General features: G+C 43.1%; 2 protein-coding genes, 1 long non-coding RNA gene and 1 other non-coding gene across 5 annotated transcripts; 2 read left to right on the top strand and 2 right to left on the bottom strand.

Annotated features, from left to right (window-relative positions):
- Positions 1 to 140,705: 140,705 nt before the first annotated feature.
- LOC126161183 (uncharacterized) lies at positions 140,706 to 176,823 on the bottom strand. Of its 2 annotated transcripts, XR_007534884.1 has the most exons (5): positions 176,737 to 176,823; positions 168,474 to 168,641; positions 149,608 to 149,836; positions 141,142 to 141,211; positions 140,706 to 140,898 (listed from the first exon to the last, which is right to left on the bottom strand). It is a non-coding gene; the product is annotated as an uncharacterized LOC126161183 (long non-coding RNA). The 2 variants fall into 2 exon arrangements; XR_007534883.1 differs by lacking the exons at positions 140,706 to 140,898; positions 141,142 to 141,211; positions 149,608 to 149,836 and having other exon boundaries at positions 168,266 to 168,641.
- A 2,707-nt stretch (positions 176,824 to 179,530) lies between these two features.
- LOC126172711 (KAT8 regulatory NSL complex subunit 3) lies at positions 179,531 to 342,091 on the top strand. Its single transcript, XM_049920902.1, has 15 exons — positions 179,531 to 179,907; positions 180,126 to 180,248; positions 193,422 to 193,549; positions 193,664 to 193,825; positions 213,829 to 214,090; positions 227,951 to 228,088; positions 243,596 to 243,734; positions 253,158 to 253,306; positions 270,975 to 271,123; positions 280,692 to 280,839; positions 292,617 to 292,803; positions 303,541 to 303,666; positions 306,328 to 306,419; positions 318,995 to 319,445; positions 340,595 to 342,091. Exons 1-15 carry the CDS (start codon positions 179,842 to 179,844, stop codon positions 341,581 to 341,583), a joined length of 3,309 nt encoding a protein of 1,102 aa, XP_049776859.1. The 5' UTR covers positions 179,531 to 179,841; the 3' UTR covers positions 341,584 to 342,091.
- A 36,081-nt stretch (positions 342,092 to 378,172) lies between these two features.
- Positions 378,173 to 916,468, bottom strand: LOC126173147 (serine proteinase stubble). Its single transcript, XM_049920937.1, has 10 exons — positions 916,271 to 916,468; positions 627,651 to 627,746; positions 499,300 to 499,552; positions 488,009 to 488,095; positions 487,650 to 487,930; positions 426,192 to 426,277; positions 419,013 to 419,119; positions 402,397 to 402,694; positions 388,008 to 388,133; positions 378,173 to 378,798 (listed from the first exon to the last, which is right to left on the bottom strand). Exons 2-10 carry the CDS (start codon positions 627,742 to 627,744, stop codon positions 378,640 to 378,642), a joined length of 1,491 nt encoding a protein of 496 aa, XP_049776894.1. The 5' UTR covers positions 627,745 to 627,746; positions 916,271 to 916,468; the 3' UTR covers positions 378,173 to 378,639.
- Positions 564,401 to 564,474, top strand: Trnat-ugu (transfer RNA threonine (anticodon UGU)). Its single transcript has one exon. It is a non-coding gene; the product is annotated as a tRNA-Thr (tRNA).
- Positions 916,469 to 1,153,433: the final 236,965 nt, after the last annotated feature.

Below are 1,153,433 nucleotides of genomic sequence, written 5' to 3'. Positions count from 1 at the left end.
ACATATTTCGAGGACATCGATCATGGTGCAGAAATTACGATTATGGCTTGCCATCTTTCCCTGTCTGGTTGGGCGTCACAGAGTATTCTAGCATTCGTAGGAAAATTTAGGGATTGACAGACTGCCCACACCCACATTGTCCTTGACCAATCCTCCCTGCAACACAGTCACCAATTTAATCTCCAACTGACCAGAATTTTAAGGCTCCCATACCCACACATTCCACGCCTTGTGAAGGAACAGAGTGAGCTGTGTCCATAACTGTTTTTCAGTGAAGGCTATTCTGCACCAGTCTTACCCATGGCCCCCATCCAAGTGCAAAAGATCTCTCCAGATGCATGCATGCCGACGAATGTAGCCCTCATTATCGGTGTATACTTGACATGAGAGTGTTGCAGAGATATAACAGATGGTTAAGAAAAAAAAATCCGTGGTTTATACATGATGGAGCTGCAGATGGATGGAGTTTGAAACATTTCATGTAAATTAACTGTGCTATCAACTCTGAAGCATTATTTCAGTGTCTAGCGTCAGTACCAGGAATGTACCAGCACGAGAGAAATGATTGTAGAGCATAAACACACACTCCTATGGCTACACGGTTCTGCATCTGAAAATGCTAATTTGTTAGAGCCGTATGGTTTCTGAAGTATCAGTCGTTTGAAAAGCAATGCCCTTAATAGTCTAAAGCATGATATGTTTTGTCCAACATCAGACATACAACTACCGTGCAAGCTTCCTACCCCAACCACTATGGTGACAAACTTTGAAATGATAAAACTACTTCCTTACACTATTCTCTAACCCAGGAAGGCATCACCAGTGTATAACTGCTGCTCGAGCTGCATATAAAGTAACTAGAACGAATTTAGGAGACTGCTGTTCTGTCTCTTAGGAAAGGATTTTATGTGTCTCTTCGAGTTCGAAACTTACATAGCCTTAGTCACACTTCCCACGTCAGTCGAGCTTATTATTTGTAGTAGCTGTTGTGATGGATGCGACTATGTCTCACTAGTAAAAAGAGTGAGGCAAAAAAAGACATGAATATTTTCGATAGCTGATACACTGAGTTACTACCCACGCCCTGCTGCGCAAAAATGTACACGAAGAAGCAGCGACTCCTTACGAGGGAGTAAGTACCACGATCAGTAGCCAAAAGAGGTGTATTGGTCTTATCGTTGTTTACAGTAGCATCACGACGGCACTGGTAGGATTCCTCTTGCACACAGGAGCCCTGGTCTGATGCTAACTAGTTTTTGCTCATGTGTAGGATAATAAAGCAATTTCGTCCTAACACCACGTCTCTAGAGTACATCCTAGTCACACTATTAAATCTGATATACGTGGCATCAGTACACTGTCCTAAAGAACACTCTAGGGAACTGCTTATATCTGTTAAAGGCGTTGATTCTTCTCCTTAAAACTTAAGGATTAACATTGCTTGTGAGAACAAACTGTAATTCGGTAATATCTATACTCGACTGCACGTGTGACCACACAGTTCTGAATTGGGATGCATATATTTCGCCTGCTTTAATATAACGCTTCTGTGCAATATTTATGTCTCCTCTGTTGAACTACGTGTTACGAACACCCAAGTGGTTTACAGGAGGACGGGGAGGGTTAAAGCTTTTCTCGGTCTTGAGTGCCCTTCTACTCCCAACAAACCTCAATTCGCCGCATTTCATGGCACTTCTTCTTTAATTTTATGTAGTCTCAGTAAATTTACGTAATTTTGCAAATTCTTCGCGATTTTACATATTTCTTAGTTTCCATAAATTTTACGTATATCCCATCAATTTGTCGCAATTATACATATTTTTCCTCGATTTTTACCTATTTTATGTCATTTTTCACATGTTTTCGATAGGTTTCTGTATGTGTATGGTCATATTGCTGGCATACCCACGAGTTGTCTGATTTTATATGAGGATATTTGCATGTCCTACACACCAGCCTACTAAAATATCCTCTGAATTCCCTCTTCTCAATGATCTCCATGGACGCATTTTGGACAGGAAGATCATGAAAAGTATAGTAAAACTGGCCTCATACCTAGATGAGGCTTAACGAGTGGCGCAGGTTGGAAACTCGAAAACTGGAAACAAATCCGTGTTAGCTACGACACATCAAAGACTTGTCTGCTACTCATGTAGAGATGCTCTTGATGGAAACTCCGTCTGGTACAGTTCTACATGTACATTTGACCTCCAATTTACTGTCTATGGATATGCAACAGGGAGTTGTCATGTGTACAGAGTTGATTTTTGTTGCTAGTCTGATATTTGTTTCCTCATGTGCATTTTCGTGCAGCAGGGTGCGGGTGGTAAATCAGTGTATCAGCTATCGAAAATATTCATGTCTTTTTCTTTCCTCGCCATATTTACTAGTGATACATACTTGCATCCATCATAATTGCCACAATTAATAAGTGTGACTGACGTGGGAAATGTGATTGAGGGTACATACAGCTCCAGCTTATGGAGACATATAAAATCCATTAATTTCCTAAGAGACAGAACAGCAGTCTCCTGACTTTGTTCTAATTACTTTATAAACATCTCGAGCAGCGGATATACACTGGTGATACCTTCCTAGGATAGAGAATAGTGTAAGGAAGTAGTTTTATCATTTCAAAGCTTGCACGGTAGTTGTATGTCTGATGTTGGACAAAAATATCATGCATTAGACTATTAAGGGCATTGCATTTCACACGACTGATACTTCAGAAACCATACGGCTCTAACAAATTAGCATTTTCAGGTGCAGAACCGTGTAGCCATAGGAGTGTGTGTTTATGCTCTACAATCATTTCTCTCGTGCTGGTACATTCCTGGTACTGACGCTAGACACTGAAATAATGCTTCAGAATTGATAGCACAGTTAATTTACATGAAGTGTTTCAAACTCCATCCATCTGCAGCTCCATCATGTATAAACCACAGATTGTTTTTCTTAACCATCTGTTATATCTCTGCAACACTCTCATGTCAAGTATACACCGATAATGAGGGCTACATTCGTCGGCATGCATGCATCTGGAGAGATCTTTTGCACTTGGATGGGGGCCATGGGTAAGACTGGTGCAGAATAGCCTTCACTGATAAACAGTTATGGACACTGCTCACTCTGTTCCTTCACAAGGCGTGGAATGTGTGGGTATGGGAGCCTTAAAATTCTGGTCAGTTGGAGATTAAATTGGTGACTGTGTTGCAGGGAGGATTGGTCAAGGACAATGTGGGTGTGGGCAGTCTGTCAATCCCTAAATTTTCCTACGAATGCTAGAATACTCTGTGACGCCCAACCAGACAGGAAAAGATGGCAAGCCATAATCGTAATTTGTGCACTATGATCGATGTCCTCGAAGTATGTAGATAAACCAAATGCATCAGTGTAGGACACTGTATACTATACTTTGGTGACCGAACAGACATACTGCTCAGTCATCTGTCTGCATTCGGAATCTAATATATGGTACATGCAAAGTAGTGGAGTGGTGATTAATCGATGATACAGAAATTGGGAAGCATTCTGCTGTCATTGGCTGGTGTTCTAATTATGGAGCAACTGTTGAAATTGTTGAAATTGATGACACTATGAACTATGGTGCATTTTACGGTACATTGTTCCATATCGATGGTGTCATTCTCATCCCATCCATCCACTGGTACGCCATTGATTACCACATAACGACTGACTGACACCACTTCGTTGAGATGGACATAGACTTGGTGGAACACAGAATATCTACTACTTGCCACTGTGGAGCATGGGATTAAATGTGGTGACAATCACTTTCAGACAGTTGTTTGAAAGTGTTCCTCAATGCTGGAGACTTGTCCTCCTTCCATATGCCATGATGCTCTCCACATTTTTTTTCACCAACAAGATAAGAGTATCTCTCTTCATTTCTACTACCTCACACATATTGTGAACAGCACTTGCTGGTGATGGTCAACACCGGAACAGTAATCATGGACATGACTGAAAAATGAGGAAACAACGCCTTTCAAAATGGAAGACCGAGACATCTGCCAACTCCATCAGCTTGGAAGATGAGATTAACATATAGTTTATCGCCTTTGAATAGCTGTTTCGAAATGCTCTACAATACCACAAACTCTTTCAGTTTCTATATGTTGTGATGTCTTCCACATTTTTTTCAATGGGAAACATAGCCTCTGTGTTTTATTTCATGTGTTTACACCATGCTATGTTCAGCTTTCTGTGAGAGCCAATGGATTGAAACCTGTTTTTGACGGTTTAGCAACTGATGCAGACCTCGAAGTCATGGCAGAAAAACAAAGCGTGCTGCCTTGTACAAAGCCATATCCATACACTACTTGGATGTGTTACAGCTGAAAAAGCAGTGTATCAAACTGCTTATGAAGTAACAACATAGGAACCCTCTCTTGTGATTGATAGTCTTTTGGATATGGTCTTCCTCCAGTACAGACGACAAGACTTTACACAGGTCTGTGCAATCGATTTTGACCAATGGCCATCTGCTCCAGTGGAGAACTACAGCTATATGTAATATGCTCGATGTCAACACACAGACACTATTTGTTTTTTCAATAAAATCTTATAGGTTTTGTTACAAGGAGTGGTATAACTAGTTAAAGTTTAGATGTAGATACCTTGTAGTTTTTTACCTACTCTGGATGTTACAAAATAAAGATGACGAGTGCTCTCAGACATAGTAAATGACTGTATAGACCCTGATCTGTCTCGGTATTTCATACATTTCTGATGAAAGTAATGCTCTTGTGCATGGCAATTAGTATCTATTCTCATGGAATCATGACTGTTTTTATTATTACAGTCATGATTGTGCATTTAAAAATAGATGTTACCACAAGTCCTGTGTTATTCCAAGCTTCATTATCTCTAATTATAAAGTGGACACCATTTGAACTAATGGCTTTGTGGGACCTAGAAATGTTAGTGTTTATCCCAGTCTGTGAGTAGATTGCGCGAAACTTGCTGTTGTGTGATGATCAAATTGCTTACAAAACTAGAACACAAGAATCTACTGCTACTGTGAATGACTGTTTGCTGGCTGACAGAATCCTTACATACAGATCACTAGAGGTGAAAGTCAGATGTTGCAAATCAACAGGAGGCAACAGGAAAGAGAGAGGTGAATTCCTTCCTGCAGCCGACCATAAATACTATATTGATTTTGCTTGCAATACTAATAGAAAATGAATTGCGCCTATTTTCGTGGAAAGAGGACATTTATTACGGTCGCAGTTGCGTTTTCTTTTTTTATATACATATTCGCTTATAGGAGGTTCGTTGACATTAAATAAATTTTTACAGTGAAGTATTTTCACACTCATAATGGCTGGCACTTTCAGGGGCACTGTTGGGTATACTCCAGTGGGTGTGTGCATGTGTGCATATGTGTGTGTGTGTGTGTGTGTGTGTGTGTGTTTGTGTAGTTGACTGACGCAGCTGTGCTGTTACAGTTTAGACAAACAAGCATCATTTATCTTATCATGTTTAGAGGGGTGTTATAGATTTTTGGGTTATCGGAAAGCCACTGCCTGACTATGCAACCACCGTCATCCCAAGACAGGCTGGGTGCGGATGGCGAGTGCCCACTTGCTCGCTAGTGGGAGGACCAATTGCCCACAGAAGATTGCAGTGCACAGTAGCAGTTGGCCATTTGAAAGAATCTGTATTGCTGCCATAGCTGGAGGGAGGGAGGGAGAGGGAGAGATGAGGGGAGGTAAGAGTGCCTCTAGTTTCGCTACTTCCTGATCAGACACTGAGGTGAATGCACATTCAACTGCTGCCCCTCTCTCCTGTTGCAGTCTTTTGGGATGACGATTTTCCCTAGTCCCCCATACATGTGGTGCACTATGACCCATTGATTTTGACTGCTGATTTTTTCAAGGCAATTTCAAAGTGTAATTAGAAGAGTGAAGCATTTTCCATCATTTATGGTAGCATGAATTCACTTCGATTATCTGGGCTGCAGAGTGATTGTTGAGCAATGCAAGTGAAAGCATCTTTTGTGAACTCAGATGTCAAACAGCGATAGACACAGTCTTCAGTTGTATGCTTACAGGTAATACTCTTATTAAACTCTTCTCTGTCCAACACCAGCATCTTGTCAGTTGTACATATTTCCTGCCAAACAATAAAGATAGTACCTTCCACACCAGCCTTTTTCCTGTCAGCTTGCAGGTGAAGGGTAGAGTTTGAGTACTTCTGCCACTAGTTTCGAGTGGCATTGTGAAACTTTTTCCCAGCAGAATAACGCCAGTTATATGGCATCGTCAATTTTTGAGCTGTTTTGCGATTTTAGGCACTCCTTGTGCATACATATAGTTGTGTAACTGGGACCGATTTTTATGATTAATTACGTAATTAAGACCAATATTTAAATCAGTTTCCCAACCAAAATTAATAAAGTATGCTAACCTAACCTTCCCCTCCTGTAGCTGGGCAGTTTCTATGTGTTAGGGAGTGTACTTAGGCTTTGCATCCAGAAGAATGGGCTTCATGTCCCATAAAGGGAAGTACCGTTGTTTATTTCCCAATAGTTCCTCGGTGGGGGTGGGGTGGGACATCATCACAACTCTGGGAAAAATAAATTCCCACAGAAATTCGAAGTTCCTGCTAAAATTCTGAATTCCCGTCAAAATTCGAAATTCCCACCAATAGGGAAGGTGGGCGTATGATGAAGAGGAGTATGGGAAGGGTTCCACATGCCTTCTAAGGAAAACACATGACGTCATCCGGGGATGGAGGTGGTGATGGTGGAGGTAATTAATTGATCAATGTAATTAATTCGCATATCAATTTGATATCAAAATTGGTCTCATGGAACCCTTACCCTGCTATTCATGTTCGTTTTGCATCCAGGGTTAATCCTAGTACTTAACTACTCCTTCAACTGTAGAATTTCATCGAATAGCTCAAGATTCCAGTACATGTCCTGCTTCCTCATGAATGGTAGTACTAGGATTTTCCTGAGTTTAGTCCGTAGATCCTACTTCGTATATCAGTTTTGCACAATGTTCAGAATGCATTGTGCCAGTGTTCTAACAGTATTTGCATATTCGCCAAGTATTACTATAAGTAAACTGACCACATATGCGTGGAAAAAACAGCTCTTAGCATTTTGCTCCTCTAAGAGTTCATTCATCACTATGTTCCATAGTAACGGGCACAAGACCACAGTGGTATTGATGACCATTTTCACATCGATTATGATGTTTTCTACCTTTCGTCTATTTATCACGGTTTAATCCATATATACTATGGTATTAATGTCATGCTTTTCTGTAGCTGTAAGCATGGATTCAAAGGTCGTATTGCTAAAGAGCTCACCAATACATAGAAAGATGCACAGCGCCATTTCCTGAAAGTGTGGAGCTATTTCCACCTTCCCAACCAACTGGTGAAATTCTGTTTCGCTTGATTGTCCTGGTTGATATGTGTGCTAGTTTTCATGGAGAGTAACCTCAGTTAACTTCCTTTCCCTACTCCACACATCAACCAGCTTTTATGATATCTTTAAAAGAAAGAAGGACGGACTGACTGATGTCATATCCTTAGTGTTGATATGATAACTTCTCATTTCATAACGAAAACAATGTTCACTGTGATCCATGCATCTGTTGCTAGACTTACTCTAACCAGTCTGGACAGGGGTCTGATTAATACCTGCATTGCTTGTTGCAGTAGAATTGGAAAGATCCGATCTGCGTCTTGTGATAAGGACAGTTGAAAAGTTCTGAGCGCCCACTGGATTTTCTTCAAGTCCACTCCTTCCCGGTTATGACGTTATTTACCTGTAAACTAGTACCTCACAGGGACTGAATATTGGTCTGTTTTATCTGCCAGAACGCACTGAGGGAAGTGTGTCTTGAGGAGCGGATCCAGCGCTTCACGTGCAGTCCTTTTATACCCACCGTCTTCCCTTCTTAAGTGTGCCTCCTGGATTAGTTGATACTCTTGTGAGGATTTTGTGAAATGTGGATCTGACACTTGCACCTCCCACCTCCTCAAAGAATACTTCCATCATGATTGTTTTGCTAGCTTAATTGGTAGACTGTATTAGGCAAGCAGTTCCCGATCTAGGAGTAACCGACTGGAGCAACTTACAATGGAATGAACACGTAAAACACAGGATAGGAAAAGCACAGGCCAGGCTAAGATTCATTGGAAGAAACTTAAGGAAATGTAATTCATGCTCGAAGGGATTCACTTGCAAAACACTTGTTCGAGAGATTCTTGAGTCCTGCTCATGAGTGTGGCATTCTCACGAAGTTAGATCAATAGAAGAGATGGAGATGGGCGGCGTGTTTCTTTATGGACTCGTTAGTAATTTCCAAGAAGCCTTGGCTATCGAAGTCGCACCCACATTGCGAGCGGTATACATCGAAAGCCTGAGTGACGAGGCGGTGATAACAACATAACGACAAAAGATGAACGTATTTTAAACTGAATGTAATTGGAAATTAGAGCAATTAGAGCAATGTAAGTAAGAAAGTACTAGTTTCACTTACTTTACTCGTCAGCGACATCCTCAGCATGGACAGTACCAAGTGTAACACAGGCAACTCAGAGCATTCTTCTTCTTGAGTACCCTGGATAAATTCATAATACGTCGCTCATAGTGTCACACGGAAGAGATTTCCTAACAAGAGTAAATCATGGAAATACAAGTATTGGAAAACATATAATTCATCTGTCTGTCCCGGTTGACCTCCACTCTTAAATGATGATTTCAAAGATTTTCACAACCGCTCAGTGTTTTGGGTGTGCAGCGAAGGATCGTCGAAAGATACAAATTCTACGGAGTGGTTGACAAATTCGAGATCGATCTTCTCAGAATGAAATGCATTACTAGGGCACTAAATTTGTCTTACCCTAGAGTAAACTCGAAGCATGAAACACTTGTTGGATTCCCTTTCGATGCCACCAAAAACCGAAACATGCTATACTTCGTTTTTAAGACAACATCGTCTGCCGTACTTACAAGTGGCGTTTTGCGAGTCGTCAACTTCTAAAATCTTGTTGTCGCCTCCGATAGGAACACTTCCGTTAGTGCTAGTAACTTCGCAGACGTCACGGCAAAACCCGTAGCAGACGCATAGCGTATTCTTTGAGATTTTATCTTCTGACGCAGTAGCCTGTAATGTGCAATCCTTTACCTAGCATTAAAGATAATTATACTCTATTGTGTGTTAAGTTTCACGCTACTAGATCAATTGTTTCTTTTTTATCGAAGTCCTCTTATTGCATTGGAGCTCGACGGTGATATATACATTAGCGGTCTTCTTGTACAGTTTTACACACGTCCCCCTGTGACAGTCTACCTAGTTCCCCTTATCACGATTTGGCAACAACTCAAAGCCTCAAAACAGCTAAAAGCATTCCTCTATACTACATAACGGAGAAATTAACTTTCGCCACGTAAGAGCATTTGAACTGGACATTAGAACAAATTCACTCATGAACGTTAAGAACGTTATACCACGTTCTTTTGTCAACGAACAAAAGAATATGCAAACTTTCCGCCTCGACAGTTGGGCTTTCGATATACACCACTGGCAGTGAGTGGACGACTTCGATAGCCAAGGCTTCTTGGAAATTACTGACTCGTTTACTCGGCTGCAAAGTGTTACAGAGATGCTGAAACTCCTGTGGCAGACATTTCCTGTAAGTGCATCACATAGCGGTTTCCTGTTGAAATGCCGAGAATGTATGTTATGGTAAGAGTTGAGCAACGTACACTCTAAGCAAAAAAAAAAGGCGCACCTCGAAGGAATTATCCCAATGAGACGGAAATCAGTAAATGCGATACACGTGTAAAGATAAACAAATGATTACAATTTCAGAAAAATTGGGTGAGCTACTTAAGAGAATTGTTGTTGTGGTCTTCGATCCAGAGACTGGTTTAATGCAGCTCTCCATGCTACTCTATCCTGTGCAAGCTTCTTCATCTCATCTACTGCAAGCTTCATCCTTCAGAATCTGTTTAGTGTATGCATCTCTTGGCCTCCCTCTACCATTTTTACCCTCCACGCTGCCCTACAGTACTAAATTGGTGATCCCTTGATGCCTCGGAAAATGTCCTACCAACCGATCCCTTCTTCTGGTCAAGTTGTGCCACAAACTTCTCTTCTCCCCAATCCTATTCAATACCTCCTCATTAGTTACGTGATCTACCCATCTTATCTTCAGCATTCTTCTGTAGCACCACATTTCGAAAGCTTCTATTCTCTTCTTGTCCAAACTATTTATCGTCCATGTTTCAATTCCGTACATGGCCACACTCGACACAAATACTTTCAGAAACGACTTCCTGCCACTTAAATCTATACTCGATGTTAACAAATTTCTCTTCTTCAGAAACGCTTTCCTTGCCATTGCCAGTCTACATTTTATATCCTCTCTACTTCGACCATCATCAGTTATTTTGCTCCCCAAATAGCAAAACTCATTTACTATTTTACGGGTCTCATTTCCTAATCTTCTTCCCCCAGCATCACACGATTTAATTCGACTACATTCCATTATCCTCGTTTTGCTTTTGTTGATGTTCATCTTATATCCTCCTTTCAAGTCACTGTCCATTTCGTTCAGCTGCTCTTCCAGGTCGTTTGCTCTCTCTGACAGAATTACAATGTCATTGGCGAACCTCAAAGTTTTTATTTCTTCTCCATGGATTTTAATACCTACTCCGAATTTTTCTTTTGTTTCCTTTACTTCTTGCTCAATATACAGATTGAATAACATCGGGGATAGGCTTCAACCCTGTCTCACTCCCTTCCCAACCACTGCTTCCCTTTCATGCCCCCCGACTCTTATAACTGTCATCTGGTTTCTGTACAAATTGTAAATAGCCTTTGGCTCCCTGTATTTCCCCCTGCCACTTTCAGAATTTGAAAGAGAGTATTCCAGTCAACATTTTCAAAAGCTTTCTCTAAGTCTACAAATGCTAGAAACGTAGGTTTGCCTTTCCTTAATCTATTTTCTAAGATGAGTCGTAGGGTCAGTATTGCCTCCCGTGTTCCAACATTTCTATGGAATCCAAACTGATCTTCCCCGAGGTCGGCTTCTACCAATTTTTCTATTCGTCTGTGAAGAATTCGTGTTAGTATTTTGCAGCCGTGGCTTATTCAACTGATAGTTCGGTAATTTTGACATCTGTCAACACCTGCTTTCTTTGGGATTGGAATTATTACATTCTTCTTGAAGTCTGAGGGTATTCAAGAATTGAGTAAGTCAGTAACGCGTTGGTCCACCTCTGGCCCTTACACAAGCAGTTACTCGGCTTGGCATTTATTGACAGAATTGTTGGCTGCCGTATTGAGGGACGTCGTACCAAATTCTGTCTAATTGGCGCTTTAGATCGTCAGAATCCAGAGATGGTTGTAGCGGCTTGCCCATAATGCCCCAAGCTTTCTCAGTTGGTGAGGGATTCGGTGACGTTGCTGGCCAAGGTAGGGTTTGACAAGAACGAAGACAGGCAGTAGAAACTCTCTCAACGTGCGAGGGCCATTATGTTGCTGAAATGTAAGCCCAGGAAAGCTTCCCATGAAGGGCAACAAAACGGGGCGTATAATATACTCGATGAACCGTTCTGTTGTGAGGGTACTGCGGATGACAACCAAAGGGGTCCTGGTATGAAAAGAAATGGTTCCCCAGACCATCTCGCCTGGTTGGCAGGCCATATGGTGGACGGCAGTCACGATGGTATCCAACCGCTGTCTTTGGCGTCTCCAGACATGTCTTCGCTGGTGATCGGTGCTCACTTCGAACCAGAACTCATCACTGAAGACAACTGGTCCCCTGTCGATGAAATTGCTGGCCGAATGTGCCTGATACAACATCAAACGGACTTGTTGGTGTACAGAAGACAGAAGTCAATATTAGTCGGCGAAGGATTGCCGTGAGCCCTCGGCTAGTGTATGAATCCTTGGTGGAGCGTCGCTTTTTTAATTTTAATTTTAATTTTAATTTTTATCGTTTTTCTTAGTGCATTAATTCTTCCCACATTTGTGGAGAGACGACCAAGACGAGCCAATCAGAGAAATTAGACCAAATGCAGGGGTTAACCAACATCGTTGTCCCCGCGTGCCATTCGTGAATGAAAAATGGGTAACTTCCAAGAATGATTGCCTATCGAAGTCGCGGGGTCCAAAGGATACATATCATACGTGCGATCGTAAATCGATCATGCGACTCCGGTGGCGGGTGTTGTATGTTCACAGTTGTAATTGCATCAACGACAAAAGAAGAGCGTTACAAAAATACTAGTAATTGCAAAGGAGACAACTTACCTCACTCGTCGTCGGCGTTGTCGTCATGTGAAAGTCCATTACGGTGGTCTGGATGGATAATTTGGAAGAGTCGAACCATGTATTCTTTCTGATACTCGTTCGTTTTCCGCACAGTCCGCAATGAAATTGTAGCGGTATTTCAGCATCGAAATTGTTCTTACGAAGTTTTACACACTTCGCACCACCACAGTCTACACAGTCCCTTCTTTCTTCGTCCGGTAGTACTTCACATTTGCGACAAAAAGTCCAACATTTTGTACGCTGTATGAACATGGAATTAGGCCGGTTGCACACACGGCGGATTTTTCCGCAGCGGTCAATTGACCGTCGCCGCCGTTCCCACAGTGGTGCACAGGAGTAAGTCAGAGCTTGCACATTAAGCGGAAGAAAAAACGAGCGGTAAATCTGACGCCGGCGGTAGCTATGTGACCGCCGGCTGCCACTGGCGCCGACGGCAATTCTACCGGCACGGCCAAAGTAGTGGCGCACTTGACCAAATGCAGGCTTACACACGTAGCGGTTTTTCTACAGTCGACAGCTGTTTTGTTCAGTTGAATAGAGTCGAGTCGTGGTGTTGACACTTTTTAACTGGTTTCTTCTTTCAGACATGAGTAATGTAGACATAGATAATGAATTCGTCCACTATAATGGACATCAATTTCTAATACTATATTGTGTACTAATGTGTGTTTGTTTATTTAGTTTTGGTAATGTAGATATTTTGTATCTTTCTTCGGAATTTTGTCATTAAATTCCGTTACCTTAAAACTAGTTTGAAAATGATTATCTCAAACTTACCTCAGTGTTATTGCCAGCATTTCTACAGGCTGAATACAGTTCCTCATTTTGGTATTTTTCCGCGAATAGTATCTTTCAACCGCCCCTGGAGCCTGTCAAAGGTAGACACCGACATTCTGAAATAATTGAAGAATTTCGTGTCATCCTGCCTCAACTCTTCGAACAACGTGTAGAAAGCTCCAGCCTCCCTTCTTCTTTCATTAATTGGATGCACCCAAATTAATCGATTATTTCTTCTCCATTTCATTCGTCGATGTAATAACAATAAACTTATAATTCGCACTCTGTTCATTTCAGACGACACCGTGTGCTTAAAAGCAACAAATATTTCAAATAAAGTAGTAAACTTGTGTGAACTGGTTTGATCATGAACGAGCACTGCCAGTAAAAAACTGCCTGACTCGTTTAGATGCCCAAGCGCACCGCAAAGCGAATAGCTTGCAACACGTAAGCTGCTGACGACGGAGATTTTACCGCCATGTGTGTAAACGCTAGAGTTTTGCGAGTGGCAACGGTCAACTGACCGCGGCGGAAAAAAATCCACCGTGTGTGCAACCGGCCTTAGAGTTTTCCATGTGAGAGAATCCGCCGAAGAAACGCCAAGAACACCAGACATCCCACTCACTAACGACATAAATCGTCTGGGTTTCCCTCGCAACACACAAACAATTCGCGCAGGTGTGTAACTAAGAGAACGACGGAAAGCAGATAAAAATGACGATCACAAATAATTAATCACAACAGCCGCCACCGGAGTCGCACGATCGATTTACGATCGCACGTTCGATATGTATCGTTTGGACCCAGCGACTTCGATGGACAATCATTCTTGGAAATTACCGAAAAATGGAAGAGGAGGAAAAGCTAGCGGTGTGAGGAGTACCCTTCGCCGTGGCTCTGGGAGTATAGCGATACCGGCGGCGCTGCTGACCTGGTGGTGAGGTCGTCGGTGAAGGTGAAGGCCTGCCCCCACACGCTGCGGAAGTAGGGCGGCACGGCGCGCAGCCGCAGCGCCAGGCGGTTCTGGTCGGCGACGCGCAGGCGGCGGCGGATGCGCGACAGCGCCACGGCCAGGCACGCCGACTGGTCCACCCAGCGACGGCCGGACTCGCCCAGCTCCTCGGCGCTCAGGCGGCCGCGCCGCGCCATCACCACGTGGTACAGCTCCAGCGCCGCCGGCGACGTCTTGTCCTGCGGCACATCCCCTCACACACTCTGGAGCTACAGTCAGTCGCTGCAAGCTGCTCCCTGACAGCCGCAGTGCGCTGGCCGAGTTTACCTCAACCAATCACGTAACGCGAATCTGTAAACACCACTACGGCAACGCCTCAGTGTTGTCACAGCTCTGTAGATGGCTGTTGTTTTCAGTTAGTGGTTGAAAGTTGCCAACAGCGCTGCTAGCTGTCAGCGATCATCTTAAGCAGACTCAACTACACTACTGGCCATTAAAATTTCTACATCAAGAAGAAATGCAGATGATAAACGGGTATTCATTGGACAAATATATTGTACTAAAACTGACATGTGATTACATTTTCACGCAATTTGGGTGCATAGATCCTGAGGAATCAGTAGCCAGAACAACCGCCTCTGGCCGTAATAACTGCCTTGATACGCCTGGGCATTGAGTCAAACACAGCTTGGATGGCGTGTACAGGTACAGCTGCCCATGCACCTTCAACACGATACCACAGTTCATCAAGAGTAGTGACTGGCGTATTGTGACGAGCCAGTTGCTCGGCCACCATTGACCAGACATTTTCAATTGGTGAGAGATCTGCAGAATGTGCTGGCCAGGGCAGCAGTCGAACATTTTCTTTATCCAGAAAGGCCCGTCCAGTACCTGCAACATGCGGTCGTGCATTATCCTGAGAAATGTAGGATTTCGCAGGGACTGAATGAAGGGTAGAGCCACGGGTCGTAGCACATCTGAAATGTAAGGTCCACTGTTCAAAGTGCCGTCAATGCGAACAAGAGGTGATCGAGACGTGTAACCAATGGCCGGCCGAAGTGGCCGTGCGGTTAAAGGCGCTGCAGTCTGGAACCGCAAGACCGCTACGGTCGCAGGTTCGAATCCTGCCTCGGGCATGGATGTTTGTGACGACCTTAGGTTAGTTAGGTTTAACTAGTTCTAAGTTCTAGGGGACTAATGACCTCAGCAGTTGAGTCCCATAGTGCTCAGAGCCATTTTGTAACCAATGGCACCCTATACCATCACGCCGGGTGATACGCCAGTATTGGCGATAACGAATACACGCTTCCAATGTGCATTCACCGCGATGTCGCCAAACACGGATGCAACCATCATGATGCTGTAAACACAACCTGGATTCATCCGAAAAAATGACGTTTTGCCTTTTGTGCACCCAGGTTCGTCGTTGAATACACCATCGCAGGCGCTCCTGTCTGTGATGCAGCGTCAAGGGTAACCGCAACCGTGGTCTCCGAGCTGATAGTCTATGCTGCTGCAAACGTCGTCGAACTGTTCGTGCAGATGGTATTTGTCTTGCAAACGTCCCCATCTGTTGACTCAGGTATCGAGATGTGGCTGCACGATCCGTTACAGCCATGCTGATAAGATGCCTGTCATCTCGACTGCTAGTGATACGAGACCGTTGGGATCGAACACGGAGTCCGTATTACCCTCCTGAACCCACCGATTCCATATTCTGCTAACAGTCATTGGATCTCGACCAACGCCAGGAGCTATGTCGCGATACGATAAACCGCAATCGCGATAGGCTACAATCCGACCTTTATCAAAGTCGGAAACGTGATGGTACGCATTTCTCCTCCTTACATGAGGCATCACAACAACGTTTCACCAGGCAACGCCGGTCAACTGCTGTTTGTGTATGGGAAATCGGTTGGAAACTCTCCTCATGTCAGCTCGTTGTAGGTGTCGCCACCGGCGCGAACCTTGTGTGAATGCTCTGAAAAACTAATCATTTGCATATCACAGCATCTTCAACCTGTCGGTTACACTTCACGTCTGTAGCACGTCATCTTCGTGGTGTAGCAATTTTAATGGCCAGTAGTGTATATGATGCAAGCTGGGTGTCCCACGACGAAAGCATCTACACTGAGGTGACAAGTCATAGGATAGCGATATACACATACACAGATGGCTTTAGTATCACGTGCACGGGTTATAAAAGAGCAGGGCATTGGTGGAGCAGCATTTGCATTCAGGTGATCCATTTGAAAAGGTTTCCGACGTGATTATGGCCGCACTACTGTAATTAACAGACTTTGAACGCGGAGTAGTAGTTGGACCCAGACGCATCGCACATTCCATTTCGGAAATCGTTAGGAAATTCAATATTCCAAAATCCACAGTGACGAGAGTGTGCCGAGGTTACTAAATTTCAGGCTTTACCTCTCATCACAGAGAACGCAATGCCCGATGGCTTTCATTTACGAACGAAATGAAACTTTCGAGGCTGAGACAGTACATGATGGTATTTCAGTGATTATAAATCAAGGATCAACTGACTTATCAGAATGACGTTGCACCCCCTCTGGCCTGGACGTGTGTACCAATTCGGCTGGCCATTATATGAGTATCCTCTCTTAAAGCAAGCTAGCTCACAGTTGTTGTAAATGGTTCTTGAGATACTGAATAATCGTAATGGGCCAGAGCTTCAGTTCGAGCTCGTTCCACACACGTTCAATTCGGGCCGATATGGAGATCTAGTGGGGCACAGGAATGCACCAGCATCACGCAGACAGATTACACAGACACGTGTCATTTCTGGACCAGCAGTGTCCTGTTGAGAAATGGCACCATAATATTGCACCACGAGAGGTTCGCACACATCAATCAAGTAGCGCACAGATATGTCTCACCATTGATTTTCATTCATTTCATCAAAATCAAATGGTGGGCTGACACACCTCATATATCGTTGCTTTTGATTCTATTCATCAAAATCCGTATCACATTCTTATCTGTCAATGAATATCTGATGCTGATAATATGGGTAATATCAGTGACTGCAAAGATTGAGCTGCTAACACATGCCATAATTTCCCTCTACTCCTGTAGTTAACTGCACATTTTCTACTGATTCTGCTATATTAATGTGCGCAGTCTTGGATAGGTCCTGAGAGGAGGAGGAAGCAGGGGCTACTGGCGGCGAGCCCCTGGAGATCCGTAGGCTCAATAGGCAGCTTGTAGGGACTAGACCACTTGGGGCAAGGGCAGTGAACCGAACACCGGCCATCAGGTAGGCGTTTGTTGTCCGGCCCAATGCTGGCGGGGCGTGAGTAATCTGTTCTGGAGTCTGTTTAAAAAGGCCCAGTATAACGAACCGTGTCCCACATCCAGCCAGTGCACAAGAAATTATTTTTGCAAATCGGTCTCTCTGCTCAAAGAACACCTGGTTGAATGCTGTTTTCTCCGGTAAACTTTCCTTAGAAAAACGGAGGGTACAAGGCTGGTTGGGAAGTACTCACTCATACTTTCTCATGGGAAGCTCGGCAGCTTGTTAAAAATCTTTTCTTCTCCCCTCGTGGCGTAGTAAGTGCGACAGCCAAACACTACTGAAAGCGGAGTAATGACTTGCTTCGTTTGCAGGGAGGGAAGCAAGCCCTCTAAGTGGCAGCTCAGGAAGCTGCCTTTTAGAAATTTTGGATATGGGAAGACAGCCCATTACGCAACAAAAAACATAACTGAGAAGTGAGACTCTGGTGTTCGGTTTTCTCAGGATTACATGCGCCTAAAGCAGCTCGTTGGTTAACTTATAACATATTTCCTAGGTGGGGTGTTGGACAGCTGTCTGAAAAAAATCTCACTGGCCAATGTTTAATGAAGGCGTCTGATTCGTGGAATATTCTTTCATGCACGTTTCTGTAGAACATAGAGCAAATATAGACTTATTTGGACACTCTCGATGAAGATGCTGGAGTAGATGCTCGTGGCTTGGAGAAAAGGGAAAGGCAGACGTTCTGACTTCGGAGGCGCGGCAGAGGTGACACTTGTATTTCTGTAGGGCAGCTGATCACACATTGGCGTTCACTAGCGGCTGGCAGGAGAATCCACTACATGCAGCATTTAGCGCTCCGACTCATCAGCTATGGTGTGATTATCTTGCAGCACATGGCAACTGAAAGGAAAGCACTTGGGCGTTTTTCGATATGTAGCTTCTAAAGTTGATTAGGTTTCTTGACTGAACATCTGGCCAGGGATTTTGGAGTTCATCCAATACCGAATAGGCTTTGTCATTTGCGTGCACAATCTTGCTAATCTTTCTAGGCTTAGTTTGCATCTTACATTGAAACACTCGCGGACAGCCGATTTCTGTGAATTAACATTGTTCTGTCAGTGACCTCTCAATCAATACCAGCTTTGACCTCTCATGACTCAATGGTTCTCCACATCATGACAGTAGCAGTAACCGCGTAGTCTCACCCGAAAATATTGAAAAATGGGACTTCTCACCAGGTTCCTCCATACTCGCTGACAGTGATCAACCGGGATAGTGTAGAACTACCATGTTCCACTCAACACAATGTGACTCCATTTGTCAGCAATCCATGCTTCCCAGTCTTGGCACCGCTCCAGACACAACTAATTAAGTTGGGATGTCAATGGCAGCCTATGGATGGGACGGTAATTCCATAGTCAGTACGCTGCTAACATCTGATAAAAGGTGTGAGATGAGACAGAACGTTGTCAGGAGTCCAGTATTTATTCTCGGATGGCAGGTGAACATGTGAAGGATTTATGGTACGCCTGGTGCATAATACAGCAATCCTCCCTTGCAGTGGTCAGAGACAGACAACTGGGATCTTGATGACAAGTACTTCTCCTCTCACATTACCATGCAGTCCAGCATTGGGCCATTCTCATATCTGAGTGCCACACAAATATGGATATTGCACCGTTTGACCAGCTGACAATTAGAGACTCAGAAAGAGTCCTCTTACAAACTCTGTCAGGTACCGATAACGTTGTCTCACACAAGTATGCACTATCTGCATGTTCTTCAGAGTGACCACTCATTTGACACTGTTCGCATCCCTTATATTATAGCCCTCCGGCGTAAACATGAAGAACGCTAATGCAATCTAGCGGCCGTTCTACTTGTCACAGGACACTGCGGCTGTAATCATTTACATACCGACTCATGGTGTGCACGTGTACAAAATGATTTTTAACATCTTTCTCTGTCTTTTGCGTGATTCGCCTTCTTTGTCACGTAGTGTATATCTGTCGAATACGTTCCACAGTTGGCTAGCCTGGTACTATAGGCAATTGTTTCTGCATCAGACTGCGGATCTCAAGAATAATGCCATATATTCGTTGATACTTTGTGAATTAGTACAGTGCCGGTATGACACTATTCACAATACTTGGATCAGAAGGACAAATTCATTGACAGAAAGGTAAAGTGGTCATGTTATTGGTTGACCGTTACCGGCATATCCAGTAAGACTATGGCAGAAATAGCTGCGCAAATCAATCTTATTCCAGTTCGAAATGATAGTATTATCTTTATATCTGCTGCAGCTTTCTTCTGAAATGACTAAAATTACTCCGGAAGAGTGATGTTTTTCTAAATGTGTAAAACTGCTCCAAGATACAACATTGTCATGTACCTAGGAACAAATATTCTATTCAAATTTAAAAATGTTCCAGTCGAGAAAAAGGTTGTCAATACCGTATTTAATGGTCTATCTGTTACATTATTACTCTACTGCATACCAATAACCAGTAAGTGAAACCAAGTTAAACAATATTATCAAAAGCCAATTCACAAGCAAAAAACATTTTGAAATAGAAGCACTGGTAACTAACATAAATTTTCATTTTTGAGACAGGAAAAATTGCTTTGAATCATTAAATAAACTCAGTTCATTTTCAAATATGGCAAAGAGACATTTTATTTCAAGGTACAAGATGGTGCACAACTATGGAAGCAAGGCTTAACTGTCCACATATTATCGTACTAGTTTTAAAAAGATACTGAACTTTACTCACAATAAAACTCTGTAGCCGAAGAATTAACAATATCCTCTAAACAGTTTTAGTATGCAAGGTGTCCGTAAATGTTTACCCCGATTTCAAATCACAAACATTAATTATATTCATAATGGTAACGTTTGTTTTTTGGGACAGGTCTACTAGGAAAATCATGAAATTTCTGTACAGCTGTCTCTCATTCAACACTTTCGCCACAAGGCGCGCTGTGTGAGCTACACTCCTGGAAATGGAAAAAAGAACACATTGACACCGGTGTGTCAGACACACCATACTTGCTCCGGACACTGCGAGAGGGCTGTACAAGCAATGATCACACGCACGGCACAGCGGACACACCAGGAACCGCGGTGTTGGCCGTCGAATGGCGCTAGCTGCGCAGCATTTGTGCACCGCCGCCGTCAGTGTCAGCCAGTTTGCCGTGGCATACGGAGCTCCATCGCAGTCTTTAACACTGGTAGCATGCCGCGACAGCGTGGACGTGAACCGTAAGTGCAGTTGACGGACTTTGAGCGAGGGCGTATAGTGGGCATGCGGGAGGCCGGGTGGACGTACCGTCGAATTGCTCAACACGTGGGGCGTGAGGTCTCCACAGTACATCGATGTTGTCGCCAGTGGTCGGCGGAAGGTGCACGTGCCCGTCGACCTGGGACCGGACCGCTGCGACGCACGGATGCACGCCAAGACCGTAGGATCCTACGCAGTGCCGTAGGGGACCGCACCGCCACTTCCCAGCAAATTAGGGACACTGTTGCTCCTAGGGTATCGGCGAGGACCATTCGCAACCGTCTCCATGAAGCTGGGCTACGGTCCCGCACACCGTTAGGCCGTCTTCCGCTCACGCCCCAACATCGTGCAGCCCGCCTCCAGTGGTGTCGCGACAGGCGTGAATGGAGGGACGAATGGAGACGTGTCGTCTTCAGCGATGAGAGTCGCTTCTGCCTTGGTGCCAATGATTGTCGTATGCGTGTTTGGCGCCGTGCAGGTGAGCGCCACAATCAGGACTGCATACGACCGAGGCACACAGGGCCAACACCCGGCATCATGGTGTGGGGAGCGATCTCCTACACTGGCCGTACACCACTGGTGATCGTCGAGGGGACACTGAATAGTGCACGGTACATCCAAACCGTCATCGAACCCATCGTTCTACCATTCCTAGACCGGCAAGGGAACTTGCTGTTCCAACAGGACAATGCACGTCCGCATGTATCCCGTGCCACCCAACGTGCTCTAGAAGGTGTACGTCAACTACCCTGGCCAGCAAGATCTCCGGATCTGTCCCCCATTGAGCATGTTTGGGACTGGATGAAGCGTCGTCTCACGCGGTCTGCACGTCCAGCACGAACGCTGGTCCAACTGAGGCGCCAGGTGGAAATGGCATGGCAAGCCGTTCCACAGGACTACATCCAGCATCTCTACGATCGTCTCCATGGGAGAATAGCAGCCTGCATTGCTGCGAAATGTGGATATACACTGTACTAGTGCCGACATTGTGCATGCTCTGTTGCCTGTGTCTATGTGCCTGTGGTTCTGTCAGTGTGATCATGTGATGTATCTGACCCCAGGAATGTGTCATTAAAGTTTCCCCTTCCTGGGACAATGAATTCAGGGTGTTCTTATTTCAATTTCCAGGAGTGTATATCGTACAAACGGCCTCCCCTCAGGAGAATCATCAATGTGTTGTGTGGCTAGCGGAAACCAAATCACCGATTAATGTGCAAAGAAAGTTTGTGTCCCATTATGGAAAGAAAGCATCTGACGTCAAGTTAATTACAACATGGATGGAAACTTTTTTGGAAACGTCGTCGGTCCTCAAACGGCTATATAGATATTTTTTACATCGCTTTTCGCGTGTTTGCGGCCTCTGGCCTGCTATGTCGGTTCTTCTGGTTCTGCGCATGCGCCATTGTGCGTTCTTATTCTGTGTATGTTCCACTAGTGGACTGGCCGCAGTTCCTGAGAAAATGTACCGCATTTGACCGGCAAGCTCTTTTAGGTTAGGGGATTCTTTTCCACGTTTATGATGTCACTTCTTATTCACAGGAAGATAGGGGACTTCTAATATATTCAATTACGGAATTTTCGAGGAACACGTATTGAAAGATCCGTACTCCGCACTTGCTAAACAGTATTGTATCATTGGGGTACATCTTGGTTAAAATAGTTCTAATTACGGTTTTTTTGTCTACTACAGGTCAATAGTTTGTCACCTGAAGATGTGACTGAAATGTTTTGAAACTAGTCGTGAGAAATAAATCATTTTGTCATAGCACCTGCGGATTTCATCAGTTGAAATGTATTATCACAGCTGTGGTTGTCCCTCACACCAAGTGATTTTATCCATATCTTTTCCTGTCCACCCCTATGAACAATTTGATGAATGAGTCACTCTCTTCTAAGTTGCTTGGGGGAACAGAGAGTTAACTACTGTAAGTATGACAACATAACAGCACTCATATAGTCGATTATAGCAGGGAACTCGGGTCAGGTCATGGGCGTATGATTTCCGCCAAAGCACCTCTAAGCTTGGGTTGTCACTAGGTAATGAGTTCGTTCTGCCCTACACGTTACATTAGGACGCGACCGGTAAAAATCGCCAATCGGCAAGCATTCGTGTTCCGAGCGAGTAAGTATAAGTGCGTGCTCTGTAGAGTTTACTTTTACATTTTGGTGTCACGTAACGGGTCGAGTTATTTCAACACATAGCGAGGCTTAATCTCGTTCTTTCAGTAGTGTGAGTCGACAGTGTGTTTTGCGATTACATTTTAGATTTATGTTATCTAATTTTACTCGACAGAGTGTTTTGCGACTACATTTTAGATTTCTGTTATTTAATTTTACTGTAGAGAGAGCAGTTTAGTAGCGAGGGCTTTGAACAGTACAAAATGCAGCCACGAGTAACTCGATTCCCGGGATAGATGGACTCTCTATACATTTAAGTTTTTACGAATCACTCAATGCGTGAGTCCTACACCCTCTCGGCCAACTTTTTACGCATTAACCAGTCCCCGCTCTCTATTGAATCGCTTTGTTACAAATTTATACGCGCATTTGTTCACGAAGTTTTCGGAGATCTCCAATTTTCGTCATTTTTAGGGTTACGTACCTCAGTTCGTAAAAAGGAACCCTTATACATTCACTTTGTTTTCCATCCGTATGTGTGACTCTTGAGAACCCTTTTTCTCAGGACCGGGATGACGTGTCAAATTTAAATTTGTCAAACACTAAGGTCCACGGCGCTGTAAGAAGTTTAAGCTTCTAAGTCAGTGCAGCTAAGAAATACGGCATTTTGATACTTGCAAACACACTAATCAATACCTATACCGTACTTCCCGTTGATCTAGAATCATGACACTTGGCAAAAAGCAAGATTTCGAAGAGCAAATACAGGAAAAAAATGAAAATTGTTAATACAATATGTGATCAAAAGTATCCCGACGCCTGGTTGAAAATTATTTACAAGTACGTGGCGCCCTCCACCGGTAATGCTGGAATTCAATATGGTGTAGGCCTTGATGACAGCTTCCACTCTCGCAGGCGTACGTTCAATCAAGTTCTGGAAGTTTTCTTGGGGAATGGCAGCCCATTTTTCACGGAGTGCTGCACTGATGAGCGAGCGGTATTGATGTCGTTCGGTGAGGCCTGGCACGAAGTCGGCTTTCCAAAACATCCCAAAGGTCTTCCACAGGATTCAGGCATACGTTCAATCAGATGCTGGAGGGTTTCTTGGGGAGTGACAGTCCATTATTCATGGAGTGCTGCATTGAGGAGAGGTATCGATGTCGGTCGGTAAGGCCTGGTGTTCCAAAACGTCCCTAAGGTGTTCTGTAGGATTCAGGTCAGGACTCTGTGCAGGCCAGTCCATTACAGGGATATTATCGTCGTCTAACCACTCCGCCACAGGCCATGCGTTACGAACAGTTGCTCGATCGTGTTGAAAGATGCAATCGCCATCCCCGAATTGCTCTTCAACAATTAGAAACAAGAAGGTGCTCAAAACATCAATGTACGCCTGTGTTGTGATAGTGCCACGCGAAACAACAAGGGGTGCACGCCCCTTTCATGAAAAACACAACCACACTATAACACCACCGCCTTCGAATTTTACCGTTGGCACTACACACGCTGGCAGATGACGTTCACCGGGCATTCGCCATACTCACAAGCTGCCATCGGATCGCCATATTGTGTACCGTGGTTCGTCACTCCACACAACGGTTTTCCACTGTTGAATCGTCCAATGCTTACGCTCCTTACACCAAGCGAGGCGTCGTTCGGCATTTACAGTGTGATGTGTGGTTTATGGGCAGCCGCTCGACCATGAAATCCAAGTTTTCTCACCTCCCGCCTAACTGTCATAGTACTTGCAGTGAATCCTGATGCAGTTTGGAATTCCTGTGTGATGATCTGGATAGATGTCTTCCCTTTTACACATTACGACCCTCTTAAACTGTCGGCTGTCTCTGTCTGTCAACAGACAAGGGCGGCCTGTACGCTTCTGTGCTGTACGTGTCCCTTCACGTTTCCACCTCACTGTGACATCGGCAACAGTGGACCTAGGAATGTTTAGGAGTGTGGAAATCTATCGTACAGACGTATGACACAAGCGACACCCAATCACCTAACCACGTTCGAAGTCAGCGTAGAGCACCATTCTGCTCTCTCACTATGTCTAATGACTACTGAGGTCGCTGATATGGGGTATCTGGCAGCAGGTGGCAGCACAATGTACCTAATATGAAAAACGTATGTTTTTGGGGGTGTCCGGATAATTTTGATCACCTAGTGTATGTAATTATATATCACGAGAAAATTATTTTTGTCATTTTTTATTCGCATGTCTGTCCTTTAAGACCGCTTATCTCAGTTACGGCTAGTCGTATGAAATTCAAATTTATGTCACGAACTAACTTATACGTCCCCCTTGCGGAATGAAACAGTTTATCTTTTAAGTCAATGCAATCAAAAGATATGGCCATTTACGTCACACATTTTGATACTCCAAAACTTACTCATCGATTCATATAAGTTAGCTCCCGTTGATCTACAGTTATGAAATTTGGGAAGAAAAGAAGATTCAGTACAAGTAAAAAGAAAAACCCGAAAATTGTTCAATTGTAATTATATCACATAAAAGATCGTTTTGCTGTTAAAACTTGCATTGCATTCAACTTCCGTCAAAAGTATAATAGAAAAATATTATTGCAAGCAAACATGACATTTAAGTTTTTGTCGTGTTTTAGTAAGTTAATGAAGCATCTTTTATTAAATCTTTTCTTTCTACTATATTAACCAAAGTCCCTGTTCGCTTCTTTTTGAGCCTCCATGCTAGTCTCAGGAATTACTGTTGAGAGTTTGATACGGTCTTGGAATTCCTGTGACCGATGTCTTGCCAATATCGATATCGATAGCCGGAAAAAAATCATTGAGATTCTCGATTCCCGGGATGGATGAACTCTCTGTGTACATAATTAATTTTTTACACCTCCCTGAGTTCGCGAGGCCTACTCGCACTTGGCCAATATTTTTCACATTAAGCAGTATTTTAGACTTCGGTTCTTTGTTTGTGTATCTACGACGTGGCATCATGGTCCGACTGAATTTATCCTGACAATGAGTTGATTAGTGTAAAGGCTACAGCCTTCAGTGAACTAATTTTGTCATTTGAAGACCCTTCTCTTTTGCTCGTTTCACGTGTGTTTTCCTGTGTTGGACATACTCTTGGTGGGCATTCCACGCCAAGTGTTCCTTACCAAATATATCCATCACATAGCGGTGTATCCCTTCACGTAATCTGTGAAATTATGTGCAGAACGACTAGCAATAGGCATTAACAATATTTTTCATTTGTTATTTATAGACTTGAATGCACTTTTTGTACCAAGACACCGGGTCTGTTACCTGCCAGTGTTCTCCCTGCTTCTCTTCCCGTGGTCTTAATTGTACTTATTTGTGACATTTTTATGACTGTGCAAGCATATCCATATTGTCTTGGTCCTATTTCATCCATTTCACATGTCTCAAACCATGTTTTCCATAGTTCTCAGAGTCCATTCGCTTTGTTCTGTTGTCTGTGTTAAGGGATCTTCTAGCTACACGAACGCAATGAGAGGCTGTTAAGAGAAAATTACCGTCTTTTGTGAATTGTATGTTAGAAGCTATACGCCTCCTTCCTTGTGAATACCCATGGCAGTCGTACGTTTTTAATCGTAAATAAACTGTCGTTATCCAACTTTTCTTGATACCCGACACAATGCCAAACTTCATACAGCTTCATAGACTCAAGGCGTTCCAACGACATGATTTGAACATTGTTTTAGCTAGGGAATGAAAATGAACGGTAATAATGAACCCCACGTCAGTCCTTGTGTTGCCACTTTGCTGGTGTCATAATATATCCGAATTATCCCTTGTACTTATTATCAGTAGTAATGCTTTTATTGGGTCTACGTAAACTCATAAAGTCAGCCTATGCACACAAGTCCAGCAGGTAATGAACGTAACGCTAGGACAGGAGTTTAACCGTTTTCTGGCCGAGGCACACTTGCCTAAGATGTATTGTTTTTATTTCCATAGTATATCTTCATTAAATACCCCCCTTCCCCAGCCCTTTTATCTCGCTTCTCTCCCTAGACTTTGTTTTGATTTACTTGAACAGTTTTTTTTATTAAAGCCCCCCATTCTATTCTTGTTTACGGTTACTCTCCAAGGCACGTCAGCCAGAAGAAGTGTTAGCAGTTGCACCGGATGTGACGTTTCATTGCTTTCCACTCCGCGGCGGTGTGCGCATGCGCGTGACCGCTCTGAGGGCGCCCTCCCCGTACTTACCTGCCAGCGGGGCCGTATGTGCGCTCGAGATTTGACGTTCTGCCGCGTCGCGGACTTCTGCAGCTGGCGCACCAGCTCGTCGCTGCTGCAGTACGGCAACTGCGGACACATCGTGCCATTTGTTCAGCGTCTGCATCCGCGCTACCATCAGAAACTTAAGCAAAATGAAGAAATAAAGACACATTCCCGAAACAGGGTGCCATATTGCGAAAAAATGTAATACAAAATATAAATATCGGCATTTGATACTTATGTTTTTATATCGATACATCTACATGTCGGTGAAGATAATATCTCCTCCTATACACCGATATTTATTGGAAAATATATCGATGTATCCTTTCGTGATAAAGAGCCGTAGTCAGAAGAGATATGGCGTACAACTCCGACAAAACATGTGAATACACTATTGGCCATTAAAATAGCTACACCAAGAAGAAATGCAGATGATAAACGGGTATTCAATGGACAAATATATTATACTTGAACTGACATGTGATTACATTTTCACGCAGTTTGGGTGCATAGATCCTGAGAAATCAGTACCCAAAACAACCACCTCTAACCGTAATAACGGTCTTGATACTCCTGGGCATTGACTCAAACACAGCTTGGATGGCGTGTACAGGTACAGCTACCCATGCAACTTCAACACGATACCACACTTCATCAAGAGTAGTGACTGGCGTATTGTGACGAGCCAGTTCCTCGGTCACCATTGACCAGACGTTGTCAATTGGTGAGAGATCTGGAGAATGTGATGGCCAGGGCAGCAGTCGAACATTTTCTGTAGCCAGAAAGGCCCGTGCAGAACCTGCAACATGTGGTCGTGCATTATCCTGCTGAAATGCAGGGTTTCGCAGGGATCGAATGAAAGGTAGAGCCACGAGTCGTAACACATCTCAAATGTAACGTCCACTGTTCAAAGTGACTTCAATGCGAACAAGAGGTGACCGAGACGTGTATCCAATGGCACCCCATACCATCACGCCGGGTGATACGCCAGTATGGCGATGACGAATACACGCTTCCAATGTGCGTTCACCGCGATGTCGGCAAACACGGATGCGACCATCATGATGCTGTAAACAGAACCTAGATTCATCCGAAAATATGACGTTTTGCCATTCGTGCACCCAGGTTCGTCGTTGAGTACACCATCGCAGGCGCTCCTGTCAGTGATGCAGCGTCAAGGGTAACCGCAGCCATGGTCTCCTAGCTGATAGTCCATGCTGCTGGAAACGTTGTCGAACTGTTCGTGCAGATGGTATCAAACGTCCCAATCTGTTGACTCAGGGATTGTGACGTGGCTACACGATCCGACACCGCCATGCGGATAAGATGCCTGTCATCTCGACTGTTACGGATAAGAGGCCGTTGGGATCCAGCACGGCTTTCCGTATTACCCTCCTGAACCCACCGATTCCATATTCTGTTAACAGTAATTGGATCTCGACCAACGCGAGCAGCAATGTTGCGATACGATAAACAGCAATCGCGATAAGCTACAATCCGACCTTTATCGAAGTTGGAAACGTGATGGTACTCATTTTTTCTCCTTACACAAAACATCACAAAAACGTTTCACCAGGCAACGCCGGTCAACTGCTGTTTGTGTATGAGAAATCGGTTGAATACTTTCCTCGTGTCAGCACGTTGTAGGTGTCGCCACCGGCGCCAACCTTGTGGGAATGCTCTGAAAAGCTAATAATTTGCATATCACAGCATCTTCTTCCTGTCGGTTAAATTCGCGACTGTAGCACGTCATCTTCGTGGTGTAGCAGTTTTAATGGCCAGTAGTGTAGAAAATTTCTTAAGTTGAAACAAACGTTTCAAAAAAGTAAACAAAAATAAATTTTCTTCAAAAACAGCAGTAATGTTAGTAAGTTACGTGGCTACCTCGACCTGTCCTTTGCCTTTCCAGCAAAGTGAATTATGGGTGGTGGTGTAAAGTTTCTGAGCATGGTGATCCGTCCGTCGGATGGGGACGTTAAGCTCGGTCGGCCCCTTGGTGCTATTCGCGAGTAGTATGCCTCACCACCACCATGATCATCATCATCATCCGACACAAACGTTACACCACGCTACACACGCACAAACGCGCGCGGGCGCAAACACACACACACACACACACACACACACACACACACACACACACACACACACGTACATTACTTTCATCTACACGTATGCAGAATGAGATTTTAGCTTTGCAGCGGAGTGTGCGCAGATATAAAACTCCCTGGCAGAGTAAAACTGTGTGCCAGACCGAGACTCGAAGTCTCAAGTTCGAGTCTCGGTCCGATACATAGCTTTAATCTGCCAGAACTTCCACCTACACGAATCACTTAATTTAACACGTAACTCTTAGCCTAGGAGAAGGAAAAGTACGTGTGGTTGCGAAGGACAGGTTCAAATGGCTCTGAGCACTATGGGACTTAACATCTGAGGTCATGAGTCCCCTAGAACTTAGACCCACTTAAGCCTAACTAACCTAAGGACATCACACACATCCATGTCCGAGGGAGGATTCGAACCTGCGACCGTAGGGGTCGCGCGGTTTCAGACTGTAGCGCCTAGAACCGCTCGGCCACACCGGCCGGCGAAGGACACGAAAACCTTTCCAATCAGGCAGCTGGACCTGCCCTTCGGAATCTCCCAATCATAGCATACGGCTTCATTTTTTACTCCGAGCTGTCACGGAGAGAATGATAGAAGACAGTAGATTAAGTAATTTTAGTTGTAAACTTTAGTATGACCAATCAAAAGCTGCCTTACTATTGTTAACTTCTACATACATTCTTCTAGTTTATTCAGATTAATCTTCGCTGGCTACTATACATGCTGGAAAAGATATGATTTTAAAAAATGAAGTGTTTACAACTACCGCTATTTTCCAAACATATATGGTAACAGCAACGCATGGGTTTCCCATGAATTTCGAATAGTACAATTAGATATCAATTTTTTATTTAATATAGACTCAAAATTACTGAGACATGTAATGTACTAAGAAATCTATTTTCACAAACGAAAGTAGTTTGGAGTGTGTCTGGCAGATATTGTGCTCAGCTCTTTTACCTCTGTGCCTATCTGGGACAGATAGGCATACTGCTAGCTTCTTGATGTACAGAATATCTAATAATAAGTCAAAACTTAAACATGCAGCTCTAAAATCGCAAGAACATTTACAATATGCAGCCGATATATTTATAGGCCGGTACGTCGATATTTTTTCCGTCGATTTAACGAAATGTTGAGACTTTCTCGTACATCGAAAGCCGTTAATTATATATTTTAAATATCGATATAACGGATTTTTAAAAAAATCAACAGTCCTACTTGTGATCTAAGGTAAGTGAAAGTGCACATGATATCAAAATAACATGAACCAATTTCAATGAATGGTGGCTCATTTGGATGATCTTTCTTAGTTACTGTTACGTAGTTTTACCTTCTTTTTTCTGTATGTTTATCTTTATAGCATATCTTTCAAGACATTTAAAGGCTTTTTTCATTGCTTTTGGCGTTCTTGCCATTATTTGTTTTTTTCGGAAATTTGTGGTACGGTCGTATGGGACCAAACTGCTGAGGTCATAGGTCCCTCAGCCTACACACTACTTAATTTAACCCAAACTTACTTACGCTATGGACAACACACACACTCATGCCCGAGGGAGGACGCGAACCTCCGACGGGGGGAGCCGCGCGCACTGTGACAAGGCGCCTAAGACCACGCGGCTACCCCGCGAGGCCTCATTATATCGATATCATCTGTATGTGCCAGCACCTGCACTAATTTCTGCAGGATAGTTCCTCCTGTATTGATACTCACGTCTCTTATAACGTTTTCTGAAGCTACTTTAAACAGATGTCAGGCTAATGCATCTTCCTATCGTACTCTATTGCTAGTGGTCACAGCAGTTGATAACATATCCAGTAATTTAACTAGACTCCGGCTCCTTTCCATGGTAGGTTTACTAAGGCAATCAAATCTCTTACTATTCCAATGCTAGGTATTGCTCCCTTCTGTTCTCCAACAAGTGCACATCTGAAGTCTACGTCATTTTTCAGGAAAATTAAAGTTATGAAGTGTAAAGTCTCAGTAAGGCTGGGGCTAATGCATGGTGCTGAAACTAGGACATTAACAAAATTTTATGAAATTAAACTGAGCATATTTGAAAGAAAGATCTTTAGACAAGTTCTTGGACCAGTGGAACGAAATGGTGTCTGGAGGAGACTCAACTATGAATTATATAATCTTTATAATTAACCAGACATTGTCAGCTACATTAAGATTACAAGGCTCGAATGGACAGGACATGTAGTGAAAGCAAACGACAAAATGATTAAGAACATATTTAGCGCAATACCTGAAGGAATCAGGAGAGTTGGAAGACCAAAACTAAGATGGGAGGAAGGTGTCAGAGAGGACATAACGAACACTGGATTCAGAATTGGAAGAGTTCGTCACTAAACAAAGATTGAAATAATCTTCTGCAAAAGGCCAAGGTTCCCGAAGGGCTGTCACGCCATTGATGATGATGATGGTGATGATGATGATAATTACTATACTACACTCTAGCTCAGTAAGAATGCTCACAGTAAACGATGACTGTATCAAAAAGGCAGCAAATACAGATATTTATAGTGGCGTAAGAATCACTATAAACTGAGCATAAGAGCACAAAACAAACTGGAAGATATAACATAGTAAAATTAATTCTATAATTAGTTCCACTCACTCTGTTAGTTCAGCTAATTAATGAAAAGAAGAGTCAACCGATAAAAGCGAAAGGAAAACAACTGCCTACCGGAGCTACCCTCCCCCCCCCCCTCCACAATTATCCCTTATTACGGACAGCAGCCTGCCATGCTCTTCACAAAGCCGTTCAAGAGCACTACTGGTAGACAATCCCATATCTGAAAAACGAGTTGTATGGAGGTACAAAACGCTCCTTGAATGAAGGATTATGAGTGATCTCCCTACAGCAACCCTGGTATTATCTCTAGGATTGAGATATGGGCACATCAGTACGGGGACAAAGACAGCATCAGCTCACTTTCCAGGTTGTGTATATCAGAGGCAAGTATACATTCATGGGCAAACCTGTTTATCTCTGTCGATTGACGGGTCCTTAACCTATTGTTGTGCCAAGAGGAGTATGATCCACTGCGGATAATCCATCTTTTCGATTGACGGGTCTTTAATCTATTCTTAAGTCGTTTCCCAATAAACACACGTCCATCCCCCCCCCCTCTTCCTCCCCCTTCCCCTTCTCCATAAGCCTAGGAAATCCCCTCGCTGATACAAGCACACTTTTGATATCAATTTGATTGACTAATTAAATCGATCAATTAATTAACCCCCTCTACGTCTATGACTACGTGATACCCCGCAATTCACAATAAAGTGCCTAGCAGAGGGTTCAATGAACCACCTTCAAGCTGTCTCTCTACCGTTCCACTCTCGAACGGCGAGCGGGAAAAACGAGCACATAATTTTTTCTGTACGAGCCCTGATTCTCTTATTTTATCGTGATGATCATTTCTCCCTATGTAGGTGGGTACCAACGGAATGTTTTCGCAATCGGAGAAGGAAACTGGTGATTGAAATTTCATGAGAAGATCCCATCGTAACGAAAAACGCCTTTGTTTTAATGGCTGCCACTACAACTCACCTATCATGTCTGTGGCGCTATCTCCCCTATTTCGCGATAGTACAAAAAGAGCTGTCCTTCTTTGTACTTTTTCGATGTCATTCATCGGTCCCACCTGATGCAGATCCCACACAGCACAGCAATGCTCCAGAATAGGGCGGACAAGCGTGGTGTAAGCATTCTCTTTAGTAGACCTGTTGCATCTTCTTAGTGTTCTGCCAATGAAGCGCAGTCTTTGGTTTGCTCTACCCACAACATTATCTATGTGATCATCCCAATTTAAGTTATTTTTAATTGTAATCCCTCAGTATTTAGTCGAATTTACAGTCTTCAGATTTGTGTGACTCGTAGCGTAATCGAAATTTAGCTGATTTCTTTTAGTACTCATGTGAATAACTTCGCACTTTTCGTTATTCAGGGTCAACTGCCACATTTCGCACCATACAGATATCTTATCCAAATCATTTTGCAATTCGTTTTGGTCATCCGATGACTTTATAAGATGATAAATGACAGCATCATCTGCAAACAATCTAAGGCGGCTCCTAAGATTGTTTCCTATATCGTTAATATAGACCAGGAACAACAGAGGGCCTATAACACTTCCTTGGAGAACGCCGGATACTACATCTGTTTTACTCGATGACTTTCCGTCTATTGCTACGAACGGTGACCTTTCTGACAGAAAATCACGAATCCAGTCGCACAACTGAGGCGGTATTCCTTAGGCATGCAGTTCGGTTAGAAGACGCTTGTGAGAAACGGTGTCGAAAGTCTTCTGGAAATCTAAAAATATGGAATCAACTTGACATCCGCTGTCGATAACACTCATTACTCCATGAGTATAAAAAGCTAGTTGTGTTTCGCAAGAACGATATTTTCTGAATCCGTGCTGACTATGTGTCAATAAATCGTTTTCTTCGAAGTATTTCATAATGTTCGAACATAGTATATATTACAAAATCCTACTGCAAATCGACGTTAGAGTAATGGTCCTGTAATTCAGTTGATTACTACTATTTCCCTTTTTGGGTACTGGTGTGACCTGAGCAATTTTCCAGTCTTTAGGTCCGGATTTTTCTAAATAGGAACTATTGTATCAGCATACTCTGAAAGAAACCTGACTGGTATACAATCTTAACCGGAGGCCTTGCTTTTATTAAGTGATTTAAGCTGCTTTGCTACGCCGAGGATATCTACTTCTATGTTTCTCATCTCGGCAGTTGTTCTTGATTAGAAATCAGAAATATTTACTTCGTCTTTTTTGCTGAAAGAGTTTCGGAAAATCGTGTTTAATAACTCTTCTTTAGTGGCACTGTCATCAGTGACTTCACCGTTGTTACCTCGCAGTGAAAGTATTGATTGCGTCTTGCCACTGGTGTGCTTTACGGATGACCAGAATCTCTTTAGGTTTTTCTGCCAGATTCCGAGACAGAGTTTCGTTATGGAAATTATTAAAAGCATCTCGCGTTGAAGTACGCGCTTTATTTCGAACTTCTGCAAAACTTTGCCAATCTAGGGGATTTTGAGTTTTTTTTTTTCAATTTGGCGAGCTTTATTCGTTGCTTCTGCAACAGCTATATGACCCGTTTTTTTGTACCGTGGGGGATCAGTACCATCACTTATTAATTTTGTGGTATACATCTCTCAATTGCCGTCTATACTATCCCTGTGAAATCGTTCCACATCTTTTCTACGCTTACATGATCAGATCGGAAGGAGTGGAGACAGTCTCTTAAAAAGGCCTTAAGAGCATTTTTATCAGCTTGTTTAAATAGATATACTTTGAATTTCTTTTTGATGGTTGTAGGTGTTACAGTATTCAGCCTGGCAGCAACTGCCTTGTGGTCGCTAATCCCTGTATTCGTCACGATACTCCCTATTTATCCAGGATTATTTGTTGCTAACCTGTCAATTATGCTTTAGCAACTATTTACTCCTCGAGTGGGTTCATGAACTAATTGTTCAAAATAATTTCCTGAGAAAGCATTCAGTACGATATCGGATGACGTTTTATGCCTGCCACCGAATTTATACGCATAATTTTTCCAGCATATCGAGGGCAGATTGAAGTCTCCAATTTACAGGAGACAAATATTTCGCTTAAAACACTCACCTGCACCTTACCGTGATTCGTCTTCGTAATAAAACATATCTTCATCGTTTGAGTATCACAAGCAAACATTATGTAAATCAAGTAATAAAATTCCCACCACAAATAGATCGTCGCACTAAGTATATTGAGATCTTGTATGCATCGACGTATGAGAGAACACACACTCTTCCCCCCCCCCCCCCCCCCCCCAACGTTTCCCCTAAACATATCTGCTGAAAAGAAGAATCCTACCGACCACACAAACTAGCGATCGCGAGGCGTGCGCTGTCCCTCCGCCGGCCGCGGTGGTCTCGCGGTTCTAGGCGCTCAGTCCGGAACCGCGCGACTGCTACGGTTGCAGGTTCGAATCCTGTCTCGGGCATGGATGTGTGTGATGTCCTTAGGTTAGTTAGGTTTAAGTAGTTCTAAGTTCTAGGGGACTGATGACCACAGATGTTACGTCCCATAGTGCTCAGAGCCATTTGAGCCATTTGAACCAGCCTCTGATGTAGGCAACCTCCAATGTGTGTGATGCTGTCTTTGTCTTTGTCTTTGACCCATCGCTTTCCATTCAGTCGTGCAGCACGCTTTAGGTACACAACGACCATTGGTTTGACTTCTGTGGCGCATTATAGGTACATATCTTAGTTACACATGAACAGTATAGGTACCTGTGACCTGGCTTGAATTTCCCATCATGTCATGTGAAATTTCATTTGTTTGGATACTCTGAAATGTATCATGTGCTGTAAGATCCGCTTTCTAAGAGCTTCAGTCATTAAAGTCCTTTGTTTGGGTTCTTCACTTGTCTTTTGCTCAGTTTTAGCTAGTGGAGACTTTCCATTATAGGTGATGCATCAAAAGCTGATGCTGGTTTGGGGGTTGATTTTTGGATAGGAGAATGTTGGTGCTCTGTTCGAAGTCGACTCCAGCTCATTCCCATTTTCCACGCTGCGTATTCTCAGTGATTCAATAAAGTGAAGCTCATTTTAATCTCTCCTATGTGAAGTGCAGTGGCACAACTAGCGTTATAAGAGCTTTGATCTGCACAGTGAATGATATGTAGAGGTGATTCATCCTGACAGCTAATCAAATCTGACACTCCCACAGGTAGTATAGCTTCCTCACAAACATCTATATTTTTATCGATTTCAGAACCTGCTACACTATCTGATCAAAAATATCGTGACACCAATTAGTCGGCATCTTGAACTGTGATGGGACACTTTCAATGAGGTATTTGAATGTCTGTGGAAGAATGGAAACCCATTCTTTGTCTAGGGCTGAAATCAGAGAAGGTAGTGATTGTGGACGCTGGGACCTGGAGCGAAGTGGACGTTCTAACTCATCCCAAAGCTGTTCCTTTGGGTACAGGTCGGCACTCTGGACAGACCAGTCCGTTTCAGCGATGTTATTGCCCACAAACCACTGCCTCACAGGTGCTGCTTTATGACAGAGTATACTGTCATGGTAATACGATAGTCATTGTCTCCTAACTGTTCTTCTACTGTCCATAGTACATAATAATATAAAACGTGTTCATATCCTTCCGTACTTAGCTTTTTCTTCATCACAATAAGGGCGTGGCTTAGCACTGATTCCACGTGGCTTACGAGGAGCTGTTCGGCCATCGTACCCCACCCTTTTTAAACCCTTATGAACAGTCGTTGTACTAGCTTAACTCCTGGTAGTCCTTTAGAACTCACGACGTATTCCTTCCGATGATCTCAAAGGATGTTTTACAGCCAGTCTCCGTAATGCTCGCCATTTCCTGTCCGTCAGTTCTTGAGGTGTGCCTGGTCTCGGTTTCGATGTGGCTACTGAAAATATAATAGTACCCGTCTCCTTTCATGTTGGGGAATCCGCCTCTTATGACATCGACTGGCCAGATCCATTTTACATATAGGTGACCGGATACTTTTCATCAGATAATTTATAGTCACTTTTTATCACGATGAAAGAAAAAATTCTGTTCTGTCGTGTAAGAAAAAATCTCAACATATATGTAAACTGCACAAATATCTGTTACGCATATAAAGTTAATTTTTACTACATGCAAAGTGGACTAGAGTCCTTCAGAGAATTCAGTTTTGGAAAATCCGACAAGCATTGTAAGAAAAAAAAAAAACACACCCACATTGCTGTGCAGAACTTAAGGACGAGATAGACAAAGTAAGATGACGCATTAACAACGCGGTGCAAACGAAGGAAAGTGCGGTAACATCTCACCAGAGGTCTCCCAGTCGAGCACAGAAACCTGGACGCCACACGGCGTGAGATCAGCTTGACTAAGGCGCCGGACAACGCTACTCTCGTAACACGAGGCAGTTGAGGAAACGGGAAAAGACTGTACATCCAACAGCGAGCAGTTACGGTGCAGTGTTTGGTGTTCTTCATTACAACATGACCCAGAGACAACAACTGTATGACTTCACACTGGGAAGAACCATCGAGAAACTGGAAGAATGACAAAGTGTGACGAGTGTAGCCCAGGAGTTTGATATTGCTCGCAGCATCATTTCAGGTGCCTGGGGAGCGTTCCGAACCGCAAGCACTGCCGTACGATGTACAGGGTGTACATGAAGTCCGGGAATACTTTCAATTGCTTATTGCACAATTGCTTATTGCACATTGTACAGATGTCATTCATATTGTATTTTGAAGAGAAACTCTAAAAGATTTTTTTACAAACATTCGATATGCGAACCATGAGTGACCCAGCAGACGTCAATACGGTAATCGAATTCTTGCCGCCGGCCGCGGTGGTCTCGCGGTTCTAGGCGCGCAGTCCGGAACCGTGCGACTGCTACGGTCGCAGGTTCGAATCCTGCCTTGGGCATGGATGTGTGTGATGTCCTTAGGTTAGTTAGGTTTAAGTAGTTCTAAGTTCTAGGGGACTGATGACCACAGCTGTTAAGTCCCATAGTGCTCAGAGCCATTTTGAATTCTTGCCATACCCATCCCAGCACGGCATCGTCGACTGTGGCAGTCGCTTCTCGTATTCTCTCCCGGAGCTCTCCTATATCACGTGGTTGAGGCTGTACCTCCACCAGATCTTTAACGTGCCCCACAGAAAAAAGTCCCCATCTGTAGCACAGCCGATCCATAGATACGGCAGCTCCGTGTTCAGGTATCCACGAACTTCACGGTGAAAATGGGGCGTAGTCCCATCCTGCTGAAAGATGAATAGAGAGTCCGATTGAATTTGAGGCATGACCCATTGCTGCAACATGTCCAAGTAGGAATATCCAATGAAAGTGCTCTCGACGAAGAAGAATGGCCCGTACAGTTTTCGACGTGACAAGGCACAAAAAACATTGACGTCTGGGGAATCATGCTCAAATTCAATGCATTCGTGGGGCTACTTTGTACCCCAAATTCGACAGTTATCCTTGTTCATTTTCCCATGAGTGTGAAAAGTGGCGCCGGCCGGGGTGTCCGAGCGGTTCTAGGCGCTACAGTCTGGAACCACGCAACCGATACGGTCGCAGGTTCGAATCCTGTCTCGGGCATGGATGTGTGTGATGTCCTTAGGTTAGTTAGGTTTAAGTATTTCTAAGTTCTAGGGGACTGATGACCTCAGAAGTTAAGTCCCATAGTGCTCAGAGCCATTTTTTTGAAAAGTAGCTTCATCGCTAAAAGTTAAGCGATCAACAATGCCATCCCCGTCCTCATTCAACTGTTGCAACTGCGAACAAAACTCAAAACGCTTGTCTTTATCGTCGTCACTGAGCTTCTGCATTAACTCCAATTTGAAAGGTTTCATAGACAGCTTCTGTCGTAGGACTTTCCACACTGTCATTGGAGCCATTTCGAGCACGGTATGCACGACGCACCGATCTCTTTCGAAATTCAAATGGCTCGAAGCACTACGGGCCTTAACATCTGAGGTCATCAGTCCCCTAGACTTAGAACTACTTAAATCTATCCAATCTAAGGACATTACACACATCCATGCCCGAGGGAGGATTCGAACCTACGACAGTAGCAGCAGCGCGGTTCCGGACTGAAGCACCTAACCACTCGGCCACAGCGACCGACGATCTCTTTCGACTCCTTATGAATGTCTCTCGTACGCGCTCCGCATTCACTTCACTCACACTGGGACGTCCGCTTCTCTTTGCCGGGCACAAGCAACCCATCGTAACGAATATGTTGTGCCAGTGGTACATGGCCTTCCTTGTTGGTGGCTTCTTACCGTACTTGGTTCCAAACATCCGTTGAACAGCTGTAGCACACTTGTTTTTGTCGAACTCCAACGCACAGAAAGCTAGCTCCGCACTTGAACTCGCCATGTTTGCGACCAGCGCTGACTATCGGCAAATTACCAAACTACGCTGTGGCGGTATACATGAAAAAAAAAAAAACTTTCGGGGTTTCTCTTCAAAATGACATATGTATGACATCTGGCAATGTTTGGTTCTTCTGCAATATAAAATTGAAAGTGTTTCCGGACTTTGTGTACACCGTGTACAGGAGGCGGCCGACCGCGGTCGACTGCGGCAGCAGAAGACCGCTACCTTGTGCGACAGGCAAGAAGTCGCCCACGTCAAACGGTGGGTGCAACTGCGAATACATTTAACAGGGAACGCAGTCTCATGCTCCACAGAGAGAGACACGGCGACTGCACAGTGTGCCGTCTTTGTCTGGCGGCCAGTACGTTGTGTTCCGTTGACACTCGCACGTATGCGGCACCATTTACGACGGTGCCAGCACCACAGGAACTGGGCCAACAAGGCGTGAGGTCGCGTGCTTTTCTCCGATGAGAGCAGATACAGCCTAAGTAGTGATTCTGAACATACTCTCATAGGACACCCTCACTTGTCATCTTCAACAGAAGTCATTACTGTATGGTTGCTGCAGTGCTGACTAGCTGCTTGAACTGCGGGCTGGAGAAAGTTTTGTAAATAGTAGAAGAAGTAGACCTCATCTTTGGCAACTACATTTTCCTAGTTCCTTAATGAAATTGTATAAGCGATAGTTGGTTTTTAACTACTCATGCCAAGTCTCTTTCATACTCACTCTCATGTTCCATGTCGAATGCTATATCGTTTCCAACACAGGCAGCAAAGAAGCAAGCATCTGTGCATTTATGCTGATACACTTGAAGATTTTGTCAGCTGTTTCTGGAATCTGTAAGCCCAGATTTGCTGGGTAGACAGATACACTCCTGGAAATTGAAATAAGAACACCGTGAATTCATTGTCCCAGGAAGGGGAAACTTTATTGACACATTCCTGGGGTCAGATACATCACATGATCACACTGACAGAACCACAGGCACATAGACACAGGCAACAGAGCATGCACAATGTCGGCACTAGTACAGTGTATATCCACCTTTCGCAGCAATGCAGGCTGCTATTCTCCCATGGAGACGATCGTAGAGATGTTGGATGTAGTCCTGTGGAACGGCTTGCCATGCCATTTCCACCTGGCGCCTCAGTTGGACCAGCGTTCGTGCTGGACGTGCAGACCGCGTGAGACGACGCTTCATCCAGTCCCAAACATGCTCAATGGGGGACAGATCCGGAGATCTTGCTGGCCAGGGTAGTTGACTTACACCTTCTAGAGCACGTTGGGTGGCACGGGATACATGCGGACGTGCATTGTCCTGTTGGAACAGCAAGTTCCCTTGCCGGTCTAGGAATGGTAGAACGATGGGTTCGATGACGGTTTGGATGTACCGTGCACTATTCAGTGTCCCCTCGACGATCACCAGTGGTGTACGGCCAGTGTAGAGATCGCTCCCCACACCATGATGCCGGGTGTTGGCCCTGTGTGCCTCGGTCGTATGCAGTCCTGATTGTGGCGCTCACCTGCACGGCGCCAAACACGCATACGACCATCATTGCCACCAAGGCAGAAGCGACTCTCATCGCTGCAGACGACACGTCTCCATTCGTCCCTCCATTCACGCCTGTCGCGACACCACTGGAGGCGGGCTGCACGATGTTGGGGCGTGAGCGGAAGACGGCCTAACGGTGTGCGGGACCGTAGCCCAGCTTCATGGAGACGGTTGCGAATGGTCCTCGCCGATACCCCAGGAGCAACAGTGTCCCTAATTTGCTGGGAAGTGGCAGTGCGGTCCCCTACGGCACTGCGTAGGATCCTACGGTCTTGGCGTGCATCCGTGCGTCGCTGCGGTCCGGTCCCAGGTCGACGGGCACGTGCACCTTCCGCCGACCACTGGCGACAACATCGATGTACTGTGGAGACCTCACGCCCCACGTGTTGAGCAATTCGGCGGTACGCTGTGCCGTGCGTGTGATCATTGCTTGTACAGCCCTCTCGCAGTGTCCGGAGCAAGTATGGTGGGTCTGACACACCGGTGTCAATGTGTTCTTTTTTCCATTTCCAGGAGTGTATTTAAAGCGATGCTACTGTTGTCCTCCTGTGTGAGTCACCCAGAGATTTTGGACGCATACATACAAAATACTCTTCCGCTTTAAGAGGTAAGTATTAAGATTGATATTTTTTTAAAAATTTGAAACTCTCCAAGTTCATGGTTCCAGTTGCGTTAACGTTCATATAAATAAACGATTTTATGTGGAAATGCTCAGAAGACTGCCAAAAGTGATTGAAAACAAACAAGCTATGATAAATGTTCAGTCAAAGAACGATGATTATTTCTCCCTGTGGTCAACCATAGCCTATTTGTATCCAGAAAATGAGCACTTAAGCCATGGGTCTAATTATATTCCATATTCACATGCAGTAAACTTTGAAAATCTATCATTTCATACTGATCTACAAATATTTGAGGAAAACAATGAAACTGTATCTGTTAATGCGTACAATACACAATACTCATACCACGGGAGGATCGTGAAAGAAGGAAGAGAAGAACACAAAAGAAAAGAATTTACAGTGCTTGCGTTGTATGTTATGAATCATCATAAATGTGAGAAACATGTGAATCTGTTAACGATACTTGACGAAAACATAAAACAATTACAATTTATCACATAAAAAACCTTTAGCATTATTGCTCGTCACCATTCAACTGACTAATGTGAGCGATGTTTGTGTTATTTTCAGTCTAAACAGAAGTTAGCGCGCATTCACTTATTTTTTCACAATTCTAACCAGTCAACAGCGCTGTGTCATGCCGAGAAAACAGAAACAATATTAAACAGTCAACTCATATAACAAGCAATTGAAGCTCATTTATGCAGATTTCGTATGTTTGCTGCATGGAAAGGTTTACAAAAGGAACGCTCCAAATAGATCGATGTGAATCACAGAGATATCTGCCACTTTATACGCAGATTTCTGTGAGCTGTACATAATATCGTTATCAAGAGAAAGAAAACTGGCATTCTACGGATCGGAGCGTGGAATGTCAGATCCCTTAATCGGGCAGGTAGGTTAGAAAATTTATAAAGGGAAATGGATAGGTTAAAGTTAAGTTATAGTGGGAATTAGTAAAGTTCGGTGGCAGGAGGAACAAGACTTCTGGTCAAGTGAATACAGGGTTATAAATACAAAATAAAATAGGGGTAATGCAGGAGTAGGTTTAATAATGAATAAAAAATAGGAGTGCGGGTAAGCTACTACCAACAGCATAGTGAACGCATTATTGTGGCCAAGATAGACACGAAGCCCATGCCTACCACAGTAGTACAAGTTTACATGCCAACTAGCTCTGCAGATGATGAAGAAATTGATGAAATGCACAATGAGATAAAAGAAATTATTCAGGTAGTTAAGGGAGAGGAAAATTTAATAGTCATGAGTAACTGGAATTCGAGAGTAGGAAAAGGGAGAGAAGGAAATATAGTAGGTGAATATGGATTGGGGGAGAAAAATGAAAGAGGAGGCCGTCTGGTAGAATTTTGCACAGAGCATAACTTAATCATAGCTAACACTTGGTTCAAGAATCATAAAAGAAGGTTGTATACATGGAAGAATCCTGGAGATACTAGAAGGTATCAGGTAGATTATACAACGGTAAGACAGAGATTTAGGAAACAGGTTTTAAATTGTAAGACATTTCCAGGGGCAGATGTGGACTCTGACCACACTCTATTGGTTATGAACTGTAGATTAAAACTGAAGAAACTGCAAAAAGGTGGTAATTTAAGGAGATGGGACCTGGATAAACTGACTAAACCAGAGGTTGTACAGAGTTACAGGGAGAGCATAAGGGAACAATTGACAGGAATGGGGGAAAGAAATACAGTACAAGAAGAATGGGTAGCTCTGAGGGATGAAGTAGTGAAGGCAGCAGAGGATCAAGTAGGTAAAAAGACGAAGGCTAGTAGAAGTCCGTGGGTAACAGAAGAAATATTGAATTTAATTGATGAAAGCAGAAAATATAAAAACGCAGTAAGTGAAGTAGGCAAAAGGGAATACAAACGTCCAAAAATGAGATCGACAGGAAGTGCAAAATGGCTAAGCAGGGGTGGCTAGAGGACAAATGTAAGGATGTAGAGGCTTATCTCACTAGGGGTAAGATAGACGCTGCCTACAGGAAAATTAAAGAGACCTTAGGAGAAAAGAGACCCACTTGTATGAATATAAAGAGCTCAGGTGGAAACCCAGTTCTAAGCAAAGAAGGGAAAGCAGGAAGGTGGAAGGAGTATATAGAGGGTCTATACAAGGGCGATGTACTTGAGGACAATATTATGGAAATGGAAGAGGATGTAGATGAGGAAGAAATGGGAGATACGATACTGCGTGAAGAGTTTGACAGAGCACTGAAAGATCTGAATCGAAACAAGGCCCCAGGAGTAGACAACATTCCATTGGAACTACTGACGGCCTTGGGAGAGCCAGTCCTGACAAAACTCTACCATCTGGTGAGCAAGATGTATGAGACAGGCGAAATACTTTCAGACTTCAAGAAGAATATAATAATTCCAATCCCAAAGAAAGCAGATGCTGACAGATGTGAAAATTACCGAACTATCAGTTTAATAAGTCATAGCTGCAAAATACTAACGCGAATTCTTTACAGACGAATGGAAAAACTGGTAGAAGCCGACCGCGGCGAAGATCAGTTTGGATTCCGCAGAAATGTTGGAACACGTGAGGCAATACTGACCCTACGACTTATCTTAGAAAATAGATTAAGGAAAGGCAAACCTACATTTCTAGCATTTGTAGACTTAGAGAAAGCTTTTGACAATGTTGACTGGAATACTCTCTTTCAAATTCTAAAGGCGGCAGGGGTAAAATCCAGGGAGCGAAAGGCTATTTACAATTTGTACAGAAACCAGATGGCAGTTAGAAGAGTCGAGGGGCATGAAAGGGAAGCAGCGGTTGGGAAGGGAGTGAGACAGGGTTGTAGCCTCTCCCTGATGTTATTCAGTCTGTATACTGAGCAAGCAGTAAAGGAAACGAAAGAAAAATTTGGAGTAGGTATTAAAGTCCATGGAGAAGAAATAAAAACGTTGAGGTTCGCCGATGACATGGTAATTCTGTCAGAGATAGCAATGGACTTGGAAGAGTAGTTGAACGGAAAGGACAGTGTCTTGAAAGGAGGATATAAGATGAACATCAACTAAAGCAAAACGAGGACAATGGAATGTAGTCGAATTAAGTCGGGTGATGCTGAGGGAATTAGATTAGGAAAAGAGACACTTAAAGTAATAAAGGAGTTTTGCTATTTGGGGAGAAAAATAACTGATGATGGTCGAAGTAGAAAGGATATAAAATGTAGACTGGCAATGGCAAGGAAAGCGTTTCTGAAGAAGAGAAATTTGTTAACATCGATTATAGATTTAAGTGTCAGGAAGTCGTTTCTGAAAGTATTTGTATGGAGTGTAGCCATGTATGGAAGTGAAACAAGGACGATAAATAGTTTGGACACGAATAGAATAGAAGCTTTCGAAATGTGGTGCTACAGAAGAATGCTGAAGATTAGATGAGTAGATCACGTAATTAATGAGGAGGTATTGAATAGAATTGGGGAGAAGAAATATTTGTGGCACAACTTGACAAGAAGAAGGGAGCGGTTGGTAGGACATGTTCTGAGGCACCAAGGGATCACAAATTTAGCATTGGAGGGCAGCATGGAGGGTAACAATCGTAGAGGGAGACCAAGAGATTAATACACTAAGCAGATTCAGAAGGATGTAGGTTGCAGTAAGTACTGGGAGATGAAGAAGCTTGCACAGGATAGAGTAGCATGGAGAGCTGCATCAAACCAGTCTCAGGACTGAAGACCACAACAACAACGTACATAATATGGCAGCTGTTGTGTTTCACAGTCTAATGAATTGTGAGGCACATTTTATATTGTGGCCTTGTGCAAATGAGTGGAAGAAATTACCAAAATATATCAAAGTGATGTTTCTGTGATCGTGACGCATGTGCAAAATTACAAAAAAATTACTAAATCTATCGCAGTGGGCTACTGTAGGAACATAAAATTTAAGTGTATCCATTCCTTCAACTTTCTGGCTTCCTGTCTAGAATAATTATAATAATTTGTCTAGTATTTAAAGCCTGAAAAATTGAAAATAACAAGAGAGTAATTCCTCGATTGCGAGTAGTACAATTTGATCAATAGGAAAGCATGTAACTGACGAATCAGTTTTGTTGGAAGAACAATTGCCAGAAAATGAGCAACCCGAAAGCTTGCTGACTGGTGAAACAACAATCAAAGAACGAGAATACTGAAGAGTGTGAAAAGACAGGCGTTTATCTGAATGCAAGACATTGGGAGATTACTCCCACTTGCAAGTTATTTGAAACGGGATGTCATGCTTTTGGCTGATGTTTTAGAAAAGTTCTGAGCACTTTCGTAAAACATACAAATTAGATCCAGCCTATTACGTTACTTCACCTGGCTTGGCACTGGACGTATTGCTGGAAACTACTCACGTAAAACTGCAGCTAATTGTGGACAGAGAATAATTACAATACGTTGAGCGCGGCATCAGAGGTGGTATTGTTTACTGTTCACATTGTCATGTAGTTGTAAACTATAGATTCACGGCTGATTATGGTAAAAATAAATATGATCTTGTATGAGTATTACAAGAGGCAGTCAAATGGAAAAGAGACAGATTGAGAAAAAGTAGGTAAACTGTTTATTATGTCAATAGTCACGCCAATAAGTCTAAATGCATTTATCCCACTGTGAGAGAAGATAGTCAGTGACTTCATGGAAAAATGGTTGCAGTTTCCTATCGAACCATGGCAGCACACAGGCGTGGACCACTTTGTCCAAAGCAAATTGGCGGTTACAAACGTCTTCGTTCAGGACTCTAAAAACAGGTATATCGCATGGCGTGAGATCAGGTCTGTATGTAGGATGATGTATAAGGGCTTCCCAAACGGAACTTCCGAGCCATACTAGAAACAACCTTGGCAACATGTGGACGGGCATTATCCTGCAATAGTCGGCCGATGTGGCCAAGCGGTTCTAGGCGCTTCTGTCTGGAACCGCACGACCGCTACGGTCGCACGTTCGAATCCTGCCCCGGGCGTGGCTTTGTGTGATGTCCTTACGTTAGTTAGGTTTAAGTAGTTCTAAGAACTAGGGGACTGATGACCTCAGATGTTAAGTCCCATAGTGCTCAGAGCCATTTGAACAATTTTTTATCCTGCAATAGAATGATGCCGTTCCGATTACCAGAAGTTTAGCTGAGAAACCGTTATACATCCTCCATATAGTCTAAATCCCTCCCCATGCGATTTCCATATTTTTGGTGCTCTGAAGAACAATATTTGTGGCCATCGGTTCGCTTTGGAAGAAGAGGGGCATCCCTGGGTCCAATCATTGTTCCGTAGGTGACCGCAAACATTTTTCTAGGATGGCACTGACCATCTTACCTCAGAGTGGGATAAGCAGTTGACTTACGTTTCTTCCATATGTCTCGTTTTTATTTGTCTGCCCCTTATGAATTCCTCCATATTAACAGTCTCTACAGCTGGGCCATGTTACAACATCTACCAGTCTCAGTCTGTCTATGGACAGTTTTGATGTAATGAGCATTTTGATATGCACGTCAATTTGATCCTCCACTGTGTTCAAAGAATGAAGGATCAACGTGCCAGGGGCTCGGAATAAACTGATTTCTACATTACAAGACAAGAAATATTACGTTGTTGATCACAGAAATTTAAATCAGTGCCACATATTTCAGTGTTTTGCTTGTGTTCTACATCTTATCACGGCTGTTACAACTTCCGTACCGGACAGAACATTCCGTCTCCTTCTTGCATTGTATAGATTGTCACGCAAAAGTTTTCAACGAAAGTACTTGCCTGAGTACAGACAAGCAAAACATACGCGGGTAGGGGGCACAGGACGGGGAGAGGAGAGGCGAAGGGAGAAGCTATGGACATGATGAAAGATCATTAGAGGATTTTATTCTATGAATCTGTTAATATACAGTGTGTCAAGAGCACGCTGTGGCCACAGAACATTGGTAAGAAATACCCTCTGCCACTGATGATGTTATTCCATCACTGCAGATCTGCCTTTGCAAGTAGGCGATCCAGCTCATTCGGGGATTTTTTTGTGCAAAGTTGGCAAAACACACATTTGGCACCAACTGCCCACCGCGATTGCTACTCCCTCAGTCCCGCCCTGGAAAACTATAAATAAAAGATAACAGAGAAAGAATATGGTACAAGAGATAGCTCATTCTTAATGGCCCGAGGGGCCCTGCCTCGCCAAAAATTTTGTGATATAATGGTATTCTGTCCACTTTTTCAGTATTGTATCAAACTGCATAACAGTGACATGATTTTTGTGTAATAAGAGTGATAGAGAGCAGAGGTGATCAGGCCCATTTTCCACCGTTTCTTTGCAGAGACACAATGTTACTCTAAACTGCCTGTAGCCGGGCCAGACCTTGCTGCTCCCCAAAGTGTATCCAGGTTTACAGCAGGGGTTTTCAAACTGTCTTTTGCGGAATATTGGCGTTCCACGAAAAGTGAATAAGAGGTGCACGAAAAACGGATAATATCATGGCGTTTATTTTCAACCTATTTAGTTATTTTTTTTTAAAAAAAAGGTATCACGATTTATATGGTATGAATCGAAAATTGAAGTAATCATTGAATGAAACAAGTATTTCTCATTTTCTGAAATTTTATTAATATTTTAAATAAACAGGGTGTTCCATCAGAGTACCAGGATTCTTAGTTTTCCGGCAGAGGAAGAGTTTGTGAATCTCTGTCCTACAGTGCCGAAACTATTTTCCTTTCCCCTCCCCATATATTTAACACCGAGGGCCAGTTTCCGATAGCCTTTACTCCCTACAAACCCCCAGCTCCTCAAACTGCAGTCACAGCGAGGTGAACAAGCTGTTTCCCTTTTTCCATCTCGGGCGGAGGGGGGGGGGGGGGGGGAGGAGGAGGGACTGATGAGCTCACGCAATCCTCCCTTTCGCCCCATTCCAGCGAACCTTGCTGCCTCTCTCCTACCCCTCACCCTCCACCCCCCTCCTTGACTACCTCTCTGCAAGCCTACACGAAGTTTGGGGCAGTTGGCGGCCCGTAGGCAGAACTGTACGGAGGTGAAGCTGCGTCCCCAACAGAACTCCCAAACCTGTGATCCCCTCCCCCCCCCCCAACCTCCACCCCACAAAAATCTACCTTTCTGTAATGTTTTGTACATAGATATACGAAGTTCTGGAATGTGGAAGATGGGTTAAATGAAAATGAAGCATTACTGATAAATATTACTTAAATGAGCTATACAGACGAAAAGAAAGGGGCTATAATTAAATCGTCAAAACACATTCCTTTCCAAGAATTGTGTTCCCGTCATAATTTTAAATTTAATTTCCCTCTTTCGGCAGCAGAAAACTCATTGATAAAGTTATTGAAGTGAAATTCAGCAGCTGTGTCATATTCTGCCGACAAGATAACTGAAACCGACAATCTCATTCATTTTTGCTCGACCTCAAGTAGCTTTCTATCTTCTTAAATTGGTTGAAACTGCGTTGAAATTGTCGTAATCATCCTCAGAGCTATTTCGATGTTTCGATAAGCATGTTGTAAACCATACTTCGAAGAAAAATATAATTCAAAATATCGAATTGGTAATCTGTCGCAGTGCTCTTCGGCATCTCTTTCTACTGGAATTGGAAACAAGTTCCTGTATTTCGTTACGTAGCTCTACCTTATCGATATTTTTATCCTATTTGGCATCAAAATCTGCTTCACAGATACAGAACTCTCATTTAACGCTTTCCTGACAGGAAATTAAAATGAGGTGAAACGGTGCGTTGTACGAGAAATCTCTTTCCGATTTCACTCATTGTTCTATGAAATATTTTGAAGCAGTCTAGGTTAAACAGTTTCACTCTACTCCTCAGTTGGCAGAAACGGGCAAAAATAAGAAACTTTCTGTAAATTAACGTATTAATTGCTTCAAGAGACGGTGGTCAACCTTTGAGATCTAACAATTCTGTAGCGAAGTAGCAGCAAAAATTCCACTGTTGAACTTCAGCTAGCTATGTAGGCAGCAGCTGTATGAACCAAGCGCTCTGTTGACACACAAACCAAGTGACGGAAGTTCGATAGTAGTCATTTGGTTTACGTGGCGGCTGGCTACCTCACCAAGGCCTCGGTACAGCCCTGCCCGAAGTCCGAATTTTCACTCACAACACTTTATGCACCCGGCTGTTGTCCTGTCAAATACCTTACTGCATCCCTCTGCGCCTTCTCGTCACCCCAAGCTGCCATTCGCCAAGGGGAAAATGTCGCAGTCCGAAAATGTGGCCATCTTCCACTAGTGTTCCGTATTCTGGAGCTGCGTGGTTGAAATTCGAGTATTCTTACCGTGGTTTTAAAACGATTAAAAGAAAATGTTTGCTAAAGCGCTCTTCAGTTCATTAGGTATGGAAGAGAAGCTAGAAAACAAACAGTTAGGCGCACATCAACCAATTACAATATTACACATACAACACAAAAAGCTATTGAATTCACTTCTCTATATACTTTAATTATTAGCTACAGTATTCCACTGATTAAAGATATATTTATAACTGTGTAATTACGATATTTACCATTTTTCTGCCTTTTTATGAAGTATGACATAAGGTTATATAACAAACAATTCAGAACCATTACGTTATAAAGTGTATTGTCTTTATATCTGGGCCCCATCAACGAAAATGAGCACCAGACCCCACTGCGAGATACTACGAGGAACGTTCAGTAAGTATTGCAACACATTTTTTTCTGAAAGCCAGTTGGTTTTATTCAGGATTTCAATATACCATATTAATCCCCATGCTTTTTAATACGAAACCCTATTTTTCAGCATAATCTCCGTTCAATGCGACGCCCTTTCGCCACCCTACTGGCAGGGGCTGCATGTTCACATAGCACCACTCTCCTCGCCCATTCGGAGCCAAAATCTTGCTGCATCAATAACCTCCCCATCACCCACATACTGCTTCCAGCAGAGTGCATCCTTCAATGGGCCAAACAGATGGAAGTCGGTAAGTGCGAGATCCGGGCTGTAAGGTGAATGAGGAGCAACAGTCCAATGAAGGTGTCTGAACTCCTCTCGGATGAACAGACTTGGGTGAGACCTTGCATTGTCGTAGAGAACGAGAAGTTCTTTTCCATTTTTGTGGCAACGAACACGCAGACGTCGTTTCTTGAATTTCCTGAGCGTAGCACTATACGCTCCAGAGTTTATTGTTGCATCGTGAGGGAGGACATCAAAACGAATAACCCCTTGAGAGTCCCAGAAGTCCTTCGCCATTACTTCATCGGCTGACGGTGCGGCTTTGAGCTTTCTCTTCGGAGGAGAGGTGGTGTGGCGCCAACCCATTGATTGCCCTTTTGTTTCCGGTTCGAAGCAATGGATCCACGTTTCATCGCCCACAAAGAAGTTCGACAAACAATTGTCACAATAATCCTCGTAACATGCAATCAATTCCGTAAAGGTGGTCCTTCGTTGCTCTTCTGTTAGGTGGAGAGCTGCCCAGCGAGCACACATCTTTGAGCACCCCAAGTGGTGGACGAGTGGACCGGCACTACCAACAGAAATATCCAGTTGAACAGTAAGCCGCTTGATTGTGATCCCTCGATCACCTCGAATAAGAATGAAATTAGATTTAATTTTTAATACCTTCAGCTGCTGACGGGCGTAGACATGTATCAACAAGAGAAAATGTGTACCCCGACCGGGACTCGAACCCGGGATCTCCTGCTTTCATGACAAACGCTCTATCCATCAGAGCCACCGAGAGCACAGAGAACAGAGCGTCAGCAGCGACTATCTCGCGCACGCCTCCCGCATGTCCGAAAGAACAGACACCACATCAATATAAGTATATTGTTCTGGCAATACCGGCCATGACCTTATTCTTCGGTGCAGATGCACACATATTCCCCGAACTCTTACGGGACTTGGTAAGAATGTGTTCCACGAGTAATGAGTGTGTTGGGGTGGGACACTACGAATGTAGTGTGTGGACATACAAGATGAGAATGTGGGTCTCGCGGGAAGCGTGCGCGAGATACTCCCTGCAGTCGCAATATCCTCTGTGCCCTCGGTGGCTCAGATGGATACAGCATCTGTCATGGAAGCAGGAAAAACCCGGGTTCGAGTCCCGGTCATAGCACACATTTTCACCTGTCCCCATTGATATACACTACTGGCCATTAAAATTGCTCCAGCAAGAAGAAATGCAGATGATAAACGGGTATTCATTGGACAAATATATTATACTAGAACTGACATGTGATTACATTTTCACGCAGTTTGGGTGCATAGAGCCAGAGAAATCAGTAACCAGAACAACCACCTCTGGCCGCAATAACGGCCTTGATACGTCTGGGCATTGAGTCAAACAGAGCTTGGATGGCGTGTACAGGTACAGCTGCCCATGCAGCTTCAACACGATACCACAGTCCGTCAAGAGTAGTGACTGGCGTATTGTGACGAGGCAGTTGCTCGACCACCATTGACCAGGCGTTTTCAATTGGTGAGAGATCTGGAGAATGTGCTGGTCAGGGCAGCAGTCGAACATTTTCTGTATCCAGAAAGTCCCGTAAAGGACCTGCAACATGCGGTCGTGGATTATCCTGCTGAAATGTAGGGTAACGCAGGGATCGAATGAAGGGTAGAACCACGGGTCGTAACACATCTGAAATGTAACGTCTAATATTCAGAGTGCCGTCAATGCGAACAAGAGGTGACCGAGACGTGTAACCAATGGCAACCCATACAATCACGCCGGGTGATATGCCAGTATGGCGATGACGAATACACACTTCCAATGTGCGTTCACCTCGATGTCGCCAAACACGGATGCGACCATCATGATGCTGTAAACATAACCTGGATTCATCCGAAAAATGACGTTTTGCCATTCGTGCACCCAGGTTCGTCGTTGAGTACACCATCGCAGGCGCTCCTGTCCGTGATGCAGCGTCAAGGGTAACCGCAGCCATCGTCTCCGAGCTGATAGTCCATGCTGCTACAAACGTCGTTGAACTGTTGGTGCAGATGGTTGTTGTCTTGCAAACGTCCCCATCTGTTGACTCAGGGATCGAGACGTGGCTGCACGATCCGTTAAAGCCATGCGGATAAGATGCCTGTCACCTCGACTGCTAGTGATACGAGGCCGTTGGGATCCAGCACGGCTTCCGTATTACCCTCCTGAACCCACCGATTCCATATTCTGCTAACAGTCATTGGACCTCGACAAACGCGAGCAGCAATGTCGCGATACGATAAACCGCTATCGCGATGTGCTACAATCCGACCTTTATCAAAGTCCGGAAACGTGATGGTACGCATTTCTCCTCCTTACACGAGGCATCACAACAACGTTTCACCAGGCAACGCCGGTCAACTGCTGTTTGTGTATGAGAAATCGGTTGGAAACTTTCCTCATGTCAGCACATTGTAGGTGCATATCACTGCATCTTCTTCCCGTCGGTTAAATTTCGCTTCTGAAGCACGTCATCTTCGTGATGTAGCAATTTTAATGGCCAGTAGTGTATATCAACACCCGTCAGCAGCTGAAGGTCTTAAAAATTAATTATAATTTCGTTATAGACGGGTGCAGGTCATCAATGGTGTCTGTTCTTTCGGACATGTACGAAAGAACAGACACCGCATCCCCATAAGTATATTGAATGAGAATGTCCGCACATTCCAATATTCCAGCAGTCACAGCTGTGTGCGGCCGACAGGCAAGCGGGAAATCGGATAGGTTTGCACCACCTTTTTGCGATGTTGACAGACGCCTTGTTCAACTACTGACCGTGCTTTTACTCACTGCCAGATCTCCGTAGACCACCTGCAAGCGCCTATTATTATCTGCGATGCTGGCAAAAGGAACTCCTCAGGGAAAGCTCTCTGCTTCGAACGCAACTCCGTTACAGGCGCTATTTTGACCGCTATGATTAGAGCCGCCACCAGTCGAAATTTCATGATACTATAGGGGCTGAAGCGGGAATATTCCACATGGTCGCACAATAAGTTCCGAATTTTTTCAACCGAAATTGGCCGAGGAAAAACAAGTGTGTTGCATTACTTATTGAACGCCTCTCGTACGATGCCGGTAGAGAAAGAAATGTGGCATTTTAGTGTTCGGAAAGATAAGGCTGTCTTATTTTATCGAGAGCTGCCGTGGCTGGCTGTACCGGAAGCACAGTAAGCACGTGCGACTTACGAGGTTGTCAGAGACGCAGGAGACTTCTTCGATGAGATCCGCGCCATGCTGCAGGTACTGCCGCAGAGCGGCAGCCACGGCGGAGGCGACGCGGGCGCCCTCCGGCGCCGCCTCGCTCAGCAGCCGCACCTGCATCACGTCCGGGTTCGACGCCAGCTCGCGCTCCTCCTCCTTCTCCTCCTGCAAACGCCGGAGCCCGCGTCACTCCCAAGCCTGTGCTGTTACTGCTGTCGTCAGTCCAGAGACTGCTCCGATGCAGCTGTCCACGATACTGTAGCACAACAACTACTGCACCATACATGCATTTTAACCTCGTTACCTTAATCGAGCCTTGATCTCGCTCTAAAATTTGTACCCCCTACAGTTCCCCTCACTACTCAACTGAGAATTCTTTAATACTGGTTGCAGGCTACTCAAAGAGGTCCAGTGTGGGCTGCAAGTACATAGCACCTAAACTTGGTAGACATTCTAACATGTTAATGCAAACTGCAGAAAAGAAACTGCAAAAAGGTGGGAATTTAAGGAAATGGGACCTGGATAAACTAAAAGAACCAGAGGTTGTACAGAGTTTCAGGGACAGCGTAAGGGAACAATTGACAGTAATGGGAGGAAGAAATACAGTAGAAGAAGAATGGGTAGCTTTGAGGGATGAAATAGTGAAGGCAGCAGAAGATCAAGTAGGTAAAAAGACGAGGGTTAGTAGAAATCCTTGGGTAACAGAAGAAATATTGAATTTAATTGATGGAAGCAGAAAATATAAAAATGCAGTAAATGAAGCATTCAAAAAGGAATACAAATGTCTCAAAAATAAGATCTACAGGAAGTGCAAAATGGCTAAGCGCGGATGGCTAGAGGAATAATGTAAGGATGTAGAGGCTTATCTCAACAGAGGTAAGATAGATACTGCCTACAGGAAAATTAAAGAGACCTTTGGAGAAAAGAGAACCACTTGTATGAATATCAAGAGCTCAGATGGAAACCCAGTTCTAAGCAAAGAAGGGAAAGCAGAAAGGTGCAAGAAGTATATAGAGGGTCTATACAAGGGCGATGTACTTGAGGACAATATTATGGAAATGGAAGAGGATGTAGATGAAGATGAAATGGGAGATATGATGCTGTGTGAAGAGTTTGACAGAGCACTGAAAGACCTAAGTCGAAACAAGGCCCCGGGAGTAGACAACATTCCATTAGAATTACTGACAGCCTTGGGAGAGCCAGTCCTGAGAAAACTCTACCATCTGGTGCGAAAGATGTATGAGACGAGCGAAATACCCTCAGACTTCAAGAAGAATATAACAATTCCAATCTCACAGAAAGCAATTTGTACAGAAACCAGATGGCAGTTATAAGAGTCGAGGGGCATGAAAGGGAAGCAGTGGTTGGGAAGGGAGTGAGACAGTGTTGTAGCCTCTCCCCGATGTTATTCAATCTGTATATTGAGCAAGCAGTAAAGGAAACAAAAGAAAAATTTGGAATAGGTATTAAAATCCACGGAGAAGAAATAAAAACTTTGAGGTTCGCCGATGACATTGTAATTCTGTCAGAGACAGCAAAGGACTTGGAAGAGCAGTTGAACGGAATTGATAGTGTCTTGAAAGGAGGATATAAGATGAACGTCAACAAAAGCAAAACGAGGATAATGGAATGTAGTCCCATTAAATCGGGTGGTGCTGAGGGAATTAGATTAGGGAATGAGACACTTAAAGTAGTAAAGGAGTTTTGCTATTTGGGGAGCAAAATAACTAATTATGGTCGAAGTAGCGAGGATATAAAATGTAGACCAGAATTGGCAAGGAATGCGTTTCTGAAGAAAAGGAATTTGTTAACATCGAGTATAGATTTAAGTGTAAGGCAGTCGTTTCTGGAAGTATTTGTAAGGAGTGTAGCCATGTATGGAAGTGAAACATGGACGACAAATAGTTTGGACAAGAAGAGAATAGGAGCTTTAGAAATGTGGTGTTACAGAAGAATGCTGTAAATTAGATGGGTAGATCACATAACTAATGAGGAGGTATTGAATAGAATTGGGGAGAAGAGGAGTTTGTGGCACAACTTGACTAGAAGAAGGGGTCGGTTGGTAGGACATGTTCGGAGGCATCACGGGATCATCAATTTTTTCCTGGAGGGCAGCGTGGAGAGGAAAAAATCGTAGAGGGAGAGCAAGAGATGAATACACTAAGCAGATTCAGAAGGATGTAGGTTGCAGTAGGTACTGGGTGATGAAGAAGCTTGCACAGGATAGAGTAGCATGGAGAGCTGCAACAAAGCAGTCTCAGGACTGAAGACCACAACAAAAACATGTATGAGAATTGGTATTTGTCTTCTCAGTTAGAAATGAAAAAAATATTCCGTTATATTAAAGAATTTAAAGACAAATCGATGAAACCTGGTGTTTCGCTTCTCGGTTAGACGTAAAGAAATATGTGTTGGAGGATGACGTTTCTATGGAATTACCACCACAAGAACGGAAAAGGCGTGATTAACAAAAACCTTGGACTCCAGCGGCGAAGATCGCTTTTTGATCAGAAGCATATCCGGCGAAGACCGTGCTTCTGTGATCTTATTTAGTGTGAAATATTTAGAAGGTGTTGCAATTAGTGAACAACATAAAAATTTGGTTAAATAAAAAAAAAGCTGTGCAGACTGTACAGTGCACGCGACCGAAGCAGTGGGCGCTAAGGTACTTTGTTTATACATGCTTGACGGAATTCTGGCGTTGCTTACTTGTCGCTTGGGAAACGGGTGGAACCAAGATGGCGGGCAGCCGTACGTGGAGGGTATCCTGTTGACGCCGCGTCTCTCTTCCTGCGAGATGGCCGCCTGCTGCGGCTGCTCGAGCCAGCGCTGCGACTCGTTCTCGCCGAGAGGGCCCATCGTCAGGTGGTAGCTGAGGTGCGGCGCGAACGCCAGCCGGTGCTTGACGACGGCCTCCTCGGGTCTGCTCAGCGCGCCGGTCAGCCACTCGGCCGCCTCCTCCTCGTGGATCAGCTCCCGGCCGGAGAGGTCGCGGTTCACGATCAGGCAGCGGTAGTCTTTGTAAGGCTGCGGCACCTCCAGGTTCGGATCGGCCTCGCACGCCGTTTCTCCCGCGTAGTTCACGTCGAACCTCTTCCCGGTGTAGTCGACGGTGCGGCACAGCGTTTTCGACCAGTTCCTGGTATCGTCGGTGAAGTTGTACCCGTCAAAGTCCAGCTCGGACTCGCACCTGTCAGAGTGCGCGAAGACTGCAGAGCTGCATCTGACATCCAGCGTAACCCCGTCGGGTGCCGCCACGTGGAATCTCCCGTCCGGGTACGCCAGGACGCTAGTCTGCTGCGGCATGACCAACTTCAGCGGTAGATCTCGCCCGCTGGCCACCACTGTGGCGTAGTTCGGATGCTCCATGCAGAATCTGAGTCTCACGTACACGTAGCCCTCGTCGAGCAACGCGATGGCGCCCGTAGGTAACAGTTTCCTTCTAAGGAAACGGCTGTCCTTTCGGAGAGCGTACCACTCGTAATACTGGTCGAGTTCCTCTGACGACCATTCGCAGAAGACCTCGCTTTCGTTCTCCCGGATGGAAGTGGTGATGAGAGTGCCTCCCGGGAAGCTGACGACGCGGGTGCCGTCGGCCTTGGTGAGGATGTTGGTGTTGTCCCCGCGCCTCTGGAATGTCTCGTGGATCTCCCAGTCCGTGTAGGTGCGCAGCAGGTGCCGGGGCAGCACCTCCCTCTCCTCTCCGTCCTCCATGCGCCACTGCCGGCCGTCGGCGGTCACAGCCGTGTAAGAGGCGATGCGACCTGCAAACGGCTTCAGATCACTATTTCAAAAGAAAATAGTCTTGGTTGCAAAATCCATTCATATTATAAAATTGTATGTATGTACACAGGGTGGTCCAGTGATCTCGACTGGGCCAAATATCTCACGAAATAAGCATCAAACGAAAAAACTACAAAGAACGAAACTTGTCTAGTTTGAAGGGGGAAACCATATGGCGCTATGGCTGGCCCGCTAGATGGCACTGCCATAGGTCAAACGGATATCAACTGCGTTTTTTAAAATAGGAACCCCCATTTTTATTACATATTCGTGCAGTACGTAAAGAAATATGAATGTTTTAGTTGGACCACTGTTTTTAGTTGGACGGGGCATAATTCGTGCTTGGGTAGCTCAGCTGGAAGAGAACTTGCCCACGAAAGGCAAAAGTCCCGAGTTCGAGTCTCGGTCCGTTACACAGTTTTAATCTGCCAGGAAGTTACATATCAGCGCACACTCCGCTGCAGAGTGAAACTCTCATTCTGCAAACACCCCAAATCCAAATCCAAAATTCACATTGATTGCTTGAGTAACGTAGCCACACATTTCTATTAAATCTCATTATTTACATTTGACAAAAAAGTAATGAGAAAATTGCTTAACACAGTGATAATTAGACTGAGATTTCTTAAATTTCAAATATTCATTACTATACGAGGGCTATCCACAAAGCACATTACGTTTTGGAATTAAAAATAAATAAAGTTTGGAAATTTTTTTTATTATATACAGATGAAAGCCACACTTAAATACTACTTTTCTACATAGTTGCCATTTAAATTAAGGCACTTATCGTAGCGATGGACGAGCTTGGAAATTCCTTCGTCGTAAAATCCGGCCGCCTGCGCCTTCAACCACGTGGTTACCTCTTCTTGAAGCTGTGCGTCGTCATCAAAACGCTGCATAGCCAACCACTTCTTCATTGCTGGGAATAAGTGGAAGTCGCTCGGTGCCAGGTCGGGACTGTACGGCGGATGAAGAAACAACTCCCACTTAAAAGATTCGAGAACTTCACGAGTGGCATTTGCCGTGTGGGCCCGGGCGTTGTCGTGAATCAGCAAGATCTTTGAGCCCTACTTTCCCCTGCGCTTGTTTTGTATTGCTCTTCTGAGGATGTGCAGAGTTTGGCAATACCTTTGAGAGTTTATTGTAGTGCCTCTTTCCAGGAGATCCACAAAAATCACATCTTTTCTGTCCCAAAAGAAGAGGTAACCACGTGGTTGAAGTCGCAGGCGGCCGAATTTTACGACGAAGGAATTTCCAAGCCCTTCCACCGCTACGATAAGTGCCTTAATTTAAATGGCAACTATGTAGAAAAGTAGTATTTAAGTGTGGCTTTCATCTGTATATAATAAAAAAAATTCCAATACTTTATTTACTTTTAATTCCAAAACGTAATGTACTTTGTGGATAGCCCTCGTACATATCATCTTATTGTAAATAAGTTATACCAAATTGCAACCAGTCACTTTTTTCAATAATAATGCTTTATTACATTAACCGGTTTTCGAACGCTTACAAGTTCATCTTCAGATGCTTTCGGGAGGATCCGGGAAGTTACATCATTACTGGTAGTAGCATAATGCTGGGTGTTGGTTCTATGGCAGAAAGATGGGTCACACTTTACTGTATCGCAATGACTATAGCTTATCTGTCGATATGGATGTAAATTTAGTTTTTACTTACTGCGACAGTATAGGCGGCTTTTTTCGTATCTGTCTGCCTCCATTTTGATGTCCAGAACACTTTCACACGAACTGTATTAGTTCACACTTTAACAGTGACACTTTACCAGCATCCAGCATGCGCTTTACAACTGTTGCTTATAACAAAGATCTTGACAGAGAGATAAGGCATGAGCCTACTTTGTACAGAGATGTAATTTGTTGTTCTTTACATGTGTTAAAGTCGATATAAGGGCAAGTTTTTTTATCAGAATGGCGATAACATGAGAGCACTAGATAAAATAATAATGAATTAATAAAAGAACAAATTTCCGGTGATCTGAAATGTTATTTCTACTCGTATGTTACAGGCAGTTTTTTTTTAGCAATTATCATGTTTGGCATTAACATGAATCCCAATGAATCAATAATACAGAGTTATTGTATCTGCAGTGAGGTGCAGCTGTCTGTATGACTAGGACCTGTATATTTAAATTAATAACAAATCTTCAGATGAACTGTTGGCTTATTTCTGTTGTTACATTAACATTTTAGCTAAAGGTATATGTATAAGAGTTAAAGTGATTGTAATGGATTAAAGCTGTTTGAATGGCTGTACATTTAATATTTTAAAAATCATGAACAAAAATTCTTTAACTGTTGAATTATTTTTATTCTAACATTAGAGTGATCTGGGATATTGGTAAAGGCAGCTTCTGTTTGTTCCAGCTAGAATTAATATGTATAAAGTACTGATTTATGTTAGCAATGGAGGGCTTTAACATTTAGAGATATGGTACATGTCTTATTCTGTGGTAGTATATTACATTGACACCGGTGTGGTTGGGTTGTAAGGAGATGGGAGAGGGGGTCATTGGGAGGGGGGCGGGGGAGTTGGGGAGCCAGTGTAGGGTTCGTTGGGTGGTTACTTGTTTTGAACTAGTAGATCTTCAATGTTCTGAAGGAAAAATTTGTTTCTCAGTTCAGTTTGATCATTGAGTAGGTAGTCAGGTGCTGTATTTGTGCAGATAAATATTTCAATTTCTTCAAGAAGGTCAAGTATTGTGCCTTTGTTGGAAAAATGTAGTATTCGGAGATTCTGTTCTATGTTGTTTGCAGAATGATTGTGTTGGGCAAGATGTGAGGCAAAGCTGGACTTGTTCAGGTTGTTAAGACAGAGTGCATCCATGTGTTCTTTAAATCTTGTTGTGAAGCTTCTACCAGTTTGTCCAATGTAGAAGCTTGGACATGAGCTGCAAGTGAGCTTGTACACACCTGACTTTTGATATTTTTGTATAGTGGTTTTGGTGCTGTGTATGATTTTATTTGTACTTTGTTGTTGGTGAAGAAACTTATTTTTATGTTGTATGTCTTGAAGAGGTTGGCAGTTTGGTGAGAAATCTTCCCTAGGAAAGGCAGGCTAACAAATGTGGTTTTCTTGTTTGTGGGTGGTTGTTCAGCAGTTGGTTGATTTAGTTTTGCTGTATGGATTAGTTTATCTATTATTGCAGGGTTGTACCCATTGGTGGAGGCAATTGATTTAATAATTTCTGTTTCTTTTTGTCTTTCATTTGTGTCCATTGGGATTTTAAGCATGCGATTAACCATTGTTCTGAAGAATGCTTTTTTATGTTGGTCTGGATGGCAAGAGGATTTGTGTATGGTAACATTGGTGGTTGTTGGGTTTCTGAAAATTTGAAATTTATGCTTCTGATTTTTATTTGAGATTGTTAGATCAAGATAGTTAATGCCTTCTGGTGTTTCATGTTCTACTGTGAATTGGATTTTATTGTGTATTTTATTAAGTTCTTTGGCTAAATTATCTATTTCTTCTGTTGCTCCATTGAACAGAATGAGTGTGTCGTTAACACAGCGTTTGTAATAAAACAGCTTATCTTTTAGTTGGGTTTGGGACCTGAAAAAGTTAATTTCAAGGTTATTGATATATATGTCTGCTAGCAAGCCTGCAAGACTACTACCCATTGCCAGTCCATCTTCCTGAATGTAAAACTTGTTGTTGAACAGCAAGTAGTTGTGTGACAATACGACATATTGAAGTTGTGTGACAACTAAAAGATAAGCTGCTTTATTACAAACGCTGTGTTGATGACACAAGTAACCACCCAACAAACCCTACACCGGCTCCCCAACCCCCCGCCCCCCTCCCAATGACCCACTCTCCCATCTCCTTACAACCCAACCACACCGGTGTCAATGTAATATACTACCACAGAATAAGACATGTACCATAGCTCTAAATGTTAAAGCCCTCCATTGCTAACATAAATCAGTACTTTATACATATTAATTCTAGCTGGAACAAACAGAAGCTGCCTTTACCAATATCCCAGATCACTCTAATGTTAGAATAAAAATAATTCAACAGTTAAAGAATTTTTGTTCATGATTTTTAAAATATTAAATGTACCGCCATTCAAACAGCTTTAATCCATTACAATCACTTTAACTCTTATACATATACCTTTAGCTAAAATGTTAATGTAACAACAGAAATAAGCCAACAGTTCATCTGAAGATTTGTTATTAATTTAAATATACAGGTCCTAGTCATACAGACAGCTGCACCTCACTGCAGATACAATAACTCTGTATTATTAATTCATTGGGATTCATGTTAATGCCAAACATGTTAATTGCTAAAAAAAAAAACTGCCTGTAACATACGAGTAGAAATAACATTTCAGATCACCTGAAATTTGTTCTTTTATTAATTCATTATTATTTTATCTAGTGCTCTCATGTTATCGCCATTCTGATAAAAAAACTTGCCCTTATATCGACTTTAACACATGTAAAGAACAACAAATTACATCTCTGTACAAAGTAGGCTCATGCCTTATCTCTCTGTCAAGATCTTTGCTATAAGCAACAGTTGTAAAGCGCATGCTGGATGCTGGTAAAGTGTCACTGTTAAAGTGTGAACTAATACAGTTCGTGTGAAAGTGTTCTGGACATCAAAATGGAGGCAGACAGATACGAAAAAAGCCGCCTATACTGTCGCAGTAAGTAAAAACTAAATTTACATTCATATCGACAGATAAGCTATAGTCATGGCGATACATTAAAGTGTGACCCATCTTTCTGCCATAGAACCAGCACCCAGCATTATGCTACTACCAGTAATGATGTAACTTCCCGGATCCTCCTGAAATCATCTGAAGATGAACCTGAAAGGGTTCGAAAACCGGTTAATGTAATAAAGCATTATTACTGAAAAAAGTGACTGGTTGCAGTAGTGTATAACTTATTTGCATTAACATACAGTCACGGTTCTAAAATATCCGTAATGGATAAGCATAATATCATCTTATTTTTGTTTTTGTGTTGACCAACTAGGATCATAGTTTTCTTAGTCTCTCCTGTTCTCAGTACTTCTCCTCACGACCAGCTTCCTCTTCTTTCTTTCTTTGTTTTTTCCTTTTTTTTCCAGTACTCCCTGATTTCCTCTCCACTCTTTTGCCGTATTATTCCCGATTTCTTATTTCTTCTGCATTTAAGTCGTTCTAAATTTTCAAAGGTTATTTTGATTTTCTAGCTTATTTTTCATGTTTCTTCTTCTCCTCCATCTTCTTCTTATTATTATTTTTACCAAACACTCACATGCATTTTACAGATTCTAATCATATCTTTTCAAGGGTGTCTCGTTAGATGTAAGAATGGGTCTAATCTTGTCAGGTGAATTAAATATATGAATAAACACGAAAATAAATGATTGCAAAAACCGACACGGATTCTTTGTAGAATAATGCAAAAACTGATACTAGCTAACTTTAGGGAAGATCAGTTTGGGTTCTGGAGTACTATATTAACATGCAAGGCGACAATGATTCTTCGGTGTGTCTTATAAGACAAACTAAAGAAATACAAACCTACGTTATTTTATAGCATATATACGTAATAGATTCAGAGAAAGCTTTTGACAGTACTGACTACAGTATACCGTTTGAAGTTCTGTAGGCAGTAGGGTCAAAATATAGGAAGCGAATGATTATCTATAACTTGAACAGACCCCATACTAGAGTTATAAGAGTGGGAGTACTCGAAAGGGAGGCAGTAGTTGAGAAGGGGATATGACAGGGTTGTAGCCTGTCCCTCAGGTTATTCAGTCTGTACACTGAGAAAGCAGGGAAGAAAATCAAGGGGATATTCTGAAACTTAATTACAGTTCAGGGAGATGAAATTTAAAATTTTACGTTTTGCCACTGACACTGCAATTCTGTCAGAAACGACAAAGTACGAAGAAGAGCAATTGAATGGAATGAATAGTTACTTGAAAAGCGATTATAAGATGAACATCAACAAAAGTTAAAGAACAGATAGTCGGAACAAGGACGTCACGGGTTGCTGAGGGAATCAGATTAGGAAAAGAGACACTAAATAAGTAACCGAGAGTTGCTATTTTGGCAACAGAATAATTCAAGACAGCGGAAGTAGAAAGGACATAAAATGCAAACTGATAACAAAAAAAGTGTTTCTGAAAAAGATAGATTTACGAACGTCGCTGAACGAGTAAACAGATAGTGAATCGAATTGTAGAGAAAAGAATTTTCGTAGCACAATTTCACTGGAAAAGAAAATCAGTTGGTAGGACACATCCTGAAACATCAATTCGGTAATTTGGCAGTGGACGGAAGTGTCGTTTGTAGGGCGCGGGGCGGGATGGGGAGGAGGAGTGGAGACTGTATAAGAGCGAAACAGAGTCTTGACAATACTAAACACGTTGAGGTAATATAGACTGAACAGGTACGGAGAGATGAAGAGGCTTGTGCAAGATACAGTGGAGAGCTGCACCAAACCAGTGTTCGCAATGAAGATCTCAAAAGAAACAATAATAACAACAATTGTTTTTGGTCAGAATTCAACACATGGAGCCCTCATATTACACACACCTTCCACATCGCTAATTCTTCGTGAAAAATATACCTTGCTACACCTACTGACATGCGTGCAGAGTCTGCTACTTCGTGCACTCTTAACCGCCGGTCGTCCAGACCATCTTGCGGACTTCGTCGATGTTGTACACGATTCCAGCTTCTAGTTCTGTGACGGGCTTAATGTGGATGATTTTCAAGGGAATTAAATCATGTTTGAATTCAGGTATCTATTCTAAAGTTTTAAAAGTTGAGTAATATACTCCTTATACGACCTGGTTGAATGAATTTCGTTAGTGATAACTGACGAAAATAAAGAACTTTTTTGCGGCACAATGTTCAAGTTTACCCATTTGAAGGAATACATATGACTACTTTAAAGACCTCTGAGCACACACTAATGGCCATTAAAATTGCTACACCAAGAAGAAACGTAGATGATAAACGGGTATTCATTGGACAAATATATTATACTAGAACTGACATGTGATTACATTTTCACGCAATTTGGGTGCATAGATCCTGAGAAATCAATACCCAGAACACTCACCTCTGGCCGTAATAACGGCCTTGATACGCCTGGGCATTAAGTCAAACATAGCTTGGATGACGTGTACAGGTACAGCTGCCCATGCAGCTTCAACACCATACCACACTTCATCAAGAGTAGTGATGGCGTATTGTGACGAGCCAGTTGCTCGGCCAACATTGACCAGACGTTTTCAATTGGTGAGAGATCTGGAGAATGTGTTGGCCAGGGCAGCAGTCGACCATTTTCTGTATCCAGAAAGGCCTGTACAGGAACTGCAACATGCGGTCGTGCATTATCCTGTAACACATCTGAAATGTAACGTCCACTGTTCCAAGTGCTGTCAATGCGAACAAGAGGTGACCGAGACGTGTAACCGATGGCACCCCATATCATCACGACGGATGATACGCGAGTATGGCGATGACGAATACACGCTTCCAAGGTGCGTTCACCGCGATGTCGCCAAACACGGATGCGACCATCATGATGCTGTAAACAGAACCTAGATTCATCCGAAAAAATGGCGTTTTGCCATTCGTGCATCCAGGTTCGTCGTTGAGTACACCATCGTAGGCGCTCCTGTCAGTGATGCAGCGTCAAGGGTAACCGCAGCCATGGTCTCCGAGCTGATAGTCCATGCTGCTGCAAAAGTCGTCGAACTGTTCGTGCAGACGGTTGTTGCCCTGCAAACGTCCCCATCTGTAGACTCAGGGATCGAGACGTGGCTGCACGATCCGTTACAGCCATGCGGATAAGATGCCTGTCATCTCCACTGCTAATGATACGAGGCCTTTGGGATCCAGCACGGCTTTCCGTATTACCCTCCTGAAGCCATCGATTCCATATTCTGCTAACAGTCATTGGATCTCGACCAATGCGAGCAGCAATGTCGCGATACGATAAACCGCAATCGCGATAGGCTAGAATCCGACCTTTATCAAAGTCGGAAACGTGATGGTACGCATTTCTCCTCCTTACACTAGGCATCACAACAACGTTTCACCAGACAACGCCGGTCACCTGCTGTTTGTGTATGAGAAATCGGTTGGAAACTTTCCTCATGTCAGCACGTTGTAGGTGTCTCTAACGGCGCCAACCTTGTGTGAATTCTCTGAAAAGCTAATCATTTGCATATCACAGCATCTTCTTCCTGTCGGTTAAATTTCACGTCTGTAGCACGTCATCTTCGTGGTGTAGCAATTTTAATGGCCAGTTGTGTAAAAATATCGCCTAATACATACACACTCCAAGATAAATGCGACGCACAACGAAGGAAAGAAACAGAAATCTTTATATGTGAAGTACATGTACAGACAAACAAGGATGAGTTATCCGCGTGGACGAGCTTCACAAACTGAGTAAGTCAATAATCCTTTTGTCCACCCCTGGCCCTTATGCAAGAAGTTATTCGGCTTAGCATTGATTGACAGAGTTGTTGAATGTCCTCGTAACGAATAGCATGCCAGATTCCTCCAACTGGCCCGTTAGACTGTCAAAATACAGAGCTGGTTGGAAGGCCCTGCCCATACGTTCTCAATTGGGGTGAGATCTGGTAACCTTTCTGGCCAAGCCAGTGTTTTGCAAGCATGAAGAAAAGCATTAGAAACTCTTGCCGTGTGCGAGCGGTCATTGTCTTGTAGAAATGTAAGCCCAGGATGGCTTGTCACGAAGGACAACAAAATGGAGCATAGAGTATGGACGACGTACCGCTGTACTGTAAGAGTGCCGTGGATGACAATTAGGGGAGTCCCGCTGTGAAACGAAATGATACTCCAGACCTAGTTGTAAGGCAGTATGGTGGGTGACAACCTGGTTGGTGTCCCATCAAAGTCAAGGGCCTCTCCAGACATCTCTTTGCTGGTCACCTTGATCTGGAATCTTATTTACTGGAGTAAAATTGTCTTCAGTGATATGTCCTGCTACGAGCTGACCCCGGTGAGCACCGAACACGTGTCTGGAGACAGTGGTGAGACACCATCATGATTTTCACCCGCCATACGATCGGACAACCAGGAGTGATCGTCTGAGGTGCCACTTCATTTCACAGTAGGACCCCTTAGTAGTCATCCACAGCATCCTTATAGGACAGTGGTTGTTGTTGTTGTGGTCTTCAGTCCTGAGACTGGTTTGATGCAGCTCTCCGTGCTACTCTATCCTGTGCAAGCTTCTTCATCTCCCAGTGCCTGCTGCAACCTACATCCTTCTGAATCTGTTTAGTGTATTCATCTCTTGGTCTCCCTCTACGATTTTTACCCTCCACGCTGCCCTCCAATACCAAATTGGTGATCCCTTGATGCCTCAGAACATGTCCTACCAACCGATCCCTTCTTCTAGTCAAGTTGTGCCACAAACTTCTCATCTCCCCAATCCTATTCAATACCTCCTCATTAGTTACGTGATCTACCCATCTAATCTTCAACATTCTTCTGTAGCACCACATTTCGAAAGGTTCTATTCTCTTCTTGTCCAACCTATTTATCGTCCATGTTTCACTTCCATACATGGCTACACTCGATACAAATACTTTCAGAAACGACTTCCTGACACTTAAATCTATACTCGATGTTAACAAATTCCTCTTCTTCAGAAACGCTTTCCTTGCCAGTGCCAGTCTACATTTCATATCCTCTCTGCTTCGACCATCATCAGTTATTTTCCTCCCCAAATAACAAAACTCATTTACTACTTTAAGTGTCTCATTTCCTAATCTAATACCCTCAGCATCACCCGTCTTAATTCGACTACATTCGATTATCCTCGTTTTGCTTTTGTTGATGTTCATCTTATACCCTCCTTTCATGACACTGTCCATTCCGTTCAACTGCTCTTCCAAGTCCTTTGCTGTCTCTGACAGAATTACAATGTCATCGGCGAACCTCAAAGTTTTTATTTCTTCTCCGTGGATTTTAAGACCTACTCCGAACTTTTCTTTCGTTTCTTTTACTGCTTGCTCAATATACAGATTGAATAACATCGGAGAGAGGCTACAACCCTGTCTCACTCCCTTCCCAACCACTGCTTCCCTTTCACGCCCCTCGACTCTTATAACTGCCATCTGGTTTCTGTACAAATTGTAAATAGCCTTTCGCTCCCTGTATTTTACCCCTGCCACCTTCAGAATCTGAAAGAGAGTATTCCAGTCAACATTGCCAAAAGCTTTCTCTAAGTCTACAAATGCAAGAAACGTAGGTTTGTCTTTCCTTAATCTAGCTTCTAAAGCACAGTGGTATGTCGAGTATATTCTAAGCCCCGTTTTGTTGCCCTTCATGGCAAGCCATAGTGGGATTACATTTCAGCAACATAACGTCCTTCTCCACATGGTGAGAGTTTCTACTACTTGTCTTCGTGCTTGCCAAACCCTCCTTGGCCAGCAAGGTCCCCAGATCTCTCCGTAACTGAGAACGTTTACTCCATTCTGGGTATGGCCCTCCAACCAGTTCGGAATTTTGACAATAAAACGCGCCAATTGGAGAGAAATTGTCACGATATCGCTGAGAAGAATATCCAACAACTCTGTCAATGAATGGCAAGCCGAATAACTGCTTGCATAAGAGACAGAGGTGGACCGATGCTTCATTGATCTGCTCAGTCTGCGAAGCTCTTTCTCTTGAATAAATCGTCCATTTTTCTGAAATTGTAATTATTTGTCTGTCTGTACATGTAAAGGGTGATCAAAAAGTCAGTATAAATTTGAAAACTGAATAAATCACGGAATAGTGTAGATAGAGAGGTACAAATTGACACACATGCTTGGAATGACATGGGGTTTTATTAGAACCAAAAAAATACGGAAGTTCAAAAAATGTCCGACAGATGGCGCTTCATCTGATCAGAATAGCAATAATCAGCATAACAGAGTAAGACAACGCAAAGATGATGTTCTGTACAGGAAATGCTCAATATGTCCACCATCATTCCTCAACAATAGCTGTAGTCGAGGAATAATGTTGTGAACAGCACTGTAAAGCATGTCTGGAGTTATGGTGAAGCATTGGCGTCGGATGTTGTCTTTCAGCATCCCTAGAGATGTCGGTGGATCACGATACACTTGCGACTTCAGGTAACCCCAAAGCCAATAATCGCACGGACTGAGGTCTGGGGACCTGGGAGGCCAAGCATGACGAAAGTGGAGGCTGAGCACACGATCGTCACCAAACGACGCGCGCAAGAGATCTTTCACGCGTCTAACAATATGGGGTGGAGCGCCATCCTGCATAAACATCGTACGTTCCAGCAGGTGTTTATCACCCAGGCTGGGGATGATGCTATTCTGTAACATATCGGCGTACCTCTCACCCGTCACGGTAGCAGTTACAAAACCAGAATCACGCATTTCCTCGAAGAAAAAAGGCCCTATTACAGTAGATGTGGTAAATCCAACCCATACCGTGACTTTGTCGTCGTGAAATGGAGTTTCCACGACAGTTATAGGATTTTCGGTAGCCCAAATTCTGCAGTTGTGGGCGTTGACAGACCCTCGGAGCGTGAAATGAGCTTCGTCGGTCCACAACACGTTACTCAACCAATCGTCATGTTTTGAAACGCCCACACCACAAATTCCCTCCGTTTCAGTAAATCGCCAGGTAACAGTTCATGATGCCGATGGATTTTGTACGGATAGCATCGGAGGGTAGGCCTCAGTGCCAACCAAACAGTAGTGTATGAAAAGCCGGTGCGACGTGCGACTGCACGAGCGCTGACTTCCCCGTGCATAGATGAACTCGCTACAGTCTCCATTTCTTCCTGAACTGTCTCAGCAGCATTACGCCTTGTGCTCGGTCGGCCACTACGGGGTCTATCGTCTAAAGAACCCGTGGCTTCGAACTTCGAAATCATTCTCGCCACAGCTGCATTTGTCAACGGACCTTCACCCGTTCGAATCCCCTTCCTATGGCGATACGATCGTAACGCTGAACTAGCACATCCCCCATTCTGATAATACAGCTTCACTAAAAGCGCCTTTTCAGGTAACGTAAACATGCTGCAACTGCTGGCGCACCTGATTCTTTCTCTCATTACAGCTCCTTTCATACACGATTGTCATGCGCAGTCACTGTCGTTTTGCTGTCCAGCGCCATCTGTCGGACATTTTGTGAACTTTTTTTTGTTCTAATAAAACCCCATGTCATTCCAAGCATGTGTGTCAATTTTTACCTCTCTATCTACATTATTCCGTGGTTTATTAGGTTTTCAAATTTATACTGACTTTTTGATCACCCTGTACATCACATCTACACATTTCCGCCATATTCGGATAATTCCTTCGTGGTGCATTGTTTTTTTCGTCTTTGCAGTGTTACAGCAGCTCCAACTCTGTGTAAAGGGAGAAAATTCCACCTTGTCTTCGTCAAACCTGCTGTCCTTGTAGAAATCAGAAGTAAGAACATTAAAGTTACAGACCTGTCACGTCCGCTTGTTCCACTGGGCTCTCTATCGGCAACTCGTTTTCCGACTTCATAATGCGCGACATCCTGGAGCTCGTCCTTTTCTTGAACTTTGAGTTGTTGCGGCCCTTTCGGGCAGACGTCCTGGCGTCAGAGACCTTGGTGTCGGAGCTATCCGGGCTGGGACTCTGGTTAACATCCAGCTCTACCTGACACTTGAAGATGGAGCTGTTGGGGCATAGTACGTGCACCTTGTCGTCGTCTGTGAATTTCAGCACTTGGCCGTTGGCGAGGAAGCAGCGCTTCTTCTCGGTGGCGATGGAGGGCCGCACGTCGTTGTGGTGCACCAGGTACCTCTGCCGGACGTAGAACGGAGCGTCGCCTGCGGCCGGGACCAGCTGCAGGTGGAGACCGCACGGCCACGAGACCTCCATCGTGAAGGGCACCTCTGCGCAGCGGCACGCGAACGGCGCCGGCGACACCACCTTCCTGCGACACGGAGCGCGTCTCTTGTGGTTACAAATGCTTCTCTCTCTCTCTCTCTCTCTCTCTCTCTTCTTGAGCACACGATAGTGCGCACAAAGTAACTCGGCCCCTAGTTGTACAGACGGCGCGGAAGGGGAAGAGACAACGGGAGTGCTCGGGGCTCCGTTATGAATGGTAACAATGTGCAAGGTGAGATGAGGTTCGACAGCCGAAGCCTACGCACGAACAAGTGTCTCGCATAGCTTGCAAGCTATAGCTATGGATTTTCCAGCCAGTGTATTACCAGATTCTGCCAGTACGACCAATAAAGCGGCAGTTCTACGTATTAAAAGTCAGTACTTTCTTATTCCGTCCGAACAGGCGTTGGAAGGCCCACCGGTAGAGGAAAGATGCCTAATATGAGACACACTTTTGTAAACCCATTTGAAAGACCTAAAAGTAAATGCAATTGTATTTTTATGATGGTAATGAGATCTTGCATTATTTAATTTTATCATACAATTATCGTATTTGCAATAATAAACAATCTTTCAGAGTAGTTATTAAATCTTCACAAACAAGGCATTTCGTAGAAATGAGATCAAGGTTTCCTAATATGAGACAGTAATAATATTTTGCTGTAATTATTTTATTACATAATAATGACATATGAAAATAAAATTTTTACATGTTCATTCATTTCTGTGATCCTTCACTCATTTCACACTACTTAGGTTTATATTTATGACATCCAGGGCAAACAAAATTGTCTTCTGTGACACCGCAATCTTCGTGAGCCCAGCGATAACATTTCGTGCACTGTGCCCATTTCTCCCTGTGTTTGCCTTCAGAAAAGTGCCCAGTACAGAACAGACACTCTGCATCATCGTCATCACTGCTGTCTGAATCTCCACTGTCATCAAGATGGACATCGGATGTCGAGTCACTAGTCGATTCTTCTGCTTTAGGTCTACAATCGGAAGATTTTCCACTCTTCTCCCCAAATAACTTTCTCGCTGCTTTCTTAGCTTCAGCCTCTGATTTCTTCTGTTTAGATTCTTGCAATTGCTTCACATAAGGAGTTGAAGTTAGTAACGCAGCAGAGCACGAACGCGATATTTGACCTATTTGACTAATTCCAGGTGGTTTTGCGATGTGTGGGAGAGGTCTGATGTCTGCCGGGCTGACAGCTTGACCATCACCATCAGTAGTATCATTTTTGTTTTTGGCATATCTTTCTTGAAGAGCGTTAGCATGGAGATGAATTAAAAATTCATGTTCCCCAAAGATGTTTCTATTGCATGGGATGAGACCTGTTTTTCTGAAGGCACTCACAGATGCTTCCATTGTTGCTGCTCGGTTGTAAGCTGCCCCAAATAACTTGGCTATTAATAATGGGGTGATAACACGACCTGGGTTACTTGCCAACCACGTTTTTATCTCTTGGGCATAGTAGGTTTTCAAAGGCCCCATAAATCCGACGTCAAGTGGCAGCATTTTATGCGTTGAGTGAGGTGGAAAACATACAACATGAACATTGTTTTCACGTGCTTTATCTAACACATCGAGATTCTTTGTGTGGAAATAATGCCCATCAAGAATCAAAATGACAGGGTCATTTGAAGATGGCTTTACATGACTTACAAAATGATCAAACCACTGTATAAAAATGTGAGTTTGTATCCAGCCACTTGCATGACAAGCTGATATTGATCCTGCAGGTGCACCATCCACCAAGTTCTAGAAAACATTCCAGTTTCTGATCATAAGACTAGTCAAAGTAATCCCTGTTTATCATAATTTAATCGAATTAAAATAAACGCAGTTGCCAAAATTTTACTACATTAAATGATGAAATACTGTTATCTCATGATAGTATTGCGTAAATTACATATAAAAAATCGTGAGAGAACGAGTTCCCCCAATATGCGATAGGTATCGTAATATGCGACACTGTCCCGTATTTGGATCCCCGTACTATCGCATATTAGGAATTTCGCAATCTTACACAAAGAATCACGTACTTGCTAACAACGTTCGTTGAAAAATGAACCTAATTGACAATAATTAAAGGTAATACCGTTACAAATAACAACAATAAAAGAGTGCAGTAATAGCCACTCACCTCTAAGCTGAAATATTGTCTCAACACCGATGTCGCAAAAACTCCAAACACAAGAAATTTTGTATCAACCTCTACGTACTGTGTCCGGATCAACTATGGCTTCCTACTCGCTGTGTCGTCGTCTGGCACACAATAGACGTGTTTAAGAAACTCTCCACAGGAGTGCAACCCGTAACATGAGCACAGCTGGGGTGTCTCATATTAGGGAACTATCGCACAATAGGCACCTTTCCTCTACCGACCGGCCGCCGTGTCATCCTCAGCCCACAGCCGTCACTGGATGCGGAGATGGAGGGGCATGTGGTCAGCACACCGCTCTCCCGGCTGTATGTCAGTTTACGAGGCCGGAGCCGCTACTTGTCAATCAGGTAGCGCCTCAATTTGCCTCACCAGGGCTGAGTGCAACCTGCTTGCCAGCAGCGCTCGGCAAACCGGATGGTCACCCATCCAAGTGCTAGCCCAGCCTCTCAGAGCTTAACTTCGGTGATATGACGGGAACCGGTGTTACCACTGTGCCAAGGCCGTTGGCTACTTTCTTATTAGAGTACTGAAAAATAAGTATACACGTAAATATAGGGTTTGCCAATATGTTGCCAGAAGGAAAAGTCGTGAAACAATACGGGGAAAATATGTAGCACAGGGGTAAAGTCAGTTACTCTGACACTGCCAGTGTATACCAAAGAACATGTGTCACATGGAAATTGTATCAGTCCCCTGACAGCCCTTCCATCCGTATTAAGTAAATACAAAATTTTCGTGAAAGAGAAATTTTCCAAACCCAGCTGCATATGGACTTTGCGTTAGATGCAACGACGACATCTGAAAATTTGTGCCAAACCAGGAATCGAAACCAGGTACACCTCGTATCTAGACTGTCTGCCATAACCACCTTTTTCAACCTCTTTATTTCCTTCTCTTTTTTTTTTTTTTTTTTTTTTTTTGCAGGAGCTGAAGGGATTTGTGAAAAAAGATCAACATTCTGTAACAACTTATAAAGAATACTTCCATTCAGCATATTATTTCAATGGAGTTAATCAACACTATATATATCAAAATAAGTTTTGCATGACCTCGGTTCCGATAGTTCCGGGACCTGAACACAAGACTGGAATACAGATCAACATAAACATCATTTCCGCCCTTTTTATTGCTCAAGAAAACGAGACATTGCATGTTGTACCACCACACAGCGAAACCTTCGAGGTGGTGGTCCAGATTACTGTTCACACCGATACCTCTAGTACCCAGTAGCACGTCCTCTTGCATTGATGCATGCCAGTATTCGTCGTGGCATACTATCCACAAGTTCATCAAGGCACTGTTGGTTCACATCGTCCCACTCCTCAACGGTGACTCTACGTACATCCCTCAGAGTGGTTGGTGGGTCACGTCGTCCATAAAGAGCCCTTTTCAACCTATCCCAGGCATGTTCGATAGGGTTCATGTCTGGAGAACATGCTGGCCCCTCTTGTCGAGCGATGTCGTTATCCTGAAAGAAGTCATTCACAAGATGTGCATGATGGGGGCGCGAATTGTTGTCCATGAAGACGATTGCCTCGCCAATATGCTCCCGATATGGTTGCACTATCGATCGGAGGATGGCATTCACGTATCGTACAGCCGTTACGGCGCCTATCATGACCACCAGCGGCATACGTAGGCCCCTCATTATGCCACCCCAAAAAGCAGGGAACGTCCACCTTGCCGCGCTCGCTGGACAGTGTGTCTAAGGCTTTCAGCCTGACCGGGTTGCCTCCAAACACGCCTCCGACGGTCGTAACACGATGTCCTGTGGCTGTACTAAAAGCATTATTCAACCTGGTGGCGTTGCTGTCAGGGTTCCTCCGAGCCATAATCCGTAGGTAGCGGACTCCACTGCAGTACTAGCCCTTTCTGGTACAGAGTATCAATGCGGACGCGATCGAACCGTGATATCCACCGTCTAGGCATGGTTGAACTACAGACAACACGAGCCGTGTGCCTCCTTCCTTGTGGGATGACTGGAACTGATCGGCTGTCTGACCCCCTCCGTCTAAGAAGCGCTGCTCATGCATGGTTGTTTACAGCTTTGGGCGGGTTTAGTGACATCTCTGAACAGTCAAAGGGACTGTGTCTGTGGTACAATATCCACAGTTAACGTCTGTCTTCAGGAGTTCTGGGAACCGGAGTGATGCAGAACTTATACATCAACTACTAAACATCATCATGGTACAACGAGAAAAATCTCAGTATACCGGGCCCCAGTCAATAGACTGTGATCGTCGTGAGCATCGGATTCCGGGGGCTCGCGGACATCATGAGAAGAATCGGAGCTTCTCAAACTCCCTCATGACCAAACGCAAACACTATATCGGCACACTCAACGTGAACACACTGATGAAGACAGGAAAGATGAAGCAACTCACAGGCACTCTGGAAAAATTTCAAATCAAAATACGTGCACTGCAAGAAACACGATTCACAGACGAAGACCATTTCAACACGGAGAACTTTAGAATATACAAAGGAAAACCATCGAGACAACTGAAAAACCTACGGATTTTTGGCACAGGATTTGCAGTACACAGGTCCACCACGGACAGCATGACCGACTTTTCGTCACCAAACGAAAGAATCAGCACGATCACGGTGAAATCAGCCAACAAATCCTACACAATAATCAACGCACATGCACCGACTAATGACTACAACAGGAAAAACCCGGACCAAATTGTTGACTTCTGCACGACAATGGAAGAAACTATCAGGAACATTCCTGCACATAGAGTCAAAATAATACTGGGAGACTTCAACGCTAAACAAGGAAAAAGAAAATATATACAGACATACCACAGGGAAACATACTCCACACAAGAACACACACAAAATGGAAAACACCTGATAGACTTTTGCAAAAGCCACGACCTCGCCATTATGTCAACAACATCCAAGAAACCAACACGGAAACTTACCACATGGAAATTACCCAGCGGAAAGCAAAAACTACAAATCGACCACGTAATAGTCCAGAAAGACTCACAAAAAGAAATTTTGAACATAGACACATGTAAAGGCTACTTCGACTCAGACCACCACCTACTACAGATCAGGATTCGTCTTCTGCCCAAGAAAAAGCTCAAGAAGAACAAAATTGTTAGACCAGATCCAGAATACCTTACTTTAAACCAGACACAAATATTAAACAAAATTAGAATGGAGAAAACGACAGACTGAAGACAACTTTCAGGAAGAATCCGAGAGGCCATGAAACTAGAACAAGCAGCACGCACAAGGAAACACCGTTGGTGGAACCACACATGTGACCAAGCTATTGACCAACGAATCAGTGCATGAAAAAAAGTTAGTAGCCATAAATCCCAAGAGAATTGGATGAACTTCCTGCAAACACAGAAACAATCAAGCAAAACCATTCGCAGTGAAAAACGACAGTATGATAAACGGCGACTGACGGAGATCGAATCGGACTTCACGAAGAACAATACAAAAACATCTACAGAAAGTTCAGAGAAAATAGGATATCAACCACCCAACATGTGCTTCAGAAGACCGGATGGAACCCTGAAAACCAATACCAAAAACAACTGTGACAATCTGGCACAGTACTTTGAAAAACTCCTCAACACGGACCCCCTCCCCCTCTATGGAAAAAAGTGATGACAGAAACGAGCACGTACAATCCAGATAGTGAACCTCCAACTCTAGAAGAAGTTAAAGAAATAATTACGTCACTCAAGAATCGTAGATCAGGAGGAGAAGACGGCATCATCGCGGAAATCTGGAAGTTACAAGACCCAAAACTTATCAAAGACATCCACAGGATCTTGGAAGATATCTGACTGGGACACTCAGATGTTTAGGACGGGTGGTAGGGACAGAGCATCGAGTGACATTATACTGAGTGCACTATCCGAAAATTACCTCGAGCAATTAAACAGAGAACCGACTCGTGGAGATAACATCTTGGACCTACTGATAACAAACAGACCCGAACTTTTCGACTCTGTAAGCGCAGAACAGGGAATCAGTGATCATAAGGCCGTTGCAGCATCCCTGAATATGGAAGTAAATAGGAATATAAAAAAGGGAGGAAGGTTTATCTGTTTAGCAAGAGTAATAGAAGGCAGATTTCAGACTACCTAACAGATCAAAACGAAAATTTCTGTTCCGACACTGACAATGTTGAGTGTTTATGGAAAAAGTTCAAGGCAATCGTAAAATGCGTTTTAGACAGGTACGTGCCGAGTAAAACTGTGAGGGACGGGAAAAACCCACCGCGGTACAACAACAAAGTTAGGAAACTACTGGGAAAGCAAAGAGAGCTTCACTCAAAGTTTAAACGCAGCCAAAACCTCTCAGGCAAACAGAAGCTAAACGATGTCAAAGTTAGCGTTAGGAGGGCTATGCGTGAAGCGTTCAGTGAATTCGAAAGTAAAATTCTATGTACCGACTTGACAGAAAATTCTAGGAAGTTCTGGTCTTACGTTAAATCAGTAAGTGGATCGAAACAGCATATCCAGACACTCCGGGATGATGAAGGCATTGAAACAGAGGATGACACGCGTAAAGCTGAAATACTAAACACCTTTTTCCAAAGCTGTTTCACAGAGGAAGACCGCACTGCAGTTCCTTCTCTAAATCCTCGCACAAACGAAAAAATGGCTGACATCGAAATAAGTGTCCAAGGAATAGAAAAGCAACTGGAATCACTCAACAGAGGAAAGTCCACTGGACCTGACGGGATAACAATTCGATTCTACACAGAGTACGCGAAAGAACTTGCCCCCCTTCTAACAGCCGTGTACCGCAAGTCTCTAGAGGAACGGAAGGTTCCAAATGATTGGAAAAGAGCACAGGTAGTCCCAGTCTTCAAGAAGGGTCGTCGAACAGATGCGCAAAACTATAGACCTATATCTCTGACGTCGATCTGTTGCAGAATTTTAGAACATGTTTTTTGCTCGAATATCATGTCGTTTTTGGAAACCCAGAATTTACTATGTAGGAATCAACATGGATTCCGGAAACAGCGATCGGGTGAGACCCAACTCGCTTTATTTGTTCATGAGACCCAGAAAATATTAGATACAGGCTCCCAGGTAGATGCTATTTTCCTTGACTTCCGGAAGGCGTTCGATACAGTTCCGCACTGTCGCCTGATAAAAAAAGTAAGAGCCTACGGAATATCAGACCAGCTGTGTGGCTGGATTGAAGAGTTTTTAGCAAACAGAACACAGCATGTTGTTATCAATGGAGAGACGTCTACAGACATTAAAGTAACCTCTGGCCTGCCACAGGGGAGTGTTATGGGACCATTGCTTTTCACAATATATATAAATGACCTAGTAGATAGTGTCGGAAGTTCCATGCGGCTTTTCGCGGATGATGCTGTAATATACAGAGAAGTTGCAGCATTAGAAAATTGTAGCGAAATGCAGGAAGATCTGCAGAGGATAGGCACTTGGTGCAGGGAGTGGCAATTGACCCTTAACATAGACAAATGTAATGTATTGCGAATACATAGAAAGAAGGATCCTTTATTGTATGATTATATGATAGCGGAACAAACACTGGTAGCAGTTAATTCTGTAAAATATCTGGGAGTATGCGTGCGGAACGATTTGCGCATTAGTGTGGGATCCGTACCAGATCGGGTTGACGGAGGAGATAGAGAAGATCCAAAGAAGAGCGGCGCGTTTCGTCACAGGGTTATTTGGTAACCGTGATAGCGTTACGGAGATGTTTAACAAACTCAAGTGGCCGACTCCACAAGAGAGGCGCTCTGCATCGCGGTGTAGCTTGCTCTCCAGGTTTCGAGAGGGTGCGTTACTGGATGAGATATCGAATATATTGCTTCCCCCTACTTATACCTCCCGAGGAGATCACGAATGTAAAATTAGAGAGATTAGAGCACGCACGGAGGCTTTCAGACAGCCGTTCTTCCCGCGAGCCATACGCGACTGGAACAGGAAAGGGAGGTAATGACAGTGGCACGTAAAGTGCCCTTCGCCACACACCGTTGGGTGGCTTGCGGAGTATAAATGTAGATGTAGATGTAGATGTAGAAGGCCATGAAAATTCCTGACGACTGGAAAACTGCCCTGATACACCCACTACACAAAAAAGGTGACAAGACTGACCTGAAAACCTACAGAGGAATATCCCTACTACCGGTCACAAACAAGATCCTCTCCAAAGCTTTACTAAAGACTAGAATGCCAGACCGACTATTTGATTGGGGAATACAAAGCAGGCTTCCATAAAGGGCGGTCTTGTGCGGAACAAATTTGGAACCTGAAAATGATTTTACAACACAAACAGAATCTGATCATTACCTTTGTCGACTTCAAAAGGGCTTACGACTCTATCGGCCGGAAAACTCTCCTCAAAATTCTAGCAGAATACAAAGTAGACAACAAAACACGGACTATCATAGAGCAAACCTTGACCACCGCGACCTCCAAAGTAAAGTTCTGTGTGGAACTATCAGAGCCCTTTGAAATTCGCACAGGTGTCCGTCAAAGCGATGGCCTCTCACCTCTCCTTTTCAATCTAGTGTTAGATAAGGTAATAAAAGAATGGGAAACATCACAATACGGGATAACCTTAGCAAACATACAGATTAAATGCCTGGCTTTTGCAGATGATTTGGCGATTGTCACGAAAGGTATAAACGAAACAAAAGACGCTATTGAAAAACTACACGAAATCGTTTCCAAAACTGAACTACAGATCTCTTACGAAAAGACACAGTTTATGAGCACAAAGAAACTCTCATCTCTGAACACAAAGTACGGCACGATTTAAAACGTCAAACTTCAAATAGCTCGGTGAAACACTACAAATGAGTGGACATAACAGAGACTCAAACGAAGACAGAAAAACTAAACTGGACAAGGCATACAAAGTAGTGTGGAATCATTACAACAAGAAGTCTATCTCATAAAAAGCCAAATTACGTCACTACGACACGGTGGTGCTCCCCGAGGCACTAAATGCAGCAGAGACCACAGTAATCCTAGGGCATACACGTATCAGACAACTAGAAAAAGTAGAACTGAAAATACTTAGGAAAATATATGGCGCAACTAACAATGGAATATAGATCAAGAAACCTACAGAGGTACTGTACAAAAATACGGAGACAATCACAGAAAAGATTAGAAAACGCATAGACTACAATTCTATGGACACCTATACAGTATGCTATCACACAGACCGACCAAACAGATCTTTGACTGGGTAACCACTAGAAACAACAAATGGGTGGCAGAGGTAAAAAACGACCTGAGCCAACTCAACATAACAGCACACACAATAAACGACAGACTAAAATTCAGAAACATCATTAAGAAAAGTAAACCACATAAGATACACTGTGACAAACGAACAGGCGTAAATTGGACCGAAGAACGCAAGCAAGATCACAGCCGGAAGATGAAAGAAACATGGGCAACCACAAAGGCAATCAAGATGAAGCAGAAGACATGCAGCCGACAAGAAGCATGGACAGAAACACAGCGAGCGAATGAGGGAAGTTTGGACAGCAAGGAAGGCAGCAAAAGGAATTGGCCATGTAGTTTAGTCCAAGTGCGATCTTTAAATCACCTCGGGGTATGACCATGCGGTGCATTTGACCTGCGGTCGTCGCACGGTGGCGCTGGCAGTAGTCCACATTCGCAGAGGTGTGTTGGTGCATGTCAGAGTACGGTTCAGTGAGTAAGTGTGCAGACGTGCTAATGGTGACTGTGTGTTGAAAATGGCTCAAAGAACACATATTTATGACGTTATGAGGGGTAGAATACTAGGGCGACCGGAGGCAGGTCATTACAGCAGGTCGTAGCACGGGCCCTCCATGTGCTACAAAGTGTGATCTCAAGATTATGACAACGATTCGAGCAGACAGGAAACGTGTCCATGCGCTACAGTACGGGACGTCTACAGTGAACAACACCACAAGAAGTGCCCACAGACGGCCACGGAGTACAGCAGGTAGCCTTGCTCGGGACCTTACCGCAGCCTCTGGAACAGTTTTCTCCCGACACACAGTCTGCAGACAACTGAACAGGCATAGTTTATTCGCCTGGAGACCTGCAAAGTGCATTCCACTGACCCCTGGTCAGAGGAGAGCCTGTAAAGCCTGGTGTCAAGAACACAGTACATGGTAATTGGAACAGTGGTCCCAGGTTATGTTCACGGACGAATCCAGGTGTAGTCTGAACAGTGATTCTCGCCGGGTTTTTATCTGGCGTGGACCAGGTACCAGATACCAACCCCTTAATGTCCTTGAATGGGGCCTGTATGGAGGTCGTGGTTTAATGGTGTGGGGTGGGATTATAATTGGTGCACTTACACCCCTGCATGTCTTTGACAGAGGAACTGTAACAGGTCAGTTGTATCGGAACGTCATTTTGCACCAGCATGTCTGCCTTTTCAGTGGGTCCCACCTTCCTCCTGACGGATGATAACGCACGGCCCCACCGAGCTGCCATCGTGGAGGAGTGCCTTGCAACAGAAGACATCAGGCGAATGGAGTGGCCTGCCTGTTCTCCAGACCTAAACCCCATCGAGCACGTCTGGGATGTTCTCGGTCGACATATCGCTGGACGTCTTCAAACCCCTACGACACTTCAGGACCTCCGACAGGCACTGATGCAAGAATGGGAGGCTATATCGCAGCAGCTGCTCGACCACCTGATCCAGAGAATGCCAACTCGTTGTGTGGCCTGTGTACGTGTGCCTGGTGATCATATCCCATATTGATGTCGGGGTACATGCGCAGGAAACAGTGGCGTTGTGTAGCACATGTGTTTCGGGGCTGTTTTCTCAACTTATCACCAATACCGTGGACTTAACAAATCTGTGTAGTATGTGTTCCCTATGTGCCTATGCTATTAGCGCCCGTTTTGTATAGTGCCACGTTGTGTGGCACCACATTCTGCAATTAGCCTTACTTTATGAGCATGAGTGTATATATTAGTCTGTGTTGTTGCCCCGGATGATGATTACACGAATATTTTGTGAGGATTTGTAAGTGGTGGGTTCTTGAGGTACGGCAATACGCGAACATGAGAAGTAAGTTTAAACAGTTTTATTAACAAAGGCGGATTATAAAACACGCACGCTACGCGCACCCATCATCACTGTGTCTGACATCCTAACACCGGCTAATTACGGTCGTATCGAAAGGCTCCATGGTGAGCTAAGAAAAGAGACATATTCGCGCCCGAGGCCGCGCTAGTTAATACTGCCCACTGCGGACGGCGGCCAGTCGCGTACTTTCCTTTGCTGTGCGGCCGGACGCGCGTCTACCGACCAAGCAAATTGTCAGCATTCCAGACAGGTCGGCTGGTGAGCGCGTGTTAACGCACAGTACGGCTGCGCCAATCCGTAGACCCTTACATCAGCCTCCCCAAAAGAACAACCATAGGTGGCTCAAAACGACCTCCTAAGCGTTACGAATCTACACTCCTGGAAATTGAAATAAGAACACCGTGAATTCATTGTCCCAGGAAGGGGAAACTTTATTGACACATTCCTGGGGTCAGATACATCACATGATCACACTGACAGAACCACAGGCACATAGACACAGGCAACAGAGCATGCACAATGTCGGCACTAGTACAGTGTATATCCACCTTTCGCAGCAATGCAGGCTGCTATTCTCCCATGGAGACGATCGTAGAGATGCTGGATGTAGTCCTGTGGAACGGCTTGCCATGCCATTTCCACCTGGCGCCTCAGTTGGACCAGCGTTCGTGCTGGACGTGCAGACCGCGTGAGACGACGCTTCATCCAGTCCCATACATGCTCAATGGGGGACAGATCCGGAGATCTTGCTGGCCAGGGTAGTTGACTTACACCTTCTAGAGCACGTTGGGTGGCACGGGATACATGCGGACGTGCATTGTCCTGTTGGAACAGCAAGTTCCCTTGCCGGTCTAGGAATGGTAGAACGATGGGTTCGATGACGGTTTGGATGTACCGTGCACTATTCAGTGTCCCCTCGACGATCACCAGTGGTGTACGGCCAGTGTAGGAGATCGCTCCCCACACCATGATGCCGGGTGTTGGCCCTGTGTGCCTCGGTCGTATGCAGTCCTGATTGTGGCGCTCACCTGCACGGCGCCAAACACGCATACGACCATCATTGGCACCAAGGCAGAAGCGACTCTCATCGCTGAAGACGACACGTCTCCATTCGTCCCTCCATTCACGCCTGTCGCGACACCACTGGAGGCGGGCTGCACGATGTTGGGGCGTGAGCGGAAGACGGCCTAACGGTGTGCGGGACCGTAGCCCAGCTTCATGGAGACGGTTGCGAATGGTCCTCGCCGATACCCCAGGAGCAACAGTGTCCCTAATTTGCTGGGAAGTGGCGGTGCGGTCCCCTACGGCACTGCGTAGGATCCTACGGTCTTGGCGTGCATCCGTGCGTCGCTGCGGTCCGGTCCCAGGTCGACGGGCACGTGCACCTTCCGCCGACCACTGGCGACAAAATCGATGTACTGTGGAGACCTCTCGCCCCACGTGTTGAGCAATTCGGCGGTACGTCCACCCGGCCTCCCGCATGCCCACTATACGCCCTCGCTCAAAGTCCGTCAACTGCACATACGGTTCACGTCCACGCTGTCGCGGCATGCTACCAGTGTTAAAGACTGCGATGGAGCTCCGTATGCCACGGCAAACTGGCTGACACTGACGGCGGCGGTGCACAAATGCTGCGCAGCTAGCGCCATTCGACGGCCAACACCGCGGTTCCTGGTGTGTCCGCTGTGCCGTGCGTGTGATCATTGCTTGTACAGCCCTCTCGCAGTGTCCGGAGCAAGTATGGTGGGTCTGACACAACGGTGTCAATGTGTTCTTTTTTCCATTTCCAGGAGTGTATTTTGCCATTTGTGGCATCAGAAGGCATCGCACCATGTATTTCATTTGCAGACACAGTAACGTTCAGAACAGAGAGGCGTGCCTTCAAGATGACAATTTCATACATGACAAATGTATGTTGACAAAAGACAAACTGCTGACAAAAGACAAAAGACAAATTAATAAAAGCAATAAAAACACAATACTGACAATCAAGTAAGCATTAACATTACTGGAGGAATCGAAGGACTTAATTCTATTTGCTGCTTCAATGAAATTTAACTCATTATTTGAAGATATTACATTTTCATGGATGTCGTTAATCAAATTATTGTCTTCAGAAAAACTCGATAAGGAATGCTTTCCATATGTTAATATGTATGAATCATTGTAATAAACAGATAACATTCTAGTTAATGGTAAATGTCCGGTTGCATGAAATGTAGTTGGCTACACAGTAGGCATATCAAATAGTTCACATGATGAATCACAATGTGTGGCATTCAAGATTAATCCACTATTGTTCAATTTTAGTGTAAAGAGTAGCTCAGGTGTATCGTAGTTTTTACATGTAAACGTGACATCAAGGCTGGAGCTAAATGAGAAAATTATACCTTCAGAACATTGTTTAAGAAATGGATGATAAAGATGCGTTAAAATTCTAGGACAATCATCTCTTGGGGGATGATACACAAACAATTCTTTCTCACAGCTGTACACTCTACTGTCTAAAAGAAAAAAAAATACATATTTTGGTCCTATTGCCTCGTCTGCAGTTCTGTGGACAGTACATTGTATACTACAGAGATAGCAGTAGTTATTGGGACCCTTTCCGCCACCTTTTTATATCCAAAGGGTTAATGAGAGCAGTTTCCCATTCGTGATTCTTTACTTCATGTTCCCATTTATTTTCTTGCTTTAAACCAGTCCTTGAGATTTCACCCCCACTTTTCAACATCTCTGCTGTAACTGAGTCTTCCATTCAATTTTCTTATTCTTCAGTTCCGAAACTGTTTTACGCTTCTTATTTCATTTGTACTAATGCAGTGGGAACTGACATGTATGTATAAGATAAGAGACGCAAAAACGTTCTCGTTAACATGGCCCGTGAACGAGCCATTTGGGAGATATTTTCTAATGTGTGGTTATGAGCCAACACTGACACCAGTATGAAATAATTTCCTAGCTAATACCAATTTGTTTGAAATGTAAACTTTTCCTTTAACTCCCCATCTAACTAGGCCGAAATTATACTCATGTTCCATAGTTGGGGAACATGATACATGCGTGATGAAGCACCAGCACATTTTGCTGTGCATGTAATATGACGTATAACCGAAGATGGGACAGGTCGAGAACTACCCGCACCTAGGCCTTCAAGATCATCTGACATCAGTCCTCTCGATTTTTATGTCTGCCGTCATAAATGTGAAATGTAGAGCACTCCCACTAACACGGTTGATGAACTGGAGCAGCGAATTGTGCAGTCTTATCAAGATTCACCAGAGGGTTGTTGAAAGAATTCGTAACCTACTACAGAAACGAGTGCAATATTGCGTCCAAATGCGAGGACATGTGGGACACATCCTTTAATAGGCACTACTTTACAGTCAATTTCAACAATTAACATAGTGCACAAGTATTGTATTTTTTGTTAAGGTTGGACATGGTTCAAATTGGGGCCTAAATACATGGGCACTTCCGTGCTCAGGCAAAGATTAAAGGTGGAGGGAGATTGTCACGGGTCATAACGCCCCCCCCCCCCCCCAAAAAAAAAAAAAAAATTAAAATTTTGTAGAGAATTTGCTAGGAGGGATGGTCAATTTTCTGAGGTGTGACAGGAACGATCATTCGAGACAAAAGAGTCTTGTAAACATATGCTCTGAAATGCATACCTTAAGAGATATTGAGCATTTCTTGATCCTTGATACTGTGAAACAAATCTCTTCTACTATCTCTTTGCTTTCCAGATTTTGGGAGGAAGTAGTACGGACAAAAATAAAAAAAGCGTTGTAAACATTGGCTTTAAAATGCACACATTAAGAGCTAGGAGTATTTTTTTCAGTAGAAAAGATGTGTTTCACAGTAGGGAAGATGAAAAAGTATTCACAGCTCTTAAGGTATTCACTTTAGAGCCCATGTTTACTGCATATTTTTTCTTGTTTTGGTCCATTTTACGACCTTTCAAAATATGGAAATCAAAGAGCTTGCAGTAGAAGAGATTTATCTCACAGTAACGACGACGAAGTGCTCACAGCCCTTAAGATATGCATTTTAGATCGCATGTTTCCAGACTTTTTTCTTCGAAGATCATTCCTGTCATATTCCTGAACATCGATTATTCCTCCTAGGAAACAGTGTAAAATATCACCTAGTTTTTGGTGACGAAAGTGCGTAATTAACATCACGAACATGACAAGTAATTCTAGAAACAAGCTATGTTTAACAGAGGATTCATTTCAGCTGCTTGTGTGAGGATTTGGCCACATCTATGGGCTTCCAGCTGACTGCCTGCGGAGAACGTTCCAGCCAGGAAAAACCACCCATTCACAGGATCATCAGACCTACTGCCAACATCAAATACGACATCAGTCGAGAATCATAGGAAGAATCATTGAACCACAGGAAATAAAGCAGACAGCAACAGGCATATCTCCCACAAAGGAAAAAAAACAAATAGCAGAACAACTGGTTTTGCCAAATAAAGACGGAAAGAAACAACACTGCCCCATTGCCATATAGACCTGTACACACAGTCGTAGTGTTAAAGGAAATCATGGAGAGTACAGATTTTAGATCGTGTAAATTACCAGTTTTTCAAAGGTGTGAGAGCTTGTTACTATTATGCTTCTTAAATAAATTGCCTGTCACATGTACTTCTAGAACCATCTATTCCTCTGAATTGTAATTTACTGGTAGTTATCCTAAAGCTTTCTACTAAATACTGAGGTAAAATAGTAATAACAATAATAACATTCAAGCCAGGAAAAGACTCCCATTCACAGGACGACTAAACCTACTGCTAACATCAACTTTATTGTTATTGCTATTAAACACTAAACTCAGTCCGAAGAGGCCTTGGAAGGCCCAACGGTGCCGACCGGCCGCCGTGTCATCCTCAGCCCACAGCCGTCACTGGATGCGGATATGGAGGGGCATGTGGTCAGCACACCGCTCTCCCGGCCGTATGTCAGTTTACGAGGCCGGAGCCGCTACCTCTCAGTCAAGTAGCTCCTCAGTTTGCCTCACAAGGGCTGAGCGCACTCCGCTTGCCAACAGCGCTCAGCAGACCGGATGGTCACCCATCCATGTACTAGGTCAGCCCGACAGCGCTTAACTTCGGTGATCTGGCGGGAGCCGGAGTTACCATGCGGAAATGCCGTTGCCATTATTATTATTACAATTACTATTATTATTATTATTGTTTTGTAATTATATGCTTACTGCCCGATAAAAAAGTGAAGCACCCAGACGATGATTAGAGATGCAATTCTCTGTGACAGGCAGTATGGCTGCCAGAGAGTAATTGCGTTGTTCATGTATAGCGTTATTACGAGACCTGGTAGGACTGATACGAGGTGTCAAAAGCGTCATATGTGGAGTAATCACTTTGGACATGGAGGTGCCGAGTACTCTTGTCTGGCAGTGCCATCAGCATCTGACAGCGTTTGAAAGGAGCAGCATTGTTGGTCTCCATTTGACCGGTTGGTCGAATCTCGCATATTCAGATTTGAAGAGCATTCTGATGTGACAGAGGCTCAATGCATGACTGCATGAGAAAGTGAGAGTTGGCACACTCGTCATCAAGGTTCCCACTGACCACATGTGACCACCACGAGGCAAAGTCGCCGTACATTGCACCTAACGCATCATAGCCCTTCACATCTGTGTCTGTCATCCAAGAGCTAGTAATGGACTCCCTGGAACATTCTGTGTCATCCAGTATTATCGATCGGAGACTAGCGGCGGCCATACTAGATAATTACAGTCCCACGCGAGGCTGCCATTAACACCACAACACAAACGGCTGTGTATGGAGTATTGCCATGACAGAGAAGGATGGACTGCTAATGAATGGCATCGTATTATATTCAGGGATGAATCACGGTTCTGGATTACCCTGGTTGACCACCCCAGCGAGTACGGCGGTGACCTGGCAAGAGGCCCCATTGTACCAACGTTTAGGAGTGGCACAGCCGTATGTCTCCTGGGGTCCTGGTGTGGGGAGCCGTGGGGTATGACTAGGGAACTCTGGCGCCACAAAGGTACATCACGGACATGCTGCGTACTCACGTGTCAGCTCTCGTGTGACAGTATCGTAGCGCCATTTTTCGACAGGATAATGTTGGACCACACATGGCACGTGTCTGTGTGATGCTGAGGTACTCCCCTAGCTAGGAAGATCGCCGCATTTGTCCCCGATAGATCATGTGCGGCATCAGCTCGGACGCCAACTCCGTCCCAGTGCCAGTAGAAGTTATCAAGGACCAGCTACAGCAATTGTGGTCCTGCTTGCTCAAGAGATGATTCAACGGCTTTACGACACCCTTCCCAACTGAAGTAGTGCATGCATCCAGGCCAAAGGGGGCCCAGCCCGTTACTGATAAGCAGGCTCATATCGGCAAGTTCTTGACTCGATATTGCAATCAAAATAACATCCCTTTCGAGCCATGAAGTTACATTTCGTTTCCTTCTTCCCTTTTTGAGGACTTCATATTTTTTGTCAGGCATTGAGTGTGCAGGCAGTTAAACGGTACAGTGGAAATGGAAAACAAATCTCAATCACTATCTAGAAACTGAATTTCGTAGACTCAAGCATAATTTTGCAACTTCAGTTTAAAACCAAAGATGGCAGTCCATAGAAAATGGAGTACCAACACGTCAAATCAAAATTTATGTCTGTAATCAGGTGTATCTCTGTGATCAATAAAAATTGTATTCATGTTATATGTAAAGTTTTATTGCAATTAGTTTGTGTAGAACCCCTAAAATATTTACTATTCCTGCTGAAACGCCCCGTATACAGGACGACTTAGGCGTCCCTGCCGCAGTCGTTTTACGCAACCCGCAATGTTGTAGCTGGCCTTCAAAAATCACGCATGAGATTTTCATCTTCAGTCGCTCTTTACACGCAAACTGTTGCTCCTACAGAAAAAATTAGTAGGACCTTTTTGTAGGAAATTTAATGTATTTAAATTTTGTACTGGGATATCTTTTCGATAGAGACCATGGTTTTAGTGCTATTCAAGGAAAACGTACAAAAGTTAGTCCCAGCCTCCAGCCCCACCAGTGGATTATGTTGTTTATGACGCTCCCTCCTACCGCTGTACAAATATTTGCGACTGCACGAATTATTTCCCACCTTCGACGTTTTGCCTCGCCAAATGGCCGCGCGGTTTGAGGCGCCATGTCACGGATTACGGGTCTCCTCCAGCCGGAGGTTCGAATCCTCCCTCGGGCACTGGTGTCTGTGATGTACTTAGCATAAGTTAGTTTAAGTAGTGTGTAATTCTAGGGACCGATGACCTCAGCAGTTTGGTCCGTTAGGAATCCACAAACATACACATACACACACACACACACACACACACACGCGCGCGCGCGCGCGCGCGCGCGCGTCGACGTTTTATATTCTTCAATGACTGGCCTCATTGTGTCACCAACTTAGTCGAGCATTTACAAATTGTGAAACTGATGTTTGCGTAAATTGTAGCAAATAGTTTTGTGAATTTTAACAGTGTAAACTAATTACATTGTTGTATTCGTCAGGCCTTCTTATTACGAAACTACTATGCTTCTAAGGGTTAAGTTCGGCTGGAATCGTCAACGTAATTAGTTTTAGGATCACGTTTACAAAAGTCGTTTTTCATTCATTACCCTCACGGGCACGTTTAGTTTAATAATGTTAACGAAGTAATCGCTTATGCTAGTGGCGTAATAGCCCAGTAAATACACTACTGGCCATTAAAATTGCTACACCAAGAAGAAATGCAGATGATAAACGGGTATTCATTGGACAAATATATTAGACTAGAACTGACATGTGATTACATTTTCACGCAATTTGGGTGCATAGATCCTGAGAAATCAGTACCCAGAACAACCACCTCTGGCCGTAATAACGGCCTTGATACGCCTGGGCATTGAGTCAGACAGAGCTTGGATGGTATGTACAGGTACAGATGCCCATGCAGCTTCAAAACGATACCACACTTCATCAAGAGTAGTGACTGGCGTATTGTGACGAGCCAGTTGCTCGGCCACCATTGACCAGACGTTTTCAATTGGTGAGAGATCTGGAGAATGTGCTGGTCAGGGCAGCAGTCGAACATTTTCTGTATCCAGAAAGGCCCGTTCAGGTCCTGCAACATGTGGTCGTGCATTATCCTGATGAAATGTAGGGTTTCGCAGGGATCGAATGAAGGGTAGAGTCATGGGTCGTAACACATCTGAAATGTAACGTCCACTGTTCAAAGTGCCGTCAATGCGAACAAGAGGTGACCGAGACGTGTAACCAATGGCACCCCACACCATCACGCCGGGTGATACGCCAGTATGTCGATGACGAATACACGCTTCCAATGTGCGTTCACCGCGATGTCGCCAAACACGGATGCGACCATCATGATGCTGTAAACAGAACCTAGATTCATCCGAAAAAATGACATTTTTCCATTCGTGCACCCAGGTTCGTCGTTGAGTACACCATCGCAGACGCTCCTGTCTGTGATGCAGCGTCAAGGGTAAACGCAGCCATGGTTTCCGAGCTGATAGTCCATGCTGATGGAAACGTCGTCCAACTGTTCGTGCAGATGGCTGTTGTCTTGGCAACGTCCCCATCTGTCGACTCTGGGATCGAGACGTGGCTGCACGATCCGTTACAGCCATGCGGATAAGATGCCTGTCATCTCGACTGCTAGTGATACGAGGCCGTTAGGATCTAGCACGGCGTTCCGTATTACCCTCCTGTGCCCACAGATTCCATATTGTGCTAACAGTAATTGGATCTCGACCAACGCGAGCAGCAATGTCGCGATACGATAAACCGCAATCGCGATAGGCTACAATCCGACCTTTATCAAAGTCGGAAACGTGATGGTACTCATTTCTCCTCCTTACACGAGGCATCACAACAACGTTTCACCAGGCAACGCCGGTCAACTGCTGTCTGTGTATGAGAAATGGGTTGAAAATTTCCCGCATGTCAGCACGTTGTAGGTTGCGCCACCGGCGCCAACCTTGTGTGAATGCTCTGAAAAGCTAATCATTTGCATATGACAGCATCTTCTTCCTGTCGGTTAAATTTCGCGTCTGCAGCACATCTTCGTGGTGCAGCAATTTCAGTGGACAGTAGTGTAGATACCAAAAAAGGTCGAATATGGGGAATAGTTCATCTAGTACAAGTGGTAAGAGGAAGCGTCACGAACAACAAACTAGAAATCCTGCCTCGTGAGGGAAGAGTGTGGGGTGAGGATGCGTTTGAAGGCTTGAAGGCAATTTACTTACTTTTTCTTGAATAGCGCCAAAAGCGTGGCTTCCAGCGAGAAACGTATGCCGCAACAAAATCTAACTACATTGCATTTCCTGCAAAAATGTCCTGTTCATTATTTCTGTAAGACTAATAGTTCGCGCATAACGAGGGAGAGAAAACGAAAATCGCCCAGTTTGTTTACGAAGGCCAGGTGTAACTTTGTGGGTTGCATAAAACGGAAGGGGCATCTCAACCACCCTGTATGTGTGTTTTCGTATGCACCGATGTGAACCGCCAGCAGTTACCTGAAGGAGAAGATGATGCCGGAGCGCAGGCGCAGGAAGAAGCCGAGCGGGCGGTCGCGCTCGGCCTGCTCGCCGGCCACGGGCGGCCAGGTGGGCGCGTGCAGCCACAGCTCGTGGCCCGCCTTGCGCAGCCGCAGGCTCATCCACTGCTGGCTGTACAGCCGCTCCAGCAGACGAACCTCCACCTCGCAGCAGTCCTGCGCAACGCCGTAGCGATGGCTGTTATAGCCGAAACAACCCGATTCCGATTATAACGTGTCTTTTTTTCTTTTTTTCTCCCTGTATGTCCATCCTTTTGGCAGGAGGTCTCTGGGACGAAGGCCATTTACTATTGCGAGTAAATAAAACACCTACAGCCGTCCTTATGATTTTATTTTATTTTGTTGCAACCAGTTTCAACGCTTCAATGCGTCGTCTTCAGGCTGTTGATGCGATACGGGCTGATATGATCCCTATATGCAGAGTGGTCCATTAATCCTGACCGGGCCAAATATCTCACGAAATAAGAATCAAACGAAAAAACTACAAAGAACGAAACTCGTCTAGCTTGAAGGGGGAAACCAGAAGGCGCTATGGTTGGCCCGCTAGATGGCACTGCCATAGGTCAAACGGTTATCAACTGCGTTTTTTTCAATAGGAACCCTCATTTTTTATTACATATTCGTGTAGTATGTAAAGAAATATGAATGTTTTAGTTGGACCACTTTTTTCGCTTTGTGATAGATGGCGCTGTAATAGTCACAAACGTAGTATCACGTAACATTCCGCCAGTGCGGACGGTATTTGCTTCGTGATACATTACCCGTGTTAAAATAGATCGTTTACCCATTGCGGAAAAGTTTCATATCGTGTTGATGTATGGCTTTTGTGCTCAGAATCCCCAATGGAAGTGTGCTATGTATGCTGCTCGGTATCCTGGACGACATCATGCAAGTGTCCGGACCGTTCGCCGGATAGTCACGTTATTTAAGGAAACAGGAAGTGTTCAGCCACATGTGAGACGTCGACCACGACCTGCAACAAATGATGATGCCCTAGTAGGTGTTTTAGCTGCTGTCGCGGCTAATCCGCACATCAGTAACAGACAAATTGTGCGAGAATCGGGAATCTCAAAAACGTCGGTGTTGAGAATGCTACATCAACATCGATTGCACCCTTAGCATATTTCTATGCACCAGGAATTGCATGGCGATGACTTTGAACGTCGTGTACAGTTCTGTCACTGGGCACAAGAGAAATTACGGGACGATGACAGATGTTTTGCACGCGTTCTATTTAGCGACGAAACGTCATTCACCAACAGCGGTAACGTAAACCGGCATAATATGCACTATTGGGCAACGGAAAATCCACCATGGCTGCGACAAGTGCAACATCAGCGACCTTGGCGGGTTAATGTATGGTGCGTCATTATGGGAGGAAGGATAATTGGCCCCCATTTTATCGATGGCAATCTAAATAGTGCAATGTATGCCGATTTCCTACGTAATGTTCTACCGATGTTACTACAAGGTGTTTCACTGCATGACAGAATGGCGATGTACTTACAACATGATGGATGTCCGGCACATAGCTCGCGTGCTGTTGATGCGATATTGAATAGCATATTTCATGACATGTGGATTGGTCGTCGAAGCACCATACCATGGTTCGCACGTTCACCGGATCTGACGTCCCCGGATTTCTTTCTGTGGGGAAGTTGAAGGATATTTGCTATCGTGATCCACCAACAACGCCTGACAACATGCGTCAGTGCATTGTCAATGCATGTGCGAACATTACGGAAGGCGAACTACTCGCTGTTGAGAGGAATGTCGTTACACGTATTGCCAAATACATTGAGGTTGACAGACATCATTTTGAGCATTTATTGCATTAATGTGGTATTTACAGGTAATCACGCTGTAACAGCATGCGTTCTCAGAAACGATAAGTTCACAAAGGTACATGTATCACATTGGAACAACCGAAATATAAAGTGTTCAAACGTACCTACGTTCTTTATTTTAATTTAAAAAACCTACCTGTTACCAACTGTTCGTCCAGAATTGTGAGCCATATGTTTGTGACTATTACAGCCCATGTATCACAAAGCGAAAAAAGTGGTCCAACCAAAACATTCATATTTCTTAAGTACTACACGAATATATAATAAAAAATGGGGGTTCCTATTTTTAAAAAACGCAGTTAATATCCGTTTGGCCTATGGCAGCGCCATCTAGCGGGCCAACCATAGCACCATCTGGTTTCCCCCTTCAAGCTAGACAAGTTTCGTTCTTTGTACTTTTTTCGTTTGACGCTTATTTCGTGAGATATTTGGTCCGGTCACGATCTATGGACCACCCTGTATTTATCATATCAGTTGCCAGCATTACTGGATACGCAGATAATGTGTCAGCACTCCAACCATCAACTGCCAACTGACTACAGTTTAACCCGACTGTTAAAAGCGCTCAGAATAACAGGTTTCTGAAAGAAAAGATTTTAGGTTTCTTTATTGCAGTTATTCCTAGCAATAAACATAGGCCTTGAATAAATATTGAAAAATACTAATGAAAGGGAAGGAGTACGAGATTTCGATCTATATGAGGCTGTGGTAGAAACCGGTCTTAGTGACTCCAGTAAAGATGGCGAGGATGAAGGAGACGGGCGTGGCGAGGGCGAGAGAGATAGTTAACAAGTTGATGACTTTCCAAGACCATCACTTTTGGATGGAATCTGTTTTTCTCCCTTAAGCAACAACAAAATTAAAACTGTGCCGGACAGAGAATCGAATTCGGGACCTTTGCCTTTCGCAGGCAAGGGCTCTACCATCTGACCTACCAAGTACGACTCACCAGCCGTCCTCACAGCTTCATTTCTGCCAATACCTCGCCTCCTACCTTCCAAACTTCACAGAAGCTCTTCTGCGAACCTCGCAGAACTATATAATATATTTTATATTAGCGCACACTCCGCTACAGAGTGAAAATCTCATTCTGGAAACATCCCCCAGGCTGTGGCTAAGCCATGTCTCCGTAATATCCTTTCTTCCGGGAGTGCTAGTTCTGCGAGGTTCGCAGAAGAGCTTCTGGGAAGTTTGGAAGGTAGGAGACGAGGTACTGGCAGAATTGAAGCTGTGAGGACGGGTCGTGAGTCGTGGTTGGGTAGCTCAGATGGGGCCGGCACGGCAGCCCAGCGTGTTCGGTCAGAGGGCTGCTTGCCCTCTATAAAAAAAAAAAAAAAAAAAAAAAAACTATGGTAGACCGCTTGGTCGCGAAAGGCAAAGGTCCCGAGGTCGAGTCTCGGTCCGGCACACAGTTTTAATCTGCCAAAAAGTTTCATATCAGCGCTCACTCCGATATAGAGTGAAAATCTAATTTCTGAAAACAAAATTAAAGTTTTCTTTTTGTGGGGGTCCACAGCTTCAACGTGTTTTGAGGTTGGAAACGTGATCCATGTAGGTTGTATTCTTTTTATTACTTATGCGACTGGCCAGTTTCAACCCTTGGTCCTTCTCAAGCGCCTATCTTAAACTTCCAGCTTTATATTTTCATATTATAACATGTCGCTGGCACATTTGGACAGGAATACATGTTATTTCTGTGCGTGTACGTGGCATAAAACCAATACACTACTGTATTTGGTTGTACATGTACAGTAATGTATTGTTTTTGTGTCACATACCGACAGAAGTAAGATGTATTCCTGCCCACGTGTGTCTGTAATATATTATAATGTAAAGGGAAGCTGGAGGCTTAACATACGTGCATGAAAATCACCAAAGATTGAAACTGGCCAATTGCACAAATAATAAAAAGAACAGCCTACCTGGACCATGTTTTCATTCTCAAAACAAAATTAAGGATTCAGTTATTGTCCCAGGTTTATAGAACATCAATAAAATTATAGATACGTCAATCAAATATACCTTATGATCCAAGGGACGTTGTGAATGTTTTCTCCTTGTATGATCTCGCAAGTTTGTTGTGTCTCCTCCTGTTTTTAATCTTTTAAACCAAGTGGAGCATTGTACTTCATTGCTACTGTGCGTAAAACACTTCCAAACTAGGGTGGGTGCCATTCTCTAAGACAACCAATGTCCGAGGACGACAGCGGGCAACAACTGTATACACCAGCTGGGGCAAGTCTTGCGCACTGTACATAGTGAGTACCGTCAGATAGGCCACACCACAGGCCATGAGCTACGTTATTGTTTCACCAATGCTGTACCGATTCCTTGTAATGTGTTTGTTGCTTGTTCCTAGCTGCTGCTGTGTTATTGAAATAGCACTGACTGATTTTCCCGTTTTCTATAATAGGGTAGTATAGCATAGACAACCATTCAGTGGAGATGGCCAACGGCTGTAGTTCTTCAACTAGTCGCTTTACAGCGCTGCCGGTGTATTGACAGTTAGTCTTTTACGTCACACAGTGAAGCTACCCTTGACTCTTTATTTCAACAAGAAACAAGTAGTGATTCTCTGAAATAACTGCCCCCTACACCCATAGTCCAACAACATCATGCCCTCTCTCACCCTCTTTTTGTTTTCAAATTGTGATTCCTCAATTTCTATAATAACCCCCGGCCCACGAATTTCGCCCCTTTCCATAATAAAATCCGATCAAACTTCCCTGCAAAACGAATACCAGCCTATAACAGATTTGCGGTCCGTTTCTGTCTCATGAGCAGCAACCCAAATAGGAGATATTAAACAAAAAATGTAAGTAAGTAACAAAATACTTTTCATAGGAAGCCTTGATTTCTAAAACCTTGTCCCTTTAACGAAAAGACCGCCATACACGATCAGTGCCACATTAACAAATCGCTTGTGCGTTTCTTCGAAACCTTGGAAAATGTTATGTCGCTGCCGCACAAACTACATTTATAATATGAAGCTATTAAATTGTACTGTCTGGCAAAACTGATGACACTCATTGGTTCCATCAATTCATCAGCCTATTTCACAATAGTGAAATAAACGTGAGGAATATGTTATTCCCCATTCCCACTACTTTCCACATCTTCAAAATCGGGAGCAGAACTTGGCCCCGCACTTGACTCAAATTTCGCGATGCTACGAATACTTTAAAAGCAATTTCAAATTCCGCTCCAAAATTAACAAATTACCTTCTGTCTAAACCAACGAGATTACGATCGATAAAATGTAAAGCCGTCGGCACACGGGACGAGGCAGCTAACGTTCAAGTGGACGCAGCAAATATTCCACGTCACGAGACGCAGCGCCGTCGGCACACGGCACGAGCTGGTTGACATAATTTTGCGCTCTCAGCATTCTCCATCGGCGGTTGTCGGATTTATTCGGCTCGCAAACCATACAGTTCGTTCACAAAAACGAATGCGCGTAAAATTCCTACTTTGGCTCTATCAACACGAAGATTTCGTTTCCTGGCCGTACGCTAGTCATGCTGCTCTCTGTGGTACACATAAATAAAAATTCTAATATCCGTGATCGTGTAATAAGATAAAAATGGAAGGCACATATCCACTCAGAAAAGACAGCACTAAATCACACAGACACGCGCTCTTCTGACAGACAGCGTACTCATATTTACATAGCATCAAATATTACAGAAATTATTTTTACACTACTGGCCATTAAAACTGCTACACCACGAAAATGACATGCTACAGACGAGAAATTTAACCGACAGGAAGAAGATGCTGTGATATGCAAATGATTAGCTTTTCAGAGCATTCACACAAGGTTGGCGCCAGTGGGACACCTACAACGTGCTGATATGAGGAAAGTTTTCAACCGATTTCTCATACACACAACAGCAGTTGACCGGCGTTGTCTGGTTAAACGTTGTTGTGATGCCTCATTAAGAAGGAGAAATGCGTACCATCACGATTACGACTTTGATAAAGGGCGGATTGTAGCCCATCGCGATTGCGGTTTATCGTATCGCGACATTGCTGCTCGCGTTGGTCGAGATCCAATTACTGTTAGCACAATATGGAATCGGTGGGTTCAGGAGGGTAATACGGAACGCCGTGCTCGATCCCAACGGCCTCGTATCACTAGCAGTCGAGATGACAGGCATCTTATCCCCATGGCTGTAACGGATCGTGCAGCCACGTCTCGATCCCTGAGTCAACAGATGGGGACGTTTGCAAGACAACAACCATCTGCACGAACAGTTTGACGACGTATGCAGCAGCATGGACTATCAGCTCGGAGACCATGGCTGGGGTTACCCTTGACGCTGCATCACAGACAGGAGCGCCTGCGATGGTGTACTCGACGACGAACCTGGGTGCAAGAATGGCAAAATGTCATTTTTTCGGATGAATCTAGGTTCTGTTTACAGCATCATGATGGTCGCATCTGTATTTGGCGACATCGTGGTGAACGCACATTGGAAGCGTGTATTCGTCATCGCCATACTGGCGTATCACCCGGCGTGGTGGTATGGGGTGCCATTGGTTACATGTCTCGGTCACCTCTTGTTCGCACTGACGGCACTTTGAACAGTGGACGTTACATTTCAGATGTGTTACGACCCATGGCTCTACCCTTCATTCGATCCCTGCGAAACCCTACATTTCAGCAGGATAATGCACGACCGCATGTGGCAGGACCTGTACGGGCCTTTCTGGATACAGAAAATGTTCGACTGCTACCCTGGCCAGCACATTCTCCAGATCTATCACCATTTGAAAACGTCTAGTCAATGGTGGCCGAGCAACTGGCTCGTCACAATACGCCAGTCACTACTTTTGATAAACTGTGGTATCGTGTTGAAGGTGCATGGGCATCTGTACCTGTACACGCCATTCAAGCTCTGTTTGACTCAATGCCCAGGCGTATCAAGGCCGTTATTACGGCCAGAGGTGGTTGTTCTGGGTACTGATTTCTCAGGATCTATGCACCCAAACTGCGTGAAAATATAATCACGTGTCAGTTCTAGTATAATATATTTGTCCAATGAATACCCGTTTATCATCTGCATTTCTTCTTGGTGTAGCAATTTTAATGGCCTGTAGTGTATTAATTTCATATGAAACTCCCACAACCTTTTGGAGCACGCAAAGGTGGAGAGAAAATTTGGATACAGCGAGACGCGGACCCGTATCTGCTCTACTGCTCGTTCTCTCAAGCAGTGCCTCAGCCAACTATGCTAAGCTGAAACACAACTATGGCGTCGTCTTTTTTTATTTTATTCTCCAAAATGTAATTACTCTTAATTATGTAACAAATCAAATTATGAACGACATATTTTCATGAATCTTAAATAGGTCATTGCTTTAAAAGGCTTCCTCTCACTACACACGAGCTATAATGCGAAAATAACTAAAAACAAAAATTATTTAACCACCAACATTGTTACGGCGTAACTTCAAACTCCGGCACGCCAGTCGGGAACGACAGGGAAAAGAAGGCTGTGAGAAGTCAGCCTGCCCGCATCTCGTGGTCGTGCGGTAGCGTTCTCGCTTCCCACGCCCGGGTTCCCGGGTTCGATTCCCGGCGGGGTCAGGGATTTTCTGTGCCTCGTGATGGCTGGGTGTTGTGTGCTGTCCTTAGGTTAGTTAGGTTTAAGTAGTTCTAAGTTCTAGGGGACTGATGACCATAGATGTTAAGTCCCATAGTGCTCAGAGCCATTTTTGAGAAGTCAGCCAGTCGCTCGCTGACCGGGCCTCCTTCCAGGACGACAACGCGAAAGCAGCCGTCCCTATGTGAAGAGACCATAAGCGCCGCGGCCGATTGATGACGGCCCAGTGCAATAGCAGCTTCAAGATAGTAGTTCAGGAAAGACTTTGTCAGTTTGAGATCAGCAGTCACTGCAAAGCTGTTTATTTCGTAAGTAAAAGCTGTTTATTTCGTAAGTCGCCCTTTGCTTGCGACACAGCTGTGTAATTGCCAAAGTTACATATTGGATTTGATCAATTGTAATAAAACTTCTTAATACGACTTCTTTGATTGTTTGTCTAGCAATCCGAGTATGCAGCATTCCTAGACACTACAAGAAATGACTTTTTCAGTCATTTTGTTACATATGGTACCAATAACGATCCATCTCGAGACATCCAACCTGCTGGTGCTTAAAAACAGCATGTGTTCGTAGGGTGTAGCGTGTAACATGAAGCCCATCGAATGTGGGCTTCTGCTGAATACGACGAGTACAGTACAGCGTCTTGTTTTCTGATTGTAGGGAGCTTTCTTGCGTTCTATTGTTTCTACTTTACGTGGCACGTTGCCGATATATCGCAAAACTTATTTTGTGTTTCACGTGACGAAATGGCTTCTCAACGAGGAATAGCAGGAAATGACGTCACAAAAGACGTTGAGCACCACGTCAACGTTAGCTACCTCGTACCGTGAGCTGGCGACGTAAAACTACACAGAAATTCAATCCAAAACAAGCACCGAAACGAGATGTCACAGCAGTCATTACGTCACAAGTCAAAGCTAACGGCTAGTATCGAACATTCCTCTAGACCCATGCTTCTCCATAATAACGACCGCCCGAATTCTGCTAGGAATTGGGTTGTGAAGTCATTCAGCACCCACCTTATTCACCTAATCTTGCACCATCAGATTTTCATCTTTTCCGTTCTCTGTCGAACAACCTTCCACGAACTTCTTTTCGGGATGGAAATGCGCTCCGAACATGGTTCTTCGCCTCAAAACGAGGTGATTTCTACAGCCTCGCAATACAAAAGTTACCCCAGCGTTGGCAGACTGTTGTAAAATAGCGAACGAGAATTATTGATGACTAAAGCCTTTGTTGTATGTATCTATTGTTCTTATTAAACTTACGGAAAAACGCTACGAACTTATGCGCCAATCCAAATTTGTCAGAGACGGAAAAACCATTACTGCTCCACTTTCAAGGCCACGGGTCGATTCAAATGCAGTGCCATACCCTTTTTCAATATGTTTAGCCTACATATCTTCAGCTGTAGGACCGTCCAGAGAGAGAACAGATGAAGGAAAGGAGCACGCCGGAGGAAGCTGTATTGCAGGAAAGCGTCAAGATTGGTCTAGCAAGCCGTAATGAGTATTTGAAAAGAATTTTACATAAAAACGTTCAGAAACTGAAAGATAAAGTAGATGTAATACATTTACAGAAGATCGGTCTGAAAACAGTGAAATAAGAGTGTATTATTTTTATATGTAGAGATTTATTTGTGTAGTCCCATTATTTATTGTTTAGTGTGACTGATAATCATTTAAAAGCGGAGGTCTGTTCAAAAGGAGCTTCGTTCAACAAAACTCTGATCATTGAATTTTTTCTTGAAGTTATACCAGTAGCAGAAAATTGTGTTAATCAAACCGACAGTATCGTGTGTGCCTCGCTGTTTTGTCTGAAAATGTTATTGGGAAATGTGTTTTACTAAACAAGTACCGTACATTTAAAAATGCTTCAGATGTTCCTCCCAGTTCATACCCACGTATATGACACATTTTTTTTTTTCAAACACGTGAGCAACTGTCTGTACAAATGTGCTAGTCGTGTAGTACATGCTATGCACCAAATTAATCGCAGTTATGTGTTGTTAACCGTTTTTCTCTCATTTACACTTTAACTACATGTGTTACATCTGTTAACTAACCTCATTCAAGTAACAACTCAAAAGTCACTAATATAACGAGCCACGCAATTCTTGTGGTTTGGCTGCTTTACACTGTACTTTATTACGATCGCAACTTCGGGATGACGCTACAGTACGATTGTTTGGCTTATCTTTAGGTGGTGTTGATTTACCCCCTCCTGTAAACTTTTTATTAGTTTCAAAATTCTCACGCATTTCTCGCAACAAATCCAGTGATTCTGTTAAACCACATTTTTACGTCACCGAACACGACAGGAGATACCGGCATCGCTTCATAAATAGTATGTCAAACTGGGGAGACGAGAACTGCCTTGGTACAGTCCTATAATCGAGACGACAAAGAGGAGCCCGGTGATTCGCAGCACTGTTGCCAGCTTTCAACTGCGAAGCGCTAAAAAGGGCTGCAAGTGAAAACAGTGGCCGTCTACAGAGCTGTGACAACCAGGGTGGTAAAAAAAAAGGGAGGTGTAATGACGTTACAAACTTGAAGCCGATGTCTGCCACTTAACTAACGCAAAAGATTAGGTTCACCGCATTCATCCTCCATGGTTGACCGCGGTGATACTTCGCCGTGACGTCACACTGACGTACCCGTGCCCAGTTTCCACACTGCTGGGTGCTTTGATTGAGTGGGGACTAGTTGTTTCATAAAAAATGCCAGCTTGTGTTTTTTGCCGGTACATTAATCGATCCGATCGTAATCTAAAGTTTAAAGGAACCACATTTCATACATAAGTCGAGAAATTAAAGCAATGTTTTATTTTGTACACATGAATTATTGTTGCACTGTTTACTTTTACTGAAATGGTTTTAGTTTTGTCATTTGATCATTTGACATTATATTTGTCTTACATTACTCGGTGTCCGTTCCTTCTCTTCTTTCCAATGTTTTTCATTGTCTCCCAAGTCGCAAACGCTCCGACATCCGAGCCATATTGCATCAACTGTTTCATCAGTGCACAACACACGTAAGCGCACTGATTGTTGGCGCAGCATCTGATGCCCTAAATTCCTCTCGCTGATAATTATTGTTCATTGTTCACATTTCCTCCTCCTTTAAAAAATATTCTGGTATAACAGAACGGAGACAGTAGTCATGTGTATGTGTGTTTTGTGTGTATGATTGCATGAATGTGTGTGTGTGCTGTGCTTCCTTTCTGAAGAAGACTTTGCCTGAAAATTTATGTGAACACATTTTTCGTCGTGCCTGCCTTGTGCTCGTCGTGTGAGTAGCAAACTATCCATTTCACAGTATAGTTATTATCTCATGAAATTTGTTGTAACTAACCAACTGCACTTCAACAGTAAAATGATATTCATAATTACAATACCAGAAGGAAAAAATGACATTCATTAGGCCACATTAACGTTGTCTGTAGTACAAACAGGAGTTCATGATGCTGCAACCAAAAGTTTTGATCACTTAATCCGTGACACACAGCAAAGTAAAATTTGAAACTAAATCGAAACCGTTTCTCTTTGATAACTCCTCCTATACAGCTAAAGATTATCTATTACTGTAATGTGTAAATGGTGATGAGTAGGAATTAATAACATGTCTTTAATTTAAAAACATAAAAGCTAATAAATGATCAGCATGGAGGAATATTTACAAAGAAATGATGTCAATACATATTGATTCGTTCTATATCATTACGATTTATCGTGCAAATGATACATGGAACATGAAACTAAGCAACTAACTATTGGTATGTCACAAACCATGATTAGACTTCTATACTTTGAAAACCTCAAAATGAAATTCAAACGTAAAAACAAGCGGATGATCAAAGTAAAAGCACATTCCAATTGTACTATGTTTAGTTATTCCTGAAACTAGTGATATATTCCGGGAAAAGAAGCAAACAGGCTACTGTTGGAAAGGTAGGCCCACATCTTACACAGGTTAGATTTATCTTTACTCAAAAGTTACTCACATACATGTTAAAGTAAACACCCACTTTAAGAAGTCTTAAATGTTTGAGACCATTCCCTTAATCACATTTAAAGCATTCCACAATGCTGGAAGATGTATAAAAAATTATATCGTTTTCTTACCTGTAAGTTGCTATTATTGGCCACACACTGAATGACGCATCGTAAATAATATTTCAAAGTAAGATGTGTAAAATACAGTGAGACTAAGGCATTGACAGTCTAATAAAACAAAAACTCTATTCTGCATGGAGGTACACCTCTATGCAGTTCTGTCTCTGACGTTTCGATAGTCATTAACTTAGTTGACATGCACAAGATACGATATATAGCATGCCTTGCTCCTTTGCTCATTGCACACATTTATAGGCTAGCAAAGAACACGTAGAGAAGTTTCTTGCAAACGTGAACACAAAAAAATGTTGTGCGTACGAGTTGAAAGCTGAAAATGTAACGAACAAGAATCACTACTGATAGCAAACAATCATTGGTTTCGGATTGCAGTTTCATTTGCTATTGATACAAATACAGTAAAAGTGAAATTACATGGATTGCGAAAGCATGTTTTTCACATCACTTCCTTCTGTTTCCGGTTATCCGAAATATAGCAGCAAAAATAAAGTTTCGTTAACGAGGTCAAATGTATTACTAAAGCAAATATGCATTCAGAAACAGAAAAACGTTCGAAATTGCATTCCTGACACTATGTTATTCACGTAAGCTTTATAATTTTTAATATCTAAAAAAAGTTATTGCGCGTGCACGACAGAAATAATGAACAAGAAGCAATCGTAAACAGTAGTCTGCTAATGTTTTGGGCTACTTAAAATGGCGGCAGGCCCCGCCCACTCTGGCTTCAAAACAACGTACAGTGTAAGTCTGCATTGACACCTCCCTTCTCTTTTCACCTCCATGGTAGTGCCAGCTTCCTTTCCTTTCCTACCTCCATCGTGGCAACTCCGAGTCGTTGCCGTGAAGACGTTTACAAACTTGGCGTTGCGTTGTTGGCTGAGAAGCCCGCGCGAAGCTGCCGCGCCCAGCCCACTGCAGCTGTCAGGGAACGATTATTGGCTGTTTGTTAGAAGTCGATTCTACTGGTCAATTTGAGGATGGTTTCAAGACGTTTTCCCACATTAATTTTGTGGAATGCTCTTCTCGGGTTACACTTTAACACAAAAACGTAACAAAATGTACCTTTCAAAATACATTTTGCTCAATTTTAATTATGCCAGTCGACAGGATAATTTCCAAGAATGATTGCCTATCGAAGTCGCGGGGTCCAAACGATGCATATCGAACGTGCGAACGTAAATCGATCACGTAACCCTGGTGGTGGGCGTTACGAGTATGTTTATGGTGGTCACTGTGGCAGCAATGACAGGCTATTAAATAAAATAAAGTGTGAAAGTAACGCAATAAATCCATTAACATGTTAACTGAACTAAATGTTGCAGATGGCATCAAAGCTGAATAAGAGTTTTCCCCCACAAGTTTGCCGGCCGCGGTGGCCGTGCGGTTCTAGGCGCTCCAGTCCGGAGCCGCGCTGCTGCTACGGTCGCAGGTTCGCATCCTGCCTCGGGCATGAGTGTGTATGATGTCCTTAGGTTAGTTAGGTTTAAGTAGTTCTAAGTTGTAGGGGACTGATGACCACAGCAGTTGAGTCCCATAGTGCTCAGAGCCATTTGAACCATTTGAACCCACAAGTTTATTATTTCCTTTTCCTCCACTAGGAGTACTGACACGACAACTTTTAATTTTCCATGTCAACCAAACATTCGTGTTATACCACTATGAATTTTTTATTTATTTATTTATTTATTTATTTATTTTTAGCATGACTCGTTGGATACCGTCTTGCAGAAGAAGGATGTAATTTCAAATCGACGAATCAAATACGTAGCACTTATATTTTATTAATAATATAAAAATGTGTCCTTTACATTACTATTGAAATACGTTGACCATTTGGGTTCAAAGTAATCCACCTAAAAACATAGTGTGGATACACTCGTTTGACATAAAATAAGTTTTGTGCGCTTCCTGCAAATACAGTCCCTCAACTCACCGTATCAGTCGTGTCAAAAATGGCAGTTTTAAAATCGCAATGTAATTATTTACTGATGTAGCGTAACTATTATTATTACATTAGAATATTTTACCTACTTATGGCAATGAAACAATCTGTTTTGAGAATGAAAACATGGTCCAGGTAGGCTGTAATCTTTTTATTATATGTGCAGTTAGTCAAGTTCAACTGTGTATCATTTTCAAGCACCTCTAATGCATTCATAAAATGGTGATATTGGCTTATACATTGATCGTGTACAACCTGTAGCCTACACATAAACTATGTAACCGTAGTTACTTACATATTTTAAGCTTTTTAAGCTTCTCGCTTCATTTCACATTTTACTACTGGTAAATGTGGACAGGTATACATTGTATTTCTCTGCGTATGCGGCAAAAAAGTGCTGTCTACATGTACCAGTGATGTTGTACAAAAACATGCACACAGAAAAAGGATGTACGGTTATGAAGTATATGTATATGCAAGAATGTGCGGACAGTTAATGTGTAAACCAATGTCAACATTATATGAATGAATTACACTACACTAAACTAAACTCCATCCGAACAGGCCTTCGAAAGCCTAACCGTACCGACTGGCCGCCGTGTCATCCTCTCAGCCCAGGGGCATCACTGGATGCGGATACGGAGGGGTATGTGGTCAGCACACTGCTCTCCCGGCCGTTGTGATTTCGTGACCGGAGCCGCTACATCTCAGTCAATTTGCTCCTTATTTGCCTACAAGGGCTGAGTGCACCCCGCTTGGCTACAGCGCTCGCCAGAACGGATGGTCACCCATCCAAGTGCTAGCCCAGCCCGACAGCGCTTAACTTCGGTGATCTGACAGGAACCGGTGTTACCGCTGCAGCAAGGTCGTTGGCATGAATGTATTACAGGTGCTGGCAAATGACCCACAGCAGAAACTGGCTAATTTCACAGATAATGAACAGATTACAGCCTACTTGAAGCATGTTTTCATTCTCAAAACGCAATTTTTAAAAAATTATTATTGTTATTGTAAAAGATTACTATGTTTTACTGTTAGCACTGAAATCGTACCCATCTGTGGCACGTTAAATATGGAGGGTGAAAGTGCAAGCTATATTTGGGGGTGGGGACACAGAGATAGTGACAAAAACAAACTTGATTCACCGCCCCCCCCCCCTACACACACACACACACACACACACACACACACACCAGAACTGTACCCTGGATCGAAGCCTGTGACTGGCTTACCATGAGACGGCATTCCTTGGCGACAGACGAAAACTGGACTCTATGCGGTCCCAGAGGGTAGCCCGGCATTCCTGCGCCGCTGCCTTCCCCATTTAGCTGCGACGGGGTTAGGACATCAGAACTGTCCTCCTGCGCGCCAGTTTCGATCTCTTGCTGCCTTATCACCGACGATCGCGCTCGCACCATTTCGGAACGGGAGGATGTCTGCAAACTCTTTGCGTTCAGCAGGGCCTCTGCTTCAGCTGCGGCTGCAAGCTCTTGCTGCCACAGTTGCCATTTGATAGAGCCCTGCTTAAGGAACACTGTGTCTGGGAAGAGAATTGGCGTACCAGGGAGCGAAGAGATCTTGCTTTTCTGTATCCAAGAGCTGCTTGTGTATGACGGGTGCTCCCCAGCCAGCGGTGGTTCCCATTCTCCGTTCATAACGAACGCGCAAAAATCTCTGAACCCCACCGGTGTCGCCAAAGGACTGACGAATCGGGTTTCCTTAATTCCATTTTCATCGCGCAGACACGAAAATGCCAAAACAATAGCGTCAGATAACCCACAGTAAAAGTGAGCTGGTCTACCGAACTGATAGAAAGCGGTTTGTAAGGCTTGTAACAAAATATTGGCGCCCATTTGTTCCACGAATCGATATTTATCGAAAAACGAAATACCTGTTTGGTTTTCTGCTTCTTCGTCGTGTCCATCGTTGTGATCCCATAGATCGAGAACGTCTGGATGTGCAAAAGGGTATTCCCTGCACATACAACGATAGTGTGATTGAGGCGATTCTTTGCTTCTCAGAGGGACACCCGTTCTTAATTTTGACGAAGACTCAATGCTAGCTCGTTTACGGGGGCAACACAGCCTGTGGAACAAGTAGATATACAGATTGTCAAACATAACTGTATACGATGATATGTCTTGCATGCACGACATTAAAACATTTGTGTGGCATCGGGTATTGAGTTTATCTTCGTTGTTACTCTTTATGTAATGGTCCCACAGCGTTATTGGCGGCAAAAGCCTCATGAAGTCTAAGTGAACATTCTCGATGTCGACGAATTCGAACTTGTAGTGGTAATTTTTGCGTAATATTTCATCTCTGTGAATAACAACCAACGGTTCGGGGAATTCGGCAAGCGACACTGTGTCGGCAAAGGAACCTGAATCATCAAGAGACTGTAAAACATCTTCAAGAAATTCCTTGACGGGGTCGGGTATTCCTTCGTACTTCGCTGTCAGGCTTGCACCGACAAGCGTCACGAAATCGTGAACGGTGACGTAGTCAGCTTCCTCAGAATATTGAATCTCCTCGAGCATACAGTGCAGAACAGTAGCCGCATCGGTACACTCTTGGGGGATAGACTGAGCTAGGCGTTCGTAGACTAGCATTTCCTGCAAAGAATCGTCTGGTTTGTATTTTAAATCGCAGACCTGCATGTCTTTCAAGTACATTATATAATTCTCTATCGTCTTTTGTAAACTGTACAGGAAATAAGATATTTCATCGTACAGAACAATTTCTGCGGACAAATGATCTCCAGCAGCGTTTAAAGATTGTGGCTTCTCCGAAATCACGAAATCAACAAATCCGATATCCTTGTAATGCAACATTGTAGGTAGATCTGATAAATCGTCATTTAAATAATCCCAGAATTTCAGGACCTTCTTCGTCCTGTTTATAAGCTTTTTCTTGACCTCGTATAAGTCTGGATCTTCGGCCCTGGTTGCAAAATTTTTCGTTTCAGTACGTCTCAGTTCAGCAATATTCCTCTTGATAATCTTTTTCATTTCATTTCCACTTCGTCTATGTTTTAGGATGCTGGTATCAATCACAGGGGGGTTTGCGTTAATGCGTATCACGTACCTCAGATTTATTCCTGTTTGAAGTAGCACTAACGGAAGATCAGCGTCCAGAAATTCCATCAACATTATGTACGCATCAGGCCCGTCATCAGGTGCGTCATCAATATATTCAATGTCCATCCACTCTTCACCTCTTCTTCTCAACTTGGTATCTCTTTTCACTGTTATTGCCGGACGACCAGCATTTTTGTCTGCCTTTGGAGACTTCTCAGGCTTTCCGGGATTTTTCGTATCTTTCTTGACTGCTGACTGCCCATATTCAGGGTCAAATCTTCTTTTCACCTCATCTTCCTTTTCTTCGGCTATTGTCTGTCTCATTTCTCTTCGTCTCAGATCTTCTTCTTTCATTTTTAGTATTTCGCATTTTATCAACTGAGCTATCAGACTGGTCGGAATTTTCTTCTCTTCGTCACTCTCCAAAAACTCCAAAGCTTCTGCACACAGTTTGTCGTGAGTAGCTTCATAGATCGACGTCCTTCCGGAATAGTTTCCCTGTTTAAATGGACTTTGCTCCACAGTTTTCAAAATATCCGTATATGATATGCACTTCACTACCCACCGCATTCCGTTTTGAACAACATTGATTATAGATTTAGCGTAAGGCACCGAGTCCATATCTACCTCCATCAAAAAGCATATTAAACACTCCCAACTTTCATCATCGATTTCAACTTCTCTTACATCAAATATTTCAAGGGCAGGTTCCTTGGTCTTCTGTTTTCCACTTGGTCGAGCCATTTTTGACAACGTAGCTGCTCGTACCACAAAAGCGCGCTGCCATCGGCCAAAGATAAAACCAGTATCGAGAGTCCACGATGTTATATACTTTGCGTTAGATGGTCACTTTTTTCTGGGGATGTTTTTGTTTTGGGATCAATATTATTCAACTTAACAGCAAGAAATCTGATTTATTTTTGGTATATCTTTATATGTTACATCGGAAAGTAAGAACGAGCAGAAATTTTATGGTAAAAGGAGCATGTAATGGCAGGAAGAAATACACTCAATAATTTATATAAAATCATCGATTTACAGCATTAAGATTACGAAGGAAAATCAGAGTTACTTTTACAAGTCAGCGATATGTATGAAATAGAGCTTGATCGAGTTTTGAAGGGGAAAATGAGCACTGAACCTTAGTTGTCTCTCACACACACATATATCCAGAGAATTACATGTGATAAATACAACAGCGTGCAAAAATTAAACATATTCGGTGAAAGTGGGAAATCGAAAGAAAGATGGTGAGCAGTTCAGTATAAATCACCACCAAGATTTCCTCAAAAATCTGAATTATGATATCCGTCTTGGCTAGGAGTACGCTCTAACTATAACAGGCACTTGATTCAAAGTTGGAAAATAGCAATTTATTCTGTCGGTGCTGTACTTGAGTGTTTGAACTTTTGCAGTGAATGGAAAATAGTTTCTAGGTGACGTTTAAAATGCAATGTTGCAAAGAATCTATTTGTGCTCTGATTTGCAAAGTAAAATTCTCGGGCGCCTTCAATCACGCTAGGTACAATCTAATGTCTCAGCAGTATGTCAAATGCCACAAACTGCCAGAACAATGTTTAAGCAACAGGTACTATGTATATTTGCTCCTTATTCGATTTACCGTTAGTCGAGTTCTCAGCACCGCTTCTAGTTGGTCACGCCGGTCGCGGTGATCTAGCGGTTCTGGCGCTGCAGTCCGGAACCGCGGGACTGCTCCGGTCGCAGGTTCGAATCCTGCCTCGGGCATGGGTGTGTGTGATGTCCTTAGGTTAGTTCGGTTTAAGTAGTTCTAAGTTCTAGGGGACTTATGACCTAAGATGTTGAGTCCCATAGTGCTCAGAGCCATTTCTAGTTGGTCACGAAACACCCGCTTCCTTGAAACGCATGTGAGTGGCGATTGGTTTTTTAGGTTGCTACTTGCTTTTTAAATGTTGCTTAACGTGAATGAAGTTATTTTATGCGTATTGATGGAAAAGGAGTATTGGACTGACCTGTAAGTAATCCATTCCCTTCACTTAACTGATGAAAAGCACATTTTGTGATTATTAGATAGAAAGAGATGCATATATGCTGACTTATTTTCTGAAGCAGCAGCAAAACCTACATTGAGCGCAGCTGGCTAATTTACACAACTGGCCATTAAAATTGCTACACCACGAAGATGACGTGCTACAGACGCGAAATTTAACCGACAGGAAGATGATGCTGTGATATGCAAATGATTAGCTTTTCAGAGCATTCACACAAGGTTGGCGCCGGTGGCGACACCTACAACGTGCTCACATGAGGAAAGTTTCCAACCGATTTCTCATACCGGCGTTGCCCGGTGAAACGTTGTTGTGATGCCTCGTGTAAGGAGAAAAAATGCGTACCATCAAGATGCCGACTTTGATAAAGGTCGGATTGTAGCCTATCGCGATTGCAGTTTATCGTATCGCGACATTGCTGTTCGCGTTGGTCGAGATCCAATTACTGTTAGCAGAATATGGAATCGGTGGATTCAGGATGGTAATACGGAACGCCGTGCTCGATCCCAACGACCTCGTATCACTAGCAGTCGAGATGACAGGCATCTTATCCCCATGGCTGTAACGGATCGTGCAGCCACGTCTCGATCCCTGAGTCAACAGATGGGGACGTTTACAAGACAACAACCATCTGCACGAACAGTTGGACGACGTTTGCAGCAGCATGGACTATCAGCTCGGAGACCATGGCTGGGGTTACCCTTCACGCTGCATCACAGACAGGAGCGCCTACGATGGTGTACTCAACGACGAACCTAGGTGCACGAATGGCAAATGGCCATTTTTTCGGATGAATCCAGGTTCTGTTTACAGCATCATGATGGTGACATCCGTGTTTGGTGACATTGCGGTGAACGCGCATTGGAAGTGTGTATTCGTCATCGCCATACTGGCATATCACCCGGCGTGATGGTGCCATTGGTTACACGTCTCGGTCACCTGTTGTTCGCACTGACGGCACTTTGAACAGTGGACGTTACATTTCAGATATGTTACGACCCGTGGCTCTACACTTCATTCGATCCCTGCGAAACCCTACATTTCAGCAGGATAATGCACGACCGCATGTTGCAGGTCCTGTACGGGCCTTTCTGGATACAGAAAATGTTCGACTGCTGCCCTGGCCAGCACATTCTCCAGATCTCTCACCAACTGAAAACGTCTGGTCAATGGTGACCGAGCAACTGGCTCGTCACAATACGCCAGTCACTACTCTTGATGAACTGTGGTATCGTGTTGGAGCTGCATGGGCAGCTGTACCTGTACACACCATCCAAGCTCTGTTTGACTCAATGCCCAGGCGTATCAAGGCCGTTATTACGGCCAGAGGTGGTTGTTCTGGGAACTGATTTCTCAGGATCTATGCACCCAAATTGCGTGAAAATGTAATCACATGTCAGTTCTAGTATAATATATTTGTCCAATGAATACCCGTTTATCATCTGCATTTCTTCTTGGTGTGGCAATTTTAATGGCCAGTAGTGTATAAACTGCTAAATCCATTCCCATTTAATGACGAAGGCTCTCGTCTACAATTGGTGTATTGTGATAAAACATCCGCTAATTCTGTGCACGGGAGTAGAACTGTGTCATTACTTATACCGAAATTTTGTAAACCAAAATTTTCGAAGTCTCCAAGACGCTGGAGTGCAATAATGTCTCAGGAGCCATCTCCACGTAACTTTCTTCACAGTGCGGGCGGTGCAGTTGAGTGTAATAAAATTAATTGATGTGAGTAAGATTTTTAAAAACCTATTCTTAAGCAACCCTTAACGAGTTCAGCAGCATCCATAGGGAATTCTCGCCTTATTAGAAAAATTGAGAATTTACCAAACCATCAGTTTAACAAGTAATGGCTAAAAATATTGTCGTGAATTATCTACAGACGAATGAAAAACATGGTGAAATCCGACATCGTGGAATATCGGTTTTGGTTCTGGAGAAACGTGCAAGACATGAGGTAATACTGATCCTACGGCTTCTCCTAGAAGACAGACTGAAGAAAGGCAAACGTACGTTTATAGCGTTTGCAGATTTGGAAAAAGTTGTTCACAGTGTTCACTGGATTACACACTTTGTAAGTTTGAAGGAAGCAGGAATAAAATACAGGGAACTAAATGTTATTTACAACTTGTACAGAAACCAGACTGTAGTTATAAGGGTCCAGAGATCACGAAAGAGAAGTAGTGGGTGAGAAGGGAGGGAGACAGGGTTGTAGCCTATACCCAAAGTTATTCAGTCTGTACACTGAGCAAGCAGAAAGGGAGACCAAGGAGAAATTTGAAAAGGAAATTAGCCGATTGCATTGTAGTTCTGTCAGAGACGCCAATGGACGTGGAAGAGCGTTTGAACGGAAAGGATTGTGAAACTTGAACATCTCCCGGCGCGTAAAATTACTCGGGATGGGAGGGGGCAGTCTGGAGGGCAGGCAACCAGTGGGAGTGAATTTTTAAGTGAGAAGGCCAGAAATGTTGGATGAGTAATATGTTTTTATTCAATGATTAAGAATATATATGGTACACCCTTGGAAGACGCCAATTGTTCGAATAAAGCTATAATGGCTAAAATATGTTGAGTATCAAGTAGATGCAGGAGGATGCGTAAGCTAGGACGAGAGCCACTTGCAGAGAGAGAGAGAGAGTGTGTGTTCTAGAACCAGCACTCCGATCTCGCCTACAATTGTTTCACATGTTCATCCTCCCACGCTTCCGTAGGTCGAGGGCTGCAGGCGACGTTCGTTTAGGCGTCCATTTGTCAGCAATCCTTAAGCTAGCCCAGCAACATGAGCACGTAGCGAGCAACAAACCGTAGTAGCGGACTCCCAGCAAACAACAAGCCTTCACCAGAGAAAAGAAAATCTCCCAAACCGAAGATTTTGTAATAACCTATTCCCGATTCCCTTCAAACAGTGGCCATTTGCCCAAAACGTTCAACCAACTTCTGGGAATGCAGCGGGGTGACGTCTTCGACAACGGCCGATATTTCGACAGGTGCACCCTCTGTCATTTTCAGGGCAAAACTGCAGCAAGAAAACTCTGTGCAAGTAAATTTAAAACTTCGATGTGCATAGCATATGTCGTAAGGCAACATGCACACATTATAACGCTAACGTCGCAACACAACCAAAGGTGACCACGTCAGTAGTTATCGATGGCGAATATTAATTACCAAAGGGTGAGTCAGCATTAACTCATGTCCCTCTGATCAGGGTGAGAGCAGTATTCCAAGCAGAATTTAAGCAAAAACTTTCATCTCTGTTTATAAGGTCATTTGCTGATTTAATTTCAACTACTTCCATAATAATACTATCCCAGTAGCTGGATGTGCATGGCAGAATCTCCGTGTTGTTATGTTTCACAGGATGAACAGTGTGAAGGCAGTGTTCTACAATAGACGATTAGCTTGGCTGTTGTAAGCGTGTGTGACACATGCTCAGTAGCTAAGCTGGTTCTTCTCGGTTCTAATGGTCCATCGCATCCCTTGCAATTTACATTGGTCATGAAATGTATTCGCCGTTACGAATACAAACAGCCATCAACTGTATAAGGGAATGATGACAATGCAAATATGTGTCGGTCTAGGACTCGTATCTAGGACTCGTACCCGGATTTCCTGCTTTACATGAGCGGTTGCCTAAATTGCTTTGGTTATCCGTGTACGATTCACGGCCCAAACGTCCATATGTCGTCCTCAACTTGCGTCACAACTTGTACACACATTATGTAACTACTGTACAAGGGAGGATATTTTGACTGAAATTCGCTGCCTGGTATTGGTGGATAAATACGATATTGCAGTGCCTGTGTTGTTAAGAAGAACGCTGCGATGTTCCTTCGGACATGCATGCATGTCTTACCAACACAGGTACTGCAATATCGTATACATTGGTCAAGCCATCAGGATCTTGGAGGACGCACGTACGATAAGCATCACACACACTTACACCAGCCGAGCAAATCTATTATTGCAGTATACTGCTTTCGCACCGGTCATCCTATGGAAATAAGTCATAGATTCTGTCGTGCAATTCCATATATTGCGATAGTTCTATAAACGAATCAGTTGAGATTAAAACACAGAGACACTCGCCAGCCTGTATGTGGTTTTTAGGTGGTTTACCACATACCACTAGGTAAATACCCAGCTGGTAGCCATGTCCGGCTTCAGATACATGATACACAAACATTTAGAGAAACGTCCTCACACTTGCACGTAGGATTAACTTTAGACGCGGAAAGATAGGTTTTATAAATTTCGTTCTGGAGGGGGGGGGGGGGGATTAAGAGACTGGTAACCTTAGATGTTTAGTCTCTTCTGGAGCTGACCCCAGAGGTAACGTGGTAGATGCAGTCTATGATGACAGATGGCGAAGGTTGTTGTGGGACTGCAGGACGCTGATGGCCCAGAGAGATTCGGCTGTCAAAATCAACACTGTTTTTCACTCATACATCTGTAATTTGTGATCGCTGGGAAGTGACCACGGCTCCCCATACCCTACGGCACGTGGGAAACGCCTTATGAGCCACGAGGTGCCTGACAGTGCTCAGCTATCTGGCTGGAAGACACGCTCCCACCTTTGCTGGTGCCAGTACTCAGTGTGCAGCATGCAACCCCGTTGCATCAACCGTGCCACAAGCAAGGTATGTCGTGGTACCTGAGGATGGCAGGGAGTCTTGCTCCAGTAGCCAGCTCTGCAATGAAAGACTGTGTCCCAGCGGCCATTGCTGGTTAGTGCAGCAGTGCCCACATCACGATGGTGGAAGACAGCTTAGTGCACGGGACACAACCCACTGCCCCTTGTTGATTGAATGGCCTGCAATAGTCCGCTGTTCCGTTACACCGAGTCTGGGGGTGGACCTAGAGCAGAAGTAGGTACCACGACAGAGACCTCACCGCTTGACTGCTGTGGTCTGCTGATTGTGGTCTTCTCGTGTAACGTGCCCACGCCCTGGTAGAACTGCTGGTCTGCAAATAATTTATACAGGATAATAGCACATATGTTATGCTATTGTGCTGCCTCTATTCGTAAATCCACAACACTACCGAAACTCGTCGATGGAGAACTCGTCTTGTCTGTACTCCAAGAACCATGCCTTACCACTGTGCTGGCAAGCTTATCTGAACTGAGCTGGCCTCGTTCTGGCGTCCCTTTTCTCATATATATAAAATTTGGTACGACAGTAATCAATATGCCCAAAGAGATAGTAGAGCAGCAAAGTACATTTAACTAAACCATGACAAATGATCTTTGTTCTTGATCTACGAGGATTAAATGAAAAGTAATGCCTCCACCTCTGTTAATTGGGTTTGGATGGGAATATTTTAATGAATCAAATGCAGAAATAATCCTTAAATGTGATCTTTAATTACCAATATTCACTTTTCCACATAGTCACCAGCCAGTTGGATACATTTCTGCCAACAATGAACAAGTTTTCTAATGCCATCATAGAAGAAGTCGACACTCTGTTTCCACAACCACAGTTTCACAGTTCTCTCAACATCTTCATCAGAAGCATAATGATGTCCCTGCAGATCGTCTTTCATTATCGGGAACAGATGGGAGGTAGACGGTGCTAAATCTGGACTGCATAGAGGATGCCATAAAGTTGTGAGATTCAGTCTCTGAAGTTCTGCTGTGGTGGCATGTGAAGTGTGTGGTTTGGCATTGTCATGCTGCAGGGAAACATTTTTCCCTTTCCTTTCGAACCCTTGTTTGCCGTCGTTTCAGAGTTTGCAGCGTTGTGATGTAATGCTCTGGATTTATTGTTGTTCCACAATCAAGGAAAAGCATGTACAAGCCATTACACATCAGGTTGTAACAAATGCAAAGAGGAACATTATTTTTTATCAGTTGTGTGCTAACCACCTCAACGCTAATTTCAATTAAGAACACTGTGGCCATGATTTTTTCAGCTGAGGGCTGCGTCTTGAATTGCTTTTTCTGGTGTGAGTCTTTGTGTCGATATTCCATAGACTGACGTTTCGTCTCCGGATCGTAATGGTGTACCCACGTTTCGCCTCCTGTTACAGTTGAATGGAGAAAACTGTTACCTTCATTCTCGTAATGCAAGAGGAGTTCCTGGCAAATTTTAAGTCTGTGCACTTTCAATTCAGGAGTCAGCATCTGGAATACCTATCGCACACGGATCTTCTGATAGCAAAGCAAATCAACAATGTGACCCACACGTTCTTGTGAAATGCCAATTGTGCTTGCAATTTCTCTCTGAGTGATAGGACGATCGTCCTGAATCAATCTTTCAACATTTTGCTAGTGGACCTCGGTGGTTGCCGTCACAGGCCGTCCAACTCTTTGTTCGTGACGAAGGTCAGATTTTCCCACCTCAACATCTTTGAACTTACTCGCCCAACGACGCACAGTACTCACATCAACACAATCACCATATACTGCTTTCATTATCTGATGAATCTCCTTTGGCGTGACACCTTCTGCTGTCAAGAATTCAGTGACGGCTCGTTGCTTAAATCGCATTGACGACCGTCTGCGCAGGGTTCCATACTTTACTGTAACAACACAACCGTTCAATGCTAAGGCTTCCCGCCAACTGGAGCTGTAGAGAAGAGGCTACGGAATAAGCCAGTGCCTGCCGCATACCAATGCTGCCAACTGTTGAAAAGTTACGAGGGTGGAGGCATTACTTTTTAGTCAATCCTCTTATAAAAACGATAATATTATCAGTGTTGATCTCTCTCTGACTCTGACTGTGAAGCTAATTAGACTCTTGTACTGTCGGGCCGGCCAAGTGGCCGTGCGGTTCTAGGCGCTACAGTCTGGAACCGAGCGACCGCTACGTCGCAGGTTCGAATCCTGCCTCGGGCATGGATGTGTGTGATGTCCTTAGGTTAGTTAGGATTAATTAGTTTTAAGTTCTAGGCGACTAATGACCTAAGAAGTTAAGTCGCATAGTGCTCAGAGCCATTTGCATAAGTGATTAATATTATTGAAATAATAATCGAGTTTGTTTAAATATGTGTCATGTTATTGATTTAAAGTTACCCTCTCCGTCAGTATAATGATTTTCTCAACAAATGTTAATGTGGCCGCCGTACATAAGCGGTATGGATTCGTACTTTTAGTGAAGTCATTGTTGAGGGCCATTTTGCTCCATTTTCAGTATTTCCAATGTAGAACTTGCTATGTTGTGTAAAAGAAGTCCGATTGCCTTTCAGATTACATTTATTTCCACACATTATCATTTTGTAATCGCGTGTGTACACAGTCGCAAAACGAATCGATACCAAACAGATGATGAGCCTACCTATGAATATTCACTAAAAGTGAATCTCAAGCAAACAAAGACCCTATCAAAATAATTAAAAGCATGTACAAGGCATTACACATCAGGTTGCAACAAATGCAAAGAGGAACATTAATTTTTATCTGTTGTGGGCTGACCACCTCAACGCTAATTTCAATTAAGAAAGGGTTGGAACTACAGATCTTGTAGCATACGAGCCAAGCAATGCTGCGTCTCGCAATAATTCAACATCTCTTTTACTCTAATCAAAATGCTAACATCTCATTTCACACTCGACAGCTTCCAGTGACTGCTGCGATTCTTCACCACATATTGTCACATGTTTGCCCATAAAATAGTAGTGGTACCACACACTTACTCAGCAGTAGCAGCAGGAGCGACAACACAAATAAAGATAGAGCTTTATGTTTGAATTCTGCTTTGAATCCTGCTTTTTCCTCGATCATACAAAAGGACAGAGTTAATGGTACTTTACTCTTTGTTAATTAATATTCACTGTCAATGACTTCAATGGTGTGTGTGTGTGTGTGTGTGTGTAGTCTTTCAACATAAGCACTGCATACCGAGGTTTTAAATTTACGTGAACAGCGTTTTCTCGTCGCACTCTGCCTCGAAAGTGGTAGGTTGTGCAACTGCCGAACACATCACCCGACTGTATAAATGTGAGTTTTGGAATGGATAGTGTCTCAAAATGGGAGTATAGGGTAAACATTAACAAAAGTAAAACAATGGTAATGGAATGTAATTGGATTAGATCAGACAGTGCTGAAGGAATTAGAATAGGAAATGATACATTAAAAGTTGTAGATGAGTTTTGCTGTCTGAAGTGGAAAAAATATGAAATTCAGACACGCATGACAAGACAAGCATTTTTGAAAAAGAGGAATTTGTTAACATCTAATATAAATTTCTGTTAGAAATTCCTTTCTGAAATCACTTGTTTGGAGCGTAGCCTTCTATGGAAGCGAAACCCGGACGAAAACAGTTCAGACAGGAAGAGAACAGAAGCTTTTCAAAAGTGGTGCTGCAGAAGAATGCTGAAGATTAGATGGGTAGGTCGAATAACGAGGCACTGAATCGAACTGAGGAAAAAAGAAAATTTTATGACAACTCTTCACTAAAAGAAATGAGAAGTTGATAGGACACATCATGAGGCGTTAAGAAATAGTCAGTTTAGTGACGGAGGGAAGTTTTGTAAACCCTCATCGCCAGTTTTCTAAAGGCCTCGTCGCTACTACTATTGTTGTTACGGAGGGGCGAGTTTGTGAGTTCGTGAAAAGGCTTCTGGTGCAGTACACCGCTAAGACAATTTCCCCCTGCTACTATTACACAACTAGCCCCAGGGTCAGGTAACAGGGTAGGAGAACGAAGGTTCTACAACACTCCAACAAATTAGTAACAAAGTCACACAAATGAGTTAAGAAGGTTTACTAATCTTTGTGACTTGTCGAATAATGAAGTCTGCAACACTGCATGTAATATAACACAAAAAAGCCCTCAATTGCTAAGCGCAAATAATAGTAGGTAAACTTCACGGTACATAACAAATACAATTACTAACAACTGCCTGTTCACTTCTAAGAGTTCACTAAACGATGTTCCTTGTCAAGTCAGCCCTGGGCGATGATCTCTAACCAAGTGGGCGAGAGCTGCTCTTCTATCTTCCGAGTAGGCTTCTGTCCGTTGTCGTACGGTCATTGGCGGACTGCATTCGGCCGGCAACTGTCCGAGGCGAAGTCGATATCTTCATCCACAGCTAGCGTTGCTGCCTCTGGATCACGGGATCCCGGGTTCGATTCCTGGCCGGGTTGGGGATTTTCTCTTCCCGAGTGCTGGGTGTTTGTGTTGTCCTCATCATCATCATCATTCGTGACAGTGGCTAGATTGGACCGTGTAAAAAAATTGGACTGTGTAAAAATTGTGACTTCGTACGGGCGCTGATGACCGCGCATTTGAGCACCCCACAAACCAAACATCATCAGCAACTTCATCCTCAGCGCCGCCAGTGGCGCTGGTGGAACTTGCACAAGTGGCGAGTCTCCATGGGGCTGGCACCAGCTCGCATCTTTGCGCCTGTGGTACTTTTGCCCTGGCTGTGTCTTGTTAGGGGGTAAAATTGTAGAGGGAGATTCAGGCACGAAGACAGTAAGCGGATTCAAGTCGTTGTAGGCTGTAGTAATTAAGCAGAGATGAAAATACCTGAGCAGGATAGCCTAACGCGGAGAGCTGGATCAACCAGTCTTTGGACTGGATACGACAACAACGACGACGACAATGATTAATAACTTCACTTCATCACCCTGACGAAAGCGGACCAGTTGCTTTACAGACAGCACTTGTGGAAAACAACTGATGTTCGGACAACCAACATTTGATCGAACTAACAAAATCGATTTGGGCCCAACATTTAAACATAATGGTGAAAATAGATTTCCAGAACTGGATTTTTGTGTTCTGATAGTTCTGTCGTTCGTAAATGTAGTAAGTACGCAGACACGATAAACATTCATACATCGCAGGAGAGGATATGGCCGACTAAGGGAAATTCATGATGACCAAGACAGATAGATGACGACTGATTTCTGATGCCACAAAACGAAGATAGTAAATCAACGCAGGAAGGGTGTTCTGCACCTCATCATTCCTAAGAAACCACTTGGCAAAACTGCACTGTCTGCAGTGCTCTGTGTGGCGGTGACCGCTTCGTCATTCCATTGAAATTCTAAGAACTGAAAAACGCTGTAAACACATCAATAATCAAACACATTCACGAAGATTACAAAGGTGACGTGCGTAGGCCACAACCAATACTCATTGATAATGGTTCTTAGTTTCTCGATAAGAAACAGAGTTTCTGGTCGAAAATTGGGACAAACAAATTTTAGTACCTATCACCCAGAAGCTAATCCGAAGGAACGTGTGTTTCTTGCATTAAACGGATACATGCGCCTATACTGTTCGAAAAGACAAAGCAAGTGGCTGTATCTGTAACAACCAAATGGAAAATGAAAAGTCGTATTCGTCTACTGATTACACGCCGCACGAATTACTGTTTGGAGAGGATAGGAGAGATTGCGCAAGCCGATTTGTAAACGAGAGAGGCATGGCACGTCTCAAAAGCAGAAACTGCTAAATTCCATAGTTACCTTACCGGAGAAGGCAGCACACAGAGACGACGGTTTGGCATTAGTGCACTTGTATTAATATGCAGTCGACCTGAGTCATCGTTGCTGAAAAAGAATTTCTAGAAGTGGAAGTCACTATTATTCGTTCACTCCGATCTTAGAACGGAACAGCCGCCTGAGAGACGGAATTGATTTACGTTTGTTCCGCTAGAGGCGCTGATAATCACCGTAGTGAAATACCGGCTACGAGAATCTCAGTGGATATTTAGTTGTTGTGCAGCGGTCACGGGCCTCATCAAGCCATATTACCCAGTGTACCTTGCATCCATTCCAGACCCACGCCGCCTTACAGGTGGATGTTCCAGGTAAGAGCAAATATTTGCCCGCCGCACTATTTTGTCCATTATGTCTCACTGGCAGATATTCAGTGTTATTATTTAGGTTCTTAGGCGTTTCATTTTCCGTCCCTGGAGTACACTAAATGTTTAAGGGAGGTTTGTCGACTATATGGGGTTAAACACTATTGCCAAATTAATCAGTTTCAAATGCAGTTTTAAATTATTCCATTGTGTTGCTTTTATTTATGTAGAATCATAATTGTTACTAATTGTTATCTTTCAAAATATTTTCTGCACTATTTAGCCACTTTTCAGCCAGTTTATCATGATATTATTCGGTTTAGTGTTTATTCTCAATTGTTATTTTATTTTATGAAGACAGGTAGACCTATATGTTTACAGCTTTTCCTGTCATTACATTCAGTAAGAAAGCTACAGCATGAATTTTTTCTTACTCCATCCGTTTGCTTTAGAGACTGCAGTGGCTGGAAAAATACCAACTAATATTGTCAAACAGAAGCAGAAGGATTATGGAGATGACGAAGGCGATGTTTTCTGAAGACTGTGATTCTGAAGTTGACTCCAGAGACTGCTATGACCCTGATAAAAGTGATCTATCGTCATCAGAACATGATACTGCCTCATAAATATCTGGAAACGAAATGGATATTTTTCAAGAAGAGAATGTGTACAATCCAAGTGAAGTTGATCAGCAGCATTCGACAGTGACTGTGAGCAATCTCAGCTCTCACGATAATGTGCCATCTACAAAATGCACAGAACATGGCTCTCCAGATTCACCTTTGGCTCACAACTCTTCTACTGGTTCACATCAGGACTACCAAAGTGACTCTGTTCGTTATTTCCAAGGCAAAAGAAACCGTTTTACTTGGAGCCCTATAGATCAGTCTGCTTCTAACCCTAGATCAGCCCACAACATAATAAAAATTCGACTGTCAAAACCCACTGGTCCAGCTCACACTTTAGGGGAAAACCCAACCGCCAATGAAATATGGTACTGGTTTTTCACCGATGGCATCATACGAGAGATTGATCTCAGAACTAATGAGAAACTGAAATTAATACCATTGCATCTGAAAGATCCAGAGGATGTTTCATATAAAAATACAAACTTTACAGAGATGAACGCGCTCCTGGAAGTTCTGATGTTTTGCTGCATCTTCAAATCATCTCGAGAATCACTCAAATCACTCTTTTCTACAGTATCCACTGGACGACCCATATTTAGATGCATAATGTCCAAGAAGCATTGTCACATTTTACTTAGAGGGCTGAGATTTTATGACAGCTCTGCACGTTCAGCTCGTCAAGAAACTGACTCAACAGCTGTAATAAGTGACATTTATCAAACACTGATGAAGAATTTTCAAAATAATTATGCTATTGGGACATTTGCATACGTTGATGAAACGTTTTACCATTTCGAGGCAGAGTACATCTCAAAATGTACATACCTCTAAAACCTGCTAAGTATGGCATTAAAATTGATGCCCTTACTGAGGCTAGAAATAGCTACCTGGCTGATTCCTAAATTTACACTGGACAGGGCACTGATGAATTTACGCTAACTGCAGAACAGAAGAAATACCAAAAACCCACTCAGGCCCTCATCAGACTTACCCAAAGTCTGAAAGATAGTCACAGGAACATAACCTGTGATAGTTGGTTCACTTCTGTAGAAGCTGCAAAATGGCTATGGAACAAAGGCACGACAATCTTTGGAATGTTGAAAAAGAATAAAGCCGAGATTCCTCCGGAATTTCTCCCAAGGACAACTAGAGAAATCAGTTCTACACTATATGGGTTTATGAAGGAGCTCACGCTCCTGTCATATGTCCCCAAGAAACTTAAGGCTGTTATTCTCTTGTCGTCCATGCACCACAAAGAATACACTGATTCAGTGAGTGAAAAGCCAGAAATCATCTCAACATACAATGCCACAAAGTGTCATCTTGATGTATTACATATGAAATGCAGCAATTACTGTGCCAATTTAAGAACTCATCACTGGCCATTGGCTATTTTTTACCGTATGTGGGTCCAATGGACACATACTTTATTCATAGTTCAAAAAAGAGTACACATCAAGGTTTGATTTCTTGCATCAGCTTGGACTATCTCTTATAAAGACTCACCTTCAAGAATGTCTGAAAACTCCCAACATTACCGATGAACTGAAAAATCTGATCAGTACAGTTGTCACAGAAAAAAGTTCTTTGAAATCAGAGTGCTCTACTGATGCAAGTACAACCTGTCACTAACTGCAACAACAATGAAGAGTGGTAAGCTTCAAGGACGAAAAAGTTTCAATTATTGTCCTTACCACAAAAACAGGATGACAACTTACAAGTGCGTCAACTGCATCACCCCTTGCAGTGTTCCAAGGAACTGTGTTATGTTTGATTTATGAAACTGTGCTCAACAATACAATGAATTAGATTTATTATTTTTCGTTCTTGAGAATGTGACTGAACAACTATATCTGTGATACCAAGTTTTGATACCTTGTTTCCTTACCAACAATACATTTGTAATATGGTTGTACAGATAGATCTGTTTTCATTTATTGTAATTTCTTAAGATTTTCAGGTTGCAAGAAAGTTATTTCACAATATTTTATTCTTTATAGTACTGATCCACGCGATTTTAAGTCAACAAAGTTCCTAAACAACATTGTAAACCTCAAAAGTGTATAAGACTGATACAAGTATGTCTTATATTAATGTATTTTCTTCTTTAAATGTCCTTAAATGTCTGAATTTCTGCGCTTTATTCACTGTGAACCATCAGATCAAGGAAAACAAAACAAAGAGGTACAGTAGAATAAAATCCATGAAATATTGATCTATGCCTCACAGGTGGATGTTCCAACTACTGATCACCTTGACGGGCAGATGTTCTCCAGAACGCCCTGCTAAACCATGTCACTAGCTAAGTGTTAAATGGCGGACTCCTTTACGGTCGTTCCCATCATCTACCAATCTGAGTATCAGCTTAGAGGACGAGAAAATGATAAACTAGACCTCATGTGATTGTTAGAGTAGCACATCCTGATCTCTATTTGCCACATTATGCACAATGGAGTCGAATTAAATACTTATACGCCTTCCAAGACTTGAAATGATTTCCTTGATGATCCCACCGATAGCAAAAAGTTACTACATGTTTGCAGTAGTAACACCGGCTAGCTACTAGTTGGTATTTTGGTGCATATGCATTAAGATTTTATGGGTGTCATAATAAATTTCTTAGTCATATTTTACATGTTAAGCTGGGGCATTTCATGTCTGATTTATTGGTTGGATTTGCGGTTTGTTTCATCTGGAGTTTTCGTGGGGATGAAGGCATGTATAGTTTTGATTAATGTAGCGATTTCGTAATTTCTGTGAATTGCGCATACTTTCGTCATGAATGATCTGCTTTCTTTTCTGTTCCAGATTGTGCCTATTTCGCTTGGTAGAATCGTAGATCAGGTTTTATACTCACTAAGACGAGCTGGGCATGCAGCAATAAACCACTATTCATGGTTTTCCTGACATGCAACAACACGTTGGTTAGGTATGTTGTGGGTCTCCTTTTGTATATATAGAGGTGAGCAGACGGAAATATGTCTAGATTGATTCAGAATAATGTAATTCTTAGAGAATTATGGTTTCAGTTTTAAATTAAGTGTGTGTGTGTGTGTGTGTGTGTGTGTGTAGTCTTTTTCATGAATGGAATGATAGGCGATCAGCCTACCAAAACGTTGATGAGTCAATGATAGCGTCCAGTGACGTTTATCTGTTACTCAACAGTGAGGAAACACAATCATACATACATCAAAAAAAGTTTTGCATCACCTCGGTTCCGAGAGTTCCGGAACCTGTACAGAAAATTGAAATGCATATCAACACAAACATAATTTCTGCCTTTTTTATTGCTCATGAAAACTACATATTGCGTGTTATACCACCACACAGTGTGACCTTCAGAGGTGGTGGTAGAGATTGCTGTACACACCGGTTCCTCTAATATCCAATAGGACGTCCTCTTACATTGATGCATGCCTGTATTCGTCGTGACATACTATCCACAAGTTCATCAAGGCAGTATTGGTCCAGATTGTCCCACTCCTCAACGGTGATTCGACGTAGATGCCTCAGAGTGGTTGGTGGGTCATGTCGTCCATAAGCAGCCCTTTTCACTATATCCCAGGCATGTTCGATAGGGTTCATGTTTGGAGAACATGCTGGCCACTATAGTCGAGTGATGTCGTTATCCTGAAGGAAGTCATTCACAAGATGTGCACGATGGGGGCGGGAACTGTCGTCCATGAAGACGAATGCCTCGCCAATATGCTACCGCTATGGTTGCACTATCGGTTGGAGGATGACATTCACATATCATACAGCTGTGACGGCACCTTTATGACCATCAGCGGCTTACGTCGGCACCACATAATGCCACCCTAAAGCAGCAGGGAACCTCCATCTTACTGCACTCGCTGCACAGTGTGTCTATGGCCTTCAGCCTGACCAGGTTGCTTCCAAACATGCCTCTGACAATCATCTGGTTGAAGGCATATGCGACACTCATCGGTGAAGAGAACGTGATGCCAATCCTGAGCGGTCCATTTGGCATGTTGTTGGGCTCATCTCTACCACGCTGCATGGTGTCGTGGCTGCAAAGATGGACCTTGTCAAGAACGTCGGGAGTGAAGGTATGCAGCCTATTGCTACAGTTTGAGTCGTAACACGACATCCTGTGGCTGCACTAACAGCATTATTCAACATGGTGGTGTTGCTGTCAGGGTTTCTCCTGGCCATAATCCGTAGGTAGCGGTCATCCACTGCAGTAGTAGCCCTTGGGCAGCCTGAGAGAGGCCTGTCATTGACAGTTCCTGTCTCTCTGCATCTCCTCCAAGTCCGAACAACATAGCTTTGGTTCACTCCGAGACACCTGGACACTTCCCTTGTTTAGAGCGCATCCTGGCGCAAAGTAACACTGTGGACGCAATCGAACCGCGGTATTGACCGTCTAGGCATGGTTGAACTACAGACAACATGAGCCGTGTACCTCCCCTCCATCTATTAGGTGCTGCTCATGCATGGTTGTTTACATCTTTGGGTGGGTTTAGTGACTTCTCTGAGCAGTTAAAGGGACTGTGTCTGTGATACAATATCCACAGTGAACGTCTATCTTCCGGAGTTCTGGGAAGGGGGGGTGATGCAAAACTTTTTTGATGTGTGTATTTTTCGATGCACTTATGTACGACACTCACATGTAATGGACCTGTCTTGAATGATGTGGTGAACAGAGCACTACAATGGTATCCAAACGCAAACAGGGTCATATGGTGCGCAACACTCACGATGCATACACTACAGTGTAGTACATACACGGGTGAATTTTAATCAGTAAAACCGAGCGAGGTGGCGTAGTGGTTAGACACTGGACTCGCATTCGGAAGGACGACGGTTCAATCCCGCGTCCGGCCATCCTGATTTAGGTTTTCCGTGATTTCCCTAAATCACTCCAGGCAAATGCCGGGATGGTTCCTCTGAAAGGGCACGGCCGACTTCCTTCCCCATCCTTCCCTAATCCGATGAGACCGATGACCACGCTGTCTGGTCTCCTTCCCCAAACCAACCAACAACAACTTAATCAGTAACAATGACGACGCCCTGCAAACAGCGATTGTTGACGCAGAAGATTATGTGAGCAGTGGCCTCTGGCGACAGGTCTGTTGAGGTGAACTGTTACAATCAACTACGTTAAAACACAGTACAAAAGAAGTGAATAGATTATGGACCCTTGTTAAACAGATGAATTACTCAGGAGAATTGTCCAAGAGGTTTTCGAAAGATAGCATATCAGAGTTGCGTTTCACGCTGTGATATTTCTGGTGCGAAGTTTCACGTTTATAGGGAGTGTGAAAACGGTGGGTATGGGCTAAGTGACCTGCTATCACCTCTGAGAAAGCTATACGGTCTGGACATGATTATACAGGGTGATTATAATTTAACTTTCAAACCGCTATAGAAATAACACCACTGGTCAGAATGACGTCAAATGGCAATGGAATGTTATCGGAGAAGCGGGAAAACGTATTGCAGAAGAAAAATAAATAGTTACAAAACGTAACAATAGATGGCGCTGTAAGCATCATAATTTAATAGTGGTCGACTACAAATGACAAATGAATCATACAACAATGCCTAAGGTGTACGTTTGACGTTAAACAAACTGTACTACTCAGTGTGCATGGGTGTACAAGTGTGATACTGTTAGTTACGTAAGCCCACCCACCATGGAAAGGTCATATCGCATCAGATGGAAAAAATCTGCTTTTAATTGTCCTGGGGCCAAAAACCGCATAAAAAGCATCACTCACATCGGTTTTTTATTGTCCTGAGGCCAAAAACCGCATAAAAAGCATGAATCAAAAGCAAATCGGATTATTAATTTCCGTGTGACTGGCGCAAAACATGTTCAATAAGCTGTCCACCGTTTTCTGCAACAAGTTTAAATCGAGAAATAGCATGTTCCACAACTGATGGAAGTGTTTCCGGGATCACGTTCAGAATGTGTTGTGCAATGCATGCTTCAGTGCAACTCTTAAGTTTGCAGTCAGAACACTGAACACAACATCTTTCGGATAGCCCAACAACCAGAAGTCACACAGATTAAGATCAGGTGATCGGGACGGCCAGGCTGTAGAGAAATAGCGGCTGATAATTCTAGCATTTCCGAAATGGCGCTTCAGTAGCTGCTTAACTGGATTTGCAATTTGCAGAGGTGCGCCATCTTGCATAAAAATGATCCCATCCACTCATCCACGCTGTTTGAGAGCTGGAATGACGTGGTTGCGCAAAAGACACTTTTAGCGCTTACCAGCGACTGTACAGGTAACAGGACCGGAAACTCCTGTCTAAAAATATGGTCCTATGATAAACGATGCTGTAAACCCGCACCACACATGATGAAGTGGTACTGGTTGATTTGTGTGTGGATCTTCCATTGCCACTATTCTACAATTCTGTGTATTGACGTATCCTGTAAGATGGAAGTCGGCTTCATCTGTCCACAAAATATTCCACAGCTAATCATTCTCCACTTCCATGCGAGCAAGAAATTCTAAACCAAAGGTCTCTCTTTCTGGCAGGTCAACAGGAAGCAACTCATGCATGTGGGTAATTTTGAATGGATAGAAAAAAGTATGTTTTGTAGGAGTTTACACACCGTGCTCATGGGTGTGTCCAATGTTTAGGCAATTCTCCTTGCACTACACATGTGCACACCGCCACTCAACTCCTCCTGCATTGCTGTGGCCACTGCTTCCACTGACGTCGAATCAATTCGTGTTCTCCTTCTACCAGGTTGCACATCAAAAGAACCCGTCTTTCGGAATTTTCGAATCATTTTCTCCAGACAAATGGCAGTCATCCGACCAACGCCTTTTCTTCAACCCCTTCAGTGTCTGGAACTTCTGCAGACTGATGTGTGCACAGTCATCATTCTCGTAATACAGCTTTACAAGCAGAGAGCAATCCTTCGTTGAGACAGTCATGGAGAACATCACAGACGTGAAACGACGAAAAGCCTTGTACCCAGCTGTTTATACCAGCTTCCATGGGTCGTGTGCATGACAGGTGTTTTCGTTTACATGTTCTGACACATACAGCGCCATTTATTGATCAACTTTCACATTATTTTTCTTCTTCTGCCATGCGTTTTCCCCTTACCCCGATAATATTCCGTTGCAATTTTACGTAATTCTGACCAGTGGTGTTATTTATGCAGTGTTTTGAAAGTTCAACTTTAATTATAATCACCCTGTATTTTATTTTACTATTTATTTTGCCTTACCTCTGTCCTAAATTCCTACGTAATGTCATGATAAGAGTGATTATTTACCCCATCAATCCAAAAAGTTTCGAGACTGGGTTAATAAAAGATAGAGAAACTTAAAGATGGTGTTCAAACAACTTACGGGAATTCAGCCAGGTAATATTTACAGCGACCGCCGGTATTTCAGTGGGAGCACACCTCGCCAATTTCAAGGCACAGATTGCAACAGACAGGCAGTGTACAGGTAAATTTAAAACCTCGGTTCTTGGAGTAATTCAGGAAAGATAACGCACACACACTGAACACTAGTGCCATCAAAGATGAACTAAGTCAGAGATATTGATAGTGAAAGACTACGAACTAGCAGCTGAGGTAACTTTGACTCTGTCCCTCTCACTTTTGACAAGGGAGAGAGCAGATTCCAAGCAGAGTTTAAATAAAAACCTCCATCCCTGTTTACAAGGTTGCTCGCTAATTTAATCTCAACTGCCTCCTTAATAACACTGTCCCAATAGCTGGACATGCATGCCAATATCTCGGTATTCTTATGTAACATAGAGTGCCCGGTATCGAAGCAATGTCTGGCAACAGCAGATCTACTTGGCTGCTGTAATAGTGTGTGCCATTTATGCTCAGTACATCGGTCCTCCATGGTCCTGATAGTCTGACCAATATATGTCATGCCATAACTACAAGAAATTTGATATACACTCATCTTATACAAACCAAGATCAACCTGAACAGAACCCAAAAGCACTCTAATTTTAGATAGAGGTCGGAAAACACATTTCACATTGTATTTCCGTAAAATACAACCGATCTTGTTGGAAGTACTTCCTATGTAAGCAAAAAGGCAGTAGACTTAGGTATCAACTCAGTATTATCATCAGTAACCCAATGCACAGTTCATCGATAGTGCAATGCACATGCAATCCGTCTTTCACTATAACCATCTTGACAAAATGCAGCTTCAAGATGGGACAGCTCAGCTGGCAAAGTCTCAGCGTCGGAAATGACGTGCCCTGTGTACCAAGGTATGAAGCACCCCATCAAGCTGTGCCAGATGGTGATAACTATTAGCCTGTAAATACAAGTTAGTGTGATTACGTTTCCTGTAAACTGCATGTCCAAATGATCCATCAACCTTCCTCCTATTCAAAATGTCAAGAAAGGGAAGGCAACCATCCTCTTCAACCTCCATCGTAAAATGAATGTTTGGGTGGACCGAGTTCAGATGTTCTAAAAAGGCATTCAAACTCTCCCTGAGGCCAAACAACAAAACTATCATCAACATATCTGAAGAAACAGGCGGCTTTCAAAGGCACCAACTCCAATCCATGTTCTTCGAAGTCTTCCGTAAACAAATTTGCAATCAGAGGGGACAACGGACTACCCATCGCAACTCCATCGGTCTGCTCGTAATATTGGTCATTGAATAAAAAGTAAGTGAATGCCCACACATGCCAAAAGCGATTAGTTAGTTAGCACCAAATCTAACCTCAATTAACTGCAACGAATCAGACAGAAGAACACAAGTGAAAAGAGAGACCACATCAAAACTTACTAAAATATCAGTCATTCAACTGCAGTCCCTCCAAACGACGTAAGAAATCAGCTGAGTTCCTCACAGGATGTTCAGACTGACCAACTTGTGCACTCAACAGAGAAGCAAGATGCTTGGCTACACGATATGTCAGAGTGCTGATATTACTCACTATAGGATGGAAAGGAACCCCTTCCTTGTGTACCTTCGGAAGGCCATATAACCTAGGGGGAACAGCACTATACTTGTTAAGAGTCTTGATAGCATACTGCTACAAACCACTTTTCTTCAGGAGGCTGTTCATCTTTCTCTCAACACTTTTTGTGGGTGTCAGAATGATTTTTATTAAATCTGCGAACGGTTTCGCACCACTTACCAGTGCATCCTCAGACAATATACGCTGTTTATAACATAGTAATGTGGGGTTTCGGCCAGTCAGTCAGGCCGTATCCGGTGCCGCGCGGCTCCTCTCAACCTGCACGGTCATTGCCGCTCCCATCATTTAAAAAATTTTTAAAAATGATTTTTAAATTTTAACTACCGCTTTCACCAGATGACAGTATATTGGACGTGAATGGTGGAGAGGGGCTAAAGGGCAACGTTCAACGCTACTATGTCCTAAATAACATACTTATATTGCCTGAGGATCCACCAATAAGTGGTGCAAAACCGGTCGCAGATTTAATAAAAATCATTCATATAGCCAGACTGAATTTTCTTTGAAAAAATGTCGAGGTTTGGCTGTTGTTGCCTGCCCTACAAAACAACATGTTACTTTTTGTGGGGTTAGCCTCGTTTCTGCGATACGCTGAGTCAGATAATAAACGTTGCATCTTTTATACATAACTCTGTTAGTTTAAAATAACGGTGGCATTGCCCTTGTCCACACCACCATTGTTTTAAACACCGTTGTTGCAGACCTTGAAATTGCACTTGTGGTTGACACTAGGACAGTTGATAAAATATTTTTTTCCTATAAATTGTTTTGCCTCTAAATATTGATATATATCGGCGATATTCTTTTCACCGATATATCGATAACGAAGTGGCACTATCGAGTGCCGATATTTTTATTTTACAACATTTTTTTTGCAATTTTCGGTAAATATTTGAAATTGTAGTAGGACATAATTTTACTTTTACTGTTGAAGGGCTCTTACTAATTTTTGAGTTTTCATCATGTCCAGCCTTTCTCTTTCACTGTGTGAAGCAAGTGTAGATAGCACAAGAAGTATTTTGACTGCGTTGGTGAGGTGGTGGGGGGAGGGGGGGGGGAGGCTGGCAGTTTCAATGGAATTACAAGATTTTCGATTTGAAGAAATAACACACCAGTTGCATTCTTTCACATCAGCGTTTTTCAAAAATAGTAGCTGAAAATTATGAACAAAAATTAAGTGGCAAGATTTGTCTTGGTGGTGGGCGGAGACGTGTGAGAGGAAACGCTGACGTAATCGGCACTTGGCGCTACCAACAGATACTGCAACGTTTAACTTCACCATGCAATTTTGACACTACATCTGCTAGGTCACTGGAAAGAAAAAAAAAAAAAGGATGTCAACATAAAGTGTTCCAGCCAAATCTGATACGTGGCGCAATGGAATGCTGGACCCATCGGACACCTTTTATTGTGCCACATGCATGCAGTGCAGTACTCAGAGAGTAAAAACTCAGTAAAAGTGTGCTTGAGGGGTGGCAGCACCCACTGGCATATCTATGGCCCAATAAAGAGAATAAGGAAAGAGGGGGAATATCCAGCTATAGGTAGTTCCCAAGGCTGCCTTATTCCATGAAAAATTCAGAAGAGGGAGAACAAAATGTTACATTTAGATAATTTTGATGAACAGTTATCAGGAGACTAATAAGTATTTTCCAGGCAACACAAACAGAACTGCCATTACAGCCATAGTTATGTTAATCAGAGAAAATATGTCATTTAAAGGAGGCATTTCATCACTACTCTCCTTACCACACAGGTTAGGTTTTAGGTGCACCAGTTTATTACATTTTTGTTCTATCTTATTTATATTTTGTAACATTTGCTAGGTGGGGGAGGTCATCAGATGATGGAAAGTGTTAGCTGAATTTTTAAAATTACAAAGTAAATATACTGACTTTTGAATAACCTGAAAAATTACCACAAGGCAGGCAAATCCATCATATATGTTGGTGAAACACATTTTATTAATTCTCACAGCAGACTCAATGAGTGATCAGAGGGATCAAGGGACGAAATAAAAGTGCCTGTTTCAAAAAGTCAATGTTTTGTGGTAGTACATGCAGATAAAAAAACATACATCATGGGAATGCACAGTTGTGCAGTACACAACAAACTTTTTCATCTCTTTGGAACAAGTAAATAGCACCCCCTACAGGAGGAGACTCTGCCAGATTCGCTTCTAATATTCAGGTTAGGGAATAAAACGAGAGATTACCAAGAAGAGATGAATGTTGTGTATTTTTAAACCATTACTATTCACATATAATGCCTGGATAAAGAAGTATTGTCTTTTTTGTGTTAGGTATCTGGAATAGAAATTAATACCCAAATTATCGAGTAACTCTAATATTGTGTTTGACGGTATGATTTTGATTTTCTGTATTTGTTGAATAACTGGTCATACTGATGCATCTTATCAAAACAGTTGTTTGCAGACTCACAAGCTGTTGCTTATAAGTTCTTTGAGATAAAAGTTTGTGTTTAGCTTCAGATGACGAACTGCATCTCCCACCATGTGGTCATCGTTCACAAGTGAACACCCACAACTACTATTTTCCCTTCTCTTACTGCACCATCTGTGCAGGTTGGTGCCCCAGTTATTTTTTGTGCATGCTGATTCGCTACCTAATCCTCTGTTTTATTTAAATGTAATGAGCACCTTTCTGCAATTTTTTTATATGATGTATATACTAACCTTTTGCTCTACTTTTTCCTTATTGCTAATTGTGTGCACACAAGTGTATATGAACATACATTTCTTGCCATATGTCTAAATATAAATACACAATAACTTTACACTTACAAACATGACAAGTATGAGTTTAAATGATTTGAATACTATTTAGATTTGCTCAAAAAATATGTTGGCGTATTCTCACACTTTGAGGTATGATAACATTGGTGACAAACAAATCCAACAAATTTATTTACACTGATGATGAATAAATCTTTCAATTTAGTGCCATGGTTTAGATCTTAAAACTTCTACTCATACACATTTCAAAGCTACCAGTTGCATAAGCTTCAATATCTTTACTGATTACTAAAATCAATTACTCACTGTTTTGAACAGAAGCATTGGATATCATTTGTAGGATAAAAAAGTTTTGTGTTGTTACAGAGATAAAGTTCACTCTCGTAACAGGTTACAAGTTCATCATTATACTTTATGTTTTGTTAGCATGTTCATTTGATAAAAGAGAAATATGTTGCTTAAGATAAGTGTTCTACCTCAGTATTGTCTTCATTATCACCTGTTTGGTTTCTAATTGACTCATACAATGATTCTGATCGATGATAAATATTGTATTTTTAATTAGACCAAAGATCATAATATACTTTGGACTGATTTCCATTCATGATCACCACAGTCCCTGTACTTAGTCAGGTCCTCATCCATGCACGACAGGTGTGGTCAGATTGGATTCCTGGACACACCCCAACATTGTTTTACATGTTCCACAATGCCCTACACGGGATCCTGCTGCAGCAGTTTGATAATTCTGGAGCTCTGTGACTATTGGTTCTCTAGTTGCTTCATCAAGTAGATTGGATTATGGTGCGGAAGGAAACTTTATCTTAGTGACTGCTTACTGACCAGATATAAACTGTGGCACAGAGAAGGTTCCCATGTGCACACTGCCTGTGCACAAAACTAGTTTGGTGAACATGGGCACCAATGTAGATGCAGCCTTCATCCCCATATTGCCTATCACACCTATTCTCAGCACTCACTATCATTTCTCAAAATTTTGTAAAACTGTTCGTTAAAACAACTCTAAAAAGCTGACAGTATAGTGCTTAACCATCTAGCAGACATACCTATGTATGCAGTGTGTCAACCACAAATAAAATTGTTTTTCACCATTTCATTGTTGTTTCACAACTGTAAGCCCATATATATTCCTCCATGTTTTGGTTTAGCTACTGAAGGGATAAATTGCATTGACATATGTTGAAGCGAACAGCAGTAATATAAAATAAACAGTGAGCAAGATGAGGAAAAATTTACAATTTGTGGAAGAAAATGACCCAGATTCCGAGCTAGCAACATGGTCCAACAGTGAGGTAGTTTTCTATGAGATAATTAGCAACTGAATATGCCCTTGGCTAGGATCTAATGCAACTGCATTGTTTAATGCTTCCAGTGGTTCGTTACTGTGTGATAACATTTGTCGGAAATACGGAAGCGTCCGATCCCGCCCATCTGCTTTGACCCATGACGTCACAAATATGGCGGAAACGACCATAAACCACGATTCCAATATGGCGCATATAAAGTCGTTATGTACACATTATGAGGACAAAAATACATCAAAAAACAAACACACACACATTCCACAAAAAGCCTAATGACACTAACGGCACAAGCACGGGAAATAGGGGTTTTTTGGATGGGGACAAACTATATATAAACAAACAAAAGCGCTGGCAGGTCGATAGACACACAAATAAACACAAACATACACACAAAACTCTAGCTTTCGCAACCAACGGTTGCCTCGTCAGGAAAGAGGGAAGGAGAAGGAAAGACAAAAGGATATGGGTTTTAAGGGAGAGGGTAAGGAGTCATTCCAATCCCGGGAGCGGAAAGACTTACCTTAGGGGGAAAAAAGGACAGGTATACACTCGCACACACACACATATCCATCCATACATACAAGACACAAGCAGACATTTGTAAAGGCAAAGATGATGTTGAAAGACAGGTGAGGTATGAGCGGCGGCAGATTGAAATTAGGAATTAGCGGAGATTGAGGCCTGGCGGATAGCGAGAAGAGAGGATATGCTGAAGGGCAAGTTCCCATCTCCGGAGTTCTGACAGGTTGGTGTTAGTGGGAAGTATCCAGATAACCCGGACGGTGTAACACTGTGCCAAGATGTGCTGGCCGTGCACCAAGGCATGTTTAGCCACAGGGTGATCCTCATTACCAACAAACACTGTCTGCCTGTGTCCATTCATGCGAATGGACAGTTTGTTGCTGGTCATTCCCACATAGAACGCTTCACAGTGTAGGCAGGTCAGTTGGTAAATCACGTGGGTGCTTTCACACGTGGCTCTGCCTTTGATCGTGTACACCTTCCGGGTTACAGGACTGGAATAGGTGGTGGTGGGAGGGTGCATGGGACAGGTTTTACACCGGGGGCGGTTACAGGGGTAGGAGCCAGAGGGTAGGGAAGGTGGTTTGGGGATTTCATAGGGATGAACTAAGAGGTTACGGAGGTTAGGTGGACGGCGGAAAGACACTCTTGGTGGAGTGGGGAGGATTTCATGAAGGATGGATCTCATTTCAGGGCAGGATTTGAGGAAGTCGTATCCCTGCTGGAGAGCCACATTCAGAATCTGATCCAGTCCCGGAAAGTATCCTGTCACAAGTGGGGCACTTTTGGGGTTCTTCTGTGGAAGGTTCCGGGTTTGAGGAGATGAGGAAGTGGCTCTGGTTATTTGCTTCTGTACCAGGTCGGGAGGGTAGTTACGGGATGCAAAAGCTGTTTTCAGGTTGTTGGTGTAATGGTTCAAGGATTCCGGACTGGAGCAGATTCGTTTGCCACGAAGACCTAGGCTGTAGGGAAGGGACCGTTTGATGTGGAATGGGTGGCAGCTGTCATAATGGAGGTACTGTTGCTTGTTGGTGGGTTTGATGTGGACGGACGTGTGAAGCTGGCCATTGGACAGGTGGAGGTCAACGTCAAGGAAAGTGGCATGGGATTTAGAGTAGGACCAGGTGAATCTGATGGAACCAAAGGAGTTGAGGTTGGAGAGGAAATTCTGTAGTTCTTCTTCACTGTGAGTCCAGATCATGAAAATGTCATCAATAAATCTGTACCAAACTTTGGGTTGGCAGGCCTGGGTAACCAAGAAGGCTTCCTCTAAGCGACCCATGAATAGGTTGGCGTACGAGGGGGCCATCCTGGTACCCATGGCTGTTCCCTTTAATTGTTGGTATGTCTGGCCTTCAAAAGTGAAGAAGTTGTGGGTCAGGATGAAGCTGGCTAAGGTAATGAGGAAAGAAGTTTTAGGTAGGGCGGCAGGTGATCGGCGTGAAAGGAAGTGCTCCATCGCAGCGAGGCCCTGGACATGCGGAATATTTGTGTATAAGGAAGTGGCATCAATGGTTACAAGGATGGTTTCCGGGGGTAACAGACTGGGTAGGGATTCCAGGCGTTCGAGAAAGTGGTTGGTGTCTTTGATGAAGGATGGGAGACTGCAAGTAATGGGTTGAAGGTGTTGATCTACGTAGGCAGAGATGCGTTCTGTGGGGGCTTGGTAACCAGCTACAATGGGACGGCCGGGATGATTGGGTTTGTGAATTTTGGGAAGAAGGTAGAAGGTGGGGGTGCGGGGTGTTGGTGGGGTCAGGAGGTTGATGGAGTCAGGTGAAAGGTTTTGTAGGGGGCCTAAGGTTCTGAGGATTCCTTGAAGCTCCGCCTGGACATCAGGAATGGGATTACCATGGCAAACTTTGTAAGTAGTGTTGTCTGAAGGAGGGAGTGAAGCTGGAAGTGGGAGATTGAGTAGATGGGAGAGACTGGGTTTGTGTGCAATGAGAGGAGGTTGAGGTTTGCTGGAAAGGTTGTGAAGGGTGAGTGAGTTGCCTTTCCGGAGGTGGGAAACCAGGAGATTGGATAGTTTTTTAAGGTGGAGGGTGGCATGTTGTTCTAATTTGCGGTTGGCCTGTAGGAGGATGCTCTGAACAACTGGTGTGGATGTGGGAGAGGAAAGATTGAGGACTTTTATTAGGGACAGGAGTTGATGGGTGTGTTGATTGGCTGAGTGGATGTGTAGGTGAAGGATTAGGTGGGTGAGGGCAATGGATTGTTCGGTTTGGAACTGGTATAGGGACTGATGGAAGGAAGGGTTGCAGCCAGAGATGGGGACTTTAAGTGTGAGGCCTTTGGGGGTGATGCCAAATGTCAGACAAGCCTGAGAAAATAAAATATGGGAGTGTAATCTGGCTAGGGCAAAGGCATGTTTGCGGAGGGAATGTAAATAAAACTTAATGGGGTCGTTGTGGAGGTGTTGTGAGGGACTGCGTCAGCTTTCAGACAACACTACTTACAAAGTTTGCCATGGTAATCCCATTCCTGATGTCCAGGCGGAGCTTCAAGGAATCCTCAGAACCTTAGGCCCCCTACAAAACCTTTCACCTGACTCCATCAACCTCCTGACCCCACCAACACCCCGCACCCCCACCTTCTACCTTCTTCCCAAAATTCACAAACCCAATCATCCCGGCCGTCCCATTGTAGCTGGTTACCAAGCCCCCACAGAACGCATCTCTGCCTACGTAGATCAACACCTTCAACCCATTACTTGCAGTCTCCCATCCTTCATCAAAGACACCAACCACTTTCTCGAACGCCTGGAATCCCTACCCAGTCTGTTACCCCCGGAAACCATCCTTGTAACCATTGATGCCACTTCCTTATACACAAATATTCCGCATGTCCAGGGCCTCGCTGCGATGGAGCACTTCCTTTCACGCCGATCACCTGCCGCCCTACCTAAAACTTCTTTCCTCATTACCTTAGCCAGCTTCATCCTGACCCACAACTTCTTCACTTTTGAAGGCCAGACATACCAACAATTAAAGGGAACAGCCATGGGTACCAGGATGGCCCCCTCGTACGCCAACCTATTCATGGGTCGCTTAGAGGAAGCCTTCTTGGTTACCCAGGCCTGCCAACCCAAAGTTTGGTACAGATTTATTGATGACATTTTCATGATCTGGACTCACAGTGAAGAAGAACTACAGAATTTCCTCTCCAACCTCAACTCCTTTGGTTCCATCAGATTCACCTGGTCCTACTCTAAATCCCATGCCACTTTCCTTGACGTTGACCTCCACCTGTCCAATGGCCAGCTTCACACGTCCGTCCACATCAAACCCACCAACAAGCAACAGTACCTCCATTATGACAGCTGCCACCCATTCCACATCAAACGGTCCCTTCCCTACAGCCTAGGTCTTCGTGGCAAACGTATCTGCTCCAGTCCGGAATCCTTGAACCATTACACCAACAACCTGAAAACAGCTTTTGCATCCCGTAACTACCCTCCCGACCTGGTACAGAAGCAAATAACCAGAGCCACTTCCTCATCTCCTCAAACCCGGAACCTTCCACAGAAGAACCCCAAAAGTGCCCCACTTGTGACAGGATACTTTCCGGGACTGGATCAGATTCTGAATGTGGCTCTCCAGCAGGGATACGACTTCCTCAAATCCTGCCCTGAAATGAGATCCATCCTTCATGAAATCCTCCCCACTCCACCAAGAGTGTCTTTCCGCCGTCCACCTAACCTCCGTAACCTCTTAGTTCATCCCTATGAAATCCCCAAACCACCTTCCCTACCCTCTGGCTCCTACCCCTGTAACCGCCCCCGGTGTAAAACCTGTCCCATGCACCCTCCCACCACCACCTATTCCAGTCCTGTAACCCGGAAGGTGTACACGATCAAAGGCAGAGCCACGTGTGAAAGCACCCACGTGATTTACCAACTGACCTGCCTACACTGTGAAGCGTTCTATGTGGGAATGACCAGCAACAAACTGTCCATTCGCATGAATGGACACAGGCAGACAGTGTTTGTTGGTAATGAGGATCACCCTGTGGCTAAACATGCCTTGGTGCACGGCCAGCACATCTTGGCACAGTGTTACACCGTCCGGGTTATCTGGATACTTCCCACTAACACCAACCTGTCAGAACTCCGGAGATGGGAACTTGCCCTTCAGCATATCCTCTCTTCTCGCTATCCGCCAGGCCTCAATCTCCGCTAATTCCTAATTTCAATCTGCCGCCGCTCATACCTCACCTGTCTTTCAACATCATCTTTGCCTCTATACTTCCGTCCCGACTGACATCTCTGCTCATACTCTTTGCCTTTACAAATGTCTGCTTGTGTCTTGTATGTATGGATGGATATGTGTGTGTGTGCGAGTGTATACCTGTCCTTTTTTCCCCCTAAGGTAAGTCTTTCCGCTCCCGGGATTGGAATGACTCCTTACCCTCTCCCTTAAAACCCATATCCTTTTGTCTTTCCTTCTCCTTCCCTCTTTCCTGACGAGGCAACCGTTGGTTGCGAAAGCTAGAGTTTTGTGTGTATGTTTGTGTTTATTTGTGTGTCTATCGACCTGCCAGCGCTTTTGTTGGGTAAGTCTCATCATCTTTCTTTTTAAATATATTTTTCCCACGTGGAATGTTTCCCTCTATTATATATATAAACAAATTTAGATACCCACCCCCATACAAAACCACGCAAATCGACGACAAAAACCGACATCACAATACTCCCCAAATACCACTAAACACAATATCATCTGGAATCGGACACTTCCCTTGACCTATATAGCTCAACAGCAGCTCCCAATCCCATAAATTAACACCTAACACTTCCCTTGACCTATATAGCTCAAAAACATCTCCCGATACCAATATCAACATTCACAGGCACACATTGGGATCGAACACTTGCCTTGAACTGTTATCCTTACGACATCTCTACATACTGCCGTCCATGGTCCGAGATGCCGGAACTTTAAGTAAGCCTCATTTCTTCACGACATACTGAACGCTTCACGACTTCATCCAAAAATCTGAATAGTTGAAGAAATTTTATTAGAGACAATGCACTGTCCCCCATCATAGCCAACACAGAAAACTGTCGACCCTGTCAGTCATATCCATACCTACCAAAGACATAAAAAAAAAAGCAATTTACCAAAATTCACACACGACGCCACACTGGCAAACTAAACCAAAAACATCACCTAACACACCAACAGAGAGCACCACCGATTGCATGAAAACGACACCTACAAACACGCCACTCTCACAAACTAAATTCCGCGCCATCGTGACGTCACACACCACAACAGCCTTAAATCACGGGTCAAAGCCGACGGGCAGGATCGGACGCTTCGGTCGACCCCATTTGTGGATGGCAACAAGGTAATATGGTAATTTCACTATTGTTTAATTAAACAGTGCCTTAGATTGTATTATGTAAGTTTATTTTATCATTGTCTAATTAAACCCAGATTAACTGAGATTTTGTTCATACATATTTACCTTGGGAAAATAAAGACAGCCATCCTGTACATGTGTACAAAGTGTGCTGCATGCACAATCACGGTATGAAAAATAGCATGCCAAATGGGTTGAATATCATCTGGTAAATATCATCTGGTAACTAGCATAAATGAGCATTCAGATGTAGATTTTTGTGCAAATTGCTCAATTGTTCTAAAGAATTCTACACAGATGCTCAACTTTGTTAATATTTAACATAACATCATAATGTTCATGAAAATACTGAGATTTTTAATACCAGTTTTGAGACATCTGTTAGAGATTGCCTACCTCAATAGGTATTGAAAATAATATACATATCAATAAGACATGGAACATAAAGTGTTACTAATATGAGTTGTACAAATTTTAACGATAGAAACTTATACTTAAGTATCAAGATATACAGTGATAGGAGTACTTTTGATGATATCTGGCTATTATTGAGAAATCAATTCAGAACCTTTAAAGCAAACAAAACAATATTTTTTATTATAAGTGCACTTCATATCTTCAACAAATATTATATTTCTAAAGAATCGTGTCTTCTGCATAAACATCCACTAGGTGGAAACAAAAAATACATTTATTACTATACCTTTACATATTGTTATTTATTTCACTTGATGGATACCAAGTTCTTTTAACATGATAAACAGCTTTATAAAATGAATTAACAAGAATGTCATAAAAATAAATATGAAGCCACTTATTATATACAGTCATTCACAGAATACATTACACTTTCAGAGAAGCTTGTGTATTTCTCTTTCTTTTCTGTGCATTTGTATAAATAGTTGAAAAACATGTGAAGTAACTTATGGAAGATGGACAAAGATTCACCTTGTATATGCAGTACTTCAGCACTTAAAGCTGTTAGCATTTTATTTCATACAAAAGAATCTCCATAATCAGAGTAACAAAATGATATAATAAACATTAATATGGACATAATATTCTCTAATTATACCTTATTTAAAACCATACTGACAGTTAAGAGTCTTCCTCTTTCCTCACCGAGCGAGACGGCGCAGTAGTTAGACACTGGACTCGCATTCGGAAGGACGATGGTTCAATCCCGCGTCCGGCCATCCTGATTTAGGTTTTCCGTGATTTCCCTAAATCGTTCCAGGCAAATGCCGGGATGGTTCCTCTGAAAGGGCACGGCCGACTTCCTTCCCCATCCTTCCCTAATCCGATGAGACCGATGACCACGCTGTCTGGTCTCCTTCCCCAAACCAACCCAACCTCTTTCCTCTCTTCAGCAAATAATGACAAATTCATATGCTGGAAGCATGTAACATTAGTATCATCTGATCTGTGGAAAAGATATACCATATGTAAATATCAGTTACATTCTAAGAAAAGAAGTACTATTTATTAAATAATAAAAGAAGATCATTTGCTCTCTTTTAACACATCAGTGACTCAAAAAGGGGAGAAAATTGGTAATGTGGAGTAATGAGAAACTATTGTGCTGTACTTTTAGCATATGTATGTGTTTGGCATTAACTTTTCAATGAAAATTGTTTCAGAATTGTTATTCATTCTGCATCCTCAAGAAACATTTCATTCAGAATATGTATAAGGTACTTTAGCACAACTCTTTTTTTTTTTTTTTTTTTTTTTTTTGTAAATATATATTGTGTAATTTTGTTTTATTTTATGTTCCTCATCATTGAGGATGCCCTCAATTGGCATGTATGGAAAGAAAAATATATCTATCTGACTGCAGATGATATTTTATGCTGCTTGCAATAAAAATAAATAAAAAACAATCTATCTATCTATCCATCCATCCGTCCATCCATCCATCCATCCATCCATCCATCCATCCATCCATCCATCCATCTGTCTCGGCAGTTTCTGATAATTGTACCATTTTTGGTAATGAATGCAACTAGTCACATTACATTAGTCATATTCTATAGTTCCCAGAGACAAGGGTCTTCATGATGCGAAGGGAAATCAAAGATGTGGAGCAATATAATGAAATGACTTTGTATTAGAACTATCATGGTCTAATATGTACAATTATGACACTCCCTAGTGTGGAAGTTGTTACTGTTTAGCAGCTGCAGCAACACTAGTGCTTCAAGCAGTGAGAAAGCAGACAGTGGCATGTGACGGAAGGATAATGCATGTTTTATTTATTTATTTATTTCCATAATTAATGAAATAACTGTTATGGTTTTGCATTCCATGCATTACTAAATTACTAATGAACATGAATTATTGTGAAATAAATGTAAAAACTGATGAATTTAACTGATTCAGTTACATACACTACAATTTATTTATGAAGAAATTATTTTGAATATGTACAGAACTGCAACTTACTTGACAACAAAATAATGTAGGTACATATTTCATGCATGAGAAACATATATTTCTGTTTTTGTCCATACTTATTATAACAGGCGCTTTCACTGACACCCAAAAAACGTCTATGGAGTCTAATGATTCACCCATTCTTACACTTCACTTGTCATTCTGATACACAAATATTTTTGTAAGTGTAATTACTTTTACTTCAAAAGGGCATATGTTGCAGATTCTTAGGGTTTGTGGCACAGATGTAGCAATAGTTGTGAAATTGGTTTCTTCCCTGTTGTGAAACTGTTTTACTGCTTTTTGAGATTTTATTACGATGTCTGTGTGGCTTTCCCATCAGTTACAGTTGTGGTTGTTTATTTCATACATTATATAATGGAAATGTCGTGTGGCTAGGGCCAAATAATGTAGATATTACATTCCATACAGGTTTCTTACAGTATGTTCCACATTCACAGATTATGCTGGAAGTGTAGCGAAAAAATTTTCATGCTATTGAGTATATACAGGGTGTTTCAAAAATGACCGGTATATTTGAAACGGCAATAAAAACTAAACGAGCAGCAATAGAAATACACCGTTTGTTGCAATATGCTTGGGACAACAGTACATTTTCAGGCAGACAAACTTTCGAAATTACAGTAGTTACAATTTTCAACAACAGATGGCGCTGCGGCTGGGAAACTCTATAGTACGATATTTTACACATATCCACCATGCGCAGCAATAATATGGCATAGTCTCTGAATGAAATTACCCGAAACCTTTGACAACGTGTCTGGCGGAATGGCTTCACATGCAGATGAGATGTACTGCTTCAGCTGTTCAATTGTTTCTGGATTCTGGCGGTACACCTGTTCTTTCAAGTGTCCCCACAGAAAGAAGTCACAGGGGTTCATGTCTGGCGAATAGGGAGGCCAATCCACGCCGCCTCCTGTATGTTTCGGATAGCCCAAAGCAATCACACGATCATCGAAATATTCATTCAGGAAATTAAAGACGTCGGCCGTGCGATGTGGCCAGGCACCATCTTGCATAAATCACGAGGTGTTCGCAGTGTCGTCTAAGGCAGTTTGTACCACCACAAATTCATGAAGAATGTCCAGATAGCGTGATGCAGTAATTGTTTCGGATCTGAAAAATGGGCCAACGATTCCTTTGGAAGAAATGGCGGCCCAGACCAGTACTTTTTGAGGATGCAGGGACGATGGGACTGCAACATGGGGCTTTTCGGTTCCCCATATGCGCCAGTTCTGTTTATTGACGAAGCCGTCCAGGTAAAAATAAGCTTCGTCAGTAAACCAAATGCTGCCCACATGCATATCGCCGTCATCAATCCTGTGCACTATATCGTTAGCGAATGTCTCTCGTGCAGCAATGGTAGCGGCGCTGAGGGGTTGCTGCATTTGAATTTTGTATGGATAGAGGTGTAAACTCTGGCGCATGAGACGATACGTGGACGTTGGCGACATTTGGACCGCAGCTGCAACACGGCGAACGGAAACCTGAGGCCGCTGTTGGATCACCTGCTGCACTAGCTGCGCGTTGCCCTCTGTGGTTGCCGTACGCGGTCGCCCTACCTTTCCAGCACGTTCATCCGTCACGTTCCCAGTCCGTTGAAATTTTTCAAACAGGTCCTTTATTGTATCGCTTTTCAGTCCTTTGGTTACATTAAACCACCGTTGAAAACTTCGTCTTGTTGCAACAACACTGTGTTCTAGGTGGTGGAATTCCAACACCAGAAAAATCCTCTGTTCTAAGGAATAAACCATATTGTCTCCAGCACACTTGCACGTTGTGAACAGCACACGCTTACAGCAGAAAGACGACGTACAGAATGGCGCACCCACAGACTGCGTTGTCTTCTATATCTTTCACATCACTTGCAGTGCCATCTGTTGTTGAAAATTGTAACTACTGTAATTTCGAAAGTCTGTCCGCCTGAAAATGTGCTGTTGTCCCAAGCATATTGCAACAAACGGTGTATTTCTATCGCTGCTCGTTTAGTTTTTATTGCCGTTTCAAATATACCGGTCATTTTTGAAACACCCTGTATATGATGTCCTTCTGCAGACAGTAGATATTCTGGCGTTTTGTTAATGAAGGAAAATGTCATTCTTAAATAAGCATCCATATATTACAACAAAATCGTAAATAAAGTCTTCCATAATCTACCATTTCATACCTCCCAGGGATCTTAGGAAACTAAAGAATGACAAATATGGTGTCATTTTTTAGTTATTGGCAAATTTTTTGGCACTAAATATGCAACCTATTCTAAAAACTAATCAGTATAAACAATAGTATTCTCACTCACCTGATATTGTTCTCAGAAGAGTGACTTGCTGGCTGCTTGGAACACTGATAACACAGTGGATACAAAAATACAGACAGTGTGTCCTGACTGTTGTGTTAGACTACGATAGTGCTACTTCTAAAATCAGGTACATGATTTACTTTGAAAGGTTCTGGGAAAATATTCTTTATTGGAACAGAAGTACTTGTGCAGCTAAAAATCTTTTTAATTCAGTTTTAAATTCCACCACCTTATAATATACACTCCTGGAAATTGAAATAAGAACACCGTGAATTCATTGTCCCAGGAAGGGGAAACTTTATTGACACATTCCTGGGGTCAGATACATCACATGATCACACTGACAGAACCACAGGCACATAGACACAGGCAACAGAGCATGCACAATGTCGGCACTAGTACAGTGTATATCCACCTTTCGCAGCAATGCAGGCTGCTATTCTCCCATGGAGACGATCGTAGAGATGCTGGATGTAGTCCTGTGGAACGGCTTGCCATGCCATTTCCACCTGGCGCCTCAGTTGGACCAGCGTTCGTGCTGGACGTGCAGACCGCGTGAGACGACGCTTCATCCAGTCCCAAACATGCTCAATGGGGGACAGATCCAGAGATATCGCTGGCCAGGGTAGTTGACTTACACCTTCTAGAGCACGTTGGGTGGCACATGCGGACGTGCATTGTCCTGTTGGAACAGCAAGTTCCCTTGCCGGTCTAGGAATGGTAGAACGATGGGTTCGATGACGGTTTGGATGTACCGTGCACTATTCAGTGTCCCGTCGACGATCACCAGTGGTGTACGGCCAGTGTAGGAGATTGCTCCCCACACCATGATGCCGGGTGTTGGCCCTGTGTGCCTCGGTCGTATGCAGTCCTGATTGTGGCGCTCACCTGCACGGCGCCAAACACGCATACGACCATCATTGGCACCAAGGCAGAAGCGACTCTCATCGCTGAAGACGACACGTCTCCATTCGTCCCTCCATTCACGCCTGTCGCGACACCACTGGAGGCGGGCTGCACGATGTTGGGGCGTGAGCGGAAGACGGCCTAACGGTGTGCGGGACCGTAGCCCAGATTCATGGAGACGGTTGCGAATGGTCCTCGCCGATACCCCAGGAGCAACAGTGTCCCTAATTTGCTGGGAAGTGGCGGTGCGGTCCCCTACGGCACTGCGTAGGATCCTACGGTCTTGGCATGCATCTGTGCGTCGCTGCAGTCCGGTCCCAGGTCGACGGGCACGTGCACCTTCCGCCGACCACTGGCGACAACATCGATGTACTGTGGAGACCTCACGCCCCACGTGTTGAGCAATTCGGCGGTACGTCCACCCGGCCTGCCGCATGCCCACTATACGCCCTCGCTCAAAGTCCGTCAACTGCACATACGGTTCATGTCCACGCTGTCGCGGCATGCTACCAGTGTTAAAGACTGCGATGGAGCTCCGTATGCCATGGCAAACTGGCTGACACTGACGGCGGCGGTGCACAAATGCTGCGCAGCTAGCGCCATTCGACGGCCAACACCGCGGTTCCTGGTGTGTCCGCTGTGCCGTGCGTATGATCATTGCTTGTACAGCCCTCTCGCAGTGTCCGGAGCAAGTACGGTGGGTCTGACACACCGGTGTCAATGTGTTCTTTTTTCCATTCCCAGGAGTGTATTTAATATACTCTGACAGGCTGTTGTGTGTTCACAAATCTCAGACTTCTTTTATTGTACACCAGTAGTGCACATTCAATGGATATATGGTATGCGTTGCTTACCAATATAACCCTTTCATGGTCTGAGCACTGATTTGATTGTCAGGACATATGTTACCCACCTGTGGATAGTGCTGCCATCTTTATTGTGGTGACTGTACAGGCAGAAGAGAAAACTGAGACTACTCATGTTGTCCGGTGCACACACATGGCCACCATAACCTCACTGTTTTGTATTTTACACTGATTTTCACCATTTCGCTCTTTTGAAAGATGTCTGAGGCACATAATTTTTCTTATTATTAACTTAATAATCATTTATAGTGCAAGTATGCTTTCAAATGTACTTCTCAGTGACTATATTACTTTGTATATGGAATGATATTAGGGGGAAATTTGTGGCCCAGGTCACTTTATCTGTAAAATTATTTGAAGTATAGTGGGATTTTGTTTCATTCATTTTCATTAACTTGGACTGAAAATAATACAATTATAGTTTGCTAGTAATGGACTGTCATTATCATTTTTCAGATACAACAAGACAATAAGGTCCTGGATTATCTTTTCTCATTACCAGATTATCCTACATACTCAAAAGTTCTACTGAAAATATAGAAGAGGACATTACTTTTGCTTCAGAGTCATCTGAAAATTGCATGCCTTATGTCTGGTCAGAAAACACAACAGCATGTAACAGTTCAGACATTTTACAATAACAAATTACGTTGGCAGTATGCTTGCAAGTATATTTCCTCAAACATTCATCAATGCAAACTCTGATGAAAAGATTGAACATAGTTCATCAATTACAAACACTGAAGAGACAGAAGGTCAAGATGTAAGTGATCCTGATAGTTGTTGGGGTGATGACACAACATGATTTCAAAACACTGTGATTCTGTATAAGGAGCCAAATTCTAAAGCAGATTTCTCTTCATCGGATGATGATTGTGTTTATTTGGATAAATGTTTTTGCAAAACCATTATGGAGCATATGTTTTCAAACAAATTTATGTACTGCTTGAAAGAACTGCATCAAACTGAAAAAAAAAATAATAATAATAACTGAAGGCATTCATAAGCATGATCATAATAAATAGTATCCATCAAATACTGGCAGCTGATAATTACTGGATTTCAGAACCAATGCTGTAAGTGAGTTCACTTTCAGCCATCGTAGCACTGTCAAGAGACAAGAAAATTGTACAAATCCTACACTGCAACGATAATAGTGTTTTTCTTCCTCCAAAAACTAATCCCAGTTATGACAAACATTATAAAATTTGACCCCTTACTGTAGCACTGACAAAAAGCATTCAGCAGTGAGTCACCTTCTACACTAGCAACTGACGAATTGACAGTGGTACTCAAGGGGCGCAAATCTCTCAAACAGTATACACCCATGAAGTCCATAAGGGGCTACGAAATCTAGCGTCTTACAGATTGTAAAAGTGTTTTTATTTCAGAATTTAAAGTTCGCGCCAGCAATAAATCCAGCACCCCAATATATGACTTCAAGATTTACCAGATGTGTGAGCGAGTAGAGCTCCAGCTGTGTCAGCCACTTCTTTTTACCCAGGCAAAATCTTTTTTTTTTTTAATAATTTTTTTTTACAACTTACAAGTTGATGGAAGGACTGAAAAACTGTGACCTTAAAAGTTGTGGAACTGTAAGAGGAACCAGGAGACCATTGCCAGAAATATTAGCAAACAAAAATTGATCTCAGATGTGAAGAGTTTCAATTTGTAATAATCTGTGGTGTAGCTGCTGTGAAATGGCAGGACAGCAAATCAGTTTGTCTGCTTTCTACTTACATCAACTCAGAAGATGTCAAATTTATTGGAAGAAAAATGGAAGGTGGTTATAAGATAACTGTGTCCTGTCCAGACACAGTATGACATTACAACAACCCAATGGGCAGATTAAATGGGTTCAATCAGCTGTAAGGAAGATGCATGTTAGGCATACAATTTGTTAAATGGCGCCATCGATTACTGTATTGTTTTGTCGATATGGATATTATCAACACATATGTATTTCATCAGACAGAATGGCAAAAACAGATTGGTTGACAATGAATCTGAGATAGGTAAGACACCTGACTAATCCATTCAACCAGAAAAAAAGAGCGTTTCAACCCCCACTTTCTTTTCAACAAAGAGAAAGTTTCTAGTGTGCTAGATCATGTGCAAATAATGGATGTAGGCAAATATTCCCTGAAAGACAGTGACACTAGGAAGTGGCACATATACTGCACTACAAAATCTAAAGAGAATAGAACAAAGCTGTTTCCTCTGCTTGTGATGCTTTGTGCCACAGCATGCTTTTCTAAGTTTCATGGCATTTAAGGTTCTGGAAGTTTTGAACTTACAATATTTCATGAAAATTGAAATATAATGAATATTTTTATACACTGACAGTAATCAGATAAAGTATTATATGCAGACATGATTTGTGAGTTGTGTTATTTCCTACCAAACCCTGCTTATGTCTAAAAAAAAAATTTAGCAAATCTCTCAGCCAGCAGAAAATGGCATTCCATAGTGGTTTGTGGACCAGTGCATCCCACTTCATATTATATACAAAAATGGGAAACTTAAAAAATATTTTCATATTTAAAATACAAAAATGGTACTGGAAGGAAACCATTAGCATCCTAACATTTCAGAAATTTGTACAATTTTAGTTTCAACCATAAAAGGGATAAACTGGAGGCAAAGGCAAAATTAATGGAAACATTCTTTACATGACTTGAGAAGTGCAACGTTATACAATATTTTTGCATTAGTGCTGCTAATTCTTCCTGATTCTCAGCAAAATTCATAAGTTTACACTCACTTTAAGTTATAATTCAGGCAAAAAGGAATGTCTTCCGAATGGACTATACAGATGGCAGCAGGAGTGTTGGGAACCACAGCTGCATGCTACTGCTGGACACCAGGTACAGAAGGGAAGCGACTGTGGGTCTTGGCGTGAAGTGAGAAGAACTAAAAGTTTATATTCATTTTAGGGCTGCAGAAAACATACTTATGGTTAAGAGAAATGAGTAATTATACACGTGGCGTATAGTTCTATGTTATTTCAATGCTGTAAATAGCCTTAACAGTTCATGATAATGATTGCACATGTGTACAGCTGTTGGCAGGAGGGTAAACAACTGAGCTCTGTGTATATCATACCTTTGAGTGGCGAAATTATGGATATCCAAGATGGACACCTACAACTACAAAAAATAAAATCAAAACCACAACATCTCAAAAACCCAAGTATCAAACATCCTTACATGAATTAAAACACAATCAATACACTATAAATACACAAAACAACACAACTGGAGAACAGACCCAAAAAAAACGATTACTTACCACCAACAAATTCTGGTGCTGCACAATAGATTGATCACACTACCACACACGTACCGGTCCCTCGTCCAAGACACAGAAACTCTGGTCGCCTCATGTTCTGGGACAAATATTACTCTGCCCAATCTCAGCGATTAGTCCAAATAGCTGGAGGTATTTAATAATTACAACATGTCCTCCTCCATCTCTGACTGTTACATAGCACTGTTATGTTTCATCATCATATCCATACCTAACAACAGAAGCCAAACAATAAATGTGTTATTATACCAAACAGCAAAACAATAATACCAAACAAAAGCGTAAACTTAAAAACTTATGTCCTGAAATGCAAACACTGCCAACGACTTCACACATCCAACACCAAAGCTCAAATGAACCCAATACAACACATTACACTCATCACATACACACACAACACCAGAGGGCACCATCACACATAACAAGATGACATCTACAAACACAACCAACTCATAAACTCCACACTGTAATGAACTCAGATGCCACATCATCCTTACACCATAGGTCAAAGAAGATGGATGGAATAAGACGCTTCCATTGACCCATAATTTCATTGTTAGAATGGACAACTTTAGATCTTAGCTGTGCTGATTAAAAAGTATGCTATCAGTCAGAAAGATGTTTAAATGCAAAGCAGGCAATACTGACCTTTTTGGGTCATACCAAAAAGACACAAATGTTACAACAGTAATTAAGCGTCATTCTAGATAATTATATTCTGCTTTCTTGCGAATTGGCAATCATTGGCTCATCACTATTTACTACCTGAGGCTAACGTAAGGTTATTTGCACAGAATCAGGTGCTACTGCAACAACACTGTGTTTTGACCTGTGATGTAACACTGATGCAGTGTGTGATGTTACGGTGAGGCTTGATGTTTTTGAGTCTGATTGTGTTTAAAGATGGTGTGTTGTAGTATTTGATGGTGCTCACTTGAGCTGGATGTTTATTGGGGAGCTGTTTGACATGAATTGAATGCTTCAGGTTGTATTGGAAGAATACCTAAAGATGCAATTACACAGGACAGTTTACAACACACTACTTACTATCCGATTAAAGGAGGATTCAAATTCTTACACTAAGATAATCGGTGGGAGTCACTAATGAGGTATATTTAAAGGTTCTTTTTAATTGGCTGAGATACCCAATTACTTGCTGTATGTTAGGTGGGAGCTTCTCAAATACCTTCACACCACAGTACTTAACTTTGTTAAATCCCAGGTAAGGATGCAGAGTTTACACAAAAGTTATATTTCTGTCTTGTATTGATAGTGCAGGTCACAGTTCAACTTGAATTGATTTTTCACAACCATACTACACCTGGACTAAAATAACTCTGTGATTGTGCCAGTGGCCAGGAGTCAGCAAACAGTAGTTCTTTCTTAACACCTATGTGCCCGCTATAATGACTGATTTTTTTAGGCAGCACACAACTTCCTCGGGTGCTGTAGAATGCACGGGAAGGGGAGAGCCAACTGTTGCCCTAACCACCACCCCCCACTTATGTACTTCCCACTGCTGCTGACAACGACAACAATAAAAATACTCTGATGTACATTTTGCTCCATTTGCATTGCATGTGCAGCTGTTGTTCATTCTAAGCACACGGAATGCTGTATAGTTGTATACAAGCAACAACCCTGCACAACCACAGTTGTCTGTCAGCAACTAAGTTATTTTAATCAAAATTTAGAGGGTTGGATTGTTTGGGGGAAGAGACCAAACAGTGAGGTCATCAGCCTCATTGGATTAGGGAAGGACGGGGAAGGAAGTCGGCTGTGACCTTTCAAAGGAACCATCCTGGCATTTGCCACGAGTGATTTAGAGAAATCACAGAAAATCTAAATCAGGATGGCCGGACGTGGAACTGAATCGTCGTCCTCCCGAATGCAAGTCCAGTGTGCTAACCACTGCGCCACCTCGCTCGGTCAAAATTTGTGACTGTGATGAATAAAAGTTTCTATAAATTACTGTAATCAGCCACCTTTTATATTATTTTTTGATCAGTAGTTATTGTGAATAGTTTTGAATCACTATCATCAGAGGGTACATATTTAATGCATGTTTGCAGCATTGTTAGAGTTGTGCAGCTGTGGCAGACTTGAACTGTACATACTTCTCACCACATTCAGTGCATTTATGTTTCATTCTCACATCTTGTCATTGCTACATGACTGCCACAATGCTACAAATATTAATAAATATGTACCATCTGATGATAAATTGCTTGTCCATTCAAAACCAGTCATGGTAAATAAAAACTGAGGAATAAAACCGAAGGTGACTGGCTTACTGTATCGTAAAAATGATGATGGCATCCTATTGGGTAAAATATTGAAGAGGTAAAATAGTCCCCCTTTCAGATCTCTGGGTGGGGACTACTCAGGAGGACATTATTATCAAGAGAACGAAAACTGGCGTTTTATGGATTGGAGCACGGACTGTCAGATCCCTTAATCGGGCAGATAGGTTAGAAAATTTAAAAAGGGAAATGGATAGGTTAAAGTTAGATATAGTGGGAATTAATGAAGTTCAGTGGCAGAAGGAACAAGACTTCTGGTCAGGTGAATACAGGGTTATAAATACAAAATCGAATAATGCTAATGCAGGAGTAGGTTTAAAATGAATAAAAGAATAGGACTTGGATAAGCTACTACGAACAGCATAGTGAAGGCATTATTGTAGCCAAGATAGACACAAAAACCACGCCTACCACAATAGTACAAGTTTATATGTCAACTAGCTACACAGATGACTAAGAGATTGAAGAAATGTATGATGCAATAAAAGAAATTATTCAGATAGTTAAGGAAGACGAAAATTTAGTAGTCATTGGGGACTGGAATTTGACTGTAGGAAAAGGAAGAGAAGGAAAAGTAGTAGGTGAAGTTGGTCTGGCGATAAGGAATGAAAGGGGAAGCTGCCTGGCAGAATTTTGCACAGAGCATGACTTAATCATAGCTAACACTTGGTTTAAGAATCAGGCAAGGTTGTATACATGGAAGAAACGTGGAGATACCGGAAGGTTTTAGATATTTTATATTATGCTAAGACAGAGATTTATGAACCTATCTTAAATTGTAAGACATTTACAGGGGTAGATGTAGACAGTAGTGTCACCGCCAGACACCACACTTGCTAGGTGGTAGCCTTTAAATCGGCCGCAGTCTGTTAGTATATGTCGGACCCATGTGTCGCCACTATCAGTGATTGCAGACAAGCGCCGCCACACGACAGGTCTAGTCTCGAGAGACTCCCTAGCACTCGCCCCAGTTGTACAGCTGACTTTGCTAGCGATGGTTCACTGTCTACATATGCCCTCATTTGCAGAGATGACAGTTTAGCATAGCCTTCAGCTATGTCATTTGCTACAACCTAGAAAGGTGTGCCATATTCAGTTACTAAAATTACTTCAAGAATGTATTCTGAACAGCTAATATTGTGACTCATGTACCGTCAAGAGCGATGTTCATCATCAATGGATTATGGATTAAAGTTAAGTATCAAACTAAATACGTCCGCTTTCTGAATTCTCATTCCTTGTCATGTTCCAGACCTCACGTAAGTATAGTTCTTCCCTCCTCTCGCCAGCCTGCGTGAGCTAAAACGCCTACATTTCGGCCTCCACTCGTAACACAGTGTTGGCTCTTCTGCCAACACAAAATAGACTCTTGACCATAATTTATTGGTTATGAACTGTAGATTAAAACTGAAGAACCTGCAAAAAGGTAGGAATTTAAGGAGCTGGGAACAGGATAAATTGAAAGAACCAGAGGTTGTAGAGAGTTTCAGAGAGAGAGTTAGGGAATGATATACAAGAATGGGGGAAAGAAATACAGAAGAAGAAGAATGGGTAGCTTTGAGAGATGAAATAGTGAAGGCAATATCAAACATGAATTGGGAGAAGAAATACAGAACATTCACCTGTCCTAGAAACCTCATCAACAATTTAATGTGTATATGTTTAGAATATGGTATAATGAGCCAGTTGTAACACATTCAGCCAGTGATACACAGCTTCTTATTTGTCATGTGCTCAGTACTTTTTCCTTGGTTCTTTCCATATGTCACCTCTCCTCTGCTTGTAACTTCAGACTGATCAAGCTCTGAGAGTATATAATGGACTATGAAAACTAACATTCCGCAACTGGGTGATCCAGCTGTCTCTTGGCCAGTTCGGTGGTGGCCATTCATGCAGACACACAACTTATTAGTGTTCATGGCCATGTAGAGTGCCACAAAGTGGTTGCAGACAACTTGGTACATCACATAACTGCTTTCACATTTGTCCCTGCCTTTGATGGGATGGTAGATGCCTGGGGCAGGACTGGGGCATGTTGTAGTGTAAGTCAGGTTTTGCATCTATTGCAGGATAAGCCCCATGTGGCAACTGGTTCCGAGCGGGGTGGAATAGGGGCAGACAAGGATATTGTGTAAGATGGATAGGCAGCAGAATACCTCTGAGGGAGGGGAATGGGGAATATCTTCATTTCATGACACGATGAGATGTAGTCGAAACCTTGCTGTTCTCTGAAGTATCATTAATGAACACTGATGATGACAAGAAAATTGTTATGAACTATCATTAATGCAATACAAGTCATCCGATTTTAGCATTTTAAGAAAACTAAGTTGTGTGGCTGCCTTAGTTTTAAATCAGTATTTATGTCTCCAAGAATATATATCATGTCCTTAGCCCATTTTGCAAAAAATAAGTCGAATTTCTCCAAGGACTGTGCAAATGCTTCAGTATTAGTATCTGGCATACAGTAAAAAAAAATATAAGTATGATTTTTCGTGTGGGCTGTAACAGTGCAGCTCTTTGTGGTGCATTTTCTTTGCTTTTATCATCCACACTAAGGACATTGTATTACACTAGTACTGTAAACCTGCCAACCTCATTTATGTAGTCTCTTCTATGATGCCTCTTCAGTAGCACATCAGTCTGAAGTCATTAAGCTGAAAATCTTAATCCATACAGGACGGCATTTGCTCAAAAATTTACACATCACCACAATTTTGGTTTCACTTTTTCACATATTGTCTTCATGGTCCTATTGTTGAATGATCAGCAATTTCTTAACTTCATAGGAAAAAAAATTGCTACTCATGAGAGACTATAATTATTAATAATAATTTGGTTTGTAAACAGTTTAGTGATCTAGGACTTTGGAAAAGTATATGAAATCATCTTATGCACCTGCATTGGCACTAACCCATTTATGGATACAAGTGAAATTTTGAAAATCATCGTAGATTGTGCAAAATTCATAACTAATGGCTCAATCAGTTAATGAAATAAGTCACTTTGTGCATAAAAATTAGAGTAACAGAAGTGTAGTAGTCAAATATTAAATCTAATAAGCACAGAGTCAAAATCTGCAATGTAAAATGTGGCTACTTCTGAACTTTAATGATAATTATCTTGTAAGTTAATTATTTTCACAAAATGTTAACCGTGTTAATGAAAAGTTGGAATGCTAGTCTTTATAATGAGTGGTATCATCCTTATCAAATCTGTCTATTAGCTCAAAATATGTTCACTGCTATTTACTACAGTAAAATTTTTAATCAGACACAACTTCTAATTAACAAGGTTTTAACAAAACTAACTGTGTTTTTGCTGTCAGGTACTGATACTAGAAGTGTAGCAACGAAATCTGACCTGAATAAAAAATGGGCAGATTTATACCTGCATCACATAAGAATATTACTGAAAATCAGAAAAAAAATGGTAGTAGTTGGAGTGTGATTAGAGCAGATGGAGGATGCCAGGTCTGATGTATATCAGAGACTCCATCCCCCAATTTTGCAATGTCTGCCAAATATTGTAGCTGAAATCCAGGTAATACATACAGTTGTAGCTTGTCTTCACTGAGCTAGTGCTTATTAATGTATAATATAGTCTTCTTGTTTACACCTAACAGAGTACTAAGCTTACCAATTTTATTTTTTAATGACCTGACATTTATATATAAGAATAATCATGAGTCATGAACACAAAGGGTTAATGGTGGATTCTTAGGCAGCAGCACATCACTGTCCTCACTGTGTATAGTCTTCTGTTATAAGGAGATTGTGTATATATAGTAGCAGCTAGCTCCTTGATTGCATTAGATCCAAATGCTTCCAGCAAGGTGCTTTACTCAGAACCAACCATAAAAAATCACTGTTTTAATTCTTCACCTTAGTCTGCAGTCATCTGCTTCATCCACTATCTGCAGTTGTGTTAGTTGTTCATGCAGTGATTTTCTTATTAGGCACTCCAGTCAATTATATTATTAGTCGCACTGGGATGAACTTCCCGTATGATCTTCTGCAGATTCACTTATGGTAGCTTAGAAGTTCTGCTTTTGAGTAGGCTTCATCTATTGAACTGGATCCTCCCTACCAAGTAGTGCTCACATCCAATGAAATCTCCACCACTTCCACTGTACCCACCCACACAATACTATCTGCACGGGTATGGGAAAATTTATTTTACTCTTAACACTGCTTCCACATTCAGCTTGGCAACATGCAATCGAACTGTCACCTTCCATCTTAACCCAGATCTCGGGCTCCACTACACATCAGTCATCCCAACAAAATGCCTATTCAATCTTGTTATGTCAGTGTTCATTTAGGGAGATAAAGTAGGTGTTTACACAACCTGAAAATTCGTTTGTGTAAGAAAATAGCTTCTGAAATGTAGTGTTACAGAAGAATGCTGAAGCTTATATGGGTATACTGGATAACTAAAGAGGTGGTACTGAATCAAATTGGTAAGAAGAGAAATTAATGGCACAACTTGACTAAGAGATGAGACTAACTGATAGGACACATCTCAAGGCACCAAGGAATCATCAAGTTAACTTTTGGTATGGGAGGGAAGTGGGGGGGATTACAGAGCTACACCAATGTTTGACTACTGTAAGTAGGTTCAAATGGATGGAAGTTGCGCCTTACGACAAAATATAATGGAAGCTGTGCCTTATAATGAAATGTATCTGAGTTTCCTAAATAAATTAATTACAGTTACAGCCAATGCTTGTAATATTGTGGTGGATATGTGCATCAGTATAAATTGTCAGGGTTGCTTCTAAAGGATATCAAATATAGTCTGTATCTTTATTATTTTCAATTATCTATTCTCAGTTCCAAAATTTACTATCAATAAACATTTGATATAATAGTCAGTGGACGTAGAACCACTTACAACATGCCTCTACCCATAAAAAAAAAGGGCCAGCATCATCCAAACAGACCTTGAAGGCCCAACAGTAACGACCAGCTGCCATGTCATCCTCAGCCCTTAGGCGTCACTGGGTGTAGATCCGGAGGGACATGTGGTCAGCAAACTACTCTCCTAGCCATTGTCAGCTTTCGTGACCACCTACTTCGCAGTCAAGCAGCTCCTCAGTTGGTCTCACAAGGACTGAGTGCACCCTGTTCACCAACAGCACTCTGCAGACCTGGACAGTGACCCATCCAAGTACTAGCGATGCCCAGCAGCTCTTAACTTTAGTGATCTGACGGTAACTGGTGTTACCATGCGGCAAAGCTGTTGGCTAAGAAAATGTTGGTTTCATTTTAATTGTGTTCTGACCAAAGGAAAGTAGGATTCAACTGTCTTGTACATGTTCCTCAGTGTATTACTTAATTCACAGAATTCAGCATGTTTACACAAAAATCATTAAATACAAAATAATTTTTAATCACTATGGGCTCCTAGTATTTATGTTTTCTATGTAATATTATCACTCCTTTGTATGTTTGCGATATTTTTTATTTTAACACTACAAAATCACTGATTAAAAAATTGGCTATTTAGAAATTTCGTTCCCACGAATAAAGAGTATTAGATACATACTTCAACACAGGAAGCACACTGTATAGAATAATCCCTCAGGGCAAAATTCACACCCTTTGGCAGTACTTTGTCAATGGTGTTACTATGGCAATATACGTTATGACCTTGGTCCCTGCAAACCAAGTTGAACCTGAAATATTAGACAATGAATGCCAGTGTAATAAAATCTCAATCAATACTGTTATGTTTAATGCAACTACAATTCCACATTTTGCTCTTCTTTACTCTTGGTGCATTTCCTTTCCCACAACTAAGTAACACGTCTGTAAAAATGGAACTGTAAAAATCACAGTACAGTATGTAGATATACTGTCAATATTGTACTACAGTGTTTAAAATGCACTTTTTTGCAGGACTTCAGTGGATACCGATACCTTACTCATGGAAAGTAGCAAAACCATTGAAATTGACAAAATCATCAGAGGCCAATTAATATTGAAATAATCAGCCTAGTATTTCAGTTAACGTTTGTTAACAATATGTAATAGGATAAGGGTAAGATTGCGAGGAGCATATGATCTACTGAGTTGTAAGCAGCCTGTCCCTGCTGCAGGCCTACCACCTACTGAGCAGCCTACCACCAGTGACCACAAGCAGAGTCATCATTGATTCAGGTCAGCACACAAATGGGTATCACAACAGCTTCCAAAATTAAAGATCACTCTCAACAGCACGAGAGACACAGGCACTCCAGGTGAACAACCACAAAGTTCGTCCTGAGATCAAAAGCAAAAAGGTGATGTTGGCCAACTCCACAACACAAATGACAGAGGCTATCTGAGAGGACAGAGTCAGATTAACTCGAACAGTGAAGATTGGCCAAATAGTGATAACAATGGGTGGCTTACACAGCAGGAACAAATGAGTGATCTCTGAGACACCATAGCAGACAATTTTGGCTACCATACTGGAAAGGAAACAATTAGTCCTACCTAAGCCTGGAACTTGAGAAAATACCCCAAGGCATAACATTATGTACTTGCCATTTACATATCATTTTTTTAGCTATACTTGTGCCATGTATAAATTCAATTTTCTTGTCTTTTCCTCAGCTATATGTATTATGATGTGTAAAATTTGTAACTACAATCTAAAGAAGTAACTTACAGTAAAACCATAAGATTGAACTAAACAAATTACACACTTTTTACAAGAAAATGGAAATAAATGCAATAAAAATAAAATTTGTTAAAACCTGTGGCTCTAAAGGGTAGTTAGCATGCCCTCAAACAGCTTGATCCTCCTCCTCACGAAGGAGACTGGTGGAAAAAAAGGCTGATAATGTCCTTACCTCGAATTTGTGGGGAGCTTGAACAGCAATGGAATGATTTGTGAGTGCTAATAGTAGTACAAAAAAAAAGATACAGTTTTAAGCCACATCGTTAATGACATGCCATATCCCTGGTTCTAGATATGTGTTATGCAGGGAATGTACTTAATAGTTAGCTATCTGTGTTATTTCTCTGAGATAACATCGTTTTTTAAAACAGTTAAGAATATCAGTTAATCGATTGACAACCTGTAGCTTGCCGCCTTTATTAGACCGTAGGCAAATTTTTAAAAAAATGGGGGAAATAACTTATACAGAAGTACTCTTGTGTGAACGGAGTTACATATAGTGACAGTAGAAGGTATATATATATATATATATATATATATATATATATATATATATATATATATATATATATATATATATATATATATATATATATATATATATATATATATATATATATATATATATATATATAGACACACACACACACACACACACTCCTGGAAATTGAAATAAGAACACCGTGAATTCATTGTCCCAGGAAGGGGAAACTTTATTGACACATTCCTGGGGTCAGATACATCACATGATCACACTGACAGAACCACAGGCACATAGACACAGGCAACAGAGCATGCACAATGTCGGCACTAGTACAGTGTATATCCACCTTTCGCAGCAATGCAGGCTGCTATTCTCCCATGGAGACGATCGTAGAGATGCTGGATGTAGTCCTGTGGAACGGCTTGCCATGCCATTTCCACCTGGTGCCTCAGTTGGACCAGCGTTCGTGCTGGACGTGCAGACCGCGTGAGACGACGCTTCATCCAGTCCCAAACATGCTCAATGGGGGACAGATCCGGAGATCTTGCTGGCCAGGGTAGTTGACTTACACCTTCTAGAGCACGTTGGGTGGCACGGGATACATGCGGACGTGCATTGTCCTGTTGGAACAGCAAGTTCCCTTGCCGGTCTACGAATGGTAGAACGATGGGTTCGATGACGGTTTGGATGTACCGTGCACTATTCAGTGTCCCCTCGACGATCACCAGTGGTGTACGGCTCACCTGCACGGCGCCAAACACGCATACGACCATCATTAGCACCAAGGCAGAAGCGACTCTCATCGCTGAAGACGACACGTCTCCATTCGTCCCTCCATTCACGCCTGTTGCGACACCACTGGAGGCGGGCTGCACGATGTTGGGGCGTGAGCGGAAGACGGCCTAACGGTGTGCGGGACCGTAGCCCAGCTTCATGGAGACGGTTGCGAATGGTCCTCGCCGATACCCCAGGAGCAACAGTGTCCCTAATTTGCTGGGAAGTGGCGGTGCGGTCCCCTACGCCACTGCGTAGGATCCAACGGTCTTGGCGTGCATCCGTGCGTCGCTGCGGTCCGGTCCCAGGTCGACGGGCACGTGCACCTTCCGCCGACCACTGGCGACAACATCGATGTACTGTGGAGACCTCACACCCCACGTGTTGAGCAATTCGGCGGTACGTCCACCCGGCCTCCCGCATGCCCACTATACGCCCTCGCTCAAAGTCCGTCAACTGCACGTACGGTTCACGTGCACGCTGTCGCGGCATGCTACCAGTGTTAAAGACTGCGATGGAGCTCCGTATGCCACGGCAAACTGGCTGGCACTGACGGCGGCGGTGCACAAATGCTGCGCAGCTAGCGCCATTCGACAGCCAACACCGCGGTTCCTGGTGTGTCCGCTGTGCCGTGCGTGTGATCATTGCTTGTACAGCCCTCTCGCAGTGTCCGGAGCAAGTATGGTGGGTCTGACACACCGGTGTCAATGTGTTCTTTTTTCCATTTCCAGGAGTGTGTGTGTATATATATATATATATATATATATATATATATATATATATATGGTTTATATAGAAGGAAACATTCCACGAAGGAAAAATTTACCTAAAAACAAAGATGATGTGACTTACCAAATGAAAGTGCTGGCAGGTCGACAGACACACAAACGAACACAAACATACACACAAAATTCAAGCTTTCGCAACAAACTGTTGCCTCATCAGGAAAGAGGGAAGGAGAGGGAAAGACGAAAGGATGTGGGTTTTAAGGGAGAGGGTAAGGAGTCATTCCAGTCCCGGGAGCGGAAAGACTTACCTTAGGGGGAAAAAAGGACGGGTATACACTCGCACATCCACACATATACAGAAATATGACTGCTTGTGTCTGTATATGTGTGGATGTGCGAGTGTATACCCGTCCTTTTTTCCCCCTAAGGTAAGTCTTTCCGCTCCCGGGACTGGAATGACTCCTTACCCTCTCCCTTAAAACCCACATCCTTTCGTCTTTCCCTCTCCTTCCCTCTTTCCTGATGAGGCAACAGTTTGTTGCGAAAGCTTGAATTTTGTGTGTATGTTTGTGTTCGTTTGTGTGTCTGTCGACCTGCCAGCACTTTCATTATATATATATATATATATATATATATATATATATACCTAAAAACAAAGATGATGTGACTTACCAAATGAAAGTGCTGGCAGGTCGACAGACACACAAACGAACACAAACATACACACAAAATTCAAGCTTTCGCAACAAACTGTTGCCTCATCAGGAAAGAGGGAAGGAGAGGGAAAGACGAAAGGATGTGGGTTTTAAGGGAGAGGGTAAGGAGTCATTCCAGTCCCGGGAGCGGAAAGACTTACCTTAGGGGGAAAAAAGGACGGGTATACACTCGCACACACACACATATCCATCCACACATATACAGACATATACAGACATATACATATACATATACAGACATATTCATATACATATACATATACATATTCATATACATATACGGACACAAATATGTCTGCTTGTGTCTGTATATGTGTGGATGGATATGTGTGTGTGTGCGAGTGTATACCCGTCCTTTTTTCCCCCTAAGGTAAGTCTTTCCGCTCCCGGGACTGGAATGACTCCTTACCCTCTCCCTTAAAACCCACATCCTTTCGTCTTTCCCTCTCCTTCCCTCTTTCCTGATGAGGCAACAGTTTGTTGCGAAAGCTTGAATTTTGTGTGTATGTTTGTGTTCGTTTGTGTGTCTGTCGACCTGCCAGCACTTTCATTTGGTAAGTCACATCATCTTTGTTTTTAGGTATATTTTTCCTTCGTGGAATGTTTCCTTCTATTATATATATATATATATATAGTGACAGTAGAACAGCTACATGGTGCCAGTTAGACTGACAGTGTCAGTGCCATTTTGATTTTGCGGCAGGTGGACTGATTGGGTGGGGTAGTGTCAAGTGGGATGGGTGGAGGGGGAGGGAGGTGGGAGGCAGGGAGATGGAATGGGTAGCTAGCAGCTTGGATGGAGATGGACAGTTTGCGGCTAGGAATGTGGGAGGGAGGGGTGGCAGATATATGGACTGGCATGATCGTAGCAGCCAGTGGGAAGGGGTAATTGCTGAAGGCAACTTAACTTGGGAGGGTGGCAGGATGGAGGGGACAGAAATTGTTCAGTGGAGTGTGTGAGGACAACAAGTTACTGTAGGTTGAAGCCGGGATAATTTCAAAACCAGAGAATATTTTGTAAGGATAGCTCCCATCTGTGTGGTTCAGAAAATGATGGTGGTGGAGGGGAGGATCCATATGACCTGGGTTGTGAAGCAGCGATTGAAATCCAGCATTTTACGTTCAGCTGCCTGTTGTGCCACAAGGGTGGTCAACTTTGCTTTTGGCCACAGTTTTGGGATGGCCATTCATCCTGGTGTACAGCTGGTTGATAGTCATACAATACAGAAAGCTGAGCAGTGATTGCACCAGAGCTGGTATATGACAGCTGCTTTCACAGGTGGCCCGGCTTCTGATGGGGTAGGATAAGCCAGTGACAGGACTAGAGTAGTACGTGCTGGGTGGGTGGATTGGGTAGGTCTTGTACCTTGGTCTGCCACATGGATATGACCCCTGTGGCAAGCTGTTGGGAGTGGCTAGGGTGTAGGTTAGGTGGGCAATAATACACCACTTTAGGAGGGGTGTGAAGGATCTTGTATGGGATGTCCCTCTTTAATGTTAGGAAGGGAGATAAAGCCCTGATGAATGATATGGTTCACTTGTTCCAGTCTGGAGTGATACTCCTTTTAGCTGATTCTTGGTGGTAGTGGGAAGGTTGGGGGTGTGTGAGGCTATGGCATCCGAAATTTGTGGACTAGATTGTGGGGATGTTGCGCCTGTGAAGGCCTTTGTGAGTCCTTCAGCATACAGAGCAAGCGAGTTCTCCTCAGTGCAAATAAGCCATTCACATGTGGCTAGGCTGTACATGGGAGGATTTTTTGTATGTAAGGGAAGGCAGCAGCCGAAATGCAGTTTGACGTAGACAGAGGTGTGGATGGGGCTGTCAGAGAGGTGGAGGTTAATGTCCAGTATGATGGCACACTGTGTAGAGGAGGACCAGATGAAGCAGATAGGAGAAAGGGTGTTGAGTTTCTGAAGTAATGTGGATAGGATGCCTTGGCTCTGAGTCTAGATTGTGAGGATATATCATTAATGAACCTTAACCACACTAGGGGTTGGGAGTTGGATCACTGAACATGTATGGAATGACATCAGTGTAGTGTTCAGTCAATTTGTATTCTAAGAGATTTTATGCTCATTGTTCACTGTCTGGGGTTCAGTCATTGATTTTCTGCAATAAATCATGCAGTGAAAATTGGCATTTCTCTGAAGAATCTAGAAAATTGCATACTTCTTGCAAAGCAGCATCAAAGTTGGTACCAAGAGGGTGGCACCCTTTTCAAAAAGAGGATGGGTTTGACACTAATTTAGCATAACAATTTGGATGATAATAATCATCTGCAGCTGCTAAACATAAAACATTGGTGATGTGTTCAGCAACTTTTCTACAAAAATCATTATCACATTGTTCTGCTTTCTCAGGCAGTGTGTGTTTCAGAGTTAATTGTATAGTTGCCAGTGCTATCTAAGTGAAACTCTTGTGAGTAGGGTTCAGTGATCAAGAAAAGTGCCTAACACCAGCCAGATGTGTGTCAGAAGCAGTTGCTGAGGTTTCCCATCACAGCACTGAATTGCAGGAGACATCAGACAGACATCGAAATCCTGTGGCAGCATCATGGTTACTGCACCAAGTAAATTACAATGGTGCTATCTTTTTGTTTGGTCATCAGCCTACTCAGTTATAGACATGAGATGACAGTGTAAACTTTTACATCCCCCCCCCTCCCCAAAAGTTTAGACATGGCACTCACCAGTCATACACTGTGAAGTAAACTGCCCATAACCTTCTCTCAACCACATCATCTACTTTTTCAATAGCTATGGTTTAAGCTACAGAATCAAAGTCAGTGTCCCAACTAGACATTTCTGTTACAATCACAGAGATTTTGCTATTAGTATTAGCTTCTTAAACACACAGAAGCAAGGTCTCCATTACAACATTATTTTTCCCTGACATTTTTGCGAAAATAAGTTAATTATTGCCCAGATCATTCTAAAATGATGGATTTACTGCATCAGAAGACCTGTTATTCTCACAACCTTTACTCCTGAAGCATAAACCATATAACACAGCTGTATGGTTTGTTATATTATTTTGAACTGTATTCATCCAAGTCAAAACAATTACTTCATCTTTTAGGTATATGACCAAACCATTTGATGACCTATGATAAATTTTACATCATCGTATTATGCACCTGATAAACGAATCCAACGTCCATTTCATCTTCTGTATCTCTCTCATGGTAACGTTACTGGAAACGTATTACCTATAGACATGTCACTGAAGAAACAAATACATCATAACTGACTCTGCTTCTGTATAACTGCAAAAATGCACACAAGCACAGGTCATTGTGTGACAAGCACAGGTCATTGTGTGGAGAGTAGTCCTTGTACCAAGACTTCAGATGATAGAAGTTGGAAGTGCTCCTGAGATGATCTCTTCACTGAAAAACTGTCGCTCATTTGAAAGTGGTGCATCAACATGGATATATATCATGACTGATTCACAGTGCCAGCCACAGCACCAATTGTTGATCCTCTGCAAGCCTTCCTGCACTCCGCTGCAGTCTTAAAGCTTCTCAGACTCCAAACAGACAACAGCCTCACACAGTTACCGAAGCTCCAGTTATGCATTATTTCATTATTTTGCAGTTACATCAAATTTCCATATTTTTTTGCCTTGTTTGACTAATACAGTATTTTCTCCACCTTCATTTGCATACTAAGGAATTGAAAATCTACCATTCCAGGAGAAAAAGCTATGTCATGTATGCCAGCTGAAGAAAAATCAGGAAAGGAAAGCAGATAAATGGAAATAAATAATAGCCATAAAATCAAACTTACTATATTTCAATTGCCATTAAAATCATTATTCTTTGTATATGAATTTTTAGTTTAGGAATAATTATAAAACGCACTGATGAACAGAAACAGTCAAAAATTTCAATTGAGAAGGAAACTTGTGCTGTGAGAACACTTTATGGTGTTCAAGTCAGTATTTGGTCAAAGAACCTGTCAATTTAATATCAGTTTCAGGTTTATGTCCTGAACAAATTTCCTCTCTGTTCATTTTCTTTTCTAGTCACTCATTTGGTTTGAGGGTACATTCAGCTGGCTGCTATTCAGCTGATAAACAATAGGGTAATTTTTTAAGATATTAAATTAAAAAAGAAAACACTACAGCACTGCCTCCACTTTTTAAAAATCAAACACTGGTTATAACTGTTCCTCTTATTTTCTCAATGTCAAATTGCATAAAAAGGTCAAACCAAACTGAACACATTCACAAGAAACTGTTTTAAATAAATGTTACTTTACATAGCCCATTATACAGGGTGGTCCATTGATAGTGACCAGGCCAAATATCTCACAAAATAAGCATGAAAAGAAAAAACTACAAAGAACGAAATGCATCTAGCTTGGAGGGGGAAACCAGATGGCGCTATGGTTGGCCCGCTAGATGGCGCTGCCATAGGTCAAACGCATATAAACTGCATTTTTTTAAACAGGAACCTCCATTTTTATTACATATTCATGTAGTACGAAAGAAATATGAATGTTTTAGTTGGACCACATTTCTTGCTTTGTGATAGATGGCGCTGTAATAGTCACAAACGTATAAGTACGTGGTATCATGTAACATTCCACCAGTGTGAACGGTATTTGCTTCATGATACACTACCCGTGTTAAAATGGACCGTTTACCAATTGCGGAAAAGGTCAATATTGTGTTGATATATGGCTATTGTGATCAAAATGCCCAACGGGCATGTGCTATGTATGCTGCTCGGTATCCTGGACGACATCATCCAAGTGTCCGGACCGTTCGCCGGATAGTTACGTTATTTAAGGAAACAGGAAGTTTTCAGCCACATGTGAAACGTCAGCCACGACCTGCAACAAATAATGATGCCCAAGTAGGTATTCTAGCTGCTGTCGCAGCTAATCCACACATCAGTAGCAGACAAACTGCACGAGAATCGGGAATCTCAAAAACGGTGTTGAGAATGCTACATCAACATCGATTGCACCCGCACCATATTTCTATGCACCAGGAATTTCATGCCGATGACTTTGAACGTTGTGTACAGTTCTGCCACCGGGCACAAGAGAAATTACGAGATGATAGATTTTTTGCACATGTTCTATTTAGTGACTAAGCGTCATTTACCAACAGTGGTAATGTAAACCGGCATAATATGAATATTGCGCAACGGCAAATCCACATTGGCTGCGACAAGTGGAACATCAGCGACCTTGGCGCGTTAATGTATGGTGCAGCATTATGGGAGGAAGGATAATTGGCCCCCATTTTATCGATGGCAATCCAGATGGTGCAATGTATGCTGATTTACTACGTAATGTTCTACCGATGTTACAACACGATGTTTCACTGCACGACAGAATGGCGATGCACTTCCAACATGATGGATGTCTGGCACATAGCTTGTGTGCGGTTGACGTGGTATTGAATAGCATACTTCATGACAAGTGAATTGGTCATCGAAGCACCATACCATGGCCTGCACGTTCACCGGATCCGACATTCCCGGATTTATTTCTGTGGCGAAAGCTGAAGGATATTTGCTATTGTGATCTGCCGACAATGCCTGACAACATGCGTCAGCGCATTGTCAATGCCTGTGTGAACATTACGGAAGGTGAACTACTCGCTGTTGAGAGGAATGTCGTTACACGTATTGCCAAATGCAGTGAGGTTATGAACATCATTTTGAGATTTTATTGCATTAATGTGGTATTTACAGGTAATCACGCTGTAACAGCATGCGTTCTCAGAAATGGTAAGTTCACAAAGGTACATGTATCACATTGGAACTACCAAAATAAAATGTTCAAACGCACCAATGTTGTGTATTTTAATTTAAAAAACCTACCTGTTACCAACTGTTCATCTAAAATTGTCAGAAATATGTTTGACTATTACAGCGCCATCTATCACAAAACGAAAAAAGTGGTCCAACTAAAACATATATATTATTTTACGTACTACACAAATATGTCATAAAAACTGGGGGTTCCTATTTAAAAAACGCAGTTGAGATCCGTTTGACCTATGACAGCACCATCTAGCGGGCCAACTATAGCACCATCTGGTTTCCCCCTTCAAGCTAGACAAGTTTCGTTCTTTGTAGTTTTTTTATTTGACACTTTTTTCATGAGATATTTGGACCAGTCATGATCAATGGACCACCCTGTATACTCTCAGAGATTGATCAATCTGAAATTACAAGCAGAGGAGAGGTGACATATGGAGAGAACCAAGGAAAAACTACTGAGCACATGAAAAATAAGAAGCTGTGTATCATTGGCTGAATGTGTTACAATTGGCTCATTATACCCTATTCTAAACATATACACATTAAATCATTGATAAGGTTTCTAGGACAGATGAATATTCTGTATTTCTTCGTCCCATTCATGTTTGGTATTGCTGGAAGTTATGCACTGAAAAGACTGGTTCAGCAGTATCTGACTGCAAAGCCAGAAATTCACAGAATATTTCCTTGCAATAATAGAAATGTGTGTTCAAGTCACGGTCCAGCAGAAATTTACATTTGTCATCAATAGGTATTACATCTATACCTAATACTGCTAATGTTTAACAGTTCACAGCGAGTGAAGAAATTTTGAATAATTGAATATATTATAAAAAATTTAACATTCCATGCAGAGTTAATCACAAAATATTCTAATTTCGTGCTTTTCACAGCTTTACTTTTGAAGAAATTTAAGCAACTCAGTCAAAAAATATTATCCTTGGACTTATAATCATTAGCGCAGGATGGGCCAATATACTCTCTTCTCAAACATGCATCTGCCCCCCCTTTCCAACACACACACACACACACACACACACACACACACACACACACACACACACACACACGTAACATTATGCAATGGTTCTGTAATTACTTTCTCTGGGGTGGAGATGGGAGTGGGGAGTGAAAAACACACATTTATAAAACAGGACAATATAACATATGTAAGAAACATGACTCCTTTTGCAATAAAGAAATTTATTTTACTGCAGCTGTTTTGAACACATTCATTACAACAGTAGCACCAACACACGAGAGACAAGTGTCATCCACTTCAATAAACATTTTATGATAGCAGGTTTTCACAGTGCAATGTGAACCATTTCAGTTTTTGAAAGCGTATCTTTGATACTACTATTGACAGTGTCATAACATTAATATATTACCAGACACATTAATTTGGCCACAGATGGTAAAATATCAAATAATGATCTTGGGTGTTGGCCATGGCCTCTCATTCGTAACCATCCCATAAAATATAGGGTGATGGTAGAGAACATTTGGTTTGCAATCCTGTAGTCATTCTGGCACGGTACTGGATTTGTGATATGTTTCTGGAAATAAGTCACAGGTACATTTAATGTATTATTCAATATTTATTGATTGAATCTGACAATAACAGAAAGAGCAAAAATAAGTAGAATAAGGTATCTACGTGTCAATTTAGAAAGCATGTACTAATTAGTAACATGAATTTTATATATAGCACGTAGCACTGTCACCAATGTGGTGCATATAAATCTCAAATGAAGTGCCTAGGAGTAAAAACTCCTGCATTTGAGCAAATATTAAGTTGTCAAATGGTGAAGCATATAATCAACTAATCTGATCAGGTCTTGCATTCACATTGTAAGTGGGCAGCTGGAGACAGTGATGCTATAGTTGAATTCTTTTATCTTGGCGGCTCGCGCATGCCCGCCCAGACGCGGGAGACTGCTGCGTTGCCAGTTGCACACGACGCACGCGCCAATAGAAGCAGTGCCATAGTATAGCATAGTCCACAAGCTTACGTTTAGGGGGGAGCACCACGGCCGCATTAACCCTTTCGCTGCTTCAAAGACGTGCTCCCTGCATTCTGCGCTGTGCGCGATTTTGTCACTGCACTGCTCGCCTGTGCAGACACATCGTGTTCCGACTGCTTTGAGACTCTTATCATTCGATTCCACAAAAACTATTTGGCCCAAAAATTAGATTTTTACACATCTTCTTGACTGATACCTTCCCACCATAACTGACTTAATTTTGCTTCTATGTTCAACACAGTTATTATGCCCCATTAAATATAGTAAACCATTGCACGAAATTTTGAAGAGTTTGCAGAGGTAAAAGTCCATAGAGTATACTTTCCGTATGGTCGATTTTAGTTGCCACAATGTTGAGAATGAAATGTGGACAAGATACCTAAATTTCATATAAAATTTACGGTATAACAATATCTCATTTAAGTACCACATGGGTGTCATATGTAATATTGAGAAATATTCCGTCTTTCGCGACTGTAACAAAAGTTTAATTTACACTGAGCACGTTTGGCTTTATTTTAAAGCACTTCAATCAATCAAAAGGAAGTAGACAAAATACATTAAACAAAACTGTGGACTTACAAAAACATTAGGACTTGAATATACCGTCTATCAGTGAAGTGCTCTGAGCTATCTCAAATATAATTTTTGTGTGTGGCACACACAAACATCATTTATTTGCTAAAACACTGATCAGCCAACACAAACATTGAATATTGTGTTACCGCAGCACAAAACTACGGAAGGTGACTTGGCAATGGAGGAGACAAAATACTGTCCACTGAAGATGCTTCAAAAGAGAGAAACGCATCTGGTCTAAATAAGTCGCTTATTACAGTTGCAGAAGTATTTCAGTACCATTGGTAAAACTGCGAGTGTGGAACAAAAACAAGAAAGAGAACATGAGTGCCATTGTGTATGTGCCATACCTTTCATTGACTGAAGTGCTTTAAAATAAAGCCAAACGCGTCCAGTGTAAATAAAACTTTTATTACTGTCGCGAAAGACAGAATATTTCTCAATATTACATACGACACCTATGTGGTACTTAAATTAAATGATATATTGTTATACAGTAAATTTTATATGAAATTTAGGTATCTTGTTCACATTTCATTCTCAACATTGTGGCAACTAAAATCGACCATACGGAAAGTATACGCTACGGACTTCTGCCTCTGCAAACTCTTCAAAATTTCGTGCAATGGTTTACTACATTTAATGCTGCATAATAACTGCGTTGAACATAGAAACAAAATTAAGTCATTTATGGGTGGAAGGTACCAGTCAAGAAGACGTGTAAAAATCAAATTTTTGGGCCAAATAGTTTTTGTGAAATCGAATGATAAGTGTGTCAAAGCAGTGGGAACACCATGTGTCTGCACAGGCGAGCAGTGCAGGATGACAAAATCGCGCACAGCGCACAATGCGGGGAGCACGTGTCTGCAGCAGCGAAAGGGTTAATGAAGAGAAAGCACTAGAAATTTCAAAATTTGCATTCAAACGAATATAATTCGTGAAGTAAGGCATTTCGATATTGTTTTTAAATAATGAAAATATTAAGCTTCGCACAAGGTTTGAACTCACAAGCTTTCGTGTAGAAGCTCAACACTTTAACCGTAGTGCTATCGCAGCTCGTCCCACTACACTATGCCATGAGGACTCTTAACATTTCACGCAAAATACTGACAAACACTGTTGGTATGACAATGAATTACTCACGCTTCGTCGAAGTACAATAGGAAATAAACAATTGCCGCTGTTCTTTATTGCGAAAAAGCGGTTAGTGAGATTGATACAAACACCTTTCCTTGCTATCGCCTGAATTAGGAGTCTTATTGCTTGTTTGGTTTAATTAATTAATAGAATATGAAGCAATTGGTATAAAGAATGCTTTTTCCAAACTTTCTATAAAAGAAAGTCTGCTATAAAGACATTGCTTTTGTTCTATTACTTTATTTATGACTGAACGTTTCTAAAACTAAAGACACTCGTCCATGCTCTGCACTGCAGTCGAGATCTGGCAACGTCGTTCTCTGTTCATTGGCTGACTGTGTTTTGTGACGTCAGATGCGCAGAACGAACCTAAACTCGGCCGCCAACATAAATGACGCGCACTTTAGTGTTTACAGACAGTTGTTTTGTAGATACTTCTTCAAGGCATTAAGTATTCTAACAGCACCTTCACACTATATATATATATATATATTTTTAAAAAGAAAGATGATGAGACTTACCAAACAAAAGCGCTGGCAGGTCGATAGACACACAAACAAACACAAACACACACACAAAAATCTAGCTTTCGCAACCAACGGTTGCCTCGTCAGGAAAGAGGGAAGGAGAAGGAAAGACAAAAGGATATGGGTTTTAAGGGAGAGGGTAAGGAGGGTAAGGAGTCATTCCAATCCCGGGAGCGGAAAGACTTACCTTAGGGGGAAAAAAGGACAGGTATACACTCGCACACACCCACACACACATATCCATCCGCATATACACAGACACAAGCAGACATTTGTAAAGGCAAAGAGTTTGGGCAGAGATGTCAGTCGGGACGGAAGTACAGAGGCAAAGATGATGTTGAAAGACAGGTGAGGTATGAGCGGCGGCAGATTGAAATTAGAAATTAGCGGAGATTGAGGCCTGGCGGATAGCGAGAAGAGAGGATATGCTGAAGGGCAAGTTCCCATCTCCGGAGTTCAGACAGGTTGGTGTTAGTGGGAAGTATCCAGATAACCCGGACGGTGTAACACTGTGCCAAGATGTGCTGGCCGTGCACCAAGGCATGTTTAGCCACAGGGTGATCCTCATTACCAACAAACACTGTCTGCCTGTGTCCACAAACAAACTGTCCATTCGCATGAATGGACACAGGCAGACAGAAATCTTTCCTGTCGTCTTATTTCTCTTTTCTCTTTATTTTCTCTTTCTGTTTTTCACCAGTAGTCTCACTTTGTATTCACCTTCCCTCTTTACCGTAATCTACTATACAATTTTATCCCGCCTATATATGCTCAACAATACGTAACCCACTTCCAAACCATAACCAAAAAAATTTTATTTTCCGCTTTCAACACTACCGGTGCTACAAAATCCACCGTTTCTAGTTCAATAACAGCTGCTTTCACGTATTAAACAACCATTTCGGCTAGTTCTAATAACTTTAACTTTATTTCCACTTCCGTTTTTCGCACATCACTGATCATTTTAGCCGCTCCCCACAGGTTTTAACGTCATTATCTCTACAATTGTCAGCCCCATTTTCGTAATCTCACCACAACACCACTCCTTTAATACGTTTTTTCGAAATTTTCTCTAAATTTTCCCGAATTTCTCCGTCCTTTGATCTTTAAATATGTCTGCTTGTGTCTGTATATGTGTGGATGGATATGTGTGTGTGTGCGCGCGAGTGTATACCCGTCCTTTTTCCCCCCTAAGGTAAGTCTTTCCGCTCCCGGGACTGGAATGACTCCTTACCCTCTCCCTTAAAACCCACATCCTTTCGTCTTTCCCTCTCCTTCCCTCTTTCCTGATGAGGCAACAGTTTGTTGCGAAAGCTTGAATTTTGTGTGTATGTTTGTGTTCGTATGTGTGTCTGTCGACCTGCCAGCACTTTCATTTGGTAAGTCACATCATCTTTGTTTTCATGTATATTTTTCCCTCGTGGAATGTTTCCTTCTATTATAACTATATATATAAACACACACACACACACACACACACACACACACACACACACACACACACACACACACACACACACACACAAGTGCGGCTTGACATAAATAAACCATCACTGTTTTGAAAGTGCAGTGATTTCTTCCACTCAGTTATTATATACTCAGCATCCCACCAGTAAGGTGAACAAGTAAACATACATATCAACAAAAGACAAACAAGATGTACACTATATTAACAGTAAACTATCACAATACTGCTAAATACGGGTTCTGTTTATGCCAGTTAAATGTGCTATAGTGAATTAAAAAGAAAACTGCTGCTACTTCAGTTGTATTAGGTAGCTGCAGGCTGTCTTATAGAAAACTTAATATGTACTTCATTAATCAAGTATATTTCAAAGAAAACGGTAACCTAAATATGTAATAATACAGGACAGTCACAACACACTATTTGCCATCTAGTTAAAGGAGACTTCAAATCCTTATACTAAGATAATCAGTGGGAGTCACTAACGAGGTATGTTTAAAGGTTCTTTTTAATTGGCCGAGATAATCAATTACTTGCTGTATGTTAGGTGGGAGCTTCTCAAATACAGGGTTATTACAAATGATTGAAGCAATTTCACAGCTCTACAATAACTTTATTATTTGAGATATTTTCACAATGCTTTGCACACACTTACAAAAACTCAAAAAGTTTTTTTAGGCATTCACGAATGTTTGATATGTGCCCCTTTAGTGATTCGGCAGACATCAGGCCAATAATCAAGTTCCTCCCACACTCAGCGCAGCATGTCCCCATCAATGAGTTCGAAAGCATCGTTGATGCGAGCTTGCAGTTCTGGCACATTTCTTGGTAGAGGAGGTTTAAACACTGAATGTTTCACATAACCCCACAGAAAGAAATCACATGGGGTTAAGTCGGGAGAGCGTGGAGGCCATGACATGAATTGCTGATCATGATCTCTACCACGACCGATCCATCGGTTTTCCAATCTCCTGTTTAAGAAATGCCGAACATCATGGTGGAAGTGCGGTGGAGCACCATCCTGTTGAAAGATGAAGTCGGCGCTGTCGGTCTCCAGTTGTGGCACAAGCCAATTTTCCAGCATGTCCAGATACACGTGTCCTGTAACGTTTTTTTCGCAGAAGAAAAAGGGGCCGTAAACTTTAAACCGTGAAATTGCATAAAACACGTTAACTTTTGGTGAATTGCGAATTTGCTGCATGAATGCGTGAGGATTCTCTACCGCCCAGATTCGCACATTGTGTCTGTTCACTTCACCATTAAGAAAAAATGTTGCTTCATCACAGAAAACAAGTTTCGCACTGAACGCATCCTCTTCCATGAGCTGTTGCAACCGCGCCAAAAATTCAAAGCGTTTGACTTTGTCATCGGGTGTCAGGGCTTGTAGCAATTGTAAACAGTAAGGCTTCTGCTTTAGCCTTTTCCGTAAGATTTTCCAAACCGTCGGCTGTGGTACGTTTAGCTCCCTGCTTGCTTTATTCGTCGACTTCCGCAGGCTACGCGTGAAACTTGCCCGCAAGCGTTCAACCGTTTCTTTGCTCACTGCAGGCCGACCCGTTTATTTCCCCTTACAGAGGCATCCAGAAGCTTTAAACTGTGCATACCATCGCCGAATGGAGTTAGCAGTTGGTGGATCTTTGATGAACTTCGTCCTGAAGTGTCGTTGCACTGTTATGACTGACTGATGTGAGTGCATTTCAAGTACGACATACGCATTCTCGGCTCCTGTCGCCATTTTATCTCACTGCGCTCTCTAGCACTCTGGTGGCAGAAACCTGAAGTGCGGCTTCAGCCGAACAAAACTTTATGAGTTTTTCTACGTATCTGTAGTGTGTCCTGACCATATGTCAATGAATGGAGCTACAGTGAATTTATGAAATCGCTTCAATCATTTGTAATAGCCCTGTACCTTCACACCATAGTACTCAACTTTGTTAAATCCCAGGTAATGATGCAGAGTTTACACAAAAGTTATATTTCTGTCTTGTATCAATAGTGCAGATCACAGTTCAGCTTGAATTGATTTTTCACAACCAAACTGCACCTTGACTAAAATAACTGATTGTGCCAGTGGCTAGGAGTCCGCCAACAGCAGTTTTCTTCACACCTATGTGTCCGCTATAATGACATTTTTTTTTAGGCACCACACAACTTTCTCAGGTGCTGTAGGATGCACGGGAAGGGGAGATCCAACTGTTGCCCCCCCCCCCTTATGTACTTCCCACTGCTGCTGACAACGACGACAATAAAAATAATCTGATGTACGTTTTGCTCCATTTGCATTGCATGTGCACCTGTTGCTCATTCTAAGCACATGGAATGCTCCATAATTGTATACAACCAACAACCCTGCACCACCATAGTTATCTGTCAGCAACTAAATTATTCTAATCAAAATTTAGAAGAAAACATAATTGTTTATCAAAAAATCTGGAAGAAGATCACGAAAGCATTCAAGAATAGCCAATAATAGAGTTTTCTATTATTTTCCCATTAATATTATCTGACAGGCATATACACAATTTTAAAACTTTAAGGTCTATCCCTTATAGATGTGGGACACTGACTGTGATGAATAAAGTTTTCCATAAATTTCTGTAATCAACCACCTTTTCCAGAATGTGATTTTCACTCTGCAGCAGAGTGTGCACTGATATGAAACTTCCTGGCAGATTAAAAGTGTGTGCCGGACCGAGACTCGAACTCGGGACCTTTGCCTCTTGTGGGAAAGTGCTCTACTAACTTCTTCCTTTTTTTAAAATGTCATTTTGTTCGCTTTTGTTTGTTGTATCTGCTCAGGGCGGACATTGTAAGACACCCGTTTTAGTTTGTTGTTGATCGGTGAACTCAGTTTTTTTATTACAGAGGGCAGGTAACCCTCTGACCAAACATGCTGAGCTACCATGCCAGCAAACTGTGTGCCGGACCGAGGCTAGAACTCGGGACCTTTGCCTTTTGCGGGCAAGTGCTCTACCAACAGAGCTACCCAAGCAAGACTCACACCCCTGAACTCGGGACCTTTGCCTTTTGCGGGTAAGTGCTCTACCAACTGAGCTACCTAAGCACACAACTCACGCCCCATCCTCATAGCTTTACTTCTGCCAGTACCTCGTCTCCTACCTTCCAAACTTTACAGAAGCTCTCCTGCGAACCTTGCAGAACTAGCACTCCTGAAAGAAAGGACATTGAAAAGACATGGCTTAGTCACAGCCTGGGGGATGTTTCCAGAATGAGATTTTCACTCTGCAGTGGAGTGAGTGCTGATATGAAACTTCCTGGAAGATTAAAACTGTTTGCCGGACCGAGACTCAAACATACAGTGCATGTATGTTTCGTTCTCATATCTTTCCATTGCTATATGACCACCACAATGCTGCAAATATGCAATAAATATGTACCATCTGATGATAAATCTTTTGTCAATTCAAAACCAGTCATGGTAAATAAAAACCGAGGAATAAAACCTAAGGCGACTGGCTGTTGGAAACCTTTACACATTTTTAAATCAGAGCTAAAATTGCTTCTGCTGGCAACTCCTACTCTGAAGGTAAATATTTAACAAAAATCTTGCAGCATAAAAGACTAAAATGATTGTGCAACTAAGAAATAGATGTAAACATTCCTTAACAGTAACATGAGCAGTGAAAGATCAATATGTTCATTATTACTTTTCAACCAGCGAGCTAGCTGGTAATCTGTAAATGGCTAGTATGTAGCCATAAACATAAAGAAGACCCAGAGTGTAGAACCAATGTAATCTATGCCATTCTGATAGAAATAGACCAATGATCCTTGGAACACAGCATTATTTTTAACAAATCAAATCACATACATGCTACACCAGGAGAACATAAAGCAATCTACTGCTAACTATTATGAAATGTAGACTGGCATAGCTGAAAGTCATAACTCCACCTACCTATTTTCACCAGTAATGTCTTCAATGTGGTGTACACTTCTATTTCAAGCACATTCAATATGGTGACCAGAATGTCACTCATCACACCTGCAAACAGACAAATAACATGTGAAGTACTTAACTCCATCACCAATTTCAATATACACAAATAACTTTGTTGTTTACGAGTGATAACATACTCATAAGTATCTGTATCTTAGTCAGAACTGAAGAAAAAAGAAAAATAATATGAAATCTCTGACCATAAGAAACATGTGGCACTAATATTTCCAAACATGATAATGAATCCACCAGCCACAATATGCAAGTTCAAAGTAACTTACCACCAAACCAACACAAATTCTTCCATTACAATCTGAAACATTCAATTCATGTCAAACAACTCACCAACAAACATCCAGCTCAAGATAGCACCACCAAATGCTACAACACACCATCTACAAACAATTAGCCTCACCATGACATCACAGGTGAAAGCAGATTGGTGTTGCATCCGCACCTGATTCTGTACAAATAGCCTTACATTACCCTCAAGTAGTAAATAGTGATGAGACAATGATTGCCAAATGGCAAGAAATCAGGACTAAATTATCTAGAATGATGCTTAATTTCTGTTGGAACATTTGTCTTTTTGGTACAATCCAAACAGGTCGGTGTTGCCTGCTTTGCGCTTAGACATCTTTCTCACTGTACTGGCCCACAAACAGGACTGAGAGCATACTTTTATTCAATCTGTCCAAAAGCATTTTCTTTTTAAGCAGTGCAGCTAAGACCTAAAATTGTCCAGTCTAACTCAAATTATTCTATTTACATACTGAAGCATTTACTCCCCAATGGTACTTATCATTAATAATAATGAATGAAATTAGTACACACTGATTTTATTTACGAATCCTATTAGTGCCAGCCGAGTCATTCAAGTATCTCCAGTTTTGCTACATGTCTCCTCCTGCTTTCAGCAAGTTTCATCGTTTAATACTTTAGTGACTGATAATAAAGTTCAAGAAGACTATTCAAATGAGAATTAACTCTGAAGAAGCCTTTCAACAATCATTACAACAGTACTAAGTTGCGTACAGTACAGCTGTTTACCTTTCGCATGCACACAGCTATGAAACCAAATGTGCAGTTTGTGACGTTCATCAGTACAACACTGTATTTGTGGCTTTAATACATATGTCACAGTATTAAATTAATTATATACGTTTATATTCTACGAAAAAATATAATACTCTAACTGCGATCATTTTACTCGTTCTTCAGCCGGTGCATCATCTTCACCTGTGAGGATCAGATACGAAAATACACACAAAAGAATTAGAAGTTATTTGTATATTCAGCTTATGTCGGTAGCGTTTACAAAATTATTGAAAATGTAGTAAAACAATGAAATGATACAGTTATTGCTGTATGTACCTTCGTTATCTTCTAACTCCAAGTTATCTTCCACAGCGAGATTGTGTAGCACACAGCACGCTCGGATGAAGTGCGCCATCTCTCTAGCACTCCTCAATTTCAAATGATACAACTGTCTGAAACGCTGCTTCAACAGGCCAAAGCAATGTTCCACAACACACCTGTTTTTTGGGAGTGCCATATTGAATTCACATTGCACTCTGGACAAATGCCCTGCATTTCTAAATGGTGTTAAATTTCTGGTGCAGGGATCGGCACTGTCACCCAAAATATGAAAATCTCCACACTTTTCTTCGAGTGTCTGGTAGAGTGTGGACGTCCTGAACACCCTCCTGTCGTGCACAAAATGGTTCTGAGCGCTATGGGACAGCTATGGTCATCAGTCCCCTAGAACTTAGAACTACTTAAACCTAACTAACCTAAGGACACCACACAACACCCAGTCATCACGAGGCAGAGAAAATCCCTGACCCCGCCAGGAATCGAACCTGGGAACCCGGGCGCGGGAAGCGAGAACGCTACCGCACGACCACGAGCTGCGGACCCGTCGTGCACAGAGCCCGGATAGACGACGAATAAGTCCCTAATCCGTCGATTATGATCAGAAACTACTTTTAGCTGAATAGAAAAATAATTCTTCCTATTGATATAGGACTGGCGATCTTTCTGAGGTCTATCAATTCTAATGTGTGAACCGTCGATTGCCCCAATCGCACCAGGCAATCCATTTCCACGGAAATGGGCCTCAATCTCTGCTCTTTCTTCGGCGGACGGCCACTTTATAACTTCTCTTCCCAAATCACATATGAAGTTTGTAACTCTCTGTATAACATCGCAGAGAAGAAATACAGATGTTAAATCTATCTGCGACATCCCTGAAACCTGCAGCTTCGTGGCCAGCGAACCACAAAAATATCAATATATGCTGCAGTGGGAGCAGTTTCCCCATTTCCCCCTGCCTGATAATTGTAGAATCTGGAATTCCTAAAGGTTTCGTTAGGATCATCTCCCACGTGACGCCGCACCCGAAAATGTTCTACAAATTCCCTGTCATTATAGTGTGGCACCACATTCTCTACATAATTTTCGATCCTCTGTCTTTTTTGAGGTTGGAATATTTCCAGCTCCTCATCGCTCCCCAGAAAATCTGACTCAGATTCGCTGGACATCTGGAATAAACAGTATCAATAAATTTCACGTTTCAACAAAGTCCTTCACACTCCTAATAAAGGGAAATGCAATCCGCCAGGCGCCAGGAAATGGACAGTGAACACGCACGCACGTGGAGTCTGTCCCCACTCCAACTCACACAGCTCTGCGCATGCGCGAATCTGGCAGCTTGGCTGCGCCAGGTTCCAAAGAATTTCGAAGCTACAGACTGCAAAGAAAAATGTGATTTGTGTGATGGTTATGAACTTTGAATGTTCAATGTTTGTATGTAGCGTCAAAGGCAAAGGATGTTTTGTGTTTTGGTTGTTGTGTTGTGGAGTGCGACGATGTGTACGACGATGTAATTGTGTTTCAGATCATATGTTTTAGCCTCCACTTTTCCAATATTCTTAAAAAAAATATTTGGGTAGAGCTGTTAGTAAAAGCATTGTCAGTTGAAATAAAATAAAAAGATAAGTCGTGAGAAAGGGTGACACTTCAGGATGATGTGTTAGTAGATGTCCTATAGTCGGCGGCATAATGAAGGGAAGAGACAGTCTAATGAAGAAGCTGTTGTCGGCACCAAATATTCATGGGGCAGTGTCTGTAAGTACCTTCTACAAGTTAAATAGCGAGTAATCAGAATTTATGAAAATTCGTATTTACACGCAACTTTGTTACGAGTGTTGAAACCATACAGTACTGGAGAAATATGCACAGTAGTTATTGAATATACTAGTAAACATAAACATCAATGTTTGTTGACCTATAATTTCTTTCATGCAACGTATTAAAGCTCAAGTTGGTTGCGGGATATTTTGCAGAGCTCGGGCTCCACAGCTGCATTTGTGGAAGGTTTATACAACGCACAGAGCCCAGCAGTTGATGCTGCTGAAGAAAATTGTACCAAATTAAGCAGATTTTTATCGCAGCTTGCGAAAGAATGTGTGAGTAACTTTACTGCTAGTTATCAGTTAGTCTTGCACCACACAATTGTACTACAAAAAAAGAATGACAACTTGAGTGTAAAAATTCATATACGCAATCGTCATTGAATTTGGGACTTAAGAGGTCCCGAATTTCTGTCAAATTTGTGAGTTATTGTGCACACAGTTGTTTTAATATGCATTCCTGGATAAAGCTTATATTACACAGTAGTTTCTAAGATTTATGTGAACATCAGGACACATTTACCTGTTTGTTTCTTAGTCATGTCTGTTTTACAAGTGTTGTTTGTTTGTTGGTGTAGATCATGTTTTGCAGATAGTAGGTTGACCTGTACGATAATAAATACCAACTTATTCTTAATTTGTACAGAGAACAGTTAATATTGCACAATAGTGTGTGATGGATCTGTGTTGGAATTTCTCTGTAGAAAATATATCACTTTGTGATTATTATTAATATTTTACAGCCCAGTTTACGCATTGCAACTCTTTATGTAATCTGTGACTTGAAATTAGCTACACAGCTTCTTTCATGGGAAGCTCTCAAAAGCTAATAAACTCTGTACTCAATTACTTAGGATTTATTCAGTAACATCCTCTGAATTTGCCCATACATTTGCGTAGATACTTTGCAAGCCAATGTACAGTGCATGGCACAGGGTACCCTGTACCACTACTAGTCATTTCCTTTCCTGATCCACATGCAAGTACAATGAGGGAAAAATGACTGTCTGTATGCCTTCTTATCACTCCTACTTTCTCATATCTTATTTTCACGGTCTTTACACGCAGTGTAAGTTAGCAGCAGTAGAAGTGTTCAGCACTCAGTTTCAAATGTCGGTTCTCTTAATTTTCTCAATAGTGTTTCTCGAAAAGAACATTGCTTTCCTTCCAGTGGTTCCTCTAAGTGTCTCCGTAACACTTACGTGTTGCTTGAACCTACTGGTAACGAACCTAGCAGCCCACATCTGAACTGCTTCAGTATCTTCCTTCAGTCCAACCTATTATAGATCCCAAACACTTGAGCAGTACTCAAGGATAGGTTGCTCGAGCATCCTCTGTGCGGTCTCCTTTATAGGTGAACCATTCTTTCCTACAATTCTCCCAATAAACTGAAGTTGACCATTTGTCTTCTCAACCACAGTTCTCACAGGCCCATTCTATTTCATAATGCTTTGTAATTTTATGCCCAGGTATTTAAACAACTTGACTGTGTCAAGCTTGACTGTATCCAAACATTACAGGTTTGTTCTTCCTACTCATCACACCAACTAGAAATTTTGTATAAATTGTCTTATGTCTTGGTGCAGTCACTCAATTTTGACACCTTACTGTTGTAACGGGACATCTCCCTCTAGCATTACTTTTCCCCAACAGTAGTTGTCAATATGAGTATTGTTGGACAGGTCAGTATTATCTGTTGCTTTTTTGAAATCTTTCATATAATTTTGTGCACAGTATGTTATATTTCAAGCTAAAACTTATGAAAAGGAATTACTTTATAAACTATTTTAATTTCGATGTTTTAATCAATAAGTGCTAGTTCTGACTGTACAGTTAAAATTATTTTTTCAGAAACATTTGAAATTATAAATTATTGGTATGCTTAAAATTTCTGTTATTAAATACACAATTCCCAACTGTTTACTATATTTATTTTTGGATTCAATTATGAATTAATAATTGAAATTAATAATGTAACTAAATCTAGTAGGAATTCGTGTATTAAGAAAAATTGTAAACCGTTTGGAATATGGTTAATTCAGTACAATGTGGGGGAATCGTAAGCATGCCTCTGGTGAGATCAGACGTATTTTTGTGCAAACAGTGTAATTTTGGCTTTGTTGATGTGAAAAATCAAGTATGATATTGTAAAATGTGAGAAAATATATTTACGTAAGAAAATAGTGATGCACCAACAATCTTCAGATTTATTTAGTTCAAACAAACCATGAGAACCAGAATTTGAGATTTAAATCTTCAAGAATCAGATCCCTAGACAAGAGACTTTTCGTAATGTGTACAATAGACGGAAGTAGGGGGTAGGTTACACCATACGCCACACATCATCAGCAAACAACTGCAAATAGCTGCCCACCCTGTCAGCCAAATCATTTATGTCTATAGAGAACAACAGCGGTTCTATCACGCTTCCCTGGGACACTCTTGACAATACCCTTGTCTCTGATGAACACTCACCATCGAGGGCAACATAGTGGGTTCTATTACTTAAGAATTCTTTGAGGCACTCACATAGCTGTGAACTTATTCCATACGCATGTACCTTCATCAACAGGGTGTAATGCGGCACCATGTCAAATGCCTTCCAGAAATCTGGAAATATGGCCTCTGCCTGTTGCCCCACATGCATTGTTCGCAGTATATCATGTTAGAAAAGGGCAAGCTGAGTTTCACACATGCAGTGCTTCTAAAACCATGGTGATTCATAGATGTAAGCTCCTCAGTCTCAAGCAAGTTTACTATATTTGAACTGAGAATATGTTCAAAGATTCTGCAGCAGACTGAATTTAAGGATATTGGGCTGTAATTTTGTGGGTCCCTTCATTTTTATCCTTGTTATATGACGGTGTCACCTGCATTTTTTTCCCAGTCCCTTGGGAGTTTGCGATGAGCGAGGAATTCACGATAAATGCAAACTAGGTAAGGGGCCAGTGCCGTAGAGTACTGTTTGTAAAACTGAATTTGGATTTCATCCTGACTGGTGATTTATTTGCTCTCAAGTTTTTCAGTTGTTTCTGTTGCCAGGGATGCTAACTACTGTGTCATCCAAATGGGAGTCTGTCCAGTGGTCAAATGATGGTTTATTTGTATGATTCTCCTTTGTGAACGGTTTCATGAACATGAAATTTAAAACTTTGCCTTTTGCTTTGCCATCTTCAACTGTCACACCCGACTGCTCAACAAGGGACTGAACGTAAGCCATAGGCCCTCTTAATGATCTTACATAGAATCAGAATTTTCTCATGTTCTCTATCAGATCTTTTGGTAAGGTGTGACGGTGGCAGTTGTTGTTTGCTTCATGCATAGATCTTTTCACAGACACACAACTCTCTTCTAACCTTCGCTTCTTGTCATTTGTGCATTCTCTTTTGAACCGAGAGTGCAACAGCCTCTGCTTACTCAGCATCTTCCGAAGTTTGTTATTGAACCATGGTGGTCTTTTCCACCCTTTATCCATGTACTAGGCACATAACTCTCCAGACCACAATTCACAATCTGCTTCCACTTTTTCCTCTATGTCCATTTTACTGGAACTAAGTGAGATGCCAACAATTGCTTAGCTATTGATGGAAAACAAAGGGATGTAATAATTCCGATGTTCTGTATTGTTTCTGTATTAAAGTCCCATATGCCTAGCTGTAATTGATTCTCATTACAATGTGACCTCTGCAATTTTGCACTTATAGTGTGAGCTCTTGGAAGACAAAAAGAAAAACCAATATCAGAAAATTTGTTAATACCTATCCCATGGGCAGAAAAACACATGGATGAATGTTGCAGAAATAGTAAGTTGAATAAATTAGCCAATCTAGAACTGTTAAACCACATTTCACACCTTGTAGACCTCCGCTTGTTGTCCTTATGACATCGCCGGTTGAAAGTATCACTAGTGAATGACAGAGCAACCATCACGATTTTCATTCCCTTCCCATGACAGTGACAACATAATCTGCCAAACACCATATTTATTAGAAAACTCTACATACTTGGCATATCAACCATCACCTTGTTGAACATGCATTTACTATATTTTGAAGCGTGATCCATGTCATCTTACCCCACAGTACAGCCTATTAACAAATTATGCAACCAACAGCTCTCCTGGCATCAAAATCCATCACTAGAGACCATCAGCCCAAGCAACATATCTGCGACAAAATGCTCTGTTCTTTCACACTACATTTTAAATACTTTTCCTACATGTTGTGTTACTTGCCAGTACATAATGATGTCACAAGTTGAGGCCGACACCTGGTTCTGACCATTTAATGTTGGAAGTAACCAACGGGAGAACTGTAGGAGGAGCTACACATGATAAACTCAAGGCCGAATGACACTTGTGTGCCAGATGATATAAATTGTTTGCACAAGTTCTTAACAAGATCATAGCTGTATACCAGAAAATACTAAGCACTCCCTCTTTCTGGATAGTGGTTTGTTTCAGTTTCTGTATTTTCTTCATATTAACATTTTCACTAATTACTTTTTAACTTATATTGAAACAGGTATTGGTTCACCTGAATGGGTTGGTCTATATCAAATCAACCAAAAGTTGGACCTCATAATGTCAGCAATATATTTATTTTTGTTTATTGCCTGTACTCATAGAGTAAATGAAAAATACAGATTTTCATGCTCTTCCTGTGCATAGATGATTTGACGTTTTGGCTTTTATCTCAGCCTCTTTGGCTGACATTGTTTTAATAACTTTTGTCTCGTTTCACCACCACGAATGGTTGCACTTGTAGTTACTCACTAGCAATTATGGCTGAAAATTTGGCAGTGCCAGCTGCTTCACTGGTGAAATTTCAGAAAAGTTATTAAATGGACATTGATTGGAGATCCTAAGATGAAAGCCTACGTCAACAAGTGGGCCCGGAAGCCTCAACATTTTTCTACATATAGAATTCCTTTTTCAAATTTCAAGAAATTAAAGTCACCAAAATGTTTGTAACTTGAAAGCTGTTCATGCTAGGAAGGTGAAACCGGTGTCATTGAAAAGTTCTTGATTTAAGCTTTAATTTGATGTACTGATGTACAGCACAATAACACTGTATAATGTTAAAACACCTCTTTTTTGTTTGTTTGGTTGTTTTTTTTTTTCATAAAAATTTGGTTTTCATTGATGTGTTTACAAATAGTGGTCTAAATTGCAAGATGAAGAAATTGTGGGTTCTGTAGAAACCAGCTACCTCCAGAATGCATTAGTAACCATGCCCATTGATGCAGTTACCAAGAAATATGGTTAATAAATCCAGCAGATAAAATTATTTGGGGCATTCATGACACATCCTTGTAAATGAATAATTGGAGTAAGTAGGTTCTATTTTGCCAAGAGCAAGGAAATATGAAGTAATTAAAATGATGCAAACACAGGGGGAGCTAATAAATAACACACACCTTCTTCAAGAGTCCACCACAAACCTCTTTTTCTAAAGAATATAGTCACTAAGCAGTGATAGACAGTAGCGCAATGTGAGGAACGAGAAGATGCAATCTTAGAGACCAAGTACTTGTCTCTGCAAACCAGCTGCAGTTAATGGCATGTAAAGTGTTTGATCAAATCATTTGTTTAAGGAAGAGGTAACTACTACATCAAACTATTAACAAAAGGATACATTGGGATAGTGTACAGATTTCTTCACACACTGCCATCAGAATTCCTTCAAAAGCTGCTAAGAACAAGAGAAAACTATATGATACACCAACATTCTTTAAAATAATAAAATAACATAAATGTAAGACATCAATTTACTTGTTCTGTATTTCCATATTGTGAATTAATTCATGGTAGGACTCAACCTTCTGTGTATGAGGGGCGAGAGGGAGAGATTATGATATGGGGAGAGATTAATGTGACTTTCCAGTATGAGATTTCAATCTGTGTGCTGTCTTCATAAAATTTTCATAAACTTTCATAAATTTGTCTCTTCAAGCACCAGAGCATTGAATTGCATACAAGTGTACTGTACGAGCCTCTTTATATAATGGAAATATTTTTTGTAATTAAAAGTTTCTCCTTATTATGCACCACTTTCGTCTGGGGTGGTGAAGGATACAATTTATTTCATTCAGCTTCAAGCACAGTCTTTGGAGTTTGCAAAGGGGCATTTGCTGTCCTCCCCCTTCCTTGGAGTCTGGAGTACAGAGTTTTAATCCATTCCAGAGTTATGCACATCTAGAAATGAGTTCTGTGGGATGTGATAAGTTCTTAGGATAAAAACTAGTTTACTTATTTTTATGAGGTTCCACCATACTGATGGAGGGTAGGACCAGAAACTTGAGTATTAAATATTTTTATTTTCATCCAGTATCTGTCACAGTTGCGGTAATAGTAATTTCTTTGCAGTGATTAGTGTCAGATCATCACACTCATTTTGAAACCATAGCCTTAGACATAAGTATAATCATACAGTCCAGCAATGTACATATGCATAATCAAATGTTCATTATTCATTGCTACAAAACAGTACATGAATACAAAATGTTGAACTTTGACGATATTATGAAAAGGATAGGTCACTACTTACTACCTAGTGGAAATGTTGACTCGCAGACAGGCACAACAAATAGACTGCTAAAAAAGCAAGCTTCTAAAGTACACCACATCAACATTCATGCAAATACAACTCACACATGACCACCATCTCTGGCCACCAAGCCCAGACATGCAAGCAACTATGCATCTACATCTACATTTCTACATCTACATTTATACTCCGCAAGCCACCCAACGGTGTGTGGCGGAGGGCACTTTACGTGCCACTGTCATTATCTCCCTTTCCTGTTCCAGTCGCGTATGGTTCGCGGGAAGAACGGCTGTCTGAAAGCCTCTGTGCGCGCTCTAATCTCTCTAATTTTACATTCGTGATCTCCTCGGGAGGTATAAGTAGGGGGAAGCAATATATTCGATACCTCATCCAGAAACGCACCCTCTCGAAACCTGGCGAGCAAGCTACACCGCGATGCAGAGCGCCTCTCTTGCAGAGTCTGCCACTTGAGTTTGTTAAACATCTCCGTAACGCTATCACGGTTACCAAATAACCCTGTGACGAAACGCGCCGCTCTTCTTTGGATCTTCTCTATCTCCTCCGTCAACCCGATCTGGTACGGATCCCACACTGATGAGCAATACTCAAGTATAGGTCGAACGAGTGTTTTGTAAGCCACCTCCTTTGTTGATGGACTACATTTTCTAAGGACTCTCCCAATGAATCTCAACCTGGTACCCGCCTTACCAACAATTAATTTTATATGATCATTCCACTTCAAATCGTTCCGCACGCATACTCCCAGATATTTTACAGAAGTAACTGCTACCAGTGTTTGTTCCGCTATCATATAATCATACAATAAAGGATCCTTCTTTCTATGTATTCGCAATACATTACATTTGTCTATGTTAAGGGTCAGTTGCCACTCCCTGCACCAAGTGCCTATCCGCTGCAGATCTTCCTGCATTTCGCTACAATTTTCTAATGCTGCAACTTCTCTGTATACTACAGCATCATCCGCGAAAAGCCGCATGGAACTTCCGACACTATCTACTAGGTCATTTATATATATTGTGAAAAGCAATGGTCCCATAACACTCCCCTGTGGCACGCCAGAGGTTACTTTAACGTCTGTAGATGTCTCTCCATTGAGAACAACATGCTGTGTTCTGTTTGCTAAAAACTCTTCAATCCAGCCACACAGCTGGTCTGATATTCCGTAGGCTCTTACTTTGTTTATCAGGCGACAGTGCGGAACTGTATCGAACGCCTTCCGGAAGTCAAGGAAAATGGCATCTACCTGGGAGCCTGTATCTAATATTTTCTGGGTTTCATGAACAAATAATGCGAGTTGGGTTTCACACGATCGCTGTTTCCGGAATCCATGTTGATTCCTACATAGTAGATTCTGAGTTTCCAAAAACGACATGATACTCGAGCAAAAGACATGTTCTAAAATTCTACAACAGATCGACGTCAGAGAGATAGGTCTATAGTTTTGCGCATCTGCTCGACGACCCTTCTTGAAGACTGGGACTACCTGTGCTCTTTTCCAATCATTTGGAACCTTCTGTTCCTCTAGAGACTTGCGGTACACGGCTGTTAGAAGGGGGGCAAGTGGGCAGTGGTGATAAGGAGGAGGCTGGGTTGGGGAGGGAGAGGGATGACAGGTTAGACATCAGGGGCAGAGACAATAAAGTGCTGCCTGTGGGAGTGTACAGGAACATGATAGAGAGACAATAGGGCAAGTGGTGCAGTCGGGAGATTAGATGGAGGGCAGGGTGTTAGAGATGGGAGGTTGTAAGTGAGTGGAAAAGGAGAGAAGTAAAAAGACTGTGGGTGTATTGGTGGAAATTGAAGGCTATGTAGTATCAGGATGGGAACAGGAAAGGGGATAGGTGGGTGAAGGACAGTGACTAATGAAGGTTGAGGCCAGGGGCATTATGGGACCATAGAAAATATTGCAGAGAGAGTTCCCCTCTGCACAATTCAGAAAAGTTGATGTTGGTAGGAAGGATCCTGATTGCACAAGCTGTGAAACAGTCATTGAAATGAAGAATGTTTTGTTGGGAAGTGTACTTAGCAGCCAAGTAGTCCAGCTGTTTCTTAGCCACAGTTTGCAAGTGGCTATTCATGTGGACAGACAGCTGGTTGGTTATAATGCCCATGTAGAATGTAGTATAGTGGTTCCAGCATAGCTTGTAGATCACTTGATGACTTTTAATGGCAGCTCTGCCTTTGATTGGATAGGTGATGCGTCTGACCGGACTGGAGTTGGCGACGGTGATGGTGGTGGTCGAGGTTGTGGGAAGAGGATGTATGGGACAGATCCTGCATCTAGGTCTGTAAGAGCCCGGAGTAAAGGATTGGGGTCAGGGGCGAAGTAGGGATGGACGGAGATATTGTGCAAGATCTGTGGCTTGCAGAATACCACTGTGGGAAGGGTGGGAAGGATAGTGGGTAGGACATACCTCACACAAGGGCACAACAAGAGGTAGTCAAAAACCAGGTGATGAATGTGAATCAGTTGCTCCAGTCCTGGGTGGTACTGAGCCACGAGGGGAATGCCCCTTTGTGACTGGACGGTGGGATTTTGGGTGGTGGGGAGTGACTGGAGAGGTAAAGCATGTGATATTTGTTTCTGTACAAGTTGGGTTGGACCTGTGAAAGGTGCAATGACACCCTTGGTATATTTTGAGAGAGACTGACTGCTGCAGAGTCCTTCTACCAGGTAATCCATGTGGTTTGAAACCATAGTCACGGAGTCTTTGTCAACAGGTAGGATTTGTGGTTTTGAACAGTAAGGATTACCTGGCAGAAGGGCTCATTGAGCTGTCAGTTTCATCCATCTACAAACCTACCCACAGGCAGTGATCCCATTCCAGAAATCCAACAGGATCTCTAGTCTCTCCTCAAATCCTTAGGCCCATCCCAGAACCTCTCCCATATGTCTGTCTCTCTCCTCACTCCCACCATTCACTGCACTCCTACTTCCTACATGCTTCCCAAAGTCCATGAACCCAGCCACCCATGGTGCCCCATTATGGCCAGTTCCTGTGCCTTCAGTAAGAGAAATTTTGCTCCCGTACACCATCACCTTCAGCCTGTTACCCACAACCTACCCTCCTGTATAAAAGATACCAACAATTTTCTCCACATTCACGTTACCTTACCACACGGTGCCCTACTCGTCACAATTAATACCTCCTCCCCCTATACTAACAGCCCTAACGCCCATGGCCTTTCTGCTATTGAATGCTATCTTTCCCAACAGCCGACATATTCCAAACCTACAACCTTCTTTCTGATCACCATGACCAACTTCACTTAAAGGCATCGCCTACAAACAAATCCTTGGTCCAGCAATGGACACCCATGTGGCACTATCCTATGCCAATCTATTCATGGGCCATCTAGAGGAATCCTTTCTAACCACCCAGAATCGCAAACCTCTCACCTGGATCAGATTCATTGATGAAATCTCCCTGATCTGGATCTAGGGTGAGGATACCCTACCCACATTCCTCCAGAACTTCATCATCATCTCTGCCAGTCACTTCATCTGGTCCTCCTTAACCCAACAAGCCACCATCCTCAATGTTAATCTCCACCTCAAAGATGGCTACATCAGTATCTCCGTCCATATCAAACCTACCAGCCACCAGCAATACCTTTACCTTGATAGCTGCCACCCATTCCATACCAAGAAATCCCTTTCATACCCCATAGCCACCCACAGCCATCACATCTAAAGTGACAAGCAATCATCAAGGGTCTCACTGAGGTCTTCACTGACTAAAATTACCCTCCCAGCCTTGTAGAAAAACAGATCTCCCATGCCTTGCCACTCCAGTCAGCCACCATGTCCCAAAGTCCACCGTTCGGCCACATAGAAGCATTCAGTACCACCCAGGATTGGAGCAACTGAATCACATTCTCCACCAGGGTTTTGACTATCTTTCATCATGCCCTAAAATGAGGAACGTCTATGGACTGGAAAGTGTAGTATCTATTTTTGGCAAAATTCACATCTATTTTGTCGAAATTCACATCTATTTTCTTTGTCTGTAAATGATTAGACAAACAAATTTAAAAGCTTGTCACACTATATGAGTGAAGACAAGGAAATTATTAGTTCTTTGCCTGTTAAAAAAAAAAAAAGTGCTGATTCAGAACTTTTTTACTGGAATATTTGCTTTTGCAAAAGCTGCAACACATTTTCTTTGTGTAATGGCCTTCCGTTTCTTCATTTGGCTGCAGTTATGCTATAAAAAATGATTGCTCTGTTGAAAAGCAGCAGCATTTTCTCGCCAGGTAAGTGAATGCGTCTCCATAGAAGGTGTTTCTGGACATTATTTGTCTTTTCCTGCCCAATTTGAAGATTAAAAAATAGGCAGACTACTAGCTTCGACCTTTCATGGGCATTAATAGCCCTATGACCCTTAGTTGACATTGCTACATATAGAACTGACAAGGCACTTGGCGTAGAAGTAGAACTGAATGTACGATAACTTGATTTTAACATTAGGGGAAGAATTTCTGCATAGTTGAAAAATGTGACAGATTTTGTGTTCCAGTCACTGAGCTCAGAGAGCTGACACTATAAGCTATAGTCACAGATGGCTGCGAGTGTAAACAGACTAGAATTGTGACTGCCACAGGGAAAGGAGCAGTACGCCTCCATTTCTCTGGGCAGCAGCCTACAGCAGAACTGACACATTGTCACAGGGATCACCGATCACTTCTGGTGCTGTAAAGGTTGTAATTGAAATTTGTGAGGGACCAGGATCAGTCACTTCATTTATTTCAAAAGAAGAAAAGAAAACAATGAGCAATGCACAACACAAAGCATTCGGGGATGGCTACTGCACAATTGCGTGTTGAAGTTCTTGGAGTACTGTTAACGACGTAGTTCAGGCCTGACCTTTAGCGGTATTCGATGCAATTACAGTTCAAAACATCTGCCACCTAATTTGTGTGTGATGTTAAAACTGTCCACATTATACTATCTTTTGAGTTTTAACTAACAAACGAACATACGTTTTTCCTTCTTATAAAATTTTAGGTCCCATGGCATAGTACTTTGTTGCATTATGCGATGTGTAACTTAAATTGACCATTCAACCATCCATATTGGCATGGCACCAGATCATTGAGTGTATTGATCCAACATTGCGTTCATACACCGTATTTTGCAAGCAGGTTCTTGCGCACATTATCTTTCCAAATTGGGCTTCGCAAGATGATGTACAATCCCAGTAGCTGCTAGTAGCTGCTTACATTTTTGATATTGTATTCAGAAAATATAGCTATTTCAAACTGTCTCTGATAAATAGCTCATCTGGATACAATTCTGTGTGAAACAGCATCTGTTAAGTAATTTTATGTTTTTGCATTTTGAGGCAGAATTCGTACCTATTTCACATTTATTGCAAAATATGAATTTTTCCGGTATGTGGTGAATGTCCTATTTACTACCCTTCCCACCCCTCCCACACTGGTATTCCAGCACCCACCGAACCTGCAGAATATTATTGTTCATCCTTACTCTACCCCAGCTCCCAACCCTTTAGTTCAGGGTTCATGTAGACCTAGATGTAAGAACTGTGCCATACATCCTTACAGTTCCTTGGTAACTAGTGTTTTCTGCTGACAGCAGCAAAGTTTTCTCTTGACAGTAGCATCACTTGTGAAAAGTCTCAGAATCTCGTGGTGCTGGAAGCTTGCTCAGATAGCCAAAGTGGTTAAGGCAACCTCTCACAATAAGAGGGTCATCCAGGTTTGAGTCCTGTTCTGGCAGAAATTTTCATGGGTCCCTAAAATGTAATACCTTTGTACCTCATACAGCTAAAGTCAAAAAGATTACTCAATTGCAAATAAATTTCATAAATTTAGTACTGCTGGAATATAGTCACCAATGTCTTTATTTCTTCAGACATTGTTAAAGATAAGTAATACAAGCCTCGAAGGGTAAAATGGCGATAGAAATACTAAGGTTGAATATGTTTGTCTCCTTGAAATCCTGTGGCAGAAACTGAAGTATAGTTGCGAGCTGAAGGGGCATAGAAATTATGACATGTGTAAGTTTGGATTGGTCTGTAAGTATGCTCAAATAGATGAAGTGGTTAAGGTGACCACTCGTGTCAAGCAGGAAACTCCATCTGGCACAAATTTTTGTGTGACCAATAAGTAAAATGGGTAATACCTACATACCTAACACAGCTAACATTGGAAAGATTCCATAATTGTCAATAAATTTCATAAATTGTTGTAGGATGTCATAATAGTCAAATGTAGGCGTAGCTAGCCCCTGAGTGGTTTTCGCTTTGAAGTCTTTGAAAAAAATAATTTTTTTTCCTAATAAATAAAGTGACACTTATCTCAAAGATATGAGGTGGCATGATGATTGCTTGCTATTTAATAGAGTTTTATTAATGTCCTATTTTGTTAAAAACAGCTTGGAGAGCTTCATCAATGCAAGTCACAGCTGCCATTAGCTTTTATGGTATATGTACTTTGTTCTCCTGATATTACTTAAAAAATTAGATATATGTTACAGAAGTGATTATGCCTAAATCCATACTGATATTTCAGTGAATTATTTGTATATGATATTAGGATATGTTCCAGAAACAGTAAGATTTGCTTACATTGTGTATCATAATAAGGGGAAGCTTTGGGTATTGCAGGAGATGTATGTGTCCATGCACATCACAATTTGCCATGTTTTGTGTGTTCTTCAATCCTTTGAGAAATGCTGCAAATTGTTCTTGACTATTTCTTGTGTAATATGAAGTTGTTCCATCCAATAGGCTGCAAGGTTGAAAGTGTGTTCACTCACTACTGTTCATAGTAAAGGGAACATTATTACCCAGTATTAACATTAGTTGCATGATTATTATTTCTTTTTCAAGCCAGTCATTTATTGTGTTCACAGGGAAGAGAAATCAACATGGTGATGTTGGACCATGCATATTCAAAACCAGGAGACTGGTCTCCAGAAAACACGTACCTAAAACCTACCAAAAAATTATTTATGTTTAATTTTTCACCAACTGAGAATTTGTGAGTACCAGTACATTTTGTATTACTTTGTTTCTTCTTTCTTGAAAAACAACAGATTTCACTTTTTGTTTTTATGTTGCCTGATTTTAAGATTCAGTGTCTACTTATTTGCAGCTGGAAATCAAAAGATGGTATTGACATTGAAGAAGAACCAACTACTCTTACTCCTCCTTACAACAAAGAAATTACATCCCGTCTAATGAGAGAATGTGAAGCATTTGTTAAATCTATTAGACGTGAAGATAAAGGTGATGACTGGGAGGATAAAATTGACAAGTGAGTGTATTTATGAGATATAACATTTTAGCTGCTTCAGTATTTTTAAAATGCTGTGCCAAACCTGATGACCCTATGTGCTGAGAAAGGCTCCACCACTGTTGTTCTGAACTGCAAGGATTATCTATGCCCATCCCAGAATCTTTTCCCAAAGTTCATATCTCTCCTCACCCCTACCACTCTCCACACCCCTAAGTTCTTCACGTTCGTAAAGTCCATAAACTCAACCACCCAGGGTTCCCCATTGTGGCCAGCTACTGTGCCTCCACTGAGAGAATCTCTGCTCATGTAGACCAATACCTTCAGCCTATTTCCCACAATGTACCCACATATTAAAAGACCCAACCATTTCCTCCACCGACCGTCCACAGCTCTTGTTCCTTTACCACATGCTGACTGCTCGTCTCTTTTCATGACACCTACATTGACACTAACATCCCTATTGTCCATGGTCCTGCCACTCTTGGGCACTACCTTTCACAGTGCCCAACAGATTGCAAATCTACAACCTCCTTGCTAGTCACCATGACCAACTACATTCTCACCTACAATTACTTTTCCTTTGAAGCCATTACCTACAAACAGATTCGGTGTATTGCAGTGGGCACCCCCATGGCACCCTACAATGCCAATCTATTCATGACCCATATCCAGGAATTCTGTCTAATCAGAATCCCAATATTGGTTTTTGAGAAAACTGTTTCAACTGGTCATGAATGGCAACGAACTTGATTTGCAACTATAAAAATCTAAATTCTGAATTCTGAGCATTTATTGATTTTTGAAGGAAAAAGAAATGCTCCTCAGTTATGTAACTGATATAAATTTCAGAATAACTGTTCAGTTCAGATGTTGCCAGAGCTTTACTATGATGATACTGTCACTGCAAGCGATGATTAAAATTGATGGGCTGCGTCACACTGCACTAGGATATAAATAACTTTCCAGCTGTGGCAGCATAAGGAAACATTTTACTTGGGATGTCATCTTGAGGTACCAACTTTTGCATGAGATGTCATTCTGTGGTCGGCACGACAATGACCATCAGCTGTCATATTTCTTCAGCCTTTTTGATCTTGGTTTTCACAATTAATGTTGTAGAATACACACTCTTATTTTTTAAAAAGTTATTTAATGAAAGTTGCATAAGTTCCAAAACTGCACAGCCAATTGGTATTAATGATACTGGTTTGTAGTTACTTGCATTAGTTCTCAGACTTATCTTAAAAGTTAGACCAACCAGTGAGTTTTTCCAATGATATACAACATTCACTTTCTCCAGAGATCACTGTTACATTGTCGTTATAAGGACCAGTTCTTTCTGTACTCAGTGCAGAAACTATCAGATGTCTACTCAAGTCCCGTGGCATTTCCTCTCCTGAGCAACTACATTTACTTTTGGTTCAACGCTACTGTTATGAAAGCCCTACACAATTGGAAAAATTGCTAAACTGTTATTCAAAATTTGTCATGTAAAATATTAATTTCTTATCCCACTCAATATTATAAGGCGATGCCTAGTGAAACACTGCAATTTCTTCATCTTCCTCTTCTGTTATGGTTTATGTAGGGCCATGTGTAGCTCCTTTATGATTGAACTGCAATTTCTCCTCCTCCTCCTCCTCCTCCTTCTTCTTCTTCTTCTTCTTCTTCTACTACTACTACTACTACTATTACTACTACTTCTGCTCGCAGAACCTCTTCATCCTTTCTCTTCTGTTCTCCCGTTCAGGCAGCTTACAACTCATTGAGTATGTGCATGGTGAGTACAGGGCCCTAAGCTATTGCAGCACTTACTTCATTTCTTGTGCTGCACTCTCCCCACACTGGACTCGCATTTGGGAGGACGACGGTTCAATCCCGCGTCCGGCCATCATGATTTAGGTTTTCCGTGATTTTCCTAAATCGCTCCAGGCAAATGCCGGGATGGTTCCTTTCAAAGGGCACGGCCGACTTCCTTCCCCGACCTTCCCTAATTCGATGAGACCGATGACCTCGCTGTCTGGTCTCCTTCCCCGAAACAACCAACCAACCTGCACTCTCCCATCTCTAACTATTCTTACTTTATTTCTCATGAGGCAGGCTTGTTGATGCGGCTATTTCTCTAAGTAGTGCTGTCTTCCATCTACATGCATATCGTTTTATTTTACATCACTTTGTGGCAGAAGTAACTTTTGGTCCTCATTCTAGTTAACTTCTACTTTCATTTTTTTGTGGTGTGGGCCAACTAGGAAAGAATGCCTTAAACAGTGCCTGCTACCTACAGTGTTACAGATCCTTTGATATATGTGTTTAAAAACTTAACGCGGTAGCCAGTTTTAAAGTGATGAAGTCGTTACTTAACATTTTGGTACAGGCTCCTTACAACACAGGGTTCACACTTCTGCAAAGAAGTGTATGCTTGTCCTCTTGGGGCAACAAGGCTCCCAGCAGTTGCCGTCATGCCAGATGCCCTTTGCTGCGGTTGGTGTCAGCAGTGTGAAGAGCCATTAATAGGAGTAGATGGCATCAGGGCAGATATTTGACACATGAAATGCTTTAGACGATAATCAGAATAATGGCCATCTGATCCAGCTGTCTCAACAGACAAGTATTGATGATTCAGTGGGACCAGTTAAGATTCTACTGCTTTCCCTATTATGGTGTGGTATAACATATGCTGCATAATGTCTATAGTACCAACAAATAATGATAGACACCCACCATGTGCCATGTAGTAAAGAGTACCATGACAATTGATATTTCATCAGGGGAGCAATTGATGAAGCTGAATTGTCGTTCTAAAGAGAAGTACTTCGTATTAATTTAGTAGAAAGTCAAAGATGTAACTTAGCACCTCACGATTTTCACTATGGATATCGTTACAGCAGAGTAGTAGTCATCTATCAGAACAACAACATAGTTTATTAGAATGGTAATTCAAGAGATATTTGGTCAGAATTTAAGAACTCATGTCCATTTCCACAAATAATGAAACATTTTGCACGGGAAAAGTGACCAACCAGCAGATAGGGAATGAAATAATTTATTCAATACCTGGTGTTTACTATAACAGAATGAGATCCTTTTACAGTGATGAAAACTGTATTTTTCCCAAAACAAAGGAAGACAAATTTGGAGAAGTGCACTCTTTGCAAAATGAGTTACTTTTGATTAAAACCTCCTCTGGTGCACAATCTTGTAGATTTAAGACTTGTGAAAGGCTGGGTGACATAACATTGATTATTAGTCCACATAAAACTTTGAATATGGTACAAGGAGTTACCTTTCACTGAGACGTCACACTCTAGATAGGTGAGGGGCTATGAGCTACCGCATATACTCGAGTCTAAGCCACAATTTCTTTTCCCATTTTCAGGATTTGAAAAGTGTCTGCCACTTATAATCAAGTGCAAAGCAAATGGAAGTTCTTAAAAATGGCACTAGGAGCCGCCAAAACTAACTTTTGCTGTTGAATACATGCAGTGCTACACAGGCATGCTTTGCAGGTACAAGTCTAAATACTGGCACCAAAACTTCTGCATTAAAAAAGATTAGAAGATGAGTCTACTTTTTTATCAGGGTCGATCATTGAATTTTAATACATTATCCAATGAAGGAAATAGAAATTCAGTACTGCTCATCTTGAAATGTAGCAGCCTTTCAAGTATTCTTCTTTACACAAGTACCAATAATGCACAAGGCTTTAGGATTGTTGCGTGAGTTGACAAGCTGTGGCTCATTCTGATTTCATGTATTGTTTCATAGAATTTTTTGAAGTTCTTGTGTTAGTGAAACATAGTGAAGCACTTTTATTGTAGTGCCAAATTCAAGAAGGGTGTTATTTCTTTTTGTGCAAAAATGCTCTAATCATGTGATTGATGGGAGCAACGTCAGACATGGTGACTGCAAAGAGACAAATATTTTTAATGTTCCGGTAGCAGGAAAACCTTTGTTGTTGTTGTGGTCTTCAGTCCTGAGACTGGTTTGATGCAGCTCTCCATGCTACTCTATCCTGTGCAAGCTTCTTCATCTCCCAGTATCTACTGCAACCTACATCCTTCTGAATCTGCTTAGTGTATTCATCTCTTGGTCTCCCTCTACGATTTTTACCCTCCACACTGCCCTCCAATGCTAAATTTGTGATACCTTGATGCCTCAAAACATGTCCTACCAACCGATCCCTTCTTCTAGTTAAGTTGTGCCACAAACTTCTCTTCTCCCCAATCCTATTCAATACCTCCTCATTAGTTGCTTGATCTACCCACCTTATCTTCAGCATTCTTCTGTAGCACCACATTTCGAAAGCTTCTATTCTCTTCTTGTCCAAACTAGTTATCGTCCATGTTTCACTTCCATACATGGCTACACTCCATACAAATACTTTCAGGAACAACTTCCTGACACTTAAATCTATACTCGATATTAACAAATTCCTCTTCTTGAGAAACGCTTTCCTTGCCATTGCCAGTCTACATTTTATATCCTCTCTACTTCGACCATCATCGGTTATTTTACTCCCTAAATAGCAAAACTCCTTTACTACTTTAAGTGTCTCATTTCCTATTCTAATTCCCTCAGCATCACCCGACTTAATTTGACTACATTCCATTATCCTCGTTTTGCTTTTGTTGATGTTCATCTTATATCCTCCTTTCAAGACACTGTCCATTCCGTTCAACTGCTCTTCCAAGTCCTTTGCTGTCTCTGACAGAATTACAATGTCATCGGCGAACCTCAAAGTTTTTACCTCTTCTCCATGAATTTTAATACCTACTCTGAATTTTTCTTTTGTTTCCTTTACTGCTTGCTCAATATACAGATTGAATAACATCGGGGAGAGGCTACAACCCTGTCTTACTCCTTTCCCAACCACTGCTTCCCTTTCATGCCCCTCGACTCTTATAACTGCCATCTGGTTTCTGTACAAACTGTAAATAGCCTTTCGCTCCCTGTATTTTACCCCTGCCACCTTCAGAATTTGAAAGAGAGTATTCCAGTCAACATTGTCAAAAGCTTTCTCTAAGTCTACAAATGCTAGAAACGTAGGTTTGCCTTTTCTTAATCTTTCTTCTAAGATAAGTCGTAAGGTCAGTATTGCCTCACGTGTTCCAACATTTCTACGGAATCCAAACTGATCTTCCCCGAGGTCGGCTTCTACCAGTTTTTCCATTCGTCTGTAAAGAATTTGCGTTAGTATTTTGCAGCTGTGACTTATTAAACTGATAGTTCGGTAATTTTCACATCTGTCACACCTGCTTTCTTTGGGATTGTAATTATTATATTCTTCTTGAAGTCTGAGGGTATTTCGCCTGTCTCATACATCGTGCTCACCAGATGGTAGAGTTTTGTCATGACTGGCTCTCCCGAGGCCATCAGTAGTTCAAATGGAATGTTGTCTACTCCCAGGGCCTTGTTTCGACTCAGGTCTTTCAGTGCTCTGTCAAACTCTTCACGCAGTATCTTATCTCCCATTTCGTCTTCATCTACATCCTCTTCCATTACCATAATATTGTCCTCAAGTACATCGCCCTTGTATAAACCCTCTATATACTCCTTCCACCTTTCTGCCTTCCCTTCTTTGCTTAGAACTGGGTTGCCATCTGAGCTCTTGATATTCATACAAGTGGTTCTCTTCTCTCCAAAGGTCTCTTTAATTTTTCTGTAGGCAGCATCTATCTTACCCCTAGTGAGACAAGCCTCTACATCCTTACATTTGTCCTCTAGCCATCCCTGCTTAGCCATTTTGCACTTCTTGTCGATCGCATTTTTGAGACGTTTGTATTCCTTTTTGCCTGCTTCATTTACTGCATTTTTATATTTTCTCCTTTCATCAATTAAATTCAATATTTCTTCTGTTACCCAAGGATTTCTATTAGCCCTCATCTTTTTACCTACTTGATCCTCTGCTGCCTTCACTACTTCATCCCTCAGAGCTACCCATTCTTCTTCTACTGTATTTCTTTCCCCCATTCCTGTCAATTGTTCCCTTATGCTCTCCCTGAAACTCTCTACAACCTCTGGTTCTTTCAGTTTATCCAGGTCCCATCTCCTTAAATTCCCACCTTTTTGCAGTTTCTTTAGTTTCAATCTGCAGTTCATAACCAATAGATTGTGGTCAGAATCCACATCTGCCCCAGGAAATGTCTTACAATTTAAAACCTGGTTCCTAAATCTCTGTCTTACCATTATATAATCTATCTGATACCTTTTAGTATCTCCAGGATTCTTCCAGGTATACAACCTTCTTTTATGATTCTTGAACCAAGTGTTGGCTATAATTAAGTTATGCTCTGTGCAAAATTCTACAAGGCGGCTTCCTCTTTCATTCCTTCCCCCCAATCCATATTCACCTACTATGTTTCCTTCTCTCCCTTTTCCTACGGACGAATTCCAGTCACCCATGACTATTAAATTTTCGTTTCCCTTCACTACCTGAATAATTTCTTTTATCTCGTCATACATTTCATCTATTTCTTCATCATCTGCAGAGGTAGTTGGCATATAAACTTGTACTACTGTAGTAGGCATGGGCTTTGTGTCTATCTTGGCCACAATAATGCGTTCACTATGCTGTTTGTAGTAGCTAACCCGCAGTCCTATTTTTTTATTCATTATTAAACCTACTCCTGCATTACCCCTATTTGATTTTGTATTTATAACCCTGTAATCACCTGACCAAAAGTCTTGTTCCTCCTGCCACCGAACTTCACTAATTCCCACTATATCTAACTTTAACCTATCCATTTCCCTTTTTAAATTTTCTAACCTACCTGCCCGATTAAGGGATCTGACATTCCACGCTCCGATCCGTAGAACGCCAGTTTTCTTTCTCCTGATAACGATGTCCTCCTGAGTAGTCCCCGCCCGGAGATCCGAATGGGGGACTATTTTACCTCCGGAATATTTTACCCAAGAGGACGCCATCATCATTTAATCATACAGTAGAGCTTCATGTCCTCGGGAAAAATTACGGCTGTAGTTTCCCCTTGCTTTCAGCTGTTCGCAGTACCAGCACAGCAAGGCCGTTTTGGTTAATGTTACAAGGTCAGATCAGTCAATCATCCAGACTGTTGCCCCTGCAACTACTGAAAAGGCTGCTGCCCCTCTTCAGGAACCACATGTTTGTCTGGCCTCTCAACAGATACCCCTCCGTTGTGGTTGCACCTACGGTACGGCCATCTGTATCGCTGAGGCACGCAAGCCTCGCCACCAACGGCAAGGTCCATGGTTCATGGGGGTCCACCTTTAGTGGACCAAAATGTGGGCAGTATAATGGTCTTGAAGTAATTTTAAATGAGTTTGTTAAGGAACAGCATCAGAAATGCATGCCTGTGAATACTGAATTTTTAAAAATTAAGGCACACGAAATTGCTCCAGTGCACGAAGTTGAAAATTTCAAGGCTACCTGCAACTGAATTGGTTTTTTTTATGAAGTGCTGGAGGTTTTCACTTTAGAGGTGAACTTAAGTTGTGCAGAAGATTGCCATAAAATTACAAATAAAAGGTCCTTTATAACTAAGTGACGCACTGAAAACTATTACCTTCTTGGTCAGATAGGGAATGCTGACCAAACTCCCATACATTTTGACGTGCTGTAGAATTATATGCTTGATGCCAGAGGAAAGAAAAATATAAGTATTCTTGTGTCATGAAGTGAAAGACAGCAGATGTTCGTCATGCTTGCCTGCACAGCAGATAAAAATAAATTATTCCTATTCGTAGTTTTCAAGTGAAAGAATTTACTGAAATTGGAAGCGTTTCCAAAAACTATAACTGTAGGAGTAAATGAAAGTGAGCGGTTTTTGGAGGATATGGTGGTGGAATGGATTAGGCTTATGTTGAATCATAACCCTGTCGCATTGCTTGGTTTATACAGTCTGCTGGTGTTAGATGCGCATGCAGGCCATACGACACCTGCAGTAGAACAAAAATTATTAGAAAGCGAAACAGACTTTGCAGTAATTCTTGGTGGGATGGTGTCAGTTCTGCAATCACTTGATCCCTGTGTGAATAAACCATTTAAAGGCAAGCTTAAACACATGTACATTGGCTGGTTTTCGAAAAATGACAGACAGATGACACCAACAGGACAATTTATACGTGCAGGTTTGTTGCAAGTGTGCCAGTGGATTGATGATGCATGGAAGTGTGTTCCAAATTGGATTGTGCAACATACATTTGAAAAAAGGCCCGATATCAAATGCGCTAGATAATACAGAGGATGATTCTCTGTATGAATAACTGAACAACAAGGAATTGAGTGATAATGATTCAGAATTATTCAACTGATATTTTAAACCTTTCATCAAATTTGTATTATAAATGTAATAAAACTTTGTTTTACATTTCTGCCTTTAATTTCTAAGTTACTTCCATTCTTATTTTGTAAGTGTTGCTAGTCATACATTTGAAGTCTACTATTGAAAAGCCAATTTGCAAGCCTTTGTGCACATCAGTACGGTCAAAACTGGATTTTGGATGTTTTCCTACCCGTGGCAAGAGATGGTTCCTACGAATCATGAATCACATACACTCTTCACCATAAGAATATAAACATTACACCGTACATTCTTCTGTGTTAGCTGTTACCTCATTTAAATCATGTAAGCCTAACAACCTCAAGTGAGACAATGGCAAACACTGAAGAATATACATATAATATAATGTTTACATTCATTTTATTCTTGTGCTGAATAGTGATACATCAGGAATGAAGCATGACAACTAACTCCTGGTATTGATTTTTAAATATTCTACAACTACAAATTCTGCGCAGGCAAGTTATGTGATTTTAAATGTTTGAAAGAGTAAATTAATGTATAAAATAACCTTACTTAAGCTCGACTGCTAAGCTTACGTCTCTAACTCAACTATTGTAGCTGTAGCTTCATCTGTTGTATCTAATTTGTATCTCATGTTAGAATGAACCAACTTTGTTTCGATATTGGAATGTGGTGTACAACACCCCCCCCCCCCTCCTCCCTTGAAGTTTGACTCACATTTTTTTGGATGATTATGGTAATCTAGAAGATGAATTGTATATTTTGTCTGGTGTGTACAAAAAGGTGCGAAAGATAACCGAATAGATACAAGCACCCTCATCTTAGTTAATGAAGGAAATGACCCCCCAAAAAAACGTGTAGGTGCAACTGGAAATCTTAAGTCCTATTGTCCATGAGATGTTTCCAATGTTTATTACTTTGGTTGCATTTCATCCCATTGCCCAGCAGACCCAAAATGAAAGATCATTTCGCGAAACTTATACTTGCGAACAACTGCCTTTGTATATGAATTGTGTGAAACATCACTTGATTGCCTGTAATATATTCTTGCAAGGAAAAAATATGAATTTACGCATCCAATCAGTAAGATGACAAATTATGTAAAAGTTGCAGCCATCACTCCACCTACCTCAGCTTATTTTTTAATGTATCACTGCCATCCCGTCTTATGAATCACCATTTTACATAAACCGCTTTCCATACCCAGCCAGAAAGCAGGTTCCTCCTCTGTTGTCTGCCCATGATAGGGCTCCCTCTTGGGCCCCGTCTCCCTGGAAATCCACAGATCATAGGCTCAACACTAGCCAGTAGCTGTAGATAGCACAGATTCTGGATCCCAAGACTGCCTGTTCTTCCTCCATTCCTACACCCACAATAGATAGGCCCTCACAAGAATCCCAACAGCCAAAAATTGCAAAACAGAAGTAGAAGGAGTAATCGTAGGAGAAGGCTCCTCTGATGACTCTGAAGATATCAGATACCTGCATGCCATCGGGTTTTGAACCAGTCGTCATTGATGTTGTTCCATCGGGTTTTGAACCAGTCGTCATTGATGTTGTTCCACCCCCAACAGTGGCAGACGTGGCCCTGGGACGTGACCTGCTTTCCTGGCCCCTCCATCCCTAACTATAACACCCTCAATGTGATGATCCAAAGGAATTGTAATGGATATTACAGTCACTTGCCAGAAATGCAACAGCTACTTTCCTCTATTCTGCGATCTCAGTTGCTTTTCAAGAAACACGCTTTACTGGTGACCATACCCCAACAATTTGAGATTACCACGCATTCTGCAGGAACTATACTGGCCCTGACAGGATACCTGGAGGAATCTGTGTGTTGGTGCCCACAGATGTCATCAGTGAGTGGAATGCCCTCCGTCCATGTTGGAAGCAATAACAGTGCAAGTGCAAATGAAACTGGTGATCACCATTGTATAGTGTTTATTTACCTCCAGGCAGGCCGCTTACCTTAAGTTGACCACCTTAACCTCACAATTCCCCACCCCTATTTTTCTCCTGCTTGTGTATATTAATATGCACCACCCTACGTCAGGCAGTAACCACCTCATCTGGTAGGGACATTCTGATTGTCCAGTTTTTTCTGATCTTGATCAGTGTCTCCCCAATGATGCTATTCCTATCCATTTTAGAGCTGCCCATGACACCTTTTTAGCTATTGACTTTACAATCTCTTCTGTGAGAATTGTGTCTTCGCTCCAGTGGTTGCTAGGCACATCTTTGTGAGAATGATCGCTTTCTGGTAATCCTGCCATTTCTTTGTCAGCTACCACATTGGGCACCTCAAAGATCTGACTGACAGTTGTTTGCCTTTACTCTCATCTTTGTCCTCATCTCTGTCAGATTACATTGAGTAGGTTGTGGGGACATGTGTACGTTTTTTTGACACAATCGGCTGCACTACTGAAACTGTTGTTCCCCTTTCTACAAATCCCTCTACTGCCATCTGCTGCCATGGTGGACCAACGACATAGCAACAGATGTTCAGTATTGCTGAATAACCCTGCAACATTTCAAGCAACATCCCTTAAAAGTTAGTTCATGCTAAAGCTTGCCATTTAATAAGACACAGTAATGGGGAATGCTAAGAGTGCTACATCTCCTTCGTGGGACAATATGCCTCATCATCCTAGGTGTTGGCTAAGCTCCATAGTCTTCTGGTTTGATGTTTTTCTTCTGGGCTGCCAAAGATCAACTACTGTTCTGGGTCACTTCCTGCAGGGTGACATCTTTGTATTAATGCATTGTTCCTTGCTGTACACCTTTCAGACCAGTTTGTGACAACATCCATGTCATCGTCTTCCCAGCTTCATTTGTATGCGTAAGCAGAAAGTTGAAGACATTTCCATATTATCATTCCTGCCATGCCAAATTATATAATGAACTGTTCACTGACTGGGAACTGCTTCAGGCTCTTTCCTTGTCACATGTTACGGCCCCAGGCTCTGACTTGATGCATAATCAGATGATTCAACCTCTGAATGTTATCCAAAGCTTCATCTGCTCAGACGGTTCAATTGTATTTGGCTCGTAGGTGTCTTTCCTTTGCAATGGCGATATAGTATTGTCATACCAGTCCTTAAGCCAGGCAAAAACCCATCATCCATTGACAGCTAGTGTCCAATTAGCCTCACCAATGTTATTTGGAAACTGCTTGAAAGGGTGGTTGTCCACCAGTTATGCCGAGTTCTTGAATCTTGGGGCCTTTCATCTCCCTATCAGTGTGATTTCCGGGAGGGCTAATCCACAGCTGACCATGTGGTCAAGTTGAAAAAAGGCAGACTGGCAGATGTTTTCTAAACACCAACATCTCATTGTACTCTTCATCATTGGGGCAGTTGAAGCTTACTACCAATTTTTATTAATCACTTATTACCTGCCAGTTGTTTTGGGTTAGAGCTGGTACATCACTCAGCTCCCCCATGGATCCAAGAAAACAGCATACAACTGGGCTCCTTGCTGAGTTGTACAGTAATTATCATCTCCCATCAATTGACTGGGTATCTCCATTAGGCCACTGGTCACCCCCGTGTTTTATTCTGATGACTTTTTGCTTTTGGTATAGCACCCATTTTGTTGCCTTGGCTGAAAACCAGCATCAGGGAATGTTTTCCAAAGGACCTCTGCTTGGACCCTTTCCCATGGTTTTCAGTTCTCTCCTGCGAAAATGGAGTAATGCATTTCGGTTAGTGCGTTGTGTTCCACCCTGACTCAGAACTCTTAACTTGGCTGCCCCCATGTTCATCAGCTACAGACTTAATTGTATGTGGAAGCTTAACACACTGCTTCCTTACCAACAACACTTTGGGTGTAGATTGCACTACTCTCCTCCATATTTACTGTGACCTGCTTTTGTCGCAGTTGGACTATGGTTGCCAGACTTGTGGCTCAGTGTCATCTTCAGCTTTGAAATTGTTGGATCCAGCCTGTCATCGTGGAGTGAGACTGACTGCCTTTCGGGACTAGACCTAAGACAGTGTCTGAAGCTGAAGCTGGAATCTTCCCCCTTTGGTTCCAGTGGTGCCAACTCTTGCTCATTTATCATTACCGTCCTGACAGTTTCCTAATATTCCAATTTATCACATTGTATTTGCGTACCAGTGGCTTCGACCCCATGACACCTACCCCAGTTGTGGTATTCCCAGTTGGAATGCATCTTGAGGCTCTCTACCAGTACTTGTGTCACCTCTCCTGTTACTATCCAGACCATGAACTAGGTTTGATATATTTCAAGTTCCAAAGTTTCAGTGACGTCCATGACTTTTTGGCACCTTTTTGTCTTGGTTCGTCAGGAGTATCAGTATGCTGCTGTGATTTACACTATTGGGTCTAAAACCATGGGTAAGATGGAATATGCATTTACATCTTCCACCAGTCAAGTGGAACTAATTGCCATTAACAGAGCTGTGTGTTTTATCATATAGATCTCCCTTGAGTGTGTTTTAATTTGCAGTGACTTAATGAGCAGTCTGTAGGGCATTTATCAATGTTACTCACCTTATGAAATCTGCTATTCATGACTTTCTCTCTAATCTTAGTCATGTTGCCAGCTGAGTTGTCTTTGTCTAGGTCCCAAGTCATATGGGTAACCCAGGGAATAAAATGACTGACAATTTGGCAAGAGAAGCAGTTAAGCCACCTAACATTCACTTTGATGATCCCATGTGCAGATGTGCGGGTGCAAGTAACACCTCTCCTCACATGGGGATGGACAACTTCTGGTTGGCTAGTGCCCCCTCTAATAAACTCTGCATTATTAAGGAGATTACTGCTGCATGGTGCTGCATCCTCCATTCTTCCTGGAAGAAATCCTTTGTCCTAGTTCTCTCCGCATTCAACATACCAGGCTAGCTAGCTTGTAATTTTACTTCATATAATGAGCATCATGGTTGCAGAGCCTTACATATAGAGATCGTACCATGGCAGAATGTCCCCTCCTCCTCGCTCTCGAAGTTAAGCATGGTCTTCTCAGTTTCACGAGTGGTTGTACTTTTTTTTTCTCCTTTAAGGTTGTTTTTATTCTCAGGTATAACATTTTAAACTCCCTTTGGGGTGGGAATGTTGAGATTACGGTGTCTCCTGTCACATGCTGGCTGTGGGGGACCTCCCAACTCTTACTCCTCTGGCAGCTGCCTCTGTCATCCCTCTCTTACTCTGTTTTAATTGCATTTACAAGGTGCATACACCCTGGGACAACTGGGAAAAACTGGGGATTTTTAGGATTATGGGAATTTTTCATTATTTTCGTTTTCAATTTAATTTTTGGCTGGTAAGAACAGATACTCAAACAGAAAATTTGACTTCAGTCTGCTAATGCAGAATAATACTGCAGCAATAAAACATAATGTGAGAATAACACCCAAAATAAAACTTAAGTTTCAAAGAAAGTGCAGTATTTACACCAACAAAACACAGTGCACATACAAGCGTCTGCCGATAACAAAATGTGTCAAAGGCTTTAGGATGAAGATTTAAGTAATTCTTTATAACAACAAACTGCTTTTGATGAGCATGATGTTACAGCTGTTTTCATTTGTAACAGGTCCCACGAAAATATTTTGAATGGTGGTTTCAGAAGCGCTACTTTCATAACAAATTTCCTTTTATGCAAGACAAATTATGTTATGTTTGAGAATGTGTGATGAGTTTCTCAAATCAGGGAGAATTCGACTCTTTCAAAACTTAACAATTTCAGGCCCAGAAGACCAGCCATTTATGCCATCATTTAAAATTGTACTGGCACATTTGTGTTTGATACAACTTAAAGGGTAACATAGGCTTAGAAAAGACCAGTCTTCAAGGTTAGTATTTCATATTTATTTTAGTTTTTCTTTCTTTTACTGTTCTGAATCTCTTGACTGAGAGGCATTGTTAACTCTGTAACTGTCTTTGCCCTTAATCAGATTGGTTGTGACTAGATGCAGGAGGGCTTTCTCTTGCCACAGATGAGCCTTGGGGAATGTCTCATCTGCTCTGTCTTATATACCAACCTAATCTAGGAGATGCTACTCAAAATATCCAAGAATTTCATTTTAAAAATCAGAAAACTATACGTATGTCCTAATGTCTTCTGTCACCTACAAAGTAGTAACCTCTGGCATATATACAATAATCCTAGTGTTGTTCCAATTTTTGGAAGCACTCCTGGAAGTCTGCAGGGTGAAAAGACTCATTGTGATTCCACTTGGATGTATTCATTGGAGTCAAAATCTCATCCTTTCAGTGTGATTTTCATCTTCAGGAACAGGTAGAAATCACATGGGGCTAGCTCTGCTGGGTAGGGAGATTGGAAACCATTGCAATGTTGTTTTTGACCAGGAATCCCTTCACAAGTGAAGAAGTGTGCGCTGGTTCATTGTCATGGTGCACCAACCAGTTTTTCTTTTTCCACAACTCTGTCCTTTTGTGCTGAATGTTTTCCCTTAGTCACCTCAAACTGCCTGTTGACAGTCGGACTAAGTGGAACAAACTCCTTATGCTCTATTCCCCAAATGTCGAAAAAAATTACTGCATTAACTTCAAGCTGCTGTGATCTTCTTGAGCTTTCCTCGATCTTAGAAAAGTTGGTGTTTTCCATTGTGATGATTGCTGCTTTGTTTGAGGTTCATAACCATAGAGCCAAGATTCATCACCTTTTATGACTCTGGATAAGAATTTTGGACACACTCGAACTCTTTGTTGCAACTCAGTGCACATCTGAATCCTGAGATTTTGTTGATCAATGCTGAGAAGGCGAGGGACAAACTTTGCTGCTGTTCATCTCATGTTCAGTTCATTGTCTAGAATTTGTTGATGAATGCTGTATGACAGCACAAGTCAGTTACAAACATTGTGAATTGTCAAACTTTGGTCTCCATGAATCACGTCATGCAGTTTCAGGATCATTTTCATTGTGGTTCATGTTGCCGGTCAACCGGAATTTTTGTCATCTTCCACAGTTTCTTCGGCCTTCCTCGAAGTGTTTGAACCACTCAGATGTTCTTGCTTATCTCACTGCAATCTCACCAAATGCCTCTGTCAGCATGTGGTGGGTTTGAGTTGGAGTTTTCCTCAACTTGAAACAGAATTTGGTGCAAATCCTTTGCTCCTTAGCGTTGTCCGTTTAACAGTCACAGAAGTGCTGAAACATGTCATGACATGCATGACCAAAACTCTCACTGTGTGTGCCTAAGATGATACAACTTTGTGCTGCAGCAACTAAGACCTGTACATTGAGACATCTAGTGGCAGAATGTTGTATTCCAGGTAGTTTGACCAGTACAGTGAAATCCTCAGATAATTTTTGTAGCACCTCATACATATGTTTTATTTCCCCATAAATCATTTCGTAGCTGTGATGTCAATACTACCTTTAATGCTTCAATTTTACCACTCCTACATACTTTCAGTATCTGAGCCCATCCAGATGCTCTCACTCTTGACCGAGGAACTAATCACCTCACAGTTCAATCCCTTAATCCCAAACAACACTCTTCTGTTCTCTTGCACTTTTCCCAAGATCATCAGTATCCTCTTGTCTGCTCCACTGATGACTCGCTCTATCCTTTTCCTGTATTCTTCTCTGTCATTGCTGTTTTGCTTTTTGGCGTATTGGCTGGTGTGTTTTTGCTTCTCCAATTTTCTTTGCCTTCCACTTCAATCACCAGTTCAGACTAATCCTTCCTGCTTTCAACAACACACTTTGTTCCTGCCTTTCCTCTTGTCATCCTAATTGTTTCCCCTACTCTTTTCATCATTGTATCCATATTCACCCTGCTCACATGTCCTACAAACTGAGACCTTCATAGTTTGATTTCTCCTGCTAATAGTCCTCATTCTGTGGTACAGTTCTTCCTTAAGTTTTTGCATCCATTTCTCACCACCTCTTTTAGGACCCACTATTTTCCCCAATATTTTTTTCTCTTCTTTTTCTAGTTGTGCTATACCATATTTTCCCAGTGTTCTTGTCTCCTCAACATTGCCTTTTTTATCTGGATTTTGTCTCTGTAGCTACATTATTTTGCTTATATATATCGTTGTTCATAAAGAAAGCATTCCTTGTCTTTTACCCTGTGTGTTTTTCTGCCAGTGACCCTGTTACTTCTTGTTATAGGAGGGTCATTTCAAAAGTTCTGCACACTGAAGGCAGAAATGAAAAAAATAATTTATTTTACAAAATACCTTTTCAGGTCTTTAATACAATCTCCATTCTTGCTTATGACAACTTTGCAATGTCTTCGCAATGTCTGTATCCCAGATAGGACACCTTCAGTGTTGAGCTGTCTGATTACTCGGGTCATCTCACTGGAAGCTTTATCAGTTGTATCAAAACCTTTTCCATGGAGTTGTCCCTTCAGTTGGGGAAATAACTCAGTCTTGTGGGCTCATATTAGGACCTTATAGTTGGTGGGGAAGTGTTTCCAATCCAGAGTTTTTGATCGTCTCTCTCTCAATGGTTGGGCAATATGTGGTATTGCATTACTGTGCAAAATGAGGACACCATGTGCAAGCATGTCAGGCCTTCTTTGATGAATTTTCAGGTGCAAAATGTTTTACCGAAATAAGTTGTGGTACACACCTGTTACAAATGTCCTCTGTTTGTAGCTCTGACTCCGTGTCAAGAATTGGAACTTTTCCATTGTGGCAACAGAGACTTCAGTTCTGGCTGAAAATCTTATAGCCCAGTTTCATCAAGTGCAACAATCCTTTTCAGAAACTGTTCTTCTGTTTGATAACACTGAAGCAGTTCTGTGAATCTTTTGTGAGCTGCTTTCTGCTCTTCACACATATCATGCAGAACCCATCTGGAAGCAAATTTTGTCATCTTAACTTTTCAATTATGATTATTTAAACTGAAATGACAAACATTCCCATTTCATGTGCAGTTTCCTCACTTTTTATATTTTATTTTATTTTATTTTTTTTTTCGATCTCTGTGTCATTAACAATAACAGTTGATGAGCTTACACTTCTTGGGTTGTCCCAGTGCTTATTCGACCTTCACAGAAACGAGGAGACCACCGTGATACTGTACTGCGATCCGCTACCCTATTCACTCACATCTCTTTAAAAGCATTGTAAATTTTCATTGACTTCTTTCCACATAGGGATTCAATTTTGATGTAGAAATGCTGGTCACTACGTGTAATCTGATCTGACTCAGTTTCAGCTTATATTTTAAAACTGAATTACTCATGACACAGCCACGTGAGCCAGCAAACAAATATACAACCTTAAAGCCTGAAGTCTTGCTGACAGCTGACTTGAGTTGAGTTTCAACTTGATCACACACCTTAGCAGTTGTGGATATGCAGTGTCCAGGACTTTTGAAATGTCCCTCATATATGCCCCAGATATTTAAATGTATCCACATTTTGTATGATGTATTCTGGTGTTTTCCAATCCTCAGTGGTAATCATTGTTTGTGTCTCGTAGGTGATCATCAGTTCCACCATTTCTTCTTCTTCTTCTTCTTCTTCTTCTTCTTCTTCTTCTGTCTCCTAATCACTTTATTTTTCACAAGTCTTGGCAGTCTGCTTGGACCCTATTATCCTTCTGCCCCCCCCCCCCCCCCCTTTCCCTATCGGTCCTTATGTTCCCATTTTCTCATTTATTGCTCTCCACTGTCTGATCACTTTGTACACCACTATGTCGAATAAAATTTGTGACAATCCGTCTCCCTATCTGACACAGGTCTTGATCTAAAAATCTTCCAGTAGTGTTCCTCTGAATCTTACTCTTGTCTTTGTGTTTATCAGAATTTCTGTTATTGGTTCTTTAGTAGTGCTGTTTAGTCCCCTGTTCTTCAAAATCCTTCCAAGAGAATGCCTTTTGATGAAGTCATAGGCCTTTGTGGAATCTACTAAAGTTACTGCTATCTTTCTTGTTCTGTGAGAATCCTGTTGAATCCTCTCCCCTTCCTAAATCCTATTTTGAGAGTCTCCAGTTGTACTTACAGTCTGTTATTCACTCTCTTCAGGTATAATTTCGGCAGCATCTTATTGCTGACATGTAGCAGCGATGTTTGTCTTCAGTTGTTTGCATTCATCTTGTCTCCCTTCTTATGTATTGGCACTATGATAGCATTCTTTCGTTCTTCTGGTAGCTTCTACATCCACCAAATCTGGCAGATAACATTGATCATGTCTAGACTGCCTTTCAGTCTCCCTGTTTCATCATCTTGGCTTTTATCCTATATTCTTCAGTTACCTTATTATTCTTTAATTAGCTTATGGCTTGTGCAGCATTAATTCTGGTTGAAGTTGTGACTCTTCATCCCCCCTCTGTGTATGATTCCAATTCCAGCTAGTCTTCAGGTGGTTCGCAATTCAGCCAGTCATGAAAGTTTTCTGCAAGTATCTTAAAATTCTCTTTTACACTACTGGCCATTCCCTCTTTATTATCTCTTACAAACAATTCTCTACTCATGCACTTGCTACTTTACTATAACTTCCTAGCATTATTATTAAACCACAGTAGGTGGTCATTTGCCTCATTCTTTTGCACCACAGCCCATACTTATTGGTATATTTCCTTCAACATTCTCAAGTGTTGTGTATGTCCTTGACATAATCTCCCACCTCATTTGTTGCTAGGAATCAAAGTTTACCATCAGAAGCAGGTTGTCATACTCATTCCTCACAACAGTTCTCTAAAAATACATTTATTGCTATATTTTAGTCGTTGCACCAGTACTAAATGTCTTTTGCATTTCTCCAAGTCTTATTTTTGTATTTCATATATAATGTGAAAACTGATAACTGAAAATAACCCCAACAATGCATCGAATTGGATGGATGTATGAAATGAAGAAAAGAGAGAGATAAAAGATGATAACTTACTTTTCTGTCCTGATGCTACTGAGTTTAAATTGGATCTGATGGATGAATCTATTCTCTATACTCCAAATATGGATGTTGGAGAGTATATCCACTAGTGATTGGCAGGCTGTATCGCTTTGTGTCATTTCCACTCCAATTCTAATGTGTACCTATTTTGGCCAGCAAGTAAGCCACTCCTAAAAAAGAACTGGAAATGGGGAAGCACTTACTTTGAGGATGGCAAGGAGATGGAAGTAAGCCTACAAAGAGCTTGCCCGGTTGGCCGTGTGGTCTAACGCACGGCTTTCTGGGCGGGGAGGAACACCTGGTCCCCAGCACGAATCTGCCCGGTGGATTTGTGTCGAGGTGCGGTGAACCGGGCAGTCTGTGGATGGTTTTTAGGCGGTTTTCCATCTGCCCCGGTGAATGCAGGCTGGTTCCCCTTATTCCGCCTCAGTTACTCCATGTCGGCGATTGCTGCGCAAACAAGTTCTCCACGTACACGTACGCCACCATTACTCTACCACGCAAACATAGGGGTTACACTCGTCTGGTGTGAGATGTTCTCTGGGGGGTCCACCGGGGGCCGGACCACACAATAACCCTGGGTTCGGTGTGGGGAGGCGGAGGGGTGAAGTGGACTGCGGTAGTCATTGTGGACCACTGTGGCTGCGGCGGGGACGGAGCCTCTCTATCGTTTCTAGGTCGCCGGTTAACATACAATACAATACAATACAAGCCTACACGGTAATTGGATGGGAAAACAATAGTGTGAAGGAAACATTGTCTGTTGGTGAAATAAATAATAAGCAACATTAATGTTTTCTAGTTATTATGTTTCATGCTTTTCTATTGCATTGCAGTATTCTAAATGCCTGCAAAAAGAAGTTTCAGTAAGTATTATTTGTTTATATTTGTAGAAGTAATTGGACAGCACAGCAGATACGATTGTTCAGCAAGGCTGTTCGTGCTCTAAATCAAGATCGGCTGTCACGGCTTCTGTGTGAGGGATCACCGTCAGAAGCTGCAAAGCGGCGTATAGTTGCAGACACAACAGCTCGACGACTGCGACAGTTGCTGGCCAGTGTAAACTGGGAAATGCGTCTTGTGCAGTGGCTTCACACAACACTTGTAGACACACTTAGCAATGCATACCTAGCAGCTTACTTAGATGCATTACAGGTAATACTTTAAATTTTCAGATTTGCTTATGTGCTGTGTTAATAACTGCAGTTGACAGCACACATAATGGCCAGAGCTGAGATTTGAGCTGTTTGTCAAGTTAAGCAGGTGCTAATCATATGATGGCATTGTTCATAGAAATTTATATGTATATTTGTAAATAAGATAGTGAAAGCATGCACCCTATAAAAACATACAAGAAAATGTTCAGCTCCTGCCAAGACTTCAACAGCTGATTTCTGCGCTGTTAAGTGTACTAATTGCTTAATATGATTAATTCAGACAATTATAATGAACTTAATACCAATGTTCCAGTTTTTCAAACCTATAGAATTCTTTTGAGGTCTTAAGAGGAAATAAAAAATAAATTGAAAGAGATGAATGTGCATGTTGCCTGTGTGGCAGCCTTACAGTTCATTCATTGATTTTCTTACACAGCTCCTGATTAAAAAGTTTTTGTTTCTTGTCTTGTAAACACTGCATTTTATCTTACTAACTTCTTATTGTACCAAAAGGAAAGCTAATGCCATAGGTTAATGTGTGTAGAGGGAGAAAATGTCAGTTAGTGTGGGAACTGGGCACTGAGTCATCAAAATAAAGTTAAAATTTACTATGCAAATGATTACAATTTAGGCTCAAAATTCAAAGAATTAACCCAAGAGAGGAGCATATTTAATTGCACAATGCACTATCTGACATTGCTGTCTTCACTCTCCTATGCAACTAACTTGAGTGTGACCAGTTTCCTCATATAAGATTATGTAAATCTTTACTTTTTTTTTTTTTACAACCCTCCAAAATTAATGATTGGTATGAGCCAATGAACGGATATTCTGAACAGATAACTGCTGTATGGACCAGAATAATTATTGAATTTATTCAGTTCAGCAAAGACCAATTTATTAGATTGTTATTAAAAGTTTTCCAAAAGTGGTAAGAAGAGAACAGTTAAAATCTATACAGTAAACTTTGAAATAACTTTTATGACAGCTGACATCCTCCCTGCCAAGTGGACTTCACAAAATTCTGTGTGTATCATATCACAAGTCTATTGGGGGCGGGGGGGAATGAGTAAAGTGGCGATCACGAATGGTGTGAACTGGTAATCAAATGTTGCGACACCTACCACTCTAACAAGATGGAGCAAGGCTGATATATTTACTAGTGATAACTGCAGCTATACCCGGTGTTGGTGTCTAATGCCTGCATTGCTTGATGGGTTGCTATGTAGATGACCGACGGAACTGTAACTGCGATGATATGCAATTGTGGTAAACAATGTGTTCCTAGGTAAAACTTCTATCTCCGTATTCCGTAGCAGATAATGCAGAGTACTACAACTGCTCACTAAAGCAGTCAGAATGTGAATCCTCATTTGTCAGATACAGGGAAGCATCAGTTTCTCCTACTCTGCACTAGTGGCTGCCCAATCATTATCTTGCAACAAAATTTCTGCCAATCCTCTGTCTTCCCTTCAAATATTGCGTGCGCAGAAATCATCACCCCACGTCATACAATTTCAGCCAGTGGCTGGCTTTTAGGAGGCATTTTAAGTTGAAATGTTCCCAAGGCTTCTGCGTTGCTAATGGAACCAATGGAATGTTTCTGCAGAATCCCATGCCAAGAGCAGGGGTGTGACGGGCTTATAAGAGGTGCACCTCACCAACAACAGCCGTAGCAGCGCCAGACCCATCTTTTGTGTAAATACGGTACCTTGGCCGCAAAAAACTGAATCTGGGCAGCTTTCCAGATAGTGGAGAAATTGCAGCTTCCAGTTTTACAGTGCAGGATTAGGGCACCACCCCACCCCCCATCCTGTACAAAGCCTGCCGTCGGCTGAGGGTGGAATGTCCACTGGCTTTCTCTTGGGCCGACCGTGGGGGCCACTATGAACTGACCCGACCCGGCTGTTCCCTCATTTCATCACGCAGGGTGCATTGTGGCTTGCTCACAGAAACTGAAGCTAACTGAATTATTTTCATCTGCTACAAAATTTGCTATTTGCATGAAATGTGACATTTAATCATCACTTGTCCCACTTGGTTACTCCAGTGTGAAGGTAAATAGAAATATTCAGAATGATTCTGCAAAACCATATGCAAAGAGCATAGTTTTGTATTAAAAATTTAAGGTGGGTGAGTAACATGGGTCTTGCAGTTATTGTGGAGGGAACACATCGGTTGCCAGCTTGCAAGTGATTGGGAAGAAAACAGAATAATGATACAGTGGTTATACTTGCATCTCTTATCGGAGGCTGCACCTGGTAGCTCCAGGTGTGTTGTATTTGATGACTGTACAACTGTAATTAGGTTGCAAACACTGCGTCTTGACAGTCAGCTGGACTGTAAACAAACGAGAACTTAAACTTCCTAAGGGGAGAGGAGTGTTTAGCACTATTGGCTGCTATTATGTTAATACTATGTCGTTAATGCCATTCCTGTGAAAGGATTCTTGTGACTGTGACTGTGACTGTGGGCAGTGGAAAGGTATCAGACTAATTTTGTTTTCCTAAAAGTTTCTTTTGAAAGAAATCAGTAGCAAGGCAAATGGGAATTGAACAAAGGTTCAATTAGTAACTTATGTGAAAAGGGATGTTTGCCAGCCTAATTAGGCAAAGTTGTACCCTGTACTATGATTGGTTCATAAAGAAAGTTAACAATGTGGATTAGCTTTACTTGATACTAAACTTCTGTTTTGCTGATATGATAAAAGTGAGTGGCACAGTTTAGCAAGTAGTGTACCAGTGAATTGACTTGAACTACACAGGAGGAGTATTAGACAACAACTGGCTCTCAGTAACACTTACTGTCTGTACTTTAAAGTAGGAATCTATTTATAGGTAAATGATTACTAATGGTGGAGCACTACTGATATGGACAACAGGTTCTTTTGTTAGTTTAATTATTGGAAATTACTACTATTGAAATACTTATGAAGTAATTGCATCTTTTGTACTGATTATTATCTGTATTCTCAAGGAATATTCCTTACCTTGTATTAATTAGCTCAAATGGAATATGTGACACCTGAATCTAGTATAGTTTGAATAATTATAGCCAGTTGCTTATTCTTGGTTGGTGTTATTGTAACATGACATCTAAATTTGGCTCAACAATTTGCATAGGGACTCAGAAAATAATTTATTGGTAGATTTAGAATGAGGTTGAACACTAGAGTCATAACACAATATGGGAAACACTGTTAACTACACAACACATGAAACTGTAAGCACTATTATTTCAAGAAAAAGAATCTTTGAACTGAATACTTCAGTTGTGCATTTTGGAAAACTAAGTGGGGTATTCCAAAACTTACGCTCACTAAGTAATTTGTTGAGGAAAATAATTGCTTTTCAGTTCAGTAAAACATGCTATTCAGCACTTGGGATAGGACCCTGTCTAGGTAAATGACTAAGGATAAAATATGGTGGCTCAACACAAAGTTTACAAAACAGAAAATCATTATTGTAAATGAAACCACATAAGTGGTCCATGCAGTGATGCAGCACTCAACTGATATTTTCAGCTGAATGTGGTGGCAATGTCAATATCCTGTGCTAATCAAAAAAGGTGACAAAAGTATCCATGGCTCTTCCTGTGCAACACGTTCTGAAAATTCTCTTCTTGGTATTGGATTTTCATAGTAAAGAGCTAACCAAAGTATTCTGTAAATAATAAGCTGTCTTACTTGAGCAACCGAGGCTGTATTATATAATTTTGGAGTTCTTCTCATCTCCTTCAGTTCACAAGATGCACACTCTTTGCCTGCTTGCCACCAACTGACTCATGCAACAAAGGAGATTTGCAGTTTGATCGCTAGATCCACCTTTTCTATTCCTGCCTATACAGGGGCCGGTGAAACATGTCACTTGACAGTCGCGTGTAGTTGGCTATACTGCAATTGCGAGGTTGCAATAGATGCCACCGCACACACCCACAGCCTCAAAGTACATTTTGTAAATGTAAGCTACAGTCAAGGTATGTACATAAGTACAACAAAGTACATTTTTCTAACAACGGAGAGAACAACGATGGAGACTAAGCATTTGATAGTATACGAAACCGGGAAATAAAAACACTCGAAGTTAATGGTAATAATAGTTGCATGTAAAATGCCGTTTAATAATGTAAACCTAAGCATACCAAAGAACACTGCTATCCACTCTCATAGAAAGAAATAAAGCGAAACATGCATAGCCTACTCGATTGAAGAGGGAAAGAATTAATTCTGTACACATTTACATTCACCAATTTATGATGTCAGTGGCACAGTTACATCCAGTTCTCCTTCACTATCATTGGAATCTGCACGAAAGCCATTGTCTTCACCATCTTTATCACATCATCATCATCATCATCATCATCAAGAGAAATCATTAATTGTTAGTTTTCATTTATAATCCCGTCTGTAGTCTGTGCTTCTCTTATGAGTTTAGTTACATGGTCTACTTTCTTCCTCCAAGAGGTAGCATCTACAGTGGCAAGACCTTCACGTAGCTATATTTCCACTTGTTATAGCAAAAGTCTTGTTGTTACTTCTAATGTATGCCTTGACTTCACTCCAAACCAGTTCAGTTTGATTAAAATGGCAGTGATAATGCAATAGCCTAATTACCAAGTGACCCTGTTTGCTTGCAATTTCATCTACACATATTCAGGTGTCACAGGCTTATTTTGTTTTATGACCGAGTATAACAACAGCTTTGTTGTGCTGATGTCTGCAGCAATGTCTCTCGCTTGCAACGACTGCACCGTAGTTTCTTTACAGTCACTAATGGTTGGAGTTTTTTTCTGAAATCAGGGTATGGTATGGTGCATTGTCCATCACAAACACTGTCGGAACACTGAACTGGAGCAACAAATTTTTAAACCATTGTAGAAACTATGAGTAGTCCATATCCTCTAGATAGTCACCGGTTTTTCTCAACCTCTGCCAAGGACCAAGGTTAGTCTCTCCACTCACTTCAAAATAGAAAAGAAAGTAATGAGCAATACACAGCACATAGTAATGAGGACTCAGTAGCATTGCCGGATTCAGATATCGATATTGAGATGCACGTACCCATGTTGGCCATCCAAAGGTGTATGATTTCATGGCCACACTGTTGGTGGCTTGGACACGGTGTCCATTGGTGAGACCTTTTGGCAGTTTAGGCAACTAGGGAAGTGTGCTCATGTTCCTTGAGCAGCTGTATTGATGTATTTGGTTCCCGACATTACTACTCACATGCAGTATTTTTGTTATTTCTCTTGGCTTGCTATTCAGGTTTTGTTCGTACACTGTTGACGATTCTTGGTACTCAGTTTGTCCTTTTTGATTTGTGTACAGTTTACCTTTATTCACTCAGTTCTTTTTGGGTGCTCATTATTTTCCTCTGAAACCACCAAGGGGCACTTCTCCACCTTGGTAGTGTGTTATAAAATGGAGTACAAAAAGCATTTGCTAATGAGTGCAGCATAATTTTTTGCTGAGTTTGATAGTGTCATAAAATTCTGTAGTTCAGGTCCGACATCTACTAGTATCTTAAGCAGCTCTAGATCAAAACACCCCCTCCCCCCAAACCACCTAAAACTGCCATGATAAAAAATTTACAATTACTAGGAATTGGGGCCATAAACTGAATGATAAAGCAGATAATAAATTTGAGGGAATCAGCTGCTAGTTCACTTCACATAGGCTGACTCTCAGTTGCATTAACAAAATACATCCAGTTTCTCACATATAATTTTACTACAGGGACCATTCTATTCCCTCCAATATATGGCAAGGTAAGTTAAGGGGAGGTTTACTATCTTTGGCGCGAAAAAAGCATGTTATTTGAGATTTTTTTTCTCAGTGTGTTATAGATATCAATGTCAAATTTGGTCAAAATGTTTATTGATATTTTCTCTACAAACCGGAATTTTTTTCGACCGGAAATGTCGAAGAGGAAAGGTGGAAGTGTCATCTGAACGAAACAAAATTTCGATGTAGACCTCCAGGTCACAGGTCAGCTGGCTCGTCTGACATCAAAATTGAGTTGACGTTAGCGAAGTATATAAGATCTTTAGTAGTTGTACCTCGATTAAGTTATTTGGACCATAGGAAACAAAATGGTCGCCATTTGAAAAAATAGGGTATTTTTTTCATCGATTTTTCGACTTTGTTGGCCAAGTAAAAACATTTATAGTTGATGGGTCGGAATAAAAGTGGTATAACTCCTAGACAATTTAGTTAGCCTCATCGGAAACAAAGAATCATGCCAATCAGTTCAGTAGAATTGAAGTTACTACAACTCGCGACAAAAAAAATCTCTTCGAGAAAAACATATTTGAAGCTTTGATTACATATGAATGCGATATTATGCAACATACGTTAAATCTGCTATTTTGGGTCCATAGACGAGTCCTTCCTCTTCCTCATAGAGGGTGTTCTGCTCGATCTGGGCTATCCTGCGCTGCTCCAGAGCTGCTTGTACGGCCAGTGACAAGCGGTTTTCGGCTGCTTGTATCTGGTGGTCGTCCGAATGCTTGGTGAACTGCGTTGAATAGAGTCCTAGGGTGACGTCCATCATTGTCATGGTCTTCATAATTGCTGACTACCCTTTGTTGAAGCTGCTCATTGCCAGGAAAGTCGCAATCTCCACAGTTTTCGCACCAGAATGCAAATTCTTGGGGGCTCACTTCCAAACAAACCGCATTCAAACTTTCATTTGAATTTTGTGTGTTTCCTTCCAAGCATCGGTACAATAATTCGTCCTCCGAAAGAAAAAAACTGGTGCATGAAAAAGGCTGATTTCAGGCAGGTGCATTTTTTTGTTCAACTGCGAATAACAAATATTTCCGTTCTGTATTCGGAAAAACCGTTTTGGGGGTGGATTCTAAACACTTTTATGGATCCAAAAATGCAGTTTTTAAATAATCAAATTTTTGAACCAAAAGATAGTAAACCTCCCCTTAAAGGGAGGCATTATATTTTTTGGTTTAATGATAGAAGAGAAGCCTTCATAGAAGGCACATTTCATGACCTGCAGAATCATAAGATAGCTGACTTTACACTTAGGCTGGTTTATTTTGCACTGTTTTGTTCCGTGATGTCATGTATTATTGACAGCTGATTTTGATCTAGAGTATCTTTTTAGTTTAGAAGCATTCCAGGTAGCCCATAACCTCATGTACGTCGCCCTTAAAAAACTGAGGAATCTTGTCCTGACATTGAAGCATGGATGCTCCTACATGGAATATGTTTTTGCCAACATGTGTTTATTTAAAGGCACTGTTGCTTCCTTTCCTTGGCCACAAGAAAGAGAAACAACCTATTTGAAGGGAATGGTCTTTGTCTGTTATTGGAAAAGTATACATATATTTTCAAAAGGCCTGTGGAAAATTCAAAGTTGGTCAATGGCAGAAGTGTCTTTCTTGCTCAAACTAAATGCTTCACTCTCAGAAAACTTGTGCATTCTACAGAAATATTTAAAATCCAGTTAATTTTGATTTTTGGTGTTTTCTCTTACTACAGTGAAGGAAAATTAGGAATTATTTTTACTGTAGTGGAGACTCATGATTGTTATCTGATTTAGGGCAGATTGTGTAAAGCAGATGATATTAGATTAGCACAGAAAATGAAGTTGGATCAAACTGAACTCTGAAATCTGTATTGTGTGAACGTTAATCTCACAAGGGAGCTGTGGTCACTTGTTCGTCATCACCAATTTTGTCGAGATTGGCCAAAAATGAAAATGACTGGAGTGGGAGCTCCAGAAATCCATGCATTCAGAAAAAATAGCATTCTTTTGGCATGGGTCGGGTGAGGCATGAGCAGTGTATGTTCGCATAGTGACAGCAAAACAGTACAGAACGGTAATCTGATGGTCATGGGGTTGAGCTCCTTTCTTTTTTTTATTTCTTCTTCTTCCCTTTTTTTCTTTTTCTTCTCCATTTTTAAAACAATGCTCAGTATGTTGTATTAATATTTTCATGTGAGGCATGAACAGGAAAGGCAAAGGAAAATTTGGGATTGCAAATAAATTTACAGGAAGACACTGTAACATGTTAAAAAAGTATTATACATAAAATTAGATACTTATTTGCACATGCTGGTGTGATATTTGTCATTAAAAAACAGGGGAAGCAGTAATTTTCTCACCATCTTGCATGTATTATAAATGTTGCATTTCTACAATTACATGGTTGTTTTAAAGTTCCTATAGAAGAACAAACTTTACCATCTTGCCAGGCATTGGCAAGGATATTTTGCTGATGTACAGTGGAATTTATTTTGGTGCAGTCACCTAAGATGTCATTTCTTTCTCAGTCTCAATGAGATAAGAGAAGTATTGAAGCTTTTTGGTCAGATTCATTCCTCATGATAAAAATAGCTATTGGAGGGTTGCACCAGCGGTGTGCATTTGAGGAAATCACTTTAATACTGCGTGGTGGCAAACTTGCATCATCTTGAGAAATTTTCATGTTTAATAGTAGAGTTATTTACCTTTCTCCAAAAGTCAATCAACAGAAGAAGGCTGTTATAAATTTCCAGATTTTGATGAAATAATGGCAACATTCCTATATTTTGCTGTGTTCTCATCCACTGTTTTTTCAGTCTTTGGTCCAAAAGAACTGGTATTCTCTTGTAGGCATTTGAAGTTGTTTATGCTTTGATTACAGTTCCTTCTCAAAAAGTAATTTGCAGAATCCTCATGGACACAGTAATTACAATCCTTTCTCAGAAATTTATTTGTGATCTCAAGTTTTCCTTTTCATGCCTTTTATGAAAATATTAATAAATACAAAACATCAAGCATTATTTGGTTTATTTGCAGTGTCAGTGACATAAAAAAAAAATATTGAAAATTCGAAAGGTTTCCACATTGGAACTCGATCCTGTGCCGCTAGGATTACCATTCTGTATTCTTTCTGGTGTGCCAACCAGTGCCTGCAAAGTAGATTAACATGAATAGCTCACGCCTTGCCCAACCTGTGCCAAAAGAACACTATTTTTTTTTCTAAACTCTTGTCCCTTTCATGTTTGCCCAAACCCAACATACAGGGCAAGTCAAAAGTCCTTGGACACCTTCATAAGTTGGAAGATTAAAGGGAAAATTGAAATGTGGTGATCGGAGCATAGGTTTGTTGTGGGGCCGCAACTTTTGGAGTGAATGTCATTCATGGCCGCTATCTTGAAATCCACCTTTTTGATTCAAGTCATTTTTTTTAATGGGAAGGGTAGTGTATGACACATCAAATAACACTCGCCTGAGCTCTGGAATTGAGTGGTGTAATTTGTTTTTGTCTATCTTGTACAGTTTAGAGGTTATTAATGTTCAAAGTTGGGAAATTACCTTCATACTGACTGCTACATCACATGTTCTATGTGTTGTCCATCCCATGCAATGCACAACTGTAGTCGCCACAACCACTCTGATTGCACACGGAGAAGAGTGTCTCCTGCAATTTGGTCACAGGCATGTTGTATGCATTCCTCCAGGTTTCTCAAATCACGGATGCTCTCAGCATACACTATCTGCTTAAGATGTCCCCATAGATAAAAATCAAGGGTCGTTAAGTCAGGAGATCTGGGTGGCCACTCAACGGGACCACAGCGACCAATCCACTTCCCTGGCAATTGTTCCTCTATCCATTCCATAGTGTGGAGGGGCTCCATCGTACTGAAAATAAGATGGAAAATGCTGTCAACATTCAGTGTGGAAGGGAACACAAGGTCCTGCAGCAAAGTCAGATACTGTGGTGCAGTCAAGGTGTTGTAAATGAAAAATGGCCCAAGATGCAGATGTCCCATATGCCACACCACACCATCACCTTCGCTGGACTATGTTCTCGAATTGGGGCAACCCAGTTCGGATTTGCGTTACTCCAGTATCAACAATTATGTCGATTAACCTCCCCGTTCAAAGTGAAATACACCTCGTTGCTGAACAGTATGCCCTTGGCAAATGAAGGATCCAGTTTGTGTTGTTCAGTAGCCCACTGGCAGAACTTCAACCAGCGATCAGGGTCATCCTCATCAAGTCGATGTTGCATCTGCAGCTTGTAAGGATGCCACTTATTGGTGTGCAATATCCAGACAACGGAGGTTTGGCTTATTCCACATTCTAGGGCCACATGACAGGTACTTCGTTTAGGACTTTTCACAAACAACGCAACAACCGCAGTTGAAGTTTTCTCATTGGTGGCAGTCCTTGATCGCCCACTACGTGTCCTATCGTGAACAGAGCCCGTCTCGCGGAATTTGGTGATCATGTGAGCCAACGTGCTGTGCGATACCAGTTTTCTGTCTGCATGCTGTCTGTTGTAGTCAGCTGCTATTGTTTGGTAGCTGCTTTCCCCTGATATAAGGATGATTTCGATCTTCTGTTCACGTGTCAGACCCATTTTAGATCACCTGGAACAAAGAGAGACATGAGTCGGTACCAAGGCAACTTCAAACATTAATAACTTCTAAATTGTACAAGATAGACAAAAACAAATTACACCACTCAATTCCAGAGCTCAAGCGAGTGTTATTTGCTGTGTCATACACCCCCATTTACATTTTAAAAAAATGACTTGAATCCAAAATAGCAGATTTCAAGATGGCGGCCATGGATGACATTCACTCCAAAAGTTGCGGTCCCCAAGTCAAACCTATGTTCCCCTCATCACATTTCAATTTTCCCTTTAATCTTCCAATTTACGAAGGTGTCCAAGGACCTTTGACTCACCCTGTATATCATAAATTTGAACAAAACTGATAATGACGAGTAGGCACTATCCCCTTGGTAGATTATATCACTATGAACTAGGATCATGTTTTGACTGGTGAAAATTTGTGGATCAATTCAAATTCAGGTGGAGTTGTCAGCTTTCAACCTATTGACATTAGAAAACAACACTCTTGTTTTGTGCAAACACAAGTTGTAAAGAAGTAAATAATAAAGAAGTTGTTATTAACACAAAAATGTGAAGTGTCTTGAGGATCTCAGGTTCAAAACCCAGCCAGTTTGTAGAATCTTTTTCACTTGCCAGTGCTTTCACCTTTGGCATTGTTTATTGCCAAGCTGTTTAAGTTTAGCACTCATAATACACTAAGCAGATTCAGAAGGATGTAGGCTGCAGTAGGTACTGGGAGAAGAAGCTTGCACAGGATAGAGTAGCATGGAGAGCTGCATCAAACCAGTCTCAGGACTGAAGACCACAACAACAACAACTCATAATAAAACTAAATCACACAGCAGTTATTATCATTACAGCATTTGTCTTGCACAAGTGAGATATTGGTGCATTAGATGAGGAGCCTTAAACACGTGACACTATGTTAGAAGAGGAGCCTACAAAGAAATTTTGGTACAAATAGAAAATCACACTAATAGGAGTCAAAATGCAATGAGCGTGGCATTTATCTATTTTGATAAAAGCAGTTTAAAAATTTGAATAAATTTACCAAATGCCAATTTGGAAACCTGATTCTTCTTTTTCTTTTCCATATCTATTAGATTTAGTTCTTTAATTCATCTATCTTCTTTCAGTGGTACCATTCTTTTTCTTGTTCCACAAGTATGCGCTGTGCTTTTATTTTATGTTCTTACTGGACATACTCTATTTATTTTATTTTATTTATTTATTTTTATTTATTTATTTGTAAAATCAATATTTCGTGTTGACAACTCACACACCCCCTGTGGGACCCAAGTAAGATACTGTAAGTTCTGTAACAGAATCCTGGACTGCTTCTTCCACATCTGCTTGTATTTGGAGGATATTTTTTTTATTCAAAACACATTGTGTATTGCTATTACACTTAACTTGCACTATCATTCTTACCAGCTCAGTGTAAATATTTGGTATTTTATCTCATTTTCATTGTCGTCAACAAGGATAAAAACATTTTCCTTTAAAGTTAAAGTAATTTCCTCATTTACTGATGTTGAAAATGATCTACAGCCTTTTGTGTTATTTAAATCTGTCTTACAACAAAATATGAACAAGTACATAAATAATAACTACTCTGTATGCAGCAAATTTGTCTCAAAAAATAATTTGTGCATGTTAAAATGTGTAGAAACCATCACATTTAACTGCAGAATGAAGATCCGCTTCGTCACTACAGGGCCTGGCATAGGAATAAATTGTAGCTTCAGCTTTGGTTAGCTTCTGTCCACTTTTCTGTAACAGTAGGCCTGATGAAATTACTGTCACCAGTTCTGTGCATTTCAACTTTGAAAAGTTTTTATACTGTTTTTACTTGAGTTTAAATGGAAAATGGAAATGAAGTCCTATGCTTCTTGATAGAGTGTAGGGGAATGATGTGGGTGTAGGGGAATGATGTGGGAGACCTGCACCACCGTATGAGGCAAGGTCCTAATGGAGGTGGTTTGCCGTTGCCTTCCTCTGATTGTAATGTGGATGAATGACGATGATGATGATGACACAACAACACCCAGTCATCTCGGGGCAGGCAAAAATCCCTGAGCCCGCCGGGAATCGAACCCGGGACCCCTTGCTCTGGAAGCGAGAACACTACCGTGTGACCACGAGTGGCAGACTGAGTTTAAATGGCATATGAAATTAAATGAAGGTGAAATATAATAATTGTAAAGTGCACCATAAAATTATTCCTTGCTATCTGTGAATCCTTTCTTGACCCTTTTGTTTATAATGTCCTAGCACATTTTCGAACTTTATCAGTCACAATTTGTTCCTATGTTCTTTGAATTAAAGTTAGCAGCAACTACTTTCCACACATTTTCGTTTTTGGCTGTCGTAATTTCATCTTTCTTTTTGCCTTCTATTGTGTCATTATGGTAACCCAATATGATTTCCAGCAATAAATCATTAAGTAATTTTTGCCTGTGAAGAAGTTTCTTCTTATTTTCCTCCATCTTTACAACATGGCACCAACAATAATAAACACTGTGTATCTACTGTTTACAATTAATGTATATGGTATAGACACAAAACTTGTGTCGAAAACTGATTTTCACAATGTTGCCAAGCGTGTTTCATGCTATTTTATATCAACATGGAACCATGTCTAATTCAGCCAAGTATAGTATTGTACAACAGAATGAATTCCTGAACTGAATTCAGCTTCTGAACTAAGGTTAAAATTGATCTCCAGTCAGCGGCAGTTGTACAGTCAGCGGCAGTTGTACAATCAGCCTTAAATCATTCTGATTTAACATGATTTTTCCCATTAATTCCAGGTGTATTCCAGGATGATTTCTAACTAGAGCCCATGGCCACCACCTTTTTGTTTCTTACTCGTTACAAGTAATTTTAAATGGACATCTTATACAATAACATTAATATTATTATTTCTTCTTCTTCTTCTTCTTCTCCTTCTGCAACTGTTGTTATTGCACCTGTCTAATGGCGTGATTAATCTCTTGTAGAATAAAGTTATGTAAAAGAAGTTGACATTTCTCATGGGTATTGATAAAACAAATTTACAGCAAAATTCTGTGCACAGATTGAGAAGAAATGAAGCACTATAGTGCTATCACCTGCTATAATGGTGCAAAGTTCTGTAACTTTCTCTTGCATGTTAAGAGAAATGTCTTAAGTATCACTCAATTTTCGTTGGTGTCTTAAGCAGAAGATCGAAGAAAATAACTGAAGACTTTTCAAAACTCTTCACAGTATTACTTTACTGGTGGTAATAAGCTAGGAGTACAGATCTGTTTCTCCTTTTGGAACTTTTGTAATGTTGGTCGGGCTACAAAGAGCTGTAGACATCTCTCTCTTTCTCTTCCCCGCCTCCCTCCCTCCGTCTCCTACCCCCCTCCCCCCTTCTCCTCCCCCCCTCCCCCTTCTCTCTCTCATATTCACAGGATACTTTCTTTTATTATTTGTGAAGTAAATGCCAGATATTTATTGTTCACAGGCCCTCAAAGCAAAGGTACCAACTCTGACTGAGAGACTTATTGGAGGAACGTCACGTTCTGGAGTTTCAGATGCAGTTAATATAGTGATGAAGCACCCTTGGGATCCTGTTTTTGAATGTATAAACGAGAACAAACCTGTAAGTATCAATTGACCTAAATCTTAACATTTGAATTTGTGGTTTTAATTGATTGGCATAATAACTAGTGTGTGAAAGTATTCACCATAATCTTGCCCTTCCAATTTTTATCTCATCATATTAACAGAATCTTCCGTCGGTTCTTGGTAGAACAACATTATAATAATAAATGAAAAGCACCAGTTTGCTTTTATTCTACAATATTGTAGAACAAAAGCAAACTGGTGCTTTTCATTTATTATTTTTATCTCATGTTTTCTAAAGATGACTATCATCTGGAAATCTTTTAATAAAGTAGAAATGTGATGTGAACTGTAACATTTCATAGGCAAATGAGTTGAATATCTTTCTTTCGATGCACTGACTGTGGTGCAAAAATAGAAAACGGAGTACACAGTAAGAAACAAATTCTAGCAGATATAGTGTAGCTCAGAGAACATAATAGCTACAAATTTTATTGGTGAAACTATGATGTGAAATACATTATTCTTTACGAATATGATGAACACAAATTAGGCAGAAGAGTTGTGGCTAATCTCCTATAAAGCTCATGAGCACTCTTCATTACAGTACAAGATACTGTTGCTTCATGAATAAAGGTGTTAATCGACACATTTAGTATACGTGTTTCATTAGCTCTGAAAATCACTTTGGTGGCCTAGACAACCAGTTTTTTTCTGCTTATGGGAATTGCTGGGGTGCTCCTCAAACAAATTTATCGAATTGAAACAAATATGGGTACCAGATCTGATTATGAGAAAAGACATAAACTAAATTTACAGATGAAACCATATGGTTCCATATATCTTTTTAAGTCTCAAACATCATGGTGTATATATGCAGACTGAAGTGATGAAGGAAAATTTTTACCAAGGCTAGGATTCAAACCTAAGTCTCCTGCTCACTAGGCAGATGCACTAACCACTAAACCACTCTGCCACAGTGGCTTTGCACAGCTGCATGGACTGCTATGTTCTACTATGTTAAGTTTTGTGTCAGAGGCTTTGCCACAGTTTTTTTAAATTATGACTTGAAGCAAATGAGGTCTTCATGAAGCAAGTTGTTGTGAGGCTCTGGTAGCAACTCAAAGGCAAGAAAGATTTGGAGAGGCTCTGTCAATAAGTCACCTTCTGGGACTGGCCATGGTATAATAGAAACAATTTGAATGTAATTTGACTCATTGCCAATGTGTTCTTCTGGTTTTTCTTTCTCTTTGCTGCATATATTCCAATCTCTGTCTTCCTCTACAGTTTTTACCCCCTACAGCTCCCTCTAGTACCATAGAAATTATTCCATGAAGTCTTAACAGATGCCCAACCATAATATCCCTTCTTCTTGTAAGTGTTTTCCATATTTTCCTTTCCTCTTTGATTCTGTGCAGAACCTCCTCATTCCTTACTGTATCAGTCCACCTAATTTTCAACATTCTTCTCTAGGACCACTTCTCAGATGTTTCGATTTTCTTCTATTCCGGTTTTATCACAGCCCATGTTTCACTATCATACAATGCCCTGCTCCAAACATAAATTCTCAGAAATTTCTTCCTGAAATTAAGGTATATGTTTGATACTAGTAGACTTCTCTTGGGCAGGAATGCCCTTTTTACCAGTGCTAGACTGGTTTTCTAGTCGTCCTTGCTTCGTTTATCTTGGGTTATTTTGCTACCTAGGTAGCAGAATTCCTTAACTTCATCTACTTTGTGATAACCAAGTTTCATGTTAGGTTTCTCGCTGTTCTCATTTCTGCTACTTCTCGTACTTTTGTCTTTCTTTGATTTACTCGCAGTCCATATCCTGTACACATTACACTATTCATTCCATTCAGCAGATCTGTAATTCTTCCTCACTACCACAGAGGGTAGCAATGTCATCAGCAAATCTTATCATTGATATCCTTTCACCTTTAATTTGAATTACTCACTTGAACCTTTCTTTTATTACCATCATTGCTTCTTCAGTGTATAGATTGAATAGTATGGGTGAAAGACTACATCCCTGTCTGACATCTTTTCTAATCTGAGCACTTTGTTCTTGATCTTCCACTTTTATTGCTCCCTCTTGGCTCTTGTACATATTGTGTATTACCCGTCTCTCCCTATAGCTTGCCTCTACTTATCTTAGAATTTTGAACATCTTTCACCCCTTTGCATTTTTGATTGTTTTACCAGGTCGACAAATCCTGGGAACATGTCTTGACTTTTCCTAGTCTTGCTTCCATTATCAACTGCAGCATCAGAACTGCCTCTCTGGTTGGTGCATTTACCTGTCCTAAAGCCACACTGATCGTCATCTAACACATCCTTGATTCTCTTTTTCATTCTTTTGTATATTATTCTTGTTACCAACGTAGATGCATGAGCTGTTATGCTGATTGTGTGATAATTCTCACACTTGTTGGCTCATGCAATCATCGGAATATTGTGGGTGATGTTTATTGAAAGCCTGATGGTATATCGCCAGTCTCATACATTCTACATACCAGTGTGAATAGTCATTTTGTTGCCAATTCCCCCATTGATTTTAGAAATTCTGATGGAATTTTATCCATCCCTTCTGTCTTATTCGATCTTAATTCTTCCAACCCACTGTAGCGGGGCTTTAAATTTCGCCGCGCTACACTCGTTCCCTCAGATAAAAATATCCCGTCGCAGCGGTATGAGCGCTCGACGGCAGAGAAAATACCAAAATTGTAACCTTTTTTTGTTTTCTATCCGTTTTCAATTGTCTCTTGTTAGCGGTAGCTTAAGGCAGACGTGATCGGATGCTGATGTAAAAACTTAATGGCTAATCTTGATCTGATTGTAATGTGTAGACATTGTGGAAGTTATTAAGAAAGTCGGTGGATGGAAGTAGCAAAGTGAATTAAATTGCATACAGTATCAAGATGATTTTCATTGGTATAGATTAGTGATCCCTGGGCTATTGCAAGATTTCGGAGCATATTTTCTCACGCTGAAATGAAGGAGATATTTGAAGACGTGGACGCCGCCCGAAAGAAGATAAGTTAATCTGGTAAAGGATGATCTCTCGTCAACGCCATTTCCCCCTGTCAGTTACATTCTGTTATTCTCTGTTTCTTTTCAATACTTTTTGTAGTGGAAATTGGTTTAACTTTTGCTCAAAAACGCCACAAGGACCACCCCAACAATAGCTTTTCCGAATAACGAAGTCCGATACCTTTTCTGTAATACAAAGTCCGATTTGCATTTCTTTCATTCTTTCCCTTTTTCACGGTCTCTCTTCTCCCATTTTTTTTTTTTTTATTAACCACTACAACTGGCGACCGTGACAGGACAGATTGTCTTGTAGAATGTATGAGACTGGCGATATACCATCAGGCTTTCAATAAACATCACCCACAATATTCCGATGATTGCATGAGCCAACAAGTGTGAGAATTATCACACAATCAGCATAACAGCTCATGCATCTACGTTGGTAACAAGAATAATATACAGAATTTCTAAAATCAATGGGGGAATTGGCAACAAAATGACTATTCACACTGGTATGTAGAATGTATGAGACTGGCGATATACCATCAGGCTTTCAATAAACATCACCCACAATATTCCGATGATTGCATGAGCCAACAAGTGTGAGAATTATCACACAATCAGCATAACAGCTCATGCATCTACGTTGGTAACAAGAATAATATACAAAAGAACACTGATCGTCATCTAACACATCCTTGATTCTCTTTTTCATTCTTTTGTATATTATTCTTGTTACCAACGTAGATGCATGAGCTGTTATGCTGATTGTGTGATAATTCTCACACTTGTTGGCTCATGCAATCATCGGAATATTGTGGGTGATGTTTATTGAAAGCCTGATGGTATATCGCCAGTCTCATACATTCTACATACCAGTGTGAATAGTCATTTTGTTGCCAATTCCCCCATTGATTTTAGAAATTCTGATGGAATTTTATCCATCCCTTCTGTCTTATTCGATCTTAATTCTTCCAACCCACTTTTAAACTCTGGTCCTAATACTGGATCTCTTATCTGTTCTATATCAAGTCCTGTTTCTTCTTTTATCACATTATTAGCCTTGCACTTCATAGAGGCTTTCAGTGTACTCTTTCCATCTAAATGCTCTCTCCCCTGCATTTAACTGTGGAATTCCCATTGCACTGTTAATGTTACCACCTTTGCTTTTAATTTCGCCAAGGCTATTTTGGCCTTCCTGTATGCTGAGTCAGTCCTTCTGTCGGTCATTTCTTTTTCAGTTTCTTCACATTTTTCATGCAGCTATTTTGCTTTAGTTTCCCCTTCACTTCCTGTTTATTTCATTCCTAAGTGACTTGTATTTTTGTATTCCTGAATTTCCCTGAACATTTTTGTACTATCGTCTTCCATTGATCAACTGAAGTATTTCTTCTGTTACCCATGGTTTCTTTGCAGTTACCTTCTTTGTGTCTATGCTTTTCTTTCCAACTTCTGTTTTTGCCCTTTTCAGAGATGTCCATTCCTCTTCAACTGAACTGCCTTCCGAGTTATTCCTTATCACAATAACTAAAGCTCAGAGAACGTCAAGCATGCCTCTTCATTACTTCTATCCCACTTCTTTGCACATTGATTCTTGCTGACTAGTCACTTGAACTTTTAGTCTACTCTTCTGTGATGTGACTCAAGTGATATGCTATGGCATATCTGTGTTTTCATATCTAATCTGCATAGTAGTGAGTCAGTTGTACTAATATTCATCAGTTTCTGTACTATTATACTTGTGTATGCATTGAAGTTGCTTACGAGAATAATATGTGGAAGAATGAAAAAGAAAATTAAGGATCTAGGTAACAATCAGTAAGGCTTTAAGAAAAGTAAAGCCACCAGAGAGACAATTCTGAGGTTGTACGTAATAATGAAAGCAAGACTTTTAAAAAATCAGAACACATTCATCAAATTTGTCAACCTAGAAAAGGTGTCAAAAGTCTCAGGAAAGAAGCTGTAGGCTATAGGGAAATGTGGATAATATTGTCACATTGTAATCTTAGTCAAGCCCAAATTCAAAAGCAGGATCGTCAATGAATACAACACTTAGCACTGAAAGTGTGTTTATTACGAAAACCAATGTCCAACCAGAGCAGAACTGGTCTCCTGGACAAAGTGTGTAGCTATTTATATAAACACTGAATATTCCACAGTGCTGGTATTTATCAATGAATGCAACACTTAGCACTGAAAGTGTGTTTATTACAAAAACCAATGTCCAACCAGAGCAGAACTGGTCTCCTGGACAAAGTGTGTAGCTATTTATATAAACACTGAATATTCCACAGTGCTGGTATTTATACGAATACTGAATATTCCAGAATGTACAAACATTACAAATGTAAGATATTTCAAAAGTTTTCCAAGAATGATAAATGCTAAATAACAAATAATTGCTGATGTTTGGGTTTGAACTAGTGACCCGCAGCACATCGCCCAGCAGCACTAACCACTACACCACATGTCATCCACCACAGCTTCCAGCAATGTATAATTAATATGTACAAGCACCAAGAGAGGAAAATAAGGCTGTAAGAGTTGGAACACGAAGTACTTGAATTGGAAAGGGTGTAAGACAGGGATGTAGTTAGTCTACTGCCCTACTATTCAATCTATACGTTGAAGTATCAGTGACAGTAATAAAAGAAAGGTTCAGGAACATTACTAAAATTTAGGGTGAAATTTAATCAATGATAAATTTGTTGATGACATTGCTGTCCTCAGCGCAATTCAGGAACAATTGCAAGACTCGTTGAATGGAGTGAACTGTCTAATAATTACACACAATAGATTGAGAGTAAACGAAAAAAAAGAGAAAATAGTAAGAAGCAGTAGAAATGAGATTATGTATAAACTTGCCATCAAATTGGGGACCATGAAGTAGACAAAATGAAGGAATTCTGCTACCTTGGAATAAAATAATGAATGATGGACAAAGCTAGTAGGATGCAAAAAGCAGATTAACGCAGGCAAAGAGATCATTCCTGGCCAATTCTGCTACCTTGGAGTAAAATAATGAATGATGGACAGAGCTAGGAGGATGTAAAAAGCAGATTAACGCAGGAAAAGAGATCATTCCTGGCCAAAAAAAACTGTTAGTATCAGACATCAGCCTTAATTTGGAGAAGAAATTTCTTTGAATGCATGGAAATGAGTCAAGGACTGTGGGGAAATTGGAAAGAAGTATAATGAAAAGTAGGTGACTGATAAGAAATGAGGTGATTCTTTGCAAAATTGGCAAGAAGAGAAACATGTGGAAAATATTTACTATCAAAAAGAGTCTTCATCACAATTTATTTATTACGGTGACTGGTTTCGACCACTACTGTGGTCATCTTCAGACCAATGAGTAAGAACCTCCTTCTGGTGGTAGTGATTTACCACCAGAAGGAGGTTCTTACTCATTGGTCTGAAGATGACCACAGCAGTGGTCGAAACCAGTCACCATAATAAATAAATTGTGATCAAGACTAATTTTGATAGTAAATATTTGTAACACATTGATCACTGTTCAGTCCCACAATGTATTCAAAAGTAACGTGTGGAAAAGCTTGACAAGAAAAAGGGACAGGGTGATAGGACAATTGTTAAGACATCTACTAGAGAGAACTGTAGAAAGGAACAACTGTAGCAGAAGACAGAGATTGTAATGTATGCAACAAATAATTGAGGACATTGAATGCAAGTACTACTCTGAGATGAAGAGGTTGGCACAGGAGAGAAATTTGTAGCATCTGCATCAAACCAGTCAGAAGACTGCTGAAAAAATAAAAAAATAAAAATTAGGCGTAGAGAAAATTGACTAGTCTACATCTACATCTACATCCATACTCCGCAAACCACCTGAAGGTGTGTGGCGGAGGGTACCTTGAGTACCTCTATCGGTTCTCCCCTCTATTCCAGTCTTGTATTGTTCGTGGAAAGAAGGAGTGTCAGTATGCTTCTGTGTGGTCTCTAATCTCTCTGATTTTATCCTCATGGTCTCTTCGCGAGTTATACGTAGGAGGGAGCAATATACTGCTTCACTCTTCGGTGAAGGTGTGTTCTCGAAACTTCAACAAAAGCCCGTACCGAGCTACTGAGCGTCTCTCCTGCAGAGTCTTCCACTGGAGTTTATCTATCATCTATGAGAGCATCGAAAAACTATTTGTAGGATTAATCTGTAATTGGCAGTGACAATATAAACACTCAATTTGATTGATGTGACATACTCATATCTTTAAACATTTATTTGTATGTACTGATCATAGACACTTTTTGTTATCTTAATAACTCTGCATTATCCAGACCACTGAAAGACAAAACTGAAGTTACCATGGAACTGCATTTCTTTATCCTGTTTTAATCTCCTCTCTACACATTATTGTAGCATGTCTTGGAAGTCTGTATTTATTATCATGCTCTGCAAGTCACTTTATGGCGTATGACAGAGGTATTCTTGCAGTGCTCCCACACAGATAAAATAAACTCAGCAAATGACAGGTACCAATTTTTAGAATTTTTTAACATGATTCTGTCTGATCTCAAGGAGAAAATGGTATTAAATGCTTGACCCATGCAGTCACACTGTAAACCAGTCTCATTAAGGGGTATCGCTTTCTCATTTACAGCTTTGGAAATGAGTGCACGTAGGTTAATTTTATGATAAAATGGGGTAGTCAGAAAATGATGTGCAAAGCAGTTAAAGTGGAAATGATGCACTGGCTTCTAGACATAGCTATGGACTAATTTAATAGCCATTTACAACAAGTGGAGCCACTTGTCGTGTTGTGCTCACAGTGAAGAGATCTTATTTTTCTGGGAAGCAGTATGATGCCTGTGACTAGAATACATCCCAGTATCACTTTACATTATGTCCATACATAATTAATATCAGTGAGTGTAATGTGACAGAGTTTACAGGAACTTGGTATAATAATTTTAAATACGTGGAGGAAAAAGTCACTTTACAGCCATCTCACTATATATGCCGAAGGCATAGACTTGGAAGCTGATGTATCTAAATTAAGGGATTCACTACATTTGTTAAGTGAGAGCAGAGAGAAAGACTGAAGAGAATCAAATGATAAGTGAAAATTTTTGCAAATCATCATTGTGTGTACATTTTGCTAAAGAATAGAAAAACGTCTAAGAACTTTCAGTATTTCTTTTCCCTGAATATATTTGTATTGTTGATAAATGAGCAACATGTAAATTTACTAACCTGGTTGGTGACAATCACTACAGTTTCTTGGTAGTACTGAAATATAAATATATCACTCCCTGGATTCGTAACACCATTGAGTTCAACTTAACATATTTTATGTCTGTTACTTCTGGAACAGATCACAATGATCAGCTTTTTACAGAAACTTTGTTTATAGTTCACACAAACCACAGTTATTAGACTTTAAAACAGTAGCAACCTCTATAGTATACATTTACATATGGTGAATTTTGGCACTAATGTGTCTACAAACAATAGACATTCACCAAGCACACTGTAAAGAAAAATATAAGTCTCAGAGTGAGTCCCAAATAGATGACATGTCAATGCTAACAACATCAATATCCATTGCAGACTGAGTGACACAGTTTATATGTGTATGCATCTTCAGGAGTATTAACAAAGCCTTTTCATTATGCCTACATGCAACTCATCATGTCATCTGTATGGTGAGTAGCACTCTATCCTTCTCTTTATATTGTTGATATTCCAGCCTGGAGTTTCCATTGTTTAAATGTACGTTTTGACTTGTAAGGACCATAAGATGTCCACATATGCACATAGTTGTTCACATAAATATAGCTAGGTGAGAAATCTCGCACAGAGATGTTCACATGTTAACTATTAGAAGCTGACTTTTGTATGGTGATGTTACCATAATAATTAATAGATGATTAAAATATTTTCTTATGGTTCTATATATAGAAGAGCATATGGGTGTTAGTGCAGTAAGTAAATACATGTTAATCTATAACAATATAAATACCAAATGTAGTTCTAATTGTATTCTGGTGAACCAAGCAGTAATTTAATTTAAATGTATATTATATAACATAAAATTAAGGAAGTTACATGAACTATTTTGTTAACACCATGTATACTTCAGCAGGAATTTACCAAGCTTCATGTAAATTTCACAGGTTTACAATTTTCCTAGTTTGCTTCATTTCTTAAAATTATTCAGACAACTAAATGGTCAGAAAAATTAGGGCAACATAATCATGACACCATTTCTTGGAATTAAATATGCTCAAAGGTCAAAATAACAAAAGTATTTTCTGGATGTGGGAGACTTTAAATACAAACAACTTTTTTGTTAAGGACTTTTCTGAAAAGGTAATATGTTTACTGGAAAGAGTGGAAACTGGGCTTTCAAATGATCTTTGTCCTGTTGGAAATTGGAAATAAATGTGACGACATTATCATGAGCACATGGTTTCTGAACATCATAAATTACAGGTAACTCGTAAAACATAATTTTTCATGATGAACTCAATATACCATTGGATGGAATTAGCAGAGCCCAAATAATCTTGTAGATAATAAATTTCAACAAAATTTCACCTACGTAACAATTTTGGTATTTTAAGAAAGTGAGCTGTAGTTGCAGCATTACACTTGAAAAGAGGAAAAGGAATTAGTTATCCAAGGAGTAAAATTATAGCAGATGGGGATATTCCATTTTGCTATGTTTCAAACTAACTTCAGAGGAATCTTTGATACTCCTTTTCATCTTGCTATAGCATAGGTAGTTTTTAGGAGTCTTTATGGAATATATTAATATCTGCATGTTAATGAGCACTTTTGGCTTGACGGACTTCATGAATTTTGGTTGTGTGCTCTGCCCACTGCAATTGTACATCATATATTTCCAAGTACAGCTGCCAACATTTCAAAGAAAATAAGTTTGGCTCACCACTATGGTGTGAGTACAAGCAAAACCAATTAATTTCATAGACAGCACACTTGTAAGCTGCTACTTTTGTACAGGTGTTTATACCATTGTGCAGTAACTCTAAGTGTTGGCATTCAGCAAATCACCTGAATGTCACAGCACGTCTCATCCTTCATATTTCTGCAAACAATTCCATCAGTCCTTGAAAGCCTTTTTTATTATTTTCATTCATTCATCATGTTTTATAGATTCCATCAAGATAGAGCTAAAAATTAACAAAAGACAAGCAAATCATGGAAACTGAATTTGTGTACTGTGTTAATAATAAACTCTGTCTGCACTGTTGAATACTGTTTGTCCTTACACTAACTAAATATAAACTAATAAATTAAAAGGAAAGCCATTCGTTTGAAAATAGGTGCTGATCCCTCAGTTACAGTGAAGAACCATTGTTTATCTTCATAAAATAAGGGAAAGGCAACCTCTCACCTATAGTGGATTGAAGCATGAAACATTACAGAAAACAGTGTTCACACAAGCTTTCGAACACTAGCAGTCTTGCCTTGGCCCTGGAGTGTACGTTTGGGTGTCTGTGTAGCTGTATGTGTGAATGTGTGTACTTTTGCTAGAAAAAGAGCTAGTGCTTGAAAACTAATGTGAATGGTGTTTTCTGTCACATATTTACCGGTATGTGCTTCAAGCATTGATCTGCCATAGGTGTGTGCTTTCCTTTCCCTTGTTATATGCATTGTTCTATCTTGGATTCTCATTATTGTTGTTTATCTTCTTTTCTTGTCATAATTATTACTTGATTTCATTTGATTTTTCAAAGAAAATGATTACCTGTGTGTGTAACAACAGAATCATGTTTACAGTAGACAACTACTTATCGTGCCACTTTACAATGAACACTGCTTTTTACTACGTAGCTGACACGAATTTTCAATCCATGAATCTAGGTAATCAGTTAATTTATAGAAGGAATAGTTTATGAGGCACTGATTTTCTTGTTTATTGGTATGAATTTCCAATTTCTTGTCTTATATTAGATGGGAGCTCATAGACTACCAGGCTGTGGCAATTTATACAACAATACTCAACGATAGAAAGAGGTACTGAATCGGAGAAAAGAATGTAAACAAGGTGCAGATTACTGTAGTTTAGTAACAATTGGCCAGAGGATGGAAGGAGTACGTATGCCTTCCAGAACGTCCTGGACACAAAATACAAATTGACAAGGCAAGAAACCTTGATTAGCCACTTTCAAAAGAGTGCAAAGAAATATATCCAGCCATTCAATCAGCTAATTCTGCTGTGACATTTTTGTACATTACAAATAGCAACAGTTGCAACACTACCTTGTAGCACAGTATTTTAAGAGATACTAACTTTATAATTGATTTGGGTAATCATGTAGATGGTAAAAATGATAGCAGATGGACAACAATGTAGGAAATGATGGATTGCTACTTACCACTAAATGACAATGTTAAGTTGCAGACAGGCATAGTTAAGACACAGTAAGCAACACGATATTACAGTGCCTCTGTTATTCTGATTACGATGCGAAGTTCCTTTGGACATGCATGCATGAATTTGTGATTGTAAATAAGGACAACCATCAGATGTAGAATGAAATGACAACAATGAAAATTTGTGCCAGACCGGAACTCAAAACCGAATTTCCTGCTTTCACGAGTGGTTGCCTTACCGTTTGACTATCAGTGGACAACACATGGCCAGACCCAAACTTCCTTATGTCGTCAACCCTGCATGTACGACCTATGCTTGTACATCCATTATGCATATTCCCATACAGGTGAGATGCTATACTTGAAAGTCACTTGCCCGGTATCGGCAGGTAAATATGATATTGCAGTGTCTGTGTTATTCTGATTACGATGCAAAGTTCCTTTGGACCAGCATGCATGCTTACAGTAAGACATGCTTGCAAGCTTACAGTAACCTTCCAGCCACAGCCTTCATCACAAAAAGAGAAACGCACACCCATGACTGCCAACTCTGGCAGCTCGAGCAAGTTTGGGCCAAGGGGGATTGATAGATTGGAAAAGGAAAGAACAGAGGAAGGGAGAAAGCTAGTGAGTGCATTGACAGAGAGCAGCGCATGATGAAAGAGAGGGGATGTAAAATGAGAAGAGGGTATAGGACACAGAGGACAGAAACCGTTGGGTGGAGGGTGTTAGAGAGTAGGTTACCTTAAGTAGTGGCCAGTTTAGTTTCAGGAGTGGAGAATGTGTTGTAAGACAACTCTCCTCTTTGCGTGCTATTATTTGCCAAAATCTCATTTCAGTATCACAAACAGCTTGTGAGATATGCGGGGTGTTATCATCAAGAATGAGAGCGGCTACATAACATCAACTTTCTCGAGATTGGTGATAGGTGGAGACTACTTCCCAAGTCTAAAGAAAATTCAGTATGTTAGCTAAGTTTCGTACACAGCAGTATTTGGTGTAATATGCACCAAATGCAAATTCACAGTGACCCGTGTTTTTCATTGCAAAATTTTTGAATTGCAGCCAGTGCAATACTTACATGCAAAATATCCCAATAACTATGATTATTAGTGAAGTGATAGGCACTTCATCATGAAACTGATATATAAAGTTATAATTTACACAAAAACTACTTATTTATCAAATGGTTTCTTTAAAATAGCGTGAGAGAGGTTGCAGAGTTGCCAATGAGGGCACACCATTCTGCCAGAGTAGCACATCAGCCATCAGCTTGCCGAAAATTAATGGACTTGGCTGAACAAGGTCCGTTGCAGAAATCCAGCTGTGAGTGTGCCTTCTGAGAGGCTGGATTGGCAGTTACCAGAACAGTGGGCAACAGTCTAAAGGTTGTGCCTCTGCTAACACGCAGGAAGAGACTGCAGGTCTTCAAGAAACCACCAAAGCTGTCCGTCGCCATTGCTAAAATCCGCTCACGTGTGTCCAGCTAATGTTTCTGCTCTTCAGAGAGTGGCTTCTTTTATTCCTAAATTATGTTCATTATCTTGAGTAGAGGTACCTCCTGTACATACAGTAGGAATTTTATGAAGGTGTTGTGGGTAAGAACTACTCATTACAATGGACAAAATGTATCATGATGCTAACCAACTGGTAATAACTAGTTTGCTGTTGTTATAAGGGGCGTTCAAAAAGAAACAAGCTGGAGGCATAATTACAGAAGCCAGTACCTGTATGTTAGAAATATTGACCTTGGTTATTGAGACACTTGTCCCACTGTGCCACAAGGCGGTGAATGGCTGTCTCATAAAATTCCTAGGGCTGCAATGTTAACCAGTTCCGCACGTACAGCTGGACGTCATCATCCGAGGTGAATCGTTTGCCCCTTAGAGCCTTTTTAAGGGGACCAAAAATGGTGTAATCACAGCGAGAGAGGTCCGGACTGTATGGAGAGTGGCCGAGAACCCCCCATTTGAATTTCTTCAGGAATGCCGCAACTGTATTGGCCATATGAGGCTTTGCATTGTCATGGAGCAGAATGACCCCACAGGTGAGATTGCCTGGTCGTTTTTATTTGATCGCTTGGCGAAGGGTGGTCAAGGTTTGCGAGTAATGCTGGGCATTCATTGTTGTCCCGTGCTGCAGGAAGTGAATCAGAAGGGGGCCATCTGGGTCAAAGAAGAACGCCAGCATAATCTTCACCTCAGGCTGCGACATCCAGCTGTACATGCAGAACTGGTTAACATTGCATCCCCGGGAATTTTATGAGCCAGCCATTCACTGTCTTGTGTCGCAGTGGGACAAGTATCTCAACAGCCATTGTCAATACTTCTAACATACAGGTACTGGTGTCTGTAGTTATGCCTCTGGCTCATTTCTTTTTGAATGCCCCTTATCTCTTATGCCATAAAATTCAGTATTAATTTCTTACTCAAGGCATGTGAATGTGCCAAGGGCCTTGCTGCAGAGGTAACACCAGTTCCCATCAGATCACCGTAGTTAAGTGCTGTCAGGCTTGGCTAGCACCTGGGTGGGTGACCATCCAGTCTGACAAGCTCTGTTGGCAAGCAAGGTGCACTAACCCCTCATAAGGCAAATTGAGGAGCTGCTTGACTGAGAAGCAGCAGCTCCAGTCACGAAAACTGACAACGACTCGGAGAGCAGTGTGCTGTCCACATTTCCCTCCGTATCCACTGACACCTATAGGCTGGGTGATGGCATGGGGGTCAGTCAGTACTGTGAGGTCTTGCAAGGCCTGTTCAGATGGAGTTTAGGAGGCATGTGAATGTTATGTAGTTGAAATTATCATTGTGAACAAATATTTAATACACACTCATTTTAATTACATCCAAAGAGTTATTTCTACAGCATTCACTTAATATTTTTATCTTTGTTAAAAAAAAATACACAGTTTTGCTTAGGCTCACCAAAATCAGTAATTCATGATTGCTCTTGTAAACTTTTTTTCCATTGAAAATAGAAATACATGAAATGTAAATGAATGAAATTACTCTCTTATGTATGATTTTAAGGTGCTTATAATGCATTTTAATGTGTCAAACAGTGGAAAATCCAGGATGGAATGTAACGATATTATGAGATGGAAAGTTGCTACTCACCACATAGCGGAGATGCTAGAGTCGCAGGTAGACACAACAAAAAGACTCTCACAATTAAAGCTTTCGACCATTAAGATCTTCGTCAACAATAGACAGTGTATGTGTGTCTATTGTTGATGAAGGCCTTAAAGGCTGAAAGCTTTAATTGTGAGAGTGTGAGAGTCTTTCTGTTATGCCTATCTGTGACTGAGCATCTCTGCTATATGGCGAGTAGCAACTTTCCTTCTCACAGCGTTTTAATATGTGAATTTTACAATCTTCCCAGTGAACTGAATGTTTGAACAAATTTTGGGCTTTCAGCCAGTCATTGTTCAATACATTCCATGATATTTCAGCTGGACACATGGCTTACCTAAGTAAGAGAAGATCTTCCTATAATGAGAAACTCATGACTTTATTTTCTTCTTGTGGTAAATACAAAAACAAAATTGTAGGTAACATTAATAATGACATTATAGGAAACTGCTGCTAACCACAAGGTGCTGCTGTTTTTGTATTTAAGACTCCACTGAAATTGCACAGACAGTTTGTAGCCATTGCCAAAAACCATCAATTAAGAAACATGCAATGAACTAAATTCTATTTCTTTGACTGCTTGTAAGAAGAATTTAAATCTTTCTGCAGCCATTCTTACCGGGTAGTAGCGCATGATCAACTTCTGACTATCAGTAGTGGATTTCTATGATTCAGTTGTGTAGATCCTGCCAGTGTACTAGAATAATGACGTTTTTCAAACAGAAAATATTTTAAAAATATGTCTCCCAAATGTCTGAGAACACACTGCCTTTCCATTATTTATGAGAGTTACAGTACATTTTACAATATTAGAAAAGTGGAGACATAATTTGAGATATACAGATAATCATATTTCATATAAGCAACTAATGAACAGAATGAAAATATAGATAGATGGCAATAATGCCAAATACTTCTTGAATTTCAGTGGTTCTTGTGGATGTAATTTACTTCCTTTCTTATATTTCATTGTAATAATATTTACATATGGTTTGATAGTTATACTTGTGTATGTTTTGTAGAGGAGGCTGCCTGGCAATCCTATAATGCTGGTAGTGCCATCACATCCTGTTCTTGGTGGTTCCCACAGCCCAAGAATGAGACAATGGGAATCATACCTTTCGGCACTGGGAACAGTTGTTACTGTTGTTCTCAAGGCAGGTTAGTGCTTTTTGGAGTTGTCCTACCAGTTTAGCTAATTATTATGTTTATTATACCTGTCAAACTTCCTGTCCTAAAGTCTCCACCTGTACTTAGTATCCCTATCAGTGCATGTCACAATAGAGGCAGATAAGCTGGCATTAGTAGCACAGTGGGACAGTGCAGAAACGTGCCATAGAGGGTGCATATAATATGTGGTGTGGGCAGAGTTGTTTACCTGCGGGTGGCGCCGCGCGGAGTGGCTGCGCGGATTGAGGCGCTGTGTCACGCATTGCACAGCCCCTCCCATTGGAGGTTTCAGTCCTCCCTTGGGCATGTGTGTGTGTGTGTGTGTGTGTGTGTGTGTGTGTGTGTGTGTGTGTGTGTGTGTGTTGTTCCTAGCATAAGTTAGTTTAAGTAGTGTGTAAGTCTAGGGACTGATGACCTCAGCAATTGGTCCCTTAGGTATCCACACACATTTACCTGCAGGTGGCAGTAGGTGGTGTGGGCCAGTGCTTGCTCGAAGTTTGACCAATGTGGACGTCATCTAGCGTATTATGCCATGTGTTTTGCAGAGTGCTTAGCCGTTAGCTGTCCATTACAGCTGCACACGGAGTTCTTCCTGTGCTAGTCTCTAAGTGGGTTCAGACCCTTGCTGCCCATAGATCAACTTGCACATTGACTTTCTCCTTATCCTTGTATTTACTTCAGCCACCATGGCCCTGGCATTTCAGGAATGCTGGCAGGAATGGTCGCACCTACAGGAGGAGCAGCAACAGCTCCTGCAGCAGCTTACACAGATGCTGGATAACCCAGAATATCGACTTTCTTCACGCCCTTGCCTCACTGGCGGAGGGGGAGGGGAGGGCAGGTGCCCACTGTTCTGTTTTCTGCCCCCCTCCTGACACCATTTGTGGGCTTCAATCGTTCAGCAAAAAGAAAGGTGAATTACCTCTGCCAATTCTTGCTGCACTGGTAGGTAAGGCATATTGTCATTCCAGTCAATAAGGTTCTCTTGTTTCTGTCCAGCAGCACAAGTTTGTATAAAGTTGTCCAAAATTTGAAGCTCTCCACTGGCCTGAGAAGCTTCCCTTTGATGAGCTTTATTGGTTGTGTGTATGGTATTTTGGACATGAAACCCACACAGTGGCAGTGTGGTTGCATATTAACCAGCAACACAAGTGGTCTGGGCAGTTGTATATGGCCTGAATCGTCAGTTTGCAGCACGTCACACGCAAGTGTAATTTTGAGTGTCCCAGATGAGCTACCTCGTATGCAGGCTTGTTAATTCAGGGTGTGATTGTCAGGTTAGCTCCTGAGCGTGAGGTTCAGGCTAGGTTGTTGACTTTGTCTTATCCTTCTTTAGATGGCGTTGCTCAAATTGCGGAACTGTATGAGCTTATGGCAGTGGCAAGAAACATTCTTCCTGACGATTGGTAAGTGGCTCAATTGAGTGTGCTTGGTAAAAAGCCCATGGTGCCCCACAGGATACACCACGCAAGCTTGCCTCCTGCTGAGTCACCATGTGTTGCTGCCATTGACAAGACCGGTGCAGTGGCATTGTGACCTGGCCCATCCTCACTCGTGCTGAGCTCGATAGGTTCATGCCACTTTCAGTGTCCTAGCATTTTTTGGCTTCTTAGCATCTTTCTCCTTCTGCTCATTAGGCAAGCCAGTAGTCTGGCCCCCAATTGTTATTTGTTGCATGTTCACCATGACTGCCCAGACTTGGAGGTCGATGTCTGGCATATGCCGATGGATAGGTCACTTGGAAACTGTTCGTGACAGTCGACAGAGCATTAGTCAATCATCGGACACCCTTGTGTTTCCACTGGACTCTGGGGCTGTCTCTGACGCCTTGTATGTGTCATCCCAGTATATATTGCTGACTTCAATAGTAGATGTGTGGCCAGTCAAATTTCAGTTAGACAAGGGAGTGATGGTCAGTCTCATTAATTTATGAATGAATGTACAGGTTCTTGGGGTGCCCAGAGTTGCAACGGCCGCTCTGCCGAATTGTTATAGTAAACCGTGCCTCTCTTTGTAATGGCAATTGTCCATCTCCGCACATTATAAAAGTGTGGAACAGCAACTTACCTTGTTAGCGGTCAATTAATATCTTTGGGCCTGATGCGTTTTCTGTTTTTGACTTCCAGATTCTTGATAAAGTGCATTTAGTGTCTGTCTGTTCCTTTTCATGCTTTGGATCCCTTACTGTATTCCTACAGCCTGCTGTTTGAGAATACCTTGGGCCAAGCAGAAAATTTCGAGGCACATATTTCTCTTAAGGTGTTAGCAGTACCCAAATTTTGTCGTTCCTTCGCCATCCCCTTCACCATGTACAACAATGTAAAGACTGAGTTACAGCATCACCAGGATTGGGTCATTGTTTCTCCTGTTTCGTTGAGTCAGTGGGCCACCCCTTTGGTGGTGATTCAGGAGCCCCACAGTGTTGTACGCCTTTGCAGTGTTTTTAAACAGGTGGTTAACAAGCAGTGTGTTGCAGATTCATATCCCATTCCACAGTGGGCAGAATTGTTGGCAAAGTTGCCAGTGTGCCAGTATCTTTCCTGCATCAACTTGCACGATGGTTACCTGTAGTTGCTTGGAAGTTGTTTCTTGAACTTTCCTGATCCTCAAAACCTCCTTTAGGTCTTAACAGTTTAATCGTTTAATCACTTGTGTTTTGGAATCTCATCTGCACTGGAAATTTACCAGCAGAATTTGGAGCAGTTGACTTAAGACATTCCCTGTTGCGTCAGTTACCTTGATCAGGGTGGCAATCCTTCTGGAAAACATGGAATACCTGGGGAATTATGTTTTAAATGGGAAAATTAGGGAAATCTCATAGAATATCAGGAATTTCGTAAAATCAGGGAATTCTGCATTTTTTAATTTTATATATATATATTAAATAATATCTCAGAGCGTGTTAATTACATGAGTATTATTCCATACAAATTATTGATGTTTAAAAACTGTGGATAAATTATTGCTTATGGCTGGTATACAGCTCAACTAAGAAGCAGGGAAAGTCATAATGTGGTATGCTGTGCCCTTCCGTCCCTCTCCCCAAAAATTTTTTTCCTCCTCCTCCTTTTTTTTTTTTCTCCACCCCCCGTATTTGAGTAGCCATGAGTAGCCACCCTCTTGATGACGTCTGGGTCATGGGTCCTACTTGGGAGGAGCATTTGTGAAACCTTCAGCTGGTTTACCAACAACTCCTGGAGAATGGCCTCCACTGCAAGCTGGAGGAGTGCATTTTTTGAGTCAAGTGCTTTGTAAAAATGGTCTTGTCCTCACAAACGATCCCATCAAGGCAACTACCAACCAAGAATATGAATGAGCTCCAGTCTTTTTTTCATTAGTACTTCATTTTATGCTCAGTTCATTCCCCAGGTCGTGACACCTACCAGCCTCTTAATTGGTTTAAGAGGGCATTAAGTTTGTGTGGTCTGCAGATTATCAGGGGCATTTCAGTCTCTCAAACTTTGTTTGTGTTTTGCTTCCTATCTGGTCTCCTTTACACCGGGTAAACCTTTAACCCTGGCCTGTGACACATCTCAGTATGCCGCAAGTGCCATCCTGTCCCATTGGAACCTGGATGGCACTGAACAGCTCATGACTTACACACAAAGACATTTTCTGCTGTACATTGTAATTATTCACAAGTGGAAAAGGAGGCATTCACTATTATTTTTGGGGGTTAAAAAGTTCTATATCTTCTCATATGTGGGTGAGGTTCCTCCTCATCACCAACTATAAGCCATTGACATTTATTACCAGTCTAGTGCCCAGCATAGCAATTCTGATGTGCTGTCATGGAAACTAGAGGGGCCTGATCCAGAGTTCAGTCAGCAGTAGACTCTTGTGTTCATGGTGGATGATGCTGTGCAGCAAATCTCACTGATCTTTCCATTGACAGCATGCAAAGTCAAGACCACCATGGCCACTGACTTGCTTTTTCAGAATATCATTTCAGCAGTTCAGGTGGGTTGACTGGTGCACATCTCTTCTGGTACGTGGCATACATTTTTTCCTACAATGTGATTGGCTCAATGTTGTCATGGGGTGCTCATGCTTTCCGTGGAGGAAAGTCCTTTGGCTGGCAGCAGTGGTGGTTGCTGGGTGTCGTGGTGGGCCACAAATTTCAACAGCCGTTTGTGGTGGATGTCAAAGGGGTCAGCTGACTTGGCATGCAAATCAGCTATGCTCACACGCTTCGGAACATCACTGCTGTGATCTGCTGGTCTGCCAAGCAGCAGATTGGGTCATGGCATTGTTCAGACTGTGTGCTGCCACGTGTAGCAACTTACTTTCCTTTTGCCGCCCCCTCCCTACATTCTGCTGCCCTCTGGTCACCTACAGCAACAGCCCCTGTGAAGCCTGCACCTGTGCACATCTCTTCTGGTACGTGGCATACATTTTTTCCTACAATGTGATTGGCTCATTGTTGTCATGGGGTGCTCATGCTTTCCGTGGAGGAAAGTCCTTTGGCTGGCAGCAGTGGTGGTTGCTTGGTGTCGTGGTGGGCCATAAATTTCAACAGCCGTTTGTGGTGAATGTCAAAGGGGTCAGCTGACTTGTCATGCAAATCAGCTATGCTCACACGCTTCGGAACATCACTGCTGTGATCTGCTGGTCTGCCAAGCAGCAGATTGGGTCATGGCATTGTTCAGACTGTGTGCTGCCACTTGTAGCAACTTACTTTCCTTTTGCCGCCCCCTCCCTACATTCTGCTGCCCTCTGGTCACCTACAGCAACAGCCCCTGTGAAGCCTGCACCTGTGCCTACCGATGTGGAGCCCATAATTTTAATCCACCCTCCTCCTCCTCCTCCTCCTCCTCTTCCTCCTCCTCCTCCTCCTCCTCCTCCTCCTCCTCCGCTGCCTCAATCCCCCAGCCTCCGCCCCCCCCCCTTCCACCTTCTTCTATTTCCAATGGAGGTGGCGTTGCCTCCACTGCGGCTAGTCAACCACCTACTGCTGCAGCATCTGTGCCCATCCACCCTTCCAGCAGAGCCATCAGTGTTGCGTCTGCTGTAAAGTTCTCCAGATGCCTCTCTAGTTCTGTGCTGAATTTCACAGCCGAAGCCTGGTCACTTTCAGCCCTATGTGGCCTTTTCAGGGAGGAGGGATTTAGTATCTCCACGAGCGGACATAATGATGGAGGCAGACAAGCTGGCATGGGTAGCGTAGCTGGATAGTGCAGAAACCTTCCGTGGAGGGCACACACGACATTTGGTATAAGTGGACCTGCTGTTGAGGTGTTTATCTGCAGGCAGCAATAGGCTGGGTGGGCCAGTGCTTACTCTGAGTTAGACCAATGTGGACCTCAGCTAGTGTATCATGCCACGTGTTGCGCTAGGTGGTTAGACATTAGCCATACATGCCAGCAACGTGCCGAGTTCTTTCTGTGCTTATGGTATCAGACTCCCTGCTTCCCCTAGGTCAGTTCGCATAGCAAATTCATTTCCATCTCACAGGATTCTGTTTCTCAGCTATTCTCAAGCCACCTTTGGCCCCTGAAGTATCGCACCGACCGGATAGTGAAGTGTCGTCGTCACACCTGTGCAGATAGTAAGTGTACTGTAAGTGATTTTTTTTGTTTCTTGTATCAAACAATTTCACTTGAATCAGTTGAATCTCCTCTGGCTGATCCATCTGGCATAGAAAACCTTTTTGCCTTTTTCAGGCTGCACACTACACCAAAGGCTGTTTTGATTCTTTTTGGGAAAATGTGTCACATCTAGTAGTGTGATCTATTATTTCTAGCTTTCATTTCCACAGACACCCAAATCATTTGGCCAATTGTAATGGCAGAATCCCTGACTTCTCACTATAATTTTGCTATTTATACAGTAGCGGAATTTGTAGCAGAATGTGAGTAACTTAAGAATATAGGAGACTAATCCACAAATAGCAGAACTATTGAGCCATTGACAGACATACTCATACATAGAAAGAAACTTGTCAGCTTTCAGAATAAATCCTTTGTCGAGCAAGCATGCAATGCAATGTGCACCACCGTGCGCGCCCACACACACACACACACACACACACACACACACACACACACACACACCAATGTGTGTTTTGTGGGTGTGTATTTGTACTCTAGCTTGACAATGAATTTATTCTAAAAGCTGGCAAGTTTTCTTTCTTCTATGTGTGTGCCGCTAATGACGACTCAGCATTTATGATATTCATTGAGCAGTTTTCTTTACTCATAAATTATTTAATTTTGCTATTTCATATTTTTTCTTGCTGCTTATATCCTAGCAATTTGTATTAATATTTAGAGGACAGGCTACAGTTCACCTTTTGATGTTCGAAATTTCTTCATATGGCTTATTATCTGCGACTATTTTTGAACTTCATTCACTTTGAATGCTATTGTTTTGAATTTTTATACTTAGATGTTCACCCTGAAATTGATGCATCTTATATTCTCATTATAGGTTTTTTCTGAGTCTTGTGGGATTATTTGGACATTAGCAATTAACACATTATTTAAAATAGAGAAGGCAACCAATCATCTATGGCCGACTGATGTGTGGATCATAGGAGCAAGTAACAGAGGAGACATTGTTTACAGTATCTTTCGAGGTCTTGCTCATTTCCAAATACAAGTACACACACGATAACACATATACTGCAAAGTACGTTCCTGCAGGTACAGCGAGACTTATCAGTCTCGTCTTGGCTGTAGGAGGGTACGTTGATGTGAGTGCGTGTGTGCGTGTGGTTGTCTTTCCCTTATTTTATGTATTGTCTCGTCTAGAAATTTCCATTATTGTTGTAACTCATCATTTAGTTAAACAATTTGCAATCTGTTAAACTTTTCTTGTGCTTTGATTGTATTTTTCTGTTCATGAACAGTTCTGCGTTTGGTGAGAGGGGGAGAGAGAGAGAGAGAGAGAGAGAGAGAGAGACTCCTCTTGTCCTATGTCTCCGTTAATTTCAATAATTTTTTATTCTCTTGCTTGACAACTTGGATCAGATGCTTGCAGATTCTTCTTTTTGTTATTGCTCTCCACAACAAATTTTTCTCAATTGTCTCAAAAGCTTTTATTTTGTGGTCAGTCAATGAATTGTGTTTATAAATTAAATTTAGCTCTTTTTCTCAGTTACCTACTTCAAAATGAAAACATCATCTGTGGTGAATATGTCCTTCCTGCCTGGTCCCCTAAAAGATTTTCATGAGAGATTATATGGAGTTTATTTCTTATGGTTTTGCTAAATATTGTAATAACAGTATTAAGATGACTAGTTTTGATTCTTGTTTTTTTCCCCTTAAAAAGTTTAAAATTTGTTTTTTGGGTCTTACAGCAATCACAAGAACTATGTATTTAAAAGTTGTATCATTCTCATTGTTCATCAATTATTTTCTGGTGGTATGTGGTAGATTTACCATGAAGTTTGCAAATGAGATAGGTTGCCCAATGGTTAAAGGCGGTGGACTCACTTTTGGGAGGGCTGGCATTTTGAATTTAGGAAATAGTTGACACTGCTGTCTGAACATTGCACAGTCTCCTGTGTAGAGATCTTAGCAATAGGCATCCCTGACATAGAGAAGCAACTGAAAGAACTGAAAACAAATAGGTCACCAGGTCTGGACTGAATCCTAATTTGGTTTCACGGAGAGTACTCTACAGCATTGACCCCTTACCTAGCTTACTTTATCATGAATCTCTCATCCAGCACAAAGTCCAAAGTGACTGCAAAAAAGTGCAAGTGACTCTGTTGTATGAGAATGGTAAAAGGATGGATCCATAAAATTGCAGACCAATATCCGTAATGTTGGTTTGCTGCAGAATTCTTGAATATATTATAAGTTTGAATATAATAAATTTCCTTGAGACAGAAAATTTTCAATCCACAAATCAGCACAAATTTAGAAAGTACTGCTGGTGTGAAACTCGGCTTGCCCTCTTCTCATGTGATATCCTCTGAACTGTGGATGAGGGGCAACATGTACATTCCATATTCCTAGATTTCCAGAAAGTGTTTCACACAGTGCTCCACAGCAGACTGCTAACGCAGGTCTGCACATATGGAATAAGTTTCCATGTGTGTGAAGTGGTTGAAGACCTCTCAGGTAATAAAACCCAATACATTGTCCTTGAGAGCAAATGTTTATCAGAGACAAAGGTATCATCAAAAGTGCCTCAGGGAAGTGTGATGGGACTGATTTTGTTCTCTATATACATTGAGAAATTGACTGATAGGGTGAGCACCAAACAGTGAATGTTTTCTGATGAAGCTGTAATGTATGGGAAAGTGTCCTTGTTGAGTGACTGTTGGAGGATACAGAATGATTTCAGTAGAATACCTGTACAGTATGATGACTGGCAGTTCACTTTAAATGTACAAAAATGTAAGTTAATGCAATGAATAGGAAAATCAATCCAGTGATATTTGAATACAGCATTAGTGGTGTGCTGTTTGACACAGTAAATCAATCATCAATGGATAACATTGCAGATCAGTATGAAATGCAACGAGTACCTAAGGTCGGTAGTAGGGGAGGCAGCAAAAGGTCATCTTTGGTTTATTGGGAGACTTTTAGAGCAATGTAGCTCATCAGTAAAGGAGACTGCACATAGAACACTAGAGTGACCCATTCTTGTGTTCTGCTCAAATGTTTGAGATTTGCACCAAGTCAGATTACAGGAAATCAACGAAGCAGTCATAGAAGTGGTGTTAGATATTTTACTGGTAGGTGTGATGAACATGCGAGTATTATGGGAGGTGCTTTCTGAACTCAGATGGGAGTCCCTGGAGGGAAGACAACATCCTTTTCATGAAATTTAGATAACAGGTGTTTGCAGCTGACTGTATAACAATTCTACTGCCACTACATTTTGTGTAAGGACCCATAAGACAAGACAATAGAAAAGACATTAAGGTTCGTACAGAGGCATACAGATAGTCATTTTTCCCTTGCTCCATTTACCATGCAATGTATGGTGGCTTGTGGAATATGTAAATTTGTGAGATAGATGTAATCTCTGTCAGGCCACCCAGATTTGGGTTTTATAAGGTTTCCTGATACTGCCTAACCCGAATGCCAAGATATTTCACTTTTAAAGATCATATCAGATTTCCTTCCCTGTTTTTGTCTCTCTGATCAAATTTTGAAACTATAATGACTTCATTGTCAGTTTATTTTTATTTATTTACTGTTGATTGTTTTGCACCAGTCATTTATGTGCTTGGTTCTTGTAATTAACATCGTGAAATATGTAACTTGATGCTCAGGTACTAAATTCAATGAATTGAAGTACAATGTTAATAATGATACTTAATGTCACTTATTCTGAGAATATATGTTGTGAGTAGGTAATTTTGTTGATGTAACTTATTGTTTTTTGAAGGTACTTGACAGAGTAAAGTATATAAAAATTAAATTCTTTTCTTTGAGTGTTCCTTTCCTTTTGCAGGCAATGAAACAGCGAAAGCAAGTCTCTCAACGTGTTTAGACCAAATGCTCTGTGCAGCTCGCATGAAGACAGCACAAGTGCGAGCTGAATATCCTGGAAAACCTGTCATCCTTGTTGGTTGGAATGCTGGAGCTGCAATTGCATGCCAGGTAGGCTTTCTATCCTCTCATTCTGAAATAGAAGGCATGCAGAGTACAAGCTCAGTTTGTTAAAGAAATCGAGTTTGTCATTTTCAAAGGAACCATCTCATTATTTGTCCTAAAAGACTTAGGAAAATAACAGAAAACAAATCTAGTTGCCAGATAGGGATTTAAAATATTGCCTTCCAGTCACAAGTACAGTTTCTTAATTAATGTGCCACCTCACTCAGTAAACAAAAGGTGAGATCTTCATCATTAACATGCAGTGTGTGCAGATAAATTATTTCCATTATGTCGATTCATCCATAGGTTTCTTCATGATTTATAGGTGCCACAAAGTGCTCCTGAAACGTGTATCAGCTGTAAAAGCTATTTGCAGTAATGAGATTCTTCCCATTTAAATCTTTTGCATATCAAGTAGTGTTGCCAGGAAAAAAATATTTCACCAGACTTGGCATATTTATCTGCAGCACTTAATATCTGAGTAGAATTTGCAGAGTGAAGCTTAGTTGGTACAAAGGTTTTAGATATTGCTGTGTTATACCAACAGTACAAGGTTTTAGAAACATCTGAGTGAGTGTGATAAGCTTTCAGTCTAATTATTACTATCTCATCATCAAGTCAGTGTCCTCGTAACTGCTGTCTGCTTCACGTCTGCTGTGCAGCGAGCTACGTTAATTTAAGTATTAATTGTATTTTTCTTACTTGTCACTTCTTCTTCCATGTGTTTTTGCTTTTAGGAAGCTTTAATTGTCGAGTGCTAGTAATAGTGTTCCATAGATTTCGTGTTTGTTTTGAATACACTCAGAGAGAGTCCCTTTAGTCAACCATAGTGCCAGTAGTGTTGTTTTCAATACAGTCCAGAGACAGGTAGTGCTATTTTCATTGTTTTCTACAAGAAGTGTCTACCAACCACAGTTTAGTCAACAATCAGCCGCCTTTAGTGAATTAGCAGTCTAGTCAAAAGTTGATCAACTCTCTACACTAAATTGATTTCTTAGGATGGATAGGATGTGTGACTGCTGTGTATGGACGCAGGAGGAGCTGGCCACTGTTCGCGAACAGCTGAGCGTGTTGATGGCCGCGGTCAGCTGTCTTCAGGCTGCTGCCTCGGAGTGTAGCGGCAGTGGGGAGTCTGGTGCATCGCATGGTGCACCCCAGGTGTTACATGTTTCACCCACTGTCCCTGCTGTCGAGACATCTTTGTGGGTACTGGGCGTGGTTGGGCTACCCTCTCCCCAAGGGGAGTGGCGGGTTCAGCGGCGTTCGCGGCGCACGAGGCGGAGTGTCAATGTGGAGGCTGGCCGTGTGGCATTGCCCGCTCTGCCTGTGAGTGAACATGTGGTTGCTCCTTCAGCAAGGTCCGAGCAGGCACACGGGGGGAGGGGTTTATTAGTTATTGGAAGCTCCAACGTTAGGAGGGTGATGGAGCCCCTTAGGAAAATAGTGGAAAGGTCGGGGAAGAAGGACAGTGTTCACTCTGTCTGCTCGCCGGGGGGTCTCATCCAAGATGTGGAGGAGGCCCTGCTGGCAGCGATAGAGAGCACTGAGTGCACCTGACTGCAAATTGTTGCTCATGTCGGCACCAATGACTCCTGCCGTCTGGGTTCAGAGGTCATCCTCAGTTCGTACTGGCGGTTGGCGGAATTGGTGAAGGCGGAAAGCCTCGCTCGCGGGGTGGAATCTGAGCTAACTATTTGTAGTATCGTTCCCAGAACCGATGTCGGTCCTCTGGTTTGGAGCCGAGTAGAAGGCTTAAACCAGAGGCTCAGACAATTCTGCGGGGATCTGGGGTGCAAATTTCTCAACCTCCGCTATCGGGTGGAGAAATGTAGGGTCAGGCGTGCACTACACGCCGGAAACGGCTACAAGGGTAGCAGAGTACATGTGGAGTGCACATGTGGGTTTTTTAGGTTAGAGAATTCCCTCTCTAGGCCCGACAAGACGCCTTCTGAGACATGGCAAGGTAGGAGTAGGCAAAATGCAACTGGGAATAAAAATATTAATGTGCTAATAGTAAACTGCAAGAGCGTCTGTAGAAAGGTCCCAGAACTGCTCTCATTAATAAACGGTCACAACGCCCGTATAGTACTAGGGACAGAAAGTTGGCTGTAACCAGACGTAAACAGTAAAGAAATCCTAAACTCAGATTGGAATGTATACCACAGAGACAGCCTGGACAGTGAAGGGGGAGGCATGTTTATAGCGATAAGAAGTGCAATAGTATCAAAGGAAATTGACGGAGATCCGAAATGTGAAATAATTTGGGTGAAGGTCACGGTTAAAGCAGGCTCAGACATGGTAATTGGATGTCTCTATAGACCCCCTGGCTCAGCAGCTGTTGTGGCTGAGCACCTGAAGGATAATTTGGAAAATATTTCGAGTAGATTTCCCCACCATGTTATAGTTCTGGGTGGAGATTTTAATTTGCCGGATATAGGCTGGGAGACTCTGAGGTTCATAACGGGTGGCAGGGACAAAGAATCCAATGAAAAATTTTTAAGTGCTTTATCTGAAAACTACCTTGAGCAGTTAAACAGAGAACTGACTCATGGCGATAACATATTAGACCTTCTGGTGACAAACAGACACCAACTATTTGAAACGGTTAACGCAGAACAGGGAATCAGCGATCATAAAGTGGTTACTGCATCGATGATTTCAGCCGTAAATAGAAATATTGGAAAAGGTAGGAAGATTTTTCTGTTTAGCAAAAGTGACAAGAAGCAGATTACAGAGTACCTGATGGCTCAACACAAAAGTTTTGTCTCAAGTACTGATAGTGTTGAGGATCAGTGGACGAAGCTCAAAACCATCGTACAATATGCGTTAGATGAGTATGTGCCAAGCAAGATCGTAAGAGATGGAAAAGAGCCACCGTGGTACAACAAACGAGTTAGAAAACTGCTGTGGAAGCAAAGGGAACTTCACAGCAAACATAAACATAGCCAAAGCCTTGCAGACAAACAAAAATTATGCGAAGCAAAATGTAGTGTGAGGAGGGCTATGCGAGAGGCGTTCAATGAATTTGAAAGTAAAGTTCTGTGTACTGACTTGGCAGAAAATCCTAATAAATTTTGGTCTTATGTCAAAGCGGTAGGTGGATCAAAACAAGATGTCCAGACACTCTGCGACCAAAATGGTACTGAAACAGAGGATGACAGACTAAAGGCCGAAATACTAAATGTCTTTTTCCAAAGCTGTTTCACAGAGGAAGACTGCACTGTAGTTCCTTCTCTAGATTGTCGCACAGATGACAAAATGGTAGATATCGAAATAGATGACAGAGGGATAAAGAAACAATTAAAATCGCTCAAAAGAGGAAAGGCCGCTGGACCTGATGGGATACCAGTTCAATTTTACCCAGAGTACGCGAAGGAACTTGCCCCCCTTCTTGCAGCGGTGTACCGTAGGTCTCTAGAAGAGCGTAGTGTTCCAAAGGATTGGAAAAGGGCACAGGTCATCCTCGTTTTCAAGAAGGGACGTCGAACAGATGTGCAGAACTATAGACCTTTATCTCTAACGTCTTTCATTGTAGAATTTTGGAACACGTATTATGTTTGAGTATAATGACTTTTCTGGAGACTGGAAATCTACTCTGTAGGAATCAGCATGGGTTTCGAAAAAGACGGTCGTGTGAAACCCAGCTAGCGCTATTCATCCACGAGACTCAGAGGGCCATAGACACGGGTTCACAGGTAGATGCTGTGTTTCTTGACTTCCGCAGGGTGTTCGATACAGTTCCCCACGGTCGTTTAATGAACAAAGTATGAGCTTATGGACTATCAGACCAATTGTGTGATTGGATTGAAGAGTTCCTAGATAACAGAACGCAGCATGTCATTCTCAATGGAGAGAAGTCTTCCGAAGTAAGAGTGATTTCAGGTGTGCTGCAGGGGAGTGTCATAGGACCGTTGTCATCCACAAGGTCATTTATGTACATTGTGAATAGCATCGGAAGTTCACTGCGGCTTTTTGCAGATGATGCTGTGGTGTATCGAGAGGTTGTAACAATGGAAAATTGTACTGAAATGCAGGAGGATCTGCAGCGAATTGACGCATGGTGCAGGGAATGGCAATTGAATCTCAATGTAGACAAGTGTAATGTGCTGTGAATACATAGAAAGATAAATCCCTTATCATTTAGCTACAAAATAGCAGGTCAGCAACAGGAAGCAGTTAATTCCATAAATTATCTGGGAGTATGCATTAGGAGTGATTTAAAATGTTGATCGTTGGTAAAGCAGATGCCAGACTGAGATTCATTGGAAGAATCCTAAGGAAATGCAATCCGAAAACAAAGGAAGTAGGTTACAGTACGCTTGTTCGCCCACTGCTTGAATACTGCTCAGCAGTGTGGGATCCGTACCAGATAGGGTTGATAGAAGAGATAGAGAAGATCCAATGGCGAGCAGCGCGCTTCGTTACAGGATCATTTAGTAATCACGAAAGCGTTACGGAGATGATAGATAAACTCCAGTGGAAGACTCTGCAGGAGAGACGCTCAGGAAGACTCTGCAGGAGAGACGTTCAGTAGCTCGGTACGGGCTTTTGTTAAAGTTTCGAGAACATACCTTCACCGAAGAGTCAAGCAGTATATTGCTCCCTCCTACGTATATCTCGCGAAGAGACCATGAGGATAAAATCAGAGAGATTAGAGCCCACACAGAAGCATACCGACAATCCTTCTTTCCACAAACAATACAAGACTGGAATAGAAGGCAGAACCGATTGAGGTACTCAAGGTACCCTCCGCCACACACCGTCAGGTGGCTTGCGGAGTATGGATGTAGATGTAGATGTAGAAGTACAACACATCTGCATTTGCACCTGCATCTATCCACAAGCTAATTCATGGTGAATGGTGGAAACCTGTCATGGTACTGCTGTAATTTCCCCCTTTTCCATTCCAATTACAAGTAATGTGTGTGAAGAGTGGCTGTTGTTGAACCTCAAAATAAGCTCTAACTTCTCTGATTTTCTTGTCATGGTCATTTTGTGGAACGTGTGGGAGAATCTAATATGTTGCCCGACTCTTCTAGGAATGTACGTTCTCAGAATTTCAAAAGTTAGCCTCACTGTGGCACAGACCATCTGTCTTGTATTGTCTGCCAGTGGAGTTCGTTGAGCATCATCATAATACTTTGACACATACCAAACAATCCAGTGGCAAAAGCTGCTAAATGATCTAGTGTCTAAAGCGCCATTCTTCATTGCATCTTCACTCTCTCTCATATTAATCCTGGATTGCAGATGTGAAAAACTCTTAAGAATCCATCAGACGAGTGGTTTTGTCTTACTTTCATAAATGAATTACTTTTTTCTAAGATTCTCCCCGTGAATCTCAGTCTGGCGTCTGCTTTTCCTACAACTATTTTTGTGTAATATTCCACTTTAGGTTGCTGTGGATGGTTACTCATTCCAGTTACTGTTTTTAGTTATTTGTTATAACTAGTGTAATCAAGCAGTAATGAATCTCTTCCCTTTTTATATGCTATAATTTACATTCAGGGTCAGTCACCAGTGCGTGCACCAGTTGTGACTCCCCTGCTAGTTTTTAGGGCTCTATACCTCAACTGGTAAAAAGAAAACCGTTATATAAGGGGCATTCAAAAAGAAACAAGCCTGAGGCATAATTACAGAAACTAGTACTTGTATGTTAGAAATATTGACCCTGGCTGTTGAGACACTAGTCCCACTGTGACACAAGGTGGTGGATGGCTGTCTCGTAAAATTCCTGGGGCTGCAATGTTAACCAGTTCTGCACATACAGCTGGACATCGTCGTCCGAGGTGAATTTTTTGCCTGTGCTGACCAAGATGGCCACCTTCTGATTCACTTCCTGCAGCACTGGACAACAGTGAATAACCAGCGTTACTTGCAAACCTTGACCACCCTTCACCAAGTGATCAAATCAAAACGACCAGTCAGTCTCACCCATGGGGTCATTATGCTCCACAACAATACAAAGCTTCATGTGGCCAACACAGTCACGGCACTCCTGCAGAAATATAAATGGGTGGTTCTCAGCCGCACTCTATACAGTCTGAACCTCTCTCCCTGTGATTACGACATTATTAGTTCCCTTAAAAAGGCTCTGAGGGGAAAACGTTTCACCTCGGACGACAATGTCCAGCTGCAGGTGGTTAACATCGCAGCCCTGAGAATTTTATGAGACAGCCATTCACCGCCTTGTGTCATAGTGTCTCAACAGCCAGGGTCAATACTTCTAACATGCAGGTATTGGTTTCTGTAATTATGCCTCCGGCTTGTTTCTTTTTGAATGCCCCTTATAGGATCACTTTGTAGTCCGCCTGTCTGTCTGACTGTTAAAATCTTTTTTCTCAGGAACAGCTAGACATATCAAATTGAAAATTATGTCACAGACTAAGGTATAGACTCTTGACGATGTAATAAATGTAAGCCTCCAAGTCAAAGCCTCCAAGTCAGCGCAACCAAAGCTGCAACCATTGTGGTAACATATTTTGAGACTCACAAACTCATTCATCAAAACCTAGGGTGCTTCCCGTTGGCCTAGAATTATAAAATTTAGCAAAATGGAATGTTTCATAGTACAACCAAAGTAAAGAATTTGAAAATTGTAAATTTTTAACTATATCTCACACAAAAATGTTTTTGTCATGTGTTTTCTGATTCTCTGCATTTTCACCTGTCTGTTGAGACACCTTTTTCTCAGGAATGGGTAGTTGTATGAAGTTGAAATTCATGTCACATACACCACTGACCATTAAAATTGCTACACCACGAAGATGACGTGCTACAGACGCGAAATTTAACTGACAGGAAGAAGATGCTGTGATATGCAAATGATTAGCTTTTAAGAGCATTCCCACAAGGTTGGCGCTGGTGGCGACACCTACAATGTGCTGACATGAGGAAAGTTTCCAACCGATTTCTCATACACAAACAGCAGTTGACCGGCGTTGCCTGGTGAAATGTTGTTGTGATGCCTCGTATAAGGAGGAGAAATGTGTACCATCATGTTTCCAACTTTGATAAAGTCGGGGCAGACCAAAACTAGCAAACTAATAACTGCTGCGTTGCAGTTGGGAGTTGGGTCTCCAAAGGTTAAGGGAAGAAAACCCTGATTAAAAATCACCTGTCTCCTGGTAGGTGTTGGACGCAGAGTTGACAGCCTGCTTTGTAAAAGATAACTGTTGCGAAACTTCTACAAAGCAAAGTCGGACGAATGAAGGAAGATGGACCTGGCATGAAAAAGGACAAAGAGGGTGGAATACAAGTAAATGATGGAGGGAAAATTAGGAAGAAGAGAAATCTAAGGCATAGATCAGATCTATATATTGGTACTTGGAATGTGAGATCCCTATATCGACCAGGAGCACTGAAAGTAATGCTGGATCAAATAATGAATCTGAAGCAAAGTATAATAGCACTACAAGAAATTAGATGGACAGGGAGTGGAGTTTTAGAAAAGATAGAGGCGAATATATTCTATAGCTGCAGTGAAAGAAATCACAAGCTGGGGACAGGACTTCTTGTACACCATCAGTTAAAGCAGTTGGTAATAGGGTTTACACCCATTAGTCCAAGATTATCAACATCAGGATAAAGGGGATATTCTTTAACTACTCCATAATTAATGCCAATGCACCAACAGAAGAATCCGAAGAAGAAGAGAAAGAAGTATTCTATGAATCTTTGGGAAGAGTATATGATGAGTACCCAGGGCATGATATTAAAATAATAGCCGGAGACCTAAACGCTCAGGTGGGGAAAGAACAGATTTATAGACCAATAATTGGCCCCCACAGCAAACACGCAACAAGTAATGAGAACGGAACAAGGCTTATACTGTCCGCAGCATCTAGAAATATGTTAATAGGATCAACACTGTTCCCACATAAAGAAATACATAAGGGAACATGGAACTCACCAGATGGAAACACAGTAAACCAGATTGACCATGTGTTGATAGATCTGAGACACAAATCAGACCTATTGGACATGAGGAGTCTTAGAGGCCCAAACATAGATACAGATCATTTTCTGGTATGGGCATGGGTGAAGGCAAGGATATCTAACGCAGCGAAAGGAGACCGACCCAGGGCACAGAAATATAATATAACAACTTTAGAATCAGTGGAAGCTAGAGAACAGTATCAGGAGAATATAACCTGGATTCTGGAAAACGCTGGAGAATATAACAATATTTAATATCAGTGGGAAGCGATAAAAACAGCGGTGGAGACATCGGCAAGAGAGATAGTTGGAATTGGGACAAGACAAGTAAGACCATCATGGTTTTATACTGAATGCGAAATAGTAAATGAAGAAAAGAACAAAGCATATAGAAGGACACTGCGATCACACTGCATGAGGAGGATAGTAGAAGAATACAAAGAAAAACGGAGGATTGAAAAGAGGACTCATCAAAGAAAAAAGAGAGAGTGGATGAAAGCAAGTGTCAAAGCAATGGGGCTCATGAGAAGCAAAAATGAAATAAGAAAATTCTATAGAAAGGTGAATGCGGCACGGAAACTTTTTGGTAGCAAAAAAGCTTAATAAAAGATGAGACAGGGAATATAATAAGTGAAGGGAAGGGAATATGCGAAAGATGGCGCAGGTATTTTGATAGTCTCCTCAACCCTAGAATAACTATACCAGAGAACCCAACAGACACGAATGGGGAAGAGGACCCAGACAACAACACTACCCCACGAAATATAGAAGAAGTGAAAACTGCCTTGAAGAAATTGAAAAACAACAAGGCGGCAGGGACAGATGGTGTTCCAGCAGAACTGTTTAAGCAAGGAGGCAGAGAGCAGGAACAAAGCCTTCTGAAAATGGTCACCAGAATATGGGAAGAGGAGAAAATGCCCCAACAATGGAAAGAGAGTATCATATGTCCCATATATAAGAAAGGAGATAAGATGGAGTGTGGCAGTTACAGAGGGATCACACTACTTAATTTGGGATATAAAATACTATCTAATATACTATTCGACAGAATACTCCCGATCATACATAGGGAGACGGGGCCGTACCAGTGCGGATTCCTTCCTGGGAAGTCAACTATAGATCAAATATTCACTTTAAGACAAATCCTGGAAAAAACAAATGAATACGGAGTTGGAACGCATCACCTCTTTATAAATTTCAAAGCAGCTTATGGTAGCATAAATAGAGAGCAGTTATATCAAGCTCTAGATGAACTGGGAATCTCTAGAAAGTTCTCTAGAAAGTTGGTAAGGCTGGTGAGAATGACAATGAGTGAAACACAAGGTAGTGTAAGAATAGGAGGAATGATGTCCAATACATTGAGTATTATAAATGGAGTGCGACAAGGGGATGCATTGGCATGCCTTCTCTTTAATGCCGCCCTGGAGAAGGTGATGAGAAACGCAAACCTTCTCAATAGGGGGACGATCTTCTATAAATCAGTGCAGATACTGGCCTACACAGATGACATAGATATAATAGCAAGAACCCAAAAAGCAATGGAAGAGACATTTACAACTCTCGAACAGACCAGTAGGAACATGGGGTTAATTATCAGCTCTCGAACAGGCCTGTAGGAACATGGGGTTAATTATTAATGAACAAAAAACAAAATATATGGCAGCTGGAAAAGCACATACAGAAAATATGCCAAATGCAATAACAATGGGCAATTATACATTTGAGAGAGTTGTAACATTTCAAGTACCTGGGCTTGACAGTTACACATCTAAATGATACCTCCTATGAAATTAAGCAGAGATTAATACTAGCCAACAGAGCCTATTTTGTCCTAACAAGACTTCTATCCTCAAGGCTCCTGACTCTTACCACGAAATTAACTATGTATAAATCACTTATACGACCAGTGTTTACATATGCCTCTGAAGCCTGGACATTAACAACTAAAGATATTGAAACACTGGATGCATTTGAAAGAAAGGTACTTAGACGAATTATCGGCCCAATCTGTGAAAGAGGAAGATGGAGGAGGAGATACAACCATGAGTTGTATATAATATACAAAGACCAACCCATCAAAAGGATAGTGAAATCGTCCAGACTGAGGTGGGCGGGACATGTGGCTCGCATGAATGATACAGAAGTACCAAACAGAATATTACAAGGAAAACCAGGAGGGCAGAGGGGATGTGGTCGACCAAGAGCCAGACGGAAAGATGGAGTAATCGAAGATCTTAGGAAGATGGGCTATAGAAACTGGAGATTGTTGGCAAAGGACTGAGAGACATGGAAGGAAATTGTAGAAGAGGCCAAGGCTCATCATGAGCAGTAGAGCCAAGAAAGAGGAAGTCATGTCTTTTCTGCTTCTCTGCATTTTCACCTGTCTGTTGAGGCACCTTTTTCTCAGGAATGGGTAGTTGTATGAAGTTGAAATTCATGTCACGTACACTACTGGCCATTAAAATTGCTACACCATGAAGATGACATGCTACAGACGCGAAATTTAACTGACAGGAAGAAGATGCTGCGATACGCAAATGATTAGTTTTTCAGAGCATTCACACAAGGTTGGCACCAGTGGCGACACCTACAACATGCTGATATGAGGAAAGTTTCCAACCAATTTCTCACACACAAACAGCAGTTGACCGGCATTGCCTGGTGAAACATTATTGTGATGCCTTGTGTAAGGAGGAGAAATGCTTACCATCACATTTGCGACTTTGATAAAGGTCAGATTGTAGCCTGTCGCGATTGCAGTTTATCGTATCGTGACATTGCTGCTCGCATTGGTCGAGATCCAATGACTGTTTGCAGAATATGGAATCGGTGGGTTCAGGAGGGTAATACGGAACACCGTGCAGGATCCCAACGGCCTCATATCACTAGCACTCGAGATGACAGGCATCCTATCCACATGGCTGTAACGGATCGTGCAGCCACATCTCGATCCCTGAGTCACCAGATGGGGACGTTTATATCTCTTAGGAGTTAGGAAAAATTTATTCACAGCAGTAAGAAATCCATGGCAGCCTTACTTTAGTTGTGCTCTCAAGACAGGATGACAGTGGAATCTTATCAGAACTTCCATGACCTACTACTCTTATTACTCTTTATTAATTTGTCTTGCTCTGAGAAATTTGTGCAGTGTAACTTCAAACCACAAGAGCTTAAAGAGCCCTCTGATACCACGACCCATTTATGGGTGCTGCACCAGCTATGCCTGTGCTGTCCAGTAATCACATAGTTCTACTTAATTTTTCCCAGTCCACAGGCACTATACCAGCTCCACCTGTGCTGTATTCAAATCTCTTTAATCTCTGTACTTCCATATATCATATCTTCCTAACATCTGATACTCTTTCCTGTTATGTCTCATCCTTCTGTTGGCCAGATATTGTTGGTGGATTTACAGCTTTCATCAGCATTGCATCTCGACGGACATGAAGCGGTTCAGTTGATAATGCCGTGGCCAGTGACTCACCTCACATCCTGCAGTATCTTACTGCTTTGCTGTTTTGAGGCAATGACAAATTATATTGAAGACAGTATGACCTAACAAATCAATATCATTGCTACTTGTTCTTGTTCTAATTCTTTGGCACTGTACCATGGTTTGAACTTGTCTTATCAAACTGAATAGTACCAGTTAACTATTTCTTGTGTTCCTGTGTTAATCTCAGTAGCTATGACCTTAAATCCTATGTGATTTTTATCCTTCATCGCTGAGATATATGGTACTCACATTGCGAGTAATTATTCCTAAACATTCACTCTATTCTGTAAAATTCCTGATTTTTTAAAATCTTATGGCTATTCTATCACATCCTAAAAATTACTGAAATTGGCTGGTACAGTGTCCTTTTTGGTATCATAAGGAACACACTGCAGCATACAACTTGGTGCATAGTAGAGGTGTTAACTGTTCATCCCTCACCACATACTACAGCTGTATCTTGTCCCGACATTAAGATGAAATTGGGGAAAGATCAAACCCAAAGATTAGAGAGCCCCACAAGTGGTTTTAAAGAGCAATCCAAGCTGCCACCCAAAGATGTTAGTGTCATCCATGATGAGTATTTAGCACTCCGTCTTCATTCGTCTCTTCCTTCTGCCTTCTCCTATTATGGTAGTTCTTTTCATGAATCAATCTTCTTTTCCATTCACGTCATTTCTGGCACCAAAAGTTATGGGGTGTCAGAATGGCTTGAAGTGGGCGAGATATTCTTCACCAGAGATTAATGTGGGTGCAGCAGAAGAAGGCAGCCTGGGGATACAAACACCCTTTTCTTTTTAATTATTCACAATAATTCAGTGTTTTCTGGCCATGGGTGTTGATCTCTGGGTCCTCAATGAGTGCGACAAACATGCATCCACAGCATCTCCCAGTGCACTTGTCTCTATAGTGCCATCCTTGTCAGGAGCAATGCATGCCAAGTGCCTCATGATGCTGCTTTGGGCCCTGTGGACATCCCACATAACCTGGCCACTGCTTCTACTGTATCCTGATGAAGGTGGCCAAGTGTATGGTAGGGCAACCCAATGTCCCAAACTCTGCAACAGAGGATGGACAGCTCTGGCTGGCTGTGTAAGACCTATGTTGTGCAGGGATGCAAGGCCTTAGTTAAAACCTGGAAACATGGGAAGGCAGCTGGATTCCAGCAAGTAGACCATTGGTGGCAGGGCTGGCAAGAGCCTGGATGGTCAGGCAGCTCTAGAAGGTTTGAGGCCCAGTGACAGTGCTGGCAGCTGCATCGTGGATACGTCATTGTCTTTATGGCAGCATCCAACACAGGGTGGACTTCATGACTTGGCCCAGCTGTCTGATGATGACTGGCTGGTCACAGGAAGGAAGTATAAATGTTGCTGTCAGATGACTGATTGTGTGGAAGATGTAGCACTGCCAAATTCTTCTGTCGTTCAGAAGCTTCTCAAAGGGTTGTCAGTGTCTGAGGTTTTGATCATTTCCTTGTGAAAGTAGATCACATTGTAGGAATGGCATGCAGCTTGAGAGTATTGTGTCGGCAGGCATCATTGACTGCTGTGGTCATTGCCCGGAACATGGTGCCGCAGATATGCACTGTATTTGATTCAGTACAGTTCATTATGTGAACATCACTACATGCAGTGATTCGGCACTACGACCAAAAATTCCGACATAAAATGTTCTCAAGTTTCTTTCTGCAAGAACCTCGATCAGTGTACAGCCTCACCAGGCTATACCCAAGTAGAACCTTGTAGGGGTACCCAAGTAGGGCAAATTGTTTCTGTAGTAGAGAATGCCATTGGCTCACCGACAGATGTTCCATGAAGACACCCGATACCGTCTTTGTAATATCTCAAAAAAATACAATCTGCATTAACAGTACCTTGAAAGATACAAGACTGGGTATAATGTACAAGGTACTTGTTCCTCTTTACAACTGTGTTTCTCTCCAAGACATATCATCAATGCTGACTCACATACTGCCTGTTATTTCTAATGGATCTTCTTTAAGTAAGTTAATTTGTTTTGCAGTCTTGCAACGTCATTGTGGCCTGTTGTGACATGTCACGAATACGTTGTGAATTTTAAAATTTTCCCTGCGAATTGACTGTTCAAACAAATTTCGGGCTTGCAGCCAGTCATCGTTCAATACCTCGCATGATATTTCAACTGGGCACCTGCCAGTCATCTTCAGGTGAGCCGTTGCAGACTGGCGAAAACGTCCGCCGTTCTGCAATATATAGCGCGCTGTAACTATTCTGCGCATGCGTCGAAAACTTGATAGCTGGTCCACATTGCCCGCCGGCAGTGCCCTCTCTGGTGGAATAGTGGAGCTCAGTCACCCTCTGCGTTGCTGTTTGCTTGGCCATCGGCACACACTGTCATCTTTGATTTGAGCAAATCATGGAGATGATGGGATTCCATGCACTGTCCAGCTGGTAGCTGCTGTCATGGTTCAGCAGATTTTCCGCCAGGCGTATTTCTACGAATTCTTTAATAATGGAGTTCCAGAAAGATGTTGCTGTGGACAAAATCATTGTTTCCTCATACTCCATTGAATGTCCAGTGGAAATACAATTTTCAGCAATAGCTTACTGAGAAGGCTAGTCATGCTATTGTCAAAGAGAGGATTTGCTATACAAGACGAAGGTTAGATGCTATTTCAGCAAAATTTTACCAGTTGCATCTAAAGGTTGAAAGGTATCTTTCTCCTGTATCATGGGATGGTTTGATGGAGTGACTTCAGCTAAGTTCGAGTGGATCCACAAGGATGCTAATTGTTGACAGATATCAAAATTTGATTGCCTGTTGCCACAGAAGCCGTAGCCAGAAGGAATAATTTTACGACGTTCCATTGCCAATCTCATGGAGAAAAATTTGGACGACGCTATGCTGTCTGTATCGAACAAAGGACTCAATTTTGCACCTACACCTACAGCACCGACAATAATAAGTTTTTTGAGTGGTGTTGAAGAAGCTGTACGACATCTTCCTTTGGATGCTGCAGAAGAAATAAGAAGGGATACTTTCTGTGCTCTGTTGGAGGCTCGTACTCAACGCCGTAACTTAATCCCTGTAGAAAGGGTTGCATTACGAAATCTGAGAGAGGACCCTGACATAGTGGTATTGAAAGCTGACAAAGGTAATGCAACTGTTTTCTTACCTCGTGGAGTGTATAAAGATAAGATGTGTGGTCTGCTAAGTGACTCTACCTATAGGAGGATTGATTACGATCCTACAGGACGTGTGCAATGGAAAACTTCAGCACTATTAAATTCCTTCTCCTTACCGCAAGAGACCATCAAGAGGTTAAGACCACATGGTTGTGTACCTCCAAGACTGTATGGCCTTCCAAAGGTTCATAAAGAGGGTCTTCCTCTGCGTCCAATTGTAAGCAACTTTGGAGCTCCTACATATGATTTAGCAAAACATCTCGCTTCGTTGCTGAGACCTTTTATGGGCAAGTGCTCACATCACATACGAAACTCAGCTGATTTTACCAATTGACTGGGGGCTCTTCGTCTTAGCAGTGTAGACCTTCTAGTAAGTTTTGATGTGGTCTCACTTTTTACTAAAGTTCCTCTTGCAGATTCTTTGACACTGATTGGTAACATGTTTCCTGTTGATATCACTGCTTTGTTTAGGCACACTCTATTTGATGTTTAATCAAGAATATTTTGAACAGACTGACGTTGTCGTCATGGGCAGCCGCCTGTCTCCCTTAGTGGCCAACCTTTTTATGAAGGATTTTGATGAGAGAGCACTTGAATCAGCTGCCCTGAAACCAACAGTTGTTTGGAGGTATGTGGATGATACCTTCATAGTGTGGCCTCATGGAGAAGACAAATTAATGGTGTTTCTACAGCACCTCAACTCCATTCATAACAACATCCAGTTCACCATGGAAATAGAGAAAGGTGGTTCTTTGCCTTTCTTGGATGTCCTGGTTCGAAGGAAGAGTGATGGTTCTCTAGGGCAATCAGTGTATCGGAAGCCCACTCATACTGATTTGTACATGCAAGCATCGAGTTGCCATCACCCGTCGCAAACCATGAGTGTGCTTAAAATACTTGTTCATAGAGCTCATACTGACTCAGATCTAGATAGCTTACCTAAAGAACTCGCCCATCTAAAGACAGTATTCAGTGAAAATGGGTATTCTACCTGGCAGATTAACAGGGCACTAACAGTTGAAACTAAGAAGCAGGAAGTGGTTAAAGAGGAGAACGTGCTGGAACAACCTTAACTTTTCTTCCTTTCGTTGGCAACACTTCATTTAAAATAGCAAGAATCCTACAAAAATTTCAGCTAAAAGTGGTTTTCCACCCACCATTGAAGATTGCGGACCTTGTGGGATCAGTAAAGGACAATCTGTTACTACGGAAGGCGGGAATTTACAAGATAATGTGCCAGTGTGGCATATCTTATATAGATCAAACCACACGCACCGTGAAAGAACGCTGCACTTAACATCAGTGTTACACCCGTCTTTTGCAGCCAAGCAAGTCCGCTATTGCTGAACATTGTATTTCCACTGGACATTCAATGGAGTATGAGAAAACAATGATTTTGTCCACAGCAACATTTTTCTGGGACTCCATTATTAAAGAATTCGTAGAAATACGCCTGGTGGAAAATCTGTTGAACCATGACAGCAGCTACCAGCTGTACAGTGCATGGAATCCCATCATTTCCACGATTTGCTCAAATCAAAGATGACAGAGTGCGCCGATGGCCGTGGCACACAGCAACACGGAGGGTGACTGAGTTCCGCTATTCCACCAGGAAGGATGCTCCCAACGGGCAGTGTGGTCCATCTATCAAGTTTTCAACACATGCGCAGAATAGTTACAGCCCACTATATATTGAGGAATGGCGGACGTTTTCGCCAGTCTGCAACGGCTCACCTGTAGATGACTGGCAGGTGCCCAGTTAAAATATTGTGCGAGGTATTGAACGACGACCGGCTGCAAGCCTGAAATTTGTTTGAACATGTCACAAATATCTCCAAACCTTCAACAACACTTTCACAGCATATGGATAAAAATATCTAATTTGTGATATTCAGAATCTTTGTGGGTAGGGCTTGTAAATTTTATGTTTTGAAAATAACCCTCTGCAGTCATCACACTGTTTTGTGTTTCAAAAGCACTTTGCTGACTAGTTTTGGTAAATGTTTTGTATCTGTCTACAATATTCATTGGTATACCTCAGTAGGATTAAAATAAATTGCAATTAGTTTAACTTTTCACAGCATCTGTAATAGAACAGGAAATATATTTAAACTGAAGTCAGTCTTTGATCTGCCAATACAAGCTCTTACTACCCTCACTATCAGCAGATGTACTGCAAATTTGACTGATCTCAGTACGTCCAAAACAGTTGACATAAAATGCTGTTCAGTCAATCCTGTACAGTCTAGAGTATCACTTGTTAGGTACAGAATGTTAAGATAGTTGTCAAACCTCTAGCTGTTTACTGCATGCCCTCATACTCCTTTCATGTCATATCATTTCCACTCTCCACACCTTCTCACACTTCTTAATAATTTATGATATTCCATAATTGTAATGATCATTGTTGGTTGTGAATTTGTTAAATCTGACTACCTGTGGTAGATTTATCAAAGGCTGCATCCTTGTATTTCAATGACAGAGAGATTGTTTACAAGCTGTCAGAAAAAAAACTATAACAAAATTCTTCACTGATTTTTGTTCTTCCATTCTCACATATTTTGTCTAATTAGTGCACAAAACCTTGACTTTGATTATGTCTGTAATTCTGTGTGCTTGAATTTCAACTTTTAGGGAAGGGCAGATGTTGAGTTTTAGTTGAGTACTGCTACTTTGACGGAGTTGTAATTGCTATTGATTAGTTTACAGAAACATCACACTGTGATCTTTCTAGCTTTTTGCAGATGTGATGCATTGAAATATTAGTAGGGCGTTATAAAGTCAGCCACATGTATGTGTACAATTGTAGATTGATCCAATGAAGGATTTCCAATTTTGCTGCTGTAGTTTTAATTGTAAAAACTGTTTCAGTTCATTGCATAATAAATGTATTTTTAAATTTATCCATGTTATATAGATATTGTTTGAGGGCTGTGACTGTATTGTAAGATTTTTATGAAATAAATGCTGTTGCAATATATATTATTTCATAAAAAAATGTACTTTTGATATATGTGTTCCAATAATATTATGTTTCTTTTCTTTTTTTAAAAAAAAAGCTACTTCTGTTCCACAGGTGGCACTGTTGGAGCAAGTTCAGGCTGTTGTATGTATGGGTTTCTCAGTGCATACTGTTGAAGGAAAACGTGGGGAGGCAAATGACACTCTCTTAGATATTCGATGTCCAGTTTTCTTTGTTATAGGAGAGAATGCTGCTACATCACGGTGAGTAATGATAAAACTGCCACCCACATATTATTAAGATTCTCTTTGTCTGTTTTCTTTTTCTTTGTGTATTTCCTTCTTTATTTTACTTCTGTTAAACAATAATCTGCATCATACACACTCCCCCCCCAAGTGCCCTCCACACCCACACACTTTAAAAAGCACACTTCTTGGCATTACATATGCCATGTTAACAGTTCTTGTGAATGATTCCTTATTAGAGTTAGTTCCGATTTAAAATGAAACTGTCTTATCTGTAGATTTCTGGATCTGCAAGTTATGGGGTAGCTTACACATAGGAAGCAGCTGCTTGGGTAGCAGTATACTTGTGGATTGTACATGGTTTTCTTAGGTTAGGCCAGCGAGGGGTTCCGAACCTGTGGGGAGGGAGGGGCCTACAGATAGTTTATAAAAAATCAGAAACAGCATTGTTGAAACAAATAATGAAAAATAGATAAAACAGTAAATTGAGTCATTTAGAAAACCTCTTGCAAGAAAAGTGCTATAATACATTGTGTTCTTCCCTTATTCTGAAGACTTCCTCTCGAATAGTATGTACAAACTGCATGATATGCCTGGCTACATCAGTTGTAGGATCACTGAATGTCGTCACCTGTATGAGTTGCGGTACTGATACAATGTAATTGCCTGGGACAAAGCAGTTGTGACAAAAACAACAGGTCACTTCACAAATACCGTTAATGTGTAACACGGAGGAATATTTGAAGCAGCTACCACAAAATATGGTGAAAGTGGGAGATAGTCTGTTGACAGCTGATTTTAAGTGCCCAATTATCAAATTGCAGGAGATGACAAGTTTTGTAGCATGTCCTAACGTAACTACAACTTCTTTTAATATACAATGTATCCAAAGAACAGCAATCAACAATCTGTGGCAGAACTAACATCATGATTGCGTTGTTCGCGGCATTAAGGCTACTCCCTATGAGAAAACTCAAGGCAGAAGAATTTCAGTTTAAGTGGTAATACCAAACCATATTTCTCACTCTCATTTGTTAACTGAAACTATCCTCACAGTGACTACACCAACCACGAGCAGTCGTGATTGGCATTTGGTTGTAGATTACAGATGATGCTAGCAGATTGCAAGCGAAAAAATAGTGATAGGAAAAAGAAATAAGAGCAAATAAAATAGTCAATATGGCAATGAAAATTATGAGGTTAAGTATTAGAAATAAAAACTAAAAACAATCAATAGAATAAAAATAACAGTCAAAGTCTTTTGATTGGGTTGAGCAAAACAGTAAATTCCACAAAATCGCCCATGATTCCATCATACGACCTCCACGTGTGAAACTTATATATCCATTGCACTATGCCATTAAACTATGGAACACTGTTGTATTTATGATTATGGTGATCCAGGTGTAATGATTAATTGCGGACTTCAAAAATTTAGCTTCTCACAATAATGTCACATAGAAGAAGGTGTAATTAGATGAATGACAAACACTAAATTCACTTAATGATGGTTTATTCAGTACTTGCACATATAAGAGTACGTAGCAAACTGCCTCCAGCCAGAACACGTACAGTAAATACACAGCTACAGAACATTCCAATACAGTGGTTCTTGACATTTGTGGATACTTCTAGAATGTACTCGGTGTTACGCCATCGATTCTGCATACTCCAACTCCTGATGACTGATTCTTGCCCTGGCGGTGATCTTCTTAGAGCTTAATTTGCTGCTATGCTCTTCTTCACCTTTCCGCTTGTTGTCTGTTGCTGGAGCTTTGAATTTACCCTGGGTTGCAGGATCCTTATAGGGCTTCATTCGAAGGACGCGGACCGTATCTCTGATCTTTCGTCGTCTTGTGTCAGGGTCGAAATCTTCAACTTCGTAAGTAACACCAGACAACTGTCTTACAACCTTATAAGTCCCAAAGTAGCGCCTGAGGAGCTTCTTAGAGAGATCAACCTTCCGAACAGGAGTGAAGATCCAGACAAGGTCACCAGGCTGGTAGACAACAGGACGGTGGCTTGCGTCATACGTTCGGCTATCATTTTTTTGAGCCTGCAGCATGCGGAGTCGAGCTAACTGCCAAGCTTCCTAAGCTCTGGTTAACACCTGGCCTATATAGTCATTGTCCATGTCATCAGGATGTAACGGAAACACAGTGTCCATCATCGTAGTCGCCATGCACCAGGAAAAATAGTGTAAATCCTGTGGTGTCTTGTTTGGCAGTGTTGTAGGCAAATGTCATGAAAGGTAGCACCTCATCCCAGTTGCTCTGCTCAGCATTGACGAACATTGATAGCATGTCGGCCAAGGTCTTTTAAGGTGTTCAGTAAGCCCGTTAGTTTGTGGATGGTAGGCAGTCATCATGTGATGAGTAATGTTGCACCAACAGTTTATCTCTGTCACAAGATTCGACTGAAAAACTTTCCCTCGATCTGTAACTAATGACCTTGGGAGCACCATGTATCAATACAATGTCTTCCACAATGAATTTGCCTACCTCAGATGCATTGACTGTTTTCACGGCTTTTGTAATGGCATAGCGTATCGGATAATCAGTGCAAACAATAATCCATCTATTGCCACTAGCAGACATTGGAAATCATCCGAGGAAGTCAATCCCAACATACTGGAAAGGCGTTTCGGCTGGTGGGATTGGTATGAGTTGGCCAGGTGCTTTCTGAGTAACTGCCGTTCTCCTCTGGCACTCTCAACAGTGCGACACATAGTGACGGGCACTCCTAAATAAACCTGGACAGAAAAATCTCTTGTGGATGCTGTCGTATGTCTTAATAAATCCTAGATGTCCGGCCTTAGGTGTGTCCTGGAATGTCTGTAGAACATCTAAGTGCGGGTATGTTTAGGAATCACTGATAGCTTTCCAAACAGATCAAAGTTTCTCTTGCAAAGTAATCCATTAACTACCTTAAATTGTCCTTTCACATCCTCTGGCCGATTTAAGGCAAGCATAATTTGAGATATCTTGGTGTCCTTCCTCTGCTCAGCAGAGAGATCCTGGAGTGCAGTGAGACAGTCACTATCTTCATCAAAGTCTTGATGCTCTTGCACAGGGTTTCTTGAGACAGTCGGCATCTTGGTGTTTTCTTCCACTTTTGTACACTATGGTAATGTCATACTCTTGAAGACGTAGTGCCCACCTGGCGAGTAATCCTGTTGGATCCTTAAGATCTGACAACCAACAAAGTGACTGATGGTCCGTAACAACTGTGAATGGCCTTCCATAGAGATACTGTCAAAATATGTACATGGCCCAGATCACAGCAAGACATTCTCTTTCTATAGTTGAGTAGTTTATCTTGGCTTTTGTAAGTGTCCTAGAAGCATAGGCTATAACCTTCTCTTTTCCATCCAAAATGTGTACCAGAACAGCACCGATCCTATACCCGTTGGCATCTGTGTATAGTTCTATAGGTACTGTCTCATCATACAGACCAAGTACAGGATCAGTCATCAGAGCTTTTTGCAGCACAACGAAAGAATCTGGTTTAGGACCACCCCAGATAAATTTAGCATCAGCTTTTAACAACTCTTGGAGTGGCCTGGCTTTGATACAAAAGTCTTTGATAAAACAACAGTAATAAGAACATAATCCGAGGAAGCTTCTCATGTCTCTAATACTTATAGGAATAGGAAATTCCGTTATAGATCTCACCTTTTCTAGGTCTGGCTGCACACCTTCATTTGACACAAGGTTTCCAAGTATTTTGACTTCGTTTGCTTCAAAAAGACACTTTCTTGGATTAAGTTTCAGTCCGCCTTGTTGGAGATACTTAAGAGCAGGCCTCTGTATTTTTATATGTTCATCAAATGTCTCTGGAACACTATAATGTTATCTAAATAACAAAGACACATTGTCCACTTCAGTTGCCTTAGAAGATTATCCACGTTCTAAAGTAGCTGGTGCATTACACAAACCAAACGGAATTACCTTAAACTCATACAGGCCCTCAGGGGTGATGAACACAGTTTTCTCACGATCAGCTTCATCTACTTCGATTTGCCAGTATCCCGAGTACATGTCCATGGTTGAGAAAAACTTACCACCTTTGAGACCATCCAGTGTATCATCAATTCGTGGAAGAGGGTAAACGTTCTTTTTAGTTACCTTATTAAGCTTCCTGTAATCAACACAAAAGTGCCAACTGCCGTCCTTCTTCCTGATGATGACCACTGGTAACAACCATGGGCTCTGCAAAGGCTGAATGATGACATTCTACATAATTTCCTCTACCTCTTTGCGAATTATTTGATGTTCCATTGCTGACACATGGTACATTCTCTGGCTTATTGGTTGATGGTCTCCATTGCTAATCCGGTACTTCACCGTTGATTTGTGTAATTTGCTCTTCACCTGTGGATTGAAACATTCAGAGAATTCTTGAAGAATGGCAGGTAGCTTCTTCTGTTGTTCCTTAGTGAGATCTGGTGATAGTTGAGCTAGAAGATCTTGTCTCGTGGTGGTAACACTAATTTCGCCCACAGACTTGGCATGGGATGACCAAGTTATTCCTCAGTGGTATGCTTCTCTTACATTCCACTACAAGATCCATGGGTTGATGCATGGCATGACATGTGAGAGTTACCTTTCTAGCGCTGACTGCAGCAATGGCCACTTCATCTGCACAAATAGTCTTCACACATTCGGATGCACGTCTTCCCATCCATGGTATCTCATCTCGTCTAGCATGATCTTTAAGTGACCACAATCTATAATTGCCTGAGAAGCTTTCAAAAAGTCTCATCTGAGAGTTATGTCATGACTACACTCTTGTAAGACTATGAATTCTAAGGACTGTGTGTGGCCACTTACACTCACACGAATGGTACATCTTCCTGTGGGTTTTACATATTTCCCATTAGCCACCTTCAGCAGAGATGTTTTGTTGTCGACGAATATGGTTTTCTGCAACTGGCAATGGTACTTCTCCGAAATGACTGAATATGATGCTCCAGAGTCCACAATAGCTTGGGCTGGTCAGCCATCCATGAGGATATCAACGTAGTTTCCTACCTTTTGTAGTAATTGAAGGTGGAGGTTTTTTCTCTTTGGCGGCCTCACCTCCAAGGAAGGTCACATCCTTTAGTTTTCCAGGTTGCGGCCGATAGGTGATCGTCTGAAGCTTCTAAATGGCAATGGAGACCTTGATCGGCATGTTGGGCAGCATCCTCTCCAACGGCTAGCTAGTGGCAATGGTAACCTACATCGTCCTGCACACACATCTTTTTGTTCATCTTCGCCGTCCTGGAGTTGGCATCGGCTAAGATCGCTCTGCTGTCTTCTGGCGCGGGCGTCATCAAATATCCACCACATTTCTTGACAATAGTGCACCACATATCCCGGTCGTCTGCAGTGGAAACACACTGGTTGGTTATTCTGGGTCCTCCAGATGTCAGTCTTCCTTGGTGCCCAAAGATGTTCTTCATGCGGCATTATAGGAACGTAACTTCGCCTGAGTTTCGACTTTTTCACGGTTTTAAAGGGAAATGAAGGATGAGAGATTGGGTTCAATGTCTGTTCCACTTCCTCTCATATGACCTCTTGAAATGTCTCGGTTTTTTGCTTGCCGTGCAACCAAAGTGCCTTCTGAACTTCCTCTCTCACTATCTGATGAACACTTGTGAAATCAGTTCCTTCATCCATCACAGACATCGATATGACATTTTGAAGCTGTTCAAACTTCTTGCGTGTAATTCTTTTTTGGTGCATTGTCTCGATATACTGGCACCATTTTATGAAGTTGTCTGCTGTTGAAACCTCCTTCAGGAGTAGTACTTGATACATGTCCTCAGCAACACCCTTCATGAGATGTGCAACCTTATCTTCATCCTTCATTTTAGGCTTCACTTTTTTATCTTCAGCCTTGCACTTCTGTCGTTGTGTGTTGCCGAAATTCTTGCGCAGTTCCACCTGGAATACTTCCCAGTTTGTGAACTTCTCCTCGTTGTTCTCATACCATTGCTTGGCAGTGCCCTCCAAGTAGAAAAATATGTTAGCCAAACATACGGTGTCATCCCATTTGTTAAATTTGGCTTCAGCCGCTTGTTTGGATCTCGGCTATCATCACCAGAGAACTCGGAAGGATGTCTCATGTGATGGCACACAGTTGCTGTCATCGTAACGTCCAGTACTTCTTCTGTCTCTGATAGGTTGCGATCTGTTGAATGTGGCTCGAACTCCGGTTTCTCACCACGTAAACGGCGGCTCTGTTGTGGCCTGATAGGAGCCACTGTGTCGTCGATAATGCACACTATCACAAGTTCCAGTACCCATTGTCTCCACCAGAATAATGTCACAGAGAAGAAGGTGTAATTAGATGAATGACTAACACTAACTTCACTTAACGAAGGTTTATTCAGCACAAGAGTGCGGAGTGAACTGCCTCCGGCAGGAACACATACAGTACATACACAGCTACAGAACATTCCAGTACAATGATCCTTGACATTTGTGGATACTTCTAGAATGTACTCGAACCAAATATAGAAATTAAAATTGTACAGTCCAGGTGAGTTTTGAACCTGCATGCAATAGGTTAGTATCATAACCACTACACCACGGAGCTACTCAGCTTCTTCTGTGACGATATTATGTAGAGCTTATTTAATATAAGCTGATTTCTGTAAGTATAATAGCTGTATATGTGAACCTGAGTTGCATCTTCTGCAGAAAGATCCAGTAGTGTCTGGTTAGTGCTGCATACAAAACAAGTGTGTGTGTGTGTGTGTGTGTGTGTGTGTGTGTGTGTGTGTTGAAACATGAAATAAAAGGGCCAGACCCAGGATTCAGGACCCAAACATATCAAGGAAGAAAGCCACACAAGGAATTGGAAGTAAACTGACTGTTGTGGCAGTTCGGCAACAGCGAACACTTTGGTTGTGACGTTGAGTGCTCTCATTGTAGGAGACCAGCTACAATGTGTGAAGTGTCAACTATCAAATATATTTAATCGGGCTATAGTGATTGCATGTTGCCGATTAACACCTGTAATGGAAAATCGTGTTTATTGAATGTTGGCCCTCTGTAGAATTTTCTCTCCAAGGTGATTTTATAAATATGTCTTCATTAATACCAGAAATACTTGATCCCAAAACATTTTCTCATGCATCAAATTTATTGTTAAATGAGAATTTGTTGTATTTTAAAATTATTTCCAGCAGCTTGATAAATTCCATGGTTTCACTTATGGATAGTGGTTTATGTTTGAGGATGTTAGTTGGAAGTACTTCATCCACTGGCACTTTTTTGTTTAGATTCTTGTATAGATTCTTGATACTTTGGAATTTGAACTGTGATTTGCCAGTTAGGGATGACTCCTTAATTGGAATAATTACAACCATGCTGCTACAAACTAAATAGTTATCTCCGAAGGTACCGTTTTCTGTCAATATTGGATTGATCAGTCTGGATAATTTATAGGCTAAACTATTCCTCAAGTTATCTGTGGACCTGTTTGGATTTCACCTCCCTGAATTTTCAGTTGGGCTTGCATCATGGTGACAATGTACTTTAATGAATTTGTCAGCACCACATGCAGGTTAATCTTTTAGCATTTTCCTATTATATTTTTATTACAGTTTGATTGTTGGTGTTTTATTGTACGTTTAATGCTGTTTATTTGGCTATTACTGGATAATATTAATGTGTAGATGTTAATGATCCTGATTGTCACTTTGTGGGTACAGAGAAACAGATTATAGATTATCTCCTGTCTCAGTTAGGTAGGTCTCTCTCTCTCTCTCTCTCTCTCTCTCTCTCTCTCTCTCTCTCTCTCTCTCCTCATGAGTTGGCCTTATCTTTAATTTCCTTGTCACACATCAAATAATGTTTCAATCTGACTGAGGTATTCTCTACTTTGTTTTGTTTTACTTATTTGGACATCAGCCATTATCCAAAAATTGCTAATTCACTGTTAGTTAACCAGGTTATCCTCATTAGTCTCAAATATTGACAGGAAGTAGTATTTTGAAAGGTAAAAAATGCTATCTAAAATGCCTTATTATAAAATCAATAGAATTGGGACGAACACTGAGTAGACATTAGTATTGTCATTAGCATGATTTTCAAGCGGTGCTGCCTGGCTACTGTTTGCATTCTCAGAATTTTCAGTCATTAATTCCTCCATCCATGTTCACTTCTGGCATTTCAAGTCTATACACGTACCAGCTGTTAATGACTAAAAGCAGAATGTTAACATTTTTGAATAGTGTATGCACTCTACATGTAATCTTAGCTCTTTGTGTTATATCAGTGTTTGTAGTTTGCATGACACTAGAAAAGAAACTAACCCACGTTTTATCTAAATTGACATAAAAATACCCCAAAAACTGAATAGCAACAAGGATGTGTCACAAATAAGTTAGTATTGTCTTTGTTTCTTTTGCAAAAGTTTCAGAGTACCCTTAAGCTTCAGTTATTGTACCCTTTTACTCTTCTCCTGTTTGGGCTGTGTCTGCAAAATGTAATGGAGACGCTGTGGTTCTACCTTGATGCAAGACACTTTGTGTTTTGTAAACTAGTATTAGAGAGGTTCTGTCATTACATGAGAGTTTTAGTTGTTTTTTATTATTATTATTATTATTATTTTATTATTTTTTAAATACTAGGAAAATTGTGACCGTGATTAAAGTTCTCTGAAGGTAATTTAGGTAACACATACAATGTTTTGCAACACAATCGACCCACAGATCCTTGACATTTTGTGTATTGTGCACTACCTAGTGATGATCAGTTATGTTTATTTTGCCTTTGACCATGCAGCAGCATCCTATAGTTGTTGTTCTCTCCTCCTCACCCCCTACTGTTGAGCAAAGTAACACCACACAGCCATTCAAATTTATGTTGTTTGTGATCCTCATAATTGCTTAAGGCAAATGCAGGGTCAGTTCCTTTGAAAAGGCATTGCTAATTTCCACCCCTATCCTTCCCCAATCCGAGCTTGGGCTCCATCACTAATCCTTTCTCCTCCCCTTGTCCCTGCTCCCCCCCCCCCCCCCCCCCCCCCCCACTCACACACGCAACTGAATGGATAATGGTGTGCTGATGAGTAGAGAGATGAGATGGGATATTTGCTGTCAGTGTAGGTGCTTTAATGACAGTGTGTGAAGAACATTTAACACATTATGTTTCATTATAAAACCATCCTCAGGCTGAATTGCACTGTATCTTATAAACAGAAAATTTGTTAAATTATTACTACACTGAAAGCAAACGTGGAATAAATACTAGAATAAATAACCTTTCTTTTGCAACCACTCAGGGAGCAGTAAGTCATGAATGTAATTTGGGGAATGGGGCTGGAAATTAAAGGATAAAGATAAATCACAGTTTTCCCCCAAACTTTCTGAATTTATAATTAAGACATTATGCTTTTGTTTTGATTGAAGGTTGACCAAGAAATACGCAGTTCATATAATTTTCCACTCAATGCAAGTTAAAAACTAAAGATACTAAAATCTCTTTAAGATTACTCAGTTGGTTTGTGGCTTAAAAAGGCTCAGTGCTTGTATTAATCTACTTGACATGTATGAGTTGTATGGCTTTGTTTGATGTATGCTTTGTTTCAGATGTGAAGACATAGAAGAAATAAGAGAGAAAATGAGAGTGGAAACAGGATTAGTGGTGGTTGGAGCTGCTGATGACCAGCTCAGGATGTCAAAGTTAACCAAATTTAGAGCAGGTGTAACACAGACAATGGTGGACTATTGCATAATGGTTGGTTGTTACTAAAAATATTTGAGTAGTTAGAAAAATAATGTTAAATTAATGCAGTTAGTGATTTTGTGCAACATTATAAGAACAAACATTGATATGAAGCAGAATGATGTATCTACACTGTAAACATGTATTTGGTTACTTTTTGAAAAGCCTGTACATTTTCTTACCCTGTATCAAAATTCCAGAGACCCATCTGCTATAGCAGGTTTGAAATCATTGAATCAGTGACAGCTTCATGAATCAGAACCTTAAAATTAGAGATATACTCACTCTTGCAGTTTTATAAATTTACCTGTTTGCCCTCTTGTTCAGATCTTCTATAGCAATAATCAATCATCCAGACTGTTAAATATGCTCATTTCACCCTCTGCATTTAAAACTGATGCAATGGTTCTTAAAAGACACAGTGTTCATTGCACCTGCATTACCTACTTATTTATCTTTCAGGTAAAAAGAAGGAAAGTTTCCTGGCCCTCAGAAAGCATGACACACTAAACCCTACACTCGGAAAGATTTTTTATTTGTTTACATATTTTTAAGTCTTACACAGAAGGACCGGAAAATGTAGCATCTATTTTTGGCAAAATGCGAGTTTTTTTTTTTTAAACTGATTGTTAAAAAAAGTGCTGATAGTTATATTTTTGACTGGACTGCTTGCTTTTGTTCTGAAATGGCCTTTGTTTTCTCCATTTGGCAGTACTTATGCTTTCAAGCATGATTGTTATGTAGAAAAGCAGCAGCATTTTCCCTGCCAGTGAACTGAATGTGTCGCCGAATGAAGGTGTTTCTGGATATTACCTGTCTTCTTTTGCTCAGTTAGATAATTACAAAATCTGCAGACTATTAATTTCAATCTTTTGTGGGCATTTATAGCTGTGCAACATATGCTTGACAACACTGAAGATTGAGCTGACAAGTTATTTAGAGTGGAAGTAGAACCAAATGTATGGTAACTACATTTTTACTTTAGGGGAAGGATTTCAGCACACTTGAAGAAAGCCACAGATTTTGTTTTCCACTCGTTATAGCACAGAGTGCTGGCACTATAGGCTACAGTGGCAGATACCTGTGAGTGTAAACAACCCAGAATTTTGATCGCCAGATGGGAGAGGAGCAGTCCAGGGAAACAAGTCCCACATTCCTTCAGCAGGGCACCGGCCTAAAGCAACTGATACATTGTTACAGACATCGCCAATCTCTTCTGGTGTTGTAAGGGTGGTAATCAAAAATTGTGATGGACCAGGATTAGTTGCTTCACTTATTTCGAAATAAGAAAAGAAAAGAACAAGCAACATACAACACAGAGAATTCAGGGACGCTTTCTGTGCAATTGCTTGTTGAGGGTAGCAGAGTATTGTTAACTGAAAAATCAACTCACCACGCGGCAACAGAACACACATGTAAAAGGAGGTTATAATTAGGCAAGCTTTCCTAGCCAGTGGTTTCTTCTTCTGGCAGAAGGGTCAAAGGGGAAGGAAGAAGGGTGAAGGAAAAGAACTGAAGAGGTCTAGGAAAACGGGTAGATTTTGGGAAAGTCAGCCAGTACAATGGTTCAGGCGAGACTTATTGCATGGGATGAGAAGGAAAGACCTTTCCTCCCCTGAGCTGCAGTTTGGCTGACAACATCTGACACCAAATTTGCCACATTAAAAGTGTCCGCATTATTCTATCGTTTGGGCTTTAGCTAATAAACAAACATATGCATTTATTTGTTGTAAAATGCTGTGCCACACAGCTGAGTACTACTATGTTGCATTACGTGGTGTGTATCTTAAACAGACCATTCAATCATCCACAATAGGCATGGCCCCAGATTATTGTGCACATTGATATATATATTGTTGCATTCATACACTTTTGATTTCACAGACAGATTCTTAACACACATTATCTTGCCAAACTGGGCTTTGTCAGATAATGTACAATACCAATAACTGAAAATTGGTTGCCTTTTCGATATTTATGTGCAGAAAATAAGGCTTTTTCAAACTTCCTCTGATAAAATAGTTCATCTGGAAACAATTCACCCTGAAATGGCGTCTATCAAGTAGTCTCGCTTTTTTGCATTTTGAGACAGAATTTGAATCTATTTTGCATTTGTTGCAAATTTTATCAGTTCCTACTTCTTAGTAAGAAGTTGTTTTTTCAGATGGCTTGCTTAGTTTATTCTCGGCTATATTTGTGGCAGTAAAAATAACATGTCAGCCATATTGGGTCTGTGTTATTTCAGTAAGTTCAAATATTCTTTCCTTCATGGATGGCCATAGTACTTAATTGTGAAATGGGATTTAGAAGTAAAATGATATTTATTGTGCTTCACTTCATTTTATATTTGTGAGCCAGAAAGCAAAAAGGGGCCTCTTGTCAAAAATTTTGGCTTTTCAGCTATTGTTATTTTTATGTTCAGCATTAATTATGAGTAATTTGTAATAAATAAATAAATAGATTTCTGTCTTTAAATTTGCGTGACTTATGACAGGTTTGAATGTTGGTGATGGAAAATGGGTGTTTTAAGATAATGTGTATTAAAGTTTCACTTTGTTGCCATTGTTTAATTTCACATATTTAAGAAACAAATTGTGTGTTTATATTACCCTGAAAAAGTCCTTTTTCAAATGGTACAGATTTCTCTAAGTTAACATTACACATTAAGTGGCTAACACATTTTTTGTATATAGCACATCATAGTGTACAAACATTTAAAATCAAATAAATTGGCTCCAGATTAAGAGAAATTAGCAGACACTGCACGGTTTTTCTATTTTTCCCAAAAATTGATATTTTTACTACATGTTGTGACCTATTTGAGACCAAACTTTGGTTTTGAACCCATTAGGAGGCCCAAAACAACCTAAAGTTTTGAATTCACTAAACCCCCAAAAGTACATTACTCAGATCCTGTGTTTTATAATGGTTAGAGGATCTGATTTTCTAGTTCTAAAATATTTGAGCCTGAAAGGGATCACAATTGTACACAAACAGCATTTTTGCCCTATGTTCTGGAATTACTGTACCAGGAAACTGAGTGGCTCCATTGTCTTCTGGAAAAATGTGGTGTGCAGATTCATTTCCATCAACGTCCATTTTGCAATGTACATTATCTTTTCAGCGACAGACGAGCTCAAAGTGGATATATTTAGTTTTGCGAGGTACTATGTTAGCATTACTATTCTTTGGGACATATAGCCAGTCATGTGTACCCAATGCTACTTCATGTTCTTTGTTTCTGGCAGCAACAACGGAGTTTACATGTACTGTAGGTATAGATTTTTGTTGCTACCATGTCTGTAGGCATTTATGACTCTCGTATAAAAAGGGACCACTTGTCTTGTTTGGCATTTTTGTATTCACAAAACTGAGCTCCTTAAAATGCCTATAAAATTTTGGAGATACTATTTTGAGAAGCATCAAACTTGCATCTGTGAGATTTGGAAAAGGGCCCTCTTTCGGACCAATATTATTTCTCCATAGTGATTAAGAGGTCCTTTTTCAGAAGACTGACATTGATTGCTTTTAATGATAATGTTGACTGCTGTTGGATTAAAACACCTTTTAAATTGATATGAGCGTGTGCAGAATGATGTAAATTACTACATTAAACAAAAAACAAATAAAAACAGATATTATCAAACGTTTTTGCTTGTACTGAAAATTTTACTTCTCCAACAGGAGGTCCATTTTCGCTCTCTGTGTCGCTTTATTGAAATGTGCCTAATAACTAGAAAATAACTAGGAAAAAAATTACACTGGGTCCATTAATGGAAAGCTTCATCCTTCAGGCTCTAAGTCTGTTTCAGCACTTGTCTTGAAATAGTGTAATATTGCATAGACAAAATTTATCTTAACATTTGAGAGAGAGAGAGAGAGAGAGAGAGAGAGAGAGAGAGAGAGAGAGAGAGGAGAGAGAGAGAGAGAGAGAGAACATATTTGTTTCTACACTTCCCCCCACCTACGCCCTCCCCTGCCTCCCCACTCTCTCTCTCTCTCTCTCTCTCTCTCTCTCTCTCTCTCTCACACACACACACACACACACACACACACACACACACACACATGACATGGCATGAAGACTTCTTGCTTGCATCTTATTTCTGCTGCTGAACATATCTTTCTTTCCCTGAGCTGAGAACGAGGCTTGCCTTTTTTCTGAGGTGTAAATTACTACTGGAAAACATGTACTGTTGATGTACGGGTGTCAGTGAGTATTGAGGAAAATTCCTTTCTCAAGGTACTGTTGTCATTTCATTGGTACCAGATGGTCACTTCTAGCTTAGGAACCACTGCACGCAACGAAATGTGAATTAATTTACTATCAGTTGTGAGGTGTGTCTACTGTACATTTTGAATGAACTTTATACAGTGCTCTCATACTTTGAGCATTCAAGTTATGACATTGGTTTCTTTTCTCACAGTCACTTGTTGTTGTCTTTGGTCCGAAGACTGGTTTGATGCAGCTCTCCATGCTACTCTATCTTGTGCAGGCCTCTACATCTACAGATAACTAATGCAACCTATATCTTTCTGAATCTGCTTACCGTAAACATCTCTTCGTGTCACTACGATTTTCACCACCCACACTTCCCTCCAGTACTAAATTGGCGATCCCTTAATGTCTCAGAATGTGTCTACCACCTGATCTCTCCTTTTGGTCAAGTTGTGCCACAAATTTCTTGTCTCCCCAAATTCTTTTCAGTATCTCCTAATTAGTTATGTGTCCTAATTACCTAATTAGTTATGTGTTCAACCCATCTCATCTGCAGCATTGTTCTGTAGCACAACATTTTGAAAGCTTCAATTTTCTTTTTATCTCACAATCTAATCACACAAAAACTGTGAAACTTGCATCAGTTCTCAACATAATCTCCCTGCAGCCATACACATTTTTCACAACTTTGACACAATTATTTCATGGCTGCTGTGAATGTTTCTTTAGGAGTTTGATTTGATGTCTGGAAAATTGCTGATGCAATAGTGATGCAACTAGTGTCTGAGTGGCCAAGGAGAGTTTCTTTCATCATTGGAAACAACTGAAAGTCACTAGGAGCCAGGTCAGGAAAGTAGGAAGCATGAAAAATCACTTTAAAGTTGTTATCACAAAGAAACTGAAGTGTCACATTCATCCTATGCGATGGTACATTGTCTTGATGGAAGAGCACACATGTAGCCTTTTGTGATTGTTTTTCATGTAATTCTGGAAGGAGCTTCTTATTCAAAAGATCTTGGTAGCATGTATGTTTGACCATAGTGCCCTTTGGTATGCAGTGAGTAAGGAATACATTACCGCTTTTCCAGACCACATCCACCATAATTTCATCAGCACTGAAACTTACCCGAATTTTTTTCGTGTTGGTGGATGTGTGTGCTTCCACTGAGCTGACTGACTGGCTCTTGATTTCAAGATTGAAAAATGACGTTCATGTCTCATCCATTGTCACAGTCAGTGAAAAGAAAGTCCCATTCATTTTATCATCTTGTGTTGTCATTGCCTGGCTGCGTGCAACATGCACAGTCTTGCAGTTGTCTGTCAGCATTTGTGCAACCCACCTGGAAGACATTTTATGTATTTTCATGTCTTCTTGCACGATTCTGTGCACAGATCCCAGTGAAGTGTTTACTTGTAGTCAATGTGTTCCATACTACTATTGCTATCCTCCAAATCAACTTTCTCCTCTTGCTTAATCATGTTGTTATACCAGCTCGTGTTGTTGCATGACATTCTACCTTCTTCAAACTGTCACACTCACAAACATCATCAGACACATCCATGATACCATCACCACATGTGTCACTGAACTGATGATGAATTTCAGTTGGTGAAATTGGGAAAACATATGATTACACACAGTTTTTGTAATCTACATCTACATATATGCTCTGCTAGCCATCAAGCAGTGTGTGACGGAGGGCACAATTCACACCAAAGCCATATTTTCCCCCCGTCTGTTCCACTCGCGGATCACGACTGTCGGAACGCCGCAGTATGAGCTCTTATTTCCCGTATCTTTGAATGATGATCATTACGCGATTTGAAAGTTGGTGATAATAACATATGCTCTACATCCTTGGCGAAGATTGTATTTTGGAATTTAGTGAGCAGCCCCTTCTGTTTAGCACGTAGTCTATCTGCAAGTGTGTCCCACTTCAAACTTTCTATGATATTTGTAACACTTTCGCAATGGCTAAATGTACCAGTCACGAATCTTGCCGCTCTTCGTTGGACCTTCTCAATCTCTTGAATCAGACCCAACTGGTAAGGGTCTCACACAGACGAACAGTACTCTAAGACTGGATGAACTAACGTATTGTAAGCTATTTCCTTTGTTGAAGAACTGCATCGCTTCAGGATTCTACCAATAAACCGCAATCTAGAGTTCACCTTACCCGTTACTTGTGTAATCTGATCATTCCATTTGCGATCATTTCGAATAGTCACACCCAGATACTTGACTGATGTTACCGCTTCCAAAGACTGCTCATTTATTTTGTACTCATACATTAATGGGGATTTTCACTTTGTTATACGCAGTAGGTTGCACTTACTAATATTGAGAGATAACTGCCAGTCATTACACCACGCATATATTTTCTGCAAATCCTTATTGATTTGCACAACTTTCATGTGATACTACTTTCCTGTAGACTACAGCGTCATCGGCAAACAGTCTAAGGCTGCTGTCAGTACCATCAACCAGATCGTTTATGTAAATTGTAAAAAGCAGAAGACCTATTACGCTGCCCTGGGGCACACCTGAAGTTACTCTTGTTTCTGTTGAAGTTACCCCGTTCAGGATGACATACTGCTCCCTTTCTGTTAGAAAACTTTCTATCCAGCCGCATATGTCATTGGATAGACCATAATCGTGCACTTTTTGTAGCAAGCAACAGTGCAGAACTGAGTCGAACGCCTTTCGAAAGTCGAGAAATATGTCATCATCCTGGGAGCCGGTATCTAGAGCCTGTTGTATATCATGCACAAAGAGGGCCAGCTGTGTCTCGTATGACTGCCGTTTCCTAAAACTGTGCTGGTTTCTGCATATGAGCTTCTCAGATTCTAGAAATGTCATTATTTCTGAACACAAAATATGTTGCATGATTCTGCAACAAATCGATGTCAGTGAAATTGGCCGGTAATTATGTGCATCTGATTTTCTACCCTTTTTATAGATTACTATGACCTGGGCCTTCTTCCAGTCCTGTGGAACTTTCCGCCATTCCAATGGTCCCTGATAGATGACAGATAAGAATGGTGCTATATTTGTAGCATAGTCAACATAAAATCTTATGGGGATATCGTCTGGGCCAGCTACCTTTCTGGTTTCTAAAGATCTTACCTGTTTTACAATCCCAGATACACTAAGCACTATGTTAGCCATCCTTTCATTTGTTCAATAATTGAAAGGGGGAATGGTGCTGCAGTCCTCTATCGTAAACGAGTTTTTGAAAGCTAGGTTTAGAATTTTGGCCTTCTGTTTGTCATCATCAGTTACATTACCTGTACTATCAGCAAGAGAAGGTATTGAATTATTTGTAGCGTTCATAGATTTTACGTATTACCAAAATTTTTGGGGGTAGTTTTTAGAATAATGAGAAACGCTGCATTTTTAAGGCAAAAACAGTCCTCACTCTCATCACTGCCTCTAGATTTTGTGTGCCATACAGTGCTGCCCTCTCTCTCTTTCACTCACAGTGAGCATGCGTGTATTTCAAAACAAACCAGCTGTTTCTATCTGTTTCCAGTCAGAGAAGTTATAACTTGAATGCAGCTTGTAAAGTTACACACGTGAAAATTAATGTGTCTGTAAATCGGAGTGGCTGTGGATTGTGCAAACACTACAGGATAGCAGCACTGGTATTACTGACAACAAACAGAGATCCCAGTGCAATGAGTCCAGGTTACAGGATGTCTGTAGTATTGCACAGTTCTGTGCTGGTCTAGCCAGCCTGGGCAGTTACATAGTCAGGAGGCTGAGTGACTGTGCGGTGAGGCTATGTGGGAGGCCCAGAAAGGAGCACCTGTTGAAATTAACACTTTATCGTCAATTATTACATTTACTTTGTGGTTTGGTGGGCCGGTAGATGGTCAGCCTGCAGCTAGAGTCCACCCAGATGGCTGCTCAACAAATGCCGGCGCCTTGCTTTGCTGACATCAGCACCTGGTGCCAGGCCCGTGGCTGTCTTGCGTGGGCCACAGCACTGACATCAATGGCGGTTACTGGGATTTTCGGTAATGACCACATGCAGGCAGCCAAGGTGAGTGGCAAGAGGTGCACCAACCTTGTTGTCAGAAGGTGGCTGCTGAGCCCAAGGCACTACCTGTTGCCTTCCGTCATGAGTCTGGTGGCTGCTGGACTGGATCAGCCGGCCCACTGCACTGTGGCAGCAAATCCGGTGGGAGGACTTGGTGCAAGAATCAGGTACCCAGGTGGCAACTCGAACCTATGGCTGTGGCTGACGACTCTATGTTGTCTCCTCGTCTGGCATAGCCACTGTGACCTGGTGGTACTGCTGGACTTTGAATAACTCTGCTAAAGAATCATTGGTTATTTGTAACAAATTGCATTGCACTTTTGTCAGTGCATCACTCCTGGCTATGTACTGCAACACCACTGAAATCTCGATGATGAAGACATTGCATTGCCTGCATCACGGGTTACTGCTGCACTGACAAGTTACACAATAATTTCACATGCTTGTTGTCTTAACTCAAATGTTGACATGCTACATGCACCTTTCCCAGGCAGTTAATGCAGTGTTCCTTCACACCTGGTCACAAATTGTACTCTTACCCTGTTAGTGGCACTACACTGGATGAACATGTGACTCGGCCAAGAACAGTGAGGTTTCGTTATTGAACAGCATCTTGCCAGTTGTTTTGTTTGCACATGTTGAAGTTGCATCAGAATTCATTTACTGACAATAACATCCGAAGGGATTGACAATATGGAGAATGTATGTCCCACAATCATAGATCATTTCCTTGTCTTGTAGGCAGTGGTAGGTCAGTCGCAACAGACCTAAGGCCTAATTCATGTGTAGTGTTTTATTTATTTTTAATAAATCTAAGAATATGGCTTTTTATCTGTACTCGTCACATATTTGAACTATAATTTTCCTGGTTGATTTGAGGCGTGCTGCCTTGGGACGGTAGGCCTGCAATCATTATAGTATTGAGGAAATCCAATAATTTTTTAAAATTATTTTGTCCATCTCAGTTGCATGAATATACAATCTTTGCTGCAGTGGTTACCAGTTTTGACTGACATGCCCATTCTCGAACCACAAACCAGTTATTAACTGTAACTGGTCATGCATTATAGTGTCAAAAGGCACGAATAGCTACTGTGCAGAAAGTCAAATTGTAGGTGACAAGTGCTTTCACTGATAAGCTAGCCCACATGTCTATTGTGACACTAGAATGACAACCAAACTGTTCTGGTAAAACAGTAGACACATAGGCTGACTTATCAATGAGAGTACTTGTTGTTCAAAGTTTGACTTTCTGTACAGAAGCTGTTTGTACCTTTTGTCACCATATTGTATGACTAGTTACAGTTAATAACAAGGTGTGTTGATTGAGAATGGACGTGTGAGCCAAAACCGGTACACCTGCAGCAAAGATTGTACATTCATGCAACGGAAATGGAGAGGGGGAACAATTTTCCTCTATATTTTAACTTTTAGTCACTTGTGCATTATTTCATCAGTTGATTATATGAATGATTTACATTGTCATTTATGGAAACTAATGAATCAGTTTTTTATGCTTGGTGAACTATTAATCTACTACTTGTGATAGATACGATGTAACTAACACCAGTTTATCTTTCAGTAACACAGCAAGCTTTGTTTGGTATCAGCAAAGCACAAATTTACTGTATAAAAGGGATTCTTCTTGTGACCATACAGATAATGCTGCAGAAAGAGACTTCATGTGTGTCAATGTACCCCATGATAAGAGGTGTGTTTATAAAGTAAGGTCTCAAAGACACTAGAGCTGTGAGGAACACATTTACGCGAGATCTGGCAACACTGGCATATAGCTTGGCTCTTGTCCTTCAGATCACCACCAACCCAAGCGCAATGTGACACTCAGTCTTGACTCCCCCTCACTTCTCGTCAGATGTGAATTGTGTATAGTAATCCATTTTTTGAGTGCCAAGGGTACTACCCCCATTGACATTCATGGTCAGTCATGCGAAGTCTATGGGCCACAGCTATGGATGTCAAAAATGTATGAAAGTGGGTCAGAGAGCTCAATTATGGACATACAGATGTCCATGACAAAGAGCACTCTGGTTGGCCTTCAGTTTTGGCCGAAACAATTGCAAAAGTGGAGAAATAAATGATTGAAGATTGGTGTGTCACAGTTCATGAGCTGTGTGAACAGATTCCTGAAGTCAGTAAGAGTTCAGTTTGAAAGATTTTGACCAAACATTTGCATTATTGCAAGGTTTGTGCGAGGTAGGTCCCCAAAATGCTCACTGAAGACTGTAAACAGCAGCATGTTGAAGCAGCTCACAGAGTCCTGGAGCACTATGCAGAACAGGGCAAGCAGATTTTGGGTTCTGTTGTCACTGACGATGAAATCTGTGTATGCTATACGAGACTTGAAACTAAGGAACAGTCTTGTCAGTGACAGCATTCAAGTTCAGTGAGATTGTGAAAATTCAAACCAACATTCTCTGTCAGCTAAGTGATGTCCAGTGTGTTCTGGGACAGAAAAGGTGTATTGCTGTAAGAGTTTATGCCTACCAGCACAATAATAAACACTGCTCACTACTGTGACACTTTGAAACGACTGCATCGTACCATTCAAAATCGAAGGAGGGGAATGCTGATGACGGGAGTGTGTTTTCATCATGATAACACACCTCCATACTGCCTATGCAACAGCCTATCTCCAGTCCAGTTCAGATGGGACATCCTCACCCATCCTCCCTACAGTACAGACTTGGCACCTAGTGATTTCACGTTTCTTGAGTCGAAGTCACACCTGAGTGAAATGCATTTCCAGACTGACGACAAGTTGAAAAAGGAGGTTGTGCGCTACCTGTGCAATGTAGTGGGAGATTTCCATCACAAGGGTGTACAAAAAATGCCACAGTGCATGCAGATGGACGTTGATCACAAAGGTGATAACATTGGAAAATATCCGAAAGCCAGACTTTCAATGTGATATTCATTGCCAGTAAACGCTTTTTCTATTTGGAAAGAAAAATGAAAATGGAGACCTTATTTTACAGACATGCCTCATATATTACATTTCCTGTGATTGTACAATGGCATCCGTACCATTTGTACTCCTGAATATGTGCACTTCCTACACATTCCATATGTATTTTGAGTGTTTAGAATTGCAATATTTAATTGTCAAAGGAATGATTGTTACTTTATTCAAATTGTTAACTTCATCCAAGCTTTGCGTACACAACCATTATTGTTCTGCAATTTCGCATGGAAAAGTATTGTACTCAGAGGAGTAGATAAAGCTTGTGGACTCGTTATTGCATTATATTTATCCCTTCCTGAAATAGCAGATGTTATTGTCTGTTTTAAATGTTGATCCCCAGATCTTAGCAAGTGATGTCAGGAGTATAAGGGCACATAGTCACCAACTGCAGGACCATCAAAATAATTATCACATTGTTAGTTGTCGACAAATAATGAGCAGCAATTATCGTTTGGAGGAGTGATTCATGTTGTGTGTTTACATATGAATTATAGCATTATTTAAAAAATTTCTGAAGGTGTTGCATTCCAATTCTTTTTCACAGGATGAAGTAGCTGAATTTCTAGGAACTTTGTTAATAACACCAAGGCCACAGTTAAGACCAATTACAAATCATACAGTAACAGCAGCAAGTAGTGTGACAGAAAATAGTGTAACTAATAAGCTAGAAGGAAAACGGAAACTACCTTTCACTGAGATGACTTCTTCATCAGTCAAGCGTCCCCGTTCTGGTAAGACCTTTAGTTTGTTACATTAATGTTGTAATTGTATTTTAAAACTTTATTCATAAGCATTCTAGAAGGAAAAATGCTATCATAGCAGAGTTAACAATGTAAAAGAAGGGAACTAGCTTTTTGACTTATATGGCAGCTTCAAAGACATTTAAATCAAAACATCTTGACTTATTCACACTTTCGTTACTTGTTAGCATTAGTACCCCGTCATGTTATATAATGCATTGTGTCAAGTAGCATATTATGTGATGTCTTGTGTACAGCATGACACATGCCGTAATGTCATCCAATATGGCATTTGTCATGTCGTGCAAGATGACACAACATGTAATTAAAGTTCAGGATACATACATTTCCACTCTGGGATATGTCATTTTATAGATGCACCCCTTCTCTCGGATACTTCCTATTGTAGATGCATACCATTCAATAGAAGTGCACAAGTTTGTGTCTGTTGATTCTTACACCTCTCACCATACATGTAATGGGAGTGTGGATTTGGGGGAGAAATGGTTCCTTCAGGGAAAATAATCAACCCCCCCCCACCCAGAAATTAAAAAAAAATTGTAATATTGTCTCCCCCCCCCCCTGCCTAGGAACCAACCCATGCCAAGAAATTTTATTCCACCCGAAAAACTTTTTCAGCTAGTACACGTATCCTTTTCAGCAATATAATATTATACATTGTTTATGATAGCTGGCAAATCTGGGTTTTGGGCATGGTATCAGCATCTTTAGCCTATAAATTGCAAGATGCAGGTGTCTCAACATCTTGCAACTGAGAGAGCTCATTGTGCTGGGGAAGTAGGTTAACTCATAAAAAGGTGCAAATATGTCGAGATGTTTCAATTTAAATGCTTTGAAGCTGCCAGATAAGTCAAAAAACTATCGTGATTCCTTTACATCACTAAGTCTGCCCAGGACATGTTCGCCTTTTTTATGCTGTGATAGGAGCAGTTTTCATTCTGTTTCCCAACTTTTACTCCACCATAATTTTGATGTTAGACCACCAAAGTTTGACAACAGACATAGATTTTTGTCAACTCAAGTGCCAGCTGATCTGATGTAGATTTTATATTGTCTTTCAAAATAATGTTGCTTGAGTTGGGCATCATTAATGTGGTTCATCTATGGTTACTTGCTTGCCTGGTACAGCTGAACTTGTCCACTATAGCCTACTGTGTTCTCAGAGCAAGCAACTCTCATCACATCGTCAAGGTCTCAAGATCACATACCCATGGGAGTTGTATTGTTTGTTTTCTTTTATTTTTTGTTGTATTTTTTAATTTTGTAAAATATTTTTAATTTTTGTTGCTTTTCTTCATTTTTTTATTTTTTTATTTTTTTTATTAGCTACTCACATTTTATTCATGTACATATGAGACTATAAGCAAACATATGAAAAGTACGATGATTACTTAATACAGTGCACAAAATAACAGCAAAGATAAATACAGTATCAAATGAAATATTAAATACAGTGTGAAATTTTTGATAATAATGTACCAGGTGATCAAAAAGTCAGTATAAATTTGAAAACTTAATAAACTACTGAATAATGTAGACAGAGAGGTAAAAATTGACACACATGCTTGAAATGACTTGAGGTTTTATTAGGGGGGGGGGGAACCACCCCATATTGCTAGACGCGTGAAAGACCTCTTGCATGCGTCGTTTGGTGATGATTGTGTGCTCAGCCACCACTTTTGTCATGCTTGGCCTCCCAGGTCCCCAGACCCTCAGTCCGTGCGATTATTGGCTTTGGCATTACCTGAAGTCGCAAGTGTATCGTGATCGACCGACATCTCTAGGGATGCTGAAAGACAACATCTGACACCAATGCCGCACCATAACTCCGGACATGCTTTACAGTACTGTTCACAACATTATTCCTCGACTACAGCTATTGTTGAGGAATGATGGTGGACATATTGAGCATTTTCTGTAAAGAACATCATCTTTGCTTTGTCTTACTTTGTTATGCTAATTATTACTATTCTGATCAGATGAAGTGCCATCTGTCGGACATTTTTTGAACATTTGTATTTTTTTGTTTATAATAAAACCCCATCTCATTCCAAGCAGGTGTGTCAATTTGTACCTCTCTATCTACATAATTCCATTATTTATTCAGTTTTCAAATTTATACTGACTTTTTGATCACCCGGTATGTCAATTGTTGGGTTGATTTGGGGGAGGGTACCAAATAGTGAGGTCATTGGTCGCATCGGATTAGTGAAGAATGGGGAAGGAAGTCGGTTGTATCCTTTTGAAGGAAGCATTCCAGCATTTGCTTGAAGTGATTTAGGAAAATCACAGAAACCTAAATCAGGACGGCCAGATGCGGGTTTGAACTGTCCTCTTCCCGAATGTGAGTCCAGCATGCTAACAATTGCGCCACCTTATTACATAGACTTACAGTACGACCATCATCATCATCATCATCATCATCATCAGTTATCTGCTATATTAGCAGGTCCTTTGCCTCTCCATTTTCTGCAATCCATTGCTTCCTTCTTAAGGCTGCTGTATGTTGTACTGTCCATCATGTCATCCAGTATCTGGAATCTCTTCCTTCCTCGCTTCCTTTTCCCTTCTACATAACCTTCTAAAACTGTTTTTATCAGTCCGTCATTCTTTCTTAATATATGCCCAATCCAATTTCTTTTTCTTCTCTTTATTACATCTAGTAACTGTCTTTTCTCTCCCACTGTTCTCAGTACCTCTTCATTTTTACTCTGTCCATCCAACTTATTCTTTCCATCTTCCGCCATGTCCAGATCTCAAAAGCCTCCAGCCTTTCTCTGTCTTTTTTCCTCATAGTCCATGTTTCAGCGCCATATAGAAGAACACTCCATATAAGACATTCTATGAGTCTCTTCCTGAGTTCTCTGTCCATATTATGTAGTTAAACCTACTTAAAAGCTTATTATATTGCAAGCTCAGTGATTCACGCAACATTTAATAAACTGTTGAAAATTGTACACTTTGTTATTGTCATTTAACCTAAAATTCTTTTCATTGTTTATTCAAAGTAAAAAAACTGAAAATTGTGAAACCACTGCTTGAAAATCTCAGCTTGAATAATTTTGGCATGAAATGTTGCAACATACAGCCCTAATTGAGCATGTATATGATTGGCTGAAATAAACAGAACAATTGTTAAACAGTGTATGCATGACAAAATTCTATCAAATTTTCAATTCTTTATGAAAATTGATGAACTTCAACTTATTTTGTCCAAAAATAAACTTTATCCAAGATAGTGTAGTAGTTTTTGAAGAAAGCGAAGCAAAGCATTTTCTAGCGGTTAAAAGAAGGTGACCTTTTTTCTGACAGTTACTTTTATGGCAGTTTTCATGTTAGTTTAATTTTTCATGTGGTTATTGACAAAGCTTTAAATCCTTGATCAAACAGTATATCATTTTGTACAGGGCTGGGGATAATTCTGGTTTGGTACATTTGTTGTTTAGCATGTCCAAAGAGTTTTCAATTATTTTAAGCCCTGGTGAATAAAATCATTAATTTATAAACAAAAAAATAATAATCAATTGTAATAACTAGTTTTTTCAATTATATCCAAATGGAATGCTCAAAATGCAACGAATATCTATGAAATACAGTATCAGGTGTGAATGCGTGATTTTTCGCACATAAAACTCAAGTGGTGAAAGATTTCTGCAAATATTTCCTATTATTCCCATAAGAATATATTTTTTACTATCATCTGTATCATTTTAAACTGTTTCAGCATGTGTGAATTGCATAAAACCAGATTGTATGTGCAACTTAAGACCACTGTATCAGGGTAATGGATAAAACTTTCACAGAACAACAGGATGACCATTAATTACATGTATTTGTGTACCTTCGTATAAACTTTGAATTGATTCGCACAAGTTTTAAACAAGGAAGTGGTGTGTATAAAAACACAAAAAATGTAGATTTTGCATGTAAAATCTGAATGAAGCTAGAATTTTGGAAGCAAGTTCTCAATTTTATCGTAAGAATGAATTTTTCATTTATTTGTTTCTCTTTAAACTGTTCCTGTGTATTCAATTAATTTAATTATGATCTGCCCTTATTTCTGTGTACTGTTTTTATCCATTCATAAAACTCTTCTCACTGATCTAAATCATCTTCATATGAATGCTGGTGCAATTTCAGAATGTGTGGATGTCAACTGCTAAGATGGCATGATTGTGTAGCAGCTGTTTTCTAGCACATCCGTGTCATATGATACATAAAGGCTGCTAATGAAAGTTCTGGTAGAATATAAATAATTTAGAAGTAAAGGTGCCAACTCACCGAATAGTAGAAATTTTGGACAAATTCAATTTTGAGCTAGTGCAGTTGTGTTGGGTAGTGTGAGTGACAAAAGAAAAGAGGCAGGGAGCAAGTGGAAAGGTTGGAGAAGGATGGCTCAGAGGGTGGCAGTGGGTGTGTGAGATAGTAGTAATATGGGAGGGAGAGGCAGCAGCAAGCGAAGCAAGGGATACTGGAACCGTAAAGTTAGTGCAGCATTTGATTTAGGGGTGTGTATCGGGGGGGGGGGGGGGGGCAGGAAAGAGGAATGTTATGGAGGAGGGTGTGGCTGCAGGAAGATAATGGAGATTGAGGCTAGGATAACGGAATAAAGGATGTACTGTAGGAATGACTCCAATCTTTGTAGTTAGAAAAGATAGTACTCCTGGGAAGGATACAGGCAGCCACAGAAACTGAGCATGCTGTACTCAGCAGTGTGTTCCACCACTGAGGAGTCAACTCTGCTCTTGACCACAGTTTGGCAGTGTTAGTTCATTCAAGTGGATAGTCTGTTGATGGTAATACCTAATAAAATACTGTGTAGAAATTGCAGTAGAGCTGGCATGTGAGGGTGAATCGACAAGTCTTGCACCTGAGTCTTCCACTGTGATATGACCCATGTGGTAAAAGGTTGGCAGTGGGAGCAGCATAGAGACAGACCAAGATATTGTGTAGGTTGAGCAAGCAACCAAATAATGCACTTTAGGAGAAGTTTGAAGGATTGTAGGTTGAATGTCCTTCATTTCCAGGGATGATGATGGATGTAGCAAAGAACATGATTCAGTTACTGCAACCTTGGAATGATGTTGGTTCTTGGAGATGTTGCAGTATTGCGGGTGTGTGAGGATATGGAATGATGTTGGTTCTTGGAGATGTTGCAGTATTAGGGGTGTGTGAGGATACGGTGCAGGAAATCTGTTTATGGACTAGGTTTGATGGTTAGTGTGCTTGTCTGTGACGGCCTTTGTCAGACCTTCAGTATACAGTGCAAAGGAATTCTGTGAATACACAATCTGCAAATGGCCGAACTATATAAGAGCAATTTTTTGATGTGGAAGGGATGACAACTGTCATAATGCAGGTAATGTTGACTTTTAATGGGCTTGATTTGAACAGAAGTTTGGATGGAGTTGTCTGAGAGGTAGATGCCATTGTCTAGGAAGGTGGCAGGTTGAACTGAGGAGAACCAGATGAAGCTAAGGGGAGAGGTTGTGGAGGAATGAGAGTAGCAACTTGTCCCAGGGTACAGAACATGAAGATATCAGTAGTCTACCACTAGAAGGTTTCAGATAGATTACCATATTTACTCGAATCTAAGCCGCACTTTTTTTCCGGTTTTTGTAATCCAAAAAACTGCCTGCGGCTTAGAATCAAGTGCAAAGTAAGCAGAAGTTCTGAAAAATGTTGGTAGGTGCCGCCACAACTAACTTCAGCCGTCGAATATATGTAGCGCACAATGATAAATACTGGCGCCAAAACCTCTGCGTCAGTAAATAAATTTAAAAAAAGGTGGAAGACGAGCTTTTTTCTCCGCCCCGAGATTCGACCACTGCATTTTCATACATTATCCAACGAAGTAAATACAAATTCTGCATTGTTCAGCTTCCAATGTAACAGCATTCCAATGTACTATGAAAATCCGAATGGCAAGACTGTTCGGGATGTTTGTCAATATGGCCAACTCTACGTTCTGAAATTTTCCTACCTGTGAGAAGAGATGGTTGCTAATAGGAACTTTTTGAATTGTGAATCACATGCAGTATTCTCTTCACCATAAGAATAAAACGAATATAAACATTTTGCCATGTATTCTTTCGTGTTTGCTGCTATCTCACTTAAATCCTGTCTGTCTAATAAACTACAAAACTAGAGTGAGACAACAGCAAACGCGGAAAAATATACATATCATGTCATGTTTATATCCGTATTATTCTTATGCCTAATAGTGATACAGTCAGAAATGAAGCACGGCAATTGACTAGATTTTTAAATCTAAGATGACCCTAATTTCTGTGCAGAATGTAATGTACTAAAGAGGCGTCTGCAAAGATTTTCAAACGGAGAAAAATTTTCGCTAAACTCTCGTTCAGAACATCTTCTATCATACGCAGTCTATTATTTAGTTCTTGTTGATCATTACCAAAGAAAGCAGCAGTGTAAGTAACAACAAATAGCAGTCTCTTGCCATTGTTTCGCTAATGAGACGATTTCTCTCTCTCTTTCTCTCTCTCTCTCTCTCTCTCTCTCTCTCTCTCTCTCTCTTTTTTTAATTGTAAGTGGTGGTGGCGTGCACAAAAGCAAGCCATGCCGCGAGCGGCGACAGGCCGTAGACACTCATTATCAGAATGTGACAAACAATGCATGACACAATACAATAATGCATTTTCAGCTTAGAGTGACGTAAACACCTATAACAAAAAGAACGGCACTTATCAGATCAAAGAAAAATAAGCAATCAATTCAAACCAGATGAAGCACATGAAAAAGGAATGGTACCCGTATAAATATGGACGGAGTGCCTGGTACCTGGTAAAGCTTAACTGCTAAGCTTACGACTTGAACCAAACTACTGTAGCTGTATCGCCATTCATTCGATCTAAATTGTGTCTCATATTACAATGGACCAACTTTGTTTCGATTTGGAGGTGCGGCCTAAAACTTCCCTCTTCCCTTGAATGTCAAGTCTCTAATTTCAGGTGCGGCTTAGATTCGGGAATTTTTTTTTTTCCTCGATTTCGAGTCTCATTTTTCATGTGCGGCTTAGATTCGAGTGCGGCTTAGATTCGAGTAAATACGGTATATAATGGTAAGACAGAGATTTAGGAACCAGGTTTTAAATTGTAAGACATTTCCAGGGGCAGATGTGGACTCTGACCACAATCTATTGGTTATGAACGGTAGATTAAAACTGAAGAAACTGCAAAAAAGTGGCAGTTTAAGGAGATGGGACCTGGATAAACTGATTAAACCAGAGGTTGTACAGAGTTTAGGGAGATCATAAGGGAACAGTTGACAGGAATGGGGGAAAGAAATACAGTAGAAGAATGGGTAGCTTTGAGGGATGAAATAGTGAAGGCAGCAGAGGATCAAGTAGGTAAAAAGAAGAGGGCTAGTAGAAATCCTTGGGTAACAGAAGAGATACTGAATTTCATTGATGAAAGGAGAAAATACAAAAATGCAGAAAATGAAGCAGGTAAAAAGGAATACAAATGTCTCAAAAACGAGATTGACAGGAAGGTCAAAATGGCTAAGCAGGGATGGCTAGAGGACAAATGTAAGGATGTAGAGGCTTATCTCATGAGGGGTAAGATAGATACTGCCTACAGGAAAATTAAAGAGATCTTTGAAGAAAAGAGAACCACTTGCATGAATATCAAGAGCTCAGATGGAAACCCAGTCCTAAGCAAAGAAGGGAAAGCAGAAAGGTGGAAGGAGTATATAGAGGCTCTATACAGGGGCGATGTTCTTGAGGACAATATTATGGAAATGGAAGAGAATGTAGATGAAGATGAAATGGGAGATATGATACTGCATGATGAGTTTGACAGAGCACTGAAAGACCTAAGTCGAAACAAGGCCCCAGGAGTAGACAACATTCCATTAGAACTATTGACGGCCTTGGGAGAGTCAGTTCTGACAAAACTCTACCATCTGGTGAGTAAGATGTATGAGACAGGAGAAATTCCCCCAGATATTCAAGAAGAATATAATAATTCCAATCCCAAAGAAAGCAGGTGTTGACAGATGTGAAAATTACCGAACTATCAGTTTAATAAGTCACAGGTGCAAAATACTAACGCGAATTCTTTACAGACGAATGGAAAAACTGGTAGAAGCCGACCTCGGGGAAGATCAGTTTGGATTCCATAGAAATGTTGGAACACGTGAGGCAGTACTAACCCTACGACTTATCTTAGAAGAAAGGTTAAGGAAAGGCAATGCTGTGTTTCTAGCATTTGTAGACTTAGAGAAAGCTTTTGACAAATTCTGAAGGTGGCAGGGGTAAAATACAAGGAGCGAGAGGCTATTTACAATTTGGACAGAAACCAGATGGCAGTTATAAGAGTCGAGGGACATGAAAGGGATGCAGTGGTTGGGAAGGGAGTGAGACAGGGTTGTAGCCTCTCCCCGATGCTATTCAAACTGTATATTGAGGAAGCAGTAAAGAAAACAAAAGAAAAGTTCGGAGTAGGCATTAAAATCCATGGAGAAGAAATAAAAAGTTTGAGGTTCGCCGATGACATTGTAATTCTGTCAGAGACAGCAAATGACTTGGAAGAGCCGTTGAACGGAATGGACAGTGTCTTGAAAGGAGGGTATAAGATGAACATCAACAAAAGCAAAACGAGGATAATGGAATGTAGTCGAATTAAGTCAGGTGATGCTGAGGGAATTAGATTAGGAAATGAGACACTTAAAGTAGTAAAGGAGTTTTGCTATTTGGGGAGCAAAATAACTGATGATGGTCGAAGTAGAGAGGATATAAAATGTAGACTGGCAATGGCAAGGAAAGTGTTTCTGAAGAAGAGAAATTTGTTAACATCGAGTATAGATGTAAGTGTCAGGAAGTCGTTTCTGAAAGTATTTGTTTGGAGTGTAGCCATGTATGGAAGTGAAATATGGACGATAAATAGTTTAGACAAGAAGAGAATAGAAGCTTTCGAAATGTGGTGCTACAGAAGAATGCTGAAGATTAGATGGGTAGATCACATAACTAATGAGGAGGTATTGAATAGAATTGGGGAGAAGAGCAGTTTGTGGCACAACTTGGACTAGAAGAAGGGATCGGTTGATAGGACATGTTCTGAGGCATCAAGGGATCACCAATTTAGTATTAGAGAGCAGCGTGGAGGGTAAAAATCACAGACCAAGAGATGAATAACTAAGCAGATTCAGAAGGTTGTAGGCTGCAGTAGGTACTGGGAGATGAGGAAGCTTGCACAGGATAGAGTAGCATGGAGACCTGCATCAAACCAGTCTCAGGACAGAAGACCACAACAACAACAACAACAACAACAACAACCTGAACCAGACAACAGATTTGGCATTTTCGAGTTCAGTAAAATTTCCTTTCTACAATTCACTAAAATTTCCTTTCTACAATTCACAGACAGACTGGTACAAGAGGTGGCACGTGTGTGCCAATGGTCATATTGTGGATTTGAGTACGTATCTTTGCCTCAAACAAGAAGTAGCTATATGTGAAAATATTATTACGTACATGTATAAGGAATTAGGTAGGGGACTTGGAATTGGGATGACATAGGAGAGCTAGAGTTCAATAGCAATGAGACCTGGGGCATGGGGGAAGTTAGCGTATAGGGATCATGTAACATCCCAGATCGGAGCAACTGAACCATACTCTTGCCATGATGTCAGTCATGTGTCATAGTGCTCAGAAATTGGGGACATTCTACCTACAGTCCTTTCCACCCCTCCTAAAGTTGTATTTTGTTGCCCACCCAACTGACACAATATCCAGATGCCACTCTCACTCCCACCCCTGTGCCTGAGGTGTAGCACCTATTCACTTCACTCACCCAGCACATCCTCATCAACTCCCGCCATAGGCTTATTGTCTCGCAGCAGATTAAGGGCCATCTGTGAAAGGAGCTATGTCATATACCAACAGTTTCTGCACAGCATATTATGTGGGCATGACTACCATCCAATTGTGTGCTGGAATGAATGACCAACACCAAAGTGCCCAAGAGCAGAGTTGAGTGCCCAGGGACAGAACACACTGCTAAGCACAGCTTGCTCAATTTGAATAGGTTTTTCACTACACTTGCCATCTGGATGCATGCCCCCAGAACCTTCTTTTCAAAACTACATTGACGAGAGTTATCCTTACTACACATCCTTCATTCCTGTAATCCTTCTGGCCTCAAACCCCATTAGTCCTCTGCCTAGGATCCTAACTTCATTCATACAGTGTTTCTGCCCTCATCCCCACACTCTCTCCCTCCTCTCTCTCCTCTGTTTTTTCTCCCCCTCCCAATCCACTCCTCCAAGCTATCATCATTGTGTGTTGCACAATCTCAGGCTTACTGGTACCAGCGACCGTGTTCCATTCCTATCCAGTGCACTCGCTTCATCTCCCTCCCAGCCATCAGCTGCCCTTCACCTACCCTCCCTCCCACTCCATGCCTCTTTCCTCCCATCACCTGTTCCAACTGACACAACTCCTTTTGATTTGATCTTTTAATCACTTTGAAGTAATTATTAGTACCCACCGCAAAGGAACTTGGATGTTTTTTAAACTGGGAAAAGGGTACTTTGAAAATTCCTGCACTTTCAGGCTTACAGGACTTTTTTTACGTGTGGTGTTGAAGTGCAGGTGAGAAACATATTGGTTTTACTGTACAGTTAGCATCTGTTTGGGTAGTATATTGTGTTTATCTTCTAGATATGTCCTTTGTTTTTCAGATATCTCACAACAAGCAGCAACCAGCACCCCAAATCAGTCTGCACCTGGGCTAGAATCACCACCCAAGTCATCACTTTCAACACTGCCTACATATGTCTCTGTGAGCAATACAGGCAGTATGAGAGGTTAGTTGAGAATTGCTTATTGTAGCGCTTGCTTTTTAATTCCTTATCTAACAACTAGTTTTGGGTACTTACTTTTAAGTAACAAAAGCTTTATGTATCCTTTAAATAAAATAGAAATTAGAAAAGTAAATCAAAGGATAATGAATATATATCTACATTTACATCAGTGATAAAGTGAAAAATGGGAAGTAGGAAAGCATTGTACTTTTATTCCTGCAGTCATTAATGTCTGTTGAAGATAGATATTCATTCCTGTAGTCACTGGCAAGAACCCTTTTTCTCCCCCTTTTTTAATATCATCCTTTGTGTGATTAGTCTGGTCATTGATGTATCACAACATCAGTACCACAAGTGTTATGAGTGCTGCACATTTAAATATTGGAACAGTGTGATTAGTTAGAATAACACCTTTCTTTCACTATTTAGTTTGGGAGCATTAGCAATCACCAATTTTGCCCCATGTAATCATTAAACTAGCCTCCTGTTACTTTCCCACCCAGTGTTTCCAGAAAACTATGTATTGTGAAAATTTGGTTATTGATTGCCTGGTGCAGATTTTTTGTATGCCTATTGAATATTTACAAATTCTGTGATAATGGAAGTGGAAGTGAAGGCTGCAGCCAGTTAGTTTCTTATATGGTAAATCCAGTTTTACATTTAGGCAAAGTATTAAAAGACAACTGTTTTGTATTTTAATAGTGACTAGTAACAATTACTTCAACCTTCATATTTCACAATATTAGGTAATAGATAGTCATTCTTTTAAAAATTTCCAGGCACCAAACTAGGGATAAAGTGACAGTGTGTGCTATGAAGAATTGGAATATATGTGGTCATAATCAAGAAGAATAGTTGGTAATGTTGTTTATATTTGTTCTATAAACTGCATCTTGAAAGAGAGATCTCATGGATGTACAATCAGCTAAGTTATAAATTAACTGTTGGAAGCAGCCACTGCAGACTACCTCTGCAAAGAATACTGACAACAAATTACAACTAGTGCTTAAAATATGAAAAGCAACTACTTTTGGTGGTCCTTACGTTCCTTCGCTATGCACTTAGTTGGAGACTGCAACACAGTTGGAGGTTGACTAGAGATACTTTGAAGTTTTCAGTTTCTATTTTAAAACATTTAATATCATTGCAAATCCATTGATGTTTATGCACGGTACCAGTGCAAGGAGAGAAATCTACATATGCTAGTGAAGAAAGGTATCGCAAGAAAGGTGTGGCTGTAATTAGCTATAAACTCAATGTTGCAGAGGTAATTACAATAGAATCAGACTACATGATATTATCATTGTAGTACAATTTGAAGTAAATTCTAGACTCTGGTGTTTGCAACTCCTATAAGCATTAGTGCTACAGACCAATAAGTGGATGAGCAATTTTAGAAAAAAAGATATAATTTGATTGAGTATTAATAATATTTAATTTTTGCAGAAATTAATTGATTGAGTATTAATAGTAATCAGTAATCAATCAATTAATTTTTGAAAAAAATATCCTTCTTTCTAGGATTGCTCATCCACTTATTGGTATGCATCACTATAAGTATTGAAATTGTTTTAAGTACTTACTTACAGAACACCCCATAATTTTATTTTTGTTAATTGGGCTGTAGTCATTTGACCATTAAGCTGCAGACAACATATAAAAAGTGTTTCCTGTGACATCCTTAATATCAGCCACAAATTTCGTATGCATTGAATAACATTTTGAAAGTACACAGGGAAAAGAGGAAGAGTTTTCCAATTGGATGTTGGGTTTTTGTGCTTCTCACACTGGGTAGATATTGTTCAGAATGGCTGCCAGAATTCATAAGTTGCACCCCCCACCCCCGTAAAAATATGACATGGTACGGTGCTGTTAATAACATGTATGGAATGTGTCAGATAGCAGTGGTGTTTGATAATTGCCGCATTGGGAATGTGCATGAGGCCCAGTGCTATAATTCCACTGTTGCTGAACGTGTTGGGCGCTTTCATGTGACGTGAATGTTTTAGTGAATCAAATTTGTACATGTCAGTGGTGGATCACTGTATTGTGTGTTAAACAGTTCACAACTCTCGCCACTTCTTCTTCTGTTACGTAGACATAAGTATTTGACTCTGTAACATCCTGAATCATTCAGCACCACTGTTTGGCCAATTGGCACATCACAACTAGTTTCACATGTAAATTGTTATCAACATCACAGCACAGATGGATTTATTTGGATTTATATTCTAAAAGGCAAGAATGTATCATTAACTAAGTACCATGCTGCATCATTTTTAGCAGTGTATCTCAGTTTGGTGTTGGCATCATGTTCATTGTGGCAGCACTGAGGAAAGAGAATACAGTCTGTCAGTGCTGTGGTGTGAAACATGCCTGTGTTAACATGCTACACAGAATTGTTGGGTATGACTTTATGTTCCCTTTAGTAATGATTTGTAGGTATTCTGATAGTGCAGCAAATTCAACAGACATGCTTTTTGCAGCGATTGCTGTAGTATAACCAAGAAAAATTTTAAAACACTCATTATAGACAGCATACTTTCATCACACTGAATAAATCTGAATGTTTCCCAGATGAATAATAAAAAAAAGTTATTTCATATCTCTTTGGTTTAAATTGAATTGCACCTGATTCTATAAATATTTTTGTGTTGTTGTTAGGAGGTCGTCAGAAATCACGGGTAATGGGATTACAGAAGTTGCAGGGATCTCAAGAGACAAAATGGACAAATCAGAAGGTGGGATCTGAGCAGGTTAGTAATTTAATTATATAATGTGTAAAACTTCTTCAGTATTTTAAATATTTTAATACATGCAGGGTGAACTACTTCTTCATCGTCTTCTTTTTCTTCTTCTTCTTCTTCTTCTTCTTCTTCTCATTCATCACCACAGCCCTTGATAGGCCTCGGCCTAATCATCAAACTTCCTCCATACAACTCTGTTCTTTGCATTTTTCTTCCATCCTCAGATCTCCATCTGGGTAAGGTCAGCCGTCTCATTGTCCAGCCATCTAGCTCTGGATCAGTCCTTGCTTCTGGTGGAATACAGTCGCCCTTTCATTATTTGTTTGGGCGTCCTGTCAGACTCTCTGTATGTCCTAACCAGTGCTTTTTTTTTTATAAGCTCTTGTATTTCATGGTTGTAGCTTACTCACTAGCCATCTGCCTCTCTCACAGGCCCACAAATTTTTCACAGGATTTTTCTTTCGAATGCCCTTACATTCTTCATATCTGCTTCGGGCATTGTCCAGATATATAACCTATATGTAGCAATTGATTGTACCAGGAAGTACTATGCTCTAAACTTGTTTTTTTTTTTTTAAATAGGGAATTCTTAAATACCAGTAAGTTTGCAGAACAGGGCCTGTTTCGTGCTCATATCCATTCTCTAATACATAATCTCATATTATTTTCACTGGTTAAGAGTAAATCAGTAGCTCCAGTCAGGTGTACTGGTGGGTGATTATTAGAGCGCTTTTGCCGGACTGTCAGTCACATGCACTTCATAGTCACGTCCACCTCTATAACTCATTGTAATTGTGTTTTTGCGGTGAAATATTGATTCAGGCTGTGTCAGTCATGTCTTAATGTAAGCAATATAACTATACATTGCTTTAATTTTAAAAAATCTTAAAAACCATGTCATTGAATTCCTTAGTTCCCATCTGATGTGGGAAAAATTATTATAGACAACATTAGGTGTTATATGTCTATATGAATTGGAAATGTGTGTAAATTGGTCACAAAAATACATATTGGGATAAAAATATATTTAAAAACAAAGATGATGTGACTTACCAAATGAAAGTGCTGGCAGGTCGACAGACACACAAACAAACACAAACATACACACAAAATCCAAGCTTTCGCAACCAACGGTTGCCTCGTCAGGAAAGAGGGAAGGAGAAGGAAAGACAAAAGGATATGGGTTTTAAGGGAGAGGGTAAGGAGTCATTCCAATCCCGGGAGCGGAAAGACTTACCTTAGGGGGAAAAAAGGACAGGTATACACTCGCACACACACACATATCCATCCACACATACACAGACGTGTGGATGGATATGTGTGTGTGTGCGAGTGTATACCTGTCCTTTTTTCCCCCTAAGGTAAGTCTTTCCGCTCCCGGGATTGGAATGACTCCTTACCCTCTCCCTTAAAACCCATATCCTTTTGTCTTTCCTTCTCCTTCCCTCTTTCCTGACGAGGCAACCGTTGGTTGCGAAAGCTTGGATTTTGTGTGTATGTTTGTGTTTGTTTGTGTGTCTGTCGACCTGCCAGCACTTTCATTTGGTAAGTCACATCATCTTTGTTTTTAAATATATTTTTCCTTTGTGGAATGTTTCCTTCTATTATAAACATATTGGGATAAAAATATACACTATGTGATCAAGTGTATTCGGCCACCCCCAAAAACATACGTTTTTCATATTAGGTGCATTATGCTGCCACCTACTGCCAGGTACTCCATATCAGCGACCTCAGTAGTCATTAGACATTGTGAGAGAGCAGAATGGGGTGCTCCGCAGAACTTGCGGACTTCAAACGTGGTGAGGACACGAGATTTCCACACTCCTAAACATCCATGGGTCCACTGTTTTCGATGTGATAGTGAAGTGGAGATGTGAAGGGACACGTACAGCCCAGACATGTACAGGCTGACCTCGTCTGTTGACTGACAGAGACCACAGACAGCTGAAGAGCGTTGTAATATGCAATAGGCAGACATCTATCCTGACTGCCACACAGGAATTCCAAACTGCATCAAGATCCACTGCAAGTACTGTGACAGTTAGGTGGGAGGTGAGAAAACTCGGATTTCATGGTCGAGCGGCTGCTCATAAGCCACACATCACGCCGGTAAATGCCAAACGATGCCTCGCTTGGTGTAAGGAGCGTGTAAATTGGACAATTGAACAGTGGAAAAATGTTGTGGGGAGTGACGAATCATGGTACACAATGTGGCGATCCAATGGCAGGTGTGGGTATGGTGAATGTCATCTGCCAGTGTGTGTGTCAACAGTAAAATTCGGAGGCGGTGGTGATGTGGTGTAGTCGTGTTTTCCGTGGAGGGGGCTTGCACGCCTTGTTGTTTTGCGTGTCACTATCACAGCACAGGCCTACATTGATGTTTTAAGCACCTTCTTGCTTCCCACTGTTGAAGATCAATTCGGAGATGGCGATTGCATCTTTCAACACAATCAAGTACATGTTCATAATGCACGGCATGTGGCGGAGTGGTTACAGAACAATAACATCCCTGTAATGGACTGGCCTGCGCAGAGTCCTGACCTGAATCCTATAGAACACCTTTGGAATGTTTTGGAACACTGACTTTGTGTCAGGCCCCAATGAACAACATCGATACCTCTCCTCAGTGCAGTACTTCATGAAGATTGGGCTGCCATTACCCAAGATACCTTCCACCACCTGCACAAGTAGAAGCTGTCATCAAGGCTAAGGGTGGGCCAACACCATATTGAATTCCAGCATTACCGATGGAGGGCGCCATGAACTTACGAATCATTTTCAGCCAGGTGTCCGGATACTTTTGATCATATAGTGTATCTTATAGTATATCAAGAAAATTAGCACACTAATGAAAAGCTTAATTGATCATTATGACATACTCCAAATGCACTGCTGTTATCTGTAAGATAGCTGAAATCTAGATCTACGATAAAACCAGTTTGCTATGTTTCTTATTGCTGTAAGTGCCTACCTTGTATTCAAAATCCTATGTACTCACAGAGCACACCAGTTCCCTATGGAATCCAGTGTGGTGTATATGGGTTTTGGGCGTGAATGAATTCAAAATACTGACAATATGATTTGGTTACAATACAGTATTCTATTACACTGTTATGTACAAAATGTTGATATTATAATAGCACAGTATATTGGGCGATAAGTATAAAATGTTTCAAATGACCCATCTCAGTTGTCTTCAGTTGGCTCACTCTCCTCATCCCATTTTTCTTATGTCTTCTTCTTCACTGCTCTCATTGTCTGTTGTTGAGTCCTCATTACGTTTGATGAGTATGGGTTCTATTACAGTGTCTCAGATGACTTCTTTATCAAAACCTCGTTTCCATCAACAACATGCCGAACACATTTCTGTCATTGTTCTGTTGTGATGTTTTCCAAGGCCCCGTGAAGTAAGTGTTCAACGTCTGCAATTTTAAACCAGTTATTTTTCATGGCTACTTTTCTCTTGACGTGGGCTCAGATGAGCTCAATCAGCTTGAACTGGTGGTGATAAGGTGGTAAGCATTCTACTTGGTGTCCACTCTCATTTGCTATGACAGGTAGCTCGTAAATAGATTGTTCTTCATTTAAATGAACCTTATCCAACATCTCAGCTCTTGTTTCTGTAGATGAGAAGGCAGTGTTTTGTGTAGTTAGCCAGTATGCTATGTCAGCCTTCTGTGTTTTCATTGTCGGTGCTCGGTTCATGATTACGGAAAGATACTTGGTATTGTCCATGATGATAATTGAACCTTCCTCCAATAAATTCAAAACATTCTTCTCAAACCAGTTGTTAACTTAGCTGTGTCCATTTCATAATGATAATCTTCTGATTTGTTTGTAAACTAATGTATTTATTTATTTATTTATATTTTTTTATTTTTATTTAAGAAATCCAGTCATTGCTGACCCCACATGCACAATGATCAATCTGGCCCCTTTACCAACAGGTGCCTTAAGGCCTCCACTTGGGCTTGAATACTACCAGATGGTTTTGAGTGAAGTTTTGTTCTCATAGAGTATAGGTTGCATATCACCTGAAGACTACAGCAAGTTCATCGTCTGCATAAATTTAATTCTGGAGGCTGCTATGTCATTTATTGAAGTAAAAATTTTGTAATCATTCTGAAGCTTGCATTTAAATCCTATATTGCTTAATATGCATCTGTAGTAGATCCCCGTTACCTTTTTTCTCGATTTTTCTGATGTTGAATACTCACCATTGACGTAAAATTCTTAGACTGTCCACCTGACAGTGCCTTTATCAAAGTTGTTTAATTTGGTTAAAGACCTGTGTTGCTTTATATTTTTCCTAGGAGAAGTGAACATGGGGATTTTCCCCTCACAACACACACACTAGATGGTTCTTAAACCAATGCCATAAGTTCCAGCACAAATAGCCTGTACATCAGCAAGGCTTTATCTTACAATGGTTGTTTTTTTGGTTACATGGTATGGCATTTCTTGATATCATCACTACCATTTTTTGATATCATTGCTACTGATAACGTATACCTTATGCTAATCTTTCCAGAGGGTGCGTGTAGATGCCAGCATTATCTACAAGATGTTTTAAGTATTGATAAACATTATGGATTTGCTTTGCTGCAGGAACTCAGTTGCCTTTTTCAGTCACATTCTTCATGCTGTCAAAGTGTGTCTTACTGGAGTTGTTTGCTAATCCGACCCACATGGCAAAGGGGAAATCTCTCATTCTTCTTGCCCTTCCATTTTCAACTTACAAAAATACTTTCACTCAGTAAATAAATTACACAAGTAACATAAAATATGGTTTTTACTTCAAGTAAAATTGCCAAAACTAATAAATCAGTAAGGAATGGAAAACGAAAACTGCGAAATCAACACACCATCTTGTTACTGGCACTCAGCTGGCACTCAAACTGGGCATCTGCTGATGCTCAGAATTGGCATTTTCAAATGTTAGAGAGAGAGCACTATGCAAGACTAAGCATAAGTGTGGCATCACCACACTTGCAGCCACTGCTGGTATGCCTGGCCAGAGCTATAGGTAATGGAAGCAGCTACAAGCTTTAAAACACTTATTAGAGGTCTTCGGGTCATGCCGTGTCAGAATTGGACATTACCATGTATTTTGTCTTTTCTCATTTATAATTAAGTCCAATTTGTACTCCTCCTGCTTTCATTATTTCAAACATTTCATTATGGGTGTTTACATTTCTTGCCATAACTGTAATGTCATCTGCGTATGTACAGATCTAAATGGATTTCATGATTATTATCCCTCTCTTCTCTGTTTTTTGTATCAGACTGTGCAGTGCTAAGTTAAATACTGCTCCAGAGAAACCATCACCCTGTTTCACTCCATCTATGGTTCAAGCTCTTGGTAATTTTTTTTTTTTTTTTGTGATGACCTTGAAAGTACACGTAGTAAAGTAAAACCTATTGCCAGTTTTAGGAGGCTTTAATGCACAGGTTGGGCAAAATGAATGCAGAGGAGTGTCAGGAAGATATACTTTACTTGAAGAAAGTAATGAGAATGGAGCTGTGTTATATCAGTTAAAGCATCTACTGATCAGGTAATAATTTTAAGAATAATAATTATGATGGAAGTTTGCTGGCACCGCACAGGAGGTGAAAAAATAGTGAGTTTGCTCGGGAGCATGTGTCTCAGCTAGTCTAGTGCAGCTACGACACTCCAGTCAGTCAGGCTTATGATTTTACAACGTATAATATTGTATTATTAGTTGATAGTTGTTTGAGCCCTGAAGTTATTTACCTCCTCCTCTTCTTCTTTGAAGACAATGTTATGACATTCAGCTTGCTCTGCTTAAATTTCTTGCTTCTATGAAGTATTACATGTAACAATGATGCAGATAGATAGAGCAAGTGAAATAAGGAACTAGTAAGACTCATTGACTTCATAACATAAGAGTTAATATATTTCACATTATTAGTGAACTAAACAGAAATTCACGTCCTCTCTCTGTCATAGGCAGGAAAAGACAGTCAGTACAAGATTGATGAAACATCCAATAAGAGTGTTTACAAACTGAAGAAAATTAATGTTTTTCATCTTTTCTAGCTAGTTTCACAGGCTTGATTGCTGTGGGCATACTGTGTGTTAATCTTTACCATAAACTACTGAGGCGAATGAAGTAAAAAATAAAACATATACCCATATAGGTAAACTAGTATACGTTCCAATACAGGCACAATACACCTCATTGGTCTCACATGTATGGAGACTACTGCATGATAGGTGTGCAGAGACTACTGCATAATAAGTGTAAAACAAAGCATAGGATTATAGATAGAGAGGTGCTCAAAGCATTTCACTGTCAAGAGAACAGTGTGTAAAGCCTTCAAAGACAACTGTAGCAGGATATTGTCAAAGGATCTTTCATAAAACCCATTGAAATTCTGGTCTTATGTAAAAGCTTTTAATGGCACAAAAGTTAGTGTTTAGTCAATGCGAATGAGACAGAAACTGAATTTGAGGGTAGCAAAGCAACAGCTGAAATGGGTAACCCCATTTTCAAATATTCCTTTACAGAGTGAACTGCAGAAGAATTGTCCCAATTTAATCCCCGTACTACTAAAAAGATGAATGAAATAAGTGTCAGTGGTGTTGAGAGACAGTTGGAAGTGTTAAAATAGAACGAAGCTCCAATAAAATCCGTATCAGATATTATACTGAATTTGCGGTTGACTTAGCCCCCTTTGTGGCATTCGCCTGCTTTATTTCTTTGTTGATAGTCCTCAGTATCGGCGTACTGCATTGTTACATTGGCTGAGAATTGGGGGAAAGGTGTGTGTGTGTGTGTGTGTGTGTGTGTGTGTGTGTGTGTGGAAGTTCAACACTGACTACTGTAAATGATGTAGCCGGCAGTTGAACAGTTGAATTTCACAATTCTTTACTTTCGCTGTTCACAACACCCCCCCCCCCCCCCCCCCCCCCCCCCAGTATTACACAGTTAATATGGCCAGTTCGCTATTGATTAACTTTTGATAAGCCTCATTAATAGTTTGCAGGCAAACGTCAGCATACTGCTACAATATTTTACCGTTGAACATCTGTGGCACAGTAAAAACCTAATCACACAGTTCCTGCAGAATAATACGGTATGTGTGGCACTATTGAACAGACACTGTCATTATTTTAACACACGACCTGTTTGTGTTTATTTTGCAGTTAAGTTGATGCATTGTTGTTGATCTAACCAATACAGGTTTCTCATCTGAAAATCGATCTGTCTCAGGACCAAAAATCAGGCCTTTATATACCCTCACAATAATGGGCACTGAAACTATACATTGTTCGATGTTTTAAGTTACAGAAATTACAATTAAAACATAACTCATTCAATTAACTGAATGTATAGAAAAATTCCTACTTTTTAACAGTTTCTTCTACTGCAAGGGTTAAGCTGAATTATTTGTTTAAATGATAAAATTAACAGATATAGTTATACAAACAATACTTTTGACAAAACTGATAATTGCTTTGGAATTAATTGAGGTCTGGTTTTGCAAATATATTTTCGAATATAGCCAAATAAATACTTTAATAATGCTAGTAGTTCTTCTTCCAAATGTTTATAACTAGTACAGAATTTATATTTCTAAAAACAAAGATGATGTGACTTACCAAACGAAAGCGCTGGCACGTCGATAGACACACAAACAAACACAGACATACACACAAAATGTGTGGATGGATATGTGTGTGTGTGTGTGTGCGAGTGTATACCCGTCCTTTTTTCCCCCTAAGGTAAGTCTTTCCGCTCCCGGGATTGGAATGACTCCTTACCCTCTCCCTTAAAACCCAAATCCTTTCGTATTTCCCTCTCCTTCCCTCTTTCCTGACGAAGCAACCGTTGGTTGCGAAAGCAGAATTTTGTGTGTATGTTTGTGTATCTATCGACGTGCCAGCACTTTCGTTTGGTAAGTCACATCATCTTTGTTTTTAGATATATTTTTCGCACGTGGAATGTTTCCCTCTATTATATACAGAATTTATATTTGTTTATAAGTCAACAATAGAATTTAAGTCACGAAACAATTACTGATTTCACCCTATAACAAAAGATATTAACTAGGAGTAGTCAAAGTAAATTAGGAAATAGATGAAATTCACAAAACTAAGCACAAAATTAGATATGGTGCTGTATTGAGGGCCAGCCTTTCTCTTTTATGGAAATGCAGATTATACTCATGTATGTTCATGGTAATTAGTCATAAATGAAAATAAAATGAATTTAAGGAGGCAGATGGCAAAACAAGAGAGGAATAAAAAGATTCCAGCTTGCTTTGTCACTTTTTCTAACTATAATCTATCGCAGATCCCTTGAACAAAAAATATGTTCAGTAGTTGGAAGAAGCACACCCATTTACAGGAAGGATAATAGAAGAGATCCACAAAACTACCATCCAGTATCCTTGATATCGATTTGTTGTAGAACCTTAGAACATATTCCGAGTTCAAACATAATGACATATCTCGAACAGAGCAACCTCCTCCACGCCAATCAGCATTTATTCCAAAAACATTTATCATGTGAAATTCAACTCACAGTTTTCTCACCTGACATACTGAAGGCTTTGGATCAAGGCAATCAGGTAGATGCAGTATTTCTTGATTTTCGAAAAAATTTTACTCAGTACCACATATATGCTTATTATCAAAAGTATGATCAAAGTGGTATCAAGCAAAATTTTTGACTGGATTGAGGACTTTTTTGATAGGGAGGACGCATTATATTCCTTGGATGTGCTCCAGGGAAGTGTTGGGACTCTTGCTGTTCATGTTGTATATTAATGACCTTGCTGACAAAATTAAACCTCAGACTTTCTGCAAATGATGGAGTTGTCTGTAGTGAAGTGCTGTCTGAAAGAAGCTGCATAAATATTCAGTCAGAACTCAATGAGATTTCAAAGTGGTGCAGTGACTGTAAACTTTTTTTAAATGTTCAAAAATGTAAAATTGTGCTCTTCACAAAATGGTTTCTATGACTAATAGCAATGAGTCACAGTTGTTGACCAAGTCATACAAATACCTGCATGTAACACTTTGTAGGGATATAAAATGGAATGACCATACAGGCACAGTCATGAGTAAAACAAGTGATGCTCTTTGGTTTATTGGTAGAATACCAGGGAAGTGCAATCAGTATTATACAGAGGAGATTGCGTACAAATCACTTGTGCAGCCCGTTCTGGACTACTGTTCAGCTGCATGAGGCCCATACCAAATAGGACTAAAAGGGGATATTAAAGACTTATAGAAAAGGGCAGCATGAATGGCCACAGGTTTGTTTGACATATGAGAGAGTGTCTCAAAGATTCTGAAGAAGCTGAACTGGCACTGTTTTGGAGGTAGACATAAACTAACGTGAGAAAGCCTACTTACAAAGTTTCAAGAATAGACTTTAAATGACAACTCTATGGATTTACTACAACCCCCTACATATCACTCACATAAGGATCATGTGGACATGATTAAATTAATTACAGCACACTTTGAGGCATTTAGACAACCATTCTTCTGTCACTCCATATGTTAATAGAACAGGAAAAGACCCTAATAACTGGTACCGTAGGACACACACTTCTGCCATGCACTTCAAAGTGGTTTGTAGATGTAGATGTATATGTATGGAGCTGTAGGGGTCCAAACTGTGATCCACACCCCTATACTGTAAAAGCCGTACTGAGGGAGTAGTTAGCTGTAACATGTGAAACTGAAACAGAAAAAAGCAAATTGGAATATAGAAAAACTGAATGATTCCAGAATTGTAAAAACATGCTAGATGAAAACTAAAAGTGTCCTGGCATTCTAGTCCGTGCACATTCCACCAGACAGCATTCTTCTCTCTCCCCACCCGTACACAGCTGTCCCTTCCCCATCCCCTTCCCCCTCCCCCTCCCCCTTCCCCTCCCCGTTCCCCTTCCCATTCCCATTCCCCTTTCCCACCCTCTCTAGATTGCTGCTTGCATTTCATGTGATAATTGCATTCTGGCATGAGATGCTGGAGTTGGCGGTTGTGTGTTCATGAGGTGTGCTTGCTTGTGTGTACGAATGGTGTGTTTCTCTCTTTTACTGATGAAGGCTGCAGCCAAAAGCTTTATGTAAGTCTCTTTTAACTGTGCCTGTCTATAACTTAACGTGTCTTCTTTACGATAAGTAGCAATCGGTCTTTTCCTACGTATTTGTTTGTTTTGATAGTCATTGTATATTTTTTCCTGCATTTCCAGAATAATTGGGTTGCAGTTCCTAGATTGCCAGTTATGTTCATACAAACTTGAGGAATTAACTAAGACATAATTATTTTGTTATTTTTAGTATGACAGAAAGACGTTTTAACAATATTATGAGAAGGAAAGTTGCTACTCACCATATTTGAGATGCTGAGTCACAGATAGACACAACAAAAAGACTCTCTCACTTTTCTTTTACTTGTGCCTATCTGTGACTTAGTATCTCTGCTATATGGTGGGTAGCAACTTTCCTTCTCATAATGTTGTTACATTCCATCCTGGATTTTCCACTGTTCGAGAAAGACATTTTATTTATTTTTGAAAATTTAAGAGATTTTCGTAAAGAAATTTTTCTAAATAGGAAGAGTTAGTCATAAAAAAATCTTACAACACTAATATCAGGATGTATTCTAGTAGAATTGAGACTAGATAGAAAGAGGATTTCATTTGATGCACCTTGTCAGACAGGGTGGACTCAGCTGTGCAGAACTAACTCTTTTCTGTTGATTTGAGTTTTTCACCATATGCTGTGAACTTCATTAGTAGGCAAGTGCACTTCATTTTATGTTTGGTAAGTGTTGAAATTAGCTAGTCATCACATGAAAATTAAATGTAACACAAATTAGTAGACAGTTGCAGTGTAACTGCTGCTTCTGATGTGGAGTGGTTTTGTTTGTTGCACTTACCAGAAGTTTGATAGTGTGTTGCCCACATTGATCTTCTCTACTTCATTACTGTTGTTGTATTTATTCTTATAAACTCAAAAAGTCTTACCTCTTGTACACCACGGAAATAAACATTTGGTACCAGTTGTAATCTAACATTGGACATATCTGTCCAGGCATCAAATAAATTACTAACTTGCACAAATGGGAGATGTTTGTGCTTCAAACTATGACAGCTCTCTCCCACACAGATGTTGCTCTAGCTTTCTTTTCAAGACACTTGTATTGTTGTGATGCATTTTCTGGGGAAGTCAGCACATATCCAGAGTGGAACAATGGTCCATGGAAAACTTACTGTCATGTACGAGCAGGTATTTCATCTTGCCAAATTGCCATGACCACCATCACATGCTGAAGACATATGTGATCATTCAATATAGCTTGCCACGTGTACAATAAAATAAAACAATCGACAATGTCTGAATATTTAATGAGATATTAATGTATAATGTTGTTTTATTGCTGAATAAATTAGTTTTGTTGCAAATGTCATTTGTAGGTAAAAAGGTGTAGTGATATCTCAATCCCATAGAGTGCTGTGTATCAGTACAAAGTTTAGCATTTCTTTATTAACTAGCTCTTTTGGGTGTTAATAGTGTCACTATATTGCGACCAATCACTTACTTTCCACTGATTTTCTTTTTTCAGTTCTGCTGTTTTAGTATGTGCAGATCTCTGGCTTCATTTGTGATACCAATTCACTAATATTTTATTAATATAAGGTTAAGGGAATGAGCTTACAATAAGATTCGGTGAAGACTATGCCAGTGGCAGTAAAGTATTAGAAAGATCAGGTATTCCTAAACAATAATAAGATAAAGGACAATCAATCACCTTACAGAAGAAACACCAAGTAGCAAATGACACATTGTAAATAGCCTACATCACCACATGGATGGTTTCAAAAAGTCGATCGCTCCACTGGAGACCTCTCTTTGTCATTTCAAGATCTTTTATTTACTGTAGCTCAATTACTGATTCTTCAATTTTTGTTGGAAAACACACACGTGCACATACAAGCAAGTGCCCCCAACCCCACACACACACACACACACACACACACACACACACACACACACACACACACACAGAGAGAGAGAGAGAGAGAGAGAGAGAGAGAGAGAGAGAAAAGGGGGGGGGGGATTTTTCTATGGTCTGGGAATGTGGTTTATTTGTAGTCTCAGGCCATCCAATCAGGCTGTATTATTAAAAAAAATAAATTGGGGCTGTTGGAGGGGGTGTTGCACATGTGAACTATTAATTTGATAGATAGCTAAGCTACAATCTCTACATTTATCTCAATGCTCGCTGTAGAATGCTATTTCTTTGTGATAGGAAGTTGTCTGCCCTCATTCAGTTATTTACAACTCATCCAAAATTTTCCATTATGCTATATGTGATTGATTGTATGTACTGGCCAAAAGATAAACAAAAGAATTAATAATTTTGATGACAAATAATTGACACTTTCATATTCTTCATTCTTGTTCTGAGTGTGAATTAGTCTCGAGTTGAGTAAATAAACTGTTATCCTCATGGAATGTAGTTTTTTGTTTACTTAGAAATGTACTACATAAAAATTGTTTGGAAAGCTATTTTCATGTTGTTTTCCTCTTACAGGGAAGTGCGACAAATGGGATTACAGTGAATTTGGGATCACTAGGCAGTTTGGCACCACTAGGTCCTCTAAGGCTAGGACATGTGGCTGGCAGTGATTCGCAGCAGCTGACTGAAACAGAACGGCAGCCTGTGGCACATGGCCGTGGTACTGGTGGCACTTCACTCACAATTCAAGGAGGTGTCGTGTCATCAGGAGGAATAGGAGTTGCGGAGACTCGTGTAGGTGGAAGGGGATCTGGAAAGACCAGTGTTAGCCTACAAGGAAAGCATGCACGCACAGTGGGAGCAGCAACTGGAAAAACTCTACCTGACAATCAGCTAACATCATTGTCGTCTCTACTGCAAGGTGGTGCTGCACGTCTTGTTGTCTCTTCTGCCTCTAGCTTGCTTTTGGGGCAGGCGTCTTCTGCAGTTAGTCCTGTTACAACCACTGCCGGACAACAAGCTAAAGGTACTGTTATATTTTGTACATGTTGCGTAACTGATGTATCTTTCCTCAAATCTGATTAATCTAATGTAGACAATTGCTGTTTCTCATTATTTAAAAAAATAATAATAAAGGTGATCTACTGAAGAAAACATGTTTGTATATTTGTTGGAATAAATGCAAAATATTTTAAACGGATAGAAAATGTTTTGAGGGGAGTGAAAAACTCGCTTTGTATTCCCCTCTCCCCACAAGTAGATTGTGCATCTTAATTTCAGTACTACACAGTTATAGAAGTCATTTCATCAGAATCAGATACAATCATGTAGAAACATAACTAACACCTTTACAATGAAATGCTTGTCTTTTTGGGACCTATGCATGCGTTAAAAAGACTGTCTTCCATAATTTTACTGGCACACTTCCTTGACATTATCTTTCATTTTTATATATACAGCGTACTGTAATAACTAAATAGTAAAATCATTTAGCAATGATGAGCATGTGGAAGTTAGTGCATTTATGCTAACTTGTCTGTTTTTCTAAAGAGTGCAAATACAGGTGAAATTACTTCAAAGTTATGTACTTAACCCAAACATTTGAACCTATGCAAACTTCAGTCATAACCGAGCCAGGTTATGTTGTGGAAGTTTATGGTAAAGGATATTGGCTAAAGTTTGGCTGTTAAATCACCTAGACTTGAATACAATACAACAAGCACAGTATACCACCACAATGAGAGCTTAGTGCGACAAATTAATTCTGTCATATTCGCCCAACTTGGCCTCCTTAGCAGGCAAACTTCTCCATGCTCATTGCTAACTGATTGTCGTTGTACACCCATAGCTCACAATGGTGCATCTGCTAACTTTATTTTGAAATATTTTCTTGACTCAACATCCTTTACACTGCTTCACCCCTAATATGGAAGACCCTCCCTCTCGTTTCTCCTTTTCATACAGCCATTGTTTTTATGGTTCCTGCATCGCTTCACCCCACTAAGTGAGGTTGCACAATGGTTAGCACACTGGATTCACTGTCGGCAGGGACAGTGGTTCAAACCTCAGTCCAGCCATCCATATTTAAGTTTTTCTTGATTTTCCTAAACCACTCAAGGCAAATACTGGGATGGCCCCTTTGAAAGGCCACTACTGAGTTCCTTTCCCATCCATGCAAAAGTCAGAGCTTGAGCTGTATCTCTAAAGACTTTGATGTCAGTAGAACATTACACCCTAGTCTCTTCTTTCCTTCCTCTTTCTCTCAACCTCTCATTAAAAATAGTAATTCATAGAGGAGTCCCTAAATGGTGCTCTCATGCAGCAAGGGCATGATTGTTTCCCTGCTGTGTTCAGGTATGTCAGTATGATTGTGCGTAGTTTCATTAATGCTGCAGTTGTTTACAGCTCATCCAACAGTATGAAAAGCAGTGGTGAATCTGTCCCCTCCTACTCTTAGCCATTTTCCCCTCTCAGACAGTGCAGTGTAGATGAAGACTTGTGGTGTAATACATTTGATAAGATTTTTGCAGATTTTAAGCAGAAAATGATGAAATCACAGTACTAACCATTTGTGTGAAATTGCAATTATAAGAGATTTTATGTGTAATTCTGAAGTGATTCTGTATATACATATGACCTCCTTTGAATTAGATACATGACAGGATGTATACGACCGGGGAGATCCGGGATAAACCTGGGAATTTTTTCATCCAGGAGGAAATTGGGAAAAACCTTGGAATTTTATAGAATTCTGGGAATTTTTCATTGTTTTAGTTTTCAGTTAAATTTTTGTAATTTTGACTGGTAAGAACCAATCCTCTAACAAAGGATATTACTGTATCTTGCTGCTGCAGAATAATAGTGCAGCAATAAAACATGAATGAGAGAAAAAACAAAAATAAAACTTAAGTTCCAAAGGAAAGGCGCCATATACAATAACAAAACACAGTGCTCATACAAGCGTCTGCCAACAGCAAAATGTGTCAAAGCTTTAGGAAGACAATGCAATGCTTTATAATAACAAATTGCCTCCAATGAGCGTGACGTCACAACTGTTTACCTGAGTTTCGTTTGAGCAGTTGCGAATGGACTCTTGCGAATGCGCTGTGGAGTTGCGTATGAGTAGTACCTTCTCCTGCTTCTGGATACAGAAGTGTGACTGTTAGCTGTAGAAGCAGCAGCAAACAGCCAGATGCTACCTGGAAAAATTTTACTAGCGCACCCTAGCTGCCAGTTTCACCCATGCGCAGCAGGCCTGGATCTAGGGGTCGGGCGGGGGGGCATTTGATATTGATACGTCATGAATTATATTCTGTCGTATTATAAAAATGACCATTTGTGCCAAAAAAGTCTTGTTATTTTGATGTGTGTTACAATGGCTGCAATATTAGAAAGGCCTATTTCATTTTATCTAACAGACAGTGACAAAATAGACATAATCAGATCGAGAAACCACACAAATCTTGGGTACTATTTGTATTAACAGCTCTTTAACTGGATTTTTCATGTAGCAAAACATTTGACGAACTTTGATGAGATAATAGATTCTTTCCCAGAAAGGAAAGCATGCTGTGTAAAGCTATAGCAAGATTAGAGAGAAAAAAATGCTAGGACCTAAGGATTGAACAAATGTATATTGTCTTGTGTGTTTCTTGTCTTTACTGGTTTTATGTATCCTATATTTAATTTTATGTCACACAAAACAGCAAGTTATTAGCTAATAGGTAATAAAGAGTGCACATTTTCTGAAGAGTTATTGTTCTCCTGCTTACAAATAATCCCATCCAGTATTAATTGTGAGGTTTTTTTTAAAGAGGAGTAGGCTGTCAAACCTGTCCTGAATATAGTTTGATGGCATCCATTACAAAATATACATGTTTAATTCCACAGAACGAAATACAGTGACACGCAATAGAATAATACCATGTCAAGACGCATGATGCTGCACTTTGGCACACCTAAGACCAAATAATAAGTCTTAGATGTCCGCGAACATATATGTTTTATGTATCAGTCTCTTCAGAAAGATGTGTACTACAAAATGAACATATTTTTGAAAAGTCCTAGCTCAAGCACTCGTGGGAGGGTGTGGGGGCACTATCTAGTATTGCCCCAGTTCGGAAATATTGTAAATCCGAGGGTGATGCACAGAGCAATCTGAGTTATAGTGGGGAGGTGGGTAGCCTCCAACTGACCTGTGTTTACGTTTAGTAATTTTGCTGTTTCCTCTTCGTTTACTGGTCTTGTGTCAAATAAAAACAGAATAGATTTCTGTGGCCGGTAGCTATCAAGTGAATCAAAATACATTCACATAATTACGGAAGGCTAAAATGTGTTGTTAGTATTAATCACCTTGCAGAACAATGAGGTTTTTTTGTTGGTTTGCTGCAGAAATTTGGCTTTTATTAATCTTTTCCACAGAGGCTGTCAATTTATTTGAAATGAAGTGTTTAATTTGACACTATTGGCTAGTTTCAACTGTTTGCAGCATTTCAAGTGCACATTGTCATCTTCTAGTACATATGGTGTTACACCATAATACAGAACCAAACATGAGGTAATACAATACAGGTACTCCAAGAAAATTTACATCCTGAAAAGCACACTGAAAAGCCTGCTTCATTGTTGAGGCCTACTTCATTGGGGATCTGGACATAGAAATGTGCACTTTAAGCCAGATCATGCATTTTAGTTTGATTCATGGAATTCCGGTGCTCTTGGAGTATGCTCTGATGTCATGTTTCTTTTATGACATAATGTAAGATCTTTTAATGTTTTACACATATGAATATATGGGCTTCCTACGTCATCTTAGCTGCGCAAGTGCAGTGACACCTATCTGGCACTCTCCGGCAACTGGAACAAACCTGTTTCTAACAGGTCGCGGGAAAATATTGTGAATGGTGGTTTGAAAAGCATTACTTTCAAAGTAAATTTCCTTTTACGCAAGATGCACTATGTGCGAGAATGTATGATGAATTTCTTATATCACAGAGCATTTGACTCTCATTCAAAAATCAACTCTTTGATGACGAGCCAGTTAGAAGAATTTTGAGCTCAGAAGATCAGACATTTATGTTGTTATTAAAAATTTGACTGGCACATTTGTGTGATGTATCTTAAAGTATAACACTTGCAAAGAAGATCAACATTATATGTGAAAGCTTAGCTTCTCTTGCAGCTTATTAATCTTTGAGACCAATATTATATGTGAAAGCTTTGTTGTTCTTGTAGCAACACAATGTATATTAATTTAAACCATTAACTTTTCCTATTTGTGTGTTCGCACTGCTTAACAGTGATGTTGCTGTTGGCTGACTACATCACGTGTCCTATGCTCTGAATATTCGCTGCCATTGGCTGGCGAGATCACGTGACATGAGATATGACTGACTTATAAAGGCACATTGCAATCTCTAGTTTGATGCTTCAGAAAGTAACATGCAGTGTTTAGTGGAATTAAAATTTAAATAATACGAAAATATGCTGTGTACTTGTTATAGCACGTCAAAGATCTTTCCAAAACGTGTTTTTTTCCGAGTTTCATTTTCTAAAATGCTGGGAAATTCTACACTGGTGTATAAAACCATAACCATTCAAAGGATAGATAAGTTCTACAGTTCCGATGGAAAGTATACTGTCACTTAACATGGAAAAAGTGTATTTAAATGGGAAATCTGGAAAAAATCCAGGATTTTTTTTTCCTTGTCTGCGTATGCTCCCTGAGTAAGGAAAGCTCTGATTGAATGTAAATATCTTACAAATAACGAAGACCACTCACAGAATAGCTACCCCCCCGCCCCCAAACACAGACACACACATACACACACACACACACACACACACACACACACACACACACACCTGTGGAAGCTAGACACATAATATCTGTATAGCAGTTCAACAGGTGAACAAGTGTGGGGTGGCAGTTGTTTCAGATGGGGAGGGGTAGAGGGAGAAACAGGAAGAGTGTTTGGGGATAGGTACGTAGTGGCTTAGAATGCCCAGTAGACGTGCTGGCTTGGAATGCGGAAGGGAAGGTTATGTCGGCAGATGCACTGGCTGGGCATGTGATAGACAGGTACCGAAGTTGGTGAGTGTGATGCATAAGGGTGGTGATGACAACATGAATGTGTGGATTGAGAAGGGGTGACAGGACAAATGAAAGGGTAATTGTTGGATAGAGGGTGTGGGGAGAGTGGGTTAGGGGAGACTGAGGCCAGGAGGATTATGGGAGGGAAGGGCATATTGAAAGGATAACTGTCATCTGCATGGTTCAGAGAAGCTGATGCTGGAGGGAGAGATCAAGGTGGCATGGGTTGTGAAGCAGCCATTGAACTCGAATATGTTATGCTCAGCAGCGTTTTGTGCCATAAGTGGTCAGTTTTGTCACAGCAACTATTCATTGTGGTGGACAGCTGGTTGGCTGCCACACCAACATAAAAAAACTGTGTAGCAATTGCAGCAGAGTTGGTACATGACATGGCTGCCTTTACAAGTGGCCCTGCCTCTGATGGGATAGGATAAGCTTGTGACAAGACTGGAGTAGGAGGGAGATGAACTCAGAGGAGAGATTCTGGGAGGGATCTAAGGATTCGCTGGTGGTTTGAAGTACTGTTGGACTTCTGGGGTGGGATCACTAATGGTGGAACTTCAGGGGGAACAATCAGTTGGCAGAAGCCGCCTGTCAGTAACTGTGATATCATGATGGTGGTGGGACCTTTGTCTGCAGGGATGATTATTAAGTCAGGATTGGTTTTGAGGTTGTGAATGGCTGTCCTTTCTTCTGAAAAGAGGTTTGTGTTCTTTGGCAGGGACCTGGAGAAGGCTGATGAGGCCAAGTCAGAGGTCAGGAATTCCTGGAAGGTGGGTAGGGGGTGGTTAGGTGGGAGAGGAGGGTAGGGGCAGAGTGTTACTTTTGGATGGTGGTATGAACTGGAAGAGGCCAGCTTCAGTGGTGGGATTAGGTTGGCTTTGGTTGAAAGGTTTGGTAGCAAAGAAGCATTTCCACCCTATGGATCAGGAGAAGGAGAGGCGTGGCTTTGGGTAATTGGTTGGAGGAGTTGGTTGATAAGGATGGATATATTCTTTCAGTGGGAACACAGTAACCAACAGCAATGGGTTTTCCAGTATTGTTGGGTTTGTGCATTTTGGGAGGCATGTAGAATGTGGGTGTGTGGGTAATTGTTGAGTGAGGAGGGAGATGGACTCAGTGGAGAGGTTATGGTCTGGGCTTATAGAATGTGGGTGTGTGGGTAATTGTTGAGTGAGGAGGGAGATGGCCTCAGTGGAGAGGTTATGGTCTGGGCTTAAAGATTTCAGGATTTGATGAGTTTATCTTGGTTGACATGGATGTGGGACTGAAGATGAGGCCTTTGGATAGGAGTGGAACATCTCTAGGATTGAGCTTTTAGGTAGAAAGGTTAATAACAGTGTTTTGGATTCTGAATTACATGGAGTGTTAGGAGAGAGTTTTGGAGGATGTGACAAACAGAAAACTTCTGCCAGGCAGGGTCTGGGTGCTGTGAGGTATTGGTGAGGGAGTTAACTGTATGTAGGATAGGTGTTAAAGGATCAAGGTGGGAGTAGGATGTCACCACATTGGATAATTTATAGGGATGCTGTCTGGTGTGCTGTTTGTGGTGTCTGAGGGCTGGAAGGGCTTCGATTTTGGATATGTGGTGTATGTAGTTGAGATTGCACAGTAACAGTATCTCCCATCTTTGAAGTCCAACATAATCATCATTCCGTACTGAAATCCTGAACAATCTCTCCATTGAGTCCATCTCCCTCCTCACCCCCAACAATTCCCAACACACCCACATTCTACAGGCCGCCAAAATCCACAAACCCAACAATCCTGGACAACTCATTGTAGCTGCTTATTGGGTCCCAGTGAAACAATATCCACCCTTGTCGACCAACTCCTCCAACCATTTACCCAAAGCAAAGCCTCTCAAATCAAAGATATTAATCACTTCCTTCACCAACTCTCTGTCATCCCTGCCCCTTTACTACCTGGATCCCAGTTGTCAGTGTTAATGCCACTTCCATATACACCAACATCCCTCATCCATGACCTTAACACTATTGGATACTCTCTTTTAAAGTGCTCTCATTCCTCACTCATTAACAAATATATCTTCAAATACAACTGTTTCCATGGACCATCTGAAGGAAAGCTTCCTGACCTCTTAAAATCCCAAACCCCTTCTCTGTATCAGGTGCATTGATGATATCTTCATCATGTGGACTCGATGCCAAAACACCAGCATGTTGTGTAGGTTGAATAGTCGAACAGAATACCAGTCCCTCATTTCTAGGCATGGTGACAGATAATCTGAGCCCCGGCAAATGATGTGATTCAGCTGCTCCAGTCCAGGGTGTATTGGGTGACGAGGAGTGTGCTCCTTTGTAGATGATTCTTGGAAAGTGCGAAGATTACGGATATGTGAGGATATGGCATGGGAAATCTTTATGCAGACTATGACTGAGTGGTTGAGGATATGGCCTAAAGATTTCAGGATTTAATGAGTCCAAACTCGTTGAAATTGGTTGTAGTGATGAAGATGAGGCCTTTGGATAGGAGTGGAACATCTGTAGGAGTGAGCTTTTAGGTGGAAAGGTTAATACCAGCGTTTTGGATTCTGGATTTCATATAGTGTTGGAAGAGAGTTTTGGAGGAAGTGACAAATAGAAATTTTCTACCAGGCTGAACTTTCTCCCCCATCTGCTTCACCTGCCCTCCTCAATGCAACCTGCCATCTTCCTGGACATTGACCTCCTCTCCAATGGCTTCAGCCCTGCCATATTAAACCCACTAACCACCAACAGCACCTGTTGAGAGCATAGGTTGACTTAAGAATAGATTCTGAGTACTGTCTAGGTCAAGGGTATTAGCACAGTTCTATAAATGGTTAGGAGGTTATGTTAAGGCTAGACATCATGCCGTTCATACTAGTGGCTATTAATAAATTAAATTATTTAAATATTTAACTTAGGTGTGTGGTGAAGTAATACTGGCTCCAGCCATGTACCAATGCATTAGGCTCAATGTTTTTTGTTATAATTAGAATTATCCCAACAATTTTGAAACAACATTTAAGTAATTACAATTTTTAGTTATTATTTTCAAGGGTAAAGACTGGGGAAGTTCATTTCAAGAATACCAATATACAAGAACAATGACAGTGGGTAGTGGAAGAAAGGTGAGATAAGCAGGAAGAGGGTTTAGGGATGGGTACATAGCAATTTGGAGGGGGCAGCAAGTGTGCTAGGTAGGGATGTGGGAAGGGAGGGTGCTAGGTGCATGGGCTAGGCATGTGATATACAGATATCTGAGTTTGTAAGGCACAGTGTACTATGAAGATGATGTGGAGGTGTGAATTGGGAGAGGCTGACAGGATGAAGGAAGAGAAACTGTTGGGTAGAGGGTGTGGGGACAGGGGTTAGTGGAAACTGAGGCCATGTTAAAAGGGTAACTCTCATTTGCATAATTCATGAAAGCTGGTGCTGGAGGAAGGAATAAACATGGCACACGTTGTGAAGCAGCATGTTGCGCGTGGAAGCATATTGTGCCACTGAGTGGTCAACTTCATTCTTAGCCATGGTTTGGCACTAGCCATTCATTCTGGTAGACAGCTGATTGGTTGTCACACCGACATAAAATTGTAAGCAGTAATTGCAGCAGAGTTGGTATATGACACGGCTGCTTTCACAGATGACAGAACCTGTGATGGGATAGGACAAGCCTGTGACAGGAGTGAATTAGGAAGTACTGGGTGGGTGAATCAGCAGGTTTTGCTCCTGTTTCCACCATGGGGATATGACCCCTGTAGCGAAGTAGTGGGAGGGGCATAGGGATGGACCAGCATGTTGTGTGGGTTGGGTAGTCAACAGAATACCACTTGGGTAAGAAGTCCCTCATTTCCAGGCATGGTGATAGATAATCTGAGCCCGGGCAGATTATGTGCTTCATTTGCTCCCATCCAGGATGCATTGGTTGATGAGGAGGATGCTCCTTTGTAGATGATTCTTGGAGAGTGGGAAGATTACAGGCATGTGAAGATACGGCATGGGAAATCTATCTGCACACTACGCTCAAGGGTGTGAGGATATGGCATGACAAATCTGTTTGTGGACTAGATTTGAGGATTTAGTGCCTGTCTATGAAGACCCTCAAGAGACCTTCAACATATTGGGCAAGGAAATTCTCATCACTGCTGATACACTGCCCATGAGTGGCCACGCTGTATGGGAGCAGTTTTTTTTGTGTGAAAGGGTGACAGTTGTTCAAATGCAGGTGCTGTTGGTGGTTAGTGGGTTTAAACGTAATAAACAGTTTTATTAGCTTGCCACATAACCAACACCACCTATTATTAGGAGAAGTCTGATTGAGTGCGAACACAGCACAAAAATCACTAAAAGCATATAACTTAATAATAATGTTTAAATCAAACAATGGAAACTCCGGGTTGGAATTTTAACAGTGTAGGAAAAGATAGATTGCAACTTACCGTACAGATGACAAACTAAGTTGCTGACAGCCACAAGTAAAAGACACTTACACATAAGCTTTCGGACACAGCCTTTGTTGGAAAAAGAGAAACAAAGTCCTTTCATTCACACTAGCAAGCACATCTCAAGCACACGACTGCCAACTCCGGCAGCTCGGGAGAATGCAACTATCACGTGGGATGGATACAAAAATCAGGAGGGAGTGGGGAAGGGACAATTGTGTACGAAGGAGGGAAGAGAGGAGCAATGTCTGGTGGAATGAGCAGGACTAGACCAGATGCCAACAGGTGCAGCGTCAGGAGATTGTGGGACAGGGAGGTAGGGAAAACTGAGCAAAAAAGGAGAGGTGCAGGGAAAGATGGGTGAGTGCATTGGCAAAGGGTGGCAGATAAAGAGGGTGGAAGATGATAATGGGGAGCAGGTGATAGGGTAGAGGGGGTGGAAACTGTTGAGTGAAGGGAATGGGGATAGTATGTTACTGTAGGTTGAAGCTGGGATAATTATGGGATCATAAAATATGTTGTAAGGATAATTCCCACCTGCACAGTTCAGAAAAGCTGGTGACGGTGGAGGGGAGGGGATCCAGGTGGTTCAGGTAGTGAAGCGGCCATTGAAATCAAGCGTGTTATTTTCAGTTGCATTTTGTGCCACAAGGTGGTCTACTTTGCTCTTGGCCACAGTTTGGCTGGTTGGTAATCATACCAATATGAAAAGCTGTGCAATGATTGTAGTAGAGCTGGTAAATGACATGGCTGCTTTTACAGGTGGCCCGGCCCCTGATGGGATAGGATAAACCTGTGACGGGACTGAAATAGAAAGTGCTGGCTGGGTGGATTGGGCAGATCTTGCACATGGGTCTTTCAGAGTGATATGATCCTTGTGGCGAGAGGTTGGGACTGGGAGTGGCATAGGGATGAACTAAGATGTTATGGAAGTCGTACGGGTGATGGAATACCACTTTTGGAGGGGTGGAAGAATCTCAGGCAGGATGTCCCTCATTTCAGAGCATGATGATAGGTTAATCAATGCCTTGACAAAGGGTGTGGTTCAGATGTTCCAGTGACGAAGGACGCACTCTGAAATCAGGTATTGTTTGTGCTTGGTGGGTTTACTGTAGACAGAGGTGCGCCAATGGAGCCATCAAAGAGGAGGAGGTCAAAGTCTAGGAAGTCAGCACACTGGGTTGAGGAGAACTAGGTGAATTGGATGAGAGAGAAGGTATTAATATTTTGAGGGAATCAAGATCTGGTGTCTTGGCCCTGAGTCCACACTAGGTGTTTGCCATATTGAGACGCAAGGAAAATATCCTCTAGATGGCACATAAACAGGTTGGCATAGGAGGGTGCCATGTGGATGCCCGTGGCTGTGTCACAGATTTTTTTGTGTACCTTTCTTCAAAGAAGAAATAGTTGTGGGTTAGGATAAAGTTAGTAAGGTGTATGAGAAATGAGGTAGTGGGTTTGGAGTCTGAAGCACATTGAGAAAGGTAGTGTTCAGGAGCAGTAAGGCCATGGGCATGAGGGATGTTGGTGTATAGGGATCTGATGTCAACAGTTACAAGTAGGGATCCATGAGGTAAAGGGGTGGGGATGGTTGAGAGTTGGTGAAGGAAGTGGTTGGTTTCTTTGACATGGGAGGCTAGATTACAGGCAATTGGTTGGAGGTGTTGGTCAGTGAGGGCTGAAATTCTTTCATTGCGGGCACATCAACCAGCCACAACGGGCCTCCAGAATTGTTGGGTTTATGGATTTTGGGGAGCATGTAGAAGGTGGGTGTGCAGGATATCGTAGGGGTGAAAGGAAAGGGATTTAGGGAAGAGGTTCTGTGAAGAGTCTAAGGCTATAAGCAGTGATTGGAGGTTGTGTTGACTTCATTGTTGATAACAAAGCCTCATAAAGCAGTTATTTCCATGATATACCACTGTTTTATCTTGCCCACATGTTTGACTGCAGGACATAATCAGTAAATTACAGCAGCTTGTGTAGCAGTTTGTAAAATGAGTGTACTTAGTGTTAAATCAGATCTATCATGAATAATAAACAGACAAACACTCTTTTGAAAGTAAACTGTGAGACATGAAAAGTTGATGATGGTACATTTGTGCATCATTTTAGAGAGTTAAGTTCATTCACATTTGCTTGTTATTTCAGTGAGGTTGGAAAGATTGTATTTCAAAAACAGCAGCAGCACCTGTTCTTTCCAGCACCTTTTCTTCCAGTTATTATTTATCTTCCTTTCTTTTGTATTATGTCATCTCCCTGTACTAGTTTGTAAATTTATGCCAAACAACTTCTGTATTACCATCAAAGATTCAGCATAGTTATAGTTCCCTTGATGCACTAAAAAGGTTCTATATTAGTGACAAGAATATAACTTGGCTCCTTTTACACAAATAAGATTTACTGTAGTTCTTCATAGAAAATTCTTGAGAGAGTGGATCTGTAATGACTGATTAAATAAGTAGTTTATGTCACTGTTTACCACAGTTGCACAAGAGGCATTTCCAGGACTTACAATGAAGATTCACAAGTACTAAATTCACATCTGTTTCCATTAAGTTTTCATGATTACTTAACTAAGCACTTGTAATAATAATCTTGAAGTGTGGTCAGAGTGTTTTCATTTTGCTACTTATTCTTCAGCCAAACCACATTTATATAGCTCAGATCTGAAGTCTTTAATGCCAAACTGGGTCTTCACTGTCATCTCACATCTTAAAGACATATTATCATATCTTTGCACCAATACAGATTGTCTGACTTCCTCAGACATTTTAATACATATTTGGACTCTAAGAAAGTCTCTTCCCATTAATAAACCACACCTTCCAAGGTACTTAATATTTGTCGAGCTGCCAGTGTAATAAGTGATTTCCTTATTACTTTATATCAACTAAATTATTTCTAAAGTTTTCTCTCTCTCACACACAATACATGTGCCTGCACATGTTTTCTTGTCAGTAATGATACGTAAAACATATAAACATTACCCAATTTATTAATTTAACACACAAAGTAGTTTACATATTTTCACATGTCAGGTTGCTCTTAAAGATCTTACAGAATTAGATCAATAAGATCTGTAGCTAGTAGCATCACCTGGTGATAGTCAGTGACTCGAGAGTTTAGCTGCACTACATTAATCACACATGTATACTTTTTGTTATTTACACACCTGACACACATTCGTGTGCATATGCATACGTAATTCGCCCCTTGGCTGCAGAGTGTGTGGGCATCCATACTTTTTTTCAAAAGCGATGTGATTCATTGATACATTACGCACTATGCATCCCTTATCACACATGCCACACAGTTTGTTTACCAAGTTAATTTTTTTAATAGAGATATAATGTAGCTGATATGTATATAGAGATAGATATCCCAGATTCTAATACTGTCCTAAAATTTATGTCTAAATGTTGTGAACTGTAATTTGATTCTGTTCAAGGCCACTTTGAATAGTTTTATTTGTCATAGTTAGTCTCTGAATACCCTGCAACAAAGTAACTGGAAAACTTGTTTATGGCATTATCTGTAGAGGTCTGACAGAATTCAAATAGTGCACAATAAGAATTAGCATAGCAGTGTCATTGAGGCTGACATGGAGAAAATATTTTTTGGAAAAAATTAGGAAGACCTACGATAGAAGCCAAACAAAAAACAGTATGTTGTGTTTCCAGAATGAGATTTTCACTCTGCAGCGGAGTGTGCGCTGATATGAAACTTCCTGGCAGATTAAAACTGTGTGCCCGACCGAGACTCGAACTCGGGACCTTTGCCTTTCGCGGGCAAGTGCTCTACCATCTGAGCTACCGAAGCACGACTCACGCCCGGTACTCACAGCTTTACTTCTGCCAGTATCTCGTCTCCTACCTTCCTAACTTTACAGAAGCTCTCCTGCGAACCTTGCAGAACTAGCACTCCTGAAAGAAAGGATATAGCGGAGACATGGCTTAGCCACAGCCTGGGGGATGTTTCCAGAATGAGATTTTCACTCTGCAGCGGAGTGTGCGCTGATATGAAACTTCCTGGCAGATTAAAACTGTGTGCCCGACCGAGACTCGAACTCAGGACCTTTGCCTTTCGCGGGCAAGTGCTCTACCATCTGAGCTACCGAAGCACGACTCACGCCCGGTACTCACAGTTCGAGTCTCGGTCGGGCACACAGTTTTAATCTGCCAGGAAGTTTCAGTATGTTGTGTGTTTATGCAGAGGCTAAAAATGAAAGCACAGACTGAATCTTAGGATTTGTTGATTGCCACTTCAATACACTGTATTCATATACAGTTTTTCTATTTTCTTTTTTAAATTTTTTTTAAAATCAGTGTTGTGAAAACTCAAAATATGTGTAGAGCAGATAACACACTGCTTTGAGGAGGAAAGTTTATTTTTTAATTCCTGTATAGTAACACGGTTCACGTTTTCCGTCGCACTTCACGTAGCATAGACCAGGAACTGTCTCCTACGCATGCCCAATGTGAACTGACTGGGCACGGCCTGTGCTGCCTGAGTTGTTGTTGTTGTTGTTCCGCCGGCAGAGGTCGCGGCCGAATTCTCGCATGCCCACTGGTGGACGGGACTACTTGCGGCAACTACCGTCCATGACACGCTGTGCCGATGTGCGCCTCCCGCGATCTTTCTGGTGGCTACTGCACTCCTCCTCCTTTGGGGGGTGAAGCCATTGTGATCCACTGCATCGGAAGGTGGAGCATCGTGCAGGAGCGATGACCTCCACGTCCATTGGGAGGCTGGAGTCGAGGGGATCTGCCAACCCTTGAGCCGGAACCTTCGAATATGGCTGGAAGTGACCCACACGAAGAGGCCCCCGTCGTCCCACCACCAGAGCCCGGGACAGAACGGGAGACAAGCCGTCGAACTCCGGATCCTGGTCCACCTCAGGAGGGGCAAGACCCAGTGGCGGGGACGATGGGGAAGGGACGACCACAGGTGAACCAGCCTCCTGAGAAACCGGGCTGGCGAGGGGGGATGGCTCTCGCTGGGGCATCTCTAACGATGGCGATGCCTGTGCTGGAGCTACTGGAGGCTTCCAAGACTGAGAACCATCGCAGTGCGGCAGAGTCCCAGGGGGGAGGGGCGGTAGCGTCCCCTGAGAAACCAACACGGGTGCCAGCAATGGGGAAGCTGGTGCCCGAGGGGTCGGAAGGTGGGTGCCCAAACGTGGACGTACCTGATTTTGGTGACGACTTACCTCCCGGTCTCCCGCCTGCAAGGTATAGAGCCGGTGGCCAATTTGGCGCAGGACCACCGCCGGTACCCAACATGGATTGCGACCAAACCCACGTGCCCAGACCGACTTACCCGGTGGAAAGCCGGGTACTCCGTTTTGCGAAGACTGGCGAGGACCAGGCTGGAGGAGGTGCAGCAGAGTCCTAGGTTGGTGCCAGTGGAGGAGCTCTGCGGGGCTGCATTCTCCCATTGGTGTGGTCCGGTATGCTGTCAGGAAAAACGTCAACGCCTCCTAGCAGGAAATTCGTGCACATACTTTTTCATCTGCATCTTAAATGTGCGCACCATGCACTCGGCTTCCCCATTCGATTGTGGATGAGAGGGGGGAGAGCAAACGTGCTGAATACCGAAGCACCTACAAAAGTCCTGGAAGGTCTGCGAAATAAACTGAGGTCCATTGTCCGATACCAGGGTGGCTGGCAGACCTTCCACAGAAAAGATTTTTGCTAGTGCCTGGATTGCAACTTCTGAAGTGGTTGAGGAGCAGCGAACCACATATGGGAATCAGGAATAAGCATCAATGACAATGAGCCAAAAGCCATTGAGAAACGGGCCCGCAAAATCAATGCAAACACATTTCCATGCCTGGATTGCAGGTGGCCATGAAGAGAACGCTGACCTGGGAGATGCCTGTTGGCTCGCACAGGCGGCCACCAAGTGCTCAATTTCTCTGTCAATACAACGCCAGTACACATGTCTGCGAGCCAAGGTTTTAGTACGGGAAACAGCCCAGTGCCCCTCATGTAACATGAGGACTTCCCTTCGCAAACTTGCAGGAACAACTATGCGAGGAGCTGTATCATCGGTAGCCAGAAGGAGAACTCCTTCCAAGATGGAGAAGCGGTCTCGTAGAACAAAATTATTACAAAGAAGGTCCGAGGCCCGGCCTGGAGGTTGGGATGACCACCCCTGCTGAATGAGGTGAACTACTTGCCGGAGAACCGGGTTAGCTGCCGTTTCCTTTGCGACTCTAGAGCTAGTGATCGGGACGCCATCAACCGCTTGGCGGGATGCCACATCCAAATGAAAACACACAATCTCCTCTCGATCGAACTTAGGATCAGGGCCCACCGGAAGACGGGAAAGAGCGTTTGCGTTGGCATGCTGTCCGGTAGGGTGAAAATGAATGTCATAATGGTACTTAGAGAGGAACAAGGCCCAGCGCTGTAGTCTGTGGACTGCCCTATCCGGAATCTGAGAGGCGGGGCCAAATAACGATATTAACGGCTTATGGTCAGTGATTAACTGAAACTTCGTGCCATACAAGAAAGGGTGAAACTTGGTAACAGCGTAGACAATGGCCAAAGCCCCTTTTTCCACCTGGGAGTAATGGGCCTGCACGGGACTAAGAGTTTTGCTGCTCGGAACCATCCACGTTGCGATGGGCCAGGACCGCCCCCACCCCATACTGCGAAGCATCTGTAGCCAGGACCAATGGCTTATGGGGGTCAAAAGTAGCTAAACAAGGCGCTGACATGAGGAGGCCCTTCAACAAGGTGAACGCTCACTCGCATGCAGACGACCAATCAAAAGGAACACCCTTACACAGAAGGCAGTACAGGGGGCGGGCTATGGTGGAAGCCATGAGAATGAACCGGTGGTAACAGGCAATCTTGCCTAAAACAGCTTGTAACTCCTTCACCGAAAAGGGCCGCGGAAGGTCGACGATACCTTGGACCAAACTTCCTAGCGGCTGTACGCCGTGCCGAGAGATGGTGTAGCCCACATACTCAATGGACGGTTGTAAGAAGTTTGACTTACGCAGGTTGCAACCTAAGCCCACAGACCTGAATTTGAGAAAGAGGGTGCGAAGGTTGTGCAAATGTTCCTTCGTGCTGCGGCCTATGACAATTTTGTCGTCCAGGTAATTAATACAATGAGGGATTGTCGACGTGACGTGCTCAAGATAACGCTGGAATATTGCCGGGGCACTGGATATTCCAAAGGCCAACAATTGGTATTGGTAAAGGCCAAATGGGGTGTTGACGACCGCCGGCCATTTGGAGTCCTCATCAAGTGGTATCTGATGATAAGCCTCCGAAAGCCATGGCGGAAATCAATTCATCAGCACGAGGCAAAGGATAGGTGTCCACCACCAATTGGGAATTAATAGTGGCCTTGAAATCGCCACAAAGATGTAATTTTCCCGAGGGTTTCCTGACAATAATGAGGGGTGAAGCCCACTCACTAGAAGAAATGGGAAGAATGACCCCTAGGGCTGTCAGCCGGTCTAGCTCTTCTTTTACCTGAGGGCGGAGAGCCAAGGGGATCTGCCTCGCGCGTAGAAAACGTGGGCGAGCTGACGTCTTCAACATTAAATGAGCTTCAGAGTCTGAAACACGCCCCAGGCCCTCCTCAAAGATATCCGGAAAGTCAGAGATCAAAGATTCCAGTGATTGATAGGGAACGTCTTCGAAGACCAACTGTATGGTGTCAGCAATAGAAAAACAGAGAGCGTGAAAGGCATCCAAGCCAAAACGGTTAGCGGAGCTCGCATCACTGACAACAATAAAAGTAATAGGCCGAGTGACTAATTTGTAAGTCAAGTCGGTAGTGAATTGACCCAGTAGGGGAATGAACTGTTTACAATAACCGCGTAGACACCGGTAAATTGGCGCCAACGGGGGCGACCCAATGTCGGAGTAAGTTTGTGCATTCAACAAAGAAACTGCTGCGCCCGTATCTACTTGCAGTTGTAATCGGCTTACCGAACCGACACCTCGATAAAGAGTTTGTGTGCCGATACATCGGGAGCCTGGCCCGATGAAACTTCCTGAATGTCAACGTCCATGTCCTTTGTACCTGCTTCCTTTGATTCTTTTGAGGCTTAGCCACAAACTTTAGCAATGTGTCCTATTTTATTACATATGCGACAAACGGCCCAACGCTGGGGGCACTATGACCGATCATTTACGCACCGTGCGGGAGTGGCCGTAATGGCCGGATTGTACCTCTCACACGTCGTCCACCCCGGACGCAGCCGCGCCGCCCTGAAGCGCCGCGATGTCACACCACGATTACAGCTGTTGACCTGCGGCGTGAGAGACTTCATACGATTGAGCAATGGGCAGGACTTCCTCAAGGGAAGGGTCTTCTAACTGCAGGGCCCGTTGCCAGACCTCCCTATCAGGGGCCAAACAAACAATGACGTCGCGCACCATAACGTGGGCATACGACTCTCGTGACTGCTCCGTAACAAAATGACACTTGCGACTAAGACAGTGCAGGGTAGTGACCCACGCCCGGTAAGACTGATGGGACTGCATCTTGCATTGATAGAACTCGACCCTAGCTGCCACAACATGCGTGCGGTGGCGATAATATGAAGACAGCAATGAACACAATGCGTCAAAAGACAAGGACGAGGGTTCCTGCAACGATGCTAGCTGCCCCAAAACTTGATAAAGCAAGGGAGATATCCAAGACAAGAAAAGAGCACGACATACCTCCGCACCGGCAACATGAAATGCCTGGAAATGCTGCCGAAGGCGATGTTCATATGCGTCCCAATCCTCCGCCGTCTTGTCATACGGGGGAAAGGGAGGAGGGAACAGTGCTGGAGCAGACTGCGTGGAGAGTAACGCCGGAAGCACTTGTTTCGCGGTGGTCATGAGCTCCATCTGCTGCTCAACCAAAACCCGCACTAAATCCACCATGCCGTGAATAAGCTGCGAAACCGGAACAACGACGCAACATGCGAAAGAACGACCCTACTCGTCACCAATTGTGTAGTAACACGGTTCACGTTTTCTGTCACACTTTACATAGCGTAGACCGGGAACTGTCTCTTAGGCATGCCCGATGTGAACTGACTGGACACGGCCCGTGCTGCCTGAGTTGTTGTTGTTGTTGTTCCACCGGCAGAGGTCGCGGTCGAATTCTCGCGTGCCCTCTGGTGGACGGGACTACTTGCGGCAACTACCGTCCGTGACGTGCCATACCGATGTGCGCCTCCCGCGATCTTTCTGGTGTCTACTGCATCCTGTATGACCTAGTATTATACGAGCCACCTCAGAAGAGTTGCACTAGTTTAAAATATAGTAAGAACTCGATTTTTCAGTTTATGTCTGTGTATCGGTGCCCAATGTTGAGTTGAAGCCTGTTTTTAAACAAATATGCATGTAGAGGTAGAAGCAATATAGCAAAGAATGAAAAGAATGAGAGAAGAAATAAGATAAATGGTAATAGAAGAAGAAAAATAATATAATTAATGTATGATGAGGCATAAGTACAGTGGCAAAGGTGAGAAATATGACAATGAAAATAATCAATTTTTGACAATATAATGTAAATAGATAGATAAAAAGTTGGCTCAGAAAGTGGCATTAGGAGAATACGTCTATAAAAAAAGGTTCTACTTATGCAAGCTGTAGGAGCCAGTGGCTCCTTCTTCCAGCAGAACACTCGAAGGGGAAGGAAGAGGGATGAAGAGAAGGTAACTGGAGAGGTTTAGGAAAAGGGGTAGAGCTCAGAACCTCTGGTTTGGGGTTCTGGGTGACTTTTCCAAACTTTACCCCTTTTCCTAAACCTCTCCAATTCTCTTCTCTTCACCCCTCTTGCTTCTCCCTCATCTCTTCTGCCAGGAGAAGGAGCCACTGGCTCCGAAAGCTTGCGTAAGTAAAACCTTTTTTGCATGTGTGTTCTGCTGCTGTCACCTGGTGAGTAGATTTTTTTTCTATCCAATTACATTGTACTGTCAAAGATGAGAAATAGTTACAGAATATGTGACAATGCATTGCTAAAAACAATATCACTGTGTAAACAGCCACATGTAAAAATTGTCTTGTATCAGTCAGCTGAAAAATGAGTGTTGCATAAAAATTCTTTTGTCTTTCTCTTGAAAGCCTCTTCCTTTAACTAGTTTGAGAAAAGATTTCTGTTGTCGCCATACAGTACCCAATAGCCATTTTTATTTCTTAGCAGAAACAACTGTAATTTAATATTTATTTCATGCCTCTAGTAAATTTGACTGCTCTCCCAAAGTAATTATAGGTCAGAATTATTTCCCCTAGAGGTAACTGATTGCTTCCTGTTATCTGCTAAGGTACAACTGTTTCTTATTTATTGTATTATCATTTTTCCTACCCTTCTCCACCTTTTTGTTGTACCTTCATCCCCTTTAAAATCTATATCATTTTCTCTTTCTTACCTTTTCCAACTCTTTCCTAAATGTGAAGACAACCTCACTTTCTTAATGTTTTTCTATCACTCACTTTCATTTTAGAATTTTATCTTACTTCCTCCCCCCCCCCCCCCCCTCCCCGCCCTCAGACCACATCTTGGCTCTACCTTCTTCTTTCAGTTGTAGTCACTAATTGCTCCCACTTGACAACCTTGTCTTTGCTGTATTGTGTGTTTTGCATATATTTGAATATTTTCTGTTATTTGCACTCTATTCAGCCAGAATTTTTCACATTATACATGTAGGGTTGTAACAGTCACACACTTCAACTGCAATCTCACAGCATCCCAACCCCCACTCACCTCCTGGCCTTCCCCCTTGCTTTGATACACCAGTATTGACTACCAAAACATACCTAAGTATGTTTCAGTTTATTACATCACCTTTATTTTTCCTTTAACATCATGTTAGCTCTGGTGTTGTGTGATTTTGTTTTTAGAACCATAACCTTGAACTTTAGAGTCCAATGATTTAGAAAGATGCTACTGTAGGATTGTCAGCCTCCAGAGCTGAAAGGTCACTGTGGCTGACTTCCATGTGGAGGACCTGGTTTTGACTTCTGGTAGCGCTGGGGCTTTCACCTGGTGGGAGTACTCGAATGGAGTGTACTCGACCTCATGATGCCAGTTGAGGAGCTAGTTGACCGAGCAGCAGCAACTCCTGGTCACAAAAACTGACAATGCAAGGGAGAAGTATGTGCTGATCCCACACCTCTCCATGCTGCATCCAGTGACGCCATGGGCAGAGGATGACGCTACAGTCAGTCGGTACCCATAGACTCGCCAGGGCCTGTGAATGGAATTGGATTATTTTAATGCTTGTTTCCTGAATTCAAAGTTGGATTAAATATTTTTGATTAGTCAGAATGATCACTTGTACATGCCTTAATTACTTAAAGCAATAATTAATGACATGAAGACTTGACAGTGTTGTGGGCAGTGTTTGAAAGAAAAGTTAAAATAGCAGGCTAGAAGCTGAATTTTTTTGTATTTCACTTCCTCATTTTTATGTGTTGACATTGTATTAATAATGTTTACACATTGGAAAGATGGTAAATTATTGTATAGTTTTTATCACTTTACACATTTAATGTCAAATGCACTTTACATATCTACTTTCAGTATCAACTGTACCAAAATGTATTTCTGTAAAGAACTGCCATTGAGGCCAGTAACACAGATATGTTTACTAGTGTAAATCATATTTTTCTTTTCTTTCTTTTTCTAGCTCAAGGTAGTGGAACACGTGTTCGCACATCCAGTGGTCGTGTAGTGGACCTGTCAAAACTGACTGTGCTGACTTCTGGGGCAAGCGGTATAACATCAACTACAGCCAAGAATGTACTAGGCACAACATCGTCAGGCAATGTTGTCATGCTAGCTAGCACAAGCAATGCAAACACTGGTGTAAGAGTTGGAGGACAACAAGTGCTAGTTCCTGTATCTGGTAATCAGTCTTTTACTGTGCTGCCCCGACAAAGATCATATGCTGTTGTACCTAAAATATCTGTGCCTTCTTTAAAGTTGAGCAATGAACAACAGTTAAGCCACACTGGAACAAAGTTACCTGGGTACACTGTGGCACCTACACAATTGAGAAACACCCATCAGCGAGAAGAATCTTCAGTGCCGCCAACAGTTACTTCAAAAGCTCGAGATGATGATGATACTCTAACACCTGATAAAATCCTGGAATTACCTATAATTTTTGCCAAGGATGGAGATAATCTGTTTTTGGATCCAAAATCAGAATCAGCCATTGCTGACACAGCAGCAGTTTCAATGAATTCTTGCACTACTTCTGATGTATCATTGCAACAAAAAGTTACTGTTGGTGACACTATTTCTTTCCCATTGGAAGACAGCGAGAGGGAGGGTGCACTTGAGACTAAAACATGTAGTTCCGTTGGGAACATGCCTAATGTTTACATAATTAGGAGTAACAGAGGTAGAGGTCGGGGTAGTCGCAGGTATGTACCAAAAGCTCAGAGAGTACTTCAGACAGCAAATAGAACCAGTCATATAACTGGAAACCAGAATCAAGGTGTCAAGTACACAAAAATAATTTTAACCAATAAAAATTCTCCTCTTAAGATAGGGGAAAGGGATGCCCAGGGAAAGGACATCCATTCCTTGCAACAAGGAATTAGCCGTATAGATAGTGATCAGTCAAGTGATGAAATATGTGACAGCCCTTCTAATCCTATACATAGCTGAGAATATTGGTAGTCATAGATTGCAGTTAATGCAACATTTTTTTCCGTTTTGAGTCTCATCACTGTTTGAAATAGTTCAGACAAAAAAAAAAGATGTTATATAGTAATGGAAGAATCTAGTCTATTACAATTAAGTTAATGCACTGTGTTGCTTGTCAAGTACTTCTCAGGTTATAGGCAGATATTTTCATACATAATTCAAACAGTACCATTAAACTGCCCCTTGTTCCTTTCTTCATTGCTTTATTTCCTATAGTCTTTGAAATCTTGTAGTTTGTTTTACCAGACAGTCGCTCAAAATGCCACACTGAAGGAGATATGAAAAAGAGAGAAAAAAGTGAGCAAATGGGAAAGAATTCTAATATTGAGACAAGTTGAAATGAAAACTGATTATATTACTCCATGAAGTATTTCATTGTCACTTGTTGCAGTGTTTTGTTATGATTTTGAACTTAAGTTTATTCTCTTTTCCTCTGTCCACATGTCATGGTGCTATCTTTGATAAGATGTCATCCTTTTTTTTTAAAAAAAATAAAGAATTCAGTTACTGTTGAAATTGCAGAATTTGTTTATCTCCCCCTCCTCCTCTCCCCTGACCACCTCCTAACCCCCTCGCCCAAAGATATCTATAAAAATGACAAAAGGGTAGTGCTTTGGCATTTCATTAACTGCAGTAGATTATTAAATTATGCGAGCAATGCAGGATAGCTTGTTCCAGAGGTGGCAAAGGTGGGCAGCAGCAACGTAGAGAAAGTTGATACATTTAGGGTACTGGGTAAGTGAGACATGGTTTTGTGATTATGATGAGCTGTGTACTTGATCAAGGACTGCACACATCAAAAAGATGATGTACTTGTCATAGTGTATGATACTCGTGTAACTAGTGTGTTTAGAACAGCAGTCATGCTTGATACTACCTGTTTGTGTTCACTTTTCCATAATATTACACACAAATTGACTTGAAGAGAAGCTTTTGTCTAACATGTTCACTGGTTAATGATGGAGGATGTAATAGACTGCAATAACAGCTTTGTGCTTTCCGTAAATATTATACCTCACATTTTGACCAACTGCCATGACCATAGAATATTTTAATTATCAATCATACAAGCAAGGGAAAATATTCAGTCATAGTCCCCAGCAGGGGAGGCAAACACATCTGTGTGTTCTTCTCGCAACACACAGGTGTGCAGAACATTTAGAGAAATTGTTATGACTGAGAATAGCAGCAGTTCTGTGGTAAACATTGTAAGGCCATGGGAGTTAGGTATTTATAAGCTTATACACTCATCTTAGGAACATTTTGACCAGGAAGTCAATGTACCAGAAAGAAACGAACCAAGGACATGAAGAGATGGAGTATTCTGAAAGCCATGAAAAACAAGATGGTACTGGATGGAAACCAGGGACAAGGCACTGTACACATTGAGAAGGGCCTTCAAAAGGCATGTAAAAGAGTAACACTGGCAGGAGCAAGTTGGACATCATCGAGCAGTCAAGGTTGAGACAGTGGAAAGTGACACTCGGAGGGAAGAAGTTATTGTTGTAACTGCAGTAGCAACTGACAGAGAAGCTCCATTAAAAGATGGTAATAATTCAGCAAAGACCTACAACTGTAGATAAACAGCAAATGCACTACCGTGTGATATACTTTCATGTTTAGTGTCTAACAAGGAAGTTGGCCTTTGTCTCACTTAGGTAGCCCCCAGTACTCAGTTGTTAAGTAGGAACAAGTAGCTGCATAATACTTGTGTCCTGTGTTGTACAGCATCCGTTGTAATTGACATGTTTAAATAAGAGTAAAGACATCGCAGATTAGTGCAAGAAGTGGGTGGAAGCAGCTCAGACAATGATCAGCCAGACATGTCTGTCTTATCTACAATTGTGAAACAACCCAAGGCACCTACTGATTCAGTAGAAGAGAAAGTGAATGGCAATAATTGCATGTAACTCTTAAGTTAGACATCCATGTAAGTGCATCTGACAGTGATAAGACAGTGAAAAGGTCAGAATGGAATAACAATAATATTTGAAAAGAATAGATTTCTACTCCCCACATAGAGGAGACAGAATCGCAGATAAGTGCAACAAAAAGACTTCTACACATTTTAGCTTGTGAGCATAAACCTGCCTTCTGAAGTTGGCCAAAAGCTAAAATGTCTAGTAGTTTCATTGCACCTGTCTGCGATGACAGGTGCAATGAAAATACTTCTAGACATTTTAGCTTTTGGCCAACTTCAGAAGGCAGGTTTGTGGTCAAAAGCTAAAATGTGTAGAAGTCTTTTCGTTGCACTTACCCGCGATTCTGTCTTTCAGCCATGGTAAGGTCTGATTCTTGGAAGGATGAAAGGGTGATACCTGTGCTTCATATCTGAGATTCTGTCTTTCAGCCATAATAAGAACAAGACACTATATACCTCTGTTTCTTGGAAGGATGAAAGGGTGATACCTTTGAATAATATGACTGTTGAGGACGCTATTAGTTGAAGGACACACACAGCAGGGCAATTAACCAGTGGAAAGGTAATGAAAGATGTTTCATGTGACACACGGTTCATGGGGTTGTTTGTCAGATGTCTCATGTGTAAATATATTTGGCAGTGAATAAACTTATTTAGAAGTAATTAAGAATTTGTGTCACCTTGCTACCTTGACAGATCATCATTCCTATTGTGTACCCTTATCTATGCCTACAAAACAACCCTGAGCAGCCAAGGAGCTGTCTCTCAACCCCACTGTGAAGGTTAATAAGGTAAACCTCCCTCACTACAGAATGAAACTTTCATCAACATCTTGACTGCGCCATGCAGACCACACTAACTCTATATTGGTAGACTGGACCTGTGCTGGGACAGAACAGAAAATTTGGGGCCAGATGTTGGGATTGTGGGATAAAAATCTGATTTCTTAATATCTAAAAAGTAGGTCAGGGAACACAGGAGAACCTAGCAGATCTATCAGAAATTTTGTGAATTATTGCTTTAAAAAGAAGCAGTGCCTGAGAATGGAAGACAAGCCCAGCAAGAAACAGAAGACCAGAAGAGCACAGCAGGTTGGACAAAGCAAATGACAACATCAAGACATCAGAACAGGCAAGACAGCATGACAAATAAATGTAAGGTTCATTGTAATTATGTAGAATTTTGTCCTCCAGTAGTGATAGACGTAGTGTTAGTGCAAGTAGTGCATTAGTATTAATCACAAACACTTTCAAGGGTGACAAGAGAACTACAGATGGTCATTCAGAAGGTGAAGATGGATTTCAGTGTTGTTAAAAGTGAGAATAAGGAACTATTATTTCAATATGTGAAGTCAAAAATTATGGGAAATGGAAGGACCGAGCTGACAGTTACAGGTAATGTGAATAATTGACCAGACATACAAAAACATACAAAAAAACTATTCGAATAAGCAGATGATTGATTTTAAGTCAGACAATATACAGAAGAATAGGTAGCTTCATGGGAAGACTGGATAGATGAACTATCCATATCATTTGGGAAAGCCATAACTCGGGTAATGGAAAAGGCTCAGCTGAAAGGTGTGGCAGAATTATTTTATGCATTGGACATGCATGTTTTATTCAGGTGCCAGCAAATTATCAGATACCGACCATTGTGCTCAGTAGGGGCGAGGGTATGAGTCTGAGAGACAGCACTGCAAGAAGAAAGCTGTAGTAGCCACCAGAAAGATCGCGGGAGGCGCACATTGGCACGGCGCGTCATGGACGGTAGTTGCCGCAAGTAGAGTCCCGTCCACCAGAGGGCACGTGAGAATTCGGACGCGCCCTCTGCCGGCGTAACAACAAGAACAACAACAACTCCGGCAGGACAGGCTGAGCGCAGTCAGTCAACATCGGGCATGCCTAGGACACAGTCCCGGTCTACGCTAAGTGAAGTGCGACGTAACGTGAACAGCGTTACTACACAATTTCTTGTTGTTACGCCGGCAGAGGGCGCGTCCGAATTCTCACGTGCCCTCTGGTGGACGGGACTCTACTTGCGGCAACTACTGTCCATGACGCGCGGTGCCAATGTGCGCCTCCCGCGATCTTTCTGGTGGCTACTACAAAAGCACTAGGATTTCCATGAAGGAGAAGAATCAAATTTCTATAGGAATGTGCTAGAAGGTTAAGAACAAGCAGACAGTTAGTGTGAAGTGTTACAATTGTATTAAAATCCGGCATGTAGCTAGATACTGCGCCAAGTCCCAAAGAACACCATGGTAAAATGGGTGCAGGCACCCACCAGAGCAGAACAAGGTAGGACATGTCAGAATTTCTGTTACCATAGTGATGTCAGATGTGTGGACATAAAGCACAAGACTGTCGGACTCCCAGATGTTATAAATGTAATAAGTGTGAACACATAGGGCCTCAGTGTAAAGAAAAGCTGGGAAAGGGGCCAGGCAATAAGATGGGAAAATACGAAAATACCATATTTACTTGAATCTAAGCCGCACTTTTTTCTGGTTTTTGTAATCCTAAAAACCGCCTGCGGCTTAGAATCCAGTGCAAAGCAAGCGGAAGTTCTGCCGTCGAATATATGTAGCGCTACACAGGCATGCTTTGTAGGCACAAAGATAAATACTGGCGCCAAAACCTCTGCGTCAGTAAATAATTTTTTTTAAAAAAAGTGGAAGACGAACTTTTTTTCTCCGCCCCGAGTTTCGACCACTGCATTCTCATACATTATCCAACGAAGTAAATATAAATTCCGTATTGTTCATCTTCGAATGTAGCAGAATTACAATGCACTACGAAAATCCGACTGCCAAGACTGTTTGGGATGCTTGTCAATATGGCCAACTCTACGTTCTGAATTTTTTCCTACCTGTGAGAAGTGATGGTTGCTAATAAGAACCTGATGAAAAGTGAATCACATACAGTATTCTCTTCACCATAAAAATAATACGAATATAAACATTTTGTCATGTATTCTTTCGTGTTTGCTGGTATCTCATTTAAATCCTGTCTGCCTAATAAACTACGAAACTAGAGTGAGACAACAACAAACGCGGAAGAATATACGTATCCTGTCATGTTTATATTCGTATTATTCTTATGCCTAATAATGATACAGTCAGAAATGAAGCACGGCAAGTGACTAGATTTTTAAATCTAAGATGACTCTAATTTCTGTGCAGAATTTGATGTAGTAAAGAAGCGGCCGCAAAGATTTTCAAACGGAGAAAAATTTTCGCTAAACTCTCGTTCAGAACATGTTCTATCATACGCAGTCTATTATTTGGTTCTTGTTGATCATTATCAAAGAAAGCAGCAGTGTAAGTAACAACAAATAGCATTCTCTTGCCATTGTTTCGCTAATGAGAGGATTCCTCTCTCTCTCTGTTTTAATTGTAAGCGGCGGTAGCGCGCACAAAAGCAAGCCATGCTGCGAGCGCCGACAGGCCGTAAACACGCACTATCAGAATGCAACAAACAATGCATGACACAGTACAGTAATGCATTTTCAGCTTAGAGTGACGTAAACACCTATAACAAAGAAAACAGCACTTATCAGATCAAAGCAAAATAAGCAATTGACTCAAACCAGACGAAGCACGTGAAAAAGAAAGAGTACCCGTATAAATACGGACAGAGCGTCTGACGCATAGCAATGGCTACCTGGTGAAGCTTAACTGCTAAGCTTACGACTCGAACCAAACTACTGTAGGTGTATCGTCATTCATTCGACCTAAATTGTGTCTCATATTGCAATGGACCAACTTTGTTTCGATTTGGAGGTGCGGCGTAAAACTTTTCTCTCCCCTTGAATTTCGAGTCTCAAATTTCAGGTGCGGCTTAGATTTGGGAATTTTTTTTTTCTTTTATTTCAAGTCTCATTTTTCACGTGTGGCTTAGATTCGAGTGCAGCTTAGATTCGAGTAAATACGGTAAACAGGAGGTACATGCAGCAGTAATGTATCACCAGAGTTAAATGGCCTGAAGTTGTGGTTGTAGACTGCAAGGCAGAGAATGGTGTAATGAAGGCCTATTGCAAAGAATTAGGTAAAGAAATGAATTTTCTAATAGACTCAGCTGCACATACCAGTTTAATTACGGAAGAAGCTATGAACATGCATGTACTGGTTAATAATTGTGAGGTTTGGAGATTGAAAGGTGCCACACATGGAACAGTGAGCATGTTTGTGATGCTGATCCTGAGTTTATGGATAATCAGTAATTAGTTGTAAAGCACAAATTCCATGTTTTGAGGAAGGGGTCCCTTGTAATGGTTTGGTAGGAAAGAATTTTCTAAAAAGACAAAGATCTGTCATTACCTATAAGAGCAGACAGCTAGAAGTCAATGGTTGGGACGCCCTGTTGTTGATGGTACACAAAGGTGAGGCACGGAAAGGGCCAACAGAGCCACAGCAGACTATTGGTAGAAGGAAGAGAAGGGCGTGAAAAATGAGACACCAAACTTCTACAAGGGGAAGAGACAAAGAAACAAGTCAGGTCAAAGGAATTTGAAGGTGTAGAACATTGTCAACGAAAGTGACAGACTGAAGCAGTTGTGAGGTAAGAGAGAGTCACATGGCATGATACATGGATTTTTATTTGCACCATACAATCCCCAACTGCCCTGTCTATTTCTTAGAGAAAACTGTAGCTTAATTTTTATTTGAAGCCTCGAGTAAATTTTATTGCTCTCCTAAATAATTATAGGTCAGAACTATTCCTCCTAGAGGTACGTGATGGCTTCCTGCCATCTGCAAGGGTGTAACTTTTTCTTATTTATTGTACTACTATCTTTCCTACCCTTCTCCACCTTGGTTTACCTCCTTCTCCTTTAAAATCTATACTATTTTCTCTTTTTTACCTTTTCCAACTCTTTTCGTAAATGTGAGGATAACTTCACTTTCTTCATGTTTTTGTATCACTCTCTTTCATATTAGGATTTATTCTTACTTTTTTTATTTTATCTCCCTCAACTTTTTTTTAATTTTTTACTTTATTTATTTATTTTTTCTATTTTAGCACCTTTGAAGACTCAATCACTGTCTTGGATCTATTTCCTGTTATTTGAAATCAGTAATTGCTCCCAACTGACAGCCTTCTCTTTGCTGTATTAGCTCTTTTCTGTTGATAGTCGTTAGGTTCGAAGATTGAAAGTGAGCACTCTTTTGATGGGAATGCTGAATTTAAGGATAACCAGCATGTTTTTAGAAGAGCACAAATTCCACTTTTTGAGAAATGGATCTGACATCCGTAATGGTGGTTTCGTAGGAAATTATTTCCGAAAAGGACAGATAGTGATGATTAGCTATAGGACTAGACAGCTAGAAGTCAATTACTGGGGCACACTGTTGTTTAGAGTACTCAAATGCAAGACACCAAAAGGATCAATGGAACTATGAGAGGCTATTAGGAGAAGGAAGAGAAGGGTGTTATTAATGAGTCACCAAAGACATACAAGGGACCAACCAAAACAGCTGTGAGTTATGAGTGAGTCACATGGGATGGTGCACAGATTTCTGTTAGCACCATACAGTACCAAACTGTCATATTTACTTCTTGCCAGAAAGAAATATGACTTAATATTTATTTCTGTGATATTATGAAAAGGATATTTGCTGCTAACCATACAGCAGAGTCACAGATAGGCACAACAAAAAGACTGTTAGAAAGTGAGCTTTCGGTCAACAAGACCTTCGTTGGAGATAGAACATCCAAAGGTACATTCACGTAAATGCAACTCATACACACATCACTGCAGTCTCTGGTAGCTGAAGCCACACTGTGAGCAGCAGCGCATGATGGGAGATGCAACCAGGTGATAGGTGTAGGGAGGAGGCTGGGGCAGGGAGGGGGAGTGATAGCAGGATACGGGTGGGGGACAGTAAAGTGCTGCTTGTGGGAGCATATAGGAATGGCATGGAGAGAGGGTAGGGCAGCTAGGTTCAGAAGGGAGGTTGGATGGAAGGTGGGGAAGGGTTAGCAGGAAAGGAGAGGTGAAAAGACTGTGGGTGCATTGGTGGACTAGAGGACTGTGTACTGCAGGAATGAAAAAGGGAAGGGGCTAAAAGGTAATGACAAAGACTAATGAAGGATGAGGCCAGGAGGGTTATGGAAACATAGGATATATTGCAGGGAGAATTCCCAGATGCATTATTCAGAAAAGCTGATGTTGGTGAGAAGGATGGCACAGGCTGTGAAACAGTCATTGAAGTGAAGAGCGCTGTGTAGGTCTGCTCAGCAGTGGGTGATCCTGCTGTTTTTTGGGCACAGTTTGTTGGTGGCCATTCATGCGGACAGACAGCTTGTTGGTTGCTATGTCCATGCAGAATGCAGCACAGTGATTGCAGTTTAGCCTGTAAATCACATGACTGGTTTCACAGGTAACCCTACCTTTGATGGGGTAGGTGATGCTTGTGACCGGATTGGAGTAGGTGGCAGTGGGACGATGTAATGGGACAGGTCTTGCAATTTGGTCTATTACAGGTATATGAACCATGAGGCAAGGGGTTGGGTGAGAAAGTTGTGTAGGGATGGACAAGGATATTGTGTAGGTTCAGTAGGCAACTGAATAACACTGTGGGAGGGTGGGAAGGATAGAGGGTAAGACGTTCCTCATTTTAGGCCACAGCAAGAGGTAGTCGAAACCCTGGCGGAAAATGTGATTCACTTGCTCCACTCTAGGATGGTACTGAGTCATGAGGGAATGCTCCTCTGGGACTGGATGATGGGACTTTGGGACAAGTGACAAGGCAGTATGGAAGGGACTTCGTGGTATGGAATGGGTTGCAGTTGTCGAAGTGGAGGCATTGCTATATGCTCCCACAAATGGCACATCACCATTCCCCACCCCTATCCTGCTACCTCTCCCTCTTCTGGCCCCGAGCTCCTCCCTAACTCCACCATCCCGTTGTGTCTCCCATCATGCACTGCTGCTTGCAATGTGGTCTCAGCAGCCAGAGACTGTGGTCATTTGTGTGTGTGTGTGTGTGTGTGTGTGTGTGTGTGTGTGTGTGTGTGCGTGCGTGAGTGAGTTGCATTTGCGCGAATGTGTGTGGATGTTTTATTCTGATAAAGGCTCAAAGTTCATTTTCTGACTGTCTTTTTGTTGTCCCTATCTGCGACTCAGCATCTCTGCTGTATGGTGAGTAGCAATTATCCTTTCCATAATATTATTACATTCCATCCTCAATTTTCCATTGTTAATATTTATTTAATGCTCCAAGTAAATTGGATTGCTCTCCCTAAATGAAGTGGAAGTGAACTACACGGTTGGGAGGCAAATATCAGGCCAAAGGAAGAGAAGGTCATGAAGATGCAAATAAAGAAACATGGTGCAAGATCTCCCTTTGATACTGAGCCACCATAAAAGTTTCTCAGTCTAGCCATCAGTCCATAGAAAGTGGTACAGGCAACGTATGGTACAACTGGAAACCTTTCCCACTCAAGACTGCAAAAGTAAACACATTCCTGGATCAACTTAGTGAACTGATGCTTTGAACTCCTCCCTACCAGTTCTATACCATTCTTCCACTGACATAGTCCCTTGAAGCATTTCTTCTAGCACTATTGGATTCATTCATAGCTCCAAGGAGTCTGCTTCCCTTACTATGAATGGAAATGTGGGTAGCTTATCTACTTTAACTAACTTCCAGGATTCAATTATAGTGAGTTTATTGACAAACACCATAAAGTAGTTAACAATCATACAGTTAAACACAAATAACTTCAAAATTGCTTAAAATCAAGAGCAAGTTTTGTGTAGGGATCATGTCTGGATTGCTTCCAATGCCAACAGAAGAGCTTGATGCACAACAGAAATCATTAGTTAAGTTCATAAAACTTTGGAGCTACTCATAAATTGCTGGGAAATTAATAATTGTCATTTGTTCCCTGATATAAATAGTTTAGTACACATTAACATGATAGAAGCAAGGCTTGAACGATACTTTTGCTCCACCCAGCATTTAATATGCCAAAAGCGGGCTCTAACAATTAACATTTGATACAGAAAATGGCTTAATTTTGTCCTTGTATGTTGATGGTCCCCATCATTCAGTCACTGGGTCAGAGCCACTCTCATACCAGTGGCAGTGGCATACTTGATACTTCAGTGCCATATGATGTAGTCAGCCTCGCTTCTTATATTCTAAATGTAGGAACTGCTTGTTATTCATTGCTATAGCTTTCTACACTGTTGCTCAAGAAATCAAATTACTGCTGTTAACTGCAGTGTCCTAATACAGTGTTAAAATTAGCATGTAAAATGTTGTCCAAAGTAAGAGCACTATCACAACAGGATTGTTTCAGAAGGTAAAGAAATTATAGTAACAAAGCAAGTCGTACAAAATGAGGTTTCATTTCAGAAGCTCTAGGATGAACTATACAAGGAGAGTGCATTATCAACGCCTTGAATACAAATGAGGAAGAGTGTGATGTAAGTTCACTATATGAAATTGCTGGAGCTCTATGCAAAGCAGCAACAGTAAGAAGGGTTCAAAATATGCTGGATGCGGGCGCAGGAGCATTGTCTGTGTGTGCCTGTTCCCATTCCTCTTCTGCAATGATTTTGATTGGCAGTGGCCTCTCGGTTAGCAATTGCATACAGTTCTAGGCCCCAGTCAATCTGTGAGACATCAAAACTAGATCGAGCTAGAGACCACCCGTCTAAATTTTTAAAACATAGAGCGAAAGTATGCATTGTCACTAGTTTTTAGATAAAATGCGCAATAATCAATGAAAAGGGGCCAAACATGCAAATGCATATGCAACATGCAAGAGCGTATAATCCGGTCTCTACCAGTTAATCATAACATGGAAATACACATACCATAATTTGCAGTTTTGGGTGACAGGAATGTGCACAAATAATTGTGTATTTCTGGGCAGTTTCGGATAAATCTCAAAATTGTGTGCATAATTGATGTTTATTATGGTCAAACACAGGTAATTTATTGTTTTGTTATTTTGTAGTTCTATGGTAATTTTATTTTGTGGTGCAGATGTATTAGTTGTATGTCTTCATTGTTTCCATCCTTTTTAAGATGCCATCAACATACCAGTATCTATTGTAATATACGATTTTGGAAATTTTGTGTTTGTGGCATGAAGTAATTCTCTTCTACATTATTTAAGAAAATGAATGCTATTCAGCTTGCGATGCTACATGCCATGGCTACACAATCTGGTTGAATATAAAATTTACTATCTTAATGAAAGAAATTTTGGTTCAGTATTAAGTTTATTAATTGAATGAACACATATTTTCCTCTTGTTGAATTTTATGCTTTCAAGTAATTTAACCTGTTTTATATTCAACTGAATAAATTGTAAGAATTTAACCATTATATTGTATGATGTCAAGGTTAACAATCTGTACTCATCTGAGCCCACTGCATCATATATATTATAGGCCTATTGTAATAAACAATATAATCAAACACAGTAGCATGTTTGATCTCACAACATAATATAGTAATCTCCTTATATGACAAATAGGGTTCAACTGACCAAGATGAGAACAAATTGTTGACATTAGTGTCGTATAATATAATGGGAAAACACTTACAATTTCTCTGATTGGAGATAAAAATTGTTAAATTACTCGAAGACTTAAAAATTCAACATGTTATGCATAAAGAGGAAAATTAATCATACTTATGTCAGCATCAATATTGTCACAATACCTGCAATTATACCAACCAATGCATGGTGAATTCATTGATAAGGACAAAATCAATCACAAAATTATATAAAAGAACAGAAAACCTGAATGACATAGTATCCACAAAGGATGAGTAAAGTCTGCTAATCTAGAACCCATATTCCACAGCACTATCAAGAAACAAGATATATTAACAACTAAAACAGCAATTGATGCATATAGATTACACAAGAAACAACAGACTTAAATTGGTACTGGGACATTGAAAGGAAGAGACAAAGAAGGCACCAATAATTGCAAAAACCACTACAAAGACTACATGATATTACATCATATTAATGATAATCTAAAAGAATAGAATAGAATAGAATAGAATAGAATAGAATAGAATAGAATAGAATAGAATAGAGCTAATAACACAACAACAATAAAATCAGGCAATGATAATGGTTCAGTCAGCTAAAATGAAATGACTATTTACAAATTATAAATGACTTTTTCACAGTAAATAACATCATAAAATTCACTAGAGATCTTACAGACAAATATACAGCACAAACAAAGATAATCATCAAACAGTGTAAACTACTCTACCCAATTGTAAAAAAGGAGCATGTTTGGTAGTGAATCCTAGAACACCTAAATTACATGGACATCTGAAAATTTATATAATGTTGTCCAGAACCATCCAGTTGTTGATAGTACAAACAGTTCCATGTATTTGCTTAGCGGAGAACTGCACAAAATTCTAAATTGTTGTTGTTGTCTTCAGTCCAGAGACTGGTTTGATGCAACTCTCCATGCTTCTCTATTCTGTGCAAGCTTCTTCACATCCAAGTAACTGCTGCAATCTACATTCTTCTAACTCTGCTTCAATCATTCATCTCTTGTTCTCCCTCTACAACTTTAACCCTTCACACTTCCCTCCAGAACTAAATTGGTGATCCCTCGGGGCCTCAGAGCATGTCCTATCAACTGATCCCTTCTTCTAGTCAAGTGATGCACAAATTCCTCTTCTCCCCAGTTCTATTCAGTAACTCCTCATTTGTTACATGATCTACCCATCTAATCTTCAGCATTATTCTGTAGCACCACATTTCAAAAGCTCTTCTTGTCTAAACTATTTATCGCCCACGTTTTACTTCCATGTATGGCTACACTCTATACAAATACTTTCAGAAAGGACTACTTGACACTTAAATCTATATCTCTTCTTCAGAAACACTTTCCTTGCCATAGCCAGTCTACATTTTATATCCTCTCTACTTTGATCATCATCAGTTATTATGCTTCCCAATTACAAAACTCATCTATTACTTTAATCTCATTTCCTAATCTAATTCTCTCAGCATCACCTGATTTAATTTGACCACATTCCATTATCCTCATTTTACTCTTGTTGATGTTCATTTTATATACTCCTTTCAAGACACTGTCCATTCCATTCAACTGCTCTTCCAAGTCCTTTACTGTCTCTGACAGAATTACAATGTCATCATCAAGTTTTTATTTCTTCTCCATGGATTTTAATTCCTAATCCAAATTTTTCTTTGGTTTCCTTTACTGCTTGCTCAATATACAGATTGAATAACATCGGGAATAGGCTACAACCCCGTCTCACTACCTTCTCAACCAGTGCTTCCTTTTCATGCCCCCTGACTCTTATAACTGCCATCTGGTTTCTGTATGAATTGTAAATAGCCTTTTGTCCATGAATTTGACCCCTCCCACCTTCAGAATTTGATTCCAGTCAACATTGTCAAATACTTTCTCTTAAGTCTACAAATGCTAGAAACATAGGTTTGCCTTTCCTTAACCTATCTTCTAAGATAAGTCACAGGCTCAATATTTCCCGGCATGTTCCAACATTTCTACGGAATCCAAATTGATCTTCCTTGAGGTTGGCATCTACCAGTTTTTCCATTCATCTGTAATGAATTCGCATTAGTATTTGCAGCCATGACTTATTAAACTGATAGTTTGGTAATTTTCACACTTGTGAACCCTTGATTTCTGTGGAATTGGAATTATTATATTCTTCTTGAAGTTTGAGGGTATTTCACCTCTCTAATATATCTTGCTCACCAGATGCTAGAGTTTTGTCATGGCTGGCTCTCCTGAAGCTATCAGTAGTTCTACTGGAATGTTGTCTACTCCTGGGGCTTTGTTTTGACTTAGGTTTTTCAGTTCTCTGTCAAATTCTTTATGTAGTATCATATCTCCCATCTCATTTTCGTCTACATCTTGTTCAATTCCCATAATATTGCCCTCAAGTACACTGCCTTGTATAGGTCCTCTGTATACTCCTTCCACCTTTCTGCTTTCCCTTCTTTGCTTAGGACTGGTTTTCCATCTGAGCTCTTGATATTCAGACAGGTGGTTCTCTTTTTTCCAAACGTTTCTTTAATTTTCCTGTAGGCAGTATCTATATTACCCCTAGTGATATAGGCCTCTGCATCCTTACATTTGTCCTCTAGCCATCCCTGGTTAGCCATTTTGCACTTCCTGTCGATCTCATTTTTTGAGACAATTGTATTCCCTTTTGCCTGCTTCATTTAATGCTTTTTTTTCCTCCTTTCCTCAATTAAATTCGGTATCTCTTCTGTTACCCAAGGATTTCTACTAGCCCTCGCCTTTTTACCTACTTGATACTCTGCTGCCTTCACTGTTTCATCTATCAAAGCTACCTGTTCTTCTTCTACTGTATTTCTTTCCCCTGTTCTTGTCAATTGTTCCCTAATGCTCCCTCTGAAACTCTCTGCAACCTCTGGTTCTTTCAGTGTATCCAGGTCCCATCTCCTTAAGCTACTACCTTTTTGCAGTTTCTTCACTTAAAATCTACAATTCATGGCCGATAAATTGTTTTCAGAGTTCACATCTGCCCTGGAAATGCCCTACAATTTAAAACCTTTTTCCTAAATCTCTGTCTTAACATTATATAATCTATCTGAAACCTTCCAGTGTCTCCAGGTCTCTTCCACTTATAGAGCCTTCTTTCATGATTCTTAAACTAACTGTTAGCTATGATTATGTTATGCTGTGTGCAAAACTCTACCAGGCAGCTTCCTCTTTCATTCCTTACCCCCAGTCCATATTCACTTACTACTTTTCCTTTTCTTCCTGTTCCTACTATCGAATTCCATTCCTCCATGACTATTAAATTTTCATCTCCCGTAACTATTTGAATAATTTCTTTTATTGCATCATACATTTCTTCAAACTCTTCATCATCTGCAGAGCTAGTTGGCATGTAAACTTGTACTACTGTGACAGGCATGTGCTTCATGTCTATTTTGGCTACAGTAATGTGTTCACTATGCTGTTCATAGTAGCTTATCTGCATTCAATTTTTTTTATTTTTAAGGAAACTATATGCCTTTAATAAACATATACAATAAAAATCACTAGATAAGACACATCAAAATCCCAAAAATGGCAAATTTGTTACAGTTGATATCACAAATTTCCATACAAACATTCCAGTTGATGAAACAATTGCCATAATAGAACATAATTTACTATGTTGCGGAAAAACTACAAGAACAGGAATGAGTGAGATCATTCAATTATTAACTTAATAGTGAAACAAAGTTACTTTCAGTTCAATGGTAAATTTTATACTCAACTTGATGGTGTAGCCATTGGATGCAGCATTGTAAGCTTAACAGCGGGAATTTTCTAAAATAATGTGGAAAAAAAATTCTTTTATGCCACTGTCACAATAATCTCCAAACTAATATATTACAGTAGATATGCTGATAACATACTGATCTTAATAAACAGAAATCGTGAAGACATCCAAGTAATACATAATGTTCTCAACAATTTACACCCCAAAATAAAATTTACAATATAATTAGAAAATAACAAAACAAAACATCATGTCGATGATCATGATAAACATCAGTTATGCACACAAATTCAAGATTTATCACAAAATAACCAGAACAGACAATGTTATTGACACACATTACTGCCATCCAAAACTGCAAAAATACATATACTTCTATGCTATAATTAACTGATAAATAAACCTGCCTTTGTAGCTTGACAAGATACAAAAAGAGACACAAATTCTAAAATACGTTGCAGAATGAAATGATTTTAATCCTAAAATTATCAGATACCTATACAATTAACACACTGCTCTTATACAATCCGTCGGAGATGGGAACTTGCTCTTCAGTATATCCTCTCTTCTCGTTATCCGCCAGGCCTCAACCTCTGCTAATTTCAAGTTGCCGCCACTCATACCTCACCTGTCTTTCAACAACATCTTTGCCTCTTTACTTCCACCTTGACTGACATCTCTGCCCAAACTCTTTGCCTTTACAAATGTCTGCTTGTGTCTGTGTATGTGCGGATGGATATGTGTGTGTGTGCGCGAGTGTATACCTGTCCTTTTTCCCCCTAAGGTAAGTCTTTCTGCTCCCGGGCTTGGAATGACTCCTTACCCTCTCCCTTAAAACCCACATCCTTTTGTCTTTCCCTCTCCTTTCCTCTTTCGTGATGAAGCAACTGTTTGTTGCGAAAGCTTGAATTTTGTGTGTATTTTTGTGTTTGTTTGTGTGTCTATCGACCTGCCAGCGCTTTTGTTTGGTAAGTCTCATCATCTTTGTTTTTAGATATAAAATAATGTTGACAAGAGAATCACCAACAAAACACTATCACACACAATGTACTGGCATTACTAAAACACACAACATAAAATTTGCTTACCACACATGACACAATTTTCAAATAATATTGCATTCCAGACAAAGAAAACTAACCATGTATTCAAATCCAAGAAAATACTTAATTCAATGTAAAGTATGTGATAAATTCTGTATAGGTAAACTGGATGGCATATCAATTATTTGATACCAAGAACATAGTAGCAATAGTGACAGTAACCCATCATCTTTTTTCCACCATCTGAAAACAGAACAACATACAGTGGATGATATAGAAAGGGCTATTGAGATTTTACATATTGCACAAAAAGGACCATTAATGAGTATTCTTGAAGTCGAAATATACTCACACACGAAATTACCCTAAAAAATTTCTGAATAAACAAATCAATTAGAAACACAAACATTACATAAGAAATTTTATTAGAATTATCCTTTGAAACAAGAGACAATGAGAAAAACAAAATCTACAAACATCTCAGAGATCACGTTAACATGAAATTAAAAGTAACTACCAGAAAGCATGCATTTACATAAATAACACTAGGAAATTGTTACAAACCTTGCACATCACAACACTATGTGACATAACCAATTCCATAAAAAGCAGTAAGATTAAATTACCCTTGATCACAGAGCCACATTAACATGAATCATACACACAATATAAAATATCTGATAAGAAGGACGATATGACCTGGAAAATACCAAAGAAGCAAGCTGCCTGTAACCATGTAACATTGCTGACTCAACTGTTAATATAGCTGTCTTGAAACACCTTTATGAAATAAATTTTCATAATTTGGCAGTTACACAAATAACTATCCCAACAAAAATTTACATCTACTGTAGCCCCAGCATTATCAAAGGAGGAAACTCATAAAATAGCATTGCAGCAACTGAGACATCAATGTCACATGGATATGAAGACCACCTTATGTACGTAGCAAGCCATAATTCTATAAGTGATATTCAAAAAGAAACTAGCCAGAGTCTGGAATGCACAAACCGGTGACAGGAGAGTAATATTGTGGTGTGTGTCGTGAGATGTGGTTCCGGCCAGAGTGTGGAAGTTCAAAGCCCATCTCTAGAGGGCATGCATACTTGTCACGTGACTATACAGAGCTAGCAGCAGCATGCATCAATCATCCAACACTGCCAGTCACATTGCAAATAGTGACATGGAGGCATCAACAGAAGAGCAAAGATGTGTTGTTCGTTTTCTGACAGTGGAAGGAGTAGGAGGAATATACATTTATCAACAAATGTCACAAGTGTATGGCGAACACTGCATGTCCGTTGCAAGGGTCAAAGCATGGCACATGTGTGTCATGGAAGGACGGGTGTCGTTAGCCGATGATGGTTGGTCTGGAGCACCACACTGCATTACTGTTGACATCTTCCAGCTGGTGGATGCATTCATTACCCAGGACCACCGAGTGACAGTGAAAGCCATAACTGTCAGATTAAGCGTTGGAAGTGTTCATACCATCATAAAGGAATGACTGCACATGTGCAAAGTGTGTGCCCAATGGGTGCCTCACAGTCTTCAACCACACCAGGAAGCATGTCGAATGGCCCACTGTCTTGCTCATCTGCAGTGCTATGTTCGGGAAGGGAATTTGTTCCTGGCATGATGATGGCTGGACCAGAATCAAAAGAACGAAAGTCCCCAGAGGAAGCATCCAGGGTCACCACCACCAAAAAAGCCAAGGCCATTCACACAAGTGCAGGAAAGGTTATGCTGACGTTCTTCTTTGACCTAGATGATCCCCTTCTGATTCACTTCCTGCAACACAGGACAACAGTGAATGCCCAGCATTACTTGCAAGCCTTGACCACCCTTCACCAAGCGATGAAATGAAAATGACCAGGCAATCTCACCCGTGGGGTCATTCGGCTCCATGACAATGCAAAGCCTCATATGGCCAACACTGTCACAGCAATCCTGCAGAAATTCAAATGGGAGGTTCTCGGCCACCTTCCATACAGCCTGGACCTCTCTCCCTGTGAATACGCTGTTTATGGTCCCCTTAAAAAGGCTCTGAGGAGCAAACGATTCACCTCTGATGATGACTTCCAGCTGTACGTGCAGAACTGGTTAACATCGCAGCCTCAGGAATTTTATTAGATAGCCATTCACCGCCTTGTGTCACAGTGGGATAAGTGTCTCAACAACCAGGGTCAATACTTCTAACATACTGGTTTCTGTAATTATCTCTCCGGCTCATTTCTTTTTGAACACCTCTTATATAATAGGTTAAATTATGTGCTTAAAAATTAGAAATATTTTATCAAAATGTGTGCTTTTCACAGATAAACTGAAGATGGCAATCCTGCCAACATAGGACTATTGTAATAAATAATATCATCAAACACAGCAGTGTCTTTGGTCCTGACAACAAAATATGAAAATATGTTAGTGTAGTTCCAGTACATATGAGAGATTATTCATAGTCACATTCTATAGTCCCCTCGTCATCAGTGCGTACTGAATGATAGTAAAAATGTAAATGTTGTGTAACTAGGGCCTCCCGTCGGGTAGACCATTCATTGGGTGCAAGTCTTTCAATTTGACACCACTTCGGTGACTTGGGCATTTGATGATGATTAGGACAACACAACACCTAGTCCCTGAGTGGAGAAAATTGCCGACCCAGTCGGGAATCGAATTCGGGCACTTAGGATTGACATTCTGTCATGCTGACCACTCAGCTACCAGGGGCAGACACTGAATGATAATGATTTCCTTCTATGGTACCTCTTGAAGAATGTGATGATTGGGCAACACTTGTGATGCTGTGCCATTATGTTGTGCATTTTTCAATCTTCCTCATCTCCTTCTTTGACTGCATATTCTTCTTTCTTCACTCCTTCATCTTACACCCGTGGTAACTGCTGTCTGGGTACGGGATATTTTATAGAACTCATGCTGAAGTGGAGGGATATAGTTCTTTGTGTCCTGAAGAATTTTCTGTTTCACAAATTTTAATTCAAACTCATCTTGGTGCCAAGAGGTATTGATGGGGGATCAATATTACGCCTTCTAAAATCTGCTTCTATAAATTCAAGAACACAGTTTAATGAATGCTTGAACTGCAGAGTTAGAGGATTTTCTTTGCTGATTTAGACCCACCTGGTATTCTTCCATTCTATTTTGTATCCATCTGTGTCTCTAGAAACTTTATTCTTTGCCTTGGCTTCCTTAGCATTAATTGAAAGAAAGTTTTCTGTTTTCATTTCCAATACAGAAAACTTTCTGCTGACCTGCTTTGCTGCTTCCATCCTGTCTTGGGGAACAAATACATGTTTGAAGTGTTTTTTTGCCTGTTCAGCAAGACCAAAACCTTTATCACGTTCCCTACATGCAAGGTCAGGTTCAAGGACCCACTGATCTAATGTGTCCTGGTAATTTTTCCTCATGATGTACAAGAAATATTTCAAAATATGGCCTATTTAAATATGCATTAAGTATTCTTGTAAGCAAAGCTTGGTTTGTGATGTACCACCCGACCACCGTGTCATCTTCTGTATTGGTACCTGGGGGGGAAAAATTGGAACCACTGATCTTTAGATGGGGTGCAATAGAATTTTGTTTTTTACCAATACATATGTTGTATCCAAACTTTTAATACATGTTAAAATTACATTTTAAGAAGTTAAAATTTCATAAGCAGTCCCACCCCCACCCCTCCCCCACTATCAGAAAGTCACGGTTATGGAACCTCATTTTTTTTTTTTTAAAAAAAATCAGTCACTGCCCTAACTTCTTAAAAGCACATACATCAGGCTATTACCTTACACTAAAAATATACATACCTTAACTTTCATTAAAGATAGCAGTAATTCTCCTCCATTCCACAATTTCACTTATACACTGATGAAACAAAATTGCAACTCCAAGAAGGAGTTACATGACAAATAAGAATGTTCTTAGGCATGTTTCTACATCTGAAGGACGATGTCTACTCAAATTTCATGCAGGTCACATAAGAATGTCACTACTAGCACTATTATGAGGATGCAGATCTCATTTGCTTTAAATACACACTTCAACAGTCTTGAGCATTACGTACCTTTGAGATTGCATATGGTGGGTTGATGTTATTCAAGAATGCCTTTAAGGCAACAAGGACACCACTATCAACACCTCAATGAGTTTGATTGGGGCTGTGTAATTGGGCTAAAAGAAATTGGACATTCTTTCTGCAATATTGAATAAAGACTTTGCAACAATTTAGCTGCTGTACATGTTTGTAGGCAGATGTGGTCATGAGAATGTATGGTTGCAAGATGAAGCTCATGTGGCACTGCTGAGAAGGAAGACCATCGTGTTTGGTGTATGACTCTGGCATATCATAGTGCATCTGCAGCAGCAAAATGAGCAGCCGTTGGACACTAGTGATGCAAAAAACTCACAAATCAGTTACTTCAAGGATAGCTCTGAGACAGATGCCCTGTGGCGTGCATTCCACTGATCTCAAACCACTGCTATTTGCGACTTCAATGGTGTCAAGTGAGAGCTCATTGGATGGCAGGGTGGAGGACTGTTGTGTTTTCTCATGAAAGCTGGTACTGCCTTGGTACGAGTGATGACTTTGTGTTGGTTTAGGAGGAGGCCAGTTGAGAGCCTGCAAACAGCCTGTCTGCATGCTTGATAAACTAGACTTACACCTACTGTTATACTATGGAATGCAATTTCATATGACAGCAGGAGCGCTTTTGCACCTTGACTGCAAATGTGTACATCAGTCTGGTGATTCGACCTGTCGTGCCACAATTAATGAACAGCATTCCTGGGGGTGTTTTCCAGCCAGATAAGACTTGCCCACATATCACTGTTGTAACCAAACATGCTATACAGTGTCAAAATGTTGCTTTGCCACCAGATCTCTCTCCAGTCGTGGACCTGTGGGACATCATTGGATGACAACTGCAGTGTCATCCACAAACTGTTTTAACCACCCCTGTACTGACCGATCACATGCAACAGGCATGGAACTCCATCTCACAAACTGACATCCACAACCCATACAACACAATGTATGCACATTTGCATGTTTGCATTCAACATTCTGGCAGTTACACTGATTATTAATGTACAAACATTTCACATTTACAATTTCTTATCTCATGCTTACATTAACCTGTGATCTTGTAAAGTTAATGTTACATAAACAAATACATTTCTGAAATTTCATTACTCTACATCTACATCTACATACATACTCTGCAATCCACCATACGGTGCATGGCGGAGGGTACCTCGTACCACAACTAGCATCTTCTCTCCCTTTTCCACTCTCAAACAGAACAAGGGAAAAATGACTGCCCATATGCCTCTGTATGAGCCCTAATCTGTCTTATCTTATCTTTGTGGTCTTTCCGCGAAATATAAGTTGGCGGCAGTAAAATTGTACTGCAGTCAGCCTCAAATGCTGGGTCTCTAAATTTACTCATTAGTGATTCACGAAAAGAACACCTCCTTTCCTCCACCCGAGTTCCTGAAGCATTTCTGTAACACTCGCATGATGATCAAACCTACCAGTAAGAAGTCTAGCAGCCCGCCTTTGAATTGCTTCTATGTCCTCCCTCAATCCGAGCTGATAGGGATCCCATATGCTTGAGCAGTCTCTCAAGAATAGGTCGTATTAGTGTTTTATAAGCGGTCTCCTTTACAGGTGAACCACATCTTTCCAAACTTCTACCAATGAACCAAAGACGACTATCCGCCTTCCCCGCAACTGCCATTACATGCTTGTCACACTTCATACCACTCTGCAATGTTACCCCCAAATATTTAATCGACGTGACTGTGTCAAGTGCTACACTACTAATGGAGTATTAAAACATTACGGGATTCTTTTTCCTATTAATCTGCATTAGTTTACATTTATCTATGTTTAGAGTTAGCTGCAATTCTTTACACCAATCACAAACCCTGTCCAAGTCATCTTGTATCCTCCTACAGTCACTCAACGACGACACCTTCCCGTACACCACAGCATCATCAGCAAACAGCCCCACATTGCTATCCACCCTATCCAAAAGATCATTTATGTAGACAGAAAACAACAGCAGACCTACCACACTTCCCTGGGGCACTCCAGATGATACCCTCACCTCCGATGAACACTCACCATCGAGGACAACGTACTGGGTTCTATTACTTAAGAAGTCTTCGAGCCACTCACATATTTGGGAACCAATCCCATATGCTCGTACCTTAGTTAGGAGTCTGCAGTGGGGCACTGAGTCAAATGCTTTCTGTAAGTCAAGGAATATGGCATCTGTCTGATACCCTTCACCCATGGTTCACAAGATATCATGTGAAAAAAGGGTGAGATGCATTTCACAGGAGCGATGCTTTCTAAAGCCATGCTGATGCATGGACAGCAACTTCTCTGTCTCAAGGAAATTCATTATACACTCCTGGAAATTGAAATAAGAACACCGTGAATTCATTGTCCCAGGAAGGGGAAACTTTATTGACACATTCCTGGGGTCAGATACATCACATGATCACACTGACAGAACCACAGGCACATAGACACAGGCAACAGAGCATGCACAATGTCGGCACTAGTACAGTGTATATCCACCTTTCGCAGCAATGCAGGCTGCTATTCTCCCATGGAGACGATCGTAGAGATGCTGGATGTAGTCCTGTGGAACGGCTTCCCATGCCATTTCCACCTGGCGCCTCAGTTGGACCAGCGTTCATGCTGGACGTGCAGACCGCGTGAGACGACGCTTCATCCAGTCCCAAACATGCTCAATGGGGGACAGATCCGGAGATCTTGCTGGCCAGGGTAGTTGACTTACACCTTCTAGAGCACGTTGGGTGGCACGGGATACATGCGGACGTGCATTGTCCTGTTGGAACAGCAAGTTCCCTTGCCGGTCTAGGAATGGTAGAACGATGGGTTCGATGACGGTTTGAATGTACCGTGCACTATTCAGTGTCCCCTCGACGATCACCAGTGGTGTACGGCCAGTGTAGGAGATCGCTCCCCACACCATGATGCCGGGTGTTGGCCCTGTGTGCCTTGGTCGTATGCAGTCCTGATTGTGGCGCTCACCTGCACGGCGCCAAACACGCATACGATCATCATTGGCACCAAGGCAGAAGCGACTCTCATCGCTGAAGACGACACGTCTCCATTCGTCCCTCCATTCACGCCTGTCGCGACACCACTGGAGGCGGGCTGCACGATGTTGGGGCGTGAGCGGACGACGGCCTAACGGTGTGCGGGACCGTAGCCCAGCTTCATGGAGACGGTTGCAAATGGTCCTCGCCGATACCCCAGGAGCAACAGTGTCCCTAATTTGCTGGGAAGTGGCGGTGCGGTCCCCTACGGCACTGCGTAGGATCCTACGGTCTTGGCGTGCATCCGTGCGTCGCTGCGGTCCGGTCCCAGGTCAACGGGCACGTGCACCTTCCGCCGACCACTGGCGACAACATCGATGTACTGTGGAGACCTCACGCCCCACGTGTTGAGCAATTCTGCGGTACGTCCACCCGGCCTCCCGCATGCCCTCTATACGCCCTCGCTCAAAGTCCGTCAACTGCACATACGGTTCACGTCCACGCTGTCGCGGCATGCTACCAGTGTTAAAGACTGCGATGGAGCTCCGTATGCCACGGCAAACCGGCTGACACTGACGGTGGCGGTGCACAAATGCTGCGCAGCTAGCGCCATTCGACGGCCAACACTGCGGTTCCTGGTGTGTCCGCTGTGCCGTGCGTGTCAGTGTCCGGAGCAAGTATGGTGGGTCTGACACACCGGTGTCAATGTGTTCTTTTTTCCATTTCCAGGAGTGTATTTGAACTGAGACTATGTTCAAGAATCCTGCAACAAACCAATGTTAAGGATATTGGTCTGTAATTTTGAGGATCTGTCCTTCTACCCTTCTTATATGCAGGCGTCACCTGAGCTTTTTTCCAGTCGCTTGGGACTTTACGTTGGCGATAAATGCAAGCTAAGTAAGGAGCCAATGCAGTAGAGTACTCTCTGTAAAATCGAATTGGAATCCCATCACGACCTGGCGATTTATTTATTTTCAACCCATTAAGTTGGTTCACAACCCCAGGGATGTCTATCAATATGCCATCCATACGGGAATCTGTACGAGACTCAAACGGTGGTATGTTTGTACGATCCTCCAGCATGAAAGGTTTCTCAAATGATAAATTTAAAATTTCACCTTTCATTTTGCTGTCTTCCGTTGCCAGGTCAGACTTATCAGTGAGTGACTGGATGGAAGCCTTCGACCTTCTTACCGATTTTACGTAAGACCAGAATTTCCTTGGGTTTTCAGCAATATCTTTTGCTAAGGTATGACAGTGGTAGTGGTTGTATGCTTTGCGCATCACTCTTTTTACAGCAGCACGACTCTCTACTAACTTTTGCCTGTCCTCATTCTCCCGATCTTTCTTGTACCATGAGCGCAACTGTCTTTGGTTCCAGAGCATTCTCCGAATTTCACTGTTAAACCACGGTGGGTCTTTTCTGTCCATAACCCACTTTTTCAGCACATACTTGTCCAATGCGTGATTTACAAAGTGTTTAAAATTTGCCCATAATTCTTCCACATCCATCGTACCGGAAGTAAATGAAGTCGATTCATTTACTATGTGGGATGCTAACAACTGCTTATCTGCTCTTTCTAGTAAGAATACTCTCCTAGCTTTCTTGACTGACTTTTTAACTTCCATAACCATAGTTGTAATGGCATCATTATGATCACTAATCCCTGTCTCAACACTGACACCGTCGATGAAGTCTGGTCTGTTTGTGGCTACCAGATCTAAAATATTTCCATTATATGTTGGCTGTCGATTTAGCTGCTCAAGACAGTTTTCAGATAAAGTGTTCAAAAGTAATTCACACGATGGCTTGTCTGTACCACCTGTAATGAATCCATAGACATCCCAGTCTATATTAGGTAGGGTGAAGTCACCTCCAACTAACATAGCATGATCCGGGTACTTCTGTGATACAGAGTGCAGACTCCCATTGAATGATTCTAGATCTGTCACGGTGGAACCTGGTGGCCGGTAATAACACCCAACAATCAACTTTATTTCTCCAAGCCCTGTTAAATGTGTCCAGATAACTTCACAATCACACTCTACTTCGACCTCAGTAGACTCAATATTTTTGTCAACTGCAATGAAGACACCACCTCCTGTGGTGTCTAATTTGTCTTTCCGATACACGTTCCAACCCTCACTAAATATTTCAGAACTTCCTATCTCAGGATTTAGCCGGGTCTCAGTCCCGAGAATAATTTGCGCCCCATACGCTTCCTGGAAGGCAGTAAATTAAGGAACTTTATTCCGAACACTCTGAAAATTTACTGCTAATATCTTGATAGCTGAAGTGTCTTTACACTGAGAGTGTCCTGATTTACCTGCCTGCATGTCGACTGGTGAGTGTTCATCAGGACACCTCGCACTAGTGCCTAGCCTAAAAAACCCCCATGTGCATGCCACAAGTACTCTGCTACCCAAGTAGCTGCTTCCTTTGTGTAGTGCACCCCTGACCTATTTAGGGGCATCCTACAATTCCCCACCCAATGGCACAAGTCTAGAAATCTGCAGCCAAGACCGTCACAGAGTTGATGAAGCCTCTGGTTGAGACCCTCCACTCGGCTCCAAACCAAAGGATCCCGCTCCACTCTGTTGCAAATAGAGAGCTCTGCTTGCACCCCGCGTGTGAGGCCAGCGGTCTTCACCAAATCCGCCAGCCACTCGTACGAACTGAGGATCACCTCAGAACCCAAGCGACAGGCATCATTGGTGCCGACGTGAGCAACTACTTGCAGACGACTGCACCCTGTATGCTCGATAGCCGCAGGCAAGGCCGCCTCCACATCTTGGATGAGGCCCCCAGGCAGATAAACCGGGTGCACGTTGGAATTCTTTCCAGCCCTGTACGCTATTTCCATTAAGGGGCTCCATCACCTGCCTAACGTTAATCTGAATGCTTTCGTTCCCTCTTTCCCAATATACCCTCCTGTGCTTCTAAATGTGTTTAAAAATCTAAACAATACATGATGAGGTAAATTTATGAGGACTTCCACTGACAACCATTCCAAACCAAATACAATATACACTCCTGGAAATTGAAATAAGAACACCGTGAATTCATTGTCCCAGGAAGGGGAAACTTTATTGACACATTCCTGGGGTCAGATACATCACATGATCACACTGACAGAACCACAGGCACATAGACACAGGCAACAGAGCATGTACAATGTCGGCACTAGTACAGTGTATATCCACCTTTCGCAGCAATACAGGCTGCTATTCTCCCATGGAGACGATCGTAGAGATGCTGGATGTAGTCCTGTGGAACGGCTTGCCATGCCATTTCCACCTGGCGCCTCAGTTGGACCAGCGTTCATGCTGGACGTGCAGACCGCGTGAGACGACGCTTCATCCAGTCCCAAACATGCTCAATGGGGGACAGATCCGGAGATCTTGCTGGCCAGGGTAGTTGACTTACACCTTCTAGAGCACGTTGGGTGGCACAGGATACATGCGGATGTGCATTGTCCTGTTGGAACAGCAAGTTCCCTTGCCGGTCTAGGAATGGTAGAACGATGGGTTCGATGACGGTTTGGATGTACCGTGCACTATTCAGTGTCCCCTCGACGATCACCAGTGGTGTACGGCCAGTGTAGGAGATCACTCCCCACACCATGATGCTGGGTGTTGGCCCTGTGTGCCTGGGTCATATGCAGTCCTGATTGTGGCGCTCACCTGCACGGTGCCAAACACGCATACGACCATCATTGGCACCAAGGCAGAAGCGACTCTCATCGCTGAAGACGACACGTCTCCATTCGTCCCTCCATTCACGCCTGTCGCGACACCACTGGAGGCGGGCTGCACGATGTTGGGGCATGAGCAGAAGATGGCCTAACGGTGTGCGGGACCGTAGCCCAGCTTCATGGAGACGGTTGCGAATGGTCCTCGCCGATACCACAGGAGCAACAGTGTCCCTAATTTGCTGGGAAGTGGCGGTGCGGTCCCCTACGGCTCTGCTTAGGATCCTACGGTCTTGGCGTGCATCCGTGCGTCGCTGCGGTCCAGTCCCAGGTCGACGGGCATGTGCACCTTCCGCCGACCACTGGCGACAACATCGATGTACTGTGGAGACCTCACGCCCCACGTGTTGAGCAATTTGGTGGTACGTCCACCCGGCCTCCCGCATGTCCACTATACGCCCTCACTCAAAGTCCGTCAACTGCACATATGGTTCACGTCCACGCTGTCGCGGCATGCTACCAGTGTTAAAGACTGCGATGGAGCTCCGTATTCCACGGCAAACTGGCTGACACTGACGGTGGCGGTGCACAAATGCTGCGCAGCTAGCGCCATTCGACGGCCAACACCACGTTTCCTGGTGTGTCCGCTGTGCCGTGCGTGTGATCATTGCTTGTACAGCCCTCTCGCAGTGTCCGGAGCAAGTATGGTGGGTCTGACACACCGGTGTCAATGTGTTCTTTTTTCGATTTCCAGGAGTGTAATTTAAAGGGAAGAACAGTTTGAAAAATAGAATATCTGTTAAATTGTAGAGGTAGCATCAAAATTAGTATGTGAAAAATAATTGAAATCTTTGGCCAATTATAATTTTTGATGCGCATAATATTTACATATGCGCCCACACACAAGTTAACAGTGAGCAACATTTATATATATTTTTAATATATACAGTATGTTCCTCCTAAGAGTGAACAGACATATTTTCTTTAGTTTTTCAGCAGATATTTGCAATCTCATATTTGCATTATGTAGCTGGAGTCAGCCCAAACAAACAGTACTCATCACGTCTTTCATGCAACACCCAGTGTTGACTGAAAGCATCAGTTTCTTTCCTGTTACAAGCAAAATGATCCTTACAGTGGAATTTTTTGTGCCCATTTGATAGAGTGATCCCAGATTAATCTAGTGTGGTACCTGTTTTATCGATCTGTATTAATAGGGACAGTGAAACTTAAATAATAAACAATACTCCAGCAGTGACTGCACCATCCTGTGTCACACTGACTGCTACCTTCGAACATGAAGTATTACTGAGTCACTGCTGGATTGCCATTTATTTTTAAAGTTTTTCTGTTTCTGTTTATAGATATTGATAAAATAACTATCTCACTACTAGACTAATTTGGAACTGCTCTATTGCATGGGAATATAAAATTTTACTTTAAAATATAATTTTGTTTGTAACTGGAAACTAACGGATGCTTTCTGCTGATGCTAGGAATCACCAGAAAAATTGTGGAGTATGTATATAGATGTAGATGTAGATACACACCAGGGCACTGCAGCAAATGTATTTATACTTTGGTATACTTTGGAACACTCAACAAGAGACTTCCAATAATTTGCATATGTAATAAATGATCTATGAAAAATTGCTTTTTTTGATACTTATAAACAAACTGCAAAAAAGTATGTCAACACCAGGTCTTTGAATTTACTGTTCATGATACCATGATTACCATGATATCATGATTATCATAAGACTTTCATGTTGTTTATGGAAGTTCAGTTTCAAAGTGCAATTTCAACTTGTATGTTACATTTTTCTGAATGCCTGAAGCTTCCAGAAATTCCTTCAGCTTTGTAATTATGTTTATTATGTAGTAACATGGAATCTTTGTTGAAATACTCTATACCTTCTGGAGATTTTTTCATCCTTGCTGACTGCTCCTATCTTCTTGTTATATGTTCGAGTTATTGAAATACCCTGGGGTGCAAAACAAAGCATTAACTCACAAAGTGATTTGATGCAAACTCACCAATTTTGCATGGTTTTTAAATAGTATGCATAAATGAACTGATAGAGAACTGGATTTTACATTCTGAAAAATTATAATATCTCTGTGGCAAGTAAATTTTCACATAAAACTAAATCATAGGAATTAAACTTGCACACAAAACTGTCCTTGATCAGTACAAAAGAAAGTCTGCAAAAGTAACATTCACTGCTGGTCTCCTTAGTTTTCCTTATCATTACAGAGCATACATTTGGTTTTACTTAACACTTTAAGCATTGTACTGGAGAAACAGAGCACCCCATCACAATTGCCCTGAAGCTCTTCCCTTTGCTAACAGAACTGTGATCGCTGGCTATTGTAAAATCATAGTCTTTTGAGCTGTTCCTTGATGTATATCACTGACGCCTTCCTCCATCCATTGACAAACAATTTCATATCAAACTTAGGATCGTAAAGCTGACGCAACCTGTGAGCACATTTTGCACTATACTGAAGAAAACAGGTATGTAATTCACAAGGCATGGTGATGATGATGATGATGATGTTTGGTTTGTGGGGCGCTCAACTGCGTGGTTATCAGCGCCCGTACAATTTCCCAACCTTTGCTCAGTCCAATTTCGCCACTTTCCTGGATGATGATGAAATGATGAGGACAACACAAACACCCAGTCATCTCGAGGCAGGTGAAAATCCCTGACCCCGCCGGGAATCGAACCCGGGACCCCGTGCTCGGGACAAGGCATGGTCTAGGAGACCACAACATATGTTAGTAACAAGAGTCAACAACAAAAAAAAGAAGGTGATAAAGCAACTGTCAACAAAACATTGTAGGATTGGTGATTTAAGGAGGGGGGGGGGGGGAGGGGGGAGGGATATAGAAGCGGTCTGCCATTACTGATCTTGGAGAGCGAGTTCAAAAATTTTTGCTTGGTCTGAGGGACCACACCTTATGGGGTATGGGTTAAGGATGAAAGTAACTTTCACATGAACTTTCACTGCTAAGTGACATACTTCAATGGAACTTGGACCATACATAGAAACAATTACTATAGTATAGTACGGAAGGTATCCGAAAGAAATACGCTATGAGACAAAAAGAAGTGAAACTTTTACTCATAAATAATTACACCAAAGTCACCATGATTTATGATGGTTCCCTCGACATTACAGAAGGATGGGTATGGTTCTTAATGGGTGAGTGATCACCTTGGATGGGAGACCACAGGGTTGATCAGTAGCTCTTGTGGTAAGGCATTCCATTCTTCCCCCAGTGTGGGTGACAACTTCTGGAAGGTTATTGCTGCATGTGGATGTGCTGCAATACATCTCCCCAATGCATCCCACATGTGCTCGATGTGATTTAAGTCAGGGAAACGGGCTGGCCAATCGATTCGTTAAATATCTTCTTATTCGAAGAGCTTCTTTACATGTGCTATTTGATGCAGTTGTGAATTATCATCCATAAAAATTGAGTCAGAGCCAAATGCAGCCAGAAAAGCTGCATCTGGGGAAGGTGTACCGTTTCACAATAATGTTGATCAGTGTGCGTATAGTTTTCAAAGATGTGGAGGTTAGTGTACCCAAGCAACATTATGCTTCCTGCAGTGGAACTGATCAGCAAATCACTTGTTTATATTCTGGAGTACTTAATACATACAACTACTCAGAATACTCAAAACTCTAAAATAACCAGATCATATGATATTTATTTCCAGTTTATAGTTATGATGTTTTTCTACATTTTAAAGAGATATTTAAAATTAATAATTATTATAGTCATTATTGTTGTTTCTATTATTTGTTCTGAGTAATAATTAGAAAAGAAAGAATTAATCATGTACAAATTTCTTTGGATGTAAAAATAAATACTTCATTAGACTACTGTGCTACTAGTTCTTATAACTTTGTTCTTCTTGAGTCAACATGTTTTGGCATGTGTTAGTTGTTATCTTTTTTAGCCTGGAACCTGCTTGTGCTATTGTAAGATGAAGTTGTCATGATGAACCATTGTAATGTTATTCATGTTGAGACATGAAATTACTAAATATGAAATACAGAAAATGCATGGATGAAATTCTACCAAATTCTTATTTCAAAGAAAAGCCTGAATCATACTTTCTAGATGAACAGCTATTTTTCCAGCAAGCTGTAATTTTCATCAAGCCACATTTTTGACAAGGAGCTAAAGGAAAGAGAGTAAACTATGGTTTATCATCACATAATCTTCCTTCTTACACAATTATTAGCCGCACTACAATAGCGTTAAAATAGCCAAAAATGTACACTTGATTTGACAATTTTCGAATATGAACAATTCCAGATGGTTTTTTGTAATAATAGTGGCAAAGGTCATTGTGCTCTCCACACTGTAACACAAGGACCATCAAAATGGTTATGCTCAACAATGCTGGATGTACCATCATATGGCTATAGGTGGGAACATGTAATTTGTCCAGAAACATCGACAAACATAATTCAAAAATGGTTCGAATGACTCTGAGCACTATGTGACTTAACATCTAAGGTCATCAGTCCCATAGAACTTAGAAATACTTAAACCTAACCAACCTAAGGACACCACACACATCCATGCCCGAGGCAGGATTCGAACCTGTGACTGTAGTGGTTGCACGGTTCCAGATTGAAGCACCTAGAACTGCTCAGCCACACCGGCCAGCTGACAAACATAGTTGTTTTGGTGGTTGATGTGTTATCTCCCCAATGATTATGGAGGCATAATGTTGCATGGGCATCGGCCCTGACTTCATTGTTATAGGTGCAGCTGCATCAAACAGTGCAAGTGTAGGGTCTCTTGGAATGAGAGGACATTCAGTGAATGGACTGGCTTGCTAATCCTCCAACTTAACACCCATTGAGTATGGGTGAGATGCACAGGGGGGAGGGGGGGGGGGCATACTGCACCACATCCAAATGCACAAACTATCATCCAGGAGTTATCATATGGGCTGGTGGAGGAATGGAACATCCTCCCCTGAGAATTCCTTACCAGCCTTGAGCCAGCGTGAAAGCACATTTCAGAGTATGCAGTGCCATTTGTGGGTATCACACACACTATTGAGAACCAAGTCTATCCTTTTGTAATGTCTGGGGGACCATCATAGTTGGAGTAAGTTCCGTGTAATAGGGGACCAACATAAATCAAAGAGATTTCAGTGTAATTATTGTCTTTGAATAAAAATGTAACATTTCTGTTTGTCTCATTGTGTATTTCTTTCATTTACCTTCTGTACTACACTGTAGTAGTACTTTATATGTATTACCCAAGTTTCATTGAACTATGTTACTTGGCAGTGCCACATCACAGAAAGTTTCTTTTGTCCTTTTGTGGTTGAGTGTAAAATCATGAGTTTACAAAAGAGTGACTGTCTCTAAATATCTAAATGTTCTTTTCCAATGCACACTTAGCCATGAATCTTTTACTTTTTACATTTTTGTGTTGTATATGTTTTGTTTTTGCTTTTTGGCTTTCTGCTCCCTGCTCACTCCAGACCCTGAATTTGTCAGAATTTCCCTATTTCTGTTGCTGTTAACTATGGAATCCAATACTTGTTGGCTTTGCTTTATAAAGATAGCTAGTTTGATGTTTTGATACTTACCCAGAAGGTTTTTGTTTTGTGTGTCCTAGGATTTAAGGCACATCAAAGGAATGAATGGATCTCCGATGCTAAGTGGAATGAAATCAGCCACAGGAAAGAACTAAAACTTAAGTTAAATTTTTGTAAGACAAGAGCGCAGAAGAGCGAAGCGCATAAAGAATACATGGAGGCAAACAAAAAAGTGAAAACATTGCTATGTCGAGATAAAAGGAAATGGATAGATGAGCAAGCAAAATTAGCAAAAGAGGCAGCAAGACAAGGAAATATGAAAGACCTCTACAACATTACCAAACGGTTGTCAATGAAGAACTTCAGACGTGAAGGACCAGTTAAGAACAAGAATGGTGTGATGCTTACAACTCAACAGGCACAGCTACAGAGATGGGAGGAGCACTTCAGGGAACTGTTAAATTGTGAAGACAACCAAGAGAAACAAGTACGAGATGTTCCAGAGGAAGTCGAAGAAGACCAAAATATAAATTTGCAATTCCCCACAATGGACGAAATTAGGATTGCCTTGAAAACACTAAAAAATACAAAGGCTCCAGGCCTAGACAACATAGCACCGGAGCTCTTAAAAGCCGATACTGAAAGTACTGTTAAAATGCTCCATCCTTTGCTGAAGCATATTTGGCTTGAAGAGAAATCTCCAAAGGAGTGGAAAAATGGCTTGGTGGTAAAGCTCCCAAAAAAGGGAAATTTGTCAGACTGTAACAACTGGCGTGGTATTACATTATTGTCAGTGCCCAGTAAGGTCCTCACCAGAATTATTTTAAACAGAATTAAAGAATCCCTTGAAAAGTGACTGCGTAAAGAACAGGCCAGTTTTAGGGCACAACACAGCTGTGTTGATCTTATTAACACTCTTAGGATCATCTTAGAGCAAAGCAAAGAATTCCAAGCAACCATGTACCTGGCATTCATTGATTTTCAAAAGGCCTTCGGTTCCATGAAACATAAAGTGCTCTGGCAGGTGTTGCGGAAGTATGGCATACCACAGAAGATCTTAAACATCATAAAAGATCTATATGATGGCTACGAATGCTGCATACTCCACAAGGGAAATATGACAGAGCCCATAAAAGTAACAACTGGAGTCCGGCAGGGTTGCATTTTGTCACCAACACTTTTTCTACTCATTCTAGACTCTGTTATGAGAAGAGTCACAGCAGGCAGGAGACGAGGAATCCAGTGGGGGATCCACGAACGTCTGGAGGATTTGGATTTTGCAGACGACATAGTTTTATTAGCTCCAAGGCTGACTGATATGCAAGCTAAATTAAGCTTGCTGAAAGAAGAAGCAGAGACTGCTGGCCTCAAGATAAATACAGGCAAAACAAAGGAAATGAGAGTAAATTCAGGTAACATGGAGATGCCCCTGTTAATAGGTGAGCAGCGAGTGGAGACTGTCAACTCATTCCTGTATCTGGGTAGTATAGTGGCGGAAGATGGCGGAGCTGGAGATGACGTGAAAAACCGCATTAAAAAGGCAAATGCTGCCTTCATACAATTGTATCTAATATGGAAAAATAGAAATATCACATACAAAACAAAAATCCGTATTTTTAATACAAATGTGAAGGCCGTCCTTCTGTACGCCAGTGAAAGCTGGAAAATGGATAAAAAGATAACAACCCAGTTACAAAGCTTCATAAATAGATGTCTTCGATGCATCATGAATATCTGGTGGCCAGAAAAAATATGTAATGAGGAGCTCTGGCGAATAACAAACCAGATACCTATAGAAGACCAGATCCGAGAGAGAAAGTGGGGCTGGTTGGGGCACACCTTGGGAAAACCAGATGGAGCCATCGAGAAAAAAGCATTGGAATGGAATCCCCAGGGTACAAGGAAGAGAGGAAGACCAAGGGGCACATGGAAGAGGACAGTGGAAGGGGAAGCAAAAAGAGTTGGCAAGACCTGGGCAGAATTGAGGCAAATGGCCAAAGACAGAGACGGATGGCGAGTTCTCCTGGATGCCCTATGCCCCCATAGGGGCCAAAGGAATTAAGTCAAGTAAGTCAAGTTGCTGTTAACTATGGAATCCAGTACTTGTTGGCTCTGCTTTATAAAGATAGCTAGTTTGATGTTTTGATACTTACCGAGAAGGTTTTTGTTTTGTGTGTGCTTGTTTTAATGCTCTTTCCTGTGCTGGAAATCTTTTTTTCTGTATCCAGCAAGCTCTTTTGTCTTTGTCTCCCCACTTTGTCTCAGCAGGATGAGGGACCTATGTGAGGGACCTACCTCTCCTTCCTAGTGAGTTCCTTCTTAATTCCCTGAGAAAGGGACTAACAATTCTGAAAGTTGAAAACAGCTTTTTCTAGAGTAGTCTTTTGATGATAATAATGATTGAGTGTTGTGGCTACGTATTAAATTACTTGAATAATTACAACAAAATACCAAGAAGAATTTACGTTTTCACCCATTTTCAGCTGGTGTAATACATGTATATTTTCGTAATTAGTAATCTTTTGTTGATTGCATTTTGAATGCTGCAGCTGCATTTTAGTCTGAAGCTTGTAGTGTCTTGTTTTGATTTTGTATCTGTAATATACACTTTTAGCTACACTGGAGTATTGATGCAATGCAACATTCTCACTGTTGCCTCCAGAAGATTATTAGTGCCTCCTTGTAATTTACATTTCTTACTGTCCCCTACATGTCATCATACTTACCCATACTTACCATTTATGACATAACAATCACTTTATAAGCAGACAGCAGCTTAGTTATCCCCAAATTTGTCAAAGATTTATGTCATTTAACAATAATATCCTATGTACAGATGTAGGTAGGTGTAGTAATGAATAAGCTTTGCACTGATTTGAATTGCATTTTCAGATCAACATTATGGCAACTAGATCATCAAGAAACTTCTAAAACAAAGCATTCTAGATTCTAAATCACCATTATTTCCAAAAGGTTTCCCTCCATTGTCTGAGATTGTATATGGGATTTCATCTTTCAGCATGTAATCTCTCCTTGCAAACCTAGCAGGTTTGAATGTTTTGTAATATTCTGACACCTCCTAAACCTCCAGTTCCCTATTCTCCTTCTCTCACTTTTGTATCTTTGCCTTACTTTGTTGTAAAATATTGACAATATGTTTTTTTCTTTACTCCTTCCTTCAGTTATTGTACTTAACATTATTGAAAGGTTTGTATACTTTGTCTATTTTTGAACTATTTACTATCACTACTCCTCACTTCTTGTTTGCTTTATACCTCCTTCTTTTATATTAGTTTTTACTCTCTTTCTCTTTTTGAACTGACACTCTCAAAAAATATTAATGGTTACACTTAGTAGGTTAGTCCTTATATGTAGAAAAGTATGTACTCTTATGAGTTTACCCTCAGTTTTCAAAATTAATTGAAAATCTTGAAATTCCATCTACCTTTTTCTTTAAAATACCCCATTCACTATGTACTTACAAGTTATTACTGTGTAGGCCATAAATGCAGTAGGTTGGCTGTTGTTTTTCCTGTCTCCTTTTATGTCCAAACACAGAAAGAAATGAGGTATTCATAATACTGACAATTTCAATCTGCTGTTAGATTGCACATCACAAATGTGCAGAACAGATTGTCTACAGAAGACTATATTTTCTCTTTTTTTGTTATAATAGTATCAGGGTGACAGCACTACATAAATTATGTACGGTTGTTGAGATTTTTTACATATTGCACAGTAATACAAATTTTAAGGTCACTTACATAATGTTTTTGACTTCAGTTTTTGTATTTTTATTTTACATCATTTTTGTTTTCTCTCCGTCTCTATCGCTGAATGTCAACAGTTAAAAGCAAATGAAAGGAATAGTGTTTTATAGGTTATTAAACATTAATAACAATAAAAAATTGTATAATAAACTTTATTTTTATAAATAGAAGTAAATAAAAGCTATGTCTTTGGCTTTAAAAAATATTTTCTCCCTAGGGCAGCAAGTATGGTCTCTCTCCTTTTATGTTTTGACCATCATTTGATTTGAATCCTTTGTGTGTTAATGCAAAGATAATGCATTACACAAAGCATTCATAGCACAAATTACTCTGAGGTCATTTGTTACAAGATTCACATTATGTGGTTGACACATTTCCAACAGTCTAAAGCAAAAATACAAATTGACAGTTCATGTGGCATGGTGCTTAATCACTTTTGGTAATGTCCAATGAGTCCATGAAAAGTAAATTGCATCATTAAACCTAATCATAGTTGTTGGGTCAGATTTACTTTGCATTGATGGTCTACTGTTCTGACTGTGATTCAATGATATTTCTGGAACTTTCACAGTACTGGCAGAGTTATTTTTCAAGGTAGCTATCTCAATAACAAGTATGAGGAACTATGTCACATTTTCAAGTATCCATGGAACAAATTTTGATATCCGTGTGCAAACTCCAGGCAGGTTGGCTTCAGCACATCCGATGCCCCAACTGATGATTCCTGCTAGAAAGTAATGCCCATCTTTACCACGAACTTGCAGTGGGCCACCAGAATCGCCCTGTCAACAGAAATTGTTTTGACATGTCTGGGTTTCATTGTGATAAAAAAGGTGAACAGAACACACAAAATAATTACGGCTTGCTAATAGTCAAGTAATAAGTTTTCAGACTTATGTTTTCTACTTGAGAAGAAAGCACAATTTTTTATGGCTTATAATCTTTGAAAACTGCTTACACGTTAATGTTATGTGTCATTTCAAAGATTCACAAAATCAGTTATCACATTACTTGCAATAAAAATTTGTTATTGCTTATAATCAAATATTGTGCATATTAGACATATTAGTGAGTCTCTATCACATAGCTGTAGCTTGGAAATTATGAAGACAGTTTACTTATTTGGTAGTAACAGTAAATGTAATTCCTTTAATTAGAAAAAAAAGTTTATATTTTTAATATGTTAATAGCCTACTTTAAAAGTGATAAGAAAGAGAGAATACTATGTAATTTGTGACAGGAAAGCATCTACTGACAAGGCTCCTAAGTAGTGTAATCTGGGTAAGTGGATAAAAAAAACCACACACAAATACTGAACCATGACTGGCTGTCAATATTTAAGAATTTTCTAATTTTTTACATCAGGATGAAGGTACGGGCACAGCTTCTAAAGAGAAGGAAAAATTGGTCTCTGTCCCAGACATGGAAAGACTTAAATTACAGGAAATGAATAGACAGTAACTATCCATGATTTAAATATTGGAGGACCCATAATAATAATCTGTTGGTAATGTATAAGTCAAAGATTAAATCTACACTACAAGAAATTGAATATAAAATTGGTATAAAGGAGGGTAAAGAAAAGGGCAAGCTTGGTATCAGTAATAAAATATTGGACAAAACATACAAGCTACTTGATGGTACTTGGGTGTGTTCTCACAGTCAATCTATCCTGGACTAACAAAATATTTTCACTGTAGTGAGGCTGGAGTGTTAGATATTGTCAAGGTATGGATTACAAGTTTTTGCAACAAAGCATCTCGCTGAGTTGAAAGCTAGGGGGTAAGATTTGATTGACAGTGGAAGCCCACTCTGGTGGCAGTGAAAGTGGTGTTAGGTCATGTTAATCTAATTTTAGTGTATGATGTACAGAAGCTGGTTACATCCATGGCATGGACACTGCCTTATAGGCATTAGCCACATCTGTGACATAGATGCTGACTGTTAGGCACTACCCAATGGATGCTTTGTGTGTTGCCTTCCTAACCTGTATAAGATCCTTATGCAACTGTATGATAATTATATTTGCCCCCAAATTCTTACCCCTGCAATCATTCTCACTATGAAACCTGCCCCCATACTCCCACTGACTGCTACTTACTCTAGCCCCACCACTGGTATTTTCTACAATATCAAAGGTAGAGTGAGATGGGAAACCACACACGCAAGCTGTTTCGTAACTAACATGCATTCATTGCATGGCTTTTCACATAGGAATGAGCACCTCCAAACTGGCTGAGCACATATACGTAGAAGTATGTACAGTTGAGAAACCCAGTACCCAGTTTGTTGAGTATACTCCACAACATGATTCGAGGGATTTGAATAACTGCAAAGCCAAATGGGCCATTTAGATCCTCTGCCCTCTATTAGCTTCCCATAATAGCAAAGTCAATAATTTACCCTCCAAAATTCCGCACATCCTGACATTATTCTGGACTCCTCTCCATTAACCCTCAAGTGGGTGCACCTGCGTATAAAATGTGCCAATCACAAATAACGTTTTCTTATTCTGTTCCACTGTTGTTTTACAATTGTGAATCCATACCTATTCCTTCATTATTGCTTCAGCTAATAGAGTAATAAGTTGTGTTGTCATAAGTTTAAATGAGTGGCAGTAACTTAAAATAAACAGCAACCTAGGTCAGAAAAAATTTGCGATCCATGCAAGAAAATCAGCAGATTCTGAGCTAGCAGGACAATCCCACAATCAGGCAGGTATCTATGAAGTAATTAGTAATTAAATATGCAGTTGGCAGGGATTTATTCCAGCTCTACAGTTAAATGCTTCAAGTGGGTCGACACTGTGGGGTAACACTTGCATGTGGCATCAGAGCGATATGAGATTTATGTGATTATTGTTTAAGTAAACAGTGATTTAGCTCTCATAATGTATGTTGTTTTATCATTCTTTAATTAAACTAAGATTAAACTGTGATTTTGCTCATACAACTATTCTTCACATATGTACAAAATGTGCAACATGCGTGCTCATGTTATAAAAAAATGGCGCACCCACTCAAGTATTAAAAATACATTCCCCCCCCCCCCCCCCCCCTATTTTACCAACTGTTGTATTTTTTTTAAATAATGAGTTTCATTAGTTTCTCTGCTACTTTGTGGGGACCTTATCATTGATAAAGAAAGTGGAGATTAATAATAATCTTTGCTCAGTGGTTGAGTTTTTGCAAGGAGAGTATTTTTATGTTGTCAGTCTGCTGTATGTTATTGTATCATGTACATGCATCTTGTTGTATCTCCATACTAAGCAATAAAGAGTGAGTGAAATCCACCCATCTGCTCTCTGAATTTCACTATGAGCATTTTCACCAGGAATACACACAGTGGTGATCCTACAGTGAACAATAGCTACTCCATCTTAATCAGTGGACACCGATTGACTGTCTTCACTATGACTATGGAGCCATCCCACAACTGGTACTCTTGTGAACAACAGGTACAAGAAAGTGACTCTCATGGTGCTTTGTATAATGTTTTTCTGTACCCAGATCAGCCTACAGTATATGCAAAACACAAAATGACATTCTGTCATGCCATTCCATGGACTACGATAATGATGCACATGTACACCAACAGTGTGTGTGGACTTCTGACCACCTCATTGATTTTAGTGCTAACTTAAATGTGTCCAAACACCAACAAGTCAATAGTCTGCCTACCTATTGCATGTCTACACAGCAGCAACCCATGTAATTTTACCACTCCTTCCACACTGCCCAGTCAAATGCATTCATAAGCTCAAGAAGGTCCCAGATAGCTGAACCAAGTGAGAAGATTGTCACATTGTCACCTGCAGTGCACAAAGCCATAGATCTTCATCTATGTGAAAAATTTTCTTGGCAGTTTTTGTTCACTGACGTTTGAGAACAGCTCTTCAGCATGGATTTCCTTTGTTGCTCTCATCTCCCCAGATTTGTCTTGAAGAGTCCTTATGCAAGCTAGTAGCAGAGAATCTGAACACTCCATCATCAGTAGTTCACCACTTTATATGCAGCTGCCTGTAGAGGACACAAGCCCACATGCAGCTTCCCGCATGATCCACTGAAATGAGACAGAAACCATCATAGAGTCAGCAGCGGACACTCACATACAGCTGAGACAGGACGCAATATCTATTCCATTGCAGACATACGGCAGTATGGTGAGTACTTCTTGCAGTGTGCATCTATCCTTCTGGTGTGATCCCTCTGTCCATTGGCACTCACATGCGACGATTCAACAGAGTAGAATTCAACACGAAACTGCACATAGAATCCCTTCTACAACAAGTTGCTTGGTCAATGGACAGCATGCAAAATGACAGTTTGACAACAGTTTTATTTCCAGACAGTTTATGCACAGCTGCAATCTGCTCAGTGGCATTAGACTGACCACTTTTACAGCAAGACTATTAGTTGACATGTTCCTAACCATCATGGCTCACAGGACAAAACACTTGCCTCTAAGCAAACAAGCAGAGCCTGGTGGAACTGCATCCACTACCCCATCACTTCTGCAACCCAGCATTCCCCCACAACAACATGATGATCTCAGTGCAGACTGGGAATGGTGCTATGGCCATCCTGGCCAGCCTCTGCCCTACCTCAGCCAGTATCACATGTTATGGAGATGGGGCGAAGCTCACATCAGATTCTTTTTATTTTCTCTTGCCAAGATACATTGCAGTTGTGATCTGCATAGCAGCCAGATATGGCACAGTTGGTCATGTGCTCCTATGCAATGTGACATACGCAGCTGTGACCTCTGGTGACCTTCTCCCCAGTGCTTCACTTGCCCATGGTGGATGTATAGTGGTGGACTATATTGGGACCTCATCATTGATCATGCAAATGCAAGATAATTAAACTCTTTGGTCAGTGGTTGAGTTTGCTTAAGGGGAGAATCTTTGATGATGTCAGTCTTCTGTATGCTTTCATACTGTGTACACATGTGTTGTTGCATCTCCATATTAGGCAATGAAATGTGTATTAATCCCACTCATCTGTTCCTTACATTTCACAGTGGGCATTCCCACTAAGAATTCCCTCAACTTATGTATATTTTTTTCATCTTTCCCTATCTCTTTAGTTTTTCACTATCTCCTTCCACACTTTCAATTCTTACTTGCACTTCTCATTGTTTTTCCTTTTAATACATCTTCACTTCTCACTATTCCCTATCTTACCTCAACTGAAACTATGAAAATGGATATGTTTCTTCAGTTACAAATATTACATATTATTTATTTATTTATTTTCATTACAGCTATCTATGGGCTACATTTACACAACTTCCCTCGCTTTCTAAAGTTCTCTTCCTTCCTCTTTCATCAGTAATCCTTCATCCATTGGCTCACTCACGCATTTTCTTCTTCATTTTCTCTTTAAAGAAATCCTTCACCTCTGCAACATTTTTCTAAAAGATCTGCCTCTTCACAATTTCTTTTGCCATGATCCTGCATTGTTCTAGATCCCAGAGCACTTCTTTCACCCATGGAACTTGTGTCTTCCTGTTCTCCTGGAAGAGAAGAATCTTGTTGGTGAGCCTCTCTGATTCCATTCTTTTAGTATGTTCATAGAAAGACAAGCTTCTTTTCTTCATTATGGTGGTGATATTTTCAAATCTTGGATAAGGTCTCGATTTGATCTTAGGCAGAATGTAAATTCATTAGATATTTTTCTGGGCCCAAGAATCTTTCTAAAGAATTTACTTTCTTTTTTATTCAAGTCTGAAAGTCTCTTTCTGGCTATTGTCTCTGATGAATATAAACATTCAGGTTTGACGAATGTGCTGTAGTGTTGGAATTTGGCCTGGTATGAGAGTGATTTAGATTTGTATGTGTTCTGACACAAGCTGAATGCCATTTCCATTTTTCTTGCCCATTCTTCAATAGGTACCTTTTCACTGTTGTTTGAAGCCTAGGTACTTGAACTTCTGAACTCTTTTGATGTCGTCATACTTGGTCCTCAATGTTCAGACTGGATCACTGGCATTTATGTTCATATATTGTGTCTTCTCAAAAGATATTTGCAATCCTGCTTTCACTGCCGTTTCCTTGAGGACTTCAATCTGTTTAGTTGTAATTTGCAGATTCTCTGCAAAAAAAACACTATATCATATGCAAACGTGAGGCATTCAAATGTAAGCCCAGACTGTTTGCAGCCTAGCCTGATTCCATTTGGACAGTTAAACTGACTCATTTCTTTTCGCCATTCAACAATAACTTTTTCTAAACCACAGTTGAACATGATCAGAGAGAGACTGTCTCCTTGTCTCAAACCTGTTTTGATTTCAAAGGGCTCTGACAGACCTCCTAAAAATTTAATTTTTGATCAGGTGTTTGTTAGTGTTTGCTGAATTAGCCTTGTTGTCTTATCATCTATTCCAAATTCTTTCAGCACTTCTATTAATGTGTCTCTGTCTACGGAGTTGTACGCCTTTTTAAAGTCCACAAATGTCAAGGTTGCTCTCTTATCAGCTGCTAGTGTCTTTGTTTTGATTATGGTTTTGATGGTAAAGATCTGCTCTGCACATGATCTTCCTGTCCTAAAGCTGGCTTGATATTCACCTAGTTGTTGATCTATATGTTGTTCTATTCTATGTTTGAGAGCAATGACAAGGATCTTGTATGCTACTGGTAGAAGTTATATTCCTCTGTAATTATTGACATTGGATTTGTTTCCTTTCTTGTGCAATGGGTGGATGACAGCATCTCTCCATTCTTCTGGGATCTCTCTCATGAGCCAAATTTTTTGAAAGAGTCTTTCAAGCTGTTCTAGGAAACTGTCTCCATGTACTTCAAAAGTTCTGCAACAATTGAATCTTTGCCAGACACCTTGTTCTTTTTCAAGCCCTGATGATCTCTCGTATTTCCTTTTTATCTGGTGGGGTGGAGTCATGAAGTTTGTTTTGCGGTTTCTGGAAGTTTAATTTTTCTGGTGGTGGGTCACAGTTGAGCAACTATTCGAAGTATCTAGCCAAGTGTTCACAATTCTGTTTGTTGTTCATAATCAATTTGCCCTGATCATTTTTGAAACAGATGCTGGGTGATCAGTAACCTCTAAGTTTTTATTTAAATGTCTGACAGAAGCTTCTGGTGTTGTTCTTCTGGAAATTCTCTTCTAGCTCCTTTAATTGATCTCTTTCAAACCTTCATTTGGTGATCCTAAGTACTTTTGCTGTCATACTCCTTTGGGTTTTAAATCCTTCGAAGTTCTGCTGGTAGAATTCCACTTGTTCCTAGCTTCAGAAGGTTTCTGTAAGGCAACTTCACATTCATCATCCCATCATGGATGTTTCTTTTTCTTAGCAAGAAAAATTGAGCTGCTCGGGGGAACACTATGGTAAGCGCCATTGCCGTGCATTTTGCTGTAGATGGCTAATGACACCACCTGTGGGATGCACAATGCAGTAAACTTACTAGTAGTTCCAAATTCACTCAACAGATGTCAGGGCTGAGCTTAATGGTAAGCGCCACTGTCCGTCTGTTGCGGAAACATAATGGTAAGTGACAGAGAGAATGGCGGCAATTAAAAACATCTCTGAGAGTATGGCAACAGTGAACATGGCAGAAGACAAGAAGTATACTTCCAATGATACTAATATCTTCAAGAGGGATCCAGAATACATTCCTAATGATTCAGATGACTCAGAGGCATATTATTTTGTAAATATACTGTCTTTAGTACATTTCATGAACATAATGGTAAGTGCATGTACATACCATTATGTTCCTGAAGTACGTTAATTTTGAGGTTATTTTAGAATGGCTACATTTTTTTGGCTAAGTGGTGTGTGAATGCGCATTTCTCATTCATATTGTTACTTGTAACAATAATAATGGTAACAGTAATAGTAGTTTTCGTTGTTACACAGGTTAATAGCGAATCAGATCATATTGCCCAAAACAACGAACAGCTCCTGCAGAAACCATTCAGGAACAGACAAAGAGGTCGTTTCGGAAAAGGTGCTGCTGTGGCCAAAATAAGAACTGGAACATGATACTGTTTTGGAAATATCTAATTCCAACTGGTAGATTTCGTGTGACTGGACACCACTTCCCCGTTAGCGGGCACACAATGTTGCCGTCCGATAGAGATTTCGCGACAATTGAAAATTACGTTCTCCAACAAGTACAAGATGTGTACAGTCCAGATCAGTGGTGCAAGATCATCAAGAAGTCAGCTAAGAAGAATCCATTGTTTGTATATAATATGAAAAGAGAGGATATCTATCAAATACGATACTCTAAAGAAGCGTTTGTCTTCAGAAAGAAGTCAGGAATATCCATCATCTTTATTCATCAGCGAGACATTTTGTCATGACATTTGGCATGAAATAAGCTTCAGGAAATGTGGAAGGCAAGGACCAGTTCCTATGCTTCGACTTAAATACAATGGGCCAAGGCTTATTGAAAAGTAGAAAGTTGCTGACGTCCTGTCGCTCCTAAATTTCATACCTCCTGTCAACCATGGATTTATCCTGTCACTAAAGCCAACAGTTTTGGATGAAAAAGACATTAGTAATGACAGTGATGAATGATTTTGCAGTTTCAGTAAAGTGTTGAAGACATACTGTAAAATTTAATATGTAATGTTCTATCACTATGTGTTGTTAATGGTATATGGTAATGTAATAATTTTTGTATATTTCATTTGTTTTAGTCAGTTCTGAGTCTCATTTATGTCTGTATAGTAGAAGATAGATGTTACAATCACTACAGAATAAAAGGACTGTTCAAAAAAATTATTCAGATTTGCAGATCAATTGAAACTTTAGATACGCTTTATCTCAAAACTGCGATTTTGGCGCTTACCATTTTGTTCCCCCGAGCAGCTCAATTGTTTGTTTCACTGCTTCTTGAATCTTCTGAGATTTTGTCCCATTCATTGGAGTTTAACGTGTCAAGTTCATGCTGATACTTCACAACTATTTCTTCACTGATTTTCAGTTTTTCAATTCTGTTCTTCTGTATTCTGAGGGTTTTCCTTCTCTGATTGCCAGGGATTGGTTTCGCTTTGACCCTTGTGAATTATTGGTCAGAATCAAAATTAGCACCTTTCTGCACTTTGACATTAATTATTTCCTTCGGGCTGGTGGTCACTACGTGATCAACCTGAAATTCTCCTAACATGGGATTGGGTGATTGCCATGTTTTCATCTGCTTTGGAGCCCTCTTAAACTGGGTGGACATAATTTTCGTTCCAAATGATTCACAAACATCAATCAATCCTTCACCATTTCTGTTTGTCCTTCTGTGAGCTACATATTTGTCCACAGTGTTCCAGAATTTTCTCTCTTCTCCAATCTGGGAATTGAAGTCCCCCAAAATGATCATGACATGCTGCTCTGGGATTCTGAACAGTTCTTCTTCAACTTGTGACCAAAATTCTTCTAACTTCTCTGGCTTCTTTCTGTTGTCTTCATTGATTGATTATGTATTATTGATTACACATTATTATAATGAAATTATCAGTTCAAATATATTTGACCTAGAACTACAAAGTGAAACATGTTCTAGGAAAATACAATAAAATGTGTTAATGAAGAATGTGTTGTTCATCTGATGCCCTTAGAAGTACTAACATATTGTTGTGAACAAGAATGAAGATTTATTATTCATGTTTCTAAACATACTACATTCACTGTCAACGCACTTTCACTGTTATTTCTCACTTTTTTTTTAAAAAAAACAACACAATCCAATAAAGGATTGCATTCTTCACACGTGAAGGTTTCTGATCATACTGAAACACCTCTACAGCTATGAAGATGAGGCGTCATTTAATTATTGTCTGATAATAAAGTAAATACATCCCATTAGCTTACAATGAAAATATTGGGAAAAAATGGTAGAAAGAAGAATCTTAGAGGGTAGATATGAAAATAACAAGAAATAAAACCACTATAGTACAGTTAATAATTCATACACAGTGCTTATTCCTGTTTCCTTGTTCTTCATGTCAGTAACAGTGTTGGATGGTATACTGACCTGGCAGGAGTCCTGTCCTCCATTTTCATAGCCTGCACACAAGAATATTTCTGGAATGAACTCATGTCTACCAGCACGAAGAAACATTGACTTGCATTTGTCGTTGCTTACAATTGGAACTGAGACCTGTGACAAACAAATCTGATTATAGTAATTACATTTTCAACATGTTGTTTTCAATATTATTCTATCTATTGCTAAAGAAAAAATTAAGCATAAATGCTAATATTTCATGAGAGCTGCTTGCCACAATAGCCTAATACTTTTGTGTTTTCTGATCATTGATTTCTAACATTTGTAGTATCAGATGAAGGTAATCCATGTTGTAAGAAAATTCAACAAAAATAAATAGCCCTTCATGAAAGGTGAAATGTTTACATCAAGTGAATCCAGGGATGAGGATCGTCTGAGTAGGAAGTATGAAAAAAAGGAACATTAGCATGAGGTCCGTTTGAGTGAAAAGAACGTAACTGACATGAGAAATTCTTCTTGAGTTGTATGATCCAGCACTGTCATGAATTATACAGCAATAGAAATGGTGTAGTCTGAGAGAGATGATGAAAAGTCAAAGGCAACCAGCTCCTACAACATCCACTCATGTCAACAGTTACAGTTGAAGTGAAAGTGTTGTGGAAGAGATATAAATGCAAGGACAAATGAGTAAAAACTAAAAATGCTGCCTTAATCAGATGAAGCTAGGACACAGTGTGGAAATATAACTATGAGGAACAGAACCAAACTGAAGAGTTTTTAGTGGCTGTGTAGTGTAACACATAAAAAAGAAATTAATCCACAGTAACGAACAGGCAAGAATAGAAATCTTAACCTTCAATGGAGTATATAGATTTTTTATGTAGAAATTTACTGCAAGTGGACCAAAGTGTTCACTTTTTATTCCCTGCATGAGAAATCTTGCACTTCTTAATATTGTAGATAAGGCCATTATTGTGTTTACTACAGATTACACTTTTCATGCATCCCAGTTTCATTTCTTTCTTATATACACAGTAAAATATTGTCAAAAGAATCTTTTAATTTTTTGCATTATTAGCTACACAGCAAAAAATGATGCAAGAAAGGTTTTAAACAATGTACAAAATGTAATCTAAACTTCAGATTCACAGGTTATTCTTGTTTTTGTAATGACCTGTCTTATTATGGGCCACTATGCGCCAGGATGGGTGAGAGAGGGAAAATTTATGCCAGTGTATATACTGAAACAGTGGTTGCATTGATAGGTGTTTATTTCCAGGGACACAGCATTATTGTGAAATTCTACACCTGCATCTACATGATTACTCTGCAATTCGCAATTAAGTGCTTGGCAGAGGGTTCATCGAACCACAATCATACTATCTCTCTACCATTCCACTCCCGAACAGCGCACGGGAGAAATGAACACCTAAACCTTTCTGTTCGAGCTCTGATTTCTCTTATTTTATTTTGATGATCATTCCTACCTATGTAGGTTGGGCTCAACAAAATAGTTTCGCATTCGGAAGAGAAATTTGGTGACTGAAATTTCGTGAATAGATCTCGCCGCGACGAAAAACGTCTTTGCTTTAATAACTTCCATCCCACCTCGCATATCATATCTGCCACACTCTCTCCCCTATTACATGATAATACAAAATGAGCTGCCCTTTTTTGCACCCTTTCGATGTCCTCCGTCAATCCCACCTGGTAAGGATCCCACATCGTGCAGCAATATTCTAACAGAGGATGAACGAGTGTAGTGTAAGCTGTCTCTTTAGTGGACTTGTTGCATCTTCTAAGTGTCCTGCCAATTAAATTCAACCTTTGGCTCGCCTTCCCCACAATATTATCTATGTGGTCTTTCCAACTGAAGTTTTTCGTAATTTTAACACCCAGGTACTTAGTTAAATTGACAGCATTGAGAATTGTACTATTTATCGAGGAATTGAATTCCAATGGATTTCTTTTGGAACTCATGTGGATAACCTCACATTTTTCGTTATTTAGTGTCAACTGCCACCTGCCACACCATACAGCAATCTTTTCTAAATCGCTTTGCAACTGATACTGGTCTTCAGATGACCTTACTAGATGGTAAATTACAGCATCATCTGTGAACAACGTAAGAGAACTGCTCAGACTGTCACCCAGGTCATTTATATAGATCAGGAACAGCAGAGGTCCCAGGACGCTTCCTTGGGGAACACCTGATATTACTTCAGTTTTACTCGATGATTTGCCGTCTATTACTACGAACTGCGACCTTCCTGACAGGAAATCACAAATCCAGTCGCACAACTGAGACAATACCCCATAGGCCCGCAGCTTGATTAGAAGTCGCTTGTGAGGAACAGTGTCAAAAGCTTTCCGGAAATCTAGAAATACGGAATGAACTTGAGATCCCCTGTAGATAGCGGCCATTACTTTGTGCAAATAAAGAGCTAGCTGCGTTGCACAAGAACGATGTTTTCTGAAACCATGCTGATTACGTATCAATAGATCGTTCCCTTCAAGGTGATCCATAATGTCTGAATACAGTATATGCTCCAAAACCCTACTGCAAACCGACGTCAATGATATAGGTCTGTAGTTCAATGGATTACTCCTACTACCCTTCTTAAACACTGGTGCGATCTGTGCAATTTTCCAATCTGTAGGTACAGATCTATCAGTGAGCGAGCGGTTGTATATGATTGCCTTATGTAAATATTATTTCTGAAATGAATATGTACTAATTATATCTGTAGTTTTTGGTGTTTGTGGAAATTTCAAAACCAAGTAATGCTTATATAAACATTCACCAGTCACTGTTTCAGTGAAGGGCTGAGTAACTAGCTTTTAGTACTGAACAAGGTGAAAAACATCCCCAAACATTTTCATTTGTAAGATATTACAAAACTAATTTTGCATTAGGCAAGCTGCCACATACTGTGTAAGGAATTGAAATGTGATACTCATGTATGGATTTAATGGAATATATACTAAAATTACAAATAAACATAGAAATAGAGAATTATATAAAATGTTGACTCAATGAAAAGAGTAAAAGGCTTAGTCAGATGTAAGAGGATGGTAGAGGAAAGAAAGTAGGATCCTTAATGCTGCTGCTGCTGCTGCTGCTACTGTTGCTATATAAAATAATTGTTATGAAGTGTGATTGGTTGGTGATTGTAGTTTGTGTTGCACTAAGTCTTTCTTGAGACTGAGAAGCTTAAGTCCATGACTCACCATGGTTTTAGAAATCATCACTCATGCAAACCTCAGCTTGCCCTTTTCTCACATGATGTATTGTGAACTATGGATGGAAGGCAACAGACATATTCCATATTTTTAGATGTCCAGAAAGGATTTGACATGGTGCCCCATTGCAGGCTGTTAATGAATGTACTAGCATGTGGAATAAGTTCACATATATGCGAGTGGCTTGAAGCCTTCTTAAGTAACAGAACTCAGTATGTTATCCTCGATGACAAGTGTTCATCAGAGACAAGGGTATCGTCAGGAGTCCTAGGGAAGTGTGATCAGACTGCTGTTGTTCTCTATATACATAAAAAATTTGGTAGACAGGGTGGACAGCAATCTGCAATTGTTTGTGATGATGCTGTGTTGTGCAGTAAGGTGTCAAAGTTGAGTTACTGTAGGAAGATACAAGACAACTTGGATAAAATTTATTTTTGGTGTGATGAATGGCAGCTAACTCTAAATGTGGGAATACAGAAGTTAAAATATATCTAAAAACAAAGATGATGAGACTTACCAAACAAAAGCGCTGGCAGGTCGATAGACACACAAACAAACACAAACATACACACAAAATTCTAGCTTTCGCAACCAACGGCTGCTTCATCAGGAAAGAGGGAAGGAGAGGGAAAGACGAAAGGATGTGGGTTTTAAGGGAGAGGGTAAGGAGTCATTCCAATCCTGGGAGCGGAAAGACTTACCTTGGGGGAAAAAAGGATGGGTATACACTCGCACACACACACATATCCATCCGCACATATATGTGTATATGTGTGGATGGATATGTGTGTGTGTGCGCGAGTGTATACCCGTCCTTTTTTCCCCCTAAGGTAAGTCTTTCCACTCCCGTGATTGGAATGACTCCTTACCCTCTCCCTTAAAACCCACATCTTTTCGTCTTTCCCTCTCCTTCCCTCTTTCCTGGCAAAGCACCTGTTGGTTGCGAAAGCTAGAATTTTGTGTGTATGTTTGTGTGTCTATCGACCTGCCAGTGCTTTTGTTTGGTAAGTCTCATCATCTTTGTTTTTAGATATATTTTAACTTCTGTATTCCCACATTTAGAGTTAGCTGCCATTCATCACACCAAAAATAAATTTTATCCAAGTTGTCTTGTATCTTCCTACAGTAACTCAACTACGTGGAATGTTTCCCTCTATTATATTCAGTACAGAAGTTAATGTATATGTGTGGGAAGAACAAACCTGTAATGTTCAGATACACTATTACTAGTGTCTTCCTTGACACAGTCAAGTTGTTTAAATATCTGTGTATATTGCAAAGTGATATAAAATGGAACAAGCATGTGAGGACTGTGGTAGGGAAGGTGAATGGTCAGCTATAGTTTACTGGGAGAAGTGGTTCACCTTTAAAGGAGACTGAATACAGAATGCTGGTGTGACCTATTCTTGAATACTGATTGAGTGTTTGGGATCCGTACTAGGTTGGATTGAGGGAAGACAATGAAGCAATTCACAGACAGGGTTCCAGATTTGTTACCAGTAGGTTTGAACAGCTTATAAGTGTTACAAAGAGGCTTTCGGTACTCAAATGGGAATGCCTGGAGGGAAGGCAACATTCTTTTTGAGAAACACTATTCAGAAAATTTAGAGAACTAGAACAGGAAAGGAAATGACTAGTAATGGTACAGGCACCCTCTGCAATGCTTTGTACAGTGGCTTGCAAGTATGTATGTAGATGTAGATGTAGAAGTACATACCTAAATATAATCTTACTGCTTGACAAAAAAAAGTGAAGCCCACACGAGATGTTAGTGTAACATCCTACATGTTGGTGGGTATGTATATTATTAGAGATGCAATTTCCTGAGACAAGTAGAACAGCCACCAGAGTGGATTACTGTTGTTTGTTTTTAGTCTTGTTACCAGGTGTGGTAGGTTATATGAGGGATATGAACAGTCTCAGATGTTTGGTGATCACTGTGAAGGAGATAGAGGTGCTGCGTACATGCATGAAATAGCATTATCAGCACCTGACAGAGTTTGAAAGTGGCCTCATCGTGGATTTCCATTTGGCTAACTGGTCGAACTCTACAGTATCCAGATTTGTTGGGTATTCAGATGTGACAATTGCCTAATGTGTGGCTCCATGGGTATGTGAGGTCAGACACACTCATCATCAAGATTCCAGGTGACCATGTCTGACCACTACAAGTGAGGATCACTATATTGTGCACCAAGCACAGTGCATCCCCTTCACATACGTGCCTGCCACCTGAGAACAAGTAATGGACTTCCTGCAACATTCTGTGTCATCTAGTTTCATTGGTCAAAGACTAGAAGCAATCGGCCTAGGGAATTACAGACCCATACATAAGATGCTGTTAATACCACAACACAAATGGCTGTGTTTGGAGTGATGGTGTGTCTGGGAAGTATGAACTGATGAGTGGCTTTGTACTGTGTTGAGTGATGGCCTGCAGTTTTGCACTATCCCAGATGATCATCGTGAGTGAGTATGGAAGTGACATGGTTAGAGATCCCGTTCTTCCAATGGTTAGGAGAGGCACAGAAGTAATTCTCCTAGGGCAGATTGTTTCAATACATGCCCCATGAGCAGGAGCATTTACAAGCGCTCAGGGCCTATTCTTAGAGCAGTGGTGGTGAGGGGAGCTGATGTCATACACACTTGTACTCTGGAGGCAGAAGCAAACAGATTTGCCTCTGCATGTTTAGACATTGTGGGTGTGTAAATGTGACAGCAATTAAAAAAGTCTATTTGTGAAAGCCCATTACAAGAAAGCTCATTACAAGAAACATATCTGTCCAGTGACAGAGATGGAAGGCTGCAGTGTCTGATGTGTCACAAAATGCTTGTTTCTGCAAAGAAATACAATTTGCAGCATCATTACAATTGCCTTCAAGCAATAGGCTATGACTGAATAGAAGGGTATGCTTGCAAGTAATTTGATTTCCAAATTGAAGGTCAGTATACAGGAAACATATTGTGACTGAGGAGTTTTGAGGTAATGTGAAAAATGTCTTTTACTACTGTAATATGTTTACTCATTTTAAGTAATAATGCTGCAGAAAACCTAAATGAAGCTTTAATTCATGCAAATTCGAAAGGATCTCCCATCATAGCACTGACTGGCAAACCATTCTCTTTGAGACCTTGCATTAAATCATGTCTGGTAGCAGTGGCAGAATGCATAGTTCCAAGGAAATTAGGAACTTTGAAGGCATTTGTGGTGTCCCATTGAATCCTTGACATGGGAGCTGATTTGGAGGCACAACTCAGGAATAACACTCAGAGTTTCACAGTTTTTCCTCTCATACTCTATGAGAGCACAGGTATATCCGAATGTGCTCAACTTGCTATTCTTGTATGTAGTGTAGACGTGCAACTGAATGTTTTGGAGGAGATGCTAGATATGGTACCACTGGATTATATGACAACAGGGCTCAAAATTTTTGAAGCTGTGTGTGACTCGGCAGACAGGATGAATTTGCTGTGGGGAAACCTTCATTTTGTGGCCACAGCCAGCGTGCCACAAATGGCTGACAAGATTTTGTCTCTCACTTGAAAAATAAATTTAAGAGTGACTTCGGAAAGGGCATCTACAGAGTACAGTGTTTATTTCATCTGGAGGCATTATGTGCTGAAACTGAGGAACTATGTGGTGTAATGGAAATTGTAGTGACATGTATGAATTTTGCACAGTGGTACAGTGTCAGCCATAATCAGTTCAAAGGGTCTGTTCATGATAGTGAAGCTAGGTGTGCAGATATACCTTACCAGTGCATAGTTCAGTGTATAAGCATAAATAAGGTTCTTCAAGGTTATTTTTTGCTTTTGGTTCATATATAAAAATGAACCTAAATGCACTGAATGTGTTGTTACAGAGGGAAGATTTTTGATAGTACAAATGAAAGACAAACTCAGGACATTAAAAGATAAGTTCGGTTTATATAAAAGACAAATGAGGAACACAAACCTTGATTCTATACCTTTACCTGCCCAGATCCCCTTTATAAACTACAAATGTATAATTAATCAGCTAATAGCTAGTTGTGGTTCCAAGAACTGAACTTTTAAGAGAAGGAATATCAGTTGGTTGGTACTCCTTTTTCAGGTGTACCTGATTCTGTGACATGTAAAACTGGCTTGCAAAATTCAACATTTTAAAGGACATGCACCTCAGTTGTTTAAATTTGCCTCAAAATTTAAAGACAGAAACATACAAAGTAACACAGGAATACTACTGTGATTATGTGCATGTTAAGATCAACATACTTCTTATGAGGAGTTATTCTCTGCATTGAAGATAATTAAAAACAATGACAGATTATTGCTTCAGGACCCTACAGTGAAGAGTATGCTGTGCATCACTGCAGTAAATCAGGTATCACCTGATAAAAGTACACTTGTCTCCCAAAAGATCTGTAAAAACAACAAAATCAATCAATTTGTTGTTAGTTGTGCAATGGATACTCATTAATTTGCTCTGCTCACCATTTCCACACAGCCAGCTCATCCTTTACCAGCTGTTACATGTCCATGGCCCTCAATTTCTTACTCTGACTAATTTCATGTAGATTAAATTAGAGTAATTTCACATACAGCCATGCCTGAGGCAGGATTTTGAGTGCAGCTGCAGTTTCTCGTGACATCAGGCCCCAGCCTGCCCCTCCACTTGTACACATGTTTACTGCTGTCCAGGGCTGAGAGGTAGTGCCCCACAGGCAAGTGAACACTCTCCCCAGCTCACAGGCAAGTGCTCGAGTTGGAACAGCCTGTCCTGGGATCATTGGTGTGGGGAACCATTGTATCTGATTTCAGGTCACAGATAGTAATTTACTGAAGGAACTCTGACAGCACAACAATATGTCATGGACATCCTGTGTTCTAATGTGTTACCCCTATTGCAACACTCACAGGACACTGCTCATCCACATATGGCACAGGTATCTGTGAACTGGTCCTAATAGAAAGTGTGGAAAACTAGTTTTGAAGTCAACTCTGTTCCATTGCCAGTACCAGGGATATCAATACCAGTTGAAATATCTGTGGATCAACCTACCACAGGAGAGCATACAACAGTTTTATGTCACCTTCCAACTGAACGAGTGCATGCATCCAGATCAGAGGGAGTGCAATGTCATACTGGAAAGTGGGCACATACTACCAAGTTCCTGATAAACTCTACTCAATATTGTAATTGCTGAAATAGCATCACATGCCTCTCAACCCAAGTGGCAAAATAAAGAAATACGTCAGACAAAACATATGTAGATTTGCCTTAGAATCGTAAGTTGTAATAAAAAGTAATAAAAATCAGGGCTTCCCATTGAAGATTTCCCAACCTACACATGGAAGGAGTGGGGTGGGGGATTGGATGTTCCCCTCCAATGCAAAGAAATTGGAATCATAACTTTTTTTGATCCAATGTGTAGTTTTTGAGACTTTTCAATATCTTTGGTTAAAATGAACACCCTGCATAGTATCTGAACTACAACAATGGAAGAATGACCATTTTATAGTTTCAGCAGACACAAAAACGATAGTTACATATTTATAATAAGTGATTTTTTTCATAATTGTTGACTATCTCAGGCACAGACCACTGATAAAATTTAACATATTTTATTGGTATCATGAGACAAGCACAAATTTCTTGATTTACAAAAACATGATTTTAAAGAAGGAATGAAATATTTGGCCAATAAAAACCAGATATTGCCGATAATATGCTGATCTGAAATATTTCATTATATCAATTTATTCCAGACTTTATATGATTCTGTAAGCATTGCTTGTATGAAAATCAGCTTGCTAAATTTACTTATGGGACACAGAAAATTAGGTGCTGTTGGCAAGATCATTACAGATGGAGTACAAATTCAGAGTGGGTAAGGAAATTAGCCTTGTCCTTTTAAAGGACCATCCTGGAATTCACTATAAGTGATGTATGGAAACCACAGAAAACTTAAATCAGGGTGGTTGGTTGGGGATTTGAATGTCTTCTGACTGGCTTGTTGCAGCCCACCACAAATGCCTCATTTGTGATAACCCCTTCATCTCAGAGAGGTATTTACACGCTATGTCCTTAGTTATTTGTTAGATGTATTTCAATATCTGTCTTCCCCTACAGTTTCTGCCCTCTGCAGTTGCGTCTAATATGATGGAAGTTATTCCTTAATGTCTTAACACATATCCTGTCTCTCCTTCTTGTCAGTGTTTTCTGTATGTTCCTATCTTATCCACTTCTGCAGAGAACCTCCACATTTCTTATTTTATCAGTCCATCTAATTTTCAGCATGATACTATAATACCACATCTCAACTGCTTTGTTTCTCTTCTTTTCCAATTTTCCCACAGTTCATCATTCACTACAATATAGTACTGTGCCCCAAACAGACATTCTCAGAAATTTCTTCTTGAGATTAAGGCCAGTGTTTGATACTAGCAGACTTCTCATGGTCATGAATGTCCTCTTTGCCTACATTAAGCTACTTTTTCATGTCTTCCTTGCTTAATCCATCATATAGTATTTTGTTTCCAAGGTAAAGGAATTCCTTAACTTGATCTACTTAGTGGTCCTCAATTTTGATGTTAAGTGTATTGTTAATCCCATTTCTGCCACTCCTCATTACTTTCATCTTTCATCAGTTTATCTTCATTTTACTGTTCATTCTATACATGTCCTGTGATTCTTCTTCAGTTTCAGGATAGTAGTGTCACCAGTGAATCTTATTGTTCATATCTTTTCACCTTAAATTTTAATCTCAATCTTGAACCTTTCTTGTATTTATGTCATTGCTTCTTTGAAATATAGATTAAACAATAGGGGTGAAAGACTGCATCCCAGTCTTACACCATTTTTAAACTGAGCCCTTCATTCTTGGTCTTCCATTCTTATTGTTCCCTCTTTGTTCTTGTATATGTTGTATATTATCCATCTTTCCCTATAGTTTGCTCTTGTTTTCCTTAAAATTGTGAACATCATGCTCCATTTTAAACTGTCAGACACTTTTTCCAGATACAAAAGATCCTGTAAATGTGTCTCAATTGTTCTTAAGTCTTGCTACCATTATCAAAAACAGCTTCAAAACTGCTCTATGGTATCTATACCATTCTGAAAGCCAAACCGATCGTCATCTAACATATCCTCAATTTTCTTTCCCATTTTTCTATGTACTATTCTTTCAGCAATATCAATGCATGATCCATTCAGCTGATATTGTGCTATAGTTATCACACTTATCTATTTTTACTATCTTTGAGATGGTATGGGTGAGTGGGTGATGTTTTCCTGGACATCTGATGAAATGTCTCAAGACTCTTAGATTCTACACACCATCTTGAATAGTTGCTTGGTTGCCGTGTCTTTGGCTGGGAATCTCATTGGCTAGAACTAAACTGTCTTCAGTGATGAATACTGCTTCGAACTGAGCACGTGTGTGGAGATACCTAGACAACAGTGGGATACCAATCTGATTGTAGCCCACTTTATGGCCCGACAACCAGGTGTGATGGTCTGTGGATCCATTTCTTTGCACAGGAGGACCCCTTTAGCTGTTATTCGTGGCACTCTTACAAAACAGCGGAACGTCGACGATATTATACGCTCCTTTTTATTGCCCTTCATGGCGAACCATCCTGAGTTTACATTGCAGGAAGATAATGCCCACTTACACACTGGGAGGGTTTTTGCTGCCTTTCTTCATGCTTGGCAAACTCTGCTTTGGCCAGCAAGATCGCTGTATCTCACCACAACTGAGAATGTTTGAAGCATTATGGGCAGGACCCTCCAACCAGCTTTCGATTATGACGATCTGAAGCGCCAATTGGACAGAATTTGGTACGATATCCCTCAGGAGGACGTCCAGCCAAATAACTGCTTGCATAAGGGCCAGAGGTGGACGAATGCATTCTTGAATTATTCAGTTTGTGAAGCTCTTTCTTTTGAATTCATCATACAATTTTCCTGAAACTGTAATCATTTGTTTGTCTGTACATGTACATCACCTCTACCGGTTTCCGTGGAATTAGAATAATTCTTTCGTGGTGTGTCTTTATTTTTTTTTGTCTTAGTGTGGATTTTCGCATTCAGAGGTGAAAGTTGGTTACTGAAATTTCGAAATTTCGTGAAGAGCTCTCGCTGCAACAGAAAACGCCATTGTTCAGTGATTGCCACCCCAACTTGCTTAGCATATCCGTGACACTCTCTCCCACGTTTCGTAATAATACAAAACGAGCTGTCCATCTTTGGACTTTTCCAATGTCCTTAAATTCTATCTGATATTGGTCCCATATCACACAGCAGTACTCAAGCAGAGGACTGACAAGCGTAGTGTAAGCAGTCTCTTTAATAGACCTGTTGCATCTTCTGACAAATGTTCTGCCAATAAAAAGCAGTCTTTGCTTGGCCTTCTCCAGAACATTATTTATGTGATCGTTCCAATTTAACATATTTTCTTCATCTCTTCATCATCTGCTTGTGACGTCAACTTGTATACATGGTTTATTGTTGTTGGCCTTGGTTTGCTGTCAATTCTGATGAGAACAAACCTATCATTGAACTGTTTGCAATAACTCATTTTCTGCCTTACTTTCCTATTCTTAAAGAACTCCACTCCCAGAATGAGATTTTCACTCTGCAGCGGAGTGTGCGCTGATATGAAACTTCCTGGCAGATTAAAACTGTGTGCACGACCGAGACTCGAACTCGGGACCTTTGCCTTTCGCGGGCAAGTGCTCTACCAACTGAGCTACCGAAGCATGACTCACACCCGGTACTCACAGCATTACTTCTGCCAGTACCTCGTCTCCTACCTTCCAAACTTTACAGAAGCTCTCCTGCTAACCTTGCAGAACTAGCACTCCTGAAAGAAAGGATATTGCGGAGACATGGCTTAGCCACAGCCTGGGGCGTGTTTCCAGAATGAGATTTGCACTCTGCAGCGGAGTGTGCGCTGATATGAAACTTCCTGGCAATATCCGCAATATCCTTTCTTTCAGGAGTGCTAGTTCTGCAAGGTTCGCAGGAGAGCTTCTGTAAAGTTTGGAAGGTAGGAGACGAGGTACTGGCAGAAGTAAAGCTGTGAGGACGGGGCGTGAGTCGTGCTTGGGTAGCTCAGTTTGTAGAGCACTTGCCCGCGAAAGGCAAAGGTCCCGAGTTCGAGTCTCGGTCCGGCACACAGTTTTGATCCGTACAGACGATCGTCCCGTACAGACGATTTGGTGGCGTCAGTTGAAGTGAGGATTCGTGAGAATAGGCGCTTCACAATAACAGGTCTCTCAAACGAATTTCCTGACGCGTCGAGATCAGTGCTTTACAACAGTGTTTCTGAACTCCTAAAGTTTAGGAAACTGTGCTCCCGTTGGGTCCCCAAAACTCCTAACAGAGGACCACAAAAACCAAAGATTTGAGTGTGCGATGAACTTCTTGACTTGTTATCACGAAGAAGGTGACGGCTTCTTGAGTCAGATCGTAACTGAAGACGAAACATGGGTTTCGCATATCATGCCCGAATCGAAGCAACAGAACATGGAATGGAGACACACACACTCGCCTGTAAAGGTGAAGGCCAAACAGACTCTGTCCCAGCGAAAAATCATGGCGTCGGTGTTTTGAGATCAGCATGGTGTTTTGTTGGTCGACTCCATACAATGAGGAACCACTGCCAAACCCTGAGAAAGCTACGCAGAGCGATTCAAAACAAAAGACGCGGCATGCTGACAAAGGGAATTGTCCTTCTCCATGACAAAGCAAGACCTCACACTGCAGGTCAGACTCGCGATTTATTGGACAGTTTTGGCTGGGAACTTTTAGACCACCCAACCTACAGTCCTGATCTTGCACCGAGCAATTACCATCTGTTCCTCCACCTCAAACAACACCTCAGCGGCAACTGTTACAATGACGACGACGACGGGAAAACGGCAGTGAACTTTTGGTTATCGAAGTAGGCGGCAAGTTTTTATGAAGATGGTATTTTAAGATTGGTGAGAGATCTGGAAAATGTGTTGGCCAGGGCAGCAATCGAACATTTTTTGTATCCAGAAAGGCCCGTACAGGACCTGCAACATGCGGTCGTGCATAATCCTGCTGAAATGTAGGCTTTATCAGGGATAGAATGAAGGGTAGAGCCACGGATCGTAACACATCTGAAATGTAACGTCCACTGTTGAAAGTGACGTTAATGGGAACAAGAGATGACGGAGACGTGTAACCAATGGCACCCCATACCATCACGCCGGGTGATACGCCAGTATAGCGATGACGAATACACGCTTCCAATGTGCGTTCACCGCGATGACGCGGATGCGACCATCATGATGCTGTAAACGGAACCTGGATTCATCCGAAAAAATGACGTTTTGCCATTCGTGCACCCAGGTTCGTCGTTGAGTACACCATCGCAGCGCTCCTGTCTGTGATGCAGCGTTAAGAGTAACCGCAGCCAAGGTCTCCGAGCTGATAGTCCATGCTACTGCAAACGTCGTCGAACTGTTCGTGCAGATGGTTGTTGTCTTGTAAACGTCCCCATCTGTTGACTCAGGGATCGAGACATGGCTGCACGATCCGTTACAGCCATGCGGATAACATGCCTGTCATCTCGACTGCTAGTGATACGAGACCGTTGGGATCGAGCACGGCGTTCCGTATTACCCTCCTGAACCCACCGATTCCATATTCTGCTAACAGTCATTGGATCTCGACCAACGGGAGCAGCAATGTCGCGATACGATAAACCGCAATCGCGATAGGCTACAATCCGACCTTTATCAAAGTCGGAAACGTGATGGTACGCATTTCTTCTCCTTACACGAGGCATCACAATAACGTTTCACCAGGCACCGCCTGTCAACTGCTGTTTGTGTATGAGAAATCGGTTGGAAACTTTCATCATGTCAGCCACCGGCGCCAACCTTGTGTGAATGCTCTGAAATGCTAATCCTTTGCATATCACAGCATCTTCTTCCTGTCGGTTAAATTTCGCACCTGTATCACGCCATCTTCGTGGTGTAGCAATTTTAATGGCCAGGGGTGCAATGAGGAGGTTCCCTTGTGAGAAGTGAATGGTAGAGATTACCTGCCATACACTGTACGGAGGCGTAGCGAATATGAGGACACGGATATGGCATTTTTATTTCTTGACACTAGCGTACAGTGTGCAGTATGAGGCGGGAAGCGCGAGCAGCGTACCTCCTGGAGGACGGAGGGCAGCGTGCCGCCCTCGCTGAGGCGGCCCCAGCCGGTGACGGTGGCGTTCTCGCCCACGAGCAGGTCGTCGGTGGCGGGCAGGCAGATGGGCGCGATGTGCGGCGCGAACTCGAGCGCCCGCTCCAGCTGCACGAGCGCCAGGTCGTGCTCGTACGTGAAGAAGTTGTAGCGCGGGTGCACCACCTTGCGCGCCACGCCGCGCTCCACGAACGGCAGTGGCTCCTGCACGCTCGAGAAGTCGTACTCGCCCACGCGCACGCGGATCTGCGACGTCAGCAGGCTGTGAGCACACAAGAGCACACGGTCTCATTCGAGCACGTACGGGCCCGCCTGCTACGGCACTCACAAGGAGACGGCACGATCGTGGTGTCGGGGATTTGTCCGAAATTTTGTGTGGTGCAAGAGGACCCCTAACACCTCAAGTGGTTAAAATATTAGGACGCACTACCCGGAAAATCCCGGGAAAAATCCATCCAAAGTTTCTTAGGTGCCTTATAAGTATAAAATGTTTATGCGTTGCCGACCCTCTGTCTGGCACGGTAGCTCAGCTTGTTCGGTCAGCAGGTTTGCTACCCTCTGTAATAAAAAAAAAACTGAGTTAATGGATCAAGGACGAACTGAAACGGGTGTCTTGCGACGTCCGCCCTGAGCAGATACAACGAACGAAAACGAAAAAATGAGATTTCAAAGCCGGCACGGTAGCTCAAGCCGGCACAGTAGCTCAGCGTGTTCAGTCAGAGGGCTAGCTGCCCTCTGTAATTAAAAAAACTGTGTTAATGGATAAACTACGAACTGAAACGGGTGTCTTTTGACGTCCGCCCAGAACAGATACAACGAACAAAAACGAACAAAATGAGGTACTAAAAAAAAAAAAAGATGTTTAGGGCTCGGACTCTTACGCCAGAGGTCTCTGATTAGATTCCTCCTCTGGCACTTTTTTTTCTTTTGTTTCATTTTCTTTTGTTACTCCACCAATTACTCAGAAAGTTTCCCAAAGCTACATTATCTTTAACAAATTAGTTACATTATTGAATATAAATTATTTTCTTTTTGTCCAACAACACAATTCATGGCGGTGGGTTTTCCATTTTTCGTTGTAAAGTATATGAGGAGAAACATTGGGTTTTTAATCATGCCCCATTAACATTTACGAAAATGTTTTGAGTTTCTGATAATTTTGAGGCAAACCAGGCATATTGAATCATGTCTCGGAATATTGGTGACGATAATTGATGGTGAATTATACAATGATTTTTTATAAATCTTCCCGGGAATTACTTTAACGATTCTCCTGTAACAGTGCGCTGCAGTTTTGCAGGCACCAGAAGAAAAAAAAGTAGCGGAGGAGGAGTCGAACCCGAGACCTCTGGCGCAAGGGTCCGAGCGCTAACAATGTTTTTTTTTTAATCTCTTTTTGTTCGCTTTCGTTCGTTGTATCTGTTCGGGGCGGACGTCGTAAGACATCCGTATAAGTTCGTTGTTGATTGATTAACTCAGTTTTTTTATTACAGAGGGCTGCTAACCCTCTGACCGAACACGCTGAGCTACCGTGCCGGTCATCCAGGAACTAACATCTTATACTCATAAGGCAGCTAAGAAACTTTCGATCGATTTTTCTCGTGATTTTCCGAGTAGTGCGTCCTAATATTTTAACCACGTGAGGTGTTAGGGGTCCTCTTTCACCACACAAAATTGCGGACAAATCCCCGACCCCACGGTCGTGCCGTCTCCCTGTCAGAGCGATATTCATCGTGAGTTGGTGAATAAGGACAAACTGCAGGGAACGGTTTGTCAGAGGATGAGGAGCAAGAAAGTTTATAATGGACTTACGGCCAGAAATGCGATTCAAGGGAGGTACACCCACTTGATGATAGAGATAAGACTTTTGAAAGTGAGTGCCGTAACAGTACTAGGCACGTGGCCACCATCATGGAGTAGGCCAAACGACCATGTGGAACATTCTCGATCCATATCGCTTACAAGCGCACAGGCCTTACTACTTGCTAATTATAGTTTAAGTGCAGCTGCTCGTAGAGGTTCAGTGTGGGTTGTAATTATCGTATGGCAGCGAAACTTGGTAAATATTCTAATGTGTTAACGTGGGCCCGATTTACACTGGAAAAAATAGTTCCAGTTTTGGCCACCAGGTGCAAAATCTGACGCTGTGAATGCAAGAAAGGGATGTATAGAAGTGTTTCCATATGTACTGGATTAGGAACGAGACGTGGGCAGAAAAGATCAAACAAGTGAGAAAGTTGATGTTATTACTAACCACCGCTTACACAATTTGTTCTGTATGAGCACTCGAGACGTCGACGGGATGCTGCATCCATGAAACGACGTTCTTAGCAGTTACCCAGGGCAGTTGCAGTGGAACGTGAGCAACGTGTTCCTTTATACTGGCCTTCAGATCAGGTAGAGGCCTAACATGTCCCTGGTAAACCCATTTTTTAGAAGTCCCCAAAGCCAAAAGTCACATCGATTCAAATCAGGTGGTATTACAGGCCATGCATATGGGATACGCTTGGAGATAACATGTTTGTGGGAAGGTGCGTTAAGCAGACCAATGAAAAACAGACCGCGAAACTTCCCGTGCTGTTGACTGTGGGGTGGACAATTCTCGCGATACTGCACGAGCACTGGTATTACCCGGAGCACGTACTGCATTATCGGTTACATCAACTGCAACCCCGTCAATAACTTCCACTGGGGTAGGACGCCTTCTCTTCCATGTGCCACACCAAACTCACCCGTGTTTTCGAGTTTCATTATCATCATCATCCTTTAACCGTTTAATGACATCGTGTCTTTCCTCAGACCTTTCAGTCGACGCTGTAATTACTGCCGCTCACATAAAACAGTTCCCTAACAGCGCACGGTCTCTCTTCTCAATAGCCATATTATTCACTTGTGATATGGCTTGTCAAAAGATAGCATGCGTGTCATACCGTCTTACAAACAGTGTACAGCGCCAGATTTGCATCTGTTGGCCGCAAGTGGAACTAACTGGTTTTTCAGCGTACATCTGTTGCGCATTAACGCATTAGCATATTTACCACAGTGCCATACGATAATTACAGGTCGCTCTGGTCCTCCGTGAGTAGCTACACTTTAATTGTAACCATCCATTACTTGGGGATTTACCTCGTGCGCGCGGATTACTGGCGACTGCGTCCCGGACCGTCATCCGTCCGCAAAGTGTCACTGGCGAAGTACAGGGCTATTACAAATGATTGAAGCGATTTCATAAATTCACTGTAGCTCCATTCATTGACATACGGTCACGACACACTACAGATACGTAGAAAAACTCATAAAGTTTTGTTCGGCTGAAGCCGCACTTCAGGTTTCTGCCGCCAGAGCGCTCAAGAGCGCAGTGAGACAAAATGGCGACAGGAGCCGAGAAAGCGTATGTCGTGCTTGAAATGCACTCACATCAGTCAGTCATAACAGTGCAACGACACTTCAGGACGAAGTTCAACAAAGATCCACCAACTGCTAACTCCATTCGGCGATGGTATGCGCAGTTTAAAGCTTCTGGATGCCTCTGTAAGGGGAAATCAACGGGTCGGCCTGCAGTGAGCGAATAAACGGTTGAACGCGTGCGGGCAAGTTTCACGCGTAGCCCTCGAAAGTCGACGAATAAAGCAAGCAGGGAGCTAAACGTACCACAGCCGACGGTTTGGAAAATCTTACGGAAAAGGCTAAAGCAGAAGCCTTACCGCACTTCCATCATGATGTTCGGCAGTTCTTAAACAGGAGATTGGAAAACCGATGGATCGGTCGTGGTGAAGATCATGATCAGCAATTCATGTCATGGCCTCCACGCTCTCCCGACTTAACCCTATGTGATTTCTTTCTGTGGGGTTATGTGAAAGATTCAGTGTTTAAACCTCCTCTACCAAGAAACGTGCCAGAACTGCGAGCTCGCATCAACAATGCTTTCGAACTCATTGATGGGGACATGCTGCGCCGAGTGTGGGAGGAACTTGATTATCGGCTTGATGTCTGCCGAATCACTAAAGGGGCACGTATCGAACATTTGTGAATGCCTAAAAAACCTTTTTGAGTTTTTGTATGTGTGTGCAAAGCATTGTGAAAATATCTCAAATAATAAAGTTTTTGTAGAGCTGTGAAATCGCTTCAATCATTTGTAATAACCCTGTATATCTGCACTTAGCTAAGTTGACCCTGCTTCCTCTGCTGGAGACGTGCCTTTGGTGGTACGAAGGGTAAGGTGGCAGTTACATGATCACGGTGTTCCAGCTCACTGCTCTCTTAAATGTGGAGCTAAAACACTGGTACAGAGAAACACTACCACTTTCAATCACCGAAACCTGTACTGCCAAAGATCTTCTATCTCCACCTTCAATTGGGTGTACATTGTTTGAAAGGCATTTCCACCCATATGTACATATGACCTGTTTTGCACCTTATTCCTTCAGGGGTTCGTTCCTGCAGTTTGTCCTCCTTTACCAAAGTAATTCAGTGTTTAAGTTACTCATTTCTTCAGGGTTCGTGCTTCTGTAGTCATGGAACTACCGTTGAGTATCTGGGTATGGCAGCAAGGTGGCGTGTCATAGGTACGGGCGCATATCTATGACAGCAGGATGATGGAAAAAATGGAAAGACGGAGGGCAAGGTAGGAAGGGGAAGAAAAATTAGACGAAGAAGAGTAGAGGAAAGCACTGTACGGCATTAAAATGGAAAGGGGGCGCAAGTGTATAAAAGGAAAAAAAGAGGAACTTCTCACTGTACTACTGATCATAAGACATATGTTGTTTTGACTGTTACGGCTTTGTATTGATCGGTACTGAAATAATGAAAACGAATCGTGTTACTGCTGTAAGAATGCGACTTAGGACTCTCCATTCTCCATGTTTAGAAATGTACAAAACAAAAAAGTATTACTGAAATGCATCCTTTTTACTTCATTATAAAGTCGTGTCGATGTTAGTAAACGGATAAATATATTAACAGCGATGAGGGCTAATCAAAAAATGAGGAAAATGAGAGGATGGCGGCAAGGAGCCAGTTACACTAAGTGACATAATTCTATTAAAATCGTCGCTATTTTCATAAATTTGAGATCAATTGGGACCTGTAACATAACAAACACTTTTGGCTGCTACATAAAATTGATTGTCGTTTCCATATCTACCTCCTTTGACCAAACGGAACCGTTATATACATCACGGTAGTGTTCTGTTTGATTTTTATTTTGACATTTTTCTATTATTCTTTGGTTTTCTCTGTTTCTAATCCTCCCACGCCCCTTTCAACCCAATTCAATCAATGCTCACGATTTGCACGCGAACAGAATCTTGAATGGTTCGCAAGCTGACATTTGTTGATGACCCTGCATTGAAATATGCAACAATTTGGGGAAGGGTTGCACTTCCTTCATGCATCTGCTTTAAGCGATTTAGCGAAATCACGGAAAACCTGAATAAGGATGGCCAGTGTGCTAACCACTGCGCCACCCCGCCCGATGCTCCGCAACTGACGACACCTGCGCGATGCCGTGTTGACCCAATGACATAATCAATGAAAACGGGATCATTGATATTGGACCGTTGATGTCCTTGGTTGGTAACGGCACTGATAAAAAATATGCGGATAGTGTTTGAGTCGATTTAAAAAAAATAACACCGACAGTAACACGTGACGTGTCCTGAGAGAGTTTTGTACATCACGTGAAGAAGTGAGCAATGTTATATGATTCGACCGTAAAAAGTGCATTACCTTATTTAACAGATATCTTGCCTGCTGCTTTTTTCCCCATATCCTGGCATCTGCGTAGTAAATTTAACGTTATAAGAGCTAAGCTACTGAGAACAATGGACAGCAGACATTTGAATATGTGTTTGCTGTTGTGGTCTTAAACCCGAAGAGTGGTTTGACGCAGTTCCCCATTTTAGTCTATCCTGTACAAGCCTCTCCATCTCTGCCACAGCCTACAACAACCATTTGAACCTACTCTCTCCGTTCAAGTCTTGACCTTACTATACATTTTTAACCCCACCCTTGCTTTCGTTACGAAACTGACAGTTCTTTGATGCTTTAGTCCGTGTCTATAATTCTTGTTAGCGATGTTGTGGAGTAAATCTCTTATTCCACAACTGTATTCGGTATCTTCTTGTTTTACTCTTCTAATCTTTGACATTATTCTGTAGTGTTGAGTGTTGTTATTCATAATGTTTCTGAGCTGTGGTTGCCCTCCCCAGAAAGTTGTTTATTTATTCTACAGCACAAAATTTCGAAAGCTTCCATTCTCTTCTTGTCTGAATTGGCTGTCGCCCGCGTTTCACCTCCGTAGAAGTCTACACTTCAGGCAAATATCTTCAGAAAATACTTCCTAACACTTACATTATGGTGGATGTTGACAGGTTCCATTATCTAAGATACTATTTTGTTGTTTTTGCTAGTCTGCATTTTGTATCTTCCCTACGTCGGCCATCATGAGTTAATTTTCTTTCCAAATAACAAAATGCATCTACTACTTTTAGTGTCTCATTCTCTAATCTAGTTCCCTCAGTATCGCCTGATTTACTTTGACTACATTCTATTATACTTGTTTTACTTTTATTGATGTTCATCTTATAATCTTTTTTCAAGACACTGTCTAGTCCGTTCAACTGTTCTTCCAAGTCCTTAGCCGTCTCTGACAAAATTATAACGCCATCGGCAAACAGCAAACCTTAATTCCTTTTCCAGATTTCTTCTTGGTTTCCTTCACAGCTCCGTAGACTCTCATAATGGTAATCAGTTTTTTTTTTTTACAAATTGTAAATAACTTCTCAGCCTCTGTATTTTATCTCTGCTGTTTTCAAAACTTCGAAGAGAATAGCGGAGTCCACATTGTTAAAAGATTTCTCTATACCTACAAACGCTTAAATGTAGATTTGCCGTTTTTCGACTTATATTCTAAGATAAATTATAGGGGCGGTATTGTCTCGCGTATTCCTACATTTCTCGGGAGCCAAAAATCATCGCCACCAAGGTTGGCCCGTACCAGTTTTTCTATTCTTCTGTAAGTAATTTGTGTTAATATTATGCAACCATGACTTATTAAACTCATAGAAGAATATGTGTTAGAATCGATAAAACGCTGTAAGCGGTGGTGGTGGTGGTTAGTGTTTAACGTCCCGTCGACAACGAGGTCATTAGAGACGGAGCGCAAGCTCGGGTTAGGGAAGGATTGGGAAGGAAATCGGCCGCGCACTTTCAAAGGAACCATCCCGGCATTTGCCTGAAACGATTTAGGGAAATCACGGAAAACCTAAATCAGGATGGCTGGAGACGGGATTGAACCGTCGTCCTCCCGAATGCGAGTCCAGTGTGCTAACCACTGCGCCACCTCGCTCGGTCGCTGTAAGCATTTATTTCAATATCAACGTACCTCTGTATGGTCGGGTTTCTGTTTTCAGTCAATTAACCGAGTGACTTAGTTGAAAAATCCATTTCATTTCCAACTCAAGTATTAGTTATAGTCCAGAGAAAAGTGATGGTATGTAGGGCAGTGTCCTGTACCAAAACACACTGCGCAACATAATCAAGGGTCATTTAGTTGAAACCCCGTATCTATCTCCCATGAGAAGTTTGAGCTTTGACTCAAAGGTGCCTATTTCCTTTCTCTGCAATAGTGCGAAAGCGTGGCGCCCTGCAACGTCAACCTCGGGCTCGGGGACTCTTCAAACAGCAGGGTGTCGACACATGCGAAAAAAAGGCCAGAGCTCATGTGCGTTGTAAGCTGTGTTAATGATGTCATATTGACACCAAATTTCACCACCATTCTGATCGACACCACAATGAACGTTTCACACGATGGGAAGGTCGTCGCACGCCCTCGTTCCCACATTTCAATCCTTCGTTTGACTCCTCTACGGTGGAGGTCAGAATCACGACACCCAGCATTGATATCACGCTGTTTTGTTATGGGAGACCGAGGAAAACATTTCACATACACCGTCGCTCAGAGTCGACACGAAAAGGCCCCAGGTCGTGGCATAATAGAGGGCGTCAATGACATCATTCTTCCCCTTGAGGCTCGAAACCGACAGTTCGCAGGGCGGTGGTCACCGGGATAACGTTTTGGATAAACTTTGACACTGCTGACCTCCCCTTCTCCCCTCCCCGGATGACTGAACCCCTCTCTAAGGACATCGCGAGCTACAACCCTCCTGAATGTAATCTTACCCCTTTGGAGTGTAGCGTGACCGCAATGTTTGCTCTCATGCACAGGGCGGACCGCTAGAGCCTGTTCTACATCTACATCTACATCTACACGATTACTCTGCAAGTCACATTTAAGTGCTTGGCAGAGGGTTCATCGAACCACAATCATACTATCTCCCTACCATTCCACTCCCGAATAGCGCGTGGGAAAAACGAACACCTAAACATTTCTGTTCGAGCTCTGATTTCTCTTATTTTATTTTGATGATCATTCCTACCTATGTAGGTTGGGCTCAACAAAATAGTTTCGCATTCGGAAGAGAAAGTTGGTGACTGAAATTTCGTAAATAGATCTCGCCGCGACGAAAAACGTCTTTGCTTTAATGACTTCCATCCCAACTCGCGTGTCATATCTGCCACACTCTCTCCCCTATTACGCGATAATACAAAACGAGCTGCCCTTTTTTGCACCCTTTCGATGTCCTCCGTCAATCCCACCTGGTAAGGATCCCACACCGCGCAGCAATATTCTAACAGAGGACGAACGAGTGTAGTGTAAGCCGTCTCTTTAGCGGACTTGTTGCATCTTCTAAGTGTCCTGCCAATGAAACGCAACCTTTGGCTCGCCTTCCCCACAATATTATCTATGTGGTCTTTCCAACTGAAGTTATTCGTAATTTTTACACCCAGGTACTTAGTTGAATTGACAGCCTTGAGAATTGTACTATTTATCGAGTAATCGAATTCCAACGGATTTCTTTTGGAACTCATGTGGATCACCTCACACTTTTCGTCATTTAGCGTCAACTGCCACCTGCCACACCATACAGCAATCTTTTCTAAATCGCTTTGCAACTGATACTGGTCTTCGGATGACCTTACTAGACGGTAAATTACAGCATCATCTGCGAACAACCTAAGAGAACTGCTCACATTGTCACCTAGGTCATTTATATAGATCAGGAACAGCAGAGGTCCCAGGACGCTTCCCTGGGGAACACCTGATATCACTTCAGTTTTACTCGATGATTTGCCGTTTATTACTACGAACTGCGACCTTCCTGACAGGAAATCACGAATCCAGTCGCACAACTGAGACGATACCCAATAGGCCCGCAGCTTGATTAGAAGTCGCTTTTGAGGAACGGTGTCAAAAGCTTTCCGGAAATCTAGAAATACGGAATCAACTTGAGATCCCCTGTCGATAGCGACCATTACTTCGTGCGAATAAAGAGCTAGCTGCGTTGCACAAGAACGATGTTTTCTGAAACCATGCTGATTACGTATCGATAGATCGTTCCCTTCGAGGTGATTCATAATGTTTGAATACAGTATATGCTCCAAAACCCTACTGCAAACCGACGTCAATGATGTAGGTCTGTAGTTCAATGGATTACTCCTACTACCCTTCTTAAACACTGGTGCGACCTGCGCAATTTTCCAATCTGTAGGTACAGATCTATGGGTGAGCGAGCGGTTGTAAATGATTGCTAAGTAGGGAGCTAATGTATCAGCGTAATCTGAAAGGAACCTAATCGGTATACAATCTGGACCTGAAGACTTGCCCGTATTAAGCGATTTGAGTTGCTTCGCAACCCCTAAAGTATCTACTTCTAAGAAACTCATGCTAGCAGCTGTTCGTGTTTCAAATTCTGGAATATTCCATTCGTCTTCCCTGGTGAAGGAATTTCGGAAAACTGCGTTCAATAACTCCGCTTTAGCGGCACAATCGTCGGTAACAGTACCATCGGCACTGGGCAGCGAAGGTATTGACTGCGTCTTGCCGCTTATGTACTTTACATACCATTTTATGAAATTTAAACGTGATCCGAAGCGAAATACCATATTTATGCTTTTTTCATCCCTTCCTTTTTCGCCCACTCCAATGGCACCGCGAGAGGGGTGGGGGGGGGGGGGGGGGGGGGGAGGGGAGATGCTACATTGATTGACAGACACGACGTGACTGAAATTGCAAAGAGTCTTTCTGAGACCTCAACCCCATCCCCACCCCCCACCCCTCATTTCGGCACACCCTGGGTGCCGCTCGAGCGCCTTTGCTGGGCGCTTTAAATATGGCTCTGCATAGAAATTCTCATTTATGGATCTCTGCCCTCCGGTGAGACAGGCAACCCGCTCCACATTTGCGGCTGCTGGCGCATGCAGTACAAGAGGGGTGTCGAAACACAAGCAAAACTAATGCACGTTGTCCTGAGAAAATGAAACATGAGAGGCTAGGTCATAAAAATTGTTTCGCATTTTTTGTGGCGCGTTCATAAAGGTCAGACAAAGTTTATAAATTCCACGGAATTTCCAGTGTGTACATTTCTTAAGAGAAACAGCAGAGGTCAAAAAATTTCCAAAATAGAGAGAATAATTTTTGCTGTTGGCAAACTGTACATTTCTAAGCATACATTTTTAGCGAATTTTAATTCTGTTGCTCCTACACATTAGCACACACAGAGATCATAGTTTAAGGATGAGTTTACATTTATGCTGGTGGTTTTAGGAAATTAGCACGCCTTTTTTTATATACATTAAAACTCACCACATGTTCTAGGGATAAGACTCACCCCTAGGTATTCATGATAAAACAAAAAGATTTTAACGTAAGCCTACACTATTTCACTTTTACAATAAAAATACTCTTGCTGGATGTTACGAGGAAAATCTGGAATACTGATACGTAACCAAAGAACGTTACAAAAAAAGTCTTTGTCTCCACGTAAGTGTTCGATTCTTTCCTCAGCAGACTGCACGAAAGTATTGTTACAGACATAATCAGCAGTCCATGTTTCCCAGTCGTGGCACCATTCCAGACACAACTGTTTGTGCTGCGATGGTAGCGGCAGACTACGCATGGGACTATAACTATTATAGTCCAGCTGCTGACAAAAGGTGCGGGAGGACACAGAAGGTTGCAGGGAGAGCATTACTTATTCTCAGATGGCAGGTATGGATGTGAAAGGGTTATATTGTCATTGGTTCACAATACGACTTCCCTCACTTGGGACGGTCACACGGTGGTCGACCAGCACCTGGACGACGAGTACGTCTGTACTCACTTTCCCTTGCAGTTCCATATCGGGCCACTGTCAAATCCGAGTGCCCCCCAAATCTGGATAATTCACCATTTGACTAGCCGGCCAAATGAAACCCCTTTCAGACTTAGTCATTTGATGATAACACTGTGTCTCACGAGTTCGCAGCCTCTATGTGTCCATCTACATCTACGTTTATACTCTGCAAGTCACCCTGCGGTGTGTGGTGGAGGGTGCTTTGTGTATCACTGTCACTTCCCCATTTCCTGTTCCGGTACCGAATAGTTCGCGAGAGAAACAATTGTTGGTGAGTCTCCGTGTGAGCTCGAATCTCTCTAATTTTATTTTCATGGTCTTTTCATGGAACATACGTGGGAGGAAGCAATATATTTATTGACTGTTGTAGGAATGTGCGCTCTCGGAACTTTAACAGTAAACCACGCCGTGACGCAGAACGCCCGTCTTGAAGTGTCTGCCACTGCAGTTGGTTCATCATATCTGTGACGCTTTCGTGCTTTCTAAATGAACCAATAACAAAACGCGATGCTTTTCCTTGGATCTTCTCTATCTCCTCTATCAGTCCTGTTCGGTACGGATCCCATACTGACGAGCAGTATTCAAATATTGGTCGAACGAATGTTTTTAAGCTACTGCTTTGTTGATGGACTACGTTTCCTGGGGATTCTTCCAATTAATCTCAGTCTTGCATCTGTCTCACTCGCGATTAATTTTATGTGGTCGTTCCACTTCAAATCGCCCGAACGCATACTTCTATATATGTTATGGAAGGAACCGCTTCCAGTAATTGTTCTGCAGTTGTGTAATCATGCAGCAAAGGGACTTTCTGGCCATGTACTTGTAACACGTTACATTTATGTTGCGATTCAATGCTGCTCCCTGCACCAATCGTCGATCCTCTGCAGGTCTTCATGCATGTCGCTACAATCTTCTACTGTCACGACTTTTCGTATACAACAGCATCATCCACGAAAAACCTTATGGAACTTTCGACGTTATCTGCTAGGCTATTTACATATACTGTGAAAAGTAATTGTCCTAGAACACTCCTCTGGGACACGCCCGAACTTCCTTATACGCCTAAAGAATTCTCTCCGTTCAGAGTGACGTGGTAGAAACTGTTCAATCCAATCATACAGTTGGTCTAATGTACGTTATGCTCGCATTTTCTTTATTAGACGGCAGTGCGAAACTATATAGAATGCCTTCCGGAAATCAAGCAACACAGCATCTACCTTGGCGTCTGTATCTACTGCATTCTGTGTTTCGTGGACGAACTGATCGAGCTGGGTTTCGCACGATCGTTGTTTGTAGAACCCATGTTGGTTCCTACAGAAAATATTCCTTCGCAGTGAACGCTCAGTATCTGATGGTGTTCAGGCTTCCTATATACCGATCTAGGCCTGGTAACAACGGTGAACACGAACTGCGCTGATGTAATCTGGTGGTTCTTCTACCTCTAATCATTACATTCCCGCCGATGGTATGTACATACATGAGAGAAATTACATTAAAAATCCCTTGTGCCTTCTGGATGCTTCAATTTCTTTGTCAGGCAGCGTATACCGCGTCTGCACTGCACGAGAGAGGTGAACGTTTCCTCTCCCGGCCTGCTCTTCTGCCCACGGCAGTCTAAGTGCGAGGTAGAACTGTCGCTGTAAGTAGCGCCAACGAAGCACTGCAACGTCTGATCATAAGACTACTTTTGGTTAGAAATCTGTCACATTAATGAATTTTAACTGTTCCGGCGTATCATCAACCGCCGGCACGTCGGCCTGAACGTAACAATAGAGAAAGTAGTGAGACGACGTCAACCAATAGTACGCTGACTAGGACGGCACCGCAACAGGAGTGGCCCCTATACGAGAAGAATATAAGCGCCGCTCCACGCTAGCTGTAGTTAAACTCCAAACCTACGCCCTTCCTGTCAACTACATCCGTCTGATGGCCTCCTTCTTCTCCCGCCGCCCCTCCTATGTTACCATCCACAATGCCAATTCCCACACCTCCACCCCTCTGCAGGTGTGCCCCAGGGCTCTGTCCTCTCTCCTCTCCTCTACCCCCTGTACACGGTAGATAATGGCCCAACCCCCCCCCCCCTCCCCTCCAGTACACTTCTAGCAATATGCCGATGACACCGCATTCCTCGCCCTCGCTCCTACCCTCCAACGGTCCCAACGCCTTTTCCAGAATCACTTTGACCTTTTTGCTGCATGGTGTAACCAGTGGCTCCTGAAAATCAATCCTTCCAAGACCCAGGCAATCATCACAGGTTGTACCACTCGCTCCTTCCGGCTCCGGGATTTCTCCCTTACTGTCTGCGGCCGTCCTGTCCGCCTCACCCCCACCCTCACCTACCTTGGCCTCACCATTGACCGTCACCTCACCTGGATCCCTCATCTCCGCTCCGTTCAATCCAAAGCCCACAACCGCCTCCGACTCCTCAAACTCCTCTCTGGCCGGACATGGTGGTTGCACCCCTCTACCATCCTCCACACCTACAAATCCTTAATCCGTCCCATCCTCTGTTATGCCAGTCCCGCCTGGATATCTGCCCCCTCCCCCTCTCCCCAAATTCTATAAGTCCCTCCAGATCCTTGAGCGTCATGCACTCTGCCTCGCCTTCCGTATATGCCTCCTGTCCCCCATGCGGATCCTCTATAACCTCATTCCTTTACTCCATTTGTTTCTATTCTTCGAACATATCCGCATACTCTACACCTCCCGCCTCCTTGATCCCCCTCACCCCCTGGTTGCTCCTCTCCTCTCCCATCCCCACCCCCTGCCACGTCTTCACTGTTGTGTCCCCCGTACCCTCCATCACTACGCCCTTCGTCTCCTTTCCCAAGGTGGCTTCTATCAACTCCCCCTCCCAGATGATGCCCTCTCTCCCTCCATTTATCACTCCTATCAACTCTGATCCTCACCCCCCCTCCTTTCCTCCGTCCTTTCCCTGGGCTCCCTCTTCCCCCCCTTCCATCCTGTGTTTTCTCCCCGTCTAACCTCTCCCTACCTCCCTTCTTCCCCCCCCCCCCCCGAGTCCTTTTGTATTCCCCTCCTCTGCCTTCCCCACTCCCTGTCGCGTCTGCTCAGCGCCCCCCACCCCTCTTATAGGTCCTAATCCTCCACTGGCTACTTTCCCCCCTGCCCCATTCACTTTTCCTCTCCTTCCCCCTTTTTTTATTTTCCCATCATCTGTCCAGTTTCCCCCCACCTATTCTCGGCTGTGGTATGTCATATTTGTGCCAACTTTTTAGTGTAGTGTTTAAGTGAGTGTTCAGTGTTGTACGTCTTTCCAAAGTGTTGCGAACAGAAATCATGCTGTCGCTACGTGTGAATTTTATATCTCTTGCGAACAGAAACCAGACTGTCGCCGTGTTTTTTAATTGTCTGTATACTATTTTTCTGCTTCCTGTGTATTTTATTACCATCATCAACCCTTTGTTTCATGTTTTAAGTTCCACAATTTTCCGCCACGTTACCTTTAAGTCACCGATTTTATCGCCAACTTTTATTATTTATTATCTTCATCTTTTTAAAAGAAATTCTGTAGGCTGAAGAGCGGCGTACTAAGCTGCTGCCAACCCGCCCCCTTCAGGGGGAATCGAAACTCAACAAAGAAAAAAAAAACTAGCTTTAGTCTCACTAGAAGACGGGCAGTAGAAGAGCCGCACTAGAAGGCGAGCCGTGATCCAAACGATTTAGACGTGACTTGTGATCTCAGTTAACTGCTCGCATCGAAATTGTATATATCTAAGGACATTGATTGTTCGCATGTCGCCAATTGTTTGCGATGCCTCTTTGTAAAAAGGTAAAGTTAAGTGTTGTCAGTTCAGTTTACTATAATAAGCTCCATTAATATGATTTGCTTGAATTGCGTCTAGCTATAAGAGAAAACAGCTTCCTAGGCGCCCTATTGTAGACGAGAGTGCCGGTCACGACACCTTCCACAGTTATATCTGGCTACCAGTGACCCCTTTCTGTAGCGAGGTCGGTAACACGAATCTGTGCAGCAGAGCGCGACTCGAGAGTAGACGGTTCGAATTATGGAGGTGGGAAAAACTTCCACCGCCAGTGTTTGGCCGTCAGGTGAAGGAAATGTGGTAGGGTGAAGCTACTGGCCACCAGATTTTGTACCAGTGTCCTTGATTAAATTACAAACCTCTTGCCGGTGACACATAGACCCAGTTGACGTTGACCCGCCCATCGGATGGGGACGTTAAGCTCGGCGCTATTCGAAAGGAGCAGGCAATGTGCCGGCATCGAGATGCACCCTCTCCATTCTCTCATCATCGTGCAACACAAACATGACACATGGCACCACACTACACACTCGCGCATTGCAGCAACCTACACGGAAAAGATATAGTTAACATACGACTGTCACACACCGCGATGAAAGGGGCGTTTGTGCACGGAGGAAGAAAACCTTTCCGACTTGGTCTATGTCTTCTAGCCAACAGCCCCATACAATTTTTTCTTTCTTGATTGAAGTCATTTCCGGGTGTAGGATGTTTTTATTTTACTTCATGCTTTTGTTATTAGATAATTTCGCCCCCTTGGGGTAGTTTCAAGCTACCTGTTGATAAGACAGTATCACAGGTTAAAGCAGCTTTAAGAACGAAATAAATAAAATAAAAAATGTACCTAATATTTATATACTCCTCCGCTGTTTGTGTCACAGTGAAAAACTGTGGTCACTTAGCATCTTCCACACACTTGTGAGGAGGAAGATCCATCAAACGGCATCCTTAATAAATATCTCCTATGGTCATGGTGGCAAGGATCACAACCTGCATATACAGTACGTCACTATTTAGATGTTATGGCACAACAGCTGTTTACTGTGACACAAGCAGTAGAGGTTAGCAAACATTTTTATGTTAATTTCTGATTTTGTTTTATCTGTTCTTTAAGTTGCTGAAACTTTTGATATTGTTTTACTACAAGATAGTTTGAAAATGTCGAAGGGGGTGAAATGAGCTAATAGAAAGAGTACGACATATTCTTTATTTAAAAAATAAAAACAACTGACTCAGGAAAATGACAACCGTCAAGAAATTCGCAGCGGCTTTGGGCCCATGTATATAAAAACTATCGATTCTTTCTTTTTAGCTATCAATGTGGATTAATTATTCGTTAATTTTACCTTTTTCTTTTTTTGTCGGAGGGACTGGGGGTGGGGGCGGTTCAAAAGGGGGGAAGGGCCAAACAATCGTAGCGAGTTTCCTTTACGTTGTGTCAGAACCTGTCAGCAATAGCTTGTGCCGTAAGCAGGGGACTCGTGTACTAGGAATCACTGGTGTCAGACATGATGGTTTTTATAAGATTGCAGAGCTGAAGGAAACCAAGTGGCGTACTCACTCGTCGACGCAGTGGCCAGCGGTGGCGATCCAGTTCTCGTTAAGCAGCGCGCCGCCGCAGCGGTGGGTACTCGAGAATCCGAAGAACGACGTCCGGCGCACCGACACCTGCGAAAGACGCCGGTATTAAAGAGTTGACGACGCGATTTGCTTATAGCTACCACACTAGAAGATGCTGGGGTACATTAACAGGACATACACTACTGGTCATTGAAATTGCTACACTAAGAAGAAATGCAGATCATAAGCGGGTATTCAATTGACAAATATATTATACTAGAACTGACATGTGATTACATTTTCACGCAATTTGGGTGCATAGATCCTGAGAAATCAGAGCTTGGATGGTATGTACAGCTACAGCTGCCCATGCAGCTTCAACACGATACCACAGTTTATCAAGAGTAGTGACTGCCGTGTTGTGACGAGCCAGTTGCTCGGCCACCATTGACCAGACGTTTTCAATTGATGAAAGATCTGGAGAGTGTGCTGGCCAGGGCAGCAGTCGAACACTTTCTTTATCCAGAAAGGCCCGCACAGGACCTGCAACATGCGGTCGCGCGCTATCCTGCTGAAATGTAGGGATTCGCAGGGATCGTATGAAGGGTAGAGCCACGGGTCGTAACACATCTGAAATGTAGCGTCCGCTGTTCAAAGTGCCGTCAATCCGAACAAGAGGTGACCGAGACTTGTAACCAATGGCACCCCGTACCATCACGCCGGGTGATATACCAGTATGGCGATGACGAATACACGCTTCCATTGTGCGTTCACCGCGATGTCGCCAAACACGGATGCGACCATCATGATGCTGTAAACAGAACCTCGATTCATCTGAAAAAATGACGTTTTGCTATTCGAGCACTTAGGTTCGTCATTGAGTACATCATTGCAGGCGCTCCTGTCTGTGATGCAGCGTCAAGGGTAACCGCTGCCATGGTCTCCGAGCTGATAGTCCATGCTGCTGCAAACGTCGTCGAACTGTTCGTGCAGATGGTTGTTGTATTGCAAACGTCCCCATCTGCTGACTCAGGGATCGAGACATGGCTGCACGATCCGTTACAGCCATGCGGATAAGATGCCTGTCATCTCGACTGCTAGTGATACGAGGCCATTGGGATCGAGCACGGCGTTCTGTATTACCCTCCTGAACCCACTGATTCCATATTCCGCTAGCAGTCATTGGATCTCGACCAACGGGAGCAGCAATGTCGCGATACGATAAACGGCAATCGCGGTAGGCTACAATCCGACCTTTATCAAAGTCGCAAATGTGATGGTACGCATTTCTCCTCCTTACACGAGGCATCACAACAACGTTTCACGAGACAACGCCGGTCAACTGCTGTTTGTGTATGAGAAATCTGTTGGAAACTGTCCTCGTATCAGCACGTTGTAGGTGTCGCCACCGGCGCCAACCTTTGTGAATGCTCTGAAAAGCTAATCATTTGAATGTCACAGCATCTTCTTCCTGTTGGTTAAATTTCGCGACTGTAGCACGTCATCTTCGTGGTGTAGCAATTTTAATGACCAGTAGTGTATTTAAGGTTTATATCACATCGACAACAGTGCGTAAGTGACTGAAGATGGAGCCATAGTTGCTTCAAAATCGATACCACATAAATTAAAACAATTAACATAGCTGAGCAGAAGAAAAGTAGTAAGAAAATAGTCTTTCTTTTCCATAAAAAAAGATCTTGCTGTTACCTTAGCCATGCTCCCTACAGTCCTGACGTGAGTCTGCCACCCTCACAATTACTCTCAAGGTTGAATCAACTCGTACATGGACGTCGTTTGTCTATTCTGGAAGAACTTGCTCCCACCACTACCACAACCATTCGACAAAGGGACACGGATGGTGTATAGTACGGAATTACGAACTCCCATACTGAGAGTTTTGAAGGTAGACCGAGTTGTAAGCTTCTCCGAAGATCACTTTGCCAGATTTATTTCCTGCAGTTTAAATTTGGAGCGTTTTATATCCGGGATTCACTAATTATAACGTCCAGGATTGCTCAAGTGTCACTGTTGAAATAGCCCTGTTGCTGTAACCTAAAGCACAGTTTACTCCGGACGATTGACAGATATTCTAAGAAAAATGTTGAAGCTGTCCTTTCGTAATTTAAGGATCGCTTATCGGAAGTGCGTGATAAGTGGTTGAGAAGAGCGCCTTCCTAGAAGCCCCTGAGACAGCTCTGTTTAGGAAGTACGCCCCCGTGTGGATCTGTCTGGCTATAACGTAGAACAATAATATAAACCTCTGATATGTCAGCTGCAACTTAGTCATATCTCCTTATACTCATGTAGTTTCCTATGGCTATAAACGTGCTAACCTTTCATTGCCAAACATCCGTGTTTTTCTGTGCTTCATGCGTTTTTATGTCAGATACTTCATTTATACCCTAGGCAAGACAATCAACCGAGATGAGTCCTACTTAGGTGGCTTTAATTGCTTCTGTTATCTGCTTCGCTGAGGGGTTATCGAACTCGCCTAACGACGATCCTGCTATTATTATGGGTCTTGTATTTGGTGAACAATCAGGTCTCATCAACCAACAATTTTTTCAAGTTAACTAAGAAGAAATACACCAATATAAGGACAGAAATGGAAAAACTTATGGAAATTCTGGCTTATGAGGAAGATCGACTTTACTCCAAGAAAAAGACGTATTGAAGCAGGATTCTTCAAAAAGATATCCATACGCCACTGTAGGAAAACGTTTCAACATTTGTGTGTTGCGACTTGCTGATTTCCTTGTAACTGATGGATAACTGATAACGTTGCAAAACGTGGGTTAATACTACGGTTGTGATAAGGAAGCGCTCCAGCGAATTGCTGATAGCTTTTATGCCTACATACCGGATGTACTTTATTGTGCAATATATATGCTGGTTTTCTTTTTTACGTTGTCCGTAGTGTCTATATGCAGACATCATATGATACACGTGTGTTTCCATCTTTTCCAGGTAACTGATAGTCTGATCACCTATTCCAAGAAATTAGTCTCTTCGAAAATACAGAATAACGCCAGTATTTTGTTACAATTTTAATCGGACTGTTATATCATCAGAATTTCGCAAGATCGTTGTAGTATATGCCAGACAGTTACTATAGTGCGGGTTTTGGCGGGTCAGTTCAGTGGCTTAACCCCCCTTCCTCGTAGGACTTTCCGTTACATCCAACGTAAGTTCCACCTCCGGAAATATGCTGTGTATGTAAAACATTCCTATTTCGACAGCAGTTCTCATTCCGCTCTAAACTATAAGGTTTCCTACAAGTAGCTGGTTTATCAGGTTTTGAGATCGGAGAAAGCCAAGAAACATTCGCCTCTAATGGAAGTGCCTTAAAACAAAAGAAATTCCAGTGCTGGAAAATCTAAGACAACTGTGACTTTTCTCCATATGAAATCGTGAAGACGTGTTATCCGCGTTGTGATAGACGAGCTCTTTTCAGTAGAACATAAACGTTTTGAGGGGAATGTAATTTATGCGGTATTTACCTACTGGGAAGGGAGCTAGACTAATTACAGTTCTAGTCATTGTACTTTATAAGGAATTTGCACAGTCCGTGAATGATATTCTAGACAAAAGCAGTCACGTCAACAGTGATTCTAATTGGGCGTGAAACGAAGGCGCAATGGAATCTGACGACAATTTTGATAATCTACCGATTGTAACGATAGACAGGGAAGCGTGACACATGTCTACGTCTACGTCTGTGGACCACAAGCAAGCTGTGCGTTTCAGGTAATAGAAATAGCAGTGTACCATAAGATACTCTCTTCGCATCCGCCCTTTTTTCCTTCTTTTCCATTTATGGATGGTGCGCCAGAATATCCACTAGAGAGGCAACCACACAAGTAAAAATACGTGACAGGATTCAACGTGTTTAGTAACTCATTTGAGAACATTCGCTATCGAAATTTCAGGAGAAAATTTTAGTAATGTGTAACGTCTTTCCTGTGACGTCTTGCATTTGAGTTTACTGATGATTTTGTGACACTCTGACGTTGGAAAATTCTCTTCCTCCTCTGTTAAACTTAGTAATGATCCTAAGTGACAAAGAATCCTGGATAATAGGTTGGATGAGGATTTGTAAACTACCGCCTTCGTTAAAGAATCGCTCTTCCTTAGATGGTGCTCCAAAACTTCGATTTTCTTACAGAAGGAACTACGTAGCAAGTACTTTTCTCTACCCGAGACTATAAATACGTAGCGTTACTTTTCCGAATATCGTTACGATACAGTCATTTCGTACGTTTCAACCTGTGAGGCATACTGAACGTCAAATTGAAGTCCACTATAAAGAAAAAAGATAGGCGTATGCTTTCCAAATATGACTGAAGCTTCATTTAAAAAAAGCTGATCATGTATAGTTTTGTGCTGGATTTTATGTTTTTATAACAGTACTGAAAGTGAGAGAGTGTGACCAATGGATATACGAGGACTTTCTAAAAAGTAATGCCTCCGAATTTTTTATGCGAAAACTTTTAAAGATTTTTAAATAAAACAAACGTAATCAACATTCTACACCATTATTCTCCATGTCTACATATTTATCTCCCAACATAGTAACCCTGGCGACAAACACAATTCTCCCAACGAGAGACCAGTTTGTTGATACCGTTGTAGTAGACTGTCGGTGTCATAACCTCACCTCTGTTTGCACCGCTTCATCACTGTCAAAGTAAAGTCCTCGAAGGTGTTCCTTAGGATCCGAAAACAGATGGAAATCGAATGGAGGAAGGACGGGACCTAATGAAGGATGGTTGATGACAGCGACGCCAAAGCCTTGGATCGTTGCAGATGTCGCAGCGCTTGTGTGTGGTGTGACATTGTCACGCTGGAGGAGAGGGTGCTGCACCTGTGGACGAACTCGTCAAAATCTAAACTGGATTACAGCACGCTGTTTCTCACACGCCGACATAGTTAAGTTACACACGGCCGTGTTACACTCTACAGTTCGGAGCCGTCTAGTCACAGACATACATAGACATGAAGAAAAAAGGGGAAAAAATTACAGCCGAGGGAACTCAGCCACTTCCGTGAAGTTTTCAAGGAAAGGGATTTCAACAACAGATTAATTTCGCAAGGAGTTTCATCTAAGCCGCGAAAGCAGAAGGCCTCCGAAGAAGACACGAAGACGATTGCGTTTTTACCGTTTCGTGGCTCAGTAACAGGGAAGATTAGCCGGCACCTGGAGAAACATGAAATCGAAAAATTGTCTTCAGTTCCGCAGCAAAGATTGGCAACTAATGAAGTCTGTGAAAGACGATGTAGGCCTGAGAGCACCTGGAATATACAAAATACAGCGTGAGTGTGGGAAGTCTTATGTTGGTCGGACTATCCGCACTATTGAACAGCTCCGCATAGTACGTGAAAGGTGTTTCCGCCTACGCAATCCCGAGACGTCAGATGTAGTAGCGCATGCATTTGAAAACGGACACGAATTGCAGTCGACGATATTTCTGTTATTAAACGGACCAACGGCATTGGAGATAGCGTAATAAGTGAGCCAATAGAGGTCAAAATATCGGGTAATACCCTCAATAAAGACGCTGTATTGCAGCTGAGTACGGTCTTGGATCCTGTGATTGGGAAGTTGAAGCAAAAAATTCCCATAAATCATGGGGGTGGGCACGAGACTCACGAGAAAGACAGGCCAGGGTGCGTACGTCACAGCATGAGGCACTGCAGGTCTTACGAGTGCCAGCAGCCATCTCCGGCAGGGAGCGAGTAACTATTTCAAACGAATTTAGTAATTCTTAGCTGCGTGTTCAAATGATTGGAAGTTCTCAGTAGCACACGACAAAATTAAGACCTTTATTCAACTTAATATTGATTTCCCGTGGGCCTTACACGGAGCCGAGTGTTCACGAAGTGTGGCGGACAAGACGACTAGTGTGACGTCACAAGTTCGTTGCAGGGCCACTATAACTCGTTGGCCCTGAGTGGGCACTAGTGGCGTCACTGGCTGCGGTGCGGCTGTGTAAGTACGGCAGCGGCATTCATACAACAGTCAACCACTTGGTGGCAGAGGAGATGTCTGCCGAAAGCTCGTGGGCATTTAACCACGTGGCGCGGATTGAGACACGAGAATGTTAATAACCTTCGTTTTATTTAAAAATGTATAAAATTCTTCATTTGTGTGACCATAATGTCAGTAGTTTCTTTACAATTCTTGAAGGTATTTTTGTTCTGTCGTTGCAACTACAGAAATGCGTGATTTTTTTCACCAGACGCGTTTCGATTTATTGAGATAAAGCATCCTCAGTGGTCTGTAATTAAGTTATTTACATTTTGATTTCCTTTAAGATCGAAAAACAGTTCATTAAGAGCATGTTGATTTACAGTTACAGTGATTTTCGCTTGTTTCTCACAAACACCGGGAAATGCAGTCTGCTAGCACATCGTTGATATTTTCCTGCGTCAGACACTGACTATTTTGGTATAATGACTAATTGTTCTGCAGAACTACACATTTCTTATGTTTTTCACAGCATACTGTGTGCAAGCAAGAAAAGAAGCGAAAACAACAGTAAGTACAAATCAACTTACGAACTGTTTTTCGATCTTAAAGCGAATAAAAATGTAAATAACTTAATTACAGACCACTGTACGTCAATAAAGCGAAACGCGTCTGGTGATAAAAATCGCGCATTTTTATAGTTGCAACGACAGAACAAAAACACCCTCAAAAATGTATAAGAGTGTTCATACAAAAAATCGACGGCAATACTTTTCAGCAAGCCGTTGTACAATAGTTTAAGGCTATTCTCCAAGCAGACAAAGATGTTTTGTAGAAGTATAATTTTCGCAGATAAACAGTTCATGTGCTTCCTCTCACTTTTCTGAAGCGAGCAATAGACTATAATCAATGTCTGAGAATGGTGCAGTTGCGAAGGCGCTGTTAATTCAACGGTAAAAACGGATTAAGATAATTCCGAAATGTATAAATCTGAATAGTGTCTGTTTTGTTGAACATGTCAGATAGAACAAACGTCACTCGTGATGACGTGGCTAGCCGTCACAATTTCCCGTCCACCCTTCCCTTTCCCTTCCCTTTCCTTTCCTACATTTCCTTTTCAAAACACGATGCAAGTGGCAACATCATTGCCCCTGTAAACACACTCGACAAAATCTGGAACTACAGGAAACGGCTGAAGAGAGCTTAGCTTACCTGCCACGGCCAGCCGCCGAAAGGCGCGTTCTTTCCGCCCACGATGCGCATCTCGGGCCGCGGGAACAGCGGGGGCACGCCGCACTCTGAAACATACGGTCAACACGTGGTCACGGGTCGCGTAGCATTATCACACTGCCTGGCAAAGAGAGTGAAGCGCCAAGAAGCGGAGGATGAAATGGTTCAAATGGCTCTAAGCTCTATGGGACTTAACATCTGAGGTCATCAGCCCCCTAGACTTAGAACTACCTAAACCTAACTAACCTGAGGACATCACACGAATCCATGCCCGAGGCAGGATTCGAACCTGCGACCGTAGCAGCCGCGTGGTTCCGGACTGAAGCGCCTAGAACCGCTCGATCACAGAAGAAGCGGAGGAGGAAGAGGAAAGAAGCTTCATGGGTTGAGAGGTTGTTTGATGTTATGTGATTACAAAATCGAATCATATTTTCAAGGAACGTGGTAGTATGAGTCCTCTTTGTTAGTGTGACGTTGCACCCCGTGGCACTGGGACGGAGTTGACGTCCTAACTGGTCCCAAACGGGGCAGATCTTGGGACCTCGGTGGTTGCGACGGGAGCGCCTCAACATCATGCAGACAGTTCATGGAGGCACGTGCCATGTTAGGACGAGTATTTTCATGTAGAAACACATCGCCACGCCACTATAGCTTAAGAAGAAACACATAAAGACGCAGGATGTCCGCGACATTCCGTTGAGCCATCAGAACTTCCTCAGTCGCCAGCAGCCGTGACCTGAAATCATACCCGATGGCTCCCCACACCTTGACGCCCTGAATAATCTCCGACCAATGGTGCGTACTGACACATGTCTTATGGCTGCTTCATTTCCTATGTCAGCCAGTGTACTACACCATTCCAAGGACGAAAACAAGATGCAGCTCTGATGCATTGTAGCTAAGACGAGGGACGAAGTCGGCTGAGTGACCGTGACAAGTCCCTCACCAAGCCTCCTTCGCTGCCTCGGCGTTCTCTTGCACCGTCCCACGGATACCAAGGAAAAAACTCCTATATGCTAATATTGGGTCTGCAAAGACTTCTGTGACCACTTATTACTCTATGGAATTAATTACTCTCCTTTTTATATAGCAACTATACATTTCCTCATGATTTCTTTTGACAACCACCTTCAGATCTTATCTCCTTTACCAGAAAAAAAACGGCTGAATTTTATCACATGATATTGATAGTTCAGTTCCTAGAAGAAGATGTTTGAAAATAATTTGCGACATTTAAGTAGAAAAAATAGGATAACCTGAACGACATAAATTTAACAGACGGTCACAATTAAGGAAACATATTAAAGAACATGTACATAGATATACTTCACAATGTTTTCATTTGTTTTAAAATGCCCAATTTTGCAAAAGTTTACTAATATTAAGATAATTGAAAAGAGATTTATTAAATAATTATTAACTTATTATGTAAGATGTGACCTAGCCTCAGCACTACAGTCATTATTTTAAATAATATAGACACTGTTCCGGAGCTTCCGACGTATTATTTGGTGGCCATTGTAACGAAAAATATTTCTGAAAGCAGGAAAAATCGAAAATATCTCCGAACTTTTTCCAGGTAATTGAACCGGTGCCCTTGCCCTCCAAACAAATCTGGTAATGAAATACAGGATGTAATTACTCTGCTGCTATTGGAAACTACTACTCTTGAGTTACGAGATTTATCGTAAAATAAATGACATAAAATTGTTACGTATTTTTCCTGTGAAATTGAATTGTATTACTTGCAGACTGGAAATCATACGTCCTTCTCAAGGAATGTCTAAAGAAAACATCCCACCACTGGTCGGAGACTGGCGCAGCCGGACTAGGGAACTACCGTCCTTCGCATGCTGTCGTTAATGGCACAACACAGACGGCTATGTTTAGATTGCTTCCGTGACCGATCAGCATGTCCTGCTGATAAATGGTGTCTCCATATGTTCAGATCGGTCTGTGCTACGCCCGATTACTATGGTCGGCGAGTATGGTGGCGACCTTGGGTTCAAATGGTTCAAATGGCTCTGAACACTATGGGACTTAACATCTGAGGTCATCAGTCCCCTAGAACTTAGAACTACTTAAACCTAACTAACCTATTGACATCACACACATCCATGCCCGAGGCAAGATTCTAACCTGCGACCGTAGCAGTCGCGCTGTTCCGGACTGAAGCGCCTAGAACCGCTCGGCCACGACGGCCGGCGGTGCCCTTGGGAGACGAGCCATTCTTCCGCTGTTTCGGAGAGGCACAGCAGGGTTACTGTTGGCGTCATGATGTGGGGAGGTATCGAGGATAAGGGCAACTCGTGGCTGGTAGTCATTGAGGGGACTGCGATGGCCCCATGGTACGTCACGGACGTCCTGCTTCCTCATGTGTTTTCTCTCATGCGACAGTATAGTGGTGCCATTTTTCAGCAGGACAATGCTCTTTCAGATATGGAAGGTGTCTCTATGAAGTATCTGCATGATGTTGAAGTACTCCCACGCTCAGAAAGATTCCCAAATCTGTCCCTGATAGACCGAGCGGTTCTAGTCGCTTCAGTCACACATCCATGCCCGAGGCAGGATTCGAACTTGCGGCCGTAGCGGTCGCGCGGTTTCCAGTCTGAAGCGCCTAGAACACCTCGGCCACAGCGGCCGGCAAATGACTTACAAGTTCGTGGCGCTCTCCATCGGTAATGCTGGAATTCAGTATGGTGTTGACCCACTCTTAGTTTTGAAGACAGCTTCCACTCTCGCAGGCATACGTTCAATCAGGTGCTGGAAGGTTTCTTGGGGAATGGCAGCCCTTTCTTCACGGAGTGCTACACTGAGGAGAGGTATTGATGTCGGTGGGTGAGGCCTGGCACGATGTCGGTGTTCCAAAACATCCCAAAGGTGTTCTATAGGATTTAGGTCATGACTCTGTGTAGGCCAGTTCATTACAGGGATTTTATTGTCGTATAACCACACCGCCACAGGTCGTGCATTATGAACAGGTGCTCGACCGTGTTGAAAGATACAATCGCCGTTCCCGAATTGCTCTTCAACAGTGGGAAGCAAGAAGTTGCTTAAAACATCAATGTAGGCCTGTGTTGTGATAGTGCCAGGCAAAACAACACGGGGTGCAAGCCCCCTCCATGAAAAACACGACCACACCATAACACCACCGCCTCCGAATTTTACGGTTGGCACTACACACGCTGGCAGATGATGTTCACCGGGCACTCGCCATACTCACACCCTGCCATCGGATCGCCACACTGTGTACCGTGATTCGTCACTCCACACAACGTTTTTCCACTGTTCAGTCGTCCAATGTTTACGCTCCTTAAACCAAGCGAGGCGCCGTTTGGCATTTACCGGCGTGATGTGTGGCTTATGAACAGCCGCTCGACCATGAAATCCAAGTTTTCTCACCTCCCCCCTTACTTTCACAGTACTTGCAGTGGATCCTGATGTAGATTCGAATTCCTGTGTGATGGTCTGGATAGATGTCTGCCTATTACACACTACGACCCTCTTCAACTGTCGGCGGTCTCTGCCTCTCAAAAGACGAGGTCGGCCTGTACGCTTTTGTCCTGTACGTGTCCCTTCACGTTTCCACTTCACTATCACATCGGAAACCGTGGCCCTAGGGACGTTTAGGCGTGTGGAAATCTCGCGTATAGACGTATGACACAAGTGACACCCAATCACCTGACCGCGTTCGAAGACCGTGACTTCTGCGGAGCGCCACATTCTGCTCTCTCGCGATGTCTAGTGACTACTGAGATCTCTGATATGGAGTACCTGGCAGTAGGTGGCAGCACAGTATATGAAAAACGTATGTTTTTGGAAATTTGCGGAGACTTTTGATCACATAGTGTACATACTCTTCACATCCTGCCCGAACGAAACCATCTCCCGTTACTTGATCACGACATCTGCCCTGAGATCCACCCAACTTCCCAGCTTTAACAAACACTCTCCTTCCTCTCCATGTCAGCGCTCCTCTTTGCAGCCTCCTACCCCCTCTCCCCTTCCTCTCTTTCCAAATGCTTGGATTGAGAGCCTCCTCCGTCCATTCCATAACTTTCCAAACCTCTCCCTCCAACATTCTTCACCTACGTTGCTCTGTTTTCGTAGATACTGCCGTAAATTCACTGCGTTTTGAAAAATACAATAATATTTTCTTAATGTCTTCAACGTACAATAGCCTACTTACATAATTTTAAACACATATACATATTTTATAGGTTTATTTTTTAGAAACTACGTTCGTATATTTTATTAATGCTACCGGCCAATGCTGTAACAATAAAGTTAGAAAATGATCCCAACCATGATGAAATCTACATTACCTACAAAAAAACCTGAAGCACTCAGAAGGGAGAAGACAACGAAATGAACTTCGCGTGTTGAGTGAATATGTCATGTTATTTCAATGATTACAAAATCGAGTCGTATTTAAAAAGCACTTAGAGCGATGAACCCAAATATCAGTATGACATTGCACCCCCTCTGTCCTGGATGGTTGTACTGATTCAAAAATGGCTCTGAGCACTATGGGACTTAACATCTATGGTCATCAGTCCCCTAGAACTTAGAACTACTTAAACCTAACTAACCTAAGGACATCACACAACACCCAGTCATCACGAGGCAGAGAAAATCCCTGACCCCGCCGTGGGAAGCGAGAACGCTGTACTGATTCGTTTGGGAGGGAAGCTCTAAGGTCGTTGTATCCTCCCCTCAGGCAACCTGGCCCATAACAGTTGTAACTGGTCCTTGGTATCGTCGACACTGGCATTGGGACCAAGTTGGCCTCCGAGACGTCTGGGCACATATTCTATCAGGGACAAAATTCAAATTGCTCTGAGTACTATGGGACTCAACATCTGAGGTCATCAGTCCCCTAGAACTTAGAACTACTTAAACTTAACTAATCTAAGGACATCACACACATCCATGCCCTAGGCAGGATTCGAACCTGCGACCGTAGCAGTCACGCGGTTCCGGACTGAGCGCCTAGAACCGCTAGACCACCGCGGCCGGCCCCGGGAACCCGGGCGCGGGAAGCGAGAACGCTACCGCACGACCACGAGCTGCGGACACCCATTCGTCACTCAGTGCTCTTCAGACGGGGAAGTCCTATTCCACGGCCTGAATCCCCTTGGTTATTTTCTATGCGTATATCTACAGTCACTTGTGTATGAGACCCTGTGGATACGGAAATGGAATTAGTTGCCAGAATTGTAGCTGTCTGTGATGTGATTCGAAACACACCAGGGGTATTTGCCAGAGTGCCTCAGAATCTTGTTCGCCCATGTCATGCTTGCGTTGAGGTTGATGGCCGTCAGTTTCGGGTGTTTCTTAAGATACAGTACAAATGGTACTGTCAGTGAGAGTATTTGCAGTTAACTAATGCAAATAAAAAGGTACGCAGTAATGTGATTTTATTCCTATTCTCTCCTTAAGCTGGCTTCTTCGATCCCAGGTTGTTCAGTGAAGCGACCTCTATGTCCTGTTAAATTTATGTACGCTCTTGCGGGAACACCCTGTATATCGTCACTCAGTTTCTAGACAGTTTTTAGGGCGATATAGTGAGATACTGATCGCATATGCAAGGGAAGCGATCTTAATGAGGAACCAGCCGAGTGGTATGGAACATACTTAACGTACAGGCAACACGGGTACGACCTCAACTGACCAAAACTACACTACTGGCCATTAAAATTGCTACACCACGAAGATGACGTGATACAGACGCGAAATTTAACCGACGGAAGATGTTGTGATATGCAAATGATTAGCTTTTCAGAGCATTCACATAAGCTTGGCGGCGGTGGCGACACCTACAACGTGCTGACATGAGGAAAGTTTCCAACCGATTTATCATACACAGACAGCAGTTGACCAGCGTTGCCTGGTGAAACGTTGTTGTGATGCCTCGTGTAAGGAGGAGAAATGCGTACCATCACGTTTCCGACTTTGATAAAGGTCGGATTGTAGCCTATCGCAACTGTGGTTTATCGTATCGCGACATTGCTGCTCGCGTTCGTCCAGATCAAATGACTGTTAGCGGAATATGGACTCGGTGGGTTCAGGAGGGTAATGCGGAACGCCTTGCTCGATCCCAACGGCCTCGTCGAGATGACAGGCATCTTATCCACATGGCTGTAACGGATCGTGCAGCCACGTCTCGATCCCTGAGTCAACAGATGGGGTCGTTTGCAAGACAACAACCATCTGCACGAACAGTTCGACGACGTTTTCAGCAACATGGACTATCAACTCGGAAACCATCGCTGAGGTTACCCTTGAAGCTGCATCACAGACATGAGCGCCTGCGATGGTGTACTCAACGACAAACCCGGGTGCACGAATGGCAAAACGTCATTTTTTCGGATGAATCCAGGTTCTGTTTACAGCATCATGATGGTCGCATCCGTGTTTGGCGACATCGCGGTGAACGCACATTGGAAGCGTATATTCGTCATCGCCATACTGGCGTATCACCCGGCTTGATGGAATGGGCTGCCATTGGTTACACGTCTCGGTCATCTCTTGTTCGCATTGACGGCACTTTGAACAGTGGACGTTACATTTCAGATGTGTTACGACCCGTGGCTCTACTCTTCATTCGGTCCCTGCGAACCCTACATTTCAGCAGGGTAATGCACGACCGCATGTTGCAGGTCCTGTACGGGCCTTTTTGGATACAGATGATGTTCGACTGCTGCCCTGGCCAGCACATTCTCCAGATCTCTCACCAATTGAAAACGTCTGGTCAATGGTGGCCGAGCAACTGGCTCGTCACAATACTCTTGAGGAACTGTGGTATCGTGTTGAAGCTGCATGGGCAGCTGTACCTGTACACGCCATCCAAGCTCTGTTTGACTCAATGCCCAGACGTATCAAGGCCGTTATTACGGCCAGAGGTGGTTGTTCTGGGTTACTGATTTCTCAGGATCTATGCACCCAAATTGCGTGAAAATGTAATCACATGCCAGTTCTAGTATAATATATTTGTCCAATGAATAGCCGTTTGTCATCAGCATTTCTTCTTGGTGTAGCAATTTTAATGGCCAGTAGTGTATTTAGGAAAACCACGCATACTTACGGTAGTCTATGGTAGTTTGACAACTCTGGAACAGAGAGAAAGTAAAGAAAGAGGAGGAAAGTGAGACAACGAGCCGGCCTTGCGCACAGCGGCGGTATAACCGAAATGGAATGTGTGCCGCGACTGCCACGGTCTAGCGCCTTGCGATGGGACGGGCCGATACGGAAGTGGGAATTAAAACTGCCCGCTGTAGGGGGCGGCGGAGCGCATAACGACACGCGCTGCCGGCGATCGAAGCCCGCGCCGCGCGCTCTTCTGCCCAGGACAGCGCGTCTCGCGGAACCTGTACCCGCGCTGCGGAACGTGGCGCCTGAGCCGCATCGCGAGCAGCCGGATGTGTCCGCTGCGACTAGGGCTCTCACTGGGCGCATTTCTCCTCCCCGTGCCTCCGCTACCAGCTCCACGGGAAGCAGGAGAACTGCGTGTGCGGGGAAAACGTTGTGTGTAAAGGCGGTACTGCTCTCAGTAAAAATCAAATATTCAGGGACATCACGTGCTGATGAGCAGGTTCTCAATGCACCAAAATATATTTTGAACAGTGTAGAGATCAGTTACCTTCGACGTCTACACTGAAGTGCGGGCAACGATCTGGTGGCCGAGCGGTTCTAGGCGCTTCAGTTAGGAACCGCGCGACTGCTACGGTCGCAGGTTCGAATCCTGCCTCGGGCACGGATGTGTGTGATGTCCTTAGGTTAGTTAGGTTTAACTAGTTCTAAGTTCTAGGGAACCAACTCAAAGGAGCATGCATGGACCCGACAAATACTTGTAAGTTCCTTGCAAAAATACGGAGCAACATTGCCGCTATAGTCGTCCACAGTTGCTAAAGTTTTACTGGTGCATCATTTTGAGCACGATCTGACCTCTCGATTATGTCCCATAAATGTTGATTGGGATTCATAATCTTCGTTGATCCATTATGGACCGTGGTGGGACAAGGGCTGGCATGTAATTCTTGATGCAATAATTTACCAACAGCCGAATGTATTACAGAAATTTATTTTATAAACGACCGCGGAACGATTTGAAGTGGAACGATCATATAAAATTAATTGTTGGTAAGGCGGGTACCAGGTTGAGATTCATTGGGAGAGTCCTTAGAAAATGTAGTCCATCAACAAAGGAGGTGGCTTACAAAACACTCGTTCGACCTATACTTGAGTATTGCTCATCAGTGTGGGATCCGTACCAGATCGGGTTGACCGAGGAGATAGAGAAGATCCAAAGAAGAGCGGCGCGTTTCGTCACAGGGTTATTTGGTAAGCGTGATAGCGTTACGGAGATGTTTAGCAAACTCAAGTGGCAGACTCTGCAAGAGAGGCGCTCTGCATCGCGGTGTAGCTTGCTGTCCAGTTTTCGAGAGGGTACGTTTCTGGATGAGGTATCGAATATATTGCTTCCCCCTACTTATATCTCCCGAGGAGATCACGAATGTAAAATTAGAGAGATTAGAGCGCGCACGGAGGCTTTCAGACAGTCGTTCTTCCCGCGAACCATACGCGACTGGAAGAGGACAGGGAAGTAATGACAGTGTCACGTAAAGAGCCCTCCGCCACACACCGTTGGGTGGCTTGCGGAGTATAAATGTAGATGTAGATGTAGATGTAGCTTATGTGCTACCAGTTTCGGCATTACATTGATGCCATCTTCGGGCCCCTGTACAATGAGTAGAACAAATGTACTATTATAAAAAATATAGAACATACATTAACAATTGAAAGGTATCATGGTAACTATGTAAGTGGCTCAAAAAGACATATTGTGTATCATTAAATCTATATGTAATATTAGGGTTCAAAATGGTTCAAATGGGTCTGAGCACTATGGGACTTAACTTCTGAGGTCATCAGTCCCCTAGAACTTAGAACTACTTAAACCTAATTAACCTAAGAACATCACACACATCCATGACCGAGGTAGGATTCGAACCCGCGACCGCAGTGGTAGCGCAGTTCCAGACTGAAGCGCCTAGAACCGCTTGGCCACTCCAGCTGGCTTAACATTAGGGCAAATATGCTTCTGCCTGTGTCATGCTGTTGTTAACAGTTTGCACTCTTTTACTCGAATATAGCATGATAGATGAACATATGTATACGCTAATTTTCATAAATCCGTACCACACAGTTGTAATAGGCCATGCAACGCATCAAATGTACTGCATACAATCGTATGTCCAGTGAAGAATATTTTTTAAATAATTGACTAATATAAATAAATAATAAAATAAATTAAAATACAAGAAAATGTGACATAAAAAATTAAAAATTTAAAAAAGAAGCATTCTTCACTGGACAGATGATTGTATGCAGTGCATTTGATGTGTTGCGTGACCTATTACAACTGTGTCGTACGGATTTATGAATAATAGCGTATACATATGTTCATCTATCATGCTATATTCGAGTAAATCAGTGAAAACTACACTCCTGGAAATTGAAATAAGAACACCGTGAATTCATTGTCCCAGGAAGGGGAAACTTTATTGACACATTCCTGTGGTCAGATACATCACATGATCACACTGACAGAACCACAGGCACATAGACACAGGCAACAGAGCATGCACAATGTCGGCACTAGTACAGTGTATATCCACCTTTCGCAGCAATGCAGGCTGCTATTCTCTCATGGAGACGATCGTAGAGATGCTGGATGTAGTCCTGTGGAACGGCTTGCCATGCCATTTCCACCTGGCGCCTCAGTTGGACCAGCGTTCGTGCTGGACGTGCAGACCGCGTGAGACGACGCTTCATCCAGTCCCAAACATGCTCAATGGGGGACAGATCCGGACATCTTGCTGGCCAGGGTAGTTGACTTACACCTTCTAGAGCACGTTGGGTGGCACGGGATACATGCGGACGTGCATTGTCCTGTTGGAACAGCAAGTTACCTTGCCGGTCTAGGAATGCTAGAACGATGGGTTCGATGACGGTTTGGATGTACCGTGCACTATTCAGTGTCCCCTCGACGATCACCAGTGGTGTACGGCCAGTGTAGGAGATCGCTCCCCACACCATGATGCCGGGTGTTGGCCCTGTGTGCCTCGGTCATATGCAGTCCTGATTGTGGCGCTCACCTGCACGGCGCCAAACACGCATACGACCATCATTGGCACCAAGGCAGAAGCGACTCTCATCGCTGAAGACGACACGTCTCCATTCGTCCCTCCATTCACGCCTGTCGCGACACCACTGGAGGCGGGCTGCACGATGTTGGGGCGTGAGCGGAAGACGGCCTAACGGTGTGCGGGACCGTAGCCCAGCTTCATGGAGACGGTTGCGCATGGTCCTCGCCGATACCCCAGGAGCAACAGTGTCCCTAATTTGCTGGGAAGTGGCGGTGCGGTCCCCTACGGCAATGCGTAGGATCCAACGGTCTTGGTGTGCATCCGTGCGTCGCTGCGGTCCGGTCCCAGGTCGACGGGCACGTGCACCTTCCGCCGACCACTGGCGACAACATCGATGTACTGTGGAGACCTCACGCCCCACGTGTTGAGCAATTCGGCGGTACGTCCACCCGGCCTCCCGCATGCCCACTATACGCCCTCGCTCAAAGTCCGTCAACTGCACATACGGTTCATGTCTACGCTGTCGCGGCATGCTACCAGTGTTAAAGACTGCGATGGAGCTCCGTATGCCACGGCAAACTGGCTGACACTGACGGCGGCGGTGCACAAATGCTGCGCAGCTAGCGCCATTCGACGGCCAACACCGCGGTTCCTGGTGTGTCCGCTGTGCCGTGCGTGTGATCATTGCTTGTACAGCCCTCTCGCAGTGTCCGGAGCAAGTATGGTGGGTCTGACACACCGGTGTCAATGTGTTCTTTTTTCCATTTCCAGGAGTGTATTAACAACAGCATGACACAGGCAGAAGCATATTTGCCCTAATGTTATATGTACTTTTAATGATATAAAATATGTCTTCTTTAGCCACTTACGTAGTTAACATGATACCTGTCAATTGTTAATGTGTGTTTTATGTTTCTTATAATAGTACATCATTTGTTCTACTCGTTGTATCGGGGCCTGAATATGGCATCAATGTCATGCCAAAACTTGTAGCACATAAGAAGTTTATAAAATAAATTTCTACAAAACATACGGCTGTTGGTAAATTATTGCATCAAGGGATTCATAATGGTCGATCTGAATGGCTAAATCTGTAGCTCTAATTGTCCCGAATGTTCTTCAAACCAATCGCGAACAACTCTGGCTCGGTAACATGGAGTATTTTCATCCACAAAAATTCCACCATTGTTTGGGAACACTAAGCCCATGAATGGCAGCAAATGGTTTCCACGTGGCAGAACAAAACCATTTTCAGTCAATGGACCAGAGGACCCAGTCCATTCAATGTAAACACAGCCCACGCCGTTGTGGAACCACCACCAGCTTTCACAGTGCCTTGTTGACGACCTGAGCCCATGGTTCCGTGGGATATGCGCGACACTCCTAGCGTCAGCTCCTACAAACTGAAATGGGGACTCATTTGAACGGGCCACGGGGTTTTCCTTTCGTGTGGGATCCAAGGCCAGGAGACGCGGCACAGGCAATGTCGTGCTGTTAGCAAAGGCACTCGCGACGGTCGTCTGCTGCCATAGCCAGATTACGCCACACTATTCTAGCTGATACGTCAGCCGTACGTCCCACACTGATTTCGGTGGTTATTTCGAGCAGTGTTGCTTGTCTGTTAGCACTGACAACTCTGCGATAACGCCGCTGCTCTCGGTTGTGAAGTGAAGGCCGTCGCCCACTGCGTTGTGCGTGGTTAATGCCTGATATTTGGTATTCGCACGCTCTTGACACTATGGATCTGTGAATATTGAATTCCCCAAGGATTTTCCCAGAGGAATGTCCCATGTGTTCAAAGTCTATTATCTCACGTCGTGCGGCCATAATCACGCTGGAAACCTTTTCACATGAATCGCCTAAGTACAAAAGACAGCTTTGCCAACGAAGCGTACTTTTGTAACTTGTGTACGCAGTACTACCGCCATGTATACGGAGCGAAGAAAATTCGCGCACTCGGACTTCGCAGCGCGATTTCTCACGTACTAGCAATACCAAAATGTCTCTCACAAAATTTCGTCCTGTGCGTATTTCCGGTAGTAAATGGACGTTACAGACCGGCAAGTGGCAACACTATAATCCCATGCACAGTAACTATCTCTGTCAGCATATAGGAGCTGTGTTGTGCAGCTGGATAGCGTTTTGAATTAGAATGCAGGAGCTCTGGGGTTTGATTCTGAGTCGAGGCCTATTTGTTTTTATTTACCAATTTCACTCTGCCATATAATACTGCAGTATACACCGTTTCTTAATCCATAGTTATCTGTCATTTACATAGTACAGTGTTTTGTAACGGTGAACATAACAAAAACATGGTCAGACAAGTCAGAAACAGACATTTGAAACAAACGACCTGTCATAGCATAGAATAACTACACAAGCATTATCAATTTCGAGATCCTAAAGAAGACTACATAGTTAAATAACTCAACATCTACTAGTAATTTATAGTACGTGCGGTACATCCTCTCAGATGTAACATTAGCAACCAGTGACAATAATAATTTCCATATTAATGACCGCATGACGTTTGCAAACGAATGCGTGGCCCTCAGATCAGATGCTCAAAGCGACATCCAGCACGTCCAAACATTGCGCGACCCGCTGGATCATACAACTCTGGATTCTTCGCAACGTGGCTGCATCCACAGATACAAGAGAAGCATGAACAAGCGCAAGCAATTCTTCTACATGTATCGGCGGAGTAGGATAAACGTGCTCCTTCTAGTGTCCCTACAGGAAGAAGTCCAGGGGATTTATGTCAAGTTGTAATAGGGTCATGCCGTCTTGATTTTTGTATGTGATCGATGTGCACGACAGAGAGAGAGAAAATTACGTTATTATTAAACAATCTTTGGTCTTGTCGTGGTACAGTCTCGGCCTCTGCGCAGTCTGATACATTCTTAGTTGAAGTGTGGTAGCTGATGGACTTATTTAGTAGTGCTACGTATTGTGATTGTATCTGTTAGATGAAGGAAGCACAGCAAGGATGAAAATCGTGTACGCATCGAAAGGTGAAAGCAATATATATTTTGAATAATGTCATTATTTTTGAAGAGAAGAAGTTTGAGGTTCAGAGGTGTCTGTAACCTGTGGCCTAGTGGCTAAAGTTGCTTCCTCTGGATCAGGGGGTCCCGGGTTCGATTCCCGGTCGGGTTGGGGATTTTTCTCTGCCCGGGGACTCGGTGTTTATGTTGTCCTCGTCATTTCATCATCATCATTCGTGACAGTGACTAGACTGGTTCGTGAAAAAATTGGGACTTTGTACGGACGCTGATGATTACGCAGTTGAGCGCTCCACACACCAAACTTCATTATCATCATCGGACCTCAGAGAAAGGCCACCTCACTTCCCTGAGTCATGGAGTTGCATAGTAATTGATTAAGCTGTTTGATTTTTATAGAAATTCTCTGTTAACTTTGTACATTTCTTGTTAACTCATTATCCACTTTGTAAGCATAGTATTGTTCAGACTATTGTTATGTGTGAAGGTCACGCGAAATTTTACTCTGTGTTTTGAATATATATTTCATTCTAAAATCGTTGTTTTGCCATATCATTTCATAGGAATAGTTACTGTTCCCACCCCACTGTTTACCATTACGCATTACCACATCTAACAGCTTGAATAATTATCTAGAAGCAGAAATCTAGCTTTGCCGCTGCGTGCTCGCTGTTTGCTATTGTGCTTTCGAGAAATCTTGTACAGCTACAGTAGCAGATGACCGCTACTTTGTGCAACAGGCAAGAAGGGACCCACGTCTAAGAGCGTGTGCAATTTGCAACCATATTTAACAGGATTGCAAGGCACCCAATGTCACACTCCATAGTAGCACAGCGACAAAACGGGGGCGGTCTCTTTGCCCCACTACCACTTCGTTGTGTTCCGTTGACATCTGCACACCGGCGGCACAACTTGCGATGGTGTCAAGAGCATACTGACTTGACCAACGAAGATTGGAGTCGGACGCTCTTCTCGGATGAGAGCAAATTCAGTCTGAGAAATTCTGGATGCACCCTAACAACGCGAGAGGTAGGAACACGTAAAGCAGCCAGGAACATTGCCGAACATGATCGTTTTGCTAGTTCGGATATTATGGTATGGGGAGGCATAATGTTACATGGGCGTGTTGATCTCCAAATATTTAACACGATGCACTCACTCGCCAACGTTATTGTGACTCTGCAAGCCTTTCTCACTTGCGTATTTTCAGGGGTGCACTCGATTCTGAATTCATTTTTATGGATGACATTGCGCGATCGCATCGAAAAGCGCAGATGGAAGAGCTCTCTGAACGAGAGCTCCAACTTAAATTCCATCGAGGACCCGTATGATACGTTGGGGGAGACGCATAGCAGCATGTTCACGTGCACCGACGACCATCCCCGAGTTGTCAACCGCGATGGGGAAATCGATCGCCTTGCCACAGGGGTGGCCAAGAACTCGGTCGGCGGGTCGCGCTATGCCACGAGTGCCGAAGAGCTAAGCCTGGCTGGAACGTTTGTCTCACCGCCACGTCACGCTGTGAGACCGAAAGGAGGGCGAAACTGCGAACGCGCCGCATTTAAATGCCAAAAGCAGTTTCACTGCGTAATACTTACATTTCTATTTCACGTTTCTCAACAACGTAGATCAAAAACAAAACAAAATTTCGATAGTTAATTATTTTTCGCGCCCTGAAGATATATTATTTTTATCTGATACTAACTGTCGGCATTTAAACAGACGCAGATAATTTCCAAGATTTTCGCACTCAAGTTCCCATGTAATCGTGATTTATTTAGTTTCATAATCGAAAACAAGTCATTCACATACACATGTTGATCGAAATATTGTAGCGCTTTTACAATCTCATTGTGGAGACGTGGAAACTCTACCTCAGGAAAGCAATGTAGACTTCCTGAAGAGTGTTAACGTTAAATGGGGGTTTGTCTTTGAAACTTAAATTACCTTGCAGACCAGTTAGTTACATCACGGGCGCTTTCGACTGAAACGGCAAACGGTATCGAAAACAACTCGAAAACAGGTGTAAGACTGACAGTGCCCTCAAAACGTTTAGAAAACTATACTTGTCATTCTTTGAATGCTACAATGAAATTTTCAGACCTTACGTTATCTTTAATACCAATGAGCTTAGGGAACTGGACAGTGTTTGCCAGAAAGTCTCCCTCCTAATATCTCTCTTTAAATCCATACCCAACAAATCAAAGAGAAGTTGTCTCTCTCCTTGTAATTTTCTATTGTGAGCAGTGTGTAGTCAAGTCCACTTAAAAAATGTTCAAATGTACCTGAAATCTTATGGGACTTAACTGCTAAGGTCATCAGTCCCATGCTTACACACTACTTAACCTAAATTATCCTAAGGACAAACACACACCCCCTTGCCCGAGGGAGGACTCGAACCTCCGCCGGGACCAGCCGCACAGTCCATGACTGCAGCGCGTTAGACCGCTCGGCTAATCCCGCGCGGCGAGTCCACTTAAAATACGAGGTCTGCAATTCATTCCGGATGTTGTAATTTTCGTTCCTGCATCCCTTTTTTCTTCACTAATTCATCAATAGCGAGTTTTAAATCGAAAAATCATTCCAGGAATGCCCCTTCACTTGATCAAAGTACTTTTCAGTAATACGGTATAAAGTCACCATACTCTTCGTTCAGTTCGATCGTGCTCCAAGCCTGCAAACTTAGCACGAAGCACTTTCAGATCTGCAGAACAACGAATCTTGTCTAGCAATAGTTGTAAGTTCTGGCTTTTTCATTGTCAACTAAATCTTTAAGTTCTTTCAACGTCGTATTGCAAGATCGTTTCATAGCAAACTTGCAGTACCGTCGCTTATGCGACTGCATAGTACATGCTGAGTATTCTCACTCCTCTTCTCTATCATTCCGATTAATTTTTAAAGATTGTGACGAGAGATCGCTAGACTGCTTTGCTTTGTGTAAACAGCCTCTGCCCATGTGAGACAGCGCGGGGTAGCCGTAAGTTCTACGGCGCCTTGCCACGGTTCGCGCGGTTCCCCCCGTCGGAGGTTCGAGTCCTCCCTTGGGTTTGGGTGGGTGTGTTGTCCTTAGCGTAAGTTAGTTTAAGTATACGAGGATTGTCCAGAAAGTAAGTTCCGACCGGTCGCGAAATTGAAACCTCGGGGAAAATCCGGTAAAGTTTTGCACAAATGTATTGGGCAGTGTCTCCAGTATTCCCGTCGATCGTGTCGCGTCGCTCTTTTCAATTTTAAGTGAACAGTGAGCACGTAAAGCTGCGTAGGGAATAGTGTCTCCCGCCAAGTATGAGAGCCTGGTTAGAGATTTCGCCTGTGTCATGCAGCCCACATAACACAATTGTCAAGCAGTTCCTTCTTCATGCCAATTCTCGGCTGCACACTGAATGGGTAATGAAGACGCTCCTGTGGCGTTTCCGATGAGAAGTGTTTGATCACCCACAATACAGTCCGTAATTGGCTCCCCCTGAGTCTCATATCTGCTCATAAGAACCACTGGCTATGAAGACAAAATTTTTCCACAGACAATGAGCTGCAGACCAGTTCAGATTACTGGCCGAAAGCACAGGCGGCTGCTTTCTATGACAAGTATATAGGAAAGTTGATACAACACTACCACAACACTCGAAGTTGGAGCGGCGACTACGTAGAGAAATACAGGGTTATTACAAATGATTGAAGCGATTTCACAGCTCTACAATAACTTTATTATTTGAGATATTTTCACAATGCTTTGCACACACATACAAAAACTCAAAAAGTTTTTTTAGGCATTCACAAATGTTCGATATGTGCCCCTTTAGTGATTCGGCAGACATCAAGCCGATAATCAAGTTCCTCCCACACTCGGCGCAGCATGTCCCCATCAATGAGTTCGAAAGCATCGTTGATGCGAGCTCGCAGTTCTGGCACGTTTCTTGGTAGAGGAGATTTAAACACTGAATATTTCACATAACCCCACAGAAAGAAATCGCATGGGGTTAAGTCGGGACAGCGTGGAGACCATGACATGATCTCCACCACGACCGATCTATAGGTTTTCCAATCTCCTGTTTAAGAAATGTCGAACATTATGATGGAAGTGCGGTGGAGCACCATCGCCGAATGGAGTTAGCAGTTGGTGGATCTTTGCTGAACTTCGTCCTGAAGTGTCGTTGCACTGTTATGACTGACTGATGTGAGTGCATTTCAAGCACGACATACGCTTTCTCGGCTCCTGTCGCCATTTTGTCTCACTGCGCTCTCGAGCGCTCTGGCGGCAGAAACCTGAAGTGCGGCTTCAGCCGAACAAAACTTTAGGCTGTAGGAATTGAAGACTCAGATGTGTTGAAAAGTATCCCGGAACGTGCAGTGCATCAGAAGAGGACTTCGCATGCTAGAAGCTAGTGCGGTCAGATAGTTGGTGGTATCTGCACTGGAAAGACCATTCCAAACCAACGATGCACGGGACATGCAACTGCACAGTTTTCTTTGTCGGAATACCGATGTTACATATCAGCGTACAGTAAAAGTAGTCAGGCTTATGTGCGAGACTCAGTGCAGTTGTTTGATTGAGACTTACTTTCTTTCTTTTTTAACGCGGCTAAATTCGTCTAACACAAATAATTCCATAACAGGAAACTACAAGCAACATGGAGACCAGGCACTGTAAAACATGATTCTCCTATGCTGGTAACCGGTACGTATACCTACAAACAGATAGGTAACCTTCTACAAAAAATGAGAGGAGGACATAAATGTATGTAGAACTGGACGTCGTACAGTTCTTGTGTGAAACTGAACATCTGATGGACGTTTCCTGTCTATTCTCTGAATTCCATTTGAAGTCCCACAAGAATCTCCTAGAAGCGATTTCTTTTTTCTCTATCTTTTTATTTTCCGCAGTAAGATATATAGTATTACATTATATAAAATGAGCTGATTTATGTAAGATGCGATTTATAATGATAAGGAACTGTGCAGCGTAGATGAATGATTAAATGTTGCTGGTAAGAGTAGATGACTTGATGGATGTTCCCATGGAAAGAGAAACGTTAGAAGCTTGATGTGGCACTTGTGAGATGGTTGTGGTTGTGAAGGAAACTTTATGTGGGTGTTACGGCACTTGGATTTGCCGAAGTGAGGTGTGTGTGTGTGTGTGTGTGTGTGTGTGTGTGTGTGTGTGTGTGCGTAAAATGAAGTTTTGGTGTACAGAGAGAGGAAGAAAGTCAAGGTCCATAGCTGGTATATAGGACAGGCGTCGTCGTTGCCCTAGCATGCAGCACTTTTGACAGGCTGTAGCACTCAATATGTAGGGTGATTCAGCTGCCCCTACGGATGTCCTTTCATGAAACCCTACATGACACAACAATGGTGTTAGCCAGTTCGCTCTGGAGATGTGACAAACATTGTAGTAGTGAAGTATACGAGATATCTTAGACCTATCGTACAAATTTTGTTTCTGAAGCTACTTTAGCGCATTAATGCTGCGTGTCATATTAATCTTTTCATTGGGTTATGCACTGGGAAGTTCTTACTTCTTTGCTTCCTATTTTGATAGCTCATGTTAATTTCGTTGTTCCTGATGGTGAAACACACTTTACAAGGCACTGTGTGTCAATCATTTACGAAAGATTAAGTACTCTAAACGGGATAAACTGACAGAGACCCCAAACCTGTATGACTACACCGTTAAATACACAAAGAAAGATTGTAGACACTTGCATAAGTATGGCAGAAGTAGGGTATATCTGAGATTAAAAATACTGTGTAACTCATGGCTAGTTCTCATGTGATTGATTCCGTTTACCAACAGTTGCCTACAGCTCTGAGAGGAAAGTTATATCGATTACGTGGCTGTCGCCTGCCTGGGTACTGTTCCTGACGCGGGCTGCATAAAACGACATCATTAGGGGCAACTAAATAATGCTGTGTAGTGACATTCTGCCCTCTCTTGGGTTTATAAGTCTTCTGCCTGGTTCTACGTGACGCACCACTGCTTCCTCTCGTGTAGGGACCCATTCATCTTAGAGTAGCCCTTACACCTTCTGTCCCTGTCATTTGTTGGATACATTCCAGTCTCTGTATTCCACTATTTTGCCCTGCACAACTGCTTACAGTACCATGAAAGCTATTTGCTGACGACTTAAGACATTAGATATCAATCCATTCCATTTTCCTCCCAGCCTTTTCTGTACTTTCCGTTTCTCCCTTCTTGTAATGCAGAAGCGGATGTTAGATGTGCAAGGAATGAAGATTAACAAATGTCAGAAACAGATGGACATCAGACACTCGAACATAATCTCTTGTACGTATCTCTTCCTCTGTCTCTGTGCACGACGACGGAAAACAATGAGAAATTTGGACTTGTACAGAAGGATAATTTATCTTGCGGTTACCGTCGGCGAATTCAAGAAGCGAAGACAATGCAGGCTTTAATTTTTTTAAATATTTCGGACGATTTCTCAAAAACAGGTGTACTAGAAGCATTTTGTAGAGTTGATTTCTAAAATACTTTCATTTTTCTCAGAATTAGATCTCACATTTTAAAGATTTAAGGGCTATGAACTATAATTTTTAAAATAAAATTTCAGTTAAGATGTATATTTTTATAATTTTTGTTTTACTTTTTGGACATGTACTTGTAACACTTCAAACATTTTTGTTAGCAGTATTATGCGTAAGTACCCAATTACATTTAGTTTCAAACTCTCTCGTTTTTGATTTCCTTGCAGAACCTGCATAATTACTGTTTCTCTTCAACATTCAATAATAATCGACTATCGTACTTTCATTCCAGCTTCTCTGGTACGCCTTCTCCAGCTTTTGAATGTCCTGATGGAAACCTCCTCGCTCTTCCCTACAATGTCTCAGATTTTCAAGGGAGTAAACAATATGTGACTGAATGAAGGGGACATTTATTCTCACGGTACAATCTGACTTCTCTAAATTTTCCAAAGTGATTTAGACAATGGTCTTGTAACTTAGATGTTTAATATTCCATAGAAAATTTTTGAGTTAAAGATCTGAAGGCTGCTCATGCATCTTTTTTCCTCACATTCATTATATTCTCAAATTCGTGATTCTTCATCAACTCTGAATTTGAGGACCAACAAAAATTATATCTTTTAAGTTTTCGTGACTGATGAAGGGAGATTTCGTAGCAATATTTTAAAATCAGAATCCATCTTGTGAAGTTACCTTGTAACTTGTTTCATTATTCACAGTTTGCTATTTAATCGTGGAAACAATATTGTTTTTGTTATGTATGAGAATGTACGGTCACAAGAAGACCGGGATCCGGACGGCCACGTAGCACTACCGAGAGAGAAGACCGTAGTTTTTCGAGTACAGCTGTGGTGCATCGTACTGAGTCTGCAGCATCAATTCGAGCGGAAGGCAACACCACAGCGAAACCACGAACTGTTAAAAAACGGCTGTTTCAAGGTCAGCTTCGAGCCAGACGCCCTGCTGTGTACTCCCTGCCGCCATTGGATAAGCAGCTGCAGCAGCAAGTCGTATACTCTTAGCTCACTTATTTGTTACATAGTTTAATTCTTAATTCCTTTGCGTGTTTTTGCTACTTGCATTGTTTAATTCATAAATTTCTGGCGTATTATAGTATTTGAGAGTGTAGCATCGCGTTTTAGTACCTGAATAGTGTAAAATCGCGTAGTTTCCTTCCGCCGCCGAGCAGTGTGTCAGCAGTGCGTAAGTAGCAGCATTACTGCATCTATTAGGCAATCTTGTATTTTAATAAACGTTTAAATTTGGTGTCGAATTGTTTGTGCTCTCTGTATATTAGTTCAGACGTTCTTTGCACAACAGTTTTTAGCATGGATAGGGACTGCAACTGCTGTGTTCGGATGCAGGCTGAGTTGGCATCCCTTCGCTCCCAGCTCCAGGCAGTGTTGGCTTCGGTCACACAGCTTGAGGCTGTGGCCAATGGGCATCGCTGTGGGGGTCGGATGGGGGTTTGTCGGGGACGGCCAGCTCGTCCCGCGCATCCCCCGATCGGACTACGACTGTGGCTGCCCGGGATACTGCCCACATTGAGGCTGATCCCTCACATGTGGTAGAGTGGGAGGTCGTCTCGAGGTGTGGCAGGGGGCGAAAGACATTCCGGAGGGCTGAACGGAAAGCCTCTCCAGTTTGTCTGACGAACCAGTTTCAGGCTCTGTCTCAGGCTGATACTGATCTTCGGTCGGACATGGCTGCATGTCCTGTTCCAGAGGTTGCCCCTCAGTCTGCAAGATCCGGGCGGTCGCAGAGGATGGGCTTACTGGTAGTTGGGAGCTCCAACGTCAGGCGCGTAATGGGGCCCCTTAGGGATATGGCAGCAAGAGAGGGGAAGAAAACCAATGTGCACTCCCTGTGCATACCGGGGGGAGTCATTCCAGATGTGGAATGGATCCTTCCGGATGCCGTGAAGGGTACAGGGTACACCCATCTGCAGGTGGTCGCTCATGTCGGCACCAATGATGTGTGTCGCTATGGATCGGAGGAAATCCTCTCTGGCTTCCAGCGGCTATCTGATTTGGTGAAGACTGCCAGTCTCGCTAGCGGGATGAAGGCGGAGTTCACCATCTGCAGCATCGTCGACAGGACTGACTGCGGACCTTTGGTACAGAGCCGAGTGGAGGGTCTGAATCAGAGGCTGAGACGGTTCTGCGACCGTGTGGGCTGCAGATTCCTCGACTTGCGCCATAAGGTGGTGGGGTTTCGGGTTCCGCTGGATAGGTCAGGTGTCCATTACACGCAGCAAGCGGCTACACGGGTAGCAGGAGTTGTGTGGCGTGGACTGGGCGGTTTTTTAGGTTAGATGGCCTCGGGCAAGTACAGAAAGGGCAACAGCTTCAAAGGGTGCGGGGCAAAGTCAGGACATTCGGGGACCAAGCAGCAATCGGTATTGTAATTGTAAACTGTCGAAGCTGCATTGGTAAAGTACCGGAACTTCAAGCGCTGATAGAAAGCACCGAAGCTGAAATCGTTATAGGTACAGAAAGCTGGCTGAAGCCAGAGATAAATTCTGCCGAAATTTTTACAAAGGCACAGACGGTGTTTAGAAAGGATAGATTGCATGCAACCGGTGGTGGCGTGTTTGTCGCTGTTAGTGGTAGTTTATCGTGTAGTGAGATAGAAGTGGATAGTTCCTGTGAATTATTATGGGTGGAGCTTACACTCAACAACCGAGCTAGGTTAATAGTTGGCTCCTTTTACCGACCTCCCGACTCAGCAGCATTAGTGGCAGAACAACTGAGAGAAAATTTAGAATACATTTCACATAAATTTTCTCAGCATGTTATAGTCTTAGGTGGAGATTTCAATCTACCAGATAGTGACGGGGACACTCAGATGTTTAGGACGGGTGGTAGGGACAGAGCAGCGAGTGACATTATACTGAGTGCACTATCCGAAAATTACCTCGAGCAATTAAACAGAGAACCGACTCGTGGAGATAACATCTTGGACCTACTGATAACAATCTGACCCGAACTTTTCGACTCTGTAAGTGTAGAACAGGGAATCAGTGATCATAAGGCCGTTGCAGCATCCCTGAATATGGAAGTTAATAGGAATATAAAAAAAAGGGAGGAAGGTTTATCTGTTTAGCAAGAGTAATAGAAGGCAGATTTCAGACTACCTAACAGATCAAAACGAAAATTTCTGTTCCGACACTGACAATGTTGAGTGTTTATGGAAAAAGTTCAAGACAATCGTAAAATGCGTTTTAGACAGGTAGGTGCCGAGTAAAACTGTGAGGGGCGGCAAAAACCCACCGTGGTTCAAAAACAAAGTTAGGAAACTACTGCGAAAGCAAAGAGTGCTTCACTCCAAGTTTAAACGCAGCCAAAACCTCTCAGACAAACAGAAGCTAAACGATGTCGAAGTTAGTGTAAGGAGGGCTATGCGTGAAGCGTTCAGTGAATTCGAAAGTAAAATTCTATGTACCGACTTGACAGAAAATCCTAGGAAGTTCTGGTCTTACGTTAAATCAGTAAGTGGCTCGAAACAGCATATCCAGACACTCCGGGATGATGATGGCATTGAAACAGAGGATGACACGCGTAAAGCTGAAATACTAAACACCTTTTTCCAAAGCTGTATCACAGAGGAAGACCGCACGGCAGTTCCTTCTCTAAATCCTCGCACAAACGAAAAAATGGCTGACATCAAAATAAGTGTCAAAGGAATAGAAAAGCAACTGGAATCACTCAACAGAGGAAAGTCCACTGGACCTGACGGGATACCAATTCGATTCTACACAGAATACGCAAAAGAACTTGCCCACCTTCTAACAGCCGTGTACCGCAAGTCTCTAGAGGAACGGAAGGTTCCAAATGTTTGGAAAAGAGCACAGGTAGTCTCAGTCTTCAAGAAGGGTAGTCGAGCAGATGCGCAAAACTATAGACCTATATCTCTGACGTCGATCTGTTGTAGAATTTTAGAACATGTTTTTTGCTCGCGTATTATGTTGTTTTTGGAAACCCAGAATCTACTCTGTAGGAATCAACATGGATTCCGGAAACAGCGATCGTGTGAGACCCAACTCGCTTTATTTGTTCATGAGACCCAGAAAATATTAGATACAGGCTCCCAGGTAGATGCTATTTTCCTTGACTTCCGGAAGGCATTCGATACAGTTCCGCACTGTCGCCTGATAAACAAAGTAAGAGTCTACGGAATATCAGACCAGCTGTGTGGCTGGATTGAAGAGTTTTTAGCAAACAGAACACAGCATGTTGTTATCAATGGAGAGACGTCTACAGATGTTAAGGTAACCTCTGGCGTACCACAGGGAAGTGTTACGGGACCACTGCTTTTCACAATATATATAAATGACCTAGTAGATAGTGTCGGAAGTTCCATGCGGCTTTTCGCAGATGATGCTGTAGTATACAGAGAAGTTGCAGCATTAGAAAATTGTAGCGAAATGCATGAATATCTGCAGCGGATAGGCACTTGGTGCAGGGAGTGGCAACTGACCCTTAACATAGATAAATGTAATGTATTGCGAATACATAGAAAGAAGGATCCTTTATTGTATGATTATATGACAGCGGAACACACACTGGTAGCAGTTACTTCTGTAAAATATCTGGGAGTATGTGTGCGGTACGATTTGAAGTGGAATGATCGTATAAAATTAATTGTTGGTAAGGCGGGTACCAGGTTGAGATTCATTGGGAGAGTCCTTAGAAAATGTAGTCCATCAACAAAGGAGGTGGCTTACAAAACACTCATTCGACCTATACTTGAGTATTGCTCATCAGTGTGGGATCCGTACCAGATCGGGTTGACGGAGGAGATAGAGAAGATCCAAAGAAGAGCGGCGCGTTTCGTCACAGGGTTATTTGGTAAGCGTGACAGCGTTACGGAGATGTTTAGCAAACTCAAGTGGCAGACTCTGCAAGAGATGCGCTCTGCATCGCGGTGTAGCTTGCTGTCCAGGTTTCGAGAGAATGCGTTTCTGGATGAGGTATCGAATATATTGCTTCCCCCTACTTATACCTCCCGAGGAGATCACGAATGTAAAAGTAGAGAGATTCGAGCGCGCACGGAGGCTTTCAGACAGTCGTTCTTCCCGCGAACCATACGCGACTGGAACAGAAAAGGGAGGTAATGACAGTAGCACGTAAAGTGCCCTCCGCCACACACCGTTGGGTGGCTTGCGGAGTATAAATGTAGATGTAGATGTAGATGTAGACCCCAAACCACTGCTGTCTGCGACATCAGTGGTGTCAAGCGAGAGCTCATTGGAGGGCGGATTGAAGGTGTGTTGTGCTTTCCGACGTATGCCGGTTCTACCTAGGGGCCAGAAACTCTCGACTGTTGTTGAGAAGGAGGCCAGGTGAACGCTTGCAGACAACTTATCTGCGGCCTAGACACACTAGACCTAGACCTAGACGTGGAGCTATAGTCTGGGGAGTGATTTCTTATGACAGCAGAAGTACTCTTGAGATTATGCCACGTACTGCGACTGCAAATCTGGACGTCATTACGGTGATTCGACTTGCTGTGCTGCCATTAACAGGATAGCGTTCTCTCACATGCAGCTGTTGTAACCCAACATGCTCTACTGAGTGTCGACATGTTGCCTTAGCCTGCTCGATCACCAGACCTGCTACCAGTAAAGCACACGTGGGACTTCATCAGACGACAAATACAGCGTCATCCACAACCAGCATTAACTGCTCCTGTATTGACCGACTAAGTGGAGTACGTGTGGAATTTCATCCCACAAACTGACATTCGACACCTGTACGACTCAATACATGCATGTCTGCATGCTTACATTCAACATTCTGGCTATTATATCGATTATAAACGTACCAGCATTTCACATTTGCAATGACCTTTTTCGCTCTTACATTAACCTGTGATCTTGCTACGTTAATCATTTAAATATGCTACCTAGACAAATGTATTCTCCAAATTTCATTATTGTACACTGATTATTTCTTGGTGTTACGATTTTTCCCAGTCACTGTATTATGAAGAAACAACGCGTGATAGAAAATAACTAAGAATCGTTTTGAAATCAGCCTAAAATATTTAGCCAAGAACACATATTTTTTTTCAATCACACAACATGGAGGCTGGTGCGATCGTCGTGGTACACTATGTATGGACTACCACACATCAATGGTGGCTTGCAGCGTGCAAATGCAGAATGATACACGTTTTCACTTCATTCTGACTGGCTTTTCGGGATGAAAATTTAGAGTTACAGTCACCCTTTTGCTGTCGGCGATGGAAAGCCATGGGGGGATTGGCGGACTGCACGTTCACATCAGCGGTGTCACCGTCAATTTTGTAGGCCAGGGCGTCTCCGCAGCAGCAAGTTTCCTCCGGACCTGGACTCAGGCCAGAGCTGCAAACCGCAAACGATGTCTCGGCCAAAGAAAAAAATAAGTGCGGCGCAGTGGCCGTGATCCTAATAACTACGTGCTGGCGGAAGAGTGTGCACCACTTGATTTGCGAACCCGTCGCGGTTGGCTGGCGCTCCCGAGGGAAAGCTGTTCTGCAGACGCTGCACCGGCCGCAGGCGGACGTTTCCCACTTGCTGCCTCCTCTGTCCTCTGGTGGGTCCCATCAGTAGCTGACAAAGCTTTCATTGCAGTCCAGAAGCAAATACACTACTGGCCATTAAAATTGCTGCACCAAGAAGAAATGCAGATGATAAACACGTATTCATTGGAAAAATTTATTTTACTAGAACTGACATGTGATTACATTTTCACGCAATTTGGGTGCATAGGTCCTGAGAAATCAGTACCCAGAACAACCACCTCTGGCCGTAATAACGGCCTTGATTCGCCTGGGCATTGAGTCAAACAGAGCTTGGATGGCGTGTACAGGTATAGCTGCCCATGCAGCTTCAACACGATACCACAGTTCCTCAAGAATATTGTGACGAGCCAGTTGCTCGCCCACCATTGACCAGAAATTTCAATTGGTGAGAGATCTGGAGAATGTGCTAGCCAGGGCAGCAGTCGAACGTTTTCTGTATCCGGAAAGGCCCGTACAGGACATGCAACATGCGGTCGTGCTTTATCCTGCTGAAATGTAGGGTTTCGCAAGGATCGAATGAAGGGTAGAGCCACGGATCGTAACACATCTGAAATGTAACGTCCGCTGTTCAAAGTGCCGTCATTGCGAACAAGGGGTGACCGAGACGTGTAACCATTGGTACCCTTTACCATCACGCCTGGTGATACGCCAGTATGGCGATAACGAAAACACGCTTCCAATGTGCGTTCACCGCGATGTCGCCAAACACGAATGCGACCATCATGATGCTGTAAACAGAACTTGGATTCATCCGAAAAAATGAAGTTTATGCCATTCGTGTACCCAGGTTCGTCGTTGAGTACACCATCGCAGCGCTCCTGTCTGTGATGCAGCGTCAAGGATAACCGCAGCCTTGGTCTCCGAGCTGATAGTCCATGCTGCTGCAAACGTCGTCGAACTGTTCGTGCAAATGGTTGTTGTCTTGCAAACGTCCCCATCTGTTGACTCAGGTATGGAGACGTGGCTGCACGATCCGTTAAAGCCATGCGGATAAGATGCCTGTCATTTCGACTGCCAGTGATACGAGGCCGTTGGCATCCAGCACGGCGTTCCGTATTACCCTTCTGAACCCACCGATTCCAAATTCTGCTAACAATCATTGGATCTCGACCAACGCGACCAGCAATGTCGCCATCCGATAAACCGCAAATGTGATAGGCTACAATCCGACCTCTATCAAAGTCGGAAACGTGATGGTACGCATTTCTCCTCCTTACACGAGGTATCACAACAACGTTTCACCAGGCAACGCCGGTCAATTGCTGTTTGTGTATGAGGAATCGGTTGGAAACGTTCCTATTGTCATCACATTATAGGTATCGCCACCGACACCAACCTTGTTTGAATGCTCTTAAAAGCTAATAATTTGCATATCACAACATCTTCCGTCGGTTAAATTTCGCGTCTGTATCACGTCATCTTCGTGGTGTAGCAATTTTAATTGCGAATAGTGTAGTATGCCACGCGCTCGAGTTGGAGCATGCTTCACTATAAAAGTAAATAATCCTTCAAATAATGTATAAGAGAAAATCCAGGAAGAATATTAGGAACGACTGTTGCGATTCAATACTAAATGCCCAATACTCTAGCAGTAAGAAGGATATTTTGAAAAATACATGAATGTCTCAACCTCGCCTCGTTTACAATGTATTTATAAACATCTTTCTGTTCGGAACATTGTTCGCAACTTGTTATGCAACATATTGGCGACATTGCTCGTTGTGCGCGTAGCCGTTTACAGTAGCGACATACATTTATGTGTATGTAATCGCATCATCCGCCATGCTGAGCTGAGAGCAAACATTTCACATTGTGCATTCGCATCAAGAGCTGTGCTGTGACAAGTGAAGAGGAAAAAATAATTGTAGATGCTGCTGTATTAAAATACTCGACGCGATAAGCAAACGAAGAAAGAGACTTAGTGGAGAAAAACATATTGTAGAAGACGTGACAGGAATGACATGCTGTGTGAACTGAATTTGGAAGACGGTTCTGGTTTTTGTAGCTTCACTAGGTTGTTGCCATCCGATTTTAGAATTCTGATGAACATTCTATAGACCCAGTTGTTTCAAAGAAAGACACAAATTTTAGAAAAGCAATTCCTGTGAAGCAAAGACTTGTTAATCTTCGTTTATTTGGCGAAGGGAGATTCTTTCCTTAGAGGGTTGCCCAGAAAGTAATGCATCACTTTTTCTTTCCTCGGCTGAAAACAATGCTACGAATGCGAAACGTTACGTATGTATTATTTGAGTGAGCGCGCCAAGGTTCCGTTACTTCCTAAGATAGCGTAGCTGCAGCACAGTTTCAAAATGGCGTCTGCAAGTGATGTGCCGGCCGCGGTGGTCTGGCGGTTCTAGGCGCTCAGTCCGGAACCGCGCGACTGCTACAGTCGCAGGTTCGAATCCTGCCTCGGGCATGGATGTGTGTGATGTCCTTAGGTTAGTTAGGTTTAAGTAGTTCTAAGTTCTAGGGGACTGATGACCACAGCAGTTAAGTCCCATAGTGCTCAGAGCCATTTGAACCATTTTTGAGCAAGTGATGTACGTTACAAGCAAGGTGCCGTCACTGAATTTCTCACTGCAGAGAAAGAAACTGTGGGGAATATTCACAAACGCTAGTGCAAAGGCTGTGGAGCACCTACTGTCGACATAGTTAGTCGCTGGGCACAGAAGGTGGGGTTATCAGAAGGCCCGGCACACAATTATAATCTGCTAGGAAGTTTCATATCAGTGCACACTCCGCTGCAGAGGGAAAATCTGATTCTGGAAGCATCCCCCGGGCTGTAGCTAAGCCACGTCTCCGCAATATCCTTTCTTCCAGAAGTGCTAGTTCTGCAAGTTTCGCAGAAGAGCTTCTGTGAAGCTTGGAAGGTAGGAGACGAGGTACTGGCAGAATTGAAGCTGTGAGGAAGGGTCGTGAGTTGTGCTTGGATAGCTCCGGTAGCTCAGAGTGTTCGGTCAGAGGGTTAGCTGCCGTCTGTAATTAAAAAAAAAAAAAAAAAAAAAACTGAGGTAATCGATCAACAACGAACTTAAAACGGATGTCTTACGACGTCCGCCCCGAGCAGATGCAACGACGAAAGCGAACAAAATGAGATAAAAAAAATAAAGATAGCTCGGTCTGTAGAGCACTTGCCCGCGAAAGGTCCCGAATTCGAGTCTCGTTGCGGCACACAGTTTTAATCTTCCAGGAAGCTTCATATCAGCGCACACTCCGCTGCAGGGTGAAAATCTCATTCTGTTATGTTAATAGAACCGAAACATATATTTAATTGATCATATATTTATTTTTATTTTCATATTAAAATTAATCAAAATAATCGTTTTCAGTATAGAAAACTTCTTCAGGTTCAGTGTTACTCATACCTCCAGTAAATGTTACAGGGGAATCTGCAGTTGATTACCCGTCTGCGACGTCCATGTTTCCTACGTAGTCTACGTCCATTTCTTCCTCATTGGACGCGTCGTAAATTTTTTATTGTTGTCACGCGCTTTCTTTCGACTGCAGCTCAAGTAACTTGCTAACTACACATTTTTCCACAGTCAGGTAACGAACCCTGTTCTCGTTGTGTTGTTGCATGCGGTATTTATAAATGAGAGACTTAACTTTTTTATCCACGTCACTGCTGCTGCTGCCAGACAACACAGTATTTTTTTGTGGGAAATCATGCTTCTGTTTAATATTTTTGTTACTATAACATTCCAGAGGCGCTCCTCGTCCTCATATAGTGTCACAATTTCGTAAATTTTACTTCTTGTTCGTAGACAATTCCAGGGATACTCCTCAGCCTCAAAGAGTGTGACAGTTTTTCATCTTGTTCACTCCATTTCGTAAAGAAACTCACAGACAGAGAAAAAACAAACACTATCCCTGCGCAGATTTTCCCATTGAAATCGATACATGTAAGCGACATTTCTTTACCTATATACCGATATGGAAAAGTCAATATCGAGTGCCGATATTTTTATTTTATATCTTTTTCGCAATTTTCGATAAATGTTTAAAGTTGTTTTTTTTCAAACTGTAGTAGAACATAATTTTACTTTCACTCTGTAAAGGGGTCTTACTAAATTCTGAGTTTCATCACGCCCAGTCTTTTTCTTTGACTGTGTAATGCAAGTATAGATGGAACGAAGAAGACGTCCTATAGCACTGGTGAGGTGTAGGGAGGGGGAGGGGGGGGTGACGGTATGAATGGAATAACAAGATATTCGATGTGAAGAAATAGCACAAAAGTTGCGTTAAAAAACAATTTTTAACGCAGTTAGCGTGCTATTTCTTCATATCTGCGTTCTTTGAAAACAGTTGCTGAAACTGATGAACAAAAATCTGAATGCCAAAATTGGTCTCTGCGGTGGGCGGAGACGTGTGAGGGGAAATGCTGACGTAATCGGCGCTCGATGCTACCAACAAAAACTGCAACGTTTAACTTCACCACACAATTTTGACACTAAAACTGCTACTTCGCTGGCGCCTGCACAAATGAAGTAACAAGGAAGTCAACATGACGTCTTCCAGACAAATCCGATATGTGACAAAACCGAACGACGGCCCCCTCAGTCACCTTTTATTGTGCTGCTTGCCGGCTTTTACCACTGTGAGCAAAGTGATTATCGCCAAGCGTGAACATGCGTCATTTTCGTTTCAGTTCTTGGTCTAAGGGAGATAAGCAGGCAGCTAGCTTATTGATGTACAGAATATCTAATAATAAATCAATACTTAATTACACAGCTCTAAAACTGGCAGTAAATTTACAATGTGCAGCCGATACTTTTTTTGTCTCTAAGTCGAAATTCTTTACGTCGATATATCTATGTATTGATACTTTTTCGATATACCAAGAGTGACAGTGATATCTTTTAAATATCGATATATTCCCAATATTTTAAAAAATATCTTTGGTGCTAGTACCGACACAAACGTGGAACACTGGTATTTTGTTGCCAACATGTTGGAAACATGTTACATGGGTAATTCAGTACAAGCCGCAAAAAATGTTGCAGGACCTATTTCGAACTCAGTATAAATGCGCCTCTACAACATCCTTTCAGTGAATAGTAAGGAAATATGAAATTCTTATTTATTTCACAGTTATATTCCCGGATTTTTATACATATTCGTCATATTTACAGTGTCATTTCACCCAAGTGGTATAATACAGAATCGATTATAGTTGACACGGAGCGATTGGTTCACGCAGCTGGCGTCTATGTTCAACAGTGGTGTTCTTGCTGTTACTTGGATACTGCATTGTAGGATCTCAAGGCTGAAGCAAATATCTTGCTTGAGAAAACGCTTCCGATTTTTGCCGTTTTTTGCAGACCGAGAATTATCGCTAATTTGTGAGAAGCAAATAAAATCTGTTCTTCATTGTACATAAGACTAAAACCAATGTACAGTACCTGCCATAAAGAATTAACATATTAAAAGTTAGAGTCCTTGGTGCACATCCTGTGACTGCACTACTGGCCTGATTATGGGTAGAATACAGCGGCAGTAGGAGGGGGCCATACACCCGGCCGCCTCTTATCCCCGCGAAAGGTCCCCGATACTCATTTGACAGCAGGGTGAATGGATCTGTGTCCGTCGTAGAGGGACTGAAACAAGGTGAGATCCTCGCCCCAGTTCATGATTCAGTCCGAGACCTCCAGGGCCGGAATCTAGAATTCTACCCATTTGTTTCATAACAGTAATTTACTGAGTATTCTATATGTACAGTTTACTAACAGTGAAATAAAGATAATAAACATGAACATGACACATTTTACATGTATGAAAACAGGATTAATTAGAAGAAACACAACAGACGTATCTGAATATTCGTGCAAAACAGGAAATACATTTTACTAAAAGGAGTTATAATGGTTACAGTGAGCTTCAGGATGGCGGAGACAAGGTGGGTAGGGGTCAAATCACGAGGCCTGTCCAGGATTCCCCTCCCCCCCCCCTCCACCCTGTCACTGGGCCGAAAGAAGGAGCACAGAGCAAAAACAAAGACGAGAAAACAAAAACAATATGAGGGCAGCAGCTGCTGCCGGAACAATCCAATTGACAAAGAGTGCTCGAAATCGGGCCAGTTGGAAGCAGACTCGTAGACAAAGGTGACGAAAAGCTAATTGGTCACCATCACCATCACCACCAGCGACAAAATGTACAAAGTGGCCAATCAACCATATGATCGTACTAGTCTTTGTCTTCGTAAAAAGAGAAGTATCCGGCGGCTGAATTATATCTGTGTACTATGCAGCCTCAACAGGCCGACCGAGGATAGCCAATCCCTTCTTGAGCCAGTACCAGTGTGCTAACTGACCACGACAAGTAAATGAGTGCTGCGCCTTACCCAGGAACGCGCATCTGCTGCAATTATCTGTATCAAAAATCCCGACACTGTGCAGATGGTCGTTGTTGGAAATCAAGTTGTAACCATCCTGTACCAGGAGGAGACCGCTGGTGTCATTAGAGCCGAGAGGCTGATATTGGTCCACACAATTTTTCTGGATGTTCTCGGTCATAGCGGTGTAACTGGCTTAGGACAGGGAAATCTTTCCCAGCGGGTGAACAAAAATTTGGCCGTGAGCAGCGGCCGCTGCAATATGTCAGCTCCCAAACAGCTCACAGCTAGGCAAAACTCTCGAGTTTGTCTCAGTTTAAAATTCAGACGACCAACGTCAATAGGGGGTGAAGACTCGCTGCGCCCAATAGGGTGAATTCCCGAGTCGCAAAGGTATAAAATTTCTGGCTGATCGTCAATGTGGTACGCCGAACGTATAATACCGATGCCTTCGTCTTAATGTCAGAAAGGCTCAATCCACGCAGGGAACGAGACTTCGTCAATATCTCGTATCGCAAACCGAACACATGAAGCTTCCATAAAAAGCGACTGTACAACTGTTTCAGTTTCTGAGCCATCAAGGAGCGGAGCGGGAAAATTTGTGCCATATAATACGCCTTGCACAACAGATACGTGCTTCATATTCGTACCTTCTGAAGAAGGGTAAGAAAGCGTCATTCGTGTTCCAGTTTTGCCCCCTGGTTCTTATCAGTAATCGAATTCCAGTTGAGAGTCGCCCTTTGGACCAGACAACGATTAATAACAATTGCCAGTAACGTATTTCGATTCACTGCAGTAGCCCACATTATGAGAGCTCAATAGAAACCCCGTAAATTAAGAAGTTTACTTTTGCCCTCGTTAAGTCGCGCTCCTGAGAAACGGCAGCAGTCATCGACGCCTTCAGTAGAGGTATCTCTGCACATCGACGGAGTAAAACCATCACATCATCAGTGTACGCGCCAACAGTGGGGGTCCTTCCAGAAGGCATCCAATCCTGAAGCTGGGACGCAATCTTCTGAAGCAGCGGTACTACCTGACGGATGGTAATAAGGGGATAATAAGGGGAGTCATTTGCCCATTGACAACTACTGAAGCTGCGATGTCCGTGAAAAAGATCGGTAACATTCCTACGACCCTCACCAGTAAACCCTATCATCTCCAAAATCTGAAGCAGGCATACATGATTTACACGATCGAAAGCCTTATCAAAATCCAAAAAGGCAAAAGCACAATGAATAGAAGTATCGGTAACAACCGAAACCACACCCACTAGATCACCACGGCCACAACAAAAACAGGTTTATTCTGTTTCATTTTCCATTTTTAGGAAGTTTAAACAATTTGCGAATATCTCGACCTAAACTATCGGGTGGAGAATTGTAGAGTTCCCTTTAATGGGTCAGGCGTACACTACACTACATTGGCGTGCACACGGCGGTTTTTTAGGTTAGAGGAACCTGTCGTCCCCCTTCCACCTTGGGATCAGCGATGAATTGTCTGCCGAAATCGAAGATACATCAGCCTCATTAGTCACAGAGAATGCTCGTTCTTGCAGGTCGCAGTGAGATTAGTGATTTGGAGAAGCGTCCACGGTAACGTCCCAGGATTAGTATCGCTTATTGTAGGTTATAATACCCAGAGAGTTTTAAGAACAGAAAGTTGGTTGAAACTGGAACTGAATAGCAAAGATATCCTAGATTCAGATCGGAATGTTTATCGCAAGGATAGGTCAGTCGCCAATGGTGGCGGCGTACTTTATTGCCAAAAATAATTCGATAGTACCCAACGAGTTTACCACGGATTCCGCAGGTGAATCAGTAGTGAAGTTCAGCATCATCGGTGTGTCAAAAATGGTAATCGGATTATTTTACAGGCCACCCGCATCAGGAGCTGTAGTGTGTAAGTTTCCTGATCATGCTGTTTTAATACGGGGTGACTTCAGTTTGCAAAGTATAGTCTGGTATTCGTGTGATATTGTTCCGAATGTCTTGTCCGAAAATTACTCCGAGCAGATAGTCGCAGAACCATCTCGTGGACATAACATCTTAGACCTCCTAGGAACAAACAGACCTGAACTTCTGCAGTCGGTTAACATATAGGAGAGCGTCAGTGATCATCAGGCTGTGATGGCATCTATGATTGAGGGTATTACAAGGAATTTCAAGAAACGCAGGAAAATATTTTTGCTTAGCAAGAGTGACAGGATTGCTGAGTATCTTCATTCAGCTCCGGGGACGATGAGGTGGAGCTCAAATGGAAAAATATTCAGAAGTATCGTTCAATATGTCTTAGACAAGTACGTTCCGAGCAAGGTCTTTAGGGATGGGAAAGATCTACAGTTATTTAATAGCCGTATTAGAAAACTATTCCGTAAATAAAGAGAGTTTCTCCTTAGAGTCAAGAGAAGTCAAAATCTAGCTGACAGACAAAAGCTGAATGAAATGAAAATGAGCGCAAGGAGAGCGGTGATAGTGACCATAATGGAACCAAAACGGAAAATGACAAAGCGAAGGCAGAAATATTGAATTCGGTCATCCGAAACTGTTTCACCGCGGAGGATCGTAACACAGTACCTCATTTCAATCATCGTATGAACCTGGATGTGGCGACAAGCTGGTACGCGACCTTCCCGTTTAGAAGAAGAATCGTAGCGCAGATGCACATAATTGTAGGCCTATGTCGTTGATGTCGATGCGTTGTAGAATTATGGAGCATTTTTTATGCTCTAGAACTCTGACGTATTTGGAGAACTAAAGTCTCCCCTGTAAAAATGAGCATGGATTCCGCTAACAGAGATCTTACGAAACCCAAGTCGCCCTGTTCCTCCGTGAGATCCACAGTGCTGTAGACATCGGTGCTTAGGTTGATGCCGCGTTTCTTGAGTGCAGGAAGGTATCTGACACGACCCGCATTGACGTCTAGTGAAAAATACGAGGTTTTGGAGTACTGGAATAGATTTGCGGCTAGTTTCAAGACTGACTTGCAGTTAGAATTCAACACGTCGTTGTTAACAGAACAAAATCAACAGATGCAAATATAATTTCGGAAGTACCTCAAGAAAGTCGATAGGAGCGTAGTTGATTACAATGTTTATAAATGATCTAGTAGAACGGGTCGGAAGCTCTTTAGGGCTGTTCACAGATGTCGCGGTTGTCTATAAGAAGCAGCAATGGTAGGAGACAGTAACGATCGGCAGAAGGACGCACAGAAGTTTGATAAACGGTGAAGTCTCTGGCAGTTGACCCTGAGCGTAAATAAATGTAACATATTGCGAATGTAAAGGAAATAAATCCACTACTGTTCAACTACAGTGTTTATGACAAATTGCGGAAAACAGCAACCGGAATTGAAATTAATCCACCAAAGAAATGGTTTCTAAGGCACTTGTTGGACCGATTCTTCAATGTTGTTCATTAGTCTAGCACCATAATAAGGCAGGACTGATAGAAGAGATGGATGATGCAATATTCTACATCAAAAAGATTTATGTAAGTAATGTTTTTCATTACTGCTTCATTTTTATTAAGTCTATTCACGAAATATCATTTTGCTAAATCCAATCAGAAAAAAATTTCAGACAGTTTTACAGGGGGGGGGGGGGGAGGTTTTGGTATTTATGCCAGGGGAGCATGATCACCTAGGTACGACTCTGTCCTCTGGGGGGGGGGGGGAAGTTTTGGTATTTATGCCAGGGGAGCATGATCACCTAGGTACGACTCTGTCCTCTGTGGTTGAGAACTGTATGATACCTAACAGATGTGTCACAACATATTATAGAATGAGCTGTAAGGCTGTCATTAAAGTTGTACACGCAGATTTGTCTGGTCATTTTACGCCAGTACAGATTCGATGTTTGCTAAGAAAGGTGAAACCTGTTGCTTTGGACACAGGAGGTACTCAAAAATGATACCACATGAAGAGGATTTTCTCCTCAAACATACAAGTTTTTAAAAAGTATTCGTTGTTCTGTCGTTCAACGAACTATCATGCTGTAGTTCGGGAATTTATAAAAAAGGTAAAAGAGGAAATTACAGCTAGACTGAAACTGTTTGAAGCGTTTGAGAAGGTGTTTTTCCTTGTTGTTGTTGTTGGGGTCTTCAGTCCTGAGACTGGTTTGATGCAGCTCTCCATGCTGCACTATCCTGTGCAAGCTGCTTCATCTCCCAGTACCTATTGCAGCCTACATCCTTCTGAATCTGCTTAGTGTATTCATCTCTTGGTCTCCCTCCACGATTTTTACCCTCCATGCTGCCCTCCAGTACAAAATTGGTGGTCCCTTGATGCCTCAGAACATGTCCTACCAACTGATCCCTTCTTCTGGTCAAGTTGTGCCACAAACTCCTCTTCTCCCCAATTCTATTCAATACCTCCTCATTAGTTATGTGATCTACCCATATAATCTTCAGCATTCTTCTGTAGCACCACATTTCGAAAGCTTCTATTCCCTTCTTGTCCAAACTATTTATTACCCATGTTTCACTTCCATACATGGCTACGCTCCATACAAATACTTTCAGAAACGACTTCCTGACAAATCAATACTCGATGTTAACAAATTTCTCTTCTTCAGGAACGCTTTCCTTGCCATTGCCAGTCTACATTTTATATCCTCTCTACTTCGACCATCATCAGTTATTTTGATCCCCAAATAGCAAAACTCCTTTACTACTTTAAGTGTCTCATTTCCTAATCTAATTCCCTCAGCATCACCCGACTTAATTCGACTACATTCCATTATCCTCGTTTTGCTTTTGTTGATATTCATCTTATACCCTCCTTTCAAGACACTGTCCATTCCGTTCAACTGCTCTTCCAAGTCCTTTGTTGTCTCTGCCAGAATTAACAATGTCATCGGCGAACCTCAAAGCACATTGTACAAAATTTATGTGGAATAAGTTACGACATATCGATGTGATACTCGGTCTCACGCCCAAAAATTTAATGTATTGATGGCCTGCAGCTCAATTTCTACCTGTAAGCAGCTAATGTACCACGGTTTCGATTTTGGAGTGACACGTGAATAAATTTACTACTAACACTCGAAAATAATAATAAAGGTACCAGAAGAAACGACTTCGCATTTAGCTGCTAGTAGCGGCGCACAGATGAAAAATTCGGGATTGGGTTATCCACAGAAGAAAAATGCTTGAAATGGCTCTGTGCACTATCGGACTTAACTTCTGAGGTTATCAGTCCCAGAACTTAGAACTACTTAAACCTGACTAACCTAAGGATATCACACACATCCATGCCCGAGGCAGGAGTCGAACCTGCGACCGTAGCGGTCGCGCGGTTCCAGACTGTAGCGCCTAGAACCGCTCGGCCACTCTGGCCAGCCTATCCGCAGAAGAATCTGTATTTCAAACCTTCGGACTCTTGTAGGAGAGTATGGTTATTATGCAATGTGCCTCATTTGTTGTAATTGCTTTGTATCCAATTCTAGATAAAGGCATGACGAAACGCCGGTGATGGACAAGCTAATGCGAAGTGTGATCGCTCATGAGAAGGCGGTCTTTCAGTCGCAAACTTGAGTCTTACTGTACGTGCACACCTAAAAGTGAAAGGGCTACATACTTCCTTTCGCGCAGTACGCCACAAACTGCGAAATACACGCTGAAAAAAAAAGAGAGAAAACAAATTTTATCCTGTTAGGAAATTTGAGAGACCCCAAAGATGAGAAGACTCTTGTGAGAAGCTCATACACGTGAAGAACATGTTTGGAAATTCATACGGTTGTAGATATGGAACGAACATGTCTCCTATTTCAGAAATGTTTTTGGACGTTGGTGAACTTACTTGTTCACCCCTTTATCGATATCAGATACACGGGAGAGCCTTGTAGACTGATCCCTAGGTGCAACCAAGACTGTCTAGAGAATTATTTATGCAGATTTAGCCTGTTGCATGTTACAGCGATCTCATTCCTTTTGAAGAAAAAACACTTCACTGTAAACATAAAGCGCTCAGCTACGATCTACTCTCTTCTGCAAGAAGGAAGTCAGTACCAAGACTAAGTTATCTGTGCACCGTTCAATCTTTCGACTAACTTTGTTGTATGGGAGCGAAAGCTGGGTGGATTCAGGTTACCTTATCAACAAGGTTGAGGTTACGGATATGAAAGTAGCTAGGATGATTGCAGGTAGTAGTAGATGGGAACAATGGCAGGAGGGTGCCCACAATGAGGAAATCAAAGAAAAACTGGGAATGAACTCTATAGATGTAGCAGTCAGGGCGAACAGGCTTCGATGGTGGGGTCATGTTACACGCATGGGAGAAGCAAGGTTACCCAAGAGACTCATGGATTCAGCAGTAGAGGGTAGGAGGAGTCGGGGCAGACCGAGGAGAAGGTACCTGGATTCGGTTAAGAATGATTTTGAAGTAATAGGTTTAACATCAGAAGAGGAACCAATGTTAGCACTGAATAGGGGATCATGGAGGAACTGTATAAGGGGGCTATGCTCCAGACTGAACGCTGAAAGGCATAATCAGTCTTAAATGATGATGATGATGTAAACATAAACGCTATTCCTTCAGTTGGAGGTGCTGTAGTTATTGAGGAAGTCAGCCTTCTCATTGTGCTTTTGCAGAAGTTTTAAAACCGTCAAAAGTTAGCTACGTGTCAAAGTAGGTACCAGTTAAAGTGATAATGCATATGTTAGAATGCCTGTGGTAGAAGGGAATTTGCTTCTGAATACTGATTTCGGCGGTTCAGCATTTCCTAATTCAATGAAGTAGCGCATTACTTGCCTTCAAAGGCAAGAACATCGACAGTTCACTGGGAAAGCAAAAATATCTTGTTAGCCAGTTGAAAAACGAATTGTGGGTCATGAATGGGCCATTGTGATTTCTAAAGGACGTCCTAAGTCCTCGACACTTGAACTGCTGATTACAGTGACAAAACAAGAAAACACTTTTTCGCCGCTGTCTTTACAGTGTTAATATAAAGGACTTTCAGACTGATGAACTGGAGCAATAGTTGTTTAAAAATTCACCACAGTTAAAAACATAACTGTCTACGATCGGTAGCTATAAATAATATCTGCGATCATTACATAACGCAAGGACCAACTAAGTGAACTTGGTGGCAGTGTCATCTTTCCAACGACGTCAGTGAATCAATTAAACAGGACTGGCCTATATGCTAAAAGTGTTCATTCCTTAATGTCACCAAGCTCCATTTCCTTAAAGCGATTACTAACGATTCTGTCAACAGTTGCAGTATTTATATTAGGCGACTAGTTTCGAACCTTACAGATTCATTTTCAAGCCTGGCCTATTGAGACCACACTGGCAGTGTCCGATATTAATATACATCAAACTGGCAGAATATGCTTTACAAATGTTTGCAAAATGAATGTCACAATCCACACACGACTCTTATCAAGTCACAAGCAATAGTTTCATTTGGACTTGGTAAGAGGCACGTGTGGTTTGTGGCATTCATTCTGCAAACACAAGGAAAGCATTTGTTCTCACGGTGATGTTTATTATTAGGATCACGCACTGCCAGTGAACCTCAGAAGGCCAGGCTCAAAAATAAACTTGTGAGGTTTGAAACTGGTCGCCTAATGTAAATACTGCTACTGTTGACAGAATCTTTAATGAATGCTTTAAGAAATTTAATAAAGCTGCTGGTTCCCTGTCAACAATATGAGCATCGGTGAGCAATGTAGGCAGCTTATTATCATGTCTGCAAAGGGTTACATGAATTTTACTCTTTTTCACTTGCTCCTGTTTACTAAAAGAACATGCGCCTTTAATAGGCTTCTGGATCAGATAGTGTGTATACGGAATGAATCAATAAGGTCAGGAGCGCCAATAGGTCTATCAGACGTCTACATGTCGATCTTTTAGCGTAACAAGAATGCACGCTTTGATCTAAACGCTTTGGCCGAGCGGCTTTAGCTGCTTCAGTCTGGAACCGCGCGACCGCTACGGAAGCAGGTTCGAATCCTGCCTCGGGCATGGATGTGTGTTCTGGCCTTAGGTTAGTTAGGTTTAAGTAGTTCCAAGTTCTAGGGGGATGATGACCTGTTAAGTCCCATAGTGCTCCGAGCCATTGGAACCATTTTGAACCTAAGCGTTTCGTCATGTTGTTAGTCGTACTAATAACAAGACTGATACTGTTAATAGTTTTCAGAAGAAGGTTTGTTAGAATTATTTCGCTTCCTTTGGCTGGACGGAAACAATATAAACTTTTCGGTCTATCAATAACACAATGAGATTTTAAAGGAGAGGAAGCAAATTTATTAAAGAAAAGTAGTCGCCTTTTAGGTCAGTTCACTTTGTCTAGAATTTTTCCATTGGGTAGACTACATTCTTAAGATGCTATACTGTACGGCCCACAAAATAGTCAACTAAGGCTGGACTAAAACAGACGAAAGATGGATTAAAATTCATTTCTGTAAAATAAATTTCTTTGGATGCGAGGTTACGTGAAAGTCAGAGGCTACCATGTTTTAAGTACAAGTTGGGTTATGCAGCTATTCATGCGTCGGTTTCGTCTTTTTTCTTATTGCCAAAAGACTTTTGTGGGCAGGAGCGTTATTCCGATGAAAGATGACATTTGCTTTGCTTCAAGTCTCTTTTCAAGCATGCTCCCGCACAGGTGGTGTATAATACGTACGTAGTGTTGATTAGATATTATTCTATCCTAAGCAAGCTAACAAAAACACTGCCCATAGCTTTCCAAGTCTCATACACAGTAACGAATCAATTGGTTTGATTTCAGATTGATCGTAACGTAGGAGGAAAATACGCTTTTGGGTTTACCTTTGGCCTGCATTCAACAAACGAGGCACCGATATTTTCCAAAGTATTATCATGTAGGGCCTTCGGTAGAGTGCACTTTTCCGACGTTTCGAGACGTACTTAGCATGGACCGTGTTCAAAGGAATCACAGCACTTTCGAAATGTGCAATTCATGCCTTAAATGCTGTAAATACAGAAGGAAATTTATTATGAACTTTCACCAGTAGAAGTGAGTTTCTATTGGAGATAAATTGTACAGGAGATATTCTGATGTGGCAACACTGTACTGCAGTTATTCATTTAAACGAAATGCTCACAATACGGCTTTGAAAATACGTACAAACAAAAGTATTTCGCAGAATTAGTTAATGTTTGATTTACGTTATTACGTAACATTAATAAATGAAATAGAAATGTTCTTTTATTAGCGCTGTCGGTGTGCCAAGCTGGGAAATTTTTAGTCTAGCACACACTACGTTAACTTCACGAACATCTCAAGTACATACATCACTAGATAGCTACATTTGCTACTAAGCAGCTGGCCTTAGTTAATACTGACACAAAAATCAGGTAATAGGCGCGATATAGCATCCAACAACTAAACTTTTAAGGCCCAGTCTGGCAATAAATGCTTTATTCCATTGTTTACAGAGAGCAGAGCTGTTGGCAGTTTCCGAGTATGCTGTGAGATGATTTACTCACTGGTGTGATATTCAGTTTGACCGGACAGTCAATAGAAATATTATTTCGCGCTTTTTTCACAAACTCATTTGTCACGACTGAAGCCTGGACGTCGTGATGCACAAACCATTAAAGAAGAATACTCTTCGGGCAACATTTTCACAAACCAATACAGCATAATGCCTACGTCGTCTACGATGCAATATTACTACTGGCTTATTCCTGACAAATTAAGATCTCTGTAGTATATCATTTGTATCGCTTCGACATTGAAAATTCGATACAGACAGTAACCAATTGATGTCCTCCGTGGAAGTAACGCCTGTGCATGCTTGTACTAACAAATATGGTTACTGCACCTTCGTTTTGTGGCGTAAGAACAAGAGACCTCGCTGGAGTAGGGGAGAATACAGGAAGAGAAGACTCGACGTGTAGTTTTCCGCGATGCAGAAGGTCGAAATACCCTGCTCCGAAGGCATGCGATTTCCCCTGCGGCGGCATGTCGAGGTGTAGACCGCACGGCGCGGCTGGATGCTGATGAATGGCTCACGCAGGAGAGCTCGTGCGCGTGTCTCGGGCTGCGGCGATCTCGCACACGGGAAAGTACTGCGGCAGACGATGCAGCACATCCGAAGAGAAATCGTAGACCGCGAAACTCAGTAGGCTCTGCGTGAACGTTCTGCTCTCTTTGCTCGTTACTGCGTAAGTTTAAGATAACAGAAGTCTCCTGCACGTGCTCGATTTTCTACCCTTCCACTATTTTCCCGAATCGTAATTACAAGTCACGATCGAAACGTTTCCGTTCGAAGGCATTACAGTCCAGAATCGGTATGCCAATCCGGCAGAATCACCGTGGGCATTGAGGATAAGATTAGACTGGACTAGTACTTGTTCCATAGATCATGAATACGACACTTCGTAATGACGTGGAACGTATGAGGTTAATAAAAGCTTTGTATACAAGATATTACATTACACAAAATATTACATAACACTTAATATTTTTATTTTTTTGGGGTGGGGGTGGGGGGTTGGGGAAATTACCCACTTACTATATCCAAATATGCATCTAATGGCCGGCCGGTGTGGCCGTGCGGTTAAAGGCGCTTCAGTCTCGAACCGCGTGACCGCTACGGTCGCAGGTTCGAATCCTGCCTCGGGCATGGATGTGTGTGATGTCCTTAGGTTAGTTAGGTTTCATTAGTTCTAAGTTCTAGGCGACTGATGACCTCAGAAGTTAAGTCGCATAGTGCTCAGAGCCATTTGAACCTTTTTTTTTGCATCTAATGAGTAGAGGGAGTTGCCATTCAGAAATTCTTTTAATTTCCTTTTAAATGCTATATGGCTATCTGTCAGACGTTTGATGCTATTAGGTAAGTGACCAAAGACTTCTGTGGCAGCATAATTTACCCCATTCTGAGCCAAAGTTAGATTTAACCTAGAGTAGTGAAGATCGTCCTTTCTCCTAGTGTTGTAGCCATGTACACTGCTATTACTTTTGAATTCGTTCGGATTGTTAATGACAAATTTCATAAGTGAATATATATATAGTGTGAGGCTACAGTGAAGATCCATAGCTCTTTAAATAAGTGTCTGCAGGATGATCTTCGATGAGCTCCAGCAATTATTCTGATTACACGCTTTTGTGGAATGAACACTCTTCTACTCAGTGATGAGTTACCCCAGAATATGACGCCATACGAAAGCAGAGAATGAAAATAGGAGTAGTAAGCTAATTTACTGAGATGTATATCGCCAAAATTTGCAATGACCCTAATAGCATCGGGGTGGCCGAGCGGTTCTAGGCGCTACAGTCTGGAACTGCGAGACCGCTACAGTCGCAGGTTCGAATCTTGCCTGGGGCATGGATGTGTGTGATGTCCTTAGGTTAGTTAGGTTTCAGTAGTTCTAGGTTCTAGGGGACTGATGACCTCAGAAGTTAAGTCCCATATTGCTCAGAGCCATTTGAACCATGTTTTGAACCTAATAGCATAAATAGCTGAACTCAAACGTTTCAGCAGATCTTCAGTGTGTTTTTTCCAGTTCAACCCCTCATCAATGCATACAGCTAGAAATTTTGAATATTCTACCTTATCTACCGATTTCTGATCGAAGTCTATATTTATTAATGGTGTCACTCCATTTACTGTGTGGAACTGTATATACTATTTTTTGCCAAAGTTTAATGAGAGCCCATTTGCAGAGAACCACTTAATGATCTTCTGAAAAACGTCGTTTACAATTTCATCGGTTAATTTTTGTCTGTTGGTTGTGATAGCTATCCTTGTATCATCGGCAAAAAGTACCAGCTTTGCATCTTTATGAATATAGAATGACAAGTCATTAATATATATTAAGAACAGCCGAGGATCCAAGACCGAACCTCATTCTTGATTGTTCCCCAGTTTGAGGAATCACCAGTTTTTTGCATATTATGTGAACTGCTTATTTCAACAATTCTGCACTCTTCCAGTTAGGTACGATTTAAATCATTTGAGCGCTGTCCCATTCATACAACAGTACTTGAGCTTATCTAGAAGTAGTCCTGCTACGTGAAGAAGTACGTAACTACCTGCTGCACATCCTCGTCCAAAAGAATCATCGGTCCTTCAAGACCGTCTTTAAGCGACCGAAGCCATGATAATCGCATTGGGAGAGATTACGATTAAAGGGCGGGTGCTCGAGCGTTTCCCACTGCATTTGGCGTAGCTTCTGCGTTACGACAGTTGCAATATGTGGACGTCAGTTGTCACGAAGCAATAGCACCCCTTGGCGCAATTTGTATTCCACAACGGTTGTTTTCGACTTACATGCTGCCCCCTACGCATTCTTCATTCTCCGATGAATATCTGCTGGTGTTTGTGCTTTGGAAGCCAAGGAAAGAATAACACCACGTTGGTCCTGTTTGGAAGCATTTGGTAGTAATGTCACCATGGTGGAAAGAAATAAAGTCCACGGTACTAAGTGTAACGGAGGATATACTGGGAAAAAGAAGATAATGAAGAAGAAGAAATGGTTCAACGAGACATGCCAGAAGGCTACAGAAAAGAGAAGGAAGATGAGGGAGAAGTGGCTAGCTGACAGGGAGAATGAGCAGGAAATGGAACATTTTATCAACATCAGAAGGGAGACAAAACGAATCCTAAGAGCAGAGAAGAGAATATATCTAAACAACTTGCTAGAACAAGTTGAGGCAGAGAGCCAAAACAAGAACTCAAGGCAATTCTTCCAATACATAAAAAATCGGAAACGAGGATTTCAGAGCCCAACTTTTTTCATTAGAGATAAGAACGGCAACTTGATAAATGACGAGGAAAGAATTGTAGAAAGATGGAAAGAATACTTCTCAGAACCGTTGAATCGCTCAGACCAAGATGACAGATTACCTGCAAACACTACGGAGGAAAGGAAAGATGAAGAAGAATGGGAAGTTAGTGGAGAAGACGTGAAGATCGCAAACATAGGACTCAGAAACAAAAAAGCCACAGGGGAGGACAGGTTAACATCAGAATTAAATCAAGAAGGGAGATGAGAGCTTACACTTAGAGATATATAAACTGATCCAGTTGATATGGGAGAAGGAGACACTGCCAGAAGAGTGGATATTGGCTGTAATATGTCCAATATACAAGAAGGGAAGCAAAATGGAATGCGATAACTACAGAGGAATCAGCTTGTTGAATGTATCGTATAAGGTGCTGTCCATCATTATCCTCAGAAAATTGCAAGCATTCATAGAGAACAACATACAGGAGTAGCAAGCTGGCTTTCCACCAAACCGATCGACAATAGATCACATTTTCACACTAAGACAATTGTTTGAAACACACTGGGAATATGATAAAGATATCTACAGAAAGTCGATTTTCAACGTGCATATGACAGCATCCACAGTAAAAGCCTATATATGCAATGCGTGACTTCAGAATCCCTGAGAAGCTAGTGAGAATGGTGCAAGCTTATATGGAAGCGTCAAAGGCAGCAGTACGTTTCCGAGGAGCTACATCAGAAACAATTCGAGATTGAGACAGGCCTCAGACAAGGGGATGCTCTCTCATGTATTCTGTTCAATGTCATCTTAGAGAAAGTAATAAAAGAGTGTAGGCAACAGGAGTGGACTGGAGTAGAGATGGACGGTAACTTCAATTGTCTCGCATATGCAGATGACGTAGTACTACTAAATGAATCAAAGCACGAATTGAAATAAATTTACCAGAAAATGGACAATTATGCGCAGAAGGTAGGGCTCAAAGTGAATCGAGACAAAACATAGTTCATGCAATTAGGAAGAAGACAAGACCAGGAAGAATTTCTTGAGATAGATGGCAAGAGGTTCAAGAGAGTACACCAGTTCAGATACTTGGGATCTTGGTTTACCACGGACAACAACATAAAAATGGACATCAAGGAAAGAATAGCAATGGGTATAAAATGCATGCATTCCCTCAGAGAGACGCTCGGCTCTAAATCGATCTCAGTGAACACTAAGATGAAAATCTACAACACAGTGCCCAGCAGTAATATACGGTTCAGAAACATGGAGCATGACTAAGCGAGAAAGGGAAAAATTATTAACATTTGAAAGAAGAGTAATGCGGAAGATATGGGGTCCAGTTTTATATAACGGAGAATGGAGGAGGAGGAAAAACGAGGAAATCTACCTTTTGATGCGACAACCAACTATCCTACAGAAGATAAAGAGCAAAAGAATACAATGGGTGGGCCATGTAGCCCGTATGCCAGATGCAAGACAGGCGAAGATGGCACTAGCGGGGAAACCAAACACCAAACGCCCCATTGGACGACCAAGGCAGCTCTGGATGGACGACCTGGCTGGCGAAGGACCTAGCAGCCCTGGGAACTGAAGACACCTGGAGGAACCGGCCACAAAACAGGAAGGAATTCAGGCAGTTTGTGGAAGCAGTGCCTGGTCTGCAGGGCCTGTGATCGTTGAATATCTATCTATTTATCTATCTAACTAAAGTTGACGTTTCCGCATTTATCACACGCATGACGAAAAGACACGAATGACACACTAATTTTTTGTCTATAGGGTGGTGCTTGTATACCTGCATCGCAGTCGCGCTACGTTGCATATATGCTGCAGCAACGGCTTGAAACGGAAACTTTTTGATCGTCCTTTATATGTTGCAGAAGGCAACTAAATATAGTTTCAGACTAAGAGTGTGTCTTTGAAAAATAAACAAATAAAATGTCAAAAAAAGCTTGCCGGATAAAATAGCAGTTACCCCCTCAAAAGAGCAAAATGGTCGCTTTGGTGGGCTGCATGTGGCATAGAACAACGTGGTCATGTGACCCCCACCGCTGACTTAAGTTCAAATGTTCAAATGTGTGTGAAGTCTTATGGGACTTAACTGCTAAGGTCATCAGTCCCTAAGCTTACACACTACTTAACCTAAATTATCCTAAGAACAAACACACACACCTAAGCCCGAGGGACCAGCCGCACAGTCTATGACTGCAGCGCCCTAGACTGCTCGGCTGATCCCGCCCGGCGCTGACCTGTCATGGAAGTATATAGACGCGACAGAACAGCAGGAAGGAGCTCTCGCTTTTGGGCGTGCACATGACCGCACTTCGGATGAAGTTACAAGATTTTCTGGGCTAAACTGACCAGAAGCGGTACGGTGGCTGACTGGAGGCGTGTATTGTGACCCAAAGAGTCGCTGTTTCATCAGAAGTGGTTCCGTGATCTTTTGAGTTTTATTTTCGTGTGATGAGTTCGGCCTCCTCGTTCATGAATCAGGATGTTTTTTTTTCAACATTCTCGCTGACTGCTATAATTGTACTGTCGACAGTCCCGTCTTCCAAGATTATAACAGCTATGTTCAGACGGCTGTGTTCACACATTCCTGGCTTGTCGATCAGTCTGGAATCTCCAGATCTTAATCCCGTGGAAAATGTCTGGAACCATTGGGACAGCGGGTGAAACGTGGCAATGAACGTCCTTGCAGTTTGGTAGCTCTATGGGAACTTTGCATCAATGAGTGGCTTCAGCTGGATACGACACACATGAAGTAACATGTGGAAGCTCTACCTCGCCGAACACAGGCCTTTATCAAGGCTAGAGATGGTGTTACATGACATTTGAGTTATGTCTTCAGAGAGGTTTTCTAATATTTGTCCAGTCTCCTTACGCTGGATGTAATAAGTATAAGCGCAGACATTTTTAGATGTGGTACCTCAGTATGCACACACTTCATTGTGTTGGTTGGTTTTTCTCTGCGTCGAACAGTCTTCCCACAACACATGAATTTTACGACCTGATGTTTTCTGCACGGTTGTACTGCTCCACTATGTGAACTGTAGACTAACCGTTTCGATTCACACTTCAACATTGGACCTGTTTCCCAGGGGAAAATAAGCATTGATGGACTGCTCTTTCCACATGTGCTTCCTGGTACTAACCAACCTAAAAACATACGACTTGTAATGGCTATAATTATTAGTCTGGAAATGACGTAAATACTAATGTAATGTCGTTCAGTATACCGATCTCAATCACCAATAAAAATATCTGCAGTTACACCCTTTACATGCCGTAAATTGTTCTGTGACTATTTCTCTTTGGAAAAACAGAACAAGTAGAATGTACTATTGAAGAATGAAAATTAATAAGCCATGACGTAAAATGTGATATTTCGATGGGTATTTTACAGATAGCCGTAATCGTCGCGCTAAGTTTCAGAACTCAATATGCAACGGACTTTGACTTTGACTCTTCCTCTTGGGTCCTTTTCGTGTGAATGTCTCTTACTGACTGCAGTAGTGTAATATTCATAATCAAAGTTTCTGCAATCAGAGTTCCAACGATCCAAGATTCTGTAACAATCTTTGTAGGGAAAACATTATTTATCTTCCCTAATTGCATAAGAATCTTTTTGGTTATGTGGGTATTTCGCTACAAACGTCGGTGAAATGTTCAAAGAGTTAACTTTGTTGAAGTCAGTGTGTTTCATCCGTCCTCCTGTCAGAGCAGATTGTTTAAATTTAATAAACATTTTAAGCATATTCTGCCTGTCTACCTGGCTGTTTTTCCTTGTGACATCTTCCGCAGACACCTGGAAACCTTTATCAATAATTTTATGTGAGTTCTGATACCCATATTTCATGTTCAGTTGGCCACCCCTATTTAATTCCGGCAGGCAATTAGTTATTCGTTGTGTGACTTTGGTTTTTCATTCCACATTATCTCAAGGGGAACATTTGGTCTCATAGCAACTCAGGGTATGCTAAACGCACAACGGACACCCCACAATAACACAATAAGAAACAGAAATCAAAACATAGTGATAACTGATCACGATAAAAAACCAAAAAGACCGGAACACCTCGATTGAGGATAGGAAGAGAGAAAAAATGAAAGAAGTGTGACCATAAAGAAAGCATAGCAGAAAAAAATATTTTATTTGTTAGGAATGTGATTTCAAACAACAAGGACATTACTATCCACCTAAACGCCAGAAATCGGATAATAATATGTGGTTCAAATGGTTCAAATGGCTCTGAGCACTATGGGACTCAACTTCTGAGGTCATTAGTCCCCTAGAACTTAGAACTAGTTAAACCTAACTAACCTAAGGACATCACACACATCCGTGCCCGCGGCAGGATTCGAACCTGCGGCCCTAGCGGTCTCGCGGTTCCAGACTGCAGAGCTAGAACCGCGCGGAATAAAATGTGTGAGTGGCTTTAAGTGTATGGGACAATGGTCTGAAGCCAATGGGTAGGATACACTTCCTGAAAAATGTTTACGAAACATATTCAGAAAATATGTTTTGAGGCTGGGTGAGGAAACGAAAACTGTTGCAAAAGGATCGCATGAACTCCATGCTGGGCACGAAGAACCGACAGAAACGCCTAGTTCAAATAAAAAACAGCAAATGAGAAGAATAGTGATTCCGTTCCTAAGCTTATACTGTATACAAAATATTCTGTATGGCAATACAATTTTTTTCTCGAAACTAAAGAGTTTGCTGGTGTATTTTTAGGTGCTGATTTCAGGCAAAGTACTTACAATATTTCAGTCACATACAGTTTTGACTCACATTCAGAATTTATATGAGGTATTATTGACGACGCAGGTTGCAAGTGCTACTCTGTGATGAAGAGGTTGGCACAGGAGAGGAATTCGCTAGGTCTGCAAAATGCAGCTGTTTAATCGTTGTGTAAATACCAGTTTTTTTTGTAAAGATTTTCAATGTAACATGCTGCAAAAATACACTCCTGGAAATTGAAATAAGAACACCGTGAATTCATTGTCCCAGGAAGGGGAAACTTTATTGACACATTCCTGGGGTCAGATACATCACATGATCACACTGACAGAACCACAGGCACATAGACACAGGCAACAGAGCATGCACAATGTCGGCGCTAGTACAGTGTATATCCACCTTTCGCAGCAATGCAGGCTGCTATTCTCCCATGGAGACGATCGTAGAGATGCTGGATGTAGTCCTGTGGAACGGCTTGCCATGCCATTTCCACCTGGCGCCTCAGTTTGACCAGCGTTCGTGCTGGACGTGCAGACCGCGTGAGACGACGCTTCATCCAGTCCCAAACATGCTCAATGGGGGACAGATCCGGAGATCTTGCTGGCCAGGGTAGTTGGCGTACACCTTCTAGAGCACGTTGGGTGGCACGGGATACATGCGGACGTGCATTGTCCTGTTGGAACAGCAAGTTCCCTTGCCGGTCTAGGAATGGTAGAACGATGTGTTCGATGACGGTTTGGATGTACCGTGCACTATTCAGTGTCCCCTCGACGATCACCAGTGGTGTACGGTCAGTGTAGGAGATCGCTCCCCACACCATGATGCCGGGTGTTGGCCCTGTGTGCCTCGGTCGTATGCAGTCCTGATTGTGGCGCTCACCTGCAGGGCGCCAAACACGCATACGACCATCATTGGCACCAAGGCAGAAGCGACTCTCATCGCTGAAGACGACACGTCTCCATTCGTCCCTCCATTCACGCCTGTCGCGACACCACTGGAGGCGGGCTGCACGATTTTGGGGCGTGAGCGGAAGACGGCCTAACGGTGTGCGGGACCGTAGCCCAGCTTCATGGAGACGGTTGCGAATGGTCCTCGCCGATACCCCAGGAGCAACAGTGTCCCTAATTTGCTGGGAAGTGGCGGTGCGGTCCCCTACGGCACTGCGTAGGATCCTACGGTCTTGGCGTGCATCCGTGCGTCGCTGCGGTCCGGTCCCAGGTCGACGGGCACGTGCACCTTCCGCCGACCACTGGCGACAACATCGATGTACTGTGGAGACCTCACGCCCCACGTGTTGAGCAATTCGGCGGTACGTCCACCCGGCCTCCCGCATGCCCACTATACGCCCTCGCTCAAAGTCCGTCAACTGCACATACGGTTCACGTCCACGCTGTCGCGGCATGCTACCAGTGTTAAAGACTGCGATGGAGCTCCGTATGCCACGGCAGACTGGCTGACACTGACGGCGGCAGTGCACAAATGCTGCGCATCTAGCGCCATTCGACGGCCAACACCGCGGTTCCTGGTGTGTCCGCTGTGCCGTGCGTGTGATCATTGCTTGTACAGCCCTATCGCAGTGTCCGGAGCAAGTATGGTGGTTCTGACACACCGGTGTCAATGTGTTCTTTTTTCCATTTCCAGGAGTGTATGTTTAATTTTATAGTCTACAATTCCATCGCCCATGTATTTCGGTGATACTGTAATGTTGAGGCTCATAAGTCTGTTTTAAATATCGACTGCTGCCTGATTTTGTGAATTTCTTAGTTTCAAGAGGTTATGTTAGTTCTGCTGACTACTTCTGATACATCTGTGGCAAACTTGTAGTTATCAGGTAAGTGTATTTTACGTACTTTGACGTGAAGGTTGGGGGCCAGGGCAAGTCGTGGGTCCATAACGACTATGTTCAAGTTGTGAGGGAGGACCCGTGATCCTATGCGAATTGAGCAGTTATACAAAAACAAGCACGGGTCTCAAAAAATATGGCCAATGTGAACGCCAAAAGTTGGAGGGAAGAACGTACTATTCGATTCAAAGGTGCACCCAAAAAGAGCTTCTGTCTGCTTTTCGTATAAAACTTGTCATTATAAAACAATTAATTAAAGCCCTACTCAAAGATGCTGACAGTTTAAAGTATGCGGCAAGCAAGTTACAGGGGCTGTCAGAGGCTGAGATGAAAGAAGGGAGTTTTTGTCAGCTCTGACGTCCGGAAACTAATTAAAAGACGAAACACTTGAAGACAAAGTTAATGAAACTTAAGGATCATCTTGGATATACTTTAATCAAAATGTCAACGAGTCTGTTGGCAACTGCAAAAAACTTGAGTACGATAATTATGTTACGGTATAGAATATAAAGGGGGAGACATTAGAATTTTTTTATTAAAATCATTCATATTGCCTCAAGCAAATTCAAGTCATGCCAGATACAGAGGCGCAAGCAGGAAGTGAGTCATTATGTCGCAAGTAAGTCAGGTCGACAACACTGCCTGCCGAGTAAGAAGTAAGCATTCGGCAGAAAAGAGGACGGAAAACCAAAGCAAGAGAGACAAGCATATTCATTAGCTCATAAGGCATGTTGCAAGAAACTGTAGCTATTTCACGAGAGCATGTAGCGAGGGACTGATACAACAGTTAACAGCCTGTTAAGTGAATGAAGCGGAATGGGGAGGACACATTCGGTCATTACGAACCGAGTCTGCGTCATAGCCTCACACTAGCTCCCTTTAAATACTCCAGCTCTTGCCTTGAGTTGATCATTGGGATTGATTGCATTCACAGTAATCGCACTCGATTCCATGATTACGTTGCTGTAGTGAGTCTATGTCCTAGATGATCCAGCACCGTCTATGGACTAGCCGAAGATGTACCGGATGAGCTTCATGCTGCTCGCCGCCTACCATCTACTGGAGAAATTGATTGTCTTCTGACAACACCACGTCGCAGTGTGCTGCCGACACCGGACGCTAACGCAGAAGCCAACAACGGGGGCTCTTGGCGTCGACATTCTACCCAGCACGCAGGCGCCTTCGGGTGCAGAAACCTACCAGGGGTACGGAAGAGATCAACCAACCGACAAGACTACCGACACCAGATAAATACACCTATCCCCTATGTATCTGGTGTCGGTAGTCTTGTGGTAGGTCGATCTCTTCATCGTTGAATTCGGAGCGGGACCGAGTACACTCCGCAGCCGGGGCGAGAACCGCTTCGCGCCGGGCAATCGCTGCCCCACTCGGTCGCAGCCGCCACGCCGCCAGGGTCGCTGACATCACCTGCCGGGCGTGCAAACGCTGAGCTGACTCGACGGACGTCAGCTAGAATCCAACACGCAGCTGAATAACCGAGGCTACTGCAGAAGAACGAAGGCTTGTAAAAATTGTGAATAAATAAATGAACTCGAATAATGTTTTACTGACGTTGTTGATGCTTCACAGATTTCCAACGGCTACCCTAACTTCATGCAGAGGTCTCTGTGCTCGGGCCTCTGTAATTAGCAAGAGAAACGCTGGATAGCTTCAAATATTGGATTCTTCAATGAGATTGAAGCTGCACTTTATGGATTCCTGCATAGGCTATTTTCTAGAAAATCCAGAAGCTGCCGCGCGGGGTAGCCGCGCGGTTTGGGGCGTCTTGCCACGGTTTGCGCGGCTGCCTCCGTCGGAGGTTCGAGTTCTCCCTCGTGCATGGATGTATGTGTTGACCTTAGCGTAAGTTAGTTAGAGTAAGTAGTATGTAAGGCTAGGTACCGATGACCTCCGCAGTTTGGTCCCATAGAACTTACCACAAATTTCCAGATGCTGTGAGTGAGGTACAGGGAGTATGGTTTCAACAACACATTAAACAAGTGGAAAGATCGATGAGATGTCATCATGATAGCTGACTGCTGCTGGAGTCCTCACTCAGTGTACACAAGAAAATGCAACGGCGATTTGAAGATCTGAGGAAAATAATATTTCATTGTGATATTAGGAGTGCCTTACAATTTTTTTTCGACGTTAGTGTTTTGTATGAATTTTCTGGGTCTTCATCATTACTTTGTTCAAATGGTTCAAATGGCTCTGAGCACTATGGGACTTAAAATCTGTGGTCGTCAGTCCCCTAGAACTTAGAACTACTTAAACCTAACTAACCTAAGGACATCACACACATCCATGCCCGAGGCAGGATTCGAACCTGCGACCGTAGCGGTCACGCTGTTCCAGACTAAAGCGCCTAGAACCGCACGGCCATACCGGCCGGCTATTACTTTGTGAAAAAGCCTTGTATGATTGATGGAAACCAATAGCATTTTTGAACTTAGTATATCAAAAACATTGGAATCAACTAAAATGCTTAGCGAAACAATTTCAAACTATAAATTTGTAAGAAGAGTTTGACAGAGCACTGAAAGGCCTAAGCCGAAACAAGGCCCCGCGAGTAGACAACATTCCATTAGAACTACTGACGGCCTTGGGAGAGCCAGTCCTGACAAAACTCTACCATCTGGTGAGCAAGATGTATGAGACAGGCGAAATACCCTCTGACTATAAGAAGAATATAATAATCCCAATCCTAAAGAAAGCAGGTGTTGACAGATGTGAAAATTACCGAACTATCAGTTTAATAAGTCACGGCTGCAAAATACTTACACGAATTCGTTACAGACGAATGGAAAAACTGGTAGAAGCCGACCTCGGGGAAGATCAGTTTGGATTCCGCAGAAATGTTGGAACACGTGAGGCAATACTGACCCTACGACTTATCTTAGAAGATAGATTAAGGAAACGCAAACCTACGTTTCAAGCATTTGTGGACTTAGAGAAAGCGTTTGACAATGTTGACTGGAACACTCTCTTTCAAATTCTGAAGGCGGCAGGGGTAAAATACAGGGAGTGAAAGGCTATTTACAATTTGTACAGAAGCCAGATGGCAGTTATAAGAATCGAGGGGCATGAAAGGGAAGCAGTGGTTGGGAAGGGAGTGAGACAGGGTTGTAGCCTCTCCCCGATGTTATTCAATCTGTATATTGAGCAAACATAAAGGAAACAAAAGAAAAATTCGGAGTAGGAATTAAAATCCGTGGAGAAGAAACAAAAACTTTCAGGTTCGCCGATGACATTGTAATTCTGTCAGAGACAGCAAAGGCCCTGGAAGAGCAGCTGAAAGGAATGGGAGTGTCTTGAAAGGAGGGTATAAGATGAACATCAACAAAAGCAAAACGAGGATAATGGAATGTAGTCGAATGAAATCGGGTGATGCTGAGGGTATTAGATTAGGAAATGAGACACTTAAAGTAGTAAATGAGTTTTGTTATTTGGGGAGGAAAATAACTGATGATGGTCGAAGCAGAGAGGATATGAAATGTAGACTGGCAATGGCAAGGAAAGCGTTTCTGAAGAAGAGAAATTTGTTAACATCGGGTATAGATTTAAGTGTCAGGAAGTCGTTTCTGAAAGTATTTGTATTGAGTGTGGCCATGTATGGAAGTGAAACGTGGACGATAAATAGTTTGGACAAAAAGAGAATAGAAGCTTTCGAAATGTGGTGCTACAGAAGAATGCTGAAGATTATATGGGTAGATCACATAACTAATGAGGAGGTATTGAATAGAGTTGGGGAGAAGAGGAGTTTGTGGCACAACTTGACTAGAAGAAGGGATCGGTTGGTAGGGTATGTTCTGAGGCATGAAGGGATCACCGATTTAGTATTGGAGGACAGCGTGGAGGGTAAAAATCGTAGAAACGCGAAACAGATTCAGAAGGATGTAGGTTGCAGTAGTTACTGGGAGATGAAGAAGCTTGCACAGGATTGAGTAGCATGGAGAGCTGCATCAAACCAGTCTGTGGACTGAAGACCACAACAAACAAGTATTAGGAGTGCCTTATAAATTTTTTTCAACGTGCCTGTTTTGTATGAATTTTCTGGGTCTTCAGTATTACTTTGTGAAAAAACTTTGTATGATAGTCGGAAACCATTAGCACTTCTGCACTTAGTGTATAAAAAAACATTGGAATCAGCTAAAATGTTTAGCGAAAAAATTTCAAAGTATAAATTAAAACCAAACAATGGAAACTATAAATTTGTAGATTTGTGATTATTACAGTTTATTGTCTAACGAAATATACTGGGGCGCAAAGCTTAAGGACGAAAATAACTTTCGCATGGTGAGTCACTCTCAAATAACATAGCGCTATGAAATTTGGATCATACATAGAGAAAACTGCAACAGTGTAATAGAGAAGGTATCTGAAAGAAATACGCAATAATACGATCAGAAGTAACACTTTTTTCCGAAAGCAATGTTCACTGAAGTAAACGCAATTCGTGATGGTTCCCTGGACATTACAACACGCGGGAGATGGCTCTTAATAGGGCGTGTGATCATCAGAGACTGTAGGGCATGCTGTGCAACATGCTCTCACACTGGCCACAAGGTTGGTAAGAAGTTCTTGTTGTAGGGCAATCCATTCCTCCACCAGCACGGCTAACAGTTGCTGGATGGTCGTTGGTGCATCTGGACACACTGCTGTACGTTTCCCGAACATAGCCGACACGTTATCGACGAGATTTAAGTCGGGGAAATGGGCACGACCTTCCATTCGCCGAATATCCTCACGTTACAAGAGCTCCACCACCTGCACGGTTCGATGTGGTCGCGCATTCTCATCCACAAAAATGAAATCAGGGCCAAATGTACTCCTGAAAAGACGCCTGTGGGAAAGGAGTACAGTGTCAAAATAAAGAGGTGAGTGTAAGGTGTTCAAAATATGGATGAAAGTATGCCAATGCAGGATTACGCCTTCCCACGCCATAAGACTTGAACCAACATAACGATCGTGTTAGACAGTGTTGGACGTACCCCCAAATGGCGGGAGGAGGGAACTTGTAATGCACCCAGGAACCTTGTGAAGCTGATCGTTTTGGAGTGTAAGGTGTTATGGTGTTGGGAGACATGATGTTGCATAGGCATGGTTTTCTTCCCCCTTTGAGCAAGCATCACTCACTGACCAACGTTATTATGACACTGTACTCCTCCCGTAGGTGCGTCTTTTCAGGAGTACATCCGGCCCGGATTTCATTTTTGTGGATCACAAGGAGCTCTTGGAACCAGAAGATATTCAGCGAAAGGACTGACCTGTCAGTTCCCATAGAGGAAGTGTGGGACGCGTTTAGGAAAGGTATTGCAGAAGTTGTCGACCGTGCTGGTGGACGAATGGGAGGAATGGAATTCTCCACCAAAAAAACTCCTTACGGACCTTGTGGTCAACATGGGAGCACGTTTCAGAGCATACTCTGATGTGCGTGCAGATCACAAATCCTATGAAGAACCACATCCTGCCTTTCCAATGTTCAGGAGACCATCATGTAACGCTATGACTTCATTGTAATGACCATCTTTGAATAAAAGTGTAACATCTGTTCGAGCAATTCGTATTTCATTCATATAGCTTCTTTACTGTATTGTAACGGGTGTCTCTATGTATGGTCCAATTTGTTTGAGCTATGTTACTTGGCAGTGATACATCATGACAAAATTAGTTTCGTCCTAAAGTTTTGCACAGCAGTGTACTTCAAGTCTGTTATGGTTTCCTTCCCGCCTTGATTTCTCTTCCGCACGAATCTCTCCACAACAAGCTGCCTCAAGTCGCACCTGTAAACCTATTTATTGCTGTATACTCTTCAGCCCAAAAACTGATTTGACACACCTCTGAACGTCAGTTTATCCGGTACAAGACTCTTCATCTCTGCATAACAAGCGTAACCTACACCTGTTTCAACCTGCTTACTGTCCTCAACCCTTTATCTCCCTCTTTAATTTTTACCCTATCCACTCGCATCCATTACTGAATTGACTATTCCTTGGTGCCTCAGCATATATCGTACCAACCGACCCCTTCTTTCAGTCAAGATGCCATAAATTCTTGTTCTTCGCAGTTCGACTCAGTATCTCCCTGTTCGTTATCCAATCTACCCATCCAATCTTCCTCATTCTAGTGTTGACCACATCTCCAAAAAACCCAAAGTGGGTTAATGAAGTGTGTAATATTAGGGGAAAAAAACCTGTGAAAAATCCCTGTATGTAAGCGCGAGCGGTCGTTGGAACATGTATTATGGGGCAAAGGAAAAGCTAACCTGTAGATACAGCAAGAGAAGGCAAAGGGTAGAATATGTAGAACAGAATATGCAGAACAGAATATGCATGTACACTGAGAGGAACTGACTCACGCAGGATGCGAAGAAATTGAGAGATGCTTGTAAGTAATCGACTGATAGTTGAATGGAAAGGAAAAGAAGCTACTCGGAGTGACTGGAACTTAACATTATCTCATTTTATCAAATACCTAATGGTGGTGGTGCATTGCTTGTTGAGATCGAGTCACACTGTACGTCATGGAACGGAAAATCAAAACATTCGACGATGCATTGCAAATGGCGTCATTTAAGACGGATTGTCAACTGTACTGGATGTCAGCGTCAAAGCTTTACGGAAAGAAAGTTTCGACGTTTACGTTTGTGGTGGGAAAGTACGTCGTCCACTAACGTCGGAAGTTACCTACTCCCACTGCGCTCACTCAGATTACAGAAGTCGCTTTAGTGTTTTTAATCTCATTAATCTTTATTTTATTGATCGTTTTGTTTCATGGCTCTTCGGGAAGTTTCCCCGAGTACTTGGATGTTATTTTGTATGAATGTTGTCCCACAGACGAGGCCAAATATCTGAAAGCGGAAAATGATTTAGGTTTTACAATATCTGGATAAAGAAATGTTTTACACTCTTCATAAATAATAACATGAATTAATCATGCAATTTTCATAACAAGCATTTCTAAAATTTGAAATAGTCAGCTCTATTACAGGAAAAAATACAGTTACTTTTGGTGTTATTTTGTACCTGAAAAAATAATACGCTGTGGATAAGGTAAAAAGGCTCTGTGTATTGCCATATAAATACTGTTTGATGTGTTTGTATGTACGAGGGTCATTCCAAAAGAAATGCACACTACTTTTGTAAAAATACAGTTTTCATTCTGCATGTGTGAAAGTTTTACATTGTGTAGATACATCCTTCCCGCTTGCTTTGAAACTTAGGTCAACCTGTTCCCGTAAGTCGCGCCGTCACAGCATGACTTTAAGATGGCTGGTACACTTGACGTTCGTCAGAAGGAACGTGCTGTGATAGAATTCCTGTTCTGTGAAAACGAGACAGTGGGAAACATCCACAAGAGGTTGAAAAAGGTGTATGGAGATGCTGCTGTCGACCGCAGTACAGTTAGTCGATGGGCAAGCAGGTTACGTGATGAAAGCGGGCACTGCAATATTGAGGATTGTCCTTGCATTGGCAGGCCTCATACTGCACACACTCCAATGTGCAGAGAGTTAACGAATTGGTGACTGCAGACAGACGCATAACAGTGAACGAATTGTCACGCTACGTTTGGATAGGGGAAGGAAGTGTTTGCAGAATACTGAAAATGTTGACGTTAAAACAGGCGCGGATGAAACCATGGAAGCGATCACAAAACTCGGATGGACAACACTGAAACACCTGCCTTACAGTCCTGACCTGGCTCCATGTGACTATCATCTCTATGGGAAACTGAAAGACTCTCTTCGTGGAACAAGATGACGACTCTCTTGTGCACGCTGCCAAACAGTGGCTCCAACCGGTTGTTCCAGAATTTTACCGTGTGGATATACAAGCGCTGGTTCCAAGATGGCGTAAGGCAGTTGAGAGGGATGGAAATTATGTGGAGAAATGAAAATATTGTTCCTAAAGGATGCATCTACACACTGTAAAACTTTCAAAGATGTAGAATAAAAGATGGATTAAAAAATAGTGTGCACTTCTTTCGGAGTGACCCTCTTATATATTTTATGGAGCAACAAAGGCCGTTTTGAAATATTTGGCTGTTACTCTTCCCAATCTTTCAGTTCTCTGAAATGCAGAAGATTTACCATAAAACATTTATCAAGAACATCCATTACGAATTTCTCTTTGACCATTGACAAACCTTATGATTGGTTGTTCCTTAATTATTATACTATATTCGGGCTTTGACGTTGACTGGCACACTCTCTTTCAAATTCTGAAGGTGGCAGGGGTAAAATACAGGGAGCTAAAGGCTATTTACAATTTGTACAGAAACCAGATGGCAGTTATAAGAGTCGAAAGACACGAAAGGGAAGCAATGGTTGGGAAGGGAGTGAGACTGGGTTGTAGCCTCTCCGCGATGTTATTCAATCTGTATATTGAGAAAGCAGTGAAGGAAATAAAAGAAAAATTCGGTGTAGGTATTAAAATCCATGGAGAAGAAATAAAAACTTTCAGGTTCGCCGATGACATTGCAATTCTGTCAGAGACAGCAAAAGACTTGGAAGAGCAGTTGAACGGAATGGATAGTGTCTTGAAAGGAGGATATAAGATGAACATCAACAAAAGCAAAACGAGGATAATGGAATGTAGTCGAATTACGTTGGGTGATGCTGAGGGAACTAGATTAGGAAATGAGACACTTAAAGTAATAAAGGAGTTTTGCTATTTGGGGAGCAAAATAACTGATGATGGTCGAAGTAGAGACGATATAAAATGTAGACTGGCAATGGCAAGGAAAGCGTTTCTGAAGAAGAGAAAGTTGTTAACATCGAGTATAGATTTAAGTGTCAGGAAGTCGTTTCTGAGAGTATTTGTATGGAGTGTAGCCATGTATGGAAGTGAAACGTGGACGGTAAATACTTTGGACAAGAAGAGAATAGAAGATTTCGAAATGTGGTGCTACAGAAGAATACTGGAGATTAGATGGGTAGATCATATAACTAATGAGGAGGTGTTGAATAGGATTGGGGAGAAGAGAAGCTTGTGGCACAACTTGACTAGAAGAAGGGATCGGTTGGTAGGACATGTTCTGAGGCAGCAATGGATCACCAATTTAGTATTGGAGGGCAGCGTGGAGGGTAAAAATCGTAGAGGGAGACCAAGAGATGAATACACTAAGCAGATTCAGAAGGATGTAGGTTGCAGTAGTTACTGGGAGATGAAGAGGCTTGCACAGGATAGAGTAGCATGGAGAGCTGCATCAAACCAGTCTCAGGACTGAAGACCACAACAACATTCGGGCTTTTAGAATCAGGCCTGTTATCTCACAAACGCAGTTTCATCGTTCGGAACAGGGCTAAGTCAACCGACGTTGTGTCGAAGTTTCGTGTCGTGTGAATACAAAAATGAAATGTGTGTGAAATCTTATGGGACTTAACTGGTAAGGTCATCTGTCCCCATGCCCGTGGGAGCACTCGAACCTCCGCCGGGACCAGCCGCGCAGCCCGTAACTGCAGCGCCGTAGACCGCTCGGCTAATGCCGCGCGGCAGTGTAAATACATGTCCGTTTGACGGCGACGTTCCATTCCGTCCCACCCCATTGACATAGAGTGTGAATCGACCAAAACAGGCCTCTCTGCAGTCATATCAGAGGGAGTACTTACGGACGCCGCCTTCGCCAGTGGCCGACACAGTCGACACGGAAGGTTGCGCGGGGCTCGTTGGCCGTGGCGTCGTTGTCGTCGTCGTAGTGGTGGTGGTCGTGGTCGTCGTCGGCCGCGGGGTAGTCGTGGTCGTCGTGGTGGTAGTGGTCGTTGTGGTGGTGGTTGTCGTGCTGGTGGTCGTAGTGCTCGGGCGACGGCGCGTGACAGTGGTGGCAGCAGCTCCAGCAGTGTAGTGAGTTGACGGGGGGCGTCGAGTGGGCGTCGTCGTCGTTGGAGGCGGCGGCGTGGGGCGGCGCGTGGGCGGCGGAGTGGGTGGGGACGGCGGCGTGGGGCGGCGAGTCGGCCGCGGCGGGCGCGGCCTGGGCCTGGGCCGCGTCACGAACGGCGGCTCCGTGCTGCTGGGCTGCTGCCACACGCCCCACGTGCTCGCCGGCTTCGAGCTCCAGCTGCAACACCGCCATCGCCAGCTCAGCAGCTGTCCGCACCAAACGTGCGCTCATCGGGGAAAATATCAGAGGTCGCTTCAGAGGGCTGAAGATCGCGTATAGCTGGTACCAGGCTGACGTGTGAGCCTCTACTACTGTTGACTAAGGCTATTAAGTGGTGTCTGCGTGCCAGTCGGCTGTATGGAATCAACACAGTAACATGGATCGATGCGGAGACAGAATTCAGCAACGAGCTATGCTATCGCTTTTCAATGTACACAAGATCACTTGCTTAATGAGGTTGCCCGGACTATCTACCGTATCTCCAAGGAGTCTTGTATCATGCGCAACCAAGTAACAGGGCGTAAGAACAGAGGTCATAAGAACATCCTAGCCGACAGGAACCGGAGACAAGTGCCACTATGACAGTCGGTTTCAAATTCGACAGGAATTGCTACCTTTGACGAATTCAGTTGTTCAAATGTGTGTGAAGTCCTATGGAACTAAACTGCTAAGGTCATCGGTCCCTAGACTTACACACTACTTAAACTAACTTATGTTAAGAACAACACATACACCCATGCCCGAGGGAAGACTCAAACCTCCGGCGGGAGGGGCCGCGCAGTCCATGACATGGCGCCTGAAACCGCTCGGGCACTCCACGCGGCTACGAATTCAGTTCCATCCGACTGAACATTGTAAAGGGATCTGCATGCAACAGACAATTGTACATCGGTACCTCGCTCTCAGGGATATGTAAAGCTGTTCGTTATCAGCGGACCAAACTTGTAAGTAGGCTGTTTAGGTTTTTATGTTGGTAACGCTACGTAGCGCTCTGTATGAAAATCACTGACTGTGCTGTGTGAAGTCTGTGGCTGGTTTTCATTGTTGGAATATTTGCTATTGTAGTGTTGGGCAGTTGGATGTGTACAGTGCGTAGCGTTGCGCAGTTGGAGCTGAGCCGCCAGCAGTGGTGGATGTGGGGAGAGAGATGGCAGAATTTTGAGAGCGGATAATCTGGACGTGTGTCCATCAGAAAGAGTAAATTTGTAATACTGGATATCATGAACTGATATATATATATAATGACTTTTGAATATTATTAAGGTAAATACATTGTTTGTTCTGTATCAAAATCTTTCATTTGCTAACTATGCCTATCAGTAGTTAGTGCCTTCAGTAGTTAGAATCTTTGATTTAGCTGAAGTATTGGCGCTCGCTGTATTGCAGTAGTTCAAAGATTTTTGTGAGGTAAGTGATTCATGAAAGGTACAGATTATTGTTAGTCAGGGCCATTCTTTTGTAGGGATTATTGAAAGTCAGATTGCGTTGCGCTAAAAATATTGTGTGTCAGTTTAGTGTTGATCAGAATAAGTAAAGAGAGAAATTTCTGAGTACGGTCAGTTCTGCTCAGCTGTTTGAAAATCAGATAACGTAAGAGGTTTATCAGCACAGTAATTCATAAATTTTTCAAAGGGGACGTTTCAAACTGCACATAAATTTGCCGGTAGCGGATTGAAGGCGTGTAGTGCGATCCGACAAGTCGCTGCTTGGTCTCTTTTCAAATGAGGTAAGGTGTCGACTGAATCGACGACCCAGTGAGAGGTCCAACCCGGAACGTGTGGTGGCGTAGTTCAGGCGCAAGTGGTTCTGTGATGTTTTTGGGAGTGTCTTTCGTACCACGACTTGGGAACACTCTTTCAGGTTACAGTTAATACGAACCAGGATGTTTATTTCAATATACTCGGCGATCAAGTGTCACCCTTTCTTCTACGTCTTCGAGATGAGTGCGCTGTGGACACTCCCATCTTCCAAGACGACAACAGCCGCATTCATATGGCTCCACACATTCGTTCCTGGTTTGACTAGTACTCATGCACCCTTTTGCAGCTCGACTGCTACGCTAACTCACCCGATGGTAATCTCATAGAAAATGTCTGCGACTGCTTGGAGCAGTGGGTGAAATGTGGCATCTCCGCAATTTGGAAGCTCTACTGAAACTAATTATTGATGAATGGCTTTAGCTGGAACTTGTAGACTCCCTTCCTCGCCAAACTGAGATAGCTATTAGGGCTACAGACGAAGCAACACTGTACTGGTACACTGTCTCCTGGGATTTCTTTGTCCACTGTGCTTACGTATTGCGTTCTCTCCTAAAGTTCACAGTACCTTTTAGTTTTATTGCAGTGAAACAAGCACGACAGTTAATCTTTCACACTGCAACGTAGTTTGTGCTGTTTCAACAGTTTGTGGCAATTCAATATCTACACTGTACATAGACAAAAATTAGACAATGGCTGTTAAATGCCATATTTAACTCACTTTGGAAATGTATGACGTAGTCCTAGAAAATCGAATTTTCACTGTAGTCGTTACGAAACTTGAGGGAATAAAAGAATATAACATCCAAGTTGTTTTCGCTACCACGTTAAAATTTCTAGTGCGCAAAGCTTAAGTCTGCAACATGTACTTCAGATGACAATGCAGAGAGAGGATTATGCGGACTTTTTGGTACCACAGGCACCGAAACGGACTAGAATAGACTCAGTACTTGTACCTGAACAGGACTGAACCACTGAAGATAGAGAGCGCAGTTTATTGCTTCCGACTAATTTCATCTCCCAGGAAAAGAAAAGCCACCTAATTTCTAGGAATCGTATGCCAATAATAGTTAAAACGACGTATATGGACTGTTCCTGAATACTCCTTAAAACTGTTAAGTGGTTAATTATCTGAAGAGAAACTCTTGTTTTCGTGCTGCAGAGATATATGGAAAACAAAGAATCCCACTGTGTTGTGTCTGCTGACCGAAAGACGGACAAAAATTGCTGTGGCTCCGATAATTATTACATCTGTGGGTAAAAAGTAATGCGGCAATGCTGTCTAATGTTACTGTGGTGGGAGGGAATGAGGAATAGCGACTGAAGAAGAGACACCGACTGTGGAGAGTGGCACTTGAATTTAGCTGGTTTAGTGCATTCATTAGTAATGGACTGTATTCCTAAATTAGTTACACGCTAACACATCTAGTAATTAACAGATTGACAGGAAAGTACTATCTTGTTTTCACCCAGCAGATGCAAGATAGTGGAACATTTTGTTTCGTAAGATTGCTATTGTAGCATGCACATGTTTCGTCTCCAGATACATTCCTATCCCAGTCATTGTAAACTTGGGCCATTCATGTACAACTAGAGTTTATAAGGAGAATGTAGACGCATATAGTACGTTTACAACTTTATTTCTTGCGCCTTAAGGACTCTCTTTCCACAAAGCTGCTTTGTAATGCTGGTTGCCGACTTGTTCCCTTCAGGCGTCGCCTGTCATGGAATTATTCATGAACGTATTATACTCACCTACGACAACTTCACTTGGCGTGTTAGGAGATAAGGCGGGGCTGTCACTGTTTATATCGACTACAATAGCTGGCTCTAGATTACATGTAAGATATTGCTCAACGACATGCCATACAGGACATCGATTCGCCGAACAAACGACTGTGTCTAGAACTTTGCATTTGTATGTTACATCATGGCAGCGTGGATTTAAGAGGGGGATAATACTCTGTCACTAATATCGTGAGTGCGAAGAAGACAATGTGATGTCGATCAAAGGCGTGTGTTCATAGGGAAACACCCATCAAATATTTATTTCAAATCTAGAAGTGTTTCACTAGAGCAGATTACATCTATAATAAGTTTTTGCAATTGCCTTGGCAGCACTTCATCCTGAATTGCCGGTATTTTAAGATCAAAGACCGCTGCCAGTCAACATAAAGTTAATAGCTTTGTCGAGGACTTTCATTCAGTGGCCGCTGGTGGAGATTTGTTTACATATGGCGGGCTCAACTTTTCCAAAATACTATACGAAAAACCCTTCGTCACTTCTGTGAACCACTCGTGTCATTAGAAGGAATTCTCAAGTTTACGGTCTCCTTCGTCCCTAAGGACAAGCTGTCACAGTTAAGGGCGCTATGGAATGCACAACGCTTTTTATGCTTTTGTGGTAGAAATTTGACTTATTTTTTCAGCCAAGAAGTTCTTTTGTGTTTGCCTATAAGTTACTAGGAATCGGATCTGAGAAACAGTACGCCTGGTTACATAAATTTTCGATAATTCTTCTCGAATTCTTGTTATGAAATCTCAATTCTGAAAAAAATATTTAAAGTCACAAATACTGCCACGGTTGTATTAACCCATTACTGAAGTCTGTACGAAACGAAATGTTAATATTTCCTAGAAAAAAATTCAGATATGCAACATTCGAGTGATTCAAAAGTTCTTAATGGTATTTGGCCGCTATAAGTAAAAGATATATATAGCGGGGAAGTGGCATACATAAACTGCACAGAAACATTTTCTCTTCTATTGCTTTGTCTCTTTCCTAGACTGTTGAAGAAATTCTCTAGTCTGGAGTTGAACAAGGCGTGAAGTCATGGTTGAAAAGTATATTTTTGCTATCGGAGAAGGTCTATCGAAGACTCTTCGAATAAGAAAAGGAAAGTAGGGTGGCTCGCGAGGGTAAGACCGGGAGAATATAGGAACATAGAATCACTTCCCAAAGCAGGCCTTAGTGGTTGCCTTTGTTACGTTAACGTCCTCCTGACGTGGTACTGTATTTATTTAACTGGAATCGCGAGGCATTTCAGCTATTAATGTTAAATATCGCGTCAGTCCTTGTAGTTACACTTCTTACATCCAGCAGAACAACAGAACATTTCTAAGGGGTGTTACTTTTTTTTAGGACTCAGCCGTTGGATTACTTTAATTTTATTGCTAAATTACCAGTAACAATCTTGGAAGTGACTAGTATTTTTTTCAATAATTAAGTTACGGGGAACTGGCAGAGATGTGCAAATGACCGCCCGCTAATTTTTTGTGCTTTTCCGTTACACTTTTCTGACACTGTGCAAAGAGCGATAAATTCGTGCGTGGGTAGATTTGTCATAGTTTATCACACGTGTATCGCCAGGGATTACAATGGTGAGAAGGCGTTCTTGAAAGCTAAACGCTCCTCCTGAACTCTTCCAATCACTCAGTTGAAACTGTTCCTCCGTTACCCATTTTCGTCATGACACTCTATCCCACGACAGCACCATTCCCCCGACCCGCCTTCACTTCATTTTATACTTTAGTTACCTCAAAAAGGAATCGAGTAGTTGGAACAGTTCGATTTTATTTATTTGACACGTGATGCACCTGCTTTATCTCGCAGATACTACTAACTTCCTTCATACCAATCAAGTTAGAGACTTGTTTAAAAGCATAACCTTCCAAGTAACTACTGAAAGGTCACAAACGGTAAATAATAATGTCTTACAAAATCACTGCAATGGAAACAAAAATGATAACTTATTTTATGCAGCACTTATCATAAGATCGTTAAACGGTACATCTATTTGGCATTAAAACTTACCTATCATCAGAAGAAATGAAACTAATGTACATATTTAAGATCTGAATCATCCAAATCACAAAGAGTTAATGGAGAGATTATATGTAGAATATTAGTGCAGGATACGGTAAAAATTTTGCTTTATATACTTTCAAGGAAATGATGTTTACTACAGAGTGCAGCTGCACGAAAACTGTAGGCTTAAGATGGACCTAAATAATAACAAACAATCATCACTGCAACATTTTTTATTATGTGTTCTAATATTGTTCATGTTAAAGACCAGAGGTAGCGGTTGTTAAGGTAATCGTTGTAAATATTTTTGCATACGAAGCACTAATATTAGGAACGTAGTCCACAGCAACGCGTTTTGGTAATGAAGTTCCCATTATCTGGCTGTCTAAGTTAACTCTACATAAAATACACTTCAAAAGTACTCAAGGTCAAAATACAAAAACAAATGAAATTATTCGAAAACAGCATTTATAAAATAAGACGAGTTTTTCACGTCCGAATATTTTTTTTTATATTTTGACCTTGATTACTTTTTAAGTGCATTTTATGTCGGATTAACTTAGACAGCCAGATGATGGGAACTTGACTCCCCAAATGCGTCGCTGAGATTATGTTTCTAATATTAGTGGTTGTACCTTAAAATATTTGTAGCCTTTCATGAATAGTATTTGACAGCACATGTTGAATAAGAGCACTATACATTGAATGGAAGGCCAGAAATTGATCTTTAAAGAGTCATTAGAATACAAGATCATATACGAATAGAGTATAATATGATGTGTACAGAGCAGTATTCTAATAATGAAAAAACTTGTTGGTCAGATTGCAGTACGGTCAGTCATAGTGGCCATGTGGTCACCCCCGTGCCACCATTTATGCAGTAGATGATTCTTACGGGAGGAATGACATCACAGGTACTATTGATTTCACCAGACCTGCCGAAAGTAACCATATTTAGGACCCTATAGTATGATGGTCCTCCGTTACTGTTGTCGACTTCAACTAGAACGGTTCGTGGCTGTCTCAACGACTGAGATCTACAAGCAGAGCACCATCCGCTCCACATGAGTCTGTCCTGCCGTCAGTGGTATAAATAACGTTTCGGTTTTTTGCAGGAATGCCAGTAAATTATTTTGTGAATTGTGATTCAGTGTTAGTGCAAATCATCTTGATCTATAGGCCTAATTTGACACATCTGAGTAAAACAATTATCATTCCAGTGATCACCTTATGTCCTAGACTCTAAGTGTTACATAGGCCAGAGTGCTGTCAGTTATGGCTACTGAAGAACTGTAGTTGACTAAAGAAACAAAGCGACAAAAGAATATGCGAATAGCATATGGTGGTTTATACTTATCGCATCGACAATACGACACCACTGGAAAGACTTAATGTTTGGTGCGTCATTTACTCACTTCCTGTCTCATATGCTTCGACACATTCAGGTTTTATTTTGACAGATGACTTGGTCTTTTCTACCATCAGCTAGCTGCAAAAATTCAATAATGCCTGTTTAAGCAGCAGCACTGTTCAGTATCAGTATAAATGAATACGGTGCTATGTGTACATAGGAAATCAAATTTTAGGATGTACTAAAAAGTTCTTCGTTGATGGTTGAAGGACATGACTCGTGTCCTCAGAAATACTTTCGAAATAAATGTCATTACCTTAAATGACTTAATAAAACTTTACGAGTGTGCAACGTTCTCAATGTTTTGAAGTGCATCTTGCTCCTCTTTGACAACCTTTTGTGGATGTTTCAGTAGTTTGTACAAACTGTGTAAGGCACTTGAACTCGAGATTCTATCACCTAAGGTTTGAACTGCGTTCCTTTTGTCAGTTAGCCATAGCAAGCTTCGTGGTCTGACTTACAAAATCAGTCTCCACGTTGCTTTTGGTTTTATTGTCTGCCAAAGAGTTGAAGTTCAACTCGAATATTACAATAGTACAGTGCCGAAATTTCTCGTCTTCGCAAACCCCTCTAGCGGGAAAGAGTTCATTCGTACCTCATTTCTTGATTCGTTACCCGCCAGAATAAATAAATGTTTGAAACGGTTTAGAAGTGCGTTTGAGTCGTCGTTTGCCCCTTATCTCCTTAAAACATTTGTCATCAAAGAAATTAATTTTGAGAACGCCTTAAAGGGTTATGGAAACATATCTTTATTATAACAAGTAGTTTCGATGAGTACTTTTTGTGTAATTCCATGTTATCGGTAATTTGAGAGACCTACTATAGATTGTACAGTTACATACATATGCATGCCTTTTTTAAAATAAAAGAATCCCGCCCATCCGTTTAATTATAGGTACATCCATAGGTGGACGGGACTCTGGGTCATAAGCTATCCAGAAAGGACACTCACATTGAATGATGCCTCCGTAAGGAATCAAACCATCATCCTGGACGAAAAAGAGGTGCCATTAAAACCTGGGTGGGCAGAGCCAACAAAATCTGCGAGCCGGTTTATTCGCAGGATGAATTTTAAATTAGTTACGAGCTTATCTCACATTCATTAATAAAATTACGGATAGTTTCGGGGAAGTTTTGGCCAAGTATGGGGTCTAACCGGTGTTTAGACCCGACAAAAAGATTAACGAATATTTGAAAACAGCAAAAGACGCATGGCACCCGCTATCAGCACCGTGTACATAAAATTCCATGCAGTTGAGGGCAAGTGTATTACTCGCGGAAACAAAGTTGACACTCGGCGCGTTGCTGATGGGGAGCGACTGTAAAGGCATTTCCCATTTACAGTTGCTCCCATCAGCCAGCGCGCCGAGTATCAACTTTTTTTTGCGAGAGTAATATACTGGAACTCGGTAAAAAAGTGTCGACACACGCACAGCCGAACAGCAAGGAAACTATTGTCTGGGATATAACGAAAAATTGGCCGTAGGAGAACATGTTTTTCGACATGGGAACTACGAAATAAAATTCAGTTAGACGAACGTTTTAGCAAGGCCATCGCATTATCATGCACGCATGTATAGAGAAGCAACAGAGATTCAAAAACATCATAATAACTTTAATAGTAAAGAAGAAGGTTTGAAGTTAGATAAAATATGGACGTCGACTTCGCGCCAACAGAACTGCAATCGATTATTTTTAATCGAGAACGATGACACCATGCAGAGATAATCATACACACATGATCACGTAACATATGGTGATGCCCTCTAGGCGTCTGTAAATGCGAGAGCACCTCAAACCTCAGCAGCAGTAGCCATTTTACCTCGGAAGATGTCTTCCGCAGTCGGGAGACGAAACGTTAGGAAGCAGTTTTACACATCGACGCGGCATCTCAGCACGGAAGTTTTAACTGAAGAAGATGTCGGTCATGAAAGCCTACATTGTATGATTACCTCGAATAGACTTCGAATGTGGCATCTCTTCTGTAAGCCGTGTTAGATTATCCATGTTCATTTGTTCTGAGACACCGCAGTCCATGCTTCAAACCACTGCGGTTGGTCGATATCAGTCGCGACATTTATGCCAGTGTAAAATTTTGATAGTCTTGCTTTTCATGTGCTGACAGCTGTACCTTCTACCAAATACGTTCCGCACCGTTAACCTTGTGTACGATTATTGTGTGGATAGAAATTGTCAGGTGAGTCCTCAAATAATAAATTGGATTGTGCATCGTTTCTGATTACCAAGAAGTGTCGTAAATTGTGGTTTTATTTCAATACACAGGATGAGAGCCACACCTGCCACCCTCATCTAACATCATACTGCACTTCGACAGGTGACAAATTCTTTTCCCGGTGTCTTGTTTCCTCGGCAGGGCGCTTATAATACAATTTATAATTTGTAGTATTTCTGATTAGTTGTGTTGTTGTTTCCGAGTAATTACTGTTGCCCCTTATATGGTAGTGTGTTCCTTTGCCAACATGGAGAATTATAAAGCGAAGAACACCAGTGAACTCACTGATATAAGTAGTAACCTGATTTATCGAAAGCAAAAATCAAGAAGAACAGTATCTGAAATAAGTGACAGTTAAGCACGAAAAGTAGTCTACTTCGCATATTTTCATACGCTTATGTCATATGGTATTATTTTTTGGGGTAATTCTTCTGATTCAAAAAGGGCATTTTTGGCTCAAAAACAGGCTGTTCGAGCTATATGTGGTGTAAGTTCGAGAACCTCTTGTCGACCCCTATTCAATAGTCTGAGAATTCTGACATCGCCCTCACAGTATATATTTTCTTTAATGTCGTTTGTTGTTAGCAATATTAACTTATTCCCAAGAGTTAGCAGCTTTCACTCAGTTAATACTAGGCAGAAATCAAATCTGCATGTGGAATGCATCATTGTCTCTGGTGCAGAAAGGAGTGCACTATTCTGCTGCATCCATTTTCAATAAGCTACCACAAGAACTCAAAACTCTTAGCAGTAGCCCAAACACTTTTAATCTAAACTGAAGAGTTTCCTCATGGCTCACTCCTTCTATTCTGTCGAGGAGCTCCAGGAAGAGCTGAAAATTAATCAAATTCCAGTGTTACATTGTTGATTTTCTTTATTTAAACTTACGAATTGTCGCCTGAATACGTTTCTTATATTTCATTTTATCTGTTTCTACTGTCGTATTATAATTTCATGAATTGACTCGTTCCATGACCATGGAGACTTCTCTTTAATTTGGTCCCACGGAACAATAAATAAATAAAAAATTACCACCCTCGAGGAAATGGGAACTTGTTGTTGTTGTGGTCTTCAGTCCTGAGACTGGTTTGATGCAGCTCTCCATGCTAATCTATCCTGTGCAAGCTCCTTCATCTCCCAGTACCTACTGTAACCTACATCCTTCTGAATCTGCTTAGTGTATTCATCTCTTGGTCTCCCTCTACGATTTTTACCCTCCACGCTGCCCTCCAATGCTAAATTTGTGATCCCTTGATGCCTCAGGACATGTCCTACCAACCGATCCCTTCTTCTAGTCAAGTTGTGCCACAAACTTCTCTTCTCCCCAATCCTATTTAATACCTTCTCATTAGTTACGTGATCTACCCATCTAATCTTCAACATTCTTCTGTAGCACCACATTTCGAAAGCTTCTATTCTCTTCTTGTCCAAACTTCTTCTTGTCCATGTTTCACTTCTATACAACGTTACACTCCACACAAATACTTTCAGAAATGACTTCCTGACACTTAAATCTATACTCGATGTTAACAAATTTCTCTTCTTTAGGAACGCTTTCCTCGCCATTGCCAGTCTACATTTTATATCCTCTCTACTTCGACCATCATCAGTTATTTTACTCCCCAAATAACACAACTCCTTTACTACTTTAAGTGTCTCATTTCCTAATCTAATTCCCTCAGCATCACCCGACTTAATTCGACTGCATTCCATTTTCCTCGTTTTGCTTTTGTTGATGTCCATCTTATACCCTCCTTTCAAGACACTGTCCATTCCGTTCAACTGCTCTTCCAAGTCCTTTCCGGTCTCTGACAGAATTACAATGTCATCGGCGAACCTCACTTACTTACACAAAATTAGTAAAAAGGAGGATCTGATAAAATTTCTAAGGGCAAAGTGTTTCCAGCAGCCGAAGACATTATCACAAATGAACTTGAAAACGACTCCAGTGCAGGCCTCTTCTGTGCAGATAATCTTGTGCAGGTAAACTTGTATAGGTAAAAATGCACAGTGAAAAGCGCGCATGTAATCTGCACAGGTCCCCCTACCAGGTAAACTGGTATGTGTGTGACGCCTTTAACGAATGTGATGCTTATGTGTGATATCCCGGTGAGCGTTTACAGCGGCCTCAAAACAGGTGTTTGCTCACGGCGGCAGGTGCAGCGTACTCACTGGATGCCGCTGGCCGAGGTGACGGGAGGATCCGGGGGCACGTAGAGCACGGCCGGGGTTCCCGGCGGGCCGGGCGGCAGCGAAGGCGGCAGCGCCTCGTTGCTGGACTCGTTGTGCGCGCAGCAGCTGCCGAACATGAACGTGTCCACGCACATGCCCACGTGCCGGCCCTCGCTCTTGATGCACTCCCACACGAACATGCACGTGCCCTCCACGCTGTTCACCGAGCACGGCTTCGGGCTGATCTTGTAGCCTGCAACACAGCAACCGCGTCCCATATAGGTTTCAGCTTCGGAGCTCCCGTGGTATCGTCTCTGTAATCTTCCTCTCCGGGCTTAACAGTGACCTCGTGTACGGCGGAATACACCTCTTAAATTACTTTTGGCTCGTTAAAGATATTAATTGTAATCTCTTGTCACCTAGACAAACTGGCTCATGAAATAAAAAGTAATGCATTTCCATAAATCATTAATTACTGTGAAATAAGCATCAACTTCGTTTTTTTAATCGACATTTTTGCGCCAGAATGACTGACTTCTGACAGAAATTCAATGACACAACAGTGCCGTAGGTCGGACGAGAAATTGTGCTGTGATCCTCAGATCAAATGGCTCTGAGCACTATGGGACTTAACTTCTGAGGTCATCAGTCCCCTAGAACTTAGAACTACTTAAACCTAACTAATCTAAGGACATCACACACATTCATGCCCGAGGCAGGATTCGAACCTGCGACCGTAGCGGTCTCGTGTTTCCATACTGTAGCGCCTAGAACCGCTCGGCCACTCCGGCCGGCGGTCCTCAGATCGATGACCGCTACGGTCGCAGGTTCGAATCCTGCCTCGGGCATGGATGTGTGTGATGTCCTTAGGTTAGTTAGGTTTAAGTAGTTCTAAGTTCTAGGGGACTTATGACCACAGCAGTTGAGTCCCATAGTGCTCAGAGCCATTTGAACCATTTAGATCGATGACGGCTTTCATGCAGTTCTCTACGCAAGTCTAACCTACGAATCTTCATCTCTGCATGCTTGCTGCATCCTACGTCTGCTTGGATTTGGTCTTCCTCTACGATTTTTTTATCTCCCTACCACTTCCTTCCATTACCAAATTAACAATTCTTTGACGGCTCAGGATGTGTTCTATCAACCGATACCTTCTTTTAGTCAAGATTTCCCATAAAGCCCTTTTCTTTCCTATTACATCATTAATTTATCCATGTTAATTGTGATTTAGCTCTGTCTCGTTACTCGAAGAAATACAGCAACGATCCACTTTTGTACACTTTTTATCTGCGTCAAGAAACGTTTCGGTCTTCCACCCATCTTCAATTGGCGAAACAAAATGATATAACGTGATGTGTGCAAAACAACAAATCGTAATGCTGTATAAAAACTGGCTGTTTGCAGCATTTCTTCAAGTAACCTATTCATTACTTACTGATATTTCATTCTGATTTTTAGCATTCTTCTAATGCATTGCATTTCTATTCGCTTCTTATCTTTACTACTTACCGGACACTTTTCACTGCCACATAACATTGCAATTCGAACAAATACTTCAAGATTCCCGAAATTTATACTCTTGTTAAGAAAATTTCTATTTTTCGCAAACACTTTCCTTGCTATTGCAAGTTAGCATTTTATATCGCCGTTATTTCGGCCATAGACACTTATCTTTGTGCCCAAATAGAATAACTTGCTTACTAGTATCAACGCCTCATTTCCTTATCTTATCCCTATAGTTACTTGATTTAATTAGAATACACGCCATTACATCGATATTCATTTTATGACAGGTTTTAAAGACAAACATTCCGTTAAGCTGCTTTTGCAAGTCCTTTGCAGACTCTGACAGAATTACAATGTCATTCGGTAAATCTTAAACTTAAGTTTTTATTTCTTATTTCTGAACTTTAATTCTGTTCCCAAATTTCTCATTGGTCTCCTGTATTGCTTGGTCTATGAACTTAATAGAACTGGGGATAGGCTACTACCCAGTCTTACTACCGTCTCTATTACTGTCTCCATTTCACGTCCTTTGACTCTTATAACTGCTGTCTGGTTTCTGTTCAATTTGTAGATAGCTTTTCGCTTCAAATATTTTATCCTAGAAGATATCACGGTTTCAAAGAGAATGTTCCAGCGAACATTACTGAAAGTATTTTCTAAAATACAGATTCTATACGTATAGATTTGCCTTTATTCAACTTATAATCAAACTCTCAGAGACAATATTGCCTTGCATGTTTCTACATTTTCCCTTAACTGAAATTGATCTTCCGACAGGTCGGTTTCAACCGGTCAGTCCATTCTTTAGTGTAAAATGAAAAGAAAATGCGGAGTAAAAGTACTTTGAATATGGTGATTTTTGTACTGTTGTTGAGTTGTGCCCGTTTGAATGGGGGACCGTTTCGGAAGTTTACACCATTAGCCATGGAAACGGTCATCATCGAGGCAAGCAATACTTGATGCTTATACCACCTTCGACGGGGAGTGGAAGAAATCTTTTGGCCAACACGCCGTTAATACGGCCACAGGAACGGCACAAAAATCCTCAAATCAATGTATTTTTACTTTCCAAATGCTGTAATTGCATTAAAAAAAACAAATTGATACATGTATTTCGGTGACCAATGAAACTGCGAAAAAGTATTGGCACTCATCTACATCTACATCTACATCTACATCTACATCTACATCTACATCTACATGGATACTCTGCTAATCACATTTAAGTGCCTGGCAGAGGGTTCATCGAACCACCTTCATAATTTTCTATTATTCCAATCTCGTATAGTGTGCGGAAAGAACGAACACCTATATCTTTCCGTACGAGCTCTGAGTTACTTTATTTTATCACGGTGATCGTTTCTCCGTATGTAGGTCGGTGTCAATAAAATATTTTTACATTCGGAGGAGAAAGTTGGTGATTGGAATTTCGTGAGAAGATTCCGTCGCAACGAAAAACGCCTTTCTTTTAATGATATCTGGTCCAAATCGTATATCATTTCTGTGACACTCTCTCCCATATTTCGCGATAATACAAAACGTGCTGCCTTTCTTTAAACTTTTTCGATGTACTCCGTCAGTCCTATCTGATAAGGACCCCATACCGCGCAGTAGTATTCTAAAAGAGGACGGACAAGCGTTGTGTTTTCTAAATCCATATTGACTGTGTGTCAATAGGCCGTTTCTTCGAGGCTCGAACACAATATATTTATATTATGAGTCTCTTCTCCCTACGCCTCTCGATTAAAAGAGCTTATAGATACCTTTAATGAGTCAAAAATGATCTGTTACATTTTGTAAGTGTCTTTGGTTAGCACTATGGGACTTAACATCTGAGGTCGTCAGTCCCCTAGAACTTAGATCTACTTAAACCTAACTAACCTAAGGACGTCACAGACATCTATGCCCGTGGTAGGATTCGAACCTGCGACCGTAGCGGTCGCGCGGTTCCAGACTGAAGAGCCTAGAACCGCTCGGTCACAGCGGCCGGCCGCAAGTAAATGAGATGACTAGTGCGAGTAGGCGAGATGCCGCATAGTCCTCTCACAGAAATGAAAACAACAAATAAACATGTGTGAACTATGTTAGAACAAAGGAATTCAGGAGTCAAGGCTTCCAAAACTGAACCCAAGAGTCACAACAAGTGATACTTGTGTAGAACAAATAGGAGGTCCCTTCCTTTACACCTTACGCAAACGGACGTTACATCACGAAACAGACACAAATATGAATACAGTTAACAGACACGTCGGTGGACGGACGTTCAGTTCATAATTTCGTGAAACAAATATGGGGAACAATGGAGATTTAAACACGGATCTCCTCTTTCCCAGACCAACGCGGTGACCACACAATCGCAACACCACTGTTACACAAACTCGCTCGATGTTGCACGTCTTAAGCTTGGACCGCTCACTGTTTCGATTTTGCTTCTTTTTTCACAGTTCAGTACACCTCCTTCCTGTTTCCTTGCTTCATCTGCGTTTTGTTTGTGACAGGCTATGCAGTGCGCCATCTTGCCGCTGAATCTGAGGGGAGTGCGATCAGGAGTTTCCCTTGTTAGAGTAAGGTGGAAAAAATATTTATTGCAGTAAAAATAAGAGACGAAATGTGTTATTTTTTTTAACTTAAAAATCATGAATTTAGAGTACGGCTGAATTAGCAAAAAACTGTTTACTTAAAATTGCAAACTGGAGAAGTTTTTCTCTCGCTACAATATCACGAAGATAATTTTAAGTATACCCATTACCACAAAAAATACAGATTATTTCCTTAAGTGGTGTTCAACTCGAAGCGTCAGTAAGAATTTCTGGTGACATCGAACGGCTGAACTTAAAAGATTAGTATTCAACTAGGTACTATAGTTTTAATATAACCACTGATGCCAATTTTGCATCATATTCCCATTTGTAATTCTGAATTTGATTATGTTTTCTTCAGTTTACAGTAGATTTCACACAGTATCTTCATATTTCAGTTCGTCCTTAAACTGAAAATATTTGTCGTCGGACCATCTTCTGCATTGAACGTTTGAGACACTGTGTATGTAATCGGAAATTTAGGAGGCTTTATTGCTATTGAGATTTTCTGATCGAAAGGAAATGTTTTCTATTATGATTTGATATTTATTTTATTTCGTTTATAGACTGCAACTCTTTGTCGAGTAAGGTGGAGTTGTTACGCTTCGACGAGAGAGGAACGTACTGCTGGGGCTATTCGGAGCTTTCCGAACCACGGCGGCGGTGTCATTCATTACATTTGATTCACGGAAAGCATTCGATGACATCACTGTATTGGTTAAGGAAAGGAAATATAAAAAATTCTAGAAGATAACGTGTTTGGATAGCCATCAAACTCAAGCAATTAGCGAGTGGATATTCGTCAGAGTCAATGGGGCAATACTGAAGAGGAGACGAGTATACTAACTAAATAAATCGTAGAATTCACAGTCTTACTTGAAAAGATCGAACGACCGTTTTTCATGTTTACTATATCTCCCTGAACATTTGAGAGAGGTCGATAATGCACCATATCAATTCCAGTTTGGCTATGAAACATCCATTCACAGAATGCTCTCCTTATCGCTCTCATCTTGAAGTACTCAAGTTCAGATACAGAGGCGTCTGCGAATGCCGACACGATGGAACTACAGAACACAATGTCTACCATTGCACATTATTTAACAGCTTTAGGCAGAACATTCCGCTATATAGGGCTGCAAGAGACCTCGAAATGTTCATCATAATTAACAAGCTAGCGAACAAAATCTCCAACAGACTGCTAGAAGGATGTAAGGTAAGGTGTCGTCGTGGACTGTCTCGGATGCCACGGGTGCAAAATACGGAGTAAGAACCTGTAGTGAGTATGAGTGAATAATAGCGTCATATAGTAAAATTAAAGTGGTTGGCGACACCTTTATGCGTTTGTAGTTCATGGTTAGATGTTCATATCCTCGTCAACACTCCCACTTACAACGCTACCTAAGTGGCAGGAAAAAGGGATTGTTGTTCCCAAATCAGTTGCAGATCAAATAGATTTAGATAATTACCAACATTAGATTAGTGTTTAATTTTAATAACACTAGATATTGGATATATTCAATGCAACATACAATTGTAACCTTATAAACTAGTAGAAACTTTCTTAGCTAGTACAAACAACGATTCTGCGATGAGAGCAGAGGGTCTAGATATTCAGAGCCTGATTCAACAACCGCAGGATGACATAGTTGTGGAAAAAGTAACCGGTCTTGGAGCGTAGACTTGATGTACATTCAAAGGCCACAACCCCGCGGCGGCTACGATTGGTACCTAACTCATGTCTCTCCCTATGTCCTTTACTTTCGTTTCTCTGTATCTTTTTAGTTAAATTTTATGAATTTTTCAAGTAATGGGAGTACGTAGTATCAGTCCGCATAAAGTACTAGTAGGATTGCTGGTCTTCAAATTATTACTCTATCTTCAAGTGACATTGTACAAACGAGTTGTGACTCAATGCCATAATTATACTTTCGTGTGTCTCAGTGCTCTGGTGTAAGTCTCTCACCCACCCCAATTATACACCCGGAAGAAAGGGAACTACAGTTTAATGTGGAATACGAATCACTTGTCGTTTCTGGCGGATCTCCACATAATTGAGAGCTGAATTCTAGGTTTAAAGGCAGAATCAAATATCCGTGATCCGACTGGATTCGAACCCGGGACATTTCGGATTTCAGGCACACGCTTTACCACTAGACCGACAGGGCCGAGATGATCGTTAGTTGTGTCAGTAATGACATGTTCGGTTTGTCATAGTACCCAAATGGTGTACCATCAAGTTCTTACAGCAACAAATGAATTAATTTCCGTTGCACTCTCTTAGAGACTCACTTTTCTGTGTGAACTGAACAAACGGCGACCTTCCCAGTGGTTATGATCTCTCTGGCTTGTCAACGAGTCTGAACCGTGACGCTCCTAGTGTATGTTATTGTACATTAAGAAAATTTTGACATCCAACGATCTTTGAAATCGTCTATTCGAGTATCTTTCGGTCGATATCAGCAGAACCACAAATTATTCGTATAGTGACATTCTCCTATGTGACGTGCCAAAGAGCAACAAAAAGAAAAAGCGACGAAAGTGGTGTAACACCTGGAAAGAAATGATAATAATAATGATTTCACATTGTCGTTAAGCTCCTGTCTCCTCCAGAACTCTGGCCCTTTGGCAAACATCTTACAACACAGAGTTCGTGCCGTTACTGTCTTACATCGTTTTTTGCTCATCATTTTGTTAAGCGCAGGATCGATCATGTCAGATAATGTTGTTCTTCTTTCCTACTCTCTAGACTATCAATTTGGAGCCAGATACCTAGTTGAACGTGTATTTCACACCGTCGGGTACAGGAAAGTGCTAGATGACTGCGCCCGTTTGACTTGTAACTCACTGTGCTGACTCCAGTGCGAACGTGACTGAGCAACCTGTGACATCGCTGTGACCGATAAGACGAGGAGCCAGCTGCTACTAGGTGAGAAGCTGCCTTCGTGTACGAGATTAACACATTCACAAATCAACTACAAGACCGACCAACGTGCGCTAACTCCCGAGGAAAACATGCAGCAAGTCTGCTAGCAAAACATTCAATGATACCATGAATACACTGGCAGAAAAAGTAAGTAAAAGCAACAGAATAAGATTAAGGAGGAGATCGTGCATAGCAGTGCTATAAAAGTAGGAAATTGTTGCAATAAAAAGAGATCAATGTCAGCAATGGAAACAATACAAAAAAATCAGCGGCGAGCTGTCAGTCGGAAAACCATCGTCTCAGAGGCAACCGAAATTCTAAGTGACACAGCTGAAGTTGTGAACTTAAATATGTTGGCCACACAAGACGCAGCCGGTGTTTGGCCTCGACAATTAGTCTCCTCCCACTTCTTCGGTCCATGTGTTCTTTTCCAGCTATTCCCATCGTAATCATGTCCTCTCTGATGGCATCAGTCCATCTCAGCCGTTGTCTTCCCCTCGGTAAAAATGGAAATGAGTGTATGCCATCGTTGGCCGGGAGGCCCCATTCATGGAAGTTCGGCCGCCAAGTGCAAGTCTTATTGCAGTCGACGCCACACTGGGCGACTTGCTCGCCGGTAATGAGGATGAAATGATGATGAGGACAACACAACACACAGTCCACGAGTGGAGGAAATCTCCATCCCGGACGGGAATCGAACCCGGGCCCGCTTGCACGAGAGACAAGCACGTTAACACCCAGCTAAGAAGAGGACCTTCCCCACTGTATCTGACCTCTGACGTCTTCTTCCGCTACCTACCTGGTGATCTGGCTTTCTCGGCGCATTACGTGCCCTCACCACTTCAGTCCCCTCTCTTTAATCACTACCACAACGTCCAGTGATTTGTACACCTCCTGCAGTTCGCGGGTTTTCCTTTTTCTTCAGTCGTCTCCATCCTTCACTTGTACAAATGTATGTCTCGAACAGCATTCTCAAATTTCAGGAGTTTTATTTTTCTCTTTTGGGTGAGAGTCCAGGTCTCTGATCCGTACAGGACCACATTTATTTTATTTATTTAGCGTATGGCTCATAACATCACAGTAAAAATTACAGAAACAACACGATTTAAAAAAAATCACATATGTATAAACAGAGCAATAAATAACAGTTTGTATATAAGGACACCGCCAATTGTAAATTTACACTCACAGAAGAGCAGTCACAAGCAGACGTCCAGCTTAGATAGTAAATAGTCGATTGCCTCTTGGATCGCCATTAGGAAATCTTGTGGGTCACCCTCGTATGCCCTTAGTGGGCAATCCTGCACGATGTGTTTGACCGTCTGTCTCTCAGCGCCACAGTCGCAAGCGCCGAAGGAAGTTTACCCCATCTGTGTAAGGAGTCGGCACATCTCCCACAGTTGGTTCTGATGCGATTAAGAGTTGACCAAACTTTGCGAGGGCAATCAAATCCTTTTGGTTTACTAAAGATGCATGGCATACTGTGGCAGTTTACTGCTGTTCTGCTCTCCCATTCCTCTTTACATCGGTCATTTATTTTAAAGTTGGTTTGGTGCAGAGCCTGTGCCAATACCGGAGTCGGTTTCCTTGGATGTCGTGAGTATCTTCATGGATTTGTAATTGAGGTTTGGTCATGATTTTTTGAAATTCTCTAACCAGAGCGTGTTCACGGCGCAGGTTAGGAGGGGCTATGTTACTGAGAACGGGCAGCCACACTGTAGGAGTTGGAAGTTGTATTACAGTCCTGTAGATTCTAATCTTCGTGGATATCGATAGAAGCTGAGACTTGAACAGCTTTCCGAATGCTAACCTTGACCTGTTTCCTGCTTGGATTCCTGCCATTATTTCCTGGTCCTTCTCTTTTCTTTCACTGAGTTTTGCCCCTAGATATTTGAGCTCTTTTACTCTCGCAAAGATTCTACCATCCACGTCTAAAAGTGTGTCATCGTTCTCTCTGCCCCCTACGAGGTGAAGCTGGAAGTATGAAATGTAGGACGCAAAGTAACTGTTGTTACTTGTCTTCTATCATTAAAAGGACTGCACTCAGATCGTTACTGAACATGATTTTCTATCACAATATATTTAAGCTTAAAAAACTAATATTATTATGGCAATAAAATAAAATCACACACACATTAAGCACTAACCGCACTCGATAAAGGCGGACATTGTTACACAACTTATAATTCTGCCGTTTTTGCTTTTAAAAAACAGTTCAGTTAATCTAAGTAAACACTAAGTACATGAAGTCTGAAAAGGGGCAGAACTCAACGTCGCCGATAAGAGAACAGATTGTGTGGGGGTTTGTTGTATTAACAAGTGTGCTTGGAGTTCTAGCTACTTAAGAACGCTCTGCTAAGTAAATGGGTAATATAAAATCCTCTCGGACGTCTGATACCGATTCGATTCCTACAGGTTTGGAAATCTTTTAGTTATGTCATTATTTTAAATAGAATATTTACGTTCTGTGTTTTCATTAGCTAGTCTAGTAGGATGTTGCCCTCTCATTCATTTGCTTTGCCTTGCAAGATACGTAATACGATTCCTTAGTCACACTAATTAAAGTAATAATAGTTTATGTTCTATTAGATTCTGAAATAAATATTTCTGTGACAACATAAAACAAGAAAATATTGTCAAAATAGCAAGGTGAAAACTAAAATCACGAGTGTATGTAACCGCAGACGGTCAGGTTCATTAAATATTCAGCATGATTAAGGTTTCACTAAACTTTCATTTGAGCCATCATTCCAGACTTGCTGCAATTAGATACTTTTCGGACGAAACTTGCGAGGTTATAGCATGTTTCCGTTTCTCGATTACGGTTTAGGAGCAATAAACCGCTTTGAAAAATTATACTAGCCAGGAGGCCGGCGAGGTTGCTTCGACGGTGGAAATGCGCGCCACAGGTGTTCGTCGACAGCCAGCGCCTCGGGTTGTGAAGAAATGCGATCCTAATTAGGAGGAGAGACTGGGGCCATCAGCTCCGGGCCGTGCCCCGTATCGGACGCGTCCTGCTTCCGGGCTCGGCAGAACAAGTGTAACTTGCTGATAGGCAGGCAGCGGTCCCACCAATCACGTATCAAAAGATGACACATTTTGTTTTCACTAAATTCTGAGGCCTTTCGTTCTTAGATACAACAGTTGCTGATACTGCAACTTATAGCTTATCGTGAGAATTGCGATTTGTGCTGAATTCTAGAACAAAAATACACAATGAAATGCAGACATACAGCAAATACGCTACGCACATCGCACAAAAATTTAATTACCTGTACGTGACGTCACGTTAATACCGTATTACACTGCCTCTAGCCTCGATAAAGGCCGCAATACATCTAAAAGAGACTCCACAAGTTTCTTCATGTATGCCATATCCAGCTGAACCCACTGGTTGACGATCAGATCCAGAAGAGGTACCAAGTTATGGAGATATTGATTGCTATGTTTCTGCTGCTCTTCCAAACAGTCGCAGAGGTTTTGTATGCGATTCAGATCAGGTAATTTGGTGAAGCAGTCGAAGTGCAACAATAGGGTACCTGAAGTAGCGGGCCCAAATTGTGGTGCAGAACGCCCCCCCCCCCCAAAAAAAAAACGCTCTCCGGCCTGAGCTACAGTATTCGCACACTGTGGGTTAAGCGTTTCATTGGTCCATTGGTGCGGTCGATGTATGTCCATAATTTGAAAAAAAGCAGACTCAAATGGTTCAAATGGTTCTGAGCACTATGGGACTTAACTTCTGAGGTCATCAGTCCCTTAGAACGTAGAACTAATTAAACCTAACTAACCTAAGGACATCACACACATCCATGCCCGAGGCAGGATTCGAACCTGCGACCGTAGCGGTCACGCGGTTCTAGACTGTAGCGCCTAGAACCGCTCGGCCACACAGGCCGGCCAAGAAGGATCACTACAGACCAATTTCTGTGTTGTTTGGCCCAACTAAAGACCCGCAGCTTCAAGCGACAGTGTGATCAACTACATGTAGCGAGGTTCTCGACTTCAAGAGTCCATTGCACACATATCCTATCGCAATGCTCACTCGGAAACTGGCTGCAATTGACCTGCATTTTGTGACAGCAGCAGTTTGTTGTCATTGACATGGCGTGACAATCGTCTCCCGTCCCAGTCGGTTAGGAACTTTTTACAGCCACTGTTCTTACGCCGGGTTACATAGCTGCGAGTCCTACACCATCCCTCGTACTCTCGTCGGATCGTCCACTCTAATGCACCTACAGATCAGGCTTCTTCGTTCAAGGCGTGGTCATGCGCACGTCCAAACACCAGTCTGTCACGACTCCACGTCGATCCATCTTATGCCGTCGATTCCACAAAGCAGACTGGTACATTCACACCGCTCCACTGCCCTTACTTAACATCAAGTTTTGCTGGCCGGTGTGGCCAAGCGGTTCTAGGCGCTTCAGTCTGAAACTGCGCGACCGCTACGGTCGCAGGTTCGAATCCTTCTTCGGGCATGGATGTGAGTGATGTCCTTAGGTTAGTTAGGTTTAAGTAGTTCTAAGTTCTATGGGACTGATGACCTCAGATATTAAGTCCCATAGTGCTCAGAGCCATTTCAACCATTTGATCATCAAGTTTGGAGGATCACAAGCTCGCCTGGTACCAGAGCTCCATAGCAACAAGTGTGCTGTTTTATGACATGTCTAATATTTTGTCTAGTGAACTTATGAGGAAATACTGGACGAAATGTGATGGATTTCGTTCCAAATGCAAAGTTCTTGTGGACAGCTACTTGTTAGAATCTCAGACAATTCTACTGGGGTCGTGAAAGATCCTGACAAAAAAATGGTTCTAATGACACTAAGCACTAAGGGATTTAACATCTGAGGTCATCAGTCCCCTAGACTTAGAACTACTTAAACATAACTAACCTAAGGACATGACACACATCCATGCCCGAGGCAGGATTCGAACCTGCGACCGTAGCGGTCGCGTGGTTTCGGACTGAAGAGATCCTGACAGATCAGCCGTTCTGAAAGTGGTGTTTGAACACATTTATGATCTTCACTGTTCACAGAGATGATTTGATAAACACGTTGTACAGCCCCAAGTATGATCCCCATTAGCTTCCCCTTCATAAGAAAGAATAAGGTAGTTAGATTTTGAACCTTCCCAGTCACATCGCTGTCAGATTTTCCAGAATTTTAGGAAATGGGTCACACGCATTAACTGACACGAGTCGAAATTATTTAAGACCTCTGGGGACGTCAATAAACTTGCAGATGACACAGAATTCTGGAGTTCGCTGTTGTGTGCACTGTTTTAAAAAACGTAAAAATGAGTTTATCATTAATGAAACGTCACTTGTTCATGTTTGTGACGCGCTGTTGGTAGGCATGAGGTTTTATTAAGGATTCTGGCTCGTCTTACGATTGCCACTCCATCACCTCCATATCTAGACTGAACCGCGATGACTGCAACATTAGAATATGATAAGTGAAGTGCCTAGTAATTAACATCTCTGAGAAACACTACATTTTTACGGAAAAGAAGACTCATTTTACTGCAACCCCTTTATGCCTAGATGAAATGTGATAGACGTATCTCGATAAACTGTAGCTTTGTCTCCACATTTTGGACTGCAAATACTACCAATCAAAATCTCGCGTGTATTCCGATTTACAACTACTTGCAACCGTACAATTGCAGAAAACGACAAGCTTCATCCAACTACCTTATATATCACTCCAGTGTATGGATGTGAGACATTATTGACGTCGTGAAGAACCGGTAATATCACTCATTTTGTGAAGTTAACCGTTTTCCTGGCAGAGCTTCAAGAGCCTCGATATTTGTTGACTGTCTTTAGATGGACATACGTGGTGATTTAATTTTGTTAGTAGTGATACTGTCTCTCTCTGTTTCTTCATCTTTAAAGATAGTACTACTTCATATCCACCCACACCAAACAGCGAAAATCCAAACGTTTTATCAGTATAGTGCACTTCAGTTACAAGAGCTTTGCATTAATTTTTCAGCGTTTCTTCTTATTTGCTTATATCTGTTCTTTTCTTCTTTAAATATAAAATATTGCTTGAGGATGGTATATCGATTCTTTCTTAGGCCCCATTATGCGTCGTCAGTGTTCCTAAAGATTTATCACCAAGGATAATATATCTATGGTTCATGAATTGCTTTTACTGCAACGTGATTCGCATGGAAACGCGGCGTACAAGGCTTTACTGGATGCTGATGGTTCAGATTTGATGAATTGCCGCTCCCACTCCCTGTCGATCGGTGTCTTTTTGTTATTTGGTTTGACGGATTTTATTACCTGTACAACAATACTGGACACACGCACTGAATGTTATATCAAAGAATCCATACTTTTCGAGAGTGAGGAGGAATTTTGAAACTGGTAGTGGCATAATGAGTATACTGACTGCGGCTGATTTGGTTTGTTAGAACTTTGTTACTTCTTGTACTATATGTACTTAAGAAGAAATTTTTGTATCATGCTTCTAATTGGATATACCATAACTTTTCTTTTCTGTATATGAAAAGCGAAATAAGAAATATGGTTGCTGGTCTCCACTTACAGGTACAGAAATACTTGTTGAATTTCCTGAGTTGAACCTAACAGGTTGGAGCGAAATTATGATACTGGAATCATATCCCGGATTTGCAGATTTACATTTCCCGCCCCTTCCTTGAAGTACGTGATCGGAATGTCGGCACGGTGTCTTTCAAGAGTTTGTAACTAATATGTTGTTGCATGCTTGCACAATTGAATTAGGGCTCTGTCTCTGATTACTTGGATATGGAAGGGATGTTCACTTCTAGCCTTCTTTCCCTGTAGTTGACGGTGACAGAGATGGGCCATCACTCATATCCCAAAAGAGGGAGTTTAATTTCCTTCGGTCATTCTGATATAGATTTGTATGATGTTAAAAAAAAACAGGCTAAAGATGGGACTTGTTTCTATTACGGTGGCGGCAAATGTCTTCCTCTAACCACGTGCAGTGACCGTTCTCCAGTGACACCCCTTCGTTGGCGAGACAAAATAACTTATATTAGCATAGAATCCTTCAAGTCAACCAGCCCTTCGGCGGTGGAACGTCGTGAAAATATCAATCAACATCACTCATTAAATGTTCATTGGCTAAGCACTGTTTTCAAGTAAAAGAAAGTCATGATTCAATGTGTATCACTGCATGCGTACTACTTTAGCAACGATTTTCGTGACGTACATACATCTACAAGACACCTACAGCTATATGACTACTTTGCAATTCACATTTAAATACCTGAATCACCTTCAGGCTATTGCTTTACCGTTGCATTCTCAAATGGGGCGCGGGAAAAAGAACACTTAAATCTTACCATGCGAGCTCTGATTTTTCTTATTTTATTACAACGATCATTTCTCCCTTTGTAGGTGCGAGCAAAAAAAAAAAAAAAAAAAAAAAATTAGTAATATACGGGAAAGAAACACCCCGAAGGTAACCTACTGCTAGGTATGACCAAGGATAAGAGTTATGGACCATTCTTTGTGTATAGCAAATAGTAAATGTACAAGTTCGCTTGATATCTGGAGCTTTTCCTGGAACCAAAGTCGCAGATTTCACTGCATATCTCAGCTCTGAAGTGCTTTGACACCACTCCTTGAAAGGTTTTCTTGTCGGCGTGCTTGGAGTTATTTCTGTTTGCACATTAATCGTGTCATCAGTCATAGCCTCGCCACGTAATCATTTAACTCAGGATCTCTAAGTGAAGTTTTCTATATAATCCGCGACAGCAAAAACTCAAGCATGTATCTTTATATCGAAGTGCGGAAGCTCTGTGGCCTTAATAAACGAGTACCCTAAAATGCATGTGGGTCAGTCACTCACTGGCGTGATATAGACAGTGACGCGTCACGTGACCAGCGATCATTTGAAAATTCTTTTTCATTTACAGGGTTATGGTACATACTTAGGGTAATACGGATTGTAAGAGACAGGCTGTGGCTATAAAGGGGCCGTGTGTTAAATGTCTGCTGCGTAATTTCTTTTTTTTGTTGTTGACAAAGTACAGGCTTGCATTGCACCATGTGGTCACACTCGTAATGCAGATACTTAAATAAACATACTTTATTTAGAAATGCCTGAACCTCGGCGTGCTTTCTTTCCAGTCCCTGCTCGCTACCTTCGCGGCTGATCGTTGGTTTTCCATTTATGAGTAGTAATCAGTTGGACGTAAGTATTTTTAAAAGCATCAACAGGCTCGCCGGCGCCACAACAATTAACACACGAGGTAAGTGGTTTCTATTCAAGGAACTTCAACCGAGTGATATGATGGAATTGTCAGCGCATTGGACTCGCATTTGCGAGGACGCCCGTTCAAATTCCCGTCAGATCATTCAGAATGACATTTTCCTTGATTTCCCGGTTAAGGCAAATGCCGGGTGGCTGCTTTGAAGGGGCACGGGAGATTTCTTTTTCCACTTTTTTCGTAATGAGGGCTTATCCTCCGTCTCTAATGATCTTGTTGTCGATGGGGCGTTAAACTTTTATCTTCCTTATCTTTTTCTTTCAAAGTACTACAATTAAGTAGCGTTTCTGCACGAAAAAGGCTTACAGGCCTTTCGACTTCGCGTCAAACTACAATTAGTCGTAATGACAGATAAGTAACATGGGAGTTATTTCGTCTTTTGGTACTGTAATAAAATCTTATTTGGAACAAATTCATTTCCATTTCATTTTGGATTTTTGTTTACAAATCATAATTAATTCTCATGTTTAAAATTATTTTTATTAGTCACATTTTTTGGCTCCTACATATTTCATGGGATGTACGATTTATAGCGTAGTGCACCTGACTGATACATGAAATAACATCTACGGATAAACAGAACTACTACTACTACTACTACTACTACTACTACCACTACTCCTACTACTACTACTAGAAGCAAAAACGCGAGTAATTTGTAGTGTTAATCACAGGAACTATTTGTGATCTCGATAAACCGCTTTGTAAGCAAAATCGCAACTATTACAGTGACCACTGAAGATATTGTAAATAAAAGCGAAACGTATCTCGCCCAAAAAAGACTCTTCTTACAGTCGCAAAAGACGGAATAAGTGCCACATTACTTGTGAAACTGCAACTGCGGAAGAGAGAACTCTAAAACAAAAATGGAACAGAGATGTTCTTTTTTCTTATTTATAATGGCTTTTGGTTTCTTGACCATTCACCCAACCATAGTTTAGACACTTCGGAAAGAATTGTCAGTTTTGATTACTATCTACGCACAGATTTCAATTCATTTATAGGAATGGAAGTATAAATTTTACAACACTTGTACGCATACACTACGTTTATTTATAGCAAAATTTGATTTAAAATAAGTTATAACAAAAGTGAATTACTTTAACTAAATAACTGTGTACAAATGCACTTCAAATTATCTCGAATGAAAAACAGCCCACAGTTGCACTAATTATGTTAATTCACGTAATTAGTGCAACTGTGGTCTGTTTTTCATTCAGACAATTTCGTAACGGTTGCTGGTGTTGCTGCCATGATGAAAACTACACTTCAGTTTATGTGTCCGATTTGTCTGTCGATATAGTGGGTTACTGGGATCCGCCCTCCAGGCAATGCAGTTTTTAAATTTAAAGCAATTACAGCCCTCGGTCGCAAAAATTAATTCTTTTGAGCTGGTTTCGGCACTTCTATGAGTGCCTTCATCAGAAACTAAACATTCGAACTGGCCTATAATATATGTACAAAAATTATGGGGAAATATTTTTATAAAAGTGTACATATTTACTAACAGTACAAAAAGAAACAGTACTTACATGTCACGTCTAAAATAAATATCAAGTGATATTTAGTTACGAAAGCTTTATCGCTTTATAAAATAAATATCAAGCGATATTTAGTCACTAAAGCTTTATCGCTTGATATTATACGTGATATGTAAGTACTGTTTCTTTTTTGTACTGTTAGCCAGTACTTACACTTTTATAAAAATATTTCCCCATAATTTTTGTACTTATATTATAAGCCAGTTTAAATGTTTAATTTCTGATGAAGGCATTCATAGAAGTGCCGAAACTAGGTCAAAAGACTTCATTTTTGCGAATGAGGGCTGTAATTGCTTTAATTTTAATTTGTAAACGGTCGCTGACCACGCAGCCATTTTTAACACATTAATAATGCAGTTTTTCATTTCTGCTCAGCCCCTCAGAGTGACCGTTTTCGCCTATGGCCCTGTGTTAGCGGTTTTCTCCTCCTCCCTGCCGTACTCGTAGGAACTAGATTTTGGCGTGGCTGATTATACGGACACTCTTAATTCCTTGAGAGCTGTATACATGAGTTTATACACCTAACGTCTGCAGTTGCCAAAACAGTGCTAAGGTAGTAGGGAGCTCTGGACAGCATAGCACTCAGAATGAGATTTTCACTCTGCAGCGGAGTGTGCGCTGATATGAAACTTCCTGGCAGATTAAAACTGTATGCCGGACCGAGACTCGAACTCGGGGATTTTGCTTTTCAGGGGCAAGTGCTCTACCAACTGAGCTACCCAAACACGACTGACACCCGTCCTCACAGCTTTACTTCTGCCAGTACCTCGTCTACTACCTTCCAAACGTCACAGAAGCTCTCCTGCGAAACGAAACTTGCAGAACTAGCACTCCTGAAAGAAAGGATATTGCCGAGACATGGCTTAGCTACAGCCTGGGGGATGTTTCCAGAATGAGATTTTCACTCCGCAGCAGAGTGTGCGCTGATATAAATCTTCCTGTCCTGTGAGGACGGGGCTCAGTCGTGTTTGGGTAGCTTAGATGGTAGAGCACTTGCCCGCGAAAAGCAAAAGCCCCGAGTTTGAGTCTCCGTCCGGCACACAGTTTTAATCTGCCAGGAAGTTTCAGCATAGAACTAATTTGATTCAGAGTCCCATCTATCCTGCCTATAACAGAAATGTGGGATTGGCTAAATACACTACTGGGCATTAAAATTGCTACACCAAGAAGAAATGCAGATGATAAACGGGTATTCATTGGACAAATATATTATACTAGAACTGACATGTGATTACATTTTCACGCAATTTGGGTGCATAGATCCTGAGAATCAGTACCCAGAACAACCACCTCTGGCCGTAATAACGGCCTTGATACACCTGGGCCTTGAGTCAAATAGAGCTTGGATGGCGTGTACAGGTACAGCTGCCCACGCAGCTTCAACACGATACCACAGTTCATCAAGAGTAGTGACTGGCGTATTGTGACAAGCCAGTTGCTCGGCCACCATTGACCAGACGTTTTCAATTGGTGAGAGATTTGGAGAATGTGCTGGTCAGGGCAGCAGTCGAACATTTTCTGTATCCCGAAAGGCCCGCACAGGACCTGCAACATGCGGTCGTGCGTTATCCTGCTGAAATGTAGGGTTTCATAGGGATCGAAAGAAGGGTAGAGCTACAGGTCGTAACACATCTGAAATGTAACGTCCACTGTTCAAAGTGCCGTCAATGCGAACAAGAGGTGACCGAGACGTGTAACCAATGGCATCCCATACCATCCCGACGGGTGATACGCCAGTATGGTGATGACGAATACACGCTTCCAATGTGAGTTCGCCACGATGTCGCCAAACGCGGATGCGACCATCATGATGCTGTAAATAGAACCTGGACTCATCCGAAAAAATGACGTTTTGCCATTCATGCACCCAGGTTCGTCGTTGAGTACACCATCGCAGGCGCTCCTGTCTGTGATGCAGCGTCAAGGGTAACCGCAGCCATGGTCTCCGAGCTGACAGTCCATGCTGCTGCAAACGTCGTTTAAATGTTCGTGCAGATGGTTGTTGTCTTGCAAACGTCCCCATCAGTTGACTCAGGGATCGAGACGTGGCTGCAAGATCCGTCATAGCCATGCGGATAAGATGCCTATCATCTCGAATGCTAGTGATACGAGGCCGTTGGGATCCAGCACGGTGTTCCGTATTACCCTCCTGAACCCACCGATTCCATATTCTGCAGTCATTGGATCTCGACCAACGCAAGCAGCAATGTCGCGATACGATAAACCTCAATCGCGATAGGCTACCATCCGACCTTTATCAAAGTGGTACGCATTTCTCCTCCTTACACGAGGCATCACAACAAAATTTCACCAAGCAACGCCGGTCAACTGCTGTTTGTGTATGAGAAATCGGTTGGAAACTTTCCTCATGTCAGCACGTTGTAGGTGTCGCCACCGGCGCCAGCCTTGTGTGAATGCTCTGAAAAGCTAATCATTTGCATTTCATAGCATCTTCTTTCTGTCGGTTAAATTTGGCGTCTGTAGCATGTCACCTTCGTGATGTAGGAATTTTAATGGCCATTAGTGCAATATGATTGGTTTTACCTTTATTGATACTCACAGCTGTGGAGAAGAATTCAAATCTTTTTTTTAGGAAGGGTTGTGAAGGAAATCGTGTTGTGATTCATCTGGCGTGGCTGCACCTCGTGGCACAGATACTAGACCATCAGGGTCCTCCGTATTACGCACCCCGAGCACCTGCAGCTGAGACGCGAGCGGAAGACGAGTGGAGCGGGAAATGTGAACACTTCCCCCTCCTCCCTCCCCGTTTATAACAGGGAAAGCGTGAGGCGAGCGTAGCAATCTGTCTCAATGCTGGACGAGCTGGCTGCCCTATTAGAGCAGACAAGACGGAGGAGAGAAGTCCGAAAGCAGGCGCTGGCGATGGCGCGCCACTTAATTGGCCGGTGTGCCCGGGAAGCGGGGCGTCCCGTGGGAGCGGCAGGTAGCTCGGGATTTACGGCGCGGATCGCGTAATTAACCAGCGGCCGCAGCAGCAAGTGGAGCGCGGGCTCCGTCACGCGAAGCGCGCTGCTCCTCTCGCCTCTGTACCAGCGCGACGTGTCACGACATATATCGGAGTGATACCTCAGGTGTAAGTGCCCTTAGTCTCATTAAATTTGCTTATTAGTTGAGACTTTGTAACACATTATTTTTTGGCCGTTCCTATGTACTTGTCCTGTTCACTTTTGTGGACGCCAGTGCTGGTCTCCGATATATCCGAGGTACGAGGTTTCTTGTCGAGCCTCCAGATGACGGGCCAGTCTTGTCTTAATCCTCCTACATGGGTTGTGGTCAAGACATCCTACTCTAGCTCAAGCGTTTGCGACTTCCCCAGGATTCTAAGTGTTTTCCAGCACCTGATGGAAAGAAATTTCTGAAGGTCCTGGCAGGAAATAGCAACTGCTACTTCCGACAGATACAGCGATGAATAGCCTAGCTACGCTATCTACATCTACATCATCTACATACATACTCCGCAATCCAACATACGTTGCGTAGCGGAGGGTACCTCGTACCACAACTAGCATCTTCTCTCCTTGTTCCACTCCCAAACAGAACGAGGGAAATATGACTGCCTATATGCCTCTGTACGTGCCCTAATCTCTCTTATCCTATCTTTGTGGTCTTTCCGCGAAATATAAGTTGGCGGCAGTAAAATTGTACTGCAGTCAGCCTCAAACGTTGGTTCTCTAAATTTCCTCAGTAGCGATTTACGAAAAGAACGCCTCCTTTCCACCCGAGTTCCTGAAGCATTTCTGTAACACTCGCGTGATGATCAAACCTCCCAGTAACGCTCGAGCAGTACTCAAGAATAGGTCATATTAGTGTTTTATAAGCGGTCTCCTTTACAGATGAACCACATCTTCCCAAAATTCTACCAATGAACCGAAGACGACTATCCGCCTTTCCTACAACTGCCATCACATGCTTGTCCCACTTCATATCGCTATCGATTATGGCGGCTCAGCGGAGTGGCGCACGTAGACAGCAACCTGTAGGAAGCGGTGCTATCAGCGGGACGTGCCTCGAGTATCCCCCAATAAACGCAAATAGTCGCGATACAGGGTGTTTCAAACCATTTTGGTCAAACTGAAACAGGTGATAAGGGGTCCACAACTGATTATATTGCCACAGAGAAGCAATCGTGTAAAAGAATATTTATTGTGTCATGCACATACACGGAGTGCATCACAAAATAACAACGAAGCTCGTAATAAGTGTTCAAAGTGAGGATTGCCAGTCTCGAAGCCTGCATGGCAACTGTGTTTGAAGTCCTGCCGCATTCTCTCAAAGATCCCTGGTGTCTGTTGCACCATGAGACAGGTAGCTTGGACCCTAGCTAGGGTCCTTCATCCGTTTCCACTAGGGTTTCGTACACCAACGTCTTGGCGTAACCGCACAAGAAAAAGTCCAGAGGTATCTTATCTGACGGTGACATTGGCCAAGTGACAGGACCTCTCCTTCCAATACGACGATAAGGGTACATGTTGTTCAGATGCTCACCAACATCATCATCAAGGTGGACTGGAGCACCGTCGTGTTGAAACCAACAAGGGGTGTAGTCTTCAAGAACTGTGGCAGCTTCAGTCTGGAACCGCGTAACCGCTACGGTCGCAGGTTCGAATCCTGCCTCGGGCATGGATGTGTGTGATGTACTTAGGTTAGTTAGGTTTAATTAGTTCTAAGTTCTATGGGACTGATGACCACAGATGTTAAGTCCCATATTGCTCAGAGCCATTTGAACCATTTTTGAACTGTGGCAGCACTTCTCGCAGGAGCACACGGTAACGTAGACAAGTCCTGTTACGAGGTCTTGGACAATGCCCACCCATATACTGACAGAGAATGGTTGCTGGTGGCCACTGAGGTTGGTAGCATAGGGATTGTCCTCACTACAGACATGGCTGTTGGAAACACCATCATGGGTAAACGAGGCCTCATCTGTGAACAATACAAACACTCGGGGTATTTCCGAGAGTGCTGCAGAACTCCATGTACTGTTGCAATACATGCACTGAGACTGGTGGTCATGATTTTGAACAATTTCTATGAACTATGCTGTTGTTATGTAATGTACACCGTGTTATGTCCATTGTCATAATAAATATGCATTTCCGACCACTGGTTCCCTATCTCAGTGTAATCGATTGTGGACACACTAACATGTGCTTCAATTTTACCCAAAAAAGATTGCATAGGCGTGGCTGACGCTGACGCCACAGTCATCTCCACTATTCTTTTGTATGTGGATCCTTTTAGCAGGACGTCTCTGGGACGACGGCCGTTTACTATCGTGAGAAAAAATAAAAACACCCACAGCCGTCCTTATGATTTTATTTCATTTTGTCGCTACCAGTTTCGACGCTTCATTGCGTCATCTTCAGGCTGCTTTGATGCGGTACAGGTTGATACGATCCCCTTGCATAACTCATCAGTAGCCAGCATTACTGGATTCACAGATAATGTGCCAGCACTCCAACCATCAACTGTCAACTGACATGAGAACCATTCGTTTTGAATGCAACTACAGGAACCTACAACATTAAACACAAAGTAATGCAACAACGATCAGATAGAAAGGTACTGTAATGTGTTTATCGTCACTGCGGAAACAGAACACCTTAGTGCCGTTGTGTCTTTGTTCCATTACATTCAGTTAACCTGAAAACACTGCGCATGTCGGGCAACTCTTCATCAGTAAACCTATACATACTGATGTGTATCACTGTTGACGTCGAACTAACTGCGACGGAGAAGTGGAGTAGTGTGACAGAACGGAGTAGTGCTGCATGAAAGCTAGAGGGCGAAGAGTAAAGTGGACAACATCGTTGTCGACAGCAAGTACCGTATGTAAATGGAACAAGTTTGTTGACAAATGAGACACACGGCGCATACAGTGGACGTTTGCACTGTTCTGCAAATATTTTCAGTACGATACTTATGCAAAGATAAATAATGGTAAGAAATAAAACAAAATGCGTTAACTATGTAACCAGCCAACCTTATAGAAAGACACAGAACATATCCCTAAAAAATTTCCGAAATTTTGTCGATTGAGATAAGGTTCACATTTTACGCTGAGGTCATGGGACGCCTCGTAATATCGCGTCGGACCTTCTTTTATAGTGCAGCAGCTCGAACTAGCATGGACTCAACAAGACGTTGGAAGTCCCCTGCAGAAATACTGAGGCTATGCTGCCTCTGTAGCTGGCCATAAATGCGAAAGTATTGCTGGTGCAAGATTTTGTGCACGAACTGACCTCTGCATTATGTCCCTTAAATTTGTCGATGGGATTCATGTCGGGCGATCAGGTTGCCCATATCATTCCCTCGAACTGTCCAGAATGTTCTTTAAATCACTCGCGAGCAACTGTGGAGCGGTGACATGGCGCACTGACATCCATAAAAATTCCGTGGTTGTTTGAGAACATGAAGTAGAAGAATGTATGCATATGATTTCCAACTAGCCGATCATAACCATTTCCAGTGAATGATCGGTCCAGTTGGACCAGAGAACCCAATCTGTTCCATGCAAACACAGCACAGTGTGACTTCTGAAATTTTCCCGGCGTATTTCTTCTTCTAATAATTTCCGGGTATGCAGCCGGATCCCGTCGACATTCTGCCACGATATTTCGGCCCAGAGACGTCCGGCCATCATCAGGTGAGTACACAACTACTGAAGAGCCCAGGTGCAGTCGCGGTATTTATGCCGAATCTCGCGCATGTGAAATGTACTGGCATCCTACAGCGCATGCGTCAGGTGTTGACATGCGCAGCATAGCCGAGTTGTACGTGCTGCCCTCGGTGGTGGAAATAAAGGTTCATCTAGTCATTGAGTATCGAATGACACTGTCGATTCCGCTGTGATTGTATAATTTTAATAACAGGATTCCAATTTTTATCCAGCTGAAAGCCGTTGTCACGATTTATAAGATTATTGGCAAGACGTATTTCCACTGATTCCTTGATTACGGAATCCCAAAAACCGGAAACCGGGGATAAAATTTTTGTTACATTGTATTCCATTGAATGTCCCAAGGAAATACAGTGCTCTGCTACTGCCGATTTTGACGGTTGCCGCAGACGGGTGTATCTTTCATGTTCTATACATCGTTCATGGACAGTTCTTGTCGTCTGGCCAATATATGCAGCGCCACATTCACTGGGAATTTTGTAGACGCCTGCCTTCTTCAGTTGTAAATCGTCTTTAACGGATCCAACCAGGGCCCGGTTCTTTGCTGGTGGACGAAAGATAACCTTGATTTTATTTTTCTTCAGTAATCGGCCTATTTTCGACGACACATTCCCGGCGTATGGAAGGAACGCAGTTGATTTAAAGTCATCATCTGCGTCCTCAGTGCGTCGTATCTTGTTATGATAGTTGCGCATGGCCTTCCTTATTTGGCGAGAAGTGTAGCCATTCTCTTTGAAAACCTTCTCCAAGTGTTCTAATTCTGCGTGGAGGTTTTCATCATCCGATATTATATGCGCTCGATGTATTAAGGTACTGAGAACACCGGCTGTTTGTGCTGGGTGATGGCAGCTTGACGCCTGGAGATACAGATCTGTGTGAGTCGCTTTCCTGTACACAGAATGTCCTAATGACCCATCATTTTTACGGCGTACTAGCACGTCTAGAAATGGTAAAGTGCCCTCTTTTTCAATCTCCATCGTAAATTTGATGTTCTCATGTAATGAGTTTAAGTGATGAAGGAATTTCTCCAGTTCCTGTCTGCCATGAGGCCATACAGCAAAAGTATCATCTACGTACCGCCAGAAGACCGTAGGCTTTAAAACAGCAGACTCAAGTGCTTTCTCCTCAAAGTCCTCCATAAAGAGATTAGCTACCACATGCGACAAAGGGCTCCCCATGGCGACGCCGTCTGTTTGTTCAAAGAATTCGTCATTGAATAAAAAGTACGTTGAGGAGAGTATATGTTCAAACAAGGCCGTCATTTCTGCACTGAATAAGGTACCAATAAGATGTAATGATTCCATTAAAGGCACTTTGGTAAAAAGTGAGACCACATCAAAGCTGACTAATAAATCCGAGCTGCTAAGCTTAACTTCCTTCAAGCGACTGACAAAATCCTCGGAATTACGTATATGGTGGCAACACTTACCCACATACGGCTTTAGTAACGAGGCCAGATATTTTGCTGTAGAATAGGTCGCAGCACCAATATTACTCACTATTAATCGTAGTGGGGCACCATCCTTGTGTATCTTCGGAAGACCGTAGAGTCTTGGTGGTACTGCATTGTGTGGTCTGAATCTCTTGATAACTTCTTCAGGTAGAGAACAGTCGTTCAAAAGGGTAGTAGTTTTCCTTGATATTCGGCTTGTTGGGTCCTTTTCAATTCTACGGTACGTAGAATCATTTAGCTGACAATATATCTTCTCGTTGTAGGCTTCTCTTGTCAGAAGAACTGTGGCGTTACCCTTATCCGCAGGCAGTACGACTGTGCTAGTATCTTCTCTCAGGCTGCGGAGAGCAGCTCTTTCAGCTGGCGAGATGTTACTCCGTTGTGGCGCACATTTCAACAACGTTCGGCAAGATTCACGTCGAATTTCGTCTGTGGATTCTGCATACCCGGAAATTATTAGAAGACAGCACAGTGTGTTGTTGACAACTTGGGTCAGTGGCTTCGTGGGGTCAGCGCCACTCTCGAGCCCTACCATCAGCTCTTACCAGACAGAAATCGGGGCTTATCTGACCAGGCCATGATTTTCCAGCCATCTGGTGTCCAACCGATATTGTCACGGGCCCAGGAGAGGCGCTGCAGGCGATGCCGTGGTGTTAGCAAATGTACTCCCGTCGCTCGTCTGCTGCCATAACCCATTAACGCCAAATTTCGCCGCTCTCCTCGCGGATAAGTTTTTCGTACGTCCCACATTGATTTCTGCGGTTATTTCACGCAGTGTTGCTTGTCTGTTAGCACTGGCAGCTCTACGCAAACGCCGCTGCTCTCCGGTCGTTAATTGTGGCTGTCGGTCACTGCGTTATCCGTAATGATAGGTAATGCATGAAATCTGGTATTCTCAGCACACACTGTGCATCTCGAAATATTGAATTCCCTAACGATTTCCGAATTGGCGTACCCGTGCGTCTAGCTCCAACTACCATTCCACGTTCAAAGTCTGTTAATTCTCGTCGGCCGGTTATAATTACGTCCGAAACCTTTTCACATGAATCACCTGAGTCCAAATGACGGCTCCGCCAATGCATTGCATTTTAATATATTGTGTACGTGATACTACCGCTAACTGTATGTGTGCCTATCACTATACAATGATTTTTGTCACCTCAGTGTCCGTGTATCAAGATCTCACAATTTTTTCTTCTGGGTAAATTTTGGACGTAAATTGTGAACTATAAGAAGATCTGTTCAAGGCGGCCGTTGGTAGTGCTACAAGTCGGCTACCAGACTACTCACCTGAAGCTGAGTCAAAAATTAAAGCGTGAAATTATTACAGTAAAAATAGATATCACTCCGTGAGTCAACTAACAAACCTCTCAACAGTATCTTTGCTTCTGACATTGTTTACCAGTACTTAATTTTTTTTTTATCTGCAATCACATTTGTCAAAATTTTAACAACTATGGCCAGTTTTTACAGTCACAGCTTCATCAGAGAGCCTGTCCTTATCTAAGGGAGATGTTGGTCAAGAGAAGTTGATCAGTAGCTGTATTTTCAGATTGCCTACAGTTAAGAAAGACGACATCCGGACAGATCGTGGGTTACAAGAGACGAATGTAAGAACGTGGTATCTCAGAATGATGTAACTGTTGAAACCGTTGATAGCTGTTAAAGTTGTTATGGGGCTGAGACTGTAAATGACGTCGCTTTAGCGGACAGAATAGATAATTGTTGATGCTCTGCCATCAGATGAATGCTACTGGCAAATTTTTTCACGATGTTGTGTCGCACTCGACGATGGTCGACATCTGATGATGGCACTGTTAGTCGAAAATCGGTTAATGAGAAACATAAATACGTTACAACACTCATGGTTTGTTTTTCATTCCTAAATTTTTAAAAAAATCTACCGTACAAAAAAAATTTAGTTTCTTCCAAAAGATTGATTGGTCGAACTTTTCAAGGAAAGGAAAAGAATGAAGAGAAAAAAATAAAATCGTTATCATCTGCATTGTGAATACTTAGTATTCGATACAGTTACCGGATTCATCATGTAAGATGGTTTGAAAGATAGAGCTATATCATTTAGCGTAGCAGTAGCGTTGGTGACCGATATACTTAGCTAAAGCGTCGCAAATGCGCGGTGATTCCGCTTCCAAATGACCCCTGTTTATGCAAACACAGATCCTCGGAGCAGCCATTTGGATGCATAGCGATATGTAAACGCTTTAAAAAAATCTGAATTCTAGTCTACATTTATTCAGTTCCTACACAATCTGTAATACTTTCGCTTGTTCCTTTTGAAAATCGAACCACTTAATGGTTACTTATCGTCAAAAGAAGGAAGGCTGAAGCTGACTCTATCAATAACTTAAGGATACTGACGGCTTCGTTACACATCTCTTCTGCCGTATAAATGAATAAAGCGAGCAGACACACTGGATGGTTTTTTTAGGGATGATGAAGTAAAACCCGTGAACACAAATAAAGACAAACCAAACTACAGAAAACATCAAGCATAACACGTCTGTCCGCGGCTTTTATTAAGAAAAGAGTCGAAGTGAGAAGAGCCAGATATTCTGTGCCGACCTCTGTATTCAGAATGCTTATAATAGTTCCGGCGAAACAAACGTTAACGATTTTTATGTCTAGCTTGTGACTTACCAGCATGCTTCTTACTTTCTCGATGTGGTCTCTCTTAATGAAATTATTTACTTCTGTGTGCCTCCTCGACAGATCGCGTATGAAAAAGGTAACGTAATTAGACAGTATATTCTCTGATATACGGCCGAACTTAAGAATTCATTTGTATGTACAATATTTCAACGGCTAATGTATCCGCCTTCATCAGGTACTGCGTGTAAGAATATGATGCGAGCACGCAGTGTGGGCTCCACGGCCTCTTAAAATCCATGCAAGCATCGTACTGTGCTAGATAGGATACACAGAGTGTTTCAAGTACAGTGCAAGCCCAGTGCTCCGCTTTGTGCAGGATGCGATTCCGAAGAGGCTATCTCTGATCGCCAAAACATGCTCCGTCATGTTCGTCGAACTCTGGAAAGTGGAGTATCGGTTTTAGTCGAACTTACGAAAGTTGGTCTTGGAAAGAAGTCTGAGAAAATCGTTGTGTCATTTAGCATTTGAGATTAGAGCAACATAAGTAGTGTAACTGTGGCTCACAAGCTCAAACTGAAACGCAACTGCAGCAGCGCGAGCTGTGCAAGTGTTGTTGCCATAATCGCAATGCTTGCTGTAATCACCTAGAGCAGCATTTCTCCACCACGCCTATCTCGGTAGTGTGGCACAACTGGTTGGTCAGAGACCAACTTTATTACTGAAACCCTAGACAGTTTGGCGGCATTGCTGCAATTGGAGTACATGACAAAATCAACAAGCCCACCCTGTCGTGTATAAATGCTGGCCGTCCAGCTTGCAAGTGGCATCGAAATGGCTTCCATCGTAGAGCGAGCTACCATCATGAGGCCATCGTCGTTCACTTGCCACATGCCGCTTGCCACTCTAGGGAGCGCCTACTTAGGGGCACAGCCGTAGCACCGATGGACTGAGAGTCAACTGAGGCCCTCTCGCTCGCCGATCCACTGGGTGTCCGTCGACGCCAGACGCGATACTGAGTTTTATAACCAAACAATGTCTGGTGCCTTACAATATTGTATTATCCACTTAAACAATATAAAAAGCTAACCAGAGAAAGTATTTGTTAGCCTCTTGAAACAGCACACAAGTCGTTTTGAAGCGCTGTAAGTGGCGTAGAACTGGCCACAGGCAGTCCCGCGATCCTCCACAGTTGACATAAGTCGCGGCAGTGTGGGAGTGTGTATGTGGCGTCGTATCAGCGCTGCAAAGTGGTTCGACATAGAGGCGTATCAGAATGGCAGGAAGGAGCTGCTGGGTTTGGAGTGCCCGTAACCAAACCGTGGATGAAGCTGTGGTTTATCAACGGAGACTGTTCAACGTAGCTGTAAGAAGTGTACCACTCACAGCCACGGCGTAAGAACAATAGCCATACAATAACCTTAACCCAAAGGACTCGGAGACCACTGTCACGCGTTTTCAATGGCAATGATTTCAACGCGACAGGAGTTTCTACTGTCGGTGTATGCAGGCCCATTTGGAAAAGTATTAGAAAGAACGTTGTGAAGGGAACAGCATCCAATGCACATTTGGAGTCAGGTACTGGACAAAAGGCCATTACTGACAGCAACATGTAAAGCTGCGCGTGTTCACTGTTGCAAACAACACAGAAACTGTACAGTGCAAGCGCAGTGTTCCGCGTTGCGCAAGAAGCAGTTCCGAAGAGGCCATCTCCGATCGCCACAATATACTCCGGCATGTTCTTTAAAATTTGTGTTATCCACTTAAAGAACACACTGATGAGCGAAAACTTTATGATCACTGCCCATCGCGACGTTGTATGCCGCCTGGTGGCACTGCGGGCACGTGACGTGATAGCAAAAGTATGTAAGCCGAGCAGACACAGACGGAGATCACCCTAGCGGCTGCAAATGGGGAAAATCCAATGACATAAGCAATTTTGACAAGGTGCGGATTATTATTATTACGCAGCGACTGGGAACGGGTAAGTCGAAGACGGTGAAACTGGTCGAATGTTCACGTGCTACTGTTGGGGTTATTTGGGGGAAGAGACCAAATAACGAGGACATCGGTCTCATAGGATTGGGGAAGGACGGGGAAGGAAGTCGGCCGTGCCCTTTCAAAGGAACCATCCCGGCATTTGCCTGGAGCGATTGTGGGAAATCACGGAAAACCTAAATCAGGAAGGCCGGACGCGGGATTGAACCGTCGTCCTCCCGAATGCGAGTCCAGTGCGCTAACCACTACACCACCTCGCTCGGTCACGTGCTACTGTCGTGAGCATCTAGGGAAAGAGGTAGAAGGACAGTGAAATTGCCACTAAACGCAAAATGGCAGAACGTCCACGACTCTTTACAAAACGTGGTGTTCGGAGGCTTGTCTGGTTTGTGAAAGAGGACAGATGGTGATCTGTGGCATCTCTGATGAAAGAGTGCAATGCTGGTGCACGCAGAACTGTTTCGCAGCGCACCGTTCATCGTACATCGTTGAATACGGAACTCCGTAACACACCACCCCTACGTGTTCACATGTCGACCCAAAGAAATCGTTAATTACGATTGCAGCGGGCAACGGACCATTGGGATTCGACCGTCGATCAATGGAAACCTGTCGGTTCTTCAGGTGAATCATATTTTAGATACGAGTACACTATGTCGATAGTCGTCTCCAGAAAAGCCGTCGTCTAGGTGAACGGCGGCTCGAAACGTGCAGCGCGCCACGGACGCATACTGGTGAGGGCACTATTATGCTGTGGGAGACTTCTCCTGCACGGGTATCGGACCTGTGGTAGTACTCGAAGACACGCTGACAGTTGCGAAGCCGGCCGAAGTGGCCGAGCGGTTCTAGGCGCTACAGTTTGGAACCGCGCGACCGCTATGGTCGCAAGTTCGAATCCTGCCTCGGGCATGGATGTGTGCTGTCCTTAGGTTAGTTAGATTTAAGTAGTTCTAAGTTCTAGGGGACTCATGACCGCAGCAGTTAAGTCCCATAGTGCTCAGAGCCATTTTGAACAGCTGCGAACCACCTGCATCCCTTCACGCTGGATGTCTTCCGTGGTGGTGACTTCATCTTTCAGCAAAATAATTGTCCATGTCTCGGAACAGAACTGTGTTACAGTAGTTTGACGAGCATTACAGTAAACTCAGGTTGATGTCTCAATGACCAAATTCAACTGATGTAAATCCTATGGAACCCATGTGGGTCGCTATAGTGCGCCATCACCCAAATGCAAATCAGCGGCCCGTTATTTACGCGAATTACGTGATCTCCACAGACCTATCAACAAATTGTCGGATCTTTGATAAGCAGAATCAGTGATGCATTTCGTTACAAAAACGGATAAATAAACTATTAAGCAGGTGGCCATGATGTTTTGGCTGATGAGTATTTAATAGGCTAACTGGACAAAAAAATTTTTAGTTACCTCCTTAAGAGAGGCGACGGCAGAGTGAGACGTTTAACCAGCAGTTCAGGCCAGAGGTGATTCTGTGATGTTTTCGGGTGATTTTCGTACCACGATTCCGTTCCAGGCATTCAGATATTGTAACATTCTCGGTGATCAAGTGTTACCGCTTCTTCTGCATCTCTATAGTCGGTAGGCCTATGCTGTGGACACTTCCGTTTTCGAAGATGACAACACCCGTAATAACATTGCTGCAACTGGTTTGACAAACAGTCAGGCAGGCTAACGCACCTCGATTGGCCGTTGAACCATCCGATCTTAACCTCATACAGAACTTGTGGGACTATTTGTAACAGCAGGTAAGAAGTTACGTCAACACCCTCGCTCTATTATAGCATTAGAGGGTCAGTTTGGTGTGGTGTCTCTGGCGAAAGGTACAGGCTCTCTTATTCGAAGAATTGGTGGCATTATCGAGGCTTGAGGCGGTGTTAGGTGATGTTAGCGTGATAAACCCTTGGGGTAACTAATTTTTTGTCCTGTGTGTTTATTAGAATTAATGGCAGTTTTTTTGTTAGGGGGCGGCGTTAGGAGGGGGAGGAAAACATTCTGTCCTTTCCGAGGCCACAAACCAGTGAAGCAGGCGCTAAAAAGGAGTTGTAGTTGTTGTGGTCTTCAGTCCTTAGACTGGTTTGATGCAGCTCTCCATGCTCCCTCTACGATTTTTACCCTCCACGCTGCCCACCAATACTAAATTGGTGATCCGTTGATGCCTCAGAACATGTCCTACCAACCGACCCCTTCTTCTAGTCAAGTTGTGCCACAAACTCCTCTTCTCCCCAATTCTATTCAATACCTCCTCATTAGTTATGTGATCTACCCATCTAATCTTCAGCATTCTTCCGTAGCACCATATTTCGAAAGCTTCTATTCTCTTTTTGTCCGAACTATTTATCGTCCATGTTTCACTTCCATACATGGCTACACTCCACACAAATTCTCTCAGGAACGACTTCGCCGCACGGGATTAGCCGATCGGTCTCAGGTGCTGCAGTCATGGTCTGTGCGACTGGTTCCGACGGAGGTTCGAGTCCTTCCTCGGGCATGGGTGTGTGTGTGTTTGTCCTTAAGATAATTTAGGTTAAGTAGTGTGTAAGCTTAGGGACTGATGACCTTAGCAGTTAAGTCCCATAAGATTTCACACACATCTGAACAAGATACGACTTTCTGACACTTAAATCTATACTCGATGTTAACAAATTTCTCTTCTTTCCTTACGCTTTCCTTACCATTGCCAGTCTACATTTTATATCTTCTCTACTTCGACCATCATCAGTTATTTTGCTCGCCAAATAGCAAAACTCCTTTACTACTTTAAGTGTCTCATTTCCTAATCTAATTCCCTCAGCATCACCTGACTTAATTCGACTACATTCCATTATCCTCGTTTTGCTTTTGTTGATGTTCATCTTATATCCTCCTTTCAAGACACTGTCCATTCCGTTCAACTGCTCTTCCAAGTCCTTTGCTGTCTTTGACAGAATTACAATGTCATCGGCAAAACTCAAAGTTTTTATTTCTTCTCCACGGATTTTAATACCTACTCCGAATTTTTCTTTTGTTTCCTTTATTGCTTGATCAATATACAGATTGAATAACATCGGGGAGAGGCTACAACGCTGTCTCACTTCCTCCCCAACTAATGCTTCCCTTTCATGTCCCTCGACTCTTGTAACTGCCATCTCGTTTCTGTACAAATTGTAAATAGCCTTTCGCTCCCTGTATTTTACCCCTGCCACCTTCAGAATTTGAAAGAGAGTAAAAAGGAGATGATTCAAAATATCATACCTCCATAAAAGTTAAGTGTTTTTTTTCGTTAGTCGGCAGTGGAGACTAAATAAAATTATTACCAGCAGCGTGCGAATTCAGTTATGTACAGTGTCAATCTATAATGTGAGACTCTGAACTTTTGCTTGTAGGTAGGACTTGAGGATCAGTGCGGCTAGCCGGACTTGGCTTTGCCAGGTCTGGGGCCGCAGCGACCGGTCCTGCGATAGGCTGGCGATAAGGACGGCAGCGGGAGCGGCGCGGCGCGTCGAGTCGCGACATGAAGGCGTGGCTGGCCACTTTGAGCGCGGCGTATACATCACAGCGAGTTTGCGCCTAGGCAGCCGGCGGTGGAGGGCGGTAATCTGAGAGGCAAATTCCGGCCTGGAGCCGCCTTCAAGCCTGACGCTGAACGCGTGTCTTTCAGGTGCGTTATTTGCAGGCTTTGAATGCTACCTCCTTGTACGAGGTGCATTCAAGTTCTAAGGCCTCCGATTTTTTTTCTAATTAACTACTCACCCGAAATCGATGAAACTGGCATTACTTCTCGACGTAATCGCCCTGCAGACTTACACATTTTTCACAACGCTGACGCCATGATTCCATGGCAGCGGCGAAGGCTTCTTTAGGAGTCTGTTTTGACCACTGGGAAATCGCTGAGGCAATAGCAGCACGGCTGGTTGAATGTGCGGCCACGGAGAGTGTCTTTCATTATTGGAAAAAGACAAAAGTCACTAGGAGCCAGGTCAGGTGAGTAGGGAGCATGAGGAATCACTTCAAAGTTGTTATCACGAAGGAACTGTTGCGTAACGTTAGCTCGATGTGCGGGTGCGTTGTCTTGGTGAAACAGCACACGTGCAGCCCTTCCCGGACGTTTTTGTTGCAGAGCAGGAAGGAATTTGTTCTTCAAAACATTTTCGTAGGATGCACCTGTTACCGTAGTGCCCTTTGGAACGCAAAGGGTAAGGATTACGCCCTCGCTGTCCCAGAACATGGACACCATAATTTTTTCAGCACTGGCGGTTACCCGACATTTTTTTTGGTGGCGGTGAATTTGTGTGCTTCCATTGAGATGACTGACGCTTTGTTTCTGGATTGAAAAATGGCATCCACGTCTCATCCATTGTCACAACCGACGAAAAGAAAGTCCCATTCATGCTGTCGTTGCGCGTCAACATTGCTTGGCAACATGCCACACGGGCAGCCGTGTGGTCGTCCGTCAGCATTCGTGGCACCCACCTGGATGACACTTTTCGCATTTTCAGGTCGTCGTGCAGGATTGTGTGCACAGAACCCACAAAATGCCAACTCTGGAGGCGATCTGTTCAACAGTCATTCGGCGATCCCCCAAAACAATTCTCTCCACTTTCTCGATCATGTCGTCAGACCGGCTTGTGCGAGCCCGAGGTTGTTTCGGTTTGTTGTCACATGATGTTCTGCCTTCATTAAACTGTCGCACCCACGAACGCACTTTCGACACATCCATAACTCCATTACCACATGTATCCTTCAACTGTCGATGAATTTCAATTGGTTTGACACCACGCAAATTCAGAAAACGAATGATTGCACGCTGTTCAAGTAAGGAAAACGTCGCAATTTTAAGTATTTAAAACACTTCTCATTCTCGCCGTTAGCGGTAAAATTCCATGTGCCGTACGGTGCTGCCATCTCTGGGACGTATTGACAATGAAAGCGGCCTCATTTTAAAACAATGCGCATGTTTCTATCTCTTTCCAGTCCGGAGAAAAAAAAATCGGAGGCCTTAGAACTTGAATGCACCTCGTACAAGGAGGTAGCATTCAAAGCCTGCAAATAACGAACTTTATGTTTCCATCTGCCATACCTTTTCCAGATATATTCTTGCCTTACTTGCGGTGTGAATTAGAAAACCAATTAAGGGTCTCCTTCGCTATTTCTCAAGGATCTGGAATAGTTCCATCACGAGCTTCAGTTCAAATTGATATCGTTATTTAAGCAACACAAATGGTTCACATGGCTCTGAGCACTATCGGACTTAACATCTGTGGTCATCAGTCCAATAGAACTTAGAACTACTTAAACCTAAGTAACCTAAGGACATCACACACATCCATGCCCGAGGCAGGATTCGAACCTGCGACCGTATCGGTCGCGCGGTTCCAGACTGAAGCGCCTAGAACCGCTCGGCCACAACATGCGGCTAAGCAACACACGCCCACAGCTGGAAGGCTTCTCTTCCACTGGATTCTGTTTTGTGAATTCTGTCACCAATCATGATCTCTGCTGATCTACAACAAGATCTATTCCATCTCTCTAATTTCTCTTTGGTCTCCCTAGTGGTCTTCTTCCACATCCGTGGATCTCAAAGGCCGGCGGTGTTTATAGATCGCTGCGACACGCTCTGCCCATATAAGCTGCTTGCTTCTCATCAGGCCTGCAATGTTTGGTCTATTCTAGATATCATCGAGCTCACAATTACGCCGGATCCCCCGTTCTTCGGTGATCTCGTTTTGTACCGGAGCATAGATCTTGCTTAAGGCTCATCGCTCGAAAACGAGAACGTTATTTAAGTTTCGCAACCATACAGACCTATGGGTTGGATCAGTGTTTTTTACAGCTGGAGTTTCAAAATCCTTGAAAGACTGGCTTAAAAGCGGACTCAGTCTGAGGTCTGATTGGTTGACGGCTTGGTTCCTCACATTGATTTCTGTCTCAGATAGTGCGTCCTCTGTAAAGATTATCCTCAGATATTTAAGAATGTGGATCCTTTCACATAGGCCGGCCGAAGTGGCCGTGCGGTTAAAGGCGTTGCAGTCTGGAACCGCAAGACCGCTACGGTCGCAGGTTCGAATCCTGCCTCGGGCATGCATATTTGTGATGTCCTTAGGTTAGTTCGGTTTAACTAGTTCTAAGTTCTAGGGGACTAATGACCTCAGCAGTTGAGTCCCATAGTGCTCAGAGCCATTTGAACCATTTTGAACCTTTTGCATAATCGGATTCCGACTACAAGGAGTTGGAGTGGTTCTCTTGAATAAGCATGAGTCCTGCTCTTCACGAGATACTGGGTCCTTGATTCCGCTCGCTGCTGCATTTACGGTGTCGCTTATCTGCATCAGTTCTCCTTTGTATCTGGACAACAGGCCTACAACGTCGGCGAATAGGAGATGTATCATTTCCTCTTTCTCTTCCTTGATCCCCTCGAAGTTCTTATGGAACGCTTCTCTCATTACCTTTTCGAGCGCCAGTTTGAACAATATAGGTGATACTCCATCTCACTGTCTCAACCCTGCGTTTACGTACGATATCCTCTAAAAACGTGGAGTCTCTCCCCTCCAGCTTTAATGACTTCTGCCTGGATTCCATCTTTTCCTGGCTTCTTAATTTCCTTCAGTACATGTGGCGGATAAGCCAAATCTACAGTGTCAGGAGTCTGAAATTTGAATAGATCTTTAGGTTCATTACAGTTGAGGAGCTCTCTTAAATATTGTTTCCATCTCTCAACAATGCTGAACTCATTAGCCAGTATGGTCCCATTATTCTGCTCAGTGAATCTTTGGCAGCTCCGGTATTCCCTCTTAGAAGGTGACTTTATGGTGCATCTTTTGCGCCTCTTTTCCCAAGATATCTTTTTGAGCTTCCTCTACCATTGCTGTGACGTACATTCTCTTTGCTCTCCCCAGGCTTTCTCAATAACGCTGAACTCAATAGCCAGTATGGTCCCATTATTCTTAATGAATCTTTGGCAGCTCCGGTATTCCCTCTTAGAAGGTGACTTTATGGTGCATTTTTTGCGCCTCTTTTCCCAAGATATCGTTTTGAGCTTCCTCTACCATTGCTTTGATGTATGTTCTCTTTGCTCTCAGCAGGGTTGCTTGAGTAGTTCTCCATACCTCTTCGAACCGTGCTTTTGCTTGCGCAAAATCAGCTCCTCATAGAGCCTCCTTGGCTTCTCCATTCAGTATTAACAGTCAGATGCTGGAGTAACCTCGGCCCTACTCGAAAAGGGAGCTACAGGAGCGTCAGTGTTCACGATATGTTTGAGTCATCTGGCGGGTAACGTCAGAAGCTCAGTGAGGCTCTCCACGAATGATGTTCTTGTACATAGAAAAGTTGTAACGCCATGAAAAAAGAGCCGAATCCAGAAAGACTCGCAAAGAATTCATTTGTGGTGTAGGGACCGTTGGGCGTCAGCATAAATAAATGTAACGAATTCCACATAAATAGACGTTAAGATAGATTATTGGTCGATGATACCATTAGCTGTAAATCAGCGGAAACAGCAATGTAAAATATCGAGTAGTGCCCGTCTGGAGCCTACTAAGATGAAATAATCACCTAAAATTAAATGTAGGGAGGGCAGATGAAAGGCTGAGATTCACTGAAAGATTCCCAACGAAAAATGATTAATCCGGTGTTGAGTATTTCTTCCAAGACTATGGACCGATCTCTTGGGCAGATTCAGAAACGTTGCCTCCGTGTCTCGTGGAGAGAGAAAGTGCGAAACTCTTTCAAGGATATCGGCAGTATGATGTGGAGGTCATCCCGCCGGTGCTGCTCAGGAAGAGTAGAGAATTTTCTGGTTCTTCATTCCTTTCATTTCGACACTTGTTCGCAAGTAACACAAATCCAGCACTAAATCATTATATGCGTATGTCCTGCAATCATCTATGAAACTGGCTGACAATTTTCAGGTTAGAACTAGGACACACATTAATGTCTAAACATTTTCAAGGTTACTCTGAGCACAAATGTACACATGGATCTGAAACGAATGTGCAGTACTTCCTGTAAGCCGAAGAAAGTAAAATATTGCCAACCGATATGACTACAAGCCCTCAGAAATTTTAGTCTTATGTAAAATCAGTTTCTAGATCACTCATTCGTCACTCAGGAACCATACTGGAATCGAAATGTAAGGTTTCAGTAGATCGAAATACTAAATTTGGTCTTCCGAAGTTGTTTCACAGCGGAAGATCCTGATATGGACTCTCGTTCTAGTCACTGCATGAACGCTGGAATGATAGATATCGAGATAATTGATCATTAAATAGAAAAGTAACTACAATCGCTTAGTAGTGGAAACGCATCTGGATCAGATGAGATACCTGTAAGATTCTACAAAGATTATACGAAAAAACTTGTTCCCCTTCCAGCAGAAATTTATGGTTAAATCACTGGAGCAACAAAGAGTACCTTAAGTCCAGATTGTCCCATTCCTCAACGGCGATTCGGCGTAGATCTGTCAGAGTGGTTTGTGGGTTACGTCGTCCATAAACAGCCCTTTTCAATCTGTCACAGACATGTTTGATAGAACTCATGTCTGGAGAACATGCTGGCCACTCTAGTCGAGCAATGTCGTTATCCTGAAGGAAGTCATTCGCAAGATGTGCACGATGAGGGCGCGAATCGTCGTCCATGAAGACGAATGCCTCGCCAATACGCTGCCGATATGGTTGCACTATCGGTGGCATTCACGTATCGTACAGCCGCTACGGCGCCTTCCATGACCACCAGCAGCATACGTCGGCCCCACATAATGCCGCCCCATACCAGCAAGGAACCTTCACATTGCTGCACTCGCTGGACAGTGTGTCTAGGGCGTTCAACCAGACCGGGTTGCCTCCAAACACGTCTCCGACGACTGCCTGGTTGAAGGCATATGCGACACTCATCGGTGAAGAGAACGTGATGCCAATCCTGAGCGTCTATTTGGTATGTTGTTGAGACCATCTGTACCGCGCTGCATAGTGTCGAGGTTGCAAAGATGGACCTCGCCATGGAAGTCGGGAGTGAAGTTGCGCATCATGCAGCTTATTGTGCACAGTTTGAGTCGTAATACAACGACCTATTGCTGCACGAAAAGCATTGTTCAACATGGTGGCGTTGCTGTCAGGGTTCCTCCGAGCCATAATCCGTAGGTAGCGGTCATCCACTGCAGTAGTAGGCCTTGGGCGGCCTGAGCGAGGCATGTCATCGACAGTTCCCGCCTCTCTGTATCTCCTCCATGCCCGAACAACATCGGTTTGGTTCACTCCGAGACGCCTGGCACTTTCCTTGCTGAGAGCCCTTCCTGCGGATTCGATCGAACCGTGGTATTGACCGTCTAGGCATGGTTGAACTACAGACAACACGAGGCGTGTACCTCCTTCCTGGTGGAATGACGGACTAATCGGCTGTGGGACCCCCTTCGTCTAATAGGCGTTGCTCATGCTTGGTTGTTTACATCTTTGGGCGGGTTTAGTGACATATCTGAACAGCCAAAGGGACTGTGTGTGTGATACAATATCCACAGTCAACGTCTATCTTCAAGGGCTCTGGGAATTGGTGTGATGCAAACGTGTTTTTGATGTGTGTATTTGAAAACTGGCGTTTTGGCATGGCACTAAAATAGAGCTGGGAAAGAAAACTCAATATACTAAGAGCTGAACATACAGCATTATCTACACAACAGTCATATATTTTCTACAGGAATTCTTAATAAAAGGCTTAACGAATGGAACATGTTGAGAAGGATTCGGTGCAAGATCAAAATTCACATCAAATTTTAGATTTTTTCAAGTTATTCCTCTCACTTACTGGCCCTCTACTGATTGGCTGAAAATCATTCGAAATATTTACTGAAATCACGGTAAAAACTAGATCAAATATAGACAAAAATGTGCCATAGGTAACGAGTTATTTATATAAAATTAACAACTGAAACGATCAAGAAGAATGACTGTTAACATATTTATATTTCTGGAGAAGCTATAGCGATTTCATTATGTATATGTAGAGATAAGAACGAAGTGTGAGTAAATAACTGAAGAATGGCATTTTGACGGCTGGTACTTGCAACAACGTCTTCACTACATGTCATGTACTAACATAAGATGTCCGCAGCTCGTGGTCGTGCGGTAGCGTTCTCGCTTCCCGCGCCCGGGTTCCTGGGTTCGATTCCCGGCGGGGTCAGGGATTTTCTCTGTGTCGTGATGGGTGGGTGTTGTGTGATGTCCTTAGGTTAGTTAGGTTTAAGTAGTTCTAAGTTATAGGGGACTAATGACCATAGATGTTAAGTCCCATAGTGCTCAGAGCCATTTGAACCAAGCCATAACATAAGATGGTTTTAGAGTGTCACGATTTAGTCTCGACGTTTAATATTCTACTTTGAAATTTTATTGAGTTTCCTTGCTTCTGACATTACCAATTGTTTTTCGCAGTGTCTCTCGTCAGCGGTAAACTTAACATTTGTAGTTCAGCGTACAAAGTCTTAGATTTCTTACTCTACGTTATTGAACAACTACAGACAAAGATTTGCGTTCCTCTGAAAGCCCAGCAGTTCTTTCCATACCTTCTCACCCCAACGCCTAGTAGCCAAAACAGCACTTTCACTACCTGTAGCCAAAAAGTCTTAGAGACACCACAAGGTGACTGCATTAGAACCAGAACGAAATTTCAACATAATTTCTGTGATTACGAATCCAGGATCGTTTTGTTAGGTGTTACATCATTTGTCATTAGAATAATATCTTTCCTATTAACGGGCTGTTCCAAGATTCCACTTCTGGAAGGTAAATATCTTTCTGTGGCAGTTCTCTGTCAAGAAACTCACATTGCAGTGCGTAACAAATACAGATTTTAAACAACTCTGACGAGCCAAATGATTCAGACTGAATGAGTGACAAAGGAGAGTTTCATCCAACCTATGTTTGTCTTAGGCTGTTCTCCTCATTCGGAAACAGTTCACTGGTTTTACTGGCTATCAAGCCCAGACAAAAATTATATTTCGGAAAATCGAGCGTATTTCTGCGAAATACGGCAGCAGTTACTGGTCTTGCAGGAAATTCAATGAAAATACACTAAGAAATCACACACCGTACTCGGAAATGAATGGTGGGCGGGAACAGTGAATAAACATCGTTTCAGTCTTTAGTTGCAGGCTCTTGCCGCCGCCCACCGCTGATATTTATACTCGGCGTTCCACGAGTAATCGTGTAATGGAGGAGCTGTGTGGGTGTATGCTGCGTTGTGTTACCTGTGTGTGGCTTTGATGAGAATAAGGTCTGAGAGCTACCTCCAAATTTATAATTTACAGTTGTGAACTGCCAGCTACTCTACCTTCTCCATCAAACAAATACGACTAAAATTCTTTACACCAGATTGAGGGTGAAACGTATTTTAACCTGACATTCTAACATCCTAATTCAGCTCCTCTCCCTCTCCCTCTCTCTCTTGCTCAAGTGCCTTTGCGTTACTGTCCATAATTTCTTCTTAACTGTTACTAACGTTTCATACACTGATGCAAATACACCAACACACGCACATACGTAACACACATAAATACATAACATGGAAAGAAAAATAAAAGAAAATGTGATAATAACACATAGTGGATTCTAATGACAAGAGCAAGCCATTAATGCTTATTTTCCACTGGGAAACAGGACTGGTGCTGAGGTGTGGACACACGGACGCAAAACGGTTAGTCTATACTGACAGGCATCATCCACGTAGTGGTGGAGCTACGGTCGTGCAGAAGACATCAGGCAGTAAATTATGTAAGGTGTTTGCGGGCGGACTGTTAAGAGGCAGAGAAAAAACAAAGAATACCCTGAAGGGGGTACATATTAAGGTACTAATGATCACAAAATCTGCACTTATACATTTCACAAAGCATTTAAAGCGCGCGGCAGATGGTCCTTGGCCTCTCTGATCTATTGAAATCGTGAACAAAGGGAAAATAATCTGTATATCTCTACACACTGCCTAATGTCTCTTGTCTTATTCTCGTGGTCTCTCCGAGAACTATGTGATGGAGACACTGGAAATGTTGTCCAGTCCAGTGTTGCAAAAATAACGTCGCCTGAGCATCTGTGTTTGTCACACTTTCTTATTAGAGTTCCAAGCTTTATACGATCGCTTTGTTGTCTGTCTGTCTATCTGTCTCTCTGTCTGTCAGAATGTTAAAAACCCTTTCTCTGGAACTGGTAGACGTATCAAGTTCAAACTTATGTCACATCCTAAGATATGCCTCATCAAAAGATGTGGCCAGATATGTCACATATTTTGATATTCGAAAAATTATTCGTCAAAGCTATAGAGTGCATCCCTTTGACCTCGAATAAGGATGGTTTCACAGAACACGTAAAGGAAAAAACATCCGAAAATTGTTAATTTGCAATTATATAACACAAAATTTTGTTGTCATTCTTTACCCGTCTGTGTGTTTCTCTATCCGTGTGTTAAGACATTTTTTATCTAGAATAGGTTGGCGTATCGAGTTCAAATTTATGTCACATACTAAAGTCTTTGGTGTAAAGCTTCTAAGCTAAGGAAATCGAAAGATGCAGTCATTAATGTCACATATTTTGGTACTCGCAAACTCACTCATTAAAACCTGTAGTGTATTTGCCGTTGACATAGAATCATGAAATTCGACAGGAATTGATTTAACAGTACAAGTAAAGCAAAAAAAAACTGAAACTTGTTAAATTGTAATAATTGTATCATAAAAATATATTTTTTTGCTATTTATACATACATTGCATACATCTTTCTTCAAATGCATAATAGACAAACAATGCTGCACGCAAACATAAAATATAAGTTGTAGTTATGTTTTAGTAAGTATGTATAAATGGCTTATTAAATCTTCTCTTTCTACATAAATAAATTGAAATTGAAGTCTCTTTGTCTATCCGGTGTAATCTGGGGAACTACTGTAGAGGTTTTGATAAGGTCTTGGAATTCCGGGGACCAACACCTTACCAGTATCGATATGGATAAGAGGCAAAATTCGTGGAGATTCTCGATTCCCAGGATGGATGAACTACTTATATGAATTTTTAGGTTTGTACAGAGCCTTCATTGCACGAGTCCTACTTGAACTTGGCCAATGTTTTCCTTTTTTTTTTGGTACATTAATTTTACTGGATGTGACCACGAAAGTCGATAACAGTCGACTCGATAACCTGCGGGTTATACTAGCTTCTCCCGCGTGCGAGTACACTCGTAAATCGTGACATATTCGGAAAAAGCGGCTAGATTTTTTGAGAAGTGAGAATATAAACGTTATTCTTATTGTAGTAATTCGGCTTTTCGTTTTTTAATCAGACTACAGTTACAAAATCGAATAAACTCACACCTGAGATAGACCGCTCTTATATGTAAGTAACGTAGGATATCAGACTTCAGAACAGACATCTATTCATTATAAGAAAGCCCGAGACTTGTTACAAAGTTGAAGATAAAAACAAATCATAGTAAGGCAGGATGTGAACACCTACATCTACATGACTACTCTGAAATTCACAGTTTAATTGCAGGAAAAGGGTTTATCGAACAACTTTCACTCATTTCTTTACCATTCCACTCTCGAACAGCTCGCGCAAACACTTAAATCTTACAGTGTAAGCTCTTACTTTATTGCAATGATAATTTCTCCCTAAGCAAATAGTGTCAACAAAATCATTTCACATCCAGAGCAGAACGATGGAGACTAAAACGAAACTTCGTGAAAATATGTCACCGCAACTAAAAACGCCTTTGTGATTGCCATCCCAACTCGCGTATCATATCCGTGACACTCTCCTCTATTTTGCGATAATACGAAACGAGCCACTAGACGACAGTGACCACATATAAATTTCAACAACAGTATCTTTCATCTTCGGATATCCAGAAGACTTTTACTGCCGATGTGTCACTAACTCCCTTTAATTATGGCAAATCGTACCAAGACTGATGCGTCTTTGATAAATCTTCAATGCGCCATTGCATTGGAACGGCATACTGTTATAGCAAACAAGTTATAACAACACAATATGACAAAATCCAATTTGTTGTCTCCAAATTTCTTAGTTTTTACACTTCTATCGAGTTTCGCGGTGGCATCGAGTTTTATAGGAGACACGTCACTTAGACGTAACTTCAGAGCGAGCTTGGAGTGACAGAAACGAGTTTCGTCTCGACTGATTAGGCAGAAATACTTTATTTTATCCGTGTAACCCACTCCTTCCAAAGATCATAAAATGTTTTCAAGCGCGAGAAATCTGTGAAACGACTGACTTCTGCTCTGACTGTGTAACTACACGGAAATGAAACAGAAAGATACGCGCACAATATAGAAGACACACCTCTCCTGCACTCTGTATGTATGAATGTCCAAGGATTGCCGAGTCCAAAGAGGAAGAACAAAAATGACTCAAGTATTGCTGAGTCCAGTGCAGAAGAACAAATAATCTTGACGAGATATGTAACTGACAGGGTTGTGTTTACTGAAACACATTCGTTATTACCTAAATCTTAGAGGATTTTCAGTTGCCATCAGTTGCTGTGCCGTAGGGTTGCCGTGGACGACAACCAAAGGGTATGAAATGAAATGGCACCCCAGATACCCTGGTTACCGAGCCGTATGACGGCCGACAGTCAGGTTGGTATCCCACCGCCGCCCGGGGTGTTTGCAGACACGTCATGGCTGGTCATCGGGTCTCAGTTCGAAGTGGGGCTCATCACTCATAACAACTCCGGCAGACTTAATGAGATTCCGTGCCGAAGATATGCCTGGAGACGCCGATCTGATTGTCACCACCAGAGGGCGCGACACCCAGGAGGGATGGTCTGGGGCGCCATTTAATTTCATAGCAGGACCCTTTGGTTGTCACTTGCGGTACCGTTTAACACAGCAGTACGTCTGCGATTAGAGAGCCTGTATACAGAGAGAGTGGCCATAGGTGAAGTTGCCCGTGATTGGTTGATTAGCTTTGGCGCCATTTTCCTGCCAAACGTCTCTCGCGCTTCCTACGTATGTTCACCGTGCTTTTGAGTTGAAGTTCGGAGGACTTTTGGAAACGATTAAAAGGTACTTCAATTATTGAGAGACTTGTTATGCGTTGTGCATGCATGTTCGATTTAGTTGTATATCGTTTTTAGTACTTAATTAGCGTTTGCGATCTTAAATACGAGTTGAAATAATGAATCGTTTTGTGATGAAGTCGGTAGGCCTACATGTTTGAAGTAAACACATTAGTAATTGTATAGTATTGTTTTGACATCTGTAATTCGTAAACGATGCCAGGTTGTGCTGCATTTGGTTGTTCCAAAAGAGGTGAAGGTGGATTTCGCATGTTAGCATTTCCACGCAATGAAGAAAGTCACGCAAAACAGGCAGGTTTATTACAATTTACTGCATTTTTAAGCTGTTATTTCTTTAACACTTCGTGCATACTGGTAGCATCACAAGCTTTTCTGAAGCCAATATCTGACAGTCCTTTCTGGAAACTGAAAGTTCCTATAATTGTTGTGCCATGCTTATTCGACTTTATAGCGTCAAACTTTATTTCGTTCCGAATCAGAACACTAGGCATTATTTTGGTCTCCGTATTATTGCCTGTTGACGCAGGCAAGTTGTAAGCACGTTTTCCGCAGTTGTCGTGGTTGATGAAACACTATTCTTAGTAAATAATTGTAGGTACTCTTGAAGACAGTTTTTAATACGCCTACTTACTGTGGGGTAGAAGGGATACGGTAGTTTCCTTGTTATATTTGGTCGTTATTACAGTAGCCTACATTTAACATTACCTGAGTTTTGTAATCTTTTTCGTTTGTTATCTACGAGAGGTAATCAGTATATATATATATATATATATATATATATATATATATATATATATATATATATATACTGATTACCTCTCGTAGTATATATATATACTGAATATGTATATGTCACAAGTAAACAACTGCTTACGACTTTCATTCATCTGACGTAATATAGATACGTTAAATCTTTAGCGTTATGCACTTCCGATACAAAACAAATGCTATACACTATATTTCATTTATTTACGTTACTTTCATTGCAATATGTCTAGTAAACGAACTTTAAAGGAGATAAATGCAAGTAACGAATAATTTTTAGAGCCACTGTATCAAATTTTCCAGTGCTGCACGTAGTAAGCTACTATGAGTATTTATAGCTATAAAGAAAGGCATTTAACGAATGATTTCGCCACATTGTCTTGTGCTTTTGATTCGGTGAGTGTGCACTCCACTACTCCACTACTGGCCATTCAAAAGTCCCGCCCGCAGTTTGGCAGAAAAATGGCCGTCGTATCGTCTGGTATACAGGGTCTCTATATGCGATATTCCGCGCCCCTTTTGTTTCCATTCATGGCAAAAGCCATCTTGGGCTTATATTTCAGCAAGATAACGTCCGGCGCATACGGCGAGAGTTTTTACTACTTGTGTTCATACTTGCCAAACCCCATCTTGGCCAGCAGCAGCGCCGGGTCGCTCTCAGATTAAGAGCATTTGGAGCATTATGGGCCGGGCGCCGAGCCATCTCGGCAGTTTGACGATCTGATGCGCCAATTGTACAGAATTTGGCATTTGGCACGCAACAATTCTACCGATCAGTGCCAAGACGAATAACTGCTTGCATATGGAATAGAGGTGGACCAACACACTACTGATTAGCTCAATTTGTGAAGTTGTTTTCTTGAATAAATCATCCAATATTTCGGAAATTATAATCATTTGTTTGTTTGTAATTGACCATCACATCCAACGATTTTCGTCCCGTTCGCATAATTCCTTCATGGCGCGTCATTTTTTTATCTTACAGGTATTGTCCGTCTATTCTACCTTGTTTTATTGCAAGTCTTCTAAAACTCCGTTAAATTGCAATCGTCGTTTTGCCCCTAAAGTAATCGAGCGATGATACCTTCCTGTGGAGCACGTCATTGCGAACGAACAGTATGTGACAGCTGCTAACATCAGACATATCATTTGTGTAGTTTGATAGCATTAGCGGATCCGATAATGCTTTCTTGGGCTACTCCTGACAGTTTTAGTGTTGTTGAATATCTTCCGTCCATTTTAACGGACTGGAAATTTTCTGTTCATAGACGAGCAATTGCATTGTCGCTACACGACGTTGCTAATTAGCATACGAAGCCCACTTCCTTTCGAACAAATTGAATGTTGTACTTCAGTCCTTTTTGAGGGAAAGAAAGGATTGTCAAATCTTCAAAATTTTAACATGGCGATAGTTGACGCAGATGTAGCCTGCTTTTACTGAAGTTATTGACAGAATGAGTTTACCCTTTTCCTTCCATGGTGTAGAACTAAGATAACGACGTACTTTATTTAAATGGAAAGTTTTAAAGAGAAATACTGCAGTAAACTCTCGATCAGCATTCATTGTGACCTTTAAAATAATATCCGAATAACCAAAATAATGCGGTGGATAGAATTAGGGACACTACAGATCTTTTTATATGCGTATTGAAATGCTGACTGTACTTGTAATATAGATAACGGAAGTAATGATCTATAAGTGTTTTATTATGTGGACCAGAAAGTGATCGTGTTGAAAAGTGAGTACTCGTAGTTATAAAAGGCTTGCAAATGCGTTATGTATTTCTAAATATCTTTACTACTCCAGATGACTATCTTTTGGTTAGCTGTATAGAAGTGCAATTTTTATGCAGATATTCTATGAATCGGGTTCGATCGTCTTCGGAAATACTGTTACAGGACCGTCGGCAAGCTCGTTTCAAGAGCCTTGTTGTCAGTTTCCTTTTGACTACCTGAGGACTACTTGCTATCCGTCTCTGTATTCATACATTCTGGTGCACCTTGGTCTTGTATTTGTGCTTCGTTGCTCGATTTATATTTTTATTCATTTACGATTTCTGATCGAAAATAATGTTGTACCACCATCAGCTGCTATGAAAAATGTTTGTTACTGTTTCAGTGTGGATTGTGACATAGAATAACTAGGTAGCTACAAGCAGATTTTTCAACCATAGTGTCTGTGAGGATTCATACATTACATTCAATCCCTTTCTATGTAAAGTTAAAAACACAAATCGAAAATCAGAACTTCCTATACAAACAATGCTCAGAATATACTCCGTCGAAGCAATTCAGAAGTATAGTGGATCCAACCACTGTAAATGTAAGTGTTTGGACAACATCCATGCTAGACGCCTTAACGACTCATCGTCGTGGTACAGTGCTTAAATTTTATATATTACGTTCTGGTGTTCCGTTTGCGTTTTTGGGATGTAGAGTGGGACTTAACGTCATGCGTGTATCCGTTGAGACAGTACGACTTGAAAACTTACTGTGCCTGGTGATGATCTGTGAAAATCGAAACTGTTAGTAATAATACAAGTTTTCACAGCACTTGACGGCGGCACAGGATGGTTTTTAGTATGCATCTGCAACCTGCCGGGCACGACCTGCCGAAAATACACTCCTGGAAATTGAAATAAGAACACCGTGAATTCATTGTCCCAGGAAGGGGAAACTTTATCGACACATTCCTGGGGTCAGATACATCACATGATCACACTGACAGAACCACAGGCACATAGACACAGGCAACAGAGCATGCACAATGTCGGCACTAGTACAGTGTATATCCACCTTTCGCAGCAATGCAGGCTGCTATTCTCCCATGGAGACGATCGTAGAGATGCTGGATGTAGTCCTGTGGAACGGCTTGCCATGCCATTTCCACCTGGCGCCTCAGTTGGAGCAGCGTTCGTGCTGGACGTGCAGACCGCGTGAGACGACGCTTCATCCAGTCCCAAACATGCTCAATGGGGGACAGATCCGGAGATCTTGCTGGCCAGGGTAGTTGACTTACACCTTCTAGAGCACGTTGGGTGGCACGGGATACATGCGGACGTGCATTGTCCTGTTGGAACAGGAATGGTAGAACGATGGGTTCGATGACGGTTTGGATGTACCGTGCACTATTCAGTGTCCCCTCGACGATCACCAGTGGTGTACGGCCAGTGTAGGAGATCGCTCCCCACACCATGATGCCGGGTGTTGGCCCTGTGTGCCTCGGTCGTATGCAGTCCTGATTGTGGCGCTCACCTGCACGGCGCCAAACACGCATACGACCATCATTGGCACCAAAGCAGAAGCGACTCTCATCGCTGAAGACGACACGTCTCCATTCGTCCCTCCATTCACGCCTGTCGCGACACCACTGGAGGCGGGCTGCACGATGTTGGGGCGTGAGCGGAAGACGGCCTAACGGTGTGCGGGACCGTAGCCCAGCTTCATGGAGACGGTTGCGAATGGTCCTCGCCGATACCCCAGGAGCAACAGTGTCCCTAATTTGCTGGGAAGTGGCGGTGCGGTCCCTTACGGCACTGCGTAGGATCCTACGGTCTTGGCGTGCATCCGTGCGTCGCTGCGGTCCGGTCCCAGGTCGACGGGCACGTGCACCTTCCGCCGACCATGGCGACAACATCGATGTACTGTGGAGACCTCACGCCCCACGTGTTGAGCAATTCGGCGGTACGTCCACCCGGCCTCCCGCATGCCCACTATACGCCCTCGCTCAAAGTCCGTCAACTGCACATACGGTTCACGTCCACGCTGTCGCGGCATGCTACCAGTGTTAAAGACTGCGATGGAGCTCCGTATGCCACGGCAAACTGGCTGACACTGACGGCGGCGGTGCACAAATGCTGCGCAGCTAGCGCCATTCGACGGCCAACACCGCGGTTCCTGGTGTGTCCGCTGTGCCGTGAGTGTGATCATTGCTTGTACAGGCCTCTCGCAGTGTCCGGAGCAAGTATGGTGGGTCTGACACACCGGTGTCAATGTGTTCTTTTTTCCATTTCCATGTATTTAATAATGTTTATCTTCGTTTCTTATAACGTTTGAGATAGACTAGTATAACTATGACGAGACCCTCTCTTTCCATTGCTGAACTGTCACCGACTTTTTCCTCGACAGGACTGCCAATCAGTACCGCACTCACCCCGTTTTCCTCTGGTCGATAAACGTGCGAGAGAACCGAGCGAGGTGGCGCAATGGTTAGCACACTGGACTCGCATTCGAGAGGACGACGGTTCAAATCCGCGTCAGCCATCCTGATTTAGGTTTTCCATGATTTCCTAAATCACTTCAGGCAAATGGCGGGACGATTCCTCTGAAAGGGCACGGCCGATTTCCTTCCCCATCCTTCCCTAATCCGAGCTTGTGCTCCGTCTCTAATGACCTCGTTGTCGGCGGGACATTAAACACTAATCTCCTTCGTTCGAAAGCTCGCTGGACCCAGAGAAGGGGAGCAGCATCAGATCTGTTATTACAGCGTGAACCACACATACGTTTTTTGGCTTTCGGTTCGTAAAGTACAACGAAAACATAGAACTTATAATTTTATCATAATCATAACTTCTTAGGGACCTGTAGTGGGACAGTGTTGAGACATTTCCTCCTAAAAACCAGCGAAGGTAGTATCGATACAAAGCGAATAGGGGTGATATGATCATCACAAAACCATAATTTAGCAAGTGCTTTGTCGTGATTGTCGTATATCACCTACTGTCATCAGTGTATTTTACTGAGTGACCACATCTTAAGAAAGTTAAATGGTTTATCAGTTGTAAGATTCGACAGTTGCTGCGTTCTGCAGCTGCAGAAGATGGAACAAATTCTAAAAAGCACTAGAGTAAGACTTCTTCGCAACTTCTGGTGTCACTGGAAGTCCTGCCAACTTATAACGAAGTCGTTACAGTTTTGAACTGACTGGTTTCGGCTTTAGATGAGAAATACCGATAGAAACTTAAGTAATTACTACTCTAACACTTAAATAGACTTTCTTGCAACGCCCTACAATCAGGAGCTGGCGGGTAACGCTTAATCATGACTCATTAAGAATTTGGACCGCAAAGCCAGCTCCTTGCGCTGCGTCTGGCTGTTCATTAAACTCCTATTCATCATCTGCTTGCAATTAACGGTTTATCGAGCGGATCAGGAGCTGCACTCCGTGCAGATACATTTCTTGAGAATGAGTGGCGATAAGTTCCTGTATTCCTTAACTGTATTCCTTGCCGAACGGGGCGGGCTGTCCAGACACTTATAAAAACAGTGCTGGTGCCGCAACCAACATTGACATCACGTTGGCAAATGAGTCTGCAGTTAACAAAATCAAGTCCTGGAGAGCCTTTCGGCATGCTACTAGAAGCGCTCGCAGTGTGATTATGACAGATTTTGTGGATACTGGTTTACAACGAAGGATTATGGGAGAGGAACACAATCACCTTCGATATAATTTTAAAAAAGATAACTGAAAAAAAAAACTAAGTGCACAAATTGATCACAAATGTTACCATTCCAGTACATAAAACTACTACATATTGCGATACGCCTTCGAGTGCAGAGCTTACAAATCTGAAAAGCACAAGTACAACAACTGTGCGAGTTTTATCAGAGAGCTTTAGATCAGTGAACCGAATACAGAGTTCTCATAGATACCACGAAAAAGGCGTTGGAAGCAGTATGTTCAAAGGAAACAGTAAGAGAAGCGTGGGATACTCCTTATATAATAGTAACAGAAAAAGCAAAAACACCAACTGTGCTCTCTGCGTTGCGTAACGAGGGTGGGACTATTGCCAGAGTTTGGGGAGACTCAGTTGAATACCTGCTGAAGCCTTTTCTTCCACAAGATAACAGCGGAAATGATGATGATAATCAAAGAGAGACACGAGGAATTGGGTATGCACCATATGAAAGTCCGAGTGTAGTTGTATCATCTGCCGCGCGGTCTAAGGCGCTGCAGTCGTGGGCTGTGCGGCTGATCCTGGCGGAGGTTCGAGTCCGCCCTCAGGCATGGGTGTGTGTGTTTGTCCTTAGAATAATTTAGGTTAAGTAGAGTGTAAGCTTAGGGACTGATGACCTTAGCAGTTAAGTCTCATAAGATTTCACACACAATTGAACATTTGTATCATTTGCACAGGAAGAAAATGTAGTTGCTATGGCTCAGCTAAAAGTGGAAAATTCCCGCTCCTGATTACATTCATATCGAAACATTGAAAGCAGCATTCTTCACACACTTACTGAATGAATAGTCAAGACAAGGAAAAATTTCTGCAGTCTAGGAAAATGCAAAATTTTTATTAATCCATGACAGCGTGCATAGAGATACAATGCTCCCTAGGAATACAGACCAATCTGTCTTCACAGCACCTTGTATAAAGCTTGCTGCGCAGAAGGTTTCAGTCCTACAGGTAACTACAAGACCTCAGCCGGAGCCAGTGTGGCTTCAGAAGGAGCAGAACGGTAGACGACGAAAATCAAATGCACTCTCAGCAATGTGGACAACTGTAGCAGCAAGTAGGTGGTAAGTATCATGGTTGACATTGTGGACGCATTCGACAGTCTGTGGTGGCCCGCAGCGTTAGCTTGCCTACGACGATTACAGGTCCCAGAATGTTCGTACCAGAGCTTCCTAGATTACTGTGAAGGGCGCACTGTGGAGTGGGTACAACATCCAGAAATGTAATGAGGTGAATTACCAATAGTTGTCCACAGAGATCTATATGTGGACCAATTTTCTGTCATCACTTTCTTCAGCAGTTGCTAACAACTCTGAATGAAAACTCTCAAATGTCAGAGTTTTACCCTGTGTCGATGACGTAGTGGTTGTGGCGGCCGGACTCAAAAGCCAGGCTGGAAGAAAAGTGTGTGGTGTGATTGCTCAGGTGTACAAGTAGTGCTCAGATAATAAATTGGAAATCACAGGCAATAGCGCTAAAGCTACCAGCTGCTCAAAGACAGACTCCACTGTTTGCGGAGTCCTATTCTGAGAACTGACAATAGCGGAATCTTCGGTGCGGTGCTGTGAGGTATTTAAGTGTTTGAGGATACTCATGTACGAGAGGCGTAACGTCCACAGACATATCTCTCAGATATGCCAGACAGCTACTAAAGTTATGCAGAAATTGACAAGATTAGGCATAATTGATTTTGAGACACATTTGCTGCATCTTAGGTTCTATCATGATATCGTAGGATTTTTCCGCCACTGTCTGGGCATACAAACTGCGATACAATCGGTACAAGCCAATCCTAAGGCATACACAGAGGAATGTGCTGCTGAGGCTCACAGGACTCTATCCAAATAACAAAGGTGGAGGCACTACTAGTCATACTAAGGGTGTGCTCAGTTGATATTACTGTCAGATTCAGAAGCTCTCTGCTGGCTTCTTCGAGGGAATCTTCCCAAGGTGAGAGAAATTACTGGTTAGGAGAAAGTGTGTGAATGACAAAGAGACTGGGACAATATCACAGGAGGTGGCAGGCTATATGGCACATTTCCAAACATCAAATAGAGGCTGCTTATGAGCCATAGAAATCTATTTAGCGGCATGGTTCACTGACTGACAGACCATGGATCATACCCTGAATAATTATACAGTATAAAGAAACGCCAGGCAAATACGTGTGCATGTGGCGGCATTGGTACATCAGACTATATTTTATTAGAATGCCCAGCGTACGAATATTTGTGGTCTCAGATGATTGGCGTTGGTTCACTAAATGACACTATTAGAGACAAAGAGAAACGGCACTTGGTGAACGAGGAACTTAGAAAATATTTAGAGTATAAGAGAAACCCACTTCTAAGGACAGTAGTGAATGAATACTGGTAGTGAGTGAATGAATATCGCGAGGATTCACCGACGCCAGAGCTATTTTCTACACAGAGGACGACCAGAAGCAGTGGATACGTCACCTACAACGTTGCTGCTGTGGCAGAACCGGCAGAATGAATGGGAACTTATAGGTGACCCACAAAGTATAGGTTGTGCAGGGACAGGTGTAGTGAATCCGTTAGGTTTCAATGACTGACTCCTCTGGGACTGCTGGCGAAGGCGCTACCTTACCTGTGGTTCCAGCTCACGACACACACGCGTTGGGGACGGACTGGTTTGGGGCTGGTAATGGTTTGCTGGATATTCGGTTACAGAGATTTAGCATGCACTCCCCAGCTATCAGGGATTTACTCGCATAGAGGTAAGTAATGGTAACATGGATAATGGATGTAGAATTCCGCAAGACAGGCTTCCTGGAAAATATATCTTCCTTAACCCTGAAGATTCCCAGTGGTTAAGTTCAGGAAATGCCAGTAAGCCATCTGTTGCGACGGTAATGGAGGTGATTAACGAACGATGTAGGGACTAACATGGTTTAAAGGTCATGGGTGTTTTATTTAATATCATATAAATTTTCTGTTTCATTTATAATTAATTTCCCTAATTATTGGCAGTGCTTAAATTACAAACTTGGAAGTGAATGTTAAGAACAGTTGTTTGCTAATACAACAGGTGCTTTCTAAACTGCAACTGTGTGAGGTACTGAAAGAGAGAAGTCGTTGTAGGCAAAGATTGTAACTTAGATTATAGGGGAAGAAAGGAAGGTCCGCATGTTCACTTTCATTCATGTCAGCACTAACAACTCAGTGTGAGCAAGTAACGTAGGAAATCCGGTTTTTGCCATCCGACTTCTGTGTAAGGACTACTGAATCTTCATTAATTTATTAATTGACGGTGATATAAATTAAAACGAACTTTATTTCCGAAAGCCTTTTTGATAGCATCGTGAACTTTGGTAGAAAGTAGGTTAACGATCTGGCGTGTGTTTACAGCGCTGTTAGTTGTATAAAGCTATGGCGGAGGAAATCATTTCGGGCAACGCAATACATCACGTTTACAGAGTAATATAACAAGTACTGACTGAAAAGTGAGATGCACATTTTTTTTTTATCAGACCGTTCCGAGTCATCCAATAGCAGGAACCGTAACCATTACCCATGCAGGAAAGAATATAACTTCAGTTTATCCATGTAATTCTGAGCTGAGAAAATCTATAGCTTCGATTCAACAGTTATTGAGACTCATTGTTCAGTTCACTTGTAGATACCCCACAGGTCCGGTTTGTTGTCTTTTCGCATTCTTTCTCGATTCCTGTCATTACATTTCTAAAACGTGATGATCACTGTAATCACATTTCTGAAACGAGTAAATACACTGGACTAGCATTGCAATCATTCTGTAGTTGTTAGGCTGTATAAACAAAAGGAATAAAGTGCAGGCTAGTATCACATGTATGATTGTGTATTGGGTATTGCTCTAGGTTTACCGATAACAGTCGTATTTCAAAGTTAAGTTATAAGAAAAATACTCCCTCCACCCATTGCTCTGAAACGTTAGAAACTTTAATGTATCTTTCCCATTCCGATCTGGATATATTATTAACGGAGAAATTAAAATGCGGGGAGCAATTTTATATTTACTGCGCAAAAGATACCCGCAAAAGATACCCGCATACGTTGACACAGTTACCAATTTCAGCAGAATTTTCGGAAGACATTCCAAACTGTACATGGGCTGGAATATGTAAGTTTCAGGCAGCCTTTACGGGAATCGTATGATTTTCCCCAAATCCGAGAGTAATGTGGCACTCTTGCATGCAGTCACTACGCAGTGTTTCAGAAGATTTACTGCAATTTTATGCTAGTTGGCTTTGGTTCGCAAGTTACGATGTAGCTAGCAGCAACGCAGGTTACAAAGTAACTAACCGCATTGTACACACGGAAACTGAACGTTAAATGGAATAAAAATGGAAAAATGGTTAAATAGCGCACGAGAACCGGTTTACAATTGGTCCTCGATGAATATATGCATGGTAAGGATTTATTACCTTGCGATACTTATTCGGAAGATAGAGACTGCTGTCTAACTGAAGAACATCTTCCCAACAAGGACATTACGTTAAAGGATCTTCCACCAAAGACAAGCAAATATACCCAACCTCTGGACGTCAGTGTGCTTTAGACAGTAGAAGCTATATGCCAGATCTCTTGTTGATTTTGTGCCCTCGCAGATAGACAAACCGCATATCACGTTACATGATCGGTAGTTCGTGATCCGTCTTTCCTCTGTCGCCTATAATCAATTTTCTATATCGAGATACAGAGATGTAGTTATAAAGATGATATTCGTGTTTAATCATTTGATAATGTGCTACCGGTGGCTTTTGATATTGGGCTATTGCAGCGCGGATACACCGAAAATGATGTCCAATGTTACACTTGTTGCATTGCATTGTGTTTTAATGGCTTCACTGAAACTCAACACGTGATGACTGGGTGTTGTGTGCTGTCCTTAGGTTAGTTAGGTTTAAGTAGTTCTAAGTTCTATGGGACTGATGACCATAGATGTTAAGTCCCATAGTGCTCAGAGCCATTTGAACCATTTTTGAAACTCAACATCTGAACTTCGAGGACGAATAAAATAAGAATAGCTGGCCGGTGTAGCCGAGCGGTTCTAGGCTCTTCAGTCCGGGACCGCGAGACTGCTACGGTCGCAAGTTCGAATCCTGCCTCGGGCATGGACGTGTGTGACGTTTTAGGTTAGTAGGTTTAAGCAATTCTAAGTTCTATGGGACTGATGACCTCAGATGATAAGTCCCATAGTGCTGAGAGCCATTTGAACCTAAGCTAGAATATACGAGATCACAGCACTTACTGTTTTGGAAAATCTGATTGGGAGTCCAGCCTTGGTTAACCATAATGTTTCAAGTAAATATTTAATTTTTGCCAAATAATTAATATGACTCTTGCAATTCTGCTGGTAATAACTGTCTATTAAAGCATTGTTTCTTCAGCCCGCAGTCTCTAGATTGGTTAATCATTAAACATCTGTTGTACATAAACGAAGTGTTTTATATTTCCCTTACTCTCGTGAATCTCACAGGTGGAAGTCTAAAAACTTATTTTGGTTGTTTCCATTCTATTATGTCATAGCCGAGTCTCAATCAGTAGCTATTACAAAGAGCACAGGCGCTTGTAAATTATATTTACTGGTAAATATTAATAAAACACCTCGCAGGTGCAGCGCGGTTATGGATGGGAGGAACAGGGGCGCGACTACCGGAAAGTTAAAGATAAAAGACATGATGGATGGCATTTTAAACTTATTTTTATTCGGCTTTAGCTATTCGAGCTTAATTGCTGCCCTTATGAGTGCAGTCGAAATCCTACCACACAGTGACCAATTTTGTCAGAGTTGTGATTCTTTAATCTCGTATCGTGGGTTAAAGCGAGGCTGGCGACTTTTGTCTAAACTATTTCTCAAATATAGCTGTACAAAGAGTTGGTGCAGGTCCGCCGATTAACAGTTCCTTCGCCGACCGTGGTGCATTTTTATTGTCTAGAGAGTTTGCGTTTGTTGCAAGAAACTGGAGCAAGTATATTGTAGTAAATATGTGCTTTAGCAACATCATGCTGTTAAGAAGAAAAGCTCGTGGCAATATTATTAACTATCTCTATGAAGCAATTGTCATGAACTCCTGAGCTATTGCAGAGAACTTCGTCGCAGGTCGGATACTGAAGCGAGTGGCGGGGCGATCCTTCGGGAGGCAGTAGGATTTGGCTGTCATCATCGTCCTGCCCCAGAAACCGCCATGTACAAGGACAAATTGAGTGGTTAAAACAACATCTTCTTTGATCTGTGGAGCAGAGGAAGTAGATTGGGTCAGCCATCTTTTTCCGATTTGGGCCCAGAGAATTAGTTTTCACTGGTACAAAACTGTCCGCAGAATTAAAGAAATCATTTTAGTCAAGAGCCTTAAATCATACGTTTTCTATATCCGCACAATAATACCCCTTTTACATAGTGAGAAACATTTTAACTCGATTTAAATAAAATGAGATGGTTTTTTTTTATATTGCAGTGAGCGTGAGTGCAAGTTAGATGAATTTGCCCAAAAATTTGGCGACGAATGTTCACCATACTATGGAAAGCGCAGAAACAAATTCCACATTCAAGACATCAGACATTATTAGCTGCAGTGATAAGAATGGTGCCGGCAAGGGTGGCCGAGCGGTTCTAGGCGCTGCAGTCTGGAACCGCGCGACCGATACGGTCGCAGGTTCGAATCCTGCCTCGGGCATGAATGTGTGTGATGTCCTTAGGTTAGTTAGATTTAAGTAGTTCTAAGTTATAGGGGAGTGATGACCTCAGAAGTTAAGTCCCATAGTGCTCAGAGCCATTTTGATAAGAATGGTGACTTAGCAGAAGATACAGACTTTTAAACTACTGTCTCTGCAATTATTAAGAATTGTCTATATTTCGTGTCAACCGTCGCTTGTAATGCTGTTTGAAGTCGCTGTTCTTCCCTGCTCTGACGTAATCTACATTGATGTACTCCCTGTTCTCCTCAATCTTCTACACAGTTCTGGTATTTTAGTTATTAGGAGTAACTTGTTTCGTGAACACACAAAATGCCACAGCTACGATAGACTGGGCAGACTGTGCCAGGATATTAACGCAGAATCGTACCAAGGCTTGGAACGTGAAGGACACGTCCGTGCAGCGCCGTCGAAGACCAATTCCGCCGGCTGAGGAGCGCTTTCGTTCCCATGGAGCAGAACGGGAAGCGTCTGGCCGCAGAATTCCATTTCTGTTGCGGTCGCTCGTCCCAGTCTGCGGCTCGTCGGTCCATCCGCAGCTTTCGTCCTGAGGAGGGCCCGTCGTGCAAATCCACACCGCGAAACGACGGAATTAGCGAGGTCGCTAGCAAATAATTTCGCAGTGCCACACAGTCCAAGTCTTTCTCGTAACAGGGGCGGATGTCCGCTGTCCCCGTGCCCCACATTGCAGAAGAGTGGTGACTACATCTTTATCATACTTCGCAAGGCACCGAATGGTGTGAGGCGGAGGGTACTTTCGGTACCACTATCTGATCCCTCCAACCCTGTTCCACTCGCGAATGTTGCGTGGAAAGAATGATAGCCGGTAAGCCTTTGTACTGGCTCTAATTTCTCGAATTGTCTCTACGTGGTCAATACTCGAGATATACGTGGGGGGAAATAATATGTTGCTTGACTCCCCATGAAAAGTGCTGTCCCGAAATTTCATTTGTGAACCAGCGAGATGCCGTGGGAAAAGTTACCGGTACGACAGTGAAAGATTTTTAGGTAAAAATGCACTTACTCGTCGACGTTGTCCACTTCTAGACAATGACCTTGTACAACGTTTTTTTAAAGAGTAGTTTTACCTCCAGAAGTGTCATTCTGGAAGGCGACTTGCAAAATATCTCGTACATTATCATTGATCACAAATGGTGTAAATGATCCAACAGTTCTTGCTTTTAAATTCTAAAAATTCCTACTGCTAAAGCACGTTTGTGAGCTGGTGCAGTTTCACAACAATAGAGTTTTTCAAAAATACAGGCAACACCTCATGTATTCATCCAACTCTTCCAGACGGTCTGCATAGTATTTCTTAGCAAGGGAAAGTAGTGATATATGAGCATAACTCTGTAATATTTGGGATAATTTCAAGGAAACTTACTATCTCGTAAAATACTGTATGTTGTTGGGTAATACACGTGTAGCACTCCTTTGGTTAGCGTACAGTTGGGAAGGGATAACCATAAATGAACGAAATGGTTTAGTTTCAAATCTCTAGGTTTCGGGGTTAATTACCAATTAGCGGCAGTTTAGATGACATTTAGCCCGCAGAGGTGTTTGGGGGGGGGGGGGGGGGGATGACGGAACGAAAGAGTAACATTGTGTATTCTTGCCATTTAGTTCACTTGTTCTATAAACTGCAGTTCTGCTTCTGTTCCACACGTTTATTGTTTATGAGATGAGAAACAGGATGTAGAGTTGGAGAAAGAAAGTCGAACAAGAAAGTGTGCTTCTGTTAGTTAGGTAATTAGTTTCAAGCTAGTTAGTTTCATGTTCCATGGTTCATTTCCACCGTAAATCGTAATGAAAAGGAACGAGTCATATTACATTCACACGACAGATTAGTTTGTAAATATGTGTATATGCTGAATATTTATAAGCTTTATTTTCTTTATTTTTATTTTAATTAATAAATGCCATGTGGTTATAATTAAACTTTCCCTATTTAACAAATTATAACACGGAAATTATTTTTATTTTAATTAATAAATGCCATGTGGTTATAATTAAACTTTCCCTATTTAACACGTTATAACACGGAAATTAAGTACTTACCGTACGAGCACCAAACTTGGTAGCATTAATGTCCAGACTACGGGGTGCATGATTTCCATGCGCCACAGCGCCATCGTCCAGTTCCAACTATGGCCACCGAGTTCCATCATCAGTCATCGTGATTCATGGCCTCACACACCTGACCAGTCGCAGTGCACTTGTTGACGTGTCAACATGAGCCTGGACAAAAGCAGCACGGCGTTATTGGTGGAGCTCTATTATAAACACAGCAGTAAGAATGTTGTTGATGTTTGGTTTGTGGGGCGCTCAACTGTGCGGTCATCAGCGGCTGTACAAAGTTACAGTTTTTACACAGTCCAATCTAGCCACTGTCACGAATGATGATGCCGAAATCATGAGGGCTACACAAACACCCAGTCCCCGGGCAGAGAAAATCTCCAACCCCACCGGGAATCGCAAACAGTACCCAGTGATCCAGAGGCAACAACGCTAACCACTAGACCACGAGCTGCGGACAAAACAACAGTAATGCGGCAGCTGCACTTCGAGAATATAGCCCGCTGAAAGAATTACGGAAGGGTTCTCTTTCTCCGCCTGCTGTGTAGAGGGTGATGAAAAAGTTCGAATCAACTAAAGAACTGGGCGTCGCTCCGGCAAGAGGCCGACGACCGGTTGCACCGCAGGTGGTTGACGAAATCGCTGCTGCCATGGCTGACAACACTGCGCGCAGTCAGGCAGTGCGCGTGCTGTCTTACGACAGTTGAACATCCCGTGGTCCACTGTATAGAGGGTGCTTCGAACCATTCTCAAAAGGTATCCGTACAAGATCCATATTGTACAGCAGCTTGCAACACAGAACGCATAACGACGTGTTGACTTCGCTCTCCACTTTCTCGCAAGGACTGATGTTGACGAAGCTCATTTTTCTCTGACGGGTGAGGTGAGCCCACAGAATTACCTAGTGTGGGGATATTCACTTCCAGTTACTATGTGTGAAGTTACTCTGTATGGTGAACGTGTCATCGCATGGAGTGGCTTCATGGCTACGTTCATCATTGGTCCATTCTGTTTTGAGCAGGCAGCAAGGTCCAAAGAGATGCAGTGTGACTGGCCAGCGTTACTGCGATACTCTCCGCCAGCATGTCATACTCGCTCTACACGATCGAATTATCAGCCGATCGTTTCCAAATGCTTGGTTTGCACAATGACCTGATCTCATTCCCTGTGATTTCTGGTTGTGGTGCTACCTAAAGGACAGGATTTACCAGGGGAACATGCACTGATCTGAAGCGCAGCAGATCAAGAGAGATAGCCAGCATACCTAAGCACATGCTTCGTTCTGCTGTGCAGAAGACACCCTTGCGCATTGAGACTCTTCTGGAAACTTATGGGCACCACATTGAGCCCCTTTTGTACTAGTAATGTTACCGCCATGATGTATCGTAGCAGCAGTTAAAAGTGTTTCAATTGAATTGATCCTACATTATTGCTCTTCCCCATGTCCCTGACATTAATGCTACCAAGTTTCCTACTCGTACGGTAATTAGTTTCCGTGTTATAACGTGTTAAATAGGAAAAGATTTATTATAACCACCTGGTATATAGGTGAGTCAGTAGTTCCTACCCACCACTTTTTACACATTAGAGTAACAGAAATTCTTCTACAGAGTAGAGGGAAATGCCAAGGCGAAACTTTTTTCAGTTCGTTTTCAAACTTTACTTTGCTGTTTGTCAGACATTTTCTATCGCTGGGTAAGTTATCAAAAATTGTTGTTGCTGCGTTGTGCTCTTCTTTTTATGCTAAAGACAACATTAATGTGGAGCAATGAATGTCATTTTTCCTTCCGGTATTGTAATCATGTACATGATCGTTCATTTTGAACTCCTGTCGATTATTTACAACAAAATTCACGAGGGAATTAATGTAGAAAGTAATATTATTAAATACAATATGAAACAGGCGTCAATTACAGTGCAGTGAACAAAAATAATTTGAAACGGAAATGGTGACTTAAGTTATTTGCAATAGTCGCGCGAAACCTAGACGCTATAAGATTAAAGGCCGTATTTCGTAAGGACAAAGAAAATATAACAACCCCTGCTACATTTTTATAAATATATTGAAACTTCCTGTTGACACATTCTCTGTAATCTAAATATTCTCTGCAGTCTCACTAGATGTAAAGAAAATACGTGAGAGAGAAGTGCTACTGATCATAGCTACAATCTGAATAAGATTACTAGGTTCCTCTAGTCACAGTTCCGGTAAACGCGCTACCTATTGACATTGAAACGGACAAAATAGAAATTTTCGTTGTCACCGCGGGATAACCGCAACCGCTGATGTAAAAGCTGTGTTTAATGTCACGCCTCAGCTGTACGTTTCTTCTGTTACATATTTTTACATTCTTCATTATTATTTATCTCAACTTTGTCTCTGGTGATCAACTGAGCTTTACACCGGATAAGACGTCTGAGCATTACGAAGAAGCGAGTCGAAATAAGTGGAGGAATAGTTATTTCGGTCTAAGCAGCGTATTTTCTATAATGCTTCTATTCGACAAGTTAAATCTGCATCCTGGCCGAAATTTCAACCAGCCCCTTACCTTTCACAAGCACCGGGCTAGCATTTACACCATCTAACCACGCCTCCCTGATAGCCTCAAAATTTCAACCGTCGCTGGCTCCCCGCCAGGAGGAAAGGCCTTGGAGATTTAGGTGAATCAAGGAAAAGGGCATACCTGTGTGTCAGCAGGGATTTCAACCTTTCTCTTACAGAGTACCGGTGGTTTAAACACTGCGCCACATCGACTTGCTCGTACCTTTCAACTCCTATCGTTTGCGAGTAGTCTGGTCCTGACCACAGCTAGAATTTGGTGGTCAATTGCTCCACGTTAGTATTCTGCTTTTGATCGCCAATAATGCGTATGATTAGTCAGTAACGGTAAGGAACTGCTACCACATAATTGAAGCAACACTTTATTAACATGTACTGATATATGAAATACAAATCTAAGTAAGTATGACAAGATGGGATGTAAACGCTTGTCGTTACAGTCGTGTTCAATTTATTACACTGGCTGACAGGGTCAGGAGAAAACGGAACGAAACTTCACCGGTTAAGAGGGTATGTAATGCTGATGTTGTTGTGGTCTTCAGTCCTGAGACTGGTTTGATGCAGCTCTCCATGCTATTCTATCCTGTGCAAGCTTCTTCATCTCCCAGTACCTACTGCAACCTACATCCTTCTGAATCTGCTTTGTGTATTGATCTCTTGGTCTCCCTCTACGATTTTTACCCTCCACGCTGCCCTCCAATGCTAAATTTGTGATCCCTCGATGCCTCAGAACATGTCCTACCAACTGATCCCTACTTCTAGTCAAGTTGTGCCACAAACTACTCTTCTCCCCAATCCTATTCAATACCTCCTCATTAGTTACGTGATCTACCCACCTTATCTTCAGCATTCTTCTGTAGCACCACATTTCGAAAGCTTCTATTCTCTTCTTGTCCAAACTGTTTACCGTCCATGTTTCACTTCCATACATGGCTACACTCCATACAAATACTTTCAGAAATGACTTCCTGACACTTAAATCTATACCCGATGTTAACAAATTTCTCTTCTTCAGAAACGCTTTCCTTGCCATTGCCAGTCTACATTTTATATCCTCTCTACTTCGACCATCATCAGTTATTTTGCTCCCCAAATAGCAAAACTCCTTTACTACTTTAAGTGTCTCATTTCCTAATCTAATTCCCTCAGCATCACCCGACTTAATTAGACTACATTTCATTATCCTCGCTTTGCTTTTGTTGATGTTCATCTTATATCCTCCTTTCAAGACACTGTCCATTCCGTTCAACTGCTCTTCCAAGTCCTTTGCTGTCTCTGACAGAATTACAATGTCATCGGCAAACCTCAAAGTTTTTATTTCTTCTCCATGGATTTTAACACCTACTCCGAATTTTTCTTTTGTTTCCTTTACTGCTTGCTCAATATACAGATTGAATAACATCGGGGAGAGGCTACAACCCTGTCTTACTCCCTTCCCCACCGCTGCTTCCCTTTCATGTCCCTCGACTCTTATAACTGCCATCTGGTTTCTGTACAAATTGTAAATAGCCTTTCGCTCCCTGTATTTTACCCCTGCTACCTTCAGAATTTGAAAGAGAGTATTCCAGTCAACATTGTCAATGATATGTAATGTTATTACAATGTCTACAAACCCGAATTTAATTTACAAAGAACTTTGGCAATATGAGCCCATTTATCAACATGACGTTGCACCCCTCTAGCTTGGATGCACACACCGATTCGGTTGGGAAGGGTGTCATAAAGCCGTTGTACCCTCTCCTCAGACAAGCTGGCCCACAACTACTGTTACTGATCCTTGATATCCTGATTGCTGGCATTCGTACGGAACTGTCGTCTGAAATGATCCCCCACATGTTCTATTGAGGACAGATCTGGGGATCTTGCTGGTATTGGGAGTACCTCGACATCATACAGACAGTACGTAGAGAGACGTACGAAGTGTGGAAGAGGTCTGTCCTGTTCAAAAGTAGCCCCACGATACTGTCGCGTGAGAAGTAACACAAAGGAATACAGGCTGTCCGCGTCGTACCGTTGCGCCATTAGATTTCCCTTAATGATGTCCAGCCGTGACATGAGGTAACATCGCTGTGTCTCTCCAAACATCGGAAGAATGGGATACCTGCTGGGCAGAGGTCGCTGCTACACTCGCCTATAGTGATCATCTTGGGTAGTGCAGAACCGCGATTCATCGTTGAACATAATGCGACACCATTCATCATCAGTCCTTTATTCGCGATCACAGCACCACTCCAAGCGCAGTCGTTAGTTTTGTGGTGTTAAGGTCAGCCTACGGGAGGGACGCTAATTCTCCAGTCCGGGCGCTGCTAGTACCCGACCAATGATGCAAGATGACACAAAATTTTACAGGGAGTCGATTACTTTTTCTCCGATGGCAGTCGCAGTTGTGAAGTGGTTAAGATGCGGTTGGTGTAGAATACGGCGAACCCCCCTTGTGCTGGTCCGATGTGGTCGACTGGAACCATGACGACGAGCATGCCCGTCATTACGTTCCCATGCTGCTCAACAGCGGGCCAGCTTCACGCCCTAATACCACTGCAAATCTGGTTATTGCACGATTCGACTAGCCGGCCAAATGGAGACCACAATGAGGCCGCTTATAGACACCCGTCATGTGCCGATAACGCCGTGCAATAGGAGAATGCATTATATATACTAAGATGGTATCTGTTCTTTCGGACATGTTATATAGTTAAGGCTCACCGGCCACTTGACCATCTTCTTCTTCTGTGCGAATGCACAAACAGTGCCCGAACTCTTACGAGAATCGGCAACGCGCCGCGAGGAATGAGTGTAATGGGCGGGGGCACTACGAATGTAGTGCGGGACAATACGTTGAGAATGTGGGTTTCGGAGGAGGCGTGCCAGAGATAAATCCCTGCAATCGCCCTATTCTCTGTGTCCTCGGTGGCTCAGACGGATAGAGCGTCTGCCATGTAAGCAGGAGATCCCGGGTTTGAGTCCCGGTCGGGGAACACATTTTCATCTGTCCCCGTTGACGTATGTCAACGCCTGTAAGCAGCTAAGGATGTTCATTTCCTTTTAATAAGGAGAATGCATTTCAGAATGCCTTACGACGATCACTCAACATCTGACGCTTTTCAAGTCACTTATGACTCTATCACGCCTGGTAACAGCACTAAACATGAAAAATAATGTACTGTGGTGGCCGTTCTGTCACAGAGAATTGCAATCCTAAACATTTACGTACCCGCAGGTGGTATGTACGTATATGAAATTATGTTTACTTTATTTGTATTAGGCCGCGTGTGACTGTAACTGTGCGTTCAGCTGTTGGACAGTCCATTTGCATCACGTTAACGAGCAGATGAGGTACTATAATACATCCAAACATATTGAAAAAGTTTTACGTAACCTTCATGAAGAGATCATGTTTTATTGTTCGGAACATCTTTCCCAGTACTCTTTTCGCCACAGCAAATCACTACATACAGCCATCTGTATAATGAAGGTAGAATTAAATCTATATTCTGCATGCAGTTCAGTATCTGTAATTATGTACGGGACAATACAGTGTATCTTCCACTTATCATTCTGATAAGCTGCGAAGAGTAATTTCAAACTTAGACTGTACCACTTTATGGAAGGGAAGGGAAGGTGCCAGCCGAATTGGCACACACTACAGCGACGTTATTCGAACATTGAGCCATTATTGAGAGACAGTAAACATTGAAGTAGTGCTCAAAATTACGGCTCGTAAGTACCTCGAGTTAACAGTTTCGTGGTTGATCGGATACGTATGTCCCAATAAAGTAATATGCAGCTTTTGGGGTTGGGAAGTCTGTATCTCATATCTGTCTAGTTCTAGAATGTAGCCAGATGCTTTCTGAAATTGGAGAAAAATATTACGGACCAAGAGGTGGATATACAGAAGGCTGACGGTTCAAATGGCTCTGAGCACTATGCGACTTAACTTCTGAGGTCATCAGTCGCCCAGAACTTAGAACTAATTAAACCTAACTAACCTAAGGACACCACACACATCCATGTCCGAGGCAGGATTCGAACCTGCGACCGTAGCGGTCGCTCGGTTCCAGATTGGAGCGACCAGAACCGCACGGCCACTCCGCCCGGCTTATATATACAGAAGGCTGTGAGCGATCTATTGGGGAGGCGTGTGTTTATAGTGTCTGTTGCATGAAAATCATATCATATCACCGTCTTCTCCATTCCAAGAGTCAGCAGCTCGTGGTCGTGCGGTAGCGTTCTCGCTTCCCACGCCCGGGTTCCCGGGTTCGATTCCCGGCGGGGTCAGGGATTTTCAATGCCTCGTGATGGCTGGGTGTTGTGTGATGTCCTTAGGTTAGTTAGGTTTAAGTAGTTGTAAGTTCTAGGGGACTGATGACCATAGCTGTTAAGTCTCATAGTGCTCAGAACCAACCATTCAAGAATGTAACTAATTGTGTTTTCTTATACATCATAGACATTGTTTTGAAAACTACTACACATCTCAGTTGTTACATAATTTTTATGTAGTGTGACATATATGTCCTATAAAACTTCATAGGATTTAGAAAATATTGATGTTTGGTGTGTCAAGGCCATCTTCAAATGTTATGTTGAAAACTTGTGTATGGTGTTTCATGTTTTTAATTGTCATAGGAATAAAGGCGTTTTGGTAATGATTTGTTATACTTTTTTCCATAATTGCTATCCTCATAAAATCATTCTAAAATTAAAAAATTTTGCTCTGAAAATTCCATGTTCATACTGTATGAAACCGTGGGTCTATTGCATTCATTGAACAAATGTCTCACTCCACCCACTTTCAAAACCAGTCAGTTTAAAAACTTTTTTGGTAGTGAAAGCGTACTACCTACCTTAAAGGAAGACAAATTTTGACCTTTTATTTTTCAAACATAGGCAAAATAAAATTTAACCGTGAATGGGCTAAATCGCTGCCGTTTTGCAGGAAAGGAGGAGGCGTATGTGGACTCCGAAAGTGCACAAACATCAGCATCTGAACACGGTCAGTGTGTTCTCTGGGCGTTCTGCACCAACCATACAAAACCCACAGGATCGTGATGTGCGAAGAGGGTGGACAGGGCTACATCTAGGACGGAACCTGGATAAATGGTGTCGGGCTCCCCTCACCGACGAGTGGTGATTTGTACATAGCGTGATGATCGTCGTACGAGTACAAGAGTGTGGAAGCAGTAAGATTGCACCACACGTCACACGCGTGAAGTCCCACAGAGTCAGCAGAGCAGGAGGTGAGCCATGTTTTGGGGCGGTGTCACATGTTGATGTCGGACGCCCCTCATCGCTGTCAGTGGTAATGATTTGAGGGCTACATAGATTCGGTGCAGGATCCTCCAATCAACTATCCAGCGCTACAGTCAACATTTTTCCGATGGATTCACTTTTAAGACGATCATACAAGAGCACACATGGTTTACCTCGTGAAAAGCTTGGTTTAGAAGCCAAGAATCATTCGAATGGAAAGGCCTACAGTATCTGCTGGCATGAAGCCGAATGAGCATGCTTGACAACAGTTGAAACTTCCAATGCGTCGTTGTAGTGGCTCTCTTGAAACACTGTATGAGGCAAGGAGAACTGCATCACTGAACGTTACCCAGCAAACGATTTTGATCTCACAGAGGTGCAGAGAAAAGCATTTTACAACAGGCTGCCTTCATTTTATCATTTAGTTTTTATTTTACAGTAAAGTATATCATTATACTCATAAAATTACAACCGTACATAGAGAACAACTTACAGGAATACCAAGCTGCCTTCAGACCAAACCAATCGACAGTAGATCACATTTTCTCTCTAGGAAGTTGTTTAAGAAACTTTCTATTGCTTGTGCCGTTTTTCCTGCGGATACGCAGGGTCGGCATGGTTGATCGGATGTGGCAATATTAGTTGAAGGGGTGGCCGGATGCCCTTCCTGCCGCCGTCCCGAACCCCCCGGGAAAAAAGTAGGGTACCCCAACTGTCTGCGACTAGTGTAATCCATGGAACAGTGCCAAAGTGTTCAGATTGCGAGCCGTGTAACTGAGGCGGGACGTGGAGACCAGCCCAGTATTCACCTAGGAGGATGTGTAAAACTGCCTAAAAACAACATGCAGGCTGGCCGGCACACCGGCCCGCGTCGTTAATCCGCCGGGCGGATTCGAACCGGGGCCGGTGCGCCTACCCGAGTCCAGGAAGCAGCGCGTTACCGCGCTCGGCTAACGTGGCGGGTTATTTGAGAAACTGGGAATGTGATACAAATATCTATAAATTCTGTTCGGCGATTTTCAACGTGCATGCGATAGCACCCACAGGAATAACCTACACAATGCTTTGCGTGAGTTCAGAATCCTTGAGAAGCTAGTGAGAATGATACAAACTTGTATGTATTTCTAAGTCTGCCGTCCAAGAGCCATCTGTTGCCATATTTGGAGTCTGTTGCCAGAGAGAACAGCTGTTACATGATGAAATCTGTTACCAGAATCCTAAGAAACCGTCTCCTGTGCTTGCTTTGGTGAGACTCTCTGTCGAAAAGACAGAGCACTGAGTTTTATGTCTTTAAATTCGTCCTCTATGAGCTCCCGAAAATACTCCTCGAACCATCCGTCCTCCTGCTCACGCCATCCCGACAATCACAGGGAAGCGGGCCTACTCCAGAGCCATTTATCTTTAACTACCAATCCTCAGTCTTCTCTAAAAAGAACTGCAAAGCAGTCAGTGATCTCCGTTTCTTAACTGTCTTTTTCAGAACAACCAAGTTTTAGATTTCACGACCATGGGAAAGTTTCCTCTCACTTGACCTGCCTTCTGTGACCTCGCTGATCAAAGTGCAATAACCTGTGCAGAAAACACATTGTTGGGATATATTGTAAAACGTCCACTATGCAGGAGGCCTGTCGCCACGACTCTCTTCAGTGTATTCACTAGGACCAAGGGCAGCTCTTCAACTCCCAGATTTCGCAATAATCGACTGCTTTGTCCGCTAATGCAGGGTCAGCAGAACAATGCATTTCCCACATATCTGCCTTGTGAGCGGCTAGGAGCACCTCCGCCCTCGGTTGGCAACCCAATTTTAAGTTGCCCCAAGAGTCCTCTGGGAGTAGCATGGCAGCATTTGCCAGTCACTGCCCTTCATTCTACATTAAGTCCCTCATACACAGGCCAACCAGTCAGCTGACCTGGCCTGCCAAGTGTGTCTGCCCTGACCCATTCACCTTTGTGTGGACGGATTTATAGCGGTCGGGTCCATGGTCTGGGTGAATCAGTTTGTTGGCAGATTGCCCCAATCGCTACCTGCCATCCCACTCTCCATCACTGCAGGTAGGTGAGGTCCGCCAAGCACTTGCAGTGTGTCCACTCACTGTCAGAAGGGTTGGTGATCGGCTCAGCAGGGGAATGGGGAGGGGGGGGGGGGGTTAGCCAACCAGATAGCCAACCTCCAACCTCCTCCCACTGAAGTGTGAGTTTGACTCAAAATATTCGCCTTTGAGTAGGCGATTGCATAGTGATTGGGTCAATGGTCTGGGCACGCCAGATGCACTGGTACAATGCTACCAGATGGCCCTGTCTGTTACCTGCCATCCCACACTCCGCCATTTTGCCTCCTGTTTTGGGATGGTGAAAGCTGCCACACTAGAGGGCGCAGTTAGGGTCCGCCACGCAATCGCAATGTGCCCACACCCCGTCAGACAGATCGGCAACACAGTCAGTGGAGGTGTTTGCTGACTTGTCAGCCTGTGAATTGGTGGCTTTAGCGCTGACTGTGCATGGCTTTGGTTTGCAAGCAAATATTCTACATACATGAAAAAATTCCCAGTTACCAGATAAAAAAGGAGATTAATAATGATGCCTTGACTCTCACAATTACTGCCACAATGCTCCTCATTTGGATAAAAAATAATGGCTTGACTCGTCTACATATGACTCTAATCGGTGTCAGATGTTATTCGCGTATAGAATAAAATGAAAAATATCAGACTGAGGATGGTTTGACGCTTTTCACCCAAAAAGATCAATATAACCTTAAATACAACATGTCGACAAATAACTGGTTACGTGAAACCCACTCCGATTGATTTTATACAAAGTGGGCAGAATAGTTGGTTATGAATACAATGAGAAGCTTAATCATACCTTTGACGACACCAGGACCCGGAAGACTTAAATAACGCAAGAGATTCTTGAACAAAGACCTTAACAAGCTTCCAAACGATTAACCTCATGTACAGGAGACACCCAGCTGCGAGTTGAGTGGAAGGTTTGAAGGAGCGTGAACCACATTAGAATGGATGTAACGCCACTGAACGCAAACCAGATCCAAAGGGGCTTGAAGATGAATACGACGAAATATGTGATTGTAGCGAATGTCAAGATATGGAACGTCTCCTTACGTATGCTAACTGTCCCAGTAAATACACCCTGAATGAATTGTGGCAGGGAAACAAGGAAGCAGTGGACGTAGCCTAATTTTGAGCAGATAAACTATGGTCTCCGGATATGAAAAGGTCACGTAAGATAGAAGACTGTTTTATTCTCCTGCTTTTCTATTATTAAAAATTATATAACTATCAATAATCTTCCGAACATTCTGAAGTTAACTCAGCCATTTTATCTGACTTGATTTACCATATATGACAGTCATAAATTAACTTGAGAAGTTAGGCAGTACACAAGCTATGTGGCTTGTAGTCTGGTGAGAAATACAGTTCCACCATTTTATGGGACGAGTCACAGCGAACCGTATCGTTTAGCTGGGCCGGGTTCAGCTCCTGCGGGTAGCGGTCGCCTGCAGGCAGGACCAGTGCCTGCCTTGACCTCCGAACTCCAGCGCGGCTCTCCAGCTCTCCAGATGACCCCAGCCACTCGCTCCCGGCACGAGGTCGTCTTTTACTTTTGTGTCAGGCTCCCAGATCTCGTGCTGATAGCACCGCTGGAGATTTATACCCAGCTTAATAATCGCATTACGGTCTCTTTAGGATGAGCTCAAAAATGATGAATTTTTCCGCTTTCGGCAGAACGCGCACCGTTAACGATGCGTTCCGTGCAGACCAGTAAATCATTATAGCTATGGAAGTAAATGAGATGACAGCCCCCAAGGCGCTGATCGGTACACCTATAATTAACCGAGAGTCTCGTGCTTGACAGCAGAAGAAATATAGCAGTCGCGTATTGTGAAAAAGCTCTGGAGTCCCTCGCACGCAAGCAAGTGCATAAAAGTAATACTCTTTATGAAATACCTTTGACAATGGAAGACGCAGTGGACGCTTGAATCTACGTGACTGTTCGTGAAGAGTAGACCCTACATGAAGTGCTGACTGCAAAAGACGGGAGTTCTCGGTTACCAGTTACCAGTTCGATCACTTAATCTGAATATTTAAAGACGAATATTTGGACTCATATAAGAGTTTTAAATTTATTCCAACCCAGTTGCTTTATGTGGCTTATTAACTGGCACACAAGATACTAAAACCAGCCTTCTGACTCTAAATGAAATTTACTTGCAAATCACAAAAACGTCCTTCTTTGTCAGGTAAAGTAATAAGCTTTCTTTGAGGATTCTGACATTGCTTGACTGCGGGTGGAATGTCAGTGGTAGGTATAGGCATCCTGTTCACGGTAGCCAAGGACTGTGGAGGACAGAGGATCGAGGTGCTGCCTGCCACTGAAACTGCCATTCAGCCAGTGAGACTTACTTCTTCTGTTAGGAAACCTACTTTGTGCTGGGTCAAGAGGAGACAAACGCAAAAGAGTAGGGGGTCTACTAATCGTTGACAGTTCAAATATACTACGAGTAATGGTATCACTTGGGGAAAAGGCAGTAAGGGGCAGGAAGGGACATAGGGTACGCTCAATTTATGTGCTTTGGAATCTCATTCGGCATGTTGGAGAGGCTATTACAGTAGCCATTGAGGGAACAGGGTGCAACCAGCTACAGACTGTGGTGCATGTTGGAACGAACGATACCTGTCCTCTGGGCTCTGAGGTCCTACTTGGATCGTTCTAGTCTGGCAGAGAAAGTTGAGAGGACCAATCTTGTGCATGGAGTTTCAGTGAAGCTCACAATTTGCAGCATTGTCGCAGAACCGATCGTCGCCACCTGGTTCTGAGTCAAGTGGAAGGATTTAACAAGAAATTCGAAGGTTCTGTGATAGGCTAAGCTGCGACCTCTTGGACGTGCGTGGCAGAGTTGAGAACTGTAGGATCCCCTTAAATGAATCAGGTGCGCGCTATATACCAGAGGCTGCTGCCTATTTAGCGGACTGTATGTGGGGTGCACACAAGGGATTTTCAGATTAGGTGGCTCTCCATCCAGTCCATATAAAGATAGCTGTAGAAGACACGTAAGTATTAATGTAACATCAAAAGGAATACCTCCCCCCCCAAAAAAGGCGAGAGTATTAAAATCCTTGTAGATAACTGTCAAAGCATTCGCAGAAGAGTGCCCGAGTTCGAAGCACTGCTGTAAAGCAGTCAAGCACACATAATAATAGGCAGAGGAAGGTGGTTAAAACATCAAGCTGATAGTGTGATTTTTAGAGAAAATCTAAGTGTGTATCGAAAGGACAGGCTAAAATGGGAAATGGAGGTGGTTTATTGGTCGCAGTAGACAAGAATATCAAATCCACCAAGATAGAAATTGAAGCTGCATGCGAGATTGTTTGGCCGAGACTCAGTATCGGCGGCGACTGTAAAATCGTCATGAGATCCTTCTGTCGACCACCAGACTTACCTTCTGAAGTAAACGAAAACGTTGGAGAACAGTTCGATTGTTTGTAAGTTCCCCAGTCATACTGTAATCATCGCTGGAGATTTTCATCATCCATCAATCAATTGGGAAATTGGTTTTGTTAGTGATGGGCGTGACAAGACATCCTGTGAAGCATTACTAAAGGCCTGCTCTGAAAACTACTAAGAACAGATAGTTCGGAGCCCCACTCATAGGCCTAATGGAAATATTTTAGAACTAATGGCAGTAAATAAACCCGACCTCTTTGATGATGTCCACATCAAAATTGGTATCAGTGACGAGGCAGTTGTGCCAACTGTTATTATCAAAGTGAAAAGCGCAACTAAAACAAGTAGAAGGATCTATATCTTGAACAAAGAAGATGAAAAAAGTAGTGTTATATCTCGGTGAGGAACCTGGGACTCTTTGCAGAGGACAGGAGCTTGTAGAACTATGGGTCAATTTCAAAGCAAAGCAAAAGCTGAAATGGTTAACTTCGTTCTCAAATGTTTAATTACAAAGGAAAACGCAGGAGAATTGGGCCAATTTAATCCTTGTATCACAGAAAAGATGAATGAAATAGACATTATTGTTAGTGGCGTTGAGAAACAGCTGCAGTCTTTAAAATTAAACAAAGCTCCAGAGACCGATGGAATCCTTACCAGATTCTATACTGAATTTGCGGCTGTGTTAGCACCTATATTAACTGTAATATGTCGTATACATCGGATAAGACCGAGCGAGGTGGCGCAGTGGTTAGACACTGGACTCGCATTCGGAAGGACGACGGTTCAATCCCGCGTCCGGCCATCCTGATTTAGGTTTTCCGTGATTTCCCTAAATCGCTCCAGGCAAATGCCGGGATGGTTCTTTTGAGAGGGCACGGCCGACTTCCTTCCCCGTCCTTCCCTAATCCGATGAGACCGATGACCTCGCTGTCTGGTCTCCTTCCCCAAAACAACCAACCAACCAACATCGAATAAGAAAGCAGGGTCCAGCAATAGGAAGGAAGCACAGGTCACACCCGTTTACAAGAAGAGTAGAAGAAGTGATTCACAGAACTACCGTCCAATATCCTTGACATCGATATGTTTTCGAGTCTTAGGTCATATTCTGAACTCAAACTTAATGAGCTATCTCGATCAGTACGATCTCCTCCATGTCAATCAGCTTGGATACTGAAAACAAATCTTGTGAAACCCAGTTCGCACTTTTCACGTATGACGTTGGACCAAGGCAGTCGGGTAAATGTACACTCCTGGAAATGGAAAAAAGAACACATTGACACCGGTGTGTCAGACCCACCATACTTGCTCCGGACACTGCGAGAGGGCTGTACAAGCAATGATCACACGCACGGCACAGCGGACACACCAGGAACCGCGGTGTTGGCCGTCGAATGGCGCTAGCTGCGCAGCATTTGTGCACCGCCACCGTCAGTGTCAGCCAGTTTGCCGTGGCATACGGAGCTCCATCGCAGTCTTTAACACTGGTAGCATGCCGCGGCAGCGTGGACGTGAACCGTATGTGCAGTTGACGGACTTTGAGCGCGGGCGTATAGTGGGCATGCGGGAGGTCGGGTGGACGTACCGCCGAATTGCTCAACACGTGGGGCGTGAGGTCTCCACAGCACATCGATGTTATCGCCAGTGGTCGGCAGAAGGTGCACGTGCCCGTCGACCTGGGACCGGACCGCAGCGACGCACGGATGCACGCCAAGACCGTAGGATCCTACGCAGTGCCGTAGGGGACCGCACCGCCACTTCCCAGCAAATTAGGGACACTGTTGCTCCTGGGGTATCGGCGAGGACCATTCGCAACCGTCTCCATGAAGCTGGGCTACGGTCCCGCACACCGTTAGGCCGTCTTCCGCTCACGCCCCAACATCGTGCAGCCCGCCTCCAGTGGTGTCGCGACAGGCGAGAATGGAGGGACGAATGGAGACGTGTCGTCTTCAGCGATGAGAGTCGCTTCTGCCTTGGTGCCAATGATGGTCGTATGCGTGTTTGGCGCCGTGCAGGTGAGCGCCACAATCAGGACTGCATACGACCGAGGCACACAGGGCCAACACCCGGCATCATGGTGTGGGGAGCGATCTCCTACACTGGCCGTACACCACTGGTGATCGTCGAGGGGACACTGAATAGTGCACGGTACATCCAAACCGTCATCGAACCCATCGTTCTACCATTCCTAGACCGGCAAGGGAACTTGCTGTTCCAACAGGACAATGCACGTCCGCATGTATCCCGTGCCACCCAACGTGCTCTAGAAGGTGTAAGTCAACTACCCTGGCCAGCAAGATCTCCGGATCTGTCCCCCATTGAGCATGTTTGGGACTGGATGAAGCGTCGTCTCACGCGGTCTGCACGTCCAGCACGAACGCTGGTCCAACTGAGGCGCCAGGTGGAAATGGCATGGCAAGCCGTTCCACAGGACTACATCCAGCATCTCTACGATCGTCTCCATGGGAGAATAGCAGCCTGCATTGCTGCGAAAGGTGGATATACACTGTACTAGTGCCGACATTGTGCATGCTCTGTTGCCTGTGTCTATGTGCCAGTGGTTCTGTCAGTGTGATCATGTGATGTATCTGACCCCAGGAATGTGTCAATAAAGTTTCCCCTTCCTGGGACAATGAATTCACGGTGTTCTTATTTCAATTTCCAGGAGTGTATAATGCATTCTCCTATTGCACGGCGTTATTGGCACATGACGGGAGTCTATTTTTCATAATTGCTATCCTCATAAAATCATTCTAAAATTAAAAATTTAGCTCTGAAAATTCCATGTTCATATGAAACCGTGGGTCTATTGCATTCATCGAACAAATGTCTCACTCCACTCACTTTCAAAACCAGTCAGTTTAAAAAAATTTTGGTAGTGAAAGCGTACTACCTACCTTAAAGGAAGACAGGTTTTGACTTTTTATTTTTCAAACATATGCAAAATAAAATTAAACCGTGAAAGGGCTAAATCGCTGCCGTTTTGCAGGAAAGGGGGAGGCGTATGTGGACTCCGAAAGTGCGCAAACATCAGCATCTGAACACGGTCAGTGTGTTCGCTGGGCGTTCTGCACCAACCATACAAAACCCACAGGATCGTGATGTGCGAAGAGGGTGGACAGGGCTACATCTAGGACGGAACCTGGATAAATGGTGTCGGGCTCGCCTCACCGACGAGTGGTTTTTTGTACATAGCGTGATGATCGTCGTACGAGTACAAGAGTGTGGAAGCAGTAAGATTGCACCACACGTCACACGCGTGAAGTCCCACAGAGTCAGCAGAGCAGGAGGTGAGCCATGTTTTGGGGCGGTGTCACATGTTGATGTCGGACGCCCCTCATCGCTGTCAGTGGTAATGATTTGAGGGCTACATAGATTCGGTGCAGGATCCTCCAATCAACTATCCAGCGCTACAGTCAACATTTTTCCGATGGATTCACTTTTAAGACGATCATACAAGAGCACACATGGTTTACCTCGTGAAAAGCTTGGTTTAGAAGCCAAGAATCATTCGAATGGAAAGGCCTACAGTATCTGCTGGCATGAAGCCGAATGAGCATGCTTGACAACAGTTGAAACTTCCAATGCGTCGTTGTAGTGGCTCTCTTGAAACACTGTATGAGGCAAGGAGAACTGCATCACTGAACGTTACCCAGCAAACGATTTTGATCTCACAGAGGTGCAGAGAAAAGCATTTTACAACAGGCTGCCTTCATTTTATCATTTAGTTTTTATTTTACAGTAAAGTATATCATTATACTCATAAAATTACAACCGTACATAGAGAACAACTTACAGGAATACCAAGCTGCCTTCAGACCAAACCAATCGACAGTAGATCACATTTTCTCTCTAGGAAGTTGTTTAAGAAACTTTCTATTGCTTGTGCCGTTTTTCCTGCGGATACGCAGGGTCGGCATGGTTGATCGGATGTGGCAATATTAGTTGAAGGGGTGGCCGGATGCCCTTCCTGCCGCCGTCCCGAACCCCCCGGGAAAAAAGTAGGGTACCCCAACTGTCTGCGACTAGTGTAATCCATGGAACAGTGCCAAAGTGTTCAGATTGCGAGCCGTGTAACTGAGGCGGGACGTGGAGACCAGCCCAGTATTCACCTAGGAGGATGTGTAAAACTGCCTAAAAACAACATGCAGGCTGGCCGGCACACCGGCCCGCGTCGTTAATCCGCCGGGCGGATTCGAACCGGGGCCGGTGCGCCTACCCGAGTCCAGGAAGCAGCGCGTTACCGCGCTCGGCTAACGTGGCGGGTTATTTGAGAAACTGGGAATGTGATACAAATATCTATAAATTCTGTTCGGCGATTTTCAACGTGCATGCGATAGCACCCACAGGAATAACCTACACAATGCTTTGCGTGAGTTCAGAATCCTTGAGAAGCTAGTGAGAATGATACAAACTTGTATGTATTTCTAAGTCTGCCGTCCAAGAGCCATCTGTTGCCATATTTGGAGTCTGTTGCCAGAGAGAACAGCTGTTACATGATGAAATCTGTTACCAGAATCCTAAGAAACCGTCTCCTGTGCTTGCTTTGGTGAGACTCTCTGTCGAAAAGACAGAGCACTGAGTTTTATGTCTTTAAATTCGTCCTCTATGAGCTCCCGAAAATACTCCTCGAACCATCCGTCCTCCTGCTCACGCCATCCCGACAATCACAGGGAAGCGGGCCTACTCCAGAGCCATTTATCTTTAACTACCAATCCTCAGTCTTCTCTAAAAAGAACTGCAAAGCAGTCAGTGATCTCCGTTTCTTAACTGTCTTTTTCAGAACAACCAAGTTTTAGATTTCACGACCATGGGAAAGTTTCCTCTCACTTGACCTGCCTTCTGTGACCTCGCTGATCAAAGTGCAATAACCTGTGCAGAAAACACATTGTTGGGATATATTGTAAAACGTCCACTATGCAGGAGGCCTGTCGCCACGACTCTCTTCAGTGTATTCACTAGGACCAAGGGCAGCTCTTCAACTCCCAGATTTCGCAATAATCGACTGCTTTGTCCGCTAATGCAGGGTCAGCAGAACAATGCATTTCCCACATATCTGCCTTGTGAGCGGCTAGGAGCACCTCCGCCCTCGGTTGGCAACCCAATTTTAAGTTGCCCCAAGAGTCCTCTGGGAGTAGCATGGCAGCATTTGCCAGTCACTGCCCTTCATTCTACATTAAGTCCCTCATACACAGGCCAACCAGTCAGCTGACCTGGCCTGCCAAGTGTGTCTGCCCTGACCCATTCACCTTTGTGTGGACGGATTTATAGCGGTCGGGTCCATGGTCTGGGTGAATCAGTTTGTTGGCAGATTGCCCCAATCGCTACCTGCCATCCCACTCTCCATCACTGCAGGTAGGTGAGGTCCGCCAAGCACTTGCAGTGTGTCCACTCACTGTCAGAAGGGTTGGTGATCGGCTCAGCAGGGGAATGGGGAGGGGGGGGGGGGTTAGCCAACCAGATAGCCAACCTCCAACCTCCTCCCACTGAAGTGTGAGTTTGACTCAAAATATTCGCCTTTGAGTAGGCGATTGCATAGTGATTGGGTCAATGGTCTGGGCACGCCAGATGCACTGGTACAATGCTACCAGATGGCCCTGTCTGTTACCTGCCATCCCACACTCCGCCATTTTGCCTCCTGTTTTGGGATGGTGAAAGCTGCCACACTAGAGGGCGCAGTTAGGGTCCGCCACGCAATCGCAATGTGCCCACACCCCGTCAGACAGATCGGCAACACAGTCAGTGGAGGTGTTTGCTGACTTGTCAGCCTGTGAATTGGTGGCTTTAGCGCTGACTGTGCATGGCTTTGGTTTGCAAGCAAATATTCTACATACATGAAAAAATTCCCAGTTACCAGATAAAAAAGGAGATTAATAATGATGCCTTGACTCTCACAATTACTGCCACAATGCTCCTCATTTGGATAAAAAATAATGGCTTGACTCGTCTACATATGACTCTAATCGGTGTCAGATGTTATTCGCGTATAGAATAAAATGAAAAATATCAGACTGAGGATGGTTTGACGTTTTTCACCCAAAAAGATCAATATAACCTTAAATACAACATGTCGACAAATAACTGGTTACGTGAAACCCACTCCGATTGATTTTATACAAAGTGGGCAGAATAGTTGGTTATGAATACAATGAGAAGCTTAATCATACCTTTGACGACACCAGGACCCGGAAGACTTAAATAACGCAAGAGATTCTTGAACAAAGACCTTAACAAGCTTCCAAACGATTAACCTCATGTACAGGAGACACCCAGCTGCGAGTTGAGTGGAAGGTTTGAAGGAGCGTGAACCACATTAGAATGGATGTAACGCCACTGAACGCAAACCAGATCCAAAGGGGCTTGAAGATGAATACGACGAAATATGTGATTGTAGCGAATGTCAAGATATGGAACGTCTCCTTACGTATGCTAACTGTCCCAGTAAATACACCCTGAATGAATTGTGGCAGGGAAACAAGGAAGCAGTGGACGTAGCCTAATTTTGAGCAGATAAACTATGGTCTCCGGATATGAAAAGGTCACGTAAGATAGAAGACTGTTTTATTCTCCTGCTTTTCTATTATTAAAAATTATATAACTATCAATAATCTTCCGAACATTCTGAAGTTAACTCAGCCATTTTATCTGACTTGATTTACCATATATGACAGTCATAAATTAACTTGAGAAGTTAGGCAGTACACAAGCTATGTGGCTTGTAGTCTGGTGAGAAATACAGTTCCACCATTTTATGGGACGAGTCACAGCGAACCGTATCGTTTAGCTGGGCCGGGTTCAGCTCCTGCGGGTAGCGGTCGCCTGCAGGCAGGACCAGTGCCTGCCTTGACCTCCGAACTCCAGCGCGGCTCTCCAGCTCTCCAGATGACCCCAGCCACTCGCTCCCGGCACGAGGTCGTCTTTTACTTTTGTGTCAGGCTCCCAGATCTCGTGCTGATAGCACCGCTGGAGATTTATACCCAGCTTAATAATCGCATTACGGTCTCTTTAGGATGAGCTCAAAAATGATGAATTTTTCCGCTTTCGGCAGAACGCGCACCGTTAACGATGCGTTCCGTGCAGACCAGTAAATCATTATAGCTATGGAAGTAAATGAGATGACAGCCCCCAAGGCGCTGATCGGTACACCTATAATTAACCGAGAGTCTCGTGCTTGACAGCAGAAGAAATATAGCAGTCGCGTATTGTGAAAAAGCTCTGGAGTCCCTCGCACGCAAGCAAGTGCATAAAAGTAATACTCTTTATGAAATACCTTTGACAATGGAAGACGCAGTGGACGCTTGAATCTACGTGACTGTTCGTGAAGAGTAGACCCTACATGAAGTGCTGACTGCAAAAGACGGGAGTTCTCGGTTACCAGTTACCAGTTCGATCACTTAATCTGAATATTTAAAGACGAATATTTGGACTCATATAAGAGTTTTAAATTTATTCCAACCCAGTTGCTTTATGTGGCTTATTAACTGGCACACAAGATACTAAAACCAGCCTTCTGACTCTAAATGAAATTTACTTGCAAATCACAAAAACGTCCTTCTTTGTCAGGTAAAGTAATAAACTTTCTTTGAGGATTCTGACATTGCTTGACTGCGGGTGGAATGTCAGTGGTAGGTATAGGCATCCTGTTCACGGTAGCCAAGGACTGTGGAGGACAGAGGATCGAGGTGCTGCCTGCCACTGAAACTGCCATTCAGCCAGTGAGACTTACTTCTTCTGTTAGGAAACCTACTTTGTGCTGGGTCAAGAGGAGACAAACGCAAAAGAGTAGGGGGTCTACTAATCGTTGACAGTTCAAATATACTACGAGTAATGGTATCACTTGGGGAAAAGGCAGTAAGGGGCAGGAAGGGACATAGGGTACGCTCAATTTATGTGCTTTGGAATCTCATTCGGCATGTTGGAGAGGCTATTACAGTAGCCATTGAGGGAACAGGGTGCAACCAGCTACAGACTGTGGTGCATGTTGGAACGAACGATGCCTGTCCTCTGGGCTCTGAGGTCCTACTTGGATCGTTCTAGTCTGGCAGAGAAAGTTGAGAGGACCAATCTTGTGCATGGAGTTTCAGTGAAGCTCACAATTTGCAGCATTGTCGCAGAACCGATCGTCGCCACCTGGTTCTGAGTCAAGTGGAAGGATTTAACAAGAAATTCGAAGGTTCTGTGATAGGCTAAGCTGCGACCTCTTGGACGTGCGTGGCAGAGTTGAGAACTGTAGGATCCCCTTAAATGAATCAGGTGCGCGCTATATACCAGAGGCTGCTGCCTATTTAGCGGACTGTATGTGGGGTGCACACAAGGGATTTTCAGATTAGGTGGCTCTCCATCCAGTCCATATAAAGATAGCTGTAGAAGACACGTAAGTATTAATGTAACATCAAAAGGAATACCTCCCCCCCCAAAAAAGGCGAGAGTATTAAAATCCTTGTAGATAACTGTCAAAGCATTCGCAGAAGAGTGCCCGAGTTCGAAGCACTGCTGTAAAGCAGTCAAGCACACATAATAATAGGCAGAGGAAGGTGGTTAAAACATCAAGCTGATAGTGTGATTTTTAGAGAAAATCTAAGTGTGTATCGAAAGGACAGGCTAAAATGGGAAATGGAGGTGGTTTATTGGTCGCAGTAGACAAGAATATCAAATCCACCAAGATAGAAATTGAAGCTGCATGCGAGATTGTTTGGCCGAGACTCAGTATCGGCGGCGACTGTAAAATCGTCATGAGATCCTTCTGTCGACCACCAGACTTACCTTCTGAAGTAAACGAAAACGTTGGAGAACAGTTCGATTGTTTGTAAGTTCCCCAGTCATACTGTAATCATCGCTGGAGATTTTCATCATCCATCAATCAATTGGGAAATTGGTTTTGTTAGTGATGGGCGTGACAAGACATCCTGTGAAGCATTACTAAAGGCCTGCTCTGAAAACTACTAAGAACAGATAGTTCGGAGCCCCACTCATAGGCCTAATGGAAATATTTTAGAACTAATGGCAGTAAATAAACCCGACCTCTTTGATGATGTCCACATCAAAATTGGTATCAGTGACGAGGCAGTTGTGCCAACTGTTATTATCAAAGTGAAAAGCGCAACTAAAACAAGTAGAAGGATCTATATCTTGAACAAAGAAGATGAAAAAAGTAGTGTTATATCTCGGTGAGGAACCTGGGACTCTTTGCAGAGGACAGGAGCTTGTAGAACTATGGGTCAATTTCAAAGCAAAGCAAAAGCTGAAATGGTTAACTTCGTTCTCAAATGTTTAATTACAAAGGAAAACGCAGGAGAATTGGGCCAATTTAATCCTTGTATCACAGAAAAGATGAATGAAATAGACATTATTGTTAGTGGCGTTGAGAAACAGCTGCAGTCTTTAAAATTAAACAAAGCTCCAGAGACCGATGGAATCCTTACCAGATTCTATACTGAATTTGCGGCTGTGTTAGCACCTATATTAACTGTAATATGTCGTATACATCGGATAAGACCGAGCGAGGTGGCGCAGTGGTTAGACACTGGACTCGCATTCGGAAGGACGACGGTTCAATCCCGCGTCCGGCCATCCTGATTTAGGTTTTCCGTGATTTCCCTAAATCGCTCCAGGCAAATGCCGGGATGGTTCTTTTGAGAGGGCACGGCCGACTTCCTTCCCCGTCCTTCCCTAATCCGATGAGACCGATGACCTCGCTGTCTGGTCTCCTTCCCCAAAACAACCAACCAACCAACATCGAATAAGAAAGCAGGGTCCAGCAATAGGAAGGAAGCACAGGTCACACCCGTTTACAAGAAGAGTAGAAGAAGTGATTCACAGAACTACCGTCCAATATCCTTGACATCGATATGTTTTCGAGTCTTAGGTCATATTCTGAACTCAAACTTAATGAGCTATCTCGATCAGTACGATCTCCTCCATGTCAATCAGCTTGGATACTGAAAACAAATCTTGTGAAACCCAGTTCGCACTTTTCACGTATGACGTTGGACCAAGGCAGTCGGGTAAATGTACACTCCTGGAAATGGAAAAAAGAACACATTGACACTGGTGTGTCAGACCCACCATACTTGCTCCGGACACTGCGAGAGGGCTGTACAAGCAATGATCACACGCACGGCACAGCGGACACACCAGGAACCGCGGTGTTGGCCGTCGAATGGCGCTAGCTGCGCAGCATTTGTGCACCGCCACCGTCAGTGTCAGCCAGTTTGCCGTGGCATACGGAGCTCCATCGCAGTCTTTAACACTGGTAGCATGCCGCGGCAGCGTGGACGTGAACCGTATGTGCAGTTGACGGACTTTGAGCGCGGGCGTATAGTGGGCATGCGGGAGGTCGGGTGGACGTACCGCCGAATTGCTCAACACGTGGGGCGTGAGGTCTCCACAGCACATCGATGTTATCGCCAGTGGTCGGCAGAAGGTGCACGTGCCCGTCGACCTGGGACCGGACCGCAGCGACGCACGGATGCACGCCAAGACCGTAGGATCCTACGCAGTGCCGTAGGGGACCGCACCGCCACTTCCCAGCAAATTAGGGACACTGTTGCTCCTGGGGTATCGGCGAGGACCATTCGCAACCGTCTCCATGAAGCTGGGCTACGGTCCCGCACACCGTTAGGCCGTCTTCCGCTCACGCCCCAACATCGTGCAGCCCGCCTCCAGTGGTGTCGCGACAGGCGAGAATGGAGGGACGAATGGAGACGTGTCGTCTTCAGCGATGAGAGTCGCTTCTGCCTTGGTGCCAATGATGGTCGTATGCGTGTTTGGCGCCGTGCAGGTGAGCGCCACAATCAGGACTGCATACGACCGAGGCACACAGGGCCAACACCCGGCATCATGGTGTGGGGAGCGATCTCCTACACTGGCCGTACACCACTGGTGATCGTCGAGGGGACACTGAATAGTGCACGGTACATCCAAACTGTCATCGAACCCATCGTTCTACCATTCCTAGACCGGCAAGGGAACTTGCTGTTCCAACAGGACAATGCACGTCCGCATGTATCCCGTGCCACCCAACGTGCTCTAGAAGGTGTAAGTCAACTACCCTGGCCAGCAAGATCTCCGGATCTGTCCCCCATTGAGCATGTTTGGGACTGGATGAAGCGTCGTCTCACGCGGTCTGCACGTCCAGCACGAACGCTGGTCCAACTGAGGCGCCAGGTGGAAATGGCATGGCAAGCCGTTCCACAGGACTACATCCAGCATCTCTACGATCGTCTCCATGGGAGAATAGCAGCCTGCATTGCTGCGAAAGGTGGATATACACTGTACTAGTGCCGACATTGTGCATGCTCTGTTGCCTGTGTCTATGTGCCAGTGGTTCTGTCAGTGTGATCATGTGATGTATCTGACCCCAGGAATGTGTCAATAAAGTTTCCCCTTCCTGGGACAATGAATTCACGGTGTTCTTATTTCAATTTCCAGGAGTGTAGTTTCCTTGACATCCAAAAAGTACTTGTAGCAGTAGCACATCTATGCTTATTATCAGAAGTACGTTCGTATGGGGTATCAAACGAAATTTGTGACTGGACCGATGATATTTTAGTAGGGAGGATGCAGCAAGTTGCCTTCGATGGAGAGTCTTCAACGGATGTAGAAGTAACTTCGGTGCCGCAGAGAATTGTATTGGGACCCTTGCTATTCATCTTGTATATTAATGACATTGTAGACAATGTTAATACTAACCTCAGACTTTTTTCAGATGACGCATTTATCTACAATGAAGTATTGTCTGAAACAGGCTGCATAAATATTCAGTGAGATCTCGATAAGATTTCAAAGTGTTGCGAATATTGGTAACTTGCTTTAAATATTCATAAATCTAGAATTGCGCACTTCAAAAAACGAAAAATACGTAGTATCCTATCACTATACTATCAATGAGTCACAGCTTGACGCGATTAACTCATACAAATGCTTGGGTGTAACACTTTGTAGGGATATGAAATGGAATGAGCACGTTGGTTCATTCGTGGTTGGGTAATGCAGGTGGTAGTTTCCGGTGTATCGGGTAAATAAAATCAGTCTACAAGGAATTGCTTACAAATCAGAATAATATTCAAGTGTGTGGGTCTGGTATTAAATAGGCTACCAGGGGATATTGAACGTATACAGACAAGGGCAGCACGAATGGTAACAGGTTGGTTTGATACGAGTGTCACAGTGATTTTGAAAAGACTGAACTGGCAGACTCTTGAAGATGTGAAAAATTCGGAGGCAGTGTACTACCACAGTTTCAAGAACCGGCTTTAAATGATGACTCTATGAATATACTACAACCCCGTACATTTCCCTTCCGTAGAGATCATGAGGGAAAGATCAGTACGTGCGGAGGCATGTAAACAATCATCTTCCCGCGCCTCCACAAGTGAATGGAACAGGAAAAAGTCCTGACATTTGGTACAATGGAATGTTGTTGTTGTTGTTCTTGTGGTCTTCAGTCCTGAGACTGGTTTGATGCAGCTCTCCATGCTACTCTATTCTGTCCAAGCTTCTTCGTCTCCCAGTACCTACTGCAACTTACATCCTTCGGAATCAGTTTAGTGTAGTCATCTCTTGGTCTCCCTCTACGATTTTTACCATCCACGCTGCCCTCCAATACTAAATTGGTGATCCCTTCATGCCTCAGAATATGCCCTGCCAACCGATTCATTCTTCTAGTCAAGTTGTGCCACAAATTTGTCTTCTCTCCAATTCTATTCAATACCTCCTCATTAGTTATGTGATCTACCCATCTAATCTTCAGCATTCTTCTGTAGCACCACATTTCGAAAGCTTCTATTCTTTTCTTGTCTAAACTATTTATCGTCCACGTTTCACTTCCATACATGGCTACACTCCATACAAATACTTTCAGAAAAGACTTCCTGACACTTAAATCTATACTCCATGTTAACAAATTCCTCTTCTTCAGAAACGCTTTCCTTGCCATTGCCAGTCTACATTTTATATCCTCTCTACTTCGTCCATCCTCAGATTTTTCTCCCCAAATAGCAAAACTCATTTACTACTTTAAGCGTCTCATTTCCTAATCTAATTCCCGCAGCATCACCCGATTTAATTCGACTACATTCAATTATCCTCGTTTTGCTTTTGTTGATGTTCATCTTATATCCTCCTTTCAAGACACTGTCCATTCCGTTCAGCTGCACTTCCAGGTCCTTTGCTGTCTCTGACAGAATTACAATGTCATCGGCGAACCTCAAAGTTTTTATTTCTTCTCCATGGATTTTAATTCCTACTCCGAATTTTTCTTTTGTTTCCTTCACTGCTTGCTCAATATACAGATTCAATAACATCGGGGACAGGTTACAACCCTGTCTCACTCCCTTCCCAACCACTGCTTCCCTTTCATGCCCCTCGACTCTTATAACTGCCATGTGGTTTCTGTAAAAATTGTAAATAGCCTTCCGCTCCCTGTATTTCACGCCTGCCACCTTCAGAATTTGAAAGAGAGTATTCCAGTCAACATTGTCAAATGCTTTCTCTAAGTCTACAAATGCTAAAAACGTAGGTTTGCCTTTCCTTAATCTAGCTTCTAAGATAAGTCGTAGGGTCAGTATTGCGTCACGTGTTCCAATATTTCTACGGAATCCAAACTGATCTTCCCCGAGGTCGGCTTCTACCAGCTTTTCATTCGTCTGTAAAGAATTCGCGTTAGTATTTTGCATCCGTGACTTATTAAACTGATTGTTCGGTAATTTTCACATCTTTCAGCACCTGCTTTCTTTGGGATTGGATTGGAATTATTACAATGGGATCTACCCTCTGCCATATACTCACAGCGGATTACAGAGTGTAGATGTAGATGCTTCGAATCGAGATACACTTGAGCCATGTACAATGCCATCTGACATCTGCTCAGTAAAGTGATTAATGGTCGCGAATGCCACCACGGATCTTGCATACAGCATGACTGCCGCATAATCCACCAGGATCTGTGCGTCAGATCCGAGTCCGCCATTACCCGAGGGCCACTAGACGGCAATGCGTTGTAGCGTACCTGCATCTACGCGTATACTCTGCTAACCACTATAGAACGCTTCGCAAAGGTTACTTAGCACGGTACCACATGTCAGGGCTTCTTCCCATTACAATAAACCGCATATGGAAGAACGACTGCTTATGACCAATATTGAAGACGGGAAGAACTCACGCAGTACGTAAGTTGCTGCCCATTAACGGAATATTACGTCGTCGTAAGAACAAAACATGCTACGCTAATTTTCGTTTCCTGGGAATATAACCAGAAATATAGACTAACATTGATTACCACTAAACAAGAGGTCTTAAAACCTAACTGAAGAAAAATACTCAATAACTTACATCACTGCAACATGCCCGTTATTTGTGTATATTCGTATGCCACTAATATGTTGAAAACAGCTACAAACGACATTGTTTGTAATATGATTCACTCCTTCAAACTATCTTGATTTTGCGTCCTCATACTTTCACTTTTCCGATCTCTGTCAGTAATCTTCGACATAGTTCCTTTGATGTGGAAGTTACTTTTCGAAGTTGAATTGACGGTTTCTTCAGCTCGAAAGCAACAATACGTCATCGCTGGGAGTGGGTCACGGATACTGAGCAAGGGCAAAGTAGTGATTAGCTTCTATAATCCGCTGATCTCACATAAATTCCTTCATTACAACCAAAAAACGCTATGGTATTATTCGTCCAACCAAGCAAACCGTCATTACATGATTTACGGCGTTGCTCAGTAGCTCTTCAGTTTGATCTTGTACCATGTAGTTATCACCACCGGACGACGACTTAGAGTGAATTCAGAGTTAAATTATAGAGACGACGTTGAACAAGTAAGATAATAATGCTTCCCTAATCAAGTCTCTTGCAAACGTAAATATATTTTCTGATTAATTCTCTTTCCTCAGTCACTGTCTTTAATAAAATCTTTTCGGTCTTCAAGCCGCGTCAACTGAGTTTGAATCCTGCAACACTCGAAATCTGTCGCCACCTTCGCCTTGGGGAATTAAAAACACTGAATACTGGATGCGGCAAGGTGTTCTCCTCATATGCGAGAAATGGCAGAGTGCAAAGACGTCGGCCGAGTTTATGCACGCACTGTTAGAGGAGCCTCTAGGAGATTCTGCACACACATTGTGACTCCCAGCAGTCAGTAGCTTTAATTCGTGAACTCAACGACGGGGCAACTGTCGTACTTTTGAGAATTTAGTTCATCTGACATGAAGGGAAAACCATCTGGTATTTATTCAGCCGTGCCACTGATGATGAGGGCCTAAATAAGAGCTAATCAAAAATTTAGTCTTGATTGTCCTTTCATTGTTTGCTACAGTAGTCTTAATCTTGTACATTTCTTTTTCGATGTGTAGCGCTACGTTCTCATCCGGGACCACAATCCCGAAACCTCTTTGTTTGTCGGTTACAGCTCGAGTGTCTTTGTTTTTAGAACACTGTGAACTATTACTCTGTTTTAGCAAGGTATTTGTGACTGAAAAGTCATTCACAACGACTTCCGGAGAAGCTCTGCTTAAATAAGAGCTATTGGCATTATTGTCCTGCGTTTACATGGTCCTTGTAGTAAATTTCTCAAGCAATACCATTTTACGATTGGGTACTGTTAAAACCATCAGATAGAAGAGTACTACCTTTTAAGTGAGTGGACTGTTGTCTCTTGATGCTGAGCGCAGCTGAAGAACTGCTGTCACGAAGGTGTTCCACAAAGTAGAAGGAAATACCAACACAGTAGTGGAGAACGTGGGCTCAAGCAAAAACAGCAGGTCGTACCAGATGGCGTAGGGGGCTATTAGAGTTCGGGTTGTAAATCGTTTTCTCTGTCATATTAGCGTCTTGTGTTGCGGAAATCCTAATAACGGGTTTTCCCTAAGCACGCAACGTAGCTGGCCTAGGCTTCCACTGGAACGTGATATTGGAGAGGGGGCTGCGGTGCAATAAAGGAAATTTATCCAGACGGTCAAGGCTAGCGCATCGCACGCCATCTCTGCTGCCAGAGGTTGTCAAGTTCAAGTTCAAGTGGCTCTAAGCACTACGGGACTTAACATCTGAGGTCATCAGTCGCCTAGACATAGAAGTACTCTAACCTTACTAACCTAAGGACATCACACACACCCATGCCCGAGACAGGATTCGAACCTGCGACCGTAGCAGCAGCGCGGCTCCGGACTGAAGCGCTTAGAATCGCTCGGCCACAGCGGCCGGCCAAAGGTTGTCATTCGGTTTCCAAATAAGAACCTACAGAACCACACCACAGCCAATACCTGTCGAAACTAAATGCTCAAGTCAATATACTGTCTGTCACAGTTTAACGTTTTGCTTTATGTATAGCTTGTCATGGTCAATTCGGAACACTAACACTGTTCGGCACCTGCGCTTTTTGACTGATGACCACAGCTGCTCATCTCGTGTCAGTCCCATGGTGATAACCTGCTGTATAAATGTCACGAGCCGGCCGGAGAGGCCGAGCGGCTCTAGGCCTACAGTCTGGAACCGCGCGACCGCTACGGTCGCAGGTTCGAATCCTGCCTCGGACATGGATGTGTGTGATGTCCTTAGTTAGGTTTAAGTAGTTCATAGTTCTAGGGGACTGATGATCTCAGAAGTTAAGTCCCATAGTGCTCAGAGCCATTTGAACCATTTTTTGAAATGTCACAAAGAAAGGAATGCTGATCAGTTCACCTTCCATTAGGAACGTGGGTGCACTCAGCGACTGTGATCTGATTTATAAAGTATACAGAGCAGCAATCAGGCGTCCTTTTCTTTGCAGGTTTTATTTGGCGAATCCAGATTTCGGCTAGTGCCTAGCCATTATGAATGCGCTATTTTCTAGTCTCAATGCATGTCAGTTCCCTGTTGTTTGGCCGTCAGTCTTTGAATGCTGCTAGGCACTAGCCGAAATCTGGATTTGCCAAATAAAACCTGAAAAAAAGACGAATGATTGCTGCGCTGTATAATTTATAAAGGAATGCTGAGTTCCGAAGTAGCAGAATGGGTTAAAATAACCGGTAACAGGGTAGATTTACTTTGTTTATAAGTGTGATAGCCAGTGGCAAGGGCACGTGAGGCATTCTTTACAAAGAGCACCGAAATCTAAGATGATGTGTACTTCGTTGGTGACTGTCTAGCAGTGGCGGCTGGAGTTATTAGAAGTTGGGGGTTGCACCAAACTTTCGAATATCCAATTTTCATACGAGCAGATCAGAAGGGCCTGATTTTTTAACTCGGCAGCTTCCTTCCCGTAACACCATCCCAACAAATTATACTTCAAAATATTCCTTTAAGAGAGCATGTGCAGATTATCACACGTGGAAAGTTAAGTTCACACACCAAATTACAAGAAAGAAAAATGTTATGGATACGTGACATGATCATTCAGTGCAGGAGGAAAACCACTTTATTTGGCAAGATCGCTACGTTAACACAAATCCTGGATTACTAGTTTCGTTAGCCCTTTAATGCCATCCTCAGAACCTAAGACTGTGCAGGTGGTAGTTACATCGTGCAATGATTGCACCACTCTGTCACATGATGACTACAGAATATTCATAAAAAATCGAGAAATGACAATTTTTATGGATTTTTTATGAATGTTGTACAGTTACAATGCGACAGAGTGGTGCAAGCATTGTATGATGTAACTACCACTGCATGGTTTTATGGATCTGAGGATGGAAATACACATTGCCGAAACTAGTAATGGCTCTGAGCACTATGGGACTTAACTTCTAAGGTCATCAGTTCCCTAGAATTTAGAACTACTTAAACCTAACTAACCTAACGACATCACACACATCCATGCCCGAGGCAGGATTCGAACCTGCGACCGTAGCAGTCGCGCGGTTCCAGACTGTAGCGCCTAGAACCACTCAGCCACCCCGGCCGGCAAACTAGTAATCCAATAACTATGTTAACACAGCGATCTTCTCAAATAAATTGGTTTTCAAAAGAAGACTACAGTACAAATTAAAAATGTATGAAATACGATGACTTTAGTTAAATCCAACTCCTAGGACACGCATATTTCTGTCATCATCCAGTAGGTCTACAGGAAAGTCAGACATATCTGAAACCAAAACACTCAATCACCTCGAAAAACCGCAAAGCTTTTAATATGTGGTAAACGACACATAACGCCCACAGGAACACCAACAATACCATGTCGCTTACCACAAATGATAATGTTGACACTAGGCTTGATTTACAGTTGACAAAAATACACTCCTGGAAATTGAAATAAGAACACCGTGAATTCATTGTCCCAGGAAGGGGAAACTTTATTGACACATTCCTGGGGTCAGATACATCACATGATCACACTGACAGAACCACAGGCACATAGACACAGGCAACAGAGCATGCACAATGTCGGCACTAGTACAGTGTATATCCACCTTTCGCAGCAATGCAGGCTGCTATTCTCCCATGGAGACGATCGTAGAGATGCTGGATGTAGTCCTGTGGAACGGCTTGCCATGCCATTTCCACCTGGCGCCTCAGTTGGACCAGCGTTCGTGCTGGACGTGCAGACCGCGTGAGACGACGCTTCATCCAGTCCCAAACATGCTCAATGGGGGACAGATCCGGAGATCTTGCTGGCCAGGGTAGTTGACTTACACCTTCTAGAGCACGTTGGGTGGCACGGGATACATGCGGACGAGCATTGTCCTGTTGGAACAGCAAGTTCCCTTGCCGGTCTAGGAATGGTAGAACGATGGGTTCGATGACGGTTTGGATGTACCGTGCACTATTCAGTGTCCCCTCGACGATCACCAGTGGTGTACGGCCAGTGTAGGAGATCGCTCCCCACACCATGATGCCGGGTGTTGGCCCTGTGTGCCTCGGTCGTATGCAGTCCTGATTGTGGCGCTCACCTGCACGGCGCCAAACACGCATACGACCATCATTGGCACCAAGGCAGAAGCGACTCTCATCGCTGAAGACGACACGTCTCCATTCGTCCCTCCATTCACGCCTGTCGCGACACCACTGGAGGCGGGCTGCACGATGTTGGGGCGTGAGCGGAAGACGGCCTAACGGTGTGCGGGACCGTAGCCCAGCTTCATGGAGACGGTTGCGAATGGTCCTCGCCGATACCCCAGGAGCAACAGTGTCCCTAATTTGCTGGGAAGTGGCGGTGCGGTCCCCTACGGCACTGCGTAGGATCCTACGGTCCTACGGTCATCCGTGCGTCGCTGCGGTCCGGTCGCAGGTCGACGGGCACGTGCACCTTCCGCCGACCACTGGCGACAACATCGATGTACTGTGGAGACCTCACGCCCCACGTGTTGAGCAATTCGGCGGTACGTCCACCAGGCCTCCCGCATGCCCACTATACGCCCTCGCTCAAAGTCCGTCAACTGCACATACGGTTCACGTCCACGCTGTCGCGGCATGCTACCAGTGTTAAAGACTGCGATGGAGCTCCGTATGCCACGGCAAACTGGCTGACACTGACGGCGGCGGTGCACAAATGCTGCGCAGCTAGCGCCATTCGACGGCCAACACCGCGGTTCCTGGTGTGTCCGCTGTGCCGTGCGTGTGATCATTGCTTGTACAGCCCTCTCGCAGTGTCCGGAGCAAGTATGGTGGGTCTGACACACCGGTGTCAATGTGTTCTTTTTTCCATTTCCAGAAGTGTATAAAACGAAATTGTGCTGATGAGAAAACAGTTCCTCAGAAACGCTACACTTATAGCAAATTTGTGTATGAACCAAAATGTTAATGACTGGCGATGAAATATCAATGACGGTAATGCTGGGGAGACGGGGGCGGTAAGGCGTAACCTAGCGTCTGGAGCTACAATAGGAAAGCAACCTCCGGTTTTGATTCCAACCCGCCAGAATTTATTGGTCCATTTGGAAGCATCGGGACGTTGAACGACGAAACGTGGTTGATTTTTACATATTTTAGGGGAATTCTTAGGCTCATTATATTAAAAGATTAGAAGGAAAGCTGACCAATAAGTGTATAGTTATTGAGACTTCTGCAACACTGCAGAAATATCACGCGCCACGTCTGATGCCTAGTGTCGGTGAAGCAGTAGTTACTATTTGAAAAAAAAAGCAACAAAGAAAGTAGGAATAAAATTTTAAAAAAGAATTGTGGAGACTCTTCTCCATCACACGATATGCTGGCCACGTACTTCGCTGAATCTTATCGTGGTCATACAAGCACGAATGAGTCATGTGACTGGATGTTAAATGTACCGGGTGATCAAAAAGTCAGTATAAATTTGGAAACTTAATAAACCACGGAATAACGTAGATAGAGAGGTAAAAATTGGCACACATGCTTGGAATGACATGGGGTTTTATCAGAACAAAAAAAAAAGAACAAAGTTCACAAAATGTCCGACAGATGCGCGTCGTTTGATGATGATCGTGCGCTCAGCCGCCACTTCCGTCATGCTTGGCCTCCCAGGTCCCCAGACCTCAGTCCGTGCGATTATTGGCTTTGGGGTTACCTGAAGTCGCAAGTGTATCAAATGGCTCTAAGCACTATGGGACTTAACATCTGAGGTCATCAGTCCCCTAGAACTTAGAGCTACTAAACCTAACTAACCTAAGGACATGACATACATCCATGCCCCAGGCAGGATTCGAACCTGCAACTGTAGCGGTCACGCGGTTCCAGACTGAAGCGCCTAGAACCGCTCGGCCACTCCGGCCGGCTCGCAAGCGTATCGTGATCGACCGACATCTCTAGGGATGCTGAAAGACAACATCCGAAGCCAATGCCTCGCCATAACTCCGGACATGCTTTACAGTGCTGTTCACAACATTATTCCTCGACTGCAGCTATTGTTGAGGAATGATAGTGGAGATGTTGAGCATTTCCTGTAAAGAAAATCATCTTTGCTTTGTCTTACTTTATTATGCAAATTATTGCTATTCTGATCAGATGAAGCGCCATCTGTCGGACATTTTTTTAAACTTTTGTATTTTTTTTGTTCTATAAATCGCCATGTCATTCCAAGCATGTGTATCAATTTGTACCACTCTGTCTACATTATTCCGTGATTTATTCAGTTTTCAAATTTATACTGACTTTTTGATCACCCGGTATGTGACAGTTGAAGAGCTGGTCAACAAAATCCACCACACTGCAGTAAAAAACGATCGAGTAAAGAACAAGGAGATAGATTATGTAACGTCCGGCATTAACATTGATGAAATTCGCAAGAAAACAGCAAAAGAAACGTTCACATTCTGCGCTTGATGAACAGCTTAATAGCTGATGTGCCATTGCGAACATCTAAACTGGAGTTGGATGAGAGAAAATATCAGCTTCTATTAATGGCTCAGGACCTCTAGGGGAACCAAATTATTTAAGCTCCAAGCAGCGTTATATTTCATTGTGCGCTTGTGTACCCTAAGATAAGGTTTATAAGATCAAGGCTTTTCAGTATCGACATTCGTATGCCACAGTGTATCTAGATAACTGTAGCTGCTGTTAGCAAATTCTCGCTGCTATTTGTTGCTAAAACGAAGTACGGTGAGTCCACTTTTGAAATTTAGCTAACTTCTTTTACAATTTCACTGAGATGCAATTTTGTCATATGATGACATGATGGAGACCGTGGCTGTTGTTTGAAGACAAATGTTGTTGGTGTTAGGATAGCAACCAGCCACAAATTTATTTTCAATTCCTTTATTCAAAGTATACCGTTACCGGTTTCGAATCGTTGTGATTCATCCTCAGACGGTTTACACGCTTTCTTTATGACATGTGCTGTGTTTTTACAGATTAATGGTCCTAAAATACAAATAATACATAATTATAAACACACCACACACAGATGGTTGCGTTACAGATTTTCGATGCATGTGACTTACGTGAAACGTCGGTTTCGAGTGTTTGTTTTCATAACATTCGTTCAACAGATGTAGATGTATTCGCACTGCATCCTCGTTGTTGCACACGTAAATGGTTCTTACTGAACACTTTAGATTTGTCGCTGAGATCATTTCTACCACGCACCACATGTTTTGATACATACAAAGAGCTTACAAACGTATGAGTATCACAGATGCTATGATATATCGTAAGATTTGACGATGTTGTCCTATGTTTGGAAAGGATCATATATTCATTTACACAACTGTAATGCATTTTACATTAGTACAGAGACATTGAACTTTTGAGTTGATATTGCTAAGTTAATTATAAAGTCTTTTATATATATATTTAGGACTGTATAGGTAAAAAAGTATATTATTTAATTACATTTAGCATCATGAGAATTATAGTAACATATAAATTTGCTACTTATCTGCAGATAGGTGTACTAATAGTATTTGCTTTGGAGATCAAGTAGCAAATTTATGTGTTACTATAATTCTCATGACGCTAAATGTAATTAAATAATATACTATTTTACCTATACAGTTCTAAATATATACACTCCTGGAAATGGAAAAAAGAACACATTGACACCGGTGTGTCAGACCCACCATACTTGCTCCGGACACTGCGAGAGGACTGTACAAGCAATGAACACACGCACGCCACAGCGGACACACCAGGAACCGCGGTGTTGGCCGTCGAATGGCGCTAGCTGCGCAGCATTTGTGCACCGCCGCCGTCAGTGTCAGCCAGTTTGCCGTGAACATACGGAGCTCCATCGCAGTCTTTAACACTGGTTGCATGCCGCGACAGCGTGGACGTGAACCGTATGTGCAGTTGACGGACTTTGAGCGAAGGCGTATGGTGGGCATGCAGGAGGCCGGGTGGACGTACCGCCGAATTGCTCAACACGTGGGGCGTGAGGTCTCCACAGTACATCGATGTTGTCGCCAGTGGTCGGCGGAAGGTGCACATGCCCGTCGACCTGGGACCGGACCGCAGCGACGCACGGATGCACGCCAAGACCGTAGGATCCTACGCAGTGCCGTAGGGGACCGCACCGCCACTTCCCAGCAAATTAGGGACACTGTTGCTCCTGGGGTATCGGCGAGGACCATTCGCAACCGTCTCCATGAAGCTGGGCTACGGTCCCGCACACCGTTAGGCCGTCTTCCGCTCACGCCCCAACATCGTGCAGCCCGCCTCCAGAGGTGTCGCGACAGGCGTGAATGGAGGGACGAATGGAGACGTGTCGTCTTCAGCGATGAGAGTCGCTTCTGCCTTGGTGCCAATGTTGGTCGTATGCGTGTTTGGCGCCGTGTAGGTGAGCGCCACAATCAGGACTGCATACGACCGAGGCAAACAGGGCCAACACCCGGCATCATGGTGTGGGGAGCGATCTCCTACACTGGCCGTACACCACTGGTGATCGTCGAGGGGACACTGAATAGTGCACGGTACATCCAAACCGTCATCGAACCCATCGTTCTACCATTCCTAGACCGGCAAGGGAACTTGCTGTTCCAACAGGACAATGCACGTCCGCATGTATCCCGTGCCACCCAACGTGCTTTAGAAGGTGTAAGTCAACTACCCTGGCCAGCAAGATCTGCGGATCTGTCCCCCATTGAGCATGTTTGGGACTGGATGAAGCGTCGTCTCACGCGGTCTGCACGTCCAGCACGAACGCTGGTCCAACTGAGGCGCCAGGTGGAAATGGCATGGCAAGCCGTTCCACAGGACACAGTGTGGGATCCGTACCAGATCGGGTTGACGGAGGAGATAGAGAAGATTCAAAGAAGAGCGGCGCGTTTCGTCACAGGGTTATTTGGTAACCGTGATAGCGTTACGGAGATGTTTAACAAACTCAAGTGGCGGACTCTGCAAGAGAGGCGCTCTGCTTCGCGGTGTAGCTTGCTCGCCAGGTTTCGAGAGGGTGCGTTTCTGGATGAGGTATCGAATATATTGCTTCCCCCTACTTATACCTCCCGAGGAGATCACGAATGTAAAATTAGAGAGATTAGAGCGCGCACAGAGGCTTTCAGACAGTCGTTCTTCCCGCGAACCATACGCGACTGGAACAGGAAAGGGAGGTAATGACAGTGGCACATAAAGTGCCCTCCGCCACACACCGTTGGGTGGCTTGCGGAGTAGAAATGTAGATGTAGATGTAGATCCAGCATCTCTACGATCGTCTCCATGGGAGAATAGCAGCCTGCATTGCTGCGAAAGGTGGATATATACTGGTGCCGACATTGTGCATGCTCTGTTGCCTGTGTCTATGTGCCTGTGGTTCTGTCAGTGTGATCATGTGATGTATCTGACCCCAGGAATGTGTCAATAAAGTTTCCCCTTCCTGGGACAATGAATTCACGGTGTTCTTATTTCAATTTCCAGGAGTGTATAAAAAACTTTATAATTAATTTAGCAATATCAACTCAAAAATTCAATGTCTCTGTACTAATGTAAAAGGCATTACAGTTGTGTAAATGAATATATGATCCTTTCCAAACATAGGACAACATCGTCAAATCTTACGATATATCATAGCATCTGTGATACTCATATGTTTCTAAGCTCTTTGTATGTATCAAAACATGTGGCGCGTGGTAGAAATGATCTCAGCGACAAATCTAAAGTGTTCAGTGAGAACCATTTACGTGTGCAACAATGAGGATGCAGTGGGAATGCATTTACATCTGTTGGACGAATATTATGAAAACAAACACTCGAAACCGACGTTTCACGTAAGTCACATGCAACGAAAATCTGTAACGCAACCATCTGTGTGTGGCGTATTTATAATCATGTATTATTTATATTTCAGGACAATTAATCTGTTAAAACACAGCACATGCCATAAAGAAAGCGTGTAAACCGTCTGAGGATGAATCACAACGATTTGAAACCGGTAACGGTATCCTTTGAATAAAGGAATTGAAAGTAAATTTGTGGCTGGTTGCTGTTCTAAAACCATCAACATTTGATTTCACTGAGATGTGCGGAAGCTATAGCAGTGGAGTCTCCGTAGACGTCAGTTACTTTACCGTGGCACCACACCACAGACTTGTTGCGGAATATTTCCGCTATAAAACCGGTTATTGATAGCCGCACATAATACCCGTTCGTTCTATGGCGTTAGTTGGTACCCAGAGGTGGTAGCTGCGGTGTCCGATCAGTACGGCTTTCGCCGCCGTGCAGTGCGGACGTGTTGTTTGTTTCCGCCTAGCGGAACACGCGCGCTCGCTGTTGTTTACATTTCAGCGGCTGTCACTTACGTGTCGCTTACGTGCACTAGAACCATGGCCAACCGTTTTCGAAAATCAACATTACGATTCAACTTCTGCAACGAATACGCACGACCAAAGGCCTTGGAAGTGGAACGCTTCCTACGCGACGTTGCTAAGATCCCAGCTTCCGACATCTTGGGCATCCATTTGTTCATATTAAGCAGTACTGTGTACGTCAAAGTCGTCAATGACGCGGTATGTGAAAGAATACTTCGTGACACCAACCATGGATTGCGCTTTTGCCACGACGACGACAATGTCGGGCGGTCAATGTCGACCATGCCGGCTTAGGAATGCGCACCATACGAGTTTTCGAACTCCCGTTCGAGCTTCCGGCGGAAGACGTTATCGCGGCTTTCCACCCCTATGGCACTGTACATGGCCACACTGCCGAGCTCTGGGCGCAATTCCAAACGTACCCCGTTCTCAACGGTGTACGGCAGATCACCATCGACCTCCATCGCCACGTGCCATCTTACCTGCAAATTAGCGGGTGCCGCGCGGTTGTCATATACGACGGCCAACCCAAGACCTGTTCCGGGTGCGGCAAAGAAGGCCACCTCAGATCTGAGTGTCTTCAGCGACGAATCACCCAATTGCCAGCCACTACCGTGGCACCTCCGGCTCCGACGACGGTTTTACCGATCACCTACGCATCGGCGCTCTCTTCTCCTCCCACCGGCCGCCGCCCATCGGACCATGCACCGGTGACCCTTCCAGCTGCTATGGATTCCGCCGGGGCCGACACGTCGCGCTCAAAGCCTCACGCTACTCCGGCGCCACTACCAACAGCGACGACTCCCGACACCCACCCGCCTGAACGTATGGACGCCCCTTCATTTGACGTTCCCGCAACGGCCTTCCTCTCAGAGCGACGCGACTCCCTTCCATCTTCCGGCACGGAGGGACGAACCCGCAATCAACGTTCACCTAAGAGGCGTAAGAGGAGGCGCTGTACGGTCTCGGAACGAGACGGTTCACCTCCCTCTGATGCTTCAGAGGCCGCCCGACCCGACGAGGCCTCGGAGAATCTACACGACGATACGAATGACGATAACATGTCGCCGACTGTGGCTGTGTCGATGCCTACTCTACTGGCTCGCTCAGGTGCTCCTGAACCAATGGACTCCACCGCTGCGACTGCCGCCGAGACGTCCTCCGCCCCTACGACCGAAGTGGAACGTACGACCATCACAACGACAGCGCCTTCAATGGTGTGGAGTGAGGACGTCGATGAGGACCCGGACCACACGCTGGGGACAGAGTTACCCCAGACAGAAGCATCGTTACGCCGCTGATAACGCCGTCAGGTGGCGTACGGCACGACTCGCCGTTGCCTCGCCCCTCTTCATCCTCCGCCGGTGGAGTTCCCCTCCACGGCGAGGTACGGCTCCAAACCTACAGAATAGCGACGATCAACACTAACACCATTAGCTCACCAGTGAAACTTCAACTGCTGCGAGAGATGATATGGGCGTCGGACGTCGATATCGCCCTACTACAGGAAGTACACTTGGCCACACTTCCAGACGTCGCGGGATATAACACTTATTCTTCTCCTGGTGACCACCTGGGACGCGGCGTAGCCATCTACGCCAGAGAAGGCATTCCAGTGGCCGATATCACATACCTTCCATCTGCCAGAGGCATGGCCATCACCGTCATGGGGACGCGTATCGTCAACATTTACGCTCCGTCAGGCTCCACCCGCAGACGCGACAGGGCACTCTTCTATTCAGAAGAAATCGCTCCTTTATTTCTTGGACGCTGCGACCATTACTTGCTTGGGGGTGATTTTAATTGTGTATTGGACCCTAAAGATCAAGTGCCCCACTACAGCACTTGTCAAGAACTGCGTCTTGTCGTCCGAGATCTGTTGCTACGCGACACTTGGGAGGTTCAGCACGGCGACGCGCCTGGACATACTTACCAGACGAGTCACTCCGCGAGCCGCCTTGATAGAATTTACGTCTCTCGGGAACTCACACCTGCAGTCCAAGGTGCAGAACTTTGGCCCCTGGCCTTTTCGGATCACTGTGCCTACATCTGCAACATTCTCTTCCCCAAGCAAGTGGTCTGGCGTAGTCGTGCACCGTGGAAGCTAAACACCTTCCATCTTCATGATCCCGAATGTCTTCAACGTGTTACCGAGACATGGGCCACCTGTGAACGTCGCTTACCTAAATACTGCACGACGTTGACCTGGTGGCTGGAATGTGCCAAACCTGCCATTCGACGTACTTTGATTCAGTATGGAAAGGAAGTTGCTATGTGGCGCCGGCACAGTACCGACTATTTCTACGCCGTTCTCCGCGACGTGGACACCCAACTTCCCACCCACGACACCCAGAGGGAACGCAGCAGGATTAAGGCGCAAATTGTAACTTTGACACGCCGTAGACTGCAGGGGGCTATGGTGCGAACCCGATGTCAAGATTCGGCGGAACATGAACATCCGACCATGCATCATATCGCCTCCGATAGGAAACATCGACGACAACAACTCATCACCGAGATCACCACCTGTCGCGGCCAGCACGTCACTTGCCAGGCCGAAATCGTCAGTACCTTTGTCGACCACTATCGCACAATGTACGAGGAGGAGACTACCAACAACCACGCTGAGGAGTCTGTGTTACCACACGTAACTCGCATCCTCACCAGCGACGAAGCGGACGAGCTGATGGAGCCCATTACGCATGACGAAATCCACGATGCAATCAAAAAACGGTGCTCTGAATAAGTCACCTGGTGTCGACGGATTGCCGATAGAATTTTATCACGCTTTCTTCACACTAATGGCGTCACGGTGGACAACGATGTTTCATGAACTGCTGACGATGGGGAACGCCGTACCGCCGTCCTTCGTCACGGGAATTATTATACCCATCCACAAACCGACACCAGGTGTGACGACAGCACATTACCGTCCCCTGACCCTGCTTAACGCGGACTGTAAAATTTTTACACGCCTACTGGCAACGCGATGCCGCAAGGTCCTGCCCAGCATTCTATCCCCGGAACAGACAACTCCGGGCGGCTCAGTTAATATACAAACGGCTACAGGAGAATGTCGCGATTTAATTGCACTGGCAGCGGCGTGCAGACTCCGCGCCGCAGTGGTTGCCATTGATTTTGACAGCGCATTCGACAAAGTGCGGTATCTTTTTCTGTTCTCAGTGATGAACCGCATGGGTTTTCCACCAGCCTTTATCGACGTGATCCGGCGCCTGTACGGCACCGCCGAATCGCTGATTCAGGTTAATGGCCGTGTGGCGGGACCAGTGGCGATCCGGCGTTCCGTACGGCAAGGCTGCCCACTTTCGACCCTACTCTATGCCATAAGCCTGGAGCCACTCATCGGGAGTCTGACGAGCCACATTTCTGGTCTCACTCTGCGACAGCACAGTTTTCGATGTCGTGCGTATGCGGACGACCTCCTCCTCTTGATCCGCTCACGGAGTGAAACACACACGGTACTTGATTTGATATCAACGTACGGCACTGCAGCGGGCAGTAACATGAATGTGGCTAAATCCGCGGCGATGCCCATTGGACGCGGCCTCTCACACGACGACTTAGCACCTCTCCCGTGAGTACAAAAACTACGATACCTTGGTATCATTTTCACCTCCACCGTGCGCCGCTCCGCTGACATCAATTTTCGGCGTGCACTCCAAACTATCCGCACGACGGTGCGACAAAATCTTCTCCGACGACTCGATTCTTTACAACGTGTCCAATACCTGAATCAACATGTGGCGTCCAGAAAGGTCCACACTGCACAGGTCCTCCCGCTGTCATCAACTATTGAACGCAGCCTCCAGGCTGCCTTCGGATGCTTCCTTACTGCCGGTACGCTCTTTAAGGTCCGCTACGACACGCTCACCCTTCCCCCGCGAGCGGGGGGCCTCGGCCTTGTCAATGTGCGACTCCGCGCGGCGTCCTTGTACACGTCCAACATGCACAAGCAGTGGCACGGGGGCACCCCTCTTACGCGCAGCTTGCTGGAAATTCTCGTGCCCACGACCATAACACCACCAGTACCAGTCGGGCACATCAAGCACCATCTGACGCACATTTCTGATTTCATTGTCGACTTCAGTTATGCTCACACACACTTACCGACCACATGTTCTCCTCGACCTAAAGATTTTTACACCACACTCCTTCGATCCCTATCCAGCAAAAATATCGAACTGAGACATCCGTCCGCGCGGTGGCCCACGGTTTGGCGTCACATCCACCAGCCTTTTTCTACCCTCCAACGTCCGGGCAACATGGTACCAAGTCGCAAATGAAAAATTCACCTCAAATCATCGTATTCACGCCATCGGACTAAAGGACTCTCCACTTTGTTCCATTTGCCACCTCGTGGATGACGATGTCCATCAACTGACTTGTGCTGCCACCAGTGACGTCTGGAAACTTGCCCGACAGTTAGTTGCCTGTTACCTCCGCGTTCCGCCGGACTCGATTGACCCATGGACTTTTACCCATCCTGAGAATACTTATTTCCCCGCCACCAAAAATCATGCGATTGTATGGGTCAAGGTAAGGACGATCACCTACATGTATAATGATGGCGACAAATCACGCCTTGATTTCTGGCAGTACTTACAAACCGCCCACAGCGAAGCCGAACACCGACTGCGCTACCGCGCCTTCTTCGCCAATTATCTACATGCGATCTTTACGTCACCCCCGCTCAGTTGGTTGGTGCCACACGCCGACAGTACTCCCCCCCCCCCCCCCCTACTGACATCTGAGACCCCCCGCGCTACTTTCTACATTGTAACCCACAGTGGAGTAGGCGCATGGACACGCGCCTCCTTTCTTTTATGCACAATACCGGAAAACACTGGTTTTTCCCTCACTCCACTGTATATTGCTTCACACCTCTTAGCTTACATCAGTATTATTATTTTTTTTTCCTACACCTTGTTCATAAAAAAAAATTGCTCGCCTTGTACGAGTATAATGTCTTGTGTTATTTTCGCCGGAAGGATGGCATTTCTGTTGTATTTAAGTTTGTACCAATAAAGATCTTTTGTTCATTTACCCTGTTCCTGGTAAAAAAAAAAAGTGGTTAAGGAGTTGGACTTGAAATCGAATGGGGTCTCCCCGCACAGGATCGAATCCTGTCCGCAGCGAATATTTTTCACACGTTATAAGGGACACGATTCCACATCTATTACATAATCCAAACATTGTACGTGGTAGTATATTCTGTTGTAGTTGTAAATCAATTAGAAATATCGAAAACGTAACACAACATATTGAATGTTCGTAATCCAGCGTCAAAATCTGTTAAATAACCCAGAATTGTAAAATACTTAATGTAGCTCACCATAGAATTAACTAGTAACGCAGCGAGGATTTAAAGAAGGTAAAAATTAGAGCATTCACGAGATCATAAAGTTTGCCGTAATCGTATTTGCATACTAAAAAATCTTAGAAGTTTCCTACGTATCAATAATACGCTCATCCTACCAACTCCAGCGTTATAAGACCAGCTACCGATCACTTAGCAGTAAATGTGTAGGAAGTATCGATAATATTTGCTGTAACCGAACTAGCGCACCATAAGCATCCTGCGAAAATAGTTTTAATGTAATCTACGGTAGCAAGCATCAGCATTGTCTGTGATTTTGAAAAATTGTTTTATCCAGCTAGCTGGAGCACAGGTTGTGATACCGGGGAGGCGTTCATATTCCAGTACTGGTATTCTGTTTTAGTTCTTCTACGATTTTGTTAAGTTTTCGCATACGAATCCTGAAATGATTCCTTCAAAACCACTTACAGCTGCCAGAATGAGATTTTCACTCTGCAGCGGAGTGTGCGCTGATATGAAACTTCCTAGCAGATTAAAACTGTGTGCCGGACCGAGACTCGAACTCGGGACCTTTTCCTTTCGCGAGCAAGTGCTCTACCAACTGAGGTACCCAAGCACGACTTACGCCCCGTCCTCACAGCTTTACTTCTGCCAGTACTTCGTCTCCTACCTTCCAAACTTTACAGAAGCTCTCCTGCGAACCTTGCAGAACTAGCACTCCTGAAAGAAAGAATACTGCGGAGACATGGCTTAGCCACAGCCTGAGGGATGTTTCAAGAATGAGATTTTCACTCTGTAGCGGAGTGTGCGCTGAAACTTCCTGTCAGATTAAAACTGTGTGCCGGACCGAGACTCGACCTCGGGACCTTTGGCAGGAGAGCTTCTGTACAGTTTGGAAGGTAGGAGACGAGGTACTGGCAGAAGTAAAGCTGTGAGGACGGGGCGTGAGTCTTGCTTGGGTACCACAGTTGGTAGAGCACTTGCCCGCGAAAGGCAAAGGTCCCGAGTTCGAGTCTCGGTCAGGCACACAGTTTTAATCTGCCAGGAAGTTTCATAACTTACAGCTGCCTCCCTCTTCTTCTCCACTCCCCTTTATCAAACGTATCTGTTGCTGCAGCAATCTCGATGTCCGATTACGACGGGATGTTAAACTCTATCCTTTCTTCTTCCTTAAAATAACTTAGTCTGTCTCTGTAAACCAAGAAAAAATGCATAATTTCAATGTGCTAGATGTGAATGCAAAACATTGTTGCCTTCTCTTTCATAGTATTGATTCTAATTATGTTCATCGCAACATTTCTGAGAGGGTACGTTTTTTTAACGTATCTTCCCCGAAACACGAGGGTTGTCCAGAAAGTAAGTTCCGCTCTGTCCCGAAATGGACACTACAGTGAAAACCGATGAAGCTTTGCACAGATGTGTCAGGTAGTGTCTCTAGTATGACCGTCGATCGCATCAAGACGCTCTTTTCTGTTGTGAGCGCACTGTGAGCGAGTAAAGGTGCCTTGAACAAAGATGTTTCCCGCCAAGTAGGAGGGCCCGCTAAGAGTCTTCGCCTTAATGAACGCAGCCCACCTAACACAACTGCAACGCACTTTCTTCTTCAAGGCAATTCTCAGCCGCACTCTGCAGGGGCAGTGAAGACACTCCTGCAGCCTTTTCGATGGGAGATGTTCGATCACCCACAACACAGCCCTAATTGGCTCTTCCTGAGTATCATCTCTGTTCACATGAAACGCTGGATACGAAGACAACACTTGGGCGCAGACTACGCGCTATAGACCAGTGTAGAGAATTATTGGAAGGCACAGGCGGCTGCCTTCTATGATAAATGGTGTTGGGAATTTGGTATAACGCTCCGACAAAAGTCCAAGTCGGAGCGACAACTATGTTGAGAAGTATCTGGAACGTGTAGGAAATAAAATGTTTCTGAGTTTCACTGTGGTTTCAATTTAGAGACCGATAGGAACTTACTTTCTGGACAACCCTCGTATGAATCTCATGTACTAATTTTCATAAGAAATACCGTTGGTCTACTTCAATGAAAGCTATTTACTAAGAAAGGAAGCGTTATTTTATGGTAAAGAATACATGCATGCATTTTTCAGATTTTACTCACCAAAACTGGGTAACAAAATTAAAATTAGTGCTTGTTTAAGGAAATTACTCATCTATTACTGAAGACACAGGTGAGGAATTGTGATTATATATCAGTCTGCAGACATAGTTCCTATTTATTGCAGGAACAACGCGATTTCTTTTCTTTGTAATGTTCTGTATATAATGGGCCTAGTCTTCTAGAGCCGAGAAAAACAGACAGAGGTGGCACAGTCATAATACTCTAGATTCGTAGTATTCGGCAGGAAAGCGTTTCAAAAACTCGTCTGGCCATCCAGATTTAGGTTTTACGTGATGCTGGGACGATGTCTCTTTTGGGAGGGCACGCCCGACTTCCCTTCTAATTCGTACTTGAGCTCATACTTACAGTGAGGTGACGATAGCCATGGGATAGCGATATGCGCTTATGCAGATGGCGTACAGAAGATGTAAAAGGGCAGTGCACTGGCGGAGCTGTCATTAATAGGCTATGAACGTGGAATGGTGGTTGGAGCTAGATGTATGGGACATTCCATTTCGAAAATAATTAGGGAATTCAGTATTCCGAGATCCACACTTTCAAGTGTGTCCAGAATACCAAATTTCATGCATTGCCTTTCACCATGTACAACGCAGTGACCGATGGCCTTCACTTAACGACCGACAGCAGCGGCGTTTGCGTAGAGGTGTCAGTGCTAACAGACAAATACCAGCAGAAAACCGACTCGAGTACGTCTGCTAACAGCACGACATATCCTGCAGCGCTTTCCTGGGTTAGTGACCGTATCATTTGGACCCTAGATGATAGGAAAACCGTGGCCTGATCAAACGAGTCCCGATTTCATTTGGTAAGAGCTGACGATAGGGTTCGAGTGTAGTGCAGACCACACCAAATCGTGGACCCAGGCTGTCAACAAGGCACTGTGCAAGCTGGTGGTGGCTCCATAATGGTGTGAGCTGTGTTTGTTTACAATGGACTGTGTCGTCTGGTCCAATTGAACGGATCATTGACTGGAACTGGTTATGTTCGGCTACTTGGAAACAATTTGTTGCGTTTCGACGATAGAATTTTTATGGATGACATGTCTCAGTCTCTGTGACTCTGTTGTTCGCGACTGGTTTGAAGAACATTCTGGACAATTCGAGCGAATGATTTGGCCACCTAGACCGCCCGACATGAATTCCGTATAACATTTGCGGGATATAGTCGAGAGGTTAAGTTAGTGCACAAAATCCTGCATCGCCAGCACTTTCACAGTTATGGACGGGCCGGCCGCTGTGGCCGAGCGGTTCTAGGCACTTCAGTCCGGAAACGTGCGGCTGCTACGCTCGCAGGTTCGAATACTGCCTCGGGCATGGATGTGTGTGACGTCCTTAGGTTAGTTATGTTTAAGTAGTTCCCATAGTGCCGGCCGCTGATGGCCGAGAGGTTCTAGGCGCTTCAGTCTGGAAACGCGTGACCGCTACGGTCGCAGGTTCGAATCCTGCCTCGGGCACGGATGTGTGTGATGTCCTTAGGTTAGTTAGGTTTAAGTAGTTCTAAGTTCTAGGGGACTGATGACCTCAGATGTTAAGTCCCATAGTGCTCAGAGCCATTTAGTTCCCCTAGTGCTTAGAGCCATTTTTGAGTTATGGATGGCTATACAGGAAGTAAGGCTCAATATTTCTGCAGGGGCCTTTCAACGACTTGTGTTCATGACACGTCGAGATGTTGTACGAGGGCTGGCAAAAGGAGGTCTGAGACATTAGGAGCTATCTCATGACTTTTGTCACATCAATGTTTAAGCCGCCGATGTAATGAAATACTGTTTAAGGGGCATACTCGTTGCTACAGAAAGTACAAACTGTATATAAAGGGTGGTCAGAAACAGTCTGAAAAACTCATAGGGGTGTTGAAAATAATTGTTAAGAAAAAGAAAGTTGCGCTGTTTCCGAGTTAATTAGCATTGAAGTTAGCCAGTTAGGTAGCCTCCCGCTCAAATTCAAGCGGCCTGCCAGTGACGGTGTCTCGAAACGTGTTCTTCGTTTGGTTTTTGTAAAATCGAATAAGAGAGCGATACATAAAATTGGGCACTGGGACGGTAGTAAGGATGGAACCAGAGCCAAAGGCTAAGCAGTCTCGTGTGCTATCATCTACGCTATGAGAACTATGAACACTTATTGTACCTGCCGGGCCGCCTGAATGTGCGTGCGCAACGGCCCGAGTGGCTACTTCAACGCTAATTAACCCGGAAACGACTCAATGTATTGAATTTTTTCTTAAGAATTATTTCTCAGCAGAAACACTTCAGCTGTACCCTTACAAACTTTTCAGACTGTTTCTGGCCACCCTGTATATATATTGCTTAAATGACTCTACACCCTTTTACAGTTCAGGATTTAATATCAGTTTTAATGATTGTAACAGAGCCAAGACAAATTACTGCATCTAACTTGCGCTTTCATCCATAAAATAACACCAGAAATCATTTTGGAAAAGGTTGCTGTTTTAACAGGTAGAACAGTACTAAGTAAGATTTTTTGGTGCCTAAATTTGTAAATTGTTTAACCCGGACCAAAAACTGTTCGGATGATTATTAATGTTGTTCATAAGTTTTTAGTGGAGGCTAAAATGGGTCTTTTTTCTAATCAGTACGTATTTCCATTTATTATAATTTCTCCCTCGCTGCTCCTGTTCTGTGCTCATAGGCAGCACATAGCGCCTGGCACAAGCGGCGTTCGGGGACCACAGCACAGCTACGACACCTGAGGATGGGCTTATAACAGTCCGAAACCGGTCGTGTGAAAATAAAGTAATTTGCAACTGCAGCGGTATTTTCAACCTCTCCTAGATCTATTTAAGTTGTAACCGGTTTTTATACTATTTTTACTTAATTTCGTTTCACTCACTGATCATTGATGTGTAATGTTTCGATTTGTAGGAGGTAGACTACTGAATACAATACTGACTTGATTTTCTCAGCCAGCCGGGGTGGCCGAGCGGTTCTAGGCGCTTCAGTCTGGAACTGCGCTACCGCTACGGTCGCAGGTTCGAATCCTGCCTTGGGCATGGATGTGTGTGATGTCCTTAGGTTTGCTAGGTTGAAGTAGTTGTAAGTTCTAGGGGACTGATGACCTCAGCTGTTAAGTCCCATAGAGCTCAGAGCCATTTTTGATTTTCTCGACTGCAGCACTTTTAAATTTCAATATAATATTTGTTCCTAGGGAAATGATAATGTCATACCTTGGAACAAATAATCAGGTTTTGGAAATGCCTTACTTTATCTGCAGTAATTTTTTATAATTTCAGAAAATCGCCGTAGTGCACAAACAGTGAATGCTATCCTTAAAAAATAGAATATGTATGTATATTAAACTACTGTTACAATGCTGAATAGAGGCGAAAGACTGAAAAGTGATCGCCGGCCGCGGTGGCCGTGCGGTTCTAGGCGCTACAGTCTGGAGCCGAGCGACCGCTGCGGTCGCAGGTTCGAATCCTGCCTCGGGCATGGATGTGTGTGATGTCCTTAGGTTAGTTAGGTTTAAGTAGTTCTAAGTTCTAGGGGACTGATGACCTAAGATGTTAAGTCCCATAGTGTTCAGAGCCATTTTGAAAAGTGATCCAAGGTTCAAGACTCACTGCCACCAGAAAAAAGTGAGTGAGTTATGTATTACTTTTTGACAGCAGCTTTTCCATTCTTTAAGACTGTAGTTAGGGTCACAGTTCAATAAATAACTCTGCTGCAGTGTGTTCCTGCACAGCACAACCATTAATGATGTTCTCTATAGGTACATTCATTACGCGTTAGCTAGTCAAGAAACCATTTGTGCAGCTGTCCATTTCATAGAGACTTTCTACAATCACCCATAATTGTGAAGAACTGACTTGCTTAATCTATTCTGATGTAAATAACTCACACGTGCAGATCATCTGCGCCACCAACAGTTCTGTCCGTATGTTAAGGGCTCATCCAGGAACTGCTATAGGATTTTTTGTTACGTTTTCACTAATAGTTAAACTGATTCAGCCTCTGTGAAAACCATACCAGTGCCATCGACCACTGAATGGCTGACTCCTTAGTATCTTTCATACATACGAGTTATAAATTTAAACCCACTTTTCTATCTGTGTGTGATGTTAATCTCAAAAACTGCTGTAGGAATTTTGATACGGCTTCTGCTACACGGGACATGTCAGCAGGCGGTACATACTTAGAGCTAGTCGTGCGGAGCTGGGGGGCAAATGTCGGACAGCTGGGGGGGGGGGGGGGGGGAGGGTTTAGCGCTGCTTTCAAAAATGTGTTAAATTTTTAGAAAAATTTTTCTTCAGCCATTGGAAAGGAAAAAAGGTATTTCCAGAGATTATTAGGGATAACGTTCTCTTAAAGTTTTATTTTCCACTGTATATAACTTTGTTTCTGAATATAACATGCATTTGTTCTGAATATTGTATTTAATGCGGTGTGAGATTTTTTTCCTTATACCATTGAATTTGTAACTATGTCTCTAACATTTTGAACTAACTACCTTGTGTAGAGGGTACTTTGTTAAATGTACTTGTTTTTCTTGTAAGGATCCTTAAACGGACGTGTAAAATAAGTGACTAAAAGTTTTTTTGGTTAATCGTACTACTTAACGCAGTCTACTTTCTTCACTCTCATTCTGCTTCAGCGATCGCGCCGATGCTACACGATACAGTTCATCTCGTTTTTCGAGCGATTACCAATGTCTACGGAAAACACTGGTTTTGTTTCTCATTACGTCCGAAATGATTTTTAAAGTGGAATTTTACGTGCACATTCGATAGAGTGGTCTCACATTAATCTAGTATAATATTCATTTAATTGATGTGTATTAACACGGACCTTAAATTGTGAAGAAAACTGAGTACTCCAGCCGTGATGAACTCGTTTCCCTTTTAGCCGCTTATAGCATGCTGTGTTATGTGAACCTTGCATACACCCTCTAATCCAAAAGTGTATGGTGATTGACTAGAGGACATTAATATGGGTGTGTATACTGTTCGAAAAGGCACAGTGTATTTAGAGCCTCTGGCAGTTGATGATAATAACTCTTTGCGTCCATTGTGCGAAAGTGCCTACACTACCCGAAATTATCCAGAGTTTCTATAATGTTAGGTAAATGATCTGTCACTGTTCTGTAGCGGTAACCGCGATAAAACCTAAGCTCCTTCGCTCAATCTGATGACCTCTTTGGCACAATGGTGGCAGCATCTCCCTAGGCACAATTGCTTTCCTCTGTTACACAATCGTTCAATTGCCAGTTGTCAATTCTTCCATAATCGGTTGTAAGACTGGGGGACTCCATATAGTTTTCGACAGACATGTGGTTCATCTCCAGCCGGAACTTGGTGCTGTGTTATGGGTGCTCTCGGCAAATGGCCATGAGGATTAAACATATCCTATAACAACTTCTCAAAACCTACTCTCACGACACCCTCAAGTTATCCACTTTTGTACATAATTCAGCTGTACTGCTGGTTTTTTTCTGGCTGTGTTTATTTGGCGTGCCTCCTTGTCCACCCTCTGGAGATTGTTGTTACTTAGAATGTAGATCTATCTGTTTTGTCGTGTGCACAGGTACTGTTCATGTGTTGTTTTTGAAATACTGTCTGTTAATGCATTTAGATGCATCCATTGTCCTTCGTCTCTTAGTGCTGTGTGTATATGTAGTCTAAGTGTGGTGCGTGTCTATTGTTCGCGTATTGCCCGCAGAAGACAGTGTGTTCTGGTGTGTGTGTTTGTCTCAGACTAACGCGGTTTAAGTACGTGGTGTAAGGTCTGTACCCAATTAAGAAATGTAGCATGCCGCGACTGGGATCGATACGTTTCATTTTCAACTGACAACGACCATGAGAGCGGTGTGCTGATCACATGCCCCTCCACATTCTCATCCAGTGACGTCCATCGCCTGAGGGTGACATGGCGGTCGGTCGGTACCGTTGGGGCTTCCGAGACCTGTTCGCACGGAGGAATATAATGAATAAATTATAAAAACAGAACTCTTAAGACCAGTTTGCCCGGTTACAGACACTAAGGCAATGGTTGGGCATGTAAGGCATTCAACATTTTACCTCACCACGTGACGGAATCGGTGGTGCATGAAGGTGGGGCAGCTCGCGTGATGTTGGCGCGACATGTCGATCTCCAGACGAGTCGGCAGCTCTTATCTCCAAGTCTCCCTGTGCCGAGAACTTTGCGGCCGTCCCTCCTGCATATTAACATCAGAACCACTCAGACTGCAGTTATAGTAGAATCCGCAAGACAGCAGGATTGTCGAAAAATGATAGAGAAGACGAAAGACCTGCATACTATTGTCTGTGGAGCGCCGCGAAAACGCAAGCTATTGGTGGCAGAATATCACATGCCCGATACACTTATCGTCGAGGAATTTCTAGAAACCCTTTATGAGCAGAATCTGAACGGTGACACTACAAAAAAGACTGCGACAGAGAAGTAAAAAAAGGTTTAAAATAGGGCCTAAGGCAAGGTGTTTCCATCATGAGCAGATCAACGACCGCTGTGGCTGTGAGTGGGCACACTGCGAGTACATGGCGGACCTCACCTACCTGCACTGTAATTCAGACAGAACAGATGACAAAAGACTCATAATCATCGACCAAATACAAGAAACACAATTACGTGTAATGAACACAGAGGTACCTATACCAACATACGCAGGGTTCAGTGGTACGAGCAGTAATATCGATTTTACGCTAGCAAATAATGCAGCAATGGTATATTGCTCAAATGGCTCTCAGCACTATGGGACTTAACTTCTGAGGTCATCAGTCCCCAAGAACTTAGAACTACTTAATCCTAACTAACCTAAGGACATCACACACATCCATGCCCAAGGCAGGATTCGAGCCTGCGACCGTATCGGTCGCGCGGTTCCAAACTGTAGCGCGTAGGACCGCTCGGCCACTCCGGCCAGCAATGGTATATGTAACAAACTGGACCGTACATGGCAATGTAACCGGTAGTGACCACAATGTCATAATATGCACACTAACACACATCCAATGCACCACTACCAAAACACACACCAGACACTTATTGTTCCACAAAGCACACTGGTACGAATTAACGAAATCATCCAACAATATGACCTAGTTAACATCAATGGACATATCAATTACAGGACACACAATTACAGAGCACACAAACTAACACAGGTAGCACAACAAACACAAAACACACAATACACTCACCAGTACCATGGACCGACGAACCGGCGAGATTCAAACAAGATGGAAGACACAAACGAAAATTAGACTAAAGTCCGATACTGGATAGAGAGAGACGCTTAAGACATGGAGCATATAGGAGTGCACAAGACTTATGCAGACAGACTTTATCAACACATATAAATAACACCGGGAACGATTTGTAACAAGACAAGCAGAGCAAAACATGTGGGGGGGGGGGGGGGGGGGACTATATCAAATACTGACAGAGAAGATAAAAACCACCACTTTGGCTTCAAAACCGGCAAATCCATAGAAGATGCCATCAACCATGTCCTACACATAGTAAATACACTCAAACGCCGGCCGTGGTGACCGAGCAGTTCTAGGCATTTCAGTCCGGAACCGCGCGACTGCTACGGTCACAGGTTCGAATCTGCCTCGAGCATGGATGTGTGTGATGTCCTTAGGTTAGTTGGGTTTAAGTAGTTCTAAGTTCTAGGGGATTGATGACCTTAGATGCTAAGTCCCATAGTGCCCAGAGCCATTTGAACCACACTCAAACGCCAAAGAAACTGGTATAGGAATGCGTACTCAAATGTAGAGATATGTAAATAGGCAGAATACGGCGCTGCGGTCGGCAACGCCTATATAAGACAACAAGAATCTCGAGCAGAATGGCAAGTTATCAAGATTTAAGTGAGTTAGAATGTGGTGTTATCGTCGGCGCACGAACGATGGGACATCTCAGAGATAGCGATGAAGTGGGAATTTTTCCGTGCGACCGTTTCAAGAGTGTACCTCGAATTTCAGGAATGCGGTAAAACATCAAATCTCCGACATCGCTGCGGTCGGAAAAAGACTGCAAGAACGGGACCAACGACGACTGAAGAGAATCGTTCAACGTGACAGAAGTCCGAATTCTGCAGATTTCAATGCTGGGACATCAACAAGCGTCAGCGTGGGAACCATTGAACGAAACATATTCGATATGTGCTTTCGGAGCCGAAGGCACACTCGTGTACCCTTTATGGCTGCACAACACAAAATTTTATGCCTCGCCTGGGCCTGTCAACACCGACTTTGGACTGTTGACGACTGAAAACATCTTTCCTGGTCGGACGAGTCTCGTTTCAAATTGTATCAAGCGGATGGAGACAACGTCATCAATCCATGGACCCTGCATGTCAGCAGGGGACTGTTCAAGCTGGTGCAGGTTCGGTAATGGTGTGGGGCGTGTGCAGTTGGAGTGATATGCGACCCCCTGACACGTCTAGATACGAGACTGGCAGGCGACACGTACGTATGCATCCTGTCTGATCACCTGCATCCATTCATGCCCATTGTGCACTCCGACGGACTTGGGCAATTCCTGTAGGCAATGAAATATTCCACACGTCCAGAATTGCTACGGATTGGCTTCAGGAACAGTCTTCCGAGTTTAAACGCTTCCGCTGGTCACCAGACTCCCCAGATATGAGCATTATTGAGCATATCTGGGATACCTTGCAACGTGCTGTTCAGAAGAGATCTCCACCCCCTCGTACTCTTACGGATTTATGGACAGCGCAGCAGGATTCATGGAGTCAATTCCCTCGAGCACTATTCGAAACATTTGTCGAGTCCATGCCACGTCGTGTTGCGGCACTTCTACGTGCTCGCGGGAGCCCTACACGATATTAGGCAGGTGCATCAGTTTTTCACATTTACCTGTGTCATAGGGTTTTCCATGTGATGGTGATTACAGTTTTTATACGTCTTGTGCAGGTGTGATGTTGTGTACTTTGATTAGTTGAAATTGCGTATGCGTATGTTGGTTTTGTTTTTACATTTTCCTGTGTGCAGTATGTGTAGGCATATATCCAAACTCATCTAGCCTCCGCGTTAATGTTATGTGGAGGTTTATCCAGTGATGTAATTGTCTGTTGATTTGCTTTGCCACCTCGTTGTGGATGGAACCTCCGACTTTATGTCATCTATATATTCTATCCTATTATTTTAGCTATCCAGTAACATCGCTGAACGTGCTAGGGGTGGGATGAGTTCATTTTTGTCGCAATTTTCTGGGAGAAGACTCATTTGTTTTCTCCTGGAAATTGCTCTTCGGTAGCTTCTCTGCATTGTTGACGGTGATTTGTATTTACGTGTTTTGGGTGATCGGCCTAGGATATTAATATCTGTTGTGTTCGTGTTGATTTTAATTGCCATAGTCTATGCCGTCCAGGAGTCAGACTTGTAATTATTTATAGATTTGGATATCACCTAGTTTTGTTTTGGTTGCAGACACGACCTTTGTATTTGCAGGGGATGCAGACGCAAAACTCGGTGGACGTGCACTGATTACACTTGTTTCCTTGGCTGCCACACTTGGCACACGTAACGTCGGGCTTTCCGCACGTTTTATTCGTATGTCCAACGTCACAACAGTTACAACACGATTTGCTACTTCACAGTCTTTCACAGACAAGACTTTCTGTCTTTGTGTTAGGACTCTGTACAGATGGGGGCTGATCTCTAACACCTGATGATTGAAACCCCTTGCCTTAGACCCTACTTTAACCCTTCTTTTAATTCTCTGTCGAAGTCTTTTTTTGTAGTGTCACCGTTCAGATTCTGCTCATAAAGGCTTTTTAGAAATTCCTCGACGATAAGTGTATCGGGCATTTGATATTCTGCCACCAGTAGCTTGCGTTTTCGCGGAGCTCCACAGGCAATAGTGTGCAGGTCTTTCGTCTTCTCTGTCATTTTTCGACAATCCTGCTGTCTTGCGGATTCTACTATAACTGCAGTCTGAGTGGTTCTGATATTAATATGCAGGAGGGACGTTCACAAAGTTCACCACCGATATATTGGATCGGTGGTGCAGCCGCATCCAGCGTGGTTAAGCGAGTCTGAACGACCAAGAATGAAGTGGCAGACCACATCTATATAAAGAACTAGGAGACGCAGTGGAAGTGGAGGCCCTGGTGCTCCAAGACCGGCGTACCACAATAGAGGCGATAGTGGCAAGACGGAAAATCAGTCATACATCAGTTTTCAACGTCTTACACAACATTATTTGGAATGTGACAAAAATCACCTGCAGCTGCGTTTCTCGACTGCTCACACGATTTCAAAAAGCTCACTCAACAGTGTCAGTATCAGGAATGTCGCAGCCGTGCCAGGCCAAACCAAATGGGAGGAAAGTAAGCAGTGGAAACATGCGAATGTATTACCGCCAGAAAGACGAATACACAAGTATCATAGCGGCTACCACGGTGTCACAGGAGCACAGGAGCACACTTCCTAAACCTGACGATGTTAAGAGAGGCTGCCAAGATCAAGTTCCGCGGGAAGCTCTCCGAGGGGGTATTTTTGCTCCGCTACAGCGCCCCAGCTAATTCTGCACTAGACACAAGGGTAGTCAAAGGACCAGAGGAAGGAACCAGGTGGTGGGTTGTGCGGGAAGATACACTAGTCGGTTATCGAGAAGAAATCCATATCCAAAAATACATGGTTTGGGCGCTGGAAAGCATCGAAGTCTGAGATGGGTATGCGTTCCTCATTATGTCAATAAACCCAATGTAAGTTGCAAATCACGCTGTCTGTGTTACAAAAGGGCTTCGAATTGCATATCTCCTGTGTTAATGCAGTGCCTACATCGGCGGTACTGAGTCTCACGCACATGAGCCAATACGTGCTGTTGTCTTTGAAGTATTTCAGTCGCTTCGTGGACTCCAGCAACACGGTCCTTCGCTGACGCTACAGGTGTGCCATACTCCAGAGTCTTTATACTAACCCACAGGAAATGGTTAACAGGTGTCAAGTCTGGCGACCGTGCTGACCATGGAACTAATCCACCCCCACCCCCCCCCCAAATCATCGATTGAGATATGTGACACTGAAGTGATTTCGCACATCGACGTTACGGTGTGCTGGAGCTCCGTCATGTTGCAGCCACATGCCCATCCGAACATCTAGGGACATTACATCCAATAGGGTAGCCAAAACATCTCTAATAAATTTGAGGTGGATATGTCTTATTAATCTGTTTGTCAGTAGATACGGTCCAATGGTATGGTCACCAATTATCCTGGCCCGTACGCTAATGCCGACCCTGCTTTGGTGCTTTTGAATCACCTGTGCACGCCGATTTTCGTCTGCCCAAACATGCATGTTGCGTAAGCTTAACATGCCTTCTCTAGTAAAAGTGCGTTTTGGCGCGAATAGCACCAAGTTCTAGAACTGTGGCTGGAGTGTGCATTGTTGCAAATACAACTGCAAAAGCTGTACCCGCCGTGGGCGGTCCGCCTCTCGTAATGCAGACGCTACGAATGGAGCCGGTGTTCATGGACAACACGCCACAGGGCACTTACCCGTGTGCGGCGCCTGTACCGTCTGCCGAGTGTTGGAGGCTGGGTCCTCTTCGAACATTGTCTGCACGTCCTCTTCCAACTGCAGTGTTCGAGCCGAGCCTGGACGTACCTCACCACGTTTCGGCACATACCAGGTGACAAACAGTAGACTCGAGATAGTATTCGCAAGAATCAAGCATGAAGTGCTACGACTGTACTGTACAACGGACATATCTCACAAAAGTATCTGCGTGCAACTTCTCGGCTTCCATGAGGCGTCTTTCGATGACCGCGAACGTGAAATGGTGTGGGATACGTCTGTTGGGAAAACGTTCCACATACAATATTGCAGCAGTTCACCCATTGCAATACGCTTTGCCGTACACAGGCACCATATACGTCATGTCCGCACCTGTGTACTGGTATATGTTGCACTGCTTTCAGCAACAATACTGGACTGACAATAACACAAGGTTCGCAATAGGATACACACAAGAGCTATGTGGAGGAATGTAGCGCATGCGGAAGTGTGTTATTAGACACAGATCGTCCATCTACAGTACATAGATGGCTGAACGGTTGCATTTCTTCCGTATTCATACATCGGAACGATCGGAACAAATCGTCACATGTGTTCGTTCTCAGATTTCGACATTCTTCAGCGCCCAAGCCTGCGTTTCCCAATACAGGTTCCTTGTAGAAAACCAGTATGTGTGTATCTGACATTTGGAACACAGCCAAACTACAGAATACAGGTTAAATGTCGCGTGTCGTCGTGTGACTAGGGCCTCCCGTCGGGTAGACCGTTCGCCGGGTGCAAGTCTTTCGATTTGACGCCACTTCGGCGACTTGCGCGTCGATGGTGATGAAATGATGGTGATTAGGACAATACAACACCCAGTCCCTGAGCGAAGAAAATGTCCAACCCAGCCGGGAATCGAACCCGGGCCCTTAGGATTGACATTCTGTCGCGCTGACCACTCAGCTACCGGGAGTGGACAAGGTTACATAAAATTAATCAAGTAATAAAAACACGAGTGGGCATCTATTAGCTGTGCAGAGGATAGCTGTTTTGCATGTTTTCAAGGTAAATACATTCTAAGACAAAAAACGGTGACGCGCCACGAAGGAATATCTGACTGGGACGGAAATCGGTAGGTGCAATGGAAATGTACAGAAAAACAAATGATTTTAGTTTCAGGAAAATTGGATGCGTAGTTCAAAAAAAGGGGCTTGAGAAGCCAATAACGCTTTGGTTGTTCCCTATGCCTTACAGGAGCAGTTACTCAGCTGGCATTGATTGATACAGCTGTTGCTTGACCTCCGAAGGGATATCGCTCCAGATTCTGTCCAATCGGCGCTTTACATCGTCAAAATTACACCGCTGTCCGGGGTGTCATTCCTTTTATAACAGAGCCGTTTGGTTGTCCTTCGCGGCACCCTTACATCATAGCAGTACGTCGACGATATTCTTTGCCCCGTTTTGTTAGCCTTCACGGCAAGCCATCCTGGAATTACAGTTCAGCAAGATAATGCACATCCGCACATGACGAGAGTTTCGACTGCTTCTCTTCATGCTTGCCAAACCCTACCTTCGCCAGCAAGCTCGCCGGATCTGTCCACAAATGATAATGTTTGGAGTGTTATGCGCAGGGCCTTCCAACCAGCCGGCCTCGGTTGGCCGAGTGGTTCTAGGCTCTGCAGTTCGGAACCGCGCGGCCGCTGCGGTCGCAGGTTCGAATCCTGCCTAGGGCATTGATGTGTATGATGTCTTTAGGTTAGTTAGGTTTAAGTAGTTCTAAGTTCTAGGGGACTGATGACCTCAGAAGTTAAGTCCCATGGTGCTCAGAGCCATTTGAACCATTTTGACCTTCCAACCAGCTCGGGATTTCGACACCTTAACGCGCCAGTTGGCCAGTATTTGGCACGATATCCGCCAGAAGGACATGCAACGAGGGTCTGAATCAATGCCAAGTCTAATAACTTCTTGCATAATGGCCAGGGGTGGACACATGCGTTACTGACTTGATCAATTTGTGAAGCTCTTTCTCTTGAATCGATAATCAGATTTTTCTGAAATTGTAATTACTTGTTTGTCTGTACATGGATATCACATCTACCGATTTCCGTGTCATACGGATAATTCCTTCGCGGTGTATAGTTTTTTTTTGGCTTACAGTGTAATTCGATCACATTTCCGGGACGAAAAGTGGTGACTTTTTTTTTTTTTAAATTTAATAATACATCTTTTCAGCGTGAACGAAAAATCTACATTAAAATGCACCCACAAAAGCCTAAATTAAATTTACACACCTAAAGAACCATTATTGCGTTTTTACTGCGCGCAGTGCCTTGTCTTAGGTTTCCTTTTTCTCTCCTCGTTTGGGTACCAGTGCTCCTGGTGTCCATCGCCCCCGTCGCTATGCAAATTATTATTCATCGGCCTAGTAGGCGGGTTGCTGAAAACCGGCCGCCGGCTCGTCCCCGGTTTACGATCTGGCGCCAGGCCCACTAGTTATTAGCGGCCGTAATGTCGCCGCCAAACACGCCCTAACGCACCGCCGCCGGCCACCGGCTGCACATTCAACTGTCTCCTGCTACAGTGCGCGACCCTTAAAAAAATATTCCCAATTACCTTTACAGTACTTTAGATTAGCGGCTTTCGGAAAATTTATCGGCCTAATATTTAAGGACTGTTTATTTAGGTCAGAAATGTACACGTTTTGCACAATAACCCCCTTTTAAGTAAACACGCTAGGTCTAAGTGCAGCCAGTACATCTCGTCTCTGAGGCGCAGTTTCGAAGAGCATACAAAACACTCACCTAAGGCTGCCGTAAGCTCCTTAGTGAACCCCACACGTTTCCAGTTTTTGGTCGAGAGTACGGTCTAGCCCGCATCTCGTGGTCGTGCGGTAGCGTTCTCGCTCCCCACGCCCGGGTTCCCGGGTTCGATTCCCGGCGGGGTCAGGGATTTTCTCTGCCTCGTGATGGCTGGGTGTTGTGTGATGTCCTTAGGTTAGTTAGGTTTAAGTATTTCTAAGTTCTAGGGGACTGATGACCTAAGATGTTAAGTCCCATAGTGCTCAGAGCCAGCCAGCACGGTCTTTTGACTAGTTTCATCTCACTTGCTTCATCGTTCTGTCGTGTACCGTTCTCTTCATCTACACTGTGTTCATTCTTTACGCAACGCAATGTATTAAGGTAAAGTTTAATATCCAGTAATGCCAAAGTCATCTGAGTAGGACGCAGTCTGTGTTCAGTAGAGAAGGAAATCTCGTGGTAACCAGTCCCATGAATTTATTTAAGTAAACCACGGAAAACTTTAATCAAATTGACCGAATCTCATTCCTCACCAATACTTTCCTCATATCAGCCCCTGCGCTACATCACTCGTTGTGCACCTTAGCAATCGTTATCTTTATAGTTTTAGTATTTTTACGAGTTGTTCAATCTCTTACTTGAATACTCTTTTGACTTATAAGAAAAATTGTTCAGGTAAAAAAAAAAAAAAAACGGAAACTCAGTCCTAGATCCTTTTTAACAAATCCTGGTCTTTGTCTTGCTTCCACTCTCTTGACTTTTTTGTAATGCGTTGTGGTACTGATTTTGTGCTGTACCACTGCGGATTTTCCCGCACCCACGATTCATGATAAAGTATGCTACACTATATGTTTTATACGAAGGTTAATGATTTTTATAGTAGTCACTACGAAATATAAAATTACAACGTGTTCGTTTTGTGTTTTTTCAGTCATTTGAGCGACGCAGAGATTGGGCGAGAGCTGGCGGTTGTTCTTCGCGCGGCACGGTAATTTCACCGCCGGGGTAAATTTTCACCTGGTACGCGGACGTCTGCCGCAATAGGAAGTCCGAAGCCGTGCCAAATCTCTTGCGGTTATTATTAATATCCACTGATACAAAATGAACAATGTATGAATGATTGAATTTATTAATCTTCTGACTAGTTTGGGTAGCTCATTTGGTAGATCACTTGCCCGCGAAAGGCAAAGGTCCCGAGTTCGAGTCTCGGTCCGGCACACAGTTTTAATCTGTCAGGAAGTTTCGTATCAGCGCACACAGAGTGAAAGTCTCATTCTGCTTTGAATTTAAATGGAGGAAAATCGTAATAGTACACTGTTCTTCGCTTTTAACCACAAAGTAATTATCATTGCGGACATTTACATCGGTACAGGCTTATATCCTCACTGAAGTTAAGCCCTCCGGGCGTGACCAGTAGTACGAGGGTAGCCACCCGGGTATGCCGCGTGCTGTTGGCTGATTACCCTTTGCCTGTACGGCGATTGGGAGGAAGAGTGGTGACGTGAAGTCCCTGTTCACCAGTCTTTGCGTCAATGGCTTGGAATGAATTCCGAACCTCTCCGCAGAGTCTTATGAAGTGACGGCATGTGACACTGTTGATCGGGATCTGTCCTTCGGATGGGGATGTTTAGCTCTGTTGCACCCTTGGTGCTATTCGAGAGGAGTAGGCCATGTGCCAGCACTAGGTTTCACTTAACACATACCTTTATACATAATATACTCACTCTTTGGGGAAGGAAAGGTGCCAGCTTGCACGAAGGACAAGAAAAACCCTTGCGATTAGTTGCCTCAGTCTGCCCTTTGGGGCTTTAGGCTTACATCTGCAAATTTAATATTACTGCTGATATATATCTCCACATTTGAGCAGATCCATTTGGACAATAAATTAAGCCCTTGGTGTTTACGTAGTGCAGACATTATACATCTGTACCTTCAAGAGCTGCAGCATTCGAAAACATAAAAAACGACGCACCACGAAGGATTTCTCCGAATAGGACAGAAATTGCTAGATGTGATGTAAATGTACAGACAAACAAATGATAATTTCAGAAAAACTGGGCGATTTATTCATGAGATAGAGCATGTCAATAAAGTGTTGATCCACATCTAACCCTTATTCAAGCAGTTATTCGGCTTAGCATTGATTGATAGATTTGTTGCTTGCCGTGAGAGGGTTATCGTGCCAAATTCTGTCCAATTACAGATTTATATCGTCAAAATCCCCAACTGGTTGCAGGGCCCTGCCCATAATGCTCCAAACGATCTCAGTTGTGGAGAGATCCGTCAACCTTGCTGGCCGGCAAGCACGAAGATAAGCAGTTTAATCCCTCGCCAAGTGCGGGGGGGGGGGAATTTGCTCGCCGAAATGTAAGTCCAGGACGGCTTGTCATGAAGGACAACATAACGGGGCGTGGCATATCACGACATACCGCTGTGTTGTAAGGGTGCCGCGGTTGACAACCAAAAAGTTCCTGCTATGAAATGAAGTGGCACCCCAGACAGTGACTCCTGGTTGTCGGGCTATATGGCGAGAGACATTCAGATTGGTATCCCACCGCTGTCTGGGGCCTATCCAGAAACGTCTTCACTGGTCATCGAGGCTCAGTTCGAACTGTGGCTCATCATTGGCAGCAATTCTAGTCCAGTCAGTGAGATTCCAGGCCGAGGACGTGTCTGGAGACGCCCTGGACAGCGGTGAGATACCAACCTGACTATCGACTGCCATATGGCCCGACAGTCAGGAGTGCCGGTCTCGGGTGCCATCATACTTCATAGCAGGACCCCTTTGGTTGTCACCCGCGGCATCATTATAGCACAGCGGCATGTCGACGATATTCTACGCCCCGTTTTGTTGCCCTTCATAGCAAGCCGTCTTGGGCTTATATTTCAATAACACACACAGCAAAAAAAGTTTTGCATCACCTCGGTTCCCAGAACTCTTGAATATCGACGTTGACTGTGTATATTGTATTACAGACGCAGTCCCTTTGACTGTTCAGGGATGTCACTAAACCCGCCCAAAGATATAAACAACCATGCATGAGCACTAACTATTAGACGGAGGGGGTCCGACGCCCGATCAGTTCCAATCATTCCACCAGGAACGAGGTACAAGGCTCAACCATGCCTAGACGGTCAATATCGCGGTTCGATCGCGTCCGCATCGTTACTTTGTACCAGGAAGGGCTCTCAACAAGGGAAGTGTCCAGGTGTCTCGGAGTGAACTAAAGCGATGTTGTTCGGACATGGAGGAGATACAGAGAAACAGGAACTGTCGATGACGTGCCACGCTCAGGCCGCCCAAGGGCTACTGCTGCAATGGATGACCACTACCTGCGGGTTATGGCTCGGAGGAACCCTGACAGCAACGCCACCATGTTGAATAATGCTTTTCGTGCAGTCATAGGATGTCATGCTACGACTCAAACTATGCGCAACAGGCTGCATGATGCCCAACTTCACGCCCGACGTCCATGGTGAGGTCCATCTTTGCAACCACGACACCATGCAGCGCGGTACAGACAGGCCCAACAACATGCCAAATAGACGCTCAAGATTGGCATCGCGTTCTCTTCACCGATGAGTGTCGCATATGCCTTCAAACAGACGTATTTGGAGGCAACTGGGTAAGGCTGAACGCCTTAAACACGCTGTCCAGCGAGTGTATCAAGATGGAGGTACCCTGCTGTTTTGGGGTGGCATTATGTGGGGCCGACATACACCGCTGGTGGTCATGGAAGACGCCGTAACGGTTGTACGATACGTGAATGCCATACTCCAACCAATAGTGCGGCCGCATCGGCGGCATATTGGCGAGGAATTCGTCTTCATGGACGACATTCCGAGCCCCCATCGTGCACATCTTGTGAATGACTTCCTTCAGTATAATGTCACCACACAAACTAGGATGGCCAGTATGTTCTCCAGACATGAAACCTACCGAACATGCCCGGAGTAGATTAAAAAGGGCAATTTATGGACGACGTGACCCACCAACAACTCTGAGGGATGTACCCCGAATCGCCGTTCAGGAGTGGAACAATATGGACCAACACTGTCTTAATGAACTTGTGGATAGTATGCCACGACGAATAAAGGCATGCATCAAGGCAAGGAATGTGCTACTGGGTATTGGAGGTACCGGTGTGTACCGCAATCTGGACCGCCACCTCTGTAGATCACGCTGTATGGTGGTACAACATGAAATGTATGGTTTTCATGAGCAATAAGAATGTCAGAAATGATGTTTATGTTGATCTCTATTCCAATTTTCTGTACATGTTCCGCAACTCTCGGAACCGAGGTGGTGCAAAACATTTTTTGATGTGTGTGCAATTTCCGGCGGGGGTTTTTACTGCCGACCCCTACCTTGGTCAGGAAGGTCGCGGGATCTCTCCCCTGTTGAGAAGATTTGGAGCATTATGAGCAAGGCTCCCCAACGAGCTCAGGATTTTGACGCTCTAACGCACCAGCTGGAAAGAATTGGGCGCGACATCCGTCAGGAAGACACAGAACAACTCTATCAATGAGGGCCAAGTCGAATAACTGCTTGCATAAGGGTCAGACGTGGACCAACGCATTAGTGACATGATCTACCCGTGAAGCTCATTCTCTTGAATAAATCATCAATTTTTTTCTGAAACTGTAATGATTTGTTTGCCTGTACATATACATAATATCTGCCGATTTCGTTCCATTTGGATTATTCCTTCGTGGTCCATCTTTTTTTTTGCCTGTTTTAATTTAGGAAACGTTTGGAAAGTACATATTTTCAAGCTAGCATTCAGAGTGACCGTTAGCCGTTGCGCAAGTGGAAAACAACTCTGAGAACCTTGTTCATGAATCAATATACCCAAATGAAAAATTCAGTAGGAGTTTATATCTGCTTTCCGCGTAAGAAAAGGAGAAAAAGCACGAGCAGTAGGTGTGCTGTACAGACGTATGAGTGGGGAAGGTGCGGGGGACAGTGATGGAGCTGGCGGACGTTTAGCGTTGAGTCTGCGGCGGGTGACGCGGCCGGCGGGCTCCCCGGTAACTCTGCCATCACCTTCACGCATAATGCGCGCGGCGCGTGCAGGAACGCGGCGATCGCTGCCTTTGCCGCCGCCGCCGCCGGCCCGCGCGCCGGACGGGTCCGCAGCCGCTTTACATTCCGGCCGGAATCTGGACGTAGTAGTTTGTGCCACCCGGTCGTTTGTTCCGCCGCAGACTCGGACGTTTTAGTCCGCTACTGGTCTTTTATTTTCTTTTTCACGGACATTCCATTCCTTACGTTGATACAAAGGAGCAGTAATTCTAACTTCCCGTATTCGGAGGGCTGCTTTTTATGGAGATATCGAGGACATTATCTTTTTTATACACACTCCGGGACAGGAAGATTGCGACACCGTAAATAATTTTTCAGAAGAAGCATAAAATATCTAATAGTGGTATAGTTAAACGTCAAAACCTCGGATTAATACAACTTCTTTACTGCTAAAGGAAAGAGGTATTTTGTGAGGCCATCTGGAGCTACTGTTTACATCGGAGCATCAAGTCTGCGACTAGTTTGACAGGTAGGTGAAGTACTGTGCACCAGACTCTTTTGACCCGTCCCAGAAATGTACTGATGCTGATTTCTGCACGCAGATGGCTGTCTAATTACTGTGCGAACGTATCCGCAAATATTCTAGGTGGTTACATGCAATATCCCTACGCAAGTGTGTAGTGACTTCACATGGTAATTTCCTTGAGACCTGTCCCAAGGAGCTCTGTCTTAGGCATGCTGACGTGCTTGCCCATCACGGTTGAGCTCTTAATCTGGTCTGTCCATCATAAAGATGAGTGTCGTCTAGGTCTTCGGTCGTCAACTGTTCTCTCTGTCCTCGTCCTTTCAATTGTCTTTTGCCTTCTGGCAATGCGACCAAAATATTTTACCTGATTTTCCTTGACAAGAGTCGTCAGTATTAGTCTGATGTGGAGGTGCTTGAGGATTACAGTTGTAAAACAACCTAGGCTACAATACCTTTATCTTGTAACTCTTCCATTTGGTCCGTGTTTGCATAGTGAAACAAAAATATGGGAATTGTAAGTCCACCTTGCTGCAAAACACTTTTTGTTATTTATTTCCTTATTTCAAAATGGTTCAAATGGCTCTGAGCACTACGGGATTTAACATCTGAGGTCATCAGTCCCCTAGACTTAGAACTACTTAAACCTAACTAACCTAAGGACATCACACACATCCATGCCCGAGGCAGGATTCGAAACTGCGACCGTAGCAGTCACGCGTTTCCAGACTGAAGCGCCTAGAACCTCACGGCCACCGCAGCCGGCATTTTTTTATTTAATCCCCAAACTAGTTTCAACGACAAATATCGCCATCATCAGTGGGTTATTCAAATTTACAACATGCAGAAAATAATACGGACAAACACATTATTACATTTGTACAGTTTGTTTTTTGAATATAGTTTTCTGTGGATACTTTCATACTACCTTACTTATTGTACGTTATAGCATGTTTGAAGACTTCTTGTCGCTGTTTGCGATATATTTCTTGTTCACGTTTTTCTTTTCGGCATAGATCATGTCATCTGCAACTGTGTGAGTGGCGTTTAGTAAACAAATACTAAAACGCGAACTTACGTATGTCAGCGTTATACGACTGGAATTGCGGTAGTGTTCTGGATACAGTTTTGGTGTGCACTAGGCTGTTACTTAGTTTGTCGTGTACTGACGGTCGTTGGACGGCTTTCAGCTAATTTTATAGACAGAAAAGCAAAACTTTCGCACTTTGTTTATGATACAAAACATTACGTCATCTTGCTGTTCACGTGTGTCGCGAGAAGTGTATCGCATGTTGCGAGAATGCTGTGAAAACTACAGCGGGAGTTATGACGACTTCTGTTCCTTATTTATGTCTATGTGTGTGATGGGGGAGTGGTTCTTTTGCGTGTGTGTGTTTTCTGTTCTGTGCCCTGGGTCAGTTCTCTCAGAGCGGTAAAGAGTGTGCTGTTGCCAAGTGTTGTGTTTTCGTTTATTACGTATTTCCCTTCCACTATAGCATTTTGTATGGCAGTAAAAATTTTGTCTATCTCTAAGACTCGAACGGCTTAAATCCATGTCTAGGGCCAACACACAGGCGTGCGTTAGCGAGCTCCCCTACTTTTTTTGTTTTTTTTGTTTTTTTTCGGTCGTCTTAACCATTTCGGCTATTTTGTGTTTAATTTATTAAAATTTTTTTGTCGTCTTCGTCGGCGCTGGCACATAGGCCATAATTTCCCGAATTATAACTCGTAGGGAAAATGAAATTCGACGTTAGGCACTGTCAGATGTTTGAAGCAGAAGAAATAAATGAGATTGTCATTTCCAACGGCTTGGGTTCTTCCTATCGACGTAGCTCAAAAACAGTCAAATTAATGACTTATAAAATTACTACAAAAATAATTTTTCGAAAACATTTCCGCAACTTAAGTACGAGGCACTGGATACAATTTGATTCTTGTAAGCAAGCTTTGGGCAAGTGAAACAAAACTCGTAGTGGGAGGAATTTTGCCGTATTAGATCAGATTTCTCGGGTAATAACGGAAGAGAAAAGAATGAGTATTTTCGTTGCAAATATCAAAACTGTACTCCTTATGGTAGCCCACATAAAGCAGCACGTATCAAATTTTGAAATTGATCCTTATGTTTGTAGTTCTTTAGCAAGTTAAGATGCTCTTCTGAAATGTAAAACATGTATTCTTCTAAGTTCTACGTTTTGTTTCTTAGCACGTAAAACACAAACTGTCCCATGAGCCACGAATAACTGATACTATTTCCCGACGGGTAACATTTCCGTTCGGGTTCCAAAAATTTAGTTGTTGGCTACGGAGCCGGCCGCGGTGGCCGTGCGGTTCTAGGCACTTCAGTCCGGAAACGCGTGACTGCTACGGTCGCAGGTTAGAATCCTGCCTCGGGCATGGATGTGTGTGATGTCCTTAGGTTAGTTAGGTTTAAGTAGTTCTAGCCATTTGAACAATTTGGAACCCATTTACTTTCGATTCTGAGGTGCTATTCCAGAACAACGAGAGCCTCGACAATTCTGTTCGTGTGTGAGGTGGAATTTAAAGTAAACTGAGGCAGCAGTGAGAATTTGGATCGAGGAAGGAGGCTTTCAAATGTTCAAATGGCTCTGAGCACTATGGAACTTAACTTCTGAGGTTATCAGTCCCCTAGAACTTAGAACTACTTAAATCTAACTAACCTAAGGACATCACACACATCCATGCCCGAGGCAGGATTGAAACCAGACCGTAGCGCCTAGAACCGCTCGGCCACTCAGGCCGGCAGGAGGGAGGCGTGCCAGGGTAACCCGGCCAGTTGCGTGAACCACTGTGCCAAGGTGGCTTAGTGGCTAACGTACCTGTCTAATAAGCAGGAGACCTGGGTTCGATGCCCGGCCTCGGTACAAATATTCAATCGGCTCTTGAGTCTATAAACATAAAATTAAAAGCGTGTGACTGCCACTGGTGGAGTGGGAAGTGGTGCCCTTGAGAGTACTCACTGTGTCCTCGCTGCAGCGACCGGAGCGCGCAGGCGGCGGGCGGCGGCACGAGCAGCGACACGGCGCCCACCACCAGCACCCACCGCATCCTCATGCCTGCAACACAGACGCAGCAGTCACTCTCACCTGTAAGGCTGACACTACGGACGGCTCAGTTTTCCTGTAAAAATTATGTGTGCCAACTTACACAATAGCGCATAAACAGTTTGTGAAATTTTGGGACTGCTTTGTTAAAATTTATAGACTATTGAGAAATCTAATATACAAGGTTACATAATATATTACAATACACTGACGAAAAAAGTGGAACACCAAAAATTAGTTAATGTAGAGTAATCATATTTCGGCAATACATTTGAACACTACTGTCCATTAAAATTACTACACCACAAAGATGACGTGCTACAGACGCGAAACTTAACCGACAGGAAGAAGATGCTGTGATATGCAAATGATTAGCTTTTCAGAGCATTCAAACAAGGCAGGCGCCGGTGGCGACACCTACAACGTGCTGACATGAGGAAAGTTTCCAACCGATTTCTCACACACAAACGGCACTTGAACGGCGTTGCCTGGTGAAACGTTGTTATGATGCCTGTTGTAAGGAGGAGAAATACGTACCATCACGTTTCCGACTTTGATAAAGGTCGGGTTGTAGCCTATCGCGATTGCAGTTTATCGTATCGCGACATTGGTGCTCGCGTTGGTCGAGATCCAATGACTGTTAGCAGAATATGGAATCTGTGTGTTCAGGAGAGTAATACGGAACGCCGTGCTGGATCCCAACGGCCTCGTATCACTAGCAGTCGAGATGACAGGCATCCTATCCGTATGGCTGTAACGGATCGTGCAGCCACATCTCGATCCCTGCGCCAACACACGGGGACGTTTGCAAGACAACAGCAGCATGGACTATCAGCTCGGAGACCATGGCTGCGGTTACCCTTGACGCTGCATCACAGACAGGAGCGCCTGCGAGGGTGAACTCAACGACGAACCTGGGTGCACGAATGGCAAAACGTCATTTTTTCGGATGAATCCGGGTTCTGTTTACAGCATCCTGATGGTCGCATCCGTGTTTGGTGACATCGCGGTGAACGCACATTGGAAGCGTGCATTCGTCATCGCCATACTGGCGTATCACCCGGCGTGATGGTATTGGGTGCCATTGGTTACACGTCTCGGTCACCTCTTGTTCGCATTGACGGCACTTTGAACAGTGGACATTACATTTCAGATGTGTGACGACCCGTGGCTCTACCCTTCATTCGATCCCTGCGAAACGCTACATTTCGGCAGGATAATGCACGACCGCATGTTGCAGGTCCTGTACGGGCCTTTCTGGATACAGAAAATGTTCGACTGCTGGCCAGGCCAGCACATTCTCCAGATCTCTCACCAATTGAAAACGTCTGGTCAATGGTGGCCGAGCAACCGGCTCGTCACAATACACCAGTCACTACTCTTGATGAATTGTGGTATCGTGTTGAAGCTGCATGGGCAGCTGTACCTGTACACGCCATCCAAGCTCTGTTTGACTCAATGCCCAGGCGTATGAAGGCCGTTATTACGGCCGGAGGTGGTTGTGTGGGTACTGATTTCTCAGGATCTACGCACCCATATTGAGTGAAAATGTAATCACATGTCAGTTCTAGTATAATATATTTGTCCAATGAATGACCGTTTATCATCTGCATTTCTTCTTGGTGTAGTAATTTTAAATGCCAGTAGTGTACATTTGTCTAGGTAACACATTGATGTGATTAACATCACAAGATCACATGTTAATGTTTGGTTGGTTTCTTTGGGTAAGGAGACCAGACAGCGAGGTCATGGTTCTCATCGGACTAGGGAAGGACGGGGTAGGAAGTCGCCCGTGCCCTTTCAAAGGAAACATCCCGGCATTTGCCTGAAGTGAGTTAGGGAAATCACGGAAAACGTAAATCAGGATGGCCGAACGCGGGATTGAACCGTCGTCCTCCCGAATGCGAGTCCAGTGTACTAGCCACTGCGCCACCTCGCTCGGTCACATGTTAATGAAACTACTAGACATGCCACTGCAAATGTGAAATACTGGTACGCTAATAACCCATGTAGCCGCCAGAATGTCGAATGCAAGCATGCAAAAGTGCCTGCATTGTGTTGTACAGGTGCCGGATGTCAGTTTATGGGATGGAGTTCCATGCTTGTCGCATTCGGTCGCTCAGTACGGGGCGTTTAATGCTGTTTGTGGATGATGCTGAACTTGTCTTCTGATGATGTCCCATATGTTCTCGATTGGAGACAGTTCTGGTGATCGAGCAGGCCAAGGCAACATGTAGACGCCCTGTAGAAAGTGTTAGGTTACAACAGCGGTATGTGAGCTACAACAGAAACAATCGTAACTTCACGTGTGCCCCACGGCAGCGTAATAGGTCCGCTGCTTTTTACGATTTACATAAACGATCCGATTGATGGTATTGACAGCGGCATTAGACTGTTTGCCGATGATGCTGTAGCCTACAGGAAAGTAGTATCACACGAAAGTTGTGAACAAATCAATGAGGATTTGCAGAAAATATATGCGTGGTGTAATGACTCGCAGTTGCCTCTCAATATTAATAAGTGTAACCTACTGCATATAACAAGGCGAAAATCCCCATTAATGTACGAATACAAAATAAATGCCCAGATTTGGAAGCGAAACATCCGTCAAGTATGTTGGTGTGACTATTCGAAATGATCTCAAATGGAATGATCAGATTACGCAAGTAACGGGTAAGGCGAAATCTAGATTGCGGTTTCTTGGTAGAATCCTGAAGCGATGCAGTCCTTCAACAAAGGAAATAGCTTACAATACGTTAGTTCGTCCAGTCTTAGAGTATTGTTCCTCTGTATGGGACTCTTGCCAGTTGGGTCTGATTCAAGAGATTGAGAAGGTCCAAAGAAGAGCGGCAAGATTCGTGACTGGTACATTTAGCCATCGCGAGAGCGTTACAAATCTCACAGAAAGTTTCAAGTGGGACACACTTGCAGATAGACGGCGCGCTAAACGGAAAGGGCTACTCACTAAATTCCGAAATCCGATCTTCACCGAGGATGTAGAGCAATATTATTACTACCAACTTTCAAATCGCGCAATGATCACCATTCAAAGATGAGGGAAATTAGAGCTCGTACTGAGGCGTTCAGACATTCGTTTTTCCCCCGCGCTATCCGCGAGTGGAACAAAGGGGGTAAATTATGACTTTGGCGCCAATTGTGCCATCTTGCCGCACACCGCTTGGTGGTTATCTGAGTATATATGTAGATGTAGATGTGGAGCGTTATCCTGTTGGAAAACACTCCCTAGGATCCTCTTCATGAATGGCACCACAGCAAGGCGAATCACCAGACTAACGTACAGATTTGTGGTTAGGGGGCGTGAGATAGCCACAACATTGCTTCTGCTGTCATACGAAATCGCATCCCAGGCCACAGTTCCAGCTGTAGATCCAGTGGTGTAGCACGCAGACAGGTTGGTTCCAAGCCTTCAACTGGCCTCTTAATTAGCACACAGCCATCACTGCCACCGAAGCAGAACCTGAGCTGTCGGCAAAGTCAGCCTTCCAATGATCTCTCGCTTGACACCAGTTAAATCTAAAATGGCGGTGGTTTGCGGCCAGTGGAATGCACGCTAGTGAGCGTCTGGCTCGGAGCTGTCCTTGAAGTAACCGATTTGTAACAGTTCGTTGTGTCACTGTAGTGCCAACTGCTGCCCAAAAGCTGCTGCAGACGCAGTACGATGCGCCAGAGCCGCATGCCAAACTCGATGTTCTTCCCTCTAGATAGGGCCATGTGGCCACGCGCAGCCCGGTCTTCTTGTGGCTTTCGTGGCTACCGCTGCCAGCAATGATGTACAGTGGCTAAATTCATACCAAATCTTCCTGCAGTATGCCAGAGAGAACATCCTGCTTCCCGTAGTCCTATTACACATCCTCGTTCAAAGTCAGTGAGGTGTCGATAATGGCGTCTTCGTCGCGTTAAAGGCATTCTAATGCACCGCGTCCAATCCCAAAGATCAATAACGCTCACGACCGTTACAAGCCTGTATTTAAAGCAAGCCTCATTTGCGTCCTTTCGGGGTGCACTCAACGTCGTGATGCCAATTGAGGAGCTACTCGACCGAATAGTAGCGGCTCCGGTCAAAGAAAACCATCATAACTACCGGGAGAGCAGTATGCTGACCATACGCCCTTCGTACCCGCATCCTCAGTTGAAGATGACACGGCAGTCGGATGGTCCCGGTGGGCCACTTGCGGCCTGAAGACGGAATGCCCTGCCATTTGCATCGACACAGTCGCGCCACTAGCGTCACTCTTATGTGTTTTTTCCGCCAGTCTGTAATAACTGGTTACTCTGGAGCGTTATAGGTGGTGTGGAACCGCTCCAGGCAGTTATATGAGTCTCCGCCGCCATTCGTGACATGAAGTGGTGTGTGCGCGACAGAATCAGCGCCGTAACATGGGTTGATGCGAAGACGTGACACAGTGGTGGAGATGAGCTACCTTCTTTGACAGGTCTCATATCGTGTATGAAGTTATCAGATATTAGTGTCACAACGACGACTGTCTAGCGTATCTGTAAGGTACGGTGTGTCACTCACAGCCGAGTAACACGAACTGAGAACGGAGATCGTAGAAATGTCACAATTCATAGAGCGCAAAGGCGGATGCTACGCCTTGTCAGTGGCAATAGGTTTCAAACCTGACCTGAAACTGTTGCTGTTAGTAAACGCTGAACCATCTCAACCGAGCGAGCTTTGTTAAGGGAACTACATGCGATGGACATCTCTAGTCGGCGCAAAAATGCCATCGCTCAAAGCCAGGTTTAACATCCTTTTAATTTCTTTCATTTCAGACAGAAATTGTCACGCTCAACACGATCGCACCCATATAGTTTACCATTCTGTTTCCTAATCATATTTTTTTAGAAATTTGATATTCACATTCATGTGGCATGATTGGCTGGGAGTCTCTATGTTGTTCATTTTTGGAACACAATCTACGACCAGCTTAGAGACAGAAGTGATGTCACTTTCTGTAGGACTTGACCATCATTTTGCAGGACAATGCTCAAGCAGGTACAGTGCAAGCTGTTACTGATTTGTTTGACTGGTGGGGCTGCTAAGTGCTATACCACCTACTGCACTCCCCTGACTGAAGCCCTCGTCAGTTCAACTCGATTTCTAAACTGAAGGAAACACTTCACGGCATTCACTTCAGAACTGCTACAAATTCGTCGGACAATAGACCGCGCCGATCGAACTGTCAACACAACTGGTACTGCTAAGAGTATCCTACAACCACATCGCTGGCAACTGGCTGGTGACTACTTTGAAGGTAAGTGAAACTTTGGAACACGTATCTATTTTGTACGAGCTGTAAATAAATAATTGCCACTATTAAAGTTCCGACCCTCGTATAAAAATGGTTCAAATGGCTCTGAGCACTATGGGACTTAACTACTGAGGTCATCAGTCCCCTAGAAAAAAAAAAAAAATGGTTCAAATGGCTCTGAGCACTATGGGACTCAACTGCTGTGGTCATAAGTCCCCTAGAACTTAGAACTACTTAAACCTAACTAACCTAAGGACAGCACACAACACCCAGCCATCACGAGGCAGAGAAAATCCCTGACCCCACCGGGAATCGAACCCGGGAACCCGGGCGTGGGAAGCGAGAACGCTACCGCACGACCACGAGATGCGGGCTTCCCCTAGAACTTAGAACTACTTAAACCTAACTAACCTAAGGACATCACACACACCCATGCCCGAGGCAGGATTCGAACCTGCGACCGTAGCAGTCCCGCGGTTCCGGACTGCAGCGCCAGAACCGCACGGCCACCGCAGCCGGCGACCCTCGTATAAAACAGAAGTGATATCCGGCGTCCCCCAAGAAGTGTTAATGGCCCACTGCTGTTCCTAATCTACATAAACGATTTAGGAGCAGCCTTCTTAAATTTTTTGCGGTTGATGCTGTCATGTATCTTCTAGAAAAGTCATCAGAAGATCAAAGCCAATTGCAAAATGACTTAGACACGATGTCTGAAAGGTGCGAAAATTGACAATTGTCTTTCAATAAGGAAAATTGCGATGTCATCCTCACGACTACAAAAAGAAATCCGTTAAATTTCGACTAAACGATAAATCACACAAATCTAAAGCTGTCAATTCGACTGAATACCTAGGAGTTACAATTAGGAACAATTTGCAAGTTTTCTTTTGTATTTGATCGTGACGGACGTCACATGACATCCGTTGAAATCCGTTATTGATCTCATCACTCAGTTTTTTTATTCCAGAGATCAGCCAGCTCCCTGGACGAACACGCTGAGCTACCGTGCCGACGCGTTGGAACGATCGCATGTTGTGGGAAGGCAAACGAAAGGCTACTTTTTACTGGCGGAACATTTAGACGGTGCAACAGATGTAGTAAAGAGTCTGCTTACACTTCACTTGTTAGTTTTCTGCTGAAGTATTGCTGTGCTGTATGGGATCCTTACCCGATAGGATTGATGGAGGACGTCGAAGAAGTTCAAAGGAGAGCAGCTCGTTTTGTGCTATCGCGATGTGGGAGAGACACTATCACGGATATGATATGCAAATTGAGGCGTCAATAATTAAAACAAAGGCGGTTTTTGTTGCTATGAGATCTCTCCAAGAAATTTCAATCACCAACTTTCTCCTCTGAATGTCAAAATATTTTACTGTTGGCAACCTACATAGAGAGAAATGATCATCATAATAAAATAAGAAAAATATAATAAAGAAGAGAAATCAGAACTCCTGCAGAAAGATTTAAGTGTTCATTTTTCGCACGCGCTGTTCGAGAGTGGTGAGGGGTAGCGAAATAGTCGGAAGGTGGTTCGAAGTACCTTCTGGCAGGCGCGTATGTGTGAAATGCAGAGTAGTCATGCAGATGTAAATGTAGAAACCCGTCCATAGAGTAAGTAGGATAGTTTGTGACTGTTTACTGTACTAGGTGCTAGGCAATACATGTATTTAGGCTTGCAATTAAAAAAAAAAACGTAGAATAAATGCAGTTCAAGTCCTAAAGCAAATAAAGACACACCTAATGACGAGACAAATATTGCACGTAAAACTATTACAAAACAAAAACAATAAAAGTTGCAAAAAAGGGAATAGAAAGGAAGATTGGGTTAATGTCCCGTCATCATTTAGGTCATTACAGACGGAGCAGAAGTTCGAATTGTGTCACGGATGTGGAAATCGGCCGTGGCCGTTCAAAGGAACCATCCCGGCATTTCTTTGGAGCGATTTAGGGAAATCACGGAAAACATAAATCTGGATGGCCGGGCGCGAGTTTGAACCTTCGTCCTCCGGAATGAGAGAGCGTTTTGCGCCACCTCGCTCGGTAACAAAAATTGCAGCCTTATCGCTTACAGTGACACAAAATAAATATATTCCCGCAGTGCTTGAAGATACTCGACGCTTCCTGTGACGGGAGCTAGGTCAATCGATACAAATCGCAGTTACTCGACGGGGCCTGACAGCTTCCCGTCAATCTAGCGTGACTCATTAGAGAACAGGACTGAGTTTAGCACGACGTCTGCTTCTGTATACGAAAGTTAGCTCCACACGAAACAAAACTCAGCACAACAAAGACTATAGACAATGCAGAAAACAGTACCACTGCAGACAGTACTGTCTGCTGAGCTGAGGTCGGTAGCCACGCTCAACCAGTTGAGATTGCGGTAGTGTTGTCGATACAGTTTTGGTGTGTACTAGGTTGTTACGTAGTCTGTCATGTTCAAGTGGTTCAAATGGCTCTGAGCACTATTGGACTTAACATCTGTGGTCATCAGTCCCCTAGAACTTAGGACTACTTAAACGTAACTAACCTAAGGACATCACACACATCCATGCCCGAGGCAGGATTAAAACCTGCGACCGTAGCGGCCACGCGGTTCCAGACTGTAGCGCCTAGAACCGCTCGGCCACAACGGCCGGCAGTTTGTCATTTACTCACGTTTGTAGGACAGCTTGCAGCTACTGTTTTCCTGCGTCTAAAAGTATCTGCAAGCCATCCAACAAACGTGAGTACATGATAAGCTATGTAACAACCTAGTACACCCAAAAACTGTATCCAAAACACTACCGCAACCCCAACTATACAACACCGACATACAGAAGTTCAAGTTATTGTACTTCTTTACTAACAGCTACTCATACTGTTGCACGTAACATAATGAATGCCGAGAAAAACAAGAAAACGATCTGAAACAGCGGTAACAATCATGAAAACCATACTGTGACGTACAGTAAATAAAGTATTATGAAATTATTCGCAGAAAAGAATATTTGGAACCATATAGTACATATGTAATAATGTTTTACAATGTTTATTATTATGCTATTTTTGCATTTTTTTGAGTCAAAGAATCCATTTATGATGGCGATATTGTCACTGAAACTATTTTGGGAGTAAATAAACAAATAACAAAAGTGTTTGGCATCACGGCGGACTCACAATAGAATAAATTACAGTAGGTATGAAACGAAGACACGGCATTTGTCGTTCTGTAGGTTTCATAAGGGTCATGGGAGGTATGAACAGCACATTACACGTCTATGCAAATGAGTTTCTCTTGTAATCGATAGACATTTTAATGAAGAATAGAGTTTAGTTTTCAGGACAAGTGGTTGATAATAAATACCAGACGACACGATGTACACATTAAAATGAACTTTTGTTCGCTACCCTTCGAACAAAATAAGGTTGTAGAGGTACAAAATAGGAAATATGCATGGAATACCCTATTGTATTATTTAATGTATTCTGTATAACACGACAACTGTAACTGAAGAGAAAGCTACCGCCGCCCTCTGTGGCCAAGCGGTTCTAGGCGCTTCAGTCCAGAGCCGCGCTGCTGCTGCGGTCGCTGGTTCGAATCCTGCTTCGGGCATGGATGTGTGTGATGTCCGTAAGTTAGTTAGGTTTAAGTACACTCCTGGAAATTGAAATAAGAACACCGTGAATTCATTGTCCCAGGAAGGGGAAACTTTATTGACACATTCCTGGGGTCAGATACATCACATGATCACACTGACAGAACCACAGGCACATAGACACAGGCAACAGAGCATGCACAATGTCGGCACTAGTACAGTGTATATCCACCTTTCGCAGCAATGCAGGCTGCTATTCTCCCATGGAGACGATCGTAGAGATGCTGGATGTAGTCCTGTGGAAAGGCTTGCCATGCCATTTCCACCTGGCGCCTCAGCTGGACCAGCGTTCGTGCTGGACGTGCAGACCGCGTGAGACGACGCTTCATCCAGTCCCAAACATGCTCAATGGAGGACAGATCCGGAGATCTTGCTGGCCAGGGTAGTTGACTTACACCTTCTAGAGCACGTTGGGTGGCACGGGATACATGCGGACGTGCATTGTCCTGTTGGAACAGCAAGTTCCCTTGCCGGTCTAGGAATGGTAGAACGATGGGTTCGATGACGGTTTGGGTGTACCGTGCACTATTCAGTGTCCCCTCGACGATCACCAGTGGTGTACGGCCAGTGTAGGAGATCGCTCCCCACACCATGATGCCGGGTGTTGGCCCTGTGTGCCTCGGTCGTATGCAGTCCTGATTGTGGCGCTCACCTGCACGGCGCCAAACACGCATACGACCATCATTGGCACCAAGGCAGAAGCGACTCTCATCGCTGAAGACGACACGTCTCCATTCGTCCCTCCATTCACGCCTGTCGCGACACCACTGGAGGCGGGCTGCACGATGTTGGGGCGTGAGCGGAAGACGGCCTAACGGTGTGCGGGACCGTAGCCCAGCTTCATGGAGACGGTTGCGAATGGTCCTCGCCGATAACCCAGGAGCAACAGTGTCCCTAATTTGCTGGTAAGTGGCGGTGTGGTCCCCTACGGCACTGCGTAGGATCCTACGGTCTTGGCGTGGATCCGTGCGTCGCTGCGGTCCGGTCCCAGGTCGACGGGCACGTGCACCTTCCGCCGACCACTGGCGACAACATCGATGTACTGTGGAGACCTCACGCCCCACGTGTTGAGCAATTCGGCGGTACGTCCACCCGGCCTCCCGCATGCCCACTATACGCCCTCGCTCAAAGTCCGTCAACTGCACATACGGTTCACGTCCACGCTGTCGCGGCATGCTACCAGTGTTAAAGACTGCGATGGAGCTCCGTATGCCACGGCAAACTGGCTGACACTGACGGCGGCGGTGCACAAATGCTGCGCAGCTAGCGCCATTCGACGGCCAACACCGCGGTTCCTGGTGTGTCCGCTGTGCCGTGCGTGTGATCATTGCTTGTACAGCCCTCTCGCAGTGTCCGGAGCAAGTATGGTGGGTCTGACACACCGGTGTCAATGTGTTCTTTTTTCCATTTCCAGGAGTGTAGTTCTAAGTCTAGGAGACTGATGACCTCATATGTTAAGTTCCATAGTGCTTAGAGCCATTTGAACCATTTTTGAGAACGCTACCGTCGCCGAGGTGGCCGTGCGGTTCTAGGTACTTCTGTCTGGAACCGCGCGACCACTACGGTTGCAGGTTCGAATCCTGCCTCGGGCGTGGATGTGTGTGATGTCCTTAGGTTAGTTATGTTTAAGTAGTTCTAAGGTCTAGGGGACTGATGACCACAGCAGTTAAGTCCCATAGTGCTCAGGGCCATTTGAACCATTTTTGAGAAAGCTACCACACAGGCGGGAAAATCGACAAAACAGATTTCCGGCTCAAAGCAGTCCAGTTCCGCAGTTGTTGCTGCATCGGGGTCATAAACGTCAGAATTTTTCAGTACAGTCTTCTTTTGAAGAATAAGTAATTATTATTATGAAAAAAATTGTGTTTGAATGTCGTGAAGTGGAAGAAAAAGCAAAATTGTTTTTTTTACTAATGCGTGGGACGCAAAATATAATAACTCTTCCGTAGATAAAGTAGAATAAGAATTAAATAAAACGTTAATGTTACGGCGCATATGACGTTAACTGACAATGAAGTGTTTCTCCAGCCGTCTCGCAATAATAACACACAGCTGTGAGTGTCGGGGCCGTGTATGTCAGACTGCCGCAGCACTTTCACTTACTCGCGAAGTCAGTGCCGGCGTAAATATAAGGACGAGGTGCTTCTGGAGTTGATAGAACGCCGCCCGCTGATGGAAACGCAGTAGCCGCCGTACAAAACGAGGAGCGCGCTGCAGCAGTAAACGGCCCGTTTGCGGCGCTCCCCATTAGCGGCATCGCGGCCAGCGATCGCCCCGGCGCCACGGCGGCTGCCTATTCTCCAATAGCACCGGCCAATAGAGGTGCCGGCTGCGGTCATCCGCGCAAATAGCGACTCTTCGCGGGAGGGAAGAAAGTTCCCACATCCTCCGCTGATTGCTTGAACCCCACCGTAAAGCCTGCGCTCGTCGCGTACCTTTCCGCGGCCTACTGACATATAAATGGGATATTTCTCGTGCACGCCTCTCTTCGTAGAGGTAAGTGTACTCACCTTTCAGAAAGCTGATGTGCCCGAACACTCCTTTCCTGAACTGAGAATGTACGGTCAAGACACTTTGAACTCTACAATCGCGAAAGGCCGGACAAGTTCGTTGTGGGATTAGAATTCATGGTGAAAGGATATCACTGGCGAGGCTCGCTGATGACAATCATCTACATCTACATGGATACTCTGCAAATCACATTCAAGTGCCTGGCAGAGGGTTCATCGAACCACCTTCACAATTCTCTATTATTCCAATTTCATATAGCGCGCGGAAAGAATGAACACCTATATCTTTCCGTACGAGCTCTGATTTCCCTTATTTTATCGTGGTGATCGTTCCTCCCTACGTAGGTCGGTGTCAACAAAATATTTTCGCATTCGGAGGAGAAAGTTGGTGATTGGAATTTCATGAGAAGATTCCGCCGCAACAAAAAACGCCTTTCTTTTAATGATTTCCAGCCCAAATCCTGTATCATTTCTGTGACACTCTCTCCCAGATTTCACGATAATACAAAACGTGCTGCCTTTCTTTGAACTTTTTCGATGTACTCCGTCAGTCCTATCTGGTAAGGATCCCACACGGCGCAGCAGTATTCTAAATGAGGACGGGCAAACTTAGTGTAGGCAGTCTCCTTAGTAGGTCTGTTACATTTTCTAACTGCCCTGCCAATAAAACTCAGTCTAAAAATGTTTCCTTGAGCACTAAGGGACTTAACTTCTGAGGTCATCAGTCCCCTAGAACTTAGAACTGCTTAAACCTAACTAACGTAAGGACATCACACACATCCATGCCCGAGGCAGGATTCGAACCTGCGACAGTAGCGGTCGCGCGGTTCCTGAATGAAGAAAGCGCAGTCTTTGGTTAGCCTTCCCCGTAACATTTTCTATGTGTTCCTTCCAATTTAAGTTGTTCCTAATTGTAATACCTAGGTATTTAGTTGAATTTATGGCTTTTAGATTAGAGTGATTTATCGTGTAACCGAAGTTTAACGAGTTCCTTTTAGCACTCATGTGGATGACCTCACATTTTTCGTTATTTAGGATCAACTGCCACTTTTCGCACCATTCAGATATTTTTTCCAAATCGTTTCGCAGTTTGTTTTCATCTTCTGATGACTTTATTAGTCGATAAATGACAGCGTCATCTGCAAACAACCGAAGACACTGAAATCCTTTGTAAAATTAAGGATGAATTACAGGATCTTTTGAACAGAACGAAAAATCATATGAGCTCAGAATACGGTTAGAGAGTAAACCAAAAAAGACAGAAGTACTGGGGAGAAGTGGAAATGAGATTTACGACAGTCTTAATATCAAAATGGAAGACCAGAAAATGGAGGAATAGAACAAATTCTACTGCTTTAAAGTTAAAATAGGGCATGATAGACGAAGAGAGCACGACATGAGAAGCAGACTAGTACAGGTAACGGTGCCACTCCTAGCTAAAAGTCTAATAATGTCAAAGCTAAGAGAAGTCTAGTAGCATCAAACATTGTCCTTTATTTGAGGAAAGTACTTCTGAGAACTTTCGTCTGGGAAAGGAGGTAATGAAAGCGTTTGAGACGTGGTGTCAGAGGAAATTGAAAATTAAATGAACTTGTATACATGCTACGAGGTCTCTGCAGAATCTACATTTCCTGACTTTGCAAACTACTGTGAAGAAGTGACACGAAGGTATGGCATATATTAAGACATACCTCCATGGTATTAGAAAGAGCAGTAGAGGACAAAACTTACAGGAAAATACAGGTATGGCAAAATATACATCAGACAATTAACGGTGCTGGTGTAAATGCTACTCCGAGATGAACAGATTGACATAGGACAGGAAATCGTAATGAGCTCAATCAAATCAGTTAGAAGGCTGATGAAAAAAAAAAAAAAAAACCATTGCTGCTGGGGTCAATTCTTACAGTAACGTTCTCAACGCTCGAATTAGGTCCCAATCCCTAGCTAAAGTTCTTTTAATTTACACTTCAGTTCGAGAATGGAAGTCACTAATTCAAGCTCATGGATGAATTCGTTTACGAAAATTCGCTCATGCTTCTCGAAATTACACCACACCTTATTTAAGGAAGGTATTTCGTTACTGGCGTGTACTATACGGATCACGTATGACAATGGAAACAAATTACTTCCTGGAAATGAAGAAGTTTCTTAAAAGAAATAAAAAATAAAGTAAAATCGATCTTATCAATGTAAACAAACTTTTCGACAACTCCACGGAGATACTGATCACTGATAAATTGCTCTAATAACATTATACAGCACAAATATTCTTGATTGTCGCTATGCAGCAAAAGGAGATACAAGTAAAAACTGTTCTCCCGGCTCCTGCTCTAATATACTTCTACGTCTGCTAAAAAAGATCTTTTTTGTTGTAAGAATCAGTCTGTTGACTTATGCGACAGGCTTCTGTTCGTTGGTCTCTCACAAGATGTTATCAGAAAAAAATCACCGATAGAATCCAGGGTCAAACACCACTCAACCATCCAAGTTTACATTCGTCCTGCTTCAGTACATCAGTTGAGACAACTGCAGGGAACTGGCTGTTTCCTTCTCCGTCCTTTCCCAACTCGAGCACATGCACCATCTCCAATGATGTTCTCGACTACGGGATGTTAAATCCTGGTTGGTTGGTTTGTGGGGGTTAAAGGGACCAGACTGCGATGGTCATTGGTCCCTGTTAAATCCTGATCATCGTCCCTTTTCTGGTACTACTATCAGGTTTGGTGTGACGTTACTAACGTAAATTGAATTGTGTACAAATCATTCCTTTAATATTTTTTAAATTGACTTATAAATATCCCCCAAATCAGTGCTCTACGCCAGAGCAGCAGAATATTTCTTTTTTAGGAGTGGCAAAAGATCTGATCGGTGCTCATCAACAGTCTTAAAAACTCTGTCACTCAGTTGCGAGGTAATGCTGAAAGTTCCTGGCAACCATATATCGTATTATGGAGTACTAATTGCACTACTTCTTAGCTGAATGTTCCTATCGTATATTGAGTCGTACAGATGCGATTACAGGGCGTCTACGTGTCCTATTGCACTTTCCTGTATATATACGTGTAATATACTACGAATCACATTACAGTGAGTTAAAAGATTACCGCTACGAAAAGAGAAATTTCTCATCCGAGTTTCTGATTTATTTTTGTGTTTATCCTTCGTTGCTTTCGTTAGAATAAGTCTTTTCAACGAAGACTGCTAGTTGCGGTCGTTCTCTGTTTGCGAAGAGGCGAAAACACGCGTGAAAAAGAAAAAGTGTATACACAATCACATCCTTTAGGCCATTTTTGAAGACAGTACAAAAAGTCCGGAAACTCTACAGTGGATCCCAAGTTTGATTTGTGCTGTTGTCATACACATTTTATGTAGTTCTAAAGTCGCGTGAAATATTTTGTTAGTAACAGCTAACCGTGGTCGAATAAGGACCTGACACACACTTATTTGAGAAACTATAACAACAATCAGCGGCAGAAACTCACTTTTTCACTGCTGAGGCGAGAATTAAAAGGCGTGCATTCTCGTCTCGTCATATATATATCGCTATTATAGCACGTCATTAGACGAAGAGCGCAGGTACTTGCAGTCCAGGTTTTGCTATTGAGTGTTTTTCTAATGTAACCACAGTGTTATTTGTATAAGTGTTGATCACTTGGATTGTTTATAATGGACGTAAATCTAAAAAAAAAAACGCACTGAGCTCATTTCATTGCTTTCGATTTTACAGCACGCCACAAAAATTCAGTTTTGCAACTGTTATGAAGTTAGGAAATACGTTATGGAAAGTTTTGCTTTAACTATTTTTCTGGATTGTGTAGCGGCAAAGAAAAAACTACACTATGTCGTTGCAGAGTATTGCTTAGTGGTCATTAATCGCGACTTACACAGCAGCTGACGTGATGCGCACCGAAAGAGTAAGCTGCAACCTTGGGACGGAATAATCTTTGGATGCAAACTGTTCAGTGCATGAAGCAACCGCTCGAGATGTTCTAAGACACAAACACGTCAATAAATTTAACAGTAGTGACGTTCAACATGGTACACTGTGTATGGACAACTAGGAGCGCAAACAGTATTGCTCAGAAATGACATGTTGAAAGCCCCTGCAATTCGCACTGCGTTGTCGTTACATCGAACATGTAGATTTGTATTAAAATTGCAAGCAGTTACTCACACTCTAATACATACGTTTACGGTGATACAGAGCGTCATCTCTTGCACAAGCATCAGAGTACCTACTTTCTATAGCACCAGATGTTATGACTTAACAGTATCATATATCGCTCATAATTTTTTTTCCCGAGAATCGAATTGCAATAGCTCTATTTGTTTCAGTAAAAATTATTTTCTGGTCAATAATTCTGTTGGTGAAGTAATGTGCTTGATTTGTGGAAGTAGTAGTTTTTCAGTTGAAGCAATGTAAATTCAGTTTCAGTGGTTTTGAAGGCTATCTGTCGGTGTGTATACAAATTAGATTGTTAGTGGGCTAGTGGTTAGCGTTACTGGCTTCTAAGACAGATGTTCCGTGTTCTATTCAAGGTGACGACCTCGTGCGGTTTTGTGGTGAAACACTAGGCACCAACTGAGAGTTCTAAACCCAGATAAGCCACTTAGGTAGAAAAGAGGGCACTGTCCTACAAACAACCGAAGTACTGTTGCATTGGGTACGTAGATACGATATGCATGAATTACATTGTGATATCACAGTCACCAGCGGATGCATCAGAAGAAAACGTAATTGAATTCCGACTGTCTTTTCTCTGGAACTGTGGTACATTCATTGCTTGTAGACAATTTAAAGGGAGCTGGTAGAAACAAACATAGTGTGCTAGTTTAGTCACAGTGGTTTGTAGAGATGACTAGTACGTTCGCATAGTTCTACAGCAGGTAACTCGAAAAGATTCTCATGATTCATTACATTGAACGTAAATATTGTACCGAACATGCTTGCATTGAAAAGTACTGGAAATTGTAATACGAATGGTATTTAACTAGTTCTAACATGCTCCGAACGATTTACTGTTTTTCTATATTCCACACAACAAAAAATGGTTCAAATGGATCTAAGCACTATGCGGCTTAACATCTGAGGTCATCAGTCCCCTAGAACTTAGAACTACTTGAACGTAACTAACCTAAGGACTTCACACACATCCATGCCCCAGGATTCGAACCTGCAAGCGTAGCAGAAGCGCGGTTCCGGACTGAAGCGCCTAGAACCGCTCGGCCACAGCGGCCGGCTTCCAGACAACATTCAAGAAAACAAATAAAATACGAATCGTATAATAATACTTAGACAGTGGTAAATTCCGCCACTTCGCGTCGCAGATTTATTAATGACTGCAGAAAATGTACGATAACCAATGTATGACTAAGCAATGTAACGAGTTGAATAAAATATTTTAAGGGAGATAATATTGATACTGGAAACTGACTTGCACTGTGAAACATAGTTGCATGTAAAAGGAAGAGTTAGATTGGTGCCAGGAATCGAACCCTAGAGTCCTGTCGGTCACACTATAGTTGCAATACAAAGAGTGAGTATACTTAAGACCATTACTCTGTAGCTTTGAATACTTGTATAGCACAGTGCTAAAAATAAGTAACTGCCATCCACAGGCTCACAACAGCGCACAGTCTGCTACAGAGTGAAAAAATCTTTACAGAAACAACTTCTGGGCTGTGGCTAAGCTATTTTTCCGCGATGTTCTTTGTAAAGAGAGTGCTTTTTCAGCGAGATAAGCGGGAGAGCTTGTTTTATTGGAGAGTAGGAAACAGGTATTGGAAGCATTGCCAGAATGAAAGTCCTGATGGGTGAGAATGGAAAGGGGGAAGGGGTGGGGTCAGAAGTCGTGCATGAGTCAAGGAGTGATAGCCGGACACCAAGTTTTAATTGGTCAGATGTATGTACCGCGTCTGCATTAAGGTACTCACTGCACACCAAGAACCCAAATAATAAAATAAAAATACAGTACAATTTGTCAGGAAGCTCTACAACAGCGTGTACTCCATTGGAAACTTGCAACGAAAACGTAAAACCTATTACACCGTTACAGTCGTAATTTAAGGTAGAGTAAAAGTCTTTGCTTCACGGAAAAAAGTATAAAAATTATAAGATAAGGCGAAAATAAAATAATCTGTTTACAAAAATTTCTTTTTCGCTCCTTGGCTATTATATCAGGTCTTTCTTAGTCTTGGGACCTCCATTAAGTTCTTTAGGACAGAGAGACATTTTTATTTCGGAGCGTTATGACATTTTCTCTTTATTTTGAAGCCAAATGAATCAGCCTCGCATGAAGCGAATCAAATCACAAAGAAGAAGTCGGTTTGTTTCCCGTTACAAACAAGATGATTTTTAGAGAATAATGGAGTACTGGTCATTCTTTGTGTTCTACTGTCCTTGTTAATACATGCCTGTAAAACGAATATCGCACTAGAGTAATTCGAGATCGCACTATCGAAGTGGCACGTAAAGTTTCGCTTTAAAAATGATCTTCTCTGTAGCGGGAAACAAATCGACACTTTGCGTTGACACTGGGCTTCACGTGTAACATATGAAGAGGATCGTTTGTTTGGGTCGACTTCATCTATAAATTTCAGGGGCGAAACTGCAAATATCTGCCGAAACGCCAGTAAAAATGCACCTGACGATTGTTAGGAGAGATCCCTGTAGCCTCGAAACAATAGTCCTAAATACACTCTTGACATACTTCCAAAGTTACTCTTATGTCTGAAGATCTCACTCTGTCGAAAATGACATGCTGCATTCTGTTTGCTAGGAACTGTTTAAACCTGTCACAAACCTGTAGTGATATTTCGTGCGGTCGTATTTTGTTCATTAGGTTATGTGCGAAACTATATCGAATGCCTCCCCGAAGTCAACGAATACGGCGGTAAGTTGGGCGTCTTCTGGGTGTTGTGAGCTAGCTGGGTTTCACGCGACTGTCGTTCGTAGAATCCATGTCGGTTCCAAGAGAGGAGATTTTTCAGCCTGCAGAAAGGTCTTAATACATAAGCATAACACGTCTTCCCAAATTCTTCAAGAGACACGTCAGTGATATTTGTATTTGCCTGTTCGACGAATCTTCTGGGAAACGGGAATAACCTGAGCGTTGGAACAGTTCGTTCCTCTTCTTACCTACAATACACTGCTTCTAGAAGAGGCGCAATTTCTTTCGTGTATCTATTGAGCAGAACAAACGTTGTCTTTACAAACTGACTTCCTGCTGCATTTCTTCAGAGTTGTTTTTATAGTAAGTTCATGAAACGAACGACTTAAGCGGTACGAAGCTACCTGGAAAAAGAGATACTGTGTACCGATCACAGAGCGTCCGGGACCAGGACCATACATAGGGTAGAATCTACTCGTAAAATAGACCCTGAGACTGAACCTCTGGTTGAGGTCCCACTGCTAGGGAAACTTTAGCGATAGTCCGATAAAACAGAATTTTAGAACAGTTTCCAAATAAAAAGCTTAATTAATTGAATAAAATTTTGCAGTAAAAATTATAATTTAATGAACTGATGACATTAAATACGAAAAGAATTGAAATCATTATGGGCACACACGAAGATTTTTTAACGTCGCAGCGAATAATACTTTTTTTTGAAAAAGAACAGAAATTTGAGATTCAGGTTCATGCAAAAATTTGAACTACTGTTTTAAAAATGACGTATTGTAACTATAATCATAAGTATTTATTAGGTATACGCAAGATAAAAGGAATGTAAGAACTAAGAAAATTTTACTAACATTAGATTCTAACACATTCCTTTCCCAAAACATTTAGTTAACGAACAATGTTACATGGAAATGGTTTTCCGCGGCTTCAAGCGTTCAAGAACCCGCAAGTGGCGACAGGAAGTAAAAAGGTTTATAGGTTCTGGTTTGGATGAAATGAGGTATGAAAGGACTCGACTTTCGGATAAATGTAAGTCTCTTTAAACCTTCAAAATTCCCTTATCCGTTCTTTCAAAAGTCCATAATATTTTTCCATTGAAGTGCAACGTGTTAAACTGAGTGAGTACCTTGTGAATTTTACACGAGGGAGCACGTGCTTTGTGAAGTCCATTGGAAACTTCACCCTCATAAGCCCATACGTACGTATACTTTTTGCAATTAAGACCTCACTATGACTCTCTCAAGGCAACCAAATGGCTTGTCACTTCGGGCTAACGATGTCTTGTCACTTTGGCAGTAAGTATACCTCTATTAAGATATCCAAATGGCTTTTCAGTTGGTGAGCAACTATGAGAGTATTAAGGGAGCCAAAAGTCATATTCATTTCAGACAAAGGCTGCTTCTCTTAGGGAGCAAAAATTGTTACTGTCGTCGTTAGTACGAAGACTGGTTTAATGCAGCTCTCTGCTCTTATATATCCTGTGTAAGCTTCTTCATCTCTAACTACTTGATCCACATACATTTGAATCTACTTGCGGTATTCATGCCTACGTATCCCTTTACAATTTCTACTTCCTACCCCTCTACCTCTATCCACACCATTACCAAATTGACATTTCCCTGATGCCTTAGGCTGTGTCTGTCAACCGATTGCTACTTTCAGTCAAGCTGTGCCATAAATTTTTTTCCCCAATATGAAGCAGTACATCCTCAATTGTTGTATCTACCCATCTAGTCTTCATCATTTTTTGAAACCACGTTTCGAAACCTATTCTCTTCTTGTCTCAACACATTTTCATATGTGTTCCTCCTCCGTTCAACGCTACACTCAAGAAAAATATCTCCAGTAAAAGACTGCCTAGCGTTCAAATTTATATCGGATGCAAGCGAAGTCCTGCTTCTCAGCTGTTGCCAACCTGTATTTCTACTTCAGCTATCACCAGTTGTTTTGCTGTCTAAACAGCAAAAATCATTTACTACTCTAAGTCTCTCATATCCTAATATAATTTTCCCAAAATCATCAGATTTAATTCGACTAAATTCATTACTCTTGTTTTACTTTTCTTGAAATTCATCTTACAACATCCTTTCAAGACACTATCCATTCTGTTCAGCAGTTGTTCCAAGTATTTATCCAGCTCTGACAGAATTTCAAGGTCGCCGGAAAACCTGATGATTATATCACCTCTCCCTGAATTGTAATCCCTTTTCCTAGATTTCCGTTGGTTTCCTTCACAGTTTGCTCAAGATGCAGGCTGGGTCCCATCAGGGATGGACAACAACCCTGTCACATGCCCTTGTCAACTATGACTTCGCTTTCAAATGACTCAAATAGCTCTGAGCACTATGGGACTTAACATCTGAGGTCATCAGTCCCCTAGAACTTAGAACTACTTAAACCTAACTAACCTAAGGACATCACACACATCCATGCCCGAGGCAGGATTCAAACCTGCGACCGTAGCGGTCGCGCGGTTCCAGACTGAAGCGCCTAGAACCTCTCGGCCACTCTGGCCGGCACTTCCCTTTCATGACTGTCGATCCCTACAACTGCAGTCTTGGTCCTGTTCAGATTGTGGATAATCTTTCGTTCCTTTTTACTTTAGCCCTGCTACCTCCAGAATTGAAAGATGCTAGTGTAGTCAACATTGTCAAAAGATTTCTTTAAATCTACAAATGCTAGGAACGTAGGTTTGCCTCTTTTTAAGCTATCTTCTGATACGCGTCGTAGGGTCAGTATCGCCTCATGTGGTTCCACAGTTCTCCGGAACCTAGGCTATGATTGTTTTAAAGTAGTCAAATGTCTCATTACCCGAGGAGAGACTGTGAATCCTTAGGCGAAGGATTTCACCCAAACCAGGTAATCCTCGTAGACACAAGGCTGAAGACACGTCACTTTGGGCCAGAATGGCCCCAGCCTTAAGTCGAAACCTTAGTCCTATCATTTTTTTGGTAGGCTTTGTGAGATGGAGAAATGAGAGGGTTTTTTGCACCCTTCCCCCCCTTCCCCCCCCCCCCCCCCCCGCCTTGCAGTCATCACGGCTTAATATACATGCTGAGAAGGTACTTTTTACGTATCTGGCTGAGTCGAGAACCCGTGGCAATCAACATTTTGTCACGGTGATGCGGCAGACCAGGTTTAGTGAGGGTCTCCATGAAGCTTTGCCTGGGAGGAAGTCGACTCCCAGGAGACCCCCCAGCCTACTTGAGGGTACCCGATTTTAGGCGAATTTTTCCTTGCTGACAGCATCGTTCCCAAGTGGTGTGTGATCGGCTCGCTAAGATGTTAATTTCGTTCCTAGAGTGGAAGGAAATAAACACGATCAATCATTAGTTTCTGAGGAGCTCGACAAACTTCGACGATGACGACACCTACAACAACGATGACGACGAACACGAAGCAACTACCGCCTCTTTCAAAAGTTGTGAAACGTCCCCTTAGAAAAATTATACATGACTGTGCTTAAACTGACACACAATATTTTCAGCGCAACGCAATCTGACTTTCACAAATCCCTACAAAAGAATGGCCCTGACTAACATTAACCTATACGTTTCACAAATCACTTAACTCACTAAAATCTTCGTTACTCGAACTACTGCAATACAGCGAGCGCCACTACTGCCAGCTAAATAAAAGATTCAAACTACTGAAGGCACTAACTACTGATAGGCGTAGTTAGCAAATGAAAGATTTTGGTAGAGAACAAACAATGCATTTACCTTAATAGTGTTCTAAAGTCATAATATATATAGCAGTTCATGATATCCGGTATTACAAATTTACTCTTTCTGGCGGACACACGTCCAGATCGTCCACTCTTAAATTTCTGGCATCTCTCTCCCCACATCCACCACTGCTGGCGGCTCACCTCCAACTGCGCAACGCTACTCGCTGTTAACATCCAGCTGCCCAACACTACAATAGCAAATTCCAACAATGCCACCCAGCCACAGACTGCACACAGCACAGCCAGTGATTTTCATACAGAGCGCTACGTGGCGGTGGCGTTACCAACATAAGAACCTAAACAGCCTACTTACAGTTGGAAGTCACTAGTAATAAGATAGAGAAAATTCGTGTCTACCTATCTGAAGGTACCGAAGTGCCTCGATACCTATGGAATGACAAATGTAAATTAGCCAAATTCGTCGTCACTTTGGAATAGTCTCCTTTGTGGATCAGGTCCCTAGACTGCTGCCGTGTGCAGGGCGTTTGAGCGCAGAGGAGTATAGGCGGCGGCGTGTCGCTGGCGTTTACCACGCTTTCCCAGCTAAGCGCGCGAGCCCTCGGCATGAAACCCCCGCGCCGGGTGATAATTTGGGGGCGCGGGCTCCGCAGCCTCATCCGGCAGCGGCTGCGGCAGCGGCTGCGGCCGTAATGGCGCCAACTGCGGGCCGTCATTAGCCCAGCCGCGCGTCGTCGCCTGCTTCGCACCGCTCGCCTCTAATGGCAGCCCACTCGCGCAAGGCACACGTGTAAGCGTGGTTATTGCCCGTTTCTTCCACGTCTAACGACCTTCCGCTGCTGCCGCCCGCTGCTGCTTTCGCGTAACCTCGCTATTTCCTTCCCGGATGGTTCGAATTCAGCTGTGACTTATGGTGCGCTTTTCTCGCGTTACGACGCACGTGGAGGCGGTGGTGGTATGGCTGCTACTTTCGAGGGCGACAAGACGACTTTGAAATTCGCACGTAACTTCTTGGCAGTCAGAGAACCACTTTCCGACTATTTCTCGGCTGGTACTCTCCAAATCACACGTCATAAAAATCAACACCTAAATTTTTCCGCGTGAGTTCTAATTTCTGTGACATTACTACGGTAGTGATACCTACAGCTCGTGGCCTCGTGGTTAGCGTCGCTGCCTCTAGGTCACGGTGACCTGCATTTGATTCCAGGCCTTGTTGGAAGTGTGCTTCAAATGGTTCAAATGGCTCTGAGCACTATGGGACTCAACATCTTATGTCATAAGTCCCCTAGAACTTAGAACTACTTAAACCTAACTAACCTAAGCACATCACACACAACCATGCCCGAGGCAGGATTCGAACCTGCGACCGTAGCGGTCGCGCGGTTCCGGACTGAAGCGCCTAGAACCGCTTGGCCACATCGGCAGGCAAGTGTTCTTCGATTGGGGACTGGATGCAAGTGATTTTTGTTTCATTTTATTTCGCCTTCATCGAATTGCGATTTCCCGAAGTAACGTCAAACAGAAATATTTTCACCAGACGGAAAAAGAACCCATCTAGACAGCCTTCACATATTTCTGCTCCAATGGTGTAGGAGCGACTGCGTTTGAACGCCTTGTGTTTGATCTCATCCGCCCAATTCGTTGGCGTTTACATTAAATTTAGACTCTATGTGCGTTCCTCTTTGCTGCAAGAACGTGACCAGCCAGAAAATTATGATTACCTACGTAACGGACGGGATGTCCATCTTTGGCACGGATAACAGCGGCGAGGCGTCGTGGCATTGATGTAGTGAGGCCTTGGTAGGCTGCTGGAGGGAGTTGGCAAGACATCTTCACACATAAATCATCTAATTCTCGTCAATTCCGTGAAGGGGGGGAGGGGGGTCCATGAGCTCTGACGCCATGTTCCATCACATGCCAGATGAGTTCGATCTGGTTCAGATCTGTCGAGTTGGGGGCAGCACATCAATTGGAATTCGCAACTATATTCTTCGAAACACTCCATCAAGCTCCTGGCCTTGTGACACGACGCATTATATTCTTGAAAATGCCACTCTCGTCGAGAAACATGATCGTCATGTTCTCTTGCTGATAATTGCCACTGTCGTCTGGAAAAATGATCGTCACGAAGGGGTGTACGGGCTTGCAACCGCTCTGCGATGCTCCTTGGCCGTCACGGTGTCTTGCACGAGCTCCACTGGACTCATAGATGCCCACATGTACGTTTCCCCAGAGCATAATGTAGCCGACGTCAGCTTGTCTCCGCCCACGCAGTACAGGTGTCATGTAGCTGTCCCCTGAAGGACGATGGATTCCCACTCTCCCATTGGCATGATGGGATTCCTCAGGCCATGGAACGCTCTGCCACTGCGCCAGCGTCCTGTGCCGATGTTCACAAGCGCATTTCAGTCGTAGTTGCCGATGTCATGGTAATAACATTGGCACATGCATGGGTCGTCGGTGGCGGAGGCCCATCGTTAGGAGTGTTCAATGCACTGTGTGGTTCAAATGGCTCTGAGCACTATGGGTCTTAACTTCTGAGGTCATCAGTCCCCTAGAACTTAGAACAACTTAAGCCTAACTAACCTAAGGACATCACACACATCCATGCCCAAGGCAGGATTCGAACCTGCGACCGTAGCGGTCGCGCGGTTCCAGACTGTAGCGCCTAGAACCGCTCGGCCACCCTGGCCGGCTGCACTTTGTGTTCAGACACACTTGTACTCTGCCCAGCATCAAAGTCTGATTTTAGTTTCGCCAGTCTATGACGTCTGACATCAGAAGGAGGGGTGGTCGCCCAACCCCACAACGTCTGCACGTGGTTTCACCTTGGTTTCGCCACGTGTTGAAGACACGCACCATAGCACTGCTCTAATACCCGACAATCTCCACACAGTCGAAATCAGATAAATCTCCCGACTTCCACATTCTCCACACGGACAGTACGTTCACTGATGCTACACCCTGTGTGTCTGACCAGCCGTCATTCCTCGCCAGGTGACGCTGCTATCGCCTGGACGGGTTTATATCGATAGTGGCCGTAATGTTCTGGCTGATAAGTGTATATAACTTGACTGGATGAGACTCAGAAAGATTAATACTGTACTTTCGGTCAGGGATTGCTCTCAGGTATCTTGCAGCGAGGAGGGGAACTCTTCCATTTAGTTCATTTCAGTGATCTGTAGGAAAGATGTTGCCCAGATCAAAAGCTTCATTATATTTCTATGCGTATTATGTACAGCACCAAAATGCTGTTGAAATCTTTATTACTCGTTTGAACAATTTATGCCACCATCTGTCACCCGGCAAACTTTACCATCCGTCATGCAGTCTGCACCATTTTAAATTTTCAGAAACTACACTTGTGGAAACTATTTGCAGCATAATAAATATTTTATTAGGACCAATAAAGTCATTCCGAACTGTATCCAGTTGAATATTAAATCTGCTACAAGATCAACAAAACAGGCATTTGACTGTGGTACTTGAAAGTGAAGTCCCATGCTTCTTTACAGAGCGTAGGGGAACGATGCGGGAGACCCGCACCGCCTTACTAGGCAAGGTCCTAATGGAGGTGGTTTGCCGTTGCCTTCCTCCGACCGTAATGGGTATGAATGATGATGATGAAGACGACACAACACCCAGTCATCTCGAGGCAGGAAAAATCCCTGTCCCCGCCGGGAATCGAACCCGGGACCCCGTGCTCGGGAAGCGAGAACGCTACCGCGAGACCACGAGGGGGAAAATGACCACAGGCCAAAATCATGACTGTACATTAGAATAAACAGTTTACTCATTTAAACATTATTATACGATTGTGGTCCCAAACTGTTGAAAAATTTTAGGTTACAAATCGTGTCTACCACAATTCTATTTTTGTAATGTGTTACATATAAAGTTGGCGCTGTCATAAATTGCACAAACTAGTTGCAATATAATACAGGCGGTTTTCAGTAAGTAACGCAACACTTTAATCTGAAAGCAGGTTGGTTTTATTCAGGATTCCAATTCACCGTATTATTTCCAAATCTTTTTGACTACAAAATCCTATTTTTCAACATAATCTCCGTTCATTGCGATGGCCTTAAGGTAGCTTACTGTATGCCCGCATGGTAGCACTCAGCCGGCCGCTGGTGGCCGAGCGGTCCTGGCGCTACAGTCTGGAACCGCGCGACCGCTACGGTCGCAGGTTCGAATCCTGCCTCGGGCATGGATGTGTGTGATGTCCTTAGGTTAGTTAGGTTTAAGTAGTTCTAAGTTCTAGGGGACTAATGACCTCAGCAATTGAGTCCCGTAGTGCTCAGAGCCATTTGAACCATTTGGTAGCACTCAACTGCTTGACGTCGAAGCCAGCGTCTTGTTGCTTCAATAACCTCCCCGTCATTTACGTACTGGTTTCGGCGGACTGCATACTTTGTTGGGCCAAACAGATGGAAGTCGCAAAATCCGAGATCTGAGCAGTCGGGTGGATAAGCAAAAATAGTAAAAATGAAATTTTCTGAGCTCCTTTCGGCTGCACAGACTTGTGTGAGACTTTGCGTTATCGTGGAGAACGAGAATATCGTTTGCATCCGTCTGTCACATCGAACGAGATAGTCCACTCGTTCCAGCATCTTAGCAGTGGTAGCTATGTGATCATACAGGGTGATCTAACAAGTTTGCGCGACCACGTTGGGATGATGACAGACCCTTCGCCCAACGACTCGTCGTGGTTTTGTTCACTGATAGGTCTCTGTAGACACTATGCAACCGCCTAAGCTCTGCTTTTCCGCCGTTACTGATGTCATTTAGAAGGCTACGTGCAGCGTCGCCACTTAACGGAACTTCATGAAACTACGGGTATTTCGCTAAGTCCCACAACAAATTCCGCTTTTTTTCAACCGAAATTTAACAAGAACCAAATTTGTTCCATTACATACTGAAGACCCCTCGTAAAGATTTTAGCGGTTTTATGATGGTATACATAGAAAATGCCGTTTGGCAAAGCTGTGGAGTCCTTCCTAAATAAGTAACTGTACATTTATAGCCAGAACATTATGAACACTGACCTAATATCGATATAAACCCATCCAGGCGATAGCAGCGTCACCTGCCGAGGAATTGTTGCCAGTCAGACACACAGGGTGTACGTAGTATTGGTGAGCGTGCTGTCCCTGTGTGGAATGGAAAGGCGCACGATCTATCTGAGTTTGACTGAGGGCAGATTGTGATAACACGGAGGCTCGGCACGAGCATTTCGGAAACTACACGAGTTGTCGGGCGTTCGAGGAGTTCTGTGATGTCTTCAACACGCGGCGAAATCCAGCTGAAACCACGTGCAGACGTTGTGGGGTTGGGCGAACACACCTCGTTAAAGATGTCAGACGTCGTATGCTGTGCAGATTGGTCAAACAGGACAAGCGGCGAACTGTGGCGGAACTAACATCATACATTAATGCTGGGCAGAGTACAGGTGCAGTCGACCGGGGTGATGATGATGATGATGATGATGTTTGGTTTGTGGGGCGCTCAACTGCGTGGTTATCAGCGCCCGTACAATTATCCAATCTTTCTCAGTCCAATTTCGCCACTTTCCTGGACGATGATGAAATGATGAGGACAACACAAACACCCAGTCATCTCGAGGCAGGTGAAAATCCCTGACCCCGCCGGGAATCGAACCCGGGTCCCCGTGCTCGGGAAGCGAGAACGCTACCGCGAGACCACGAGCGGCGGACTAAAGTCGACCGGGGTGGCCGAGCGGTTCTAGGCGCTACAGTCTGGAACCGCGCAGCCACTACGGTCGCAGGTTCGAATCCTACCTCGAGCATGGGTGTGTGCAATGTCCTTAGGTTAGTTAGGTTTAAGTAGTTCTAGTGCTAGTGACTGATGACCTCAGAAGTTAAGTCCCATAGTGCTCAGAGCCATATGAACCATAGTACAGGTGCGTCTGAACACACAGTGCACCGAATACTCCTAACAATTGACTAACGCAGCAGACGACCCATGCGTGTGCCACTGTCGGCAACTACGACTGAAATGGGCTTGTGGACATCCGCACAGGACGTTGGCACAGTGGCAGATCGTTGCATGGTCTGACGAATCCCGATACCTTGTTCATCATGTCGGTGGGAGGGTGCGAATCCGTCGTGTTCCAGGGGACAGCTCCTTGACACCTGTACTGAGGGATGGAGACAAGCCCGTGGCTGCTCCATTACGCTCTGGGAAACATTCACGTAGGCATCCATTTGTCCAGTGCAACTCGTGCAAGGCACCAAGGAACAGACCACGTACACCCCTTCATGACGATCATGTTGCCCGACGGCTGTGGCGTTTCTAGACAAGATAATACCACATTTAGCAAGATCAGGTGTGTGATGAAGTGGTTCGAGGAAGGCAGTGGCGAATTCATTTGATGTGCTGGCTCCCCAACTCGGCAGATCTGAACCCGATCGAACACATCTAGGTTGTGGCGGAACGGTGCGTCAGAGCTCATCGGCCCCCATCGCCAGAATTTAAGGGAATTATGCGACTTGTGTGTGCAGATGTGGTGTGAAGTCCCTCCAGCGAACTAGCAAGGCTTCACTACTTCTGTGCTACTGAGAACGCATCGCCGCTGTTATTCGTGTCGAAGGTGGTCATACCGTCTATAAGGTCGGTGGTCATAATGTTCTGGCTGATCAGTGTATACACTCATTATTCGCAGTTGTCTGTTGCTTGAATCTATGAATGGTTACAGAGGCTGTTTCCTTAACGATGGTACAAACTTTTAGGGATTATCGGGAAGGCAGATGCATCGATCCGAGATAAGGAAACCCAATCGGGAAACTGCTGGGTGCAATAGATACAAAGCCGACTATGTACTGCTATAACACTGCCACAGAGCGGATCAGAGTCCTTAAATGAAAAAAAATTCCAAGTGAGGAAATAAGAGTTATTGCCTGCAGCAGTATTAGGACTAACATTTCCATCCGATTTTTGTATTTCAGGTTGAAAAGTGTGTGTGTGTGTGTGTATGTGTGTGTGCAGAAGTATAGAAAATTGTTATAGTCAGTGACAAATGAGCATTGATACGGTGAAGATACGCAAAATGTAAATTTATAATGCCCAAGAGAACAAACTCAGTTATGCTCTCAATTCAAAAAATCAGTGCAACAAAAAGAAATGAAGAAATGAGAGGCTGGATATCTAATATGTGTCAGTAGCAGGGACTGTTTCCCATTTTGGGTGTACATGAATTCAGACTGCAGAAAGTAGTTGATTATTGGAACTATCGTATTACGTGAGGCACAACACGATGTCTCATAGTGGCAGTCAGCAGTCCGTCAGGCGACGACATTTCCTGTAGCATCTGAAAACTAAATACAGTATGTGATTATGATTTGTAATTCTCACATCATACTCAGTAGACGAGCGGCTAGTCGTCAGAGTGACTATGACTCAGGTACTCCACTTTCACAACAAGACAGCCGCGTGGCAGAGTAGCGCTTTCAAACAGATTAAATATAAATAATTAAATGGTTCTGGGAAATGAAATCATAGGATGTTAATTTAGCAAGCAATCTACCGAAAATTTTACAGCTCAGTAATGATATTCTCACTTACGTTACCGTGATTAAACTTCAACATCCGCTTGAAATATGTGATTCTGATTCATTGAAAATTTAATCGGTTAAAGGCGCTGCAGTCTGGAACCGCGTGAGCGCTACGGTCGCAGGTTCGAATCCTGCCTCGGGCATGGATGTGTGTGATGTCCTTAGGTTAGTTAGGTTTAATTACTTCTAAGTTCTAGGCGACTGATGACCTCAGAAGTTAAGTCGCATAGTGCTCAGACCCATTTGAACCATTTTTGAAAATTTAATCTTTACACTTTAGGAAAAGTTTATATCTTTGTATTCATAATAGCGTAGAATGAAATAAAGCCAAATCTGATGCAACAACCAGCCTTCAAACAGTTCCTGATTGCAACCTTTGAGCATTTATTACATTGTGCGAAAACGCGTTTTCGGATATCTACGCGGGAATAATATACGTAAACATTCCTAAACCAGACTCCAAACATAAACTTGAAGGCATCGCGGTAAAGAAATTGAGATCGTTTCAACGGATCTTTAGGCATTGCTATGTCTGCTCAACAGCATGGACGTCAGCCAGACTAAAGCAGCTTCTCTCTCAATACCAGAAACACAGCAAAAAGTGCTTCTTGGACTTAACCATTCCTAGTCCGAAAAAGTAGTGACCGAGAGTATTGGCGAACCACTTTGAAACGAGAAAGGCGAACTCCCCTACACGCACGAAAGGATATTGTACCTCGTAGGTCGAGAGCAAACCGACTCGGCAAAGACTACAGTGATCAAAAATGGTTCAAATGGGTCTGAGCACTATGGGACTTAACATCTATGGTCATCAGTCCCCTAGAACTTAGAACTACTTAAACCTAACTAACCTAAGGACATCACACAACACCCAGTCATCACGAGGCAGAGAAAATCCCTGACCCCGCCGGGAATCGAACCCGGGAACTCGGGCGTGGGAAGCGAGAACGCTGTCGCACGACCACGAGCTGCGGACTACAGTGATCACTCAAAGATGTTGTTAAAAGCCTGTATTGATATTTCAAAACTCGTTAGAGTAAGATATCATAGATTATAGCCAATAAAAGCATCTCGATGCCGAGAAGGCAAAATATACTGCGAGGAAATGAAAGTGCTAGGATAACACGCATCTTTTAACGTGCAACCTACTGCTCTATTGTTCACAACGCGTTAGGCTAGCCAAGTGAAGAATGTAGAGCGTTTTCCACGTAAAACAGTTTTGTTCTTTGTACCCACTTACATAAAATCTCAATTTAATTATTTAATCATGTAGTAACAATTGCTTTTAATTAACGTTCGTACTGAAGGAGCAAACGAAAGTATGATAGTGTGATGCAATAAAAACGGAAGATAAGTTACATATTCCATAACATTCCGCTATATTCAGATTTGTCCATTGAAATGTATGATTTTTCTATGTAACACCTGTAAATTAAATTACTAGCCTCATGTGATACATCAACAGCAACACGCTCATTTGAGCTTTTTGTGAAAGCCGGTTGAAAAGTTTAATGTTTAGTACATTTATCTCAAGTAGGACACTAATCGATATCTAGAGCATCATTGTGTGAAAGCAACGCCTTTCCCTGCCTTTTTATTAATAAATAATAATCAGATCAATTAATAATAAAGAGAAAAATTAAATTAGAAGTTGGTGTAACAAAAATGAAAGTGATATTCAACTTTATTTATCAAGATGAGGGCCCAACAACAGGAGGCTGCGAATCGAGATGACTACTTTTAAAGAAGTGCGATGAAGAGGTGTATAGCGAAGCATAATTTCCTGATGAAGCAAAAATAGGAAAGAAATAATCAGGTTGACCTCCAAAAGAAATTGAATATTTGTTCGACAGATTTAAACGTAGGATTTTCGTAGGAATTAAATTCATACTGAGCTGCCATACTTTGTAAAAATGAAGTCATGGTTCGAAATGACTATGTGCTGCGGTCGCGTACACGAAAAATATACAATTTACCTTCGACGGTATTCGCTGAATAGCGCTTCCAACCATGCCTGGAGACGATACAGTGTTTCTCTTTCGCTTGGTTCCCTACTGGAACCTTGTTCGTATTTAGGGACCAACGTGCTTCGTTTAGACGAAACAGCTCCAAGATATCTTTATAATGTGATCATTTCACAAATGAGTCACTTTAATGCTCTTCCACCATGTCATTTGTGAGACACAGAAATATTGCGATAGTACAGTGTATATAGGTTTGCGTGAAAGGAAAAGAGAAGAAGATGGATTTTCGATTTCTTTCGGCATTATACACACTTCAAAAATGTTTTGCACCGCTCCGGTTCCCAGACCTCCTGAAGATAGACGTTGACTGTGGATATTCTATCACAGACACAGTCCCTTTGACTGTTCAGAGATGTCACTAAACCCGCCCAATGAAGTAAACAACCATGCATGAGCGTCACCTATTAGACGGAGGGGGTTCGACAGCCGATCAGTTTCAGTCATTCCACCAGGAAGGAGGTACACGGCTAGCGTTGTCTATAGTTCAACCGTGCTTAGATGGTCAATACCGCGGTTCCATCGCGTCCGCGTTCTTACTTTGTGTCAGGAAGGGTACTCAACAAGGAAAGTGTCCAGGCGTTTCGGAGTGAACCAAAGCGATGTTGTTCGGACATAGAGGAGATAGAGAGAGACAGGAACGTCGATGACATGAATCGCTCAGGCCGCCCAAGGGCTACTCCTGCGTGGATGACCGCTACCTACGGATTACGGCTCGGAGGAACCCTGACAGCAACGCCACCATGTTGAACAATGCTTTTCGTGCAGCCACAGGAGGTCGTGTTACGACTCAAGCTGTGTGCAATAAGCTGTCTGATGCGCAACTTCACTCTCGACGTCCATGGCGAGGTCCATCTTTGCCACCACGACACCATGCAGCGCGGTAAAGATCGGCCCAACAACATGCCGAATGGACCGCTCAGGATTGGCATCACGTTCTCTTCACCGATGAGCGTCGCGTATGCTTTCAACCAGGCAATCGTCGGAGACGTGTTTGGAGGCAACCGGGTCAGGCTGAACGCCTTAGACGCACTGTCCAGCGAGTGTAGCAAGGTGGAGGTTCCCTGCTGTTATGGGGTGGGATTATGTGGGGCCGACGTACGCCGCAGGTGGTCATGGAACGCGCAGTACTGGCTGTACGATACGTGTATGCCATCCTCCGACCGATGATGGAACCATATCGGCAGCATATTGGCGAGGCATTCGACTTCATGGACGACAATTCGCGTCCCTATCGTGCACATCTTGTGAATGACTTCCTTCAGGATAACGACATCGCTGGACTAGAGTATGTTCTCCAGACATGAACCCTTTAGAACATGCCTGGAATAGATTGAAAAGGGCTGTTTATGGACGACGTGACACACCACCCACTCTGAGAGATCTACGGCGAATCGCCGTTGAGTAGTGGAACAATCTAGACCAATCGTGCCTTGATGAACTTGTGAGTAATATGCCACGACGAATACAGGCTTGCATCAATGGGTATTAGAGGTACCGGTGTGTACAGCAATCTGGACCACCACCTCTGAAGGTCTCGCTGTATGGTGGTACAACATGCAATGTGCGGTTTTCATAAGCAATAAAAAGGGCGACAATGATGTTTATGTTGATCTCTATTCCATTTTTTTGTACAGGTTCCGGAACCCTCGGAACCGAGGTGATGTAAAACTTTTTTTGATGTGTGTATGTACGTCATTGAATTTGCTGTGCTGTGTAAACGTCGTTTAAAGGTAATATTTTTCGGACTGTAATTCACAGGAAAACTCTTAGCAGAAATCTCGCCACCTAACTTCAGCAGCGCATACAACAATAACCAAAACACCACGTATGTGATAAACGCGGTCATACAAAACAATTTATGATGGTAGGCGGGCTCCTGATAATTGCAACATGCTGCCGAAACGCACCATTCCACGGCGTCGAAAAACCACCTCTCAAGTAACTGCAGGTGACCGTTAGTAATCCAGAAAAGTCCCTAACAAATCACAGTAGTTACTGCTATTAAATGTGACTCAAGTAGCGAAATGTGTCACTTGTAAAATCCATAAAACAGCCGCAGATCTCATCGAGTTCCAGGTAATATGGGTAAATTTAAGTTAAAATTGCGTACATCCAAGGTAAATTTTAGAATTCAGCGAAGAGGCTGTGACAACAGTAAATTGATATATTACTGACTTCCCTCGAATTGCACTTCAAGCGAGGACTTTACTGAGTGGGAAAAATTTTAACAAAGTAGATTAATCCAGAAAAGGGACAGTGTCGGTAAATAAGTGTATGTTTATCTAAAAATCACAGTCTTTCACTACCAAGTCTAAATCATTGCACCTCGGCTGTTTGAAGTTCCACCATACTGACTGGCGTCCACTGTCATTAGCGACCCTCGCAAGACGGGAGTCGGTGCGGCTTCCGCTACCTGCAGTTTGGAATGGCATACAGTTTGACGCTGCCATTGAGTTTGCTCGCCACTTAGTGCCCCGGACAGGTGGCGCTAAACACATCTGCGAAGCGATTCCTCTGTGTGCAGACAGCGTTAGGCTCATGCCACTGCCGGTGAGCAGCTGCAGAGAGTAACGAGCAGGAAGCGAGTCCCTCCCCGGGAAACATCGCACTCATTACCTGGTAACAGCTCAGTTTTACTAGCTGGAGATTTCGCCTAATGATACGCCTCGTTTCGCTTTTAAGTCGATGCAAATTGAGTGTCGAGAGGAAGGGGCTTAACTTGTGGATAGGTTCGCCGTTTTTATTTCCTCCTTACCTTCAGTTTCACCTGGCTCCTTTCCGCCTTTCTCCGTTACCGCCGCTCAACCACATGTTGATTCTTAACAGTTGCGTGTGCGTAACAGTCACTTCAGTGCTAAATGCTGAAGTGCTAGCAATCGATGACGACATGACTGCTTAGCGTTTTCATCCTATATAGCTGTCCTTAACCATGAAAGATAATATGAGAGTGAGGTTAAAAGAATTTTCCAAGGAGATAAGGCTTTTTGTAGCTAAAAAGCAATACAGTAAAATTTCAGTGTAGTTCTCTTTACAGTTAATGCATTTCATTCTGCGTTTATCTGTGAGTACATTCTATCCTGGTGTTACAATGACACCTTTGTTGTACTCAAAATGTTCTCTAGTCGCATTATTTATAAATAAGCAAGAACAGTTGAATAAAGAAGAATGCTGGTGACTCTGGTAGACGCTCTAACAACGCGTATTCCAGTCCCTAAATTTTTCCAATTAGTAAAGCACGTTTATGGCGAAGAACATGGGCCTAATGAAAGACAGTTTTCTTCTTATGTAACCCATTCGTCTTTGTTATTTTTTGACTCAGTTTCTACGGTACAGCTGCACAATAATAATCAATTATTACTATGTCCTTCCTAAAGTAGTGATTAAGACTGATGGTAGAAACCACTGGTCATATACTTTGCAATAAATGGTTCAAATGGCTCTGAGCACTACTAGAACTTAGAACTACTTAAACCTAACTGACCTAAGGACATCACATGCATCCATGCCCGAGGCAGCATTCGAATCTGCGGCGGTAGCAGTCGCGCGTTTCCGCATTGAAGCGCTAGAACCGCTCGGCCACAACGGCCGGCTACTTTGAAACAGGTGAACTGCACTTCGTCTTTTTTATGGAGTTGGGCAGCCGGCTCCCGTCCACTAATTAGATTGGTATTTCCTTTCTGGCGTGAAATATCATGTAAAAGAAATGAATATTAGAGTTTTATGTCCTGTCGATGACGAGGTCATTAGACTCTAAACACACGCCCGGATTGAGGGAAGGATGGGGTAGAAAATCGGTCGTTCCTCTTCAACAAACCAGCCCGTCATTTAACAATGTTTAAGAACATTTCTCGTGGAGAACAGGGGTGTGCCAAAGAATATTTTAAAAATGGACACAGACAGTCTCGACCGCAAAAGAATTTATTTTGATGGGAACCGGTTTCGGCCAGTGTTTTGAGAATACTCAGACACGCACACCATGATGGTAGGTGGTGGCGGATGAGTGGTCAGCAGTCAGTTTCTTGGTATGGACTTAGAACATTGTTAATAAAGTAAGTATTTATTTTCTAATTTGTCTAATTATCTTTGTGAGAATCAAATTCTGTGGTAACAGAATACTTTCTCAATTTTTTGGACATAAATCAGTTATATACAAACAGAGATATTTGTGTTTTCATTCTCCTGTGCCGGCCGGGGTGGCCGAGCGGTTCTAGGCGCTACAGTCTGGAACCGCGCGACCGCTACGGTCGCATGTTCGAATCCTGCCTCGGGCATGGATATGTGTGATGTCCTTAGGTTAGTTACGTTTAAGTAGTTCTAAGTTCTACGGGACTGATGACCTCAGAAGTTAAGTCCCATAGTGCTCAGAGCCATTTGAATCATTCTCCTGTCCTGTGTCAGATTTGGCACTAAAGCATTTTCTATTTCAGCTCTTCTAATCAGGACACATTCCTCTGTTATTATCCATGGATACAGCATGCAGTAAGCATCCGTTAGTATTGTTGCTGTAAACCATACACACAGTTCCGGATACGTGCAGCCTATGCATTAGTCCTAATGGAACCAGGTTTTGTTTTGATAAGTCTGTGGAATGCTTTTACGGTGTGGTTTTATCTCTGCTCTTACCAACATAACGGAAGCCTATTATTCCACAGTATATATGGCAGACATCTATAATGGACTAACAAGTAGAAGCGACCGTCGAGCTCATGTTCTCTGTGCTGAAATAGATACGGGACGCACGGTACTAAAACGTGTCCCTATTTGTTTACTGCATTCTGTGCGTCGTTCGTAATAGCAAAACGCCTGCAGTGGAAGAGATGTCTTTCACAGTGGCGAAGATGAACAAGTAGCTCTCGAGGAATGCATTTTGCAGCCCATGTTTTGTTTTTAATTTGTTCGCCGATGGACAAAAGATTTCCAGGTTTAATTTACCAAAGATTAACAACACATTTACTCCGACGTGGATTGAAACCAAACATAAAATAAGTCACTTATTGAAGTAGAACAACAGTACTTCTGCCGGCCTGAGACGGATAGATTGTTTCTAAGTTCATTAAACATGCATTTTATAAAAGTCAGTGTACCGTAGGACGCTCAGCGTTAAAGTAAACTGCATGAACAAAATTTAAATCCCATAAGGAGCAATTCTAAGACCGGGAGCAATTCTAAGACCGGAATGTAGCCATTTGAAACTTCACTAGGACTGAATTTACAAGTCCACAGCGTCTGCCATGACGACAATCCGTCTATTTTCTGCGGCGAGGAGGCCACGAACACTGTTAAGTTCACAGCTGGTAGCTACTGCGTTGAGAAGTCAGACGTGGACAGCAGAAAGGGGGGCAGGGGGGGGGGGGCGGAGGGAGCTCTCGATTGAAAATCCTAATTGCTGGAATCCTTGCGGAATCTATACCCGACCCAGAAAACTCACTCAGAGCGAAATGGCCCGAGCTGTAACCTAAATACCACTCAGCGCTAGGATACAGCCGAGCCTATTTTCGATCACATGCAGAAAAGTGTAGGTCTGCGCGGCCCTCGGCATGTAGCAGCGCTTGGGTCGTCTCCTGGTGTAAGGTCAGTGTGGCCATATGTCTTCCGGAAAATCGTCCTTACTGTGTTAGGCCTCTTCCAAGCAACGTGTCATGTTGGTTGCTGATACTGCAGGCGCTAAGCCCCGATGCAGCAGTTTCGGTCCATACTACCATCTCTCAAAACATGGAGTACTTTCTTTTACCACCCTCTGTGTACACGAAGGCACAACATGCGATGTTCAGTCGTCAGCTGCTAAAGCCTATGCATTTTTCTCTGTACACACGTGGTAGAAATGGTTCCTAGCACCCCAAATTCAAATCGGCGGTGAACTGGCTGCAGACTGTCCATCATCCCGTGTGGTTCGACATTTCAAATAACACTAGCCTAAGTCCTGTTTTCTTCAGAGTAAGATATATAATTTTTTTAAAAGGCAAACTGCAAGAAAACATGTGCTATCTAGTGTCAGCCAAGCCCTGAAGACCTACTCACGGCTGCTTTACATTAATGCAATCTCGTTGTCACGGCTGCAACACTATCCATTGCGGATAAAGTTAAGTAACTGTGGTTGATTATGGCAGAACTACGGACAAGTAAGCAAATATATGAATTCGCAAACTGTGCCCGCTAACAATATTTCATGTGAATAAAAGCATTACGCGTATGCCATCTAACAGGTCATCTCCTTTTCAGTTACGAAACGGAGGAAATCAAATTATCCAAAGTACTTTAAAACAGAAAATTATCAGATTTAAAGTTAAATGAATATAGGTTAATGCAATAACGGCAACAAAGTTTCCTAATAAATGATGACTTAGTCTCGGCACAGTTATTTTGGGTGTGTCGTCCATATTCACTAACTCACACATTTTCATTCAGATTTGTAGCACCTATGAAACATGGAGCAATTTCTGACAAAGGAATGTGCCTTAACTTCCTTCGCTTTTTGTCTTTCCGAGAATCAACTCAAATTATTTGATGTGAAACTAACGATGACTAGATATTAGTTTGCTCTAGCCGCGCTGAGTTTCCGCGCGGTTTAAGGCGTCATGTCACGGACTGCACGGCCCCTTCCGCCGGAGGTTCGAGTCCTCCTTAGGGCATGGGTGTATGTGTCGTTCTTAGCATAAATTTAAGTAGTGTGTAAGACTAAGATGACCTCAGCAGTTTGGTCCCTTAGTAATTCACACATATTTGAACATTTGAATTTTCTCTACATGAGTAATGTTTATACATGTTATTTGACTCAAATACTGTGAATATGCGCCAACACAGTTGCTGCAGTTTGTCAGATTGTCACCTACTATACTCGAATGCTGTGCCAATTAATCACCTGTAATCTAGAGGACTTGTCTAAATACTCGCAGAAGGAAAATGCAGAGTGTTTGACGTGAATCATTATCTTTTATTATCATACCAAACTACTGTTTTCTTAAGGCTACATCAATTGAAATAGCTGCAAATATTTCTAAAATAGAAGCCCACTGATGAGAGTATTATAATGATTGTGAAAAATTGCATAATTTAAAAGCTGTACAGATAGAGACAAGTACCCACAATACTGATTTGCCGCAAGCTCACAAATCTCTATCTTCAGTGGATGTCGTACCATAGGAAAAATAATCTGAAATTTGGAACTGAGCTAAAAGATAAGAAGACATGATACGTGTTTATAAACGAGTGCTTCATAGACAGAGAAACAGAGAGGGAGAATGATGAGGGGCAGGAGCGGCTGAGAAAAGCGACATTTAACTTGCTGACTTCCTCATACATGTACACTTGGCTTACCAACGAACTTATTTTCAGGTCTTTTTGAATATTTAAACACCCACAGTGTCAAAAACATGATATATTTGCATAATACAGCAGCAAAGGAACTGGTACGCGAACGATATCTTTACAAGTCGATATATGCAGTAAGGACAAAAAGTAATTAGACAACCTAACGTTGCACACAGGTTGATATCCCATTACCTCTAGTGCAAGAAAACTTAGTCTCACAAGTTCTTACTCATAAATATTCATTAAGTATATACCACTAGTATGATACGGAATGTGTACAAATTTATCTTCTACCTGCCTCAACATGTTTATGCTTCATCGCGATAACTGTCTACGTTCACAGGCTGAACAGGTAATGACAGTAATTATGCAAACGGTGTCACTGTAGCAGAGACAAACAAAGAATCTGCATATTCATAATGTCGGGAAGAGTTGTCAAGTTGCTAGCATTAACATGAACAAATCGCGGACAGGGGTTGACGTTATGAAGTAGTGAATTAAATCAGATGAACAGTTGCACTAAAGAGTACTCATTCGGTTGCAAACTACTCTTCCTTAGCATCACTACGTGCTACTGTGGTACACTGAATAGTTACCATCATCAGTTATTGAAACAGAAGGGATGGTGAGCTTATATACTGCCGTCAGTGTAGAGCTGTGCCCGAGAAGACCACAATTTGACCAATCTACTCGTGTAATACTGAAACCGAAATGAAGCTGAAAAATCTTTATTTTGTGAACGTGATCGTTAGGAAATATATACTGAGCGCCTTTATCTGTCAGCTCGTAGTATCTGTGTTAAACAGTATTAAAAGTACGATACTTTAAGAGAAAGCGAAGTATGTCTCAGGTCTAGTAGTGTATGCCTGCTACACTTGAGACATTGTATGGGTTGTTTTAATTTCTGCCATCGTATGTACATTTGCTCGCTCACTTCGATCTCATACAGGAGGACGGAAATTAACATAATTATATCTTCAGATATTCGCCTAATAAGACACAAATATTCATTACGTGCGATTAAGCCGTCATTTGTTGTACAGAGATTAAAGACGATGCAAAAGTCTTATGTTCTGGTGAGCATTTGAAAAGGAACTTATTATTTTATTATGATTTATATTACTACTAATGGAGATTTATGTAACAGTGCAGTATTTTTTATTGGTTTCAATGAAGACGCCGATCAGATGTGTGCAGAAAGAGTATCATTCTAATATGCTACCTCTTTTTAAATTAATCGTAATCATTTCTAACAGACTTCAAATAACGTTCATGAAGGTGCTACTAGTGACTGCGTTGGGAGTGTTTTTCTAGTCATAAATTGCAGTTTTGTGGGGACCAATAGCAACACACATATTAATATAATAATGGATTCTCTTTAATAATCACTGCAGCTTTAAAGTTGAAACATATCCTCTGAAACATTCATTAGTTAAAATAAAATAGTACCATAACTTCCACAGATTTATTCATCTATCAGACACTGCTGATATAGCCGATGTCATAAGACTACTCTGCAAGTAGTTTTCTTTTCCACTACATAGTTTAAAATATTCCAAATCGAACAATTTATAAAAATAATTCACACAGTCATACCTATAATACTAGCCCCGTTAAAACCCGATCACATTAAAACTGACGCGTTTCGAACGAACAAGCTTCCATGTTCAGATACACCGGCGCAAGCCCCAGAATACCTGAATGAATAAAAGCACAAATTAGTCATTCGCTTTTAATGTGATCACATTTTAGTTTGATTAACACTGTACTCAGTCCGCCCAAAATATTCCGAGACTGATTTTCTTCCTGCCGTATAAGCGACATCAGCACGGTAATTACGGTGGCAGCTTGAACTATCAACCGCAAACAATAGATATGCATTCGACCAGTCAGTTGTGAGCAGGCAGTGTTAAGTAGCGGCCGAGAGGCCGTAAGTAGGTTATCGTCGTTGTGTTACAAGTCGCACTAGAGCAACACCTCCCAATCAAGTGTTCAATACATTCTCCTGAATGTTTTGAAGAAGAGAGAAATGTGTGTAAAATTTATCCCGCGCACCTTGGCTCCTGAACAGAAACAACGGCACATGGACGCATGCCGCGACTTGACTGAAATGCGAAACGCGGAGAATTCTTATCTGGTAAAAATCGTTGCAGGTGACTAGCCGTGGTGTTACCAATACAAATTCACCACAAAACAACAAAGAGCAGAAATTCACTTTCAAGTCACTGCGATCGCGAATTGAACAACAACAGAGAGGCGTTTTGACAGTTTCGCGATGGTTGTATGAATATTCTGTTCGTTGTATTGAAGTGGGGAGAGTCCACGTAGAACAACTATAGCATTAAAACCACCATTATAACTTGTATCTATGTTCTTTTCTTAATCCAGTCCTGAAACTTTTTGGACTGACGGGGTATATGCGAATTACCTAAAGTATTCTCTTAAATTATTGAATTACAATCGTTATCTCGCTTCCATCGAGTTGTCAAAGTAATTCAAACTGGAATTATTTTGTTTTAGAATGTAATACTCCATTTCCTATTCAAACTTAAAACCATAATTCAGAAACATGGACCATAACGGTGCCAATACGTTCTGGCTTATAGTAAGATAAATTCCGCGAAGTAGATCTCAAACTGCTAGCAGCTGCAGCAGATTTGTCACGAATGAACAACAGCAATCATAATTAAAAATATACGAGGGTTATCCAGTCATTTAGATTCCTAATTCTTTTAAAGAAGGAAGTATAGTTACATGAAAACTTTCCTGGCAGCATATACAGCACTGTTTGATCTATTTTTTGGCGTAATAGCCGTCAGAATTGAGGTACTTGTCGCATGGTGGAATCAACTTCTGCATTTCTGTGTTGTGGAAGTCTGTCTTCTGAGGACGGAGCTCTTTGGAACATAACAGTCGTAGTGGTTTTTTTCATTAGCAAAGAAAAGGATCCTATTGTTCCAAGTGCGGCTATTGAATTAGCACCACCAACATAAGTGCTTACCATCTTTCGTAGAGTTCGTTGGTTGTACGAGAACGGTTTAGCTGAGAAAAGTGTCTGACGTCCGAAAAGAGTAATACCGTTTCCTTCATTTGCGGTGATTCTACCTGTTTATAGAAGGACGAGAAGGCAGGACACACACACACACACACACACACACACACACACACACAGAGAGAGAGAGAGAGAGAGAGAGAGAGAGAGAGAGAGACGAGGAGACAGAGGCGTAACTGAGCTATTGCCTGAAAGCATAGAATAATTGATTACTATAATTTTCGGGAATTTTTCTCATTAATTTAATTGCACTTAATTTCTCATTCCACCCAGCACACTCTTTGATGGGTAGAATTACCAGTAATTTAGAACAGACGCCAGAGGAATATTCATGGAAGCTGTATTTCATCATCATTTCCTGCTAATCTTAGCTGACGCCAGGTATGATATATGGGGTAAGACCGCCGCGCTCTGCGTTTGATCGACAACACTTTTATATTGGTCTTCCTTCTTTCTCAGTTGCATTGTCTGCACATTTGTGTTTTTCTTCACTTCTTACGCTTGTTTGTGTACATCACATTTCATCACTGTTCTTGTGTATTTGTCTTTTCTGACACCTCGATACGTAGATTAAACTTTTGAATACAAAGAAAAGCAACAACAGTCTCACGAAAAAGGCTATATCTAGTCATTAATTGCGTTAAATAGTGCATCGCAGTCGATACTTAGAGTACGAAAATGTTTCTTGTCATTGGAGTCCATCACGCACATTTCATCTCTTCTAAAACTGCCCAACTCTGACTTTTGGCGATCTCATTGTCAAGTGGAAACTCAAGGAACAACCACAGCCACACCAGCACCAGGTAGACAGCGTGTACTGGTGGATAGGAACCGTTGAGCACTGTGAAAGGTGGCTGTAAAAAATCGGCTTAAATCAGCTGAAGGAATCAGTGATGAGTTCCAAAGTGTTGCCAGCCCTCCAGCTAGCAGTACGACTGTGCATAGGGGATTAAAAAGAATGGGATACAACGCTAGAGTACCTCCTCATAAGCAACAAATGTCTGTACTCAGCGCGAAGAGAAGCTTAAGGTGGTCTGAGCAGCGACGCCATAGGACGGTGGACGACTGGAAATGAGTGATTTGGAGTGATGAATCTCGCCATACCCTGCGGCAATCCTATGGAAGGGTTTGTGTTTGACGAACGCCTGGAGAACATTGCCTGCCATCATGTGTAGCGCTAATAGTGAAGTAACGGTGTAGGAGTGATTTTCGTTGGTTAGGATGTGATCCCCTTACTCAGCTTAAGAGAACGCTAAATTCCGAAGGACATGAAAGTATTTGACAGCACTGTACACTGCAAACAGAAGAGAAACAGTTTGGAGATGATGACTGTTCGTATAATCATGACTATGCACCTTGTCATAAAACAAAATCCGTGAGGCAATGGTTTGTGGGTAATAACATTCCTGAATAGATCTGGTTTGCCCAGAATCCCGACCTGATGTCAACGGAACACCGTTTGGAAGAGTTATGACGCCAATTTCACTCCAGACCGCGGAATCCAACATCACTACCTTGTCTGGTTCCGGCGCTTGAGGAAGAATGGCATACCATTCCTCCACAGACAACCAGGCACCTAACTGAAAGCACAGTTCAAGCTGTCGTAAAGGCAAATGGTGGATACACGCCCTATTACTGTCAACTAACAGATATACTGATTCTTTTGATCAAATAGTGTACTCATTTGAAAAGGCGTGGATTAGACGAAAGATGAACTAAAGCCTTGATAATAAAGAAAATAAAAAAAAGTCACAAGTATGTACCTATTAAAACACGCATAAGACAGTCGTGCCAGGCTTCTTTAGTGTCGGATCGTTCGGAAAACGTATCCGTCTTTCGACGCGTACATATTTCGTCACCTCGCTTAGAAAATGCCAGGAGAGTGCCTGCAACCCGTCTCGGAAGTGGAAGGACGTCACCGCCCACGAATTTTAATAGTGAATAATGTAAAAGAAGGATAATTCAAAGGAAGTTTACCTAATGACACAAGGAATATGCAATTTCCCTTTGTGACATCCGTAGGAATATTGAGATACCGTTGGTATATTAAGCCTTACACTTCACTTTCTGCATATATCACAGCTTGTTAAACGGTTCTCTATGACAATTTTCCCCCAGCATTCTCAATTTCCGTTATTACTAACTATGCCGTTGTTTCCTTTTGTAGAAGTTCAACTTTTAGCTGAAAGAGAGAATATTACGGACGGAACTCGCTGCTCTTGGACCCAGATTTAATGCGAACTTGCTCGTTAAACAGAGGATCTGCTGTTGAAATTACGGAAATTTTAAAGCTGTTGCGTTGAAATTCATTGTGTATGTAAAGAACAAAATTCTTCTTGGAACTCGGTAGTTAAAAAGAAGAAAAAATGCAACGATAAATGCATACACGCTGTGCGAATCTAGTTCATATTAATGAAGGAAACGGTGGAGAATAAAATCAGTTGAACCTGAAGTGATACTGTAGTTGTACATTGTTTCCGTTTTAATGCTTCCTCGTCATAAAGAAAACCATGACTGTACAGAAAAATTTTACATAAGCCAGTATATTATCTTCATTTCAGATTAGCATAAAATACATAGTACACTATGTGATAAAAAGTATCCGGACACCACCAAAAACATACTTTTTCATATTAGGCGCGTTGTTCTGGCACCTACTGTCAGGTACTCCATATCAGCCTCGTCAAAAAAATGTATGTGAAAACTTACGGGACTTAATTGCTAAGGTCATCAGTCCCTAAGCTTACACACTACTTAACCTAAATTATCCTAAGGACAAACACACACACCCATGCCCGAGGGAGGACTCGAACCTCCACTGGGACCAGCCGCACAGTCCATGACTGCAGCGCCTTAAACCGATTGGCTAATCCCGCGCGGCTCCTAGGGTGTAACTGAGCCTTTTCTTCTGAGAGTGCTGTTTCCGCAAGGTGTGTAGCAGAACTTTTGTGAAGTGTCGAAATGGGAGACTGGGCGGGTCGTAGTCGCAACTGGATAGCCCCGTCCTCATCCTATCCTTCCTCCTCCATCTTCAGATAAGAATGATCTTCAGGAACCGACAACGTATCGTGCCCGCCATACATACATAATGTGCGTATCAATTCAGTAACAGTTTTAAAACGGGACGAGCATGAAATATATACTGTCTAGTAGCAAGTGTACGCAGAAAGTTGACGTTAATCCTGGCCCGGCACACAGCTTTAATTTTTCAGTTAGTTTCTAAAAGTGGATTTGCAGACGGGGATGTGAATTTCGGTCTTCCCTGGTGCGAGACCAATATATTGGCCACTGCGACGCCTCGTACAGTCTCTCCTAGCCCGGCCGCTGGACAGCCTCGATATTTTATGGCGCTAATAAGCCCGACGGAAGGGCGGTTCGAAAGTGCGCGCGTCTGGAGAAACGGGGATACGGGACGGCGCGCACGTCCAGCTCCAGACGGCGGTTCCCAGGGGGCAGGCCAGAAGAACGGCGGGCACTGTGTTTGCGCACTTTCCTCCGCCAGAGTACCCGGCCGGCTGTGGTGGGGGACCAATGAGCGCACGCGATGGAGGTCAGTGTGTCCGCCACTGAGGACGCGACAAAAAGGCCCTCACGCCGCCGATTGTTGCAGAGTGCGCGCGGAGGAACGAGGGCGACCTACTTGCGCGCCGGCACCTGCCGCCAGCAGCCGATGCTATCGCCGGGGCTGATGTGTGCTCCCTGCTCTGTGCGCCCTGCTCTCCCCACGCCCACAACTCGCCGCCGCGGGCGCTGCCCGCTTGTGGATACCGTCACGCGTGACTCGTCCGCTCAGACGGAAGAATGCGAAACAACCCTGGAAACGGTGCGCGTGTCTACCTCTGGCCCCTAGCTTCGGTGTTGGCTTTCTAGTGCGGAAACTCGCGTTACTCCGCTAAGGATTAACCACGTGGCAAGTAGAGCAAAAACAACAAATTGTGCAACGTAAGCAGTCACAATTCGACGCGATAATCTCATAGAGAGCGGTTCCAATGTTACTTTTTCATCTTCAGGTAATGTCATAGCACTTACGTGCAACATTTTTATGTATAACCACCACGAAGCCGCCAATATCTATACTCTTCTGCAATTAGCCAATTAGTATGTCGTCACCTAGCTCAATGAGACTTTTAAAATGGTGCCAGTTGATCACATAGTATTGAAATTGGTTGCATAATAATAACAAAAAAAAATTAGCACCGTTTGGTGGTTATACATAAAAATGTCTTTTATAAGAGCTGTGGCGCACAACTTAAAAGAAAACTTAGCTGTGACATACGAGTGAATGATTGGAGTGATATTATATATCGTGTGTCTTCGCCTATCAGTAGGAAATAGTGCATTTCGAGAAAACATCACAATCACTTGTTGTTCATTTCGAAGACTGCTTTCATTCAACTCCACAACGCCTCGCATAACTATTTTTATTCCTGCACAACTCTTGCAGCCTACACCCACAACAATCTACGTACTACGGTGGAGATCCCCTCCACCCTCTCTGACTTCCCTCCACAAGATTAAATATTCCTTGACGTCTCACAGTGTGACCTATAGAACTTTTCCTTAGTTTAGTCACGTTGTACCGTAAATACATCTTCTGCTGCGGTCGATTCGGTACATACTCATTGATTATCCTATGTGCCCACGTAATGTTAACTATCCTTTTTTTGGACACCATATCCCAAAATCTTCTCTTCTTGTCTGTAATGCCTATCGACCACATTTCACCTACATACAAGGCCATATTCCAGACAAATAATTTCAGAAAATATCCTATAAATTAAATTTATATTTGATGATACAGATTTCTGTTTTTCAGAAGACATTCCTTCTTATTGCCAGTCTATACATTTTATACCCTCTCCACTTCGGCCATCGCACGAATAGCACACCTCATTTACTGTTTTTATTGTCTCATTTCCCAGTCTAATTTCCTCTGGATTACCTGATATAATTCGAATAAACTTCATTATCCCTGTTTTACTTTTATTGATTTTCACGTCACAAGCGTTTTTAAAGACAATATACATTCCATCCAAATGAACTTACAAGTTCTTTGTAATCTCCACCAGTATAACAATTTTATCGGGAAACTTTGAGTCCTTGTTCTCTCTCTCCTTGAAGTTTAAAGCTAGTTCCAAATATCTCCTTACTTTCAATAACATAGCTCAGAGAGCTATGAAGCTGAGTGTAGGGGATATGTATCAGAAGATGTATACTAAACAGTAAAACGCGTTTTACAAAATTGTGGCAGTAAGTCGTGACTGTTTACGATGTCCAGTTCGTTGTTTTTAAACTACCGTCATAAACAGTTACGTCAGCGCTAACCTTAAATATATCTGCTTTTAAAATTCTACGCGTCGAGTATTGAGATACGCAGTAGCGTCTTTTGTCCAACTTGCGTTCTCCAGCACTGTCACTGTTAGCCCTCATGGAGTTGCTAGTTATTGCACTGGTTTCCTACGCTAGGCACTGCTCGTGATACTAGTTACGACATCAAGAGCGCTGTAAGAATGTGTTCTGTGCCATTTTATGATAATTACTTTGCGTAGGACGTAGTTGATGAGCCATTTGTGCATTTAAGTAAAATAATGTGGAAACAGCCAGAAAGCTGCATAACATTTGCGCAGTGAATCAAATACGCCAACAAGCTTGCCGTACCTGCTCTATTTTCTGCATCTCATATTACTTTCACATGGAAGGTGGTTGAGTTCAATTATGCTAGCCGATAATGCACAGCTGTCTACCAAATACAAATACAAACAAATCTAAAAAAAATTGTTTCTGTTTGGAATGCATAGAAGCGAAAAAAAAACCATACCGTCATATTGAGGTCATCACTGTCAGAACAAATTCTAGCAGGAACTTTCTGGCCAATATGAATGATAAGGAAATTTACTTCATAATTATAGCAAATATTTATGGTTCTTTAAAAAGTACACTTTTATACGTGATACTAGAGAACACTTTAGCCGATTAAGATGCCCTTTAAATGATTTGCATATTATATTCTGAAACCTGGCAATCATAATATTTCGTAATCTACCATCAAACCATGCATAGAGCTTTTATGTGGCAGTTACTTGAAAGACCACTGTTTACAATCATAAGCGAGTCAACGTTATAGCAGACAAACAACTTTATTTTGGAATCAACACAACGAAGTGTTCTGTGACATTGCTATCGAAAGGTATTAAATCTTATGAAAGGGCGAAAATATAAACTCACGAGTACCAAAAGTTTTGCTATCGGCTGAAAGACGACAAAAGAAGAAGGCTGCACAAACGTACCTATCTGTGAGATACACTGATTAAGAAACTGGGCCCGCGTTCGGGAGAATCCTGTTTCAAAGCCCCGTATGGCCATCCATATTTAGATTTTCCGTGATTCCCTAAACAGATTACGGAAGATTCCGGAATGGTTCCTTCGTAATGCGGACTGCTGGTTTCTTCCTTCATTCCGTTTTTTTAGTGTGGCTCAGTGTCTCAGTAGGTCAAGCGTCAGACTACCACATTGAAAATCCGGGTTGCAACTTCCAGTCGTTCGAAGATTTTTTCTGCCGCTTGTTGTTCCATTCACCTCAAAAATGATTTTTTACTTGAGAAACGTCAAGCTGCTCCGTTTCCCGGAGCTCACATTAAACTGTAGGTCACCTGTGGGTGGCTGGATATGTCACTGGACAGGTTGAAGTAAGGAAAGGTCATAGCTCTTATAACGGGACCATGCCCAGTAATGCCCTTTGATTCTCAAACCAACTCTCGGGTTTATGAAAACTTTACCGCCTTTCCAGTTGACGCTTATGCGCCATCTCTGATGACATCGTCGTCGACGGGGCGATAAACACTAATCATCCTTCGTTTATTTTTTCCACCAACACGTTGACTGGTGTGTTTAAGGTAGAATGGAATCATAGGAATGTTTGTGTCAGTGGCAGAAGTAGTCTGACCTGATCATGTCACCGAGGGATAAGCACAGACACGGTGGGTACGTTTTCTGTTTTTGTGGGCGCGGATACTTTAGCGAAAATTAGTATTATGAAATAAGTTCAGCTGCACAGAATTAGTGAACGATATGCTGCTTGAGATTTTATTTTTATGTATAAGCTTATTTCGGCTTTATTGCGTTCATCTACATATCCTGAAGTTCGGACGTACGTCAACTTTGGTAAATTAATTGCTACTGTCCGAAGTTGATGAATGTAATATTTTTTCATTTACGTTTGGAAGCTGTCCGATGATCTGATGCTGCACGTATATTATAATACATATTTTATTATTTTAACAGTCGTAGAAATTCAAGTTTGACAGCTAGTTGTTTACTTTAAAACTTAACTGAAAAAGTTTTATATCCATCAAGGATGCTCTAGTTGACATATAACCGTTTACAGCGTCAGGAGATGTGCTGATGAAGACAATAAATCCGAAATAAGCCTATATACAAAAATAAAATATCAAGCAACATATTGTTTATTAATTCTCTGCATAATATGCTACTGCGACATAATATATGCTACAATTCCCAGAACAAAGAAACTTAAATTCAACTGTTTAGTGCAGAAATTTGAGGCGAATATTTGCATAGCTTGGTCTTGAGCCTATGTTGTTAATGAAGATGCGGGAACCGAAGTGGTTCAAACCTGATGCCGGCATGTAGATTAATCTTATACAATAGCACCAACTGCGTTCCGTGTGACGGACACACCATCATAAAGGACTTCCCATGTCCTCAGTCCACGATACAGTAGAAACAGGTTTGGAATTTATCTAAGACAGGCGCGCAGCCTGATGAACATCTTCCGCAAGCCAGCGCTCATTGTCACTCTATTGACAGTGGTGAGAATTAAGATACAAGTCAGCTGCCTTCGAGTCTAGCGTATCTGAGTAGCGACCGATTGCGCCCGTAGCAGTGTACGTGGGAAGCAGATTACAGTCATAGGAAAAATCCAACGACCTGCATAATGAAGCATCGTTTACTGGAAAAAAAGAAGCAATTGGGAGTTTATCAACGTTGCACATTAGGAATGATTTATCCACTATCGATAACACATGTACCATTTTTCACTTTCCTGTTGATTTGTGTTTCTGTCATTAGTCTTCCGATTGTAATCTTCGGGAGTTCCCGTTACAAACTTCTAGGACTTGTAGAGGGGAGTCAGTACACAACATTTTGAATATGAACCCATGTCCAGAAATGCACTGTTTCCGTTCTATGACGGTTGCAGTTCAGATGTTTTACACATGCACTTCTGCTTCAGGAATTTAATTAGGCCTGACGCAGTACAATTATTAGGTAACAATTCGAAAGAAACCAAAACGAAACACCCATGTAACACTTAAGCACATTTGTATTTATTAACACTTGAACATTACGTTCTGTATGTACAATATGCTGAGTTCTTTTTTGTTTGGGAATTATGTAAATACGTTATGTTTAAGCGTTAATACAAACATATGAGCTTAGTGACAAATATATGTTTCGTTTGTTTCCTTTCGAACTATTCGTTAATAGCTGTACTGCGTGAAGCCTAATTCAACTCCTCAAAAAGAAGTGGATGAATTAAACATCTGAATTGAAATCTCGTAGAACAGGAACGGTACATTCCCGGACATGGGTTCCTATTCAAAATATTATGTACTCGCTCCCCTCTACAAGACCTAGAAGTTTGAAACCGGAATTACAGAAGCCTTGTATGTTAATCAATAGGTTCAGTCTTAACAAATAAAATGCTCTTTCTTTCGCTGTCCAGCGATAATAGATATATTTGAAGAGAACTATGAGTATGTTCGAAATGAAGTATCGTGAAGTATATACCATTTATTATAATTTGCAATTAAACGTCACTTTTTCAAAACGAAGTTGCAGTGTGAGACTATGAAAGGAGATTTCAGTCAAAATGCTAGTCTGTGAACAAATTTCACCTTGCGTTTTGTTTAAAGTGTTTTCCTAGATATCAGTATTTCTGCATGGAATACACTTAAGATGAACTAACATCCGAGGCAATGTAATAGGACCTTGCTAATTAAAGAATTATTACAAACTAAGAAATTTAGTGGATCGTGATAGAATTTAGAAGAGCACAGCCTCGAAACTTCTTGACTGGTGCTATCCGCAAGTATGACACAATAAATGTTAGATGTGTTCAACAAATATGAAATATGTTTAATGTAAAATTATTCCTCCAACTTTTCTTACGTTTTGTAATAGTTGGAGGATATAACCATCTGAGTAATATACTAAAAGGACAGTTAAATTAGAATACATCGTCATCGACATATGTTTGAGACAGGTAAACAAAAATAATAAAGTGATGGTGACTGTATTTTTTTGTGTAATTGTTAATGTAATCATATATGTGCTTAATGGTTTTTGATCAATGTGTGATAAAAGGTCTATGGTAGTTCATAGATCCACTTCGTTTTTGTGCAAGTAGAATCCCGCAAAAAATAAACAGATTGCGGTGATAATACTGTCAGACAATCAACTTCTCCAAAGAGAGAAACGCAGTTTCCGACGAATTCCTGAAAATGCATCTTATTTCTTGATTTTTAATTTGATTCTTGTCGTGGATGACGATATAAAGGACCAACAGAAGGCAGCCAGCGGCGTGTAATAGAAACAGTAGTAAAAATTAGTACTTAGACAAAATTGCCAAATGTTTCATTTATTGGTATGTAGTAGAGAATATAAAAGTGAATTTCATACTCACTTTGAGTATCGTTTCTAGAACCGAACTCGGTAGTTGGTTCTTTTAGTTCTGTGATGAAATGGATTGAAAATTCATCAGAAAGAAGACTTTTTATTTCATTATGACACGAACTCTTCTTAGTTAATTATAATTCAGTCTTCGCGTCTCAGTGTAATAAGGAAGTGCCGCGGTTTGAAAGTAGCTCCCGTTTTCTGTGTGATAAAGTCACAGGATATTTTTACTAAATGCCAGCTGACAGACAGTCTAATGGGAGTATTTAGCGCAGTCATCCCCTCATTGTAATTAGTTCTTTGCCGCGGCATCTGCATTATTTATCTCAGGAATAATTAAGAGCCACTTAATAACTGTGACCTATTTACTCAAGAGATAATGTTTAGACGTCGCGTAATACAATCATTGCTGCAACTTTTGAAATAATGGAAGCTTGTAGCAGACTGTAGCATACGTTTAAAAGGAATTTTCATTCGTACTTCCAAGATTTTATTTCCCTTTTCGCTACTTTCATCTCATTAAATGAAGGTACTGCCAATTAAATCTTCACGGAAGTAAATTAATGCGTAGCGACATACTTACAATGGCTGTCTACTAACATGTCAACTTTCACAGACTGATGAACCCCGCCTTCTCAGTCTCTTTCTTGTCAAGCTCTTTTCTGTTTCCATGTCAGTATCTGAAATCCACAGATATAGTAGCAGATCATACAGACTTTTAGAAACAAGCAAAATCGTATACTTACGTTTGTCTGTAGCCTTTCTCTCTGTGTTTTTGTTCTTTTATCTCTCTTTTTGGCCTAGTGCAAGCACTGGAAAGTGTGCGTGAACAAGTGAGTATACAGTAGTTTCTGGGGTTCGATAGACGCGACGGCCATTCACTAGCGTGCCAGACGACGTTCAAGATTGCGAAATCGAGAAATTCGTGTAGAGATTTATAGTCTTCGTGATATGGCTTTCGAAGCTGAAGGAAACTTTTCTTGCCTTTGTATACGGTATCTACAAATCAACCCTTCTACTGCGAGTTTCTTGTGTTCTCTATCTTAACAGTTTTTTTCGTTGATAGCAAATGCGCTCATGTGAAGGTCCACGAGACGCACAAATAGACGACGATAGAGTATGTAGAAAAGGTGTAGTGTCAAAATGATTGCACGCGCAGCAGTGATACCCATCTACAGTATAGGCATATGCTACGGGGTATGCTTAGCACTTTACCGTGTCTCTACGCCGGTGTCACTATTTATTACTGTATTTATTAAAACAATTGACTTTCTTCCTAAAATTAGTTGCAAGCAACACACTGTCCTTGAAATAATTGCTTCAGTTCCGGCTTCAGTTGCCAGTGATTTTCTTAATTTAATCCACAAGCGGTTTTGAGCTTAAAGATTCACCTTCAGCGCCCACCAAATAATTATGGGAACATAAGATGCGTGGCGTTAGGGCCAATCTGTCATGGGGGATTACATACACGTCAAACAAACGCATGGGAATGTAGGATTAGCAACCATAACGCCCGCCAGGACATCACGACTTCCTTAAATTCCCCCACGAGTCCTCTGGTTAAGTGAGTGTCCTGGAAAGATCTCCAGGTCCAGCTCAGAACCCAGTAAGGGCGTCCTCCTACTATTCGTAGCATTGACTACATCCGCTGCATCAACGATATGTTCTGCGAAATCGGTGGCATTCCCGAATGGTACCTGAGGCAATCACGGCAATGTCATACATTGTATTGTATTAAACTGGGGACCTAGAAACGACAGAGAGGCATCAACCCGCCGTGGCCCTCAGTGGTATACAACCCAAAACAGGCCACAGCAGTCCACCCACCCCACCGCCGCCCCCACACCGAAACCAGAGTTATTGTGCCGTTCGGTTCGGTCCCCAGTGGAACCCCCCCCCCCCCCTCCCCGGGAATATCTCATTCCAGATGAGTGTACCCCAAATGTTTGCGTGTTAGAGTACATGTACGCGTGCATTAAGACAGTGTTTGCGCAGCAATCGCTGACATAGTGTAGCTGAGGCGGAATAAGGGGAACCAGCCCGCTTTCGCCGAGGTAAATGGAAAACGGCCTTAAAACCATCCACAGGCTGGGCGGATTCGTGTCAGGGACTGGCACGCCTCCCCGCTCGGGAAGCAGCGCGTTAGACCACGCGGCTAGCCTGGCGGGCAATGTCATACATTGATACTACATATACATTATAACGTATACTTTAATATTAATCAAGGAAGGGCCTGATGCCCTTTCATATCAATACACTATCTACTTCCAGTACTGAAGACCAGATCGCAGGCCGCCCAACACGGCCTGTGGTGACGCCTCTATTTCTAAGATAAAAGCGATATGGTGATTAGCAATGGCTCTGATAGCTGCGCTATGGCTGCAAATCTTCTGAGTATACTGTAGATCGTCCCAAGCTAGTTTAATCGGGTTCAAGTCTGCAGAGTGACGAGGCAGTTGGAGCATCACGTAGTCCTGACGGTAGCATTCATCCACCAAGACAGCCCTCCGTGGTTGGTCGTTTTCATCCAACAGGTGCAACCCAGGTCATACCCAACATAAGAATGGTGCATCTGTCTTAGATGGATGCCGATCCTGTAGACCGAAGGCGTTTTAATATCCCCAGTAAATAAGTGCACTGGAATATGTACTAGAAATATGACGTTAACCCCAGACGCTAGCGTGATGACCGACATACTGCCAAGTTTCTACAACATTGGTAGGGTTGTAGTATGTCCCAGGATCGCTCAAGACCAAAGACGGTTAGAAACGCTCTTCCGATTACACTGTGAGCCATCTGTCAATACATTAACTTTGCTGTTAGGAAAATGGTCGTTTCCATCACCGACTACGGAATGTAAAAAGATTAGAAGAAATAATTTTATACTACAGACTTCACGTTTTTTGTAGGCTTCTAAAATTTCTTGAACCTTATTTCTGAATAGCACCAGTCAAGAAATTTCCCATTCGTGCTATATGTAACTTAACTGAGCACCTTTCTCAGTTTATAATGAAGCATTAATTAGTAATGTCCTTTTAAATTCATTACATTGGCTCTTTTACCTGTTCCCATTCAGAAATACCGATATGTGCATTAGGAACGAAACTTAAATCAAGAGGAAAGTGGAATACGGGGCACGGAACTATCGATAACGAGTAAATCATTTGTAACGTACAAAATTTCCAGAATTTCAGTTTTTCTCCCTCCTCCTCCTCCACCCTTCAGTGTAGTACTTGCAGTGATACAGCAGACTAACTGAACTCGAACGAAGCAAAAGTTTGTTGCTCGGAGATCATCATATTATTCATACTTTAACTTAAATACTGTGATTGGTAATGCTTGATCTCGCCAGTAAATGTCACTTCAGTAAAAGTTGGTATGCCATGTTCCGTAGAATCAAATTAAGCAACAAATCTCCGTTGTCATGGGACGAGTCAGTATGTGAAATTATGACAGAAGAGTAACAATAGATCAAACGGAACGTGTATGAATTCTTGCCGGCTACAATCCATAAGTTTCGATAAACCTAACCAACAACTTAACACAGTAATTAGCTTAATTTTTTAATATTTCCGGGAGTTCCTCGACAGAACAGAAAGAGAGAGCCATGAGTAAACTCTTCAGTTTAGAACTGAAAGTGCCTGGATTACTGCTAAGATTCTTTGATTCTAGTGGCAGCTTACTGAAAATGAACGCAGCAGAATACTGGACGCCTTTCTGCACAAGAGTCAAGGATTTGCGCTCCAAATGCAGATTGGATTTCTGCCTAGTGTTAAGCTGGTAACTCTCGGGAATAAGCTGATAGTAGTAATAACAATCGACATTAAAGAAAACATCTATTGAGAAGCCAGTGTCAGAATTCCCAGACTACTGAACGGGGATCGACAAGAGGTTCACGAACTTACACCACATATTGCTTGAAGTGCCCCTTTCTGAGCCAAAAATAACCTTGTCGAATCAGAAGAGTTACCCCAAAAATAATACCATTCGATATATGCGAATTTAAATAAGCACAGTACTCGTAGACTACTTTTAGTGATGAACTATCATTCATTTAAAATATTGTTCTAATGGTATATAAAGCAGCGTTTAATTTTTGCGCAATGTCCTGAACATTGGCTTTTCATGACAGCTTACCATCTAGCAGAACGCCTAGGTATTTGAGCTGTTCAGTCTCACTAATCATATACCCATTCTGTGCAATCAAAAAGTCAGTTTTTGTTGGATTGTGTGTCAGAGACTGTGAAAACCGAGTATTAATGTGATTTAACACCAGTTTATTATCTACAAGCCTTGAATTTATATACTGAACTGCATTATTTGATACTGTATCAACATTGCACACAACATCCTTCCCTACCATGCTGGTGTCATCAGCAAACATAAATATTTTAGAGTTACCTGTAATAATAGAAAGCATATCATTTATATAAATGCACCGACCCTTGTGGCACCCCCCCCCCCCCCCCACTTAACTGTGCCCCATTGGGACTGCACGTCGTAGCCATTCTCAGTAGTGAGGAGAATGACATGATGTCTGTTCTCAAAGAAGAGGTGACCCAGTTGTGAGCTACTCCCTTTATTCCGTAACGGCATAAATATTTTGTAATCAACACAATCAAACGCCTTATTTAAATTAAAGAAAATCCTAGCGTTCGCAACCTTTTATTTAATCCGTCTATAGCCTCACAGAGAAATGAAAATATAGCATTTTCAGTTGTTAAATCACTTCTAAAACCTACCGTACATTTGACAGCAAATTATGTAAATTAAAATGATCAATTATCTTTGAATATGCTGCTTTTCCAATAACGTTAGCAAACATCGGTGGCATAGAAAAAGGTCTAAGTGGTGTACATTGTTCATTTTTCATTTTTTTCTAAAGTTGCTTCACTACGGAGTACTTTAATCGGTAAGGGAACCGGGGTTACGAAAGGAAAATTTACAGATGTGGCGAATTACTGGGTTAACGCATGCAGAACAGTACTTCAGTATTCTGCTAGATACCCCTTGTATCCTTGAGAGTCCTTAGTCTTTAATGATTTAATTACTGACTCAGTCCCCCCCCCCCCCCCCTTTGTCAGTACCATGGAGCAATATTTCAAATAACAGTCTCGCAAAGCTATTTCTTAAGAGAGCTGTATTATTGCCTGTAGGGACTAAGCTTCTGTGTAGTTCACCTGCTATATTCAGTCAGTGATTATTAAATATTGTACATATATCCTATTTATCAGTTACTGAAACATTTCTACTACCCACTGACTTGGTATCCTCAACCTGCTGCTGCTGACTAGACAATTCCTTCACAAATGACCACATGGATTTAATTTTATCCTGAGTATTGGCTATCGTATCTGCATACGCATCTACGAAATCGAGGGCCCTAAAAGTCGCCAGTGCGATGGTACTGGACTTGGAGGTAGTCACTGAAGAATGTCGCTTTCTCCCAGCCCCGCCTCCCTTAGATCTGGGACTATCGCATCCAGCGACTGGCCGACAGAGCAGAGCACACACACACACACACACACACACACACACACATACATACACACACACACAGCATCAGTGACCAGACGTTTCATCCAGTAGCTGATGTCACACAAGTGCTGTATTGGAAGGACGTCATCGGACAACTAAGGAAAGAAAACACTTCTCGCTTTGGGTTAAAGCATGTGATTCACCTTACCGCTACTGTCGATGAAAAGCGTTTAATACGCCATACATAATATTCTCCACGACTAGACTAATGTGGCGAAATATACGCAGCGGCTAGTCCCGGCGGAGGTTCGAGTCCTCCTTCGGTCATGGGTGTGTGTGTTTGTCCTTAGGATAATTTAGGTTAAGTAGTGTGTAAGCTAGGGCCTGATGACCTTAGCAGTTAAGTCCCATAAGATTTCACACACATTTGAACATTTTAGAAATATACACACCACACCGCCTGAACCAGTATAACCTGAAACTCCGCTCACAGATGCATTGTTAGTGGAACAAGAAGCGGTCTGAAGTGACGTGTCATGTATGTAACATAGATCTGCGTTCTTCCGCCGCAGTTTGGTCGACACAATATCGCCAAGAACCCGCGTGGAGTTCGAATCGAGAATAGTTCTTATCGGCACAATGAATTTCGACTGTTTCACTCCACTGTCGCTGCTATGAATAGCTTTTACATCTGTTCCATCTCTGCTGTTGCTGTCTTTATTGTTGTTGTTATGACGATTTTCAGTCCGAGTTTAGATGCACCTGTCAGCGCTAGTATATCCTGTGCAAGTCTCTCATATCTACATAACTAATGCAACTTACATCCATTTTAGTTGCTTGCTGAATTCGGACAGTGGCCGCTCTCTATAATTTTTACCACCCACACTTCCCTCCATTACCGAAGTGCGACTGCTTGATGCCTCAGAACGTGTATTATCAACCAGTCCCTTCTCTTATGGTGTGGCATAAATTTATTTTCTTCCTCTATTCAATTCAGTGCCGCCTCATTAGTTACTTGATGTAACCGTATAATCATGAACATTATGCTGTAGCAGTACATTTCAAAAGCTTTTATTCTGAACTTTTTGTTGTCTACGATTTAACTCCACCCAAGGCTACACTCAAGAGAAAGACCGTAAGAAAAGACTTCCTACCTTCCTGATTTTTATTCGCTGTTAACAACTTTTCTTTGAGGAATTATTTTCTTGCCGTACGTAGCCTGTATTTTATGTACTGTCTGCTTCGACCACCGTCAGTTATTTTTCTGTCCAAATTGCTCCACTCTACTATTTTTAGTGTCTCATTTCCTAAAGTAATTCCCCAGTATCGGATGATTCAATTCGATGACATTCCATTACACATGCTTTACTTTTGTCGATGTTCGTCTTGTATTCTGTTTTCGAGACGCTGTCCATTCCCTTCAACTTCTCTTCCAAGACCTTTGACGTCTCTGACAGATTTACAATACCATCAACAAACTTCAAGGTTTTTCCTCTAGAAAACTGAAATTGGCAACAGTTATACGAGTCCCAATAACAAAAGAAAACAATTTCTGATTCTGTACTTACACTGTGATGAAAATATATGTGAACGACGTTTCGTAATTCTGATACTTATTGAAGTAATCAAAATGCCTTGTTAGGGATTCAAGTATGGAGACCGTCCACATGCTCAACGAACAAAATATTGCTCATATTGCACAGGTTGATTTTTATTAACCGTTAAAAAGTCTTCTCATCAGCAAAAGCAAAGACAAGGTACCAACAGACCATGGCAGCCAAGTCCTTCACGCCGGGCTGGCTGTTGCAACATAGATCGAAGTCATCTAGGCAGACCGCGCATGGAGCATCACACGTGCCCGCTTCAGAACTAGGTAGCTACAAACTGAGAGCTGCGCTTTGGAAGTCAGTGAATTAGCACTACTCGTTATCGTTTGGCAAGAATGACGGAATGTGGTCTGGTTTTCGAGACCTGCAAAAGCTCTGCGCTATGTTACAGCGTCCCAACTCCTTTCTTCGGGCTCCTTTGGTTATTTCTGCAGCATCTGGGTGCTGTACAGCCATTCTTGCATACCTCTTACGCGTTGTTACTTCATTGTGCTTGGTCGGTAGACTGACACTATGCTCCCTACTCCGTGAGGTCACTCTGTTGCACTATGGTAATCCTGCCCGGCTGGTGTGTTGCAGTTAGCTCGGTGATGTGCCGGTACTACGAGTGATATAGCAATATAGACTGTTCTTCCTTGTTGGCATTTCGGTCAAGATATTGCTTACTAGCCTGCCTTGGCTTCAGCTCTGGCGCTGGCGCCGGCCAGGGGAAAAATTAATTTTTTTTCAAATCCTCCCGGAGTATCACTCTGGCGCGCAACAATATCCTTCAAAGAGTACACAGGGCGCTTTGGAAACATGTAGATGGTACTAAGCGTGCTGTAACCCTTCACTGATGACGTAAATCATGACGTTGAATTGGTGTGCATGTTTGCATGTGCTAGTTGGTTGTGTGTAATCAGATGCTTCGACGTGTACGCACGACAGATAAAGAATCATCATATCGTCGGCATATGCAATGATTTTCACATCGTCTGCTGTATACCCTTAGCAAACTTTTCTTATGATATTCTTGACTATGTTGGAGACAACTGGTGACAGCACACTTGCGTGTCGAATCCCTCCATCTGTTCTAAACCATTTCGATTTTTTGCCGTCTATTACAATACAATTCAGGAATCTGTTATACATGTTTCTGATTCTGAGTTACATTCCTTTTGATAGTTCCAGTCTGTTCTGACTTTGCCATATCTCTTCTCTTCTAACAGAGTTGTAAGTCTTTTTTTATATCCATGAATGTAACTAAGATGCCTTTCCTATATTCCCATTCTTTTTCTACTTCCCGTCTAGCTGTAAATATGGCATCTATAGCACCAGATCGAAATCCTTGATGTTCTTCTCTTAATTGTTGTTCTACCTCTATTTCACATTTTCAGTAATATGTTCTTTTCATAAATAATTCTGTTATGTTGTAGTTCAGAGTGGGCGAGCGGTTCTAGGCGCTTCAGTCTGGAACCGCGCGACCGCTACGGTCGCAGGTTCGAATCCTGCCTCGGGCATGGATGTGTGTGATGTCCTTAGGCTAGTTAGGTTTAAGTAGTTCTAAGTTCTAGGGGACTGATGAGCTCAGAAGTTAAGTCCCATACTGCTCAGAGCCATTTGAACCATTTTTTTTTAACTTGCGGGAAGAGCCAGTTCTGCAGCATTTCAAATAGCTCATTCCTGTCAGCGTTTTCCTCAAAAAAGAAGCGACTACAGACATTTGGAATGTCACATGCACCCTGTCTCTTCAAATTGGCGATACCAACGACGAATGTTTTTGGGCGCAAGCGTATCAATGCCAAATCGCCGACGAAAAAAACGCAGGACGGAAATCTCTGACTCACTTTTTCCAAACGGCAGCACACAAAATACCTTCTATTGAGCGGGCACCGTTTTACTTCTGACCGGATACAAACTGAAAATACAGACTAGCTGAAATCCAACGGCGATTTTCTGAAACTCGAGACCAAGCCCACTCGAACAAGAGAGATTTCCTCCCGGCACTTCTCATGTTTCGTAATTGTTACCGTCCAAAATAAGATCATTCTTTCTGAAACACCCTGTGCATAGAGAATGAGACCGGCCCTATCACATTTACTTGGGGCTCTCCTGATGATACCCTTGTCGCTGATGAATACGTGATGCCTAATTTTTTACCAATGTGCTTACCTCTCGATAGTAAAACTTAAATCGTGATCTGAATGAAAACATCGTTAATGAAAGAGGCAGTGTAACGTCTTATTTTTATTTGTTATTAATTTAATAGCTACATAAGAAACTGGCGCAATAACAGGACAGTGTTCTGATGCTGTCCTCACCGGGCTGGACTGCCTGGAGCTGGCATGAATTACGAGCGGCAGAGGTCGGGGTGGCAGTCGCCCGCTTCATAGAAAATTAACGTTCCGGGCGAGACCGGAGGAGTCAATGAACGGCGGTGCGCAGAAAATTAGAGGATAATCGCGTCGGAGGCAAGTCGCCGGGCGGCGCGGGAACAGCGGAACATTGCAAATCGCTGACCCACAATCGCGCGCCGGCGACTGGCGGGCGATCACAGGGCAGGCCGAGCTGGCGGTGGCCGTCCTCGGGCGGTCGCCCGGTCTGGTGATGCAGACACTGACACACGGCCGCTGATTGGCCGACCACAGGCTCGTAGCCGCCGGTGACCGCTGGAAGCTGCTTACACGCGGTAACGCGAGATGGTATCAAAAATTTCACGCTGCTGCTAATTAGGGGCCATGTACTCGCAGTCTCGCTATTTAGAGACCAGTTCTTTAGCTGGAATTGAGATTTCCAGCTGGGGATTTTTCCTATATTCTTCCTTTTCTTTTAACGTAGCAAATGTTTATAGGGAGGATTTAGCCAGTCCAAGCGAGGTCTAATCTAGCAAGGTTTTACTGCTGCGTTCTCACGGCAGCGAGCTCATTACCAGCGGAACAGTAGAAGACTTTGATATGGGTCGTAATAGGTATTACTAGAGTTTTCGTCTAAGAAATCATACCAGCAGGTGTCTGAAATGCGTTAATGAAACCGTAGATACTATCAGTAAAGACCACGCATGGTTGTAATCTGATGCTCCCTAATACAGAACCTTCACTACAACATGATGTACATGTACAATACAACTATCGTGGTATTAGTGTGATGCCATCCATGGCGAGAGTCTATGGCTGTATCCTAAAAAAGAGGATAGAAGAAATAACTGAATCTGAAGAACAAAATAGATTCAGATCTGGTCGCTCCTGTACTGATGGAGTATTTGTTGGGTTGGCAGAAGAGCCAACACCGTGTTACTAGAGGAGGCCGAAATGCATGCGTTTTAGCTCACGCAGGCTGGCGTGAGGAGGGAAGAACTATACTGACGTGAGGTCTGGGACATGACAAGGAATTAGAATTCAGAAAGCGGACGTAATTAGTTTCATACTTAACTTTAATAAATTAATGATGAACGTCGCTCTTGACGGTACATGTTTACAATATCAATCTCAATAGTAACTGAATATGGCGTCTTGCTAGGTCGTAGCAAATGACGTAGCTGAAGGCTATGCTAAACTGTCGTCTCGGCAAATGAGAGCGTATGTAGACAGTGAACCATCGTTAGCAAAGTCGGCTGTTCAACTGGGGCGAATGCTAGAGAGTCTCTCTAGACTAGACCTGCCGTGTGGCGGCGCTCGGTCTGTAATCACTGATAGCGGCGACGCGTGGGTCCGACGTATACTAACGGACCGCGGCCTATTTAAAGGCTACCACCTAGCAAGTGTGGTGTCTGGCGGTGACACCAAAGTATTTACCCTCAAAAAACTAGTGGAGAAAAGGACAGCAAGGGGCCTTTCAACCCACCTTGTCTTTGTAGACCTCCAGAAAGCTTATGGCGTAGTTCCACAGAACAAGTTATGGACAAGTCTAATTGATAATGGTGTGTACCGAGCTATGTGAAAGCTGTCATACTCCTCTACCAAGGTTGTACGGCAATGGTTAAAGTGAGAAATCAACTATCTCAAGAGGTTGAGGTGGCAAAGAGACTACGCCAGGGATGCACACTTGCCCCTACACTCTTTAAGATCTACCTAGAGGAGGCACTAAGATCATGGAAAAGGAAATGCGAAGGAATGGGTGTCCTTATAGACAAAGAGATCTTGTTCACTCTATTTTTTGCTGACGACCAAGTGTTAGTAGCTGGGGATGAGGAAGATGCAAATTACATTCTCCGCAAATTAAAAGAAGAATATGAAAATTAGGGTCTTGTCATAATCGTACGTAAAACAGAATATCTGAAAGTGGGAGAAAATACTGTTAACGACTTACAGCTCGGTTCTAATACTGTTAAATGGTGTCATAATTTTAAGTACTTGGGAGTGACACTGTCGTCCAGTGGTAGAAGTATGGATGATGCAAACAATAAAATTAGGCCAGGCAAGCGAGCCATAAAACAACTAAATGGTATTCTCTGGAACGAAAACATAACGCGCAAAACAAAACATACCATCTACCACACAATTATTGAAAGTATCACAACATATGGTGCAGAGTTGTGGGAACTAACTCAGAGGCAGAAAGATCGCCAGCTGGCTGTCGAGATGGATTTCTGGATACGGAGTTGTGGATACTTCAGACTTGACCATATTAGAAATGATAGGATCAGAGAGGTTATGAATGTCAAAAGCACAATCCTAAACTACATAGAAAGGAAGCGCCTACTCTGGTGTGGTCACTTACAGCGTATGCCAGATTCAAGATGGCCAAAACGGGTATGGAAATGGACTCCCCATCAAAGAAGAAAGCGCGGTAGACCTGCGAGATGCTGGAAAGACGACGTCAACGAAGCAATGGCGACGAGAGGTCTTAATGAAGGAGACTGGAATGAACGTGAACGATGGAGATTGGGATGCGAGAGGCGGCGTCAGCCGTAGAAACCTCGCTCATATATATATATACATATCGATAATGAACTGAAATGAGGACTGTGTGTAAATTATCAGCACACACACACACACACACACACACACACACACACACACACAAGACTGTTACCAGATGATAGCATACAGAGGGTATTTTGCTGTGCAATCACCTTTTTATCTTGCAAAATATTGAAAGAATTATGGTTTATAAATTGATCGACTTCAGTTTTCAATGGTGTTCGTTGCAGAGAAATAGACAATGTGAGAGATAATTCCAAATCCTGGAAGAATTAAAATGTAAACTTCTGGGTGCCCAAAGAATCAAAATAAGTGTTGATATAGAATTGGTAGTGAAACGTGTTGCTAACATATCTGGGAGACATGGAAAATGTGAAGCCAAAGTAGCTGACACAGCACGGTTCCAGCTACCAAAGTTGATGTTTACCTGGCAATGGAGGTGTAACAGCATAATGCTAGCTGTCTTAGAGAGTTTCCATGCTACTACCTCAGAGTCGTTATCCATCCAGCTGTTTTACTTTTTGCGGAATATTTAGTGGAGCGAATGTCTAACATACTGAACGTATTTACAATACAGCTATATTGAATTATTAGAGTTATTTTTAGCAATAGAAAGACACTGTAGAGAAAAATACAATAGTTTATTCCTCTTACGAAACACCAAGAAAACGCCAAGCTTTTTCCATTTAAACCAATGCGCTGGATCATAAAATAGATGATGAAGAAACTGCACACTATCACTCTTCCCCCCAGACCCGTCAAATTTTAACGTTTCTGATAGCCATTGTTCGGCCCGCGAGGATAGCCGAGAACATGGAACTGCAATTCTTTTTTGTAGCCGTTGGAAAAAAAAATAGGGGCGCTACAGTCTGGAACCGCACGAAAAAAAAAGAGGTCCTTGGTTCAAGTCTTCCCTCGAGTGAAAATTTTAATTTTTTTGTTTTCAGACAATTATTATCTGTCCGTCTGTCCGTCCGATGCGATCACTTTTTTGGGAGTGATAATCACATCCACAGGAAAAAAAAAAGAACGCTAACGCGCTGCTTCATGGGCTCGGGTAGGCGTGCTGGCAACGGATCGAATCCGACTGGCTGATTAACAACGACGGCCGGTGTGCCGGCCAGCCTGGATGTGGTTTTTAGGCGTTTTTCCACATCCTACTAGGTGAATACCGGGCTGGTCCCCACGTCCCGCCTCAGTTAAGCGACTCACAGACATTTGAAACACATTCACACTATTTCACGATTTACGCTGGACGCAGACAGCTGGGGTGCACTACTTCCGTCCCGGAGGGACGGAAGGAAGGGCATCCGGCCACCCCTTAAACTTAACCATGCCAAATCCGTACTTAATCCTGCCGACCCTGCGCACAATGCGGGATAAAGGCAGTAGCAAAAGAAAGAAAGAAGGTAGCAATTGTTCAAGGTAAGCAGGTGGAAACAATATTTACTGACTTCTGGAAAGAATTTGTTTCAGTACCACGCCAACGTTTATTAACGAAAGTGTGATTAGATGGAGCATGAAACTAAATGCGCGACTAAACAGGATTTTTTTGGTGGTGGTGGCGGGGGTGAGGGGAGGGGGCTGAAGACAGAAGTGCTAATGATTTCAGGTGTACCCCAGAGCAGACAGTATTGTTAGTAACCTTATACTTCTTGTAGCCGACGCACTTATCTGTAATGAAGTACCGTCTAAACGAAGCTACATGAATATTCAACCAGATATTCGTAAGGTTTCAGAGTGGTGCTAAGATTGGCAACTTGCTTTAAGTCTACAAATATAAAAAATTACGTGCATCAAAAAACGAAAGACGTAATATCCTGTAACATCAGTGAGTTGTGCGTACAATGAACCAGTCAACTTATATGAATACCTGGGCAAAAATAAAAACACAGTATTAAGCATCGTGAAAACGTGGAAAACAATAATTTTCACGGCATCGAGCACACCGTGGAAAAACCTGCATTTTTTTCGATGTATCTATTGGAAAGAAAACCTCATTCACGTCCTTTGTTTGAGAATTTGCACTCGCCAAGAATCGAATCCAGGCCAACCACAGGACAAGCGAGTATTCCACCTCACAACCACGTAACCGGTTGAAAAATCGTCCGTTATTTAGTCAATTAAGGACTCTCGGAAAACTTCAAAGTCCATCTTCTCGAAAAATTTTGAAAGTTGTGTCTGTTTCGAAAGAATGATATTTGAATTCTAAACCGTACATATTCATGTACCGTAAATATAAAAAAAATACAATATTCCAATGCCCGTGTGGTCTTCTTTTAAGTTTTATAGAAGATGAGAAAGACCATCCCCTTGTCGGATACCTTTGCGTACCTCGAAAATTTAAAATATGCATTATACAGGGTGTTGAGAAATTCCCACTGCAGACTTCTAATACTTGTGGAGGGGAGTGAGTACATAATATTTTAAATATCAACCCATGTCCGTAAAGTGCTGTTTCCGTTCTCCGGCAGTTTTAATTCAGATGTTTAACACATCCACTTCTGCTTGAGGAACTGAATTAGGCGCGACGCAGCACAACTGTTAGGTAGCAGTTCGAAAGGATACATAACAAACATCCATTTATCACTGAAGCACATTTGTTTGTATTAAAACTTAAACATTACGTGTTTCATTATTCCAAAACAAAAAAGAATCCAGCACAATGTGCCTACAAAACATTACTGATGCGTTACAACGGCTGCTCGATGTGGCGACCACCAACATCGTTACAGACATTGTATCTACGAAGCATTTTCTGATACACACTCTCCATTCCTCCTGGTGTCCCTTCAATTACTAGGGCAGCGCCCACAACTCCTACCAGCAGATTCTCCCCTCTCTCTACACGAGTCTCACAGCAAAGCAGTCAGTGACTTCAGGTGACCGTCTAACGTAATACGCGTCATCCTGTCTGCCCTATTGCGTACCAGGATAACCAACTCTGAGACTTTTCTGTTTCCTTTAGCAGAAGAAGATAAGTTAAACATCTGAATTGAAATCGTCGTAGAACAAAAACGATACCTTTCCGGACATGAGTTCCAATTCGAAATATTATGTACTCACTCCACTCCACAGGTCCTAGAAGTCTGTTACGGGAATTTCCGAGCATCCTTTATAAATTGCAGATTTTTTTTGATGATGATGATGAACCGGTGTGGCCGAGCTGTTCTAGGCGCTTCAATCCGGAACCGCGCTGCTGCTACGGTCGCAGGTTCGAAGCCTGCCTCGGGCTTGGATGTGTGTGTGTGTGTGTGTGATGTCCTTAGGTTAGTTAGGTTTAAGTAGTTCTACGTCTAGGGGACTGATGACCTCAGTCCCACAGTGCTTAGAGCCATTTTGATGAGTTTTACACACTTCTGCACATACTGCTTCATATACTGATGGTCTGAATGAACTGAATGATAAAATGAGGCATTAACCTGAAATCACTTTTTTTCATTCGTTTCAGATGCACGCTTTTGATGACGTAGTGTTCAGGCTAGGCGATTCGGCGCTGCGACTGAAGTGTTTTAAATATATTACCGTGAAAGTGAAGTCGACTCGGCAAATTCTGTTGCCGTGTGAAACCTAAGAATGTACTTCTGCCGTTTTGTACGAGTCGTGCAATCCAGTGCACTTGCTGACTACGCTGTTCGCGTCTTGTAACCCATCTCAGTGGGTGCCACGTTTTGCTATAAAAGTACTCCGCATCCTGTAACGCAGTTCAAAGGGCGTCGCTTTTTTAATAGGTCTGAACATTCAGAACTAAAAAACAGGCAGCGATTCTTTTGTGTGCGTGGCAGTAAGAAGGAGTAGTTCGTTTTGTTGCATTAGCTCAGCCGGAAACAATTCGAGCAGCTACTCTTTCATAGCGACGTACGGTTTCTCTTTCAGTCGAAAGCTACTCCAAGCCCCTAACGGTAAAATTAGAGCGCTCACTGCGGCCAACCACAAGTGGTCCCCGCTGGCTTTTTTCCCATATGGTGAGAGCCATTCGCTCCGCTCGTGAAATCGACAAAGAATCAGTGCTACTGCTTCTATTTCGTACACTGCTTTTTACTAAAAGAGGGGACTCTTCCGTGAATCCAAAGGTGCCATTCAGTCCACATAAAATGAAAATAAAACGGTGTTTTATGTATGAATAAGTCGTGTATTTATCGCTCAGTCAGGCTTCCCAGAGTAACATAGTACACAGTAATTTGAAACTAGTTATGTTCTTAGAAGGATTTATTTTCGTAGAAGTATCTTGAAACTGATATCGCTGACATCATGCAAGCTTAGAACAATGTGTGACAAACTCTTGAGTTTGGTCTTATAAAAGCTAAAGCTCTCTGTCCGATATGTCCTACAATTAAGGTTTTACTCTCGTTTTTTAAGAACAAGTGAATACATATGTAACTTAGTGGTGTTCTCGTGCAGCCTTCATTTTAGGGACACCCAGTAATTTTTCGCTGAATGATAACATGGAACATTAGACTGCAGTAGTTCATGGCACTTCTTTGTGATGTCGAGACAGAAATTTCATCAAGTCATGTAACGTGGGTTTATTACAATGCCACTCAGAAACCGCTTGGAACACACTGGGGAACTGAAGAGAAATGTATTCGAAATTAAAAGAAGTGAGTTAAAACCATAAATATGTCATTACAGATGGAGGCACATTTACTCAGGTTATTCCAGACACGAAAAAGGAAGCCTCGTGGACTGAGGACGACAATGTTAAGAGTTCCACAATCGTTTGTCACAGAAGAGGAAAAGCAGCAGAGAGTTATCTGGGATAAGCAAGAAACAGAAACTGTTGGTGATACAGAAACAGAGAAAAACCTGCAGTAAAGTAAATCATGTGGTGAGTAGGGAGACAACGCTTATCATAGTTGATCTGAATTTGTCTCCGCGGTCGGTCTGTTGAACTAAATAAGCTAGGGTCGACACTTTAAAGATTGATCGTCTGTCGAATTGCCAACGAGATACAGCGCACGTACACCGTTTTTGGTTTACTTGACATGCAAGCAGCTACATAAGAAGAACATGCATCAAAACAGAGCGACCATATTCGCATACGGACACGCTCGTAAACACACACACACACACACACACACACTAGAAACATACCTTTCTCGATGAAACCCGCGGATACCCTTGAAGCCAGCTGTGTCTGGTCGACGCATGAGGTTTCAAAATGTTTCAAATGGCTCTGAGCACTATGGGACTTAACATCTGAGGTCATCAGTCCCCTAGAACTTAGAACTATTTAAGCCTAACTAACCTAAAGATATCGCACACATCGATGCCCAAGGCAGGATTCGAACCTGTGACTGTAGAAGTCGCGCGGTTCCCGACTGAAGCGCCTAGAACCGCTCGGGCACATCGGCCGGCCATGAGATTTCATTTATTTCATAATAATTTTGTCAGACTACTCTGAATGTATACGAAATGGTGTATTTCTGATCTGAAGGAGCCACAGTGCTAGCTATTTGTGGCAAATTTGCTATGGCAATCTGAGTGTTCAACTATGGCCATTAGTTTTCTAACACCACATGGTATTGATATTCTGACTGCAAAAAAAAATTACAATAAGAGCTATGAAATTTAATGGACAAATTTATAAGCATGAGATGGTATCAAAGAGAAAATTAATTATGTTTATCAGGCAGGAACAACTGCAGGTAAACATCGAATCCTCCTGCGTGTTCCACATTTACATACATATCCACAAGCCACAGTACGGTGCCTGGCGGAGGGTACCCTGTACCACTAGTATTCGGTTCCCTTCCTGTTTCACTCGCAGGTACAGTTCATGGTGTGAAGCTAGATGACTTCTAATGAATACCTGCAAGCTGCAGAACACCGAGCATACAAGATTTCCATGTTCTGCTGTCGAGTAAACAAGACTTGTGAGGTAAAACAATTAATTTATAACAAGCAGGCAGTTGTAGGAGAAGAAATCGGTGTTGTACAGAGAAAGTCGTCCTCGAAACTGTCTATTTAGAACATAACATTGCATCGAAGTAAAACGGAAGCAATGACGAAACTGGTAAAAATGACTCAAAAAAGATCTGAAATGTGTAGTCTTATTGAAGTATGTAGATAATAAAACGAACATTATAAGTATAAAATTAATTCTGTATCAGACAAAAATACCAAAAGTAAAAAGTTTCATTGTAAAACCTGTACATGAGAAGAGACGGTTCATTGAGAAATATTATATGACTGTCATGAAACACGTTTATATTTCGCATCTGTTATTAAGCACAGTTCTTCGTGCGCCAGTTGTTTTGTTCTTAACTGCAGGCAGACGATGATTGGAAGGCCTGTTGACAGTATTGTGGCACCTGTATTGTGTGTTCTGATGTCGACTTCGATGTTTGGAACGCAGTCACATGGGGATTACCACATGGCGAGAGATTGCTACGAATCGTTACATGCATGCTGGAGATAGAAAGTGGACGTGGTAAGGGCCTGGGGACAGATCCGCGGACCGAGCGAGGTGGCGCAGTGGTTAGCACACTGGACTCGCATTCGGGAGGACGACGGTTCAATCCCGTCTCCAGCCATCCTGATTTAGGTTTTCCGTGATTTTCCTAAATCGTTTCAGGCGAATGCCGGGATGGTTCCTTAGAAAGGGCACGGCCGATTTCCTTCCCCATCCTGAGCTTGCGCTCTGTCTCTAATGACCTCGCTGTCGACCGGACGTTAAACAACACTAAGCTAACCTAACAGATCCGCGAATTAAAACGGCCTGAGAAACACAGTCGCTTGAGGTTGCCAGGAGAACCTACAAGGGGAAGCGCCTCCACGCCGTCAGCGATTTCATCCAAATTTGTGATATACGCAGTACTTGGTCAGAGGTAAAAGTGACAGAAGTGAGAACTCCAGGTGGCCAAGCGCTAGAAAAAAATAGGCTTTCGGATGAGGATGAGCCGTTTATGATAGCATTAGTTTCAAGTAGCGTTTGGCACAACGGAAAGAGCAACAACGGCAATCAGAGGTTTGAGGGGTCGAGTCTCTACGTAGAAACTTTTTTATTGTTTCAGTCTCAATTTTTGTGTTATTTGGATTGCAAATAACCTGAAATAATGCTCAGTATATTTCATTTATTAAAATTTTCATAAAAGGCACGAAAGGGAAGGAAAATTTCGGATTTCGAACAAATTTCTAACGAAGATTGTTCTTAGGGCGTCTACAAGGACTCTGCAAATAACGTTCAAACAAAGAATTGTAAGTAAGGCGTAAAAGACTTCGCATTCCATTAAGCTTCATTTTGAGCTTCTAGCAGCCCTCGGCAACTACACGTGAAGAATAAGTTCCCACTGGAGGAAAAAATCAGCCCGTCGAGAAAGAAAACGAAATCATGCCCCGAGAACACTGCACAAAAATACATTTCGTTGAACATTACCAACTACCCTCGCAAATATTTGGTGAAATGCTGGGTTACGCTTTGTTTGTTGGCAAACTGTACGATGTGAGAGAACCTTTCATGAATGTAAACCAAGTTTGTTTTGCTACAGAAAGTTACAAGCATATACACTCCTGGAAATGGAAAAAAGAACCCATTGACACCGGTGTGTCAGACCCACCATACTTGCTCCGGACACTGCGAGAGGGCTGTACAAGCAATGATCACACGCACGGCACAGCGGACACACCAGGAACCGCGGTGTTGGCCGTCGAATGGCGCTAGCTGCGCAGCATTTGTGCACCGCCGCCGTCAGTGTCAGCCAGTTTGCCGTGGCATACGGAGCTCCATCGCAGTCTTTAACACTGGTAGCATGCCGCGACAGCGTGGACGTGAACCGTATGTGCAGTTGACGGACTTTGAGCGAGGGCGTATAGTGGGCATGCGGGAGGCCGTGTGGACGTACCGCCGAATTGCTCAACACGTGGGGCGTGAGGTCTCCACAGTACATCGATGTTGTCGCCAGTGGTCGGCGGAAGGTGCACGTGCCCGTCGACCTGGGACCGGACCGCAGCGACGCACGGATGCACGCCAAGACCGCAGGATCCTACGCAGTGCCGTAGGGGACCGCACCGCCACTTCCCAGCAAATTAGGGACACTGTTGCTCCTGGGGTATCGGCGAGGACCATTCGCAACCGTCTCCATGACGCTGGGCTACGGTCCCGCACACCGTTAGGCCGTCTTCCGCTCACGCCCCAACATCGTGCAGCCCGCCTCCAGTGGTGTCGCGACAGGCGTGAATGGAGGGACGAATGGAGACGTGTCGTCTTCAGCGATGAGAGTCGCTTCTGCCTTGGTGCCAATGATGGTCGTATGCGTGTTTGGCGCCGTGCAGGTGAGCGCCACAATCAGGACTGCATACGACCGAGGCACACAGGAGACAACACCCGGCATCATGGTGTGGGGAGCGATCTCCTACACTGGCCGTACACCACTGGTGATCGTCGAGGGGACACTGAATAGTGCACGGTACATCCAAACCGTCATCGAACTCATCGTTCTACCATTCCTAGACCGGCAAGGGAACTTGCTGTTCCAACAGGACAATGCACGTCCGCATGTATCCCGTGCCACCCAACGTGCTCTAGAAGGTGTAAGTCAACTACCCTGGCCAGCAAGATCTCCGGATCTGTCCCCCATTGAGCATGTTTGGGACTGGATGAAGCGTCGTCTCACGCGGTCTGCACGTCCAGCACGAACGCTGGTCCAACTGAGGCGACAGGTGGAAATGGCATTGCAAGCCGTTCCTCAGGACTACATCCAGCATCTCTACGATCGTCTCCATGGGAGAATAGCAGCCTGCATTGCTGCGAAAGGTGGATATACACTGTACTAGTGCCGACATTGTGCATGCTCTGTTGCCTGTGTCTATGTGCTTGTGGTTCTGTCAGTGTGATCATGTGATGTATCTGACCCCAGGAATGTGTCAATAAAGTTTCCCCTTCCTGGGACAATGAATTCACGGTGTTCTTATTTCAATTTCCAGGAGTGTACTTTGTGGAATGACAGGCACTGAATTCTGCATAACTCTCACTGCCAAAACATGCCAAGAGGTCAATTAGCAGGTTGCATCCAGGAGGAAATGTAAGCATTTCAAAATGACAGGAAACGTTAGTGCAACTGAGTTGCAATTAATCGGCATTTACTTCATTTAAACTCTTACACATTTCGACACACCACCTCAAAGAGGACAGTAACCCGCCACGGAAGCCACCCCTCAACAACGTAGTGGTATATCAGAAGACACTTCAAGGACACCCCTTATAATGTACATAGAGACACTACAATAATGGAATTGGCAGAGGAAGGGTAACGGAGAAAAAACAGGAGAGCTTGAACTAGTAACTGCAGATTTATGTCAGTCACGATTAAAAATCGTTGAATATTGCACTGTGTTGATTCTTCCACACCTTTCATATAAGAGATCGTAAGAAATAAAGCATTGGACTGATCATATAAACAAATACTGAACAATATTAAGGCTGATAATGGGAACCCGCCATAGATCGCGCTCTGATACAACTGAAAAAATGGTTCAAATGGCTCTGAGCACTATGGGACTTAACAGCTGAGGTCATCAGTCCCCTAGAACTTAGAACTACTTAAACCTAACTAACGTAAGGACATCACACACATCCACGCCCGAGGCAGGATTCGAACCTGCGACCGTAGCGGTCGCGCAGTTCCGGACTGAAGCGCCTAGAACCGCTCGGCCACACCGGCTGGCCGATGCAACTGAAATTTGGTATGGTGAAAGAAGAGTGAAAGTAAAGGAACACCTGTCTTGCCTTACGGGCCAACACTTAATAGTTTTCGAGAAAATAATGGTTATACTCCCGACGCGACTTCATCAGTCCACTCGCGTATCGTAGGACCAAACGAGTTGCTAGCGCAGTAGCTAACAACACAGTTTCCAAGATTACTGTCACGTGTTCAAAATGAATCTTATGTTTTGTTTTTCTTTTGTTGTCGCGTAAGTATGTCACATAATTTTTTGTGACATCGTAAAGTATAAAGCAACTATTGACAAAAGAAATAAACATTTAAAATCTTAATAAAAAAGATTTCATCATGATAAAATCCTAAATAACTTTACATAGTTAACAATAACTCTAGTATATCAATTTTTGCTTTGATTTTTACTTTTATGCTTTAAGAGAAACAGTGCGTTAATGAAACCATTCAAAGCATAAAAATTCGGAGAACCACGAGCAACGTATGAAGGCACATATACCATATTCACATTTTTTGTGGGAATGTCATTAGGTCACTACTTCGCGACCTAAAGATAACTTCGCAGTAAACCACGCATATAGAAGCATTTTCTCGAAAGCTGGAGCCTGCAGTTGATTATGGATCAAGATGCATGTTTTAATTGTATCGCTTCTAATTTGTGATTTCCCTTCCTGTGATACGAGAGTTGGGGACTTCTATAATGAGCTCATGTAATTATACACCTGTCAGTAAAAGTTAACGTTGCAGGATTGCTAATGGAGTAAACTTTGACAGAATTGCGTTTAATGAACCTGTCGGTATTCCGATTTCAGCGACAAACGGCCCATCGTATAAGGAGGGATCGTTTGGCCCACCCCAAGAGTCAATAATGCACAGTAGAGGCTTCATTTTTACGTTAAGTTGGCAAAACTTCGTTCAGAAACTGGTGATTAGTTTCTTTTGTGAGCTTCCTAGATTTCCTGATTGTTCCGTGCGCAATGTGATCTCGTTCCTTTAACTGGTTTAGGTCTTGATGGACTCGAGGAGAAAATCTATCATTAACTTCTTGGAGACAAATAAAAACTGTGGGTATAAGTTTTCTGGAAGGTGTTAATCAGTGGCAAATGTGATTATAAAATTTATTTTTAGTAAGATTTAAAATCATTATTTATTTTGTCATTAACTCCATTGTATTTGATGATGTCATGAAAAATATTAATATCACACACTTGCGCGACAATAAAAGAGAAACTGAACATAAAATTGGTTCTGAACACGGGTGCGAAATTTCGAAACTGTGCTCTTAGCCACTGCACTAGCAACTCATTTGGTTCTACGATGCGCGAGTGGACTGATGGAAGTTTGACCGTCATTTCTTCACAAACTATTGAGTGTTGGTACGTAAGCCAAAACAGGAGTTCCCTATTTTCATCCTTCTATCACCGTAACAAGTTCCAACTGCATCAGAGAGCGATATATGGTGGGTTGTTCTTCTGAGGTATCGTATTGTGTTGCTACAGATGGAATCTTATAAACAATATCGTTCACCCTGCAGTGGAGGGCACAGGAGCGGATCCAAGGAAGGGCTGGGAGGAGTCATGAGTCTCGAAAACGACCGGAATTTCTATATGACACCTTTCAGTTGCTTGTGTAATGGCCTAGTCACGTGCATGGTCTTGCAACCTGCCCAGTAACATTCCTACAGGTAAACGTGCGCATTCATACGCTGACCGCATCTGCTGTCGACAGTCAACAACAAATCCGACACAGTTCGTGACTCAACAGGCGGAACCGACAAACCTCACTAATGAGAGGATACAGAAAAGAAAATACCGCCAGTAAGAAAGAAAAAACCGAACAAGTGCTAGCAGGACTCGTGGCCTGAGGCTCCCGCACAAATTTGTTTATGTACAGGCCTATAGATACTTCATCTACAGGTTTTGATGACTGAGTTTTACATTATCAAGGGACCGTAGGCCTCAATATTTGATATGAATTTCAACGTGATATCTCTAAGCGTTCCTGTGAAAAAGGAGTCTTAACAGACGGACAACGAAGTGATCCTATAAGGATCCGCTTTCACCGACTGAGATACGGGGCCCTAGAAATGATAGTAAGCCTAACTTCCCAACTTGCGAAGCAATTGAAAGGAGCAGCGTGTCCCTCGGAGATCCGTAGTCTGCACACGTGTTCTCGTAGTCGTAGCGTTTAGTGGAACACTGATAGTGGTGAGGCACGTTTCAGCGTAATATTGCGCAAGTTACCGTGTTGCCAAGGTTGTGAGTTTGATGGTGGTGTTATTCTTGAATTAAATGCGTGACAGATGTCTCAAAGTTTCGGACGAATACACTGCAGATGCTGCACTCTTATCAATAGCAATATGGACTTAACACTGAAGTACGATGTGCTAACGACTTATGCAGACAAACTATGCTCCATTTAAGAGCGTTGCCTGCGAAAAGTAATGTTTCGTATTCTCGTCTCGTTCCGGTACACACTTACAGTCTGTCAAGAACGTAGCTGAACAATTGACCAGTATTATACTTCTAAAGTAATAACCTGTGATCCTGCACAGAAACAAATCGTGAAATTTATACACATGAAATTATGACAAGAAATACAACACATACTATTTTCATCGCCTAGGAACGACTCGCGAACCGCCCTCACGGCAGAACTGAAGCTGTGTGGACCTGTCATGTCCGAATAGCAGAGAGTCGGTAACAGAATTTCCCTCGTATGGCAAGATTCCAAGTACGAGTACCGGTCCAGCACTCAGCAGGGCTCTACTTTATTTTCAAAGACAGGAGAAAATAATCGACGAAACACAAGCTGAGTTTCACTTGTGGAATGGATGAACGGACTGGAGAACGCAAACGGGTAAGCCTGATCTAAGGAAACTGTGCACCGGCGACGGCTTGCCTTTGGGGCATTCACTGAATCGATGAGAATGGAAGGGCGGTGTCAGAAAAATCTGCAGGAAACTGCTATTCCTGCCAGGTGGTGCACACATGCTGTGAAACTAGCGCATCAACCAAATCGGCGACCCTGACTGCCCGCTGGAACACCACTTTCTGGGCCATGTGTGCTTCTAGGGGAAAATTTCATTGGTGTCCACATAAGGATAGGAATATCAATGGAGTGAGCTTTTAAATGCACCGAACAGAATTTTTGGCACCAACATTTTTGTCTGTGTTATGTAGTGGTGTAGAGAGGAGTTTAATTTGTTGAGAACGATTTTTTCTGCTGTGTTGTTCAGGTTGTAGTATAAGGGCTGAAGATAGCTAAGAGGGAGTGCAATGACTGAGAAGACGATAGAGCAAACACAGAGAATGACAGTCTCTATGCTTAACAGCGCATATTCATGATAACTGTTCGTAGGCAGGAGTGTTATAGTAGAAGTAACTAACTTCACACATGTATCACACACAAGCAGTCAATGCCAGTTCCAAATGGTTCAAATGGCTCTGAGCACTATGGGACTTAACATCTATGGTCATCAGTCCCCTAGAACTTAGAACTACTTAAACCCAAGTAACCTAAGGACATCACACAATACCCAGTCATCACGAGGCAGAGAAAATCCCTGACCCCGCCGGGAATCGAACCCGGGAATGCTAGTTCCAGCTTGCGTGAGTTCTCATACTTGAGAACCTGTAGAATAGGATCACCGGATCACCATAGCCAATTGTGGGGAGTAGTAGTGATTCTAAGAATTTCTTCTTGAGCTTGAGAGGAAATCTTCTTCTGTTTTTTGTATATTTCTGTACTGAATGAAGTGATGCTGACACTTTCTTACAGACTGCACCTACATGATGGTCCAGAAGTATCCCCAAATTCTTTGCAGAGAGAGAGAGGGAGAGAGAACATTACTTCTGTGCCATTTAGAATTAAGGGTGGAAGAGATGTTCTGATCTGGGGAGTAACAACTTTGGTGATCGAGTAAGGTAAGTTGTGTTTTAGATGGTTTAAGTTTCAAACCTATGTTCTGCGACCACTCTGAAAATGCAGGTAAGTCAGTACTTAAATGCTAGATGAATATGTACAAATCTGTTAGACTTAAAATTTGCTGTAACTAGAGGTCGTCAGCGTACAAGTGATATTTGATATAGTGTCCCTGCGTGTTTTCTGTATGCTCGGTGGTTGCCGCCTCACGCAGTCCTCCCGACAGCTGTAACGGACGAAGCGAGCAGTGGCAGTGAAGAGTCGAAAACGAAGACGAGGAGAGAGTGGCGGGCGAGGAAGTTGATTTGTGGAGAGGCCGGGCCCGTGCCTTTGTTCCGGCGCCTGCCTTCACCTGCCTCTCGGCCATTGCGCGCTGCGCCGAACCCCGCTGGGTAGCGCTTAGCTCGTGCCACGGGCGGCGTGAAATATTGCCCAGTGAGCGCCGCGTGAAACCAGCCTGTGATTTACGACCCACCTCGGTGCACTTGTGCCACTGACCTCTGCCCAAGTTCGCGGTGTCGTCAACACTCAGCCAAACAGTGTGTTAAGTCTCCTCTCCCCCCTGCCTATGGCTTCGAAGCCCAATCAGGAAAAGTACGAATGTGTCCTCCCTCACACACTTTTTAAAAATTTTACATTTTGTAGCGAGGTGACTTTTGGAAATGACTTCGCTTCATTTTAATGGATATATTATAAAAGATCAAACCATCCAGTTGAGAATGCAATGGCCTGTTTTAGGTGCTGCATAAACATGAGAGTAGATTTCAACGTTTTACCAAATTTTACTTCTTACTGTAGAGGGTCCAGCGTTAATATATTTCTCAAATTGACACCAACAACATCTTTGTTTTCCAGTGATTACCATGTATGGAAGATCTAACGGAATAAAAAAATGTTCAAATGTGTGTGTGAATTCCTAACGGACCAAACTGCTGAATCATCGGTCCCTAGACTTACATACTATTTAAACTAACTTATGCTGAGAACAACACACACACCCATGTCCGAGGGAGGACTCGGACATCCGGCGGGAGGAGTCGTGCAATCTGTGACATAACGCCTCAAACCGCGCGGCCACTCGGCGCGGACAGAATAAAAAGCTACACAACAAAATAATACATATAAGTTCACAAAACACAGAACGAAAGAAGCCGAAGACGAACTGGACATGAATATGTACCTTCCCTCCGCTGTTTATAGCTATTGTTGCTGTTATTGCTGATTTTTAAATGAAACGGTTTTCTTTGCTTCGAACAGACATCGGTAAAGGATGGTTAACAGAGAGAATATTCTTCCAACGAAAACCGACCGTACCACCTAAAACAAAAAAATTTCATATAATTTACTTCACTTATTGAGTTCACAAGTAACACACTGCCTAAAAATGATGAGATCCAACAATGATCATGTTAGTACCTTAAATTTACTTCCACTGAACAGTGACTTTTACCATTGCTGAGCTGCTTCCCTAAATAAAACGTTATGAAAGGTCACGGTATTCTTGAAAACTGTTCGGGCAATAATAAAGCCTGCCAACGGATGCTACAGCCTAAGAATGACGATGTTGATTTGTCGACTGGTCTCATGTGTTAATACACGCACACTCCACGAATAAACCAATTAATCTCTGATCGTTGCTCTACTATTCGACGGAAAACTCTTAACTCATATTTCATCAACATTTGCAAACCGTTCTTAAGTTTTGGTGTGACTCGACTGCCTACGACCGTTTCACGCTAAACATGAAGCAAGAATGCCCTCGCTTCACTTAAAGGCCGGCCGTTGTGGCCGAGCGGTTCTAGGCGGTTCAGTCCGGGACGACGCGGCTGCTACTGTTAGAATCCTGTCTCGGGCATGGATGTGTGTGATGTCCTTAGGTTAGTTAGGTTTACGTACTTCTGAGTCTAGGGTCTGATGACCTCAGATGTTAAGCGCCTTAGTGCTTAGAGCCATTTGAACCATTTTTTCGGTTAAAGGAGAGCGCTTGGGAGTTAGGAGTTGCTGAACGAAACACTAAGACTGTCCCTCCTACCAGAAAAGGTGCGCTCAGCCCCAGATGTTCTAGACAACCAGCGGTACGTAAAGGGTGCAACTGCCTACATCGCAGTACTCTCGAGCTACCGACAGTAGTACAGATCACAAGTGTCTTTTTTAGCCCTTTTTCCCTCTGCCTGTTTTAGCTGTCTTCTATTATGTCGATTGGGACTGACGTATAGTCGTTTTTTAAATCCTCTCTGTCTTCGTGTTCTATAGTTTTGACTTGGGTGCGTATGACCCCAGTTGTTTTTTGCGCCGTAAAGAAAAACAATACAAACAGTCACAAATGTTACACTTTCTATACACGGCGCAGCTGTAAGTATCAAGATTCCAGCGCATTATTCAGTTCTAGCTCTGTCCGTTGCTAGTATAATAGACGTCGTGCCGTGCAAGATCTTGCTAGTAATCACGCAACCCAGACCTGCGCACGCCGCCAGAACGGTGCAGTCTGACGCACGTACCACACAAAGCTGCAGCGGGGTGAGCACTGCCGATGACGACCACGCTGCCCTCTAGTTCAACGTCACAGGCGTCATGCAAATGTCATCGACACCAGCACTCAACTCTGTACGGACTCGCTGCACAGGCACGGTTACTTCCAGGACGTCGCCATAGCCCGAAGAAAAGGCGCCTTTACCAGTTCTGCCTCGAATGGTCACGAGTTCATCCTACGATCAGATATGTGGCGTGATCGGCAGGGCGAAGCCGCGCTGACGGGAGCCACGGGAGAGATTATTAACGATTCAATTATCGCACCTCACGCTCGTTCCCTGCAACTGGAAGCAGATGACAGTGACTACAGCATTACAGTCCGTCATGCTTTACTAGGCACGGGCGTACTGGACGTGTAGGCCATCCTGAGTGAAAGTGAAGGGGAATTTACAGGATCTGCTGAATAGAGTGAACAGTCTAATGAGTACAGAATATGGATTGACAGAAAATCGAAGAAAGACGAAAGTAATAAGAAGTAGCAGAAATGATAGCAGCGAAAAACTTAACATCGGGATTGATAGTCACGAAGTAGATGAAGTTAACGAATTCTGCTACCTACACAGCCAAATGATCAGTAGCGGACGAACCAGACTAGCACTGGCAAAAAGGGTATTCCTGCCCAAGAGAAGTTTACTAGTATCATAAATAGGCCTCCATATAAGAAAGAAATTTCTGAGAATGTACGTTTGGAGCACAGCATTGTATGGATGTGAAACATGGACTGTGGGAAAACCGGAACAGAAATGAATCGAATCTTTTGAGATGTGGTGCTACAGACGAATGTTGAACATTAGGTGGGCTGATAAGGTAAGGAATGAGGAGGTTCTGCGCGGAACTGTAGAGGAAATGAATGTGAGGGAAACACTGACAAGGAGAGGGACAGGATGATAGGACATCTGTTTAAGTCGCCAGGGAGTAACTTCTTTGGTATTAGAGGGAGCTGTAGAGGGCAAAAACTGAAGAGGTTGTCACAGGAGAGGATTTCGTGGCGGGCAGCATCAAAGCAGTCAAAAGACTAAAAAAGAAAAGAAAATGCAGCCTTCCCGCCCAGCTATAAGCCGAAACGAGTCTTGACATGACATACGCTAGCCATTAAGCAAATGAAGCAAATACTTTGCATCGGTGGGAGTCATGTGTAATGGAGTCATAAATCTACTGTAAACACATGAGAATTCTATTAGAGGTGACTGTTGTGATAATGTGAGTGTGCTTGAGTGGACGAATGAGAGAATGAGAAACAGGCGAGAGACGGACATAGAGAGGGAGGGGGAAAGAGAGGGGGAGAGGGAGAGAGGAAGGGAGAGAGAGAGAGAGAGAGAGAGAGAGAGAGAGAGAGAGAAAATGTTCCTGCTGCCTTTGTTAGCACCGAATGTGAGGGTACGAGTGTGTCGAAAGAACAAGAGGTTCTGCTAGTACTAATGAGGCACGTAGTGAAGATACTGTCGTGTGGGAGACGATGTTGTTTACACTGGGTGAAGTGAGGTTCCAGAACAATCTCCTACGAAATAGTATAGGTACCTCCCGTCCGATTATGTGCATCCACTTGTGCGTTTACAGCAACTCGCAAGTGACCTGTACCATCAACAAGGAAAAAAAAGACCCTACCACTTCATCGCTTCCGAACCGTGTCGGAACAGCCACGGACTAGAGGATGCTTGTCCCACGTGTCACCTCAACTTACTCCGTTGAGCAAATCTGTGTCGCTGCTGAGCTAGACACGCATCTTTGTTACAGCACCGGCCAGTTTTCGTGAACTACGAGCAGCGGTTGAGCGACCGTGGATCAGGATGGTCCCCCAACGCTTTCGGTGTCCCATGAAGACTACGCCACGACGTATCACCACCATTGTCTGTGGGAGAAGGGGTGCTGCACTGTCGTACGTAGGTGTCTAATTCCGTTGAGCGCAGTTGATCTAGTGGTTTGCTAGTAACATACTTAGTTGAAGATTACCCAGTACAAGAGCCAGAATGGATTTCAACTCTGCTTCAGAGTATGCGCTAATTTGAAACTTCCTGGTAGGTTAAATAAGTGTGCTGGACTGGGACTTGAACCCGGGAAAATGTTCCACGCAAAAAAGTGCTCTATAGACTGAGGTATCCAAGTACGACTCTCGATACGCACTTCGGTTGCGGCACACAGTTTTAATTTGCCAGGCAGTTCCAGTTCAACTCATACTCTGCTGCAAAGTAACCAGTCATTCCTTAAAGAATCTCGAAGGCTGTGGCTAAGCCGTTCCTCCACAATATCCTTTCTTCCGGTAGGGGTAGTCCCGGAAATTATGCAGGAGAAGTTCTGTGAAGTTTAGATAGTAAGAAAGAGGTACTGGCGGAAGTAAAGCTGTGAGAGGGCAGGTCATTAGTTGTGTGTGCATGGATAGCTCAGTCGGTAGATCACTTGTCCGCGAAAGTCAAAGCTTAAGGTTTGGAGTCCAAGTGTAGTGAACAGTTTTAACCTGCCAATGCGAGATCATACAAAATTCACTTTCATTATATTCTCTGTACGCTGTGCTCGTTAAAATAGATTATTTGCATCGAAGTCTGCGCTGATTTGAAATTTTCTGGCAAATTATGAATATGCGCCGTACCGGGACTTAAAAGAAACGATATAGTGTCAGCAGTCTTCATTTTTTGCCTTCGCCTACTTTGATGCTGGAAATGAGTAGTTACTAGTACAACAATGCTACTTATGCATCAGTGGAAGCATTTATTCCATGTCCACAGAAACCAGGCATCTGGTAACCGTGCTGACACTCTGAGTGGCGCAACTACCTGTGATAATGTTGCAGTCAATAGATTACAATCACTTTACGGTTAAAAAATCTTCAGGGCGAAACATTTAGTCCAACTATCCTTCCTTTTTGGTACCAATATTTCAGTGGCAGATATCACGTTTTGCTATAAAATCAGCGGTTGACTTTCTTGTGGAGGAACTTCTTAGTACAACACCAGGATATCTGACAGTTATTGGATTTGATAATTCTTTTTCTGAAAAACATTATAGTTAAAACAGCCAAATAAGAACCTTTGCGGCTAATTGATATTTTCTCCTGATTAGAAGTATGATTCCTGAAGGTCATCGCTATCCTCGTACCAGGTAAATCAACCAAGTACGCTTCGTAAATTGAGTCAAACATTCAGCTATCAATTACCTCTATTTCGTGTTCCCAAACTGCACACGGAGACAGAAATCTCGTATGAATACAGGCATTACGCCACTGATCGCTGGAAAGTGGAATTCTCTTTTTACAACAGGAGGAGGACTTTTAACAGATTATTATAAATAATACATTGAATATAAACCACCAGAAAACCGAGTCAACTTGAAAATGCTTGTTGTTACTTGTAAGCGTTCGAATTGTTAATGTTGATTTCTACATCTATTAATTTCATTTATTGGTATGTTCATGACATTCTGATTAAATCTATTTGCAGTTATATGCCTTACAATTTTAAAAGTTTTCCAAAAAGCAGAGTTGTCAATGATAACCTGTAACGAACGTAATTGCCGTTTAACAGGTATATTTAACAGGTATTTTCTCTGTTGTAAAGAAATAAGCGTGGGGGCTTTCTTCTGTGGGCCTATGTATATCCACAGATCTTGACTCACACTTTCACACATAAAAGAGCCACTGGCTGTTACGTACGAAGTGCTGGTTTCCGTATAAATCTTTAAAAAACAAAAGAAAAGTGATATATACGACTAAAAATAGAAGCATGTCTCAAATATGTTTGCCGTACCTTCTACTGCAGTTGAAAATGGACAGGGTTTTTTAATTTCTTTATTTTAAGGAAGGTATTAAAATACAGAGACCGGTAGGAATTAATTACCTCCTTGAATTCCTCCACAGCTGAAACTTCATCGAGGATAAAAAGCTGCGGTGCTTAGTGCCAGTTTATCCAGACTTACCTGAAAAAGAGAGAAACACGACTTTAAGCTGCAGCATATACACAGCTTATTCGAATCAAATTGTACTATCTACCACTACAGAAGTTTACTGTCATATGTATACAGGCAGGTGTTAACAGTGAAAACATTTCACTCGTAGAGAAGCTACTGACAGCTACAAGCGAAGTGCTTGTTACTGACGAAGCCGTTGTAAGATAAAAGAAAGGTTATATGTACGTTAGTAAAAGTTAATCATGTTTTAAATGGATTGGCATATCTTCTCCTATAGTGGCAAATGGATAACCACTCCTTAAGCAACGTTATTAAAATACGGATTCACGGAGTGCGTCTGTCATTCGCTTGACTTAGGAACGGAAAAAAGTAGGGCTCATCTTCTAATCCATCGATAACAAAGTTTATTTTCGGCGTTTCTGTGCGTCATCTTACATCTGCTCTGTGATGGTTATGCCGACAACGCCATGATCCATCCGTTCTTTAGTTTGTCCAGAATGAACTAGAATAATGAAAATAATCTGTCAACAGCAATTAAAATTCTAAGGGCTAACTCGTAGCTGATTGGTGCGTTCTGTCTTGTAAATTGAAATGCCTACGGAAAGAAAGGAAATGCATTGACATTGTTTGCAGACGACGAAACGAAATGAGGAATTTATAATTTATTAGTAGCGTAAGGTTTTACTTCATTTTTTTGTATCTTTCACACATTACCCAAGAGCGCAGAATGAGCTGTTGTGGAATTCGGTTCTTTAAAACCAAATACCACCGAAAATGGTTCCCAACTGGAAGTATTAGGGAGGCGTTTATGAATTACGGCATTTTCTTGACAAATAAGGAAATCTTTCGTGTATATATATATATATATATATGTGTGTGTGTGTGTGTGTGTGTGTGTGAGAGAGAGAGAGAGAGAGAGAGAGAGAGAGAGAGAGAGAGAGAGAGAGAGAGAGAGAGAGGGGGTGGGAGGGGGGCAGGGGAGAGCGGAAAGAGATAGGTCGTATGTGAGTAGTCACATTTTTTTCTTGACATGTAGATTCTGTGTTGCAATACGTTTGGCCGAAATGCCAGCTGCTAGCCGAGCTAGGAGGCACTATGATGATGACAATATACATGTATTAGCAAGTGACAGGTTGTTCAAATCTGATTCCCACACAGGTGTTCCATTGTTTCTCTAGAACACTTCAGGCTAATGACGGCGTGTAACACACCCAAGTCCATGGTCGATTATCTACTCCGTACAGTCCAAACATGCGTTTATTCTCGACGTTGACGGGACGTCAGATGTCTCATCTTAAGATTAAAAAGTAACGGTGATTCGTGAAAGGCGACTGCCTCTTTCCATTTTGCATGGTGGAAGGTGAGCTCTTCATCCACGCGTCAGGAGCCGAATCAGCTGCCGGGTTATCGAACGGGGCAGCCGACGTGGTGTGCGTATGCCTGACAGCTGGCGTGATGACTTATCTCTACAATCGCTGTCTGGCTCGTCAAGGCAGGCGAAACCGACAGCTTGGATAACACTTGTGTCAGCAGAGTTCGGCGCAAGCGTACTGCATGTGAGATTGAGACGCCTCACCAACTCGGCGCATGGGCCACAAGACAAACTTAACAAATACGGTAGAACTCAGAGAGGAGAAACTAGCGATACTCTGTTGTTTCGATGAACAATAAATAGTTAATTGTACTCAGCAGTATTTCAAATAGCATGTTCTTAAAGACATTTCTTAATACGGACGTTCATGAATCTCTAGTGGTATCATGAACGATGGTTTTCTTAAATGTGTTAGGGCTGTTGCAGTTTTTTTAACAGCCGATTCTGAGTTCTTTCCTCAGTGTTGTCCAACCCGAGCTTATTAACTGTCTCTATTGACTTCTTTGTCGACGAAACCATAAGCGCCTCATCTCCCTTCGTTCTCATACAAGCAACCGCAAGGTACTAACAATACGCACTGTCGAAGACAAGCCTATCGCACAAGACCGAAGGAAAACTGGCCCGAAAAGCACTTTAGGTATTTGATGAAAACGTAAAGCGAAGAGATCATTGCAAATTCGGAGAGAAACAGTTGGGTGAGACTTTTCTCTAAATAGCTGTTCTCCTGTGCGTGAACTAGAGTAACTTATTCCCTAACAGAAATGAAACATTTTGATGTCAGAATTTATTTTGGTCACCTGGTACTAGCTCTCAAACAACAGCCAGTTGAAAAACTATGATGTTTCCTCAATAATTGACACCCATTAAATGATCTTCGTAATGGGCACGATTAGATAGAATGAGATCTCTAGCATCAACTCAGGACCTGTAAAATGTCATTCGTCGAGAGTTCGTAGCGTTGCACTGATACAGATATCGATATTCCTTCTTTTCATTCTTCTGGGTGAAGAAATCATCTTTGAACACATCGCGACCAAAACCGCATTTTTGAATGAAGTCGAAACACTTACTTTGGAATTATCTATTTTTGAAAAGTCTGCTTACTGAGAAATGAAGAACGAAGCTTCTAAATGTGACTGTGCTCGTTCCATCCGTCGATAACAACATTCAACATACATTCTCACTGGTCATTTACGTAACAAATTCAACATACGAATACCAATGAAAAATCGATATTAATAATATATTATCCCTTTTTAAAAGAAAACCTTGGAGAGACTTATGTAGCAAAATGATTGCCTTGTATTGTCCTTTGTTCTGTCTGACCATTTATAAGGCCAGAATAGCGCGGCAGTTCCTTTTACTCCTTAGAAACCAAGCAAATAAAACCGTGTCGATCATCGTCAGCAGCTAGTAAGTTATCTCTTCCTAATGATTCTCTTATTTTAATGGTTCAACTGCCCTGGAGGTACAGCCTCGTATTTGTTGTGAGCTAAGAAATTGCAAGCAGAGCCAGTGAAGTGGTTCAGACAATGGATCCGCAGTCGGCAAATTTTGGCTTCTAATCTCCATATACTCCTCACGATTTCAATTCCCATGGAGTCTTACGAAACAAATAACCAGGACAAGTTATTTAAAAAGATGTCGGTCGTCTCGTCGCCTAGTCCTTCCATATTTGAGCATTTGATACGGCCTTGCAGCAGACAAGCGAGAAGACGGAGAATTCTAACCTTTAATCCCGCGAGAAGCTGAGGCCATTCGATTTTTTTTCTTATAGAGCACAACGACATCGCGTTTTGATGTATACATTATCAGTTTGTACGCGTGGGGAAAATGTCAGAGTCTGAAGGTTTTTTTAATCACTTGAAGGTTGCAATTGTTAAAAATTATTTCGTATAAATCTGAGCAGTGTGGTAATTACAGTGTCCGTAAAACAGAATGCAGGCCGAAATATCTTTGCCGGTCTGATCCGGCGTCCTGATGAATATTAGCAGTTAATTAACTAGTTCTATATCTGACCGGCATCACTGACTGGTTGATTACCCACCGTAAAATAAAGTGTATGCGAACGACTGTATTGAGAATGGATGAACGTTGACGTCACCAAATCGTTTAGGGAAAGTGGCACATAAAATTAAATCATATATTTGTTAACTACAGAAATAGATCGCATGCCTTGCAGTAGAATTTAAGAGTCTATGTAATAAAAAAAATGTTATTTTGATTGATTCTTCCATCTCTTCTTGATAGACTTACGCCACAACACATGCAAAGCAATATATTGTTTACGTTCTATAGTCTGTAAGATTAATTTATTCAGGTTAACCGGTTTTCTGCTTGCAAGTCCATGATCAGACTTTAACTGACTATCGTAGCCAAAGAAGTTACAATGTTCGTAGACAATGTTGAGAAAAGTGTTACTCGGACTGTGCGGCTGGTCCCGGCGTAGTTTCGAGTCCTCCCTCGGGCATGGGTGTGTGTGTGTTTGTCCTTAGGATAATTTAGGTTAAGTAGTGTGTAAGCTTAGGGACTGATGACCTTATCAGTTATGTCCCATAAGATTTCACACACATTTTTGAAAGGTGTTACTCATCTGGACCGAGGTACAAACATGCAGTGGACGCCATTTGACAGTGCGGTGGGAAAGCAGGTTAGAAGATAAGAAGTTGAACAATTAATAAATATAGAGGGAGCAAACAGGAAAAACATTGACAATTAATTCGAAAAGCCTGTGTAATTTTTTACAGTAAATAAAAAAACCCAATAGAATACAAATAATTTTACTACATTTCTTGTTTTTATATTTTTTGTTGTATTTTTATTTTTGTTTTATTGGGTTTGTTTATTTAATGTAAACTGTTATGCAGGCATTGCTTTTCGAGTTAACTGTTAACGTTTATCCTGTTTGCTCCCTTTATATTCATTTATTATTCAACTTTTTACCTTTTAAATTGCATTACCACCGCACTGCCGAAGATAACATGTTCTGTATGTTTGTGGCTTCGTGTAGAAGAGTGAAATCTCTTCTAACGTTGTTTACGAACATTATAGCTTCTTTGGCCATGATAGTCAGTTAAAGCCTGGTGATGGCCTTCTAAGCCGGGAACTAGTTAACCTGAATAAATTAATCCTAACTAATTAACATTAGCAATACAATGCTTTTTATTTATTAAGAAGTTGTTATATTCAGTTACTGAATAGTTAAAAAAAGTCAGGAATTTATAATAATTGAATGTTGTGAATTACATTTTCCTTCATTTTACATACGCTTTGACGTAGTAACCTAAAGATAGCGTTCTTGCTACAAAAATATCGAAAGAAACAGTGCTAGTGGCCCAGCGTTGGACAGTGTATTTTTTTGCGGGAGGAACGGAGGTCAGACTACCACCCAGCGAATCGCATTTAGGTTTTTTTATCGCTCGAGTAAGGCTCCGCTTCCAATAATATTCTCGTCGAGGAGAGATTAATCCCATCGCTTCCTTCCTTTTTCTGCAATACCTTGAAAACCTTAAAAAGTGATATGGTGATAGAGGGTTAGAAGAAAACAGTTAAATATACAGAGCTTTGACGAGGTAGTCCTGCTCCTCAATAAAAGGCTCTAGATGTTGTGGCATCGGAGTAAAACAGATGTCACTGATAAACAGAATTTTGGATAGCCGCCATCTGACCCTGAAGATCAGCTGCGTTGTATATCTGACGAGCATCGTGAACGGATCACTTACCAGAGTAACCCAGAAATGCTCCGTGGGCAACATGACTTGCGAATATATATAGTGCTGTATACTTTCAAGCAGTATTGACTATTCTACCAAACCTATGGACGATCATTGTCCTCTTAGAAAGTTACTCCATGTTTGCGTTGAAGGAAGACCACCATTCCAGACCGGTGAGCTTCCCTGTCACAGCGATCGCCCTCGACGATGGTTCACTCCAGAAGTTTATTTAATACACGGTCTACTCGCATTAATGTGACCACCGCGTACGTTCGACGGCAGGTGGCACCATTTGCACTGGAGGGTGTCGGGGAGACGTGGAAAACAGTGCAGTCGTTGTCATAATGCGGAAAATGAGCGATTTATCTGACGTCTAGAGGGGCATGATCATTGGCTTTCGGACCAATGGTGGAAGCGTTTCCGAAGCGGCCACGTTTGTAACCTGATCGCGTGCCATCGTAATTGAAGTACACCGTGCATGGGAAAGCGGCACTATCCGAAACCGGTGCCGAGGTAGCTGTGGTGCACCGTGGCCCATAAATGACAGATGTGAACGACGTCTGTTTGGCTGCGATGTGTACGGGCGAATTGACGAGCAGCTGTTCTTGCGGCTGACCGCCCAGATGAACCAAGGAGCTACCAATAGTGTCCCCACAACGACCGTTCAGCGAACGATGCTGAGTATGGACCACCGCAGAAGGTACCTGGCTCATGCAGCCATGCTGACTGCTCTACGTCGGCGACGAACACTGGGATTTGCAAGCCAATACCGCAACTGGATGTTCAGTGAGTGCCGGCAGGTGGCCATTTCAGATTAATCACGTTTTATGCTCTATCGGACCGATGGCTACCACCCTGAAACAATCGTCGGAAGGGTCCAGGCCGGAGGAGGAAGATGTAACGTCTGGGGAATGCTTTAGTGGCGTTCCCTGGTGATATCACCATTCTGAGAGGCACAAAGGATCAACACAATTATCCCCTATCCTTGGGGAACATGTCTACCCGTACACACAGTTTGTTCTTCCTTGGCACGACTGCATCTACCAGCTGGACGATGCAACGTGTCACGCCGGTCGCAGAGCACGTGCGTGGTTCAAAGGGCAACAGAATGAGTTTACCGTACCAAAGTCCCCGTATTTAAACCAACTGAGAATCTGTGGGACCACCTCGATTGGGCTGTTCGTACCATGGATCCTCACCCGAGAAACCTACCGCAGCTGCCCACAGCACTTGAGTTGTCAAGGCTCCACATCTCTGTCAGTACCTTCCAGAACCTCACTGACTCTTTTTCTGCACATATCACACCGGTGAACGGTGTAAAAGAGAGTTATTCAGGCTTCTAACATGAGCTCACATTAATGTGGCTGGACTGAGTATGACGCCGAATAATCCACTTTGTAGGTTAGCGTTCACATCTACCGCATGTTACGAAACTCGGCCGTCACAGCAGTTTGCGCTGAAGCTAGGGTCATTGGAAAAATACAGCAACATCTTACAAACTGTTGCATCGTATTCCGCGATCTATTCCCATTCCCATTGACTTATGTCTTAACGCCATCTTTAATTCTAGCACAATTTCATGCATGCGATTTTGGGTACAATAACAAAGAACGGCGACCATGCGCATCTGTTCAAACTTGGTACCAAATGGTTCAAATGGCTCTGAGCACTATGGGACTCAACATCTGAGGTCATCAGTCCCCTAGAACTTAGAACTACTTAAACCTAACTAACTTAAGGTCATCACACACATCCATGCCCGAGGCAGGATTCGAACCTGAGACCGTAGCGGTTGAGCGGTTCCAGACTGAAGCGCCTGGAACCGCTCGGTCACACCGGCCGGCAAACTTGGTACCTTTTGTGTCGTAACCTGAAACCAACTAGGACGGTCACTGCGACGAGCCAAGTAGAACGTGGAAAAAAATAATAACAATAATCAAGTGGCATTATTGGCAGGAGACCTCATCTGGGGATGTTCGGCCACCTGGTCCAAGTCTTTCTGTATGATACCACGCGCAGTGACATAACCAATAAAGTTTTCTGAAATTTTATTTTAATTGTTGCTATCCCCAGTTATTTTCGAGTATTCGCCATGAAATATATTGTCTCGATTACTTCACCACTCTTGAAACTATTGTCCCATTTCTTTATATTACATTTTCTCTCCACGCGCAACTGTTTAGTCTTAATTTAATTACATTCGCAAGAAATTAATATGGTGGGCACATCGTATAACTTTTTCTTGCGCCAAGTGAATAAGATCATGGCCTCCGGTGGATGCTCCGAATAGAAATTTCATGAGTGACAGTGAACATAAAAAGGAAACTTCACGAAGAGTCAAAATACAACGTAAAGTCCTTCATCATTTAATTAAATTTAAGCTCTAGGCCATTTGCAGCACACTCTCATTTTATCTAACAAAGAGCTCGAGGCAAGTGACAATACACAACAGTTTAGTGTAATAAATATCAGACGGTAAACATTTCACGCTGAAGACAAATTGCTGCAATCATTATGGAACAACAGACTGAGAGCATGCATTTCAAATATACTTCGAAAAATCCTGAATAAAACCATCTTGCTTCCAGAAAAAAAAGGTGTTGCATTACTTACTCTGCACCCATCGTACATCGAAACTTATATGCACCATCTACCTTCTGATTCCCAGAAGACTTGCGTCGCTTGAAATCCCTGTCCTCCCGGCACAGAGAGCAAAGAGAAAATCCGGAGAGAAATTCGACCCTAATGACCTCACATGGAGGAGCAAGAAAGGCGCCGTCTGCACTTTTGGCTACTGCGAGCCACCGGCAGTAAATCGGGGGACGGAAACCGGGCTGCAGCGCCGCGGTGTTCGCGTTCCGGCTCCTTCCGATACCCGGCCGCGGCGTGTGCCGGTTAGGCCCGCACTGGGAAGGCGACGCGGGTCGCGACCTCTGCCGATGGCCGCCAGCCGCCCGCCGGCGGTATCTCATGTGGCCTGTGAACACGCCGCCTCATTAGCAGCGCTCTGGGCTGCCATTAACCCACATCTCCCAGCTCACGCCCAGCCTCCACTTCAACTCCAGTGAACGACACTGGCTTCGAATTCTTCAATAGGGCGAGTATGGAGCTTAGACAGGCGAGGAAAGAACGTTAACTGTGTAATTACTCCGCCATAGGTAAATTCAACAAAGCAGGTATATGCCAGCTAACGTGTAAAGACTATGATTCATTATACATCGGACAGACATTTGAGGATAAGATACTCGGAACATTTAAGAGCGTTGAAAACTGGTAACACACATTTCACATTTGCAGAGCACCTCATCAAAAATAACCATCACCCCCCCCCCCCTCCCCCAATGGCATAGAAACAGACGTCCAAATCTTAAAACACAGTAACCATCTGGACCAATTTTAACAAATGGTTCAAGTGGCTCTAAGCACTTAACATCTGAGGTCATCAGTCCCCTAGAACTTAGAACTACTTAAACCTAACTAACCTAAGGACATCACACACATCCACGTCCGAGGCAGGATTCGAACCTGCGACCGTAGCGGTCACGCGGTCCAGACTGTAGCGCCTAGAGCGGTTCCGGACTGAAGCGCCTAGAAGCGTTCGACCACAGACTCCGGCTCCAATTTTAACAACTGGTGAAAATTACCACACCCAAAAAGCTATCACACAGGGAAAAAATTTGTCAATGACCAAACAGCACTATGTAACAAAACAATATATAGCACTCTCAACGATTTATCGGATAACACAAAATAAAATACACAAGCATGCACACACACACTCGCACACACACACACACACACACACACACACACACACACAGACACACACAAAGAGAGAGAGAGAGAGAGAGATAGAGGGAGAGAGAAAGAGAGGAAGGGAACAAATGGAAGAGACCCAATCAAAACAAAAAAAATATACAAACGACTGTCGGAAGAGAAATACGAAACATGGCACATGAATAGCAAGATACGCGAAATACTTCGTCATAGGTAACCTTCACAAAACTTTTACCGATGTCCACAGGTCAGCTCAGCTAGACAAAAACACGTTTGGTGCATAAAAACCAATCTGTCACAGCTAAGAACTAGCAAAATATTTCAATGGTAAAACCAAAGAGGGGAGAATGCCCGAATTTAATCAGGACACATATTTGAAAAACTGGATAACAGACAAAAAATTCAATACAGATGTTTTTCTAACGTCCCTCATGTTTGCATGGTGCACTAATTTAGACCTGTTGCTGATTTTGGTTGGCAACCAAAGGACGCACACAACCTAAAATAAAAGGTAAAGTGCACATACAATTTAGTAAGAAAATATGATGTATCATATTCATTAACCTAAAAATATCTTGTATGTATTTCAGGAAAATAATAAAAAAACTCTGAGGATTGCGACAGCTATGGTGAATCATGTTTGGGTGATTAAAAAAAAAAAACTGTGATTTGTGTACTTCCCAAAACTGCGGACCCATCCTTAATTCGTTATTGTATAATTACAGTTTCTTCCAAGGTGCCTCGACGAAGATGAAAATACTATTCCATGTGTAATGTAAAGAACGCCATCATTTCCGCAATCTGTTATTTTAAAATGTACTTTACTAAGATCGATGGATCGAAGAACTTGAGTAGATACTGAATCAAATTATGTAAAAAAGAAATTTCAGGCATAACTTGATTAAAGTAAGTAGGTAGGAGACATCTTGAGGCATCAAAGAACCATTAGTTTGATGATGGAGATAAGTGTTGAGGGTAAAAATTGTAGAGGGAGACTAAGAACTGAATACAGTAAGCAAGTTCAAAAGGATGTAGGTTGCAGTAGTAATTCGGAGATGAAGAAGCATGCATACGATGAACTAGCGTCATACCAGTCTTCCGATTACAACAAAAACGACAATTCTGTCACCTTTTTTTAGTGTCATCAGTCTTCCGAATAGCACTTGAGCACACGTCCTCATTATGTGGATGTGTTCCAATACCTGTCGTCCTCTATAGTTTTCACCCCCTACAGCTCCCGCTAGTACCATGGAAGGTATCCCATGGTGTCTTACATGTACCTTCTTCTCGTTAGTTTTTTCCATATGTTCCTTTCCTCGCTTTTTTTTTTTTATGGAGGACCTCCTCATTGCATGTCTCATCAGTCCATCTAATTTTCAACATACTTCTGCAGCATCACATACCAAATGCCTTAATTCTCTTCTGTCCCAATTTTCCCACAGTTCATGTTTCACTGGTGATTCTATAGGCTATAAACTTTCTTGTACTACTAAATTGCTTTACAATGACGCTTGGTGGCGCAAGATACCTTCCGCCTTTACTGCGCGTTCCCACACAAAATGCTAATTTATGTATATTAATGTTAACGTATAGTTCCACGATTTTGTTTAGTGCTCAAAAGGAAGCGTAATGTTGGAACGTTTCCAATATTATTTATTTTTATTTTTTTAAGTCAGTATAAGAAATTTTTTGAATAACAGTCACTGACGTTATCAGACAGTGGCATAGATGCGTCCTCGGTGTTCATATACTTATCTTCAAGCGTAATTATGACCGTAATAAAAGCGAAGTTCGCTAGAATGTATAGCCGCGCTAACGGATGATAGATGGATCGAAAAAGTACTTTGCTGGATTCCATGGGATAAGAAAAGACTGTAACGTCCAGTTCATGACAGATGGGTAAATGACATTGTATGGAATGGAAGATCTATGATGCGTTTCGCTTAAGAAATTGGGAAATCTGGAAGTGGCCTTTATTCAGATAAGGTTATAAATGACTGACACTACACAATGAGGAGAAAAAAGTCATGGGATATCTCCCAGGACCATGTGGGAAATCGTTTTTTCGGGCTTACTGCAGAAACTCGACGTGGCATGGACTCAAGTCGTTGTAAATCTCCAGGAGAAATATTGAACTATGCTGCCTCTGTCTCTCTTTCCAAGCATTTATCCCGATTTGCGGGGTCCGCAGCTCGTGATCGTGCGGTAGCGTTCTCGCTTCCCGCACCCGGGTTCACGGGTTCGATTCCCGGCGGGGTCAGGGATTTTCTCTGCCTCGTGATGACTAGGTGTTGTGTGATGTCCTTAGGTTAGTTAGGTTTAAGTAGTTCTAAGTTCTAGGGGACTGATGACCATAGATGTTAAGTCCCATAGTGCTCAGAGCCATTTGAACCGATTTGCGGGGTCTGTTGGTTAAACGGACGTGGCATGTTAATTGTACGGGGTGGCTGGATGCCCTTCCTATCGCCATCCCGTACCCCCTGGGAAGGAATTAGTGTACCCCAACTGTCTGCGTCGAGTGTAATCCATGGAATAGTGCGAATGGATTCAGATGTCTGCGAGCAATGTAACTCAGGTGGAATTTGGGGACAAGCCCGGTATTCACCTAGCGGGATGTGGAAACCCGCTTAAAAACCACATCCAGGCTGGCTGGCACACCGGCCCTCGTCGTTAATCCGCCAGGCGGATTCGATCCGACAATCCCGGTATTCACCTAGTGGGATGTGGAAGACCGCCTAAAAACCACATCCGGGCTGGCCAGTAAAATGGCCTTCGTCGTTAATCCGCCGGACGGATTCTACCCGGGGCCGGCGCGCTTACCCGAGTCCAGGATGCTGCGCGTTAGCGCTCTAGGCTACCCTGGCGGGTCTACTATGATGCCTCTATAATTGTCCATAATTACGAGAGTATTGCCGGTGCAAGATTTTGTGCACGAACTGACCTCTCGATGTGCCCCATAAATATTCGATAGGATTCACCGATCTGGGTTGGCAAATCATTCGCTCGAATTGTCCAGAATGTTCTTCATACCAATTGCGAACAGTACTGAGGCCTAGTGAAACTGCCCATTGTCACCCATAAAAACTGTAAATGATCTTCGGAGGTCTCCAAATAGCCGAAAATTGCCATTTCCATTCAATGATTCGTCTTGTTGACAACTCGGGTCCATGGCTTCGTAGGGTCTGCGCCACACCAGAACCCTACCATGAACTCTTACCAACTAAAGTAGGGACTCATCTGACCAGAACACGACTTTGCACTCGTCTGGGGTCCAATTTATACGGTCACGAGCCCAGGAGAGGCGCAGAAGACAGTTAGCAAAGGCGTTCTTATCGGTCGGAACTGCCATAGCCCTTAACACCAAATTTCGCAGCGCTGTCCAACGGATACGTTCTTAGGACGTCCCACGTTGATATCCGAGGGTATTTCACGCTGTGTTGCTTGTCTGTTAGCACCTACAACCACACGCAAACGCCACTGCCCTCGGTCGCTTAGTGAAGGTCGTCAGCCACTGCGTTCTCCATGGTGAGAGGTAATGTATGGAATTTGGTATTCTCGGCACACTCTTCAGACTGTGGATCTCGGAATACTGAATTCCCTAACGATCTCCATAGTTAAATGTCCCAAACGTCTTGCTCCAGCTAGGACCCCACGTTCAAAGTCTGTTAATTCCCGTAATGCGGCCGTAATACCTTCTGCAACCTTTTCACATGAATCACCTGAGTACGATTGGCAGCTCAGGCAATACACTATTCTTTTATACCTTGTGTCCGCTACACTATCGCCATCAGTATAAGTATGTGAATATCGCTAACCCATACTTTTGTCACTTCACTGTTTAAGACATCTCAGATTTAATACTGCCGAAACAGTACTGTCATGGGACTGTTAATGTCCATTAAAATACTTCGAACCGTTTTTATCTTGTTCGTTGGCAGTTAAATGTTGATATCTGGAACGAATAAGCATCCGAAGAACGCTTGGTAAATTCTGTGATCATATTTGGCTAAGAAAGGTGGCTCATATATGGGCAACGGATGACCAAGGTTTCCCAGTGGTTTAAGCCTACACAACGATTTCAGAACGTCATAAATGCCTAACACTGTTTTGCTGTCTCGTGAAGATTTCTAATACGGCTTGGAGGATAAAACATGTCACTGGCAGCTGAAATATGTGACTGTAATTCTGTCGCGGCACATAACTGTCGACAGCAGATAGTGGGATTAAGTTATCCGATACCGGCTGCCTGTAGGTATGGAAAGCACAGCTCGGAAGTGTCACGGCGCGTCGAGTAGAATGCGTACGGCTGGAAAAAGCAGCGATGCAGCAACAGCTATTCTTGACGCTAAATCTATGTTCTTTAAAGTACCTGTTTGAATCCTACACCGTTCGAATCAGCTCCACCGGAAGAATTTATGTACTCGACACTGAGAGTTGTCAGATTAACTGCCCGCTTGCTTCCAGATAGGGAAACACACAACGCGTTTGTGGACACCACGAGTTTCTAGAGCAGAATTGTATCCAACGTGGCACCTCTCATGAAAATTCCTGGCGTCCACCCGGTGCTGCCGCCACTTTTTACGCCCGGTGACGCGGCTCTAAAGCGGCGGCACTCTGCCAATTAGGCGCAGCGGCGCGTCGCGTCCGTTTGTTGTCGGCGGGCGTCCTTTTTGCGTACGACGCGACTTGTCAGGTAGTTGCCACCTGGCTGGTGAATAATGCAGCCTGCGCGTGCACTTATCGCAGCAGGGGCCCTGCCCTGACGACCCAATCAGCTGCTCTTGTCGCACCCGTCATTCAACTGTCTCCCCAACAGGTGAGCTGGCCTCTCGCGTGTCTGAGACAACTTTTCGCCACATCTAAGACTTGGGCAGAGTAAAACAACGTCCCACCTAATACGGTGAAGGCCATCTTTGGTCGTTAAACTACGCTGTATCGTCCTAGGAGCCGTTACACCTAAATACAGTGACAGTTGGGGTTTATAGCTCTCCTCGGTAAGAAACTGCACCAGTTCTTCGAAAAATGAGAAGAAGAATACCGAGTCCTTAAAAGTCGTTTCGGTACGGATCGCAAATCCGGCTTTCTTCTGGCTATTTCTTTTTAGGATGTCATCTGGCTGCCTCATGGCCTTTGCTCGATGTTAGCCAAGGCGTCGGGCTCCCATTTGGCTGCCTCTGATCAGGCACGATTTGTTGTTAGCAGTTTTCTCCCATAAGGAAATTTTTTAAATGAATGGTTCAAATGGCTCCGAGCACTATGGGACTTAATATCGGAGGTCATCAGTCCACTAGAACTTAGAACTAGTTATACCTAACTAACCTAAGGACAGCACACACATCCATGCCCGAGGCAGGATTCGAACCTGCGACCGTAGCAGCAGCGCGGTTCCTGACTGAAGCGCCTAGAACCGCACGGCCATCGCGGCCGGCTCTCCAAGTATCCTGCCATAGTAAATTGGTTCAAATGGCTCTGAGCACTATGGAACTTAACATCTGAGGTCATCAGTCCCCTTGAACTTAGAACTACTTAAACCTAACTAACCTAAGGACAACACACACATACATGCCCGAGGCAGGATTCGAACCTGCGACCGTAGCAGCAGCGCGGTTCCTGACTGAAGCGCCTAAAACCGCACGGCCACCGCGGCCGGCAGTCATAGTAGAGGCACTGAGTTTTTCTACATAATTTACCTGTCACATATTGATGTACCAACGTTTCGGTCACTGTTCTTCATCTGGGTATTTAATACTACAACATTTTTATGGAAGTTGCTACCGATCTTGAGAGCCTACAAAGTTACACGGATATGGCGTGCAAAGATAGCAGAGTTCAAGCAGTAAGGAATGAAGAAGTCAGATACAAGTTCAAAGTGTTTATGAGGTGCATTCGGAAAGTAAGCTCCAGTAAGTAGCGAAATGGAATGAGGAAGCTCCTGCAGCGTTTTCGATGGGAAGTGTGTGATCACACACCAAACAGCCTGGACTTGGCTCCCTCTGATGTCCATCTCTGCTCAAATGAACCGCTGGTTATGAAGACAACATTTTGGCACTGACAACGAAATTCAGACCAGCGTAGAGAAGTGGCGGAATACAGATGCGGCTGCCTTGCATCACGAGTGTATTGGAAAGTTGGTACAATACAAAGACAAATATCTAAGTCTGAGCGGTGACTGTGTACAGCAGTTGCTGGAAGGTGTAACAAAATGTCGCAAATAAAACATTTTTGATTTGCACTGTGTTTCCATTTCGCGACCAATCGGACCTTACTTTCCGAGCAGCCTTCATAATATTGTAGAGGCAGTTGATAAGTGTTCTAATGGATGTATAAGTCTCATATAACGCATGAATGGCGGCAGGTATCCTGAAATAGTTATAAGCTATCTGCATGGAGGGAAATGGGGCTTATGGACGTGACCGTTCACATATAATTTCAACTTCATGCTCATAAAATGGCAACACATGTGTGTAGAACTTCCAAGATGGTGCGCCGCGGGCAACAGATTGCAATAGCAGGACGGCAAAAGATTTACACAAAAGGTAGCCGAACTAGATATCTCACGGACAACGAAAGCAACAGCAAACAGAAGTAGATAATAGCTCTCCTCGGAGTCCACATGTAAAAAATGTTGGACGAAGCGTCCCCCACAAAAGACAATTTCGACTGCCTGAGTAAATTGGCTGATGATAGTGACATCGACGTTATAGTTCTGTTACGTGATAGCAACTCAGCGGCTAGATGCAAGGTACAAAACGCTTTCAATGTTCCTCTTATCTATCAATAGATCCACAATAGCATTTCGAATTATACTCAGGTAAACTCGGCCGTTTTACCTTGCAATTGAACTAGGATGATTAATTTCAACATTCTCGGTTGTCAAGTGTTGCTCGTTCTGCGAAATGTTTATGGTGCTGCGGACACCCACGTTTTCCAAGATGACAACGTGCTTGTACATAGGGCTGCACGCATACGACCCTGGTTTGATGAACGATCAGGAAAACCTTTCGCATCTCATTTGATCCGTTCATTTCTGAAGTTACCAGCCAGAAAATTAATGCCATTCCGATAATTATGATAGAACTTAAAGATCTGGCTATTAGATCAGCCGAAACCACCAAACGTAAATTGGTAAACACTAGTCTTTTCCGCAGCGACTATGACTTGAGTGTATGAGGGAGATTTTAATAACCGAAACACAACCTGAGGATGCAGACGGAAACGAAGAAAAACGGTCGAAACGGATCGACGTATAAGAACTATATATTATGATGCCCAGGTATTTAAAATATTCCGAAGAGACAGATGGGAAACGGATACAAACCCTGACCTATCCATATTCTCCACCGACGAGAACAAACTACCACTGGATCATTCACGAAAATAACTAAAACATTTTCCAGGAAGCTCACAGCGCCTCTCAAAAAATCAACATTGGTGTTAAAATACCAGTTACAAAGTCCATCAATAACCCCAGACGGAGCTTTGAGGAAGCTAACAGTACACCCAGCATTGGTGATCATTTTAGAAGTAGATAATCGGAATATCTCAAGGGGAATAAGAAATATTATTCCCAAACCCTCTGCAAATAAACACAAGTTCGCTTGGACCGCAGTACCGAAATACAAACAAATCAGGAGAGAAACAAATCGATAACGACCTACAGCATACCATCACCCTATCACATCTCTTCGGCGAACAGGAGATAAAAGAGGCAATGAAAACTTTCAAAATTGGAAAAGCAGCAGGGTTTAATGAGATATTCACAGAATTTATAAAACACATAGGGGAGCAGGGAAGATCTTGAGTGAAATAAATAATTTTATAAATATGCACTGAACATCGTATAAATCCCTCCTCAATTTAAAATTGGACACACTTTGTCAACCCTTAAACCCGGGAAGCGTCCGGAAGATGTTTCTAATGTTTCAAATGGCTCCAAGCACTATGGGACTTAACATCTGAGGTTATCAGTCCCCTAGACTTAGAACTACTTAAACCTAACTAACTTAAGGACATCACGAACATCCATGCCCGAGGCAGGATTCGAACCTGCGACCGTAGCAGCAGCGCGGTTCCGGACTGAAGCGCCTAGAACCGCTCGTCCACAGCGGCTGGCGATGTTTCTAGCTGTCGACCAATCGCACTGCGGAAGTCAGCTTCAAAATACTTGGACGCCTAATTCTGAGTAGGACTCGGGTTATAAAAGAAAAAGCAGCTTCTACATTTCAGGCTGGCATCAAGAATAAGCTGCCCTACGGCAGCTGGCATTGGCTTTAATTCTACTATTAATTATTTACTGAAATTTATGCAAGGTGAACCGGAACTCCACTGACAACATTTCGAAGGTTGTACAGGGATATTTTCCGATGATCTCCAGTGGCTGATAACAGACCCCTTATATTTTATTTCGTTTGATTTCTTATACATACGAGGGCTGTCCAGAAAGTAAGTTACGATCGGTCGCGAAATGGAAACGACTCTGAAAATCCGATAAAGCTTTGCAAAGATGTGTTGGGCAGTGTCTCTAGTATGACTCTAGGTAGAATTATCTCGCTCTTTTCATTCCTGAGCTCTTAGTGAGCGCGTAAAGATGTTATAGAAAATAGTGTCTCCCGCCAAGTACGAGGGCCTGGTGAGAATTTTCCCCTGGAGCTATGCAACCAACATTACATAACTGTCGTGCGGTTTCTTCTTCAAGACAATTCTCAGCCTCATTCTGCAGGGACAATGAAGATGTTCCTGCATCGTTTCAATTGGTAATGTTTGGTTACCCACAATACAGCCCGTAATTGTCTCCCACCGAGTTTCATCTCTGCTCAAACGAACCGCTGGCTATGAAGACAACATTTTGGCACAGACAATGAGCTTTAGGCCAGCGTAGAGAATTGGCGGAAAGCACTGGCGGCTGCCTTTTATGATGAGGGTATTGGAAAGTTGGTACAACGCTACGACGAATGTCTGAGTCAGAACGGCGACTTCGTAGAGAAGTAGCTGAAAGGTGTAGCTAACTGTTAGAAATGAAACATTTCTGATTTTCACTGTGTTTTTCATTTCGCGATCAATCGTAACTTACTTTCTGGACAGCCCTCGTATTTATCTTAGTGTCTGTATTCCAATGAAAGAAGTCTGCACAAATGCGAAATACTTTCGATCTCAGAAATGTCAGCCCCTTTGACCTTCGAAATACCACTTCTACGAATGCTGTAGTGTTCCGTCCAAGAATAAAAAACGGTACTACATCAATATCATTCCATTTCACGTTGGTACGGACATAATGCGTTAGAGAGGATCTTGTGAAAAGATATGGAACTCGGAGCAGCATCTCCATTCTTGCGATTCCATTCTGAGAACAAAAGCAGCTTTTCTGTAGCTGTCGTAAATCCTCTTCCAGCACCGACACTGAGCAGCAGACTCGTTTTGCGTGCAAGAACAAACGCAATAGCACATTTCCGAAGTTATGGACCGGGCGCACGATTACGAACTTCACGTGACTTTGAAAACAGTTTTAACAGCAGGGGACTCGGGGTACGTATTTGCAGGGTTCGTCACTCATCCTCTAACGACTGGGACCAGTTCCTCGCTTCGACCACTTTCTCCTCACCGTATAATTTTTCCAGGCATATTTGAAATGCATGCTCGCAGTCGACTGTTTCATAAAACTTGCAGTAACATGTTTTCACGGCGAAATATTTATCATGTGATGTTTATTACACTAAACTGTTGCGTATTTTCACTTGTCTCGAACTGTTAGCTGCTCAAAATACGATTGCGATGCAAATGCTCTCGAGTTTAAATTTAATTAAATGGCGAATGGCTTTACGACGTATTTTGACACTTTCGTTAAGTTTCCTTTTTATGTTTACTGTACTCACATAATTTCAATCTCGAGCATCCACAGGAGGCGACGGTATCAGTCACTTTGTGCAATTAAAAAAAAAAAATACACCTTATGCCCACCATACATAGTTTTTGCGAATGTAATTAAATTAACACTGAAGAATTGCACGTGGAGAGAAAATCTAATTCAAACAAATGAGACAGTAGCTCCTGGAGCGGGGAAATGAACGAGGCAATACACTTCATGGCGAGTGGTTAACACTCGAAACTAATTGTGGGTAGCAACAATTAAAATAGAACTTCATGCAGATTATCGGTTAGTGCATCATGAGCAACATGCAAAGTTTTATACACGATGGTACATTTGTCTCTATCTATTCTGACAACCAGTAAAACGAACAGCTAAAAAAACCAATACGGAAAATTTAACACCAGCTTATACAAGTAAAGATGGCGTCTTTCAAGAAATCCTATGGTCTTTCGTCACGACTAATAGAGGCTGAATTCGAATTCACAGAAATAATCCCTTGTCACTAAATAGATGTACTCTCGCACCATTTAGTAACATTCTGCTATTAAAACAACCATTCAGCATCACTTGCAACTTCCTTCCTATACAAACTGATACATAGGGCACAGAACAGTCATGAAGATGTAACAGAAAAGGCATGGACTGAAGAGGGGAAACCAAGGAATGTGTCATAGATTTGTATTGATTATGACGCATCAAAACAAACCACTGGGTCGGTGTCTAGAAAACAGGCACGACGCGTCCGCTCTTCTCGAGACAGTTAAATGTAGTTGTAGTAGTAGTAGTTTTATTCATTCTTAGATCACTTTTACAAGGATATTGGACATGTAGTGGTATTACAATTTAAGAGCAGCAAAAATTATGTAATTCATATACACAGACATTACGTAGTTACAGGCGTGGTATAGTAGTCTTATCTTTGATCTATAGTAATTACACTGTTAGACACATAAACATACATCGATTCTTATATGACAGATGTTACTATACTGGCAGTAAGCTGCGAGCGCTCTTTTTTTCATGACTGTGTTGTTTCAAACGATAGTTCTCTTATATCTTCTCAGGGTCGACGTGTTATTCTGTATTCGGCAATGTTAGTCGCAGAGGGTGGCTGGATGCACTTCCTCGCGCCACCCCTTCCCACATTGGGACGGAATTTGCATATATTTCTGCGTCTAGTGTTATCCCATGTGAAAGTGTGAGAATGTTTTGGATACGTTGTGAACCGCGTAACTGAGGCGGGACTTGGGTATCAGTGCGGCATTCACCTGTTCAGATGAGGGAAACCTTAAAAATCACATCCACGCTGGCTGGTGCTCCGTCGCTCGTCGTTAATCCACCGGATGGATTCGAAACGGGTCGTTGCGCTTGCTCGAACCCCGGAACCGGCGCAGTAACACCCTAGGGCACATGGGCGGTTGATGATCTTGTTTCAATGAAAGCCATTGCCACAGAAATACCGTTTCCTTGGATTGAATTTGGAAAAAGAGACACTTATATGTGAATCAGTCAAATATACTTCTGCAACGGAAACATTATGAAACGCTACTGACATCAATAGACGAAAAGTACGACATTATAGTTATTTGCAGTTTCTCATTTTCTAGTAATCTTGAAATATATAATGTACAGCTTTTTCTTACAAAATTATGAAAATTATAAGTTTGTTGGCTTACGTCTGTTGTGGTAGATATTTAGATTTTTATGTGTCACAAAATAGTGTGCTGAAGCGTCTGTTGAAATTATTCCTCAGTTTCCGTGCAGCTGAAGTTTGTCAGAACTTTTAGTATTGTGTGTACCTTTTAATTTGCGCTTGATAGCAATGGGAAATAATTAAAAAAACCTTTGCCCACGCTTAAGACATAAGAAACAAAGTAAACCCTTATGTTTCCTATCCAAAGTTGAAATTATGAGTGAGGATACCGAAAGGAGGAAAAAGTTCTGTAATACATTAAAAAGCAAGCCATGCTTAAGAGGAAATTACATTCCTAGAAAGGTAGCTTCAAGACATTCTGTCACTGAAATGCTACATTCCAGTGGAAGAATTTACTATTATCGACGAAACGTCGGGGGCGACTCATAAGAGGCCCGATGAGGTTGGTTTGGCTGGTCTGGGAGTGTCAAAAACCGATCGCCAAATGGGGATGTAAAAGACAACGAGGAAACTGACATATGGAGACAGCACTACAGATAAATAAAGTCCAGCGAGTAATCCGGAGAGAGAAAATCTGAGACTCAGCGAAAGCGGAGACCAAGAACCAACGGTGCTTTTACGACAACGAGACGATAGCGATGCGTACACGACTGAGTCCTGTGTCGTTGTGTGCAGAATTTATAGGACGGTCGGGAGCTGTAATTGGCCAGCGGAATAGTGTGTGACTCCGCAGTAGGCGGCGCTAGCGCTCTCAGTGCTAACAGCTCCGCCTAGAGGCCGAAATCGAATTCCATACTGTCTGGCGAGCTTTCGAAGTCTTCGGTACAGAAAATCAGAGGATTCATGAAGGATGAGTTGATAATTTGAGCAGGATGTAACTAAGGATTTGATCTAATACGTAACTGTTTTTATACAAGACGTTTAAAAGAAATGTCACGTATACCTATAGGAAATAGTACTGATGAAAGTTAGAAGACAATTTCCTAAATGGTTCAAATGGCTCTGAGCACAATGGGCTCAACATCTTAGGTCATAAGTCCCCTAGAACTTAGAACTACTTAAACCTAACTAACCTAAGGACATCACACACACCCATGCCCGAGGCAGGATTCGAACCTGCGACCGTAGCAGTCCCGCAGTTCCGGACTGCAGCGCCAGAACCGCACGGCCACCGCGGCAGGCGACAATTTCCTACAACTATATGTCCAGAACTCAATATTTTTTCGAATGTGGGCCGTTTTATTTCTGAAGATTAAAGTGTAGTATTTGCAGGTGTAGGCTGTCTTATTGTTGCAGTTCATTGCTCATGTCTGAATGATTCTGATTTCCGGGACACGGGTGGTGGCGCTGATACCTGTCATAGCAGTGCAACAATCTGCTACATCAATCAGTATGTGTTGTGTTGCCCATGCATTATATTAGCAGAAGAAGATTAGTAATTCTGTGCAGTGTGAACAAACTGTTCTGTAAACAGTGCAGTGGTGGTTACTATTACACGAGGAAAACGGCAGATATGGTATTCTGTGATGGATCAGCCCAGGGGCTGCCAAGTATTCAGCTCGCGAGCCATACCCTGGCTCGCGGGCTGTAGCGCTCAGGCTGACAGCACGCTTGCCCAATCGCCAAACAGCGATGTCTGAGTAGGAGGAGGGGGAACGGGGGAAAACTTCGATGGCAATGTAGTCGCACTGCATACGACTTGGTTTCATAATTAACATTTCTCAACAATGTGCAACACAAACAAATTTTTAATATTATTTATTTTTTCCATGCTGAAGGGATATTTTTCTCTGGTAGAACTGTCGGCATACAGACAGACAAAGACAATGTCACAGGTTTTCGCACTCAGGTTGCCACGTAATCGTGGCTGACTTAGTTTCACATTCGATAAAAGCCTCTCACACACGCTTATTGATCTAAATATTTTTTCACGTTTGCACCTCGTTATCGAGACGTGGAAACTCCACCTGATGAAAACGCAAAAGAATTTGTCTTTAAAACTGTAACAGCTTTGCAGATTAATCAGTTACGTCTGTAGATGCACGGAGGCGCTTTCAACCGAACAGGCAAACGGTCTCGAAAACAGTTCGAAAACAGATGTAAGATTAGCAAAACGTTTAGCAAACTACCCTTGTAATTCTTTCAAACACAAAACGAATTCTTTAAGCGTCGCGTTTTCTTTAATGGCAATTAGCTTCCGGAGCTGGACTATGTTTTTCAGAATTTGTGACTTCTACAGTGCGATTTTCTTTTTATGTGCATCCCCATTAAATCAGAAATAAGTTGTTTTCTCAACCTGCATTATGTGCAGTCAAGTTCACTTAAAATGTCTGTAAATCCATTCCGGACGTTCTAATTTGCGTTCTTGCATTCCTTTTTCCTTAATAAATTCAGCAATATTGACATTTAATTTGAAAAATCGTTCCAGGTATGCCCCTTGTCTTCACCAACGTAATTTGCAGCAATATATAAAGTCTCTACGGTCTTTGTTCAGTTCCATAGAAAACTGCTGGAACTGACAGTGTAATAATGAGTGCGACTTCAGAAATTTTATTATTCGTACCACCAATTTCTTCACGTGTTCCATGCCTGCAAATTTTTCTTGTTGAGCAAAACAATGAATTCCGTCTGTCGATCGTTGTAATTTTTGCTCTTCGATTGTCAACTAAATCTATAAATTCTTTATGCATTGTGTAACAAAGTAGTTTCATCGTAAATTTGGAGTGCACGTCGCTTATGCGACTTCATAATCCGTACTGAGATATCTCATCCCTCTCCTCTGTAAATCCCATTCACTTTTAAAGGCTTGTGACGATAGATCGCTAGAATGTCTCTTTTTGTGCAAATAGCCACTGGACCTGTGAACGTCTTTAATACCACAAACAAACAGCGAAGGGTAAACGGAGCCGACACCACGATTCTGCTGAAGTGAAGAGAGTTGTGTTACCGAAATATGCCACACCGTGATACTAATTGAAATGTCGCCCTGTAGCGGGTACTTGTGAGAAGGTCCAAGAAAAGCCTAAACAGGTCAATCATCGACTTGCAAATCCAGTTCGCATCAGGTTTTGCAAGCTGTTGCTGGCTGTGGGTTAGACTATGGCAGTAATCGCCAGGTCCTTGATCTATATGGCGAGCGACATCAACAATGCGTCATAGCCCGAACTCTTACGGTATTCGGTAAGATTGTCTGCCGCGAGTAATGAGTGTAATGGGCAGGGGCACTACGAATGTAGTGTGTGGACATTAAGTTAGGAATATGGGTCTCACGGGGAGCGTGCAACAGATAAATACCTGCAGTTGCACTATCCTCTGTGCCCTCGGTGGCTCAGATGGAGAGAGCGTCTGCCATGTAAACAGGAGATCCCGGTTTCGTGTACCTGTCGGGGCACATATTATCAACTGTCCGCGTTGATCTATATCAAAGCCTGTCGGCAGCTAAAGTTCTTGATTTAATTATCATTTCACTTTAAAGGCATTGGTGTATGACTAGCACATCGGAAATGTGAAGATGTTACAGTAGCGTGTGACCAATATAAAGCCCAGGAAGAAGACTGGACCTGGCGCTTACGTCAGAGCACGTGACACTGCAGATTTTACAAGTGGCAGCAAGCATCTTCAGTAGGGTGCGATAAACTATTTTAGACAAGTTAAATAATCCTTAACTGTGCCATTAAATGCAACCATGCCGTCCATAGCACACAACAGAGTTAAATCATTGACATAGTGATATCCCTTTGGCCCTGCACGGAGCCGAGCGCTCGCAAAGTATGGCGGACAAGGCGACTAGTGTGACGTCACAAGTTCTTCGAGGGGCCCCGGAGTAACACATACGATGCAATCAGAATGGAGGCAGGTATATTTGAAAGAGTAGGTAATTTACTACGGGGAAGGGCTAAATAATGTTTCAGGATGCATGGTAACAACATGCGCTGTCTATAGTGTCTACTTTTATGTAACAAAGAGATGGGAATGAGAGGAAAAATTCGCCTGTATCTGAGGAGGAACTAGTTTCCAGACATACAATTATATGAACTTTTTTGTTTTAACCAATACTACCTCCTGCAGGAATATGTGACGCTTTTTTTAAAACGCCCGATGTGTAGCATTACATTAAAGTGGTGCCAAAGTAGCCGGCCGCTTTGGATGAGCGGTTCTAGACGCTTCAGTCCGGAACCGCGCTGCTGCTACGATCGCAGTTTCGAATCCTGCCTAGGGCATGGATGTGTGTGGTGTTCTTAGGTCAGTGAGATTTAAGCAGCTCTAAGTCTGCGGGACTGATGACCTCATATGTTAAGTTCCATAGTGCTTAGAGCCATTTGAACAATTTTTTTGGCATCGGAGTTTTCCGTGGCGGCACCATTCGACAAAATTCTCTTTGTGTTGAAAATGCGATACATAGATTAAAGTACAATATGACGCGGAACTTGAAATAATGGCCGGCAGGAGTGCCCGAGCGGTTCTGGGCTCTAGAGTCTGGAACCGCACGACCGCTACGGTCGCTGGTTCGAACCCTGCCTCGGGCATGGATGTGTGTGAAGTCCTTGGGTTAGTTAGGTTTAAGTAGTTCTAAGTTCTAGGGAACTGATGACCTCAGAAGTTAAGTCCCATAGTTCTCAAAGTCATTTGAACCATTTTTTGAAATAATTAGGATGTTTGGACTGATGGCAACATTTCTTATATTTTTATGTAAATATTAAGAAGTAAAATGAGAAAGGATGTGCAATGGGTATTGGACAAGGCAAAAAGGTGTAATGTAGGTGGTAAGAGGCGGGTAGTATTGCAATTATGCAGGCAAAGTGTTGGATGGAGCCATCAATTCGAACAGGAAAAGGCAGAGTAGGTTGTAGTTGATAGAAAGGGTAGATTTCACGAAAGATTTTACGGTATGGTAGGCAAAGCCGTTTGAAATTACCTAAGCAAAGGATTTGGAGTGTATGCAGACGTGAGGAAGAGGGAACGTGGGGACCGAAGTGGGGGTACCAGGCCTTGATTCTGAAAGGATAGGGAATCCATTTGGAAAACAGAATTTGATTTTACGGTAGGTGAAAGTATTCGTGATATATGGAAAGGCGTAGGAGCTTTAAAAGCTAGTAGAGAACACAAGTGAGGGATAAGTCACGAGATAAATAGTTCGCATCTGTAACGAGCAGCGCGGAGGTGACGAGGCGAGAGGAAAACTGGGGCTGGTGCTGACAAATGCGTGCTCCGCCCACTCCGGGAACAGACGTTTAGAGGCGCAACGCGTGTCTGAAACGGATAAACCGGTCGAGTCGGCCTCCCGGAACGGGATCCACCCGGCACAGGTAGCGGCACCCAGAGACATCATTGTCTGGCGGAACGCGAGCAGGTAGGTACTGGACCGGCGATTCTGGAGAAAACGTCATTGTGGGCCGAGCGAAAGGAGTGTCTGGAGCTGGGCGATGGGGCCGCGATAAGGCGGGGCCGGCGGTATCTGGGACAGCGCGGAGGGCGGCGGCGATCAAAGGCGCGCGCCTCGTCCCGGATGGGCGGCTGCGCCGCGGCTGCGACCGCGCTCCGCCGCGTAATTAAGCGACGGCAGCGCCAGCCAGTGAAAGTCCCGCTGCCGGGGCCGGATGCGCCCGCCACTCGCGGCTCCACCTTCGCCTCCACCCGCGCATTGCTTCCTCCTGCTTCTATTTCTGCAGGTTGTAACGCCGGAAATGCATATCCTCTTATTTCCATCTATTGTACTACCAGTTTTTTTCCTTATTTTGTTACCTGAAGATATGACATTTCTGTGTCATTATATATTGTAATTGATTTGCTATATATATATATATATATATATATAGGGTGTTACAAAAAGGTACGGCCAAACTTTCAAGAAACATTCCTCACACACAAAGAAAGAAAATATTTTATGTGGACATGTGTCCGGAAACGTTTACTTTCCATGTTAGAGCTCATTTTATTACTTCTCTTCAAACCACATTAATCATGGAATGGAAACACACAGCAACAGAACGTACCAGCGTGACTTCAAACACTTTATTACACGAAATGTTCAAAATGTCCTCCGTTAGCGAGGATACATGCATCCACCCTCCGTCGCATGGAATCCCTGATGCGCTGATGCAGCCCTGGAGAATGGCGTATTGTATCACAGCCGTCCACAATACGAACACGAAGAGTCTCTACATTTGGTACCGGGGTTGCGTAGACAAGAGCTTTCAAATGGCCCCATAAATGAGAGTCAAGAGGGTTGAGGTCAGGAGAGCGTGGAGGCCGTGGAATTGGTCCGCCTCTACCAATCCATCGGTCACCGAATCTGTTGTTGAGAAGCGTACGAACACTTCGACTGAAATGTGCAGGAGCTCCATCGTGCATGAACCACATGTTGTGTCGTACTTGTAAAGGCACATGTTCTAGCAGCACAAGTAGAGCATCCCGCTCCATTGAGCGTAAGTGTAAGAACATGAGGCCCAATCAAGACATCACCAACAATGCCTGCCCAAACTTTCACAGAAAATCTGTGTTGATGACGTGATGGCACAATTGCGTGCGGATTCTCGTCAGCCCTTACATGTTGATTCTGAAAATTTACAATTTGATCACGTTGGAATGAAGCCTCATCCGTAAAGAGAACATTTGCACTGAAATAAGGATTGGCACATTGTTGGATGAACCATTCGCAGAAGTGTACCCGTGGAGGCCAATCACACACGCTGTACAACTGGTTCTCCCGTAGCACTCTCCATACAGTGAGGTGGTCAACGTTACCTTATACAGCAGCAACTTCTCTGACGCTGACATTAGGGTTATCGTCAACTGCACGAAGAATTGCCTCGTCCATTGCAGGTGTCCTAGGTCTTCCCCAGTCGCGAGTCATAGGCTGGAATGTTCCGTGCTCCCTAAGACGCCGATCAATTGCTTCGAACGTCTTCCTGTCGGGACGCCTTCGTTCTGGAAATCTGTCTCGATATAAACGTACCGCGCCACGGCGATAGCCCCGTGCTAACCCATACATCAAATGGGCATCTGCCAACTCCGCATTTGTAAACATTGCACTGACTGCAAAACCACGTTTGTGATGAACACTAACCTGTTGATGCTACGTACTGATGTGCTTGATGGTAGTACTGTAGAGCAATGAGTCGCATGTCAACACAAGCACCGAAGTCAACAAACCGTCCTTCAATTGGGCCAACTGGCGGTGAATCGAGGAAGTACAGTACATACTGACGAAACTAAAATGAGCTCTAACATGGAAATTAAGCGTTTCCAGACACATGTCCACATAACATCTTTTCTTTATTTGTGTGTGAGGAATGTTTCCTGAAAGTTTGGCCGTACCTTTTTGTAACACGCTGTATATATGTCGATGTATAATTGGTTTGTTTTCTAAATATTATTTGTATTTTTACGCTGGGTCTGGCCTAGGGAAAACTATGCTATCGAACGATTAGATCGATTGGTCGTGTGGAGAACCAAAATGTTTAGGATCTTTGGTAGTGTTAAATCTGCCGCATGGAGCGCGGGCAGGGAGAGTCTGGCTGGAGTAGGGTGGTGGAGCAGGTGTGTTGAGTGACGCTCCCGCGAGTTGCCGCGCTTTCGGGGTTTGGCAGCATGTAATTGCGCTCGACTTGCTATGATAATTTATGACACGGTGTCACGGACGGGAAACATTAGCTGCCGCACACCAACAGCCTGTTTCGCCCGGTGACCGTGTCGAGAAGAAGGTGCGCCAACATCCAGCTTCTGCAACGGCGACGACTGACAATGAGTGACTGTCGCCACGTCCTCGATTGACGACTTCAGACCTTCAATCAACCAACAAGGAAGACTGGAAGCACGTAAAGTTTTAGAACTGTATGGCAGACCTCAGCTTTTCAAACTCTTAAATTTGTCTCACAAAATTACTGCAATGTAGCATGAACCTTTGTTGCTCATTGTCCCAATTGCATTACCAAGCAGGGTCCCTTCCTTTTCCGGAATGAACCCGAGTGTCGTTGAAATTCAAACGCCAGCATTAAAGTAATATCATTACATTTCACTGCTTTAATTTCAAAGTTCAGTTAAAGTATTCATAGCTGGCTACAATAATTAGATTACACAAGCACAAATTAAGAGTGCGAGTTTTGTTACCATATTTTAGCTTACCTGTGACTGCAGCTCAGCTTGGTACGTACTAAAGTTTAATATTGTTAATTGTTCAGAATCATTTAACTCAAGCTCAAAGTTAAATCTCTTATTTCTAAATTGCGTAGATTCAAGTAGCTTTTGAAATGATTGTTGCGGTAGCCCAAGACTTACCTTATTTTATTGAATTTCGTAGTGCTCCAGAGACAAAGTTCACTATTAATTTCAGTCACTAACTTTCAATTTTCCGGTTTTATTAATTCTTTTGCTAAAGTAAGTCAGAGTGTAGCGAAATTTATTACTTCTGAAAAACATTCAGTTTTCACACAACATGTGTCAACCTTCAGTTGCCACACTTTTAGTACTAATTATATGTGCATTAATCTTTCATTTTCAGTTATTATAGTAGTTGTCCATAGGACTGGCGACCGTAATTTTCCCCAAATCTCAAATATCTAATTAACGCCATTTAATTGTTAACGTAACGATCGCACATTTACTTTCTTTATTAATTTTACTCTTTTCTCAAAATTAATTTCCACCAATTTCATTTGCATTTTCCCTTTCATTTAGATGTAACCCTTTCCTCCCTATTTACCCACAGATTAATTTCGGTGACGATTGCTTTTCCCAAATTTCCATTAGGTACACGTGGTTTAATTTTTCACTGTCATTAAGGTCGATAAGTGAGGGGGAGGTTACAAGGTCTCCTATAAGGTGAGCGAGAAGTCCCCGTATCTCTGTAACCCATGTTTAATATCAAATACGAGGGTAATCCCAAAAGTGTCCATTTTTTATAAGTACAGAGCTCTGTTTGTGTGGCAGTTGGTCACACTGCTATGAAGAGTGCTTCACGCGCTGTGTGTAAGCATGCGCACGCCGCTCTGAGGCGCTCAGTGTTGGCTTGACAGCCGTTAAGAATGGAGCTCCAATTGGATGTTACTGCCGAGTGCGAATTGTGCGCAGTTATTCGGTTTTAGAACTCCAAGTGCACTGCGCCGATTGAAATCCATCGCCAATTGACGGATATGGTGAGTCGTGCGTGGATGTCAAAAATGTTCGTAAGTGGTGTAGAGAGTTTGCAGCTGGTCTGACCGAAATTCTGGACGAACAAAGGAGCGGGAGTCCGTCAGTTTCTGAGGAGATGTGTTGAAGGTTGAGCAGAGCCTGCGTGAAGATCTGCGGGTCATCCAGGATGATCTCTGCTCATTGGTTCCTGAGGTTTCCCGAAGCACCGCTCACAGAATTTTAACGGAATCATTTATAAGTAGGTTGTTTAGGTTTTTATGTTGGCAATGCCACGTAGCGCTCTATATGAAAATCACTGACTGTGCTGTGTGAAGTCTGTGGCTGGTTTGCATTGTTGGAATATTTGCTATTGTAGTGTTGGTCAGTTGGATGTGAACAGCGCGTAGAGTTGCGCAGTTGGAGCTGAGCCGCCAGCAGTGGTGGATGTGGGGAGAGAGATGGCAGAATTTTGAGAGCGGACGATCTGGACGTGTGTCCATCAGAAAGAGTAAATTTGTAATATTGGATATCATGAAGTCATATATATGTGATGGCTTTTGAACATTATTAAGATAAATACATTGTTTGTTCTCTATCAAAATCTTTCATTTGCTAACTATGCCTATCAGTAGTTTGTGATTTCAGTAGTTAGAATCTTTTATTCAGCTGGCAGCATTGGCGCACGCTGTATTGCAGTAGTTTGAGTAACAAAGATTTTTGTGAGGTAAGTGATTCATGAAAGGTATAGGTTATTGTTAGTCAGGGCCATTCTTTTGTAGGGATTATTGAAAGTCAGATTGCTTTGCGCTCAAAAAAATATTGTGTGTCAGTTTAGTGATGATCAGAATAAGTAAAGAGAGAAATGTCTGAGTATGTTCAGTTTTCCTCAGCTGTTTGAAAATCAAATAACGTAGAGGTTTACCAGCGCAGTAATTCATTCATAAATTTTTCTAAGGGGACGTTTCACATTGAAATACCGGAGGGTGTGCGCAAGATGCGTGCCACGCATGCTGACTGAGGACCACATGGGGCAACGAGCTGATGCTTCCCATTTCTTCACCGCCTTCCAGCCGGACAACTTTCTGGACTCAATCGTCACGGGTGACGAAACCTGGGCGTACCACTTTACACCTGAGACCAAGCAACAATCACGCCAGTTATAACTTTCTGAACAGCATGGCGGCGAGCTTGTATAACATGGGCATACAAAAACTGCCACAGCGTCTACAAAACTGCATCGACAGAAATGGTGATTATGTCGAAAAATAGCTAAATGTTAAAGCTGCAAACTGATGTAAACTATTATAGAAATAAACAGGTCTATGTACTTATAAAAAATAGGAGACCTTGCTTTTGGGATTACCCTCGTATTAATATGCAGGCTGGTAGCTATGTTACGTCTGACCAATTATTGGAATTCACGTTTACATTTTATCTCAGTCGCCGTCGCATTCAGTTTTAATTTGTAGTCACGACGGATGTGAGTGGTCATAGTTACGCTACTATGGAGCGCTTAGAGACAAGTGTGTGGGTGTACACGAGCGGCAACACACAGGGCAGACAATGAGAGTATTCTGTACGATTTCGTACACAACTGTAAGGAGATGTGGGCTACAGAGTGGCGCGGCAACTGCCGTCGGAGGAAAGCTCGACAGGAGCAGAAATAATTAGCGAACAAGCAATCACAGAAAACCGAAGATTTACATAACTTGTATTTCTCTCGTACAAAGACACACTACAAATAATGCAGCAAGAAACAGCATCCAGCTATCACAGTCAATTAGGCAGAGGCTCACAGGACTACAGCAAGAACAGCTCTGAGCCCGAGTTGGTTGAGTGGCTGCCGCCGGCCAACCTACATTGCAGTGGCAGAAGGCACTCTTAGTTCAGGTGCCTGCCATTGGGTTCTCTAGATTCCACGTGACCGCTATCGGCATCAGAGGAAGCTTGCGATTCTGTCACCAAGTGTAAAACACTGGCAGGGTGATGTCGATACTTGATGCTCCAGAGACAGATTATGGGAGCTTTCCAGGAAAGATCTAACGAGGCCCCACTGCAAAAGGCAACGCTCCTGGATAGGGAAGAACGTGCTTTCGGCTTTGGCAGTATTAAAGATAGACTACAGAATGGAAGGAAGAAGACACGAAAAGAAACACGTGCTGGATGCTATGCTTCGGTTGAACAATTTCCTATGAAGTCTACACATAAAAGTGCTTCGGAACTCGGTATGCTGAGGGCAACAGTGCGAGATCACACGAGAAAAGACGTCAAGGTCTGGCCTTTCCGGCCAACGTTCGTAAACGAGTTTTCAGATACAGACCGGAATAAGCACGTTTTAGCATGCCGTACTTTGTTAACTCGGTTTCTAAATGCAGTGAACGATGTCAAGGTTATGTTTTCAGACAAATGTGCCATTTATCGCACATCACTTGCTAGAAATATTGTCGTTTGGGCCAAGGAAAATCCTCTTTACGCAATCGAGTTAGGAAGGAACCCACCTCACGTAATGATATGCGCAGTGATGACATCTTAACATCTGCTTGGATCGCACTTTTTTGAAGGGACTTTGAATGACGAAGATTATTTACTCATGCTACAAACATGGTTAATATCTCAGCTTGAAGAAAAAGGTCTTCGCAGAAAGCATATTTTTGCACCAACACAGATCGCCTCCTCACTACGCTCTTGCAGTGCATGATTTCCTACATGAACACTGGACGGTGGTTAGGTCGTGCCTCATCGGCAACACCATTTCCCTTGAAATGGACATGAAGACGTCCTGACCTCATCACACCTGACATCACGTTATGGGGGTCGTTAAAGTGTATGCACCTGCACATACCTGAAGATGCATTCTGTTCTACTTGCTCTCCAACACCAGACACGTTCAAAAATATGTCAGGAACACGGAGGCGTAGGGAAAAGCTATTTTCAACATGATGGGGAACTTATATACACATTGGACAATTAAAACGTAAGTAGTTCTCGTGACAAAACAAATAAAATCAATTAGCATTCGATATCAAGCGGTATGGGGACTTCTAGCCCACCCTCTACATCTAGTGGCGTTTCTACGTCAGAAGCAGATGCGCTACATTGTGCTATAGCAACAAACCCCTACGCTCTCACAGACTGTCATTCTGGTAGGTATTTATTTCAAAATTTAATTATTCAGATTACTTGAACAGGGGTGAAAAATGACTTATACATATAATCCATCTGCATCTACATACGGAGCTGCTCATAAGTACCTATGAGGTTTCAGAAGAGGGCTGTCTCACCACTACAAAACATTCATAAAATAGACACATATCAGTGGATGGACCATCTCTCCAAGATTTAACTTACATTACAGGTACTCAATATGGGTACCATTTATGACATACCAAACGTCAACATGTGCATGCAATTCATTGACGTCAATAAAACGAATTGCCCAGGAAGATGCAACTGCACCACGCTTTGGTTATGTGTTCATTGAGTCGTCTACCTGCAGGAGCGAAGTAATCCTTTGCGACAAAATAGAACGAATTATTTATGTAACGTTCTGACACGCCCGCCGTCTAGTGCTATTGCGCCATGGTGCGTATTACGAACAAAGACTTGGAATGATGCCCTGTCCACTGATATGTGTCGTTTTGCTGCATACTTTGTAGTTTTCGCGCAGTCGTCTTTTGAAATCTTAGCCTACTAATGAATAAACCTATCCATACTCAAGAGGCCTTAGAACAGCGGTGAATCACGATCTACTTTGTACAATAGCTAATAATGAACTTTGCTGATTCACTCGTCCTTTTTCCTGAGGATACAATTTCTATCTGTAAATTTCTATATGTGATATATCCCTGAAAGTTCTTCTGCGTCATGGATGTTGGAGGCAGTGGAATGGTTCTGCAATATGTCACAAATTTTGATCCTCTAAAATTCATAAACAGCATCTAGTTAAAAGATCGTCTTTTTCTCTCGAAAAATTCCCATCTAAGCTCATGGGGAATTTACCTAAATTACCTAAATTACCATTCGAACCGACTGGTAACAAATCTAGTAGCAAACTTGTGATTTGCTCCCATGTCTTTCTTAATTAAACTTGTCTGGGATCCCAAGCACTCTAACAGTACTCAAGAATGGTAGCACCGGTGCTTTTTACAGGTGTGCTACACATTCCCCGAACTCTACCAGTAAATCGTAGTTGGACAAGTACTTCCTCCGTAAGAGACCTTTATCTGCTCTTTTCACATTAGGACGTTATACAGCGATACACTTATATACCTAATCGGCGTCACTGAGTCAAGAATTCTAGTTCAGAAGATTTCAGGACTGATTCTCCTGCCCATCCATATTAAGTTGCTTCCATCCACAATTGAAAGAAGCTGCCATCCACCATACCAATTGCTATATCTCTTCACAGTGGCCGGTGGCGAAGGCTAGCAGCGGCGGCTGCCGTTCACTGTGTAGGCGATTCTATTCACCCCGCTTGCAACGTGTAAAGGTTTCATTGCTCCGTCTTGCTACTCCGAGTCTGATTTTCGATGGCACTCTCCAGGAGTGGGAATATATGTAGTCAAAATCTTTCTTGAAGAATTTCTCCAGTGAGTCCTGGAATCAAAGTTCGCATCCAGCTTTGGAATTTTTCCAGTTTAGTCTCTTCTTCTCCTCCTTCAGTGTTAGCTCCCAGTCTCCAGGCAAGTGTAGGTGCATGGTAAAGTTCATTTTCCCATGTTCTGCCAGACCGAGGGGAAAAGCGTCGATGACGTCCATTAAGATTGCAAGAAATCGCCGCCTGCAGTCAGAGAGTGCACTGTACGAAACAAAAGCAGAGCTCTTTCAAACTCTGCTATTTCTGCAATGTATTATATCGCTGTCTACTGCGTGTTCGTAAAATACACCTTCCGTCCAAACGATTCCAAGACTGATTTTATTACTGGCGTATGAGCGATGTCAGCGCAGTACTTACGCTATAAGCTTAACTAACCACTCTAATAACAGATGTTCATTCTACAGTAAGTTGTGAGCAGCCACTTTTAAGTAATGGACGTGCGGCCGTAGCAACATCTGTAAATCAAGTGCTCACGGCATTCTCTAGAATGTTTTGATGAAGAGAGAAGTGTGTGTAAAACTGTCTTGTTCACCTTGCCTCCCGAACAGAAACAACAACACGTGGACGCCTGCAGCGACTTGACTGAAATGCAAAACACGGACAGTTCTCTTGTAGAAAACATACTCACTGGTGACATGATCTGGTGTTACCAAACCAACGCAAAACGACAATGTGCAGAAATTCATACGAAACATCTGTGCTTTGACAACATCACTGACGTTCAACCGAATGTGACTCGCAAGTTGAATAATATCCCAAAGAAGCACTTTTCTAACAGTTTCACATGGCTGTATGAACGTTCTGTGTTTTGTACTAAACCAGTCTCGCAAGATTTTGGATTGACGCAATATTTTTGCTATCCGCAGATGTTCTGTTATACAATTTGTCGACTTGGTCTAGTAGAATAGTATGTTTGGAGACCCAGATATTCTAAGTATGTTAACGATATTCACCACTGTGTCACGACATCTTTCAGTCACTTCAGCTCACTGCATTCGCGTTTCTATGTTCACTGATGAGCCAAATCATTATAACCACCGGCTTAATAGCTTGTTAGTCCTCCTTTGGAACGAAATACATCACATCGTATCAGGGATCAGACAGTTTGTTGGTAGGTTTGTGGAGGGGTGTGGCATTATTCGTTTACGCGCAGGTCGTATAATTCACGTAAATAACGAGCCGCTAATGTGCGCACACGGTGATGGTGCCCGATGGCGACCCATATAGGTTCCTTAGGATTTACGTCAGGGGAATGTAGTCACGGAGACAACAACGTGAGTTGACTATAATGCTCCTCAAACCAGTATAGCACGTTAATGGCTCGGAAACACGGACAATTATACTGCTGAAAGGTAACGTGGCTGTCGGAGACGACATCAAACACGAAGGGATGCAGGTGGTTCGCAACTGTCCGTGTGTTTTCGATTTCTACGACAGGTCGCAAGCAAGCGCAGGAGAATACCTCCCATAGCAAAATACTGCTCCCATCAGCCTACGTTCGTGGCGCGCTTCATGTTTCGAGCTGCCGTTCACCTCGATGACAGGCGTTCGTGGAGGCGACCATCGATCTAGTGTAGCAAAAATGTCATTCACCCGAATAGCCGAAACGTTTCCATTGATCAACGGTCGAATCCCGATGGTCCCTTGCCCACTGAAATCGTAATTGAACATGTACCTGGGTCAATATATGAAAAATGGGGGTAGTTTACTGCGTTTCCAACTACGTACAACGAACGGTGTGCTCCGAAACACTTGTGCTTGCACCAGCATTGTGCTCTTTCGCCAGAGATGCCACAGATCACCATGTATCCTACTTTCCAGAGCAGATAAGCCTCCGAACATCATTTTTTGTGAAGAGTCGTGGGCGTCCAACTATTTTATGTGTAGACTCTCACGACAGCAGTACCTGTATATTCGACCAACTTTGACGTTTTCGAGATTTTTGTTCACAGGCTATGGGTAATAATAATATCTCAATGTATTTCCCCATTTGAAGCACATATCTTCGCTTGGGTGATGCCCCTTCCAAGTCCGCTCCGCTTACATACATTTGTTGCCGCGTCACGTGCCCTCAACGCCACCAGGCGACATCCATCGTCGCGGTGAGCAGTGGTCATAATGTGGCTAAATGGTTCAAATGGCTCTGAGCACTATGCAATTTAACAGCTGTGGTCATCAATCCCCTAGAACTTAGAACTACTTAAACCTAACTAACCTAAGGACATCACACACATCCATGCCCGAGGCAGGATTGGAACCTCCGACCGTAGGGTCATAACGTTTTGGCTTATCAGTGTATATCGTCTTATAAAATCAGTTTGACACGGTACGGAGTAAATCATATAAAATTGAAAGTGTTTAAAATGCATTCCGTAAACAATATAATCGTGCGAAGGAAAATTGTGGTTCCCACTTTCCTTCCGCCCGTAATCATTACAATTTATCTGCAGTTATCATCATTATATTGCTATTTCCTTATAGTTATTTTGGTACGAAGGGAACTTCTATGAATTCCGGAATAACGGAAAGTAAACCCTGACATAATTATTGCAACCATCATTAGGCAAGAGTAACTCTATAAGCAAGACATTTTACAGTGAGCCTGACAGTCTGTGAGTTCTGAAGACGAATATTTAATAAATGAGTTATTGTTGTTATTGCTAGACTCAGATTTATTGGCAGTGTCCCAAGGAAGTGAAATTCACTGGTGAACAAGCTTTCTTTCAAAACCCCGTTTCATCCAGTTCTTTAACACTACTCAACCGTCTGGGAGTGTCACCAAGCTGGATTAACGGAGGAGAGAAACAAGAATAATGATGAGCTATGCGCTTCTTTAAGTGTTCGCTTAGTCAAAGTAAGAAAGCCAAAGAACACACTGGACGAAGAGCAGTGGGAGTCGTGACAAGAAAGTCTTCATGCATCGCTGAGAACTTTAATCACAAAACTCCACGAGAAACAAATTACTTCCTTCAACATACATCTTGCTACACCACAATGCTAAAATCAGAGAAGTTTAGGTTTATGCAGAGCTTTACAGAAAGTATTTCTCCTCTCTTACATCCGCGAATGGGACAGGGAAGGGAGGGGGAAATGAATTTGGTACAATACGTACCCGCTGCCACATACCATAATGTAGCCTGTACAATACAAATGAGTAGGTAGTTTCAAAAACACTCGTCCTATTCCACAAGTCTGTGCACTACACGCATGAAGATAGAAACTTGGTTAAATTTCAACTTACGCATCGAAACTATCTTTGCGACAGTTATAAGTTTCCGATTCATGTTGTACAGGCAGCCGTCTCGTTGATGCAGCTAGCTAGTTTGTTTATGTTCACGTTGCGAACCAAACAAATTATATGCTGAGAACTAATGTCTGTCCATTTCTTTCTCACCCGCTCAGTCGTCCATCACCGGATGAGAGAGTTGAGTGGGGATCACGCAGCAACAAAATGCGTTTCGCTTTCTGCGTCTCAACAGGTGCAGTTATAGGTACAACTGTGCGGCCTGATTATCGCACACAAAAAAAAAAAAATTACATCACCTCGGTTCCGAGAGTTCCAAAATCTGTACAGAAAATTGTAGACATCAACATTAACATTATTTATGCCCTTTTTATTTCTCATGAAAACCACACATTGCATGTTGTACCACCATACAGCGACACCTTCAGAGGTGGCGGTACAGATTGCTGTACACACCGGTACCTCTAATACCCAGTAGCACGTTCTCTTGCATTGATGCAAGCCTGTATTCGTCGTGGCATACTATCCACAAGTTCGTAAAGGCACTGTTGGTCCAGATTGCCCCACTCCTCAACGGCGATTTGGCGTAGATTCCTCAGAGTGGTTGGTGGATCACGTCGTCCATAAACAGCCCTTTTCAATCTATCCCAGGCATGTTCGATGGGGTTCATGTCTGGAGAACATGCTAGCTACTCTGGTTGAGCGATGTCGTTATCCCGAAGGAAGTCATTCGCAAGACGTGCACGATGGGGCCGCGAACTGACGTCCATGAAGTCGAATGGCTCGCCAATATGCTCCCGATGTGGTTGCACTGTCGGTCGGAGGATGGCATTCAAGTATCGTACAGCCGTTATAGCGCCTTAGATGATCACCAGCGGAGTACGTCGGCACCCCAAAACACCAGGGAACCTCCACGTTGCTGCACTCGCTGGACAGTGTGTCTAAGGCGTTCATCCTGACCGTGTTGCCTCCAAACACGTCTCCGACGATTGTCTGGTTGAAGGCATAAGCGACACTCATCTGTCCATTCGGCATGTTGTTGGGCCCATCTGTAGCGCACTGCATGGTGTCGTGCTTGCAAAGACAGAACTCGCCATGGCCATCGGGAGTGAAGGTGCGCATCATGCAGCCTATTGCGCACAGTTTGAGTCGTAACATGACGTTATGTGGCTGGATGAAAAGCATTATTCAATACGGTGGCGTTGCTGTCAGGGTTCTTCCGAGCCATAATCCGTAGGTAGCTTTCATCCACTGCAGTAGTAGCCCTTAAGCGGCCTGAGCGAGGCGTATCATCGACAGTTCCTGTCTTTTAGTACCTCCTCCACGTTCGAACAATATCGCTTTGGTTCACTCCGAGACACTTGGACACTTCCCTTGTCAAGAATTCTTCCTGGCACAAAGTAACAATGCGGATACGATCGAACCGCGGTATTGAACGTCTAGGCATAGTTGAACTACAGTCAACACGAGCCGTGTACCTACTTCCTGGTGGAATGACTAGAACTTGCCGGCTGTCGGACCCCCTCCAACCAATAGGCGCAGCTCATGCATGGTACAGCGACATCTCTGAACAGTCAAAGGGACTGTGTCTGTGATACAATATCCACAGTCAATGTCTGTCTTCAGGATTTCTGGGAACCGGGGTGATACAAAACTTATTTTGGTGTGTGTAGAAGGGATGGATCTCGCATTGCACCACTGGCCTTAAACATCTCATGACCTGACAAGATATTTTTTTTTATGAGGGGTTGTGAACGAGTGCGTCTGTGTGCTTCCTTATCAAACAATTTTGATAAACAGCGATGCTGTACAGCAACCTCATTAAATTCACTAACTCCACACTCCCAACCTATGGAACGAGTTTGACGGTCGCCTGGACGCTTGTCTTGCGTTCACTAGCGTGTGCAATGACATTTGTGAAAGACAAATGAAAAAACTTTGTCTGCGTGTCAGTCATCCGCAGTAAGGACAGGAACATTCGTTTTATAAATAAAAACGCCTACTTCTTGCTGCAATGCATTTTACATGTTCCAGGCGCGTTTTACCTTTTAGTTTAAGACAACTTAAGTGGTATCTAGATTAATACAGTTTTCCTTTGATATGCCATATTTGTGGATTATAAAATAGTTGGCGTCTTATTTTTCCGTAAATTAGTGACTGCTTACAGTTATTCGAGTTTTTGGTTGGCTTTTCTCCTCGTCTGGTCACATGCTGGAGGTGGCGCTACAACTTCGCTTACGAAAAATAAGCGAATTTTCACGTTGCAATTTTCATGTTCTTCGCGCTAGTTGCTGCGGAGCACTATTATTCTTCTGTACTAGCTGTAGGTATTTTACCGAAAACTACGATTTAAAGCCGTCAGTACTGTGTGTTCATTTTGTCTCTTCTCATTTAGTTTGTTTGCATTCATATCGCCAACCTAACGAAGTCTGTGCCGAAAAGTAACGTCTGTTTATTTCTGTTCATTTCATCTCTCTCTCTCTCTCTCTCTCTCTCTCTCTCTCTCTCTCTCTCTCTCTCTCTCTGTGTGTGTGTGTGTGTGTGTGTGTGTGTGTGTGTGTGCGTGTGTGTGGGGTTGAGGGGGTTGGGGGGCGGGGGGTATAGTTAGGACGAGTTGTATAAATTTGAGTGTTAATGTAATAGCTGTGGCTGAAAGTTTTTGTGTTCGGCTGATTTTGGTTTTGGTTCAAATATTCTGTGGATAAGGGAATAATAATGGTGCTTTACAGCAATTTGCGCAAAGAATACGAAAACTGTGAAGAAAAAAGTTCGTAACGTGAAAATGTGCTTATGTTCCGTAAGTGAGGTTATATGTGACAACATAAGAAGAAACGGCAGTCAAAAACCCAAATAACAATAAACAATTACGCATTTACGGAAAAAAATAAGACGTGATCTGTTTTATAATCTACAAATGTCGTGTATCTAAACTGTATCATTCCACTGATATTGCCTTAGAGTGGAAGGTTAAAAGGGCCTGGAAAAAATAAAATATATTGCAGCAAGAAAAAGGCGTCCTTTTTTGTACAATGCAGGTAAATGAAATCTTTGATCCTAAAAATAATTGTAAAAAGTACTCCAAGGTTGTATGTTCAAGCATGCTAAGGATATACTCTTGCAAAATCGGATGGTCCTTTTGAGAAAGAAAAGAAAAAAAAACTAAATATTGTCGTGGGTGAGTTAAAATTTAGCCCAACTTTCTATCCTCATTCATGTGGAAGACATGGCTTTACGAAATACGACGAATGTTCGTACAACACGCTGCAGGCGGGTCGAGACATCGGACACTAACCTTCCTTTTTCTCCTGGAGACAAAGATTGCTTTGCTCTCAGTTATAGGAGCAGACTTCGGATGATGGAATGGAAGAGAGAGGCGTCCGGACAAGAAGAGCCGCTGCGGGACTTCCCAGCGGGCATGACGTGGCGTCTGGCGGCTGGCGGCTCTGCAGACGACGTGTGGGCGGTCCGGCGGTTGGGTAAGAGCGTTATGGCCAGCGAAAGTGCGTGCCCACGCAGGTCCGGCTGCTCGGCTGGCTCACCACGCGTCTCCAGCAGTCCCCCGCGTCACTGGCGATTAGAGAACGTCGACTCTGCTGCAAGGTGCGCGTATTGTGAAACATTCTACGAATGTGCTCGAACTGTAGCTAATGGTCACGGTACACTGACTCCTCGATATCGAACTGAACATGTTACAAATTATTCTACTCTGTCACGCATTGCGCCTATTGGTTGACATGTTTTCCTGTGTACTCCCCATCGTCCGCAGCTCGTGGTCGTGCGGTAGCGTTCTCGCTTACCGCGCCCGGGTTCCCGGGTTCGATTCCCGGCGGGGTCAGGGATTTTCTCTGCCTCGTGATGACTGAGTGTTGTGTGATGTACTTAGGTTAGTTAGGATTAAGTAGTTGTAAGTTCTAGCGGACTGATGACCATAGATGGTAAGTCCCATAGTGCTCAGAGCCATTTGAACCATTTTTGTACTCCCCATCCCCCTCATTCAACGAAGTTATCCGGCCCGCGGAATAAATTCTTACGAGGGAGAGCTAGATACTCACAGTGTGTTCCGACCATTATGTATTTACATATTTTCGCTTTTCCTATTTTTCCAGTTTGGCTTCTGTGTGATGGAGACGTTCAAGCGACTGAGACTTTTAAATTTTTCGAAATTAACAAAGGAATCAGCGCTTAATTTACGTAGCGCTACAGAAATAACTTATGCCCACGCGATCACTCATTAAAAGAATTTTTGGACAAATACATGGATACTCTGCGAATAACACTTAAGTGCCTGGCAGAGGGTTCATCGAACCAACTTTAAAATAATTCTCTATTATTCCATTCTCGAACAGCCCGAGGAAATAACAAACATCTACATCTTTCCGTACGAGCTCTGATTTCCCTTATTTTATTAAGATGATCGTTTCTCCCTGTGTAGGTCGGCGTCAATAAAATGTTTTCGCATTCGAGGGAGAGAGTTGGTGAGTTAAGTTTCATGAGAAGATCCCACCGCAACGAAAAAGTCTTTGTTTTAATGGTGTCCATTCCAAATCCCGTATCATGTCCGTGACACTATCTCCCCTATTTCATGATAATACAAAACGTGCTGCTCTTCTTTGAACTTCCTCGATGCACTCCGTCAGTCCTACCTGGTAGGGATCCTAAACTGTGCAACAGTGCTCCAAAAGAGGACGCACAAGCATAGTGGAGGCAGTCTCTGTAGTAGATCTGTTACATTTTCTAAGGATCCTGCCAATAAAACGCAGTCTTTGGTCGCCTTCCGCACAATATTTTCTTATATGTGCTGTGCAGTTTAAACTGTTCGTAATTGTAATTCCTAGGTATTTAGTTGAATTTATGGCCTTTAGCTTTGACTGATTAATCGTGTAACCGAAGTTTAGTGTATTCCTTTTAGCACACATTTGGAGGACTTCACGCTTTTCATTATTTATGGTCAGTTGCCAATTTCGCGCTATTCAGATATCTTTTTTAAATCATTTTGCAATTTGTTTTGATCTTCTGATGAGTTTACTAGACGATAAACGACAGCATCATCTGTAAGAAACCTAAGACGGCTGGTCAGATTGTCTCCAAAATCATTTATGTACATAAGGAACAGCAAAGGGCCTATAACACTACCTTGGGGAACGACAGAAATCACTTCTGCTTTACTCGTTTCATCCAAGGTAGCCCATGCCTGCCCTAAACCATTTACGTTAATTTCTATAACTATACTGATGATATAGAAACACACCAAACAAAAGGTTCGAGTCCTCCCTCGGGCATGGGTGTATGTGTTTGTCCTTAGGATAATTTAGGTTAAGTAGTGTGTAAGCTTAGGGACTGATGACCTTAGCAGTTAAGCCCCATAAGATTTCACACACATTTGAAAATTTGAACCAAACAAAAAATTAGCCCCTCCCCCTTCTTCCTGCCGGCCGGTGTGGCTGAGCGGTTCTAGGCGCTACAGTCTGGAACCGCGCGACCGCTACGGTTGCAGGTTCGAATCCTGCCTCGGGCACGGATGTGTGTGATGTTCTTAGATTAGTTAGGTTTACGTAGTTCTAAGTTCTAGGGGACTGATGACCTCAGCAATTAAGTCCCATAGTGCTCAGAGCCATTTGAACCCCTTCTCTCCTCCCAGAGAAGCAATGTTAATACCGTGTTAAGACCGCCTCTAGACAATAGCCTCCATACACTGTGTTAAGAAGGTCCTTGTTTTGTGAGTTGGGAGTATGGACCAAAACAAGAAAAGAAGTCCAGCAAACACGGGCAAACATTAAGAACTATGAGTAGTTGTACATCTTGGCAACTGTGAAACACTTCTCTCCCACTGAAAGTTCTTTGAAATGCAGTAAACAGATGAGGACAAATTCTTCTGTTATTGTCCATGCACACCGCATGCAATAAACATCTATTAGGGTTGCTGTGAACCTTATTCACAGTTCTGGGTAGGTGTATTTGTCTGACCATAACAGAAGATCATGTATACAATTTCCCGTGTGGAATAACAGATTTCCATTATGAGGCTAGGAGAGAAGGTGAAACTACAACATAAAAGCGTTTCATAAACTTATCAAAACACGAACTGGTCCCATTAGAATAAATGCATGCATTCCACTTACCTAGATAATATGTGAATACGGTGTACAGTAATAACACTAACAAATGTGTACTGCATGCTGTATCCTTGGATAATGGCAGGGGAATGTGTCGTCATTTATTTACTGCATTCGGTCTGTCGTTCGGAATAGCAAAGAATAATAAAGAAATAATTAATATTAGACTCAAGAAAAAATTATTCGATACCTCACATCTATGAAATGTCTTGAATTGCACCTATGTGGACAAGAAAATCCTACAAAAATTACGGGGCATAGTAAATGAGGCAATAGTGAACAGATATAAGGCAGCAGAAGCTATGGGAAGGGCAAGAGAGGAGAGTATACAGATTTTTTAAAGATTTGGACACAATTCTAACCCTTTTGGAAGAAATGATGCTTACAAGAACTATTCAATGGCATGGACATGTGCCAAAGAATTTGCGTTTCGGAACTGTAAATTAACGGTTGAAGGGGTTAAGAGGAGTAGGAAGACTAACAGCGAGTTGCAAACATAACAAGTTGGGAAGATACAATAGCAGAAAGAAGATGGAAGGATTCTCTTATATAGGAAATTAAATTACACAGGTAAAGAAAATATCTTTCAACCAAATAGCTATACTGGTATAAAATGTTGAGAAAGAATTGAGAATAAATCAGGAAATCACTTTCTGCAGCATACTACTCATTTGAACTGCGTCGTGAATCATAGGAAATCGGGAGTAAAATGATATGAAAGTATTTTAGTTTTGGCATCGAACCACACAAAAAATCAAGTTTTAAAGGAAGGGCGGTATGTGCGGGATGTATTATCAGTCTGTTGGCCTACCTTTATCCAAATCGATATGCATATTATAACCAAGCATTTTATTTTATTTTATTGACAATTCGTCCCTAAGAGCCTACAGTCATCATATTTATTCTTGATAACTGCACATTACAGTTATTGTTCTTAAATTTGAGATGAGTTACATTAGACTTTGAAGATCACGTTTTCAGAACAAACATCCCTGAGGGAACTAGTCACGACGCTTAGCATACTTAATACATGAAACACATACTAAAACGGCACAACACAGCTTCTACCAAAGGGTTATAGCTGTAAATAAAGCTGCACTCAAATTAATTTTTTTTTATGAATTCAATGACTGCTGTAGGAACTTGAACATTATTTTCACTGAAAAATTTTCTAGTGGAATCGAAATTTCCTGCATAATTTGTTTTCTTCGCAAGTACATACTTCTAGCAGAACAGATGGTTAGATCTACGACTGACTCTTTGTAACAATTACAAATTGGCGCTGCGTCGATTTTAATTCTATGTCAGGTGAGACAAAAACATCCATGTCCAAATATCATCCTGCAAATCGTGCTGATAATTCTTTCTGTCAAACTGCGATCCTCGGTCGACACTGGAAGTTCACTTCGACTTAGTGCCTACCGTGAAAGAATTTCGAGTGTTTCGTTGATCTTACAACTCGGTCGCGATTCTTGATGCCAAGTAGACACGAAATTTTTTATAAGAGAACCACTTCTACTGTCTGATTGTGGTGTTCACATCATGTAAGTATATTTATTGTTTTAATAATGAAGTGGTTCTCTGTTATGTACTAGCTTCTGGCTGCCAGTACATTTGCTACAGACATCGCGACTATTAATAGTAACTTTTTTATTACTGGAAATATTCTAACACATTTTAGTGCCTCTATTAACACAATGCTTTCGTTCGAAAATTTAAAAGATTTTCGGAAAATGTGGAACAGTTTTCCTACTGATATCAGTGGTCAACAAAAGGCATATCTCACACGACTTTCATCTTTCTTTTTCGACCCATCTGTCAAAGCTAGAAAATAGTCTGGTTACTTAATTTTCAGAGTTAACGAATGGTAGAATGTAATAAAGAGATTTAGAAATCTAATTTATTCTATTATATTAGTCTCAGCTCATAATGTTGATGCAGAGTAATCCCTTTCGTATATGGTTGATAACAATGAAGTGACAGAAGTTACGGGATAGCGATATGCCCACATACACATGACGATAGTAAGACATACGCGAGGTGCATAAGGGTAGTGCATTTGCAGAGCTCTCATTTGTACTCGGGTGATTCATGTGAAAAGGTTTCCGACGTAATCATGGTCGCACAACTTAAATTAACAGACTTAGAACGTGGCCAGGGATAGACGCATCGGCAACCCATTTCGGAAATAGTTAGAGAATTCAATATTTCGAGATCCATAGTGTCAATAGTGTTCCATGAACACTAGATTTAAGACATTACCTCTCACCAAGGACAACGCAGTGGCCGAGGCCCTTCACATAACGAACGAGAGCAGCGGCGTTTGCGTAGAGTTTTCAGTCCTAACAGATAAGCAATAGTGCGTGTAATAACTGAAGATTAATTATGGTTTTACTATTCAAGCAAATAAATTTGCTCTTCATAAATCAAATCTGTTCAGCAAGAAACATAAAAACTGAGATTAAATGTATAGTATTCTTACCGCTTTTGTCACTCAGAAATCAATATGGGACGTACGACGAAAACGTATCCTTTAGAACAGTGTGGCGAAATGTGCCGTTAATGGCCGAGCGGCTCTAGGCGCTTCAGTCCGGAACCGCGCGACTGCTACCGTCGCAGGTTCGAATCCTGCCTTGGGCATGGATGTGTGTGATGTCCTTAGGTTTAAGTAGTTCTAAGTTCTAGGGGACTGATGACCTCCGATGTTAAGTCCCATAGTGCTCAGACCCATTTGAACCATTTTTTCTGCCGTTAATGGGCTATGGCAGCAGACGACCGTCACGAGTGCCTTTGCTAACACGGCACGAATCGCTTGCAGTGCCTCTACTGGCCTCGTGAACATATCGGTCGGACCCTAGACAACTCGAAAACCGTAGCCTGATTAGATGAGTACCGATTTCAGTTGACAAGACTTGATGGTAGGGCTCGAGTGTGGAACAGACCACACGAAGCCATGTAAGCAAGTTGTCAACAACGCACTGTGCAAGCTATTGGAGGCTCCATAATTGTGTAACCTGTGTTTGCATGAAATGGAATGGGTCCTTTGGTCCAACTGAACAGATCATTGACTGGAAATGAGTATCTTTAGCTACCTGGAGATAATTTGCAGCCATCGATGAACTTCATGTTCCCAAACAATGATGGACTTGTAATGGATGACGAAGTGCCATGTCACCAGGCGACAACTGCTCGCGATTGGTTTGAAGAACATTGTGGACATTTCGAGCGAATGTTAGGCCGGCCGCGGTGGCCGAGCGGTTCTAGGGGCTTCAGTCCGGAACCGTGCGATTGTTACGGTCGCAGGTTCGAATCCTGCTTCGGGCATGGATGTGAGTGATGTCCTTCGGTTAGTTAGGTTTAAGTAGTTCTAAGTTCTTGGGGACTCATGACCTCAGATGTTAAGTCCCATAGTGCTCAGAGCCATTTGAGCCGAAAGGTTAGACCAGTCAGATCGCCCGACACGAATCCCATCGAACATTTATAGGACATAACCGAAAGGTTAGTTAGTGCAAAAAATCCTGCACCGGCAATACGTTCGCATTTATGGACGGCTACAGAGGCAGTATGGCTCACTATTTCTGCAGGGAACCAATGACTTGTTGAGTCCATACCACGTCGAGTTGGTGCGGTAACCTTGGCAAAACGAGGTTCGTGACGATATCAGAAGTTGTCCTACGACCTTTATCACCTTAGTGTATAATAGATGGATCCACGCAATGTAGCTGTAAGATAATGCTGTAAGTTTTTTGTATGTTCGATTCAACTGTGTGGACCCAAATGCAACTGATTTTAGATTAGCTGAATATTCAATAATCGACCAACGGGAAAGGAAATACTTGTTAGACAAATGGTTCAAATGGCTCTGAGCACTATGGGACTTAACATCTGAGGTCATCAGTCCCCGAGACCTTTGAACTACTTAGACCTAACTAAACTAAGGACATCACACACAGCCATGCCCGAGGCAGGATTCGAATTTGCGACCGTAGCGGTCGCGCGGTTCAAGACTGAAGCGCCTAGAACCGCTCTGCCACACCGGCCGGCACTTGTTAGACAGTCATCGTCTTCTTAGGCTAAATGGTGTCGCTATTACGGCTATTAATAATGTATTTGTAAATATTAACATAATAACGTGCTCGTATAACGTGAGTTGCTACGTACAGCAGGAGGGGAGACAGTCCAAGATAGCATCTGCGCGGCAGAGTAGCGACCGGTGGGTGGTACAGCGACCAGATCGAATGTGGTTTTCAGGCGGTTTCCCACGCTCGTTTAGATAAATGCTGGGCTGATCGCCAAATTCCGACGCAGGGAATACATATACGAACAGTTGAAATACAATAATGCGGCGAACTAAGTTTAGAGTGTTCACAGACGGTGCATATGACTTCCCTCTAGTTTACCTTGACACCTTGCAGCATCAGAATGGGCATCTCAAAAATGTTCAAATGTGTGTGAAATCTTATGGGACTTAACTGCTAAGGTCATCAGTCCCTAAGCTTACACATTACTTAACCTAAATTATCCTAAGGATAAACACACACACCGATGCCCGAGGGAGGACTCGAATCTCCGCCGGGACCAGCCGCACAGTCCATGGCTGCAGCGCCTTAGACCGCTCGGCTAATGGGCATCTGTCCACGAAGTTAAAATCAGTATTTGTCAAAACCTGGAAAAAAATACACTCTATTGTGGACGGACAGACGCTAAGGAAGTATGGAATAGCAAAGCAGCTGAAACGCAATCTATGTTACAAGTACTGTCGCAGCAAGATAGTCCGGAATCATACCTAAGGTCGCTCGCCCGGCTAGCCGTGCGGTCTAACATGCTGCTTCCCGAGCGGGATGGCGTTCTGTTGAGATCTAGTGTGTCGTCCAGCCTGTGGATGATTTTTAAGGCGTGTTTCCATCTGCCTCGGCAAATGCGGGCTGGTTACCCTTATCCCGCCTCAGTTACACTATGTCGGCGATTGCTGCGCAAACACTGTCTCCACATACGCGTACAACATAATTACTCTACCACGCAAACATTTGGGGGCTACACTCGTCTGGCATGAGACGTTCCGGGGGGGGGGGGGGGGGGGGGCCACTGGGAGCCGAACTGCATTATAGCCTTGGATTCGGTGTGGGTCGGCGGTGGAGTGGGTGGACTGCTCTGGCCTGTTGTGGGTTTGTGAACCACTGAGGGCTACGGCGAGACGAAGCCTCTCCGTCATTTCTAGGTCCCCACACAATACCTAATGTTAACAAGTGACTATATGGAGTGAAATATGCCGACGAACTGTGGAGTCGAGAGAGATTTCTCTTTCTTTTTTTCTATTTTGTACGCCAGTTAAACCTAAACTATTTATCTTCACAGCGTCTAGGCAGTGACACCATGCTGTGTTGTAGTGAACGAGAGATCCGGGCCCGCTGGCGGCTTTCCTCTGGTGGCGCGAACCATACATCACAGTTCGGCGCGGCCGGCATTTGCATTTGTGTGTCTCGTCGCGCTGCGCGTGTTTGTTGACAGGCGCGTCCACGCCTTTTAGGGGCGCACGTGTTTACGCTGGGTTAATAAGCTGTCCCGTTGAGGCCAGCTGAATAAACGTTTCCATCTGCCGCGCTTGTGCGCCGGACGACAGTCACCACCGTCACCGACGTGTAGGGCCACAGTTGCCGAATTTATGGCCGCTTGCCGGAAGGCTATTTCGAAGTCGCAACGTGTAGTTTTTACTATACATAAATTACAGAGAGCTCATGGGCAAAGTTTTATTTTTTCTGCGCTAACAACCGTCAGTTTCTTATAGTGTTTCGCAGAATACTTTCTAAAGATACCTGTATACATGAAAAGAACTGTCTAAGTCACACATTATTTATCCACATCAACTGTAAATCATGCGCTTCGGCTGTTTCCTTTTTAAGAAAATCTTAAAATATTTTACGTTAACTCCTCTTCGTGTTTTCATAACAGGAACAAACAGTGACGATCTGCCGAAATGTCTAGTTGATGTGGATAAATGACGTGTAATCTACAACTAGCATGCTAAATAAAATTTAGATTTTATGTCTTTTTGTAAATAACAAAACTATATTTCGTCTTCTTATAGATAAAGCTGATTAATTTTTCAGTCTTCGATGGAAGAAATCGTAAAAACAGAATTTTTCCTCGATAAATTTGTTTCACTGTTTAGCCATACATGATGAGTTATTAATCTATATTGTTAAAGATATTATTGTTTGAAAAACTGAAGGTAAGAGGAACAGAAGGTAAAAACCGTTTAGGGTAGAATTGGTAACAGGTTTTTCGGCGTGTGAGGTTCAAAAACGTACAGTATGAAAGATTATTTAAAGCTATACTTTTATGGAATGAGATTTTCACTCTGTAGCGGAGTGTGCGCTGATATGAAACTTCCTGGCAGATTAAAACTGTGTGCCCAACCGAGACTCGAACTCGGGACCTACCATCTGAGCTACCGAAGCCCGGTCCTCATAGCTTTACTTCTGCCAGTATCGCGTCACCTACCTTTGGAGATAAGAGAACTAGTAGATGAAGATAAGGCCCCCGGAGTAGACAACATTCCATTGGAACTACTGACGGCCTTGGGAGAGCCAGTCCTGACAAAACTCTACCATCTGGTGAGCAAGATGTATGAAACAGGGGAAATACCCTCAGACTTCAAGAAGAATATAATAATTCCAATCCCAAAGAAAGCAGGTGTTGACAGATGTGAAAATTACCGAACAATCAGTTTAATAAGCCACAGCTGCAAAATACTAACACGAATTCTTTACAGACGAATGGAAAAACTAGTAGAAGCCGACCTCGGGGAAGATCAGTTTGGATTCCGTAGAAATACTGGAACACGTGAGGCAATACTGACCTTACGACTTATCTTAGAAGAAAGATTAAGGAAAGGCAAACCTACGTTTCTAGCATTTGTAGACTTATAGAAAGCTTTTGACAATGTTGACTGGAATACTCTCTTTCAAATTCTAAAGGTGGCAGGGGTAAAATACAGGGAGCGAAAGGCTATTTACAATTTGTACAGAAACCAGATGGCAGTTATAAGAGTCGAGGGACATGAAAGGGAAGAAGAGGTTGGGAAGGGAGTAAGACAGGGTTGTAGCCTCTCCCCGATGTTATTCAATCTGTATATTGAGCAAGCAGTAAAGGAAACAAAAGAAAAATTCGGAGTAGGTATTAAAATCCATGGAGAAGAAATAAAAACTTTAAGGTTCGCCGATGACATTGTAATTCTGTCAGAGACAGCAAAGGACTTGGAAGAGCAGTTGAATGGAATGGACAGCGTCTTGAAGGGAGGATATAAGATGAACATCAACAAAAGCGAAACGAGGATAATGGAATGTAGTCGAATTAAGTCGGGTGATGCTGAGGGAATTAGATTAGGAAATGAGACACCTAAAGTAGTAAAGGAGTTTTGCTATTTGGGGAGCAAAATAACTGATGATGGTCGAAGTAGAGAGGATATAAAATGTAGACTGGCAATGGCAAGGAAAGCGTTTCTGAAGAAGAGAAATTTGTTAACATCGAGTATTGATTTAAGTGTCAGGAAGTCATTTCTGAAAGTATTTGTATGGAGTGTAGCCATGTACGGAAGTGAAACATGGACGGTAAATAGTTTGGACAAGAAGAGAATAGAAGCTTTCGAAATGTGATGCTACAGAAGAATGCTGAAGATTAGATGGGTAGATCACATAACTAATGAGGAAGTATTGAATAGGATTGGGGAGAAGAGAATTTTGTGGCACAACTTGACCAGAAGAAGGGATCGGTTGGTAGGACATGTTCTGTGGCATCAAGGGATCACCAATTTAGTATTGGAGGGCAGCGTGGATGGTAAAAATCGTAGGGGGAGACCAAGAAATGAATACACAAAGCAGATTCAGAAGGATGTAGGTTGCAGTAGGTACTGGGAGATGAAGAAGCTTGCACAGGATAGAGTAGCATGGAGAGCTGCATCAAACCAGTCTCGGGACTGAAGACCACAACAAAAACAACCTTCCAAACTTTACAGAAGCTCTCCTGCGAACCTTGCAGAACTAGCACTCCTGAAAGAAAGGATACTGCGGAAACATGGCTTAGCCACAGGTCCCGAGTTCGAGTCTCGGTCGGGCACACAGTTTTAATCTGCCAGGAAGTTTCATATCAGCGCACACTTCGCTGCAGAGTGAAAATCTCATTCTGGAAACATCCCCCAGGCTGTGGCTAAGCCATGTCTCCGCAGTATCCTTTCTTTCAGGAGTGCTAGTTCTGCAAGGTTCGCAAGAGAGCTTCTGTAAAGTTTGGAAGGTAGGAGACGAGATACTGGCAGAAGTAAAGCTGTGAGGACCGGGCGTGAATAGTGCTTCGGTAGCTCAGATGGTAGAGCACTTGCCCGCGAAAGGCAAAGGTCCCGAGTTCGAGTCTCGGTCGGGCACACAGTTTTAATCTGCCAGGAAGTTTTATACTTATATGGATATGTTGTCTCTTCTTTCGGACATGTCCTGCTTACATGGCAGGAGATCCCGGGTTCGAGTCCCAGTCGGGGCACACATTTTCACCTGTCCCCGTTGAGATATATCAATGCCCGTTAGCAGCTGAAAGTATTAATACAATTCTAATTTTGTTTAAAGTTAGGTTGCATGAAAACTTGTCGAAAGAATTATATCTATTTAAAAAAAATTCAAAACGAAAGCAGAGTCCAAGCCGAGTTGCCAATATCTATAGCATGGTAACACGGAAATGAGAATATTCCGTTGAAACCGGGACGAGGCTATATAAACAAGTAGTGCATAATATTTACTTCATTTGGAATCTCCCACGTGTTACAGAACGTGTTTTAATGTGATGAAGAGTGAATGACGAATATTACACGTCAGCTGAAGCCAAACGCCTGAGAAACTCCTCTTCCGAAGTTGCTCACCTTTCAGTTTTCATTGATTCAGTGTCAAACATGAAGCCTACCTGGAAATTATAGTCTACTACTACCGGGATCAGAACGGCCAACTACGTGTACTTAATAGATTATGAGGTGTTGGGCAATATTGCCCACATAATACAAAGAACACGGTCTTAAATAAATCAGCACTGAACAGTATCCGCAAGAAGATGTGATAAACGAAACAGCCATCGCTGAAAGTTATGAACGCAAACTCATAAAAACTGCCTTCAGTTGCCAATTCTATGAAGGCGCAGAGAAGACAGACCAGGATTGCGCACCACACTCAACGGGACAAGGTAAATATTCCTCAGGGAAACGAAATAAAACATACTTTTTCGGTCAGCATAACGTAATACTCTTTCTTCCAACTCCTATAGACCCACTTGATCTTTTCCACGATTCAGACGCTCTTAAAGTGAAGTGAGCATAAAACAGTATGCGAAATCAGACGTGGAGCACGAGGAAGACTGTCTAAAATGTATAGATCTTAACAGCATGCATATGCTATCTAAGCAATGCGCCATTTATAGAACATGCGGCCAATGTAAAGAAGATGAAATTAGATTCAACTAATAAGAAGGTCACGTGTGTCAGCTGTGTGGCTCCAAACCGCCAAAGAGATCTAGATGGCCAGGACACATGAGAAAAGATTAAAAGCTTGTAAGCGAATGGGGGAGGGTGGGGTTATAGTTTCGTCTGTGTTTGCTAATTGCACCCACTCACCTCGTAAATCCAATCGTCAGTCGCTTCTTCCCTTGCAGTCTAAGAGCAGCAGTTTGAGTATTGCTGTAATAAATGATAACTAACAAGGGGAATGAAGGAGTGCCAATTACCGAAATTTAAGTTTCAGCCTAGTATAATCCATTGATGTACTTTTTAACATTTGCACCACACAGGGCTGCACTGTTACATGCGCCACAAAATAACAAATATGTTGACACACTGCTACATACAGTAACACTACACCACAATACATCATCCCACAATGCAATCCAGATGCGGCGTTCGTGTCGATGTAGGTAATCCAAGTTTCATTTATCGGCGCGGATGAGATTCTCGCGGGCGTCTAATTATGTTCTCGCGATTGTTCTCGTGGTTTTTGACTTCGCGAACCGCGGATTACGTCTCGTGAGGTACACGAATGATTACATAGCATCAAACACATTTATGGTCACAAAATTTACTTGTTCTCTTAGCCTGATTCCTTAACATCTTCATACAAAGCACACGGTTAAACACCTCAATGTGACTCCTTCGCTCGTTCTGGCGCGAAAAACAAAGAAGCGACCATAGCGATGTCATCATAATCGATATCAGTGCTACTCGATACATGCTTACAAGCTGCCTCGTCAGCACAATAATTTCAAATAATTTCCTTTTTATTTCTTTGGTAACATTCTCTTCTCACGCAACCAGCTCTCGGGAACTAATAAATATGGTATGCAGCTGAGAAGCTGATAATAGCCGTGGGATACCTACCGTAGCAGCACACGTAGTTTGAATGAGATCATTATACACTGAAGCGCTAAAGAAACTGGTATAGGCATGCGTATCCAAATACAGAGATTTGAAAACAGGCAGAATAGGGCGATGCAGTCGGCAACGCCTATATAAGTCAAGTGTCTGGTGCAGTTGTTAGATCAGTTACTGCTACTACAATGGCGGGTTATCAAGCTTTAAGTGAGTTTGAACGCGGTGTTATAGTCGGCGCACGAGCGATTGGACACAGCATCTCCGAGATAGTGATGAAGTGGGGATTTTCCCGTACGACCATTTTGCCAGTGTACCATGAATATCAGGAAACATCAAATCTCCGACATCGTTAAGGCCGAAAAAAGATCCTGCAAGAACGGGACCAACGACGACTGAAGAGACTCGTTAAACGTGACAGAAGTGAAATCCTTCCGCTAATTGCTCCAGATTTAAGTGCTGGGCCATCAACAAGAGTCAGCGTGCGAACCATTCAACGCAACATCATCGATATGGCCTTTCGGAGTCGAAGGCCCGCTGGTGTACCCTTGATAACGGAACGACACAGTGCTTTTCGCCTCGCCAGGACCTGTCAGTATCGGCACTGGACTGTTGATGACTGGAAACATGTTACCTGGTCGGACGAGTCTCGTTTCAAATTGTATCAAGCGAATGGACGTGTACGGGTATGAAGACAGCCTCATGAATCCATGGACCATTGGCAGGGGACTGTTCAAGCTGGTGGAGGTCCTGTAACGGTGTGGGGCGTGTGTACTGGAGTGATATGGGACCCCTGATACGTCTAGATACGACTCTGGCAGGTGACACGTACGTTAGCATCCTGTCTGATCCCAGCAACCATTCACGTCCATTGTGCATTCCGACGGACCTGGACAATTCCAGCAGGACAATGCGACACCCCAAACGTCCAGAATTGCTACAGAATGGTTCAGGAACACTCTTCTGAGTTTAAACACCTCTTCTGGCCACCAGATTCCACAGAAATGAACATTATTGAGTATATTGGGATGCCTTGCAACGTGCTATTCAGAAGAGATCTCCACCCTCTCGTACTCTTATGGATTTATGGTCAGCCCTGCAGGATTCATGGTGTCAGTTCCCTCCAGCACTACTTCAGACATTCGTCTAGTGCTTGCCACGTCGTATTGCAGCACTTCTGCGTGCTCGCGGGTGCCCTTCACGATATTAGGCAGGTGTAACAGTTTCTTTGGCTCTTTACTGTACAAAGATTGAAAATTAGCGATTGGTGGACATTCTTCAACCACAGTAATTTGAAAGTAAATTGTTCGTTGTAACATCACGAATGTATACATTCAATGCAATCACATTATACGACTACTTTCACTTTTTGCAACAGTTAAATATAGCGGATATACTACGATGTGGCAGCAAGAAAATCTTCGTTTTAAACAGTGAAGAAACTGGAACAACATTCCTGGGATGAATCATCTGTGTGCCGGCGAGAAATATGTATATCAAGCACGTGGGGAATAGTTTCATGAGAACAGTGGATCGCCAGTGACCTGTGGTTGGAGATTCCTTGTGTACGACCATGTTGTGGCATAGCGGGCAGTCAGCTGAAGTGGCTTTATCCCCTTCAGGGAACAGAAGAATTTGGTTTACTTGTCGTGAAGGTGGTGTTCAGCGCAGCTACGTACTACAGTCGAGCGGATGCGATCAGAAATATTAGTATAACAAATCGACACCGCTAATGGTTTAATGCTGATATAATGTATTGGCCTGTCAGAGACTGTTTTACTACGAGCAGTCGTAAATGCATGATATTCAGAGTGCCTCATAAATAAGGCTACATATACATTATATGACAATAAAAACCAAAGGGAAGCAAACAGAGGACCCATTGCTGTACAGAATCAGTACAAACTATTTAGCGAGCAAGCTATATGACAAAAATTTAAGTGGAAGAGCTCGTATTTGCCATTCTGGCAAAGCAGTCACATTGAACAGCTACTTAAGGCAAAAATTTCGGGAATTCCTTGTAAAACAGGAGAAATAAACTAACAAGTCGTTTTAAATCGAAATACCAACGAAGTCACATCCTCTTAATCGACTTTCTGAGTTTTGTTACGAGGACGGTTTCCGAGTTCAAAGGGCAGAGCAGCAGGAATGGGTGCAGAGGATCAGATGTGCAAATGAAAGAAACAAAATAAGTATGGTGTTGTAAATGATGGAGAATTAAGGTAACTCTGTAAAGAAAATGGGCACTTTTGCGTAATGGGTGTTTCTCCGGTTCCAAAAGCGTTACTACATATGGGATAGAGGGTGTGTCTCAGGCCTGCAACTGCAATACAAGCATGTAGACCGGACTTATTACCTTGTGTCTACTTGTGCGCAAATCCAGTGCAGCTATAAACTTTTACCGGTAGCCAGTAATAAAGTATGACAACAGCGCATTTCAGCAAAGCAGCATAGGAAAGAAACAAGTTGAGGCCTGAGAAGCAGTAGCGAGAGAAAAACAAACGTTGTGTATATCATTTTACAAGTAGCATCGACTTAACAAGGAGTTAATTTAGTTCCTAAGCAGTAAATCTTGTTATAAATATCTATTATGTTTAGAAATTAGCAAATTTTGTTAAGAATGAATGGAAATAAACTTAAATCGAGCTAATGGTAAAGAAATAAGTAAGTGTCGACGGGGCTTAAACACGTGCTTAAAAAGTAAAGCCCAAAACCAGGCTCTCGCAATGAACCATCTTAACCATGGAGAAGCTAATTCTCAAAAGTTTGCAACAGTCTCCTGTTGCGGTTGTGAGAAAGAGTCTGTAAATATGGAGCCAGCCAAATAAAACCTAAAAGTTACCAAGCAATTAGGAAGCTCCTTATGCGGCACGCATCTCGAGAAAACGGTCTGGCGAATACCCGGACCAATGACTAACTGCGGTTATTAATTGCGTTTGCTCACAGACGTGAACGTCGAAGACACGTACGATTAAGTCATTAAGTACTGATCAAATCTGCGTCCATAAATAATGCAAATAATGGGTTGCGTCGTTTACGAAGAAGGCACTTAATGGGTGAAAGTCAGTAGTGTGTCCGAGATTTCGACGTGCAACAAGAGGTGTAATTGTTTTTGCATTTTAAATAATGGCCTCTGAGGTCTACTGCGTACACAAGCTGGTCGACGTATATGACGAAGAGATTGCCTTTTTCTGGCGTAGATGACGGTTAAGAGTGACTGTACTTGCCATACGTGCGTATTTAGCAAGACACAAACAGAGCAAGTAAACGAACCTTCTTGACTGATCATAACTGCTTTTGGGCCGGCACTCGAAGCTCGAGACTGGATTTCCGTTGTTAAGAATAAAAAAAAATGGTTCTAATGGCTCTGAGCACTATGCGACTTAACATCTGTGGTCATCAGTCCCCTAGAACTTAGAACTACTTAGACCTAACTAACCTAAGGACATCACATACATCCATGCCCGAGGCAGGATTCGAACCTGCGACCGTAGCGGTCACGCGGTTCCAGACTGAAGCGCCTAGAACCAAACGGCCACACCGGTCGGCTAAGGATCACTGTCATGCATTCGGAATTATGCGTAAAGAGGAAAGAAGTAGAATAATAGATTGAGACTATAGAACCTGAAATAAATCATTGACTCAAATAAACAATTGTGCAGTAATCAGGAACGCGAACAAAGCTCAGAAGTCTACTAAAACCACATTGAGGGGAAGAATATGCTGTATGTAACTGTTTCATAGACATCGAGCCAAGAGAGATATAAGTGAATGACGTAAGAGAGCCATACAAGCCATAAAAGTCTTTTTTTATGACGTGGATATTGTATCACAGACACGGTCCCTTTGACTGTTCAGAGATGTCACTAAAGCCGTCCAAAGAGGTAAACAACCATGCATGAGCAGCGCCTATTAGACGGAGGGGGTCCGACAGCCGATCAGTTCCAGTCATTCCACCAGGAAGGAGGTACACGGCTCGTGTTGTTTGTAGTTCAACCATGCCTAGACGGTCAATGCCGCGGTTCGATTCCGTCCGCATTGTTACTGTAACGGCTGTACGATAGGCGAATGCCATCCCCCAACCGATAGAGCAACCATATCGGCAGCATATTGGCGAGGCATTTGTCTGCATGGACGACATATCGCGCACCCATCGTGCACATCATGTGAATGACTTCCTTCAGGATAATGACATCACTCGAATAGAGTGGCCAGCATGTTCTCCAGATATGAACCCTATAAAACATGCCTGGAATAGACTGAAACGGGCTGTTTTTGGACGACGTGACCCACCAACCACTCTGAGGGATCTACGCCGAATCGCCGTTGAGGAGTGGAACAATCTGGACAAACAGTGCCTTGAGGAACTTGTGGATAGTATGCCACGACGAATACAGCCATGCATCAGTGCAAGAGGACGTGCTACTGGGTATTAGAGGTACCGTGTGTACAGCAATTTGGACCCCTACCTCTGAAGGTCCCACTGTATGATGGTACAACATGCAATGTGTTGTTTTCGTGAGCAATAAGAACGGCGGAAATGATGTTTATGTTGACCTCTATTCCAATTTTCTGTACAAGTTCCGGAACTCAGGGAACCGAGGTTCAAATCAAATGGCTCTAAGCACTATGGGACTTAACAACTGAGGTCATCAGTCCCCTAGACTTAGAACTACCTAGACCTAAGTAACCTAAGGACATCACACACATCCATGCCCAAGGCAGGATTCGAACCTGCTACCGTAGCAGCAGCGCGGTTCCGGACTGAAGCGCCTAGAACCGATCGGCCACAGCCGCCGCAATGCGTTAATACGAAACAGATCTACGCTAAAAGGAAATTGTTCCAATTTTGGGCACCAGGTGCAAAGCTGGCACAGTGAACCCAAAAAAAGACATGTAGAAATGTTTCCATATGTAATGGATTAGGAGCGAGACGTGGGCAGGACACATCACATAAGTGAGAAAGGTGAAATGTTGATTTTATTATTAACCGAAGCTTACACAGTTTGTTGAATATGCGCACCGGCAGCATGCATTAGAAAACTACGTGATCAACAGATGCTCCCAGCAGTTCCGGGGGAATCTGAGCGATGTGTTCCTGCCTAATGGTTTTCAGACCAAACTGTCCCTGGCAAACATGTGCTTTTAGATATCCCCAGCGCCAAAAGTCACATGGATTCAGAACAGGTGATCTTGCAGGCCATGCCTCTGGAAAACCTTTGGAAAGAACACGTCCGTGGAAAGTTTCATCAAGCAGATCTTTCACTAGCTGAAGGAAGTGAGATGTGTCCCATGTTTCATGAAAACAGAGGTTTTCAAACAGTTGCGCTTTTCCAAAGCAGGCGTAACATGCTATACAAGGACGTCTCGATAATGTGCAGCCGTGACAGTACACCTGACAGACCCTCTGGGTGTATTATCTTCAAACAAGAAAGGACCGAGAATAAAGGTGCTAGTGAATCCCCATACGCAGTCACATACGGTGTGTGCAATGGCCCTTCGTGTACAACATTCGACTGATTTGTGTATTCACTGCACCCCGTACTGTAAAATGTGCCTTCGTCACTCCATAAAATTTTGCCTGGCCCCGTGTCATCAACTGCGATCCGTGCCGGAATGAGAAGAGCAAATTTAGAACGTTGCTACGCATCAATGATCAGTTACAGCAACAGCAACCTTGTCAGTAGCTTCCGTTGGGATAGGACGCCTTCCTCTTCTAGGTACCAAACTGGATCCTCGTCTTTTCAGATTCCTTTTTAATCACCTTTAAAGCAATTAATGACGTCAGGCCCCTCCTCAGATCTTTCATTCGGCGATACTCCCTCAATATCGCTGCCGTTCACACACAACAGTTTCACACTGTCTCTCTTCTCGATAGCCACGCTGTCTACTCAAGTTATGGCTTATCAAATGACAGCATGGATGTGATACCGTCATAGAAACTATGCACAGCGCCAGATTTGCACCTGGTGGCCAAAATTGGAACTATTTTTGCCAGCGTAACTCGGTTCCGCATTAATGATCATATCTGCCAGGTTTCGCCGCCGTACCATAATTATAGATCACACTGGACCTTCATGAATAGCTGCACCTTGATTACATAACCACTCGGTACAATGTGTGTGGTGGCCTGGCGAAGCTGAACTTCCACTAAGTGGGTGTGTAAACTGTTGAGCGACACGCTTGATCTGTATTCAGCAGTGAATAAACTTAGGTACGGGGGCATAAGAGAGCAAGTGTTTTGAGGACGATACAAAGAGGAAGCAGTGAGGAACGTCATGCTTCAGCAAGCCACGAATCGATCAGAGGCCTTCTGTAGCGCCTCCGTTCCAGTCGTGACCCGTGGCCACGCTCACGATCACGTTACTCGCGTGTCTCACGCCTGTCAGCTGTCAGCCGCCGCTTGAAACCCGCGTCCAATTAGTGAGACACAGACCAGTCTCGTTCTCAGACAAAACAGCGGCCCCGCCTGAAGCCGTATATACGTCCCAGAGAATATTCAGCTTCAACTAAGCTAAGTGTCCTAGGAACAGAAAAGCAACTGGAATCACTCAACAGAGGAAAGTCCACTGGACCTGACGGGATACCAATTCGATACTATACGGAGTACGCGAAAGAACTTGCCCCCCTTCTAACAGCCGTGTACCGCAAGTCTCTAGAGGAACGGAAGGTCCCAAATGATTGGAAAAGAGCACAAGTAGTCCCAGTCTTCAAGAAGGGTCGTCGAGCAGCTGCGCAAAACTATAGATCTATATCTCTGACGTCGATCTGTTGTAGAATTTTAGAACATGTTTTTTGCTCGCTTATCACGTCGTTTTTGGAAACCCAGAACCTACTCTGTAGGAATCAACATGGATTCCGGAAACAGCGATCGTGTTAGACCCAACTCGCTTTATTTGTTCATGAGACCCAGAAAATATTAGATACAGGCTCCCAGGTAGATGCTATTTTCCTTGACTTCTGGAAGGCGTTCGATACAGTTCCGCACTGTCGCCTGATACACAAAGTAAGAGCCTACGGAATATCAGACCAGCTGTGTGGCTGGATTGAAGAGTTTTTAGCAAACAGAACACATCATGTTGTTATCAATTTAGAGACGTCTACAGATGTTAAAGTAACCTCTGGCGTGCCATAGGGGAGTGTTATGGGACCATTTCTTTTCACAATATGTATAAATGACCTAGTAGATAGTGTCGGAAGTGCCATGCGGCTTTTCGCGGATGATGCTGTAGTATACAGAGAAGTTGCAGCATTAGAAAATTGTAGCGAAATGCAGGAAGATCTGCAGCGGATAGGCACTTGGTGCAGGGAGTGGCAACTGACCCTTAACATAGACAAATGTAATGTATTGCAAATACATAGAAAGAAGGATCCTTTATTGTATGATGCGTGCGGAACGATTTGAAGTGGAATGATAATATAAAATTAATTGTTGGTAAGGCGGGTACCAAGTTGAGATTCATTTGGAGAGTCCTTAGAAAATGTAGTCCATCAACAAAGGAGGTGGCTTACAAAACACTCGTTCGACCTATACTTGAGTATTGCTCATCAGTGTGGGATCCGTACCAGATCGGGTTGACGGAGGAGATAGAGAAGATCCAAAGAAGAGCGGCGCGTTTCGTCACAGGGTTATTTGCTAACCGTGATAGCGTTACGGAGATGTTTAACATACTCAAGTGGCAGATTCTGCAAGAGAGGCGCTCTGCATCGCGGTGTAACTTGCTCGCCAGGTTTCGAGAGGGTGCGTTTCTGGATGAGGTATCGAATATATAGCTCCCCCCTAGTTATACCTCCCGAGGAGATCACGAATGTAAAATTAGAGAGATTCGAGCGCGCACGGAGGCTTTCAGACAGTCGTTCTTCCCGCGAACCATATGCGACTGGAACAGAAAAGGGAGGTAATGACAGTGGCACGTAAAGTGCCCTCCGCCACACACCGTTGGGTGGCTTGCGGAGTATAAATGTAGATGTAGATGTAGAACTTTCTCGAGGGAGGGAGGTGGATTGGGGGAGGGCGTGTAGTGGAACCTTACCTAGATCATGAGAAAAGAACATTATGAAGCAGCGTTAGGTTCAAAATGTTAACTGTTATTGCCAAAAAAGCAGAAAGTTTACAAACTTAAATGCATTAGGGTGTCAGGCTGCCTCATTTTTTAGCATCAAAATAAAATACACAACAAAACAGACGTTTCATAAGTCTTTGCAGCAATCCTCATCATGGCGACGAAGAGGAACGGGTCCGTTGCAAAGGCTTTTTAAGTAGTTCGTTTTAGTGTAACAAAATGGCGCGGCCTAATAGCCACACGGAACGAGCATGTTCAGCTTAGAACATCTGTGGGATTAAGTCTCTAAACTCCGATTTTTTTAGCCAGACACTACACGAAAGGTCGTTAATGACAATGAAAAAAGAAAGCAAAGACTGGATTATGATTAATAATGGTATTTGTCTGGGGGCTTTAATAATTACGCCATAAGGAAAACTTGTCTCACAAGTAAAGGTACAATATTTCAGCATCGTTTGCCAGACTATAAGCGCTTGTAAGTCGCCTGGTAAGGCGATGCATACTGTAATCATGCCACATCACGGCGAATGTGTTGGCAAGTTAAGGGCCAGGCACTGACGAAAAATTCCCCGTTAAATTTTACGCTCATTGAGAACGCGTTCCAATATAATTTGCTCCACAAAGAGTTTCCGAGTTCAATAACTATAGCGCATGACAGTTCCATATCTGAAAGTTACGAAAAATAGAAAACAAAAATGTTGTTCACATCCTAGTAGTAAAGGGAATGAACCACTACAACTAAGAAGCGATTAGTACAAAACTGTTTGCCGACCTGGAATACTATACGCTTAAAATTTAGAAACTGGCTACTAACTTACAGGCCAGTTTACCTAACCGTTAAAAAATTATAGCTGTATATCTCACTGAGAATTTTAGAAACTCCATCCTTAACACATGGACAACGTCTACTGCAGTTAAATTTAATTTGAGAAACAAAAGGCAATTATTCTCTCATATGGATATATAACAGCGTCTTTGTCGTTTTCTGTTCGAAAAGTTGGTAATACTGTGTAGCCAAGCGTGTGCTTCCGCAATCATTGTCAGTTTAATAGAAATTTTTGTGGGGGTGTGATGGCGCTTTGTTGAAATACTGTTGCAGGTTACTTACTCTAATGTATCTCACCCACAGGCTGATACGATGTTCACAAGAATAATGCTCGTTTTACACAATACACACATTTGTTTTAGCTACTGTAAGAAACTGGAGAGGAATTCAAAACTCCTTCCTCAGAACGATAGTAATTATTCACTCATTGACTTCAAGATGAAAGGACAAGAGCCAGAGTTCGGAAAGTAGGCGGCCATGATGAAAAGTTCTAGGCCTAGCACAGAGATGGTGGTAATAGCAATGAATTTTTATTGCGATTTTGTTGGTCTACATCGCGCACGAACGTAAGAGCAGTGATTATTTGAACTGTTAAAGGGGTTTATGTATAGAGCCTCATAAAGCAATCAAATAATATGTGATTCTTTCAAGCGGATAAATTAGGATACTATGTTGTCATAAAATTATTTCTACAGGGGCTTATTGGCAGCTGAATTTTAACCAGTGTTGTGGGAGATTTATAGGGAGTCAGATACGGCGTTTTCAACAATGGACGAATGGGCAAAAGAATTCAGAGCAACCGCATTGCTCTTGAAAAGTGCGTCCCAAAAATGACAAAATCGATAATGTACACTATACAATGTTTACTCATCGGCGATTAAAGGTGTATGAAATGGCTGACGCTAAAAGTAGCTCAGAAGAAGTGTATACTACATACATTTTAAGCGAGGAACTGAGTATCAGAGAGCTCTGAATGAGATGACCGGCACAGTTTGTTGGGGTGTTGGCTAAAAGAAAATACGATTAAAAAACACCAACAATGTTCTACTCGTTTTAAATACAAACCAACTGATTTCATGCACCATCTATTTATTGCGGATGAGCCGTCAGTCTCCCGCTTCACCTTAGAAACAGGACATCAGTATAGGTGGCGTATGAGCACTCGTGGTCCTGAATCAAAGAAGATAATACTGGTTTCAACAGCGAGAAAACTTTTGAAAAATTTTTCTGGTGTCTACAGAGACTTTTCTTATAATTAGCTTGCAAAGGGGAAACAGCAACTGACTAGTAGGACACAAGACTTGTGAACCGACTGGATGAAGATGTGTTAGTAGATATCAGGATCGTAAAAGAAAAGAAATCATCTTTCATTAGGAAAATGCACCAATCCATAAATGTCCATTTCCAAGGAAAAAACTGAGTGATCTGAAACATGAATTGTTAAAATATCCACCCTTACTTACAGATTTGACACCTTTCCACTTCTTCTTAATTGCACAACAATTTTGTGTCTACGAAACGTATAGCGGCCAATTACAATGTTAGGCAGTTGCGAATGGCTACTTTGCAGAGCCAGCCGAAGTCGCATTTCAGTGGAGAAATTCATTCAGTGGAAATACTTTGGTACTGACTCTCAAGGGAATAAAAAAAAGTGGCTATTTACTTAAGGATACAGGGTGCTTATAAATGGTGGAAAAATCGAATTTTTTAATGACTTTATTACATTCTATAGCCTTTCCTGATTACGTTGATATATACATTACAGGGTTTCAAATGAAAAATGGCCTATATAAACCAAATTTTAAAGTTACATTCATGTATCCCGCCACGCCCCCTTCATTTCTGTTACAGAAACCAGTATTATTTCGAAAAGAACTGTAAACTGTTTTCAGCGATTATACGTATGATACATTGTATGTGTTGGTAACAGTGCAGGTTTTTAGTGCCTGTAAATGATTATCTTTGCTAGTATTTACTTTTGTTTCACTGAAGCAGTTTGTTCTGGTGTTACTGAATGTTTGTGGCCCAAGTGCTACATATAGTTGTGGAAGTACATATCCTTTAGTGTGCAATAAATAAAAACTGTACCACGCATCAAGAAATTCAATAAAAGGAAATTCCGTGGTAACCAGCTCACAAACGAAAAAAGCCACACTGTTGAAAGTAACCTATGCATCAGTTCTTCAGGGAAGAATCGCTCACATGGCACGCTTCCTGGTGATTCAAATTTTTGTGTTAACAATGACGCTGTTTGCAGTGGATTTGTTGTTGATGTGGACATCTTATCTTCATTGATAAAGGAAGTGGCGAAATGTAAACAATGTGAAGGTGTAGGCTGTCTGGAAATAACTGAACAACAAAGTAGCAGGATGGGTTTAGCGTCAAAATTAGTTGTTCTGTGTAGATCCTGCAATAAAACTATCTCGGAAATGACTTCGAATATTGTGCATAAATCATATTATGTGAATTTGAAGTTAGTGTATGCAATGCGTGCAGTAGGAGAAGGAAAACAGGCTGCTCAAACGTTTTGTGGTTCGATGGACCTCCCTCCTACTTCCAGTAGGTTCAGTAAGTACATAAAAATACTTTTAGGTGCCTTGAAGATTGTGTCTAAAGCATCTATGAAACGTGCAGTAGAAGAAACTGTAAATATTAGTGGAACCAAGGACATTACTGTTGCACTTGATGGGACATGACAAAGTCGAGGACATCGTTCCTTGAATGGTGTTGTAAGTGCTACTTCTCTGGAGAATGGAAAAGTTGTTGATGTTCAGTGCTTATCTAAGTACTGCTATCATCTGCCATGGTAACACTGAAGGACATATTGAACACCAGTGTTCTAAGAATTATGTTAGTTACAGTGGAGGTATGGAGTGTGATGGGGCTCTAAAAATATTTCAGAGGTCGGTGCCCGTTTTAACGATTAGATTCACGAAGTACCTAGGCGATGGGGACTCTAAAGCTTTCAATAAAATTAATGAGTTCAGTTTTTATGGTGATACCTTGGTAAAAAAACTGGAATGTTGTGGATAAGTGCAAAAAAGGATGGGTTCTAGATTGAGGAAGCTACGAAGAGAAATGAAAGGAAAGTTGTTATCTTATGGAAAATCTCTGTCTTGCGAAGCAGATTGACAGAAACTGAAATAGACCTTCTTCAGAGTTATTATGGAGTGGCCATTAGACAAACTGCACCTCTGAATGACGTCACAGAAATGAGAAAAGCTGTATGGGCCACTTACTTTCAAAAGTTGCCCACAGATGACCACCCTGTTCACGGACTTTGCCCTAAATAAGCAGATTCTTGGTGTGGTTACCAAAAAGCAAAAGAAAGTGATCAAATATACCATCATAAGGATTCTCTTCCTGAGCCTGTTATGAATGAAAAAACAATTTTGGAGACTTGAGTGACCCTGTTTTGCTCAGTAAATGTCCTCATGGGGGCACTCAGAATACAAATGAAAGTTTCAACAATTGCATATGGGAAAGATTACCCAAGAATGTTTTTGGAGGACTAAATACATTAAAAGTTGTACTATATTCAGTGATATGGTTCAATGATGGCATGATAGGAAGGTTGGAAGTCCTGAGGAATTTAGGCATGAAATGTTACTCTAATATGGAAGATCAATTGCTTTCCTATGACAGACAACAGGTGCATGAAGCTGAAAGAGTCGCTCATCAAGTTACCAAAGAAGGAAGAAGTGCTAAAGGGAATGCCAAGAGGAAGCTTGAAAACGAAGAAATGCGGCAGGATGAAGACTATGCTTCAGGAATGTTCTGAGGCACTGTTTAATTGAAATCATATCTTCATTCGCAATTTCCCGCAAGTTGTATTTTTCAGAATCCAGGCATAAATATTTCCTGAAGTTTATAAAGCATTGCTCTCATTTTTTATATAATTTTCAGTTGTCCATACTTATGTAGCAGACCTAAGCTTTATTGTAGAATCAATTAAATTATAGGAAAAATAAAATTATTAGGAAAAAAATTATAAAAATTAAAATGTAGGACGTGGTACTTTTTATCCTAGTAATATACATAAAATGTAGAATTAAATAGGTTTAGTACCTCAGTCATCCTGTCATGCATATCAGGTAAAAATTTGGTCTCCTTCAAATGTATAGCACTGGATTAAATGGTACCTCAATCTGAGGAAGCATTTTGGAAAAAAAATTGCATCAATTTCTTTGTCCCAGCGGTCTGAGGCGCTGCAGTCATGGACTGCGCCGCTGGTCACGGCGGAGGTTTGAGCCCTCTCTCGCGCATGAATGTGTGTGTTTGCCCTTAGGATAATTTAAGTTGTGTGTAAGCTTAGGGGCTGATGACCTTAGCAGTTAAGTCCCATAAGATTTCACACACATTTGAACATTTCTTTGTAATTTTTTAATAGCCCCAAGCAGGTTAAAAAATATTCAACTTGCTTCTACTTTGTTTAGAAAGTGTGCTGCATTACCTGATATCAACAGAAAATCTATAAAACATGTACATTACAAACAGTGCCTGAAAGAAATGGGTGTTGATCTTTACATAATATTGAACCGGGAAAAGTACCCTGTATCCGTAAACAAACAGCCTTTCATAGATACACCGAGAAATTTTCACCTTTCCCTCGTAAGAAATGACGTTGAAGAAGACCGTACCGTTTTCTCAAGAGAACAGAAGAATAGTGGGTTGATACGTGATAGAGCAGGGTGCTGTGAGGGCCCTCAGGGGCCAAGCGCTATTACCGGGAGGGCAGGGAAGCGCTGCCTACGTGATGATTTTTAATTAACCTCCGTAATTATAAGGTGCAGCCAGCAGGCTACGCGAGTGCACCCACCCACTGGCGATGTACCGGAGAGGCTGCCCCGCAGAAGGTCCGGAATTGCACCTTGTGGTGTCTGGATGCCCTGGAAGATGTATGTCGGAAATGGGACTACTGAACAAATCTCGGTGGCGAAGTTTTCGACACCTGAACGAATAACGACAGGAAGGTGACCCCCGTATATATGAAGCTTCATGCGAATAAAAACAGTTAACTGAAAATTTAATAATTGGAATATAAAGCAGTGAAGCTGCAACTGTGTGCTAAAAGAAAAGTAGATACGCAGAGGAAGAATCTTTAAGTGGCTTATACTGTGTTTAGATATGACGAGAACATCAGTAACTGAAACTGATCTGAAGAAGCAGGGGTGAGTATTTCAAAATGGTTCAGATGGCTCTGAGCGCTATGGGACTTAACATCTGTGGTCATCAGTCCCCTAGAACTTAGAACTACTTAAACCTAACTAACCTAAGGACATCACACACATCCATGCCCGAGGCAGGATTCGAACCTGCGACCGTAGCAGTCGCGCGGTTCCGGACTGCGCGCCTAGAACCGCTAGACCTGAGTATTTCATGTGTACATCAGTATCGACGAATGAACTGCAGGCACAGAATGTGGTACAGATTTCTCTTTTCTTACGGAGGTGGATCGCCATCTCAGAAGCTTGTCTTAACAGTGTCAGATTATTTCCTCTTCGAATTCGGTCATTTTATAAGAGTGATGTAGGTTAAGACTCGCAATTCATATTCGAGGTGAGTAAAATACAAATCCGTGTTCAACAGTCAGAGGCTCAAGGTCACTCCAAAGTGTTTGGTTGTAGTCGCCTGTTTTTTAGTAACCGCCTCTTTATTGAAAAATATATTATTACCAGCTTGAGAAGGATATAGCTGTCGCAACCGGCCATTACCACATTTCTTAATACAGAGACAGCCTCTGGAGGAAAATTACAACATTTGTTTCGAATTTGGTTGTTTCGGTTTCCCTAAATGACATTAGGTGATTATCGTTGTGGTTTCTTCTGCTACACCAGGCCGTTTCCTTCGTCGAGGTTTCTTCTGCTAGACTACGCTGCTTCCTTACAGTTTGCTTGCCCACCTAACAAAGTTTACAACCCTAATGATGTCCCTAATGATGAAGACGGGACGGTATTGTCAACGATCCTCCTAGTGTCATCAGACATGAATGACGCGTTATTCTCCAAATTTGTATGGCAAGGAAGCTGCCTACATGTTGTTCTCACCACATGAAAATTAAAATAAATCCAAGGTGTTGAATAATATTATTTGATAATGAGAAGTGTTAACTGATGTCAAGATAAGAGGCTTCCAGGCAGCGCTCGTATACGGCATCAGCAACAGAACGATACCAGTTTCACAAAGGCGCGAAATGGAAGTACAGCTCAAGCAAAAGGTTAGAAAGTTAGAAGTCTGAAGGAGCCACCTCCAGTCTGATGACTAAGGTTGGAAAGGTGTGCGAGCCAAAATTTGCCTACTTATTCGATACAATTCCGACTGGAATGTACTGGGTTTCTCGTGTTTCAGTACTGATAAAATCCTTTGTATTATACTGATACTAATAGTAGGCTCTACTCCTTGTCCTATTATTTGTAATCCATTGAATAACGTAAGAAATCTGACGGAGACAATCTTCATTTCGTGGAATGTCAATTGAGCGTCCTCGTCACGAAAGGGTCTTGTCCTACTATTTGCATCAGCCATCACTTTGCTGCCATGTCGACCACACGATCAGCCATCCGGGCCTCCAGTAATTATCAGTAGGTCCCAGTGATTGCCATTACCTCCGTAAGATGGAATTGAGGTGCTGATATCTGCGTCAAACTGAATTTCTTGTATTGTATTATATCGTCACTTTGGCCACACTTCTTCTCTGCAAGTGTGTGTCAGATAACAGCAAAATAAATAGGTTAAGTGTGGAAAAAATGGTTCAAATGGCTCTGAGCATTGTGGGACTCAACTTCTGAGGTCATCAGTTCCCTAGAACTTAGAACTACTTAAACCTAACCAACCTAAGGACATCACACACATCCATGCCCGAGGCAGGATTCGAACCTGCGACCGTTGCGGTCGCGCGGTTCCAGACTGTAGCGCCTAGAACCGCTCGGCCACACCGGCCGGCTACGTGAGGAAAATTCAGTACTATTAAGCATTTTATAGAACACAATCAAAGAGGAAATAGTGGAGTGTTATTGCTACACTGTAATCACGACTTACGGTGTGACTAAAATTGAGAAGTGTGTCAAATCAGTAACTGATAAAGATCAATGTGTAAATCGCACAGCTCATTAACAGGCTCTATTAAAAATTATACTTGAGTTAAAAGTTAACAAATATTTGGGAAGTCTGAGAATAAAATACTAATATTAGGATGCTTTCTAGGCAGAAAAGTAAGAAATTACGAACAATAGGGGCAGAACAAAGGAAAAGACATCAGAGGGAGTAAATGAAAGAGTACTGGAAAAGGAGGCAGGAACCAATAAAGAAGAGTAACAGAAGTTGTTATATGATCACAGTTGCTCAATACAAGGATTAAAAATGGGAACCTAATTTTTTACTCACATTACGCATAGAGAATCCCTGAAGAAAAAAATCATTGGAAGAAAATACAGACGTAGGTACGCAACATGCATGCTGCGAGGAGAGTTTAGTGAAATGAGTTGCAACACTCAGTACAGGACAGTATCAACGCAGGAAGACGGGAAAGAATGGCTGCATCAAATAGGCGTTGTCTTACTGAATGATTGTGATTTTGTATCCAGTTGTCCTCAAAACAATCAGTTCTCTGTAGTCAAATTTATTTCATCTCTTTCTCATAATATGCACTCGAATCGTGAAAGCACTCCAGAGTTCGACTCGGCATAGGCTGACGCTAAGTGAGGTGCCTAGCGGTCAGCAGTACTCTACTTTCTGGCTTGGCGACGACTGCGGGTGGCGTATTCCGCACGTCTACTTCATCTGCAGTGCCCATTTATTCGGAACTGGGCAGATCCGTGACAAGATCTAGCAAGCAGCACGTCATTACAAAAGGCAGCTTTCACCATATTGGCAGCACCTGCAGGTTACTTATCATTTCTTTCGGGCAACATAAGGCGTGCCGTCGCTACTTCTGAACTGACAACTTCCCAATAGTATATCTCACTGATCATTTTGGGTGATATTTTTATAATTTTTATTACAAGTACAAACAGCCATATTCTACCAGTATTACACAGTTGGTCTGCAACTTTCTCTCGTGCTTCTCCGCTATAACTGATTTATGGAGCACGCTTTCTTCGTCGAAGCGTAATCGTTCCGCACCTGTAGTCACGCTAATGGCACATTTTATAATCATCTATCTTGTACTTAGAGTATCGCTGTATCTGCTGATATATGGTTCTCATAGAGAAAAGAGTTGTATTTTATACTAGCAATCGAATTAGGAAAGTTTCATATTCAACCAGAACTGAGTAAAAGTAAGCTTAATATACTAATTTAGTCTTAAATATAGATTCTGTCACCGGCAGCACGTTTAAAATTTATATCACAGCTTTCTCACCAGCTGAGTGGCTACAAATTTCGCTATGCAACCAGTTGCGAAGTAACTTACTGAAGAGTAATTTGCGATAAAGGATAATGTATTAAATTTCCACAGGAGAACTCTAGATTGATGACTCAAGAGTATCAGGATCGTACTGGATGGAAGAGTCCGTTAGAACTATACCTGAAATGGGAAATCATTTTATGAAAATTTCTTCTGGTCGTGATTATTATTCAGCGCAGCCCTGACACTTGAATGACCACGAATGGGTGGATAATGTACTGATATATATGCGACTGCAATCTGGCACATGGAATTGTTACAGTAATATGTGGAACTAAAAGACTAATTTTCTGTCTGTCTATTTATCTATCTGTGTTCTCTCGGAGTCATGCAACAGACCTATTTGATCCGTTTGTGGATTAAAGTAGAAAACTTGAAGTCGACTAATGCGTTTAAGCGACGAGAAATAATATTTTGTCTTATCTTTTTTACGGCAGTTCAGATTTTTTTAAAAGTAATTTCCGCCACTTGTCGATATTCCTTTTGTTATCTATGTATTGTAATTTCACTATCTAATATGGAAAATTTTATTACTGAAATGATTGTTTGACACTGTGCGACGTATGCAGAAATCAAAGGCTCTATAATCTTCAGAGAGATATGAACAATACTATCATTTCTAATTTATATGCACATTTTGCTGTTATCGGGAATATTAATTATTCTGACTATTGGTTCGGATTATTGCTTTCATTACGATTGTCTTGTAACTACTACAGCTCTATAGATATATTTTATTGTATCAGAAGAAATAAAAGATCTCATCTCAACTGATTAATAGATGAGACTCGAAATAAATTATTCTTCTACAATTACGTTCTCATAAATATCTAGAGAGTTCCAGATATCTACGTTGACGTGCATTTGGAGAGACGTTGGAGACGTGGCGAACGGAACTGCATCACACGGCGATTCTTTACAGACTCAAGAACTCGCAATTACATAGCATTAACAGTGTTCATTAACAGTGTTACCAAGATTTCGTCAGTCAGCGTATTACGGAAACCACGAGTTTAGTTAACAATACATGAATCGAAAGCCAACAGTACAAAAATAATGTCGTCCAAATAATATTCCAACACAACATAAAACAGCACGACAAATAATATAATATAGCAGTATTTAGGTGGTAAAGCTACATCTTCAGGGATTACAAGAAGTAGAGTGTCCCAAAATTCAGGTATTTCTGCTTCATCAGACCACGATAATTTCGATTCATATCTATACTCTTATAATTGTAGCCTTGAATCGAATAATTTGTTTTAGGGAGTTGAGTTTTAAGTTCGTTCGACAACGAGTCGTTACAGGATTAAAGTCCAGAGTTTACAGAAATGAAGTAATATCACAGAGACTCTTATTGCACTTACTGCTGACACACTGTGATGTAAAACAAAAATATTTCATCTGCTCAACTAAATGTCCGATAACTGCGTGTTCGATACGTAATAAGTTTGGATGTCTATAGCATACAAAGCACGTCTGGTTACCAAAGTACCTTCTAAAATGCAGAAACGTTCTGTCTGTCAAGGAATAGGAAAGTCCTTGCAACAAAGAGATGAGTTTCTTAATGTGAAATAGAATGAGGGTATCACAACGACTGTTATGGAAAATGACTGGGACGATAATTACACAGTACGTAATTCTACATTTCGATTGCGTCATTATCCTCCTGGCTATCATCCTACTGGAGACACCTCTAATGTTCGATACTTAAGAGGTAATTGAACTATGCATGAGCATTTGTGTCGTCCATGATCCTTTTTTCCGACGGGACAAACTATTATGAATACCGTACATTAACTACCACAGTGACCAATGCCGTGTCTTGATCTTCTGGACACCATGCATTCTACGATAGAAAAAAAACGTGATTGCATATTACACGAAAGCCAATCTTGCCCTTGTCGTGTCAAATTATCCAACCTATAGAGCTGAGAAATAAACGCATGTCGAACACAAGCGTCCACAACATCTCGCTCTGGATGGTAATGAAATTTACGACAGACATTACACGTAGCGTTCCCAGATAATGGTCGTCAAAGGCGCCTTAATCTAATGATAAAAAAGTTAATTACATTCACCGAAGGCAAAGATAAAATTCCCTCATGTGTGTGAAGAATGACCGATTAGTTCTGTTGTACGATGGAAGAGACAGTGAGAAAAAACAGCAAGTGGACTTTATGTGGGTATGATTTAATATGCCACTGAGACACAGAGCAGCTTGTGATAGATTTGACATTATTCATCCTGAGTCATACTTTTCGTGTTTGTCCTAAGCTGTTTTTAGCACTACCTAAATAGTAACTATAGGGCGAGTCCAGAAATAGACGTCCCTTCTGCGGCTTCCAGTTTCATACACTTTGGAGAACGGAAGACTACAATATTTCTAAGAGTAATGGCAGCAGCAAGTACCAATAACAATAATTTTACCAAACAATTTTGTGAATTTTAACAGTATAAAATACGGCAAGATATTTTTAACTCGTATTATATTTTTAACTCTAATTTTCTCTGCAATTTCTGTTAGAAAAGGTAAGACTGATTTTGTTATTTTTACGTAACTGTATACAGGGTAGTCAAGCTGCCCCTACCGATGTCGCGTTATGCATCCCGCAGTGGCTGTCAATAACCACGCGCGAGGTTTTCATATTCTCTCGCTCGCTACGCGCCTATTATTTGTCGTACGGGAAAATGAACAGGACCTTTTCGTGGGAAGTTCAATGGAGTTAAATTTTGTACTGGGATACGTTTCTGCTAGAGACGGCAGTACTTCAAGTACAGCCGCTCTCCTACACTCAGCCCACCAGTCAGGATTTCTAGTATGTTATTCATGGCACTCTTTCCCATCACTGCACAAAAATTTCCGTCTGCATCAATTATTTCCCAAATTTGTCCTTTTTTGCTCTTTACTGACTGGCCTTATTACGCCACTGGCTTAGTGGAGGACTTAGAAATAGTAAAATTGACGTTTGCGCAAATTTTACGCATCAATTTTGTGATCTTCAACAATATGAAATAACAGTTACTTCGATGTACTCGTCAGGCATTCTGTCTACGAAACTACAATGCTAGTAGGATCGAATTGTCAATTTAATTAGCTTTAACATAATGTTTACAAAAGTCGTTTTGTTTCATTACCTTCACAGTCACATTGAAATTAATAATGTTAATTATGTTGGGGCGTAATAGCCCAAACAATCGAGACCAAAAAAGATCGGGATCGGTTCGAGTAGATGGAAGTTTTTGTACAGTGGCGGGAGAGGGCCACGAACAATATACAAGAAATCCTGACTGGTAAGGGCTGAGTGTGGGGGTGGTGTTGCGTTTGGAGGCCTCTTTTGCACATTTTTCTTGAATAACTCGAAAAATCTGGCCTCCAGCGAAAACTTATCCCAATACAAAATTTAGCTACATTACATTTCCTACTAAAGGTCCCGTTCATTTTTTCTGTAGGACTAATGCTCTGTGTGTAGTGAGAGAGAGAATATGAAAATCTCGCACGTGATTTCTGAAAGCAAGAAATAACGTTGCGGGTTGCATAAAAGGACATAGGTACGGGCAGCCGAATCACAATTTGTGAAAGGGGCGATCAAAAATCTTCCGTTTGCGGGCATTTCTGCGGCGTATATTCAACCCAGCGCAAATCCGCCGAGCCTATAAGAGCACCACCGACCCACCATTCGAACAGAAACTTTCTGGTCGCTCCTTATATAATGGTAATTTTACAGAAGACAAGTTATCACAGTAACAATGTTAATAATGGGACGCGAAATATGTGAACGGCATGGTTCCGTGTACCTCGTACTTGTTGCAACATTTTTGTTGATCTTACTGGAGGCAGAATTTGTGAAAGGGCAGTACGTATTGCTTCCTAAACTATTTGCTCAGATCGTATAGTTTAGAAAGTGGGCATTGCATTGTCGAAAAAGTTTAATTTCATTATTATTGCGTTATCCGCAACATAGCCATACACTGCTGCTTGTTGTTGGAGCGAATAAATTTTGACTTCAGCATCTTCTGCGATCCCTGTTGATTCAAAATAATAAATATTAGCAACAGTTCGCCAGGATTTGCAGAGCCGTTCAGTACGTGTCAATCTTTTCAATAATGAAGTATTTAGGTATGTGTCTGAGTGTGGTGCTTAACTCTGTACTCGTACATCCTGAGTAAAGCGTTGAACTTCCTTACTGTTCCGCGAAAAATTAACTTCCCATAAAGATAGAGTTGGAAACAAGTAGTGCGCCAGGTAAGTATGAAATCCCAATCAGGTGTTTCAGAGTGAACTTTTCAGCTTTTCCCCACACTTAGCTTGAATTTATCGCGAATTTGTCTCCCAATGCAAAGTAGCAAGCGACTGGGAAAGAGCGCAGGTGACTCCTGTATATAAGGTTAAAGGTACGGACTGGCAAAATTATAGCTCAATATTCTTAACATCGATTTGCTGCAGAACTCTTGAGCATATTCCAATCAACACGAATTTAGAATACATTGCTCGTACGAAACTCAGCTTATCCTCTTCTCGTACAATATTCTTCGAACCATTGTTGTAGGGCAACACGCAAAGTCCATATTCCTCGATTTCCGGAAAACACCTGATACAGTGCAGACTGCCCACTGTTAATGAAGGTCTGAGAATACGGAATAGGTTCTCAGACATGCAAATTGCTCGAAGAATTTTTAGTAATAGGACACAGTGTTCATCAGAGATAAAGATATCGTGAGGAGTGGCCCAGGACGGGGTAATACGACGGCTGTTATTCACCATTACATAAACGATTTGACGGATGGTGTAGGCAAGAATCTGAGACTGCTGGCGACTCTGTAGTGTTTGGAAAAGTGTCGTCATTGGATAACTATAGGGCGAGACGGGAAGACATGGATAAATTTTCTGGCTACCAGTTACACTATGTGATCAAAAGTATCCGGACACCCCCCAAAACATACGTTTTTCATATTAGGTTCAATGTGCTGCTACCTACTGGCAGGTACTCCATATCAGCGACCTCAGTATTCATTAGGCATCGCGAGAGAGCAGAATGGGGAGCTCTACGCAACTCACGGACTTCCAAGGTGGTCAGGTGACTGGGTGTCGCTTGTGTCGTACGTCTGTACGCCAGATTTCCACGCTCCTAAACACCGCTAGGTCCACTGTTTCCCATGTGATAGTGAAGTGGAAAAGTGAAGGGACACTTACAGTACACAAGCGTACAGGCCGACATCGTCTGTTGACTGGCAGAGACCGCCGACAGTTGGCTCAAATGGTTCAAATGGCTCTGAGCACTATGGGACTCAACTGCTGAGGTCACTAGTCCCCTAGAACTTAGAACTAGTTAAACCTAACTAACCTAAGGACATCACAAACATCCATGCCCGAGGCAGGATTCGAACCTGCGACCGTAGCGGTCTTGCGGTTCCAGACTGCAGCGCCTTTAACCGCACGGCCACTTCGGCCGGCCCGCCGACAGTTGAAGAGGGTCGGAATGTGTAATAGGCAGACATCTATCCAGACCATCATCTACATCTACATCTACATCTATACTCCGCGAGCCACCTTACGGTGTGTGGCGGAGGTACTTATTGTACCACTATCTGATCCCCCCTTCCCTGTTCCATTCACGAATTGTGCGTGGGAAGAACGACTGCTTGTAAGTCTCCGTATTTGCTCTAATTTCTCGGATCTTTTCGTTGTGATCATTACGCGAGATATATGTGGGCGGTAGTAATATGTTGCCCATCTCTTCCCGGAATGTGCTCTCTCGTAATTTCGATAATAAACCTCTCCGTATTGCGTAACGCCTTTCTTGAAGTGTCCGCCACTGGAGCTTGTTCAGCATCTCCGTAACGCTCTCGCGCTGACTAAATGTCCCCATGACGAATCGCGCTGCTTTTCGCTGGATCATGTCTATCTCTTCTATTAATCCAACCTGGTAAGGGTCCCATACTGATGAGCAATACTCAAGAATCGGACGAACAAGCGTTTTGTAAGCTACTTCTTTCGTCGATGAGTCACATTTTCTTAGAATTCTTCCTATGAATCTCAACCTGGCGCCTGCTTTTCCCACTATTTGTTTTATGTGATCATTCCACTTCAGATCGCTCCGGATAGTAACTCCTAAGTATTTTACGGTCGTTACCGCTTCCAATGATTTACCACCTATGGCATAATCGTACTGGAATGGATTTCTGCCCCTATGTATGCGCATTATATTACATTTATCTACGTTTAGGGAAAGCTGCCAGCTGTCGCACCATGCATTAATCCTCTGCAGGTCTTCCTGGAGTACGTACGAGTCTTCTGATGTTGCTACTTTCTTGTAGACAACCGTGTCATCTGCAAATAGCCTCACGGAGCTACCGATGTTGTCAACTAAGTCATTTATGTATATTGTAAACAATAAAGGTCCTATCACGCTTCCTTGCGGTACTCCCGAAATTACCTCTACATCTGCAGATTTTGAACCGTTAAGAATGACATGTTGTGTTCTTTCTTCTAGGAAATCCTGAATCCAATCACAAACCTGGTCCGATATTCCGTAAGCTCGTATTTTTTTCATTAAACGTAAGTGCGGAACCGTATCAAATGCCTTCCTGAAGTCCAGGAATACGGCATCAATCTGCTCGCCAGTGTCTACGGCACTGTGAATTTCTTGGGCAAATAGGGCGAGCTGAGTTTCACATGATCTCTGTTTGCGGAATCCATGTTGGTTATGATGAAGGAGATTTGTATTATCTAAGAACGTCATAATACGAGAACACAAAACATGTTCCATTATTCTACAACAGATTGACGTAAGCGAAATAGGCCTATAATTATTCGCATCTGATTTATGACCCTTCTTGAAAATGGGAACGACCTGCGCTTTCTTCCAGTCGCTAGGTACTTTACGTTCTTCCAGCGATCTACGATAAATTGCTGATAGAAAGGGGGCAAGTTCTTTAGCATAATCACTGTAGAATCTTAAGGGTATCTCGTCTGGTCCGGATGCTTTTCCGCTACTAAGTGATAGCAGTTGTTTTTCAATTCCGATATCGTTTATTTCAATATTTTCCATTTTGGCGTCCGTGCGACGGCTGAAGTCAGGGACCGTGTTACGATTTTCCGCAGTGAAACAGTTTCGGAACACTGAATTCAGTATTTCTGCCTTTCTTCGGTCGTCCTCTGTTTCGGTGCCATCGTGGTCAACGAGTGACTGAATAGGGGATTTAGATCCGCTTACCGATTTTACATATGACCAAAACTTTTTAGGGTTCTTGTTTAGATTGTTTGCCAATGTTTTATGTTCGAATTCGTTGAATGCTTCTCTCATTGCTCTCTTTACGCTCTTTTTCGCTTCGTTCAGCTTTTCCTTATCAGCTATGATTCGACTACTCTTAAACCTATGATGAAGCTTTCTTTGTTTCCGTAGTACCTTTCGTACATGATTGTTATACCACGGTGGATCTTTCCCCTCGCTTTGGACCTTAGTCGGTACGAACTTATCTAAGGCGTACTGGACGATGTTTCTGAATTTTTTCCATTTTTGTTCCACATCCTCTTCCTCAGAAATGAACGTTTGATGGTGGTCACTCAGATATTCTGCGATTTTTGCCCTATCACTCTTGTTAAGCAAATATATTTTCCTTCCTTTTTTGGCATTTCTTATTACACTTGTAGTCATTGATGCAACCACTGACTTATGATCACTGATACCCTCTTCTACATTCACGGAGTCGAAAAGTTCCGGTCTATTTGTTGCTATGAGGTCTAAAACGTTAGCTTCACGAGTTGGTTCTCTAACTATCTGCTCGAAGTAATTCTCGGACAAGGCAGTCAGGATAATGTCACAAGAGTCTCTGTCCCTGGCTCCAGTTCTGATTGTGTGACTATCCCATTCTATACCTGGTAGATTGAAGTCTCCCCCTATTACAATAGTATGATCACGAAACTTCTTCACGACGTTCTGCAGGTTCTCTCTGAGGCGCTCAACTACTACGGTTGCTGATGCAGGTGGTCTATAGAAGCATCCGACTATCATATCTGACCCACCTTTGATACTTAGCTTAACCCAGATTATTTCACATTCGCATTCGCTAATAACTTCACTGGATATTATTGAATTCTTTACTGCTATAAATACTCCTCCACCATTGGCGTTTATCCTATCCTTGCGGTATATATTCCATTCTGTGTCTAGGATTTCGTTACTGTTCACTTCCGGTTTTAACCAACTTTCCGTTCCTAATACTATATGCGCACTATTTCCTTCAATAAGAGATACTAATTCAGGAACCTTGCCCTGGATACTCCTGCAGTTTACCAATATTACGTTAACTTTTCCTGTTTTTGGTCTCTGAGGACGGACGTTCTTTATCAACGATGATAATGTCCTCTCTGGTAAGCCGTCAGGTATTTTATCGTTTCGCCCAAGGGGGGGTCCCTCTAACCTAAAAAACCCCCGTGTGCACGCCACACGTACTCTGCTACCCTAGTAGCTGCTTCCGGTGTGTAGTGCACGCCTGACCTGTCCAGGAGGGCCCTACAGTTCTCCACCCAATAACGGAGGTCGATGAATTTGCAACCATTATAGTCGCAGAGTCGTCTGAGCCTCTGGTTTAGACCCTCCACACGGCTCCAAACCAGAGGACCGCGATCGACTCTGGGCACTATGCTGCAGATATTAAGCTCAGCTTGCACTCCGCGTGCGATGCTGGTTGTCTTCACCAAATCAGCCAGCCGCCGGAAGGAACCAAGGATGGCCTCAGAACCCAAGCGGCAGGCGTCATTCGTTCCGACATGTGCTACTATCTGCAGCCGGTCACACCCAGTGCGTTCAATAGCTGCCGGAAGGGCCTCCTCCACATTACGGACGAGACCCCCCGGCAAGCACACCGAGTGCACACTGGCATTCTTCCCCGACCTACCCGCTATTTTCCTGAGGGGCTCCATAACCCGCCTAACGTTGGAGCTCCCTATAACTAATAGGCCCGCCCTCTGTGACTGTCGGGACCTTGCCGGAGAATCGGCCACTGGCCCAACAGGCGAGGCATCCTGTGGTGGCTCGGAAACGATGTCATCACCACTAGGAAGCACCCCGTACCTGTTGGAAAGGGGTAAGGCAGCTGCCACGCGGCCAGATCCCACCTTCGCCTTTCGGCCAGGCACGCGAGAGCCCACCACTGTCCGCCATTCACCCTGGAGTGATGGCTGACCGGTAAGATGCTCACTGCCGGAAGACGCAGCGACATCAGGGGTTCCACGTGATTCCAAGGCCACCGAAGTAGGCATAGGTCTCACCACAGTTGCCCCAACGCCACTACGAGCCGACGCCTGCGCCTCGAGCTCGATGAGCCTAACAGACAAAGCCTCCACCTGCCCCCGAAGAGTGGCCAATTCTCCTTGCGTCCGCTCACAACAACCACAGTCCCTACACATGACTATGTTTACCCTACCCTATACGGTGACAAATTCCCAAGATAATCTTCTGATGAGCTACTCTGATAATCAAGAAACACTCACTGAAATACGAGACGCGAAAACTACGCTAGGTTTTCCCAGAAAAACTATTTAAAAGCTAAGCGCAGCAAATAAGTACAAAAACGCTTTATACAAACAGTACTCGCTGCTGCTGGTGCTCTCGCTCTGGCTGTCACAAGACAACTGCTGATTCAAGTGACTAGTGGCTAACGGCCGCGAAACAAACAAAGACGGTTTTAGGGCGCTTTCTGTTCTAAACGATCAAGAAAACACTAAGAAATCTAACACGAAAACTACGTAAAGTTTTATCAAGAACTGTTAGTTACTATGCAGAGCAGATAAACACAAATAGAATCCCTTCCTTAGTGGAAGGTCGTAAACAAAATGCAAAATAAACGCTTTATACAAACAGTACTGTGCTGCTGCTGGTGCTCTCGCTCTCGCTGTCACAAGACAACTGCTGATTCAAGTGACTAGTGGCTAACGGCCGCGAAACAAACAAATGACGGTTTTAGGGCGCTTTCTGTTCTAAACGATCAAGAAAACACTAAGAAATCTAACACGAAAACTACGTAAAGTTTTATCAAGAACTGTTAGTTACTATGCAGAGCAGATAAACACAAATAGAATCCCTTCCTTAGTGGAAGGTCGTAAACAAAATGCAAAATAAACGCTTTATACAAACAGTACTGTGCTGCTGCTGGTGCTCTCGCTCTCGCTGTCACAAGACAACTGCTGATTCAAGTGACTAGTGGCTAACGGCCGCGAAACAAACAAATGACGGTTTTAGGGCGCTTTCTGTTCTAAACGATCAAGAAAACACTAAGAAATCTAACACGAAAACTACGTAAAGTTTTATCAAGAACTGTTAGTTACTATGCAGAGCAGATAAACACAAATAGAAACCCTTCCTTAGTGGAAGGTCGTAAACAAAATGCAAAATAAACGCTTTATACAAACAGTACTGTGCTGCTGCTGGTGCTCTCGCTCTCGCTGTCACAAGGTAATTCCAAACTGCATTGCCGGCCGCGGTGGTCTAGCGGTTCTGGCGCTGCAGTCCGGAACCGCGGGACTGCTACGGTCGCAGGTTCGAATCCTGCCTCGGGCATGGGTGTGTGTGATGTCATTAGGTTAGTTAGGTTTAAGTAGTTCTAAGTTCTAGGGGACTTATGACCTAAGATGTTGAGTCCCATAGTGCTCAGAGCCATTTGAACCATTTTTTGAACCAAACTGCATCAGTATCGACTGCAAGTACTATGACAGTTAGGCGGGAAGTGAGAAAACTTGGATTTCATGGTGGAGCGGCAGTTCATAAGCCACATATCACGCCTCCGAATCACGGTACACAATGAGGCGATCCGACGGCAGGGTGTGAGTATGGCGAATGCCCGGTGAACATCATCTGCCAGCGTGTGTAGTGCCAACAGTAAGATTCGGAGGCTGTGGTGTTATGGTGTGGTCGTGTTTTTCATGGATGGGGCTTGCACCTCTAGTTGTTTTGCATGGCACTACCACAGCACAGGCTTACATTAATGTTTTAAAAACTTTCTTGCTTCACACTGTTGAAGAGCAATTCGAGGATAGCGACTGAATCTTCCAACACGATCGAGCACCTGTTCATAATACACGGCCTGCGGCGGAGTGGTTACACGATGATAACATCCCTATGATGGACTGGCCTGCACAGAGTCCTGACCTGAATCCTACGGGAGCAGTTAATTCCATAAATTATCTGGGAGTACACATTAGGAGTGATTTAAAATGGAATGATCATATAAAGTTGATCGTTGGTAAAGCAGATGCCAGACTGAGATTCATTGGAAGAATCCTAAGGAAATGCAATCCGAAAACAAAGAAAGTAGGTTACAGTACGCTTGTTCGCCCACTGCTTGATTACTGCTCAGCAGTGTGGGATCCGTACCAGATAGGGTTGATAGAAGAGATAGAGAAGATCCAACGGAGAGCAGCGCGCTTCGTTACAGGATCATTTAGTAATCGCGAAAGCGTTACGGATATGATAGATAAACTCCAGTGGAAGACTCTGCAGGAGAGATGCTCAGTAGCTCGGTACGGGCTTTTGTTAAAGTTTCGAGAACATACCTTCACCGAAGAGTCAAGCAGTATATTGCTCCCTCCTACGTATATCTCGCGAAGAGACCATGAGGATAAAATCAGAAAGATTAGAGCCCACACAGAAGCATACCGACAATCCTTCTTTCCACGAACAATATGAGACTGGAATAGAAGGGAGAACCGATAGAGGTATTCAAGGTACCCTCCGCCACACACCGTCAGGTGGCTTGTGGAGTATGGATGTAGATGTAGATGCAGATGAACGCCTTTGGGATGTAACTCTTCAGGCTTTCCCGGCGATCTCATGACATCTTGGGTTGTCGGGTGTTCTGCCGGATATCAGCGTCGTACTTGCACGATATTTCGGTCACGTAGCTCGTGGCCTTCATCAGGTGCGACCTGAGACTGCTCCTCGAGTTTTTTTTTTGTTTTTTTTTTTTTTTTTTGGCACGTTTCATTCCCTTCTCGGATGGAGAAGGGCGGGCTGTTATAGAGCATGCTTGGGCTCTTTTCAGCCATGGGTTGTAGTTATGCTGTTTTGGCACTATTTATTATTTTGGTTGCTGGGGTGCGGGGAAAGGGGTGGATATCTCCCAATTGGGAATTTATTTGCAGGAGTTTGTAGGGGACAGTTCCGGTATTTACCTTAGCGGCCAAGGACGCTCCTCGAGTGGACCTGGTCCAGTATTTATTCCTATGGCCTTCCCCCTCCACCAACGGCTGCAGGCGCTTCCTCTGTGGTCCGCGCCCATTCCCTGCGACCTGCTGGAGCGTTGCTCCGTTTTCCGTCCGCTGCGGTTCTAGGTGTTCCCTCTGCGGTCCGCGCCCACCAAACCCGCTCCTGGAGGTTTCATCTACGGTCTGTGGTACCAAGCGTTCCCCCTGCGGTCCGCGCCCGCTCACCACGACCTGTGGGAGCGTTGCCGCTCCGCTTTTCGTCCGCTGCGGCTCTGGATGTTCCCTCTGCGGTCCGCGCCCACCAGCCCCACTTCTGGGTGTTCCATCTTCGGTCTGGTGCGCCTGGCAGTCCATCAGGGGCTCGTTTTCCATCTCCATGTGTCTGGTTCTTCTGTTTTGTGTAGTGTTGCAGCAGGCCCCGTTGCTCCTTTAACAATTCCAGAGCCGGATCCCAGGCTCTGCTTAGCTGGTACCCTGTGTCACGGTTCATAAAATCGTCAGCCATTTTAATTTCTATCGATTCTCTTATAACACTGTCCCAAAATCTTGGTGTTTGTGCTAGAATCTTGGTGTCCTCATACTTCATGGCATGATCTAGTTCTAGACATTGTTCAGCAATGGCTGACTTAGTCACCTGTCTTAATCTAGTGTGCCTCTGATGTTCTTTGCACCTGATCTCCACAGTTCTTGTCGTCTGGCCAATGTAGGACATGCCACATTGACAAGGTAGACGCACTTCTAAGATAAGTCGTAAGGTCAGTATTGCCTCACGTGTTCCAGTATTTCTACGGAATCCAAACTGATCTTCCCCGAGGTCGGCTTCTACTAGTTTTTCCATTCGTCTGTAAAGAATTCGTGTTAGTATTTTGCAGCTGTGGCTTTTTAAACTGATTGTTCGGTAATTTTCACATCTGTCAACACCTGATTTCTTTGGGACTGGAATTATTATATTCTTAAACGACACGAATTCAGCTATCAGAATAAAAACTGGAAAAAGTTGCTCGACTGATATAAGATATGGAAGCGCTCTATGGACGGTCGAAGGCCTGGTTCGAGCCGCGGTCGCTCACCACCGCCAGCCGCCGAGATGGATCTAGCAGCCTGACGTTGGTGACAATTAAGGCTTAAATATGTACGAGCGAGGCAGGCGCATACCAGCAGGCCTGTTGAGTGGTGTGCTCACGGAGCCGCGGACGGGACGGCGGGGGCAGCCGTGTGTGCACGGCGGAGAACCCACAGGTATATTAGACGAGCGGCCGATACTATCTGCGATGCGATCGCGCCACCGCCGCCGCTTAGCGTTTCTCCAGCCGCCGATTGGTTCCGTCGTCTGAGAACCTGTTCGAGGCGAGTCTGCGCCGATACGCTCTGTTCCCTGGCCTACAAACCAGGAGCGCAGTCGGTACCATCTGCCGTACTCCGCTAAACTGTACGGGATCTTTGTCGCAAAAGTTTTTACAGGACTCTTCTTTTTTTTGAGAAGGAAACGCTTTCATATTTCGCAGATGGCTTAAAATTGACCAGCCGTTGGCTGTGAAGCAAAGGAGACTGGCTGAATAGGCACTGGAGTTGCAGCGACATTAATTGGTAACTCTTTCATTCATAAGTCTCTGGATGGGATTTGGCAATTACAGTCGGCTGGCGGTTTCGACTCCAATGAGTTTCTGTCAGAACTAAATATCCATATTTTCTTTTTCGTTACGGAAGGCACTATCAAGGAATCATAGCGATGGCTGAACATTAACAGATTGTAAATGATCACAATGAGTATTTATTTCTGGCGACGACTCATTAGCTGCGAAACCGTTAACTGTAAGCATCTGCCAAAAGCAATCCATAGGTTTATGAATGAAACAGTGTGTTTTAACAGATCACGTGCTACAATTTGATGACGTTGAGCTTCATTGAATTGTCGAAGAGTGAGGTAAATCAGTGTTTTCCCATTAATGCTGGAAGCTCATGAGCGAATACTCTTTTCAAAATTGTTTTAGAGATGATACGGAGCAGGTGGATGCGCGAAGCAGCTTTTCAGACATCGCACTGAACATACGCGTAATCGTTCATTTCATTCCATTATTCAGTGTACAAAGACAGAACCGGCATCAGCGCTTTTTGGTAGTTGAATTAGTGTTTCGATTTAGTTTAAATGCCGGAATGTTCCAGTCGTCGCACTATCAGTCCATGAAGCATCACACAAATGCAGATCCTGCTGAGCAAACGACATCTGTACGATCCTCATAACTTGTCGATGGCAAGTGCAGGAGAACGCATTTGCAATGAGGCTACCCATTTCTCGTCGAGTGGGGAACTTTCATGTTATTCAAGATAGGTACAAATTTCATGCACACTAAATCTTAAGAATAAATCAAGATTTTATCTGCTCCAAAGCAGAATTCCGTCAGTGATCTATAATACAAGACAATTTTAGTTACATGTTGCTCATCATGCTTTCCTAGAGCGTCAGGAACTATTACACTAGCTGATCAAAACTATCCGGATGTCTCTATGTAATGAGGAACTGACCAATAGATGACTCACGAGAGGCCGACTCGCCAGTATAAGAGGAAGCGGGAAGTGTTGTAGTGTCAGTAGAGAAGCAGTAACAGAAGAATGGTGTGGCCAGGAGAGCTCTCTGACTTAGAACGTGGAGTAGTTACTGGATGCCACTTTAGTTACAAACCCATCAGTCTATTTCAATCCCTCGAAAGTTGTCCGGATCCACTGTCGCTGATAGTATTGTGAAATGAAAACGCAAAATAACAAACACAGCGAAGCAAAGAGCAGGCAGACTGCGGAGGGTGGTTGTAAAAAAACGCATGAAATCAGCGGTTGGAATCACTCGTGACCTCCAAAGTGCCGCAAGCTGTACAACAACCCTATGGCAGCCGGCCGGAGTGGCCGAGCGGTTCTAGGCGCTTCAGTCTGGAACCGCGTGACGGCTACTGTCGCAGGTTCGAATCCTGCCTCGGGCATGGATGTGTGTGATGTCCTTAAGTTAGTTAGGTTTAAGTAGTTCTAAGTTCTAGGGGACTGATGACCTCAGATGTTAAGTCCCATAGTGCTCAGAGCCATTTGAACCCTATGGCAGTCCGACGAAAGGATTTGGGTTTGGCGAATACATGGTGAAGGTTACCTGCCGTCATGTGTAATGACAACAATGAGTTATGGAAGAGGTTGTGTTACGCTATTGGCGTGTTTTCGTGGTTATCCTGTGATCCCCTTGTTAAGCTTAAACAACGCTAAATGTGAAACGACATGACCACATTTTAATTCATTGTGTACTGCGTACAGTAGAGGGACAATTCAGGAACGAAATGTCGAGTGCTGCTGACAAGGGATTCCGTATTTCTGGATTACCGGAAGGCTTTTGACGCTGTACCACACAAGCGGCTTGTAGTGAAATTGCATGGATTCGAAATTTCCTGCCAGAGAGGTCACAGATCATAGTAACTGATGGAAAGTCATCTGATAAAAAAGAGGTGATTTCTGGCGTTCCCCGAGGTAGTGTTATAGGCCCTCTGCTGTTGCTTATCTACATGAATGGTTTAGGAGACAGTCCGAGCAGCCTTCGTAGGTTGTTTGCGGATGACGCTGTCGTTTATCGTCTTCTAAAGTCATCAGAAGATCAAAATAATTTGCAAAACGCTTTAGAAAAGATTGGCAACTGACCATGAAAAACGAAAACATGAGATCATCTACATGAGTGCTAAAAGGAATCCGTTAAACTTCGGTTACACGATAAATCAGTCATTTCTAAAGGCCGTAAATTCAGCTAAATTCCCAAGAATTACAATTACGAACAATTTAAGTTGGTAAGAGCACATAGAAAATGTTGTGGGGAAGGCAAACCAAAGACAGCGTTTTATTTGCAGAACACTTAGACAATGTAACAGATCTACTAAAGAGACTTCCTACACTACGCTTGTCCGTCCTCTTGGAGTACTGCTGCGCGGTCTGGGGTCCTTACTAGATACGACAGACGGAGTACACCGAGGAAGTTCAAAGAAGCGCAGCACGTTTTGATAATACCGATCAGGGGGAATACAGGATTTGGGGTGGACATTATTAAAACAAAGGCGTTTTCCGCAGCGGCGGTATCTTCTCACGAAATTTCAATCACCAACTTTCTTCTCCGAATGCGAAAGTATATAGTTGACGCCGACATGCATAAGGAGAAATACCATCATAATAAAACAAGATAAATCAGAGCTCGCACGGAAAGATATAGGAGTTCCTTTTTTCCGTGCGCTGTTAGGTATTGGAATAAAAGGGAATTACTGTGAAGGTGGTTCGATAAACCCTCCCGCACGCACTTAAGTGTGATTTGCGGAGTATCCATGTAGATGTAGGTGGTTCTTTGTATCAGTTTTATAATGCACCCTGTCATAAAGCAGCATCTCGAAGGCAATGGCCTGAGGACAATAAAATTCCTCAAATTGACTGTCCCGACCTGTAAGCAGTGGAACATCTTTGGGACGAGTTAGAACGCCAAATTCGATTCAGACCTCAGCGTCCTACATCACTGTACTCTCTGGTGCCAGCAACTGAGGTAGAGTGGACTACCATTGATCCACAGACAGTCATACACCTCATTGAAAGTCTTCCCAGCAGATCACAAATTCTCCTAAATGACAGGTCCTTTTGAAGTGCAATTTGGCTGTGGGAGGAAAACGAGTGATCCGACTCTGGTAAAAGATATGGCCACAGCATTGCAGGAGGGGTCGACTAGTGGTGTGCAAAACTGCAGCGCAAGGAGAACTGTCTGTAATTCCGAAATTCTGTGAGAAGTGTGCATACAATTCTACGAAACGATCTCTTATGTTATCCACACAAAATTACCGATTTTCAGGAGCTACTTCATGTTGATCTGCCAGTAAGGAAATCGTTTGGTCTAGAATTTCTTACTCGCTTGGGAGCGAACAATAATGGCCATGGAACAGTTTGTAGACAGAAAAATTCCATCCCCACCTCGAAGGGCATGCCAATATACAGCACTGCAGAATATGGGAACGGAAAATGTGGTTGCACATCAACCGGTACTGCAAAGATAACTATGTGGAATGATGCAATGAGCTGCTGTCTAGTTTTCAACAGCAGGAAGTGAAAATGATTATACATATATGAAACGTTGTCCACGACCAAATGTAGAAATATACCAAATACAAAACAGATTAAACATTATGGAACCTAACTCAAAAATGTTTAACATACAATTTAAAGAAAACTGTTAAAACGTAATTACCATATACTAACAATATACAGGGTATTAGGGGTATATGCACAGATAGTTTGATATGTGGTACCTTAATGTGTACCAACATCAGTGTGTCAGTCGTTTCTTCTCTACATCTAACAGTCTATCTGCAGATTTATAATTTATTACCCGACGTCTTCTGCACAGACGTTACTGTGCCACGTAGTGGACTACGCCTGTCAGTATAGACTACCCATTTTGTGTCCACACATCAGTGCCTGTCCTGCTGCCCCGGGAAAAATAAATATAAATGTCTTGTTTGTGCCATGAGTACTTGGAGGTACTGACCAACCTAAAAACATACTACTCGTAATAGCTATAATTTCTACTCTTCAAATTAAGTAAATGCTAATGTTAATGTTGTTCAGCACGCTGTCCTCAGTCATCAATAGAAATATCTCCACGCATACCTCTAACACAATCTGTACTGGTACAAAACACTGGCGGTCTCGGTATGACTCGAGTCTTATCACTCCTACAGCCAAACTACGAACTATTCGTAAGTTGCTACATCAGAGCCGTATTATCAAAGTCTAGTAGGGTCCATTGGTTCTAGTACTATTGTTTGTAGTATTTTAGATACAATACACTACTATTTGAAATACCACTTTCTATTAATAAGTGGTCGCAAAGAAAATTACAATTAAGCGTGATACTTCCAGTTTTTGTATTGATAGAATACATATAGGTTACCGAGTTCATAATAAATGCATGAAGTAATTTAACTCTCATACATCTCAGGATCATTAGGTGAGTCTTCTTAGCTGAAGTCTCTGGTCTCTTGTACTGTAGGGTCTGCATCTTGTAGAATGCCTGCAGCTGTGATACCCAAAAGAAGCGTCGGCGGATGCCATCGACAAGTTCTCAGGGTTGCGCAGACGTCGATGAAACAGCAGGATCTGCATTTGTGTGCCTGCTTCACTGTGTGACAGTGCCATGACTGGAACTACCCGGCATTTCTCCCACGCGTTCTACACTGAAGACAGATTGGGTTGAACGTCCCGTCGCGATCGAGGTTATTAGAGATGGAGCACAAGGATGGGGAAGGAAATTGGCCATGCCCTTTCAAAGGAACCGTCCTGGCATTATCCTGGAGCGGTTTAGGGAAATCACGGAAAGCTTAAATCTGTCTGGCCGGACTCGGGTTTGAACCGTCGTCCTCGCGAATGCGTGTCCATGGTGCTAACTACTGTGCCACCTCGCTCCGTCCTACACTGCCCAACTCATCGGGTGATGCTCGCTAGGATCATCTTGTACTCGAAAATGTCTTGCCTCGTGCAAGGCGGTAACACACGGTGACAGTATCCTGTCTAGCGGGATAGCTAATTCGTTGACTGGTGTGCTTAGAGACATATTTACAACGTCGAATACTCAAGCTGCCGAAAAAATGTTGAATTAAAAGCTTTACACTACGAAGTAAGACATGCAGAGAGCAAGTAAAGAATTAACTAACAACTCTGGTGTGGAAGGATCACGTGGTCTATTGGAACAATATTTAGTTTTGAAGTCTGAAATGAGAGTAGCTTGTTAAACAGCGCATCGCCTCAGATCACAAGTGCATGATATTCTGAACTAACGTGTGGCAAAAATAAATAAGAGTGAAATGGGGTATGGACACGAAGTGGCATCATTATTGACGTGGCCGTAGTGGAAAATGAGAAATTATGGATGTTAGACACACTAAGAAGTGAAAACTCCCCTTCGAAAAATTTATGAATTATTGTGCTGATAACAGCTGAGCAAAACTGAACGTGCTCAGACATTTCTCTCTTTACTTATTCTGATCATCAATAAAGTGACACACAATATTTTTAGCGCAGTGCAACCTGACTGTGGTGTCACCGCCAGACACCACACTTGCTAGGTGGTAGCCTTTAAATCGGCCGCGGTCCGTTAGTATACGTCGGACCCGCGTGTCGCCACTATCAGTGATTGCAGACCGAGCGCCGCCACACGGCAGGTGTAGAGAGACTTCCTAGCACTCGCCCCAGTTGTACAGCCGACTTTACTAGCGATGGTTCACTGACAAATTACACTCTCATTTGCAGAGACGATAGTTAGCATAGCCTTCAGCTACGTCATTTGCTACGACCTAGCAAGGCGCCATTACCAGTTACTATTGATGCTGTAAAACATGTACCGTCAAGAGCGATGTTCACCATTTATGGATTAAAGTTAAGTATTCCACAGCTACGTCCTTTTTTGCTAGTCTAATTCCTTGACCTGTTCCAGACCTCACGCCAGCCTGCTTGAGCTAAAACGCGTGCCTTTCGGCTTCCTCTCATAGTGGGTTGGCTGTCTTGCCAATCCACAACACTGACTTTCAATAATCCTTACAAAAGAATGGCCCTGACTAACAATAACTTATACCTTTCTCGACTCACTTACCTCACAAAAATCTTCGTTACTCGAACTACTGCAATACAGCCAGCGCCAATACTGCCGGCTAAATAAAGGATTCTAACTACTGAAGGCACTAACTACTGATAGGCATAGTTAGCAAATGAAAGATTTTTGATAGAGAACAAACAATTTATTTACATTAAGAGTGTTCAAAAGTCATAATATATATATCAGTTCATGATATCCAGTCTTTACAAATTCCGTTTTTCTGACCGACACACGTCCAGATCGTCCGCTCTCAAAACTCTGCCATCTCTCTGCCCACATCCACCACTGCTGGCGGCTCACCTCCAACTGCGCAACGCTACGCGCTGTTCACATCCAACTGCCCAACACTACAACAGCGAATATTCCAACAATGCCAACCAGCCACACACTGCACACAGCACAGTCAGTGATTTTCATACAGAGCGCTACGTGGCGTTACCAACATAAAAACCTTAACAGCATACTTACAAATGTAATAACTAGTTCCCAGTTACCACAGTGTGCACAATAAAGCACAGTGGCCATTTTATGATGGATTAATAAGGGGATTAGTAGAAGAGCAGGCAGTGCGGGTGCTTAGAACTTGTAGTCAAGTTTCCGCGAATTTCCTTTCGGAGGTAAGTCTGGGATATCATTAACGGATAACCACGGTTTACTCGGCACTCTGTCTGACGCGCGTGCTCCGTTCCCAACTTTCCTTCCAGCTCCGACTGCTTCTGCAGGTGCTTTGTCGTGCTAAACGAATTATGTAATTTTTATTTATTGTAAGTAATTGCTGAGCACATAAATTAAAGACAACATATAACGTCGACGGAGCTATCGATTATTACGTGCGCGAAATGTTTAATAGCCGGCTGGTCGCTGTTTAATTTTCATGAGCGTTTCGCCGGATTCGTGCTGCTTCCCCTAGAGGTGCTACGGGCCGTGAATAATGCATGAGGGCGTTGCCACCAAGAGCCGCGGGTCCAAATTGAAGGGCATTACGGTAACGACAGCTTTATCACTTAGGAGGTGCCTGCGGGCGGAGGGGCACCTCACCGCACCGCGCCGGCAGCTGTCGCCGTCCGCGCTACAGGGTCACACGCAGCCGCGCCGGTGGTCTGCGGCAAGCACGTGGAGACTACCGACCGTGGGTGTGACCACTCGGCTGCGGCCGCTGCTCTGACACCGTGTACCGGCTAATGTACTGAGTAACCGCCGTGTACAGTGCCGACATTAACAAGGCGCAGAAGAGTCGACTGTTAGCAGATAGCAAAGCTGTCTCGAATCATTTGTAGCCCTCTGTTAAGCAAAGAGCGAGCAGTGCTTGCGTTGGGGAACGTGGTCTTCCGCGGAGAACTCTGCAACTATAGTACAGGAGCTCTGAGTGGTTATCATAACGTTTCACTTATTACTTCCAAAAAATAAAGCTGCAACGCTTCCTTTAATTTACGTCTATGGTCACAAACTTTTTGTTAACAGATTACCGGTTTCGGTCCTTAATGACCATCTTCAGATATGTTTCATAAAAACAAAGTCCTAAGAGAAACAGATCTGATGATGATCATTAAAGGCCGAAACAGGTAATCTGTTAACAAAAAGTTTGTGACCATAGACGTAAATTAAAGGAAACTTAAGGACGTAAATTAAAGTTTGTGACCATAGACGTAAATTAAAGGGAACTTAAAGACGTAAATTAAGGTAACTTATTACATATAAGGGTCACTGTTTTTTCGCGACGATGTCGCAGCTTGTGAATAGAGATACTGTTTAATTTCTGTCTTTTAATGCAATATTCAATCGGTGCTTGGAGGACCATAGACATTAAAGAATGGAATACACAGTATTATGTTCCAAAATAATATTTATTTTATATTAAATAAGACTGACTGAACACGAAAGGATTTGGAGGCTAGAAAAAAGGAGTCTCCCTTTTTAAGAATGTACTTAATGAATGACTTTATTATGATATCAAATGTGATGTTTTTCACAGGTAAAATAAAAGCACAAAGCTAATGTTGGTGGAAACAGTAGCAATCAATAAACGTCACAGAATTCTGACTTAAAACTTAATGATCATATACAGTGTCAATATTTTCACACTTGATAGAGAAGCTGCAGCCGTTTAATATTGTTCTCATATTATGGTGTTATGCTTGATATAAATTACGTAACCTATCCTTCTCACATTCCAGTGTGTCCTCCACCCCAACCCCCTCAACTCCCACCCCCTCCCTCCCACTCTCTCTTAAGGGTCAACAAAATCCCCAACGTATTAACAATCTGTGCCAGAAATCGCTTGGTATACTGTTCTGCACTTTACATTCACATGCCTTTAATCTTGGATTATAATCTTGGATTACAATGTAATATATGGTTTATTTGCACACACATTCTTCATGCATATTTCAATATCAGTTTATCGTCCGCCCCCGGTAGCTGATTGGTCAGCGCGACAATATGTAATTCTAAGGGCCTGCCGGCACGGTAGCTCAGCGTGTTCGGGCAGATAACTGGTTGGACTCTGTAATAAAGAAGTGAGTGGAAGGATCAACAGACGAAGTTTAACGAATGCCACGACCAAACCCAAAGATCAACAACAAAAAAAAGAAAAAAAAAAGAAAAAGAAAGGCCCGGTTTCGATTCCCGGTGGGTCGGAGATTTTTTACGCTCAGAGTTCGGGTGTTGTGTTGTCCTAATCATCATCGTTTCATCCACATCGACGTGCAAGTCACGGTAGTGGCGTCAAATCGAAAGAGTTGCACCCGGCGAACGGTCTACCCGACGGGAAGTCATAATCACATTTATCAGTTTATCATACTAATCATTTTCAATAATATCTGTATAACATGTGTAGTTCAGTACGTTTAGGTCACTTAAATGACTGGTTTATGGATTTATACTTCCATCCTCAGAGCCTAAAACATTACACAGAGGTGACAAAAGTCACGGGAAAGTGATAAGCACATCCACAGATGGCAGAAGTATCGCTTATACAACGTATAAAAGGGAAGGGCATTGGCGGAGCTGTCATTTGTACTAAGATGATTCATGTCAAAAGGTTTCCGACGTGATTATAACCACATGACGGCAATTAACAGACTTGAACGCGGAATGGTAGTTGGAGCTGGACACATGGGACATTCCATTTCGGAAATCATAAAGGAATTCAGGGTTCCGAGATCGACAGCGTAAGGAATGTGCCGCTAGTACCACATTTCAGTCATTACCTCTCATCGTGCCGAGCGGTTCTAGGCGCTTCAGTCTGGAACAGCGCGACCGCTACGGTCGCAGGTTCAAATCCTGCCTCGGGCATGGACGTGTGTGATGTCCTTAGGTTGGTTAGGTTTAAGTAGTTCTAATTTCTAGGGGACTGATGACCTCATATGTTAAGTCCCATAGTGCTCAGAGCCATTTGAACCATTTTGAACCTCTCATCACGCACTGGCCGACGGCCTTTACTTAACGACAGAGAGCAGCTGTGTTTGCGAAGATTTATCAGTGCTAACAGACAAGCAGCAATGCGTGAATGAACTTCAGAAATCAATATGGAAAGTACGACGAATGTATCCGATACGACAGTGCCGTGAAATTTCACGTTAATGGGCTGTGGCAGCAGACGACCGACACGAGTACCTTCGCTAACAGCACGACATAGCCTACGGCTCCTCTCCCGGACTCTTGGCCATATCGGTTGGACCCTTGACGATGGAAATCCATGGCCTGGTCAGATGAGTCCCAATTGCAGATCGTAAGAGCTAATGGTAAGTTTCGAGTTTGGCGGAGACTCCACGAAGCCGTGGACCCAGGTTGTCAACAAGGCACTGTGCAAGCTGGTGGTGGCTCCATTACGGTGTGGGCTGTTTTTTGTTTTTCCTTGGAACGGACACGGTCCTCGGTTATGTTTGGCTCATTTTAGATCATTTTCAGCCATTCATGGACTTCGTGACAATGCGTCATGTCACTGAGCCACAACTGTTCGCGATTGGTTTGTGGAACATTCCGTAAAATTCGAACGAATGGTTTGGTCACCCAGATCGGCCGACATTAATACAATCGAGGATATGTGGGACATAGTCGAGATGCCAGTTCGTGCACAAAATCCTGCACCGGCAACACTTTCGCGTTTATAGACGGCTGTAAAGGCAGCATGGCTCAATACGACTGCAGGCGACTTCCAACAACTTGTTGAGTCCACGCCATGTCGAAATGCTGCACTTCGCCGGACGAAAGGAGGACCGGCACGCTATTAGGAGGTGTCCCATGACTTTTGTCACCTCAGTGTACGTGTATCATTACATAATACTTACTGTTTTGTCCCCATATCGTGATGAAGCACTCTAATTTTGTATTTCTCACATGTATGCATAATCTTTAAATATCACGTATAATTGCAAACAACCGTCTTCGTGCCGCGCGGGATTAGCCGAGCGGTCTAGGGCGCTGCAGTCATGGACTGTGCGGCTGATCCCGGCTGAGATTCGAGTCCTCCCTCGGGCATGGGCGTGTGTGTTTGGCCTTAGTATGATTTAGGTTAAGTAGTGTGTAAGCTTAGGGACCGATGACCTTAGCAGTTAATTCCCATAAGATTTCACACACATTAATTAAAAGCAGTCTTCGTATAGCTAGAAGCTCCACAAGACTCTCGGTCCATTCTTGTGAAAAAGGCCTAGAATGCTGAAAGCCGATTCACAACAAAATATTAAATCAGTATAATTCAGCAACGTTAATACTAGGTATTTCAATCTTTGTTTGGAGATATATGTCTGCAGTCCTATTCTATATTGTATGATGCTGAAATACTAAGTGCCTGGGGAAATAATAGCAGGCAGTTAAAAACCCTGATGTATACTGGATATGAACCACGCTCTAAATTTAATGCTGTTGACCCCTTGCCTCCTGAATTTGACTTACTGAAAATGTGATCTACTAGCTTGGCGCTGGCTGCTTCACTCGAGTAGACAATATGGACTGCAGATATTTTTTTGTTTCTATTTAATCGAATTTTTGTGTTGTTCACAAATTGTAACACCTTCTAAGCTTTTCATGTTAATTAAGGCCATATAAGCATGATCTTTTCCGATGTACTTCTAACCAAAAACCGATCCTGGTAGCTGGAATCTGAAGTTTTTATTAATCACGTCTTTGGCGTTCTTGTGGAGATATTTCTGTAGCAACTTACATCCCCTGACAACTATTTCTTTATATCTAATCGAGAAGTGAAATATCAATTTTCGTAAATTTAACATTAAAATTTTTTTGAATGTGACGAAATATTTTCTTAAAAAGTTTCATCCCATATTCCGCTCCCTTAGGGGTTGAATTTCCAGAAACACTGAACCAGGAATATTTTTATTTCTAACAGAGAAGTGAAGTATCAGTTTCAGATATGTAGCCTTAAAATCCTTTAGTAGTTCTTCAGTAACTATTCATGTTTAAAAAAACTTTCACCCACAATTTTACCCCCTTAGTGATTAAATTAGCAAAAATGCTGAAACATGTTCTTTTTATTTTCTGACTGAGAAAACAAATACCAGTTTTGATAGTTCCAGTTTCAAAATTCCCCTAATAGCGACATAGTTTCAAAACGCCTTTCATGCCCTATTTCACCCCCTTAGGAGTGGAATTTCGGACAATTCCTTCTGAAGCGATGCCTACAGTATAAGGTCCACACCCTTTCCAAACTTCAAGTCCCTACCCTCAGTGGTTTGGCCAGGGCGATGATGAGTCGGTAAATTAGTGTGATCCTACTTAACCTTCTTAGGGGTTGAATTTCCAAAAACAGTGAAACACCTATTTTTTTTCTCTAACCAAGAAGCCAAACACCAATTTTCAAAGATTTAGTTTTAAGAATGCTTTTGCAATGAAATATTTTTATAAAACTTTTCACCCCCTTATGGGTTGAATTTCCTGAGAGACCACATTAAACCAGCCAGGAGATTGGACAGAAGAATGGCTTACCGCGTTCCAAGATAGTTATCAGCTGTGTGTCGATATTGGTACTGATGGTTCAAGCATGGTGTACATGTCTGTATTGCTGGTTCTGGAGGGCTGATGCATGCAGATTACCATCAGTACCGCCTCAACAGACTAGGAACCACTACTGGTCAACAACACTACCACATCAACAGGAAACGAAGTCCCACTCAGAGTGTTGGAAGCTATGCTGCTGCATAGGCACAGTGCTGTAGCCGTGTGCGTAGCGCAAGTGATGAGAGCAAATTCTGAAAATAATTTATTATTCGGCAGAATCACAACAATTTCGATGCGAAGTTACTTGTTTCGGTGGTCACTGGCAATCCTGAAATTATAAAACAGATTCCGCGTTTCACATCAGCCACTGCGAAAACCAAATTTTCATTGCATTGAAGGCCGAAATCGGTAATTTCGTACTAAAATTTGTGATTGTGCTAGACAATAAATTATTTTCAAAACCATCAATCACTCTCTCCTCCAGTAGAACTGAAATGTCTCTTTTTTCTAGTGCACATTCTGCCTTGTCATTGATCGTTTGCAAACGCAGTATCAACCCGGACAGCGGCTACTAAGGGAGTGCATCAAGAATGCCACCTACAAGGCCGATTCTGGGCATCATATGATGTAGGGAGCCACAGCCTATAATACATTATGGCTGTGGAATATTTTGAGAAATTACTTCACATTCAGAACATTCTCGAGCGCTCCCATTGTCGTTCCTACAGCGTCAGGGAAAGGTTCTTTTTGAAAAGGGCCATATGAGTGCACGCCCTTATGCTGTACCAAACTCGCTTAAAAACAAGTTCGTCAATTCACGTGCACACTGTCACCAGACGTGTCCTACTTTGAGTAGGAACGAGCAGTTGTAGTCTTGGAGGCTGTAAAATATACAGAAACTGTACTAGAAAGTCTGCCCAGATGTGTACACATTGTGCAATTTGTAAAATAGGCACATAAAAGTGCGTCGTGTGGAGCCGTTGTCAGAGTGTGTGTGAATCTTCCATCAGTGTAGAACAGTTGTTTGGATGTTAGGTCCATCTTACACAATAGATCATGAAACGTCTCTGTGAAGTCGTTTCATAAGACGCTTGTCGAATTCGGTACAACCTATGCATTTTACTACCTGATTTTAGCTCAATTCATGAACTCTTCCCGAAAGACTGGAGCAGACGATGTTGCTTCTCGTTCAAAGGAGAGCACAGGATGACCAACTTAGGTTTCCAATACGTGAACAGAGAGGTTTACCCATCTTAGTCGAAGGCTTTGTCGAAGGCTGTTTTTGTGTGTGAGGTTGGTGACGGAGGGCTACCCCTCTGGTAGCTTCCGCTGCGGGGGGAGCTAGGTATTCTCTAAAGAGAAAGGGGCACTCTTCGGTGAAGGCTTGGTGAGTACGGATCGTAGCTCTTAAGGGGGGTTTCAGGTGACAGGTATCAGGTTGAGTTAGGACTTCGCTATGTTTAACTGGTGAAATACTTAAGAACTTTAGCTTATCTGAAGCGTTTGAAGCGAGTTATTTTTTTAATGATTTTTAATCTTATATTTTGTGGTAATTGCTTTTGTCTTTATGTGTCGATTTTGTGCCACGTGTTTGGTAATCAATGACCCTTCTGGTTCACCACGGCATCGCAATTGGCTTAATTTTAACAGTTTGCTTGTTTAATGAGCTACAATTTCAGCAAGAATATCTGTTCTTTCGTGAGCTTTCTACAAAGCAACACAACAGTTTGAGTCAGAATGCACCATGTGCTCTAGTTCTGCCGTTTGCAAGCAGCAGACACAGTTAGTATGTTAAATAATTATCGCACAGCCTTGTGTATTGGTTAAACCTCTGTCCAGAATAGAGCATGCTTAGAATCGTAATGCAAATCTCTCTTAGATATTTTTATGGCATTAATACAAAGGAGATGATAGTATAATTGTCTCCCACCCCCGTCTTCTGTGTTTCTTCTTGCTGTAGTTAAATTGTGCTCTGTTTCATTCTCACGCAATTCTTGCTTAAATATTTAGAGACAGGCAACAGTTATGTGTAGTTAGGATGTGCAACCAAATATTTAGTTACAATAAATAATTTACGTGAAAGATAAATTCTTTGGTGTCGATCTTACCCCCTTACTCTGATTTCCATTCCTGAATTAATCAAGTTGCTTCATGCAAGACATGGAGTGCTATTTATCTGGCTGCTTAAAGAAATTTGCGTACTTGTAATTAAATTATTAAAGTAATTAAACTAATGATTTTCCAGCTCCGTTTTTTCTAAATGGTTAGGAAGGGCTTGGGCTGGTGGCGACCCTGAATTTCTGAATTTTTATCACTATTTGTGTGAGAGAAGCAGCTAGAAATGCGTGATAACGTATATGGCTCGATGAGCAACATGGTAAACATAGTAATACGCTACAATGATTTTGTTAGTTGTTGGTCAAGTATCTTTCACTAGTAACTTTCTTGCATATCATCTTTTTTAAATTGTGTTTTCGGAATAATTGATACAAAATACAACTTACGTATTTTTATAATTTGTCCTTGTGAGGTCAACAAATGTCTATCAACCGTTTAACAAGCTGTAAACGGTGCAGATAAAGAAGAAACATGCGTATATCATTTTTAATCGCAGGTCCTCACCGAGAACTAATAGCACCACAGTCACTGCCAACCACGTAATGAGGCATTCAACTGCAAACAAAAGCTACTCAGATTCGTAGAACGAATTACAATTTCTTCTGTTACACGTCAGCTCATTATCCTCGATTCGCTAAACTACACATTTTGCCATCATATTGAGTTGCGTTCCAGGTTGAGGATAATCTGCTCTAGCTCTCCCAACCTACTTCCACCAGACGCTGGGAAGAGCACCTCGAAGCTTACAAACACGTGCGTGTGCTACGTCGAGCGGCGCCGACCACTGCAGACGTCACAACCGCAGCGACTGCAAGGAACCGGTCCGGCGGCCGTCACAGACGCGTCCAGTGTGGACATCCGCTCCTCCACATGCTAGTCCACATGTTTGGAAAATGCTGCACCGGTATCCGTCCCCTCCCTAAAAACGATCTAAGATGCAGCAATTTAAAACACCCGGTCACGTAGTCGATGAAATTGTTTCCATCTTGACGTAAGGTTCCACATGGAAGGACGTTCTAATGAATTAGTGGCAATCCAGAATGAGATTTTCACTCTGCAGCGGAGTGTGCGCTGATATGAAGCTTCCTGGCAGATTAAAACTGCGTGATGGACCGAGACTCGAACTCGGGACCTTTACCTTTTGCTCTACCAACTGAGCTACCCAAGCACGACTCACGCCCCGTCCCACAGCTTTACTTCCGCCAGCTGTGAGGACGGGGCGTGATTCGTGCTTGGGTAGCTCAGTTGGTATAGCACTTGCCCGCAAAAGGCAAAGGTCCCGAGTTCGAGTCTCGGTCCGTCACGCAGTTTTAATCTGCCACGAAGTTTCAATCAGTAGCAATGCTAGCCGTGAATCGTACTGTAACAGAGCCAAGTGGTGAGGTAATGCCTTTTGAAGTTTAAAAAGTACGACTTTCGATCTTTCATTACTGGCCACGTATCTTTCGCTGCATTAAGTCAAAAGCTGAATCACTCTGAAAGCCGGTGCAAGACGTAACATGTGAGCTGTAGATATATTCCGACAGAATGACGTAGGAAGCAGTGAACGAGCAGATGTGCGAATCATCGAGGAAGAGATGACAGTTAGTAAGCGTGAAGAGGTGGCGACTGGGTTTGGCTGAGCCATCATTCTTGCTTTCAGACATTCAGATACTACTGAACCGATCTCTCAATGAAACGTGTCTAGTTCAATGATACCATTATGAGAGGGTGCAGTGATGAATGATTGTTCTCATCGGCCGGCCGGGGTGGCCGAGCGGTTCTGGGCGCTACAGTCTGGAACCGCACGACCGCTACGGTCGCAGGTTCGAATCCTGCCCCGGGCATGGATGTGTGTGATGTCCTTAGGTTTGTTAGGTTTAAGTAGTTCTAAACTCTAGGGGACTGATGACCTCCGAAGTTAAGTCCCATAGTGCTCAGAGCCATTTTGAACCATTTTATTGTTCTCATGGGGACCAGGCGCCCACTCCCCTTAACCGCCCACTGTTTAAAGCAAAGGTTAACATTTTCATACACACGCCTAAGTTTTGCAGGCGTTCCGTATCTGCTAAGGCTAAGTCCTTTGGTAACCCAACAGGCTGTCGGGCATTGCAGTGTCGACAATCGGTGGGTTTTCAATCGAGCACGTGTCCGTCTCTATTTAGCAGTGAGTAGTTTGAGCCGGGTTGAGGCAGTCAGAATTCTCAGTTGGTCAGAGTTGGAAGAGTTGTCTGTTAAGTGGAACAGTAACCGATATTAAATACGATTAACGTAACTGATGAGTGAAGCAAGGGAAGCATGGTGAGAGCATCAACATATTTAGTAATACGGGGGAGTCACTAATGAAGTAGTGCTCCGTTTGAAAGTGGATCAACTGGATTAACAGTTGAGTGTTGATTATAAGAACCAATAATCGTTATTTACGATGTTTCAACTACATTTTCGTGGTTTTCATGGGGTAAAGTCCACAGTGACACTAACTGTAGTACGGTATCATAACAGTTGTACCGAGTGCAATCACAAAATGGAACTACTGAGATTGAAATCCTTCTACGTTCACATCTGTACCTATATCTGCATCAAGACACCTAACGGAGGGTACACCTGGTGCCATAACTGTTCCACTCGCGAATGGCGCATGGTCAGAATAATTATCGGTAAGCATTTGTATTGGCTCTAGTTTATCGAATTTTCTCGTCGTATCAATTCGAGAGATGCATGCAGGAGGATGTAATATGTTGTTCGACTTACTCCGCAAAGTGCTCTCTCGAAATTTCAGTAGTAACCCTCTCCGTGTTTCACGATGTTCCTCTTCTAGCGTCTATCACTAGAGCTGTTGAACACCTCTGTAAATGATCACGTGACAAAACGTGCTGCTCTTCGGCTGATGTAGCCTATCGCGATTGCGGTTTTCGTATCGTGACGTTGCTGCTCGCGTTGGTCGAGATCCAATGACTGTTAGCAGAATATGGAATCGGTGGGTTCAGGAGGGTAATACGGAACGCCGTGCTGGATCCCAACGGCCTCGCATCACTAGCAGTCGAGATGACAGGCATCTTATCCGCTTGGCTGTAACGGATCTTGCAGCCACGTCTCGATCCCTGAGTCAACAAATGGGGATGTTTGCAAGACAACAACCACCTGCACGAACAGTTCGACGACGTTTGCAGCAGCATGGACTATCGGCTTGGAGACCATGGCTGCGGTTACCCTTGACGCTGCCATTGGTTACGCGTCTCGGTCACCTCTTGTTCGCATTGACGGCACTTTGAACAGTTGACGTTACATTTCAAATGTGTTACGACCCGTGGCTCTACTCTTCATTCGATCCCTGCGAAACCCTACATTTCAGCAGGATAATGCACGACCGCATGTTGCAGGTCCTTTACGGGCCTTTCTGGATACATTAAGTGTTCGATTGCTGCCCTGGTCAGCACATTCTTGAGATCTCTCACCAATCGAAAACGTCTAGTCAATGGTGGCCGAGCAACTGGCTCGTCACAATACGCCAGTCACTACTCTTGATGAACTGTGGTATCGTGTTGAAGCTGCATGGGCAGCTGTACCTGTACACGCCATCCAAGCTCTGTTTGACTCAATGCCTAGGCGTATCAAGGCCATTATTACGGCCAGAGGTGGTTGTTCTGGGTACTGATTTCTCAGGATCTATGCACCCAAATTGCGTGAAAATGTAATCACGTGTCAGTTCTAGTATAATATATTTGTCCAATGAATACCCGTTTATCATCTGCATTTCTTCTTGGTTTAGCAATTTTAATGGCCGTAGTGTATTATCTGTCTTCATTTGTTTCTAAAGATGATAATTGGAGCAGAGCTCATGTTTACGTGTTACTACCGGGAGCACCCTGCAGAGTGCGTGTGCCTAGAAGCTCCAATCGTCGGGCTGTCAAAGCAGCGTCGCCTGGGCGGGCGAGACGCTCGGCCGCCGGATACGGGCGTGTGCTCATTGTGGAGGCCGGCTGCTTCCGAGCGGGGCGGCGTGACGTGTGGCGCGGCGCGGCCATTTGTAGCCGGCCACGCGCTGATAACCGGCGAGCAGCTGCTGGATGTACTCGCCGCCGCTGTTCGTCTCCCGGCCTGACATGTGCGCCAGACGCCTCAGCCCTGCAAATACCCTCCGCGACCAGTTATCTGGCTTGCTTTTCCATCCGCCTTCATGCATTATTTAACTTACTGGCCAATGATTAACGATCCTCCCTGGAAGCTGCGATACAAGATCGAGTCTTCTCGTCATATAATGGCTAGTCTCCGCCAGATTACAATTTATGATCTCCGCTTAGTGAGCGTTAAAAACCATTCTTGCATGAAACGCGTACATTCTCCCTGTGACGTACCATTTTTGTTCCCATTCCCAGCTTCCCTTTGCGCGAAACACGACGTTACCTCGACAAGTTCTTTCCGTAGTCTCTCCAGTAGAACAATAGCGTGGAAAACTGAAGGAAGTCAGTATTCATAGTACACTCCTGGAAATGGAAAAAAGAACACATTGACACCGGTGTGTCAGACCCACCATACTTGCTCCGGACACTGCGAGAGGGCTGTACAAGCAATGATCACACGCACGGCACAGCGGACACACCAGGAACCGCGGTGTTGGCCGTCGAATGGCGCTGGCTGCGCAGCATTTGTGCACCGCCGCCGTCAGTGTCAGCCAGTTTGCCGTGGCATACGGAGCTCCATCGCAGTCTTTAACACTGGTAGCATGCCGCGACAGCGTGGACGTGAACCGTATGTGCAGTTGACGGACTTTGAGCGAGGGCATATAGTGGGCATGCGGGAGGCCGGGTGGACGTACCGCCGAATTGCTCAACACGTGGGGCGTGAGGTCTCCACAGAACATCGATGTTGTCGCCAGTGGTCGGCGGAAGGTGCACGTGCCCGTCGACCTGGGACCGGACCGCAGCGACGCACGGATGCACGCCAAGACCATAGGATCCTACGCAGTGCCGTAGGGGACCGCACCGCCACTTCCCAGCAAATTAGGGACACTGTTGCTCCCGGGGTATCGGCGAGGACCATTCGCAACCGTCTCCATGAAACTGGGCTACGGTCCCGCACACCGTTAGGCCGTCTTCCGCTCACGCCCCAACATCGTGCAGCCCGCCTCCAGTGGTGTCGCGACAGGCGTGAATGGAGGGACGAATGGAGACGTGTCGTCTTCAGCGATGAGAGTCGCTTCTGCCTTGGTGCCAATGATGGTCGTATGCGTGTTTGGCGCCGTGCAGGTGAGCGCCACAATCAGGACTGCATACGACCGAGGCACACAGGGCCAACACCCGGCATCATGGTGTGGGGAGCGATCTCCTACACTGGCCGTACACCACTGGTGATCGTCGAGGGGACACTGAATAGTGCACGGTACATCCAAACCGTCATCGAACCCATCGTTCTACCATTCCTAGACCGGCAAGGGAACTTGCTGTTCCAACAGGACAATGCACGTCCGCATGTATCCCGTGCCACCCAACGTGCTCTAGAAGCTGTAAGTCAACTACCCTGGCCAGCAAGATCTCCGGATCTGTCCCCCATTGAGCATGTTTGGGACTGGATGAAGCGTCGTCTCACGCGGTCTGCACGTCCAGCAAGAACGCTGGTCCAACTGAGGCGCCAGGTGGAAATGGCATGGCAAGCCGTTCCACAGGACTACATCCAGCATCTCTTCGATCGTCTCCATGGGAGAATAGCAGCCTGCATTGCTGCGAAATGTGGATATATACTGTACTAGTGCCGACATTGTGCATGCTCTGTTGCCTGTGTCTATGTGCCTGTGGTTCTGTCAGTGTGATCATGTGATGTATCTGACCCCAGGAATGTGTCAATAAAGTTTCCCCTTCCTGGGACAATGAATTCACGGTGTTCTTATTTCAATTTCCAGGAGTGTATATTAAATGTAACAGGATCGATATCCGTGCATATTACAAAATGGGATGTACGTATATATGTATCTATGTATTTATGTATATTTGTACCACATTCCCCCCTCAACCACTGGACCGATTTCAACCGAATTTGGTACACATATCACTGTCTGGAAATCGTCCTTGCGGTGATAAGCACAATCTACCTGTCAAAGCGGTGGGGGTGAAAAAGCTGAGTAGCTCACGACGAGTAATCCAGCATTTGAGAATGATAGTACTTAGAGATTTGCAACAAACATTACACATAATTTCAAACTTCCACAAATTTTTTTCTCGCTGACAACCCTCAAAAAAGGATGAAACGAAAAAAGTTTATCTTTTGCTACATTCTTACCGTTCACGCAGTAAAACTGCCGCTGAAATATGACGTTTTAATTTATTACTTTTTTTACTGCTAACTGTATTCGCAACACATCTTGCAGACAGTATTCACACATACTATTGAATGTACCAGAAAAATTATATCATTGTACGACACATAGTACAGGAGATACAACGTCATAAGCATTGAGATGCGTTGCTTCGCACTTTCGCAGACGTTTTCCATACCTTCCGTTGAGTGTACCTACAAAAATACATCACTTTACGACACACAGTTCATGAGAGACAATGTCAAATACTGTGATGCATGAATAACTACCGAATCCTGCAGGACGTTTTGATTTGTTACTTCTTCACTTCTAAGTCTATTCACGACACATTTTGCAGATAGTAGGGACATAAACCATTTGATTTACCTACACAGTTATATCATTATACAGCATACAGATCAGAAGAAACGATGTGATAAGCATTGATCTGTTTGAAAATGAAACTGCAGGGCGGAATTTGCTATAGATACAGATAAAATATGTGTACAAATACTTTTGAAATAAGTTAAATATATATGAAGTATATCTGACTACCGCACACGTGAGCAAAAACACGGGTAAAAAGCTCATCCTGAACCCCTGGAACGAATTCAACGAAATTTGATGCACATATCAGTTAAAATGAGGAAAGAAATCCTATGACGTAAGAAACACGAGCCTCCTATTGCGGCGTGCATGATAACGTGGAGAGAGAAGTGAGTAGGAGGAACTGGAAAGGCAGCGAGGGGAATGAAGAGATGGACGCAGTTAGGTAGAGGAGGAAACAGACAGAGAGAGAGGAGACGAAGAGATGGATAGAGAAATGAAGGAGGAGGAGATGAACAGAGACAGGGGGAGGAAGAGATAGTCAGAGAGAGGGATTAGGAAGAGGAGAGGAACCGACAGAGGAGAGGAGACAATGGAAAGAGAATCTCAAGGGCGATCGTTGATCTTTAAGGACGCAGTAGTTTTACGAATCTGAAGAGGATAGCTGAAAAGCGACATAAATTTGGTACTGCATCAAACCAATTTTAGTTCCGATTGTCAAAATATTCATTATAAAGATACATCCTAAATTCATGGACAAAAAATTTCCATAGAGGATAATTCCCATACATGTTTTTCCAACGGACCAAGTGAGCTGAAGGAATGTTTACAGGTGCTGGACTCGCATTCGAGATGACTGGTCCTCAAATACCATATCTACCATTCTCATTTGCGCTTCTGTGGTTTCAAATGTTTCAAATGGCTCTGAGCACTATGGGACTTAACATCTGAGGTCATCAGTCCCTAGAACGTAGAACTACTTAAACCTAACTAATCTAAGGACACCACACACATCCATGCCCGAGGCAGGATTCCAACCTCCGACCGTAGCAGTTGCGCGGTTCCGGGCTGAAGCGCCTACAACCGCTCGGCCACCGCGGCCGACTCTGTGGTTTCCTAAGATAAGTTAAGGTGACGGTTGGAATGATTCCTTTGGATAGGCCTCTGCAGATTTTCTGCTTTATCCTCGTCCGGTTCAGACTTCAATGAGACGCAGGACGGCAATGTATTGATGGCTTAGAGTGCTTCCACAGAAGTTACTGTCCAATGCGATGCAGAAAGATAGTGCGTTCCGGAAAACACTCTCGGGAAGTGAGATTTTCAATCGGTGGCGTTGTTTTTCTTTTTTCCATCGCGTGTACAACACCAATACATGTCGCTTTATGTGGCATCACTACTAGTTGGCGTAAGGAGTTAGTGGATCACCGTGTCTCGCATACAGCACAGGCTGTAGAAGAGGATGGACAGACGGCATGCTGGTTTGTGTCACACTGAATCGGGACAGCCAGCAACAGGACATTAGGGGCAGATTATACAACTACGTGTAACGCTGAAGTGATAAAAGAAGCATACCTCCTCATTAGTTACGTGATCTACCCACCTTATCTTCAGCATTCTTCTGTAGCACCACATTTCGAAAGCTTCTATTCTTTTCTTGTCCAAACTAGTTATCGTCCATGTCTCACTTCCATACATGGCCACACTCCATACAAATACTTTCAGAAACGACTTCCTGACACCTAAATCTATATTCGATGTTAACAAATTTCTCTTCTTGAGAAACGCTTTCCTTGCCATTGCCAGTCTACATTTTATATCCTCTCTACTTCGACCATCATCGGTTATTTTACTCCCTAAATAGCAAAACTCCTTTACTACTTTAAGTGTCTCATTTCCTAATCTAATTCCCTCAGCATCACCCGACTTAATTTGACTACATTCCATTATCCTCGTTTTGCTTTTGTTGATGTTCATCTTATATCCTCCTTTCAAGACACTGTCCATTCTGTTCAACTGCTCTTCCAAGTCCTTTGCTGTCTCTGACAGAATTACAATGTCATCGGCGAACCTCAAAGTTTTTACTTCTTCTCCATGAATTTTAATACCTACTCCGAATTTTTCTTTTGTTTCCTTTACTGCTTGCTCAATATACAGATTGAATAACATCGGGGAGAGGCTACAACCCTGTCTCACTCCTTTCCCAACCACTGCTTCCCTTTCATGCCCCTCGACTCTTATAACTGCCATCTGGTTTCTGTACAAATTGTAAATAGCCTTTCGCTCCCTGTATTTTACCCCTGCCCCCTTCAGAATTTGAAAGAGAGTATTCCAGTCAACATTGTCAAAAGCTTTCTCTAAGTCTACAAATGCTAGAAACGTAGGTTTGCCTTTTCTTAATCTTTCTTCCAAGATAAGTCGTAAGGTCAGTATTGCCTCACGTGTTCCAACATTTCTACGGAATCCAAACTGATCTTCCCCGAGGTCGGCTTCTACCAGTTTTTCCATTCGTCTGTAAAGAATTCGCGTTAGTATTTTGCAGCTGTGACTTATTAAACTGATAGTTCGGTAACTTTCACATCTGTCAACACCTGCTTTCTTTGGGATTGGAATTATTATATTCTTCTTAAAGTCTTAGGGTATATCGCCTGTCTCATACATCGTGCTCACCAGATGGTAGAGTTTTGTCATGACTGGCTCTCCTGAGGCCATCAGTAGTTCTAATGGAATGTTGTCTACTCCCGGGCCTTGTTTTGACTCAGGTCTTTCAGTGCTATGTCAAACTCTTCACGCAGTATCTTATCTCCCATTTCATCTTCATCTACATCCTCTTCCATTTCCATAATATTGTCCTCAAGTACATCGCCCTTGTATAAACCCTCTATATACTCCTTCCACCTTTCTGCTTTCCCTTTTTTGCTTAGAACTGGGTTGCCATCTGAGCTCTTGATATTCATACAAGTGGTTCTCTTCTCTCCAAAGGTCTTTTTAATTTTCCTGTAGGCAGTATCTATCTTACCCCTAGTGAGACAAGCCTCTACATCCTTACATTTGTCCTCTAGCCATCCCTGCTTAGCCATTTTGCACTTCCTGTCGATTTCATTTTTGAGACGTTTGTATTCCTTTTTGCCTGCTTCATTTACTGCATTTTTATATTTTCTCCTTTCATCAATTAAATTCAATATTTTATTCAATCATACAGTGGAGCTGCATGTCCTCGGGAAAAATTACGGCTGTAGTTTCCCCTTGCTTTCAGCCGTTCGCAGTACCAGCACAGCAAGGCCGTTTTGGTTAATGTTACAAGGCCAGATCAGTCAATCATCCAGACTGTTGCCCCTGCAACTACTGAAAAGGCTGCTGCCCCTCTTCAGGAACCACATGTTTGTCTGGCCTCTCAACAGATACCCCTCCGTTGTGGTTGCACCTGCGGTACGGCCATCTGTATCGCTGAGGCACGCAAGCCTCCCCACCAACTGCAAGGTCCATGGTTAATGGGGGGGCTGGAGAGATTAGACACTCCTATTTGGTAGATAAGTAGATAACAGCGTTCGTCCAGCATTGATGTTGCCGGTACTATAAATCAGCTGCACGTAGCAAGATGGACGCAGACAGCGGGATGGCGTATTACCAGAACGTGCGACACGTTGAAGTGTTAGCCGTGTTGTTCTGATAGCCAAGAACGCTGCAGTAAATGTATCGATGTCGGTCAAACATATTTCAATATTGTTTCTGTTTTTTGTAAGCAGACTACTGACGTAGGCTGTGATTTATATAGCTGTTTCATGCGTAAACAGCAACAGTTAAGAATCAGTCATGACACAACAACGACGAGTATTATAGAATTCTCTGCGTCTACATGGATATTCTGCAAATCACACTTAAGTGCCTGGCATAGGGACCATCGAACCATCTTCACAGTACTTTTTCTATTATTCCATTCTCGAGCAGCGCTCGGAAAAAACGAACACATATATCTTTCCGTACGAGCTCTTATTTGCCTTATATTATGATGATGATCGTTTCTCCCTATGTAGGTCGGCATCAACAAGATATTTTCGCATTCTGAGAGAAGGTTGGTGACTGAAATTTTGCAAGAAGATTCAGTCGCAACAAAAGACGCCTATGTTTTAATGTTGTCCAATCCAAATTCTGTATCATGTCTGTGGTACTCTTTCCCCTATTTCGTGCTGCTCCTCTTTGAACTTTCTCTATTTACTCCGTTAATCCTGTCCGGCAGGGGTCCTAGATCGCCCAGCAGTACTCCAAAAGAGGACGGACACAGAGTGGTAAAGGCAGTCTTTTTAGTAGACCTGTTACATTTTCTAAGTGTTCTGCCAATAAAACGCAGTCCTTGTTTTACCTTCCCCAGAACATTTTCTATGTGTTATTTCCAATTTAAAATGTTCCTGATTGTAATTCATAGGTGTTTAGTTGGTTTTACAGCCTTTAGATTTGACTGATTTATCGTGTAACCGAAGTTTAGGTGATTCCTTTTAGTATTTATATGGATGTCCTAACACTTTTCATTATTTAGGTTCAATTGCCAAGTTACGCACCATTCAGATACGTTTTCAAAGTCGTTTCGCAGTTTATTTTGATCTTCTATTGAGATTACTAGACGATAAAGGTAGCATCATCGGCAAACAACATAAGACGGCTGCTCAGATTGTCTCCTAAATCGTTTATATAAATAAGGAAAAGCAGAGGGCCTATAACATAACATTGGGGAACGTCGATTTCACTCCTGTTTTACTCCATGACTTTCCTTCAGTTACTCCGAACAGTGACCTCTCTAACTGGGAATCATGAATCCAGTCACATAACTGAGATGATGACCCACAAGCGCGCGATTTCACTGCAAGCCACTTGTGTGGTTCGGTATCAAAAGCCTTTTTGAAATTTTGAAGTAAGGAATCAATTTGGTATGTTTCACAAGAACGATATTTTCTAAATCCGTGTTGACTGTATGCGAATATACTGTTCTCTTCGAGATAATTCATAATGTTCGAACGTAATATATATCCAAAATCGTGCATCACATCGACGTTAATGATATGGGCCTGTAATTTAGTGGATTCCTCCTATTGCCTTTCTTGAACACCTGGTGTCATCTGTGGAACTTTCCAGTCTTTGGGTGTGGATCTTTCGTCGAGCGAGCGGGTATATTTGATTGTTACGTATGGAGCTATTGGATCAGCATGCTCTGAAAGGAACCTAACTGGTGTACAGTCTGGACCAGAAGACTTGCTTTTAATAAGTGTCTTAAGTTCCTTAATTACTCCGACAATATCTACTTCTAAGTTACTCATGTTGGCAGCTGTTCTCGATTCGAATTCTGGAATATTTACTTCGTCTTCTTTGTTGAAGGAATTTCAGAGGCGCTTCAGTCCGGAACCGCGCTGCTGCTATGGTCGCAGGTTCTAATCCTGCCTCGGGCATCGATGTGTGTGATGTCCTTAGGTTAGGTTTAAGTAGTTCTAAGTCTAGGGGATTGATGACCTCAGATGTTAAGTCCCATAGTGCTTAGAGCCATTTGAATCATTTTTTGTTGTCCACTCCTAACAAATACGACTCACTCCACTGGTATTAATTCACTACAGGGAAGTAATTGTTGCTGCGGTCTTCATCCGAAGACTGCTTTTGCGCAGCTCTCCACTCTAGTCCATCCTGTCCAAGCATCTCCTGTCTGTATAGCCACCACAACCTACTTCCATTTGAACCAGCTTTCTATAGCAAAGCCTGACCTCCCACCACTGTGTTTACCCTCTTCTCTCCTCCCCTTCCCCCCTCATAGTTCACTCCATTACCAAACTAAGGATTCCTTAATACTTACAGAAAGTGACATGTTAAGCTATCGTTCTTTTTAGTGAAGTTGTGTCATAAATTTCTTTTCGCCCCAGGCCGATTCCGTACTTCCTCATTACTGATTCGATCTACCCAGCAAATCCAGCATTCTGACGTAATATCACATGTCAAAAGATTCTATTAGCTACTCTCCTTGTCTTTACTGTTTATCTTCCACATTTCACTTTCATATAAGGCTACACACCAGATAAACACTTCCAGAAAAGACCTCTTAAAACACGATTTATGTATGATGTTAACACATTTCCGTTTCTCTAAAAAGATTTTCTTGCTGTTGACAGTCTGCTTTTCTACGCCCTGTCTACTTCTATCATCATGCATTATTTTGTTGCCGAAGTTAAAAATCTCATTTCCCATTCTAATCCCTCAGCACTGCCTAATTTAATTCATGTATATTCTATTTACTCTTGTTTAACTTTTTTATGTTTATATCACATCCTCTTTTCGAGACAGTATCAACTCTGTTCAAGTGCTCTTCCAAGTCTTTTGCTCTCTACGACATAATTACAGTGTCATCGACAATCAACAAAGTTTTTATTTGTTCCTTCTGAAATTTAATTATATTTCATGATTTCTTCTCTATTGTCTTCAAATAGGGACTGAATAATATAGGGAATATGTTATAACAGTGTCTCAGTGTTTTCCTTCAATTACTGCCGTCGTTTCATGTCCTTCAGCTCTATTTTATGTCCAAGTTGTTCATGCGTTTTACACGCTTTAAAGTATTTGAAGAAGTTGACTCTACTAAGGAAGGAGAGGCGGACAATCAACGCTGGCCGTTACCATGATATACCGACAACATCACCTTGCGGCCTCATTCCATAAAAAGGCACAGGAACGCATCAGTGTATCTAGTAATCTCCACGTCATCGATTTGTAAACTCATCCTTACTTCCTTTTCCTTTAGTCTTTTCGCCAGTTAACTTTTGACGACGAAAATTTCTTTCGGCATGGTTATTTCAGCTGGATATCTTCGTGTCCGTGCAGGTGAATGATACTGGCCACGGAAGTGACGACAGGCAGTTAAACGCAGAAACAAGAATAACTACCTAAAAAGTACTACAGCGCACTCTGAAACGTACTCTGTTGTGTTAAGGCAATAATAAATTACCAGAACTAGATATTTTGATAAAGGACCTTCTTACTGACTCACACATATTCAATTCACTCCTAGGAATCACTGTTAAAATAAAGCTTCATTTAATATTTAACCCTCGAATGACGCAAGTTGATTACTCGAGCGTCGTACATCCTGTAGCCACTTGAACTGTTGGTGACAATCGACAAGTTAGTCGGCGTAGCTGGCGTCTTTCATCTTCTATACGAATCACGACAACCAGTATACCTGTATTCAAAAGAGAGCTTAGGCATCATTGACCTGTTGTAGACAATTATTTTAAATGGATCATAGCTAATAATAGCCAAATTAGTGGTGCAACGAAAAAATTACAAGCCAATCCACCGAAGAAGAATGCAGGACAGCTGGACTTCAGTTAAAAATCAAAGGGCGCAAATTAGAAACAGTAATAAAAATAACCAGAGGACCCGTGTGAAACTTTACGCACTAAGTGCGGTCTTTGGGATAATGGTAGTTATGGGAACGAAAAGAAAACATATTTAAAAATGAATCGAACGACTTGAAATAATAATCGTGAAATTCCTATACATGCATGTATATACATTTCAATGTATCCAAAAATGAGATACGCATTCCGAATGTTTTGTCTCGTTTGTACGACGGACAGAGATCTCGGCCTCAGAAGAACTACATAACCTATAATTTTAACTCGACAAACATTTTCAGTTATAGAAAGCACATTAGGCCGTAGTAGCAATAGCTAAATCATAATTGAAGGCGACAATGACGAATACGTTTGTTGTTTTGGAAGGTATGTCTGTTCAGAAAAGTCATCTAGTACATGGGGCAGAGATAATAGACTACTGCAGTAGTCATGGTTATTATCTACGGCAATGCTGCATACAAATCATTCAGTTAATAAATACATTAAAAAAGGAAAATATTTGTAATAAGGTAATATGATTAGCGAGCTTTTCATCCTTGATTAATACGTTAGCTTCGTGAAATATAGCCACGAAGCTGAGCATCTATGATACCCTTCTGCCTGTGATACATAGAAGTCTAATTTATGTTAATATTTTCACAAATTGTTTAAGCGCAAAATCGATATGCAAAGTCAGAAGTCAATTAAAAAACGTTTCTGACGGTACATCATTCATCCTTGTACGACTAGTATGTGTTGAGGTAAACGGATGATGACTTGTTAAATAATATATGTAATGATTAATATGATCAGAATGACAACACTACCTAATTACCTCCATTTCGATTACGGATATTATCTGGAATGACATGTTCTCCTAATAGATTCCCAGTCATCAGGAATGTTAGCAAATATTTTCATAAATCAGCCAGAAATTGAAATCTATGAGAAAATAGCCACACAAGGAAAAATAAAAATCATATATAGGCATAAATACCGGGACTGCATAATATGTCTGCTATATTAAACACAAGAAAGCATCGACGAATTTCATAAATAATTAAACAAGGTGCAGATACACATAAAACTCGCATTAGAAAAGGAGAGACAACTTAACTTTCTTGAGGCGGAAATAACAACGGGAAACGATAAACACTCTTTCAACATGCACAGAAAATCTATAGCCAATACACAATATTACACTACAATAAACCCCATTACCAAAAGCAAGCTGTAGAGCAAATAGGGTTCTACATAACAACAGCAATTATGAAGTGCAAACAATAAATCAATCTTCACTCGACAGTGGGTATGACACACATATCGTAAACAAGCTGAGTTATAGAAATAAAACTAAGATACAAGCTGAATTACGGAAATAAAACTAAAATACAGAGCAAAAACTACACACGTACAACACAGTAGCGAAATGCACAAAGCAACACAATCACATGCACGCACGCACCCGTACTCGCACACACACACACACACACACACACACACACACACATAAAAGAAAAGAAAACGTTCCACAATGGCCTATAGTTTCTAGGTAATTTTGGTATACAAACGGAGCGTAATTTAGTACAAAGAGAAAGAGCTGCTACTCTGCCACCAACTTCGGCTCTTACCCAACTAGGTATTGAGACAAACTAAGCTTGGGTGACAGACCGGGTACTTCGGCATTTCCTACTGCTTCTGTTCTGTGACAGAGCTCATGAATAGTTGTGGATGGATAGTGGTGGTATTCCAATCTCTTGGCCACCCATGATCACAAGATTTGGAGTAAGAGATCATGTGAACATACTATCCAGTACAACAGCCGAACGCTCTCTGTATCAGGCTAGGTGAGGACTGAGCGGGCAGCATGCAGTCTTGTGTTATCTTGCTGGAAGATAACGTCTTGCTGCAGTATGGTGTTATCTTGTGATTGGAACATAACGCCACGGAGACTTCAGAAATACATTTCCAGTAGCCTTAATGCGTCTGAAAGTAACTTCTGGTGTCCAAATCATCAGAGGCGATCGTGTTTTGTACCCATTGCCACCCCATACCATCACGCCTATTACTGGCCACTTATGATGATGAATGCATTCTGACAACGTTCTTTCCCTTCAGAGCATGTGGACACGGATAGGTTCTACATGATGCTGTACGCAGAAGTGGTTATGGGTCTGAAAAGACCACGTGATGCCACTCTAGTATCCAGTATTGTTGTTGTGCTCACAATTGTCGGCACGCGTCTCCTTGCCGTGTCAAAGCAAGCCGTAGGAATGGTCACCGTGTCGACATAGGGACGATTTATACAGAAGGTAGTTTAGCATGCTAATTACAGCAGCGGCAGTCCCACTAACTGCTCGAATGAGTGATTATTGGCCTGTATGAACGCAGCACATCATTGGACCGTTGATAGTCATGTCCGTTCGAAGTTTCCTGACTTGTCGACAATGGTACCAGCAGCCACAGCAATTCTAACGACGAGGTGGTCTTCTGCTGCACAACGGTTTCACACACCAGCTGCTTCATATGTCCCCCAGCGGAAGAACTCCAGGCTCGTAAGTTCAGGTGTTGTGTGTAGCCAGACCACACAGCTACATCGACCGATCCATCGGACCCCCGAAGGTGGCTCTCAGATGATTCCTGACCACAATGCTGAAATGGGCTGGCTCCACGTCGTACTAAAACTAAATCTATGTGTAACATTCAGAGATACAAGATGCGAGAGAAAGATAATGATGCTGACAACACTGCAAGCGAGCTGGCAAAGCTGTGTTGTTCTCCTTGTGTAGACCGCTGTGTTCATCCGTTCTAGATGCTCACTCCGCGTTTCAGTCCCGTACAGCCATCATGTGATTTTTGAGAGCGCCTTCAGTGAAGCTGCGTTATTGTTGTGTTTTACGAAAATGGAACAGCGGAATTTAGAGCAACGTTTAGTGTTTAACTTAAGGAATTCGTGAGTGTGACATCCGAAAAGTTGAAATAGTTAAAATGGTTCAAATGGCTCTCAGAACTATGGGACTTAACTTCTAAGGTCATCAGTCGCGTAGAACTTAGAACTACTTAAACCTAACTAACCTAAGGACATCACACACATCCATGCCCGAGGCAAGATTCGAACCTGCGACCATAGCGGTCGTGCGGTTCCGGACTGTAGCGCCTAGAACCGCTCGGCCGGCGTTGAAACAGTGGTAGGGGAAATGTTCCTCCTCAAGAGCATACGGTTTTCGCTGGCACAAATAGTTTTTTGGAAGCCCGAGAACACTTTGAAGATGAACGCCGCTGAGGGATACCTTCAGCTTCAAAAACCGGCGAAAACGTCGAACATGTGAGTGCTCTTATGAGACAGACCGATGTTTAACAATAAGGATGGTGATTTATCTGTCAAACGTAAACACTTTCACCGTACGTCAAATTTTGACCGAAGTTTTGCACACTGCAGACAAGTGGATGACGCATAACGACAACGCCCCCTGTACCGCGGCTACTTCCCTCAAAGAATTTTAGACCTCAAAAGGCATTCACCTGATCTTAGTCATAGCGAATTTTTTTCTTGTTCCGAAAATGAAAACTGTCTTTTGCAGACTCTGGGGAACATTCACAAGAGCACGACCGTCATTTTAAAGACCGTAAGAGTTGAAGCATTTCAGCGCTGTTAGCAACTGGGAAGAACGACCCCGCCGGTACGTAGCTGCCGGAGGGAACTACTTTGAGGGGAAAATATTGTTGTTTAAGAAAAAAAGTAAATGAAAATTTTAATGGATAAAAAAATCAGTCTCGTTACTTTTCTTACATATCTCGTACATTTTCCAGGAGTTCTGGCGATACATGTTCTACAAAGTTGGGATATCTCCATCCGCTGAGGCGGAATGGAAGAATGTATGGTCCAGTCAACCTATCACCGATACTGCCGTCGCCCCCATTAACACCGAATCGCTGCTGATCAGCACGTCGTCGAGTACCGTGTGGATTCACTTGTGGCTAAACAAGCGTACACAGAATAGTTTTGAATCTCAGTTCACATTCCCAGTCATCGGCAATGACACAACAGGTTACGTCAGTATCCCTAACAAAATGTTTCCCAATATTACAAGTCATGTCAGAGACCGTATGTTCCTTATCGAAATATATTTGCTTTGATGTTCTCTACCTACTGTATTAATCTGAACGAATAGTTTCGGAACGGCCGGCCGCTGTGGCCGAGCGGTTCTAGGCGCTTCAGTCCGGAACCGCGCGCCTGCTACGGTCGCAGGTTCGAATCCTGCCTCGGGCATGGGCGTGTGTGATGCCCTTGGGTTAGTTAGGTTTAAGTAGTTCTAAGTCTAGGGGACTCATGACCTCAGATCTAAGTGCTCAGAGCCATTTGAACCATTTTGAGTTTCAGAACACCCTGTAGAGTATGCAGATGGTGTTACTCCTAACTACTTTGTGCAGTTGCACCGAAGTGCTGATTATTTACGTATTCAAGCCCGGAGTAGTAGCAGCACTCCGTCATCAGGCGCCACATGTGGCCCACCGGGACCATCCGACCGCCGTGTCATCCTCAGTTGAGGATGCGGATAGGAGGGGCGTGTGGTCAGCACACCGCTCTCCCGGTCGTTATGATGGTTTTCTTTGACCGTAGCCGCTACTATTCGGTCGAGTAACTCCTCAATTGGCATCACGAGGCTGAATGCACCCCGAAAAATGCGAATGGCGGCCCGGATGGTCACTCATCCAAGTGTCGGCCACGCCCGACAGCGCTTAACTTCGGTGAGCTGACGGAAACCGGTGTATCCACTGCGGGAAGGCCGTTGCCAAGCGCGGACTACACTTCACGTTAATTTGACGTTTATCGGACGACGTCTCTATGATATTGCAATTTTAATGGCCAACAGTGTGTTCTCCAAGATGGGCGACAAACTGCATGAGTTAGGAAGACCATTTCAGACTGCTGTGGGTGAACGACCCCTCGAGAGCTCCCTTCTCACCCTTTCAGTTTTACGGTAATTGCAGTGGGACTGGCCACACGTATCCAAACGGAAAGGCGCACCGTCAGCGCAGAGGGCCGCTGCCCGTCGCTGACGATGGACTCGATAAGTGAGCGGACACGGAGGCGGCGACTGTTTGCTAATGCAGGCCACCGCCGGACTGCCCCGTGTCGCGAGTGAGTCACGAGAAGCACTTAGCATCTAATAAGAGCGTCACCCGCTAGCACTGACCTGGAGGGCGCGACCTGCCGTGGCACCCCGCGGGTCTGCGACGGCGCTACTGCCGCGGCGCTGGCCGCTCGGGCCGTTCGCAGGACGCGGTTGTTGAACCAAAGTGGCTGTCCGTCCAGCGGACGTCTGCGCGCTTCCCGCCATCGAAATATCCCCAAAGACGCCGGACGACGACCTCGCCGCCACTCTCATTCACACCCGCCTTCATTCAACCCACAGACGCCACGCTCACCTCGCTTAACAAAGCTCGCATCTCTTTGTGCGTGACAGCTTTTGACTTGCGCGTCCGGCTGGGCGGAGACGAGTCCTAATGGCGTCTGATGTGCTGTTATTATCGTCGCTAATACATATTACAGACACGCTTTCATTCGCGCATTTCCTCTAATAGAAGGAGAGAGGAGATTTCTCTCGATTGATCGCCCTCTGCTATTGACGAGCCTGGACAATAGAATAACAATTTTCGCTGTAGCCACGCCGATCCCACACAATGCAGTCGCCCGAAGCTAAATGGCGCAACGTTATGTTTCCGGCGCTTTTTCTGCGTAGAGCGGTGAACTGATATAGTGGAAGTTTCAGTTGCGTTTTTCTATTTTGATGTCCAAATTGCTTGTAGTGAGACTATTAAGCGTCCAGTGCACACAATACACGGTGTGCGGGAATAATAGCATCCACATGTTACGTGGCAATGAAAGTTAGACAAAAAATAGTACACTGAAGTGACAAAACTCCTGGAATACCTGCTGACATCCTGTCGGTCCTCCCTTCGCCCGGCGTAGTGCACCAACTCGACGTGCCATGGACTCAATACCTCACTCGTCGTCCCCTGGAGAAATATTGAGCTTTGCTGCCTCTTTAGCCATATATAATGCGAAGGTGTTGCCCGTGCACGATTTTGTGCATGAAATTACATCTCGACTATGTCCCATAAACGTTCGATAGGATTCATGTTGGGCGATGTCGGTGGCCAAATCATTCCTTCGAATTGTCCAGAACGTTCTGTAAACCAATTGCGAACAACTGCGGCCCGAAAACATTGCGCATTGTCATCGATATAAATGAAGTTCTTGGATGGCTGCAAGTGGTCTCGAAGTAGGCGAACATAACCAGTTCCAGTCTGGTTCAGTTGGACAGAGACCCAGTCCATTCCATGTAAACACAGCCCACACCATTATGGAGCCACCAACAGTTTGCACAGTGCCTTGTTGACAACTTGGGTCCATGGCTTCGTGTAGTCTGCGCCACCCTCGAACCCTGACATCAGACTAGAATTTACTAACCCAACAAACACGCGCATCAGGTAACAGATTTTTTTACAGTCTATCCATGTGGAGTCTCTCCGACCAATGTTCCTCACAACCAAAGACTTCTATAGGCGGGAATCAATACCATTCGCCGGCCGTGGTGGCCAAGCGGTTAAAGGCGCTACAGTCTGGAACCGCGCGACCGCTACGGTCGCAGGTTCGAATCCTGCCTCGGGCATGGATGTGTGTGATGTCCTTAGGTTAGTTAGGTTTAAGTAGTTCTAAGTTCTAGGGGACTGATGACCTTAGAAGTTAAGTCCCATAGTGCTCAGAGCCATTTGAACCATTCAATACCATTCCTTGTTAACAGAGTTGAAACATACCTATAGTGTTTGTTAACAATATAAAAACCGTAAAACTTGGCGGCGTTCCCACTAACTCACTCAAAAGATACTGGAAGGCCGATTTCGGTAAAAAGTGTTACATTCTTTCAGAATCACAGCAGTCGCAACTGACTTTAGAGACTTCGAAAATTTCTCAAGTAGTCTACGGACTTTTTGATACTCGATTTACTATCTTAACGTTCGACTAGCGGCGACCACTTTATTCACACACGCCGTTAGTATCTGTATTAATTTCACGATTACTACTGTTTCATAATATACAGAGAGACGGGGAAATAACGAGACTCTAATTACCGCTCCGGTATATAACAGTTTACTCTGAACACGATAAACACATAAATTGCCAAGATTCTGTTACAAAATTGCTTCGTGCAAACATATTTCGATCTTGATTGAGAAGTTGCCTTTTACCTACTTAACGGTCGAGAATAAAGTCTAACTTTGTTTGCAAAGGCAGTTATTGCAGCTGTACTGAAGGTAATTCATAGTGGACATAGACAATGTCATTATTTTTACGTTGATTGCTGCCCTGTGAGATTCTTTTAGTTCTGTGAGCTATTTGGTTTCTACTGGACAACAATTAACTAGTTTCTTTAAAATGCCTTTCGAGTGGTTTACATCTTTGCTACTCTACATTTGCTAGTTATTTTGTGCTTTAGTCTTCACAAACAACATGTATCTTACAATCATACCTCGATGTGTTTTCGTTCTTGCAATGGAACTGAAGTTATTTCTTCCTCGATGGTAGGTTCATCAACTAGAAAAACTGAGAAACGTCCCGCTCTTGGCAGTATGACAAGTCTTTTGAAGCAAGACAATGATTAAAAGTTATGATAACTCTGTTTGAATATACACTACTGGCCATTAAAATTGCTACACCACGAAGATGACGTGCTACAGAGGCGAAATTTAACCGACAGGAAGAACATGCTGTGATACGCAAATGATTAACTTTTCAGAGCATTCACACAAGATTGGCGATGGTGGTGACACCTACAACGTGCTGACATGAGGGAAGTTTCCAACCGATTTCTCATACACAAACAGCAGTTGACCGGCGTTGCCGGGTGAAACGTTGTTGTGATGCCTCGTGTAAGGAGGAGAAATGCGTACCATCACTTTTCCGACTTTGATAAAGGTCGGATTGTATTCTATCGCGATTGCGGTTTATCTTATCGCGACATTGCTGCTCGCGTTGGTCGAGATCCAATGACTGTTAGCAGAATATGGAATCGGTGGGTTCAGGAGGGTAATACGGAACGCCGTGCTGGATACCAACGGCCTCGCATCACTAGCAGTTGAGATGACAGGCATCTTATCCTCATGGCTGTAACGGATCTTGCAGCCACGTCTCGATCCCTGAGTCAACAGATGGGGTCGTTTGCAAGACAACAACCATCTGCACGAACAGTTCGACGACGTTTGCAGCAGCATGGACTATCAGCTTGGATACCATGGCCGCGGTTACCCTTGACGCTGCCATTGGTTACGCGTCTCGGTCACCTCTTGTTCGCATTGACGGGACTTTGAACAGTTGACGTTACATTTCAAATGTGTTACGATCCGTGGCTGGACTTGGCTTTATCAATATGCAAAAACACACCCGAAAGACGCAAAATTTTGATCTATGTATTATGTTGTTTATGTCAGATAAATACTGAGGAAAAGAAGCCTTAATTTGCGTACTGTTTCATTTTTAGCAACTGAGTGTTGCGATTGGGGTAAGATTTCGGGTCTTTAAGCACGATGATAGAAAGCACTGTTAGAAAATTCTCTCGGTGAATGAAAGCTGATATTGACATGATGGTAATTAACTATTACAAAATATGTTAAAATGTTGTACGACACTTATAGATGAGTGTATTGATATTTATCTGCGTGATAGTGGAATGTTGATCTCCTTTGCAGGTCAGAAGATTTTCGCTGTGAGCAGGTTTGGCGAGTCACGCTGTGTAATAAACTGACGGCTTCATAAGTGTGCTTCGTTCTTAGTTTGTGGGGTCAGGGAGAGAGGCGCTAATTAATTTCAAGTCATGGTTTAGGAGGGCTGGATTTCGGAACGTCTCTTCTGCTCTAATCAGTCCTTGTAGTCACGTTCGTCACACCATTATCATCATTATGGGCTACCACGTGGATTAAAAACGGTGAGTCTTTCTCATTTGCACATTTTTTTATCAAGTTATCATTGTTTAAGCTCTGTGACCATCCTTGTATAAAATATATCATAAAACAGGTATTTACTTGAGTTTACCCGTATATTTTTCACGGCAGTTGTAGAATCTTCAGTGGCCGTTTATCAATTTTCTATTTATAACGCATTTCGCTTGTATGTCCGTTTCAGCAAGGGATCTATAACGCCATTACTGTTGTCGTAGCGAGTCTAAGTCTAGTGTTGATGTGGCGTTAGTTAGAAACCGAAGGATATGTTGTGGGTCCACCACTACTGAAAAACATACCCTTTTTCATTTTATGAGGCTGAAGGTTTTGGTGCTATATAAAAGGCAGGAGTTTGAAATTTTATGAAATGGTTGTAATGGCGAGATTTCTGAATGGCAACGAAAGTCTTATGAAAACAAATATAGTAACAAATATACATTTTAAACGAATGGTGTGGTATAGTTTTGACGTGACATCGACATACACTACATAATAAAAAGTATCCGGACACCTATTAGTGGCCGGCCGCGGTGGTGTAGCGGTTCAGGCGCTGCAGTCCGGAACCGCGGGACTGCTACGGTCGCAGGTTCGAATCCTGCCTCGGGCATGGGTGTGTGTGATGTCCTTAGGTTAGTTAGGTTTAAGTAGTTCTAAGTTCTAGGGGACTGATGACCTAAGATGTTGAGTCCCATAGTGCTCAGAGCCATTTGAACCATTTTGAACCTATTAGTGGACTATAAGGTGCGGTAGGTGCACCCTTCACCTTTGTGGCGTCTTGAACTCTGTTGGAGACATTTTTAATGAGGCGTCTGAATGTCTGTGGGCGAACGGCAGCCCAATCTTTCTCAAGAGCCGAAACCAGAGGAGGTAGTCATAATGGACGCTGAGTTCGGGAGCGAAGATGTGCCACTGGGTGCAGGGTGGAACTAAGGGGCAGGGGAGTCCATTTCAGAAATGTTATAAATGTTATTACTTCACAGATGCTGCTTTATGACAATGCAATGTCATGTTGGTACAATCATCATCTCCTAAGTGTTTCTCTACTGTACCCAGTATGCTGCAAAATGTGTCCATGCGTTTCCTCATTTAGCCTTTTGTTAAGTGCAATATATTGACCACATTCTAACAGTGAAAACCACCCACAATCTGTAACACCACTTTCTGCATCCTTCACTGTTGGTACTACACGCAATGGCAGGTAACATTCTCCATGTATTCACTAATCGCCAAACCCAAACCGAAATCCATCCGGATTCGCAGACGGTGTAGCGTGACTCATCACTCCATTCCACTCGTTACCGGTCGCGTTGCTCTTTTCACCACCTCGAGCACCGCTTAGTACTGACTACAGAAATACGTGGCTTATGAGGAGCTGCTCGATCATTGTACCCGATTTTTTTTTTTGGTTCTCTACGTGCCGTCACTATGTTAGTTGTACTTATGGTTGCTCTTTAGAACCCCCGTTTAATTTCATGCGATTTTTTACTACCACCCTCTGCAGCGCTCGACGGTCTCTGTGCGTCAGTACACTGGATATGTCTGGTTTTGTTTCAGCTGTGGCTGTCAGTTGGCGTTTCCAGTTCACTGTCACATCACAAGAAATCGACTTGGGCAGCTTTAGAAGGACTGGAATCCCGTGATGGATTTGTTAATCGGCTGACATTCAATGACTGTCCACTTTGGAAGTGATGATGTTGTTTGGTTTGTGGGGCGCTAAACTGCGGGGTCATCAGCGCCCGTACGAAGTCCGAAGTTTTACACAGTCCAAATTTTGTACAGCCCAATTTAGTCACTGTCACGCATGATGATGATGATGATGATGATGATGATGAAATGATGAGGACAACACAAACAGCCAGTCCCCGGGCAGAGGAAGTGCCCAAGCCGGCCGGGAATCGAACCCGGGACCCCGTGATCGAGAGGCAGCAACGCTAGCCACTAGGCGACGAGCTGCGGACACTTTGGAAGTCACTGAATTTTCCTAACCGGCCTATTTTGCTGTTACTGCAGTTTTACGGACGTCACAATGCTCTCGGCCCTATTTCATAATGGCGGGTCCAACTCTCGTGACATCTAGCGGTCAATTCCACATTACAAAGAGATGAGTGGATTCTTTTGACTAAATAGATTATTTAAAAAATGAAATCCAATTTTTAAAGAATCATGATCGTGGGTAGCAGCCAAATGGGAGAGAAACCACGGCACTGTAAAGAACATCAGTTGATGGTTCGGGATAGGCAGCAAAGCCTTATTGACCTTGGTGGTGGTGTTGGTTGTGATGATGAAAAAATGGACAGGAACATACTAAGTGTCGAATGAGTAATCCGAAACACTAGAGGATATTGGATATTAATATCGTTTCTGCTGTATTTTGGTCCTTTATTACTGTACCACTGCCGGTTTCGTGGCGTTAAAGGCACATCTTCAGATGACATATGATTAAAACATTAGAGCGGAAAAGCTTGGAATATTTTATCCGAACATTCTTTGTCTGTCAAATACAAAACACCGCTAAAAGACGGTATGTCATGGATAAAAAACTGCCAAATTCCAGTATACTGGATGGGTCCAAAACAAATGGTGTAATAGTAATCACTTCTCCAATCTACGAGGGCCATTCAATAATTAAACAGACAAATTGGTCTGGAGAAAAAAGTGTTTATTTTTAAAAAACAATACTTTTTCTACTTTTCAACATAATCCCCTTGAACATTTATGCGCATGTTCCAACGACCTACAAGCTTTTTACTCCGGCTACAATGAACTCTTTATTTTTATGTCTGAAGCAATTTCCCACAAACTTTTTCACGTCCTCGTTGTCCTGGAACCTCTTCCCACGTAATGCCTCCTTCAGTGCTCCAAACAAATGGAAATCAATAGGTGCTAAATCAGGACTGTAAGGGGGAGAGGCAATATTTCCCAGCCCATTTTGTCGATTGTTTCACGGATTAGTTGAGCAATATGAGGACGTGCGTTGTCTTGCTGGAGAATCACACCTCTCTTCTGAGATCCACTGCGCCTCTCTCTCATGGCTGGCTTCACCTTGTTTAAAAACAAATCTAAGTAGTATTGGATGTTCAGTGTATGCTACCCTTTGAGATACGCACAAAAAAAAAACTGGACCTTCAGCATCCCAAAACACTGTCAACATGACTTTTCCTGCTGATGACACGTGAGCTGGTGTGTTCCTACTCCATGCTTTAAATTTTTGATTCTGGCTCATAATAGCGGACACAAGTTTCATCACAAGTTAAAATTTTGTTGAGGAAGTGCTCACCTTCTCTTTCACAACATTCCTTCAGTTCTGTGCACACTCTCAATCTTTTTTCCTGGTGTAGCCGCGTCAACTCCTTTGGGACCCACCTTGCACCTGTTTTGCGGTACTTGAGCTTGTTACAGGTAATGTTATGAATTTTACCAGTACTAACTTGAACCTTATCAACTATCATTTCCACAGTATCACGGCGGCCGGCACGAATAATGTCATCAATTCGACTTTCCAGTGAGGGAGTTGAAACTGCAACTGGTCGGCCAGAACGGTGTTCGTCAGCCCCTGAGTCGCGACCATTTTTGAACTGCTCTACCCACTTGTAAAAATTTGTACTATTCATACAACCTTCGCCATAAACTTTAGACATTCTACTGTATATATTCACTGGTTTCTCGCCTTCAGCAAGTAAAAAACGAGTAACAGACCGTTGTTCAACTAATGTGGTCGTTTCAAGCGGACGCGCCATCTTGAAATGTATTTTTGAGGCTATAAACAAAACAACGTTGATGCATCAGCTGATCAGGGCTCATCCCAGTGATACCAGCTTAAAGCCATAAAAGTACCAAACTTGCCCTACTAACAGATTTTTCCTCAGACCACAGGGCTCATCCAAGTGATACCAGCTTAAAGCTATAAAAGTACCAAACTTGCCCTACTAACAGATTTTTCCTCAGACCAATTTGTCTCTTTAATTTTTGCATGGCCCTCCTATTTGGAACCGCACACAGGGGACGCGGCCGCGTCCAAGATGAATACTCACGATTGTGGGCGCCCCTCCTAGAAGTTGCCTGCACTAGAGGATCTATTTGCCACTTCCCGTGGTCGTTCACTTGAGCTGCAAAGCACAGTGCTGCTGTACGAACGTAACTTTTCTCACGCCTGGGAGGCGGAGCCACAGCCTGTGTTGGTTTGCTCGCTATAAGCGGAGACGGCGGTCGAAGTGCAAAGTTGTCGGCGGGGTGGAAAATGGGGAGTAGAGCGGAAGGTGGGAGCGGCTGGCAGCCCGTGGCGCCCGCGCCTGCGGTCGGTAACTCCGCACTGAATCAACGGAGCAGCAGCAGCCGCCCCCGCGACGGGAGGGGCGGCCGGAGTGGCACCTGCCTTACATCCTATCGCGTCGGTCTCAGCGCACACAGCGGACGAGGAAAAAGGCCGAGGGATACGACCCGAACTCACCAGAGTTTAAGTGGAACGGCATATCCCCATGACAGGAGGATTACAAAGAACCATAGCGAAAGTGTGAATTAGGGATGAGAACTGTGGCTACAGCAATTACTCATAACTCTATCAATCAGTGCCAAGCCCAAGAACTGCTTGCATAAGGGCCATAAGTGGCCAAATGCGTTATTGGCTTGCTCTGTTTGCGAATCTATTTTTCTTCAATTAATCACCCAATTTTTCTGAAATTGTAATCATTTGTTTGTGTGTACTTGTACATTACACCTACCGAGTTCTCTGTCCCATTTGGATGATTCCTTAGTGGTGCATCATCCTTTCATTATACAGGGTGAAAAGTATTTAAACCGACAAACTCTATGAGGTTGTAGGGGACATCAAAACAAATATTTTTCCCTAATGTCATTTTTTCCTATGAGGAGTATTTAAACCGGCAGAGGAAGATTTCTCTGTCGGCAAATTAATTAAACGGCAGAGGAAGATTTCTCTGGCGGCAAATTAATTAAACCAACAAACGCTTTTCCATTGTTTTATGACCAGGAGACAACACATTAACACAACCCAAATTCAATTACAGTAGATTCTCAAAAATGCCAAAGGTTACACCGTCGGATCATGTTCTGTCTGACACGGGCAAAAACCCCAGGAGTATCCTGAATTGTTCCTACTGCTGCTACTATCCAGCGCAACCAGATCCTCTTCTGATGCAACAGGAGTTGCGTAAACAATGTTGCGCATCTCTCCCCACACAAAAAAGTCCAGAGGCGACATAACTGGGGATCGAGCAGGCCATGGTACAGGACCTCCTCTGCCAGTCCACGTTTCTGGGAACCGCCGGTCCAGGAATCGACCACACGACGACTGAAATGTGCCGGCGCCCCGTCATGTTGGAACCATATGCGTTGTCTTGTAGGGAGCGGGACGTCTTCCAGCAATTCTGGCAATGCTCTGGCGAGAAAATTGTAATAGTGCCTGCCTACCATCTAGGTAGCAGATACTGCCCAATTAAACACTCCTCAACAACACTGAACCACACATGCACTTGATGAGCGCTAGTAACTGTGGCATGTGGGTTATCCTCACTCCATACATGTGAATTGTGCATGTTGAAGACTCCATCATGACCGAACGTTGCTTCATCGGTAAACAACATAGAGGATGGAAATGTAGGATGCATTTCACACTGTTCCAGGTACCACTGCGAAAACTGTGGTCTGGGTGGATAATCAACTGGTTCCAGGTTGTGGACACGCTGTAAGTGAAATGGACGTAACAATTGCTCTCGAAGGACTGTTCTTACATTCGTCTGATTCGTCCTCATGTTACGTGCAATTGCACGAGTGCTGATTGAAGGATCCCGCTCCAAATGCTGCATGACAGCTTCTCAAATTGCAGCGTTCTTACCGTGCGACGGCGTCCCTGTCCAGGTAATCTGCTAAATGACCCGATCTCACGCAGACGCTGGTACACAGCAGCAAAGGTCGTATGATACGGGATACGGCGATTAGGATATTGTTGTTGATAAATCCGCTGTGCAGCTCGTCCATTGTGGTGCGCTACGTAGTACGCACCAACCGTATAAGTGTACTCACTCCAGGTGTATCGCTCCATTAGTAAACAGAGACAATGCACTACTACACTGGTGGGCAGCAGTTGCCTACAACTGAAGAGCGTAATACGGCCTCTAACACCTGAAGAGCGTAATACGGCCTCCATCAATTTAAATAATCCTGATAGGAAAAAAAGAACCAAAAAATGGTTCAAATGGCTCTGAGCACTATGGGACTTAACATCTGAGGTCGTCAGTCCCCTAGAACTTAGAACGACTTAAACCTAACTAACCTAACGACATCACACACATCCATAAAAAGGACATTAGGGAAAAATATTTGCTTTGATGTCCCCTACAACCTGCCAGAGTTTGTCGGTTTAAATACTTTTCACCCTGTATAAATTTTATAAGGCTTTCTCTCTTTAATAAATCATCCAACTCTTCAGAAATTGTAATCATTTGTCTGTCTGTACATGTACATCATACCTACCGATTTCTGTCCCATTCCTATAATTCCTTGGTGGTGCGTCGTTTTTCCCTTCTCTTAGAGTGTGTTTACATGAATGTTATTAAATGCTGTTAGTAAAGTAACCGTTTCTCATCGACACAAATGTGTGATGTAGATGCGATCGCAGCCTGTCTGACAGAACATTACGGGTGGCCGTGATGAGACTAGCCGTACAAGTTGCAGACAGCAGGAGAGGCCGGCAGTCATGTACCGAGAGCGACAAGTGCGGCTACCACGTACTGCGCTGGTACACCATCGTTGCTGTTTACAGCGTAATTACTAAGTTTTTCAAAGAGAATAGACTATTTAATAGAATTTTTTTCCTTGAAATATAAATCCGGATTTAAGAAATCTGTATGCAGATAGACTCGTCAAGTTTGAATGGTTAGAAACACAGGTTTAAAATGTTTAACGTGTCCTCCCGTTGCTGCACGGCAAACATCTAAGCGGTAGCCGAACCCATCTCATACGAAAAGGATCGCCTCTTGAGTTAATGAATTCACAGCAGCTATGATACAGTTCAGCAGGTCGGCCCGAGCTGTTGGTAGAGATGGAACGTAAACTCCCTATTTCACAAAACCCAGCCGGCCGCTGTGGCCGAGTGGCTCTAGGCGCTTCAGTCCGGAACCACATTGCTGCAGGTTCGAATCCTGCCTCGGGCATGGATGTGTGTGATGTCCTTAGGTTAGTTAGGTTTAAGTAGTTCTAAGTTCTAGGGGACTGATGACCTCAGAAGTTTTGTCCCATAGTGCTCAGAGCCATTTGAACCATCACCAAGCCGCGCAAGAAAAAAGTATGAAATGAAATGAGAATACGAAATGCTTCGCTGTTTTCAAAGACATGCACTTTGTTGAAACTACTTAAACTCCTTAACACAGCTAGTGCCGAATCGGAGACGAAATGCATTCTACATTAATACAACCGATCCACTCCTTCCGAGCTGAAGAACGCAAAAAACCTTGCGCTGCATGATAGCCATCTTCCTCACAACAGACGTGAACTGGCTGTCTGTTAGCGTGCGCACTCTAACTATCGTTTATGAAACTATCAATTTCTAGTGGTCGTAATAGAAACTTAAAATCTTCTTCTTTCCAATGGTCTGTAGATTGCCCATGTCCAGTTTATACTGGCTTGTGTAGACAGTGATTAAACTGGGTTCAGCTATTTGAATAACCGAGTATAATTTCCTGCATAATTTAGTAGAGGGTGCAGTGTTCACGTATAAGAATTACTGTGACTTAGTACTCTGGTAAAAGCGGCCTTCAAAGAAACCTATAAATATGCTGGTATCTCAGTGTTAATAATGTTTTCGACTGAATTGAACCCGCAATAGTGTCGCGAAAATGTTACGTCCCTAAAACAGTGAGCTCACTGCTCAGCGAGAAAGATTAATCAGACATTCTGTACTTCACAACATGATGCCCATAATTATTCAAATCACGCTTGGATTTCGCATCAGTACCATGTTCGTTACGAAGACTGTTGTACACTGATAAAGAGGAAGTTCGCTTTACCTTAAGCTCTTGGCTGCTTGATGTTTGCCTAACTTCCACGAGTTACCTTCAGCAGACCATACGTTTGTGGATCAACCAGTAAAATTCTTTCCACGTAACCATACAATAGAAAAACTGAGAGAACATTGACGTCACATTATCAAGTGAGAATAATAACAGACATGGGTACTTATCTATTGACTGAAGTTATGCTTAATTCATAAGAGACAAAATTACATTCATGCAGGCTCCCCCCGTCGGAAGTTCGAGTCCTCCCTTCGGCACTGGTATGTGTTTTGTCGTTAGCATCAGTTAATTTAAGTTACATTAAGTAGTGTGTAAGGCTAGGGACCGATGACCTTAGCAGTTTGGTCCCATGGAACTTACCACAAATTTAAAAATGTTACATTCATGCAACAGATGTTAGATGAACAGCGTACTAAGTTTACGGAATGATTTTTTCAGCTGGAGAATGAGTATGGGAACTTTACTAATACAATTTAATTTATAGAAAGGTATAATAAAGAACAATGTACCTAAGCACTTATATTTATAACAGCTTGCCACTAGACCCCACTTAGAATTCTGACAGCTAATAATTTCATACATAGCAGAACATATTTGATGCGTAATTTCCACCATCTTTTGGTACAAGTAGAGCTATTTTTAGCAGTAAACTCTTTGGAACGCGACGCACTTCAAATGCTGGAGAACGCACTTTTTGACGTCATAGCGATGCCTTTTACATGAGTAACATTCTATGTTCATTTATAGCCGACGAAAATGAGATGCAGCTCTTGCTTCATTAGGGTTATATATTACTAACGAAGTATTCCATGGAAGCTCAAGCAAACTTACGGTCACTATTCTCAGTAAGGCCAACCCTAATTTTACCATCTTTAGTCAGAACTTTTCCTACCGACAGTCTGGGTAAGGATGTACAGCGGCTAAAGTGTGTATCGTCCAAATCAGTAGATGAACAGAAAATGTCCGGAAAACGTCTTTGTCTAATGGAATATAGCTCTTCATAACATGTGAATGGCTATTATTAAATCAACAGAATCTATATTTCAGCATACTCACAGAATTCCTTCACCTTCAGGACAATATTTTGAGCATAAGAATATATTTATGAGACTGAAGGAAAATTTTAGTTACGTACTGAATTGCCTGGATAAGCACAGTCGTACTAATAATTGACTGGGGATAAAATGAAGTAATTTGCAAACAAGAGAAAAGTATTGTCTTATGAGGATGTGATCTGATTCTTTTTATAAACAAAATAACGAATAGAAAGTACAGAACATATCTACTTTTTGGAAAAAAGCGCAAAAGACAACCAAGCGTCACATCGAAACGACGATACTACACCAGCACCAAAATGAGCTAGTCAGCAACATCGTGATATAGTCATTGCAGCGAAAATGCGTCAGCATGCAGGAACGCGATTTTACGTGCACGACTGTATAACCGAGAGCGTTGCAATACCATTATGGCAACACCACGGCTGGCTGTGCAGCGCCTCATTACGATACATGTAAAACGTGTTTAAACGTATCTAACATAAATCTCCGCGGTATTAAGACGCTTTCATGTGAGGCCGAGGCGGCGGCGTGTTTCGCGACGCCACAAGAGTAACGCCGCTCCAGAGGGCAGTGCTTTATCCACGCTCTGCAGTACACGTGCACGCCGCAGCACTTGTAAAGTTTCGCTGCTTTGATATTCCGAGGTAACGCTCTCAATGACAGCAGTATCGGTTACGGTCAAACGAAGGAGAGCACAACGCTGTCAGAGACACAAAATGCAGAATTACGTTCAACGGCTACCATGAACAGGAAACGTAAACACACCAGAATCATAAACATCACACTTACTTTAAATCATGCAGTTTCTCTGAAATAAATCATAGTAGTGGTCTTTAACGAACAAGCTGAGGGTACGTGTAAACGAATCCTCAATACTGAAGAAGGAACATTTCATTTATCCGGAAAAGCCTGTGGTACCTGTTCATACTCGTTCTTTCACTGAGTTCGAAAGCAACATCCAAAAGCAAGCATTTTTTGTGCTGAAAAAACGGCGCGTTTTCACTCGTTATTCATGCGCAGGAAACTATCACAGAGACATGAAGGTGAACATGTTGGAAGATTGGTTTACGCTCAACAAACGGTAACAGCGTGGAGGAGGAAAGAAAAAAAGATTTTTCAGCAACATTTAGAACGACGACAAGGGCGTAAAAATGTCCGCGAACTCATCACCTGACACCTTTCAGGTCAAAGAACAGATCGTGTACAGTCTGCTAACATCTGCTTATGCCTTCTCCACTGTCTGGTTTCTTGGTGTGTCTTACCTTACAAAGTAGCTTTGTAAAGAAGGAAGTTCCCATTACTGCACTTCCTGAGCACTATCGGAGTCACATCTGACGTACATGAGAAAGCTTTTCTAGAATGACGTTCCCTCTTCATGCCTGTCCTGTTAAACTCGGAGTTTAGAAGGAAACCATATAAAGTCGGTGTAAAAACAACAATCTCTGAGATTGTGTTAAGATTTCGTCTCCTTCAGTTTTGGCGACATCGTAGCAGCAGAAAATTGTTCAATAACTTTTAATCAGTCTGTATTTTTTCTCTCATTTTCGACAGTAAAATGGATTCATAAAGAATCTCGTTATGGCGTGCACTGAGAAGTCTTTGAGATCAGTATTAAGAGAACGTCAGGCAAAACGTCCAACATAATTCTCCACACAAGAACATTGTCACTGAAATATGTAGTGCATGATATCTTTAAAGTAACTGATTTACGTAAGCACCTTTCCTTGAAGATGAATGAAATTCTTATGCATTTTCAGAATGAAATTGTCACTTTACTGTGGAGTACACAGTAATGAAAATTATATTAAAACCTGAGGCGACCTGTCACGGTTCGCGCGGCTCCCCCCGTCGGAGGTTCGAGTCCTCCCTCGGGCATGTGTGTGTGTTGTCCTTCGCGTAAGTTAATTTAAGCTAGATGAAGCAGTGTGTAAGCTTAGGGACCGATGATCTCAGCAGTTTGGTCCAATAAGATATTACCACAAATTTCCAATTTTCCTGTTTTCACCCTTCGTCAGCCACAGTTAACTATCCAGGAACGCCTCATGTCTCTACTGAAAGAGTTAATTTCCACCAGCTTTCTCCTATTCTTCGAAACACCATCGACCTTCCTGTGTACCCTACTGGATGGCACATTTGGGAGAAATGATATGAGGGTGTCTAACCAAGTGAAGGATTGCCGGCCGCGGTGGTCTCGCGGTTCTAGGCGCGCAGTGTAGTGGGACGAAATCAAGCGTCACCCATCCACCAAAGTCAGCCCAGTTTGCAGGTGACTATAAGTTTAATTTAGTTTGTTTATATATTTTTCTTATTATTTGTAATAGATGTGAATTATCTAAAAGTTTTGTATTTTTTTTATGTGTTTCATGTACGGAGAGGGCGGCGCAACGAACGGAGACAGCATCTTCGTTGCCGCGACCAGAGAGGAAATTGCTGGCCGCTATACGTCGCGGGTCGACAGCCGAGGAGCAACAGAAGATCCTGGAACCGAGTTGTTGCGTCGTGCTTCTAAAAAATTAAAAATGAACTTTTATACTCTTTTTGTACAACAATGACGTCATATAGAGCTTAATCTTGTTGAAAAGTCAGTCACTAATTCTCAACGCTCAAGTTCACATCTGTATGTGTAGGAAGCTAATAAAATAGTGTATGCTACTAAAGTTGAAACACGTGTCTTGAAGATTTATTTATGAAGAATTATGTGAACGGATTAATAATATATTTGACAAGATTAGTGATTCTTACGGCGTTCATCGCAACTTTGAATCTAAAAAGTTTAATCAATGTGTGATTCTGATATCGATTAAGTCAAGATAAAGTGTATCAATATAAGTTCTGAGGAGAAACAAACGAAATTTAAATTGAGAGAGTTTACGCAAACCAATTGGCCCGAGTGACGAAATTCTTTGCTTACGACTCAACTGATGTTTTCCAGTTTCGTTCAAGAACCATTCTGTGACAATTTAAAAAGAATATAAATCATTTTGAAGTGGGTTGTAACTGACGTAGGTGACGAAGTCTGCACATGGTCATATGATAAACGAAAGTCATTCCTAAACAAAACCTATACGTCGTTACACTACACCGTGGCGACCTTAGAAACAGGACTTGTGTGCAACTAAGGCACACAGGTACGAAACAAAACATCAAGAGTCCTTCGGAAGTCAACGCGAGTTCTCGTGGAGCCTTCACCAGCCAGCGGCGACTTCGCGGGTGTGGGCATCTGACGGAGCGCAGCCAAGCAGTACGGTCAAGCAGTTATTCCAAGAGAAAACGCATCTGTTGGGCAGCAGCTGAACGCTGCAAACCCCGACAACCTTTTTTCTCCCTAAACTAACAGGCCCAGTACGTCAGCTGGAGGGCGTTCCTCCGGCTGGTAGTAGAGGTGTTGCTGAGGGCTTCGCCTGTCTACGGCGGTGCCGGGCGTGGTTGCAGCCAGTGACGTCTCCGGTGTTCGACTCAGGGTCCTGCCGGTTGCGGAAGCGGGGTCGCAGCATCTCAGCGGCTGCATCGACGGCTGTTACATCTGCAGCCCATAGCAGCACACTGATCACCGAGAACTACAAACTACAATATTAGTGTCCGGTGAGTTTGTTTCAAGTTGGAAGTGCAGTGTTGTACATAGGGAGTGTGCTTTTACAGGATTGTTGATTACAAGTCTGCGTGTGTAACTAGTTAAGATCTTACAATAATGTCGGGAAGTGAAATGTCAGACGAAGAGCAGTCTATGTCCGATAGGAGCATGAGATCCCTTTTTAGGGCGATCGCTAAATTAAAACAGTCTAACGGGGACTTTTTAGCTGAATTAAAACAGTCTAACGAAGAATCTATTATTAGATTAAAACAGTCTAACGAAGAATCTGCTGCTAGGTTAAAAGAGGAATTAAAACAGTCTAACGAAGAATCTATTATTAGATTAAAACAGTCTAACGAGGAATCTACTGCCAGATTAAAAGAGGAATTAAAACACTCTAACGAAGAATCTATTGCTAGATTAAAAGAAGAATTAAAACAATCTAATGAAGAATCTACTGCTAGATTAAGTGATAAAATAGAGGCTTCTAAAGTTGAAATGCAGGAAAAACTAGTAGGACTTAGTAGTAAGATTGCTGATAATTGTAAAAGGTTAGAAGAACATATCCAGGAAAAAGCTCGTATGCGAAACGATATTACTGACTTAACCGAGAGACTAGAGAGTGTCAATATCTTAGTTGTAAATGAAATACAGAAAAATAACGATATGTTACGAGATGAATTTTCTATGCAAACAGAAACAGTTCGTAGAGAATTATTAGAATCTATTAAAGAGGTCTCTACCAAACCTGTAGAGATTTCTTCAATAGATAATGTAGAATTAGAGACATTAACTCATCAAGTAGAAAAGGACCATACCGAAATCGAAAACATGAAATTTTTGATTACTGAAATATGCAGTAACCTTGAGACTGCCAAAGATAATAACATTGACGAAGGTACAGAGCGTTCACATCGTGAACACAGTGAAGAATCGATATTAGCTAATCGCGTTTCCAATACAGAAATGCGAATACAGGAAATTACTAAACGGTTATCGGAATTAGATAATCACGAAAACATTTCAAATAGCAGAGGTAATAACATAATCAGAGACAACAGTCGCATCGAATTGGCTAGCTCGGACGACAACAATATGAATAAAGAAATCACGGCAAGCCAATCCGATGCAACTCCGTCTCCGCAATCTAAACAAAATCCGACTATTTCTCTCGCAGAATGTCTGGATGATATAACGACAAATTCAAATGTGGCAAGTCGATTTCCTGTATTCAAACCAGGAGGCGAACTTCACCCTATAATCTTTATAAAAGCTTTTGAAACATCATTATCTCCCAAATGGAGTAATGAAAAACGCATTCAATTTGTAATAGGACATTTAGAAGCAGAAGCTGCGGAGTGGGCAGTACTGCATAGAAATGAATTTAGGGACTGGGAGGATTTTGTTAATCAGTTTAAACAACATTATTGGTCAAGAGGAAAACAACAACACTTAACTTTAGAGTTGCTAGACCCTCCTCCATATTCTAAGCGGTGGGGAGGTTATAGGAATTATTTTGAATGGCATTTAAACCGTGCTAAATTAATTGAAGAACCAATTATTGAAAGTCATTTAATACGAGTCCTAATTAGTAGGTTACCGTATTATGTAAAGGAAAGAATGATAGAAAAAGAATGGTCACAGTCGTGCGAATTGTTAGGATATTTAGAGCAGTTAGATATACTTAATAGAGAAAGGGAAGACGAGAAATTTAGATTTGGTAGAAATGACAATCCTCGAAATAATAATAATTCAGAACCACGAAAATTTAACAACAACAATCATAGCCGGTTTTGTTATATAAAACGTCAATCTAAAGATAAAGAGAGCCAACAAAATCATGGTAATAACTCTAAAATGCGGAAATTACACAATAACGATCATGAGATAAACCACCCTCAAGTAATTAATGAAGGTCAAGTTGTAGGTGACGTTATCATAGAAAGTTCGGAAAACTAGTAAAGTCCTTTAGTACGGGTCAACTAAAGGGAACTGTTAGTCGAGATTATACAAGACCCAATTGCAGTTTATCATTAAGCTGCCAAATGGAAGGTAATTGGCAACAAGATTTACTTCAGGAAGACAATCAGATAAGGGAGAATATAACTTATAAACCCGTTATTAAAGGTTATATTAAAGATACCGAAGTAAATATTATAATTGATTCGGGTAGCGAAGTGAGTATTTTATCGAAAGAATTATTCCAGCTTAAAAGAAAATATTGGAATTTCCCAACCTTACCTGTAACTGGGGTGAAAATTATAGGAGTTACTGGTAAAAGAAGTCAAAATATTACTGAGGAAGTTTATTTAACTTTTGAAATTGCTAAACAATTAATTGCTCACTCTGTACTTGTCGTAGCCAACTTAAATGTGGCCATAATTTTAGGTATAGATTGGCTGTGTAAGTATAAAGCTATATTAGATTTTAAAGACTCTTCCTTAACCATCCATAGGGAGGCATGTGCTTTTAAAGTGAGGTTTTCTGATAATCGAGTACCTGAAAATTTCTACGAATCCTTACAGATTAAATACACACAGACCATAAACGTATTAACAGATTTTAGTGATCTTGAATATGAAGTATACCAATGTCAGGCTAGTAGCAGTATCGAAACCGAAGTGAAAGAAAAATGTTATTCTACGAATTGTCTCTCCGAACAAGAAAAGGAAGAGTTGGAATCTTTGTTGTTAGAATTTAGAGCCATCTTCTCAGATGAACCGGGGAGAATTAAAGATTACGTTTGTAAACTTAAGATTAAAGATCAAAAACCATTCTTTAAGAAACCTTATCCTATTCCAGTACAATTCAAAGAACCGGCTAGTAGAGAAATAAGTAAGATGCTAGAACAAAACATTATCGAACGATCATGTAGCGCTTTTAACAGTCCTTTGTGGGTAGTTAAGAAAGCTACTGGTGGGGTACGACTGGTTCTGGATGCCCGTGAGTTAAATAAAATTATAGAGATGGAGAGAGACAGACCAATTCCTATGGAGGACGTACTTCTTAAGATTGCTGGTTCACGTTATATGAGTACAATGGATTTAACTGCTGGCTACCATCAAGTAATATTACACCCGGATTCACGGCAATATACGGCTTTTCTTTTTGAAGGCAGATCATATCAGTTCCAAGTTTTACCTTTTGGACTTAATATATCAGTGTCAACATTCATTAGGGCATTAGATTCTGCTTTGGGTCAGCAATTGTTACAAAAGATTATTTTATATGTAGATGATATTTTGGTAGCCACTAAAACGTGGGAAGAACACGTAACGATATTACGGGAATTGTTTGACCGTTTAATTGACAGAGGAATTACTTTAAAATTATCTAAGTCTTACTTCGGAAAGGAGGAAGTGAGATTTTTGGGGCATATAGTGGACAGTAAAGGTATTAGGCCAGACCCAGCACGTATTGAAGCTATTGCTCGATGCCCGAGTCCTAGAAACCGGAAACAATTGAAATCATTCTTGGGAATGGTAGGATTCCTGAGAAGATTTCTTCCAGGGCAGGACATTGTTAATCCTAAATTACTAGATTTATTGAAAGAGAAGTCAGTATGGCTCTGGGGACAAGAGGAAGAGGAAGTTTTTAATAAGATAAAAGGAGCGTTGACCGAAGCCAAAGTGTTATACCACCCAGATTTTAATCAGGACTTTTGTATGTGTACGGATGCCTCTGATTATGGTGTGTCTTGTGTAATATTCCAAGGTGATCTGACCAATGAAAAGGGATTATATCGGCCTATTGGATTCGCTAGTAGAACTCTAAATAAACATGAAAGGAATTATTTTGTAACCGAGAAGGAAGCTCTCGCAGTGGTATGGGGTTTTCAACGATTTAGAGGATTATTAATGGTAAGAAAAACAATTGTATATACTGATCATCAGGCTTTAATCTTTTTGAACAATTGTCGGTTACTTCACCGTAGACTATTACGTTGGGTATTATGCTTGCAGGAATTTCAGTACGAGATTAGGTATATAAAAGGATCTCAGAATGTAGTTTCGGATGCTTTGTCGAGGCTCCCCGTAGGAATGGAGAATATTAACATTGCAGAAGAACCAGGAACAAATTACCATGTTTATTTCCTTTTAACTCAGGAGAACGAACGGAAGCTTAAACGGATAGTAACTGCTATTAGATGCAATCAAAGAAATGATGATCAATATAGGGACCTTATACAAAACCTTAATAATGGGGACGAAACAGTTAACACCCGGGGTGTGTGGTTATATTTTAACGACTTGTTGTATTGGAAAGCACAGAGGGAACACCAGAGATGGAAAATCTGCATTCCGAAAACTGTTGTATACGAGTTAATTACTTATATTCATGAAGGTTACGGGCATTTTGGAATTCATAAATGTATTAAACATCTAATGAAGTATTATTATTTCAAAAATATGTCCCGTATTGTGAGAAGTATTATTAGGGCTTGTGAAACCTGTCAAAAGGTTAAAGTTAATAACAAATCTAAGCGTTATAAATTATATGCTGTAATTCCTCGAGGTCTGTGGGATCTACTGTCATTAGATTTTTTCGGCCCCCTGCCTCGTAGTTCAGGAGGATTAACTTATGTGTTTGTTGTAATGGAATGTTGGTCCAAACATGTGAAGCTATATACTTTGAAACGAGCGAATACAGCAAGCGTTATACGTTGCCTCACCCGAAATTACTTTGTTAACTGGGGCATTCCTAAACGACTTATGTCTGACAACGGTAGTGCCTTTATTAGCCAAAAGTTTCAAGATATGATAAAACAATATGGGATCAAACATATCTTAATTTCGAAATATCACCCTCAAAGTAATTTAGTAGAAAGAGTCATGAAAGAATTAGGACGATTATGTAGAACTTATTGTGCACATAAACATACTCGGTGGGCCAAGCTAATGCCTGAATTCGAAAAGATATTAAATGAATTACCTCATCTAACGACGGGATTATCACCTATAGAAATTTTAGGCAAACGAATTATAGGTGAGCCTTTACTAGCTGCTCTACCTTGGCCACCAGCAAATGAGATCCAACAATGCATCCCAGACGAAAAAGTTTGCGAACAGATTATTAAAAATGCCGAACGGAGAATTAAAAGTTATAATCAACATGCTATAGAACCCTCATTTCAGGTAGGAGATCTTGTGCTAGTACGATCGCATCCTAAAAGTTCGAAGATCAGTAAGGAATGTAGAAAATTCTTCTTTATCTTTGAAGGTCCATATGTTGTACATAAGATTGTACATCCCAAAGCGTTACTTCTTATGGAACCTTCATCAGGTGTAATTAAAGGATTATATAGTGTTGATCAAATGAAACCCTTCATTCCTAAATAAGTTAATATTTGGTATATGTTACACACGGAAGAGCGTTCATAGTTTATTCATGTGAAGTTTTTCGTGATAATTACGTATTATTTTAAAGAATTAAACAGAAAGCTTAAACAAGTGTTCTACAATAATCTACCGGTACTTCAAAAAGAGAAAGATAACCAAAAGGGGGATTTATATGGAAGAAATTTTGCTATTAGGTCAAAAGGAATTTTGTATATTTTCATGTTTACTCGGATAGTAGGAACCAAAGGGGATGGTAAATAATTTTAGGGACCATGGGCGTCCAGAGCTATATGGCTCACGAGAACATAGCAGAGTGCCTTTAATAGAGGTTTGTAATAGTGTTAATATAGAACACACCAAACGGGGCTCTCTCGCTTGTTTCTCCTAAATAAATTGCCATTACCCAACAAGGTGTCCGAAGGTAAAGAAAGCCGTGCCGAGATTCTAAAGAAAGTTTTGCTTGATTTCTTCTTGACCTCAGACATAAATAAGGTATTAGGGAAAAGAATGAAGTAAAGTAAGTAGTACTATTAGTTATTGTGAGAAACTAATTAGTAATGTACAGTTTAGGAAAGAGTAACTCTAGTAAATGAATAAAACTGAGACTAATTTATCACAATTTGAACGCTCTGTCCTAATGTAACAACGTTAAAGAACGTACTAAATTAGTATTTACTAGCAACTATTAAATGAAGAGGAGTAATCTCCATATATTCGGTTATGAATTACCACAATGGCACAATTAAGAGTAAATGACAAATAGTCGCAACAATATCGTATTAAAAAGATTAAATCTATCTAAGAGCAAGGACTCTAGGTTAAGTAAAATGTGAGGAAAAGGTATTAAAAGTTAAATATTGTATATTGAAAAGTTTTATTTTCGTTTAAAACCTGACAAACTGAGCTTGTGGGTGGGGTATGTAGTGGGACGAAATCAAGCGTCACCCATCCACCAAAGTCAGCCCAGTTTGCAGGTGACTATAAGTTTAATTATCTAAAAGTTTTGTATTTTTTTTATGTGTTTCATGTACGGAGAGGGCGGCGCAACGAACGGAGACAGCATCTTCGTTGCCGCGACCAGAGAGGAAATTGCTGGCCGCTATACGTCGCGGGTCGACAGCCGAGGAGCAACAGAAGATCCTGGAACCGAGTTGTTGCGTCGTGCTTCTAAAAAATTAAAAATGAACTTTTATACTCTTTTTGTACAACAATGACGTCATATAGAGCTTAATCTTGTTGAAAAGTCAGTCACTAATTCTCAACGCTCAAGTTCACATCTGTATGTGTAGGAAGCTAATAAAATAGTGTATGCTACTAAAGTTGAAACACGTGTCTTGAAGATTTATTTATGAAGAATTATGTGAACGGATTAATAATATATTTGACAAGATTAGTGATTCTTACGGCGTTCATCGCAACTTTGAATCTAAAAAGTTTAATCAATGTGTGATTCTGATATCGATTAAGTCAAGATAAAGTGTATCAATATAAGTTCTGAGGAGAAACAAACGAAATTTAAATTGAGAGAGTTTACGCAAACCAATTGGCCCGAGTGACGAAATTCTTTGCTTACGACTCAACTGATGTTTTCCAGTTTCGTTCAAGAACCATTCTGTGACAATTTAAAAAGAATATAAATCATTTTGAAGTGGGTTGTAACTGACGTAGGTGACGAAGTCTGCACATGGTCATATGATAAACGAAAGTCATTCCTAAACAAAACCTATACGTCGTTACACTACAGCAGTCCGGAACCATGTGACTGCTACGGTCGCAGGTTCGAATCCTGCCTCGGGCGTGGATGTGTGTGATGTCCTTAGGTTTAAGTAGTTCTAAGTTCTAGGGGACTGATGACCACAGCTGTTAAGTCCCATAGTGCTCAGAGCCATTTGAACCATTTGAACCAAGTGAAGGATTACTGAGTTTGAAAAAACAGGAGTTCCGGTACTGTGAAGGTTTGAGTTAGTCCATAAGCGTTCCGATTATACAAAAACATGTATACTTTCATGGCGTTTTGGAACAGCTTTGTTCAAAAAGAGAGTGAAGAGTTTGCCGCTTTGGGGTTTATTAGAGATCTGAAAATGTTCAAATGTGTGTGAATTCCTAAGGGACCAAACTGTTGAGGTCGTCGGTCCCTAGACTTACACACTACTTAAACTAACTTACGCTAAGAACAACACACACACACCCATGCCCGTGGGAGTACTCGAACCTCCGGCGGGAGAGGCCGCGTAATGACGCCTGTAACCGCGCGGTTACAGATCTGAGATCGCGTGCAGAGAATCACCGGGATCTTACTCTGTTCTCCGCAGACGGATTAATAGAGATCAGCAGGAGGCGCTACTAAACGGTTATCGAGGCCCTCTTGCAGTCACACGCTGACCATTAATATTCCCAGCGGGCATTTGTCATCTGCCGCGTAATGGCAACTGTGCCTCGCGTGGGGCGAAGGCATCGCGTAATTAACGTCGCTTGGTACTAGGTCCATGAACGATTCCCACTCTTTATCGCTGCAAGCAGTCGTATTATATAACTGCTGAGACTGAAGGAACAGATGGAAACCAACAGAAATGCCATCTGTTGTGTTAGACTTTCCAGTGTTTTTTTTTCCCCTTTCGGCAATATAGGCGGAACTGATTTGTGTTGTAGCTTTTTGTGAATCAAGAAGCTTAAAGTAGCTTGTCAAATACATTTCGTTCTCTAGAAGATGCTGGAATGTGGAAGTTTCAACAGCTGTACTACAGACAGGAGGTATACAGCCATGTTGCATGCCTTCTGATTTGGTTCTACCTGTCAGTGGTCGATAACCACAATTTATGGAGGCTGTTTAGCCCCACACTACCACGCCCTTCGTTATTTAAGACTGCCAATAAGCTGTTAACAAATGTTTAACATTTCATCCAACTAACCTTTTCTGTACTCCAGAGTCAAGAAACAGCAGAACTTCCCTTTAAATGATCAAGAAGCATTTATGACAAAAAAAAACACATAGTGAAAGAGTTAAAAATCATCACAAAATCGCCCTAGTGATGCAGTTAGAAAATGCCAAAAAGCGATAAGATGAAGTATTGGAGAATACAGGCTCAGATTTGCTATTTTTATTTTCTGTACCATAGCACAAGCTTAATTATGTTCATTTTATGAGGCAGTCAACTACACGACATTCGATCACAGAAAAAGTAAAAGAAGAAATTAATGTACACTCCTGCACATCGCATTGTTCTTACCGGCGGATCGGGCCATCTAAACTTATTATCACGGGTTGGTGTGTTGAGGTACACTAGGTACACTCAAGCATCTCTCCTCCTCTGTGATTCCTTACGAAGTATACTTCTGCATTTTTATGTGAAATGTAAATGAAACAACAATTCAGTCACTGTGTAACAGTGAGCTCTATTGAAGTTGTTGATTAGACAAAAAGTGACTTCTATATGTGGTTACCGGAAGAAACTATATCCTCTCTCAGAAACTCCAGAAAGGGTTTTTTCTTAAACTACCTGTAATAAACGTGATGGTGCCGTCCAAATGGTAATACAGAGAGTCGACAAGTGATTTCATTTACAATATCATTTTCCGGCTCTGAAGGAGAGTTTTTTGTCTAGGACAAGCGGCACGTTATTTTCATTTTAAATATCGCGTTAAACTGTGGGTTTATGAGGGACATTTTCCGAAGAAACATAAACTGAAGAAGTAAAAGTCAGTATCTGTGGAAACAATCATTTTTCTTATCATTTAGTGTTTCGCACAGAGCTCAGAAGTTTTAAGATATTTCCGCTATCTGTTTGCATGTGAAGCTCACGTCTGTATATAGTTGCGTACGAAAACCAGTCACATTCATTTGTTCAGCGTAATTGTGTAGTGCACTTAATCCATAGCTATTTCGTTGGCGTTAGTACTGGGAAGTATAGGAGATGACCTTGCCACCTCTGCGGCACACGGCATATGAACTAGGAGGTCAGCTGTACTTCACTTGTTATAAATAAAACTATTTTACCACAATTATCAACTAGCATCTTATTATACATAAGGGACAGTCACCAGTTTATAATGATTTCACTGAATATGCTTCCGTGAACACAGTAATTCAAATCTTATAATTAGATTGACATTCAAAAGCGTCATTGAAACGATGTACTGTTCATATGGAGACGACACGATTTAGTCGCATAAGAATTATCTCACAACGGGTCCTAAGAATTTTACAAGCACTTATCATCACACCTTGAACTTTTGTAACTGTCAGACGCTTTCTTATTACGTTCGCTTCAGTTTTATTATTTACTCAAAATCTCTCAACCCCCTCCCCTTTCCAAAAAAAACTTATTGTGAACGTTAGGGTCCGCCGATGTGGCCGAGCGGTTCTAGGCGCTTCAGTCCGGAACCGCGCTGCTGCTACGGTCGCAGGTTCGAATCCTGCCTCGGGCATGGGTGTGTGTGATGTCCTTAGGTTAGTTAGGTTTAAGTAGTTCTAAGTCTAGGGGACTGATGACCTCAGACGTTAAGTCCCATAGCGCTTAGAGCTATTTGAACCATTTGAACGGTCAGGTTCTTAAAAATTGCTTTGAATTATGACTGTAAGCAACAATTATCACTATTATACATTTATATCAATTTAAATGTGTTTTATTCAGAACCTCTGACGTTATATCTCCACTCGTAAGTTGTGATGTATGTGTGAACTCATTTTGGTTTTAGATGTGAAGGGAACTGCGCTAAGGCTTTCAAAAACAGTAGTTCAACTGGGGAGAGGAACTGCATTAAATTAGACTTTAATGTGGTTCGAAAAATATTTGCATGGAAATATGTGAATTAGAGGATCACTTTTCTGAAACACCGAATTGTCTCCCATTGCAGTGTATAAGTTCGAGATTTGGCTCAAAGGTGACTACAGCCTTCCTCTGTAGTCGTGCAAAAGAGTGGCGCCCAGCGGCCTCTGATTTCGCATGAGGCCAGCAGGTGCTAGCTCGGCAATATGGCGCCATTCAGCTCAGGGATGTCAGAATGGTTGCATGTCACACCGGCGCCCAGTAATCAGTGACTGGCTTTCTCTGTATGCGTACATTTTTAAAGTGTTCACCAATGATACACATGTGGCACTGGGGGCCTTAAAAAGACCATTTGCCTTTTATTAACGCACGTGTTAATGTCGCAGCCCCCTGTGATCACGCCACAGGAAGGCGCAAAACATGATGGTTGGAAAACTATATACACTCTTTGCTGCTTCCAGTCACGTTTCAAGTTTCGTCGAATGGTTTTGAATGGTCCCTAGTTGTTTCACGTTGTATATCGGAGCAAAAATTGCGGTTTCGCTGCACTCCAAAGCGGTGCGATCACTTTCAGTGGGGTTGCAGCGTACGGCGTCCTTACAGAAAGGCTGAATGGTTGTCACGAGTGTCAAAGGTTGTCCTGTTGCTCATAGCCTTGCAAGCTGTTGTTCCCGACCGCAATGCATGTCAGAATCAACATCCAAAGGGAAGTGGTGTTTTCAGTGATGCCCTTTATGCCATCCCTGAGGTCTTTTCGTGTCGATACTGAGCGACGGTGCGTCTGAAATGTTTTTGTCGGCTACCCAGAAGAAAATGCGTGATTTCAACACTGGGCATCGTGGTGAAACTTAGGTAGATAAGAGGCGGTGCGACGACCTACCAACGCATGACTCGTCCATCACGGTGGCATTCGGAAGAACTGTGGTCAAATTTGATGCCACTGTGGCATCATTAACCCAACGTACACCTTACATCAACTTCTGAGCTCTAGTTTTTTCCCGCACGTGTCAACACCCTGCTGTTTGAAGCCTGAGGCTGACGTCGCAGGGCACCACGGTTTTGCACGATTATAGAGCGAGGTTGTAGGCACCTTTCAGCAAAATTTCAAACTTTTGCGTCGTAATTGGAGACAATTACGGGGTTTCGAAAAAGTCATCCTTTAATTGTATTTTACTCTCCGTCCACTCAGTGAACACAACATACGAAGGCAATAGATTCCAAGAGTTTACATTCATCATTCTCTTCGTGTACTTGTGTTCCTTCCAAAACGACCAGCGAAAGGCTTGCTCTCGTCGCTATGAACGTTTTTTCCACAGAAAATCACATAACTTTTAATCCGTGTCTGTTCGGTTGGCAATAACATAAAACACAATGTATTTTCTCAATGTCACTAAAATTGCAGAAAATTACCAAAATTACATATTTTTGTTCTTCGCTGGAGTATGAACAATTCGTGACACCTGAAAACTGAGTACCGAATAGGTCCTTCGACCCAGATGTGTCTTTACGGGCTCTAAATTACGCTATCCGAATATGAGTAACGACGGCAAGTTTTAAATTTTGTTAATTTTCTTCATATTTTCCGAAGACTAACCTATTTTACTGTGTCACAAAATGCCCATTAGCTCGTATATTCTGCTGAATAGCAAATTTGAGTAATATCCCAAAGGCTGTGGTTATATCTTTTTTCCTAAGAGTGGTGGTTCCACAGCATTAACAGAGAGCCCATGCGGAGTTTGACGCTATGGAGAAAAACTAAAGAGCACTTAGAACTTAGGCAGTGAGCCGTGTTAGGACAGCTCAGTTGCTACAGTCCTGTCCAGTAATGGGAGGTATATGCCTGACCTCTTCTGGAACATACTGTCAGTCACAAATTGTTCAACGAAATAGTTGCTTAGTTTTAAGCTCGATTGAATCTATTTGAAAAGAACTGCCACATTCATCCGTTCTGTATATCAGTCCTAAAAGAAGAACACAAGACAGTGGATAAAATAATAACGAAAGAAGCTTAAGACCTGAATATGTCATAAAACAACGATGGATAAAGACAAACTAATTTTTGCGAGGAAGACTGTTACCAATCCTAGAGCCGTTCATACTGAAAGGATTTCTGAACACTAGCGAATTCCGTATTGGGACATTTCGGTGTCATATCTCTAAGGTACAGAAAATTTTGTTAATTCCAAGGTAATAACAAGTTGCTCAAACATTTTAAATTACGTATGTGATCTTAATATTCGATACTGCACTGACGTCAGTGACCAAAAATATCATATGAATTGTGTAAATAAGAGAGCTGAAGTCACTATAATGTTTAAAAGCCGTCTTCAATGTGTCCTTCCATGCTACACACTCTGATATATGACATGTTTTGGTTCCACTAGTATCAAAGCCTGCGTGTACAAGGACGGAGGAATCGATTTCGACCTTGTTGAAGGAGAAAGCTGGACGTTTACAGAAATCTGAAACTGTGTCTTTGGACAGACTTTCTAGCATAAAACCACCTGACTCCGAATACAAAGTGTTACCCATGTTCTGCTTTGGCCGGTTTTGCATTTTCATGCGCATTTCGGTTCTAATGTATCATCTGTGAGTCATGACGCTCCTTCAATATTACTTGGGTAGAATTTGGGGAAAGAATGTCATTGTCCTAATCATACGCAAATCTGACGACAACGCGATGGAATATTTCATAGGCAGTGTGTCTGGCAGGTTAGTTCAAATGGCTCTGAGCACTATGGGACTTAACATCTCAGATGATCAGTCCCCTAGAACTACTTAAACCTAACTAACCTAAGGACATCACACACATCCATACCCGAGCCAGGATTCGAATCTGCTACCGTAGCGGTGACGCGGTTCCAGACTGTAGCCCCTAGAACCGCACGACCACCCCGGCAAACTGACAGGTTTGTAGAGCACAACAATCTCAGCAAACATAGGTCCGGAAACCAATGGCTTCCACTATATGACGTTGGCAAGAGTGCCTCCACATGAATGGTGGCCAAATGGATCACTTGCAGGACCATGTCTTCAAGTGCATATCTTCAGTTTGAATTCTCGGACACTGTAGTAAGGCGTTCCATACACAGTCGTAACACGTCGTATCGGGGAAACCGATGTTAATTAGGATTATTTATTTGTTTCATTGTCCTCTACTTCCACCTTTCGTTTGTACCTATGACAAAGACCTTGTATTATACTTGAAAACTACGGGAACCTAAATCAGGAAGACTGGGCCGGAGTTCGAACTCTTTGCCTCCTGGAAAGAAATCCAGTGTTAGAATGGTGCGCTGCCTCACTTTACATAAAAACAACGTGGTTCAATGCCATATTGTTTAATGTCGTACTGATTTATTCTGGTTTGGTGATGAAAGGCGTACGATGATTCAAAAGTAGTGTGAAGATTTTCATCTAAACAACTCTTTAGTTACCAGAATGAGATTTTCACTCTGCAGCGGAGTGTGCGCTGATATGAAACTTCCTGGCACATTAAAACTGTGTGCCGGACCGAGACTCGAACTTTGGACATTTGCCTTTCGTGGGCAAGTGCTCTACCAACTGAGCTACCCAAGCACGACTCACGCCCCGCCCTCACAGCTTTACTTCTGCCAGTACCTCGTCTCCTACCTTCCAAACTTTCTTCGTAACTCTTTAGTTACTTTAAAAAACAACGCAGTTCCATTTTGTGCTGAATGCTTGAAATGTCAATGTAATTAGTACGCGTAACCTACTTTTTCTGAGGCTTTGAGAAGAGGTTGCATATCTCAGGGACATCAGACGAACGCAGAGTTTCTTCTAGCCGCAAAAGCTGATGAGCTGAATGAAAATCCACTTAACGTTCTATGTTACGGCCAGACAGCTGGCTGCGGGCATTTGCTTTGAAAGCTTGCTCGCCGCCGCGGATAGTAAAACTGGTAGTCACTCAAGAGTTGGCATTAACATCTTGCGGTATTAGCATTTGAATTGATTTTACACTTTAATTTATATACACCGCAAGTCTTTAAGTGGCACGCTTTTTTCTGCCACATAGTCTGTTCCAACACACGGAAACTCTTTGCGTCTTATGGCGCCGACGTCTGGTAATTACAGAAGACGAAGAGAAGTTTTCTGTATTACGTGAATATTTGTACATACTGGAGGTAGCTGCTACTCACTTATTTACTGTTCCGTCTTACTACTCACGTTCTTCTTTTCTTCCTATATTTCATTCCTATGTGTAAACTGATCGTTTTACCATACGTGCCTAAAATGTTGTTTAGTAGCGTCGTGCTTCCTGTTTTTTGTACATGCGTGATAGATTTGTTCCATCTGCATCTTTTCTGATCTACATTTTCGAACTTTCTAACTTTTTTATGTTGGTTCATTCACTTTTGTTTGTTATCTTTTACCCTTTTTTGCACTGCACGCTCTAACATCTTCGTTTTCTTCTTACACGATTGTTGCTAGAAGCCACTAACAATTTTTTCGGCCGTAATACAAGTGTTTGATCAGTTACCTCAGTCAGCATACAAGAGCAACAAAAACAGTTGTTTTACAACGGACTTTGATATTCATACAAATGTCGGTATAAGATAGATAACTTATCTTGAATGTTATCACTGTGATACGCAATTTCTTCATGAAACTAACATAAATGTTTTAGCGTATTCCTTCTCAATCACTGCATGTTGTAGGTTGTCAGCGACCTCATGGCATATCGTAAGCTCACAAGGAAAAGTATTATTACAGCAAAATGGAAACGATCGCTTTGGAACGCTGTAAGTGATGTAGAACTGGTTCTGGCTGGAAACGTGGCCCCACATCGCTGACGTACGTCATGACAGTGGAGTGATGTGTGTGTGCCAGTCGCCTGTACGGAATCAACGCAGTAAAATGGGTCGGTGTGGAGACGTGCCAGAAAGGCAGAAATGAGCAATTGTCATCGGACATGCCCATGACCACACCGCGAATAAAGCTGCCCGATTTGTTGGTGTATCAACACCAGCGTACTAGTAGCAACCATATAATTTGACATAGTAACAATGGTTGTAACAAGATCCTAACTGACAAAGATCTGAGACGAGTGTCACGTTTTCGCAAGGATAGTCGCTTTCAGACCTAATAGGAACTGCTACAACCAATGCAAGTCCATTTCGACCGATTTTCGTGTGAGCCTTGAGAGGGAACTGCATGTGCTGAACATTTCATGTTCGATACCTCGTTTCATTGGGCAAGACAATATAGAAATTGCAGAGTAGCTGACTCTAGGTCGGCAGTGTGGTCCAAAGAATTACGATTTTCCTATTTTCGAATGATACGAGACACCGACTGCCCAATGAGATGCTTTACCCTCAGTGCTTCGAGGGTGTAAATCAAGCCGGAGGTAGTTCCGTAATGTTTTGGGGAAATTTTAGTACCTTAATTGAGGCCCAATTATTCAGGTTACGGAACCATTAACATGAAATAGAACGTTTATTTGAAAATTATTAGTGACTTTAGAATATCCCTTAGTTTTATCAATTCGAGACGAATACCCCGTGAATCCTTCCGTGTTCCAACACAAGAACAACCGTATGTAATGTGCTGCATGTAAGGGTTCATGGTTTGACGAATATTCAGTCACGTTACCACGCCTTGGCCGGCACGCTAAATCACCCGATCTTAATGTCACAGATAATTTCTGAGACTATTTGGAAGATCGTGTGAAACGTAGCAGGTCCACGACCCCGGAATTTTGTTGCTCTGTGGGATCTAACCATCAGTGACTGTCTTCAGCTGGTTTGTTCGGCATGTTGACAGGAACTTGTAAACTCTCTTCCTCGCCGAACTGAAGTCACTGTCAAGCCTACAGGCGCTGTTACGCGATATTAGCGTGATGTGTCTTTGGAGTGTGGCTACTTTTTTGTCCGGTATCTTTATAAGGAGTATTACGAGGGCTATTTTTTGAACCTTCAATTGTTCACGAAGTAAAAATCAAAAGCTTTGTATTTACAACATTTACCTACGCTTTCCACCTACTTCTCCAACAGCCGCCACTCCGACTTAGATATTAGTTGCAGCGAGGTATAGTCGTCACAGAAGGCACAAAAAATGGTTCAAATGGCTCTGAGCACTATGGGACTTAACATCTGAGGTCATCAGTCCCCTAGACATAGAACTACTTAAACCTAACTAACCTAAGGACATCACACACATCCATGCCCGAGGAAGGATTCGAACCTGCGACCGTAGCAGGAGCGCGGTTCTGGACTGAAGCGCCTAGAACCACTCGGTCACAGTGGCCGGCCACAGAAGGCAGCTGCATTTGATTTCCGCCAGTTCCCTGAGCTCGTCTACAGCTCGCTGCCTGCACCAAAATGCTATCCTCATAGTCAGTGATTCACATGAGCGCAGAGATGGAAATCCGAGGGAGCCAAGATGGGGCTGTATGGTGGGTGATCAAAGAGGTCCCATCGAAAACGCTGCAGGAGCATCTCCATTCCACTTGCAGTGTGCGGCCGAGCATTGTTATGAAGGAGGAAACTCATGACAGTTGCGTTATGTAGGCTGCGTGAAATCAATTGAAACCTCTCAACAGGCGCTCACATTTGGACGAAGTCACAAGTGCTCTATGCATCTGTACGTGCTCACTTTGGGGTCAAAACTGAAAAGTGCGACATGATGCGATCGAAAGACATACTAGAGACACTAAGCAACACATCTGCACAAAGCTGCATCGGATTTCGCTGTATTTTTAATTTCGCAACCGATGACGGGCTACAGACGCGAAATTTGACCGACAGGAAGAAGATGCTGTGATATGCAAATGATTAGCTTTTCAGAGCATTCACACGAGGTTGGTGCCGGGGGCGACACCTACAACATACTGACATGAGGAAAGTTTCCAAGCGATTTATCATACACGAACAGCACTTGACCGGCGTTGCCTGGTGAAACGTTGTTGTGATGCCTCGTGTAAGGAGGAGAAATGTAGCCTATCGCGATTGCGGTTTATCGTATCGCGACATTGCTGCTCGCGTTGGTCGAGATCCAACGACTGTTAGTAGAATATGGAATCGGTGGGTTCAGGAGGGTATACGAAACGCCATGCTGGATCCGAACGGCCTCGTATCACTAGCAGTCGAGATGACAGGCATCTTATCCGCATGGCAGTAACGGATCGTGCAGCCACGTCTCGATCCCTGAGTCGACAAATGGGGATGTTTGCAAGACAACAACCATCTGCACGAACGGTTCGACTACATTTGCAGCAGCTTGGACTATCAGCTCGGAGACCATGGCTGCGGTTACCCTTGACGCTGCATCACAGACAGGAGCACCTGCGATGGAGTACTCAACGACGAACCGGGGTGCACGAATGGCAAAACGTCATTTTTTCGGATGAATCCATGTTCTATTTACAGCATCATGATCGTCGCATCCGTGTTTGGTGACATCACAGTGAACGCACATTGGAAGCGTGTGTTCGTCATCGCCATACTAGCGTATCACCCGGCGTGATGGTATGGGGTTCCATTGCTTGCACGTCTCGGTCGCCTCTTGTTCGCATTGACGGCACTTTGAACAGTGGACGTTACATTTCAGATGTGTTACGACCCGTGGCTCTACCCTTCATTCGATCCCTGCGAAACCCTACATTTCAGCAGGATAATGCACGTCCACATGTTACAGGTCCTGTACGGGTCTCTCTGGATACAGAAAATGTTCGACTGCTGCCCTGGCCAGCACATTCTCCAGATCTCTCACCAATTGAAAACGTCTGGTCAATGGTGGCCTAGCAACTGGCTCGTCACAATACGCCAGTCACTACTCTTGATGAACTGTGGTATCGTGTTGAAGCTGCATGGGCAGTTGCACCTGTACACGCCATCCAAGCTCTGTTTGACTCAATGCCCAGGTGTACCAAGGCCGTTATTACGGCTAGAGGTGGTTGTTCTGGGCACTGATTTCTCAGGATCTATGCATCCTAACTGCGTGAAAATGTAATCACATGTTAGTTCTAGTATAATATATTTGTCCAATAAAAACCCGATTATCATCTGCATTTGTTCTTGGTGTAGCAATTTTTAATGGGCAGTAATGTATAGTGCTACGCCAATCACTGTTAGACTGATGAATATAAGAACAATAATATGGCGGTGAACTCTACTGTCACCTTGGGCTAATCAGAGCTTCATACAGATGAGAATAAATGTAGTGAAACTGGGTTATGCTTAACTTTTTATCATTAGTTGCATGTTTCCTTATAAGTAGGCTAGTCAGTTCCTAGGTATAAGGAAGGGAGTAGTCTGCCACATCCAATAAAAAACGTGCCTTCTTAGGCACTGATTGCGGTGTTCAAATCAGCCTTCGGGTTAACGACTCCTTTTCTTAGGAAGTCTTTTGAGACGTCAGGAAGTAACGAACGAAGAAAAAAGACGAGGCTGGAAATGAAAACGCTGTTTGTCGGTGTGCTCTGTGGCGCAGTCAGACGCGGTGGCGGCCGTATTTCAGAAGGAGTCCTTAATGCCCTTCCGGGCCGGAATCCGGATCTGTCGGCGCTGCGCTGCGGCTTACGGCGCTCAGCCGTGGAGTACTGTTACGGGCGGATCGGATCGGATCGCCTTACCTGCTCGCTTACGACTCCGGCAGGTTACACGCGAGGCGAGCTGCGCCTGTCGTCGAGCCGCCTACCCTGCGAACAGTGCTGCCCACTCACTTGTAAAACGTGGTTAAATTAATCATACAGTTTCCTGAATAGCTTTGAAGAGACATTCTAGGCAACTTACGTTATAAAACTACATTAGATTCGCCAGTTACGACTGTACGTTTCTGTCTATTCTCACCGTTAAAGTGTTCAAGGAACAGCCACAAACTGAGGTCTTCTTTCCAGAAGTTCAAACAGCTTAGTCTGTAACATATCGTCTCCTGGCCGCGCTCTCGGTTCATGCTAGCCATATTGCGAACGCCGAGACCGATTTTCCAGTATTCTGAGGGTGGGGGTTACCCTCCGGCTTGCAGATAATATGGACGCACTTCCGTTAATCCCGTTAAATGAGTGGTCATCTGGGCCAAATGTGCTGTATTAAAAAGTAACTTCTACAGGACGACTGGTGTGGAAAATAAACTTTGAAAAGCCATGGCTAGAAGCAACTCTATGCTGCGCGCATTTAGTGGGTACTGGAAAGGGCTAATGTAGGAGTAAATGTTTGAATTGTCTTCCTGACGAAAAAGTAAATGTTGTAGGGCACTCCCGTGTGTGAAATCCCACGAGGTGGTTTCATCCACCTGTCGGAAACTGTGTTCTTCCTCCACGCACCCTGACTGACCCGTTTCCTTAGTGATATGTATGTGTATTTGTGCAGTGTTCGTGAGTGTAATGGATGCGTGTATAGCCGGCCTGAGTGGCCGTGCTGTTCTAGGCGCTACAGTCTGGAACCGAGCGACCGCTACGGTCGCAGGTTCGAATCCTGCCTCGGGCATGGATGTGTGTAATGTCCTTAGGTTAGTTAGGTTTAATTAGTTCTAAGTTCTACGCGACTGATGACCTCCGAATAGTGCTCAGAGCCATTTGAACCATTTTTGAAGCGTGTATAATGCAGTGTTATGTTTTTGGTGTTTGTGATGACGATGATGTTGGTCGCAGGTTCGAATCCTGCCTCGGGCATGGATGTGTGTGATGTCCTCAGATTAGCTAGGTTTAAGTAGTTCTAAGTTCTAGGAGACTGATGACCTCAGAAGTTAAGTCCCATTGTGCTCAGAGCCATTTGAACCATTTTTGAACGATGATGTTGAGAGAAATTTGAGAGTAAAACCCGGCGCCGGCCCGTAGTGTTTCTTCCGAATAGGACCAAGAAAGACGACTGCTGAGCTTAACGTTCAAAAAAATGGCTCTGAGCACTATGGGACTTAACATCTGTGGTCATCAGTCCCCTAGAACTTAGAACTACTTAAACCTAACTAACCTAAGGACATTTCACACATCCATGCCTGAGGCAGGATTCGAACCTGCGACCGTAGCGGTCGCGCGGTTCCAGACTGAAGCGCCTAGAACCGCACGGCCACACTGGCCGGCGAGCTTAACGTTCCCGTGCCCTGCAGGACCGACCACAATCAACAGTGTCACGCGCTCTCAATTCATGAAACACTGCGGGGAGATTTGAAATTTAATCCAGGACACTGGTGCAAAGGGCAGTGATCAGAAATTTTCCACCACCAGCTCCCGTCCCTTTTCCTGGCCAAAAACTGGGACTGCAAACTATACCTATCACCATTATTCGAACAGGCACGTCTCCGGGTACAGGATCTCGGCTACGGAGACCCATTAAAAAACGTCTCATTACGTGGACATCGGGAGAGAGTGGGAGCCATGCGAAAAGACCATCACGACCGATCCATCTCACATGAAATGTGTCATTCAGCACATCTCACCCGTTCAAACTCCAATGTGGGCTCACACTATCACGTTGTAGAAGTGTATGGTCCCGTGACAACAACCCACGCTCTCTTGATTTCACTCCATTAGACTTCTTTTCGTGCAGATCCGTCAATGACCGCGTGTAGACAACACTAGTCATTGACACTAGTATCCTTTCAGAATGAATCAAATATACACTACTGGCCACTAAAATTGCTACACCAAGAAGAAATACAGATGATAAACGGGTATTCATTGGACAAATATATTATACTACAAGTGACATGTGATTACATTTTCACGCAATTTGGGTGCGTAGATCCTGACAAATCAGTACCCAGAACAACCACCTCTGACCGTAATAACGGCCTTGATACTCCTGGGCATTGAATCAAACAGAGCTTGGATGGCGTGTACAGGTGCAGCTGCCCATGCAGCTTCAACACGATACCACAATTCATCAAGAGTAGTGACTGGCGTATTGTGACGAGCCAGTTGCTCGGCAACCATTGACCAGACGTTTTCAACTGGTGATAGATCTGGAGAATGTGCTGGCCAGGGCAGCAGTCCAATATTTTCTGTATCGAGAAAGGCCGGTACAGGACCTTCAACATGCGGTCGTGCATTATCCTGCTGAAATGTAGGGTTTCGCAGGGATCGAATGAAGGGTAGAGCTACGGGTCGTAACACGTCTGAAATGTAACGTCCTCTGTTCAAAGTGCCGTCAATGCGAACAAGAGGTGACCGAGACGTGTAGCCAATGGCACCCCATACCATCACGCCGGGTATGGCGATGACGAATACACGCTTCCAATGTGCGTTCACCGCGATGTCGCCAAACACGGATGCGACCATCATGATGCTGTAAACAGAACCTGGATTCATCCGAGCTGATGGTCCATGCTGCTGCAAACGTTGTCGAACTGTTCTTGCAGGTGGTTGTTGTCTTACAAACGTCCACATCTGTTGACTCAGGGATCGAGACGTGGCTGCACGACTCGTTACAGTGATGCGGATAAGATGCCTGTCTTCTCGACTGCTAGTGATACGAGGCCGTTGGGACCCAGCACGGCGTTCCGTATTACCCTCCTGAACCCACCGATTTCATATTCTGCTAACAGTCATTGGATCACGACCAACGCGAGCAGCAATGTGGCGATACGATAAACCGCAATCGCGATAGGCTACAATCTTCTCTTTATCAAAGTCGGAAACGTGATGGTACGCATTTCTCCTCCTTACACGAGGCATCACAACAGAGTTTCACCAGGAAACGCCGTTTAATTGCTTTTTATGTATGAGAAATAGTTTGGAAACTTTCCTCATGTCAGCGCGTTGTAGGTGTCGCCACCGGCGCCAACCTTGTGTGAATGCTCTGAAAAGCTAATCATTTGCCTATCACAGCATCTTCTTCCTGTCGGTTAAATTTCGCGTCTGTAGCACGTCATTTTAATGGCCAGTAGCGTAGTAGTCAGGACTGTTGATGCTGCAATGCTGACCTGTACATGAGCAGAACTTGAGTATCCTTAATGCTCTACGAGTATTCTGGCATTTCAGAAAATAAAAAAAACTTTGAGAGCTGTTAAACCTTGCACCAGACAACCGTGTCACTCCATTTCTTATGGTTTCCAAGTTACAATTTTTTTTTTTAGCGGGGACCGCTACTTCGGTACACTCTGTAGCATTTTAGTAGTCGCTTCCAGCCAAGCGTGTCGTGTAGTTGTAGGCAAGAACGGTTCATTTCAGCGAGGCCTGATTGCCCGTAGCGCCTGTGCAATTAGTCTGCAGCGAGAATAGCGGAGACAGTCGGGGTCGCGCGTCGCATCCTGTTCACAGCCCACGCCGCGCCTTGTCTGGTGTCCTCTCTACGGCCTGCGCGGCTCTGCCGCCTTATACAGAGCGTCACTGCCAGCACATTGTAGTCCGACTCCACTGATCGTCCCACGCGAGAGTTCCCAGTGAGGAGAGGATGCGTCCGGCAGCCACAAGCTCCTGTAAGGAGCAGCCGCTCGATCCTGCTTCCGGAACATCGTGGTCCCTTTTGGAAGCAAGCGAGCTCAGGCGACGTACGAGCCCAGACGTGCGTGGTACAATGTAGGCTAATCAAAAGAAGTCGGTTACACGTGTGTTCTCTCCCAGATCGCTGGTAGCCAATAGCGCCATCAGGTAGGCGATACGGCGAGGGCAGTGCTCCTGGCCCAGAAATTTGTAAGACTGGTACGGAACTGAGCTTTGTTGGTGGACAGGATAACCGCCCATAACAGTAAATGCCGGAAACTGCGATTTCGCTGCGCCAGTCGATCGCTAACACTTGTCTGCGTGTGCACATACCCAGAAGTGTTCTGTTCCAATTACGTCGCTAGGTCAGAACGTTTGAGTGAATGAGTGGACTACACACGTTTAGTGATCATTAGTGACCAGCTGAGTGGAACACGAATGGGCGATCTCGATAAAACAGCGCGTGTTCATTGTCGAATGTTATGCAAAGCACAGTTCGTGGATAACGTGTGCAGAACTATTTTAGCAAGAGTTTAAGACAGGAAGTATTTCGGCAAACCCTACAGCTAAGTCTGTAATGAAAAACTTAGTGGCGAAATGGCACAAAATCGTTCAGTAAAGAATAAAAATTCTAACTATCAGAAGAGTTTTCGAATACGAGAAAACATCCCTTCGGGCCAGTTTCGTCCACCCTGTGTAACAGGATTCAAGTTGTTTGTAACGGAAACGAACTGAAATCTGTGTGTCGCTATTGCATGGGTACAAGTGTAGCTTGTGTTGATCCATTCACTAGAGCTTTCCTTAAAGTAGGCAATCTTAAGTCCAAATTTGCTGGAACTACTGAGTACCAATATGGCGGAACAAATTACGTGGTTTTTATCCTGTCATCATGATTACATTCTTAATAGTTTCAGATATTCGTCTTCAACTGCCACTTGTTTATCACACAGGCAAGAACAAATACTGTCCGTATTTTGCTACTCATCGTCGATTTTGTTTTAACCAGTCATGTTTCACCTATTCATTTTACGCTTCATCTCTGATCGACAAAAGAATATTATTTAACTATACACATTTTGTTAGGATACATGTAGTGTTTCCTGGCAGAACGTTTAAATTACTGTTCACAATTATAGGTTGTGATTTATAACTTACTTTTATTTTTCCTATTCTCTTCGTGTGTCCATTGGTTTTTGTAGGCACTAGATTCGCACAGTAGATGTTTCAAATTAACAGTATCTCACACTTAGGGATTGCACTGTACGTAACTTTTAATAACGCCGTGCTGCGAGAAATAACGACTTTACGTTATTCTAATCACGGAAGCATTAATCAGTATTATAAAAGGGTGGCCTCCTTGCGTGCTATTTTATTAGGAGCTAGGAGTCAACCAATTTTTAAAGAGAGGCTGTATTAAGATACGGTATCAAGACTTTTGTGGAAAGAACTAGTTTATACGCCAACTCAGTTTAAAATTTCCATTATTTATCATATCTTTAATTATGTAGCTGACTTACATGGTTTTATTGCAGAATGAATCTCGGTGAATGGAACAATGAGTACTCAAAATTTCCCTCTAGAGTTACTCTGGTAAAGCTTAGTCTCTCATTTGAGATCAGTCACATGACTCTCTTTTCCTTGTTACTCACTGCAGTACAAGGTAACAATAGCCGACAGAAAAAAGACAAATTATAGTGATAGGGGAGCAAGGAAAATAGTTAATAGGGCGCCTTATTTTAATGTCTCAAATTGCAGAGCTAAGTTGACAATACTACAAAATTTTCCGATGTTGCAATAGCAGATGAGAGAAGTTGAGAGTAGGAAGAAAAGCGGTAGTGATAAAGAGAGGACTCGCTGTGCTGCCTATCCGTTAGACAGTGGCGCGTCGCGGGGCTAGAAGGCGCCTTCGGCGGCGATGGGTTGGCACACCGCTGCGACCCGAGGGCACAGTTTATGGGCCTCCGGCCTGATCACTCGACTCACAGGAACAGGTTGGTGCCAGAGGTAAACGTCTTCTCTTGTTGACCGAGACGCGGCGATTACCTCACCTCGCGTTGCATACCACCTGTGCACGTATCTTTCAACACACCAAACGTGTACTAGCACATACCTTCAGTCAGACTGGAAAGAAGTACGGGCTGCAATACGAAACCGTGTGTATAGGTGAAGAGGCTCGTGATACTCGGATGCTACACAAGTATACTGCTCACATCTTTTTAACAAAGTGAGACACGTTAGAAAATAAACTAACTTTCTAAGTGCCGTACCAGGAAACTGTCACGTTCTAAGTGATAACAAGGAAGTTTTCACAAGTTAATTTTTATGAAGAAGAAAACAGCAACAATACACTATTAACAGTGAGCCGGCCGAGGTGGCCGAGCTGTTCTAGGCGCTACGGTCGCAGGTTCGAATTCTGCCTCGGGCATGGATGTGTGTGATGTCCTTAGGTTGGTTAGGTTTAAGTAGTTCTAAGTTCTAGGGGACTGATGACCTAAGAAGTTAAGTCCCATAGTGCTCAGAGCCATTTGAACCATTAACAGTGATATTTGCTTACGTAAATGGCGCCGTTAACGATTTAGAACCGACAGGTACATCTTCACAGGGCTATACACGTTTACATTGGTTGTTGATTTTTTTTTCGGTAACTAATGGAAACAAGAGCAAATGTTATATAAATGTGAACAGCTGCCTGAAGATGAACCTGTCACTTCGAAATCGGCGCCGGCCGCCGGGACCGAGCGGTTCTAGGCGCTTCAGTCCGGAACCGCGCTCATGTTAGGGTCGCAGGTTCGAATCCTGCCTCGGGCAGTCCTTAAGTTAGGTTGAAGCAGTTCTAAGTCTTGGGGACTGATGACCTCGGATGTTAAGTCTCATAGTGCTTACAGCCATTTGAACCATTTTTCGAAATCGGCAACGGTGCCGTTTTTGTAAATAAACTGTATTATTAACTTTGATTGGTGGCTGTTTTATAGTTTTCAATAAGAAACTTGTATTTTGTACACAGCTAATGTCTTAAAAAGTCAGATTTCAAAAAAACAGCAGGAAGAAAGTTTTTGCCCAAGTGCCATTAATACTGAGGCATTACCGTTTATTCGTGACAATACAAATGTAGGTTTAATATCCCTGCCAGCGGACATAAATATGGACACAGGTGAGCTGTCAAAGGTCTCATGGGAGAGAAGTGCGGATAACTATCACGGGTAGGACGTGCGAGCATAGTAAAGGCAGAAGCACTGACTTAGGTGTTTACTTGTCGGTGGCGATAGACCGTGCCAGTCAGTTCTTATGCTAACCTAGATTAACATTGACTTGGCATCCGCATCCCGTTTGTTCTTGGTTCCATGTACCAGTTGTTCCGATCATTCGCGCTGGTCGCGTTTATGCTTCCTCCGTGCTATCTCTACACGTGTTCGTCTCTTTACTCCTCCCTGATTGACCCGCACATCAACTTTTCGATCTTCTGGGATTACGTCCACAGTATCCCGGTCGAGCACACACTAGCAGCTGATTAATGACATCTGTGTCAACAGAGCGCTTTAGCGGTGTTGTCACGCCAATGCTGGTACAATAGTGGCGATGGAGGACGTTCTTACTAATATTTTGTTCTCGTAGCGTTAATTTGTGGTCACCATGGAGCGTCATTTTGCAATACTGGCAGAATAGTTGCGCCTCCAGGAGCAATAACAATAGCACAAACGCAGTATTTTGTACTCAGACCCATGTCGTGGTGGCATGGCTGCGGCTCAACCAGCACCACAAGCGCCTCAGCCAATCTTATGTGGTCCGGATCTCTATCCTGCTAGGTCTCTCGAACAAGCGTCGGTTTGACTGTTCCCAGGGTCGTATCTCGGTTGAGGACTCGCTAATTAGGGATGTGATCGTCCGATTAGCATCCGATTCTGAGAACAGAACTCGGGCAGTGGCCCTGTCGGATCCTTGTTGAGCCGAAGTTGCCCAGACTGCTGAATCACATGAATTTACGTCAGCGGCGATGGATTTATTCCCAAAAATTGGCATTTGGTGAAGTTAGATATGCACGGTAAAATGCTCCTGGTGTTCGCGTGGTGGACCAGGCGACCTCGCCTTCTGCTGAGACGTCATGTGATGACACCATTGTCAATTTGCGTCCAGTGACGTCACCACATTGATTATCATCATCCGCGAAGAGCTCGCCGTGTACAGGTAAGTCGAAGAGTCCTGATCCCTGCTTGCTACGTTTGTCGGCCTCTCGGAGTCTCTCTCCTTCTATACCCGCTTCTGCTCAATGTGCAAGCCGGCGTCCGCAGCTCGTGGTCGTGCGGTAGCGTTCTAGCTTCCCACGCCCGGGTTCCCGGGTTCGATTCCCGGCGGGGTCAGGGATTTTCTCTGCCTCGTGATGACTGGGTGTTGTATGCTGTCCTTAGGTTCGTTAGGTTTAAGTAGTTCTACGTTCTAGGGGACTGATGACCATAGATGCTAAGACCCATAGTGATCAGAGCCATTTGAACCATTTTTTTGCAAGCCGGCGGTCCTGGTCCGACTGTCGTTCGGTGCACATTAATATTGAAGTAGGAAAGTAGGCTATTTGAAACCAATTTGTGACAGTCGGGAAACATCAGGACAGTCGTTGGAGGCCCCAGTGTTTTCCCTGAACTTGGAACTCTTCGTTGGTCAGCCAAGATCGCCCCAGGATATTCTGCTAACACTGGTCGTGGAAGGGCGACCGGCTGAGCTTCCGGTTGACACGACGGCGCACATTTGAACAGATTAACACTTAAGTTACAGTCTGTACGAGTTCGCAGTTTGTACAGTCTTGCCAAGTGGGTCTGACAGAATACCAACAGGCAGGCGAGCCGGTTGCGAAGTTCCTTGGCGGCGACGGCGGCGTGCTGTCGGCCGTGCTGGATCCGGAGCAGATATACTCTCTTGGCTAACTGTATCGTAATTGCCAAGATCGTCGCAGACGCGGTCCTAAATACCCGCACGGGGGAGGTACACTTCTTCCTGATTGGCTGACCGTGACATTGGCGGATGCAGCAAAAGGTTCGTGGTATGAGCTGACTTACACGCCCTGTGTACTGTGGTCCAATGTACGCGAAGGCCCTCTGCGGGTCGCGCTGCAAACGATACGAGTCGGAATGTCGTGTAGTCGCAGGGGCTGAACTGGCAACCAACACGACGGCGGTGTGTTGTCATGTGGCGTCGGCGCTTGGTGGCTTTTGTGACAGGCCAGTATGAGACACCCTGTATTGGTGCTCACGGTAAGAAACCCAACACTGTCATATAAACACGGAGTAGACAGCTCTGCTCAACGCTGTGCTAGATCTCAGCTGCCCCATTAGACGGCCGGTCAAGAGACCAGTCGAATTGCTCGCTAGGCCGTGCAAGATCATACAGCCACTTCACGAGCCCTGAGCCAGGACACGGACTTGATTGCAGCAGGACAGTTATCCACATGGATAACACGACGATGTCTGGAGATCCAACGACTGTCATCAATGCGACCAATGTTGTGTTGTCCTCTGAGGCGGCAGCAGAGAGGGGCGCGCGCATGGTGGTGCGCCCAACAGCAATACTTGGTACAGGAGTGGCGCCACGTTATCTTTTCAGATGATTTCCGGTATTGCGATGGATGTACCCTGTCCGAAGTCTCCGAGGAGAACAGACGTCGCCAGATTGTATGCATCTGCGTCATACGGTCCCAGTACCAGACCTGGTGGTGTGTGGTGTCACACAACACGTTCACCTCTGGTTTTCGCAGCCCCTAATTTGGGCAGCAGGAGTTAAATTTGTGACGTGTTAAGGCCGGTCTCTGTGCATTAACTTCAGAGACTTTGTGACGATGTGGTTCAAAAAGAAACCTCAAGATCGCATTATGGTAACGGTGACTTGACCTACCCCGATACAGAGTGAATGACACCACTCGCAAATAACTACTATAGACGCAACCTTTCATGGAGCTGAAACTATGTAACCTCATCTATCATCCTCTCAGTTAGACCCGATACGCGGCGGGGTTAGAGCCGTTATTACTCCCAGGCATATCAGTTCTGCGTACTAAATTTCGCATCCTGTGCAGCCCAAAATAATCTACAAGTTTAATCACGTATTCTTCCTACTATACTGTATAAACAAAATAAAAATTCGTAATTTGATGTCGTGATATTGCAGTTTTAATGGTGAGTTGTGAAATGAAAAGTGAAAAATTCAGAATCACCATCCATGAATGGATTAGGAAAGAGTCTAGCGACCCTTGTACATTACGAACACTCGATGAAATTATCCAATGACTTACAGAACGCAAATGTGATTGTAGATCGGCACGATGCCGACTGCGAGCCCATTTTCCGCATAAATAAATGACGCTTGTGAATGAGATAATGCCTATCACGTGCGAACCATGCAGTAAGAGCCGGAGAGCTCCACAACCAGACGTGACAATGTCTATTCGCTCGTCGGCCGAAACGCTTTTAGCTAGGACATTGGTTGTGTAGTTGCGAAGAGCTCGAGGAGCACGACTGAGACCCAAAGTCATGAATGAAAATATTCGATAAGTTGGTGTAGGGTGGAACCGTGGACAAAATAAAACTGGCCCGGAAAATCTAGGAGTGACTTGCACAGGTAACGACGTTGCAATTTTGAAGAATTTTTCTCCAGTAGAAATTCCTCAAATGAAAGATACTCTGCGGCAAAATCCGATAAAGAGGCAGCATTGGTTAGTAGTGCAATTCAGACTCTCTTATCTCCTCCGAACCCGTGTTATATTGGGCACCTTGCAGTAAGTAAGTATATGATGTCCTCGTAACACAATGTGGATCTTTTTACTTCTATGGAATTCTTTACTAACACCTTTGATATATTATGTATGTGGCCTTATATGCTGCTTTACCGACCTTGAATGTACAGTAAAACGCGAACATCAATATATATTATAAATTAAAGTTCCCCACTGCGTTTTGCTGTCTGTATGTGATAGCAAATCTCAGGAACTACTGTAGGGATTTTGAAACAGTGGTCACTAATAATTAACTCCGCAGCTCGTGGTATAATGGCTAGCGTTGCTGCCTGTGGATCACGGGGACCCGGGTTCGATTTCTGGTCGGGCTGGAGATTTTCTCTGCCCGGGGACTGGATGTTTGTGTTGTCCTCATCATTTCATCATAATCATCATTAGTGACCGTGGCTAGATTGGGCTGTGAATAAAATTGGACTGTGTAAAAGTTGGGACTTTGTATAGGCGATGATGACCGCGCAGTTGAGCGCCCCACAAACCAAACCAAACTAATAAATAGACTGACTAAGGAAGAAGATTTGTGCTTGTAATTTTTTATCATTACGCCAGACAAACTGTACCGCCAGACAAACTGTACCAGCTGGAGCTGGTTATTAGTAATTTATAATTATACGATGAAGGCTTTCACGACCGGATGGTACTGTTGTTGATAATTCTTCCGGGTTATGTGGCCGTGGTCCATGGAATTCTTCTATTCCTAACGTTTCGTCCAATACTACGTTGTACATCTTCAGTGGTATGGCTGGTCCTGCTGAGTCCTAATGAGTGTGTAATATATCGTTATCTGCTTCACATTTAATTAGTGTTCGCAGTGACATCTCGTGGCAGTTATGGGAGTTAGGAGCTGACCATCTACAGAAGAGGTGGGGAAACCATAGAACATCTGCAACAACTCCAGAGAGCAGAGAAACTTGACCAGCAGCATCTATACATATGTATTGTATTGTATGGACCTGGGGACCTAGAAACGAAGATCTTTAGTATGGTTAGGGTCTGTGATTGCTGTGTGCGGATGTGAGCAGAGTTGGTGACACTTCAATCTCAGCTCTAGGCTGTGATGGCTTTGGTTACACAGCTTGATGGAAATCACTGTTGTGGACCAGCCGTGGGGATCCAACAGACGTCCAGCATGACCCACGAGTCCGCGGATCGGTCCGCATCGATGACCAACCCAGTTACTGCTCGCACAGTGGTTGACCCCTCACCTGTGGTCGAGTGCGTCGCCTCGGGGCGTGGCAGACGGGGAAAGACTTTTCGGGGGCCGAACGTAAGGGCTGCCGTGTGACAAACAGGTTCCAGGTGCTGCCTGTGGCTGGCACTGTCCGTCAGCCAGACGCAGCAGCTTGTGTATTTCGGAGGAAACCTCTCAGCCTACAAGATCAGGCTGTCACAGTGAGTGGGTCATTGCTATTTGGGAGATCCAATGTTAGGCGCGTTATGGTGCTCCTTACAGACATGGTTGTCAAGAAGGGGGATGAAAGCCAATGAGCACTCCGTGTGTATACCTGGCGAAGTCATTCCAGATGAGAAACGACTCCTCTGCCGTTCCTCATCTGTGAAAACGATTTAGGAGACAATCTGAGCAACCGTCGTAGGTTGATTGCAGATGATGCTGTCATTTATCGTCTAGTAAAGTCATAAAGAGATCAAAACAAATCTCAAAGCGATTTAGAAAAGATATCTGTGTGGCGCGAAAATTGGAATTGCCCTAAATAATAATAAGTGTGCGGTCATCCACATGAGTGCTAAATGGAAACCGTTGAACTTCGGCTACACGATAAATCAGTCTAATCTAAAGGCCGTAAATTTAACTAAATATCCAATAGCTACAATAAAAAAAATGTAAATATCGTGGGCCTTGCGCGTCGATGGGGATGAAATGATGATGATTAGGACAACACAACACCCAGTCCCTGAGCGGAGTAAATCTCCGACCCAGCCGGGAATCGAACCCAGGCCCTTAGGACTGACATTCTGTCGCGCTGACCACACAGCTACCGGGGACGGACAGGAGCTACAATTACAAACAGCTTAAATTGGAAGGAACACATAGAAAATGTTATGGCGAAGACGAACCAAAGAATGCATTTTAATGGCTAAACAGAAGATGCAACAGATCTACTAAAGAGACTCCCTGCACCACGCTTGTCTGTCCTCTTTTGAAGTACTGTTGCTCGGCGTGGGATCCTTACCAGACAGGATCAGTGGAGTACATCGAGCAAGTTCCAAGAAGAGCTGCACGTTTTGTATTGTCGAGAAATAGGGGATGCTGAATTTGGGATGAAAATCATTAAAACAAAGGTGTTTTGTTGATGCGGTGGGATCTTCTCACAGAATTTCAATCACCAACCTTCTCCATAGAATTCTAAAATATGTTGTTGACGCCGACCTGTATAGGGTTCACTATGGGACTTAACGTCTGCCGGCCGGGGCGGCCAAGCGGTTCTAGGCGCCACAGTCTGGAACCGCGCGACCGCTTCGGTCGCAGGTTCGAATCCTGCCTCGGGCATGGATGTGTATGATGTCCTTAGGTTAGTTAGGTTTAAGTAGTTTTAAGTTCTAAGGGACTGATGACTTCAGATGTTAAGCCCCATAGTGCTCAGAGCCATTTGAACCATTTGAACTTAACTTCTGAGGTCAGTCAGACTGTAGCGCCTGGAACCGCTGGGACACCGCGGCCGGCACCTGTATAGGGAGATACGATAATTATAATAAAATAAGGGAAATCAGCGCTCTCACAGAAAGATACAGACGTTCGCTTTTTCGGCTTGCTGTTCGCCAGTGGAATGGTAGAGAATTATTGTGAAGGTGGTTCCGTGAAACCTTTGCCAAGGACTTAGGTGTGATTTGCAGAGAATCCATGTAGAAGTAGACGTAGATGAACTGTCGAGTTGTGAGGCGCAGGTATGCACAAATCGTGTCATCCGTGTGATCACCATGTCGCGAACATCTACATCTACATGATTACTCTGCTATTCACAATAAAGTGCCTGGCAGAGGGTCCAATGAACCACCTTCAAGCTGTCTCTCTACCGTTCCACTCTGCAACGGCACGCGGGAAAAACGAGCACATAAATTTTTCTGTGCGAGCCCTGACAGGACGTCCTGACGCGATGTCGCACTTTAGGCCTACTCATCGCCGAACAGTACTTCAATCAACAGCATATATTACCATAAATTGCACACAAATGTTTATGGGTGTTCACAACGGTTTCTTTCTGCATACGACAGATTTCAATTACAGGACGCTACAGGGGCGGAGGCTGGTGATGGCAGTATTACACTATGCAGAGTATTTACCTGCTGTCCACTGGACACTGGTAGTACGCTAAGGTACTATTACATGTGTAGAACACGTGAACATTGTTGTGGAGCACGTGTATCCCTTCGTGCTTAATGTCTTATCCGACGGGTGGAATAACGTACGACTCACAGGGCCATATTCGTACTGCAGTGGTCTGAAAAGGATGACAGCAAACTCACGTTGATGTCTTGACCACCAAATTTGCCTGACCTCAACCCAGTGGACCACACCTTTGGCGCTATCGGACGCCAACTTCGTGTCCACAAACCAACGGCCCGTGATTTAAGAGAACTGCGTGACCTGTGCGTACACGTCTGGAGCCGAACACCTCCGGAAACCTACCAAGGAATTAATGAATCAGCGTCACGCATACTCGCAGCTGGTTTGAGTGCCAAAGTTGAACCGACACGCTATTTACCATTCATAACTGATTTACCTCACATAAAATGTATGTAATTCAGTATCACAGAGTATTTAGAGACAAAAATCATCCTGAAACTTCAGAAATAACTGAACGTGCTCAGGTAAAAACAGTCAACCATCTGGACAAATATTTGGCACATATGTTCTATGCCTGGGGTTGAAATATCACCTCCGTCATGTCTTTACTTGTCACTGGAGATGTGCAGCTTGAAAAGTGATGGTCTGCTCCTTTAGCTGTTAAATCACTTCAAGTTAAAAACTATCTTGACTTGTGCTACACTGTCAGATGCTTGAACGTATTCGTTTGTCCAAAATTCTCCTGCTGTCAGAGCTCAAACACAAGTACACGGAATTTTCACCAGACAGTGGACTATCAAATGGCAACGAAATGTCTTTCGGAATTGTTTGTCAGTTTGGACGACAGTTGGACGGGTGTATATGATAGTTGACAGAGACGAAAGAAAATCTTAGAAAACTTTACCAGAAGCTTCCGAAGTTCTTGGCAGAATGGTATAGGATCTCACTGTTTATTAATGGGCAACCACGTGTGTTCCTACTTTAGGTAACTCTCAACAGTGATCGATAAATCAGAAATTGTGTAGAGCTGAAAGTGGGATTCTTTGAGCGTCGTCTTTGAACTTTATTCCAAGGATACAATACTATTTTATGTGTTTGAAGACTTTTTAGGACCCTTTACAATGAACGTACCGCCTCTTCTCGCCTCCGATCATTTCCCTGGTGTGTGACCCGTTGACCATGTTGGAGATATAGTCAATAAAATGTGTAGATGGTGCTGTGGTGGTACACTGCTTTGGTATTTGCGTCGCCAAAACCTATTGACTCTACCTTCTTTTGCCAGTGAATAGCGCACTTGTAAAACATGAACTTTGCGGAAAGTATAAAAACCTTACATTCGCATATAAGCTCTCTGAAATGTCATTCGTCAGTAACAACTTAAGAATATTTTTGAGATGCCGCTATGACATTGAGATATTCTCACTGTACCGTGTAGCTACTTACCATACAGAGATTTCTGCCAGAACAGTGAAATAAATTGCAGAGCTATTTGTGGAATAGTTGTGTGAAACAGCTACGTGGTCGGCATCAACTAATTCTGTACTGCTACAATGTACCAATGGGACTAAAATTCTTTAGAATTTGCGGTTCCAGATCTAATGTGATCTCTTTTCGAGATGTACTTAGCTGAAATTTTTGTGGTAAAAAGTATCGTAAATGGTTATACGAGTGTCTTGAGCAGGCCCCATTTGGATGGTTCACTACTGCTCTGCCGTATGTTGAAATGACCCGAAACTTCGCACACGTACAGAAGAAACAACAAATTTGAAACAGCAAAAATGACGTTTTCTTGTAAGTGTTATGGGCTGTAAAAAAGAAGTAACTGGAGCATTATTTATTGAACAACCCTCGTATTATATGAGTTGGTCAGTACTGGAAGCGTCGTCTCGACATCGTCTTGCAGAGGTTTAGAAGAATTACGGCAAATTCAAATCGCGCAGGTCGTTGTACATCCTTTTGGCTGCGAGCCCAGGCTTTGGCGCTGCGGCAGCCCGTTCGCTGAACACGGGTACGGCAGCGCCTACGGAGATAAAGCGGTGTGTCTTGCGGTCACGACACGGTGGCAGAACCTGTTGGCGGACTTTTCGGCGTTACACGGGCCGAGATTTAGCAGCGTCGCCGCCATCTTATCTGGCCGTCCGATCCGGAACTGAGCAGGACGCGAGCAGGGGACGCCCGCCTCTCGTTAGGACGGGCCATATTTATGGAACACCTCGTCCGACCCCAGACCGATGCCGCGATAGAGCCAGCACGCGCCGGTCGAGGCGTACATTAGCGACAGCCGACGCCACGAATTAACGACTGCAGTGCCGCCCGTGTCGCTTCGGCGTACTACGGAACCAGGAGATAAAGCGGTTAAGACGCAACATTAGGCTGCAGTGAACTACCCCGTGTCTGGTTGTGCACATAAGTTTAGGGACGGGGCTATGTTGGCAGAGGTAAAATTTTCATCAGGCAGACAGGCTCGCTGCAATAGTGATAAGCAGCAGCTTAAACGAACTGTGTTCGCCGTCGCCAATAGACACCATTACGCTGGAAATACCACGCGAACCAAAATATACTATCTGCACTGCAGCTTAATATAAGAAACAGTATTTTAATATTGCTTAACGTTAACTTCCTTTCATCAGCAGATGACGCAGCACTTACTGATAAATTGTAAGTAGGCTGTTTCGGTTTTTATGTTAGTAACACCACGTAGCACTCTGTATGAAAATCACTAACTGTGCTGTGTGCAGTCTGTGGCTGGTTGGCTTTGTTGAAATATTCCCTATTGTATTGTTGGGCAGTTGGACGTCAACAGCGCATAGCGTTGTGCAGTTGGAGGTGAGCCGCCAGCAGTGGTGGATGTGGGGAGAGAGATGGCAGAATTTTAAGAGCGGACGATCTGGACGTGTATCCGCCAGAAAGAGTAAATTTGTAATACTGGATATCATGAACTGATATATTATGACTTTTGAACACTATTGAGGTAAATACATTGTTTGTTCTCTGTCACAATCTTTCATTTTCTGACTGCCCATCAGTAGTTAGAATCTTTTATTTAGCTGGCAGTAGTGGCGCTCGCTGTATTGCAATAGTTCGAGTAACGAAGATTTTTGTGAGGTAAGTGATTCATGAAAGGTATAGGTTATTGTTAGTCAGGGCCATTCTTTTGTAGGGATTTTTGAAAGTCAGATTGCGTTGCGCTAAAAATATTGTGTGTCAGTTTAGTGTTGATCAGAATAAGTAAAGAGAGTAATGTCTGATTACGTTCAGTTTTGCTCAGCTGTTTGAAAATCAAGTAACGTAGAGGTTTATCAGCACAGTAATTCATTAATTTTTCTAAGGTGACGTTTCAAAATTGTTTACTATATGTACACTGACCAGTCAAAACATTTTTTATGACCACTGCTTACCGCTACAGCGAATGCTATCTGGTGTTGTTGCGAGCATATGACGCAGTAAGGACAGTATACAGGGTGAGTCAGGAGGGAAGGTACATGCGTTGAGGAGTGATAGTATTGGTGATGCTGAACAAAAGACTTCGAATGAATATATCCCCTTTTCTTAACCTTATCCTACGTACAACTGTTTGAAAATCATGCTTCAGTCGCATGTGCTTCTTCACGAACACTCACAAGCGAACAGGATAGGGCCAAAGCGAGAATAGGGCTCTGCAGTACTGTCTTTCTTGACGATTTCAACCCGGTGTTGGTGCTGACCAGTCTTTATTTCCTTCAAAATCTCTTACCAGGATCGAGTGGTTGTAGGCGCTTCAGTCCGGAATCCTGCCTCGGGCATGGAGGTGTGTGATGTACTTACGTTAGTTAGGTTTAAGTAGTTCTACGTCTAGAGGACTGATGACCTCAGATATTAAGTCCCGTAGTGCTTAAAGCCATTTGAACCATTTTTGTATTACCAGAATATTTGGTAGATATTCCTTTCGCGACACGACGTCGTATCTGCTTTCAGCACGACGGAGATCCTGCACATGCCGTACGGCCAGTGACACTGCACCTCACACAGGCGTATCCTGGGCGTCGGATCGCTCGCCTTGGAGTCATTTCCTAGCCATCGAGGTCACCCAGTCTTGCCCCACTCGACTGCTGTTTGTGGTTTGGTTTAAGAGCGACGTTTACAAGCGAAGAGTGGAGACGAGGGAGGAACTTCTCGCTCGTATTCACGCGTGCCTCAAGTAAATGACTGTACGAATGAGATGAAATCAAGAACCCAGCAGCCGTCTGAAAGGGCTGCAAAAAGTATTGCAGTTGACAGTGGACTTTTTGGACCTCTTTTGTGGGGAAATGTAAACAAACAAAACATTAGATCACAATATTTCATTTAGTATCACCAGCATTTGTCTTGTTTCCCCACTGTTTTATTTAGATTGTATTGTATTGTATGTTAACCGGAGGCCTAGAAACGACGGAGAGGCTCCGTCCCCAACGCAGCCGCAGTGGTTCACAACCCCACGACGACTACCGCAGTCCACTTCAACCCTGCGCCTCCCCACACTGAACCCAGGGTTATTGTGCGGTTCGGCCCCCGGTGGTTCCCCCCCCCCCCCCCCCCCCCCGGGAACGTCTCACACCAGACGAGTGTAACCCCTATGTGTGCGTGATAGAGTAATGGTGATGTACGCGTAAGTGGAGAACTTGTTTGCGCAGTAATCGCCGACATAGTGTGACTGAGGCGCAATAAAGGGAACCAGCCCGCATTCGCCGAGGCAGATGGAAAACCGCCTAAAAGCCATTCACAGAGTGGCCGGTTCACCGGACCTCGACACAAATCCCCCGGGCGGATTCGTGCCGGGGACCGGGCGCACCTTCCCGCCCGGAAAGCCGTGCGTTAGACCGCACGGCCAACCGGGCGGGCTTTTGATTAGCTTACTCGGGAACAGTTACGAGCAGTATATGTGTTCAGATGACGTTTTTTTGTTCAGAATCACTAATACTATCACCTTTCAAAGCGTGTAACTTTCCTCCTGACTCACCTTGTATAAGCGGAGCAGAGACGGATTTGCAATTATCTAACGACGGTACGTGCCGCAAATGGATAAATCCACCGACATAAGCGACTTTGACATTGGGCGGATTGTCTTGATTCGGCGCCATGGAACGAGCATCACGGTCACTGCGAAGCGGTTAGCTGTACTCGTGCTCCTGTTGTGAGCATCCATCGAAAGTGTTCGAAAGACGACGAACCTACGAGCAGATAAGAAGTCTTGAACGTCCACGACTCATTGCAAAATGTGGAGGTAGAAGAATTGCCTGTTCTGTAAAACAGAATAGGCTGCGATCTATGGCATATATGACGACACAGAGCAATGATGGTGCAGGCACCAGTGTTACAGAGTACGCCGTGCAGGACACACTGTTGTGTGTCTGCAGCAGAATGCCCGTACCTGTTCCGATGTGGATACCACGACTTGGTCGGCTACGGCTGTACTGGAGAGGAGATCATCGTGATTGGACGCGGGTCAATGTAAACGTGTCCCTGGTCAGATTAAAAGTTTCATGTTATACCAAGTCTGGGTTCAAAATGGTTCAAATGGCTCTGAGCACTATGGGACTCAACTGCTGTGGTCAGAAGTCCCCTAGAACTTAGAACTACTTAAACCTAACTAACCGAAGGACATCACACACATCCATGCCCGAGGCAGGATTCGAACCTGCGACCGTAGCGGTCGTGCGGTTCCAGACTGTAGCGCCTTTAACCGCGCGGCCACTCCGGCCGGCGCAGGTCTGGGTCCTGTCGGGATGATTCGCCATCCAGGCGAACGACTGCTCGAAACAGGCACCGTGCTACGGTCGCAGACTGGTGAAGGCTGTATTACACTATGCGGGGTATTTACCTGCTCTCCACTGGACATCTGTTAGTACGCTAAGATACTATTACATGTGTAGAACACGTGAACATTGTTGTGGATCACCTGAATCCCTTCGTGCTTAATGTCTTATCCGACGGGTGGAATAATGTTCATCTCACAAGGCCATATTCGTACTGCAGTGGTTTGGAAAGCATGACAGCAAACTCACGTTGATGTCTTGTCCACAAAATTCGCCTGACCTCAACCCAGTGGACCACACCTGGGGCGCTATCGGACGCCAACTTCGTGCCCACAAACCACCGGCCCGTAATTTCAGGGAACTGTGTGACCTGTGCGCACAAATCTGGAGCCGAACACCTCCGGAAACCTACCAAGGAATTAATGAATCCGCGTCACGAATACTCGCCGCTGCTTTGAGTTCCAAAGGTGAACCGACACGCTATTTACCATTCATAACTGATTTACCTCACATAAAATGTATGTAATTCAGTATCACAGAGTATTTAGAGATAAAAATCATCCTGGAACGTCCGAAATAACTGATCGTGCTCAGGTAAAAACAATCAACCACCTGGACAAATATTTTGGCACATATGTTCTATGCCTGTGGTTGAAATATCACCTCCGTCAGGCCCTTACTTGTCACTGGAGATGTGCAGCTTGAAAAGAGATGGTCTGCTCCTTTAGCTGTTAAACCACTCATTAGAAAATTGTAGCGAAATGCAGGAAGATCTGCAGCGGATAGGCACTTGGTACAGGGAGTGGCAACTGGCCCTTAACATAGACAAAAGTAATGTATTGCGAATACATAGAAAGAAGGACCCTTTATTGTATGATTATGTGATAGCGGAACAAACACTGGTAGCAATTACTTCTGTAAAATATCTGGGAGTATGCGTGCGGAACGATTTGAAATGGAATGATCATATAATATTAATTGTTGGTAAGGCGGGTACCAGGTTGAGATTCGTTGGGAGAGTCCTTAGAAAATGTAGTCCATCAACAAAGGAGGTGGCTTACAAAAGACTCGTATTGCTCATCAGTGTGGGATCCGTACCAGATCGGGTTGACGGAGGAGATAGAGAAGATCCAAAGAAGAGCGGCGCGTTTCGTCACACGGTTATTTACGGAGATGTTTAGCAGACTCAAGTGGCAGACTCTGCAAGAGAGGCGCTCTGCGTCGCGGTGTAGCTTGCTCGCCAGGTTTCGAGAGGGTGCGTTTCTGGATGAGGTTTCGAATATATTGCTTCCCCCTACGTATACCTCCCTAGGAGATCACGAATGTAAAATTAAAGAGATTCGAGCGAGCGCGGAGGCTTTCAGACAGTCGTTCTTCCCGCGAACCATATGCGACTGGAACAGGAAAGGGAGGTAATGACAATGGCACGTAAAGTGCTCTCCGCCACACACCGTCGGGTGGCTTGCGGAGTATAAATGTAGATGTAGAAGTTAACAACTATCTTGACTTGTGCTACATCGTGGGATGCTTGAACGTATTAGTTTGCCCAAAATCCTCCTGCTGTCAGAGCTCAAAGACAAGTACATGGAATTTTCGCCAGACAGTGGACAATCAAATGGCAACGAAATGTCTTTCGGAATTGTTTGTCAGTTTGGACGACAGCTGAACAAGTGTATATGATAGCTAACAGAGACGAAAGAAAATCAAATCTTAGAAAACTTTTGCAGAAGCTTCCGAAGTTCTTGGCAGTACGGTATAGGATATCATTGCTCATTAATGGGCGACCCTACTTTAGATCACTCTCAACAATGATAGTTAGATCAGTAATTGTGTAGAGCTCAAAGTGGGACTCATTGAGCGCCGTTTTTGAACTTTATTCCGAGGATACAATACTACTTTGTGTGTTTCAAGACTTTTTAGGGCCCTTTACAATACACATAACGTCTCTTCTCGCTTCCGATCATTTCCCTGGTGTGTGACCCGTTGACCATGTTGGAGACACAATCAGTAAAATGTGGAGATGGTGCTGCGGTGATAAAGTGCTATGGTATTTGGGACGCCAAAACCTATTGATTCTACCTTCTTTTGTGGGTTAATAGCCCACTTGTAAAACATGAACAGTACGGAATGCATAAAACCTTACATTCGAATATAAGCTCTCTGAAATGCCATTCGTCAGTAACAACTTAAGAATATTTTTGAGATGCCGCTATGACATGGAGATATTCTCACTGCACCGTGTAGCTACTTACCATACAGAGATTTCTGCCAGAACAGTGAAATAAATTGCAGAGCTATTTGTGGAATAGTTGCATGAAAAAGCTACGTGGTAGGCATCAAGTAATTCTGTACTACTACAATGTACCAATGGGACTAAAATTCTTTAGGATTTGCGGTCGCAAATCTAATGTGATCTCTTTTCGAGATGTACTTAGATCAAATTATTGTGACTTGGTAAAAAGTATCGTAAATGGTTATACGAAGATGATACACATAACCTCTTGACGACAGTTAGTTAATGGTAGCTGAATGTGTAAATTATGAGCTTCGAAAGTTAAAAGAAGACTATGTAAAACAAGAAATAACATTCAATAAGAAATATAGGAAGTTTAAATACTTACGTGGCACGCTGCATGGATGGCATAAAGTGTAAAATCTGCAACATCTGAGCTGAAATCTGTACCGTGGAGTACAAATTTATCAATGGACACTGACGTATTGTCTACAAAACAGTAAGTATTAGGATTTTTGGAATAGAAGATTTTAAATGGTGAACGAGGGACAATGCAAAGATATCTCACGGTGGAACTGAACTTTTGTAGGCGAAAGAGCAGGATTCCTGCGATTGATCACGTGGGAAACGAGACCATAACTTAATATGTGAGAGTAGAAGGGACAACTATAAAATGTAACTTTAATCTAAACTTCACGTTGGTACGAATAATTTGAAAGGCGAAATGCGAGCAGACGGCCAACCGTAAGCGCGAATGACCACCTGGAGAGAGGCTGGTGCAAATGATGCGACTGCAGAGAAAGTGTTACCATTTTTAGAAACAGTAGTGTGTGTTTTATAACTATTGTTCTCCGACCAGCAATCAGGATTTTTTTCGATATTCATCGATGCATAATTTTGTAAACGACCAAAATATGTGCTGCTGCATTTGGGGACACAGTGGTAATAGTTTGCTTAGACTGTCACACAGGCGACATTAGACGACCTGTTGAAAATGTATCCAGGTTACACCACAGAACGCATTTTTTTGCGGTTATAGTCTTTCAAAGATGATTTATTTTAGAATTCGCATACATATGCAAAACTATAAGCAGAAAGTCGTTCTGAATAACAATATACAGTGTAGCAGTTAAGATTCCAAAGAAGCAAGCTGAGAAAACTATACGATTCCCACAGGTTAATCGTTTACCTTTGAAGCCGGTCTGTTACGTAAGAACGGAGATGGGTTGAACTCGTGGGACCGCTCGTGGTGTATAACGACTGCTTCCGCAGCGGCGGTCGCTGCTTCCCACGAAGCTGGCGCTTCCTTTAGCGAACGAGCCTGCGACGCCTCCGTGGGAGGATGGGAAGCCGGCCGCAGGTGCTCAGACAGTTACGCCGTACTTTCGCTCAACTAGCGAGGGCGCTTCGGCAGCGAAACGAGGCGAAATTGCTTTCCCTCCGTGCTGCAGACGGTTGTCGCCTACGCCAATAATATTTTATTATCCTTATTATGGAAACGGTAGTTAGTAAGGGCCGGTGGGAAGTATGGGCCACACGGTGTATCTGCGGTTTGCCGTTAAAAGTGGGCTCAGGCAGAGCTTACAATAAAGGCCATTCATTACTCCGCCGTTTGCTGCGACTTTTATGACATAACCGATGAGTTTCCGTCATAAGATTTTTTTTTAGTGTCGAATATTGTGAACCATGTCATTTTCTGCATCGGTTTATACTCTTGAAGGTAAGAAGTAAATTGATATTTCAGTATCCTAACGTAGAGTGTATTGTAATAATGAAAACTCAACTCACATTTCTTAATGTGCAGTGTCAGTCCGGTAGTACTGACCGTAGCAGTGTCAGTTATTGTGGATCATATAAGTAACTTTTAATTTCTGTTTTAGGGCGTGATAACAAGGTTCAAGAAGATGCCTACCGGCGAGTGTCGGAAGAAATAGGCTGCGACTGCAATGAAGCAAACTGTTTCAAATGATCTGGAAAGCGAAATGACCGAAAGAACCACAGTTAATCGTTTTAATGCTCCTCGAACTAGACAGTGAACGAGATTTAAATCAGTTGTAGAGAATAAGCAGACATATGTGGCATCTCAGATGTGGTTTTTAAAACCAACTTCGTTTGTGGCGAATTTTTTTTTGAAGAAATTTGGGTCCATTCTGGAAGGTGTGAGGGCTGGGCGCATGAACGTTGTGCAGCCATTGAGGATTCATTGTCTTACTATTGTGACTACTATAAAATGAAAAAAACTTTCAACTTTTTAATATTGGACAAGTAGTTTTTAGCTAACTGTCCCTTATCTGCGGTGTAGTTTATCATGTATCCTTCCTGATGTTCCGATTTTCAGGAATTTTGCTATAACAGACAAAAATAAACAAATGCTGAACTTCTATGTTAACTGCGTTATCAAGTTTCATTAAGTTGTATTCATCCGGTGATAAACTGGAATATTTGTAATAAAGTACACAAAATTTGCTGAATAGATTTATCACAGAGTATTCCCGTGATAATTGCAATAACTTTTACAGTTTTTGGTTACAGCAGTCAGTGTAGGTCCATTTCGTAATTAAATTATTCACCATGAGGACGTGTTATTGTTGAAGTGACTATAAAGCAGTCCCATAGCACGTCGCCACAGACTGCAAACAGGAATATGCATGTGACAACCAGCCTGAAATTCGACAGGGTGGATGTCCGTATGCGGCACTGACACATCTGTAAGCGTTCGCACATTTCTTTCTTTCTTTCTTCTTTCCTTTTATTTATTGTTAATAGAAAGATTGTGAGAGACACTATGTACGCTATCCGATCAAAAGTATCCACCCCCCACCCCCCCATGTAATTCGGAACTGACGACAAGATGCCACAAGAGGCAGACCCGTCAGCATGAAAGTTACAGCAGAATGGGTCGGTCAGGAAAGCTCAGTGACTTCGAACGTGGACTAGTCAGGCTATCGGTGGTGTTATTGTGGAATGGAAACACGAAGCAACAAGCACAGGTGAACAAAGACTGAGAATGAGATTTTCACTCTGCAGCGGAGTGCGCTCTGAAATGAAATTTCCTGGCAGATTAAAACTGTGTGCCGGACCGAGACTCGAACTTGGGACCTTTGCCTTTAGCGGGCAAGTGCACTACCAAGTGAGCTACCCAAGCACGACGCTCGCCCCCTCCTCACAGCTTTACTTCCGCTAGTACCTCGTCTCCTGCTTTCCAAACTTCACATAAGCTCTCCTGCGAACCTTGCAGAACTAGCAATCCTGGAAGAAACGATATTGCGGAGACATAGCTTTGCCACAGCCTGGGGGATGTTTCCAGAATCAGATTTACACTCTGCAGTGGAGTGTGCGCTGATATGAAACTTCATGGCTTTCCGTGAAGTTTGGAAAGTAGGAGACGAAGTACTAGCGGAAGTAAAGCTGTGAGGACGGGGCGTGAGTTGTGCTCAGTTGGTGGAGCACTTGCCAGCGAAAGGCAGAGGTCCCGAGTTCGAGTCTCGGTCCGGCGCACAGTTTTAACCTGCCAGGAAGTTTCAAAGACTGAGAATACATTATGTACTGAGGGACAGACGCCGTCGAGCACCGCAGAGGGTGGTTGTGTAAAATGGCATGCAATCGGCAGAAGGAAGCACTCTTGAGCTCCAAAGTGCTACTAGAGGTCCAGCTAGCTTAGGGAGTTGAAAAAAAATGGTGCGGTACAATGGTCGAGCAGCGTCTCATAAACCACACATTTCTGTAGTCAATGTTAAGCGACGCTTGATGTGGTGTAAATAGCGACGCCAGTGCACAGTGGATACCTGGAAACGAGTTACACGCAGTGACGAATCACTCTATACCATGCGGCATTCCGACTGAGGGTTTTGGATCTGGCTACTGCCAGGGAACGTTGCCTGTGTAGTGACAATAGTGAAGTAGTGAGGAGGTTGTGTTACGGTATGGGTGTGTTTTTCGTGGTTAGGGTGTGGTCACGTTACTGAACTTAAGACAACACTAAATGTGGAACGATATGAACACCTTTTACGCATTGTGTACTGGGTACAGTAGGGTAAGAGTTCGGAGATGATGACTCTATCAGCGTGGCAATACACTCTGTCCTTAAGCAACACCTGTGAGGCAGTGGTCTGTGCACAATAATATTCCTGAAATGAACTCGGCTGCCCGACCTGAACCCAATGGAACACCTATGGGGTGAGTTAGAACGTCGTCTTTACTCCAGTCTCCAGCGTCCAACATCAATACTCTCTCTGGTTTCAGCTCTTGAGGAAGAACGGGTTTCCATTCCTTCACAGACTGAATATTCAGACACCTCACTCAATGATCCCCAGACTGTTCAAGCCCTCATAAAGGCGAAGCGTCGACACATCCCATATTTAACTCCAATAGTGTACCGCGTCATCTAAAACCAAGGGCAAGTTACTCGTCGAATTAATGAGCAATCTGTGATTCGCAAACTGAGCACCCTCTACCAAAATGTGATGCACAGATAGTCGCGCACCACAAATACTGCGCACTTGCTCGTTTTCTCAATAATGTAGAAAGCGTGACTTCAATAAGGAGCAGTCCATCTCGTCTGCACGGCTGAAAGGAGCTGGGTCGCAGCTGTCTATTTAGTTTCACGCGATTACAACTTGTCTTCGCTTCCACCACTCTCCTAGCACATCGCGAACTTGTGCCTCATTAGCGATGGCCCTATATGCCACTGAGTGCTGAGGCAGATATTGTGCACAGTCCGTTGGGTGCTACTTCTGAAATACTTACATGTGTTGGTGGTACCCAACAGCACAGACTCTCCTTCCCCAACTGACGTAAGTGGAGGAGGCAACCCTCGGTATTCTGGACTACTTTCTTCGCTGGATGTGGGCTCCATATGGCTTAAAGCTTACTAAGTGAATTGGGGCAGACGATCAGTATAGTAGCTTGACTATCTTATTTTCACCAGTGCCCTCCAGATCAGGTGTACGTCTGGATCGTAGTCACGGAATTCGTTTGGTAAGCAGGAGCAAACGACACTGGCCACTTTCTTGAACCCGCAAGAGTAAACTGTCACAGTGTTTGATGTACTGGATGGTTATGATTAAACTATCGCTACTTGAGAGGGCCCTCATGAAAAACGAATAATGAAATGTCGTGTGGCGAGGGCCTCCCGGCGGGTAGACCTGATCGCCTGGTGCAAGTGTTTGGAGGTGACGCCACTTCGGCGACTTGCGCGTCGATGAGGATGAAATGATGAAGGAGACGACACAAACACCCAGTCCCTGAGTGGAGAAAATCTCCAAACCAGCTGAGAACTGAACCCGGGCCCCAGGGCATAACAAAGCCGGTGCGCTGTCCAGTCAGCTACGGTAGCGGACATGAAAAGCGAGTGATAGTACGGCAATCAAACTTTGTAGAAACATTTGTAAGAGAAATGACGAATAAATCATTGAAAGAGACACGTTTCAGTTTCCGCATCAGAGGGTAGCATTTGTTAATTGCGTACTATGTTTACGTTACAGGTTACAAACATTGCTCAATGTTACGACCATCTGCATCCACGACGGCTCGGAACCGCACAAGAGATTGCTCTAGTACTGCCCGAGACAACCCATATGGGATGTTGGCTACCACTCTTGCTACGCTCGTCTCCAATCTCCAACGTGTGTTAGTGTTCCGTTGATAGACCCTGTTCTTGAAGTAACCTCACACCCAGAAATGACACGGGTTTAAATCTAGTGATCTTGGTGGCGATCACACAGTAACGTATGCCTTTGACACCGAATGTCCTTGCCCCTTGAGCTCCGTCTTCCTCCTACATCGCCCTACCAATACCGGAGCCTAAGGCGAGGTGGTGGTGGGGGGGGGGAGGTTGCGGGGGGAGGGCGGGGACAAGTCATGACACTAACACTACTAACAACGCAAATAGTGAGCGCACAGTCTGAACATCATTCCTATAAAGCTGGCTATAGAAATGGCAAATATTTTTCCGTCTGCTCTTCCTCAAGTAGCGAAAGTTTGATTATAACCATCCTGCAGATATACAGATATATTGTATTATTATTATTAGTTTATTATACACTCCTGGAAATTGAAATAAGAACACCGTGAATTCATTGTCCCAGGAAGGGGAAACTTTATTGACACATTCCTGGGGTCAGATACATCACATGATCACACTGACAGAACCACAGGCACATAGACACAGGCAACAGAGCATGAACAATGTCGGCACTAGTACAGTGTATATCCACATTTCGCAGCAATGCAGGCTGCTATTCTCCCATGGAGACGATCGTAGAGATGCTGGATGTAGTCCTGTGGAACGGCTTGCCATGCCATTTCCACCTGGCGCCTCAGTTGGACCAGCGTTCGTGCTGGACGTTCAGACCGCGTGAGACGACGCTTCATCCAGTCCCAAACATGCTCAATGGGGGACAGATCCGGAGATCTTGCTGGCCAGGGTAGTTGACTTACACCTTCTAGAGTACGTTGGGTGGCACGGGATACATGCGGACGTGCATTGTCCTGTTGGAACAGCAAGTTCCCTTGCCGGTCTAGGAATGGTAGAACGATGGGTTCGATGACGGTTTGGATGTACCGTGCACTATTCAGTGTCCCCTCGACGATCGCCAGTGGTGTACGGCCAGTGTAGGAGATCGCTCCCCACACCATGATGCCGGGTGTTGGCCCTGTGTGCCTCGGTCGTATGCAGTCCTGATTGTGGCGCTCACCTGCACGGCGCCAAACACGCATACGACCATCATTGGCACCAAGGCAGAAGCGACTCTCATCGCTGAAGACGACACGTCTCCATTCGTCCCTCCATTCACGCCTGTCGCGACACCACTGGAGGCGGGCTGCACGATGTTGGGGCGTGAGCGGAAGACGGCCTAACGGTGTGCGGGACCGTAGCCCAGCTTCATGGAGACGGTTGCGAATGGTCCTCGCCGATACCCCAGGAGCAACAGTGTCCCTAATTTGCTGGGAAGTGGCGGTGCGGTCCCCTACGGCACTGCGTAGGATCTTACGGTCTTGGCGTGCATCCGTGCGTCGCTGCGGTCCGGTCCCAGATCGACGGGCACGTGCACCTTCCGCCGACCACTGGCGACAACATCGATGTACTGTGGAGACCTCACGCCCCACGTGTTGAGCAATTCGGCGGTACGTCCACCCGGCCTCCCGCATGCCCACTATACGCACTCGCTCAAAGTCCGTCAACTGCACATACGGTTCACGTCCACGTGTCGCGGCATGCTACCAGTGTTAAAGACTGCGATGGAGCTCCGTATGCCACGGCAAACTGGCTGACACTGACGGCGGCGGTGCACAAATGCTGCGCAGCTAGCGCCATTCGACGGCCAACACCGCGGTTCCTGGTGTGTCCGCTGTGCCGTGCGTGTCATCATTGAAGAAATTTAAGAATTCTTCTTGTAAGAAGGAATAAAATATAAAACTGCTTAAGTACGTGCAACATAGAAAGCGAGTTATCGTCTGTGAGGTAGGAAACATAACTAAATGACTCTTTTCCCCAAAACCTGCACAAAAACTTAAGCAAAAGGACAGGTATTTTGGCAGTGGAAGGAATGTCAGAGCATTACTTTTACAGGTGAAGCAAAAAAGAGGAACATGTCACAGACATTATTCGAAGTTGTGTATAGCAGAAAGGCTGAGATAGCCGCAGCATAAAAAATGTACGCCCCACCACAAGAGATTTTGTCTGATCTGTCCATGCTAACTTAAGTAATCTCGTCGACAACGTTACAGCATAGTTTCTTGGCCCATAGGCGCAGGTCCGCCGATAAGGAATGTTGTACGTCTCGAGACAAAACTCAGCCGGCGGGGAGCGGCAGCTCTTCTGTGGCTGCGGCCAGTAATGGCGCGGCTGGCGGCATTAGCGTCGCCATCAGTCACGCTGATTTGTGCGATACCGTGCCGCCAGCGCCATCTGCGCACGCCATCTCGCGCAGCCGGCCGTCGGCCGCGTGGGGGGTTCCCCGGCTGCGTCTGCGCCTGCGCAGTGCGCGCCGGTGAGGCGCGGTAACTGATAGCGCGGCCCGAGACGCGGGTCACTGAACATCATACACATCTCCGGCAGCAGCAGCAGCGAACACTGCTACCGACTCGTAGCTGCCGGCAGCTCAAACGGTGGTAACCCGTGATGTAGTGTTCCAGGAACCAATCAATTTGATGCGTGAGCCACTGTCTTTAGCTTTCTGTTCTTCGCTTTTACGTCCGTTAGGTTTTCCTTCTATGCCCCACGTGGCATCCAGTTAAGTCGTTCTCTATTTTCATGTTACTGTGACTTTATTATTGTTTAACAAACAGCTTTAAAACACAGTGATTACTCACACTAGACTTTTATTGTAGGACACGTCTTTCCTATGTTGTGGACAAATTATGGCGCAGATGTTAACAATTGTATAGAGACCTAAACAATATAGCAGCCCGTTTCGAGATCAGTGGTACGCGTGCAGAAAAGGTGCATGACATTAAGCAGACTCATTAGAAATTATACTCAAGACAACTAAAAAAAATGACTCTGAGCACTATGGGACTTAACTTCAGAGGTCATCAGTCACCTAGAACTTAGAACTACTTAAACCTAACTAACCTAAGGACATCACACACATCCATGTCCAAGGCAGGATTCGAACCTGCGACCGTTAGCGGTCGCGCGGCTCCAGAGTGTAGCGCCTAGAACCGCTCGGTCACTCCTGCCGGCCAAGACAACTGAACTTATGTAGCAAATAGTAAACAACGGTATAAGTGGCAGATGCGAAGAGATCCGGATGATCTTTAATCTCGAGAACAGACACCGATGTTGCTGCCATTAATGAGTTGAGAAGGAGTCAACATGATTCATTGCGTCAAGGACCTCGCGAAAATCGTAATCAGTTCATGCGTAAGAGATAATGCTGAATAAGTGTTTGCCGTTCAAGAACTTGATGTCACATTACGTTCAATAATTGTTTCTACGGAATGAATTTGACTGAAAAAGTTTTGGACTAAAGTGACGTATGATCTAGTGGTTGTGAACAGGAGGTTGAAAAACAAGACGATAAAGAAAGAAGAGTACAATGTTTTGGAACAGGAAAAATTTAGGACAAAATGAAATGAAGTGAAAATTCTCAGTGTCAGTGGCCAATCGCCTAAACAAAAGCTCAGAGAGCAATTAAATGTAAGAGGACGGGAATTTAATATGGAAGGGAACTGAGTCAGAACAGGACACAGAGAGTATAGCGAAATCAGAGGTGAAGAAGACTTCAACGACTCAGGAAATACTCGAACTTACGGATGGAAAAAGAAAATATAAGAAACCTCAGAATGAAATAAAAAAGAAGTAGTATAGACCTGTTGTGAATGAGTTCCAAACAAGCTACGCCAGTGTGGTTGAGAGAGATATAGAGCAGAAAGTCGATATAGCGTAAAGGAAGGTTGACTTCTGGGTAGCAAAAAAGAAAGGTGTTAACTTTCGAGATGTAAGACGAAAACCTCTATCAGAGGCTGAAGAAAAGACTGACGTATTGCAGGAACAAATCAAAAGTCTGCATTATGGAGATGAACTGTACCAAATTTTAATAGAAGGGGGGAAGGAAGTTGAAGCGTTTGATACAGGTCATCCAGCAACGCTGTTAAAAATTGTCGTTCACTGAATCATCTGAGCTGAGACAAGTTCGCAGTAGTTGGTGATGTCGCCGAAGTCTGTGGGTGATAGAGGAACTAGAAGGTTGATGATTGTATTTTTTTTATTTTGAGCTTTTCCTCATTACAGAGGCATTTCTCTAACATAATAATTTACTCGGAAATTATTATACAAAGAATAAACGTTCTTAAACTATATTTTCAAAATATTCCTCCAGGTGTTTCGATCTCTTGTGTCCTCTTCCTCTGCGCCCAGTCTCCTCATTTTGGAACCAGGTGGTCACAGGTCGTCCTCTTCTTCTCCCTTCCGGTTCCCACTCCAGTATCAATTTTGGTATTCTGGCTTCCTCCATTCGTCGTACATGCCCGTACCACTGTAATTTCTTCCTATCCATTGCGTCACATATTCTTTCTTTTATTTCCATTCACCTTATTATTTCGGTGTTCCTTCTCTTTCCTGGAGAGTCTTGCCGATCTTCTCCAGAAGTCCATTTCTAAAGCTTGTAATTTTTTAATGTGCTTCAGGTTAATTGTCCAGGTCTCCGTTCCATACAGAACCACAATCTCTAATATAGATTTGTATATTAATTTTTTAGTTCTGCTCATTACATTCCTGCTTCATAAGACTGAGTTAAGCATCCCAATGACCTTCCGTCCGCTACTAAGTCTTTTATTGCTTGTATGTATTAGCATGAAAATGCACTCTGTCTAAAGCAGCATCTGTAAGGCAATGATTTATGGAAGACATTCCATTTTGGAAATCTTTAGGGAATTCAGCATTCCGAGAGCCAAAATGTAAACAGTGTGCGGAGAATACCAAATTTAATACATTACCTCTCACCACGGACAACGCAGAGGGTGACGGCCTTCACTTAAAGACAGAGAGCAGCGGCGTTTCCATAGAGTTGTCAGTGCTAACGGACAAGCAACATTGGATGAAATGACCGTAGAAATCAATATGAGAGGTACGATGAACTTATCTGTTAGGGCAGTGTGGCGAAATGTTGCGTTATCGGGTTATTGCAGCAGACGAACGACGCGAGTGCCTTGTAAACAGCACGACATCCACTGCAGTGTATCTCCTGAGCTCATGACCATGTCAGTTGGGCCATAGACGATTGGAAAATCATTGCATCGGAAGACGAGTCTCGATTTCAGTTGGTAAATGCTGATGGTAGGGCTCGAGTTTGGCGTAGACGCCACGAAGCCATGGGCTCAGTTTGTCAACAGGGTAGTATGGAGCTGGTGGTGTCTCCATAATGGTGTGGGCTGTGTTTAGTGCAATAAACTGAGTCCTCTGGTCCAATTGAATTGATCATTGACTGGAAATGGTTATGTTGGGCTACTTGGAGGCCATCTCCTGCCACTCGTGGGCTTCATGTTCCCAAACAACAACTGAATTCTTATGGATGCCAATACGACATGTTGTGATATTTCTGTCTTTACAGCCATCATCTTCAGCCACAAGAAGCTCTTCTTAGAGGAGTTGAGAAGGCAGCAGTGGGAAGATGGCGTAATGTCGTGTGAGATACCGGTGACAGATGGTTTATTCGGTACGGCTACCGTGAGGAAGACGGCGTAAATTGTGATCCTTCTCCGCGATTAGCTTCTGCCTTCGGAAGCTGCATCAAAATGATAAACTTCTGTTATTAATATATGAAAAACTCAACAGTGAATTTACTTGCATTTCAAAGAAGAGCATCACTCAACAGAAGGCTATCATTCCATTATTTCAAAAATGTTGATTACCAGTAGAATAGGAAACAGTTACTAAACGAAGAGGCAGATGAAGCACTTCGCAGATCTTTGGAACGCGCCTAACGTGGATGGCCGGCGAAGTGGTTCGGCTGTAAGATCAGAGGTGGTTCGGTAGCCTCGGAAGACAAACATGTTGTATGTCACGGTCGGCAGTTAACGATTTCATTAGCAAGCTCTGATTATTTGGATGTATAACTGAGAACAATTTGATAGTAATTACACAACTACACAGTTTATTATTTTGTTGAATAATGGAAATTATCTGTGATTCATAAAGTGAAATGCAACTGTGCAGTTTCTCGTATTCTGCTAATAAAAAGCGAATGACATCCCGTATAAAGAAAATAATAGAATATTTAATTATTTGTACAATATCAGTTGCTCACCTCGCAGGTCCTGTTATCTTAGTACAAATGAGGTCAATGACAGTTCATGTGTGGTAACACAGAGGAGCTACGAAGGAGAGAAATTTTCGAGGGGAAGGTGTTTATCATATGCACCTATATATCTCTCTCAGTCTAACCCACTCTTCTTTCACTTGCCGTAATGTCACCGGGTCACAATTGTTCCCGATTGGTTTCAAGAACATTCTATTCGAGCGAATGATTTGGCCAACCAGATCGCTCAGTACGAATCGCATCTAACATCTAAGTGACATAATGGCACAAAATTCTGCACCCGCGACGCTTTCGCAATTATGGGCGACTATGGAGACTGAATGGCTCAATTTTCCTGCAGGGGACTTTCAACGACTTACTGAGTGTATGGCACGTCAAGTTGTTCCACTATGTCCGGCGAAAGTAGGTCTGACACGATACTAGGAGGCTTCTCTTGACTTGTTTCACCTCAGTGTATACTATTTCAGATACTTTTTCCTTTTAAGCGACTGCAATTCCCAATGAAGTTAGTTTGCAATAACAATTATCAGAGCTGTAAATCAGAGAGAGTGGTAACGTGACGCCGAGAGAGAGAGAGAGAGAGAGAGAGAGAGAAAGGGGGGTGGGGAGAAACTGGACATAGACAGCTTGAGGAGGAGATGGGTGGAGAGGGAGAGAGGTGGGGGGGGGGAAGGTGTTTAGGAAGTATATTTAATTCCCACACATATTTAGCATTTGCGGAGCACTGCCAGGTTCGCTAGTTAACTACAAGGGCGTTACTTTTGTACGTTTTTATTACCTAGACGATATTTTTGATACATGCAACTGCTGTTAATATTGACATCCAGAGGACTGAGGATGCAGCTGCCCAGCCTGTACCGCTAACATCAATAAATACAGCTGAAGGAAAAAGAAAAAAGGAAGAATGTGTTTCGTGAGTATTGAACAGTTGACATCGCTGTACCTTTCGCCAACACGGGAGGAAGATTTCCACACTTGTCTTTCAGTTAACGAACGAGGTGGCGCAGTGGTAAGGCACAGGACTTATATTCGTGACAACGGGTGTTCAGATCCCGCTCTCGCCAGTTATATTAAGGTTTGTGAGCCGTGGTAAAATTTGCTGTTTTTGAAGAGCGCGCCGCAGCCCGTAGTGTGAAGCAGTCGCCTTCCGTTTCTGGCGGTGGCGCCGCTGTGGTAATCGCAGCTTTGGTGTCTCCCTCTGGTGGGAAAGGTTGCCTGCTCACGTGCATTTAAGGGGCGCTATGAGCTCGCTAAGGGGAGTCTGGTCAGCTGGTCACCCGGGTCAGTGTGGGGCAGTCAGTGTCTGTCTGTCGTCCGGAGTGCTAGTATGTGTTAGGCCGCCAGTCTGCTCGAGTTTGTTCAGGCAATCGTCATTGGCGGTTGGATCGATCGGTTGGTCGGTCGCGCACTGGCACACAAGATGACTTCTCCGTCTTAGGCGTCGGCGCATGTGAGGTCGCCACGTCTTTCCAGTGGCCCGTGCCGTATAGCGAGGGGTAGTGGCTTCGCGGCCGACACGAGAGCAACAGTAGTCAACCCACGACATCGGGCTGGCTGGTGCGAGCTGCGACGCCGTGAGACGGGAGATCGGCGTGCCTTCCTACGTCCAGTGAAGCGGTTGGCAGTAGAGATGGGCAAAACTGTTCTTTTCAGAGATTGGATCAGAACTGTTCACTCCCTGAAATGAATTAGCTCTTTTTCATGACTCACCACTCATTTACAATAGAAAATAAATGGAAGGCACATTGCCCTTTAAACTTGGTTTATTCCAGTACTATACCTGTATTTTGATCTTATTTGATCCTATTTTGAAGTAACACAGATAATGAGTAAGAATTTTGTATTGTTTATTGAAATTTTTTCCCCCCATGAACCATGGACCTTGCCGTTGGTGGGGAGGCTTGCGTGCCTCAGCGATACAGATGGCCGTACCGTAGGTGCAACCACAACGGAGGGGTATCTGCTGAGAGGCCAGACAAACATGTGGTTCCTGAAGAGGGGCAGCAGCCTTTTCAGTAGTTGCAGGGGCAACAGTCTGGATGATTGACTGATCTGGCCTTGTAACATTAACCAAAACGGCCTTGCTGTGCTGGTACTGCGAACGGCTGAAAGCAAGGGGAAACTACGGCCGTAATTTTTTCCCGAGGACATGCAGCTCTACTGTATGATTAAATGATGATGGCGTCCTCTTGGGTAAAATATTCCGGAGGTAAAATAGTCCCCCATTCGGATCTCCGGGCGGGGACTACTCAGGAGGACGTCGTTATCAGGAGAAAGAAAACTGGCGTTCTACGGATCGGAGCGTGGAATGTCAGATCCCTTAATCGGGCAGGTAGGTTAGAAAATTTAAAAAGGGAAATGGATAGGTTAAAGTTAGATATAGTGGGAATTAGTGAAGTACGGTGGCAGGAGGAACAAGACTTTTGGTCAGGTGATTACAGGGTTATAAATACAAAATCAAATAGGGGTAATGCAGGAGTAGGTTTAATAATGAATAAAAAAATAGGAGTGCGGGTTAACTACTACAAACAGCATAGTGAACGCATTATTGTGGCCAAGATAGACACAAAGCCCATGCCTACTACAGTAGTACAAGTTTATATGCCAACTACCTCTGCAGATGATGAAGAAATAGATGAAATGTATGACGAGATAAAAGAAATTATTCAGGTAGTGAAGGGAGACGAAAATTTAATAGTCATGGGTGACTGGAATTCGTCAGTAGGAAAAGGGAGAGAAGGAAACATAGTAGGTGAATATGGATTGGGGGGAAGGAATGAAAGAGGAAGCCGCCTTGTAGAATTTTGCACAGAGCATAACTTAATCATAGCCAACACTTGGTTCAAGAATCATAAAAGAAGATTGTACACCTGGAAGAATCCTGGAGATACTAAAAGGTATCAGATAGATTATATAATGGTAAGACAGAGATTTAGGAACCAGGTTTTAAATTGTAAGACATTTCCTGGGGCAGATGTGGATTCTGACCACAATCTATTGGTTATGAACTGCAGATTGAAACTGAAGAAACTGCAAAAAGGTGGGAATTTAAGGAGATGGGACCTGGATAAACTGAAAGAACCAGAGGTTGTAGAGAGTTTCAGGGAGAGCATAAGGGAACAATTGACAGGAATGGGGGAAAGAAATACAGTAGAAGAAGAATGGGTAGCTCTGAGGGATGAAGTAGTGAAGGCAGCAGAGGATAAAGTAGGTAAAAAGACGAGGGCTAATAGAAATCCTTGGGTAACAGAAGAAATATTGAATTTAATTGATGAAAGGAGAAAATATAAAAATGCAGTAAATGAAGCAGGCAAAAAGGAATACAAACGTCTCAAAAATAAGATCGACAGGAAGTGCAAAATGGCTAAGCAGGGATGGCTAGAGGACAAATGTAAGGATGTAGAGGCTTGTCTCACTAGGGGTAAGATAGATACTGCCTACAGGAAAATTAAAGAGACCTTTGGAGAGAAGAGAACCACTTGTATGAATATCAAGAGCTCAGATGGCAACCCAGTTCTAAGCAAAGAAGGGAAGGCAGAAAGGTGGAAGGAGTATATAGAGGGTTTATACAAGGGCGATGTACTTGAGGACAATATTATGGAAATGGAAGAAGATGTAGATGAAGACGAAATGGGAGATAAGATACTGCATGAAGAGTTTGATAGAGCACTGAAAGACCTGAGTCGAAACAAGGCCCCGGGAGTAGACAACATTCCATTTGAACTACTGATGGCCTCGGGAGAGCCAGTCATGAAAAAACTCTACCATCTGGTGAGCACGATGTATGAGACAGGCGAAATACCCTCAGACTTCAAGAAGAATATAATAATTCCAATCCCAAAGAAAGCAGGTGTTGACAGATGTGAAAATTACCGAACTATCAGTTTAATAAGTCACAGCTGCAAAATACTAACGCGAATTCTTTACAGACGAATGGAAAAACTGGTAGAAGCCGACCTCGGGGAAGATCAGTTTGGATTCCGTAGAAATGTTGGAACACGTGAGGCAATACTGACCTTACGACTTATCTTAGAAGAAAGATTAAGAAAAGGCAAACCTACGTTTCTAGCATTTGTAGACTTAGAGAAAGCTTTTGACAATGTTAACTGGAATACTCTCTTTCAAATTCTGAAGGTGGCAGGGGTAAAATACAGGGAGCGAAAGGCTATTTACAGTTTGTACAGAAACCAGATGGCAGTTATAAGAGTCGAGGGATATGAAAGGGAAGCAGTGGTTGGGAAGGGAGTAAGACAGGGTTGTAGCCTCTCCCCGATGTTATTCAATCTGTATATTGAGCAAGCAGTAAAGGAAACAAAAGAAAAATTCGGAGTAGGTATTAAAGTCCATGGAGAAGAAATAAAAACTTTGAGGTTCGCCGATGACATTGTAATTCTGTCAGAGACAGCAAAGGACTTGGAAGAGCAGTTGAACGGAATGGACAGTGTCTTGAAAGGAGGATATACGATGAACATCAACAAAAGCAAAACGAGGATAATGGAATGTAGTCAAATTAAGTCGGGTGATGCTGAGGGAATTAGATTAGGAAATGAGACACTTAAAGTAGTAAAGGAGTTTTGCTATTTAGGGAGTAAAATAACCGATGATGGTCGAAGTAGAGAGGATATAAAATGTAGACTGGCAGTGGCAAGGAAAGCGTTTCTCAAGAAGAGGAATTTGTTAACATCGAGTATAGATTTAAGTGTCAGAAAGTCGTTTCTGAAAGTATTTGTATGGAGTGTAGCCATGTATGGAAGTGAAACATGGACGATAACTAGTTTGGACAAGAAGAGAATAGAAGCTTTCGAAATGTGGTGCTACAGAAGAATGCTGAAAATAAGGTGGGTAGATCACGTAACTAATGAGGAGGTTTTGAATAGGATTGGGGAGAAGAGAAGTTTGTGGCACAACTTGACTAGAAGAAGGGATCGGTTGGTAGGACATGTTTTGAGGCATCAAGGGATCACAAATTTAGCATTGGAGGGCAGTGTGGAGGGTAAAAATCGTAGAGGGAGACCAAGAGATGAATACACTAAGCAGATTCAGAAGGATGTAGGTTGCAGTAGATACTGGGAGATGAAGAAGCTTGCACAGGATAGAGTAGCATGGAGAGCTGCATCAAACCAGTCTCAGGACTGAAGACCACAACAACAACATATTGAAATTTCCACGATATGACAAAGTTTTTGATTATTGATTTATTTTGCACTATCGTGGTTTTTTGGGTGATCGGAAAATGTTGTAACTTGAGATGTACATTAACAATATATTTGGCTATAATGTATTAAAATTTCATTAACCTCATACAAATACATCGCAAGCCATATATTTTTAAAGTGAACGTTTCCTTTCGAAGACGCCTAAAATCGCAAAATCCGTACCAGAATAAGAAAAAAAAAATATAAATTTGACTGTAAAACGAAAGTGCTGCATATAGCCTTACGCAGAATAAAACAAGGAAAATATTGGTGTATCACATTGGTGTATCACGTTTATCGGTTCGCTCGTAATTAAAGCGTAAATTCGAGTGTCCATAATAAAAATCCTATAGTAAGAGGAGTCATCAGGAACCTAATCTAATCAGTTTAAACAAATAAAAATAAAATAAAAACAATTGATGTATACATAACATAATAATGTAATATATATAGCGGTATTACTACGAAGAACAATATCCAGTGGGGACGAACTCCGATCCAGAGGCGCTGAGTCGAGCAGGTCGAGCTGCGAGCTGTATTACTGCGTGAGCTGAGACCGCAGAGACCAGAGTGACACCTGAGTCGCTTTGCTCGACGCTCTGGCTAGAGTCGAGACGGTGGGGTGAGCGTTGAACGGGCGAGTTCCGAGGGTGGGGGGGAGCGGTGAACTCACCCGCTCCGAGACAAATCGTCCGTTCCCTTGCGAGCAGGTTTTTGCAAGTAGTTCCTATGTTATCCGCTAGGTGGCTCTCTGTCCTGTTGCTCGCATCAACTGCCCAGAGGGCAGGACGTGCGACTGAAACGATCGCTGACAGAGTGCGATGCGAAGTTAAGCTGCGCCAGACACTGCACAGTGCACACGGCAGATGACGCACAGAGACGGCACGGCATATGTGAAACACAAAATCCAATGGGGCACTGCACAATGCAGGCAGCCAAGGTAGAAGCAGGGCAGAGGCCGGCGCTGGCTGTGTTGTGTGGCGTGCACTGTGCTCTGACCAGCAGAGGCGCTGCTGATATGCTCCGTCTCTCTCTCTCTCTCTCTCTCTCTCTCTCTCTCTGCCGTGGGAAACGTTTGGAGCTACCGTTCTTTTTTTCTGAATCACTGATTGTTCACTCCTTTGAAAGATTGAACTCTATGAATTAGTTCAAGAGCGGATCCCCCATCTCTAGTTGGCAGCGGACGATTCGGGAGAGCGATTTGGGGGTGCTGCGCCAGGTCTTCGCCAGACATCGCAGTTTATTAGAAGTTAAGTGATTGGTGATATGTTGTTTCATTTACTTGTTAAATTCTACTTGTTTTCTTCATCGTCTCCTGTCCCCAGCTTGCTCGTCTGTCTCTCGTCCGCATTTGTTAGGCAGTTACTGTCTGTCGGTCTGCCGCACGTTAATAGCTGCCTCTGTCATGTTTGTCGGATTCGGTGTTAACGAATTTATTCCTTTAAGTGTAACGGTCGAATTCCTGAAATATGTTTTTATCTTGCCTATCATCTTGAGAGGCGGTATATGTGTAATTTAGAGTATGTTTGTATATTTTATGTAAGACTGCATTTCATGGGTTTTTATTTAAATGGTCATTTTAGTATCTAAAGTTGCAACCCTTCCACCATAAGAGTTTTTTTAATTAAGTTGTACCTTCTGTGGTAAGTTAATTTTTTTAATGTAAGCGTTTTGTACCATTTCCATCCCTCCTGCGGGGTGCATAGTTTATGTGCTTGTGTGAGTAGTTAAAATTTTTAGTTTAAAGTAATCTGGAGTGTTTCAGATTAGTACCAGTGTAGTCCTTCAGAGGTTGTTGTGAACGGTCATGAGTACGGCCGTGTCAAAAGGGAGCGGCAAGCTTCTCAGCCCGAAAGCTCATACTGTCAGAATTGGTTTTTTCTGCCTCTGAATAAATTGTAACTTGATATTTAGAGGGTGCTTTCTGATTGTAATTTTAAATCTGTTTTTTTTATTTAAAAGGGGCTTTTAGGAATAAAATTTCCATTCGTTGAAAGAAATTTAATTTGCTTTCATCAGTTACCCACTGGCAACTACCTCCACGCTCATATAGTGTGATTAAATGTGTTAATGTTCTTGATGAATCGCTAGTAAATAAAGTAAATTCTTAGGAAAAGGTTTTGAAAGTAAATTCACGGTTCAGTTTGCACTCGTTTTACTAAATGATTTAAGATAAATAACAGTACGCTTCTTTTTGAGAGCACGCGGCTGATTTCCTTCCCAACCTTTCAGCCTTCTCATTCTGTGCTTCTCTATACCCGTCAACATACCACGGAACGCTACCCCAGAGGACGTCGCTCAGGGCCGCAGACGAAAGACAAAGTGCGTTCGCTCATCACCCCGAGGCAAAACGACGCTCAAGAGCGGTGCCAGCCGGGCGGACTAATTCCCTTTTTGCGGGCGTTACGGTACAGCCGGGAGGCGGGCGGCCCCCCCCCCCAGCAGGTTGGGCTGCGACGCCTGACTGCCCGGCGACCGCTGCTCGCGCGCTGACCTCGTCCTGCGCCGTCCGGCCGGCACGCGCTGCACTTAATTCGCTAATTACCTGGTCCTGTTGTAACGGGAGTTCCCTGCCGCATTGTGCAAACACACTCGCTGTAGCCGCACCAGGTGTTTATCCGCTAACGACTACAGCTGACGAGCCAAGGGCCCGCCCTCGATCTGACGGCCTATTGTATCTCGCCATACCTCCTGGATGTGACGGGCACCAAACTTAAGGTTCCGAAACAACAGAGAATATGTAAGTCTGCAGGCTTTCGTGGCCATTGTCACTTAAGTTAAAATCTTCTGGGTTATTAGGCCGCGCGTCATGTTTCTTATAAAGTGATCGACGATTCGACCCCTCTGCTGGGATATTCCTCAGGATCTTCTGGTGTCCACTACTGCTAGAACACTGTCAGAGACGAGTGTCGCGTTCTCTTATAAAGGGGGAATTTTCACGCATTCGTGTTGGAGAAGTGATAGTATTGGTAAAAATTCATATGGCTACCCTTGGTGGGCCATAGTCATTGGCTGATATTCCCGCTCTGATGCAGGAAAGGGGGCGTTGGTAGCTCATTTCGTGTGGATACCATTGGCGGCATTTCAACCCTTCTCCAGCATAAGTGTGGAACAGTGCCTTTCTATCCAATGACGACGGGCCGTCAATGATATCCACAGGAGACGAGCTACCAACGCCCCCTTTTCTGCATCAGAGCGGGAATATTAGCCAATGACTATGGCCCACCAATGGTAGCCATATGAATTTTAACCAATACTATTCTCCAAATCGAATGCGTGAAAACTCCCCCTTTATAAGAGGACGCGACACTCGTCTCTGACAGTGTTCTAGCAGTAGTGGACATTAGAAGATTCTGAGGAAGATCCCAGAAGAGGGGTCGAAACGACGATCACTTTAGAAGAAACATGACGCGGCCTAATAACCCAGAAGATTTTAACTTCAACAGAGAATATATCAGATCATGCAGAAAATTAATATTGTGTGCCGGACCGGAATTTGGACACTGATTCTGCTTTTCGTGAGCAGTGCCCCTGGTTCGGCTTCAGTCCGACGTAGAATCTTAATTTGACTCAGAACGTTCATCGTAGCGTACACTCAGTCGTCGTTAAGTCGGAATTAATGCGGTGTCACGTTCCCCAGGGTCACTACTACTGTTGCATCCATACGTATCATAGAAATTGGTGTATATACACTACTGGCCATTAAAATTGCTACACCACGAAGATGTGCTACAGACGCGAAATTTAACCCACATGAAGAAGATGCTGTCATATGCAAATGATTAGCTTTTCAGAGCATTCACACAAGGTTGGCGCCGGTGGCGACACCTACAACGTGCTGACATGAGGAAAGTTTCCAATCGATTTCTCATACACAAAGAGCAGTTGACCGGCGTTGCCTGGTGAAACGTTGTTGTGATGCCTCGTGTAAGGAGGAGAAATGCGTACAATCACGTTTCCGACTTTGAAGAGGTCGGCTTGTAGCCTATCGCGATTGCGGTTTATCGTATCGCGACATTGCTACTCGCGTCGGTCGAGATCCAATGACTGTTAGCAGCATATGGAATCGGTGGGTTCAGGAGGGTAAAACGGAACGCCGTGCTGCATCCCAACGGCCTCGTATCACTAGCAGTCGAGATGACAGGCATCTTATCCGCATGGCTGTAACGGATCGTGCAGCCACGTCTTGATCCCTGAGTCAACAGATGGGGACGTTTGCCGCCTACTCCACACCACGGATGGGATGGTCCACGGAAGAAGAGGCACGGAGTGATCGAGTGCACTTCTTCAGCTGGTAGCAGCTATCCATGCTGGACCAGGATTCGAACCCAGATGCTCCGCTCCTCTAGAAAGGTTGCCTTAACCGTCTAGGCCACCCTGACACGCCTACCGTCCGACGCAAATTCTCGATTTATTGCACGCTGCTTTACGGCGTCTCGTGTCTATTCAGAGAAAATAAATAGAGAGAGTGAAACCTGGTTCCGGCACGTAAAGTTTAACTATTTAATGTCTCTATCCCATAGGTTAACGACCAACAATGGGATATTCCCCGTCTCCGTGAGACTATGGGGTTTGGTGAATCATCGTCTCACCTGCATTGCAAATGTTGTGAATGAAAATTTCTTCCACAGTCAGGCTTGGAATTGGCTACCTGTGAAAGTAACGTCTCGTTTGGATACTTTGAAGCGCCACGTTATAAGCTCGCGTCAGATCTCTGCAGCGCAAGGGGCCGTAACTATCTCTCTCTCTCTCTCTCTCTCTCTCTCTTCTCAGCGATCACAGGCCCTGCTGTAGACCACGCGCTGCATCAACAATCAGCTTCCACCGCCTTCTATCTCTCGCAGCCTCTCTCCACCATGCGGAAATTCCTAATGCTGCGATGTCCTTCTCTATGTCATCTTTCCACCTTGTACGGCGTCGGCCCAATGCCCTTGTCGCCTGGAGAGTTCCTTCAAATGCTTTCTTTGTGATCCTGTTGTTTTCCATTCTAGCCACGTGTCCAGCCCATTGCAGTCTCTTACTTTTTAATTTCTGATGATAGTGAGCTGCTTCATAAACTGATAAATTTCATTGTTCTATCAGTTGGACGTAATTAATCGTTACATTCGTGGCAATTAAATGGCTGCAATAAGTGAACATGTAGAGATATGCAGATCTCGAGGTCTCAGCTGCCCGAAGCTACACAGGAAATCTGTGTTGATTTTACAGCAAAGTCGATGATATCTTTGATGCATCAGCTCCAAACTTAGTTTGTTTTTATTTACAATCTTGTTTTTTGTTGCAAGGCACCGAAAATTCGTCCGTCGCGGCTTGGTATGGGCGATTAGAATTCTGACATCGACAGAGTCACATTTTAGAAGGCTAAATACTCTGCTCGTCCCATTTCTCATAAGTTGCTACTTTATCTGAACGGCAGGTAACCGTGGCTCATCTTGTCGTTCTATCAGCAATGTGTCCATTATGGCAAAAGAATAAGGATTTACCATCTCCTTCCACGCTTTGTCCTCATATGGGAGACATTTTCTGTCGTCTTAAATCTCCTAAGAGTCTTTTAACGGTTCGGCTTGTCAGCGTGTTTTTTTATTTTTTTTATTTTAAGACGTGTCATTTTTGGTCGTTGCTTCGCTGATTATTATTATAATATGAATTTATTTGCAAGTTGATACGAACACTTGTGTCGTAATCATATCAAATGACGACACTGCCCTGCAAGTAAGGCAAGTTATCACATTTTAATACTAAGTAATGCGTCTGGTATGTCTTCATTAACAGATACAAGCTTCATTAGCATCCAATTTAAAATTTTACGCACAATTCGTTACCGTCATTTTCGGCCAAGCCGGAACAAGTCTCCTTATTTGTAAGGGAAGCTACTAGTCCCGTGTGAGGTCCTTACTCAGAATAATACCTGGAATGGCAAGAGCTGATCTGGAAAACAATCAAGTACTTACTGTGAACAAGGAAGTTCCTCGATGGAATCCTTTTTGTGTCGCGAGTTCATAATAAAGTGTTAACTCCTTTTGAATTTAACCTGCGGGTGCACACAGATGCTTTCAGAATGTTGCCTGTCTAGCAAGCACGCGTTCCTCTCCGGTGGGGAAGCTGAGACCGTGACAGCCTCCCGCGCCACTGCGCTGAGGACAATGCCTTCTTTCTTCCATTGTGCACTCTCATGAGCTAGCAATTGTTCCTTCTTCTCTATCTCACAAGGCATTACAACGTTATATGTCATGAGCGTCTTTCTAAGATAGTTAAAAGAACAAAAAACCACTTCAGCACCATGCTAGAACAATGTCTTCTATTTGTCAAAGTGCTACAACTTCCTTGCGATATTGTTACGCATATTAGTAACAAATGATTAGCTTCCGTGTGCAAAGGTAGGATCAGCACTTCGGAAGCTGTCGACACGTTATTATAATTTATCTATATGGATAAACTGCCGTACAGGTGTTGTTCATTGTTTTTTTGTTTACATGGGCTTCCGATGTTAGCTGTTCAACCAACCTCACGCACGTACATTCTGTTGCAAAATTAAGACGTTTTCATTTTCATAATCAACATAAACAATGATATAGATCTAAAATTAACGCAGATACTTAGGCGTCAGACATTTAAAATAGTTTGTGAAGTGTCTGATTAAAATATCAGGACGCATATTAGTGAACATTAATATGGGGTGTATCAACCCTTCGCCTTCTTGTCAGTTTGAATTCTGCTCTAGACTCTTCAATCAGGTGTCTGAATGTCTGTGGAGGAATGGAATCTCAGTCTTCCTCAAGATCCGAAACCAGAGAAGATAGTGAAGATAGTGATGTTGGACACCGGATTGTGAAGTGAAGTTGACGTCTGACTAATCCCAAATGAGTTCCCGTGGGTTCAGGTCGCGATTCTGGGCTGGCCAGTCCATTTCAGGAATGTTATTGTCCACAAACCATTGCCTCACAGATGATATTTTATGACAGGGTGTATCGTCATGCTGATACCATCATCGACTCTTAAACATTCCTACACTGTGCGTATAACACAATGCTGTAAAATGTGTTCATGTCCTTCAGTATTTAGCATTTTCTTAAGCATCTACGTCTATCTAAATCTACGTGATTACTCTGCTATTCACAATAAAGTGCCTGGCACAGGGTTCAATGAACCACCTTCAAGCTGTCTCTCTACCTTTCCACTCTCGGACGGCGCGCGGGAAAAACGAGCATTTAAATTTTTCTGTACGAGCCCTGATTTATCTTATTTTATCGTGATGATCATTTCTCCCTATGTAGGTGGGTGCCAACAGAATGTTTTCGCAGTCGGAGGAGAAAACTGGTGATTGAAATTTCATGAGAAGATCCTGTCGCAACGAAAAACGCCTTTGTTTTAATGATTGCCACTCCAATTCACGTATCATGTCTGTGACACTATTTCCCCTACTTCGCGATAATGCAAAACGAGCTGCCCTTCTTTGTAGTTTTTTGATGTCATCCGTCAGTCCCACCTGATACGGATTCCACACCGCACAGCAATACTCCAGAATAGGGCGGACAAGCTTGGTGTAGGCAGTCTCTTTAGTAGACCTGTTGCACCTTCTAAGTGTTCTGCCAATGAATCGCAGTCTTTGGTTTGCTCTACCCACAATATTATCTATGTGATCGTTCCAAGTTAGGTTATTTGTAATTGTAATCCGTAAGTATGTAGTTGAATTTAAAGCCCTCAGATTTGTGTGACTTATCGCGTAATCGAAATTTAGCTGATTTCTTTTAGTGAATAACTTTGCACTTTTCTTTATTCAGGGTCAACTGCCGCTTTTCGCACCATACAGATATCTTATCTAAATCATTTTGAAAATCGTTTTGATTATCTGATGACTTGAAAAGATGGTAAATGACAGCATCATCTGCAAACAATCTAAGACTGCTACTCAGATTGTCTCCTATGTCGTTAATATAGATCAGGAACAATAGAGGGCCTATAACACTTCCTTGTGGAACGACGGATATTACTTCTGTTTTACTCGATGACTTCCCTCTATTACTGCGAACTGTGACCTTTCTGGCAGGAAATTACGAATCCAGTCGCACAACTGAGGCGATACTCCGTAGGCACGCAGAACAAGGGGACCACATCCTAACCACGAAAAACACCGCAATACCGTAATACAACCCCCTTTTCACTCCACCGTCGGTGCTACGTAAGATGGCAGGTAACGTTCACGCGGTATTAGCCAAACGCCAAACTTTTCATCAGATTACCACATGGTATAGCGTGTTCGTCTCTCCAAATCATTCGTTTCAGGTGGCGCCACTATTTGCACGATTCCAAGCGTCGCTTAGTATAGAAGTGTGTAGTTTAAGCAGAACTGCTCGACCGTTGCATTTCATCCTTTTTAACTCCATACGCACTGTCATTTTGATAACTGGACTGCTGATAGCACTTTATTCTAGTGATTTCGCGCGATTTTTTATAACGACCCTCCGTTAGGCTCGACGCTGCCTGTCCGCCAATACATGAGGTCCTTCTGGCCTTGGTATAGCTGTGGGGGTAGCTTCTCGTTTCCACTCCACAACTGCGTCACAAGCAGTCGTCTTGGACTGCTTTAGAAGGGTTGAAATGTCGCTGATGGATTCGTTACACAGAGCGTGCATTCGTTCAAGAAAAGTATTGATTCTAATGGGGAGCGTGTAAGTCGCACCCACAGTTTTCAGTAATAGTCGGGGTTGTATCCTACCCATATGTTATTGAGTCTGTACATTGAACAAGCTGTGAAGGAAACTAGAGAGAAATTGAGAAACGGGACTGAAGTTCAGGGAGAAGAAATAAAAACTTTCAAGTCTGCCGATGTCATTGTAATTCTGTCAGCGACGGCAAATGATTGTTACTTCTGTGTTTCTAGCTGGTATATTCATACCAGTCTTGCAGTTCTCTAAAAAGTTTTTGTTAATGAAAATGAAGAGAATGAATTTGGAATGATCGCTGTTCTTTATTTATTGACGTCTTTTGCATGTTCCAGGTCTTCAAACCTAGCATGTCGTTATCTATTGCTCAATGGAGAGTTTATCGTGCCGATTTGTAACGAGCCCTTTCGTCGGGAAATATACATCTTTTCCCACTGGCGGTAGTAGAGTCACTAATAGTTCGAATCAGTTCAGGTATGCTATCAGCTAATAACTACCCACGTTTAATTAATGAGTTCTGGCTTTACGAATGGTGATGGGGTTAGGAAAGATTACTTCAAAAGTGCTTAAGCTTTTTGAAGAGGCATACTCTCCAGAAAAATAAGGTATGTCAAAGTTCACCTCTGCTAAGTTCTTAAAGTGGTAGTATCATTCACTGAGTCGAGGACCTCGTGTAGAAGAGATTCGTTCGTAACTGGAAACGTTCGCTTCAGTACGTATGGGCGAGACGTTCATACATCATCAGGTGAAATGGCTTCTCATTGCATTCAATGAGAAGAACATTGGTAGAGATAGAGCTGGCGCTATCCGAACAAAAGCGGAGGTCTTCCTATTAACATACACGATGTATTGCAGTATTTCTGTTAGAATTCGAACCGCAACGTAAGCAACGGTAATGATTAGTAATTTCTATTTACACACGTTACAAATGGATCATGAAGTAAATCTACGAATAAAAGAACTTGTATCAGCAATCTACCCTTGATGAATCCAGCGACATGTTACATAACTGTGGCTTACGACAGTGCTCTGTGTGAATGGAAGTTCAAACCTGCGACATGTTCAGGTGTCACGTTAAATTGTAGCCGAAGGGAGCAGTGGAATGACGCTAAGTCTGGGAAAGAAAGCACTGTAGTGTTCAGATCAATTAAAAGCTCTACGTTTACTTTGTGTCACAGCTAAAGAACAGATATCGTAAACCAACGATTTCATTAATATTTTCTTTCTATTCTTTCTACTTATTTCAGGACAGCTATATCATTAACAGCGTTTCACCGTTGTTCTTGAAAGCGATAATGCGAACGTGAATATCAAACGTTTGGAGCTCAGAATGCTTCGAAACTTTCATACTGTGTTTTTCCATTTTTGTACTTTCATGGTTTCAAGAATATCCTACATTACGAACGGCCAATATTTTCCATTTTTGAATAAGATTTCTTAACCTTAACCAACTGATTTATGCAGATCTCAAACTGGAAACGGAAAACTGTGTATCACACAAGTAATGTAGCGCATCACCAAATGAAAATCACTTATTGGACAACGTTTAGAATCAGAGGATTGCGGAAGCATAAGAATCACCGATTCAGAATATATGGTGCCTTGCGAGAATTGCGAATGGATTGTTTGAATGCAAGTTACACTAACTACTAGGAAAAATGGGAAGTGAAACTTCCGGAGTAATTAAGAAATGTAATAGACGTGGGTTGCAAAGCTGGACCTTTGTCTTTTGAGCGAATGCTGTTAGTTAAGAAACCAACAGGTATGTAACTTAAGCAGACTGAAAGCTTCAATCCGCCACCACCTAACGCACTTTTGCCAGCCAATTTTCTGCGGGAACATAGGATATGGGGTCCTGTCTCAGTCCGGCACACAGTTTGAACATGTGATGAAGTTTCAGTGCAGCCTACACTTCACTGAAGAGTTAATAATACAGTCTTCTAGTAAGTAAGTAAATAACCCATTTTCCTTCATAATTCAGAGACATGTCTCCTCCAAATGCTTACATTTATCTGTTAAATCTGTTAATGTGGAAGGAGCTCTTCGTAAAGAGTAAAACGTAATAATATTCATTTAGTTACTTAGAAGGTTCGTCATTTTAATTCAGACGTGATCTGAAACTTTCTTTGCGTGTCCTTTTGTCTTTCAAGCGGATATGGAAGCGTTTTCGAACAACAGTTTTCAGCAAGGAAAAAAATGGAACGAGTGCATGTGTTCGGCTGTAACTCAAGCAAACGACAGGTTTCGATTTTTTGGTAAGGCACTGTTTGCATACGAAACCGATTTTTTATGACACAATTGTACATTGAAATACCGCTAGAGTTATCTACATAGTGCCGGAGTAACGGTGGCCTTCAATGGCTTCGCGACAGATCGCTTTGAATGGGGAGAGCGTGAAAGAGAAATAATGAAAAACTTTCCATGGCAGACGCATACAGAGAGTGGCCGCGAATTTCTCTAAGCCTACTTAGAAACCTCAAAGTACTGCTGATTACACCTGGATCAGAATAACGAAGTGACTGAGAGTTGAACATATAAAGTGGCGATGTCATCGGTTCGCCGTCTCGTACTCCGGTATCAGCAGCTGTGCAGTTCCGCACTGAGTACGAGTATGTTTACACCTCATACTTTCCCCGTGAACGTGCCGTATCGATTTCGCTTTGCAGGATCACGATAGTCTTATAACTTACCTAACCGTCACACATCCCGTAAAGGGAAAGTACTGCACTCTATAAAAAAAGCACATAAGAACAAATGTGGTAGACCACAATTGTCGTCTAGAGCATAGATAGTAGAGCGATATGACAACTGTGGGCGTGACAGCAGCTATGAGCAAATTCGTGCTCTGATTGGTTGTTGCTAAGGTAGCCGTATGTAAACATGTAGCTGTCAGTCAACTTTGTTACTCTGATCCAGTTATACGGCAGAATCGACAAAAAATGTCCAGACTTCTACTTTAGATTACGTAGCGATTGTGAAGTTAATATTAGAATAGTAATAGCGAACGCAGAAATGCATAAGCAATCATTCCTCCAACGCTTCATCTGTAAACGAGAGTGGGATTAGAGCACGGTCCGATACCACCTGTCTGTTTTGACCCATGGCGTCATATCTGTAATAAACAGCATAGTTTACACCAAATTGGAAGGAAGGTGCTCATGTGTATGGTCGTTGTGCACACGGCACTCCATGGTGTCGCCAATTAATAGTTTACACCAGTTAGTAAGACAACTACAAATAATATTTAATAAGAGGCCTCTTACAACATTCAACAGGGCGAAAAGAAGACAAATGATTTAGGCAACAAACAACAAACACAAAAGCTTGCGAAATATTTCAGTCACCTAATGAAATGAAACTAATGAGACAATTAACAGAAAAAATGCGAAAAAAAGAAAAGCCACACAACAAAAATCGAATATTTCTCTTCAGCTATAGCTCAAACGAATAGCTCAAACGAAGACAACGCTACCAGATACCCATTCCACAAAATCATTATAGTGATTTTCGCAAATATAACTTGACAACAACAAGGACCCTAAAAAGGCAATCCATTTTAAATACGCCGCGTCTCCGCTTTTGAAAAAAAAGAAAAAAATCCAAATATTTGTAAGAAGCGAGATTATAAATAAGAGCACTACTCGTTTCACTCGCAACAGTTTAAGGTGTGCTCCCAGGTTCCTATCTAAGAACTCTCGTAAATCATTACATGTTTGGAACAAACAACTCAGTTTACACCGGTTATCAAGACAACTACAGATTGCATCGTAAACTCATGACGTCACAGGAGACGTCACAGGTCGAAGCAGACGAGTGGAATCGGACCGTGCGTTTGACCCACGAAAGTGGCTGAAACAAACGCATAGTACAAAAAGTGTGCTAGCTGTAAATTTTATTGTAATTCACGGAGTGTGAAAGTAAAAGTAACGTGTATAAGATGTCTGTATTATGGCCTTCAACGAACTTCAAAGCTCGAAACAGGTGAGTACAAAAAAATTTCGAAATAAGTTCTTTGTACTCACCATACTTCCCAATACGCGAAAGAATCCTCAGGGTGATGGATTATCCGGCAGAAGACGACACTGAGTCACAGAAAAGCTCGTTGCGACGCGGAAAGGCTGCCGGCCGGAAAGGAAACTGCGTCGGCGGGCGTCATTAAAGGACGATCTGTGCCCGCCGCGGAGGGGAGCGCGGTTCCTCGGCCGTGGGCAGAAGGAGGCGCGTCGCGGCGGCGCGGCCGCTGGCAGGCTGCATGTCCGACTGCCGCGCAGCAGGTGCGAGCGGCGCCCGCGTCCGCGGCGCGTCGCCGGGGTAACGGCAGCCGGCGTCTGCAGTTGCCGTTAGTCCGCGGGGGCTGGCCGGCCGGGCGCCGACCGCGACCGCCAGCGCAGCCTCCGGCGCTGGGTGCTCTCGCTCAAGGACGGCCGCAAGCCGCGCCGCGCGCCGGCCACGCGCTACCCTACTGGCGACGCTGCCGGAAGCGCCACTGCGTGGGAAACACTGGCGGCCGGCTCGGCTGCGAGTTTCACAGGCGAACATAATTGCCGCAATAAACAGGTTCTACGTGCTTCTATTGTCACCTTTTAGTGAAGCAGAGTCAGTAAGGCGTGCCCCACACATCAGGGCCAACGTTCGCGCAACAGTGTTCGTCCTGTGTGTGGCTGGAGGAAATTGGCCCCAATGATGGTGCGACTCTGTTGCTTGTCGGTCTTTCCACTGAACATCAAAGAACGTTGGGCCAATATCGACAGCCGATCACACACTAGCTCCAACATTATTTGTTTTCTGTCTTAACCAATTCGAAATCTACAAGCTTCTATTGTCACCTTTTAGTGAAGCAGAGTCAGTAAGGCCTGCTCCACACATTGGGGCCAATGTTCACGCCAACAGTGTCTTTCCAATGTATGGTTCAATGAAATAGCACTGGAACCAAAGTTGACCCCAATGATGGGACGACTCCATTGCTTGTCGGTATTTCCACCGAACATCAAAGAACGTTGGGCCAATGTCGACAACCGATCACACACTAGCTCCAACATTGTTGATTTTCTGTCTTTACTGCTTCGAATCTGACAAGCTTCTATTGTCACCTTTTAGTGAAGCAGATTTAGTGAGGCCTGTTCCACACATTGGGGCCAATGTTCGCGGCAACAGTGTCCATTCAATGTGTGGTTCCATGAAATAGCACTGGAACCAAAGTTGGCCCCAATGATGGTACGACTCTATTGCTTGTCGGTATTTCCACCGAACATCAAAGAACGTTGGGCCAATATCGACAGCCGATCACACACAGCTCCAACATTATTTGTTTTCTGTCTTAACCACTTCGAAATCTACAAGCTTCTATTGTCACCTTTTAGTGAAGCAGAGTCAGTAAGGCCTGCTCCACACATTGGGGCCAATGTTCACGCCAACAGTGTCTTTCCAATGTATGGTTCAATGAAATAGCACTGGAACCAAAGTTGACCCCAATGATGATTAGACTCCGCTGCTTGTCGGTACTCCGACCGAACATCAAAGAACGTTGGGCCAATATCGACAGCCGATCACACACTAGCTCCAACATTATTTGTTTTCTGTCTTAACCACTTCGAAATCTACAAGCTTCTATTGTCATCTTTTAGTGAAGCAGAGTCAGTAAGGCCTGCTCCACACATTGGGCCCAATGTTCACGCCAACAGTGTCTTTCCAATGTATGGTTCAATGAAATAGCACTGGAACCAAAGTTGACCCCAATGATGGGACGACTCCATTGCTTGTCGGTATTTCCACCGAACATCAAAGAACGTTGGGCCAATGTCGACAACCGATCACACACTAGCTCCAACATTGTTGATTTTCTGTCTTTACTGCTTCGAATCTGACAAGCTTCTATTGTCACCTTTTAGTGAAGCAGATTTAGTGAGGCCTGTTCCACACATTGGGGCCAATGTTCGCGGCAACAGTGTCCATTCAATGTGTGGTTCCATGAAATAGCACTGGAACCAAAGTTGGCCCCAATGATGGTACGACTCTATTGCTTGTCGGTATTTCCACCGAACATCAAAGAACGTTGGGCCAATATCGACAGCCGATCACACACAGCTCCAACATTATTTGTTTTCTGTCTTAACCACTTCGAAATCTACAAGCTTCTATTGTCACCTTTTAGTGAAGCAGAGTCAGTAAGGCCTGCTCCACACATTGGGGCCAATGTTCACGCCAACAGTGTCTTTCCAATGTATGGTTCAATGAAATAGCACTGGAACCAAAGTTGACCCCAATGATGATTAGACTCCGCTGCTTGTCGGTACTCCGACCGAACATCAAAGAACGTTGGGCCAATATCGACAGCCGATCACATACTAGCTCCAACATTGTTTGTTTTCTATCTTTACCGCTTCGAAACCGAGTTTGTTAGTTCGTTTGTTGATCATTACTCGTCATCGTCGTCGCCGCATTTATTTCCAACCTCAGTTCTTCGAATTTTCTCATGTTACAGTGAAGTAATGTCATTCCCAGATGTGTCGCTTGGAAACAACACCTATTACCCTCCTCTCTGATTCGATTTTGTGTGCACGATCACTTAGAAGTAGACCGGCGTGATGACAGAAGGGGTTAGCGTAACTCTACTAGAATGACAGTCGATTGCCACTGTTTTAAACGGCATAATTTCAAAAAAAGTATCAAAATTGCATCAGTAATGCCACTCACTCAAGACAAAAAGGTATTGAAATCGATGGCGAAAGTGCTTGGATACAGGGATTACAGAACTGGGAAACATCGCTTGGTGAGTCAAGAAAAACTGCACACATAAATTATCGGAGAACACGTACAAGTGGTTCAAATGGTTCTGAACATTTAACATCTGAAGTCATCAATCCCCTAGAACTTAGAACTACTTAAACCTAACTAACCTAAGGACATCACACACATCCATGGCCGAGACAGGATTCGAACCTGAGACCGTAGCGGTCGCGCGGTTCCAGATTGAAGCGCCTAGAACCGCTCGGCCACTCCGGCCGGCAACACTTACAGGAAGAAGAAGTAAGCTAGCCGAGCGCGGGAAAGGCTCTGAGCACTATGGGACTTAACTGCTAAGGTCATCAGTCCCCTAGAACTTAGAACTACTTAAACCTAACTAACCTAAGGACATCACATACATCCATGCTCGAGGCAGGATTCGAACCTGCGACCGTAGCGGCCGCGCGGTTCCAGACTGTAGCGCCTTTAACCGCTTGGCCACCACGGCCGGCGAGCGCGGGAAAGAGAAGTGGTCTAATTATAAAACATTGCAGTACAACGAGGTAGATCACCATTGCCTCAAAGGCTAGTTAAGCACCACGAAGGAATTGTGCGAATGGGCCGGAAGTCGATATGTGAGATACACATGTACAGGTGGTCAGGCTGCGGTCGTCATTGAATGGTCATCGTAATTTTAGATGGTTTTATTGTCGCAACTAGCAGCCGACAAGACCATGTATTTATTGTCCGGTTAACCTGTAGTATTAGAGCGACCTACTGAGTTAAACTGTTTGGACCATGTTGTCTGGAGTGACTGCACTAGTCACGGAAGCGCGTCTACGCTGCCAAAAAGGAAGGGCCGAATGAGGCTGAGCTCTTGCTGTACAGTTTATTTAACACCTCCGGTTTCGGAGAAAACGGCCGACTCCGCGGAAGACACTACTATTCGCAGCCAACCCGCTCATTTGCACAGTTTTGGGCCATCTACAAAGTTAGTTAGCACTGCCTTCCTTTAACAGTTAGGATCGCTTTTTTTTCGGGCCTCTTTGGTGTATCCGTGCACGAAGGACCGTTCAAACTAAGCACAAAGGGCTACCTTACAACGAAAACGCGTTAAACTTCGGTTACACGATAAATCAGTCTAATCTAAAAGCCGTAAATTCAACTAAATACCTAGGAATTAAAATTACGAACAATTTAAATTGGAAAGGAACACACAGAAAATGTTGTGGGGAAGGCTAACCAAAGACTGCGTTTCATTGGCAGGACACTTAGAAAATGTAACAGACGTACTAAGGAGATTGCCTACACTACGCTTGTCCGTCCTCTTTTAGAATACTGTTGCGCGGTGTGGGATCCTTACCAGATAGGACTGACTGAGTACATCGAAAAACTTCAAAGAAAGGCAGCACGTTTTGTATTATCGCGAAATGTGGGAGAGAGTGTCACAGAAATGATACAGGATTTAGGATGGACATCATTAAAACAAAGGCGTTTTTCGTTGCGACGGAATCTTCTCACGAAATTCCAATCACGAACTTTCTCCTCCGAAGTCGAAAATATTTTGTTGACACCGACTTACATAGGGAGGACCGATCACAAAAATAAAATAAGGGAAATGAGAACTCGTACGGAAAGATATGGGTGTTCATTCTTCCCGCGTGCTATATGAGATGGGAATAACAGAGAATTGTGAAGGTGGTTCGATGAACCCTCTGCCAGGCACTTAAATGTGATTTGCAGAGTGTCCATGTAGATGTAGATGTAGAAAACCATTATTTTAGCAACTTCTGAACTTCTGGATTAACAGCAACAACGAAACGCAAAATTTACCTATAATACTTAAGTACTGTGAAATCACCACTCTTTAATATCTTTTGTTTGCCCTCGAAACACACATAACATCACAGATAAATTATTGTTCACAATTGCTTTACATAGAAATGTCTCCGGTGGTCTGAGAAACTGGTTAATCTGTAATCACTCTAATCCATGGGTGGCGACAATACACCCTAAGTAAATAAAGAATTCGACACATCATGAAGGAATTATTCGAGTGGAACGGAAATCGGCTGATGTAATGTACATTTACAGGCAAACAAATGGTTCTTCGACCTGGGATCTTACTGCCTGGAGTAGAATCGTCTTTATTGACGAGTCCCACTTCGAATTAAGCCCCGGTGACCAACGAGGAGGCCGGCCGGAGTGGCCGAGCGGTTCTAGGAGCTACAGTCTGGACCCGCGCGACCGCTACGGTCGCAGGTTCGAATCCTGCCTCGGGCATGGTTATGTGTGATGTCCTTAGGTTAGTTATGTTTAAGTAGTTTTAAATTCTAGGGGACTGATGACCTCAGCAGTTAAGTCCCATAGTGCTCAGAGCCATTTGAACCATTTGAACCAGCGAAGACATGTCTGGAGTCGCCCCAGACAGCGGTGGAACACCAACCTGACTGCCACCCGCCATACGACCCTTCAGGCAGGAATGATGGTCTAGGCTGCCATTTCTGTTCATCGCAGGATCTCTTGTCATCGTGGCACCCTGACAGCACAGCGATACGTCAACGATATCCTACCCTCAATTTTGCATTGGAAAGCCATCCTGGGTTTACATTTCAGCAAGATAATGCTCGCCCGCTCGAGTCGAGGGTTTCTACTGCTTGTATTCGTGCTTGCCAAACCCTACCTTGGCCAGGAACGTCACCGAACCCCTCCCCAAATGAGATTGTTTAGAACGTTACGGTAAGGCCCCTCCAACCAGTTCGAGATTTTGACATGTAACACGCCAGTTGGACAGAATTTGGCACGATATCCCTCAGGAGGACACTCAACAACTCAGTCAATCACAGAGGTGGACAAACGCATTATTGATTTGCTCAATACGGAAACTCTTTCTCTTAAATAAATAACCCTTTTTTATTTCTGAAATTGTAATCATTTGTTTGTCTGTACATGTACATCTCATATCGACTTCCGCCCATTCGGATAATTCCTTCGTGGTGCGTTCTTTTTTTTTCTTTTTTTTTGTCCTGCTAGAGCGTAAGCGTACTTTGGCGCTTCTGAAGAATGTGACCTCACATGGTAGGCAATAAACACCAAAATCTATTGCTAATAACGTTCAACACCTTGCTGCTTCGCCTAAGGCATTGTAACATGCTTGGATCCTCCTTGGATGTCCACGGGGTAGTCAAGACGCTTCAGCTCACGCTGCCCCTCTCTTTGACAATGGCTCTCCAGACGTCATTTCATGTGTGAGCAGTGTTCCTGCCACGACGCAACTAAGTTTCCACTCACTTCAGTCATGCTCAGTCGAGTCAATGTCAGCAGATGATGTAAGCCCTTATCCCTACCTCCAGGAGGAAGCTGTTCGCGTGCTTCGGGAGGTGTGTTTGTAGATTACCGTCTTAAAATACGGACCCATTGGAGAGATATTCACTGAATGGCTGGAAAATTGGCGAGAAGAACTATGGCGATGTTGCACAGTCCTCAAATCTCCTTCAGCAGGGATGGCAAGCCTCCAGCTTGCTACCGGCCCAAAATACACTCCTGGGAATAGAAAAAAGAACACATTGACACCGGTGTGTCAGACCCACCATACTTGCTCCGGACACTGCGAGAGGGCTGTACAAGCAATGATCACACGCACGGCACAGCGGACACACCAGGAACCGCGGTGTTGGCCGTCGAATGGCGCTAGCTGCGCAGCATTTGTGCACCGCCGCCGTCAGGGTCAGCCAGTTTGCCATGGCATACGGAGCTCCATCGCAGACTTTAACACTGGTAGCATGCCGCGACAGCGTGGACGTGAACCATATGTGCAGTTGACGGACTTTGAGCGAGGGCATATAGTGGGCATGCGGGAGGCCGGGTGGACGTACCGCCGAATTGCTCAACACGTGGGGCGTGAGGTCTCCACAGTACATCGATGTTGTCGCCAGTGGTCGGCGGAAGGTGCACGTGCCCGTCGACCTGGGACCGGACCGCAGCGACGCACGGATGCACGCCAAGACCGTAGGATCCTACGCAGTGCCGTAGGGGACCGCACCGCCACTTCCCAGCAAATTAGGGACACTGTTGCTCCTGGGGTATCGGCGAGGACCATTCGCAACCGTCTCCATGAAGCTGGGCTACGGTCCCGCACACCGTTAGGCCGTCTTCCGCTCACGCCCCAACATCGTGCAGCCCGCCTCCAGTGGTGTCGCGACAGGCGTGAATGGAGGGACGAATGGAGACGTGTCGTCTTCAGCGATGAGAGTCGCTTCTGCCTTGGTGCCAATGATGGATGTATGCGTGTTTGGCGCCGTGCAGGTGAGCGCCACAATCAGGACTGCATACGACCGAGGCACACAGGGCCAACACCCGGCATCATGGTGTGGGGAGCGATCTCCTACACTGGCCGTACACCACTGGTGATCGTCGAGGGGACACTGAATAGTGCACGGTACATCCAAACCGTCATCGAACCCATCGTTCTACCATTCCTAGACCGGCAAGGGAACTTGCTGTTCCAACAGGACAATGCACGTCCGCATGTATCCCGTGCCACCCAACGTGCTCTAGAAGGTGTAAGTCAACTACCCTGGCCAGCAAGATCTCCGGATCTGTCCCCCATTGAGCATGTTTGGGACTGGATGAAGCGTCGTCTCACGCGGTCTGCACGTCCAGCACGAACGCTGGTCCAACTGAGGCGCCAGGTGGAAATGGCATGGCAAGCCGTTCCACAGGACTACATCCAGCATCTCTACGATCGTCTCCATGGGAGAATAGCAGCCTGCATTGCTGCGAAAGGTGGATATACACTGTACTAGTGTCGACATTGTGCATGCTCTGTTGCCTGTGTCTATGTGCCTGTGGTTCTGTCAGTGTGATCATGTGATGTATCCGACCCCAGGAATGTGTCAATAAAGTTTCCCCTTCGTGGGACAATGAATTCACGGTGTTATTATTTCAATTTCCAGGAGTGTATAACTGACCTGCCTCCCTGCAGAACCTCTTCAGCTGTGTGCGCGAGACATAGTTATACATTGGTAAATGGTCCCCACCACACTCTTCGACAACGATCAGCAAGTACCAGAAAAATCCTGAATTCGTCACTGAAGAAAGACGAAAGCCGCTGACCCAAGTTCAATTCCATGTGCACTTTTGTGTTTCTTCTGCGCGAACCAAGTTGATAAGTGGACTGCACTGCATTTCGCAATGAGTGCAGTTATTGACGTTATTTTTGTTGTGGTGTTAAGTTCGAATAATGGTTTGATGCAGTTGCCCATGTTACTGTCCTGCGTAAAACGAAGGTTCAGAGGTGTATGTTACGTATTAAAGAAACGTGGTGCTGTTATCAGAGTTAATAAATTGTGAAATTGGAAAAAAATAATTTGAGTAATGGTACTGAATTGAATCTTATTAATTAGTGAAGAAAGAAAGATTACAGTTGAAACTCTTTTCATCATCCACATAGTTAAAAATCGAGAATGAGCTCAGCTGTGAAAGAAAATGAGCTACAGTATTCTTCTTCTAGAAACTACCCGATTTACGAAATTCGTGGTAAGTCTAAACTAAGAGGACTAGATGGGAATTAGCAACTTGCTGCATTCGAAAACGTATCCCACGTCTTAACCATTGCGTCATCTCGCTTAGTGACTGCCAAAGGATTACCAAATAGTTTTTGAGCCTAAAAGGAACAAATTTTTTTAGTAGTAACTCATCGAATCTTAATTTTGATTTGAGGAGTAATTTTTCATTCATCCAGTGCAGCCAATCGCTCTCTAAACACAGTGCTGATTGAAAGATAATTTTTGGTAGATTTCCTGAATTAGAGAAGTTCAGAGGTATGGCGATACAGAATTCAGCGTAGTAGTGTGGGACGACTATATGGGTGTCTTGCCAAGCGTGGAATAAATATTATATGACAGTCTTGTGATACGCTTGATGTTTTATTTCCGCAAGCAATATTTTATAACGAAGGCTTCATTCTAAGTTTATGACTAATTCTCATTTGCAGGAAGCTTTTGTCAAAGCAATGGACTTGGCTAGGTTTCATTAAACTTACAATGAAGTCTGTTGCTTCAGTTAATTACCCCTTACTCGTGGGCCAAAGCGAGGCTGGCGGGTTTTATTAAAACTGTTTGAGGAACGCAAGGGTGAAACTCGTTTGTTCAGGTCAGAAAATAAAACGTCTTCTTTGCTTATCAAGTGACAGTTACACTGCGTAGATGAACTGTGAGGGTGGCATAGTTACACGGCTCTGTAAAGATATCAATTAATATTATTCATAGAGCGCAAGGAGCCAAAGAAAATATAAAATTTTATTTTTTCTCTGAGTCTCATTTTCCGCTTCGTCAAGCAGATAATTACAGGCGTTGTGAGGAAGAAGGGACCATAAAGTTGTATTTTGCGTTAGCATCAAAGATAATATGGAAACAGCAAAATCTCAGTTGAAGAAGTACGAGGGAAGCCATTAGTGATGGTCTTATATGGAAACACCCCAGCATCTGTCCGCAGTGAATTGTGAAACTTAGGTGCAACCTAAATGAAAATGACTGGACGAGGATTTGAACCTCGTTCTACCATGTTTCTTAACCACTACGTTGTCTTGCGCATTGCCTGACAGGAGCGATCAGAATGGAAAGGATCACAGTCCAACGTCTGCTTTAAAGATACGAGTTGGCGGAAACACTATCAAATGCTTTGGGAATAGTTTTCGTGTCATTCTGTGAGAGCATAATTATCTTACCTACATACGTAGCAAGCCACCATATGGTTAATGGCGGAGAGTACCTTGTTCCAGTACTAAATGACTGTTTTTCCTCTTCCACTCCCAAATGGAGCGAGCAAGAAACGACTCTCTGTATGCTTCCGCAGGGGGCCTGATCTATCTTTCTTCGTTGTACCTATAGGAGATACGTATTGGCGGCAGTAGAACGTTCTACGATCTGTAGGAAATTCCGGTCCTCTAAAATTCCTCAATAGTGTTTCGCGAAAAAAGAACGTCGTCGTCTCTCCAGGTGTACCAACATGATTTCACAGAACAATTTCGTAACTGTTTAGTGTTCATCAAACCTACCGGTAACTACTGTAACAGCGCGTTCTTCGATATCTGCAATTGATCTGACCTGGCTCAGATCCAAGACGCACGAGCAGTTCTCGAGTATGAGCCGCGCAAGTGTTTTGCACGCGGCCCCTTTGGTTCTCGATCAAACCGGAGCTGACCATTCGCCTTCTCTGCAACCGACCTTACGTGCTCCTCCATTTCATGTCGCTTTATGACGTTGCGCCTAGGTGTATAATCCATGTGACTGTTTCAAGTAGCACGCCATTGATATTGCATTCGAACACTACAGAATTGTTTTTTTCTATTCGCCTGCCATAATTTATATTATTCTACATTTGGGACAAGCTAACATTCATCAGGTCAAGTATAAATACCGTCCTATCACAATTTTCTGGGGCGCTGCTGTCAGTCCCATTGTCTCTAATGAACACTCACAATACAGAGAACGTGCTGGATTCTATAACTTAAAGGTATCCAGTCATACACATATCTGATAATCTACTTCATATGGTCCGATCTTCGTTAACAGTCTGCAGTGTGTCAAACGAATGAAAAATGAGACGTGTCTACAAGAAAGAAAAGGAAAAAAGAACCTTCTTAAACATGTTTCTGCGGAAGGATTAAAGGTTAGAGAAGGGCGAAATGGAAACTTTTTAGACAGCCAGATCGAAGAATAAACACTTGGGGAAACAATGGACACCGTGGAGGAAGGAACATTTGCGAAGGCATTGTAGACCAGCGATCGATACGAGAACAGATTACAACTTCTGTGAGGTGCGACAACATGATATTGTTAAGCATATCTTGGATAAACAAGAAGTTTCGCTGTTTCTTGTTCTGAGCACAGGCCTGTGCAAGAGCCGTTGAGGCTCAGTCTACAGTTGTCGGTCGCGAACATTCGGAGGAAGTAGTTGAATGCTAACAGGACAGCGCACTGAATTGTAGGGTCGTGTATGGGGAATAATAGTAATTCGCAAAGCAGAATGTCGTCTAAGACTGATACATGCATGAAAGCTGAAGTTTTATGCGGATCTCGTGGCATAAATTTGTTACTACATATAATTCACGACTAGCTTCCAACAAAGGCTATAATAAACTAATAGTAACATTCCAGTCATCTGTTCTTAATGAACACTTGCGAAACAATCATCATTATTATAATGGTAATTAAGAAACAATACGTAATCGAAAAGGAGAGTCGTAATTATAAAGGAAATGAGCGAGAGGGAGCTCACAGAATGCAGGGTGATTCAATTTGCAATAGAGAGAACAGTAGGAAGAAAGCATTATAGGAAGTAAGACAGACAGGCTGTAACAGAACAATGAGATCATCTTGCGTAGAAGGTATTCTGGAAAGAAATGGTAGAAAGATGATAGAATCGAACACGAAAAAGACATATTGAAAGACGGGACACCACTCTCGCACTTTAATTACTCTGTCGGTCAGATTAATATTCATATTTTAGGTCATGAGCTCTGTGTTCCCCAGTACTACATTTGGTATATGTGGCTTATGACTTTTTTAAATGAGGGAACTGTGGGCAGAATGTTCATGTAACTGCATGCCTAGCCTGTAGAGAACTTGTACCCGAAGGGCCATGGTGGAGGCAAAGGCGAACAGGGAGAAAGATGGATTGCGGGCCACAAATGTTGTGTCCAGCGAATGGCTGTGCGAGTGATTTTGGTAAGTAGTGCACTGTGAATTGTACGTGCAGAAGGACTTCGGCCCATGGCATTCCATTCTTACCACTTAGGATAGAGAGGGCGCCAGCGAGCAAAACATTTAAACTGGGCCAGGTGGCAAACTGTCACGAAGGCGGCCAGTTTGCGGAAAGTGGGTAGAGGAAGTCATTTAAGAGAGAGCGCTGTAAACTGAGCTTTTGTGCAAATGGCAAGACGTCATAAAACTACAAGCATTCTCATGTTAGAAGCTGGGACAATACGAACAGAGCGGTTGGTGCATGTGTTTAGTGGACGCAAGACTGTAACTATCCAGACAGTCGCCTGGTTCTTTTAGCGAGCAGCAAAATCATATATTTCATAGTCACGATTGTCTGAGGAGTTTAACATTCTTCTTTCAGAAATTGGAAATTATCGACCTGGAAAGATTAGATCTCTCTGTAAATAAGGGACTATGGTCCCCTCTAGATAGATGTCTTTTGTCGAAAGAATGCATGCTTATCATGAGAATAATGACTCCATATTCGAAAATCTTCTTCTCTCAGACAAGAGAGATTTTGAGTCGCTGATTGGCTCCTCTCAGAATATGCAAAGCAGGGGCTTGCTCCCCCTGTGTTGGTACCCCGGTGTTATGTCTGGTTGCCTACCAGGTCAGCAGAACGTTCAAGAGGGAAATTCAGCGAATGGAGGACAGTTCGATTGGTTTGTACAACGTGGAGACAGTTTTTTCTGCTAATTCGGTTCCCATACTGAGTCTTACTGGAAAGTGATTGTGATTCTTTGCCTTCTTCAACATCTGGTCCTCCCCTGGTGGAAAACTTCAGGTCTTTCCCTAGTGGGTGAGATTTTACAGTCTGCAGCTACTGGTGGACTAAGAGAAACTGTACCGACAGTGCAACTGCATATCATTTTGGATATATCGTGTGTCGCCGTGGTGAACTTACTCGTCCTGAGTGGACCGTCTGACATTTGACAATTCCAGCATGTGCTATCGTGCCTGTGAGTCAAATTGATTGGCCAGACCAGCAAACAGGTGCATCTTACACTGAAATCTGCCGGGATTTTATGGTTCTGATTGGGAATTTTCCGCGGTCTAATGATCAGAACACCAGTCCCCGTAGTTTGAAAATTTTCGTGGACGCGTCAGAAAATTACAATGGCTCCTGCGCTCGGCTCCTCGCCCACAGCGTGCCATTTTCTGCTGCCGCCTGAATCAAGGTGAAGGGGTACAGTATTGGTGCAGCGGCGTTGGGTTGTTAAATGATATTCATAGCTCCCTGTTCTCCATGAACGATAGTCTGTGGTGTCCTTGGTCGTAGCTGATTCCATTTGAATAGAATTCGGCTTCACAGTGGATTCATGTGAGCAAAGTGCTATTGCGTTGTAAAAGGGGCTAACGCATGTGAGAATTTGTATAGTTTCCACCCCAATGAATGCTTTTCCAGTCAAGCACCACCCCTTTCCTGATTTATGTTTGTCGTTTTCTTTGTAAGATTTATCAGCTCGATTGTAGTTATAAAAGTCTGAAAAAACTTGTCAGTATTTTTGTAAACTTAAATAGGCCACTGTACTCATTCACACTCCTCCAACATTTCACTGCTTTTATTTTATTGTGATGATACATGGATACACCAGAAATTGAAAATAAAATCGTACTAAATTAATTAATTTGATGATTAATTTGAGTTCTGAATGTGACCGCAGATATAGGCAATAAAAGTGCCATGAGTAAATTCACTAATTTCATAGATAAAAATTACGGGTGTAGCTCACCATTTGAAGATTGTTGAGGAGATAATACTTTTCTTTATGTAACGAAAGTAACATTTCTCATTACTTGGACATATGTTTGTGATTAAAACAAGCGACCTCTTGCAATATAGGCTGTGGAAGGGAGAGAAAAAACGAGGCAAGGAATTATAAAGGAAAGGTCAGTGTTTTAACCTTACTACTGTAGTTGTGGTTCACACGTACCTTTTCGGACAGATCTCCTTCTCATGTATCTTTAAAATTCCACTCAATAAAAACAGTCCAATGCGATTTCTGTTTCCGGTCGTGAAGAACATCTGATATTGCACAAAAAAGCGAGAAATCATGTGACACTTCTTAAACCAGCAGTCGCTTAACTGTTGACAGCGGGCTACGGTGCCATGCGTGTACCGAGCAAAGAAAGCAGCTTTCCCCCTATGGCTACACAGACGGGCAGACGTATCAGTTCGGTTTCAGCTCGAAGGAAGTCGGGACGTATAATGGATACTGACTCGTAGAAAGTGTAACCGGAACCATATGTCGTGAACTCTCGCAACTGTTTCCTCAATCGCTGCGAAATTAAGATCGGTTGCGACCTCCCCACTGCGCCTTCCCTTCCCACCCCTCAGATTCTGAGTATACTCTTGCACAGTACTTCGACTGATCTGGTCTAATCCCTTATCTCTCTCCACCCAGTGTGCTTCCATCCTTGCACACCTATAATCGTCGTTCAGTAATCCGTGTCAAATACAGCACCGTGTGTTTATATTCTCATATAACTTTTAGTCATAATTCCAATCTACATATCACTTCCAGTGTGCCTTAAAGTTTAAAAGTAACAACTACTGAATGTTAGTAAATTCACCCGAGTACGTTTTATGCCAGGCCGACAGACACGTTTTCTTTTACTTTTCTTTTTTAGAACAGGACCATAACGCGGCCGGATTGCCGTTATAACGCTGTTCCGTGCGACTCGACGGCCATTTGATAGCAGGACGTAACAGCAACACATGTGCACCCAGCACTTGATGTGGCACGTAAGGGAGCCACGGCATGGCGCATTTCTTTATGTGAGACGGCTGGCCATTCCAGAGGAGATAACACGCCCACCTATCTTTGACAATTAACCTGGCGCATTTCTTTATGTGAGATGGGTGGCCATTCCACGGGAGATAACACCTCACCGACCTTTGACAATGAACTTTAATCGCCCAAACTTCCTCAGAAGAACAGTATTTCTCCGTTTAAGATGAGATGAAACTATTATCAACCCGTAGATTGAGTTGAACACCACAGCACGTTCCTAGGCTTGGTTCTATTGGAGATGGCACACAGACATCTTCCACCATCTTTCGAACTGTCTTACGAAACAAGTTTAAGGGAGACCTACAGTTCAACTTGGACTTCGATCGACGGTGCAGCTTGACACTTAGCTCATTAAGAAGTCATTACCAGCAGGGAAAGGAGTGAGTGACAGAAGGAATCGCATTACATGAAGTGACTTTGAATTCAGATGAATGTTTTAGCAGCAGATGTTACCAATGTAACTACAAGACGTACAGTGATGGTAATCCGATCTATTTTTGCAATTCAGCCGATATTTCCAAAGTAAAAACCAGAACATCACAGAAAAAGACCATCTGGAGAAAGAGAAATGATTTCAGGTGAGACTGACCATCCTTAACAGATGTTTTTGAACTGCATGGTTTCGGAAAGATGGAGAGATGGATGAGTTGGAGTTCAGCAAGGTATTAGCAGCTGCTGAAATTTCGAACGAATCGAGCTTTCGTCACATTCCTGTGGATACATAGTGTAAGAGTTGTAGTCCTCCCTCTCTAATATTATTGTTTTCCGAAGTGCAAAGCGGTCAGTAACAAATGCATGTTAGACGTTGTAGAAAGCCTGGTGAATGTACAGTGACGATACCTTTTCGTTATGAGAGCTGTCACAACCTTTCTGGTGACAGAATCTCAAACTACAAATTTAATCAGTTCAACTGTGTGAGACGCTGTTCACCGTGCCGATACAAGTTCGCCACAGTGCTTACTCACATTCGTGGAGTTTAGACGTTTTTCGGTTTTAACAGGAATCAGATTAGAGTCGTGACTTCTTATCGATAAGCCAACAAAGAAATCTTCCTCATGTCCCATAACCCAAGTAAAATCCAAGCGTTGGTTCAGAGGGCCGCAATAGGACATGGCCAGCTGCGAAGTTTCTAATATCATGCTAAACGTTTATACTGTGCAGATGCTCGCAAAATATAAAATATATGTGCGCATTAGAGGATCCACTCGTCAAATAACTGCCTTGAGGGAATGTCCACGAGAGGTGTTATTTGACTTTTGGTAGTCGCGTGTTAGCAGACCAACGAAATGGCGAAGTACTTTTGATCCTAGACTTCCGAAAAGGTGTAGCAATGCATTTATAAGAACTGCGTTGTTACTTCTTAAGTCATATGTAGTATGTATTACGAACCCGCCAGGTTAGCCGAGAGCGCTAATGCACTGCTTCCTGGACTCGGGTAGGCGAGCGGCCCCAGATCGAATCCGCCTGGCGGATTGAGGACGAGGGCCGGTGTACCAGCCAGCCTGGATGTGGTTTTTAGGCGGTTTTCCACATACCAATAGATGAATACTGGGCTGGTCCCCACGTCCCGTCTCAGTTAGATGACTCTCAGACATTTGAAAATGTTCGCACTGTATCATGGCTTACACTAGACGCAGACAGCTGGGGTGCACTAATTCCGACCTCCGGGGTGTGGGGTGGCGACAGGAAGGGCATCCGAAGACCCTCTGACACTAACATCGCTAAATCCATAGTAACAAGGTCGACACCGCGTTCAAGTGGGCCAAAGGCCCAAAGGAAATGAGGAAATGATGATGATATAGTACGTGTTACAGGGAGAGATGGACGTGAAAATCTGGAAGTAGAAGTTGACTCAATAATAAACACAGGTTTGTGAGTGGAAGAACATGTTTGAGTTATTTGTGCCGCTAAGGAATGGTGCATATAAAAGCGCACCAGTGGTGAGAGAGGTCAATTAGCAAAGGGCAGATAGATAAAGTTCAAGACCTAGTGTTACGTGTCCGCTTATGTGAGACGGTTAAAGTCGGATTGTGATTTCACTAAAAGGTGATTTTAAATGACACTTTGAAACAGCAGCTACAGCCTATTTTCTAGATTAAGAGCGGGATTTCAATACCGTTTTCTACAGCTACAGTACAGACATCACAAGGAAATCAGCGGCACAGGTGATATGTCTCGACCAGGATGAGCGCTGACCGACATGGTAGCAGAGAATGGTTGATTATTCGTCTCAAGAAAGCGTATTCAAGAAGATTTAATATACAGCGTCTAGCGTAATTGTAAGATTTACAACGGGCATTTAGCACCCTTACGCACAATGCTTGTACAGAATATCACATTACAAGTGAGGCGCGACATTCGATGCGAGTGCTGCTTGGCACCTCACATATTTTCGAAATTTGTTTTCTTCAACAGCGCAGCCCTCGTGGCTAACCAGGAGGGACCGACTCCTGTATTAGTCAAACGTCTTAGTGTTTCTCGTGTTGAGACGACACCTCTGGTAATTTAAGAGCTATAGCACCAAGTGAGCAAAAGAAAAGGACAAGCAAGAGTAGCCGCATTTTTTTTTAAGTCAGAAGATCGCGTTAGGTGTCTAAGAAACAGCTTCCAGAACGTGTCGGAATTCGACAGTTGCAGGCCTATCTAGACTGGTTTTTATCGTTCTGATTGGGTGGGACAGGAGTCCAAGGTTATAATGTGAACATGGAATCGACGAGTTTAGGAGGGCTCTACTCAAGGCAATGCGGAATTTCAGCAGCTACATTCGCCTAGCGCCCGAGAGGATAAGCACACTGTTCGCTCGGTCGCGTATGAATGTACAGCCACGTCATGCACTTTGCGTCAGGAAACGCGCTTGTTTGCAGCAACACCAGGATCCAGACGGTCAGTGCAACGACGTCGGGAGCACCACGACCTATCGGCATGGCGACCATTGTTGTGGTGGCTTCCCTTGACGTGAAAGCACAGCGAGAAACGTCCAACACACTGCGCCCAGTGGCGACACGGGACAGAAAAATGGAATCATGCCATCTTTTAAGTCGAATCGCGGTTCTGCGTACAGCAGCACGACGGACTGTCCGTCTGTGAAGGCTCTGAGGAGAAACGAACGTTCTTAGATGGCATCCGTCGTCGTGATACAGGCCCAGCATCTCGAGTGATGGCATGGGGCAGAATTTGGTACACTACACAAACAGCTCTGGTTCGCATAGCCCGTAAATTGGATTGCATTTCTTAATTTTCTTACGTTTTATGTCCGGTGGCTGTGCCTTATTTTCGAATTCCTTATAACGTAATCTTTCAACAAGACAACGCAATACCGTATGTTCACCGTGCTGTCCTGACTTATTTCGACATAGAAGTTTTCGACGGTTGCCCTGGCGAGAACGTTCTCCAGCTCCCTCACCCAACGAAAACAACTAGCCGTAGGTAGCCGACACACAGCCCCCGGCAGCTGGGTTTTGTGTTGTTCTAATCATCATCATTAAAATGCCGGCGCGGTAGATCAGCGTGTTCGGTCAGAGAGCTGGTTGGCCTCTGTAATAAAAAAACTGAGTGGAGGGATCAACAAACGAACTTAAACGGATGTCATGTGACGACCACAACGACCAAAAACACACCGATCAACAACGAACAAAAAAAGTGGTCAGCGTGACCGAATGTCAATCCTAAGGACCCGGGTTCGATTCCCGGCTGGGTCGGAGATTTTCTCCGCGCAGGGACTGGGTGTTGTGTTGTTCTAATCATCATAATTTCATCCCCATCGACGCACAAGTCGCTGAAGTGGCGTCAAATCGAAAGACTTGACCCGGCGAACTGTCTACCCGAGAGGAGACCCTAGTCACACGACGTTTATTTATTTACCGAGCCACAAGCGCTCCACCGCTCGTCAGCCACTGCAGTTGATTAACTCTGGCGCAGAGTTGAAGCAGCATGAAATGACATATTCCTATATCTTACACAACTCGATGCTCAGCTGTTTTAGAGCCAGTATTTCTACATCTACATCCATACTCCACAAACCACCTGACGGTGTGTGGCGGAGGGTACTTTGAGTACCTCTATCGGTTCTACCTTCTATTCCTGTCTCGTATTGTTGGTGGAAAGAAGGATTGTCGGTATGCCTCTGTGTGGGCTCTAATCTCTCTGATTTTATCCTCATGGTCTGTTCGCGAGATATACGTAGGAGGGAGCAATATACTGCTTGACTCCTCGGTGAAGGTATGTTCTCGAAACTTCAACAAAAGCCCGTACCGAGCTACTGAGCGTCTCTCCTGCAGAGTCTTCCACTGAAGTTTATCTATCATCTCCGTAACGCTTTCGCGATTACTAAATGATCCTGTAACGAAGCGCGCTGTTCTCCGTTGAATCTTCTCCATCTCTTCTATCAACCCTATCTCGTACGGATCCCACACTGCTGAGCAGTATTCAAGCAGTGGGCGAACAAGCGTACTGTAACCTACTTCCTTTGTTTTCGGATTGCATTTCCTTAGGATTCTTCCAATTAATCTCAGTCTGGCATCTGCTTTACCGATCATCAACTTTATGTGATCATTCCATTTTAAATCACTCCTAATGCGCACTCAGATAATTTATGGAATTAACTGCTTCCAGTTGCTGACCTGCTATATTGTAGCTAAATGATTTGGGATCTTTCTTTCTATGTATTCGCAGCACATTACACTTGTCTACATTGAGATTCAATTGCCATTCCCTGCACCATGCGTCAATTCGCTGCAGATCCTCCTGCAATTCAGTACAATTTTCCATTGTTACTACCTCTCGATATACCACAGCATCATCCGCAAAAAGCCTCAGTGAACTTCCGATGTCATCCACAAGGTCATTTATGTATATTATGGATAGCAACGGTCCTACGACACTCCCCTGCGGCACACCTGAAATCACTCTTACTTCGGAAGACTTCTCTCCATTGAGAATGACATGCTGCGTTCTGTTATCTAGGAACTCTTCAATCCAATCACACAATTGGTCTGATAGTCCATATGCTCTTACTTTGTTCATTAAACGACTGTGGGAAATTGTATCGAACGCCTTGCGGAAGTCAACAAACACGGCATCTACCTGGGAACCCGTGTCTATGGCCCTCTGAGTCTCGTGGACGAATAGCGCGAGCTGGGTTTCACACGATCGTCTTTTTCGAAACCCATGCTGATTCCTACAGAGTAGATTTCTAGTTTCCAGTAAAGTCATTATACTCGAACATAATACGTGTTCCAAAATTCTACAACTGATCGACGTTAGAGATGTAGGTCTATAGTTCTGCACATCTGTTCGACGTCCCCTCTTGAAAACGGGGATGACCTGTGCCCTTTTCCAATCGTTTGGAACGCCACGCTCTTCTAGAGACCTACGGTACACCGCTGCATGAAGGGGGGCAAGTTCCTTCTGCCAGAGGTTGCAGTTCTTTGTACTAAATTTCGCACCACGTATACGCCCAAAAAACATACAAATTTAATCATGTATTCTTCCTTATTTTACTGTATAAGCAAAATAAATAAAGTTTTAGAATTTTGTATCCTTCCTGGTGCTGCCGTTTTAATGACCAGTACTGTTGTTGCCCTATTGCTAAATGAGAAGTACATATGCCATCAGGTGAATGTAAACGTGGATAGGGATACAAATTTAGTGTTAAGCTTTACTCCGAGTTGTTTGATACAGATACATGTAAGAACTGGAACCAAAAGCCAACAGCCAGATGTACCGAATGGCGTCTCGTGTTGCCGCGTTCATGTGGTACGCGATCTACCTCAGTTTGCACAGCGGCGACTGACGCAGACGTCCCCGTTAGTCGTCCAGCCCGCACGCCGCACACGTGTATCGCCGCTGGCGGAAATCACGGGCGTAAATTACAGCCGCAAAACATGGAATGCGCCTCCGACATGCTTCCCCGGCGGTTGTGTTCGCAGTTGTACTGTCAAAACAAATTATCGTTCTTCTCTCCTTACTTCGAATGGTGCTGTGTACGTATACAACCTTTCAGTTGCACGACGGCGCTGTCATTTAGATTATTTGAGTTGTTGAAATTTGTTGGTATAGCATAATGTATGAAGTAGTTGCTTGAAGACAGGAAAGTGAGGTAGACCGGTATCGAATCTGCGCACAGTATAACGACTGTTGGTGGGATAAACTGGTCTCCACAGGTGTAGTTCTTAGCCAGCTACCCACATGCGTTTTCGTGAATGCTGTATGTCCGCTCAGAAACTCAGCATACAAGCAGGTACAAAACCACAGAAGCGAGTTTACACTACACACGTGGTATGCACGAGATTCCTCTTTCAAACTTAGGTTACAATATGACGTTCGAAAGGGCATCGATTCACAGAAACAAATAAGAAATTTAAAAAATAAAATAAAAAGAGAGAAAGAGAGATTCTGCAGTTGTGCAACTGCCAATTACAGGATGACGATAAGGAAAAACACTACACACCAAAAACATACAACATACATTTTATAAAATGAACGGTAATAAAGATTAATGGTGCATTATACAGGGTGTTACAAAAAGGTACGCCAAAACTTTCAGGAAACATTCCTCACACACAAAGAAAGAAAAGATGTTACGTGGACATGTGTCCGGAAACGCTTACTTTCCATGTTAGAGTTCATTTTATTACTTCTCTTCAAATCACATTAACCATGGAATGGAAACACATAGCAACAGAACGTACCAGCGTGACTTCAAACACTTTGTTACAGGAAATGTTCAAAATGTCCTCCGTTAGCGAGGATACATGCATCCACCCTCCATCGCATGATGCGCTGATGCAGCCCTGGAGAATGGCGTATTGCATTACAGCCGTCCACAATACGAGCACGAAGAGTCTCTACATTTGGTACCGGGGTTGCGTAGACAAGAGCTTTCAGATGCCCCCATAAATGAAAGACAAGAGGGTTGAGGTGAGGAGAGCATGGAGGCCAGGGAATTGGTCCGCCTCTACCAATCCATCGTCACCGAATCTGTTGTTGAGGAGCGTACGAACACTTCGACTGAAATGTGCAGGAGCTCCATCGTGGATGAACCACATGTTGTGTCGTACTTGTAAAGGCACATGTTCTAGCAGCACAGGTAAAGTATCCCGTATGAAATCATGATAAAGTGCTCCATTGAGCGTAGGTGGCAGAACGAAACTAAAATGAGCTCTAACACGGAAATTAAGCGTTTCCGGACACATGTCCACATAACATCTTTTCTTTATTTGTGTGTGAGGAATGTTTCCTGAAAGTTTGGCCGTACCTTTTTGTAACACCCTGTATAACAGTGTGTTACGTTATAAAATGTGTATCTCTGCAAGTCTAAGTGAAACTAGGCCAAAACTGCGGGTGCCAAAGACAGAAAAACATAAAAAATGTGAGTGCAGACGACACATCGTGGTGTAAGCATAAGTCAGAAGTAAATGGAGTAAGAAAAACTTACACTTCAGTAGCTTACAAAGTGAATTGTTTTTAGATCTAGATCCAAAACTCAAACTGTAGATAGGTTCAGTGCCAACATGGATTTGAAATACTTTAAGTGTAAGAATCAGTTAGTTCACTAACGGAACTGATGCTCACACCCCCGCAACTCCCTCTGCTCTGTACTATGACGGGAGGAGACTGCAGAGCTGTAGTCTTTTTTTATGGATGCCACATTGAGTGGCTAACGATAGCTCTTGGAAATGATCATTACTCCTAAAGTGAGGGTTAAAGATTGAGACTTGCGCAGGCAAGCAATGATATTAGGGACTAAAATTTTGAATACATTGCTTTTTTTACCCGTCCTATATAAATTCAGGCTGATATAGGTAAAGGAGTGGATGGAGTCTGCTGGTCCGCGTGAAAGCTGGTAGACCAAGAGAAAAGTTAAACTTCCTGGTTCGCTACTAAAATATATTTCTCCGTACAGAGACACACATTCTTAAGGTTTCTATTTGTTGAGAACCATTCTATCACTTTACTGGAGTAGCTACCATCAAGGACACCTAGTTTGTAGAAGCTGTTACACTATGTGATCATACATTATGTGATCAAAAGTATCCGGATACCTGGCTGAAAATGACTTACAAGTTCGTGGCGCCCTCCATCGGTAATGCTGGAATTCAGTATGGTGTTGACCCATCCTTAGCCTTGATGACAGCTTCCACTCTCACAGGCATACGTTCAGTCAGGTGCTGGAAGATTGCTTGGTGAATGGCAGCCCATTCTTCACGGAGCGGTGCACTGAGAAAAGGTACCGATGTCGGTCGGTGAGGCCTGGCACGAAGTGGACGTTCGAAAACATTCCAAAGGCGTTCAATAGGTCTGAGGTCAGGACTCGATGCAGGCCAGTCCATTACAGGGATGTTACTGTCGTGTAACCACTCCGCCACAGGCCGTGCATTATGAACAGGTGCTCGATCGTGTTGAAAGATACAATCGCCATCCCCGAATTTCTCTTCAACAGTGGGAAGCAAGAATGTGCTTAAAACACCAATGTAGGTCTGTGTTATGATAGTGCCACGCAAAACAACAAGGGGTGCAAGCCTCTCCATGAAAAACACGACCACGTCATAACACGACCGACTCCGAATTTTACTGTTGTCACAACACACGGTGGCACATGACGTTCACCGGGCATTCGCCATATCTACACCCTGCCATCGGATCGCCACGTTGTGTGTCGTGATTCGTCACTACACACAACATTTTTCCACTGCTCAATCGTCCGATGTTTACGCTCCTTACACCAAGCGAGGCGTCGTTTGAAATTTACCGGCGTGATGTGTGACTTAGGAGCAGCCGCTCGACCATAAAATCCGTTTTCTCACCTCCCGCCTAACTGGCATAATACTTGCAGTGGATCCTGATGCAGTTTGGAATTCCTGTGTGGTGGTCTGGTTGGTGTCTGCCTATTACACGTTATGGCCCTCTTCAATTGTCGGCGGTTTCTGTCAGTCAATAGACTATGTCGGCGTGTTCGCTTTCGTGCTGTACGTGTTCCTTCTCGTCTCCACTTCACTATCACATCGTTAACAGTGGACCTAGGGATGTTTAGGAGTGTGGAGATCTCTCGTACAGACGTACGACACAAGTGACACCCAATCACCTGACCATGTTCGAAGTCCGTGAGTTCCGCGGAGCGCCCCATTCTGCTTTCTCTCCATGTCTAATAACTACTGACGTCGCTGATACAGAGTACTTGGCAGTAGGTGGCAGCACAATGCACCAAACATGAAAAACGTATATTTTTGGGGGTGTCCTGATACTTTTGATGACATAGTGTAGTAACAGCTCGATGAAACTTCTTTGCCCCAGGGCCGGCGACTAGTAAAGGACGCCTAGCGTCGCCAGGAAGAGTCAGCGAACATTTTGTCTCTGACAAAAGTTTTTCCCCTTGATGTGATGCATCACATCTAGAAGTCTGATGCGACGACTTTAAAACAACACGTGAGTGCTCTTGGTTCATTAATACTGGGATGGAAACGAAATTTTGTTTTTGCTATTACGGTTCTTAAGCAGTAGAATTATGTTTTGCCTCCGTTGCAATTGTCATGGAAACGTCAGTTCTGCAAAAGAAAAAAATGAAATCCAAGACCATTTATAACCAGCACAAAGAACATACAGGAGCTGTGTTATAATGTGCTTCATATGAACGAATGACGAATGTGTTACAAGAAATATAGCTACACATTACACAAAGAATATTACTGGCTGAGAAACGCGGGGAAGAAATACTAACAGCCGGTTAAGTCTTAATACCGTACAGCGCTTCCCGTAATAAATCATTCGCTTAAGAATAAATAAAATCTCTATATGTGTAGTACAGTGACGAACCACTTCCACCCCTTCTAATCTCTAGCAAACGCAGCTTGCCAGCGGTTTTACGGAAGTTAAAGCCTTAATTAACGCATAATAGCTACCGTCATAAATCATGTACTTAAGAGAAAAAATATCTTCCATTCATTTCCCTCCACAATTACGCCCCCTACCGTTTCCACATTCACAGACATGTACCGGACTGCATGCGTGGCAAAGAACATTAGGGACTGGGATAGAGGTAGGAAAGGGAAAAAGAGAGAGAGAAAGAGACGCAGCAAAGCAAAGAAAAGAGAGAGTCGGCGTTGACCCTGTCCTACTGTACTCTCGCTTGCAGCCTTCTGTCTCTTGCTAAACAGAACGAAGCGTATAGTAATTACTAATGCATTAACCTATTGTTGTAAAAAGTTGGGTCTTTTTTAATCAATAATTAACACTAGAATGTGGAGTAATGTTAACTTGTGGAAACATACAGTATTGCATACTGCGCGATATCCAGAATTTGGGGATGTAAAGTCAATAGTTAACGCATCCGATGCTACAACATCCACACTCCCCTTCGACTCTCTGGTAGCTTGCTACTATAACCTAAACTGAGTCGATCACGAAATTACTTGAAGGCAGCAGTGGATACTCTCGACATTCATACACAACGGCTGCTTGCCACATTTACCACTTGTCTGCTTTCAGCGCCAGACATGGCAGTGGCTTTCTTTCTGAACCAGAGAACGACATTGTTTCTTTCAAGCAGTATTGAATGAGCATTGTATTAAGAACTACTAGCTAGTTTCAACCATGTGCTAATTTCCAGGTACACAACAGGCGACGACACTTGATACTTCGTAACTAGAAAAAAAAAAAAAAACAGAGATCACCACATGCATCGTGCACTTGATAATGAGTGCGCCTAAAAGTAGCTAGTAGTCCTTGATAATGTATTCATTTAACCTGACAGCGTCGTTCTTTAAATTTATCGCGGCTTTGGTGACCACCCAGAAGAAGTCGACCAGTGTTTCACAGTAAAATATATCAGACATGTGTACCTCTTTTCGTCAGTGAATGAATATCTGGAGCCTACGAAAATAGCGCAAATGTTAGCGTGCATCTATAGCTACGATACTCCAATGCCGCTGCAGCTGTACTTCTGGGTTCATTGTGTAGCAAGAAAATTTCCTCTCGGCGGTATTTCAACGACGCAGCTATTTTTACAGCGTGGTCTTCCTTACAAGTACTAGCAGCATTCCAGTGGATGTCGTGGTTGCCATAGGACAATGCCACCGAGGTGTAGGACGTGCCGAGCAATTAACCGGTTACATGGTCTGCGCTGCTTGTAGAGATAAGCCAGCAGGATGGAGACAATGGCTCTGTGCCCAGCAGTTGCAACAATGTTATGTAATTACCTATTTCTCTGTGTTTTAAAACCAGAGAGGACTCTCATACGTCTAACTGAGTATTGAGTAGTGCAGTTCTCTTTGTGTGTGGCACACAAGATGATTTCGTTCCGATGTTACTTACGAAACATTAGTGACCTTCTCCATCCCTTATATAACTACACTGTATAAAACTAACGATGATGTCAGATGAACAGATTGGCGTGCTTCATAAAGATAAGATTAAAACGATTAATACGTTTTAGTGAATCGTGACAATTTGTTCGCTATTCACATAAAACTGTTGAAAAAACTGTGCTATCAAGAATCCTAGCACCATATAGTTCTATTTTTCACCTTGAAAAAAAAAATTACGTAGATAATTTTTAGTATGTTTGCGGTATGTCTGCAGTCCTGGTGCACATTAAAATCCACGCTCCAGAGTACCGCATCACGCCGCAAGAGGAACCAAAACAAAATGGCGAAGCACATTGACAAAATGGGGACTGACCCTCGTATTGGTGGAAATAGGGTGCAGTGTACCCACTATTCTAATGGAATGTATATTCTAACGTAAAAAGGACAGTAACTGCATACTACTGTTGATGTTTGTCAACAATCACGTGAACGGTTTTTGCAAACGAGCCCCGACGGGCCTTTTATATAATAGGGTAACTGGGGGTAAAGCCCCGCGTGGAGTAGAAACCCTCACCGAGTTCTTGCAGTATTTCACCACCAGGTGGCAGGTTTGTCGTATTGTAACTTATTGTTCCACGATAGTTTTCCGGCAGTTTGCTCCAGAGATGAGAAACTTACGGAAGTCTGTGTCTTACCACACACAAATAACTTTTCTGATGTTTTACTTGAACGTTGTATAACGTAAGTTTTGAAAAGAATAATCAACGCATAACTCGTTGTTGTTACTGAATTAAAGCTTCACTTCCGGATGGAAATAACTGTTCCCAGTAGTTCCCAAAATGAACAATGGCGTATTTGTCAGAAATTGGTGTAATGATAGTCCCAGCAATAGATGATATTTAATGCCCAGTACGTGAAATTAAATCACTAAAGATATGATTCCGTTGTCTAAAATAAAGGTTTAGGGGAAACTTTCTGACAAAGCATCGAAATCTGTGGTTTTAACGTCGACACCGAATAAAGAACGAATGGAAGAATACACGGGAAGGGGTATCAAGAAAGAAAAGGACTTACTATAAAAAAAAAGATTGCATTACATCAGTGACAAAAGAGGAAGAAAACAGTTCAAACAGCCAGCTGATTATTCTTCAGAGTCAACTTCACATTTCTCAAATCATGAGAGGAGCTCATATATAGATATGGGCTTAGTATTTGACGAAGAAATATCCGAAGAAGAACAGCAAGGGCCTGGGAACCTAAGAATCTACACTCCTTATTCGGTACCCGAATAGCTTAGCCTCAGCAAAGGAACTGTTCCAAGTTACACTACTATTTCTTCTTTCGGGGAGAAGAAAGTATTATTTTTGTAGAAGTATTTTTAAGCGTTGTTTTCCAAGTCACGAGATGTTTCAGTTCAGTATTGTGTTGGCCAACTTCGCTACAACACAACAGTATTACAAACAATTATTTCAAGTGTTTTTATACAGTTATCTATTTTTATCCATATTTATCTTAAATGTGGCAAACACTTGCACTGCAAAGCTTTACTCCAATTCATGGGGTAAAACATGGCAGTTTTTATTTTAGTTAAATTGTAAAATTCTCTGTAATTGATTATCAGAGTTCGAATTTCAATGACTTCATTTTGGAATCGCAGAAAAGTCTATCCCTCATTGGCCACAATATTAGAAAAACTGAAAATAGAAAAACTGAAAAAAAACTGAACTATGAAGCGGTTCATAACTGAAATATTTAATTTGTAGAAATGCAGCTCACGAAAACCTACGTACATAATTAGTTTAAACAGGCATGAAATAGATGCGATTTCTATTCGATTCCTGTCGTGAACATTAACTAAAATCTTCGTTTTAATTCAAAAAATGTTTCCCTTTTATCTGAGGTAATGATATTTGAAAAATCTGGAATAAAAGAAGCGCTTTTATAAAAGAGGGGCTTATTATGTGAGAATACCGTTGAGCATCACGTAAGCCATTTACACGCATTGTATGAAAGTAGTACAGATATTTCATGAAACAACACTACTCGCTTACGCACTGAGTAAACTCCACAAAATGTTCGAAACTTTAAAAGGACAACAAAAGGCCCGCCCTACACGCACAATTATAATATACCAATAAATCGTTACAATTTCAATCATATTTTTCCGAGTTCGTTTGCGTGTGGGTTTGCTCGTATCGTGTTTCGGCGCCCAGCAGGTGACGTGCACGCAATTTTACGACTGCCAAGTCGCCTGGTATCTGCCCAGACGATTGTACTGCACTACGAATCAGCTGATCTTACCAATACAGCTTTCCCCCGAGATGCACATTGTTATTGAAATAGTGATGATCCTCGGGACGCGTTAGACTGAGGTATGTATAATGCCGAAATCGTTTAGCAATATCACGTTTTCCTACCATACGTTAAACGTAGCATCATGAATGTGGGTTAGTCACCTACCGAGGAGTAGGGATGGGAAAAACCGGTACCGGTGTTATAGTTCAGAATAACTGATATTTTTCGGTATTTGCATGGTCTTGATTATAACAAGTGTTTTTTTTTATTTTTTACTAGTAACCGGGTAAAAAATGCAAGTATCAGCAGCAGTGCTAAAATTTTTCGTGTTTAAATAAACTTTTTTTTAAAAAACGAGTAATTTCTGTTTGTAAGATTTGCATAGGTTTAAAATATTGCGCTAGTACAGAAAACGTGAAGCGATCACTACTCTTTTAATAACAATGCCGACAAAAAACGAGCAAGAAACACATGGCTTTCGAATTGGTACAGCATTGCTGCGACAATAATGTACATGTTAGCATGTGGCGCGGCCTGTTATACCCCACGCGTGTACATGCAGTATACGAGACTCTCTGGTCTGGCCGCGCGGTTAAAGGCGCTACAGTCTGGAACCGCACGACCGCTACGGTCGCAGGTTCGAATCCTGCCTTGGGCATGGATGTGTGTGATGTCCTTAGGTTAGTTAGGTTTAAGTAGTTCTAAGTTCTAGGGGACTTATGACCACAGCAGTTGAGTCCCATAGTGCTCAGAGCCATTTGAACCATAAAACGTAACCATTCATAGTTTACAGAAAAAATAGAGGGTAGCTGATCTGTTCTCTGTGTCTAAATAATATGCCTTTATCTGACTGTAGACCTTGAAAACGGACAAATTAACGTGATAAATAGTTCTTCGACCTCAGTTTTCACCCTTTTCCACAAACTATTTGTAATGCCAAAATAAAGATACGATCCTCGATTACAATATGATTTGTGAGCAGAGTTTCAAAACATTATAAGCAATAGGAGAATACTGCTAATTTTTGTAGCATTCAAGCACCTGTCACTTTTCAAGAAAAGCAGCGTACGGTTGACAGACTAATTTCTTGTCCTTTTTTTTCCTATTGTGAGTTTACGTATCTTGAAACTGAAGGGGTCGAAATTTTTCAGTTTTTGCTCGATTTATACATTTATTACAGGAAATAAAGAACTGGAAACCGGTTATTTGAGAAACCAATTATTTTGTGCCGTTTGAACATTCGAGTTAAACTGACGTTCAAAAAACAGATATAACTAAAAACCAATTTTTTCAGCGATAAAAAAAAATGGCTCCGAGCACTATGGGACTTAACATCTATGGTCATCAGTCTCCTAGAACTTAGAACTACTTAAACCTAACTAACCTAAGGACATCACACAACACCCAGTCATCACGAGGGAGAGAAAATCCCTGACCCCGCCGGGAATCGAACCCGGGAACCCGGGCGCGGGAAGCGAGAACGCTACCGCACGACCACGAGCTGCGGACTGTTTCAGCGATAGCTGCCATCCCTACCGAGGAGTGTGGCATTACAATGTAATGGGTAAAGATCTTCAAATTTGTTAAACGTGACGAATTACAGAAATGCGCTGCCAACATCTATGAATTAACTACCGCAAGAGTCATTGGAGAAGCTATATGTTCGTACGACTGTTACTTCTCTCTAAACATAGATTTTACTTTTCCGCATCTCCAGAAGCCGGAATGCAGCACCACAATATTCTAGCTAAATGCTGGGATGGTTCCTTTGGAAAGGGCTTGGCTGACTTCGTTCCCCAACCTTTTGTAATCAGAGCTTGTGCTACAACGACCGAGCTATTGACGGAACGTTAGACACTAATCTTCTTTTCTTCATCATCTTCTTCTTCTCCTCTCTCCGCCCTCACCCTCACCCTTCTCTCTCTCTCCCTCTCTCTCTCTCTCTCTTTCTCTCTCTCTGTGTTTGTGTTTGTTTGTATGTACGTGCATGGGCATCTTGTATGAAGTGCCATCATCGATCAAGACGTTTCACTGAAGCGAGTAAGTGAGCGCGCGGTCTAGTGACACAACCGACTACCGCCTAGGCTCCACCACATGCTGATGGTTTCACCTCTTTCGCTATCTTGTCCGTCACACAGGTCTGACTATCAACAGGAACCATCAGAAGAAGAATGTGTGGGTCCAGCCCCACAGTTTCATTGTCGAATGCGATTATATGATAAAACAATATGCGAATGCTGCGAGTTGCAGATCGTTCAGTTACAACTAAATGTAGAAACGTCAATGGCTTCTAATATCGTTCTATGTTTATCAACATTTGAGCCAAATCCATGGCCTCATTACTGCCGCAGTTTAAAGTAATTAAGTTGTGTGGTAAATTAGAACAATAATTTGAATAACACGAAGGCATTTTTATTTTAAATCGTCATTATTTGACTAAATATTCGTGTGTTAGAACGGATGTCAAGACATTTCAGTGCCTTATTCTTCTGTTCGGGACTGTTCGGAGGTAGACTAATCCCACAAATAACTAAATAACTGTATGCCGCCGTATCACGCTTCAGTACATTCGGAAACAAATCACTGCACAGACCACTATAAAGTGGGTTTCACTAGGAAACGTGTGCATATGCAGCGGTCAGCCTCACCCTTTTGATTTACAATTATGTTAACAGATTCATGACTACAGAAAAATAGGACCTAAGATCTTAGATATAAATCTCGGTACTGTTTCGGAAGTTATGGACGGAGCATTCGGAAAAATCATCCAGTTTACGAAATGCAAATTAATAGGCTCTTCATTTTGCGAAAGATGACACATCCATGCCACATACTGTTACTGGAAAATGATTATTACCCTTAGACGTTGTCGAACGAACAATATACTCACATAGTATGTTTAAGTCACATATCCTGTAGATCATATTCACCATAAATGTTCTGCTGTGAAAAGTAAGAATTGAACAATATACGGCATAAACAAATAAAAAACTTATATGGCTGTTTACAGGTTTATAACTGCCTAAAATTAAACTGAACTCCACCCGAACAGGCTATGAAGGCCCAACGGCACCGACCGGCCGCCGTGTCATACTCAACTCACAGGTGTCACTGGAGGCAGAGATGGAGGGGCATGCGGTCAGCACACCACTCTCCCGGCTTCTATTAAAAAATTCCTCTACATACAGTCTATTGGCAGCTATCAAGGAGAAAAAAAATTAATCCACATTTGAAAACGCTGCTGGTGTCTGTTGGACGTTTTATTTTCATTGACAGATTACGAAAGAGTTTTATAACTGTATATTTCATTCATTTATGTGCTGAAGTTCGATTCACTTGAGGGGAACACAATCTGAGTAATCTTAGTTCCATTTAGGTTCTTAGTTAGAGGATACCAGCCAACTTGAAGTGGTGGGACAGGTATTAGCCTCGCTGTTATGGGGTCAAACCCTGGCAAAGAGAGTCATGGTAACGTATGTGACTATATGACGGAACTATTGTGTTACTTACACCCGATGGGAGAGGTTATCCTTTACTCTAAATGACAGCTTGCTCATGTTTGTTAAAATCTTTATTTTACTCATTGATTCATTACTACATGTGGTGGAACCATCAGTTTGTTTTTCATGCACACACTATAACGTGTTAAATAAAAGTGAATAATGTTATAAACATTACCTGGTAGGACTTTCTCCTTGCAGTGCACCAAATATCAATTTGAGTATACCATTTGTAGGTGCTGTGATGTCTATGCTAATAATGCCTGCTGAATTACACCGTTCAAGCAGAACATGACGACCACCTTCCTAATAGCCGATATGTCCATCTTTGGCACGGATAACAGCGGCGACCTGTCGTGGCATGGAAGCAGTGAGGCCTTGGTAGGTCGCTGGAGGGAAGTGGCAGCACATCTGCACACACAAGTCAGCTGATTCCCATAAATTCTGGCGTGGGGAGTGATCAGCTCTGATGCCACATTGAATCACATCCCATATTTGTTCGCTCGTGTTCAGGTCTGATGAACTGGGGCGCCAGTACACCAATTCTAACTTGGCACTGTATTCCTCGAATCATTCCATCACTCTCCTGACCTTGAGACATGGCTCATTATCTTGCTGAAAAATGCCACTGCTGTCGGGAAACATGATCGTCATGAAGGGGTGTACGCGGTCTGCAAACCAGTCTGCGATACTCCTTGGCCGTCATAGTGCCTTGCACGAGCACCACTGAATCCATAGATGTCCACGTGGATGTTTCCCAGATCATAATAAAACCATTAGCCAGCTTGTCTCCGCCCCGCATTACAGGTGTCAAGGAGCTGTTCTCCTGGAAGTCGACGGATGCGCTCTCTCCCATCGGCATGACGAAGAAGGTATTGGGATTCATCAGACCATGCAACGCTGAGCTACTGCGCCAACGTCCAGTGCTGAAGGCGACGTGCCCATTTAAGTCGTAGTTCCCGATGTCGTGGTCTTACCATTGGCACATGCATGGTTGTAGGCTGCGGAGGCCGTCTGTCCTGTTTTCCCAGTCTGCCCAGCCTACGACGTCCGGCATCTGTAATGAGGGGTGGCCGCCCAACCCCATGACGTCTGGACGTGGTTTCACTTTGCTTTCGCCACGTATTGAAAAAAAAAAAAAAAAGAAACTCACCGCAACACTCCTCGAACACCCGACAAGTCGTGTAGTTTCCAAAATGCTCGTGCCGAGCCTCCGTGCCATCACAGTCTGTCCTCAGTCAAACTCAGACAGATCGAGCGTCTTCTCCTTTCTACCCACGGACAGCACGCCCACTGATACCACATGTACCCTGTGTGTCTAAGTATCAGCCATTCCTCGCCAGATCGCCTGGACATGTTTATATCGAAAGTAGGTCGGAGGTCGTAATGTTCTGGTTGATCAGTGTATGTGTCGTATCACTCATGAACTGCAGATGATTTCGTAGAGGTAGAAAATGACCAACTGTGAGACATGTCCAAATGTCTTTATGCAGGTTCGTTAAACTCCATTTTGACACGTTCAGGAAGATATCGCTTAAAATATGCTGTTAAAATATTTGTAAGATCATTATTACATACCACATCAGTGGCGCTTGCCAGAGATTCTCTAAAGGCTGAAGAGCGCCGGAGCAATATAGTGATGTAGGTGTCAAGCGCTGAAAACTTACCTGAAACAGAAGGAGAAGTATTCTTAAATATTTATAATACCTGTCATTGGGTTTTGGGAATAAAGAAAGGACATGTACAAATAAGTAAGTTCGTCTAGTCGCAGCATATTTTTCACTCTTTGATGAAAACAAAATAAAAATACTGATTTTGCCCACTGCTGTATATTGTCTCTGATAATATACTCGCATAAAAAAAAAATTGAGACGTGAAGCTGATATGTTCCCACACCTCAAAGGCATCCAGTTTACTACGCTTTCAATGCTTTCGAAATAGGTTAAACATAATGAGATTTTCACTCTGCAGCGGAGTGTGCGCTGATATGAAACTTTCTGGCAGATTAAAACTGTGTGCCGGACCGAGACTCGAACTCGGGACCTTTGCCTTTCCTTTTTATTATTTTTTTATTATTGTTTTACCAACTTTTTGTATTTTAATTTTTTTCCTTTTGAAAAACACTTAATAAAATGGAACTACAAATAAAAACTTAAGTGCCACTGCCACTTTTCATCCTATAACAAAAAAAAATCTGGTCCACTTCAGGCGTTGGCTCCTGACTAAACCTACCCCTACATACCAGGGGAAATATGGGAAACCAAGGTTAGGGCTATCCTTTCAAACAAAACAAAATCTGCCTTTTTCTGAATTTTATTTTTAGTTTTATTGTTTTTATGTTTTTTTTGTTTAGTTTTGTTGTGTAATTGATCAGAGGCCTTCTGCGCCCCGCTGGTAATATGTTGAGTCACGTCTTCTTGAAACTGATGTGTTCCGTTCCATTGTTCAGAAATGTTCATTGGTTCAAGCAGGAAACCTTCTTCTCTCTTGGCTTAACACATTCCAGCTGCGACGCGGGTCGTAGAAAGCGCTCCCAAGGAAGTTCGAGAAAAATTGTCTGTATTTTGGGTGACGGACAACGACATAATGACGGTCATTGAGGTATGTCCAAAAATCGAGTACAGAGTCAACAGTTTGTCCAAATAGGTAGTGAATGGCATGTCCGCGAATCCAATTCACAGCATTGGTCTTTGTCCGAGGAAAATAGTCACGTTCCGGAAATAATAATGAAAGGGGAGTAATCCGATCTGAAATGTCCAGTGTTAGAAAAGCCACAATGCGACGAATCAAGAGCCAAACCTCCGCCGCCGGTCCACAAACAAACCGATGTTCATCATTGTCTGGCACTCCACACGTGGCACATAGAGGTGATTGGGCGAGGTGGATACGATGAAGGCGAAATTGTTTGACTTGCTTACCATTGACAGTTAGGTACCAGACAGATTGAACATTCGTGTCAAGGTAACAGGCGACAACCGCGTGCCATACATGACGCCAGTCAACCTGGGGGAACTTAAGTTCAATCGGGTTAGGTGGACGACCTAATTGGAGGACATTGTATACTGCCTTTGTCTTGAGTAAAAGCTGTCTTGGTAAGGTGAGGCGTAGATAACTGAGTTCAAGAAAGAAGTATCGTATATAATGGAACTGGGCCGGAACATCCGATATCATCACTGGGACTGACAGTGAGACCGGCGTATAGGCCGACAGGAGGAGACCAGTGAGGCTCGTTGGGCAACGTGTCCATACCGTCATCTGGGAGCTGACAAATAGGGCGCGAGCTCTATCCGGCACGTGGAACAGACCTATCCCACCTCGTTCACGGAGAAGAGTAAGGGTTGCATAGTTAACTTTGAACAACAGCCCTGAGCTGACGAAAGATGCCATCGCTGCCAACATGCGACGTGCCACAGTAAGCGGAAAGGGTAGAACGTGTGCTACATGGGGAACTCGGGATGCGATATATATATTGACATATCGAGCTCGTTGGAGAATATCTAGGGATCGAAGGCGATGGTCCATAAGACCTTCTCTGATCATTAAAAGGAGGCGTCGGCAGTTGATGGTGGCTGAACGCCGGAGATCAGATGAAAAATCTATTCCCAAACAGCGAATGGTATCAACGGTGGTGAGAGGTGTAACGCACTCCACGGGAAGTCCCGTGCCAGTGAACATAACTTGTGACTTACGTACGTTTAGAGAGCTACCCGAAGCCTCACCATAAGTCGCTACCCACGTCAAAACAGCTCGAACCTCGTCGGCATTACGTAAACAGATGACTACATCGTCAGCATAGGCCGTGCAACAGAATCGGTAGCGATCTTTGGACAACCCTACCAAACGTTGTCTGAGTCCACATAGCAAGGATTCCAAGGAAAAGGCGTACAAAATCGCCGATAGAGGGCAACCTTGACGTACGGATCGACCGATTTTTATCGGAGGAGTGAGTCTGCCATTGTACATAATCCTGGAAGAGGCACCCCGCAGGAGGCGCTTCACTACCGTGATAACGGCGACGGGGAAACCCATATGGTGGAGAACGGCCGTAAGGAACGAATGGTCAACCCTATCAAAAGCTTGACTGAAGTCCAAAGACGCAAGTGCCCCAGAGAGGCGTTGTGCCTGGGCAACTGCGATCATATCCCTGTAGCGCCATAAGGCCGTGGGGATATTATTATCCCCTCCCAAAGATGCTTGGTCTGGCGACACAACATATCGGGCCACGTTTTTAAGTCGTGCCATCAAAAGGCGAGTGAAGATTTTCATATCACTGTTAAGGAGGGTGAGGGGCCGATAATCACTGATATTGTTGCCACCATGCGGTTTATGTACAGGAATAATAATTCCTTCCATGAAAGCGTCCGGCACAGGTACTTCCGGAGACATCAGTTCCCGACAGATGGAGGTGAAGGTGGACTCTAACAAATCACGGAAGGTGCGATAAAATTCGAGGGGAAGAACGTCGGGTCCTGGGAAGCGATTGATGGTTCCTGCCCGGATCGCATCGCGGACTTCATCATCAGTCACCTCTGACATCAAGTCAATCGCCGCATCTCCTGATAATACCACCGAAGTTGAGCTGTGAGACTTCCTCGATCAACTCTGGGGAATGTGGAATTGCGGCGTAGAGCTGCTGGTAGTGGGCGTGAAGCACATTCCCTATTGCAGATTGGGTTACGCAGCGACGCCCTTCCTGGTCTGTTAGGAAGTGAATCAATTTTCGGCGTCGATGTTGGCGTTCTTGGATGATATGGTACATCGACGGATGTTCATGAGACATGCGATCAGCAGTACGAGATCTTACTATCGCTCCTTCCAAATGCCTTCGCATGAGATTGGAGATTTGGGCCTTAGCATGGTTCATCCTTGTATGGCGCTCAGGGGAGGCTGGCATCGTGGAGCATTCTCGTAGGATCCTGTAGTAAAAGTCCATAGTGCTCTTCCTCCAGGCGACAACATCTTTGCCATACCGGATCAAAGTTTTTCGAAGAGCAGGTTTTGCACAGTGGATCCACCACGATATGGTAGACGCATACGTGGGACGGCGTCTATTACATGTGATCCAAGTGTCTTCTATTAGAAGTCGACAGTCAGGTGAATGAAGAAGTGCCGTGTTCAGTTTCCATAAACCACGCCCGTGCCATACTGCCTGTCTTGTGAGAACAACGTCACAGAAGTAAGCGTCATTATCTGAGAAAGTAACAGGCCAGATTTCATCCTGTCGAGTGTGTTGTATTAGGGATCGCGAGATGAAGATGCGATCCAGTCGGCTAGAGGAGTGCGCAGTGTAGTACGTAAAGCCCAAACGATCACCGTGAACATGTCTCCACGTGTCGTCAAATTGTAGCCGCGTGACGACTGTTTCCAGAGCTGCGCATGGTGAGTGACACAGCAATTGATCCTGAGGTCGCTGGGTGCAGTTGAAGTCTCCACCCATAACCCAGTCATCGTGTGGTCCCATAAAAAGGGGTGTAACTTCAGTCGCGAAGAAGGCATTGCGTTCACGACGGTAGCTGGAGCCCGACGGCGCATAAATGTTGACGATGCGTACACCAAAGAGAGTAAGGGCCATACCTATGCCGTTGGGGAGGTATAGGACATCTTCGGCAGGAAGACTTTCTCGTAAGATGATGGCAACACCACTACCGGTGTCCGAAGCGGGAGAAAGATGCGCCGTGAAGCCATGTAGTGGTGAAAAATCGGCGACACGCACTTCCTGAAAAAGCGCAATATCTATGTCCGCATCATAAATCATATCGCGCAGCAGCGCTAGTTTGTGGGGCGCACGAATGGTCGCGAGGTTAATCGTTGCGACACGATAATGCTGGTGTTGGAGTCCCACAGGCACAGGTGGGGGTTCTTCTTCAGGAGCGAGAGGTCGTCGATCTTGCCGGTCCGCTGAAGAGGCTGCTATTGTGGAGAGTTTGCGGGCGCGGGTGCAACCGATGGGGGCGCCCCATCATCAGCACCGTCCACCCCAGTCCCTTCGATCTCCACGTCGTCTGCCCAGGAGACTGATACTGCAGTAGGGCACCGGCTGCGTACATCATCCACGTGGAGAGGAGACGTAGTTTTCGGCTCAGCGGATAGACTCTCTTCAACGTCGACCTGTGGGGGCGACGGCGCCAGTAAGGAGGGGTGTTCGTTGCCATTGGTCGCCTGTGGCGGGTCGTTCGCATCAGACTTTTGGTTATCAAAGAGCGGTTTGTCGTCCATCTTCGGGTCTGCATCCCTGGTATCCATCTGTAGAATGGATTCATCAGGGGGTGTACGGCTACGTTTCTTTCTCTTTCGTGTCGACCCTTGTTTTCGAACAGGTCTTTCAGAGTCTCATTGCGGGTGGCGTTCGTCTGACTCCGGACCAGTCTGAAGGAAAGCAGAAGTAGGTACCACTTCTGGATCAACGTCCATCTCAGTAGCATTTTCAGTCACAGTGCTGTGATGATTCGGCAGGTCAGGATCTGGCGTCTGTTGCACCTCAGAAGGAATCTCAGTAGCAGTTGCATCTACCTGATCAGACGACGTCAACGGAGCAGGAAGACCTTGTGTAGAGGTGCTACCTTCCTGGGCAACCTTGGCATATGTGACAGGGATCTGAGTGATTACCGCTGGGGACGCTTCCTCGCCAACCGACGTCTGGATCAGGCGGCGTCGCATGCAGGCGGATCTGACGTGGCCTTCTTGTCCACAGCCCGCACATGTTCGGGGTTGGCCGTTGTACATGACAATGGCTCGCACCCCGCCAATTGTCAGGTATGATGGTATATGTTTTTTTAGTTCAATTTTGACCTGACGCACACCATTAAGGACATGGTAGGTCGTGAAGGTTTGCCATTTTTCCTCTACGTAACCGATGACGTTACCGTATTTTTGTAACGCAGAGACAACTTCGTCCTTCGGCACTTCAAAAGGTAGTTCAAACACCCTAATCGTGCGTTGACCGTACTCTGCAGTTCAAGTGTTACAGCTCCGACGTGACCATCAGAGTATTTGAACTTAAGTCCATTGGCATGGCGGCGAATAACATCTTCACACACCTCGGTGTTCGTCATTTTAACAGGAACGACACTACTCGTGATCGAAAAATGGATCCCGAGAACGTGGTTAGGATCTAAACGAACTTCGTCACGTAGGAACGTTTCAACTTCATGTGCACGAGGTCGCGCATGTTCAGCTGGGAAGGAAACTTTAAGGGTCGCACGGCGATAAGCGCTCGACACGTTATTCGCGGTGGACGGACACAAGCCTTAAAGCTACGACGCGGAAGTAAACAACGCCGGCAGCGGAGCACTGACCGGCGCGCGGGGCCGTCCGCACGCTGCCACGGCTGAGAGCCGACTGCCTTTCGCGGGCAAGTGCTCTACCCACTGAGCTACCCGAGCACGACTCACGCCCCGTCCTCACAGCCGATTCTCCTCATATCTCATCGACTGACAACAGCTGGTAATGGTTTGCCGGAAGACTGGCACGCTGCCACTAGTCATCCATTACTGTTGACGAACTCTGGCGTGAAGTAGAAGCTAAATGAAACGACGTATCCGTATCTGTCAGCCAAGCTCCTTTCAACTCGATGCCCAACTGGATTACATTCATTATTCCTGTCACAGATGGCAGCTCTATACTGAATTACGCATCATGTGTACCGCCAAATCACCTAAAAATTATATCAAGGTAGGAAAGGAAGGAATATTGGGTTTACAAATTTTATCAGGCGTTCATTTTATTACACAGGGACTCCCAGGAATGTTGCGACAAACTTCGAGGGATTGTAGAGTGTGTCTTGAGGAAGAAATCGAGGATAGAAACGCGTGTCCAGAAAATTTATCCAACGACGCTAGAGAGTGTCGATACTGTAGACGCCGGTATCTGTCACCAGGCAACCCATTCGGCAGCAAACGTGACTTTGTACGCTGAATGACCGTAGGTGGAACGTCTCGCAATGTTGTTCGTTATTCAGTGATGGCAACGGATTCCCACGATCGCCAGTGGAGAAGATGGAGCTAGGTGCTATGTTGAACGGCTTTCTCTTCTATGAATGTGTGCTCTCCTGTCTTGGTGGATGATGGTTTCGGACGCGAATTTCCAAACGCAATTCATTTTTCTCGTGGAAACGTCTAAAATCTCCAATGTTTCTCGCTATACAGGAGAAAAATAAACACCAGATGGCAACCAGTGTCAGAAATCATTATCCACTGAGGCAATAGAGTATCAAATTGGTAGGAGACATACACTGGCGATCGCGGAAATCAGTTGCTATCACTGAATAACAAGCAACATTGCGAGACGCTCCGCTTACGGTTCGTCAGCGTAAAACGTCACGTTTGCTGCCGAAGGGATGACCTACTGGCAGGCACTGGGATCGAAGCCTATAATGTAGACGCTCTGTAGTGTCTTTGGATGACGTTTCCGGACACGGGTGCCTATCCTCGACTTGCTTCCTCGAGATACCCTCTACAATACTTCATAGTTTGCCGCAACACTTCTAGGGCACACTGTGAAATGTATCATATTTATTTGCTGTTCTTTTTTGCTGTCTTTCCTGGTGTCGTATGTTTGACGGCCCGCAGTGAAGGAAAACGGAATTCCCCCGTTGGTCATCGTGTGACGAGGCAGAGCGCGTTGCGGCCGTGGCCGTGGAGGGTGTCCGGCGCTAATGCGGCATTCCAGCAGAGCGGCGTCACCCGGCAAGCGAGGCTGCAGAGGTCGGCGCGGCGCGGCTTCCTGCATTCCCACCGCGGATAAACGCTGACAACTTTACTGCGAGCCGCGCCGGTCTGGCCCGGCCACGAAGCCCGACCTTCTCGGAAAACAAGCGCCGACCTGGGTCTGCCTTCTCCAAGCCGACAGCACGTGGTTTTGCATTTACAGTTTAACATCGTCTATACTGCAGCGTCACCCGAGGCTGGCTAACAATGGAGCGAATCTCTGAAACTGTGTCAGATGTTACGACCGTGCACAAAAAAAGGCAATAAGTGGGACCTCCTATACGAGAACGAAGTCCTTTGTGGCAACGTCCTTATGTAGTCTCAGCTGAGAGTTCCTCGTGACCACATCGTCGACGTGTTGTGTCAGATCGCTGTGCAGAACACCTTGACACATGGGGAACCGAAACTCTGACACATGTGCGGTGGCTGAGCGCTGTGTTACAAACAAGAAAAGCATTCTGTGTGATGAAGTTACTGTTTTTCTAAGCATTTGATTAATGGGATATCGGCAATAAGGCAACTGAAAATTAACTGTGTAGCAACAATTTATATCGGCAAAGTGATTATACTTTTATTGGCACGTGGAAGAATGGCGCACAATTCCGACAAATACACATAAACATTTACTGACATAATCCTTAGCAACAGAAGCATACTAGCGTTTTACCGTATCCTTGACAACAGGGTGATGTATACTGGTCGATTACTAGCTGACTAGAGGACCACATAAGTAGCCAGGCAATTAGTTGCTCCTGATAATGAGAGTGGTGTAGATAATCGAGACGTCACTCAACTGTGACGTGGATTGGGCACTGACAATAGATTACATCACGGTGAAAAAAACAAAACAGAACTTAATATCATCAGCATATAAACTGCTGTGGGATGTTGTAGAAGTGCACCACTGTGGTACATCTACTCTGAAGACCAAAAGAAACTGGTACACCTGCCTAATATAGTGTAGGGACCCGCGAGCAAGCAGAAGTGCCGCAACACGATGTGGCATGGACTCGACTAATGTCTGAAGTAGTGCTGGACGGAACTGACTCCTTGAATTTTGCAAGGCTGTCCATAAATCCGTAATAGTAAGAGGGATGGAGATCTCTTCTGATCAGTACGTAGCAAGGCATCCCATATATGCTCAATAATGTTCATATCTGGGGAGTTTGGTGGCCAGCAGTAGTGTTTAAACTCAGAAGAGTGTTCCTGGAGCCACTCTGTAACAATTATGGGCGTGTGTGGTATCCCATTGTCCTCCTGTCGTTGCCCAAGTCCGTCGTAATGCACAATGGACATGAATGGATGCAGGTGATCAGACAGGATGCTTACGTACGTGTCACCTGTCAGAGTCGTATCTAGACGTATCAGGGGTCCCATATCACTCCAACTGCACACGTCCCGCACCATTACAGAGCCTCCATCAGATTGAACAGTCCTCTGCTGACTTTCAGGGTCCATGGATTCATGAGGTTGGCTCCATACCCGTACACGGCCATCCACTTGATACAGTTTGAGGTGAGAGTCGTCCGACCAGGCAACAGGCTTCCAGTCATCAACAGTCGAATGTCGGTGTTGACGGGCACAGGCGAGGCGTAAAGATTTTGTGTCTTGCAGTCGTGAAGGGTACACGAGTGGGGCTTCGGCGCCGAAAGCCCATGTCGATGATGTTTCGTTGAATGGTTCGCACGCTGACACTTGTTGATGGCCCAGCATTAAAATCTGCAGCAATTTGTGGAAGGGTTGCACTTCTGTCACATTGAATGATTTGCAGACGTCGTTGGTTCCGTTCTTGCAGTATCTTTTTCCGGCCGCAGATATGTCGGAGATTTGACGTTTTACCTAATTCCTAACATTCGTGATATGGTCGTAGGGGAAAATCCCCACTTCATCGCTACCTCGCCGATGCTGTGTCCCATCGCTCGTGCGCCGGCTATAACACCGCATTCAAACTCACTTAAATCTTGATAACATGCCATTGTAGTATCAGTAACAGATCTAACAACTGCTCCAGACACTTATCTTATGTAGACGTTGCCGACCGCAGCACGTATTCTGCCTGCTTACATATATCTTTGTTTGAATACGCATGCCTATACCAGATTCTTTGGCGCTTCAGTGTGTATCTATCATCAGTTTTGTGAACAGCAATTGAAGACTCACTGTACTGGATCAAAGTGTACAATTTTTAAAGCGTTCGAAAGATAACAGGATTCTGTATTGCGAAAGAAATCTGCAGCATACTTCATGAGAATTATAAACCAGCGAGTCTTTGTGAAACTGAACTTACATATTTTGGCAATGTGTCAGTGAGTGATTAGAATCATGTTACGTGATACGCTTAGCGTTGTAACAATCACCTCGTAGTTGCGGAGGGACATCTCATCTGAATTATCGCCTGTTTCATGTGAACGATAATTATGACGCTATGATTGATTTTCGCCACCGCCCACTGCGATTACAAATCACCGGACGCTACTGTTATGACCAGTCTATCTCAAATAAAAATATTTCCCGTATTGGAAGTACATGTACACCCACAAATCACTTAGTCTGATTACATAAACTCATAGTAGAAGAACTACAAGGTGTTTCACAAATCTTATTACAGGGTACTAGTGGTTGTGGAGAGTTTTAATAAGAAATGCTTGTCCGAATGTCCGAAAATGTATCGTTTGGATATAGAATAAGTTCGAAGATCGAATCACTTTCAAATCTCCCGCCTCATGGTCCGCACGCGAACTGAGAGGAGGGTGGCGTTGTCAGTCGCTGTTTTAATCGTGACATCGAATACCACTTTCGTCCAACAATAACAACCGCTGCGAGAAGCTGATTCGTTAGCAGCCAGCAGTATTCACTGTGAAGCTCCACGTACGCACAGCATTCTCGATTTTAAAGAGCAAGTCCTTCGTCACGTAGAAGAGAGCAGACGACGTGTAATCGGAACTTTGTCCAAGCACTGGGCACCTGTAGAACAAATAGGTCAGAAACATGGTGTACAGGCAGCAGTTGTGGTTCAAACGTTGCTGGATTTTTATTAACTCTGCTATTTTCTTGTATCTGCTTCAGTGACGGGCGAGCCATCTCTCTGAAAACTGCATTTCGTCCAGCATTATTCTGCGATAATATTGCCTTAGCAAGAGTTACTTCCACTGTCATCACCTTGGACATGGTTACTTTTGGTAAACTTGCTCAAACTAAAGATATTCGTAAGACGAAAAATTTGCTCTCGTGGAATGTATTGAACGTCTTCTATTTTGCATCACCTATGTCTCATCAGTTATCCTGAGGAAATATACTGCCCACCAGTTTTCTTCATTGCAATTACAAACTAAAGTCGTGGTGTACAAATAAGAATAGTTATCATTACCTTTTCAGCAATATGCTGTATCGTGGCAACTTCGTCCTAACGTTCCTAGCGTGAGATCTCATTGTTAGCATAAAAATAATTTGTATAGGACATTCTGCAGATGGCATCGTAGTGTAGTCACACGAGCGGTGTAGAGTAAAGACTGCTGCTTCTCTTAACAATAAGACTAGCACCCCATGAGAGCAGAATTCTGTTAGACGGCTGTTGAATGAAATAGATATGAAACTTAGTGAGATCCACAAAAACGACAATTAGAGATTACGGTGCACGTTACTCAGCAGCAACTGAACGCCTTGAGAAGAAAGCTCGCGAGTGGTTTGATTTCAGAGGCGCAGTCTCGTAGTCCGATTTCGCTGGGACCCTAGAGAAAATTGTGATGGGCAACTGTTTATTTAGGCCTAGCCAGGCTTTAGCATGAGTTGTTCTGCGCGGTGTACTCCAGATTTTATTAGTTTTGGTACCACGCCAGCTGACTCCTGAACTGAAAAAGAAACGTGTGAACGTTTGAAACAAACTGCTCTGGGTTTCTTAAGGAAGAAAACTACGCTGATCTTGCTAAATTCTTCATATAAAACGGTAGTTTCGGCCATTTACCCTTACTAGAAATTAAGTGTGGTGAGCATGGAGTTCGGCCATTTATTTTCACCAAATACTGGAAACTTTCGAACATAATTAACTACAAGAAAATTTACGCTGACTTTCTTGCTCAGACTCAAATCAAGGAAACGATGTTGAACACTGCAATACGCGTCGTTTTGAGAAACTGCAACTAATTGGATAGCTGCAGCCTAGCAGAAAGGGCTGCAGATAATAGAAAGAAATGGTGCAGTGAGGAACACAGTTTGCCCAATGAAACATTGCGGAAAACAATATTTCACTACCATCCAGGAGGAAGAAGAAATGTTGGTAAACCAGATAGAAGACTGATTCAATACCTGGAGAATTATAGCCGTAACATAACTTCAGGTTGCTGTTTAGCTGAAGAAGCAGAAGTACAAGGAAGAGCGAGAGAATTTATGGAAATGAATAAAAAAGTGTGTTAACTGAAAGCATGTAAAAATCTATTAATATACGGTAATTATTGACGAAAACAATTTGTGTCGTAATTATATTTAGTGAGAATGGCAGTAGCTACAATGCAAATGGTAGTAACTACAATGCAGAGATTGTCGAGCTTATGAATAAAGAGAGTGCAAATAATAGAAATGAGATAGAGCTCTAAAACACATAAAATATAGGGAATTATTGATAGTTATTAAACATATGATAACAAAGTGCTTGGATTAAAAATGATGTAAGACAGAGATACAGTCCTTATCTCCTAATATTCAATGTAAATATCGAAGAGCCAGTTTCGGAAACCAATGATAGATTCAGAGCGGGACCACAGTTCAGGGTAAGAGAATATCAACGATACGATTCGTTGATTAAATTGCTATCACCAACAAAAGCGAGGAAGAATTACAAGAGATACTGAATGGAATGAACAGCCTACTGTGCACAGAATACGGTATGAGAGTGAACCGAAGAAAGATTAAAGTAGTGACCAGTAACAGAAATGAGATTGGCGATAAACTTGATATCAAAGTAGGAGACCGCGAAGTAGACGAAATGAAACAATCCTGCTACCTTGGCAGCAAAGTAACGTATGACAAACTATGGGAGCGGGGGGTGATTTGGTGGTAGAGACCAAACATCGAGGTCATCGGTCTCATCGGGTTATTGAAGGATGGGGAAGGAAGTCGGCCGTGTCCTTTCAATGGAACCATCCTGGCATTTGCCTGAAGCGATTTAGGGAAATCACGGAATACCTAAATTACGATGACTGGAGGCGGGGTTGAACGTCGTCCTCCCGAATTTGAGTCCAATGTGCGACGAACGAGGGAAGGAGGACATAAGCCACTAGTACAGGCAAAGAGACCATTTCTGGACAAAAGAACTCTACTAGTATCAAACATTGACCGTAATTTGAGGAAGAAATTTTAGACAATGTACGTCTGGAGCACAGCTCTGTGTGGAAATGAACCATAAATTGTGAGGAAAGCAGCAAGGAAGAGAACTGATGTGTCTGAGATGTGATGCTGTAGAAGGATATTGAAAAGTGAATGGACTGACAAGATCAAAACCGAGGAGGCTCCCCGCAGAATCGAAGAGGAAAGAAATATGTGGAAAACACTAATAAGATGACGGAATAGGACGATTGGAGATGTTGTAAGACGGCAGGCTGTAAGCTTCAAGGTACCAGAAGGGGTTGCAGAGGAACAAAACTGTAGAGGTAGACAGAGATTGGCATGTATCGAACAAATAATTTGTGTAGAAGTACTATTGCGATAATAAGAGGTTGGCACAGGAAAGTTAATCGTGGCTTGTTGCACCAAACCACTGTGAATACTGATGACTCAGAAGGAAATTCGCGTATTAATTAGTACCAGCACGTTCTCTCCTTTTATGTGTATGGGCAGTATTTAGTGAACTGTTAGGTCTGAAAGAAAAGTCGCGCTTGCTTATTCACGGCTTACATTTCCCTCGAGCATAACTTCTAATTTCGCTGCAATTTTTTACAGAAGGAGTGAAGCGCAATTACTGCATTAGACGTGTAAGATGCGGGATGTCTAAAGTGCAGTTTGTAGCAGCGTTCAAATTACCCCCGGGCAGTGCGAGGACGTGGACCAGACGAGCGCAGGGTCTGGCGGTGGTTTTTGAGCGCAGGCAGGCCGTGCCGCGCCGCGCCGTGCTGCATCAGCGGAAGGCACCAGCGCCTGCCTAATCCGCCTACCGCAAACTGCGTCCCCGCAGAACTGTTAGCTGTTCCAGATTCTCAGATCCTCCTCTCGACTCCTCGCTTGTCACGTAGCCATCCACCACTTTTACCTCGTCATTTCCGGTGCGAATTTATGACGAGTAGAGAAATGGGAAAAGATGCGAGCTGCAAATGGCGAATGTTGCACAGTTCATTGTATCCAGATCATTACACAAGCTTGCACTGCGCTTATTCGCTGTCATTATCTCACCACTATGTTGGATCTACGGCCTCTCATTAAGGCTGTGTGCCTAGTAGAAAATACCGGTTGGACAACAGCTGCCGGCTTTGTGGCCGTGCGGTTCTAGGCGCTTCAGTCCAGAACCCCGCGACTGCTAGGGTCGCAGGTTCGAATCCTGCCTCGGGCATGGATGTGTGTGATGTCCTTAGGTTAGTTAGGTTAAAGTAGTTCTAAGTTCTAGGGGGCTGATGACCTCAGATGTTAAGTCCCATAATGCTCAGAGCCATTTGAACCATTTGGACAACAGCTGCTGGTGAGCGTTTTCTCGGTAGCTGACAGAAACCATAAGTACGGCTCAATCTTTTTCTTTTTCTACATATCGTGACTGGTTTCTTGAGCAACGTCAAGATTTGCCCTCTTACATCAGTCACTTCATCTCCGAATAGCACTTGCACGGGACTTTACAGGCAGCCTCTTATTGAGTTTATTCACACCTTTTAAGATCAGTGCCTGGACATCGATTTCCTAAAGCATTACGACGTAGTTATCAAAAATAGTTAAAAAAAGTCATCTGAGAAGTTCAGATTTTATAGCACTCTTAAGTAGAAAACAATTAAAAAAGCTTATTAATATTTTCGCCGGTAGTCGAGTGCGTAGCGTTGTGGCCTGGTAATTGTGTAAACTCTCTCGTTCTTAACTTTTTTTCTTTTATTTAAATATCATAACAAATGGGATGTTAATAAACAAATATTAATGTATAATTTTTTGATGAGAGTAAAATCTTTTATTTTAATTATTACGGCCATAAAAATGCGAGTATTCACAATAAATAAAAATTTAGTACGGAAATGAGAGAAATAAGATAGAAAATAAAATACTCCTTTATTCTAGAGATTTAATGGTATTACTGAGGTAATTTTTTATTTTGCAAATAAGGCATTTCGTATGAATGTATTATATTTAATTCATTTCCATATCACCAGTAATTAAAAATAAAAATATGTTATTTCTATTAAAACGTTATATGCAAATAAATGTTAATTAACATTTTTATAGATAAAAATATATTTCTATTAAAAACATTATGTGCAAATAAATGTTAGTTAACATTTTCATCTGTTAATAAATATGGAATTTAAATAAAAATAAAGAGAAATATTGCTATTAGTGAGATTCGAACAAGGGATTTGACGGTTACCGAAGTATTACACAATGGACTTTTCTGTTAACTTTTTAAATTATTGTTTCCTCATATATGTACATAATAATTCGAAATTATGGGATAACTGAAGCAATTTACAGAAGTTAAAACATGGTACATTTATAAAAGAAAGGAGCAGCTGCAGCATATAAACCCAGTACTTTCTGCATGTGAAGCACACACTCTCTTGCACCTTTTTCCGCACTCAGCTACTGGTGAATGTGTTAACAAGCTGTAATAGTATTGTACTCAACAGAGTTCAGATAATTTCAAAGGCGATGTTTTCGAGTTTCCCTTCACAACTTCGTCAGGGTGATTTAGTTGGGAAGAAAATCGAAGAGGGCCAGTCTTTTAAGTCCCCTTCTTGGACCTAACGTCCCCCATTGTCTGTTGGATGTCTTCCAATCAACGTCGGCTCCTTAAAACATTTTTATCTTCACCGTTCCCTTTAGCAGCATAGAAGCTATTCCCAGATTTCCTTACACTTAATTTGAGGAAGAAATTTCTGAGAATGTATGTTTGAGGCATAAGAATGTATGGTAGTGAACCATGGGTAGTGAGAAAACCGGAAAAGAGATGTGGCGTTATAGAAGAATGTCGAAAATTAGGTGGTCTGACGAGGCAAGGAATGAGGAGGTTCTCCACAGAATCGACGAAGAAAGGAAAACATGGAAAATACTGACCTGAAGATTGGACAGGATCATAACATTTATGTTCAGATATCAGGGAATGACTTACATGATGGTAAAGAGATCTGTAGAGGATAAAAACGGCACAGGAAGAGAGAAATTAGAGTACATCCAACAACTAACTGAGGACGTACTCTGCATTTGGTCCTCTGAGATGAAAAGGTTGGTACAGGAAAATAATAATAATAATAATAATAATAATAATAACAGAACATTCATGGACTTGTAGAGGGGAGTGGATACACAAAATACGCAATATTTTGAGTAGGAACCGACGTCCGTTTGCGTCCATGATTCATTTCCAGAGAGCAATGGTTCTTTGACTGGTATCGTAGTGCTGTTTGCATCTTCTAGGTGAACAGAGTCCCCGAACGACTCACTTTCTAGACTTTCGCTTGACACCAGACATGTAGGTAACTTGTATATAATTTAATTCGTCTGTGGAGGATTCTCTCCTCATACACGATGTTTCTTCCAACATTAACTGGGCTAAATTTTTACAAATCTTCTAATACATCCAATAAGATTGATTTCAAACAATTCTGCAATTACAGAGTAGTACTTCCAATGCCTTCATTTACTTTATGAAATGGTAGCATGCAGCCACTTACGAATGTGGTGTATTTATTAGCTGCCACTAGTGGACCTTAATTACATCCTTAGACGCTGTTGCTAGTGGAGACCATGTGGTGAGCCTTGTGTCAGAGATAGTCTATTTCAGTTCCAGTGGCGGGAAAAAGACGAGGAAGGAGAATGTGTGGTGGTGCATCGCCACTGATTATCAAGCTGTTTGTGAAAGCCCTGTGTGAAAACACAGTCTTCTCTTAAATGTCTCATTGAGTGAAGGTGTATGATTGGTATCCAAACTATCGCTTCACCTTCACTTAAAACTTCCGGGCTGATAGGTCGTGGTCGAAGTATAAAACACTCTCCTGACGTTTCGTCTCCGACTGCGGGAGACATCCTCGGAGGTAAAGCGGCGAACTGCGAAGAGAACTCGACGAAGCGCTGATTATATAGGCAGTACAGAGGGCGCCACAGTCGATCACGTGGCGTCGGCTATGAGATTGTCTCTGGTAGTGTTTTATACTTCGACCACGGCCTATCAGCCCGGAAGTTTTAGGTGAAGACAATACCGGCCGTGAAAGCTTACATTGTATGATTATCGCTTCACCGTTATTTCACAGCTTTCAATATGTCTAAGGAAGCAGAGAAACTGCAGTTTGTTTTGCGATCGCTGCGGCAACAGATGGTGAGAAGAGACGGCTATTAAATCAGTCAAAGTGAGGGCTGAGCAGATGACGGGGAAGCGCGTCGAGGATGAATGGCAAAACGCGCTAGCGGTTCGCTACAGTAAAGAGAGCTATGAATTTGAAAATAACTTATTAATTGCACTGTAGCGGTAAGAATACTCACTGTGCCAGCAAGAAGTGCATAGCTATCTAGCGCTACATGCTGATCGGCAACAAAGCAACCTCTTCCACACGCCGCCAAGACAAGGAAGCTCATGGTGTAACGGGACCTGAGATGCATTCTGCGAAAGCAACGATCCAAGAGTGCGAATTCCGTGCTAATCTCGGAGTCCACTATTATGGAAGTTTAAACTACCGCCACAGAACTGGCCTGAGGACTGGTCAGACCAATTTTACTCCGTACAAATGCGAGGAAACGTTCAGGGTGACCCAAGCTCACTCACGTGGTGAAGAATCGGCCGAGGAGTCAGACGTTGGCTTTTAGTGAGCTTTGATATTCTCTAAAGTGTCAAAGAAACTAGTACAGGCATGCGTATTCAGATGCATAGATATTTAAACAGGCAGAGTACGGCGCTGCAATAGCGACGCCTATGTAAGACAACAAGTGTCTGGTGCAGTTGTTAGATCGGTTACTGCTGCTACAACGGTAGGTTATCAAGATTTAAAAGAGTTTGAACGTCGTGTTACAGTCGAGGCACGAACGATGGGACGCAGCATCTGCGAGGTAGCGATGAAGTGGGGATTTTCCCGTACGAACATTTCACGAGTGTACCGCGAATATCAGGAATCCGGCAAATCATCAAAAATACGACATCGCTGCTGCCGGAAGAAGGTCCTGCAAGAACGGGACCAACGACGACTACAGAGAATCGTTCAACGTGACAGAAGTGCAACCCTTCCGCAAACTGCTGCATATTTCAGTGTTGGGCCATCAACAAGTGTCAGCGTGCGGAACATTCAACGAAACGCCATCGATATGGGCTTTCGGAGCTGAAGGTCTACCAGTGTACTCTTGATGGCTGCACGACACAAAACTTTACACTTCATCTGGGCTGGTCAACACCGACATTGGAGTGTTGATGACTGAAAACCTGTTGCCCGATCGGACGAGTATCGCTTCAAATCGTATGGAGTGGATGAACGTTTACGTGTACGGAGACAATCTCATGATGCCATCGGCCCTGTATGTCAGCAGGAGACTGTTAAAGCTGGTGGATGGTCTGTAATGGTGTGGGGCGTGTGCGGTTGGAGTAATATGGGACGCATCATACGTACTTAAGGATCCCCTCTGATCATCTGCATCCATTCGCGTCCATTGTGCATTCCGACGGATTTGGGCAGTTCCAGTAGGAGAATGCAACACTCCACACCTCCAGAATTGTTACAGACTGGATCCAGAAACAATCTCCTGTATTTATACACTTTCGCAGACCACCAAACTTCCCAGTCACGAACATTATTGATTACCTCTGGGATGCCTTGCAACCACCTCGTCGTACTCTTACGGATTTATGGACAGACCTGCAGGATTCATGGTGTCATTTCCATCTAGCACTACTTCAGACATTAGTCGAGTCGATGCGAAGTCGTGTTACGGCACTTCTGCGTAATCGCGGGGGCTCTACACGATATTAGGCAGGTGTACCAGTTTCTTCGGCTCTTCAAAGTAGTATGTGGTTGGTAGGTTGTTGGTCAATACAACTGCATAATATAACTTGTTGACACCTTACTGCCTACAACAAGGGCAGAATTATGTTTTTATTAATTCGCTGTAGATGTCTGTTCATTAAGCTTGGTTTATGGTCTGTGTGATAAATGTTTGAGTGATACATGTTGACCCACTGAGGCCGTCGGAATAAACTGACAGTTTAGGCATACATTTGCTTGTACTTATTTCATGAACAGTGTCACTTAGTTCGAAGCTTAACAATCGCTGATTCTGAGCGTGAGCAGTCGCGCTTGCTCAGGCTCTGCTCTCACGGGTAGAGCGGTAGGGGCATGACGGGGAGTGGGGAAATGCTCGCGCGCACTGTGGTCGCGACAGTGTCGGAGGAGCTCTAACTGTGAATCGGGGGGGGGGGGGGGGGGGCATTGGGAGTCAGCGCTGTGCTACACCAGCGGTGTCTCCGCACTTCAGTCGGCAGTGGACGGAATCTTAGCTTCATACACAGAAATCAGAAATATGGTTTCACAAATCGTTTAGCGTGGGAAAGAAGAAGTTTCAAAACTTAAAAGGAAGGTCTCTGAAGAGGAGTAAGGTGACCAAGAAAAATGCAGTAAGTCTATCGATCGGGTGAGCTATAAAAGTGTACTATTTTTAGCAAAGTTTTTTCGCCCTTTCACGGGTGGTGTTTTAATAAGAGAATGCTTGGTAGTTGTAGCTGAACTCATTTGTCCACTTCAGATAGAACAGCGATGTGTCGCTATCTGACACCCATGTGTCACATACATGATTTGGCAGATTACGTTCAGAGTCAGCCTGTAAACATATGTAAAAAATTTGTTGCATATACCTTAGTGTTCGATGGAAGTGTAGATATCACGGGCACGGCCCAGCTAGCTATTTTTGTACGAATCGTAAAAAGTAGACTTGAGGTCAGAGAAGAGTTTATGGAGATTGTAGCAATGAATAACACAAATGGATGTGACATTGTTAACAGCGTTGGAGAATGTGTAGAAAATATGGCTTTATTGTGGAATTTATTAGTTTCTGGTCCGCAAACAGATTACCAGTCATTTTGGGAAATAAATCACGATTTGTAGCGCAACCGATAGACAAAATGAAAAAAAAACCAATTTTCCAGTACCCAAATAAATCAGAGGTATTCACTGCTTGATTCACTAGGAGAATTTCTGAGACTGTGGCGACTGTTGCTGTTCATACGACTAACAGTATGGGGTTCAATACCGTCAATTTAATAACTTCCTTGAAAATATCGACTAGAGGGGGACAACTTTTAAAGAGACTGTTTTTAGTCTCATTCAAAAGACTAAAAAAAGTCGCTTTAAAAGTTTTGAGTGAGACAGACATTTTTATGGAAATGAGTAACCTATATGTCACTCAACCGAAACTCCCTTCATGGAGTTGGCCGCGGTGGCCGAGCGGTTCTGGGCGCTTCAGTCTGGAACCGCGCGACTGCTACGGTCGCAGGTTCGAATCCTGCCTCGGGCATGGATGTGTGTGATGTCCTTAGGTTAGTTAGGCTTAAGTAGTTCTAAGTTCTAGGGGTCTGATGACCTCAGATGTTAAGTCCCATAGTGCTCAGAGTCATTTTTTTTCCCTTCATGGACAACTGACCTTGCACTCCTTGTTGATATAACCAGCCATTTGAACGATTTTACATCACTTCTGGGTAAGGATCTGTTGACAACGAATTTCATCGACCATATACGACAAGCATCCAAGATGAAACAGTCATTTTGGGAAAACCAGTTGGACAAAGAAAATGTTGCTCACTGTTCAAAATTATCTTCATTGTAGGACTCCGGTATTAACACAGACTTCGAACGCTCGCTACCTATTCTATGTAATCTGGAAAAAGTTTTCCAGTTCCGATTTACAGATTGACAGCTGATCTGCAGATGGAAGTAACTGAACTGCGATGCCACAGGAAATATAAAGGTAGGTTTAATAACAAGAGAAGTATTCTACAAGCATTTCCTTCAAGATCGAATTCCTGGCGTAATGTCGATGCTCATTTAGACGCACGTCTGTGAACAACTGTTTTCAACGATGAAGAACAGTAAAACGCGTTAAGGGACTCATTATCTGACCGTCATCTGACATGCACGCTACATCTGAAATGCACACGAACGATTGCACCGAAAATAGAGCTTGTAAAAGAGAAAAGATCAAGTGTGCGAGAGTTCTTCAAAATCATTACATGTGTACTGTGTAAGAAATACAAGAAATTGTAACCACTTAATATTAAAATTATTTGGTAGGAGCGCATCGTTACTGGATCAGTTTGTGGCAATGAAACGGCGTTTACAGCGACTTACAGGGCTATTACAAATGATTGAAGCGATTTCATAAATCCACTATAGCTCCATTCATTGACATATGGTCACGACACACATAAAGTTTTGTTCGGCTGAGGCCGCACTTCAGGTTTCTGCCGCCAGAGCGCTCGAGAGCGCAGTGAGACAAAATGGCGACAGGAGCCGAGAAAGCGTATGTCGTGCTTGAAATGCACTCACATCAGTCAGTCATAACAGTGCAACGACACTTCAGGACGAAGTTCAACAAAGAGCCACCAACTGCTAACTCCATTCGGCGATGGTATGCGCAGTTTAAAGCTTCTGGATGACTCTGTAAGGGGAAATCAACGGGTCGGCCTGCAGTGAGCGAAGAAACGGTTAAACGCGTGCGGGCAAGTTTCACGCGTAGCCCGCGGAAGTCGACGAATAAATCAAGCAGGGAGCTAAACGTACCACAGCCGACGGTTTGGAAAATCTTACGGAAAAGGTTAAAGCAGAAGCCTTACCGTTTACAATTGCTACAAGTCCTGACACCTGATGACAAAGTCAAACGCTTTGAATTTTCGGCGCGGTTGCAACAGCTCATGGAAGAGGATGCGTTCAGTGCGAAACTTGTTTTCAGTGATGAAGCAACAATTTTTCTTAATGGTGAAGTGAACAGACACAATGTGTGAATCTGGGCGGTAGAGAATCCTCACGCATTCGTGCAGCAAATTCGCAGTTCACCAAAAGTTAACGTGTTTTCTGCAATCTCACGGTTTAAAGTTTACGGCCCCTTTTTCTTCTGCGAAAAAAACGTTACAGGACACGTGTATCTGGACATGCTGGAAAATTGGCTCATGCCACAACTGGAGACCGACAGCGCCGACTTCATCTTTTAACAGGATGGTGCTCCACCGCACTTCCATCATGATGTTCTGCATTTCTTAAACAGGAGATTGGATAACCGATGGATCGGTCGTGGTGGAGATCATGATCAGCAATTCATGTCATGGCCTCCACGCTCTCCCGACTTAACCCCATGTGATTTCTTTCTGTGGGGTTATGTGAAAGATTCAGTGTTTAAACCTCCTCTACCAAGAAACGTGCCAGAACTGCGAGCTCGCATCAACGATGCTTTCGAACTCATTGATGGGGACATGCTGCGCCGAGTGTGGGAGAAACTTGATTATCGGCTTGATGTCTGCCGAATCATGAAAGGGGCACATATAGAACATTTGTGAATGCCTAAAAAAACTTTTTGAGTTTTTGTATGTGTGTGCAAAGCATTGTGAAAATATCTCAAATAATAAAGTTATTGTAGAGCTGTGAAATCGCTTCAATCATTTGTAATAACCCTGTACATGTTTCTGGTTGCAAAATTAATCAGCGTGAGGAATATGCGGTGTCTCCTCTGAAGTCTTCACAGGGCTCAGCACTTCTTTCCCTGTACTGTGACCAGTCAAGCGTTTTACCAAGGCAACATTGCGCCTATACTGACATTTTACGGCCGGCAAGTACAGGTCAGACGATATTCGCCTGTTTCGCGGAAGGACGCTGTGCGGTTCTTTTGGCTGATGACCCGGGGTCGGCCGACTCTGGCTACCGCTGCTGCCGGCTTGCCGACTGCATCTCAAATTTACAGCTACCGCCGCGGCGAGTAAGCATCTGGGCATAAATATTTATCGCTCTTTGCCATCAGCCAAGACGTAGCTCGTGCCACCGTACCCTGTTGTGTTGGTTTTTCGGCGCCTGCCGAACAGCCAGTCCATTGTATGCAGATTCTTCAGGCACACACAAAAACACCGTTTCCTGGCCGTTTTTCACCATGGGTTTTATTAAGCGCGCCTCGAAGCTGCTTCTTGACAAAGATGACCATCTTCCCAAGACATAAGAGGATACTTTTTCGTGCTGACAAGAACTGTGTTGATAAAGGCCAGAGATACGACGCTTTTTTATTAATTTATTTACTTATTTGAAAGTGTAAGCTGTTTACGTGGGCAGTGACCCTAGACGTGCTCTACTCAATGAATTTTCTATAAAATGTTGCATTTTACGCCTGAATACTGCAATATCGTTAGCTAAATAGTCATGGAAAAACAGACAACAAATCTATAATTCTAGGGGAATTCAACAGAGCTCTCGCTAGTGAATAAACTAACTTATAGTCAAACAAGACAAATGAGTACAATATTCGTTACCTCTACTTAGTAACAACAGAATGATCATTTAGTTTGGCCACTCTACATAACGATAACACCATCACAATGAGAACAACAAGGTTATTGTTAGCGGGTCTCCGAACAGTGGAAAGCTGTAGGACCATTTAAAGGATCTTATAATTTAAATTAAGTCTCAGTGTTAACAGATTATAATATTCTCTAATTATTGGAAGCAATACACAATCTGTTAACACACAGCAAAGTAGTCTAAAAATCTGGTCTGAGTTCACAAAAAATGATGCTATCACTGTGCGGAGGTACCAAGTTTTATGGGAAAGTGCGTGGAGAAAATACAAAAAGTTACCATTACCTGGGTTGTTTGCAAATTCAATGAGACAAAATCACAAGATATAATCAAATGGGCACCTCAAGCTGCGTGCCAAAACAAATAAGTAGCCAGCTGCTCAGAGTACAGAACATGGCTGCAGATGGCGAAATTTATATTCTCCAAAAATCAGCAAGGAATGCGCCCATGAGCACTAGATGGCACCTGGGAGAACAATCACAGGGCGGCCATAACATGGATGCCACGAAACTTACTTCTCTCTCCTTAGCTCTTTACTATCAAAAAAACTCTTCATGGAGGGGACGACTCAATGCTACTGCCAATTTGAGACATGGGAATATCGCTTATTCATGAAAAATTGTCTCGACGACCACCTTGAAAGGTGGTGATCGATATTGCTGTACTCACTGGTACCTCTAATACCCAGTAGCACGTCCTCTTGCACTGATGCACCCCTGTATTCGTCGTTACATACTATCCACAAGTTCATCAAGGCACTGTTGCTCCAGATATCCCACTCCTCAACAGCGATTCGGTGTACATCCCTCAGAGTGGTTGGTGAATCACGTCGTCCATAAACAGTCCTTTCAATCTATCCCACCCATGTCGTTCGGGTTCATGTCTGGAGAAGTCCGCCCCAGTAGCTGAGTGGTCAGCGTGACGGATTGCCGTCCTCCGGGCCCGGGTTCGATTCCCGGCTGGGTCGGAGATTTTCTCCGCTCAGGGACTGGGTGTTGTGTTCATCATCATTTCATCCCCATCCGGCGTGCAGGTCGCCCAATGTGGCGCCGAATGTAATAAGACCTGCGCCAAGGCGGCCGGACCTGCCCCGCGGGGGGCCTCCCGGCCAATGACGCCAAACGCTCATTTCCATTTCCATGTCTGGAGAACATGCTGGCCACTCTAGTCGAGCGATGTCGTTATCCTGAAGGAAGTCATTCACAAGATGTTCACGATGGTGGAGCAAATTGTTGTTCATGAAGACGAATATCTGGCCGATATGCTGCTGATATGGTTGCTCTATCAGTCGGAGGATGGCATTCACGTATCGTACAGCCGGTACTGCGCCCTCCATGACCACCAGCGGCGTACGTCGTTCCCCCATAGTGCCACCCCAAAACAGCAAGGAACCTCCACCTTGCTGCACTCGCTGGACAGTGTGTCTAAGGCGTTCAGCCTGGCCGACTTACCTCCGAACACGTCTCCGACGATTGTGTGGTTGAAGGCATATGCGACACTCATCGGTGAAGGGAACGTGATGCCAGTCCTCAGCTTTCCATTCGGAATGTTGTTGAGGCCATCTGCAGCGCGCTGCATGGAGTCGCGGTTGCAAAGATAGACCTCGCCATGGACGTCGGGAGTGAAGTTGCGCATCATGCAGCCTACTGCGCACAGTTTGAGTCGTAGCACGACGTCCTGTGGCTGCTCGAAAAGCGTTATTCAAAATGTTGGCGTTGCTGTCAGGGTTCCTCCGAGCCATAATCCGTAGGTAGCGGTCATCCACTGCAGTAGTAGACCTTGGGCGGCCTGAGCGAGGTATTTCATCGACAGATCGACAGTTCATGTCTCTCTGTATCTCTTCCATGTCCGAACAACATCGCTTTGGTTCACTCCGAGACGCCTGGACACTTCCCTTGTTGAGAGCCCTTCCTGGCACAAAGTAACAATGCGAACGCGATCGTACCGCGGTATTGACTGTCTAGGCATGGTTAACTACTGGAATGATTGGAACTGATCGGCTGTCGGACCCCCACCGTCTAATAGGCGCTGCTCATGCATGGTTGTTTACATCTTTGGGTGGGTCTAGTGACATCACTGAACAGTCAAATGAACTGTGTCTGTGACACAGTATCCACAGTCAACGTCTATCTTCAAGAGTTCTGGGAACTGGGGTGATGCAAAACTTGTTTTGATGTGTGCATTTGCCTACGCTCGAATTCACTTAAATATGACACAATGCACTTACAACTACACAGAACACTCTTCTGACCGCGAATGACACTTATAATGTGTTGCGGGTGTCACACAAGAGCGGTTCGTGGTCAAGTACAAAACGCAAGCTGCAGGCTTGGCTAGCATCTTCATATATGTTCAAGCGTGCATTTTTCGCAGTGTTTCCATATTTTGTTCAACCCCTGTGTATAGATATACTTCTAGTTGAAAAAAAAAAGAAATGAAAGAAAAGGAAAGAAAAGTTATAGTTAAACGTTCAGCCTATGACAAGGCTGTTAGATGCTGAGCACAAGTTCGTGCAGGGCGAAGATGAGGAGATGAACCGGAGGTAGGATTTTCGGAGAAACCATTGCGGATTTCGTATGAATTGGTTTAGGAATATGAAAAAAATCCTAAATCTGGATGTCCCGACAAGGAATGGATCCCGCTCCTCACCAATACAACTCTATTATCTTAATCACTGCATCATTTCGCTCCCTGGGGAGGTAGTGTCGTTATAATACTACAGCTATTGTTTTAAGGGAATTTTCTGTTCCATCCGAAAGGTCACAATTGTATATGCAACTGTTAAGGATTGAGTTGAAGGGATCTATTGGAAGACTGACAATTAAATGAAGAAAAGGGACGCTGCAGGTCTGGAGTTTAAATATGATATCCTGATAGGACCATGTCTCCTACAGAACTGTCCCCTCTTCTATTCACATTCATTTCCTAGCAATGTTTCAACTTCAAAGCGCAGTTACGTTCAAAATATTTTTGGAATGTCCTGGACTGGCCCAAAGATTCTAATTAACATTATAAGTGGTGCGTGCCTACATGACGTGTTCTCAGCATCGATGTGTTCTAGAGAGGAATGCAGCTAGGGGAGGTCATTCTTCTAGGTTTTGGCGCAAAGTTTGAGAACTGACAAAGGTGAGTGGACAGGCGTGGTCTCTTTTGCGAAGTTACGGAAGCTTGCATAGTAATGGTGGATTGCTGTTTGACGCTGACGTGAAAATTCATGTACAATTCCAGTGACATCTAAAACAATCAAAAGGACGTTAGCATCATTTTGACACTGGTCTGATACCGAGATGCTTTTTTGAGTGGATATTGCGAGTCAAACCACTGGGATTACGAGTTTTGTCGCACTGTCGCAGCCATCAACAGAAAACTTGTCTGCTTTGCATGATTACTTCTTCGTTATTAATCTCCACTCTTTCAAACATTCACTCGATGCTCCAGCTAGTTTTCGATAACCAAACGAAGAACAGCCTTTAAAGAAACAGATGCATGTTCATTTCGTTGGTTAAAAGCTAAGTACAAGAGAGAATTAAATTTTCGGTCTTACCCAGAAGTTCTCTGACAGGCGACGGTTGGAGCGCACCAGATCGTTTATTTTCTGTCTGTGAGCAATATCAGTGAGCAGCTGCGTGATCGAGAGTCATCTTCAACTGAGTGACGGCAGCTTTCGAATTGAGAGGACCGTGTATGACTAGAGAATCATCTCCATAAGCTTATTTCAAAACTTCGACGTCAACTGTAGTTCCCCTCTTTCAGACAAAATTTCTTGTTGTATCGTTTCTTCCGTAAATCATAAATGTTGCAAAAATCGCAGAACATGTTCCGTACCACCTTTATCGGTTCCTCAGAAACCGAACAAGAAGTCTACAATCTAGACAATAAGATTATTCTGGAGACTGTGAGGGAAACACTTCTGCTGCCGCCTCGTTGCTAAGGCGCTCCGTAATCAGTAAAAAAGTTCCTTTATTTGTTAAAGAGATCTCTTAGCTGATTTAGAAATTAAAGGGACATGGTTGACAGCAAGTACTGTTTATGCTGTCGCATGTTATAGCGCCAGAGCACTGGAACCTTATTACACTACTGGCCATTAAATTGCTACACGAAGAAGAAATGCAGTTGACAAACGGGTATTCATTGGCCAAATATAATATACTACAACTGACATGTGATTACATTTTCACGCAATTTGGGTGCGTAGATCCTGAGAAATCAGTACCCAGAACAACCACCTCTGGCCGTAATAACGGCCTTGATACGCCTGGGCATTGAATCAAACAGAGCTTGGATGGCGTGTACAGGTGCAGCTGCCCATGCAGCTTCAACACGATACCACAATTGATCAAGAGTAGTGACTGGCGTATTGTGACGAGCCAGTTGCTCGGCAACCATTGACCAGACGTTTTCAATTGGTGAGAGATCTGGAGAATGTGCTGGCCAGGGCAGCAGTCGAACATCATCTGTATCCAGAAAGGCCGGTACAGGACCTTCAACATGCGGTCATGCATTATCCTGCTGAAATGTAGGGTTTCGAAGGGATCGAATGAAGGTTGGAGCCACGGGTCGTAACACATCTGAAATGTAACGTCCACTGTTCAAAGCGCCGTCAGTGCGAACAAGAGGTGACCGAGACCTGTAACCAATGGCACCCAATACCATTACGCCGGGTGATACGCCAGTATGGCGATGACGAATACACGCTTCCAATGTGCGTTCACCGCGATGTCGCCTAACACGGAAGCGTCCATCATGATGCTGTGAAAAGAACCTGGATTCATCCGAAAAAATGACGTTTTGCCATTCGTGCACCCAGGTTCGTCGCTGAGTACACCATCGCAGGCGCTCCTGTCTGTGATTCAGCGTCAAGGGTAACCGCAGTCACGGTCTCCGAGCTGATAGTCCGTGCTGCTGCAAACGTCGTCGAACTATTCGTGCAGATGGTTGTTGTCTTGCAAACGTCCCCATCTGTTAACTGAGGGATCGAGACGGGGCTGCACGATCCTTTACAGCCATGCGGATAAGATGCCTGTCATCTCGACTGTTAGTGATACGACGCCGTTGGGATCCTGCACGGCGTTCCGTATTACCCTCCTGAACCCAGCGATTCCATATTCTGCTAACAGTTATTGGATCCGGACCAAAGCGAGCAGCAATGTCGCGCTACGATAAACCGCAATCGCGATAGGCTAAAATCTTCTCTTTATGAAAGTCTGAAACGTGATGGTACGCATTTCTCCTCCTTACACGAGGCATCACAACAGCGTTTCACCAGGAAACGCCGTTCAACTGCTTTTTATGCATGAGAAATCGGTTGGAAACTTCCCTCATGTCTGCGCTTTGTAGGGGTCGCCACCGGTGCCAACCTTGTGTGAATGCTATGAAAAGCTAATCATTTGCATATCAGAACATCTTTTTCCTGCCGGTCATTTTTGTGGTGTAGCAATTTTAATGGCGAGTAGTGACTAATGACTGTACTCGGAATACAGTTTTGTTAAAGAGAGGTCATCTTGTAGTTGTATAAACGTGTATTTTCTTCGCTGTTGTTTATTTCTGCCGTGCTTGTCTAGTTGGTAGTCTTAAGACATTGGTGCGGCCCAGTGAACTATCGGCATATTTCCGAGACTGAAGTAGCCAGAGGGCTGAAGATAGTCTAACAAGCTGATAGACCTTGGCTCAGAGTAAAGTCACGGACGTGAGTGAACGACGGCGGCCGGTGCATCAGCTGTTGCAGGCTGTGGCGCCGGAGCGGTGGAACGGACGCGCGCCACGGGTCTGCAAGAAGCGGCGGCGCCGTGTGGCAGGTCGTAACTCGGCCGCTAATTGCAGCGCCGCGCCGGCCGCCGGCCGCCGCTGCTGGCCAGGACACGGCTCCCCGCTGCGCTGGAGGTCCCCTTACAAGGCGCAGGCCGTGTCGCGCGGCCGCTACCCGGGACGAGCGCGCGTCGCTCGCCGTTGAGAGAGAACGCCGACTGCTCCCGACGCAGAGAGGGGGGCCGTGCGGGTGGTGTGCATCTGTTCTATCTTCTTATAGCCTATTATTGGAGGCGTCGGACAATATAAAGGGAGTTTCAAAGTCATTGCGATAAACGTTTACTGGTGTACACGGTCAAGTCACATTAATGTGACTGCCAACCGTGTTCGATGTCAACACGCAATAAACCCTCACAGACGGCAGATGAGGGGGGGAGGGGTATACAGGGTGGTCCACTGATCGTGACCGGGCCAAATATCTCACGAAATAAGCGTCAAACCAAAAAACTACAAAGAACGAAACTTGTCTAGCTTGAAGGGGGAAACCAGATGGCGCTGTGGTTGGCCCGCTAGATGGCGCTTCCAAAGGTCAAACGGATATCAATTACGTTTTTTTTAAATAGGAACCCCCATTTTTATTACATATTCGTGTAGTACGTAAAGAAATATGAATGTTTTAGTTGGACCACTTCTTTCGCTTTGCGATAAATGGCGCTGTAATAGTCACAAACATATGGCTCACAATTTTAGACGAACAGTTGGTAACAGGTAGGCTTTTTAAATTAAAATACAGAACGTAGATAATTTAGAACATTTTATTTCGGTTGTTCCAATGTGATACATGTACCTTTGTAAACTTATCATATCTGAGAACGAATGCTGTTACAGCGTGATTACCTGTAAATACCACATTAATGCAATAAATGCTCAAAATGATGTCCGTAACCGCAATTCATTTGGCAGTGTAACGACATCCCTCTTAACAGCGAGTAGTTCGCCTTCCGTAATGTTCGCACATGCATTGACAATGCGCTGACGCATGTTGTCAGGCGTTGTCGGTGGATTACGATAGCGAATATCCTTCAACTTCCCCACAGAAAGAAATCCGGGGACGTCAGGTCCGGTGAACGTGCGGGCCATGGTATGGTGCTTCGACGACCAATCCACCTGTTATGAAATATGCTATTCAATTCCGCTTCCACCGCACGCGAGCTGTGTGCCGGACATCCATCATGTGGGAAGTACATCTCCATTCTGTCATGCAGTGAAACATCTTGTAGTGGGAAATCAGCATACATTGCACCATCGATAAAATGGTGGTCAATTATCCTTCCTCCCATAATGCCGCACCATATATTAACCTGCCAAGGTCGCTGATATTCCACTTGGGGCAGCCATCGTGGATTTTCCGTTGCCCAGTAGTGCATATAACGCCGGTTTACGTTACCGCTGTTGCTGAATGACGCTTCGTCGCTAAATTGAACGCGTGCAAAAAATATGTCATCGTCCCGTAATTTCTCTTGTGCCCAGTGGCAGAACTGTACACGACGTTCAAAGTCGTCGCCATGAAATTCCTGGTGCATAGAAATATGGTACGGGTGCAATCGATGTGGCATTCTCAACACCGACGTTTTTGAGATACCCGATTCTCGCGCAATTTGTCTGCTACTGATGTGCGGATTAGCCGCGACAGCAGCTAAAACACCTACTTGGGCATCATCATTTGTTGCAGGTCGTGGTTGACGTTTCACATGTGGCTGAACACTTCCTGTTTAGTTAAATAATGTAACTATCCGGCGAACGGTCCGGACACTTGGATGATATCGTCCAGGATACCGAGCAGCATACATAGCACACGCCCGTTGGGCATTTTGATCATAATAGCAATACATCAACACGATATTGACTGTTTCTGCAATGGGTAAACGGTCCGTTTTAACACGGGTTATGTATCACGAAGCAAATACCGCCTGCACTGGCGGAATGTTACGTGATACCACGTACTTATACGTTTGTGACTATTACAGCGCCATCTATCACAAAGCGAAAAAAGTGGTCCAACTAAAACATTCATATTTCTTTACGTACTACATGAATATATAATAAAAAATGGGGGTTCCTATTTTAAAAAACGCAGTTGATATCCGTTTGACCTATGGCAGCGCCATCTAGCGTGCCAACCATAGCGCCATCTGGTTTTCCCCTTCAAGCTAGACGAGTTTCGTACTTTGTAGTTTTTTGTTTGATGCTTATTTCGTGAGATATTTGGCCCGGTCACTGTAAATGGACCAACCTGTATAAAGCGGTCGGGGAGACGCGAGAAACACTGCGGACGTTGTCGTAACGCGGGACTTATTTGATGTTCAAACGCGCATGATCATTGCTTTTGGGACCAAGCGTGGAAACATTTGCGAAACATATAAGTTCCCAAACTGTTCGCCTGCCACTCTGCATGGCAAAATGGCGCCCCCCAAACCGGCGGCGAGCAGAGTGTGGTGCACCAAGAGCCACAGGCTGGTTCTGAGCACTAGGCGACTTCTGAGGTCATTAGTCGCCTAGAACTTAGCACTAATTAAACCTAACTAACCTAAGGACGTCACACACATCCATTCCCGAGGCAGGATTCGAACCTGCGACCGTAGTGGTCGCTCGGTTCCAGACTGCAGCGCCTAGGACCGCACGGCCACTCCGGCCGGCCCAAGGGCCACAGATGACAGCGGTGAACGAGAACTAAGAAGACGTATATGGGCAAGTAAGACATGTAACTGTTGAGCAACTGGTAGTCGAGATGAACCAAGGAGCTACCAACATGTCTCCTCAGCGAACGTTGCTGCGTATGAGCTTCCTTATCAGCAACCTGTTTCATGCACCTATGATGACTGCTGTTCATCGGCAACGAAGGCTGGAATTTGTACAGCAGCACCGCAACTGGACATCCATTGAGAGTCATCAGATTGCCTGTTCAGGTGGTGGATGGCCGTTGACGTGTGTGGCGGAAAACGTCTGAAAGAAATACACTGCAACAAAAGCCGAAGGGGTCCAGACCGGAGGAGGGGGCATTACTGTTCAGGGAACATTTTCATGGCATCTCTTGGTTATCTCGCCATTCTGGATGGACACAAGTACGCATCTACCCTTGAGGACCATGTCCACGCCTACATGCGTTTTCCTCGACACTACGGCATCCATCAGCAGGACACTGCAACGTGCTCGCAGGTAGCAGTGTACGTGCGTGCTTCGAAGAGTGCTAAGAGGGGTTTACTCTGCTCCCCTGGCCACCGAACTCCGCTGATTCGAACGCAATCGAGAATCTATGGGATCTTCTCGATCGGCCTGTATGCACCATGGATCCTAAACCGAGAAATCTAGTGCGGCTTGTCACGATGCTGCATTTGGAATAGCTTCACATCTCTGTCGGTATATTCCAGAACCTCGCAGACCCTCTTTCTGCGCATTTCACAGCGGTCCCCCTTGAAAAGTGTGATTATTCTCGCTGTTAACATGTGGTCACATTAATATGGCCGGACAGTGTAGATCAGGTCACGCAGAACAACTTTTGTTAGAGACAAATTGTTCGCTGAGGCTTCCCGACGACGCTAGGCATAGTTTTATTGAATTCGCCGGCCATGGCACGACGAGCTTTCACCGAAACAGCACGTCTACTAAGAGGGGACAGAAATACACTACTGATCATTAAAATTGCTACACCAAGAAGAAATGCAGATGATAAACGGGTATTCATTGGACAAATATATTATACTAGAACTGACATGTGATTACATTTTCACGCAATTTGGGTGCATAGATCCTAAGAAATCAGTACCCTGAACAACCACCTCTGGCCGTAATAACGGCCTTGATACGTCTGGGCATTGAGTCAAACAGAGCTTGGATGGCGTGGACAGGTACAGCTGCCCATGCAGCTTCAACACGATACCACAGTTCATCAAGAGTAGTAACTGGCGTATTGTGACGAGCCGGTTGCTCGGCCACCATTGACCAGACGTTTTCAAATGGTGAGAGATCTGGAGAATGTGCTGGCCAGGTCAGCAGTCGAACATTTTCTGTGTCCAGAAAGGCCCGTATAGGACCTGTAACATAGGCCGTGCATTATCCTGCTGAAATGTAGGGTTTCGCAGGGATCAAATGAAGGTAGACCCACGGGTCATAACACATCTGAAACGTAACGTCAACTGTTCAAAGTGCAGTCAATGCGAACAAGAGCTGACCGAGACGTGTAGCCAATGGCAGCGTCAAGGGTAACCGCAGCCATGGTCTCCGAGCTGATAGTCCATGCTGCTGCAAACGTCGTCGAATTGTTCATGCAGTTTGTTGTTGTCTTGCAAACGTCCCTATCTGTTGACTCAGGGATCGAGACGTGGCTGCACGATCCGTTACAGCCATGCGGATAAGATGCCTGTCATCTCGACTGTTAGTGATACGAGGCAGTTGGGATCCAGCACGGCGTTCCGTATTACCCTCCTGAATCTACCGATTCCATATTCTGCCAACAGTCATTGGATCTCGACCAACGCGAGCAGCATGTCGCGATACGATAAACCGCAATCGCGATAGGCTACAATCCGACCTTTATCAAAGTCGGAAACGTGATGGTACGCATTTCTCCTCCTTACACGAGGCATCACAACAACGTTTCACCAGGCAACGTCGGTCAACTGCTGTTTGTGTATGAGAAATCGGTTGGAAACTTTCCTCATGTCAGCGCGTTGTAGGTGTCGCCACCGGCGCCAACCTTGTGTGAATGTTCTGAAAAGCTAATCATTTGCATATGACAGCATCTTCTTCCTGTCGGTTAAATTTCGCGTCTGTAGCTCGTCATCTTCGTGGTATAGAAATTTTAATGGCCAGTAGTGTATTTTAGAAGCTCAGCTTGCCACCTTTAACGTTGAGCCCATGGCTGCCCCATAGGCAACACAAATTGCATAATAATGCAGCAGGGTACCTACACACTGGCATATATAAAGGGCGTAATGAATTATAAGCAATGTCTACGTCGCCTGGAAGCGTCAGTGAACATTTCATCCGTAACAGAAGTTCTTCCCCATACTGTGGTCCGTCACACCTACACGTTGGTCGCAAGTACTTTGAAACACTGTAAAAGTACTGACAATTTTGAACGCTGCAATACGTATAAAAGGTCATGCGAGTAAATTCCAGCCAAGAGGAAGCGCAGAACAACGTTCCATTATTTGCACAGTGCTAGCCATTAAATATGGAACACTGTAACACATAATAAATAAGGAATCTCATTTAGTGATTAAATATTTAGGTGATTTGGGGTATTCAGGATATTAAATTTAGTAGACATAGCTGCCACTTATGGCAGCAAGAATAGCTGTAACACAGCTTGGCATAGAATCGAACCAAACTTCAGTGACGGATACGGGTACATCATTGCTTCAATTCTACTCAAGAGTTCGTCAGTCTCTGGGGCTTGCGAGTGGCGGCGTGTCACTTTCTAAGTATCTATGGTCAGATGGTTTCAATTGCTGAGACAACTGGATAATATACTGGTCAGCGCAACAGTCGAGCACCCTCTGCGTCGAGGTAGCTCGGAACAGCGGCGATACATTCAGCCTAGCTTTATCTTGAAAAATAACGTCACGAACACGACCTTAACACGGACTTGAAAGCTTGCTGTCAGAATTACCTGCTACTCGATGTTGTTATGGATTTTGTATGGCGATGACGAATGTAGTCTGGAAACGTTCGCTCTCCTCAGAGTCTCCAAACACGTGTCAACCGTTATGCTGCACACAAAACTGGGACCAGTCTGAAAAGTAGATGTGGTGCCATTCCTATGCACCACTGACTGCGCGTCTCTCTCTGCCGCCGCGACAATGTAATAAGCAACAATGATCACCTTCTGACAGTCTGTAGTGCTCGAGACGTTGCGCCCCAAAGGTGTGTGACGTGGCTGTAGGATTCTGCACGTTTGGACGATCAATATGTACCTCCTCTTGGCCGCTAGTCACTCGTTGTCGCTGAGATACGGTATGGCCTTCCTCAGCCCATAGATTTCACATCCATCTGACAGTCGTTGAACCCCTACTAATGCTTGCTTCAATATCGTGGAACGGTTAATCAGTATCGATTTTCCACGATCCCATCACTAAGAAATTCCGACACTTTCTGGTAGATTTTTCTCAGTCGTACGTGATGTGTAGCACGATCTTCTCAAAATCAGACAATATTCAAATATGATTTACAAATGAGAAATCCGCTCCTAATCTTTCCTGATGTACAAAAAAATTTATACGGCATTACTTCCAATAATTGTGTGAAGTTGCGCTGAAATCTTAATCATTTACACATCCCAGAATATAATACATTGCATATCAATTTGAAGGTTCTTGCGTGCTGTCTTCATGGTGTTGCAGTTATAATGATCACCAAGGAGTAACCTATCTTTCTTCATTGGGAGACGAAGCAGCGAGGCACAGGGATTCGAAAACGTATATTCGACGGGAAATACAAATAATGCGGCGTGGGTGTTTTCTCCAGGTGGCCCCTACCGTGAAATTTCCTTAGAAACTCACAGATAAGTTGGGCAAGACGATCGATAGATGTTCTGGCAAGATTAATGTTGTGTCTTACGAAGTCCTGCAAGCTCTCACACGAAAACAAGTATCCGCGATACCACGCTTCCCGACACTGCAAATATCTCAAAGTATCTAGTACTTAAACAAGGGAATGTCCATGCCTTGGCACGAGGTTGGTGTCTTCAAAGTATTTCAGAGAAGGAGAATGTGTACACCAATCGTAAAAGATGATTATTAACAATTCCGAGGCAGATATGAGTTGGGGACGGAAAATCGGTGAGCACTGAATGATGGGGGCAACGTATCGTGAGAGGGCAGAGGGACTTCGACGACAGACGGAAAGTGGAAGCTGCCAGGTGAGTGTTTGGTTGGCGAGAGAAGGGAAGAACTCGGGAACCCAAGGACGAGTGTGGGTTTGGACAGCGAACAGCCATCCGAGTGGCACAAAGGTAAAACACTGAACCATTTCATCTGTGTTAGACGAGTGGAATTGGGTGAAAATTAGTAAGGCATTCTAGCGTAGAAAGAGATGCAGAAATGGAGAACTGAATAGCAGAGTTCGATAACAAACTGGACAGAGAGGTGTTATAACTTAAACAATTTTCCTGTGCTGCAGTGGAGTCATAAGCTTGGTGAAAATTTTATTATTTTTGCGAAAATGGCCTGGAATCCAGATGTGTTTAATTAAATAAAGCTTTTCTTTTGGTTCAATTCCTGTTGACGTCTTTCCTTTGCGCAGTGTACCATTGTGGTTTCTTTCAGTGATTCCGTGTGGTATATTTTGACAGAGTTTGTCCTGTTCATAATCTTCCTAGATTGGTTCGATTCAGTGAACGAGCGACAATTCTTCAAAATTGTAGTAGTTAGAAGTTGTAAAAAATTTAGTGGGTCGATAGTCCTTATCTCATGGGAGTGTGAAGATAAAGTGAGATATTGTGAGAACCAAACAGCCGTAAAACGACTTGCATATTTGATGAGGCTCGTACGCGGTATCTGCTGGAAAGTTGGTACTATTTAGGAAAAATTTGAGATGAGAAAGAACAGGCGTATTATGGAATAAGTGATGAAATTGCAGACATGAGGAATTACCACCTGATGTAACGTAGCGGGGGGGGGGGGGGGGGGGGGGTTGGTGCAATTTTCACTCTCTGTTCAAACTGGCAAGTACGAAAGCTTCAAACCGAATTTCAAAAACATAGAATGCCATAACTGTATTATCAAGGACGACTGTGTTTTCCAAGATGCCAAGATTCGAGATTTCGCCCAACGCAGCATAACTAGTTATCTTGCGTTGGATACGAGGCCTATTAGTCGAAATCAAGGGGAAAAAACCAGAATTCTACGCAAAAATTCCCGTCAACCTATAACGAATTGCCTTGATAAAGCAAGTATTTGAGATTCTAGTTTGCAATATACACTGATAGGCTAAAATTGTATGACCACTGCCCACCGCGACGTTGGATGCCACCTGGTGGCATTGCGGGCACGTGACACGGATACAGAAGTATGTAAGCGGGGCAGACAAGGGCGGGGGATCACCCTTGCGGAGATACGGACCGAAAATGGGGAAATCCATTGAGATAAGCGACTTTGACAAAGGGCAGATTACTATTATGCAGAGCCTGTGAACCAGTATCTCGGAAACGGCGACGCTGGTCGGATGTTCACGTGCTACTGTCGTGAGCATCTATGGAAAGAGGTAGGACAGTGAAACTACCACTAGGCGCTAAAAGGCTGGACGTCGACAGCTCTTCACAGAACGTGGCGTTCGGAGGTTTGTTTGCTCTGTAATGTAGGATAGATGGTGATCTGTGGCATCTCTACAGTAACAGCACAAAGCTGGTGTACGCACAAGTGTTTCGGTGCACTTTGTTCATCGTACATTGTTAAACATGGAGCTCAGCAGCAGTTGCCCCCCCCCCCCCCCGTCCTCCACCTACGTGTTCACATGTTGACCCTACGGCATTATTAGTTACGATTGCCGTGGGAGTGAGACCAACGGGATTCGATGATCGGAAACATCTCTTCAGGTGAAACACATTTTTGCTACACTAGCTCAATGGTCGTCTCCAGAAACGTCGTCGTTGAGGTGAACGGCGACTCGAAACGTGCAGCGCACCATGAACGCAGGCTGGTGTGAGCAGTTTTATGCTATGGGGGACATTGCCATGCGCTTGCATGGGACCTGTGATAGTAATGAAAGACACGCTGACAGCTGCGAAACACCTGCGTCCCTTCATGCTTGATGTCTTCCCCGACGGGGTCGTCATATTGTCTGTGTTTCGTAGGCAGAACCGTGTAACAGTGGTTTTAGGAGCATTATAGTGAAATTACGTTGATGTCTCGGTGACAAGATTCGACTGATGTAAATCCTATAGAACCCATCTGGGTCGCTATCTGGCGCCATCACCGCGTACGCAGATCAGCAGCAGCTTATTTACTGTGACCTGTGAGTAGACTAATGTTACATACCTCAACATATCCACGAACAGACTTTCGGATCCCTTATAAACAGAATCAGTGATGCATTTCGTTCAAAAGGCGGACAAATAAGCTATTAAGTAGGTGGTCCTAATACACTCCTGGAAATGGAAAAAAGAACACATTGACACCGGTGTGTCAGACCCACCATACTTGCTCCGGACACTGCGAGAGGGCTGTACAAGCAATGATCACACGCACGGCACAGCGGACACACCAGGAACCGCGGTGTTGGCCGTCGAATGGCGCTAGCTGCGCAGCATTTGTGCACCGCCGCCGTCAGTGTCAGCCAGTTTGCCGTGGCATACAGAGCTCCATCGCAGTCTTTAACACTGGTAGCATGCCGCGACAGCGTGGACGTGAACCGTATGTGCAGTTGACGGACTTTGAGCGAGGGCGTATAGTGGGCATGCGGGAGGCCGGGTGGACGTACCGCCGAATTGCTCAACACGTGGGGCGTGAGGTCTCCACAGTACATCGATGTTGTCGCCAGTGGTCGGCGGAAGGTGCACGTGCCCGTCGACCTGGGACCGGACCGCAGCGACGCACGGATGCACGCCAAGACCGTAGGATCGTACGCAGTGCCGTAGGGGACCGCACCGCCACTTCCCAGCAAATTAGGGACACTGTTGCTCCTGGGGTATCGCCGAGGACCATTCGCAACCGTCTCCATGAAGCTGGGCCACGGTCCCGCACACCGTTAGGCCGTCTTCCGCTCACGCCCCAACATCGTGCAGCCCGCCTCCAGTGGTGTCGCGACAGGCGTGAATGGAGGGACGAATGGAGACGTGTCGTCTTCAGCGATGAGAGTCGCTTCTGCCTTGGTGCCAATGATGGTCGTATGCGTGTTTGGCGCCGTGCAGGTGAGCGCCACAATCAGGACTGCATACGACCGAGGCACACAGGGCCAACACCCGGCATCATGGTGTGGGGAGCGATCTCCTACACTGGCCGTACACCACTGGTGATCGTCGAGGGGACACTGAATAGTGCACGGTACATCCAAACCGTCATCGAACCAATCGTTCTACTATTCCTAGACCGGCAAGGGAACTTGCTGTTGCAACAGGACAATGCACGTCCGCATGTGTCCCGTGCCACCCAACGTGCTCTAGAACGTGTAAGTCAACTACCCTGGCCAGCAAGATCTCCGGATCTGTCCCCCATTGAGCATGTTTGGGACTGGATGAAGCGTCGTCTCACGCGGTCTGCACGTCCAGCACGAACGCTGGTCCAACTGAGGCGCCAGGTGGAAATGGCATGGCAAGCCGTTCCACAGGACTACATCCAGCATCCCTACGATCGTCTCCATGGGAGAATAGCAGCCTGCATTGCTGCGAAAGGTGGATATACACTGTACTAGTGCCGACATTGTGCATGCTCTGTTGCCTGTGTCTATGTGCCTGTGGTTCTGTCCGTGTGATCATGTGATGTATCTGACCCCAGGAATGTGTCAATAAAGTTTCCCCTTCCTGGGACAATGAATTCACGGTGTTCTTATTTCAATTTCCAGGAGTGTATTTCGGCTCATCATTGTGTTACTCGTACTGAAACAGAAATCCGTACGTTGAGCATGGGAGATTCATTGGGTGCTTCTGAATCTGCGTCTGGAGTAAAAGATTCTGATAAGGCTTGCTGTATTTACCTCAGAGGAACCGTAAGCTATTATGGTTCAGGAACTATCTACGTTATGTGGTGTGCGTAATTACATTATGAGTTAACGACAGTAAATACAAAGAACGGTAATCACAAGTATTTTCTTTTGTCACCTTAGTCCATTCAGTATTTTGTGCCATTAGCCATTAATAGCTTTGTCATATGTCATCAGCAGACCCACCTTCGATCAGGATTGCGCCATCGATGTTCGTATCAGTAATAGTAGAAATTCACTGTTCCTTTTCTCCTGGAGACACCATAACCATCATATTCAGTTCACATCGACACTCCAGTATGAAGTCGGTTCTGAGTTCTCCATATATTGTAAGACAGCTGCTAAATTGTTTGTATCTGCCAGTATATTCTTCCGTTAGTGCAAAAATAAAACGTAGATTCTCATCCTTTCGATTCTAGTCTTTCAACTTATTTGTTTCCATCCATTGATTTTGTCCTTGTTGTGAATCTGCGGCATGTCCGGAGTCTATGTGCGCCTGGTCGAAGACCATTGTTGTTGTTGTTGTGGTCTTCAGTCCTGAGACTGGTTTGATGCAGCTCTCCATGCTACTCTATCCTGTGCAAGCTTCTTCATCTCCCAGTACCTACTGCAACCTACATCTTTCTGAATCTGCTTAGTGTATTCATCTCTTGGTCTCCCCCTAAGATTTTTACCCTCCACGCTGCCCTCCAATACTAAATTGGTGATCCCTTGATGCCTCAGAACATGTCCTACCAAACGATCCCTTCTTCTGGTCAAGTTGTGCCACAAACTTCTCTTCTCCCCAATCCTATTCAATACTTCCTCATTAGTTATGTGATCTACCCATCTAATCTTCAGCATTCTTCTGTAGCACCACATTTCGAAAGCTTCTATTCTCTTCTTGTCCAAACTATTTATTGTCCATGTTTCACTTCCATACATGGCTACACTCCATACAAATACTTTCAGAAATGACTTCCTGACACTTAAATCTATACTCGATGTTAACAAATTCCTCTTCTTCAGAAACGCTTTCCTTGCCATTGCCAGTCTACATTTTATATCCTCTCTACTTCGACCATCATCAGTTATTTTGCTCCCCAAATAGCAAAACTCCTTTACTACTTTAAGTGTCTCATTTCCTAATCTAATACCCTCAACATCACCAGACTTAATTCGACTACATTCCATTATCCTCGTTTTGCTTTTGTTGATGTTCATCTTATATCGTCCCTTCAAGACACTATCCATTCCGTTCAACTGCTCTTCCAAGTCCTTTGCTGTCTCTGACAGAATTACAATGTCATCGGCGAACCTCGACGTTTTTATTTCTTCTCCATGGATTTTAATACCTACTCCGAATTTTTCTTTTGTTTCTTTTACTGCTTGCTCAATATACAGATTGAATAGCATCGGGGAGAGGCTTACAACCCTGTCTTACTCCCTTCCCAACCACTGCTTCTCTTTCATGCCCCTCGACTCTTATAACTGCCATCTGGTTGCTATACAAATTGTAAATAGCCTTTCGCTCCCTGTATTTTATCCCTGCCACCTTTAGAATTTGAAAGAGAGTATTCCAGTTAACATTGTCAAAAGCTTTCTCTAAGTCTACAAATGCTAGGAACGTAGGTTTGCCTTTCCTTAATCTTTCTTCTAAGAGAAGTCTTAAGGTCAGTATTGCCTCACGTGTTCCAGTATTTCTACGGAATCCAAACTGATCCTCCCCGAGGTCGGCTTCTACTAGTTTTTCCATTCGTCTGTAAAGAATTCGTGTTAGTATTTTGCAGCTGTGGCTTATTAAACTGATTGTTCGGTAATTTTCACATCTGTCAACACCTGCTTTCTTTGGGATTGGAATTATTATATTCTTCTTGAAGTCTGAGGGTATTTCGCCTGTTTCATACATCTTGCTCACCAGATGGTAGAGTTTTGTCAGGACTGGCTCTCCCAAGGCCGCCAGTAGTTCCAATGGAATGTTGTCTACTCCGGGGGCCTTGTTTCGACTCAGGTCTTTCAGTGCTCTGTCAAACTCTTCTCGCAGTATCGTATCTCCCATTTCATCTTCATCTACATCCTCTTCCATTTCCATAATATTGTCCTCAAGTGCATCACCCTTGTATAGACCCTCTATATACTCCTTCCACCTTTCTGCTTTCCCTTCTTTGCTTAGAACTGGGTTTCCATCTGAGCTCTTGATGTTCATACAAGTTGTTCTCTTATCTCCAAAGGTCTCTTTAATTTTCCTGTAGGCAGTATCTATCTTACCCCTAGTGAGATAAGCCTCCACATCCTTACATTTGTCCTCTAGCCATGCCTGCTTAGCCATTTTGCACTTCCTGTCGATCTCATTTTTGAGACGTTTGTATTCCTTTTTGCCTGCTTCACTTACTGCATTTTTATATTTTCTCCTTTCATCAATTAAATTCAATATTTCTTCTATTACCCAAGGATTTCTACTAGCCCTCTTCTTTTTACCTACTTGATCCTCTGCTGCCTTCACTACTTCATCCCTCAAAGCTACCCATTCTTCTTCTACTGTATTTCTTTCCCCCATTCCTGTCAATTGTTCCCTTATGCTCTCCCTGAAACTCTCTACAACCTCTGGTTCTTTCAGTTTATCCAGGTCCCATCTCCTTAAATTCCCACCTTTTTGCAGTTTCTTCAGTTTTAATCTACAGGTCATAACCAATAAATTGTGGTCAGAGTCCACATCTGCCCCTGGAAATGTCTTACAATTTAAAACCTGGTTCCTAAATCTCTGTCTTACCATTATATAATCTATCTGATACCTTTTAGTATCTCCAGGGTTCTTCCATGTATACAACCTTCTATCATGATTCTTAAACCAAGTGTTAGCTATGATTAAGTTGTGCTCTGTGCAAAATTCTACCAGGCGGCTCCCTCTTTCATTTCTTAGCCCCAATCCATATTCACCTACTACGTTTCCTTCTCTCCCTTTTCCTACACTCGAATTCCAGTCACCCATGACTATTGAATTTTCGTCTCCCTTCACTATCTGAATAATTTCTTTTATTTCATCATACATTTCTTCAATTTCTTCGTCATCTGCAGAGCTAGTTGGCATATATACTTGTACTACTGTAGTAGGTGTGGGCTTCGTATCTATCTTGGCCACAATAATGCGTTCGCTATGCTGTTTGTAGTAGCTTACCCGCATTCCTATTTTCCTATTCATTATTAAACCTACTCCTGCATTACCCCTATTTGACTTTGTGTTTATAAACCTGTAGTCACCTGACCAGAAGTCTTGTTCCTCCTGCCACCGAACTTCACTAATTCCCACTATATCTAACTTTAACCTATCCATTTCCCTTTTTAAATTTTCTAAACTACCTGCCCGATTAAGGGATCTGACATTCCACGCTCCGATCCGTAGAACGCCAGTTTTCTTCCTCCTGATAACTACGTCCTCTTGAGTAGTCCCCGCCCGGAGATCCGAATGGGGGACTATTTTACCTCCGGAATATTTTACCCAAGAGGACGCCATCATCATTTAATCATACAGTAAAGCTGCATGCCCTCGGGAAAAATTACGGCCGTAGTCTATGTGCGCCTGGTCGAAGACCATATGATGGTAATTGTGGACTGTGTTTATTTCTTTTTTTGTCTCCCTGGGGTAGGTTTGCTACTAGCTGGACGATGTTCGTTGTGGAAAGCAAGTGGATGAAAGATCTAGTCATGAGAAGTTCCGGGCTACGTCAGTGTGGTTTTTGTGGACTGACGCATCCAAGGAGAAACAGCATAGTCAGCTGTGGAAAGGTTATAGGATTCTATTATAGGCGTACTGCTTTCTCAGGAGGATTTATTGTGTGGGGACGAGTGACGCATGTACTCATTTAAAAGTTGTTCCTGCATTTGGTTTGCATTTTTTGAGAACCAAGAAGACGCTGAGACAGAAAATCTGTATCACACATCCAAATCGCAGTTAATCAGTGCCGTTTCACTATACTCCGTTTTCATTGTTACACTCTATCCAGCGTCTGGAATTTAGTAAGAACTGCGTTTTCCCGTTAGTAGATAACAAGAAAAACAAAACAAAAAACAGAAACGATCATTCTCTTTTATTCAAGGAATCATGTTTAATTAAAGTTCATGACTTGTAGAATGATGTGTCAACATTCACATGCACTGTTCTCTGGCACTTCTTTTTTATCATCTACTTAAAATCGCAATCCAGCGGATGTGATCTTCCATAACAAAGCGGGTCGGGATTTCACTGTATAAGATGGACATTTTCATCTTTCGAGTCTGCAGCGTGCGCAGTTAACCAACCGGACGACACTGTATTTAGGAAGTCAGACCGGTCGGCAATCTCAGCCGTGCTTTTAATTAAGAAGAGTGGCCGCTTTCTACACGTTTTTGTTCGTTTTCGCCTCATTCTCCGACGCTGGGTTCCAGATACCGGCCTGGAATTTGGTTCACTTGAGTTGCTGAGGGTCTGCATGCAAATTGCAGCTTTATTCATACATCGGTTACTGCAGACAAGACTTTCTGAAACTAAATGGAATTAGGAACTCTGTTCGTGAAAGTTATAAGAATAATTTAGCTGCATCACGCGACCCATCAATTGAAAATATGAATACGCTTACACGAATAATTGTAAACGTCGTGCATACTGGAAGGTACCTGTTACGATTTTTCATTCAGTGCTAAACATTTTAATCCTAATACGTTACCTGGAGTATCTTTGAATTCACGAATAAAATTTATACTAGGCAGCAACGATGCACTAGAGATGCATTTGATAGTGGAAGGACTGAAACAACAAAATTTCGAGAAACATCATTAATATCCATTGTGACAGTTTATCCAAGGAATGATATGCTGTCTCCGTTAATGTGTCTCTCTCAAGGATAGAAAAGATAGGTAATTTTTTGAAAAGTTTGTGCACACGAAGCGCGAAACTAAACCTTAGTATGATCAGATCATCGACTGCTGAGGTCTGAATCAGCCTGTGTCCAATGTTGCGCAGGCTTTTGGCACTTCAAGGGCTACTGTGCCAATTGCTCACATTAAGTACTTGGATGCAATGAACTACCTACGGTATGATAACAATGTGTGGGAAAAAGGACTGGCTGTTGATTAGCTCGGGTATAATTGGGCATAGAATTAGCAACAGTGCACCAACACACTAATTTCGTTGGCGGGCGACAATAACGTTAGTACCTAAAACCCCACACTGAGGTAAAAAAACCACAATCCCTCACAAGTATCGTTTCATCACCTTAGAATGTCATACCGATCATGTAATATACGTCACCAAATAAAAAGAAAAGTCAACTATTATGATGATTCGCGGTGCATGCGTTGGTGCTCTGCTACCTCACGTATGTATCGAAATGACTGTAGAGCAGTAGACGTCTCTTGACATCAAGGTAAATTTCATTCCAGTAACACTACCCAGTAACACTATACGTTACTGGTGAACCTCTTGTGCGTCTTCAGAGTCGAACTATGCAGGGCCAATACTTTCAGCGTGACAGTGCATCGAACTACTTGTAACGCCGGAAATGCATATCCTCCTATTTCCATCTATTGCACTGCAAATATTTTCCTCATTTTGTTACCTGAAGATATAACATTTCTGTGTCCTTGTATATTGTAATTGTTTTACTATTTGTATATATATGCATTTATGTCGATGTATAATTGGTTTGTTTTGTGAATATTATTTGTATTTATACGCTGGGTCTGGCCTAGGGAAAACTATGCTATCGAACGAATACATCGATAGGTCGTGTGGAGAACCAAAGTGTTTAGGATCTTTGGTAGTGTTAACTCTGTCGCGTGGAGCGCGGGCAGAGGAGAGTCTGGCTGGAGTAGTGCAGTGGAGCAGGTGTGTTGTGTGACGCTCCCGCGAGTTGCCGCGCTTTCGGGGTTTGGCAGCATGTAATTGCGCTCGAATTGCTATGATAGTTTCTGACACGGTGTCGCGGACGGGAAGCATTAGCTGGCGCACATCAAGAGCCCGTTTCGCCTGGGACCGTGTCGAGAAGGAGGCGCGCCAACATCCAGCTTCTGCAACAGCGACGGCCGACAATGAGTGACTGTCGTCACCTGCTCGACCGACGACTGCAAACCTTCAATCAACCAACAAGGAAGACTGGAAGCACGTAAAGTTTTAGAACTGTATGGCAGACCTCAGCTTTTCAAACTGTTGCATCAAAATTACAGCAACTTAGCATGAACCTTTGTTGCTCATTGCCCCAATTGCATTACCGAGCAGGGTCCCTTCCTTTTCCGAAATGAACCCGAGTGTCGTTGAAATTCAGACGCCAGCATTAAAGTAATATCATTCCATTTCACTGCTTTCAGTTAAGGTATTCATAGCTGGCTACAATATTTAGATTACACAAGCACAAATGAAGAGTGCGAGTTTTGTTAGCGTATTTTAGCTTACCTGTGACTGCAGCTCAGCTTGATACGTACTAAATGTTACTATTGTTAATTGTTCAGAATCATTTAATTCAAGTTCAAAGTTAAATCTCTTCTTTCTAAATTGCGTAGATTCAAGTAGCTTTTGAAATGATTGTTGAGGTAGCCCAAGACTTACCTTATTTTACTGAATTTCGTAGTGCTTCAGAAACAAATCTCACTATTAATTTCAGTCACTAAATTAACTTTCAATTTTCCGGTTTTAATTAATTCTTTTGCTAAATTAAGTCAGAGTGTAGCGAAATTTATTACTTCTGACAAACTTTCAGTTTTCACACAACATGTGTCAACCTTCAGTTGCCACGCTTTTAGTGCCAATTATATGTGCAGTAACCTTTCTTTTTCAGTTATTATAGTGGTTGTCCATAGGACTGGCGACCGTAATTTCCCCCAAATCTCAAATATCTAATTAACGCCAATTAATTGTTAACGTGACGACCGTACATTGACTTTCTTTATTAATTTTACCCTTTTCTCAAAATTAATTTCCACCAATTTCATTTGCATTTTTCCTTTCATTTAGATGTAACCCTTTCCTCCCTCTTTACCGACAGATTAACTTCGGTGACGATGCTTTTCCCAAATTCCCATTAGGTACACGCGGTTTAATTTTTCACTGTCATTAAGGTCGATAAGTGAGGGGGACGTTACATACTGTTCTCGCACTGTCGTAGAATAAACGCAGCCATGAAAGCACATGTCTGGCCACGTGTTTGTCCAACCTGTCATACCGATCATGTAATATTCGTGAAAAAATTACGTTTGGAATTTGACGTTCTGGTGACGTCGAGGTTGCCAGAAACTGAGTCCAAGATCGAATTTCATTAAGATGCAGGAGCAAATAGGCTGTGGACTTGGTTAAGAAGCAGTTCTGGCCTGTGCTTCCGGTGATTTAGGGAAACAACAGAAAATAAATCGGGATGGTAAGACGGTCCTTGCGATCACAAATAGAGTCCAGTGTATTAAACGCTGCGCCACCTCATTCGTTAGTACATCTGACGTGGTATACAACGGGTAGCACAACTGACACGGTATAGAGGGAGTAGCACATCCGACATGTTATAGAGAGCTTAGCACAATCACTATGGTATAGAGAGGGTAGGACATTTGATGTGATACTGAGAGAATAGCACATTTCACGTTGTATGAGAGTATGTTACATGTGACGTATCGATAGAGTAACATTCGTGACGTGATACTGAGAATGTAGCGCGTATGGCGCTCTATCGAGACGGTAGCACATGTGATGTGGTATCGAGAAGGTAGCACGTCTGAAGTGTTATGGAGAGGGTAGCATATGTGACATGGTATCGAGAGGGTAGAACATGTGACGTAGTATCGAGAGGGTAGCACATGTGACGTGCTATCGAGAGGTAGCACATCTGACTTGGTATCGAGAGGATAAAATATGTGGCGTGGCATCGAGAGGGATTTCCGATTTTGTAGGTTTCTACAGACAACTTGTGAGTTACGTTGGCTGTAGCTTGCTGAGGAGCAATTCTTGTGAATTTTATTTCACGATGAATCGTCGTCCACCATTAAGATGGAATACTGTGCCGCTCATTACGGTAGATGTGTCTCAACTGATCTGCCCTCTAGTGTGCTTTTAAGTCAAGCAGCGAGAGCCAGTGAGTGGGCCGCGCTGCCTGTTCCTCAGAGGATCTGCTGGCAGCAGACTCCAGACGGACAGCCGTCAGTCCGGCGCCAACTCGCCGCCTAACCACTCACCATTAGCCGGTAATTGCAGCCTGAACGCACACTTTTCACTTAACGACAGTGCGTCGTGACGTAACCGCATCAATCGGCCCTAGTTAACGTGTCCTAGACGTAATCAGAGGAGGTCTTCGCGTTCATGTACAGGAGCCCATTTGCTATCCGACGAGCGATTTTTCTGCGTGTTTTCCAAGATAACGACCCTTGCTATGCAGTTCGGTATTACAAACAAAAGGAATGAACGTAACCATCAGTCCGCCTCGAAGCTCCGTTCCCATACATTATGCACCATTTACGTTACGTCACACGAACAGTACCATTGTATACATTGTCATAACTTCCGACGATGTCGTTGTTATTATAGTATTTAAATGACACACTAGAGGAGAAATTTGTTATGGTGTACGCTTATGGTCACCATTACGTATTTTATGGAGGAGATCTAAAGCTATGTTAGCTAAATGCATCAAAAGAAGAAAATAACATCTAAAAATATTTTACTGGTATCATAAAAGGCCAGTATCTCCACTGTTAACAACAAGATCATGTCTGTTAATAAAGGAAGATCTATGACCTTGAGATGTTGTCCATTACACCACTTTGTTTTCACAATTTTTTTTTCTCAAAAATGGTTCAAATGGCTCTGAGCACTATGGGACTTAACATCTGAGGTCAACAGTCCCTTAAAACTTAGAACTATTTAAATCTAACTAACCTAAGGACATCACACATATCCATGCCCGAGGCAGGATTCGAACCTGCGACCGTATCGGTCGCTCGGTTCCAGACTGAAGCGCCTAGAACCACTAGGCCACAACGGCCGGCTTTTATTTTCTCATGATTTCAGCAAAATATGAGACTAATATGAGTTCACGAAATGACGGAAGTAGGATGACACGTTTTTCCAGTGACCGTGGCGACCTGCGTAGCCTGACTGTAGCTGATCACCTGGCATTGCTGCCTTCGGTCAAGGGCAGGTTGTGCCGGGTCCCTTGTGGAAGTTCGATTGTTGTAGCGGCATACCGTAAGGAAGCTATGTGATATTGAGTTCCAAGTGAACTTTCCTTCATAAAAATTTTCGTTGATATCTCGAAACGATAATCTTTTAAAACAAAAATGTTTATCAAAATGCATCCGGAGATGAATGACTGCGGCCGGGAATTCTCGATAAAATAATAGGAAAAGGTGTTGAAGCAAGTCATTCAGTGCTCAGGACGTAATGATGCCGCTTTTCCGAAGCCGCGTGTCACGAGTAAAACAGTTTTTCGTATTTTTCTTAATGAGAGCCAGTGCCAGTACACGTATTTATGGTCACGCCAGTATGATTACGAACGAAATGGACACTACTTCGTATTTAGTTAAGTTAACAAAGGCATTCTTATCTGACACGAACTGGACTCTAGCTACGTTAGTGAGAAATGTTATTTTGTACAAAGAATGGTCAACAATTTCAGAAATTAAACATAATTTTGTGAACCTTCTTAAAATGCCACGTTGAAACCTGTTTATTATGACAAATAGTTTTAGTCTGTATTGATCAAATTCTGCCGGCCGGAGTGGCCGTGCGCTTCTAGGCGCTACAGTCTGGAACCGAGCGACCGCTCCGGTCGCAGGTTCGAATCCTGCATCGGGCATGGATGTGTGTGATGTCCTTAGGTTAGTTAGGTTTAATTAGTTCTAAGTTCTAGGCGACTGACGACCTCAGAAGTTAAGTCGCATAGTGCTCAGAGCCATTGTTTGATCAAATTCTAGATGACAGGAACATTACACTGTTTGCGTAACTAACCTCGTGAAATATAGATTACAGTTTCGGAAGCATAGAACGAAAACGAGAAGAAAGAAAAGGTCCGTCGACCATGAGGTCATTACAGGCGGGACGCAAGCTCGGACTGCGAAAGGATGGCGGAAGAAAACCAGCCGATCCCTTTCAAGGAAGCCATTCCGGCACCCGCCTTAAGCGATTTGATGAAAGTACGGAAACCTAAATCTGAATAGGATGGCTATTTGAACTACCATTCTCCCGAAAAGAAGTCAAATGTCTTCTTCCCAATGCGTGACCCTGAGAAACTATGAACAGTGCTACGATGTCACGCAAGTATTCGTCATATAATTATACTAACAGTACGATAAACTGATGTCAAGAACGTGTACCACAGTGGACGTTACGTTGATTAATGTTCATTGTTAATAACGCTAGAATAAATTACGTCAATCATCTGAGTAACATCAGATGTGTGCCTTATGTTTTTGTGATGTTTCTTGCGTATAGCCTAGAAGTATCGAGATTAATTCCGTAATCAAATTTTACTGCAATACTTTTTCGAACATACGACCATCAGTTCAGCAACTAGTAGTAATAACATACTTTAATTAGCTGTATGTAGTGTTTCTCAAAAATACTTTCTTTAAAAAGTATTTTAGTAGTCATGATCTACTGGTGGAATAATGGAAGAACAAGTATCCATGGAAATAGTTGAAGTGAAATTAGTGCCAATTTAATGGACCTTGCATTATTTTTCTATTTATATCGAAGTGTACTCAGCTGCGTACAATAAAACAGTTTTCGCACCGTAATACTGAGACAACAATAGAGGCGATGTTATGACAAAAAATTCCGCAAGTACGATGTGGGTTTTATGGATATGCAGAACTTCCCGTAAAACATTAATGTCGCAAAAGGAATCCGTTTCCATTCTCTCTGTCTGTCCCTCTCAAACACTCCTCTCTGTCTCTGTCTCTCTCGTGACATTACCATTTCATACAGCTGGTTTCTGAAAGAGCATTCTAAAATCTAAAGTATAGAAGTCAAGCAAACATAACCTTATAGCCTGCCAGCGAAGCATGGCCCAAGAGTAAATCTGCTCTACAAAACAGCTGGAAATAGCTGGGGAACAAATGAAAATACGCTACGGATGCTGTAATTTAACTTGTGTAGTCAGCTGCTGAGTATTGTGCCCCAGTGTAGGAAAAGTAAAACACAAAGAGCTATAGATGTACGTCTGAATGAGAACATAAGACCCATTACTGGCTCTTTCACGTCTACTTCTATTCAGTAGTTATTTCTTAAATTCAATATTGCTCCTCCGTATCCCAGAACAAAAATTTTCCCTTGAGGACTCATGTCTAAGTATCGCTTTCGGTAACCGAACACATACGTTTTCGATGTCAACGATAAGTGGAAAAGATACTGGAACTAACATCGATCCCAAGTCAAAACCCAACAACGAAGGTTGCAGGGTTTGGTCTTCCCCATCGCGAACAGTCGAGACTCAATCACATCTGAAATGGACAAGGCATACGTGGTCACCTGATGAAGCGGGGTTATTTTGAAAGTGCTGCGCATGACTGTGGTGTGACTATGGTCCAGAGGAATGGACAACACCACGTGCCGAACTGCCAACTGCTTGATTTACAGGAGATCTGAAAGACTAGCATGAAGTGGCACGCAGTGTTGGTTTCTAAGATGTCAAATTTAAATACACAAATTTCTTGTGTTTGTATATAAATGTATTCTTTGATGCTGTACTATAATACACTGACGGAAAAAATCGCAACACCAAAAAATAATTAATGTAGAGTAATCAAATTTCGGGAATACATCTACCTATGAAAAAAACTTAAATATTTACATTGCAAGATCACAGGTTAATGTAAACTCGAGATAAGCCATTACAAAAGTGAATGTACATTAATAACCGGTGTAATCGCCAGAACGCTGAATGCAAGCATGCACACCTGCAGGGTGCCGGATGCCAGTTTGTGAGTCGGAGTTCCATGCCTGTTGCACTTGGTCGGTCAATACAGGACGGTTAATGCTGGTTGAGGATGACGCTGGAGTAGTCGTCCGATGATGTTCCATACGTTCTCGTTTGGAGACAGAGCTGGTGACCGAGCAGACAAGGGTAACAATTCGACACTCTATATAATACTTTGGTTTATAACAGTGGTATTTGGGCGAGCGTTATCTATTTGCAAAAAACCCTGTGGGATGATTTTCATGAATGGTAGCTCAACAAGCCGAATCACCAGATTAACGTACAAATTTGCAGTCAGCATGCGTGGTATAACAGTACTCCTGCTATCGTTCGAAATCGCATCGAAGACCACAATTCCAGGCATAGTTCCAGCGTGTCTAGCACGCAGCAAGGTTGGTTGCAGTCTTCAGCCTGCCTCCTCCTAACCAACACACTACCGTCATGGCACCGAGGTAGAATCAGCTTTCATCAGAAGACACAACAGACCTGCACCCAGCACTCCAATGAGCCCGCTTGACACCACCGAGGTTGCAAATGGTGGTGGTTTACGGTCAGTTGAATGCATGCTACACGGCATCTAGCTCGGAGTTGTCCTTGAAGTAACCGATCTGTAACAGTTCCTTGTGCCAATGTAGTGCCAAGTGCTGCTCAGATTGCTTTTGGAAATAGATGCGCCAGAGCCGTACACCGAACACGACGATCTTCACTCTCGGTAGTGCCACCTGGCCGACCAGAGCCCGGTCTCCTTGCGATAGAACATTCTCGTCACCATCTCTGCCAGCAATCGTGTACAGTGGCTAAATTTGTGCCACATCATACTGGGATATCGCAGAACGAACATCGTTGCCTTAGTACCCGACCTCGTCCATGCTCAGTGAGGTGTTGATAATAGCGTCTGTGTCGCCTTAAAGGCATTCTTTACTAACATTAGCTCGCCACGTCCAATCTGAAAGGTAGCTAACGCTCGCGGCCGTTACAGCGTGTATTTGAACCAAACCAGATTTGAGTCCTCACAGTGATGCTACTAGCACCGCTCTTATACGACTGGCGTGAAATTTGAATAGACATCATCTATCAGATGCCTAACAACTTTCGTTTATGTCGCACAACTCATTCTTGGAGCTGCGATTTTCCTTTTCGCTTCAGTGTAATAATAATTGTTTGGGAAAATAAACCCTTCAGAAGAAACTGAATATACAAAAAAACAACAGAAGTAGTAAGTATAGATTCACAGACAGGTAGTTCGTGCCGAAAGATGAGCGCGCGTAGCTACCAGTAGTTTAGCGGAAGAGAAGTTCCGATGTCTGGAAGGTAACTTAGCGTCGCTGGTGCTGGGTCTGAAGTGGCCAGGTGGAGCAGTTTGCGGTGGATGTCAGTGAACGCCGGTGCCGGCACGTGCTATCAGATGGCCGGTGCACTGGGAGGGCACAGCCGCCCGCGCCGGCGGACTCGATAACAGATAGCGCCGGCTGAGCCCAGATCTTATCCTCACTGCTCTTCTCGCCTGCGTAATTTAAATGGCGCCGCTCCTGCTATTTGCCTGTCAGTCTGCGCGCTAAACAACCTCGGATTGGTAGGTAGGTCTCAGAGGGCCGCGAAAGAACAGCTGTAATTCTATTTAATTTTTGTTCGCGGAAATGGAGTATGTAACAGTTCCGTTATCAGCACTACCTCATTATCAGTTACGACTAAGCCAATACCCCCCCCCCCCAATTCCTTAAAGAGTCGAACTCCCCAGGTTCATATGTCCAATTACTTTACAAATGAGTTAATGTTTCAAATATCCGACTTTAAGAGTGTAAACAAGGAGAAGTTGAGACAATGTTCGAATTTATGTTTAAAGTTTGTTGGAAGTATCTAAGTACTCTTATTATGAACCACTGGATGAATATAGTTTGCGTAATTTGCGCTCCGTTTTAAGAAAAAGGTCCCGCAAATGGCGAAGGTCCCGAGTTCGAGTCTCGGTCCCGTACACAGTTTTAATCTGCCAGGGAGTTTCATATCAGCGCACACTCCGCTGCAGAGTGAAAATCTCATCCTGGAAACATCCCCCAGGCTGTGGCTAAGCCATGTCACCACAATATCCTTTCTTTCAGGAGTGCTAGTTCTGTAAGGTTCGCAGAAGAGCTTCTGTAAAGTTTGGAAGGTAGGAGACGAGGTACTGGCAGAAGTAAAGCTGTGGGGACGGGGCGTGAGTCGTGCTTGGGTAGCTCAGATGGTAGAGCACTTGCCCGCGAAAGGCAAAGCTCCCGAGTTCGAGTCTCGGTTCGGCACACAGTTTTGATCTCCTAGGAAGTTTCTTAAGAAGTGTTTACGCTGCCACCGTTAAGCTTAACTATCTACACCGCTACGTTTATACGAGACACAACTTCTGGAAGAGGAAAACCGCATTGCAGCAACCGCATTTCAGAATCGTGTTTACATGTTATGGCCTGAAGCGGTTTTGCTAGATAGGTCAAATATCGGTTTTCCGATCGTCAGTTGTTTTACACAAATAGCCTCAGGAATTCAAATGTTCTGGTTTCCGATTAAATCAGAGCAATGGCTGTAAGTCTGTTCTACTTTCCCTCCACTGCAAAAAAAAGTCACTGTGTCCCGATTAGTCGTAAATTTGTTAAAAACAAGTTGGACGTTTACATGGGAGCGGATGTCGATTGTGGAAGAGGAAACCCGGGAGCTAGAACCGCATTTCCAGAATCGATACTGGAAGCGGTGTGGGGAAATCGGTTTACGAAATCCGGTTTTTGGGGCCCCATATCGTTGTAGTGTACGGCGCTGTGACCAACGTGGACGCATTCATCACTCATGCAACGTTCTGAATGCTGTCAAGTCTGCTTGCGGTCTGTCACCACACGGAATAACAGGAGGTGGAATAGTGGCAGGTGTTGGCCCCCGTAACGTCGACGATCCGTCGCAACGTTGGATGACATTTCCAGACACGGGTCTCTGTTCTTTTGCCTCAGATCGCCTGTACAGCCCCTCGAATTTCGTCGTTACCATTTTGTACACCTTGTGGTCCCTTTCAATAATGTTGGAAATGTTGTACCGTGTTCCATAGACGTTGGAGATGAAGCTCCGTGAAACCGTTGCACTTAATTTAACGGTTGTAAAGACAACGCACTCGATGAGAGGCTTGTTTCTGTGAAAGAAATGCACCTAGCGGATGGCCGAGCCTACAGAGCTTGTTAGAGGTGGGAGGTAGCACAGCGCCACGGGAAAAATGAGCCGGAGGCTGCCGTGAGGTCTGTAGCCAGGGCAGCTACTGAGCTGCTTAGGACTCTTAGGGTACTTAAATGACAAAGTTTTTTTTTTTCATCAGAACGATGAAATACGTGTCAGTCTCTGCTCTTTGGGAATAGGAATGAATAAAGTTGCTCAGTGTATTAAACAATGGAAAATCCTAGATAGAACTTAACAATATAATGAACAGGATAGTTGCTACCCACCATATCACGGAGATGCTGAGTCTCAGAAAGGCACAACAAAAAGACTGTTGGAACGTTAGTTTTCAGCCAAGAAGGCCTTTGTCATAAATAAACAATACATACACACACACACACACACACACATACACACACACACACACATACACACACACACACACACAAACGGAACTCATTCACACACGACCACAGCCTTTGGATCATTATATTACGTATTTTTGAGTCTGCCATGAGGTAATCAGTGGTAAACTGTCCTAATAATGAATCAGGAGAAAAATAAATAGTCCTACCAGTGTATCAGGAGAAAAACAATTATTATACGTGGTAATCTCTATTGATTACCAGTGCTATATACAAGTCGCGCGGAGTGGCCGAGCGATTTGAGATGCCATGTCACGAATTGCGCGGCCCCTCCCGTCGGAGCTTCGAATCCTCCCTCGGGCATGGGTGTGTGTGTTGCTGTTAGCATAAGTTAATTTAAGTAGTGTATAAGGCTAGGGATCGATGACCTCAGCAGTTTGGTCCCTTAGGAATTCACACATTTTTGAAGATTTGGTACATACAAGGTGGATCTGGAGAGTTCGTTGAATGGTATTAGAAAATAAAGGAAGCAAGAGTTACAAACAAAATACTTTTACTGGCCTTCAAAATAATCACCATTAGCTACAAAAATGGTTCAAATGGCTCTGAGCACTCTGGGACTCAACATTAGGTCATAAGTCCCCTAGAACTTAGAACTACTTAAACCTAACTAACCTAAGGACATCACACACACCCATGCCCGAGGCAGGATTCGAACCTGCGACCGTAGCAGTCCCGCGGTTCCGGACTGCAGCGCCAGAACCGCTAGACCACCGCGGCCGGCCATTAGCTACAACACACTTCTATAATCGGTTGTAAAGCTGCTGGAAACTGTCTGCAAACGGTTCTTGTGGAATTGCTCAAAGAACCGTGGTCAAGGGTTGTTTGATACCTGCATCATTACAGGAGATGGTACCTTGTGCTACCACTACGATCCGGAGGTCAAGCGACTGTCGGTGGCGTGGTGTTCCATGTATTCCCAGCCTCCCAAAAAAAAAAAAAAAAAAAAAAAAAAAAAAAAAAAAAAAAAAAAAAAAAATCGTTGGCAAAATACAACATTAGAATATGTTGATCGCCTTTTTTGCAGCAATGGTTTGATTCGTTGTGATTTTTCCTCCTGAAGAGGCGTGGAAGACGATGAGCAGCATGCGACTGATTGTCGCTTGGTTTCCGGATGGTACTGGTAGCACCAGGCACCATCTCCTGTAATGATGCGGACATCTGACAACGTGTAACAACGGTGCTTCGAGCGATTCCACAAGAAGCGTTTGCTGACCGTTTTCAACAGACTTACAACCGATGCGAGACGTGTGTTGTAGCTAATGGTGATTATTTTGAAGGCCAGTAATAGTGTTTTGTTTGCAGCTCTTGTTTCCTTTATTTTCTGAGACCATATATCGTTCTTTTCAGACACACCAGAGGCTGGTTTGTAGTACGTTGCCTGCCCTGTCCGTGATGCTGTGCATCTTTGCTCACTCCTAGAAACGTTTCCGAACCGATGGTATTACCACAGCATCGACGTCGCACTGCCGATCCGCCTCGTGCACTCAGGGGCCAACATTCTCGTCTATGCTGATCCGGCCAAGCCTAGTTGGTTGGTTGGTTGTTTGGGGAAGGAGACCAGACAGCGTGGTCATCGGTCTCATCGGATTAGGGAAGGATGGGGAAGGAAGTCGGCCGTGCCCTTTCAGAGGAACCATCCCGGCATTTGCCTGGAGTGATTTAGGGAAATCACGGAAAACCTAAATCAGGATGGCCGGACGCGGGATTGAACCGTCGTCCTCCCGAATAACCACTGCGCCACCTCGCTCGGTCAAGCCTAGTTTCTCCCAGAAATGTTCTCAACTGTTTCTGATTCCCCGTGGTATAAATACTGCCAATCACCTGCAGCAAGTCAGTCTTTACCGGTACATTCAATACCTCTTGCCATGTAGGTTTTACAGCCACGCTAAGTGAAAAAGATTGGTGGTTAGGTTCTATGGGACCAAACTGCTGAGGTCATCGGTCCCTACACTTACACATTATTTAAGCAAACGTAAACTAACTTACGCTAAGGACAACACATACACAACCATGCCTGAGGGAGGACTCGAACGTCCGACGGGGGGAGCCGCGCGAATCGTGACAAGGCGCCCCTGACCGCACACACACTACACGCGGCACACGGTAAGTGACTCCAGGCTTGATGTGCTATGTATGACACATGTTCCCGTGTTGTCTTCGAGCAGTTTATTCCTTATACTGACACCACAGTGCAATGCCTATTTCTGGTTCTCCAAAAGGGATATGAGTGCACATGCCAATTAAATGGTGTTTAGATGTACCAGAATTGCAAATATTTTGTCATGTTCCTGCAGTCATGTGTAATAATACAGGTAGTGGAACTTAGGTTTAATATCAGGTACCGCACACTTACATTAAATGCTAACTACTTCATGAACATACAGTACTAATACAAACAGAAAAATTTACTATCAACAAGGAATTTTCCAACCAATGATTATGCTTCTGCACAGGAGAAGTGAAAACAAGATCACATCATGTCATGTTTACCGTCAACTACTCTGGGCAGTGAAAACTATTTGTAGTGTAAGATGAACTCGACAAAATTCTAGTTATGTGCAATATTGCATTATTGTCTTTTATCTTATATTAACCACGAATATATCCCTCGAGGAATCTTAGGTGTACAGGCGTCTGTCTCCGCTCGTACTGAGAGCGTTACCTTATTGCGAAGTTTCAAAATTGAAATACTGGCTTCATTCCGAAAATACTCAGCATACTTTCGTGCTCTAAAAATATCCCGTTCTATTAACTTGAAGCAAATCGCTACAAAATAGCTACGACAATTTTAGCCACCGCAAAACATACACACTGATTCATGACTATGAAATACACTACACGAAAGGGGCATTAGTTTGTACTTTTAATTTACGAAATGCATATTGAGTTCTTTGACAACCGTCAGATTAAAAACATAGAGAGAGAGTGAGGAACGGTGGCGGCGTTGTTTCTATATTTGGGGATGGTGAGGGGAGGGGATGGTATGTGGATAAACATTAAACAAGTGAATCCATAGTAAAATATACGAGGTGCATTCAAGTTCTAAGGCCCCCGATTTCTTTTCTCCGGACTGGAAAGAGATAGAAACATGATTGTTTTAAAATAAGGCCGCATTCATTGTCAATACGTCCCAGAGATGGCAGCACCGTACGGCAGATGGAATTTTACCGCCAGCGGCGAGAATGAGAACTGTTTCAAATACTTAAAATGGCGACGTTTTCCTTAGTTGAACAGCGTGCAATCATTCATTTTCTGAATTTGCGTGGTGTGAAACCAATTGAAATTTATCGATAGTTGAAGGAGACATGTGGTGATGGAGTTACGGATGCGTCGAAAGTGCGTTCGTGGGTGCGACAGTTTAATGAAGGCAGAACATCGTGTGACAACAAACCGAAACAACCACGGGCTCGCACAAGCCAGTCTGACGACATGATCGAGAAAGTGGAGAGAATTGTTTTGGGGGATCACCGAATGACTGTTGAACAGATCGCCTCCACAGTCGGCATTTCTGTGGGTTCTGTGCACACAATCCTGCATTACGACCTGAAAATGCGAAAAGTGTCATCCAGGTGGGTGCCACGAATGCTGACGGACGACCACATGGCTGCCCGTGTGGCATGTTGCCAAGCAATGTTGACCCACAACGACAGCATGAATGGGACTTTCTTTTCGTCGGTTGTGACAATGGACGAGACGTGGATGCCATTTTTCAATCCAGAAACAAAGCGCCAGTCAGCTCAATGGAAGCACACAGATTCACCGCCACCAAAAAAATTTCGGGTAACCGCCAGTGCTGAAAAAATGATGTGTCCCATGTTCTGGGACAGCGAGGGCGTAATCCCTACCCATTGCGTTCCAAAGGGCACTACGGTAGCAGGTGCATCCTACGAAAACGTTTTGAAGAACAAATTCCTTCCTGCACTGCAACAAAAACGTCCGGGAAGCGCTGCGCGTGTGCTGTTTCACCAAGACAACGCACCCGCACATCGAGCTAACGTTACGCAACAGTTTTTTCGTGATAACAACTTTGAAGTGATTCCTCATGCTCCCTACTCACCTGACCTGGCTCCTAGTGACTTTTGGCTTTTTCCAACAATGAAAGACACTCTCCGTGGCCGCACATTCACCAGCCGTGCTGCTATTGCCTCAGCGATTTTCCAGTGGTCGAAACAGACTCTTAAAGATGCCTTCGCCGCTGCCATGGAATCATGGCGTCAGCGTTGTGAAAAATGTGTACGTCTGCAGGGCGATTACGTCGAGAAGTAACGCCAGTTTCCTCGATTTCGGGTGAGTAGTTAATTAGAAAAAAAATCGGAGGCCTTAGAACTTGAATGCACCTCGTATATAAATGCAATTTTTGCGACGTTTTACGAATGCAAAGTGAAGTACAAAGAGACCGAACGGAAAAAAACAGCGAGTGGGGACAGTGACACCAAGCCTTTCCGAGAAAACCCTTTGCCAACAACTAGAGAAAAACCTATTTGCTTGCAAATATGTAAAAATAGCAATAATCGCTATAAGTAAATTGTACATCGCATTTATCATCAAAACCTGTTTTAAGCTCATAAGAATCAATATGCAGAAACGTCTCACATATGCAATATTTACAGAAACCCCACTGATGATGTTCTGCCAATAAAAGTGAAACTCACATGGTATAATACTCGTACATAGTAGTACTGCCAATAGGGAGAAAAAATAGTAACTGTGGTGTGGAGATGTTTATTGGTTGTACTAACGAGTATTGAGTCTACATTATCATGCTGTTAATCATGACGGCGTGCTGAAAAGTAGTGGCCCCGAATCTTTTATTCTGTTCTCAGTACCGGTTGATGTGTTACACGGCTTGCGTATCATTCGGTCGATTTCCCTGCTTCGCTGCCACAAGTTGCAGCCCACTGGCGCTAAATGGCTCCAAATTGCAGCTGCAGAAAACATGCCTCCAGTCAGAACCCACAGAAGACATCAGTAATGTGCAACGTTAGGCTGACCTTGCTCGTAATGAAGGAAACGGTGGCGCCAACGTCGTCGTGTGTGACAGAGCTCGGAGAGGACGTCCGCCTACGGCAAACGAAGGGACTCATCGGAATCCGGCTGATAAACTCATCAGAGAAAATCGTCAGATGACGAAGATACAGTAGTCTAGTAAGTGAAGCACGTGACCAGAGCGTGTACAGGCCATCACTACAAAACTGCGGTACAGAAAACTGTGCTCGGTTGGTGCCACGAATTATCACTCACGGCATGAAACAAAGGAGGTTAGACATCTGTCGGAACACTTCTTCTTCGTTTAGAGCGTGTGGGTGACGAGTTCTCCAACATCGTTGCTAAGCGTGATGAAATTTGGGTTCGTCATTTTGACCCAGAAATCAAGCTAGCATCAATGGAGTTAGGCCACAAAGCGTAACCGACGCCAGAAACAGTAAGAGACTGTGCCATCGGCAGACAGTCATGTTCACAGTATTCTGGGATGTTCAAGGTGTGGTGAATTTGGACTTCGTGCCTGAAGTCACCACTGTAAACTCTGCAAGGTACTGAGAGACTCTCAGGAAACTGAAAAGACAAATTCGATGAGTTCATTCGGAACTGGAGTGCAGATGGAGAATGACAGTGTCAGACCATAGACGAGTGCTGCGGTATTTTCAACTATCTGACTTCTTGGGTTCACTGTAATCGACCATCCTTCGAACAGTCCCAACTTGGCCCCATCCGATTCTCATCTTTGCCAAAACTTAAACGACACCTTAGAGGACACCTTGATAGTGATGAAGCAGCGTAAGAAGAGGTGAGATTGAGGCTCCGTCAACAAAAGTTATTCTACAGTGACGATATCAACGAACTGGTCAATCGTTGGAAAAAATGTGTTTGCCGCTAATTTTACTATGTTGAGAAATAAATACGTAGACATGAAGACTAAAGATGTAGACTGTCAATAAAGTTTGTTTATTTAAAAAGCTTTAAGAGTTTACAAATAATGAATTGGGAGGCGTTACTGTCCAGCACCCCTTCGTACGACAGTACAAGAAAGTATAATAAGTGCACCAAGCTTACATCCTCGATCACTGTTTGTTTGAATAATCTATATACTTTTTCTGAACCGCTTGTCGGTACGGGTTGGAAATTTCTCTGGGTGTACACCGTCTCTGGGAAAAGGATGCTGGTATTTAGGCAAGTACCCACTATCCTACTTGCTCCGCCTGTCAAGGACTGCCCTTAACGAAGCCGCTGCTTGCGATGACGCACAAAGTTTCCTTTCTCTGAATTCAAGTGAAAGCCTCGACAGAGATGGAACGCCACGATTGTGGCCAATGAATGGGCACATAAATCGAAGAAGCGTTTATGCCGAGAAAAGCGGACGGAGGAGTTGCCCGCAACAGACCCACAGGCCGCTTGAATCACGATCTCCGAGAGCGGCTGCCGGCACCTCGCTGGCGTGGCCTGGCCTGGCGCTCAGAATGGTGAGAGCGTTACCGCTGGGCGAGGGGAAACTCTGGCCAACCGCCCTCAATTATTCTAAGATTAAGTTCAAGCACCTCCTGCAATGAAATTTCTATTGGGCTCGTGAAAGTCTCCGACTGGCGCTTTGTGTAGCACGCTGCGAAATTCAAGCATCTTACTCCTCCGTGGCGTTCGCTCGTTTGCTAACATGAAGTCCCCAGATGGCCATCTTGTAATGGCTTTCAAATGGTGGCACAGTCATCGCACTTGAATAAATACTGTGACTGGTAACTTACAGCTTCTAGATAGCCCACTGTGACCTTCCGTTACAAATGTTTTCATGTCTCATGTCTCATGACGATTCTGTCCCCAGCTGCTGAACTAAATTCTTTTTTATAAAGTTACTCGCTACAAATTCTTTTACGTGTCAGTTTGCAGTAGACCACAATTCACTTCCACATGCTACCAGATTTTCTGTCGGATGTCCCATAAGGACAGATCGCCTAACAGTGTGTTACTACACCGTTAACACTTTATGCCAAGTGAGGTGACTAACGCTTCTTATGACAATGTAATTGCTGACAAAGTGTTCCATGGTCCCTTAGAATCTATACGGCTCCCATCAGCTGTTATATTTATGTGAGGGGTAGTTTCGCCGATAACTTACTCCACATCAACAATATTCGACAGCACAATAGAATATTTGAAAACGTTTTCCAGTTGTATACCGCTGGAATCCACCCATATATTCCTCCTACCGGTATTGTAATTTGTTCATTTTGTGACTTACTAAACTGTGGCAGTAAAAGATCCAGTAGTAACTACACATTGACTGCAGTGTAGCAAAAAGTAGAGATGCAACACAGGGAGTTAGAACTAAGAATGAATGGAGCAGAAAATCGGCCGTGTTCCTTTTCTATTTTCTTAATTTTATTAAGGAATCGTCCCGTTATTTGCCTTGAGTGGTTTCAGCAAACCATAGAAAATTTAAATCTGGATGGTCGGATGGAGATTTTAATTTCTCAAGCCCATAGCACTAACCAATATATAACGCTGTAACGGCGTACGGGAATGGCGTGTAATGTAATTTAGTATGGATGACCGAAAATCTGAACACAACTTTTGCTCCGTTTGAGAACGTTTTATGCGTCCGTAGACGACGTTTATTTTTTACTTTTATTTTATTGTAATTCTTTATTTATAGCTTATATTTATATTTTGCTGGGGGGCGGGGTTGAAAATTTAAAAGTTCATTACATAATGGAGATGAAAGAACACTGGAATAAATTCTAACAAAATTAAAGTGAGTACTGTGGAAAGTAGTATGTTTATGTTCAAGTGAGTATAAACGTCGTCTTTTCGATTACTTGGTTTGTTTGAGGGGAGAGACCAAACAGCGAGATCATCGGTCTCATCGGATTAGGGAAGGAGGGGGAAGGAAGTCGGTCGTGCCCTTTCAAAGGAACCATCCCAGACTTTGCCTGGAGCGATTTAGGCAAATCACGGAAAACCTAAATCAGGATGGCCGGACGCGGGACTGAACCGTCGTCCTCCCGAATGCGAGTCCAGTGTGCTACCACTGCGCCACCTCGCTCGGTTTGCGATTACTCTGAGAGTTTTCCTCGCAAAAATTCGACAGCGTTATTATGAGCAGGAGACAGCTTTAAACTTCCAGTTGTATCTGAGGATTTTCTGAGTGTAGGAAAAGAGAAACAAGGGCCAGATTAATAGTGGAGTTGCGACTAATTAACTTTGTCCAACGAAGCTGGAAGAACTTGTTCAAACAGCTGCAGTGGAGGACGTGGGCTAGATACAACGAATACTTACTTTTCTTCGCCGATCGTGAGACAAGTACGTCGTGTGCCGAAACCGTGCCACTCGTCACTAGCATGTGGTCAGCTGATTGGGATTAACTTGTGTCATACGCCCGTACGCAAGATTTCTACACTGTTAAATATCCCTAGGTCCACTGTTTCCGATGTGATAGTGAAGTGGAGACGTGAAGGGACACGTACAGCACAAAAGCGTACAGGCCGACCTCGTCTGTTGACAGACAGTGACCGCCGACAGTTGAAGAGGGTCGTAATGTGTAAGAGGCAGAGATCTAACCAGACCATCACACAGGAATTTCAAACTGCATCAGGATCCACTGCAAGTCCTATGACATTTAGGCGGGAGGTGAGAAAACTTGGATTTCATGGTCGAGTGGCTTCTCATAAGCCACACAACACGCTGGTAAATGCCACACGACGCCTCGCTTGGTGTAAACAGCATAAACATTGGACGACTAAACAGCCGAAAAAGTTGTGAGGAGTGACGAATCACGGTACAAAATGTGGCGATCGGATGGTAGGGTGTTGATATGGCGAATGCCCGGTGAACGCCATCTGGCAGCATGTGTAGTGCCAACAGTAAAATTCGGAGCCGGTGGTGGTATGGTGTGGTCGTGTTATTCATGGAGCGGTTTGCGCTCCTTGTTATTTTGCGTGTCTCTACCACAGAACAGGCCTACATTGATGTTTTAAGCACATTCTTGCGTACCACTGTTGAAGAGCGATTCGGGAATGGCGATTGCATCTTTCAACACTATCGAGTACCTGTTCATAATGCACAGCCTGTGGCGCAGCGGTTACACGACAATAACATCCCTGCAATGGACTGGCCTGAGTCCTATAGAACACCTTTGGGGCGTTTTGGAACGTCGACTTCGTGTCAGGCCCCACCGACCGACATGGATACCTCTCCTCAGTGCAGCACTCCGTGAAGGATGGGTTGCCATTCGCCAAGAAACCTTCCAGCACCTGCCTGGACGTATTACTGCGAGAGTGGAAACTATCATCAAGGCTAGAGGTGGGCCAACACCATATGAATTCCAGCATTACCGATGGAGGGCGCCACGAACTTGTAAGTCATTTTCAGCCAGGTGTCCGGATACTTTTGACCACATAGTGTAGAAAAGAACTCTACGAAAATTGATTGATGAACATGCTGTCTAAAAAGTATGTTTCCCTAGATCAGTTGCTAAAATGGTGTTGAATAAATAAATATCAGATAGGCTCAGGGAAAAGACGATTTATTTAGTGGTTTAGTCAATTATCCAGGGGCAAAAATAATCTCTCAATGATCTTAAAACGTTTGCGCAATACATTGTGTCGTGGAGGAGATACCATGATTTACACACCTACAAGAAACAAGGACAGTTACTCCTACCTATTGCCAAATTCGACCGTTAGCAAAAATGATAGTATGTTGAGGAAAATACTCTGTCATATCCAATGATAGACAGGATTTGACGCTGGAGCCAATCTCTCTCGCATCGCACCAGCGGTTGCATGGCTTAGTCCATGCACTATAGTCAGAGCATGTGGTACCTTCGTGCAGAATATCACAGCAAGGCGTTCATCAGAATGGTAAAACAAACATTCAGCCCACAAGGTTGTCGCTGAAGTAATTGATACTACAATTTACAGCTAATATAATTTTTTTGTCAGCACGTATTTCCTAAGAAGCTAGTGACGTGCTGAAAACGCTGCTAAGTCAGTGTCTGACGCGAAATTGGCCGACTTCCCAGGTCAAATTCGGTAACAGCGAATGGCTGTTATGTGATTGTGCCTCGAGAATTTAAAGGACAGATAAAGCCAAACCAAGGTACTTTGACAGGTAACCCTTTAGATGCTTCTTAGCTGTTTCCCATGGTTAGATACCAGCAGTAAATAATTTATATAAAGGCCTTCCGATGTGACGTACATCGTCAACGGTTGAGGTCGCATAATGACGCTCAAATTCCGCATCATTTGCTGGCAGAATCATCAGTGGACGAGCCTGCTGGAGGGTCAAGCGTGCAGCATGCCGCTTCCCGGTCACCAACGATGCCTTTTGAAAATAAAGTTAAAACATTGTGTTTGATTTGTAAATTTTTCTTGCAATTCAATAAACATGATTTCAACATTTTTTATTACTGATTTTTTGTTCTAATGGGTCCATACGGACCCACTACTCATAATCCTGTTGCTGCTGCCATCTAATGATCTAGTTTACAAACTAGAATGCATAGGAGGCATGTGTAACCAGTAGGCTTTCGTGAACGTTGCAGAAATATCTATAACTCAAATGGGTCCAGACTGACCCACTGGTCTGCATCCTGTTTCAGATCACCAACACTAATACATGGTCCAATAACATTAACGTGACCATCGTCTATGCTCAACGCCAACGTGCAATGACCACTCACAGACGGCATGTGGTAGCAGTAGCAGTGGAGGATATACAAATCGAGTAGGGTGGGGGGGGGGGGGGGGGAGACACTGAAAACAGGGCAGTCGTCGTCGTAGTGCGGAAACGGGGCATGTTATCTGAGGCCCAAAAGGGCATCATCATTGGCTTATGGGCCAAAGACGTAAGCATTTCCGAAACGGATATTTCTGTAAGCTGTCGTAGTAGTACACCGTACATGGCAAACCAGTGCTATCTAAAACCGGTGCCTGGGCAACTGTGCTGCACCACGGGTGACAGTAGAGAATGACGGCTGCAGAGATGTGTACGGGCAACAGGCGTGCTACTGTTGAGCAACTGACTGCCCAGAAGAATAAAGAGGCTACTAACAGTGTCTCCTCAACGACCGTTTTCTGAAAATAGTGGCGTATTAGCCTCCTCAGCAGACGCCTAGTTCACGTACCCCTGACGACTGCCATTCATCGTTGACGAAGGCTAGAATTCGCACGCCAATAAGTGACAACGGGCGCCTTTTCAGATCGACGTTGGCATGTTCAGCGTGAAACGACTGAAAACAAACAGCCTGTAACAATCGCAGAAAGGGTTCAGGGCAGAGGGCATTCCCTGCGTGATCTCGTCATTCTAGAAGGCACAATGGATCAACAAAGTATGAATCTATCCTTGGGGACCGTTTAGACCCCTACATGGAGTTTGTTTTTCCTCGTCACGATGACATCTGCCAGCAGAGCAATACAGCGGGTCACACAGCTCGCTGTGTCCGTGCGTGGTTAGAAGGAAGAGCGGCAGGATGAGTTTACCACACTCCACCTGCCACTGAATTCCCCACATTTAAACCCGCTCTAAAATCTGTGGGATCATCTTGACCGGGCCATACGCACCATGGAACCTAAACCGAGAAAACTCATGCAGGGGACCACGACAATGGAGTTAGCATGGCACCACGTTCATGTCGGTACCTTCAAGACCTCACTGACTTTCTTTCTGTACGTCTCGCAGAGGTCTGTGCTGCAAAAGACGGTTAGTCAGTCTTCTGAGAGGTGCTCACATTAATATCACTGGTCAGTGCAATACCTGGTAGTGAAGATGGGTCGTCCGTGTAGTATACGTTCGATGCGTTTGTACACTCCTGGAAATTGAAATAAGAACACCGTGAATTCATTGTCCCAGGAAGGGGAAACTTTATTGACACATTCCTGGGGTCAGATACATCACATGATCACACTGACAGAACCACAGGCACATAGACACAGGCAACAGAGCATGCACAATGTCGGCACTAGTACAGTGTATATCCACCTTTCGCAGCAATGCAGGCTGCTATTCTCCCATGGAGACGATCGTAGAGATGCTGGATGTAGTCCTGTGGAACAGCTTGCCATGCCATTTCCACCTGGCGCCTCAGTTGGACCAGCGTTCGTGCTGGACGTGCAGACCGCGTGAGACGACGCTTCATCCAATCCCAAACATGCTCAATGGGGGACAGATCCGGAGATCTTGCTGGCCAGGGTAGTTGACTTACACCTTCTAGAGCACGTTGGGTGGCACGGGATACATGCGGACGTGCATTGTCCTGTTGGAACAGCAAGTTCCCTTGCCGGTCTAGGAATGGTAGAACGATGGGTTCGATGACGGTTTGGATGTACCGTGCACTATTCAGTGTCCCCTCGACGATCACCAGTGGTGTACGGCCAGTGTAGGAGATCGCTCCCCACACCATGATGCCGGGTGTTGGCCCTGTGTGCCTCGGTCGTATGCAGTCCTGATTGTGGCGCTCACCTGCACGGCGCCAAACACGCATACGACCATCATTGGCACCAAGGCAGAAGCGACTCTCATCGCTGGAGACGACACGTCTCCATTCGTCCCTCCATTCACGCCTGTCGCGACACCACTGGAGGCGGGCTGCACGATGTTGGGGCGTGAGCGTAAGACGGCCTAACGGTGTGCGGGACCGTAGCCCAGCTTCGTGGAGGCGGTTGCGAATGGTCCTCGCCGATACCCCAGGAGCAACAGTGTCCCTAATTTGCTGGGAAGTGGCGGTGCGGTCCCCTACGGCACTGCGTAGGATCCTACGGTCTTGGCGTGCATCCGTGCGTCGCTGCGGTCCGGTCCCAGGTCGACGGGCACGTGCTCCTTCCGCCGACCACTGGCGACAACATCGATGTACTGTGGAGACCTCACGGCCCACGTGTTGAGCAATTCGGCGGTACGTCCACCCGGCCTCCCGCATGCCCACTATACGCCCTCGCTCAAAGTCCGTCAACTGCACATACGGTTCACGTCCACGCTGTCGCGGCATGCTACCAGTGTTAAAGACTGCGATGGAGCTCCGTATGCCACGGCAAACTGGCTGACACTGACGGCAGCGGTGCACAAATGCTGCGCAGCTAGCGCCATTCGACGGCCAACACCGCGGTTCCTGGTGTGTCCGCTGTGCCGTGCGTGTGATCATTGCTTGTACAGCCCTCTCGCAGTGTCCGGAGCAAGTATGCTGGGTCTGACACACCGGTGTCAATGTGTTCTTTTTTCCATTTCCAGGAGTGTATTTATGGAACTCGTGACACGAGAAAATTGAGCGCATTCAGTGAAAGGCTGGAGAGTATCGATACTTGGTAAACGGATTTTCGGTTGACCGTAAATTACAAAAATACAACTATAATGCGCAGATAGCAAGGCGCATTATTCCTTGTTTAAGTCATTGGAGATCAATCACTGACAACAGTCACAACCGGAAAATGACTGGGAGTACGCTTTCGGAGTGATTTAAGATAGGATGAGCAGTTAAACTAGCTGTAAGCAAGGCAGATGCGATTCTGAGAAAGAGTCCTGGTAAAAGTCCACCGACGAGTTAGCTACTAAAACCCTAGTTTCACCGATTTTTGAGTACATTTTGTCAGTTTGCAACACTAACGACGCAGATTTGGTGGAACAATGTAATAGAAAGAAGAAAAAAATGTACACCTACAGTTTAGGGTTCATTTAGACAGCGCAAAAGCGCCATGAGATGTTCAGTCAGTCCCACTGGCATACAAGCTGGTTGTGATTCTAAAATAGCAGAAACTCTGACTCATTGAGACGTCTACCGATAATCATTCCTACAGCACATCATTTGCGAATGGAAGTTGGGAAGGAATGGAGAGGGGCGAGAGCGAGGAAAGATGGAAAGAATGAGAGTCGTGCAAGAATATCGCCCATAAGGAGGCACTTGAACAATAGATGTAGATGTAGCTGGTCGGCTAGCTAAGGAGGCTGATGGCAACGTCATATAGGAGAAACGAACACGTGCTGCTCGTCAAAAACAGATTAGAGCACTTAACCAGCACCAGCTGAAACTGTTATTATTCTTGTGTTAATCAAGGCGCAAAATTTGTTGCAAGCACACAAAAGCTGAGAAGGCATAATATGCTAAACACATCGTTATGTGCCACAGGGCTTTCAGGACCGTTCCTTTTAGTCATAAAGACTGCGTGGAATTTGAATTGTAAATAATAAACTGAACTAAATTGTGGTAAATTCTAGGTGTGATACCTTCAGGACGGATTGAATAGTAAGTGCATGTAATTTACTGCCGGCCGTAACTGTTATCATTCGCTGGCTGCGTACGAGTAAGACACGCAATGCACGTTAATCTAACCAGCACCCTCGGTAGTGGAAATTAAGACGAACGGCGACGGCTAAATTACCTTGTCGGCCTCGGCTACCGCCCCCGCATTTCATTAGCTCACAGCGGGCCACAGCAGCTACCCAGTGGCTGCTGGCACGAGCGCGTGGGATTACCGCTGAGAGGTGGAGGGCCTCCGCACTTGTCGCCATTGTTCCCCACTTTAAAGCCTCACACGAATTCATCAAACCTGATAATCTCACATGTGCGTTGCGCTCTTGAAGCTACGGATGCTCACCATGGAGAGAAACCTTAACGCTGCATCTGCGTAGCATTTGTTGCACAAAAAGGTTAGAAATGGCGGGAGCGGTCTCATTAACGTAAGTCACCGGATTCATTTTTTTAATTTAATTTAATTTTATTTTATTTTATTTTATTTTTTACACGAGACTTTAGGTGTCTGCAGTTTCACAGGAAATTTCGTAACGTTATCGTAACGAGTGCTCAATGTATGCTCAATAATTACTTATTCAACAGATACAATTCTGCAATCATGTACACCCTAAACTCGAAGTAACAAGCTCATATCAGCCTGATTGAAGGAATTTACGATATGAACTCCTAGTTTTCATGCGCTCGTTGATAAATAAGGCACACAGACACAACCCTACGCAAAAAATCGCATGGGGTTAAGCAAGGTGATCATGGAGTCCATTATAGCATTTTGCTATCACTAACCCCTACACGACACATCACGAGCTTAGAGAGATATGGGGTGGAATACCATCTAGTTGTTACATGAAATCCATATTTTCGTCCTCTGTATGTGACATTATCCAATTTGGAACATAGCTGTTTGTGTTGTAATGGTCTGAGGAAAAGTGGTTGTTAAGAGATTGTGTACAGAAGACATTAGCGTTTGTTGAGTTTCGAATGTGCTGCACCACAATGCAAACTTTTCTTGTACATCACATTAGCACACTGAGTCTGGTCGTTGTTGTTGTGGTCTTCAGTCCTGAGACTCGTTTGATGCAGCTCTCCATGCTACTCTATCCTGTGCAAGCTTCTTCATCTCCCAGTACTTACTGCAACCCACATCCTTCTGAATCTGCTTAGTGTATTCATCTCTTGGTCTCCCTCTACGATTTTTACCCTCCACGCTGCCCTCTAGCGCTAAATTTGTGATCCCTTGATGCCTCAGAACATGTCCTACTAACCGGTCCCTTCTTTTTGTCAAGTTGTGCCACATACTCCTCTTCTCCCCAATTCTATTCAATACTTCATCATTAGTTACGTGATCTACCCATCTAATCTTCAGCATTCTTCTGTAGCACCACATTTCGAAAGCTTCTATTCTCTTCTTGTCCAAACTATTTATCGTCCACGTTTCACTTCCGTACATGACTACACTCCATACAAATACTTTCAGAAACGACTTCCTGACACTTAAATCTATACTCGATGTTAACAAATTTCTCTTCTTCAGAAACGCTTTCCTTGCCATTGCCAGTCTACATTTTATATCCCCTCTACTTCGACCATCATCAGTTATTTTGCTCCCCCAATAGCAAAACTCCTTTACTACTTTAAGTGTCTCATTTCCTAATCTAATTCCCTCAGCATCACCTGACTTAATTCGACTACATTCCATTATCCTTGTTTTGCTTTTGTTGATGTTCATCTTATATCCTCCTTTCAAGACATGTCCATTCCGTTCAACTGCTTTCCAAGTCCTGGTCACTATACTTTTAATTTAAAAAAAATGTTGCTTCGTCGACAATTATACCACTTTTCCACAGTAAAAGCCGCCCCTTTTTCACATACTCTTACATTTATATAGGAAAATTGAAAGCTTCTCACTTCTTCGAACATCAGAACTTGCAGAATTCACGAGCGAAAAAATTTCTGTCTCAATTGTTTCGATACGATCATCCAAGGGAACTCGCTTGCATGCGCTCAGTCGTCTCTTCCATCGTTGTCAATCTGTCCATCCATTACTCCTTACCATGGCAGTCTGCGGCTGCAAACAGTAAATACAATTGCCAAATGACGAAAACAACCAGCGCGTCATGGAGAAACCTCGTTCAGAATTGTCGTTGCAGTTAAAGAGTAATATGAATGAAATATAAGCATAATATGAGTTTCCTTATATCCCGTGGCCATGTTATTAATTGCTAACCGTATGACTCTGCTGGAAGAATGCGGAAACTGCTACAACGATGCAAAACTTTTTGAATTTCTTAGTGGGGCAGCCAAATTCTTCAGTATCGTGTCAAAAATATATCCACGGCAAAGTCGTGAAACTGCTTCAATAACGTGCAATAACCCTGCGCTGCAGCAATATCTGATCTAGTAACAAAGCACATTTTGGAAGAAGTACAAATACACAATCTCTACTGTAGCCTAAATGACCGGGCGCAAGTGCTATCGGCTGAGTAAGAAGGTTGCGGTCAGTTGTAGCTTGAAGTGTTGGACTTGTAGATTTGTGAGTTTGATAAGTCGTAGACTGAATCCTACGAATATTGCTGTCGCAATCGGAAGGTATGTTTTATGTCTTGTTCACAATTTACTCAGACGTTAAATGGTCTGGCCAATGAGTCATATATGTTTCGGCGAAGAGGAGGAATAACTAATTAAGCGACTTGGTGTTTAAACACGAAAACCCCGTAAATGTTGTGTAGATGAAGTGCTAAAGGTCTGCCGTCGATTGGGAATCTCTGAGAATTGCAGATACTGGAGGTGAGCCTTAAGTCGAGCTTCCGGTGAACGAACTTAGCGTTCGTAATTGAAGATGCAGCTTGTTGTTGTTGATGACGACTCTAAACTCGCTCAAACGCGAGTAGGAAGAAATCCAATCATACCAGAATATGTAGACCACTATAACTGTTCAATAGTTCCAGGTACTAATAATTTTGTAGGCCGTCATATGGCACGTGATGTCCTTAACGCAGAAAAAGTAAGATTTGCGAGTATTCGCATACCTTATTACACTGGAAATGTTGAACATAGAACCTGTCATCCAGAAACAAAGAAATTTTGCAGTAGTGATGTAATGAAGAAACCATCATAAAATTTCGCATTGAAATGACTGCCTGATAGATGTATTCACTAAAGTCGGCGGTAACAGTCGATTTGAGACGGAATTGACTCTGAATAATGAAAAGTGTGAGGTTAGCCACGTGAATACTAGAACGAATCCGTTAAATTTCTATTACACTATAAACAACACAAATCTGAAGGCTCTCAATTCAGCAAAATACTTAGGGATTACAGTTACGAGTAACTTGTATAGGAGCGATCACGTAGATGATGTTGTGGGGAAAGGGAACCAAGGACTACGTTTTATTGTCAGGACACATAGAAGATGCAACAGATCTACTAAAAAAGACTGCCTACACCAAGCTTGTCCGTCCTTTTGTGGAGTACTGCTGCGCGGTACTGGATCCGTATCAGACAGTTTGGCGGAGAGCGCTGAAAAAGTTAAAAGAATGCAATTCGCTTTGTATTATCGCGAAACAGGAGAGAGAGAGAGAGAGAGAGAGAGAGAGAGTGACGGATGTGATATGCGAGTTGCGGTGACAATGATAAAATCAAAGGCGCTTTTCATTGCGGCGGAATGTTTTTACGGAATTTCCCTTGCAAATGCAAAATATTATTTGATGACCACATAACCTGGGAGGAATCTTAGTAGTAAAATAAGAAGTCACACTGAAAGATTTTGGTATTCGTTTTTCCCTCGCGCTGTTCAATGGTGGAACGGTAGAGAAATAATGTGGAGATGGTTCGATGAATCCTGTGCCAGGCATTTAACTGTGAATTGCAGAGTATTCATGTAGATGTAAAAGTAGATGAAGCTTTGCTTACAAAATGGTATGAAGATGAGAAAGATCATGCAAGACTGGATGCATAAAACGTAATAAAACAGTCCGAAGTTTTGAACAAAGCGAGCGAAAGTCTCAAGAAGAATATCACATGCACAGCATAAGGAACGCGTCTGTAAAAACAAGGGAAAGCGTACCGAGGAGCATAATGCGCGACGAACTACTTATGAAGAGCGTCTTATTAAGGGAAAGTCGAAGAAAGTGCTTCGGAAGGACAGAGGTTTGTAAGAAGGCCACGTCTGTGGACAAACAGGAAGTAGCGTGAGGGGGGGACTAACGAAGGCGACAGCCAGAAGTAAACTCTAACTTATTACGGCTTACATTCCCGAACCAACGTTACTTTCTACTCAGTGGCCTAAATATGGAGACTACGTAGACAGCTATGAACAATTAAATAAATTAAACTAAAGGAGTGCGGAAAGTGAGTGCAGCCCTGTCAGACTTGCAGGAAGGTGTACACACCAACCATAATGGAACAACACGAAAGTGATTAGTTACGGTTGTTCTTTACACAACCACTCTCGTGCAGTTGTTCTACAAAATTTGGAAATTTGTGGTAAGGACTATGAGACCACACTGCTGACGTCATCGTTCCCTAGGCTTACGCACTAATTAATCTAACTTATGCTAACCTACGATAAAGACGACACACACACACACCGAGGGAGGACTCGAACCTCCGACGTGGGGAACCGCGCGAATCGTGACAAGACGCGTGAGACCGCACGGCTACCCCGCGCGGCGACTCTACAAAACAAACATAAGAGCAACATTCCAAAATTTGAACTATCATTCGTATCTGTTAGTTGCCCATTGCTAGAAAGAATTGCATAGACACTGCGACTGGCCTTAACTGTTAAACTAATACTTTCCGTGGCCATTTAAAGTAGAAATATATCGGTATGACGCACCTATACGTTCGCATCGAATTTTTCTGCAGAAAGAGGAGGGGGATGTGCTAAACGTGAAACTCAAAGACAGCCACACAGCGCAGGCTCCGTCTCGTTTCCCTACCTTTATGTGGATAACCTGTTGAAGGTGCACTGTGCCTGCAATCTTGTCCTTTACGTTTAGCACATTCATCACAACCTACAACAAACGTCGTATCACTAGCCTTCTCTTTTCAAGGGTCTCAAATGCTACTAAATACTAACCCCTAAGGTGAGAAGCTCTGTAGAACTTATGGCTCATAGTTTTGAATATTTGGACCTGTCTTATTCTTAATTGCTAGTTTTAATATTTCACTATGTTTATCCACTTTCCGCGTTTTACACTAGAGACTAAACCGATGCATGTATTTACGGCTTAAGATTTTGGTTTTTTTTTTCTAGAACATATTCCCGCTTCCAATATAATAAATTTTATTGAGACGGAAAAGCTTCTGTCCACAGAATAGCACTTGTTTAGAAACCATCGCTCATGTAAAACTGAGCTTACTCTTTTCTCGCACGGTATCCTGAGAGCCATGCACGAAGGGCAAAAGGCAGATTCCATATTCCTAGATTTCCAGAAATGGTTTGACAATGTCTCCCACTGCTGTCTGTTAATAAATGTGCGAGCGTACGGAATAGGTTGCCAGATATGTGAGTGGCTCCAAGATTTCTTATATAAAAGAACTCAGTACGTTTTTCCCGAAAGTAGGTGTTTATCAGGGACGAGGGCATCGTCAGAAGTCCCCCAGGACAGTGTGTGATAGGACGGCTCTTATTCTTCATATACATAAATGTGTCACGGATAGGGTGAGCAGCAGTGTGTGGCCGTTCGTTGATGACGCTGTGGTCGTCGTTGAGTGACTGTAGGATGATTCAAGAAGACTTAGACAAAATTTCTAGTTGGTGCGATGAATGTCAGCTTGGTCTAAATGAATAAAAAAATACATAAATTAATGCAAATGAGAAGGAAAAACAACCTCTTGATGTTGGAATCTAGTATTGATGCTGTGGTGCTTGACACAGTAACGTAGATTAAATATTTAGGCGTGACATTGCAAAGCTATATAAAATGGATCGAGCACTTGAGGGCGCTAGTATGGTAGGTGAATGGTTGACTTCCGTGTATTGGGAAAGTGCAGCTCATCTATAAAAGAGACAGCGTACTGAACACCAGTTGACCAATTCTTCAGTATTGCTAGAGCGTTTGGGATCTCTACCAGGTTACATTAAAGGGAGACATCGAAGAAATACAGAGGCGGGCTATCGGTAGGTTCGATGGACACGTGAATATTGCGGAAATGTTTCTTGAACTCAGTTGGGAATCCATCGAGAGATGACGACGTTCTTCCGCGAAACACTATTGAATTTAGAGAACCGGCATTTCAAGTCGACTGCAGAAAGTTTCTTCTGCTGCCAACGTATACTCCGCTGGAGGACCTTGTAGATAAAAGAAATTAAAGTTCGTACAGAGGCATAAAAATAGTGTTTTTCCCTAGCTCTGTCACGAGAGGATCGGGTAAGTAGCAGTACAAGTTGTCTTCTGCCAGGAATCATATGGTGGCTTGGGGAGTATGTATGTAGATGTAGAACAAATAGGAGCTGAAAATATAATAAAGCGCATAATAGTTTTATACACTAATTTATGATTGTTATGAGGCCAAATATTCGTTTAGATTCTTAATTCACGTATTTCTTACCTCAGTAGCAATTGTTTTTATTTCCATCTTGTCTCTTCATATGTCACAGAAACGTACAACTGCAATCTAACACAGTATTGCAACACTATGATTACACTGCGTTAATCTGATGTTCTGACAGTTCTTTCTAAAGTGACATTATTCCTATGTTTTCTTCGGTGGCCACCTCCAACACATATAGTTTGAAGCGTGATGTGTCATTACTGTGGCTGCAGTCATAACACGTACCGTATTTATTTTTATTTTCTTTCATCTGAGATCATTTTAGTAACGATTACTAGCTAACTTTTATCTGTGCATTAATTAACATTATCCTTCCTGCATTTGATTTTGGTAGTTTTATTACAGTTGTCAACATGTTATTTTTTTCCATTGCAGTGACTCGTAGGTTATAAATGAATACGTAGAAGTCTCTATTGTGATTTTGATTTGACATTTAATCTACTTTGCTTCAGTCCGAGAGTACTTTGTAGGTCCCTTGTCAGTTGCAGTTCTCGTGCATTACAAAAGGACGCCAATACCCTTCTGTCACTGTGTTCATTCATGACATTTTTCGTGAAGCTTGTTAATTTCATAATGATTCTAAGACAATTTCTAAGTCTTTCTCTCCGTTAAAGGTAGACGTAGCTTTACGTAAAGATTAATATTGCAACCACTGATCAGGGCATAGTGCGTGGACTATCACGGCTACGTATGACGTAAGTCGAGTACCTCCAAATGCCGGAACGGAGAGTTGCAGATTGTATACTATTCCCACTGCACGTGGCAAAGGGATCAATTGCGGGCTACTTACAAGACAGTGTAGTTTTTAGCAATAGGTTGTCCATAAGGCAAATGTATGACATAAAACGGCGAGCGCACAGATTAGGAACAACTGACGACGACGAATCAGGCTAACGGTAGAGACAAAGTCTTGCCAATTGCGTTATATCACAATTCTGTGACACGGTTAATGCTAGCTTGGAAGCGTGCCTTTCACTGTTATTCTTAAACGGAAGCGTACTAGTTTTACCTAAAGTAACGACGAGTACCGTGTAGTAAAACCCTCACTACTCTGTATAGTGTTTAAATGGCAGTACGCACTATTCATCTAGGGGAAACAGTCGTGACCGGTTGTCTTCTGGCATCGCTCTGCACCAGTGAAAAACGAAGGAGGGAAGCTGAGAGTTTAACGTGTCTCTGACTTAGGGATTCTCAGAGCCGAAGAAAAATGCTCAGTTGGAGTTGATTTGTTTGTGCCATGGTCTAATGTGATTTTTAGGAAACGACAGAAAAAAACCTTTAGTTCCACCTGTTAATCGTTGCAGCAACTCTTACAATGGGTGGTGAAACAATGTATGTCGAGTAATAGAGCACGTAGCTAAAAGAAACAGCCCGTAAGTTCACTAGTCAAGTTGCTCACATTGGTGGTTAGTTTTAGTACTTCTGGAAACTCTACAAGGGAGAGTAAGGAAATTCTGAATAAAGGGATCTTTGCATCCATTGCGTTCACCAGAATATCTCCCCAGACTATTAGTACTTTCTTAGAAGTGGACAGTGTTTTGTTTCATTTTTGATTCATTGTCGAAACTGGTCCTGAGAAGTAACTGTTGTTTATCTACTACTACTGCTTCATATTTAAATGTACATACTGGTAATTATAAAAGAATATCAGTTGCCTACATGCTGTAGGAATCGAGGGCTGTTCACAATGGAACATTGTTATGAACCGAGTTTTGAATTCTTGAATCTAGAACATGAGATAATTTGCGTAAGGAATGACTAATACAAAACATTATTAATTTTCCTTCTTAGTTTATTATGTGGCATCTGCCAGCAGCTTATTAAGGACCTGAATCAGAATGCGAGGCAAGACAGTAAAGTTAACATAGAAATTCTTTTAGTAAGTTGTATTGTGATTGGGTAAATTAAAGTTCATATGAAAGCATGAAGGAGTATATGTATTGAGATGTGAATGTAAGAATCTCAAGACTCAGTGAGATGACTTTACGAGACGTGCAGTACCTACTTTAAATGTTGCTGTTCGCTATTACTTTTAAAGTACTTTGCTTATTTTCACCTTACAGGATATATCGACAAGAAAGCAGTGGTAAAATAAGCCGATAATTATCAGAGAGTATAATGAGACACTTCTAACTGCAAAGTATGGCGAATTATGCTTACTTGATTAATTTACCCAAACGTTTACTCCTCTGAAGGCTGTTATCCTATTGGTCACGAAGGTAGCTGATAAATAATGAGTCTTTTAGAGGATGATTGTCGTTGTTTGTATGGCACAAGCGGATTGTGAGGCTTTTCAGAAAAGGGACTTCAAAGTTCCTGCGCCAACTGTTCTCGGAAATAACGTGCAAACCACAACGAGTAGTTATAAGTGGAAACAATTCTAGAGGATCAACACTCTCAATAGCCCTGAAAATAAACTACAGGACGTTTCTACTTTCCCAAGAAGTACCATCTGGTGAAGTGTCTGTCCAATGTGGAAGCCTTTTTTTGTTTTTTTTTTCATTGGTACGTGAGCGATTGGCATTGTGAGCGATAATACTCACCACCACCTCGATCGGTCACGTAAGGAAACATTTTCAGCGAAGGTCGAGGATGTCGAGCGCACGCCGGCGGTGCCGAACACTAACCTTTCCCGTCAGGACCAGCTCAAATAACAGCCGGCGGCGCGGAGCGAACGCTGACCGCAGCGAAAAGAACTACCAGCTGTAATGACGGCGCACAGTAAACGGCGATATTCAAATCAGGCGCAGCGCAAAGTGGCGGTTAGGCGCGAGCGGCCGCTATCGTCCATCACAGCCGCCCATTGTCCGCGCCGGGCGTGATGCCGGGACCACACGGCGCTCTCAGCAACATGAGATATGGATATTGTGGCGGATGAATTGCTCCGACATTATCCGCGCGCGTGAAGGCGGTAGGAGAAAGCGAATTAGATTAGCCCTCATTTGCACTTAAATCTTTTTCTTGGGAGATCTACAATGTGACCGATTGATGTGGAACCATCATGAGCAGCGCTCATTATATCAGAATATTAGCTGACAAAACTGGAGTTGCCCGAGTATTCATTTTGCCAGTTTTCTATCAGAAATGGAAGCAAAAAATGAACTGTGTTTGTAGTGCAATATCGAAAAAAATTATTTACCATGTACTCGTGAAATTACCTCTGAAATATGAAGAAATCGCATATAGAAATATGCATTGTGTACAAATGTGCAACCACAGTTGCTTCGCGTGTTTACAACGCGACTCTTTAGACGTCTCTACGGCAACGTCTCTTCGTACTACTATATACGGCTGTTGTTTTCGTCTAAATACGTTTGCGTTTCCCAGTTGAAAACTATTAAAAGTGTTGCCGGTTGTCAAGGATTTTCTTAAATGGCTCCACTGTAGGAGTGTCTTAGCAGTAAAGAATATACGTATTAAAACTTCATGCAATATACGGCATTTGTTCACGCATTTCTTTCTTTATAACGTCATATTTCCTTAACATGTAAGGTAGGCGGTACTTTCCCCCCACAGCGATTGTTGTCTGACTGTAAGGGATACGTGTATCAAGTTTGGATGAAATGGTCCACACACACACACACACACACACACACAAACACACACACACACACACACACACACACACACACACACATACACGCGCCGGCAGAGGTGACCGAGCGGTTCTAGGCGCTTTAGTCAGGAACCGCGCGACTGCTACGGTCACAGGTTCGAATCCTGCCTTGGGCATGGATGTGTGTGATGTCCTTACGTTAGTTAGGTTTAAGTAGTTCTAAGTTCTAGGGGACTGATGACCTCAGATGTTAAGTCCCATAGTGCTCAGAGCCATTTGAACCATTTGAACACACACACACACACACACACACACACACACACACACACACACACACACACATACATACATACATACATACATCCGTTTTTATAATATGTATACATTTCTTTCATTCAGTATGAATCTTTGTCTGTTATGTACTCTTCCTACAGCTGTGGTCTGAAAATTGTAGACGTCATAAAAATGGACTGTCTCACAACGTGCGTTGGTAGGCAAATTACGTCGGTTTAGTATGGATAAGTGTTGATATCAGTTCTGTTTTATCACTTTAGTTAACTTGCGAAATAGCATACGTCAAATGCAAACTTCTACTGCGGAACAGTCATGTTTATAGAGCTCCCTGAAGTGGATTTGCAGTGTATGTTTCGTCCACAAAGCACGGACAGGAAATTCATTCGACGTTAGCGAACGTCAGATCTCTGTCCCATCATTTCCAACAGTTAACGAAAAGGGTAGCTGTATTCAAATGTGATCACATGTCTCTTAAAAATAATTGACGTGAATTAAGTCCCAAAACTACAACAACAAGCAAAAAAGGCGAGAAAATATCTGATACTAAAAAAAAAAAACGCAGATTAACATTGCATGAAACTGCTAACACCATAGGCCTATAGTAGGAAGGGTACGACACAGTTCACAAGATGAACTAACAACAAGAAAGTTTGATTACAGACTAATAAAAATGAAATACAGATTCTAAAAATGGCTCAGAGCACTATGGGTCTTAACATCTCAGGTCATCAGTGCCCTAGAACTCAGAACTACTTAAACCTAACTAACCTAAGGACATCACCCACATCCATGCCCGAGGCAGGATTCGAACCTGCTACCGTAGCGGTCGCGCGGTTCCAGACTGAAGCGCCTAGAACCGCTCGGCCACCAGCGGCCGGCAATACAGATTCTAATTTATCAGCAATATTTGCAGCATTATAAAAGAAACTAATTTTGTGCGGCAAATTGTACCCGCGAATGAGACGCAGATCCACAATATCATACTAGAAGCGTAACAGCGAAGAAAATAGCGGGCGAAGCCGGTGACTCTGCACCAAAAACGAGAATTAGGCTCCTTCTGTTGTAAATTTTGTAGATAGTGTTTTTGGTATGCTTAAGGTACGCTCACATTGGTTTCTTTGGAATGATAGGCTTCTACTCAGTTGGATGAAAAAAATTCCCAAATGACAGAAGCCTACATCGCGAAAGAAAATAAAAATAATCTCTCAATAGGATAATACAGCTGCTTGCAAAGATCCTCTGACAAGCAAAAATCTAAGGATTTAGAAGCATTATTTAGTGAAACACCCTCCATATTCGTCAATTTTAGCAGCTTATGACCAACTTTTCTTAACATATAAGTAAAAATGAATCCAATGGATGTTTGAAGATAGCAGTACGTAGGCTTTTTCAGCGCTTGCACAACCGAACTTCCGGTGTCGACACTGGTAAAACTTTGTACAAAGCGCGTTGTATGAAAAGGGGATGTAGTTGACAAGAGAATCATTGATCTAAGTAACTATTGCATCAGGAAATTTTTAACTCGCTCTAGTACGTGTTTGCTAAGATGATGGCATCCAACAGATTGGTTCTCTTGTCCATGACAGAATAATGAATGCATTAATATTCGATTTGCCCACTCTGATATTAAGAATATAAGCGTCACTATTAACGATACGTATTGTTCCTGAAATCAGTATATTGAAATACAAATTTCTTTTGAGAGCATGCACAATGTTTTTAAGATTTTTCGTTTCTTAAACGACACGGGAACGATGAATAAATTTGTGCGTACGTACAAGAGATGATGTGTGAGTACCAGAATACGTACACACGACAGCAGACTTAAAAGACCACAGATTGAGGCTATGTTGGACGGAAAGTGACGTATCCGAAGTCGAAGCTGTGAAACAAAATCACCATTTGCCACATTCTGGACACCTGCGGATATAGAAGTACATGACATCTATGAGAATAGCTGCAGGATGCATAGTAAATAAGAACACAGACAACCGGCTGCAAATAACTGATTAATACATTTACCTAGGTTTTCTGCACCTCTAAGGATGTCTTAATCAGAACGAAAATTTAAAAAACTGTAAAGTTGGATTGCGAGTAGGCAATACTCAAAGTTTAGAGCAGATATGCTCAAAAATTGAAAATTAAAAACGTTCCAGCCTGTGGTACGTGCACTTTGCAAGGAACTACACCCGAAAAACAGCCGTGTTCAAAATTGTAAATAAGTAAAGCAATGGTGTCCTCAATCCGAAGGTTGGTTTAAGCATCGCAGTGCGTTACGAGTCTTGGTACCATTGAAGGTAGTGTGAACTTGTCTTCCTCTGAGCTTTAAACGAACTTCCCCAACGGGACTTTGTGTAGGGAGCGGGAGGACTAAGTTTAATGTGGACTCTGAAGCACGGAGCAGCTTGACAGTACAATAAAAGATTAAAGAGGGGTCAGTCATGATATATTTAGACGTATACATGGAATCTTATAAAAAATAACTGAAAAACAAAACCGCTAGCAGAAACCATGTCCAAAGAAAACGTACGTGTCAGCGTTTGCCACAGCGTCCTTTCATTATACGAGGGCTTGGAGAAAAGTAAAGCCTCCGAATTTCTTACGTGAAAACTCTCACAGCTTTTAAAATAAAACAAACGTTATTAACATTCTACATCTTTATTGGCCCAAATGGTTCAAATGGCTCTGAGCACTATGGGACTCAACTTCTGAGGTCATTAGTCCCCTAGAACTTAGAAATAGTTAAACCTAACTAACCTAAGGACATCACAAACATCCATGCCCGAGGCAGGATTCGAACCTGCGACCGTAGCGGTCTTGCGGTTCCAGACTGCAGCGCCTTTAACCGCACGGCCACTTCGGCCGGCTACATTTTTATTCTTCATGTCTACATATCTGCAGTCCTCTACCGCTACAGGACTGCGAATTGTAGAGTATAACGCTGCGGTGAGTAAAGTAACTTTGCCAGTGCGTGAGAAACAGAGTGTTGTAACCGAGTTTCGAATTCGAAGAGTGCGTCCACAAGTGGAACAATCTCTCCTTGATCATGACAATGCCAGCCCACGAGCGCTGAGACATCTGCAACAAACGGACGCCTTTGGTTCAGTGTCATCGATCATTCCTCATACCGTTCCGACTTGGCCCCATCCGATATTCATCAGTTTCCAAAACTTAAAGAACACCTTCGAGAACTTCACTTTGTTAGTGATGGAGCGGTGCAAACAGAGGTGAGGTTGTCTTCCCGTCAAAGAAGTCAAACATTCTTCAGAGACGGTATCAACAAGCTGGTCTCTCGTTGGGAAAATTGTGTTCGTCGCCAGCGTGACTACGAGTTGTACACACGAAGAATGAAGATGTGACATGTTAATATTTTTCGTTGTACATATAAAGCATCAAGAGTTTTCACACAAAAACTACTTCTCAGCGCGCCGTCCAAGGTGGCATCTGGTGTGACAGGGTGGCTCTCATTGTCCACAACTGACTGACAGCATTTTGAAGCAATATGCAAAAAAGTATCATCTGCATGTGCAGCTTCCGGCGAGTTTCTCTCCGAATACAAGACTCTGGCACAGTATCGCCTGAGTAACTATACCGTAACAGAGACGAGAAGTTTCGCGTCTTAGGAAGCATTAAAAAGGTCACTCACATTTTTGTACGTTTTCTCGAATTACTCACAGCAAGTTCAGACGGTATCATGTCTACAGACAGTTCAGTAAAAATTAATTTGCGTGCACTGGACTCTCGAACAAATGAATTGGTCGAAATAGATTCTATAGGTTTGTATTTCTATTTTCTTAATTAATGGAGACACATAGCATAAGCTCCTATTCATAGAAACCGTAGTGACATTCGTGTTAATCGATTTAGGGAAACGATAGGAAAGCTGAATCTAGAGGGCCAAGTAGCTATTAGAGCGCCGCTCCTCCGGAAGGCGAGGTGATCTCCTCAGCCACCGCTCCACACGCATGATAATAACGATGTCGCAGCTGCGTTGGAAGATGTAATTAAGGAAATGGCATGGTGGTCGAAGTGAGAGGTTTTTCGTTCTGACTGCGCAATTCATCTTCTACTTAACAAGTTTGTTTGCGTGGCCATCATCCGAAGCAAGCACAGAAATATTCGTTTTGTAAATAAAGCAACGCCTTTCTTGCTGCAGTGTGTTTTATTTATTCCAGATGCGTTTCGCCTTTTAGTATAAGGCTTCTTCAGTGAAATCTGGAATGATACAGTTTTGTTTTGATATGCTCAATTTATAGATAATAAAACATCTCACGTATTTATTTTTTACGCAAATAAGCTATTACTTACAATTTTCGAAGATTTGGTTGGCATCTGCGTTTCCTCTCAACTGGCCACATGCTGTAGATCGCATTATAAGATCACTTACAAAACGTAAGCACAGTTTCAAGCTCTGAATTTTCTTTACGCTAATTGCTGTGGAGCACTATCACTCTTCTGTCACCAGCAGTAGATAGTTTACAGAAAACTATGATTTAAAGTCGTAACTACTGTGTGTACACTTTATCTCTCTCTCTGTTTTTTTTATGTATATGTTGTCAACCTAACGAAGTATATGCTGAAAATTAGCGTACGTTCTTGTTTGTTCTCTTTATATCTGTGTGTGTGTGTGTGTGTGTGTGTGTGTGTGTGTGTGTGTGTGTGTGTGTGTGTGTCGGTGTGTGTGTGTGTATGTATGTGTGTATGTCTGTGTGTGTGTCTGCGTGCGTGCGCGCAAGAGAGCTCTCTTACACAAACAGACACACACACCGAGATATAAAGAGAACAGCAATGAACATACGTTACTTTTCCGCGTATACTTAGGTTGGCAACATGTGCACAAAAAAATCAAACAGAAAGAGACAAAGTACAAGCACTGAAGTTACGGCTTTAAATCTAAGTTTCAGTAAAATACCTACAGCTAGTGACAGAAGAATAATAGTGCTCCACTGCAATTTGCGCAAAGAACATGAAAATTGTGAATAAAAAATTTCGTAACTGGAAAGTGTGCTTACGTTTCTTAAGTGAAGTTGTGCGATCTCCAGCAAGTGACCAGATGAGAGGAAACGCAGATACCAGCCAAAACTTAGAAAACTGAAAGTAATCACTTATTTACGTAAAAAATAATACGTGAACTGTTTTAAAATTTACAAATGACGCATATCAAAACAAAACTTTTTGATTCTAGAGCTCACTGAAGATGGCTTGAAGGATAAGGCGAAGCGCTTGTGGAACAAATAAGATACATTGCAGCAAAAAAGTTGTGTTTTAACTATAAAACGAATCCATTTCAAAAAGCTGAGCCGAAAAACTAAAACATGGAGATCACCAAATCCACTTCTCGGAGAATTCCAAATTGACCATGTGGTTATCTCACTTCATTGTCAAGAAGAAATTCAAAACACTAAAGTGCTGAAAAGCCTTGATGTTGATTCAGACCACTATTTGACTACGATTAAATTCAGACCACTCCCATTTCGAAAAGAGAAGAAAACCTTTTACAAAATTCCAAAATATAACACAGAAACTTTAAAAAATGAAGAAATTAAACAACGGTTTCAAAGAGCATTGCACAAAGATAGCGATGGCATATCCACAATAAATAAGGAAGCGGGATGGGAGGAGATCAAAAACGAAATAGTTGAAATAGCAAAAGAAAATTGTCTCGTGAAAAGAGTAAGAAGACATCCATGGTGGGACAATGAATGTGATGAGAACCTGGAGAAGAGACAGAAATTGTGGCAGAAATGGAACTCCACAAAAGATCCTCAAGATCTTGACAATTTTAAAATCCAGAGAAGAGAAACAGCTAAGCTTTTCCGTAATAAAAAAAGAAGACAATTTCAGGATAACCTAGAACAGATTGAGGAAGACTTTAAAAGAAATAATTCTAGAGATTTCTACAAAACTTTTAGAAAACAGCTAACCAAATACCAATCCCCAAATTTATGTTTTAAAGATGAAGAGAACAAGCTAGGTTTGACAAACAAGACTAATTGTGAAATACTAGCAAAATATTTCGAGAATCTACTAAATTGTGAACCACCCAAAGATAAAATGAGTTTTGAAAACCACCGAAATACTAATACCGAGTCAAAACCTCCAGACGCTGAAGAAATAAAACACATAATACACAGTCTAAAAAACAATAAAGCCCCAGGTGAAGACTCCATAGTACCAGAAATCCTAAAAATAATGGATACCAACCTCCCACAAGTTTTGGAACATATGTTTAAGAAGATCTGGGACGAAGAAAGAATTCCTGAAGACTGGCAGTGTGCCCTGATACACCCACTACACAAAAAGGGGGATAAGATGAATGTTAATAATTATAGAGGGATCTCGCTACTACCAGTAGGATACAAAATTTTGTCAAGGAAATTACTTCAAATCGTGGAGCCAGTTCTGGATAAAAAAAATAGGTGAATATCAAGCAGGTTTTAGACAAGGTAGATCCTGTGTTGAACAAATATTTAACCTGAAAACACTAATTCGTTACAGAATCTCAAGAGGCCAGAGATTTGCAATAGTATTTGTAGATTTCAAAAAAAGCATACGACTCGGTAGATAGAGAAACATTACTGAAAGTATTGGAAGAATTTGGGGTCGATAAGAAAACAATTCAAATTATCAAACAGACGCTAACAAACAGTAAGGCCAAAGTTAAATTTATGGGTGAAATTTCAAGGAAGTTCGAAATTAAAACAGGTGTTAGACAAGGTGATGGTTTATCCCCAATCCTCTTCAACTGCGTACTGGAAAAGATACTGAGAATATGGAAAGAAGAACTCAAAGGCACCAAGAATGACATCAGAATTGGAACAAAAAAAGAAAAAATAGAAGTGGACTGTTTAGCTTTTGCAGACGATCTGGCAATAATTACAGAAAACGAAGAAATAGCTCAGAACTACTTGGAGAAACTACAAGAAGTTTCGGCCAGAGCTGGACTGCAGATTTCATTTGAAAAAACCGTGTATATGTCTAATCATAGAAATAACAAGAAAAATCTTATTACTAAATACGGTAATATTAAGAGAGTAGAAAAATTTAAGTATTTAGGTGAAATAATTCAAGTGAATGGTTTAGACAAGAGTGCAAACCAGGCGAGAGCAAGGAAAATGGAATTTGCTTTTCAAAAAACCAAAGACATATATAACAAAAAAAACATTTCGATTCAAGCTAAATTAAGACATTATAAAACTGTCATTAGACCAGAATGCCTGTATGCATCGGAGTGCCTAATTCTTAACAAAAAGGGGGAAATAGAAAACATGAAAAAGAAAGAAAGGAAAATTTTGAGAAAAATATTAGGACCGAGAAAGATTGGGGAAGAGTACAAGCTAAAGAGTAATAAGGAAATATACAAAACTAGTGAGAAAGTGAGTGAGGCAATGCGTAAACGCAGACTAACGTTTTATGGTCACCTGTCGAGGATGGATGGAAACAGACTAACAAGAAAAGTGTTTGAACATAGTAACAGGAACGAAAAAACCAACAATAAATGGATACAGATGGTGAAAAAGGATTTGGCCTATTTTAATGTCACCCGTGAGTCAATCAGGGACAGGGAAAAGTTTAGACAAATAGTGAACGAAATTAAGTGTTTTCCAGAAGAAACGAAACTAAAGAATAATAACAGGAAATGGTCGGAAGAGCGGAGGAGGAACCACTCGAAAATGATGAGGAAATATTGGGAAGAGAGAAAAAAAGATCAAAAAGCCGGGCAAGTGAATTGTTGAACGTGGTCCAAAGATGGCCGAAATCGAAAGAAGAAGAAGAAAACGAATCCATCTTGCGCTTTTCCAAAACATAACAGTTACCTACTGAAATCGTTAACCGACGATCTTTCATACTTGGTTGACAGCTGGCTACCACACGATATGAACGCTATTAAAACGATATGTACTGTAGAGTTGTTTTTTATTATTGTGTGTGGTAAAGATCCGGCTCCATATCACATTCTTAATACAGAAGTTAAGTTCCCAGTCTGTCCGGATACCGATGTGAGTCGCTATACATCTAGAAGGTATTATAACACATTTAAGACGAAATTATAAAATACTTATCGTACCGGCGACTTGCAACGGATATGTGTGGCGTTTTTGGTGTACAATGCAAACGAGCTTTTGAGACCAAAAATAAACATGTTCGAAAGTCACGTGGAGAGCGTGACCATCCATTCCAGTTTAGTTCCGAAATTAGGCTCAAAACCAATTGCAAGTGTGACAGACATGCGTAGACAGTATTCGTCCACCATTCGAGATATCCACCACCCACAGTTGTTCTTGAACACAGAGTGGTTTAGTACAGTGTTCTGTGGACTTATTTGTCAGTGAGGAAACGTCTCACGCTTCGCTGCATAATCGCTATGCTTATAGTGGACGGGCCTTAACAAGTCAGTCATTATTCACCCACTCCCTACCGTGCACGTTTGCATTTCGCGAATCATTTGCCTACTATTGCGTCAGTTAAAGATGGATGACGAATTTATTTACTTGGTTTGCACCATTTTATAATCAGCCTGCAATCTAAATGTACTACCGGCTTATGTTTAAACGAAAACGGTGTTTCATGTGACGAAAACAGGAAACGATCGTACAGTTCTCCTTTCATTCTAGTGTTTCAGCGATACTACAGTCGGGAAAGAAAAAGCCTATTGATACAGCATAACACTAATAACGTAGTACTCATAACAAAAGCTACGAGTTTGATAATGCTAAATCAATTCCTTATGTTAGTGGCATATTTTTGTATTTCCAATGAGCCTTGTCCAGTATTTTAACAGTTCCACTTTACGCTTCACCAGCGGTACCTGATGGACTGTCAGCTGCTTTAACTCAGCAATCGGCACGGGAGGGAGAGGAGGGGTATGTCTGCTGCAAAGTAAAAACGTTGCTCCGAGGCTCATTCTACTGTTACGTTTTCCTGACGATCTGGAAAACTGAGTTGCCTATTACAGTTTTTCCCTTTCTATTTATTTAATATATTTCACCAAAGGAATTCTAAAGTGCCCTGGTGTAAATATCACTTTCTAGTTACACAAATACATAAGATTTTAATCAGTTTCAAAGAAATACACTACTGGACATTAAAATTGCTACACCAAGAAGAAATGCAGATTATAAACGGGTATTCATTGGACAAATATATTATACTAGAAGTGACATCTGATTACATTTTCACGCAATTTGGGTGCGTAGGTCCTGAGAAATCAGTACCCAGAACAACCATCTTTGGCCGCAATAACGGCCTTGATACGCCTGGCCATTGAGTCAAACAGAGCTTGGATGGCGTGTACAGGTACAGCTGCAAATGCAGCTTCAACACGATACCACAGTTCATCAAGAGTAGTGCTCAAGAGTAGTTGCTCGGCCACCATTGACCAGACGTTTTCAGTTGGTGAGAGGTCAGGAGAATGTGCTGGCTAGGGCAGCAGTTGAACATTTACTGTATCCGGAAAGGTCCGTACAGGACCTGCAACATGCTGTCGTGCATCATCCTACTAAAACGTAGGGATTCTCAGGGATCGAATGAAGGGTAGAGCCACGGGTCGTAACACATCTGAAATGTAACGTACACTGTTCAAAGTGCCGTCAATGCGAACAAGAGGTGACCGAGACGTGTAACCAATGGCACCCCATAACATCACGCCGGGTGACGGGTGATACGCCAGTATGCCGATGAGGGATACACGCTTCCAATGTGCGTTCACCGCGATGTCACCAAAAACGGATCCGACCATCATGATGCTGTAAACAGAACCTGGATCCATCGGAAAAAAATGACGTTTTGCCATTCGTGCACCCAGGTTCGTCGTTGAGTACACCATCGCAGGCACTCCTGTCTGTGATGCAGCGTCAAGGGTAACTGCAGCCATGGTCTCCGAGCTGATAGTCCATGCTGCTGCAAATGTCGTCGAACTGTTCGTGCAGATGGTTGTTGTCTTGCAAACGTCCCCATCTGTTGACTCAGGGATCGAGACGTGACTGCACGATCCGTTACAGCCATGCGGATAAGATGCCTGTCTTCTCGACTGCTAGTGATACGAGGCCGTTGGGATCCAGCACGGCGTTCCGTATTACCCTCCTGAACCCACCGATTCCATATTCTGCTAACAGTCATTGGATCTCGACCAACGCGAGCCGCAATGTCGTGATACGGTAAATCGCAAGCGCGATAGGCTACAATCCGACCTTTATCAAAGTCGGAAACGTGATGGTACGCATTTCTCCTCCTTACACGATGCATCAGAACAACGTTTCACCAGGCAACGCCGGTCAACCGCTGTTTGTATATGAGAAATCGGTTGGAAACGTTCCTCATGTCAGCACGTTGTATGTGTCGCCACCGGCACCAACCTTGTGTGAATGCTCTGAAAAGCTAATCATGTGCATATCACAGCGTCTTCTTTCTGTCGGTTAAATTTCACGTCTATAGCACATCATCTTCGTGTTGTAGCAATTTTAATGGCCAATAGTGTAAATGAGGTAGAGAGCATGTCCTGTATAAAAAGGTGAAAAATGAATATACGTCCCTGAATGGAAATATGCTACTCGTTTTTCGCCATTGTCGCATATCCAGTTCTAGTACTGTGTCTCCAGTCCACTACCATTCATCGTAAATTCAAATACTGATGTCCTGTTACTCTTACTTCAAGTAGGGCTTCTGTTTTATCATCTTTTAACTGGCAAAAAAAAACATAATGCTTGGCTATGTGAACGCTCGTGTGTCGATACATTACGGATAATGCGCAGTAAACCGCCACAGACACTCGCCACCTGCATCTCCCACGAAGTGAGATCGCAGTAGAGTCACCGCTTCTCATGCGACTACCTCTCAACGAAAGCTGCTCCCACAACAGGACATCTCACATTACGGGTGTTAACGACCTGTGAATAAGGCTAAAAGTCTCATCATTGTGCTTTTCAGAGCCCAAGTTATTCACGGTCGTGTACTCTGATAAGGTAAAATTTTGCTTGGCTAACAACATGAAATTCTGACTCCTATGTACACAGTCAATCTCATGTAAACGTACGCTATACTCTGTTCAAAGTTTTTATTGATTGGCACTTCGCCATGAAGGCCGTCCGGGTGGCCGAGCGGTTCTAGGCGCTGCAGTCTGGAACCGCGCGACCGCTACGGTCGCAGGTTCGAATCCTGCCTCGGGCATGGATGTGTGTGATGTCCTTAGGTTAGTTAGGTTTAAGTAGTTCTAAGTTATAGGGGACTGATGACTTTAGAAGTTAAGTCCCATAGTGCACAGAGCCATTTGAACCATTTGAACTACGCCATGAAGGCGCGGAGGGGGCAGGGGGGGGGGGGGGGGGAGAGGCGGAGCAGAGTTCCCAAGTCCCGCTTGGAGCACACGCATAATGTCTTATGTTTCATTAAACTCAGTGAAGCAAGCGGAAATTGTCGATGTACAAAGATGGAACTGGCATCCGCGTCTACTGGAACACCTGCACGCTCCTCACCAACGTCTTCTAACCAAACTGCGTGCCTACGGAGTATCGCCTCCGTTGTGCAACTGGATTCGTGATTTCCTGTCAGGAAGGTCACTGTTCGTAGTACTAGACGGAAAGTCATCGAGTAGAGCAGAAGTAATATCCGGCGTTCCCCAAGGAAGTGTTACAGGCCGTCTGTTGTTCCTGATCTATATTAACGACATAGGAGACAATCTCAGTAGCCGTCTTAGATTTTTTGCAGGTGGTGCTGTCATTTACCGTCTTGTAAAGTCTTCAGAAGACCAAAACGAATTACAAAATGATTTAGATAAGATATCTGTAAGGTGCGAAAAGTGGCAACTGACCCAGAATAAAGAAAATTGTGAAGTTATTCACATGAGTACTGAAAGAAATCCGCTAATTTCGATTACGCGATAAGTCACGCATATCTTAAGGCTGTAAATTCAACTAAATACTTATGGATTACAATTACAGATAACCTAAATTGGAACGAACACATAATGTTGTGGGTAGAGCAAACCAGACACTGCGATTCATTGGCAGAACACTTAGAACGTGCAACAGGTCTACTAAAGAGACTGTTTACACCACGCTTGTTCGCCCTATTCTGGAGTATTACTGTGCGGTGTGGGATCTGCATCAGGCGGGACTGGCGGATGACATCGAAAAAATGCAAAGAAGGGCAGCTCGTTTTGTATTGTCGCGAAATAGTGGAGATAGTGCCACAGACGTGATATGTGAAGGGGAGTGGCCATCATTAAAAGAAAGGAGTTTTTTGTTGCAACGGGATCTTCTCAAATTTCAATCACCAGTTTTCTCCACCTACTGCGAAAACATTCTGTTGTCACCCATCTACATAGGGACAAACGATCATTACGATAAAATAAGAGAGATCAGAGCTCGCACAAAAACATTTAAGTGCTCGTTTTTCCTGCGCTCCGTTCGAGAGTGGAACGGTAGAGAGACAGGTTCATTGAACCTTCTGCCAGGCACTTTATTGTGAATATCGGAATAATCACGTAGATGTAGATATAGATGTTTTCGTTTTAGTTTTATTGAGGTAAAAAAATTAAGGCAATACACGGAGAGTTTACTAAAATGCTTTTCCTGGCGACGTTGCCGAATTTTCTATATGCGGAAAACTTTTTGTTTATTGAATTTAGATGACCACATTATGCAAACGAAATCTTAGGAAAACATCATGCTGTCATTTGCTCCGAATCTGGACTCTGTTGGAGATTTCTAAGACGAGATAACTTGTGGTAATATGACGCTGGATGTTGCGCTCGTTCGTGAAACCCTCAGCTGCCACTCGTTTGGTTTCACTGCAAGAAATAGAGCGTTAGGTTTGCAATTAAGCCATTATTTAGTTTTCTGATTTATGCTTGGAGCGAGTACGCGTGGTAACTGATGTCGACTACTCAACTACATTTATACCCAAATCTATGTCTCCACTGTGCAAGCCGTCGTACGCCGCCTGGGGCGGCGGATACGCGGGATGCCTTCTTAAAAACTCATATTCTAATAGCGGAGGATGCGCGGGAACTTCTATTGGTACACCTGCACGTAATAGCAAAAATGCCTAATTTTGTAGTCATGGTCGTTCTGTGGAATTTGTGTAGGAGGAAGTAGAATGTTACTTGATACGAGCAAATTATGTGGTGCAAGTAGTTACGGCAATCGTCTCACGTTTTGGGGAAGAATCATTCTTGGTTTAGTCCGGGCATCCTCATTAAGGTTTTTTCCCTTCATCGAGTAAGCCGAATTCGATAACGCTTTGAAGAGACAGATGATTTTCTTCCTGATCCTCGTCCATTCTGTGATTCTGTTCCATCTGTAATGACCCCGTTGTCTCCGCGCCGTTAAAAGCAAATGTAATATCTTTGATTTTATTACTGTTGTTTCTTGACATGTAGCCTTAAATGATGAGATTGACAAATGCTATGGCCCACCCTCCGGAGAGCACCCTCGCCGACCGTCCGCGAGCCACAGCGTTCAGTCCCCCGCGATTACGCATTACCAGCAGCCGATCTTCGGACCGCAACCAAAAGTCGACCGGCGGGTCATCCATAAGAAGGCTGTACTAACGGCCACACCAAGCCAGAAATCGACGCGCGCAGCAGCCAGTGGTGTGCAGCGCCGATCGGAGTACGTTATGCATTCGTCAACAAGGGCACCAGCGAACAAGAAAGTTGTAGTCACCTTCACAGCCAGGATTTAGCACCGCGCTCGGGCCGCGAGAGGCAGCTGAAGACTGATGTTCATCTGAGTCGCCGCAGCTGCTGCCGGCCTGTCCACCGTTCGCCGCCGTCACCCACCGCCTTCAACGTCGCGCTTCAGGGGACGGGTCCCACTCAGCACGACACTTTCGGACTTGAGAACTCCTCAGTGGTGACTACTGAACTTAGATAAATTTAGTGTCCGGTTCTGGACACGGGCTTTAGCTCAGAACTAAGACAGGACATATTATACGCTGGGGTAGTGACTTTGCCTATTATTCTTCCAAGTGTTATTTGAGTCTGCAGCTAGGAACTGACAAATTTTGATTTTTGGACCCAAAGACTTCAAGAAGAAATCAACCTTTTGTTGAATATTCAGAAGAATTTTGTTTCCATTTTCGATTCAAGCATCAGATAAATTTGGCTCAAAGACCTTTTAAATTGTGTGTTAATATACGTGTTAAATGACAATGCCTCCCGTTTTCAGTTTTTGGGTGACATTTCAGAAACTTCCAGTGGTGACATTTTAGCATTTCTGTAACATCTTGTGGAGACTACAAGGAGCCTTGATGAATGGCTCCACTGTCATCTGATTCTACTGATTATTTGTCATTCATCCAGCAACCTAGTAACGTTCTCGACCGACAAACAATACCGATGGACATATTTGAGGACACTGTTGAGAGCGATCTCCTTGTCCGAGATTTACTCAGCAAAACTCAAACTGGTGTTTGTCGTCTCCACATTTCAATTTATGCGGCCATTGCACCGTAAATGTGTCTGACCGTGTAAACCTAGACGTTGGACAGTTGTGACTGGGTGCAAGGATTGGTCGCAGTAGATACACTACTGGCCATTAAAACTGCTACACCACGAAGATGACGTGCTACACACGCGAAATGTAACCGACAGGAAGAAGATGCTGTCATACGCAAATGATTAGCTTTCCAGAGCATTCACACAAGGTTGGTGCCGGTGGCGACACCTGCAACGTGCTGACATGAGGAAAGTTTCTAACCGATTTCTCATACACAAACAGCAGCTGACCGGAGTTGCCTGGTGAAACGTTGTTGTGATGCCTCGTGTAAGGAGGATAAATGCGTACCATCACGTTGCCGACTTTGATAAATGCCGGATTATAGCCTATCGCGATTGCGGTTTATCGTATCGCGACACTGCTGCTCGCGTTGGTCGAGACCCAATGACTGTTAGCAGAATATGGAATCGGTGGGTTCAGGAGGGTAATACGGAACGCCGTGCAGAATCCCAACGGCCTCGTATCACTAGCAGTCGAGATGATAGGCATCTCATCCGCATGGCTGTAAAGGATCGTGCAGCCACGTCTCGATCTCTGAGTCAACAGATGGGGACGTTTGCAAGACAACAACCATCTGCACGAACTGTTCGACGACGTTTGCAGCAGCATGGACTATCAGCTCGGAGACCATGGTTGCGGTTACCCTTGACGCTGCATCACAGACAGGAGCGCCTGCGATGGTGTACTCAACGGCGAACCTGGGTGCACGAATGGCAAAACGTCATTTTTTTTCGGTTGAATACAGGTTCTGTCTACAGCATCATGATGGTCGCATCCGTGTTTGGCGACACCGCGGTGAACGCACATTGGAAGCGTGTATTAGTCATCGCCATACTGGCGTACCACCCGGCGTGGTCACCTCTTGTTCGCACTGACGGCACTTTGAACAGTGGACGTTACATTTCAGATGTGTTACGACCCGTGGCTCTACATTTCAGCAGGATAATGCACGACCGCATGTTGCAGGTCCTGTACGGGCCTTTCTGGATACAGAAAATGTTCGACTGCTGTCCTGGCCAGCACGTTCTCCAGATCTCTCACCAAGTGAAAACATCTGGTCAATGGTGGCCGAACTGTGGTATCGTGTTGAAGCTGCGTTGGCAGCTGTACCTGTACATGTCATCCAAGCTCTGTTTGACTCAACGCCCAGGCGTATAATGCCGTTATTACGGCCATATGTGGTTGTTCTTGGTACTGATTTCTCAGGATCTATGCACCCAAATTGCGAGAAAATGTAATCACATGTCAGTTCTAGTATAATATATTTGTCCAACGAATACCCGTTTATCATCTGCATTTCTTCTTGGTGTAACAATTCTAATGGCCAGTAGTGTATTATCAAAATATATTCAACCTTTTCACATGATTATGTGCGTTTTAATATGCCTCCTTAGGACGTTCGTCGACAACCAGTATTTCTACCAAACTACGCTAGTCTATAGACCTACCTATGTTTCGCAGTACATTCCTAATAAAGCTTCATCCTTGCAGAATCATCCGCAGACACTGGAGATTATGTCCGCCCCCGGTAGCTGAGTGGTCAGCGCGACAGACTGTCAATCCGAAAGGGCCCGGGTTCGATTCCCGGCTGGGTCGGAGATTTTCTCCGCTCAGGGACTGGGTCTTGTGTTGTCCTAATCATCATCATTTCATCCCCATCGACGCGCAAGTCGCCGAAGTGGCGTCAAATCGAAAGACTTGCACCAGGCGAACGGTCTACCCGACGGGAGGCCATCGTCACACGACATTTCATTTTTTACTGGAGATTATGGAGGAAAATCGACTGTCATCGCGGATCTGAAGGGGCGAGTACGCCGTACCAGAAGTGTTGGGCCGGCGCTACAGGTGTGTGAGGGGGCGAGACAGCCTACTGGACGTGACCCTGGGCGGCAGGTGTTGGCGGCTTATCTGCCGTAATGAGCCGTCATCAGGCGGCAACCATCCGGAACTGCGGCCACCCGCCGGAACTAATAGCGGACAGGCTACCAGCTTTTCGCTCTCACTTGCCCGCTCAACCCCGCCACCGCAAACACCGCCGGAGAAATATGCTAGGCATTACTCTCAGGCTGGCCGTATCACAGTTTCTGCACAGCCATGTAGATTCTCATTTTCCCGCATCGTGGGCGTACAAACTCAGCTGTTCTCTTTTCGCCCCTATTTGGATGCCTATCAGCCACGAAGTGCAGTCGAATAAGTATTCACAGTATTGTTTATAGGAAATGCATCCCGGGGCGTGGAGCCCAGGTGAGGATTCCACGCCTCTGTACAATGTTCTGGCGTCTGAACCTGGCCCCCTTCATCATGTGGTACGGGTGATGATCTCAAATGTGTTCGTTGCCTCGTTTCCAATCAGAATACAGCGTATTTATTTCATTTTCTGTTTTTAGTTTGTAGCAATGGATTTAAGATCCATTTTCAGTCGTACAGTGAGATCTATTTGATCTTCTAAAGACGCAAATGACTCTGTTATGTAACTAAGCTTTAGAAACGTAACCGGGTGTGGCTTTACACCCACCGTCAGCTCTTAAAAAAGCAGCGTTACAGGAAGCTCGTGGCAATTGGTTACACTCGTAAACAAGTCTCGATAAAGTCTAAATTATGTCACATTTGTTTTCTTTATTAGTTATATGATGTAACTGTAGAATATGACACCAGTGGTGTCTATTTTCACTTATTCACGTGTCACTATAACCTAACAAAAGAACATAGACTACTTTTCTGAACACAAATACAGTATGTTGCGCCATTGTAACATCAAGTGGGGGCCAATCCATTGGAATGTCGATTTGCGCTCTGGCACAACGAGGTATTAGTTATATATCAGTAAGTGAATGAAACAGAAGTGTGATTGCTATAACTACAGTTAGAAGCTTTTTTTATGTATTACTAAAGTGAGCTGTAGCCTTGTGAAATGCGGGCAATAAACAGTTCAAACAAGAAGAAAATGGAAATTTTTGAAATATAGTGCTACAGGAGAACGCTGAAGACTTTATGGGTTGATTGAGTAGCCAATGAGAAAGTACTGATGAACTGAATAAAGAAAGAAATTTATGGCACAACTTGTGTAAAAAGAGGATCGGTTGATTGGACACATCTTGTGGGGAACGAGATTAGCCATGCCCTTTCAAAGGAACCATCGCGGCATTTGCCATGAGAGATTTAGAAAAATCACTGAAAATCTAAATCTGGATGGTAGGAAACGGATTTGAACCGTCGTCCTTCCGAACGCGTGACCGGTGTACTGACAACTGCGCCACATCGCTCGGCTTGAGGGATCAAGAAAGCTTCAATTTGGCAATGTAGGGAACTGTGTGGAGCATAAAAAGAAGATCGAGGAATACATACAACCGTCAGGTTCGAATAGACTTAAGTTGTAATGATATTTTGGAGATGAACTTCAGCAGCGTAGATTAGAGTGGAAAGCTACATCAGACCAGTCTTCGAACTGAAGACCACAACAATAATAAAGCGACATGAGCATAAATAAACAACAGATTGTGATTGAAATTATTAAAAATGCCAATTAGCAACAAGCCAAATTATGAAGCCCACACATAAAGAAAATATGAACTATTATGAATAGAGAAAGGTATGGACTCGTAGCACAGTCTAAAACTTTTGGGGCCACGTCCGTGAAACGAATGAGAAAGTTACGGAAGGGCCGCGAAGCTCAGTGTGAGACAAGTATGGCAAGCGAGTCGGGTGCCACGTAAGCTATCAACACGGTGTAGACGATGTTTATGGACACGGATCGTAAATAGCCAAACAAGAGACAGAGTACTAATGTGTACAGAAACTAGCGCCGACAAGGCAAGAAGTGTATGATGTTTAAGTCACTCTTCACGGAGGGTGGAGGAAACTTGTGGCGGAGCGCTATTCCAGTATCCTTAAAAACATAGTACTCAGCATATTCATTTACTCTAGAATTATCTGTGACAGTTATTTCATTTGTTCCTTACAGATCTGCTCATATGGAAAATAAATAAATAAATAAATAAATAAAAATACTGTGTATCTCGGGGATGCCGAAATCGTATAAATGTTTTGGTGTTGTTTTAGAACTCTCTGGCCCTTGTTAACGCCGGCGGACAGATGTTGAAGGTAGCTTCAACGAGGTCAAAGATGCTGGATATTTACAGCCACTTCAGCTCAAGAATTTTTTTCTAGTAGAGCAGGAACTTAAACGGACTAGGGTTCACTGTTACTGTGAGACAAAAATTATATTTCCACGGATATACTGTAAAATAGTATTATAGTTTAATGTCGATGCAAATTCGCAATTTCTATCTCCAACAATATTCTGCCCCAGTGACGGTCTCATTGTTGTAAGCAGTTAAGTGAAAAGATTGGATTTTAGCATCCCTTTGATGATGTTGTCAGTTAAGCTGGAGCACAAGCTCGGATTGGAGAAGATGAAGAAGAAAGCCGGCGGTACCCTTTTCATAATGAGTTTGCATTAAGTGATTTACGAAAAAGAGAGTAAGCCTAAGTTTGGAGAGCGGGGGGAGAAATCGAGCTCTCGTTCTCCCGAATGCGCGTAACTTGCTACGTTACCTCGTTCGGTGTCGGTGATGGTGCGAGCCTGCTCGACACACGCGTCGTAATAACTTTGTGCACTGCGGCAACAATATCTCTATTCTGGTCGCTGGCTGCAGGCTTTCACCCTCACCGTGTGCGAGTTAGCTGGGTAAGCGCATCAGCGCGCTCCAGCGCCCGCGCACAATAGCCCGGCGTGGCCCATCCCAGGAGAGAGGCGGAGTGCCGGCCTACCTCTACGCCTTCATATTGTCCCGCTCTGCTGTGACGCAACGTCCCTGTCGCACTTTCGCCTTTCTCCACAGCCTTGACAATCTGTAAGCGACGAATGAGTGTACGTTTTGGATGCAGGACTGCCAACACATTTCTGGAGAGTGGGGAATACCGGTGATTTGCGTTTTCTGCCCTTGCGTCTCTTTATTTCACTCTTTCATATTAACAGTCATTCGGCGCAGGCTCTCTCTCTCTCTCTCTCTCAGAGAGAGAGAGAGAGAGAGAGAGCCGGCCGGAGTGGCCGTGCGGTTCTAAGCGCTACAGTCTGGAGCCGAGCGACCGCTACGGTCACAGGTTCGAATCCTGCCTCGGGCATAGATGTTGTGATGTCCTTAGGTTAGTTCGGTTTAATTAGTTCTAAGTTCTAGGCGGCTGATGACCTCAGAAGTTAAGTCGCATAGTGCTCAGAGCCAGAGAGAGAGAGAGAGAGAGAAGGAAAGAGAGAGACGTTCGCTGTAACTAATGATTTACGAAACACGTAAGAAAATAATTTTTCATTTAGACTGATAAAGTGCTGCAAGACTTTCAGACAAGTACACGAATCGGAGTGTCGTACTGCTTTCTCTCGCTCGCAGACAGGTTTCAATCTCCCTTTAAACGAAAGAGACAATTACGGTGAATCCATAAAAGATAGCAGTTGATTTTGTGAGTATGGGTCATGAGACATGTCTGGATAGCTCACGAAGTAAAAATATTGTCTGAAAAAGTCAGGATTCTTGGCTGTAGTAAAGGTTCATAGTACAATTTCAATTTCCCAAGACATTTCGATAAAAATTACAACTTATGACTCTCGCTACACTTGAGTCCCAGAAACCAATGTCGTTACTGTCTCACATTTTTTTAGTGATAACATGTGTCGAGAATCAGTTTCTCATACGACAGGGAACTTCTTTTGATGCAGTAGTAAAAAAAAATTAGAGGCATGTCATCGACAGTTCCTTTTTCTCTGTATCTCCTCCATGTCCGAACAACATTGCTTTGGTTCACTCCGAGATGCCTGGACACTTCCCTTGTTGAGAGCCGTTCCTCGCACAGAGTAACAATGAGGACACGATCGAACCGCGGTATTGACTGTCTAGGCATGGTTGAATTACAGACAACACGAGCCATGTACCTCCTTCCTGGTGGAATGACTGGAACTGATCGGCTGTCGGATCCCCTCCGTCTAATAGGCGCTGCTCATGCATGGTTGTTTACCTCTTTGTATGCGTATAGTGACATCTCTGAACAGTCAGAGGGACTGTGTATGTGATACAATATCCACAGTCAGCGTCTATCTTCAGGAGTTCTTGGACCGGGGTGATGCAAAACTGTTTTTGGTGTGTGTATATTCTCCCGTGTAGCCGATTTCGCTATCGTAGTACGCACTTTATTGTCGCTCGATGTCGATGTAAGCAGTTCGAATTATTTCTGCTGTTGGTGATTGTGGGTTTGAGGAGACTTAACATTTAAGGTTATCAGTCTCCCATTCACCCCCTCACCCCGCCCCCCCCCCCCTCCAAGGACGGAAATCGGTGTACTCCATCCATCTGCGTGTAGAGTAAATTCTGAATATGAGTAAGTGGTCCAAATGTCTATAGTTCAATTCTTTTGTCTTGGCGGTTCGCGCATGCCCGCCCAGACGCGGGAGATTGCTGCGTTGCCAGTTGCACGCGCCAAGAGAACAGCGCCATAGTATAGTTCGCAAACTTACGTTTAGGGGGGAGCGCGCAGTTTATGAAGTAAAGCCACCACGGCCGCATTAACCCTTTCGCTGCTACAAAGACGTGCTCCCTGCATTCCGGGCTGTGCGCGATTTTGTCATCACTGCACTGCTTGCCTGTGCAGACACATGGTGTTTCGATTGCTTTGACACACTTTATTATTCGATTTCACAAAATCTATTTGGCCCAAAAATTTGATTTTTACACATCTTCTTGACTGATACCTTCCCCACATAAATGACTTAATTTTGTTTGGATGTTCAACGCAGTTATTGTGCAGCATTAGATGTAGTAAACCACTGCACGAAATTTTGAAGAGTTTGCAGAGGTAAAAGTCCATAGCGTATACTTTCCATATGGTCGATTTTAGTTGCCACTACAAATTTCAAAAAATTACATTCAAACGAATAAAATTCATAAAGTAAGACACTTCGATATTGTTTTTAAATAAAGAAAATATTAAGCCTCGAACAAGATTAGAACTCACAACCTTTCGCTTGGCAATCAAAATCTTTAACCATTACGCTAACACAGCTCATCCTTCAATAAATATCCGGCAGGACTTTAAAATGGCACGCAAAATACCGACAAACACTGCTGGTATGACTATGAATTACTCACGTTTCGTCGAAGTACAATAGGAAATAAACAATTACCGCTCTTCTTTATTGCAAAAAAGAGGTTAGTGAGAATGATACAAACATCTTTCCTTGTTATTGCCTGAATTGGAGGCTTATTGCTTGTTTGTTTTAATTAATTAATACAATATGAAGCAATTGGTATAAAGAATACTTTTTCCAAACTTTCTATAAAAGAAAGTCTGCTATCAAGACATTGCTTTTGTTCAATTATTTTATTTATGACTGAACGTTTCTAAAACTGAAGACACTCGTCCGTGCTCTGCACTGCAGTTGAGCTGTGGCAACGTCGTTCTCTGTTCATTGGTTGACTGTGTTTTGTGACGTCAGATGCGCAGAACGAACCTAAACTCGGCCGTCGTCGTAAATGACTCGCACTTTAGTGGGACGTGGGAAACCGCCAAAGTACCACAGCCAAACAGGCCGGCCACCGGCCCTCGTCGTTACTCTGGGGGGCAGGTTCGCACTGGGGTCAGCACGTGTCCCATTCCCGTAAGCTGGTGCCTTTACACTCAGGGCTGACCAGGTGGTCAGCAGTGTATGGCGGGTCGTGGCCCATCGAACATAAGCCGGTGTGAGGTGGAGGTTACACCATTAAGTTAAGCAACGGTTTTAGACTTTGCGCATATGTACTGTTTGTGTTTCCCTTTTTTCGTTTATAAATGTATAGCCATGGTGTTCTTTTAATAATTGAGAAAGGTCTTTTTAGGCACTTGTGGGTTTTATTGTTCTGAAGAAGGTGTAGTTATCTACGCCGAAACCTAGGTGCTTTTTTCGCAGTCGAGGCGGGTTCTTGTTTTTTAATTTATTAACCAACGACTGCTGACGCGCTGCAATGTTGAAGGTTCCCCTATAGGTTATTTTCGAGTACCCGACTGATTTAGCCTTTATCTAAATGTTCAAATGTGTGTGATTTCTTAGGGGACCAAACTGCTAAGGTCATCGGTCCCTAGACTTACACACTACTTAAACTAACTTAAAATATCCTATGCTAAGAACAACACACGCACTCATGCCCGAAGGAGAACTCGAACCTCCGGCGGGAGCGGCCACGCAATCCGTGACATGGCGCTTCTAACTGCGCGGCCACTCCGTGCGGCAAGATGGACAAGGAGACACCTGGAATGGAACTTGGACCGGTGACGTCTATTTCTCTTAACTGATGGATGTAGGGTTTCTTTGACACCTGTTCATCGACGTAGAAGGGTGTGGAGGCAGCCAGTTCGCGTATCAGCCTTATATATCCACTGGTTTAGCGGGCAAGTGCGTTAGTCACGTCTAGAGCTGGTTTCTAGGAAGAATGTCGGATGCATTCATTGCTACAGCAGGTGGCTTGAGTGGCGTGCAGTATTGGTGCAGGATCTTTCTACGTACCATTTATTTATTTCATTAACAGTTCAGAGGAACCCACCATCTTGAAACGTAAGGTGGGTCGATTCGATTGTTTGGGGGAAGAGACCAAACAGCGACGTCATCGGCCGTGCCGTTTCAAAGGAACCATCCCAGCATTTGCCTGGAGCGATTTAGGGAAATCACGGAAAACCTAAATCAGGATGGCTGGACGCGGGATTGAACCGTCGTCCTCCCGAATGCGAGTCCAGTGTGCTACCACTGCACCACCTCGCTCGGTGTAAGGTGGGTCGGATGCTTCTGAATCTAATAGCAAAGACTTATCATTGTTACGGTCTTGTTGGTATACGGTTGTTAATGCTTTTTTAAATACTATAAAGAACATAATATTTAAAGATTTCTCTGTGGTTACAGCGAATTGAATGGTTTACAATTGTTAAAATGGTTCCACATAATTTGTTACTACCTAGTTGATGAGAATAGAATTTATACAATGCAGATATCAAAGAAAAAGAAAAAAAAAGAAAATGTAAAACAATGAGCGTGGTTAAGAATAATTTGTAATATAGAGAGAGCATGTTGATTAGTAATGGCCTATTTCTATCTATTTCAGATGAGAAGGTTTCGGTACAACCTCGAGCTATTCTCATCTGAAATGGTTCTACGTACCGTGCAGCCCTACAGTCCCCGGATTTGTGTTTCACAGGATTATACACGAGTACATTGACCTTACTTCGTAAACATCTTTCTCTACGCGGCAGGAATCAATCGCATGTAACGGCCTGCTTTGATTGCTGGCGATCCGATTGGCCATTTGCAGTGCATCGTCGCCGGAAAGCTCTTTCCATACAGGACGACCCCGCGACGGCCGCCTTGGAAGAGTGGGTAAGCAACAGCTCCACCACCTCGTGAACAGCATGCCAAGGAGCTTCTAAGCATGTTGCAATGGACGAGGTGTGGCAGAACCATATTAAATATTACCACGCAATGTTTTGCTTTATCACATGTGCACTGTCGAACGGACTGACTTTTTGGGTTATTGTTTTGTTTTTATTTCACTGTAAAGCAAATCAAAATTCGGCGTCCTGGCCCTAATGGCTCAACAGGGACCGGCCGATGGCCGCGTCATCCTCTGCCAACGGTCTGATCGGACGCGGTCTGGAGGGCGTGGGGTCAACAAACTGTTCTCTGGACCGTTGTCAGCTTTTTTGATCATGGAGCCAATACTTCTCATTCAATCAGCTACCTCAACATTCCCATCCGTAACCTTCCAATACAGATAATTTGCAGATCATTCCACTAGCAAAGAGCTGCCTTTTTATGTGGGCCTTGCGGAAGCTCTGAGGAAAGGAGGAAGAAAATTTTGAATTTAACATCCCGCCGACAACATCGTCATCAGAGATGAACCACCAGTTTGAAATGGAGAAGTATGGGGACGGAAATAGGCCTCAATCGTTCAAAGGAATCATCTCAGCTTGCGCCTTTAATGACTTAGGGTAATCAACAAAAACGTAAATCAAGGATGACGAGTGGGTATTTGTAGCACCATCCTCTAAAATGCGAGTCCTACACGTTACTACTACGCCCTTTCGCTCGATGTAAACTTTGAGAGCAATGCGATTTTAAAACTGTTACTTTGGGTAGCTTTCTCTGCCATTCATAACAGATTCCCGTGCCGCTGCCACAAAAAAGAATAAAAAGTAGTGAAGCGTTACAGTTAATAGAAAGCTGACTTCTTAACATGGTATCTATTGCACTGGAGCAAGAGTCGAGTACCACATTAAATGCCCAGGACAGAGAACGTGAACATGAAACGTGGTACGCCGGCTACTTTGTATTCTGAGAGCGGGATGCAGTCTTGCTGGACCAGATGAATGCCTAATGAGAGCTCAGTTCCCAGATGCAACACACGTGCTGCAAGGCCCGTCCCGCGAAAACTAGTACACGCTTTTTCGTGGCACCTGTAACTGGGCCTCAGAGTAGCATTTGCATAGGTGTTACAAACGACAGCCGACGATTCACTGTTAGCAAAAGCGAAAGCTGTGCTTCACTATCTCCGCTGCATAGTAAATGCGAGACGTTGCCTTTCGGCAGCATTGACAGCCCGTTTCCATTTCAGCAAAGAACGCTGCGCTGTTCTCTATACCACTTAGTTACTACGTACGCGAGTTTAATAAATGATGGCCTAAAGGCGCAAGAAACTAATATTTGGTAAGCGACTAGAACTGTGCTACAGAGTTTCATTTTGCGAATATGTGTACGCTAATACTGGCGGACAATATCAGTATGTCGAGAACAGCTGATACGGAAACCGTTCTTCGACTCTTGATCCGTATTTTGATTTAGCACGTACTTGTCAGATTGCAACATATGTATAAGCTTGATGCACAGCAGCGTAGCGTTTTTGTCTTGCAAGTTGGTATTACCGTTGCTATGGGTTCATTTGTCGACTGACATTTTTTTATTTGTAGTTCACTGTTGCTGTTTGAGTTCACTTATTGACATTTTGTTATTTGGTGATAGTCGGTGGGACTGTGCGTGCTAAAAAATGGTGTGCCAAGTGGATAAATCGGAACCTTCACGACACATTCTTCTGTTTGAGTTCAACAGAGCCGTGACAGCAGCAGAGGCAGTCATAAATATTTGCGCCATGCGCGGGATAATGTCACTGGACACAGCACGATATCAAAATGATTTTCTCGTTAATAATTTTGACATCGATGATTCTCCATGTTCGGGAAGACATTCGGGGTTTGATGGAAATCGTTTAAACGCATTAATCCACAATGATTGATATTAGTGTTCTCGAGAACTGGCAAATGTGATGAAATGTGGTCATTCCACTATCGTGTGACATTTGCATGCAATGTGGAAGGTTCAAAAATCGCATTCTCTAAGCTAAAATCACAAAAATCAGCGGGTGACCAAACGTGCCTCTCTACTCTCTCGTCATGAATTGGCTCGTGAACAACACCGACCAGTCGTATCATGTATCGTTACTGTTAACATAAGGAAAAGAACTCAATGGTTGATCCCAAGCAAAGCAGCAACTCCCCGTAAAAAGACCTGTGCGCATCCGCAAAAGATAATGACTGATATAACAGCGACGGTGCGGTATACTACGAATTGCTTCCCCGAGGTGTAATAACAACTGGCGGCCGGAGTGGCCGAGCGGTTCTAGGCGCTAAAGTCTGGAACCGCGCGACCGCTACGGTCACAGGTTCGAATCCTGCCTTGGGCATGGATGTGTGTGATGTCCTTAGGTTAGTTAGGTTTAAGTAGTTCTAAGTTCTAGGGGACTGATGACCTCAGAAGTTAAGTCCCATAGTGCTCAGAGCCATTTGAACCATTTTTTTTAATCACCACTGCTGACATTTATTGTCAACAAATGAGACGCAGTCCAAGAACAACGACTAGGAAGACTACGTGAAGTGATGCCACTCCACAATAATGCCCGCTAGCATTCTGATAGACTGACAAAAAGCTCTGTGCTCGAATTGGGTTGGGAAGTCGCTTCGCATTCACGCTGTTAGCCTAGTCTTGTGCCCTCAGTTTTTCATCTTTTCCGCTCTTATCGAGCAACCTTCAACGAACTTCTTTTCCGGATGAAAACGCGCTCCGAAAATGGATCGACGAGTTCTTCGCTGAAAACTACCTAATTTCTACAATCTCAGAACCGAGAAGCTACACCAGAGTTGACAGACTACTGTAAATAGTGAATCAGAATATATTATTGATTACTAAAGTCTCTGTTAAGTGTATATGTTGTGTTTATTAAGCTGACAAAGAACCGCTACGAACTTATGCAAGAACTCAGTATTTGGAGAAAAATTTAAACGAGTCCTGAAATACATCTATATCGGAGCACACTACAGGATAAGAAAACAACAGGATATTATCTGTGGTTTCCGTATCATTCGTGAAAATCACCAAGCTGCTCCACAAAAGATTTTTTACAATGACTCATTCTTCTTGCGACATAATGTTCTGTTGAAGGCACTGCTTAACGAACGAATCATTAGCTCACTATCAATAAATCGATCGTTTCTGTTGTTCTAGATTCAGAAGCTGTTTGACAGAATATTCGATGATCTTATGCTAATGTCTTTCATAGCAAAATATTGAAGTAACAAACTAGTCTCTCAGTCGGATCTCTGGTTGGGAACATCATGATCACTTGCTTAAAAGCATGTCGGTCCGCCTTCGGAACGCACTTCAGGAACAATTCTGCGAGGAATGATTCAACAAATCCTCGATAGGCATCTGGAGATATGACGCACCAGATGTCCACGATAGCGTCACGCAGTTACTGTAAATTACGACCTGTGGTTTGTGGACGCCGAGCTGACACCAGATGGCGCCTTAGGGACTCATCCGTCGGGTTCATATGTAGCAAATTTAGCTGGTAAGACGTCGACGTGAGTTTACTATAGTGCTTCTGAAACCTTGTAGCACAGTTCTGTCGTTGTGACACGAGTAGATTTCCTGCTGGAAAATGCCATCTCTGTTGGGGGACATTAAGTATGAAGGAATACAGGTGATTTGGGAACAATGTTCACGTCGTCTACATGTGTCATGGTGCCTCCGATTATAACTAAATGTTCAATCGCACCCCATAATGACAACATATTCGGACGCGAACATCGTCCTCGTGCAGGAAGAAACGCGATTCATCCGATCAGGCGACACGTTTCCCAGTCATCAGCGGTCCAATCTCGATGATCTCGTGCCCACTGCAGTCGTGATAGACACTGTCGTTGTGTCAGCTTGGGTGATGATGTTTGGTTTGTGGGGCGCTCGACTTACTCAGTCCAGTCTCGCCACTTTCATAAATAATGATGAAATGATGAGGGCATCACAAACACCCAGTCATCTCGAGGCAGGTGAAAATCCATGACCCCGCCGGGAACCGAACGTCAGCATGGGGACATATAGGGGTAGTCTAATGTGGAACCCCACTTTCAGCAATGTGTTCTGAGTGCTGTGTTCCGAAACGCCTGTGCCTGCACCAGCACTGTACTCAGCGGGTAAACTTCTTGTTTCCTGATAGGGACCGGACGTCCGACAGCTTGTCGCCTTCTCGTCCTTTCACCACTTTCTAGAGATGTTCAAAACAGTAGCATGCGAACAGCCGACCACCTTCACCGTTTCCGAGACGCTCATTCCCAGGAACTGGGCCATAACTATCAGTCAGTGGATTTCCCCATTTGTCGCTCGCGCCGTCGCGGGACTGATTCACCATTCGTCGCTGCTCTGCTTATACAGTCTACTTCCCTTACCGTGTCACGTGCCCAGAACACCACCAGGAAGCATTCAGTCTCGCGATCGACAGTGGTCACAATGTTTTTGGCTCATCAGTGTACAAACAACGTTAAAATTTTATGAAAAAGAACGAGCTTTCCGGGATGTGAGAAATGGGAGTCAGCATAGAGACGGATATAGTTAAGTTAGAATTAAAGGGCTTGATGGTGCAGTACGAATTATTACTCTTATGAATAGAAGGACAGTAAAACAAATTACTACGGGGAACGGACAGATAGTTCTGTTTTGGAATGAGATAAAGCCACTGTAAAAACAATTAATGCTGGTTTATATGGCAATCAAAAGCTGGTTCCTAAATACAGAGATTGGTTGAGGACTGATGAAATGTGTGATAGAACAAATGGCTTCAAATGTCTCTGAGCACTATGGGACTTAACTTCTAAGGTCATCAGTCCCCTAGAACTTAGAACTACTTAAACCTAACTAACCTAAGGACAGCACACACATCCATGCCCGAGGCAGGATTCGAACCTGTGACCGTAGCGGTCGCGCGGTTCCAGACCGTAGCGCCTAGAACCGCTCGGCCACCCTGCCGGTAGAACAACTGATAAAATATTTGAAGGGACAAAGTAGTAAAAGTTTTGCACGATCGGAATGGTACAACAAGGGACTGAAATGGAGGCAGAATGACAGGAAAATATGGGCCCAGGGAGAGAAACAAGAGCACGAACGGTACCTGCAGTTTTTCTGTAGGTTTCAATATGTTGCAGCGAACATACTCTTTCTAAACTACAATCGTAGAAGATTGTGCTATGCATGAGTAAAAGGTGATTACAGAGACACATATCTCACCAAAAAATTAAGTCCTGGGCGTGCTTAAACAGTTTGTCGTACTTGCAGCATTCGCCTGATACTTGCTGTTGTTCATAGACGCCGCCAGTGCAGAATGGATGTGCCGGAGATCCGATCAGAGATAACAGAACTTTAAAACATATATGACGCTCAGTTTTTTGGGCAAAACTTCTCCGAAATTAAACATTAATATGTAAGAACTTTCTCTAATTCATAGTGGGGTGATACGCATCTAGTGATAAATGTTTTTAAGAGCTAAACAGTTTTAGCTGCAAACCAGGCTTTATTATTTTACATTTTGACAATAACACGTTACATCCTGTTTAAGGCATTTTCACAAAAAAAAAAAATGGTTCAAATGGCTCTGAGCACTATGGAACTTAGCTTCTGAAGTCATCAGTCCCCTAGAACTTAGAACTACTTAAACCTAACTAACCTAAGGACATCACACACATCCATGCCCGAGGCAGGATTCGAACCTGCGACCGTAGCGGTCGCGCGGTTCCAGACTGTAGCGCCTAGAACCGCTCGGCCACCCCGGCCGGCTAAGGCATTTTCAGATTGGCTGGTACAACAGGTCTTAAACACACTGGCTGACGTTCCTGCAAGTTCCTTAGCAGGCAAACATAATTATCAATATTTTAAGAACATTACCTAGTGCCCTGATAGAAAATAGTGTTGAGTACACGGGATGTCACGTTTACGATACATAAAAGTTGCCCTTGTCGAGTTTTAAGAGACCTTGCCCTGTTTTCTGGTAGAGTATATAGCGTTGTCCAAAAGACGCCAAAAACGGGATGAGGCCTAGAGAGATGCATCACAAAATGTAAACACGTAAGAAACGCCGTTGTACATATTCTGGCCACACAAATAGTACTGGGTATTGCAGTACAACACAGATGGCGGCAGGAAGGGCATCCGAGCACCCCTTAAAAAATTAACCATGCCAAATCCGTACTTAACCCTGCCGACCCTGTGCACAATGCGGGATGCAGGCAGTAGCAAAAGAAGAAGAAGAGGAAGAAGAAAATTGGAGTACAACAGATGTATAGCCTGCTGGCTAATACTGGGTAGTCCAATATCCAGTATTATTTGCGTGGCCAGAAGATGTTCAACGGCATTTCTTACGTGTTTACATTTCGTAATGCACTTCTCTAGGCCTCATCCCGTTTTTGGTGTCTTTTGGACAGCGCTATATAGGCCCTACTCTACAAGAAGACAGGGCAAGGTTTCTTAAAACTCGACAAGATAAACTACCTACTTACGTATTTTATGTATCGTAAACGTGACATCCCGTGTGCTCAACACTATTTTATATCAGGACATCAGGTAGTGTTCTTAAAATATTGACAACGGTGTTTGCCTGTTAGACATTTGCAGGAACGGCAGCCAACGTGTTTAACACCCGTTGTGCCAGCCAGTTTGAAAATGCTTTAAATAAGGTGAAACGCCTTATTAGAAAAATATAAAATAATAAAGCTCATTTTGCAGACAGGTCTGTTCATCTCTTCAAAGTACTGCTATGTAATGCTTTCTAACGCAATATTTTCTTTTATTGCGTATGGTGGGCGAATAGACAGAGAGATAATCAAGACGAGAGAACAAGTATTTCAATTAGTGGGGCTCAAAACCCGAACTGACCAATTAAAAGTTACATCCTAACAAGGGTGAAGTATCGTAAAAAGTCGGAGAAGAAACACTTCAACTTTTCCTCAGACACCATCTGGTAACCACAGGCCTAACGGCAGACTTATTCTGGAGGTCGTGGAAGGCTTTCGTGATGAGAGTAAGCCATGACTATCAATCTAAGTTAAGAATTTCGAATGTGTCAATGTTGGACAGCGATACTGTGCTATTTTCGCTGCCGTATGGTTTCACGTTATTACTGTCACTAAAGAAATAGTTCAGATAAAACAGCAGTATATAGACTGAAACAATTTTTACCATCAGACAAACTGCACTGAGAGAACGCAGAGGCCACGAGTTTCCTATGTCAGTATACTGAGCAAGCGGCCTGAAACCACACGTAAAAATCTGCCAACGCTTTAATGCATAGAAAGACACGATTGGAGCTCTTCAAACTGTTTGACATCTTGATTATTATTCTGTCAAGAGCCGCCAATAGTACGCGCGATCTGACGTCGCTGCCAACAGCTGAACATAAGTTCCTCTCACCAAGCCCTTTCCCGTCCCTCATCCCTCCACAATGGCTGCGGGACGGTTCCTTAAGCCATTAGCCGTATAATCATATTTTACTCCCTGCAATGTTCTCAAGAGCATTTAATTTACGTCGGTTTCAGATCTCATAAACTTTCTCGTGGCAGTCTCACACTTCACTATAGTCAATTTGTTTTGGAAGAGAGTTTCCTTTACAGTAAAATAAACAAAATAAAAGAAGGGCGACCTCTTAAGGCGGAGAATCTGCTGATGGCGCTTCGCCGCGATGTTGCGGCCGGCCGAGCAGCCGGCGGGTCTTAACGCGCGGCACAATCTTGACAGTCGGCTGTCACGTGCGCTGACGCCTCATTTCACGGACACGAGTTGTCTTAGGCGTGTTGCGAAGCCTTTGGGGAGAACACATGTTGTTTGCGACTGGTTGGTCCAGTTAACCAGCTGCTGGATGGGCTTCGCCGAACATGGAGCTCAAGCACTTGTTGCCCGTCCTTAGCAGTTGACTGAGCGTTTCATTAACGAAGATGAATATCGCGTTAATTGCTTGTCCGATAAGGTACACGTCGCAAATGACTGCTACGGCGTCCGTTCTCTGCTTCATTTATTTCTTCCATCAGACGGGCAGGTTTTTTTCACAACTTTTTCTTCTTTAGCGTCACGATTTGAAGCCCTGATCCTCCACGTCGGTGTTCTTTATGTCTTGTGCTTCAAGATATTGTAATAAGACTGACTTTTTTTTTAGACGTTGTGCCCGTGTTGTTCAGTTTCTCGTCTCTTTACCTTTACGCCCACTGCTATGTGTTTCGTTGTAATCTGTGGGAATTACTGCACAGAAACTAGTAGTCATGTCAACACTGACAGGGTTGACTGCCGGATTTTAACGGATACTGGGAAATGTTGCATTGCACGAATGAAGTGCTCAGAGTACTGCTTTACGGCTATCGTCGTTCAGGGTTTAGATATCAGTTCGAGTCTAGCGGCCGTCCAGTGCACCCTTGTTCACTGAAATGGTTGCTGGATTACTAGTGCTTTCACGAGACTATGTTCACTAAGTTACTTGCTACATCCACGATACCAGTGTAAGAATTGCGCTACTAACTATTCCCATGTTTTGTAACTCGGCACCAGGTAAAGCATCCGTCACTATTTTTCTTGGTGTATTAATGTAATTTTGCTGAGTAATTAATAGCAGACACACGGAAGCTACTAATATAGTAAATATTACATCGCCGATTCGAGTCCGTCGTCCAGTACTACTGTTGATCGAAGTGAGATTATTTCGTACTCAATATTTACTCCTCCCAATTTGAAAACGCACAGGACGCAGATTTCGACTGCTCCCATTATCGTTCATTTTACGACTCAGTACATGTATATTGTATACTAAAACATGTCTCAGGGACGAGTCGTTCATATACTGTTACCACTGAGAGAAGATTTATTAAATTAAGATAAATTATTACGTAGTGTTTCATTTGTAGCTGAGCACTTATGCTCACTCATTGTTAATAATCAGTTATGTGAGTTCAAGTTTACGTAGCACACACGATGTGTATTGATTTCGGTCCGAGCTCCCAGAGTTGGCGGTCGTGTGTGAATGAGGTGTGCTTGCTTGTGTGTACGAATGCTGTGTGTCTCTTCTTTACTGACTAAGGCTGTGGCCGAAAGCTTTGTGCAATTGTCAGTTAATTGTGCCTGTCTGCAACTTTACGTGTCTTCTTTATCGTAAGCAGCAATCTGTCTCTTCCTACTGTCTGACCTAAAATCACGTAAATCCCCCGGTACTGAAGGGACAAGCAACATGATAGTGAAAAGCTTGCCTCCAAATGTCCAAAGATTGTTGGTCGCCATAGACAATGCACTGTTAACGCCGAGGCATTTTCCTAGTCAGTGGAAACGTGCCAAAGTAATTACTGTACCAAAATCAAAGAAAGGCTACAGGTATCCCAAAAATTACAAATCAGACAGCCTCTTATCAACAGTTTCGATGAAGCTGACTTGCCATAGTTTTACCATATTCACACTGCAGCGTAACAACACTCTGTGTGAAACTTGCCTCACCGGGACTCCAACCAAGGACGTTTGCTTTTCGCAGCTAAGTGCTCCATCGACTGAGCTATCCAATTACTACTCAGGACCCACACTCACAGCTACACTTCCGCCAGTACTTCTTCTCCTAACTTCCAAATTTTCCGCTGTAGAGTCAAAATTCATTCTGGAAACAATTCCCTATTCTATAGCTAAGGCATTCCCCCGCAATATCCTTTCTTCCAAGAGGTCTAGTAGCGCAAGATGTACAGGAGAGCTTCCGTGAAGTTTAGAATGTAAACTTCTGAGGTAATCAGTCCCCTAGAACTTTGAACTACTTAAACCTAACTAACCTAAGGACATCATACACACATCCATGCCCGAGGCAGGATTCGAACCTGCGACGGTGGCAGTCGCGCGGTTCCAGACTGTAGCGCCTAGAACCGCCGGCCGGCCCGGCACGGTAGCTCAGCGTGTTTGGTCAACTTCAAGAGGTATCATGTGACATTCATCCAGGTAAAATGACTAGATCAATGATGAAAGAAATAAAATCGGCAGACCATCTGCCCGTTAAAGGGGAGAGTCCAATGTTCGAGTCCCAGTGCGGCGTCCTGTTTCAATCCGCCAGGAATTTTCAAGTCAGCGCACATTGCGCTGTAGAGTGAAAATTTGTCTGAAAACTTTACGTTTCCTTTCCCCGAAATTCCATTAATGATCCTATGCGTAGCTATGCTAGAAGCCTTTCACCCGTTTTTCATCTTGTCCATCCTGCTGTTGCGCTACATTCACTCAGGTCTGTTAGATTTTTGTCTTTCTTTATTTGATGACTTCCATTATTCTCTCAGAAGTATTATTTCATCGTGACTGAAATCCTTAAACTCTTCCCATTTCATGTCATTGACCCACATTAGTTCTTACTTGACCTATTCGTCTTTCTATTCTATTCCCATTCACTCTCCTCACAATGTTCACACTTTTATCATGCGACTCTTCGATTCATCGTATATTAGCCCTGTCGTCCATCTAGTCGTAAACTTTGCTTCTGAACGAGCAGAATGATTAAGAGTAGCGTTTGAAAATTTCTTGCACTAGAAATCATCTGATGCTAACAGCGAATGGTGATTTATTCGACAGTGTAGCTGAAGTTGGCATGAAAGCCGGATTTTAAAACAAGAGTGGGGTAGACATTGCCTGTTAGGAGTTGGCCAATCTGGGAAGCCGTGCCGGTGGCTTTGCTACTGGCGGCATTGCTTTCAGATTTACGTATGTGGTAAACCCGTTTGTCCTCAGGGCTACGTGGAGGCTGCCGCTGTCCTGCGACTAGTTGATTGCGAAAAAAACATTAATTTCCGTTATCAAATCTGCAGTGATTCGTGAAGTTCAAGACACAGTTTTACACAGTGGAACAGATAGTGGGCAGATAGTCCATTATCGGAAATTCTTGAGAACTTCTATTTTACGAGACAGGTAGAGGAAAATCTGTAGGCGATAGAAATTTGTTTTCGCAATGAGCAAATCTAAAAGTCCGTAACAGTCTCCGCTAGTTTCGGTATGCATCGCTTAGGTGAGCAGCAGGAAGAGCTCAGCTGTTTACCCCTGGCGCTAGCCGCTAACGAGCCTCGCAGTGCTTGTTAGCTCTTCCCCGTTTCTGGCCACAATGCATGCTGAGACGAGAACGCACTCGTTTGCCTTTCCGGCCGGCCTGATCCCCGGCTATGCAAAGCATTCCGCCGACCGCGCCGCATCCAACCCGGCTTCCTGTGGCGCACTCTCTCGCCGGTTCTGGCGCATTAGTATGAGGGCGGCGCAGCGGCTGCCAACTGAAAGCGGCCGCCAGATCTGATCGCCCGTAATGACGGCCGCCGCGCCCCGGGGTGTCGTTAGCTGCGGGAAAGTTGGCAGAAGCGGCGCTCGCGTCCCCACAGCCCCGGCGCAGCCGCAGCCGCCGGCGAGGCCGCCGACCGGTTTCGAACCACCGGCCCGCGGCAGCGAAACCTGCCGCAAGTCAATCAGCTAGGCCAGCCCTACTTGCTGCGCCGCACAATGAATTCTACTCTTCTGGTAGGTCTTTTTAATAAAATATGATCACCTCGTCGGATCGTTGTTCATATTAGGACCAGCTTAAAAAGTACTCGGCTATGCAATGAAGGACTGTATTTAGGCCAACACTGCAATTTCTTTAACGATTTCTCTACTGTGTGAATTATGTTTGTACAATGTTTTCCTTGTGAAATGAAAATTGACATTTGAGGACGCTGGCTATTTTGAAAATTCGTTTTCTTAAAATACTGGCTGTTACCAGCAGCTGTGCTCACAAATCAGTATTTTTGTTATGAAGAGTGATGGCGAGTAAGTAAGCTAGTGTGCGTGCAATAACGTCAGCTGCCCTCATTTGTCTGTCGTCCAGGTAAGCACAGCTCATGACGTGCGACCCGCTCCCTCCCCCCCCCCCCCCCCGGGTCTCACAAGCTGTCCCAACGTACGATGCGTCGACGTGTATAGCGTCGCTATATAACAATACCTCCACTAACAGTTAATTAGTTCAAAAATTATCACGTCGCGCAATCAAAGTATGATCTTTTTATTGCGCAACTAAAAGGTCTTCATTGTGGCAGATATTGCTACATCGATTGATTACAGTCACTGAAGAAAATTAACAATAATATCACTTATCTCGTATTTGCAATCCAACGACGATCTCGCTCTGGCCTTGGCTCGTAATTAAAAATGTTGTCTCTAGGTGGCACGACTGTCGCTGTTGATGCTAAAGGCACTCATACGTTAATTACGCCGACTTGAAGAACTTACGAAGACGATCTTTCAGAATTAATTTGATGATTTATGTTTTTCATTACAATGTGCTTCATACTTTTTAAATCAATGGTCACTTGAAAATAATTCTTGATACTCAATTTTCACAAAAATTCACATTTATTAAACCTTTTATACTTTCGCATGTTCAAAACATTACTTCATCATACAATTTCGCAGCCGTTACTGCTCTTAATAAAACTCACAACATTTTACGTTGTCCACAACTCACACTCATCTTTTCATTTCCAACACAAAGTCAAGACTGTTCATATTCAACACAAAAACATGACTACTCTGTACGCTTCCGCGCCAAAAGTCACAAGCCAGCCTCAAAGATAGCAATAAGTACAAAGATATTCACACTAGGTATTATATCGATTTCAAAATCTCAAAATATCGACGTACATACATATAAAAATGAAACCAAATTAGAATAGAGTGAAAAATATGAGACATTACGTAGAAAAATTTTCATTAATCTACGGAATCGAAAAATAGGGTTGGCGGGTAGTAATGGTTTCACAAATACAGAACCATTACGGCTGCCACGCAGTGTACACAGAGGAGCTTGGGCAGCCGAGCACATCTGTGCGTGGTGTTACTGAAGTAGCTGTACTTTATACGACGTTTAAATTATACAACAAATAGTGTGGGAATATGGATTAATTACATTTAAGGTTCATTCATTGCCATAAATCTTATCACGTAGCACATGTCAACCAATAAATGCATTTTGACAAATATGATGAAAATCAAAAGTCAAAGGATAAATAACGTTTTCAAAGAGCAAATTTTTTTTGCCTAATTCACAAAATATTCCTCAAATCAATAAGTATTTTGTACTGCTCACTTTCGAAGGCAGCCAATGTTCTTCCTCAGCGTTCAAGCTATCTCCATATCAAATTTAATCGAAATCAGTTCACTAGGTTGGTAGTGAAAACTTGACGGACAGAGCTACTTTCGCATTTATAATATTAGCCTGGACAAAACTTTCAGTTACGATGTCTTTTTTTCGTGATCTGATTTTGATGAAATAAAGCCTATACGTTGCCCTAAGCTATGCTCAAGTTACCTGTGAAAATCGTACTACATCATGACATATTCCTTTCTAGTTATCAGATTTTGATGAAATAAAGCCAAACGGTGCTCCGAAATATGTTCAAGTTACTTGCGAAAACCCCGTGAAGATTCGTCGACTGCTTTTGGACAAGCATGTTAGAACAGACAGACAGACAGATACAACAGTTTTACAGATAAACTTTACAGATAAACTTGATCTCACTTGTTGGACAGTTTACCGGTTTCGGCTCTTACGAGTCATCATCAGTACCATTATCTTTTAACGTAAGTAACACGTCAAATAATAATCTAGCGCCCATCTCGGTCAATTGAAACTCTAATTCAAGTTCGTTAGGATTCAAGATAAAGAACACTTCTAGGAACTTACTATAGTGACCTTTTCAGAAAGTCGTTCATGAGGTATGTTGAGAATGGAACGACTCACATAACATTACGTGAGTAGCTACACTATGTGATCAAAAGTATTCGGACACCTGGCGCCCTCCATCGGTAGTACTGGAATTCAATATGGTCTTCGCAAGCCCTTAGCCTTGGTGACAGTTTCCACTCTCGCAGGCATACGTTCAGTAAGTTGCTGGAAGGTTTCTTGGGGAATGGCAGCCCATTCTTCACGGACAACCGCAGGCTGGCTGCACAGAAATGACGGGTACTAATTCTAAATACAACATATTGTGCATAAACAGGTGGAAAACACGTTATTTTTTGTCACGCGATTGGTAAAAAATCACTGGAAGCAGTCACATCATGGAGTATGCGTACGGAACGATTTAAACAACACTGATTTTCACTGGAAGAGGCGTTAAGAAGTTCAGTCCAGCTGCAGAGGAGGTAGCTTACAACACCTTACTCCAGTCGATACGTGAGCATTGTAGACAGCATTACTCCTCAGTCTGGTAGCCTTGTCATGTAGGACTGATAGAGGAAATAGAGAATATCCAAAATAGAGCAGCGTGCTTTGTCGCGGTTTCTTGTAGTAAGCGCTAAACCGTGTCGGCGACGGTCATTTAATGGCTCTGAGCACTATGGGACTTAACATCTGACGTCATGAGTCCCCTAGAACTTAGAACTGCTTAAACCTAACTAACCTAAGGACGTCATACACATATCCATGCCCGAGGCAGGATTCGAACCTGCGTCCGTAGCAGTCGCGCGGTTCCAGACTGAAGTGCCTAGAACCGCTCGGACACACCGGCCGGCGACGGTCATTTAACTCCCATGGCAGTCGCTACGAGATACGCATCGCGCATTACGGTGTGCTTTACCGTTGAAATTCCGACGACGTGCCTTCCTTGAAGAGTCAAGTAACATGTGTGTGCATCTCGTGAAAATGCCACGAAGATAAAATGAGAGAGATTAGAGCTCACACAGGGCTTCCTGCCCAGCATTCGTGACTGGAAGAGGAAACGGAAGAAATGAGAATGGCACTCGAAATACTCTCTCTCACACATCGTAATGTGGTTTCCGAAGTATGGCTGTATGTACTGTAAATGCCAATTGCAGACCACTAGATAAGTTTCAAAATGCGTCACGAAACGATAATAAATTAGGATTTTTGTAATTGTTGTCGCTATTGTTACTGATGTACAAGTTTATCTCAGACTGTTACTTAGCCGTCATTACGTTTTATAATAACCGAAACCCTTATAACATTGCAAGATGTGAGTTCATATACAAACATGTACCATTCGGCTGGGTACAATCTATAGCGGTAGAGCCAGCCATAGCGACAAATCACGAGAATTTAATTCGCTATTTAGTCAAGTTATAAGTTCTAAGGTTTCCAGTGTTACTACTGTATTTTCTGACGAAGATCGCATTCTGGACTTAATCAATGGATGACACTCTTCGAAACGTCGCACTACTTCAACAGACTGTAACCGATTCTAAAGCCGATATCTTTATTTTTGTTTTCAGCTCGCAGCGAAAGACATCGTAGTTGTTTTCCCGACCCGTTTCCTCCCGTGCGGCTGTCACAACATTGTTAACGGAAAGACACGATTTCAATTCTTGATGCAGAGAGATAAGTTAGCACAACTCTGCTTCCTCGCTGCTCTTTACGGATATTGCTTCTCTCGAAGATAAAGGAAATTCGCTCGCCGCGCACGTACGGTAGAATCCGATTCTAGATGGCGAGATCTTGGGAAAGCTCCGGTCGATGAGAAAATCGGGTCCGCTCTGATATCTCTAGCGTCGTGTCTGGGAAGCAGCACGCTGGTGGCGATTCAGCGGATGCCCCGCGGCTACGGGGAAAGATGTTCCGCTGGTGTTGCCGCCGCGAGCGAGCAGCTTCCGGGGATCGGAATTCGGAGTACGGCGGCAGCGGTCAGCAGGTCACCAGGTGTGGCCGCGTCTGTCTCAGAGACTGCGTCTATCCGGGCAGGGTAGAGCGTCGCCGCATCGCTGCTACCTCCCGGTACCTCCTCGTCTCCACTGTATCTGCCCTAACGCCGAGTCCGTATTCTGCGCCGTTTCAAAATACAGTGAGCGAAAAGATAACTGTCACTGCAAAAGGTGAATCTCTTTTTAACTCGTAATTCCTCCGGATAAGGGAAGAAGAGTTTTAAAATACACCGCCTGGCAAAAAATATGAAGCACCCGGAAGACATGATCGGATGTAAAAGTACACTACTGGCCATTAAAATTGCTACACCACGAAGACGACGTGCTACAGACGCGAAATTTAACCGACAGGAAGAAGGTGCTGTGACATGCAAATGATTAGCTTTTCAGAGCATTCAATGTGCTGACATGAGAAAAGTTTCCAACCGATTTCTCACACACAAACAGCAGTTGACCGGCGTTGCCTGGGGAAACGTTGTTGTGATGCCTCGTGTAAGGAGGAGAAATGCGTACCATCACGTTTCCGACTTTGATAAATGTCGGATTGTAGCCTATCGAGATTGCGGTTTATCGTATCGCGACATTGCTGCTCGCGTTGGTCGAGATCCAATGACTGTTAGCAGAATATGGAATCGGTGGGTTCAGGAGGGTAATACGGAACGCCGTGCTGGATCCCAACTGCCTCGTATCACTAGCAGTCGAGACGACAGGCATCTTACCCGCATGGCTGTAACGGATCGTGCAGCCACGTCTCGATCTCTGAGTCAACATATGTGGATGTTTGCAAGACAACAACCATCTGCACGAACAGTTCTACGACGTTTGCAGCAGCATGGATTATCAGCTCGGAGACCATGGCCGCGGTTACCCTTGACGCTGCATCACAGACAGGAGCGCCTGCGATGGTGTACTCAGCGACGAACCTGGGTGCACGAATGGCAAAACGATATTTTTTTTCGGATGAATCCAGGTTCTGTTTACAGTATCACGATGGTCGCATCCGTGTTTGGCGACATCGCGGTGAACGTACATTGGAAGCGTGTATTCGTCATCGCCATACTGGTGTATCACCCGGCGTGATGGTATGGGGTACCATTGGTTACATGTCTCGGTCACCTCTTGTTCGCACTGACGGCAGTTTGAAAAGTAGACGTCACGTTTCAGATGTGTTACGACTCGTGGCTTTACCCCTCAATCGATCCATGCGAAACCCTACATTTCAGCGGGATAATGCACGACCGCATGTTGCAGGTCCTGTACGGGCCTTTCTGGATATAGGAAATGTTCGACTGCTGCCCTGGCCAGCACATTCTCCAGATCTCTCACCAGTTGAAAACGTCTGGTCGATGGTGGCTGAGCAACTGGCTCGTCACAATACGCCAGTCACTACTCTTGATGAACTGTGGTATCGTGTTGAAGCTGCATGGGCAGCTGTACCTGTATACGCAATCCAAGCTCTGTTTGACTCAATGTCCAGGCGTATCAAGGCCGTTATTACGGCCAGAGGTGGTTGTTCTGGGTACTGATTTCTCAGAATCTATGCACCAAAATTGCGTGAAAATGTAACCACATGTCAGTTCCAGTATAATATATTTGTCCAATGAATACCCGTTTATCATCTGCATTTCTTCTTGGTGTAGCAGTTTTAATGGCCAGTAGTGTAACTCCGTACACGTGAGTGTCTGAATAATTAGTATTGCAATTGTTTGTGACAGGTGGAACTACCACTACGTGTGTTAGTGTTGTTCGTGTTACACACACTGCTGTTCAAAAACCTAGTAGGGCATGTAAGCGGCGTAATACCGACGTATGTGATCCTCAGAACAGGGAGGCGCCGCGCATTTACGTGAGACAGCATTATCAGCATCTGCAAGAGTTTAAAAGACGATTATTACGATATTGATGCGCCTGTATTGCCAAGAAGAACCGCGCGTTTTCCTCTGACATGAATGCATAGTTCCACCGCTCCTCTTAATAGCACAGGCATTACAATACCGTATTTATCCTCCGATACCAGGCAGAGAATTTCAACTAAAATGCACTCCGCTTTACAAGACTTACATAACACACGAATACAGTTTGTGACGCAAGAATGACAACATATGGACGTTTGGGTGTGGCCCTGAGGGTCCGCGGATAGGCAAAGTGGTTAAGGCAACCGCTCGTGTAAAGCGGGAGCTCCGGTTTCGAAACCCAGTCCGGCGCAAATTTCACTGTCGGCAATCCCTTATACAGCTGATGGTTGTTTGTATTCGAGACTGCGAATGCTGTTAATGAGTTTAAAAGAGGCCTCATTGAGGGTCTCCATTCGGCCGACTTGTCGAATCATGCAATATCGAGACTTGTGGGGCATTCGGACGTGACATGGCTCGATGTTGGAATGCATGAGAACGTGACGACATGCATATTCATTGTTAAGGTTTCGGTCGATTCTGTCTGACCACAAAATGCAGGAACGCTATATTATGGACCAAGGGCATCGTAACCCCTTCGTATCTGCGCACACCATCCGAAAACAAGAAATGGAGTCCCTCCAACATTCTATGTCATCGCAAAAAAAAAAAAATGGTTCAAATGGCTCTGAGCGCTATGGGACTTAACATCTGTGGTCATCAGTCCCCTAGAACTTAGAACTACTTAAACCTAACTAACCTAAGGACACCACACACATCCATGCCCGAGGCAGGATTCGAACCTGCGACCGTAGTAGTCGCGCGGTTCCGGCCTGAGCGCCTAGAACCGCTAGACCACCGCGGCCGGCTATGTTATCGCATACTAGCAGCATCCGCCCTAAGGAATCCACAGGCTGGCTTAACCTCACAGCGCAAACGGCTCCGGTTGGGGTGGTGTCATGATCGGGAAGTACAGACTGCTAACGAATGGTGTCACACTCCTTTCATCGATGGGAAGCGTTTCTTGTCTACCTCGGACGGCCAATGCTGGCGAGTTTGGGGGCGCCCTGGGGAGAGGTCAAAATCTCCCACCTTTCGCAGAGACACACCGGTGTTGCCCCTGCCGTCACAGTGTGGGGAGCAATGTCGTATGACTTCAGGCCATGTCTGGTAGTTACAGAGGGAACACTAACGGCACAACGGTACGTCACAGACATTCGTTGTCTTTCGTGTGTTACTTCTGATGTAACAGTATTGTGGTGCCACTTTTCACAGAACAGTGCTCGTCCTCACATGTCACATACCCTATGTCATCAAAAGTACACGGGGACCTGGCCGAAAATGACTTCTAACTTCGTGGCGCCCTCCATCGGTAATGCTAGAATTCAATACGATGTTGGCCCACACATAGCCTTGATGACAGCTTCTACTCTCGCAGGTATACGTTCAATCAGGTGCTAGAAGGTTTCTTCGGGAACGAGAGCCCATTCTTCACGGAGTGTTGCACTGAAGAGAGGTATCGACGTCGGTCGGTGAGGCCTGGCACGAAGTCGGCGTTCCAAAACATCCCTAAGGTGTTCTATAGGATTCAGGTCAGGACTCTGTGCAGACCAGTCCATTATTGTCGACTACCACTCCGCCACAGGTCGTGCACTATGAACAGGTGCTCGACCGTGTTGAAAGATGCAATCGCCATCCTCGAATTGCTGTTCAACAGTGGAAAGCAAGAAGGAACTTAAAGCATCAATGCAGGCCTGTGCTGTGATAGTGCAACGCAAAACAACAAGGGGTGCAAGCCCGCTCCATGAGAAACACGACCACACCATAACACCATCGTCCCCGAATTTTACTGTTGGCACTACACACGCTGGCAGATGACGTTCACCGGGAATTCGCCATACCCACACCCTGCCATCGGACTGTCACATTGTATACCGTGATTTGTCACTCCATACAATGTTTTTCGGACTGTCACATTGTACACCGTGATTTGTCACTCCATAAAACGTTTTTCCACTGTTCAAGCGTCCAATGTTTACGCTCCTTACACCAAGTGAAGCGTCGTTTGGCATTTACCGGCGTGATGCGTGGCTTATGAGCAGCCGTTCGACCATGAAATTCAAGTTTTCTCACCTCTCGCCTAACTGTCATAGTACTTTAAGTGGATCCTGATGCAGTTTGGAATTTCTGCGTGATGGTCTGGATAGAAGTCTGCGTATTACACATTACGACCATCTTCAATTGTCGACGGACTCTGTCAGTCAACGGACGAGTTCGGCCCGTTCGCTTTCGTGCTGTACGTGTCCCTTCTAATTCCACTTCACTATCACATCGGAAACAGTGGACCTAGGGATGTTTAGGAGTGTGGAAATCTAGCGTACAGACATACGAGACAAGTGACGCCCAATCACTTGACCACGTTCGAAGTACGTGACTTCCGCGAAACGTCCCATTCTGCTCTCTCACGATGTCTAATGACTACTGAGGTCGCTGAAATGGAGTACCTGGCAGTAGGCGGCAGCACAATAAACGTAATATGAAAAACGTATGTTTATGGGGGCGTCCGGATACGTTTGATCACAGTGTATTTCTACGAAATGTCTGTGTGAGACTGAGGTACTCGCATAGAGAGCAAGATCCCCGGATCTCTACGCAACAGAACAAGTGTGGGTTCTCAGCGGACGTTAACTGCGTCCCAAGACACGAAGGACCAGTTACAACAGTTGTCGGGCAGCTTTTGCCCCACGAGAGAATACAACAGCTTTATTACACTCATTCGTACCGAATCAGTGCATGAATCCTGACGAGAGAAGGAGAAGCGTCATACTAATATGATGGCTCATACTGATGCGTTCTTTGTTAATTTCCGATTTCGTAATCACTGAAATCACATCACTTTTTCTTTCAAAACGTGAAGTTTCATTTCGTTACTTCTTCCCTTTCTGCGTGCTTAATTGAACTGGAATGTAAATAGTTGTATGTTATAATTGGCTAGGTATCTCTCAAGAGGGATGTCACCTGGTACACGTCTTGCACTTGGACGCCACTTCGGCGATTGCATGCCCCCAGTAATCCGACAGGGGAAAGGGGGCCTAGAGTACATCGTGGAATCCTAACCACGTGTCGTTCCTATATAGCTTCACATCACTGAGAGATCAAGGCTAATGGAAAGGCAGAGTAAAAATTTTCAACGCAGGTCGGGATTCACCCTCGCAGACTTTCGATTTTCAGCCATGCGGTTTACCACTGGACTACGAAACACAACAGGAGTCTAGTGTACTAAAATGTGCGTGGGCACATGTGCATTTCTTGTCTACGCGGTGCCTCGAACCTTCAGCGTCAAAATTATACAGTTGCAAGAGAATTCTTAACAGAATGTTTTGAAGTAAGGGGCTAATGGTCATAAATTGTCATATATTTAGACTTCCATTGACATAAAATATTTACTCCTTATAGCAGCACCTAAAGCTCATGGACGTTGTTGAAACCAGTGACCAGTAGTTTCGATGCAGGTATTACAACACGATCTATCGATTGAAACCAAAAATCTGGGACCTGTGACAAAAAGTACGTAGACGTTTCAGAAACAAATGGAATGACTTAGTGTATACCCACGTATTAATCAGACTATCATAATACATGTAACGAAACCTGTGACACCGAAAACGTACTAAGTGTAGCGCACTTCGACGATTAGCAGAGAGAAAAACAGTATAATGCAATCAAAGAAGTCTCAGTGTTTTGCTTATATTTTCATAATTAGTTTCCACTTATACTCATTGTCAAGCGGCACCGCATGATGTACCGTTTCACATCAGGACCTGTGTACCAATTCTGTTCGCTATTCTGCTCGTCAGGGCTAACTTTGTAAGTAGGCTGTTTAGGTTTTTATGTTGGTAACGCCACGTAGCGCTCTGTATGAAAATCACTGACTGTGCTGTGTGTAGTCTATGGCTGGTTGGCATGTTGCAATATTCGCTATTGTAGTGTTGGGCAGTTGGATGTGAACAGCGTGTAGTGTTGCGCAGTTGTAGGTGTGTGTGTATGTGTGTGTGTGTGGTTTGAGGTTTTCGGGCGCTAAACAGCGTGGCGCAGTTGCAGGTGAGCCCAGTTGTAGGTGAGCCGCTATCAGTGGTCGATGTGGGGAGAGAGATGGGAGAGTTTTGAGAGCGGACGATCTGGACGTGTGTCCGTCAGAAAAAGGAAATTTGTAAGACTTGATGTCGTGAACTGATATATATACAAGCTGTTACAAAAAGGCACGGCCCAACTTTCAGGAAACATTCCTCACACACAAATACAGAAAATATGTTATGTGGACATGTGTCCGGAAACGCTTACTTTCCATATAAGAGCTCATTTTATTACTTCTCTTCAAATCACAATAATCATGGAATGGAAACATACAGCAACATAACGTACCAGCGTGACTTCAAACACTTTGTTACAGGAAATGTTCAAAATGTCCTTTGTTAGCGAGGATACATCCATCCACCCTCCGTCGCATTGAGTCCTGGTACCGGGGTTGCGTAGACAAGAGCTTTCAAATGCCCCCATAAATGAAAGTCAAGAGGGTTGTGGTCAGGAGAGCGTGGAGGCCATGGAATTGGTCCGTCTCTACAAATCCATCGGTCACCGAATCTGTTGTTGAGAAGCGTACGAACACTTCGACTGAAATGTGCAGAAGCTCCATCGTGCATGAACCACATGTTGTGTTTGGGCACATGTTCTAGCAGCACAGGTAGAGTATCCCATATGAAATCATGATAACGTGCTGCATTGAGCGTAAGTGGAAGAACATGGGGCCCAATCAAGACATCACCAACAATGCCTGCCCAAACGTTCACAGAAAATCTGTATTGATGACGTGATTGCACAATTGCGTGCGGATTCACGTCAGCCCACAGATGTTGATTGTGAAAATTTACAATTTGATCACGCTGGAATGAAGCCTCATGCGTAAAGAGAACATTTGCACTGAAATGAGGATTGACACATTGTTGGATGAACCAAACGCAGAAGTGTACCCGTGGAGGCCAATCAGCTGCTGATAGTGCCTGCACACGCTGTACATGGTACGGAAACAACTGGTTCTCCCGTACCACTCTCCATACAGTGACGTGGTCAACGTTACCTTGTACAGCAGCAACTTCTCTGACGCTGACATTAGGGTTATCCTCAACTGCACGAAGAATTGCCTCGTCCATCGCAGGTGTCCTCGTCGTTCTAGATCTTCCCCAGTCGCGAGTCATAGGCTGGAATGTTCCGTGCTCCCTAAGACACCTTCGTTCTGGAAATCTGTCTCGATACAAACGTACCGCACCAGGGCTATTGCCCCGTGCTAATCCATACATCATGTGGGCATCTGCCAACTCCACATTTGTAAACATTGCACTGACTGCAAAACCACGTTCGTGACGAACACTAACCTGTTGATGCTACGTACTTGATGCTAGTGCTGTAGAGCAACGAGTCGCATGTCAACACAAGCACCGAAGTCAACATTACCTTCCTTCAATTGGGCCAACTGGCGGTGAATCGAGGAAGTACAGTACATACTGACGAAACTAAAATGAGCTCTAACATGGAAATTAAGCGTTTCCGGACACATGTCCACATAACATCTTTTCTTTATTTGTGTGTGAGGAATGTTTCCTGAAAGTTTGGCCGTAGCTTTCTGTTACACCCTGTATATATAATGACTTTTGAACACTATGGGGTAAATACATTGTTTGTTCTCCATCAAAATCTTTCATTTGCTAACTATGCCTGTCAGTAGTTAGAGTCTTTTATTTAGCTGGCAGTATTGGCGCTCGCTGTATTGCAGTAGTTCGAGTAACGAAGGTTTTTGTGAGGTAAGAGACTCATGAAAGGTATAGGTTATTGTTAGTCAGGGCCATTCTTTTGTAGGGATTATTGAAAGTCAGACTGCGTTGCACTAAAAATATTGTGTCAGTTTAGTGTTGATCAGAATAAGTAAAGAGAGAAATGTCAGTACGTTCATTTTTGTTCAGCTGTTCGAAAATCAAATAACGTAGAGGTTTATCAGCACAGCTATTGAAAAATTTTTTCTAAGGGGATGTTTCAACTTCTGGTGCCCGGGAGACGGTGAATATTCCTCCAGCCTGAAGATGACGGGCTGGTCTATCCCTGAAATTTCTAAATGGCTTTTTATATGTACGCCTACGGGGCTGGTACGAGAGCGAGTGCGTTTCCCACGAAATAAGGTGTTTCTAAACACCTAGCAGGGACTAATGTTTTGCAGTGGTGTCATTAGTGTTGGGAGAGAAATGGCCAGTGAAATTGTCTGCATGCTTCTACTAAGTCTGATTGACTGAAAGGCTCGACTGTTAAATACTGGCGAGGAGCGGCCGGCAGACTTTTGTGTGATGTTGAAGTCGGGTTCCCTCTGGGCTACAAGCGGTGTTTTCCTAATCGGGTGTAGGGGATCTTTCTCATATACAAAACTACTTTTCAAATACGGAAAGACTTCAAGAACCGGTGTGAATGGTCCCATGTGTAGGAGTCGAATTCTGTTTACTCCGTTTCTGGATTTCTAGGCATGTTTCCTTTTAGTGAGCATGCGAGTGCTTGATAGGAAGAGGCATCTTGTGTCAGATCATGGATAGAGGTAGACTGGTGAAGTTTATTTAAAGTAAATCAGTCGTAATTGATTCTGTTTAAATTTAAGTGCTGTGTTTCTGTGCCACTTTCCCGTTATTGACGTTGAACTGTACTGCCGTTTCACTGTTCTTGAGCTTCTCGTTGGAAACTGTAGTCAGCCAGTTGGAGGCGGTTTAAGAGCTGTTATGATGTACATATTGCAGTCCAGTGGTCGGATCTTGGAATTTTTCTGAAACTGGTATAGACTTTAAGGTGGTAAGAAGTTTCAGCCTGTCTCACGTGTCAAAGCGAGGCTAGCGACTCATTTTTATATGTACAGCGGTGCATAACATTAATCCGGATCCGACAATAAACACATTTGACTAAATCTGAGGAGCAGTACGTTTGCGTACCACACGTCAGCAAGAAAGCGATTATTCCAGCCACGGCTGCAAGTCTGATGCCGCGCGGAGCCTCGGAAATTTCGGGACAGATGAAAGGAACGTTTCAACCGGTACAAAATGAATCTGAGAGAGGTACCTAATCCGCACTAACATTTCGTTGCTTGGTTAGCGACATTAAATTATTTACGTTGGCTTCAACGCTTTAATGTCCGAACAGAGTCCTTGTTGTTAAGATAACAATCACTTATACGACGGATGTATTATTATCGGTAACCTTGATAGTTTTATCGATATATTCTTTGGTAACGACGGACCTATTCTGTTTTTGTAGCTAATAACAATTTATTGTTTTCTATGTTAACGTTTACATAGTGCGTGCTCTAATACTTATTATATCTGTTACGATTTTTTTCTACTTTGGAATGGGAACTTCAAATGAATTATCATATCTCTTATGTAATATATAAAATCTGCAGATAAGCACAATATACATAAACAGATACAATGGAAGGGTGTTGATTGTCTCACAAGTATTTACATGGATTCAACACGAGTCCTCCATGGCACTGACGAAACGAACTTCCAAATTTTGAACGGTCGTACTAGTTAGTGACTGAATAATGGAATATTCTATTTGCGATATCTTGTGGGTATCCGAAATTTTTCCACCCAAATCTCGGATGTCCTCGTTCAACATGTGTTATTGGTCCATGGTAGAATTAGGCTTTCTCGTATTCGATATCGTCGGGACTCTAATCCCGACTAGTCATCCAGAATTTTGCTCCCGTGGTTTCTCTATCCTCTTCCATTAAATATGCCACGGTAGATCCCCTGCAACATCGCTGTACAACTCAGATATTGGTTCATCACTAATAAGCTCATGGCATTGGACTCTACCCTTTTCAATCCTAATAGCAAAATTAACTGTAGCAAAAGACAAACCACACTGCATACTTGGCATTGCCGTACTATGAACAAACTGTCAAACGCTCATGACACTGTAAAATGGGACGTCATTTAGCTTCGGCGAGATAGCGCAGATCCAAATGAAGTACATCTGTTAGGACAGCATCCTGCGTGGAATAATTGTCCAATAAAGGACAGGAAACATGAACCTTGTCAAATTTGCCGCGGTTGCTGTTGCTGTAGCTTATGATCAAATTGTGGTTTGAGTGGAAAACACTCTGTGCATACTGCTTCTCTAAGTGCCCAGGTTTTCATGATTTTCTTGCGCAGCGAAGCAGATTGGGCCTCTGTGCAAAGTTATTTCTGGACCATTTCATTCAGTTCACAAACCTTCAAAACAATAAAATATATCTGGGTGTTGTGTCCTCTCCAGGGTGAAGAATTTTCCCAGTCTTTTTGAGACTTTGGTCCGGAAAATTCCTGTATTTTCACTGGAAACTTTGATGTTCTATAATAATACCTGATCAATCTGTGCTGTTGCAAAGCAGCCCTTTTATCTATCTGCTATCTATACAGCAAAGAGTGAAACGAATCAGAAAGTAGCGTGTATACAGAAAAATCGATAGTTTGCTACCTTTGTGGATAGAATGTGAAACGTGTGTGTGTAAATATACACCGAAATGCCCTGTTGTAGAAATGAATATTTCCCATTAACTCAACAATACATTAAATGTTTATCTGAATACCAAATAAGCTTATAAAAACATAAAAAGATTTTTTCTCTTATTCGTTCATGCATGCGCATATCATACTTTTTCTTTTTTTGCCGATAGGCACAGTAAATATTTCGCAGAGACCACTTATGCGGCTGTAAATTTGGAAGTTTCTTCTAAACTATCCATCGTTTCTGTTTCTGTACTTTACTAAACTGACCTCATTGTAGACACAAGGATTTAGACTGGTGCTAAAGCAAGAAATGTCTGCGAAAGTGATGCAATTAATTTTAGCGACTCATTAGTCATCAAACGTGACGCAGCATTTCGAAACAGCTATCTTTCTAGAGAGCGTTTTCTTACTGTAGCACCTATATATCAGTTGCCTGCAGCCAGCAGCTCGTAAATATTCCAGAAAGAAGCAAGATACAATTTTAAAAGGTAGCGGAAAGGCGAACTCGTTTTCTTTCAAGACATTATTTCACAGTCGTTAACGATACAGTGCAGTCAGGAACGAGTTCCTCAATAGCCGTGTCCGAATAAAATTTGTTGGGTAATGGCAATGGGGCAATAGAATTTACGTGCGTATAAACAAACAGAACTCCGACCTATCTTTCTCTCTGTCAAGTTAACCGCTTCTGGGTGTTGTGAGATTAGCTCAAAAACCATGCCGAAGATCACGAGCACGTGCAGCTTCTTAATGAGAACTGTACAGCAATACACATCATTCCCGCGATATGTATCGCGCAAAGCAACCCGATGGATCACCACTCGGCTATAGTGGCGAAGGGAACTTCGTGCAGACATAAGGAATGCTATTGTGGTCTACACAGCTTTCCTAGAGGCCATTGAACACTATTTTAGCACGTGCTTTGCTATCCTTCCCTAAAAGCGCCCATTTGTGTTCTCGAAAGTTATTTCGAGAGATTTTCTAACCGGCCGTTGTGGCCGAGCGGTTCTAGGCGCTTCAGTCCGGAACCGAGCTGCTGCTACGGTCGCAGGTTCGAATCCTGCCTCGGGCATGGATGTCCTTAGGTTAGTTAGGTTTAAGTAGTTCTAAGTTCTAGGGGACTAATGACATCAAATGTTAAGTCCCATAGTGCTCAGAGCCATTTAAACCATTTTTTGAACAGGAAGGGAAATAGCCGTAGTGGTACAAGATGCCATACGGTGTCTTGCGTACTACATGTGTAGCCGTAGGTTTACTACGTCAGCCAGCTTTTTTTTTCCGGAATGAATAAGAAAAGGGTTTGAGTTTTGCTTACCTTAGTGCTACAACTAATGTTTTCATTTTCCATTTTTTTTATCTCGTTTTAGTATTACCCACGCAGTTGACAAATGCGAAGCATTTTATCCCAAGTGACACACACACACACACACACACACACACACACACACAGACACACATACACACACACACACACACACACACACACACACCACACATCTGATCGAAAATCTTAAACTGAAGCCCAGCTGTATTTGACTTTGCGGATGGTTATTTTTCACTGATCAATTAGATGTCACAAGTACTGCTTCTGCACGCGATGCCTCTTGAGCGTTTTTGAGAAGTGCGGGTTAGAAGTCTGAAGAGAATATTGAATACTATACGAGAGCGCTTCTCGTCGATAAACGGCATTAGCGCAACCGGCTAAGGCGGTAAACGTGAATTCTGCCCTTACGTCGTTGAAGTCTCGTTTTCTTCTAGGTTTTCTAATCTTCCACCAAAAATTCTCTTACTCCAGCGGTCTGTGTTTCTTCGGAAAGAAATAATTACAACTTTTTTTAGTATTGGTTTACATTCGGAACAAGATATAGAAAGGAATCGTGATGAAATGATCATTTATTTATCATGCGTGTACTGCAAATATAGTGTACATTACTCATCGCACTCGTATAGTCCATTATGGTTTCACTACGAAACACCTACGTGCAGCGTACGTTATGGCTCTGAGCACTATGGGACTTAACATCTGAGGTCATCAGTCCCCTAGAACTTAGAACACACATCCACGCCCGAGGCAAGATTCGAACCTGCGACCGTAGCGGTCGCGCGGTTCCAGACGCAGTGTACGTTATAATAATAACGAATCGTGATAAAGTGAACATTTATTTATCGAGTCATTCATCCACTTATTGAAGATACAGTGTACATCATTCAAAGCAGGCATAGCCTGGTACAATTTCACTGAGATATGCATGCATGTATTGGCAAAGAAATTTTCATCACGATTCTTTATTACAGCACTTTATACTTCACCACGACTGCACTTAATGATTATAATTATTATTATTTTTCTTTTCTGAAGAAACGTGATTCGTTGTAGCAATACAAGTGTTTGGCGGAAGATTAGGAAAAAAGATGGGGTCAACAGAACACAGTACAAATAGATTAGTACGTCGTTTGCCGCTATAGGCAGATGCGATAGTGCCACTGTTCGACTGCTGGTGCTCTGCGTATAGTACCCAACAGGCTCGTGAGAGTCTGGACCTCGATTCCTTGAAAATGCTTGGAAAACGCATCGTACTATGCAGGGTGATCAGGAACAGTCTGAAAAACTTGTAAGGATGTTGCAAGGTAGGTTGTACTGAGAAATAACTGTTAAGAAAAATATTCTATACATTACGCCTTTTCCAAGTTAACCAACATTGCAGTTAGCCAATCAGGCCGTTGCGTGGGTAAACTCAAGCGGTCTGCCAGATACAATCAGTGTCAGTTGTTATCATAGCGTAGGTGACAGCACACGAGACTGCTCAGCCTTTGGTTCAGGTTCGTCGACTGCTACGCTCGCAGGTTCGAATCCTGCCTTGGGCATAGATATGTGTGATGCCCTTAGGTTAGTTACGTTTAAGTAGTTCTAAGTCTAGGGGACTGATGACCTCAGATGTTAGGTCCCCTAGTGCTCAGAGCCATTTGAACCATTTTGAACTCAGGTTCGACCATTGCCACCGTACCATGTGCAATTTTTGTATCGCTCTATTCTTCGGTTTTGGGAAACCAAACGAAGAACACGTTTGGCGACTCCGCCTCTGGCGGGCCGTTCGAATTTGCATACGCAACGCCCAGATTGGCTAACTGCAATGTTAATTAACACGGAAACTGCGCAACGTATTGAATTTTGTCCTTAAGAATTATTTTTCAACACAACCCACCCTGAAACACCCTTAAAAACTTTTCACACTGTTTCTTACTACCCTCTGTAGTGCAGTATTTGTACATCTACATTTGTACTGCAGCCACGCGAAAGATGAACAAAGTGGACAGTCATGGACGGTGCGGCTGGTTCCGGCGGAGGTTCGAGTCCTTCTTGGGGCATGGGTGTGTGTGTTTGTCCTTAGGATAATTTAGAGTAAGTAGTGTGTAAGCTTAAGGACTGATGACCGTAGCAGTTAAGTCCCATAAGATCAAAAAAGGTGGATGACCCGTTGGGTTATACCTCCCTTGTAAGTCCTGGAGTCCCGCGAAAAGAAAATGCGCGTAAGGAGATACGTCGTATGTACGAGGGTAATCCCAAAAGTAAGGTCTCCTATTTTTTTATAAGTACAGAACTCTGTTTGTGTGGCAGTTGGTCACACTGTCATGAAGAGTGCTTCACGCGCTGTGTGTAAACATGCGCACGCCGCGCTCAGGAGCTCAGTCTTGGCTTGGCAGCCGTTGAGAATGGAGCTCCCGTTGGATGTTACCGCCAAGTGCAAATTGCGCGCAGCTATTCGGTTTTTGAACGCAACGGGCACTGCGCCGATTGAAATCCATCGCCAATTGACGGAAGTGTACGGTGAGTCATGCATGGATGTCAAAAATGTTCGTAAGTGGTGTAGAGAGTTTGCAGCTGGTCGGACCGAAATTCACGACGAACAAAGGAGCGGTAGACTATCAATTTCTGAGGAGACAGTGTTGCAGGTTGAGAAAAGCAAGCGTGAAGATCGGCAGATCACTTTGGATGATCTCTGCACGTTGGTTCCTGAGGTTTCCCGCAGCACCGCTCACAGAATTTTAATAAACGGAAACATTGAACTACCGGAAGGTGTGACCTAGATGGGTGCCACGCATGCTGACTGAGGCCCACATGCGGCAACGAGTTGATGCTTCCCGCGCATTTCTTCACCGCCTTGCAGTCGAACAGGACAACTTTCTGGACTCAATTTCCACGGGTGACGAAACCTGGGCATACCACTTTACACCTGAGGCCAAGCAAGAATCACGCCAGTGTCGGCACCCTTCTTCGCCAAAGCTGCGGAGCCGGCGGCGAGCTGGTACGACATGGGCATACAAAAACTGCTACAGCGTCTACAAAAATGTATCGACAGAAATGGTGATTATGTCGAAAAATAGCTAAATGTTGAAGCTGTAAACTGATGTAAATTATTGTAGAAATAAACAGGTCTATGTACTTATAAAAAATAGGAGACCTTACTTTTGCGATTACCCTCATATAGACTTCATGAAAAGCCTAGTTTTTTAATGAACGTACGAACGAAATGTTAGTGGGGACTGAATTTCACTAACCGAAAACCGAAATATCAGGTTACAAGTATTACATTTTGTCTCTTAATGACCACCCTATTAAAAAAATGCGTAGACTGTGAATTGGTCTCAGAGTGAACAAGGGAGGGTACATTCCACTCGCTAACGCTAACACGTCGCTTTGGTATGATGCTCGGTGGTGAAGTTTAATCTGCGATATTTCTCACGGCATTGCAGAACTACCTCGTCGTGATTTTGCTGAGTGCAGGTGCGGGAAAGATCGTTTATGACGCCACTCACAAACAGACGGCAAGTCGCAGGAGTATTATTCTCGACTAATAAAGGGGCTCAGAACACAGTAGTGTGGAACTGGCCTCGTTTCTCGAGAGGACCCCAATGTGTTTGTCCACGGTTCCTTCCAGGAAAATTTGTGCTCGTGCAATTAGAAGTGCAAACATTGGTAAAAGATAGCCGTAATGGCAGTGATAGACATGAGAGAACTTGTTGACACATTGCTACTAAAAAATAATCCGAACGATGGCGATGAGATGTGAGCACCAACTGTCTGAACGTTGATTTCAGCGTCGTTGAGGCTTTTTGTGTCATCACAAGTGCGAGGAAAATTCCTCGGACTGAAGTTAAAATTTAGGTCACAAATGTTATTATTTTTCGACTTAGTCTCTTTTCTAGTTCAGTGTATCGTGTTAGTAAGTGTTCAGTATCCCAAACGTAACTATGAGTGGCGTGCTAAACACCCTTGTACGGCTGTCATACGTTCTTTATTGGACCCTAAACCATATCTCTCCATATCTACCAATAAATTTATTTAGAAGTTAGGTGTTAGATATGGTGAATGAGGAGGACGTGTCAACAGTTTATGCATGAAACACTTATTTTATTATTGCCAAAAGTCTGAGCAGTTGCGTTGTTCTAATACAAAATATTCTTTCCCAGTCCTGTTTTTATCATATGTATTTTTTTTTTCGTCCGTTTGTAAGGGAAGACTTGCGTAGTATTACCCATTACTGTTTCACCCATCGCAAATAATCAAACAATAAAATAGCTTTAGCGTCCTAGAAACCAAGGGAAACCCACTTAGCCTTTTTTGATGAAGAGCCACAGGCTCACACTCGTTACCTTGATTACTATTTCGTTACTGGTGTGAAGTGGTGAACTGACGTCGCATCCACAGTAACAAATCAGGGCATGAAACTAGTTTTATTCCATTTAAAACGACATAGACGTTACGGAAACAGTGGTTTTTGCTCTTGCTTTTGACCAGGACGCAACAGATGTGCCATGCATCTTGAGAAATACGAGTCCATTCAACTGCCTCGTTTTGGGTAGAGAGATGTTTGCGCTAAACCTCTGTCCCACTTGGCCGCATACTCGAGTGTTGGTTGGGGAAAGCTGTTCTGTACTCTGCAACTCATTCGCCAGAGCATGGTGAAGAATATGTAGTGGCATTATCTTTCACTGGCTCAAAAATTCTATTCGCGAACGGAATGAAAATATTAACTGTTGTAACTCTGAGCTTGGCCTATGCTCCACTCTTCCCCCTACAGAATACGAAAAGAAGCGATAGAAATAGCACAATCGTTTTAAGCTTTAAACTATATTAAAACTGAGTGGCGGACGAGCATCCGTACTCCGCAGTTTGCCTTTCACGGCTGTTAAATTCTCTTAACGGCTGCGTTACCCAGGCGCGACCTACACAGCTTCGACTCTGTCATTACTTCTCTCCTACTTTCCAAATTCTAGTTCATCTGGCCACCTTGCTGGATTAGCACCCAAGGGAAAAGGGATATCGTGAGGAAATAGGTTAGCCATAGCGTGGCGGTGGTTTCTACGATGAATGTAGCGTGCTGCAGAAGATTGTGCAGACAGATTCAAAGCCGGCCACTGTGGCTGAGCGGTTCTAGGCGCTTCAGTCCGGAACCGCGCTGCTGCTACTGTCGCAGGTTCGAATCCTGCCTCGCTCATGGATTTTTGTGATGTTCTTAGGTTAGTTGGGTTTAAGTAGTTCTAAGTCTAGGGGACTGATGACCTCAGATGTTAAGTGCCATAGTGCTTAGAGCTATTTGAACCATTTGAACCACTGCCCACCGCGACGATGGATGCAACCTGGTTACGTTGCGGGCATGAGTATCTTGAAAATCGCGAATCTGACAGAATTTTCATGCGCCACTGTTGTGAGCAACCTCGGAAGGAGGTAGAAAGACAGTGGAATTCTCACTAAGCTCAAAATACTTGGGCGACCACGACTCTTCACAAAACATGTTCGGAGGCTCGTCTGCTCTGTAAAGTAGGTGATGGTTATTTGCGACAACTCTGCCGAGAGAGCACGATGCTTGTGCACCTACAAATTGTTCCGGAGCACACCGTTCATCGTACATTGTTGAGTACGAAGCTCCACAGCAGACCACGCCTACGTGTTCACATGTTGACCCAACGAAATCGTCAATTACGATTGCGGCAGGCCCGTAATCATCGGAATTCGACCGGCGATCAATGGAAAAGTGTCAGCTCTTCGGGAGAATCTCATATTTGCTACACTAGGGAGATGATTGTCTCCACGAACGCCGTCATTGAGGTGAACAGCGGCGCGAAACGTGCAGCGTGCCAGGCAGCTGTAGCTGTGAACCACCTGCGTCCCTTCATGCTTGATGTCTTCCCCGACGTCGTTTCAGCAGTATAATTGTCCGTGTCTCGGAGACAGAACCATGTTACAACGGTTTGAGGTGCGTCATAATGAACTCACGTTGACGTCTCGGCGACAAAATTCGCCCGACGTAAATAATATGGAACCCATCTGAGTTTCTCCTTGCTTCTCCTCTGGCAATTAGTTGATAATGCGACAAATGGCAAGGTGTAACGTTACATGAATGCGTAGTGCTTATCCTTACGGACATGTCCACGCAGTTGCACTAACGCAGTGTCCCGGATGGCACAGCTGTTACCTCACCTGCGCAGTAAGAAGGAGACCCGGGGTTCGAATCCCGTTCCGGAAAACATTTTCACTCGTCGCCGCTGATTCCGCGTAATTTCCCGCTGCAGCTGACAGCAGTGCTACCCTTCACTTTACATATAAGGTAAATCGTGCTTGAGAGTCCACGTTAAACTATACTCCTCCTGTAACTGGCTGGCTAATTTAGTTGAAAGGTCAGAGGACAACGATGAATACCGTTTTCTAAAGGACCACGCCTAGTAAAAACTGTAGTGGTCAACTCATTTCTCAGGTTGACGATGGCTTCACCTGTTTTTCTATTATGATTTCTACTGAAAACTTTGGAAGGTTGGCGCCAAATTTGTCAGCAAACGCCTAGGTTACCGCAGTATCGTGCTTACATGTACTCAGACGAGAAATAACCGTACTTAGTAATTAAACTGCAGGTGTAGAGACTTCTGTGATCCATAAAAATTAACTAACGAAATGCTGGCAATATTTGGAAAAAAGATCTATGTACTTTTTATCCACCGGCACAGTTACAGATAAAGGGCTCTAGAGAAAGTAAATGTAACCGGGAAGCCACATTCGAGTATTCTTTCTGCTAAGAAAAAGGTCGTTGTTCGAGTTTAAAAGCATTTCGAGCTAATGAGTCCAGGCTGTTGGCAAACTAATACGTTCCCCGTCATCCTGCTGCAGACTGCGCTCTGTAATGAAACGTATTGAGAGATTAAAACTGCGTGACGGACAATTTGGGTTGCCTTTAACAGCTGAGCAATCAAGTGACGACTGACAGGCCCGACTCACAGCTTGATCTGTTGTTAGCGTCCACGCGCCACGCAGTCTCTTCTTCAGTTTAGTTGGTAACAGAGCTCTTAGTGAGAGCAGAGTTTCAAACTTTGAAATGCGGTCCGGCACACCATTGTAGCTTGTCAGCGACATACATTAGGATGTATGTTTCGGAAAATCCTTCTGCCTTGGGCAAATTCAGTTTTCTTATTTTTAAACCTTCCATGTTTCGGTCAACTTACGCTTTCCCAAAACATGTTTATTTGAAAGCTAACACGGACAAAATGTGAGCTTCAAACTCGGGACGAATATCTTCGGATGTATGGTTCAAATGGCTCTAAGCACTGTGGGACTTAACATCTGAGGTCATCAGTCTCCTAGACTTAGAACTACTTAAACCTAACTAACCTAAGGACATCACACAAATCCATGCCCGAGGCAGGATTCGAACCTGCGGCCGTAGCAGCAGCGCATTTCCGGATTGAAGCGCCTAGAGCCGCTCGGACACAGCAGCCGGCTTCGGATGTGTCATCGTTCGTGAGCAGACAAGAAAAATGTTAAACTCTTCAAAGGATTGTCGTGATGTAAGCCGAACGTATTCTTAGGAAGCAGACTTCCTTCATTACGCAGTTCACATTCTAACCGTAACACTCTGTCTAATAACTACGCGAGGCGGAAGAGAACGCTCAGAGGCGTGAGAAGCGTTCAGCTCGACGCCAGAAATAACTTCTCCTTTGTTTCCTGCACGGTCTCCTACCTTCCTCGCTCTTTAATATTCTTCCGGCGCCTTCTGAGGTAATCGGTTTTTAAAACAGCTTTACGGTATTACGTAACCACTCTTTATGCATTTGAAACTATGATAATTTGTGGCAGATTTCAAAGAAAATGCATCGACAAACAAGAAAAAACTCTGAGAAATGTCCTAGATCTAAAATGAGAGAAAGGAATGTACATGAGGAAGAAATATAAGGAAATTATCAGCTTACAGAATATAAAGTGCATATTCAATTATCATAAAGTTATGGCCGTCTACATGAAATCAGTAGGAACACGCTGATCTCGAAATTCTTAACTTAGCTTAGTCCATGTAGAACCGCAATAAATGGATGTTGTTGTGATCTTCAGTCCAGAGACTGGTTTCATGCAGCTCTACATGCTACTCTATCCGCTGCAGGCTTCTTCATCTCCCAGTACCTACGGCAACCTACATCCTTCGGAATCTGCTAAGTGTATTCATCTCTTGGTCTCCCTCTACGATTTTTACCCTCCACCCTGCCCTCCGATTCTAAATTGGTGATCCCTTGATGCCTCAGAACATGTCCTACCAACCGATCCCTTCTTATAGTCAAGTTTTGCCACATATTTCTCTGCTCCCGAATTCTATTCAATACCTCCTTATTAGTTTTGTGATCCATCCATCTATCCTTCAGCTATCTTCTCTAGCACCACATTTCGAAAGCTTCTATCTCTTCTTGTCTAAACTATTTATCGTCCACATTTCACTTCCATACATGGCTACAGTCCAGACAAATACTTTCAGAAACGCCTTTCTGACACTTAAATCTATACTCGATGTTAACAAATTTCTCTTCTTCAGAAACGCTTTCCTTACCATTGGCAGTCTACATGTTATATCCTGGATATTAGAGAAATATGAAAGATATTGGCGTACAAGAAGAAATCATTCAAGATAGAACACAATTTCGAGCCACAATTAACAGTCACAAACATGGTTAGAAGCCTCTTCGGCAGGAAGGACATCAGAATAGAAAAAGCGAACGGATGAAGAGCTGTTGGGAGGAAAAGTAGAAAAGAACAGCTCTATAAATTCAAAGGCGATTTCTAGTTGGGCACAAAGAATAAAAAATACTACAATTTTTTTACTGAATAAACTTCATACATCCTATAGCGGCGTCGCAAATATAGATGAATACTGGAGGAACAGAGGAAGGAAGAAACACATGGTAGTGTCTTTTTATCTGTTCGAAACTGACGTTAAACGCTTTAGAACAAAAACAAGGCCATCGCTGGGCGCCGGCTCGGCCGTTAGTGGCTTTTATTGCTCTGTTAGGCTGGTCAGGGGAATGCGGGTCTGTGTTTATGAGCGGCGTAGGCCTGCTTTCCGGACTAACGGAACAGAGAAAGGAAGGCATCCTGCGTTCGATATCGCACTGCAGCGCCCTTCCCCGCGCCGCACCCAAATCCACTGATTCTAGCTGCGACGTAGCACATTTATACTGGCTGTCACGACAAAATGCAAAGGCAGCAGTCAAGCAGTGCAAGCTGTAAGCAGTTGCAACTTTTAAACAGTAGGCTATCTTCAGTCCAAACAGCACAGACACGAGCAGCACATTGGTTTACTAGGTGGTGTGGCCTTGCCAATTTCCGAACTTTGAAATGAGTTACTCAGTCAGCTATTGGAGAACCTACAGTTACCGTGGATTCCGAGCTAATGTACAGCTTGGAATTTCTTAAATATCATTGGCCGCAATGAAAAAAGTCCGTAAGTGACAAGAATCCTACGACAGACTGAAGACTGAGTGGCCCCCCGATTCTTGCGCCATATTATTTGAAACCCACCAAGTCGTGTAACACCCAGCAGATTATACTAATGCTTGAGAGAATCTTCGGTGCTACAGTGTACCTTAGCAACCGTAACAGCTGCAAATCATATCATAAGCATGAGGGTAATCCCAAAAGTAAGGTCTCCTATTTTTTTACAAGTACATAGACCTGTTTATTTCTACAATAGTTTACATCAGTTTACAGCTTGAACATTTAGCTATTTTTCGACATAATCACCATTTCTGTCGATGTATTTTTGTAGACGCTGTAGCAGTTTCTGTATGCCCATGTCATACCAGCTCGCTGCCATGCTGTTCAGAAAGTTGTGAACCTCTTCACCTCGTATTCGGAGTTGAATCACTTTCTGGACGAATGTTCTTTTAACCTAGGGAACAGGTGATAGTCACTGGGCGCCAGGTCAGGACGATAGGGTGGGTGGGTGATTATATTCCACTGAAACTATTCCAGGAGAGCAACGGTTTGCCGAGCGATGTGTGGGCGAGCGTTGTCATGGAGAATGTGTACGCCCTTGCTCAACATTCCTCTTCTCCGGTCCTGAATTGCCCATTTGAATTTTTTCAGAGTCTCACAGTACCTGTCAGCGTTAATTGTAGTCCCAGTGGGCATAAAGTCGACCAACAATACCCCTTTCCGATCCCAAGAAACGGTTGTCATGACTTTACCGGCACACCTTGTTTGTTTCAATTTCCGCGGCTTTGGCGAAGAAGGATGCCGCCACTGGAGTGATTGTTGCTTGGTCTCAGGTGTAAGGTGGTACACCCTGGTTTCGCTACCCGTGACAACTGAGTCCAGAAAGTTGTCCTGTTCGGCTGCAAGGCGGTGAAGAAATGCGCGATAAGCATCAACTCGTTGCCGCATGTGGTCGTCAGTCAGCCATCCGTCTGGCGCACACCTTCCGGTAATTCAATGGTTCAAATGGCTCTGAGCACTATGCGACTTAACTTATGAGATCATCAGTCGCCTAGAAATTAGAACTAATTAAACCTAACTAACCTAAGGACATCACACACATCCATGCCCGAGGCAGGATTCGAATCTGCGACCGCAGCGGTCGCTCGGCTCCAGACTGTAGCGCCTAGAACAGCACGGCCACTCCAGCCGGCGTAGTTCAATGTTTCCGTTAAAATTCTGTGAGCGGTGCTTCGGGAAACCTCAGGAACCAATGTGCAGAGATCATCCAGGGTGATCCGCCGATCTTCACACATGCTTTGCTCAACTTTCAACACTGTCTCCTCAGAAGTTGACGGTCTCGCTCTCCTTTGTTCGTCGTGAATTTCGGTCCGACCAGCTCCAAACTCTCTACACCACTTACGAACATTTTTGACATCCATGCACGGTTCACCATACACTTCCGTCAATTGGCGATGGCTTTCAATCGGGGCAGTGCCTTTTGCGTTCAAAAACCGAATAACTGCGCGCAATTCGCACTTGGCGGTAACATCCAAGGGGAGCTCCATTCTCAACGGCTGGCAAGCCAAGACTTAGTGCCTCAGCGCGGCTTGCGCATGTTTACACACAGCGCGTGAAGCACTCTTCATAACAGTGTGACCAACTGCCACACAAACAGAGTTCTGTACTTATAAAAAAATAGGAGACCTTACTTTTGGGATTACCCTCGTATATTAAACTTTTTACGTATCGATTTTAAATGCTCAAATAATTAGGCAGCTTCCGATTAGAATGCAGGACAATATTTGAAGTACGCGTAATTAACGGCGGTTCCGAGGTCTCCGTCGGATCACCGAAGTCAAGTACGGTTGGGTGTGGCCACTACCAGGACAGGCCACTGGACTCGCATTCGGGAGGTCGGCGGTTCAATCCCGCGTCCGGCCATCCTGATTTACGTTTTCCGTGATTTCCCTAAATCGCTCAAGGCAAATGCCGGGATGGTTCCTCTGAAAGGGCACGGCCGACTTCCTTCCCCGTCCTTCCCTGATCCGACGAGACCGATGACTTCGCAGTTTGGTCTCTTCCCACAACCAACCCAACCAACCCCAGGACAGGCGACCGTTCGGGTACGCGCGCCGTCCACAACCCTGCCTTGACGGCAGAGGGGACAGGAGGGTTGCTGAAGCAAAGTCTCTAATTGCCATGCCTTGCACCAGTGGCCTGGATTAAATTCCAAACCTCTCCACAGTGCCTCATGAAGTGAGAGTACGCGACACTGTTGATGGTGATCCGTCCATCGGATGGGTAGGTTAAGCTCGACGGCCCCTTTGTGGTCATTGAGAGGAGTAGGCTATGTTCCGCCACCGGCTTTCATCCTCCCCCTTCTCTCATCCCCTCCAGCACGAACATGATACTACACTGCCATGCATTCACCACAGTCACCTACACTTAACAGATATAGTTACGCACACAGCTCTCATACGCCGTGAAGGAAAGGTGTCTGCGAACGCTGGTTGTCGGAAAGACCTTTCGGATTAGGCGGTTAACCTGTCCTTGTGGGTCTCCCAAGCATTCATACCACATTTCTTTATTTTACTTTACGTTCGTAGACGTTAACATTCAGCTCTGGAATTATATGATACGTCATTAAAAAGACCTCTTTCCTTTCCTGCATTTTTATATTTTGCTCTTTCAGCAATAAAATGGACTGAAGCATATTTGTAGTCTATCCTCTATTTTCTTCACTTTGTACATTCTGCAAGGAAATTAAAAAGAGATTTGGAAATGGGATTATGTCTTTTGCTGTAAGGGATTTGGGAACACGACCTGAATGGAATGGATAATGTCTTGAAAAGAGGTTGTATTATGTAAGTAAAACAACGGCAGTGTTGAGTGGTTGAATTAATTATGTGATGCTAAGTGGCCGGCGGTTGTGGCCGAGCGATTCTAGGCGCTTCAGTCTGGAACCACGCGGCTGCTACGGTCGCAGGTTCGAATCCTGCCTCGGGCGTGGTTGTGTGTGTTGTCCTTAGGTTAGTTATGTTTAAGTAATACTAAGTCTAGGGGACTGATGACCTCAGATGTTAAGTCGCATAGTGCTTAGAGCCATTTGAACCATTTGATGCTGAATAACTGAGAGGCTGAAAAAAGTAAACAAGTTCTGCTGTTTGGACAGGAAAATAAGTGATGACAGAAACAAAGGATATATAAAATGTGGACTGTCAATAGCAAGAAACACAATTCGCCAATAAAAAGAAATACATTACTACTGGAAACAAATTTAAGTGTAGGACGTCTTTTCCGAAAGTATTTGCCAACAATGTGGCCTGATAAGGATGTGAAATGTGTATGGAATACAGTACAATACAGAATAGAAAAAAAATGGTTCAAATGGCTCTAAGGACTATCGGACTTAACAGCTGACGTCATCAGTCCCCTATACTTAGAACTACTTAAACCTAACTAACCTAAGGACATCACACACATCCATGCCCGAGGCAGGATTCGAACCTGCGACCGTAGCAGCAGCGCGGCTCCGGACTGAAGCGCTTAGAACCGCTTGGCCACAGCGGCCGGCACAGTACAGAACAGAATAGAAGCTTTTGAAATGTGGTGCAATAGAAGAATACTGCAGATGAAGGTAGACAGATTGTGTAACTAATGATAAGGCAGTGAATCAAATCGAGACAAAAGGAAATTTATTAGACAGATTGACTACAAGAAGGAACCTATTGATTGGACACATCCTGGGGCATTAAGGAAAAATTAATTGGGTACGGGAAGGCATTGTGAGCCTTGGTCAGAGCAGGTTAGCTTGGATGTAGGTTGACGCTGGTATGCAGCTATGAAATGACTTGGTTAAAGTGAAGATATGCTTCATACCATTCTTCGAACTGAAGTCGTAATAACTATCATGCAATGATCCTCTTTCTCAAATGTGTCTTTGTATAGATGCAAGAGTACTGTGATGTGGTTGCCGTGGTTGCAATTCAGCATAGCTTCGCTGTGCCGTTATTGTGTTCACTGAACAGTATACTCACATCGGCCAATGCTTCATCAGTAAGCCTATACATTTTGCTCATAGAAGTGTCACTGTAAAGGTGCAACTAACACCGCCGGGGAAAGAAACCCGAGTCACAAGCGTATAGTACTCAATGCAAGCTTGGGGGTGAAGAATGAAATGTGCGTTACTGTGGTCAGCAGCAAGTATCGTGAATCAATGGAACAAGCTTGTTACCAAACAAGACGTACACCGCATGTCGTCGAATTTTCACTGTTGTGCAAGTACTTTCAGTATAATACAGATACTACATAAATAGAGAGATAAATGGGGGGTCGAATTGCAATTACTCTGTGACAAGCACCGGAGGCGAAGTACCCTTCTACCAAAGTACTCCTGGACCAACAATTTGTCGGTCAAGTCTGAGTTCGCGCTGCATTTCGTTTTAATCCGAACGACCTAGGAGAGGCTGAAGATCGAAGAGGATTCTACGACAGGAAGATAAAAAGTGTAATGAAATCGTCAGTGTCTCTTTGCTGAGAATTAGCTTTATCTTCTGAATTTGTTTGATCTGCTATCTCCCATAATTATTTTAACCTCAGCAAAAGTCCTCTTTCAATCTGGTCGTAAAATATTCCCGCAGCAATCTAGTGAAGCAACAGTTGTGTGTTCTTGTGTTATTGGATTTTTTGCTTTGTATCTCCCAGCTGCCTCATGCAGTGGCCGTGGCTGCTGAGTGAATTTACGAGATGTGGCCGCGCTCGGTGTTTATTGACGCACGCAGAAGGCGTTCCCGCCAAGTTTCGAGTAACGAATTCGGGAGAGCTCTCGAGGATATCCGGGCCGGGGCTGTGTTTGCCGGCCGTCCCTAGAGAAAGCCCCGCACGCAGCCGCACGCCACGGAAGCCGGCAACCGCTGCCCTTGGATGCTAACGACCGGGCCGCTCACTTTCCAGTGGCTATTTGGCACGCCACTTATAGCTTACTCTGCTGATGGCGTTCTCCTCTTACCGTATCCTGCCTTACCCTCCAACCATTACTCACTCCGATACAGACTCTAAATACTGGTCAGCACATACCTGTATTCCACGCCGATCTATCATCTCGCGAACATTAGTCTCTCTACACCCGCAGAAAGGTTCACAGCAGTATGAAGCTAATATCTATGACGAGTATATCAAACATACAAGACACGGTTGTAGAAAGAGAAAGTAAGGCATTGAGTAATTTTGTATTAATTTCAAATTCAGGCAACACCACACCAGTTCTCTCTGATTTTCGTTGCATGGACTTTCAAAGTAATGGAACAAGCTTTATAGCCCTCAGCAATAAAATTCTGCGACCTGAGAGATCGTTCACCTTTGTATCTACATTATCACTTATTCGCTGTCCTCGAATAATTGTACTTACAGTTGTTTTCGAAACTATTGCTTGCGATGGCCCTATTAGCACCAGAAGGGGCGAAAGACATGAGTAGCTCAACCACCTTAAATGGAAGAACAATGTAATTTTTTATCCAATGGTAATTGTTGTGTAGCGCCTAACTGACCTCCTAAAATATAAAAATGATGCTCACCATGTTTGAGACATGGTAGTTATTGTAGTTTTCATGAAATATTATTTTGATCAGTGTGTGAAACACATACCACTGTCATGGTACTAGATGGGGCTGTGGGGTGTGAAAACTATAGAGTAAGACAGGAATTGGAATACATCAACAAATAATTGTGGACGCAGGGTGCAAGTGCTACCCTGAGGTGAAAAGGTTGGTACAGGAGAGGACGTCCTGACGGGCGCATTGATCCAGTCAGGAGTCTGATGACTTGAAAAAAGAAAATAATGTATTGTGATCCTAACAATCGGATATCACAGCGTTATCATCACACTAGATTCCTTTGAATCTTTTTGGTTTGTAATTAACTGATGCGTCACTGTGAGGATTCTTGATCAACATGACATTTCCTCAACAGGTATGACCCGGAAAATAGTTCCTCTATTACTATAGTTAAAAAAAGCAGCCACTGTCTATCAATCTTTGTTTTTGGAAAGATTTCGTTATTATCTTCGACATCAATCACACACACACATTCTATGGTGTCCTAACGTCACTGGCAACAGTTTCTTATCTTCGAAAAATCATGAATATTCAATCGGAAAGTCACATATAATTAAATTGACACCTTCATTTACTTCCTCCTACGCCGACAAATGTAGATCTTCGCACCAGATACAAGGTGTGGCACTTCTCTTCCTAAGTATTTTGAACGGCGGTATTTTGACCTTAGACCTTTAACTAAAGCACCATTGCCAGGAGTTTATCCCCTTCACTGAACCAGATTTCAAAGTTTCATGCACCTCCCAGAAGCAATTTCCCAGAAGTATTCCTTCTTCTTGCGCTGATAAATTTCTGAATGTTTGTGCTCACCAAGTGACAATATTGGTCATCTTTCGCAGTCAGTACAGTTCGTTGTTTCACATCAGTACAGACGAAATACTAGATTATAAACAGGACGACTGCAGCTAAGAGTGGTGATGGAGCAGTTAAATTATATCTAGAATATTACGGGCGTCATGTCAGGTATTAACCAGAAATGTATAAAAAGTAAAGGAAGCTGGAAGTATTTAGGAAGGGCACTGTTTGACGTCATGGTTACCAAGCACTGAACATTTAGCTCAGTTAGATAACTATGGACTTGCTAACTGTAAAAGACAACAGTCTGGAAAATCAGAGAAAGCTTAAATCTAGATGGCTAGGACATGCTTCGTACCTTTACGCCTGACGAGTGCCGATCCATTATCTCAGTAGCTGTATCGCCTTGCTCCATAGAGCCTAAAGACACGAAACACGGATACCCTAGTATAGTGATCAGGACTTTAAGCACAATGAAACAGGCAGAAGTCATATAAATCATTATCTTCATTTAACGTTCCAGTCAAGCTACCTGAATTTTTTACTTCGTGACAAAGTTATATTCTTTCACATGGGAAACAAAGTAAAATACGGAGCAACAGCTGTGAAATATCGTAAAAGGGATCAAAATACAGAAGACAAAGGAAAAAGTCTCAGAATTTTCTGTTTCTTGTAGAGCGAATATGGAACATGGTCATGTCTATGGTGAAGTGCCTTCCATTTGGTATATCTGGCCTTTTGATTGAATCAGCCTCCGTAGCACAGAAAACAAGACAGAAGACACTGCTGGCGAACTTTTATTATGCAGAACAAATATCAGAAATGGAAGTTATTCATGGTTAAGCTTCACGCCTCATAGTTCACTTACTGCTGACTTTGCTTACTACTAGAATTTACGGGCGTTAATGATAACATTAAATGATTCGTTCACAAAGGTTGCTTACTGTGTATTAAAACTGTGCAGCAAATTTGTATGAAATGAATGTATTGTTTAGTTTAGTTCTAGAAAAGGCCTTCTGAAACAACAGTTTTCACGATACGTATTCAAAGGAGTGAAATTATTCTTTTGTCATGCTGACTACCTTCTGCGATATGCCCCTGATACGAACTATTACGCACTAGTCAATTTATACGGAATCATAATGAAATATTTGTTATGCTTTGTAGCTCGAGAAAGCCAAGAGTAAATTCTTGAGAAGTCTTCAAGGAGACAACAAATGCCAAAACAAATTTGCGTGAATATTAACGATGTATGTAACGATAGGCACCTCGTCACGACAAAATGAAAGCTTCTGAGCAAAATTTTAACATACACGAAATAAGCAATGTGCTGAGTGCTTGAAATTTTTCAGTAACGTATTAGAAGTGGAATAAGTTAACGTAAGATTTTATTAAGGTATTGTACGACAAGTATTATGTACAACGCGCTCCTATAAAAAGATACGTTACATAAGGTATACATTAAGAGGATCATTTCCTCTACACCGATTCTTCCTATACGCTATGAAAGCCGGATTCATCGATTATGGCTCAAAATATAAAAACTTTCAACATCCATCAAATTACATCGTGCAATTAAAAATTACTCCAAAGATTTTTCACCCCACAGTGGCGACAGGATGTATTAATAAACGCATATTCTATTAGAAACTTCCGATTATGACGTTAATGTTTTCAATAAGGGAGAGAGAGAGGCAAACGGTGAAGCTGTTACTTACCTCCCTGTTTTGAGTTCAGCGATTTCAGAATCGTCGATATCTCTTCCTTACTCGTCGAAATGTCAAAGATGCATCCTCTTCCTGAGTCTCAGCAGTCAGATCGTCTGAAAACAACACGAATTTTTAAAGAACAAGAGTCCTTCCTTTCTTAAATGCACAGCGTCATCAAATGAAAACTTAACAACTCTAAAATATGTATGTATTATTCTACAAGAAAATGTCAGACGTGTTTGAAATATCAATAGCGAAAGCACGCAATAAATGATCACTGTTAATTTTTACGGATAAAATTCGATTCTGTAAGAGACATAAACAAAGACAGTGTCATGGCACTGTATTAAAGAAGAGAAATCAAAATCCTAAATGATATATGAACTGATTAATGTTGCGAACGAATAACATTTTTTGTGTCCATCTGCAGTGTGGGTTTAGGCCTCTTAGAGGTTGTCAGGACCAGATCTTTAGCTTACGGCAAATAATGAAGAAGTGTTACGGGTGGAACAGGGAATTGTGTCTGTGCTTTATAGATCTAGAAAAGGCATATGACCGGGTTCCTAGGAGGAAGTTATTGTCTGTTCAACGAGATTATGGAATAGGAGGCAAACTTTTGCAAGCAATTATAGGTCTTTACATAGATAGTCAGGCAGCAGTTAGAGTTGACGGTAAATTGAGTTCATGGTTCAGAGTAGTTTCAGGGGTAAGACAAGGCTGCAACCTGTCTGCACTGTTGTTCATATTATTTATGGATCATATGTTGAAAACAATAGACTGGCTGGGTGAGATTAAGATATGTGAACACAAAATAAGCAGTCTCGCATATGCGGATGACTTAGTTGTGGTGGCACACTCAATTGAAAGTTTGCAAAGTAATATTTCAGAGCTAGATCAGAAATGTAAGGACTATGGTATGAAATTTAGCATCTCCAAAACGAAAGTAATGTCAGTGGGAAAGAGATGTAAACGGATTGAGTGCCAAATAGGAGGAACAAAGTTAGAACAGGTGGACGGTTTCAAGTACTTAGGATGCATATTCTCACAGGATGGGAACATAGTGAAAGAACTGGAAGAGAGGTGTAGCAAAGCTAATGCAGTGAGCGCTCAGCTACGATCTACTCTCCTCTGCAAGAAGGAAGTCAGTACCAAGACTAATTTATCTGTTCACCATTCAATCTTTCGACCAACTTTGTTGTATGGGAGCGAAAGCTGGGTGGATTCAGGTTACCTTATCAACAAGGTTGAGGTTACGGATATGAAAGTAGCTAGGATGATTGCAGGTACTAGTAGATGGGAACAATGGCATGAGGGTGTCCACAATGAGGAAATCAGAGAAAAACTGGGAATGAACTCTATAGATGTAGCAGTCAGGGAGAACAGGCTTAGATGGTGGGGTCATGTTACACGCATGGGAGAAGCAAGGTTACCCAAAAGACTCATGGGTTCAGCAGTAGGAGGAGTCGGGGTAGACCAATGAGAAGGAAACCGAGCGAGGTGGCGCAGTGGTTAGACACTGGACTCGCATTCGGGAGGACGACGGTTCAAACCCGCGTCCGCCCATCCTGATTTAGGTTTTCCGTGATTTCCCTAAATCGCTCCAGGCAAATGCCAGGATGGTTCTTTTCAAAGGGCACGGCTGACTTCCTTCCCCATCCTTCCCTAAACCGATGAGACCGATGACCTCAAGGAGAAGGTACCTGGATTCGGTTAATAATGATTTTAAAGTCATCGTCTTAACATCAGAAGAGGCACCAATGTTAGCACTGAATAGGGGATCATGGAGGAATTTTATAAGGGGGACTATGCTCCAGACTGAACGCTGAAAAGGTATAATCAGTCTTGAATGATGATGATGATGATGCAAGAAAGGAACATTTGCATGATAAAAAGAACAACGAAATACACTGTGCCAAACAGTATGACCAGGTAACGAAGTTGCTGCAAGCTTAACAAACTATTAAGTAATAGTGTAGCTCTCTTTGGCAATTTCAAAATATTATTTTTCTTTCTTTCGCTTAAAATGTTCATTGGGATGTTTATTTTATTGCACTGCTCGCCAGAAAGTATGTTATCGAATTACATGGCCATTTGTGAGGAAGTGCCTCCGAAAACGATTAGCAGTAGGAAAAAATAGTGAACATTGTGGCCAGTGTGGCAGCACGTGATTTTAACAACGGCCTAACAGTCATTATGTAAATAATGAACGTGCTCGAGCTTGAGCATGGACCACCCTGTTACATTATGCAATCACCCGGATGAATAGCGTATCGAGCGGGCAGAGCAGTGGATGACAAAAGCTGCCAAAGAGGTCCGTAGGACGATCATGATCACGAAGGAGATGGAGGAGGGCCTCCTTTTGGATCGGAAGGATTGCTGTATGATACAGGGATCGCTGACTGGAGATATTTTAACTTAACTACAGATCGTGTAACCGAAAATTCTAAACGTGTTTTTCTCGAAAACGTATTTTTTTAAATTGTGGAAAACATGACTTGAGAATAGTACACACGATTCTGATCGGAAATTGATTCCGGCACTCTGAACTGAAATCGCCTTTGGCATACATAACCGTTTTGTGATATCGTCAAAAATCTAATTTCGGTGCACGCTTTTGTCTTGGTTTTGTGGGCGAAAAAGTGCCATTAGTTTCACCATTTTGGTATAATTAATATTTTTCAGTTATCCTATATATGACGATAAAACTGGTAGAAGCCGACCTCGAGAATGATCAGTTTGGATTCTGTAGAAATGTTGGAACACGTGAGGCAATACTGACACTACGGCTTATATTAGAAGCTAGATTAAGAAAAGGCAAACCTACGTTTCTAGCATTTGTAGACTTAGAGAAAGCTTTTGACAATGTTGGCTGGAATACTCTCTTTCAAATTCTGAAGGTGGCAGGGGTAAAATACGGGGAGCGAAAGGCTATTTACAATTTGTACAGAAAACAGATGACAGTTTAAAGAGTCGAGGGGCATGAAAGGGAAGCAGTGGTTGGGAAGGGAGTCAGACAGGGTTGTAGCCTCTCCCCGATGTTATTCAATCTGTATATTGAGCAAGCAGTAAGGGAAACAAAAGAAAAATTCGGAGTAGGTATTAAAATCCATGGAGAAGAAATAAAAACTTTAAGGTTCGCCGATGACATTGTAATTCTGTCAGAGACAGCAAAGGACTTGGAAGATCAGTTGAACGGAATGGACAGTATCTTGAAAGGAGGATATAAAGCAAAACGAGGATAATGGAATGTAATCGAAGTAAATCAGGTGATGCTGAGGGAATTAGATTAGGAAATGAGACGCTTAAAGTAGCAAATGAGTTTTGCTATTTGGGGAGCAAAATAGCGGATGGTGGTCGAAGTACAGAGGATATAAAATGTAGACTGGCAATGGCAAGGAAAGTGTTTCTGAAGAAGAGAAATTTGTTAACATGAGTATAGATTTAAGTTTCAGGAAGTCGTTTCTGAAAGTATTTGTATGGAGTGTGGCCATAGATGGAAGTGAAACGTGGATGATAAATAGTTTGGAGAAGAAGAGAATGGAAGCTTTCGAAATGTGCTGCTACAGAAGATTGCTTGATATTAGATGGGTAGATCACGTAACTAATCAGGAGCTATTGAATAGAATTGGGGAGAAGAGAAATTTGTGGCACACCTTGACTAGAAGAAGAGATCGGTTGGTAGAACATGTTCTGAGGCATTAAGGGATCACCAGTTTAGTATTGGAGGGCAGCGTGGAGGGTAAAAATCGTAGAGGAAGACAGAGATGAATTCATTAAGCAGATTCAGAAGGATGTAGGCTGCAGTACGCACTGGGAGATGAAGCAGCTTGCAGAGGATAGAGTAGCATGGAGAGCTGCATCAAACCAGTCTCAGGACTAAAGACCACAACAACAACAGCATAAATGACGATGGACAATTCATTGAAAAAGACTAATAAAATTATTTTGTAACTGGTCCAATAGGAGGGTTTCGGGTATTCTCCGGATGATTAATGTTCCGGCTGCAACGGTTCCTGCCACCTGGCACAGCAGTTACAGGTGCGATGCGCACACAAAAATCATTTCTTCGTTTTAGTTTTTGGTGTTCCAACACGCGAAAATATATATAATATAATATATAATAATATAATATATAATATATAAATATATATAATGCAAACATTTCTGGTGTTATAACGAGGGTAAAATTAATCGTGTCTTTCCTGAATGATCCGTCCCAGCTCTGCGTTGAGGGATTTAGAGAAGACCTTGTTAAACATTAATCCAGATGTTATCTGGAATGTCATTCTACTGTCGGAAGGCCAGATGTAGGGCAAAATATATCCTTGTACTTAAACATATATATTTCCAAAATTCTTATAGCTAAAACAGTAAAACTTGAGACTATTATGTACAACATAATGCTTGATAGTTTGCGCAATTTTTGTTTGAAAATCCCCATCGAAATACATTTTATAAGGATTTGAATTTTTAATTGTCATTGTTTCTATAATTTACCTTTTCTCGTAAACTAATCAAGCAATAAAACTGGAATTTCACTGTTTACATTTGCATAAGAGGCTAATAAAACGTATGGAACAGACTTTTGTTTAAGGTCATAGTTGCTTTGGAATTAATTTGACAGTTTTGTGTTACCCGAGACTGCTCTATTTTTCTCAAATTTTGAAGGAGAATTTTTCTCAGAGAAAAGATAACGGAGAAGTTCCGCACAGAATAATTCAGTTCGTAATTCTTAAGAACTCTGCCAGATTTCAGAATGTTAGCTTTTATAGTTTCTGAGAAAAGGTACATTATAGCTTAAAAGTAAGTCAGTTTACGGCAGTTCACATTTAAAGTTTTTTCAATTTTTGACAATATTGCTATACCTCTAGCGACTAATTCTGTTCACATCCTTAACCTTCATTATCTTCCTCGTCTTCCTGGAATAATATCTTCCCCTTTCTCCTTCGTCATATTGTTCAACTAAACTTTGAAATATTAGTTTCATCCCACCTGTGTCCATCCCACCATTTTACCCCTGGTAATTCTTGCTGCATACTTTCTTGTGTTCTTGCTGCCACCTTTCTTCTTTACTGCCATTATTGTTCTTTCTTCTGTCACAATGAGAGCAATATTTGCTGCTTACTTGTAAGTCTCAGATTATTCCTGTACCCACACCAATAACAGACAATACACTGAGAAGTGATGTATGGCCTCTCTTCATCCAGACTCCATCACAAGAGACACATAGATCTGTCTTCGTTAAACAGTGTCCTTCTTCCCCTTCATTGTTAATACCTACAAGTTCCTCAACACCTACTTTCATGTGCTCGTTGTACTCACCTTCAAGAGCACTGAGGAGTATTCTGATGTAATCAGTGAACCTAGTAACTGGTGCAGACATGTTCATCAAGCCACAAAACAAATTTGCGCATTCTCTGCCTACACCTAAGCATCTCACGGCGTAACATAATTTTGTTCACCTCATAAATCTTCCCATGGAGAGCAGAAGTCTTGAACTAACATCATACGTACAAACTTTTCCCAAGATATGTATATTACTTACAATGCCAATTCTGTTACTTTCATCATACAGTCGAAGGCGCTATGAACCACATTTACCACGTGCACACGAAGCATAAATCATATGGACAAATATTTCTAACCTAAATCCACTGCAAAACTCGTCTTTGGTACTGTATACCGCATCATCAGTTTTTTCACTCATTTTCTTCGTAGATGAAGTCAGCGACTTTGTCGAAAGTTGCTCTTCACACTTATGAGCAGCGTCTATAACACTGTTATTTAAATAACCTGTACCGTTTATACGTGAAATTCGATATTTCCTCACTTTTTTGAATATGCCTCAATAGGGATGACCCATTTCGAGCAGAACAGGTTATGATATGCAAAATTAAAAACTGAAATTAATTTGTAGCATGTACTATTAAAAAAAACCCACATCATAAATAAAGAAACAAGCAAAGATAATCTATCTCACAGCCTTCTAGACTCATCTGCAGTTCGTTTCGCCTGTGTGAAAGAAAAATTAACGCGCAAAACATTTCTAGCGTAGAGGAAGTTTGGATCACAGCATCGAAAGAGAGGTCGTGGTAGTTGCAGACGCCCAAATAGACTTTTCAAAAACATATTTCTAGCCAGAATTCACTTATGAAATTTTGCAATGTTATTCTCAAAGAATCAATCTAATAAATTAGGCAATAAAAGAATTCGAATTTTCGCAATTTTGCCCTACATCTGTCCTTAACGACTACGCCAAGTATTTTGAAGTAGAAGCTTTTTATTGTATTGAAATACAGTTAACTACAATGAGATACAAATGTCGATACAAAGCTTCATCTTTATCAACACATATTTCAAATTATTTACATTAAACAAAGAATTTTTTAGAAATTGAGGAATGAATATATCAGTGTATATTTTTAGCCACAAGAATATATTTTTGAAGAATATGAATTGGTTTTAACTTCCCCTGGATATTTTCTCTGTGCTATATTGATATACTCTGTGAATTGGTTTCAGATGTAAATTAGTGAAATTAAAAATGAGAATTGCAGCAATTGCTGCAGAGTATATGTTACACTAAAATAAAAATTTCGCATGTAGTAGTAGGAAAAGTTAACATGTGATACTTTTGTTATGAAATGAATGATTTGTTCAGATTCGTTGTAGATGAAAGTGATTTGTCTCAATGTTTATTAAATGAACTGTACGCGAAATGAAATTAAGACATGAGATACATCATACTTTATTTTCTTCGTCTTCATGGCAAAAATAGTCCAATATTAGACAAAACAATACATCTGACTGCATTGCTTTCTGTTACGTCGTCCGTTTCGTGTGTATTTTTTACAAAAGACTGTTCTCAGTTGTCTTGTTATGTTTGGTGATGGTACTAGGTCGTTATACACTGAGGTAAGAGAAGTCATGAATACGTCCTAATTTCGTGTCCGACCTCCTCAGCAGCTCGACGTGGCATTGACTCAGCAAGTCGCTGGAAGCCCCCTACTGAATTATTGTGCCATGCTGCCTCTATAGCCGTCCATAACTGCGGAAGTGTTGCGGTGGAGGATGTTCTGCATGAACTGACCTCACGATTATGTACCATAAATTTCCGATGGGATTCATATCAGGCGATCTGTGTGGCCGAGTCATTCGCTCGAATTGCCCAAAATGTTCTTCAAAGGAATCGCGAACAACTGTGAGCCGGTGACACGACATCGTTGTTTGGGAAGATGAAGTCCATGAATGGCTACAAATGGTCTCCATGTAGCTGAACTTAACCATTTACAGTCAATAATCGGACTAGATGACCCAGTCCATTCCACGTAAACACAGCCCACACCATTACCGAGCCGCCACAAGCTTGCACAGCGCCTTGTTCACGACCTGAGTCCACGGCTTCGGGGTATGCGCCACACTCGAACCCTATCATTAGCTCTTGCCAAACGAAATTGGCACTCGTCTGACCAGGTCACGGTTTTCCAGTTGCAACCGATAGGGTTACCAGCCCAGGAGAAGCGCTGCACACGATGTCGTGCTCTTAGCAAAAGCATTCGTGTCGACCGTCTGCTGCCATAGTCCATTAACTCCAAATTTCGCCGCGCTGTCCTAATGGATACGTTCGTCGTACGCTCCACATTGTTTTCTGCAGTTGTTTCATGCAGAGTTGCTCCTTTATTAGCATTGCCAACTTTTCACAAATGTCACTCTCCTTGATCGTTAACTGAAGGCCGTCGGCCACTATATTAACTGTGATGAGAGGTAATGCCTGAAACTTGGTACTCTCGCTACACTCTTGACACTGTGGATATCGGAATATGGAATTCCCCAATGATTTACGAAATAGAATGTTCTATGCGTCTAGCTTCAACTGCCATTCCGTGTCGTGCGGCCACGATCACGTCGGAAATTTTTCATGAATCATCAGATTACAAAGCCGGCCGCGATAGCCGTGCGGTTCTAGGCGCTCCAGTCCGGAGCCGCGCTGCTGCTACGGTCGCAGGTTCGAATCCTGCCTCGGGCATGGGTGTATGTGATGTCCTTAGGTTAGTTAGGTTTAAGTAGTTCTAAGTTCTAGGGGACTGATGACCACAGCAGTTGAGTCCCATAGTGCTCAGAGCCATTTGAACCATCAGAGTACAAATGACAGCTCCGCCAATATACTTCCCTTTTATATCTTGTGTGTGCGATAGTATCGCCATATGTATATGTACAGATCGCTATCCAATAACTTTTGTTGCATCAGTCTATAGTGGAAGGAAAATCCCCTTTATAAATGATAGGAGGAAGGGAACGCATCTCACGTTACCTTATGAAGTAGGACGGCATCACCGTAACTGTACGATACTTGGTAGATATGCTTATCTATTAATGTACAGGGTGTTTCAAAAACGACCGGTATATTGGAAACGGCAATAAAAACTAAACGAGCAGCGATAGAAATACACCGTTTGTTGCAATATGCTTGGGACAACAGTACATTTTCAGGCAGACAAACTTTCGAAATTACAGTAGTTACAATTTTCAACAACAGATGGCGCTGCGGTATGGGAAACTCTATAGTACGATATTTTCCACATATCCACCATGCGTAGCAATAATATGGCGTAGTCTCTGAATGAAATTACCCGAAACCTTTGACAACGTGTCTGGCGGAATGGCTTCACATGCAGATGAGATGTACTGCTTCAGCTGCTCAATTGTTTCTGGATTCTGGCGGTACACCTGGTCTTTCAAGTGTCCCCACAGAAAGAAGTCACAGGGGTTCATGTCTGGCGAATAGGGAGGCCAATCCACGCCACCTCCTGTATGTTTCGAATAGCCCAAAGCAATCACACGATCATCGAAATATTCATTCAGGAAATTAAAGACGTCGGCCGTGCGATGTGGCCGAGCACCATCTTGCATAAACCACGAGGTGTTTGCAGTGTCGTCTAAGGCAGTTTGTACCGCCACAAATTCACGAAGAATGTCCAGATAGCGAGATGCAGTAATCGTTTCGGATCTGAAAAATGGGCCAATGATTCCTTTGGAAGAAATGGCGGCCCAGACCAGTACTTTTTGAGGATGCAGGGACGATGGGACTGCAACATGGGGCTTTTCGGTTCCCCATATGCGCCAGTTCTCTTTATTGACGAAGCCATCCAGGTAAAAATAAGCTTCGTCAGTAAACCAAATGCTGCCCACATGCATATCGCCGTCATCAATCCTGTGCACTATATCGTTAGTGCAGCAATGGTAGCGGCGCTGAGGGGTTGCCGCGTTTGAATTTTGTATGGATAGAGGTGTAAACTCTGGCGCATGAGACGATACGTGGACGTTGGCGTCATTTGGACCGCAGCTGCAACACGGCGAACGGAAACCCGAGGTCGCTGTTAGATCACCTGCTGCACTAGCTGCACGTTGCCCTCTGTGGTTGCCGTACGCGGTCGCCCTACCTTTCCAGCACGTTCATCCGTCACGTTCCCAGTCCGTTGAAATTTTTCAAACAGATCCTTTATTGTATCGCTTTTCGGTCCTTTGGTTACATTAAACCTCCGTTGAAAACTTCGTCTTGTTGCAACAACACTGTGTTCTAGGCGGTGGAATTCCAACACCAGAAAAATCCTCTGTTCTAAGGAATAAACCATGTTGTCTACAGCACACTTGCACGTTGTGAACAGCACACGCTTACAGCAGAAAGACGACGTACAGAATGGCGCACCCACAGACTGCGTTGTCTTCTATATCTTTCACATCACTTGCAGCGCCATCTGTTGTTGAAAATTGTAACTACTGTAATTTCGAAAGTTTGTCCGCCTGAAAATGTACTGTTGTCCCAAGCATATTGCAACAAACGGTGTATTTCTATCGCTGCTCGTTTAGTTTTTATTGCCGTTTCAAATATACCGGTCATTTTTGAAACACCCTGTAGAACCAATTTGCGCTGAAAAAAAAAGAAAGATAGTTCCAGGTTTGGTCACAAGACGCAAATCTGGCGCTGTATAGCACCTCGTCGACGTCTCCGGTCATTATATTGAAAAAAATTTTGAAAGCGGCTGTTAAAATATTATCAACATTATGCCCTTCTCGTTTGTTTGAGCGAGTGAGATAGCGGTGTGGATAGCACAGTGGACTCGTATTCGGGAGGACGACGGCTCAAACCGGCGTCTGGCCATCCTGATTTAAGTTTCCCGTGATTTCCCTAAGTCGGTTCAGGAAAATGCCAGGACGTTTTCTTTGAAAGGGCATGGCTGACTTCCTTCCCCATCCTTCCCTAATCAGATGGGACCGATGACCTCACTGTTTGGTTCCTTCCCCCAAATCAACCAAGCAAACAATCATTTATTTAACCTTTTCTGGCCACGCCCCATTCCTAATTTGTCACATAAGGAAACTTTTGTGTACGTCTATCTGGCATTCACATCGCCACATTTGCACCTGGTGGATAAAATTCATTGTCATACGATGATTACAGGCCAAAAAATGGTTCAAATGGCTCTGACCACTATGGGACTTAACTTCTGAGGTCATTAGTCCCCTAAAACTTAGAGCTACGTAAACCTAACTAACCTAAGGACATCATACACATCCATGGCCGAGGCAGGATTCGAACCTGCGATCGTAACGGTCGCGCGGTTACAGACTGTAGCGCCTAGAACCGCTCGGCCACATCGGCCGGCAATTACAGGCCACACTGGACCTTTGTGAGTGGCTGCACTTTAATTATAACCAGTGGTTGTTCCTGATTTGAATCAGAACTCATGATTTTCAGTTATTAGTTTGTCAAGAGAGTCACGAGCAATTAATTGCGTACTGACGGTTCGTATGTAGCTCTTAGAGGAGATTTGACGCTACAGTCTTGCTGTGACAAAAATTCAATGAATTCCTGTTTCACCGCCCTTGAGCTTGACCGACAAACCAAGCAAAGGCATTGTGTTTAGCGTCCGGGTAAAATGTTCAACCTGACCGCAAACTTGAGTAGCTTTTTTTCACATTATTTCGGTTCTCTTGACGATACAGAGGTGTTTTCCTCACCCAATGTCAACTTGTTCGCTAGGATGGAGTGATGTGGCGTAGCGGTAAGCCACTACGTTCACTGCATCCGTGTTCGAGTGGAAGGCGCTCCAAATCGTCGTCTTGTCATCCAAGTTTAAGTGTGTGGCGAAAGCAAGGACGGTTTCTATGAAACAGCGCGGCCGTATTGCTACCCGACCAGAACATCTTCTCCATTTCTAATCACCTCGTCGACTGAGCGTTAAGCCCACGTCTTCCATCCTTCTTTGGCTGGGGATGTGACGGGTACAGTCTCCTGTCGGAATGAACCTCCTCTTGATGATGGACGTCCGTATGTGGAAGGACAGGCTACAGCGCTGGCTCACGGCAGAGCTCAGTAAGAAAAGTTGAGCCACGTGGAGTCCCTGTCGGGCAGGCGTGGTCCCAGCAGGCGTACACGTGCTGCAGCCGAGGACTAATAACAGGTTCGGCGGCCTGCGCGCTGCTCACGCACACACGCGGACGTGCCTAAGCGGGAGGAAAAGGTGCGCAGGGAAAGGAGCGAGGAGAGAGCGCCGCGTCTGCCGCCTCACCACGGCAGCCATTACCTTGTCAAATATTTGGACAATATGCGAAGCTACCGTTGCGCCACGCCACGCACCGGTGACGCGGCTATTGAAACAGTGTAGACACGAAACTACTGGACGTGGCATTCCTACCTTTGGAAAAATTTAGAGGACTCTTTAAAAATGGCTTCTCTTGTACGCTCCATGTAGTCAACACCATACTATACAAATGGCACATCTGATAATTGAAAAAAATATATATAAGAGTATACACATCACTATTACACAAGCTCTCCGTAGAAATACATTAAATTCTACTAAGGATAGTAATAAAGTGCTAATTTTCTCTTCGTAAAAATAAAGTTACTTAATTAGTGGTTCGTTTACAGGTACACTTTCGCGGTTCTGGCATAAATTTAAATCCTCACACCACAGTAACGAAGCACGCCGCTAGAGGAGCGAGAACAAAGTATCATTTCACAAACTGCGACATGGTTGCGAATAGAACAGTGATCTAGATAGTGCAGAATAAATTTCTTTTATTTCCGTCTAGGATCACAAAATTGTGAGGTCCTTAAACTACCGAATTTGGTCAGCAATGACCATCTTCGGATCTCATCTCTGGCTTACTAGAGAGTCGAAAGGCTCTGTAAACTAAACCACTACGGAGGTCTGAAGATGCTCATCACTGGCCGAAACCGGTCGTCTAAGAAGTTGACAGTTTTGTGATCATGGATGGAAATAAAAGAAACAAACTATGATAGCAAATCCCTTGTTTACAACGGCCTGCACTATTTGGTTTTGACTCTTCCAGAGGTGCGCTATGCAAGTGTGGCACTAGGATTTCATTATACGCCAGCACTGCATACATGTACCAGCAAACGAGAAATTAATTACGAAACATTATTTTTAGGAGGAGATAATTAGCACTTACGGCTATCCCTCGTATATGCAGGCTACAATCTCTTTAAAAGCCCATGATGATTCTGTATGTTGTATTTCTGATACGATGATAACGACAATCAGGCGAGTCTTTCACGTAGTATGGTATACAGTACCGTGATCCTTTCCAAATTCTGTCTATAGAAACAGGAAAAGGTTAAAGAATAGGCATCTGTTTTTTATTATTTAAAGTACAGAAAATTACAACTTTGAAGTGCCTTCTACACAAGAGCGAGTAATTGAAAGTATGGATCTCCTCTAATTTTGCATGTGCTTTGGACTGTTGTGTAACTGAAGATGTTTTATACAGTACTTCGACAGTATAAAGTGGAAGAAATCTCGAGAAGAATACTGATACAAAGAGAGACGACTAATTAGCAACATCTATGCAAATGGAATGATAATAACAACAGTGGTAAATCACAACGGTATGAGGAATACTAATGCACTCTGTCATCTCTTTATCAGTGCTTAATATACGCTTTCTGTTCATCTCTTGGGAACATGCAGACTCCAGGCAAGATCAAGAAGTCTCCGAGCCAGATCGAGAGGACAGCATCTATGTAATCTGGAATATATTAAATATACAATTTATATGGCTTGATCGAATATTTATGAAATTACGCACGACCGCTACGGTCGCACGTTCGAATCCTGCCTCGCGCATGGATGTGTGTGATGTCCTTAGGTTAGTTAGGTGTAAGCAGTTCTAAGTTCTAGGGGACTGATGACCTCATATGTTAAGTCCCATAGTGCTCAGAGCCATTTGAACCATTTTTTTAATAAAAATACGGCCGAATTCGTTTATTCAAGCAACTGCCTTCAGATCATTAAAATCAGTGAGTGATGACTAAGTTCGTGCTTGCACTACGTGTGGGGTGCTACTCACTGTGACGATCTTTTAATGACGTGAAGATGTTTACTTCAGCAATCGAAGCTGGTCATCATTTTATAAATGTGCGATTAAGATAAATTTGATATTAAAAATTAGGATCGCGTACTTTACATGTTGAATGAACAACTCCTTGTTATTGTAGAATGAAGAGGAGGGTCTGCTATTACTAATATCTTACGTGGCTGATAAAAACATGTCTTCCGTCCTCCCCGGCCACTACTTGAGTAACATACCTGACCATAGACAATTACCGTGAAACCTTATTAAGCAATTTGAAAGTAAGAAGCCAGTAACTGATGAAAATTTTGGCTCGTACGATGTAATGGTCTTGTAAGCGATACAGCTAAGCTGGACACTCAAGGAAAGACGCTTTCTTGTTGCCTGCTTTTGTCGTATGCCGCCATTTCATTAACCACCGAAGACTACGTCCTTCCCTTCGACTAAAGATGCAACAGTCTTATTGAAATTCATAACAGAATGCGGGAGCGCCTGGTTCAGCTCTTGATAATTATGCGAATAATTAAGGTCTGGCATAACTGAAGTGATCACAGGTTGCAGGAAGGCGACCGCAAAATGATGGTTGTGCATACGGCGTAATAAGACGTCGCGCAGAAGGAGCTGTCGGTGGCGCAGCCATGTATCGCCTGTCCTAAGTGGCCCGCGCAGCCGCCGGCTAATGAGGGGATCGCGGCTACCCGTTAACTGCTCCGCTCCCGCCTCAGACTCTCGCCTTCCTCTGCCTGGAAAAAGCAGGATGCACACCAACAGGCACATTCCCGTTTCCAGTTATGTCACTGTAAGCATTTTGTTCCCAGTGGAAAGTACGTGGCGAAAATAGGTTTTTGTCCCTGAGCACTGTGTTTTGTAGGTCAGTACTGGACTTTCGACATATTTTTTTCCAGGTTAATGCAACTCATCCAACTTACATCGAATGAATCAGTTCCATTACTGAATTCGAGTGTGGAAAGTTTGCAAATTACCCATCGAGGTAAATACAAACTCATGATGAATTCAAAACGTTCTCCATATAAGAAAGGAGATAAGATGGAGTGTGGCAATTACAGAGGGATCACACTGCTTAATTTGGGTTACAAAATACTCTCTAATATACTATTCGGCAGAATACTCCCACTCATACGGAAGGAGACGGGGCCGTACCAATGCGGTTTCCTTCCTGGGAAGTCAACTATAGTTCAAATATTCACCTTAAGACAAATCCTGGAGAAAACAAACGAATACGGAGTTGGCACGCATCACTTCTTTATAGATTCCAAAGCAGTTTATGATAGCATAAATAGAGAGCAGTTATATCAAGCTCTAGATGAACTGGGAATCTGAAGAAAGTTGGTAAGGCTGGTGAGAATGACAATGAGCGAAACGCAAGGTAGTGTAAGAATAGGAGTAATGATGTCCAACACATTGAGTATTAAAAATGGAGTGCGACAAGAGGATGCGTTGGCATGCCTTCTCTTTAATGCCGCCTTGGAGAAGGCGATGAGAACCGCAAACCTTCTGAATAGGGGAACGATCTTCTATAAATCAGTGCAGATACTGGCCTACGCAGATGACATAGATATAACAGCAAGAACCCAAAAAGCAATGGAAGAGACATTTACAGCCCTTGAACAGGCCAGTAGGAACATGGGGTTAATTATTAATGAACAAAAAACAAAATATATGGCATTGGAAAAGCACATAGAGAAAATACGCCAAATGAAATAACAATGGGCAATTATACATTTGAGAGAGTTGTTCAAGTTTCTGGGCTCGACAGTTACACATCTAAATGATACCTCCTATGAAATTAAGCAGAAATTAATACTACCCAACAGAGCCTATTTTGCCCTAGCAAGACTTCTATCCTCAAGGCTCCTGACTGGTACCACGAAATTAACCATGTATAAATCACTTATACGACCAGTGCTTACATATGCCTCTGAAGCCTGGACGTTAACAACTAAAGATATTGAAACACTGGATGCATTTGAAAGAAAGGTACTTAGACGAATTATCGGCCCAATCCGTGAAAGAGGAAGATAGAGGAGGAGATACAACCATGAGTTGTACATCATATACAAAGACCAACCCATCAGCATGGATAGTGAAATCATACAGACTGAGATGGGCGGGGCATGTGGCTCACATGAACGATACAGAAGCACAAAAAAGAATATTACAAGGAAAGCCAGCAGGGCAGAGAGGACGTGGTCGACCAAGAGCCAGATGGGAAGATGGAGTAATCGAAGATCTGAGGAAGATGGGCTATAGAAACTGGAGAGGATTGGCGAAGGACCGAGAGAAATGGAAGGAAATTGTAGGAGGCCAAGGCTCATCATGAGCTGTAGAGCCAAGAAAGAAGAAGAAAGAAGTACATGGCGAAAATAGGTTTTTGTCCCTGCGCACTGCGTTTTGTAGGTCATTACTGAACTTTCGCGACATATTTTTTCCAATCGAGCGTGGAAAGTTTGCAAATTATCCATCTAGGCAACTACATCGCATGATGAATTCAAAACGTTTTTCAGACATAAATTTCTTAGATGCGGGAGTAGGTGGAAATCGAGGGGTGCCAGATCCGAAAATTAAGTGTTTCGCCCTATATAAGGTAGCTAGGGATACGAAATTTCTTTTTATGCCTAAAAACACTAGCCTTGATCTTCCCCATTAGATGAAATGTACTTAACTTTTGGTTATTGCTGAGCCTCCAGCGTCTATCCAGTGCTTTGACTGTTGCATTTTGTTCAAGGGGTTCAAATGGCTCTAAGCACTATGGGACTTAACATCTGAGGTCATCAGTCCCCTAGACTTAGAACTACTTAAGCCTAACTAACCTAAGGGCATCACACACAACCATGCCCGAGGCGGGATTCGAAGAACCTGCGACCGTAGTAGCCGCGTGGTTCCGGACTGAAGTGCCTAGAGCCGCTCGGCCACCGCGGCCGGCTTGCATCTTGTTAGCGTGAGGAGGTGCCTTACGTGTCTTACATAGTAATAAATCGGATTCTCTTCAAATAGTGCCACACTTTTCTAATATTTAATTCTTCATGACAATACTGTTTCTTCTAATATGTCTATAACATCAGCCACACGCACATATCGTACACTAACATGCAAGTACAAACACAACATACATAGGCTCGTACACACAGACAATAATTTTAATTTTTTAAGAACACTTTTGTCCATTACACTAGAAATAAATTAAAATATTTCCAATTCCCGTGTTCCCACAAAGATTTTTGGAGAAGTTTCCCTTGATTATCACGAAAACCCCTCCTAAATATCCGCATCTGGAAACCCCTATTCCTCATTCCCAAACAACTAGGAAATTTGGCTGAAAAGAGGGAACTTTTAAAACGGCTCGCCCAACTCTTATAGGCAGGGAATGAAGTACGTAAAAAAAACTACTTTTAAAACTCGTCGCCTACAAGCACAGTGTTCGATGTTTTCATCAGTAACGCATTTTTTGGGACGAACTTCACGTGTACTGTCTCGACGAGAAGTGCCATAACGTTTAATTTCAGCCGCTCATTTCTGAACTGCTGTCTCCTTAGCAACAAAATGGTTGAAATGGCTCTAAGCACTATGGGACTAAACATAGGAGGTCATCAGTCCCCTAAACGTAGAACTACTTAACCTAACTAACCTAAGGACATGACACACATCCATACCCGAGGCAGGATTCGAACCTGCGACCGTAGCAGCAGCAGCGCGGTTCCGGACTGAAACCCCTAGAACCGCTCGGCCACAACAGCCGGCGTCCTTAGCAACAGACGCCTTATAAGCGCGCACCAGTTTTGAATGAATTCCGATATTTTGATAGAGTATTCTTGTTTATTTGTCTGAACGTATTATAGGTCAACTTTAAGAAGCTCTGTAAACGAAACTTATTTCGTAGATTATGTTGACGCCTGACTTATGTATTCGTGCAACAAGTACCAATGTGTCAAAAACATCATTTCAGTGATGCAAACCGCACCTCTCTACAATGTTGGAAGTCTTATATTTAGGCCTTGTATAGACTTTTCATTTTCTCTGAAACAAGAACAAGGAGACGCAAACATACACTATGTGACCAAAAGAATCCAGACACCCCAAAAATATACGTTTTTATATTAGGTACTCCATATCAGCGACCTTAGTAGTCATTAGACATCGCGAGGGAGCAGAATGGGGCGCTCCGTGGAACTCAGGAACGTGGTCAGGTCATTGGGTGTCACTTGTGTCATATGTCTGTACGCGAGGTTTCCACACTTCTAAACATCCCTAGGTCCACTGTTTCCGATGTGATAGTGAAGTGGAAACATGAAGGGACACGTACAGCACAAAAACGTGCAGGCTGACCTCCTCTGTTGACTGACAGACTGCCGACAGTTGAAGAGAGTCGTAATGTGTAATAGGCAAACATATAGCCCGACCATCACACAGGAATTCCAAACTGCATCAGGATCCACGGCAAGTACTACGACAGTTAGGCGGGAGGTGAGAAAACTTGGATTTCATCGTCGAGTGGCTGCTCATAAGCCACACATCACACCGGTAAATCCCAAACGACGCCTCACTTGGTGTAAGGTGAGTAAACACTGGGCGATTGAACGGAGGGAAAACGTTGTGTGGAATGACGAAACACGACACACAATGTGGCGATCCGATGGCAGTGTGGGAGTATGGGGAATGCCCGGTGAACGACATCTCCCTGCGCGTGTAGCGCCATCAGTAAAATTCGGAGCCGGTGGCGTTATGGTGTGGTCGTGTTTTTCAAAAAATGGTTCAAATGGTTCTGAGCACTATGGGACTTAGCTTCTGAGGTCATCAGTCCCCTAGAACTTAGAACTACTTAAACCTAACTAACCTAAGGACATCACACACATCCATGCCCGAGGCAGGATTCGAACCTGCGACCGTTGCGGTCGTGCGGTTCCAGACTGTAGCGCCTAGAACCGCTCGGCCACTCTGGCCGGCGTGTGTTTTTCATGGAGGGGACTTGCACCGCTTGTGTTTTGCGTGGCACTATCACAGCACAGGCCTACATTGATGTTTTAAGCACCTTGTTGCTTCCCATTGTTGAAGAGCAATTCGGGGATGGCGATTGCATCTTTCAACACGAACGAGCACCTGTTCATAATGCACTGCCTGTGGCGGAGTGGTTACACGACAATAACATCCCTGAAATGGACTGGCCTGCACAGAGTCCTGACCTGAATGCTATAGAACGCCGACTTCGTGCCAGACCTCACCGACCGACATCGATACCTCTCCTCAGTGCAGCACTGCGTGAAGAATGGGCTGGCATTCCCCAAGAAACCTTCCTGTACCTGAATGAACGTATGCCTGCGAGAGTGGAAGCTGCCATCTAGACCATATTGAATTTCGGCATTACCGATGGCGGGCGCCACGAGCTTGTAAGACATTTTCAGGTAGGTGTCCGGATACTTTTGATCACATTGTGTACTTTCTCTTTTTATGGTGTCCGCAGCGCTCTATTCAGAATCTCGAGCAATGAGGTAAACGAAATTTTGAAGGATAAATTCCGTCAACGGACGTAACGACAGAGTTTTCACTAGCCGTGAACGTACATTTTGATACACACTTTCATCGTCAGACTTGTAGCCAACTAAAAATAGAAATTTAATACCATACTGAAGCAATGTTTCATCGCATACTGCGTAACGGTATAGATCTTTCTTACAACTGTCAGTTGTATGAATTCAAGCCGGCCGTAGTGGCCGTGCGGTTAAAGGCGCTGCAGTCTGGAACCGCAAGACCGCTACGGTCGCAGGTTCGAATCCTGCCTCGGGCATGGATGTTTGTGATGTCCTTAGGTTAGTTAGGTTTAACTAGTTATAAGTTCTAGGGGACTAATGACCTCAGAAGTTGAGTCCCATAGTGCTCAGAGCCATTTGTATGAATTCAGTTTTGTGTTCAGTTTTGAGACAGTTGACAGAATTTATCATTTTGCACTACAAAACGTGGCTACCGTTATCTCTCAGTCGTAGAGATTGTTTGCGAGATGATGGAACGAATTGTCAGGGATGATGAAGGAAGAGGTATAAAATATTTTGTACCAAGGAAGAATGGTCCAGGGCAACTGTGTCCAAAGTTGGAAATTTAGAATGTTTCGATTTTACGATTGGTCTAGCGGCAATGATATAAACACAAGTAGACACATCTTTGTAATAACTTATGCATCTGGACAAATAGCTCAAGATAGTGCATTCACAACAGCGGGTTTTCAAACGGTTGCGTAGCAACATAGCAAGAAATCTATCACATCAGGGTAAAGAACAAATTAGCCTCTTAGATTACATAAGTAATCTGATTTGATCCATCACTAATGGTTGTGAAGTCCTGGGACTTGGAAAACTTTGTTTATAAATAACTTTTCAGCTAACAGTTACGATTTACATTTATTTATATTTACTATGCCATTTTCGTTTTTGATGAGTGAGGGTCTGTATTGTTCTGTTGCCTTTACTGCATTGTATAAAAAGGCGCAATTTTTAGTAGATCTTTATACATAGTTAGTGGCGGGATTTGGAAGATGTTGTATTTAAAGGTTTCTTGCGTTCCGTCATACACAATTTCCTGTGCACAGTGTACATCGAGAATGACGAACGTACATAAACAGTTACGAAGATGTTTTTAGATTTAGTTAACAGAGATGAAGCTGTAGGCCTTCTACACACATTGTTAAGTTAAATACCCTCTGTACAAAAGTATATCATACTCAGTGTAAGACCTATAGCGTCATCTCAGTTAACTACATCTAAAAACATCTTTGTAACTGTTCGTTTATGTAAGTTTGTTATTTTCGATGTACCACAAGATTCGACATGGTCGCTAATAGAACGGTGATGCAGATAATGCAGGGCAAATTTCTTTTATTTCCGTCCGTGACGCCGGCCGATGTGGCCGAGCGGTTCTAGGCGCTTCAGTCCGGAACCGCGTGACCGCTACGGCCGCAGGTTCGAATCCTGCCTCGGACATGGATGTGTGTGATGTCCTTAGGTTAGATGGGTTTAAGTAGTTCTAAGTTCTAGGGGACTGATGACCTCAGATGTTAAGTCCCATAGTGCTCAGAGCCATTTGAACCATTTGATCCGTCCGTGACCACAAAATTCTTAGGTCCTTAGACAAACGGTTTCGGTCAGCGATTATTATCTGCAGATCTGTTTTAAAACATATTCAAATATAATGAAGCCTTAGAGGCACACATTTTATGTGTATCTTTTGACGATGCCACTATGAAAGGTGCGCTCGAAGTTCGAAGACCGTGACTTTATTAATCTTTACAGGAAACTTAGGAATGCAGAGACATCAAATATCTGTCTATGCATTTGTACAAATAGAAGAGACATGTCGATTTGTTTTCCTAGTATTACTTTATGTAGCGTCTTTCAAGTACGTAACTGTGTGATGAAAAGATTTGCAGATTAAGTATGATTTATATTAGTGTTTTACAGTCTTTGTGGGAAAAAAAATCAGAACCGTCTGTGGCCTACCAATCATTGATACGTGATAAGCTGAGCACATGAGATGTAAAGTTCGTCGTATTTCCTATGTTGATACCAGCGACGCCTCTGCTTCGCAGATGTTGTTACCGTAAGAGAATGATATCTGCCCCAATTGGATAAGAGTCGGCGAGTTGAGTGTCTGTGACAAAGTAACAAAACGTCTTACCCGGCATTCGCATCAAATGGTCTAGAGAAATCGTGAGAAATTTAAATTAACGTGGTCGAATGGGGACTTGCACCCTGCTGCTTCAGGGTGAGAGATCAGTTTGTGGAACCAGTATCACTCGGTCCACGAGGGATCTAGTCTCCGCTCGTGGACGCCGTCCGTGGCGCACCCGGCGAGACTCGGGCGTCGGCGCCTCGTGGCGGCCCAACACCCACTGCCCCACATCAGCTTCAGGCTCTACTTGCGCCCCTGTGTAAACAACTCACCGTCCCGCCGTCACGCTCCACGGACATCCGTAATTGCGAGTATTCGCTACAGTCCCATCCACAGTTCCAACCGCAGCGAAACGGCGCAAGAAAACGGAATCCTCTCGCGATACGTTCCTCTCCGTGGGCCCCTTCCGTTCCAGACCCAGCATGCCAACCACCATCACGTTCTTGCGCACACAGTTTTGAGATTTTTCTATCAGTCCCCGGCCGCTAGGCCTCAGTCTTTTATCTCGTTTTTCACTTTCTGCTGCTGTATTATGAAGAAAAGAAAGGAGTACAATTGATACTTTGTCAGATCCAGCACTCTCTCCATCACGTTTCACGCTGTAAATAATAGTATTACAGCATAGTGTTTAAGATTTTCAGCGTTAAGAAATTTTTCACTTCTGTGAGAGGCAGTGACTCTTCTTTTCTAACTACGCAACTTGGCCTCTTCTTTTCTTGAATTCTACAAACTGTTTTCTGATTATTCATCAGTTCGCTCACCAGCTGTTTAAAGATCTTTTATTAGGTAATGATTAGAGGCGCACATTCATAACCGTGTATACCTCCGTAGCTGAGGGCCCTGTGTTATGTTATGCGGAGGACCTGGGTTCAATTCCAGATACTGGCAGGGATATTCCGTAGTTGGAAGATCAGAACAGCGTGCACTGAGCCTCGCGAGGCCAAGTGAGGAGCTTTAAAATCTGGGAAGTTGATAATGCGCGTTATCAAATGTTCCTCCACACTGCATCAAAATGATTTCATACGACCGACCATGTTAACCCGATGCCACACCTACCGAGTAGCAGTAATTATACACTGTCTATCTCGCAGGAAAAACGTGTGTGGCGTACTCGACTGAGCAAAAATTCTGCCAAGTGGTTACTTGCTCTGAGGTATCACTAGAGAGGTTTAAATTCTATGTTTATAAACGAGTTAAAAAGTCATGTTCTAAACATATTTGCATTTAATTTCGTGAATACCTATTTGGAATTCTCACTCCCATTCCCTCCCCCCCCCCCCCCCCTCCCACTATGATGGCTCGTGAATAACTACACAACTTTCTGAATCTTGCAGCAGGTAGAGAAAAAGTATCTATGTACTCTAGTATATGTGAGTTATAGACCTTTTCATGAGATATAACAAATCACACTCAAAAGAAACACAATAGCAACCAATTCCTCTATAGTTACGCTATGCAGGGAAGGAATTTTTTTTAAGTTGCTTAAGAAAGAAATGGTCAGTACGTATGAAGATACGTCTTGTACAGATAACAATGGCCGGCCACAGTGGCCGAGCGGTTCTAGGAGCATCCGTCTGGAACCGCGCGACCGCTACGGTCGCAGGTTCGAATCCTGCCTCGGGCATGGATGTGTGTGATGTCCTTAGGTTATTTAGGTTTAAGTAGTTCTAAGTTCTAGGGGACTGATGACCTCAGATGTTAGGTCCTATAGTGCTCAGAGCCATTTGAACCATTTTTTATAACAATGCCCATAACAATTAATTGCCTTGAACAAGTTGCAGGAATTATCCACTTGGCCCGTGCAACACCATCGTGGCAAATGGCAATTGGGTACTAATCATCATCTGTTTTACTGACGAAGTGATCAATTTTTCTGCAACTAAAAAGAATGCACTACAGTTTGGAATTAAATATGTTGCTTCAAGCCGAATACTATCAGCAAAATTCCTGAGGGTACGGATGAACCAAAATCCCAACCGTATCTTTTCTCCTCTCGGAGGCAGTCTCAGTTCCATGGGAGAATTTCTGCGAATTTCGGAAGGGAAAGTGAGGAGCGCAGGAAGAACTGAAGCTATACTTGATTAGCTGTTGCCGTCTCTCTCCCCTGGCGTTTAGTGCGCCGTGCTGGGTCCACTGTTGCACGATCTGTCGCCGTGTGGTGGAGGGAAGTCGTGTGTGCCACATATCTGCGTCTGCGAAACGTGAAAACTTTGTTCTGTGGCCGGCCACGGTGGTCTAGCGGTTCTAGGCGCTCAGTCCGCAGCCGCGCGACTGCTACGGTTGCAGGTTCGAATCCTGCCTCGGGCATGGATGTGTGTGATGTCCTTAGGTTAGTTAGGTTTAAGTAGTTCTAAGGTCTAGGGGACTGATGACCATAGATGTTAAGTCCCATAGTGCTCATAGCCATTTGAACCATTTTTTTTTGTTCTGTGTGTCATCATATTTCAACTATTTGCGTATCGAATTATTTGAGGTGGAGATTGGGGATCGGCCCATATTTTGTCTAAATGAGCGTGGAAAAACGCCCACAAAACGCCTCGCGGACTCTGTTCACGTGTCAATCATCCACCCGTCTAGCCATCCAGTGCTCTGTGAGTTAAGTTGATCGAGCACCTCATGTCATTAGCTATTTTTAATTTGCCGTAATTATCTGGCGTCATAGTATCTTAATGCACTTGTATCCGATCAAGAACGTCCTCCCTGTTTGTCCAACATATCTCGCATCGGACGATGTGCGCAGTTGTCTGCTATACAGGCGATTCCCAAAACTTACTCTTCCCCTTTGGGCATCACTTGGTGTTCCATTCGTTTCCAGGCCAGTACTATAGAATAAGTCTCACTACCGTCTACACGGTAGTGTAGGTACCCTAGTCTTTCTTAGAATCCTCGCAAGAATTTCGACATTCGACTTCTTTCTACTGATATCACACGTTCGTTCCATTTTATACAGGGTGTTACAAAAAGGTACGGCCAAACTTTCAGGAAACATTCCTCACAAACAAATAAAGAAAAGATGTTATGTGGTCATGTGTCCGGAAACGCTTAATTTCCATGTTAGAGCTCATTTTAGTTCTTCCACCTACGCTCAATGGAGCACGTTATCATGATTTCATACGGGATACTCTACCTGTGCTGCTAGAACATGTGCCTTTACAAGGACGACACAACATGTAGTTCATGCACGATGGACCTCCTGCACATTTCAGTCGAAGTGTTCGTACGCTTCTCAACAACAGATTCGGTGACCGATGGATTGGTAGAGGCGGACCAATTCCATGGCCTCCACGCTCTCCTGACCTCAACCCTCTTGACTTTCATTTATGGGGGCATTTGAAAGCTCTTGTCTACGCAACCCCGGTACCAAATGTAGAGACTCTTCGTGCTCGTATTGTGGACGGCTGTGATACAATACGCCATTCTCCAGGGCTGCATCAGCGCATCAGGGATTCCATGCGACGGAGGGTGGATGCATGTATCCTCGCTAACGGAGGACATTTTGAACATTTCCTGTAACAAAGTGTTTGAAGTCACACTGGTACGTTCTGTTGCTGTGTGTTTCCATTCCATGATTAATGTGATTTGAAGAGAAGTAATAAAATGAGCTCTAACATGGAAAGTAAGCTTTTCCGGACACATGTCCACATAACATATTTTCTTTCTTTGTGTGTTAGGAATGTTTCCTGAAAGTTTGGCCATACCTTCTTGTAACACCCTATATTGTGTCATAGTGTGGCAGGTCCCAGACGTTTATCCTGATCTTGTATACTCGTACTATCGGAGTCTTCTTTCTTATTTTTCTTGCATTTACGGGCAATTTTTAGAATGTGTCACGTGGAAACACTGTCAAAACATGGTACCACACTCTTGATTGCGTGGATTGATTCGATGATGATCTAATAAAAGCCATTGTTGATTAATGAGATACTCGTATTGGAATCACTAGCGAGGCAAAAGCGATGACTTGTGAAAGTGCCTGATGTTGAGCGGTTCGCACCTCAGAAGACGGTCAGATGCATGGAACACTCGGGCCCTAAGTAAAGATGGCACACTAATGGGATTGTACGCCCGCTTGGAGCTAATGGCGACAGATAAGCAAACAAACACTTTCCTGCTCGGGAACAAATACTCGGCAAGAAACGCCGCCATTACGCCGAGAATTCAGTTCTCCAGGACAGGCCGCGGCGGGCCGTAATACCAGGGAAAGGAAAGGGCTGGCCTTCAGTAAACAGGTTGTCTCGCGGCGAGGTGCGGAGCGCGATGCGCCCAGATTGGGAAGGGGAGGGGGGAGGAGGGGGGCGCAATTGAAATGAAAAACAACGACCACTTAGCGCACAACTGGAGGCGCCCACCAGCCACCAGCGCCGGGCGCGCGCCGATATCCGTTACGCTGCTGATTACAGCCATCAACTCGGCGGGCCCTCGCCGCTGCCGTCTCGCCATTGTTTATCGCTTCGGCGTCCTCTAGCGCCCCGTCTCCAGCTCTGCTCTAACAAGGGGAAGGCCTTAGACGTGGCCAACGTATTCCGCTCACATTTAGCAAGTCACTTGTGTACAATCTAAAACGAAAGAATATACAAAATTTTGGAACTATTCCTTCCCGTCTCTTGAGAAAGCCACCCCTGAAGTTCGCGACACGCAGCTGACGCCGAGTTGACGTGATCGGCAGGAAATCGAAAACCGAGCAGTTAACATCGGTATATATCATATGAAAGGCAATTTACTGACTGACTGATTCATCACCGTCGAGCCCAAACTGCTAAGGATAGAAAATTGAAATCTGGAGAGGGTGTTGATCTATTACAGTAGACATCGCTTAAGAAGGAATTTTTCGAAACTGCATCCGCAAGGGATGAAATACGTGGTGAGAGGGTTTTTGAAATTATGTCGTTATCAACGCAGTTTTGAAGCTAGAATACGAAATTTGATATTTGGTTCCTTGGTCAGCAATAAAGAAACACTTGTTTCAGCATTTTTGGAAATTCAACACCTATGGGGATGAAAGAATGGGTGAAGGGTTTTCTGAAAACAAATCTTCGTTAACGAACTGCTAAAGCATTTTTTAAAGACACATCTATGAAAACTGGTGTTTGATTTCTCAGTTACAAACAAAAAAATGCGTATTTCATTGCTTTTTGGCAATTTAACCCATAAAAGGGGGTGAAACAGCGGATGAAAATGTTTATGAAACTGTTTCATTACGAAAGAATTTTTAAAGCTGCATGTAAGAAAATTTTTATTTGGCTTCTCGGTTTGATTTAAGAAAAAAAGTGTTTCACTGTTTTTGGAAATTCAGTTCCTAAGGGAGTAAAATAGGGGATGAAATTTTTATAGAAATATTGCATTATGAAAGCATTTTTAAAAACTAAGTCTCTGAAAGTTTGTATTTGTCTACTCAGTTAGACATTAAAAATAATGTGTTTCAGTGTTTTCTGGAAATTCAACACCTGAGAAGGTGAAATAGTGGGTGAAAAATATTTTGAAAATGTTTAATTACATTAAAACTTATTTAAAGGTAAATCTTTTGAAAATGAGCATTTGACTTCTAAAGAAATATTTGTCAAGTGATGAAAGTTTTTTTTGGAAATATCACCGCATGAACTCGAAGGCACCATTAAGAAAGACCGCAGACTCCAGCTACCAGAATCGCTTTTTGGTCAGAAGAACATTCGGCAAAGACCACGCTTCTACGGCCTTAATTAGCGTGAAAAGTTTAGAAGATGTTGCAGTCTGTAAATAACATAAAAATTTGTTTACAGAAAAACAGTAAAAATCTATTCGGACCATATGGTCTAGGCGAGCAAACCAGCGGGCGCTAAGCTAGTCATATATAGGATCCGAAAACACATATTTTGCTAGAAAACTAACTTTCACGACTGGCACTTATATACCCTCAAGGTAAGTTCTGTTCAACGAAAGCACTGCTGCCGTAGCAAGCAAGGTATTTCGCTGGAGAGGAGAGAACCTGTGTTCGATTACCCAATGCATCCTGCAGTTTTTTTTAATTTGTAGTTTCTCCGCCAGGAATAATGTCCAGGTAGGCAAATAAATGTCTCATGAGACTTGGAATAACAAAGAATTAAAATTTTAAGCCTCGTTGTATGAAAATAATTCTGGATAGACTATTGCAAATTCGTAAAGAGGGACAGCAGACGTTTTCTTACAGCGCCAGGAATGTGGTATGCATCAAAATAAATTTCCGAAAAAGAAATATGTTTAAATGTAAACTAAGTCTATTTTCCATCAAATCTTCGAAAGCAACGATGTAACTGAATGAAGACTGCGTTCATTATATGTTCTTTGCGCTGCGAGTGGATTTGCTTCGAATGTTTATATGACAAGTAACATACATCCATTTGTTCGAAGGGAAGTGAGATCATGTAACAGAGTGAGTGAAAGAGACATTATAAAGCAACCAGAACTAAAATTTGAATTCTTTACTAATCCAAGTCGTTTGAGACATTTAACAGCGTATTCCTTACTGATTTACTTGCCATATTAACCCTCTTAGTCCTGCCGATCTATATTCGGAAAAAATAGAAATTAAAAAAAAAAAACCTGCAGAATTCATTTGGGAATCGAACAAATATTGCCTGCTCCCCAGCCACACGTCTTGGTCGTTACGCCAATGGGGCTTTCGTTGAATAGCTTTTACCTGATGGGTGCCTAAGCGGCAGTCGTAGAAGTTTCTTTCCTAGATTTCTAGAAAAATGTGCGTTTCTGGACTCCATAAACGATGATACGAAAATTCTCAATTTATCTATCGTCAATTTTGAGTCGTAAAATTTTGACTGGTACAAAAAACAACCTCCACCATATACCATTGGGTGACTTGCAGAGTATGATGTAGATGTAGATGCAGATAGCCCGTCATGTACTTTAGAGGTGGTACTCTCAAAAACGGGGGGCTACTGAATCAAAATATCTTAGAGCATTTCATTTTAGTCTGTTCACAAATCACCTGCTAAAAGCCGAATAGGTTGGCCCTGTCTTACACCTTCCCCTTGTAAGCATCGTAGCTCCACAATGCGGGGCGTACAATGCAGATTGAAATAGGAACATCTGTTACGTTACGCCCTTTAAAACTGTTCTGACATAATCTTGAATACATGAAAACATATCCATGTTTATATTAATAACTGAGATCCATCAAGAGTGTTAAATGAAAACATACATATTGTTTATAGATTGGCTGAAAGCATTAGATAGAACTAAATGTGATAAGCTGTGATTTGTTATGGAGAGAAGGAGGTTAGCGTCACAAGTGATGAAAGAAGTAAAATGCTTACACAGAAATTCAGAAATTCCTGGAAACGACCGTTGATTTTAAGAGGGAAATATGTTTCGTTGTACGTTAAAGGGGCGGTATGAGACCCTTACTTCTTATTTTAAACCAGCCGGTGCGTGACAGCAGTGCATGAATAAGATTAGGAAGTATACATAGTATTAAACATATGATAACGGAGTTATATGCCGATCAATAGCCAATAACTGGTGATGATGAGGGTTAGTTGCAAACAGCATCTCCTCATTTTGATTTATAGCTTCAGAGCACAGAGTACATTTTTTGACAACCGTCACGATATTTAGTTGTTTGACAAAAATAAACAAATGAAAATTTGTATTATTTTAATTTTTACCACTTGTCTCTTCGCGCAGAAGTAGATACTAGAAATAAAATAGGAAGGTTCAGTTACAATAAAAGTTCACTCTACAGAAATTTAAGAAATTAAGTAAAAAGACAGTTTATAATGGAATTTTGAGAATTAAAGATACGAGTTTTCTTGGTCTCCTGTGTGAAAATAATTCATCGATTCTAACAAAAGAGAAAGAAAACAAGCCTAAGAGAGCAGAAATTATGTACCTGGCAAGAGCGGTAAGTAGTTACACACAAAAAGTAAAAAGGGTACAGGTGGTAACTGTCCAACAAAGTATTAAAACTGAACTCTAGCAGACAATGGAGAAATAAATATCTTGAGCACCACCTATATACGAGTAGTAAATACATATCGATCAGAGGGACTAGGAGCACTGAGATGGCCAAGAGAAACATTGGAAGAACAACATCGCCATGACAGGCGACGTAGGCTGATACGTAATGAAAGAAGAGGAACTGATATCTTCAAACATTATGTTGTCCGCTCTAAAAGGGTTTCATTACATGCTGTAGACGTAATATCACAGTAATTAATACTTTGTCTTTCGACTGTGAACTAAGAATCAGTGTACCATGAAGTTATGACAATACATCATGAATGGTGTATTTTATTCCAGTATTAAAGATCTGTGAACCTATCGATACAGCTTCGGAAATTTTCTTTTTGCGTTTCAAACGGTTGGAATGGTGCATAGAGATATCCCCATTATTTTTAGATATAACTATGATTGTTTAAAAATATAATATGCCTCAAGCTATGACAGAAATTTGAAATTTGGGTTGTATTGTGAAAAATAAAAACTTAGACATTGGTTTGGTTTTTTTTTTTTTTTTTTTTTTTTTTTGTTAAACACTTGTTTGCCACTACGATGTATGCGTGCAACGACGAATAGCTGTGTTTCCAAAGGAAACCCATTCACCGTCTTTTAATTTAGTTTTTGTATGAAACGTTACGTCCATTAAGATGATAACCACTATTTACACGCACATAATGTATGCCATTCACTCCTAAAGGCGTTTAACTTCGAATTACATTATGGCATCTCCCTCCCCCAATGCAATTGTCTTAAACTATGTTTATTTCAACCTTGCGTCACCTACACTTCAGTCATTTGACGTGGACGTGGATGGGAAACATTACAATATGGATAAGATTATATTCTAATAAATTTCACCTGATTCTTCAAAACAATGTTGTTAGTCTCCTTCTACATTCTGTAAAGTTTTTTTCATAAAGAGAGTTAATTTAGTTTTTTTATGGTTACGTTATTAGTGTGGATCTATGACTAGGAGCTGTTTTCAAAGCCTTATCCAGCTACCAAAAAATCCGTTATTCAGCCTACATGATGGCATGTCTTGCGCTTTATCAAGACTATAACTATTGCCTGATTCACCGTAACGAATAGCTTTTAAAGCAAAGAAATAAAAAGCACAGAAAGACCGGGAAGAAACGTTACAGCATTGTGATTAATGTGTGCTGGATATGTTGTCATCGGGGTGTGCGCTTTTAGTCTATAAGGACACTGTCAGCAAAATTCTTGAATTTAGTACCAGAGAGCTTCATTCACGTTTTCAATTAAATTATAGGATATAGCTTCCGTCTTTTATGGAAAAATACCGATTTTTTTTTTACCCAAACCTGAGGAGACGTTCTTCGAGACAGGCTGTCAACAGGAAATAAATCCGTGCTTTTAGTTACTCGTTGACATGGAATGTGCGCTGGTCGGGAAATGAAGTTTCTTATATTTTTTTGGGGTATTTTGGTGTAAAACGAATACTCCTCTCGGTGTAATAAATTGACCTTGCTTTAAACTTCACAGTGATATAGCAGACGCGGCCGGCAAAGTACTAAGGTGCCCATGAATGTGACACGGCGCGGAGCCTGAATGGTTGTTGTCACAAAGCGAGCCGACGCAATCACGGACGCAGCCAGCGTTCTCTTCCGTAGCCATCTCTCCCTCACTACAATGTCGCTTTACTGGTGTGCTGTAGGGCCGTTAATGGCCTTACGGTAACAAGTATGGCAGGAAATATGTGAATAATGTCCACGCTCACTCTATTGGACAACTGCCTGTGTACTCGAAGAAAGGAATGAAGATTGGGGTTTAGCGTCCCGTCGACATCGAGGTCTTTAGGAACGAAGCATAAGATCGGATTGTTACAAAGATGAAGAAGGAAATCGTCCGTACCCTCTCAAAGGAACCATCCCGGCATTTGTCTGGAATGATACAGGGAAATTATGGAAAACCTAAATCTCACGGGGGAACGCGGATTTGAACCGTCGTCCTCTCTAATGCGAGTGAAGTGTGTTAAACACTGCGCAACCTCGCTATGCTGTGCACTCGAGGTCGCTAACGAGCGGTAATATTAGAAATTTTCGTCTCCAATACGCGACATGTAAGATTGCAACAAATGGTGACTTACATTTCTAGTGTATCAAGCTGTGTACCAGTGTCCTGGCTTAAATCACCGAAATGTTCAATGGAAAATGAGGACGTAACAGTGATGGAGGTAATGGAAATTCCGTGTGGCTAGGGACTGCCCTCGGGTAGACCGTTCACCTGGTGCAAGTCTTCCGAGTTGACGCCACTTCGGCGACTTGCGATGAAATGATGATCGTAAGGACAACACAACACCCAGTCCCTGTTTGGAGAAAATCTCCGACCCACGCGGGATTCGAACCCCGGCCGTTAGGTATGACATTCCGTCGTGCTCACTACTCAGCTGCCAGGGGCGGACAGTGATGAAGGTGATACACACCGTGAATAACGGTCTTAAAAACTCTTTAAAATGCGGTTTTAGGCGCTTCAGTCTGGAACCGCGCGACCGCTACGGTCGCAGGTTCGAATCCTGCCTCCGGCATGGATGTGTGTGAAGTCAAGTTAGTTGGGTTTAAGTAGTTCTAAGTTCTAGGGGACTGATGACCTTAGATGTTAAGTCCGATACTGCTCAGAGCCATTTGAACCATTTGTCAGCAACCATAAGGTTCAAAATGGCTCTGAGCACTATGGGACTCAACATCTTAGGTCATAAGTCCCCTAGAACTTAGAACTACTTAAACCTAACTAACCTAAGGACAGCACACAACACCCAGCCATCACGAGGCAGAGAAAATCCCTGACCCCGCCGGGAATCGAACCCGGAAACCCGGGCGTGGGAAGCGAGAACGCTACCGCACGACCACGAGATGCGGGCATAGTGGTCATAAGCGCCCGTACAAGTTCCAAATCTTTCCATTTCGAGTCCCGGCACGTCCCGAATTAAGATGAGAGGACGAGGACAACACAAACACCCAGTCCCCGGGCGAAGAAAATCCCCGACACGGCTGGGAATCGAACCGGGGACCCCGTGATCCAGAGGCAGCAACGCTAGCCACTAGATCACGAGCTGCGTACGTTTGATATCTGTGTGAATCATTACGTCAATATTTTTTCTGTTCTGAGTACTGACTCAGTAGTCAACGACCTTTACAATATCTATCACACTATTTTGCTTATCTGCCTTAGTTTCTACTATTGTCGCCAAACATTCAGCTGATTATTATACATCACTCTACGTGTAGTTAATCATGGTTAACATGTGGAACTCCTTTTACTATGAGTCGTGTGTTTTGGCTGCAACGTTAACGGAACTGCGTGTGACACAAGCGGACACAACGTTTCCTGCGCCCGTCATGTTGAGACACTGAAATACACTAATGGCCATAAAAATTGCTACACCAAGAAGAAATGTAGATGATAAACGGGTATTCATTGGACAAATATATTATACTAGAACTGACATGTGATTACATTTTCACGCAATTCGAGTGCATAGATACTGAGAAATCAGTACCCAGAACAACCACCTCTGACCGTAATAACGGCCTTCATGTGCCTGGGAATTGACTCAAACAGAGCTTGAACGGCGTGTACAGCTGCAGCTGCTTATGCAGCTTCAACACGATACCACAGTTCATCAAGAGTAGTGACTAGCGTATTGTGACGAGCCAGGTGCTCGGCCACCATTGACCAGACGTTTTCAGTTGGTGAGAGATCTGGAGAATGTGCTGGCCAGGGCAGCAGTAGAACATTTTCTGCATCCAGAAAGGCCCATACAGGACCTGCAACATGCGGTCGTGCATTATCCTGGTGAAATGTAGGGTTTCGCAGGGATCGAATATAGGGTAGAGCCACGGGTCGTAACACATCTGAAATGTAACGTCCACTGTTCAAAGTGCCGTCAATGCAAACAAGTGGTGCCCGAGACGTGTAACCAATGGCAGCCCATGCCATCACGCCGGGTGATACGCCAGTATGGTGATGACGAATACACGCTTCCAATGTGGGGTCACCGCGATGTCGCCAAACACGGATGCGACCATCGTGATACTGTAAAGAGAACCTGGATTCATCCGAAAAGCCGACCGCGGTGGTCTAGCGGTTCTACGCGCGCGGTCCGGAACCGCGCGACTGCTACTGTCGCAGGTTCGAATCCTGCCTTGGGCATGGATGTGTGTGATGTCCTTAGGTTAGTTAGGTTTAAGTAGCTCTAAGTTCTAGGGGACTGATGATCACAGATGTTAAGTCCCATAGTGCTCAGAGCCATTTGAACTATTTGAACCATCCGAAAAAATGACATTTGGCCATTCGTGCACCCAGGTTCGTCGTTGAGTACACCATCGCAGGCGATCCTGCCTGTGATGCAGCGTCAAGGGTAACTGCAGCCATGGTTTGCGGGCTGATAGTCCAGGCTGCTGCAAACGTCGTCGAACTGTTCGTGCAGATGGTTGTTGTCTTGCAAACGTCTCCATCTGTTGACTCAGGGATCGAGACGTGGCTGCACGATCCGTTACAGCCATACGGATAAGATGCCTGTCTTCTCGACTGCTAGTGATACGAGGCCGTTGGAATCCAGCACGGCGTTCCGTATTATCCTCCTGAACCCACCGATTCCATATTCTGGTAACAGTCATTGGATCTCGACCAATGCGAGCAGCAATGTCGCGATACGATAAACCGCAATCGCGATAGGCTACAATCCGCCCTTTATCAAAGTCGGAAACATGATGGTACGCATTTCTCCTCCTTACACGAGGGCTAGTCGCCATCTTTCGTGCCCTAGAGTATATCCGCTCCTGCTCATGTGAGTCCTTCGTTATCTGTAGCGATTCCCTGAGCGGTTTACGAGCTCTCGACCAGTGTTTTCCTCGTTCTCGTCTGGTGATGGCTATCCATGAGTCCCTGCATACTCTAGCGCGTTGCGGCCGCTCTGTGGTCTTTGTGTGGACCCCCGGTCATGTCGGTATCCCGGGCAATGAACATGTTGACCGCCTGGCGAAAGAGGCCACGAGTAAACAGTCTCTGGACGTTGGCCTCCCAGAGACTGATTTGCGGGCAGTCCTCCGCCGAAACGTTTTTGCGCTTTGGGACGCTGAATGGCGCAATCGGATCATGCCCAATAAACTCCGTGCCATCAAGGAGACGACGACTGTGTGGCGGTCATCCCTGCGAGCCAACCGCAGGGACTCTGTCGTCCTTTGTCGGCTCCGCATTGGCCACTCCCACCTGACACACAGTTATTTACTGCGCCGGGAGGACCCTCCTGTATGTCGCTGCGGGGCGGCTTTGACAGTGGCCCACATTTTGTTGGCCTGCCCCCTTTTAGCTGTGGTCAGGCAGACATTTGCGCTGCCTGATACGCTCCCTGCCCTCTTATGTGATGACCCTGGTATGGCTGACTTAGTTTTCCGTTTTATTCGGGCAGGGGGTTTTTATTATTTACTCTGAGTGTTTGTTCTGTTCGTTTGTGTTGATTCTGGCCATTGGCCTACGATTTTACGCTGAGTTTTTAATGTGTTCTCGGTGGTTGGCTTTTCCTTTTTATCTCTATGGTCGGCCAACCAATGTCACACTCTGTGTGATTTTAATTTGTTTCGTCTGATCTCTGTAGGGGTATTTCTTGTCCTGTGTCGTCTGACATCTTTCCTGTTGTTCGTTTTTTATTCTCTTTGGGTGGTTTTACTTTTTTGGAAAAAGGGACCGATGACCGTCGCAGTCTGGTCCCTTTCATCCCCCCCAAACCAACCAACCAACCTTACACGAGGCATCATAATAAAGTTTCACCAGGCAACGCCGGTCAACTGCTGTCTGTGTATGAGAAATCGATTGGAAACTTTCCTATTGTCAGCACATTGTAGGTGTCGCCACTGGCGCCAACCTTATGTGAATGCTCTGAAAAGCTAATCATTTGCATATCACAGCATCTTCTTACTGTCGGTTGAATTTCGCGTCTGTAGCACGTCATCTTCGTGGTCTAGCAATTTTAATGGCCAGTAGTGTAGTGTGGCCACGGGAAAAAATGTCAACAGCGGTTCGCTAGTCATATGCTGATTGTTTCTCTTGTGGTGATAGAACGTTTTCTGTCCGTTGAATCTTCCCAGCGTGGAATGGAAGGACAAAGAAGAGACGGCTGAGTGTACGTGGCCCAGGCTGGAGAGAAGTCGGCAGGCAGGAATGCCACACAGACAGACGCACGAGCCACCGGTCTGGCCGTGGAAGCCGTCCCCCGGTAACGGGCCGGTGACAGCCGCGGTATCCCTCAGGCCCACGCAGCTGGGGCTGCCTCCTCGGCGCCGCTGTTGCGGTAGCACTGACGACAGTAGCACCGGCACAGACACGTAAAAGCTCTCCACCTGTTTGTGTTGCACTCTGCACAGCAACTTGGGTGTTCTCGAGTGAAATGTGTCCCGTATGAAGCTTAGTGTGTAATACTTGACACCGGGTTTCGAACTTTTCCTGGATGGGCACGGGAAGATGTCCTGACAACCGCTAACATTGCATCTCCTCTCATCGCCGTTTGCATCCTTTGTCCAGATTATAATGCAGTCACCCCTGGGAAACATACAGTAATCAGTAAATATTAAAAATAATCATGGAAGTAATAAAAGTTGAAATGATTCAATCGGTTCTTCCAGACTCTCACTTACAAATGAAGAATAAAAGCATAACCGGAATCCAACATCATCTCTGTAGAGAGCTTGCGTGTCTGAAACGCAGTAAAGTTTGCGTGTCTGGGCCCAGCCTTGGCATTCCGCTACCGACACGCAAACTCGAAGTTCGTCTCAAAATGAGCCCTTTGTGAACGATTTTCGTTTCATTGCTAACAGTGACTTTTCTTTCCTATACCGTGAGATACAGACTCATAGTTCTCTACAGTGTTATTTCCTTCACTCTCTCGTCACGGTTAAAGATGACCTGCCAACGACTAAGTTCTCGTTTGTCAACTTTTTATCGATAAATTAATGAAATTGAGATAAACTGGGGATTGCGATACTACGTGTCGAATGTCGAACAGATGACTATCAGAGTATGCAGTCAATTAGGCGAATATAAAGTTATATTTTTGCCGTATTTTCAACCATAATGGAACGTAGCTACTATGCTCAGTCACAGATCAGCAAATGGAATGTCTGCATTCCATACTGCTTCAGCGCTATGCTAAAGTTCATCTGTCGTAGTGGCTGGCGAATTGTAACATGCAAGTCCTCTTGGTTATAGTAGTATGGTTTCATTGTGTACGTTTTGTTTGATAGTAAGAGGCGTTTCCAGGTATTGGTAGAGTGTTAATTGGTGGAATTTTAGTGTGAAAGTTAATGGGATAGAACGGTAAAAACTTATTAGGTAAAGATAATGGAATTACTATGAAACGAATACCCCTAGCTACATACAGGCGTTGATGTCAGTCAACAGGGATAGCTGAAAATGTGTGCCCCGACCGGCACTCGAACCCGGGATCTCCTGCTTACATGACAGACGCTCTATCCATCTTTTTTATTTTTTATTTTCTTTTAAATCTCATTTTGATCGTTCATGTTCGTTGCCTTGTTTGGGGCGGACGTCCCATGACACCCGTTGAAGTTCGTTATTGATCCATTCACTCAGTTTTTTTGTTAATTATTACAGAAGGCTGCTAACCCTCCGACCGCACATGCTGAGCTACCGTGCCGGCAATCCATCTGAGCCACCGAGGACGCAGAGGATACTGCGACTGCTGGAACTTATCTCTGGCACGCCTCCCGTGAGACCCAAATTCCCAACGTATTGTCCCGCACTATATTCATAGTGCCCCTGCCCATTATACTCTTTACGCGATGCTTTTTGCCGATTCCCGTAAGAGCTCGGGCACTGTTTATGCATCCGCACAGAAGAAGATGGTCAAATGGCCGGTGAGCCTTTGTGTGTGTATATACATATATCTCCCATGTAGTACATGTAGTGAACTTCATCAGGCAGTAAATTTCAACATTTAAGTTGCAGCACCACGAAGGCAGCATGTAAGATAAGTCAAATTGCCATGAAGTATAACGTCGGCTTGGACATGCAAATGATTAGCATCTCAGGGCAACTGCGCGAGGTAGGTAGCAGTAGCGACATCAACATCCTGCATATAAAAAAAGATTACGCACTGGGTTTCCTATTCAGAAATTGCTTTTGTATGTTGGGTTTCTGTGAGAAGACCTTATTAAGTCTTGTTTCAGATGGAGGAACGTCTAATGGCACATGTCGGAATTCGCCTCATGACGACCCGGATTTACTATTGCATTATCTTTCAACAAGATAACGCAAGACAACTTGTTCTGCGTCCTTTCGTGATCTGCGGCACCCACTGAAGAGATCTGGTCATGGGTTTCCGAGAGAGTGACTTGCTACCACGCGCCGGCCACTGCGACTGGTAATCTAGCAAAGAGCTAGATAGAGCAGCACTGGAGCTCACGAGAAACCGGGCCCCGGAACGGGCTTGCGGCGTCGCAGTACTCAATTTGTAAGCCATACTTCGCGAATGCTCAGCTCCGAGCAGGTCACACGGGAAATCAATGTCAGTGAAAACGTATCTACTAAAGGTCTTAATGTTGTTTGTGCCAAAAGTTAAAAGTTGTCTTCTTAGCTAGCGGTTCATGTGAGCAGAGATGAACAACGGAGGGAGCCAATTAAGTGCTGTATAATGGGTGGTCAAACACTTCCTAACGAAAACGCAGCAGGAAAGTCTGCATTACCCTCGCAGAGTACGGCTGAAAATTGTCTTGAAGACATAAACGCATGACGTTTATGTTATGTGGGCTGCATAGCTTCAAACGAAATCTCTCACCAGATCCACGTAGGTGTCGGGAGACACTGTTGTTTTAGGTATTTCTACGTGAACACTTTACGCTCTGAACTGTAAAGAGCGACGTGAAGCGATCGAGACGCACACTAGAGACACTGCCCAACACATCTGTGCAAAGTTTTTATCGGATTTTCATAGTGGTTTTCATTTCGCGCCCAATCGGACGTTACCTTCACAATACGCCTCGTAGTTACTCACTCGCCGTCGGAGACGGCTGCTGCTATTTGTGAGACCTCACCTAGTAAGGTGGCGCAGTGGATTCCACACTGGACTCGCATTCAGAAGGACGACTGTTCAAATCTGCGTCCACCCATCTACACTACTGGCCATTAAAATTGTTACACCACGATGATGACGTGCTACATACGCGAAATTTAACCGATAGGAATAAGATGCTGTGGTATGCTAATGATTAGCTTTTCAGAGCATTCACACAAGGTTGGCACCGGTGGCGACACCTACAAAGTGCTGACATGAGGAAAGTTTCCAACCGATTTCTCATACACAAACAGCAGTTGACCGGCGCTGCCTGATGAAACGTTGTTGTGATGCCTCCTGTAAGGAGGAGAAATGCGTACTATCACGTTTCCGACTTTGATAAAGGTCGGATTGTAGCCTATCGCGGTTGCAGTTTATCGTATCGCGTCATTCCTGCTCGCGTTGGTCGAGATCCAATGACTGTTAGCAGAATATGGAATCGGTGGGTTCGGGAGGGTAATACGGAACGCCGTGCTGGATCCCAACGGCCTCTCGTCGTTTTAACAATATTACTTCTGTCGTGTTCTTCTTTTTACTGCTTTTTATTACTGTAACACCTTTTATACTTTATAAGCTTATTACAGACTTTAACTATTGTATAGCCCTTTTATTTCCGCTGTTTCAATTAATTATTGAAAACTAGTGTATGCTGACATTAGCGACATCTTGTCAACTTACTACACAAACATCTTGTGGCTACTGTACGGCAGCTAGTTTTAAACAGTAGTTTTACTGACAACATGACTCGTGCATGTGATGTGATTTATATGTATTTGACGATGCTGGTGCTGATTCCGCATTTAACATTTAACAATGCCACTATGGCTGCAGTGCATTAGGACTTTGTTTTTATGAGACAGGTATGCCTCTTCATATTTAAAGCGCACAAATGTAAATATTGTCAGTACTAATTTTCAATATGCTATAATGTATTGTTCTTAAGCTGTATACAGTTTGCAAAGTGTATTTATATTTTTCCTGCAGATCTGATGATGGTCATTAATGACCGAAACCGGTAATCTGTTAAACAGAAAAGATTGTGACCATAGACGTAAATTAAAGGAAACTTATTACATAAAGGGGTACTGTGTTTTTTTCGCGACGATGTCGCAGTTTGTGAAACTACAGAAATTTAATCACGCATCCTTGCTACTGTATTCTGTACGCACAATAATTTAAAACCCATTATTTTCTATTGCTCCTGGTATCAGAACTTTGACGAGAAGCGGTGTACTTAGACCTCCAGTCTTGTGCCTGAGGTTGTCCCCAGTGCGTGACAAGCAGAGCGCAAGGCGCAGCAGTGCCATCCCATCGCGTGCGCCCAGTTGCCGCTCTGATAGGCAGTGCCCACTGACTCTGCTGCCCCCACAGCGTCGCCCCACCGCTTGCGGTTACTGCCTTACGAGTGCGGCCCCGCCTAAGAGCACTCGCCATCTTCTACGGTTATACGGCGAGGACTCATTGTCGCGGCGGACTAGCAGTTCTCCGTCAACTTGACCTTACCGCAACGGTATCTCAAGGTCGCACTCACACACGTAACACAACATACCGGACACTCGCAGGTCCCTCAGCGACTTACTAGCCGCATAAACAATAAACATCTGTTTGTCGGTTGCTGTGTCTCCATTGTATTACTCTCGAATTGTGGCAATAACATTTCACAAAAGGGCAATAAAAACAGGTAGCATAACATTAAGCGCAGACGTGTACCTTGGAACTCTTGCATCACGTTTACCCCTTAATGATATTTGTGACTAACGAAAAGCCGTGATTTTTAAAACTAAACAAGTGGCACGAAAATAATGATCTGCAAGACTGACAAAGGGCTTTTAACTAACTGCCTACATGCATTAGGAAATTCATGAATTTTATTCTTATATACTATTTGTACAAATTATCTACATACAATTACTTTCTAACCCTATTAACAGCTCAAAAATAACAAAAAAGTTATAATAATAAAAATTTTACTCATTCTACCACGGAAAAGCACGTTGCCGGATCATTTTGAGTCATACACCTGGTGTAGGTGGCTTAGATAGTCATCTTTCCAACTGGAGTACTACAAAACACTCACAGACACATATAAACACACACACGCGTGCGCGAACCCGCCCGCCAAAGTTTATCTAGGAAATTCATATGGGGTGCATTTTGAAAACACTTGTATGAAAACGCGTAGCTGACAACATTGTCACATCTTGCAGTGCCTCAGAACGTACAGAGGAACGTACATCACCACACACTACTGTAGCAGCTGTCTCAGCTTCTTTTTATTATTATTATTATTTTTAGATGCCCGTTCATAGTTAAACTGCGTGCACGTGTCTACTAATCTCGCAATGCACGATCGAATAACTGCTTCCGGCAAGTTCATGTAGGGTGGCTCCGCGGTGAAGTACACAAACGACGAAAGAAGCCATCCCGATAAGAATGCTTTTCGTCGCCTGGAGGTACGCCTTCGGGAGACCAGTAATCTTCGTCCACAGGTAATGGACAGAGGTCATCTAAGAGCTAGACGTACTCCACAAACAGCGGACGCGATTCTTGGAACCGTTCACCAATCATCTTGACGAAGTATCCGTGATATTGAAAGGCATTTCTAGATATCTCAAAGACTGGTTGATGAAGTGTTGTACAACGAAGAACTTCATCCATATAATTACACTCAACACCAGCGGCCAGAAGACAGGATTCGATGAGTACAGTTCTGTGAATGGATTTTCCATCAAGTGGAAGATGAAGAACATTTTGTGAATAACTTGATACGGACTGACGAATCTAGCTTTACTCGTGAAGGTGGTTTTAACCTCAACAGTAGCCGTTATTTGTAAGAGCACAATTCACATGTCACAAACCTGTGGGCGGGAATAGTCGGGCAAGTGGTTTTGGGCCTTTACGAAGTTGAATGTATTGTACGTTTCTTTGCAGTAGTTTGCCTGACGCATGAGAAAATGTTTCACTTGGTGTTCGGTAACAGCTATGGTTTCAGTGTGACGGTGCACCTCCACACTTCGGAATGGATGCGCGTAACTACTTAAATAAAATGTCTCCATGGATATGGTTTAGTCTCGGGGGTCCATTGTTCTGACCCCTCCGTTCCCCAGACCTTAATCTACTTGATTTTCAAATGTGGGAAAACTTAAAGCAACAAGTTTACAGTGGTCCACTCATAGATGTACGCTACCTAATAGCTCACGTCCATGCCGATCTGGCAATGGTGGATGCAATTGTGTTGCGTAGGGTCCAGCAAAGTATGTTCCAGCGAGCAGCAAAGTATTTGCAGATGCGAGGTGGTCTCTTTGAACATCTCAAAAGAGAACGTTGCTCGTATGTGAACGTACCGGCTCTGCACAGATAAGCGTGGACGTCAAACGTACAGAGCGTAACTATTGTGCGTACTGTAACGTTCAATGTAGAATAGCCTATCTGTCGTGTTTTCTCGTATCTTAGAGGATACAGACGATGTTATTGTATCCACCATTATTTTCTCTTGGCTTTATCTGTGTCATAAACAGAACAAATTGTTCGTTTAAGTCTGTAAGAAGTTCATAAGTTTGTATTTTGTCGCACACAGACACACACACACACACACACACACACACATATATATATATATATATATATATATATATATATATATATATATATAAAGGGTGTTACAAAAAGGTACTGCAAAACTTTGAGGAAACATTCCTCACACACAAATAAAGAAAAGATGTTATGTGGACATGTGTCCGGAAACGCTTAATTTCCATGTTAGAGCTCATTTTAGTTTCGTCAGTATGTACAGTACTTCCTCGATTCACCGCCATGATTTCATACGGGATACTCTACCGGTGCTGCTAGAACATGTGCCTTTACAAGGACGACACAACATGTGGTTCATGCACGATGGAGCTCCTGCACATTTCAGTCGAAGTGTTCGTACGCTTCTCAACAACAGATTCGGTGACCGATGGATAGGTAGAGGCGAAGCAATTCCATGGCCTCCACGCTCTGCTGACCTCAACCCTCTTGGCTTTCATTTATGGGGACATTTGAAAGCTCTTGTCTACGCAACCCCGGTACCAAAGGTAGAGACTCTTCGTGCTCGTATTGTGGACGGCTGTGATACAATACGCCATTCTCCAGGGCTGCATCAGCGCATCAGGGATTCCATGCGACGGAGGGTGGATGCATGTATCCTCGCTAACGGAGGACATTTTGAACATTTCCTGTACCAAAGTGTTTGAAGTCACGCTGGTACGTTCTGTTGCTGTGTGTTTCCATTCCATGATTAATGTGATCTGAAGAGAAGTAATAAAATGAGCTCTAACATGGAAAGTAAGCGTTTCCGGACACATGTCCACATAACATATTTTCTTTCATTGTGTGTGAGGATGTACTCAGTTTCTGAAAACTGATCATACAATGAAGGCTTTCAGCGGATGTTTCAGCTGCCGAGAATTTTTCCGGGTTGTAAGGCCACGGGCCATGGAACTCTTCTATCCTTGACATTTCGTCCAAATCTACGTAGGACATCTTCGGAGGTGCTATTGATTGTGCTGAGTCTTGCCAACAAGACATCACAACCAATAGCACCTCCGAAGGTGTCCAACGTAGCTTTGGACGAAACGTCAAGGATAGAAGAGTTCCATGGACGACGGCCATACAACCCGGAAGAATTCTCGGCATCTGAAAAGTGACTTTCTAACAAGGTCCCACACACTTTTTTTTGGAAAAGAAGAATCCCATGGAAAAAGATGTATATGTCTGGCCCAGATAGTGACGAGAAACGCATCTGAGCAACATCTTCCGTAAATTTATATTGTTCTGCAGCTAACACAGTTTATTGGTTACGAGCAGAGGGCCGTGATTCGAGTATTGCATCAACCATGAGAAGCAGTGAACGCTGGAGTTGGTATTTCAATTATAAACTATTTTCTTACGCTTTAGAGGCGTATACTAACAGTTTCTTTTGTCCTCGGGTCACTGCTACTTTCTCCGGGATGTCCGCTTCACTCACCGGCTTCCCCGGAACCTGTGTCGCGTGATACAGGGCGTGTGACTCAGGGGCCCACGTGACTCGCCATCCCGGAAAGGCCACTGATACCGCACCAACCTCAGAACGAGAAGCGGCACCCACACGTCGCATCATGTCGCGCTAGCCGGCGATTAAGTTATTTGGTGCATAGCTGTACGCCCGCATTACCATATGAATTGCTAGCTCGCCTTGGCAGGGATCCAGAGCCAGGCCTCTGCCTGTCACTTTCAGTTTCCACATCCCTAGCAAGCTATTGGCGATCTGCCCTGACAGCAGTGTTTCCACCTTGTATTAGTAGCGTATGTGGATTTACAATTGCAAGACTTGACCAAATTTGTTCGGCCTGCATCTTTACTGGAACAGTTGACAACCAATTGGTCTGATGACTGCTAATTTTTTCTTTCTTGCATGGGAACATAATGAGGTTGCTAAGGATGTTGAGTTTTAGGTTGCTAAGGATGTTGAGCTTTTGTACGTAATTTCTATACTTTTCTTGTTAAAATTCAAGTACTGTTGTTTTCTAGTGAGAGCATTGACCTGATGATCTGAAATATGGAGGTAAAATTTGGCCACATACTATCCTCGTCCTCTTGCTACGACCCGTGTTGTAACACACAATTATTCACCTGAACGTAAGGAACTATGCGGTAGTCGAATAAATTGTTTTATGTACGTGTTCAGAGCTTAGCCTTTGGGTAGATTATGTGAACCTGATCACCCAATAACTAGTTGCTCAATATTCTACTGGGAACAGCTTTTATTGCGGTTTATCAGGTGTAAATGAAAACCCATAACCACCTATTACAACCTTAATCGTGCTTAATAGCGTCTCCACATACTATGATGAACATCCTCAACACAGTGTTCAGTTTCGTTAATCGTATAATATAAGCATTACGTATTTTCATCCGATCCGTATAGCTGCTACGACATGTATACTAAGGCTTCTGTTGTCTGGGTCGAGTGATAAGAGCAGTGTTGCGGTTGGGTGGTTGATTTGGAGGAGTGGATCAAGCAGCGAGGTCATCGGTCCCATTGGATTAGGGAACGATGGGGAAGGAAGTCGGCTGTGCCCTTTCAAATGAACCAACGCGGCTTTTGCCTGGAGCGATTTAGGGAACTCACAGAAAATCTGAATCAGGACGGCCGGACGCGGGTTTTAACCGTCGTCTTTCCGAATGCGAGTCAAGTGTGTTGATCGATGCCCCAACTCGACCGGTAGTGTTATGGTGTCAGCCAATAGGTAAATCTATAATATTAGTTACGATCGATTGGGTTATGCTTTTAGCATATACAAGTGGCAGAGGACTTGGAGAAAAACCTGCATTCATCGAGCTGATTGAAGAACAATATCGAAGCGCCTGATCGTCGTCCGTCCAGTCAATAAATAAATAATACACCACCAACCCAGCGAATCGAGTCTATACGAAGCAGCAAGGAACTGTTATGGTCCGGCTCAGTTATACACGCGGACCTAACAGTACAAATGAAAACCCTGTGTCTTCATTAGAAATGAAATTAAATGAGGATCATAAATAAAACCCATTAAAGAACTCTCATAAATTGTCGTCCATTTATAAATCGTTTATCATGTGTTTCAAGTGATGCTCATTCAGCGAGTAGCACAGGAAGTATACACTGTTCATTCTGAAACTTATAGATGAAAATCAAACCATGTGCTATAGCATGTAACTATGAGTATTTTTTAGCTGATCACAAAAATAACAGTTTTTTCTTAACAGGATTTGTAGTTATTTTCCCATGTAAAGTAGCATGATGTTTTAGTTATAAAGAAACAGTCATAATACGAGTTCTATTCTTTGGTATATAACTACTATATCCCTACATGTAAAGGCAGGTTTTTCCTGCGAGGAGAAGATCATATTAAAGAAGAATTGACAGATAGGAAGCGCAGAATTCAATTAAAAACGTGACCCCTTAAATCAGAAAACTCAAAGAGGCTGCCTCTTCTACTCTACAGTGACAATGAAAGTCTCATATAAGCACCTTCCATCGATTGCGACTTCTCTGTAGTGAATGTGTTTGATTACGTTTGGCCTGTCATCGTCATTTTATCTCTTTAATCTAAGTATCGTCGTTTCGTCCTACGTATTTTTATGAAGTAGTTTTTGGTAAGAAAGCAAACGATTATGTCACGGAACGAGAAGAGAATTCCGAGGACAAAAAGGGGAACGCACAGGTATTTCGCTAACTGTAGTCAAGTATTATTTAGAACAGAAACTGAGTGCTGAGACACGTGACGTAGTGGGACTAATTTCCTTTTCCAGTCAACCTAACTAGGTTTGCCTTTGTTTCCTTAAATCACTTCAGGTTAATTGTTGGTAAGATTTCCATCAACAAGACCACAGGAGATTTCCTGTCTCCATAGTTTTGCAGCATCTTAGTCTCTAATGGCGTCGACACAGACGCAACTTTGAAATCCAGACTCTGCGCGGCTTATTGCTAAGCGAAGGGGCCCTGATTCGATTCCCGGCAGGGTCGGAGATTTTCGCCACTCGTGTACCGGGTGATGTGTGTCCTTACGTTCGTATCCTCATAAATGACATTCCACTGTTGGCATGGTTGTATGGGCACGTCCCGAAAGCCAATTAAAAAGCTGCAGAAGTTCTTCCTTGTGCATGTTCTTATCTAATTAAATGAGTGGTAAGGAACAGTTGAACTTCATATCTCTACCGAGCACGACAGATTTACCGACACAGAAATAATTCTGGATATGTTAGTTAGTAAATATTGTATTCCACATTCTCTTAGACTTGATGTATCTTCAATACTCAGCGGGGTTTAACTGAAGTACCTACGCCACTCTCGCCGTAAAAAAATGTACGACCAATTAGCACACTAGTCATAGCAGTTTGGCAGAAAACTGCTCGAACAACGTATCAGTTTACCTTCCTTATAATAGGCGACGAAGCGTTGATAGAGTTTGGCCGTAGGGCAGAGAAAACAATGATCACAAATACAGAATTTATCACTAACCACATCCATCTAAAACTTTACACCGGTTCTGACAATCACGATGAGGGCTGACGTTAAATCCCAGAAAGAATGTACCAAGTCGCTAGTAAAACTCGAGAGCCATACCTAAAGAAAAAATCGAATATTTGAATGCTAAAATAAACGGAACAAAAATCTCGGTCAGAATCACATATGAGATCTATCAACACAGGGTTTCAAACTACGTAGAAGCAAGACCGGCAGAAATATGGTGACATTCACTATGAGACTACATGAGATAGCGCAATGGCAAAGCACAGAGATTAGAGTGGTTTCACATTTCACTGATACACAGACTGCTGGAGTGACGTGGAACGCTCAGACCAGGTGACGAGTCGCGTGTTTGCGAAGAGATTTTATTCATAAACCTTGGAGATAAAAAAATGGCTCTGAGCACTATGGGACTTAACTTTTGAGGTCATCAGTCCCCTAGAACTTAGAACTACTTATACCTAACTAACCTAAGGACATCACACACATCCATGCCCGAGGCAGGATTCGAACCTGCGACCGTAGCGGTCGCGCGGCCCCAGACTGTAGCGCCTAGAATCGCTCGACCACCTCGGCCGGCCCTTGGAGATAGTACAGCATCGTAATCAGGAAACAAAAGTTAATAAGGGCCTCAAAAGCTGCCTGGCATGACGAGAAAAGAGACGGAGCAACGACAAGAAACGTAGGATCCTATGACTACAATATCAGTGAGTCACAATTGTAAACAGTACACTCATACAAAAATCAGGTTGAAATAATTTGTAGTGATATGAAATGGAACGAATGCATACGCTCAGTCGCAAGTAAAGGAAGTGGCATATTTTCGTTCACTGACAAGATAGTGGGAACATATTCAGTCCACAAAGCACTCGTAGGATACTGCTCAGCTGTGTAGGACCCATATCAAGTAGGATTACATTATTGAACGTATACATAATAGGTCAGCACGAATAGCCCCACATTTGTTTAACACATGGGAGAGTGTCATGAGAACGCCGAAATACCCCTACCGGCAGGCGCTTGAAGACAGACCGTCCCGTGAAAGCATACAAAATTTCAAGTACTAGCTTTAAGCGAGGAACCTAGGAATAAACTACACCCAAAATGCATCGCTCCTGTGCTGATCGGAAAGCCAAGGTTTCGGTAAATGTATCATAACTGAAGAAAACTTCACAATCCAAGATCCAAAGCGACTGATATTATTAGAAAAGATACACAGTTCCAATGCGTTCATGGGAGAAACGCTACGTGCTATAAATTCCAGGATGACAGCGTAGCTCTATCGTAACCGGCCTTCCAGTAAAATGTCTTTTTACCGATCTTGGCTTGTGAAGTTTTCTTGGGTTACCATACACTGCAGATCACCTCCAGACTGACCACGTCTGTAATATAAAGGGCGGCGCACGAAACGTGTTACCAATTGTTTCTTTCACAATTTACGACGCACATTAGATATCCCGCTGGGATCTCTACAGCAGTACCGGCAGAGCTTGGAAAAACAAATGAGTTACGAAACGACGTGTAATTCACGATACTACCGCTAGCAGACTAGTAAGCAGCAATGGCTGACAATGGAAGACTGACGACACAGCAAAGATCGGAAATTGTGTTACTTTTTCATAAATGAAAAGCCTTGTTGTGACTCAGAGGCGTTTTCGACAACAACGATGTGTCCCTTGCAAGAAGACCATCCACTGGTTGTACGATAAATTTGTACAGGAAGGAACAGTATTGGAAGCGAAGCGACCTCGGCCTTAGCCTGTTGGTTCGCCGGAGAATATTGAAGTGGTACGAGCTGCTGTACAGAGAAGTCCCGGGAAATAGTGTAGAAAGGCAGCAGTGCAACTGGGAATATCCAGACGCTCCGTTCAACGCATTCTTAAAAGTGACCATATGTACCCATACAATACAACCTGTGCACAGAAGCTCACTGAAGAACACAAGCAGCAGAGACTACTGTTTACTCAGTGAGCGGAGGATAGAGAAGAAACTCTCAATAACGTTTGTTTTTCAGACGAGGCGCATTTTCATTTAGACGGTTTGGTTAACAAACAAAATTTACGCTTTTGGGCCACTGAAAACCCACAAGTGCTTCATGAACGACAACATTATGCTCCGAGGATTACATCGTGGGCAGCAATTTCCAGTCACGGACTTATTGGACCCTTTTCCTTTGAAGAAACTGTGAACAGCGAGCGTTATTTGAACATGCTTCGCAATAGCTTCATTCCACAGAATCTGCTACTGTCTTGCCCTTCAACATGCAGTGGCTCATGCAAGATGGAGCAAGGCCACATACTGTAAACACTGTGTTGGAGTTTTTACTCGAGCATTTCGACATGCGGATCATTTCACTCAGGTTTCCAGGTCGCTTCAATGACTGACAAAATTGGGCCCCTAATAGTCCAGACCTCAATCCATGTGACTTTTTTCTTTGGGGGTACCTAAAAGAAAAAATTTTCCCGAAACGTCCACGTGATTTAATGGAGCTCAGAAGACCTATTCTTCAAGCTTGCAGTGAAATTACGGAAGACATGTTCCGTAGGGTAATCACTAACTTCAGTGTTCGTTTGAAGGAAGTTAGGAAACGAAATGGTGGACATATTGAGCATGTGCTGAGTTAGAACAAATCTCCATGGACGGCTCTTCATTGTAGTATATGTTCCTTTCAGATTGTATTGACAATAAAGTTTATATTAAAAAACAAAATGGTAACACATTTCGTGCGCCACCCTGTATTACTGGCGCGCACCTAAGCGTTTGGCTCAATCAGTCTTCCCGCACTTCTACATCTACATCTACATCTACATACATACTCCGCAATCCACCATACGGTGCGTGGTGGAGTGTACCTCGTACCACAACTAGCCTCTTCTCTCCCTGTTCCACTCCCAAACAGAACGAGGGAAAACTGACGAGCCCTAATCTCTCTTATCTTATCTTTGTGTTCTTTCCGCGAAATGTAAGTTGGCGGTAGTAAAATTGTACTGCAGTCAGCCTCAAATGCTGGTTCTCTAAATTTCCTCAGTAGCGATTCACGAAAAGAACGCCTCCTTTCCTCTAGAGACTCCCACCCGAGTTCCTGAAGCATTCCCGTAACACTCGCGTGATGATCAAACCTACCAGTATTAAATCTAGCAACCCGCCTCTGAATTGCTTCTATGTCCTCCCTCAATCCGACCTGATAGGGATTCCAAACGCTCGAGCAGTACTCAAGAATAGGTCGTATTAGTGTTTTATAAGGGGTCTCCTTTACAAATGAACCATATCTTCCCAAAATTCTACCAATGAACCGAAGACGACTATCCGCCTTCCCCACAACTGCCATTACATGCTTGCCCCACTTCATATCGCTCTGCAATGTTACGCCCAAATATTTAATAGACGTGACTGTGTCAAGCGCTACACTAATTATGGAGTACTCAAACATTACGGGATTCTTTTTCCTATTCATCTGCATTAATTTACATCTATGTATATTTAGAGTTAGCTGCCATTCTTTACACCAATCACAAATCCTGCCCAAGTAATTTTGTATCCTCCTACAGTCACTCAGTGACGACACCTTCCCGTATACCACCGCATCATCAGCAAACAGCCGCACATTGCTATCTACCCTATCCAAAAGATCATTTATGTAGATAGAAAACAACAGCGGACCTACCACACTTCCCTGGGGCACTCCAGATGATACCCTCACCTCCGATGAACACTCACCATCGAGGACAACGTACTGGGTTCTATTACTTAAGAAGTCTTCGAGCCACTCACATGCTTGGGAACCAATCCCATATACTCGTACCTTAGGAGTCTGCAGTGGGGCACCGAGTCAAACGCTTTCCGGAAGTCAAGGAATATGGCATCCGTCTGATACCCTTCATCCTTGGTTCGCAAGGTATCATGTGAAAAAAGGGCGAGTTGCGTTTCGCAGGAGCGATGCTATCTAAAGCCGTGCTGATGCATGGACAGCAACTTCTCTGTCTCAAGGAAATTCATTATATTCGAACTGAGAATATGTTCGAGAATCCTGCAACAAACCGATGTTAAGGATATTGGTCTGTAATTTTGAGGATCCGTCCTTCTACCCTTGTCATGTACAGGCGTCACCTGCGCTTGTTTCCCGTCGCTCGGGACTTTACGTTGGGCAAGAGATTCGCGATAAACGCAAGCTAAGTAAGGAGCCAGTGCAGTAGAGTACTCTCTGTAAAACCGAATTGGAATCCCATCAGGACCTGGCGATTTATTTATTTTCAACCCATTCAGCTGCTTCACAACCCCAGGGATGTCTATCACTATGTCCTCCATACGCGAATCTGTACGAGACTCAAACGGTGGTATGTTTGTACGATCCTCCTGCGAGAAAGATTTCTCAAATGCTTAAAATTTCAGCTTTCGTTTTGCTGTCTTCCATTGCCAGGCCAGACTGATCAGTGAGTGACTGGATGGAAGCCTTCGACCCGCTTACTGATTTTACGTAAGACCAGAATTTCACACGTGAGTAGAACGGGAAGAATTGTGAAAAATGGTTCAAAGGGAAATATCCTCTGCTATGCACTTCACTGTGGTTTTGGAGATTATAGACGCAAGGGTAGGTAACTGGAAGGTCCAGCTACGACGCTCCAGCGGCTTTGTCGGCCCATCGGCGCGAGTCGAAAAGCGCGGCAGGCGATCAGCTGTTGGTGGCCGCAGCGCGCATGCGCGGAGCTCACCTGCGGCCGCGGCGTCTGTAGCGGACTCTGCCGGCGGAGGCTGTCGCAAGCGCGGGCGCTGCGCTGGCGCGGTCGGCGTGCGGCGTGGCGCGGTGGTCAGGACTGAGGCACTCGCGTCAGCTGCGTCCGCCGGTCTGCATGTCAGGCTGAAGCACGCACTGTCACTGTCGCCGGCACACTGGCCGAGAGAGGAGCCGCGCCGCGCAGCGCCGCTCCGCGCCGACCCACATCCCATCCCCGGCGTACGGCCAGATGTGGGTCACTCTCTCTCATCCCGTGGCCGGCTCCTCCAATCACGAGACTCTGGTGCCACCGAGCGTCTCATTGAGCGGCGGCGCGCCTCCCTCCCTGGCCGGTGGGCTGTCCCCGCGCCGGCACCGCCCGGGCTCCTCTGCTCGGGGGGCAGAGCTCCACACAGTACGCTGTGCGCTGTCTCTACACTGCTGGAAGCGACCTCTGCTACTAACCACGCTGGGCAACACCTTCCGGGCAGAGCTGGTGCAGGCGTTTGTTGAAGGGCTAGAGACTCGAGCAGTGTTCAAACTGTCACGTTCTTTGATCCACTAGACTTTGGGCGTACACAGCCGCTCTTCTGTTTCGAATAACGGGTGCGAGTGCAGTAGCTTCAGCGCAGCGTGAAGATGGCCTAAGGGTACACGGTCAAAATATCAATTGCGGAACTGGAGTTTCTACGTCTGCAAGCTCGAAATCTAATAGATCATTCAAGAAGCCGCAGAAATAAGAAGAATCATATGAAGGGCTTATTTCAATAGTGGCACAAGTCCATTTTGGTTCATTCTGAGATACAGAGTCCTAAAGTTAATTGAGCGCTGAAAAATCTGCAGTTGAGATACCAGAAATATTCAAGTATACAGGGTGGTCCATTGATCGTGCCGGGCCAAATATCTCACGAAATAAGCGTCAAATGAAAAAAAACTACAAAGAACGAAACTTGTCTAACTAGAAGGGGCAAACCAGATGGCGCTATGCTTAGCCCGCTAGATGGCGCTGCCATTGGTCAAACGGATATCAACTGTGCTTTTTAAAATAGGAACCCCCATTTTTATTACATATTCGTGTAGTACGTAAAGAAATATGAACGTTTTAGTTGGACCACTTTTTTCGCTTTGAAATAGATGGCGCTGTAATAATCACAAACATATGGCTGACAATTTTAGACGTTAGTAACAGGTAGTTTTTTAAAATTAAAATACACAACGTAGGTACGTTTGAACATTTTATTTCGGTTGTTCCAATCTGATACATGTACCTTTGTGAACTTATCATTTCTGAGAACACATGCTGTTACAGCGTGATTACCTGTAAATACCACATAAATGCAATAAATGTTCAAAATGATGTCCGTCAACCTCAATGCATTTGGCAATACGTGTACGACATTCCTCTTAACAGTGAGTAGTTCGCCTTCCCTGATGTTCGCACATGCATTGACAATGCGCTGACGCATGTTTTCAGGCTTGTCGGTGGATCACGATAGCAAATATCCTTCAACTTTCCCCACAGAAAGAAACCCGGGGACGTCAGATCCGGCGAGCGAGCGGACCACCAATCCACCTGTCATGAAATGTGCTATTCAATACCGCTTCAACGGCACGCGAGCTATGTGCCGGACGTCCATCATGTTTGAAGTACATCACCATTCTGTCATGCAGTGAAACATCTTGCAGTAACAGCGGTAGAACATTACGTAGGAAATCGTCGTACATTGCACCATTTAGATTGCCATCGATAAAATGGTGGCCAATTATCCTTCCTCCCATAATGCCGCACCATACATTAACCCGCCAAGGTCGCTGATGTTCCACTTGTCGCAGCCATCGTGAGTTTTCCATTGCCCAATAGTGCATATTATGCCGGTTTACGTTACCGCTGTTGGTGAATGACGCTTCGTCGCTAAATAGAACGCGTGTAAAAAATCTGTCATCGTCCCGTAATTTTTCTTGTGACCAGTGGCAGAACTGTACACGACGTTCAAAGTCTTCGCCATGCAATTCCTGCCGCAAACGGGTGCAATCGATGTTGACGTAGCATTCTCAACACCGACGTTTTTGAGATTCCAGATTCTCGCGCAACTTTTCTGCTACTGATGTGCGGATTAGCTGCGACAGCAGCTAAAACACCTACTTGGGCATCATCATTTGTTGCAGGTCGTGGTTGACGTTTCACATGTGGCTGAACACTTCCTGTTTCCTTAAATAACGTAACTATCCGACGAACGTTCCGGACACTTGAATGATGTCCAGGATACCGAGCAGCATACATAGCACACGCCCGTTGGGCATTTTGATCACAATAGCCATACATCAACACGATATCGACTTTTTCCGCAGTTGGTAAACGGTCCATTTTAACACGGGTAATGTATCACGAAGCAAATACCGTCCGCACTGGCGGAATGTTACGTGATACCACGTACTTATACGTTTGTGACTATTACAGCGCCATCTATCACAAAGCGAGAAAAGTGGTCCAACTACAACATTCATATTTCTTTACGTAGTACACGAATATGTAATAAAAATGAGGGTTCCTATTTAAAACAAAACGCAGTTGATATCCGTTTGACCTATGGCACCGCCATCTAGCGGGCCAACCATAGCGCCATCTGGTTTCCCCCTTCAAGCTAGACAAGCTTCGATCTTCGTAGTTTTTTCGTTGACGCTTATTTAGTGAGATATTTGGCCCGGTCACGATCAATGGACTACCATGTATATAACTTTAGCACTCTGTATCTCAGAATGAACAAAAATGGATTTGTACCACTATTGACATAAGCCCAACGTATCACGTTCTTTATTTAACAGTGGAAATGTCTATCATGCTAATGGTGTACTTCCCAGTGTTCATCCGAGAGGTTGATTTCATTTTTCTGCACCCAGGTTTTCTCGAGAGCTGCAAGTGTTATTCGTACTCACTGTCTGGACTCCGATCAGACTTCCTGACAGATTAAAACTGTATATCGGACTGGGACTGGAACGACAACTAAGATAACCAAGCACGAGTGAGTAGACACTCTAACAGATTTATTTCCGCCAGTAGATCTGTCCTCTCTGTCCTACTTTCCATCCAAAGAAGTTGTCCTGCATCTTTGCTGGCCTGCCGGCTACTAGGGGTTTGTTTCCACAATGAAATTTCCCTCTTCTGCGAAGTGTGTACTAACTTCAATCTTCCTGGCAAATTATGTAAATCTGTTACGGCAGATCGTGAGCCGCGATTGGATAGCTCAATTGTAAAAGCAATTATGCGCGAAAGTCAAACGGTTCCGAGACCCGGCCCGGAAAACTGTTTCAACTATTAGGTACTTTCAAATCAGCGCACTCGACGCTGCGGAGTGAATATTCTTTCTGGCAGACTGTAAAGTATTCTTACAGTCGAGTTCGACTCCAGGAGTCCTAAAACTCCCTTTGAGACTGATTTGTTTTTTGGAGCCTGCATTTTTATTCCGTGAAATTTTGTCTCAGCACTTTTCAGCTCAATGGAAGTGATGGCCGGCGAGTTGTAACAAACTGACTGCCAGTTCCCAAGACTTCAATAAATTCAAACCACAATCCCTCTTTATGAGGTTTTCCGATATCTATATTTCGATAGACTAGTTAATTACATTGCTCCAGAAACTTGGCATTTTGCACCATGATACTGACTGGTATCGTCTTATTTTATTTCTTGATTACATTTGCAGGAGTGATCGGTGACAGCTGATTAGTGCCTGTATGTATGTGTCATATGCCACGTTCACAGTCTGGGTGGAGTTCAGGCAGTGAATACGCCTAGTACCACAGTCGCAGCATCTGAAGCAGTAGACTGGGTCGGCCGTCGAAACATCGAACAGAAAATAAAATCATTTTCTTGACTGAACATCGGAAAACACACCGTAAACAATGTCTCCGAGAAAAACTGAGGGATTACGTCCTTGTTCTTACTCCAGTAGACATTCAGCATTGTTACAGCTGTGACAGAATTATGTCGCCTTTCATCTCTCTTATAACTTACGTATTACCATGTCGTCAGGTGTTGTTCAGAGTTTCCTAACAGACCACAAGTCGATCTCTCCTTGCGTTCCTGGTCTTGTGCCCTCATGTAAACGATCGACAATCGCTCGAAATGGGGACTCGATTCGCGCCCTGAGCGACGGGAGAATTAGGCGTAGCTCAGTAACAAAGCGATGTCCCATTTTTGTAACCGAGTTGCTGACGCTCATCTATGGTGGCGCTCGATTTGTACCCAGTTCGAACCCTGGTGGCAGAAGAAAATTTCTTCACCAGTGCTTGGGCTACTATGGAACCAGAGTTCGTGGCGTAAAATTTCTGAAACCAGTCGTCGCGCCGACGTTCTGGATGAAATTCCCAACCTGTCCTCAGTGTCTCAGAGTGAGAGCGTGTCAGCCTGTTGACAGTGATGCGTCAGATGGGGCCGATAAATTGGGCGTTCCTCTTGCTGCTATTCGAAAGGAGTAGGCTGTGCGCCGATACCAGGTTTCACCTTCTTTCTTCTGTGACCATTATTCAATACAAATATGACACAACGCTATACGCTTAACAGATAGACTTTATGTATCCAGAATGAGATTTTCACTCTGCAGCGGAGTGTGCGCTGATATGAAACTTCCTGGCAGATTAAAACTGTGTGCCGGACCGAGACTCGAACTCGGGGCCTTTGCCTTTCGCGGGCAAGTGCTCTACGAACTTGCCCCGAAAGGCAAATGTCCCGAGTTCGACTCTCGGTCCAGCACACGGTTTTAATCTGCCAGGAAGTTTCAGACTTCGGGGGGTAGTCCTTCCTCATGTTGTTGTTGTGTTCAGTCCGAAAATTGGTTTGATGCAGATCTCCACGCTACCCAATCCAGTGCAAGTCTCTTCATTTCCTAAGAGTGCATGCCCCTTGGACTAGTGCTAGCCAGGTCGATTTTCACCTGTTTACTGTATTCATTTCTAGGTCTCACTCTACAGTTTTTACCCTCTCACTTCCCTGTATTACAAAACTTAAAATACCTTGATGCTTCAGGGTGTATCCTATCAACCGATCACTTCTTTCACTCAAATTTTGCAGAACTTTTTTCCACAGAAAATTCGATTCAGCACCTCCTCGTTAGTTATTCGATCTACCCATCT

The sequence above is a fragment of the Schistocerca cancellata genome, chromosome 1, assembly GCF_023864275.1.
Source record: "Schistocerca cancellata isolate TAMUIC-IGC-003103 chromosome 1, iqSchCanc2.1, whole genome shotgun sequence".
NCBI lineage: Eukaryota > Metazoa > Arthropoda > Insecta > Orthoptera > Acrididae > Schistocerca > Schistocerca cancellata.
Note: the sequence above shows the minus strand (reverse complement) of the source record. Positions and strands in the feature narration are given on the sequence as shown.

Excerpts from the sequence above, each read along its gene's own strand:
- LOC126173147 (XM_049920937.1), bottom strand. The coding sequence starts at position 627,744 with ATGAGGATGCGGTGGGTGCTGGTGGTGGGCGCCGTGTCGCTGCTCGTG. Across the intron at positions 499,553-627,650 it reads GTCGCTGCAGCGAGGACACA|GCTACAAGATCAGCCCGAAG; the intron begins GTGAGTACTCTC and ends GCTGTGTTGCAG. Across the intron at positions 388,134-402,396 it reads TGCCCTCCGTCCTCCAGGAG|GTCTCAGTTCCAATTGTAAG; the intron begins GTACGCTGCTCG and ends TGTTTGTCACAG.
- LOC126172711 (XM_049920902.1), top strand. The coding sequence starts at position 179,842 with ATGAAGGGAAGAGACAGTCTAATGAAGAAGCTGTTGTCGGCACCAAAT. Across the intron at positions 193,826-213,828 it reads TGGGAGGATAAAATTGACAA|AAGTAATTGGACAGCACAGC; the intron begins GTGAGTGTATTT and ends TTATATTTGTAG. Across the intron at positions 228,089-243,595 it reads GTATAAACGAGAACAAACCT|AGGAGGCTGCCTGGCAATCC; the intron begins GTAAGTATCAAT and ends TATGTTTTGTAG.